The sequence below is a fragment of the Paramormyrops kingsleyae genome, chromosome 22, assembly GCF_048594095.1.
Source record: "Paramormyrops kingsleyae isolate MSU_618 chromosome 22, PKINGS_0.4, whole genome shotgun sequence".
In the NCBI taxonomy this organism is placed as follows: domain Eukaryota; kingdom Metazoa; phylum Chordata; class Actinopteri; order Osteoglossiformes; family Mormyridae; genus Paramormyrops; species Paramormyrops kingsleyae.
In genome coordinates, this window is record NC_132818.1 from 14,667,145 (window position 1) to 15,653,032 (window position 985,888).

The 985,888-nt window shown below is 46.3% G+C and overlaps 66 protein-coding genes, 4 long non-coding RNA genes and 1 other non-coding gene across 162 annotated transcripts in view; 30 read left to right on the forward strand and 41 right to left on the reverse strand.

Annotated features, from left to right (window-relative positions):
- The first annotated feature begins 15,629 nt into the window (after positions 1–15,629).
- Positions 15,630–18,747, forward strand: b9d1 (B9 protein domain 1). Of its 2 annotated transcripts, none has more exons than XM_023821852.2 (7): positions 15,630–15,839; positions 16,108–16,176; positions 16,570–16,700; positions 17,032–17,128; positions 17,283–17,345; positions 17,836–17,903; positions 18,495–18,747. In XM_023821852.2, the coding sequence occupies exons 2-7, from the start codon at positions 16,118–16,120 to the stop codon at positions 18,596–18,598; spliced, it is 522 nt and encodes a 173-aa protein (XP_023677620.1). In that variant the 5' UTR covers positions 15,630–15,839; positions 16,108–16,117; the 3' UTR covers positions 18,599–18,747. The 2 variants fall into 2 exon arrangements, with proteins under 2 accessions (XP_023677620.1, XP_023677619.1); XM_023821851.2 differs by having other exon boundaries at positions 15,631–15,839; positions 16,570–16,681.
- A 198-nt stretch (positions 18,748–18,945) lies between these two features.
- On the reverse strand, positions 18,946–39,670 carry epn2 (epsin 2). 2 transcript variants are annotated; one of them, XM_023821848.2, is made up of 9 exons: positions 38,969–39,670; positions 32,236–33,072; positions 27,383–27,495; positions 25,859–25,954; positions 25,188–25,311; positions 23,388–23,561; positions 22,996–23,085; positions 21,952–22,155; positions 18,946–21,848 (listed from the first exon to the last, which is right to left on the reverse strand). In XM_023821848.2, the coding sequence occupies exons 2-9, from the start codon at positions 32,825–32,827 to the stop codon at positions 21,517–21,519; spliced, it is 1,725 nt and encodes a 574-aa protein (XP_023677616.2). In that variant the 5' UTR covers positions 32,828–33,072; positions 38,969–39,670; the 3' UTR covers positions 18,946–21,516. The 2 variants fall into 2 exon arrangements, with proteins under 2 accessions (XP_023677616.2, XP_023677618.2); XM_023821850.2 differs by lacking the exons at positions 22,996–23,085; positions 23,388–23,561 and having other exon boundaries at positions 38,969–39,669.
- Positions 39,671–51,626: 11,956 nt separating this feature from the next.
- fam83ga (family with sequence similarity 83 member Ga) lies at positions 51,627–62,360 on the forward strand. Of its 2 annotated transcripts, XM_023821975.2 has the most exons (6): positions 51,627–52,832; positions 53,682–53,849; positions 56,343–56,467; positions 56,776–58,267; positions 59,108–59,418; positions 61,765–62,360. In XM_023821975.2, the coding sequence occupies exons 1-6, from the start codon at positions 52,374–52,376 to the stop codon at positions 61,925–61,927; spliced, it is 2,718 nt and encodes a 905-aa protein (XP_023677743.1). In that variant the 5' UTR covers positions 51,627–52,373; the 3' UTR covers positions 61,928–62,360. The 2 variants fall into 2 exon arrangements, with proteins under 2 accessions (XP_023677743.1, XP_072561277.1); XM_072705176.1 differs by lacking the exon at positions 61,765–62,360 and having other exon boundaries at positions 51,628–52,832; positions 59,108–60,433.
- Positions 62,361–65,319: 2,959 nt separating this feature from the next.
- On the reverse strand, positions 65,320–71,386 carry prpsap2 (phosphoribosyl pyrophosphate synthetase-associated protein 2). 8 transcript variants are annotated; one of them, XM_023822097.2, is made up of 11 exons: positions 71,217–71,386; positions 69,901–70,055; positions 68,155–68,207; positions 67,780–67,846; positions 67,364–67,536; positions 67,021–67,136; positions 66,772–66,827; positions 66,421–66,569; positions 66,204–66,274; positions 65,954–66,100; positions 65,320–65,655 (listed from the first exon to the last, which is right to left on the reverse strand). In XM_023822097.2, exons 1-11 carry the CDS (start codon positions 71,244–71,246, stop codon positions 65,497–65,499), a joined length of 1,176 nt encoding a protein of 391 aa, XP_023677865.1. In that variant the 5' UTR covers positions 71,247–71,386; the 3' UTR covers positions 65,320–65,496. The 8 variants fall into 8 exon arrangements, with proteins under 8 accessions (XP_023677865.1, XP_023677870.1, XP_023677868.1 ...); XM_023822102.2 differs by lacking the exon at positions 71,217–71,386 and adding an exon at positions 70,983–71,051; XM_023822100.2 differs by lacking the exon at positions 71,217–71,386 and adding an exon at positions 70,861–71,038.
- Positions 71,387–76,531: 5,145 nt separating this feature from the next.
- Positions 76,532–86,933, reverse strand: syngr3a (synaptogyrin 3a). Of its 2 annotated transcripts, none has more exons than XM_023821667.2 (4): positions 86,723–86,933; positions 82,229–82,463; positions 80,524–80,669; positions 76,532–78,980 (listed from the first exon to the last, which is right to left on the reverse strand). In XM_023821667.2, the coding sequence occupies exons 1-4, from the start codon at positions 86,879–86,881 to the stop codon at positions 78,774–78,776; spliced, it is 747 nt and encodes a 248-aa protein (XP_023677435.1). In that variant the 5' UTR covers positions 86,882–86,933; the 3' UTR covers positions 76,532–78,773. The 2 variants fall into 2 exon arrangements, with proteins under 2 accessions (XP_023677435.1, XP_023677436.1); XM_023821668.2 differs by lacking the exon at positions 76,532–78,980 and adding an exon at positions 79,463–79,775 and having other exon boundaries at positions 86,723–86,930.
- A 2,539-nt stretch (positions 86,934–89,472) lies between these two features.
- On the reverse strand, positions 89,473–91,614 carry gfer (growth factor, augmenter of liver regeneration (ERV1 homolog, S. cerevisiae)). Its single transcript, XM_072704720.1, has 3 exons — positions 91,198–91,614; positions 90,801–91,012; positions 89,473–89,866 (listed from the first exon to the last, which is right to left on the reverse strand). Exons 1-3 carry the CDS (start codon positions 91,408–91,410, stop codon positions 89,704–89,706), a joined length of 588 nt encoding a protein of 195 aa, XP_072560821.1. The 5' UTR covers positions 91,411–91,614; the 3' UTR covers positions 89,473–89,703.
- Positions 91,615–91,633: 19 nt separating this feature from the next.
- On the forward strand, positions 91,634–95,843 carry drg2 (developmentally regulated GTP binding protein 2). 2 transcript variants are annotated; one of them, XM_023822059.2, is made up of 14 exons: positions 91,634–91,723; positions 91,944–92,039; positions 92,240–92,400; positions 92,577–92,666; positions 93,242–93,302; positions 93,474–93,564; positions 93,955–94,027; positions 94,132–94,222; positions 94,358–94,455; positions 94,815–94,891; positions 94,985–95,073; positions 95,221–95,279; positions 95,388–95,441; positions 95,530–95,843. In XM_023822059.2, exons 2-14 carry the CDS (start codon positions 91,976–91,978, stop codon positions 95,614–95,616), a joined length of 1,095 nt encoding a protein of 364 aa, XP_023677827.1. In that variant the 5' UTR covers positions 91,634–91,723; positions 91,944–91,975; the 3' UTR covers positions 95,617–95,843. The 2 variants fall into 2 exon arrangements, with proteins under 2 accessions (XP_023677827.1, XP_023677828.1); XM_023822060.2 differs by having other exon boundaries at positions 91,645–91,723; positions 91,947–92,039.
- A 13,437-nt stretch (positions 95,844–109,280) lies between these two features.
- myo15aa (myosin XVAa) lies at positions 109,281–135,588 on the forward strand. 5 transcript variants are annotated; one of them, XM_072704718.1, is made up of 61 exons: positions 109,281–109,392; positions 109,919–110,009; positions 110,345–110,448; positions 111,207–111,270; positions 111,687–111,800; positions 112,125–112,286; positions 112,632–112,745; positions 114,792–114,850; positions 115,345–115,468; positions 115,599–115,694; positions 115,792–115,923; positions 116,076–116,201; positions 116,298–116,375; positions 116,460–116,611; positions 116,724–116,769; positions 116,848–116,972; positions 117,305–117,422; positions 117,493–117,668; positions 118,242–118,326; positions 118,443–118,496; positions 118,554–118,677; positions 118,836–118,966; positions 119,136–119,231; positions 119,315–119,550; positions 119,640–119,818; positions 119,999–120,071; positions 120,364–120,555; positions 121,306–121,406; positions 121,861–121,952; positions 122,872–122,995; positions 123,523–123,837; positions 124,091–124,155; positions 124,255–124,425; positions 124,519–124,573; positions 125,650–125,803; positions 125,889–125,979; positions 126,127–126,274; positions 126,629–126,744; positions 127,095–127,154; positions 127,260–127,335; positions 127,425–127,540; positions 127,705–127,823; positions 128,421–128,562; positions 128,653–128,764; positions 128,915–128,989; positions 129,794–129,999; positions 130,393–130,532; positions 130,742–130,814; positions 130,969–131,041; positions 131,730–131,803; positions 131,895–131,977; positions 132,076–132,206; positions 132,630–132,724; positions 132,845–132,922; positions 133,023–133,119; positions 133,222–133,382; positions 133,494–133,627; positions 134,317–134,450; positions 134,565–134,698; positions 134,787–134,927; positions 135,057–135,588. In XM_072704718.1, the coding sequence occupies exons 1-61, from the start codon at positions 109,355–109,357 to the stop codon at positions 135,156–135,158; spliced, it is 7,077 nt and encodes a 2,358-aa protein (XP_072560819.1). In that variant the 5' UTR covers positions 109,281–109,354; the 3' UTR covers positions 135,159–135,588. The 5 variants fall into 5 exon arrangements, with proteins under 5 accessions (XP_072560819.1, XP_023677819.2, XP_072560820.1 ...); XM_023822051.2 differs by having other exon boundaries at positions 125,677–125,803; XM_072704719.1 differs by having other exon boundaries at positions 118,596–118,677.
- A 679-nt stretch (positions 135,589–136,267) lies between these two features.
- Positions 136,268–140,107, forward strand: LOC111849304 (RNA demethylase ALKBH5-like). 2 transcript variants are annotated; one of them, XM_023822063.2, is made up of 5 exons: positions 136,268–136,382; positions 137,006–137,707; positions 137,945–138,025; positions 138,213–138,347; positions 138,650–140,107. In XM_023822063.2, exons 2-5 carry the CDS (start codon positions 137,016–137,018, stop codon positions 138,792–138,794), a joined length of 1,053 nt encoding a protein of 350 aa, XP_023677831.2. In that variant the 5' UTR covers positions 136,268–136,382; positions 137,006–137,015; the 3' UTR covers positions 138,795–140,107. The 2 variants fall into 2 exon arrangements, with proteins under 2 accessions (XP_023677831.2, XP_023677830.2); XM_023822062.2 differs by having other exon boundaries at positions 136,268–137,707.
- Positions 140,108–140,235: 128 nt separating this feature from the next.
- Positions 140,236–154,909, forward strand: LOC111849301 (LLGL scribble cell polarity complex component 1). Of its 3 annotated transcripts, none has more exons than XM_023822056.2 (23): positions 140,236–141,358; positions 142,584–142,684; positions 145,174–145,255; positions 145,511–145,641; positions 145,825–145,971; positions 146,887–147,049; positions 147,163–147,301; positions 147,794–147,848; positions 147,958–148,112; positions 148,308–148,525; positions 148,652–148,719; positions 148,839–148,986; positions 149,410–149,514; positions 150,682–150,974; positions 151,104–151,257; positions 151,433–151,580; positions 151,694–151,977; positions 152,490–152,733; positions 152,918–153,032; positions 153,758–153,831; positions 153,940–154,030; positions 154,111–154,241; positions 154,360–154,909. In XM_023822056.2, exons 1-22 carry the CDS (start codon positions 141,278–141,280, stop codon positions 154,208–154,210), a joined length of 3,096 nt encoding a protein of 1,031 aa, XP_023677824.2. In that variant the 5' UTR covers positions 140,236–141,277; the 3' UTR covers positions 154,211–154,241; positions 154,360–154,909. The 3 variants fall into 3 exon arrangements, with proteins under 3 accessions (XP_023677824.2, XP_023677825.2, XP_072561444.1); XM_023822057.2 differs by having other exon boundaries at positions 142,587–142,684; XM_072705343.1 differs by lacking the exons at positions 152,918–153,032; positions 153,758–153,831; positions 153,940–154,030; positions 154,111–154,241; positions 154,360–154,909 and having other exon boundaries at positions 152,314–152,515.
- A 1,154-nt stretch (positions 154,910–156,063) lies between these two features.
- On the reverse strand, positions 156,064–163,076 carry top3a (DNA topoisomerase III alpha). Its single transcript, XM_023822050.2, has 19 exons — positions 162,487–163,076; positions 162,234–162,293; positions 162,045–162,118; positions 161,867–161,942; positions 161,676–161,784; positions 161,394–161,537; positions 160,919–161,089; positions 160,688–160,791; positions 160,123–160,197; positions 159,951–160,033; positions 159,569–159,776; positions 159,294–159,479; positions 158,982–159,111; positions 158,768–158,881; positions 158,248–158,413; positions 157,813–157,959; positions 157,573–157,695; positions 156,795–157,459; positions 156,064–156,602 (listed from the first exon to the last, which is right to left on the reverse strand). The coding sequence occupies exons 1-19, from the start codon at positions 162,673–162,675 to the stop codon at positions 156,445–156,447; spliced, it is 2,982 nt and encodes a 993-aa protein (XP_023677818.2). The 5' UTR covers positions 162,676–163,076; the 3' UTR covers positions 156,064–156,444.
- An 86-nt stretch (positions 163,077–163,162) lies between these two features.
- smcr8a (Smith-Magenis syndrome chromosome region, candidate 8a) lies at positions 163,163–167,825 on the forward strand. Its single transcript, XM_023821714.2, has 2 exons — positions 163,163–166,028; positions 166,159–167,825. The coding sequence occupies exons 1-2, from the start codon at positions 163,756–163,758 to the stop codon at positions 166,613–166,615; spliced, it is 2,730 nt and encodes a 909-aa protein (XP_023677482.1). The 5' UTR covers positions 163,163–163,755; the 3' UTR covers positions 166,616–167,825.
- Positions 167,826–168,039: 214 nt separating this feature from the next.
- On the reverse strand, positions 168,040–179,663 carry LOC111849187 (uncharacterized). 3 transcript variants are annotated; one of them, XM_023821854.2, is made up of 19 exons: positions 179,146–179,662; positions 178,948–179,065; positions 178,646–178,739; positions 177,762–177,912; positions 174,669–174,846; positions 173,944–174,069; positions 173,643–173,705; positions 172,844–172,966; positions 172,598–172,753; positions 172,474–172,527; positions 172,152–172,369; positions 171,980–172,059; positions 171,784–171,891; positions 171,614–171,694; positions 169,619–169,723; positions 169,286–169,404; positions 168,915–169,040; positions 168,416–168,461; positions 168,040–168,342 (listed from the first exon to the last, which is right to left on the reverse strand). In XM_023821854.2, exons 1-19 carry the CDS (start codon positions 179,246–179,248, stop codon positions 168,283–168,285), a joined length of 2,109 nt encoding a protein of 702 aa, XP_023677622.2. In that variant the 5' UTR covers positions 179,249–179,662; the 3' UTR covers positions 168,040–168,282. The 3 variants fall into 3 exon arrangements, with proteins under 3 accessions (XP_023677622.2, XP_023677621.2, XP_023677623.2); XM_023821853.2 differs by having other exon boundaries at positions 168,040–168,461; positions 179,146–179,663; XM_023821855.2 differs by lacking the exon at positions 168,416–168,461.
- Positions 179,664–180,770: 1,107 nt separating this feature from the next.
- Positions 180,771–185,859, reverse strand: shmt1 (serine hydroxymethyltransferase 1 (soluble)). Its single transcript, XM_023821856.2, has 12 exons — positions 185,736–185,859; positions 184,868–184,995; positions 184,551–184,696; positions 183,469–183,584; positions 183,210–183,370; positions 182,921–183,002; positions 182,557–182,769; positions 182,343–182,459; positions 182,110–182,232; positions 181,680–181,796; positions 181,301–181,411; positions 180,771–181,175 (listed from the first exon to the last, which is right to left on the reverse strand). The coding sequence occupies exons 2-12, from the start codon at positions 184,958–184,960 to the stop codon at positions 181,003–181,005; spliced, it is 1,452 nt and encodes a 483-aa protein (XP_023677624.1). The 5' UTR covers positions 184,961–184,995; positions 185,736–185,859; the 3' UTR covers positions 180,771–181,002.
- Positions 185,860–186,421: 562 nt separating this feature from the next.
- Positions 186,422–189,237, reverse strand: pdap1b (pdgfa associated protein 1b). Its single transcript, XM_023821857.2, has 7 exons — positions 189,216–189,237; positions 188,941–189,031; positions 188,369–188,460; positions 188,135–188,227; positions 187,906–188,024; positions 187,596–187,747; positions 186,422–187,272 (listed from the first exon to the last, which is right to left on the reverse strand). The coding sequence occupies exons 2-7, from the start codon at positions 188,951–188,953 to the stop codon at positions 187,208–187,210; spliced, it is 534 nt and encodes a 177-aa protein (XP_023677625.1). The 5' UTR covers positions 188,954–189,031; positions 189,216–189,237; the 3' UTR covers positions 186,422–187,207.
- Positions 189,238–189,477: 240 nt separating this feature from the next.
- bud31 (BUD31 homolog) lies at positions 189,478–190,648 on the forward strand. The gene is made up of 4 exons (XM_023821859.2): positions 189,478–189,680; positions 189,791–189,913; positions 190,000–190,166; positions 190,373–190,648. Exons 1-4 carry the CDS (start codon positions 189,587–189,589, stop codon positions 190,421–190,423), a joined length of 435 nt encoding a protein of 144 aa, XP_023677627.1. The 5' UTR covers positions 189,478–189,586; the 3' UTR covers positions 190,424–190,648.
- A 2,521-nt stretch (positions 190,649–193,169) lies between these two features.
- Positions 193,170–195,764, reverse strand: atp5mf (ATP synthase membrane subunit f). 2 transcript variants are annotated; one of them, XM_023822136.1, is made up of 4 exons: positions 195,680–195,764; positions 194,422–194,529; positions 194,189–194,305; positions 193,170–193,326 (listed from the first exon to the last, which is right to left on the reverse strand). In XM_023822136.1, the coding sequence occupies exons 1-4, from the start codon at positions 195,693–195,695 to the stop codon at positions 193,298–193,300; spliced, it is 270 nt and encodes an 89-aa protein (XP_023677904.1). In that variant the 5' UTR covers positions 195,696–195,764; the 3' UTR covers positions 193,170–193,297. The 2 variants fall into 2 exon arrangements, with proteins under 2 accessions (XP_023677904.1, XP_023677905.1); XM_023822137.2 differs by lacking the exon at positions 195,680–195,764 and adding an exon at positions 195,612–195,634.
- Positions 195,765–196,373: 609 nt separating this feature from the next.
- elob (elongin B) lies at positions 196,374–199,765 on the forward strand. Its single transcript, XM_023822134.2, has 4 exons — positions 196,374–196,470; positions 197,926–198,060; positions 198,270–198,378; positions 198,527–199,765. Exons 1-4 carry the CDS (start codon positions 196,468–196,470, stop codon positions 198,637–198,639), a joined length of 360 nt encoding a protein of 119 aa, XP_023677902.1. The 5' UTR covers positions 196,374–196,467; the 3' UTR covers positions 198,640–199,765.
- A 198-nt stretch (positions 199,766–199,963) lies between these two features.
- LOC111849337 (uncharacterized) lies at positions 199,964–202,987 on the forward strand. Of its 4 annotated transcripts, none has more exons than XM_023822126.2 (4): positions 199,964–201,021; positions 201,339–201,645; positions 201,760–202,000; positions 202,125–202,987. In XM_023822126.2, exons 1-4 carry the CDS (start codon positions 200,936–200,938, stop codon positions 202,847–202,849), a joined length of 1,359 nt encoding a protein of 452 aa, XP_023677894.1. In that variant the 5' UTR covers positions 199,964–200,935; the 3' UTR covers positions 202,850–202,987. The 4 variants fall into 4 exon arrangements, with proteins under 4 accessions (XP_023677894.1, XP_023677896.1, XP_023677895.1 ...); XM_023822128.2 differs by having other exon boundaries at positions 201,403–201,645; XM_023822127.2 differs by having other exon boundaries at positions 199,964–200,926.
- LOC111849338 (uncharacterized) lies at positions 202,945–205,155 on the reverse strand. The gene is made up of 2 exons (XM_023822133.2): positions 204,828–205,155; positions 202,945–204,131 (listed from the first exon to the last, which is right to left on the reverse strand). Exons 1-2 carry the CDS (start codon positions 204,922–204,924, stop codon positions 203,527–203,529), a joined length of 702 nt encoding a protein of 233 aa, XP_023677901.2. The 5' UTR covers positions 204,925–205,155; the 3' UTR covers positions 202,945–203,526.
- Positions 205,156–205,279: 124 nt separating this feature from the next.
- armc5 (armadillo repeat containing 5) lies at positions 205,280–213,029 on the forward strand. Its single transcript, XM_023822124.2, has 8 exons — positions 205,280–205,422; positions 205,901–206,348; positions 206,704–206,734; positions 206,817–206,924; positions 207,057–207,942; positions 208,451–209,223; positions 210,304–210,436; positions 210,620–213,029. The coding sequence occupies exons 2-8, from the start codon at positions 205,974–205,976 to the stop codon at positions 212,586–212,588; spliced, it is 4,275 nt and encodes a 1,424-aa protein (XP_023677892.2). The 5' UTR covers positions 205,280–205,422; positions 205,901–205,973; the 3' UTR covers positions 212,589–213,029.
- A 235-nt stretch (positions 213,030–213,264) lies between these two features.
- cox6a2 (cytochrome c oxidase subunit 6A2) lies at positions 213,265–215,700 on the reverse strand. The gene is made up of 4 exons (XM_023822135.2): positions 215,587–215,700; positions 214,096–214,184; positions 213,686–213,828; positions 213,265–213,490 (listed from the first exon to the last, which is right to left on the reverse strand). Exons 2-4 carry the CDS (start codon positions 214,178–214,180, stop codon positions 213,401–213,403), a joined length of 318 nt encoding a protein of 105 aa, XP_023677903.2. The 5' UTR covers positions 214,181–214,184; positions 215,587–215,700; the 3' UTR covers positions 213,265–213,400.
- Positions 215,701–216,097: 397 nt separating this feature from the next.
- Positions 216,098–223,188, forward strand: patl2 (PAT1 homolog 2). Its single transcript, XM_023822125.2, has 19 exons — positions 216,098–216,248; positions 216,623–216,782; positions 216,971–217,203; positions 218,441–218,506; positions 218,675–218,728; positions 218,842–219,018; positions 219,116–219,193; positions 219,315–219,460; positions 219,832–219,906; positions 220,025–220,145; positions 220,295–220,415; positions 220,520–220,617; positions 220,697–220,768; positions 220,863–221,005; positions 221,153–221,309; positions 221,512–221,652; positions 221,985–222,082; positions 222,171–222,311; positions 222,413–223,188. Exons 1-19 carry the CDS (start codon positions 216,225–216,227, stop codon positions 222,447–222,449), a joined length of 2,142 nt encoding a protein of 713 aa, XP_023677893.1. The 5' UTR covers positions 216,098–216,224; the 3' UTR covers positions 222,450–223,188.
- A 6,406-nt stretch (positions 223,189–229,594) lies between these two features.
- LOC111849136 (uncharacterized) lies at positions 229,595–241,884 on the forward strand. Of its 4 annotated transcripts, XM_072705045.1 has the most exons (23): positions 229,595–229,711; positions 231,580–231,627; positions 231,814–231,861; positions 232,001–232,081; positions 232,401–232,430; positions 232,719–232,775; positions 233,030–233,086; positions 233,591–233,632; positions 233,916–233,969; positions 234,572–234,622; positions 236,233–236,280; positions 236,760–236,819; positions 237,036–237,083; positions 237,229–237,288; positions 238,582–238,644; positions 239,135–239,320; positions 239,452–239,508; positions 239,637–239,690; positions 239,786–239,851; positions 240,440–240,478; positions 240,824–240,859; positions 241,231–241,284; positions 241,698–241,884. In XM_072705045.1, exons 1-23 carry the CDS (start codon positions 229,645–229,647, stop codon positions 241,700–241,702), a joined length of 1,311 nt encoding a protein of 436 aa, XP_072561146.1. In that variant the 5' UTR covers positions 229,595–229,644; the 3' UTR covers positions 241,703–241,884. The 4 variants fall into 4 exon arrangements, with proteins under 4 accessions (XP_072561146.1, XP_072561147.1, XP_023677516.2 ...); XM_072705046.1 differs by lacking the exon at positions 236,233–236,280; XM_023821748.2 differs by lacking the exon at positions 234,572–234,622.
- A 1,379-nt stretch (positions 241,885–243,263) lies between these two features.
- On the reverse strand, positions 243,264–251,824 carry LOC111849344 (perforin-1-like). Of its 2 annotated transcripts, none has more exons than XM_023822144.2 (5): positions 251,738–251,824; positions 246,310–246,883; positions 245,579–245,717; positions 245,237–245,454; positions 243,264–245,018 (listed from the first exon to the last, which is right to left on the reverse strand). In XM_023822144.2, exons 2-5 carry the CDS (start codon positions 246,840–246,842, stop codon positions 244,142–244,144), a joined length of 1,767 nt encoding a protein of 588 aa, XP_023677912.2. In that variant the 5' UTR covers positions 246,843–246,883; positions 251,738–251,824; the 3' UTR covers positions 243,264–244,141. The 2 variants fall into 2 exon arrangements, with proteins under 2 accessions (XP_023677912.2, XP_023677911.2); XM_023822143.2 differs by lacking the exon at positions 251,738–251,824 and adding an exon at positions 248,073–248,125.
- A 9-nt stretch (positions 251,825–251,833) lies between these two features.
- On the forward strand, positions 251,834–255,745 carry paqr4a (progestin and adipoQ receptor family member IVa). Its single transcript, XM_023822145.2, has 3 exons — positions 251,834–253,756; positions 254,935–255,153; positions 255,263–255,745. The coding sequence occupies exons 1-3, from the start codon at positions 253,591–253,593 to the stop codon at positions 255,694–255,696; spliced, it is 819 nt and encodes a 272-aa protein (XP_023677913.1). The 5' UTR covers positions 251,834–253,590; the 3' UTR covers positions 255,697–255,745.
- Positions 255,746–260,627: 4,882 nt separating this feature from the next.
- On the forward strand, positions 260,628–268,614 carry coro1a (coronin, actin binding protein, 1A). Its single transcript, XM_023821822.2, has 11 exons — positions 260,628–260,750; positions 262,692–262,895; positions 265,606–265,728; positions 265,833–265,962; positions 266,086–266,267; positions 266,595–266,714; positions 266,812–266,916; positions 267,367–267,512; positions 267,611–267,668; positions 267,837–268,049; positions 268,189–268,614. Exons 2-11 carry the CDS (start codon positions 262,698–262,700, stop codon positions 268,276–268,278), a joined length of 1,365 nt encoding a protein of 454 aa, XP_023677590.2. The 5' UTR covers positions 260,628–260,750; positions 262,692–262,697; the 3' UTR covers positions 268,279–268,614.
- A 46-nt stretch (positions 268,615–268,660) lies between these two features.
- Positions 268,661–271,410, reverse strand: cldni (claudin i). Of its 2 annotated transcripts, none has more exons than XM_072705048.1 (3): positions 271,207–271,410; positions 269,968–270,129; positions 268,661–269,690 (listed from the first exon to the last, which is right to left on the reverse strand). In XM_072705048.1, exons 2-3 carry the CDS (start codon positions 270,097–270,099, stop codon positions 269,193–269,195), a joined length of 630 nt encoding a protein of 209 aa, XP_072561149.1. In that variant the 5' UTR covers positions 270,100–270,129; positions 271,207–271,410; the 3' UTR covers positions 268,661–269,192. The 2 variants fall into 2 exon arrangements, with proteins under 2 accessions (XP_072561149.1, XP_023677591.1); XM_023821823.2 differs by having other exon boundaries at positions 269,968–270,100; positions 271,207–271,364.
- A 1,722-nt stretch (positions 271,411–273,132) lies between these two features.
- ppp1caa (protein phosphatase 1, catalytic subunit, alpha isozyme a) lies at positions 273,133–284,236 on the forward strand. The gene is made up of 7 exons (XM_023821976.2): positions 273,133–273,632; positions 278,950–279,081; positions 279,534–279,764; positions 280,033–280,137; positions 280,976–281,199; positions 281,510–281,644; positions 281,738–284,236. The coding sequence occupies exons 1-7, from the start codon at positions 273,578–273,580 to the stop codon at positions 281,852–281,854; spliced, it is 999 nt and encodes a 332-aa protein (XP_023677744.1). The 5' UTR covers positions 273,133–273,577; the 3' UTR covers positions 281,855–284,236.
- A 3,001-nt stretch (positions 284,237–287,237) lies between these two features.
- LOC111849124 (elongation factor Tu, mitochondrial-like) lies at positions 287,238–291,919 on the forward strand. Of its 11 annotated transcripts, XM_072704878.1 has the most exons (6): positions 287,245–287,648; positions 288,175–288,282; positions 289,193–289,332; positions 290,209–290,424; positions 290,605–290,926; positions 291,065–291,919. In XM_072704878.1, the coding sequence occupies exons 4-6, from the start codon at positions 290,218–290,220 to the stop codon at positions 291,085–291,087; spliced, it is 552 nt and encodes a 183-aa protein (XP_072560979.1). In that variant the 5' UTR covers positions 287,245–287,648; positions 288,175–288,282; positions 289,193–289,332; positions 290,209–290,217; the 3' UTR covers positions 291,088–291,919. The 11 variants fall into 11 exon arrangements, with proteins under 11 accessions (XP_072560972.1, XP_072560982.1, XP_072560981.1 ...); XM_072704871.1 differs by lacking the exon at positions 289,193–289,332 and having other exon boundaries at positions 287,238–287,706; positions 288,175–288,271; XM_072704881.1 differs by lacking the exon at positions 289,193–289,332 and having other exon boundaries at positions 287,243–287,648; positions 288,175–288,271.
- Positions 291,920–292,448: 529 nt separating this feature from the next.
- On the reverse strand, positions 292,449–299,604 carry LOC111849126 (uncharacterized). Of its 3 annotated transcripts, none has more exons than XM_023821733.2 (11): positions 299,491–299,604; positions 297,330–297,425; positions 296,886–296,990; positions 296,603–296,648; positions 295,200–295,252; positions 294,929–295,024; positions 294,702–294,785; positions 294,315–294,395; positions 294,034–294,105; positions 293,831–293,938; positions 292,449–293,445 (listed from the first exon to the last, which is right to left on the reverse strand). In XM_023821733.2, exons 2-11 carry the CDS (start codon positions 297,412–297,414, stop codon positions 293,348–293,350), a joined length of 828 nt encoding a protein of 275 aa, XP_023677501.2. In that variant the 5' UTR covers positions 297,415–297,425; positions 299,491–299,604; the 3' UTR covers positions 292,449–293,347. The 3 variants fall into 3 exon arrangements, with proteins under 3 accessions (XP_023677501.2, XP_023677500.2, XP_023677502.2); XM_023821732.2 differs by having other exon boundaries at positions 299,391–299,599; XM_023821734.2 differs by having other exon boundaries at positions 293,870–293,938; positions 299,391–299,594.
- Positions 299,605–300,660: 1,056 nt separating this feature from the next.
- On the reverse strand, positions 300,661–306,772 carry LOC111849116 (glucose-induced degradation protein 4 homolog). The gene is made up of 6 exons (XM_023821713.2): positions 305,861–306,772; positions 305,202–305,261; positions 304,766–304,873; positions 304,558–304,659; positions 304,211–304,341; positions 300,661–303,876 (listed from the first exon to the last, which is right to left on the reverse strand). Exons 1-6 carry the CDS (start codon positions 306,047–306,049, stop codon positions 303,744–303,746), a joined length of 723 nt encoding a protein of 240 aa, XP_023677481.1. The 5' UTR covers positions 306,050–306,772; the 3' UTR covers positions 300,661–303,743.
- drc3 (dynein regulatory complex subunit 3) lies at positions 306,071–315,121 on the reverse strand. Its single transcript, XM_023821712.2, has 15 exons — positions 314,436–315,121; positions 314,030–314,125; positions 313,350–313,556; positions 311,496–311,612; positions 311,221–311,387; positions 310,889–311,035; positions 310,121–310,240; positions 309,690–309,802; positions 309,367–309,541; positions 308,842–308,973; positions 308,380–308,450; positions 308,152–308,275; positions 307,313–307,444; positions 307,126–307,232; positions 306,071–306,198 (listed from the first exon to the last, which is right to left on the reverse strand). The coding sequence occupies exons 3-15, from the start codon at positions 313,516–313,518 to the stop codon at positions 306,156–306,158; spliced, it is 1,617 nt and encodes a 538-aa protein (XP_023677480.1). The 5' UTR covers positions 313,519–313,556; positions 314,030–314,125; positions 314,436–315,121; the 3' UTR covers positions 306,071–306,155.
- Positions 315,122–315,236: 115 nt separating this feature from the next.
- tom1l2a (target of myb1 like 2 membrane trafficking protein a) lies at positions 315,237–333,912 on the forward strand. 5 transcript variants are annotated; one of them, XM_023821711.2, is made up of 16 exons: positions 315,237–315,387; positions 320,117–320,201; positions 321,090–321,168; positions 321,349–321,498; positions 322,011–322,145; positions 322,654–322,815; positions 323,300–323,416; positions 323,528–323,661; positions 323,848–323,896; positions 325,184–325,355; positions 325,852–325,969; positions 326,189–326,292; positions 327,563–327,615; positions 329,792–329,851; positions 330,767–330,803; positions 331,054–333,912. In XM_023821711.2, exons 1-16 carry the CDS (start codon positions 315,336–315,338, stop codon positions 331,212–331,214), a joined length of 1,668 nt encoding a protein of 555 aa, XP_023677479.1. In that variant the 5' UTR covers positions 315,237–315,335; the 3' UTR covers positions 331,215–333,912. The 5 variants fall into 5 exon arrangements, with proteins under 5 accessions (XP_023677479.1, XP_023677475.1, XP_023677476.1 ...); XM_023821707.2 differs by having other exon boundaries at positions 326,189–326,264; positions 327,550–327,615; XM_023821708.2 differs by lacking the exon at positions 327,563–327,615 and having other exon boundaries at positions 326,189–326,264.
- A 2,161-nt stretch (positions 333,913–336,073) lies between these two features.
- Positions 336,074–352,378, forward strand: srebf1 (sterol regulatory element binding transcription factor 1). Of its 2 annotated transcripts, none has more exons than XM_023821785.2 (19): positions 336,074–336,432; positions 338,411–338,932; positions 340,986–341,158; positions 341,423–341,572; positions 341,677–341,895; positions 342,127–342,241; positions 342,342–342,511; positions 343,536–343,737; positions 343,903–344,087; positions 344,731–344,992; positions 345,389–345,555; positions 345,772–345,940; positions 346,286–346,394; positions 346,495–346,604; positions 346,738–346,870; positions 347,099–347,264; positions 347,749–347,940; positions 348,945–349,056; positions 349,314–352,378. In XM_023821785.2, the coding sequence occupies exons 1-19, from the start codon at positions 336,327–336,329 to the stop codon at positions 349,532–349,534; spliced, it is 3,483 nt and encodes a 1,160-aa protein (XP_023677553.1). In that variant the 5' UTR covers positions 336,074–336,326; the 3' UTR covers positions 349,535–352,378. The 2 variants fall into 2 exon arrangements, with proteins under 2 accessions (XP_023677553.1, XP_023677551.1); XM_023821783.2 differs by having other exon boundaries at positions 336,075–336,432; positions 349,311–352,378.
- Positions 352,379–352,816: 438 nt separating this feature from the next.
- rai1 (retinoic acid induced 1) lies at positions 352,817–384,486 on the reverse strand. 5 transcript variants are annotated; one of them, XR_002839471.2, is made up of 5 exons: positions 384,327–384,486; positions 356,371–361,773; positions 355,803–355,896; positions 354,519–355,511; positions 352,817–354,054 (listed from the first exon to the last, which is right to left on the reverse strand). XR_002839471.2 is itself a non-coding variant. In XM_023821782.2 (5 exons), the coding sequence occupies exons 2-5, from the start codon at positions 361,756–361,758 to the stop codon at positions 354,046–354,048; spliced, it is 5,541 nt and encodes a 1,846-aa protein (XP_023677550.2). In that variant the 5' UTR covers positions 361,759–361,773; positions 384,327–384,486; the 3' UTR covers positions 352,817–354,045. The 5 variants fall into 5 exon arrangements, 2 of the variants coding, with proteins under 2 accessions (XP_023677550.2, XP_023677549.2); XR_002839469.2 differs by having other exon boundaries at positions 354,163–355,511; XR_002839470.2 differs by having other exon boundaries at positions 354,157–355,511.
- Positions 384,487–389,839: 5,353 nt separating this feature from the next.
- On the reverse strand, positions 389,840–411,704 carry kank2 (KN motif and ankyrin repeat domains 2). Of its 2 annotated transcripts, none has more exons than XM_072704712.1 (12): positions 411,505–411,704; positions 400,556–400,637; positions 398,992–400,422; positions 398,552–398,776; positions 397,412–397,517; positions 396,683–397,204; positions 396,413–396,500; positions 396,053–396,272; positions 395,056–395,198; positions 394,747–394,947; positions 394,564–394,662; positions 389,840–393,039 (listed from the first exon to the last, which is right to left on the reverse strand). In XM_072704712.1, the coding sequence occupies exons 2-12, from the start codon at positions 400,590–400,592 to the stop codon at positions 392,992–392,994; spliced, it is 3,120 nt and encodes a 1,039-aa protein (XP_072560813.1). In that variant the 5' UTR covers positions 400,593–400,637; positions 411,505–411,704; the 3' UTR covers positions 389,840–392,991. The 2 variants fall into 2 exon arrangements, with proteins under 2 accessions (XP_072560813.1, XP_072560814.1); XM_072704713.1 differs by lacking the exon at positions 411,505–411,704 and adding an exon at positions 403,243–403,410.
- A 3,166-nt stretch (positions 411,705–414,870) lies between these two features.
- On the reverse strand, positions 414,871–447,436 carry dock6 (dedicator of cytokinesis 6). 7 transcript variants are annotated; one of them, XM_072705223.1, is made up of 50 exons: positions 447,226–447,436; positions 445,300–445,387; positions 444,578–444,753; positions 444,287–444,355; positions 443,982–444,105; positions 441,806–442,018; positions 441,631–441,716; positions 441,102–441,168; positions 440,263–440,412; positions 440,077–440,157; positions 438,537–438,693; positions 437,966–438,090; positions 437,284–437,377; positions 437,017–437,179; positions 434,391–434,508; positions 433,893–433,963; positions 433,319–433,457; positions 432,852–432,953; positions 432,463–432,549; positions 432,048–432,279; positions 431,327–431,491; positions 430,878–431,047; positions 429,131–429,232; positions 428,277–428,363; positions 426,577–426,672; positions 426,350–426,490; positions 426,086–426,199; positions 425,835–426,005; positions 425,563–425,702; positions 424,643–424,812; positions 424,409–424,560; positions 423,643–423,825; positions 423,392–423,518; positions 423,156–423,240; positions 422,911–423,007; positions 422,481–422,615; positions 422,124–422,276; positions 421,874–422,032; positions 421,273–421,373; positions 420,954–421,146; positions 420,703–420,846; positions 420,252–420,383; positions 420,038–420,052; positions 419,431–419,556; positions 418,875–418,964; positions 418,508–418,744; positions 417,906–418,049; positions 417,490–417,596; positions 416,437–416,610; positions 414,871–415,908 (listed from the first exon to the last, which is right to left on the reverse strand). In XM_072705223.1, exons 1-50 carry the CDS (start codon positions 447,270–447,272, stop codon positions 415,866–415,868), a joined length of 6,342 nt encoding a protein of 2,113 aa, XP_072561324.1. In that variant the 5' UTR covers positions 447,273–447,436; the 3' UTR covers positions 414,871–415,865. The 7 variants fall into 7 exon arrangements, with proteins under 7 accessions (XP_072561324.1, XP_072561323.1, XP_072561327.1 ...); XM_072705222.1 differs by having other exon boundaries at positions 430,878–431,050; positions 447,226–447,435; XM_072705226.1 differs by lacking the exon at positions 429,131–429,232 and having other exon boundaries at positions 447,226–447,435.
- On the forward strand, positions 435,167–437,108 carry angptl8 (angiopoietin like 8). Its single transcript, XM_023821792.2, has 3 exons — positions 435,167–435,587; positions 435,990–436,139; positions 436,215–437,108. The coding sequence occupies exons 1-3, from the start codon at positions 435,285–435,287 to the stop codon at positions 436,365–436,367; spliced, it is 606 nt and encodes a 201-aa protein (XP_023677560.2). The 5' UTR covers positions 435,167–435,284; the 3' UTR covers positions 436,368–437,108.
- Positions 447,437–457,160: 9,724 nt separating the features above from the next.
- Positions 457,161–476,716, forward strand: elavl3 (ELAV like neuron-specific RNA binding protein 3). 10 transcript variants are annotated; one of them, XM_023821762.2, is made up of 7 exons: positions 457,162–457,686; positions 465,755–465,974; positions 466,297–466,400; positions 468,751–468,904; positions 469,313–469,541; positions 470,089–470,127; positions 471,373–476,716. In XM_023821762.2, exons 1-7 carry the CDS (start codon positions 457,678–457,680, stop codon positions 471,719–471,721), a joined length of 1,104 nt encoding a protein of 367 aa, XP_023677530.1. In that variant the 5' UTR covers positions 457,162–457,677; the 3' UTR covers positions 471,722–476,716. The 10 variants fall into 10 exon arrangements, with proteins under 10 accessions (XP_023677537.1, XP_023677530.1, XP_023677538.1 ...); XM_023821765.2 differs by having other exon boundaries at positions 457,164–457,686; positions 471,394–476,716; XM_023821764.2 differs by having other exon boundaries at positions 457,166–457,686; positions 469,316–469,541.
- Positions 476,717–477,326: 610 nt separating this feature from the next.
- Positions 477,327–533,852, reverse strand: LOC111849141 (PRKCSH beta subunit of glucosidase II). Its single transcript, XM_023821760.2, has 33 exons — positions 532,640–533,852; positions 507,104–507,289; positions 506,429–506,465; positions 506,239–506,312; positions 503,431–503,480; positions 501,669–501,781; positions 491,934–492,027; positions 491,307–491,470; positions 490,860–490,958; positions 490,175–490,339; positions 489,796–489,895; positions 489,025–489,179; positions 488,809–488,931; positions 488,276–488,458; positions 487,577–487,981; positions 483,048–483,068; positions 482,309–482,423; positions 481,774–481,890; positions 481,323–481,418; positions 481,174–481,231; positions 480,963–481,080; positions 480,446–480,575; positions 480,132–480,216; positions 479,968–480,046; positions 479,373–479,456; positions 479,103–479,285; positions 478,923–479,013; positions 478,759–478,828; positions 478,441–478,530; positions 478,274–478,348; positions 478,046–478,145; positions 477,627–477,795; positions 477,327–477,523 (listed from the first exon to the last, which is right to left on the reverse strand). The coding sequence occupies exons 1-32, from the start codon at positions 532,933–532,935 to the stop codon at positions 477,640–477,642; spliced, it is 3,912 nt and encodes a 1,303-aa protein (XP_023677528.2). The 5' UTR covers positions 532,936–533,852; the 3' UTR covers positions 477,327–477,523; positions 477,627–477,639.
- Positions 533,853–538,861: 5,009 nt separating this feature from the next.
- On the reverse strand, positions 538,862–549,258 carry raver1 (ribonucleoprotein, PTB-binding 1). Its single transcript, XM_072704663.1, has 14 exons — positions 548,734–549,258; positions 547,065–547,131; positions 546,351–546,820; positions 544,726–544,917; positions 544,530–544,638; positions 543,215–543,315; positions 542,068–542,149; positions 541,779–541,981; positions 541,576–541,657; positions 541,333–541,472; positions 541,193–541,258; positions 540,999–541,115; positions 540,857–540,919; positions 538,862–540,765 (listed from the first exon to the last, which is right to left on the reverse strand). Exons 1-14 carry the CDS (start codon positions 549,148–549,150, stop codon positions 540,619–540,621), a joined length of 2,256 nt encoding a protein of 751 aa, XP_072560764.1. The 5' UTR covers positions 549,151–549,258; the 3' UTR covers positions 538,862–540,618.
- Positions 549,259–549,325: 67 nt separating this feature from the next.
- Positions 549,326–562,665, reverse strand: tyk2 (tyrosine kinase 2). Of its 2 annotated transcripts, none has more exons than XM_023821978.2 (24): positions 562,292–562,665; positions 560,720–560,899; positions 559,698–559,821; positions 559,330–559,486; positions 557,829–557,992; positions 556,914–557,280; positions 556,551–556,724; positions 556,302–556,459; positions 555,712–555,829; positions 555,385–555,571; positions 555,146–555,258; positions 554,879–555,043; positions 554,716–554,803; positions 554,392–554,519; positions 553,946–554,081; positions 553,678–553,829; positions 553,442–553,592; positions 552,700–552,794; positions 552,397–552,589; positions 552,058–552,176; positions 551,777–551,949; positions 551,564–551,681; positions 550,820–550,930; positions 549,326–550,713 (listed from the first exon to the last, which is right to left on the reverse strand). In XM_023821978.2, exons 2-24 carry the CDS (start codon positions 560,892–560,894, stop codon positions 550,570–550,572), a joined length of 3,510 nt encoding a protein of 1,169 aa, XP_023677746.2. In that variant the 5' UTR covers positions 560,895–560,899; positions 562,292–562,665; the 3' UTR covers positions 549,326–550,569. The 2 variants fall into 2 exon arrangements, with proteins under 2 accessions (XP_023677746.2, XP_023677747.2); XM_023821979.2 differs by having other exon boundaries at positions 555,385–555,568; positions 562,292–562,664.
- A 417-nt stretch (positions 562,666–563,082) lies between these two features.
- cdc37 (cell division cycle 37 homolog (S. cerevisiae)) lies at positions 563,083–568,676 on the reverse strand. Its single transcript, XM_023821991.2, has 8 exons — positions 568,168–568,676; positions 566,957–567,238; positions 566,742–566,847; positions 566,551–566,666; positions 566,346–566,468; positions 565,565–565,747; positions 564,340–564,411; positions 563,083–564,245 (listed from the first exon to the last, which is right to left on the reverse strand). The coding sequence occupies exons 1-8, from the start codon at positions 568,273–568,275 to the stop codon at positions 564,111–564,113; spliced, it is 1,125 nt and encodes a 374-aa protein (XP_023677759.1). The 5' UTR covers positions 568,276–568,676; the 3' UTR covers positions 563,083–564,110.
- A 222-nt stretch (positions 568,677–568,898) lies between these two features.
- Positions 568,899–573,159, reverse strand: LOC111849268 (vascular cell adhesion protein 1-like). Its single transcript, XM_023821993.2, has 5 exons — positions 572,042–573,159; positions 571,004–571,270; positions 570,461–570,793; positions 569,757–570,007; positions 568,899–569,260 (listed from the first exon to the last, which is right to left on the reverse strand). The coding sequence occupies exons 1-4, from the start codon at positions 572,085–572,087 to the stop codon at positions 569,757–569,759; spliced, it is 897 nt and encodes a 298-aa protein (XP_023677761.1). The 5' UTR covers positions 572,088–573,159; the 3' UTR covers positions 568,899–569,260.
- Positions 573,160–573,309: 150 nt separating this feature from the next.
- On the reverse strand, positions 573,310–589,152 carry LOC111849260 (vascular cell adhesion protein 1-like). The gene is made up of 12 exons (XM_072704657.1): positions 588,800–589,152; positions 587,261–587,521; positions 586,694–587,044; positions 586,269–586,520; positions 585,244–585,504; positions 584,677–585,027; positions 584,252–584,503; positions 575,469–575,729; positions 574,923–575,255; positions 574,504–574,749; positions 574,184–574,296; positions 573,310–573,969 (listed from the first exon to the last, which is right to left on the reverse strand). Exons 1-11 carry the CDS (start codon positions 588,849–588,851, stop codon positions 574,196–574,198), a joined length of 2,721 nt encoding a protein of 906 aa, XP_072560758.1. The 5' UTR covers positions 588,852–589,152; the 3' UTR covers positions 573,310–573,969; positions 574,184–574,195.
- A 729-nt stretch (positions 589,153–589,881) lies between these two features.
- LOC111849264 (cell adhesion molecule 3-like) lies at positions 589,882–630,863 on the reverse strand. 9 transcript variants are annotated; one of them, XR_011984673.1, is made up of 9 exons: positions 622,640–622,775; positions 618,101–618,364; positions 617,534–617,884; positions 614,758–615,177; positions 613,865–614,008; positions 611,304–611,497; positions 610,902–611,035; positions 609,946–610,067; positions 609,176–609,187 (listed from the first exon to the last, which is right to left on the reverse strand). XR_011984673.1 is itself a non-coding variant. In XM_072704671.1 (6 exons), exons 1-6 carry the CDS (start codon positions 622,713–622,715, stop codon positions 590,663–590,665), a joined length of 1,077 nt encoding a protein of 358 aa, XP_072560772.1. In that variant the 5' UTR covers positions 622,716–622,761; the 3' UTR covers positions 589,882–590,662. The 9 variants fall into 9 exon arrangements, 7 of the variants coding, with proteins under 7 accessions (XP_072560772.1, XP_072560770.1, XP_072560769.1 ...); XR_011984674.1 differs by lacking the exon at positions 611,304–611,497; XM_072704671.1 differs by lacking the exons at positions 609,176–609,187; positions 609,946–610,067; positions 610,902–611,035; ... (3 more) ...; positions 617,534–617,884; positions 618,101–618,364 and adding exons at positions 589,882–590,686; positions 590,834–590,955; positions 591,121–591,363; positions 593,742–594,092; positions 594,309–594,569 and having other exon boundaries at positions 622,640–622,761.
- Positions 605,185–609,939, reverse strand: LOC140581593 (intercellular adhesion molecule 1-like). The gene is made up of 6 exons (XM_072704679.1): positions 609,068–609,939; positions 607,481–607,744; positions 606,914–607,264; positions 606,158–606,288; positions 605,873–605,931; positions 605,185–605,560 (listed from the first exon to the last, which is right to left on the reverse strand). The coding sequence occupies exons 1-6, from the start codon at positions 609,117–609,119 to the stop codon at positions 605,536–605,538; spliced, it is 882 nt and encodes a 293-aa protein (XP_072560780.1). The 5' UTR covers positions 609,120–609,939; the 3' UTR covers positions 605,185–605,535.
- LOC111849271 (uncharacterized) lies at positions 623,337–639,061 on the forward strand. Of its 2 annotated transcripts, none has more exons than XR_002839488.2 (3): positions 623,337–624,043; positions 638,092–638,189; positions 638,430–638,566. It is a non-coding gene; the product is annotated as an uncharacterized lncRNA (long non-coding RNA). The 2 variants fall into 2 exon arrangements; XR_011984676.1 differs by lacking the exon at positions 623,337–624,043 and adding an exon at positions 638,939–639,061 and having other exon boundaries at positions 638,430–638,790.
- Positions 636,438–641,529, reverse strand: LOC140581592 (intercellular adhesion molecule 2-like). The gene is made up of 4 exons (XM_072704678.1): positions 640,922–641,529; positions 639,775–640,113; positions 639,208–639,558; positions 636,438–638,164 (listed from the first exon to the last, which is right to left on the reverse strand). Exons 1-4 carry the CDS (start codon positions 640,971–640,973, stop codon positions 637,977–637,979), a joined length of 930 nt encoding a protein of 309 aa, XP_072560779.1. The 5' UTR covers positions 640,974–641,529; the 3' UTR covers positions 636,438–637,976.
- Positions 641,530–645,760: 4,231 nt separating this feature from the next.
- On the forward strand, positions 645,761–668,819 carry LOC111849272 (uncharacterized). The gene is made up of 5 exons (XR_011984675.1): positions 645,761–646,142; positions 646,383–646,935; positions 655,324–656,946; positions 657,816–657,889; positions 668,721–668,819. It is a non-coding gene; the product is annotated as an uncharacterized lncRNA (long non-coding RNA).
- LOC140581594 (intercellular adhesion molecule 1-like) lies at positions 647,139–649,758 on the reverse strand. The gene is made up of 4 exons (XM_072704680.1): positions 649,316–649,758; positions 648,885–649,055; positions 647,732–648,070; positions 647,139–647,515 (listed from the first exon to the last, which is right to left on the reverse strand). The coding sequence occupies exons 2-4, from the start codon at positions 648,934–648,936 to the stop codon at positions 647,139–647,141; spliced, it is 768 nt and encodes a 255-aa protein (XP_072560781.1). The 5' UTR covers positions 648,937–649,055; positions 649,316–649,758.
- LOC140581596 (uncharacterized) lies at positions 647,348–651,380 on the forward strand. Its single transcript, XR_011984677.1, has 3 exons — positions 647,348–647,471; positions 649,022–649,105; positions 649,972–651,380. It is a non-coding gene; the product is annotated as an uncharacterized lncRNA (long non-coding RNA).
- On the reverse strand, positions 659,229–669,039 carry LOC140581595 (intercellular adhesion molecule 1-like). Its single transcript, XM_072704681.1, has 7 exons — positions 669,032–669,039; positions 668,789–668,913; positions 668,449–668,679; positions 667,615–667,715; positions 666,690–667,025; positions 666,123–666,473; positions 659,229–661,853 (listed from the first exon to the last, which is right to left on the reverse strand). Exons 3-7 carry the CDS (start codon positions 668,625–668,627, stop codon positions 661,666–661,668), a joined length of 1,155 nt encoding a protein of 384 aa, XP_072560782.1. The 5' UTR covers positions 668,628–668,679; positions 668,789–668,913; positions 669,032–669,039; the 3' UTR covers positions 659,229–661,665.
- Positions 669,040–670,170: 1,131 nt separating this feature from the next.
- Positions 670,171–681,456, reverse strand: LOC140581590 (vascular cell adhesion protein 1-like). 4 transcript variants are annotated; one of them, XM_072704664.1, is made up of 10 exons: positions 681,265–681,453; positions 678,340–678,603; positions 677,776–678,123; positions 677,348–677,590; positions 676,627–676,890; positions 675,185–675,547; positions 674,202–674,444; positions 672,721–672,842; positions 672,422–672,491; positions 670,171–671,554 (listed from the first exon to the last, which is right to left on the reverse strand). In XM_072704664.1, exons 1-9 carry the CDS (start codon positions 681,374–681,376, stop codon positions 672,447–672,449), a joined length of 2,004 nt encoding a protein of 667 aa, XP_072560765.1. In that variant the 5' UTR covers positions 681,377–681,453; the 3' UTR covers positions 670,171–671,554; positions 672,422–672,446. The 4 variants fall into 4 exon arrangements, with proteins under 4 accessions (XP_072560765.1, XP_072560766.1, XP_072560767.1 ...); XM_072704665.1 differs by lacking the exon at positions 670,171–671,554 and having other exon boundaries at positions 671,564–672,510; positions 681,265–681,454; XM_072704666.1 differs by lacking the exons at positions 670,171–671,554; positions 672,422–672,491 and having other exon boundaries at positions 672,750–672,842; positions 674,189–674,444; positions 681,265–681,454.
- A 3,322-nt stretch (positions 681,457–684,778) lies between these two features.
- On the reverse strand, positions 684,779–686,950 carry LOC140581686 (intercellular adhesion molecule 1-like). The gene is given in 5 exon segments (XM_072705177.1): positions 684,779–684,979; positions 684,982–685,042; positions 685,044–685,158; positions 685,371–685,597; positions 686,925–686,950. Coding segments are annotated over 5 exon segments (630 nt in total).
- A 3,522-nt stretch (positions 686,951–690,472) lies between these two features.
- On the reverse strand, positions 690,473–696,899 carry LOC140581591 (cell adhesion molecule 2-like). 2 transcript variants are annotated; one of them, XM_072704674.1, is made up of 5 exons: positions 696,789–696,899; positions 693,633–693,893; positions 693,054–693,416; positions 692,422–692,664; positions 690,473–691,540 (listed from the first exon to the last, which is right to left on the reverse strand). In XM_072704674.1, exons 1-5 carry the CDS (start codon positions 696,862–696,864, stop codon positions 691,341–691,343), a joined length of 1,143 nt encoding a protein of 380 aa, XP_072560775.1. In that variant the 5' UTR covers positions 696,865–696,899; the 3' UTR covers positions 690,473–691,340. The 2 variants fall into 2 exon arrangements, with proteins under 2 accessions (XP_072560775.1, XP_072560776.1); XM_072704675.1 differs by lacking the exon at positions 696,789–696,899 and adding an exon at positions 696,102–696,265.
- Positions 696,900–705,158: 8,259 nt separating this feature from the next.
- On the reverse strand, positions 705,159–722,859 carry LOC111849267 (cell adhesion molecule 3-like). Of its 2 annotated transcripts, none has more exons than XM_072704677.1 (5): positions 721,530–722,859; positions 708,381–708,638; positions 707,802–708,164; positions 707,164–707,406; positions 705,159–706,210 (listed from the first exon to the last, which is right to left on the reverse strand). In XM_072704677.1, the coding sequence occupies exons 1-5, from the start codon at positions 721,600–721,602 to the stop codon at positions 706,095–706,097; spliced, it is 1,053 nt and encodes a 350-aa protein (XP_072560778.1). In that variant the 5' UTR covers positions 721,603–722,859; the 3' UTR covers positions 705,159–706,094. The 2 variants fall into 2 exon arrangements, with proteins under 2 accessions (XP_072560778.1, XP_072560777.1); XM_072704676.1 differs by lacking the exon at positions 721,530–722,859 and adding an exon at positions 712,495–712,792.
- Positions 716,628–780,877, reverse strand: LOC111849352 (vascular cell adhesion protein 1-like). 4 transcript variants are annotated; one of them, XM_072704662.1, is made up of 10 exons: positions 780,622–780,877; positions 780,344–780,477; positions 780,118–780,167; positions 724,561–724,821; positions 723,994–724,344; positions 722,868–723,275; positions 719,695–719,952; positions 719,149–719,481; positions 718,717–718,956; positions 716,628–717,856 (listed from the first exon to the last, which is right to left on the reverse strand). In XM_072704662.1, exons 4-10 carry the CDS (start codon positions 724,721–724,723, stop codon positions 717,636–717,638), a joined length of 1,974 nt encoding a protein of 657 aa, XP_072560763.1. In that variant the 5' UTR covers positions 724,724–724,821; positions 780,118–780,167; positions 780,344–780,477; positions 780,622–780,877; the 3' UTR covers positions 716,628–717,635. The 4 variants fall into 4 exon arrangements, with proteins under 4 accessions (XP_072560763.1, XP_072560762.1, XP_072560759.1 ...); XM_072704661.1 differs by having other exon boundaries at positions 780,713–780,876; XM_072704658.1 differs by lacking the exons at positions 780,118–780,167; positions 780,344–780,477; positions 780,622–780,877 and adding exons at positions 726,781–726,899; positions 727,314–727,641.
- s1pr2 (sphingosine-1-phosphate receptor 2) lies at positions 757,796–773,786 on the forward strand. The gene is made up of 2 exons (XM_023822161.2): positions 757,796–759,085; positions 770,471–773,786. The coding sequence occupies exon 2, from the start codon at positions 770,591–770,593 to the stop codon at positions 771,686–771,688; it is 1,098 nt and encodes a 365-aa protein (XP_023677929.1). The 5' UTR covers positions 757,796–759,085; positions 770,471–770,590; the 3' UTR covers positions 771,689–773,786.
- An 851-nt stretch (positions 780,878–781,728) lies between the features above and the next one.
- dnmt1 (DNA (cytosine-5-)-methyltransferase 1) lies at positions 781,729–794,299 on the forward strand. Of its 2 annotated transcripts, XM_072704655.1 has the most exons (35): positions 781,729–781,971; positions 782,906–782,948; positions 783,134–783,241; positions 783,510–783,753; positions 784,552–784,624; positions 784,702–784,792; positions 784,880–784,920; positions 785,002–785,056; positions 785,762–785,845; positions 785,929–786,038; positions 786,260–786,378; positions 786,596–786,688; positions 786,768–786,919; positions 787,002–787,189; positions 787,677–787,691; positions 788,065–788,245; positions 788,465–788,562; positions 788,811–788,964; positions 789,047–789,162; positions 789,263–789,464; positions 789,551–789,684; positions 789,760–789,936; positions 790,398–790,622; positions 790,791–790,983; positions 791,146–791,236; positions 791,317–791,448; positions 791,524–791,806; positions 791,939–792,080; positions 792,325–792,491; positions 792,679–792,856; positions 793,098–793,293; positions 793,385–793,548; positions 793,639–793,755; positions 793,842–793,941; positions 794,044–794,299. In XM_072704655.1, exons 1-35 carry the CDS (start codon positions 781,925–781,927, stop codon positions 794,079–794,081), a joined length of 4,551 nt encoding a protein of 1,516 aa, XP_072560756.1. In that variant the 5' UTR covers positions 781,729–781,924; the 3' UTR covers positions 794,082–794,299. The 2 variants fall into 2 exon arrangements, with proteins under 2 accessions (XP_072560756.1, XP_072560757.1); XM_072704656.1 differs by lacking the exon at positions 787,677–787,691.
- Positions 794,300–795,521: 1,222 nt separating this feature from the next.
- On the reverse strand, positions 795,522–798,579 carry eif3g (eukaryotic translation initiation factor 3, subunit G). Its single transcript, XM_023821742.2, has 10 exons — positions 798,463–798,579; positions 798,318–798,364; positions 797,386–797,474; positions 797,141–797,200; positions 796,939–797,043; positions 796,563–796,752; positions 796,294–796,401; positions 796,053–796,189; positions 795,826–795,932; positions 795,522–795,736 (listed from the first exon to the last, which is right to left on the reverse strand). Exons 1-10 carry the CDS (start codon positions 798,483–798,485, stop codon positions 795,721–795,723), a joined length of 882 nt encoding a protein of 293 aa, XP_023677510.1. The 5' UTR covers positions 798,486–798,579; the 3' UTR covers positions 795,522–795,720.
- A 3,143-nt stretch (positions 798,580–801,722) lies between these two features.
- ppan (peter pan homolog) lies at positions 801,723–806,406 on the reverse strand. Its single transcript, XM_023821719.2, has 12 exons — positions 806,206–806,406; positions 805,606–805,776; positions 805,401–805,502; positions 805,214–805,264; positions 804,932–805,102; positions 804,406–804,482; positions 804,061–804,168; positions 803,512–803,635; positions 802,982–803,060; positions 802,746–802,875; positions 802,473–802,633; positions 801,723–802,391 (listed from the first exon to the last, which is right to left on the reverse strand). The coding sequence occupies exons 1-12, from the start codon at positions 806,218–806,220 to the stop codon at positions 802,048–802,050; spliced, it is 1,533 nt and encodes a 510-aa protein (XP_023677487.1). The 5' UTR covers positions 806,221–806,406; the 3' UTR covers positions 801,723–802,047.
- Positions 804,248–804,324, reverse strand: LOC111849370 (small nucleolar RNA U105B). Its single transcript, XR_002839506.1, has one exon. It is a non-coding gene; the product is annotated as a small nucleolar RNA U105B (small nucleolar RNA).
- Positions 806,407–806,678: 272 nt separating the features above from the next.
- Positions 806,679–814,613, forward strand: angptl6 (angiopoietin-like 6). Its single transcript, XM_023821985.2, has 9 exons — positions 806,679–806,735; positions 807,809–808,057; positions 808,199–808,309; positions 808,691–809,256; positions 810,009–810,146; positions 810,360–810,507; positions 812,229–812,422; positions 813,383–813,653; positions 813,796–814,613. The coding sequence occupies exons 4-9, from the start codon at positions 808,771–808,773 to the stop codon at positions 813,978–813,980; spliced, it is 1,422 nt and encodes a 473-aa protein (XP_023677753.1). The 5' UTR covers positions 806,679–806,735; positions 807,809–808,057; positions 808,199–808,309; positions 808,691–808,770; the 3' UTR covers positions 813,981–814,613.
- Positions 814,614–814,739: 126 nt separating this feature from the next.
- On the forward strand, positions 814,740–824,438 carry LOC111849265 (vascular cell adhesion protein 1). Its single transcript, XM_072704930.1, has 8 exons — positions 814,740–814,868; positions 817,012–817,272; positions 817,489–817,839; positions 819,836–820,195; positions 821,559–821,819; positions 822,036–822,386; positions 823,124–823,405; positions 823,566–824,438. The coding sequence occupies exons 1-8, from the start codon at positions 814,826–814,828 to the stop codon at positions 823,730–823,732; spliced, it is 2,076 nt and encodes a 691-aa protein (XP_072561031.1). The 5' UTR covers positions 814,740–814,825; the 3' UTR covers positions 823,733–824,438.
- Positions 824,439–828,231: 3,793 nt separating this feature from the next.
- trip10a (thyroid hormone receptor interactor 10a) lies at positions 828,232–843,081 on the forward strand. Of its 3 annotated transcripts, none has more exons than XM_023822000.2 (15): positions 828,232–828,483; positions 834,317–834,432; positions 835,383–835,436; positions 836,105–836,252; positions 836,791–836,853; positions 836,967–837,071; positions 837,344–837,472; positions 837,712–837,858; positions 837,939–838,124; positions 839,483–839,641; positions 840,473–840,582; positions 840,674–840,806; positions 840,884–840,963; positions 841,202–841,329; positions 841,806–843,081. In XM_023822000.2, the coding sequence occupies exons 1-15, from the start codon at positions 828,460–828,462 to the stop codon at positions 841,955–841,957; spliced, it is 1,734 nt and encodes a 577-aa protein (XP_023677768.2). In that variant the 5' UTR covers positions 828,232–828,459; the 3' UTR covers positions 841,958–843,081. The 3 variants fall into 3 exon arrangements, with proteins under 3 accessions (XP_023677768.2, XP_023677769.2, XP_023677770.2); XM_023822001.2 differs by lacking the exon at positions 839,483–839,641 and adding an exon at positions 839,891–839,914 and having other exon boundaries at positions 828,233–828,483; XM_023822002.2 differs by lacking the exon at positions 839,483–839,641 and having other exon boundaries at positions 828,233–828,483.
- A 610-nt stretch (positions 843,082–843,691) lies between these two features.
- LOC111849363 (proto-oncogene vav-like) lies at positions 843,692–861,701 on the forward strand. 2 transcript variants are annotated; one of them, XM_023822175.2, is made up of 27 exons: positions 843,692–843,999; positions 845,412–845,528; positions 847,409–847,467; positions 849,601–849,666; positions 849,753–849,861; positions 850,161–850,259; positions 850,398–850,466; positions 851,627–851,730; positions 851,978–852,077; positions 852,219–852,314; positions 852,645–852,713; positions 852,818–852,904; positions 853,081–853,166; positions 854,269–854,398; positions 854,641–854,750; positions 855,016–855,117; positions 855,336–855,430; positions 855,628–855,650; positions 856,640–856,676; positions 857,954–858,090; positions 858,326–858,391; positions 858,789–858,820; positions 859,586–859,696; positions 859,935–860,022; positions 860,458–860,584; positions 860,862–861,022; positions 861,279–861,701. In XM_023822175.2, exons 1-27 carry the CDS (start codon positions 843,796–843,798, stop codon positions 861,330–861,332), a joined length of 2,538 nt encoding a protein of 845 aa, XP_023677943.1. In that variant the 5' UTR covers positions 843,692–843,795; the 3' UTR covers positions 861,333–861,701. The 2 variants fall into 2 exon arrangements, with proteins under 2 accessions (XP_023677943.1, XP_023677944.1); XM_023822176.2 differs by having other exon boundaries at positions 843,696–843,999; positions 860,458–860,578.
- LOC111849364 (uncharacterized) lies at positions 859,044–862,460 on the reverse strand. The gene is made up of 5 exons (XR_002839499.2): positions 862,425–862,460; positions 860,062–860,128; positions 859,876–859,983; positions 859,653–859,789; positions 859,044–859,258 (listed from the first exon to the last, which is right to left on the reverse strand). It is a non-coding gene; the product is annotated as an uncharacterized lncRNA (long non-coding RNA).
- Positions 862,461–906,170: 43,710 nt separating this feature from the next.
- Positions 906,171–947,845, reverse strand: olfm2a (olfactomedin 2a). Of its 2 annotated transcripts, none has more exons than XM_072704831.1 (6): positions 947,330–947,845; positions 915,985–916,134; positions 913,406–913,561; positions 910,825–911,044; positions 908,981–909,087; positions 906,171–907,101 (listed from the first exon to the last, which is right to left on the reverse strand). In XM_072704831.1, exons 1-6 carry the CDS (start codon positions 947,384–947,386, stop codon positions 906,427–906,429), a joined length of 1,365 nt encoding a protein of 454 aa, XP_072560932.1. In that variant the 5' UTR covers positions 947,387–947,845; the 3' UTR covers positions 906,171–906,426. The 2 variants fall into 2 exon arrangements, with proteins under 2 accessions (XP_072560932.1, XP_072560931.1); XM_072704830.1 differs by lacking the exon at positions 947,330–947,845 and adding an exon at positions 925,424–925,870.
- An 11,126-nt stretch (positions 947,846–958,971) lies between these two features.
- The window catches only part of col5a3a (collagen, type V, alpha 3a), a 51,092-nt gene continuing 24,175 nt past the window's right edge, over positions 958,972–985,888 (reverse strand). The window contains exons 23-67 of one of the 2 annotated variants that reach the window (XM_023821995.2): positions 985,654–985,707; positions 985,483–985,527; positions 985,060–985,113; positions 984,816–984,860; positions 984,551–984,604; positions 984,318–984,362; positions 983,901–983,954; positions 983,697–983,804; positions 983,491–983,544; positions 983,257–983,310; positions 982,924–982,968; positions 982,703–982,756; positions 982,264–982,308; positions 982,129–982,182; positions 981,987–982,040; positions 980,413–980,466; positions 978,734–978,841; positions 978,170–978,259; positions 977,102–977,155; positions 976,857–976,964; positions 976,373–976,480; positions 976,107–976,160; positions 975,750–975,803; positions 975,543–975,650; positions 975,368–975,421; positions 974,243–974,296; positions 973,994–974,047; positions 973,650–973,703; positions 973,459–973,566; positions 972,651–972,704; positions 969,938–969,991; positions 969,719–969,772; positions 968,552–968,605; positions 968,354–968,461; positions 967,780–967,833; positions 967,437–967,490; positions 967,246–967,353; positions 967,078–967,131; positions 964,667–964,702; positions 964,159–964,212; positions 963,806–964,064; positions 962,639–962,751; positions 962,465–962,533; positions 960,927–961,160; positions 958,972–960,804 (exon numbers count right to left, since the gene is read on the reverse strand). In XM_023821995.2, the coding sequence (XP_023677763.2) occupies positions 960,658–960,804; positions 960,927–961,160; positions 962,465–962,533; positions 962,639–962,751; positions 963,806–964,064; positions 964,159–964,212; positions 964,667–964,702; positions 967,078–967,131; positions 967,246–967,353; positions 967,437–967,490; positions 967,780–967,833; positions 968,354–968,461; positions 968,552–968,605; positions 969,719–969,772; positions 969,938–969,991; positions 972,651–972,704; positions 973,459–973,566; positions 973,650–973,703; positions 973,994–974,047; positions 974,243–974,296; positions 975,368–975,421; positions 975,543–975,650; positions 975,750–975,803; positions 976,107–976,160; positions 976,373–976,480; positions 976,857–976,964; positions 977,102–977,155; positions 978,170–978,259; positions 978,734–978,841; positions 980,413–980,466; positions 981,987–982,040; positions 982,129–982,182; positions 982,264–982,308; positions 982,703–982,756; positions 982,924–982,968; positions 983,257–983,310; positions 983,491–983,544; positions 983,697–983,804; positions 983,901–983,954; positions 984,318–984,362; positions 984,551–984,604; positions 984,816–984,860; positions 985,060–985,113; positions 985,483–985,527; positions 985,654–985,707 (3,387 nt within the window). In that variant the 3' untranslated portion in view covers positions 958,972–960,657. Of the gene's footprint in view, positions 960,805–960,926; positions 961,161–962,464; positions 962,534–962,638; positions 963,734–963,777; positions 964,065–964,158; positions 964,213–964,666; positions 964,703–967,077; positions 967,132–967,245; positions 967,354–967,436; positions 967,491–967,779; positions 967,834–968,353; positions 968,462–968,551; positions 968,606–969,718; positions 969,773–969,937; positions 969,992–972,650; positions 972,705–973,458; positions 973,567–973,649; positions 973,704–973,993; positions 974,048–974,242; positions 974,297–975,367; positions 975,422–975,542; positions 975,651–975,749; positions 975,804–976,106; positions 976,161–976,372; positions 976,481–976,856; positions 976,965–977,101; positions 977,156–978,169; positions 978,260–978,733; positions 978,842–980,412; positions 980,467–981,986; positions 982,041–982,128; positions 982,183–982,263; positions 982,309–982,702; positions 982,757–982,923; positions 982,969–983,256; positions 983,311–983,490; positions 983,545–983,696; positions 983,805–983,900; positions 983,955–984,317; positions 984,363–984,550; positions 984,605–984,815; positions 984,861–985,059; positions 985,114–985,482; positions 985,528–985,653; positions 985,708–985,888 lie in introns of those variants that run through there. The other variant, XR_002839490.2, reaches the window with a different exon arrangement.

Genomic DNA, 985,888 nt, shown 5'->3' on the forward strand with positions numbered 1-985,888 from the left:
TTTAAATCACGTTGTCATTTGAGGTATAAGTGATAGAGACGATCGCAGCTCGGGCGACAGAAACGTGACAAGGACGCTGAACTCCAAGATTTGGTGATTGTGGGCTTGGCATCTTATAGTAGGTCCTTAGCCTGACTACCCGGAATCTATACAGTATCTGCTGACCAGCCCCCCCACACGCTTCCTGTCAGGAAGTCTCCTCCAGCTATTCACCATGGCTGTAACAGGAGACGCCGGCATAGTAAACAGTTACTGTCTGTTTTGAAAGCACCACCATGCCTGTCTCTCCCCGCCTGGTCTCGAAGAAAATAAGGTGGTTTTGAACTTTGCCCTGTATACCTACTTCCCTGTCCGCTCCTCTGTGTATCTATACATCTGAAGGGGCACCAGCTAGGGAGTGTATGTGTGTGTGTGGGAGGGGGGTGATATCGTCTGCTTTGGACTAACATAGAACATAGAAAACATATCAGCGGACCTCGGAATTACGGAAAGACCACCTTACTGTACCCAGGCATTTCTTCAAATTATATAAAACTTGTTAAAATAAGCGGCTTTTAAAAAATATCAATTATCAATGGAGGATTCTGCCCAAATGTAATAACACATGTCCGTCATACATTCCTCCCCGTGTTTACCGCATTATGAACGTTCATCAAATAAGATTATAAATCAGTTTTATTTACCGACATGTGGCTCGCTGCCGGTATCTGGCCATTTTTTCATTAATACCTAGAGGAAATTTAAGCATAAATCACAACAATTTCTTTGTCGATAAAGATTTGCTTCTCCGTTCACGGTACAATGAATTTTACTTTGGATATGCCGCCTGGCTATTTAAAAAATGTACTTAATGTAATTTTTGGCCGTAAGCCACCTGAAATGGACCGGCGACCTGATCAGACAGTCCCCCCGTCTGCGCACCATTTGTCCGCCTTGGGAATCACGACCTCGCGATAATCTTCGCAAAAAGAAGGAAACCATCTCAGTTTTATACGACTTCACCACTCAGCAGGAAGACGGAGATGGCAACCGTGGGTTTAAAGAATCTGTTAAAAATGAGGTTTTCTAAGTGGATTCGCTTTCCGTCTCTCTCGCTCTTTATATATGATGCATAGAGCACATAAATGGAGATGGGGGCATTATCTGCAGTGCCGTTTAAGATGACATGACCGCCTAATGCGGTTTGATTGGGAAATTTATCCGGCATCATGAAATTCAAGAAATGATCAGGGTAAAGTAATTTCACCACCCTCACTTATTTTTCATCGTTATTATGAATTTCACCAGTAAGGAGTGAATAAGGGATTAGAGCAACACACACACACACACTGGGACTGTGTAACAGGTGTTAGTGCGTATGACAGCAGTGAAGCTGGGGGGGGGGGGGGGGTCTTCGCTTAGCTTCTCTGCTGACTTCCAGACACTGCTGCTCTCTTTGTAGATGATTTGGAGGCTCTGGTTTCACAAACAAGGGCAGTCTGAATTTCATCATGGTCCCTAACCTCACTGGCCCATTCTTCTCCTAAATGACCATCATCTGTTCCGAATCCCAGCTGTTCCGCTTGCTCTTCTCCTGCCTACAGCCTGGACTCGTCAGCATCTATAGATTTTCATTCCTTCTTCTCATTATTGTTACTTATTATTGTTGATTCTGCTGTTGTTTTTCTCAACAGCTAAAGGTCCGCTCGGTCTTACTTTCAGTTGGGTTCCAAACATCTAGAATCTTTCATGTCTAATATTCTTTGGCTCTTGAGTCTGTCTTTCCTCGCAGATGCTCCTAATCTGATGAATCATGCTTGTTCCTTGAGCTTCTCGTCCCTAATATGGCTTAATGTAAAATCCTTCAATTGATTTCCAAACTGCATACAGTTACCATTAAACATGATGTTATCCTTGGTGAAATATAATCCAGCAGAATCGTTTGGATACTGTTTGCTGTGATTTTAATAATGGGGTCATTTGTAATGTAATGGTTTGTTATTGTGTTTGGAAATGGCTGTGGAGCTTTTGGTAGAGTCAATCCAGAGCAGGACAGTGTACAAGGAACCTGGAGTGAGGCACCTGTCAGATGGATGCGTAACCTGAGCTGTCCCTGGTGTGGGGGGGTCGGGCCGATCTCCTAGACCGCGGAAGGGACAAACCCCTTACCAATCCGTCTGTCTCTGCTACGCTGGAATGCTCCATCTTTATGGACATGTAGTGGAGGAGGCGGAGATCTCCCCGGGGGGGGGGGGGGGGCTCACCATCACAGCTACAGTCCTGCACCATATTTGGATGAGCGTCCCGCTCTTGCCCCCCGCCCAGGCTGGCAGACTTGAGTCCACGGTTTGACCTTTTCCCTCCGTCCAGAACGGCACCGCGTAATCAAGCCGATTTCCGGGACATTGTTTTGTAAATCGCACTGGAGAGCTTTTTCCTCGTATTGCGGCTTTTTAAATTGACACGCCAGGTTTCCATTCCGTTTCGTCATCCGACTTCCAGTCAGAGGAGCGGCTATGGCCTGCAGGATTGCCGACGTTTCGGGTCTGTGGACCTTAAGAAACGTTTGCCGTTCCTCAGACGCTGTGATCTCCCTCACACAAGGCTGGAAAGGCCTGGACTGATGACCAATCGAAGGCCGGAGAGGAGCCTCCTGATAGCACACGGGCTGAGGCTCGGTCACCTGATCACATGGCTGTCCAGTGGGCGCAGGAAGGCAGAGAATCGCGGCATCCCAGAATGCAATGCTCATATTCTCTCCTTCTCAGGCACAAAGAACTAATTTTCTGATTCTGGGGCCCCCACTCAAAAAGTCACATCAGGGCCCCCTGTAGTGTCTGCTTGTGGTCAACAGGGCCCCCCCGGACCTAGGGGTGGAAAACACCGCCGCTGTCCATTGCTAACTGAGAGGCCCCGAATGGCCCTGGTATCTCCCAGGAGTCAGAATCTCCTGGCACACGAGTCCCTACGTACCAACCGAAGGGGCTCAGTCCTTTCTAAAAAAGCCACTTCTGTAAATAAAGCACACAGCCGAGCGTGTTGCCGTGACAGCCAGCACTGAGCAGCCCCCCCCCCCCCCAAAAAAAAAACAAGCATCAGAGTAACGGGTCATTTCTGCAGGAACCCAATGAGAAGATTCTATGGCTGATGCGATGCTGCCTTCCGACTGGAGTCTGGATGCAGAACTAACTCACTCCGCGGTTAATTGCTGGGGTGTGGGAGGATTTGTCCCTCTCAGCTGGGAGGAGGGGATTGATTATAACTCCATTACAGGACCAGCCCAGCAGCCTTGACGGTGGGGGGGTTTATGGTCCTCCTGGGTGCAGGGTTGATGAGGCGATGGGAGTCCGGTACCCTGCGGAATGGACAATGCAGACGAACCATCCCACTGGGAAGTTTGGAGGCAGGGAGGGATCGGTGTGATGGTTTACACATCCTGCTCGACTCTCCCACATCCAGCAGGGCATGTAATCAAATCCAGAATGGGATACATTCTAGTGATTTCTGGGAGTGGTAGTGGTGGGGTGGGGGGGCGCAAGGGGGGCTTCATATAGACGGTCTTACTGGAAAAACCCCATCTCCAGTGTCATCTCCACTCCCACAGCTTAGAGGCCAGCGGTGACCATACCTTCACGCCACCCCTCCATCAAAGATTATTCGTGATGGATGAATGAGGCAGAAAGGAAGCCCCCTCCCTCACAGACATGCAGACGGCGGTCACATGATCCCTGCCTATATCATGTGCTCGCATTTCAGAATCGGGCCACACGTACAGTACATCCATAAGTCCGTCGTCTCCTTACAGCACACGCAGCCTTCGGATCCTGTCCTCTGAGTCTTGAATAAATGATAAGCTGGAGAGCAGCCGGCATCCCTTTCTACGGCATCCTCACCGTGCGGCAGCCCCTGGAAAAGATCCTGTACTTCCACCAGGCAGCGACGTGCACAGAGTCGACATTCGGGAGGTCAATAGCAGTCAGAGTCCTATCAACCAGAAGGGGCGGGGCATGCAGACTCCACATGCTGAAGGTGTGGTTGTTCCGGGGGACGGGACGGGGGGACGAGCTCTTCTACACACTGGTAATCAATTAATTAATTGTCAATTGTTACCTAATTAATAATCGATAATTAATTAATTAATTCTGACTTGTTAAGGGTGCTAGAGATACAAGCAGCTCCTTTCGTCATTTTCCTGTGGCCTTTGACCTGCGTCTGCTCTGTTTGCTAACGAGCTCCCCGCTCCGTCCTCCGCTCCCCGCGTCACGTCGATCTGTTTGCCGTCCATGCGGGTGCAAATCTTACAGTAACGCAGAAACGCGCACTGCCGTCCCGTCTGGATTAATTAGGTAAATATGCTGTCAGAGGAACAAACGGGGATCGAGGGTTCGAAGCTGGAAGTGGCACAGGTCACACCCATGCGGCTGTTTAACGGAGGACCGGGCGGGACGCTTGCTTTGATATGAACACACCGCTGCCGCATGCCACTGCACGCCACCACCTCGGGCCTCTGTGGGACGAGTATTCTCACTGCGCACTGAATGCTTTTCACACCAAAGCCAGGAATCAAAGTCCTGAATGAGACAGACCCCCCACCCCTCAGTAACCCAGGAATGCAACATCTGAGTCTGGATGAGTCGCCGCTTTCCAGAGTTTGACCTCAAGTGTGTCTGCTCAGTACCGTCTCTCTAAGAGTACGCCGTTCATTGCTGGAGGCAATCGCGTCATAATTAAGTTAATTGGTTCAGGTCTGCCTGTAATATGTATATAATGACATATACTATATTTTAGCAGCAAAACAGCAAGAAAATAGTAAATAAATAAAAGTGCAATCAATAGTAGTGGCAAAAATGTGAAAATGTGCTTACGTTTTGTGTTTCGCCTGGTTCCAGCGCACAAAATTCTAGCCCATATATATAAATGTAAATAATAATAATACATTAATTTGAGACCCAAGTAGCATATGTATTTAGGGGGCATAAGGGGGGGCATGCCTGCTGTCATGGGGGCACTGCCCCCCCCCCCCCCCCATCTCTTAAAATGTGTTTTCTCAATTCTGTTAAATTTGTCGAATTTAAATCTTGATCGTGAAACAATGACGATGAAACGATAAAATTCCCTGCTGAGAGCTCGGCTGAGGAGGGCTGATCTCCGGGCCTCTGGGCCTCATTTTGGAAGCTTACTGACGGCAGCCGGCTGTCCAGCGACCGCCTGCCACTCTCACACAAACACGCCTTCGGTCAAACACAACACAGGCCCAACGCCACGCCAGCGCCTGCCTGATTGAGACGGAGATTGTGCCACCCGGCCAGCTACTGCGGCGGCAGAGAGAATGCTGTTTATCGGGTCCTGCTCTCCTGGATGGATGGACTCTCCCGTTTGCTAAACACTCTGCTGCGTACCTTCATGGCAGGACGTTCCCCTGAGTCGCTTCTGGTTGAGTTTAAAGATCCATGAATCCCTGGAGATCAGTAGAGCAGGTGGTCTGCAGAGATGTGTTGTAATAGGAGAAACGCCAATATTATCATCCACTTGACGCGATGCAAAAAATATTCAGTGTGGACCACCTGCCTGGCAGAAGAAATATTAAACCCCTGGGCCTTAGTTATTGGATGCTTATGTGATCACATGGTAGGGTCAGGGGTCATTTTTACTTTGGGAGTCACTGGTTTAAGCAAAGCGCCGGGGGGAGGGGGTGCTCTCCATTATTGCTGTGTCGTTGGTCCTATTGTCGTCCCCCCGCCCATGCACCTGTCCCTGCTGCAATAAAACTTGAAACTTGAACTTGAAAGTTGCCGTTCTGCTAAGACACCCCCCCCCCACCCCCAGAAGATGGCGCCGTAGGCGGCTGCCTGTCACCTAGTGGGTTGACCGGCACTGCTGACAATCTATAATGTCACACCGTCAGAGACCTGCTTCCAGAACAAAAGGCGTATGTGAAGAGGTTATGATCTTCATGCCAAGGGGCCGTCGATTGGCTGAACACAGATGGCAACAAATATGATTGGTCGACGTCACGGATGCTCAGCCAAACAGAATGCCACGTTTCCCTGTCGGGAGAGTGGTTCTGAAGGAGCTGTGGCCTCAGGGTATCCTCTCAGAAATGAGGACAGCCAGGCCACCGAATCCACCGCCCCTCTCGGCACAGACCGATCGACGAGCCCCCTTGTCTTGAAAGGGCGGGAGGGCGTCTTGCGCTGCGTCATCGCCACAATGCTGGAGACGCTCCGTTTCCTGCCGCTTCCTCCCCACGGCGACTTATCCCAGGCTCATGCTGGATTTGGCGTGAAGCCCTTGCTTGCTTGGGCAGGAAAAAGCATCGACCTTGGTGGGGGTAATCTTCCTCTCGCTAGTAATTCCTTCCCATCATGCATCAGCTTCGGTTGCTGAGCGCATGTGTGCATGCTGATACTTCAGAGGTAGGACACCCTACCCCCCACTCCCGCTAACCCCAACTCCAGGCCTTCAAATCCCATTGCCATTACCAGGGTTTCGGTAACAGGCAAAAAAATAACAAACCAGACTGACACATGAAAGGTTGAGGCTGGCCGCTGCTCGCGCTCGTAGCCAAGGGTACGAGGCATCTGAAGAAATCTTTTATTTAAGTACACCCAAACCTGAATGCATAAAGCCCCCCGCCCCTTTTGCAACTTCACCAGTTTGACTCAGAAACCAAAAAGCTTCTGAGCCCCCAGACCTGTGGATTTGGAATAGAAGGGGCACGTTTGCTCTTTCGAACAAACGTTTGTTTACATCTTTGTCTTTTTTCAAATAAATATAGGCTTTATATTTCATTGCTTGTCACCACAGACTTTTGGTGGGGGGGTTGATATCCGCGGGGGATTTTCACTATGGCCGCTGAAGCCACCTTGCGTCAGATGGGGGGGGGGGGGGGGGGCAGCATGGGGGAGACTTTCATCTCCCCCTGTCCTCCATGCGGCCCGGGAGTGTGCGATCTACTGAGCCAGCATGAAAGGAGATGCGGGAGGGGGGGGGGGACAACTGGGGGTGGGGCATCACAGGGGTGGGGTGGGCTGGGGGGCTTTGCCGCACTGGAGAACCAGAATGCTATTGCGGAAAATCAATTAGCAGCACATCTCCACAAGCTCCGCCCCGCCCCCCCCCAACCCCATAACCACGTCACGCTCTCCGAAACCTGATTTAAGAACGTGTGAAGCCGCCTCACGCTGTGACTTTATTTCCCCCTTTCCGTAAAAGCGCATCGCGGCCGGCTGCACCGCCGAGCCCCCGCTACTCTCCTCTGCGTGACAGCTTGGCCTCACTGCCGCCATCTGACCCTCTCATCCTCCGTCGACCACGCGGTGCCTGTCAGCGCGGCCGGGGGGGGGGGGGGGGGGGGGGGGTACGAGGGATGCAGCATGGCGCGCAGACAGAAGCCACCGCTCGAAGAGAAATGAAATTAACCAAGAACCCAATACGGAGATACACCTACTAAGCTTCCCGGATCGAGGCCTGACCCCCCTGCCCCCCATCCCCCCCCCGACAGTCACGCCCTACAGCTGATAATTAGCCCAGAAGGGCCAGCGTGTGTGTGGCTGATCTACTGCGGCTTACAGCAAAGGCAAATAAGCTCCGGGCTGCTCAGCCGGGCCCAGAAGATCTCAGGGCGACTTTCCAGTGTAGGATTCATCCAAAGTGACTGAAAATGTTACCATTCGAACAACTGAGCATTTAGCGCAGCAACACACACACACACACACACACACACACACACACACTCCTGTCAGCTCCTCTCCTTATACGTTTAATTATTTAAACTCCTCCATCCCTGTTTTTAACCGCAGTGTTGCCCCTGTTTGCAGTTTGGCAGCCAGACATCTGTTTCGTGCTCAGGGGCCCAGGCAATAATCACTCCCCCCCCCCCCCACACTCACACCTTCCCCAGGAGGCACAGCACCCCAAGGGACACCAGCATGTGTGTGGGATGGGGGAGGGTTAATCTCCCAGGCCCCCGGCTCTCACCAAAAAGGAAAAAAAGGAATGCAGAAAACTGAGGGTTGGGGGGGGGGCAAAGCAATCCCTAATCCCCCCCCCCCTCCGCCCCCGAGGGAGGATGGGCAAAGCAGGGTAAACAAATGGTGCCATGAGGACTTAGTAAGCACAGGGTTAGCGGTGAATAGAGCCGAATAGCAGCGAGTTTTACCGCTCAGACCCGGCATTTGGCGCCCGGGTGACATTCCGCGCGGACTGGCAGACATGTGTCACCGCCCGCCCCTAAGCGAGCGTCACTACATTCAAGGAGAGTAAAGCTAAAAAAAATATACAAAAACTGAGCCGTATGTCGGAATAATTTTTCGAAGAGGTAAGTACATGTAACGGCGTTGGGTGATTTGGGGTGTAACGGAGTAGCGGGAGCGAGAGGAAGCGGCGGCAGGTACCTTAGATAACTTAGTTGCTATGCAACCACGCCATTCTGTTTGAAACCCTGCACCGCTGCGCTGGGTTAAAAAGCCGCCGTGAAAACACAGCGAAAAGCGCTGCGATAATGCTCCTGCGACAGCCCCCGAACCAACCCCCCCCCCCAAACCCTGCACCCCTGCTCCGCAAACAGCACCGCATTTCAAACAAGCCCCCAGATACCCCATCACAAAGCCAGCGGATGGTGCCAAGGAACTTGCCTGTTTAATGCTGAATTATTACCCCCGTTTTTCAGTGTTGGGGTGGGGCAGGGATGGACTGGGGCAGGGCAGGATGGGGTGGGGTGGGGGTGAGGCGATGTCAGGTCTTTCATTCACTTCTCCCATACCTTATCGCCATCTATATTGTAACACAGGAGTGTGTTTTATCTTGGCCCCAGTAAACCCAGCAGACCCTGATGACTGAACCCACACCCAGCTGTACATCACTCCATCTTGACCCCTGTTCTCCTGATCCCGAAACAGCTGAATTGTGCTTTTTTCTCCTCTCCTCTATCCTCAAAAAAGAACCCTATCCCTCCATTCCTCTGTCAAGCGCTTCACTTCACCATCCCGTCAGGAGTGAGGTTCTTTTTCTCTCCATTTTCTCTGTTTCATGTTCGTCTGCCTCCCTGTCGCCTCTCATGTCACATCTCATACTGTGTTGTTTTTGTTGATAATTTTTTTTTTTTATAAAAAGGCCACTTCTTTCCTGCAAAATGACCAACCATTGGACCGACTTAACCAAAAGACGTGGTTGTGACACCCTGAAGTTAAACAAATTAGTCACCGCGAATCGTCATTTTACAACATGCAAGCTCACCGGATCATTGCGAGATGTGTTGCTTTTTTTAAACTGCCAATGGCTGACTGCAGTTCATTTCTGAAGTAACAGCTGACAATTTTGTCTGCATTACAACACGTGTACTGCACCACAGGAACACACAAACCCTTCCATATCTGCCAAGAACCATTGTTACAGAACTGACCTCCAACTATCGGCCCGCAATAAACATGTTATATAACTTCCCTACATTCTGTCTCTTTTTTCAAAAGGACTATTATTCACACCTTGACGACAGGTTTTTGATGCGCTGTGATTCTGGGGGCAGGACATCGATTCTTTAAAAGACGCCTCTTACTCAGAAATTGCAAGTAATTCAAAATGATTGCAACACAGACATTGTCACCCCCCCCCCCATATCTAAACCTTCAGGAAGTTTCTTTGGGGTTGTTTGTCTACATGTTGACATGGTTACTGGGAACCACATGTTAAACTACTCGTGCTAAAGCGTGAAGCACTTAAGATGTATGTAACGGATTCCGTAAGCGTTTCAATTCCTCCTCTGTCGATGCCTCTCTCCAGCACACATGCGGAAACTGGACGCCTCCAACGAAATAAAAAAAAAAAACTCACAGAAATACATCCTACGGAGATTTACGCAAGAGAACAACGTTCCGACTTTAGCACGGACGCAATCTGCAAGTGAGACCCTCAGACTATCTCAGGCTCACTGCAATATCTGGGGAAATTTCACTCTGACAACAAACAAATCACAAAGCTACCAGACATAGGTGCTGGTAGGCAGGGAGGAACTGCAGCCTTAAAATGCATAGATCTTGTGCGATTTTACCTAAATCTGGCTGGGGATTTAGGAGCTCTGAGCACACTGTGAAATCTTAGCCTTATGCTGACAGACATGAATAAATGGGACATTGTACAAAAATAAAAATAAAAAATAGCTGTGGAAGCTGCCGGTAGCAAATTGAACAAGATGCCAGTGGGTGTGCCACTGGTAGTTAAGGGTACACTTGTGAAAAGAGCAGAATGGGTCGTGGGTTCAAAGCACAGGAGGGTTACAATTCTGCAGTGGAATTTAAACAGTACAGTTAAAGTGCCAGCTTAACGAGATGTATAAATAAAGGGGGCCAAAAATAACCCCCCAACATTGAAAAATTGAGAAGAATCTGCGCCGTTCCCATAATCCCCTTGGGTAAAGGGAAAAACAAGACAGACCACCATGGGAAACAGAGCTAACGGGAATCAGCACTGTTCCTCTTCCCTGTGCCCAGGCCAGATTTGGTCCGAACGGCCAGCCGTCAGTACGGGGGTGCCTTTGGGACGACGCCATTGGCATTCGAAGTCACGTGACCCATAGCGGACGCAGTCTGTGCCTTTCTCCAGAGCTGCCGTGTGCATCCGGGGCTGACAAACGTCACCCCATGACTTGGCTCGAGTTTCCCATCGCGGCATGGGGCAGGCAGCTGATCTCGTGCTCCAGTGCCTGCGGCAGTGTAAAGATGTGTGTGCTTGAGACGAAAACACGCCGCTCTCATGTCGCCAAGGCAGTGAAAGCACCATGCAGTGAATCATCACAAAACAGAACAAATGAGGGCAGGAAGAGCGAGCGAAAGATGCAGCTCGACCTCTTGTGCTTGCGAATGCGTTTTATCAAGACCTCAAGCGTGGGGAAAACTAGACTCATCACCCATGATGTGGTTTGATCCAACATGTACACCCACCCCTTGTCAACATTTCCTGCCAAGGACGACGTCAGCATCCCCTATGTCCATCCTAAACTCAGGCTAGACCTGTCGCTAACGTGATACAGTTCTGCACCTGCCAACAGATTCGACTGACTTCATCATCCCAGTTGTGGGTACTCAAGATCATCCATGATAAAATCTCCAACACAGACATCACGACTTCCCTGGGCTCCACTTCAGATTTCTGAATATCCACCACCCTTTAGCGAGCACTGATTATATTAGACTGGTCACCAGATGCCTCGTCTCCATCCTGACCCATGCCAGCTTTCCTCCTGTGACCAATCTAATGAAGCCAATGACCGGTGGATGGCCAAGACTGGTCTGAGGGTGATCTCATTTGCCAGCTACTCATCAAACCGCTCACATCCCTCTGCACTCACAGATGGAGGCAACCGCAGTTTTGACTCACTTAGGGAAATCAGTAGCCCTATAAAGGGTTCAGTTGCTCCGGCATGTTAATCTACAACAGGGGTCTTCAACTCCAGTCCTGGAGAGCTACTACCCAGTAGGTTTTGTATTCTACCTGGCTTCTGCAGAGCCACACCTGTTCCTGGTATTTACCTGAGAACAGGTGTGGCTCATCAGAAGCCAAGTAGGATCGAAAGTCTACTGGACAGTAGCTCTCCTGAACCAAAGATGGAGACCCCTGATCTATAGGAACACTGGCTTATAATGGATCAATACATTTTCCCCAGATCGACGTGAAACATACGTTTAGACAGTACCGATGAGAAAACCCATGGGAGATCACCTTACATAAGAGGTCGATGTTGGGATCCCATCTCCGTCACTGCCCATGCTTGTGGTCTTCAAGCTAAGGTGTGAACGCTGCACAGAAGACAAAATATAAACTCTGGAGAGAGCTTCTGCTTGTTGTATAACCTGCTTACGTCTTCAGCGTGCTCTGCCTTACCTTTTGTTTATACCTTCAGGGTATCTGTGGCTTTTCGGCTCATGAAATTTGCCGGTGGAGTGCTGACATGCTGACACTCAACCAGCATAGAAAATCTTCACAGACGGAAGTCTATGGATGCTAAGCTAGCATCCTAACTAAGGTTTTTTTTCCCTCTCCTGATACATTTGACCTTGGAAATCCTTCTTTTTTTGATTACCTGGATGGAGGACTGTGAACAAATGACCATCCACCGATACAAAAAATGGATGAGAAGAACTTATCCACCTCCTCTGTCAGCCCTACAGCATGTTCAGGGATTTCATTTGATGACTCTTACAGTAATGCTTCTTTAGCACATGAATCCTCAGAAATCGGTTGGTTGGCTCAAATCAGACCCTTGATGGGACCCAGTGCCAGAGCCCCCTGACCCCACAAGGAGCATGAAAAGTGTCTAAGTCACTAAGTTGGCATCCCCTCAAAAGATGGATCCCAATCGGCACTGATGGGAACAGAAAAAACACATTTCCTGCATTATATCCAAAACTTAATCAAACTCAAATCAGGAGGACCTAGCAACCAAAGCTTGACTCAAGACACCCAAAGGACTGGGTTTCTTTCCTCAAATTCCACAACTCATTCATAGTCTCGACAGCCAGATCTCTTGATTACCTCACTTCCTCTGGGTTAACGGCCCCACTCTGGTCCAGTGCACTGGGATGTGCCTCGCATCGAGGGCATCACACTGGAGATGATGGACGAGCCCAGCAGCCTGCCCCATCCCTGGCTTTGCCAGAAGCCAAGCTCTTCTGTTCCAGTCATTCAAAGAGCTGGACACCCAGCGCCATCCCTCAGTAGTGGTGCCTTTTGGTTTCCACCATCGAAGGCTTTACAGTAACAGAAGCAGACAAACCTAATTGACTCCCTAGAGTCCCAGATGGAAACATTTATTCGCACAGAGCTTCCTGTGATAGCTGGCGCATAGAAAGCAGACCTTCCCATTTTCAGGGAAGGTGAAGTATCTGAAAGTACCACTGCAGCCTCATTTACCGTTTTCTTTATGCTCGTGCGTGACGGGGATGTAGCTTAATAGCACCGTGATGCGAGGCCGTCAAACAGCCAGGATCGTGTATCCTAATAAATTACTGCCCATTCAGCTAAGCAGAGGAAGCCGTCAGAACAGAGATTCATTTCCATGAGATCCCTCTGTTTTGCTCGCTGTGGTACTGTAATGGAATCGTGACCTGGCGTGACTGCAAAAGCACTTAATTGGGGTCCTGCTTCTCATTTGTAGACCCACCAAGAGCTGCCTTTCCAGACCAACCCAATCATATCTGCATGCTTATGACATTTGAGTTTCATTAATTCTGCCCAAATTCAATAAGGTTGGGTTCAGTTGTTTATTTGGATCAGCGAGGCATGAATCTTCACTGAATAAAGCTTCCTTTCCTGTGATTGGTTTTCATGTATGTCACAGTCAGTATGGTCATGACACTTTCATACTGGTTATTTTGTATCCTGTACCCTCATACAAGATGAATTCGTAAGCAGAGATATTGTATTGTATAATGTCAGACTTCTGTTTTAAGAGGGCAAATAGATCAGTGGAGGGCCGTCAGGAATAAGTTGAGGTCAACTATCAAGCAAAAGAAAAACAGACATCAATGGGCAAAAGTCGCTGGGAAAGTGAAAATGGTTTCTTTGTTGTCTTTTTAACAAAATTCCCTTTGGAGATGCAGATCATCACCCTGTGATGAAGAAAACTAAATTTAATGCTATTTTTGTATGGCTTAACCATTGGAACAGTTGTTTTCATGTTTATTGCGGTCTTTCGTTGTTGTCTTGACAATTTTCAGGTAAAACTAGCACCGGATAGTAGCTTTAAGATTAAGTCAGGCGGGCTGAGGGGTGATGTGTTGCTCAGCGGGTTCTGATGCCATCCCTGTGATCGGAAGGTCGCCAGTTCAAAGAGTCGGCAGAGTGATGTCACCACTGGACTCTTGAGCCAGGCTCTTAACTCCCAGTTGCTCCAGGGACTGGTCCTCTACGGACGCACCCTCCTTTAACAGCTAAATAAATAAACTGTAATTGCCATCTTCCCATAATTCTCGTAGCTTTTTTAGTTCAGCTGCCCAGTGATAAAGTGTAAGAATGCAGCTCTGTGTGGTCAGAGTTGGGCAGCCGGCGGCTGAGAAGATCCTGGACTCCAGTCATCCAGGCTGACTCACTTCGGGATGCAGGATCTAGGTGACACCTTGCACCAAAAAAGACAAACAGCCACAGGCACGGCCGCCACGCAGTACCACCTCACCACCATTTGTTGTGGTGTGAACAGCTGGTGGCCAACCAAGATGTTTCTGTGTGAAACGGCAGCACATGAGGAATGCGAAGGGGAAGGGAGAGGGCGTGGGTGCACGCCACAGCTGGTCACAAGAAAGGAAACCGCTTCTCCAGCTCCATGGTTTAGAAAACCCAGTAAATATTAAGCATCGGCCAGGCGAGTATTAGTTATGCAGAGCACTGTAATCATTGACACAGTAAACAGATGTTTAATCTTAGGAGGCAACAGATTTGGCTCATATTTAATATCACACCAGCTCATCGCTGGCAAAATCTACAATCATAAAAAAATAATAAAAGTAGCAGGATTAGTCCTAATGATTCTGTGCCTGTTTTTCTGGATTATATGTGTGTATCTTAGTTTATACTGATGTTTACCTTTATTTCTGCTTGTGTTTATCGATTTTGCTGGTTGTGCTACTCGGGAAGATAATATTTACATTCAACGACAAGTTTAATGCGACACAGAACTGGCACAAAGTCCAATAATAGTTTACCATGTGGGTCCACCTCTAGAGAAATCCAGCACTGAAAGATTTATGCATTCTAACCAGCGGAAGATTCCAGAAATTTCCATAAGAGTGAAAAAGGGGACATACAGCTGTTGGATTTCAGACTGGAGACCTTGCAGAAATTCAGACATGTGCGTAACCCAGAGAAACACCACTGAAATTGACAGAGGGGAGGGAGAAAGAGTGCTGATGTGATTCAGAGAGACGCGTGGATGAGAAACAAATAGGACTGACAGTCAGCTCTATGGTGGTGCATCTACTGTAGGCATGAATCAGGACGTCAGCTGAATGCTAAGACTAAGGATGCGCTGAGAGGAGGAGGCAGGGACTGACCAAGATGCATTTTGTAAACTTTCTGACAGCTTGGCTTTATTCTTACTGTTTCCACTTCAAAGCCACCTTCCTGGGGTGTCCTGGGTTAGGAAGAGAGTGTCTAACAGGTGGGGAGCAGTGAAGGGATTGAGAAAGGTCAGTGGAAGCCTGGGGGGGGGGGGCTTCATTCTGTCAAAGATATCCCCCTCCCCCCAGCAAACCAGTATATCATCTAATGTAGAAGAGTCTAAGAATGTACCTCTCTGACAGCACCATAGACGTCTTGCTGAGTACTGCATATAGTGAGAATAAAATAATTCAATACAATCTAATGGAATAAAAAACATAAGCAATGCCAATGCATGGATATTTGTGCTTTCATATACCTGGAGAAATGTTAGTTGACTAGCTAAGCACTTCCTTAAGTAGTACGTAGTTCAATAAAACTGTAAATCTCAGACCTTGCACAATATATGTAAGTGGTTCCCTGATGTAGTGTAGGAGAAGTCTATCGAGCGATAAAACAATTTATGCGCAATTGGTGATGCCTTTCATTCGCATTGTTGGTTGCTGCCATCTGGTGGAGTTGTAATTTCAAAACGCTTTTCGCACTGTACTTTTTGACCCGAATGGAGACCCATAAATTGTATCCGATAGTTGTTAGCAACGGTCTCGTTGCGTAGCTAACGTTATCGAGTACGAGCTCAGCATTTGTTTATATCGTATCCGTGGGATTATTATTGTAGCTGTAATACTTCTAAATGCTGCAACGCCAAAATGGCGACCAGTAACCCATCTGTGTTTCTTCTGATGATAAACGGGCAAATAGAAGGCGCAGATGTAAGTAGCCAACTCTACCTAGTTAACTATAAGATTTCCATCGACATTCGTATTATTGGTATTATTTCGACCCGTTGTGCAGATTAAAGTGCAGACCGACAAATGCGTTTCGCATCAGTCACGCCGTCTATTTATTGGAAGAAAAGAAGTTAACTAGTTTTGTTCGCTGAACTTCTGCGTAATCCAGGTCATTTTGCTTAGCAGATCAATCCTTGTGCAAACCATTTTAACTAGTAACTATCCTTTGTAAATGTTTTTCACATTTTAGTTTCCCGAATATGACGAGCTTTACTGCAAGTACTGTTTCGTGTACGGACACGATTGGGCACCCACGTCGGTGAGTGATTGACTGCAACGCCATACCGTCTTCTACTCTTGTCTTTTTTGTGCTTGCTGATGCCAGAAGCGCCTCTTCTCCGAAGCCTCCCTCCTGATTTTTTTTTTAAGTGCCATCGGAAATGGGAATTTCCGTGCCATGCACCATAAAGGGTCTTAACATGCCCTAACACCGTTCATTAGCATGACAACATTCCCGCTTTTCCGTTACTATTTACTTCAGCAATGTAATGCACAGTGCATGAAATGTGTTCCTGTTTGCACGTAAACCTTGTCGTCCTTATCACTCACCAGCCGTAGGTTTGTTGTTCATTGTATTTAACCCTATTTATGTCCGGTAGTGAATTTGGGTTTAGTTTGCCTGGTTAATATCCTACCTTTTTTTTACTGGAAGGGGTTGGAGGAAGGCATATCCCAGATCTCCTCCCGAGGCCGGGACACACGTCATGGTCTGGTGTGGAACTTCCCCGTGGAGATCACGTTCAAGAGCACCAACCCATTTGGCTGTGAGAGCTCCACTTTCCTGTATGCTGTTCACAAAACGTTTATGAAGAACTTGTTGACTGGAACTGGCACCACATCCGGACCCCACTTCGGGAGGGAAAACTACCAGATGATGGATAAATGCTGACAAGAAAAGTGTTCTTGAAACATCTATGAATTGCATATATTTCATATATTGTTACTGAAACATATCAACAAAAGTTTACTGTTCACCTGTGAACTTGAACCAGCAAGTATTGAATTAACCCTGCTCAAGTATCATATTAAGTATATTATAGTGCTTGTTATAAGGGTAGTGTTAAGCAGATGGTGCAGTTACATGATTGTGAGTGTTGTGATGCTGTTCCTGCAGGGCCCCAGATCGTGGTCAGCGTGTACGGCCCCGACACCTTTGGGAACGATGTGGTTCGAGGGTACGGGGCTGTTCACGTCCCTGTTACTCCTGGCAAGTAGGTACACCTCCTCAGACACTTGTAGCTCCCCTCAGACTACCCCGTAGACACTGCCCAGTAACAAGAAAAATCCCCAACGGCCGAAATGTTTGCTTCAGTAAATGCGATTCTGCCTGCAATTTGGTAATTTTGAAATCACTATTTTCATCAGACACGTGAAAACAATTCCCATGTTTGTTCCAGAATCTACTTCCAGGCTACAAAAATTCACAAGGTAACTAACCTGTATAAATCCTGTTTGAGCTGTGGTGTGAAAATGAACTTTGCTGTGTATGTGTATATATGCACCAGGGGTGGCGAAGCGTATCCCCAAAACGCCGGTGTGTATGCAGGATTTTTGGGATAACCTTTAGGGCAGCTGTTCAAACCCAGGTGTGAGGACTCTTCAGCCAATCAGTCCTCAAATTAGTAATCCAAGTAGGGAGTTTGCAGCGAAAACCCGCACGCACAGTGGCCCTTTCAGGATAAGATTGCCCACCCCTAATATACAGGTTTTTTTTTTTTTTTGAAATATTAAAAACTGCATGCTGATGAGTAGTTTTGCTTTAGTATGGAATTACTTTAGGACATCATTTAAGCCAAGGGCTACAGCCAGCTGAGCAAATGTAAATCTGTATTTTTGTTGACGGCATCAACATTCCAAGCCCTTTCCCACTCTAGTTTTAAGCTGCACATCACGAAACACTACTTTCCCCCTTCTTTAGCTGGCTAATGGGACGGCGTCCAGAGTTTACAGATCCCAAGGTTATAGCCCAGGGTGAAGGAAGAGAAGGTATGCATGCTCATCTCCTTATATACTGTTCACATACTCTGTTGATAGCCCATGTAGTTGGGCATGGGACAAAATTCAGTGTGCATAATTATATGCAGTCTAACCCACTTCTTATTGGTTTATTGACTTTCACTGGCCTGCCAATCAGGGGCTCTGAATCCACATTCCTCCCATCACCACCGGTGTTATAATTCATCAGCTCCACTCCAAAGGATCTACTCTCACAGCGTGTGATCACACTTTGCAATGAAAAGTTTAACAGGGACTGTTTCAGTGTGACGTGAATGAGGTCATTTACTGCGACAATCTGTTGAATAGAGATACTTGTCACTTATTCAATGTAGTGTGTGAATATATAGCTGTAACACTCATTTCATATGAATCATTTTATTCAAATCAACCTCTCTCAGGGGTTTGCTCGTTACCGTCTATAAAAATCACACCCTGCCAGCTCCCTGCACGATTGGCATTATAGTCTATCCTAACAGGCCACTGTATACAGGACACACCCACTGGTTTCTAGTTGGTTTTGAGGTTTCAGGTCAGCCCTGATTTGCTTTCACTTCAATTGGTTTTCCATCCCTGTACCAGTCACTAGGGTACACTCCCAGGGCTCCGTCAGCTTCTCCTTCAACATCGTCACCAAGGACATGAAGAAGCTAGGCTATGACGTCGGCCACCCAAGAGATGTATGATGCTGGCCCCCCACACCACCGTGCTACAGGACCAGCCTACCCATGATCCAGCTTGTGGGGGGGGCAGGGTTTGCTGTGGGAAGAGGATCAAGTTGTATAGTCATTTTTTCCATAACATTTGTATATTTATAATAAAGTACTGTAAGCTATTGGTCCCACATTTCCCTCATTACTGCCCAACAAATGTCAGTATTACAGCCAGAGGTCTCTCCGGCATTGACCTTAGATTCACACTACAGATTGATAATTTGAAAGCAAAGGGGGGGGCGGGGGGGGGGCTCTTCACTGGCACCAAATGCCAGTGGCTGTCAAACCGCTGACAGCATTCACAGAGACTCTAAGCAAAAGCCGGACTGATAGTTTATTTTTACCTTCGCAGCTAGAGGTATTTCAGCATGTCGCTGCTATTTAGGTGATGTTAAAACATCACATTACTCATGTGACTTCTCTACAGACACAAAAAAAAACATTAAGAAATAAGGTACAGAAAAATATGTTACAATAGTACAAATGATAAATTATACAGTTATAATGCCAAACAAGTTGAGCACATTTCCATAACAAGCAGCCTGCTCCCAGTAATATGAAACAGTTTGGTAAATATACAGACAATTACATGGAAAAATAGACTTGAATATGCTCACAATGTTAGTCCTGAACAATAAATGCATGAATACATAGTAACAGAAACCAATGGGAAAACACACTGAATGAGATGCAAACAAGAGTGACAAATTGACCTAGATATTGTATGTAGTTCATAGACATTGCAAAACATTTGCAACATGTGATAAATGTCATTAGCTTTTTTTTTTTTTTTTACTTCCAATTTTGCATATTCATATTATACTCATCTGCAGGGATAAGCATTTTTAATATAAAGTTAGAACCTGTTCAGTACGTCAACATCTATCGGATTAAAGTATATAAACATAGCTTAAAGCTGTCCCCCCCCCCTCCCTTACGCCTGAGTACGTGTCTTGATAGGTAAGCTAGCTAAGATCTGAACACACCCACCAATTTGCTACAGAGCTGTACAAAACTGCACTACTGTGACAGTTCCAGCAGAGGGTGCTAACGGCAAATTAAGTAGAAAAAGATAAAATCGGCAGTGATCAAGGAGAGAGAAAAATAAACCATAGGGCCTACAAGAAGTAAAGAAGTGTCTACATATCAGTAAGAAAAGTGAAACATTACATCCTGCTTTGGAATAAAATGCCAGAGATGTGACTTTGGTAAGTGTCTTTTCATAGTGATACGCTGCAGTTTTATTGTGCTTGTAAGTAGCTGTTTCTCATTACTTTATGTGAAGCATCACAGCAGGGAGAAACCGAGCAAATCTTCCACATGACCGAACGCTCCACAGTTCAATTTGCCAGGTCTGGTTTTTCCTGTTGATCATCACCACATTTAACTGCCTAACGAGTGAAAAGATAAAGCACAGTGTTTTTTTTTTTTTCCTTTTCTTTTAAACATTTGTTCTGTGGTTGGAGGAATCCCCCCCCCCCAATTTTCTTGCTAAAACGCCTTTATCGCAAACCTGCCAGACTAAAATTAAACGACCTGTAAAAACAAAACCGGTTGATCACATGTCAAACGGAGCCAACTGCTGTTGACTGGGCAAGTCCCTGTGTGGTTTGGGGGGAGGGGGGTATTACAAAAATACCCATATGCTTCAACAGTCAGCATGAATTAACGTCAAAACCACTTAACGGGGGGGGGGAGTTGACCCACCTCCTTCACATTTGATCAAGATAACCCCCCTCCCCCCACCCTCCCAGTTTCTGTACATAGTGACTGAATACTCATTTCTGTACTAATGTATATTTAAAATCTATGGAGTTAAAAACTTTTAAAAAGATAATGCATCTGTTTTCGGCAGGATTGATTTCTGGGGGGGGGGGGGGGGGGGGCTGATATGTGTACTAAAAATTACACGTGTGGCTGCGTGAAAAGAGAGAGGCCTAACTCTAAGCCCGAGGATCAGTCAGGTCTATGTTAAAACAGTCATTTGGAAAACCTTGCAGAGCGAGCTGGACAATCAATGAATTTAAACGACCATTAAACCCATTAACAAATGTCCAGATTGTATGGATGGAGGACATCCTACACATACACACTGTGGTTTTATTAAAAAAAGAGGGGGAAAAAAGAAAGGCAGGATCTGCATGATGCTTCCAGAAGGTTCAGTTACACGGTAAAAGTTCGCTATGCTGCATGTGAAGACCGCATGCAACGGCTCCAGACCTGGGTCCTAGGCAGGAAGGCGGACATGCGTCTCCTAGGTGACCACTATCGCCCCCTCCCCCGCCCCCGGCACTGGCTGGCTTCTTGAGCTAAGGACTAACGGTGAACCAACAGTCAGGGGGGGGGGAAAAAAAGAAACATTGCAAAAGTAACTATAGCATGTGCAAAACCCCTGGTCAGAGCATCCGAAGAATGACAAACTGATTGGGGTTCTCTAGCTTGTGTCTACCGATGCATACTGTGAATACACACACAGCATATGCACTGATGTAGAACATTTAAGTTACTTTGGGGGAGAAAAAAAAAAAAAGCATTAGTAAATACATTACTTTATTAGGCTAAAAATAAAAGTGAAGCAGAATTACTAAATTTTCAGGCTTTTTCATAAAAGTGATCGAAAGATTTTGCACGCTCAGTACCCCTTGTAAATACTATACAGTCTTGCCAAGGAGCTACGGCAGACTTTAAGGGTGACAGGGTATCACACTTAAGACGCACGGCAGAGGTGAAGCACGCCAATCTCAGCTGGGTACCTACCTCCGTGGGTCGCACTGCTAGGTAACCAGTGCGACTGCGAACTGCATTAAAACAGCACCTGCCTGAACACACGAAGGACTGTATCGTCTATGTCTCTGAGGCGGACAGGGGCAGGGGGCCGAGGGGGCGGCTCCTCACAACAGGAAGGGGTTGGTGGTCGTGCCGGCTTGGGCGCCCCCCGATGGCGGCAGCCCCGTGGTCAGCAGCGGCTGGGGCACGGCCATGGAGGGCTGGACGCTGCCCACGGGTGCAATCGCTGCCATGCCCGTCATGGGCACCATGGCCATAGGGCCCCCAGGAGGCATGGAGGACAGGGACAGTGGGTCGGAGGTCATCTGGGGCAGGCCACCAAAACCCTGGGCCCCGGGGCCCATCATGGGATTCACTCTCATCTGGTTGAGGGTGGGTGGCTGGGGTTGGTTCACCTGGAAGGGGTTGACTTGCACCGGAGGAGGAGGAGCCGACCCTGCAGGGAGGCGGGACAAATCCAAATCCATCCAGATCGATAGACTCGACAACACCACCTTGAAAAACCAGTTGTTGGACTCATCTGGGAGCATGGGACATACCAGCGGCGAGGAAGGGGTTGGAGACTGATGCAAGCTGTGGAGGCTTGCTGATCAGCGAGTCCAGGTTCACCAAGGCGGCGTTGGGGCCCAGGAAGGATTCGGGGGTCTTCCTAGAGGCAGCGGTGGTTGCCGGCAGCGGATCAAACAGATCGGGACTGACGGAAGCCATGGGCCGCGGTGCGTGGGTAGGGCTTCGGGATTCACCTGGAAGTGAGGAGCAAGCAGACAGGAAGTGAGGAGCAAGCAGACAGGAAGTGAGGAGCAAGCAGACAGGAAGCCAGGAGCAAGCAGACAGGAAGCGAGGAGCAGACAGACAGGAAGCGAGGAGCAAGCAGACAGGAAGCGAGGAGCAAGCAGACAGGAAGCGAGGAGCAAGCAGACAGGAAGCGAGGCGCAAGCAGACAGGAAGCGAGGAGCAAGCAGACAGGAAGCCAGGAGCAGACAGGAAGCCAGGAGCAGACAGACAGGAAGCCAGGAGCAGACAGACAGGAAGCCAGGAGCAGACAGACAGGAAGCCAGGAGCAAGCAGACAGGAAGCCAGGAGCAAGCAGACAGGAAGCGAGGAGCAGACAGGAAGCGAGGAGCAAGCAGACAGGAAGCGAGGAGCAAGCAGACAGGAAGCGAGGAGCAGACAGACAGGAAGCGGGGAGCAAGCAGACAGGAAGCCAGAAGCAGACAGACAGGAAGCGACAGCCACGGGGATTCACAACCATCTATAGACGTCTGAGGTCAGGCTGCACGTCAATAACAGCCAATCATTCATGTTATCAGGGAAAAGGCTTTGGGAACAGGACGACATTTTCAAATTCTAACTTCCCAAAGAGCTCCCTCGGCCATTAGAGTGTAAGAGCACCCAGGCGGAGGTTCCCATGGGTGACAAACGGCAGCACAGAGCCTGTTTTGACTCTCTCACGTGTTACGGATGTTGAAAGGAAGCGGGTGGCGATAATTCCACGAGTCCCAGACGGGGCTGCAGTTGTACCATCGAGTGAGGTACTGGACCCAAATCGCTTAGCTATGCTAGGAGAGATGCCCTTTGTGTACCTGTCATGGAGGAAGAGGAGCGCAAGCTGTCGAACTCGGAGAGGTCCTCCTTGGATGTACCATTCAGCGTGTGGAAGGGGTCAAAGGTACCTGCAGGGGGCGTCCGTATGAATAATGTCACAAGATGACCTACTGCAGCCGTCAATAAACCTCACCATAAACTGTCAGTATGTTGTCTGGTTGGTCATGTGACTGAGGTGAACCTCTCTGCAGGTAAAAAGCCCCGGGGCCCCACATTGCTGGGTCCTAACGTCCCCCAGGGTTAATACCAGCTCTTGTAATGCTGCACTACCTCAATAATATCTGTCCAATGGAAGGTTCCGATCTTCACTCTAAGTAACTGTTTGTAACTGACGATAAAATATAATTTTGTTTGCCTGCCCCCCCTTTACCTGAGGCGGGGGCCTTGGGTCGGCTGGCGGGCACAGGTGCCCAGGGATCCGAGGCTGTGGCAGCGGGGGCCACCGGCGCCACCCAGGGGTCGATGCTCCTAGGAGGAGTGGCGGGGGTGGGGGACGAGGACGAAACCCAGGGGTCCACGGGGATGGCTGGCTTGGAGGCAGTGGCTGGAAGCGGATGAGGGGGGAGAGCTGAGCGCGGGCGGGCTGGGGGGGGGGGGGGGGGGGCTCTCAGAATGAAAGTGCTCAAAGGAAACACGGTAAAGAACAAAGAAGCTCTGTGAGCAAGCGGAAGCCCATGCAACAGAGGCAGTTTGTACAGGGCGCTTGGGGTGGGGGGGGGCGGGGGAGTCAGACACCTCCCCTGGGAGGATGCGCTGCATCTCAGGCCCCAGGCCACAACCTTCCCACTGTGGGGACACACAGCGGCATTATGGGAAATGCGGCATACCGTGACGCATTTTAAGGAAGGGTTTGTTGTGCGTGTTGACGGAGGGGACAGGAATCCGCACGCATACAATGCATGGTCGCAGCTCGCCCACGAAACACCCAGCGGTGGAATTTTCCAGTCGTCCAGCCCATTACAGGACTGGTTCACCAGCATTTCTGGGAGCAGGGAAGACCAAGAGTTTATAGTCATCGCCAGGCAAACATCTCCTCGGGGCATCTTAGCTGACCACGCCCAATGAGCTCCTCCGATAGACCAGAAGCTGCGAGTGTACCGTTCAGAGACAAGCCAAAGGTGGGAGCAATTACAGGGGCTAGGGGGATTCCTTAAACCACCATTTACCCTGAAAACTAGGGATGTACCGATATCGATCCAGACATCGGGTATTGGGCTGATATTACAATCACTGTCCGATACAAACATCCGATACCTCTTAACTGCAACATTACATTAAAACTCAGTCACTGCATTTTTTTTGTGCTGCCCAATCAGATTTTGGGATCTAGCTACAGATTAGTCAACTGGAAACATTTGGGAAGGATAAATGCACAGAACACTGGCAATTTGGCAAGTATATGTGGAGGATGTCAGCAGTCTGTCATATTTTAAGATCAGGGACGACGGAAGTGAAGCAGACTGTAAGCTCTCTTCTGCTAGTGTCACGAGGAGGAAGAGGCAGGACGTCATTTAACACAAGCAATCTGATCAAACGTCTGAAGACGCACCACAGTGCAGAGTACACAGAGTTTGCTAATGTTGAATATGAACCTATACCACTCATCCTCATGGTAGACGAACACAAGGTACAAGCAGGGCTGTCGCTTTCATGCGTCACAATACGCATCTCAATCATATTTAAGGCACACTACTAAATTGCTTACCAAACTGTGACCGTAAGTAAATATCCATATAGTAGCAAAAAAACTGCATCTGGACAAATGTTTCGCCCATCATCTAAAGCCGATGATAACTCCTCATGCACCATATGATTATAATTACATTGTGAGATGATCGCGACAGCCCTAGGTGAAAGAAGTTCTACTTAAACACGATGGTGACGGACTGTGGGGGCCCCAACGTGAACACGTGTTGCCAGTATTATCACCGTCTGGGAATCTGGCTCCGCCCCATATAAAAACTGCCCAATCAGGAATGTGGAAATGCAGGCGCACACACCCTCGGCTGACGCACGGGTGCCATTCAGCGTTTGCTGGACATTCAGACAACGGAAAGACTGCAGTAAGTTGAAGGAGAGGCAAGTAGGTTATCACTGAGCAGCCAATGGCAGGCCTAAGCCAGCTGGGGGGGAGGAGCTATGGGGAGAGAGGGCGGGGCATCCAGTTTACCATAAGGCTGCCATGGGTCCACCGCGGCCTTTGCACTTGGGCCCGCCCAGGGATCTGACACGGGAGCTGGGGCGGAGGCTGCAGGCACGATGTCCATTAAATCCATCAGGGACGATTTGGGGGGCTGCAGTGTGGACAGGCAGGGCATCAATCACAGCACGACCACTTAGCGAGCCTCAACCACTAAGAAAACAGGAGAAGCCTGGAAATCTTTCTCTTTCGGAGCGAGAATTTAAATTAACCTACCAGTGAATATGAGGCGTTTCACTGAAGCTGCTTTTTACGTGATATAGAATTCCCAGCACAAATTCTCTACTTGAGGGGTTAGTAAGTGGGATTATGGGATGTCTGCCTATCACTCTTAATATGAGTTGATTCATGCCTGACCTAAACCCATTCTGACTTGAATGAAGTTCACATACCCGGAAAGTCGGCGGGGTGGGGGGGCAGGACCCCCCAGAGGTTTTTTACTCCCCGCCATTTCCTCATCCTGTTGTGTTCTGGCTTTTTCCAGCAACTTAAGTCTTTTTGAAAGTCTAACTTTTACTGCCTTTACTTCCATCTATGATCCTGGTCCTATCCTACTGGTAAAGCATTTTGGGGCCTAGACGATGCATTTGTAGTAACAGAATAAATTCCCACGGATCCACACAGCATTACTCTCAGCTCACCTCCTTCTTCACCACTTTAGTCGTGGTCGAGTCCTTGCGGCTCTCCTCTAGCGCCATCTGGAGCCGGAGGTCATCGCCGCGCCTCATCCTCTCCTCCTGTAACAAGGGCAGTGGGTGCCACAATAGTTAAGGATCTGGAGACGGGGGAGGGGGGGGCTGAAGGCCTCAAGAGAAGGTCCTGAAGTGTATCGGGGCACATAGAAGCCTCATCAGTCTCCGCCTCAGCAGGCACGGCAGGAATGCTGCAAGTCTGCTCTTTCCAGCCAATCAACTTTCAAGATACAATGATGGATTAGGCAGGAATGAAAGGGTGAACAGTCACCTTGGCACCTCTCATGGGGAGAAACCTTAGCTGGGGGTGCATCTAAAACCCCAAGGGTATCCGCCCCCCCCCCAAAACCCCGGAATGGGAGTTTTCCTGCTAGAGCGCTGGGATCTGCTTCTTATTACGATTAGGAAACTCGTCCCAGATGCCTCACTGCACTCGCAGCCGGAGGGAGCCCCCCCCTCTCTCTCTCCACCCTTCCTAAACCCCCACGACGGTAAAGTGCAACGTGTGCGCCGAGGCAGCGGAAAAATTCTTAAGTGCTTCCTCACCTGCCCGCCAGCCGGCTTTATCGTTAACACAACACTTCCTGTATATACATGGTCCTTGACTGCCATCCAGAACGTTAACCTCCGCTTACACCAGCCTGGCGTGTCCCATTCCAACCAGTGCCCACAGTGTTGTGCCACCTGCCCCAGGGCTGCGCGCCCCCCCTGGCACAGGGCACAACCTGCATCCATGGAGGAGATCTGCACAGAAGGGGCTGGGAAAAAAGCCCCATTGGGGCCGGCAATGCCTGAGAGTGGCGGGTTGGACCAGTTCGGCCCGATCTTGCAGTAAGAGGGGACCAGAGATTGGGCTCAGTGCCAGAAGCCTCTGCTCCCAACTTCCACTGGATCAGCTTTACTGCTGAGCAAAGCCCTTAACCTGAACGCTGTTATATATAGATTTTAAAATACAGTGCTATATATGTCTCAGCGGGTTAGGGCTCCGCGGCGGTGATCGGAAAGTCACCGGTTCGAATCCCAAGCTTGGCACAGTCAGGTCAGATTTCCGCTGGGCCCTTAACCCCTGAAACACTCTGAAGGCCACAGACACCTGGCTTGACCCTCCACTCAGACCCCAAGCATTGCTGTCACTATGTGTGTGCGGATGTCTGGGGGGGGGGGGGGGGGGGGGCATTCCAACTATCATATTCATACAAATAGCAAATAAGACTTAATTTTGTCTGAAATGCAGATGTCTGACTTTGATGCAGATGTTGATCTGTTAACAGTTCAGAAGAGTACAATACATATTGAGCCACTAGCAAAGCACATAAACCAGTTAATCTACAAAAAACAAACAACTGTTGAGTTTGCTTACGTACTAACAGGTGAATGGGGCGGAGGCGCTCAGACACGAACACACAAACGTACAGGTGCTGTAAGCGATGGCGGTACTGAGCAGGTACTGAGCAGGTGCAGGCGGGCGGGTACCTGCTCGGCCGCCTCGCGGCTCATGGCCAGCGCCAGCTGCAGCTGCAGCTCCTCCTCGCCGCTCGTCTGCGGCCGCGCCTGCTCCAGCTCCGAGGACGCGTTGGGGGACGTGGCTGGAGGGAGAGAGACAGGGTAGTCGGTCCGTGGACGGGCCAGCAGGTGACTGGAGCGGGCCCCGAACCCGAACCGGGGGGTCCCGGGAGGCAGCGGGCAGTTTATAACTAACACACGTGATGGTCCTGCCGTTGAGTCAGTCACGCGAAGAGCGGTGCGATTTCACAGGGGCCACTGGCCCGGAAACAGGCCCTTGGCGAGAGTCCAGCCCATTTCCCCCACCAGAGTCGACCAGGAGACCAGCACAGCCTGAAGCACAACTGTGGTTTATATTCCAGGATGACTACACCCAAGAATGCGGCCGTCTTAAGGCTATCAAAATACCAGTTCATTTACTGGCCGAGTGCATGCGACGGAGACGTCGACGGCAGACATCGAAGAAACTGAAGCGGTATTGAGCACGCAGACCTGAACACTGTCTGCAAGGGGCCAGGGATGCTGAACGCTGAAGGGCGAAGTAGCTATAGCAACAGAGTCCGCTTCCTAGGCGACCCAGGGAGGGACAGGGGCCTGACGTTGAGGCGGCGGCAGCGTTTATCGCCACCCAAACCGCAAATTAGCATCGGGCTGCCAAGGTTTCAGGCCACAGAGTCACTATACTGGGGGCGCGTAAAGTAGCCGTTTGAGTGGGACCCCAGAAACAAGAAACTCAGCCCTGCATGGAGGTGGGGGCAGGAAAGGACAGAGCCAACGAGCCGATGGGGTTTGTACGTCGTGTTTATACCCCCAACCAAGTGTAAAACTAACTGCAGGAGCGACACCCCACCCACTCCCACGGCCACAAAAAGCCAACATTCCTGGAAGGGTTCATTTTCATCGCATGCCCCCACCCCCCCCACTACCGCCCCACTTAAGTGTAAACAAACTTTAATGAGTGGCATTTACCAAAACTTTCCAATCTACGTGCGTATTTTCCATAATTAAGCCGCAGCGTCACTGAATGGCGCGATATGAGCCGCGTCAGACTTTCTGTCCCCGAGCGAGACACCATCTGTCTCTCCTGTGCCGACATGCAGGGGGGGGGGGGGTTCCACATGACGAGGACCGTTCACACTACGCACGAGGCCGTGTTCTACTTGGTTGAGACTGGCGGCAACAATTAAGAAAAATATATTACATGTTAGGCTGTTATGTCTCACTAACGAGAAGCTCATTTCCCTGCGAGGTCACAAACTCCCTTTGCCAGACTCATATGAAGACCATGAAGGTGTCCTACAAAGACCTGGAACTCAACCGTGGGTTCGCCCATCAGCCTAGACAATTTGCTGGACTCCAACTTCCTAATGATTTTTAAGTGGGGGGGGGGGGGCTTTGGTTATAAGAAAAGTAGCTGAAGGTGCTCGGTCCACCAATGCTGCACTGAGAGATGCACCCTGCTGGGATTCTGTTGAAAATCAAGATATCAGCATCAGTCCGACGTGTCGATCTTGACTGATATTGCCGGCTGTTAACCAACGACTAAAGGCAATATTTAGAGCAGCACCAGAGCTAAAAAACCACTAAAATAATGAAGATAATTGCATGGACACTCATCCATGTTCCATAGTGAAGGATGAGGGATTCCATCAGTTCAGTCCCCATTTAGAACCTCGTCACAGAACCCCAGCTAGCGCCAGTTCTCCGACATCTCAGTGCCTGCATTACATGATGTGGTCGGTACGTTACTTCGTAAGATCCCGTGAACACATCACCGACGTCAGTTTCACTACAGATTAGCCGAGTTCAGTGGTTCGCTGGTTATTATAAATTGTGCTAGATATTTCTAGTGTGAAATTACTAAGAATACAAAAACATAATTTTCCACTGCCAGAAGAGGTGCACCATAATAAGGATGAACCACCCCTCCCCAGCAAACATAAACTCAAGACGCCAGAGTGGCCCCCAGCTCAACACAGTCGGAAACGGCTGACATCACGGACAGGAAAATGCTGACAGGAGTCCCTGGGGCTTCAGCAAGAATGACAGTGACATTCTACTACCCAGTCATAACAGTTCCCCACCTACCCCCACGCAAATCAGCTGTACCTCCACCGTGGCGAGGAGCAGCGCAGACGCAGGTATGCACACACAGTGAGTCAGAGATGAGTGTCGAATACGGCATGCGAGCGCCGCCCCGAAGCGGCCAATGGCATCCTATAGCAGCACGCCTGTCCCTCAAATTAATTAACTCCACCAACTTTATAATTATAGAACAAAAGCTACAGCTGGCTGAGCTGTTGACCCTGCCTCGGGACCAAATCGGAATGAAAACACGGTTAAGGGAGGGGGAAAAAAAAAAAAAACTGCATTGTGCTTTCCTGAAAGAACAATAAGAGGAAACCTCCAGTGGAATGTGAAGAATTCCTACGTCGACACCCAAGTTCGGCCTGCGCCCCCCCCCTTCAGTTTGATAATGAATCATCCTTTTCTGGGGCAGTGCCTACATTTATGAGAAGAGACCACACACACACACACCCCCAACCAGGCTACACTGCCCCAGCCCCAAAATAAACAGCAGAGGGCGGGGGTGACTGCGAGACTGCGTGGGACAGGCGACAGGTCACACCACAGAGCTGCTTGACTCATGCCTCAGGCTTAATGGCTGCCAGATCGGATCCCTCTACAACAATCACCCATTTAATGACGCGACCTTAAGTCCCAGTTTAGCAACACTATAGTTGCTATTTCATAAGATTATTTGCACAGGCCCCAAAGCCGGCTGTTCTAGTACATGTATAGGTCTACATACTTATTTGCATATTTTCATATATCTGCATAAATTTTACTTTTATCATTTTGTTTTACGGTATCACGTTATAGTTGCCTTGATTGCAATTCCTTGTTTTGCAGCCCGAAGTAAATTATCATATGCAAAAGTATTTGGTGATGATCAAACGATTTTGATTCCACAGTCAATCAAACGATTTTGATTCCACAGTCAATCAAACGATTTTGATTCCACAGTCAGTTCTTGCTTTCCAAGCTCCTGATTTATGAGCTTAAATCTTTGAGAATTTTCTGCAGCAAAAACTTCGTTTCACAACTTTTGAAAAATTTGCACACTGCCCAAAAACGGCATCCATGGACTGACAGTTTTCAGATAACTTCTTAATGTGAAATATTAGTCATTTATTAATCATTTTTATGGGGAAAATAGATCACGCTTTACGAGTTCTTGATTAACGAGCGATAATTTGGAACGAATTATCGATAACCACCTGTATTTGTTACTCATACTTTTGTCTTGATTGTATATTTAACTGGGTGTCAGGGCATGACCTGCACCAAAACAAATTTGTACTCCACATTTGAAAATACCCTGATTTGTATTACATTTACCATAAGAATTCTGAAAAGCTAAGTTGACGGAAACTTTGAGAACCGGCACTAATCTTAAAATGCATCATCAATTTATAACAAATTCTTCGTGGCATGGAAACTAAGCTCATAAGACAGCGAGCTGGAAGGGAGTGTGGGCTTCTGGGGGAATCAGTCACCAGGCTGACAGAAAAAGCTACAGCGACAGCAAGACAATCATTCAGTGCTGGAAATTTGGAGCATACATGTGCTGTAAATCACCCAAATTCTGGCAAGGTTTGATGTTGAAACACACGAAAAGCAACCCGTGAAATGTCCGTCTTTGACTTTCACTTTCTGTATCGCTTGCTGGCCGTTCGAGTACCCCGTGCAGGAAGACCGGCATAAAAACTGACAACTGACATTTCACACATTTAGTGAGGCAAACGGCACACTGCAAAAAAATAAATCATGCTGTCAAGGCACGAAGTAGGAATAAGAATGGCTAGGCTGAGCTAAGGATGAATGCCCAGGTACGAGTAAATCTAAATGTATCATTGAATTTTAGGTTTCAGGCCAACAAAGCAGTAATAATAATTAATTATTACTACAGAAATACAAGACTTGCATTCTGTAAACCACAACATAACAGTAAAAGATATACAGAAACTTTACAGACACCCCCCCAGACACGGTTAGTGTCACTGTGACTTCACCCCGCCAGCCCAAGCTTGCCGGCACTCGCACGACAGTCACACACACTTTACATTTTCTACGCACTATGAAAATGGCCAAAGTCACTGAGTGAGACTGATTCGCTAATCTTTCAGCGGAGACTTTCAGGAAGTGCTCCCTCCCTCCGGACAGACTCTCTGCAGCCCCTCTTAGAGGCCGACACACGGGAAACAAGCCTGCTGGGTGTGTGTGGGGGGGGGGGACACGGGAGGTTAGGGGGAGCAGAGCATGTCCTCTCAAGAGGCATGTCAGCTGGGAAAAATCTGGAATGTTGCTGCATTCCTGCTGCTGGTGTGTGTGTGTGTGTGTGTGTGTGTGTGTGTGTGTGTGTGGGGGGGGATCAAAACTCTCAGCTTTCAGTGGGCAACCAATCAAATCCACCTAACGGCCCGGAGCTGTTCACGCAGGCCTGTGGGTGTAGCATACAGTACCTGTGTGTGTGTGTGTGTGTGTGTGGGCTCCGTTGCCATTTCAGCAAACAGGGCGACGCCCCCAGCGGAAGATGTGAATGCCGCCGTGCAGGAACCACGCTAACGAGGAAACGCTAATGGACTTCCAGCAAAGCAAGTCATGACAGCTCATATCCTGCCAAGCTTAGGGGTCACAGCCAAATGAAAGATTCGAAGGAGCAAAACACTGAACCGCAAATCTACATCTCTGAAAGATCCATGAATGTCGATGGGGGGGTGGGGGGGGGGGCCGACCGGCCGCCGGTACAAGGCACTCACAGCCATGGTAGGAGGCGGGCGAGCCTTCTGAGCGGCCGTATTCCTCCGAGTGACTGGTAGACAGGTTGGGCTGACTGGAGCCGCGGCCGAATCCGGATGGGCCGCTCCCTACGCTGGTGGCCACCTGCGCCATGCGCTCCTTGGTCTTCAGCGCCTGCGAACGCTCGCCCTTCAGCCGCTCGTCATCCTTGAGCAGCGTCACCAGCTGCTTGGACTTCTCGCGCACGTTGATGCCCTGGTCCTTGCCGTCCCGGTCCACGTACTGGAAGTCCTTCAGCGTCTGGATGGCGAAGATGTTCTCGCGGCACTGCAGGGCCACGCGCTCCGAGCCGGTCTTCACCAGGTAGTCCAGCAGCGTCAGCGCCTTGTAGACATGCCGCCAGTTCTTGCCGTGGTCATTGAGTCGCCTCCAGATCATGGTCATGATCTCGGAGAAGGCCACCACGTTGTAGGTGAGGTCGGCGATCTCTGACATCAGCGAGCTGGATGGGCCCCACGGGTCGTTGGAGGTGGCCTCACGCACCTTCTTCTCCGCGTCCGTGTAGTTGTTGACCACGTTCTTCATCTGCCTCCGGATGGTTGAGCTCGGCATGGTTGCACTTACCAGCAATGCTCTTAAGGTAGAAAGTCAGACGTCTCAAGGGTTTGTTTCGAGGAGGGGGGGGGGGGGGGGGGAGAGCGTTTATATTACAATGTTGTCGTCAGAAGAATCTTGTTTTAAATCCCCTTTGTTTTTCCAAATGCTTTATAGCTATATTCCGGGGTTGTCTTGGCTGGGGCTTGTCAAGAACATTTCCACACAGAAAAGTGCAGGGATATGGCAAATTCCTCCATTACCTGCAAGACAGCAGAACAAAATAGAACAGTACAGAACGTCAGAACAGATTAATATAACAGGAAGCTGAAAAAGCAAAGGGACCATGTCATTAAAAGGAAGCATCTCTTATGCTTTTACCCCCGAGACTATTAGGAGAAACTGCTCTGACCAGTGCTGCTGCCAGGCAACAAAGTCTCCTTTATGAAGGAAGGATGAAGTAATAATTCAACTGCCTGCCTTACCTGAAACCCAACGACTGGCAAAACACGCTACTGAAACCGTGAAGTTGAACAAAACGGACGAAGGAACAAGACAGCAAGACAGATCAGTACCGCGTCTCTTGATTTTTACCAAATTCTCTCTTCTCTTTTTTTTCCTTTTTATTATTATTCTTACTAAATTCTCGATCGTCAAAATGATCCCGGCAGCTAGATAGAAGAGGCGACGGGTCACAGCCTGCTTACCACCGGGAGCGCACGGCGTATTCCAGCTCTGACACCCAAAGCACTACATCGAGTAATCTCCAGAGTCTCCAGCTAGAATCTCAAACAAGAGGCTACGCTACCTCAGTCTTAGCAAGTCTACGGTGTGCGTGCATGACAAACATGCGACATGCCACCAAACCGTGGTGGAGACGGGCTGAACGAGGGGTACGACTGGAGTTAGCAGTAGCTGATACTCACAACGCCCACATACAGGGGCTTCCAACCAATAGATGACACTGCGTTGTACTTCAAGAGCTTGTGGACAAAGGCAGCCACGGTCCACTTCAGATAAGCGACGATTTAGACGCTAAAGGTGTTTAAAGCTTAATTACCAGCTGTTTCCATGAGTAAAAACTCAACACCTTTTATGCGGAGAGAAGGGAAAATAATATTCAGAGAACGACAGATACAAATAGCACCTTGCAGAATGTGAACACTAACGAAATACTTACAATTAAGTATACATTTAGTAATCGCCGCAAAAACATGCTGTAACTCACAGGTGATATTTAAGTAGTACTCTACATTACTGAAATGAAAAATGACCAACTTAGTCACATCCTAAATCAGAGCATGATTCCCGAGAACAACTATTTAAATGAAACAACTGCTCAAATCTGTCCTAAGCAAATTCCAATGCAAAGCAGATGTGATTTTACATACACGGCTTGGTGTCGATGGTGACGGTGGTGATTTTTTTGGTCATTAGCTGCACCACCTTTCACTCATCTAACACCACAATGCAATCAAAGCTGATAAACCAGCTGACAGCATGTGATGCTTTGGGGCTCATTCATTCTTAAAGTGACAAGAAGCTAAAAGCAACCCACGGTGACAGTTACTATAGTAACTGAATCCGCTCCAGTACACATGAAACCAACATCCGTCATCGTGTGACTGATCTATTCACTCAGCAGGCTGCTCTTGAACCTGCACACCGTCTACTCCGGCTGACCATTTCAGTCACCAGCTTGACAGAAAGCTCATAGGTGAAAGACTTAAGCAAAACACTCATTCGATTCTTACAGTTGTAGGCTTTTCATGCGACTGCAGCAGTTGCATTTACAAACTGCGCCATCACAGGTCTCCCATCTGGACCACCAACACGAACTCCGCCCGATTAGCAGAACCTGTGGCCTGTACTGCGAAGCAGGGTTACTGGCTTATCGGGGTAACTTGTTGGATTTAAGGTACCACAGTTTAAATGGACTTCATATTCCTTCACATTCGTTCATTTTGCCCAGACTACCTTAAATCCGACAAGTTACCCCGATAAGACAGTAATCTTGCTTCGTAGTACAGGCTGCCGAACACCTTCTAAACTCTTAGTAACTGTTCTCTGCTTTGGGGTTCAAACCACATCCCTAGTCTTATCACACGCCTACACCAGCTAGCTAATGATCTTTCCTTGCATTTACTAGAATTCGCTTTAAATTTACATTGACAGATACACATGCATTAGTATTCCATGTAATCCCTGACCACAAGCAGCGATCCTTAACCGCTATACCACCTGCTGTCTCTGTGCTGCCCCCCCACCCCCACCCCATGACACTCGGGGCCAGTCTTCCCAGGTCCAGCAGACCCTCTGAAGCTGTGTGGAGGCAGCACTTCCTGTTCTCCTGAACAGGGGCCAGAGGAAGGGGGGGGGCAGGAGTCCACAAAACAACTTGGCACAGACCGTAAATTCATTAAAAGGCCCTGAAATGTGACTCCTTGTGTCCTGCGGGGTGACCATAGTGCCCCCCCCCCCCTTCCAGACCAACCGCTGCCCCCACCCCACATCAGGAGCCAGCATACACATGAATACTGAGGGGCCTTAATGAAACATCTGCTGCTTTAATCACTCATTCAGGTCCCACCGTGCAAGAGGAAGACAGGGCCGACTCTCACAGGCCTGGCTCTCACCCCTGCCAGGCCAATAGGGAGTCAATGAAACCCAAACACCAACGTGCTATAATTCACAACCTGCGCATGGAGTCACATGGGTAGGACCCAAACACGGATTCAAACAGTGCCACCTGTCTCCAGAAAGTGGGCACTACACAGAGGTAGAGTCCCCAAGCCCTGATTGGAATATTCAGAAGCGGGTCTTCAGGAATAGGCCAGAAACTTCAGCCACGAGATCCGGCCTCCCCTTCTCCCAGCAACGTTCAGCATCCGTATGGCAAACGGGATTTCCGTCCGATCGGACTAGCTGCTTTAGGTTGCCGAGGATAAAATTTGAAGCCGCGTGCATGGAGGAAAGAGGAGGTGATAATCACAGAGAAGGACATAGTGAGCTCAGCGCTCAAAACCGCTGTGCAAGTCAAGTCTGACAGGAATGGCCCCAATGAGCATTTTAACAGCACTTCCTGAACAGCAGGTGACCGACGTGTTTAGTGCAGGAATGCCGCAAAGTTGCTGTAATCAAGATTCTAGTTAATCAAACAACTAACATCGACTGAGTATAACCATGATACTTGAAATGGTAACCATTAAGCAGAAGATAAAATGCAGCTTGGTGACTATGAAACCTAATAGTGATCCTGAGCAAAAAACATTTAAGGAATCTACAAAGATTTCTCCTGGAAAATGATTTGGGATATGAAGCTTGCCATTTACGCCTCCCCACCCCACCACAATAAACAGGTTGAGATTTTTCTTCTGCCAAAAGGACTTTTAAATAAGGATATCGGGAAACAGCAAAAAAAATCTCCCGGATTAAAACGACATCAAACCATGTCATACCTCTATGTGAAACAGCTGGAGGAATGATCCACTTCATCATGTTTACAGAAAACAAGGTCTAAGTGTGTTGGCATATTTAATAGATTTCACCGTTTGTAACAGTTACAAACCTGACTAAGTGCCAGGGGACTCAGAGCGAACATGCATATGCAGTAGGAAATATCTGAAAGGGTATCAGATGAAGTTACTGGATACGGCATCAGCCCACGATAGTATAGGCAAAGCTGACCAGGCGTGGGTCATAGCAGCTGCCTGCCCCCTAACACACACACCTAAAGGTTGTAGGAGGTGACCCTCCTTATCAAGGCTAAACATAGGACATCAAAGACACAAGAGATGTTTCAGAAACATCCGCGGCCCTTGTTCTTAACTCCATGTCACCGAGTTCATACGGGCAGAGAATTTCGGCACTAGGACGACAGAAAAATCTCTCCCACGGGTTTCAGACCACAAACAGCTAAGCATCTACATGAAAAACTGCTCCTGTGATGTAACCCATCATCTGCAAGAAGGGGGTGAACCTTCAAAGGGCTGAAGTAATTTCTCAACCGCAGGAACAGAAATTAGTGCATATAAACTAATTATAATTTTAAAAAGTCGTCGATCTTTTGATGGTGAGCCTGATCTCAGAAGATCAGCAGAAATGTATCCACTGCAAGCAGAGGTGAATATCGATAAACTACAAATGTGTTAACTAAAATACACCATGCAAGTTCCCATCCTAACCATCTTAACATCTACAACCCTAAACCACTAACCTGCTTCTTTACCAAAGTTAAAACTTATTTAATAGAATGTACATTTAAAAAAAAAAAAACACCCAGAACTCACAGCCTTTCACACTCTTGGTGAGAACGAGATGCAAACTATAACCACAAAGTCACTCTTCCTCATTTTTTACTACATCAGACTACATATTAAACACTGACTGCACTGATGCAGATGATGAATGAAAATATGGAAGACCATATGAACGCCAACAAAATCAGAGCTTGCCAATGTGCAGTTTACTGGCCAGGCCGGTAATACTACTGTATTCATAAAAAATAAAATAAATAAATAAAAACTGCACTGAAACACTAAAAGCAGAATTGCCAACAGACGACACCTCTCCAATGAGACACCAAAACCTGAACATGAGCATGTAACGTACAGCAAAACCATAAAAGGGTCATCTTTCTGACAGCCCAAGCATGGGAGCAAATGGACGAGATCAGCGAGGCAAACAGGACGCAATTCGGCTGCCACACCTCAGCTGGGAACCACCACCCACCCCACTGGGTAAGACAGGTGTCAGGTGTGTCCAACACCCATCTACCGGGGCCACCAGCCAGCGGACACTCTGACATTCAAAACGTCAAAGCACGGTCCGCAAACAAAACCACCCAGGAGCTGTGGGAACGACCTCAAGGGTACGGTTGACCCACATATAGATAAACCACAGCTTACATAACAAGAGCCACCTTGCTGGCACCACCAACTAGGGGCGACCCAGCCGGTTTTTTTCCCCCACAAAGGTCCGGCTCCCTCGAAATGTGGAGAAGAGGTAAATAAAAAAGATCTCCAGCCGGATTTTGCTTTCCAAGACCACGCCGAAGGAGCGGATGCACAGATCATGAAGTGTTAATGTGATTTCGTGTGCGGGGAGTAATCTCTCCAGCCCAAACCCAAACCCAACCCCCACCGGCCGGAAAGTGACAACAAAGAGCCTCACAGTAAATTCAATGAGTGCGGGGCGCATCCAGGAGCGCTGCCCGGCGTGCAGTGCAAAGGCACCGGGGCGCCCAGCTGGACCCCAAACCCGACAGCCGCCTTTTGCTTCATTGTCCTAAGTCCACAGAGGGTCTCCGTAGACAAAGCGCCAGGGCACTAGGGGGGGTCAAACACGGACGAGACAATGGATGCTGCTCCCCAACCCCACCCGGAACCAGAGAAAGACCGGGGTACGACACGGGGCGGCCAGGCGGAGACCCAGGCCGGGGCGGTGGTTGGTGCCGGAGGAGCAACCGGTTGACAAGGCTGAGCCCACGGTGCGGGTACCGGCACTAAAGTTACCCCGAGGTGTAACTTCACAAGAAGGGGTCACGGAGAGGTGACGGAACCCCGGAGTAAAAAGCAAGGGAAAAAAGTTACGGGCAGTTACTCAAACGTCGCTAATTCTCTACATGCAAGCATTTAAATCAAAAGTTAGAGATTCCAGCCGCTTAGCATAAAGCGCAGCGCCGGGCGTTAGCAGGGAAGCTAACGGGGAGCGAGGCGCCGGAGGCGCGGGGAGAGGCCGCGTCGGGGGGCGCGCAGCGCCGTTTGCAGCCTTCGGGGCTAAACCACCGACGTCGCCGGGGCTCCAAACGCTGCTCGTTGGCTAGGAGCAGCCTGCCGGGAGGGGGAAAAAGTTGGACAGTCGCACTTTTGCCGATAGTTCCGGCGGCCGAAGCGGGGGGGGTGAGGCGAGCAATCTGTTGAATACCGCTCCGTACCAACTTGCTAGGTCGCTAACTAATCCGGAGCGGCTTACCGCCGGCGCCCGGCTGGCTCTCCTCCCCGGGAAGCCGGAGTATCACCAGGCCGCTGGCGCTCTCCCCGTTCCCCGTAGAGGTGGCCGAAATAGCCAGTATTTCCCGGTAAGGAAACGCCAGTGCACCGGGGCGGACGAGTCCCCCCCCAAAAAAAAAAAACCCCCAGGAGGAAATGAATAACTTACCAGTGCGCTCCACTCGAGGCGGGGGCACTCCTCACTGCTGAAATACGAGCCATAACTTTTGGCTTTAGCTTGCAATGCAACTACAGAAAATAACGTGGGCGAACTTGAAGGCGTGGGTCTTGTTTTGGGGGCTTCAGATGTGAAAGTGAGAGCAGCGTGTCGCGGCCGGCCGAGCTTCCCCGCACGTCTCCCTGATCCTCCGCACACTCCTCGGTGTGACACCCACACAATCCAACATGGCGCACCGACGGACGCTCTTTCGGGGAGGGGCGGGCGGCCAAGGGTGTGATCAATCCACTGCCTTGCCGAGCGAATAACAACAGTGATAATAAATCTATGATCGTAATTATTTCACTGTATATCCCTTTAAAACGCTGCCGAACGAGCAGCCCAGCCTGCGACTTTGACCCTCTCTCCCTATGAGTTTGTAAAACGCACAGATATAGGAGAACGCCACGTTTTTCAGTGCCAGGCAAAAAAATCCCAAACGTACAGCTCCTCGAAGGATCTGGAGACTACAGGGATCTTTTCAAATTACAGAAAAAATACGTAATGTCTTTCTTACATGCGACAGAATACAGTGGCGCCCATACAAATGCAATACAAATGATTGAGTTGTCATATTATACCCATATTACATACAACTTCCATTCTTTGTGTGAAATGATCCAACACCAAGTTGCAGGAATATTACTTCTTCGCTCCGCCCCTAAGCTCTCTCACCTGTTATGCTCTAAGTTGACATAAAATTATTATATATTACATTTGCAACTGAAATAAACACTAACATGCTTATTCATGAACTTGATCTGGTGCCCGCTGTGAGCTAGCAATACTTATGGGAAATATTCATAAATTTCGCCAGATCAAAGGGTGTCAAGGGGGGTTGGGGTTACACAATATCCGTTGTGTCCCAATGCGAGCCACTGGATCGGAGTCCACTTATGCAGGCATTTCTATTTCCACGGTGCAAACACGCCCTTTGAAGACATACGCTATAGTCACTGTTACGTGAAACATTCTTTTGTACAATAGAACAAACAAAGCTTCTAACTGGGTCTGAACGAAGGTCCAAAAATAAGGTCCAAAACTTCCGGAGTGAAAAGTATTTGCAATATTGACAATTTAGTATTCAAGCTTAACCGTATTGAAATGGTTCTCATTAATTATTTGAATGTGCCATATTTTATTATAAAATGAATAAGATACAATTACGTAATGCGTCATAAATTAGATAAAAAAGGAATTTAAACATACGAAGGAGTGCTCAGGGAGTGTGTTAGCAAGCTATGGATTAGCTAAAAAAAGATTAATGCAAGCTGATTTACGCGTGTGTACTTACTACCCCCTAATGTTAATTTTGCACCATAATCATTAAATCGTAAAGTACGTCAGGTACTAAGATCTATCATTTACTGAAATGAGATTGCAATAATTTTGTTATAGTTTTCTTATCTGACGACGGTCAGTGTTTAATCCTATTCGGGTGGAGTCTCTCAATACAAGAGGCTATTTTTTCAAATATCTAAAAGACCTTTTAAATGCCTACCTTTAGGGGGCAGCCTTGTGTATAGTTTAGGTATTCATCTATCCATCGTCCAGCTGCTTCTTCCAGTCAGGGTTGTAATGGGTCCTGGAGCGGACCACAAACACTACAGGGCATAAGGCTGAGATACACCCTCGACGGGATGCCATCCGTCACAGGGCACATACATGCAAGCATACCTGAAGGACAAATGGTATAATAAAATTTATGATTTCAGCAAAACCGTATTTTCTAGTGTATCACGGGCACAAGAAGACACCCAAAATCCAACATATAAAAATGCAATACTGACATAGTCATGATAAACAAATACATTTATTTTGGATAATTATATTCGCAACAGGATTGCAAAAAATACTGCTAATATGTATTTCCTTTTCTATAATTGTTGGGAAGTTGACTGAGCTCTTTTGTAACATCATTTAAAGCAGTGATCATACATGCATTCATAATGCATCATAATGCATTCAGATGGGATTAAGTATTATAAATGTCTTATACAATATATTATATATGGCTTATACTGACCTTTATAATGCATTATCAAGGTATATATAGTGCATTATACATGAGAGCTTCATATAGCATTTATAATGCATCATAAACATGGCTATAATGTGTAACGCCTGTTCATAAATAGTTCATAAATAGTTATAGCTACAGTAAGAATTCAACAATTAACAATTAAGTTAAAATGTATTTGACTGTTCAGGGGCATTGCAGAGGGCAAATTCGGGCCCAGTAATGTTGTTATGGTACCCTCACAACAATAATTACACAATTTATTTATAAATTTAAATGTTTAGATTTACATGCTCTGGATATGAGATTCCGAAGGTGGAAATATGGGTAACTTGGCTATGGTTGCGATGTCAGCTGTGAAGGTTACCTAGCAAGACTTCCCTGGAGAAGAGATATACATTGAGCTGACAACAGTTCCTTAGACCCTTGAGACATTTCAAGGAATAGTCAGGTGGCTGCTTCTGATTGGCTGATGGGAGGGGGGGTCTGAGTGACATGTCACAATCCTCTATCCCTGAGGCACATGGGTAAACAATGGAGGACTTATTGTTCTGTCATGTTTCCTTCCAATTTACTACATAAATGGCAAAATGCAATTATTTACTTGCTAGCATTCATTGTATTGTAAGAATTTTGACTAGCTTCCAGCCTTTTTTTGTCATTGTTAAAGGAGGGGGGGTGGCCTCATGTCTAATAAATGCTAATAATTGTACAAAAAACATTGTAAATTGCAGAATAATCAAACACAGTTGCGGGAAAACACATGCGGAACCCGAGAAAAGCATCAGCCTAATCAAAGAACCATATCAAAAGAACCACAAAAAGACACCAATGGGAACCAAAACCTTAACCGGAAGACTCACAGTCCTGCCTGATTAATTTTCAAGAAAATTTCCTGATATTTCAAACACCCTGATAAGCAGAACAGCAGCTGTGCGATGTGAAATATGCTCATGAATTGTTTCCCTGGCAAAGACACTTCCTACTAACATGGCGCACTGTTCCATCTGAAATGAACTCAAATAGGCACGACCAACATGAGTCTGGATACGTTCGCAGTGTCCCAGGAAAGAGTCATGTGACCACACACCAGAGACTACTGATTGGCCCATTTTCCTGACATACAGGCAGCAGCACCAGCCCATCTCTTTGCAAACGTAGGGTTCGTGGGAAGAAACAGAAGTCCACAGTTATTCCTAGGATTTTGTAAAACAGTCAATATAAGTTACAGTTTGCGATGTAATTTCCTCTATCAGCATTCACCCTACCTGCCTAGGTCCATACCCAAGCTGAGAAGCACATATTTTACTTGGCCTGAGAATCTGACCAGCTACCAGGCCACTCGACATACCTTGGGATGTGGCTGCACATGAATTAATTTGCTCAGCCTGGCAGGAAGTCTTCAGGTGAATGTTTGACCCTATGTCCATTGCTTTGTATTGTCTGCCTATTCGCAGGGAGGTGCCCCAGAGTTGCAGGGGCTTTAGATCATTTGAAACATAATTTGATTGGCCTGGGTTGGGGGTCCAATATGGTACACTTTCATGAGCCCGAAATCCCAAGCTGTGTCCCAGCCTGGGCACCACAAATGTATGTTAGATGGAGAGACTATGGAAAACACTAGGATCAGACTCAGAGGACCTGTTTTTTTTTTTAAAAAACTACAGAATGTGCTGTAATTTCTTAAGCAGTAATACAGAAGCCTGTTTTGGTGCTATATAGATGAACGATTACGGTCTAGTTTCTATGACGTGAACGTTACAACAGCTGCGACAAAATGTAATACACACGTTGCCCAGCAGGTGGCAGCAAGACACATCGTTATCAAGGCGTGAGGTTACTGACAGACGTGACCTTGAAAACCTCAGCATGCAAGACCAAGTGAGTCATTAGCCGAATTAATGTATGTGAGAAAAGGCAGGCGCTTGGATTTATGGTATAATAACCTGGCTTTCCAGGTCTCATATCTGCTCTTAAAATTTATAAACATATATTATTTAACAATCTACTCATTCGATTGAGCAAATCTTTTAAATACATTTCAGCAAATTACAAGATATACCTCAAGAATATTAACTGCAAGATTTATTGGCGAAACAAAGCAAAATTAAAGAAACAAGGTTCAGGATGGTGCTTTTGGGAAGGTCCATACTATCCTGTCTTAATACTAATTAGTCAGGGAATCTAAGTCCTCCACCATCTAGATGCGATCCTGCCAGAAGGCAGTTTTTTTTATATATATATATATATATAAACAAACACACTTTAGTGTTTGGATTACTCAGGTTATGAAGGAGTGTACCCGCAATTTCCGCTATACCTTAATTATTTCCGAGGCAGTTATGGTCACCTTTTGGGGAAACTGAAGATCTCTCATCACTAATCAACAATTATCCTCACACTTGAAGAACTGCCCTGTTTTTCTTGCTGTAGATGACTGGTATACATTTCACATGAAAATAACAGTATATATAATACATGAGGTAAATTAACAGACTATGTAAATGATACTGAAATTTTAATGTGTATTAAGATATATTTAGCACGGCAATAAGTGTTATTTTGATATTTGATATATAAATCAAAAGCGTACGTCCTCTAATACGATTCACCGGAATATATACTGCAGTGTTTGTCTACTCAGTCTAAGAGGACCCTAAGATTTTTGCTCCCTCCCAGTCCAACACGACTGAGCTAAACTATCAAGCAATCAAGAAAACCGAAAACCTGATGCAGTTTTGTTGGGATTTGGGAGGCAACAAAAACGTGCACTGAACTGGGGGTCCTCGCGGCCGACAGGTTGAGAAACACCGTTATACTGGATAAGCGGTTACATTTTCACCAAAATTAGAGTTTTCTGCAGCTCAACGGATGGAGTTTATTAAGCAAGTTGTCTGCCTCGTCGTTTACTTCTCTTTGTTGAATGCTGCTGTATCTCAAGCACATATAAAAGAAATTAGATCAGCCAAACAGAGATCATTTTAAAACAGCATGTGATTAAACTCAACTATACGAGTTGAAAATTCTCGATCTGCTCTGTCGGTCATGTTACTGTACAAATTGTAATACACACATCACCCACCAGAGGGAAACAAAGCACACCATTACTGAAGCGATGAGTCACTGGTGCGTGAAAACCCTGGCAGAGTTAACGATCATTTTGTAGTGAGCCTTCGGGTCTCCAAGATCAAAATCAAAACGCGTTATGCATTGTGTCTGATCCCCTGCCACAGCAAGCCAGCCTTAGAATTACGCTTCAAATTGCTAATAATCCCCGGAGCGGTACATATTTAGTTCTCTCCTTGAATACTGATTTTTTTTCATACCTCATAATAATAGCTATGTAGTTTTTCTCTATTCATAATTCACAAGAACAGCCAAGCAGTCCAAGCAATTTCTCGTCTCAGCTTGCCTTTAAAAATAGCGAAAAGCCTGGTTAGTTTTCCAGCTTACTTGAAGAGCGCAGAACCCAACCAAATGGACCTCAGCCAAGCCTATCCCAACTGAACGTAGCTTTTCTACTACACCTACAGAGAATTTCTGCAGGGACCTTCTAATTCCCAGAATGCAGTTTCAAGAATCATGCATGTATGACTGATCAGCTGATACCAGCTTCATGAGAATCAATTCTCGCAGATAGTTTTTCCTGATGAGTTCCTCATTTTTATAAGCATAAAGAAAAGATATCATTTGTGTTTACATTTTTGTCCCATAATTTTTTTCTGCCCTTTACGTAAGCCTGCAGATCTCCCTGCAAAACAAATTATATTGTTTCTTAATCTCCCCACCTAATCTTCCAGTCCTCAAAAACCAGCCAAGCATGTCTACTGTCTGCACTTCACTGTCAACTGTTTTGACTCCCTTGACCCACGGAAATACCTGTCTTTAGTCTACAAAATTACATCAACTGAAAGCTTTGTGTGAAGCAGAGGGTGGCTTCTTGAGAGAAATCTCATAGATTAAGCAGTACTTTAATGCATGGGAAGATTCCAGAAGGAACTCCACATAGCTGAACCCACCACTTTAAGGTACATCAGTCTGGCTCACCACAAGGATCCAGATGGCAAACCCTCTGAAATGTTATATGGAAAACAGACAGGTAATTGTTTCACTGTTAGTGTTTCTAGGTGACAAATACCTTCAATGCCTGCAATGATAGACTTGCTAAATGCAGGTGTGTTGAAAACTTACAGCCCATGATTTTCTGAGAGGGGCTGGACCAGGCAGTAATTTATCTGGGAGGAACTCTTTGATACTCTACAAAACCAGCAGCATCACCAAAGACAATGCAGTTCTGTTGTGGCAAGAAACAGATTGGGGTGGGATTGGATTGATGCAGGAAAGATGGTTTCAGATGGCTGAGGTGGAACCGTGACATAGGAGACCGCAGATTCAGAGCTTACTGGGAGAAGATGTTGCGCTGCAGAATAGTAACCTTAATATGAAAAACTTTAGTAGATGTCTCTCAGTATAAATTGTGGAAAATGCTGTAAAATATTTGATTTCAAGCTGCCTGAACCTGCCTGATAATTTACAAGATCAGACTCTGCAGGTAGCGTTTCTGAAAATGACTAAGATGCAAATGCTAAGCGAAAGCCTATAATTAACTCATGATTAATGTCCAATACTACCACCACATTTTCTTGTTGTTCACCCATGTAAATCATCACAAAGCCAAATAACTATATATCTTCAGCTTTTATACACGCCAGCTTTCATGTCAGGATTGGTGCCAGTCGGTCCCTGTTCGATGCGTAATGTTGTCGTTTGGCCAGCAGGTGTTGCTGCCTGTCCTGTTCCCTCCTCTGTCCTCTAGCCCCTTAGCCCTAGTGCTTTGCTATGTTTTTCAGTTTTCAGTTTGTGCGATGTCTCCCAATTTCCATGTTCATTTACTGTTATTGATTTCACCGGTTGCTCGTGGTCCCTGTGCCTTCCTTGATTTGTTAGTTTGATTATGATTTACGGCAGTTCCTTGTTTGCCCCAGTGTTCTATGTGTATTTAAATACCTGCCCTCACTCTCTTCATTAGTCAGTCATTGTGTTAAGTTACTGCGTGTTTGTTGCTCTGTTTTATTGCTTACTTCTCTTCCCTGTGTTGCACTGTTCCCTTGTTATGTTACTTCATGTTAGTTTGTTCTTGTTTCCCTCATTGGTATTCTGACCCCTCGCTGCCCTTTATTTTTCGCCTTCCTCAGTGGTCTTAGTTTCCTTAATAAACCCCTTTTGTCTTGCAGCCGTCACATGACATGACTGTGAGCCTATAGGCCTTGCAACTGTTTTCTGAGTAGCTGATTAAAAAAGTAAAGAAGCTGGTCTCAAACAAATGTAGGTTTTCTTTCCTGCACTTAGAGGTATTAAGACCCTTTTGAAGTCTGAAGCGCTTAAGCTTTTGCTGTAGTTCTTATGTTTAATACTTTTCAGAGCTTGCTGTCCATTTTAGTGGGACCCTTTTGGGAAGAAGGGTAACAAATAGGTGATAACCCTGAATTTTATTACAAAATACTTGCAGAAATGTTCCATTTCGATGGCAGTAAAAACCCTTAATTTGCGTCTTTTAGTTATAATTATGTACCTAATTACTGAAGATGAGTGAACAGATAGGTTTTAAAGAGTTGTTGCAGACCATACTGCCTGCAGATATCTTGCCACCTTGGACTACACCCTATTATTATCACGCAATGGAATGAAGCCTCATTCACTCCAATAAATCGATCACATTTCCTTTGTTGCATGAGCTGCCGAAGTTGAAAACATTCCTCATGTTTACACCACACACCTATATCGATGGATCAGGTATTCCCGCCTTCAGCGGTATGAGGCGCAAACTGAGTGACTCAGCTGCAAAGTATGTCCACAAAACCAGATCGCGGGCAATAGGAATTCTGACTTCTTTTACATCCATTAATAAAGCAGCTTGTCTGGTTGTCTCGTTTTTCTGTTTACCCTTTAAAAACATTTAATTTCTGCAAGACAGGTTTGGTTTCCACATTTGGCCGTTTGTGCATATATAGCGTCATTGTCAAACAAGCAGTCGGCAGAGAGGAACACTTCCATTCTGGTTCTGGAATGTCTAAGGGCACTTCCCAGCATTCCATATAGCCCTGGTCAATATGGTCAATACGAATCAAAATATGAAAAAGTAACTAGTAAAACCACCATAAGATAAGAGTCATTACGGTCACTGCACAGGGCAGTGAAATGTCATTTAGCAGTAAAGCCAACTGGCAGTTCAGCATATATAACATGGACAGAAAAGGACAATATATATAGAAGCTCACATGTATAAACATAAAAACACACAATATACAAAGTACTAGACCAGAAATATATGTACAGTATTTGTGTAACAGTTTTAATTATGACAACTGTGATTAATAGTCATTTTAAGGAATCAGGTTACATTACCAAGGATGAAGTAGGATCACCAGCCGCCAGGTCAGTACTGAGACGATCAGCCACGCCTGGGGTTTGCTCAGTGGGCAGAGTCTCCCTCACGCCCTTTTCATTTCCCTGTGATTCCACCTCTGGCTGTGAAGATGATGCTCAGGGCAAGAACCAGCTGAGTGACCTTCCAGCACTGCGGTCAAAACCTTCAGGGTATCACGCACACTGTCAGAAAAAAAGCACCAGTTTGTACCTTTGCTTATCGCTTGAGCTATACACTCAATGGTCTGCCAATTGTACCCTAGTTGTAGGTAAATGTACCCTTTAGGGTAATTTAAGGCACTGAAATGGACTCTGAGCAACATTACCAAGGTACAAACAACATTAATGTACTCCCAATGATACAAAAATGTTCCTTATAATTCATCTTAAAAGGTACAATTACCTGCAGCTAAGGGTACAATTGGTAGACCCTTGAGGGTACAGCCCCAGTGACAAGTAATTGTACCCTCAAAGGTACAAAGTTTGCAGGAGCATTGCCAGTGATGTTTTAGGGGGGTTTAGCGCCAGATCAATACACATCTACGTTGTCTTTAATTTCACAGACACTTTAGCCCAAAGCAATGTACCAGCGAGGCGAATAGCAAATAGAAATATATGCCTGTTGAGGAGTTGACTAGGTGTAAGTGCAGCTAGGCTGAGCTTCCAATGAAGGCCCAGGTACGAGTGTAAGCAGCGCTGGAGCAAGAGCAAAAACAACATCTTGCAAACAAGGAAAGAATCTAATTATACTATATAATCAGTGATTGAAGTGGGTCGGTACTCACTGGTATGCAGTACCAGCGCCTCCTTGTTTTTCTCGTATTATCTGATTGTACTGAATAACAAGGCGAGTACTGACACCTGGTACTGAATAACAAGGCGAGTACTGACACCTGGTACTGAATAACAAGGCGAGTACTGACACCTGGTACTGAATAACAAGGCGAGTACTGACACCTGATACTGAATAACAAGGCGAGTACTGACACCTGGTACTGAATAACAAGGCGAGTACTGACACCTGATACTGAATAACAAGGCGAGTACTGACACCTGGTACTGAATAACAAGGCGAGTACTGACACCTGGTACTGAATAACAAGGCGAGTACTGACACCTGGTACTGAATAACAAGGCGAGTACTGACACCTGGTACTGAATAACAAGGCGAGTACTGACACCTGGTACTGAATAACAAGGCGAGTACTGACACCTGGTACTGAATAACAAGGCGAGTACTGACACCTGGTACTGAATAACAAGGCGAGTACTGACACCTGGTACTGAATAACAAGGCGAGTACTGACACCTGGTACTGAATAACAAGGCGAGTACTGACACCTGGTACTGAATAACAAGGCGAGTACTGACACCTGGTACTGAATAACAAGGCGAGTACTGACACCTGGTACAGAATAACAAGGCGAGTACTGACACCTGGTACTGAATAACAAGGCGAGTACTGACACCTGGTACTGAATAACAAGGCGAGTACTGACACCTGGTACTGAATAACAAGGCGAGTACTGACACCTGGTACTGAATAACAAGGCGAGTACTGACACCTGGTACTGAATAACAAGGCGAGTACTGACACCTGGTACTGAATAACAAGGCGAGTACTGACACCTGGTACTGAATAACAAGGCGAGTACTGACACCTGGTACTGAATAACAAGGCGAGTACTGACACCTGGTACTGAATAACAAGGCGAGTACTGACACCTGGTACTGAATAACAAGGCGAGTACTGACACCTGGTACTGAATAACAAGGCGAGTACTGACACCTGGTACTGAATAACAAGGCGAGTACTGACACCTGGTACTGAATAACAAGGCGAGTACTGACACCTGGTACTGAATAACAAGGCGAGTACTGACACCTGGTACTGAATAACAAGGCGAGTACTGACACCTGGTACTGAATAACAAGGCGAGTACTGACACCTGGTACTGAATAACAAGGTGAGTACCTGTTTTCCCCACTTTAAGCACTGTACAGTTATGTGTTATAAATAAATGTACATAAATAAATTTAAATGGTGTGTTCTCAGTTATTTTTTATTAAATCCCCCCCCCCTCACTAAAGAATTAGCCCCCCTTTTCATAAATCATTAGCAACGTTCCAAGTATCACCCAATTTTCACCTGGAAAATCATGGACTTTTTAACCCGGAAAAGGGTTAAAAAGTAGGGAAGAGGTGAGTCAGACGGGCCTGCAGGAATGCAGAGAAAACGACACACAAAACAGTGTGAGGAGACTCCATGTGTCACCATGTGTCACCCTGTGTCACCACATGTCCTACCCCTCAGCCGCTGGCCGTGTTGCAACGATGACAAATGTTCATGGGACAAATTGTCCGGTTTGCCTAATGACACCTAATGACTAGCATCAGAAACAAAAAGTTGCCCACTGATTTGAAAAAAAAAAAAAACACTCAAAGGAACCTGAAAAGTGCACAAACCATTAGAGAAAAAGAGGGAAGTGTCAGCTGCTCAGTGTCAGGCTGGAGATTCTGTAAAACAATAAAGATTCCCTTTCAGTCTGAGAGTTGGGGGGGAGGGGGCTGTGTTTATTGTATCATCTGCCTGACATATTCTTGAATTTTCAAAACTTGGGGAGGGGTTCTTAGGTTCTTAGAGCTGTATAAGGACAATAGCATTAAGACACTAGGTTCTTATATATTGATGCAAAAGTCAATTACCACCTGTGCATAGTAGCAGAGCCAATGAAGATTTAATTTTTTTTCTTTGTGCAAGTAATACCCTGCAGATTTCATACATAACAAGCCATCGTCATCATTTGCTAGGGTGCAATGCCCTTTGATGACCTGCATCATGAGAAATGTTAATACCAGTTAAATATTTAGCTTCTATTTCATTGCACGGCATTCTATTCCAGAAGCCCAGTTAGTAACAGCAGCGCATTTATCACGCAGCAGCTCCGGCCAAGTAGATGCAGAGTGTGCTGCTTACACAGAGACGCCCTGAAGCTCGAATCGCGGCCACTTGTGAAACCTTCCCTGTGCGTCAGGAGCCTCCTAAACGTCAAGGAGTCAACCGCCCTCGCCACGAACGATTTTTCATTTTGTCAAAATGATGAACACGTATGCGTATCATGTGTCACCTCTCATAAAGAACATGGTATTTAAAATGACAGCCATAAAAAGTGACAGTCAACCATGACCTACGAAGGAGTGTATGGATTTTTATTAGTTTGGTGACAGATTTGAAAGTGAGGTTTCTCTTCTTTCTAAAGAGCTTGATTCTTATAAAGATGATTTAGAAATCGTTAACAGGGATTCCCCTTCTGATGATCTTCTCCAACACTGAATGCTCCTCAGTTTCCTGGAGCAGCCAAAAAGAAAACTGTCTACTGTTGAACTTGGGGTTGGAAGGCTTGATAATGAGTTTTTATACATACAACATACACAAAACGGGTAAAACTATTTATCACATTTGCAAACAGGACCCACGTCTGAGTTTATTATTGTACATTGGAAAAACAGGCCTATATATTTCCACCTGCGGCATAAAAACAGGATATAGACCGTGCAGGGCAGAAAGGAAAACATGCATACAGGTTGGAAAAATTATTTAACTAGTTAAGCAGTTAAAAGCTAACTTTCAACCTTCACTATGAGAAATAAAATACATGGCCTAGTAGATAACACAGAAAAAGGCAATGTTATTGTAGGTAGAACAGAAGTAAATACATAAAAAATCTCTTTCTATTGTTGTTTGTATGAATATACATACAGTACACATCCACATTCTAAAGCTGGTAGCTTAGAAACAATTGCGGATGTCTACTTTTTATGAGAGGAAGCTGCTGCGTTAGTCATCCCCATTTCCACGAGGTTTTTGTCCTTTTATAGTGCAAAGCCTTGTGGTTTGGTGGTTTGCTGCATTCCAAACACATTTCCTAACACTGGGGACGATTGAAGGCAATACACTATTTATGAGTGAAACATACAGTGCGTCCGGGGTAACCATTTATAAAATTTGAACAAAAACGTGCTTTAGTTGCCCAGACTTTTTGTACCATTTAATGAGGTTCATCATTCGAGGAACCGGATTTAGACACCCGTTTCCGCCCACGTTTGCGCTTACTTCCACAGGCAAAGGGGGAAGTTCATGAACCGCCCCTTCCCCCGGCTCCTGGCGAGCTTAAGTTATTATTCAGCGCCCCGCCAGACAGTGACTCCATTCAAGAGCGGGGCTTCTTAGTTTTTACCGAGATCCTGCCTATGGATTTTCAAAAACTTGCAGAAGACTCAGAGGATAGTTTCTATTATTATTATAATAATCATTTTAAAGCTATGGTTTGTATCAATTAATGTTTGTACTTTGTCGAAATTTCAGTGTTTACCCGTTTTAGAGTTTAAGTGATCTTTATTTGCACTTTATCAATACTTGCGATTAGGCAACTGAAAACCACCGCGCATTTATTTTCCGTAAAGCTTCGCGACGGGTATTTTTCCGTCGGTAAAGGCGCACTCCGTACAGTCAAAAGTGAAAAAACGTTTTTAGCCGGTTACGGAATTGCGGGGAGTCCCAAGGAATGGAGGGGAACCGGGGAAGATTCCCATATGTCATGTGACTGAGGTGTGCCCTGTTACCTGGTCTGCATCATCGGCATCAGAAATGTGGAGCATGAGATACGAGTTAAGAAACTAAGACTGATGTGGTAAAGTGTGGTTCTTACAGTATGATATCGCAATATAAGACGTCCTGCTGGAGTTTCACTCACATTACTGGTACAAATAATCTATTTGGAGCCACATGTTGTTTAACGAGGGAACAAAGAAAGCGGATTTTCTTCTTTTCTCTGATCACTCATTACTTGATCTCAGGTGGGATATTTCATAAACTGTAAATTGCTTTAGGACAGCAAAGTTTCCGAAACCATGGCTTTGTCTCAGATCCAGTGTCTGGACGAACACAACGTTAACATGCGGACGAACGAGACCAAGCCGGAGTTCTTCTACAGCGAAGATCAGAGACTGGCGCTGGAATCGCTCCTCCGGGACGGACGCGACGCCTTCGACAAATACATCCATGCACACAACTTGCGAATGTTTCTGTCCGACCTCGAGTTGGAGCATCTGACAGGGACCGCGGAGGTTTACGACCCGGGATCTGATCATATGAAAGCAAAGGGAGAGGGTGGCAGCGACGATGTGGAGCCGTCACTCCAGTACTGGCCGGAGCGCTCCGATTGCTCGATACCAGACCTGGATATCGGGTGGCCGGACTTCGTCTCCTACCGAGGAGTGACCCGGGTCAATGTTTACACGCAGCCGCCGATGGAAGGACAAGCGCACATTAAAGAAATCGTTAGGAAAACCATAGTGCAGGCGCAGAAGGTATGAATATTGTGTTGTGTCAAATAATATGTCTGTTAATTGGATGCCCTCATCCGTGTGGTTGGATGATATAGGCTTCCGCGTGTTAGTAGTTGGTCATGATGAAATTGCGTTAAAGTTGCCTCTGATCTGTTTCAGCAATACTGTAAAAACTGCAGCCGTAAACAACACGGTCAACTTTGTATTGCTTTTCATTCCTGAAAGACAAAAACTGTATTTAGACTAAGATGCGTAGAATATTTTGTCGAGCCGTCGTTGTGTAAATGTTCTTGGAAACAATAAGAAATCGAAATATAGCAATTTAACATCTGGGCCCTTTACCCATCCTCCCCCCCCCCCCCCCAAAAAAAAAAAAAACACGAATTATCCCTATTAACTTAAAAAGGAAAAAAAAAAATAATGCAAAAATAATAAAACATTTAAATGGACTTTATTATGCAATTGCATTCATGTTCATAGTCATATGCTCCACATCGTTTTACGTTTTATGGGCCAGTTAACAAATGAAGCCCATTCTCCAGCGGACCGGCAGACTCGCCCCGTTATTTCCTGTTTTTTTCATTATATGCTTGACCGCGGCTGCAGACTTCCAGCTTAAAATGTGTGACCTACTTTTCACACGGACAACAATGTGAGAACAGTGATGACGCCGATATCAGCAGGCTAATTGTTGTTTTATATTTCGCTAAAGAAAACCGACACATGTGGTATTACATTTTTTTTTGCGGGTGCGTTTGCATTATGGAGAAAAAAATGTGTCTAACTTAAAGAAAAGAAATATGAGGTCAGGTGTCTGAATGTAACTCCATTTAGTTTGATCTGTAAAACGATTCATTTTTTTCTTCACAGGTCATTGCTGTTGTCATGGACCTGTTTACAGATGTGGACATATTCATTGACCTACTGGACGCCGCCTTCAAAAGGAAGGTGGCCGTTTACATTATCCTGGAATCCACCGGAGTGCCGCACTTTCTGAGCATGTGCAGACGGGCCCAAATGCACAAGGGACACCTCAAGGCATGTCGCTATCTTCCTCAGCCAAACAAAATGCTAGCTGGCCAATTCCACACATGGCTTTCATTATAAACAGATGGGAAAGTGCTTTCTAGACATTTTTGATTGTTACTGTTCCTACTTGAAAAAAGTAGTTTTTTCTAATCGGTAAGGAAATTTGGTAGCTAAGCCGCTCTGAGCCAGGCTTGATTGTTGGCCGTATAACTTGCTCCTGTGCTATTTGCTGTTACGCTAGCTGGTCTCGCGTTTACATCCTGTCTGGAGCTCCTGGCACTGCCTGGGACATTCCTAGTGATTGAGATCTTCTGCACATCTTGGACGTTCCTGTTCCACATAAAGAAAAACAGAAAGCGATGTGTCAGATTAAGCGACCACCACCCTTAGCTTTTGGTGCAGAAATCTTGATGAAAGACTTCTCTGGCGTAGAAATCCAGGGCGCAGCCAGCTCTCCCAGATGAGCTGGTCTGTTGCATAAATTGCTGGTCCTTAGGGTAAATGGGAGACCCTGGGTGTGGCACCTTGCATTCATAACTTGATTGAGTGATAACAGCCGCTACTGTTTGATAGCCACACAAAACCTTGTGATAATGAGGGATTTGCACATTATTAAAATTACTAACATGAATGCCTCTGCCTTTGTCCTAAGGATAAGTGCTTTACAATCAGTGACAGTAAAGATAAACATTCTTTAACTCATTATATGTTAGACAGTTTTCCTCCAGAAAATATAGTGCCTGTTTTTTTTTTGTTCTCGTTTTAAAATTATCGTAAAGAATCGTGTGTGACACCAAGAGTAGTTCGAGAACCAAATGGACAAGTTTTACGAGGGCGATTTTAATAAGAGCTTAGTTCTTGGATTCCGGGTTGCGCAAAACCTGAGATGTTCCAGCGGAAGGCTGGTAACAATAACAATGCAATGCAACTTGAAACAAAGAGCCCTGCTTAACTGCCATTGCATGTGACATAAGCCCTAACCTTTGTAGACTCGTTTTGACAGTGCACCATGCCCTTGGGCCATCCACAGCACAATTTACAAGAAGCCGGAGCTCATCAACAGACAGACGCCGACAATGAGTGCGACAGATGACTTATCAATCCTTTTTTCCCAGATAGCCAGCTGCTCATGGCCTATGTAGGGTAATTCATGGCCGTAGCCTATCCATATTTCCATGGCCGTAGCCTATCCATATTTCCATTATACCGCCTACATGCAGGGCAAACCGGAATTCTAGAATGTTCCTTCTTGCTGAGTCCCATCTATCGAAGTAGAATACACTTTCAATTTTCTAATCTTTTTAATGGACATATAGCTGCAGAATTTCTTCAGCTAGGCGACACACGTGACACTTCCTGAACAGTCTTCCCAAGCATAATTCCCCTCCGAGACTGCAGTTCACTGTGTTTCTCTTGACGACTTCGTGCTTAACAGACCCACAAAACACCTGTAGGCGTTCAGCGGATCTCTGTAATGTTCTTTATCCATGTAGTTTAGCCATCATTACGGCTTTGTTCATCTAATTTCCCCTCTCGGTATTTTGGCTCAGAGTAGGGCAACTCTATATGCTGAAACCCCACCCTATATGCTATCCCCTGTCAGAACCTGCTTTTTCTCCCTTTTATACAAGTTTTCTGCATGGACGAGTGACCCAGATTTGCCAGTATGAAAAACAATATCCCCCTAGGAAAAAAAAATGCCAGTGCTTTTAAGATTTTGAAGATTTTCCTGCCTTGATCCCTCTGGATGTAATTTAGAAAGCCACAGTGCAATTGCAATACCACTGTGGACCCGTCTGGCCTTTCAAAAGTCATGCATGTGACATGGGCTTTGGCTATGCAGGACATTATTCTATTGCTTTAGACTAACACAGCCTGCATTCAGGGGAGAATGTTGCATTGGATGGAAATGCATCTGACATTGTGAAATGCTGTTGGAAAATTTTGCAGAACTCTTCAGACTTTTTAAGCTGGGACTGGCCAGTCCTTGTTGTGGTGCGGTTCAGTTTTATTTAGGTTTTCCAGCTGCACTATAACCGCATCACTAAACCACACATCTAAAGAATATAAAAAGCAAAACTGTCTTCCGTTAAATAATTAATTGTCTCAGCCGAGCATTGATTTCAAGTTTTTATTGTCAGGTGTTCCGGGGAGACACAGTGAAATTCCTGTGCCGCATGTGGAGTGGAGAGTTGCATTGGGGGATTAATAGAATATATAGCCGTACAATACAAGACAAACAGCAGTGCAGTAAAGGACGAGACAGTGCAAAACAGAGAAAAACAGGTGAAAGGGGAGTGAACCAAAAACAGGTGGTGCATCGGGGAAGGATGTGCTCATCGGTAGACAGTGGTAATAATATGCTTAGCTGGGATTAAAGATGAAAACTGGAAAATATGCCGGTTTCTGAGGAACCCAGCTGGAAGGTCATGGTTTTAAAACTAACTGTCTGATATTTTTTAAATGAAACCTTTCCTTATGCCATATCAATTACTTTCCCAGAACCTGAGGGTCCGATGCACTAGAGGGGTGGAGTTTCATACCCGATCAGCCAGGAAAGTCTTTGGGTCCTTGGCACAGAAGTTCATGTTTGTGGATGGGGACAGAGCAGTATCTGGGTCGTACAGGTACGTGCCGAGGCAGATATGAAGTCTGTCTGTATTTTGAATGATTCATAAATGAAATCATTGTATTAAACTAGTGACACATTGTATAGAAGTGTTTCCCAATCTGCTTACAGACTGCCTACATATTTGCTCCCTCCCAGCTCCCAGTATGGAGCAAAAATGTGTACTGTCTGGGTGGGGGCTTGGAGGGAGCAAAATCATGGACCAGCTGTGGGTCCCTACGGACTGGATTAGGAAATGCTGCTTCATAGCATGAACAAGGATTCAGCCTTGCTTAACCTGACTTGCTTAACTCTGATATATTCCAGTTACACATGGACAGCTTCCAGACTGGACCGGAACCTCATCACAGTTCTTACAGGCCAGGCGGTTGAGACCTTCGATAAGCACTTTCAGGACTTGTATTCGGGGTCTCAGAGTGTGGACCTGAGTGAGGTGGACATGGGGGACGAGCCTGAGCCGGAGCCGATCACGCCACCTCTCCCGGCACCGATACCTGCTGCTGTAGCCCGCAAACGCATCAATCCCAAATACGCATTGGTTAGCAGTAATCTCCAAGAGTCTGAAAGTAAGAAGGACTCAGAAAAAAACAAAGGTAGCAAAGATCCTGTGCCAAAAGTGCTCCGACCTCCACGAGAGATACCAGAGCCGATCCCAATTCACCCTGGTCTTCTGCATCTCGAGCGAATCAACTTGATTCCATACCTGCCCACCTGGCCTGAGCCTGATCCTCCGAGTGATGTCATAGGGTTTATCAACGTCCGCGACTCCAGCAAGCCCATGCACGCCTACCTCATGCGCTCCGAGCTGTTCGAGACATCACAGGCCATCCGATTCAAAGATCCCTTCGTCGTTCCAGAAGAACAGCTTCCTGAGAAGGCCTGTCCCACACAGAAACATGGCCCTCAGTTAAGCCAGAACCAATCGTCCCAACACCAAGAAATCCACAAGGAACCCGGGAACAGAGCACAAAATCTGGATCAAACAGGTTCTCCAAGGACCCAGAACCCCAAACAAATACAGTCTCAATTCCAAGGAGCCCTAGATGACCCAGTTTCTGAGGACATAGAAGGCAAAGAACCCCAACACCATGGAAGTAACACTAAGAAAGGTCTAAAACGTCTGGACCAAACAGGTTCTATAGCTGCCTTGGAACCAGAACAAACAAACTTCCAACAAAGAGGATGCGTAAAAGACCCAGGGACAAAATCTGAGACGCTGAATAGCACACCCGTCCTGGCAAAAGAGGAGACTGCATCCCCACCAGTCCCCAAACCAAGAACTATTCACCTGGTAATTGATGCAGCTACTTGTAAAGAGGTCAGTGCATTGAAGCTGTCTGAAAACCATCCAGGTCCATTGGGTGTCACTTCTTATCAGGCACCTCACAGTACTACTAAACAGGACAGTGTGTTCTCCTCAGCTACACTATCAGATGGTAGTGAGACATGTCTGGACAGAGATGATCAGAAAGAAAAACATAGAAAAATGACATCAGATGAGCACAGAGTGAATGAGTCTCCCAGGAAGGGGTCTGCTGCCTCGACGACATCTGAGGAATTTTTTGAGTGTGTTGACAGTGCCGGGTCAGAGCTGAAGCCAGGGCATTTAGTCAACGGAGCACATGCCATGTCAATTCCTGCGGAGGATGACAAGAATCCTAATGGACTGCAAGCGGTTACCCAGTTTCTGAAAGATCCACCGCTGGAAAAAGATAAAAGGTTGAACAGAGAGCTGGTTAAAAAACAGCAAGTCCAAGAAAACTGCATCTCCATAGACTCTTATGGAGACAAAATGAAGGTATGGACCCTTTTGAAATATGCTAATACAGTAGCCCCCCCCCCCCCCGCCACCCCAAATCCACAGTTTTAGTAACTGCGGTTTCAGTTATCGGCAGTTCACCACGGTCCGAAAAAAAAAAGTGAAATCTGTAATGTGTTTTCATTGTTCCTTTGTCCTTAGAGTGGTATAAAAAGCATCATTTTTATTGGTCTGTCATCCTTTGATACATGATATTTTTTCATTGCTCTATTGTCTCTTGAGAATTAAGCTAAAATGTAAGAATCCTTTTCATTTGAGAGTACAGTACTGTATAATAACGTACAAATGTACTTTACTATTACTGTATTCAATTCTGGTAATGTCCGTCTTATTGTGTGTAATTTATCATTAATCATATGTAAGTACATGAAAATTACATACACTGGTGGTCAACATTGTGGAAACACCTATAGCATTTTTAGCATTAGCTTTAAAAATTACTACACGATAATGTGTATAAACAATCAAAGAATGTTTACAAATATACATTGGACGATCAAATTAGTAACTGAAGCGACGGTTGAATAAAGTTCTGTAATATCTAAAAATTGGAAGTGTTTCCACAATGTGTGCCACTAGTATATATGTGGGGTCCACGGATAGTTCACTATTATCCGTGGTTTCAGCAGTAGGTATTGAAATTTATCACCTGCGGATATAGGGGACTACTATACCGATAAATATTAAATATAAGGTGCTAGATACCTGTCTCTCAGGTGAGTCCAGCTCCTTGACATTCTGCTCCCTGTTTTGTGACATGCTACTTGTACGTACATATCAAACATTCCCTCGGACATTAACGAACGCTTCTGTTTACAGTTTAAACATGCTTCCCGCCATTCCACGGGTAGCACTATCCCGTCCGTCCAGCAAGACCTGGAACAAGGTCGCACCAAGTCAGTGGACGAGGGACTTAGAAGAAGCCGTCGTGCAGTCAAGACAAACCGTGGCAAGGCGGGACAGAGTGACCATCTGTCTCACAATAGAGTGCATTATGCTCACGGAACCCGTGCCGGAGACGTCTCAGCTCAGATGGGCAATTCTCAGAGCTTCCTTTATAGGCTGGCCCAAGAACAGCTGGTTAAACCCAAGACTGGTAGGCTGTCAAGCCAACGCAGACTATTCCGCAGGTACCCTATGGCTTGGGGTGACAGTCGGGCCTCGTTTGGAATCCCAGTAGCTAGCCTCTCTAATTTTAAACACTTGAAAAGGAAGATCTCAAGCATTCCCCTAGAAACCATGCAAAACTCTGAAACAGTCGCAAAGCCAGCCGTACAGGAGCGGTGCTAATTACACGACAGCGGTCAACCGATCAATCTAGTCAACACCTTCACTCCCCCACGGTCAGCAACATATATCAAGCGGAATCCTTCCCTGATCGACAATATATACCATCATGACTCTTGCTTGTTTAGGATTTTTATTTTTTGGTTTAATATGTTTCCCTTTTAGTAGATACTGTTTGAACCTTGACACATAACTCTCAATCATTATACCTTGATTGACCAGGGCAGACAGTTATGGTGGCCAGACGTGGTTTCTGCTAGCAGGGGTTCGGGTGATAATCAGAAGATTGGTGCTGGGTGGTTTTGACTTATGGTGGAGCTCATAATAATGAGGTCTCCTGAATGGCAAGAAAAACAAAATGTAAGATATAACCTCAGATGATGAGTATGATTATTACGCACAAGCAACTAACCTACAGTCAACTGACTGTCGATTTAGCTTTTTGGTTAAAGTTGGTACCAAAAGCGGTGCTCTTAGGCTGTGCATTCCTCCATTCCACGTGTAGGAAATATTTTTCGTAACTCTGTTATGAAAGTCCTGAAAAGCCTAAGTGTTGTGTGATTATCTAGTCCTTTGTGTATTCTGAAGGTGACATGGAGTTTAAAGATCGAAAGTCTTTATGATAGTGAGTGGCTTGTACTTTGCCAAACCAATAATCCCCATTGTCTTTATCTGTTTGGACAGACACGTACATTTTCTGCATGTAAGAGTGAAAACAATTGAGGAACATAACGTAGGAGACACGTGAAATTTTATAGGTCACAATGCCGTGAAAATTATTTGTACACAGTAATTTGTATTGGCGTTAGCACTGTTTTTCAATTTTATTGTTCAATAAAAATGATGGTAAGAAAACAAGACTTATGATTGTATTTACAATGTAATTAGGTTGTAAAATTTGCGATCCCGTATGAAAACTGTGAATCATGTGTGTTACGAAAAATCATGTATTGTTAACCACATAAATGAGTGTTACATGTATTGCCGGTGGGGAGAGATGAGGAATTTGTGTAATGAACACTTTTCATTTTGGGGTAAGATGGTTAGGGTTAGGGTTGGCTGTATGAGTAATGCACATATGTGATGAATGACAGGCCTTGAACAAAATGGTGGCTTTTATAGTGTGAGTTACAGCTGAATATAAAAATCATGATCTGGCTGTGGATCAGGGACTGTGTCCTCAGCACATTGGCTTGGTGTCTTTGGCTCTCATAATTTAGTTTTTCCATAAACTGCAGTTCTGTCCTGCCGTTCTAACGATATAAAGACCATGGGAGGTGGCTTGGTTAGGCTTGGGCTGGGACAGTGCCCCCCCTCCCCCACACTCACACACACACCCTCCGACTCCCTTAGGTAATCCTGTGGCCCACCCAACATTTCCAGGGCCGGACCGAGGCAAAACAGTTTAAGCAAAAATATATTCCTCAATCCGGCATCTAGCATAGTTTTGTGGATTTCAACAATCAAAAGACGTTCAAGGATGCCTTTATATCTGAAAATTTTATCTGTGGGAGTTAAACTGAAAAGTTTTCAATGGCTGTTGCGTAACATGTATGTTAGACGGGAATTGCTTGAAACAAGCAATCCGTACATCCATCCGCGCCGACGAGGAGAAGCAGTGGTGTCGCTCAGCTTGGGAGGAGGTGATTATCACCGATTCTGCATGCCTATTTAGTGAATGTGCCTGCATCTGTAAAGGTTCAAATTCCTCAACCCTCCTCACTGCTGAATCAGAGGCCACTGTCTCTACAAGTTACGTCGTTCTCCCGTTTCAGTTTTGTATGTTTCCCAGAATGAGATTACAAGGTTAGTAGGTACATAGTGCTTTAGGTGCCTTTTTTATGTAAATAAGACTCCAGAAAGATGATTTGGCTTTTCATGCACCCAATTATGTGTAATTAAAGTATTGTGCTAGGTGTAAAGATCAAATATTGCAGTATGGAGTTGAGACGTGAATTTGAAATGTCATGTGCTGGGTACAATTAGGGTCTTCGATCAGTAAGACCCACCCTACCCAGAATCCTCTTCTTTGTACGGTCTTTTGACCATAAAGTCTAAATTCTGTTTGCTTTACTGTCTGGTGCTTGCTGTATTGAGATGAGAAAAACCCTGCAAGTTTATTTAAAAATGGCGGGGTACGATTACTTTTTGGTCTAAGCATAGTTTTTTTTCTTCCCCCCCTCCCCCAGCACCCTGTACCAAAGAGTGTGGGTTGATGCATCTCCAGTGGGTTTCATAGCTACGCCCGCCTCACCTGCTCTGCATCCTGCAGCTCACCTGCTTGTCCTGACAGAATGGAAGCTGATGCCTGGCACAAGTCCGCCAAGAAGCACCTGCGCAGACAAGACTTAACACCTGACTCACCCCTGCTGCAGCCACACCTTTCCACAGAGAAAATCGTTAAGCTCACCATTGTCTGCTCCACCCTGTTTGCAAAAAAGAAAAAACTGGGGTAAAAAAAAAAAAAAACCTGGATGTGCTCCATAACCACCCAAACAGCTCATGTCTCGCTAAGAACGGAATTACAGCGAAACAAAAAGCAATTTCCTGTACTTTCACTCCGGTTTTTCAAATCTCAGCTCAGATATGACCTCTAGTTGTGAGCTTTACTCGTCTTATCATCTAGATTAGGGTCTGACAGCTCAGTTCAGCTTATCATGATACTGTTACCCTTCGCTGGTCTATCAGGTGCGTGAAGTTTGTCAGAAGTTTGTCAGAAGTAAACCATCCTTCACCTCATTTTTCGGCTGTTTTGTGATATATTCAATAAATACACTGTACACTGGTAACGTGTGAATGCGAGGTCCATCATATAGGTTCTTGGTTCCAGCTTTGACACGCATCTCTGTACTAATTAAGCTCTGGAAAAGCATGCTTTTGTTGTTGTTTTTTTTTTGTTTTTGTTTTTTTTAAGAGGACGATAATAGGTGGAGGATTGCACGGGATGCCAAGCGAGTCCGTTCCTTCACTCCGTCTCTGACCCATACGCCTTCATGGCCAGATAGCTGTGCAAAGTCCCCCGGCAGTGATCACGTGACACGCGAGTAGCCAGGATGTTACAATAACCGGCATCTGGGTCGACCCCGATCACACACACGCTGGGGAGTGGTTAACGCGATTATGTGTCTTGTTGATATCCCTTCATTTATAGGGCTTGTTGGTTTGAGTTTCAGGATAATTCTATAACACTGGTATTGAACCTGAATTACTCGAAAATTGTGGTAAACTCCCATGGTTCCGTAAACACCTGTAAACTGAGCAGAAAGAAGGCACAACGAGTACTGCTGAAAGGTAAAAGGCATGGTCGGGTGTTTACATTCCGTACGTGGAGCTGACTGACAGATTCGGTCATATGATCGACGCAACACATGAATAAAGTTATTCTTCTAAAAATGATCCATGATATTATTCCAGTCAGAACTTTGGGTTAAGGCTCCCACGGCTCTGTGACCACATAATAGCAGAGCTTTTTCATCATGAGATAATTCAGGAAATACAGTATTGTGCAAAAGTCTTAGGCAGTCAAAAGAAATGTTTAAAGCAATTTATCTGACTCGTACGTGCATTTTGCTCAGAACAAAAAAAAAAAACAATTTAGCATTAGACCATATGCAAATTAAGAGTAACATGATAAAAAATAAAACTCATAAGAATCTCTTCTCCAAAAAGTTACTGATATCTTCTTGGGTGGCTAGATGATCACCGCTTCAGTTCCCAAACCTCTCCTCAGGGGCACCTCAGCCATTCCATGTAATTATTAAATTTCACCACCAGCTCATGTAATTTAATTACTTAAAAAAGTTAATGAGATATTGATTAGCCATACGAGGCGTGCGAGCGGCTGACTCAAAAAAAAATACTGGGGTGTGTGGACAGTTGGCTGGAAATAATGGAGTGAGTTTAGCAGAGGTTGTGAAATGGAGAAGCTGACACTGACAGGCCGCATGAAGATTTTTTTGCTGCCTAAGACTTTTGCGCAGTACTGTATTTTCCCTCCCTTTTCTTCATATTTTGCAACCTCCAGTTATCGACGACCACGGCTCTCGGCCCAGGTGCCTGGGTCGCACTCCATCACTCATGAACTGCTAACAAATCATACACTCATTTCCTCTGCATATCCATATAAGTGCAAGGGAACCTGAAACAGAAACTTATCACCTGGGAGGGACTGCAAAAAAAAATTATCCTATGTCAACAACTGAATTATATTGCCATTGACTATTATCCCCACCCCGCCCCTTTTAAAAGTCCAAGATGCAGAAAAAGATAAGTTTTATTGCTCTGCCATCAAAAGGTTTGCAGTTAAATTTTACCCCAGAAATAAGTACCTTGCATATTTCAATTGTTTCAACCTAAGATACAAATCACTGGGTTCTCCACAATAGGCAGAGGACCTGAAAAGCCAGTATGACACACTGCAGTCTAAAGGCGTTTGTTGGTATTTTGCGGAGTACTTTCACACAGAACACTGGCTTTCATACCGTGGCTGAAAATGCTGGAGCGACAGACCGCAATTCACATGGGCATCTCAAGCATGACCAGGCTAGTCGGGGGGGGGGGGGGTGGGAGGTGTGGGTAACGTCAATAAGCCCTCTGCTGCAGGAGGTCGTCCTCTAGAACAGGCCGACAGAACAAAAGGAGCAAGGCGGACAAATATGGTAGACGGCGGCTCTCAGTTCTCCGTTTATTTGATCGAACTTGCCAAAAATAAATAAGCCGTTCCTTTCGGGTTAACACTCGAAGACAATCCGGAGGTCCCTTAAAACAGGCTCCTCAAATTCTTGGTTATACGACCCTTTTAAATGGTTCACCAGAGGTCATAGCGGCCTTGTCTCTGTGGAATGGCATCTACCAAATTTTAGTCGATGTACAACAATGTGTGTCATTGCAGGCTGCCGACAACGAAAGCAAAGCCTGTGAAGAGTGTTAGTTTTGTACAGAAAATGAAACTTCAAATACTAGGTTTATGCCCAGGAATATTTAGACTTACTATATATTGACCAGGTCTACCTGGTTTCTGGTCAGTGTTCTTCTAGCACAGTCTGAAGGTCTACACTCTTAGTGAAACGGTACCTTTTAATACACCCCATGACTAACTCCCAGGCTCCTGGAAAATGCCGGATTGCAATGCTGTAATAGTTTAAAGGACAGAGGGCAACAAAGTGCAACCGTTTATCAAAATTCCCACCACTTAGATTACTGCACCAAAAGGCAAAAAATGAAAAATCAGCACACTAATCATCTCATTTGGCATCTTAGAGCGTCTGTCTCCGCAACAAAGGAACCGACAGACCCACTGCTGTGAATTTCCCCACCAGCAACGTAGCAATCAGGGGCTGTTAATCTGCTCCGGGCTGCCTCAGAAAGAGCAGTGTCATTACCATGAGCGAAGGCGTACTTGTCAACATGTGACGCCGAGACACGTCTTGATCATCGGGGGCTGAGAATGCCATAAGTCCTGCCAGACGAGGGCTGTAAAGAGCGGGGAAGGAAATTTAAAGAATGAGGCTGCACATGACAGATGAAGAAACGACAGTCGCAGAAATGAGAGAAGATCACTAACCTATGCGGTTTGCACGGAGAGCCACAGATAGATATTGGGTTATGTAACGCCAGGCCTACATTTCTCGGCAAGATTTACCGGGATAACGTGACCACGATCTAGTTACGTCAGTCTTAATTACCATGATATGGTTACGCCAACTTGCCGTAAGGTTGCTTGTTAAAGGAAGGCCGATTAATAATAACATGAACAACAATAACAACTTTACTGGACTACAAGTTAAAGCATTTCAACATAACCAAGGGCAACCAACGGAAGAAAGACCAAAGCTGACTTTTTCACGTGAAAAGAACAAAAAAGACGTAGAATGGCGTCGGGGAAGATTGATTGTGTCAAAGTGCCCCCCCCTCTCCAAAACTCAGTCATCCAGTCCAATGTTGCGAAACAGATACGACATAGACTCCCCGTTGTGAATGCGGCGGATGGCTTCAGACAGAATCATGCTGATGTCCACGGTCTTGATCTTGGGGCAACGTAGCTTCTGGATCTCATGGGGGATGGTATTGGTCACTACCACCTGCCAAGGACGGGGGAGGACAGGGAATAGTAACTGTTACCTCCCACCCTCCCCAATATGTCCTGATCCAGCTGCTGAGATGAGCCCAAATCGCTGAGCTTGCAGAGTATCAGAGCCACATGTTTAAAAATAAAAACTCAAGTTAGAGCAAATTTTTAGATACTGAGTAACTTCATGTAGCTTCTGGAGTAAACCAAGTACCAGACAAATATGCACCCAGATTCTGGTAGCCCATTCTCACAGTATGGTGGCACAACCCAGAGACCCCACCCCCACCCACGTCAGGGACCCATCTCACCTCGTCGATGGCAGACTCCTCAATTAGGCGAGGGGCGTCCGAGGACAGGATGCCATGCGTTGCCATGATGAAGATCTTGTAGGCCCCCCTCTCTTTCAGAGTCTCTGCGGCGGCCACAAAGCTGTCCACGTCATCAATGATGTCATCCTGCAAGGCACAAAAGAGCCATGAAAAGCAGACGAAAGACCACGCCGCCCCCCCCAGCTGCAGTAATGTCACAAGTGTCACGAATTCTGGATTTACAGCTCACCACGATGATGGCGATCCGGCCACCCACATCTCCCACCACCGTGATCGGCGGCTTCTCCTTTGGGATCAGCACTGGATATCAGAACAGTAACCATAGCGCAATTAGCCCGCCTGTGCAGCAGGTGGCGCTCTAGCCGAGGAGTTAATGTATTGTATTGCAATGCTGTGCTCGCATAACACAAGGCAAACAGATGAGGATAGTAAGGTATATCTCTCACAGGGGATCTCCAGGCTGGGGTGAATGGCGGCCACGTTCTTCACCATGGGTGGGGAGTGGCGTCCATCCACCAGGTCCGATTCGGCATCCTGTGCCTCGCCATGGATCACCGCGATCCCGAGCCGCAGCCTCTCAGCAAAGGACTGCGCCCTGGTGGGGCCAGGGGGGGGGAGGGGGGGGGGTAGGTTTATAGTTGAAGGTCAGGTCAGGTAACTGCACACGGTAAACACTGACTTCGACAGCGCATTGTACGGATACGGACTGCCAGTACCAGACACACACACCTCAAGACAAAAAAAAAAAAGAAAAACACAAATTTATCGTTGGGCAGGGCTGCAAAGGAGAAGATTACCTTTTGGCAGAAGCTGGAGATTTGGCCACAATTACCGCGTTTCTATAGTCGGGGATCTGCGAGCGTCAAAACAACACAGGTCACGTCAGCAGAAGGCGCCACAAAGGCGAGAGCGAGGCCTCCCTACCCTGCAGAAAGCGCAGGGCCGCGGATGGAAGGCTCGTACGAGGGAGGGGACGGCGGGAAGGCTCAAAGGAAGGCGTTTATGAGCGGGCACGACGCCCACTCCACTGCCCGGGGGCACCGCACCTCCTCCTGGATGTACTGCAGGAGGAACGGAGAGGCACGCAAATTGTCCACGGGGATGTTGAAGAAGCCCTGTATCTCCTTCTGGTGCAGGTCCATGGTGATCAGATGGGTCAGGCCTTAGTACAAAACAAACATAGCAGCGGTCACCGATCGGCAGGGGGGGGTTGTCGGTGGCTATGGCTAGTGGCATACATAGTGGCATAGATTAGTAGCATACATATTCCAAAGCTGAGACTTGTAACCACTTGCAACCAGTGCAGCAACCAAAAGCCTTCTCTGCCATTTCTCATGGCACCATGATGTAACCCCCCCCCCCCCCTTCCAGGGCAGGAGGAGACCTAACCCGCTTTGCACATCATAGAGGCCAGCAGCTTGGTGACGATGGAGCCCCGCTTCCTCATCTTGCATTGCTTGCTGTACGGGAAGTAGGGCACTACGCCGGTGATGCTGTGGGCGCAGGAAGTGCGGCAGGCGTACACCATGATCAGCAGCTCCATGATGGTCGTGTTCACGTCCCTGGGGTAGCACCGACAAGCGCCTGGTGATATACACTACACATTCACCCCCTCCCCAAACCCCCATCTCTCTGCTGCATGGATGCATGCATAATAAAACGTGTCTCATACACAGCACAGCGTCTTACAATATAGTATTTCATTTGATTTCATAAGCTAAATGTGTGGGTTATGGCAGCGAGCAAGACTGAAGTGAAACACTGCCCTCTACAGGCCAGTGTGTGACGTAGCACCAGAGACCTACCTGGAAACGGTCTGGATAATGAAAACATCTTTGCCACGCACAGATTCCTGGATCTGCACACGAGTCTCTGGGGAAACAAGGAAGGGAAAAAGTGACACCCTCCCCACTCACTCCTCCGCCCAACAGGCATATCTATATGGGTGGGGACAGAGGGTGGTGGCAGCATGTGACAGAGAAAGTGTGCAATGCCAATTCCTCATTTTCGTGCACCACATGCAGAGAGTGATTACATTCACACCACACATCCTATGCTATTCATGTACACAAATTATAAACATACAGATACTGATTATGACAACTGAGGCCTTTACATGCTGAATGTCACACAGCAGCAACAACGCATTTCCAAGCCAAGCCAGGCTGAACAACACCCACCTCGGTTGGCCTCCTGATACACCTGCACCTTGCCCAGCTCGACCCCGAGACGCCTGCAGGACACGAATTGAACCACAAGCATGAGGCGAATACAAGAGTCCAACCAGAAGGAAAAAATACTAACAAGCTTTAATAAACAATGGGCCGGCAAGGTAAATACAGCAGACTCTCTTCCTCACCGTAACAAAGGCGTAACTACGCAACGTTTTATTTCTGACTTGTGCCACATCATTTTAACTATATTTAATCGAAGGCAATTTTTTTATACCACACATTTTAACCTCACGTAAGACAATAACCCACTGTAATATACTCTCACTGGCCACATTATTAGGTACACCTGTTCCACTGCTTGTTTAAGCAAATATCTAATATGCCAACCATAGGTCAGCAGCGTAATTTTTACAATGTAGATACAGGTCAGCAGCTTCAGTTAACGTTCACGTCACCAGAATGGGCAAGAGAGTGACTTTGGCATGGCTGTCGGTGCCGAAGGGGCTGGTACAAGAATGTCAAACTGATGACCTGCTGGGATTTTCACACACAACCATCTCGACGGTTCACAGAGAATGGGCTGAAAAAGAAAATATCCAGTGAGTGGTGGTAGTCTGGGTGAAAATGCCTTGATGATGACAGAGGCCAGAGAAGAATGGTCAGACTGGTCAAAGCTGATAGAAAAGCCACAGTAACTCCAGTAAGTCCACGCGTTACAACCAAGGTATGCAGAAGAGCTTCACTGAACGCACAACATGTCAAACCTTGAAGCAGTTGGGCTACAGCAGCAGAGGACCAACCTGGGTGTCCCTCCTGTCAGCTTAGAACAGGAAACAGGCTACAGTGGGCATAGGCTCACCAAAATTAGACAATGCAAAACTGGAAAAACTCAGATTAGTCTCGATTTCTGCTACGATATTGACATGGTCGGGTCAGAATTTGGCATAAACAACATGAAAGCATGTATCCACCCTACCTTGTGACAATAATTCAAGTTATTGCTGCTGCTGGTAGTGTAATGGTATGTGGGATATTTTCTTGGCATACTTTGAGCCCCTTAATACCAACTGAGCATTGTTCATATGCCACAGCCTACCTGAGTCTTGTTGCTGACCATGTCCATCCATTTATGGCCATTTATGATTTATGACCCAGCTTCTAATGGGTACTTCCAGCCGGAAAACACGCCATGTCACAAAGTTCATGTCATCTCAGACTGATTTCTTGAACATGTCAATGAATTCACTGCATTCAAAGGGCCTCCACAGTCACCACATCTCAATCCAAAAGAGCACCTATGGGACGTGGCAGAATGGGAGATTCGCATCATGAAGGTACAGCTGACAAATATGCAACTGTGTGATGCTATCAAGTCAACATGGACCAAAGTCTCTGAGGATTTTTTTCTTGCACTTTATTGAATTTATAGGTACCAGCAAGGTGTACCTAATAAAGTGGCCAGTGAGGGTACGTGTGTGTCTCTTTGCTAAGAGTTTGAATTGAATGATGCCACACAGTTGTACAGCTCCACCCTCAAAGTCTCCAAGTCCCAGGGTTGAGTAGTTCCACAGGGCTGGACTGGGATTAAAAACTGACCCTAATCCCCCACATTAAAACTTTGCTGAATTTGAGGGGGTGGGGGGCATGATAAATTGCCATCCCTGCAAAAGTCTCACTAAGTCAAAATACAAAAGCCCTGCTTTTCCTAAATACATGCTCAGAGACCATTCTCATCATGTGCACCATACGCACTCAGCAATCCTTTTTCCCAGCTCCCTGCCCGCAGGATTCGAGTTCGCTGTGAAGATGATCAGGCCCCCCTTGGTGACGTTCATGACTCCTTGGGTCTTGTTGTCAGCCTCTTGAGAAGGTGGCTCCCTGGGCTCCCACGCAAGGCTGAACCCTTCCTGCAGAAAAAAAAAATCGAACTATTACTCTGTCATAGAAACTAGGTTCTCATAATAAAGGCTGTTCAAACATCTACAATTCAAAGTAGATGTAACATGATACGCTGGGTTCAGTGCTCTACCAGAACAATTTCCTCTCAATTTAATAACATGAAATCTGGGCAGGGATATTTCTATAGTACTTCTCCTCCCTCAGTTTCTGTCATTCGCAGCCTTACGTGCTGTTTCGATCGTGATTAAAAAGGACTGGAATTTTCTGGTAGGGGAGCTACAGCAACAAGTTGCGCAGTTTTGCATTAACAGCAACACAGGAATGTATCTTTTATCATAAAAGTTCCTGAGACGCCGTGCTTCTATCTCCAGATTCTGGTCAGGCCTCTTTAGCAAATAACTAATAGACGCAGTGAAAAAACACTGGATTCAATCCACGTCAAGCTTATCAAATAGCATACTTGGGAAAATTGAGTTGTTAGATTCATTTCTTGGTTAAAAATGCCAAACAAACCAGCAAACTGGAACCCATTCTCCTTTAACACTAAAAATATTATGCTTGCACATCTAACAAACTCTCCAGGAAGATTTCTGCACTTTAAAAAAGAATCTCTACAAAACGACAAAATTGGTAAGCAATATAAATATTACTTACTTACTTAAAACACTGAAATTAATTCACCATCATAAAGTTATTCTGTGCGTGACACAAAAGCCTGCGGTGGCGTTGCTCCATGGACATGTGCGCATTTGTAATAAACACAAATCTGGTGACGCTTGTGATTTCCGGTTAATATCCACCAATAAACGTTACCTCTACCTTTACCTTTCTTCCCCTTCGTTATGAGCCGTCTTTGCGGTAAAAACTAAAATAATAATAAATCACATTTTAATCATTATCGCTATAAAGGACATTAAACCTCAGTCCATTTTTACCAGCTATTTCTTTCTGTCGCTCCCTGTCCCGTTCCAGCCCACCCTCCGCCTCCCGAACCTGCCGGGCCTATCATTTATGATTGGCGTCAGCTTTGACCAATCAGAGCATGGAGCTCTGATGACGCAATCGTCCAATTTCCAAAGAAAAATGGTTTCGGGGGGAGAAAGTGAAAGCGATTCAATCGAGCAATTACGCCAGCAACATGGATGGGGAAAAGATGGGAGAGCCCTCACCTCGTTTCCGTGTGCGCCTTCCACCGCCATGCAGAGTCCAGCAGGGAGATTGTTCAGTACTGTGTGCCCTGCCGCCAGGAGGTGGGCATATTCGCGCTGGGATAAATACGATCACGCCGTGTTTCAGCGCTGCTCCAGCAGGATGAGGGTGCTGTGCGCTCAGAGGCACTGCGCCGCCTGCTGGGAGCAGCTGGGCGAGGTGTTCAGCTCTTCATATAAAAAAAAATAAATCAAATAAAAAAAAAATTCTGCCATTGCTTTTCTTTTATTTTTAGACTATCCGTTATCTTTACATGGTAAAATGTTCACTGCTTATAAATGTATCCAGCAATTTAAGTTGTTGCACACTAGGTTGCCGTACATTCCTTGAGAAGTATTTAGAACTTATTTTTTATACCAATTACGAGTTATTAATTTTATGTCTAGCACTTGAAAATTCGGCTCAGAGGTGGCACGACAGTTTATCTGTCTCATGGGCGGCGCCGCCATTAAATCTGAGGCCATTTCATAATTATTCGTTTGGACCCCCCCCCCACATTTAACATAAAATATTAGTTTTATGCCAGTGTGCCCCCCCACCATTCAAAATGCTTCTGACGCCCCTGATCTGTCCGCTATAACTTATGTTCCGCTTCAGTCACTCCCTTTATCTGATCATCTGATCATATATCTGCTTTTTTACTGCTGCCGATCATTTCAATGATCCTTATCACATTAAACTCTCAGTGCTTGTCCTGACAATTAAGCACGCATTTGTTAGACCTGTTCTCTGGAGTTTCTCGTAACGTAGGTATGTATGTGTCTTGCCACACCTTTTCCTGTATTTCGTTGTACTTTTCCTTATGTTTTTCTTGTTAACATACTGTAAATTGTAGTCAGGCATCACCCAAATTACCGCGTCTCCTACTTATATATAAGTATATATATAAGACCCTATTCCATTTACCTGTTATTGTCCATCGGTTTAGCTTTGCATTTTATTTCATTTAATTTCATTTTGCCACCTCAATTCTCCTAAACGTTTGTATTTGTATGTATTTTAACACAATGTCTTTCAATGTGTTTACCTTGTCCACTGTATGCGATTTTTTTTGGGGGGGAGGGGGGGACTAAAGCCACCCTATTTTTGTCTCAGCTCGGCCTGAAATGTATTATTCTAAATCAATTTAGCCATGTTGTCCCGTATTTCTTCCTCAGCCCCCCTCCCTCCCCCTCAAAGGTCAAATGCTACAATCACCTCAGGCTTTTTGTGTTTACTGTTTCTGTGATTGTCATTAGCCTTCAGATCCTGCTTTTTTTGTCGCGTTCTTGTTTTTGCTTTGACTTTCAGACTGCATGACCAGTGCCGTTTGAGATGCATCTAGCTGTTTTGCTAATCATAGGCGCATGCGCACCGCATCCAACCGCTGTCCTTGTGACAGCAGTATTTTTGGTGCGGTTCTAATACGCTTGCAGAGTCAGCTTCCTCAGAGCCTACGTACTGGATGATACATCAGTGCTCTTATTAGTTTCCACGAACACATTGCGATGCATTTTTTTGTTATATTGTGTGCGTGCGTGTTTTTTCGCCGGAATAGCCACGTGGTTTGACCAGCTTGAGTGTAACCAGAAATACGTATTTATTTCAGGGACAGTATGATCCAAGCTGCGTTGAGGTGTTGTGCAAAAGCACTCAGTGTGGGTTGGCATTGTGCTGCCTGTATTGGGGTTAATAGCTAACCTGTCGCTTTATCCATCCATCCATCCATTATCTCCCTGTCGCTTTACACACTTTACATTCCTCACTTCTCATTTTACACCCTCCTGATCACTTCCTTATGTAAACACACTTGATGATCCTTTATTTGTCTTTTGCACAAGTATTAGTTCAGGTCCCATCTTGCTTTCCATGAAACTCACAGACACATATGAAGGTGAGAGCAAGTTTGGGGAGGGGGGGGGGGGGGCACAATGCCTAGGGGTTAAGGGCCTTGCTCAAGGGCTAACGGACATGTGAGTATTCTGCCAGAGCTGGGCCTCCGAACACAGAGGAGGACTGTCATGTTAGCAGGAGTCATTAAATTATTGCAGCAATGTGTTATGATGGTGGCTTTGGGCAATTTGTAGCACTTTAACATAAAGCAAAGGCAATCTCCTCTCACTAAAATGCCTATAACAAAGTGACACATAAAGTAATTATGTCATTTTTAAGTGGCCCCGCCTACCTGACCAGGGAGTTTATGTTTCAGTCTACAGTCTCCACTTTAAGGAGTAGTGGGAGATTATTCTGAAAATCTTGGCAGTTACAGGATTTGGGGCGTCGTTTTATTGTCACTCCCACATACCGATAAATATTGAAACATGATTTCATGTTGATTTATTATAATAGCTTGCTGTGTTCTGCTTTCAGACCTGAGCAGGAGTGGTACAGTCATAGGGACTTGGGTTGGCACGAAGCAGAGGGGAACCCAGATGAGAGCTCATAAAACAGACGCCACGCTGCCGGTTTTGTGATGTCCGTTACCCGGACAGTGACGAGCTGCTGAGGCACCTGCACACAGAACACTTTTTCTGTCACTTCTGAAATGCTGGTGGCATCCAGGACTACTATGGGTATATAGGCCAGCCCCCTCCCCAGCAGGCAGCAGTGAGGGGGCGGGGCTAGAACCGTCCAATGAAGCTGCAGAAGGGGACAGTCCCCAGGAATCAGCTGCTGCTGTATTTCTGTTCCGTGATTTAAAAGCAATAAGGATGACAATGTTCAGTTTGGCTGCCCGCAGTGATTACAAGTACCTGCGCGAGGACTTCCAGGAAAACCACTTTCTGTGTGAGGAGAATAAATACGCAGATGATTGATTACAGGGCCCACAGAGCAGTCTGTTAGCTGTACCCTTAGGTACCACATTGATATTTTTCGGGGAATGGATGCTCAATGGCTTTTCCTTATCCCAGTCAGGGAGGCATTGGGGCCTGGAGCCAGTCCCAGACAGCACAGGGCATGAAGCAGGGGTATACCAGTCTGTTTCAGGGCGCAGGTACTTAAACACATACAAGCACACTCTATAGATAGGTTCATAACTCTTAAACCCCCATTGCTGAAGGAGTCGGGCAACATTGCTAATCACTGAGCCACCATGCTGCCCATTTATTGTCAATATGTGTTGTTTTTGTGGAAGCGATTCTCCTGAAATGCATAGTCAAACACCGCAGATGGTGATAACTATGAAATATTTTGTTTGTCTGACATGTTAATGTGACTCTCCGTATTTAGCCATTTGGGTTTTGGGCCACAGTAGAAGTACTTTCTCAACAGTACAGCGACAGGCCCTGATCTGAGCACTGGTCATTTTCTCAGCTTGCTTGAGGTCCCGCCCCTTTTCTGCCTAGCCATTGGAAAACACCTCCTTCCAAGAGGGTGACTTTTCATCACTCATGTCCAGAATCCATCCCTGTTTTCCCCAAGGCAAGACTAGCTGTGCTTAGGGACATTGTGGCAATATGCTCCTCACAAGACAGCTACCACCTACCTCTGTCGCTGCTGCCCTCTGTTGGATGATCATCTCACTGCAGGAAGAATCCTACCACCAGGGTCCAAGTCACTTCCATAATGAAACCTAAGGAGTCGGTAATAATAGCCGACCAGGAATCCCCTATCATGGGCAAAAACTAACAGAGAAGATTCTGAAGAGGAGCCAGAAGAGGAATGACATCCTGGACACAGTGTCCTCTGCTAGTACAAAGACCCAGAGTGATAATATGAGTTGAATCTGGACAAACCAGCAGCTGGTGGTCAGAATTCCACACGTGCCCCATTTGCCGGCAGATGCTCACTACAGCTCGCACTTGGTCTGATTTGGACACGTGTGACTTCCCCAACAGCCTTATCACTGGCATGGTGACAGGTGCTCTTTGTTAACTGGTAGTAGCAGTGAAAGGCGGGATAAAACAAACATGGCGTTATTTATTCATGCATTTTTCTGTGGGTGGCTGTGTTTTCACGCTGTTTACAGATAAAGGGCATCTCTGAAGAGGTGCCAGGGAGCCCCGTGCACGTGTTTGTCAACGGTACAGTTTGGAAACTTGAGCAGAAATCTGTGCCGTTTTACCTCTAACAGATAAAGAGACTTATGCAGTCTGTCTTAGTCTTGTTGAAACTAATGGTGCGGTTTTGCAGCTTGTATTTCATTGGGGCACTTTAAATAGCACTTAAGGAACATGATTTGTGCTTTGTTACTGTATTCTCAATCAAATTTTATAAGCATATGCAGTTTAGAGAGAACCTCCAGCATTCAATGTGTATATTAGAATATTGATGTCAGTAATCCTGCATTATGAATATGGTGACATGGGGATTAAAGTCCCATGAAAAACATTTGGCCATATTTTGTCCAACTATAATGTGAAAATATAGCTATTTCCGAATTTATATCCGAGAAGGGAAATGTCCAAGTTCAGTGGAAGACGGGCTTATTTCTGCTGAATTAGGGAGCCATTTCCTGTTTGTGCAGCGGTGAGCAGCACCCTGGATGCCTGGTGCTTCTGTCCATCCACAAAGGAAGTCACTGCACAGCCACATGCTTCCACATGTTACACTGAAGTTCACAAATTCATCAATCCAATATCATTATTGCCTTTGCTATTTATTTTGTGGTGACAGAACAGATTTATTATTATTATTACTCTTAGTGGTAGTAGTACTAGTGGTATATTCATCAACCGGTATCTCAATTTTCAGATTTATTGAGGATTTCTTAGTAACATGTGCAGGGTATATAACTTGGCGGGGGGGGGGGGGGGGTTAAGCATTTTACACCTTTCAATTTGCTGATTGGTTATAAGGACTGTCTCTGCCATGATTTTGATTGGTGGTTTAATTTGGTTTAGTGATTTTATTGGTGATTTTATTCCTTTTTCCCTTGGGGACTTATTCATGCAGGCTCTTTCAAGCAAATTAATTGACCAGATTCTGTTCTGAAAATGCTAATTAAAACAGATATGATTGACCTCCATTCTTTTGTGTTGAGATCCGGAACTTCTAAGAATCTCTGAGGAAACTAGTCTGCAGCACAAAACATGTTAGACCCTGCCTGTGGGCCAGAGACCCTCAATTCTTCATCTAAAGGCCAAAAGTTTTCATCATAGCTGTATATTTCTGTCCTGCATGGCCATGAGACAGAAGGATGTGTGTCTGATTTTGAAAGCCAGGTTGACTCACTCTATAACTCTCATAAAAGTGTTCAGTTGGCCCTCAGGATGCTCAGTCAGCCGTTAGAGAGTCACCTTTGATTTTAACCCAATGCTACAGAGGAGGAATGATTTGACTGATAACATTACCAGAAGCATAAGGCAGTATTTTAATGGAGTACAAAATTTGCTACAATGGCTAATTCGAACATTTAACTATGACGTCAGGCTTCCTGCACCATCTCTCAGAAGAAAACGAAAATATTCCCTGCTGCCGCTGCCTTCTTCAGAACTGGGAGGGACTTCGCTTTCAAGCTGATGTTTTCCTGTAATTTCTGCTGCACTCCCTTCCTTAAACGAGGGGGTGGCGGGCAAATAAACAGAAAACCGAACCATTTGTCCTGATTTGCTGGGGTCAGTGGGTGTTCCGACGCCGCTCTGTGTATGACCGCCATCCACTTACACTGCAAGGCTAACGGCACCGACATCGTTTCACACTTTTTGGCATTTCTGAATTACAAATATGGTCAAGTAAATGAGTAAATTGATTTTTAAGTATCAGCAGCCTAGTGGGGGCTGTGATGGAGTGTATATGCTCTCCCTGTGTCGTCGTGGGGTTTCCCCTCGGTACTTAGCTTCCCCCCCCCCCCACAGGCACAAAACATCAATCTATTTTCTGTAACCGGTTGTACCATTCAGGGTTGCCGGGGGTCCGGATGGGCACAAGGCAGGGAACAACCCAGGATGGGGCACCAACCCACTGCAGGCCACACTCACACACGCCATTCACTCAAACACGCACACCTATGGACAATTTGAGGGGGGGGGGGGGAACCAGAGGAAATCCCACAATGACACAGAGAGAACATCCAAACTCCATACACATGGAACCAGCACAGGCACAGAGACTTGGGAGACAACAGGACTAACCAGTACACCACTGTGTTAGGTGAACTGGAGTTACCAATTTGTCTGTAGGTGTGAGCGCATGTGTGAATGGTGTGTGCCCTGAGACAGGCTGGCACCCTGTCCTGGGTTATTCCCTGCTTTGTGCCCATTATTTCCAGAATATAGGCTCCAGACCCCTGGGATTCCAAAGAAGACAAGCTGGTTGGACAGACAGCCGGGTAGCCAGTGTCCAGTGTGAGCTTATGTGTGGGATGACAGGAAGAGCAGTATCGTGAAAATCAGGCTCGTTTTCCCTCTTTTCTCTCCCGCTCGAGACCTGTCAGTGTCTCCATCCTGGACACCTGGATGGAATCCATCTTCTGGAACGCTGTGTACATAATAAACTTGCACTTCTACGACTCTGAAACATCACAGAGCTTGACAACTTTGCATAAATACATCTATATTTTTAGCTTTTTTTTTTGATAGAATGCATTACAGATCCTATAAATATTGCACTTAATCACAAATCATATGGATTGACACTTCCCAAGTATTTACCTTTAATGCACAAAACTGGTTTCATATCGTTCCAAAGATATATGTAGAATAACTGCTTTAATCGCTTGTCATTACATTATTGTGTTAAATTTATGAGATCTATTGAATATGACAGAAAACACCATACGCTAAACGTTTCCAGGACGCGATGACTGATGCTACCTTTCGTCTCTGGAGTCTCATTAAACAGTCTCCTGACGTAAACAGCTTCATGAACGCCTGAATGGTGGCTAAAAGAGGCAGTTTTTCTCTGGTAAAGGACCGGCAAATGGGGCATGTTGGAAGCCGTATGAATAAACGCCTGCTCTCTTTGTCATGTTGGCTGGTTATGGCAGGTGTTACGTGCATCTGCTTTAGTTGTACGGGCACAACCTTGCTTGTTTTTTACGTGGCTCTAGTTGTCACTTTAGGTTCACATGACTATCTGTGCGGACAAGACGGTCGTCATGCGGCCCCCTGAACATGTAGCAAAATGGACAGTTTTACCCATCTTGCATTCTATTGGTTTACCTCAGCCATGTGGGCGGTGCTTAGTGTTATATAAGGGGGGCATCCAGGTTGGAATGGTCTCTGAACTGTTTGTTGGTCTTCTGGGAGTCGGCTGTGTTTGCAGCACCGGTGCTACGGATGCACAGTATCGTAAATCTGCACACTTTCTATTGTCCCTAGTAAATCAGTAAATCAAAGGGTTGGGAGCTGAATGCATGCACATTAGGAGTAAAGGTACGCGCAGCAGCGGGGGATGCTGAGGGGCTTGGAGAACAAACAGATTTCATTGGATGGTTGCACTAAGGGATTGGCGGGGCTTCAAAAACAAAGACGACATATTCTAATGACCTTCATTGTGACTAAAATACAAAAAAAAATTGTGTACTTTAGCTCATCCTGACTGTAGATGTTTGCAGGTGAGAATGGCAGCCTCGGGGGGGGGGGGGGGGGTCACTCCTAGTAAGTGGGCACCTGGAAGTCCTTTGGGGCAGCGTCCGGGTTAGATGAGAACGGGGCAGTGTTGTAGATGTCTGTGGTTTCCACCGTGGCCTCGGGCGTCGGGTATGGCTGGCTGACGGGCTTCTCCTCCATGTGCTCCGTGGTGAAGAGGCTCATGTCTGTGCCCATCAGGTAGCGTTGCACCGCCCTGGCAGTCAGCCCGGCCTTAGACGGGATTAATGCTGTTAGTGAGGGGTTACGGGGGGGGGATGTGGGCGTGGCTTCCATGCAAATAGTCTAATAGTCCGTCTCCTTGACTTATAACCTGCTGAATGATCCCCCCAGGCCTCAACTGAACTAGAGACCCCTAGGGGTTAGTGTTAAAGCTCGCCCCCTATCAACCAACACACCTGCTTGCATGGAACCGCACACACCGGCCAGTGAGCTCCCAGTACGCCGAGGGACATCAAGAAGAAGTTAACCGGACCGTACAAGGACGTATGGGTGTTTGCTTTCAGAAGCAGGTTCTGTCATTAGGGGAGATGGCCTGAAAGCAATGATTGGCCATTTGAACAAGAGGCTACATTATGTAATGAGACGGCGATGTCTGTTCTTCTCCCTGACTAGATGGGTGTGGCTCTAATTGCCTGCCGGAAGGCTGTTTCATTATTTATCAGCTCCAGGCAGTGTTGGTGGGGGGGGGGGGGGGGGCTATGGGGTGGGGGGTGGAGACTCGTGACTCCGCATGAATCCAAAAGCAATGTCCATTTTATTACAGCATCCTATTTCTGGTTTTATGTGACGTCAGTGAGCATCTGCTCTCGCTGTAAGGACTAAGGAGACTGTTAGTTTGAGAGGGATTGTCAGACTCTGGTAGGTTAGCAAGCTGGAGATTGGTTAACGGCAGTGTTTAGCTGTCTGGTCAGGCGCCTACACCACAGTAGGGGTCAACAGCCTACGTGTGTCCTCTGTGGAGCACATGCCTCTAAATCTTTCCATGGTTAAGAGACAGAGGTGGCCCTGAAATAGAGAAAGGGCCATTATCGTCAACAAGGGGACGCATGGATACAAACGGCATGCGGGGGCCAGGGCGTAGGTTTGTTTGGGACCAGTAGGGACATCGGTAGGGACCAGTTCAGCCCCGAACCCCCCGCCCCCTAAACATACACGGTATTCCCACGATATTGGTAGAGACATGTGCCAAGCATCCCTACCCGAATGTATCCCCAAGTGCAGCGGTGGCTTTTACGTCTAGCAAGTCTAACTTTCCTACCACGTAGCTGGGTGAATCAGTATTCTCTACCAGACTCAGTAAAATCCCGTTGTTGCCCCGAGAGTTGATACTCTCCAAAGGAGGACCTAGGGGGCATCATGACTTGTTGTCTGTCCTATGCACCCTTGTGTATGGTCTCATTTTTATGAAGATTCTCATCATTCATCATACTGCCCTAAGCTGGAGTGTTTTGCCTGGAATTGGGACACACTCGGCACTGATCACTCATTAGGGGCTCAGCATAGCAGGACTTGTATCTAAGTTGACAGCTGTATGCTTGTAATGTATTACCTGCCTCACTTCTAGGTCACTTTGTAGAAACGTATCCGTCAGAAACTAAATGCAAATGCATTTCAGTGTCTAAGCACTGAGTGCACATCGTGTTTATTACCTTGTTTCCTATCTGTCATAGATTATTTCCCATTAGCGTCTGGGGCTGTGTTGTTGTGACTGTGGCTGTGGTGCATTTTAAGCTCCACCACCCATAAAACTCACCCAGGTGATGATGGAGAAGAAGGAGAAGGCCACTGCGGCCCGGGCAGCGACCTTGCCCTGGCCCAGCAGCAATTCTTTCTGCGAAGTCCGCTGCCACTGATTGGCCAGGAAGCAGAAGCCGACAAACCACAGGAACGTCCAGAGACCTGCAGCAGCGTTGAAGCCCACTTAGTCTCAACATGTGGAGTCCGTGCCAGCCCTGAGGAACAAGTGTCCCCTCTACGCCTGCCTCACTAAACTTTTACTCTAACACATCCTCCATACATCTATTCTCCACCGCTTATCTGGGTCTGGGTTGTGGTGGCAGCAGTCTAAGCAGGGATTCCCAGACCTCCATGTCACCAGCCACCTCCTCCAGCTCCTCCGGGGGAATCCCAAGGTGTTCCAAGACCAGCCGAGAGATTTAATCACTCCAGCGTGCCCTGGGTCTGCCCCAGGGCCTCCTCCCAGTTGGACATGCCCGATGGACATCCCCAGGGAGGGGTCCAGAAGGAATCCTAGATAAATGCCCAAATCATCTCAACCGGCTCCTTTCGATGCGGAGGAGCAGTGGCTGTAATTCGAGCTCCTCACCTCATCTCTAAGGCTGAGCTGAGACGCCCTACGGAGGAAACTCATTTTTGCGGCTTGTATCCGATATATCCATGATCTCATTCTAACGTATCCTCTTGATCCTTATTAACTAAGTTCTAATGATCCCTCTATCCATCTTTAAGGCCCTTCCCTTGTTGTGGGTAGCTTAAAAAAATCCTCAAATGTAGATGTTCCCAGTAGAAACAGCATAGACCACGATGGGCATTTAGGTTTGAAGCATAATAAACATGTCTGTCAAGACTGTGAGGAAAGATACATCACAGAGTTTTCTGGGAATTTGTATGAAGCTCCTCTACATAGGAAAGACCACATGTTCTTTTCGTTCATGGAAATGTATCTATTTCATCTGCTGTAGTGGAAAATTTTGGGGTGGAATGAAACTCATAAACTTCCAGTGTGTTTGGTGACAAAATACCACACAGACTCACCATGAGTTACGCTCGGAGCACCCATTACTTTCATAGAGTCAAAGGAAACTTTACCACAACTGTTAGCACAACCGCCAACATATACATAGAGAAAAGTCTGATCTAGATTTAAATTAGCCAACATACATTTTTGAGAAAGTAGGGTCAGACCATCCCTGGATCAACTGACGGTTAAGGGCCGTGCTCAAGAGCCCAACGGTAAAATCACTCTGCTGACCACAGGACTTGAACTGTTGACCTTCCAACCACAGGTGCAGCATCCTAACCAGAGGTGGAAAGTTCAGGTCCAGAAAGTACAAATCCAGACCAAGGTTTTGTTTCAACCAACCAGTAAACCTTGATCTGGTTCTGTACCCAGTCCTGGGGGACTGCCGACGATCCACATTTTTGCTCTCTCCAAGCTCCCTGCTAGACAGTCTGCATTTTTGCTCCCTACCAGGAGCTGGGAGGGAGTAAAAATGTGGACCGTCCGTGGGTCCCTGAGGACCCGGTTAGGAAACATTGTCATAGAGACTGAGGAGCCGGATTACTCAGCCTAAGAGGCAGGTTCATGAAGGGTCTTGTTTCAAAGAATCAACAAAGGAATATAAAGTTGATCTGAAAATACAGTGTTCAAACTCCGCGGCCTATACAAGCGGCTGGGACAGAAGCCTAGGCTTCAGCTCTTTAGACGGGGCACCGACCTGAGAAGGCAATGTCCAACAGCACCGCCTTCTTCCTGTCGCTCACGCTGCTGATCTGTGGGAAATAGATGTCCAGAGCAAAAAAGCCGATGCTGGCCAGGAAGGCGCCGACGCCGACCACGATGCCGTAGTTGCAGGCGTCGTTGTTCCTATTGAAGACGCACCGCAGCCGCTCGCTCCCATTGTTCACGTAGCCTTCGTTCACAATGGAGCAAAAGACCGCCATGGAGAAGATCTGTGTGGGCGGACACAGGAGAGTGGGATCACAAATCGACACATGACAGTTCTTCAAGCAACTCAACTCAATATAATTAGAATTTAGTGATCATTGTTGACACACCACAGTGCAGCACACAACCCATATGTGATGTGACATAGCAGGGGGCAGCCAATTCAGTGCCTGGGGAGCAGTACCTTGCTGGTTGGGGATTTGACGCTGCAATCTTTCAATTACAAGTGTGATTCCATAACCATGAAGCCACCACTGCCCACAATTAATTGTTATATTGTATTGGGAACCGGACTGCCTGAGATTTAAACCCAAGACCTCTTGTACCATAGCTGGGGGTCATACCTCTGCTCCAAGGAGTGGCTCATAAAATAATAAATAAATCCACTAAATAAATCCATTTAAACTGTTGATTAAATAAACGGTACCACCAAAATCACATTATATAAACTGCACATATAAGGAATTTATTTCCTGTTATAGTCCTGAGCAACACTAAATTAGACTAAATTTTAAACAAGACTAACTTTGTATTTGTTGAGGAAATCATCAAATCAAGCTCACGACGTTGCAATTTAATGAACTAATTGACTATTAATTGAACTAATTACCATTTCCCACTAATTTTAGCAGGCACATTTTTATGACCACATAAAACACACATCTGATTTTGAAACATGAGATTTAAGCGTGCCATTGGTTCAATCAACAAGACATGAATCCAAATTATCCCTAAAATCAGCATCACAAAGGCGCCGTCCATTCAAGTGACCATTTGCTAAAACTTAGTAAATAAATCCACTCAGGTCACTTGCTCCCAAGCAGGCAATTTGCGAGGGGGCAATTTAATTCACACCAGGGCGTGAACAATTTGCTACAGAGTCTAAAGCACATGGGCAATTCTCAGGGCAATTCTGCATTAGCGAAAGACCAAAGCTCCTCGAGCCGTAAAACGCGTCGTGTGAGGGTAGGGCTACTCCGAGCTGCTACACTCATTCAGTGGTTTTGCTGTTTGCTCTCAGAGAAAAAGCTACTCCTGCTTTCACATTCTTAGAGCGGAGCGTTTTGGATCACCATACGCATCATAAATATAGTTCCTTAATGTTATATGTCACAACCAAGTGCAACCTTGCCTCGGTAAAATCTTAGAAACAACTCAGTAAGCAATATAAGCTTTTCTAATCACATGGCTCGCCCTGCATGTAATTTCAAGGCAAAATATTGTTGTATACTTTACATAATGATTTTAAAAAGTACTGCAAAATTCCTTGTTAATATCAAATTTTAATGCAATGTTAATGTACTGTTAATATTTTATGCAGTGGGAGAATCCTACAGAAAGACATGTGTGAATCTTCCCATTGACGAGGGACTGGATTTCATAGAACAGCGTTTGTGTGGGACTTTTCCAGTGTTATTCAAAGAGTGGATCCTGGGTGTTCATCAAGGGAAAAGGCTGTTTGGATCACTGCCCCGAATGAAAGAGGTACAGAATGGAAATGTCCAAAGATCGCCACCTGTCACGTTATTGAAGGGGAACAATGTCTGTTAAGAATGAAAGCCCATCCACGGTCTAGAACCAGACATCTTAGACCAGGGGTGGGCAATCTTATCCGCAAAGGGCCAGTGTCTATGCAGGTTCTTGGGATAACCTTTAGGTCAGATGTTCAAACCCAGGTGTGAGGACTCTTCAGCCAATCAGTCCTCTAATTAGTGACCTAATTAGAGCAGCGAAAACCTGCGCACACACCCACCCTTTGCGGATAAGATTGCCCACCCATATCTTAGACCATAGGCTACATAACAGGCTTTTAGAAATTCTATGAGCTAGCTATGTGCAACCTGTGTAAAGGGTCTTGTCTGAGTGATTAAGGAATTCATCGAGTTTGGACATTGATAACCAAAGGTACCTCTTGCACCAATCAGAATTAATTACAAAACATTTTCCACCTCCCGAATCTCAGACCAGGGGTGGCGAACCTGATCCATGGAGGGCCGCTGTGGGTGTGGGTTTTTGGGATGACCTCACCATCAGCCAATAACAGTGGGTCCCCAGGACTGGAGTTGAAAATTACTGCTTTATTATTGGCTGATTGAGAGGTCATGCCAAAAACCCACACCCATGCCAGCTCTGCATGGATTAGGTTTGTCACCCCTGTTTTAGACATTCTATGGTTTAGCATTCTGGAGAAATGCATCTTGGGAAAACTGTGGATGATAATGACAGATCTCCATCAACCGGCTAAAGGTTTCACCATGCTTTTTTATGTGATAGGCCCCTTGCATTTTCTCCATCTTCTGGAGGTGGAGTCAGAGCTTATCACACTCATCCTATAGTAAGATTGGGAGGCTGGGTTACACAGTGACAAGTGATGACTGAATTAAAGAATGGGATGAGCACAGCTGTCTTAACAAGCCCCCAAGGTGAAGCTGCATTTTTGAATTATCACTACAGATCCCGTCCAATCAATCATCAATTTTAATCCATCAATCGCAGACTGTTTTAACATGCTTTCATAAATGGATGACGGTGTTTTGAAACTAGGTTTACACTCTAGCCCAAATGAGGAAAGGCTGTAAAACGACTCTTATGACAGAGATTAGTCAACAGGAGTACTTTAGAGGCTGAATTAAAGACACAAAACCTTTGCTGGCCTTGAAATTTAAAATGAATACTGAAATATGACGCAGGTTACAGATGATCTCAGTTCCACAAACAGGAACTAGAGGTAAGTAAATATTCATAGTGAGAATAGTGAGATAAACAAGCAGTATGAATCCATAATTACTCACAGACGGGCAAGACTGGAATACTTTTGGTTCGTCACTGTGTTTCTGACTGAAGGTGCCCAATTTTTTATGGTCAGGAAGTGGGCACATTCAAAGTCTGGCATCAAACTTCCATTCTCCCTAGTATCAGACAGATTCAGTGCAAGGCTATCTGCCTTATTCTGCAAACATTAAAGCAAAGATATTGCCTAAGTGCCCAGCAAATGAAAACGAAACTCAACCTCCACTAGCTAACACCATATAGTTCTGCCAGTTTTATTAAGCTACTGTTATCTAGGACTTGTTAGTAATGCCAAAAATAGCATACGTTTTTATTTAAATAAAAAATATTCCACTACATGTTCTGTTGGAGTTTTTTCCTGAGTGGTATAAGGTTTAATAGCCTATAGCCAAACTAGGGGCCACAGTAATCATGTGACGTGTGTAGCGACTGGTTTTTCGGGTTGAGTCCCACTGTCCGAATTTAACTTCATAAATCTAATTAATATATGGTATTATTTTATGCACCGGTCGAATATGTTAAAATAAACCATGTTAACATTTTTTGGATGCTTTGATCTGATAATAGTCGTATTATATCTATATACTGGCATATATTATTGGGGAAAATTATCTAATATAAAAATGTCATGGTTGCATATATATCGCGAATTAGATGCGACTGGCAATATCCTGAGCAGAGTATCATGCAGACAATTTCGCAGAAGCAGAAAATTAAATGAAGTGAGAATGCCACGGTACTTATATTTGGGCTGGAACATCTGTAGAACATTGTAGGCTATTTTGATCCTAACAGTACAAGTGGACCCATTCCGTAGGCGGCACAAAATGTAACGTGGATTGAAATTAGTCGCTATCTGCTCAAAAAAAGCAACCTAAAATTAATGAGAACAACAGATAAGATTCCCATCAAAACACAGCCATCGATTGCTGCGAAAATGACGCGCATTTGCGTGCGTCGCACCAAAAAACGTTGTTTTAAGCGTAATTTAAAGACACGGAGGCTTAAAAATTAACCAATGAAAAATGCGCGGAGTATAAATAGTAACCGCGTAGGGACCGTTCGTATTTGTTGAATTTCTGAAGCAGTCAACCTTACAGCTTGTTCAGATATTATTTTTTTCATTATTTTCTATTGGGAAAACGCCCTACTTGTAAATATTAACATCCTATCGACAATATTACATTTGATTATCAACAACGACTAATATTTCCAAACACCCCCTTAAACCAAACTGGTTTAACATACAGAAAGACCAATATTCAGCTTTAGTAAAATATTCGTAAAACACCAAATTACAATGGCAAGCGTCCATTTAAAAAGAATATCTAAAAAGAATGAGATAATTATTTAAAACAGCCCTGTCTGCGTACGGGAAATATATTTCCCGTGTAAGCTTAAAACTGCTGATTAACTCCAGATTATTATTTTTTAATCTTGAAAATACAGCAAAAGAGAAACAAATCCCTCTTACCCACGACAGTATTCTAAGGATAGTCTGAGGCTGTTTAATAAAGGCGATTTTGTTCAAAACACTAGCAGCCCTTCCAGCTCCGAAAGACCCTGCTGTTTCCATCTTTATCCTCCCGTCCATCCAGTTCGCTGTCACAGCGCTCGGCTTTTGCTTTTTCATAGATCATGTTAAAATGTGTCGTACGCGCACCCGCCGCATGGGAGCGGCGCGCGCGATCGGGAGCGGGGCGCCGTGTGAACACGGACCTTAGGCTGAATAATCATAATAATCATAATTTGAAAACAAGAAACGCCAATCGCGTTTGCAAAGTCAGAACATTACTCTTCTTTCATTTGATCAGTTCAATTACCAGAAACCCATAGTCGACCATTTAAACGCGTAACGTTAGAAAATGAGGTCAATGGTGCGACCGTAACCAACCAAGCCAATACAGAGCTTAACCGTTATTCGTTAGGAAGCGGTATAATGCTTATTCGATAAAGCGAGTGAGATAGAAGCCTTTTACAATTGTATTTTGCAGATATGAGTGTATGACTTAATACACTTATACACTGCTCAAAATAATTAAAGGAACACTTTGAAAACACATCAGATCTCAATGGGGAAAAAATCATGCTGGTTATCTATACTGATATGGACTAGGTAATGTGTTAGGAATGAAAGGATGCCACATTGTTTGATGGAAATGAAAATGATAAACCTATAAAGGGCTGAATTCAAAGAGACCGCGAAAATCAAAGCGAAAAAATTATGAGGCGGGCTAGTCCATTTTGCCGAAATTTCATTGCAGCAACTTAAAATCGTACTCAGTAGTTTGTATGGCCCCCACGTGCTTGTATGCATGCCTGACAATGTCGGGGCATCCTCCTAATGAGACGCCGGATGGTGTCCTGGGCAATCTACTCCCAGTTCTGGACCAGGGCATCACCGAGCTCCTGGACAGTCTAAGGTGCAAACTTGCGCCGTCGGATGGACTGAAACATAATGCCCCAGAGGTGTTCTGTTGGATTTAGGTCAGGCGAGCGTGGGGGCCAGTCAATGCTATTAGTTCCTTCATCCTCCAGGAACTGCCTGCATACTCTCGCCACATGAAGCCGGGCATCGTCAGGCACCAGGAGGAACCTAGGACCCACCGCACCAGTGTAGGGTCTGACAATGGGTCAATGGATTTCATCCCAATACCCAATGGCAGTCAAGGTGCTGCTGTCTAGCCTGTAGAGGTCTGTGTGTCCCTCCATGGATATGCCTCCCCAGACCATCACTGACCCACCACCAAACCAGTCATGCTGAACAATGTTACAGGCAGCATAACGTTCTCCACGACTTTTTCAGACCCTTTCACATCTGTCACATGTTCTCAGTGTGAACCTGCTCTCATCTGTGAAAAGCACAGGGTACCAGTGGCGGATCTGCCAATTCTAGTATTCTACGGCAAATGCCAATCGAGCTCCACAGTGCCAGGCAGTGAGTACAGGGTTCACTAGAGGACGTCGGGCCGTCAAGCCACCCTCATGAAGTCTGTTTCTGATTGTTTGGTCAGAGACATTTGCACCACTGGCCTGCTGGAGGTCATTTTGTAGGGCTCTGGCAGTGCTCATTCTGTTCCTTCTTGCACAAAGGAGCAGATACTGGTCCTGCTGATGGGTTAAGGACCTTCTATGGCCCTGTCCAGCTCTCCTAGAGTAACTGCCTGTATCCTGGAATCACCTCCATGCCCTTGAGACTGTGCTGGGAGACACAACAAACCTTCTGGCAATTGGCATGTATTGATGCGCCATCCTGGAGGAGTTGGACTGTGCTGTGCAACCTCTGTAGGGTGCAGGTATCACCTCATGCTACCAGTTGTGACACTGACTGTAGCCAAATGCAAAACTAGTGAAAAAACAGTCAGAAAAGATGAGAAGGGAAAAATGTCAGCGGCCTCCACCTGTTAAACCACTCCTGTTTTGGGGGTCGTCTCATTGTTGCCCCTCTAGTGCACCTGTTGTTAATTTCATTAACACCAAAGCAGCTGAAACTGATTAACAACCTCTGCTACTTAACTGACCACGTCCATATCCCAAAAGTTTAATTGACTTGATGCTATACTCTGATTAAAAAGTGTTCCTTTAATTACTATGTATATACAATTTGCTTCGGGGTACTTGTCCTATTTTTTTTGCTAAACGGGCACCTGTGGCCGAAGGTGAGATTATTTTTAAATGTCTTTAAAAATATTGAAAAATCCGAAAAACAATTAGGCCTACTTTCCGCAAACGAGGGTCCTTGTCAAAGCTTTTTAGGAATCTGGCTTAATTCCTATTTTTCAAATACAGTGTGCAATCGATGGCTGTGGTTTATTGGGTGATAAACCCGACTGGTTCACGCTATAGTCACTCTATGTTCACGCTACCCTCTACAAAAAGAAAGAAGAGAGAGACATTTCTAATTAAAAGCTGAAGTTCCACAGAAACATCAAATCACAGCACACGTGTATGCAGACAATATAATACCGAATAAATTTCTCCGACTTCCGAACAGCAGTGTATTTGTCATTCCAGTCTCGTGCAAATCCTGAGGTGTAACTCGAGGCGTGCAACAAACGATTTAAGTGTAATCAATTGTAGAGACCATGGAATTTCTTAATTTCTAAATTATAATAGATTAAAACACATACCATCTTATATGCTGGCGGTTTTCACAAAGGCACCCACGTGTTTCTTAAAAAACGGCAAATCGTTAAGATTAAAAAAGAAATTTCAATACGGAAATTGAAACTTGACGTTTATTTTTCTCCAACCAAAATATATTTCGTTGGTTTCATTGACACGCCAATACCATTTCATCACATACAATATACACACATATTTAACAATGTGATTTTCACATTGACAACACGATGATGTTTGTGCAAATTTGATACCGTACTTCCTCACTAACCGATCTTCAGATGGAAAACTGCATGGCCGTCGGCTGTTCAGCAGGACCGCTGTTTCGAGACATCAATCACACGAACCATCTTTCCAGCCGTCTCGCCATCGTTCATCAACTTTGGAACAGTCGAACTCCGGCTTGCCAAGTCGAAGATTGATGCCATTGTGGAGACGACACATCCACTGAGAAAAATCGTGCCGACTACTTACATCTGGTTCATTCGTTTGCAGTCTAAAGGAACAGGGGAAATAACTTCAGTCAGGAAAGTTTGAACTTCGTCGATAGTAAGAAAGGTCAGCGTAAGTATAGTAAACTGTAGGCTAAGCATCAGTTAAGGATTGCCACTGCAAGCAAGGGTCGTTTTGTGTATTCCGCATGAGTACATATTACATATTTGTATCATTACAGCAAGGTTCATCTTGGGGCTGGGTTTTGAGGTTTGAAGATTACAGCATCAGATTTTTTTCTGTAGCTCATAAGTCAAAGCATACAACTGCATAGAGTACTTGGTTTCAAATAACAGGGCTGCCAACTCATGCATCTGGCGTGACACTCACGCTTTCAGACGCTCACGCAAGAAATCTTACGGCAAATCTATATTATTCCATTATAAACCTAAAATTAGCTACATCAAAAGCGTCGGGGTAGTTTGCAGACCCTAAAGATTATTTACAAGGTAATAAAACTGTTACATACATATAAATGCGCCTGCTTGTGTGTGCAGACTTGTCTCGATTTGAAAATCTCGGTCCAGCCAGCTGACAAAAGCTGGCAGCCCTGAAATAAGCAACTGCGTGGATCAAATATTGTTATATAATAACACGATAAGCGCAGGCTGCAAGTTAACATTAACTGTGACCAACGACTGAAATATTTAGTTATATATGAATATTGCAACAGGAGTTGCTATTCCAGCCGGAAGCAGATTCCTTGTATGTGTCCATGGGTGTAAATTACGGGGGGGTTGTAGCCCCCCCCAATAAATCAAAACCAGCTAATACAACCCTCCAAATAACCATGTTTCCCTCGTAATGGCTGGAGACCTCAACCCCCCCAATGTTCCACCCAAAGTTACGCCCTTGTATGTGTCACATACTTGACCAATAAAGTTAGATTCTGATCATTTTCAATGTTTAAGGGATGCAGTCACAAAATTATTTTAAACCTCGATCTTAAGTCTTGTGCACACTCGTCGCAGGGAAAGAATTTGGAGAAAAGGTTGATGAATTGCTTCATATCTTGCTGCTGGCTGTCGCTGGGTTTGTCGGGGTAATAAGCGGCCGTAGTGTGAAGGAAAGACCACGTATTCCTGCCAAGCTCCTCTCTATCCAGCGGACACTCGGCTGTCCTTTCGCGATCTTCTACGTCACGGTCCCCCTTATCAAGGACAAAAATTAAAGAAGTTGTGATTATATACACAAGATATTTGTATTTATTAAGTTAACAGATTAAATGGGGAATGTATACGATTTTTTAATGAACGTAAGATAAATAACTAGAAAACATGAACACACTGTCAGTAAACTGACTATCCATGCAAACTCCACAGCTTATATAGTCACCTGCTGCATGGACGTTTGTTTCTTCTGCATTTTCATCCAAGATTTGAAATCCATACATGCCCTGCAAGGCTTCACTTTCTGATCGCCGGCATTTTCTTGTTTTTCGGACGCTTTGCCTGCCGGCGTGCTTCCAGAAATCCCGAAACGGAAACTTTCGGCTCCAGTAGCATCGGAATGAGGGACAGAATCACTGGTACTTCTGGCCGCAGCCATGTTTGTTTCGTGCTTTTGGGGTTGTTAAAGTGTGACACGCGGTTAAATTTTCCGATGCAAGTTAAGCAATCTAACACAACCCTTTATAACCGCAATTCATCATTCTCTAGAGTTAATCATGCGTTTAACTACACATTACTGTGATACATATTACTTGGCGATCATATTTTAATAACCTATATTGCCAAGACTGGTACCTTTCGGTAACTGTGTCTTGTTTCATCTCCGGGACTTTTAGGTCTCGCACCAAGGAGCTACTTCCTTTGGTGACGTCACCTTCTGCATGCTGTGGAGTTGGATCGCAAATTAAAGTGTAATTATTTCCTTTAACCCAAACTGCAGACGTTTTGGGCATACTTGACAGCGATATATTCGAATAGCCGCTTGTCTAAAAGGTTTATGTGCGTGACCATTTGACTAATAAAGCAAATAATCGACCTTTTTAGTTACTAATTGTCTGGCAGATGGTAGCTAAGTTGGAAGTGCGTTAGCTACTTTTCCTCTCTTTTTTATTTTTATGTTATTTCTCAAAGCAGGTAGATAAATAGGCCATTTTCTCGTGAAAATGGGGATTCTCGAGAAAATAGCAGAGATTGAAAAAGAAATCTCGCGCACCCAGAAAAACAAAGGTAAGTATAGTTTTTCTCCCCAGAATGGCACAACTTAGCTACTTGATTTTTGAGAGGTTGACATGTTGTTTCTTGTTTCTCACCTAGGAATTAAGTGGCACGGCTGCCAAATAGTTTTCAGTTACCCTGTGTCTTTGATGCCGTTTAAGACCGCACAAACTGGTGTCGAATCTTACTTTTTAATGCGTTTTTATTTTCAGCCACTGAATATCACCTGGGTTTGCTGAAAGCAAAGCTTGCAAAATATAGGGCCCAACTGCTGGAACCGTCGAAATCTGCTGGCGCCAAAGGGGAGGGCTTCGATGTGATGAAATCTGGTGATGCCAGGGTAGCCCTTATAGGATTTCCATCTGTGGGTAAGGTGAGTGTCGTTTTCTGGAATTATGTGTTTCATTATAGGTTTGTTCAATTCAATCTCTCATTTAATATAAAATGCATGTGTTTCCTGCTTTTAACATCTTGAAGTTTATATTTAGTGTTTTCTCATTGCTAATGTTGATTATGTACCACAGTGGTTCTTATACAAAATGTTTTCAGTCCACATTTCTCAGTCTGATGACTTCAACAGAGAGCGAGGCTGCCTCTTATGAATTCACAACGCTGACGTGTATCCCTGGAGTTATTCAGGTATCCAAAAAATAATGTTTGAAACACTTTTCCATTCCCACTTCAATTCTGCTTAGGGTTGCAGAATTCTGGGAATTTTCAGAGTTGGAAACTTTCCATAGGAATATATGGGAATTAATGGAAATAAACTGGAAATTAGCAAAATTGCAAGTTAGCCTATAACAGGGAACTTAAATGTAGTTGGAGGACAAAAAAAAATATCTTGACTATCATACTAAATGGAGCCACCATGGAATGTCTTTAACAAAGCTAAAGCTAGCACTAATAGTGATATCATTGTGTAACCAAGTACTTGTGAGTAATTATGTGTGCATAAACACCCCAAAATAAGCATCTGCCTCAAAGCTCACTGCTTATAAGTCATATTCTATGTTGTACTATTCATACAGCTAGCTGTCCTTGTGGTATCTGATAGCTCGCAGGAGTTCCATGGAGTTCAATATTTACCAAAATTCCTCAGCTTAACTTTCCATGGAAAGTTTCTGGAAATATACTGGAAATTTCCCACCCCTTTGCAACCACAATTCTGCTGCATATTAAATTAAGTCTAATTTAGTGTTTGTTCCCTTTTGTAGTATAAAGGAGCAAACATTCAGCTTCTAGATTTACCTGGTATCATTGAAGGTGCAGCCCAAGGTATGTGGATGACACCATGACATTCTGTGTGGTGTCAGTGGTTTGCTAATGATACCACAATTCATTTTCAAAAGTGATGCTGTTTTAAACTTGTGTGTGAGATTTTGTTTGATTGTATGACCTTTTTTTCCATATAATAATTAAATTGTACTAATCCCCCTCCCCCCACAGGAAAAGGCAGAGGAAGGCAGGTCATAGCTGTGGCCAGAACAGCAGATGTTGTCATTATGATGCTGGATGCAACAAAGGGGGACGTCCAGAGGTTGGACCTATTGTTTGCTTGCCTGCTTGTTTCTGTGTATTATTTTTCTAAACCTAAACATTCAAGTGTCAAAATATCTTTTATTGTCAATTTCAGATGTATGATTCATTGATGAAACATTGTTCTTATTGGTCAAAGTGGTTTTGAAAAGTATTTAATACAATAAAATATATTATTATGGCATACAAATACTATTATAAGACATGGACATTAAGACAAAAGAAATAGTTAACCATCTGATTGGTGGGGGAAAATTGTGCAGATTTTGCATGGGATTTGATGAGTGGTATGTACAATAAATATACTGGACAAGTATATTTGGTCAGTTGGATTGGCTTTTTAAATTGTTCTTAAGTTTGTATTGTGGACATTCAACATGTTTTTTTGAAGGGCACTTCTGGAGAAAGAACTGGAATCAGTAGGGATCAGGCTTAACCGATTGAAACCAAACATCTACTTTAAGGTGTGTGTTTATGAAATGTATCTAATGATGTTTATGTACTTATTTAGTTTTCTGCATTACATATTCACAGACTCTCATCTTTTCCTAAACCCTTTCCATTTCAGCAAAAGAAAGGTGGAGGACTGTCCTACAATTCAACTGTCCCTCTGACACACTGCTCTGAGAAATTGGTGCAGCTCATTCTGCATGAATATAGTATCCTTCATATGTTTGCCATACTGCTTTTAAAAATCTGTTAAACCTCCTGGGAATTTTTAATTTTTTTTTTATAATTTTGTGGCAAAGTGATATGTGCATAAACAGCCAAAAAGTTTCTTTAACCTCCCTAAGAAATCTTCAATGCCGAGGTTTTATTTAGGGAGGACAGCACACCAGACGAATTTATCGATGTCATTGTTGGAAACAGAGTCTACATGCCCTGTTTATATGTAAGTAAAGTAGGAATGTGTCTGACTGCAATGCTCTAAATGCTTATAATAATGTGTTTTTTTATTTTGAAATGGCTCTGACTGAAAATGATTTAAACCATGTTTAGAAAATTTTTATAAGGGCACTCCATAACCAATGAAGCTTCATGAACCATTTGCTGTGATTTCTGACACCACTAGATGGTGCTAGATTCAAAAAAAGGGTCCAGTGCATGCCCCAAAGCAAACCAATGGCATCTTGTGCGGTCAGAAAAATACAGAAAGTGGTTTGACACTTCATCTGCCCATCACTACTCCATACCTTCCTTTGAAGAAATTACAAATGGCAGTTTGTTCCAAAAGAAAAACCTGTTTCTTAGGTGTACAACAAAGTGGACCAGATCTCCATGGAGGAGGTTGACCGTTTAGCCCGAAGACCCCACAGCGTGGTCGTCAGGTAAGTGATTTTCCACCTGGATGAGAGGCAGGTGGGGCATAAACCCCGACTCTGTTTCTAATCACTGTTAACGGCGAGTGCGTTGTCTTCCAGCTGTGGCATGAAGCTGAACCTCGATTACCTTCTTGAGCAGCTGTGGGAGTACCTAGCCCTGATCTGCATATACACCAAGAAGAGAGGGGGTACCATTTGATCTTCATTTCACTTTCACGCTTAATGCTCAGTTTGAACACCTGTTGTTGGCCCATGTCTTGGCTCGGTGTCTATTTTGGAATCGTTTATGATGATTAGCCATTGTATTTTTTTTTTCTGCTAATATGAACCTATAGAGCGGCCAGATTTCACAGATGCAATTATCATGCGAAGGGGAGCCTCCGTGGAACATGTGGTACGTCTTTAACGAAGCTGAAGCTAGCAGGACAATGTGGCTGCTGTAGTGCTTATGCATGTTTGAAAAGCCAGAATTCAGTTGTTTTATCCATGTTTCCCCCACTAGTGTCACCGAATTCACAGAACATTAACGAGTCAATTCAAGTATGCCTTGGTGTGGGTAAGTGGACCTCAACTTAATGTAAACACTGAATTATTTCCCCAGGATATTTTAACAGTTCAGAATTTTACTGTCATTTTCTTTTAAGGGAACCAGCACAAAGTACAGCCCTCAGAGGGTGGGCGTGACCCATGTCATGGAGCACGAAGACGTCATCCAGGTCGTGAAGAAATAAAATGACTGTCGGCAGCTTGGCTGCCTCTGCTTGGGAGCAGAGAGCAATGGAGAATCCGAGTAAAGCAGATTTTGCCAAAAAAAATTTTTGGTTTTTATTTTGTGTACGACAGCACGAGCAGTTTGCAGGGGACGGAAAAACCTTGTCTAGCGCAAGTTAAAAGTGTTTTGGGTGGACGGATGAGATCCATTTTAAATGACAAATAAAAAAACAAAAGATATAATCCAGCACTGAAAGCTTATTCTCATGAATGATTTTTATTTTGTAACCATTACCTTCACAAAACTGATTATTTGTTGACTTGAAAACAAAAACCTAAAGAAATTATTGTTTTGACTCTGCAACTGCTGTTGTAGTGGAAGTAAATCTCAGAGGTACAGTTTTGATGTCATGGGATGTTATAAATTCAAAACGTGTGGCCTGTAAGCACATGGAATGCTGATTGGGCTTGTTTTTATTTAACGTTTTATGGGTGATGCTTTGCAGCCTGACTTGCTCTCTGGAGGAGGTAATGCCTTCAGCCTGGTGCAGAGTTCAGGTGTGATTTTATTGGTCTTGTTGTGGCTTAATGGTTTACTCCATTACCCGAGGATGTGGTACATAATTTCACAGCTCGTAGCCAAAAATGTTTGCCGTGCTGCATTGTCACTCGATGACGGCACCTTCCTGGTCTTAGTACCCCAAGAGGACGAGATATGCGGGTGAGTAAAGTCTGGGAGGTTCTCGGGCTCTTGTCCACCCCTCGTTGCTGCGGCCTGCGTTTCCCCAGGGGCCCCTGTGGCTGTCATATGCGGTTGGTCTCATTAGGTCTTCTGCCCGCCTGAAAACCTAGAGCTTCACATCCTATTCAAGATAAAGAACCAGGAGAATAGGCATCATTAAATATGCAGCGGGTGTGGGCGACGGAGGCTTCAGAGTGGAGCCTGCCATGTTTGTTTTGGAACGGTCTGGCTGGCCATGTCATCACCCGTGTGTTTTGGTTCTGGACTGGGGCTTTTAAGCTTTTTGCGGGAGGGCTGTGCCATGGGTCGTGGTGAGCGGGGGGAGGAAGGTGGGGGAGGGGCCTGGCTTGGACTAAACCGTCCCAAGATGGCCTTCAACTGACTGACTCGATTTAAGGTAATTGTGGCATGACCTGAGCACGTGTGTGTGTGCGTGATTGTGAGTAGGTGTCCACTCCAGTCACTGGTGATCAAGAATAGTGCATAAAAAGCACATGGTGCATCATATAAAATATTACCTGTTTACCACAACTTGTAACCCTGTATTGGATAAGTGGTTAGAATATGGATAGATTTTTTTTCTTCAGTATTCAGATGTGCAATGTGAAACAACCCAGAAGATGCATTCCATACCCATTTCATAACGTAAAATCATGATGGCCTTTTCTCTGAAAGGACGAAGGGTATCTGTGCTCTTTTAAGTTGAGAAGTATGTTTGTTTATAGTGTTGATGTCACTGTTGTATAAAACTAGGGTGTAGGCATAGGTCACGTCAGTGTAAGGTTCATGCTATGCATTTCTATCCATCCATCCAACCACTTAGCAGGACTGGGAGGCTTAGAGCTAATCACAAGAGGCAAAGGCCCTCAGGTTGTGGCAAACCCTAGGAAGTATGCCAGTTGTTATGCATTTAAAGTACTTTTTTTTTGGTAGTTATCGATTGGTTCGTAGCCGTTTTTATCTTCTCACATCCTATTTTCCGTTTGTTTTTAATAGACACATATTGCCCACCAGAGGGCAGTCCAATACCACAAAAGAAATTGGTATGCGATTCACTGGTCTTTAAATCATCAGCTCAAGTCATCAAGGGTAGACACGTGACTCGCTTTGGTCCTGTGGCTATAGAGATCATTTTGTTTCCTTTTCGTATAAGCAGTATGGGCTCTAATTTGTTATTGCACGACCTTAAATAAAGTCTTACGAGGGTGACAGCTCTTATTTTATATATCGTCCCAGACTTTTAGTTAATCATGGTTATGTTTTATCTTTATCACATTCATGAACACAGTTCACTTAAAGAAGGTGCATCGAACTGGTCTTACCGCTCCATCCTCCGCAAACTCATTACCGTCCAGCTGTATGAAAACGCTTACGGCTTAGCCAGCGAGTGGGCGCTTAATGGAGCGCCATCTGCTGGTGGGACCTCGGGAACCACAGCTCAGGAGGTGCGGTGAAAACGTGTAAAATGACTTTGGGGGTATCTTTTGTACAGTCCTGTAGTTACTCTAAATGCAACACACTTATAACCCATTGAATATTGGAATGCATCATCTGAGCATATGTTTTTTTTTCTCCTTAAAAATCGACGTTAAATCATATTTCTTTTAATTTATTTTCAAATGTACACTTGAAAACCATGCTCAGCAGAATAATCTTTACAAAGTAATATCTAATTGTTAAAAGTATGATGGTTGTTTACACATAACAAACGAATGCAAAATATATAGGCTTAGAGAGTGCTGGAATACCTTCGGATATTTTTAGAAGTTTTCGTATTAATGTTTAATTAGTTCTCATCGGATTGAGTACAGACAAGCTATTAAATATTAATATTCGGCTGTGTCGTAAACTTTTAGAATATTAATTAGCTATCGACGACTTAACATGATCCATTGAAATGGAACCTCAGTAAACATAGTGACTAACAACCATAAATCAGTGAAGACACAAAGCCCGCTTTAATGTAAAATCTATATGATCTGCTTTGTGTTTTAACTGTTTTCAATTCCATCCTATTTGACAGAATAGATGTAAAATAATAATAACAATAATAATTATTATTAATATAATTATTATTAATAATAAGTTCCCGGAAAACAGGTAACATTTCTTTTCTGGAGATTTATATCGCAACCATCCGTATCAAATAAACACTTCACCTTGAACTGCTTGGAACAGGAACTGTTATAATCGTCTGTGCAATAGACTCCCGTGTATATGCAGTAATATAGACCGTATATTAAAAAGACTGCTAGGGTTTTTCATTCATGATTTTCAATAATATGAAATGACTTACTGCAATATTGCATTGAAATAACGCCGAAAATCGCTGTAATGAATGAGAAAGAAAGCGAATTTAGAACATTTGTCCAGCAGTATAACGAACGTAGTCGTCTATTTCCGCGTCGCTTTACCACAGCATGTGCTTCAAACTGCAAGCTGCAAACTGTCACAAGAGCAATTAGAATATATGTAGTATTACAAACAAGTGCAAAAAACAATAACATTCATCTAAACATATCTGTTTTTTGGAATTCTCAGAAGTCACATATTTGACTTAAATGGTAAGCAACCAGTTATCACTGGTAGTTTTTAACTTTTGCTTAAGGTTTTTTTTATCATTCATTAAATTTCCAGTTAGTAAACATTCATATTTAGACAAGATATGATTAAATATACACACATCTATAGAAGTTGTGGCACCAGTTACAACAGTCATATAATTTACACTTAAACCAGTAGAAGAAATCAAACTCACCCACTATTTATGGAGAATGCTCTGTGCGGCTCCCTGTTCCCCGGGTATATTTTGGCTAACTATGGATTTGTTTCTCAGACACAGTTTAGTAACAGCTCAGCCGTCCTGCATTATTTATACAGGCTTGAACCAAAGAGATAGCATTACGCTAAGGCAGTATAGCTGATACATTAAGGTGCCTTCTGCAGTTATACTGGAAAACTCTCAGACACATGTTCCATTTGGGCTCAGATCATACCAAGCACCAACAGAGGGGCAATTATTTTTTTGCTGTGACTGATGGGAAGACATTTGAGTTTCCTCCTTACATGGTAAACTAGGGAATGCAGACGTTCATGGACACCTGTGACTTCAGTAACAAACGAGCACCCTGTTCACAAGTGGGACATCTGATGGGAGAATTCTACCTGACATTCGTGCTGCACTGTTCCAACAAAGCAAACCATTGCAATTTACCAGCTGGCAAAAAAACAGTAGACTTTTCTAAAACTGGGAGTACAATTCACTCCAAGATAATGGCAAAAAGAAGTGAGTGCGACACCCTTTTGGAATATCAGTGAAGAAGCGGCACGTCCATCAATCCCGTGAGGTTTGCTGAGTCGAATTGTGTTTCTATTTTAATTAATTGCTTGGACAGTTTCGGTTGCACTGTGTGTGTGTGTGATACCCAGTGCTTTTCGTTAAGCACTTCCCCCATGGAACATTCTACAGACAGGATGCTCTTGTATGATTTCGGTTTTTCTCTTGCTGACAGACAATTTGCAACGCAGTGAGCCAGTGTAGCATGGTCTTTGCGAGAGGCTAAAATGCCTGGCAAAAAAGCCGACCCCAAGGCAGCAGCCAAGAAAGACAAGGATGAGGGGAAAAAGGGCAAGGAGGACAAAAAGGCTGCAAAGGAGGACAAGAAAGATGCAAAGGAGGACAAGAAGGGCGGGAAGGATGACAAGAAAGGGGGAAAGAAGGAGAAAGATGCGCCTCAGAAAGGAAAAGGCAAGGATGACGGAAAGAAGGATCAGAAGAAAGGAAAGGCAGCAGCTAAGAGTGAGTCCGAGGAGGGGTCTGAGGCTGACGTTGTGAAGAGCGAAGCAGATGAAAGCGAGGCAGAGGATGAGGAGGAAGAGAGGGATGAAGAAAGCGAGATGGAGACTGAGGATGACAGGGGTAAAAAAGGCAAAGGGAAAGGCGCCTCTAAAGCCGCGGCGAAGAAGGGCAAGTCCAAGTCCAAACATGTTCAATCTGAGGAAGAAGATGAGGAAGAAAGGACTGAAGATGATGAGGATGAAGCGGAACAAGGGAACCGTAAGCGTGCCAACCTCAAGGGTACCTCCAAGCCTGAGGAGAAAAAAGGGAAACAGAAAGGAAAAGAGGTTCACCTAAAGGGGACTTCAAAAGCCATGATGGGGCTAGCAGCAGAAGGCAAGGGAAAGCCCCAGAAACCGGAGACTAGGGCACTCCCAGGCCTGTCAGGCCTTTCCACCTCAACAGCGTTACCTATGGAGGGGCTGAAGAACACCTCAAAGCTTTTCATGGGACTTTCAAATGACAAGAAGAAAAAAACCTCAAAGAAGAAACTGCAAAGTGCCACCAAGATGTTTGTGGGCTTCGGCAGATCCAAAAACCCTCTGGCAAATAAGAAAAAGGGCGTGCTCAAAAACACGTCCAAATTCATGATGCGTTTCCAGAGTAGCGAAAAGAAGAAAAATGAAAAAGAAAATGCAGCACCACAAAAGACACTCTTACTGTCAGGTCTGGGGGCCAAAGCTGGAAAAATAGGAGCTGATAAAACGTCCGGTTTAGGTGGGAAGTTTAAAGGCTTTTTTGGTGCAAAAAAGTCCATCCAGCCGGGCTTTAAGCACAAAGGGATTGTTTTGGGGAAAATTGCAGGTGCGACTAACTGGCTAACAAAGAGGTTTCTTTCAACAAAGGGAAAGCAAAGTTCTCTTGGTCGGCATGGGAATGCCCGGATGTCCCGAATGGGAGGGAAAAGGTTACCGGTGATGTCTCAAGATGAAGTTCGCCAACGCAGAGCAAATATGGGAAGATTTCGTGGTTTTCATCAAGACAGATATGAAGATGATGCTTATGTGGATGAGTATGAGGACGAGTATGACTATATGGAAAATGATTATGAAACGGACAGATATGAAAGGCGCACCTCTCAAAGGCGATTCATGCATGACGATTACGATGGTTATGAGGATGATTATGGCACAGGACCACCGGAACATTATTATGACTATGAGAATGATGCAGACTATTATGATTACCCTATACATGACCAGAATGGGTACTACATGGACGGAGGAGATTATTTTGAAAATACTGCAGGGTATGAAAATGGCTATGAATATTATGATGATGACATGGACTACTACGACCAATACCATACACAGAATCAATATGATTATTTTGAAAATGAAGGTGAATACTATGATTTTAGACAGCAGGGAATTGATGAGTATCAATATTATGCAAATGATACGTGCTATCATGATGGAATGCAATACCCATCTGTAGATGAATATGGATACTACGTAGGGGACGTAGGGGAAGGCTATGGGTATGGTTATGAGCAGAATGGTTATTATGAAGATTCTCAAAGTAATTTTGAGCAACCCTATGGAGAAGCTGTATTCTCAGATCCTTATATGGCTTATTCTGCTTATGAGGGCCAACAGAATCCAGAGTACCAATTCAATTACAGTGAGTATGGCGGAACACCATATGTTGAATCTGCATATAATGCTTACCAGCCATATCCTTTTATCATGGAGGACATCATGGAGCAAGTGGAGCCAGACATGTTTGGTGATGATCATGGGTACCTTAGCACAGAGGATGCTGGAGTCCCGAGTTCACTGCAGTTCAGACTTCCCAGACCTCAAGTAAAAATGTTTGGAGAAGAAAGACTAGATGTTCTGCCTCCACCTTCTCCCCAGATCGCTCTAAATGATTTTGGAGAAATTTATCAGGTGCCTTATGAAAACCCTCCATCCTTTCCCCCTTCACCAGCTGTATTTCCTCAAAATTTTCCTCAACAGCCTGAGATCTCCCAGAGACCACTTTCTCCTACACCAGCAGGTATGCCTTTCAATCAAACATTTTCTCCAGCACCAATGGCACAACAATTTGGAAGCCCTGTTCTCAGCAGGCATCAGATTCCATCATCTCCTTTACTCCAAATGAGACAGTTTCCTTCTGAAATCCCACCACCACCAGCAACATATCCTTTGGGTCCTGTAGGTCCAGCACAGCTTTCAAGGCCGCAATCTCCACTTGCTCCCATGAGACAGTTTGCAGATCCAAGTTTTGGTGGACCACTAGTTCATCATTCAGTACCTTCAGAACATATGTTGCCCATGGGTTTGGAGCAACCTCTTGAAAGAGTAAGTTCTCCATTACCTTTAAGAAGATTAAGTCCCCTGCCATCTCCACAGCTCACTATAAGGCAACAAAGCAGTATTCCTCCATTCAGAAGAGGACCTTCACCACAGCCTTCAGTAAGAAGATTTATTGTCCACCCTGAAGAAATAGAACCTCCACTTTCGCCAAGGCAACCAAGAAGGATGCTCAGTCAACCCTCTTCTCCATCAGCACAACTGCATCGACGATCATTTAGAAATAATTCTCAGAGACCTCCATCCGTACTATCCAGAAGAGAAGTCAGCCCTCCTCCCTCTCCACAGCCTTCAAGAAGGAGTCCATCTCCCCAGCCCTCAGTAAGACTAAGGTCTCCACCTCCTCAACCAAAAAAGACAGCCTTCGGTTTAAATAGACAACAAACTGGTCTCGTTGCTAGAGTGCCTTCCCACCAGCGCTCCATTCGGAGAAGTCCTCCACCTTCACCACGTGGCTCTATACGAAAAAGAAACCCACCATCCTCTCCACAACCACAACTGAGACAAGAGGCCCATCCACTCCCTGTTAAGCCAAAATCTCCATTTAGGCCATTTGGTGGAAAACAGTATGACAGATCAATACCATCAAGCCCTCTTACCAAAAAGCTGAGTCCTTTTGGCAAAAAACCTACATCTCCTCCAGGCTCATTTAGAAGACTGAGCCCTCCTCCATCTCCTCAGATGGGCATAAGGCGCACAAGCACTCGGCGGCAGAGAGAACCAGATAGACCCTCATCACCCCATGCTTTTCAAAGGCCACCATCTCCAAGTCCATCTCGAAGAAGTTTTGTAGATGGACCAGGACCTCAGCGGCCATTGTCACCTCCTTTACCAGGAGGTCGAAGACCTCCTTCCCCTTCACCATCCAGATTATCTAGCAGAGCCATTATTGAGGAGCAAGATTTTCCACATCGCCCTTTACCAACCAGGTTTAGAGGATTTGGACATAACAAAGTACCTATGGGAACTGTGAAACCTTCTACAGTGAACCCTTACATGCAGCGAATGGGACGTCCACGTGCACCTTTGACACAAAATGTTCGCCCATTTAGGCCATCTGTACATAGCACAACAGGGCCTGTAGGTGCTGGGGACCAACACATTACAGCTTCTCCTCAGCTGTCAATAAGAAGTGGCCCTCATCCTGCTGGAGTCCATGAGTCAAATATGGGATTGTCTCCTGTGAGCCCTAGATCAGTAAGCTTCCAGAGGCCTGTTGGTCGAGGTCACCCCCTTGTGGGAGTTCCTCAAGTTCCCCCATCTACTCGGCAGTCTATAAGAATGGCAGTTCACCCAGCAGTCTTCAATGATCAGCGTCCATTGTCCCCACAACCATCTTTGAAGCGGATGGGGCCACCATCACCCCAACTATCTGTAAGGCACTCACTAAGTAGACCATCCTCACCTCAGCCTTCAATAAAACATGGCTCACCCTTGCCCACAAGGTCCCCTTCCCCCAGGGAACTCTCCTCCCCACTTTTAAATGGTTCCTTGACTAATCAGTACCTTAACAGCACTTCTTATGCCTCACCATGTCCGCCTGTGGTAGCAGATTATAACCTGGCTAATAAACCAAGAAATTCTCCACTCCTGGCAAATGCCATGCACAACCCCAGTCTTCACAATGCATCCTTCAGATCACCCTTTCAGAGTGGCACACCTCTAAATTATCCAGTGAAGCAAAGTCAACCAATGATGCAAGCCAGTTCTCCAATGCTGTCAAATGCCCTGCAAAATCCTAATGTACGCAATGCGTCCTACAGCTCACCATTACAACGACATACTGCTCTTTCATCCCCTATGATGACTGAGCACAACCAGCAAATGATGCAGGCAAGTTCTCCAATGCTGTCAAGTGCTCTGCAGAATCCTAATCTTCGTAATGCATCCTATAGCTCGCCACTACAGAGAGTCACTTCCCCATATCCTATGGCAGAAATGGATCCTAACCAGTCAGTCATCCAAGCACATTCTCCAATGCTGTCAAATGCTTTACAGAATCCTAGTCTTCGTAATGCATCCTTTAGCTCACCATTACAGAGAGGCACTTCCCCCTATTCTATGGCGGGAATGGATCCCAACCAGCCAGTCATCCAAGCACATTCTCCAATGCTGTCAAATGCTTTACAGAATCCTAGTCTTCGTAATGCATCCTTTAGCTCACCATTGCAGAGAAGTACTTCCCCTTATTCTACAGCTGGAATGGATCCCAACCAGCCAGTCATCCAAGCACGTTCTCCAATGCTGTCAAATGCTTTACAGAATCCTAGTCTGCGCAATGCATCTTACTGCTCCCCATTGCAGCAAGGTGTCTTCCCTCATTCTTCAGCAATGACAGAGATTGAGCAACCAGTCAATCAAGGACGTTCCCCACTCCTATCAAGTGCATTGATGAACCCTCACCTCCAAAGAACTTCTTATAAATTGCCAGATGGGTCAATACTATCTAGACACCCTGGACAGAAGACGGAAGTTTCTTCCCCACTCATGTCTAGTGCTTTGCTGAACCAAAACCTTCGGAATGCTTCCTATCGGCTGCCCGATGGATCAATCTTTTCCAGGAACCAAGGAAGGCAACAACCCACCTCTCCACTTCTATCCAATGCGCTCCAAAATCCAAATCTTCTCCAGGCATCTTATAAGCTGCCTGATGGGTCAATACTTCTACGAAGCAATGCAGTAGTAGAGCAAAACACTTCACCTCTTTTGTCAAATGCTTTGATGAATCCAGGCCTTCGTATGGCTTCCTATAAGCTTCCAGATGGGACAATAATGTCCAAAAACCAGAAAGCACAAGCCTCTTCTCCTCTTTTGTCAAGTGCTTTGTTGAATCCAAACCTTCGCCAAGCTTCCTACAAGTTACCTGATGGGTCAATCTTATCCCGGAAGTCTGCAAATGAACAACCTTCTTCCCCACTTCTGTCAAGTGCTTTACTGAATCCTAGTCTTCGGCAAGCTTCATATAAGCTGCCCGATGGGTCTATAATGTCCAGAAAGCAAGGAAAACCACAAGAAACCTCACCCCTCCTGTCAAGTGCCCTCCTGAATCCAAATCTTCGAAATGCTGCTTACAAGTTGCCTGATGGGTCAATCATGAAGAGAAGTAAGAAAGGGAAGGAACCTTCTTCTCCATTCCTTGGTAATGCATTGCAAAAAGCAAACCTGCGCATGCCATCCCTCAAGCTCCCTATGCAGCTAGGAAGGCGGCAAGGACCTGGAGAGGACGAAGGTAACCCAGATGATCCAGGTGGACGCTATGCAGTGGTCATGCCTCAGATGCAAGGGCTGAGGTCATCCTCTCTGCATCAGCACTGGGCTCAGAGACACATTGTAGACCCTCAAGAAGCAGAGGATATGTGGGCTTCAGAGAGAGTTCTTCCTCACCAGACAGTCCAGAACCTCACAAAGTGGTCCATGTACAAAGATGAGGAACTAATGGAGAATCTCAATCCCCTCGATCCAGGTAGTGAGGCATATATCCCAGAACCTGAATGGTCACCAAACAGGGAAGGTGAACCAGAAGGACGATGGTATGATAAGGTAACAAAAACATCGCCCTGAAATATTTTCTAAAGCAGTGATTCTCAAAAGTTTTGGACCAAGTATCACTTCAGATTAACCCAAAACAGCCAAATACCCCATGGGTAAAAAAAAATCACAGTGACCTGAATCACAACGTCTTTTCGTGTAATACCTGGGGGCATTCTGAGTACCCCTAGTGGTCCATGTACCACGGTTTGAGAACCACTGCTCTTAGGTACAAGGTTCATTGTTTATTTCTTTGTTTAAATGTATTAAATGTATTTTTTACAATTAAAAAAAATAACATTTTAATGCATGTTAGTAGGTACAGATTTTTTTCAGATTTTGGTGGTATGAGAGAGTAAATTGCAGCTTTGCACTTGGCTCTCTGCTTCTTTTGCCTGCTCCCATGAAAATGACTGAAATGCTTACGGCATTAGCCACATTTGTAGGTTTCATGATGGGAAAAGTTAATTATTCAAACTCATGGCGGGAGAGATTAACAGATTTATCGTAGACGAAAGCCTAATTTCTCCCAACACTAGTCAAAGGTCCTTTACATTTTCAAATAAAAATGATAAATTCCTATTTAATAATGCTTGTTTAGTTATTCTCCTTGACATTTAGCCAACATGAATATTTTCACATTAATTAAACCCGCCATTCCACACAACAGTATGACAGGCTAACCGTATAATACAAAACAATACATTGCTTTTACTCAAAGTGTATCGATCACTGCACCGAGCAATTTTAAAATGCGTATTAATATCAGAGAATAGTAGTAAGAGTTTGGATGTTATGGCTATGTGTAAGTTTCCTGTTGCGGTGCAGCATGGCACAGACGGAGAAAACAGGTGACGATCCACTTATAGTTCCAGGACAAAGGGATTTATTGGGGAAACTGAACACACTGGGTGAAACTACAAAAAATACAATGAGGGGTCAGAAAAACAAGGCTATGCAGCAATCCAGGGAGTAAGGAAAACACAATGGTTGAAGGAAGTGACAGGGAGGAGGACAGGATGGCTAGCAACACCTGCTGGCCAAATGGGGAGGTGACAGGAAAGGCAGGGTTGGACAGGTGCTGGACCCTGACAGTTTCCTCTGGGTTTTCCATTTTTTTCCTGCAGTCCAGAACATACATTTAGATGAACTGGTGTCTCAGATTAGATTAATTGTTCATAGAGTGTGCGTGTCTGTGTGTGTGTGTACGTAGGTATGTGCTTTGCAAATTCCATTCAGGTTGGACCCCTGCCTCGTGCCTGCTTCCTGGGAAGGGCTCCAGACCCCAGTGTCACCTTCTACTGGAGAAGTGGTTATGGAAAGTGGATGAAATGTGTATATATATATATGTATATATATATATATATACACACACACACAAAGAAATACAAATACAAAGAAAAAATACAATTTCAACTTCGCTGTAGACTCAAATTGACCCACATGCGGTTACACATAGTATCATGATTGTTGGTTTACAATTTTCCGTTAAGCTAAATGTTGATATCAAAACAACGGAAGTCATGTCACATCACAGATTTTGGGATTCCCTTTCGTTCGATCTGTTCCGATACCAAGCATTTTCCATAAACACCAAAAGCTGAAAGCCTTGCTTTTTCATTCAGATGTACTCCATCCGAAGTTTGCCGACAATGCACTACAGGGACCGGCCAGAGGAAGATGGCGTTGAGGACATGACCCAGCTGGAGTGAGTCTGGATCTCCCAACATTGCAAACAGTTCTACAGTGGCTTCCCTCTCCCATGATACATACATGTTCTTCCTTTTGTCTTTTACAGAGAGCTTAATGAAGGCTCTGTCCTGGTAAATTTGAAGACAAGGTTTGACCGAGATCTGATTTATGTGAGTAGGACGAATATGCTAAATACCCACCAGACTTTACTCTTTTTCATGTTGGTTTACATGCTCACTTTTAAGTTAAAATACTCCTTTGTTGTTCTTGTAGCATTATGACATTTCCAATGCTGTCTCTATGTCTTCAGACGTATATTGGCAGCATTCTGGTGTCTGTGAACCCCTACAAGATGCTGAATATATACGGGACGGACATGGTGCTGCAGTACAATGGGCAAGCGATTGGAGAAAACCCCCCGTGAGTGTGGCCCCGCCCCCGGGGAGGCGGGGCTACCTGCTTCTGTTTACCCCAACACATGGAGTATTCCATTGATATGCTCTTGCAGTGATAATGCATTTTAGAGTTTTGTCGGTGTTGATTTTGCATAGTTAATCTGTTATTAATTACATCAATTAAATGTATTACATCATGAAAGGTTCGACAGCTTATACTGAACTGAAGGAAGCCCACACAACTATGAGTGTTAGAACAGAACAAAGTATAATGGATCTTCATCAAACCTTCTTCAAACCTTGTGTGAGCTAATGTACAGTTAACATGCCATTAACTTATTTCTGATCACCAGTGAAAGCTAATAAATGACCACCTTATACCATTTTGAAGCTCTGTATAGTATACAGCTTTGGAAAAAATTAAGAGACCACAACAAAATTTTTTGTTTCACTCATTTCTCAACTTATGAGTTATGTGTCTCTTCCGTGCTTCTCATTAATGAAGGGCGTCTTCCTTTACTTTATGGGTCTTCAGTCCTGCTTCTAGGAGCCTGATGCACACTGTCCTAGCAGTGCATCTCACACCTGCACTTAATGTTTCCCATTCTTTGTGAAGGTCACTTGAGGTCATCCTCTGATTCACGAGGCACTACCACAAAAGTTGACGCTCATCTCTGGCATTAGAAAGTTGCTTCTGCCCCATACCTAGATGGCCTTTGGTCATTGCCAGTGTCACCTTGCTCTTGTGTATTCCAATCGAAGAAACTTTGAGTCTGCAAGCAGCCTGCCTCGCAATGTGGCCCTTCTGTCAGCAGAGCCAGGATTAAACCAGTATTTTAAAATACAGATCTTTTAAAAATATAGAGTGGTCCCTTCATTTTTTTCAGAGATGTATATACTTCTGTTTAAAAGCTATCTAAATGTCTTTCGGATCATTATATGTCATTCTTTAACCACATATTGGTGACTGCTAATCTTACATGTCTGCTGTCATGCTGGAACATGGCTGTACAGCACCATGTTGTTTATTAACAGCAGGTTGAATTACGTGTAGATCTGTATTAAGTGACCATTACACCTAGAAGTGCAGATGAAAGATCAAATCCTCTTACCTGCTGGCTTTGCAACACTAGTTTTTGTATGTATTTCGTGATGCAGCACGCCACTTTAACACAGAGCTATTATCTTGCTGCTCCCTGTGTTTTCAGTCACCTCTTCGCTATTGCTAACTTCTCCTACACCAAAATGATGGATGCCAAACAGAACCAGTGCATAATTATCAAGTAAGTCGGGACTTCCTGTTGTTGCTTGCTTTTGTAAACTTTCAAGTGGCAAATTTAGGTGCACGTGGTGTAAGAGTTAATATTTTATTCCTGGGCTGTGATCAGAATATCCACCTAACTCAGTAGCATCTTAGGGCTATTTATAAACCTGACAGTTATGGACACACACCCGTAGCTTTGTGAAGTCCTTCTAGTCTTTGGAAGAAGAAGAAACCTGTAAGAGAAGCCTAGTGACGCCTGGGCAGATCGTGTCGCGCGGTGAAATGCATCTCAGGCCGTCTCAGGGCACCTGGCACGAAACCTGACTGAATTTCAACCTTGAATTTCACTTCTTCGTCTGATTATTATCAGACGCGATAAATGGGGGCTAATCTGGTTAGGCCTATTGGTACAGGCTAAAGGAACATAAATCGATTCTCCCCTTACTCTGCTAATTGGGGCGAAATTCTAACCTAGGGTGTATTGTCAGTTTGCTTCAATACTTATTTCGCACATTTCTAAAAGAATATGTTTGATTTCATCACAGTGGAGAAAGTGGGTCTGGGAAGACGGAAACTACGAAGCTCGTCCTGCGATACTTAGCGGCGATACACCATAAGCGCAACATCACGCAGCAGGTGATGTACATTCAGGGCTTCATAAAAGAGCAAGTTCTGTCATCTGTATTGTATTTATCCAGTAACACTTTTTCCTTGTCCCCTTTGCTTCAATGACACAGATTGAGGTACCGTAATTTTAACCTTACAATCGGCATGCAGTCGTGTGCATGTTGAATTCTTTTGTCTTCGTGAAAAAAGTGTCAGAAGTTCGCCTCAATGTAATTTCAAGCCACATCCCCCGAGTTTCTGATTTTGTGTAGTTTTAGTATTGTGTCGTATTCTTCATATATCCTTCACGGATGTAATAATGATAGTTCCAGCGTTTATAAACGTTTCACAAATCATTTCCTCAGATACTGGAAGCGGCACCGCTTTTAGAATCGTTCGGAAATGCCAAAACCGTGAGGAACGATAACTCAAGCCGCTTTGGGAAATACGTGGAGATTTTTATGGAGGAGTAAGTACCTTATTCTTTAAACTGTTAATTAATCTTAAGTGACGTCGGAAAATGATATGTCATTTGCGTACTGGTAAGGTGGTGTCGAGTAATCCGACGGTTAAAAATTAATCCATTTCACCGTGTCATTGTATTGTAACCGAACTGAAACAAGCGAAGTGCATAGGATTGCTATTTTTAAAACCCCATTGTTACCTTTGTAAGGGTGTTTTGAAGTTAAAGTTAAAGTTCAAGTACAAAGTTTTGAAGTTAAAGTTCAAGTATTTCTTTTTTTTCATACAAATTCTGATATTTGGCTGTAAAGTTATTTGCACGTTAACGAATAATTGACTAGCATATTTTATGATGACATGTTATTGACCTCTTCCTCTTGTATGTTTATTAACATATTTCATGTTTCTGTTTAATCTCGTTCATGCAAAGATGCATAGAAAGTTAAGGTCCTGAATGGTAGGCCTATATAGTTTTCGCATAAACACTATACTGTAAATACTGTGAATTCGTACCTGTCGACGTGCTGTTTCTCTGTTGTCACCAACTTTTGAGAATTAAGATACATCATTTCTGGACAAGTACACTACTGACTGCTATAGCTATGTCCAGTCTAAATAATTAAGAGCGGTAACAAACGCAGCAATCAGAGCCAGTGCCGTGAGCGAGGCTAATGCGAAGTCCTCTCACCCAGTGACAGATGGGCGATAACGCTGTTATTGCTACACGCTCATTGTAGGTACTTTTGTCTGCATTATTTAACACAGAGGTGTGATCAGTGGTGCCATAACCTCACAGTATCTACTTGAGAAGTCCCGGATTGTGTTTCAGGTAAGTAAGACTCCATCTATACCTTGTTCTTCAGAGTTCCCTCACAAACTGGCAGTATGGAGTGGTTCTGTGACTCAGGAAACCCTTCCGGAAACACATTTTGAATGGCAAATTAACTTACTTAAAGCCTTTTGCTGTTAATTGAGATTTCAAAGGATTATCTAGACCAGGGTTATTCAACTCACGGTCCTCGAGGTCCAAGCACTGCTGGTTTTCCAGCCTTCCTTTACCTGTCAGTCAGGTGTGAAGCCTCTGACCAATCAGAATCAGTCATTATTAAACAATTACCTGGGGGAACTGAAAACACGGCCTGGATTTGGAATCGAGGTCCAGAGTTGAAGAACCCTGATCTAGACTGTCACGTATGATAAATTAGCTTTGACATTGTTTAATGTTAACTTACTTTTATATTTCAGGCCAAAAATGAGAGGAACTATCATATTTTTTATGAAATGCTTGCCGGCCTTCCTGCACAACAGAAGCAGGCATTTTATCTTCAGGAGGCTGAAACATATTACTACCTCAACCAGGTGAAGTGCATGATGCATGAACCCAACCTTTAGGAACCAGAAACCAGGTGACACTTCAGCCAAGTTGAAGGCCCTTCAGCATATATCCTGGCACTGTTTCAAGAGAAAAATGATCAGAAATCTCAAAATCAGGGAAATGATAAAAAAAATATACAAGAAAATCAGGAAATTTTGGCCTCGGTGGGATGTTATGGTTTGCTGGTTGTCTTTAGTGACTCACACAGCAGCCCAAGAAGATGTGTTAGAGCAGGTCTCTGAAGTGTGGTGTGGCTCTATATGTTGGTAAAACCATAACACTCCCCCCCACCACCACCACCATTGTAGGGGGGCAACTGCGAGATCCCAGGAAAGAGGGACGGGGAAGACTTTCGCAGGATCCTCAGCGCCATGGAGATACTCAACTTCAGTGTCGAAGAACAGAACAGCATCTTCAGGGTTCTGTCTTCCGTTCTCCACCTTGGGAACGTGTTCTTTGAGAGATATGAGGTACCCTGACTCATCCGTGACTAGAATTTGGTGATAAATGGTCATTGTTGACACAACACAGCACACCGTGCACAACAACTAAATGTGTCCTCTGTATGTAACCCATATGTGACATCATGACATAGCAGTGGGCAGCTAATTCAGCGCCCGGCGAGCAGTGCTTGGGGGCGGTACCTTGCTCAGGGTACCTCAGTGGTGCCTTGCTACATTTCTCCCAGCACATCATTGATTTTGGAGACATAGATGTTTCTGGCCTCCTCTTTCTGTCATTGTTCATGGGCTCGATCTCCTGAGGAGGACCTAGGATTGGGGATGGAGATGTTTTTGGGCGTGTCTCCCCTGCAGGCTGATTCCCAAGAGGCGGCTACCGTTGTGAGTGCGCGGGAGATCCGTGTGGTGGCCGAGCTTCTCCAGATCTCCCCAGAGGGCCTGCAGAAGTCCATAACCTACAAGGTCATGGTATGGACCGGCATCATTGTCATGTTTTGCAGATGCTCGCAAACCTTTGGCTGGTGGTGGCTAAGCAGGTTGAGACACTGTGCCTGTGATCAGAGTGATTTCACCGTTGGGACCCTGAGCAAGATCCAAGATTATAATTGTTTTATTATTTTTATTAGAATAATTAGATGGCTTCTCGTTTGCCTACGTGAACTACACTAGTTTAAATGTATTCTGCCATTCGAAAAATGCAAAGGGTAAGAGCACATTCAACACTGTCCACATCCTTAGAAGGAGATAGTCTATTGTTGATTATCTCCATACTGCGTACTGTACTGTCATTCATGTTTGGGGCTGTGTGCCAAGACTCCCCACCATTGGCTGTGTTGTCCGTGTCACATCCTTTGCCAGCCCACTGAATGAGTCAACGGTCGATACACTTTGATAAGTCACCTGTAAAGCAGCGACAGCGAAAACAAAACCTCAAACCATGCATATAAGCTGTAATCCCCCCTGCCCCCAGGCTGAATGACAGCACAGGTAATAATACCCTGGGGGTAATTATAGCCAGAAGGTTGGGGTTAAAAAGAGAAAAGGCTGAAACTCAATCGGGGGTTACCTGGAATCTCCTTTACAGTACCATAGTTCTGAGACTTTGCCAGACCACATATACTTAACGACTTTCGTTAATCTCAATAATTGTGGTTGGAGCCTTTAGCTATTAACTATTGCACTTATAATAATTATTACTACCAGTTGCTTAGGAATTTGTTGTTTTTCAGTTTAACGTGTCTATGCTGAATCCCACATACTATCACACTATCAAGAGCGGTTCTCAAAACTCTTGTTGACTACCCCCAACCATTCCATATATTTGTCGCGTTCCATCACTGGACAGCAAATGTGGTAACACTTTAATTAAAGCTATTATAATGTATTATGAATGTATTTTGTACGGCATTATAGGTGGGAGCTTCATAGAGCATTCATGATGCATAATAAACATGGTTATAATGTGTTGTGCTTTTTAATAAATAGTTAAAACCATGTTTATAACACTTTATGAATGCATTATAATGCATTATGAAGTTATCTATAATGCATTACGATGACTGCTTTAAGTAAAGTGTTACCCAAGTGTCTTCATGTCAATGATACATGAAGTGTAAATCGGTCTATAATGAATTACAAAGGCTGAGAACGTGTACAGTTTCTTTTTCCAGCATCTTGGTCACCTGACCACCTACTGCATTGTGTGCACTCATCCCTTTCATCGGCAGTCAAGTTCACATTTCCTACTGCTTGGGCTCCAGCCACAACTCCAAGATCTGGCACATGGTTTTGCATTTGCTGTTTCTTTCATTCCCCATCTAACTGTCCTGAAGCCCCATTTGAGACTAACAACATTTTTCTTTGTTTGTATCAACATGATCTTGTGCTCTTTAAAGCTACTTAACTGAAGAGGTTTCAGTCTAGCATACATCGCTGTTCATTCCTTGAAATGCACAATGGAATTTTAATCACAAAGAAGTCTCTCGTCAAAGGGGCACTTGTGACATCACGCAGAGGGCCGTGGGTGTCATTGAGTTTACACTGGTCATTAGGGTAATAGACACTCCATGTGTAACTAGAGAGTGCCACAGTCAATGATAATTCATTTAAACCAGCTGGATTAGGTGAGTGCTTTGTGGTTGAAGGCACATTATACCCAATAAAATCTTAATGCTGATTGAAGTAAAGACACATTCAGATGAAATTAAATGAAGATATGAAAATTACTTGCTTACATGCAATATTTCATTTATTTTTCTATTGTGCTGCATAATTGAGAAATTCATGGAAGACAGTGGAGGGGAGGAAAAACATAAAATCTAATGTTCAGACCATGGGCATAAATTATGGGGGGGTGGGGGTGGAGGGGGTTGTAACCCCCCCAATAATCAAAATCACCTAATACAACCCCCTGGACTCCCTTAAATGGGTGGAGACTTCAACCCCCCCCCCCCCCCCCCACTGCTCAACCCAAAGCTATGCCCTTGGATCAGACTCATGTTCACTTTCCTGCAGGAAACGATGAGGGAGAAGATATTCACTCCTTTGACTGTTGAGAGTGCTGTTGATGCCAGGTGAGAGGATGGCCGATAATCTCAGACTGACCGGTGGGTGGTATCGTGGCTCAGTGGGCAGTGCTGTTACCCAGCACCTCTAGTGTTAGGGATTCCTACCGCCCGCCTTCTTGGTGTGTGGAGTTTGCATGTTCTCCCTGTGTCTTGCTGGCTTCCACCAGCTGCTCGAGTTCCTTCCCACAATAGAAACACACACAGTTTGGTGAATTGGCATATATTAATTACCCATAGAATGTGACTGGTATATTATCCAGGATGTACCCATTTCCGCCTGGGATAGCTTCCAGATTCCCCCCCCGATAAGTAGCTGAAGCGCAAATGTCAACTGAAGCTGTTAAGATGGAGTGCTTTATTTATAGGGACAGAGTAGGACCCCCCTAATGGAGACCTGCAACCTTAACCGCTCTGGCAGATGCTAGTTTTTATGAAATATAAGTGTCATTTGATGGTCGGGTAAATATGTGTCAAATGTTTTTCTTCTGTGGGACATACAGAGACGCCATTTCCAAGATCTTGTACGCCCTCCTGTTCAGCTGGCTCACAGACAGGATTAACACGCTGGTTTACCCAAAAAATGAAGCATTGTCCATCTCCATCCTAGATATCTATGGATTTGAGGTAATTCAGGAGCCAGGAGCAGGTTATACAAACAACTTGGTTTATTTGCATGTTTTTTTTCCCTCAATTGATCTTTTACTGCATGTAAAGAAGTGTGGGCAGAACAAAAATTTGCATTCCTATCTTTCAGGACCTAGCTTTCAACAGCTTTGAACAGCTTTGCATTAATTATGCAAATGAGTATCTGCAGTTTTTTTTCAACAGTGTAATATTTAAAGAAGAGCAGGTAAGCGTTCTGTGCTGTAAGTAAACCCTGTTGGCTTCCAGTGATGCTTTGTCACATTGATATTTTGGAAGCGTATAATCGCTCTTCTTGGTACAAGGATGAATACATCAGAGAACAGGTCAGCTGGCAGGAAGTGTCATTCACCGATAACCAGGAGTGCATTGACCTGATTGCCGCAAAGCCTCATGGGATACTCCGTATCCTTGACGACCAGAGTTGTTTTCCTCAGGTATGCTGGTTTTGTTGGAAAGGCCACTCAGTAAATCAGCCGTTAATATGAGACTATTTTTAACAAAAGTACAAGATGAGTGGTAAAAGAATGCAAATAATATGCAGCAAGGATAAAGCAATACTTTTCTAACACAGCTGTCCTGTTACTAGGCAACTGACCACACCTTCCTTCAAAAATGCCACTATCACCATGGCAACAACTCCCTGTACTCTAAGCCAAAGATGCCTTTGCCCGAATTCACTATAAAGCACTATGCTGGCAGAGTCACCTATCAGGTACTGTGTATAATGTGGTCCCAAACTTAGAGGGTTTTGTCTCACCTTTTCAGTTCCCACCAATCTTATGCATTTTTTGTCACAAATTCATTTCAGGTCCACAAGTTTCTGGATAAAAACTTTGACCAAGTCCGCCAGGAGGTCCTTGAACTCTTCGTTCAAAGCAAAAATAAGGTGAGTGGCAACGGTTCCCGTAGTGGCCGTGGGTGCAGACGCCATCCATGTGGCCACACGCGGGACACGCCTGTTGCTTTCCAGATGGTGGCCGGCCTCTTCTGCAATCATGCCCAGTTCCTCAGCCAGCAGTCCCACGTTAGGAAGACGAGTACCGTGACCCGGCGCTACCAGCCGCCCACCGTGGCTGCCAAGTTCCAGCAGTCCCTCCTGGAGCTGGTGGAGAGGATGGAGAGGTGGGGGGATTCTGGTGGGAGGGGTGCATAGGAGGCTCCTTAACGTCGTTACTACCTACCACCCTGATATCCTTCCCCCTCCCTAACACGATTTGTCTGCCTCCCTTAACAGGTGCAATCCCTTCTTTGTGCGCTGCATAAAACCGAACAGCAGAAAGGTATGAGAGCACCCAGCATGCACTGCGGCCCGTATCACGCCTCCCGTCTTCCAACTGCATGTCCGTGTGTCGAAACAGGAGCCGGGCATATTCGAGGTGGAGCTGGTCGCTACCCAGCTTCGCTATTCTGGGATCTTGGAGACGATCCGCATCCGTAAGGAAGGCTACCCCATCAGGCTGGCATTCCACACATTCCTCTGCAGGTGCTTCCCTTCACGGCTGACCATCTCCGTGATATAATCCGTGACTGGGAATAGTGATCCACTGTTGGTGTAGCTCTAGACCTTCATCAGTGTGCTTCCAACAGTTCGAACAGCTGTTTATTTACAACAACCCAATATAATGAATTAATAGGCAATTAAGGTAGCATTCAATCAGTGCCAGTGATAAAGTAACAGCTGTTACTATCTATATGAGGGCAATATTTGGAACACACCATCATGACTTGCACCTTTGAAGCAGTCATTTACATTGGTGTTCTTGGACTAAATTCTGATTGGCCCATGCCTCTTTCCCTGATTGGTTCTGCTATCAGGTACAAAGCCCTACTGGGAATACAGCAGCCACCTCCCCCGGAGGGTGAGAACTGTGTTCTCATGCTGAGGAAGCTGTGTCCCGTCAGGGCAGGCCAGTACCAAGTGGGGGTGACCAAGGTAGGTGTCCGCCTGCTATATGGACAAGCTTCTGCTGTAGCTTTGATGCTCAGATGGCGTGTGTCTGCAGCTGTTCTTGAAGGAGGAGGTCTACCAGCTGCTGGAGAGCAAGCGGGACCGAGTGCTGCATGTGGCCGCCCTCACGCTCCAGCGATACACACGGATGTTCTTTGTCCGGAGACGCTTTGTCGCCTTCCGCAAGAAGATCATGTGGCTGCAGGCCCACTGCCGAGGATACCTCACTCGGTAGAACCTTCAACACCGGTCTAAAAGTCTGTCAAAAGTCTGGACACGCCAAGCCACTTACAAAGGAGAGTGATAGAGTGTCGCATCACATGACCTGGTCACCTGACCTAAACATGGTAGAAATGATTTTTAAGGAGTTTAACCAGAGTGTGAAGGAAAAGTGGCCAATGAGTGCTCAGCATATGTGGGACCTTCTTCAGGATAGTTAGAAAACATCTTAGGAGGCCACCTCATGAAACTGACATTTAGGACACAGTAGGGTCCTATAGCAATTGGGGTTAAGGGCCTTGCTCAAGGGCCAAATGGTGAAATCACTCAGCCAACCACAGGATTTGAACCGGCAACCTTCTGAGTCGCAACCTACAGAGCTGCCCCCCTCCAAGAAATTATTTTTTTTGTTTAATATTATGTTGGACAGCACATAATTTCATATATGTTATTTTATAGTTTTGATGTCTTTATAATTATTCAAAAATGTAGAGAATAATACAAATAAACCTTTCTTTGGGTAGGTGTGTCCAAAACTTTTGACTGGCACTGTAGGCTTTTCCTAACTTGCTGTGTTTCCCGCAGGAGGGGTTACGAGAAGATGAGGGCGAGCCTGGTGAAGTTCCGCTCCCTGATTCTCATGTATATCAGCCGCAAGAGATACATCAAGGTACAGGCCCTGGGGCACCGATTCACTGAGTCATTCAATCCCCATTCGCTCTTCTATTAGCTGAAAACAAGTTCCCACAATGACGAGGATGATCTTTTTTATGGCTTTTGTTACAGATGAAATTTGAGGCCAAGAGATTAGCTGAGGAGGAAAGGCAGCAACGGGAAATGGTAGCCGTTTTGTTTTTTCTTGAGTTCTTAATGTTTTTTATTTAAAATTGGCAGTAGATGTCTATTTCAGCTGGTGGTGTCCCTGATGTTCACGTGCAGGAGCTGACGAGGCGGGAGGTGGTCAACGTTACTCACCTGGCCATTCCAGCTGAGCTGGCAGGACTCTTGCAGACTGTTGCAGGTAGATGGTATTACTTCATTGACGTTATTCTGAAACAGCACACCAACCCAGTTGTTTTTATTAAAACAATTTACCAAGGGCTGCTGTAGGACTTGAACCAACCTGGTGGTTATGAGACTTAGTCCATAAACATCGATGTTCCTATCTTCCTTTGTCAGTGGGTAGGGAGGTGCACTCGGATTGTATTGCCCTGGTTGAAGCCCCCAGGATTGAGGTAGACTCTCAGCTCACCCTACCACTCGACATCAACAACCACCCTATCTCCAGATATGTACAGATTCACTTTAGGGTAAGAAGTGACACCTCAGGCAGCAGCATGCATATACTTAATATTCGTGTGCAGCATTAAAACTGACTAGGAACTAATAAGTTTAATCTAGCTACCACCTTGAAGGTGGCTTAGAGACTTGGACCTGCATCTGATCTTTGTATGTAACAGTCTCACCTTTGATTTGTAGGAGCCCAAGTTTGGCATGTTGATGGCACCTCTTGAGACCCCATTGACCCACGTACAGGATGACTTACGGAGAGAGGTCCTCGGCGTCTTCATCATGGTGAGGTCTTCATCAGCTTGTCCCTGCTGCTTGACCTTTTCCATTGTACCTCCTGCTCAGTGACCCAGTTGTCTCCGTTGAAGGTTCTGAGGTTCATGGGGGACCCCAATCTCAATGGGGCCCAGGAGAATATGTTTGGGAATTACATCGTCCAGAAGGGTCTGGCTGCACCGGGCTTGAGAGATGAAATCCTGTGTCAGGTCACCAATCAGGTCTGCAGGAATCCCAACCCATCCAATGCGGAGAGGGGCTGGCTGCTTCTGCTGGCCTGCCTGAGTGCCTTTGCGCCGACACAGTCGCTGGAGAAGTATCTGCTCAAGTAAGGGGTGGAGTCAGATGGTAGTTCTTCGGACACCGGCTTGACGTGCTTGACTATGCTTGGATGTTTAATGCTTTTCTCTCCCTAAGGTTTGTCTCAGACTATGCCCAGTATGGTTATGAGGCACCCTGTCAGCACAGGCTCATACAAGCCATGCAGAAGTCCCGGCTTGGCCCAGAGGCTGCGAGGACCCATCCGTTGTCTTTGTTGGAGTGGACGGCCAACCGGAAGAAAGCAAGCATGGTGCTTCAGGTTCACTGCTTTGACGGTGAGCGTTGATGTCGCCAATGTGATTTTTAGAGTGTATCATAGGCCCAGTGCCTTTCCTTTAATTAAGGTTCAAAGCTTCCAGAGTCATTTCTTTGTTTCGTTTCAGCAAAGGGTTGATTTTCTCCTGCAGTGTCTGGATTGGGACATCTCTTTCACTTCTTGTTTTCCATGTCACCAGGGTCTTCTTTCCTGTGTCCCCTTCACTGCTGGACTAGTGGGGAAGATCTGGCAGGGACCATCCTACAGCACAGGTTAGTTATGCAATGTGTAGCTTAGCATGGTGTGCTTAGCCCATGTAGCCTAGCATAGCATGGATCACTCTGCTGTGTAGCATAGCATGGTGTGCTTAGCCAATGTAGCCTAGCATAGCATGGATTACTATGCTATGTAACATAGCATGATGTGCTTAGCCCATTTAGCTTAGCATAGCATGGATCACTGTGCCTGTGTATCCTAGCATAGCATGCTATACCTTGGTGAGCAGTGTGTGTCTTTTATGTGGATGCTTTGGATCAGCCTTTTCTCCACATATGCTCCCTGTAGAGGTGTGGAAGATAGCTGGAGGGGCTGCTCCATCCTCATGAAGGAGCACAGCCAGTGGGTGGAGCTGGCGGGCCACGACTACGTGCTGGACCTAGTGGCCGACCTGGAGCTGGTACCAGGGTTCCCTAGGCAGAAATCCCACTTCATTGTCTCGTCGGAGGGCCCGTCCCAGGGCCGACCCCGCACCAGCCTGTAAGTGATATCCTCCCTTAAGCACCCCCCCCACCAGTCTGGCCAGCCATGGTTCACGTTTTTGGCAAGACACAAGGCATGTTTAAGAATAAGGAAGACCCTGAATAGAAAGCCATTAAAATTTATGCCATTAGCAGCTAAGGTTAGCACCAAAACATTGTAGCTAACATCTTGGGCGCCAGAACATTTTATCAATATTTATTCTTTATTTATACTAAGTAGTATTTAAACCTGCATATTTAGATGAACACTAATACACATTTCACATTTTTGTAAATGCGAATTTACTTGCTGTAATCTGTACTGATTTGCTCTTTTACTGTATTTTAAATCCTGTTTTATTCAGATTATTTAATTTAAGTTCTGTTTTGTCTTTGACTGTATGCACCAATACTGCCAAGGCGAATAGTACATGCAGGTATCCCTGGCCGATAGTCCGAATGCTAATTCTGAATTCTGATATGGTTAAGACTGATTACCCACACACCAGGGTCCCTAAGTTAATCGTTACTGAACAACATTACCACCTTTAAGTAAGTGAGAATTACTAATAGTGAAGTGGTCTCACTGTTCCAGGAACGGAAGATGAAGTTTAGCTAACTCCTGTCGAATGTAGGGTGTTACTGAATGAGAATACAGCTGTCTGTGGTCCCATTGGGTGGTCATCTTTGCTCAAACAATGATTGTCATGTGATCATTATATTTCGATTCCTATCCTGGTTCACCAATCCCACACGTTGACCTTGGCAGCGCCCTGTTTGGAAGCGGCTTTGAGTCAGATGAGGACTCTCCTGTCCAGCAGGACACCCCTCTCACCAGTGGCTTGGACTCCAATGGATTCTATGGCCATGGTGAGGTGCTGGAATGGGGACATGGACATATTTGTGGTATACTGGCCTCTGGAAGATTCTGCAAAAATATGGGGTCACTGAAAAAAACTCTTTACTTGCATAACATGGCAATTCTCAGACACTTGCTAGTGGAAATTAGCACACAGGAAAAAAAAATTATAATTGTGCATTGTAAATCACGATGTACACTGTGGGAACAGTAAATAAGCATCTCTTTGGTTTTAAGTCACTGTCGCTCAAACCCAGCAATGGCTTTACCAAGACAAAACCGAAGCGAGCTGGAACCGCACTGTAAATAGTCTGTCTTTGCAGTTCAGCTCAGGTACAGCTTGGTACATACAGTTTTTGGTTACTGTACAAGATATAACTATTGATGCCTGGTGTATTCTTTACTGTATGGACTGCATTACCCATAAGGCCGTACTGTGGTCTTCTCTGTGGCCTCGCCATACAGAGTCTGACAGCTTCGCTGAGACTCCCAATCAGAAGGGCATGGACCGGTATCTCGACAGCCTCTTCGACCCCGTGTTCTCAGACAGCGGTGGGGTAAGAATGGCCGTCTTGTCACCTCCGCCTTTGGCTTTGGAAAGACCAGCCAGTTAATGTACATCTCTTAAATACAGAATCTGGCTACTCTGGGATAAACCCTCACCGATATGCTTGCAACTATTGTGTTTTAACTTGCATTAAATGAGTTTTACGTGGCCAAATGTAGAGGTGGATTGGTCAGGCCCAGAAAATAAAATTCCAAGATCATAAAGAGCAGTTGATTATAAAGAGTCACAGTTTGATTGAAACAAAATTATAGTCTGGATTTTTTCTTCCTGGACGTGAATTAAGGGCTAAATTCTCACTGGGAATGAAGTTTGGTTGAGGTATTTCAATGTACAGGTTGCTGGATTATGTGCTCCTGGCATATGGCAGTTTGCGCAGTTCAAGTCCTGTCATCAACTGAGGCCCAAAGGAGGGGAGGAGGGAGCGATTAAATTACCCCGTTACCATAATTCCCGTAGCACAGAGGGCCGTACATTCCTTCTGCTGAAGATTCATTTGCTACCTATTTTTTGTGGGTGACCTTCTGCTGACCGGGCACGAATTACAGAGGGAGCTTGTTTTTAAGCAGAAGCATGCATTACACACCATAATGTCCAGGACCGTGAGATTTAATGACAGTAAAGTATACAGTCACAGAGTGGATGGGCGCAGATAGTCCAGACAGTGTGGTAAGTGTGCACCTGAGTTTTGTTATGCTTGGGTCCTCACAGCCCGGAGAGCAGGGGGATAAACGCTAACTGGGGTCGCCCTCGCTTAAGGGTAGTACGGTAGTCCCTGGTGAGGGAGATTAATTTTCACCCAACCTCAGAGCCGTGGGGAGTCGCACAGGCTGACGGTTACTCTACGTAAGTTACTCTACACTCCATTCGCGACCTCCTTGCCTGTCTCTTCATCTCTCTCTCCTTTGCAGGACCCAGAGAAGTCCACCAGCATCTCCGGCAGGATGAAGGGGGGTGGGGGGGTCGGAGCGACGACAGGGGGGAGGACCCAGCCCGGCGGCCGCGGACACTACCCCCCAGGACTGCAGCCTGGAGGTGAGCCCGCCGCCCAGGAAGCTGGCCCGAGACCTTCCCACATTGAGCTCTCTGGCTCATGGACCAGGATGCTTGTGGTCAAACTGGACATGATTCCTGTCCTTAGGAACCCAGCTTTTGTGACGGACAGGCGGCTGTTAGGTCGCTGTGATTCAGGCAGCATGTTTTTCTCCTTTATCCTGTTGCTATAGCAGGCCGAGTGATAATATTGAGTGTAAAAAGGACAATGACCACCCCTCTCCTCATGGATAATTGAGTGACTATCCTATGCACCCCCATGCGAGGAGCGTTTGACGGACTGTGGGCCCCCTGCCGCTAATCTGAAACATGATCCGCATGCATTTCTGAGCTGAGGGGGAATTTATCATGCTGTGGGGCTGGTTTTTATTTGAGTGCTAATAATTACAATTACAATTATTAAAATCATGCAGTTTAAAATAAGATCATTCAGATCTGGGTGTTTTCTCCAGCCTTGTGGGCAGTTGGCGCTCTTGAGGGTCATGCTAACTTGCCTGACTGACCCACAGCTGTGCAGGTCCTACCTGTGAAGGGGACCATGGTACCAGGGGTCAACCCGGTGCCACCCATCTCCCGCACTGTGGAAGAGACATCGGCCACGCCCCCTACACCGGCCACGCCCCCCACATCAGTGCCACGCCCCAGGCCCAACCCCACACCGGCCACGCCCCCCACGTCCATGACACACCTCACGTCAGCTGAAGAAGGGATTCCGCCTGCCCCAGTGATGCCGCCCTCGCCAGCGATGTACGCTATGCCACCGATGGGCACTGTACCAGGAATGCCACCGATGCCAGGGATTCCTGTGATACCCAATGTGCCGGGTATGGAACACATACCATCTCTATGGCTGTGACCTTGTACTGCTGTGTGAAACACAGATGCATGGATGACTATCTTTATCTTATTATATTAAGTGGCGTTTTTTTCACTCTGACAGCAAAACAAGGATTAGACAATCGGTTTTAAGTACGACGACAGGAGAAGGTTACTTTTTTATTTCCTGTTCCTTCACAGACACAAAAGGATCTCATGTGTCAATGCATAGGTCTCGCTTTTATCCATCTCATCCCATAGGTGCAGAGCAAAGCGTTCTGGCCCAGCAGCAACAAGCCATCATCAACCAGCAGGCCATCATCTTGGTTGGTGTCTTTCCCACAATGCTCCCGGATGCTACTCTCCTTTAGCCTCTGTTAGCCTCTGTTGGCCTCTGCATGCCTGCTTCTCCATCTGTCCACCAGGCTCAGCAGATGACCATGCAAGCCATGGCCCTGCAGCATCAAATGTACAGCGACCACATGACCAGCCCCGTGAGCGGTCACGTGACCAACCCTTACGTCAATCCCTATGCGAGCCCTCAGCCCCATCACCCTCCGCTGACCCCTCTGCCTCGGGCCACCCTGCCGACTTCCGTAAGTCTCCACCTGCTTCTAGCCTCCCCCCCCCCCCCCTGCCATGCCCCCTTCCTTATAGCCATGACCTCTGACCGCCCATCACTATTTCAGAGCGCTCCCATGGCGGGAAGCCCACTTCGGAGCCAGGCGAGGCCCCCACACCATGGTGCGTCCATCACCTGACAGGAAGTGCCCGGGAACAACATGTGGGCAGAGTGTCATAAAGTGACCAACCTGTAATTTACCCACCCGAGCAGGCCTGCCAGTCTCTAGGCACAGTGCCTCCTCTGTCCATCCACCCAGCCCTAACCCCACCCGAGCAGGCCTGCCAGTCTCTAGGCACAGTCCCTCCTTTGTCTATCCACCCAACCCTAACCCCACCCGAGCAAGCCTGCAAGTCTCTGGGCACAGTGCCTCCTCTGTCCATCCACCCAACCCTAACCCCACCCGAGCAGGCCTGCCAGTCTCTGGGCACAGTGCCTCCTCTGTCCATCCACCCAACCCTAACCCCACCCGAGCAGGCCTGCCAGTCTCTGGGCACAGTGCCTCCTCTGTCCATCCACCCAACCCTAACCCCACCCGAGCAGGCCTGCCAGTCTCTGGGCACAGTGCCTCCTCTGTCCATCCACCCAGCCCTAACCCCACCCGAGCAGGCCTGCCAGTCTCTAGGCACAGTGCCTCCTCTGTCCATCCACCCAGCCCTAACCCCACCCGAGCAGGCCTGCCAGTCTCTGGGCACAGTGCCTCCTCTGTCCATCCACCCAGCCCTAACCCCACCTGAGCAGGCCTGCCAGTCTCTGGGCACAGTGCCTCCTCTGTCCATCCACCCAACCCTAACCCCACCTGAGCAGGCCTGCCAGTCTCTAGGCACAGTCCCTCCTTTGTCTATCCACCCAACCCTAACCCCACCCGAGCAGGCCTGCCAGTCTCTAGGCACAGTGCTTCCTCTGTCCATCCACTCAGCGTTCTCTCTGCCCAATTGCCTGTGCAAACCAGCAGGTCCCAGGCCACTGCATGCATGTCTGTGTGACAACTTGTTTCAATTAATGTACACAAGGGTGTAGTGATTCAGGGCTGTACTCTGATGCTCCAGATTTGAGTTTCATCACTGGGGCCTACAACAAATGACTCAGAAAATACTAAATAATTCTCTATGGTTACTCTTTGAGTTATTGTTACTATGTGGAAAGGTGTGGTCCGCTTGGATTATGTGCATGGATGAGCATTTCAGTGTGGTTGTAGGTCGCACACCCCTGCCTCCCTCCCCAGCCCTCCCCGACAACGTGGTGAGGTCCTCCGTCACCAACGCGGAGCACATCGAGCCCAGCCACAACATCAAGGACATCATCAAGCAGCACCAGCCTGGCCCGCCGCTCAGGCCCTCCGAGATCGCCAGGTCCCCGCCCGCGCCTCGCCGCTTAGCGCTAGATCCGCCCTCGAACCTCAGTCTTTAACATTTGCTGCCCCCACCCTGGGAACAGGAAGGAGGGGAAGGTGTTCGTGAAGAAGACGGACCCGCATGATGAAGCCATGAGCATCCTGAAGGGGCAGATAGACACTCAGCCCCCCCAGGCAAGTAAAACCTCGTGAAAACAAGTGAAACCTGACATTAACAACCACTTTTGGGCATCATCACAAAATCACCAATTGAGGTCAGCAACAGTCACTTGTCAGAGAGTGATGTCATTTTGATGGTTCCATCTGATCTTGCTGAGGCAGGCCCCCACTGCCCCAGCTCCTACCCTGTCCCCAGCAAAAGCCCCCAAGGACGGTGCCCCCACCCCCACTGCGGACAGGAGCGCCAAGGCGAGGCCCCCAAAAGCGCAGCTACCTGTGGAGTCTGACAGACCCCCAGCCCCACTGCCAGGTGAGCATGAGAAACTGCCCTCCTGGATGGATTCGAGCTTCCCAGTCTCACCTAATGCTCCATTAACACAACATGACACTGTATGACACTCTTAGTGTCCTGCTTAGGGAAAGAAATATTAAAAATCCACTTCTGTAATGACATTTTAGTCCTGTATTGATCTAGAATTGTGTTGCGCTAGTTTTTAGTCTAGTTTCTCAATGGATAGCTTGAATGGAGGAGATGTCTCATAAATTTTATTTACGATAAAAATACAGTGTTCATAAAATTGAGAAGGATAAATCCCGATGTATTTGGAGGGGTGCCACAGGTGCATTGTGGGTAGTGAGTGGTTGGCACGTGCTGCACATGCAGTGTCTAGGGAGCTGCCGGTGGAGGAGGAGAGCATACAGACGCAGCTGCACCGGTGGAGCAGTGAGGAGCATTACACTTACGTCAATGTGCCCTGGAAGCTCTATCTGCGGAAGGAGGTGAGAGGCTACAACCATTATAGGCCACACCCCCATAGGCCACACCTCTCATCATGCCACCAGGCCACACCCACATATGCCACACCCCTATAGGCCACACCTCTCATCATACCACCAGGCCACACCCACATATGTCACACCCCCATAGGCCACACCTCTCATCATGCCACCAGGCCACACCCACATATGTCACACCCCCATAGGCCACACCTCTCATCATACCACCATGCCACACCCACATATGCCACACCCCTATAGGTCATACCTCTCATCATACACATTCAGTTTCATAGCTGTTATGTAGAATGACAATGATATTAATTAATAATCTGTTTTATTTTCTTTCACAGGTTTTCTACCCTAAAGACAGTTTTAATAACCCTCTACTGCTGGACCTCACATTCAGACAGGTGTCTCTTACAATGCCAACATATTTGTCTATCTGATGAACAAGGTAACGACTTTTATATGTAAGCTTTTCCTTCTGGCCTCCCTTGTTTCTTCATGTCCCCCAGATAGTCCATGACACGTTCTCCGAGGCCTGCATCCGCATCACGGCAGAGGAACGCCAGAACATGAAGTCGCTGTTTGGTAAATGCTGCCCCACCCCAATCACGGCCCTGTACCCCATGGACATGTGGTCTGCGGCAGCTGAACAGAATCTCTCTGCTGCCTCCTAGTGGAGAACCGCATCGAGCTGAGCTCCGCGCCGCCAGACGAGGGCGTGAAGAAGAAGGTTGTCACTACAGCCAGAGACACCTGGGAGATTTACTTCTCCCGCCTCTTTCCTGCATCTGTGAGTCTCTTCCAGATTCTCCCTTTATGTCCCACACACACACACACACACACATATAAAACAATCAGGGAGACGCAGCAGCAGTTTCTCACAAAGAGTGGTGTGTGCACTGTGTGATTCTGCATGACCCCTCGTGACCCCTGTGACCCCATCGTGTCTTGCAGGGCAGCGTGGGAACTGGAGTCCAGGTGCTGGCCGTGTCCCATAGGGGGATCAAGCTGCTGAGGATGGTGAAGAGCAGTGCCTCAGCACAGGAGTTCTTCCGGGTTCTTCGGCCGTACAGGTTGGACGGGGGAGTACACCCGGAAAACTTTGGTTAAATACTATAAATCTGCTATAAATCTAATTTGGAGCAAACCTCATGAGCAATACAAAGCTGAGGTGATAAAGAATAAAAATAATATGGTTGTCTTGGAGATCGCATGCAGTGCTCATGCAAAAGCAGTGGCAGTAAACTTTGTATTGATTTATTTAAACCTATATTAGGTAATGGTGAAAAGGAACCATCATTAAAATTGCAAAGCTTCCCAAGTTTGCTTTCCTGTGACGAAGTACATGTTCTAGCACTATTTATTGATGGTTTGAACCCAGCAGACTGTGGCGGTCCTGGCAATATGACGACTGCATGTACATGAAAGGCCATGTGGGTAGTGTACTTGGCGCACCGTGCCAGCCTAGGGGTACAGTGTCACAGCGGGTAGCTGCAAAGTGCTGTTGGTTCCTGCCTTGTGCCAACTGCAATGTATCAGTTATATTATATTATATAATCGATTATTTGATGAATCATCAGATTAATCAGTACATTGTTTGATCATTAATATAATCAATAGTGAGAGTCCTACTTAAGGAGTCATTTTCATTTTACCTTCCCTCTTTCCAGCTACACGGACATCATGTTCGTCACCATTCCCTCCAAGAACATGCTGGAGTTCAACCTGACCAACGAGAAGCTGATCCTCTTCTCCGCGAAAGCGCCGCAGGTCAAAGCCATGATCGACTTCTTCATCACTGAGCTGAAGAAGGTGGGCCCAGGAACACACCCGCCCCCCTCCCACCCAGCCAGGAAGGCGTCATGCCCGCTCACGGCTCCTCACCTGTCTCTCCCGCCGTAGGACTCGGATTATGTAGTGGCGGTGCGTAATTACATCACCGATGACCGGTCACTGCTCAGCTTCCATAAGGGCGACATCATCCGGCTGCAGCCCATGGAGGGCCTGGAGGAGGGTGAGACACCTCAGTGAGCTTACACACAGCAGCCAGCAGGTGGCATGCCGGTTACAGTATGACGGCGCTTTGATAGAGCTCATCAGGTGTCTGATTGGGTTTGGGCACTAACCGCAGCTGTGAACCTCTGACCCGCTGGATGTTTCTCAGGCCACTACTACGGCTGCATTGTGAAGAAGAAGGTGATGTTCCTGGAGGAGATAAAGAGAGACACCCCTGACTTTGGTGGGTCTGTGTGCGGTGTAGGCCTCGCATGCGGACGCGGTGTAGGCCTCGCATGCGGACGCGGTGTAGACCTCGCATGCGGACGCGGTGTAGACCTCGCATGCGGACGCGGTGTAGGCCTCGCATGCGGACGCGGTGTAGGCCTCGCATGCGGACGCGGTGTAGGCCTCGCATGCGGACGCGGTGTAGGCCTCGCATGCGGACGCGGTGTAGGCCTCGCATGCGGACGCGGTGTAGGCCTCGCATGCGGACGCGGTGTAGGCCTCGCATGCGGACGCGGTGTAGGCCTCGCATGCGGACGCGGTGTAGGCCTCGCATGCGGACGCGGTGTAGGCCTCGCATGCGGACGCGGTGTAGGCCTCGCATGCGGACGCGGTGTAGGCCTCGCATGCGGACGCGGTGTAGGCCTCGCATGCGGACGCGGTGTAGGCCTCGCATGCGGACGCGGTGTAGGCCTCGCATGCGGACGCGGTGTAGGCCTCGCCGCTATCGTTTGCTGTGTCCTCAGGCCCGACTGAACATTATCCAGCAGGAAGTTCTGATTCCTGACGTCGTGCTTTACCGCTGGGCCCTCGTGACCCCGTTTTGTGTTTTGTGTCTGGTTTAGAACCTTCCCCTTCTGGATCTCCTCTCTGCATGTCGTGCTTCGGCTGCTGTGCGTTGCAATGGGTGTTACTGAGCCCAAGAGAGTGTTCAGCTCTACTGAACACCCTGCTAACACTAGGGTCTCCATTCTCATCAGCTGAGAAGCTAGGAATCTGTGTCTCTGTTTCATGCACGCATTTTTCCCCTTGACCCGCCAAGGCTGGAAGTTCGGGGCCGTCCACGGCCGCTCCGGCACGTTCCCCGCCGAGTTCGTCCAACCAGTGGCCGCCCCCGACTTCATCAGCCTACCCGTGGACAGGAAGGAGGAGCCCAAGAACAAGGAGGGGCGCGTGGCGGCATCAGCGGCGGTGGCAGTAGCCGTGGCATCCACTGCGGCAGCGCATGAGTTGGACCGAACCACTGAGGTGTGTAGGGGGGTTGGATGGCAGGAATTGCCTGCCGCTCTTAACCACTGACTGACAATGTCATGCTATGCATCAAATCTTCCACCACACATCAATCATTAGCAGGATTGTTGTATTCAAGCCCAAGACTCATGTGTCAAAGAAAAAATAGATAATGAACGGGAAATTGTTACTGGTTTACCTGTAGTGTACTTTTGAAAATAGCCCTGCCATTGGATTGCTCTGTCATCTGTTTTTGCATGTAACTAGACTTTTTTCAGTTATTCCTAATGACTTGGACTCACTCACTGGTCACTGGACTTGGACTTGAGTACCCATGATTCAGACTCAGCCACCTTTCACCACTGAAATGACAGTATTACTGATGATGTAGTACCAAGGTTTTTCCACTAGGTGGCTCCAGCTGTCAGTGAGTACACCGATGCTTATGAAGGCGGCACTGCAGAGGTGGATGAGAGGATGTTACAGGACAGCAGATACAGTATGGTGGAGTTTGCCAAGAAATACTTCAGGGAGGCCCAAGGCAAAGACAGGTCTGCTTTTAACCTTTTTTATTTTATATTTTGGTTTTTTGTGTCTCCCTTGTGATAACCTGGTGCTCTGTCCAGGATGTACCAGTGTCTTGAATGTAGTGCTGCCTGCGATAGGCTCCAGGTCACCACCAAGACCCTATATTGGATAAGTAATTGGATGGATGGATTTATTTCTGCTATAAATATTTCAATACTTCTGTGTCTTCCAGCAATTCATATAAACAGAGGTCTAAGAAAGGCAGAGACTCAAGGGAACCGTCCGATATGGTGAAATATTCCAAGGTAAGAGCTGTGGCTGACAGACACAGCTAGTGTGTTCTTGAGAAGTACAGCCTGCGTCAGTATGTCGGTTTGCCGTGCTGACGGCTCCGTTTGGGAGGGGGGGGGTTGGGGGGGTGGGCTGCTTGTGCTATATCATCTCTGTTTGTCCCAACAGTCCCCAGTTCCGGAATCTTTGATCGATTTCACTGATGAAAACATGAACAAGGTGGCAGCGGATATTTTCCTGGGTAGGTTATGGGTTCTGTACTGGTTCTTTTCCACTGCCACCAAGAACCGAACTGCACCTGAGCCAAACTGCAAAGAGATGCTTCTCCATTGTAAAGCATGAAGCCGGCCCTGCGCTGACACGGCCCTGCTTACTAGCCGGTCTGAAAGCATGACCAAATCCAGCTGGCTGTGTCACCACCACCTGATTGGCATGGAGACAAGAAAGAGCCGACCATCTGCGTCGATATGGACGGTTTAGTAGTATTGCGCATTGCGATGTATTCATTTTCAACATGAAACTTTCCAGCCTCCTACTTGTAAAAGAACAGCAGAGCAGAAAGGATTCCCAGTGCCAATTTATGCATGCTAATGCTACTTCCACTAGCGTTTGATGCTAACGTAACACGACGCTTGTCACAGATGTACTAAGAGAAGTGTAAACAGTAAACAAGCGTCTCTTTGGTTTTGCGTTGCTGTTGCTCTCCAAACCCAGTAACGCCTTTACTGAGCCAACCCTTCTGCAGTGGGAAATCAAAGTGAGCTGGAACCGCACTGTAACTAGTGTCACTGCATGGTGTGAGGCCTGTATAGCCAGTGGAAAAGCCCCATATTTTCCTCTCTTAGCTGTAATGGAACTTCTATTGGTGGAAGCGTTCATCTTAAGAGGCACTGTAAATCACTTATTGTTTCGTGTGTGTTTGTGTTCAGCTGTGATGAAGTTCATGGGAGACTACCCCCTCAAGGGCCAGACAGAGCAGGAGGTCGTCAACACCTTCCTAAGGGTACGGAAGGGGCCTTGTTTGCTTTGATGCGGCGCTGCTGTTAAGTGGATGATTTTCATTCTTGCCCCCCCCCCCCCCCACGACCCCACAGCTTAGCGGGGAATACGCACTAATGAAGGATGAAGCTTACTGCCAGGTCATCAAGCAGATAACTGCCAACACCAGCCCCAAAATGTACGCGACGCCGCCGTGCCCCGTGCCCCGTGCCCCGTGCCCACCCCCCTTCAGAAACGCCTGCTGACCCTCACTCCTCTCTCCCCTGCGGTCCGCAGGGACAGCTGCCAGAGGGGCTGGCGCCTGCTCTACATCCTCACGGCCTACTACCGCTGCTCCGAGGTGCTGAAACCGTTCCTGCTCAAGTTCCTGCAGGATGTGGGCCGGACCGCTGGCGTGCACTTCCAAGGTGCGCCCCCTGGTGGCCGACGTTACCATCCAAAGAAACCTGACTAATCACGACAGTCACTTCTCATAGCATCTCCTTGTCATTCTTCAACTGGAAATGGTAGGAGGAAAGTGATTAGTTGTCATTGTTGACACACCAGTGCAGAACAGCGAGATAGGTCCTCTACATTTAACCCATTTGTGACTATGTGACATAGCAGGGGGCAACTAATTCAGCACCCGGGGAGCAGTGCTTGGGGGCGGTACCTTACTCAGGGTACCTCAGTGCTACCTTGCTGGTCAGGGATTCAAACCAACAATCTTTCAGTTACAAGTGTGTGTCCCTAACCATTAGGCCCCCAGTGCCACCAGAAAACAAGGTGATATGTTAAAAAGTTTTATATGAAGCGGAAATGTGACATCAATCTGGTGCTGCTGTTGACAGGGATCGCAAAAGCCTGCGAGCAAAATCTGAGGAAGACTTTCCAGTATGGTGGGCGTACTCAGTTTCCAAGTAACATGGAACTCAAAGCCATGGTGGTAGGTCTACTCAGATGTTCTTCCAGCACCCAGCCATGACCTCAGAGCTGGCTCCAGACTTTATTTTCCTTCTCCGTGGAGCTCTGGAACATTAACTGCATGCTTTTGGGGTTTTTTTAGGCCGGCCGAAGCTCCAAGCGGCAGCTCTTTCTCCTGCCTGGAGGCATTGAGCGCCACCTCAAGGTCAAAACTTGCACGGTGAGTCTCCATGCTCTGGTGGGATCAATGGATGGATGAAGGTATAAGAACTCTTCAATTCGTGAAGGTAAAGATATGCTCTTCTGCTCCCTCTGCTCAGATTGCCCTAGATGTCATCGAAGAGCTCTGTTATGAGATGGACCTGCACAGGCTAGAAGCCATGGATGAATATGCTGTCTTTGTGGTCACTAACAGAGGTGAGAGAACCTGCAACCTCACATTGCCAACCTGCTACGGAAGCGGTCGGGTTAATCCTCCCACTATACAGCACGGTGTCCTGTGTCTGCATCCCTCTGCAGGTCAGAACGTTCGCCCCCTGACCAAGAAGGAGTACATTCTGGATGTGGCGACGGAAGCCGAGCCCATCGACAGCAGCTATAGCTTCTGGTTCCGAAGGGTAATCTGGTGCCACCCAATGAAGTTTGACAACGAGCTCTGCGTCACCATGCATTACAACCAGGTGCCGGTGACCGCTACCCACCCCGGTGTTGGGACCGAGATAGAAATCTACATCAATCGCTTACGCTCGAGCTAACACAAGCACTCTGCATTGTGCAACGCAAATGCCCAGGTTCTCCCAGACTACCTGAAGGCCCTGCTCAACACCATACCTCAGGGGAAGGTCAGCGAGCAGCAGCTCCAGCAGCTGTCCAAGCTGGCCGCTTTGCAGCACCGCGCTTCCGACAGTGTCTACTTGCCCACCATGTAGGTCCAAGAGGCTCCTCATCTTCCTGACCTGTAACTGGCATGTTTTGCATCACAAGAATTGGAGGATCTCTGATTTTCCAAGATCACCGAGTCTACAGGCAATCAGGTTGTTTATCAGTTGGTAAAAGTTTTGTTTCGGGAACTGGGATGAAGGTAACAACCTACCCTTAAAAAACGTTAGACTTATTAACACATTTGGTATCTCCAATGTTGCCAACTCTCACACATCTGGCGTGACACTCACGCTTTCAGACTCAGGCTTCACACAAGAAATATTATGGGAAATCTATATTATTCCATTATAAACCTAAAATTAGCTACATCAAATGCACTGGGGTAGTTTGCAAACCCTATTTACAAGGTAATTAAACTGTTACATACATGTATCTGCATGTGCATGTGTGTGCAGACTTGTCTCGAACTGAAAATCTCACGCCAGCCAGCTTACCAAAGAAGGCAACTCCATATCTCTGGGCTGCAGAAGTTAGCTTTCATCGCTATGTTAGACTTAACACATTTTCTATCTCTGAGCGGTCAAAGTTAGCTTTAATAGCTATGTTAGACTTACTAACAAATTACCTTTAATCACTACATGAATCTCATTAACACAAGCACCATAACAGCTCTGATGGTCATGTCTGATGATCCTGTGTTGACTCTGTGTTGACTGTGTTAATGGCCCCCAGCCGGGAGGTGCAGGACTGCATTCCCCCACAGCTCTACGGACCGCAGCGTCCTCAGCAGTGGTTAAACATGGTCACCCATCACATGCAGCAGGTCCAGGCCCTCAGCCCACACCAGGCCAGGGCCCAGTTCCTGGGTAAGGCATCGTTTTACCGAACTATAACCTTGAATTTTGTCTCTAGGGTCATTTAATCATTCAGCTTGCATGTGTAACATCTGCGTGCTCTGCTGTGCTGGTCCCCCCCCCCAGGGCTGATCAGCGCCTTCCCCACGTTCGGCTCGTCCTTCTTCTACATTCAGAGCAGCAGCAATGGCGCCATCATGGCTCCCTGCATTCTGGCTGTCAATCAGAACGGCCTCAACTTCCTCAACAAAGACACCCACGTAGGTCTTGCCCTGACCTTCTGGAGCAACCGGTTTAGGTTCAGCTTCATCTCTAACTACCAAACCTACTAATGCTGATCCTTCTCAGGAGGTGATGGTGAAGTTCCCCCTGAAGGAGGTACAGTCCACACGGACCCAGAGGCCAACAGCAGGTTCCAGTTTCCCATACGTGGAGATCATGCTGGGGAACCTAATGACTCAGCGTATATCCCAATTACAGCTGGAGCAGGTAGGACCCTGGGGGTGGCCTGTATATTGCCAGACTAAAACTCCATTGATTTCACACAGCTTATTCCTCAGTCCCCATGGATGGCCAAAGAGCAGCCTTCTCTTCCTTCACTTGTAACTCTGCCCATAGAGTCTGGAGCTCTGTCGTGTCATTGCCATGCACGTGGAGAACCTGCTGTCCATGCGGGAGAAGCGATTGACGCTGCCGCCCAGCGAGATCACCTTACTGTAAGGACAAAGGGGTCCATCTCCAAGTCAGCCATACAGACAACAACTCTTCATCCTGGTACATGCATTTATCCAGTGACTTATAAAGTTTACATATTTTTTCCAATGTTTTTTTTTTCCACAAAATAAAGATATTTAAAATAATCAAGTCAACAGTAATGTCTAATTCTTTAAGTGCGGCAACACAAGCTGGAAAAAAAGCGTCGGACGCCTGAAATGAGTTCATTGGAATATTCAGATGTACCAAACAGTCTCACAAATCCCATAGTTTAATGCTAACGGGTGAAAAGACATATGTGATCTGATGTTTAAAATGCAATGTGTTGTATTTATACACCCAACGTGTCTCTATGGATATTTTAAATGTATGTAAACGAAGACTGAAATCAATTAATAGCGCTATTTTTGTAAAACATTAAATATTTATATAGAAACTGGATGATCTCCTTTTTTATTCATGCGCGGAACAACCAACTCTTGATCGGAACTCCTGATGTCTCGAGGCACGTGTGTGGATGGCGATCCCCTCTCTAAAGCGTATCTCCTCACGAAAGGTTAATAGGTCGCTGCCTATTCGGATGGCCGGGAGTCGAGTATCTAAAGCGGCCGAGTGTTATAAATATAACAACAGCTGCGCAGTCAGTCACCCGGCCAGCGTTCAAATAGGATTTCTTTGCAATCTCGATGGTTCTCCCACGTTGATAGTGGATCACACACCTCTTCAGGTCTAACACCAGCAAGAAGCAATTCGGTTCATTAAGACTATGGCAACTACATTAATAAAAGAATAACACTGCAAAACCATATCGTTTATGTATGACACAATTACTGTGGATTTCAAAACTCAGTACATTCGAGCTGTCATGGCCTCGTTGCTTTATATCACCGGCTGTAAATAGCAAATACACATCATTGATAAGTTTTTAACAACGCACGCAGTACAGAATTCACCGAGAGTAAAACTCCGTAACTCTCCTCCTCTTCACAGCCTTTTCGTATTTACATATTATGACTGACGTTTATTCCAACCAATGGTTTTTAATAACGATCCATGGCACTCTGTAATAACCAATCAAAATATTCATAGGGCGTGACATAGGAAGTATTCGCGCGTCCTCTCAGTGACTGTTGCAATGCTTGACAACGGTAAACTATGCGAAACTAGGAGATACGCTGGGGTGTACGTATAAACAGTGACCAACAAGCTATTTTAATGAAGTGGAGAGAGGTGAGACGACATTGCCAGTGATCGACTTTGGGGGGTATTCAAAGATCTTTCTCGTATTTTTAATTAAACAAGCTGTTGCTATGGATAAGCAAAAGGCGTAAACTGGTTCGTCGGAGCAAGCGCGGTATGCGGCGCATGCGTGGACGTTGCAGTGGGTCACACGAGTTTATTTCTCGACTCTGCTTCTTTTTATGTAAGTGACTGAAACGCAGGACAGGGTTATAAAAGTACGGCGATACACGCTGTCCCAGGTTCGCCGTTTTCTCTAGTTTGCCGGGTAGGACGTTGCATGTACGTGGAATTTCAGAGATTTATGCGAATGTGTTATTTTAAAAGGATGCTACAGGCTAGCTGAAATACACGCAGAAATAGCGATTGCCTGAGAATAAGGACGCATATGTTTGCATATTCAGCTTATATGCATCGTTCAACAAATATAGTTTACAGAAGGATTGCTGGTGCGCTGTGTCACGTTTGCATTTTGGATGTCCAGGTAGAATAGTAGAATAAAATGAATTAGGTGCCTGATCAACCAGTTAATAATTCAGCCCTAAAGTCAAAAACATGTGAGTAGATTTCAGTTTTTGTGGGAGTGCTGCTTAAGGAACCGGTGACTCTTTTAGTGCGTGTAAGATGGCAGCAAGTGGCTTCACCGACTTAAGGGAGAAGTTGAAGTCGATGACACCGCACAGGGAGACCCCTCGGAGCGAAGTTTCGCAGCCGGGCTACGGACGCAAGCGGAGACGCCGGGATTCGGACGGCGAGCAGAGCGACCACGAAGAACAGCGGGAGCTGCAGGCGCACCGGGTGAAGAGCTGCGTCAAGCAGGACAGCATCTTCAGTGCCGATGAGTGCCTCCGCATCGAGTCCAAAATCGACGAGGTGGTCGCCAAAGCCGAGAAGGGTCTGTACCGGGAGCACACCGTGGACCGGGCGCCCCTCCGCAGCAAGTACTTCTTCGGGGAGGGCTACACGTACGGCGCCCAGCTGGAGAAAAGGGGGCCGGGTCAGGAGCGGCTCTATTCCAAAGGCGAGGTGGACGAAATCCCGGACTGGGTGTACGAGCTGGTCATCAAGAAGCTGGTCTCCAGCCGCGTCATACCCGAGAACTTCGTCAACAGTGCCGTCATCAACGACTATCAGCCGGGAGGCTGCATCGTGTCTCATGTGGACCCCATCCACATCTTCGAGAGGCCCATCGTCTCCGTGTCCTTTTTCAGTGACTCGGCTCTCAGCTTCGGCTGCAAGTTTCAGTTCAAGCCCATCCGTGTGTCGGAGCCCGTGCTGTCTCTCCCCGTCAAGCGGGGGAGCGTCACTGTTCTCAGGTACGTGTAGAAAAGATGAGGAATAAAAGGTTCAAAAACAATTTAGAGTGTATTTGTCTAAGGTACAAAAGCAAGTCGTCTTCTTGGATTGAAACTAGAACTTCTGCACCGTTTACCGCTGCCCAACTTGGTGTATCAGAAAGGGACTTTACCTAAAATGTATGTTATGGTTTAAGTAATAAATTCAAGGACATTTTCACAGCAGTGGTCCAAAGATGCTCCTCTTTCTAATTGCAGTGGATATGCAGCAGATGAGATAACCCACTGCATTCGGCCGCAGGATATCAAAGAGCGAAGAGCTGTCATCATACTGAGGAGGTGAGATGTCATTTCTCCCTCCACGGAAAAGCTTGTTGGCAAAACGTTTCCTCATCTCGAAACACAGTCGGCCAGTGTAACTTTGTGCATAATTTCTGTAATTTGCCTTTTTTTTTCCCCCCTCCAGCTTATTGGTGGCTCTTTAGAGACCCTCCTTGACTGTCAGCATTTCCACTGTATTTCGCAGAACCAAAGCGGACGCCCCGCGACTGGACCTAAATCTGGCCGGTGATGCGCTCTTCTCCAGCTTCACCCCCAGCAGACGGAAGATGCTAAGGGCTAAGCGGTCTCGCCAAAAGGCCGACCCAGATGCAGCACACAGGTAACCTTCCGGAAGTCCTTATCCCCCCCCCCCCCCCCGGCAGTCATAAGACTAACATTCACGTGAAAGGAAAAGTGACATGGGTAACATATGCATTTATTATAAGGCTGACCCTTAACAATATCCCTGTGTATCAAAGACCTGTTCCACCTTCACGGAGATCCTGAGATCCTTGCTTGATTGATCCAGTCCGTGCCGAAGGCTCCTTTCTTTGAAAGCAGTCGTTCCTGTTTCCGCGGCATCCCTCTAGGAGGCCTCGGTGTTGGACTCGCTTGGCGTGATGCCGCCTGTTTCTCTTGCAGGCCCCGGATCCTCGAGATGGACAAAGAGGAGAACCGGCACCCGTCGCTCATCTGCGGGCACAGGTGCCGGAGCGGTGTCTCCCTGGATGGTGCGCGCCGGAGGTTCCGTGATCCTGGCAGGATCGTGAAGAGGGAGAGACGCTGAGCAGGCGGGCACCTAGGCGACTCAGCTCTGTCCACAATTCCCGTTTTTATTTATCTTAGACATCAGGAACCTCAAATCTTGGACTCTGCTGTCCGTAATGAACGCTGCTCTGTGCCAGAGGTTTCCATCTCCTAGCAGATTCTCTGGAACAGTGTTTCCCAACCCAGTCCTCAGGGAACCCCAGACAGTCCACGTTTTTGCTTCCTCTCAGCTCACCTGTACCAGGTATTCGGTGTTCCTGATTGGCTGGGAGGGAGCAAAAACATGGACTGTCCAGGGTTCCCTGAGGACTGGGTTGGGAAACACTGCTCTAGAAGTCCTCGTCTCACAACTGTAGCTTGACTTTCTGCATGTTCGGCTTTTTTTTTGCCCCCGCCCTCACCCGTTATGGTGATGATGTTGCAGAACGTGATGTAGCACCTTAGAGTAACCATTCCGGTTCAATTTATGATTTATTTCAAATAGTTAAATCTTTGCACATTAGATATAACATGACTGAACATTTTCAGAGATTGGGGTCTTTTCAGTTACAGAAATTGCAATATAAACCATATGTGGTATTTCTCTTCCTCCCCAAATCCCATGCAGCACTTTTAATTATTATTATTACTACTACTGCTACAGAGACTACATAAGTTTGCTTATAGTATTGGGGCATATCTGTCTCTCTATATAAGATCTGAGCTATTAGGTATATATTTTCTGTAAGCCCTGTTTGTTTCAGTGACTCTCCCACTTCATAAATTACTTTTCTTGGAAGTGTATAGATTTTTTTAGTCTTATTCAGAAGTTGCCATAATAGGTCACTTGTGCAGATTTGCATCTCATTTCAGTGACTTCAGTGCTTTATGCTGTTGAATTACCATTAAGGGGTATGTATTTTGCATAACAAGTATTGCATTCAAGTCTATGCATTGCTTTTATTCAATTCTGCATGTAAGCGAGGGGTTTTCAGGATTCCTCTGAAAGGATTTGCTCGACTTGTTGTTTTAAGTGCTGGGGAACGTGGGAAGTGATTTTTCAAGGATTCCAAAGGAATTGCTTTTGGAGCATTTGTGTTTATTAATTGCCCGATGGTGTTCAGACTACCACCTACAAAAAAGTGTTAAGGATAGGCTATAATGCTGCTGCTTCAGCATTTTGGTGAGGAAATGATTTTGTATGAGTTCATGACGTACATCTGACGTTTTCATTTGTTTTGTTGAGGATGCCGTTTGCGAATGTGTGTGTATACGACTTGGACCGGTGAACAGATATAAATGGATAAATGAAGAATTGGTATGTAATAAGGGAAATGTATTTTTATGTACAAATGTCTCATTCTGTTTATTTCTTGTCCGTGTTTCTGTAGCCCTACCGACACTTGACACCAAACAAATCTTGCTATATATATTTATTACTTGTGGTGCCACTCGCTTTAAAAGTTGACAGTTGTGTAATAAGACTCAGTATGACTTTCATTAGTTAAATTAGTTACAGTAAAGCAAGTCAAAGGTGACTAGTACCCAATGGAAGTAGATGCCGCAAAATATATTTCTTCGGTGACTTACTCTACCCACAAGGGGGCAATGGAAGGTAAATGGCTAAGATTGCACAGGATAAATACATTTCCAGGGTAATGGAGTATGCATAGTTACATGATCTCGTAAACATGGTCTCTTAAAAGAAAGTAAAATTAAATTTAAATACTACAGAAAACGTAAGAATTTTATGTATTACGTAATGTAAACAGACGTCGAATGGTCAGTTTAAATGCCCGCCATTAAAACTACAGTATTTTTTTCTCTTTTTACATAAAAAAATAGTTGGATCCTGCTTTACAGTTCTGGCAGGCACCAGGAGGGGCTCGATAATCGGCTTAAAAAACGCATCGACGATACTCAGTTTATCATGTTTTAGCTCTCACAGCAGCCAAATCTTTCGGTGTTGAACGATCAACTACAAAAATATAATGCTATCCTGCGGTTCTGCTTTATTTTATTTTTTTTAAAAGTCTTTTTATGCTATCAGACCCGTAATCTATGCACGTTAAAGAGCAAGTCCGGGTCACTTAAAAAGCAGAACGTAAACCGCAGTTTCTGCAGGATTAAACCCAAAGTGGGTGCACCTATATCATGCAGTCCTCTGCACTGTTTGTTCTTGTCCTTTTTGCAGGAGATTATTTTCCCCCAAAATATATTTGATTCGGTCCAAGGATGTCGAAACTGTAAACGTGCCCAGGGATGTGATTCTTGCATTTAAGAACTCATCCTGACCGTAGGCGTGGTTAGGTCGCCGTGGTCGTGGTTCCCCGGCTTCTCATTGGCTGCCATTTGCGTGTCCTCCTGATTTCATTGGACAGCGGGGCGCAGCTTTGGGTGAATTCGGAAAAGCAAGGGGGTCCCATCTTGACGTTCTGTTTTGCGTTTAACCGGACCGAGAGTCTATCCCGTCTTGGTCTTTTTTCCTCCTTCCTTTATGCTGCGTTTTTGCAGGCTTTCAATATGATGAAGTTTAGGTTCAAACGGCAAGGGAACGATACCCAGAGAGAAAAAGCGAAACAAGATGTCTTTGCATTTAACAAGGTATGGTAACACACTGAGCGGAAACACCCGCTCGTAAAGCGCTTGCGTTCGTGATAATTAATTGATAATTACTGATTTTATTGTGATATGGATGTCATCGTCGTATGTGACATCCTTCACTGAAAAAAAAAACAAGTTATGAAATGTACAGCCATCAACTAGGATATCTAACCTTAAACGATTATTACTCAATTGTGCAAACGTACCGAAGTTAATTTGAGCTGGTTGTTAACATTTCTGCTGAAAGCTGGACGCTGAGATGTAGCAAAGACTCTGATATCAAGCATGCGGCAATGATGACGTTAGGGATTTCACCTTGAAAACATGAACGCACTGACAATTAAATCTGTTGTTACTGCTGACTGGCTTATATGCTGTTGAAACGTCTTTGTAAATGGTGATATTTAAGGAGATTAAAAGAAACTGAAATGCAGATTTTAGGCAAGAAAGCTACCTTTGGTTGTTGGGATGTATGCGGTTGTTTTCAGATTTAAGAAGCATCAATGTTTTGCGTTACCGTAATAGTTCAAATTAAGTTTTTTTTCAGCTTGCTCACGCTTCTAATTTGTAATAATTGCGATGTTTTCTCATAACTGCTGTAAAAATTAATATAATTGTGTATATGCAAGAAGAATGTTGTGTAGAATGTAATGTTTTTATCCGGAGGTTAAAAGTTGGATTCATTTACACCTCCAGTTGTTTATTTTACGCGGGTCGTTTATTTTTCAGCATGGTTCGGTTTAATTCTTACTTCTGAAGTATTTCCCGATGGAGCTGATATCCGGCTTCTCTCCTGGTTCAAAGCAAAATGGTCCCGTACAGAGACGCCGGGCCTAGTTGTTGTACAGCATATGTGGGTTTAGGAGGTCTGGTTGAAGCACTATTACGCCCCCCCAGTTGGTACGCTGTCCGTCAGAGGAAAGCAAGCTCTCATCTTTCATCTCTTCCTTTGTTTACTTGTTTTTTTTTGTTCTCTGGGTACCTCTTTCACTTGATGTAAGGTGGGGGACAGCATGACAGATATCTTTTTAGTCCATTTGGATGTTGTATTACCTGTATTATTCGCTCCTCTGCCATTTAAAGACCCCCTGCAGACTGAGCATGGTTAAATGTACAGCTTTAGATCCTCTCAAAATCCCTTTCCTGTCTCAGATGCTGCATTATTGCAATACAGAAAGTCTAACATGCTAAAATCTGTGATGTGCCCCCCCACCCCACCCTACAGCAGACAGTTGAGCATGGGTTTCCAAGTCAACCCAGTGCCCTGGCTTATGACCCCATCTTGCGACTCATGGCCATTGGTACAAAGTCCGGAGCAGTAAAAATGTATCCTTGTTTACTCATGGAATTAGCGTGGTGGTCCAGCTTCATATTGGTACTTTAAGCACCAGAATGTGCTGGAAATCCCCAGCCCTCAGCGAGAACATCCCATGATCAGGTGTGTTGGGAATCTCTATGAACATCTGCTGCACTGGAAAATGAAGTGATGCAATGCTTCAAAAATGTGTGTTTAGATGTAGGATAAAACACTCAGTTCGGTCCACTACATCAGTTTTAAAAATACTAGCTTGGTAATACTACACTCTGAATTTCAGGGCTTGGCCATATTGTTCCAGACACCCCCCCTCCCCACCCCTCTGCAATCAAGCGGCAATTTTTTTAGTCAGGCTTGGGTCGCAATAAATGCATCTTGCGTTGGTTTCCATGGCTACCGCAGTAATGGGCCAAGGCCGAGGCACATGGCTTGGAAAGTCATTCCGTGCCGCTGTGTAGCTTCCCAAGTCCGGGCTGCATCTGTAGCTTGCACTCGCGTTTGCGTATGTGATCCGAGCATGCGATCCGAGCATGCGATCCGAGCATGCGATCCGAGCATGCGATCCGAACATGCTTGAGAACGCCTTCATTGCGGCGGAGGTGTTTGTTCGACCTGCTGTTAACGTCTAGTCTGAGGGGTGGGTGGCAGGGTAGGAATAGCCTGCACAATTGTCTTCTAAGTGTTCACCTTTCTAGACTGTACTGTGTGTACCTATTGTCACGTGCTGATCCGAGTGAGGGGGGGGGGGAGTTTGGGTTGAACTGGGGGTTGAATTGGTCAATATTTAAAATTTTTCATTAGTTCATTTGGTTGGTCACCATCTACAATAGCTGTCTTGAGTTGAATGTTTCTGACTCATACTGGGGTGGGAAGGAGAGTGGTTGTAATCCCCCCCCCCCCAACTCCATCTGTATTTACATGACATTTTGTAAGGATATTTAACTCTGTTGCTTGTAATATCCAGTGGGAAATGGATTTGCATCAGTGCCTTTTGATTGCAGAAGTGTTTCTCTTGCCCAGTGCGAAGGACTCGAGCTGTTCCTCATGGAGTCTTCCTGCACGTCAGAGGGTTCCAGAGCCCTTGTGCTTTCTGCACAGCTATGTTTGTTTTTTTTTGTTCATTTCCTTAGTCTTTCAAAGGCTGCGATAAAAGTCACATTTGCATTTGTGAAAAATGAAACCCCTGGAGCAGGATCAGTGCTCTGCTGCACAATAAATCTATTCTGTAGAGGATGATCAGCACCCTGAAGAACAATCAGACGGGACGTGTAGCCTGAGAACATCGTCCTGCTGTCAGACTCCTCTGCTGCGCTCTCTCTCTCTCTCACACACACACACACACACACACACACACACACACACACACACACACACACACACCGCTGTTGCTGTGGAACCTCCCACACACCAGTACATTCCAAGAGGCCATACTTCAGGTGCCGAATCATTAAACATTGTAACTGCTCTTTTTAAAATTTTTCTTTTTCCAAATTTCCTCTTTTTTGGCCACTAGAAAGACATTTTATTAAGCAATAGATCTGGAAAGGGGAGCAGGATTTCATGCTCTGATAGTTTGCTGTTGAGGTATTGGCTTCGAAAAGAACAAATGTTTTGAGGGAAAATGTTCAGAATTGAGTGCCAGTTCTGTTTGTTTTGGACCTGTTTGCCCAAAACATTAATCTGTGTTCCTCTACTTGGGTTCTCTGCTTCTCCATCACCTTCCATGTTCTGACTGTAACCCCAGAACTATGCATGGTCTTAGTCTAATGGCTCAGGAAATGTAAGGCACAGCCGTGCTTTTTGAATCGTTCCTCTAAATCAGTGTTTCCCAACCCAGTCCTCGGGGCCCTGGGCAATCCATGTTTTGCTCCCTCCCAGAGCAAAAACCTGCACTGTCTGGGGCTCCCCGAGGACTGGGTTGGGAAACATTGCTTTCCACCCTCAACTTGTTCACTTGACGGAAAATAGTCACGCCAGTTTCGTGACCTGATTCTTATTAGTTTATTTTTTAATGTCTGTAATATGCAACAGCACTACGTTAGGTCACATGAGCTCTTGTTTTTGTCATGGTTCTGATTCAGCATAGCACTGCTCTCTGTCTAGAATCCAATAAAAGCTTGACATGCTTATCGCCCGCTCCTATTTTTTATTGATATGGAATACATGCTTGATTATATTCAAACGTAGCATCTGACAGGTGCTGGTGTGAGTTACAAGGGTGACCCCCCCCCCCCACAAATTGATTATTGTTCATTTGCCACTTTGTGGACCAACAGCTTTGTCATTTCAGTCTCAAAGACTTGATGTTGGAAAATCAGAACCAATTAATCCCTGTACTAAAAATATACGATAATACTGCTTGTAGTTGGATGGGTTCAGCTCAGCTAACTGTGTCTTTTGTGTGTGAATAAACGTCAATGTAATTGTGAGTAGAAGGCAGGGGAGTGCGGGGCAGTGTGACCTTGGTGTAGTTCCTTCTCCTTCACTACATCCATGCCAGATATGGTGCACCAGGGGTGGAGTTTGTGGGCCGCCATGTCCCGGGGGGCACAATTACACAGATGCATTTTCTCCTTGGCCAGGTAAGATTCATTTCACCTTCCACGGACCAGATGTAGAGTTAGTATCCAATAGAAAACTTGATTTGAAATTACTTTAAATCCAATAACTTTGATGTAAAATAAAAGCACCATTGGTTCTTGAATGAATGGGTACCTGGCTACAGTGGTAGACATCAAGAGGGTCCAGTTGTTGATTGACCAGGGTGGTGAATTTGGCAGTGTGGAAGAGCTGAGGGTAGGATGGAGATTGTTGACTGGAAGGTGTGGGTATTACAGGGGCGGCTCCTCTGCCTGCTGGACAAGAACACACTGCACCTTTGGGAGATTAGCCCGGGAGACAAGGGCTCATACCTGGATAAGATCCTCAGCATCACTCTTCCTGGGCGACCAGGTGTTGAGGGTGTCAGGTGAGTCTCCTTTTCCGTGTTATATTAGGTCAAGGACCATGCTTCTATGTTATGGCACTTGGGAATCTGGATTAAGTTTGTGTTTGTTACTAAGAGGTTGCAGGGTCAAGCTCTTGTTGTACATTTCAAGCACCTAGATTTGTGTTGGCCAATTCACTCTCTTGCTCCTGTTGTATCCCTTAGGGCCTCCCGTGTGACCGCGTTGCTGCCAACACGTCGCTGTGACCTCCTGTGCATGGGCACGGAAGGCGGGGCTGTCCGCACCCTGGCATTGCCCAGCCTGGCTGCACTGGAGGCCCGGATGCTGCTCCAGGACCAGGTCCTGCAGAGGTGAGTCTCTGGCTGGGCACCGTCGGCCTTCCATCTCAGCATCTCAGTCCTCCCGAGGATGTAGCTATATTTTGTGACTCTGTGCTGTTTCTGTGGAAGCCAGACCATGCTAATATAATGGAATTTATAAGTATCAGAATGTGTCCAGTTGGTGGCCTGGCGCAAGGGCAGGACCTCTGACTCGCTCATTAGTCTGACCTGCATGGGTGAGGGCTTCCGACTTAGATTGGAGTTAATGAGCGTCCGCTGGGGATCTGAGCAGTGCCACCGCAAAGCCAAAGTAGAGGGTTTATGGATATTAGCATGTATCTCAGCTTCCTGAGACTACCCACAAAGAAGAGAGAACTTGAAACAATAATATGCTTTGTGGCTGAGTGTGTTTGAGTTCGGGAGCAGTGGGACCTTAGCCATCGGTCATATATCATTTGCAGTGTTTTCGAGAAATTAACCAAAATATATATCTCGTTTCATGCTGATGTGAAATGTGAGTGTTACCCATTGTGTCCTCACAGCCTGTAATCATTCATCGTCAAATGGCCTAAGTCCAAATTCTGGTGCTCGCTCTGTTTTTTATTAAAATAAAACTCACAAGCCTCCTGCTGTCAGGACCAAGGCCAGAATCCAAGCTGCCTGAAGCCTCCCTTAACCACGTTCCCAAAGTGTTATGAGTGGGCGGACACAACAGAGCTGAAGTCACATGTTTGCCAGAATGAACACCAGCATGGATGTTTTCCCAGGGGACGCGAGCATGATGGCAACCTCTAGTCAGGGTCATGGAAGATCTCAGGAAGTTTATGGTCCTTAAGCCCTGGAATCTCCCATGTGCAGATGTTTGTAGCAGCTCTGCCCCCCATGGCCAAAGATATGAACCCAGTCAGTTTTCCCTGGTTTAAAGTCCCTCTTATTTACTCACAGTGTACCAGATGAGTACAAATGTGGCAGGTCCTTGGGGCCTGTGGAATCCCTTCAAGAGCACCCACGATATCCTGGGAAGATCCTCATTGGTTACAGCAGAGGTCTGGTGGTGCTGTGGGACCTGAACACATGGCAGATGGATGCTCTCTTTCTAGGGAACCAGGTAATCAACCCCCAAAAATATGACGACTCCATAGCAGTCACCGAAGTCACTTGATTTTGTCATTCGTTCAAATGGGTTTTCTGAGCAGCCGTCTGCTCCTGCACTCACCATAGTCGCTGGAGAGCCTGTCCTGGGAACGAAGTGGCAGGAACTTCGTCAGCTCGCACAGCAACGGCAGCTACGTACTGTGGGCCGTCGGTGGCAGCAGATGTCCTCCTGTGTGCCGGCCCATGTCCTGTACCAGGCCATACGGTAATGTCCAGCTGCAAGCTAGCTTTCTGGCCTTTACTAACCATTCTCAGCCTGTTGCTTTGTGGTTGGGTTAGGGTAGGAAATGCTGTTTCTTTGATTGTTTTGTAATGTATATAGTGGAACTTTTAAACGGGCTATTAAGTGTGGAGATCCTTGTTAAATGTAGCCAGTCGTGGTTGGTCATATGTTACATTTGTGTCACATCCATTGTTCGGCTCCAAACCCCGATTCGGGCCTTCAGAATATCTCGGTCCGAATCGTTCTGAAATATGTGGCTGCGTGAAATCGTTGTGGTGCGTTCAAAGCATCAGCCGAGCTTTTGGAAGGACGAGTGAAGGTTGAGCCCATCCCGTCCACCACTGGGCGTTCTGGCCACGGCGTGGGGCTGGAGCGGATCGCCGCCTTCGGCGTGTTTGCGGCATACGGAGGGTCACCGAGTAAAAAGCCACGTCCTCCTCTCACTTTCTTCTGCCCTTTTTTTTTTAATTCCAGGCCCCAGCCCGTGCAAAGCCATCAGCAAGATCCTCTGGAGGACGTCAGAGTCAGGGTTTGTAATAGCTTTGCGTAAAACCTCTATGTGACCTCAGACTTCAAAAGGTCTCATTTTTATGAGTGCATGTTGGGATAATGGCCTGTTCTGATGATGTCATCATCAGAATTCCCCTAGTTCTCTTCAGTGGTGGGATGTCCCGTGCCAGCTACGGAGACCGCCATTGTCTGACAGTCATGCAGGGGGACACCCAGGTTGCTCTAGACTTCACGTCCCGCATCATTGACTTCTTCACTGTTCACCACACAGAAGATGGAGACAGTGAGTTGGAGCATAGCTAAGGGTCTATTTATTTGAAATAAATTGTGGTGATTTTATGCCGAATCCATCTCATAGTTTGGTTGAGATTTATATACATGTACATTAGTTGTTATTTATCAGGTACTTTTGTCTAAAGTGACATACAAGTGAGGCAAATGGCACATTTATGTGTCTGAGATCTGGGTCTTGTTTCAGGGTTCGATGACCCGACTGCTTTGGTGGTCCTGCTAGAGGAAGAGTTGATTGCATTTGACCTCCAGACCACTGGGTGGCCCGTGATCCCGTCACCATACCTCGCCTCACTGCATTCTTCTGCCATCACCTGCTCTTACCACGTGTCTAACGTGCCGCATAAGCTGTGGCAGAGGGTGGCTGCCGCCGGCCGGCTCCAGTCTCCACCACAGACCGCCATGGTAAGAAAACAATAACAACAAACTGCTTGACTGACCCGTTAGGATGGAGAGGTGTAGCCTGAGAAGATGCACTTGTACAGTCGCGTTCTTGCACAGGTCCTTCACGAAACGCAACTCTGTGTTTAGAAATGGCCAATCAGCGGCGGGAACAGCTTCGCTTCCGAACCGAAGCAGAAGGACCTGCTGCTCACAGGGTTGGTATTTTTGCCACAAAAATTCAAATTATATAGAAGGTATTTTGCTGGCTTTTGCTGATTCGGAAACAAGACGCAAAGATTAGAGTTGGTCCTTTTTAATTTTTCCAAACTTTCAGCCATGAGGATGGCACTGTGCGTTTCTGGGATGCGTCAGGAACGTCTCTCACCCCCCTGTACAAACTGAGCACTGCCAGCATCTTCCAGACAGACGGTGACCATGGCGACAGCTCGGCTCAGGAGGAGGAGTGGCCCCCCTTCAGGAAGGCGAGTCCACGACCGTTTGGCAGCGGCACTAGTGTGGAGAAACTTGTTGTTGAAGGCTTACGTCTGAGGCTCTTAATAAACTCGTCTGTTTTTCCCCATGAATTGGAATGCACAGCTTAAATGTAACCGCGGCATGACTTAAGACAGATGTCGGCCTCGTTGTGGGTCATTAATTCTCATTCTTCTCTTCTGTGGCCTTGTAATATTGCTCATACTCGTCGTCGTAAATGGATGCATGGTGCAGCCTATGGTCCCAGTCCTTTGCACTGGGATTTGATTTCCTGCTCTGTAATTAATACCGTAATAGTGCAATGGATATTCTAAAAATTAATTATACCTATCCCAGCCTCAGTCTATTTAATTTCTGTGTTCAAAATGTGAGGTAATGCTTTGCCTAATGTTTTTGTTTTGCCACCTTTGAAGGTTGGGTTGTTTGATCCATACAGCGATGACCCCAGACTTGGTGTGCAGAAGATCTCTCTCTGTAAATATAGCGGCAGGCTTGTTCTGGCTGGTACAGCTGGGCAGGTAAAGTATGATTTGTGTGGCTACTATATTAGCTAAACTACTCCCCTTCTAATCTCTTACAGAGTTAAGTTTTTATTGTAAGTACGATACACACGGAGTTGATGACAAAAAAAATAACCTAGACCAGGAGTCGGCAACCTGCAGCTCGCAATCCACATGCGGCTCTTCTCAGAACGATAGCAGCATGCACATTTTCACATCTTAGCATAATTATGATAATACTTTCGTAAAGATTATTTATTTATGGGTTAATATTATTTTTCATTTAGATATTTCTTTAGCTATATGTGAATGAGGCGGTCGGTCGCGCGCTTCTATGATTACGAGAGTACGTCTCCGGTCAAATGGTGTATGTATGCTTTCCGGAGTTTTCTTTAGTACCTGAGATTGGATGTACACGTCAACATTTATTGGGATTCCTAATTCTTTCATATACTTTCCCGGGTCTTCGTAAAAATTATTATATTTCCTCCGATTTACATATTATAGCCAGCTGAGTTGTTACTACATTTGCGCTGCTCGTCAGCACAGCAGTAGTGAAGAGGAGAGTGAAGGGCAGACTACTGCAGAGCTGAACGAAAGAAGGGGTGACGACTATCGCTACAGAACTGAACAATGTTACGCGTCCGAGTGATTTAAAACTGAGATGCCCCCCGAAATTGGTTCTCTTTATTTTTAGTAAGTACTTGAACTTTTGTTTTTGTGTTAAATGCGTATATGCCCATATCACATTAAAAAATCACATCTCAAAGCCACTTCTCTACCCATTGCGGCTCATTGTAAATCTTGGTCCAGAAATTTAGGAAAAAATGGCTCTTTTATTTTAAAAGGTTGCCGACCCCTGACCTAGGCCAATGAATGATCAGCTCCCATTTTTGGAAAATTTGCGCTGGAATACAGCAGTACGACTGGAGGTGACTATTGACATACAGCCCAATCAGAGAGCTCAGTTTCACCAATGAGCTTTGACGGCGAATCAGTATGCTCGATTGGCCAAAGCTGTGCTGTACACACCGGCCGGTAAGGCAGTCATGACTCATCGAAAGACCAACAGTTTCTGACGGCCGGAAGCTAGCTCGGTGTGTTCCTGGCTTAAGACCATGACCATAGCAGGCAGTTTGTTTAGCTCCGTCTTCTGACCTGGTTGTGATTCACTCTGTCCTCAAGGTCCTGGTCATGTGCCTGAATGAGGAGTGGTCTGATCATGTGATCAGCAGTTCTGTCGTAGACCTGCTTCAAGACAGGAAGGGTTTTACCTGGAAGGGTCATGACCGGCTCGACCCGAAGGCTGGCCGAATCCGCTTCATGCCTGGCTTCCAGCCTGTGGTTCTGGTGCAGTGCATCCCGCCAGCATCCGTCACAGCGGTAGCCCTTCACGCCGAGTGGAACCTGATCGCCTTTGGCACAAGCCATGGCTTCGGCCTATTTGACTACCACTTTCGTTGCCCCGTTGTGGCGAGGTGAGCCTTCTGGTACCAATCCATGCCAACCCATCGATGTTCATTGCTAAAACATTGTTAGTAAGCCATTTGATGCACTTTGGGGTCTCCGCCTGAGCTGCCACGTCCCATCCTCACCGTGTCCTCCAGGTGCACCTTGCATCCCACGGACACCATGGCGATGGAGGGGCCACTGTCCCGCATCAAGTCCCTCAAGAAGTCCCTGCGTCAGTCTTTCCGGAGGATCCGTAAGAGCCGCCTCTGTGGGCAGAGTCGGCTGCTCGTCCAGGGTCTGGCTGGCAAGGTGAGTCTGTACTGGCCTTAGCAGTTAGACCGCCCCCCCCCCCCCCCCCAGGAGGTTTGTGAGAGGACCAGGTCATGCAGAACTGAACTGAAATAGCTAGGAGCAGGGTAAGGTTGTTTCTTTAGGGGCCTCGTCTGAGGACAGGTTAATTTGATTGAAGCATCTCTTGATGCAGGACTCCAGCAAACAGCTGGGAGAGCAAGGGGGCTCCCGTGATGCGGACATGGCCCCGGTACAGCGGCGGATCGAGGCCCGTTCCGCTGAGGACTCCCTCTCCGGTGTGGTGCGATGCCTGTGCTTCGCGGACACCTACCTGAGAGACGGTAAGCTATGGCCTGGACATTAGGTCAATTTTAATAGCGGTTGTCGTGGCACCAAGGCGGCCGTGTTGCCATACTTACCAAAAACAACAGACGCTGCCGTTGTATGTCACCAGCGGCTCAGCGCGGACCTACGCTGTGGGCAGGCACAAACGCGGGCTGCGTCTTCGCCTACGCATTGAAGGTACCCCTGAGGTCCGGCTCCTGGGGTGGGGCTGTGGAAGCCATCCTGAGCAAAGAGATCCAGCTGATGCACCGGGCCCCCGTGGTGGGCGTGGCGGTACTGGACGGGCAGGGCAACCCACTGTCAGAGCCCTACCAGGCTTCGCGGGATCCCGCCACATCCCTTGATGTGCAGGCCAGCCACTCTGTCCTCATTGCCTCTGAGGAACAGATAAAGGTACCCTCTCCTGTCCTTACATACCCCCGCTCTTGGCATGCCGGAGATAATATGGCAGAAATTTAGAGTCTTAAGGATCTAGAGCCAGTTGGCTTTTAGTAAACATCCAATAAATTGCACAAAATCATGTCCATCTGCATACAGACAATAATGCAATCCACTGTTACCAGCAGACTTTATCAGCGAATCTTGTAGACAGCTGAAACATATCATTGTTAAACCTACAATATAGTTACCATTTCAAACCCAAAGCAGTAGATCCAATGATGAACAACACATACCGGATTCAGCCGAACACTGAGTTTTTTGTTAATTTTGTGCTGTTTTGGTATACAGGGGCGGGGCTAAAGGGGCATTGGAAAGCTGATTGGCCACTGGAGTGCCTCCTCCCCTGTCATATATTGATTTAAAACGTCTCATTGGCTAATAAGGTTGGAGCCTCAGTATAAATTATGGCGCCCTCTTATGACCCTGGTCCTGCTACCTTCTGTGGTGCTTCCTCCCGCCCGTAGGTGTTCTCCCTCCCCAAGATAACGATGAAGGCCAAGCTGAAGCTGACGGCGACTGATGGCTGCCGCGTCCGCAAGGTGGCGCTAGCGAGTCTGGCCGCGGGCCATGCCCTGCTGTGCCTCACCAACCTGGGCGACGTGCAGGCGTTCAGCGTGCCCGGCCTGCGCCCCCAGGGCCGAGAGAGCTGCATCCACAGGGAGGACGTCAGCGGCATGGCCTCCTGCGTGTTCACCAAGACCGGCCAGGGTGAGCGCCCGCCCTGTTTCCACGGCAACAGATCATCTTAATGTTTATTCATCTCTTTAAATAGGCAAAATCTCCTAAAGGTGGGTATTTTATGTACTGAAGATGGGCTTTAATACTGGCAAAGCATTACTTACAGAAGTCTGTCTATTACCTTTATTTTATTTATTAATGTTCCCCATGACAGGTTTCTACCTAATTTCCCCCTCTGAGTTTGAGCGGTTCTCCCTATCGACGTGCCAGGTTTCCTCCCCGCTCTGCTCTGTGGAGGTGCAGCGGAACAGCCGAACCGCTGTGCCAAGGTTAGTCTGACCACTAGGGGGTGCCGTCGTGCCAAATTGAACTGGTAACAAACGCGTCTTGTAGTTTGCTCGGCTACATCGTCTGGGGATTCCAGCTTGAAACGCTGAACTAAAAACTCGAGTTTGCAGAAGAGGAAATGCCAGTATTCTTGCTCAAGAATCTCTTGTTTTTAAAGTGAGAGAGGATTTTGGGGACACAGCAAACTAGTTCAAAACAGAATGAGGCAATAGCGCACACGCAACTTTTTCTTGATTTATATCATGCGGAGGATTTCTGAGCTGTAGAGACCTGTGCCGGGAGCATTTTGGTACAAGTCTAAGTCATTCAAAATGCATCAGATAATTCAGCATTATCTAGATCTAACTGGACAATAGTTGCTATAGCTGTTGGACAATCTTTCCCTTTAAATGCCTCGGGTGTGGTTTTATTTCTCAGCTGTTAGCTGTGGCAATGCCTAGATCCTCGAAACGACCACGCAGTAAAAGCAGGTGAATTTAATCAGTTAATGTGCCGCAAGGAGCGAATGCTTTGCCAAGTCTCCTGAAGTGATGAATAGCCGTGTATGAGGGGACCTCGTGTGTATTTTGGACGTGTCAGTGGGTTTATATTTCCCCCCCTCCAGTGAAATTATCTCCCAAAGGCACCATTCAGCTATACTCTAGATTACTACTTTAGCTGGAATCAAATTTCTAAACAACCAGACCTTGCTCTTTGTATGAACCAGTACGCCACCTCGGCGCAGTGGGACACCCTCAGCCCAGTCTACCGGGGGCCCCCCTTCCTTGGGAGGACAGGATGGTAAGACCTCTCTTGCCTTCTCCTTCATTACAGATTCGCTTCACATGAAGGTGGTTATGGTAGATAGTAGATCCGCCCACAGCTTCTGTTGTTCCTGATCTCTCTTAGGGGTCCGAATCTCCCCTGGCTTCAGCTGTGGTGACACCACGATGGACACCACCGGGGACCTCACAATTGAGGACGTCAAAGACTTCCTGGCGTAAGCCTCATTAGCACATGTCTGGTCATGGATCATGTGTCATTTAGACCTGACTTCAAGATAGAAACAATCTTTTGAAGGTCGGTAGATGAAGTGGAGAACAACTTGAGGAACAGGTCTGCAGATGACTGGCATTCGGCTGGAATCCTCATCAACGGAACCGTGTGGAATGTCCTGTGAAGACATCTGCCTGACAGCACGTCATGCTGAGGTCAGAACTCCAGAACACCTGTCTTGTATTTCTTCCATTAGAATCCTATTCCTCGTGCACGTTCTTCCCAGGATGGAAAGCCACTTGGTACTCATACATTGCTTTGCTTTTTTTCTAGTGATGGAAGGAGCTCGTCACCCCCAAAAGCCTGAGGAAGATCAAGTCACAAACAGGCAGTATTTATTTCCATGCTTAGAGTTCATTTGGGTGAGTGGTCCAGTGGAAATGCCCTGCCTCTCTCAGCACCTCCATCCAATTATCTGGCTTCCAGGGCTCATTCATGAGCCAATCGGAATGGAGGACTCTCTCGAACCAAGGGAATATTATTGTACTGTGGCACTTAAACTGTATAGGTTCATCATGATGATATTATGATTTGCTTTTAAACATGTTTTTTTTTCTATGTTGTGATAACCAGCTAATAACCAGTTTTTAATAAATATTAATAGTATCCCACCTTGTCAAGTTTTTAAAAACTTAAGTGTGACATTTTTACTTGTATAAAATTACCACATTTTTGCTAATATAAAATGATTTTGCCCTTTGTAGTTTTCCATGCTCCTCCATGGTACAATGCAGAGGTCAAAGGTCACCTAAGGTTGCCAATTTGACCCTGCCAAAGACTCTCATATGGCAAAATGTGAAATAAACTTTCTGGTCAAACTGTATTCTCTGGTTGCTATATGTGAGAATTAACTATTAAATTCTCAGCGGCAACAAAACACTTTTCCCTATATCCCAACTCTATTACACTGTCTGCACACCATCTCTGAAGGTTTGGAAATACTCACGTGACCAGAAAAATATTTGGTTCAACTTTCTAACCCTTCCTTCCTATTGGGTGTTTTTATTTTGTGAATATCTGTATTCATGGTATGAGTGCTAAGTTTGGGAGAAGCTGGTTAAAAAAAAATGGAGAAAGGCTAATAACTTTACAAAGGCTGAGTCAGCGATTTGAAGAGCTAAGCTTTTAATCAACCTGAAAATGGTGCAGCGTTATAAATGGCAAGATCACTCCGAGTGAACTGCTGAATGCACTGCGGACGTCCTTGTTACGTCCTTACAGTACAGCAAAAGCTTTTTGCTGTCTCATTCTTGGCATCATAAATCAGACTGGCCTTGATTTTACATTATACTGCTTCCCATATGTGTCACCGTACCCAATATATATGACTGGCAACTGAGACATTTTCATCATAAATGCCTAACGGGGCTGGATGTTGTTGGGGGGCAACAGGTCTTACCAGGTTGTTCTCAGTCTCTTGTTCGACCTGCTGTTGGTCCTGTGACTCTGCAGGCCACGTGACTCACGGTCCAGGTTGGAGTGTGGTCTTCAAGATGATTACTGGTCATCACACCATTATCACCGACAGGTGACATGTGAGGCAAGAGGGGGGCTACAACATGTACACTCACATAGTATCGAATGATCATTTCTTTTACAAAATGCTAGCAAAAACCTTAAGGCCACTTTACAGTCCTGCTACAGCTGCAGGGGACTTAACGTGTTGAGCTTCTCCATCTACTGGTGAGGAAATGTTTTACAGGGCAGTCATGCTTCAGCCGTTTCTGTCATCCTGTAAACATTCACTGCATGTAGTCTTTGGGAAAAACAAGCCGTGTAGAAGCTCCAGCTTATTCAGTAAAATTCTCTGTATGTTGACAGTCTCGTCTCCATGTGTCGGTGGTCTCCTGGCCTATCAGAAGCACACACCACAGACTGGGGGGGGGGGGGGCTTTTCCTATTCCAGTGCATCAATCACTATTAAATCACCTTATTTTCAGATCAAGTTCAAAAGACGAAAACATTACAAAGCCTGAGTACTGATTAATAAATTTTAATATTTTTTATCTTTAAAATGTACAATATATATATACACAACTATAGTTACAGGTCTCTGCAGACCAGTTTTGAACAGTCAGACTTTCCTCACCCTTCAATGAGTCTGCTGGATGTTCCCTTGCAGCTTGGGGGACACAGAATAAAGATTTACTGCTGATCGGTTTCACTGCAAGCCCCCTTCTCCTGTTGGACAATGTGAGGCACTGCTCTCTGGTTCCACACTGCTTACACACTGCAAGCAGGATTTGTTACTGCACAGTCCACATCTTTGCTCCCTGCCAGCTCCCAGCACCCCTGAAGCAAACTATCAACTGATCAACAACTCTGAACCCACCCCTGTCTCGTGGGACTCCCACTGCTCTAGCGATTCTGCGGGCAGGTGGCTCTTGTGTGGCCGGGCTGATGACACACCCCGCAAGTCCTGGGCTTCTTCCCAGGGGGGCCCTTGGAGGGGGCAACCCCATTTGTCTTCCCTCTCTTTGCTACTGCTGCGCCTCTTCCCCCAAACGTGCCTGTTGCTGAAATATAACGAGACACACACAATAATGTAAATAAAGAGAATAATTCTCAGTCAGCCAGAGCCTCGAAGTGACATGATGGACGACTTCTTGGTTATTCTGCTTAAGCACCTTGAGGTATGAGTTTAAAGCCTATCCTGGGCCTCGAGCCAACAATCTTCACCACAAGCCTGGTGTAAGAGCAGAGTTTACCTGGAGCCTCGTCGGCCCATTGGAAGAAGCCGCACTGCCTATCGCGCGGTTTGCTGCAAGTGTGGAAAGCCCGGCCCTTGTTGGGCCCATCCTTGGCTACGGTCCGCATGGTCGCCGGCTCGTTGCAGTTGCACATGGTGGTGTCGCCGCCACCGCCCCTTCCGAAGCTCGTCGAAGCCCTCGGCGGCTGGGCTTTGGGCTGGGGGGGCCCTCCCCCTCCCCGGCCACGGCCCGTCGACCCACCCGCGTCCTCTGGCTGGTCCCCCCACAGGAAGAAGCCGCAGGCCCCTGCAGCGCACTTGTAGAAGGTCCGTCCCTGATTGGGGCCCTCCTTGCGCACTGTGAAGGGGATGGCCTCCTGGCCGCAGTTGCACGTTGGGCCCGAGTCAGTGCTGCCAGCGGTGGGGGGCGTGGTGGCAGGGAGGGGCTGGGGGCGGGCTCTTGGTGGATTGGGCTGCACTCGCGGTACTTGGCCGGTCGACTGCAGAGTCACATCTCCTCCTCCTCCTCCTCCTCCTCCTCCTCCTCCTCCTCCACTTCCACCTCCATGCAAGTACTTCAGGTTCAGGACCTCCCGGAGCACCTCGTCGCAACCGCCAACGCAGCCCACAAATTCTAGCGGCATCGCCGGGGGCAGGCTCCCCCTCTTGAACTTAAATTTCAGCCTGCATTCAGCAGAGAACAGACGACAAAATGTGACCACCCGAGCGCAACTACTGCAACCGATTTGTGCCCATTGACGTGGCGACGATGGTGCAGGCCCGGGGGGGTTGCTCACATGTGAACAGGATGCGGGCGGCAGGTGGGACAGACGCTGTCGTCTCGGCTGACCTCCAGCACTGTGTCGGGGAACCACACAGCCGACTTGCAGCTGGGGTAGCCCATGCAGCTCAGATACTTCCTGCGAAGGGTACGAACATGAGGACATAAGATCACAGGGATCTGAGATCAGGGCTCCTCTTAGGATTCTATCAAGTGACAAGCCTGGGGAGGGGGGGACGGTTTAAAGGAGCCGCACCCGATACCGTCTCTCCTCGTCTTGAGGACCATGTCACGGCTGCACTGGGGGCACTTTCGCACTGGCAGGGGCATCTCCATGTCCTGCCTCTCCTGCTCCGTGAACTCCTGCGCCTCCCCCAGGTAAGCAGACAAGGCTTCGTCCAGCCTGTGGGGAGACAGCAACATCATTCCTGGGCTCCACAGTCCTGCATTTAACAGCTATAGGTGTCTAAGCTATAACATATATATATATATAAACACCCACATAGCGCAGCTGATGCCCTTTCATTCTCTTTCTGAAAAGCACATGCACTGAACGGTCAGCAGGTGGCGCCATTAACCAAAGCCACTTCTGTAAGGTGCGCAGGACATGATGGTGATGAACAGTCGAATGGACGTCTGGACTGTGAGAGTCTGAGGGATCACAGTTCCAGTTCCCGTGTGGCTCACTCACTTCTTGGCCTTCCTCACAGACTCGACGAAGACGGCCTTGTACTTCTCCACGTGGTGCCGGAGCACCGCCACTTTGTCCTTGCGGCCCTCGGAGACCAGCTTCAGGTCGGCTTCCAGCTCGGCCCTCAAATCCGGCTTGGACAGCTCATAGCCCATGGAGTTGTACCCTGTCCATGGACGGTTGAGCGGGACCAGATTCAAGAAATACCCAAACCAGAATGCCACTGTAACAGCTGATAATCTGGAACCCATTGGCTGAATCGCAGATGGCCACTAACGACCACTAGGGGCCGCTAATTCACACTATATAATCATGGTCAAAAGTGGTTCTGGGGTCCCCCCAACCTAGCTGTCACTTGTCATCTTCCTTCCTATTCTGACAGGCTGATCAGATGGGGAGCCCGCTGTTGGCCGCTGGGCCCTAAAAAGCTTCTTAATTCGCTTATGTCCTGGTCCTCACTGTGATTCTTGGGAGGTACAGTAATGCACGTTTGACAGGATTTCACTGGAACGGTCCTCACCCTCCACGAGACCCATTCCAAGTTCCCCTGGCAGGAACCGTTGATCGGCTGTTAATCCCACATACAGGCGGCTCTTGATGGTCTCAATGTGCTCAGCATGGGTCGCATCAGTGCCTGGAAGACAGAGGTGGAAAAAAGTTGGGTTCGCATGTTGACTGGCGAAGAGACTGTGGCAAGATGCTGTGATGGATCAGTCGAGTGCCCATTGACCAACCGATGCCATGCTTCTCCATGAGGGCAATGAGGTCGGCTTCAGTAAGCAGCTGGGGGGGACTGGTCTGTCCATCCACCATCTCGATGGAAGTGGGCTGGAACTGAGATCCTTGCTCATACACCGGGATGACCTCAGGGGGAGACGACAAAACAGTGGGTTTGTGTTCAACGGTACGACAGCAGCACCCCTTGGATCACAGTATCTGAAACAGCTGGTCCCAACGAGCAGAGGAAAAGCTCACGTGGCCAGTGATGACATAAGACGCCGTCGACATGCAGCCCTAAATCTGCGAGAGTAAGCGCAGCGGATTACCTTGGCGTACCACTTCTCGTAGGGATAGACCTCCAAGTAGTTCCTGGCGATGATCATCAGCCCGTGGGCGGCGAACTTCTCCTGGGCGATTTCGATGTCAATGGTAGTTTCCTGCCCCTGTGCATCCTGAGAGCAGCAGGCCAGGAAGTGCCGCACGATAAACTCGTACAATCTCTGCTCGTTACCCTGTCCGCAGAAATCCGGTACAATAAAGGCACCATTTAGGAAATAAAGACCATGTTACGGAAAAAGTGAAATGAAAACGACGTGGTTACCTGCAGGCGATCCGTATACTTTGTGGGGTGAATGGGAGGGTGGGCTTGATCAGACTTATTTCCATTGCGGGGTGTGGGCCCACCCTGTTCCAGAATCCTCTGGGCAAATGGTCCCCAGTTACGGTCCTGGGTCTGCTGCTCAACCAACGGGGTCAAGTTCAAATTTCTGGGGAACATGTTGGTCTCTGTACGGGGGTAGCTGATGAACCTAAACAACCAGGATATATGACGCACATTTCACTGCAGAGGTCATGCACCGTTATTATAGATTTCACTGCTATTAGTGATGTCATGACAGAGTCAATTACAGTCATCATATCATGACAAAACCATTTAGAGAAACAGATCACAAACACCCACTCCCGCCAAGGCCACACCTTACCCTTGAGTGTACAGTTTCTCAGCTATCTTCATAGTCTCCTTGGCACTAATCTTCAGTTTACGCGACGCCAATTTCTCAAGTTCCTGCAAAAAAAGACACAAAAAAAAAACGCACTGCAGGTTTTGAATAAAACACAAAGCAAATACATTTCTGGCATTTATCCTGTACCCACCACAGTGTCAAGAGGCAAAGGTCGCCATTTCTTCTTCGGTTTACTTGTTATGCCAGTAACTGTAGCAGTGGGGTCCTGAAGACAGACACGAAAGAGATGTTCCTGTTACTGAATCAAAAATTCCTTGCACAGAGCTCCATCCATTCATGCATTTTCTGTAACTCCTTGTCCTATTCAGGATCAGAGGTGATCTGGACCCTACCCAAGAAGCTACGGGCACAAGGCAGGGAACAACCCACGATGGAGTGGCAACCGATCGCAGGGCAGTCACCCGCCACTCACTCAAACATGCACACCAACGGGCAATTTGTTAACTCCAATTAACCTCAGTATGTTTTAGGACTGTGGTGGCAAACCAGAGTAGCGGCGGAAACGTACAGACCACTGATTCTTAAAATGTATTAAATATTCTGCACAGTGCGCAGCAGACACGCAACGAAGTTTGTCATAAAAAGTTAACCTGCTAATCAAATGAGCATTACATCATGAAACTCTGGTAGGGAGCAGAAAGGTTGGTCCTGCTGAAAAGCAGTGGAACACAGAGGCATCAGAGGAACCAATGTACCTCCATGCAGATTTGATAGAGGACAAGGCAGGCTGTGTGGTTGAAGAGCCTATTCCGCTTCCAGCTGAATTCGACCTCCTCCTCTTCCTCCATCTTATGAGTCACTGCCAGAAATTAAGGACGAAAAAGCAGAGAGCTGTGACGTCAACATGTAAGTGTAACTCCAGGGGCAAAGCTTGTAGAGGAAACATGTTCTCTCAGTGCATCAGTCATAGGGAGCCAATCAACTACCTCTTATTTTGAAGAAATTCTCAGTAATGAAGGCCTGGATCGCTTTGAACCTCTCCACAACGAAACCCAGGGTAGGGAACTGGCAGCTCCCATAACTGATGAGCTGATTGGACAGAGCGGCTGGAAAGATCTTCTGCAGGCGGAGAGTCTGAAACCTGGTGAACGAGGCTCCTGGAACGGAACAGGACTAGATACATTCAGAACCGCAAGCATCTTCCAAGTGCTCGATTAGTTCTGCTCCTTTGTACAAATGTAAAAAATGGCCGCTGTATTATGTTAGTAGCTGTAGAAATCAACTGATCAATCTTCACATAGCTCTTTTCCTGTTCATTTTAGGAAACGAAAGAGTGCTAAAGGAAAAACAGTATACAGCAGGCATCCGTATGTACAGCCGCTGCCTCACTCCCAGAAATGCACTTAAAAGGGAGTCTTTTAGGAGCAGTTATTTCAGAAGCAACGGAAGGACTCGCCGTACCGATGCGCAGGTCGAGCTCCTGTCTGACATCCACTGCGTCGCTGATGTTGATATTGGGCTCGGTCAGAGTCTCGCAGGCCCTACTAATGGAGTTCGGGGTGATCTCAGAGAACCGAGCCCGCAACACCTGAACGTTCGGCTTGACTGGGAATGGAAACAAGACAAGTGTGAGGGGACGCGGCAGAAAGGTGGCAAGACTTTTCAGTCAGCAACTGGTGTGGCAGCAAAGAACATGGAGGTCAGTGTAATACCTTTCAGTAGGGAAGCTAACTGGACAGATACCTGCTTTACAGACATCGATGATCTCGAAGCCGATGTTTTCCCCTTCCCTATCGCAGTCTGTCCAGATGATAAGTGCTTGCACTTGACGAGCTTCTCTCTCCAATGTCCTCTAAGTTTAAAACAACAACAAAAAAGCTAGTCAAATATTCTCGACAGCTGCTATTCATTGAAAATGTGTTAAGTGCAGTCACCTTTACTCCAACAAAGTTCTCGGGGCAATACTTCTGCACCTCTGCATCAAACAGCAAAACTGGATTACAGCTGTGCCTATAACAGGGAAAAAAAAGTGACTAATGTAAGTATTTGGAGTCCGGTATGCTGACATGCAATAAAGAGTCTTCTGCTTGATTTTGTGGGGGATATGCTCACCAATTCTGGTAACATGCTTTGAACTCCAGTGCGAGCAGATGTCCCGAGACTGACGTCATTGAAACAGTCACATTCTAAGTTAATGGTGAAGAGAAAACAGTGACATGAGGAAATATGCAGAACCAAAAAATGAATGAAAAATTTCTAACCATATCAGCGTGATTTATATAATTGTGTGAAGGAGCTCACCTGTCCAAACAGATGATATTCATACTCATATATTTTGTTGTACACAGAATAACCTTCCCTCTGAGAAAAAAAAATAGCTGACGTCAGTGATTAATGACATCATCCATCCAATCATTCATTAATCCATCTTCCAACCACTTATCCAGTACAGAGTGGCTGTGAACCTGAAGCCTGTCCCAGGAACCATGGCATGGTACGCCTGGCACAAGACAGTCCATCGCAATACCAAAGCCAGAGCTATGGCAGCACTCACCCTCCTTGCTCTTCCGCCAGACATAATTTCTGCAATGCCTTTGGCTGCATCGTTCTTCTCCGCCACGCAAAGGACTTTTTTAATCTGTGCCCTGCGGATCATCTCGGTAGAGACAAATCTGACCAGCTTCACTTGAACCCGTAGTCTTTTTCCAAAGGGGAGCAACAACCTCGACACTTGGTAGATCATCCTATTTTTCCCGTGTCGTTAATTCAGACTGGGACGGAGACATGACCGCACTGAATGTCTCCTGCACCGGCATTACTGTGGACTAAAAACAGTTCTTAAATTTGGATTGAAGGACTAAATAGTAAGCCATGTCTGGTACCAGTCGTTGACAGCACAGCAGGACGCGAAATACCAGATAGATAACTATAGTAGAAAGTTCCGTACGGCTCTAAGATAACTAAATTATTGCACTGAATAAAAAACAGTAAGCTCTATGAACTAAAAACAACAATTGACTTTAGATACTACTGATAAGATTGTTCCAAATAATAAAAACTTCTCCAGCTAGCTAACTGATGACAAGTACATAAGGTATTACTATAGGCGACAGTTTACAAACTCGGCGCCATCGTCCGATTTCTGCCGTAAATCAGTGACAAACTACTGTCGTAAAAAAAATATGTCGTCCTGCATTTAAAAAAAAAAACTACAAGACCCAGCGGGCGGTTGTCGTTCGGCCACCGCTTCACAGAGATGCTGTCGGGTCTTTCATGCCGCATTTAATGTTTGTGTGGACGTGTGTTGGATATGCTTATGCTGCGAAACAAATCCAATTCATAACTTCCTTATCGAAAAGACAACAAAATCATCATATGGGCTGATTGGTGGGTTTATTTAATATGGCTGCGAAGTTACTGCTTGCTACGGTAGGAATACATTGGTACGGTATGTCATTTTTTATCCCTGTCAGCTAAGTTAGTTGTATCTGGACTGAAACAGGATTAGACATCTTAATCGAAGAGCCAACGATGACACTTTAACGTATTAGAGTAATTATTAGCTATTTTTCTGCTGGCTGTTTTCGCAGTATTTCATTTGCTAGAGAGCTAGCGCTGACTAATTAATAAATGTTACTGGATTCGTAGAAAAGCGGACGTCCCGTAAATCCTTTGAAATATGGACTACGTGTTATTCACTGATGTTGTATATTTTAGTATTTTTTCTATTATACGTATTAATTAAAAGAAATCACATAGCATGTACACATAAAATACAGAATACCGCATTTTTTCTACATGTCATTCCTAAAATATAGCGAATATGATTGGCTCACCTGACCTGGTGGCTTTTACTAAGGATGATGCTTTTGGCCAGACATACGTGGATCCGTGGTCAATTCCAGAGGAGTTCTCTGTGCCTCTGTATATGCACGATGGAAAAGCAAACCCGTGGTCAAAGGCAAATTGTGCAAAATTTTCAAAGGACTTCATTCTTATTTCAGAGTTTTCAGAACAGGTTGGTCCACAGCCACTGCTTACTATACCAGACGACCCCAAGGTTTTTGGCACATTTGACCTTAACTATTTTTCCCTGCGGATCATGTCAGTGGATTACCAAGCCTCTTTTGTGGGACATCTTCCAGGTTGTGGTTACCCAAAGATCAATTTTGTGGAGGATTCCAAAGTTGTCCTGGGGGATTCTAAAGAGGGTGCTTTTGCTTACGTCCATCATCTGACCCTGTATGACTTGGAGGCTCGTGGCTTTGTCAGGCCTTTCTGCATGGCTTATATTTCATCTGACGAGAGGAAGATCATGCAGCAGCTACAAGAATTGTCATCTGAGTTTTCCAAAGCCTCAGAGAGTCTGAAAGCAGGAAACCGTAAAGCTTTCGCTGACGAGTTGGAGAAGAAATTAAAGGACCTGGAATACACAAGAGCTGTGTTGCACAAGGAGGCAGAGAGACAGAAAATGAACGATGGCTGCTACTCCACTCAGGCGATCGAGAAAGCCAATGAGCTGGCCAACGTGGAGAAGTCTTTTTACGAACACAAGGACCTTTTGAAGCAGGTGACCTCATACCCAAACCGGAGAACGAGAAGCTTTGACTTCTTGCTTTCTGAATCAGACACCCCAGCTGACCTAACGGATGTAGACCACATGCTTGACGGGGTTAGTCCTGACCCTGGGGTGGAAAACAGAGGAGGTGAATGCAAACTCTCATACACCCCGCAGCTCATAAAGGCCAAACCCGCAAAGTGTTTCGATAAGCGATTAAAAACACTCGAAGAACTTTGCGATATGTACTTCTTCCATCAGACAATGGACCAGCTAAGACTTATTGAGGATACTTTCAGGGGAGACTTGTGCTATATATATAACAGACAAATCGACGAGTTCCTTCTGAAGAAACAGAAAACTTCGAACTTCCTCTTTGAGGAGAAAGATGACTGGCAGGAAGAGGAAGTGGCAAAGGAATTCTGTGGTGGGAATCGGATCTCTGACAACACACTACCTCCATCCATCTCTGATCTTTCATGCAAGCCACAGACCTTGGAAACATGTGTGTCCAGTGAAGAAAGTTTACTCATTAATAGGGAACCAGAGACTGGTGTGGAAGGACTTCTAGACACGGAGTCTAGCCTGTGTGACTTGACACAGGAGAACTCTGATGAGAGCACGTGTGCTGAAATAAAGGGGAGTTTAAGCAGTGCGGACAGTGGTGAAACAAACAAAGATCAGTTTGACGTTCAGACATGTGTAGTGGAATCCAAAAGCTTCACAAACCAGCAGCCGCCGTGTCTTGAAGTACAGAATTGCAGGACCAATGGTGAGAAACCTTTTGATGAGATTAGTCCAGTGGACTTTGTTGCTGCTCCAACCAGATCATCCCATCCTGGCAATGCCTCTCTAGAGGATGGCGTAGATGCAGTAAATAAAGCGATATTGTCTGCTCAGGATCCCGACCCAAATTATGGGAACATTCATGAAACTGAGCCCTTTGCTCATGAGGACGCATCCTGCTGCATGAGGCAGGAGGGTTTGCTGGATATCGATCCACTTCCCCACACAGCCTCAGAGAGCTGCGTGGAAGATGTTGTGAAGCAGGAGCCTCCATCATGCCTTCAGGGGGACCCTGGCAGGCCGATGAACTTCACCCCCAACGGGGGGACCCTCTTGGAAGGTCCCACCGCAGGCCTGTCGCTTGACCTGAATACGGACGAGGCGTCGAGGAGGAATGCGGACGATGCCTCGGACACCATTAGCTGCTTGAGCATCTCCACCAGTTCTGACAGAGCACCATCCCCGTTCCCGCACGGTGGCCCAGTCACCGTAAAGCAGAAACGGAAAGCTGGACTAGGTGCACTGAAGTTCATCAGGCAATACCCCTTTGCCCAGCAAGCCATATTCAGCCTTCTCAGTGGAAGGACACTGGTTGTCTTGGGCGTGGATGAAGCGACAGTGAGGAAGCTGGTGAATGCCTTAACTATTTTCGTGCCCAACCTTGGAAAATATGGTGAGCGGGTGCAACCCTGGCTAACTACTTCTTTCCAGCTTGCAGACCTACTCAACTGGAAGCTCATTGGCCTGCAAAGGTAAGATTATTATATTTGAATTATTCGCATATATACCCATGCACACTCTTTAGTGAGAGTTTGAAATCAGTAAGTAGTTGGTCATCCACATCTGGATCCCAGCATATGTCTCCTTGTCTGATCCTTGCAGGATATCATCGCCTACAGGTTCCAGCATGCTCCACTCTCTGAACCGCTACAGTCGCTACATCAGCGTCCTGGATGCAGACCACAAGACTCTGCGATGCCCACCGTACCGTGGGTCCTTGGTTGCCCGCCTGGCCGACCACCGGACTCAGATCAAGCGTGGGTGCACCTACTACACGCACGTGCAAAGCGTGCTCACAGAGCTGACATCCAAGGCGTTCCTCTACACCTTCTGCTATCACCTGCATCTGCCCATTAGTCCTGCCGAGGACCCAGACACTGTGGCGTTACGAAGAGCGGAATTCCTGCACCACCATTTTTGCTACAGCAAGGAGGACAGCAGGATAGTGCAGTTCCTGTCAGAGCTGATCAAAGACCGTTACCTTCACGGACCAGACAAGGAGGTCGGCCCACCTGTGTTTTGCTTTAACTATGTTTCCAGCCTGACATTCAGAATCTAAGTCCTCCATGTCAGGAAATAGGGTTGTAATCTCACTACCCTTGTGTGTCTAATTCCAAAGCAGGAGTCCAGTGAGCCAGTGAACAATAGCAATCTCTGTCTTACTTCCATGTTAACATATCTTTAGAAATGCTTGCAGTCTCACGGGATCTCACAGTCATGGATCGACTGGTCTTTGTCGCTTCTGCTGTTTTTGCAAGCAGTGTACCAAGAAGCTCCAATTCCAGAACAGAAGTCTGTTGGTTGAGAGGACCAGTTACTGTCTTGATGTCTTCAGCATGGTTTTAGTAGATTGTTATTGAGGGGCATTTAACTCAAAAACCCAGCACAAATACACTGTCCAACATACCTATACTTTCCTTGTCATGCACATGCTGTCTCAACAATGTTGAATGGGGAAAAAAAAAACATTGCAATACTTCATTGATTAAACATTTTTTGTGAGTTGAACTACATTCCATTGATCTTAGGTTGTAAATATCACCCTTATTAATTGTAAAATCCCAGCATTTCAGATGCAGTTTTAAACAATTTAATTTTGTTTTCAATGTTTAACAGTATATGTAGCTTGAGCTGGCAGTGAAGGATTGATGAGCATTTCCTTCACATTTGCCTGCAAAGCTTTCAGCTCCTTCACTTCCTTGTGAAAGCCACATGTTGACAGGAAATATGAAAGGCTTCTGAATGTGTTGTTTATTCTGAATGTCATTTTTAAATCGGCAACTACTCCGTCTGTCCACACCAAGTTATGTTTTTATCGGTCTGTTTTTGCAATAATCAGTCTAATAAAATGTGATTCATCTGAGCATACCTGGAACTTAAAGAGGATGAGCATCTTGCACTCTGCTCACTAAATATCTCTGTTGTCAAACTGTCTTGCTACCCAGGTAGGTTTTCCAGTGAAATATGTCTTGGCAATAAATTTCCAAGTATAATATGCTAGATGTTGCTAGGTTCTCTAAATTTACCACGTAAATGTATTATGTTCATTTTATGTGTCTGAATGACAGGCCTCCAAAAACCAGAAGGCCTCATTCAAAGGTCAGGCATCAAGCCTGTCTGTCACACTGGGAAATCTCTAAAACTTTTGATTTGACTGTGTTGAAAATCAGCATGTTAAAAACTGTGTGAAGAGATTTTTTTTATTGCTCTGCATGAGCTGTAAACCAAGGTTATCTCTGTAAATACTGCAATAAAATGATGAAAATCTACTTCAAAATTGACAGTAGTGACTTGAGTCCCCCCCTTGGACTCAAGAATTGATCCTTGATCAATGTACTCATGCATAAACTGATCTGTGAACTGAGCTGGGTGATTTGCACAGACCAGACCAGAGCATCTGCACAGGCAGCAGTCTCAATAACCTCTACAAGGGGCATCACGACCAAATCGTCCAAGACAATAAGCACACATCGAAAACATAACTTCCCCATGTTCCAAGTAGGAACAAAAATAACTTTATTCATCTTATATTTTAAACGTCACTGTACACTTTTACATTTGGAAAAATAGCATGTAAAAAAAAAAAAAAAAACCTTTCACATAAATCTTCAAGCAAACCAGCAGTCACATGACTGCATACAATTTTTAACTAAAGGAAACTGCTGCATTCGTCACATGACCAAAGTTACCCATTCACACTCACAGTCGTCTTCATCTCTGAGGTCTTCAGAAAATCTGCTGGGTCAGATTCAAGAACTGTTGAACTTCTGATGACAGCTCATGGACCTAAAAGGAAGGATGACATGAATGATTGGGACTGACGGTCTATGGAAATACCCCGGTAAACACTGCAACTTACACGCTGCAGAGAATTCCGCAGGTGGCACTGCCAAGGGAAATCATGCCTAGACGTTCAAAGAAAAATAACAGAACAATTATACAGCAAACATAAGACTCACGTATAAATGATCTTCCAGCTATATTTTTCAAAGGAGAACAGAAACAAGCTTGGGGGTCACCAGTCTGTCAGTGCCCTAGACCCCTGAGGCAACTGCGAATTAAGGGCCCAACTGTGGCATCAGGGCTGGAATTTGAACTAGTGACCATCTCCGCATGGGCACCGTAGCCACACACCCCCCCCCCAAAATACACCATTTAAAATTGTTATATAGACAATTTTATGTATTTTCAAACATCATTAATTAGGTAAAACATACAGGGAATTATCTTCTGCAAGACCACTGCCTTCAAAGATGTTTCCATCCTACACATCCTGATAGCTAGGTTATGATGTCAACACAGGCCCGATCAAATAACCAAGCGATGACAGCGGGCAGTGGATTTCCAAGGAGTCTCACCCGTTCCAGTGTTTCAGCAGGACGTCCTGAACATGCTGTGTTACGGGATAGAGTGCAGCACGCGGGTCCTGAACACAGTAAGCCAGGAAGTCTCCCATGAATCTGTGGTCTGACGACTCCAGTTTCCTACAGGAGGAACAAACTTCAGCTCCTAGAAAGTGGGGTTTGATGCTGAAAAGGAAACTCATAAAATGTATGGATCCATTGTCTCATGCATAAATGAGTAAACCTATCACCATGTGATGTTAATTTATCACTCTATTGCTTTGGATAACAAGAGCATTAACGTAAAAAGGATTTCTGTGGCTACTAATACATAAAACATTAAAAGTATCTTAGCAACGTTAGAATGTCAGTATAAGAGTGAGGACCTGGTGTGCATGTCCGTGTCCCTGTACAGATCATTGAGCAGCGTGTTCAGGAAAATCTGCAGGATCTCGGGTTTGTTGCCGAGTCCGTTATAGAACCACTGCAGCGCCCACAGGTTCTCCTGGGAAAAGCAGTAAGAGCAGAAACCAATTTGGGACTTTTACCAAAGGACGGGATCCACCTTTATTCACACAGACACGGCCTGCTAAATGTATCGTTATTTTTTGTCCAGGACCCAAGCTACATGACGGCTGGGCCTGCACTCTAGGGCACTCTAGCTCGCCCACAGTGGGTTAACGAAGTGAAGGAGAAACCGACTCCTTCATGGGACGTACTTTAAAGCTCAGGACGACATCCAGGACGGTCACCATGGGGCTGTGGAAGATTCTGTGGATGAGAGCTTGAGTGACCAGCGTCAGGAGAGCCTGGTCTGGGTACTGCTGTAGTGAGTAAAGTGCAAACACACCCACAGTGAGTACGGACTAATATGCCTAGACTACAGGTCTTACGAAAGGCTAATGGAGCGATTCAATGCAAACCCAACTGCACAAGTTCCTCATTTCAAAGATGAACACACTGTGCGAACAAACAGATGGAAACTGACAGCGGAACCTGAGAATCAGAATGAAAACCAGCTAGCCCACGGACAGTGAGAGTAATCACGGTTTCATGCCTAATTTAAAAGATATTACATAAAAGGACATTTCTACCAGCAAGGGCTCCAAAAGCACTATTCAGCGAGTTAATAGTCAGGCGCTGCATAACATTTCGGTCGACGACGGACCGCATATACAACGGTGGTCCCATAAGATTATAATGGAGCGGAAAAATTCCGCCTAGTGACGATGTAGCCGTGATAACGTCATAGTGAAACACATCCCTAATGCATTTGTAGCCATGCTGGTGTAAACAAACCTACTGCACTGGCGGTCGTATCGAATGTATAGCACGTACTATTATGTAAAATACATAATACCGATTGCCTACAATCGGCCCGCTGAAGCCCTTGCCTTTGACTGCCTTTGATCTACACAGGGGGGCGGACCCATGTTACCCCTTTGGGCAATGCCTGCCAAGCCCCATGGGGGGAGGCCCGGCCACCAGGCACTCGCCTTCGAGCCCCCGCCCCAGGCTGTCTCCATGGTGAGGGCCCAGTCTCCCCAACCTGGGCGAGGTAACATCCTCCTTGGTTTTTTTCTTCATGACGGTCAGTAAGAACTGAACTTTGGTCCTAGGTGAGCGGCCAGACTATGTACCTTGGGAGACCCTACCTGGGGCACCTGCCCCCGACAACGCAGCTCCTAGGATCACAGCGGCATCGCAAACCATGTTAAGGTAGAACCAATCAAAAACAGGTGATGCATTCATTTACAGTTTCCAGGACTGGGACAACTGACTGGGCCATGGGAAAATCAACAGGGACAAAGATCGCTTTGCCTGTTGCAACAAATTTAAAAACAAATGTAATGAAGGTCACTGACCTTGAAAACATGTTGTCAGAAGGGTGGCAAGTATGATATTTTAACTAACAACACAAACCACAAAATCATTTATGGCCGCATAATAATTTTGCAGTATAAGTATTTTTTTTTTTATCCGAATAAGTAACACTTATTAACTGATCTGTTAACATTTCGTGACTATTAAAACCAGAAAACGTTTTGTGAATTTATTACAAGTAGTTCAAGAGTAATAAGCATTTCATTTTCAGTATGTCCTATTTTTAAAAATATTTTTAAATGGGGGGGGGGCGCGTTTACAAGGGGGAGAAGAACACCAGTAGGCGTACATGCTGCTCTCATCAGGTCTGGAAGACCTGTGTCCTTGGTATCTACAGTACTAAATAAAATAACTACTATCATTTTTTCCTGAATTTTATCAACTTGGCACCAAAGTATCAGTTCTCATGACATCGCCAGTCTAAATATATATTGTACAGCACTTCTCTTGTTGTTTGGGCCATATTTTATATTTATATATACGCCCACAAACGCAGCGACTTCTGGAAGAACCAGTGGAGTAAAGTTGCCCTGGGCAACCCTGGGGTTTTTTATTTCCACGTGCTGGATGTGGATCTTGATCTGCTAATGAGCTTCAGTCATTTTCAGACAATTAAGTAGGTTCTAAAAGCACTTTTCTGGTGCCTAACGGAAGAGCTGCCCGTTAATCTGACCGCACCTCTTGGTAGCCCTTTGTTCTCACGCTTTATACCATATAGCTCAGTTGTGTAGTAGACTATACCATCTAGGTTTGTGAAAGTACCCTATGATGTCTGATTAAACCACACACACACACACACACACACACACACACACGTGAGCACAGCTTACATGGAGAAACATCTTTGGAATCTGAAGCTGATTGTCTGTTGAATTCTTCATGAGAATGGAAACCGTCGTAGCCCGAGCGATCTGGGTGTTGAAACACAGAACCGGACTTACTTTCAACGACCAACGGCAATATGGCACCACGGAGCAGAGATCGTGGACTGGATTCTCACCGTTAAAAACGTCATGTCTGGCATCATTAAGGAGGCGCACTTCAGAGAGCCGTTGGGCGCCATGGACTCCAGACCCGCCACCCGGATCAAATCCACCCAGCTGATGGGCTTAACACAGGATTTACACACTTATGAACATCCCCTCTTATCCAAAGGGACTGGAAGATGACGCTGGTCAGGCCCCCCGAATACTCACGTCCAAGAATACTATGGTGTTGCAGTTCAAAACTCGTAACGCCCACCGGATCACCTCAGACCTTTTTGGGAGCCTGGCATCTACAAATGAAGAGAGGAATAGCATGATATGAATAAGACAGGGCTGGTGGGGGAGGGGGGGGGGGGGGGGGGACTACCAGGCCGAGGCTGACCGGTGACAGACTCCCACTGCGCGGAAAGGAAGGGGTCGTTTCCCGCTGGCACTCTGCCCGTGGCCAGGATGCGCAGGTACACGACGAACTGGGCCGGCGTCAGACGGCAAGCACTGCAGCAGCCCTCCGCAAAGTTGCTGAAGAAGGCGGCGAGGGCGGGGCCCAGGTCCCCCACCTGGCTCATGTAAAGCGGGAGACGGTCCCTCAAAGTCAGCATCCTAGGGGGGGGGGGGCGGGGGGCAGTTATCACTCAGGAAACGAGGCACGGTCACATGACAAAAGCACCGGCAGCAAAAGCTGGGGGGGGGGGGGGGAGACTTACTGTGTCTTGTTAGCACTTCTCACGACCCGGAGGTAGCGCGTGAGCTCCCTGTACCTGCGGGAAGGAGCGCGTCTTAGCACAATCCTGCCACTAGGGGGAGCGAGACAAAGTATGTCCAGCTCACTTGCTCTGTTCCCTCAGCTTGTCCACCCGTGCTTGGATCACCGGCACGGTCTCCAGCAGAACCTCCCTCTTCCCTTTCAGGTGTCGCTCGCCCGTGATGTTCTGGCCTCTCAGGACCGCCACCAACAGAGGGTTATCCCATGGGAGCACATTGACGCTGCAGGAGAAGTGCAGGACATGCTGTGACATAACACCCGGGAAAAGGCCACTCCCCCTCCCCCTCCCCGACCCCACAATGGCGTCTCACCTGTTGACCAGCCATCGGCATTTCACAGGCACAGGGAGAGACAAGATGAAATCCTGCAGCTTCTTGGAGAAAGAGCTGTTGAAGTCGCCGGTAACCAGCAGGGTGCTCAGCATGTTGGTTATCCTGCGACGTTGGTTTTCACACACAAACGTCACTCGGCGATCCGCCCTTCCCACACAGTCAGCATGCATTTTTCGTAGCTTTCACTCGGCCGTTTACGTGCCCATTCATGTCACCCTAGCGTATTTAGCTTTAAGGCTGCAGAAAATTGATTTTACTAAAACCATGAACCGTGTGATCAATTGGCTGGATCAAAACAGCCTTTAAAAAGGAAGGTGCAAATGTGTTACTTAAAAAAAAAAAAACATTAAAAGGTGTTAAGCCAGTCAAAACAAAAACGCTAAAAACAATATGGAGAATCTCCATTTAAAGTGACGAAGTGGCGTAGAAACATCCACACACATAGTATGTACACATGAGTCTGCACACACAACCATGCATGGATAGCACATGGTAAGATGAGGTACAAAGTATGTTTGACACACAAACGTTAACATTGCTAGGTGGTGATGCTACAATATGCAATTTACCCAACAAACCAACGCTACTGACTAATCAATGACAAAAATAGTTGACAAGCTTTATTATCGATTATTGCTGATCGTTATATACTTGTTGCAGCCCTATTTAGTTTCACTGCAAACCTCAGAATTTCACACACAAACATAGATTTTCTCACGAAGAACACAGACACGACACAAACCTCAGGTAGAATATACCCGCCCAAAGAAATGCTCACCTTACTAACAACAATGGGGCAGCATCTGGGACAGAGCTTTTGGGGTCACCGAGAGTCATCACCCTGCAAGACGACACCCCCCCCCCCAGCTGATGAAACCTGACATCCTTCTAGGTCAAATCACACATTTTCACGATGACCTTAATAATATAATAGTAATAATAAACAAGCTGAAGTTCAAGTGACAAACGGCAGATGGATGAGCCAGAAAATCACAAGCAGAGCGACACGCCTCTAACGAGCAGAGATCTACACCCCCCCCCACCCCCCCACGCCAAGGAAAACAAGCGGGGGCAGCTACCCCGGCGGCTGGGCATGTCCGATGAAGAGTTTGGTGGCTCCCAGCAGCATGACAGCAGCCGTCCGCGGCCGCTCTCCCTCCGCTCTGCTCAGGAACTCAGAAATATGCTGGAACACTCCGGAATAACTGGGAGAGGAGAAGGAAATTTACAGAAATACAGAGTCATCGCAACAGTATTAAAGCGGCTTCATGTGTTCAACCTATAGATTTCCCTCCCATGACTCGTGGGTTGTTTTGCTTTTTTTTTTTAATTGCCAAATATAAAACAACATAAATCATTGCAATCTGTTTTGCAACAAACCAGCATACAGGAATACAGATCCTCCTTGCTTTATAATGGTTCGACTTATGATATTTCGACTGAATTTTAAAATTCCCTTCCCCAGGCTGGCGATATGCTGTACGAAACGTTCTACTGATGCTGGGCGATTGCAGCTTCCACGCTTCCCGCCTCTGTAGCAATCGCAAACATCTCGGAGTACAGTGTTCTTTTTCTGTGATTGAACAAACCTGTATTTACTTTTCAATTACTGATACTAAGTTACTTGCAGTCATTTTTACTTACTTATTCCGTGACAGTAGTTATTTATTTACAATAGCAGATCCATTTACGATGGGTTTCATTGGCATGTAACCCTATCGTACGTCGAGGAGCACCTGTGTACTATTCAACCGAATGAGTCTATTTTGACCCAAAACACCATTAAATGCCCCCTCCCACTTACTTGTAAACCACCTGTTCGGTGTGTGTCCATTTGCACTTCTTGCAGGCAGGGGTGTCTGAGCTGGCTGAGTGGCAATAGCAGTTGCAGGCAAGGTCGCTGGGGAACGGGGTGCGGACTCCCTTCAGGAAGGTGTAGTACTCAACCGCTAGGCTGCACTCAAATGCCAGCAGGTGGCGCTCTGTGCAACAGGGTAGGAACAACAACAACAACAACAACAAATTTATTTTTGTATAGCGCATTATCACAACATTACATTGTCCCAAAGCGCTTTACAGCATCCCCACCCAAAGCCCCCAGTGAGTAAGCCATAGGCGACAGTGGCAAGGAAAAACTCCCTTGAAGGAAGAAACCTTGGGAGGGACCAGACTCAAAGGGGGAGCCCATCCTCCAGGGGCCGGCAGGGAGAGTCAAATACAGTTAAATCTGAAACAGAAACGGGGAGCAGGGGGGAGATGACAAGCCGGTGCCACCACTCCCTCCAATCGCGAGGCAGCCAGAAGGCAGGGAGCGGGTCATACAAGGAAGATGACACAGGCAGAACGGCGAGCTGGATGCACGGACGTCATTGGTAGAGGCGACGTCACATGCAGCAGGGTGTGCTGGACATCTTGATAGATTGAGGGCTCCAGGCAGCACTCCCCCAAGCAATTGTGAAGCTAGAGTGACAGCACTGTCAATTCAGTTTATCCAAAGCCAATGGCACCGATCCCCACCCAGCTCTACACCTCACACTATAGGTTTAACTGGGAGTGAGAAGCTAGCTAGAGCTAGAACTAGTGTCCCTATAAGCTAAACTAAATAGGTGTGGTTTTAGTCTAGACTTGAATATTGAAAGTGAGCCTGAAACCCGCACATCCGGTGGAAGACCGTTCCACAGCTGAGGAGCTCTATAGGAGAAAGCTCTGCAGCCTGCCGTAGATCTTTCTACCCTAGGTACTAAGAGATATCCCGCACCTTGAGATCGAAGCAAGCGTGGGGGATTGTATGGGGTCAGCAGATTATTAAGGTAGTCTGGTGCAAGGCCATTCAGTGCTTTATAGGTTATAGGGTATTTTATAGTCAATCCGAGACTTAACTGGTAACCAATGAAGGGAGGATAAGACTAGTGTGATGTGATCAAATTTTTTAGTGTTTGTGAGAACTCTGGCTGCCGCATTTTGTACCAGCTGAAGTTTATTTAAGGAACCAGACAGGCAACCAGAAAGGAGGGCATTACAGTAGTCTAGTCTGGTAGTTACGAAGGCATATATTAATTTTTCTGCATCACGAAGTGAGAGCATCTTACGAAGCTTGGCTATGTTTCGTAGATGATAAAACGCAGTTCTAGTAATACTTCTTATGTGAGCATCAAAACATAGATCTGAATCTACTAGAAGACCAATATTTCTAACCACTGTGTTAGGTTGTGTAGGAAGGCCACTAATGCTGAGGTGGTGAAACTTATTTCTTGCAGCCTTGGGACCAATCACCAGTACTTCTGTTTTTTCTGTGTTTAACATTAGAAATTTTTTTGCCATCCAGCACCGAATATGTAACAGACAATCTTCTAACTGAGATAGGAGTGATGTATCATCAGGGTTAACAGATATATATAACTGTGTATCATCTGCATAACAATGAAACCCAACACCATGTTTTCTAATAATGTTACCAAGCGGTAGCATGTATAGGGTAAACAGTAGTGGGCCCAGTACTGATCCCTGTGGGACACCGTATGTGACTTTGGTGGCCTTGGATGATTCGTTGTTCACATGTGCATACTGATAGCGATCAGTTAAATATGAGCGAAACCAAGAGAGTGCTGTCCCTGTAATGCCAACTACACCTTCTAACCGGTCCAAGAGGATATTATGGTCCACAGTATCAAATGCTGCAGTTAAATCTAGTAATACCAACAGCGATATCAAGCCACGGTCAGAAGCCATAAGTAAATCATTCATTACTTTGACTAGAGCAGTTTCTGTGCTATGGTTTGGTCTAAAGCCAGACTGATATAAATCATTAGTATTTTTTTGTAGGAAAGAAGACAACTGACGAACTACAACCTTTTCCATGATCTTTGAAATGAAAGGAAGATTTGAGATAGGTCTATAGTTTCCTAAAACACTAGGTTCAAGATTTGGTTTCTTTAGAACGGGTCTAATAACAGCCAATTTAAAAGGTTTAGGAACATATCCAAGCTTAAGAGAAGAGTTTAACACATTTAACAGGGTATTGCTAATCTGTGGTGCGATTTCCTTGAAAAATTTTGTAGGAATTGGGTCTATGAGGCTTGTAGAGGATTTACAGGAGGAAATTAAGCTCAGGAGTTCTGGGTGTTTTATAGGAATGAAAGATTCAAAAGTCTCATTATTGATAGGCATAAGACTAGCAGGAGTCTGGCAGTCATAGGTAGCTAAGGACGTGCACTGGATGGTCTGTCTAATCTTAGTTATTTTACCATTAAAGAATGTAATAAAGTTATTACTCTTAAGAGATTGTGGGACTTGCGAGTTTAATGGAGAATTCTGTGTTAACCTAGCCACGGATTCAAATAGGAATTTTGGATTGTTTTTGTTCCCGTCTATTAATCTGGAGAGATACACAGACCTAGCAGTCACTAGTGCTTGTCTGTATTTAGACAGGCTCTCTTTCCATGCAGATTTGAAAACTTCTAGTTTAGTTGAGCGCCATTTGCGCTCTAGCTTGCGTGATGCCTGTTTGAGTTCACGTGTATGATCAGAGTACCAGGGGGCAGGTTTCTTATCTCTATGCTTTATTTTCTTAAGTGGAGCTACAAGATCTAGTGTGCTACAAAGGGATTTATCCATGTTTGCAGTCGCCTGTTCAAGTTCATTTATACACGATGCTTCAGATGTAAGGCTGAAGGACTGTGGAAGTTGTTTCATAAATGTTGTTGTAGTTAGTGAGGCAATGGAACGTCTGATTCTGTACTTTGGAGCTGCGGTCAACAGGAGGCTATACTGGATTTCAAACGTTAACAAGTAATGATAATACAAGGCCACTGAGAGGTGCGGCCAGACTAATGGGAAAATTAGACACTAGATACTAGATACTAAACTAATTAATTGTTTATAAATGACTGAAGCTCACCAGCAAGACGCAAATCAGCATCCACCTCCAGCAGGTCGAAATTAAAAACATGAAGGTAGCCCAAGACAACTTTATTCCGCTGGCTCTTCCAGAAGTCGCTCCGTTTGTGGGCGTTACAATGACAAACACCCGGTGACTTCCACACTTGACACTTACAGAGAAGAAAAAAAAACAACAAAATATTTTTTGCCATTAACAAGCAGTCATACCAATGTGAAGGCTAAAGCAGTGAAGGGCCACATTCATCAATGACACCATTAAGCAGTACTGAGCAGCGGAGTGGATCATGAGGAAGCTGGTCCAGTGTTTGTAGACAAGCATTGCAACCCTAATTTGTCCACAGTGTGCGAGTTAATTCAATTCAATTTATTTTTATATAGCGCCTTTGACAACAGATTCGTCACAAGGCGCTTCACATGGATGCGCGGTGATGCATTAATCATCAGAGAGAGTAATACAGAATGGGAAACGCAATGTAAGAAATGAAATAAATTTGGTTGTGATGTGTCTAAGCCCCAGAAGGGCTGGGACCTCAGTATTCATTTGTCTGGCTCCTGTACTGTACAGTTACGGAAGATGGATTGATGACCATTACAAAATCACTTCATGAAATTATTTTCAAAAGCTACACAGTATTATTAATTTATATATATATATTTAAAAAAAAACCCAAGGGGGATCCCTTCAGAAAATTCACTCTTTTTTTTTTTTAAACAAAACCTGAAGGACAAATGAAACCGAAGCAAAGGGAAAAAACAGTCAATTAAAAAAAATGGTAATTTAAAGTGTGGTTTATAACGTTTTTGTTAGGACATGCATATTTAGTCAAATGACTCTAAATATCATTCATCTTCTCGCTCAAGTTGACAGCCCAGGATACTTACCTCAGATGCCAACTTATCGCAGATGTAACAAAAACATTGTTCACAGAAAGCGACGTTGTTTTCTACAGGACTGCAGGTATCAAGTTCAGTGGGGCTGTGGAGGAAAGGCCACGGAGATCAGAAAACAGGTGGTAAACAAGACACAGAATTTAAGTCATTTTAAATGGACGGCAAAGGACGACCTGCTGAATGAGTCTATGACCATGACTTTAACCACTATGCAGTAACGGAAAGATGTCATTACATGACATATTAGACAGCTTATTTAGTTATAAGTTATCGGCCTCCGTAGGGGAAAGCACCTGAATGGGTTGGAGCTGCAGTCGTATCTCGCATGCGGCATCACCGTGGCCTTTCTGGAAAACGTTACCAGCAGATCGTCATCCACAACCTCGCTGGTCGCCGCTGTCGCTTCCTGACCTGGGCCGGGGAACACGGGACGCGGTTCATGCGAGTGTCATTCAGCCGCAGCCCTACTCGCGAGGGCGGCCTCTACACACCCTGTTCGTCGCTGGGCTCCACGATGAGCACCGAGTCGTTGGCGGAGCCCTGGCCGCCGTCGTCCTCCTCGTCGCTTATCAGGATGACACCCTGCGCTTCCATTTTTCAAGATGGAGGGACAGGGAGGCGAGAGCAACCAAAACGATACACCCCAGACTCCGACCAGTCAGATTATCGATTACGACATAAAGTGTACATCTATGTGTCTTCCCCAACCCAATTAGCCTCGGCTTCCTAACTGTGTTTGGTTATTTGGCTACATTTATTACCACGAAAAAACGTTTCGATAAGTCTAACATAACTTCCCCCTATGCTTTTCCTTTCTCGTTGACTAAATCAGTATCCGATATGCATGGCCGACCGTAGAGGGACAGAGACTTCAAAAGACGCTCCGTGCTTCCGCACTTTAAAAGAACTACTATTATTATCGACCGTATTTGCTCTAGTTAACCGCGCACGTTTTCTCTTCAAATTTACGCGCCAGTGGGAGGGGCCAGAAAGGGAAGCTTGTGGCGTATGTGGAAATGACGTAATAAGTATATGCTGTGACGGAAGCACAGGTTTATTATTATTGTTGTTGATATTATTATACAAATATTTATGTATCAGTCTTTTCATTTGAATATAATATAGTATAATATAATATATTATTGTTGTGAGCACAATGACATACAGGGAACAAGGGGGCGTTCCACGAAGCAGGATTTCTCATAGCAATCCTATTGGACAATCATGCCTTCCAGCTTAGCCCAACTGAGAAATCCTGCTTCGTGGCGCACTGCTGATTTCGACTTTTCCCAAAGAAAAAGTGCTCAAATAAAAGACATGGAAAGAACATAGTCACTACAGAAACCATATATATTTTTAAAAATCATATAAAAAGATTACAAGAAAAATTAGAATATGAAAGTAAATGAGATGTAAATGGGACATATAAGGAAAGTTAGTAAAGGTATAGTTTTGGATTTGCCTTTTAACATTATCTGAGGATTTCTGATGTCTATATGACCAAAATAAACTATTTTAGATATGAAGAGGTAGAATTGACTATAATGTACTAATTGTCCTATTTCCTCTCATAAAGGACGATTATACAGACATACACATACCTACATGTGAAAACTTTATAGCTGCAGCTGGTCGATGTTGCAAGGTCAGCCTACTGGTAAATTCACTGAACCATAGAACCTGTTCATGTTATTCATCTTTTCAAAGATTAAATATTATTTCAAGCGCTCCAAAATAGATAAAGTCCTTCACAATGTAGCATTAGTATACATTTTTTCGATTTAAGTTAATCATAACGTGTTCCTTTTTGTGGACATTAATAGACTCCCCCCCCCGACTCATGCAGTTAAACGGTGGTAATTTTCAGTTTCACTCTTACCAAAACAAGAAAGGCAGAAAGCAAGTTACAAGTACATATTATTTAAATTCATGAGCTTGAAGTAACTGTGCAATTCATTGGTGGCAAAGCTGCAACATGATTACGCAATTGTTATTCAAAACAAATTTTGGAGTTTAAAAAAATTATAATAAATCAGTAGCTTCTAAATAACAGGTCCCCCTCTAATCAGGACACACTTCGATCAAGATGGAATTTAAGACCCTCAGCAAGACAGTGTTCATATTTTAAGAGCATTTTATGCTTCCAGCAAAAATGCCATTTATTGTTATAATCATTTACAGGTAAGCAGGGCAGAAAAAAAATTGGTGTCTCGTGTAAAACGTTGCGGTACAGCTTTAAGACGGACGCTTTTGAAGGCTCAGTTATTACCAAATTGACAGACAAGGTGGATTTCTGTTACAGCACAAAAAAAAGGAAAAACAATCTGATTAATGTGCCATCTGTCAGTTTACAGCTCTGGCTGTCCTGGCATGGGGAATCTCCCAGCAAAGGCCTCTACTTCCTCTTGAATTTCTTTCATTTTCATCCGATATTTCTCGGTTTGAGCCAGCGCATCTTTGAACTCCTTCAGGGTTGCCTTGGGGTCCATTTCTTTCTGAATCTCGAGTGTCAACTCGATGCCTAGCAAAAAAAGAGCACACTGTCAGAACTCCTCTGGCAAAGTGCAGAGAAATTAAAATAAAAAATAAAATAAAAAAAAAAAAACATCCAAGGTATCAATCTTGGTGAAACCAAGCTTTCCTGACCTCTGTGGATGAACTCGGCCACTTTCCGGAAATCTTCTTCCAAGAGGCCCCTGGAGGTGAGTGCCGGGGACCCCAGCCTTAGGCCACTAGGTCGCAGTGCACTTTTATCACCTTGTGCGAGGGATAGGAGGCATCACACCATTAAGACAAACAGATCCACAAGCATGTTACAGCAGTAGCACTGAAGTGGCTCATATCAGCTATTAAGGGCCACAGCTTGGTACTACAGTTTAAAGCAGTGTTTACCAACCCGGTCCTCAGGGACCCACAGACGGTACATGTTTTTGCTCCCTCCCAGCTCCGGAAGCAGAAACGTAGACTGTGGGTCCTCGAGGGCTGGATTGGGAAACACTGATCTAAAGAGTTAGTATTTTGCTACCTGGGCAAGTGTTTTTGTTGCAGGCGAGGGCACAGGCTTCTAGAACCTTCTCTGCCCTGCCACCATCGGTGCCTTTGGGACGCAGGTCAAGCAAAATGAGGTGGGTGTCAGAGCCACCTGGACGAAGAAGAATATCAAGTCCTACAGTGAGACCCAGGTGTTCAAGCTGCTCCTCAAAATAACACTAATTCACAAAGTCACAGTAAAATATACTTGTGCAAAGCTCTCAGTAAGTATATAATTACAATCGTGTATAGAGTACTACCCATATCTATATTTTTCTGAAGAATTCAGCTGTCCGAGCATCTGAATCAGAACCCCGCTGACTGATGACCTAAACTTGAACTTGCAACATCCTGGCTAACATTTTTGCATATGGTGACATCATTGCTGGGGCTGCTGTCTTCACAGGACTATGCGTTTTGCTCACCTGTGACAATTTTATAGCCCTTCTCCATCAAGGCTTGCGCCATGGCCCTGCAGTTGGCAAGCACCTGCACCTGGTAGACCTTGAACTCGGGAGTCAGTGCCTGCTTTAAGGCAACAGCGACACCTAGTGTTCAAAAATAACAGTTGTCAATGAGCTCCATCCGCAGAGGGACCAACATGGCCACTGCCTTTAATAGCAAAGACAGCCAGTGGGGGTGGCGGGCAACCCCTGACCTGCAATGGCGTGGTTGTGTGGGCCTCCTTGAAGCCCAGGGAAGACAGCTTGGTTGATCAGGCTTTCGAGGTTATAGAGTGTCTCCTTACCGGTTTTTGGGTCAACACTGCGAACCCCTGAAAACCAGTTTGCGTAGATCAAAGCACAGAAGGATGCACCTTTGGTTCCACTCATGCTTAAGGCACTAAATGTACAGCTACAAGTTACACTAACCCTTCCGGTAGAAGATGATTCCGGCCCGGCATCCTCTCAGGGTCTTGTGGGTGGTGGTGGAGACGACGTCGCAGTGCTCGAATGGGGACGGCACCACCCCTGCCGCAACCAATCCACTGATGTGGGCCATGTCCGCCAGAAGGAAAGCTCCATTGTCATTGGCTATCTTCTTTAATCGGGCGTAGTCCAGATTGCGAGAATAGCAGCTTGTTCCTTGGAACGAGGCAGAGGATATGTAAAGTGACCCAAACACAGATGGCAACTTATCACAGAGGCAGCAAAAACACTGCTCATGTAAAGCAGGACACAGAGTATGACCGAGTATGACTATACCATGAATATGACATTGAGTGATTTTATGTACCAGCAATGATCAATTTAGGATGGAAGAGACGAGCATTCTCTTCAAGACGATCATAGTCTATGTAGCCTGTGTCTGGGTTTACCTAAAATAATAATAAAAAAAAAAGTCTGTTCTTTGTCTGTGTCACACATTTGTAAGTTCTCTTTCATTTACAATGAATGTTATTGCTAAAACAACACAAATTACCATAGCAAAAGTGTTGCTATTAAAGAACTGTGTATGGTTTTGTATATACATATTACACATATATTGACCTGTTACAATAATATAATGCGTCAGCTTTCCACACCTTGTAGGGCATTGATTCAAAGAAGATTGATGTTGCAGAGATTTTCTTCTTGTCGGTCATGAAGCCATGGGTCAGGTGACCTCCATCCGGCAGGTCGAGACCCATAATCCTACCATGGGGCTCCACTATGGCGGTGTAGATGGCAAAGTTGGCAGGAGACCCTGAAGAAGGAGGGCCAAAGAGTGGCATTGACATGCTGAGATCTGGCACGTGGTGAGGGAGTTCGATTTCCGATGGCTGGCTATTTGGAAAGCCATACCGGAATAGGGCTGCACGTTGACTCCCCATCTGTCTGGGTCAAGGCCGTACACGTCCAATGCCCGCTTCTGGCAAAGCCTCTCCAGCTCATCCACAAACTCTGTGCCGCCGTAGTACCTGAGGGTAGACAAATGCTGGTCCTGTCGTACATTATACACAAACGCTTCTAAATTCACGTTTACCCTTGCTATGTTAATCCTGAGTGAAGACGGTGATGGTGTGTGGTCAAGAGGGTTAGGACTCTGCGTCAGAGATCTGAAGGTTCAGATTCCATGCCGTGATGTCACCATCAGGCCCTTGGCAAAGCCCTTAATCCCAGCTGTGCCAGGGACCGTCTGACCTCGCTTTCCCAATCGCAAGTCACTTTGGGTAAAAGCGTCTGCTTAGTAATGTAAAAAATATGGTGCTATTTGATAATAAAGGCAAACATAATCATTACGCCTCCTATTAAACGTTAAACTCATTTACCTGACGTCTATCCAAAGCAACTTAAAGAAGCAAGGGTTGTAATTTTTTTTGTTTTGTTTTTGAAAATGTGCGCTCCCTAGTGCTGGGCAGGGCTTCGCTAGTCCACCAACCGATAATTAGCCAGGTTAACATTTTTGTTAGCAGATCAGCGTTTCAGCGTACCAAGCAGCTTCCACTAAATGTAGTTCCACTAATATTTTTTCACATGTAAATGAATAAAGTTTAATGGTCAAAAATGTTTGTAAAACATTTGTAAAATCATACATAATTGTTCCTGCAACAGTCTATCTGGCACAGATAGTTTACTACATGTAAACACAAGAAGTAATTGTTTGATTACTACCTTAAGTAGGGTTGCCAAGTTTAGCACTTTTCCCCAATGATGCTAGTCTAGGTGATCCCTGGTTACAAGTGAACATTCTTAACCACTAATCCACCCGCTGCCTGGAGCTAGTTAAAGAAGCCAATGTGTGGGGTCAAATTTATCCATTACATGGATTGCAGTGACCCCAAGGAACCACTGCAAAATATCACGTGGATAATCAGACTCTGTCTGCATGACTAATTGAATTATTAACTGAAAAAAGCCATTACTTCCCCAAAAGACAAACTCACCTCTGCCCTGGGTATCCTTCAGAGTACTTGTTATTCATGCAAGAACCCAGGGCCTCCAGGACGGCCCGGCTGGTGAAGTTCTCAGAAGCAATGAGTTCCAATCCATACGTCTGCCTCTTCTTCTCTTTTCGGATGATGCCAAACACCTGTGGAAGTCAAAGTCGTGTGCACCACAAGGAAGCTCTGTTAAGTTCCTAGACTAGGGAAAAGAATAATATCTTTGCATAAGATGCACAATTCCATGTATAACAGTTTATTACACACGTACAGGTTTTGGTTATCAACCACAGCACCCACGTATAGATTTCTTGCCTCACCTCGGGATCACAGGTAGACAGAGGGTCCAGCATCATCCGGTTATGCGATTCCCAGCTGTCGGCACTGGCTCGTGAACCGTTAATTAATGCCATATTTATTCTCTCCCCAGGTCAAAGACAGACGATGTCTACAAAAATAGTTACGACAAGCACACGTTTCGGCATTGGCAAAGGCATTACGGCTTTCGTTCTATAGGTGAGCATTAAACAGTTCGTAACGATCCAATTTCACAAGCATGCGGCATCAGGTGAGGGATAAAATGGATTAAAAACAACCAAAGGGCAAAAAGCTGGGCCAAATTGTGCAATCATGATAAACGTCCCGGTAAAATGGAAAACATTAACTTATTTACCCAGCCGTGTCAGCAATTTAACAGCCTAACAGCTGGCAAAAGTTAACTCGGTCAACACACACAAGATATGTCATGTGTAGCCACTCGCCACTCTGATGCAATAGTTAAATATAACAGACTGCATAGTCTCAAATCGCCCGTCGAAACACTCTAGAACGTCTCTCTTGCAGACAATGAGATTTTTGTGCCGCGGAAGCTTTTTTTTTTTTTTTAATACAGGATTAAGTAGGTACATGTGACACGAGGAGTGAGCATGGTGAATGACAGTATTCACTGTATTATTCACTATTCATTGAGCAGTATCAAACTGCTACAATTAGCATCTTACCAGCGGTCACAAAATAGTTTTCCAGCATTTAGATTTAGACCCGTATAAATGCAGCGCGACTTATTAAAGCTCAGTCCGCTCAAATACGGCACAAAACGAAATTCTCAATGGAAAATGGTGCAAAGAAGACGACCACCTAGATCGATGCAGATCAGTCTAATTATGACCCAAAAACAGACACACTTACTGCTCAGTTGACTGCAGGGACGGCCTGCACCCCACGTTTTTCTTTATATGTTGTTTGAGCGAACATCAAGTTCACGACTTCAGCTGAACTCCGCGAAAACTTACAGCCAATCACATCGGACGAGGTCGTGTGACGTAAACATTCGCGCGCCACTTCGCCCCACCCACAATTTTTTTGATCACGCCCGCATGTGGGAAACTCCGGTACGGACGGATCGTTCGGGACTCTCGTTCTGCTGTCCTTTACCGTGATGTTTGAATGCAGAAATACTCAGGAAAAAGTGCAACTGAACCGTGCAGATATATGTGCCATGTAAGCAATGAACTTTTGTCTGTGAGGGAGGGGTTTTCAAGTAAGAATTTCATTGTGCTCTGTACGCTGTACTTTGTACATATGACAATAAACTTCAAACAACAAATATTAAGACTAAGTACGGCACAATGTATAACTTCTTTACACATTACATTGAAACGTCTTTTTTTGTTTATATATCTGTAAGCCTAATTGTCCAATAATCCAATCTTGTTCATGTTGCGTATCCCACGAATAAATTAATTTGACATTATGGATTTGCAGTAAGCTGTGAGTTTAATGCTGTTGAAGCAACATATGAAGTGATCTAATGAGTAAAGATTCCATGTGTTACGGTGAAAAATACAAAAAAGTAAAAAAACTAAGAGCAGAAAAAATGTTCATGTTTTATTGTTATTTCAGGTTTTCGACTATGAGACTTTATTAGGTGAGTACATCTAGATCAACATATGCAAAAACACCTTTGTCTCCAGTTTGGTTTTGGCAAACTGCTCTGGTGTGACAGGAGTATAGCAATGTAGGGAGGGAAACAGCAGGCGAACACCTATATATACACTATTTCTTATTTCATTCAGCCGTCATCACTCATTTTCTCTTTTATTCATCATCAAATAACCATTTTTAAGTAGTGTTAGCCAGAGGGTTACAGGTTTGTGTGGCAAGTACAGGCTTCCCCCTAGAGGAAGGAAAATATACAGACGTATGGACAAGATATCATAAATTATTACATCATAAACTGGCTGTAATGGGTTTAAAATTATCCGATAATTTAGACTTTTGGAACAATAATTTTAATAGGAGGCATAGGGCATATAAAAATCCACTAAATACCCAACAGCAACATAGCAGGATGCATGTGTATCTTAAGGTTGACTGATGGGATGCTTTGGCAACAGTGACTAAGCATACTCCATAAAAACAGTCCAGCATAGACAATGACTCTTGTGGAACATTAAAAAAAAAAAAAATCAATGGCATCCACTCAACATTTCCCTCATACACAATGCTGAAATGGTCATAAAACGTAAGACACATCAAATCCTCCTCTTCATAGATGGGCATCTTTCAAAAAAATAAACAGATTTATATTCTGCCTCATTTCTTTTTTCCTCAGTCCACAATAGCAGCAGGTGTCCCTCAGTTGTAACTGTCCTCTGTAATCATTTCAAAGACATGGTGTGAAGTCCTTTTGCCGCCGCCGCCGCCGCCGCAACCGACTCCTTCGCTGAAGACAAATGGATGAGAAACAATTAGCATCAGGTCCAGCACCTGCACTGCATACAAACATACATTTTCCATCCGATGCTTCACAGTCTTGGCATCCTCACCCATCCATCTATCAGACTGTCAATCTTTTTTTTTTGGTTTATGAACCTGAAGTGTGTTCCGGCGTAACATTTCTTAGACACATTTTAAAACTGCACAGGAATTTCGACAAAGCGTTAATTTCACTGAAGTACTGAACACTGGAGTGTTTTCCCTCAATTTTCTTCTAATAAAGAATTTAAAGTCGCTCTGCTCCCGGAGCTGCCCACCCCCCACGATTACCTTTCCTCTCCTCCTCTTTCTTCCGGGCTGCTTCCTCCCGTTGTTTTCGTATGATGGCCAGACGTGCCAGGTCTGCTTTGGCCTGTTCCGTTTTGCCCGCTAAATGCATCTTCATATACCTCTCCTTAGCCTTCTGCTTTTCTATTTCTTCCCTGTCCGGAAAAACGGCGATAGTTAAAAGAGCACCTACTAGCAATACAGTGAAGAATGAGCCAGCTCTTGTCAGTTACATGTGAAATATGGCCTGTGCCGTACGATGCTGACTGAAGCTAAATCCTATGCAAAAGGAGCACATCTTGGCTGCCGTTACCTTTCTCTTCTGGAAAGCTCTTTGGGTCCTTCCAGCACAATATCTGCTACTTTCTTTGATTTCTGTACAACTCGATTTGGATTTTCAATGTCTATCAACCCTTCCACACCTTTCCTTTTCTACAGAATGCAAGAGAAACAACTGAAAGTATAATAAATCAGCCTTCATTTACAATGTACAAAAAAAAAAAGTATAATGCTATCAGGTTAGTAAATGCTGTCCAAATGACCTGTGTATCTTCATCGTCACTGTCATCAGAGGCAGACTCTGTTGGCTTCTCCTCCACTGGCTCATCATTTACTGCTGCTCCTTCCTCTTCATCCTGCCATACAACGTGTTATAGTCTGACCCATATTTGCTTTGTGTGATCAACCATAAATATGTGTAATCAAGAACAATGGTAAACTTAATGAATAGAGAAGAGAACAATGACATGTATCAATGCGAAAACACAAAGATTTACCTTCTTACGTTCTTTCTCTGCTTTCATTTGCGCATCAATCTCTTCGGGACTCGTGTATGTCCTCATTCGCCCTTTATGTCCCCCTTTTCTACCTAAAATTATGAGGAGAATTTCAGTAATAGGGAAAGCTACCATGCCTGTCAGTTACATTTCAGTTATGAGTAATCGACGGTTTTCGTCATCGATGTACCGCAATCTCTATCAAAAACTGAATTAAAAAATTGGTAAACAGACGTTAATATATAAAAACAAAAGTTTAGTGAAGTCAAAAAAAAACAAACAAACAAAAAATATATATAGCAATATATGTAACAACATGTCATGGAAGGTTGTCATATTTAAGGCCCCCAAAATGTTGTACAAATAAAACAGCCACATGACTGTTACTACTTACACATCTCATTCGCAAATAATCTACTGGATGGCTGTACAGTTTCTAAGTCACTTATCTTGGCATTTGACAGCTAGCTACAACTTAGCTAGCTAGCACATGAGGCGAAGCTTATAAAAGAAAATATAAGTTTGGATTGTTTTTTTGGTGACAGCAAATGCTATTATATACGGTGCCTTACCTCCTTTAGGCATTTTAATTGGTTTTACTATAACTACAGAATACAAAGTCGAAATACTCCTTCAGCACACCAGTGTTTCTTCGATGCTATACTACAATCGAAAGGGTAGAGAATTTACCATATGGCGTAGTTTGCTGGGTACCTACGTATTCTCCTTACAAATAAATGCAAAATAATTGGCAACACGAATAGATATAGCGATGAAGCTACGTAGTAATAAACATGCCATTTATTAAGCGTATATACATATATGAAATAAACGGTGACAGGCTTACATGTACAATGTTGACATCTAAAGTCTAATATTTATTTTTCAGGCGGTTTTTGGTTAGCTAACCTGATGCAATACGCCAAAACTAATGGTAACACTATAGTTTTCTTTAAGCATAAATCAACAACAATATATATTTTACATAACTAGATTAGTTGTTTGAAGCCGCGTATTGTTATTTGTTTCGTTTTTCCATACAATTTTAACCATATATGCCTTATGGAGAGTATCCGTATATTTCGTGAGACAAGAAACGTAGGACCCCGCCGCTCGCTGGGTGACGTCATTTATAGTTGACAAAAGTAAAGGCTAGCTAGCATTCAGACGTCTTCGCAGCCTTCTTTGTGTTTAACATTTTGACTTTTACTTAAATCAATGCCAAAGGTTAAAAGGAGCCGAAAACCCCCTCCAGATGGATGGGAACTAATTGAACCCACTTTGGATGAACTTGACCAGAAAATGAGAGAAGGTGAGGGTTTGAATCGCTTGTTTCATGTTAGCAACCTATCTTATTAGCCACTGAGCGTAATGTCAACCGGTCTATAAAATCTAATTTTTCTTTTCATTTTAATTTAACAGCGGAAACAGAGCCACATGAAGGCAAGCGAAAAGTTGAGTCACTCTGGCCAATATTCCGGCTTCATCACCAGCGAAGCCGTTATATTTTCGACTTGTTCTACAAACGAAAGGCCATAAGCAGAGGTTCGTCCAAACTATTACTTGAATGTTTCATGTATGTTAAGAGTTATATATTTAAACCTAATCCGTGTAAATATTTTATTCAACAGAGTTGTACGAATATTGCATTAAGGAAGGATATGCAGACAAGAACCTCATTGCGAAATGGAAGAAGCAGGGCTATGAGAATTTGTGTTGCCTGCGGTGCATTCAGACCCGAGACACGAACTTCGGAACAAATTGCATCTGCAGAGTTCCGAAAAGCAAGCTTGAAGTGGTGAGTATCACAGTGTGTTTACTTGTCTTTCATTTAAGAAAAACATCTATCTTTGCGAAAAACGTGTTCATTTGAGTGACTAGGTTACACGCCGTGCGCTTTGAATGTTCCTGCTATTATGATTGTACTTGACATAAGCTGATTGCATGAATATGATTTTGGAAAGCTGTCACTGAATGCAGAATCAACTGCTTTCTGTTCCACAGGGAAGGATTATCGAGTGCACCCACTGTGGATGCAGGGGATGTTCTGGTTGAATTTTGTACTTTTTGAAGAAGGAAAAAAAAAAAAGAAACGGAACTCATAATACACCTCCACGCTTTGGAGATGCCCTGACCGTACACTCTACCATTCCAAATCTCTAGCTTACGCTGAGATGGTCATATGGGCATTTTAATCTCCATTTGAGTGTGGATGCTGTTAAACTCATTGCTGTATACCTTGTGTGTGCTTTTTATTTTAAATAAAATGACTTCTATAAACATGCTTTTTGTTTAAAAGAAAATGGAAGGTTGATTCTGCATGAAATTGGAGCTAGGTATATAAGTACATAATGTTTAGAGTCTCAATACTGGTGACGTTGTGCATTCAGCCATGGAAAATTGATTTATTTGTTCAAATAGGAGGGTCATCATGACAACTGAGGAGCAACAGCTTCCAGTTTACAATTGTATTGATTTTCTTCATATGGCATCATGTACTGGACAAAAAAGCCTCAAAATATTAAATGATCCCCACGTGTCTAAATTATCTGCAAATGAAATGAGAAATGTGAAGTACCCTTGTTTTAGAGGAATGAACAAGGGCTCTTCATGAACTGTTACAGTAATGTTAATTCTCCTTGATTTGTTTTTGCAAATGACAAAATGCAGGATCATCAGCATGATGAGAATCAACACAATGGGCATTAGGAGGTTGTAGCGTTTTGAATTTTATATTAAATAAATGTGATTTGGGGATTTAAATGAATCAGTGACTTTGTGGTTGTTACAATTAGGCTATGAGTTATTCATTATAAATAGCTTAGAGTGCTTCCTCCTAGAAGTGTCTGTGTAAGTGGACATCAAAATCTTGTCAATCCCTCTGCCAGAAATGTTTTCATTTTAATCACACCATAATCAGGCTCAGTTGACCCTTAATAGCCTAGTAGTGAATGTGGTGGGTTGGAGTGAGAACATTCTGGCAGGGAGTCTTCCCGGAACGGGATTGAGAACTACTGCTTTAAACTATAAGGCTGTTTCAGTTATGAACTGAATAAAGTCTGAAAGTTCTGAGAATAACTGGTACAGCAGGAAGTGTTAGGTCACTTGCATCTGTGAACACTTAATATGTAATCAGGGGAACATGACATCCTTCCAAGCCCCAAAACATTAACATCTGGTATGACAGAGGAAAACTGCCAACTCTGCTGCTCCCAGAACCCAAGCCTGCAGCACATCCTCTCCGGTTGTAAGGCAGCGTTACCACAGGGCCGCTACTGGTGGCGTCACGACCGGGTCCTGGGTAAGCTGGCTGAAATTCTGGTGGCATGTAGGCTTGAAGCGAACAGGACCAGTCCAGTACCATCTCAGATATCGATTCACTTTGTTAGGCAAGGAGACCAGGGGCCTGTTTCACAAAGCAGGATTACTTGCTTAGCCAGATGACTTGCCAGATTTAAGGTAGTCTGGGCCAAATAGACCTTATTTTCATCAACTTACATTTAGCCCAGACTACCTTAAATCTGGCAAGTTATCTGGCTAAGCAAGTAATCCTGCTTTGTGAAACCGGCACCAGGACCTGTCCTACACTCGTAGGGTGTGGTCTCTCTCGACACCTTGAGCTGAGTAGAACTTAACGGCTGACCTTAACCAGCGGCTCAGGTTCCCTCAGGAGATCACCCCAACCTCTCTACAACCCGATATAGTGCTCTGGTCCTCCCTGACCAAGGCTGTCATCATGGTTGAGCTGACCATTCCGTGGGAGAAAGGAATGGAGGCTGCCTTCGAGAGGAAGGAGGACAAGTATGCAGAGCTGGCAGCTGCATGCTCACAGGCTGGGTGGAGGGCATTCACATTCCCACTGGAGGTTGGTTGCAGAGGCTATGCAGGAACATCAGCTCAGCGTCTCCTCAAGTCCCTGGGCATCAGAGGTACCAATCTGAAGAGCCATCAGAGGTACCAATCTGAAGAGCCATCAGAGGTACCAATCTGAAGAGCCATCAGAGGTACCAATCTGAAGAGCCATCAGAGGTACCAATCTGAAGAGAGCCATCAGAGGTATTGCTGAGGAGGCAGAGCAGGGGAGCTTCTGGCTCTGGCTCCACAGGAAGGACAAACAATGGGGGAAGGAGGGATCTTAGGGCCAGCTGCAGGGGGTGGTAGAGAGACGTCCCAATCGCTGCTCCACCACCCAGAGAAGTTCCGGGATTTAAGGAGCGAAACATCAGTGAAGGGTGGCTCTGTCGGAGGTGTGCCAGGCAGAGATGCCAGGCAGGTGGTTTCACCTACCTGTGTTGAATATTACAGTGGACACCTGCGGCCTGTTCAACAAAGCAGTATTTCTTGCTTTGCCAGATAACTTGTCAAATTTAAAGTAGTCTGGGCTAAGTGAAAGATTAAGAATGTCCATTTAAACTAGGGTACCTTAAATCCAACAAGTTATCTGGCTAAGCAAGGAATGCATCAGGCTCCTGGTGACCACACAGTCTCTCTTCTGGAAGGCTTTGGTCATAGCACCATGTGTATTAGCCTGATTGGTTAAGGTTATGCCATCATATGCTGTACATGAAGGTATACAGGAACAGAGTATACTGAGGTTTGGAGAAGACACTTGAGATTCCAGGTGAGCATTTTTCTTTGATACCTCGTCTTTTAATCATCTCAAACTCTCACCTACCCTGGGGGTCAAACTGACCTGAAAGGCACATGTACTTTTCTCATAGTAATTATTGTAGGAGCGTATTATAGTTAAATTGGCTATGGATGAATGAATTCTTCCACAAGAGAAAAGGGACTTCAGATGAACTGATTACAATATTTAAGTTTTATTGGTCATGAACATCACTTTGTACAGAACACTCATTTAACATGTGAATATATATGTTGACATGGGTCACTCACTACAAAGTGTGGCAGAAGAACCAGGGTCTTTCAGTGGTACTTCCTCCACCGGTCATGTTCTAAAAGATTAACAACAGGGGAAAATGCATGTGAAATGGCTCAAGTGAGTAACTTTAGGGGTGTATATATAAAGTCTAGGGCTGGACCATATGCCGTAAAAATAAAATTCAGAGATTTTCACAATATTGATATTTATCACAATATTCTAAACTTCACATGTTCAAGGAAAATATGACCGTTTGTTTCGAGTGTTTCTGATTATGATGACCAAATTGTTTTACTAATTGTTATAAGCTGAATGAGTTATAGAAAGGCATAATGACAAGTCACACCAATAACAGACTTGTACCTCGATGGGATTGTTTAATATTGTTATAACCAGGGATTGACATAACTGGTACGCATTCACCTTTAAAAGCGATACATGCGGCAGTCGATTAATGTAACTGCGCAAATATGTACGTATTTTATGTGCATTGCGCTGATATGACAAGAAATTACCATGCATTTTGATCTGTATACTGCAAATGAAGTATAAATTAATGTATAAAGGTTATAATGCACATAAAATAGGTACACATTCACGCTGTTACAACAATCAATTGCCGCACGTATCACTTTTAAAGGTGAATGCATACTTGCGTACCAGTTATGTCAATCCCTGGTTATAACTGTTAATAATGCAAGAAAAGTGTTTCAGCTATACCACAATACTCATGATATTCAAATTCATGACTATAATCATGATACAGTATTTTATCAATAAATCGCCCAGCCGTAATAAAGTCACTAATGTTTACATGAAGAGGAACAAAAAAAGAATCCTCAAAGAGGTTAATAGATATGATCTGCACAGCAAATATTTATACTTCAGATAGTGGTGAAGCAATGTTACTTCTAAGGAAGTTAAATTTTACTCACTGATGTGATCATATTCCCAGATATAACTCAGCACCACGTAACCGGTCAGCAGCATTGCAATGCCTCCAATACCACCCTTCTTGACGTTGATGTACTTGTTGAAATATCGGTCATGCCCTGAAAGTATAAATACTCCATTTAAAATACATTAATGTTAATCTAGTTAGTTATTTTAGTATATTAACATAAGTCGGTTTGCCAAGCAGTTATGATATCGGAAAAGGGAGACCGACCTCGGCGAATGGCGGAGAGAATGCCATTAGGGGTGAAGTCCCTCGTTCCGGCCCATGCCGGAAGCTGACTCAACTTCACATCCAACAGCTTCTTCTCGGACAAGGGCACTGAAATCATTCCAAAAATATTTAATTAACTGGCTGTCACAAAACACCAACGCAAAACCTTTCATAAAAGCACAATTTTGGGCAGCAATCAGTACACACTGCTCAAATGCACCAAGACCTACCAATTTTTTACCGCAATAAAGCTGTTATTACAAGGCAGTAGAAGAAGCCGGTGTTAAAACACTACAACTAACAAGCAACACAAATTCTGTTTTTTTAAGGAGGAGGAGGTAAGGAACATGCGCTGCACCTGCCACGACAAACCACTTGAGTGCAGCCGTGCAGTGGGTGATACCTCAGCACCACACTATTCCGAATTAGTATTTTCTGATGGCTGGAGTGCCAATCCTGCCACCAACCACCAAATTTCCCTGTATGTTGGAGGACTTCTTCACAGGGCTAGATGCAAATTAACGTCATAACCAGGATAAAGCAATTGCAGGTTAAGGGCCTTGCTCAAGGGCCCAATTGAGTAGTATACTCGTGGCATTAACAGGATTTGAACTAGCAAGTTTGTTTTTAAGAAACGTAGCTAAATTTAAGCATTAATCAAATAATGTAGCAGTTGATGCAGCTCAGACATACAACAGGCTACTGAAACTATAATTAGCAGGCTATTAAATGAGTTTCACTTATTTGTGTACGTTGTAATGTTTGTAATTGCCTCGCGTACCTTAAGTGATGCATAATTATTTTAATACCTGGTACTTCTTAGCTCACGCGTATACAACAGATTACTAATCTCAATGCAACACATAAAAGAAAGGGTTGCCATTTTTACAATGGGGATTGCCTAATTAGCATTCTAACTAGTTTCTTAAGTATACAGGTCCACTAATGCAAAAAACTTATGAAAGCGAATGAAAGGACAATGTAAATCCAAAGAAAAAGCCAGGCCTAAAACACTATGTACATTATTGCTTAGGATGTCAGGTAGCAAACGTCTGACAAGAAAGACCTTGACTTGACTCAGAAAGAAAATGGTCGCATTGGCCCCTCTATAGATAACGCTTAATACCACATTTGTTAAATCACTTTTAGACAAACTGTATACACACTTTAAGTAACATTATGTCACTGACCCATGTTATGTATTTCAAAACGACGCCTGTTAAAATATATTAACGTGAAGATTTAAAGTTTACCCTACCAGGTCTATCAGCCATCTTGCTCAGCGCTCATTCAGCTACGCCGCAGGGAATTCTGGGAACGGAATTGTACTTAAAGGATTATGGGAATAAGGTCAGATGGGTGTGGACAGAAAAATCTGCCATATTAGTAGGTATAAAGGAAGGCAAAATTTAGTTTTTGTGTCGGGTGAGTTAGACAAAATAAGGTATTTGTAAAACATAGAAGTCACAATACTTAGACGAAGGTGTCAAATTTGAATAGTAGGGGCTGAATGATATCATTTACATAAATAAAAATCAGACTAAAGACCCCAGTAATAAACACCAATTTGCGACACTGTTCACTATCAGCAGGGCCTTGCTGGTTCTAGTGCCCGAGGCGAGATTCTGTTGAATGGGGTACACTATAATTATAATAATAAGTATTATAAATTATTACATTCCTTACATTCGAACCAATACTGCTAAAATATATATTCACATTCATCATAACTTCAGTGCAGATACGATGGAGCAGAAAAGATAAAAAAGATAAAAATGAAAAAAAAACCAGCCCAAAATGAGTAAATATAAAAACAAAAAGTATAACAAAAACAGATTGTTTGCATGATTTTCGCTAATTGAAGATCTCATTATACGTGCTCATAAATTTTATTAATTTTGTAAAAATTAGTCAATGCGTCATATTAACATGTACGCATGTGTATTGATGAGGAGCGCGGGGGTTGCCGGGCTTGAGGAGGACCGGAGGCTTTGCGGTGCAGTGTGGGATAGCGGAAGATTAGTGGAGCGAACTCGACTGTAAGAAATGGTGAGTGAGGAAGAGAAACAATCTCCTTTTAAATTGAACTCATGCTCTGTAAATATAAGCAAGCAGGCGTAACGCTGACTACAGTATATGAGTTGTATTTGCGTTTTTAAGTCTTGTCGGAAAAACAGGAGGGAATTAATCTTATAAATGAACTTCTTTGTTTGGCAATATTATATATTTAGCCAACTGAACAGGAGGAAGCTGCTTGTTGTGATGTTGTCGTGCCGCAGACATGGAAAATGGAGGCAGCACTCTTAAACAAGGCCCCATTTTAAAATCTAAAGCTAGGAACACTACAATAAACCCAACTTGACATATAACCTGTCTGATAATTACACAAATTTGTATGTACGTACGCCGGGCATACGACCCATTTTCAGGAACCTAATGTCCGACATGCGCTCAATACAAATATAACCAAAAGCCGCATGAGCGGTACAGTCAAGTCTTAATAATAGTAACGTTGTAAATCAGTATGACAGTAAGGCTAGCCTATATAGTAAGGCATTCTTAGATTACCAAGTAAAAACGCGTGATTTAACGGATTAGTGGTTTACGTGCAATGTGGCGATAGAGGTCCGTGGTTTAAAGGAAGTGTACGAAAGCAAATCACATTAGTGAAGCGTTCACCTGTTTAATTAGACATAGCTTAATTTTGTTTGCCTTTATGAGTAAATGCTTCGCCAATTTATTTATTATTATCAACTGCTTTCGAAGGAATATCATCTGAAGAGGAACGTCTTAAAATGTGCCAGTTGTTTTGCTTAATGTGTACGCGTTGAAAATGTTAACTTAGGTCGAAAAATAATTTGATCATTTATTATGGGCTAATTAATGAAACCTGATATGATTGTAGATCGGTAAACAAAATAACCCGTTAAAGGAAATATTAACACTGAGTATTTTTATATTTGGGGAAAGTGAGTGGTCTACTTGTTATAAACACAAAGTAAAAAAAAATCCCAACACTCCAAACTTTTGTCAAGTGCCCCGTGTCGGTCTTGAGGGTTGCCAGATAAGGGACAGACACTGTGGAGCCGGTGGTTTAAAAATGAAAACTGATAATGAAGTGGACCGAATGTGCTAATTATCACTATTCATGAGAGGGGAAGAAAGCTTCCCTGCCACTCTGACCAGAATAGGTGTACAGAAGAAACACAGGACATCAAAAAGAGAAGACAAATCAGACAATCACAACTGTAGATAGAGGATTCATGTAGTTACATGCAGAGATGGTTTTAAAACAGGATAGCATGTTTGCTGCTACTAGTAGAGGACAGTAATACAAGGTGTCCCAGTCCAGCATTGTACATCAGATCAGTTTTATTTTTCAAATATTTTTACTAAGGTGAAGCAGCTTTGGGATCAAGCACAACCATCTGTACACTGACTGCTGTCTTTCAGTTGCATATGGGCAGAATGAACTTACCCTGTTTTCTGTTGTCTGTGTCATAGGATGTGTTCTTGATGATCCGGCGTCATAAGACGACCATTTTCACTGACGCCAAGGAGTCCACCACTGTATATGAGCTAAAACGTATCGTAGAGGGGATTCTCAAGAGGGCGCCTGAGGAGCAGAAACTCTTCAAGGTATGTGGGGAATTCAAGGCCTCTGTGCCTGTGATCAGAAGGTTGCCGGTTTGAGCCCCAGCCTCGCTACGTCTGCAGGTCCTTGAGCAAGGCCCTTAACCCCCAGCACCCTGGGAGCTGCTATGGGTGACCAGCTTCGGGGGAGGCGAAAAGAGAATTCCCCCACAGGGATCAATAAAGTATCAATTATTATTATCTTTCTAATTTAGGATGACCAGGTGCTAGATGACAACAAGACCCTGGGAGATTGCGGCTTCACCAACCAGACTGCTAGGCCCCAAGCCCCAGCCACTATTGGACTGGCTTTCCGTATCGGCGGTGAGTATGTCTGTCATTGTCATACATATGTGGTTCGTTCAGTGATGCATGTCTGTCGGGAAGAAGCAAGTCTGTTTTTCCCCCAGGCTTTCAAATACTGTTAAAACATACTGTGATCTGAAAAGGTTTGCTTCTTTTTTGTCCCCAGATGACATGTTCGAACAGCTTCGCGTGGACCCCTTCTCCAGCCCCCCCGAGCTGCCAGATGTGATGAAGCCACAAGACTCCAGCAGCGCTGCCAATGAGCAGGCCGTGCAGTGAGGGCTGGGGGGGGGGGGGTGTGGCCCGGTGGAGCGTGTGTCCGTGGGCAGTGCAAGAGGAGATTGTAGGGGAGCAAATAGATATGTGTATACCCCCCCCCCACACCCTCCCGCACGCAATAACATGCATATTACATGTTGTATTAACCATACACCCCCTGCCTCGCTCCAGTTCGTCCACCTCAGTACACACTAACATCCACACATGAATGGATTTAAAGGAGGTCCTATATCTGATTGATGTCAACTCAAACATGTCTGTCTGTGAGGTCATAATGGGAGCGAGTGACACAGTGCTCCCATAAATGCGCTCCTTGGTGCAGTTGAGTAGTATATGTTCAATCTTGGGAGGAACTTAACTGCAAAGAATGGAAACATTTCCCCCCCCCCCAATCATTTCAGATTGCTTTTGTGTTCTGTGTCACCCTAATTGTTAATATTGTTTAGGATTGTATTAACTTTATAGGGGGGGTATTAAGGGTCGGGGTGTGTGTTTTGTGGCGTCTGCTTTCCTAAAGAAACATGCATGAAAAAAAAAAATAAAATACAGAAAAACACTGGATGCTAGATAGATGCTCCATGTACAGTTGAGTAGGCTGTTGAAATGACCTTAGAGCAGAAAATGAGTTTTTCCTGTTGATCATCTTCCTCTTCTGAAATGCCTTTTCAGGTTGAGTTGTCCCTCTGCTTGCTGTACCCTCCCTTGCAGTTCCGTTTCAGCTTGTCTTCATTTAGCCAGTGACTTAAGTCTGTGTAACCTGAGCTTGTCTAGAAGTACCTTTTCTTCCCCCCCCCCCCACCCCGAGTACCAAGTATGGGTGGTGCCCCCCCAACATCTCTTTGCAGTCTCATTTGTGCTGATACCAAAGGTGCAGTTAACACCAGATCTGTTTAGTGTCTGACAGTTTGTTTGGGGTAAGGAGGGGGTGTCACAGGATTGTAATAACCCAAAGCACAGCTCGGTGTGCCGTAGGGACACAGTGTCTACTGAATTTCCTTTGTTGCACGTTTAATATTCAATGATATAATCGACGATATGACAGCCCTTTTGGGGGTCCTGCAGTTGACATCAAATTGTTTCAGAAGATGAACAATGACTAAGTTGAATAAAGACAAGTGCTTTTTCATTTTTTTTAATTAATGACAATATTCCATGCAGCTTGGAATAAAAAAAATATGTGGTATCATTTGTTATATGTGCACATGTCAAAAATCTCTTTTTCAGAGTATTTAGCAGTACGGTATCACAGCTGCATGCATGTCAGGATTTGCAAAAATTCAGTCGCTTTAGATGATTGTTGTTGGCATTTGTAAGTTAGTTATGACTCATACACAGTTTGATAACATATTTTATCAGAGTTAATGAATCTTAAAGGGCACTACATTCTCAGAAAACAAGGTACCAACTTGTTCCTTTGCTTGTCACTGGGGCTGTACCCTCTAGGGTCTGCCAGTTGTACCCTTAGCTGTAGGTAATTTTACCTTTTATGGTACAGAAATGGACCCTGAGGAACACTTTTGTCCCATTGGACGTATATTAATGTCGTTTGTAGTTTGGGGAGTCCATTTAAGGTACAGAAATGTAAGGTACAGCCCCATTGACAAGCAAAGATACAAACCTTGTATTCCTGGGAGTTTGTTTACAAGGGCACGTATATAATAAACATTTTAAAGTGTTCATATTCACCAGACCTAGATTTCCCTGCTAACCGGGTAGGCTTAAATAGGATATATAATCTCAACTTTATTTCAAGTCGTATTTCCAGATTCGGGAATTAGGTATTCACGGTTTTTGTCAACGGCAGGTTGGCCGTGAATATTTTTGGACGACGCATAAGCCAAAAATACGTAATACTGAAAATGATTTGGATCAAATAAAATCTTATATAAATATTGCTGTTATTTGACATTTGTTCGTGTAAGTACATAATATATATTTAATGTTCAAAATCTTTCGGCAACCAGCATCACTCATGTGTCTCTGACCGTGGAAAATTGACAGTGCCGTCAATTTTGCATTTTTGATGATTGACCCAAGTATTATTCGCGAATTTTCACATCCGCAAGGATCTACCGCCCCTAAATCGGGCGAATGTGAAAGGGTGGACTGTTCAGTTCCTACTCGATTTCGGGACTTGCCGCGGTGAAGTTCCATCTGCAGCCACGAGGTGGTGGTGGCCATTTAAGCGGCGTCATATCTCCAATGGAAGCCTGAATCAACGTGGGTCTATGGTACGAAAAAGTTAATCAAAAATACCAGCGCTTTTCGCTTACAAATGCCAGTTAAGGTAAGTTAAATGTTACGGCTCTTTACAAATACAGGGGATAAATATACTCTGTCTTTGGCTAATGATCTACAAACTGGAGGATGGCTGAAAACGAGGTAAAATGCAAAGCAGATCCATGCTGATGCGAGTTGTGTTGGTGCCTTTATACAGGTTGTGCGGAAGTTTAAATATTATTTGTTAAATAAATGGTAACGTGTGCATATTAAAGTCAGTGTAGTCAGTTTATGAAACTGACACGATGTGATATAAAGATTACAGGACTGTTGGTGGTAAATTTTTGTGAATCGACACATTTTGCATTGTTGATTTTGCATAATGATGATTTAAGTGATTTTTTTATTTTATTTTTTACAAGAACGATAAAGACCGCGGTGTGCATGTAAGACTGGGTTGATACCGTGTTTTTTTTAAGCACTATGACCTACAACATGGCCTGTGTGATCTCGGCCGGTCGGGCCGTCCTGGAATTGATGCAGTTCGACTGGGAGCCGCTATCGCACGGAGAGCTGGACCAGCGGCTGGACCAGGCTGTGGAGGAGATCCTGGAGGCCGATCTCATTGAGAGGGCGAAGACCCAGACTGCGCCGGTGTGTCTGCAGCAGATTCAGCTCCCAGAAGCGACGCCGCACCCCCTGCATTCGGAAGCGGCTGAGCCGTCCGAGGAGTCTGAGCAAACACTGCTGTCGAATCCAATAGAAGAGGATAACCACGCAGTACGGGTGTGTTTAACTCCCTTAACTATTTATTTTGTTAAAAGGAGGAACTATTGTGTAGGTTATATGCTCCATCTGTTTTGCATTGAGTGAGCTGGAATGATGGTAGGACTGCCTCAGTACATCACAGATCTTCTCCGGAACTCGGACTCCAGCTACAGTAAGAGCCGGCTGACGGGCCGGGCGCGCCTCTCGCTGCCGCACACCGTGCTGCTGTCACTCACCCTGCTGTCGCGGAGGCTCAGCTACCGCTCCGTGTCCGCGCGCTTCCGGCTCGAGAAGGGCAACATCCACCGCATCTTCTTCTCCTTCTGCGAGCGCGTGAACGCGCTCCGGGATCAGCAGATACGATGGCCGGCGGGTAAGCACCTGACCCAAGCAATCAGGAACTCTAAATACTTTATGGGTGTGCTGGGAACTGGGATAAAACTGGTTTGTGAAATATTGGATAAGTAAACTAATGTTCCTCGTGTCTCCTTGTCAAGGCCAAGAGGCAGAGAGGATTTTAGTGCCTTTGTCGGATGCCTTGGAGGATGTTGAGGGTGTGGAGACGACGGAGGTCCCCAAGGTGTTCGGCATCCTGGGACACACTCGTATCCCCATCCGGCTGCCGATCGGCAAGCAGGAGATTGGGGAAGGCCTGCTGGAGATGAAGAAGATGAAGAAGGAGGTGCACCCAGACTCGTGGCTTAACCTGGAACTGGTGTGTGATGGCCAGGGCCGATTCCTGCACTGCAGCATCAGCAGGGGCTCCGACGGGGCCCGGGGCCAGGCCCTGAGGGAGCGCCTTCGGTTGGACCCGCACGCTGTGCCCCACGGTGCCTTCCTGGTGGCTGGGCGGAGTTTCCCGCCGTTGGCCCGGATACTGACCCCGTACCCCGTAGTGGGCTGCGGCCCCCGGGAGGAGGCCTACAATCGGACCCTGGCGGCTCACCTTGACGTGCTGGACCGGGCCGTGGCCGAGCTCAAAGCTCGCTTCCACCGCCTGCGCTACCTGGACATGGGGAACTTTGAGAGGGCGCGGGCCGTGGTGCTGACAGCGTGCATCCTGCACAACGTGTTGCTGGAGATGGGAGAGCGTGTGACTCCTGCTCAGGTGGTGAGGGAGGAGGGGGATGAAGAGGAGGGACAGGGGGACGAGGATGGGCTGAGGACGAGGGAGGCCATGGCGGACCTGCTATCCAGAAGGACTCAAGTTGGGAGCAGCTGAAAAATTGTGAAGACCGGGTGCTGATCAATGTCAACACGCAGCAGCTACATGTGAAAGACGCTGCCCATTTCACACGACCCAGTCACAGAACAGACAAGACTGTAAAGTTTCTTTTTATTAAAAGCTCCACTGATAGCTTCTGCAGCCTGTTTTTAAACTGTGTGCAAGATCTATTTACAATGGCAGCCTTTTTTTTTCCCTTCCCAAAATGCTTTGACAGCACAGTCTTGAATCGCAGGTGCAAACTGACAGACTGATGTGCAAAATAGTACTTTGGGTTTTCACTCAGATCAACTGCAAATGTTTCTTCATCGCCCCAACCTCATTCTTTATTGCTTTTAAATTATTATTAATCCGATAAAGAGCCGCGTCCATATATGTACCCTCACAGTAGCAGGTGACAACTGGTTAAAAAAAAAAAAAAAAAAGTTACAGATTCTTCAAGAGTATATCCAAAGAAAATGTAAACACACCGTTTTTAATTTATAAATGTAACAAATATTGAATGTTTTTAAATTGTACAGTCTGGGTTTTAAACTGAAGTTTAGTACACAGGCCAAAAATAAATCTCTGGAAGTTGAAGCTCTGAGTCGAAAAATAAAATGCTCTTCTGAGTGGCAGGGTTTTGTCACTCAGCAACCGTTGCCCCGGACGCGGCCAGCGTTTGATGTGATTGGCTACCTGGCTTCCTTCGGCAACTGTAACCTGGCGTCCTCAGCCAAGCTCGATATTGCTCTGGCTAGATTATTAATGGCTTCGATCTTCCTCTCCTCTAGGGCCTTCTGTTGCATCCACAGGTTCATTTTCCTCTCCTGCAGTTCCAGATATAAGTGCAGCACATCCTGGGAGGGTCGAGAGGACTGAGGGGCCAGGGGCAGAGCAGGGGTGGGGAGGATGGGTGTGAAGTGCTTGCTGGCCAGAGGGGGGCCCAGTTTCTGCGTGTGCGGCTTCGACTTCCTCTGCACCTTGGCCTCGTCTCCGCTCCTGCCCAGGACGTCGTGCATGGCTGGGAAGAACTCCCAGTGCACGCTCTGAGCCCCCAGCCGCCTGGCGCGCTCTGCGTTCTTCCTGTAGGTGGCCAGCATGTTCCTCCACTTGAGGTCGCACTCGTAGGCCTTCACAGTGCCGCCGGGGTGACCCGCCTCCTGGAGACTGGCTGTCACTCTCTCGGCCACCGTCTCCCACAGCTTCTTCTTCTTACACACTGGCTGGTCGAACTCGGCATCCATGGAGAGTCGGGTGCGGACCAGCTGCCAGGTGACCTCAAGGGTCCACACAAACTCTGGAACGGGGTGCGAATTAAGGCGACAGGGTATAAAGCAGTGATCTAATGTCACAAAGTTAAACATAAACACAAAACATCCACAAAAAATGACTAATTCAGACTAATACACAGATAGTATGTTTACCTATTGGGATGCAATACTTTCCTTGTGGATAATGTAATTTGGATATGTATCCCATGGTTCAAAAGTTGTTCAAAATCCTAATAAAATACAGGAACCATTTATATATAACACAAAACCCAGAGGATGAAATTTAAATAACCCCCCTGGTGGAACAGCGTTGGAAAATCATTAACAGTTTTTCGTTTCGTTCAGTAGGAACGCATTATATTTACTGTTATTGTACATGTGCAACGAAACTATGTGTGGTTCGTTGTACATGTATTTGCGGAAGATATTAGTGCCACATGCATACCACACATTCACGGTGTCTACTTTAAACACATCTGATACGAAAGTTAGTTCAAAATAGCCGTAAACCATTTTTGCAAATAAACTACTTAATATTGCACATCGGTTTCATTAAGTGGCAATTATAATAATATTAATTATTAAAACTTGCTGGAAACGGTAATGTTTGTATTTGGGCACACATCTTTATACTTGTTAAATTATGAGTAACGATCCTCCATGTAAAACATACTCTTGCACAATCGCTGTTTAATGCCTTTCCTTTTGCGTGCACAACTTACCTCCTTTAGATTTATCATAATCCAAATTGGAAGCCACCTTTGGTTTGTCATTATTGTTTTCAGTACTTTCACTTATTATGGTTTCAACGCTTTCCATAGTGCGATGTAGCTGACAGGCAATAGCGCTGTGAGAGAGCGATTTGCAGTGGATTTAAACAACACTTTTGCGTTGCACCGCTGGTTTTTTTTCCTCGACATCAACTAAACCGATGATTATAACAACCTGCGTATTTTGAGCGGAAGTAAAGATGTGGCGCCTCGCGGCATATGGTAAATGTAGTTTTTTAAAGTCACGATTCTGCTAAACGGAGAGCAGCATTTACAAAACTGCAGTCGGACCACACTATGTGGAAAATCAGCACGGCTGTGAAAAAATTCACGCACATGTAGAGAAAATACTGTTTATTTTCGAGTGGCTTTTCGGCAGGCAACTTAGGGACGATCCGCCAGTGAGACCACGAGTCCCAGAGAGCAAATATAATACCCGCCTTTCCGTCCCTCCCTCTCCGGCCGCCGCCTTCCTGTTTGTTATTTTGCTGAAATGGCGTTAGCTGCTAGCTAAGAAGATTTCGTTTGGGTTGTTAAAATACAAGCGGTAGGTACAAGCACACTGCAGGGGCATAAAAATATAATGAATGGTTGGTTGAAGACTAAGCAGGTAAAAGAGGGGAACTGTTATCCGTGTCCGGTGTTGCGTTTTTTTCTTTCGGCCTATTCACTTGAACAGGCTTATTCCAGAGAGACGAAGTGGGGTTATTGAACTACAACTCCCTATGTCACCGCTAGTGGCACGTCAGACGTAAAGCGTTCTTTTAGGATATGCTGGGTAGCCTAGTTTTATGTCGGTATCACCGCCCCCCTTATTTGACTTATTTTGCTGGTTTTCATAAATCCCGTTTACACTGAGAGGTGTAAGAATCTACAATCGATTCATTTTGACCAGAGTAGTTGCGAGGTAATAGAAAGGGTGAAAAATATAGGTGACAAGCTTACAATATTCTTTATATTTTTGGGATGTTTAACAGACACAGTTTGTGCTACTTTTTTCTATCCCGACCTTCTCCTCCCCTTAGATATACTGTAGTTGAGGAGTACTCCAAAGAGTGCGAATTGGAAGCTTTATGGAAATGCTTCCATCGCATCAACATGGAAAACTCGAATGCAGCCGTTAGCAGTGGAGGGACGACGGCCGGTGTACCGGAGTCCTCGCTGTCCTGGTGCCTGTTGCAGCTGCAGAAAACGGAAAATCCCACCAAGGCAACGGCTGGGGGCGGACAAGGCAAAGAAGAGGAGCGGAAGGAGGATGCAAGGAAGGCCCGGGCAGGGCTGTGGCGGGCACTGGTCGCGATCCGGACCCAGCACATCAAAGGGGGCATTTCAAGCATCATTAGGTTCAGAGCTCGTAGTGGACTACCTCTTCTCCTGAAACTTCTCCAGCAGTCAGCATGTGACAGGAAGACCCTGGATCTGACGCTCAGCATCCTGGCCAACTGCTGCACAGAGATTGAGACGCGCGCAGAGGTGAGTTACCCCCTTCGCAAGAGAGAGTATATATTTGGGGACAATGGGTGGTTCTGTGGGTTAAGACACTGCTTTTGATCAAAAGGTTGCCGGTTCAAATTCCATGGTTGGCAGAGTGATTTTACCGTTGGGTGCTGGAGCAAGATTCTTAACCCCAATTGCTCCAGGGATTGTTCTGACCCTGTTTTTTCAATGCATGTTGCTTTGGATGAAGACTTCTGTTAAATGAATTGTTGAACCCTGGCTTGAATGTAACAACATAAACTGGGGTAAAAGGGAGGTTTTAAAAAGCTCCAGATGGAGGTGCTATATAAAAATGATAATCTTTGGCTTTCTTCTGGGTCTCATTCTGTAGGTGAGGAAATTGGGAGGGATACCACTGATTGGTGAGTAGAATGGTGCAGATCTGCCTGTAATCCATGTCTCCGTGAGCAGTTCCTCATGGTAAAGCTTGTTTTCTCTTCACAGTGGAGATCCTGAAGAACGTCTCCGTGGTAACGGTGCAGAACCGAGCCGCAAGGACCCTGGGAAACCTGGCCATTGACTCTGAGAACTCAGAGCTGATCCACTTTGCAGGTAAGTCCAAGGAATGCAGTACTGTGTGTGAGCAGAGCGCTCGGGCTTCGGGAACAGGTTGTGTTTTGTTGTTTCCAGTTGGGGTGTGCATGTGGGTTTTAAAACTGAATAAATGCCTCTTTTCTGTTTCAGGTGGTGTCCCACTCCTTATCCTTTGCCTCGCCATCTCCCCTCCTGCCTCAAGTTCCCCCACCCTCCCCTCGACACCTGCTGGCCCAGTGTTGGAGTGTGCCCAGTCTGCTGCCCGTGCTCTCCAGTATCTCTCCGACACCCCCTTGAACCGTCTGTCTTTGCTGTCCAAGGGTGCTCTTCCCGCTCTGGTCCTGCTGATTGCCCCTGAGTACCCTCCTGGTCTGAGGCGAGCCTCTCTGCGTGCTCTGAATGAGCTGACGAGGGGTTGCGGAGCAGAATGTGCCCGGGAAGTGGTTCGGTCGGGAGCGCTGGACCAGCTAGGGGCCCTGGTCATGGAAGAAGCTGATTGGCCCTCAGAAGAAGTTGGCCTGAAGATTTTGGCCAACCTGTGCTCCCAGGGCTGCCTCCGCCCACTCGTGGGGTCACTGGGGGTGATTCCGAAATTTGTCGAGGAGGCGAAAGGCAACACTCCGAAATCCGCCCTATTCTTTCGAGCCCTCTGCTTGTGCTGCAAGGAGGCTGTGAACAGGGTCAAGGTGAAGGAGAGTGGTGGATTGGAAGTTTTGATTGGCTCGCTCTCTGTCAGTCAGAGCCACCCGTTTTCCCGATTGGCTGTTTTGGCCTTTGTTGACTTTGTTTACGATGAGGCGGTGATGGAGCAGCTCCAGGGACTGGGGCTGGTTCCACTGCTGGTAGCCAGACTGGTTGCTGCAGCCAAAGGCGAAGGGCCAGCTTCCGGAGAGGCGGATACGTCCACTGCCTCTTCCTCTGAACTGATGTCTACTTCCTGCTTTGACTCCTTTGATTTCCCACCACCAGAGGCAAACCGGAAAGATGATGGAGGGAAGGAGCACGGACAGGAGTCCTCCAGCTTTCTCAGCCTGAGGTACGTTTGTGTGTTGTGGTACGGCTCGGAAAGTGTGTGTGTGTGTGTGTGCATGACACTACGAAGTAGATTCAACAGAGTGCTGTTAGATAAAGGAGAGGAAAGAATGATCAGATCCCTGACAAAGAATAGAAGCACCTAATGGGAGTATTTTTGGAATTTAAATAACTAAAGGTTTTAACAAACTAACGTAAACCACAATAGCATCTTAATTGTGCAGTGCGTCTAAAGCAGTGATGACACATTTAGCACGAAGCAAGATACTTGTCGCTTTTATTTGGGATCTTGGGGCCTGTACTACAAAGCGGGGTTACTGGCTTATCGAGGTCACTTGTCGGATTTAAGGTAGTCTGAGCAAAATGTAAGTGAACGAATATGAAGTCTATGAAGATGTTTATTGGGAGACCTTATCTGAGAAAGTGGCCATTTGGGGGATAAAGATCTGTTTAGCAGAGAAGCTCATTGAATAGAAGGAGTCTGAGTGCCTTTACTGCTCTTGTCCTTCTAGGTCTTGGTTGTTGTCTGAAGGGCTGATCTCCTGTGAGGGGGAGCTGCTATCTCCCACGGCGACTGGGGTTGCTGAGGGAGAGCTTGGCACTTGTCCTCCGACCTCTTTGTCTGATAGGCTCTCTCTTTTTTCTGGCCCCTCCTCTTCGACCACACCTACTCCCGCACCATTGACGGTTCCCTCGCCGCCAGCTGTCAAGAGCCCTTGTGGCTCTCGTAACCTGCCTCCTATGTCTACCTCTACCCCCAAACCAAACCACGTCACCTCTGCCACCTTTCACCCGCACCGACCCACACCTCTGTCTCCATCCAAACCTCCTTCACAGAAGGCCGCACCCCCATCTCCTTCTAAAGCTCGCTCACCCAATGGCAAACGATCCGGCCCACATCTCTTGGCTCCCGCCTGTACGCTTCCTCCGGAAACCCCTCCCTCGCTGGTGCAGGCCCCCACCTACCAGCACCCCTACCACCCCGAGCCCTGGACAGCCGAGTCGCCAGTCCTGCTCCTGCTGTCCCGCTTTTCCCAGTCTGTGGACCCCAGTTCGGCTCTGGGCAACGCGGCTGCCATCTCGGGCCTCCTGTACTACCTCACGCAGCACAGGGAGCCCAGCAGCCGCTGCTTCCGCGTCCTCTGCCGCCTGAGTTGTAACCCCAACTGCCTGGAGAGCCTGGTCAGGACTGGGGCTGTGGCCTTCATCTGGCTCCGCCTGTGCCTGGGACAGGGGGCCGGGGACAGGCAGACGGGGAGGGTGAAGACCAAGGTGCGGCAGCTGGGTGAGTCTGGATGGGAGCTGGGAAATGGAGGTTTTTTTCTGTTTTGTATAAATAGTTCTGTGTTAGAAATCATCCATTCATCTTATAATTGCTTATCCCCCAGAACGGGCACGAGGATGGGGTACACCCAGAATGGGATGCCAGTCCACGGCAGGGTACATACAGCTCTGGGAAAAATTGAGACCACAGCACAATTTTTAGTTTTAAAAATACATTTTTAGTTTATTTTTTTAGTTGTATATTTTACATAGACTAAAATATAATTTAAAAAAAAAAAAATTTAATTTTATTTTACAAACTCCTGCCTGGCTCTTCCCTGCTTCTCATTGATGAAGGGCTTCTTCCTTGCTTTATGGGTCTTCAGTTCTGCTTCTAGGAGCCTGATACGAACTGGCAGTACATTTCACACCACTTAATATTTCCCATGAAGGTCACTTGAGGTCATCCTCCGATTCATGGGGCACTGCCAGATAAGTTAACGGTCATCTCTGCCATTAGAAAGTCGCTTCCGCCCTTTTACCTGGCTGGCTTCTGGTCGTTCCCAGTGTCTCCTGCTTCACCTTGTTCTTGTGTCCTACTGTCTTAGAAACTTCGAGCCTGGAACCAATTTGCCACTCTGTAGCCTTCTGCCAGCAGAACCAGGATTAAACCAGGATTTAACAATGCAGATTCTTAAATATGCAGTAGTCTCTTAATTTTTTCCAGAGCTGTACATTCACAAGTGCACTGTCTTATACTATGGGCTGTAACGGCATGTCCCAAGTGACACAGAATATGTAAATTCCTCATGTTCCAACCCTTAACCCTTAAGGTATGAGGCAGTGATACCTAGTGAGCCAACTATACAAGAAATTCTGGTGGCAGTGTGATATTTAAGGGTGCAGACATGAGCTCACAAGGGCTAAGAATCTCTCCTGGTAGCTATGACATCACAAAGCAGTGCATGCTGGGCCTTTTGGAAAGGGAGCCAGCAGTTGGCTCTGAGACAGGACAATGTGTTCTGTGTGAGCAGCAGCCGCAAGGTACGGCGAGGATGTCCCGTGTAACACGCGTTCCCTTTTTTGGGCTGAATGGTTCCAGGCAAGATGGTGCTGAACAACCTGCGCATCCAGAGCGAGTCCAGCTTCGGCTCGGGAGTGCTGAGTCACATCATGCTGTCCGGTTCCGAAGTGGACCGTCTGCACTGCGCCCTGTCCCTACCGCTCATAAACAGGTCTGTTGGTCTAGAGCCCAGTCAGAAAGGTCGATAGATGCTAAATGCTGGAAAGCTTATAGTTCCTTTCTTGAAGCATCGTCTTCAGCTTCAAGGTCATTTTGTAATGTTGGTTCACCTGAAGTTTTTCTGCTGAAGTCTATTATTTGCCATGTTCAGCTTTGTCATTCTTCTTTCTTCCAGCAATAAAACATTTCTGAAGAAGCTGCTGTTGGATAACGGGGGTCTGCAGCTGGCGGTCGAAGCGCTTTGTTGCCAAGGCGACGCTGACGACTGTGTCCTCGGGAGGTGGGCATCCCTCTCCAGCTGGCTCCAGCCGCCCCACCCGGCGTCTCCCCCCAGTCTTCAGTTGCTCTACTTGTCCCTGCTCGTCGAATGCCTGTCAAACCTGCCCAGCCCCCCAGCTCTGGAGTTAAGGGTGGTGGTGGAGTCGGGGCCAGGAGGTGGGCAGGAGCTCGGAGGTGACATGCCCCCTCCCCTTAAAAAGCAGTGCTTCGCCCCCATGTGTCCCTACCTCGATTCCCGCTTCGATCTCGTCTTCGTGTTGGACGACAGCACCCGGGTGCCGGCCAACATGGAGGCGGTGTCGGGGGGCCGTGACGGAGAGGCAGGTTCGGAGTACTTCAGGGCACTGCTTAGGGGAGGATTCTGGGAAGGGGGGCGGAGTCCCGAGGAGGGCATCCCGATACGGGACGTCACACCTCAAATGCTTCTGCCTGTGTTGCACTATTTACATGGCTGTTCCGCCAGCAGCGGGAGGGAGGAGACGGAAGAGACGGGGAATAAGAGAATTGGGGGCCACTGTCGTGTTTTGGGGTCTCTGAACACAGAGGGGCTCGGGGAGGAGGAAATGGGGTCAAATGGGACCACCGCCCTCCAGAAAACCCCCTTAACAGAGGCCATGAGGGGAGCCAACATGTTTCTAGTGTCAGGGCTGCAGAGGGAGCTGGAAGACTTGGGCGTGTCCCTGATTCTGACCTCTGCTGCCTCTCAGCCGGGATCAGTGGCTCAGCTGAGAGCCCAGCCCCCAGACCACACTGAGCAAAAGCTGAATCCCAGAACTCAGGGCAGCCTGGAGTGGGAACCGGGGAAGGGGTCTGCAGAGGATGGCCGGGCAGGATTACCATCAAGCGAGAAACTGCCATGCTCGAAAGCAAGGCTCTTTAAAGTGCCAGTAGGACCCAGGGCCAAGTCGGAGGCAACGCAAGCCCGCGACGTCCAATCCAGTAGCCAGCGGCAGAGACGACCAGGCATGGTCACGAGAACTGGCTGCGAGAGAGGACCTGAGAGAGAACCAGACTTAAGGCGCCTCCTGAAACCCAACCAGGAGCTCAGGATGGAATGTGGGCCAGAAGCTCCTTGCATAACCAGTGACCTTTCCCAGCTCAGCTTCGCTCTAAGTTCTTGGTTGGATTCTGAGTTAATCTTAGAACCTGAACAGAAGATGGGGGACATTGTCAGCCGGGCGGTAGACGAAGACTCATCGAACCTCAAACTACGGTCGGCGTCTCTCTGGGCATTAGGAAGCAAGATGAGCACAAGATCTGACTACAGTCTGGAGAGTCTGGGTTCTGCGTTGCTTTGTACCAGGGACCAAAAGAAAAGCAGCCAATCAGAATCAACATCCCAGTTTCACTTCCTGTCGGACTGGAGCTTAGGCTCAGATCTAGAGGAAGCGTACGACGACAGGTACTGCTCCATCGTCAACCTCTCGACCCCTTGCTTTTGTGCCACGTCGGATGCAAAATTAGATGGGATGCGCAACGCTGTGTTAGGCCAGGACTGTCCAATCCATTCCACGGCGAAGCCCAAATTCCAAAAAGCAGGTTGCAGCGAGACGCGCGGGTCCAAGCCCGAGGATGTTCCGGCAGTGGGGACCCTGAGCCTGAAGGTCGACCCGGCGCCCGAATCCAAAAGAGAGAGCTGGCCCCTGGTGGCCCATCTTCCGTGGCTCTACTGCTTCTCCCAGCTTCACGGCTACACGCGGCTAGCCCGGGCATGCCTCTCGGTCCTGCTGTGGCCACGGGCCGCCGTGGCGCGCCCCCCCACCTCGCTTGTCGCCGACTGCCTGCGGCAGCTCGCCGAGCAGGAGCTCGGGGCCGAGGCGCTGACCCGGGACCTCATGCTGCTCGCTGCCCAGACACTGAGCTGAGAATCGCAGGGCTCCGCGCAACCATTAAGGGTGCCCAGCTTGCTCCACACCATAGTGATGCGTAACCTTGGTAACATGTAAATCCATAGTGGAGTCCCATCCGTGGACCAATCGCTAGCTGAGGTAGTGTGATATCGTAGTGTACAATCGGCATACTGTATACATTATTTTTTTGTATAACTTCTGGTAGTAAAAATAGTTCATGAAATGGTAATACAATGGGGATAAAATAATGCACACGTTTTTACTTTTTTGCCTTTTTTTTTATTTTGTGCAGTGTGTGTAAATTCCCTAAATGTAAATTAGACTGTTGGGAGCCACAGTGATGTTTATAATGGTTTGTAATATAAATACTGTACTGTTTACATGGAGAGAAGAAAGCGATGGGAAAGATCTCTGCCGTTGTCAAATTCAGATCTCAATAAAAGACCGCTAGCAATACGGCGCCTCCCAGATGCTGTGCAGACTTCGCGAAATCGCGTTAAACGCCTCAAGTTGCGTTTTAGGAAGGCCTAATGGCTTTGTTTTTCAGTTTTACAGGCCAGGTTTGAAAAGCAGAAACCACTTAAAACTGTTTTCACTATAATGTAAACACTTGTAATCATTGAATTTTAAATTTGTTTAAATTGAGAGTTTTTTAGCTGGGGAGGGGGGGAAAAAAGGAACAAAAACAGACTTTAGGTAATGGTATTTAATTTTAAAAGTGAAAGGTCACATCTGATATCTACATCGGTTGGCCCTGGGGAACCATGTATTGCTGGTGTATACTTGATGTGTGATGAACTTGTATCCACCTCTAGGTGGCGCTGCCCTCAGTGATGGGGTCCCTCGTAGCCAGTCGGGAGGGGGTTGGTGTGGGAGTTATGGAACAAGGTGTGGTTCCCATCTCCCCAGGGAAAAGGCTGTGTTAGGGAGAAAAAGGGTGTCAAAATTATACTCAGACTGGTTTTCACAAAAAAATGCTTGCAACATGCTAAAATTAGGCATAAGGCAATGTTAAAGGTGTTTTATAATGAAGAAAAAGATGCTGTCGATTTTATAGCGTGTGCTTTGGACAGCGTGTTGCGGGTGACTGCATTGTTGCCCTGCACCGTCACCTTGGTGCGGATGCGCAGGTGCTGGTATGGCTGGAACCCGGGCGGATCATGGGACTGGCGCTGCAGCTTTATCCAGGCGTTGGCCATGCACACCCCTACACCAGGCAGTGCCACCACGTAGCTCAGGATCTTCCATGTGCGAGCTGAGGGGCCAAATGAGATTCAGATCTGGGCGAGCGGCCCCAAACAGCACGAGGTAATGGACTGAGGGGGTGGTAAGGGGTTAATGCGGGCTGACAGAAAGAGGGCCGGCAGAGCGACAGGGGGGGTGCCAAGGGGCTGTGGACGGGGCGCCAAGTTTCCACATGCTCCGGTTTAATGATGCACCTGGACCTGCATCAACAGGATGAAGCAATGCAGTGGGTACATGGGGGTGGGGGGGCAGCAGAAGGCACGGGCGACAGAAATACCTCCACCCTCATGACCCCCGTGACCTCCGGCTGCCGTTGAGGCGAAAGCTCTCCGAAGCATGGTCGCAGTGGAGACCAGCGCCATTATCCTGTATCACGCACATGAGAACAGGAAAAGTCTGTCATCTCATTCCATCATGTTAAATTTTACAGCTCTGGAAAAAAAAATTAGACCACTTCATATTTAGAAAAAAAGTAAAATCTGCATTTAAAAATCCTGGTTTAATCCTGCTTCTGCTGGCAAAAGGCTACATGTCAGGTTGCTTCCAGGCTCAAAGCATCTAAGACAGCAGTACACAAGAACATGGTGAAGCAGGTGATACTGGTAATGGCCAAAAAAACCAGCCAGGTAGAGGGCAAAAGCAACTTTTTAATGGCAGAGATGGCCGTCAACTTATCCGGTAGTGCATCATGAATCGGAAGATGACCTCAAGTGACCTTTAAAAAGAATGGAAAACATTAAGTGCAGGTGTGAAGTGCACTGCTAGGACAGTGTGTATCAGGCTCCTAGAAGCAGGACTGAAGTCCCATAAAGCAAGGAAGAAGCCCTTCATTACTGAGAAGCAGGGAAGAGCCAGGCTGCAGTTTGCAAAACAATATGTGTTACTCACAGACGCACACAAATAAATCGAGAAATGAGTGAAACAAAAAAAATTGTGCTGTGGTCTCAACTTTTTCCAGGGCTGTATGTCCAGTATTACAGTTAGCCTATGTGTAATAATGCCCCAAATGCTGCAATCAGTCAGCTTGAAGCATTACAAACTACTCCATGATTGTATAAATTTATAATATATCAGATTACCTCTTAAAAACAGACTCCACAGCCATCTCTGCGTATTAGTGACAGTCACAATCCTGCCTGTGGTTTCACTGTAACTACCATGTTAACCATGTGTTTGCCACTGAAAACATAAAGCTCTGCATGCACCGCGTCTATGATGTACCTTCTGCACAACACTACGGAAGCTACAAAAAGAAGGCAGTCACCACCTGTTTCCTTACCTCTGATCTGTTGTTTCATCTATGATGCGGCCCTTTAACACATTTCTTATTGAAAAATATCTAGATTTGCAATCTGTTTTTAACACTCAGCTGAACAACTCTGAAGTACTCTAAGTGAACAGAGTGGAGGTCTAGTTTATTTGAGTCATGGCTGCAGAAATTATCTGCAGTCAGGTGACCAAGGACTTTTGCTGTTTTCAAGGGGAAGTGTACAAATAACCCCCCCAAAACAGCAATTAATTTCAGAGACGGGGTGATCAAGAACACTTTTATGAACTTTACGACCCTTTTGAATAACAGTTATATAAGTGCTTTTGTTAAATCGTGTCAGATTGGAGTATTTTGTAAATATATTGCTGCAGGGATAAAGTGTAAACGCGACCTGTTTTATAGCGACATTCAATCTGCAGATAAGTCAACAAAGGACACAGATCTTAGCCCAATTTTTGTTTTTACTCCCATGTAAAGCAAAAAAACGTTTGTTCATACCTCTCATTCGCGTTCCCTGTTTTATGTCTGCTTGTCCTTCAGTCCGTTTGTCCTTCTGACTGAACCCTGTTGCTCCACCCCAGCGCACTCTGTCCGTCTGCCAAGAATCTTCAAGTTTATATTTGGCAGAGTGCGAAGGCACTGCATTAAAGGCAGAGTAGGCAAACATGCACACGTTTGTGCCAGGCTTCGGTAAACTCTGTCATGGTGTCAATGCGTCTATACGCACCTGCGAAAGGCTGGCTTCATAATTCATATTCCATAGCATAAATGACACAAGTAAATGTTTCATAAGTAAACTTTTAATAATGCTAATTATTTTGTCAAACAACGTGGTGAAATCTGTTGGCTTTTGCAGTGAATTTAAAATAACAGGATTTCGTTGTTGATTCATAAAACGTAAAGCCACGCGCCTGTGCCCGTGCGCTCCGTCGACGACGTCGCTCCACCTGCACAGGTCCACGCGCCGGCCTGTATGTTTTGCCGTCACTTAATGCGCAGGCGCGGACCCATCTACCACGCCCCCTTTTCGCACGTGTAGCATAGTTAAATTGAGTTACGGAAAGCCGTGACTCTTGTCCGCGTAGAACCAGCTGGAGAGTTAACTGCGTTAGGGGACTTTCTGAATATTTTGCTAAATGAGTGACTCGGAGCAGCAACAGGTAAGCATTCCCTTGTTCTGGGATTAACTCCTTTAATATCGATTGTTTTACCAGAAAAATTAGGGATAGTGCTAGTGTTTGCTGATTGATTTGTCGTTTGTTTAATTTTCCGTACGTTTCCTTTTTACTGATCGTAATGATTCATGATTTAAATATGGATTGGTTAAAACTGAAGAAATGGAAGACTTCTGAATGACGATGGCCTTTCAGTTCGCGCCCAGACGCACTCTTAAGTGCCTAATCAAATGACAGCTGCGGGATTTGTATCGTATTAGGTCTGCCTAGCGGTGCGGCGTTTAGCATGACGCAGGTTTCATGGTGGCCGAGAGTAATTTTGAACTACTGGTTTTTTTTTTTTTGGTGTAATCCCACAGGAATCTGAGTCTTTTGCGCCAACTACCCACTGTCAAGGTGACAGAGAAAGTGGTAGCGAGGCAGAAGATGATGGAGAGATGGAGGAGTGCACTCTCCTGCAGGAGATGGGAGAGGAAGATGAAGACATAGATCTTTATAATGAGGAAACATTTGGCCTTGGTATGTGTTACATGAAATGATGGGACTCGAATGTTGTGGGTAAAATTTTGTGTTTAGTCATTGGCCTGAAGTGTGTTTAGCGGTGGAAGGTTCTGCTACTTGCTTCTTATACTCTGCTGTAGTGCTTGGTGCTGATTGCGGCTCTCTGGATATGCTGCTGTTTCCTGTATTGTTACCCTGCATCAAAGATCTTGAAGTGAGACCAGATGAAGGAGACCCCTCTGACATCCTGGTCTTCTGTGGAGATGAGTCTCCGGGACCTCCGTCGCCACCTCCGTGTACCCCCAACACCCTGGCCCCCCTGATCCAGGTCCAGCCAGCCCTGAACGGAAGGCCGAGGGAGAAACGGACGCTGAGGAGGGGGGATGTGTTTGAGGACCCAGCGATAATGAGGACCGTGAAGAGCAGGCCAAGCCTCAAGGTAAGGAAATGGACTAGGGCAGTGTTTCCAAATCTGGTCCTCAGGCACCCACAGCTGGTCCATGTTTTTGCTCCCTGCTAGGGGACTCAGGGAGCAAAAACATGGACTATCTGAGGGTCCCTGAGAACTAGCTTGGGAAACACTGGGCTAGAAGTTTCTGTAATGAAACTCTTAAGAATTAAGGATATGAAACCATACCCTGTGACGGTCCTAAAGACCAAATAACCTGTTTCTCAAAAAGGAAAAAAAGATGATTTTCTACTCCTGTCTGCTTTCATGGTGCTTGCAGTAGATCGATGGCTGTGATCTATATTACATTTAATAGTAACATGCTTCCATGGAATTGTTGAGGTTACATACTGAATATATTGCAGCCTGAAAATGTCGATTTGAGTATCTCGGCATCTGACGGCATGCAATGACTGTACGGACACTAAATCCCCTGACTTGTTGCACACTCCACTAAGGTGTCAGAGGAGGAAGGTAAGGAACATGCACTGATAATGTGTTGCCGCACTCATCACATGACAAACCACCTCAGGGATGAGAACCTGAGCGCAGCCATGTGACGGGCGATACCTCAGCACCACACCAGTCCGAATGGACCAGTGTGAGTTTTTTTCCAGTGGCTAGAGTGCCAATCCTGCCACCAGCCCCCAAGTTCTCCCTGTAAGTTGGATCTCCTTACAGAGCTGGACGTAGATTAACATCATACCCAGGACAAAGCAATTACAGGTTAAGGGCCCAATGGAGTAGAATCACTCTGGGTATTCACTGGATTTGAAATGGAAACCATCCAGTTGCTGGCACAGATCCCTAGTCTCAGAGCCACCACTCTGCCCACCAGGTGTGAGGGATGTTTATAAAATCAGAATTCTCTGGTTCTAGCCTTTAAAGCCTGTGGTGTGCAGACGTGAAGGTTCTCATTCTCGGTTAGAAGGTCGCAGGTCCTTTTTGTAAGGGACTTTTGTAAAGTCATTGGTGGGAAATCCTGGTTGGTGTAAAGCTTCAGAATGGCCCAAATCACAGGCTATTTTAATTTAATGGGAACCAGTTACAGGGGGGCTGTCTATCCATAACACTTCCTCTCACATTGGCTAGGAACCGCCTCTCCTCCCCATCAGTAAGAAGTACTGTAGTTATGTTAGCCCCACATCCAGGAGGAAGTTCACTCACCCTCCTCCTATTCCAAAAAAGGCTTCTTCTGATGCTTTTTAATCCCCCCCCCCCCCCCCAGAGCCTGGACAGTGCTATAGTGGACAGTGGCATTGGCTCCCCTTGTGACAGCCTGGATCTGGACACTGTGAGTCTCTGCTACAGCATTTATTTCCCTTTCCCAGCATCCTTTTCAGCTCGCTTGTTGTTCCATCGCCCTGCCCTACTCGTTCTTGCATCTGCTTGATGTCCCTCTTCTCGGTATGCCGCTCTCATTTGTTGCTGCTTCATGAATGTTGGCTTCTTCCACACACAGTGGATGCTGTCTCCATTTGGTCCCAGCCAAAAATCCGTCGGGCCCATGCTACAGGTCAGGTGGTAATTTTGTATCGTTTTGTTCTTTTCCTTCGCTGTGTCTAGGCACTTCTGCAAATGACTTGCTTGCGAATGGTGTTTGGTGTAGCATGGAATCTCTTCCCTCAGGACCAGGCTATAGTCACGGTCATCGGCAGCCAGGATCTGGCTCGGACTCCCCCAACCCCCCTGGACTTCCTGTCACCCCTTCGCCGCCCTTTTCCAGTGACTGGAGGTGGCAAGAGAGGGGGCCAGCGAGGTCATCAGCCCCTCATGAGACCCTTGGGGCAGAGGTACCTTTCTCAGGTGTGACTCTACAATGTGCTAATTGATTTCCCCCGTTTAGATGTTGCTAATGTTCTGGTGCAAACTGGTCACAATGCTGCCGCCCCTCTCCCCCCAGATGCCCATGAGTCCTCTGTTAACCGGATCTCCTGTATGTCCCCGTCCACCCTTTGGCTCTCCACAGCACTACATGCAGGTGGCTTGCCTAGTTATCGACTGTTCTGCTAGTCTAATTGGTTTTTGTTCCTTCTATAAACTGCTGTCGAAGACCTCATGAGTTTTATTTATGGTGTGTGTTCGCCCCCCCCCTCCCCCAGCGTGGTGGTTTTATGTCTCCTTCACGGCCCAGCATGACCGTTCCACAACCCTTTACCCCTAAAATGATGCAGTTGAGGTTTGGAGCTCGTTCTCCAAGCCCCTCCCCCGTCTACAGCCCTTCAGCCAATCCTATGCAACGATTCAGGTTTGAGATTTTTGATTCGGGTTGTTGGCAGCAATTTTGAGCACTGGGTGTTTCTGAATACAAAGAACGCAAAGATCATGCTTGTGGTTTTGGCAAGACCGATCTTGCTAACTTGTCTCCCAAGAACAAACTTGGGCGCAATGAATTGTGGGATTAGACTCGCCCGGCAAGAATGCAACCAGTGCACCCTTGGTGTTTGGAGTGGGGCATCTGGGGATTTGAACTGTCCTCTGTACTTCGGTTCTTGAGTATTGGAACTGGTCTTTGGCAATGGACGATGACATAAAACTGGCACACGAGAACACAAGTACGGTGAAGTACATTGAGAAATGCCTCCAGTTAGTAATGCATCGTGACCTTTGACCCCTTAGGTTCCCTGGTCATGTGACCCAGCTTCACCCCCAGCATCGCAGGCTGCTGAGCCACCGGCACCAGCGGTCGCACAGGTACCTGCTTGTCCTCCATCTGTACCCTGTGGTGCTCAAGTGCTGCATGGTAACTCTACCTAATGTGCTTTGAAACCTATCAAATGCATGGTGTAGTACTTCTCTGACCGTCTCGCAGGGGTGAGAACTTGGACCCTAATGGTCAGCTGATGTCAATGAAGGAGAAGGAGTGGATCATTAAATTGCAGATGATTCAGCTTCAGAGCGAGAACCCCCATTTGGATGACTACTACTACCAGGTCTCGTGGTTTTTGCCTCCGATTCATACACTGTTAAGGTTTTAAATGGCCGTTGTCCGAGATTGTAAAGATTGGGCAAATATCAGCTGTAAAATAACTGATGCAGTCTGAATATTTCGAGTTGCTGGGTAAACTGTGCCTCTCTGCAGGAGTATTACCGCCGTCTGGAGGCCAAGATGGCCGAGGAGGAAATGCTGGGTGAGAGGGGCAAGAGGGAACCCCCCAAACTCACAACTCCTTACGTCACCAAGACCGAGTCTTACACTCCTGGTTGGTTTCTCACACCCTGTCCTCACAATCTTCCACATTTTGGCTTGTGCCCTTTACGCTTCATGTAACTTTAAAATTTTTCATTTTTTTTTTTTTTAAATAAGTTGTCCACATTGAGGGTTCGCTGGGACAAGTTGCTGTGTCAACTTGCTTCTCCCCACGCCGTGCCATCGACGCCGTCCACGCGCACCTGCCGGAGGAGGTGACTGCTTGGACCTCGGCCTGGGTGTCTGATCTGAACGTGTCCGCTCACCTCGCCCTAAACCCTCCTCTCTGGTCAGTCTCACTTCTCTGAACAGGAGCAGAAAGATGCCAGACAGCAGAGGCTGACCGTGCTCCATAACATCGAGAAGGTATGTCCTTTAAGGAGCACCGAGCTCTATATGGGGAGGGGGCGGAGTTTAATTTATCCTGCCAGCCAATCCGTTTTGTCCGTTCGTTCTGCAGCTGTTTATGATCCTCTTGGAAGTGGAGGAAGGGGAGAAGATGAAGCGGTCCACGTTCAGCGAGGAAGAGCGGGTGAGACTGGATGAGAAGATCTCAAGACGAGTGAAACAGATCTACAGACAGCTGCAGCGCCCTCCTAACCTGTGAGTTAACTGGGAGTTACACGTAACATTTAGGCAGGTGGCCAGTCTTGCAGTATTAATTCTGTACACCAGCTGAGCACAGCTGCTTTAGTTGCATGCTCTTCTGAAAAGGTTCCCCTCCCCCCCCCCCCCCCCCCCCAAACCCAGGGAGGATAGTGAAGAGTTCCTTCCGTGCCTGCTGGTGTCGAAGGGTAAGCGATTGATGGCTCGGCTCCTCCCCTTCCTGTCGGAAAGCGACGCACAGCATGTTCTCAAGGTGGTGACTGTTCACCTGCCAGCTCTGATGAGCAGAGACACGGACGAGGTTGGGCTTCCCTCAGTTTATTTGACTAATTTGCCAGCCTTGCAGTTGAATGGTCTATTCATCTGGCATCTTACCTTGTAAAAAAAAGGTACAACCTGCACACTCCCCTGCTTGTTTCTTAGCAAGTGAAACGTGCCGAGAGGTTAACTGGAATTAATGTCCTTTTGGTCTGTGTACTACTGAAATGTGTCTGACTCCTCAGGCTCTGCCGGTTATATACCCATCTCTCTGTACTGTGATTGGGGAACTGTCCTTCAATCAGCTCATCGGGGTCCTCAAGGGGTTCACCTCAACACTGCCCGATTCCAAAGAGATGTGTCTCACCATAGCCTGCCAGAACAAGGTCTGTAGTTTCTACAAAATTGTGCCAACTTGTGTTCCTTGATGCTTTGGGAATTTTGGTGCTATGGAGGGGAGGGGAGGGGGGGGGAGGGGATTTGGGCTGTACAGTTGTTATGGAGAGTATATTACAAACAAAGCCAAGCTTGGTGCTTGTAGTACTTTTTAAATTGGTCTCTTAGCGTGTGCTTTGCCCAGTGTACCAGAGGCTTAAGGCCAGTATAACTAGTCTCCCATTTTCTGGGAGGGTATTGGACTCAGGCAGCACAGGGCACGAGACTGGGGGGCGCCGACTTGTGTCCTTTGCTTAATTCATGTGCATTGTTTTGCTCCCAGTTCGGCATTTCCCTCCTGTACGCGCTGCTCTCTCAGGGAGAGAGGCTGCTGTCATCAAACACCCCCATGGAAGCAGGAATCGGGGATTATGAAACTTGGTGAGGAGCTTGAGAAACTTCAGCCGCAGCAACGGCTGCAGTGGTTATGAATGTAATCTGGAATCCACCGCCCCCTCCGCTCTTCCAGGACGGAGACCGTCTTCCTGGTTGCCCGGCGGCTCTCCCGCGCCTCACTGGTGGAACCCCTCCTCCTCCCCTCGAACCTACTCTCCCTCTTCTGCCGGTACCTTGACAAGCACACGGTGCACCAGCTCGAGGACAGCATGGAGTGAGTCGGTGTCTAACTGGTGTTTCGTCTGAGGTCCTGTGTGTGCTCACCTTAGAATGTAGGGAGGGGAGGATATTAATCTCCCATTTTGTCATTGCCAGGAGGTCTACAGCTAGCTGCCCTGCAGTCCCCTCATAACCTTGCACACTCCTGGAGGATGGTGGCAGGCATGGGACGAGCTGCATTTGGCTGACTGAGCACTTGGTTTGCTGCTGCACCAGACAGGACTGCTATTTTTAACGCGGGAGGGTGTAACTATGCATATGCTGCCCCATGACCCAGCCTCCAGGCTTTACTTTGTACAGGTTTGAAATCGGTGAGAAGGTACCTGAAGTGTAATCCTGAAGTTCACCAGCAGAGGGTGCTAACAGCGCGTGTCGCGTGGCGCCCCCTTTCCACGTTCGAAGGGCCTGTCACGATTATCTTTTGATCAGCAAACTTGACGTGATTTAAATTGTCAGTCTGTAGACCTCATGTGGAGGGGGATTTAATCTTCAGCGCATGAGATCTTTTGGTATTTCGATGCTTGTCAGCCTCAGTGCGAGCAGGATGTAAGTTGCCCCATTCATACTTATTTTGGCCGGCATAATCCCACAATATTTATTGTGAAGTTTTCTCTAGCACATATCAGTTTTATAACTGCTATTTGTTTTTCTTGGATTATCTGTGCCTTTTTTCTCCTTTAGGTGGCTTTTGTTCTAACCCTTATTTTCAAGTGTCACTTCTAAAACCATAACTTATTCAACCTTTGTTTTGTATACGATTTTTTTTTTTGTTAACCAATTTTAATTTAAACTGACATGTACTTAAGCGATCAGATACTGTATCACAATTGTATAGCACTTGCAAATGTAAAATAAAATTCTAAAAGCTGTGAGCCTTTTGTCTTTACGTGGACTGTCCTGGACAAACCAGAACTTTAGTGTAAGGGCGATGGAAGCAAATACAGCTTTATTCCCTCGTTGAACCTTTTAGTTGGACTGTGCCATAAGTGAACGGTAATTTCTTGGATTGGGGAAATATTTAGTATTACGCGTTCCTTGAGTCGTTACGGGTTCTTTAGTCTGATCTATAGTAACGGGGGATGCGCACTCAAAAAGGGGTGAAATTTACACCCTTGCAGTTGTACCTTTTAAAGTACAGAAATGGATGGTCTCAATTTTTAAACTATAATTCGCTTCGAGTTCGCCCTGTAATCGGCGCACGTTGGTCTGTTCGCTCGTGTACAGGTTTGGTTTAAAAATCGGTAGACAAATAAGCACCGTAGCCGCCTAAACACATCTGCGCCCTTTGCTGTGTCGTCCTGATTCGGTTCGTTTGTGTCCTGACTTGCTCTGCCTGTTCCCCGAGATCAGTTTGGATTAAAACCTTTGTGGGGAGAAGATAAGCAGCTGTCTAAAACACCCGTTGATCTACAATGCTGCAATATATTGTTTCTCGTCGAAAATTTCTAATATCAAATGCAAAGCGAGCATTTAAGGTGAACATGTACTACTTGAACAATGCTATAAATTGTCTGTAGTCTCTCCACCCAAATGTATTCTTTGTGGTTAAAAGTATAACCTTTCATATATTTATGTTCAATATATGTATATTCAAAGGTAATGTTTTGCTTCTTGTGCGTTTCCAAGAAATAAAAATATTGTGTGGTTTTACTTGTCTTGCAATGTAATGGATCTGTGTATAGACCTACCTTATTAGTCATTTGTGTGTGTGATCCAAAAAAAACAAAATACATTATGCCACTGTTCCTTGTTTATCCTCAGGTGTGTATACTTTATATATAGACAGCATTAATCTTTTTTTTTGCCTTGTGTGTGAATACACTGCTGTTTTGCTACATCGTGCCCACATCTGTTCTCCCTACTTGTCTGCACAACCCAATTCTAACATATGTTCCCAAACATCTGGATGAGCATAGACACGCACCTGCTCGCTCCTGTCCCTGCTGCCGTGTGCCACCCCATTGTTTTAGCTTAAGTTCTTTATTTTTTCCCCACATTGGCACATCCCCATGTTTCTCTCTCCCCGATGCTCCAATGTAAACAGAGGCTGGGGCCAGCCGTTACTCAGCTGGTTAAATGGCCGGTAAGTCTGGATGTCTGATTCTCTGTTATTGTGGGCACTGGCAGCGGGTTACCGTAGGCACACATGCTATAACTAGCGGACAGACGAACGGTAAAAATGGTGGTTTGGGGATACGGATCGTGCTCCGCTGGTGCACTGCGCTGCATCTACAGATGCCTAGACATAACACAGCGAAGTGTGTTCTTCATGCCGATTCATTTTTTTTCCCTCTCGTTTTCAAAAGCCAGGATCGCGGCAGATGCTGACCGTCTGCCCAGTTCTTGCTTCAGAACGCCAAGGTGCAGACGTGCCCAAAGCTGACATAAATGTATCTCTCATCATCCCCTGTGCGAGCGTGACTGTCATAAGTCAAACACCTTTAACGTGCAAAATTTAGCCACCGCGTCTGGAGTTAAGATGGCTGACACTGTGGACTCGCAACTTAAAATTTGGCGGTTGTGCAAGAAACATGCTCAGGTAAATTGGTGTCTATAAATTGTATCTATCTGTGAAGCAGGTGAAGTACTGGCTTTCTGTAATGCATCCCCTGCCTTGTGCTCCCTACTTCCACTTCAGATAGTAACCTTGTAGTGTGTAAGCGGTGTAGTGGATACAAGGCCCGGTCTCTGGGGGTGGGCAAGCCTGGGGATGCAGGGGAGGCAGTGATCCTTTTGCAGGGGGCCCAGCTGAAATAATTTTGTCTCAGGCCCAGGAATTATCCACACCAACCCTGCTTATATCCAAAGGGGTTTCAAGTAGCAGTTCAAGGGGGAAACTCGTAAATTGTGTATTAGTCTGTAGGGCTATCTTTATGTGTAATATTTCAGTCATTTCATTGCATCTAAAGGTAATTAACTGATTTCTTTGTGAAAATAGAGGTTTTTACTACTTTGATGCACAGTTGTGCTCTCAGGCGTCTGTTTGGAAAGGGATCTCCAGGACTGCAGTGAGAGATGAGGACTGTTTGCTTTGCGTACATCTGTGCTTGTGCGCAAATCATCAGCCACCTATGCGTTTTTGGCACGGTGTCTCTGCAAGCCTGCAATGTAACTGTGCCCCGTCGGTGTTGACTCTGTCTGACTCTGTCGGTGGGAATTGGCGGGAAGGATGAGGTCTGGGGCCACTCTGGCTTAGGGGCGGCGCTATCTCAGACGGCAAAGGATATTTTTAGAATGATGAACCACCATGGTGTCGACGTTGCACTGGGGGCAGGAATAGTGGCGCACCGGCGTGTCAGTGATTTTGGTCCCCAGCTGAGCCCACTCGGTTCATCACTCGGCGTACTCTTAGCCTCCATATTTGCTTTGAGTCCATCTCTCCGGCCTGCTTTCGCAAACCGCATTCCTTGCGTCTTTTCAAACACCCCCTCTCCCCCCGCCTCATCTTTTCCCTGACCTTGCCGTTTCCTCACTCCAACTCTTTGTTTCTCCTTAGAGGCCGTCTTAGGTGAGGTTCCAGATGTCAGATGAGCGCTTACTTACCATTGATGAAGCAACATGTTTTACCACCTCGTTTAAAAGTTTCCGTTCAGGCTTGTGAAACTGCGGGATGCTTCTGGTCTATTGCAGAAGACCTGTGGTCACCTCCGAGAAACGTACACATTTAGAGGTGTCTTACTTCATTTCCCTTGTTTGTCCTGTGCTGAATTTTACTTTAATCTGCAAATCCTCTTCAGTTTTACTTCACACGAGTGTTTGACTGGTTTAGAATGAGTGGATGTGTTGGCCTGATGATCTGATTCCCTGGAAACCTGAAAACCAAGTGCAATAAAAGCCTGACATCCCCAGTTTGGTAGCTGCCCATGTCAGTATCTTGGGCAGGCCTGAGGACATGGAGATGTAGCAGATGTAGATAAATGAGGTGGAGATCAGGGTGTATTCATACCTTCATACCTGGGAATCCCTCACTGTAACCACCCCTCCCCTCCCCAGACACAGGGTTTGTTGTTTCTAAGGCCCCCAGATGTCTCCAAAACAAAATAAGTAGCTAGCTGGTAGCGTCACAAGGGCGTACTTACAGGGTCGCCGGCTCTCACGCATCTGGCGTGACACTCACGCTTTCAGACTCTCGCGCAAGAAATCTTACGACAAATCTGCATTATTCCATTATAAACATATATTTTTTTAACCTAAATAGTTTGCAAACCCCACAGACTATTTACAAGGTAAGAAAACGGTTGCATATATGTTAAATGAGTATACAGACTTGTCTTGAATTGAAAATCTCACACCGGCCAGCTGACCAAAGTTGACAACCCTGTACCTAGCTGGCTGGTTAACATGTTACTTTATCATCCTCTATTTAGGGAATGTTTGCCAAGAGGGGGCCCCACAAAAATGTCCAGCTCGAGTGGTGGGAAACATCTCCAGTGTCTCCATGGAGGCCTCAGCCATGACGGGCACATACTGCTCGGCTTGACCTCCATCTGCCTTTCCTGCTCCGCACGGCTCCTGGGCCGCCAGACCTGGGCAGACAGGCGGAGCCCGGACTCAGGAAGCAGTCAGAGAGAAGGAATGCGAATGCGCTTGTTTGCCTTTGGCTGAGCTCCTGGTCAAAGTACCACATTTTATGCTTTTTGATTGGGCATCTTTAGTCAACACACCCAGCCATACAGATTCATTCATGGGTAGGTAGCTTTTCATCTGCGTTTGTGCCTTAAATGTATGTGGCTCTTCAAACATCAACATCGTCATTGTAAACATTAAAAAAATTTTCCTTCTTAACTTTTTTCGCAGTCCTTTATACGATAAAAACCTATATTATAATGAAAAGTGATGCAAACAGTCTGTCTACCCACAATGCACCACTGTGGAGTGTTGCTCAAGGCAGTTTAGAAGGGGGGATCTCGTCTGGACAAACAGTGGCCCTTGACTGCAGTCTTTAGCACTGTTTGTTTTGTAGATAGCTGCTTATCACTAGTCAGTCATAGGGATTATCAGCCTATGGCACTGACATGCATGCGGTCGTCCTGTCTGAGGGGGGGTGGCTGCATGGACACAGCAGGTAACAAACGCTTTCCAGCGGGCATATTTAGCGGTGGCATTTGGGGCCGGCGTGCCGTCACAATGAAAACACGGAGCCCAAACCCACTGGTGAAGGCCCGTTTTGTGCGTGCTAAATGGGCATAACGTCAAGAGAGCCCTCCACCCAAAAATAAGGAGGGGAAAAATGACAGATGTGAAAAATGATCACCGATATTTTGGGGAGTGGGCAAATAAATTAGCTTCCTGAGTAAATATTTTGCGGGTTAGTGAAGTGTGCAGTTGGACGCTCTCTCTCACAAAGTCTTGATGGACATCTTCGTCTGCTATGAGGGCTCCAACTTGTCTGCTTGTGAGTGTGTGTGTGTGTGTAGGGTGGTTAGGCCTTACACATCTAATGTGGTACTGTTTGCTTTGTCCATAGAGGCCCATGCATAGGCGACATGTCATTCGCTTTACCTTTCAGTCAGGCAGGTCCAGCATAGTCCTGAGAGGGTCTCATCCTCTGGTTATAGGTTGCTGGATTGGTCCTAAGCACAGCTATTCTTTGACTCGCACGATTGGCTTGACCCATGTGTGGGGAATGTGGGGTCCGGCGCTCTCCAAGAAACACTCTGATATAAATCAAGCCTCGATCTCTGTCCAAAACCAATAGTTTACTTAGATTACAGGCCATTGACAACACAGGCCACTGAAGGCTTTATCGTGACCGCGCTTGAATGGATCTTAACTGGCGTATTAAATGCTTTATATGTGCTTTTTTTTTGATATGTCATCGTGAGTTAGAGACGTGTTCGTGGCATGTTTTTAGGTGTTTCTCTGTGTTCTCCATGTCAGTCTTCACATGGTGGGGGACCCTACCCCCCCTGGAAGCCAGAACCTTCATGGAATCTTCTGAAACCACTTATCCTGTTCAGGGTCATGGGGGGGGGTACAGAGTCTATGGGCACAAGGAAGGGAATAACCCAGGATGGGGCACCAGCCCATCACAAGGCACAGTGCATACCTATGGGAACTTTGGTAAGTCCAATTGGCCTCAGTGTGTTTTTGGACCCTGGGGGGGGGGAGGGGAACCCCACAATGACACAAGGAGAACATGCAAACTCCACACACATGGAACCCGGGTGGAGACTCAAACCCACATCCCAGAGGTGAGAGGTGAGAGTGCTAACCACCGTACCACCCCCAGCTCTGACCAGCTCCTTAATTTTCATTTCTCTTTTTTTCCCCCTGAAATGCAGCCATGATTCAGGTGCCCCGTTTGTGTGTTTAAGTCACCAGGGGAAAGAATCACGTAACCCTGTAAATTTCTTGGGATGTCAACGCTCTCGGCCAAAGCGTGATTCATTTCAGGTTCTCTATTTTAGTAACATAAATCCTCAGTTTAAGCTGCCGTCTGCATATGGTACCTTACAGGCCTGGGGCTTTGTCTCTGCACGTGTGAAATATCTAGGACTTTTTTTTAAAGCTTTTTTATGCATTATTATTTAATTTAGATTTTATTGAATGTAGTCAAAGCACAGAACTTAGGAGCATTTACATCTTTGTGTTGCTGCTGGTTTTTCATGGGTTGTTGAGTTGCGTCCCACGGCGAGCAGGATGTCTGTGGGTCAGATCGCGTGCATCTAAGGCTGCGTGTGGAATCCCCTGTATCCCATCTGTCAGGATCAATCTTATTCTGTTCTCGTTCCTAGTATTAACTCGTGAATACTGAGTGTCGGTCACCAGGGAGAAAGTGGATGCTGCCCGTTCCCCACTCTGCTGAAAAAGGTGTTTTTTTTGTTCATAGTCAGCGGTAACCGTGCTCATTATAGGATGCTTGTGTGGGATACGGGAGCCAGTTATAAACCAGAAAGTGCAGGCTTTTAAACTGCGGTCCGGTTTCCCCTTTTCCTGTTATTCCGCGCGCTCGTCATCTGCGTTGACGTTCAACGTTTTGCCTCTGCACGTACACACGCGGGCACCTGACTGGCACCCCAGAGCCAGACTCATCCGAATGTTAGGATGCTCCATTTGCAGCACAGAGGGGCGGGACTAATGAAAGGAGGCGGAGTCGTCAGATTGTTTGGCCAGTTGTGATGCGGGTGGGCCGGGGGGCTGGTGGACAGGAAACAGGGCGGGGTCAACGGAATGCCAGGGCGGTCCAATCAGAATGCAAGAGGGTGGGTCTAGGGAATAGGAGGCAGGGTGGCAAAATTGGTACATAAGACATGGGCTAGTGGGAGAGATGTCTAGTTGCGCTTCCATCTGTCCGTCTGTCTCCCTCTCAAGTCCATCCGTCTGTCATGCTGGGTTACAGCTTCCTCCTGGCGGCGCTGTTGCTCTGCCTGGCTGGACAGTCTCTACAAGGAGGTAAGAGAGGAGTATATGGGAGCAGAGAGAAAAGGGCGGGAAAGCCACTGACTCAAGGCTGCATGGTGGAAATTCACATAGGGGAGTTTTTTTTGGTGGTAAATGTTCAACTTTTCTCCTATTTATGTGCTATGCAATTTCAAAGCACTCATACAAGGACATTTAAAGGGGCTCTGTCAGCACCCCTTTAAACATTATCGGACACTATTATTCAGTATTTAATTTGTAAATGAGAAGGTTCCGGGACGTGCTAGGTATATGAGAGCGGAGGTTGTTATGACACTAATGAAGGACAGAAACTCGCGTGAACATTGGTCTGTAAAATAAAATACATACTTTTGTTTCCATGTTTTTTTGTTTTTCTTTTAACCATAGAGCTGCCAAATCCTGACAAATAGGTGCCAGAACGCAGACAGTCAAAAACAGAGGGGGCCCTTAAAGTGCTCCGGCACATACCGAGCACTTACAGTACAGGGTGGGGTTACGATTTTTGTGCGTTGCCTGGGTCTCGAACTTGTGAGTCAGCAGCTGGCTCACGATGATGTCACATTCTGAAGCAGCAGCCTGCACTTCTATCCCCAGTCTGAAGGGGGCGCTAGTAGTATGACTGTCTGTGACAGCGTGACTGTGATGCAATTATGCACCTGAGATCTGTGTGGAACAGCAGGGCTGTTCGTTACCTCGCTGCCTCTCCAGTAAATTAGTAATTTCTTTGTCTCTGGTGGCTGGACGCTGCTGCTAACGGCTACATCCGTCTTTCTAAAAAGATTACCAAGTCAATATTTGACTGCTGCTCTAATGCCATAAAATAAGCTAACTGTGTACAGGTATTACAATACTACAGGTCAGTGTATCCAGTGTGGGCTGATATAATGGCGGTAAGTTATGTTGATGAACTGATACACTGGCAGACGGGCTCTGATGCTCGTGGCGTGATGCTAGATTAGCACTTCAGTCTGATCATCAGTCAGTTAGTTGTGCTATCAGTCAGAAAGACATTGGATGAATCGGTCATCATTTGCGTGCGGAGCCTCGGACCAAAGGCATGTCTTGTGCACTTTGAGATCCAGGTTCGCTGGATCTCTCACCACCCCCCTCCAGCAACATCACCGACCCCCTCCAGCAAGATCTAGAAAGAGAGGCTCGAGTCACAGGGGGAGTCTGAATTTCACAGCCCACAGTGAGAAACGTCTTTCCAGCCAGTAGCGAGAAAGGCCCCTTTGAGGTACTAGATATACTCACAATGATATTTTGACGTTGTGGGGACCATATTTTCAGGTTAAGTTCAATTATATAAAAATCTGTGAATGCAATCAAAAAACTAAAAATGCCAGAAGGCCTGTATTTTGTTTGGTTACTTATGGTTAAGATTAGGGTTGGGTAGGGGTTAAGGCTTTTATTGTTGGGATTAGAGTTTTGGCATAGGAACGAATGGATGGTCCCCACAAAGATAAGTACAGGAGTGTTTGTGTGTGTGCGTGTGAATGTGAATGTGTGTGACAGTATTTCATTATCAGTGAGTCTCCCTCTTCCCCGTTAATCGACCAGGCAGTGGGAGAGTGACAAGACCGTCACACCATCGCATTTCTCCCCGAAGTACCGGCCGGACCCCCTAAGTTCAGGGAATTCGCCATTTTCTCATTGACAAAACGTTTTGCTTATTTTTATTTTCGATTGCGTGCGAAGCATTTACACCGCAAGCCCCCATCTCTGCAGCCACAGGCTTTTCAAGTCACACAGGCTTTCGTTGCGGTGTGTCGGCAGCCCGGGCGTGACGCTGAGTCTGCAGTATTTGGAAAGTGCGTAACATGGCTGCCTATGTGCCTGTTAAGCCCGGTGTCGTAATTCTCATGTGTCATGTATTGCAGGAGTCCAGCCACCAGGGGGCCCTCTAGGAAGAGCCGTGCCTAGCAGAGGTGATCAGCATTCCTTTTTCTTCCCCCCACTGTCCAAGCTGCATGTGTCAGCTACTCTGTGCAGTGCCACCTGCTTGAATGTCATTTGATATTTGCATGCCATCTGCCTGCGATGCCGTAGTAACGGCATGCGAGCACAGGGCTGGTTGCCGGTGGTGATGTTGAGCGTGGCCTCTTCTCTCCCAGGGCTCGGTATTGGTGCAGGACCCGGCGTGGGTGGAGCTAAAGCTGGAGGTGAGCTGCCATTCGCCGACGGCGTTACCTCAGAATAATAATATTCCATGAACTACTCACACACACACACACACACACACACACACACACACACAGGTGTGCTGGAAGTCTGACTGTGGTTTTTTTTTTGTGTTCCCAGGGACCAGACTTCCGTTTCCACAGCAGGGGGGGCTGGGGTTTGGGGGGGGCCCTTTTGGAGGGAGGTCTGTGAAAGCAGGTGGTGAGTTCAGACCCGGGTCGGCACAATGACAGCCTCGTCCCCGTCGACCCTTAAGAACAGGAGAGCAGAACCTTTTATTTATAACTTAAGTGAGCTGAAGTGAAGATGCTTTCTTAAAAGATGACTAACACTTCCCTAAATAAAGAATCTCATCAGATTCTGGAACCAGGAAACAAGAATCGCATAATTCAGTTAATGCAGTTTATATATTGGCCAAGAGACAACAGGAAATGACTTTTAAAAAAGTAATTTTTTGCCATAATCCCAAAAAATGTTGTGTTATGCTGTCTCTCGCTCATTTCTCTGTACATGCACACAGGTCCCTACCCTGGAGCTCAACTCGGGAGAGGTGAGCAATATTTACTGCTGTAAAAATCAAACGCGGTCCTGTAGCCAAACTCAGCGCGGAGCTGGCAGCCGGTGAGGGTTAACCATCCTGGCCTCGTTACAGCTCCCGATGTCGGTCCTCTCCCTTCATCTCCCATGAGAAAGTCTGTCGTTGCATTGTAGGTTTGAGTAGCCCTTTCCCTCTTCAGTCAGAGACGTGTTTACCGCGCGATCACTCGTCGTGGTGGCCAGACATCGGCTGGAATTCGGCAAGTGAACCCGGTTGGTCTGAGTGAATCTGTTTCCACAGGTGGAGCAGGAGCAGGGCCTTGGCAACCATTCGGCCCCCAGGGAGGCTTCGGTGCTGGTAAGGGCCCCCCAACCTCCTTATCAGCCTCCTACAATGTGTGTGGCATCTCTGAGCTGCTTAGTAATATCTTTCGTTTTGTCTTTTGTCAGTTTCTTTGAACTTTATCTCATATTTGGCTGAATTTTGAGCCAAAACTCTTCTAGTCTAAGTCCTTTCTAGTATAGTCCTTAGCAGCTGCGCCTCCATGTGGTTCATGCAGTTGCCCTCATCACATCTTCCCCGTAAAAATGCTCTGGCTACTCTGGTTTCAGGACCCAGCCTGGGGAACGGACTGGGCGTGGGGCCGCAACTGGGAAAGCCACGCAAAGGTCAGCTGGTGAAAGTCATCTTGGCAAGGGCATGACTTTGGGTTGAGCATTGGAGGGGTTGAGGTCTCTACCCATTTTGATTAACCCCCCCCTTCCCTCCATAATTTACCCCCATGCATCTCGGGGCCTTTTCTTGCTTGGCAGAGAAACTTCCTATCATGCGGTCTATGTTACACCTCAGTCCACCATCTGTCTGTGTCTGTGCTCTGTCCCGGTCTGTCCTGTCGTTGTCTGTGCCCCGGTCCCCGTTCTCTGTGTGTACATGCTCTCTGTGCTCATTGCTCTGGCCGTGTCATGTCGGCATTTTGTGCATGTTCTGGGTGAATGTTCCCCTCTGTCCTCCAGTCTATGTCGGGTGATGTTCTATTGTTGTCTGTCTTCTGTTCTGTTCCCTATGTATCCTGTCCCTGAATCTCTCTGTATCTGCACTCTTATCTCTTTCTCCGTGTGCCCACTTTGTCTGTCTGTACCCTGTACCTGTTCACACTCCGTCTATGTCCACAGGGTATGCAGCTAATGGCTTTGGCTACGGTGGAACTTTGGGAGGTTAGTGCTCATCCGTTCTCCTGGTCAGTTAATGATCGTCTAGCTCTCATCACACCTGGACACATAGTTTTATTAATAAGCAAGCCTCTGATAAAGTAGGACATCAGATTTCTTTTGTTATGTTTTGTTTACACATTTGGAGGGCAGGGTGAGTGGGAGGGGCTGCACTTTGTTTTTGATTCATGTTGAAGCCGGAGGAATCTCTGATCCTCCAAATGTCCCCCCCCCCCGGTGTCTGGGTTCACCTGGTACCTTTGATATTCTCTGCCCGTCCTGTTGCCAGGTTACGGTCCCGCAGCCGGCATCTTTCCCAGACCAGGACTGTCTCCGGGCACAGGTAAGCCATCCAATTGGAATTCACAGGAGCCCCGGCTCTGATCACACCCCCCCCACCCCCATCCATGTACACTGGGGGGTGACCGCGTGGCGAGTTGAATTTCCACATCAGACGGGATGCTGTTTGATGAGTCATCAGACGCCGTCCTGGAAGACGGGAACACGCCTGTCACTCTGGGCATTTTCGCAGGCCCCACTGTTTGTTTTTCTGTCTGCCTTAGAATGTTCTGGTTCCTGTACTCTGTTCTCCTGCCAAACTATATCGCGGTTTAAATCTGTATGTATGCCCCCCCCCCCCGCGCTTCTGTCACTAAAGGGCCCGTGTGCCGCTGTGAAAGGCAGGCTCTGTTAGCTCCTTCTCCCAGCATTTTTTATGTCTGCCCATCCCCCCCACCGCACCCAACCCCACCCTGACTTCACAGATGATGTCATTTTCGCCGGTCTTGACAGAGCTCGTTTGTTTAATGGCGTATCGCTAATTTGCTAAACAAAACGGAGGACAAACCAGTACCAGCTCTTGCAAAAACACAGGGCTGGATCTGTCCAGGTGTGGAAGGTGCCGTGTGACGTTTGTGTGACGGTGCCTTTGCTTATCACCGGTAGGTGCAGGAGTCCAATGTGCTGAAGGGCTGTCGGCCAAAGCAGCTAAAGCGGGTAATCCATCTCAGCCCTGAGTCTCAGCGCAGAGTCTCTGCTCCGAGCGTCAGCAGAGTCTCTGCTCTGAACCTCCGCAAAGAGTCTCTGCTCCGAGCCTCAGCACAGAGTCTCTGCTCCAAGCCTCAGCCTCGAGTTGCACTCGCAGTCTGGGTGCTGACTCTAGTGGTGCTTCCCTCTGTTGAGCCATGCTGATGGAGGTGCATAGACCTGCTTTCTGTCTGAGAGCTGCCTCAGTGTCCAACAGCGGTTCCTCTTTGGACCCCTATGAATTCATCCACATGTTACTTGACATGTCTGTCTGTCTCTGTTCTCTCTCTCTCATTTTATTATAATAATAATGCATGTGTACATAAATCAGGCTGTGAATTTCAAATCACGTTTCTAATCCTAGTTGTTTTTCAGTCAAATGAGCATCTTTGCATTAAGCTTAAGTTGGACATTTCCTAGGTACAAAAAGCTGTCTTTCATTCAGGATCATCCTGTGCGTGTTTCTAGATGTTTCTGTCCTGGTTCCCCTGAGATGCCCCTGGACTCAAGGAATATGTCTGGTTTCTAGTTTAATATCCAGAAGCTGGTGTGGCTGGTGGGAAGAGACAGGAAGTGAAACATTTGGGTAAACCTCACATCCCTGTGCGGCTTGCTGGTGCGTCACTGGCACAAGTCTTTGGTTTAACATCCGTGCGGATGTGGTCTGTCAATGGCATTCAGCTCTGCCTGTCCATCCTCAGTGATACTGACCAAGACGGATATCTAGTGTTCACCATAGAGACGGCAATGAAAAGACTTTAAATACATTAGCTGAATTTTTTTATGCTTAATATTCCCGTCATCTGCAGTGTGTCTGCTGCAGTGTGTCTGCTGCAGTGTGTCTGCTGCAGTGTGCCTGCTGCAGTGTGTCATTCGCTTCAGCAGTTTCTGCTGGTTTGCAATTTTCCGAGGAGCATCTGGCAGTGGCTCCTGCGCAGTCAAATTCCGCTTCCCTGCGATTTGAATGACCTTGTACCCTCAAAGGTCAAGTTGTCGTTTCGTTCCTTTGTTTGGCTACATCCACTACCCATGACCAACTATAATTTGCTGCTGTGACTAATATGGGCAAAGCCTGCCGTGTTTTATTTACACAGTACCATAGTCAAGCTGGCCTAAGGTCTCTTAAAATTTAAGTCTGATTTTACTCAGCCTGATCATTTTAGTGTCTGGTGACTTGGCTGTTTTGGTGGTCCAGCTAGAAGACGATTTGATCACGACTCATCTCCACGCCACTGGGTGGAGCGATATCCTTTGACCATCATAAGGCACAGAACTATCTCTCTGTTGCAGAGTATGCTGGTAATGTCTGACGCACGTCTAGCGTTCCTGGCTTTAAATCACGTTACAGCTGAATTCTGATTTATTCTGTGTCTCTAAAGCTCTAGGATGCCTCATCCGCATTTTAATGGCCTTGGGATCTTGGGTCAAGTGTGCCAGGTGGTTAGAGAATTAAAAATAAAATTCCCCCACCCCATGAAAATATTCTGTGACATAGCTAAGCTTCCTGGTGTGAACCCAGCTATGCCTGGGTGTGTCACATGCGGTTAAGTAACATGTGGTGATGATTCTGTGGTCCCCAGGACGTGCTGGGGTGCAAAACGGACAGGGGGCAAAAGCAGCTAAAGCAGGTAAACATCGGCATGCATCCAGTCTCCGTGGCGATGCTGTCGACTTCCGCCAGCTTACCTGCTCTTCCCCGGTTCTGCATGTTCTGTCCGCATTCGTCTGTTACGCTCCGACGGCGGATGTTGGAGATGCGCGGCCCACCCTGATTCTGCAGCTCAGTCCATGTTATGCCGCATATACTAACCCTTGGCCCCCCAAGCCTTTGGAACGCGCTGACTTCTGTGTGCTGATCTCATTGAATATGTGCAGCTACAAGTCATGATTTGTGCATTAATTGTCATTGTAAGTGCAATTATCCCATGACCCTGACTAGGATGAGCAGTGGGTGTAAGGTGGGTATAATTACATTTAACTATAATTGTAATTGTAATTGTAATTGAGGGCTTTGATTACCCCACTGAATGTATGTGAGTGTGACCCCTCACGTAGTCACTGAAAATCGTGAGGCCGCATCCTGTTGTGACATCATCATGTCTCCTAGGTTACGGTCCCCAGCCTGGAGGTTATACAGGAGTAGCACTTGGAAACGGCTTTGGTCCAGGTGATGGATCTTTTTTTTGCCTGTTCATTGATTTGGCTCCATAACTTGCAGGTCTGCATACATGAGTCACACGTGTGGTGGAATGTTATGTCAATGACCTTTGACCTTCCGCCTGAAAGGATGAGGTCAATGGATCGACCAATCGGGGAGGAATGTGGGAGAGGCATTGCTTGATTGACACCATCTTTCTTCTGTCTTATTGGTCACCCGGCTCAGGTGTGGGGGCTGCTGGATACCCTCAGGTTGGAAAAGCTAGACCAGCAGGTAAAATTCCTATGACTACTTGAATTAGGAAAGCATTCATTGTCAGTAAACATTATTTTATTGTTAATATTCTTCAGTACAAATTACACTCGCCCTTGAAATGCATATGCTAGTTGAAATACAGTTTTTTTTTGTGTGGCTGCAGATTTTGGTGCTGGCCGGGGTGTTTTTCCTGGGGCGGCGCTGGCCAATGGCTTTGCACCGGGTAAGCTGACACAGCGCCGTGAGAAAATGCTCTTAAAGTGACTAGGTTTGTCCGAAGACTGGGCGAAGTGTGCTAGGGCGTCAACACAGTAGCCGAACATGACCACAGAGCGTGTAGCGTGTGTTTGCAGGCCCGTGGGAACCTATGAGATGTCTGTCCTGTTGATTAACTGAGCTGAGGTTTAAGATAAGGGCAGATGAAGTTATCAAAAATCTACTGGGGACCATTTTCAGTGGTATGATTTTAAAAAAAAAGTGGTATGGTTCAAAATTTTTTGAATTTGCGTCATGATCTAGATGATCATTTGGTCAGTATTCTGTACACTGACTGCAGAGTCACTGATAGCCAGTAAAAAAAAAAACTCAGAAGGTAAGATCCATCTGGTTCCTTTGCCCCCCCTGACCCCCCCCCCGGGTGCCAGGTGGAGTCAGAGATGCAGGGAAAGCCCAACCTGCAGATATAACACTCTCTCTCTCTCTATCTTGCGTGCGCTCTTTGTCCATCCGTCTACCTGTCTGCTCGTCTGTTTCCTTCCTCTAACAGTGACTCTCTCTTCATCTGTTCATCCACCTGTCAATGTGTCCATGTCTGTCCCTCTGTCCTTCCTCACTCCCTTTGACGAGCTGAAAACACCGGTGCCTCTCCCTAAGCTAGGCTAACGGCTATGGAGCTGCTGGAAACAGCTACGGCAATGGTGTGGTGCTTTAACACAGACGGAACCTCGTTTTATTATTAAATATCCTTAAATGGGACTTTAGCTCCTCCGGGGTTAGGATGCCCTAGTGTTTTGCTGACAGTGCCTGACTGGGAGCCAAAGCTGGGAGGGCAGCAGGTAACCAGCCTAACTCAGCCTAACCCAGGTGAACCTAGGCTAACCCAGCCTAACCCAGGCTAACTTAGGCTAACCCAGGCTAATTTAGGCTAACCCAGCCTAACCCAGGCTAACTTAGGCTAAACCAGCCTAACCCAGGATAATTTAGGCTAACCCAGGCTAACTTAGGCTAACCCAGGCTAACCTAGGCTAACCAGCCTAACCCAGGCTAACCTAGGCTAACCCAGGCTAACACCACCTAGTCAGCAATGTAGTGACCCAGGACAGTTTCTTCTCCTCTTGCTCTGATTTTTGAGATTTCACTTAATGAGATTTTCATTAGCATATTGTCTAGTTTTTGCATGTTATTCTGTTTTGCCTTCACCCTCTTTGTACCCAAAGGCGGCTGACTGAGTGAATGTTCTAATGATTTGAATCTTGCATCTCAAGTGCTCAGGCCGCCACTGTCCTCTCTCACCCAGGGCTTGCCACCGACCCCTACGGAGGACAGGGCCTGGGACTGGGGGTCCAGCCTGGAAAATATGGTGGGTGTAGGAGGTAGACCTATGGGTAATTAAGGGTTGGGTAGCCAGACTTCCTTTTGAAACTAAAGTTACGGAAAAAGGATTAGAGTATAACACATGGGCGACTCTCTGGAGGTGTGATGCAACATGGTAATTTATAGATAACAGTGAGGTTTTCTAGTTCATACGTGTTAACCAGCAGCTCTGTGGACAGTCAGATTTTAGATTGCCAGTATTAGACCCCTCCCTCTTTGTGCTTTGACTAGAATGATTCTATGAGCATTTTGATGAAGATATTGATCTAAATATCTTTTAAGGTGATAAAGAAAAGGTTTTATAGGAAACAGAGCAATGTATGCAGATTAGTGATTCCGTGCCATCACGGTTCGTTGCTGAGCTTCTGGTCCGTGTTTGTTACATGTGTCATTCATACATTATCATGCACCGTGCATAAATTTGTCAGTCGGTTAAAATTCCCCCTTTGAATGCAGTACCTTTTCTGTGTCAATAGGGGGTGCTGGAGGTGGACCAGGTGTTGGAGTTGGTGGTCCCCAGGCTCACCTGCCTTATGGGGGCCAGGCAGTGGTCCCTGCTAGGCTGGGAGGCAATGGCAAGGCGGTCGGTTACAGTCAGGGACTGTCACCATATGGGGCTCATCCCGTCCAACCGGTGGGGCTGGCTGATGACAGGGACCTAGGTACACATATCTGCAGTTTGAGGTAGTACCGAGGGATTGGCTAGTTAAAGGGAGCCTGGGTGAGTGCAGCTGCAAACTAGGGCCGCTGTTTCTGTTAGCGTGGATGGACTATTCCGGCTTATGTTTTGCAGGTGGACTGGGCGGCGAGCCTGGCGGCGGACTGTTCGAGTCCACGGCAGGGAAACGCGGTAAGCTCTGGTGACATCACCGGATGCCTCAGGACAGTTTCTACAGGATTAGGGTTTTTTGGGACGCTTGTGAGATATTTCGGGGGAGGTACTGAGGCACATGTGAACTGACATCCCATTTGCTGCAGGTGGAATTGGGCAGCTTTATAATGGTGCCCCCGTTGTTCCTGTGGCACAGAACGGTAAGGACGGCGAGCAGTGTCGGGGGGGCTCCACCCTTGTGGGGCGGAGGTTTAGCAGCAGTCCGCAATATAAGGGACTTCCACCCCTCCCACAGGAAATGGGGGCTATCCATATGGTCCCCAAGCCTTGGCAGCCAATGGGAAACCGACAAGCAAACATGGTATGTTTCTCATAATGTGCATCTCCGCCAGGCACTTATTCTGCTTTAACTTAGTTAAGTGTGAGAACAGCCAGATTAAAGTGGGCAGTTTTCTCAAATGGATCTGTCACAGTGTACAAAGTGATGCATGTAAAAATGCGGGGGAGACACCTGGTGCTGGATGCATGTAAAAATGCGGGGGAGACACCTGGTGCTGGATGCATGTAAAAATGCGGGGGAGACACCTGGTGCTGGATGCATGTAAAAATGCGGGGGAGACACCTGGTGCTGGATGCATGTAAAAATGCGGGGGAGACACCTGGTGCTGGATGCATGTAAAAATGCGGGGGAGACACCTGGTGCTGGATGCATGTAAAAATGCGGGGGAGACACCTGGTGCTGGATGCATGTAAAAATGCGGGGGAGACACCTGGTGCTGGATGCATGTAAAAATGCGGGGGAGACACCTGGTGCTGGATGCATGTTGACTCCTACCGTCTACATAGCTGTTAAAACTTGGAGCCCAGTTTCATCTGGTGGTTTCTCACCTTGTTTAAACCACAGTACCTCCCTCTGCATCTGTCGTGCCTTTTGTCTATTTTTTTTTAGGAGATGGAGGGTACCAGAATGGTCCCGTGCAACCAGCAGGTAACCTTAATAAGAATTATTAAGCATTTAGCCTATTGCTAAGAAATTCTTTACTCATAACCACAAATGTGTCACATACTGTGATTAGTCAGAAGCTGTAAGCAGGGTGGACAACTGTCTCTGACAGCATTTCCAGCTACCGTTAGCCATGCACTTTCAGATAGACTTGAGTGGAGTGAGTCAGGCAGATATATACTAATGTTCATGCATAGAATCAATCACTGTCATCCTCATAAAGAGCTATTGTGAGATGCATGATCCCACGAAACCAGGAGAAAATAGAGCTTACCTCAGTCAAGCCCATTTTACACATTAAAGTCGTGTGTCTCCTTCGACTCTTCACAGGATATGTTGGACTCGGTGATGGTGCAGGCCCGTATGGTGAGAGTCTTCCAACCAATCCTATTATCTTGTACAATGCTCAGTAAACTAGGCCTGACTTTAAAGGGATCCCTTCCCGTCTTAAATGACCAACATCAAAGACCACACGCCTATTTTCCTTTCAATAATTCAGCTGGCGTTTTAGAAGGCGTGACTTTCCTATCCTTGATCCAGACGTCCTGAGTGGAGGGCGATTAGTCATCCAGCTCCTAATTAATTAGCCCTTACTGAGGTTCTCATTTGAAACGGAAATGATCAGGTTTGAGTTTGGAATAACCAGCCAATCAGTCTGTACTGTATTAAAAGGCATACGGCTATCTCTACCACTTAAATATAATTTATGGGGCTTTATTCTGTATTTCCGTCGATAGGTGGCAAGGAGAGCAAGTATGGACTGAATGGATTCTTTGGAAATGGATATCGAGGTGAGGATCAAGCAGTTAGATCCAGATCATCTAGCCTTTGTTGTTTCCTTGTAACAACGTGTTATGTAATAATGCCACATTATGTAATAACTTGACAGAATGTAACAAATTGAATGAGGATAATAATGATAATGATGATGATGATAATAGTAGGATAATGTTGCAATATAATATTATAATGTCTATACATTTGTAACATTTTGTCAAGTTATTACATAACATGCTGGAATAATGTGTGACACTATGTAATAACATCACCTTATGTCATGGAAATCTGTTATATTTTGTCAAGTTAATACACAATTTAGCATTAATACATAATGTGTTATAATATCCCAGCATCCTGTGCATGCTGTTGTTTTTAAGGGATAAATCCTCTTAACTCGAAATTTTATATATCTCTGTCCCTACAGGCTAATATCAGCGTTCTGTTTTTTCCTGTTATTTGTCCGTTTTGTTCTTTTGTATATTTTTGTATTCTTTTTTACCTTTAACGGCCATTGATATTTTTGTATGTTTTTTTTGTGAACCCCTGTACCAATTCACTTATTGTCAAGTTTTTTTGGTTCTCACTAAAGTTCAGGCACCAACCGCATCCAGTATCTGACTCCTGTTGTTTGTCCTTCGCGTGTGGCATCTGGAATTAATACAAAGCTGGTTAGTCCACACACTCACAGACACACGAACACAGGTTTGTAATCATGTCTTTGTGGGGACTCACCATTCATTTCTATGGGAAAAACTCTAATCGCAACATGACAACCTTAGCCGCTACCCAGCCCTAAACTTAAGCATAAGTAACCAAACAAAGTATGAGACTTTTGGTATGTTTTTTGTTTTTTGATTGCATTCACAGATCTTTGTGGGGACCTGAAAACGTCAAAATAACAGATTTTTATTACATTGTGGGGTATATTTGGTCCCCACAATGTAATATAAACCAACTCCACACTGGGGCAGCGTGTGGCTCAGTGGGCTAAGCCTGTGTGCCTGTAACCAGAAGGTTGCCGGTTCAGACTCAGCACGTCTATGGGTCCTTCAGCAAGGCCCTTAACCCCCAGCTCCCTGAGTGCTGCTATGGGTCTCTGCCCTTTGTGGACAACTTACTCTACAAAAAAAGTGCAAGTTAAGAGAGGCATAAAGACTCCACAGTGATCAATAAAGTATCAATTGTTATATACACTCACAGATCTTTAGTAATGTGCTTTTCTGATAGGTCAGCCTTGCCATTCATTATGAACCCTTAGTCGACTCAATTTCAGTTCATTTTATTTTTATATAGTGCACTCCCCTGCCTAACGTCCCCAGCATGCTTGACAAGGATTTAACAAGGACGACACAACCGGGGACGACCTGGTCTTATACAATGATAAGAAGATGAGTGGAAAGGAAGAGAGAAGACAAGAGAGGACTGATGGAAACGTTCTCGGTGTGACGGGCGGCCTGGACTACATGTTAGCACATGAAGAAAAGAGTTAGATACCTGAGTTAGTGTCTGAGCTCGCAGCGAGTGAGTGAAACTGAAACTCTACTCTGAGCTTGGTAATGCTAGAGTCCTTGTCATACCATAAGCTTTTTATTGTCATCTGTGATTATCTTACTATGACTAATGGATCTTTTAATTTGATCTCTGTTTTAAAGCTGCATCTCAAGATAAACACATTACCAACCTTCGCACATTTTTTTAAAAATCTTGATCAACAGACAGGAAACCGCATTATTTCCTTTTGCTCTGGAGGACTCTTTCTTTCTTTCTTGTCGTTTTTCTGACATGTTAAAACTATCCAGCTCATCAGGTGTCTGTTGTTTGCGAATGCCTTTTGGGATGTGCCCAGTCTCCAGATGCCTAATCCTGTCCAGAAATGGCTCTTCTAACACACAGCTAAGCTTAGATTAGAGAATCCAGTTCTGTTTAAGAGCAAAAATAAACCTCTTAGCGTCCAGAAGTTTCTCAAGTGGGTAAGTTAACCAACTCAACACACTTTACCTCAACGTTTATTTTGTGAAGAATAGCAAAATACATACAAAAATGCTAAAAAAACAAGTCACAATAAAGTGTATAAGAAATAATATGATGGTCTAATATACTTTTCTATTATGGTTACATTTCTAGAGCTTTAATACAGGGATTGTCATTGTATAAATTAAGCAAAAAGTCTGGAATCCATCCCAGGGCACTCGAGACAGGATGCCAATGCAGAAAATTATAATATTATATAATATTTTAGAAATTAGATAAATAGGTGAGACTGTAAAATTTCAATATACAACTGTACATTCAAAGATGCCACATGACAATTGAGAAGCTATGAGGCGTATTAGTCAGCACTGACTTGTATGAGGGCTTTACAAAACCACAGATCAGACAGATGGAATGCATTTTTCTAGGGTAGAGGACATGATTCAGTTTGAACTGGAAAAAAGGTTTTAGAACCCCCCCCCCCCATCACACACACACCAGCACGACCACCATTATTTTCCATTTAAGAGTGAGAAGGGAGAAACGATTCACAATTTACTGGAAATTTCTTTTAAATGTCCAGCCTGTATAGTCCCTTGGAAGCCATGGGCAGAAGGCAGGATGGAGCACCAAACCGTCGCAGGACGCACTCATGGGGATAACCTGGCAACTTCAATTTACCTTAGCATGTTTTTGGATTGTGGGAGAAAGCCCTACAACAACACAGGGAGAACATGCAAACTCCACACACACGAGTCCCAGAGGTGTAAGCTAACAGTGCTAGCCACTATATCGCTTCTGTTAAAGGTGATCAGATCAATTTACTTTGAGTTCTTTGGAGACTTAAGTCTTTCTGGAAAAATATCTTTTTACATTGTAGCAAATTTGTTGCTGTAATCATTTGTAACTACTGCCATAGAAGTCAGTCTGAGTAGCAAGGCTAGTATTGTAATGAGTGTCTAGCAGTACACCCATTTTTGTCAGTATTTCCTTTGGCACGGGCCGGGCGTTGCGGGAGACATAGCTCTTCTTCAGCTGTAAGTTCATCGGCGACTCCACATAATCGTGGCACGACTCGCCTCCCAAATTCGGCGCACATTCCACCTCCATTTTGTAGTAGAGCTGGCCGTGGTTCAGAGTGCACAGGTCCTCCTTCACTCCTGCCGTCAACTTGACGTCGCAGGCGCCCAGCTGGTCATCGTCCCACTTGTTGTCCTCGTCCCAGACCTCAAACCGAAGGTTATTTTCCATCGACAGCACCAGCGTGCCCATATCAAGCATGTAGTTCCAGGTGGGGTGGTTATTGTTATAGATCACCGGAGAGCGTCCCGCAGGGACACCAAGGCTAAACACTTTGACATACCCGTCAGTGCCTGTATCATAGTCCCCCCAAAGTCCCGAACCTCTCTGCACGGTGACCTTCACCCGAGCCAACCCCCTCTTGGAAGGGCAACAGCTTGGGGTCACCCCAGGGTTGTTATGACAAGCACAGATGCAAGAATCCTTGGGATGGGTCTTCACGCCCATGGGGCAGGGTTCAGAGCAGTTTTTCCACAGAGAGTGCTCCAAGATGTAATGGCTTATGGCGTTCTGTAGATGCTCGGCCTTTGGTTCAGAGTCGGGGAGCAACTCATGGAGTGAGTCCAGTGAGTAGGATACCAGGTCTGGAGTGGTAGCCAAGGAGGTCATCCACTCCTTGTACGCTGTCGGGTTTTTCTGGTCTGAAAAAAGCAGTTCGGGCTCTGTGGTGTGACCCCCTCGGATCTCTGTGAATCTGTTGGAGATATTTTGCTAAATTAGATTAACACCCCCCATGACAAAATGTCTTACGGTACCGAAGACATGGTTCAACAAATACCTATACTGCAAAGACCTTAAGAGTATCCTAATTAGTTCAATAAACAGAATTTAGCTATTGCTTTGTAAATATTACATTGCTACAATTTTCATTATATCAACGACGTGGATTTTATTGCCCAGAGCTTGGTATACCTGTCGTTAAACTTGCTGGAGAAGCTGGCCTTGTTCTCCATCTGTTTCTTGTCCTCCTCACAGTGCTTGTAGTTTGTGTTCACGTTGAGCCGCTGGCCCACGCTGGCTGCGGCCTCCACATCCAGGCAGGTCTTCACCTCCTCGACGCTGAGGCCTTGCAGTGCTGCCTCACACTGCCGGATGCTGGTCACCGAGCTCACACTGCCGCCCAGTCGCACCTGCAGAGGTCAACGGTCAAACGAGAGAGTTGATTGGGTAGTCAGCAGAGATCAAAATGAAAGGATGGGTTTGACTGGCTGATGATCCCTATAGGACTTCCCCCCCTTTTTACCCATCTGTTACCTTAGTAATGTAATGTGTGCCGAAAATATCAATGAATTTGTAGTAGCGGTGTTTGCTTTTGCGGTTGTATTTCTTCGGGAGTTTCTTCACCGCATGCTGGAACTCGCTGTGTAGACGAGGCTGGTTGGAAATTCTGTAGCTGCAGAACCATTGATGTATGGAGAGGTTAATGATAAGGGGAAGCACAGACTCTTCTTCTCATGACCAACATGTTAAAGGGACCATATTTTACTCATTTTCACTGTTCATAATTTTACTTTTGAGGTCTACTAGAATAGATTTACAGCCATCAAGGTCCCAAAACCACTTCATTTTCCCAATAATGTACATCTCTGTTCACTTTGTCTATAATTGTCTGAAACGCTCTGTTACAGCTTTAAGACCCACCCCTGAGGAACCCTGTGTGCTCTGATTGGTCAGCTTGCCCTACACATTCTGACCATCTTGCAGTCTGCAGACTGATCCCTGCAGGTACACAGCCAATAGGGATCATGTTATGAAGTGACCTCACCATGTCACGGAAGTAAGGGCTGGAATTTCAATGAGGCGTTTCAGGCAGATTAGAGGAGAGTGCTTTCTGTGGTAAGAGTTTCTCCCTTTGGCAGGTACTTTGGGCCGTAAGACTTTGCAGACCATTTAAATGCACATAACACACTAAAGGAAAGGGAAAAACCGGAAAAGCATAATAGGGCACCTTTAAATCCGGGGGTTTCCGACAAGTCCACACTCACCTGTAGTAGCTGCATGACACCTGGTGACTGGTGAAGCTGAATCTGTCCTTTTTGGTTTTCTCCATGGAGTACTGGGCCAGGTTGGACTGGGTCCCCGCCAACATAAGCTTCCCCTCTCCCCTTTTGTCTTGGACGTCCAGATTGACCTGCCAGTTGTTCTCCACATTATTTGAGGAGGAAGTAACCAGGGATTCACTGGACTCGTGGATGCTGCTGGAAACTTTCATGTTGCACTGATGGTTGGGTCTCCAGTCCACGACGGACACGGGAAGTTTCTCCTTTCTTCCCAAATACGGATTGTTGCATATCATGCATTTCTTGTCCTGGAGCATCCACGAGCTCACGTCGATGACGTAAGCACCTTTGCGCTGCATTTTGGTTATGTCGAAGCCTTCCCCCGCCAGATTGGACCCAGGCGCAAACTCCAAATCCTTGCACACGTCGGCTTTGCCAGTGATGCAGGACAGAATGATTGGAACAGGGAGGGACAACAGCATGAGCCCCACCCAGAGGGCGCCGACAGACACGGGCATTATCGGTTAATTTGCGCGAAATGCCCAAAAACCCTTCTCTCCTGTAACATAAATAAAAAGGATCAGTCAAAATACAGCAAACGGTAGTTTCCTTGCTGGTCTGCCAGTGTGACATCAGGGTGAGACTGGATTCCCAATATCTGTACCTACTGTATGTATGTGAGGACTTATAACCGGAGACTAATTTCCTGTATGTGTGAACATACAGTACTTGGCTAAATAAACCTGACTCTGCTATCTTAGCTAGCTGTCTGGCACAACAGAGGGCCATCACTAGGCTCAAAGAAGAACTAATTTTCGGCCAGGGAGTTTTATGCCAAGACCAGCCCATTTTGTTCTTGTTCCGGGGGAACTTTGATAAACGATGCCATGGTTCAAGTCTTAATATCCCGACAAATTTATTATTGACATTTCAAGAAGAAATGAAATACTAAATAGTCTATTGAACTGTTCGAGCAGTCTGACTTTTCCAGGCCCGCCTGGTCTCTTTCTAACAGCCATTGTTTGAGAAAATTCCAGTGATTGCCAATAGCAAGCTATTCCGAAGCATTGCTGTAAAATTTCAAACTTAAATTATTTTGTTTCTGACCGGCACAACAGCTAAAGCGGCTGGCGGTTACGGCGTTTTGTGTGAATCGCAGGAGAGATGAAATTTATCCGGTGCCCTCTTGGTTACTTTAATAAAAAGATCCCTTTTGTAATTTATTCTTAAGGTATTTATAGTTTATACTAAGGTATTAAAGTATTTATTTCAGTCAATGCCCAAGAAGTCTCCCCGTAAAATCCATCCATCTATCTTCCCACCCTGACGACATTGCGATTTCCTGGAAACTACACTTCTTGGAAATGGTGCCGTAACGCTTCCTCTGATTTATTTATTGTTGACCTTATGACAATTTTTCTCCAGTCAAACACAATAAAATTCGAATCAATTGCAGTCTTTTTCTAATCATTTGACCAATACAGTGAAACCAAAGAATTTTCCATAGGGTCACTTAACTATATTTGAATATAAGGTTGACAGTAGCCTACATAACTATGCAAGACAGGGGCAGTTACATGAGGTAAAATATTTACAACAGGATATAGCACAAGCTGTAATATTATAATGGTGTGACAGCATATTACACAGGACAATATTCCCTAATGTATCAATGACGTACAGACTTAGTTTTGCATGATAAACCCATGATATACAGAGCGAGTCTTAAGCAAATAACAATATCTTACCTCTACAGCTAACTCGCTGTCTGTGAAATGCGTGTTATGAGACTTGTTCACACTTTAATGTGGTGGAGGGGTTGGGGGTTGGGGGTTGGGGGATGGGGGGGGTGGGCAGTTTTAAAAATGAACACGAAACATATGTTGAGAGAGATGATTCGATGCTGGTCAACCAGAGCACAGTGGTTTCTACAGAGGACGTCACTTGAGATACTGCCGGGCGCTTGCGGAAATGGCAGGTTAGGTTGCGGTGTTCCTGTCAAACTGACTTCTCGTTAGCCCTGCTTCTCCCCTCTGCCGATGACTGAAACGTGGCACAGCTGTGCTTCATGGAGCCGCCGCTGAGACATCAGGTTGCAGAACAAGTGCGGATACATAAACGAACTCAAACTCAGACCACGACAGTGAAGCACGGAGGCAAAGATGAAACAAAATGTCACCTTCCCCCAGACCCCTCCCACCACAGTACATTTTTCCAAGGTGGGGGGGGGGGGGGGTCCCTCCAGAGCCCTGGGCCCCCTGAATCTCTGATGTTCCTGCCTCTATGTGATATTTTCCATTTTATTTTTAAGTCAGTTTATCTAATTGGATATTACCTAATTAAGAAGCCTCACTGAATATCCGACACAGCACTATCAAAAAACAATGAAAGATTACAGACAGGCAGACAGATTATAGACTGCGATAGTTGTCTTCTCTCATTCTACGCAGCTTACATCACATTCGTGTCCACCCTTGTTTGCCGTAAGCAGGATGGAAACTTTTGGTACAAAGGTGGCTGTGGTTAAACTGCAGAGAAAATAAGGCAGTTTTTCATGCCGAAACTTTCAGGTATATCCCACGCACACACATACTGCGCTATTCAGAATTCCACTTTACCGAGTCAGTAGCTTAAGTTGTCTGTCCGCGTTCTGTGGCCATAATGAGATATTGTTATATACATGAATGCAGGGAGTGATACGGAAGTAAGGGAAACGCCACATGAAAAAGGACTTTAACTTTCAAGTAACTAAACACGGCTACACGGGTGAGTCACGCTATGTTGAATTCCGTGTGGCGGTGTGTCTCAGCCACAAAGCAGGGCTGTCAATCAGGACCTTCAAAGCAGCATGAGACAAACAGTTATGGACCAATGGTCACAGAAACAGCTAAATTATTTACTGTATAGGGGGAATAGTTATACCATAAGCAAAACAAAGACACTGTGCCAAGGAATTAGCTGTAGACTGGCCGGGGTCCCCTTTGGTAAATTTCACCGATCATGTAATCCATTAATCATCTCCTGTGATCGACCTTTAAAAAATGTCGAGGTGATCAACTGACAGTTCGGGCACTCCCCGGAATATAGGCTATATAATGGCGGGGTTGGGGAAGAAAGAGCAAGTGCTCAGAAGACCAGCCCAACAGGAAAAATCCTGAACTTCCCGGTGGCCTGTCTGTGCCTGCACAAAGCTGGAATTTACGACAAGGCTGCCATTTGGAAACCACTCAAATGCAAGGACAACACACAAGGACACATAACCTTGTATGAGAGGGATGAAACCAGGGCCCTAAATGATGGAAAAAAGAAACATGATATGATGAGTCAACTTTTGCCCTATTTTCTACAGCCAGAAGGGTTTATTGTAGAAAATAGCTAAAAAGGTCGCTTTCAACACAGAAGGTGACAGATTGTTAATGTATGAGCAGTCATCTGCTGGGAGGTATTAATAAGTGAAGTGAAAGTGATTAATTGTCATTGTCGACGCACCGTAGCACACAACAATGAAATGTGTCCTCTGCATTTAACCCATATATGACATAGCAGTAGGCAGCTATAATGTAGCACCCAGGGAGGTGTGTGTGGAAGTGGTACTTTGCAGGTCGGGGATTCAAACCAACAACCTTTCAATCACAAGCACATTTCCCTAATTACTAGGCCACCATTTGTATTGGGTCCAGTGGTTGCTCTGCATGATCATACAATGGCCAAGGGATGTGAGATCAATTTGACAGGACCAGGTGCACCTACTCTGTTTTCCAAATAACGTTCCCACATTCCAAGGTGATAATACCGCCGTACAAACTGGTAACCAGTCAAAGAGTTCCATAACACCAGGGTATAATAAAACACCACCCATAGCCTTTCCAGTCACAAGTTCTAAGCATCACTGAAACTTCTACAGACATTTTGGAGCACGATAAACCATCTAAGTCATTTTAGAAAGCTACATAGATATTATGGCCTGGCAGGCAGTGTACAGGTGACTGTGATCATGCAGTGCTACTCCATCATACCCCAAGGAACCCACTCCTGCATGTGCATGACAGCAGTCCAAGAAGGCAGAGCCATGGCCACACTGCTTAATTGGGTCCTTGATATTAATATATTGTGACCCGTTTCCGTTATTTTACGTTACTCTAAATGACTCTGTGTATGTGAAGGGCTGGAATAGACTACAGGCCCTCGCAAGATACTGAACAGGATAAAGGGTTAAAAGATGAATATAAATACAGAGTATAATTTTTTGTTAGCAGACATCCTAAAAAAAATATATAATTAAAAACATGCTTACATCGATATTCATCTGCAATGCCGGAGTTAAATTGGCAGAGAAGTCATCTTAAAAAAACAATACAAAACATGCAGCCACATTGTGTATTACATTACCCTTGCTGATAAATATTATTGAGTGACATATAGATCGCAATACCACAATGTATCAGCCTGATAAACTCTTTCCCCAGTTACTTCGCAGTGAGAGTATTACAAACGATCTGTAATGTATTTTTCCTTGGATATTTTTCTTAGATTACGCGAAACTGCATCAAAAATCAGGGTGATGGAAAAAAAATTCATTTTTTACAGCAAGCGTGCCCTCCAGCGGTGGTAATTACCACATTCCAACGAGCACTGATTTTAATGCTTGACAGTCAAGTAGCGATGGTGATCTGAACGCCTCTTTTTGAGAACCAAAACTAGGGAAGCGTTATACATTGCTGCAAGATATTTCGGTATTCGAATGACAGAAGAGTTTTTTTGTTAATGGTCGTTTGTCATAACATTTATTATGAAAATCATTAAATCGGCTGAGAAATAAATTTACCGCAATAACAATGAGTCATAACACGTTTTTAAAAATTTACGTCCAACACATGTCGTAAAATTTATATGACAAAATGTGATCATGTAGATACTCTGAGAGGGGATCAGCTGGAGTCAGGAAGAGTCAGCACTCGCACACATCTGGATATGATGGCATTTGCTCTCGTGGAAGTGCACAACACACAAAAATAAGTTTAATATCCAGCTGTCAAGTCCTCTGCAATAAAGTCACAAGGTAAATTGAAACTTGGTTCGGATACACAATTAACTCCAAATGAAATGTGAGGAAGGCACAACACGTACCGCTACGTTTATCTACCATATATAGGCCTAAACAAATTATAAATTGTGCAACAACTAAGCAGAATAATTTTCGCACACACAATATTTAAAAATATGGCCACTGCAGTCTGCCATAATTAACTTCAGATAAATGCACCGCAAGTGTCACAGTACAGTAAGAGCATGGCAAAAACACAATGTTAATGCCACGCATGAACACTATCTTTAATACACCACCTGCCAACACATTTACACCTAAATAACTTTGCCTGGAACTTTTTAAAAATAGCATGCGCGGTTTATTTACAGTATTGGGATTTGAATTCCACGTCAGTGCTGGCGTCCTGGGAGGGTCCCATTCAGCGATCCCCACGCCCTGGCACCGACACACGCCTCTTCCCCATTCACACCCGGGATTAAAGCGCCGCGGCTCCATCCCGGACGTCACCTGAAGGTGCGGAGTCAAGGCCATCGACCGGGCGCTGCGTAACCGGCAGCGAGGGGAACCGGAGCCGGGGGGAGCGTGAACCCTCCACACCACCATCGATATATCTTCGTTTTTTATTTTCGTTTTTTGAAAACATCTTGTGTGATCAACGTGCACGGGTGCTCCGGTTTCTTCGTGCTGGAAGTCTGCGGATGCAATCACGGCTCCCCCACACTGGTTCCAGTCGACTCAGGCAACGCTGGTCACAGACCCACCGGATGGACCGGACCTGATTATTTTCGGGCTACCTCTGTGAAGCGTTTCGGAAGTCATTTTGACTTCCTTTTTTATTTGCATGTAGGCTGAATACAGAATACAGCAGGTGTAGCTCGGGTTGTGTCGGTCTGCTGGACACATTTCGGGAGTGGACATTTAGCTAGCCGTGTAGCTGGCCACCGGAGCGGCACGGACGGCGCCGACTGACTGACTGGCCGAGCGACCGTGCCGCATGCGGGCTGCTACTCGGGCCCGTGCCGGCGCATCGAAGCGGGCGCCTTCGAGTCGAGGGGGCCGTGGGACCTCGGGAGATGCGGCGAGACCTAGCCGGGACTAGCTAAATACCGCTGTGCGGTACCGCATTCCCGGAAACCCGGCTAGCCGTTCGGGCTAACAGGAGCGTCGTAGGGTTGGGGGGGCTCGCATCGTCACGCCGTGCGGTCGCCGTGCGGGCTTGAAGCCGCCTTCGCCGTCCCGGATCTCCGGTCGCCCCAGGCGACGGGATTCCGGGGAGCGTAACGCGGCCCCCTCCGGCCAAGACCGCGGTTAACTCGACCGCAGATAGCGGCACTTAGGCGAGCCGATGGACGGCCGTTAGCCGGGCAGGTTGGCCGCGGACCCCGTCCGGTCGCCACGGCGCTCCCCCATCACCGTCCCGATAACCGGGGCTGATCGGGACGCCTGCCAGGCGGCTTAGCCGCGTTAGTAATCCGGCTAGCATCAGCGGTACGACCGCTATCTTGTAATACCACCCCACATCTGAAACGCACAATATAATACATCTGGATAAACTTTTATTCCATTTTTAATATTTTAAAAAGTTGACGGGGTAGTCGGTAGCTGGGACATTTTAGTAAAGGTAGTTCAGATAGCTGGCTGCAAGCTTTGACAATTAAACAATGCAGAAATGTTTAAAATAACTACTTACTTTTTTTTTTTTAACAACCGCTGCTGGACAGAAACAGTGTAGACACGACTCGTTTAACTAGTTAAGAAGTAAGAAACCGGGTGCAGTGTCCGACTACTGATCATCTAAAATATTTAAAGTACTTTGTTTTTTTTGTTTAAATTCCGTGTGGTATTTTAGCTGATACTACAATGAGAATGACTGCTGTGGTTATATAGTGTTTAAAGTGCAGATAAAAAGTACACAATGTTTGCTTTGTTAGGCTGTCGGTCTATAAATCCCTGTGGATGACAGAGGTTGTGGGTCTTTAAAAAGATCAAGAGTCTTTGGCCCTGGTGTTTTTGTATTTTTGAATATTTGTCTAATTTTTTCACTATTTGGACTATGTAGTTGGCTGCCTTGCACCCAGGCACACTCTCAGAACTGGCCTTTTTTTTAAAGGTGACATTTTTGCTTTTAACGCCGCCACTGGACGTGTGTACATAGGCGTGAAAGTCCCCCCCCCCCCCCCCCCCCAACAGTGCTTTTTTTATAAACACTTTTGGTTGCTATGGCATTTTTAAATGGGCCCAGGCTGCTGGACTGGGCCAATTCACCTCCGCATCTCCAGTTCAACAAATACGTCCTGACCGGTTACAGGCCCATTTCCTCGGTGCAGGACTGTGTGCGAAGCCTATTCTACCTGCACAACGAGCTGGGCAACATATACACGCATGGTGAGCAGCCTTTTCACACTCATGGGAGCAATGAAAGACGGATCATGTTTCTACTACATGTCCACAGGTTTCGGATCACTGACAGTTCAGCCGCAAAGCGAACCGCCTTGTCTGATGTTTGTCCTGCGATGGCGCTTAAATTCGGCTAGAATTGCATCGGCTTTATACTTAGGGGTTGGTCATGTTGCATGTTAGTTTTGTATGGTTATTGTTTGTGTTTTTACCCCCTACCTTGAATAGCGTCCTAAATATAGCCTTCTCTTTAATGAGTAAAGGTGTTAACTGAGCGTTTTGGGACCTGTTTACAGTCATTAAAAGCAGTTATTCACGCTGGGAAAACCGCAGGAACAGAGCAGTGTAAGATGTCGACAGAAAGCCACAACACCCGAGAAATTCCTCAGTGTTTTGTTATTTTCAGATTATCCCTCCTGCATACCGACAGTGGATAAATCGTGTATGATTCAGCCTGTGTTATATGGCTGGTTTATTTTCTCGGCAGTGAAACAGGCCTATATCCCTACACTTTGTTGAAAGGGGTAAAGTTGTGAACTGAGCATCTTTGAAGCAGACAGCAATTCTGCTAAATGAATGATTCACGCTTGGACTGTCCCCGGGGTCTGGGCGCAGCTGTGAATGTTTTCAGGTGTGTTGGTTTAGAGGTTGTCGACGGCGTAGAGTCGTGCTACCCGGATTCGTCGGGCGTCGGCCAGTAAAATCAGCAGGGATTTATTTCAAGTCTGTGGTGTGTGTTCTGGCTTGTGGATGGACTTAATGCGGTTCTCTCAGAAACGATGGTGGAGGGTGGGGGGGGGGGGGGGGGGGATTGTTCAGCAGAGGTGTTAAATGCCCCGTGCTGTATCATCCGGTCAGCACAATATCTGACTTTGGAACCTGGGGAGGTGAGAGAGGAAGTGAGAGGGAGAAAGATGCGTGTCTCAGTAGATTAGATATCAGGATGGCTTTTATTTACCAAAATAAGCCGTATCTATATTCTACTACTGTCATATTTTTTATGTTTGGAGGAAAATGGTCAGAAAATGACAATCCCTCCCCCACCCCTTTCCCGCACCCAATCTCTTGCGTAAACGTGCATGTGCAGATTCAGGTCCGTGTGTGGGGGTCATTAACCTTTTTACCCCACCCACACTGCTCGATTTGACATTGTTCTGACCCCACAGGCATCCCGCTGTTGTGCTTCTTGGTGCTGCTCCCCCTCAACATCCCCTGGTCCCAGATCAGCGTCACCTGGCTGGGCGTGGTCCACTTCCTGGCCTGCCTGTCCCCGCAGCTGGGGTCCGTGGTCTACCACCTCTTCATGAACCACGAGGGCGGCGAGCCCGTCTACCACACGCTGCTCACCCTCGATATGTGCGGCATCTGCATGATCAACACTCTGGGTAAGCTCTTCAGTAGGCAATCCAATAATGGAATAATCGAACTGTTTCGTGTAGGGATAGCTGGCTGTGATTGGTCGGGGTTAAAGGCCTGTTCCCTGTTTGCATACAGGCGCCCTGCCCATCGTGTACAGCACCCTCCTCTGCTACCCCATCATCCGCAGCGCCGCCCTGCTGGCGTACATCATGCTCTCGAGCTACTCCATCTACTGCGCCATCACGGCGCGCAACCGCGTGCGGCGCCTGCGCTCCTTCGCCTGGCAGGCGCTCTTCCGCTTCTCGTTCTTCGTGCTGCGCTGGGTGGGCGTGGGCGGCGGCAGCCCCACGTCGCTGCGGCACTTCCTCACCATGGACACGCTGGCTGTGTTGGGCGGTGTCATCAACATCAGCCGCATCCCCGAGCGCTTCCGCCCGGGCCTCTTTGACTACTGGTGCAACAGCCACCAGATCATGCACGTGCTAGTGGTGGGATCCATCCTTTACCTGCACTGGGGTGTGCTGGACGACCTGCTGTGGATCAACAGCTACCACTGTCCCCCCGACTGACGACTGGGGCGTCAGGGTAATGGGGACTTCAGAACTTTCACTGGGGGTGGGTGGGGGACTCTTTGAATTAGAGCATGTTTTTTTTTTTCCCCCCTTCCCTCGTATGTGTCTGTTACTTTACTTTAAAATCGATGCAAGAGTCTTGAAGATTACGCATTATACATGCATTCAGGTTTAGGGGTAGATTCTCCTCTAAAGGCCTGTGGTAGTTTACAAGTTTACTAGCAGAAGTAGACTGTCCAATCTGCCCAGGGCTGCCTACACACACACACACACACAAACACCAGATAGAGGAGCCAATTCGTTAGCCTGTCCTCCGCGTAAAGTGACGTTTGTGGGAGTCAGTAGACCTACAAAAGAAAACAGGGAAGCCCAGAGTCTGAAATGGTCCTCGATCACAATTACACCAGCGCTCAACAGCCTCAGTTACACATAATTGCAACTACTCGCCATCATTAAGATATTAGGCACTTAAGCAATAGGAATATCCTCCAAAATAAGGAACAGAGTTTCCTACATGATAATCGTTTCACTCCTCTGATCTGTGATGAGTGACATCCAGTCAGATTTTTCGTTATTTAAATCACTGGAGAGCAGCTGTAGCAGGCCAGGTTTGAGCAGTCGTGCTCTCCCTGCAAGGGCGACCGTTCGCCGTGGCCTGTTCCGCTCTCGTGCAGATCCGCGACTGAAGACGTCACATTGCACTGACTCACGCGCGCGAGAACTCGAGAAGCCAGCAATCGCGCACAAGCTTCCGTCTGGCGTTCAAGAGACCGCTTCAGTGAACGGCTCCTTGAAAGCTGACTGAGGAAGAAATGCCCCCCCCCCCCCATGCCCTTCTGTGGTTAGATGCAAAGGAGGTCAGAAGTGGCACCCTAGCATGTCAGTTTACAGGCTTTAGATTCATTTGCATCACGTTTTTTTTTTTTTTTCCTTTTCCTCCTAGGTGTCATTCAGAGGGACCTGCATCATCTGTTGACGTTTCTGTTTATAATATATTTAATATTTATTTATTGATTTATTTTGGCTGCTTGCAGTGTGGCAGGGGCCCCGTGTTTACATTTCATCGTGCGAAGGAATGTTTCGATAAAAGTCCAGAATGCAGTTACAGCTTACACAGTAGGGGGTGCTGTTGAGTCGGAAATTCAGCCGTCGGCACTGCAGAAGTGTGCTGTACATTTTGACAGTATTACTGTGCTAGATATGTGGTTTTTCGCAAAGCTTTAGAGCTATTTCCACATTTGACACTATCTTAATACTTCTGCATCACCATGCATTCAGCTTCACTTGGCCTGGTTGTTCAAATGCTGATCTAAGATTCTTTTATTTGACTTTATTCCTTATTAAATCAGTTGCACCAACTGGCAGTATATTTTAGGAATGCCCCCCACCCCTTGATACCTTTGACGTTGGCTACCTCAACACAGACAAACCTTATTTTTCTAACAATTTCTGTAGCTTGTTATGTAGTGGGGGATGTTATGCCAATGTGGTCCGGCTTGAGCCCACTTCATGTATCATAGCAGAGCTCACCAGCTGGTTGAAAACACCACCTGATGCACAGATCTCGCCTAATAGGATTACCTTGGCTGTGTTTTCCTGTTACTAGGCCTGGACTGGATTCCTCCTCTGGATTATCATTATCGTCACTTAATACATGATTGGCATTCTTTGGTAGTTCCATATATGAGAAATCATTGCCTCAAGTGAAGATCAAGTTGCCAGCTGGTCTCTTGAATGAACCGTGTTGCATCTCCTGCACGGCTGGGCTGACCTGCATTCTGGACTGCGTAGTACTGTAGGGTGGAAAGCTTTCTGCTGATGTGCAGCAGACGGCTGTGTTATACTTGGGGTCCTTTGTGGAAAATTGCCAAACACTAAAACCTCCAACTCCTTCCTTTTTTCGATGTAATTCGCAGCATTTGAATCTAATCCAGTCGCTTTTGTAGACCAGCGACGTATTACTTTGAATGCGAAGTCAGAAAGTCTTTTAGCGAAAACCAGCTTGCTTACGGTTGATCTTATCAAAGTGAAACCCAGACATATCAGTTGAATCCTTTTTTTTTTATTTATTTGTAAAAAAGTAATGGCATTATGAGTTTTTGTGTTCTGCACTGAGATTTTTTTTTCTTTCAGAAATGCAGGCATTCTGGTTGCAGTACAATGCAAAAATTAAAAATGTAGGGTATGTAAGAGTTTTGTTTTATATTCCGCTTGAGGTGAATGTGCCTCGAGCAGTGAGGAGTGGGTTTCCCCCCGATCTATATGAAACTGTTGCACGTTTGTCACAAAGAACGTCTGCTCGATTGTCCTCTTTCATTTGCTGGTTACTCATGAGTGGAGGTTGAGGTCGCTGAATGCTCAGTAAACGTAACATGAGACCTTTCTCTGTGGCTTATTCCATGTTTCACAGCTACGTTCATGCACCCTGCAGGAAGTTGCATAACTCTAAGTATCTTGTCTCTTAGCGGGAAACGAATTGAAGTCCGCTAGGCTACAGAAAGGCATATCAGTACTACAAAGGTATATAATCGTCCCTCCGCAAACCTCACTCCATGATAGAAGGCCTGTTGTAGCTCCATACACAATAAACCATTACTCAGACTAAGTGTCACTGTAGGAGCAGAAGTGGACAGGTCAGGTTAACTACCACATAGTTCATCATGATCCTGCAGACGGTCGATTTTAAGGAGCGAGATCATGCACACATATCAAAAACCAGCATGCTAAATGGAAGGGTTTGAACCCACTTCAAATATAAGACAAACTTTGGACAATAGATGTATATCTTACAAACCATACTGTTTATTATTAAAGAAGGGCTTTGGGTCAAAGTAAATGACTATAAAATTATATTAAATGAATATAATTAATGTAAAGCCAACTGTTTATGCAAATATAAACATGTGAACTAAATTTAAGCAGGGATGGGAGAGATTAGCAGTCAGCGATATCCATCTCGAGATGGGATTTGGGAGATAAACTACCTTCATTGGGCATGTTAGACATGTAACCACAACATAGGAAGTGAAGTGTACAATTATTCTTTTTTTATTATCGGGAACATCTAGTCACCAGTTCCATCCCTATATGTGTGTTTACTCTTGACATAGTGAGACACATCCACAGACTTGAGCTAGAACAGAGGTCAGTTGGTATGGTTACTGGCCAGGCAGGTAGGCAAGGCTGCACTGAACTGAGGTGATGGATATGTGTCACATTGGTACTTGTTGTTAATTCCTGTCTGGGATGCTAAGGGTTTTAAATACCTCGGAATACTACTCAATATCTATGCATAATCTGATATACACTAAGGTGGATGTGTCTATTAAATACATTTAGAGTTTAAAATAAAAATAATAATCTCCATGGTTGAGCTGGTCACCAGGTTGTCTCAGGATGCTTTAACTGTAGTTTTTATTGTGAAGGCTTTGGTTCCCTTTTTGAAAACAGGTTTCTGTGAGGGGTGGTATACTCCCCGTCAACTCGCTATTTCTAGGATATGACTCTAGTAGTCAAAAACCTGTCTGCACAGGGTTTGTGAATGGAAGAAAGGGGAGAAATGGCCGGGGGAGGGCAAAATATTCACCCCTCTACTTTTTCGACAGATTTGTTTTTCAGAACTGGAACCCGGCCATCATCCTTCACTGTAAACTTTTATGTTGATAATAGCTGATATTATGTATAACTAATGTTTTTAGTATGCTGGTGCTGGATAGCCTGTTTGTTTAAAAATAAATAAAATTAACCATAACTACTCTGAGGGTGATTAGTACTTCTAATACTGTATAAGTCGCGTAAACCTAAAAGAAACTGTTCCGATTAAGCCTGAATGGGCGCCTCCGAGGGTCGGTCCGTCAATCCTTGATTTTCTTCTGTCTTTTCATCTGCCTCCGTCTCTTAATGAGAGCATCAGGCCAAGTCTCACATCCGCGTCTTACCGCCATCTGCTGGGCTGAGCGCGTAATGTCTTAATGACCGCAGAGCAGGTGCAGGCGCCCTGGAGGGGAAGGCGAAGTCGGCGTTTCTACCCAGCTGTACAATTTGTATGTGAAAAGGCTCCCGGGTGATTTATGGCGACTCTGGCTGCTTGAGTTTATTTGCAAAACGTTAGTATGTTATTGTCCCTTTATCATTGTAGGTTTCCTCCAACACGATATTAGTTTTATGTTTTGTTTATAATTTGCCTTTCCCCTCACAGGTAAATATTTAACTCTTGTCAGGAAAACAGGCCCTCGTTCTCTAAAAAGTTGTGCAATAAACTCTATATTTTCAAACCTGCAGTCTGTCTTACATTTCACTATTGTTTTTTGATTACACTGCGGAATACCAAGGTTTCTTTGAGACATCTTTATTTATTAAATATATTTAGTGGACGATGAATTGTAGTAAACTATCGCTCTGCCAAAACGCCCTCCATTGGCAGGACATTTATTTTTTAAATAACGGTTGTAAATGAATAAATACACTGCAGACTAACGGCATGTCGCAGATGATTCAAGAAAGGGTCTGTAGGCTACTTATCTGAAGAAATACCACGTTCTTGTTTTCTCTTTGCACCGTCTCAGCGTCTAATGCATTTCTAGCTCAGGTAGCGGTTCTGTTTGAGTCAGTGCTGAAATTATAGCCTGTATTGGCCGAGACCGGACATGATCGTGAATAATTGTCCAGACCAATGGAACACGGGCCTATGTATGGGACAAAGCACTGAAAAATATGCCTATATTAGCAATTATAATTATGCTAAGCCAATTCAACTCTTAAAATGAAGTTTTATTTTCATATGTAGATATGTTGAAATAGGTGGGAATTTAGTTCATGAATAAATTGTGGGTACTGTTCAGAAGTTTAGAAATTTTTGTTGCTCTACTTTCGAACTTAAAAAACGACAATATACAGACACCACCCCTTCCCATCTCTGCCTGTTTCACTTCCTCCATCACTTAAAAAGGTCTTATCGGGGCTACCGGCACACAATCTCTCCTTCTCGCAGTCTCCCTTTTGACGGATCCACGTCAGCCCGGACCGGTGCCTCTCCTCCCGTTTGACAGCAGGTCAGCCCGTCTCTTCTGCGACTCCTAACCGCGTGATTAAATGTCCACCCTCATGTCTTATTGCATCTTACAGCATCTGTTGTGAATTTAAGTGCATGTGCTCATTTTAATAACCTGTATATGTTTATAGCCTCAGCTCATGATTGAATTGGTGAGTTTTCTAATTAAAAGTAAATGTAAGACTGGATTTTGATAAGATGCACTTCTTGCTGGACCGAGCCGACTTACCGTTTCGGTGTTAACGGATTTGGACATTCAAAGTTAGGCGCGGCTGCAGATTAGAGGAAGTGTGCATATGCGAGTCTATTTCTTCAAAAACTTCAGTTCTTCATAGCAGCATAAATATTTTGTTCATAGTTTAATCTACTGCAATTTACTGTGATCGTCCAGTGTGAAACCTTCCGTTAATTTAAATGCGCGTTCCGGAGTCATAAATATTTTAGGATGTGCTCTGAAAATTCACGGTTATCCCCATGACTGCTGAAGTATGTTTAAGAATGAAGCAGATCGAGGGATGAGGTTACATGTCTTATTAAAATAATTATACCAGAAGTTTATTCCAGAATTCATGCTAGAATTTGAGCTCTTGATGGTTAATCAAAGTAGGATATGACTAACAACTACAATAATATTAATAATAATAATAAGATTGCTAACAATGCCCAATACCGAGTAATGTGACTGAAGTCTACATTTTAGCGAAAGTCAAACAACTTAAGCCGTCTTGATTATTTTGATCAAATTTGGCTGGACGTTGTAATTTTTATTCATGTAATCACTGCCGTCTGTGAGGAGTGAGTGGGTCAGAAAAACTGAACGTGGCAACGGAGGCATATTTGACCTGGTCATTTCCCCCCGCCTTTTGTGAAATGTCACTATTGCCATTTCGTTTCTGTTTAAAAAAAGAGCTTTTATTTTCATGAAAATCAATTGTCTTTTATGTTAAGTGGTATTTCCTGGTAATTTCTCAATTATAGTTATTTTAAATAAATAACCGTTTTACTGATGCACTTGCATTTAATATACATTTTTCAGTGACAATGTATATACAATAAAAAATATGACAAGTAGATGTATACATGTTTATGGTGAAAGACATGGACCCATATTTTCCAGTTGATCCTACTTCCCGGGACACCCTTATATGGCAAAAGAGGCGGAACCTGGCAAACGTTGCCCATAAAAGTCGAGGATGCGCGAGGCTGTGTCACTGTATGTATCGCAAGGGGGAGCGAAAATGTGTTTAGACAAGAGGAAGTTTCAAAACTCGACGCTTTTGCCAGTGGCTGCACGCGGCCGGCTTTGCGCTCCCTCCGCTCTCTTTACACTTGCTGCCGAATATTTGCACTGGATGTCAGTAGATCGCGGGGTTTCCTGTCCTGAGTAATGTCCGTGTACGTGCGCTCTCCACAGTCTTGTATGTCTTTATCCTTTCAGTCTGCATTTGTCTCTCATTCGGGGCATGGCGGTTTCATAAGCCTTGCCACTTCCTCTTCCTGCATGACAGTTCAGCGTGTTCTGGAGAAGCGCCGGCCTGAGACACAGCCGGCGCGGCGAATGCCGCCTCCATGTCCCCGTCTGACCCATGGCTCAGCCCGGGCTGTTGTGGACCGGGGTGTGAAGGCCGATTCCTTTACTTAATAAACTGCGAAGCTTTAAAAAAAAATGCTTCGCGAGTACGGTTGAGTAGTTAAACACTTGAAACCTGGATATTTCAGTGGTGAAAGGATGTAGCGTAGAGAGTATGGAGGAGGAAAAACGTGATGCTTAATGATAATGATGCAAGTTTTGGTGTTACAGTCACTCTTGTTTAACACTAGCTGTGTCTGGTATATATAATATAAACACAATTTTAGCTCACATTTGTTCAATTTCCCCTTGTCTAACCACCTGTCTCTCTTTGCCCCAATTAATCTCTATCCATGTCCTCTGTCACCACAGTCCATCATGTCCAGGAAAGTGGTCAGGAGCAGCAAGTTTCGCCACGTCTTCGGACAGGCGGTGAAGGCTGATCAGTGCTACGATGACATCCGCATCTCCCAGATGACCTGGGACAGCACCTTCTGCTCCGTCAACCCCAAGTTCGTGGCCATGATCGTGGAGGCCAGCGGTGGAGGGGCTTTCATGGTGCTACCCCTGAGTAAGGTAGGTGTAGAGGAGCCACCTGCAGCAAACAGAGCCGCATCAACTTGTGCATTCCAGGTTTTCATTGAAAATCCCTTGCAAAGAAACATGAGTGTCCATTTCAGGATTCCCGCCAATGCAATAAAGCTTGATTAAACACAAAACCTAAAAAATGCAATTCATCTAATATAAATAGATGCTTCTTCAACGCATGGTCAATGCAGACATTTTTGTAGCTCTTATAACACCTCCCACATGTGGATATGCCTCTTCATTTTGCACCAGTTTCTTGCCTTTCACACAATGGTCTGTCGATCGAGCTGCCTGTGAATAATTTGTGAAGAGTGCAACTGCTGCGTGCAGTCAACAGTGCAAGTGATTTGGGAAGCACACTGTCCGGCGTCACTGACAATAAGTGGATTTGAAGTGTCGAATAACTGTACAGTTTATTTTTTATGAGTAAAGCCAGGCAACTGACAATCGTATCACATGGATTAATGAGCTTCTTCAGCATAATGTTGGGTTGACCTGTTGGGTGCATTTTGATGGCTAATGGAATAGCACTTGATGGTTTGCTAGAAGGCATCCGGTAAGACTCAAGCAACAAGTAACACATTCATTCATTTTGAGCTGAATTTGATGCTAAGCCTGACTGCCGTAGCATCGACGCAGGATACAGCACAGAGTATCTGTACTGGAGTGATGATAGCAGGGAAACTTCAAAGAAGTTTATCAGGCACTAGTTTAAAAGTTGCTGGCTGTTCTGTGGAGGTTTTTTTCATTATATGACAAAGAAATTTCAAGCCACCAGTATCTCTGAAGTTTTGTAACATTCTCTAAAGCAGCATACAGAACAAACAAAATCATGAATGACACTTGCATTTAACATGCTACGTAGATCCACTATAGAAGGTAGACGCCTAGTGTTTAAGCAAGGCCATCCATCTGAATTATTTAAGTAAGCGCCTTTGCAATAGGTTAAAGGTTGGTGGTTGTGAAGAAAAAATACACTGTAAGTTAAGGACATTGATGATGTCATAATTAGGTCACACCGATGTGTCCTGCAAAATAATATGACTCTTAAGAAATGAACAAGGTAGACTGCGTTTGCTAATAGCTTCATGTTTCATTCCTGAAACTGTGCCGTTATTGCAACGGATTTGAGTGTGAGAGGGAACGTGAACTGTTCATTTGTCAGTTAGATTGCCCCAAGCCAAATGTGTAATCAACGTTTAGCTCTACCGGCTGAGGCGAGACATTCACCCAAGGTTTTGAAATATAGATTCTGAGTAAAAGAAAGCACACTTTCTTAAATAAGGAAGTCTGGGGCAGGCTTTTGTTTTGCATGTCGCTCGCTGGCCTGTTGCGTTTTTTTTTCCATATTTGGAAACCTTCTCTGTCACTGCGGTTGGACGCAGGAAGTGGGAGGCGGAGCTTCGAGCGGAAATAGGTGTAAACAAACACGTGTTTTATCTTCTCCTGTGTCGTATGCCGGTCCTTAACTATGGAGGTTTTTAGTCAAGTCGATGCAGTACGATGTTAAAAAGAACCCCCAGAACGCTTTGTGAACTAATAATCTGTTTGCATTCACCTGATCTCTCCATGCACAACCCCATCTTTTCTCACTATTAAAGAAATTTGTAGAGAGATTTCAGGTTCAAGACTTCAGAGCAGTGTTTATTAATCCGGTCCTCTGGGACGCACAGTCGGTTCGTGTTTTTGCTCCCTCCGTGCTCCCTACCAGACAGTTCACGTTTTTGCTCCCTCCCAGCTCCTACTGGTGTAGGAGAGAGACGCGGGTGCCAGTCACGCGTCCGTAACGCCATGATCGGAACAAAGTCAGCGCACATTTTAGCTGAACGCCAAGGGCGAAAGGACTAAGCGATCGCCAGGGATAAAATTAGAAAGAGCTGAGCGTTGAGCAAGAGGAGAAGCAGTAGGGACGGCCGCCTCTTAGAGGTCCCACGACATCTGGTGGCGAGAAGGCTCGAGTCACAGTTTTATTTTTGCAGATCAAGATTTACAAAGATGTGAAATGTGACAGAAATCCAGCTGCTGCTGCAAACCAAGGAAGAATTTCATGACAGAGACCTAATCACTGAGAATCCTCCAACTCCTCAGCAGAGCAGAAAGCAACTTTATTTATTTTCTAATGTGCGATTTAAATACGCCGACATTTTATTGCTGAGGAATATCTTCCCCTTCAGGAAGTATCTGTTTTGTACGGTTCCGTTTCTCGTTTATTGATGGGAGACACGAGACTCCAAAGCTCACTTCACTTCCAGTGAAATAATTTGTTGGCCAGTATGGGTATTTTATTGGTTGTCTGAATGACTGACACCAGCTGCTGCTGATGATTGAGCCCACAGTAGGATTTTTCCAATTGTTAACTGAGCTTGAGTCTGACGGAAGGTTGAGCTAGAAAAAACAGTAGCAGCAGAGAGAAGAATGATGTTATACCTAGAACCTTCAACCCTAGGCATCTCAAAAGCATTATGGGTAACTGGAGGCTTGACCTGGCTTGACCTAACTCTTGAATCAGTTTCCTGATACTATCTTTCTTCTCCAATTTTTATTTTTCCGTTTTTGTGTCCTTAGTCCTGTGTCTGACCAACCAATACATGCCCATTCTTAGGTTCCTTCTGGGCACCATGTACATAATTTGGTTTTCTATGTGTGTCTGTATTCATTTATTCGCGCATTCATATATGGATGCATGAATCTTCCCCAGACGGGCCGTATCGACATGTCCTACCCAACCGTGTGCGGTCACAAAGGCCCGGTCCTGGACATTGAGTGGTGCCCTCACAATGACAACATCATTGCCAGCGGCTCAGAGGATTGCACCGTCATGGTGAGGGTCGTGGGACGGAGGGACATGCTGGAGAGGGAATGGGCATACAGACTGTGGCTAGCATCATGCTAATGGCTAAACTTTTACCTGTGGCCCTTCAACAGATTTGGGAGATCCCAGACGGGGGCCTGACTACCCCACTGAGAGAGCCTGTGGTGAAGCTGGAGGGCCACTCTAAAAGAGTGGGTATCCTTAGCTGGCACCCCACGGCCCACAACGTGCTGTTGACTGCTGGTATGTCCCACGGTCCTCCTTGGACCCCTCAGGGCTGTCCTCTGTCACTGCCTGTACGGCGCCATCGGCTTACCAGCCCTTGATCGTAGCTCTGACACCCTGCCCCTCCCCCCCCCCCACCAGCCTGTGATAATGTGGTGATCCTGTGGAATGTGGCATGCGGTCAGGCCATGGTGCAGATCGACAGCGTGCACACTGACCTCATCTACAGCGCCTGCTGGAATTTGGATGGATCACGTATCCTGACGTCCTGCAAGGACAAGAAACTGCGCTTGCTGGACCCCCGCAAGGGCACTGTCATTGCGGTGAGTCCCCCCCAGGGTTGCAGGTTTACATCCACCCACCCCGGCTCCATGTTCTGTGTGCCTGGAGTTCAGGGTTGCCGTAAGTTCCCAGACAGTCCACATTTTTGCTCCCTCCCAGACAGTCCACATTTTTGCTCCCTCAAATCGGGACTGTCTGGGGGTCTGCAAGGACTGATTTGAGAAACCCTAAAATTGGACCATAAAAAAATAGTATCACATGAGCACAGGGTGTCGCATGATCATATTGTTTGATATCAGCCTGTTGAAATGTGAGGTTCTGCTCCCCCTTCATGTGTGTCACATGTTCCTCTGCTCGGCCTTTTTCAGGAGAAGGAGAAGCCCCATGAAGGCCACCGGCCCGTAAGGGCAGTGTTCGTGTCCGAGGGCAAGATCCTGACCACTGGGTTCAGTCGTATGAGTGAGAGACAGGTGGCACTGTGGGACCCAGTAAGTAACCTCCTTCTGTTTGTGGTTGTTGCCCCCTAGTGGCTTGGAGGTTTAGTGGATGGCCACGGCAGTACTAATTGCTGCCGTGTTTTGATAGGCTAGTTTCTCAGAGGCCCTCACCTTACAAGACCTGGACACGAGCAGCGGGGTCCTGCTGCCATTCTTTGACCCTGACACCGGAATCATCTACCTCTGTGGAAAGGTATGGATGAAACCAGTGGCACTTGTTCCTGTGTCCTCGTTTTATGCAAACGACTTGCACAAAAACCTACCAAAATGCACATTTAGGTTGACTTGTTATTTGTGTCATTGCTTGAAGCTGACCATGACCCGGAGATCACCAGTGTGCGCTAAACCCAACAACAGAACACATGTTAAAATTCACTTAAGGTCGCCATGACTGTCTCATTACATTTCAGTGCATTTAAGTGCAGAGTATATGAATGTGCGTGCAAACACTCCACGATCTACACGGAGGTGTAAGCATGTTTAGTATGAAAGACATCATGTCTGGACCTGCCTTCTGTGCTCAGTGCTTGAAAGCAGCTGTCTTGCAGCTTGTGGGGGGGCGGTGGTGTGTTTGTGTGTGTGTGGGGGGGGGGGCTATGGTGGTGGTTTTGCTGATCTGTAACTCTGCACCACCATTTCCCAGGGAGACAGCAGCATTCGGTACTATGAAGTGACGGACGAAGCACCCTACGTGCACTACCTGTCCATGTACAGCAGCAAGGAGAGCCAGAAGGGCATGGGCTACATGCCCAAGAGAGGTCTGGAGGTCAACAAGTGCGAGATCGCCAGGTGAGACCCAAGGACCTGCCCTGCGTCCCCTCATGAGCGGCAGCGACCGCCGGCAATGGAACGTTCTGACATTTGTGTTTGTGTTCCTCTCCCGTCAGGTTCTACAAGCTCCACGAGCGGAAGTGTGAACCCATCGTCATGACCGTACCTCGAAAGGTATGCGCACATTTTCCTCGACTGCCATTGGTTGTCCATATGTCACACGGACAGTTTAAAGATGTTGGTAATACCAAATGTGTCCACCAAACATCCTTCATTGTTCTGTGGAGTTCCCCTCTACATGCACTCTGAGCATTGATTTTTTTCCCCCATCTTTGTTCTCAGTCTGACCTATTCCAGGAAGACCTTTACCCAGATACGATTGGCCCTGAACCTTCAGTGGAGGCCTCTGATTGGTTTGCAGGCAAGGATGGCAAACCAATCCTCATCTCTTTGAAAGACGGCTTCGTGGCAACTAAAACCAAAGAGTTCAAAGTTCACAAGAGTCTTCTCAGCACCACAGCGTGCAGCAGTGGAAACAGGAACGGCGACAGTGCGGTAAGAGAATACTGTCAACACCTCACGTTCTGAGAGGAACCACGCCAGTGTTGTCTTGGCGATGCAGTGACCACATTCATTTATCACACTTCTGGGGACTATCACTCTTTAATGCTTGATACGTCTCATTCTTCTCCAGGATCTGCGCTCCATCCAGGAGGAACTGAAACAGCTGAAGGCGACAGTGGAGGACCTGACTCAGAGAGTCAGCGAGCTGGAGAGCAAGTAACGAGACAGAGAGGGAGCAAGGAAGGGATAGAAGGGACAACATAAGCTGTGTAAAAAATGTGTGGTGGAGCAGTAGGCGTGGTGATGTGGCAGGAACTTGTATAGCTTAGCTGAGAAAAGCATGACAGTATTTTACCGAGCGGTAACATTTATTTCACAGGCTGAAGTTGTCATCGTTTTTGACAGAGATTTGGTTCCAAGTATGTCATATGTTTCTTGTTCTGTAGTTTCATTCATTTATTGGTTTCAAGTCAATACAATTAGGTTTTAATATAATAGGATAATGCTGTTTTTTTTTGGAAAAATCAAAATAAAGTTTTCAGAACATTTTTCAACAGTTTTATAAGTTTTATTCGTTTTTTTTTGTGTGCTGGCAAATATCAGTGCTGGAAAACAATGAGAAACAAAGCTGGTGTTTTACTCCTGCTTAATCCTGACTAAGACGACATCAAATCCGTAAATCTGAATACTTCTTTACACACTTACAGGAATTAGACACTGTACTGTGCATCTGACAGTGACATTTCTCACAAAATTAGCTGATGGCAGGTTTTTACACCGAATTTGGTCCTCAAATTTAAAATGTTATAGAAAAGAATTCAAAAATCTTAAAAATATTTAGTAAACATATTATGAAAGGTTAACTAACATACTCTAGATATTTGTCTCCCCCTACTGGAGCCTTTGTGTATATACAGTGTGTCCCAGCAGCCTGAGCTTTTCGTCACCACAACTAATGAAACCTGCTAAATTAGTAGTATTTACATGTTAATCTTTACTTCTATAATGCACTTTGTCTGTGACCCTCACCCCCCCCCCTTCATTTCCTTTATTTTCTGACTTTCCTGTTGCCCTAGTCTCCCCTCAAGTGTCTTACATACCCCCTGAAGCTGTCTGCCCCTAACCCCCCCTGAATTAAACATAATTTTTGCTGGGTGCAGAGGCACTGTTGCTATAGTACTTAGCAGTGGCACCCGAGCCTCCAGAACGCACTTTGCTGAAGCAGCAGAGCAGTCCTCCGCCCAGTAGGAGGAGCACTCCGCCGGCCCAACCGATGAAGATGCAGGCACCCAGCTCCATCTTCTGCGGGTTCAGCGGGTTATTGAAGTCGCGGATGATGTTGTTGGCCGTCCAGCTGACGGGAATGATGAGCAGGAGGCCGGCGAGTATCAGGCCGATGCCGGCTGTCAGCGCGATACGCGGCTTGGCGTCCTCGTTCTGAACGCAGACGGTGAAGTCGGCACCAGCAAACAGGATGAGGACAGAGATCACGGTTAGCATGCAGCAGATGATTATCATGGCCCGGGCCGCCTGCAAGTCGGAGCCGAGGATGAGCAGCGAATCGTAGGCCTTGCACTGCTGCTGGCCCGTACTCTGCACCACACAGGACATCCAAAGCCCTTCTGTGGTTTCCTGCGTGGGGGGAAAGCAGAAAATTCATACTGGTGTTGACCCAAAGGGTTCTGCATCTGGTTTCTACACCTCTGTGTTCGCCACACTTTCACTGGGACACATGTTAACTTAACCAAGTGGCACATGTGTTAAGAAACAAGGGCAGAGGCAATAAACCATGACAGGTATCATTTTGGAGAATGAGGCTCATCACTGAACTGTTTCACAATATATGAACAAATAACTTGCTTTGCTTTTTTTATCAACTTGGAGAAAAAATTGGAGGGAATGGCAGTACCTGCGCAGTGACGATGTTTTGTCCCGTGAAGGAAGACTCTCGCCACTTGGGTATGGCGCAGCAGATGATGGCTGCAACTAGACCCAGAATCCCCAACGCCACACAGACGATGTGTATCCCTGCGTTTCCCATCCTGGCAGAAAATGGGTGGGGGGTCAAATCCTATTTGTTAAAAATGTCGACCGTCAGTGGCTGTGCAATGATGTTGTCTCGCATCGCCCTTCCGTTGCATGCTGATACTCTGGGCATATGCGTTGGGCAAGTCTGTGCAAGACATTGTAGCCAAAGGCTACATTTAAAAACAAAGCTATGACGAATGACACGCCCTAGGGCTCGAGGACCGGTCCTGACACGTCCATAAAATACTCTGCTGTTTTCTGGGAGATAGTCTCCACTTCCAAACCCATGTCTCAGCAACCCTAAGTGACAAACACCCCCCCCCCTTTGACCGCAGTCCATACCTCCTTGCTGAAGGCTTTGCTGCAGGTATTCACCATCCCCCCAGAATAGACGTGAATCATCACGACATAGTAAATATACACAACGGGGCTCTTAACACTGATGTGGACTGGGGAGGGGAGACATTCTATGAAAGTAGTCAATAGCTGCTCATTCTGTTTTTGGGTCCAAACAAGCAAGAACAAGGTTTCCCCTCAGGGATGTTGGTCTGTGTAGTAAAGGGGCGTCATTTTTCCCATGATACATTGACTCAAGATACTATAAGCCAAATGTGTTGGCTCCACAGGTATATGATACGTTTAGCAAACTAATTTTGATAAGACTCGATTGCGAATGTCCATTATTATAGTCGCCTGAATAAAAACTAAGTAGACTGCATATGATATTAAACATTCCCCAATAGGGAGGATATCCGCTTGCATTACACGTTATAATTTGATAATTTGAGCAAGAGTGATTGGCCTTATTTCAGCATAAGAAAAAAAAAAACAATGATGGGTATTTCATTTTGAAATGAAAAGGAACAGCAAAATCAGATAAAATGTGAAAACCCACCACCAAAAAACTGTATACAGCATGTCGGACTTTATCTTAACATAAATTAAACTATATTCTGATAATTAAACTACATTCTTATATGATAATAATTCTTATAAGTATCATATTGTGTCTCCAGGTATGCATGTTATGATGTTGTATATCTGGAAACAAGTTACACTTGATAAGAACTAACTAAATTAAATTAAATTCAGGTTGTAAAGTAATGAAATGTTTAAGTACCTTTAGTGTTGTTCCCTGGGTTCCCAACAACAGAGAAAAGTCTTCGATGTTTAATCCTTCGCTTCTTGCAGGCGCGGTGGTCTGTACAGGCTCGGTGTAGGATCCTCTGTGTTCAGGGAGCTCTTATGTTGGGGGCTTTTGTAGAGGAATGTGATGTGAAGGGTGGGGCACTAAAGGTGGTGTAGGGGTTTGGCAGTTTGGACCAGACTGAACTTGTCTGTCTGTCTTTCTTGACTCCTTTTGGTTTCTCGTCTGTAGTGACTACTCCAAACCAAGAGGAACTCTCCCATAAAAACTGGCAAAGTTTGCATTGAATGGCAAAACACTACAAAATAAACATTGATTTAGAGTCAGTGCCTAAGGAAAAAAATGCTCAATATGCAAGATCTGTAATAAGATGCTGTTTTATATATTTTTTAAAAATCAATTATCTGTGTATTTACATATATCGGTTTAAGTATGATTTTTTATTTGACCGGTGTTACATATAATATCTCCATTGTGAAACTGCTACGTGACTAGGAAAAATGAAGGAGAAATTATTTATTTTAATATGTTATTTTCGACCCCTTTTCCCCACCATACGCCCCGGCCTCATTTCTGCGCCATTGCTCATAACGATAATATCGTTTGATCCCTCCTCTACCCGAAACTCCGGATAGAAAAAGACGTGACGAAACAAAGACTGTAAGATGGAAGTTGCTGATAGTTACTGTAATTTCTAGGAAAGGATGAGTAATGATGTGAAACCCACGGGATAGATTGGGAAATTCATAGAGGTGTACAAACATTGGGAAAGAAGATGTCACACAGGTGGAGACCAAAACAAGTTTTGCACGCGCGCGCTCACACACACACACGCGCGCACCATCCATACTTTTCCCCATACAGTTTACCCAATTCAGGGTGGTGTACCTATTCCATAATTACTGACAATTTTTTTCCTGACTAGTTTATTTTGCACTGACAGAAGAAATTTATGCAGACACGGGAAGTCCATTATCACACATCGATTCAACAGCCCAGTAGGTGGAAAGCTTTTGCATTCAAACATGTTTAGCGTTCAAAGATTTTAAATTTGGCTTAAATCAGATTCCATGACAGCCATGAAACCATCCGATTTCAGAAGTAGTATTTGGTATAATGATTTGTATATCTCATTTCATTCTGTCATTCACTTCTATCACTTCCCGTAGCTCTGTGTGTTTCAATGATACGTTCGTTCAGTTGTAACGGAAAGACATTTTGTTCTGGGAAAGTTAGCTCTCTATAACGCTGAAAAAGCTTCTGCACTAGATGGCGCTCTTTCCCGTGCTACGTGAGATCCAGGCATGAAGAGGATTTGCGGGAATTGTAGTTTTCTCAAAACCTCATCTACCGAAGACATTAGTTATTGTCTCAAAGACGATTAAAAAAAATCTTCAATTGGATAAACTTCTTTCGGCTTTATATGCTTTAAACTTTTCTACAGTTACACCAACATGTCGACTGTTTTTTGTAATATGGAATTTAGCAGTTCCAAAATGGAAGATGGATGGACTGTTAGAAATGTAAAACATTTAATATTTCACGGGTCAGTTGAAATCGACCGGTCGATTGAAACGGTGGTTATTACACGCATTCTGTAGCATATATGTTATATATTTGCATTTTAGAATGGCATGTCTTTCAGCATGAAATCGTAAACCGGAGAAACATAAAGCAAATGAGCAAATCTACCGATTTTAGGACCACGAGCCGCTACTATTCGCAGACACCGGCTTGCTCCTTCGCCCTTTTTCAACTCTGCTGACGTCATCCTACAGAACCCTAAGGCGGATCCCGGGATGGCAGCAATACGCTTGCGGAGCGGACTTGCGACCAATTAAAATCGAGAAGATGGAGACGAAGGTGGTACTTTCTTGTGAGATTGACACCGCGTCTACCCAATCGGATGCATGTTCCTACCCCTCTTTTACTCTCCCTTTCGAACAACACGGCCCTTTTAATTTGAAAGTTGAGTGGAAGGAATAAGAAACAGAGGAATTTGGGTAAACGGGGTAGTGAAAAGGCGCCAGGGGTTATACTGAATATACATTCCTCGTTTCTCATTATTCACTTTATATATTAGCTAGCTATCGATAGTGCGGATAAGTTAGGGAGCAGGCTAACGTGAGCTATCGATAGCTAGCTAAAGATAAGACGGGGAACAGTCATTAGCAAGTTGGCTGGAATTGGCGGATCTGTTGTTCTCCGGTTATATAATAAAATTACAAAAAAAACAGCCGCTTTACCAATTTTGTTGAGAAAAAAATCGCATTGACGACGAATTAAGGGAGCAACGGGGGAGAAAGACTTGACTGCTTGAAAACGACCAAAAAAATTAAGTAAAATGGCGGAGCCGGACAAATTAAACATTGACTCTATAATACAGCGTCTTCTGGAAGGTGAGACGTTTTTATTTCCCCCCTGTCGTTTGTTTTTATCAATTTGCTATCCGTGCTGATGCGAACTGTCGTGGTCGGTGATAATTTTCCGAAAGGACGGAGCGAAGAGGGGCTCGAAGCCGGGGAAAGATGAAGAGCAGAGGGAGGAACATGGGCGGCTTAGGCGGTGAAGAACCGGGACGCGAGGCGGGCGAGCGCGCGGAGCCTGGAAAGCGCCACATATATGCCTTTTTAATTAGACTTCTTATCACCGGTGTACGTGTTTCGGTTGACGAACGTGGACACGCCGGACCGGGAGATTTGCATGCTGTTGAAACCGTCTTTTACCCCGGTAACCAGATGCTACCCTAGTGTAGGTAACACGTCTAGTTTGTTGCCTGGTCCCGGTTGCTAACGCATCCGCTGTTGAGCAACCACAGAAATGCAAGCCCAAGGCGATAACGTTTGTAGTTAGTTCTTTGGAATATATATATATATATATATATATATATATATATATATATATATATACGTGTGTATATATAGTAACAGATCGACCGATGCGCGCCTTTAGTACGTTTAGATGTACGTGCATGCATGTGAAACGGTGCCTTGGTTTAAAGAGCTAGACGATATCTCTTGATAGTGGATCAGAAAACGTTCAGGTGAGCAGTGATGTTTCTTTGGCCTTCATTGTCGTGCATTTTGGTGAATATTTGGTAATGTTGAGTGTGACATCGGTCCCGGGAGTGTGGCCGGATGGCTGGACGCGAGGGTTATGAATGAGGGGGTAAAATGGAGGGGGCTGAGAGTGAGGGGGCTGGGGGCGTCTGAATATCAGGGCTGGGAATGGACCTGATACTCCCCCATACTATAGTGCCGCTCACGTAACCTTGTCATTTGCGTTGTCATATCGCTGAATATAAACGTTCCGTATTTAATTTTTCAGCAGCCCTTAGGAAACCTTAAGATCTGCGGGTAGGTCGAGATGCAGGGTGTGGAAAAAACATGTTAAACGGTAATTTCGGAATAACGTCTTGCTCGTGTGTCATCCATAAGTCACGATGTCTAAATAATAATGAAAAACGGTTTCGCTCGACCGCTTAATGCCTTTTGAAATGCAAGCGGGAATCCGTGGGATATTTATTATATAATGTTTGTTTCAACCAGCTCTGGGTATAGTACGGAAACATCCATTTATCAGAGATATCAAGAAAAATGGAGTATTGCATGAGGCATCTGACGCGCTAGATTTTACAAAAATATACTTCTGCACGTTGTCCGGTAAATTACATCTAAGAGGTAAAAAGACTGGCAGATTAAGGCAAGTTTTTATAAATGGGCCAAAAATGGATAGGGAGGGTTAACAGTGAAAGCACGTGGTACAATGTTGCAAAATGAAATCATCATGGAATGATGCCAAGGGTAGTTGTACTTTTGATTTGAGCCTCATTTAAGTAATGCTGCTTGACCACAAAAATGAGCACATTTAAATTCCCATTTGCTAGCCACCATCTGTCAGGGATGTTTTTAATGGTTTTACAAATTCTACCGACCTGGTTGAATATCTACCTGTTGCGAACTGATGGATGTAACAGTATTCCCTTTGTTCGATGAAGGACCTTACTGAAAACAGTTATTGCAGGAATCAAATGTGAAATTGGTGATATAACCTTAGGCTGATTTGCCATGTCTTCAGCGTGGTAAACCGTATCAGAAGGAACTTTTTTAAATCGTTAACCCCTGCCAAGGGCTTGTATAACCAAAAAAGGCTATCTGTAATTCTGTTCTCAGCAGGATTTAAAAACAGGAAGCTGAAGCGTCTGCCTAGCTCTGAACTAATGATATTGTAGATGGTGCAGTTTGTAAAGGTTCAGATTTGTATCTTTGCTAGTTGTGCATTTTTTTATTTAATTTTTTTTAAAAACAAACCTTTTAAATTCTTATTTACTGCACTGCACTGTAATGGGAGGCTGTGGCCCTGCTTGTACGCCTACTACTGTGCTCAGGTTAATCGCAGAAGCTCACTGTGGCTTTGTGAATCTTACACCAGTGAGGTCATGGGTTCGCCACCGCCGGAGTGAGTGGATTAATCACAAGTCACTAAGGTGTGCTGGGGCCACGGGGCTGCTGTTGCACAGTCAGGATGAGAGCACAGTAGACATGTCAGATCCAGGGATTGGGGGGGGGGGGGGGGGGCGTTTCGACAGGAGACCAGCGTCTCACCTGCATGATTTATGGAGGCAAGGGTTTGCACTTGTACATGCAGTAAAGTATTCGTAAAGGTTTTGTATTTGTAAAGTTTTCAGCTAAAATTTGTCTACATCTGTAATTGTACATGCTTCTGGACTGGCCCTGCTTTGCCAAAATTTTTCTTAGGAGGCCCTTTAACAGCATTTCTGTTACCACTTTTATAGCAGAAGAACACTGCTGGGGAAGTGGTGGTGGTGGGGGGGGGGGGGGTGGAAAAAATGGGCCAGATGATCCAACCTCTGCTTCCATGGTTACTTTGTTGGTGTGACGAGAACCTGAGGGTGACTGGAAACCTGCTTGGCCCCTTGCAAAGGGGGGGGGGGGGGGGACAGGGGGTAATGGTACAAATACCAGAATAGTGGAGTTGTGGGTCAGGTCAAAGGTAATATTTTTTAATATATTTTTTTAATATAGTAACTAGGCTTTCAGTAAGAGTTGTTGCTGGTTTAAGTCCAGATTTCATGCCCTTAACCACTGTGTACCTGAAGGTTGTTGGCTTAAGTCTCAGCAGGGGCCTTGCTGATGTGCCTTTGAGCAAAGTATTTGAGCACATTGCTCCAGTAGAATCCGCAGCTGTAAAAATGGGAAACCCTGTGAAAGCTTGTTTGGTGAAAGCTCTGGTGAAAAAAACTTAATGTTCTTTTCAGCAAAGCCCTTAACCTGAGTTTTCCCAATAAAACATGCAGCTATTTGAGTGCGAGAGACTAGGAAGAGCTAAAGCATTAATGGTGCTTCCGAGCACCTTTTATAATGCAATTTTTATGGGCTAAATGAGAAGAGAAGCAGTGAAGTTGACCACACTGACATCTTTGTCAAGAAGGAGAAGCATTATGATGTTGCCCTAGTGACGGGGCTCTGTACTTTTCCTTAATTACTTGCTGGTTTTTATTTCTGGTTGGATTCTTTTCTGCAAATTGAATCACCTCTGTTCTGATGCCGAAGATCTAGCCTTTCGCTGTAGACGTTTGTCTGAAAGTTTACTGCTTTGGTTCACCTTCAGTCCAGACTGAAGTCATTTGCTGTTATGTAATATGATTTTGTTTATGTAATGTCTAATATTTTCTTGCAAGACTGTATTTTCTTAATTGCTTTACCTTACTCCTGGACGATGCCACCCTATGCCAACGGCCTTTAAAGCAAACCTTTTTTTTTTTTGCAATGATGCTTTTTTAAAATAAATAAATTGAATGTTAAGGGTTATTATAACTGATAATTTACAATGATATTCTGGAGTGTTTCAAGCTGACCTTTGTGTTTCGCCTTTTATGGAAACACGCAGAGCTATCAGCACTGCAGATTGTACACAAACGTAACAAGTCAGGTGTTGGTATTTAGAATGCTAGCGGATAGGGCTGATAGCCCTCACCTTTACATCATGTGTGTAACAAGGGCATGGGCAGCTCTTGTAATAGCCACGATACTTAGAAGGTTGTGGGCGGTTGCAGGTTTTAAATGCATTTGGGGGGGGGTGTATTTGGATTTATGTTACGCTTGCCGGACTCAGTGACTGGCCCCTTGGATAGACCCCCCCCAATCCATGTCAATAACATGTTGCCTATTTGTTCGATGGCTAACTTTGGCGAGAGCACTGCCGAGGCTTAGCATGCCTTAATCCAGGTTTAACGTGACAAGCTGCGACATCCTATTTATACTGCTGCATTTACGCAAGGTCCGAGACCCTGCGGATTCTTGGAGTCAAATCAGTCGATGCCGCTGTTGCCGTGCACCGTGCTTGTTTAAACAGAACTCACGGGGTGTTTGTTTTATGAGCACGTTTAAAGGCCGCCCTAGGCATCTTCATAGCTGCCCTGCTAACGGCGGGACTCGTCTGCATACCTGGTCGCCTTCCGTCCAGGAAGGTTCCTCCAAATGTAAACTGGCGCGGAAGGGAAACGTAAACCGGGCACCAGGTACCCTGCCAGTGGTGTCGGTCACACTGAGGCTGTCGTGCTGTTCTGTGGCGTTTTGCATGCAAAATGAAACATCCTGTGAAGCTTCGAGTCATACATGCTAACCCTGCAGACCTCCCCCAATCCGCCTCGCCCTCAAAGGTCTTTAATTCACCTGATGCAATATAAAAGATTTAACCCCTCCTAATTTAGAGTTTATTGAAGTGCCCTCTGGGCAGGGAATTTTAAAGCTGCCCGATGATCCTTACGAACCTGCGGTGGGTATTTTTGGCTGGGGTGAGTCAGGAGTGCTTTGATCTAACCGGCGCCCTGTGATCTGTCACATCAGTGACGGTGGCCCCTCGAGTCCCGTTCTGCTGGCTGGACATTGGCCCGCAGGGCTCCCCTCACTCGCCCTGAGATAGCCGCCGTCATGCATGTATGTTCTTACTGTTAATGCGGCCTGTGTGTCCATACGCTGCATTTCATCGTTACATAATGTATATTGGTGCTTATTTCATTTGAAAAGCTTTTTATATTTATATACTTTATATGCAGTAATTAAAGAGCAGGTTGTCTGAGTAATGTGCTTGATGTGTTTGTTTTCAATTACATCACATAACTTAGGCTATTTTATGGCTTTGGGGTTTAATGGTGAGCAGGTGTGTAGCTGTGTAATCCAGCATCCCTCAAAGCCCACAGAGTTGGCCCCTAGGGTTGGCCTTGGTTCTCTTTTTATTTTTTTTTCTCTCAGTGTAATTAACATTCACCTTCTTCCATTCGGACAGTGTCCCATGTCACTGGTAAGCCTAGAATTCAGTGGCAGCAGCTGTGCTGTTTAGCATTCATATAAGCCAGCAGAGTTGTGAGATTCTATTGGCTAATCGTCTCATTACAATTGAGCCTCTGCTATTTTTTTTTCTGCATTTCAGAAGCCACTCCCACCATTGTGAGGCCCCTCCCACTTGATATTTTATATTCTGGTTCCTACACTGTATTTTTACTGAAGCTTTCCACCCTCCAGGAAATGAGTGGCAGATTTATTTTTCCCCCCCATCTGCTTTTCTTCAATCTTGCCGTTGAGATTAAATAAAAAAAGATGTATTAGTTTCTTAATGGTCAGTGCAGCTTAGTGTTTAGGCTTTCTCCATGCTAGCGCTCACTGTTTACCTGCTGGCCTGTTCCTCCGTCTCCAGTGAAGGGCTCCCGGCCAGGCAAGAATGTGCAGCTGACAGAGAACGAGATCCGCGGCCTCTGCCTCAAGTCCAGGGAAATCTTCCTCAGCCAGCCAATCCTCCTTGAACTTGAGGCTCCGCTCAAGATCTGTGGTGAGTGCTGATTGGATGGCTACCTATGACCTACTTGTGATTGTTGGGTGAATTGTGACCCTGCATTTGCCTGCCTGGGTAATACAGCTCCTTAAATGACAAGCGTTATCTGACAAGTCAGGCTTCCGGCCCAGGGGGCTGATTTTTTTTCTCTTTCTTTCCCATTAGAGAGAGACAGTAGGTTGCAGCGTTTGCTGCTGGATTTGTCCCACTTATGCATGTGATAATTGGAGATTCTTGCTCCTTAAGCTCCGCCTTTAAATGGCAGCACAGAAATTCAGCCAAGCAGCTCAGTGAAGCTGTTTGTGGCTGGCTCTGATTTATTCTATTGTAGTTCGCTTGTGTCTTTCTGATTGAAAACAAAGCCGTGATGATAATTCAGTCATCGGCCAAGCTGCTTCCTGTTCAAAAATAGTCACTACCTGACGCACAGTTCTCCATCTTCCACACAGGTGACGTCCATGGGCAGTATTACGACCTCCTGCGACTGTTTGAGTACGGCGGCTTCCCCCCGGAGAGCAACTACCTGTTCCTGGGTGACTATGTGGACCGGGGCAAGCAGTCGCTGGAGACCATCTGCCTGCTGCTGGCCTACAAGGTCAAGTACCCCGAGAACTTCTTCCTGCTGCGGGGGAACCACGAGTGTGCCTCCATCAACCGCATCTACGGCTTCTACGACGAGTGTAAGCGAGGGGCGGGGACCCGGCGGGCCGTTAGTCACCGTGCTCTGGCGACGCGCCGTTACATAAGTTGCCCTGCTGCCGTTGTACAGTCACTGTGTGTTCGGCATCGGCGGACTGGGGGGGGGGGGGAGGTGCTTAGTCACCCACGAGCAGCTCTGCCGTGTGCCCAGCCGCGGCCGTCGACTGTCAAGCTCCGTCTCTCTACAGGAGCAAACCGGTTTTCTCTTCTGCATGTTTTATGCCTTGTGCTGGGTCCCTCCTTCCCCAGGTAAAAGGCGGTACAACATTAAGCTCTGGAAGACGTTCACAGACTGCTTCAACTGCCTGCCCGTGGCCGCCATCGTCGACGAGAAGATCTTCTGCTGCCATGGAGGTTTGTCGTTGCCGTTGTGTGTTTACGGTCCCCGTCTGCCTCCAGCCTCCCGTGTCCTCGCCGCGAGGATTCAAGGCAGTGGCTGTGACATCATGAGGCACACTTGTGGGGGAAAAAACCCCACTATTTTAAAAAAAAAAAAAAAAAAAAAAAAAGAAAACAAAATGTTGCAATCCCTTGCATTGAGTATAACAAGGTAGAAGTGTTATTTCCTGGGGGCTGGGTGTGTGCATTAACTGCTTTCAGTCCAGCAGTGATGAAATGCAACAAAGGCCCTGCATCTGTTCCAAAACACACAAACACTGTGTGTAGAAGGATGTTTACAGGAGTCTAGCTATAGGGCAGTGAGGCCCTGTGCGGGGGGGGTGGTGTCCTGTCACAGTCCCAGAATGCCGAGCACGTCACCTCCGGCTGCTGTCCCGGCTTTTCCTGTCACTCCGTCTTGTACCTAGTTCAGTCTGCGGTTTGGAGATCTGCTTTTCAGTCTCTTTGTCGTGACTGTTGTTGCTACACGCCTTTAACCTCCGCCCATGCAGTTTAAAGAGCCCAGAGGATACGTGTTAAAAGTTCCACCCCTCTGGGGAAACATGTAATCCTTTTGTTGCCCAGTCCTGGGTTGGGTTACATGTTTCTGGGAGGCGTCAGGGAGCTTCTGTATTCAGACTGCCGTTTTGAGGCCTCTTATCTGCGGCTGACTTGAAGGCGTCGCGGACAGATGTTTCGAAAACGGAGCCTCTTGAAGCTGATTAAGGATCCTCTCGCCACAATCGCCGCCGCAGCTGAGCGTGATGGATGACTGGCCGGTGCACTCAGTGTATCGCGTGTCCACCATCCACAGGCCTCTCCCCGGATTTGCAGTCCATGGAGCAAGTGCGGCGTGTGATGCGACCCACGGACGTGCCTGACCAGGGCCTGCTGTGCGACCTGCTGTGGGCCGACCCGGACAAAGATGTGCTGGGCTGGGGGGAGAATGACCGCGGGGTCTCCTTCACCTTCGGTGCTGACGTAGTGGCCAAGTTCCTGCACAAGCATGACATGGACCTCATCTGCAGGGCGCACCAGGTGGGCGGCCGTGTTGGTTACTGTACCCGCCTTTCCTCAGCTGGGATGTGTAATTGGCGAGGGTAGCTGTTGCCTGTTGTTAAATGTGCCTTTGATTTGAAAGAAACGTTGAAGTTTAGGCTTGATGTAGGAGCACTATAGCTGTCTAAGGCGGCTTGCCGGATTGTGCGTTGGGCTGAATTAATAGATCCAGCTGGGAGTCTGTTTACCAAAGCGCAGCACGGTCCTGCTTTTGGTAGCTGTCGCCGATGCTGTGTGTGTCCCATGGCACTGTGTCGGGGGCCTCGCCTGAGCCACTCTCCCTACGCAGGTAGTGGAAGACGGCTACGAATTCTTCGCCAAGCGGCAGCTGGTCACGCTGTTTTCGGCACCCAACTACTGCGGCGAGTTCGACAATGCGGGAGCCATGATGAGCGTGGACGAGACCCTCATGTGCTCCTTCCAGGTAGGTCGCGGGGGGGTCTCTGTCCGTCTGTCTGCCTCTGTCTGCACGCCTGTACTCCTGGCTAAAAACAGCACTGACTCTTCCCTTGTTCAGATCCTGAAACCTGCAGACAAGAAGCTCTACTCCTACGGGGGAGGTGGGGGCATGGGATCGGGACGTCCGGTCACCCCCCCTCGAAATTCAGCCAAAGGCGGAAAAGCCAAGAAATAGCACCTGCTGAACCCCCCCCCCCCAACTTTCACCTTCTCCTGCTTCTCTACCTCCCTCCCTCCTTCCCTCCATTCCCTTTCCATCACCAAACAGCGGCAAAGCAGTATCCAGGATTCTGTTTTTCCGGTCTCCTGATTCTTGGTACTGCGTAACTTTTAAGGTGTGCATGAACGTTTGAGAGGTTTGTGACGAGATGTCCTTCCTGTGCCCGGCCTTCCTCCATGCCCTTAAAACCCTCACCCTCACTCCTCTGGCACACTTGCTTTGAACGCACACAAGGTGGCAGCACCGAGGAGGCCCGCTGTGCATCACAGCCAGCGTGGGAGGGATTCTGCCATTGTTTATGTAAGACCCCCGCTCTCTCTTAACCTGTCAGAGATGCCAGTCACTTTAAAGGGAGGGTGGGGGGGGGGGTTGACAGGCAGCCTCGCACATACGTGACGATTCCGTGTCGCACGCCAGGGTTTCTGTTCAACGTGCAGAGGGATGGGTGTGCGTGCTTGCGTGTGTGCGGGCGGGGGAAGATGTGAAGAGGCTGGACAGACGCACTCACGGAGCAAAATCAGGTGTCATTGTTTTATAGGTGTCAGACTTTTTAAAGTTTTGTTTTTAAAGTCGTCAAAGATGGGTTAATAAAGAAACATTTAAAAATACAAAGAAAAAGAGCCAAGCTTGCTTTTCTCCATGCCGCGTCTCCATGCCGTCTGTAAGCTGTCTGCTTTATATCTGCACCTGCTGCACGTGTCCAGCGGCCTCATCTGCTCTGTACCCCTTGTGGGATCAAGCTCCTTGTCAGACTTAAATTGCTTTTAAATCGATTCCCTCTCTTTGCTCCCTGTTCTGTTTTTTGCTTTGCTCATTCATGTTACCTCACAGTCTGTCATTCTGCCCGGAGCCATTTGTAAATACAGCCCCCCCCCCCTTTTAATTTCCACGTACTGTAGTAGTTGCTTTCCATCACCTATGCTGTCTCTCGCTCCCACATCCGATCTGTAGTCAAATGTACCTTTCAGGTGCCCCACCATTAAATAGCACCTGCTTCTTAGTTTAAAAGGTACAGCTGCACTTGATCAGCTTTCCATAATCCCCCCCCCCCTTTGAAAGTTTGTGGTTCGCTGCGGTCCCATGATGCCACCATTGCTGGACTTCATTGTTCTCCTGCTCCAGGCTTATGTGCAGCTTTACGTATCCCCTTCCCTTCCTGTGATTGGCTGACTGCTTTCCATTGCGCATCTCGCATTTTCAAGACCATACCAAGCTGCCCGTCCTTATTTTCTCCATAAGCTGCCACGTCCTTATATCGTCTGACCAAAAGGTATCTTGGAGCGACAGCGCTGTGCTTCATGATGCCCATGCGATCTTTGCTGGTTAATAGGTGGGGTGACTTTTTGTTTCCATTATGTGAATTTTCAATTACATTTTTTTTTTTGCAGGGTGTGCATTTTTGAACTTAATTGGTACTGTATAATGAACCTTAAGTTTTACTGTTAAACAAACGGCGAAAAGCTTGCTGAGAGCGGACGGGTGAGAAATATGTCAAGAGCCCCACGGTCGGCAGCTAGCGAGGCTGTGTGAACTTCACGGGAGACGCGTTTCAGGGGCACATGTAAATGCGATGGCTGTTTCTCACAACTGGCAGATGGGGATGATTAATGCAAGAGGTAATGTGTCTTGAATATGTATTGGTCGCCTATAGGAGGCATTTACAATGCTGTATTTTTTTCACCCCTTGTCTCAGACAGTGGTTTGATATTCAATGTAATAGTGACTGACAGGGAGGATGTGTGGTTTTTTTTTTTTCGTTTCAAAGACAAGGCTTTAATTTGATAGAAACGCTTTTCTGTAATATAGACAATCTCTATAAAGCATACGGTTTAGAAGCAAGCCATCCGCAATACGAAATGTAACAGGACGTTATCGTCTTTTTAGCCTATTGGGTAAAAATGTCTTGGGGAGGAATCGCTGTCAAAACCTCAGTGCGTGTGCTTGGTGAATTTCCCCCCGACGGCTGGAGACTTAACTTCCAGCAAGCATTACTGAAGAAAAAAGAAAAGTCGACGGCGTTTCGTTAACGATCACGATTATTTTTGGTGCATACCTGCAGTAAAACGTACATCACGTATTTCTTTTTTTTCCCTCTTTTTACCTGACAGAAGTAGGTTAACTTAGGTAACGAGAGTTTGTAAATGTTTTTCTTTCAACCAATCAGGGACCTTTTCCCCCAAGCACTGACGCTGGGTAGGATACAGACGTTTAAATTGGATTAATCAGTTCATAGGTTTAATAAAAATGCTATTTTTTATTTTTTATGTAATTTGTTTTGCAACCAATCACAGATCTTGTCTCTCTGTTACCAGGTAGAAAATAAAAAGTGTATTTGTATCTTGTGCCTCGTCTTTATTCTCTCACTCCGCAAACAGCAGTAGCCTATTAAACCGTCATATTCCTAATTTTGTGCTTTCGGGTTGTCAGCACCTAACAGTACGCAAATTAGGGTCACCAGTGAGGTGGTCTGAAATCAACAATTTGCGTCAAACTGACTAACTATCTTGTACTAACACGTTATTCATCAAGTGTGATTTACACACGTGGGTCCAGTTAGTGTATGCGAAACGCCGTTTAATGTTTCCTGCTATATTAGATTCTGCTGAGATGGGCTAGGGCGGCAATAGGGAGCCTATTCTGCAACTACAGTTTTGCGTCCATGGTGTTTGCAATCGCAATCCTCGTATACAATAATTTGTACCAACCAGAGATCGTATTTATAGCTAATGCGTTTCTAAATTAAACTTAATTATGTTATCTGCATATATTCTGGAGTTTCAATAGAGTTGAGGGTATAGCAGACAACGTATGCTTTTAACTCCATGGACTCGATTTATAGGAGTGTTCGCGCTGAGGTGTGGGAGAGCTGTGCTGCTTGGTATTTGAATATGGTAATTGTGAAAATGAAAACTGGGCCATGACTGTCTGATTCCACCTCTGTGCCAATATAGCTCCGTCTATATATCTGCAGTGTGTTTAGCAAGATATGACTAAAAAAACACTCATTCAGAGAATTAATGCCTAATTAATTTTTCACAGTCAGTATGTTTATTGGACATATATATGTGTGAAATAAAATTGTGTGTGTACCATGATCAGAGGCCTACAGCAGAATATCATTGTGCGATGCTGCGTACACACAATTTCAGCGCTAATTGTACACCTATAGGTAAAATCGTCAGTTTAAATTTGCTCTTCAGCTACGACTGTACGGCATAATTTCATACATAGTTCAATGCGAGAAACTGCGGTTTAAGTCACATAGGCACTGAAAATGGTCAGGTGTGAGAGAATTTTCGCGACATGCTGCCGCCCCGTGGCTGAGAGTGAGTACTGCAACTGCTGAACTCGACCGGCGGAGTTGGTTGAGGTTTCCTTGTATGCGGCTATCGGGAACGAGCTCCCTGGTATGGAATGAGTGCAAGGATCAGGGTGTATTATGTCATACTCCCACCTGCCACATTAATATAAAAAACACACTTGAAGTACAAAAAAGTACGGCCTAGTGCCCTTTAGAGATCCATAGATACAGACAGCAATCAGGAAACGTGCGGATGTCTACAGAATGGTTACCTGCACGGAAGCAGTTATGTCCAGTGTGATGCTGCGCCTAATGACCTGGAGCAGGGAGTGTTGCTAGACAGTAGGTGAGAATGTTGCTACACCGTCCTGTATGGATGGCGGCTGATCTTGATCATTGAACTCCACTCCACGGTTTGACAGCAGTGAAGGGATTAATTTGTGATACTCAACTGGCAATTTAATGTCTGTGCATGAGTTTATCTGTTTGCATCTGCTGTCCTTTGGTATGCATGGTGGTCACTAGTATTTAATCACTGATGAATGGTACAGCTTTGCATTAAGCATAGATTTTATGGTGGAATGAAATACTTGCATTCAATGTCCTTTATGTTTTTAAAGAGGTTTTATGTCCTGTAGGAGGCAGAGTGGTGGCTCTGAGGCTAGGGATCAGTGCGAGCAATTTGAAGGTTGCTGGTTCAAATCCTGTGAATGCCTGGAGCGATCCTACTCCGTTGGGTCCTTAAGCAAAGCCATTAACCTGCAATTGCTTTGTCCTGGGTATGACATTAATCTATATCCAGCTCTGTAAGGAGATCCTCCAACTTGTAGGGAAATCTAGGGGTTGGTGGCAGGATTGGCACTCCAGCCACTGGAAAAAAACACACTGGTCCATTCGGACTAATGTGCTGCTGAGGTATCACCCACTGCACGGCTCTACTCAGGCTCTCATCCCTGAGGTGGTTCGTCTTGTGGTGGGTACAGCAATGTGTTGTAATCAGCGCGCGCCCCTTCATTCCTCTTATATCCTGCAGCGTATTTATTTGAAAATCCAAAACTTAAACTGAAAAGTTGATTAGATTTCTTTTTTTCCCCCGATTTTATCAGCCACCTATCGGTATCAGCTAATATAGCAACAATTGGCCATGGGCCCATGGTTAAAAATGAGCCGATATTTACTGCCGATAATTCCATTTAAAATGCTGACCCATATTACTTTGCACACCCGCATATTAAACAGTTACAAAAATGTATACTATGTGAAATTATTTTAACATTAGCGAAAACGACGTTATGAATGAATTTTGCAAATATTGCTCTGCTAAAATTTCAGGAAGAGGATCTACTAAACATTTCAACACAACAAATCTGAATACTCACCTTAAGGCGAGACAATGCATTATGCAGCGCATGAAAAGTTTCTGAAAAACAAATCCATTCCAATAGCGAAGGCTGCGGTACCGCCGAATAATGGTAGTCTGTCAGTAACGCAAGCTTTTGATATAAGAAAAAATCAGTGCAGACAGTGTGAAATCAAAAGATATTACTCGGAAAACTGTGTTTATCACACTTGATGATCAGCCCTTCTCTGTTATAAATGTCATAAATACACTACTGAAAAAATTAAAGGAACACTTATTAATCAGAGTATAGCATCAAGTGAATTAAACGTATGTGATATTGATCCGTGGCCTGTAGGGTACTGCGAAGCGGGCCGGTTACTGGCTTACCGGGGTAACTTGTCGGATTTAAGGTACCACAGTTTAAATTGACTTCATATTCCTTCACGTACATTGTGCCCAGACTACCTTAAATCCGACAAGTTACCCCAATAAGCCAGTAACCCCGCATCGCAGTACGGGCCACTGGTCAGTTAAGTAGCAGAGCGGGTTGTTACTCTGAGATTGTTGTTGTATGTCAGAGATGGTGTTTTCTTACCAAGAATAAATACTTTTTCATATTTTTGAAATATAATTTGTTTTCTTTTTATTAATTTGGGTCCCGTTAAACTGATTTAAATTTATGCAGAGCCTCCCAAACAATCGGTGTCAGTTTTCCAAATAATCGGCTATCGGTATCGGCCAGAAAATCCCTTATCGGTGCTTCACTACTTCAGGGTCATTTTCTACTATATTCATAGGCACTGGTTTGTCTTGACCAGTAGTGGGCTGTACTGTTAATTACATAATACAAATATTTTAAAAATGGTAAAACCGATAGCCTGTCACTTATGGGAGACAGCAATTAGACGCCCCTTTATATTCGCCTAAAGCAAATGTCAGCATTAAAGAATTATTAAGCCCCCAAAAAGGACTGTAATTCTAATTCTCCCATAGTGTGTTTGGTCGGTGCATTTTGGAACCTATGGCTTTCCGTACGCGTTCCCCGTTTGCCGTACAGGTTATTAAGATGGCTGCGTTGATACGACTCGGAATAATAGCCTTACCTGGTACCGTTTACAGATTGTATTTACAATATTGTGTTTTCATAGGCATGACGCCGGGAAGGTATAGTGCAATTACTATAAATAATTATGCTATGAATGTCATTAAAGGTGTTGTAATAAATTAGGAAAATATACTTAACTAGTTATTTGGGGTATGCTGTTATGAGGTTGTGTTAGGTGTCGTAGCAGAGCACAACGTCAGTATTTGCGGGCCATGAGTTAAAGGATTATAAACGTTTTCTGTTGAGTTTTTGCTTATTGGTTAGATACTTAGCTAGGTATATTAAAAGCAATAGTTAAAATATTTGTAGAACATTATAGACACATTATCAGTGCTGCTGAATCGCAGTCCAGCGGTACGTGTGGTTGTCATTGACAACCACACGTATCGCTGGACTGCGATTCAGTAGCACTGATAACGTGTCTATAATGTTCTACCAATATTTTAGCATTAAAGAATTATTAAGTTTTATTAAGTTCTTGCAGTTTGCTTTTACTGCCGTACGGTGGCGACATGTAATCCCTTCAGGCCTCTCCGCACGCGGACTGTGTTCACGCGTCCGCATGGAACATTTCGCACATGCGCAGAACGCGTGGGAGAAGGAAAGGGCAATATTGTTGTTGAGGTACCGAAACGGTTGGCTGTCACTTTACTGTTAACATTATTGTGTTTTCATTTTGAGTTTCTGGTGCTCACCTGAAGTGTGCATTACATGGACAAAAGTGTTTGGACTCACCTCTTAATCATTGAATTCAGGTGTTTCATTCAGACCCACTGCCACAGCCGTATACAGTCAAGCACCTAGCTATGCAGTCAGGTTTACAAACATTTGAGAAAGAATGGTCGCTCTAAAGATCTCAGTGAATTCAAGTGTGGTACTGTCATAGGATGCCACCTTTGCATGAAGTTTGTGATTTTTTTTTTCCCTGCTAGATATCACATGGTCTAATGTAAGTGGTATTATTGCAAAATGTAAGTGTTTAAGAACAATAGAAACTCAGCCACAAAGTGGCAGACAGAGCAGGGATGACAAGTGCTGAGCTGCATAGTGCGTAAAAGTCGCAAATGCTCTATTGACTAAATAACTGCAGAGTTCCAAATTTCCTCTGGCATTAACTCCAGCACAAAAACTGTGGGCCGGGAGCTTCATGGAATGGGCTTCCTTGGCTGAGCAGCTGCATGCAAGCCTCACATCACCAAGCGTGATGCCAAGCGTCAGATGGAGTGGCGTAATGCACTCTGCCACTGGACTCTGCAGCAGTGGAAATATTTTCTGTGGAGTGACGAATCACGCTTCTCTGTCTGGCAGTCTGAGGGATGAGTCTGGGTTTGGCGGATGCCAGGAGAACGTTACCTGCCTGACTGCATTGTGCCAACTGTAAAGTTTGGTGGATGAGAGATAATGGTATGGGGTTGCTTTTCAGGGGTTGGCCCCTTAGTTCCAGTGAAGGGAACTCTTAATGCGTCAGCATACTAAGACATTTTGGACAATTCTATGCTTCCAACTTTGTGGGAACAGTTTGAGGAAGGCCCTTTTCTGTTCCAGCATGACTGTGCACCAGTGCACAAAGCAAGGTCCATAAAGACATGGTTGGATGAGTTTGGTGTGGAAGAACTTCACTGGCCCACGCACAGCCCTGATCTCAACCCCATAAAACACCTTTGGGATGAACAAGAACAGAGATTGTAAGCCTGGCCTTCATGTCCAATATCAGTGCCTGACGTGACATGCTTTTCTGGGTGAATGAGCAAAAATTCCCACAGACACTCCAAAATCTTGCGGAAATCCTTCCCAGAACAGTGGCAGCTGTTATAGCTGCAAAGAGGGGGGACCAGCTCCATACTGATGCCTGTGGGTTTAGGGTAGGATGCCATAAAATTCCTCTAGGTGTAATGGCCAGGCGTCCCAATACTTTTCTCCATTTAGTGTATCAGGTGCACATATGAAACTATCTGGAAACAGACTACAGCAGGAACTTATAGATTAGGGAAACCTACCAGAGACATGAGTTTAGGGCTACAGCAATTGCAGGGAGCACAAGACAATTTGATGACAAGTCAAAGAGCAGGTGCCATGGCAAGAAATGCAAATACAAATAATGATTATATTTTTTGGCAAAACACTAGAATTTGTTTGAGGCAGTTATACGGTCTCTTAGTATACATCTATATATCTAGTATGTACATTTCATAAATTACTTGGCATATTTCAAATAGTTCTTTAAATCTCAGTTTTCAAGTCTTTATAATTTGAATATGCCATACAAATGTTTATAATGCCATATAGATGGCATACGTGTGCATGTTTGTGTTTTTGTGGGCGTATATATCAATCTGACTGGATTGAGAAACAATCCATATTCAGTTTTAATAGTTGTAGCGCTGTTGTTGCAGCAAATTTCTGCTGCAGCTTGGTCTTCTAATCGTACTTTATTCATATATTCTAACTCATAGCCTATAACTTATGTCTCTGCCTTCACCGGCAATCCTGAGTGGTGTGACCCGTTCAACCCTGAGGCCTTTCGGGTGCAGAATGAATCTCTCCCCCGGCTCCTCCCACAGAACGTGATCATGGGCGCGGCTCAGATGGACGCCTGTATCCTGGCGGTGGCTGCCACAGGCGGGCAGATGCACCAGATGCGAGAGCACCTAATGCTGGCGAGGCAGATCGACCTGCTGGACCTGGTGCGGCTGGAGGCGCGGGAGCTGCAGTCTGAGCTGGGCTATGACGGCGAGGCGGCCCCTGTCATCACTGGCTCCGCCCTCTGTGCCCTGGAGGTGATTGAGGGGCGGGGTCATGTTTTGCTGATTATGGCTCAATTCAAATGAGTTCAGTGATGTGATGTAATAATCAGAGGAATAAGTGGTTGGGTAGCTGAACTGTAAGGGGCGGGGCACTGGTGTAATTAGATGATGTAATGCCTCCCTCCTGTTGGGGTGTTACTCTCTCCCTCCCAGGGCAGGCAGCCCGAGCTGGCAGCTGAGGCGGTACTGAAACTCCTGGAGGCCCTAGACAGCTACGTGTCCCAGCTCCACAGGGAGCTGAACAAGCCGTTCCTGCTGCCTGTAGAGTCCATCCACTCCATCCTCGGTGTGGGACCCACGCCCAGCTGCTACACCGAGCTCCTGGCGTCTGCGAGTCCGAGGGCTTTACCCAGCACTGCCTTCTCCCCAGGACGGGGAACGGCGGTGACGGGAACACTGGAGCGAGGGGCCCTCAGCAGAGGAGACGCGTGTGAGTTTGTGGGACACGGCTGCTCCGCCAGATCTGTGGTGACAGGTCAGTAAGGTGCCCTCTGTTTGCACGAGTGTGCACGTTTGGATACCATGTTTACAACAAGCCGAGCTCGCACTAAAGTCTACAGCCTCATTTTGTTGTGCATGTGCGCAATAACAATAATGTTTTCTGGATTCAAAGATTTTTATTTCTCAGATGCATGAATGTAGCAGGGAAAGACATACTCCTGCACGTACAGTCATGCACTGCCCCGCCTCCTTGGCATCGAGGTGTTCCACAAGACCCTGGAGCAGGCTGAGGTGGGGGACCACCTGGGGGCGCTGGTGAGGGGGCTGAAGAGGGGTGACGTGAGGAAGGGGATGGTCATGTGCAAGCCGGGCTACATCAAGCCACACAGGACGGTACAGGCGCAGGTGTGTCTCCGCGGTGACGGCGGTGTTTGGCCGTGGAGTGACGGAGTCAGCGATGATGAGGCTAAGTATACTTAGCTCGGATGTGATGGAGATCGCCCTCGCCTGCTGTGTAAGTGACCAGAACAGGATGTACAGTGACTGAGCGGATGAGGATTAAATACATTTAAGGATTAATGACTGCTGGGCTGGGAAGTTTCCTTAAAGCTTATGGTAGCCCCCCCCCCCCCAAATCAAGCTGGAAAAGCTTGATTGAACTGCCTTATAAAGGCAAAACACATTAAACACATTAACTGCATATTTTATCAAAACTGACTTGTTACTGGCATAAGGTCACTTTGGGTTCTGTGTCACCTTGTGACAAAATATTGTAGTTCAGCTATGCTTGATGTTGAAGAAAATGCTGTCATTTACCCACCTACTACATGCCAAAAACAAATGGCCCTATTTCTCGTTCTCATTGTTAGCATGGTTACTGTGTTTTACCTCAGTGGGCCAGTATGGCAGAGTAATCCCTGTCGGTGTGTGTGTTGTTTGTGGGGACATATTTTGGATCCCCCACAATATAAACCTTAATTTTATAAAAAATCTGTAACTGTAATTAAAAAACTAAAATAACTAAAAAGTCTTGCATTTTATTTGGTTACTTATAGTTAAGGTTGTCACAGTCAGGGTTATGCCTATAGAAATGAATGGAGAATCCCCACAATCACTGGAATATATGAAGTGTGTCTGTGTGTCTGTATAGGATTTTCTGGGAAGATTAATTCAATTAAGCAGGATCATGTGGGAAGACCCCCCCCCAAACAGACCCCCTAAAAAGTAACTTATATGCTTCATTATTTTCCTGTTTTCATCAGTCTCTTACGGCACTAAAACGAGCATCGGTGGGAACAGAGTGGAGGGGGGGGGGGGGTGCTATTTGTCTGTATTTCTGTCACCCGACTTTTCTTTCCAGTTGTCATGCCAACCAAACAAGGACAAACGGACCCGTGTGTCCCATTGCAGTCAGAAACAATGGTGTGGAGCAGTAAAGCAGAAATGGAGACCTGGGCTAATTTCGGCGGATATTTGATGAAACGCACCATCCGGGCACCGGATCATCAAAGCAGCTTTGATGTTGATTGAGATATAAAAATAGAAGAAATCCCCGCTGGATTTACACATTTAAATTAGCTTGTCACTTAATTTAATAGATTTTTTTTTTTATTACAAATTACAATTACGTTCATTTAATTACAATTGGATTTTTACACACACGTGTGATATAACACAAGTGGCTATATAAGTGGGATATTTGGCACTTTGTACCTAACACGTCAGTAATAGAAATGTCGGCCCCCTTAGCATGGCCTGGTTTGGCCTGGCAAGGCTCCATAATGTGAGAAGGACACAACTATCTGTCGTGATCCTTCCTGTGATGAGCTGGTCTTGTTCATGTGAGTGTGGATCTCCCTGAGTTACCTGCATGCTGTGGGCAAGAGGAGCCAGCATGGGTTGGTGATTGTAAAGGTCTAGCCCCCTAGGACTGTCTGGGGATCCCTGTGGATCGGGTTAGGAATCACTAATCTTGGGAATACTGACCCCTTGTGGTCACAAGGACCAGCATTCTGCAACCTGAAACCAGATTTTTGCGCAGAACTTTGCGTAATACTGCATATCTAATAATGTACAGATTCAGGGAAATGTTTCCCTGTGACCGAGTGACAGGAACGTGACGAGGTTTGGCCATATTGCCCCTTCCAGCTGTTCACACAGCATCTGGGGAAATGGACGTTTCTATGAATGACATATAAATGGCAGCTGTATGACACCTGTAGATACACATATTTGGACATAGTATATTTTTTTCCTCATTCAGAAAATATTTACACCAAAAATCATGCCTAGACCTGGCTGAGCGCTTGACTCTGGGTTATGTTTTGGTAAAATTGTGCAAAACTACTCAACAGGAAAACATGTTGATTCATCATTGACCATCTCTCGCCCTCTTCTTCTCTGTCACTTTTGTGCAGTTTATTTTGCACGTCTTGCCGGGCACCGCGTCGCACGCTCACACGTATCCTCTGAAGTTGCCGCTTCCTTGGTCTTGGTGCCACACTCCCTCCTCCACATCTGGTATATCAACGCTCACCATTTTCTCGTAAGAATCTACCAGACCACAGGTTTTACATGGTTATTCCTTTGAAGTTGCATTTTACAACAGTGTCAAAAGTTGTCTTGCTTTAACTCTGGGGAAATATGTGTCAATCGACCAGCCCAAAATAATACCAAAGATATCTAAGCTGTAAAACCCATTTGGTGTGAGATGTAATCAGTCCTGGGGAAGTCACACCCAGAAATAATCCATTACAGACAGAGGTGGAAAGTGCAGGTTCAGAAAGTACAAATCCAGACCAAGGTTTTGTTTCAACCAACCAGTTGAGTACTCTGTGACTGTAACTCTTCATACTCAACTGCTTGGTCTGGATTTGTACTTTCTGGACCTGAACTTCTCACCTCTGTCTGCAATGGGTTACTTCTGTGAGTGACTTACTCAACACTGGATGTAATAGTCGATCGCCTTCTATTTTACCATCTTCCTCGGGGTAGAAGTCTGGGTGGATTTCATGTTGTGGGTCCATATCTACGTACGACTCCGCATCTGAGAAGGCAACAAGAGGTTGCTTTCTGGGTAGAGAGTAAGGCTGTGCTTTCTGGGACCCACATCTGGCCAGTCAGCATGCCCTTTGCACTTACCTATGTCATTTAGGCTCTCACTGTGCTGCATATAGTAGTCATCTGATACCATCTGACCAGGGTCAATATAATCTGGAAGCAAAGACGGACGGACCATGAGAGTGAAACCTCATAATTCTTTAGTGCTGAGATTTTCACTCCACCTGTGTTGTCATGTGACCTCTGCTCCATTGGGGTACGTGGTCATGTGACCTCTGCTCCATTGGGGTACGTGGTCATGTGACCTCTTTACACATACATGCACGTGTTGCTGGGATGGGGCCTGGCTGAGTCGTGCTCACCTTCGTTATCCCCCTCGAAAGGCTGCTCCTTCCTCTTGATAGTACTTGCGTACAACGGGCACACCATGTTTTCGTAGGACTCTAAGATCAGAATCAGGTTTATTGGTTGAGTTTGTTCTCTCACACATAGTGAATTTGTCTCTGGTTGTCAAGGGCCCTCATACATACAGCAGATACACAATTAGGATGGGACAGTCCAGTTAATATATACAACTTGGATGTGTGGTTATTAAATGTACAAAAAGTGCAAGAGTGCAGTACAAGGAATGTTAGAATAAATAACTATACAAAACATTAGGATGGAGTCAATTCGGAGTGAGTATGGTTGCGGGGCCTGGATGGAACTAATAGCCACAAGAGGGCGCCATACGACGGCCGAAGACGTACCGGATTCGGTTAGGGGCTGAGCTGCATAGTGGTTATCGAAGTTCCCTTGTGTTCCATCGTAGTCTTCATCTGGAAGCATGTAATCTAAAACGGGGAAGGGTTTACTTCATTGAAGGGATGCTGGAGACCCAGTGCTTTGGCTATGGATTTAAACACCGAAAGCTCCCCACCAAAGGGGGAGGCATAAACATCGGACATGTAGCGAAGCGTCGACACTCGATAATCACCTTTCTGGTCGTTCACACTGAACTGAGTAAGGGCATCCTGACTTTCGTAGATGCCCGTTTCTACGTTCTCGTAACTCAGCGTCTCTGCTGACTTCGCTGTGGAAATGATTAGACTCAGCTGATTTCCAAACAGGACACTAACACACCATCTAATAATTTGGGGACGGTAAGCACACAAACATTAAGCCTCCCACAGTATTTAGAATATGATTTCCGTATTTTCATATTGCATACATTTGCTAAACGTCATTTGTTAGCTTAACTACCCTACCTTTTTGGAGGGCCACCCCTGTGTCCAAGCTGTCGGAGATGATGCCATTCAAGCTGGAAGGACATGCAGATTTTAAGGTATGCCAGCCCCTCTGTGCATGAGACATCTGTAAATGATCTGACTCCTTTTGCCCAGGGCGACGGCACACATGACGTCACGTCAGAAAGAACCTGAGCTGATTGATGGCTCACGAAATTCAGAAATCCATCTAATACAGGGTAACGTTACTTGGGCATTTCAGCGAGTGCCTTGTTAAAAAAAAACAAGGAACGGGGGCTTGTTATTTTCCCTAAAAAATATATAGGCCATTTTAGATACCTATAGACAACTAAAAGATATGCTCTTTAAAACAATATACCCAGATACTCTGAAATGATCTGAACCTATTCAGTTCATTTTAACACATCCTTTGTTAACATACGTTAAAATGATTTCTCAAAAAGAGTATTTGCTTTGCCACATAAGACCCTGGTGATGACATCATTTGCCTTATTTTAGAGTTTTTCTCGATTGCTTTGGTACGTTTCATGAAACATACTTAACATTCTTACAACTACGAGAACATTTCTCAAAACAGTTCATGCATGTAGCATAACATTATAGTTTAGCTGCGAAACCCTGTAATTTACCCAAAGTCATATCTCAAAACCAAATAATTCCACCAATGAAGTAGCCATGCAGTGCCACCAAAATGAAAAGTACAATCAGCATCGTTTTAACCGTGAGAGTCAGAATGCTTAGATATATTGTCAGTATTTCAGTTCAAGTATGCATGCATGTAAGCATGTCCTGTGTGAACCAAAAACACAACAATGCCGCATCACTGCAGTTTATGCAGCATATTTTTAAATCATTTTGAAAGATGGGTTTACTGTTTTGCATGTGCCCATCAAACAAGGGACAGCCAGAGGACGTCCTCAGGACGACCCCGTGTTGTTATGAAAAATAAAGAAATCCTTCAAAAGCAAGTTATGACAACTTCCTGGAATAGAATTTTAAATATATAATTTTATCTTAAGTACTCCACATTATTAATGTTCCATCAGGATGTCCTTGAGTCGTCCTTTGAGGGCAACTCAAGGACAAAAAATGGCATCGTAAGGACGACCTAAGGACGTTTTGCTGTTTGGTGGCTGGTGGCTAACTGGATGATCTCTTACATATATGGTTTTGGGTGTACAGTTTTTACAATGGGAATCTACTTAATCTGTTTTGACCAACGAGACTAAAGCAACTGAAAATTGTGCCAAATTATGACAATTGTACAAAACCATTTCCATATATGTACTAAAATGGAGAAAACTGTAATGGCATTGTGAGGACTTGACGTTGTTAATAGGAAACCAGCTGCAAGTTGCTCTTGAAAGCAGTTGCCACTGTGTTGTTTTTGTTGTTGAGGATACCTCTGTTTTGCTTGCTTTGCTCTGTCACATCCGATCTCGTTTGCCTCTATTTAAAGACAAGGGGGGGGGGGGGTGTAATTTCATGTCAGACCATACATCTCTGTTCGCAACAGGTACTATTTTCTTAGTTTCAGAATAATAATTTGGAGAGAAACTGTTTTCACTAGAAAATATATTCAGTGTCAGCTCTGTTAGGTGCACCTGCTCATTAATGCAGACGGGCTGCTGCTATAAACAGTTACGTTGCTGCGATTGCAGTAGCAGTGGTACCGGGAGCACGCACCCGCTCTCCGCCGAGGCTGGGTCTTCAGAACCAGCAAGAAAAGACAGAGGCCCAGCAGGAAGGCCAAACCTGGTACCATGTACAGGATCCAGACACCCCCGTAACCTCGAAGAGGGAAAAGATGGTTAGAGAGCGTGCCGAGAGCTTTCATGCCGAGCCAACAAAATACTAAAACAGGGTTGCCAGTTTTGCTCAGCTGGCTGGCGTGATACTTTCAATTCTGCACACATATGCACACGCATTTGTATGTAGCAGTTTTATTACCTTTTAAATAGCCTGTAGGGTTTGCAAACTACACCAATGCTTTTGATGTAGCTAATTTTAGGTTTATAATGGAATCGTACAGATCTGCAGTAAGATTTCTTGCCTGATAGTGTGAAAGCGAGTGTCATGCCAGATGCGTGAGAGCTGGCAACCCTGCTAAAAGTTTATTATTATTATTACTGTGTTGTGGATGTTTGGAAGTTGGACTGATGGATGTAAAGTTGCATTGAATGGTGGTGCTTTGGGTAGTATTATTATGGCTCATAATCACCGGGCCTGAAAGAGATAAAGAGAGACGATGAAATGTACACAGGCTGTCGGACAGAGAAAGTCACTGTAAAAAAAGGAAGATAAATTTAGTTTGACAACGCATTCACAAAAATACTGAGGGATATTCAGCTTCCTGCTGGCATTGTAAATGATCGCATGTGATTCTGAGCAGCTCAAGTTGCGCCTGTCGCAACACGTGTCATCGGTCGGTTTCTGTTGACATGACAAAAATGGGCATCTGTGTCAAAATTTCCATTAGCTTCTGCATGATTATTTTGTGCATATTATTGTATTTTTGGTCAAATATGTATATCTTGTCCGTCTGGAATGTCCCCGATTATGAATCTGCATGCTATTGATACCTCGGATTTGCATTAAATCATACTATGGAATATTTATTTACACTGACCTTAACAGACTTTCTAAAAAGATTAAGAAAAGACGCACGGATTGGGAGACAAATAATTAATTTGACTTTCAGACCATGTCCCTATATGTGATACGGTGATACGGTTTCGTTAATCTCAGAATGATAATTTAGAAGGAAACTGCCTTTACTAGAAATGCATATACATACGTAGTACGGTGCAAATGTCAAAGAAAAATGTGTTTAAATGATCTTCATGTTGGTGCAAAACTGATGTCTGTTAAAATGTGTCAACTTTGCCATTTCAAAACCACTCATATAAAGTCACCCCAGTGTTTGCAACAACCATCCTGAACCCAATGGGCGTCGCCGCCATTAAATCACATTAAATTTACATTTCATAATTATTCATTTGGACCCCCCCACATTTAACTCTAAATATTAGTTTTATGCCAGTGCCCCCCCCTACATTCAAAATGCTTCTGATGCCCCTCCTACACCCACATGTATTTTTTGACCGGATCACTAGTACACCTTGTTTGGCTAATTAGTACCTCATTAAGTTACTTAACTGACTAATTGACTGATTAATTGGGCTGGTGGTGAAATGTAACAAATACATGGAACGGCTGAGGTTTGGGAACTGAAGCGGTGATCATCTAGCCATCCAACTAGATATCAGTAACGTTTCGGAGAACAGAAGGAATTCTTGTTTGTTTTTGTTGTGCACTTTCTCTCCTCTTGCTAAGTCTCAGTGCCTATGATCAGAAGGTCGCCGGTTCAAGCCCGGCTTCAGCACATTTGCGGGTCCTTGAGCAGGGCCCTTAACCCCCAGATCCCTGAGCACCGCTACGGGTGGCTGCCCTTCACCGCCAAGCTTTCTCTCACCTACGGAGAGTAAGATGGAGGAGGCGAAAAGAGTATTTTCCCACAGGGGATCAATAAAACTTTATCTTATATATTCAGCGTGTTCCTGAATTCGGCTACTGTTGGATTCACATCACATCATGCTATCGATGCTATAGTTGAATATCTTAGAATTAATTTATTAAATAACATCATGCAGATTAATATTTAATTACACCAATATTTAATTACACAAATTTTAAATTTAACCAATCTACAAGTGTATATGAGCTATTTTGTAACTTTGTTTTTTGCTTTTGTAGATCTACGCACTTGTATATGTACCATTTACTTTTATATGTCCTTGTACAAAACAAATCAGTTGTTTATGTTTGTTATGATCATTTTATTTCTCTGCAATTCAGGCTTTAAATTGATCACTTTGCTTCAAGTCTCCTCATCGTGCAGAGTATGGTCACTCTAATCTCAATTGTCATGTTATCGTAGTGCATTATAAATAGGGGATTAAAGATAAGACATTTTGTTGATTGCAGAGGGAAGGTCTTACGCATATGGCATCAAGATATAAAGAGAGCAGACGAACACATATACATCCAACTACAATATATATTTAATCACAGAAAGATTAAATATTACCAGTGTAACTTTGTTCATCACTTCTTCCTGTGTTAGAGCAAGTTCTACTCACCATGCAAAAAGCTGATTAATGGATGAAAAAACAAATGAGCCTCTCCTACCTTTAATCCCTGACTGTAAGTTTGAAATATAAGTTGAGTTCCCTTATGAGCATAAGCAGACGGTTGAGATGGGGCTCAGTGTGGGCCGGCGGAGACGTACGGTCGCGGAGAGGATTGTGCGGATACGGAGCTGGGGGGACCGATGAGGGGCGCAGATGTGAGAACAGCTCAACTCACTGGAGGTTAACAAACAAGAAATGGGGAAGTGAAAGGCAAGTGAACCAGAGAGGACGCGGAAACGCGCCGCTGTTTGCGTCCTGTCTGACACATGAAACGGTGTGTGTGTAGCGCCATGGATCGTAGACACATGCAAGAACTGGGAAGTGTGTTACTAATCACCAAGCCAAAGGTGAATATTTAACAACTAATGACCTTGGGGAGATGCTCTCAATAGTTTCAAAATTAACACCAGTTTTCATTGGTTGAAAATGTTCTCTGAATCATAGTTGCAACACTCGGTGCTTAACTTGAAGGTTCTTTTCTCTGCCCCCCCTCTCCGAGCCATATTTCACCCCCTTCCTGGATTTCTGGAGGTTGGGGTCGAGAGATGATGAAACATTTGGTGGTTTTTGTACTTATCGTGAATCAATCATGAGCTTCACTGATTACACATGGGACAATTAACGACTTTATTAGAATCATCAATTTATGAATTGACCTCAAACTATATTATTAATTATTAATTAAAATATCTGTAATGTGTGTTGCTGTGCTGGACTGGTATCCCCTCCTAGGGTAAGCTCATGACCTTGTTTGGGAAAATAGTTATGAAAAACTGGGTGGTGTGTGGCTGAATGGATTCGGATGCTGCACCCCTTATCAGAAAGTCACTGGTTCATATCCTAGAGTCCACAAACCAGTTTCACCATTGGGCCCCTGAGCAAGGCCTTTAACCCCCAGTTCTCTTAGCGATTGTCTGACCCTGCTTCCTCAATTGTGTCACTTTAGATAAAAGCATATGTAAATATATTTATAGATACTTCATTAATCCCAAAGGCTGCTGCAGGTTTATAGTAACTCAATAAAGCCGCTCCGTAGGTTAATTTTAAATGCAGCATTTCTGCAAGTACTGCTCTGAATGTCGTGGTGGCTCCTCTTATTGGAGCTCACTAGTGGTATTTTGGGAGACGGGCCCTGTCTTAGTTTCTATTTCAGGAGAAATCGTAGGCTTGCATTTTAAGTCACAGGCAGTGTCTGATTTTACGCATTGTTATTATGCCCAGATGAAATGCACTCTATGCAAAATTAGAGAAAAACATCACACAAGGCGTTTTGAAAAGGCGTTTTTTATTGCAACACCGCAGAAACCATATTGTAGTCGTTCTCAGCCAAAAGCTGACCAAGCTTCAGTACTGTCAGTAGAACGTTCTGCCTTCTGCCACAGTGATGTTCATCTGAAAACCCAATGATTCTGACTAATCACCTCATCATTCAGAAGAAAAACAGACTCAGCATATTTCCCAGAAGTCCATATTAATTAAAAATGACTTTGACCTATGTACAAAAGTATTAGCGCCTGTTTTTTCTATATTACATATTTATGCACCGCAGGTCCTCCTGTACACATTGTTCCCCCACTGATGGCAATATCATGTCATGGATAGGTAAACACTGAAGTAAGAATATATTCACACAGTCAATACAACTCCCCCATTCATGTAGTCTTCCGGCCAACAACCACAGTACAGGAGAATATACATACATACTGGTTTTTATTCCAGTAGAACTGGTTTATAATTGAATATGATTGAAACTCTGGAATGAATTTTGACAAGTCTTTGCATACTTGTTTCCTTTTTGGATATGTCTGTATTCCGAAAAAGATGTAACATATACTAGATGTTACTGAAATGACTTTGAATGATTGAATTAATTCAAATTTCAATACTAACTTGCTCTGCTGTGTAATGAATGGTTCATGAAAAGTAAATGTACTGTTATCCCTTGACCAGACACCATATGAACATCATTTTTTTAAGAACAGTATGGAACTGCACTGAGTGTGGCATACTCTCACCTACAGGACTGAGGAAACAGCAGCAAAACTGCATACTTTGATTAAAACAATTTCATATTGTCTGACTCATTCTGGAAAAAAGTGTAACGAAACCCATTCTCCCAGCTTAGTTTCCTTGACCTGAAAATATCTTCCACCCACGAGTCTGAGAACATCTTCAATCGTGCTGTTCCTCTTTGAGCTGGTTAAGTTCATAGGTTTTCATGAATTGACCCTTGAGGTAGGTTCATTTTACATTTATTATACATATTGTTGCTGTCACTATCTGTCACCTGAGCAAATCAATCTCTGAAAGAAATAAAAAAATAAAATAAAATAAGGCTGAACACTCTTATGCGACTCTAGAAGTATATATGACGAGAGACGGGGAAAGTTCTGGAGTACAGGCGAAAAATGTGTCACCAGGACATTAAAAATATTTTTGATGGCCCAGTATTCGTTTTGTCATCAGCAGGTGTACACTTTCACACGAAGACCCTAATGTTATTTTTACTTTAAGCTAACAGGCTCACTAAAGCTTTGTGGATAGTTCTGACTGGTTAATTTTATACCTGGTTTTAAAATACATAAATGGAAATAAATGCGGGCAGTGGTGGTTTAATGGTTAGGGAAGCGCACTTGTAATTGAAAGATATGCAGGTTTGAATCCACGACCAGCAAGGCACCACTGAGGTACCCTGAGCAAGGTACCGCCCCCAAGCATTGCTCCCTACTATGTCATGATGTCACATATGGGTTGAATGCAGAGGACACATTTCGTTGTTGTGTGCTGTGGTGTGTCAACAGTGATCACTAAAATTCAAATAAATTCCTGTGATGAAGAAAATGATTCCTTAGTATTAGTCAGCTTAAGCATGTCAGTTCCACCCCTCCTTCCTACGCACGATGATGCTGTAATGTTTCCAGTATGAATGTCCTGCAGCCACCCCACCTGAATGACCCCCCCCCCCGTCTCTACCTTTCAGTTTCACGGTGATCCCCGATATCTACGAACTGCCAGGAGAAAGAACCAACCAAGAATCAGTTGCTAGAAAAAACACCCCTTCTCCAAGCTAAATCATGGAAATCTTGTAAAGGAAATATTTGTTGTAAATTTACCTTAAAAGATTACTAATAAAATTTATGTTTTGGAAACCAACGTTTAATGTGTGTCACATGTCCCAATTTTCTTCTATGCGGGGAGAGTGGGCACCTGGCGTGAATCCGGAATGTCATGCTTTTTGATCCACAAAAGCCAGTGGCCATGTTGAGATCTCCTAATGCAGGGGTGGCCAATCTTATTCGCAAAAGGCCGCTGTATGTGTGGGTTTTCGCTGCAGCTCCCTAATTAGGTCACTAATTAGAGGACTGATTGGCTGAAGAGTCCTCACACCTGGGTTTGAACAGCTGCCCTAAAGGTTACCCCACAAACCTGCATACACACCAGCCCTTTGCGGAAAAGACTGGCCACCGCTGTCCTCATGGAACTGATAATGTAAGATTCCACCCGCATATCACTACCATTAATTCCTTTACCGTTCTCCTTCCCGCCAAAAATAAAACACCTCGGACACAGGAATGCGGCATCCTTTAACGGATTATTTACAGCCTCTCGCACCGTAGTACGATCGGCGTAGAGGAGAGTCTCACCACACAGCGAAGCTGCACCTCGCTCAAGAGATGCCGACTTACAATCATCATTCGTGTAAGCGTTTCTGCGAAACCAAACTCCAAATTATTGGTCGGCAAAAACATTAGAACAATAATAAATAAAACAAAATAAAAGCAACAGTCCTTGAGGCCTTTCCATCCTCCACTGAGAACACCTCCACGCGTCGACCCATCTCATCAGGCAGCACTGCGGCAGCAAGTCAAACAGGACAAAATAAAAATGTCGATTCGGACTCTTTACATGTGTAGTTCAATGTTACGAGTCTTTCTGGCAGAGAAAAAAATAAATCCACGAGGGAAGTGGCTGCCTCATCTCTGTCGTTTTGAGGAAAAAGAAACTGAAAAAAGTCTATAAAAATGATGGAAAGTAAAACAGCAGTAGATCACACTCGGTGTATGTTAACTAAATGACTTAAAAAGCAGATGCAGAAATTAGACGGAAAACCATAAAAGCTTCGTGGTTGAATCTCAGATGAGACACCTGCCAGTCTGTGGCCTGCAGAAGGTTCTCCTCGCAGCTTTGTCAGTCCGTTACTTGACTTGCTTTCTTTTGAACCAAGAGGACTGACAAATCCACCCCCCCCCCCCCCCCAATGGAGAGAGGGGGAGAAAAAGGAAAAAAAAAAAAAAAAAACAAGAAAAATCACCCTCTGGTAGCAGTCCTGTTTTTCCTTGGCAAGCCAGTGTCACCGGAACTCGTATATCGGAGCGCTGTGTTCGGGAACGTGAGTGAGGTTCAGTGACTGATACCTGGAAGCGAACAGGGAAAATGGCGGATGAGCGTTTGGGCTGATGGGTGGTGAAGGCACGCGGCCCGGCCTGTGGGAGGAAGACGGAACACGGCGCACGTGAGAGACCCTCCCTAAGGGCTGCCACTTCGCCTCCGGCCGAGCGAAACTGACATGGCGACGACATGAGCAGAGCCGATGACACCAAGTGACAGCTGGACGGCCTTGGGTCAGGGTTAATAAGCTAATTTGAAAGTGTGCATTAATTAAATGCCAACAACTTCTGCAAACATGAAATACTATAGTATTCTGCCTGTAATGTGACCCACCAAACTAGTCCATGTCTGCCTGATTATATAACAGGCCACATAAAAGCACAAAATGAAAGTACTGAAAAAATAAATGAAAGCACTTTTTTTTTTTACCATTCAGAACTTCTGTGGTAGTAATATCCCTCTATGGTTGCTGTTGACTTCTGGAAGCAGATGTAGTAGAAACCAGCAAAGGATGCCCCACTTATGTCCTTGATGGTGTGGTCCGGGACCAGAAACTGCTCCTAATAAGTAAAGGTCGTGGAGATGAGCATTAGCGCCCAAGCGGAAGGAGAAACACTCAGCAGGTCTGGACCATTAAGGTATTTTGGCAGAATGAAACCAAGCAAAGCGATACACTTCATCTAATGATTCCCCAAGGAAAGCTTGCTGACTTTGCCCTTGTCATTTGTGGTGTTTTTTCAGCATTATATTTAATAAGATATATTAAACTGGCTGACCTTCCACCTCATGAAGACATAGTCGCTGCTTTTCAGTTCTTCGTAATCGAAATCATCCGAGTTAAAGATTTTTGCATATTGATAAAAAGCCTGAAACTTTCCCTGAACAGAAGGAGAGACAGCAAGTTAACATTTCTGAAAGCAAAAAAAGATTACTGAAGGACATTTGGGAATCTATAGGCTTCCGATTTTGAGGGGCACCTCATACCCAGTGTTTGCGGTCGACATCTTCGTCGGCGTCCCATTTCCGTGTCAAGAATGGCCGCTTTTTACTGATTATCTCCCCTGCAAAGAATGTCGTAAGGCTTGGGTACTCCTACACAGATGAACGACACAAAAATGTTAGTTACGGCGAACAGTACACAGTACAGAGGTTTGAATTCCTTGTGACGCATTCAAACTAATTTATTCTGAAAGTAGAGGCTATAAAGCGCAATAATCACATTAAACATGTTTCAAAGCCACTTGCTCATTTGGTTTTTTTTGATACATTGTTAACATGACTGATGCTGCATCTGTATTTACTGAGCAGCACTTAAACCTGTGTTCACAGTAGTTGTCTGGAACCATGAAACAAGTATGACTGCCTTTGAAATTCCCTAAGCCAAAGTTAAAGGAGAAATTAATCTGGAAGCAGACCTCACCTCTGTCAGTCCTTTGATTTTTAGGTACCCGCATAGATAGGACTCTTCCATAGTCACATGCTGTAACGGGAAATCAAGGTAAGGTACGTATGATGTCTCTCCACATGTTCACCCTCATCTACACATGAATGGCTATATGTGCACACTGCAAGTCAAGTATACGTCAGGCAATTTACCGTGGTACTGGGATCTATCCTTGTCAGGAGGGGGTTCTCATAAATTTAAAGACTGGTTATTTTAATGAGGCGGATCAGAACTTTAATAGTGACTGCATCTACGGAGACAGAGAATTACCAGCAGAACTGCCAAAAATTCGGGGGTGTCGGTAAGGCTTTAGGACTGGCAGCCTGGTATCGGTTTACGAAATAAATCCTGCATTCCCATCTCATTATCTGTCCCACAGCAAGTATGCAAGTTTAAAAAATACTCAAGTATGCTCCTCATTCTCCAATATATCTGTTCAATTCTGAGACGTGGAATGGTGGTCTGGAAAAGTATTTTACAGCCATTTATGTGCTGTCATTAGCTGGGGGTGAGACAGCGATGTATAGTCAGCTAACTTCCCACATAGTGACACCGCTGTCAGTTCGCCACTTGTTCCGTGTTATATCTGTGAATGCTGCCGGTCGGACATTGAAATAACGCCGTTTAAAACTTACCTGCAGGACAACTTCCACGTCGTATGAGTTGCCTTTGCTCTTTTGGTGTCCTCGAAACTGTGAGCCGCTGTACAGGAGCGAAGTGGCTATGCCCGGCTGTTGAGTGTTAATCGGCGGAGGTGGAATAAGCGAAGCCGATGATGCGCAGGCCGTGGAGGAGTTATTGCAGCACTCGGTACGGACTGGCATGTCGATCACTTCGCGGCTGCGGCGCCGACGGCAGACGACAGGCGGCACAAAGTGAAGAGAAAGTCGGAGAAGGTAGCGGGGAGCGCTAGCAAGGCAGCTAGTCGGCTCACAAATGCTCCCCAGTACGCCAGTACTTGCGTGCAGAATCCCTGAAAAGTAAAACGACGCAACAAAGCAACATCACGTTTCGCAATAAGCTAGGCGAGAGTTGTAATACCAAACCGTTACCTCATTGGCCGATTGCCCGCAATGTGTGCTGGGATTTGTATTGTTTAGACGAATATGTAGTTTTTTTCCTTATGCCTGATGGACATCACTTCCCAGAATTCCATGTGAGTTTTCTTGTGACGCGTGTCTACAAATCAAACGAACGTTTTGGATGCTAGTATGCCAAAATAATACTTCCGGAAAGGTGGTATGTTCGACGGGACTGTGTAAAGAAAAAAGTGTACAAAATAGGCTGCTATGTTGCTGTTATTCACAAGTCATGAGATGTTAAGCATTCTTTTGGATATTAATCATTCTAGCAGTATTCCTCCCCTTTTAATAGTTGTTTTCTAGCTTATAATGTACTTATAGTTGCTAATGCCCCGTTCTACGTTGTTGCTGTATTTGACTATATATCTTGCCGTACACACGGGGATTTGGTATTTTAATAAACCAGGAACAAAAGTAAAATAAAGTTTAATTCAAGATGCTAATTAATAAAGAACTTACCAATTTCAAAGAAAGAAAGATACATACGCGTAATGTCATTTAGTAGCCTACGGATTTTTTTCGAAAACTCTTTTGTTTGTTTCATCTCAATTCCGTGCGTGGTTTCGTGGATATTTGGCTTACATTTTCACATCTGTAGTTATTATCGCTAAAATAAAAAAATTCGAAAGGCAACACAATTTATTTGGTACTAGTACAGAAACAGTCAAATGAAATTTCAAGTAAAAGCGACATTAAGGAAAACGAATAAATGTGAAAATTTGACCAATTTTTTATGACAGACAACTTTTTGTGTATATTTAAAAAAAATGTTTTGTTCTGTGACTTAATGTGTTATTTTCCTTGATTACTCCTTTTACCCGGTCTCCTGGTCTAAAGTTTCTCGCATCTGCTCCTTCATATAATCCGCGTAGTGGAAGATCTCTGCCATACGCTTCCGATTTCGCTTCACTTCATCATTTTGTATCTGCGGAAAAAGGACACATAGCAGCAGTGCAAAGAAGACCGGGTATATTTAGAGGGTCCCACTAGCTTTGTCCTCCTTACCGTCTTCATCAGCTCGGTCACCCATTTGTTGACGCGCGTCACCAGCTCGTCCTCCCGGTTGTCGATCCTCAGCAGGTGAATGTCGTGCGAGGCGCCGACGGCACTCTGTAGCGTGTCCTTGTCGACGAACAGCTGAAACGAGGACCAGAGGGAAATGGGCCTGACTGAGGATATTTTGTTGGCAGAGCTATGAGTGGAAATACTGAAGCTCGCTGGTAAGCGTGAAATTTGTAAGGGCTTGTATCTTTTCTGATGTTCAGCTTGTTGCTAAAGCACCATCCTCTTTCCATTTTGCTCATCTGTCATTCATCTGTGTTAAGTTAATGTTGGAGTACGCCGTCTCCACCGGGTGAAGAGATTCACAGCTGACACGTGGAGAGGTTGCAGGTCACCAGTTTATTCCTTACACAGATCGATCTGGGAGCCACGCTCTGACATACATTCAGCATGTACAAGAGGAAGCTCAACCATATGTATCAGCTGTATCCCTTTTAAAGCCCTTTGGGCATCCCCCCCCCCTCTCTCGGTACCTTCCGTCTACGTGACAACCACATGTTTTACATTTGCTCTAGTTAGTCGGTTAGTACTTGTCCTTGTGGAAGGCTACAGATACGTAAGGGCCGCTGACGTTTTTCTGTCTGTTCCTTCTATCGGTCCCGATTAGGTAACCTTGCCCTGCCAGCGCCAGTCAGTTCTCGTTTCAGTTAACTGCATTTTTTAGAATGAACCCCCCCCCCTTTTCATCATGCCCTGCTTTAAGCTATATTCTCCTTTTCCTCTATTCATTGTATGTTCTTTATAATTCTATTGAATCCCACAATAACCAGGTGGAAGCTGACCGCAAGCACATCATCCGGCATCTCCTGTTCCATTGTGCCCTTGGCCACTCTATCCAAGGTTGCCAAGGCGATCTCCTGGAGTTTCTCATGGTGCTGGTTCTCAAGGTCGCGGCACTGGGTGAAGGTGAATGCTTGTTAAGGAAGGACAGAGCTGAATCAGACGTAGCTACGCCTACAATGGTCCTGCCGGACATGCCATCCTTACAGGGCATGCCCACAAAAGGATATATTCCCTGCAAAGTTTCGAGGAAGCCACCAATCATCTCCGAGACGTTCCTCTCAAACTCCTTGATGATGTCCTGTAACACAAAGGAAAAAGTAACAGATTCCATGTTTAACCTAAGTAAAAGCTCATTCTCCTCACTGTTATAATATGTGAAATCATATGGAACTTGAAAGCCAACAATGCTCTGATTTAAATGCATGATACATTTAGTTCATTTTAATTGGTTCTTTATGAAGCTTTGAAGAACCTTAGGCTGCTTCTAATGATGTGTTCAACATTAGCAAATTGACGGACTGTCCACTACTTAGATTTGTATGAATTTACTGGGCTGTGTGCCTGTAAAGCTACCGTCCTGAGATGCTTTGAGGAATGTACACTTTTTTGCATAGTGAATGATTGATGGAGACGTTCATGAAGGTGTCTGGCCATGGTGCACCCAGACCCCCACCAGCCCCCCTCCTCACTTCCAGCTGGTTGACCAGTTGGAGCTCCACAGTCAGGAGTGTGTCGCAGAGTTGGCTGAGATCCTCCCTGAACTGGTTCCGCTGGGCCTCCAGTACCCTTGGCTCAGTGGAGTGCTGCATCTCTGCTAGGGTCTGCAAAACAGTTGTGGGCATTTTAGATTTTTTAACACTGTGTGGGACAGACTTCCAAATGATCACTGTGGGGTAGTGACTTGATGAATATAAGGCCAGTTGAATAGATGGATATACTTATTCTGGTAGAATGATGAACACCTCCTTCACTTGAGAAGTAGATGTGCTGGCGTTTGTCCTGCCCAAATTCTAAACTGCTTTGGATTTAAGATCTGGAATGTACTGGTAGGATATACTAAAACTTAAAAACAGTCTCTGGAGGACCAGTCTTGACAAGTTTTCGAAAGAATTATTAAACTAGTTTGTCTGCATCTTCTTCAAAGTCGCTGGCAAAATGGTTTAACACCTCAACATAACCAAAATCGAAAACCTCTCCATGTGAGTAGCGCCCACCTCCCTGATGGAGCCCTGGAAGTCGTTCACCAGCTGTGCCCCCCTCTTCCTGTTATCAGCCACAGCCTCCTGGTAGCACTCGAAGAAGCAGTCGACCTCCGCCTTCCTTCTCTCCCACTGCTGCAGACCCAACTCAAACATCTGCATGCACAGCACCACCTGCTGGCTCCGGTATGTCAAGCAGTCGAGTCAAGGGAAAACTTTTTTTTTCTATGATTTACATGGCATGCTCAAAAAGCAGAGCTCTTTTGGCTGCCGTTTAGCCTGCATCCAAATGACAACCACACAACAATGAGTGAGAGGTACTGAGAGAGAAAGGGTATGAATCCAGCAGTGTATTCAGCCCAGGCAGGCAGGCCAGCTTGGCAGCTTCTGGATCCCCTGCATACATGCTATCAAAGAGATAGGGTCCATTCAGGAACTCCACAAAAGCCTCCTGTTCAAATCCAAGAGACAGGCTTTTAGAACTATGTATTACCTATACCTGTGTGTATACTGTGTGTGTATCTCTATATATACATATATATACACACACACACACACAAGGCAGTTTGGAGGGTAATTTATTTATGATTTATAACGATGTGACAGATTTAATAACCAAACAGGGTTTCTGCAAAGGAACCCGCCACTGAGGTATGTTTTGATGGGACAGCGTGGAGCCCAGCGAGATACCGACCGCAGCCCATCACATGCAAATGCCTCCCCCCCCCCCCCCACGGCAGTGTGTGTGTGTGTGTGTGTGTGCGCTTACCCTGTGCATCTGCAGCTCCTCCTCAGCCCTGCGTTTGGCTTCCATGGCCCTCGTTGCCTCCTCCTCCTCGTGCCTCAGCTCCTCCAGGGCGTCCTGGTATCTCACCAGTCCCGTCTCGCGCTGCAAACACCGTCAGTCGCAGGGGATGCGTGAAAATTACACCTATTCGCACGCTCACATTGCATATCCATTTTAGTCTATAGATATAGCTTTATTGATTTCATAGATGCCTTACATCTACATATATTTTCAGAAAGCATGGTCAGGGAGTTCCTGGAGCGTTTGGAGGTCAAGGGCCCAGTGGAGAAATCACCCAGCAAACCATTAACACACACAGGCACATCTATGGACAATTTGGTAACTAACTAACTTCAGCAACTTTTCACTGTGGGAGGAAACCAGAGTACCTGGAGGAAACTCCACACACATGGAACTGTGGCGGAGACTCAAACCCAGCTCCCAGAGACAGGGGCGTTGCTAGAGATTTTGGGCCCCATGAAAGCATATCATATTAGGCCCCCCAGTCCAAACCAATCCAGTTATTTTCCTAATTTTTTAGGGCCCCTGTCACTCAGGGGCCCTTGGAATCGTCCTGGCTTTCCTCCCCCTTACGGCGCCCCTGCCCAGAGATAATGCAGCAATAGTGCTAACCACCGCACCACTATGCCTCTTCACAGTACACCATTATCCAAATTAATTATTCATTGTTGCATTTTATGCAGACCTCTGATAAATCTGACAGTATTAGAGACACAGCCAGACACTCACCGCCGCCTCATCTACCAGCCTGTAGTCCAGATAGACCAGGCCTTGGAGGTAGGCAGCGATTAAGGCCTTGTAGTTTTCATCTTTGCAAAAGGGATTTCCTGCTAAGTTTAGTGTGCGCAGATTCTCAAACTTCCGCAGATAAACAATCTAAAGGAAGGTGGAACAGGTTTGTTGCATGCAGACAGAAAACAGTGGTCACTTCGTAACAGCTAGGGATCAAATGTATGAAAAGGAATGTCTTTGAGTCTTTCTGTAAATGCTGCTTTCTGACATTATAACTCAGCATAATGATCAGGCATTATTAAAATGTCACCGCAGATGTGAATGCTCACATTGTCAAGCTGGGACAGAAGATTGTTTCCGAGGGAAACCACTTGCAGGTGTACAAGGGAATCCATGTTTTCGATGACAGAGATCCTGTTGTTGTACAAACTCAGGTTCTCCAGTTTCAACAAGGTATTCAGACCCTCTATCACCTCAATATGATTGAAGGAAAGATCTGTGGAAGAAGGAGATGTAACAGAGTGAATGAATAATGAGATTTAGGTGACACATTGTATCCAGGCTAGTGCCCCAAACTTGTAACATATATGACTTCTATACCTACCAAGCCATACTAAATTAGTCAAAGATTCTAGTCCTTGAATTTTGTTAATAACATTGTTGTCCAGTTGCAGTTTGGTCAGGCACGTAAACTCCCAGAGGTGATCGATCTTTAAAATTTCTGCAAACGAAACATTTTATTACATTCTATGTTATTTGTTTTACTTCATGTTTATAATAGGGGGTTGCCAATATCAAAACTGAATCGTTGCCATTACTTTTATCCATATTATCACGATATACTCACTTCTGCTATCTTTTCATACTGTTGACATCGTTATCTACACTCACCTAAAGGATTATTAGGAACACCTGTTCAATTTCTCATTAATGCAATTATCTAATCAACCAATCACATGGCAGTTGCTTCAATGCATTTAGGGGTGTGGTCCTGGTCAAGACAATCTCCTGAACTCCAAACTGAATGTCAGAATGGGAAAGAAAGGTGATTTAAGCAATTTTGAGCGTGGCATGGTTGTTGGTGCCAGACGGGCCGGTCTGAGTATTTCACAATCTGCTCAGTTACTGGGATTTTCATGCACAACCATTTCTAGGGTTTACAGAGAATGGTGTGCAAAGAGAAAAACATCCAGTATGCGGCAGTCCTGTGGGCGAAAATGCCTTGTTGATGCTAGAGGTCAGAGGAGAATGGGCCGACTGATTCAAGCTGATAGAAGAGCAACTTTGACTGAAATAACCACTCGTTACAACCAAGGTATGCAGCAAAGCATTGGTGAAGCCACAACACGCACAACCTTGAGGCGGATGGGCTACAACAGCAGAAGACCCCACCGGGTACCACTCATCTCCACTACAAATAGGAAAAGGAGGCTACAATTTGCACAAGCTCACCAAAATTGGACAGTTGAAGACTGGAAAAACGTTGCCTGGTCTGATGAGTCTCGATTTCTGTTGAGACATTCAAATGGTAGAGTCAGAATTTGGCGTAAACAGAATGAGAAGATGGATCCATCATGCCTTGTTACCACTGTGCAGGCTGGTGGTGGTGGTATAATGGTGTGGGGGATGTTTTCTTGGCACACTTTAGGCCCCTTAGTGCCAATTGGGCATCGTTTAAATGCCACGGCCTACCTGAGCATTGTTTCTGACCATGTCCATCCCTTTATGACCACCATGTACCCATCCTCTGATGGCTACTTCCAGCAGGATAATGCACCATGTCACAAAGCTCGAATCATTTCAAATTGGTTTCTTGAACATGACAATGAGTTCACTGTACTACAATGGCCCCCACAGTCACCAGATCTCAACCCAATAGAGCATCTTTGGGATGTGGTGGAACGGGAGCTTCGTGCCCTGGATGTGCATCCCACAAATCTCCATCAACTGCAAGATGCTATCCTATCAATATGGGCCAACATTTCTAAAGAATGCTTTCAGCACCTTGTTGAATCAATGCCACGTAGAATTAAGGCAGTTCTGAAGGCGAAAGGGGGTCAAACACCGTATTAGTATGGTGTTCCTAATAATCCTTTAGGTGAGTGTATATCGCCCTTTTATTATGCCCTATTGCTGCTACATGTCATAGAACAGCCATGTTTATTTATTGGTTTGTTTCTTTGTTCGCGTGTTCATTTGATTCTTTGGTTGGTTTATTTACGTCGTGTTCATTGCTGCTACTTGCTACTTGTACTTATCATTTAAGTGTCGAGGAAGCACGCAGGTAAGAATTTCATTATATTTTAGTAAATCCTGTACTTAAAGCGTATGACAGTAAATGATGAATCTTGAATACTGAAAGCAAAACCATATTTGCTAACATTTTTTTAATAACGGAAAACGATATTGATTTTTGTGAGATGCATATGAAAGCGGGATGGTGAAGTGAGGCTCTCACTCCTGAAATCCAAGCGCAGCCGGCGCACATGCTCCCGCTGGATACCCTCCGCCTTAGCGATGCTTGCGGCCGGGTTCTCCGGGTCCTGCGGCCCCTGCTCCTCCACGGCCCTCTGCAGCATCTCCTCATCAATCACGCTGGGCTCCAGCGTGTCGTTCGGCTCCCTCATCCTGCCTCTCGACGCGGTCAGCAAGGAAAGGGTTCAGACTAAAGAAAACGCGTAGGAACATTTTTTTTTTCTCATGTGAATACAGATATTGGACATTTTTATTGTAGAACATATTTTTTTTAGAACACTTGTATTTAGCCTGTAAAACATTAAAAAATATTTCTGGAATACAATAGTCATATAGAATGTATAAGCACGAAAACGTAAATAGAAAACTAATAGACATAAGAGAAATATTGCTATCAAAACGAACAGTTATGCTTATGGAAAACGATAGAGTTGGGCGATTTTCATATACAGTTTGTCTGAACATATAGTCTAGACATCCAAAAGACAGTTACAAGAACAGCTGTCTACAGTTTATAACTGTGCACAACAACGTTATTTTCTTAACATACTGGCTGAGTAGTTACCTTCCTACCATACAAGACTGTATTGGCGGGATTAGACGCTGCAAGCCGATTTACGTGCATATTTAATTTTTAGACGTAAATAAAAGTGTTAAACCCACCCGAAGTTTTGCTTCTGCTTCTCCGAGCTCTGCCGGCATTAGATGTTTTCGTGTTGCCTAGCAACCATATCTGGACCCGGTTCTCTACAGCGCAACCTGCGAGATTTAAGCCCGACTCCGCTGTAAGCATGCATTTCAACAATGAGCCATAATGACAGATATCTGAAAATGCATCAGAAACTTCGCCGTGGCTATGTGGCATTATAAAATGAGAAGTTTACAATGTATTTCAAGAACATTCAGAACTTTCAGATCTCTGGAGGAAATTACAAATGCATAAACATTAAATTAAATTGTAATTTCTTATTCAAATTGCTAAAACGATTATTTCAAGATAAGCTTCGTTTTGCTGACAATTACCAAAACGTAAGAGAGAATCTGAAACATTATATTCAAATAGGCCTACCTGAAATTAACTTTAGCAGTAAGTGAAGCTTGCAAAGCTTTTGCTAGTTTAAACAACACATCTCCACAGTGATACGTAGCCTAGATCAGGACTTCTGTACGTACTTTAACCACTTCCCCTGACTCACATACAGAATATGTAGGACAGTTTTCTGCTATAATTATACTTCATGGCAAACAAACTTGACAAATCAATTCTCGATATGAGTCCCTTCTCTTGCCTTAAACGATACATACTTAAAAAGCAGATGTCTATTCTTCTTTCGAAAATCTGCCACAACGTGGCCGAAAGTAGTATATTTTTAATAAATTAAATACCTAAATAAAAACAAGCGGCAGTATTCGTTTTTGCCACAAGGTGGAAGTATACAGGAAACTAAACCAGTTTCCCATGTCGAAATAAACGAACAAATAAGCGTAGTACTCCATTTTAGCCACGAGATGGCGGCGTTCCAAGAAAAAATATTTTCCCACGGTTATTTTTGCAGTTAGCAAACTTAAAAATCAAAATCAGCACATTTTCCATGGTCTCTTGTGCGTTAGTTTATGTACATATCGTGTACTCCATATAAACAAAATAACGTTACTTTTGTTTTTTTTATATATTTTTATTATACTTCCTTCGTTATTCCTACTATGCCTTCGTCATTCCGCGTTCTTTCTTACTGGACTTCACCTCCCGTGCAGCTTTTGTTAAGGGAATAAAGGCATTTCCGCTTTCACCGGGCCTTGTTTTGGGCGTTATCTTCGGGTTGCCTTCCCACTTGATTGACAAGAAGATTGTCAATTTGCGTGGACCGTTTGCTGACGTCGCCCAATCACACTGCTCCGTAGGAGGGACGTAAAATGTGCCTCCGTCCTTCTGACTGTCAGTCAGCTCAAATTATTTGTTGTCATCAAGATGGAGTTTTTATTGGGGAATCCATATAGCACTCCAGTGGGGCAATGCATAGGTAAGTAATTACCTGTACGGTTTATAATTTTGATCGTGCGCACGTTATCTTATTTGATAGCGGTCATATAACAGTATGCACTGATGGTGGCTTTTGAAGCCGCTTTTTCTGCAGCTGTCTGACGCAGCTAGCTAACGGAGCCACTTTAGCCAGAGAGAGGTCCGGCTGAAGTTAATTGATCGCCCACTTCATAAACCCTGAGATGGCTAACATATCGTACCCCTGACGATTAAGCAAGGGAAACCAATGGCAGTGAGCATAAGTAATATTTAATATTGTTTTCTGATTGCAGCAAATCAAACACAGTCTGGTGTCGCTCGCCCTGGTCTTACTAGCGGCAGACAACAGTACTGATCATTATGTTTTATTTCTGTTCAGCGGAGAAAATACTGACGGATTGTGATACCTGATATGTTACAAAGTCATAAAAGTAGTTAATGTAGTATTTAAAAAATCTGATGTCCTAAAAGCGCCATAAATAACATGGCTAAGTCTAATCAAGTAGGTCGTGTAGCACAATTCAACGGTCACTGTTTAAACAAGTAATTCATTGTCCGGCGTTTAAATTAATATTCATTTAAGGGAAATTTAAGCAACTCGACCGAGTCTGCACGTTTAATTGGGCATTGACTTGACTGCTGTCAGTTATTTTCCTTATCTTATAAAATCCCAGCTGTCCTTCATTGCCACCTTGGAGACAGAAAGACAGCTAAAATACATTTATGTGCACTGTAACGTTTCTTTAAAGTGGGACTTTTACATGGGCTTTATAGGACTGTATTACTTTCCAGTTTGTAGATAAAATTCAGGCCCTGTTTGTAGAAAGCATTTGTTGTACTTTTAACGAGATGCTGAGACAGTTTAGGCCAGCACATCTCATTGTGGCTTTTGATAGGTCATCTTTCCCTCAAGTACCACAGACACCGAGGATAGGTAGAGGATCACCCAGGTAGCCGATGATGGCTCTAATCAGTGACCTCTGTGCTCAGTGTTGAACACGTATCTTTGGTTTTGCAAGCACCAACAGGAATCCATTTCTCATCTGCTCCTGCCTTGTGAAATGGTGGTGATGCAACGGCATTCAGTGCACACTCCCCAGCACGTTTGCATCTGTCTGCCTCTCTATTCCCATAATTTCCAGGAGGTGATTTTCTCACTCACTCTGTCATCTTGTAGTTCCATCGATATCATTTTCGATACAAACCTGGATTTTCTTTTTTTTACCATGGGGAGGGAAGAATAGAGGAAGTATGGTTAAGTATTAAAGCCATGAATACCCAAATGCCATAGGTTAATCTGACTGCAATTTTAGTGTTCCAAAGGGGCTTAAAGTTTCTGGAAACTTTCCAGAAACTTTCCATTGCACGGAAAGTTAAGTTGGGGAATTATAAAAATATTCCAAGTTTGAAACTTTCCATAGGAATTAAGGGGGATATATGGCAATTAATGGGAAAATGCACAGAATTTTGCAACCCTAATCTGAACATGGTGTATGTGTGATGAGCTTGTGGTGCAGACCTACTGTCTGGTTTGTTGAGTGACTCCTCCCTTATCTTGAGTTGGTATCATTCTTTGGGTGTCGTAGGCTTGTAACCAAGTGGATTTTTTCAGTAGAGAGAAACAGAGAGATGGGAGGAGTGGCCTTGAGCTGTGATTAGCTGGAGTATGTTGATGCCTTGTAGCTTTGAAATGGACATACGTAACCTTGATGGTTTTTTATGCCTCGTTTGTAAAGAGCAAGAAGGTCTATGGAGGCTGTCACTTCTAGAAGGTTTTAAGTTATTGATTTGTAGTTCTGCTTGACACCTTAATGCTGATGGTGTTACTTTTGTATCTATTTACCATTAAGAATAAAATGTGGTCTTTCCTCAGTATCCCACGCAGAAACTCATGAACAGTGTTTTTTTTTAAATACTTATACAGCACCTCTATGCTCCTGTGGGTGGTTGACCTGGCTGCTATTTTAGATCTGGAGCTGCAGAGTGCAGTTCTTGTATCCACTCAGTGTCAATTTACCCCCAATAATGAGGGTAGATGTTCTCCACCCAGAGGGGATGGCGCCGGTCGATAACGTGCGCCCGTTCCTGTCATCCTGGCAGCTGTATGCAGGGGTCACCTGACAAGCCTCATGTGGCTGCACTTCTGTATCAGGAGTGGAGCCCAGCTGAGATTTGATCACCTCCTCTGGTCAATCTAGGCACTGGCCTACACTTGAAGAAGTGATGCAGAAAACCAGCCATGTGGCTGGCCAGGGGCAGCTGGAGCTTAACGCAAAGGCGGGCCACCTAACCGCAAAGGCGGGCCACCTAACCGCAAAGGCGGGCCACCTAACCGCAAAGACGGGCCACCTAAACGCAAAGACGGGCCACCTGTGTTCTTTTTGGGGTACAAGCTGTCAAGAACCACAGTAGTCAAATTAGCACCTACCTTCCTATACCTCTGGGACAGATGGTCCTTCTCTGTACGTAGTATCTCTAATGGCTGTATCATCCTCGTGAATATTAGTCACACTTACGATATACTCATGATGCCAAATGCTAGTTGGGCTTTGGCCAAGCCAATGATCTGTGTGCTGTGAAGTTTCGGCATTTTAGCTACTCCTGCGTCGGCCTTTCTGGGTTGGCCCTCGTTCATCTCGAGGTTTATTACAACGTATCGATTTCCTTGCTGTTGCTCCCTGTGCACCTCGTTAACCCGAGACTTCCTTGCTTGTTCCAGCTGGACCGCAAAAGCGCTCTTGGGACGTAGTGTTCGTTCGGGAGCTCGGTCAGGTGATCACTGTGGAATTGGATGGAGCCGTGAACTGGGGGATGTCCATTTCTTGTTGGGGGCAAGGATGTCAGTCAGGAAGTTTGCATGGGACATGGCTTGATGCTGAGAGCGACCTGGTGCCACAGCCCTTCCTGTGGAGAGAAGCATGGAGACCAAAATGAGTGATAAGACTGCTGTCGATTGTAACTGTAGAAAAAGGGCCAGCATGCCTGTAAACTCAAGAATTCACGGCGACTTAAGATCACCATCAAGAAGTGCTGCAGAAGCTGCAGAATCCCTCCTGAGAAGGCGACCTTTGAACTCTGGACTGTTCTGTGAATTACAGGCTGTGCCAAAGGCCAACTACAGTGGGCCCTGGCAGTCTGGGGGTACCTAAGGAGACATACAGATTTACGATGAGCTAGATTAGAAGTGACACCACCATTACCAGGTTTCTTTCATCAGACTTAAGGTATAGGGATTAAATGGTTATCTGAGTCTCCCAGACTGGGCGTTGCATGCGATCCGGCTTGATTAGGGCGTCTGAATTATGCTTATTATAATTTTTTTGCATGCTGCCTGTATCTATCAGCTGTGGCTGAGTGGATGCTATGGCGACATCCAAGGGTGGCAGAGCCTGGCGCTGGGGCTCACGTGACCCTGCAGGATGCCAGCCCCCTCCCCCGCACCTCCTGCACCCTCCCCCCCCCGCCTCCCACCACAAGCTTCCTGGATGGAGTGTGGCTTCCCACAGTGTATCTGAACGCGGGATTGATGAGGGAATCGCCGTGGATGCGGCTGCTCTGGACTCTGCGGTTCAGGGCGCTCTTTGTGTCCAGGGTCTTTTTTTCAAGAGTGATGTGGGTTTATTTGCTTGTTGGTTTGGTGGCCTCAGGCCCAGGATGCTCTGGCCATTCAGGGCCCCAGGTTGACAGGGTGACCTCATCTTTCTTTGGCTTCCTGGTCCGCAAGGACCTCTGTGGTGGACAACTGATGAGATCTTGCTGCCTTGATCTGCGGTGCAAGGATCGGAGTAGTTCTTGTTTCTTCTGTTACCTACATAAAGTGTAGTACTTGGAATAATTTTAGGAAACTTTTAAAACCTTCAGTCATCTACTTAGCAGTCTGCTACAGCACACACTAAAACTACGGGCTGTAGTCCAAGCATGGCGTCTGCTGACTGTGAGCCGGATCTCTGCAGCAGGAGAACATAATTGGCATCAATTAGACACAGACAGTGGGCAGAGGGGGGTGTTCCTGAGCTGGGTGCTGCTCTAGCGCCCCCTGCAGGGCCACATTAAGCCCACGGGTGACTGGCTAAACGCCTCAACGTCGCCGCTCCTGTGGGTCAACTGGGACTTGCAGCGTGGGGGATAGGGTCAGCCGGCGGGGGTGTGAAACGTATGGGTTCTCGGCAGCTTTCTCCCACTTCCTGTGGGGGGTGGGGGGGTGGGAGCCCGGTACTGATCCAGGGACGCTTAACCCAGGCCAGGGATCGCAGGGGAAAACAAGCTGTGATGCTAATAATAGCAGCGTAATAATAGCTAGTGCTGATGTATGGATGCTCTCCTGCAATGTGTTCTGAGGTGATCGTTCTTGCCTGTTGGACGTGGTCACAAGTGCCCTTTGGACCCACAATCTGCCGATATTTCTGCCCAAAACCCCTTCTGTTGCTTGGGTTGTTTGGCTCATGTGTGGCTTTAATTTGCTGTTTTTTTCTCCTCTCTCTCTCTCTCTCTCTCTCTCTCTCTCGCTGATGGAGGCTGTTATGATTGTGTGAAAGTCACTGTTGAGGGTGTGATTTATTCACGCTGCCGGCATTATGTTCCGGAGGAACGGCGGCTGTCAGCCTGACGGTCGGAGCTGCCGGAGGGGCTCCCACCTAAACGCCCGTCTTTGGAGGTTTCTGCTGTGGGCTGCTGGGTGTTAGATGAGTAATGAGCATCTTTCTTTTCTCTGTATATCTCATCTCTCCCAGAAAAGGCCACGGACGGCTCTCTACAGAGCGAAGACTGGACTCTGAATATGGAGATCTGTGACATCATCAATGAGACTGAGGAGGGGTGAGGAAGGGTGCTGGTGGGGTGGGGTGGGTTCCGGTGGGTTCCGGTGGGTTCCGGTGGGTTCCGGTGGCCCGTGGTGCTGACCTAGGCGGGTCCTACTCCCGCTCCTCTCCGAAGCCCTGCCACTGCTGACGTTTTCAGGCCTGTCCGTCGGCTTCTGTGTGGTCAGATTTCTTTCTGGTACTAGAAGCTTCTTCAGACTGCAGTCCGGATCCTCAGATTCCCGAGCATTACCCTAAACCCGACAGTGACGACCGCTACCCAGCCCTAACCTTAACCACAAGTAAACAAACAAAATACAAGACTTTTTAGTTTTTTGATTGCAGTTATAGATTTTTATTAAATTGAGTTAGCCCTTGTGGGAACTGACAAAATGGTCCCCACATCGTCAAAATAACAGATATTATCACATTGAGGGGGCATTTGGCCCCCACAATATAATATATAACCCACACATACGCACCCATGCTTCCACCCCGGCCCTGTATGTGGATGTGCAGGCTAACCTGTACCTTCAGCTTGCTGATAACGTTCCGCTGTGGACTTTTAAACCTGCAAACCCATGGTCTTGGTTGACGTCAAGGACCGGGCAGTCTCCCGATGGTCTCTGTCTCCCTGGCCTATCACTTCTGTATCGTCTTAAGAGCTGAGTTATGAAAATGGCACATGGGGCTGTAATAACACACTTCCAGGGTCAGTGGGTTATGGGTTTGAGGCCTCAGTTCCCCTGGCAGCGCTGACACCTGCTGTAAGTGTTAATTATTCACAGGCTTGGCGCTACGATCCCACCGCCATCACAATGAAGCTATCGAGATCAGCTCTCGTTTCACCATAGAAAAACCGCTCATGGAGACTCATGGCTACCCCCCCCCCCTCCATCTCTTGCAGCCCCAAGGATGCCATCAGGGCTGTGAAGAAACGACTAAACGGGAATAAAAACTACCGGGAAGTGATGCTGGCGCTGACGGTGAGATTAGAGAGAGTGTGATTAGCCTTGATGGTGTTTGAAAGACTGATAAGCTCATAAGTGCTTTGGTGTGTCTTCGCCCCGAGGACGTATGTCTAGTTGAAGGACGTGTAGGTCAACTTTACATATAAGCAAGCGATTAACCCACATCACAACGAGTGATACGCACCATCTCCTCAGGTCCTGGAGACCTGCGTGAAGAACTGTGGTCACCGCTTCCACGTCCTGGTCGCCACCCGCGACTTCATCGACGGTGTCCTCGTCAAGATAATCTCTCCCAAGAGCAACCCTCCCACCATCGTGCAGGACAAGGTGCTCGCTCTGATACAGGTGCGGTACTGGGTGGAATGGGGGGGGGGGGGGGGGGGTTTCACTACCTTCGAGATAAGGGGGCCAGCTCGCATGAGGGGACCTATAGCCCCAGCGGTAGAGTCCATCTCCAATTACCTGCCCCACAAGTATCCAGTTACTTGCAGCAGTTCAGCTGACTGGTATAAATTTCTCTCCCCTTTGTGGTGTTTGGTTCACCCTGTCCCTATTTGCTTTGACATAACTCAGTTTGAATGAACATTACCGCATTGCAGTCGTAAAGAAATGTCGGGCATTTACCCAAGTTCCCGGTGATATCTGCTTAAAACGATCCCTTTGTATAGTGTACAGGCTTGAGTAAATAAAGGAAATGTGTGCTCATATTAAAGCGATAATATTTATTGTGGTCAGCCCTTGCATCGCACCTCCCTCCGGCGTGTCGTTATCGTGATTTCTGTAGATTCATTATGGGGAAATGAGGGAGCAGGAGTTTTCAAGGTCTGCTGACGTTTAACCCAAACCTTGTGTCCCAGGCCTGGGCAGATGCCTTCCGGAGCAGCCCAGACCTGACCGGCGTGGTCCACATCTACGAAGAGCTGAAGAGGAAGGGCATCGAGTTCCCCATGGCCGACCTGGACGCACTGTCCCCTATTCACACTCCTCAGAGGGTGAGAATCCTGCCCCCAAATCCCTGCCCCGAGTTTTAAACCCCCCATCCGCTCCAAATACCTTTTCATTTTTTAAATCGTCATACGAGCGTTTTTCAGAAATGTGCTTGGCTCTTTCAAGGTTGACTACTTCAGTGATCTTTATTGACATTGAGAGCAGAAGCCGGTTTCAGAAAGCAGGCTTTCTTGCTTAGCTGGATATCTTTTCAAATTTAAGGTAGTCTGGGCTAAATGTAAGTAAATGACGATAAAGTGCATTTAAGTCTGACAAGTTATCCGACTAAGCAAGAAATCCTGCTTTCTAAAACAGGCCCCAAGTCTCCTTTCAATAGACCGCTGACACTATTATGGCCTGCCAATCAGGCCGGATTATATAAATCATTCATGCATAACTTTATGTTGCTGGTTGCTGGTCTTGAGTGTCCTGTCGAAATAAGGCATGCATTTGTCTTTTAAATAAATGGGCCAGTCTTGCTTTTGCCTTGGCAGACATAGTGTTTTTTCCCAGGGAGTGCCTGAAGTGGACCCCGCAACCCACAAGTACAAGGCCGGAACTGCTCAGCACACGGGCTCCGCCCCCCCTGCCTCCACTGTGGTGGCCCCTGCCTATAACACACCACAGGTCCCCAGCCTGCAAATGTCAGGCTCCATCAACGCCAACTCTGAACAGGTGGGTGCCCCTGTGGATCTCTGGGGTCGCAGGGGTCATTGGGTCAAGGGTCAAAGAGGTGTGGTCATAGCCTAGGTGTTTCTCAATACCAAGGATGTGAAGATCGTACTTGCCTCCCATTAATGAACTTGGAGCACAGTGAATCATGGGTTTGGTCTTGTTCAGCAATGATGCAACAGATGCATCCTCGATATTTGGGGCGGGGCAAGAACGACATCCAGGGATTTTTACCATCCCCTGTACTTCTGTTCTTGGGTATTGGAGCTGGTCTTTGACAATGGAAGATGACGTAAAACGGGTACACAAGAACAAAAGAATGGTCAAGTACGCATGTTGAGAAACACCCCCCTTTTTAATGTATTTACCATGTCTGTAACTTTGCCCTGCTGTATGTGAGGGCAGTGGTTTATCTGCAAGTTAGGAATGGGATGGACCTGTCTTGGGGTACCTTCTGTCCTACAGACTCGCCCTTGTTCCCTCTTAGATCGCCCGACTGCGGAGCGAACTAGACATTGTCCGTGGGAACGCCAAGGTGATGTCAGAGATGCTAACTGAGATGGTGCCGGGACAGGAGGACCCATCAGATCTCGAGCTTCTCCAGGTGTGCTTGTTTCTCATAAATCTTCCTGTTCTGGGATTCCTTCTCCATCCCCTGGATGGAACATGGTGTAGCACCTTCCTTAATAGCCACTATCTCCCGGTTCTGATGCAGGAGCTGAATCGGACCTGCCGGGCCATGCAGCAGAGGATAGTGGAGCTCATCTCACGCGTCTCCAATGAAGAGGTGACCGAGGAGCTCCTGCATGTCAACGACGACCTCAACAACATATTCCTGCGATATGAGAGGTACCCTCTACCTTGAAACTGCCAAACCATTCTGTGAAGGTCTCCGATGATTCTTAAGACTCGTTTGCGGTATGTTTACATCTCTTGCTGTTTCTATTTGACTGGAATGCTACCCCCCAACAAAAAAGTAGGCAGTGAATGATGTTAGGCAGGTCTTTGTATATTTATTGCTTTGTTTCTTGGCAGATATGAGCGATACAGGTCCGGCAGAACCGCACGGAGCTCCAACAATGGGGTAAGTTAAATGTCACCTTTCTGGATCGTCTGCTACGGATGTGACTTTGTTTGAACAAACATCAGCTGTGATTCTTTTTGTATATCGACCATGTGGCCAATCAACATCTTTTTTTAATCTGTACACGTTGCTTTTTTTTTGTTTTGCTAGCTGAGGCAGGCAAGTATAATCAAAGTAGATTTTAATTGATAATAGTGAGTTAAGTGAGTGTTGAACATGATGCGTGTGTATATGTGCTTGTTTAATCTCCCAAGAACTTGCTAACCAATGGTAGAAATAGAAACATCTGCCACCCCCACCTGTCCCTATCCCTGCCCTCCCCATTTCCACCTATGTGGCTGTTAGATACTCTTCAGATACCTTTCATAACTGATGGGCACATCATGGTTGTGGTTCCATTCGGGTTAAAGTGATTGGCTGCAGATAGTGACTCCACCCAATGAGGTGTCTTTTTGTGTACATCTGCTGTTATAATAACCTTGTGTCTTGCCTTGTATGTCCAAAACAATGATGCATTAGTGGAATAATGACCTTGCCTTAATGTCTTAACCAGGAGGACTCAATCCGGATTTCTAATGTGCAAGTGTTTTAGCTTAAGGCAGTGGTTCACTCCATAGGCACCCCCCAGCCATTCTACATACTTGGTATGGTCCACTCAGGCATAGCTGGTTGGAATTAACTGTCCCTGAGTCTCTTTGTTGGTTGACGCTGATGGATTATAAATGTGTGTAATGAACTGGTGTCACCTGGGGAGAGACTGGTCGAGTGCAAATGGACCTTCACTGTTTGTCTAAAGGTGGACGTTGTGTGGTGAGGATGATGGTGTCGCTTTCACTCGCTCATGCAAGCACCCTTCTAGAACATTCTCCTTCTCTAGGGCACAGTGTACCACTTAGCATTCTTCGTTTATCCATATTCCTCCCTTGTCCAACTTGTAGAAACACCCCCATCTGCACTTACCTTACTGTTATGCAGAGAACGCTCATCTTCCTCTACCAAATAGAATTGTTTTAGCCCATTTTTCCCTGTTGAGAATGAGAATGTCTCTGTTCTTTGAATGAGAATAAAATCTCATGCTTGAACGCCCCTAGGGAAGGTCTTTTGTCATCATGTGTGCATACTTCAGACATGTGTACTGTAATTGTAGATTGTTGTCCCCCCCCCCCCCCCCACATAATTTTAACTTTCATTAATCCCACTACATCATTACAGGTTGTTGAATAGTGGCAGTAAAGCCAGAGGACATGTGACGTTTTGGTCCCTTTGTGACCCTGTGCATACCCGCAGGTGCTCAGCGAGGCCACAGAAGATAACCTGATCGACTTGGGTCCTGGGTCCCCCGCGGTGGTGAGCCCCATGGTCAGTGTGGCCCCAACCCCTGGTCTGCCCTCCGCGGCCCCCGCCGCCGCTGCCACCACCGCCACGCCGGACACGCTGTCTACCCAGCTGGCCGGACTCGGTGAGGATGGAGTGAAACACACTGCATCATTACCACAGGCCTTTTGAGCAAATCACTGTACAGTGATCCCCTGCTATATCGCGGTTCAGCTATCGCGACCCCACTATATTGTGGATTTTTCCCCGGGGCATCACAGTTCTCTGCGCATCACATACCTCGCTTGTGGTCCAATTGTTGTGAGCAAACTTTTTGTGAACTTTTCGTTTTGTTTTAAGCCCCACGACTAAGCAAAAAATCTTGCTTTTTGATATGGGTCCATGGTATTGCATTTCTGTGGCAGATGGAATGCATCCGACTCATGTTCAAGATGTTCAATAAACATGTTAAGTGCACACATATTCCCTTTTTTCTTGAGTCTGTTTGCTCATGCAAAATTAAATGTCATTAATATAGATTAAAAATGAACAATATTTAATCGTGATTAATCTAAATTAATCCACAGTAACCCTGTGGTTAATGTGATTAAAAATCGTTAATCAAAACGTCGTTCCCACAGACGTCAGCAACAACAGCGTGAGCGGCACCCTGAGCTCGCTGCCCAGGTGCCACCCCAAGGACGACTTCGACATGTTTGCCCAGACAAGGGGCAGCTCTCTGGCAGACCAGCGCAAAAAGTGAGTGTGTGTTTGTGTTCCTCTTATCTCCAGGGATTTTTTTTTCTCATGTAACTTGTAAAGTAAAAGCACTTTTATTGATTCGTAATATTGTCAATTTTACCTGAGAATTCCAGGTGTGGGACTTGAACCAGCAACGTTCAGGTTCTAAGTCAGCTTCTCTTGCCACTACACCACAGAATGCCAGTGAGGCTGAATTCTTTCGTTCTTTATTGATAGCGTGAAGTATGAAGACCCACAGGCGCTGGGTGGCTTGGCCTCCGCCCTAGACGTTAGGCAACAGAATACTGGAGGGGTGAGTGTTGCTGAACCTGCTGGGAAATGTAGTTTTGTAACCCCCCCACCACATGCACACACCATCTGTGCTTTCTGCACAGATGTGCAGGTGCCTGGTTTTTAAAAGCACCACGTTGGTCCTGCATTCTTGGACACCTCCTCTTTGCATGTCTAAAACTTTTTCGCTCTCAATTCAAATCACTCTAGCATCATCTAACCCTAATGTCTATCTACATACGAAATGCACATGGGCGCCCAAACACAAACCAGTAGACCTTAAAAATCTCTAAATCAATGTAATTGTCCAGGTGACCACATGCCAAAAATAAGAAACACATGTTGTAATCAAACATAGGTTTTGTCCTGAATTTGACTTAAAGATATTTGTATTGAATCACTTTATGATTCTTAAAAATCAGAAGCCTGTAATCCAAGAACAGATTTGCATCTGACAATTGCGCATTTCTCAACATTTAAAAATGGCATCAGAAACAGCAGCCTTTAGCTTTGACAGTGAATAGCTCGTTTTAGAAGGTGTTTTAAAGGTCTTCTTGATAAGATGCTGTCTGTAATGGGTGGTGACCTCATACCTGCTGCATTTACACCTGTCGAGCACAAATCTACATAGTGATGTCATTCTTCAGGAACCCTGAGCATGCAAAAAAAGGTGCAGTAGTATGACCCAAGCTGTCCGTGTACAAATGATTTATTCTGGACTACATATGGGAAGGAGCAACAACAATGGAATCACTATGGAAGCTCTGTTTCCATGCATGCCTGCAACAATGCCTCATTTATCATCAGTATGGGGTCACTACGCAATGGAGAAATCGTATAGTGTAAGATGGTGGATTTGGAGGGATATTACACAACGTACTAAAGTGAACAGCAGGCAAAAGGGTGCAGCAAATGTAGCTAAAGTGATCTTAAGAGCATACTTGGTTATGCTCATTGTAGCAAAGCAATTTTATTTTCAATTAAAAGACGGTGCTTTTAAGCATTTGTATCCAGTTCAGGAGTGGATTGTGGTAGGACCGTCGGTTGGATATGAAATGTCAGCTTTCTCCGATAAGCTTTCAGACGCTGTAGTCTGTGGTCTGGCCTGTAAAATCAACTTGCCTGTCTTGCTGTATCTGACGACGGGATGTTTAGTTTTCGAAACCCTTCTCACGCCGCTCAGATTTTGCCGTATGAATTCCTGGTAGTTTTTTTTTTCTTTTTTTTGTGTCATAAGGGTGCCTGTACTCCCTGGTTCTGCCAATGTGTGTTTTTTACTCTTTACACACTGGTCTTTGTTGATTCAGCTGAGTGTAAAAGGTGATAACGCAGACATGGAGCCAATAGACGGCTGGCTTATCTCCCAAGGAATGGTGAGCACCTCACCAGCGTCTCTGACCTTCGCCCCCCACCCCCACTCCACCAAGCACTCACAAATACCCCCCCCCCTTCCCATTTGCCCTTTCCAGCTCAGTACCCCCAGTACCCCTGACTGTGGTCCCATATTGCTAAAACCACCCCACCATGACAGTAAAAGGGAAATCTTTCAGGCTCTAACTGAAATACGCGTGCCCTCCTACCTCAGGCTCCGTGGAGGCAGTCGTGTGGCTCGGTGTGTTAGGACGCCGAGCCTGTGATCAGATGGTCGTTGGCTCAAGTCCCAGAACCCAGCACTTTCACCGTTAGGCCCTTGAGCAATGCCTTTAACCCTCAGCTTCTCCAGGCCCTGGCTGACCTCACTTTCTGGGATGTACAAGCGCCTGCTATATAAATAAAATGTAATACATTTATGTATTCCAGTGGTTCTTTTGTATTCTTCCTCCCATTAGCAGGGGTTTAATAGTAAATCTGTAGTAAATCGTCTTTAGGACAGCAGGACTTCAAAGCGGTGACAATAGTAATTGCGTACACGAGCACACTATCTAGATGGTCAGCCCTTGCCTGTATATGAAGTGGTCCATTCTGCTTTCACCCCCGCCCCCCTGTGGTCGAGTCTTGTGGTCGGCGTGCTCTCCAGCTGCGGCCAAACATCCCCTCATCCTTCGCTCCCTTTTACTGTTGGTTTCCTCTTGCTTTTTCTCCCCCCCCCCCCCCCTCTTCACGTCGCCCGCCCTCCTTTGGCTCGGCCGCCGTCATGGTGATGGTGTTTCCATAACGGGGGAAAACGAGATCTGCCTAATGGTCTGACCCAGACGGTCGGGGACTCCTGTCACACAGCATCCGCTACCCGCGGGGTCTCGGATGTGAGAGTCGTGTTGCCAGGCAACTGCAGCCGCTCTCCCGCCTGCGGGATTATTTGTTTCCCCTCTGATGTGCCAAACTAGGATTAGCCTAAACGGCTGTGACACAGGAGCCTCGCTGTCACCCGCTCTTTGCACTGATCCCTCCTGCACGGCTAACAGGCTAACAGCGCGGGCGCGGAAAGGGGGGGGGGGGTCCAATCTGAATGTATAATGCTGCAAATATTACAGCCTTATTCTAACGTACTGATAAATCCCCTGTTTTAACACACTGACCGTTTATTTCACAAAGACTTGTTTTGTAAGTGTGATTTGCTGTCATGATTGAGTCACTAGTTTCCACAGTGTTTTTTTTTTTTTCAATTTTTTTTTAGTGAATAGAAAGATACAAAACATTATGATGAACTAAAAGATTTTTAAATTTTGAAATGCCAAACAGGGAGAAAAAAAAAAAAAAAAGGTCCAAAATCCCCTAGAATCATGAGGTTTGACACACCCTTAAATAAACAGCCTTTAGGTGGGACAAGACATGATTGGATGGTCCAGCCTGCCTGGAGTGGCATTCTGGGAGTTTGACTTGTCATAGCACACAGTTGATGTTAAGCTGTAACAACACTATGTGGTTATATGAGGTATTATGGAAGGAGACAGTAACTCTGCTCCTGGCTTCAGGGCCATACAACACAATTAGAATTTTATAACCTACCGTGATAAGGCCGTCTTATGTACCGACTGTTGATTTGCCCTGGCTGACCCCGATTTATGGTTTGTAACTTTTTATGGCGTTGGTTTATATTTGGCCTTTATATTTCTTTTCCTCCTTCCGTCTTTTATTATCTGCTCATGAATTTTTGTTTTCACTCTGGCTTCACATTGAGGGAAAAAATTAACCAGGCGGAGAGTTTGATAGTGTTTTTCTCAGGCTGGTCACGTGCACGTGCGTGTGTGTGTGTGTGTGCACCACGAGCAAGTAAGTATGTCCCCTGCACACCCGGGCAGGACCAAACCATGGAATTAACCCTTCTGACTCTTTGACGTCTCGTCACTTCCTCCTAAATGCGACGCTTCATTCACATCCTGACCCAAGGGCGTCCTGCGCCACCCGTGCATGCCGCACTGTGCGCCCCCTCCCTTTCCAAGCATGCATGTGCATGCGTGTGTGCTCATACTGTGTGGGTTTTATCACTTCATTTTGGATTTGTGATTTTGGTTCCCGTTTTTGCCTCCATTTAATGTGATTTTGCTTTTTGTTCTTGGATGTATTTTGGCCCTCCGGGGCCTCCGTTCCTCCCGGTCTCGGCCTCTCTAGATCCCCGTTGCACAGTCCTCTGTCATGGATGACATTGAGGAGTGGCTCTGTACAGACGTGGTGAGAATCCTTATACGTCCTTCCACTCTCATCCTCACAACCCCCCCCCCCCCCCATCCATGGTGTAACATTTCTCATTACTTTCATCTCATTTAAGTTTGGTTTTCTAATTTAACCTTCTAACAAGCTCCATGTCCCCAGTCCCTTATAGCCAATCAGAACTAAGATTCCTGGGAATGTTGCTACTAACATCCTGGAAACTCTGACATCTTACTGTGAAGTGTGGATGGATGCAGAATCCGTGCTCGCTTGGGGAGATATTACCGGCAGGGCATGCTGACGGGGATGGATTAGGGCTGCTTAATCACAGCGTGGTTAGTTTCACTTTAAAGCCTCCTTTGGGGGATTTTTTTTTGCGCGTGCGTTTCCTTCGCTCGTGGAGGATGGTGCCTAATCTGATCTTCATTCTAATGCACGTTTTTTGAAACGTTATTAAGAAAAACAGGAATGAGTTAAGGGCACAGATACATAAAGAAGTGCAAGGGAGTAAAAAATGACCCTGAGGTAGAGAAGGAGCTGCATTCTTTCACCCCTCTGTGGTTTTTCTGCAAGGCCCAGTTTTACCAAACGGGGACAAGGACACGGATAAAGAGGCCCAGCTGTAGCCTTGTTTAGCAGCTGATTAGCAGTAATTAAACCTTTTTGTTATGCATGCACATATTAAATAGTGTGGGGGAGGTATTATTAAAGACTTTCAGATTGGGGGTAGCATTTGCGGAGTAGCTGGTAGCTCGAGCACACACAAGTCCAGGCGTGTCGACATACATCGTCCTGCCGCGTGTCCGTGTGGGAGCGTGCCCGCGTCTGCGGGGTCGCTGGGTGGCGATTTGAGGGTGGTCATCTTGTCTTTATGGTGTGGAGGGCTTTTTTGTGAAACACTAACACTGATTTTATTTGTTTTTCCCTAATGAACAGAAGGGTGATGATGCTGAAGAAGGTGTGACAAGTGAAGGTATGATTTAATATTTACAGTTAAAATGCTTTATTAATTACGGAATTCGTGTGCTTCATATTTACAGTTTTTCAAACTCACATTATCTGTGTATTTGGAGTTATCAGTTATAATGTATTGCATTATAAAAGTGTTATCTAACTATTGTTTTACTTAGTATATTTTATTTATTGTACCCTGCAGTGGGTTGGCGCCTTGTCCTGGGTTAAATGGGTGGATAGATTTATTTATTTGTGTTTTCCTATCCTAGAGTTTGACAAGTTCTTAGAAGAGCGAGCCAAGGCTGCGGAAACAAGCTTACCGTCGCCACCTGGTGGTAATCCAGCCACAGCCACAGCCACCGCCGCGAGAGCCCCCAGCGGCAGCCGCAAGAAAGCGGAACGATCTGAGGATGCCCTCTTTGCCTTGTAGGATGCCCTGAGTCCCCCCCCCCCCCCGAGCCACCTGGCCACCTCTGCTTTGTCACACAGAACAACAGCCCCCCCTCCCCTCCCCCCAGCTAATTCCTGCCACCCTGCATAACTGCCACATTGGCCCAGCTTACTGGGGGTGGAGTACAGACGCCAGCTGCCTGTTCCATTCTGCAGTTCTGTGGGGGCCTGAAGAGATCACCTGGGACATATTCTTGGTGGTGCTTTGGTTGTGTGTGCGTATGTGTGTGTGTGTCTGGGTTTTTTTTTCAGAAGGGGGTATATCCGTGGCTACATTTAAGAGGGGGGGGTGCTATCTAGCACTGTGAGAAAGGGGGGGGACATTTTCTCCATTGTGCTGTCTCCCATTCTGGAAAAATCCCAGCAGGACTGTTTGCCGAACGCTACTTCTCTGTCGCCACCAGCACAGGAGTTGGAGTTCGCCGGGTCGCTTAGCGCCTCGACCTCGTTTAAGCGCTCGCTCGAGTCTTCCTAGGTCCTGCTGTGCCAGGATCGGACGTAACGGGGCAAAGTGAGCGCATGTGTGGCAGAGGGATGCAGATTTAGCGTGCGTCGGCAAGTAATGAGAGAAACAGGCGGTACAGGTCACAGGCAAGCATCACCAGTAGTGCCCCATGTGCGAGACAAAGTGAAATTGGCTTGCTGAGTCTGCTCCCTTCCAGAAGATGGCGTCCTAGGCGGCTGCCTACTTCACCAAATGGCTTTGCCCAGTATGTAGGTTTCAAAAGTGAAAAGCACATCCCTTTTCCTTTTGTTAGGGGGCGGGGGTTCCCCAACCCTGGGGTCTGCGACTGGCATCTGCTCTAGTGTTATCGTTAATACCAGTGCTCGTTAAAAACTTGCGCTTGCCTCACCCATCTGGTAGAGTCTGAAGTATTTTCACAAACCATACTGCCCCCCTTTGGAGTTTGGTGGCCGGTTTTTCGGACTGTGTACCAGATATGAGATGTTTAATCAACGTCCGATTACCTGCTTTTACAGCCAGTGTTTTTAATATTGATATATTGGTTTAAATCCCTTTAAAAAGTTTGTTCTAAAAGATTAGCAAGTATTACATTCATTTTATTGTTTTTTTTTTCTTCTGCCACCAATGCATTGTAGTATTCTGGACTTTTAAAAATAAGCACACATCTGGAATGTCACCGGGCCCCAGATAATGACATTAGGCAAAGAATGTAACAAGACTAAAAGCACTGAAATATAAGTCTGCTTGGTTGTATAGTGTACATCGAGACCTTCATTTTATTTTTGGATTTGGCTATATGTTTGTTGTAACATTTTCCTCTATACATAATTGTGTATCTATACAGTATGGGAAAAAGTAACTGAACACATGTACAATTGTAACATAATTGTGGTATTTATCATTGAAGAAAACCGCCATCACTTAACTACCCAGCATTCCCCCAGAAGCTTTCATTCTTTGGTGGTGGTTTTTCCACTGTAGTAGAGAAAACCCTCTTATTTTCCATCTTTATTTTTTTTTTATGAATTCTTTAGAATTAATGGAATGCAACAACTGCAGACGTTTATGCATGCAAGTTTCTCCCCTGTAAGTTTCTAGTCCTCTATTCCAAGCGTATCCCTGTGTGTGTTAATTTTTTTTCTTTTTTTTGAGGGGGGAGGGGGTGCCAGAATTCTCATTCATTTTAATTCTGGCAGCTTCTGGTTAGACGTGGAGGGCTGTAAACTGACATCCTTATTGCTGGGTTCGGGTGGGCTGAAAGTTACCGGTGGCTTGGAGCCTTAGGCCTCTGCTGCCCGCATGAGTCATTCCAGATTTTGTAAAAGTATTATTACCTTGCGTCAGCACTGAGCGGTAGCATTACCTTCCGGAACTCACCATTCAGTAAGAAGCTGATGGTCCTCCCCACTAACACAGCATTTAGACGTGTATAAAGATATTATCCTCTCGGTGTGAGGCTCATTAACAAATAATTTGTACAATGTACTGTAAATTTTATTTGCTGAAATTAAAAAAAAAAAATTGTAATATTGATCAATCAGTATCATTAAAGTTTAAAAATACTTTTCCTGCTTGAAGGTTCCTGTTTATCAGATTGCTTGTAAGTGCAAGAGCACATTTGGCATAAGAATCTATTTTCTAATACTCGTAAAGCTTTCTTTTAATATATTTTAGAATACTTAATTAGAAGTATTTCAGGAAAACCAAATATGATAGCCCCCCCCCCCCCCCCCCCCCCCCGCTGCCCAAAGTGAGGACACAGTAAGGAAACTGGATCATTTTGCACAATAATCGCTTTACAGTAATTTGTCTGCCTCCTGTTTTCATGGGTTAGCATAACAAACTGTACATAATCCATTAAAGTGCTCCATTCGGAATCACGCAAGAGGAGCAGGCCACGCTCACGTGCTGCTCATCTACATTTAAAGTCGGAGCTTGGACGTGTGTACATACCTAATTTCGCAAAAGCAGTGTCCCGTTAACCGCTTAAGTCAACCAACGTGTCTGAAGGTTCGACTGGGTGTTCCGGAGGCGTGTTCTGATACTGTAGGGAGGGTGTGACGGTTTTACCGCGGTACTGTTGCTGGCATGTGTTGGCCGAAGCATCCGTACGTGTTTGTGGGTGTGCAAGTCTATCGAAGTCGAGCTCAGTGCTGTTTAACCCTTGCATGTGTTGAACTCCAATAAAAACACTAGCATTGTGTGACCTGTACCTGATGGACTCTTTGGTCATTTTAATCCATTTGTTTCCACGGGCAACTGTTATATATGACATAGATCAGTGTGTCTCCTGCTTCTGTCTGCTGTGTAAACCAGGTTTTCTCAAACCAGTCCTTGCCACCACCCCCCCCCCCACTTCTTCACATTTCTGCTCCCTCCCAGCTGCCAGCACATTTGAGCCAAACAAACAAGGAATAAGACATGTGTAGAGATGTGGGAGGAAGCAAAAATGTGGACTGTGTGGTGATCCCTGGGTACTGGTTTGGGAGATACTGGTCTAGGATAAGCAGGATTCATTTACAATATTTTGCCTTTATTGTAGAAAATATGTCACTATAATAGATAGTTATATTTAATGCTTCTGATATTCATCCACTTTCAATAACTGCTTATTGAAGTAATGTGATCATGCATCTGCTGACCCAGCAGTGTGTAGGATGTGTAAGAGGTTATGGTCAGACACCAGGCTGTCTTAGGAGGTATGGACGTATGTGGGTGGGCCAGAAGGCCTGGGAAAAAGACGGAGCACGTGCATATCTGCACCAATCAGAATCCCTGACCCTGGAGCCATTGCAAGCTGAGCCTCCTTGTCATATTTATTCATATCTTGCACGTGAAATGCCGGAAACAGCGGAAATGTTTCCCGATTTGAAAACCAGCATATTCCTCTTTGCAGTTCCTGAAGGCTCCAAATATCATTATCCATCCATCCGTATTCTATACCTGTTTGTCTTATGCAGGAGCCTATCCTGGAAGCTACTGGTGCAGGACAGGGAATAACCCAGGACAGGGTGCCAACCCATCTCAGAATATCATAGAGATGTTAAGAATAGCAATCAAATCTACTGGGAAAAACATACAATAAACCAGTTCTACAGCAGTAATGTGTATAAATAAACACTTACTGGCATAGAGCTCATCATTTAATGCAAACAGCACGTTAATCAGGACAACCTCTGTTTAGCAACAGTGCAAACAGTCTCATGTCACGTCACTCAATGCCCTTCTCTCCACCCAGTCTCAGTTCCAGTGCTATCCCCGGTCATTAACCCACATTGTCCCAGCATTTTGTTTTGATTATTTGGAAGGCAGGAGTTTGTATAGAACGCTCCGCGTGTTTTGTCAGAAAAAACGTTCCTAGTCATTTAGTGCACGAGTTTTTTTTTACGTCATTATAATTTTCTGTATGCTACGTCGTACACTAAACTGTGCACCATCTGACATTTTGCTGAGCATAAAACGATAGTGTTTTCCCATGCTGAATTGTTTACCAACTGAGTTTTCACATAATTCCTCAAAATTGTTGCTCACTGACATGCAGGTCCGTTTTGTCTGTTAAACTGAAAACTCACCCCCCGGCATCAAGTAGGAATAAATGATGTAACCGCAGAGCCACCGCTGTGACGTCATATCACCCCACTGCTTTCCCAACGCAGCAATTGGTCGCTCGCTCTGGTTCTACAGGCGGAGTCTTTGGTGCGCGTCACACTAACTTGAGCATCCACTAAGTCCATCCCCGAGCCATGTGATTGGCTGCTCCCCCGGTGTGTCCGCGATGGGAACTGCCGGCTGTAGTTAGCCCAATACCGCCCGTTAAATGGCACTCTTCGAGAAGTGGCACCGGTATTGTGCAGCACTCTTACTCTGTCACTTTCGGCAATCTACCCACCATACAGAACCACTTGATACAGTCCGATAATGATGCTTAAAAAAAAGTGAAGCACTTTCAATGTACATCTAAAATCCAGCTAAACAGCAGCAGATTTCTGACCATAACATCGTCAAAGAAATTTTTATTCAAATTCCTGAAAAAATAGTCCTTGCACAGTTCCTTGCTGTCAATGAGTTATGGCTAAATTGTGTTTTTAAATAACAAATGCAACGAGTACTTTTAATGTGATTTTAGTGACTGCCTGAAATAGATTTAAAGGGAACATGATGATTGTCAACATATATAAACGGTTGAGAATAAACAAATAATATGCTGGATGTACCCCCATGGAAAAACGGACAAAAAATAGCGGTGTTAATATTATATCTGAAGAGTCTACTGGAGAGCTCGCAAATTACAGCGATTCGTGAGTCACCATAATGGCGTAGATGATTGGTTAATCTGTGTGCCAGTCATTTGGGACTTGGGGGGCTTGTCTGGATCCTCCTCAAGCATGTTAGTGCACACTCATTACTGAGTGTTTAGACAAGTTTGCTTTGAGTGTCAGTATGGAGGCGGAAGAGTCTTGCTTATAGGTAGACAAATCAGTACTAAGTTATGTACTTTGAGGTCTTCTAGTGTACTCGACTGCTTACTTTTACGTGTTGTAACGGCAAGAATTCTGTCATTTGAATGGCACATCGTAGACATTCGGAATCGATTGTGATTGGTATACATTTCTAAAACAAGTCAAGATGAACAACTTGTCGTTTGACGATCCGTCGCTGGAGAGCTTGGACCCAAGCATCTCACTCAGCGATCCCAGCGACATTGACACAGCGCTGCTGAGCGACATTGATGGTAAGACACCGATCGTGAGTGTCCCGTGACCCGGTGTAACTAAGCGGGGGCTACAGTTGCAGAATATTCTAGGATCGCCAACGAAATGTATAGGCTTTGTGGTCACCACAGTATAACTGTGGCTAATAGACCTCACGATTGTGCGTGCGGCTAGTATAGTAATGATACACCGGCATAATCGGCTAACAGCTGCATTGATATGTTTTGAGGAAAGCGAAATGCATCTAGCTGGCAAATCTAAAAGGCTCCATACCAGCCATCATCTTTAGTGAGTACGTATGTCATATTGCAGCTTAAAGGCGTGACATCCCATGTAGTAATGTGCATTATTCTGCGCAGATTTGCAGTTCGGTGTGGGGAGCATGAGGTAAAGTTGCTATGCGAGCTCCCCGCCCCCTTCAAACTTGTGTAAATGACGTCATGTAAGGTTACTATCGTGCGTTTCCTCGAGTTCACCCGAAAGATGTTGGCTTTAATTTACTAATACGCTGCTTTATCCTGTACTGTGTATTTTTAATGACAAGCAAACACATTTCAGTCATATTTTAATGTCTTTGTGTATAGGGATTATCCTACCAGGTTTCCTTTGACACAAAGCTAAGCTTTTAAATTTTAAAGCATAGTGTAGACAGCAAGTTATTTATAACTACGGCGCATACGTTCTATTCACGAATGCACGCATTGTTCATTTATAATAGTTTTGCTGCGAGATACAAATAAGGTGTGTGCTGAAAAGCACAATAGCAATGCTAAAAACGTTAGCATTGCCCGCTGGTAACCCCTCGCCGGAGTGGTTGGTGACAATGGCCGATAGTAACCCCGGGTCGCTGGTCTCGGGGAAGCGGCAGCTAACAGACGCGCTTTCTTCCAGTCTCGGGGGCGGGTCCTTCTGGCGAAGCGTCTAGGGCGCGTCCCATTGGCTGTCAGCGATCACCTCATACACAACATTGCCTGACCGATCCCGCTTATGTTTTTTTGATTATTTATTTATTTTCCCCCCTGCGGGTAGAGATCCCTGTCATTCGCACCCCGACATTTAGCCCCATGGTGCGTGATGAGTCATCGGTCTCTTTTATGGCCGATTTAATTGATCTCATAGATGCTCGTTTTTAAAATATGTACATTTGGGATTTATCTGTTCTAAAAATCCTATGATGCATAATATGCAGTACTTTTTAATTTTGTTTATGTATGTTCCAAAATTCCCAGTATGATTACTGTTACCAATATTATTTTAAAAGCTATTTTTATTAGTTTATATATAACTATTTTCTAATCATCTGTGTGGTGATAGCCTATTGCAAGGACCAGTCTCCTGAATGATTAATCTGCCTTGCGGTGTCAGAATACAGAGCGGGTGGGATGGTGCTTCTATGCTCCGTTTTCATGCCCACTGGGTGCAGCATTTACGTTCTCGGCAAACATCCAAGCATCGACTTCTATCCTTTTCTTGCCCGAACGCTTCTGAATTTTTCAGCCGGGTATTGATGACTTTTAGCGCCCCGTTAAGCTGGTAATAGATTTCCTCCCGCGGTTAATGGACTGTGGTTGCGGCGGCCTGCAGAGACTGAGGTGGGGGGGGGGCGGGGGCGGGGGCCTTGCCCCTCTGTTGCTGCAGGAAAACAAACCAGCCCCCCTCCCCCCCAGTAAAGTGACATTTCGCTGCTTTTCAGCACCCTGGCCGTGACTGACCATGTCAGAGGCATCATAAACAGGCAGTTATCAGCAACAACAGTGCAGTGTCAGTAGAGAGAAGCCAGTGCTTTTGCAGTGTCTGTTGACTAAAATATGTACATGTCTGGTAGTATGCTGCAGGGTGTTGGTTCTGCTTTAATACTAGTTGTGAAGCCTGATGGGTGCTTCCCGGAGTGGCTGTACCTGTCAATGAGCCAGAGTGTATTTTTGTGGTATAGGAAGTGAGAGTGTAATTGCACAAAATGCGGCTTTGTAACCGGATTGTTCGCCTTTGTTTTCACAGACATGCTGCAGTACCTGAACCATGATATGGAGTTTCCGGGACTATTTGAGCAACAGCAGTTTGGTGGCGTGCCTCTGCCCCCAGACCTTCCTCCCCCCTCCCATGCCACCTCCTCTCCCTCATCTCCATCTTCCTCTTCCACCTCCTCGTCTCCCCGAAAGCCTGGCAGTACCCCTCACCTGGATGCCCTGTTGGGCCCGCCCACTGTCCCCAGCTCCACTCCTCCTTCCAAGGCACTCCAGGCCCCTCCTGCCTTCCAGCAGCCGGCTCCCCTTCCCCCGGCCCTGTGTCCCCTGGCCCCGACTCCCCCAGCTAAGCCGGGCCCGGCGGTGCGTCCCGCCAAGACGCCGGCGAGCTCGGCAGCCCTGCATCCCGTGAGCCAGCCGTCTCTGATCCACCCTGCGGCGGGGATGGCCCAGGTGATCAGCACCAACACGCAGACGCTCTTCACCTCCGTCGCTCCGTCACTGCAGCAGCTGGCACCAGTGCAGACCGGCTACACCAATCAGAATACATTCACAGGTAAGCGGGCCCTGGATGCCCATGCAGTCAGCGGACGCTTACTCTGCTCCTGCCCGACCTTTGCTATGGTCTTTCCCCATCTGATTAGGTAACCCCCCCCCCCCCGGTCACGTTTATGCTGCAGGTTTTAGCTTTCATACTGGTCATTAAGCAGCTGTGGAGCTGCCCCCTGAAGACAGCCATGCATGCTCGTCATGTCACTGTTACTTTTCATTAATTAAGCTGCTGATTTGGATGATGTGTGTCTTAACGGCTTTTGTAGTTTCGACGTTTTATTTGTAAGGTACACAGTCATATGTTGTGAAATGCATTGTTGCCTGACTCCTTACTGAAACAGGGGACTTAAGTCTAAGAATAAGTATTTCTGTATGTAAGCTGTACATGTGTAAGCCGAGCAGCCTGGAACTGTGGCTTTGCAGGTTCTAAACACTCCACAACAGTATTGCCTACGGAAAGAAGAGTTTAGGATGTGTGTGCCCTTTTCCGGATGGTCGTGAGTTTGAATCCTGTGGCTGGCAAACTGGCTGATTCAGACCACTGACCCCTAAACTTCACTCACCTGTATATACGTGTGTCTGGTCTCTCATGGGGAGCAGGATGGCGCTTGCAAAAGCTACCCAGTTTCCTCACAGGAACAGTAAAGTAGGAGCAGTTTCTGTTCTATTCTGTTCTGTGAACTTGTGGTTTATTTTGGGCGTTTTCAGAGGTTACCGTCAGTCTACCGCCTTGTCCTTGAGCAGTTTTTACTCCCATGAAGCTCTGGGAGGAAATGAAAGGTAGGCTCATTTATGTCAAGGTGTAGATTTATGTAATACTCTTGCAAAACACCACCTGGGAAGATTAGACCGAACTGGAAAGAAAATCAAAACGGCAAAGCTGCGTTCCTCTTCGACTAGTCAGTGAACTTGTGAACCGTGGATGAGAAGATAGTTTTGATTGGTCTATATCATTTACCCTATGGAATATTATTGTCTGTAAAACTGTTAAATATATCATCAGCAGATGACTTTCAATCTTCTGTGCAGATTGAGTGGTTTCTGGTAGCGTTGTTCCTGTTTAGGTGTATTTGGAGCATTTTAATTGTTGATTATGATCCTACGTGTAGAATCTTCATTTAAATGGCTTGTATGTGGAGACCTCGCATGATTTTCTGTAGGAGAGGACGAGGCACGAGAATGACGAAGACGTGCCATCGTTAGTGATCAGGTGATGAAATTCCAAAGTGTGTTGCGGTGTCCCCGTTGAGTAATGGCATATGCTCAGGCCGTCGGCATGTTTGGCTCTGACTGCGACTTCAGAGGTCGCCTTGCTGACACGTGGGATCCTCCTACCTGACCATTGGAGGGTGGCAAAGGGACGCCTTCCGAAAATGTGTGCCAGACCGGCGCAACCCCCCCCCGGCCAGCCCCTGCTGAAGACGAATGCCGCGTTAGGTAACCGTGCAGTGCGGGACGTGGCCTGCGGGTTCAAAGAGCAGGTTGCTGTTGGCAGCTGCCGTGACCCCGACCCGCTGCTCCCAGCTCCGGGTGAACATCACTCTCCCTATTCCTTACGCCGTAATCAGATGATAATTGGGATAATCCTCACTATCACCAGCAGGTTACCTGGACTATTTACCAGGCAGCCTGTGTACTGTGGAAGCACCTGGTTTAATTGGTGAAATCTACGTTTTATTTATTTATCATATGCTTTTATTGACTTTTTTTTTTTGAGAAAGCTGGCTCAGTCAGTCCCTGGAGCAACTGGCGGTTAAGGGCCCTGCACAAGGACCCAGTGGTGACATCACTCTGCCAACCATGGGATTTTAGCCAATGACCTTCTGATCGCAGGGACAGCGTCCTAAGCTGTGCAGTTTGTTCAGCGGATTGTCAGGTTTTCTTTATGTGAGCGTTAAGGAAATTCATACGTGTACAGCCTTAGGCAAAAACGTTTGCCTGGCAGGACAGTTAGATGAATAATATTAATCATTTTTGCTCGCAAATTAGGGTGCTTAGAACCTGATGGGTGATACTATCCTGAATTCCCTGTCCCTGCTCCTCACACTGTCTCACAGCTGTCAGTCAAGGAAGCCCCGCCCAGCCCTCTCCCAGTTTGTCCACCTCACCTCAACACATCCAGCCAGTGACCATCCAGACTCAGGTGCAGGGAGTGCCGGCTCAGCCCCTCTTGGCCACTGCGTCGAGCCCCCCTACGCAGGCCATATCACCGCACGTCCAGCAGGTCCCTGTGAGTGTATCTCCTGATGCGTTGTGTCTCCTTTTGCTAGCAATCTGATTGGATTCTGGGCGAATCCCTCAAGACCAGTGACCCAGGATTACTACTGGCAGTTGTCAGTGGGCAATGCTAATTTTTTTTAGCATTGCTAATGTGCTTTTTTGACACTGAATTAAATGAACCGCGTTTGGCTGTTAGAGAGTCTGGAATTCGTGCCCGCTTCTTGGGGGAGTTCCCGCTGCCACACCTCACTCCAGGCCACCCCCCTCCCTTCAGGTGCTCCTCCAACCCCAGTTCTTCAAGGCTGATTCCCTTGTGCTGACTGCTCTGAAGCCAGAAGTGGGCAGTGTGGTGACGACTATGGCATCGCCCTGCATCACCACCCTGGCCACCTCCACGTCTTCTGTCCAGAGCACTTCGCTTCAGGTACGGCATGAGTAATGAGTCATGTGCAGGGGAGGCGTCTGTGGCCAGACCATTGCTGTCGCCATCTAGTGGTGCCTTCTCACACTTTGTCCCCGCCTCGACAGGCCCTGATGAACGGCGGCACCATCCTGACCACGGTGCCCGTCATGGTGGATGCTGAGAAGCTGCCAATCAACCGCCTCGCCGTGGGCTGCAAGGCCACGGGCCTGCCCCCCAAGGGCGAGAAGAGGACCGCCCATAATGCCATCGAGAAGCGCTACAGGTCCTCCATCAACGACAAGATCATCGAGCTCAAGGACCTGGTGGCTGGAACGGAAGCCAAAGTACGAACGATGGCAAAGGATAAAGATTCACGCAGTTTCTGACAATTTCCGGAAGTTTCTGAGAGCATTAAGCAGCTTCTGGCAGCTTCGGGTGGCTTCAGTATCTTCAGTATTGCTTTGAGTAGAGAATAAGATCCCCAGACAGTGGATTTTTGGGATTAAATGGTGTTATTTTTGCTTTAGCTGAGATTTATACTCGCCCCCTCCACCCCCCCCCCACCCCCCAAACAGCTGAACAAGTCAGCCGTGCTTAGGAAGGCCATCGACTACATCCGCTTCCTCCAGCAGTCCAACCAGAAGCTGAAGCAGGAGAACATGGCCCTGAAGATGGCCTCCCAGAAGAACAGTGAGTGCGGCCGTACGTCGCCCCCACCACCCCCGCCATCCATGCCCCGCGTCCGCCTGGGATTGTTGACCTCTCCTCTCACCCCCCTCCCCGTCTGCAGTGTCCCTCAAAGGCCTGGTGGCCATGGAGGTGGACGACCCGCCGTGCAGCGTGAAGAGCGAGATGCCCACACCCCCGCCCTCAGACGTGGGCTCGCCTAGGGACAGCAGCCCCTTCTCCCACTGCAGCAGTGACTCGGAGCCCGACAGCCCCATGGGGGATGAGACCAAGGTGCCCGCCCCCCCCCGAGAAAGCATCATGAAAAAAGCTGCTAGTTCAAATCCCAGAATTTGCCTTTGAACCTTTGCACCAGCAACCTGAACTGGTTCACTAAGGGTGCTTTTCCAACACACCAGGCACCGTACTTTTGGTACTTACCCTTTTCCACTGACTTCTGGACCAAAGGTTCCAGTACCTAAAGTGCCAAACCAGCTGGGGTACTTCTTTGGTACTTCGGTACTTTGTGGTGGGACTTGAAATACTGTCTTTGTTGATTGGTTAAGCAAATAGCATGCCTCTAAAACAATACAACCACCGTCTTGAAAAACGTCAGAGACCAAGTAAAAAGTAGTAAGTAAAAAAATCTAAATGTAATAACAATGGTTGCACGGACAAATGAAAGACCCAAGCTTAAACTGCGATCTGGTCGGGAAGAACAGATACAGCACGATCAGGCTGGCATGACAAGAAATAAAGTATTTTGTATGATATACAAGGACAATGATTATGATTCTCGGAGAACGCATGCAGCACTCATGCAAAAGCAGTGGAGGTGAACTTTAAACTGATTTTACATATACTAGATAGTGTTGAAAAGGAATAATCATTAAAATTGCAAAACTTGCCGTTTTTCCTATGAAAATGAGTGAAGCTTAAACTCCCTGCGCTGTAATGTCTGGGCAAAAAAAAAACAAAAAAACAAAAGCCTGATCTTAATAGAGCTGACTAGCAATGTAAGAATCGGATGTGCATAACATGTGATGTCAGTATTAATATCGTACATCATCCAGCCTTATAATATACTACAGCAATTTTTTTTATTTAGTACGGAATACCCCCATCTCATTTTGTGAAGTCATTTGGCGCCGGTACCAGTTTTTACACCAGTGGAAAACTGGTACTTCAGAACCTTGAAGTACCAAAAGGACGGTACCTGGTGTGGTGAGAGACTCAAATGAAGAACTGTTTGTACACTGGGAAATATCATGGTTCAATTAGTTGATGACCTTATATGCTCCGTTTCTGAACCCATCAGGTGCCGGTGAAGCCGGACGCCGCCCCCCCGGCCGGCGGAGGCATGCTTGACCGCTCTCGGATGGCCCTTTGCACCTTCACCTTCCTCTTCCTGTCCCTGAACCCGTTGGCTTCCCTGTTCTATGGGGGGGTGGCCACCAGGGGCACCCCAGGATCTGCTGAGCATGCTGGGAGCGGTCGGGTCATTCTGGGCCATCTCGAAGGTGTGGAGGACCCTGCTGTGATGGATGGATGGATGGATAGATTAAATAGATAGATGAATGGATGTGCAGCATGGCACATTTAGCTGCTGGGGCTTCATTTGAAGTGGAGATGGACCCTGCTCTCTACAAAATGCCCCCCCCCTCACTCTGTCCTGCGCCCCGCAGTGGAGACGGCCAGCTGGCTCGACTGGATGCTGCCCACCCTGTCCGTCTGGCTCCTGAACGTGGTTCTGCTGGCACTCGTCCTGATCCGACTGCTGGTGTATGGCGAACCAGTGACCAGGCCCCACTCAAGCTCTTCTGTGCTTTTCTGGAGGCACCGCAAGCAGGCCGACCTGGACCTGGCCCGGGTAAGGGGTGCTCAGGCCCGTGTAAGGGGTGCCCAGGCCCGGGTAAGGGGTGCTCAGGCCCGGTAGGGCGGGAGCCGCTTGTACGCCCCAGTCTGGTGCATCTTGGTACACGCAAGGCGCCTGTAATCGTACCACGAGGCCATGCTTCTGATGAGATTAGTGCTAATTAATCCTCCGAAATCCTAAATCCCGCACTCTCCCTTTCTGACTGGCTTCCTGGCCGCTGTCCCTCGTTCCTGTAGAATCAGGCCTAATATTGTAGCTGCTTCCTCCGCAGTTTTGCTGTCTTTCCTTTGCTCTTCCTCTCCCACCTCCTCCCACTCAGCCCCCCCATTCCTGTCCTCCTTCAGCCTGTCCTACGTCAGTCATCTATCCTGCTTGTTTCTTTTCCAGAAACCTTTGCAGTTGCTCACGCCTCCACTCTCTGATTCTGACTCCTCTCTGCCTCTCACTCTGTCTCTCTTTGCCTCTGGTTCCATCCTCTCTCTGCCTCTTTCCTCTCTGCCTGAGTCTGTGCTCTCTCTGCCTTCTCTCTGCCTCTGATTCTGCCCTCTCTCTGCCTCTGATTCTACCCTCTCTCTGCCTCTGATTCCGTCCTCTCTCTGCCTCTGACTCTGTTTTCTCTTCTCCTCCCTCTGCTCAGGGTGACTTTGCCCAGGCCTCCCAGAACCTGTGGACCTGCCTGAAGGCTCTGGGCCGGCCCCTACCCACCTCCCAGCTGGACCTGGCCTGTGCAGCCTTGTGGGCGGCACTGCGCCTCTTCTTGCAGCGCCTGTGGGTGGGCCGCTGGCTGGTGGGTAGGGCTGGTTGCCTGCGTTCGGATCGCCCCCTTCAGGAGGATGCCCGCAAGAGCAGCCGCGACGGCGCCCTGGTCTACCACCGGCTACATCAGCTGCACATGACTGGTGAGTCTGGTATTAATACACAGTGTGTGCGGTGACTGCATGCTGCCCCGGGGACTGGGGTCGGTTTTTCGATGACAGTAATGTCACATAAAGGAAGTTTGTGGCTGTGAATAGGCACAGAAATGCACTTTTTTTATTTAGATTGTGACTCATTGCACGTCCAGGATAGTTATTATATAAATGTGGTGCCCTGCTTGTGCACTAATGGGACACATTTTAGTGTCACCACTGGGGGGGCACCACGAGTCGACACTCTCGCGATGTGCTAGTGTGTTAGCAGTAACGCTAAATGCTAGGTTCTTCACGGATGGATGGTGAGCGGTTTTGACGGGAGGTGATGGAATCGGGTAAGATCTGAAGCCACGCCCTTCCCCCCTCCCCCCCCCCCCCACGTAGGCAAGCTGGGCGGCAGCCACCTGTCGGCGATCCACATGGCTCTGAGCGCGGTGAATCTGGCGGAGTGCGCTGGCGACTGCTTGCCCGTGGCCACGCTGGCCGAGGTGTATGTGTCGGCCGCACTGCGTATCAAGGCCGGCCTGCCGAGGGCACTGCACTTCACTGCGGTGAGTCACAGCTGGGCCTCACCCTGGATTATGTCCCCTCGTCATTTTTATCCCTAAAGGCATTACCGTGTTGTGCAGGTGTATGTTTTAATGTTCCTACCCAAGTAACCATGACCCTAGAGCAGTAGCATGCTGTCACACGTGGCGCCCCCTTCTGGCAGGGCTTAGCACTAGCGGCTAAATGCTAACAGTTGGTGGTGGCATGTCTCCCCGTAGAGGCTGTTCCTGAGCAGTGCCCGGCAGGCCTGCCTCTCCCCCAGTGGCAGCGTCCCCCCCGCCATGCAGTGGCTCTGCCACCCTCTGGGCCACCGTTTCTTCGTGGACGGCGATTGGACCGTGCGCAGCACCCCCAAGGAGAGCATCTACAGCCAGGCCGGCAACACGGGTCCGAACCTGTTATCTCATTCTCCATGGGCTTGGGTCAGGGGCGTTTTCTTGTTTCTAGGCCCCCTCTCCCGCTAGTGTAGTGACTGCCAGGGGCCAGGAGGGGGAGCCCAAACTTCGGGGGCCATACACAAATGCGTTATCTGGACACGGTAACGGAAGATCTCTGTCATCAGCGAGCATTGCCGGTTTGCAAGCAGAACCATCTCGCCCAGTCAGGGATTTACTGATTACATAACAGCCATGTGGGGGTGGTGTGGAGGCTCATTCCGAGCCGATGCATGGTGAGGCGGCCTCCCTGGGCCATGAGGAGCAGATGCTTATCTCTGTCGCTTCATTCCCGCAGTCGACCCGTTGGCCCAAGTGACCCAGGCATTCCGGGAGCACCTGCTGGAGAAGGCGCTGTACTGCGTGGCTCAGCCGCAGGGGGAGTCGACGGCCAGTAGCAGTGAGGGGTGAGGATTCCCCGTCATTTCCATGGCGAGCCCCGCCACCCCCCACCCCCCACCCCCTGCTATAATGACCACCCCCCCGCGCTCCTGCTGCCCCCGACAGAGACTATGCTGACGCCCTAGAGTACCTCCAGCTACTGACCAGCTCCTCAGACGCCGCCGGGGCCACGACGCAGTCCTTCGCTGTGGGGTCCAACATGGCCACCGTCACCGGTAAGGGCCGCTCTGAGGTCACAGAGAACATTCCAGAATGTTATCAGACCTTTTTTGTTATTTTAGTAGCGTGGTGATTCTAAATGATGGCAGGCTGACCGGATGATCTCTGACCCCTCTCCCCCTCCCCCAGGCTGTGACCCGCACTCCAAATGGTGGTCCCAAGTTGTGGTGGTCATGATAAACTGGCTGCAGGGTGACGACGGCGCCGCCGAGAGGCTGTACCCGGCGGTGGAGCACCTGCCCAAGAGTCTGCAGGCTGCGGAGTGAGTGAGCGGGCTGGGCTGCCGTGGCTGGGCTGCTGTGGCTGGGCTGCCGTGGCTGGGCTGCTGTGGCTGGGCTGCCGTGGCTGGGCTGCCGTGGCTGGGCTGTTGTGGCCGCTCTGGGTCGCCCAGCATGGGGTTCTACGACCCATTCATTTAATGACACTGTCCCCCGGTGTGTCCCGGCGTATCGTCTCGTCCCTGATGGCTTTTTCCGCTTCCCGTGTTCAGGAGCCCCTTGCCCAGAGCTGCTCTCAGTGTGTTCCGAGCAGTGCGCGCCCTGCTGGCCAAACCAGAGAACTATCAGCTGAGCCTCAGCCACGGTGAGAGGGCCAGTTGCCTGCTCAGGGACAGCCTGCACTTGGGCCCCCACTGTCACAGCAACAACATCGAGAAGGTAACCATGACAACCCCCCCCCTCCCCCCGCGGTTAATGTCAAAGCGGCAGCGTCGAAAATGACCCACGACGTCCCGCGTGCCAGCTGCGTGCTTTCCTGGCCAGTGCTGTGGTGCATTGTAGTTGCATTGCATGTGTCTGCCTTTGTGCAATGTCACTGCAGTGCAACACAGCACTGAGCCGCCCCGCCGTCCCAGGTACCCAACCCCCCCTCACCCTCACTGCGCTCTGCATCACGTAACCTTCCATCTGCCTGTCGGTGGGGGGGGAGACGGACTGTACAGCTCTTAATAGAATCACAGCAATTTATTCATTACTTTTTTGGGGGGAATAAGCTTGCACTATAAAATGCTTTATTCGCAGCCATTCCTTTTGTAGGAATCACCCTATTGCTTTATGTACAACTGCTGAGTGACACATATGGTAATAACTGCAAGGGATGAATTAAGAGGAGGGGTGTGTCCGTATGCCCCTCCCCTTGCAGGCTCTGCAGCTGCTCCTGTGTGACCTCCTCCTGGTGACCCGCACCAACGTGTGGCGCCAGCAGCAGTGTGCAGTGGCCAGTGCCCAGCAGCAGGGGGCGGTGCAGGCCTCGGCGTTGGAGCTGCACGGCTTCCAGCAGGACCTGAGCTCACTGAGGAAGCTGGCGCAGAGCTTCCGGCCGGCCATGCGCAGGGTGAGGTGTTGCGGGGGGGGGGGGGGGTTGTGGTTTGTGTCGAATTAAATGATGATATAAGTATGAAGGAACAGCTTAGTGGTCCCAAACTACATATTATATTACATTATTTTTGTGTAGCTGATCATAGTGACATACTTTTTTTTTGAGAAAGCAGGGTTGCGCAGTCCCTGTAGAAATTGGGGGTTAGGGGCCTTGCTCAAGGGCCCAACAGTGACATCACTCTGCTGACCACGGGTCATTTAATCCGGCAGCCTTCCTGTAATAGGGGCAGGGGTATTGGTGCGTTCGATTATTTCTCTCCAAGTCGGAACTCGGATGAAAACGTCACGAAACGTCACGAAAAACGTCACTTCCCGTCGGAAACACGCCCCTTTTATGACGTTGAAGTCGGACCAGATTTTGTTGCCCGAGTTGCCCCTGTGACGTAATTTCAACATGGCGACTTGGTTTGTTTGTAGTTTGTTTACCGATCGAAAAAAGAATATCGTTTGCATGTACTAAAATATTTTATAAAGCTTTTAATGTGGTTTGACTGGTTCGTGTTTCTTGTTTGTCTCTCGGAAAAATCTCCATTTCTCCATTTTCTCCATTTGGAAAACTCCAAATCTGCTAAAATATAAAGCAACAACACACAGCAACGTGTTCATGGAGGCAGCCATGTTTGTTCCGAGATGTGGGTAGCTCGAACGGGAGATTGTCGGACGTGATGTCACTCAACTCGGAATTTCCGAGTTCCGAGAGAAAAACGAATGCACCATTTATACAGTGGTGGGGCCCCAGCTGAAAGCTGATTGGCCCCCAGAGTGCCCCTCCCCCCCCAGCACTCACTGATTCAAAACACATCATTGGCTAATGATAAGGTTGGCCCCGTCATATGAATTATGGCCCCTTGAACGCTCCCCACCTTAAATGAAATCCTAGAGTCGCCCTAGGCAGATTCGAGTGGACTGCTGATGGTACGTAGCCTAGCTGACGGGCGACCCTGTTCTCCACACCCGCAGCTGTTCCTGCACGAGGCCACTGCGCGCCTGATGGCGGGGGCCAGCCCCACGCGCACCCACCAGCTCCTAGACCGCAGCCTGAGGAGACGGGTCACCCCGGGGGCCAGGACAGGTGAGGAGGGGCCTGCAGCTGGGAAGGGGGCATCTGCCACACGCATGCACAAAGTCGTTTGGAGGGAATGACCCCTACCGGGAGCAATTTCTGGAAAACAGACGTTGTGGGACCCCCCCATCACTAAAGCTGTATTTTGTGCCAAAAGCTTAAAAAAATTAAAGCTAAACCATTTGGTGTTGGAAATAGTGATGTCATGAGATCGGGGTGAGAGGGAGGATGCTAACATGTGTCTGTGTTTGTTCGCCTGTCAGCAGAGGAGAGTGAGACCCGCCCGGGGCGGCGGGAACAGGCGGAGGCGGTGATGCTGGCCTGCCGCTACCTGCCCCCGTCCTTCCTGTCGGCGCCGGGGCAGCGCGTGGGCATGCTGGCGGACGCCGCCCGCACCCTGGAGAAGCTGGGCGACAAGCGCACCCTCCACGACTGCCAGCAGATGATCATCAGGCTAGGCAGCGGCACCACTGTGACATCCACCTAGAACCTCGCATGGACGGACACACACACACACACACACACACACACACACCTGCGTTCCGATACGGTCTCTCCCTCGCACACCTTTCTTTCTATATGCAAATGAGCTTCAGGAACAAATCCCCCCTCACCCACACAACCCCACCCCCATCAAACTGGAGGAGTGATGCTTTGAAATTCCTTTGTCCATGACACGGATCACTTGATCCTATCAAGTGAGTCCAAACAAACAGTCCAGTGATCATTTGTCTATGTTGCAAGTCACCCTCCCCCCAAGTCGACGTGAAATGGAGCTTCCCGATCGCAGCGTGCCCGTCTTACCCGAGGCTCCTGGTTCCGTACAACAACAGCGGGTGCTCAGAGTGTTCTGGGCCGGCTGAGCGTCTCGGGGTCGCAGGTACCTTTGCAGATCACAACACGGCTTGAGTGCTGGGGGGGCGAGGGGCAGCGAGAACCGCCATGCCGCCGCTGTGGGTGGCTGCGGAAGAGGCCGTTTGACTAACTGAGCTGAATACTGATCACTTTCATTCCATGGCATTTCACTGTTTTTTTATTTTTATTTCTAGCAAGTTGCAGTAGAGTCGCGTTAAACTTTGTTCACTGATATATATCATACATGGATGTGGGCTTGCTGTTTTCTAGCCTTCCTTTAAACCATGTAGTTACATTTAGCTGGCTACAGCGTGATATAAATGCATCGTGTTTTCCTCCGTTCTGCAAATCTTCCGGAAAGCGCCAAACTGAAACCGCTGCCCTGAAGTTAGCGACCTGCGTTAATACAGTTGCTACGTGGAAACAATTCAGATTAAAACAATCAGCACATACACTCGCTCGCTAAAGCTCACACGTATTGGGGAGACGCAGGAGCTGTTTGAAATTTGTGCCATTTCGGTTTAATGCCTGCTATATCGGCTAGGGAGCTACTTCATAAAGTCGCGATTGGCTATAGCTTTGACTTGTCGACGTATTAGGCTCAGGCGACATGGTTTTCCATTAGCATAAAGTTTACAGATACAAACCTCTTGCTACCCTAGTGAACGATATTGCTGTCATCGTTAATACACAGTTTTGGTCTCTGTGTGGCATGATGGAATCACCAGCTGTGGATTTGCAGAAACAGTATTCCCAGCATGCAGTGGGGGTAACGTGGTCATCAGCCTTTTTTTCCTACGGGAAAGTATTGAGCTTTATTGCTGAATTAATCAGGTCACGTATGTTTTTCGTCTGTACGTGGAATAAACATACATATTACTGCATGTGTTGTGGGAAGCTTAGTGGGGTGTATTTGTCCCTCGCGCTACTTTTCAGATTCAAAATTGATTACAGGCGCAGGCCCCCCCAGACGGTCATTAGAATGCACTAACAGGGATGTCCTCAGCTCTGTCCTGTGACTGTCACACGTCATACATGGTAACCACCTCAGAGGTCAGAGGTCACGTTTTATGAATAGCTAAAAATAGCTAGAAATAATAACGTTATTAAAAATAATAATAATAACAAGCTTTTCTTAAGCTTGTTTTCTGCTGCAGGTGTGATAATTTATTTTTATTTATAGTCCCTCGAAATTAATTTATTTTTCTTTGAACGTGCACTGCAGTAACAAAGCCCACATTAAGTGTCTTACAGAGAATGGTGTTTAGACTGGCAGCATCCCTTTTTCCTAAATTCTAATAGCGTTCCATCGTCACTTTTACTTCAGGATTGTTGTCTTGCGCTCTGTCTGATTTGGTTGTGCTGCTGTTAACTGGGTGACAGTGTTCTATGTTGTTCTGTATAGATCTAACCTGCACTACTCAGACTGGGCTTAATATTTTCAAATGAGAAAGGCTTTATTACGGTATTTTTTTCTGACACTTTGATATGCTTTCATTGTAAATATTTAAATAGTATATTTATCGATTGTGTAAAGATTGCGTGATCAGCATTTTTCATTTATATTGATTTATACTGTTATTCCTCTCCCCCCCCAAACCCCCACTCCAGCCCCTTGCATTGGAGGGGTTTCCTCTTAAGAAGTGTGTGGTAGGTGAGACTGAGCATGTGCAGAGAGCTCCAGTCAGAAAGTGGCATCTGTCTAGAGAAGCAGAAAGCCCCCAACCTCAGCATATACGTGACAGTATTCCCATTGAACTCCCATTGTACAGTTTCCTGGTGCGGCACTCAGGTGATGCCAAAATTACCTTAAAACAGCATTTTTTCCAGCACTTAGTCGCACGCGGTGTCCTCGCATTGTTACGGTGATGACATCGGTAGTGCTTGGGGCTCAGCAGCGGCCTTACAAGAATGTTACACATGCATCATAGGCAAGAGGGCTGTGAGCTTTACCGTAAAGACATTCTGACACACTCGGAAAGAGAACGACCGTGTCGTCTTCAGAGTTTTCCATGCGTGAGGACTGTGTCGGAAATCAGGTGTTTAATCTGGAGCATATTGCCTGTGGATAGTTACGCAAATGATTGCCTAATTACATTGTAAAATTCTAAGCAAATAAAGCAATGAACTGGCATACGTTGAATGCTGGGAATGGGTGACTGATGAAGGGGTATTAACAGATGAGGTCGTCTTATGTCGATGCTCAACTTGTACTGCTGGCTGCAGGCGCAGTTTTTGCAGGGTCATTGAAATCCCTGATCTGCTCATAGCCTTTCTGCCTGTTAGGTATTTGATCTGATTTCAAGACAAAATTTTACGAACAGCTGTGCATTTGGCCCAGCTTGAAAAACCAGTCTGTAGTGAGTGTGAACATATCAAAGAGGTAGAATTCTTTTTTTTTTAACTAAGATGTTCTGTCAGACTGTATGCTCATTGATTTCACTTTAAGAATGTAAATAAAATTAAAATTTTGTAACCTGGTCTTTTTTGACGTGCTTTCTCATGACAGAGGATTTCAAGAAGGTGGGAGGTATATGCATCCATATGTAATAGAAATATACAATTATAACAATAGTTTTTATACTTAATTATCTTATTTATCAATAATACAGTATTAATGATAGTCATGTCCGTATAATTTCATACAACTTGAAATAATTGTGGTTATATTGCAGTACGATTAACTAGAATGTTAATTCTGTATTGATAAAGAATCAACTATAACAATAAATGGTTCAAGTGACAGTGTTGAGATTTACAAGAGATTCAAAAACAGGAACCTGTTCCCATTCAAATGGAATTTTGTATTGGTGCTGACAAGTGCTTACATTTTGTATTATTTACAGAATCGTTAAAAAAAACCGTCTACCTTTTAGATAGCATTCCCACCCTAGACAAGTAACATTCCAAAAAACACTTTAAGTCGTTCTTTTAATAACATTTTATAGGCAATTAACATATTTATTTATATAAAATAAACATCTCTAAGAAATACTATACACAATTATTTAAGTACATCACATTTAAACATTGTTCAATACTTATGTACACCATTAAGTAATAATTATATTAAAGAATCATTATAAGAATCGTTTGGTGCGATGTCCACGTTGCCTGTATGTTCTCTATATAATCTGTTACAAATTTAACCTAAATGAGATCATTGCAGTACATTGAACGGGCTACGTTGTATGTATTCGCCATTAATTATTTCGAGTTGCTTGAGCTGCGTCTCCATCCCGTTCTGTCACTGGGTCGCGACACGTGCACTCTCCACTGTCGGCTCGCGGTCGCTCTCAGGGTGAGCCCGCGGAATATGAGCGGTCTCGAGCTCCAGTTGAAAGGCGCACGCGGCGCAGCATGGAGGAGCCGCTCGCGAGCTCATTTGTGCAGCAAGCACGAGGTCCAGCGCCGTTCTCCCAGTGATGCGCTCGTTTCTCTCGTCGACTCCCACAGTTAAGATCACACATATTCGCGTTGCTGAACTCGGTGAAACTCAACAGCTTGAAATGATAAAGCTGAACAGATACCGATGATTCAAATGTGGCATATATTTAAAATGCACATCAAAATACATCATGGAAGAGCATTATATTAAAATACATTTTATGTCAGAATATTTACCCCCGGAAAGCACACCATATACATTGTTAAGACGTAAGCGTACATGTTGAATCCGAACGCATTTGAACACATTTCAATGTAACAGTTCTGACAACTGCAGAATTTGGTACCGAGTGTCTTGGTAGGCCTTCGTAGTCCGTAGATGAACCAATGGCCCCTCAATCAAAATGGCAGACAGTTTTTACTACAGCACATCCAACTGCCATTTGACATTTTACGGTAGATCAAATATACCGTGGTAACGATGTTTTCTTCAGCCTGCCTACTTCGTTAAAGGAATCTGCTTAAGTGCTGATTTCTAAGGGAAAAAAACCGTGAAAAACTGAAATACCCGGTATCATAAGGATGCTGTACAGTTCTGCCTTTTTGTCCAGCGTCAGTATTGCTGCAGTTTTGCTACACAACACCCTCCCCTTTTCAGTTTGTATGCGGCGCGCTCCGCTTTAATCCATTTTGACTTAACAGCACTGGGACACGTCTGTGCGCTGCATAGGAGGTCTTCAGAAGATGGGCTGGCTCTCAAGCGGACTGAAAAACAAAGCACAGGAACGATTCTCGAGCGTGTTAGGGAAGAACGTCTGCTCTAACAGTGGCATGCACAAAGACAGGAGCATCTGAGTGTAAACATACACATACACGCGGTCTAGTACATCTGCAGGGCAGGATTCGAGCTGCCAGGTCTTCAATGTGCAGTTCTGCTTCAGCGTCTGCTTTTAATTGGCTGCACTCTATGGTGGGTCTCCTTGCAGGGACGAGGGATGCACTGGGCAAAACATTGCAGCTGGCAAGACAGCTCCCCTTGCAGAGAGACACACCAGAAACGTCCTCCAGTAGCTTCGTTATTAAAATCATTTTCTGAGTATAAATATTTATGTTTTCTTTTTTCGTTGCTTTCACGACACGGCACATTTTTACTTCCATCCGAAACACGGTGGGATACAACAGCGCTCTTTTCAAGACACCTACGCGATTCCCAAAGCAGGGAAACGTACCTTAACGCCCTTGTGCTTTCGACTTATTATAAAGGACGCTCGGTAACGCCGCCGTTTGCGCGCCGTACCTCCCACTGTAACCTTGTTGGTGTCAAAGGGAAAGAAAAGAAAAAAGATGCAGCTTAAGAGCCCCAAATGGAGGCGGCATCCGTACTCCCTCCACCTTTTGATTAAGGCTGCAAATTGGCATCGCTGAGACCGAAGCCTTAGATCCTCGGGTCGGCGTGCACCCTGTCTGTTCTGGGTGCTCATTATTTGGGAAGCAAGGGTAGGGGGCTTTATTGATCAATGACAAGTTTTAGCGGATCTCTGTGTTAGGAAGGCTGTTGCTACTAGTGACGCGTAACCCACCCGCTTTTTAGGTTCTGCTTTTTCTCAATAAAGATTCCCCGAACAATCAGTAGATGGCGACCGAAGCAACCGTAAGAACCCAGCAGGACAGAGGAAATATGGATGCCAGCAATGATGCTTTCCGCGGCTAAGATATGTTTAGTAATACTTCGAACATTTACTATGGTAGTGAATAAGCTGGTAATGACAGTCATGTTTTGTATCATAGCCATTTTAAGGGCGAAAAACGAAATGCCATTATTTGAAGGGTTGTTTTGTTTTTTTTTTTGGGGGGGGGGTACCTTTAACAAGTATATAATCCCATTGGCTTTGGTGTGAGTTATTCAGTAAGGGTTTGTTTGCGATGCTTCCTTACGCTTATCGATATTGCGTTTTGCGTTGTTTGTATATGATTTTCCCGCAAGCCGCAACAGACAAGCGTCGCGGCGCACAGAAGACGCCCCTTTTCTATCGGAGCATGGCGTTAACACGAGTGCCAGCACAAGATACAGCAGTCAATAACTGCAATTGGCTGTTTTCCCGGAAGATCATATCAAAGCAACCTCATGTGTCGCTTGGTTTGGGTTTGGGGGACTTAAGGAAGAGTTTTTACCTTGTGTTTTGTACATTTCATCGAAAAGTTGTCTTCTTGCAACAAGCAACCTGAGATGACAAGAAGTAAAAGGTACGGTTTAAATAGAAATTAAACAAGGATGCAATAATCCTTGATTACATCATATTAATAATATAAGCCAGTCTTGAGTATCATTAATGTTACACTTTACTGTTATTCAGTAGTTAAAAGAGATGGTGATGAATTTAGAGGCACGTTTCAGCTTTGCGTGGGCACTGCGTAATTGGGGCAGGGGTTCCGCACAAACATGTGCACATAAATTCTCTCTCTCTCTCACACACACACACACACACACACACAGACCAAGCGAAGGGCCTCACCCGTCTCTTTGGCACAGACGAAGTGGAACTTCTGAGGACAGCCTTTCCGGCAGCAGCTGACGGACGCGCCCACGTTCTGGCAAAGCGAGCACGGCTGCGCGGTGAGAGAAGAGAGCGCAGCTGAGCGACACCCGTGAAGCCATTTCCACCCCCTAGCTTAAACGCGCTGGCCCGCTAGCGGGTCGAATCTCCCCGAAATACAGAAAATCCATCCGCATTAATGTGTGTTTTTCATATTGTAACATAAAGGGCCTGTTCGATATGGCATTCGAAACAATACTAACATGCTGTAAGTCTCTAACGAATGGCAACTTTTTTGTTAAAGTACGAATTTCATACACCTTAGGGAGTAGATTTTCATACAGTAACGATTATGCAAGATTTTAAATATTATGTGTAAACGAACAAGCTATTTATGCATATGTAATGTATTATTGTTCATAGCATTACTTGTACAATGTATATTGAAATGTATATGTAACACATGTTGGGGGTGGTTTATGCTTGCATCTCACGAAGCTAATCCTCAACAGTGCTGACAAGGGAGTTCACTGAGGGGGGCATTTACTGTTTGAGCTGCAGCTTGAGCAGCCTCCTTCAGGCCATACAACTTTCCCGCAACCAGAACCACGCCATTAGTCCAGACGATGCAAGCCTCGTGTGCCCAGTGCTCCTTTGCCTCTGCCTCCAGCTGTATCCTCCGTAGCAGGACGTTGTCGCCGTCCCCGGGTCTCCTTTCGTAGCTCTGGAGCCGCTGTAGCTTTCGGTACTGCTCCCGAAAGCTAGGCCGTGGCGTGCCACTCCCCCACGGAAGCCCCTCTGCCCTCCTGGTCAGCCCGGACTGGAGCCCGCGGCTGCCCCAGCAGCTAAAGCCACTCACAGCCTCTCTCATTGGAGGGCTTCTTGGCACAGCGCTGTAGCTCATTTTCTCTCTGTCATCCGTGGACTCCAATTTGTGTCTGAGAGACAGAGTCTTCCTTGGTATGCTGTCCTCAGGGTAATATGGCCCACAGAGGTCCCCGAGCTCTCTGTAATTTGCTGGCTTTCCACACAGGCAACAAGTTAGACACCTGTCAGTTAGGTTTTTATTGACTAAGGGCCCCTGCAGCATGACTGAGGAGTTCGGTATTGCCTTGGCAACAGTAACCGAGTTCTTTATTTTGGCAGAGTTCTTTTTCATGGTTTGAAGAAGAAGCAGTTCTTCCTCAGGCCTGTTGACAATGGTACAAAGGGAAGCAAAGTTTCTTGAGCTGTCAATGTGAACGTATGGGCTGAAAAAGGGCCTGCTTTCATTTTTCTGAGTCTTATACAAGATGTATTTTAAAGTCATCTCTGGCTGATTCTCCTGCACCACTGGAGAGTTTTGCTCCATCTGCCTTGCCTTAGTTCTTCGTCCCATTTCTGTTGGTTTCCCTGGTTTTGAAGTCTTTTTATTCCTCCTTTTGGGCCCTGATTTTTTGATAATGTTTTGCTTTTTGCTGTTGTCTTTGCCCAGCACTTTTGCCAGGTTCTTCCTTGCAGGGGGTATCTTGCGTTTTCCCCTTTTGCATGCGCCGACTGCTGTGATTGCCTGCGAGCTGCCTGTCAGGTCCCCCGTGTAGTCGGGCACTACAGAGGCAGGGTGCGGTCCATGCCGCTCTGTGCTGGTCACACTCTCAGGGAGAATGGGGCCTTTCCTCCTTTTCCTCCTCTGCTTCAGGTGCATCTCATAGTTGTTCTTAATTGCTCGCTGTTTTGCTAGCCTAGGTGTGTTGACAGTGGGGCTGTTGGCTTCTGCCACTACTCTGGTTTCCGCCACTACCCCAGCGTCTCTTGCCACCCTGACTTCCTCCTCATTCTCGGTGGATATCCCTTTCCTCCTCCTGATAGTGGCTTTGGCACAGTCGGTATCCGGCATTGGAACAATGCGCCACATGTTGCTGTCCTCTGGCATCACCTCTGGGGGCTTTTCCATCTCCTTTGGCACTAGATCTTGCTGTGTCATCTTTGAGGTCACTTCCATAGGAGTGTTCTCAGCTTGAGAAAACGGAACATGTTTTTTCGACCCCGGGGATGTGATTTTTTGTACCATTGCCTCATACTTTAGACCTCTGCCTTTCCTTGGTGGTAGATACTTTGTTTTTGTCAGACACTGAGGAGGAGTAGAGTGGATCTCACCTGTACTGCTAACAATAGGTATGTCTTTTGTAAGGCAGCTGCTCGGAGATGCTTGAAGGTGCTCCACCTGCTTAAGCTTCTTCTTAGGGCCTTTCATGGTCATCAGTGTAGCTGGCAGATGAAGCTCCTTTGACTCAGGTGTGCCTGGTTTCATCCCTTTGTGTTTTTTTAATGGGATGCTTGAATGGAAGCTTGATTTTCTTTTGTTGAGGGATACAGTCTTCTCATCAGGGTAGGTAGTCAAGGTTCTGTAAGATTTCGGTGCACTGGCTTGGTTTTGCTTTGGGCTTAGGCAACCATCATCATTCAGCAACGTGTCTTTTGGTCTCTTAGGTTCCTTCATCTTCTTGGGAAGGTGGCACAGTATCTTTTTCTCTTTTCTCTTTTCTTTAAGTGGGTTCTCCTGCGCGGATTTCCGGGACCTAAGTACCATTGGCTTCTGGTCTTTTGTCAGGGGGGGTAACTGTGAAGCAGTGTCCTGGTTGTCATCCTGTTGACTGCTCCCCGTTAAGCTTCCCATGTAGCTTGCTTCATCCGTAGTCGTGTGCTCTGGGCCTTTTTGCCTCATCCACTTGATCTTAGTGACTAAGTCCTTGGGGAGACCAGGGGATTCCGAAGCTGTTCTCTCTGGGATCTTTGGTCCCAGTTGCCTTTTTAAGTGGTGGCAGTCTTTGGGAGCAGCCAAAGCAGTAACAGAACGGGTACACATCCTGGATGGGAAGTTTTCTGCAAACCGCTTGGGTGTTTGGCTGGAATTTGGCTGATCTGGGAAAAGCCCACTTTCGGTACATGGCAGAGTGTTTGTCTGGGGAGAGGCTGTAACCCCTTCTGCCTCCATTCCGGGGTGCCTTCTTATTCGGCCTCCTGCTTCTATCCGTCTTGTTGCCTGGCTTCTCCTTCCCCGTCCAAGTTTTCTGTTGAGTACCCTGATGTTTGCCAGAGGGGCCACCGGCTCAGACTTCGTGGAGGGCGTCACTGCACTTGGACTGCTTATTCCTGGCTCTATGTCTTCATCGCCTTTTTTCGGGGAAGGTGGGGTGTCGGCCCAGGAAGGCGCTGAGTGCAGGATGGACTTGCCGGGCAACTGGGGGGAGTCGGGCTCTAGCACCTCTGCATCGCGACGGTCAATGTGCTCCCTGGCTTGACTTGGAGGCGTGGCCCTTTCCACAAGGGCAGAGAAAGCTGTTTTTACGGAGTGTGAGGGGGACACAGAATCACGAGCGACTGACCTCCTTTCAGCTCTGGTGAGCACTGCGTCTTGCGTCGCGTTCTCTGTGTTCACTGGAGGTTTGTCTCCATGTTCCTCAGCCAGATGGCAGAAGTCTCCAGACTCCCGTGACCATATTGTATTATTAATGACCTCCTCAGAGGGTAGAAGAGTCTCCTTCTCCTTTCTCACTTCAGCGGGCTGATGGGAGAGGACAGAGGGCTGCGCTTCAAGAGCCTCCCGTGTCTCCTTCTCGACAGTTAAAAGCCTCTCTTCTAAAAGCTCACTCCTGGTGGTAAATTGCGGGAGCTCTGAGTTGTCCTCTTTCACGGTGAAATATTGATCTTGTACAAGGTCATCTCTCCAGAAGAATGACATTGTTTTTTCTGGCATGTCAGAATCGGTGGGCATCTCTGACCTGTACATTTCCGACTTCATCAATATTTCGCCATCATCTGTGTCTCCTTTGTGGGTTAGGTGGGAAACGCCGTCTGACTTTTCAGCAGAATCCTCTCTGGCTAGATAGTACTGGTTTGATTTGTTCTCCATGTCGTTGTGATATTTTTTTTCAGCCAGAGCTTTGCTTACAGTATGAAACAAAGCCTGACATTTGTCCTCCTCAGGCCATTTTTGCTCAGTCTTCTGTGCCTCCTGCACACTTGCTTGAGAGACCCCAGTCTTGTTGTTGTAGTCGGTGATGGCAGTTTCCTTCATCGCCCTGTTTTCATCAGTTTGCTTCTCTGACCAAGCTAACTCCTCAAAGTTCTCCTTTAGCGGGTCCTCTTGACCCTGCCTATCTGGTGGGGAATTCTGCCCCGGTTCCTGTGGGCTGGGAGTGACAGTGCTTTGAGGTGACTTCTCCGCTGTGTTTGTCAGTGAGGCGTTGACACTTTCTTGGGCTGGTGTGCTTTGCAGCCACGGGAGAGCATTTAGATTATCTCCGGTCTGGGCACTCTGCAAGCTGGGAATGCAGTCCTCTGGCTTGGACATGTCATTAGGTGATGTTAGCGAGCAGGAGGACACCAGGTCCTGGCTGAGCTGTGGGTTGGCATTTGCTTGTGCTGGGCTCCTGTTTTGACCACAGCAGTAATAGTTCCTCTCCATCTGATCCTCCGAGCTGCTGGAGTATCCTCCTTCTTGCATCTCGGTGTGGATCGACTGTGGAGTACTGAAAGTCTCTGGTACAGGGGTGCCCTGCTGTACATCTGAGCATGAACCATCCTCAAGGGATCGAAGCTGGCCCTTAAATTCATCACCCTTTTTGGTACCATTGCGTTTGCTGCCCTTTTTGTTAGCTATTAGGGCCTCTGAGAGCAGCAGCTGCTGAACGTTGTTAGAGATGTTCTCCACTTGAGATGTCAAGGCGTTGAGGCTCCACAGGCTTGGGTTGGACAGCAGTTTCTCTGAGAATCTGTCCTTCATGGAACTGGTATAGCTTGCCGTAGGATGGTTGATGCTGGGGGATGTGTGGGAGTGCGGGGGCATCAGAAGGCCCTGTTCTGGGAGATTTGCCGAGGTTGGGTTCCCTGTGTGGATTGGCTGCTGGTTGTACTGGAATGTCTCGGAGTTGACCATCAGAGGGGAAGGGGTGGAGCTATAGGAAGGAGACCTTCCCACTGACCGGGCTGGTGAGTGGCTGGAGCTGGGGCTACAGTTCTGGTAGTAATGCTCTGGTGACCTCACTGCCATATCTGAAAGGCAGTAGTTTTGCTGTTGCTGACTGAAGTGTTGGTATTTTGAAAGGCCATCCTGGCTGCCGGAGATGCCCTGAAGGGAAGCCTGCTGGTCGTACCCAGCTCTGGAAGCAGGTTGCTGATACGTGTAGCTGTTCTGGGATATGTAGGTACTTTGCTTCAGGCTATTGTTGCTTCCTACTGGCCGGTTGAACTGGGAGTTGGGAGGCATGGCGTAGCCTTTGTAACAGTGGGGGATGGAGCTGCATTTCTCCATGTAGGAAGATGTGGAGGTCGACAGGGACTGAGAGTGCTGAGGGAAATGCAGGTGCCCTTGGCTGTAGGCTAGAGGGGAGGGGGAGGTGTTCTGGGGCAGGTTCTGCTGATGGTGGCTGGTATATATAGGAGCTGAAGGCTGGGCAGCATGGGAGCACTGACTCTGGGAAATGGGCTGCACGTTCTGCTCGAGATACTGGGGGGTGGTTCCCCCTGGGCCCGTGGCGGCCTCCAGCCTGCCCACCATGTCCTGCTTGTACTGGGGCAGGTGAGTAGGGTCCTCCCACTTCTGCTGCAGGTGGCCCTCACTCAAATATTGGGCCAAGTAGGCGGCACCCAGACGGTTGCCAAAACCGGCAGGCAGGGGCTGGCCCGAAATCTTGCCCCCTTTGTACTGTTTCTTAGCCTGTGCGGGACTGGCACCGTAACCCTGGTAAGCCGTCTGGCCGTAGCAGTCTTTAGATCCTGGTCCTGCGGCCGCCGCGGCCGCGGCGGCCGGTGCCGAGAGGGACTGCGTCTCGTAGCCCTGTCTGGCCTGGCCGTGATGATGTCTGTAATTCTCAAGGCGTGATAATTCATGTGGTTCCTGCTGGTAGCAGGGTTGGTTGCCGTGGAAACCGCTCCGCTCCCTGAAGGACTGCATGACTCCAACAAGGGGCTGTAGAGGGGAGAAAAAAAACAGAAACAAAACAGAGCATGTGCTTTAGTGCCCTGCTTGCATTTAGCTTTTCATCTCGACTTGCTTTATCTGGGTGCAGTTAAATCGATACGCTTTGCCCTTTTCCGTGGTTTCGGCCAAGCTGGCTCTCCGCAAACTGCCAGACGCGCCAGTGCTTTCCTGCTCCATCTCACCCATCATCCTGCTCATTTTAATGCATCGGCCCTCAATATTACTGTTGTTGTTTTGAATATATTAAAGCATTGTTCCATTTAATGTCTCTTAAATCCCTTTCGTTAAATTAGAAATAGACCCGCGACGCAGATATTTGTGATGTTTTTCTGTAGCTATGCGTCGCCATCGTTAGCGCCAGGTTTCCACGTTAACGACGCATCAAGGTTAAAATCTCGACGGTATGTTTTCTGTGCACGGTGAAATAATGAGATGTGTCACGGCGGGGCTGACGTTTAAAGGCCTAATCTCGCACTTGATAACTTCTAGGTTGTATCTCTCCGCTCTTTTTGGGGGTGTCGTTCCCCTAAAACACAGGAGCACAATGCAGGAAGAGCAGCATATCTTAAGAAGCTTTGTCTGTCTCGTGAAATCTCAGCCATGCTCTGTGTGGGTGCGAGTATCGGTGGACCTGAGGCAGTCGATCCTCATATTTTCATTGTCCACCAAATAGTTTCATATAATTTATATTAAGCGAGTCTTACAGGAATAATCCATCTACTGTTATTTTCGCTGTGCACATGCTTTGTGTTCCTTCTGTAACATTCTTATGTATGAATTCTATATGTAAATGCATCCTGGCTGAATGAAACCTTATCGAGCAGTGAAGCTCTTCCATCGGGCGGTACCGAACCGCCGGTAAGCCGAGCCTCTGGCTGAGGCCGGGGGGTTCTGCTTGTTGTGGAAACTCTGACCCGTCACTGGTTCTGCTCCTTCCCGACCACAGCGACTTCGGTGTCGGCAAAGCTCGCCTGTGCTTAAGGGCGCGGGAGTCCCTCACCAAACAGAGCGCATCCCCTGACTCACACGGCACTGTTCTGCGGCACAATTAAGAACCGGCGCCGGGCCACCTTCAGATTCCCATATAAATCCTCTTGTAACAGCCTTAACCAGGTCTTAATCCCATCCCCCCCCCCCCCCACCTGGTTTCAGCAGCGTATTGAAGCTGCTCCATTTTCGCAGTTTTAACTGTAAACACTGCTTATATCACACCATGTAGGTGTACACCAAACACAATCAGAACATTTCCTCTTAAAATTAGGCACGAAAAAAAGCCCTTCAAAATTTTGAAGTAGGTAATAGTAAGACTGCTGCTGGAAATGATTTATTTGTGTTCATTTAAAACAACTGTATATATGGGATGAGACCTGGGTTTGATATTTCATGATTAGCGGAAAGGGTGAAGGTCAGGACAGAGCCGGGTTTGGTTTGGCTTTCCTCTACAGATATGGTCCATAAAGCAGCCAGTGCACCACCGGGCACGTCAGGGTCAGAATCGGGAGGGGAGGACCGTTTGGCATGGGGGCTGTTACACATCTGGAAGCAGCAGTCAGACTTCATCTTTCCTTAGGTTAAATGTCTCTGCTTATAAGTTTTCGCGTTGTAGTATCCATCCCGTGCTGGGTGAGCTGTGGGGTGGGGAGGATTGGTGGGAAGATGTGGATGAGGTTCATTCTGAAGCACTGCAATGTCCTATTTGGCCTTTGCCAGCTGATGCTGCTGCACTGCTTTATGGGTTGGCACAAAGGATAGATCTCCAAACCGTCAAAGGAGCTGACAGTCAGAATGGTGGGGAATGGGAGCCGGTCGCAGAGAGGTAAGCGCATGCCAGGAGAAGGTAGACTCGCGGACAAATGGGTAGGTGCTTCAGCTTTGCATCTGCCTTGATCGAGATGCCAGCTCCAGCCTTTTGGCGACTAGTGCATGCAAAGCAATGACTGCGATGTAACGTAAACAGGCGCACACAAAGGGCTGCTGCTGATCCTCTGCAAAGGGTGTGCAGCTGAATAATAAGCTGCCTCCGTGTGTGTGTGTGGGGGGGGGGGGGGATTGTTCCACTGCACGGCGGCTAATCCCACACGCAGCGAACACCAGCCACCGTGTCCCCCGCCCCTCCCCCTCCATCTCATCATCGTCTTGCCAGCAGCTGAAGATGGGGCTTCTCTCCCCCCTCAATCATGGGTGGTGGTGGTGGGGGGGGGGGCGTCGGGGTCAGGGCGCACACGCCCCTCCCCGTGTTTGTGCCGCGCTCCTTCATTATGCATGCCGGAGCAGCTGGTCGGGGGTGCGAGGCGCTCCTGGAAGAGAGTCTGTGCCGTCCTACCGTGCGCCGGCCGCGCCGAGGACAGTGCGCTCCGCCATTGTTCTCCTCGCTAAAGACCTTGACATTTGATAATGCGGCTTTTGACGTTTTCTCCCTCAGACGGCTGGGCTCCTGACAGCACCCCCCCCCCCTCCTTTTTTCCTGTTCCGCTATACATAAAATGTCACATTATTAACCCCAGAATAAGTGCCTTCATATTTAATTCGCTCAACTCTGATTCCTCACCTATGTTATTACTATGGAATAATAAATAAAAAAAACACGACAGCATGAAATCCTAATTAGATTGCTTCAACCTTTCCTGTCCCTCTTTTGTGTCTGAGAAGGAGTGCACTATTACAGGTAAATAAGCAAACGTTACACATCGTTGTTCCCCTGATTGTTTGCGAGCCATAGAAAAGGAGAGCCGGTATCTTTCTGGAATCTTCCGCCGGTGAGTATCTGAGAACAGTGACATTGGGAGGTTGAAGGTCGGTTCACGGTAATTGCTTGCAGCGGAGAGGAGCCAGGCTGGAAATCTGCAACACAAGACGGCCCTGACTGCAAGTGCATTTGGCCACGTCCCGCGTTTCTGCTCGGTCGTGCGAGTTGGACACGGATACTGTCTCTCACAGGAGGACGGTTCGCTGTCGCTCCCAAGGGGGGATGCAGACATGGACTGACACACACCCGCCCCGAGCTCCCCTCCTCCTTTCAGAATGCCGCTCAATGGTGCCCCCAACAGGCTGACTCATGCATGCGCATGCAGCCTGCCCTGCCCCTCAGAGCAACAGCTCCTCCTTAAATCCATTTCCAAAGGACCAAATGATGCCACACTTTTTTGAAAATCCACTCCTATAAAGGTCAGTCGTGGCATGCATTAAGTCAGAGCTGAACCGCTCGTGCCTGCAGGAGAGAGATGTCATAGTCCCTGTTGACATGCCGACCGCATCCTTCAGAGATGCATGGCTGCCAGCACGTTGATGATTACACGTGCCTTTAATTAAACCAGCGAATCGGTTACATCACGTCTATCGCTTTGAACGTTGGGGGTGCGGTTCCTGCGCTTGCTTGCAGTCGCCTGACCATGTGTGAGTCGTGCAGTATCGGCTTCGCAGGCTTCTGCTTTGTGTCCCAGCTGCTCGAAGGTTTAGGTGTGAAAGTATCGGCCGACTTGTAGATCGAGCAGGAAGAAAAACAACATGAGGGTAACATGGCTTTTTCAAATCAACGTTTCTGCTTTTAACAGCAGGAATTCTTCCGTGACATACTGAAAGGTCTTGTTTTTTGGACTAAAGCATTGTTTGACGGGTACATCTTACCCATATTGCCGCAATGGTTAATCATACATAGTGAAAACATCTATTTGGCAAAGAGATTTCCCAAATAGCGAGTGCGGGGCTTTAAGGTCCCCCGCCCTTGCCCTTTACGGGCGTGTCAGATGTGCCTTTTGTCCCCTCAGCCGGTAAACAGAAGCGCAGAGCCCTTTAAACCATTATCGTTACAGCTGGCTCTGTTGACATGGCGATGACGGGCGGAGCAAGCAGACTGCCGGAGCAGCCCTCCCCGCAGCGCCCGCCATTCTCATCCACTGCGGGGGGAGTCTGCGCGCCTGCACGCTCCGCTGCCGAGCGGTTTGCTCCGGGGGGAGCCGGGCCGGCCTCCAAACCGTCCTCCCCTCCCTTGCGGGCCCGGGGAGGTGGGGGTGCGCGTGCCGGTGTGACAGGAGGCTGGGCCACCGTCCCGTGCTTCACTGGAGCCTTTGATCCGGGTATCTGTGCCATGGTGGCCCGGCCGAGTTTATCGTGTGCCGTGTTACTTCCCTGCTCTCTGCATTTTATCTGCCCCCACCCCCTCCCCTATTGATCTTCTAAACTGAGAAAGAAATCTCAAACGCTGGTAAACCGGGGGGATTATTTTCTTTGAAACAGACTTCATCAATAACGCTGGCACAAAGGCGCGGTGACATTAGTAGTCTGAAATACTATATGCCTTGCTGCGTTCAATAAGGGCACAGTCATTTATTTCTCCCCGTGAGCCGGACTGGTTTGCACTTGTTCCTGCTCTGTGCCACTTCAGCTCGCCTAATTGATGATGCAGAGTGGTCGCAATGTCACTCATGCTGTCTCTCTCTCTCTCTCTCTCCCCTCCTCCTCTCAGTTTTTGTCCGGTCTCTGTCAGCGATGCTCCCAATCTCCCATTTCTTTTGTCTGACCTTTCGCCCCTGACCTCCAGCCCTCCGGCATGGGGGTCGCATGTGTCCGGGCAGCGCGTGTGCGTGAAGGGCGCGTCCGGACGCGAAAGAGCGACCTCAGCAGAATCCTCCTCGCCGCATGCCGGCGACCTCGGCCAGCTGGCTCAAGGCGAGACTGATGATTGGTTACGTCTGATAGCAGTCTGCCGGGATCCAACCTCCTGTCGCCACTCCTGTCCTCCACGAAGCTGAGTATCTCTCGAACGTTTACGAATTTGCGCAAACTGAGGCTTAGTGACGAGGGCGCAAAGTGCTCCTCGGTGCTTCTGCTTTGCTTTGTTTCTTCTCCTCGGAACGCAGTAAAGGGTCAGGAGCTTTACGGATGGCCACGAGAATGAGGGGAAATTAGGGATAAATAAAGGCTTGCAGGGAAGAAAAAGGCAGACTTAATTTGAGGGACCGGGAGCAGACAGAAAGTTTAAATGCAGTTTGTGGCTGTGTGTCTCCGTACAGTGGGGCATCCAGCATACCGTGTGTAGCCCCCCCCCATTCCCAAGCGGCATTTCCCTCTGGGACTCTGCGGATAGTCATTAGGCCAGGTCACCGGCGCGGGCGAGGGGGTTCGTTCACAGAGGCTGCACCAGCCGCCCTGACGTGTTTTATTATTTATTTTTAGCTGGTCTACTTATGAAAATAATAACGGCTGTGGGGTTATGTGGCACTGCAAGTGCACCCCCACCCCCCCCCCACCCCGAACCCTGACAAATGCAGTCGGGCTTTCAGACAGCAGCTGGAACCACGGGCGTGACCCCGTTAGGGACAGCAGCAGGAAATGCTCGGAGACCCGCGCCGCTGTCATGGGGGGGGGGGTGTCAGGTGATGAGGCTGGCGGGGAGTAGGAGAGTGCTTTGCTAATGTCACCAGCTTTCAGGGGAAAGAGGGTCGATTAGAAACAAAGGATGTTGTGGAGCTGTCCCCCCCCCCCCCACCCCCCACACACACCAAACTCCTGCTGAACCAGCAGTGTGCCTTGATTAGGGGGGGGTGAGCATGTGGACAGGAATGGGCAAGTGTGAATGTGTTTATGGACGGCAGCCAGGCTGGCGGGGGGGAGTGGGAAGCTGGTTCTTTGTCGATGAAAAAAGGAATTGGATCCTTCTGCCACCCCCCCTTATGCCGGGCACATTATGGGGGACTCGGCACACCGTTATTATATTAAACGAAGGCCTTAATTACTCCAGTTTGTCTAATTAAACTTCAATCTCCACTACGTGCAAATTACCTGTAATGTAATTGACCGTAGCGCGGCTGTAGTAAAAAGCCATGGATGTAGGGCTAGGACAAGGAGGGGGACTGAAGGTCGTCTTCTGCTGCAAGGGGAAATGTCTCTCCTATTTTTTCGCAAAGGACTGGGAGCGAAGGGAACAGTCCCAGATACGGCGATGGCTAGAGCCTCTTTCTGTGCCGCCACATGACGTTAGCGCTGGCGAGTGAAGAGCCCCCCCCCCGTCCCCCCATAGCACTCCCGTGAGTCTGGACCAGCCCATGCATTTGAACCCTGCCTTTGTGTGTTGCTGTGTGTGCGGAGACTACTGGACTCGAGCTCCAGGGCACAGTGCCCTTCAGGCTCCTGTCTCACTGCCGCTTGTCTGCCTCCTCTAATCTCTGGTGGCAGCCTGTGACTCCTGCTAGCCGCACACTGCTAAAGGCACGCCCTAGCACTCGCTGGATGGTCAGTGACTCCTGCTAGCCGCGCACTGCTAAAGGCACGCCCTAGCGCTCGCTGGATGGTCAGTGACCCCTGCTAGCGGCGCACTGCTAAAGGCACGCCCTAGCGCTCGCTGGATGGTCAGTGACCCCTGCTAGCGGCGCACTGCTAAAGGCACGCCCTAGCGCTCGCTGGATGGTCAGTGACCCCTGCTAGCCGCGCACTGCTAAAGGCACGCCCTAGCGCTCGCTGGATGGTCAGTGACCCCTGCTAGCGGCGCACTGCTAAAGGCACGCCCTAGCGCTCGCTGGATGGTCAGTGACCCCTGCAAGCCGCGCACTGCTAAAGGCACGCCCTAGCGCTCGCTGGATGGTCAGTGACCCCTGCTAGCCGCGCACTGTTAAAGGCACGCCCTAGCGCTCGCAGGATGGTCAGTGACCCCTGCTAGCCGCGCACTGCTAAAGGCACGCCCTAGCGCTCGCTGGATGGTCTGTGAATCCTGCTAGCCTTGCTTCGCTAACATGTATGCTCCAGCGCTTGCTAGAAGGTTAGTGAATCGCTAACACATATTCTTTTGTGTTTTCTGGATGGTCAGTGAATCTTGATAGCTCTGCACCGCTAACACACACACACACACCCTAGTGCTTAACGGACAATCAGCAAATCCTGCTTGCCGAACACCGCTAACACACGCACCGTAATGCTTGCTAGCTGGTCAATGACTCCCGCAATCTGCTCACTGCTAATGCACGTCCCTCCTTTCCTTTTCTTTCTTGCTTCCGCCAAACCAGTTTAGTGCCCCATGCTGTAGACCTTGGTGGTCTGGCACCAAAACTCGTCTCCATCACAAAGTGTAACAGTTAGGGTGGGGGCACCACTTTAATCATTAGAGCTGCTCATTAGTAACCAAGGAGCGCGGCTGAAGATGCCGGCAGCCTCACGCGCGTCTGCGGCTCCTCACTAAAAAACCTGAACCACATCCAAGCCCTGAACACCAAAGGAAGACCGTCGCCAAGGCAGGACAACAAACGGCACCGCTGCAGCGCCAGGTCCCCGAGCAGACGGTGCAGGACGGCCGTGCGCAGAGTGCCGGCGGCTCCCCCCTCATTTATATATTTGTTTGTTTACGCCCCACCCCGTGCAGGACGTTTGGGGGGCTGTGGCTGCCACTCATTACCACTGGCGGATGGTGCGCACACTCTTGCTGGCGCGGATGGGCGACATTGTTCTCCGGGCGAAGTGCGCTCGAGCCGCTTATCGCCCGGGCCGCGGCAGGATCCCGGCGCGGCCGGCCAATCGGCTGCTGCGCCAGTGGCCTCGCGCGGATGACTAATTGCGACCTGAGAGGCTGCTGTGACTTCTCCTCCTTCGCTGCCTCATTTGCATAGGTGGCCTGATTTGCATATATATGAGCGAGGCGCCGGCTTGCTCCGCGCAGATATGAAGGTGTCTAATGACGCCGAGTCTCAGGCCTTTTCAGCTTCTGTCATTTTACCCAGCGGTCCCCCCCTCCCCCATGTCCTGCCTTCCTGTTTAAAGTCCCCCCCCCCCCGGCCTTGGGTCCACCCCCACCCCCACCGCATTTGGCACAGCTGGCCCCATTGCCACACTTCTCTGCAATCCCCCCTGGTTCAACTGCTCTGATTCGCTTTGAAGCCTCCCCCCCCCTCCCAAAACCGGACCATGCATAACACCACAAAGAAGGACAGTGCACCCCACACACCCTCCTCCCCTCCCTCACAGATGTGCTTCCCTGCATGGTGTGTAAGACCCAAATGGCATTTAGGAAAAAAAAGACCCCGTGTCTGCAGATCACTGGGGAGAGAGAACCCCCCCCCCCCCCCCCACAGACACATGCACTCGGCGCATCAGCGCCCAGCGTTTTATTTCTACCTGCACTGGGACAGCGAGTGTCTTTGTAGACGTTAATCCCCACCAGCCGCGTCCCCTTCCTGTCTTTTGATGTTATAGCGCAGTTGAGCGTCTGCGTCCGTGTCCCCCCCCCCCCCCCCCGGCACCAACAACCAACCAACCAGGCAGCGCTGCACCCTCTGGCAATGTGGAGTCAGGGCATGTGGAGAGAGACTTGTGGGGACAGCTTGAAGGGGGGGGGGGGGGTTTATCGCATCCACCCACCCACCCCCATCTCACCTTAAGCCAGCATTTATTAGCCATGACATCAGAGGCGGATCATTCCTCATCGACGCGGGCACAGCTTGCACAATTAGCTGCATGCCGTCTGCAGGGACTCAGTGGGGAGTGTGGAATACTGATGTGTGTCGGGGGGGTGGCGGGGGGGGGGGCGAGGCCTGGGCTGGTCTGATACAGCCTCTGCCAACGGGGAGGCATGCCCAGCCACTGGCCTTCCTGCGTGTTGCTCCAGCTGGTGTTGTGACAGTGGCCCTTCCATACCTGCCCCACCCTCCCTGCCCATTACCACTGCTTCATACTTGCCCCCCCCGTGCATTGCCGAGGAATGCTATTTTCGGAGCGATGACTGAAGTATATGGGGCTGGACCAGTGAACTCAGAAGCATGAAGTAAGCTTATTGGGTCCAGAATGACGGAAACTATACCTTTTATTATTATTATTATTATTATTATTGTTACTCTCTGTGTTTTATTGTTTTTTTTTCCTTCTTTAAGCACGTGCTAGAGCACCTGGGGCCATGATGCGAGGGTGAAGGGGGGACACACTGGGGGGGCTAAAATTGAGGGTCAGGCAGTCGAAGTGGAGCACCTGGAAGGCAAGCAGCACAGGATGAGCCTGCAGGCTCCTGGGGGAGCGCGGGGCAAGAGGCGCAGGGGTTATTTTTAGGAGGAGCTAACCTCTCTGGTATGTGTTGCCCCAGTAAAATGAGCCCCGCCTCCCGGTACCAGCGTTTTAAACCTTAAAGCCATAGCAGCGCCATAAGATTACAGTGAGGAAGATCTGGAGCCCAGTTGTGTGACTCCCCAGCTTCACGGAGCCTTAATCATCGAGACAGTTATGGCCTGGAAAAGGCCCCTTTGCCACATTCACACACACACTCCCCGCCCCCGGCCAGCTTTCAAAGGACTCTGGCAGAGCGCTGTGGAAGCTGGAGGTCTGTACCCGGTCAGGCGTCCGAAGGAGTCACAGACAGATGCACGCCGTTGCGTCGCCAGACCCCCATTTCGCTGTCTCTGCATCTGAGCGCCGCTTCGTTAGTTGCATAAATGATCAGGAGACATTTAGTGTGTTGGCGCGTCACTGTCCGCTGTCGCGCTCCTCGCTTCCGGGCCGCTGGTGCCGCCGGCTCCCACATCTGCTGCCCGGCGGGAAGGCTGCGCCGGCGCTCGCTGGCCGGAGATAAACAAGCAGGCTCGCGTCTCCGGGGAGGTTACCATGGCAACGGCCGGGCTCGTTCTGAGCTGCCCGTCCTACGGGAGGTACAATAACACGACGTTCGCTTTTTATTTTTTTTTTGATTTTCCTGAAAAGTGGAAAGGAATGTCGTCCCCCCCCCCCCAAAACAATAACCAAAATGCCCTTTATCAGTAGCGACGTGCCTTAATACATAGGCTTGGCAGGTGATCAGACGGACGCTTTTCATGCAGGCTGGAGTGAGAGCATTTTTGGCTCTTGACTGCCCGTAGTGGAATGATCTCAGAATCACCAGCAAAGACCCGGAAATTTCCACCAGCGAGGAGGCGCGGTTTCCGGTGTGGAGGTGGCCGCGGACCCGCCACGGGCTGGACAGTTGACTCGTCCCCGCGTGCTGGCCCTCCTCTGCAGAGTGACCGCTCCTCGAATGACCGACCCGCCCTACAACCGCGGAGAGCCAGCGCTCCACGCAGAAGCCGTGTGAAATCGGGGGGGGGGGAACGCTTGGAGGAATCAGGACAGATAGCTGAATACCTTGACATTGTGCGTCCTCTAAAAATAAAACATGGGGAGGGAGGGGAGGAGAAGTGAGAGGGAGGGAGGGAGAAAAGGAGGTGGGAGGAGGGATTGGGTTCAGAACCCCGTGGGGGCTGCAGCTTTCTCGTCAATGCATCTGTTTGGCCGAGTGCTACGGCCATAATGCCCCAGTGAGCTGGAGACCGGAGCCTCTAATTCACACGTCAGGACCAGCAGCCCGCAGGTAGCGGCTTAGCTGGGGAGGCACTAACCCACTTAAGGCCCTCCAGCACCCACTGCCCCCCCACTCCACAAAGATGCTGGAAAAAATGGGTGCTACTATAGCCCCGCCTCCACGACACAGTGGTCTGCCCTGGCGAAGCTGATGCTTAGTCCACAAATAGCCCCCCCCCCCCGTCACCTCCCCTGAGTTTTCAATCCTCACACCCACCCTGGTACAATGCTTCATGTGTGAAGAGTTCAGCTGACACTCAGGGCTAGTCAGGGTCGTGAACCCCTCCCCGTAATTAACTTTCACTTTAAGGAGTCGCCGAGACGGAAAGCTGCCGCGAGGCTAAATCGACCCCCCCCCCCCACCCCCCACCCCGTCCCCTTTGAAGGCAGAATTCGAACTCCCCGCTCACGTTTTCGGAAAACAAGCGAATTGCCGCACCATCGTTTCAAAAACGGGACCGAGTCGGAATGATAATGGCGCATCGTTCGCAGCCAGAATGAATAATCTGCATAATAGCAGTGACCCCCCCCCCCCACCATGCACCCCCCCCCCGCCACTTTAAAGAAAAAAAAACAGACTAAGAAGCAGCAGGATATTAATGGAAATGAATGAAGATGTGAATGTTAAGGTTGTGCTACTGAATTAGCTGTAAACCTTGTGGAACACAAAGGCGGGACTGGGAGGCATCGGGGCTCTTTAAGGGTGCAGATTCATTAGGCAGAGCTGCGAAAGCGTGTGAGGTAGCGCTTGTGCTGGAGGTGCCATCAAGAGCCTGCAGAGCAGAGTGTGTGTTGGGGGCGGGGAGGGCTGCTTCACTTCCCACAACACTGACAGTGACTGGGGGGCACTGGAGTGTGACATCTACGTGCGTCTCTGTCCACCTCCAACTCTCATATCCGAGTCCGGCCGCGTCTCCCTGGAATTACGGAAAAGGCATGTGGTCTAATCAAGTGAGAGTCAGGGACAGAACTTGAGATCGAGGGGGGGGGGGGTCCATTACATCATAGCATATAGAGTAGATGATGTAATGCGTGGCACAGTGACGGTCAGGAGAAACATCGCCTTACTGTACTCTGTCTTAATTAAATCGTTGCATTGTTCTTTTTTTTTTTTAATCTGTACGGTCATCTCGTTTTTTTTTTAGGGGGGGAGGGTGTTAATTAAGATCTCGTTAGAAGAGATATGAAGAAACGTTGGTGCTCCCTCTCTGCGTAGCGCTCGACATGGCGGGAGGCGGGACACAGGCACTGTGTTCACGCGCACGGCCTCAGAAAGCGAATCCCACAGCGAGACGGAATATATTGCAGCCTTGACACCTCAGATTATTTATTTTTTTATCTAGTGACGTTATAATGCGCGTCTCAACGCGCCGCCCTGCAATCTGACAGCGCTGCTTTCCCGTAATTACATCCTGTATCCGAATGTGTTTACAGATCCGTCTCCTTGTCCCCGTCGCCACCGAGCCGCTCGTGCTTCGGACCTCAGATCCACAGGAAAATGGTTCGCGCTGCGCTCGGATAATGAATAATACAGCTGCCGCATGGCCTGTGTCATTCAGGGGCTGACATCTGTCGCCCGTTTGTTGTGATAAACAGGCACCACAGCGGTGGAGTTCAGTTATGCCTTTGAAATAACTGCATTTTTTGTTTTGTGAATGTCGGTGATGTTCACAAAGCTAAATCTCGTATAATAACCACTGTCATATTCACGGAACCTTGCGTTGAACCTCATGTAACATTAGACCAGAAAATATATATATATATTTTTGTTCAGAATATAAACCTCACATATGAAATGTTATATGCCTGTGGCTGGTCACATCTGTGGCTCTTTGTTTATGTCTATACAAACCACATTTTTTGTTTACTATGCCTGTTGTTTTTCGTGCTTCTATGCCCGCCAAAAGAGGCACAGCGTCTCGGAGTGCCACGGCCATCGGGTTCACACACCTCCCCTTCATATAAATATTCAAGGGCGTCACCGTTAAACAAATAATTAAAACCGGTGAGAAACTTCAGCGTACGACCCGCTGTGGCGGCTCCGAAACCGAAATGTGACTAAAGAGGCAAGACGTCGCCGACACGTATTAATCTAACGTGACTTTGCAGAGGACGGGTGAGATCATGATGTGCCGAGACACTGCGAGGCGCCCAGTCCTGCGACAAGATGAGTCACAAGACATTAAAATGTAAATGTGTTGTCCTTTACTACAGGCCTCTGTTTGTTTAATGTTACTCACAACAATCTCGGTTAAACATGAATGTGTTTAATATAATGCTCAGCTGATGAGTTAAATTGTCTTTTTTTTCTACGTGGATCTTCAAGCACTCTCGCATTACTTTGGGTGGTTTTACATGATATATATCGTCTGTAAAACATACTGAATCCGTGGATAAAGGCAAGCGAAAAGCGATAGACGGTGGCTGGTCTTTAGACGGGTGAGCATAGGCCCTGTGCCTTCTTTGGCAGTTCGGCTCGCCGGCGAGGCAGGACTGCGTGAGGCGCTTTCTGGAGGAGCTTTAGGCGAGATGCTTACCGGGTGATTTGCTGAAAGGGCTTCAACCGGCCGCTCTTTGTACGCACACAGGAAGGGGGCGCCGGTGGTGCGAGATGTCTGTGCTCAGTTATATATGCCACGCTCCGTTTCGAGATCCTATTTGGTCTCGTGGTTGAGGCGCCGCGCTCGGGACCTGCCGCTGGGGGAGATGTAAAGCCCGTGTGACGGGATGCCGCCCCCCCCCCCCGCGTGGATAAATACGGCAGCATCTTCCCTGACTATACACACGGCGGATGCCGATACCCCAGCCGTGTGCAGCGTGCGGCTCGAACTGCGTTGAGGACACACACCTTGCATCATGGCACCTCCGAAACACGCCTGTGCACTGCACCCTGCGGTCTTTCACGCGGCAGACAGGACTTAAAAATACATAACAAGGTTAGTACTTCCTGCAAATACATCACTTCCTCTTTGATGACCAGCACCCTCCCCTACAAATGACAGCACCTTACAGACTTACAGGGAAGTGAGGAAAGGAATCTGCCTTTTGTGCAGAAGATGGACATAAATTCGGTATCTTTCAGAATTGTAAACGAACCAGGTACTTAGGGGGACCGAACGCACATATTTTTGGTTCTACTGCGTAAAACATCTATTAATGGCACCTCAGTGTCACTGAAGCCTAAATTTCAGGCCAATGGCTTGGCGATAAAATCTTGCACTTACCCCAAACATCTTGCTTATGATTGTCAATGAAACAGAAATTCAACAGTGTCCTGAATATTTAAAGAACAGCTGACCCTCCAAACTACTTTGACCACCATGAAACAGCAGTGCCAAAAATTAAGGCTGGGGCGGGGAGGTGAACACAAATTGACAGTAACTCTTCCCATTGTTGTCTGAGAATTTGAGGGGATGGAGCCTGTGCACTGCTTTAACCTCGTTTTAACCTCTGCTGAAGAACAGGGCCATGCAGCCTTCACAACAGGACAACAGACTACAACACAAAGCCAACACCGCAACAAGCACAGAAAACTCACTGCAAATGTGCGTTGGGGGTCATGCTAACTTAAAAAAAATTTAGGCTAGTACTACATTGAGAGAGAGAGAGTGTATGTGCGTGTATTATGTTTATAGTACATTGTAGGGACCAAATGGCCCCCACAATGTGATAAAAACCTGTTATTTTGATGTTATTTTTCAGGTCCCCACAAAGATCTGTGAATGCAATCAAAAGACTAAAAATGCCAAAAGTCTCATATTTTGTTTGGTTACTTATGGTTAAGGTTAGGGCTGGGTAGGGGTTAAGGTCGTCATGTTAGGATTAGAGTTCTCCTCATAGATGAATAGTCCTCACAAAGATATAATTACAAACCTGTGTGTGTGTGTCTGTGTCTATGCAAACTACATCACTGTAACTAATCCAACATGCAACTCTGAAGGAGTATTAAACATCTAGCTGTATTTATGGACAAAAGTGTTACTGCTCTAAATGTATCCATGATAGAAGTTTCAACCTGTAGCATTGTAATAACTTAAAAAAATCTAAGCATATTTCTTTATAACAAGCCCTCCAATGACATGCAATGCAACAATGTAATTACATATAAAGGATAAAATGTAAGAGTAAAACCACTTGTGTTCAGTGAGTTCAACTGCATCCCTAAAGGGACTGAACGTTTAAATATAAACCCATAAAAGCACTAGCCAAACCAGTAACACTGTAAGCTCTTTGTGATGAAAATGCAGTGAAGGTTCTGGAACACTGCAGCCATCCACACAGCACAGCACAGAGAACACACCGTCACCCATATGCGTAAATGGAATTACTGGAGATGCCCGAAAGGTTCTTCAAACATCATACCACGCGGAGGTGAACCTTAATGCTTACAATTACTGTATACAAATATGCATTATTCTACAGCTTTCACAGGGATAGTGCTCATGAACTTCAGGTCAACACGCCTCCACAACCAACACGGTCTATGTAGGTCAAACGTTCCACCGACTCCAGCCTCCAAACCACCAACATGGCTTATTAACTAGTAACTAATTTCTGTTTGGTTGCTAAACCAAGTTAACTTGCTCAAGAGTAACTCAAGTGGTGGTCCTTCCAGGATGTAGAGTCAGGAAACCTCTGGTTACAAGTGTGTCTCCTTAATTGCTATGTTGCTTGCGGAACCAAGGAATCAATAAAACTCATAGCTCATCAGCTTCCCCCTCAGAAGGGATTCATTCATGATGGAGAGGCCAGAGACGAAGGATGGAAGAGAAGACAATGGAAACTGTATGTAAGAGTACAGCTGTATGTAAGAGTAGAGTAGCAATGTAAGGCCTTAGAGCCCACTGTGGGTGGGATTATCATTTGCTGTCAATCATTGGCTGGTTTAAACTAATGGATGCCAGCTAAATAACCAATGGGAAGATTATACTCGCCTGTGATTGAAAGCACATGGTAATTCCTCCTACTCTGGGTCTCAAAGTCTCATTTCCATGACCTTTTATACGTGGAAAGAAAGAAAGATTTATTATTCTAAAATGTAACAGTGCTCCTTGTGAGGATCAATCCAGTAACCTTCACGCCTCCTGTAAAGGACCTCAGGCCTGTCTGATATGCGGCGGCACTAGCAGCAGTTATCCGAACCTTCCGGTTGTTCTTCTGGGGGGGGCGGGGGGGACATTTTAAGAGACCCTCTCAGAATGCTTGAGCACGGAATCCTCAAAGCTTCAGAGAAGATCATGTTACAGCGGTACACGGATGATAGAAAAGACAAAAACTGTATTTAAAGGAAGATTATAAGAGCAAGAATTTACCTGACGGTCTTCGGCTAACGTGCTAATCTCCTATCAGTGTTGACATTAGTAATATTAGCACAAAAAAATCGCTATGCTGCCACCAGTCAGCTAGAATTTAACCATGGGATGTCTCTGTTTAGTTCATAAACCTCTTTCCGCAGGAGCTGAAACAGGTGTTTAAGTATGGGCCTGTATATGTGCAGGACAAAATGTCTATCTGGCAACATGCTCACATCATATTTACAGTCTTTAATCTACAGGCGGACAATTTATCAGCTGCTCACTCTTATGAAATTCAGCCGCAAGAAACGCCGGCGGTATTCTCCTCTGCTGGCTGAGCGGACGACACGGGCTGACGTGCATGACGAGAGATTAAATGAGCCGTAATTGGATGCATAATTGCGGCCAGTCGGCCAATCAGGTGCAAGCCCCGGCGCCCTGTCTCTCGGCACGGCCGCGGTGCGGGAGCAGGGGGGCCCTGAGTGTCATTGGCCGGACCTCGGCACCGCAGTCCCGGCATGCTCAACAGCCGCGGTGTTCGCAGTGTGTGCGTCTCCGTGGGGGGGGGGGTGGCGGCTGTCAAGCCTGTGAGAATCAGTGATGGGGAAAATGGGGGGAGGACGGGGCAGTAATGGTCAGGAGTCACAGCTGGCTGCAGACAGTGAAGGACAGAGGAAGGGAGGGAGGGAGGACTCGGAGGAGGGAGAGAGAGAGAGGAAGAGAGGGAGGGAGAAAGTGGTAGAGGGTGGAAAACAACGCCAAGGCTCCCTTTCGCCTTAAAATCCCTCCATTTAAAAAAAAAAAAACACATATACACCCCCCAAATCTATCGATCCGCTTGGCCCGGACGTTTGTTGCCGGGGCGATCTGCTTGGCCCGGATTGGTGGGTGCTGTAATTACACTCGGCTAATAAAGCGTGAAACTCCATTTAGTTAATGAGAAGGCTCCGGATGATGAACGTCTCCGAAAAGGGTGGTATTTAACGGGCGCCCGCTTTTTCTGGGGGGCATCAATTATGCTCATCCGTCATCTGTATTTACCCGGCATCCTCATTATTTTATTACACGCCACCACCGCGGTAAACCAGGGTGCGAGTGCGGTACGGCCGCTTGGACTCGCCGGCGACCCTCGCTACGGGTGCGTGGGTTTGCGTGATGATCCGTGGTGAAGGTGAAGACGGGACAGATTATCTGGAAGGTACGAGAACATAACCAGACTCGCGGCTTGTCTCCGTGTTACGGGGTAAGGGAAGGTCGACCAGGAAGAGGCGCAACGTGGCTGTAGCTGTGGCCATTCACTTCAGACGCTGATGTCCGCATGCAGCATTCGTGTAAACGATGTAGACGAGGAAATCACAAGTCATGAAGTCGTGAGAGAAGAGGGTTCCAGGGGGAATATACTGGCAGGTGAGCCACGTGACCCCTGGGATGAACGGGAAGGCAGAACGCATGTCTGCCCAGCAGCTGAACCCCCCCCCACCCGCAGCACAGACTGATAACTCCTGCACTTCAGCTCCAAATTAGAGCGGGAGCTCAGATTCCCCCCCCCCCCCTCCCCGACCGGAGATGCACAGACCGCAGCACCTCCCGTGTGGTCACAAGACGCTGCGTGTGTGAATAATGGTCCACTAATGGATGGGGGGGGGGGGGGGAGTGCAGGGCTTGGGTCTTAAAGTAACACCGTCGCTCTCCGTGGTCCGGGACCTGGTCCTCACATCCGGGGTAAGGTCCGGCCCGGCGCTGCCCCGTATCTGGAAGGCCGATATTTACATCCCACGGGCTTTGCCCCAAGGGGGTGCCGGCGACCCCATTAACGGGCGGCGGACCGCACAGGACAAACGTGGCGCTCTCCTGATCCCGCCCAGGCTGCCCCGCCAACAGAAATTCATTTATCTGCGACCCCGGCTTGCTCATCAATCACGGCCGATGATGTCAGCGAAGTACCCCCCCCACCCCACCCCACCCCACCCCCCTGATCGGATGCTCTCATGCGAGATGTGCCAGTCCTGCCGCTCATGCCAGGGGATTCGAGCACGGCGCCGTCGGAGCGGGACGCGGGCGAGCGTGCTGGCGAGTGCAGGGACGGCAGCGCCGCGGACCGCAATTAATTATAATTTACGTTGTGTCAATGGGAACGTAATTAATCACAGGCTGACTGAGGCGCCCCCCCCCCCTTTCGCTCCCGCGTACAGAAACACACGTAATTACACAAAACCGAGGAAAAGTCACCGTTCTCTGATGGTGTGCTGCAAAGCAGTCATGTTAACCGCGGCGTAGCGATGCATCTCTACGATGGCGCAAAAACCCCACCGCTCTTATAAAGCCAAAGCAATATAATGCGAGATGTGATGTCTGTGCTCTGGGTGAATGGCTGCTGCAGTGATCACCTGTCCTTTTTTGCATGTTTTTTTTTTTAACTTTTTTTGATGCCTTTATCTAAAGCGTCGTTGAGAGAGCAGGGCCCCAGCCCGTCCCTGGAGTGACGGGGGGTTAATGGCCTCGCTCAAGGGCCCGAATGCTGTACTGGTACTGGTCAGACAGGAAGGTGCATCACTGGGCCTACGCTGAGGCCGCGGTGAGAACGACAAGGTCCATGCGGGAGGAAGGGGGGCGGAGCCCAAGATGGCGAATCCGGTGTCAGCTCTGGCACCTGGACCGCCTCAGCGGCAGCTGGGCCCGGCCCGCGGGGCGTTCTGTTTGTTGGACGCGGCAGAGCCCGCAGATGTCGTGGGGGGTGGGGGGGGGCTGATGGATTAGCCGCAGAGGCGTGCAGCCTGCTGCCCGGACCCCCAGAGGCCCTACCGCCTCCGGGTCCTCGCTGCCGCGGCTGAGCAGGGGCCCCTTCCTCCTCTCAACAGAGCGACAAACACCCCCCCCCCTCCGTTACCAACAGACTAACCTAAAAAACAATTCATCAGCGTTCGTGTTTCTGAGCCGTTTCTGCATCGCCGAAACACCGCGGTGCTGTCCGTTCCCAGCTCGTCGCCGTCCGTCTCCCTCCTCTCCCTTTAAGCGTGGGTTGCCATGGCAAGCGATTCGCTGCAGGACCTTTACCTCGGTGCTGGGGTCGCCCGGGTACACAGACCCATCTGTCAGGTGTGGATACTGCCATCGCTCCTGCCCCTCTGTGCCTCGGGCACCCTTCATCTGAATCAAAACACAGCCCACCCGACGCAAGCTCCTCGACAGCATCGTGCCCCCCCCTAAGCCAGGTACGGGGGGGGGGGGGGGGGCAGGGAGGAAGCGCGCCAGGCGCTACGGATCTCTCGGCACAGGAATCCGATTCGCTAACGCCTCCCTCTGAACCTGGGAACAGTGCCGACTTCGCCATTACCAGGACTGACAGCAGAGGCGTCAGATGATCCGGGATCGGCCCGCATTCAGACGACATCGCATGGCAACCCCATTAAGGGGTGAATCACGCCTCGCATGACATTCAGAGGCTGGACGGCTCCTCCGAGCTCCGGCACGGAGGAGGGACACTCCGTGTTCGACATCACATTGCATGCTTCTGGCCTGTAGGGGGCCCTCTTTCTGCTGAATCGTTGGACCTGTGCTGTCCTCCCCCCGCCTCGTATTTATCCCGCAACCCTGGAGCGGGGAGGAACTTGCGGTCGCGTGGTGACGTTGCGTGTTTGTGACAGGGGCCTGTCCCCCCCACTCCCGTGTGACACCCTTGATGTGATAGTGTGTCTGGCTGCGTGATACATGTGTCGGCCCAGAGGGGCAGACCGCCTCTTCGTTCACATTCCCTTTTACCTCCTTTACGGGTCGAGGAGACGCCGTCTCCAAGGCTGTCCTCCATTTTGATCCTTCACTTCACCCTTCAAGGTTTAAAAGTCATTAACGATAAAGGTTTGTTTGAAGTCGACATTCCTTTGCCAGAGGTGCCCTGGTTCAGCCTGCCGACATCAGGCGAGAGGGTGACGGTTTTATAGTGATAGCGTAGATGCCGCTCTGCCCGTCCCCGGAGTCGTGGGTATCACGGAGATTGCAGGCGAATTCGGGTGTACGGTTTGTTACGGAAACGTTCAGCGGCAGTGTTTGTTTACATGTGAGGCACTTTCAGAGACGGTGGGAAGTGACCATGTCCGACGTCCCGCAAAATGCATCCATCACAGGAACGATACGTGATGGGACGATAGCAGCCTCCTCTAAGAATCATCAAATAATAATAATAATAATGATGCTCATAATGAAAGGGAAACATTACGAGGGAATTTAAGAAATCATAGATCAGGATATTTCACATTATGTTGAGTAGGTCGCACGTCTCCCTGCACTTGTCTGACACACATATAAACTGTCAAATTTACCTTCCAAAATGGTTCTTTGTCCCCGAGAAGCATGAAACTCACAATGTGTTTCTGAACAGGCCATTTAGGTGTAAAGATACGGGCACAAACATTTACAGTCCACGTCACATCAAATCAAGCGACGTGATGTTCGCCGGTATTTACTTAGTGCCCCAGGAAAGTGCGTCTGGGTTCGACTCGGGGCGGGGCATCCCTCTACGCAGCGGCCAGGGTGGATGGGGGGACACATCGCGTTTCTCATAAGCCTCTCGCCACAGTTGTCATGACCTCCCCAGCATTCACATCTCAGGCCCCACAGTAAATAAACATTAAAGTAATACTTTTACCAATATTTGAGTATCTGAATGAATACTGAGTAGTCCTACTGAGTAATTTCCCTTTTTTGTTTTCCATTTGTTTTTCTTTTGGAAAAATCCAAGGCTCCTCATGCTTTTCATGGCTAAAATCCGGTTGTTAGTCGAATCTGCTCACACCGCACATGACTACCTGCCAGGACGCGAGCTTGTGTCACAAAAAAAAAGAAAAATGACGAGATGCAGCGAACCCAAAAAGGACAGGCGGAGAGCCTGCATGAAGCGACCCCCTCGGCGCTGGGACGTCAGTGTCACCCCCCGTCACAGCCCACCAGGCCGGCAAATACCACAAGACGACGATCAGAAATTAACGGCATTTAGAAGAAAGAGCCAGTATCCCTGCCTGGTTTGGCCACATGCCAGGGGAAACTGATGAAATTACCCAGAATGCAACGTTCCCCCAGGCCCACCCTGGAGTCCGTTCGCGTCGGCCGACTTCGCCACCGCGGTGACCTCGCCACAAATCATGCGGCGTTGCCCTTCCTGCCGTCCGCCCCGCGCACCTCCACGCTCGACGGTGCCAAACTCGCCGGGACGCCACGACCGAAACATGTCTGCGGCCTCAACGTTTTGCGCCGGTGCTCAGTGAGAGAATGCCAAAAACGAACGGAAAGTCAGACAAACGTTTATATTCGTAACTGCAAATATAATCGACACCTTTCGTAAGGTTTTATTTTGCGTTTTATTTCTGAAACGTAAAACGCTAATACCGTCCGTCTAAGATTCCCTAAATTGCCAGTAAAGTAGGGAGAGATTTAAAAATTGGGACTTTGCTATAGGTTTAATTCCGCGGTTTATCTGAATAGTGTCATATTGGGCGCAGAGGACTGCGTGTTTCCTGATCTTCATTCTGGCTCCGTCAGCGCCTGTGTGTGTGTGTGTGTGTGTGTGTGTGTGTGTGAGTTCAGCGGGGGTAGAATCTGATCCTCCTTGCTCGTTCCCCTCAGACAGCTTCTGCGGATGACCTTTAGCGAGCCTCCTGGCTGCCTGCCCCCAGCCCCGAGCGCAGCAGTGGCGGCAGGGTGGACGTGGAGGGCGCCGCGTGATTCATGGGCCCGCCCCGGCCCCCCCGAGGGTCCCAGCAGATCTGGCGTTGGGGGATTTACGCCATTCTGCTGACTTTGAGCTCGACTCTGGAGTGAGATTAACAGGTGAGTGGCGGCGCGAATGGCTGGGGGGCTGTAAGCATCCCCCCTCCGACCCTAGACCTCCCCCCCACCCCTCTCGGATCATTTCACGCACTGCCCCCTCTTTTTCCCCCCCTTTCATCTCTGGTGTTCTCAGTATATCACAATAACGCAAACCTGCCAAACTCTGACCACCCCCGACACATCCTTGCTCTCCAATCGACTGGTTAAACGCAGCGGCGTGGAGTATAATTCGCCCCCCCCCCAACATCCTTTAATTACGGACTGATTAAAAGGCCACCTTGGGACCCCGAGTCTCTGCTGTAAACAGCGAACCGCACCGCCACCCCCCAGCAGCAGAAAAGTAAAAAGCCTCCCTTTTCAAACCTCGACTTTCATATCCTGTCAACTCCGCCGTCCCCTCAGCACGTAAATTCGGATAAATCCCTTTAAGGGTGAGCGCTAATTGAGAACAGGGCGCCCGCTCGGGATGAGGGGAGTGCGACTGTTATTGTTCCCTCTGTGATGTCAGTGGGGATATACGACACCTCTCCCCCCGTCCCCCTGTTCTCCTCGGCATAAGGGAGGACATCCAAACGCCCCCAGAATTGGTCACCTACAGCATGACACTGCAGACTGGCCACAAAAACCCTGTGGACTTCCTCAGCCTGTCAAGGACCATAAACACATACGTCAGGGAACACTGCACCCATCCCACATCCCTGGCACTTCCCGGTGCTCCCTCGTCCCAGGATAGTGGGGACAGTCCTCCGAGCACCACATGCACCTTCCCTAAAAAGTTTGCTCCCTCTGCTCCACACGGTCGCCTTTGGGAACCGGGTCCTGCTCATCACAGGACATTCCGGCAAGGTGCCGCTGATACAGAGCGATCGCCCCGTTCATGCGAGGGTGACAGAGTTTGCCAGCATGCTGCGCGACTCACCCGGCAGCCTCGGATGCCGCCGGAAAGCACCGGCGCTGCCGGACGTACCCACGAGGCGTGCGGACTTGGCCGCTTCTCCCCCCTCACCAGCCGCCGCAGACATGCAAGAGCCCCCCATACCTCAGGAGCCCCAGAACCATCCACCCACTACTCTGACATGCGCTGCACCTTTCAGAAGAGCCAGCAGATGAAGACAGTAAAGAAAGTACCTGCAGTGGCGCCCGCCTCCGTCCTCGATGCGACCGGCGCAGTCAGGCAGGATGGCAGCGTCCCGGCGATGCGAAAATGGCACCAGTATTCCCAGACTGCAGCAGTCTGACTGCCTAGCTGGCCTTCCTCCTCGCCTTTGCTGCCATGTTCACCGAGGGAGGGAGGGACGGAGGGAGGGAGGAAGGGGGGGGCGGGAGCGAGGGGGGGGGCAGGCTCAGGGGGATAACAGAGCGATTAGAAGGCAGCGGTATTGCATCCAGACAGAATGTATAATGGAATTAGCTGAGAGGGACTTCGCTTCTGACGGGGAAGTCTAGCAGCTATCCTGAGCGCGGCTGTTTGCGCGTGTGTCAGAGAGAGACAGAGCGAGTGTGTGTGATCGCTGATGCTCAGGGGGGTGGAGGGTGGGTTTGTGGTGGGGGGGGGGCTGCTGGAAAAGGAGGGGTCGAGCCTAGGGGACCACCTGCTCCAGTACTTTCAAAGCGCAGCGCGCACCAAATAAAGAGGTGGATGCTGAGATTTTCCAGAAGGTTGGTTCCCTCGCCGCGAGCAGAGACGGCACGCTCGCACTCGCTCGCCTGTTCGTGTGTGTTTAGGCACATGTCGTTTGTGTGTGCGTGCATGCGTGTTACAGGTTACACACAGGGCTGCTCCTGTTTGTGTGCATGCGTCACACTTACGGGGACGAGTCTGAGCTGTCGGACGGCGTGCATTTGCGGCCGTACGCGCGACAGACAGGGCGACGCGTGTTTGCGTTCGCTTTACAGGAGGTGTGCTTTTGAGAGAAAGGGGGATGAAAACAGGCGAGAGACAGGTGCGTACGCAGGACAGAGGAACAGGCAGTGCGGGTAGTGGCGTGTCTGTGCCATGAATGAAAATAAAAAGGGGAGAGATTTGTTGGGAGGGGGGCAGCATCTTTCTTACTGACAGTTCCACCTTGCAAGCCCCCCCCCCCCATTTTCATTTTATAGCTTAGCCCTGATCACAGAGCAGCACAGCGTGATACGGGGGCTACCGACATGATGTCCACCAGCCCCAGATCACATCATACCGTCTATGGTCAACCTCGTTGCCCTCCCCCCCCCTCCTCAAGTGAAAAGTGCCGGGCTTACAGTCCTGTTTATCACCAACCCCTCCCCTCAAACCCCCAAGAGCCCTGGGGTTGAAAGCTTCATGGTGGATAGTCGCTCGTCTTGAATAACGACAAGCTTCCACCCACAGCAAATCCATACTGCCCCCGCCCCCCAAAAAAACACCGTTTAGGATAGCAATATCACCAGAGGAAATTTAAAAAGCTGAAGAAAAAAAACAGCCCGCAAAGATGTCACAGCGCATAACAGCCGGAGACACGAAGCCGGCCGACAGTTTGTAGCAACAAACAAGACACATATACATACACAGGTATATGGACGCAAAGATAATAGGCGTTAAGGTTATTCCTTTGAGAATAATATTACCAGGTAAACCCTAAAGCAAGGCTAACACTGCTAAGAGTTTGGTTGATGCAGACAGGAGCGTAGCGGCCGGAATATCTGCTTGCTGTCATCTCGGAAGGTGCGACAGGCAAGACGACGGCGCGCGCGGGGCGGACTATCTGATGTGCGCATGCGCGTAGTGGCCTTCCTGCGCACCTCATTAGGGCTCCGCAGCTCCCGGGATCGCGGCAATCGGCGCCTTTTATCGGGCTACGCGTGGTGTCGGTGCCAACTTTAATAGGATTTACCGGCGCTGGGAGAAAAGTAGTAAGCTCCGGATAACTGCGCACAACGGCAGCGGCTAATTAGTCTGGCTACGTGCTCGGCTTCAGTCGCCCCCCCATTACTTCGTATGCTTATTAAACTGCAGTCGCTCACCCAATTAGGCGAACTGTCTTGCATGTCGCAAATTTGGTTTCGGTGCGATTTTTTAGAAAGCGTATTAAATTTACAGCATCCTGTTTACGGTGACATAAAGAATTATATGCGGGGATTTCAGCACACTCCAAAGTCATATTCCGACATCAAAATGCATGTACCGCGCTGCCTTTTGAAACTGACCGGCCTTATTATTATCGTGAAGCTGCTCGTGTCGGCTGGTGGGACGTTTCAAGAAAACAATTAAGTTGCACTTCTATGCAAACGGTAGAAAACCGGTTTGGAATTCAATGTAAACCTGCCTTTTCATTTGCCAAAGAATAATAATAATCTTCTTCCTATACAACATAACTTTGTATCGTATTTTTCTTTAACCGGTGATACAGCATTGTATTATTTAGAACAGTACCCTAACTCATAAACCTACGCATCAGTTAGTCAAATGTAAAGTATCAGAATAAAGCATACGTCTATGCAGCCGTCATTCTGTTTACTGTTTTATCATGTCAAAGAGTCGTAGGAGTAGGTAGCTTGACAATATGGGGACCAAAGAAGCATATCTACTGAATCTTACATGTTAAATAGGACCCGAACAAGCGATGCACATACATGTGCAACTGAAGACATGGATCATGGAGCAGATCGCAGAGCGAACGGGTGGTGGGGGTGAGAGAGAGAGAGAACACCCGCTTAGTGATCCATGAAGAAGAAAAGGGTGTGTGTGCGGGGGGGGGGTCTGACTGTTACCATAGAGACAGGCGGACAGTGGTCTGATCTATGATTACCAGGCATGCTGGAGCTGACGTTAAACGCCATTGCACTGTAAATAGGAATCAGAGGCGCTGAATTTCATTGTGATATTACGGTGTCACGGAGTGTCGGGCGGGAACTTTGACCAGAAACACTAAACAGTAACAGCTCCGAGCGCCTGCGTACCGTTATTGCGCGTAAATGATGCCACAGATAAACCCCGCTGTTTACGCTGTTTACGCTGTTTATTATTTCGGGTGCGTATCAGGTAAATTAAACACGTGTTTGGTCACGTGGCCTTATACTGAACGCAAAACGGAACGTGGTATATTTCCCCATGGTCTTTCTGCGAGTGACCCAGACAATAAAATAATGCTTAATTTTAAGCTTGAAACAGTCACCACGATGTGATGAAATCCGGATGAATACTGTACTCTGAATCACCAGCTTTTAAAATATTGTACTCAAAAAATATAACTTAGAAAAATAATTTACAGACCATTTGTAAATAAGTTATCCACTGTCAGACAGTAAAAAGTAAACAAATTGCTTATCCATCAATTATTCCTTAATTTAACAATGTTTTAATTAAACAAATTGCTAGTCTTAATTTGATGGCTTGATGTATTTTGTAATAAATTTAATTCATGGTCATTTTGTATCACAGTGATGTAAAAGTGGCGGCAAGCAGGTTTATAGCATCGGTTCTTTGTTTTGGCAACATTTAGTGAAATTACGATTTGCAGAAATGTAAACACCTGAGATTAAATTAAAGTTTACACCTGTGCAGCTTTTCAGATAAGACGCAGTTAGAACGTGCTGTCAGTCGATTCCCCTAAGGACGCGAAATGTTTGGGCAATATTGCCTTTACATATTTAATTTGGTAAGTGGTCGCTCATTAAGTTGGTCCAGAAGAATATTTAATGGTGAACGACACATTATCCGCCGATACGAACCAGGCAGCTGGCATTCTAAAGCGCAGCTTGATTTGCCGGCCGGGTACCAGGCGCACAAATTCAACACCAGTGCCGTAAACATCCAACTTTCCAGAGCAAAATCGCTGTTTTTTGCCTCAGCGCACAAACCAGTAAGGCACAAGGGTGAAACTAGCAGCAATTATTTGGAAAAACAGCTGGGGAAAAGCTGGAAAGGTGACTGCAGATTTCACTGCGCACCTTTTCAGGGCACGGGAGATTTGGACGCCTTGTGGGTTTTTTTTACGGTTTTTAGCGATGGCCACGGGAAAGTGCCATGAATCACTGTAATGAGAAGGACGACCTTCCAGTGCTCCTTCTGGGGAGGTGCGCTCGGGGGGGGGGGGGGTAGGGCGAGTTCAAACTGACAAGTGCACACGCGTGGTGATCAATGAAATGAAGGGAGCGAGGAAGGGGATCTGACTGTTACCATGGAGATGAGGACAGTGGCTGACTTTATTGTTAGTTTGTTACCAGGTATGATGAAAATCCGCAGCTATGAGATCGAGCAGCTCCGAACAACTTCAACTCAGATCAACGGGGATCGCAAAGGAAGACGTGTGAAGAAAGCCTTGGTTTAAAATGAAGCAGAATGTGCTGTTAATTACGGAATTTTGTTTGAAACATAAACCTGGTACACATACAAATGGCAATAATACGAACGGCAAAAAATCAATCACGAGAGTGAGGCGTGGCGTATTTTTCTGACTTATAATACTGTCTAAATCTATTACAAGGACAATAGTCCTAATTTTGGGGTCTCCTTAATGTGTGCGTATTCCTCCTCTCTGATGGACTGGCGTCCCATCGAAGGTGTGTACGCTTCCCCCTTGCGCCCAAAGCTGCCTGGATGGACTTCACTGTGCAGGATACGCGGGTGGAAGATGGATTGAACCTGATCGAGGTTTATCGTAAGACGAGCATCACTTAGTACAGGTTCGCCATCTAGTGGTAACAGGGACCGTTAACCTAGTTACGTAGTTACTTTTATGTCAGCTGTATTCCCAGCCAATTTGTTGACGCACATAATTCGTGCTGTGGTTGCATTGTAAATAGTGCAACTCGTGTACATAGTCCATAAAATGCAGTAGTAATCGCGCTTCCCAAATTTCTATTACATTTCCAACCGCTATTACCAGTCTGGCTCGTGACGAGGGGGATGATGGGTTGGGCCTGGAGTCTAGGAAACAAGGCGGGGGTACAGCCCGGTTTGGGTGGCACTCTATTTCACCATATTTTTTTCAGAAATGATACAGTAGGTGGCAGTATGCGGCGGAAAACTGTTTCCCACGGTCAGTTGACGTTTTAATGCAATGTCATACGTATTACCTCGTTGTTTAGCCTACGTTTTATGTATAACAGTTTTCCACTAACGTACTGCATGGCACTGACTTGTTGTGGAGCGTTTTATATGAATTATTACGCGTTATTTTGACTAGCTTTTAATTGATCTGAAGACAGCAAATGTCCTAAGGTATTTTTAAGCCTGTCTGTAAACAAACCATTCCCAACAGACCTACATCTAGTCTAAATATTTATATTTGTGGCGAACGGTACAATTGCATAAATATATTTAATCTAAAATACCCAGGTGCTTCAAATTGACTTACTGTCATTAGAGACTGATGCAATATTTTAATCCAAATACAAACCACCAGTTTTCAAAATGGGGCAATGTTCCAAACGGCAGTTTCTTTTTTATTTATGAAACACTTAGTTCTAAAATACACGTGGGAAGTTTTTCAAACAAGCCTCCAACCCATATTTATATGGAAAGTGACGTCCACTCTTGGAGCACAAATCCGGTTCATTAATATTCAATTCACTTTAAAAGGATTTGGAGTACTTATATTTTGGACTCAGTGTGTCTCATGGCTAAGGGACAACATCCATTTTCTTTTTGAAACATTTCAGTTTCAGAAAAACATACACAATGAAATGAAGGGCAAAGTTTATTTCTTTTTAAAAGACACCAGTAAGCACAAATACAATTTATAAAATGAGCATCTTTACATAATGCTTGATATATGTGGTTGTGTACAGATGTTACAAATATAGATATATAAAGTTAAATAAAACAAATACAAAAGATTATAAAACGCAATTAATCTCTTAAGTTCATTGATAGGAAAGGCGTTTGGGAAACGTACAAGGCGGGATTTTTCACACTCATTATCCTTTTCTTTTTCAAAACAGGTAATATTCCGTATTGCTTTGTACGCTTCGCATGAACATTTAATATTGTTCATTTAAAAAATCATTAACTTGTAACTTCAGGAAAATTATGCTTAATATACTTCGGTAATAAGCTAATATAATACGCTTCTGGGGCAATGGCCCGATTTTTGCTTTAGTCTTGCTGGTAGTTGTACGGGACGCGTACGACTTTGATTCATTCAGGCAGAGAATAACGTAGATCATACAGGGGGAATGTCGACAGCCTCGAATTAATTAGCAGGAGTTTGTAAGTAATCACACACACACGGCGTGTGCGCCATAATTCTTGTTTTGGAGACGAGTGTGATACATCACATAAGCACCGTGTTTCATAAAATGCAAATGCTGCGATCAGTCTCTAAGACTCTGCGCTGTTGCTGATGTTCTGGTGATGTACTGGGATTGACTGGTGATGAATCTAAATTTGTACTTAATGCTGCGCGGCAGCAGTTTATGGTGAACGAGTGAATACAAGTTCTCACAACTACATTTAAAGTGCCCCCCCTTCCTCCCCATGAGAACAGATTTTTTTTTTAAGAAAGTTATATTATGTAGAAAAGCCACAACATTAACTAGTATCATTTCATTTAAAAAAATCTACCTGAATATCATGTATGCTATATGAACAAATGCAGAGTGTTATAAAAAAAGTTGTTAGTGGTTTGTTATGTTTCTTGCGTCCGTTTAAGAACACAGGCTAAGCAGCGGATCCCGTCATTGCTGAAGGCAGAGCCATGTGCAGTCACATGGCTCCAGAAACTTGAAAACATCCACTGCATTTTTCCCTGAAATACAGTGCGGAAGGGAAACCAGTAGATTTTAAAGGCGGCTAAATGGGTGTCACTTGAACACTTTTTTTGGGGGTGAAAAATTCTGGTCGCCAATGATTGCTGCTCTACTATTGGTTGCTGGCGAACACTGGCCACTATATGCTGCTGTGCTATTGGTTAATTTTGGCCACTATATACTAATGATGGCCAGAGGAAGCTTCATGAACCAGCTGCTGTATTTTCTAACACCACTAGATGGTGCTCTCTATTCAAAAAAAGAATCAATTCGTGCCTCATATCAAACCAAGTGCTCTATCTAGTGGGGTCAAAAATACAGAAAATGGTCCATGAAGCTTCATTTGGCCAATGCTACTATATTCTGCTACGTTATTGGTTGCTGGTGAACACTGGCCATCCCATGATGCCGGTTGCTGGTATGCTCTCATGTTATTGGTGGGCGGCCAAAATAAACACAAGCCACAGCAGCATATCAAGCGTGACCCCAGCTCCGCTACCCACATCATAAGCCACTCCAGATTTTACTCTGTCATCAGCTTCAGTTTGCCACATTCCACTAACAAACTGTAGCCCCACTCTGAAACCTTCCTTTATACCTAACACAGGCCAACCCAGCCTCTCAAATTATAGCCCTCCCCTGAATCATCCCACATCTCCGAGTTCTCCTTTTCCACCAGATGCTCCAGACAAAATTTAAGCAGATCATCAATATTCCCTCCACAGTTCCCACGATATATATCCAAAACAGTTACACAACAGTGCTTTAAAGAGTGTTAGGTCACGCCACATATTGTCATGCCTTTCAGCTTAATCACAACTTTGCGGCCTTCATCAGTCTCAGCAATTGCACGGGATCACAAAGATAGCCTGCTTCCTGAGATCACAGAGGGTGCCTGGGTGTGTTCGCGGTGTCAAGACGCGACAGGGGGAAGCCATGAGCATTACCCAGCATGCACTGGGCTGAATACTGTGACCTAATGCCATGTTCTTTAAGTCCAGTTCTCTATGGGAAAATGGGACAGTTACAATACAAAAAAGATGTTACATGTTTAGAAGATGCCCCAGGAACTTAAAAGATTAACCCGTTACAAAGTGCCCTGTCAGAGTGAGACACTATCTGTGTACAAGGCGACTTAGGTTAATTACAGTGCTAATTATGTTGGTAACAGTCCTCATCGTCTCAGAGTGATGCCTGGGACCTCTCTCAGAGAGACAGAGGTCCTCAGAAAGGCTGAGAGAGAGAAAGCGTTCTTGGTGCACCAGGATCAGTTCTGCAGGCAGCGCATATAAGAGGCACCTACTGGGGTTACCAAGGATCCTTTCTGTTTGGTGATTGGCAAGGCAACAGCCCCTATAAAGCAAGTGTGATGCTTTAAGAATCTCAGAAGCACGTGGATAGCTGGCCAGTCATGCTTTCAGACACTATTTAAGGAAGGGGACATGTATCGATGGTGAAAACTAAAACTATAATTCAGCTGGGGAAATGTGATCGGAATAAGACTTCCGAAGCATGGCCAGGAAACAATCAGGGCCTCACGGTTTGGCAAACAGCTCGCATCATTTCCTGCGGACACACAGAGGCCTGGTCCTCCGAAGACAAAGGCCCCGGGTGAACTTGGTTCTGCTGGAGAGGGCTGTGTGTGAGAGTGCCATCGCAGGCTGACAGATACTGCGAATCTGCGTTAACGTCATGTGATCACTCGTGCTGCATTACGGGTGACAGCGTTCTAATGTGGCTACATGAAACACGTCCTAATACCTAAGAAACTTTGGGGTTCATCAACACCTGTCGTACTGCCTCCCCGTGCAGTGTGCGTCATCCCACCTAACCGTGCTGTGACACTGTGTTGGGGTGCATACACACTCACAGACACATGCATACATCAGCACGCGTGCATAAAATCTCCATGTGCATGCACTTGTGCACGGATCAGTATGTGCGAGATACATGAGTACAGTATGCTTACATATGCACACTTACACACACAAGCCCACACGCACGCACACACACAGGTGGAAACTACAGTTGTGTGTTTATGGCTGAAGGCCTTCAGGAAGGCTGGCCGCTCTCTGCATTACAGTTACTTTGTTTCTGGAGAAGATCCAAAATGAGACGCCTTCGGTGAAACCTGGAACAAACACAAGATAGCAACACAAAGAAATTCTGCATTAGTTTCACTCACAGGAGGGAAGGAGCTATGGACAGTTACACTCACTTGGGAAGAACAATGGACATTTACACTCACAGGGGAGGCCAAACTATTGACAGTTGCACTCACAGTTGAGATAGAGCTATAGATAGTTACACTAACCGGAACAGCTATGGACAGTTACACTCACAGAAAGGGAGGAGCTATGGACAGTTACACTAATAGGGGAGGCGGAGCTATGGACAGTTACACTCACAGAGGAGACCGAGCTATGGACAGTTACACTAATAGGGGGGGCAGAGCTATGGACAGTTACACTCACAGAGGAGGCCGAGCTATGGACAGTTACACTAATGGGGAGGCGGAGCTATGGACAGTTACACTCAGGGGAGGCCGAGCTATGGACAGTTACACTAATAGGGGAGGCGGAGCTATGGACAGTTACACTCACAGAGGAGACCGAGCTATGGACAGTTACACTAATAGGGGGGGCGGAGCTATGGACAGTTACACTCAGGGGAGGCAGAGCTATGGACAGTTACACTAATAGGGGGGGCGGAGCTATGGACAGTTACACTCACAGAGGAGGCCAAGCTATGGACAGTTACACTAATAGGGGAGGCGGAGCTATGGACAGTTACACTCACAGAGGAGGCCAAGCTATGGACAGTTACACTAATAGGGGAGGCGGAGCTATGGACAGTTACACTCACAGAGGAGGCCAAGCTATGGACAGTTACACTAATAGGGGAGGCGGAGCTATGGACAGTTACACTCACAGAGGAGACCGAGCTATGGACAGTTACACTAATAGGGGAGGCGGAGCTATGGACAGTTACACTCACAGAGGAGACCGAGCTATGGACAGTTACACTAATAGGGGAGGCGGAGCTATGGACAGTTACACTCACAGAGGAGACCGAGCTATGGACAGTTACACTAATAGGGGGGGCAGAGCTATGGACAGTTACACTCACAGAGGAGGCCGAGCTATGGACAGTTACACTAATAGGGGGGGCAGAGCTATGGACAGTTACACTCACAGAGGAGGCCGAGCTATGGACAGTTACACTAATAGGGGAGGCGGAGCTATGGACAGTTACACTCACAGAGGAGGCCGAGCTATGGACAGTTACACTAATAGGGGAGGCGGAGCTATGGACAGTTACACTCACAGAGGAGGCCGAGCTATGGACAGTTACACTAATAGGGGAGGCGGAGCTATGGACAGTTACACTCACAGAGGAGACCGAGCTATGGACAGTTACACTAATAGGGGGGGCGGAGCTATGGACAGTTACACTCACAGAGGAGGCCGAGCTATGGACAGTTACACTAATGGGGGGGCGGAGCTATGGACAGTTACACTCACAGAGGAGGCCGAGCTATGGACAGTTACACTAATGGGGGGGCGGAGCTATGGACAGTTACACTCACAGAGGAGGCCGAGCTATGGACAGTTACACTAATAGGGGAGGCGGAGCTATGGACAGTTACACTCACAGGGGATGGTGGCTTGGCAAAGTTGAGATGAGCGTACAGCAGCACAGCAATGTCATTCTGACTGGCCTCCAGGGCGATGGATAGGGCAGTGCTGCCGTCCTATAAGAAAGTCAAAAGCAGTAAGACCCGACACGGGCTGAGGGGGGGGGGGGGGCAGTGGGGCCGGAGGGAGGCGGTGCTCACATTGTCGGCGATCGTGGCGTCACAGCCTGGCACAGCGAGCAGCTGGCGGACAATGTCGACGTGGCCGTGCTCACAGGCGCACATGAGCGCGGTAGAGCCGTCTTCGTCGCGGATGTTCACCTGCGCGCCACAGGACAGCAGTGCCCTCACCATGTCCCCGCGGCCATGACTGACGGCGAGCATCAGGGCCGTCTGCCCCGCCTATGGATAGAGCACAGCTCCAGCAACCAAGAACCACCGGGAGACACATCACAGCAACACTGCATGGGACATGGGCGCAGATCCGGCAGTGGACAGCAGGGGGCGCACCTGGCTGGCCTTGGCGTTGACGTCGCCAGTGCGCAGCAGCTGCAGGACGGTCTGAAGGTCGCTGTCAGAGTGGAATGCGGCCAGGGCAGTCAGCATGATGGCCGTGTAGCCAGCCTTGTTCTGCTTGTCGGCGTTACACAAACCTGTGTGGCCGGAACAGAGACAGACACAGATGTGGAGGCGGGAGGGTGGGAGCTACTGACCGTGGTCAGAACATGATGTAACACATGCACACAGCACAAGCTATAATACATATACAGCACAAACACAGCACATACACAGCACAAGCTATAATACATATACAGCACAAACACAGCACATACACAGCACAACCTATAATACATATACAGCACAAACACAGCACAAGCTATAATACATATACAGCACAAACACAGCAGATACACAGCACATGCTACAGTATAATACATATACAGCACAAACACAGCACAAGCTATAATACATATACAGCACAAACACAGCACATACACAGCACATGCTATAATACATATACAGCACAAACACAGCACAAGCTATAATACATATACAGCACAAACACAGCACATGCTATAATACATATACAGCACAAACACAGCACATACACAGCACATGCTATAATACATATACAGCACAAACACAGCACAAGCTATAATACATATACAGCACAAACACAGCACATACACAGCACATGCTATAATACATATACAGCACAAACACAGCACAAGCTATAATACATATACAGCACAAACACAGCACATACACAGCACATGCTATAATACATATACAGCACAAACACAGCACAAGCTATAATACATATACAGCACAAACACAGCACATACACAGCACATGCTATAATACACACAGAGCAAACACAGCACACGCTATAATACTCATACAGAACAAACACAGCACACGCAATAATACTCACACTCTCAGCACACACACAGCACACATGCAAACACACACGTACACGTCATAACACGCGGGTGTGAGCACACACCAGTGTCGAGCAGCAGTCTGACCACGGGGAAGTTGGAGTGCGACACGGTGTAGTGCAGGGCCGTGTTGCCGTTGCCGTCGGCCATGTTGATGACAAACTCCAGCAGCTGCGGCGAGATTGCAGTGAAGGCCTCCATGTGGGCCCTGACCATGGTGGCGCTGGCCGTCTTGTGGCAGGAGACGCGCAGCCACTCCTGCAGCACCGTGGTGTAGGCGGCTCTCTGCAGGGGGGGGGGGGGTGGGTGGGTAGAGCAGTGACGCATATTCTCACTAAGGTGTTTTTTTCCTTTAATAAACATCTAATATGTGTAAAAAAGGCTGCCTCTTTTTGCTCGCTGGCAGGACGCCGGGGGGAGCATACTGCCTCCTGCTGGCTGAAGCCGTTCGGTTCGCCCAGGGCTCTCTGCACGGTCAGGAGAGCTGTCATCAAACTGTCACTCAACTCCAGCCTGGAGGAGAGATACACAACAGGGAAGTGTCATTATTCCATTTTTCCTGCCTTTACTCTCTCTTTACTGTCTGAAAGTCTTACATCTGTGTTTTGACTGTGAATAGTTATAGAAAAGATTCAGATAAATCTGGACTAAAGATATTTTTAGCTGCATCAAAATCTGCCTGTACTTCGGAATACCTGGTTTCCTGTGTGACCGAGGGGTTTGTGTTGGTGTCATCCGCTGCCTGGCTGCTCTGCTGAGGGACGCACATCACCTGCATTTCTGATTGGCTTGTCGCCTGCTGAGGTCCATTGGCATTGCCTGGTGTTTGGCTACTGCTCTCCTGAGGGTCGGAAGCCACGGGCGGTGATTGGTTGGCACTCTGCTGGGGGGAGGGCTCTGTGACGTGCAAAGCAGTGGAGACTGTAGCTGGTGATTGGTCGGTACTGTCCACCTCTGTAGGTGTTAAGGCTGGTGAATGGGTGCTGCCGTGCGCCTCGGCGGCTCCGCAGGCTGGCGATTGGCTGGTCCCGTCCGCCTCAGCGGGCGTCTCCGTTTCAGGCACGTGGTCAGGAAGGTTCTCCTTCCCCGATACTCCTTCTTCTGAAGGTTCAGCTTTCGTTTCGGGGAGTCTCTCGATGGCTTCGTGATATTCACTGGCGTCGCTCTCGTCCTCCGAGCTTTCGCTGCTGCTCTCTTCTGAGGAGGTAGACTCATACCTGCCAGACAAAGATTGCGTAAATCTTCCCATCAGGCCACAGCAAGTGAGTTAGAACTGACTGAAACGATGCATCAGTCCACAACCAACAACTCTGAGCTATTAGTTAAGTTCTCCCCAAGCGAGCTCGATGGGCCGAATGGCCTCCTCTCCTTTGTATAGTTCTTATGTTCTTATGTTCTAACCCCCATGCCACTCCGCCACTCACCCTCCATTGACCCCGATAAACTGGAGGTTCTTCTTGGTGGATGGAGATCCGGGTTCCCCCTCTGCCTTACGCTTCATAATGGACCTCAGGCTGGACTGGGGCGAGGCTAAAAACAGAATGATCAGAAACAACAACCAACATATTATAAAAATCAGCGGTGCTTCTAGCTTGTATGGCGCCTCTGCAAGCCCTCCCTTCAGCTCCCTGACTGCCCCCCGGCAACAAAAATTGTATTTACACTCCCCCCCCCCCCGCCCCAGCAAGAAAGAAAAGCATTCCGCACTAACTCTCATTTTTATTAAGACATTTGGAACAATTTAATAAAATTAAAAACTGATTTAACCATTTAATACTGTATAAAGGTAGGGGGGGGGGCTATTTGACAGATTCCCCTGCCCCCCCTATCCTTTGCTTCCAGTGAGGCGACCTGCAGTCAGCCCAGCCCTAACCCCCCTCCCCATCTCGTAAATCTGGAGTGGTGGCCTGCCTAGCTCACAAACTAGAATCAGCGTGCAGACAGGGTGCACACGGTGGCATGATACTGATGTGATGTGCAAATGTGTGATAGAAAACTGCACAAATACCACCATTTTATTTGGTAACACTTTACATGAAGAGATACAATTAATGTACTATTATGCTATTACATGTCTATTAGTTCATAATAAATTATTAGTTACAGACTCATGTTTGTTCATCCTTAATGAATTATGACACATCTTTCATCTTAAGTAGCGACTATATTTGTTCATGATTTGTGGGCCTACTTCAGTAGCAACTGAGTTACTACTGAGTTACTAAGTATTTGTGTCCCCTCGAGTAAAGTGTCACCATTTTTTTTGTGCGGACGCTCTTGTGCTGCCCCCAAGAAGACGCGACCCTGGCCAGTTGCCCATGTCGCCCACACCTAAATTCCCCAGTGATTAGATTTACACGAACAGTGGACAATGCTGTTTTCTTGGTACGTCTAGTTGCTAATCAGTTAGCAGTTCTGTATGTCATTGATGCAAGTTATGCATTTAGGATTTTAAGTCATCTCACAATGTTAAACTGCAGTTAAAATTTGATGAGTTAGGGTCATTAGTCCTATGACATTTCCCCTCATTTCACTTTCACTTTCACGTTCACGTTCAAAGTCACCTGGTGTCAACGTGTCTTCCTGCGCCTGTGCTGCTCCTGCGCCCATCTGCTGGTGCTGTGATGTCCCCTCCCCTTCCCGCAACCTCTGAGATAGTGGCGGGTTGCAGGTGGTCTCCATGGCAACGGCAGGGCTGGGCACGGGCACGGAGCTGGACACCTCGCTCTTCTGAAGGACCTCTCGCACCTGCCTGGAGCTGACGGCTATAGGGAGCTCTGGGGAAGGTTCTAGAGAAAGAGAGAGAAGGGAAGTAAATTCAATTCGGGATGCTTTAAAGCAACAGAAACGAAAAGATTAAGATGTGAGGTTTATACCTACGAACCATTTTTTAACGGAAAATCACAGTCAGGTTTGTGATACAGACTCACACACTCAGTATGTGTCTTACAGTCTCCATTACTGACACAGTCCTGCTTTTAGACTATAAACGCAGCCCCAATACCTTCAATCTCTCCGTGTCTGTGCTGCCCCTCCAGTGCGGGGTTGGGTCGCACTGCGGAGGAGGTCTCTATTCTCCCAGCTGGAGAATGGGAGTCGCATCCCTGTGCCCGCAACAGTGTGCCCACTCCCACCACTGTGGGCTTCTCCAGGGTGTACACCTGGATTCCCACCGTCCTCTGCTCCCGCTGCAAGGGCTGCTGGGAGAAACTGACCACTGTCTGTAGGTCCTGGCCCGTGACGGCCATCACTGGCCCGCCACCCTGCCAGCCCAGGCTGGTGGCCCTGACAGGGTGCTCTGCACGGGGGGGATGTACCGGGCCCTCCGGCTGCCCCCGGGGAGCCTCTGCCTGCTGCTGTGCTGCCTGCAGCTCCAGCAGGGCCCTGCGAAGCTGCCCTTCCAGCTGCTCCACCTGCCCCTTCAGGGCCTCGGCTCCCAAAGGCAGCCCCAGGTCCTCCTCCCGGACCCCCACGCCCACGTGCCGGGCCCCCCGCTCACGCTCAGGGCCCACGCCCACGGAGCGCACCTCCCTGTGGCTCCCAGGCCGGCCGCCGCCCACTAGCACCGTGTCCTCGATCTCACAGCCGGAGTCCTGACGGGAGCCATCAGGTGTGGTGGGGGAGAGGGCGCCCGATGCCGCTGAGGTCACCGCCTCCTCCTCAGGGATGTCAATGTAGAGCTCGCCCCGTGGCCGGCCCTTGCTGAAGCCCAGGCTGTGACCCAGGAATTTGTGGCTTTTGAGCTGCACACTGAGTTGCCGCTTCTCCTCCTGCAGCACAGAGATCTTCACCTGCAGAACAGGGATGGTCTTCACCTGCTCCTCCAGCTCGCGGATCTTGCGCAGCGCTGCTGCCATCTGCTCGCGCACGTGCTGTAGGTGGGCGGGGCTCGGTGAGATGGGCGTGGACAGCCCCGAGCCCAGTGGGGTGTAGGTTCCGCTGGCAGTGCCGCGGCTGAAGCTGCGGGTGCTGGCCAGGGAGCTGGTGGAGCCCGCCACGCTGCCATGCATGCTTCCCAAGCCTGCCAGCCGCTGGCCCTCCCGCTCCTCCTCCAGGCGACGCCGAGCATCCAGCAGGGTCTTCTCCACGCGCGCCGCGCTGAAGTTGAATGCCGTGCCACCCGCCGACGTTCTGGGCGGAGCGTGGTAGCCGGGGGCACAGTAGGAGAAGGAGGAGTGGCGGCTGTCGGCGCTGGCGTTGGAGCAGAGCGACTCTGTGGAGGTCCACCAGGAGCCCGTGTAGCCATAGCCCCGCGGCAGTGAGCCGAAACGGGGCCGGCGCTGAACAGGCAGCCGCTTGAGGGTGTTGCCCTTCTCGATGTCGTTGACGTACTTGAGGAAATCCAGGTCTAGCCGGTAGCCGTAGGGCGTCTCCACCGAGTAGGGCTCCTGCTCCTTACCATGCAGGGTGGGGGGAGGCTGGGGGGGGGCCTTCCCTGAGTGGGGGGGGGAGGGGTGCATCAAGTTAAAACCAGGAGTTTGATGGAGTAACCATGTTAAAGTCTGTAGCTCGGATTCATGTAAATACACAAACAAAATACACAAAAGCAGCCTGGCCTGGCTGAGTACCTGGGAAGCTGGAGTCCATTTGGAGAACCTGGGTCATGTCTGATCTGGGGCCTCCAACACACCCTCACCTGTAGAATTGCACCTGTAGGGGGCGAGAGTGGATCGTCAGATGTAAACACCCTGCAGGAACACGGGCATCACACACACGTCTAAAACGTTACTCCCCTAAGGCAAGAAAACTGGTGCAGAGAGCCCTGGTGAGCATACAGGCAGTGACCTATAGGGGGCAGTATAACCCAAGGCAAATATACAAACATGGGATTCAGAGTGAGTACGGGGCGAAAGATGCTTCCTCCTCTTGGCCGGATTTGCATTGTGCGCCACCGCATGCTCGCCGCGTTCCTGTCTCTCGCCATTCCAGCATTCCTGTGCATTCTGGTGCTTTCCAAAGTCAAAGCAGGACTCGCACAGATTTTGCTGGATTAACCACAAACGAGGATACAGTGTAACCACTGGATTCATGAGCATATACTACTCCAGATCACCCCAATGTCATGCTACTGTCTTTAGGGCCGCTGTTGTACATGGCTGTGTTGGTGTTGCTTGGCTTGGAGGTCCAGTATCACATATCCTGGCAGGTCCCCCCCCCCCCCCCAGTAATGCTGCAGGTTGCTTCATGCCACTGGGTCTCTCTTCGTCATGGCGTGTGTTTCTGCCAGCAGATCCCAGAGATGTTGCTCAAGGCTGTAATTCACCACCTTATTTGGAATCATTTCTGAAGCCTCTGGAAGCTACTTCATGCAGAGCTACACACTTTAAAAAAAAATTCTCTCTCTCTCTCGCTCTCTCAATCGCTCTTCATCAGATGATGGTCAGGAGGTTTCATCTGACTAAAGCCTTGCACAAAGGCGCGCACACTCACACGCACAGATACATCCCAAAAACATCAGTCAGCCTTTGATTACAGGACATCTGCTTTCCAGGGTCAACACAGCACAAGCGAGTGTCCTAGGATACCAGCATCAACACTGTCCAGTGTAACAGTCTCCCAGGATACCAGCATCAACAAAATAATGTGTGACCTGCTCCCTGGATCAATTACACATATCATAACCATTCCCCCTCATCAACACTTAACAGAGTAACTATCTCCCCCAGGTCCACACCACACGATGTATCCATTTCCCAGGTTTAACGACACTCTGAATAGCAGACACCCACGTGTAAATCTCAGGACTGCAGAGCTAAAGGATACAAACATGTCATACATGGGCCATGAGCTGCATTTTATAATTCATTCATTTATTTATTTTTTTAAAAAGGATGGCTTCACTCCCATGGTAAACATAATCAAAAGAAGACACGTGTGTATATCCGCCATCAGGATGCAGGCTATTTTTAAAATTGCGTAAAGATCCCCGACAGACTCGGCTGATCGTTTGCTAAATTCCGGATGCGGTGGCCGATTATGGGTCATTATGGGGCTATTACGCTGCAAGGGAGGAGTCAGCTGACCACTGCAGCTGCTTGCATGTTGGCACACACAGACAGACACCCCCAGACACACACACAGACACATATACAGTACAAACACATTCGCAAACACACATGAACAGGCCAGATGCACGCACACACAAACATACGTTGTTTTTATATCTTTGTGGGGACTCTCCATTCATTTCTGTGGGAATGACCCTAATGCCAAACAAGGACAACCTTAACCCTTACCAGCACTTACACCAGCCACAAGTAGCCAAACAAAATACAAGGCTTTTGGCAGTTTTAGTTTTTTGATTCCATTCACTGATTTTTATTAACATGATTTTCCCCTTGTGGGGACTGAAAAAACGGTCCCCACAACATCAAAACAACAGGTGGGGACCGTTTGTGGGGACATTTGATCCTTGCAACGTAATATATGCATGATCACATGCATAGGCCACAAAAACGCACACACATTACAGACACACATAAACAGACCAGACTTTTCCAATGTGCTCCAAATTACTTTACTTCCACTCATGTAAATGACTCGGATGTTCTGTCATTACAGCACAAACTCCCCCCGGACGCCGAATTCAGAGCAAACCGCCCATCCGTTACGTTTCAAACTCTTCCTTAACTTTCATAAAAATCACTGTGAACCAGAGGAATGTCCGAAGCTCAGGGACACCGTAATCCCGTAACGTCCCGCCTGACACGCCCATCGCCAGCCAAACCAAATCGCCAGGCTAAATACACACACATACACAGACCTGGAATCATATCTTTGTGGGGATTGCTCATTCATTTCAATGGGAAAAATGCTAATGCTAACTGACAACCGTAACCCCCACCCAGTCCTAACCCTAACCCTAACCCTAACCCTAACCCTAACCATAAGCATAACCATGACCAAACAAGCAAAATACAAGAGTTTTTGTATTTTTAGTTTTTGATTTTTAGAAAACCACGTGTGTTAACCCGTGTCCCGCTTCCGGAATTTTCCATGAGACCCCAGTGTACCAGCCGCATGGGTCAGATCCCAAACACGTTGCTTGCTCTTTTTGGGTCGCTTGCTTTTGGAAAGTGAGGGAGGGACCCAATCAGACTCATGATTCCTGCTGAGATGTTATAATGGTGTGGCTGACCTCCTGTGAGCATCTGCTCCCTCCTGTGAGCATCTGCTCCCTCCTGTGAGCATCTGCTCCCTCCTGTGACCCCCAGCAGTGGTCAGACACGGCCAGGACAGCTCTGAGGTTCTCTACCGTGTGTCTTGTCCAGAATGCGCGGTGAAAGCTGAGAGTCTGCCTGCTGCTTCCCTCCATTTGTCTTCTCCTGCGCTGGCTGGTTCATGGCTGTTCTGTTCTTCATCTGTGCCCCCCTGCCTCTCGCCCCGTCGTGGGTTTGGAGCAGAGCCCCCCTGGTGTTTATGCCCCCTTCCTCTCCCGGCCCTCCCCCCTCCAATCTCATGACCCTAGTAAGACTGAGGTTTGCCTGTTCCAGCTCCTGCCTGTTTTGGGGGGGGGGGGGGGGGGGGCTCGGAAACACTGACTGAATTATCTCGGTATTTTATGAGCCCTTAGCAGCCAATCGGCTAAGCTGTATGAGGCTCGCTCTCTTCCTCTCTCTTTCACACAGAAGAGGGTCACTCTGCCCTGCATCCCTGCACGTACCCAAATACGTATGCGTTCCCATCCCAAATGCATGGTCCGCACAAATGTGGCTGGGGCACTTTTAGCCAGAAGCACATGCGTCTCTCAGGGCCGGGGGTGACGAGGACGACTTGGGACAGGCGATGGGATATAATTAGAGCCTGCATCACGCCCACAGAGTGTGACAAAGTCCCGGCCCTTTGTGGGGACGGGGGCTGCCCTCACCAGGGCCTGCACACTTTCTCCACACCACTCCACCTCTCTGCGTCATCTCTTTTGCTCTCTTCACATCCCTCCATCTCTCACTCCTTCCACATCACTCTATCTCTCGCACTATGTCTCCATCACTCCATCTCACTTCTCCGCTCTCCCTGGTGAACACACTCCCCTTTGTCCACGTCGGCTCTCCTGCCTGGCCTCCTCCTCCATCTCATCCTTTGTAAGCACTCCCTCGCTCCATCTCTCTGCTGCAGTGGGGCGGCATTGGGCTGACAGTGAACAGAGACCCCCAGTTTCATGAGACAGGCGTTGGTGGTGGTAGTGGGGGGGGGGGGTCACTGTGTGGGTGGCAGGGAGGGGGCTCTGTGGAGTCGCTCCCCTCTCCCCGGCCTGGCTAATCTCGGCTATCCGGCTGAAGGAATGCACTGACCCGGGTCTCGCCGGTGCTCCCCCAGCCCACCTCCTCTGCTTGCATTCCACGACGGCCAAAGGGAGCCAATTCCCAGCCTCCCCACCTCAGCAGAACAAACCCCTGACCTCCGGCCCATTAACATTAACACAGAATATGTGAAAAATGATTCTGAACTTGGGATCATCCCTGGGATAAATCCCCCCCCCACTCTACCCCACCCAGACATGCACTCTCCTGTTAAACTCAGAGGCACCATATCTCTCTGCTGGTTTACCATGGTACAACCAGACATTGTGTGTTTTGGTAAAAGCCAGAGGGGTGTGTGTGCATCAGGAACACCAGGGTATACGTGTTTCAAATATTTCCCATCACAAGTAGTTAAGCACCCTCCTTCATTCAAAAAACAAAAATGTTAATTATATTTAATACTAATTATATGAATGCTTTTGAGATAACATCAGTTTCCTGAAATATAGAGAACTTGTTTGCTTGGTGAACTCGTGTGAGTGTGCGTGTGTGTGTGTGCGTGTGCACTCACATGTCTGTGTCTGTCCGTGTGTGTTTGCACCTTCCCGTCTGTGTGGTTCCGCTCGTCAGGATCTCTCCCGATTGCATATTATGACAGCTGGACAGCACAGGTGGTACCGTCAGGTCCAGAAATGGACGCAGGGGCTTTTTTTAAGGGAACAATGGTTTGAGTAAAAAGCCACAGGAATCAGGGTGTTGACTGGAAAAGCAGGCCGGGTTATGAGGGGGGGTGGGCCGGAGTGCGCAGTGGAAGGATGTCGGCGCGTTACAAAATCTGCTGACCTATTCCGCTGCTCGGTATGTTAGTGCCGGCGAGTTTTTAACATGCTGATCGGCTCAGGTTAAGATTAAGAAATAAACAATATCCCTTGGGCTGGCTACAGGAAATGCTTTTACGAATCCACTGGTACAGGAAGTGGCTGTCGAGAGAACCTTCGCAACTGATAGCACTAGCAAATTTACATTTACTCATCTACATGACACTTTTATCCAAAACAACTTACAATAGAGGGAAGGATTACAGCAATCCTAGGATTTGAACCCACGACCTGGTTGTTGTTAACACAATGCACTACTTGTTAGCTACGGAAGCCAAAACGTACGCAGAATTTAGTACCACAGAGTGCTGAAGCATGTGGTACAAGCGAGAGCTATCACAGCCACCGAAAGGAAAGATCCAGAATGACTGAAGTGACTTGCATTAAGCAACACTGGCCATAGGTGCACCTTGAGATGTTCGCAGATGTTTCGGCGCCCAAGGCACAGAAGGCTGCATTTTCTTCCAGCTGAGCTCATGCTCTGACTCATGTAGTTCGCAGTTTTCGCCAGATATCTCTGAAAATGAATCAGTCCGGCTTGCTTTTCAGGGCTTACATTATTTCAAGGCCTTTAACACCACGCATCTAGGCACGGGTGAGAATGCTTGACACGCCGTGTCACTGATGCCGAGAAATGGCGTGAGAATGCATGTAAAGCTTCACCCAGGAAAGTCACAGTTCACAATAATCACTCCCTAACAGCACTGATATGTGCCAATGAAATGTGAAGGGGTGTGGCCATCTATTAGTGATATGTGCCAATGAAATGTGAAGGGGTGTGGCCATCTATTGTTCTATCTATTAGTCTATTTGTGATGTGGATATGAAATGAGGAGGGATGTGGTAATGTATTATTGATATCTGCCAAAGAAATGTGAAACGGTATGGACATCTATTAGTGATATTTGCCAAAGAAATGTGAATGGGTGTGGCCATCTATCCACTGCCAATATGAGCCGTGAATGTGGATGTAGATTATTTCCAATAGGATGAAATTGTAGTCTAATAAGAGGTCATGGCCATTTTGCAGTTTGTTGGCACATACTAGCACTATTCTCAAAACGCAACTACACCCAAACATCGCAGCCTTTCAATAGCTCACGCCTCATTGTGAAGCCGACTCCAGGCTGGGGGCGGGGGGGCGGTCACCGAGCCATGCGGCGGGCAGGGAGGGGTTACAGGAAAGGGAGCTCCGTCTCTGAGCTCCCAGTGGATCCAGAAACAACCCAGCCACTTCCTCCCTTAGAAGAAGGGGGGGGGGGGTGTGGAGAGAGTGGGATGGAGAAACAGTCCCAGAGAAAAATTGTTCCATGATGAAAGCATCAACCTGCACCCTTCAAACACATCGCTTTAGAGGGGACACTTCACCTCTACAAAAACAACACACACACACACAGGACTGTGCCGAATGGGGAATTTCTCTCACCAGAGACTCATTGAGAACTTGGCAGAGAACTTTCTAGCATCCCTTCGGCGCCAGAAAAATGTCCTAAGAGTTACACTCAGTCATAATTATAAAGTTCCAAAACTGGGGGGGGCTGGGGGTAGTAAGGTGTTCAGAGGAATGGCACTTAATGACATTAACAACCTCCTGCCCAACAGCGGAGCGCGTCTTCAAGAAATCGGAAAAGCGTGGGAATGTGGACGTCTAGATGAAAAGTTTTCCGAGACACTATTTATAATCGGGGATATAAACTGTGCTTGTGAGTCACAGGCGGGAGGCTCGCCCTGCTTCGTACTGAGCACCAGCACTCCCTGGCATTTTTAGCTTGCCATCGCCACGCCACCGTGGCTGAGACGACGGTGGAATACCAGGCCAGCGCTCACTGGGACGGGAAGCAGGCGGTGCATTACAAGCCGGGACGGTCCACGGCACTCGTGAGTTAGATGCGTTTGAGTATAGCGGTCAAATTATACGCAGCCAAGATAATCTGTCAACGAGCCAGACCACCGCTCTGGCATCCTCCTGCGAAGTGTTCAAATATTTAAGATGCTTTTTCTGAAGGCTGGACATGCAACAAAGTTTTTGAGGGGAGTGGAAAGTTACATTTAGTTGGTATGCTCTCCATGTTAGTGGCGTAGCCTGCCCTCCTCGAGGGTGGGACAAACTCAGACACCAATACAGGGACTGCTCCACCTGTCACCGTCCCCATAGTGCCACCGAGGTTTGCTCTGCACAGGACTACCTACCTAAATATTCTGCAGTCCGCCGGCACACATGACCTTACAGCAAACAGATTAGCCGTGACCCTAATTCCTAGCTGGGTTTTTAAATTTTTTTTTTTAAGTTTTTAGTCATTTAACAGATGCTTCATCCAAAGTAGCTTACATGTCACAACGGTGCCCATTTGCAAAGCTAAAGTAACTCACACATACATCACTCAATGGTACAAAAGCCAGACCTGTCCTCCATCCCCCCGCATGTAGACTTCCACACAAATTCTTAAACCACTTTTAAAAATGTCCATTATTTCTTTCGAGCTGGACTACTGTGAAATGCCAATGTCAGCTATGGACGGTCTGTCCGTAGCACTTGCCTGTAGGACCCCTATTTTAAGTGTTGAAGAAAGATTCTCTCGGGCAGACGACTGGAGCTGCATTTTACATTACGCAGCCTTGCCGGGAAGGACGAAAAAATGACAACTTTTGGCATCAACTTCCAACGCCGTGGACTCCCTGACTGTGCCTCCCTGACTGTGCCTCCCAGGGAGGCGCCGCCTGTCCCTCTCTACTCTTTAAGGAGGAGCAAAATAAACAAAGCCACGGGCTATGCTGGCCGAGCGGGCTGACACCACCCCCCTCTACCCCCACCCCAAACCTTCGAGAAAATGGGTTGAAGTTACGTGAATCACCATGAAAAGAAGAAAGTTTTAAAAGTTACAGTGCGTAACAGGAGGCGAAGGAGCTGAGCCTAAGGGGAGCAGAGTTAGTTTATGGGTGAAACTGGAGCAGAACTTTGAGAAGAAGCAGCAGGAGATCAGGCAGGGATAGATTCCAAGGAAAGACACAGAGCTAAAGTTAAACGAGAGCGGCATGTGACTTCAAAAACAAAAAGGGATTGAGTCAGGAAGATTCTGAGAGGTATAGGTGCTCCGTGACCGGGCAGGAACAAACAACCGCAGAGGGCAAGTGAACTCAGAGTCCGTCAGCAGCAGAGAACAGTCATCCGGCCCTCAACACTATGAGAAAGAACACATCGACCAGACAGTGCTGAAGTGAGACGGGGCTCAGTATGGGCGACGAGAAACAGTGATCGGAACTGAGAAATAGTTTATATGAGAATCGGTCAGTAGCGAGAAACAGTCAATATGAAACTGTGGTCAGTATGGGGAAACAGTTGTAGTAGCAGATCCTGCAGGCACATTTTCCCCTGAATGACTCCAGTGCATAACAGCTGGACAAATGTTTTGTATAACATGATATCATGCAGGGATTAGAGGTCCCATCCTGAGCAGGCCTCACATAGGCCATTCCCCCCCACACGAGGAGCCGAACACCAAAATTCACCTCGATTACTAAAAAAAATCATTTAGAAGCTTCAGCAGTCATTTTTTGAGAAGGTCGAATGAATGAAGCTAACTGAAAGTGTTGTTAGCAATTAAAACGGGGAAAAACTGGAGCCTCTCAAACAAGAGAGACAAAGCGGTTGGGTTCACATGCCTGCATGAACAGAGCACTTTCTGTGAACTGGCCACAGATTTGCATGTCCTCCTCTGCAGTGAGTGCTCAATGCCATCCAAACAAAAGACCCTTGACTGCCTTATCTGTACAGGCATGACACGGTATTAAGCATCACCGAAGTCCGCAACTTGCTTAAATATTTATATTATGCCATATCAGCGGTCCGAAGGCTAGATGAACACTACAGATGCTTAACCAACCCACGGTGTCTCATCTATACACAGGAAAGAAACACGGGCAAACACAGGAAGTTGTTGGAGACTTTGTAGTTAAGTGCTTCTTTAAAAAATAACTAATCCACGCCGTATCTACAGGCGCATACCACATGTACTCATAAACCGAAACAAATCAACAAGGGCTTCATTACTATGATAAACATATTAAATCAATCGATGGCGAGTGCAAATAAAGTCTTAAACATCATTAAAGTATTTATTAAAACCTATAAGTAAATGGTCTGGTTTCGGGGATTGTAAAAGGGCAATTTCTGTCACCGCAAAAACCACTAAGCCCTGAAGGGTGACCGTTAAACAAAACAAGGGAAGCGACACGATGTCGCATGTGATCGTTTAAATGTGGACAAATACAAGAATATTATACAGGGACTGTTTAATAAAAAATAATCAAAAATGAAGCGATGGGGAAGGCGAGGAGCGCGCGCTCAGTTTAATGCGCCGATAAGGGCTTCCCAAAAACGCCCCCATACCCCACTCCGATTTCCCTGGCGGGTTTGACGGCATGCCTAACTCTACCCAACCTCCACCGGTATTTTTGTGGCTCCGCCGCCCTTATTGGGGAGGGTCTCCATACCTCTCCGCGAGAACAAAGCAGAGGCTCACCTGCGCGGGGTACACGCGCGGCTTCAATGACATCACTCTGCTAAGTCTCGGGTGACGTCAGCCACACGCGCTAAGCCTCGCGGAGCCGCGGAGAAAAGCCTCCATGCGATAGTGCAAAAAAAAAAACCAAGAAAAACGCTGAACTCAGCACGGCAGATGACAGCATAAGCAAAGCGTGCCGTCCTGAAGGAGAATAAAAACGTTTCCAAATCCTAAGGATGCGCCTGCATACAGTTAGCATTTTAATCCAGTTACTCTTGCAGAGCAATTTCAATGCCCAGCGTGCAACTCGTTAGATAAATTGGGTTTATAGCTTCGGATTCCTCCAGGTTCCAAAGGTGCGACCCCCTCTTTCCAAACACATTAAACGGGAATGTGACTCTGTTAGAGACGCATCCCATCCCCCCCGCTGGGATGGTAATAAACAAAACTTCACAAGAGCGTCGACACTGGAAGCCAATCAATCATTCACTGCGTTTAATGTTAATCGCATGAGCTACTAAACTTCAAGATGCCATGTTTGAGTTATCACAATAAAAAACTTTTCTCAGGTATCATTATTAACATTTACATAAAGAACAATCTTCTGAGTAGGATGCTACAATCACGCTGGCTATTTAGTTAACTTCATAAAAAATATGTGTATGTGTGTATATATATGAATAAAAGTAGGCCTGTCTTACAAAACTAAGTATGAAAAAATAACGGAACAATGAAGTCATTTATGTGAGACTGCTCTCTCTCTCTCTTTCCCTCTCTCTAAAGAAGCGGTGTAACTTTCGTTAACTGTGTGAAACAGTGACCAGAATGGAACCAAATACTTTCCAAATACGACCGGTCTCGGACGCCAAACGGACAACGTCGGGCAGCAGCCATTAACTTCGTAGCTCCATTTCCCATATATGCCCAAAGTGGAAAAATCATTTCAGGAAAAAAGACCCACGGCCTTAGCCATTTATTTGCCTCTGGATCGTGTCCGAAAGGCGCATCTGTTAGTTTTCATCTAACCGGAACACGGGCATAAAGAAAAGGCGAACGCGCTTATCATTAGCCTAAATACTTCTCGTGCATTTTTTTTTGCATAGTTGAGAGAAGCAGCGGTGTTTTAATAGTGCACATCTGGAAGTCATGAAACTCGGAAAAAACGGACCCACCCTCTCCCTAGGCTCCCAGCAAGCACGTTATTTCTCAATAAGTAAATAAAGAAATTATCATTAATTCCAGAATGCCACTTTCAGCTGCCACACCTAGATTTTTTTTGTTATAAAACCATGATTTCGAAGCGCTTAAAAAAAGATCCCAGTACTACATACTTTCGTGGCTTCGGTAGCTACCCACATGGGTATATAAAGAGATCTGTCTCATTTCGCCTAAGTAACAATAACAATAAGTTGCTTGCTTGACAGCACGGGTTTAAACGCGTGTTACTTTGCAGGCAATGTAAACACGCAGCATCGTCGGTGGAAGCGCTCCCGTCCCGAAATGGCGAGGGCACGGAAAACGTCTGGACGGCTTCCTCGGCTTTTAAAAGCGACCCGATCCACCGGGCGTTATCGAGGGATGCTCTGCGCGCCTGGATCCTCACCGATGGGTTGCGTCCTTGAATCAGGGACGCCGAAGTTTCACGGACGACGAAAATCGCGCAAAAAAACATAAACACAGGCTTGAAATAAGTGTATGAGACGCACCGTTTCTATTAAGCCAGACAAAAATCAAACGAGGGGACCGCATCTCAAACCTAGAAGCCATTATCAAGGGGGGATTCAATAGGGGGTGGCTTCCATGGTTAAAATAAATTTCTATTCATAATTATTTTTCTTCTTGTTATAGTACCGACGTGAATGAAATAGGAAAACCGGGTAGCGGATTTTTTTCTTACCTCTCCCCTCGCAGTCCCGTCTAATGTCCGAAGCCCAGCTGCTAAACGCACTGACAGCGACACAAAAACACCGCAGCAGACCAATGCAAAAATCCACCCACCCCCACCCATAGCCGCTACACACACATACACACTCTCTCTCTTAAAGAGGCAACAGCCAAGCGCAGGACCGGGGCACCCTTTGCTCCACTCGCACTAATACAGCACGGATGACCAGGCGCCTCTCGGCCGGACGACGCCCGGCGTTACAAATACAAACTGAAAAACCGCACCGTTGCGGAAGGACTGTTAAAGCAAAAGCCGCACGTTGCAAATAATAAGCAGGAAACCAGATTTACAGAAATAACAACTTGCGGGCTGTACTATATTTATACAGTTCACTGATTCCCAGGTAGACAAAATGCTTTTAGTTTAGGGCACATTTATTTATAACATAATTTAAACCCAGGGCTGTGTGAATGCAACACCGAATTTATATAGATGTGAGAAATAAATGTGTTTTGTCATTTTAACTGCATGGAAAATATAAGATGAGTAACAATGGGGTTTGTTACTTTCATGGCTATAAAACGCAATGCATTCAGGCGTCGGTGAAGCATTGCTGGCAATTGAATAGCAAGCAACGCTTTGCGTTTTGTCTTTGCCATAGACACTTGACAAGGGTTTTGCTTCGCAGATCAACAATAAGCCGTTCACAGACCAGCAGATCATGGATGGCCGCGTACCTCACGGCGCGCTGTACAGGTTTTTCCCATCGAGACGCGGCCGCATATACGCGGTTTGCCGGCACTGGCCGGGCGCCATAACACCAGGCGACATCTGGAGCGAATAAAGCCGCTGGCGGCCACGATCAGTCCACTTCAAGCGGCCGTGCGGCGGTCCCTCCTACCAGCTGGACTTGCAGCGGGAAGCTTCCCATTTGGGCGCGCGTGGACGGCGCAGCTTCCCCCTCGGGGGGTCTCCAATTAAAGCAGATCCAGGCGCAGCGGACCTCTGTTTGGAGGCTCCCGAGGGGAGACTCAGCTCTCGGGTCCTCACATTCCCTACATTTAAGTGCACATGTCCTCACCTATGGGAAGCCAAATTGTCTTTTTTTAATATGTGTTACTCGCCAGAACTTAATTCTTACTAGTAAAATTCTATTTTACTAGTAAGAATGTGAATTCAAGATATCCACAATGTAATTCTTACTAGTAAGAATGATCATATTTACTAGTAAGAATTGCATTTCATGCATATATTTTGAATTCGTATTCTTACTAGCAAAAATTGCAGGAAATCACATATTCTTTCTAGTAAGAATTAATTTATGACACGTAAGCCTTATACGAATAAAATACAATCTGACTTACCATACTAACCAACACAGTTAGCCTATATGTATACCAGGAATGCGTTCAATTTAATATGCAGGCTAAATACTAAGTTTTTTTTTGTCCAAAACGTAAATGGGTTGTAAAATGATTTGGGCTGTATGAAACACTATATTGACATTATATATTAATGATATTTCAATCCATAAATATTCTACTATTATTTTCTAAAATTTCTGAGCATGCCGGTCCCACGAATTGGAGGCCATGTTGAATTTCTGTGTTCACTTCTTGAATTTTAAATATTCAAATCCGATTAGCAACTTTTTAAATTCAACACTGGACTTTAGCTCATCAGGCAGGACGGATTCCGCCCCAATGTAAAAGGCATTTTGTGTTTCTTTGACGATAAATCGTGGGCGTCGTAGTAATGAAGTCCGAAGTATCTGCAGCTAGTTAGTGCAGATTAAAACCAAAGTTCCCTCATTTCTCGTAAACGTTTGAACTTCTAACCCCGATAAAAAAGAAGTGGTCTGTGGACTAATCAGTGAGCTTTGCTTTCTTATAAAGCCTCCATGCAGTCTTTAGGGAAGGGAAAGTGGATTTTTCAAGTTTAGGTGGGGTCTGAGGGGATTACTGTACTTTCATATTTAAAAAAATGCTATTTGTTTATTTTAAACCCCGTTTTGGCGTCTGGCCCTATCTTTTGAGTTTTGGATTAAGCATTTGAATCACTGCTGTGGCCTTTTTGCTTCCTGCTGTTAAAGTTCTGTACGTTCCTTTGTTTGGCCTGGTGCTTGTTTTTAGGACCTGGCCTTACACCTTCCCCACACACACACACACACACACACGTTCACCCTCTCTCTCTCTCACACACACACACACACAAGTTCACCCTCTCTCTCTCTCTCACACACACACACACACACACACACACACAAGTTCACCCTCTCTCTCTCTCTCACACACACACACACACACACACACACAAGTTCACCCTCTCTCTCTCTCACACACACACACACACACACACACAAGTTCACCCTCTCTCTCACACACACACACACACACAAGTTCACCCTCTCTCTCTCTCACACACACACACACACAAGTTCACCCTCTCTCTCTCTCTCACACACACACACACACACACACACACACAAGTTCACCCTCTCTCTCACACACACACACACACACACACAAGTTCACCCTCTCTCTCTCTCACACACACACACACACACACACACAAGTTCACCCTCTCTCTCTCACACACACACACACACAAGTTCACCCTCTCTCTCTCTCTCACACACACACACACACAAGTTCACCCTCTCTCTCTCTCTCACACACACACACACACACACACACACAAGTTCACCCTCTCTCTCTCTCACACACACACACACACACACACACACAAGTTCACCCTCTCTCTCTCTCACACACACACACACACAAGTTCACCCTCTCTCTCTCTCACACACACACACACACACACACACAAGTTCACCCTCTCTCTCTCTCACACACACACACAAGTTCACCCTCTCTCTCTCTCTCTCTCTCTCACACACACACACACACACACACACACACACACACACACACATTCATATCTTTGTGGGGACCATCTATTAATTTCTATGGGCAAAAGGTTAATCCTAATGACAACCTTAACCCTTACCAAGGACATAACTCTGGGTTGAGCATTGGGGGTGGGTCTGAGGTCTCCACCCATTTAAGGAGGTCCAGGGGGTTGTACTGGCTGGTTTTGATTATTGGGGGGGGGGCACAACCCCCCCCCCCCCTCCACCCATAATTTACACCCATTGCCCATACTCAGCTCTAACCTTAAGTGACCAAGCAAAACACAAAACATTTAGTTTTCTGATTCTTATAAAATTGATGCTATCCAAATGGAGACCTAAAAAATGTTCCCAAAAGTAATGCTGTTTCAGGTTTTACCACACTATGGGGACATTTTGGTGCCCAAGTGTGATCAATGCACGCGCACGCAGACACACTCTCTCTCCTGGCCCATACACTCACACTGTGTATCCACCTTTATTGCCTTGTTTCTGATTTCAAGGAGCCCAGATCCCCAGGCTCCAACACAGGAGTATAAAAATAATAAAACAAGACTTACCCGAATAAGCTTTTACAGCACATGGTCACCCCCTCCAAGGCTCCTTTATAGAGACTAAGCTCAACACATTCTTCGGAAAAATGTGATTTTTACCACTACTGTGTTTAACGATTAATTTCGATCATTAGTATAAACGTCGGGTCTGCTCAGGTGGCAAAGGAGAGACGGTTTACGGGGGGACTTGCTTGGAGAAAGCAAATCTGATACGTTGTTACAGTGTAGCAGTACAAAATACAGCCCAACATTATTCCAAATAAGAACCAATTTGTAAAAGGAATAAGAAAAGATTTAATACAAAGCTATAAAAACCCACTATAACTTAAATTGTTTTGTTTTTAAAGAAATCTGTGAGAAATGCAGTAGTCAGACATTGTTACCCCAACATAGCAGTACAAAGTCAGCAGTCGAACAGCAAAGTGGTTACTCCCCTTGCCCCCCCACCCCTGGACCCAGCACAGTGGACCGAAAACACTGTGGGGAGTCACGAGAGCAGCTGAAGGTCCGAAACGACAAAAGGAAACAGTCCCGACACCAGGTGGAGGACGGCAGTCATTTTGGTCCACAGCAAAAACACTAGTTTACAGGTTTAAGTACAAAAATGGGTTCTGATTCATGTCCGTTTACATGTTCGTTCATCTTCCCGTTTATAGTGTTTATAATTACAAGATCTGGATTATCCATAAAAAAATGTTGAAATAACCATGGTTCCTGGAATGGAAACTAGCCGACTGCTGAAGAGGACGGCAACCAAAGCCATGGAGTCGGGTGGAGTGATATCGCCAGTGGGGGAGGTGGGGCTGTGACGCCCGGGGGGGCGGGAGGCATGGAGAGTGAAGCCAGGCCAGAGTGGGATAGACACCAAGAGGAGGTCTCTGACCAGCCGCTGTCCTTGCCGTAGTTCAACAGTCTGCTTTGCGAAGGCTGGAGCGACCCAGGGAATTTCTGTCGACAGTCACACAAAACGAGAAACCTTTGCCAAACTGAAACTGTAATGCTGACATCAAAATTCCACATCGTAACATTTTAACACGTTTGCCTGAGAGCTTGTGGTGCTGCACCCACAGGTTATACACAGCCAATCAGCATCCAGCATCGCGATGAGCTCATCACAGCTGCCATTGTGCGTGTGTGTGTGTGTGTGTGTGTGTGTGTATAAACGTTTATTTTATGTGTGTGTGTGCAAACATTTATTTTACAATGTAAATATCATGATTCAATAATGAACTGTGGTTTTCAAGGCAAATGTCTCTCTCTGCAAAACTTGCTTTTAAATAATCACATCTGGACTCATATTTCACTATTTGGACCGTGCTGCTGATAAACCAGTGTGGTAGCTACTGAACTTTGTTAAAGTCTAACCAATAACAGGTGGGCTGGTACTGAAAATCCCCATCAGGAGTCTTCCCTTCAAACTTCCAGGTTGAGCATCACTTAAATGTGATTGGCTGGGCAGGCGGTTGCCGTGGTTACCGCTGTGCATGTGTGGCGTTCGAAGCGTGGCTCCTGTACAGCTGGGGGATCTTCCGGTTGATCAGGGGGTACAGAGCCTCCCTCAGTTTGGCGTAGTTCCTCTCTAGCTCCCTCTGGTATTCCTTCTGGTCGGGACCAATCAAGGACTTGTTCTTCCGAAGGGCATCTTCACACCTGAGTGGAATCGAGGGTCGTAACGTGTGTCAGTGCGCGTGTGTGAGTCAGTGCCTGTGTGTCAGTGCGCATGTGTGTGTGTCAGTGCGCATGTGTGTGTGTCAGTGCGCATGTGTGTTAGTCAGTGCGCATGTGTGTGAGTCAGTGCCTGTGTGTGAGTCAGTGCGCGTGTGTGAGTCAGTGCGCGTGTGTGAGTCAGTGCGCGTGTGTGAGTCAGTGCGCGTGTGTGAGTCAGTGCGCGTGTGTGAGTCAGTGCGCGTGTGTGAGTCAGTGCGCGTGTGTGAGTCAGTGCGCGTGTGTGAGTCAGTGCGCGTGTGTGAGTTAGTGTGTGTGAGTCAGTGCGCGTGTGTGAGTTAGTGTGTGTGAGTCAGTGCGCGTGTGTGAGTTAGTGCCTGTGTGTCAGTGCGCATGTGTGTGAGTCAGTGCCTGTGTGTCGGTGCGCATGTGTGTGAGTCAGTGCCTGTGTGTCGGTGCGCATGTGTGTGAGTCAGTGCCTGTGTGTGAGTCAGTGCGCGTGTGTGAGTCAGTGCGCGTGTGTGAGTCAGTGCGCGTGTGTGAGTCAGTGCGCGTGTGTGAGTCAGTGCGCGTGTGTGAGTCAGTGTGTGTGAGTCAGTGTGTGTGAGTCAGTGTGTGTGAGTCAGTGCGCGTGTGTGAGTTAGTGCCTGTGTGTCAGTGCGCGTGTGTGAGTCAGTGCCTGTGTGTCAGTGCGCGTGTGTGAGTCAGTGCCTGTGTGTCAGTGTGCATGTGTGTGAGTCAGTGCCTGTGTGTCGGTGTGCAAGCGTGCGTCATCGGTGTGCAAGCGTGCGTCATCGGTGTGCAAGCGTGCGTCATCGGTGTGCAAGCGTGCGTCAGTGCTTATGTCAGCGCAGATGCACTCGCCTCTTGGTGAAGTCCTTGAAGCACAGGCGCAGTTTGTTGTGGTGACGGAAGAGCTTGGGGTCTTCAGGGATGTCAGACAGGAACACCTGAGCGACCTCTAGGGGGCCCTGGAGCAGCAAGACCAACCGTTACACACACACACACACACACACACAGAACAACAACAACCACAACATACACACACAGACCCAGAGCCACACACACATACCACCACCAACAATACACAGAGAAACACACACACGCACACACACACACACACACACACACAGAACAACAACAACCACAACATACACACACAGACCCAGAGCCACACACACATACCACCACCAACAATACACAGAGAAACACACACACGCACACACACGCACACACACACACACACACACACACACACACACACACACACACACACACACCTGGTTGACAGTGGTGCCCACGCAGCCCTGCAGCACCATCTGCAGCATCTTGGCATCGGCGGGGTCCTGGTGGGTGGCGAAGGCCAGCTCCTGTGTCTTCTTCTGCATGTCCTCAATGGCCACTTCTATGGGGACCAGGATGATCTGCGGGGGAGGCGTTGGGGTGAGAGGACCGAGCGGATGCTTGGGGAATGGCAGCCATGTTGGGGAACGTGCTGACCATGCTACAGTGACACACTCCCACAGCGCCACACGGGGGCAGCGCACCGGCTCAGCAGGCTAAGCCTCTGTGCCTGTGATCAGAAGGTCACCGGTTCGAACCCGGCTTCAGCAAATTAGTCAGATGTTCATGGGCCATTAACCACCTTGACTGCATGGGTGCCGCTGCAGGCAGCTGCCTTCACTGGCAAACCTGCTCTCACCTACATGTGTGACTGTGTGTCATGGAGCACAAGATGCAGTCATTTCCCCACGGGGATCAATAAAAGCGTCATTATTATCTCAGCCAAGTCCTGCCCATCACAGCCAAACCCCGCCCAAGTCATACAGGCCCCTCCCATTTCACCCAAGCCACACCCACTCCAGTCATCGCAGAGACCGACCTCCTCCTTGTGAGCCACGTTTATGCGGGTCTTGATGTAGGGGAAGGCGTGCGAGGTGGTGAGGATGGTCTTGCGCTTGTACTGCTCGTGCAGGTCGCCGTGCGCGCGGCCGTCCAGCGTGAAGGGCGTGCAGTACATGAACGTGCGCAGGTTGTAGTTTTTGTCGAAGAAGGTGATGCGCTCCTTCAGCTCGTAGGTGTCGAAGAACGGCTCCACGTAGGTGATCTGCAGGTACGCCTGGACGGGAGCAAGCGAGAGGAACATCAAGGCGGAGATACAGGAAGTTAGATGCAAACTGGATATTTCATGTTAGAAAGGCCCTGTGACCCAACCCCCATGCCAGGAAACTCCACAAGCCATTCCTGACCTTATTGGGGTCCAGTTTGCTCTTGTCCACGGGATTCGAGTCTTTGATGATGGCCACGATCTCATCCCCAAATTTCTCTGAGTAGAACTCCTGTGGAAGAAGGGAGGGGGGGGGGGTGCTGTTAAGGAGAGCTGTTCGTGGAAACAGTCCCGTCAGAACTGCAGGTGGAGAAGCCGGCGGGGACACGTCTGCATTCTCAAGTCACAAGCCTGTGCTACAGTCCCACACGGCTTTTGGAGGAAGTGGATTCTCCTGGTGGATTAATCTTAACGGCATGATTCTAAGACGAAACACAGAGGCAGACAGAGAGTCTGACACGTCGACGTTATCAAACGGACCCATTCACACATTCCCTCCCACTCGGAGGTGCTTTTGGGCCCACAGACGGCAGCATTGTGCAGAATCACGACTCAAACTGGCTGACCGCTAAAAATAAAAAAGGGGACATAAGCCCTTTAATGAAAGAAGGTGATGTTCCCCTTTGAAACAATGAAAATAAGGTAGCAGTGAGGCAGCGAGCTCATGACAGCTCGGAACCTTCTGGAAAGCGGCCTACCTCCAGCCGGTGGGAGATCTCGGCCAGCTTGGTGATGGACGGCTCCTTGTACACAAACTCCTGCTCGTCCAGGTCCCCGAAGCGGCAGCCATAGAAGCCCACGCGGAAATAGGTCCCAAACATCCTCTGTGGCCTGCAGGAAGGCATGAGGGCGGAAACAGGCGGACATTTTAAAGGGCAGATCAGAGGCCACCCCGCCGACATCTCAGCCAGCCTAAGCTCCTCCTCTCCCGCTGCTGCGGGGGGGGGGGGAGCGATGAGGTGAATGGGAATCGGGACTTCAAATAGGGAGACCGGTACCAGACAAGGGACAGCAGAGAAGAGCAGGGAGGAAAGTGTAGACAGACGGGGAGACAGATGGGGTGGAGATACAAACAGTGGGGGGGGGGGTCTCAGGGAGGGGTAGGGGGGAGGCCCACATTGGGGGGGCTGGATTCATGAGATTACTCACCAGTTCATTCCCACGACAAGGCAGATGAGGGACCAGACAGGACAGTCGGAGAAAGAATGAGGAAAAAAAAAAAGGGTTAGGGTTAGGGTTAGGAACATGCTAGAAAATTCATATATGGGAGGGGGGGGGGGGGGGGGGGGGGAGTTAGAGCCTTACCTCCCATCCGGAGCTCTTTAGGGGCCACATGCCCATCATAGCGTCATGGAGAAGGACAAAAGGGAAGAGAGAATTAGAGTAGGACTGCACACCTTTTACAGGCAGCAGATGACCGCTCCCCCCCCCAGAGACCCCCACCCGCATCTGCTAATTCATACCTGAAACAATAACATTTAAACACTGACATTTTGTCCCACCCAACATGCTTGCTCACCTGGTTGTACACCTTGTTGAAGGCATCCTGAAGCTTGCCGTGGATAACGGCCAGTTTCTTGAAGTCCCTGTTGGCCTCAAGGATGGGCAGCAGGATTTTATACACTTCATTTATGGCTTCGTACATGGCCGCCTGTCAGACGGAAGAAGTGGTGGTGTTCACCCCAGCTGCCATTGTTCGGAGAAAACCACACTGGACAGTGCATGCAACACGCCTTCACTGCACTGGTAACAGATAGCATGCTCCCATAGGCCACCAGCAGCAGAAGCCACGCCTCCAGACCATACCATCACAAAATGCCACGCCCCCATAGGCCACCAGCAGCAGAAGCCACGCCTCCAGACCATACAGACACAAAATGCCACGCCCCCATAGGCCACCAGCTGCAGAAGCCACGCCTCCAGACCATACAGACACAAAATGCCACGCCCCCATAGGCCACTCCTCTCACCATGTTAAAAGAGGCCGCTGATTGCTCCAGGAGTCCCACCAGGCCAGACTCAGTGAAGAATTTCCCCGCACAGATGCCCTCCTCTTCAGGAGAAAGGATGTCATCTGAGATGGCCGATTCCTCCAGAACGTTGGAAGAGATGCTCTATAATCAGAAACAAACGGGAGATGTAATCATTACCAACAGCCTCCCAGGAAACGCACGCTCTGCAAACCTTCCGGGCGTCAGCGCGTTGAACCTCAGCCGCTGACCTGGAAGGAGACGCAGCCGATGGGCAGGTAGCGGGTGTCCTCCAGCATGTTGAGGTACTCCGCCACCAGGGCGGCGCTGTGCACCAGGCAATGGGCCGCCTCCGCGTGGTTCCCCCGCTCCGAGTGCTTGGCCGCCATGTTCTGTAGCCAGGTGAGCCGCAGGTCGGGGGAGTTCTGATAGCCCTTAGCGATTCTGAGCGGGAAGGGAAGAAATGATGACGTATAGTGAGATAAAACTAAGCTTTGCATCGACTACAAAAAGTTTCTAAGATTCCCTCCAAAGTCTGACCCTACAGACCGGCGCGTTTGCCTGCCGTACCTGTACATGAGGTCAATGAGCATCTCCGGGTCCTGCTGGTGCTCCTTCATCTTCACAGTGTCGGTCAGTATCATGTGCAAATTGAAGACCAGGTCCTGCACCTGGGAGGGGAGACCAGTCAAAGGCCAGCGAAAACGGGCTCGTGGGATTTTTACTTTTACAAAAATGTTCTGAGGGTACAACAAAAAATGGTTCAGAGAGATGACAGACTGTAGAGAAGGTGGGTCTAAGCAACTAGAGGCGGCAGGACCAAGACATCTGATTGGTTGGTCCCGCCTCCTCCTATAATCTGATTGGTTATCTCTCTGAACCAATCATTTTTCATTCTGCCCTCGGAATATTTTTGTGCAAGTAAAACTCATTTGAGCCAAAAACCATGCCACATCTCAGAAAGACAGGGCAAGAAACAGCCTTTGTTAAGTTAGTCTTCTGGCTAAGATTGAGATCCATTAAGTGATCCCATCCCCCTCTGGTTAAAGGCTATTTGCAGGTGTCATCGCTCATTACAATGCATAACTATATCCACCTACTTCATTCTTAAGCCATACCCACTCTAATGATAATGACTACAGACCTCATGAATATTAACGAGGGGTGTTACCTGGTCAGGGAAGGGCGTTTCCCTCAGCTCCAGGTCCTCCTCCGCATATGTGAGGATGGTCTTCAGGGAACGCCGTAAGTGTTCTTCATTGAAGTTCTGGGATGTCCCGACCAGGGAGGACAGGGACATGGTGACTTGCATCTTCACCCGAGCAAAATTCTGCCCAAGAGAGAAGAGGCATGAGTCACAGATGCTCTTTAAGTGGTGCGTGGGTCTCACGCGCATGTCTGAGCAGGATGACTGCACTGACGTTGCCAATCTCGAAGTTCTGACGCATGAGCAGGTAGAGGGAGGCGCTGGCCTGGCTGCGGACGGAGCCCACGCTGCTGCTGCAGTGACGGAGGAGACGCAGGCAGAGGTCAGCGCACAGCTCTGTGTCGTCTTCAAAGAGCATCTCGGGAAACTGCGGAGCGGAGATGGCAAGGTTAACAATGGACAGGGCCAGGGATGGGGACAGGGACAGAATGAGATGGGGATGGGGACAATGACAGACAGACAGGCAGAGATGGGGACAGACACAGACAGACAGGCAGAGATGGGGACAGACACAGACAGACAGGCAGAGATGGGGACAGAGACAGGCAGAAACAGCTGCTCTGCGGCCTACCTTGAAGACCAGCGCTCTCTGTGTAGTGAAGCAGTGCTGCAGAAAGAGGGCACTCTGGTTGCCAGCCATGCTGTGCAGCAGCACCCTCAGTACCCCACCCAGCACGCTCTCCTTCAGCTCCGACATCATCACAGTCTGGCAGGAGCAGAGAAATGGGGCCGCAAAACCCTCTGAGCCACTTCAATGTGGTAACACCCTCAGACGCCATATGGGTCATAGCAGCACATTTGCAGGCTGTTATAAACACACACTGCCCCTTTTCCTTGGGATTTGACCAATCCCAAGCCTTCATCTGCCACCACGAAACATAACCACGCTCACTGTCACATTCATAAACACAGCCACACCCCATCCGGGCCACTTCCATTCTAACTGCACCCCATAACTGGGGTGTACGCAGTGCACAGAAGCCAGGCTCGTGTCCTGCTACCTTCACGATGATCTCCAGCGTGTCCAGCACTATCAGGGACGCCTCCGTTGACAGGTTTCCATCCACCACAGACTCCTGTTCCATCTCAGCCTTGGTCCTGCAGGGTTTGTCAGGCTAATTACAGAACTGGGCAACACTTAGAAAGATTAATGACATAGATGAACACCTTCCCATTTGTCAGGATGCTGGCCTTGATATCTGATCAAAGTCAGTGACAACAGCCTCTGGGGGACATTGGGACGTACTTGTCCACGCGGTCGGCAGGCTGTCTCCAGTGTGTGACGTTCTTCCTCCACCTGACGTTCTCCTGACTCCCAAAGGGACTCCTTTCTGCAGAGAGTTAGTCACAGTGTGAGGGACGTGTGCGCACACACACACACACACACACACACACACGTCATGTATACCTATCCTTATGGGGACCGCTCATTCACTTCTATAGGAAAAATGCTAACGCTAACTATGACAACACACACCGTACCTCGGCACCGCCGCACCATCTCCTGCCTCGCTCCGATCGTGCCCAGTATGGCCTCCTCCAGCCGAGCCTTCATGTCCTGGGACTTCTTAAACGTCAGGCTGTTAATCCTCTCTAGGGCCTTCTTCCCCTGAAGCGACATCGGAGTGACAGATGGCCCCACGAGCCAATCAGATGCACAGAAGCCAGCCCGCGAACCAATCACGCGTGCAGAACACCGGCCAATGGCCAGGTGGAGGGGGCGGGGCAGGTACCCTGTACTCGAAGCAGGCGACGCAGAGGTGCAGCAGGTCCAGCAGCCGGTTGGTCTGCAGCACGGACAGGTCGGAGAGCCAGTGCTCCAGCAGTGCTGTGTCGCCGTTCTTCAGCACCCAGAGGAGGCAGGCCAGCAGCGTGCGGCTGCACTCGGCTGAGAGGGACCCGCCGGGCCGCCCTGCCTGTGCCGATGACGTAGCCGCGCTGAGTCACTGCATCGCACTGCGTGCCCGGCCGCTCACTCTCCCACGCCAGACATTTACAGACATCGCATTCATACTAAGGGCTGTCCCCACAGAGAGGAACGTTGACAGAGTTTTGCACAAACGCACACAGATGTGAGCAGAACAAGTGCAAACACACACTCGCAGTGCGAGCGGATCATTTATGCGCCGTCTGGCGCACCGACACACATCCAGGAAACATTAACTACTGCAAATGTGCTTAAAGGCTGATTCCTGGACAAAAACGCGATATCAGATGCCAGCACTGGCAGGAAGGCATACTGTGTGACAGGCAGACACTGACACACACACAGAAATATGCATATAAAATACGAACAGAGATACTCATGTTCGCCTGAAAACTACCGACTAGCAGAATGCTGGTTTCAATAGCAGCACTCGACTTAAGCACGGAGAACACTGCCCTCTAGTGGCAGAGCATGGGAGTGCGGCAAAGTTCTTCAACTTCCCCACTTAGGCTAGGGCCGTACAGAGGGGGTTACTGGGTGGGGAGGCGGGGCGGCTCTTGGATGGCACTCACCACAGGGAGGGAGAAAGGGTTCGCTTTGGAGAACGGCAGGGGTGAGCCTGCGATCGCCATGGCGACAGACTGGCTGATGGTGCTGGTGCCGTCCATGTTGGAGTCGTCGGCGGGGAACGTGGAGGCGTGACGCGCGCGTGGGAGACATGTGTCTGCAGAGACACACACGCGTGGGATTACATCTCCGGCCGGTCGGCCTCGGGCCCCACCCAGGGCCCCCCCCCCCACACTCACCGGTGAAGTCGAAGAGCTGCGGCAGCGTCTCCATGACAACGGGCACCAGGGGCAGGTAGAGCTTGGCCACGTGGGAGCGCACCTGGGGGTCGGTGAAGCGGGGGTCGGCGTCGTGGCTGCAGAGCAGGGAGTGCAGGGCACTGATGGCCTTTTTGTGCAGGAAAAATGCCCTGGTTGGGGAGAGGAGAGAAACATCTGGAGCTGCCCCCCCAAAAAGGACACCACAGCAGCCCTGGTTTGGCCAATGGGAGCTTTCTGACTTTTAAAGGGAGGGGGGGCTCGTGTACACAGTCATAATATAACAGCCATTAATTAAAAACCACCTGTTTTTGACCACAGCTCCAAATATTAGGCCAAGAAAATTTATCTTTTTTTTTAACAATACAGGAACTGTATCATACAGCTCTGGAAAACATTAAGAGACCACTCTACATTTTTTAGAAATCTGCATTTGTAAATCCTGGGTTAATGCTGGTTCTACTGGCAGAGGCTACGCTGTGCGGCAGGCAGAATGCCTCTAAGACAGCAGTACGTAAGAATAAGGTGAAGCGAGAAACACTGGCAGAAGCGAGAGATGCCCATCAAATTATCCCGCAGTGCCTCATGAAGCAGAAGATGACCTTAATGGACTGTAAAAAAAAAAAGGGAAACATTAAGTGGTGTGAACTGCACTGCTAGGACAATCCATAACAGGCTTCTAGAAGCAGGACGGAAGAAGTCCTTCATTAGTGAGAAACAGAGAAGATAGATGCAGTTTTACATAGACATACCCATAAAATGAGATGAAATTGAGTGAAACTGAAAATTTTACTGTGGTCTTTAAATTTAATTATTCATGATTACATCCCATCTGCAGGCGAGTTTGTTTCAGACGGGCGATTTGAAGGGCAGCCTTGCTGTGTTTAGGCCCCGGGACTGACCCCTCTCCTTCCGGGTCCAGGATGAGCGACAGCTCGCTGAGCAGCAGGCCGGACAGGAAGTGCTGCTGGCGGAAGGGCACAGACAGCTCGAACATGCCGGCCACGCTCTGGTCCTGCACCTGGCAGGAGAAGGCCGAGCTCTGGGGAGAGAAGGGCAGAGGCAAGTGGGGGGGGGGGGGGGCGGGGGGTGTCATTACCTGCAGCACCACCCACCGCACAAAATGTGACCCTAGGAAAGTGCGTGACCCATACCCGCCCACGTGGAGACGCACCTGGGAGGTGGTGGAGGAGGTGGAGGGCGACGGGGAGGCGGGGGGGCTGAGCGAGGCGCAGGGCAGGTTGAGGGTGACGTAGTGCTCGTGGCTGCACACGATACGCATGAAGTCCAGGCGCAGCGCCATCAGGGAGCTCGGGTTCGAGGTGGTGGGCAGCTTGTTGGATATCTGTGAGGGAGAACATGCACAGTCGTGAGGCCACCTGAAGGGGGGCGGGCCGGCCCTCGAACCCGCGCCAGGGGGCCCACCTGCTTGTAGTAGGAGCGGATGAGGTTGAACACGAAGCCCCTGTCCATGAGCGACAGCAGGTCATTGAGGAAGAAGGCCAGGCTGCTGTTGAGCCTCTCCACCATCTCCACGTCCTGAGGGAAGCACGCACACCTTGGCCATTAGGGGGAGCCAGTGAGTATATGACGACAATAAACTTACACGGTGGCATGGGTGTTAACAGTTTCACCTTAACCCTCGATCTGCCGCTGCCATGGGTTTAGAGGGCATGGGGGGGGGGGTACCTTGTGATATCGACTGGCAATGTCAGCGCTGATGGCGCAAACCAGGGCGGCGATGTCGTCCACGAAGCGGTCTGGGAAGCGCTGCTTCCGGGGGACGTCGACGCGGGAGGTGAGAAAGAGGTGGTGGGACATGCTCTTCACCTGGGGGGGGGATGGGGGGGTCATGAGGGATGGGCACGGTCACAGCACAAGCCGCTCTGTCTGGATGTGTGTGGGTTTGTACTGACCATGAGCTGGAAGAAGCACCAGGCCTGCTGCAGGGCTGCCTCCCGCACTGTGCTGGTGCTGACCACCCACTGCAGGGCGAGCTCTTCATGGAGCAGCTGGGCACAGGGAAGCCGGTCAGCAGCTCAGACATGGGGGGGGGGTCAGCAGCTCAGACATGGGGGGGGGGGGGGACACAGACATGAGGGGGACTACAGACACGGGGGGGGAGGCAGTCGGCAGCTCAGACATGGGGGGGGGGACATAGACATGGGGGGGGACTACAGACACAGGGGGGGAAGCAGTCGGCAGCTCAGACATGGGGGGGGGGGACTACAGACACGGGGGGGCGGGGGGGGAGGCAGCTCAGATAAGGGGGGGGGGACACAGACATGAGGGGGACTACAGACACGGGGGGGGAGGCAGTCGGCAGCTCAGACATGGGGTGGGGGACTACAGACACGGGGGGGCGGGGGGGGAGGCAGCTCAGATAAGGGGGGGGGGACACAGACATGAGGGGGACTACAGACACGGGGGGGGAGGCAGTCGGCAGCTCAGACATGGGGGGGGGACTACAGACACGGGGGGGCGGGGGGGGAGGCAGCTCAGATAAGGGGGGGGGGGACAGACATGGGGGGGACTACAGACACGGGGGGGGAGGCAGTCGGCAGCTCAGACATGGGGGGGGGGGGACTACAGACACGGGGGGACGGGCAGCTCAGACATGGGGGGGGACGGGCAGCTCAGACATGGGGGGGGGACTACAGACACGGGGGGACGGGGAGGGAGGCAGCTCAGACATGGGGGGGGGACACAGACATGGGGGGAGGCAGTCGGCAGCTCAGACACGGGGGGGGGGGGGGACTACAGACACGGGGGGACGGGGGGGGAGGCAGCTCGGATAAAGGTGGGGGGGGCACAGTTAGGGAGGATGCCGGTCAGCAGTACAAGTGGGGGGGGGACATGGGAGGAACAAAGATGCAAGGGGGGAAGGTGCACAGACATGGTGGGGGGGCAGCCCCCACACACTCACAAATGGACACATGTCAAAGACAACAGACAATAAAAAGACATCAAATACACACCTTATTAACAACTGAACACACACACACACACACGCGCGCACACACGCGCGCACACACACACACACACACACACACACACACACACACACACACACACGCGCGCGCACACACACGCACGCACGCACACACACACTCACAGAACAGACAGACGTGTGTCAGTTGGTCTTGATGGACAGAGAGAGTAAATGAAAAGTTAGTAAAGCTGACTGTCATGTGACTAAAGTGAGGAGGGTTTTGTCAGAGTAACCTGGGGGATACACCACTTACTATTAACCAATTCTGTACATATTCAGAAGCATTAAAATCTAACCTCCCAGCCAGGTTACTGGAACAGAACCAGCTCCTGAAACCCACACCCAGAGTGTCAGTCACACCTTCCGCTGTGTTCCTCCGAAACAGAGGAGGCCCGTGAAGCCCTCCGTGTCGGTGCGATGGCACCTCGTGTGTGGCAGCCTGGAGCCCGTGAGCTCGGCCGTGTGGCCGTGGGGGGGGGGCTGTGCAGGCGTGAGATCAAATGGCAAAACAACAGAGCCCATGCTGGAACCCGACCCGAAGGCGTACTGGGCTGCCGTGCAAACACGCGAGTGTGCCTGTATGGTGTGCGTTTCTGGGTGTGTCTGCGCCGTCGCCCGTGTTACCTTCCTCGTGACCTGCCAGTAGGGGGCAGCACAATGGGAGGTGCTCTCGATGAGGGCCGACATGCGGTTGGAGCCACGATCGCAGGCCTGCCGGGGGCCGTGGGCGGGACAGAGATGGAGGCAGAGTGGAGAGAAAGGCATGGCACACAGACAGACACAGGGACTCTTAAACCCAGTCCTGGGCCCTGAGCCCGGACCGCAGGACGGCTACAGCCTGAAGCTAATGGGGTTTAGTGACATTCTGGGCTGGGGGGGGATGTATTTCATCATGAAACAGGAGGGTTGGACTGCGGGGCAGTTTTATCAGAACTGAGTTTAAGAGTCAAACATTCCTGGGTGGATGAGGCCTAGAAAGGAAGAGGAGGGGGAGAGCAGGAAAAGGTGACGAAGACACAAACAGGACCCCGAAACCCCAACCCACCCCCCGGGCCCTGCCCACCTGATCCACCCACAGCCCTGTTCCCCTACACTTCCAGTTGTAATTCTGTGAGTAACTCAATCTGTAGGCTTGGCTACCAGCAGCCAGAGGGCGGCATGTCCAAACCAAGATGCGACCTAAGCAAATTAAGCTGTTCCGAAGCAGGGAAAAAAAAAAAAATAGAAGTAGAAGAATGAGGTGATTGGTGGACTGCTGGGAGAGAAGCAGGGCGATTGGTGGAACTGGAGAAGAGGAGCGAGGTGATTGGTGGACCACAGGAGGAGGAGGAGCCGATGGCTGAAGCACAAGCACCCACCGAACTGAACAGCACACGCACAAAAAACATAACCTCATGGATGCCAGCGCACACGGGCACACGGATGCAAGCAGCCTCTCGGGGGGCATGCCTGGAGGGGGGGGGGGGGGGAGCGTGCACCTGCTTCAGCTCGCAGCTGGACGTGGCGTTCCTGCGCAGCACCGCCCTGGAGCCCCCGGGCGCGTAAGCAGAGTTCACCCAGGAGTGAGAGCGATCGATACCCTGATCCCAGAATCACAGGCCGCAGGCGGAGTGGGTCAGGGGGCACCAGGGGGGTGGGGGACAGTTAGAGATGGAGGGACGGGGGAGGGGCACAGCACAGGCTTGTGAAATCAGACACCGACAGATGGCCACAGACACAAAAAGCTCATAAACAAACAGGAAGCAGCGCCCCCTGTGTTTGTCTGTCTACAAGCGGGAGGTACCTTCTCTGGGAGCAGAGCCCCGCGCTGAAGACTGTTACCCAAACAAACACACAGACCGCAGGCTTCAAGGCAGAGCCGTCACGCTGCCATTCCCACAGGAACGGCAGTGCCCATCGCCGTGGCAACAGCCGGCGATACACTACCCATTTGCACACAGATACCAACTCTACTTAAGGAGCGGCTGTGCGTTCTGCGTCTCCATGTATAAACAGAGCAGCACTGCAAACAGGAAGTGCCGGGCAGGACAAGACTGGCTGCACAGGAAGTGCCTCGTGTGAATGTTTTAAGCACAAGGACTAGTCAGCAAAAAAATCAAGATTAAACTACAGGTCATTGCACTGAACTGGTCCAACGCTTCAGCAGACATCTGACAATTCAGGATATGCATTTATTAAAGAGGATATACAGTCCCTCCATATCAGCAGACCTACTGCGGATAGCTGAAAGCACAGTTAATGGCGAACCATCCGCAGGCCACATATATAACCTAACTTTCATGCATTTACATGTGATAGTTAAATTATGCACAGTAAGACACTGCCAACATTAAACACAGTAATAATGAAGCACATCGCACATTATATAGTACTGTGCTCTCAAATGAAAAGGATTCAGATGTTTTTGCCTAATTCTCGAGAGACAACAGACCAATGAAAAAATGTTATAAAATCAAGGGAAGACGGAGCAGTGAAAATCATGCTTTTCATACCCTTCGAAGGATGAAGGAACGACGACAAAACTCATCGCTACACAATTTACAAATTTTTTTTCAGATTGTGGTAAACTGCGGATACCTGAAACTGGATACAGAGGGACTACTCTATTCCTTTAACCAATGACACTGTAGTATTGCTTTAATGTCTTTAAGCACAGCGTAGGTAAGAGGTGCCAGGCATCAGGTATGCAAACAGGAAGTACACAAGAGTGGGGCCTTGAGGATGAGAATTCTGGGAGGACACAGGAAGAGGAGGTGCCTTGGGCATGCACAATCAGGAAGAACACAGGAAGAGGCGGTGCTTGGGCATGCACAATCAGGAAGAACACAGGAAGAGGAGGTGCCTTGGGCATGCACAATCAGGAAGAACACAGGAAGAGGCGGTGCCTTGGGCATGCACAATCAGGAAGAAAACAGGAAGAGGCGGTGCTTGGGCATGCACAATCAGGAAGAACACAGGAAGAGGCGGTGCTTGGGCATGCACAATCAGGAAGAACACAGGAAGAGGCGGTGCTATAGGCGTGTACATCCAGAGAGGGGACTCAGGTGCCGTGAGAATGTTAAACCAGGAAGGCCAAAGGAAGAGAATATTAAATCAAGAAGTACAGAGAAGAGGTGGTACTTGGAGCATGTAGAAGCAGCGGAAAAGGAGAAAAGGCGGTAGATTATAAGAAATTCAGGAGGTTAGAAACTCGTGCCAAGGTGGGAAGCTGCAAAGCGAGCTCACCTTGTTCCCAATGATCCTCTGCACCTCCTCATCGGGCGAGGCAGGCGTGGTGGCCAGGTCCGGGTTGGAGTTACTGATGCTTTTGGAGCGAGACAGCTGCAGACTGCTGGGCCGGCCCGTCGCCCGGGACAGCGTGGCGTACTGGATGGGCATTTCGTAGGTGGGTCCACCTACTGCAGCCATTTGCGCCATCAAAGGGACAGGAAATGTAGACACTTACATTTATATTTCTTTAGCAGATGCTTCTGAGGAGAATTTGGAGCCACAGAGCAGAATCAACTATCACCCTGCACCATCAAGGGCCTAGTGGTGATATGATACAGGATTCAAACCCATGACCTTCCGGATAAAGGAATGGATCTGTGACCTTGTCGACAAGCTTCTCTGCTGGACTCAGAGGGTGCCTGGGCTCAGGGTTGAGGTGTAATGGGTTTGGGGAGGGTGCTCACCGTTGGGGGGTGGGGCAGGATCACTGGTGGGCAGGTGGAAGCAGTAGTAGATGTAGGACGTCAGTAGGTTGTTGCGGCCGTGCTGGTCTTGGTTCCCCTCCAGGTTCTTGTGGATCTGATTCACCAGCAGGCCCATGGCCTCGAAAGCGGCACGGCCCAAGTTCACTGGGGGGGGGGGGGGGTGAGGGGCGAGAGAGGGATGGAGAGAGGGGAGGAGTGAGAGACAGAGAGATGGGAAGATGAGGAAGGTGGAGAGAAGAAAAACAAAGAAGTGAGATGGAGGGAAAAAGAAAAAGATGATGGCGAGAGAGTGAGAAAAAGAGAGGGAAGGAGTGCAAAAAGAGGGAGATAGAAAATGGAGCAAGGTAAGAGAGAGAGAGAGAGAGAGAAGGAGAGGGAGATCTCAAAAGTGTGGGAAAGCAGTCTCCTGCTCTCCGTGAGGCACTTTAATGAACCAGTGAAGGACGTCAGCAAAGACACAGCACCCCCTGCAGCTGTGGGGAGTCACTGCACTCAGACCTGTCAGAGAGGTACCGTGGGAACACCGTGAGAAGCCAGTCGTGCCAGTCACTGAGCCTCAATGACAGGAGAGGCGCCCAGCCGAGAGAAAAGGAAAATGCCCAAACACCCCCCAGCTCAGAACAGAGGACTAATTATAGTCTGGATTAAAGTCGCGGTGATGAAGGCTTGGTGGAGGGAGGGGGAGGGGGGGATGACTCACCGATCTGGCCGGCGATGATGGGCGGGTGCACAATCAGCAGGATGAGCTTGTTGAGCAGCTGGTGCAGGAAGCGGACGCAGGTGTCCAGCAGCGCCCCCCGCAGATGGGACATGCTGGCCTTCAGCTCCGCCTCCATGTTGGCCTCCGTGATGATGACGTCCTTCAGGCGGAAGGGGAACGAGTACTCCTCCAGCACGTAGACCAGCGTGAAGAACTTGTCGAGATATGGATCCTACAGGGGTCGCGGAGAGCGAGAGAGAGACACACACACACACGGTCACATTATTGCTATCAGTACTGACCCCTGGGGCTGTACCATCACCATAACCCACAGGGGTGTACCATCACCGCTACCTCCAAGGGACGTACCATCACCGCTACCCCCCTGGGTGTGTCCTTTTCTTGCCTTACATACCTGTGTGTGGATGGACGATGCTGCTGTGACCTCCACGTTGAACACCCCTTTGTGATTGTCAACCCACTTCATGCCTGGGAGCTGCACCTGCAGCACAGACGCAAAGGGGTACAGACCGAGCAGCACAGATGCAAAAGGGTACAGACCGAGCAGCACAGACGCAAAGGGGTACAGACCGAGCAGCACAGACGCAAAGGGGTGCAGACCGAGCAACACAGACACAAAGGGGTACAGACCGAGCAGCACAGACGCCCTTTAACCACCGACAAAATGACAGACGCTGATACCACAATAACCACAATCAATACTGACACGCATAAAAAAAATAGCCGGATGTCGAGGGAGGAGGGATAAGGGGATATGGAATGGAGCGGGGGTGCGGGGCTCACGTCGGGGGTGAGGACTGAGTAACTGGGTGGCGGCTTCTCCACGGAGACAGGGAGGCTGAAGGAGCCAGTGCGCAATCTGCCGTGCTGCATCAGGGGGATCCACTGCAGAGGAGGAGAGGGAGGTGCAGGGGGAGGTGCAGGGGGAGGTGCATCAAAAGTCAGCTGATCATCAGTAGGCACAATTAAAGTGGGGACGGGTTTACACAGAAATACACTCAAACTCTGCATGTCACTGTTATTAGGGGCTGAACAGCTGCAGTGTGACAGAGGGAGGACACAGAGTGACAAGGGCAGTGTGTGTGTGTGTGTGAGATGTGGCAGGGCCTGGGGGTGCCACCTCACAATATAGCCCCCCCACTTCATCATGAAGGTCAACCCCCTCACCATGTAGCCCCACCTCCTCACCGTGTAGCCCCACCCCCTCAGCGTGTAGCCCCACCCCCCAGCATGTAGCCCCACCCCCTCACCGTGTAGCCCACCGGCGTCTCCAGCGGCGTGTTCTGTTTGGCCTGACAACTGATGTGGTAGAATGTGAACAGCAGGTGGTGGTTGTCTGTCAGGTTGGCGGGAATCTTCATTTTGAACTCCTCATAAAACTCCGGTGACCTGGGGGGGGGGGGGGGGGGGGGATTGGAGTACAACGGAAAGCAGGGGAGGGGCTGAGATGGAGAGACACTACGCAGGAACATTAACGTCCAACAACCATTAACTTTCGGGCTTCAATCGCTTCATTGTTACTATAGGTCAAGATAATTAACGATGACATGAAACTGAAATGCGCGTGTGCAAGAACGCATTCGGCATGTAAAGCGATACACGCCGCAATTTCTTGTCTGTTATAAATATGCAGTCATGCACATCCCTGTCTATGTATTTCAGGTTTATTAATGTTATGCTTTATTCCTTTAACTGGCTGTTTTCCATGCGATGCATGAACACAAAACAGACGGACAGCAGGACGGCCGTGTGACGACAGGCTTGAATACTGGCCAGGGAGACGGGGGGGGGGGGGGAGGTTTGGAAGCAGATGGCCGCTCTCACTTGTTGTGGTAGATGACAGACGTGTAGGCCTCCTTGAAGAACTCGGCACAGCTGGACTTGCCAAAGATAACCTGGGATGGGGGTTAGGGCGGAAAGATCAGGGCCACTGCAGTCTCTGCCATAATCACATGAGCAGGAGGCCTCTGTGCTCATCTCTGCTGCAGCAAGAGACTCCCTGCCTGTCATCTCTACTGGAGACCACAGTCCAGCACTATATTACCAAACTTCTCAGAACAAAATCCTGGATATAGGCCTGAAGCTAAGAAACAAGAGTAAAATATAGTAAGACACAGAGCTAATGCGTTAATATTTTATCTGATTCACTTGTGTAAGTGGGTTCTATCCGAGGGTTCTAGCCAAGCATGTGATTGGTCACTCAGACAAGTACGGGGTTTAACCGAAGCATATGATTGGGCACTGAGACAAGTAGGGGATTTAACCGAAGCATATGATTGGGCATTCACACGAGTGGGGAGTTCTAGCAAACAATGCACTTACAGGCATGGCTTGGCTGGGATCCTCTCCTGCCATGAACTGCACCTTAACTGTAATGTTCCTCACCGAACCCTGGCGGCTGTTGAAGTTGAGGCTCTGCGGGTAAATATACAGGAGGTTCCTGACGGGGGGAGCAAAGGAGATGGAACAGTGTCAAACATTGAGGGCAACCCACGTATCAAACGTGCAATCCGGTAGCCCGAGAACGTGGTTCAACTAGGACCCCAATATCCGAACTGATGGCCCAAGACGATCCCAAACATTCTTGCCGTTTAACCCAGCAGGACCCGCTGAATTCCCTCTCGCTGTCCACGGAAAATCATTGCAACTCCTGCATGTTTGAGAGGATGTGCTCGAGTACGGCGCAAATTTGTCATGCGTGTCACCGTGTCCAAGGTTAAGCAAGAGGTCATCCTTAATTCAACAGAGCGGTCGACTGCAACAAACAACCGTCCCCCAAAGACACACAAGCTGACAAGTAGGAAGCAGGGAGAAGAACCCGGGGCGCGGTCATGGACGAGGTCGCCCTAATGGTCCCGATGCGGGCTAAAAATACACACCGCCATGCGCACGCCACTGGAGATCAAACATTGTTGAGCAACCCGTGCTGTCCAGACGTGTCCCGTTTGTTTGTGGGGCTGTGTACCGCGGGTCAGGGTGATAACGAGGGACGAGAAGCCTCCCGATTGGCTGGCTGCTTGGCAAGCTAGCGGACGGGTGTAAACACACAATATAAGAGTCGTGGATGCATTCGCTCCCACAAGGAGACGGTCCAGGATATAGAAGTAGGAGTTCCCAATTCAAGACTGGGACGAAATAAAATTAAGTCAAGAGAAAAGCAGTTTCTCTACTTTGAACTGAGACGAGGAGAAATCCTTGTGACCGTTCATCCCAGGCATGAAGGGATTGCTGCTTTTAGTGTCCGTGGCCTTATGGGTAAACGGGCCCTGGGCGACGCCCACCAATGAGACAGAGGAGAAGGCGGAGATGGCCTCCACGGACGACGTCAACGTGCTGATGTACGGGGTGCTGCAGTTCAGCGAAGTCCTCCACAGCACCTACTACAACACCGATAGCAAGCTCACCCGCATCGCCGACACCCTACAGCGGCAACAGGGGGCGCTGGAGCAACTGAAGGAGGTGGCGGAGGGAGCCGCACATACAGAAGAGCAGCTCAAACATGCCCTCGCCATGCTGCAGGTAGGGGGCGCTAAAGGGGGATAGGTCCCAGGTTCGGCCAGGTCTTGGTACATGCAAAATGTGGTGTTTGTGATTAGACAGCACAAGCGTGGCCAGATGCAACTAAACTGATGAGCAGATTACGGAATTGAAGTTCGTGCATTTGGGGGGGGGGGGGGGGGGCACATAATCATTATGAGATCAAAGAAAGTCTCTGTCTCATGGTGACAAAACGCCTTCCTAGCCTTTTTTTGGCAACCGAGCAAAAAAGTGTGGGAAAGTTCTCTGGTTAGTTGTTCATCTTTTGGTAGCTTCCGGCACCAGTAGGACGGGTGGGGGGGCTAAGAGAGCCATGATGGAAGGGGGGGGTGGGGGTCAGTGGGCACAGGACAGTGGATCTGCCATGCGGATTGTCCCGCCCAGACGCAGACGGCTGGACTGCAGCTACAGGCGACAGAGCTGGGGGGGACGGTTAGCAAGGTGGAGCAGGAGGAGGTGGAACTCAGGAACCAGGTGACCACCCTGGAGTCGGCCCTGAAGAACTCGGCCCCCGGCAAAATCAGCACGCTGAAGGTACTGCCCCCAGACAACAGACGTGCAAACACACGTAGGCGTCCTGCTCACGGCCACTAACGGGACTGTCCACAGGAGCTAACGGTTCAGAACGCCGGTGTTCTGAAGGCCTTGGTGAAATGGATCCAGGACCACAGGAAAAGTCTGGAGGACCAGAACCAGCAGCTGACCAGCCTGCAGAGGATGATGCATGAGCCGGGTACCCCCCCACTCACCCTCATCAGTTGAAGTTGAAAGCTCCACCCTACACTGTTAGTCACTGTGGCCAGACACGCAGACAGACACGCACAGACAGACACGCACACAGACAGACACGCACACAGACAGACACGCACACAGACAGACACGCACACAGACAGACACGCACACAGACAGACAGACAGAGACACACACACACACACGCAGACAGACACACTGTAACACTTTCCCAAGCCTCTTGATGAGAAACAGCAGGCGTTCCGTTCTGGAATCTTCAAACTTGAACTCTATTTGGGCTCAGTTTTAGAATAAATACGGAGCAAAAATGCATTTTTCATGTGTCTAAATATTTTGAAACAACAGTTAAGTACATTTTTTAAATTATGTATTTCAATACTAGACACTATCTCAAGTGTGATTTATGTTAGGCCTGTGTAATACCCAGACTAACCACCAGGTGGAATATATTATATGTATGCTGCAGTGGTTGGTGGGTGGCCCTGGGAAAATGAACGGAAATGGAATGTATACGTTTTATTTGTGATTTATGTGCATGTAATGCCAAATATCATTAGCCACACGTCATATTTTCTTGTTTATATAATACTTAAGATGACCTGTAGGTGGCTGTAAGGGTGGCATAAACATCACATGTACTGAGTGCAATACCCAGGTTCACCTGTAGGTGCTGTAGGGGGTGTAGACGTAGCGCGTGGGGAACTCCAGCACATCCTTGGTGGGCCGCACCCGCAGGTCTGGGTAAGGTTTGACGTGGAGCAGCTCTGGAGAGAGGCAGTAGTGAGGGACCTCTGGGGCTGGGGAGATGTCTATCTTCAGCTGGGCTGGAGGGGAGGAGGAGGAGGAGGAGGAGGAGGATGAGAAGACGGGCAGGTCCCGCCGGGGGCAGGCGGAGCACGCGTCTGTGTGCGTCTGGGCCCTTGGATACCTGTGACTGGCCTCAGCCTGCGTAGGACAGAAGACGGTCTGCGCATGTCAGTCAGGAACTTGTAGAGGTCTTCATCACTAAGCCGGTCCCCTTCCTGTAACACACACACACACACACACACACACACACACACACACACACACACACACACACACACACGCACACGCACACGCACACGCAAACACTTTAGGGACTTACCATAGGGTCCAAAAGCAAAAGCAATATGTTATAGACCGCATCAGATTTTCAGTTTCTGTTCTAGCTAATCTAGAACCATGAACTCACAGCATACAAGCACAAGGTACACAAATACTTTCACAGATATTTATAAATACTGGTGCTCCTGGACCAACAATGGGGTTAACATTCCAATAAACCCATCACAAGCACAAAAAAAATGCAAGTAAAATATGATCCCATAAATAAATAAGTAAACTACGGTCACTGAATGAGTAAACAAGTACTGTAACTGAATATGAGTAATTGAAAAGCAAAGTGATGTCATCACCCGGCATCAGTAGGAAGTGCCGTACAGCACATCACCAGCCAAAAAAACGCAGATTGAAATTCAAAGCCGACTGCTCCATGTGCATCGCTACGGCACCGTTGTGAAAGCTGAAATCGGGCCGTCTTAAAAGCAAGGAGCACCGGTGATATACACCCGGAATGAACACGAACAGACCTGCTTGAAGAAGTTGGTGACGGTGAGCGTCGCAGGACGGAAGGAGGTGAAGTTGCACATCTCCTCACCGACGCTCATGCGCTCCAAGCCCTTCTTCTTTCTCTCATTCCACGTGCCCTTCCTCTCTACCCCAGGACGGGAGGAGACGCCCTCATCGGTCAAGGCAAGCCACACACACACGCATTTGTGTTCATATCTTTGTGGGGACCTTCCGTTCATTTATACGGGCAAAACCCTGACCCCAACAATGACAACCCCTATCCAGCCCTAATCTTAACCATAAGTAACCAAACAAAATACAAGAACTTTATTTTTAGTGTTTTGGTTGCAGTCAACAAAAAAAATAAAAAATTAAGAATTTCCTCTTGTGGGGATACAAAAAAATGGTCCATACAACGTCAAAACAACAGGTTTTTATGACATTGTGGGGACATTTGGTCCCCACAATGTGATGTAGATCTGGAACACACACACACACACACACACACACACACACACACACACACACACACACACACACACACACACACACACACACACATCAGGGCCGACCCATGCCAGCATTACCTACCGGAGTCAGAGTCCGAGTCTGCTCGGTCCAGTCCGCCCACGCTGCTGACAATGTTGAGCAGGTGGATGGCGGTCCAGGCAAAGGGCATCCGGAACTTTCCGAGGCGAGAACACGACTGTTCGGCCTGCGCGCGCAGCTTCTCCAGCTTCTCCTTGTGCTGATGGTCATGCAGGCGGAGGGAGAAATAAGTGAAGAGAAAAAGGGATCTGAGAGTGAGAGAGGGGTTAGCAGGCCATTTGATGGTTTGAGATGCTGTAAGGAATGAGGCCTGGAACGTTAACTCAGGAGGAGCCCGGATACTACACTGTACTCTTAAATACTACACCGTACCCTTAAATACTAAACCGTAATCACTTCAGCTGCACAAGTGGATGTGAAAACCATTATAAATGCTTTTAGTATGTCAGCCAACTAACAGAATAAGAAAGATGAAGGAATTAATGTAATTAAGTAGCTCGTCACATCCCAGTCATTCAAAAAGTGCAGTAACGTCGACGGCTAGCTTGACAGAAAAGACTTGATTATAAATGTCCTGAGGTAACACGCTAATGACACGCTAATGACACGCTAATGACACGCTAATGACACGCTTTGGGGAATGGGGTTAAAGGCAGGGTCTCTGAAGCACAGCAGTCCGCAGTGCTGCCAGCTGTCTCATTATAACCCCAATCCGTCACTGATTATCCTTTGGCAACCACCCCCCCCCTTTCGAGTCCTGGGACATGGTTAATTTCTGGAGGGGGTGATTCAAGGGTACAAGAGAACAGGTCAACTGGCAGACGTCCCGCGCAAATGAGGCAAGCAGTGATTTTGTAACAGACACCAGGAACATGAGGCAATATCAGCTCCCCCCCCCCCCCCCGAAAGCCCTGCAGTCCACAGGAGCCAGACAACTGGACAGACTGGCTTCAGACTGGTTCCCAGTTCAGCCCGAAACCTACAAACTAGAAAACGAGGAGGGGCTAATGTGTCATATATAACCCCAGCAAAGTCAGCAAGCTTAATGAAATTAACTAATTTTGATTATCAGGCATAATTAAAAGTTGCCACGGCACTAAACACAGCTACAGACAGCGATCTTCTTCCGCTGGCTGGGGGGGGGTAAGACTAAAACTCTAAAAATATACTAAAAGTGTGACTTATAAATAGGAAAGCAAAAGAGTCGGGGGGGTAATTTAAACAGCATCCAGGCCAAATTCATTATTAAGCATAATAGGTAAAAAAAAAAATACATATTTAATGAATTGTCCAGCTTTGGAGGCTATAATGGGAGGTAGAAATTTCATCATCCATTAATGTGACCCCCCCCGGCTCCAAACCGGGTCATGCAGGGACAGGCCCCCGATCTGTGCAGCGGAACTTGACTCAGCGCCCAGAGAAAACAACACAACCTGAAACTCGAAAGGTCAGAATTGGGAAATTACTGATATCAGCTCTGGCAGCTTCTGCAAGATGTACTCACTCTCCTGCTCACACTCACACACGCACACGGAATAAGCACAGCTGCTGCAGTACCAGTTCCCACCAACAGAGGGCATACCTTGGAAGAGTCCGACTCCTTCATGACCATGTATGGCTCACAACACTCTCCGATGTCCCCTTGCTGTAGCACCTTTTCCAGCTGCAACACAACCGACCCCCCCAAGGACACACATTCAGCAAGGGCTAAACGCAACAGTGGCAATCCCTGTTCTTGGCTGGAGAGGACACCCCCTAGTGGCCGCACCTTGATGACCAAGAAGATGTCCGGAGATGGGAAGGTTATAGAGAAGATGGCGGACCGGGCCAGGGTGGAGATGGCCATGTGCGGGGTGTGTGAGCGGAGGAGGCCTTTCATCTGATCCGAGTTCAGATCAAAGTGGAAATTTTCTGAAATCTGGAGGGAGGAGAGAGAGGCTCATAAATACTTATCCATAAACTGTCCTCAGACCTTCAAATCACATATTATTTAAAAATTAACACTCTCTTTTGACCACTTGGTTCTGTGCTGGTTTTACAGGTAGTGCAACATTAAAAATGCATAGAGATCAAAGAGAAAAACTGGCAAGCAGGATAGTTGTCCAGGTGCAGCGCCGGCCTGCCGCCGCACACCCTCACTCATGCGGGCACTGAGCCTGCTGCAGCGCCGGCCTGCCGCCGCACACCCTCACTCATGCGGGCACTGAGCCTGCTGCAGCGCCGGCCTGCCGCCGCACACCCTCACTCATGCGGGCACTGAGCCTGCTGCAGCGCCGGCCTGCCGCCGCACACCCTCACTCATGCGGGCACTGAGCCTGCTGCAGCGCCGGCCTGCCGCCGCACACCCTCACTCATGCGGGCACTGAGCCTGCTGCAGCGCAGGCCTGCCGCCGCACACCCTCACTCATGCGGGGACTGAGCCTGCTGCAGCGCAGGCCTGCCGCCGCGCACCCTCACTCATGCGGGCACTGAGCCTGCTGCAGCGCAGGCCTGCCGCCGCGCACCCTCACTCATGCGGGCACTGAGCCTGCTGCAGCGCCGGCCTGCCGCCGCACACCCTCACTCATGCGGGCACAGAGCCTGCTCGTCCATGGCGACGAGTGACACCTTTTTCTTCTCTTTGGCGTCGTACAGAGCCAGGGTTCCGAAGATCGGCTCAATTTCGATTTCAAACCTGTGACGGCGAGACAGAAGGTATAGAACTGGTATAGAAATTAACGTATCACTAAGCCATTTTTTATGGGGGAGGACGTGTACAAGTCACATGGCAGTCATCCACACAGATCATGTGACCCCGTAGTTCCTCAGTTATCCTGAGACACACAAGGAACCCCCCCCGCCCCCCGCAGATACCTACAGCTCTGTTTCCCAAGGTAACCTCACTCCTGACCGCACACCTTCAGATGCAAACCGGTACCATGATTCTTTTTTTAAGTTTTATTTTACATCACTTAATGGCAGAGCACCTGGACTGTAGACACCTATCAACGCAAACCTTACAACCACCCCAGAAGGTGTAGACGTTCTGATGATATGTCTGAATCTTTCCAAAAGCTTTAATCAAACACTGGTTCAGAGCGCGGGGCCTTTTCCCCCGCTGTTACCATGGCGACCACATGACGGCATCACCACCTACTTCAGTGACAGGCACTTCACCAAGATCCTCTGGCCCGTTTGCTCCTTGGGAACCTCCGGGATCGAGTTCCGCTCCACGGCTTCGTCCTGGAAGGAGATCATAGCGGGGGTGTGAGCACGGCCGCCAGGCGGGGGGGCGGCAGTGTCGCCGTGCTGACTGACAGACAGACACGCACCTCGTCGGGCGCCGTGAAGAGCCCCATCAGGTCGGGGTGGCGCCCCTGCTGGCGGGCCTCCGTATTGCGCCGGTCCATGTCCTCAGCCGCAGTGCGCTCCAACACCGAGGGCAGCAGCGAATCCGGCGAGGAGTTCTTCAGGTCAAAGATGCTGGAGGCCCAGCTGCCACGGGGGGTGTCGTCCAGCGACACAGAGCGGCGCTTTATGTCATCCTGGGGGTTGGGGGGGCTTTGCATATTAAACATGTTTATTCATCGAGGCCCTATTAAGTTAATTTTCACTATTAATAACTTTAATATTGGGGTCTACTAGAACAGATTTATATGCTTCAATGTTCCAAAAACATTATTTTTTTAATACTGTAATCTCTATTCACAGTCTATAACGCTCTCTGAAATGCTCTGTTACCGCTTTAAGCCCCACCCCCAATGAGTCCAGTGTACTCTGACTGGTTAGCTTGCCCTATACATTCCACTGTGCAGTCTGCAGACAGATCTACGCAATCTACGCGGCCAATAAGGATCGTGTTATGAGGTGACCTCACCATGTCACGGAAGTAAGGGCTGGAATTTCAATGAGGCGTTTCAGGCAGATTAGAGGAGAGTGCTTTTGGTAAGAGTTACTCCTTTTGGCAGGTACTTTGGACCTTAAGACTTTGCAGAGCATTTAAATGCACATAAAGCTATATAACACACTGAAACAAAGGGGAAAACCAGAAAAGCATATTACGGCACCATTAAATTGACAAAGTGTTAACAAGAATTGGGGTCTTATCTTCTTGCCTAAACCACCCCCCCAGAAAATTCGTTATCACGTAGGTGTGTACATGCTGAGTGTACTGGAATGAGACAATATACACCCTTCTTCTGTAAGCTGAGAAGATACCTGTCTTAGCTTAAAGAATTGGCAGGTATCTACAAGACCGATAAGCTCCATTAAGGGGGCGTGGGGTCACCCCCAGAACACGTCACACACAGGCTGCCAATGAGGAACGCCGCACAAGAATAGGCACCAAAAGCGGCCAGCAGGGGGCGTCTGCCATAAGAGCCAGTGGCAGTGCGTCATTTTTCTGCATGACCTCTGACCCTTTCAGGCCATGGGCCTCTGAGCTGAGGCCTGTAGCTGTATTCTTTGTCGGGAGGTCCTTTAGGAAATGGTTGCGTGTAGAAAAAAAAACGATTCACCTAAAATCTCAACAGCGCGATATGCAAAGGTGTGTATTAAATCCGCCCCGCCGCTTCCAGCTACTGTGCAATAAAAACCGGACAGACAGGGATGTCGTCAGGGAAACAAAACACACGGTGTTTCCCCCGCCATTAAAAGTGATGCCTGAACTGGAACAATGAGTGCAGGGTGAAGCCGTGCATTTACGTGTGCGGGCAGAGTCCCGGAGGAATCCGGCACGCTCCATTCCCAGGCGGTACAGCCTCAAACCAGCTCCACTCATTCATATTTCAGTGCTGGTGTTCTGGTCCACTCAGAGCTCCCATGCATCCCTGAATTTATCTGTGCGTACACACCATGCATATGTGCTGGGGCGGCGTGCGGCCGAATGGGCTGGAAGACTGTGCCTCTGATCAGAAGGTCACCGGTTCAAATCCCTTGATCGGTGATGTTAGCGTTGGGTCCCCGAGCAAAACCATTAACCCCAATCGCTGTCACTGCTTTCTCAATTATACGTCACTTAGCATAAAAGCATCTGCTACACAAATTAATGTAAATACATTGATATTTATGTAGACATACATTTCTGTCTGCTCACACCTCAATGTTCACTTTTATTTATATCCAAATGTCTTCCATGTACTGCTCACTGACGGTCAGACACTGTCCCTGTCATCTTGTCCCCTTAATCTGACCTACACCAGTTCCGCATGTCATGACCCGATGTGCGAACATGCAGCGGATTTATATATAACATTTCCACTGGCTTGACCCCCCACCTGTTTTATTCTGCAGCTACGAAATAACTAAATTTTTTTCTTTATTCCACCTTTGTGCATTTTACATCAGAGGATGCAGGCAAATCTCTAAACAACTGCAATACTTCACCAGACCTGTAGGAGGTGCACTGGTGTCAATGAAAATGTTCAATCACCGCCAACAACTGGCAACTGCTGCAACACTTTTGCCAGAAGGCACAGTATCGTTGATGACAGGGGCGGCAAGTGATACCTGGTCGTCATGGCGATCAGCACTGGCCACATCCAGTTCAAAGGTCTGTTTGACAAGCCCCCGCTGCCTCTCCCTGAGCCGCTCGGGGGTTTGGGCCCAGTGGGCTGTGCTCAGGTGCTGGTACCTGCATCAAGCCATCACCACCATCACTACTATCATCATCATCACCACCGTCATCATCATCATCAAGTGATGAAGGAGAGATGGAGTGAAGGAAGATGAAAAATGGGAGGGGGGGGGGTGACAGAAAAACAGGGGGATGAAAGATGGATAAAGGAGAATGGGGGGGGTGGCACATAACTCACTTTCTCTGAATAATGAGCCAGTCGTCAGTGTAGACACCCAGGGCATCTCTGACGCGGGGGTCCAGGGTGCTGCAAGGGGAGATCAGCACAGCCTGAACCGGTGCGACAAACCAGACACCGGGGGGGGGGGCGGAGATTCACAGCCCCTCCCTCCACATGTTTTTTTTTTTTTTAAAACAGATGCAGAAATAATGGCACAAGATTAAGTCATTAAGCATATGTCTCACTGTACTGTTCCAGGTCAAGTCACTAGAGACCCCCCCCCCCCCCCCCCCCGCAGGGGACACTCACTCCTCCTCGGGCAGCGCCGGCTCCAGTGTCATGCACTCCCTCTCCTGCAGGCGGAGCTCCAGGTCATCGGGGGGAAACTCCATAAGCTGCCTAAGGGGGCCGGGCTCCGCCCCCAAGGCGTGGCTGCTGAGGAATTCCTCGAAGTCCACCGGCTCCACCACGTCCGACAGGGGCACCTGAGCAGCAGGCGGCCAGGTTCAGGGGCATGCGGGCAGGCGAAGATACACATGCACACAGATACAGACAGACACGCATGCAAACAAAGATGGACAGAGAAACACACACACAGATATGGACGGACGGACAGCCAGACAGAGACAGACAGACAGAGACAGACAGACATCTATGGCAAGGTTTCTCAACCCAGTCCTCGGGGACCACCAGACGGTCCACGTTTTTGCTCTCTCCCAATTGGCAGGGAATTGGGAGAGAGCAAAAACATGGACCGTCTGGTGGTCCCCGAGGACCGAGTTGAGAAACCCTGACCTATGGTATGTAATGAGGCACACAGTTACACTTTATTGATCCTATTCTGGGACACATGCTTGCTACACATTTTTTTGTATTCTGTCCCAAAGCTTTTTGGTTCCAAACACTGCCCCAGTGTTGTTGAGAGTTTGGTGGGGCGGGGGGCATAAAAACAGATGTACCCCTGGTACTAACGCCGGCTGACTGTCACGGACAGACCCTCAGCCCCTCCTCCAGCTCACACACACACTTACAGGTTGGTGCAGCCCCGGGCGTTTCTTGGAGAGCTGAGGGGAGCCGTACTCTCGGGTAACCTGCTTCCTCACTTCAGCAGCCACAGTCCTGGGGGGGGGAGTAGGGAGGTGGCACAAAAGCTCAGTGAAACCGACCCCATCATTTATGGGGCTGGGGATCAGCTTACATTAAATTCGGCCTCAGGAGGGACATGGACAGGGTCACGGCGGGGTGGATCAGGCATCGATTACGCATCGCCACAGGGACCGGAAGCAGGAAGAGTTTCGGCGCACGGGGAGCCCGGAACAGACATGGCACTACAGAGGAACCGTGACATGTCACGCCTGCGTGACAAGATCAGGGCTCGATACTGTCTTGGGTTACTTCAGGGTGGGTTCGCAAAAGGTCTGTGGGGAGGTGGGGCAGCCTTCACGTGTGAGGGCACCACAGTCACGATGTGATGCGGAACCAAGGCAGCGACAAAACTGCTCAGCGACGGCCTGATCGGCCACAGGTGGCGCTGTTCAGCGGCCACGAAAAGTTTTTGCGTGCTTTGTAACTGAGCAGAAAGAAACCGCATTACGAACACGAAGAGCAGACCAACTACATCGTGAGTACAAACCGTGGACGTAAAAAATGAATGTCTTATCACGTCGTGCAATTACGCTGCGCTGAAGACAAACGGAGGCTCAGTGCCTGACAGGATCAGACTGGAATGAGGCGCCACACACCCCCTCCTGTACAAACCCAGTGACACTGTCCAAATGGCTGCAGCTGCTGCCTCACACACACACGCACACAGCTGTCGTGGCTTTGGCCTCCAACATCGTCACACTGCCCTCATACAGGCAGACAGTCCAGCTCTCTGTCTGTTCGGCGGACGCATCCCCTGCAGTGCCCTCGTAACACTGGATATCTTTAGCCCCCCCCCCACCCCCATGCTTCAAGCCAAACAGGAAAATGGACAGCTACAAACAATTCCCAAAGCACACACCCCCCACCACCACCACCACCCTTTCCTGTATCCTGTACCCAGACAATGGACAAGCCTTGAACAACATCTGAGGATGGGTGCGTACATGTTTGTGTGTAGGCAGGCGTCCCTAACCTGTGAACGGTCTCTCACTTTGTTTGCCGCAACGTTTCATGATTTTCTTTGTGCATTTGACAGAAGTTGACAGAGAGCTGACTCGCAATGCAGTATGTCCTCTACCGGCTGACCTGACCTGACCATTACCGACACAAAAACACATTAACTAAATATACACACACATCTCCACTTAGCAAATCGGGCGATGCCTAACAGGCAGCTTCCCACCCTAAATAGAAACAATACAGGTACAACGTAAGCGTGAATATTTACAGTATGAGGGAAATAAATCGAGACGCCCGCTGACCGAAAACATTACTGAGACCGAAACAGAACAGCAGCCGCAGCGAAAACAGCACTTCCACTTTAAAGATGATTTATTTTTATTATAGGGGAAGCGGGGTGCAAGGTGAGCTCAGAGTTGCAGAGCTTAAGGCGGCTGTGCAAACTTTCAGCTCCCCCCCCCGGCCAATGTCGCAGCGCCCGCACGCATCCACGCACAGCCGGCGGGGGGAGGCGGCCCGATTCTCCCGGGAAGACCCCTGGCTTCTCGCTAACCAGCTGCCTTAACTCTAACCTACTAACCAGTATCGACTTAACGCGACAGAGACGAGTGTCAGCCGGGCTCACAGGGGGGACGTCGCACCGCAAAGCAATGCAGAGACGGCCGGTTAAAAGAAACGGGACTAAAGTACTTCCAGGCATCCGGTTACTGCAAGCGCAGCTGATCCGGGACGCCGAGCACCCGGGCGGAACAAAGCCGACTTTCCTGCGCTGTCATGCCGGTACATCGCGCAGGCGCCCGGGGCCATTCCCTCAGTTCACCTGCGCTGTGGCCAGGCGCGCCCAGTCCTACCTATTGATCTTGTGGGCAAAAGCCCTCCGTTCACTGGGAGCAGCCATCCCCACGCCGTCTTCGCTCCGACGCGCTCGTCCACACGATATCTCCCCCTCCGCTCCTTTCCCCCTTCTTTCTTTTTTTTTCCGCACTGTATTATTGTCCTGCGAGTCTCGCCAGTTTCCCGGTGCTGTGCGTCCGCCAGGCGCTGCCACCTAGTGTCGAGGAGCCGAATAGCAGCACGCCGGCGCGCGGCTCGAGCTCGCGCGCCCCGCGCTCGCTCCAAATTCCCCACTCAACCTGTTTCATTTGGGTAAAAGCAACTCTGACTCATATGACGATTTAATTACCGCAAAGTTATTTCACCATGAAATTCATTTACAATGGCGCACTATAATAATAATAATTAGAAAACAAAATCACAACAAATAATGTGAATGCATATACACAAATACTAAAAATAACTTATGAATGTATGAAGCATATGTATGTACAGCTCATATCCTTTGTTCTACACACTAACATAGTACCTAAAACATTGGCATTATATGTTTCAATACTATGTGTTATATACGTATAACACTTTGATGAACTTACGTGCTATTTCTACTCTTTATAACTGAAAATATCGAGAGTAAGTAACTTAGGAAACAAAAAGCGTTTGCTGAAAAATCAAACCTTCCCAAACAACAGTGTTACTTAAACGGGAATAGAAACGGCAGGTGGCACCTGGACTTCTCATTGTATGAGAATGGAAATGGGTCAACCAATCGCCTCACAGCAGATCGTAGCATCAGCCAATCGCTTCCTCCCAAGGTCGGCGGCCAAGGGCAGAATTTCCGCAAGGTGTACGCGTGGAATGTGAATTGAATACCTAAAATGTGGTAAAACGTCAGATCACGGCAAAAGCATTAACAATCTTCTAAATATGAACAAATTACAGCGTATATTTGCCAGGATATAATAATTTACACCGATTGCGGAGTTGCCATTGCTCTCTATAAAACAAAGATAAAAGGAATGCAACGGGGCGTTGTTCACATTGAGAAAAACGCGGTAGGAGCTGGGTTTGTCTTCGGAATTACACTTCAGACGCTTCGTATATGAACCACTTTGCATGATACATTAACAGTTTAACATTTATGAAATAACTTAAAAAAAGTTCAGGTGTAGACAACATGTACACATACATACATACATATGTAAGAATGTGAACACATAATTAATAATTCATGACTAATCCATGTCTGATACCTGACACTATTGAATTAGTTAGGCCTGATTTTCTTAAGGAGTGTCTGCGTTGTGAGCGCATTTACGACAGTTGTTTTATATTTATGTCTGACATATCACTTTGCAACTATGTCCAAATGGGGACCACTGGATTTTTGTTTTGCATGATCGAGACAAATGATGTATTTGATCTTAAATTCTCCCAAGATAAAGACGTTTTCGTACGTATGGCTCTATTTATTCAGATAAGAAAAATCTGATTAAAAGCCCCACAACCCTAACCAGGATAAGTGGTTCAGATGAAAGACGGATCCATCCGCTTAACATATGTATGGCTACAATATTTATACAAAAGATGATGCAGCTGACACGTACAGTAAAGATTACTTCGAAATATCTGTAATAAGCAGAATTAGAACTGAGTCTCATCCAATGTTTGAATTGCTGCTGTACCTGTTGCAGAATAGACACTGTTCAGTAAGGGGGAGCAGCGTGGCTCCATTTAGAGAATAGACGTTCCTCTTGTACTATAAAGCTCTTAATGCTTAGAGGTCCTTAACCCGCTTCGAAAATGGATGCCCAGGCTGAATGTAGTCTTGGACAAGGCCACTGCAGCCATACCATGATACGAATGAACGTAGTCTTTATTCTGCTGCGAATAAAACGGTGCCCATTGTTTTAAAACAAACTCAGACAGATAGTCCATTATATAAAACAGGTCAGTTTAGACAAGAAAATAATCATATGAAACCTGATATTGTCTACAGACGCAACCAACGCCAGCAAGCATTAAAATAGCTAACGCTGGACCAGTGCCCCACTCTCACAGACGATGTATGCGCATTCTGTTCATCTCGCTGTGCCAATTGGAAAACATTTGTTTTTATCCTCCAATTATGTTAGAATATGACTAAAACATCATCATGTTTACGTTAAATGAATAGTCAATCACTGCGTCTGTCGACATAATAAAGGCATTGGTTTACGGCATGATTTCCTAGGGGGCGCTAAAAGCGAACACACTGAATTCTGGGTGATTTTGAGGATTCGTCGAAGTGCTGAGTAAACGGTCTTTAAATGCGGTCGGTTCCGCTTTCCGGCCACCAGAGGGGGCTGTCCGCCATACGTGTTTGAAATAGAACCGCACCTTTTCAGATCAGCCTTTCCCTTTTCACGGCAAACGGTTATACTTTGCTTGAGCACATGCGTCCGGTTCCGCCCCCACCCGAGCGTGTGACCGAGCTAAAAGCACTTCGACCCTAAATAAAGACATGGAATCGAAAAGAAAATCAGCGATAGAAAATGGCTGCTTCGCTCTTAAGACACACCGACCTTGTTATAACAGATAAGTCTCTTCCCTGCCTCTTCTAAATTATTCAGAAAGGGCAAAGACAGAGGTAAGCGACTCGCTCCCCTCTGGGTCCTCTGAACCGCTGCTCAATCTCGCTCCCTCACTCGCTCTCCCTTTATCGACCCGAATGTCTGAGAGCCAGGAAGTGCTTGTCAATTTTACTGTAAAGACTGCGAATCCTGACCCCCCCCCGCAACCCCTCCCATCTGCCTCTCTCAGCGAAGTACTCGCATTACAGAGAGCAGCTGTAGACACATTTATTACCACAGAAAACTGCTGCAGGTAGTGCAACCACCCCCGCCCCCCTGCACCCCCGGTTCCACCCCAGCCCCTCTGTTCAGCACCATGGAGAGCTGACTGGGAGTAGCCTCACCCAGCCCCCCCCATCGCCCCACAACATCCATCCCCAGCACCTTTTCAGCACCACAGAGAGCTATTGGAGCCAGACTCCACTCAGACTCACATAAAAAGCACATTTCAGTTACTCTGCTCCTTATTTTGAATGAATTCAACAGCGGACTTGAAATCAATCCATTTAGGATGTCAATTAGGGTCAATGAAAAAAAAAACTAATTAAAGAATTAAGGGGGATTTCCTGGTTGGAGAGACTCTTGCTGTGGCCAAGTGCAGATAGAGGCTTTTAATGCATGTGGGTGAGTCCAACGTAGCCATCCATGCTAATGCTAACTGTGAACATCAGTCTGACCACTACATAATACATATTACTGGTAGACATAAACTTTCATTGTAAATTCTGATATACACTATTGTGCAATATATACCTACATTCTCTAAATGGCCTTAAAATGAATGATATATTGTGTGTTGTCAGATGCATTAAGACACACACACACACACACAAATATATATATATATATATCCAAGAGGTACAGGATGGCTTGATGTAGTGACTGTGTTACATTTTCGATCTCAGGATGTAAAAAGTTCTCCCTTACAGCAGCCTTTGAGGGTCAAATGTGCCATATTTTTGTGTAAAGGCGCAAGGAAGACATGTGTTAAGAGCCTTCAGTGGTTACTTCGAGATCCAGTGGAAGCCAAGAACAAAGAATAGTTTGCCCCCACTAAGTCTTGACAGGTGTCCGTCAGCAAGAAGGCGAAGAGTGTTGAGTCACTGGTCAGGATGTTTTGAGGATTTGGGTGGTGGTGGGAGAGCCAGTGTGTAGACCCACCAAATGCTCCACGTAACATCCGATAAATCTCAGACTGGAATGGCATGCTGACAGCACTTATAGTGAACTGGAAACTAGTGACTCTGAAAAAGGCCTTGCAGGAGAGTGAAATGATCTGTGATCACATCAGCTCTGGGGTTAACTTACATCTTCTCTTCCCGCTAGAGTGGAAGGAGACATGGACCCCAAGGTATACTGGTGCATTTCGGGCATAAACCTTCTGCTGTGGATGAAGGCTCTAGTGCCACAGAAAAGACATCCTGAAATGGGAACTTGGGGCAGAGATTCAGAATTTTGGGGAGGTGTGTCCAGACTCACGGGCTGATAATGAAGGTAACAGTCGTGATCGTGGTCTTGTTCTGAGAAGTGACATTCCATTTACACCACCGTACTTTTCATCTTTCGTCTCTTTCATCAAAATCCCTGCCCCCCCCCCCCCTCCATTATGAGGCAGGGAAGAAAAAAAGAGTTTGTGCACCCCCCCCCTCCGCCACCCCCTCAGATTACTGAAGAACAAACAAGGGGGTGTCTCTGTGGCTCTTTCTGCAGCCCCCCCCCCCCCTGTACTCCCAGATGGGAGTGTTTTATTTCTGGGTGTTGGGTCCTTTCCCCTGCCCCCACCCCCATTTAGAACATGGTTGAATGGGGAGGCCTCAACCCCCCCCCCCCCTTTTTCCTTTTACCCTACCCCCACCCCCCCGCCCGCCCCCCAAGCTGCTCAGCTGCCCGTCGCCCACCTGCTCTCCCGGCACGTGCCCCTGCCAAAAACACGCCCCCCCCCCCAGCCTCCCCCTCCCCACTCAATCAAGGAGTCCCATTAAACACATTACAGCCCCTCACAATGGGTACAGGCACAATGGGCTCCGTCCCACAAAGATTCTGTGCGGGACGGCCGAGCGTTTCCCCTTAGTGATGACGGAGGAGCGAAACTCTGATTTACAGCCACACACACACGGCACTAAAACTCCAGTGATTTGGCAAGACTGCAAATGAATGTAAATCAGTTTGTCAGGAGACATGGCCAGCGGTATGGTTACAGTATAGTGCTCTTAGATCAAATTTCAGATTAAAAACAGTGATTTTCAGTGAGCGGTGCTTCACAGCAGCTGCTGACTGCAGGTATTATAAGGGTCTTTTCAAAATGCAGTGCCATAAAGCCATAAAATGCACCACAAACACAGACATTTGTGGCCACAGCCAATCAGCTCTATGAACCTGGGGGGGTATTGACACACTGCTTCTTCAGGAAAACATATTTCTTGAGCTGTAACCCCCCCTCCAGGGAGGAGGTAGAGGATGATGAGATCCCTCAGAGGAAGAGCATTAGGCCTTTTTACAAGTCCCAGCTGCATCTGTCACCGACCAGCTGTGGGGCTGTGAATGGAGGTTATCTGCCCAGTGAGTTGTGGGTTTGTGGGCGGGGCTAATACCTGCTAAGCTGTAGCAGCCTCCCCCAGAATCCCTCTTTATGGCACCTTCCTTCATCCTGCCTTGAAATGGCAACTGCGGTGGGTGTACAGATAGGATTATCTTTTTGTGTTTGTAAGAGGGGTCAGGGGGCATGACTCTGTGTGTGTGTGTGTGTGTGTGTGTGTGTGGCATAGAGGGGGGTGGGAGAGAGAAACCACTCCAGTTTCCCTCTGAGATGCAGATAGCACTCTCCAGTGCCCCCACCCCCTCCAACTCCCCTCCTTCCGGTGGGGAATGCACTCTCCCTCAGACGTGAGGGTGCGGGAAGCCGGATCAATGGAGAAGAAAGAGGAGCTACTCCCTGGGATTGGGGGTGGAGGGGGGGTGACGGCCGCCCACATCTGTCGGCTAGGACAAGTCATCTGCTGGAAAAGAGCACTGCGCCGCACCATCTGTCACGCCGAAGCCGCCACTGCCGCCACTGCGCAGGGAAGCGCCAAGGCACGGCTCAGGAGGAGGCCGCTCCGGCACCGCTTTTCCCCAGCGGTGAGGCGTGGGCCTGGCGCTGGGAAACAAAAGCATCCCCGGGCAGGTCTGGGGGGCCCGTTTTGTCTGGCGAGGCAGCCAGACCTTCCAGGGGCGTCTCTCTCTCTCTCTCTCTCGCTCTCTGTTGCCTGGAAGCCCACTGGAGACTCCGCTGGCTTAGAGACAGCAGCACCACGCAAACATACACCCCCCCCCACGCTGCAGGCACCCCCCATCCCCCGCAACGCCGTGTCCCCCCACCCCCCCCACATCACTCCCAGTTTCGTCGCCGGCTGTGTCCCTGCACCTGCCTTCCCGCCTCCTCGCAGGTTAAGTGGTCCCAGCCATTAAACTTTAATTCTGGTCCAGCATTCAGACAGACTAATGCGATATTGATTTCCGTTCTATGATTATTGCGGGGAGATTTGGGTAGGGAGTGTGTGGATTCGGGCATGGGGGGTGGTGGAGGGATGGAGAATAGAAAGATGGTAAGAGAGATGGAGAGATAGGTGGGTGACAGAGTGGGGGGGGGGGGGGGAATGTAAACAGATGAGAGAAGGGAGATGCTAAATTTATATCAATAGCCTCTCTCTGTTTCTGGTGCTGCTCCTTAACCAAACACGCACATGCTTGTACATACATGACGAAAACACGCCCTGACACTTCAGAGGAAACGGCTGCCACCCCCGCCCCCCCACCACTGCTGCCACATGTCATTGAAGACACCCAACTTTTATGAGCTGTTCAGCAGGTTCTCCCGAAGAGACACGTGCTAAGCCTGGATTCAGGCTCATGGGCTCATGGCACCAGGCCGCCGGAGTCAGGAGATCTTCACTGGGCTACAAAGACCGGAGTCAGCAGCAAACGGCATTTTTTTATAAGAACCTGAGAACGTCAAGAATATCATCAATGAGGGGCCTGGATAGTCCATCCATGAATGGAAATAAATTTAATTTAGTGCTGACAGCGATGAAGATGAATGCCTCAACAACACAAGTATGAAATGTCCGCAAGTGCCCAATACCTTACCTAAATTGGTCCACAGCAAGTTTCCTTAAACTCTGAAATTTTTCATTCGCTTTTCTGTCTGAAATACTCGTATCCATCCAGAGTGTCCCCTTCCTCGTATTCCTTGTCTTGGAGAAGCAGAATGGAACATGGATAGTTGTACTGTTGACACTCTGGCCTTGCGTGAATCTCTAGGAAAAAAAAGATGCATCGGGAAAAAGCAAATAAAATGTAAACGGGAAAACTTAGTGTTTCCCTCACTTACCCACAATCCACCGGGGCTGTCTGCCCTGTACTTGTGCTCTTACAGATTTGGTCTCGACTATATATATTATAAGATACTGGTAGCGCTTCCTTACCATTGTCATGTGACCTGTTTTTTTTTTTACATTAGAAAAAAGGAGGAATTGTGTGAAAAGTAAGAGGGAACCTCATACCCGGGGAACATGGATTCCCCTGAGGACACCTGCCTGCAGGACGGCGCGGAGCAGCGCGGAGACCTGCTCGCGACGTTCTGCTCTATCTTGGGAAAATAGAACAGAACCTGCATAAATATCCATAGATCAGCTCCTCGGATCTGCTTTATGGTGTGAGCTCGCTCACGGGAATGATTGACAGGGGACTGTGTCCCAGTTTATACTCTCAGAACGCCGAGCCAGCATGAAAACATCTCCCTTTACATTAAATGCCCTTTGAATTTCCCTTAATAAATAAAAAAAAAACAAGCCACGCAGCTCCAGGATAATGGCCAGAAGCGATGCGGACGACCACCACGGTGACGAAGGCGATTAATATTCACCTCACGACCGGCACCAGCTGATCGAATCGCCCTCTTGTTACGGGGCTTGACAAGCCACCTTGTCGGCGATAAAAAGTGTCCATGGAGGGTGGCCTAAGGACGCCCTTAACGAGGCTCACCACAAAGCACCCTCGTTAAGGCCCTGGAGAGTGTCCCGGCCAGCGCTGTCTGACAGACCTACGCTCCCTTTGTGTCCACGAGAGCCATGTTTATTCACGAAACAAAGAGGACGTAGCAGCGGCGGCAACTAATGTCGCTATTAACGCAATTAGGCGGGTGCGTCGATGCCCCGGCGTGTCTGGGACACAGGCTCACACAGGTGGAGTCTGAAATTTGGCGGAGCTGGGTGGGGTCAGCATGCAGATGGAGAGACGGGTCAGAGGAGGTGTGTATCTCCAGGGGGGGTTCGTAAGTGTGCGCGGAGGGGTGGGAGGGATTCTCGAGAAAGAAGGCTTCCATCCCGCACACCAGAGTGCTGGTTCCATCGTCCATCCCCTTATTAGTGCCTAACAAGTGCTTCCCTCATGAAATATTCATCTTTAGCAGAGCCCAGTCGAGCACCACACTGAGCTGGGTACTTATGTAAGGCAATTATGTAAAGTATCAGACGAACAGAGGCTCCGGACGAGCCGCGAGCCTCCGACCAGGCGGCGCTGGGCGAGTATAAACAAACAAAAATGCGGGGCTGGTGGCAAAACGGGAAAAAGGAGAGATGAAACGGTAGGGTGTGGGAGCCTGGAGACAGAGCCTGGAGTCAGCGGCTTTGAGTCTCTCCTCTATGGGGTCTCCGTGAAGGATGGTCCCACGGCACAGGAAACCCAGGCCGGAAGCCGGAAGGGATTTCGTCGGCCGACCTTTCAGCCCCGCACCTGTCGCCCGACCCCACGTGAAGAGGCGCCTGCGGCATTGCTGGCTCTCAGTGGAGGTTAAACGTCCTGCGGTGCTTGACGAAAGAGCGGGAGATTCAACCTCAACGACCTGCCCTGTGTCCCAGCCAGGCCACGTATGAAAAATCAAGGCTATCCTATCACCTACCACGATATTAATTAGCCATATAGCAGATAAATTAGTGGTAGTTAACGTAGGCCTCTCCCATGAATAATATAAAGTGTTCTGAAGTTGATAAAAATTACTGTAATTAGTAATTGGTGACTTATAATTATAGTCCTGAATTACTCAAGAAGATTACCCAGCAGGACCTTGGTCAACGTTTCTACCGCCGATCTCCCCACTAGTTAAACGAGTCTGTTTGCTTAATCTTAACACTATCAGGTGGTGTATAATACTGACCTATTTTTAATGTTATTATTACGGTAGTACTGTGGCCACCGGAACATCGGTTGATGACGGATCTGCTTATGGAGGCAGAGACAGATACGTGCCATGACTTTCCGGCCATGACGTTCCTAGTAAATCCTCCACGATGAAGACGTGTAGACTTTCTCGGCGAAGACGGGCCGTCCTCTCCAGGGGCCTAGAGCGCGTTCCCTCGCTGCGGAGCCCGACTCTGAACGCTAACAGACTTTCTCGCAGCGGACACCTTTCCGCCGAAACCGCCACCTGTCTGTGAGCCCCTCCCACTCACAGAGGTCCTGTCAGGTGGTGGCCACGCCCCCGTGTGCTTCACTAGCTCCGCCCCCTTCCCTCAAGGTCAGCACCACTACCGGAGGGTCTCAGCAGAAATAGGTCATCTGTCACACGCCTTCCCTCGGGGTTTGGGGGGGGGACGGGGACGGGTGCATCTTACAGAACACAGAGGAATCACGGCAAGGATGAAGGAGCAATGACAGAATATCAGAAAAACACGTACCACCTTAAGAACGCCCAGCCAGCCCCAGCTGGTTCATCTTCTATTGATTTTGTCCATGACACGTCGGGGTCTTTTAGCGAGCGGAAAAAAGGCCTGTCTGGAAAAAAAAGGGAAACACCCGCCCAATGCAGTCGGACGTAAACATTTCAGCGGCGCTCTGAGCAGAAACGCTCACCTCATACCACGCCGAGACAGCCACCCACTCCAGAAAGAGAAAAGGATCGGAACAATGGCCCACCCACCCCCCTTTCCTCTGCTCTCCCTCCATTCCTCGCCCCCTTCCCAACTCATCGAGAGGATCCGTCACACGCTCCTCGGACCGGCGACTGGGCTGTCCGCCTCGATCGGATGGGCACGAAAAACTGTCTGAGAGTCTTGACACAGTCCTATGCATCCCTCCTTTTTTTGTTGTCGATATTTTATATATATGTTTTGTTTTTACGGTGACGAATAACCAAAGGGTACCCTTTGTGAGGCTGGGGGGGGGGGGGGGGGGTGGAGGTTGGGTGGGTGCTGGGGCAGCAGGGATGCAGAGAGAGGCTTGGGGCTCTGCACGTCCTGAAGGGGAGAGGACTACACCGCAAAGGCTGCCCCCACCGCTACTCCCCTCCCTGCACAAATTAGCCAATCAGCGCCACTCTCTGCCAGCCGGAGGAGCTCATAAAGGAAGAACATTGCATTGCAGGCACTGAGGAGAGTGCAAGAGAAGCTGGGAATTACACACTGAGCACAAGAACCTCCACACAAGGCTCTGGACACACCCTGCTGGGGGAACACGTCTTCTCTTTTTTTTTTCCTTTTTTTTTTTTTTTTTTTTTTAACGAAACATCGCCCACGCTGCTCCAAGAGAAATCTCTCCTTCATTATCATCTCCAAACCTCCTCTCCTCGCCTTCGCCCCGCTGAGGGCTGACACCCCTTGAGAGAGAATTTGTTTTTTTTTCTGTTTTAATTTGGAGATTCTGTCGTCATCCTCCTTTTTTTGCACCGTTCACCTTGTAAGTTGCAAAAAAAAAAAAAAATCAAATCAAAACAAACAAACAAACAAACAAACAAAAAGACTACATACACCGAAAAATCCAACACAAGGATTCAAGACCTACCAATTGAAGGACCTAGATCTCAACCATCTTTGTACATCAAGAATGGTCACTGTGCGTATATCTTTTTCCTTCTTTTTTCTATGTGGGATACGAAATGCCAGCAGATCTATATCCTATATATTTACAAGGCTGCAGTTAATACATACCTATGAACAACAGATAAGAGTGTTGGTTGGTTGTTTGATTTTTAACTGTTGATTTATTTCATTGATTGTGCATTTACATAGATAGTGTGTATATTCTGTGGTATGCATAGTCTATGTTGATACAATAAGCCTCAGCTTGCATGGATATCTGGCTAATCGACATTGTTGATCAGATTAGCGTGCAGTCTGGAGAATTAGTAATGTGATATGTGGCGATGCAGCTGCCGTCCTGCGCGCCGCATTCGTGTACGCCTTCGCCGCTTTCTGTGGAGGATTTAAACTCCTTCCCTCCCTCTTTCCGGACACTGTACACTGACCTAGAACTACGACGGATTTTTGATTCGCTTTGATTTTAGAAACTTTTTTCCTTAACCCCGAAAACGCACTGCGTTTACTGTCTGAACGCAGCTTACGGAAGGTTAAGCGGTGCGGGGAATAAAAGGTGTCAGTGTTGAAATGTGAAAAGGGAGAAAAAAGCGAGGAGGGGGGAGGGAGTGGAGGGAGGAGAGCAGGGGAGGGGTAACGGACCGAGGCCGCATGCTGTCGAGCAGCTATGGGGGAGGACTGGACTGCCTTTCACCGCGTCGTGGTTATGAAGGATGCTCTAGACGGATCTCGGAGACAAAACATGATGGCTCGGAGAAAAGCCCGTTGAGAGCAAGCCAGAGAAAAGGGTCGAGTCACTAGGAGGGAGGGAGGGAGGTGGGGGGAGGTAGAGAAAAAGAAAGCGAGAGTGCGTGAGTGTGACGGAGGGAGAGAGAGAGATGGGGAGGGAGTGAGGGAGAGAGATTACGCATCTATTGGTTTGGATTGAATCAGGCAAGTCAGAATTCCTGAGGGCTCTCGTTGCGACGCAACCAGGGAAATGGAGTGGAAATTTCAGGGATCGCCGTGTTTACGGCCGTGTCCTTCCCCGTGCGCACATGTACGAGCCCCGCAGAAAACGCGAGAGGCGGCCTCAAAGCGGGCGTCTCGGAGCCCCGTGTTACCGTCACCGTCAAAAGCGAAGGGGAGGGGGAGCATTGTGTGCTCCTTGAGTGGGTGTGTCCACGCAGAGCCCACCACCACCAACATTTTTCTCGAATATAACAATGCAGGGCGCGGTCCGCCGATGCCTCCCCTAATCATACATGCAAGGAAAGTAACGCAGGTTGATATACACCCTGCCGGAGAACCTATGGAGCGTTAGGATTCGTATAAGAGTCGTATAAACTCCCCGTTTTCTTATGGCAAAATATCCATCATCACGTGTACAATGCTACATAAAAGAGATAACCGAATAGATCCAATTTATTAATCATTTTTTCAGCACGCATCCGTATTATATTAAATATAACAATGAAACGCAGGTGCAAAACAGCTATTATTGTATACTGCATGAGTTCGAATGGCAAATAACCGGATATCTCTATATATTAATAGGATTTATTTCATTGACGTCCTTATTATGTAGCCTACCTGATGTTGTATTTAAACACGACTGGGTTTTCTGTTGAGTTGACCGACCTTCCTTCCAAAGTATGACTTAACACCATTTTCAAGGACATTGCTACTGTTTACAAAACCACTGCAGTTGCAGCTTTCGGCAAAAAAAAAAATCACAGTAATGACAAAATACGTATTAACACAGGGCAGGATTCGCGCGCGTACGAAGTGGATCGGCTAAATAAAAATAATTTTGAATATCCGCCGTAATTTTTGACAAAGGGGTTGTGGAGATTGAATCGGAACGTGTGTTTAAATGCACGTTAAGGACAGTGAAATATCCCAAATGAGGAAAAACGTGTAGACACAGAAAGGTACGGGAAATGCCGCTCGGCAGGCTGGGCAGTGGGCAGCAGGCCTCTCGGTTCCGCAATCCGCCGCAAGCACACCCTGCACCCTACAAAGCGTTGAGTCACATAACTGTCCCCTTGCGTAGCTTGCTTAATTTAAGGACAAGGACATCGAGAGCATTGCATATTGTACGGTATATTGCAAGCATGTTAACTTCCAATGCTATGCTACTGATAAACAATACAGGCCTAAATTTATTAACCGGATGGGGATTTGAGGGTGAATTATCTACTGATTATTTACTTATACTTTGAAAAACGTATCATAGAGAAAAAAGTAGACGATAGGATATCGCAAAAACTTGCACGATTACCTAGCTTTGAATATATTTATGACTGCATAGTGCTTGGGGGGAAATCGTAGCTGTACCCTATAATAAACAGAACAGAGTCGCTTATTTGAAATTGTTTCAATACGTTTGCGGAATAATAAGGTAAAACATATTTAATCAAGGTGTAGCGGGACAGAATTAGACCTCGTCTCCCCCAAGGCTACACTTTATCAGTTTTTTCTTTTCACTAAAGGACCACGTCGTGTGAATTACTACTGCTGTAATTACGACGGCGATGACGATGGTTACTATTGTGGCATAAGGGAGCGCTGGCGACTGTGATGCTCATTGTTCTCCGAAAGTCCCGTAGCCTCCTGCCTGGACACAAAGCGCTACTGTTGACATTAATATTCATAATGCAGGCATAGTCTCCGAGCGCCCGAAACAGAAGGAACGGGTGGCTCTTTTGTTTGCTTGTGTCAATCCCTTTATTCAGCAATAAAAAAAAACACGCCCGGCATTACAGACGCATATACTGCCGACATTTATTAAAAGTGTATGCTTACAAATACGTTTTAAAGAACAATCTAGCGTCGGCGGATAAGGAATTAACTTATCGTATGTCACAATTTGTTATAAAAACACTGATGCTAAATGGCTAACGCGCATGTTATATAATGGCCGAAGCCATGTCTGCATGCGGTGCCGCTGTTAACTTCAGCACTACGGATAGCACCCGGCCTTGCGCGTCCCTAACCTTACTTATTTTAGCCGCTTTCATCGTTTGGTTTTATTTTTCTGCAACTGTCAGTCACACGCTCAGCTGCCATACCAATAAAATTACACGTTATGCTTCAGATGTATAGGGCCTAGGCTATATTATTACGATTTGAAATATGCTGTATAAATACGATTATTATTATTATTTTTATTATTACTCATAACAATAGCCATATAATGTCATTACAAAGGCAGATTAGTATTGACTGGCCTGTTGTGTCTTTAACTGTGAAAAATGTTTGGTGTCGCGCTAATTCCCAGCGCTGGGGGTGCGATCAGCGACAGCTTTGGTTCCAGGCTGATCTCTCATATACAGGGGGAGCGGGGCTGAATCCTTCAACGGGGGGGGGGCTTATCCTGTAATCAGCGAGTTTTAGCAGCCACTTTGATCACATTTGTTTTAAGATAGCTGAAGGATCGCCTGGCGTTGCGCGTCACTGGAGGCAAAACAATGACGGGGAATCAGAGCCAGGAGCAGCTGCATAGCCGAGGTCTGCGCAGCGAGGGCGGGACCGCAGCCCGCTACCGACCAGTCGCTACATTTGGGGAAGCATTGTTCCACCTGGTGGCTGGTTAATATCTGGAAAATTGTGTAATTTAAAAACAACGGAGAAATGCTGAAAAATAAAGCTTCACATCGTAGAACTAATTAACTGCCCCCGTCACTAATATACATCGACAGTTTAAATTGATCGTCTTTATTAAGAACCGCCTTACGAGCACGCCACCTAGTGCCCACAGACTTAATCAGAAGCCAGAAACCAGCATCACAGTATCAATTAGCTGTAAACTGAATTTAAGATTTATTTATTTATTTTTACTTGAAATCTACATTCACTGGGCTGTTACCAGAAATTTCAGGTAATTACAAGCAGCTTAATGATGTTCACAGTGCTGAGAAGAGGAATCCGGCTATAAACAGCTACAAACAGCAGCCTTGAAACAGCAAAGTGATCCCAGAACAGTTTTGCTTTTTCGTCTGCCGAGCTGCCAAACATCATCTGTCCCCCGAACCCTTTTTGCATCGCCTTGCTGACATGGTGGAAACGCATAGGGGCAGGAGAACAGCATCCAAATTAAGAACAAGGACAGGAGCACGAGAAAGAAAAGGCAATATTACACAAGAAGATGTCAAAACAATTACACTACAAATTAATGTTTTTCATTTATTACTTAGCTGACCCCAAACCTCATCCAGAAACAGCCTGTAATTTTTGGCTATTCACATAGCTTAACATTATACTGGAAAAAATCATATTGTCCACTCTCTTACAGGGTATAAGCAAGACCCCTCTAGGGAACTTGAACCAACACCCTTCAGCATACACGGCCTTTGGTGACTCTGTTTTGCAGATAGCTTCTAAACCTGAGTGTTCCACCTCCCCTGTAACCCCACCCCCGGCAGAGATGGGCACCACGTTCTTCCAAATATTTATCCAAGAAGACAAACTGGAGGAGTGAAGCGTGCAAAGCATTCATGCTTTAAGGGGCGGGGGGCTGAATCGCCCTCTTGTAGATCTCAGTGTGACCACATCCCAGGCCGGGTCAGCTGTGATCTGTCAGGTGTCTCTGGTGTCACCCTGAGCTGGGGCCTCAATACACCATATATTTGAAGGCACCGGCAGTCAAGCTCCCCACAAGTTTTTGGATTATAGTACAGGCCCCAGCACCGGAAGGTCATGGGTTCAGTATTCCAACATCGATTTTGGGAGATTTATCGTCTGTGAAGTTTTGTAGTGTTAAAGTAGTGTAGAGTACGTTTCAGACAGGATTTACTCTGCTGTTCTCACATCCAGGATAATTTAATACAAAACATGAACCCAGCAGTTATATAGGGCAAAATAGTACTCTTTTCTTCTTGGCTGCTATTCTTATGTTTGGATGGGGTCACGTATCGGATTTCTATATTCGCCTCACTGTTTTCTAATTGCCAGGCTGATAACTTTTGTTGGTATTTTAATTAGGTGCTTAAGAAGGTGGGTGATGGAAAATATGCGGGGTTTAATTTAGGTTGCTATTCTGGTTTCTATATAAATGTTGACCGTAATTGGCGGCGAGGTGACCACAGTACATGGGGATATCCAGCTCTATGTGCATAAACACCCATCCAGCAAACGGCTTAGCATTTTAGTGTTGGAGAGATTGCAATTGCAGCTGGCCAGCCTCGATGGTCGTTTTGTACTTTTGGTTAAACTGGAAATATCTTGGCATTTGAGCCCATTCTCTCTAAACAAAATGGGAAATGGCAGAGCTGAAGACCCAGGCTTCTCTGCCAATAAACGATAGCATTTTTTTTTTTTGCCTGTCTGAAACCCCCCCGGGGATTGAAGATGTGTAAGAAAGCCCCCGTTACTCCGCTCCCCCCCCCCACCCCCCATGTTTGCGTGGCCCACTTGGATGGCACTTCACTTCAGCCGCGTTATAATTAGATTGACTGTAATCGACAGTGTTTGCACTAGGCAGTCCCCAGATTACCTGCAGCTCAAGGGGTGGCTGGGGGGGGGGGGGGGGGACAAGCATCAGGACAGTGTGAGTCACAGGACAGGGACAGGCAGTGGGACAGAGAGGGGACAGTGGCGGGGAGGGGTCTGTGGGTCAGAAGGCCCCCCCTGCTGGTTCTGATTGTGCTGTGTCCTTGCTGTAGGGTCCTTAAAAGCTCCCCCCCCCCCAAAGCTTTTAAGGGTACTACTTTTGTGCACATGCTTTTATATGATGTCCCTGAAAAATGTCATTCGGTATTTTGCTTCATAAATTTTAGTCGGACCCTAACCCTCACTTTACACCTGCTTATATCTCAAAGAGACTCAAAATAGTATTTTTTATTATGCTTGTTTCTTTGTGCTGCTCTGGACGCTTCGCCTTGCTTCATTATTTTGGAGCCTTGAAAAACAGCCGCTCTCATTTCCTCACATGTTGTTTTTAATGCTCCTTTGTCCACCCCCCTCCCATCCCTGTCCCTGTCGACCAATCCCCATTTAAAAGTGCCCAACAAAGCACCACATTGCCAGTGCAGGATCACATTTATCTTGCTCCCAACAACCTCTGCAGACAGCGAAAGCAAGCCGGCCCTATATCGCTCTTCCTTTGTCCACGAAGCTCCTTTTTGATTCACAATGCAACTGATAATCCTTTGTCTCACCCGGAGCCCGGATAGTTCTTCTCTTTCACAAACACGCACACATGCGCGCACACACACACACACACGCACACACACACACACACACACACACACACACACACACACATATATACCGTCAAACAGAAAGTCAGGAAGCCAGCCACTATGGCAACTGTTGTCAGGCCACTGTTACCTTGACAACCTGGCTAGAGGTAAAACTCGAGGGAAGAAAGGAGTTATGGAGAGAGAGAAAGGGAGAGAGAGAGACAAGGGAGGTAGATAGAGGACCAGACAAAACAGTGAGGAAGGAGACGGCAGAAGGAAGGAGCGAGATTTGAAAAACAGTAAGAAGCATCAGGTTTAAAGAAGGTAAAAATTTTAAGATGAAAGGAAAGCTTGCCACTCAAAGCTCTTTAATGACTGCTGTGTAACTTCCAGAAACATCTAAATGTAGAACGGCGGGGTTTTGTTTTTATTTCGGTTTATCAAGCTTGCCAGCGAACTGGGACTCTGGGCTCCCGGCTTTGTGCCGATTCGCACTGAGCTCGTCCGCATTTCCACATACCTCTGTCCCGGACAGCCTCTCACCGTCTAGCAGGACCAAAGCAACCAGGGAACTATCACGTGCCAAACGGGGAACACCTCCGTTCCTCACGTGACCTTGAGCGGGCGGGAGCTTGACTGTCAGGGAGTTAGAAGAAATAGAAGGTCTGACAGCAACCAATGTCATTCACCCCCCATCCCAGCACCCCCAGAGAGGATGTCGGCTAATCATGGAGAACCAAACAAACCTAAAAGAGGCTATTCAGACCCCCAGCCTGTGTAAGGGCCAAGATCGGGTCGCATGAGGCCCCTGTTGCAGCCGGTAGCATCGGTTCGCAGTCTTACCTCAGACTGAAGAATCCCCCACAATCCTCCAGGCTCAAATGCACATGAAGCCCGTGAGTTACCTGAAGCAACACAAATGAGAAGGCAGTCACTATATGTCACCTTTGCTCGACATATGTTGTCATTGGCAACACCTGTTTGGCAAACACTCACTCAGAGCAATGTGTACAGTCTTCGGTCACACTGCACTCAGTTATAAAGATAGATCCTTGTCGGAGCAATTCAGGTACATTTAAGTACTTCCCTCAAGGGTATAATTACTTGCCCTTCCTGAGGTTCAATGGCCGCCTCTGAATAGCCGGGTCCTTTAACTGCCTCAGCACCCAGCCCCTAATGGCCCCCTCCATTGTCCACGTTCTCCATTCTTTAGTAGGTTTTACGCCCGACGCTACGTAAGAAAGGGGCCTGAGAATTATTAAAATCCTGGGTAGGAAGCGGAGGGGCTCATGTGCAGTGATAAAGGCCCCCCCCCCCAGGTAGAGGAGGTGTGCCTGTTACACCACACAGGGAAGGCCTGGGGGGGGGCGGGGGGAGGAGGAGGGTTGTGTGTGGGGGGGAGCCGTCTTCCCCTGCTTGTCCTACTCTCCCCCGCAGCGTGGGTGATGGTGCAGTCCCCACAAATACGGAAAACAATGCAGTAGGAGGTGGCGGGATACTGGGAATGAACCAAAGTTTGGAAAGGGCGGGGAGTGGGGAGGGCATAATCTCCAATGCGTTTAAAAATAAAAGCAATATGGATCACCGCTACATTAACAAGGAGAATATTAAGGTCACAGCGTGATAGAGCAGCGTCAAGTTAAAGCTGTACCACAGTAACATGGTTGTAGGCAGGCCTGCGTTTCTTATCCCGGTCTGTTCTTGTCTGAAATAGATTAATGACTAAAGTGATGTAACTTAGACATTTTAAATGTCAGTAAATGTAAAACTTGAGTAAGTTCCGTTAACAGGCATGTCATTTGTGCAGAAGTAACTGACTGATCTCGTAGGCTGAGTACTTGCCATTTTCTGCTGGAGATGCCCCTCTCGCTGGCGTTTGTGCGCCGCGGACGTCGTGTCTGATTGTCCTCCTGCTCTCCTCAGCAGATAATCAGCACCATGGAAACTCAGGTGTCCAACGGTCCGACCGGAAACAGCCTCCCCAACGGCCCAGTGATCAGCACCAACGGCTCAACAGACGACAGCAAGACCAACCTGATAGTGAACTACCTGCCCCAGAACATGACCCAGGAGGAGTTTAAGAGCCTGTTCGGCAGCATCGGGGAGATCGAGTCCTGCAAGCTGGTCCGGGACAAGATCACGGGTACTGCTTCTGAAATGTGTCTAGGCTCACCAAGCATGCTTTTCAGTCACTGAAAGGGCTTCTCACTGGGTGTTATTCTGATGCAATTAATGATTCCTAACTCCTTAAAAGAAATAATTCCCACTGAAAGGTTCCTCTTCTAGAAAATCCGCTGTAAATGGATCAATGCATGCATTCCCAAATCATGTTCAAATGGATGTGCAACTGTAAATTATAGCCATTGCTGGCATTCTGCATAAAACATCCCCACAAAAGAACGGCTGAAATCCAGCATGACAGACACTATGAATTATGGACTGAACCAGAACTTCCGCCGTTGCAGGTCAGAGCTTAGGCTATGGATTTGTGAATTACGTCGACCCAAACGATGCCGACAAGGCCATCAACACCCTCAACGGACTCAAACTGCAAACGAAAACAATAAAGGTGAGGAGATCTCTGCCCCTATGCACCCCCCACACCCCAAGCCCCCCTGCTCTCGGGGGGGGGGGGTCGGCCGTGAACAATGGCATGTGCAGCAGGCTCATGTGAGGGAGAGAAAGGGATTGGGGGGCTGTGGGAGGAGGGACGGGGGGGCGGGGCAGAGTTGGGGGGGGGGGAGATGTGTGACTGCTGAATGAAAGGAAGTGTGAAGAACAGAGGGAGAGAGAAAGAGGAGTCAGAGGGCAGGAGGTTGGCGGCATAGAGGAGCGATTGTAATGGAAATGTAATTAAAGCAAGTCGCTGTGGGGCGGCAGAGTCATCGCTGCCTGAACCCCATCTGCCTCCGATGTGGGATAATTAGGGAACTCCTTTGTCCTGAACCGGGATCGGAGGTCGCCGCTCTCCCCCTGGGGTTCAAAGGGAAGACAGAAATCAGACAGGAAGATTAAACCATCCCGTTCAAAAGCCCCCACTCTCCTTCACCATAAAGGTGATCAAAGCAGATGAAAATGCTAGAAGAGGTAACGCCGGGCGGCACGTAGTGATTCGCCAATGTCTCCTGACCAGGAGTGACCAGCATGCTGTGATTGGCTAATGCAGCCTGACCATGAGTGACCAGCATGCTGTGATTGGCTGATGTGGCCTGACCATGAACGAACACTGCGTGACGATTGGCTGATACAGCCTGACCGCGAGTGGCCAGAACGTGGCGATCAGCTAATGTGTCCTGACCATGGGAGTCGTAAACGCAGCGCGTAGCTGCTGAGGACGGTTCCCTCAGTGACAAGCGTGGACCTGTGAGCTGGGGGGCGCTGTGTTCCACACAGCTGGGGTGAAGGGGAAGGAGCACGTCTTAATGACTGCTGGGCTGCTGGCGGGGGTGGCAGAGCTGGGGGGGGCTCTTTCACAGAGCAGAATGCCCATTACAGGATTAAAGACCATATGGGCCCCAAGCACCATCTGTACCATGGGGAGGGAGAGAGGGTTAATAACAGGGCATCATCCCCAAAGCGCTTGCCCCCACCCCCAGTGTCTTTCACCTCCCCACCCCCACCCCACCCCCTGCCAGCCCGTCCACATCATTTAAATCCACACCCCCTCTCACATAAGCCTGATCCTATGGGACTCTTTAGTCTGGTCACGTGACCTGTGTCAGCATCATATGCTAGTTACAGGCCTGAAGGAAGGCATGATTTGGGTGCATGTATGTGTGAATGTAGCGTGTGTGTGGGCATACCTGTATTTGTGAGTTAATGTTTCTGTGACTGCATGAATTTGTACGTGTGACTCTTTGTGTGCATTACTGAGAAGCCACTGCTTCGGGATCCCAGATAGATGTGGCTGTTTACACTCTGTGACGGTTGCTAAGAGCAGCTGAGATCCCAGGAGCCTACAAATCAAGGTGGAAAAACACAACCCCACACACAGACACACACACACACACACAACCCCACACACAGACACACAGACACAGACACAGGCACACAACCCCACACACAGACACACAACCCCACACACAGACACACAGACACACACAGGCACACAACCCCACACACAGACACACACAGACACACAACCCCACACACAGACACACACACACACACAGACACACAGACACACACAGGCACACAACCCCACACACAGACACACAGACACAGGCACAGGCACACACACACACACACACACACACACACACAGACACACAGACACACACACACACACAGACACACAGACACACACAGGCACACAACCCCACACACAGACACACACAGACACACAACCCCACACACAGACACACACACACACACAGACACACAGACACACAAAGGCACACAGACACACACAGGCACACAACCCCACACACAGACACACAGACACACAGACACAGGCACACACACACACACACACAGACACACACAAACACACAACCCCACACACAGACACAAACACACAGACACAGGCACACACACACACACTCACACACAGACAGACACAGACAGACACAAACACACACACACACACACACTCACACACACACACATAGACACACAGACACAGACACAGACACACACAGACACAGACAGACACAAACACACACTCACACACACACACAGAGACACACACATATTCCTGCTCTTCCTCTAAGGCTTATTTCACATAAAACACATAATTAGTAAAGCCAAATTTCGGCCAGTGTGACAGACAGCACGCAGCCCTTGTGCACACAGGCTGTCTTAGTGCGTAACCTCAGTGTGCAAACACGTGTGCATGTCCAGCGTGTAGCGCCAGGGGTAGGAGTGTGTAGCGGCACCTCGCCCCGCCCACACTGACACGCCGACACGCTGTCCTGCAGGTGTCCTACGCCCGGCCGAGCTCTGCCTCCATCCGAGACGCCAACCTATACGTCAGTGGTCTTCCGAAGACCATGAGTCAGAAAGACATGGAGCAGCTGTTTTCCCAGTACGGCCGCATCATCACCTCCCGCATCCTGGTGGACCAGGTCACAGGTACAGCCTTATCTCACTCCCTGACGACGGCTGTTCCGCCCCTCCCCCACGTCCACCCATAGCTGCCCCCCCCCCCCAACCGCACCCAGTCTCACCCTTCTTCGCCAATCAGCGATGACACTCCTGTTCCTCCAGGGACAATGACTGTGCCAGTTGACTGTATATTGGATGCTGGACACTCTAACCTTGACCCCTGACCTTTGACCCTGAGCACCGTGGAAGGGCAGTTCCATTGCTCAAAGCTGACAATCTGTGCTGGTCGATATGCTACGTCACCTCTTAGTCATGCTATTGACTCTGCCGGTCTTTAAAAGCCACAGTTCTCAAGGGCTTTCTGAGGAGCGGATCTGAAATCTGGTCTAACCCCTGGTCTTGGGTATTAACATGAGTCTGCTTTGTGTCCCGGAGCAGGTGTATCACGGGGAGTGGGTTTCATCCGGTTCGACAAGAGAAACGAGGCAGAAGAAGCCATCAAAGGCCTGAACGGGCAGAAGCCCCTGGGTGCAGCTGAGCCCATCACCGTGAAGTTCGCCAACAACCCCAGCCAGAAGACGGGACAGGCGCTGCTCACCCAGCTGTACCAGACGGCAGCCCGTCGCTACACTGGCCCGCTGCACCACCAGACCCAACGCTTCAGGTACTACTTCACCCGGACTCCCCACACCTTCATCAAGTCACCTGACAGCACCAATCTTCCGACACACCGCACCAGACTCCCAGAACTTCACCTAGCAGCACCTTAGTCTAGCTCTCTTCCACCTCTCCAAATCTCCCAACATCACTTTGATGTCCCAATGACCTCTTTTATCCTCCCCAGACCCCACCCCAAACCCCCACCTCCCTCTCCCTCACACCTTCTCTGCAGTTCTCTGGCTTTAATTATAGAAAAAAAGCCCAGTTTCACAGAATAAGAATCAAAAAGCTGGATAATAAGCTGATCACTCTGTACCGATAATTTGCACACACACGCACACACGCACAGTCACACTCGTGCTTCCACCCAGAGTCATGCCGTCTAACACCAGCCAACTCTTTGTACCCTCTTCCCTTTCTGCAATGAGTAGTGCCCCCTGGAGGCTGACAGACGGAAGAGCTGCATGCGAAACGAGAGCCCTGTTCTCCGACCTCTCGGGTCTCTTTACTAACGTGTCCACCCCCCTCAACTCTCCCCTCTTGCGTTGCAGACTCGACAATTTACTAAACGCCAGCTACGGAGTGAAGAGGTAAAGTCCAATAAACAAATAAACAAAAATAAAGGTTCACGTCCAAAACAAACAAAACAAAAGAACAAAAAAACAAAAGCATCCATGTCAAAGAGCAAACAAAGCGGCTGGAATTCCACCTGCTGGCGTAGGACTAAGTCGCTAAGTTGCTAAGCTCTCTGCCGAGCGTAGCCACCCGGCGCTGCGAGCTTCGCTAACCCTGACAGGCTGACGGCAGCCCGGTCGCCGGTACGACCCACGCAGGCAGAAGCTGGTCGCAGCAGGAAATTCTGGCCTGGCTTTGTTGGACCTTTCAATTCCTTTTAATTTCCTTACCTGCACTAACTTTTGTTTGGCACCGCGTTGGACTAACGTTTGTTTTCCGTTGTTTTGGTTTCCCCTTCCTTTTTTCCACCAGCATGGACATACCCAGATTCAGTTGTGCGTCTCTTTTCGATTGGCCACAGTTTTTTGCATTAATTTCTGTCTGGCTTTCCTTGGTTCCTCTTCTAGGGTTCTGTGTTTTGTTGGATAGATCGTGTTATCAGCAGACGCCTTTGGGACAGCAATGGAGTATTTTCTGTATTTCTCAGTGTCTGTCTTGTTCAGGGACTCCATTTCCCTCATTGTGTGTGAGTGGTCGGGATTCTGTGTTGTTGACACTCACATGTATGTCCACTGCCGATGGGCGACACACGGCCCCCCACACGGCCTTACGGCAAAACGAGGGATGAATAACGGACGCTAATTAATGCAGAGAACGATATAACACGTCTCAGACTCTCGCAAGCACATAGACGCACACGCACGCAAACGGCGCGTACACCCACATGGATCCACACCGACTGTCAAGCAAGCACACACAAACACAGATTCACACCGACTATTAATTGCGCACACACGCATACACCTGCAGAAAATGATGGTAACACACACACACAGCATTCACTCTAATCGTGCATTCATGAACAGTCTACCATCACACTTAACGTTTTTGCCAATCATGCTCACACACACACACACACAGACAGACCCTGACTTGGATAGAGAGCTGGCTGTCACAGACACTCACTTATTCACACTATATTCAGTCACATTTGCACAGACTACGTTGCGCGCACACACCCACTCACCCAATCACACGCGCGCGCACGCACACACACACACAAACACACACACACACACACACACACACGCTCCCTCCCACGCCGGGGGTGGCCACTGTGCTCCATGCTCTGTAGGACTTCAGAGTGACACCCATGGTAGCTCTCCTTCTCTCCTGCCCAGGTTCTCCCCCATCACCATCGACAGCATGACCAGCCTGGCTGGGGTCAATCTGACCGGGCCGACGGGGGCTGGCTGGTGCATCTTCGTCTATAACCTGTCACCCGAGGCCGACGAGAGTGTCCTGTGGCAGCTGTTCGGCCCATTCGGCGCTGTCACCAACGTTAAGGTCATCCGCGACTTCACCACCAACAAGTGCAAAGGCTTTGGGTTTGTCACCATGACCAACTACGATGAGGCGGCCATGGCCATCGCCAGCCTCAATGGCTACCGACTGGGCGACCGCGTCCTGCAAGTCTCCTTCAAGACCAGCAAGCAGCACAAGGCCTGAGGTGTGGGCAGGAGACGCCCTGTCGCATCGGCTGGTTCAGCCTGCAGGGGGAGCTCACGAGCTTCCCGAACACTCACGAAACCATGGACCGGGAGTGAGTCTCTCGCTCTCTCTCTCTTTCTCATACACGCTCACAAAACACAAACACACGCAGGACGTACACAAGTGTCCAACCCACACTCACGGATCAAAGGGGCACACTTTGACATGCGGACACACTCACACGGACTGATGACGTTTAGTGTTTTTCCTATCCACGCAATCACGACAGTTCTTCCCCTCGCTTGCCTGTGCTGAATTACCCAGAATGGTGGAGGTGGAGGGAGGGGGGGGGGAGGTGGAAGACCGGGCAAGCTGACACGGCGGGGGCGGAATGTACTGAGGCTTTAATTCAACACAGGCAAAGAGTAAGTACCACGAATGAAAAAAAAATCAGTCAAAAGTTAAGCATGAATTATAAATATGTGCGACTCACCCTAACCGGAACCAAGAAAATGGAACCACAGCCCTCCACCTTGTGTTCTGCTTGTGTCTAACAAAGACAGATAGAACAGCGAGAAATCACTTTTTTACGTGTGGGCATTTCAATCAAGGATTTTTTTAAATTAAAAAAAAGTAAAAAAAAAAAAAAAAAAACAGTGTTCGCTTATATATAATATAAATATATAAATATTTATTCAATATTTAAGGTCATTATAATAGCCAAGTATGTAAGCAGTTTTTTAGGGAGAACTTTGTCTACTATTCGTGAGCTCTTTCATCTAGGTGCAACCTGACTGTACTGCAGGCTGTCCCCAGGCCATTCAGTGTCTCACACACAAGCACACACGGACATACACACACGAGCAGGCACCCCCGCACACATGCATGCGTACGCACGCAGGCGCGCACTGCCTGACTGTACTCCTACCCACGGAAGAGGAATCACGCGACTCGCGCGCGCGTGCCGCGAGGATCGAAAGCCGCCGACAGAGGGAGCCTTTCGCTCACGCGAAAAGGCGAACGCACGTTTGCACGCGCACACTTGTAAACCCGCGCACCACGAGGAACGAACAACCAAAAGAGATGTCGCAAAGTAGGCCGAGTTCCGGTAAGCCCAATAAAACCCAGAGGACACACTAGTAAAGAGACTCACTGACGCGCACGCACTCAAATGTCCTCTATCGAGGATGCAAAAAGGAAATCATTGACTCACAGGAGAACCTCTCTGTATTTTTCAGCTTGATTTTTTCTACTTAGCGACTTAGATTAGGTTCTACCTAAAGTGGCTGTCTTCTGACTTTGGACATGGCGACAGTGTTTCCATGGTTACAGTGTTTGCATAGAAGCCTCTGGCAGGTCTGTGGCGAGTTTAACAAGAACATACAGCAGCCGTAGCAGAACAAACAAACGCTTTGGGCGAGGTTTCGTTATTTTTTCCTCTTACCGATTGTAACCCAGAAGAGCAATATGACGTGTTACCTGGAGTGCTTTATCCACGGCTCTCCTCTTCTGTTCCTCAAAGCCCCGCCCATTGTAGTAGCTCCTCCCATTCACACAATCCCCTCCCATTCCCCAGGTACCCCCCTGTTCTACTAAATGCCCCAGGACACCTGCCTAAGTACCCTCCATGAGATGCAGGTTTCTAGTGGGCACCTACTGGCACGCAGCATCGACTCAACCTTACTGTACTGTACAGATGCGCCTTTTATGGTACGACGGCGAAAAACAACTCACTTGACGGAAAAAGCCGCAGTGTTTACTTCGCACTGTGTCGGCTGGACGAGTAAATGTTTCCCGGAATAGAGTCAATGAACACAATCTTCACCGTATTTATATCCAAACCCTCTAGACCTAGTCTTAATCCCACTCCACCTTTACCCCCATTAAAATTATATCCCAGTATTTAAAAAAGACATTTGTCTCCTGAGCATTATAAACAAGACAAATGCTAAATTTGGATATCCTTAAAACATAAACAATAATTATAATAGATTTCATATGCCAGTGTGACCATCTGCCAAAATTCCGACTCATTCTGAAAAAAAAAATCTGAATTTCAACAGAAATATTATCTTCCATGTTTAGGGTGAGACGGACTTTGGCAGAGAATAACAAAAATAGATGAAACAATAAGACATCTTAAATATTGGCAAAAAAGACTTAAATAAAAGGTGAACTGTGTTAAAATTACTTTTCTAGATAATGCTTACTTAGCCAAAGAGGACAGTAGTCTCTTTGATGTGAGAGGATTCAGAAGGAAACAAATCTATTTTTATACTTAAAGGAAAAAAAAGACCTTGATCAGAATTTGTACTGATTCTTGAGCTTAAAATATTTTCACAGACATATATAGTTTAATTTTCATATTTTTCATTTAGGGAAGTCTGTGTGTGTTGGGGAGGGTGGGGGTAGGGATTCAATGGGGCGAGTTGATGTTGTGTCTTGCGCAAATTCTAGATTGTTCACCTCAAAATTTAGATGGCTGTGAAGATACATATCATGGTCAGTGTGCATAAAGACTCAGAATACTTCAGGAACCTATCTAAGGTGTCTTACCTTAAATTCTTGTTTTTTGAGTACAAGAAATTGGAAATCGATTTAATGGACTAATGAAAAAAATACAGCTACGGTTTTCCATATCCTAAATATGTTTTAAAGCATCCCGGAAATGATGCAAATACAATCAGCGTGACGTCAAAACCACAAAAAAAGCTTTGAGTGCTCCTGAAGCCTCGAAACATTTGGCTTTTAGAACGATAAACCTTGTGAATAGGGAAGGGTGGGCGATTTGATTTGGTGGGGGTTTTCAAAGTGATCTTCCCTCCCATTTCAATTGCTTCTAACTCTCGAAATCTTTATGCATACTGCTCTGTAGCTCTACGTATACTGAAGAATATAAATATCACTATTTCTGAACATTCGTCATTTAACTCACATTTACGTTAGTTTTATATTTCCAAGATGATTTCGCAGAGTGACAGCACGACTTCCATGCAAACAGGGCTCACGAGCAGGAATGCATATTATAAAGTAAGACAGCTGCTTGCATCTTCGCAGAGACTGATTTTGTTTTTTAAAACAGCGGCAATTACACAGCAAACACATGCACACACATATACACGCAGGCGTGCACATGCGCAGATCACCATTCAAACACTTGAAGGTTGTTTAAATTACACACCGGGCCAGGGCACGCCCACATGCAAAACACAGGACTGCACATACATGTAGACACAAAGGATGACACATAGCCTACTAAACGGTGCACACACAGCACCGAGGACAATGATATGAGACACAGGTACGCACCGCATGAGCTCGTTATAATCCATTTCAAAAGGAAAAAAAAACTTTCTTATGGAACAGCAAGTGCAATGTGCTTTGTTTTTATATTGACTGAGAACATAATATATATTTTTTAAAAAAGAAATTAAACGTCACACTGAAATCGTTTGCAAAAAAGTGAAAGGATCAAATGTAAAAAAACTAAAAAACAAATGTGTAAATGTCGACTCATTACAAAAAAAAAACACAAAAAAAAACCAAACAAGCACTCTAAACTCTGATCTCTGGAAATATACAACACTCCTTCCGTTGGCCCGTTGATTTTCGTTCTGACTGCGTTACTAACACAAATAGGCTAGTTGGCTTCAGAATCCAAATTTTTTGAAAGAGCAACAATGAAATTCTATGGAAAAAATCTGAGGTGATTAGGTTTCCACCAGTATCAATATTAGAATATAACTCCTTTTATTTAATTTATTGGTTTGTTTTACATATCAGATTCACGCGTTGATTAAGCGTTTTTGTGTCATTGAGATTAACATAGAAGACGCACGTGGGTTGAAGACTCAACTCAGTTGCTTTTTATTGGGCACAAATTTTCAATAATTTTTGTCTCTTTATTTAAAAATAATTAGTTGCAGTTCTTAGTGTTTGCAGATTTTAGAGTTAGACTTTTATTTCAATCAAAATGTGTTCGATTGTGTTTGTAAAAGTCTGTGGTAGTTTTTGTTGCAACAAAAAAATTAAACGTGAAAATATAAGATAGCGCCAACAAACTTGTACTATTTGGGCGACTTTAAACTTGTAGATTTAACTTATTGTTAACTTAAAACTATTTATTACTATTATTGCCTCGTATAAAAGTATGTTTTGTGTATATTTATGCTTTATTTCATTATATTTGCTAGTTTAAATGAGTTCTCAATTTTGCTGAAATGTGGCTATACCATATTTTTCTTTTATAAACGGGAATGAAAAAAAAACATTCAGAAATATAACTGCGAAAAGTTATCCGTAGGCAGAGTGCACTGGTAAGGAAAATAAATTGGTGTGTAGACAACAAAAATGGCTTGCTTGATGTTATGTTTACTGCTTGTGTTCTGTTTGTCTTGTTACAAAAAAAAAAGAAAAAAAAACCTTTGATTTTTCTCATCTTTCATGTTGTATGGAATATCGATTCTGTCCAATCTTGCAACCACTTTATGAACCCCAAAAGCGGTGGTTAAATTCTGGGTCGGGACCACCTGTCTGGACTTGTGTTTTCGGGAGTAGTGCTGCGCTCCTGCCGGAGAATTAAAGACCTCTGAGATAACGGAGAGGAGAGGAAGGAGAAGGATGGCTGTGGCCGGTAGGGGTCAGTGGTGTGTCTTTCTCACAACAATGCGCTTTCTATTTATTTGGGGAAAGAGCGAGTTTCTTTGCCATCTCTCTTATTTATTTATATATAGTTTTTCGGGGATAGTAACAAAACAAGGGAAAAACTACCAATCCAGATGGAATAAAATGTCAGAAGAACAAAGCTAAATTCAACAGAAAAATTTGAACAAGATAAAGAATGATTCAAATAAATGTGACACCGGGGTAAAATTAAAAAAAAAACACCTTTTGATTTAGCTTAGGTTATCTATTACTGGGTATCATCTGAAGACGCTTGAAAACTTTTCATGGAATTGTTTGATTATTTGTACTTTTCTTGCGAGAAAAAAAAAATAAAAGTTACAAATCTTACTGGTCCCACAGGCTTCTGTTTTGTGTACTGGACGGAATACACACCAGACCTAGATGATCGCAGACCACACAGCACAGCCTACATAAATCACTTCAGACAAGACACTGACTTCGACCAATCAAAATGCAACACTGCAGATTGGATGGAAGCAGAACTGCCCAACTCTTAAGACCACTGACAGTGACGGATGAACACAAAGCACACCGCTGACAGTAAAGGATCATCAGAGTGAATTACCGTTCACATGGTGCAGCAAACAGGCCCAGTAGTGACAGCAAACACTAATAACCTTATGCAGTTCATTGCCTTTTATTATATATTTCAACACAAAAGATGCATTTGTAAATTCACCTCACGTTTATACTCAGGAAGTCAGTTTAGTTGAACGGTATAAATTTACTGGAGCTCTTCAGAACAACTCCATGCAGGAGGTAAGCAGAGCAGGGCCCCTTTTAGGCTGTGAACAAGCAACCTTCAGGCTAACCTACCATGCTGTGGGCAAAGCAGGTGCAACACAGTGTCAGAAATAAGGAATCAAAAAGGGACACAATGTGACACAGGACACTTAGTTTATTAGCAAGACATCTGGTTGTCTATTTTTTTTTGGGGGGGGGGGGGGGGTATTTCACAGCAGTATCTTGATGGGCAAGGAAAGGACCCGTCAGCTCAAAACCAGTGAGAACAGTGCAGACCCAGCAGTGAGGATTTTCTTCTGAGGTCCAAATGAAATAAGTGCTAATCAAGAAGAGGGGTACCAGGAAGTCTTGGGAAAGGAGGGTAGTGATCTGGTCCCAGAGACCTGGGGGCTGACAAAAGACAGAGGCTTTTTTTTTTTTTTTGCACAGTATCAGCACACAGTTTGTGATGCTGGCGGTGAGTGTTTGTGCGTGTGCGCGCGCATGAGCTCACCTCAGGAGCAGTTCTAGAACTCGTCATGGGGATCGGTCTCCGGGGCGACCGTCTCCAGGCTGGGAGGCTCCTGGCAAATGGCTGGAGTGGAGAACTCCATCAGGTACTCACAGCGGCTGGGCTCTGAGGTGGACAGCACCGCCGTCTCCTTCCCGCACGTGAGCTTCACCTGAGACATGGATGCAAAAACTCATGGAGGAGCTCCCTATCCAATAATGCTTCCCGAATTTTACTAGAATTCTTCAAAAGCACTTGTCGAATGCATTATAAAATGTCCTTAGGAAGGACTCCCGCAGAGGCATGTGATCGCTTATATTCGTTCATCTGTGGAAATACTGGGTTCACTGCTTCCTTCCACTCCTTTCACCATAATGCCCATTGGGTCAGAGTCCATCCAAACTCATTGGTGTGAGACTAACCGTGGTGGACCTGTTCGGTCCCTGCCAGCAGCCCGTCCCATGGTCATACTTCATGATGGAGTATTTGCTGCCCTCTGGTCCGTTCCAGGAGCCCCACGACCTACAGAAGGCAAGAGATCCAAAGCCGTGAAATAAACCCAAAACGTACGATCGGCAACAACAAAACAAAAAACCCTGCAGCAAATCGGATCACAGCGCAGATGCTTGATCTGCTCCCCAGACCCTCACCCCAAGTTGGTTTCCGATCCACCATATTTAGGCTTCTGGGACACGCGGTTGAAGGGACACAACCTGTAAATGTATCTGAAGACCAGAAAACATGGAGTGAACTTGGGATCAATTGCACACACACACACACACACACACACACACACACACGGAGTATAGGGACGTACTCATTGGTGGTCAGCTCATAGCACTGGCTGTAGAGGTAGGCAAACTCTGCACTGGGGCCGAAGTCAAACGAGATCTCCTTCTCGAGGCTCCTGAAGCAGAAACACCAACAAGATGATGTCACGGAGCTGCACGGGCACCATCCAATGAGGCCCAGCTGTTGATCACCGAGCTTCCCCCACCACCCCTGCCCCAAGAGCCTCCACCCTGGGGCTGTCAAAGGTGTGAGAGAGGAGAAACCGAGGAGTTGGAGCTGGAGGGACGGTACAGTCGAGTTTGTCTTTCTGGGTGGGCGGGGGAGGGGAAGCCAGACGACTCACTTGATCTGATCGTCAACTTCACGGAGGGATTTCTCTGCTGAATCAAACTCATCCCGCGCTTTCTGAGCAGCTGTACGAAAAGAAAAAAAAACACACTTTGAACAACACGCATGCATACACATGCACCTGCAAACGCGCAGTAGAGCGCACCCGGGACCACCCACCATCGATCAGCGCCTGCGTTTCCTCGTCATACGACGGCATGGCCCCATCACTGTCATCGCTGTGTTCTGCTGGCGGACCAGCAGGGGGCGCCTGTCAGTAAAACGCCTCATTGTCAGAGACCAGAGCTCAGGCAAGGAAGAGCAGGTCGCACACATTGGCCTGCAGCGATGACACGTCACCTTGTCGTCGTACTCCTCAGGAACGTCGTCATCATCGTCCTCCTCCTCGTCATCCTCTTCATCCCCAGCGTCATCCTCGGGATAGGCTTGGTCCGCATCTTTGTCGGAATCCTTGCTGGAATCCTTGTCCTGGTCCACCTCGGAGTCCTGGGGCTCTTGTGGTGGAGGAGGGGCCGGCTGGGACTGAGGACACCACACACAGTGAACACTAACTTCTAGCCAGAAGTCGGTTTCACCACTTTTAAGTAAAAGGCAAGAAGGACCCCTGACCTCGGAAACATATTTGTCCTTGATGTTACTCCAGACGTTCTGGAATCCAGCAGAGTCCACCTTGTCAGCTCCACTCAGCAGCCCCTGTTTTTTTTTTTTTAAAAAAAAAACCTCCCAAATTCCATTTCCATGCTACTGGTCGTTCGCAGTAACAGCAGGCAGCAATCACAGAGGACTACAACTCCCAGAATCACCTACTTCAAAACACACCCGTGATTAATGCTGCGTTCCATTTACCTCAGATGTCGAAAGTCGGGGCTGGGAATGACGTACTGGAACATGGTCAACTTGCATGTGACAAGTCGGAAAGCCATTTAGCAATACCAGCTCATTGTTAGCAATACCAGTTGATAACAGCACATTACAGTGCATTTTGCACATACAAACACCACAGCAACATGTCCTCAGATAGCAGCTGGACAGTACTGTGTGCGACTGATTTAATGGAACACAAATAACACGGAATTGCTGATAAACAGTATATAAGTACAGCTTTCACTTCTGTGGATGCAGCCATCTTGAATTCCGACTTCGGAGTTCAAATGGAACGCAGCATAAATCAGTGCATGAACGGAGTGCAGGAATCGGGGGGCACCTGAGCTTCCGTGTCGGTCAAGGCGCCATCACCATCAGGGTCCAGCTCTTGGTGGGTCTGTAGCTCTGACACGGACACCCTGGGGGTCACAGGGCACCAGGTTACACACAGCGGGAGACCCAACACCAGCATTACACCCCCCCCATGGTAAACCCAAGACTCACAGGCCATCTGCATCACCATCCAGCTCCAGGAACACCTCAGCCATCTTGGCCTTCTCCTTCTCCAGCTGGAGAGCTGCCTTTTGCGCTAAAACATTGGCAGAAATAAATGCATGTACGTCGTTATAAGGACCATACGCGGCTTAAATCCTAGGGGAAAGGGGAGCCATAATTAAACGATTTTTTTGATAATTAAACTATTTTAGGTGTTACTAATTAAGTATTACATGAGTCTAGCACATTATTAATGAGCTGGTAGAATACCTTGGAGACCATGATTTTGATGCAGCCCCAGTCATTTTGCAGCCTGTGCTTACCCTCCCATGCCTTCAGGTGGCGCTCTTTCGCCTCTCTCTCCGGCTGCTCTGCGGTCTCCTTCACAGTCCGGAGTGCGTCCACCTTTTCCTCATGCTCCTTCCTGCTGGCCTGCAGCTCGGACAGCTTGCCCTGCGGGGAGCCCACCGCAGAGCCGTGAGGGCGGGGGGGTTTCATCCGTCTCATGTATTTTCAAGTGCATGAGAAAAGGTGTAGCTTTGTGGCAAAGGGTGGTTAACAGGGCGACTGTTAAGGAATCGGAATAATATAATTCAGAATAACTTTTTATTTAAAATAAATAAACAAACTATAAGCGTTGTAAATATATATCCAGCCTCTCACACAAGCCTTTGCGGGACTGACTCCAGGTCCCTGCACGACCCTGACCAGGATCAGTGGTTGTTAGATATATGGACAGAGAAACTACATTAATTGAGATTTACTATAATTTTAACTAATTTCCCAGCTAAATAATAATAATTGTTTTGGAGCTGAGGCAGCTCATGGCCTTGGCATCACCTGCTTCTCCTGCAGGCCCTGCTTTGCCTCCTCGATCAGCTGCCGCTTCAGCAGGAAGCCCTCCCTCGTGATCTCCGCCATCTTCTCCAGGGTCTCCCTCTCCTTTTGGCCCAGCTCCCTGTTCGGCAGACGTGCCCTTGTTAGGAATGTCCCCCCGGCCTACAACAGGAAGGCGGGGCGTGGTGGCCCGGTGGGGTAGGGCGGGACTCACCTGCAGGTGTTCTGACAGGAGACCCCGCTGTTGTACTCGTCGGTCGTGTCACAGCAGTCTGATGCATAAGGACATCAGAAGTAGACTTTACAAAAGCAGAGCTATTTGGGAGTCACTGGGCGGCCGGATCACAACGTGGCCTAGCTTACCGCAGACACCGTCGTTGATCCGCGACGAAGGGATGAAGGTGGCCCGGAAGCCGGCGTTGGTGCAGTGGAAGCTGCCGTTGGGGCAGGCTGCCGTGCCTGGTGGACAGAATCATTTTTTAAATCATTTGTTAAATTGTTATTCAACGCTCAGCGTGTCCCATTTTATAAACATACGAGCCGGTTCATTCGCCTCATATTGTATCACGCAGTCAATTTTACTTTTTATTTCAGGTTTCACAGCAAGTGCAATTCTATTACACAGACAGTAGGTGGCGCAGTAGTTGGAATTCAAATGTTTACATCTAAAAAAACAGCCACCCACAGAATGATACAGGATGCATGTACACTGATATCAGTCTGTTGCGGACTACATGACTGTTCTGGGTACAGATCACCATCTGGAGTGCTGCTGAGCCGACGCGAGTGTGGAGTTCCACGCTACACGAGGTACCTGGTTCATCGGAGCCGTCCTTGCAGTCGCAGTAGTCGTCGTTGACGCGGTCGAAGGGAATGGTACGGGACCCGTCCAGGCAAGTGAAGGGCCGGCTCTCATCATAAAAGTGTCGCTCTGTTCAAGGTCAGGGAGCAACTGACACAGTGAGTTATGGGGGGGCTGAGGGGGGTCATGTGGCTGATTTATAAGATTTAATAATGAGGTCAGCACCTAATGTTGGCCACCTGAGGACAAAAGCTCAAGCATCTGTGTCAGTAGCTGACATTCCACGTGAGAAATCTTACGGAAAATCTATATTATTCCATTATAAACCTAAAATTAGCTACACAAAAAGTACGTGTGTAGTTGGCAAACCCTACGGACTAAAAGGCAATAAACCTGTTACATACATGTAAAGGCGTGTGCATGTGTGTGCACACTTGTCTCGAATTGAAAATCTCAGTCCAGCTTGCTGACCAAAGCTGGCAACCCTGCAGCAGTAACGTTCATATAAAAATAAAATTAGGTTGTGCGTTAACTGGTAGCCACGTACTCTCCAGCGGGACTCCTCGAGGCCGCTGCACCTCCACCGCAGCCCCCAAGGCAGCGCCCAGGCTCACGATCAGAAACACTTGTAGCCGGAACATCATACGGTCCGTCTGCAAACCCTGTTAGCAGGAAGGATGCGGCAGAAGTCATTTTAACATGATATAACGGAAAGACCAAAAATAAATGTAGCTAAATGAAATTTCTATGAGATCATGCCTAAGCTGAATGTGGGTTTTCATACTGGAAAATGCACCTAAGCTAAAGATATATTACCCATTTAAACTGGAAACTGACCTCCCCGTGCTGTAGCTTCCCTAGGACCGGAAACACTTCACTCACCTGGGTTAACACCTACAGTGCCTGATTTTATTCGAACTGCATATATTTTGTATAAAATCGTGAGTATACACCGTATTTCTCTGTGATATACGGACAATTTCGCTAGTATTTTCAGATGGATGGTGCTGTAAGCAGCATTAAGATAACGCCACCGTTAGAAGACCATTATCTAAATGGAAATATACTGCACTGAGAAAAACTAAATTCAGCTTTGTTCGCGTGTTTTTTCACGTTTACATTTAGACGCATCTCTTCGGAACACAGGAAGAAAGCGCACTTTCCCAGACATCGGGCATTTTATCAAAGCGTGAAGCCAGATTCAGAGGATATGTGAGATATCAATTAAATATAATATAAACGCTAACGTCATGCAGTCTCGTAAACGTGCCGAAATATTTTATTACCTTATTCTTCGAGCCGTCAGATTAGAAAAACCCGTCCAACGTAGCGCATAAGTGTGTTCTCACCTGATTGGAGGAAAAAGGGAAACACGTGCGTCGCAAGCGGAAGTTCCTTGTGCATTATGGGATTTGTAATTTTTGTACTTTTGGGTTAGTGAGCGTGTACCGGGTTGTACAGTCCAAGGTCAAGGGTTTTTGTTACTTCTCGCCTTTAAGCCTCATTATAACTATGTTATCTATCTATCTATCTATCTATCTATCTATATATTCTGAAACATTGATTATGGAGAGAGTCGTTGGGAAGGGCCCAACCTGTTTTTGTTATGTATAGTTATAAAGTCATAAAATATAGCCTGTCGGTCAGCTGCGGCTCTCTTCATGTGAATGAAAGGAAAACGCATCGCCGCATCCCTGTTCGATTTTCGTCCTACATACGAAATCGGCATTCACCTATTCATATAGTTTATTTAACACTGATTCCTTTATAATGTAATTATTATCGGAAGCCAGAGCGACCGAAAAAAAATGCTGAACAGTTTTATTTCTACGTTTGATTAAAATTTTATTCCTAAAACCCTTTAGGCGCTTCTTCGACGGTTTTCCTGAGCGAGATGAAGACGAAATCCACTTTACCCGAACTCATTTTACCTAACACATCAAAATGCATATCAGTTGCCCTTGCCGTTAAATAAATTAAATAATGAATAAATACGAAAAATAACAGACTTGGCCGCATGGCGGGGTAGTTTGTGGGGATGGCTTTGTGCTCAGCGGACGCACAAGCGCTATCCTGTACATGCTGCAGATGAAAAAACACTGATGTTAAATTTAATCTTGAAAGGAAAATACAAAACCAGGAATCGTATGCACACACTGTGCGAACAGCAGCTGCTGCATAAATGTCTTCATGCCTTTTATTTTACCATTTTATTATAAAAATCATCCTTTATTTGTAGTTTTGACACACTTTACAGTACCGTACAGTGAAATCAAAGAAAAAATATACAGATATATCATTATTTCATATAGATATTAGCTTATTAGATGCATTTTATTCACAAAATGACACCTCAGTTCTCTCAAAAGAAAACCAAAATATTGTCATAAAAATAGAATAATAAAAAATAACAGGAACACATTTTACACATTAAAGCAGTATAATTTACAGATATTACAATCATCTTTAGGCTTTTTTGTATTTTTTTAAAGTCGTGAACAAGTAACACATGAGCAAAAGCTCAAATTCGACAAGTAGACCACAATTATGGAGGAACTCTGAAGTTAAGATCATGTGGGAACGCTAGAGTAAAACAATTATTTAAAAAAAGATGGCTAAGACGCGGTCCTCCGGGAGCACGGAGCTGGGGAGGCGTGTCACCGCGAGACACACGAGGGGTGTGTACTGCGCAGGACACGACGGACCTCCGCCCCCGACCACTCCCAAACCTACCTTTCCCGTCCTTCGTGGCCCCGCCCTTGCGCAAGCTCCACCCACGCACCTACCTTTTCCATCCTTCGCCCCACCCACTTACTGCCATCACTCCAAACTCCTCCCACCTTCCACCCCCGACCTGCAGAGGATAAAGTGCTGATACAGAGAAAGTGTTTTGTGACTCCATCATCTTTGTTTTTTAAGTTTTTTCTTCGTTTTTTTACAAATTAAAAATACTCTGTTAAAGATCAGGAAAGAGGGACAAGGACAGAGAGAATGAGGGTTCAGATGTCAATAATTAATCCCCATCTTATCACCAGACTGAAGAAAAAGACTGAATCTATAGTTATAGATGTTCACTGAAGTTATAGAGTTATTCATTTACAATCTATTACAATATATACAAACAAGCAGTAATAAGGATACTATTCATATCAACCATAATAATTGAATAACTTCCATACCATTAAACCAAATAATACAAAAATAAAAAAGTACACAAACTGTCCAAATAAAAGTATTGTGGCATTTAACATGTCTTCTTTTCATAATTTAAAAAGAACATCAATAACTAATTAATTAATCAATCAATTAATTAATTATCGATATGTAAGAAACAATTGCTACAGTATTGTGTTAAATGGCAATTTGTATATTCGTTTGTTTTTATAGCTCACAAGATAAACAGAAAAAGCCACAAAAGCACATAGCGACATTCCATAGAACGACAGGTGGGTACACATGGGATTGATCACCATTCTGCCAATCACAGGCCAGTGGTGACCTCGGGGTCCCGCCTCACCAATCACAGAGCCAGCGGTGACTCAGGCGTCCCATTCCACCAATCACAGACCTGCTCAGATAAGCTGAGCCACTGACCAGCTGAAAACAGATGGTCCATGATGTTATTTTCTCTACACACAGACGCGCGCACACACATGCACACCAAACACACACATCTACGAGATCGGCCTGACCTGCGATACACAGCCATGGAATCGAACTGATGGGAGTGAAACTACACATTCCAACAGGAAATTTAGTCTCTAATGATTTATATTAATAATCTAAGCATCATCTACGTGACAAGCCAGAGAGGCTAACTCGTGCGGCAGTGATAGACAGAACTACTGATATTTGACAGACTAACATTTGCCAGACATTTTCGCCATCCTTATTCATCAATAAATATAAGATCCCCCCCCTCCACCGCTGTACCTGGGGGGTCATTAGAATGCAACAGGCTAACAGTCTCATGACATCGCTGCAGCATCTTGGCACAGCATCCATGTCTTCACGTGGCTCGTGTCTGTCCTTCTTAAGCGGATATACACAACATGGCGTGTAAACAGACTTATGCGTACAAAATTGGTATATACACACTGTGACACTGGCCCAACACTCTCCGATTAATACAACACACGTCAATGACGAGAAAATCAAAAACAGTCTTTCCACTCAGGCATGCTAGCGCAACGTATCTTTCCAAGGTTCTCAAAACCTCTGTCTGCTTGGTGGTCAGTAGAGGTGTGTAGAAAGGGTGTGCGTGTGTACCTGTGCATGTACAGAGTCACTGTGCTGGAGGACAGGGGTGTGTGGATGTGTCTGAATCAATATTGCTTGCTAACTGCTTATCCTGTCCCAACTGGTAATAATACCATAGTGACAATCAATTGCGATGATCAAAACACTCTTATATGTCTATTTGTGAGTACAATCTGTGTACATTTTAAAGGTAACATATTCTAACAATGCTATTAAATTGTTTGTTTTTTTTCACAAGGTTCAAAGAAAGGTCTTAATTTCTCCCTTTTTGGTAGTCCATGTTTTTCCTTTCCATCTGGGAAAACGGCGTTCGTGACTACTTGCCCATCAAAGTCGACAATATTAAATAAAATGATTGATTGCTAAAAGACAACTGACACCACTCTTTATAATACAATTGTAACTGGACACTTAAATAGAGCTTCCATGGAAAAGACATTTTTCTCAAAGAGCATGGCCTGTAGGTGATAACGGACAGGTGAAAGGCGTCACCTGTGACGACATCGTCACGGAGACCAAGCATCACAATAGACACACAGACAATGAAGGAGGGTGTCTGGGGGTGCAATGGGGAATGCACGACTGGCGCCTCTGCCCCAACGAGCATCGCCTCGCAGGGGGTCGGAGGTCGAGCAGGCGTGGTCAGAAAGGCACATGGCCGTCCAATCGGGTGGCTCTCCAGGGGTAGGAAAGAGGCCCCTCCCTCTCTTAGTCTTCCTCAGTTCATTACTGCCTTAGTTGTTATTTCCTTTGTTTGGATACATAAAATGTGTCATTCAAAGTCGAACAATTGATTTGCTGCAGGGAACCAAGTTTAAGGGTAAGATATGGATGAATATTAGTTTATACCCAATAATACCCATTAATTAATACTAATTAATAGTCCCTATAGACATGGCTTTATCCAAATGAGTGGATCCGATTTCAACACCAATCTCAATAACTCACACACACACGTGCAAACTTTGTCTGCACACACACTACACACACACAGATACACATGCACACACATACATTGTATGCACACACAAACACACACGTGTCTAAAAGTGTGGGAATGCATGTATGTGCGTATGTGACCGGTATTGCCTGATTGTGTGTGTGCACTGTATGTATCAGTGTCGTGTTCATTGCACTAAAATGTCTTCAGTTTCCCCTTAAATTAGGGTCCTTCGGAAACCTCCTCTCTCGGCTGTCCCTCCTAATGCCTGCGAGAGGGGCTCCAAGTCCCTTCCAAGTCTACAGTTTCTGTGTAAAAAACATTTCTGTTATCAATATTATTTCTACAGTTTCTGTGTAAATAACATTTCTGTTATTAATATTATTTCTACAGTTTCTGTGTAAATAACATTTCTATCCTATTACATCATATTAACAATATTATTGTTGTTCCCTTTTCTGGAAAAAAAAAATAGCGTCTGTTATTAAGTTTTGTTCTTGTTATTGTTTTTTTCCCCTCCCTTAAGCATAGGGACGTGGATTAAATTGACGGAGTGAAGGCCCCCATCCCCCTCCCACCCTCAGAATCAGGGTCTGGGGGCCAGGGTGGTTCTCATGAGTCATCGAGCGGGGAGGAAGATACCTCCTCTTCCTCAGGGGTACCGTCGGAGTTTGTGTTTCCCACCTCGGCGCCCGTGGACTCTGCTGGTGGTGCAGGGCCCGCCTCATCCTCTGCCTCTTCCTCCATCACTTCTTCCTCTTCCTCCTCTTCAGCGCAGCAGTCCTCAGTCAGGTGGTTCTGGTCCGGTTCCTCTAGGGTGAGCTGGAACTGGAACTTGTCTAGGCAGCCCTCCAGCTGCGGGTCCCCCAGGTCTGGTGGGGGCGAGGGGCTCTGCGGGATGGTGCTCTGGTACCAGTCGCGGTTGTCCTCTAACGTGTCCAGGATGTCCTGTGCGTCGGGGTGCACCAAGTCCCCCCAGGTCTCCCACAAGGGGTGTACAATGTAGTCGATGAATCCCACCTGGACCATCAACAAGCGCACAGGTTAGCAGTGAGCACAGATTTCTTTGAGGGCTTCCGTGAACGTATGAGGGAGTGTGTGAGTGTGCAAGACCATCTCATCATCTGTCATTCATCTGATGATTTCGGCTTAATGATCAACAATGAAATAAAATTGTAGGAGAGTGCCCCCTAACGCAGCTACAGTTGTTTGTGAATATAGTGAGTATGTGTTGTGAATATAGTGAGTATGTGTTGTGAATATAGTGAGTATGTGTTGTGAATATAGTGAGTATGTGTGTGCATGTGTGAGTACCTGGCTCTTCTCCACGGAGGCCGTGTGCTTGTCACACATGGGGCTGATCTCCATGCCTCGCTCCCGCTCCTTGTCGCCCTGCCTAAAGAACTCCTCCATGATGCGCTCGGTCCACTGCCTGTAGACGTCTAGCGGCTTGGTGGGGTTGCTCAAGTCCGCACAGTGCACCATGTTCCTCAGCACCTGCGTGTCACACACGCGCTCAGTGGACAGATACACAAGGTCCTATGTGCGGTCTGTGTATGGAGCAGTCTCATCTACATATGGTCTGTACTGGACAGTCATACATTCTTTGTGATGGACAGTCTCACCTCTGTATGGTCTTTGTAATGGACAGTTTCACCTCCATATGGTCTTTGTAATTGACAGTCTCACCGATATACAGTCTATAATGGACAGTCTCACTTCCATACAGTCTTTCTAATGGACAGGCTCACCACCATACAATTATTGTAATGTACAGTCTGCCTTCTATATGGTCTTTGTAATGGACAGTCTCACCTCTATACAGTCTGTATGCCCAGTGGTCTCACCTGTATGCGGTCTGTATAATGGTCCAACAGCAGCACTCCTGAGCTCGTCACTTTCTTGGTCTCCACCATCGTCTTCAGATCAGCCAGTAGACTCATGTGCTTGGACATGTCTGTCGCCAGCACCTACAGAAGGAGCAGTCATGAAGGAAACAGTGGAGACGATGAGGAAGGACATTCTGACTTCCATTAGACAGTCTATGTGATGGACAGGCTCACCATGTCGATGACCATCTTGCGCAGGCTTTGCCGCTGCCTCTTGGTCAGGTTCTGGAAGATGTCACAGTTCTCCTCGTGCAGCAGTTTGAAGCCCACGGCAAGGTGGTGGTTCTCCAGGACCGACTCGTCGTTGTACATCAGTGCCAGCTCTGAGTCTGTGTTGGCAGATCAGGTGACTCAGTTTGGTGGTCTCCTCAGGGGCCGTGCGATCGGGAAACAACTTTTTGGAGTGTCATGGACAATCACAAGAAAACTACCTACAAATTTTCCTCTTTAAGCGTAGTGTGATATTGCTAGTTAAACCTAGTGTGGCATTGTTGCAGTATGTACACACTAGTTAAAAAATGGGTGTTACTGTTGTTCTGGCACCATGACCCAGTAGGTTAATTATAGACCAGGGGTGGGCAATCTTATCCGCAAAGGGCCGGCGTGTATGCAGGTTTTTGGGATAACCTGTAGGTCAGCTGTTCAAACCCAGGTGTGAGGACACTTCAGCCAATCAGACCTCTAATTAGTAATCTAATTAGGGAGTCGCAGTGAAAACCCGCAAACACGCCGGCCCTTTGCGGATAAGATTGCCCACCCCTATCATAGACCTTACACAGACCTACCGTTACCCTCGGTAACGCCAAGTTACCCCACGGCCACCCAGTTGTCCCTGTCAGTACCCCAGCCACCCCCACATGGCCTTCAGTGTTTCCCCAGCTTCATCCCTCTCCCCCTGTCACCCTGTCACAACTCCCCGCGGTCCTGCTCCCCCTCGAGACTCACTGGTGTTGATAAGAAACTGGTTTGAGACGCCAGGGTGGTCCACGTCGTGGATGGCGGCGGCGAACAGAGCAGCCAGGATCTCCAGATCAGTAAAGACCGCCTGGCAGGGAAGGAGGGAGAGAGAGAGAGAGAGAGAGAGAGAGAGGAGCCTTAGCACCCTTAGCAGTGTCCTCACACAGGACTGGGTCTGTCACTTACTACTGGACAAAAGATTATGATTGGCTGCCTGAAGAGGAGAGATTAGCTACTTCCTGTTAGTTCAGAAAGGGAGTGATGCTAGCAGGATATTAGCATTTGTCAGTATTGCTAACGGCTGAAGGTCAGCACCAGGTCGCGGTCTCAGGATGCCCATTACTGGAGGGAATGCTGGGTCACTCACGTTGAGGGCGGGCGAGGAGAGCAGCACGTGTGTAGATTGCATGACATCAGCGGCGTGCAAGCTGTTGTGATAGGCCACGTTGGCGTGGTAGTGGTCCTCCAGGGTCATGATGTAGTTGATGAATGTGTCCACCGGGATACGGAACGTCTTCAGCAGGTCTCTCTCCTGCACGCGAGCACACGCCCATACGTGTGAAAACACACGGAACACACATGCACACACATGCACACACGGCTTTGGGGTTCGTTCGTCAAGCTTTGGGTTTTGGCCAGATCTGACACTAAGACTCAGTAACTACAACTCCTTGACACTGCAATTGCAAATTGTATATCAATGGACATTTTACACAAGATTGTATTATTAAAATTAATATTAATAATATTAAGACAGAAATCTGCAGGTTAAGATTTAAACAAACCCTTTAATATATGTGCAGTGTACAGCCCTTACACACAAGGACAATATCATTCAAATAAGTGCACACACATTCAGAGCATTGTGCTAACAACACAAAGGTCACGGGTTCGAATCTGGGGGAACACACATAAATCGTAACCCTACCCTCTACTGTAAATTGTTTTGGAATAAAGCATCAGATAGATATAAAAATGAATAAATATCTATATGATTATAATGCAACACACTCTGTCTAGCATGTAAACGTACACCTACACTGACCCCCTACCTGGAAGATGGCGAACATGATGCAACTGAGAGGCCTGTTGCTAGAGAAATCAGCCACACGGAAGATGTTGAGGCCCCATTTATTCAAGTCGTTCAGCTCCTGTGGCAAAAAAGACGCATGGGGATCCAGAATGACTCCGCCCCCACCGCCATACAAGGATACAGAATGACTCCGCCCCCACCGCCATACAAGGATACAGAATGACTCCGCCCCCACCGCCACACAAGGATACAGAATGACTCCGCCCCCACCGCCACACAAGGATACAGAATGACTCCGCCCCCACCGCCACACAACGATACAGAATGACTCCGCCCCCACCGCCACACAAGGATGACTCCGCCCCCACCACCACTCAAGGATACAGAATGACTGTAGTCCGCGTGTGTATCTGATCATGGCGTTTGCGTCTGTCTGCAGAACCCCGTCCTGCATTTCCACACCTACCCTGGAGAGGGCATCCTCGTGCTCAGTCTTGACCCCGAAGCGGGGCACGATGGGGTTGGCCTGGCTGGAGCTGCGGGTGAGCTTCCTGACGCCGCTGATGTGGCACATGGGCTTGTCCTGCTGTTTCTGCGTGGGTGACGGGATCTCCACCTCATTCTGCTTATCTGGGGGGAGTGAGGGGACAGGGGAGGGGAAAGGTCACACCGGCACGTGCTGGGAGTATGGATGGATGGCTACAGGTAAATGTTTAGACAGGTATGTGCATTGCCCCCCCCCCCCCCCAAAATTGTTAGTTAGTAGAGTCAGAAGATGATAACTAGCTATTTATGTAATATTTTATGTAGTGACTATTTGTGGCCAACAGGGGGCTTTAAGCCACTGTGCAGCTTGACTGCTGGTACACACCAGTCCTGGGTATAGGTACATTATAGAGTAAGAAAGGACATACAGCTCAAAAGAAAAGCAGACAGATATGGGTCAATGAGTAATCATATACACCAGTATGTACAGGTACGGGTCCAACAGGTTATGGAGTGACTGAGTACAGGTGGGGTCATACACAGGTGCAGTGACACAGGTATAAATCCAGAGGCACTGACTGGTGGACGGAAAGATGGGAAAGCTCACCCAGGAACGTATTGGAGATGTACTCTGACACTTGGTTCCCAGAACGGCTCATCTCAGACAGGTGGGAGAGCTCCCGGTTCAGCATCCGCTTAAACTGGGGGAGACGGAGAAAAGAGGGGAAGGAATAAAACAAAGAGCATGTAAATGGGGTCCCTGCAACAAGGGGTCCATAGGGGTGTGTGTGTGTGTGTGATTTATTAGGGTGCATGTCTGTCAATCTCCTAAATGGTGTGTGTCAGTTTCAATTTCAATTTTACTTGTATAGCGCATTTTCACAACCTTACATTGTCTCAAAGCACTTTACAGCATCCCCGCCCAAAGCCCCCAGTGAGCGAGCCAGAGGCGACAGTGGCAAGGAAAACCTTGGGAGGGACCAGACTCAAAGGGGGAGCCCATCCTCCAGGGGCCGGCAGAGGAAGTCAAATGAGGAAGGTGGCAAAATCCTAATTTACATTGTCCGAATGTTAAGATTCGAGTCTCGGTGCAGATCGCACTGAGCTGCTGCTGCTTCTGATAGCGGGATGAACAGTGATATGGCAGCGGGGAAAAGTGTGTATCAGTGTGAGAGATTGCGCGTGTGTGTGTGTGTGTGTGTGTGCTATCACTGCATATACTGTGTTAATATATCGTATATAATTGGTAATGTCACATCACAATCTCCAGACTGTCAGGGTACAGGAAACAATCAGTGGCAGTGAGGATTCGGGTCACCCTGACCAGGCCTGGGCTGTTTTTGAATGGATCAAAATTGCCTGATCCAGATGTGAAGAGCAGGCAGTGGCTGACACGAGCACAGCTGTGAGTCACGTGTCAGAATAAAAGTCCAGACAACAGGGGGACAATCAGAGCCCTGCAGTAATGCGAGGACATTCTTATGCCATTGTGTGCTAAAAGTGCGCCATCTTAACCGTAATTTCATCACTTCTTTTTGGTTTATTGCAATAAACATCTCTTTCTTATTTAATAATAATAAGGCTTTGGTGTGCCAGCTGTTTTTTTGAAGGTTTTATTCTGAGATGTTGCTTTCAGTCATAACATACCCCAGCTGGTAGGTTAGGGTTAACAGTTTGGATGTGACCCTTTCCTGTCTGTGTCAGGTGTGTCCCCGATGTATCCTGCATGGTGATGCACCTTATATGGAGGACACTGTGTTTCTGCTGTCTTGTTCTGTGCCTGTAATATCTGTTCTCATTAAATTGTCTCTTTGCAGGAGCAGTCGTCCCTCCGTGTTCCTGTAATACATCTCATTAGTGACGTGTGTAAATTTGTTAATGCTTCCGGGAGGATATTAGGTCATACTCAAACAATGCACATACATGTACGTACACACACACACACACACACACACACACACACACCCACACACACACAATAGAATTTCGGCGAGACCCCTTGGACAAGTTCTCTGTTCTACTGACCGATCCATCTGCACGGAATAATCTCCATGGTAACAGACAGGTTTCCCTAGCAACCGAATCCTCAAAGTCAGTCTTGAGGCATGCTGGGAGAGGGGCTGGCTGGCTGGATGACAGTCTGAGAGCGGAACCAGCGCTAAGCTGGGTGTCTCTGACCTTTCTCAAGGTCGCGCCTCAACTGCACACCGGCTCTCGGAGCCCTGAGAGGGGCCAGCAGAGAAGGACAGCATCGAAACAGCACAGATAGTGGCGGATTATCATCATCACCAGTAAACGTATCAACGGGCTGCTTAGGTAAAAAAAACAGGTTGCTACATGGCTAATGCTAAATGCTAAAATGTGCCATTAAACTACATGATAAGGGTTAATGTCTTGATGGAATGGAAGTGAAGGAGGTGCATCCGGCTTGTGGTCCTTCTGAACGCCATCACAGCACCATGTCCTCTGGCTGTGATCGGGGTCAGCCTGCCGGCCGCCTACGCAAGACAGCAGGGGTGACCGCACATGTGCCCGAAGTCCCTGGGGATTGGTGGACGGGTCTCGATGTCGCTGCGCTCCCATTGGCCGATTTCATGAGGTGTTGGGTTTTACCCATGGGCCCCGGGCTCAGGATGGATACATCAGTAGCAATTAAAAGTCCCCAGTGTCCTGACTGCTAGTTCACGGACTGTCTCTGAGCACATTCACAAATTCATTTAATTATTTACAGCTATTAAAAGCATCAATCAGATATTCTCCGCTGTCTTTGCTAATTAAGTTCTCTTAAACATTATTCCTAATTGTGACCGGTCTTTAACCTTGACCACAGTGGTTAGTTCACATTCCTCCCTCGTAGCAGCTGAATAAAAGGAATTATTTCACGTTGCAAACTAGATCCTGGTTTATTTTTGTGTATTTTTCTGGGGAGGGGGGGGGGGAAGAACAATAGCAGGTAATGTCCTAATTCTGCCTGGATTCTGTTTTCTCAGCTCAAATTTTCTGTACACTGGTTTAAATAAGCACCTTCAGCTAAATATCCCATCCAGGGTGGTACCCCAGTCATGTGTCTCCCACGCAGCCTGGGACGGGTTCCATGCCCCCCGCATGACCCTGACCGAGAGATTAGAAGATGGATGGATGTTACACAAAAGTAATAATAAGAAAAGGCGATGCTGGAATACTAGAGGCGTCTAGCGAGCGCATGCACACAAGAGACGTGTGAAACATGCTAATTTTTTCACAACTGTCCTCTTGTCGAGTATGAGGAGTGCAGGCAGGCCAAACCATCCGTCCTGTGTGTGTGTGTGTGTGTGTGGGGGGGGGGGGGGGGACGGTAGCTGATGCAGGGAGGGACTTCAGAAGGCTGCGGACACTGGTAATATCTGATGGGCCAATGACATCATCATCTAAGCGGAGAAGAGAGGGCAAGTGGAAACAGCAGTGGACTCTGATAAGCTGAGCAGTCCTTCACAACAAACGGACAAGAGCAGGTACAGTGAAATACTTCCCGGGGCAACTGGTCCGCGTAGCGTGAGGCTGGTTACCCATAATCCCTTGCCCTTTCAGTTCCCACGACGCCATAACTTCCAAAAGCATCCACAGAATTTCGGCATTTTCCGTGGCCCACGGTGGCCCGGCCCAGCAGCCCAATTGGTGACCTTTCAGTGACCTTGACTTCCATTTTTTTGTCTTCTGCTTGTAGACCCCTGCAGACTTCCAAAACTTCTCCCAAGATAACCTTTCAGACTTTGGTTTTCATATTTTCCGATCGAGGATGATGCCGCTGCTGGTCACTATGAACACTGTTCTGAGACGGACTTTCCAGTCGATTAGCCAAATGTGAAACCAACACAGAGCTACTCTTAATGGGCCCTCTGCATCAAATAAACTGCGCTTCTCTGTAACCACGGTAACATACTTACGGTTCTTTCCATTCAATAAGTAATAAATGAGCCATTTTTTGTCTGTAAATTAAAAGAGGTTAACATTATACTGAGCCGCAAGCGAATCCCGCCGAGACAGGAGCTGTAGTTTAATCAATGTATCGTTTAACTGATCCCAAAGAAACATGAAGATCGTCTCCCTTACTAAACACAGAGTAAGAAACCAGGCCGTTTAGAGATCGGTGGAGCTGCTCTGACTTCCCTCAGGTTCCAGCTGAACGCGGATGACCTTTGCATCTCGGGGAATCTCAGAGTCCATTCAACCCAGAGCTGACCCACATTCCCAACACTGCCAGCCTTGTAGAACCTACCTGCCTTCACAGTTGACACAGTGATGCCATTTTGTTGACCACGGGGAGAAACTCGACGGAAACACACAGACCTGCGACAATGACGTGATGTCTCGAGACAAAAAGCATGACACGCTGGTCAACGAGGAGACACTCCAGGACAGAGGAGTGTATGCAGCTCTACACTGAGATCCAAAGTTGTAGCACTGAAACAAAAGCTGTTATGTAAGCAGAGAGCCCCCCTGGGTCAACCGTCTAGGGCAATCATGGGGAGAGGTATCAGTCTGAAGGTGTCTGGGAACATCTCATTTCCTGTCCTTTTGACTGGTGCTACCAGCAGAGACGGCCTGCTTGCTTATGGCAGAAGGTAACGTTTACCAAGCTTATGATGTAGCAGATCCAGGGCTCCTCAACCTGGCAGATACAGGCATAGCAGATGTTTTAAGTACGTATTACCCTGCCAGGCCCTTTGAACCTGGGGTCCGCACATCACTGCAAACCTCTCTGCCTCGCTCCGTTGACGTTTTAGTGGTGCTGATGTTGCTGTTATTGTATCGCCATGGTTACATAAGTCTGTGGCCTCGATGCAGGTGTGCTTTCGTGTCAAGGCACGCCGAGTCTGCACGTCAGCACGTATATGTGTTTTGGGGGGGGGGGGGGGCCTTAATTTACATGCGGCGGATGACAGCAGCTGTTTCCATAGCGACCGCAGGAGGTGTGAAGGTTGTGAGGGAATATTGCGAGGAAGTGGAGGGACAAGGAGATGCAGGTGGGCGTGAGTGCAGGGCGAAAGAATTCATTCTAGGGTGAAGTTCCTTGTGATGACTGAGCACAGCAATCAGGAATTTGTCAGAATCAGAGAAGTCAGGATAACTGTCATTCTAACACAAGCTGTGTAATACAGGCAGACTGTTGATTAACACAGGCTGTATGACACAGACAGACTGCCGATTACACAGGCTGTATGACATGGACAGACTGCTGATTAGCACAGGCTTTTATGACATGGACAGACTGCTGATTAACACAGGTTGCATGACATGGACAGACTTCTGATTAACACAGGCTGCATGACATGGACAGACTGCTGATTAACACAAGCTGTATGACACAGACAGACTGCCGATTACACAGGCTGTATGACATGGACAGACTGCTGATTAACACAGGCTGTATGACATAGACAGACTGCTGATTAGCACAGGCTTTTATGACATGGACAGACTGCTGATTAACACAAGCTGTATGACACAGGCATACTGATTATTAACATCGATTGCGTGTCCCAGGCAGACTGCTGATTAACACAGGCTGTACTACATAGGCAGACTGCTGATGACACAGGCTGCATGACACAGGCAGACTGCCATTTACACAGGCTGCATGCCTCAGATGGACTGCTGATTAACACAGGCTTTTATGACATGGGCGGACTGCTGATTAACACAGGCTGTATGACACAGACATACTGAGGATTAACACCGGTTGCATGTCCCAGGCAGACAATTGACTAACACAGCCTGTCCAATACAGACAAACCGTACATTAACATGTTGTACAACACAGACTAATAATTAACACAGGCTGAAGAGCACAGTCAGACCAATAATTAACCCAAGCTGTACAACACAGACAGACTGTTGATTAACTCCCTATGATACAGGTAGATCACTAATAACTCATGCAATGTAACTCAGTCAGACTACTGATTAACACAGGCTTCTATGACATGGGTAGACTACTGATTAACACAGGCTATTTTGCACAGGGAGGCTATACAAACACAGCAACAAAAGCAGTGTATTCAAACCCAATAACACAATAAAAACGCTTATTGACACAGTCAGCCTGTACAGACACATATTGGTTACGCAGCTCCAGTAGCACAGCCAACGAACGCATTGACACAGTGTAGTGATACAGGCGTCACACTAACGTGGGGACCGGACAGCATAGGGCACAGAACCTGACCGCTCAGGTCGGATGGCTCGAACACAAAGACGCGTTCTGGAAAATGCTGAGTCATGCTGCCAGGGGTTAGGACCACAAAACCCAAGCTGCCAATATCCGGTCCCAAAACAAGCCTGAGCACCAAAGCCAGGTCACGGACGGCACCAAGAGCCAGACCGGTGACGTCCATACGTTCAGGTTCCAAACATCTCATCAATAGACATCATGGGGTACTAGTTAAGTTAACTACACGATTCAGAGTAATCTGCAATCAATTACTTCCAAACACTGGTTTTATTTTGCATCCTTGTGCTGGAAAATCCTCATATTCACTTCCATCAAGGATTTACTGCAGTCTTACATAAAAAAAGACAAAGAGTGGAGGCATCTGCAGCACAGGGTGTCTCTTAGTGCACCAGAACTTTGAAGGACTATGAGAGTTCCGTCCCAGGAGGGACACAGAGTTCTGGGGTCACATCCTGGACGTCGGGGTTAGCAGGGTGTGGGGGTTCCTTGTGTTTTGATCGCGGGCTTTGTTAAAGACAGGTGTTCTGGGTGCTGGGTGGGGTCACACGACCCCACAGCCACAGCTAGCTGCAGAATTCTGAATGTCCAGAATGTTCTGGAGAGCCTGTTTGGGGACATGAGATGATGCGATGTGGTACCTAAAGACATACTGGGCGGATGGAGGGTGGTGTTTCTCCCTAGTAAGTTAAATCAAAGGAACAAACCTGACCAAATGTAAATAAAAGACTGTGACTCCTGCTAATAGGCAGGAGTCACAGCATGGGAGAAGAAGGAGAGTCAGTCGGCATGACTCAGTGACAACCTGAACCCCAGGTGCTCATGGGGTAGGGGAACATAGCTTGGAGGACCATGAAGGTCAGAAGGTCATAAAGCGTAAAGCGAGGCTCGGGACGGTGAAGGGAGATTGGGGACAATGACGTCTGCGTTGGGGACGACAGGAGGAGGCTGACTGGGGGAGCGGGGCAAGAACGCGGCAGACCTGCCAAGCATCCGAAAACAGGTGCAGCTCTGCCAGCAGGATCAGATCATCCTAAACGGAACTGGATCTGTGAGCGCGGCCGGGGTCCCTGCAAGGACAGCTTCAGGTACAGAGCGGCTGGGGGGAGGGGGAGGGGCAGATTCTCTGCAAACAAGTAGCCAATGAAAACAGGGGGGATGGAAAAAACCCAACAGAAGCACGAGCACGTCATGTGCTGCTTCTGTCAGCTGACAGACAGACTTAGAAATGACCTAACTGATGCTTTGGGTATGAGTTTAATCTCGGGAAAGTACAGCAGCACCAGACTCACACATGCACAACCTCGACCACACAGAGGCGTTTGGTCCTGCCCCCACAAACTAGCCCCACCCACTCCATCTTACTCCGCCCACTCCAGCAATTATCCACCCACATGCCCCGCCCTGCCCCGCCCTGCCCAGCCCTACCTGGTCCCACCAGCCAATGAGCCACGGTTTGGAGCAGGTCTCACAAAATAAGTCCACCAGGGGCATCCGGCGCACCTCGGAGGTCGGGCCCCTCCCGTCCAGGATGCGGTCCGGGGGTCCACCCACCCCTCCAGCCGCCGCACCCAGCTCCCGCTCGGGGCCACCCTTGGAGCGCAGGGGGCTGCAGCTGGATGAATACGCTTCCGGGATGGGGGAGGTGCGGGGCGAGCTGGCTGGGTCCTCCGCCACGCCCATGTTCTGGGGGCCCGGCGGGGCGGCGCACTGGCACAGGCAGGCAGAGCAGTAGTGCAGGGGCCGCGGGGCCGTCCTGGGGCCCCAGCCGCATGTGGGTGTGGTCCGGGTCCGTGGAAGGAGGCCGCAGCGGTCTGGGGTGGGGCACTCCAGAACGATGGCCTCCCCGGGGGGGTTTGGAGAGGCAGGAGAACCACGAGAGGAGTCGAAAAAATTGGCAGCAAAAAAACAACCTGACGGCGTTCAGAGTCGCCCCCTACAGACGCCGTCAGGGAACCTCACAGCCCCAAGCACCGGGTTCGGACCCCGATCCAGGAACGGGGCCCCCCGTCATAACCCGAAAGCCGGGCCCCCCGCCAGAGCCCGCTGGTGAAGACATCGCACGGCATCCCGACAGAAAAAAAGTCCAGCTGCCCCCTTCGACGGCGCCTCCCGGAGGCCTCGCCGGGTATAGCAGGTGTTGGGGGGGGGGGGGGGGTTATGGAGCGCAGCGGCAAGAGGGATGGAGCGTCTGAAGGGCACCGCAGAAGGAGAGAGGTGCGGGTTCGGGCCACGGAGCGATGGAGGCGGTGGTGCACCTACGGTCCGGAAAAACAGCCTCTGTGCGTCTCCCCCCCCCCCCCGCAGCACACCGCCGGGGGATGGGCCTTCACCTCCCCGCCATCCTCCCCTGGCTCCCCCCGCGCTCTTGCCGCAGTCTCCCTCTCGCTCTCCCAGTCGGGCTCCTGCTAGTCACCCTGCTTTCTCCCGGAGCCGCTACGGCGTCTTTCTCCCAATAGGGCCGATTCTCCTCTTCTGTTTTTATGTGTTTTTTTCCGTTCCCCTGGATTTGCTGCTGTAACGCTGGCTAATCAGCCAGCGCACTCGCGCACGCGTGTGTGTGTGTGTGCGCATGTGTGTGTGTGTATGTGTGTGTGCGTTTGGGTGCGCGCTCAGGGAGCGTGCCCGTGCATGCGTGCCGCTGTGTGTGCGTGTGCGTGCGTGTGTGCGTGCGTGGACCCGTAGCTGCGCGCTCCTGCTTAATCCATCTCGCAATGTGGCTCCACGAGGCTCTGATCGGCTGCCGGCGCAGAGTAATTGCTTGCCGTGCTATGCCTGCCCATGTCCTGAGGCAGACCCCCGCCAAACTGTGGCTCTGCCTACGCCCTGCCCCCTCCCGGAAAAACACAACTAAATTACACTCTGTCTCTTTAAGACTGCGAGCCGGTGAGGAGAGTAGCTCTGCTGTCATTGGTCAGAGTCCGGATCTCATGCCTGGTGGCCGTGGCGTCCAGCCAATGGCTCACAGGGAAGGGCAGAGCTTGCTACTGTTCCATAGCAACCAAGGTTATAGTCAGACATCAGCATCAGGACCCTCTCCCCCTCCCCCTGTCCTTTCCATCTCTCCCAGCTTTTTCCCTTCTCTCTCCGCTCCTTGCACTCTCCCCGTCTGTCTCTCCACCCCCAGCCCCCTATCCATCCTCCTCCGTATCTGGCTCCCACATCCATAAAGCCTGCTCTCACCTGCATCTCCTCCTGACACACACACACACACACACACGCACACACACACACACACACACTGGTTTGTAATTATATCTCCATTCATTTCTATGGGGAAAACTCTAATTGCAGCATGATGACCTTAACCCCCACTCAGCCCTAACCCTAACCATAAGTAACCAAACAAAATACGAGACTTTTAGCATTTTTACTTTTTTTGATTGCATTCAGAGATCTTTGAACCTGGAAAATGGTCCCCACAACGTCAAAATAACATGTTTTTATTACATTGTGGGGAACATTTGGTCCCCATAATGTAATGTAAACATTATCCACACACACACACACAGACACAGACATACACCAGCTTAGATATATTTTCAACCTCTCTGTCTCACAAGTATGGAGACATACATGCAGAAATACTATCACATCTCTCTTTATTACATAATAAAATCACACACATAGACACACTCTCTCTCTTGCTCTCTCGCACACACACACACACACTGCACACACAGATTACTGATGTGTGCACGCATGCACATTGTGAGTCAGACACGCACCCACACACACAGTCGCACACACATGTGACTAGAAAGCTTGATGTGTATATTGTTTATGTAGCGGGATTTTGGACTTACAGTTCGGGCACGATGCAGGATTTAAGGCTTATTAATTACTGTTAATGTTATATTCTGCTAAGCAAGAAGGTTTCGGGTGACAGGTTTTGTCCAGGATATGGTTCTGTTAGAGGGTGCAATAGAGGGTTCTAAACCTTATCCAGTATATGGTTCTGTATGTGGTTCGGTTATGGGGTACAATAGACGGTTCTAAACCTGATCCAGTATACGGTTCTGTATGTGGTTCCGGTATATGGTGCAATAGAGGGTTCTACACCTGATACAGTAAACGGTTCTGTATGTGGTTCTGGTAGAGGGTGTGGTCCAGCGCCATTATACTGATCAGTACCTTTGTGGAGGCCATGTCACTGACAGAGCGATGTGTCTGGATTGTCTCCAGCTGGTCCAGACACCAGTCGAGCTCCTCAAGTGTCTCACGTGCAAGTTGCTGGTACGTCTCCTCTGTGAGGGGGGAGGAGAAACAGCGAGAGGGGGGGGTCACTGATATGAGGATACACACAGGGACACTGACACACAGATGCACAGACTGACTCAAGCACAGACACACACAAGGATACACACACTGACACACGCGCAGACATACGCAGACGCAAGCAATGCCAGCTGCCGTTTCTCTATGGGGGAGAAAGGCATGATGGGATAGTACATACAGACACACACACATACAGACACACACACATACAGACACACACACACACATACAGACACACACACATACAGACACACACACACACATACAGACACACACACATACAGACACACAGACACACACACACACACACATACAGACACACACACACACATACAGACACACACACATACAGACACACACACATACAGACACACAGACACACACACACATACAGACACACACACACATAAAGACACACACACACACACATACAGACACACATACAGACACACACACATACAGACACACACACACACACACAGACACACACACACACACACACACATACAGACACACATACAGACACACACACACACATACAGACACACATACAGACACACACACATACAGACACACACACACACACACATACAGACACACATACAGACACACACACATACAGACACACAGACACACACACACACATACAGACACACACACACATAAAGACACACACACACACATACAGACACACACACATACAGACACACAGACACACACACACATACAGACACACACACACAGACACACACAGACACACACACACACACACATACAGACACACACACACATAAAGACACACACACACACATACAGACACACATACAGACACACACACATACAGACACACACACATACAGACACACACACACACACATACAGACACACACACACACATACAGACACACATACAGACACACACACATACAGACACACACACACACACACATACAGACACACACACATACAGACACACACACACACATACAGACACACATACAGACACACACACATACAGACACACACACATACAGACACACACACACACATACAGACACACACACATACAGACACACACACACACACATACAGACACACACACATACAGACACACACACATACATACAGACACACACACATACAGACACACATACATACAGACACACACACACACATACAGACACACACACATACAGACACACACACATACATACAGACACACACACATACAGACACACATACAGACACACACACATACAGACACACATACATACAGACACACACACACACATACAGACACACACACATACAGACACACACACATACAGACACACATACATACAGACACACACACATACATACAGACACACAGACACACATACAGACACACACACATACATACAGACACACACACACATACACACACACACACACACACACACACACATACAGACACTGTACTTCTCTACAGGGAGAATGGTCTGCTGGCTTTAGTGTGGATTATGTGTGCATGTGTGTGTCTGTATGTGTGTCTGTATATCAGACTGCACCTCCATACACAGGTGTGCGTGAGAGAGAGTGCTTCAGCTGAGTGTTTGATACGGAGGGTTAAACCTACCTGAAAGCGTTGCCTTGGGAACCGTAGGTGTGCTTCCCATGGGAGTCCTCCTGTGGACACAAGCAGCATTACACCCGAGGAGAAAAAAAAAATCAGAAAACATGCTGGAGACCAAAGCACAATTTATACTTCCAACAATTTTTATTTGCATTATAGGACTTGTGTGAGGGGGGAATCATTTAAACTGGTTTTAATGCTACACTCCTTCATATGAACAATACCAGCTTGAACTGATGTGCTGAATAGTTTCTGGTTCACCTTTGGCTTGTTTTGCATGCATGTTAGTACACCTTATGGATGAAAGGGGGGGGGGGCAGATTTATAGTCAGGTGTTCAGCTATGTACACCCCTAGGGGTTTATGGTGTGACTACTGTGTATGTGAGGGGGATGTAGGTGTGTTTGTCTCCCTCTGCTGGTGGAAAAGAGAAAATCATTCCTTCGTGTTTTGTCGGGGAATGCAGAGAGCCAGCAGCCTCTGAGACCTCTCATAGTTCACTTGCTCTTTCCTCTGCCTTGCTGCCTGACCTCCGGCTGTCTCTGCAGAGCTTCAGGTCTCCTGCACCTGCAGATGTTCCGCCTAAAGGCACAGTGACGGCAGTACTGTGTAACCATCTCGCTCATATCAAAAGCGGCGATGGACTCCCCATGTTTCACAGCTGGAATCCAGCTTCTTGTGCCTCAAGCTGCTTCTCCCCCCAGATGTGACCATCGGTGAAAAGTTTCATGTTCCACCCAGCTGCTTATTATGTCAGTGTTTATACGTAAAATGTTCAAGGGAAACCCAGTCTGGCTGGTTCTGTGCCACTCTGGCAGAGCCAGCTGAAGGCATAAGTGACATTAGTGGCTGCTTAGCACCCAGAGGCCACCAGAGGGCGCCCCCCCCATCTGATCACCCCTTGATAATGTGAAGGAAGGTGACAAATGACAACTAGGTTAATCAAATTTTGCTTTGGGCCCTGAAAAGGGTCAGGATAGCCCTGCATTCCAGTCCAGTGTTCAGATGTGTCCCGCCTGCGTCACCAGCTCCCAGTCCCTCCCACCCCCAGACCCCCTTCCCTCTCCCCCTGGGCCTCTCCGATACGCTGCTCCTGAGCCGCCTACCGCTAACAGATTTTGCGCGCTATCATTAAGCCTGATTAGACGCTAATTCGCCGTCGCGCTTGGCCCCTACACCTGATTCCCGCCCCTCCCCCCATCATTGTCGCAGGTCGCCACCCCGCTTCGGTGAATCAATGCTGTGGACACAGCCGCTGTGGGGAGGGCCGCCAGTCAAGGACGGAGGTGCTGCCTCAGTGGTTTGGCTGAGAGACAATTAAGGCTTTGAAGCTTTGAAATGTGGGTGTTTGATTATATGTCGGTCGGCCTTGCGCTGCTCAGTCAATTATTATTATTTTTTTTTACATTATATGCAGTGTGATAAGGGATCAGCACCAACAGGCACAGGAAGCCCCCCAGTGGACGGGGGGATTACCACCACAGGGCAGGGGGATCAGCACCATTGGGTGAAGGAATCCCCACAGAGGGCGGGGAATCCCCTCAGAGGGTGGGGAATCCCTCCCAGAGGGCGGGCTAACCCAGCCCAGCAGGGAGGGCGATCCCCCAGAGGATGGGGAATCCCTCCCAGAGGGTGGGGAATCCCTCCCAGAGGGCAGGCTAACCCATCCCAGCGGGAAGGGCGATCCCCCACAGGCTGATCAACACCTAAGTTTGGCATCATATTTCACCATTGGCTATTATTTACATTGCTGTTTAATTTTTTCCTCCTCTTTTTCTTTTCCTCCTTTCCCTCCTTTCCTCCTTCACCCTCTCATACTCTGTCCCACATAAAGGCCCCAGCAGCGACACGCTACGCATGTGGCGTGGACTGCTCCCCTGCCAACCCCCGCCCCCACTCCCCTAGCGGCACCCCGCAGGGTGTTTAATAATGCTGGTGCCCCGCTGGGATGTAGATGGCGAGAGCCCGGTTCTGCGATGCGAGGCTGGTTACGGGTCCGATCCTTATCCCCGGCCCTGGTCTTTCGCCGTTTCCCTCCTTCACAGCTCTGTCTTTATTTTGGTGTCTCATCTTTCGGTCTCTCCGAAGGTCACGTTAGTTTTCAGAATTTGATACCATTGTTGTGTTTATGAGTGCTTGTGTTGGCTGAAATTTGCGATTATCTGCTAGTCATGCTCCTTAATTTATGCAATAATAATAATAATAATAATAATAAGAAGAAGAAGAAGAAGAAGATGAAGAAGATGAAGAAGAATACCTGCACGGTATCTTTTTAAAATATGTTACAGATACAAATATAAATGAGGTTCTGGTCGGTCTTGGCAGTCAGCTCTTTCGGAGTCCCATCTGGGAAATCCCGCTGGTTCTGTGCAGTTCTGCTCCGTGTTCAGAGCACCGCAGCATTAATGTTCCCATCACGTCAAAAGCGGCACTCAGTGTCACGGCTGGGGAGCCACAGCAGGCCTTGTCCCGTACGAGCCGCCTGATTCAGGAGCGGCCTGAACGTCAGCCGTGTTGTCTTGCTGTCCCCTGGTGCATTTTTTGGTCTCTGCTTTCTGTGTGAGTCTGTTGTCCCTTCATAAATATCTACTCTACATAGAGGAATATTTGCCCCCCCCCCCCCTAAAAAAACATAACACTGTGTGTAAACAACTGGCCCATGGCATGAGCACATGTGGGGGAGCTACAGAGGAAAGGGGTGGGACAACGACAAACCAATGAGATTTAAGAGAGACATGGACAGCAAGGCTGATAGGATGGTGACAGGAGGGGGCGGGACTTCGGGTACCGTGATAGACAGGAAGGTACTGACTTGTTGGCGGTAGGTGTGGTGACATTGGCTAGGATGGTGAAGTTGCTTCTTACAGTTCGTAGACTGGCCAACACCTTTTAAGGGCAGAGGAGGGAGAGGGAGAGATAAGCAGCATTGAAATAACTCGCTTCGGGATTCAGCGCGTCTACCGAGGCCCCCCCCCCGAGAACCCGACACCACCAGGACTCACCTGAGCGAACGGGGTGACGATGAGATCCTCCGTGTGTCTGCAGAGGAGAGAGAGAACACAGCGGGGGGGGGGGGGGGGGGGGCAGGAGTGAGAGAGGGAAGTATGAAGTGGTAAAAAAGAAATGGAAGGAAAATGGAGAGAAAAAAACAGTTTGAAAGGGGGAGGAGGGTGGGGAGTAGGAGGAGCCTAGAGAAAGGCAGTCCATGTGAAAACGGGGGCATTTAGACCGTTTGGGGGCTTTTAGAGGAGCGATTAACACTGATCAGCAAGGTAAGGGGGCTGCGTTTCTGCCTCTGAGGTAGTATGAATGACATCATACTGTCAGGGAATGTTCTGGTGCTCCTCTAAGGTGGGGTCTCAGAATGTAGTGGCGTGGGCAATGTCTGGCTTTGTGGATTTGGAGTCAGAAGGTCATCAGTTCAAAGCCCTCTGGCCACTGAGCAAGGCCCTTAACCCCAATTGCTCCAGCGACTGGCTGACCTGCTCTTTCACATGTATGTCGCTTCGTATATAAGGTTGGGTTTTGTACAGGTGTAGGATGTGTGTAGGGTTATGGGTCTGCACAGTCTGTAGATGCCTAACCAGCTCTCTTCTAAGAGACAGTCAGTCAGAGGTCAAAGGTCAAAAGGGAGCTATGGTGGACAGCAAGCATCTGCGGCACCGTGGGTCACTCACCCCTCGCTGGTCACGGAGGAGTTTCGGGACATGCTCTTGGGGGATGTGTCGTAGTCAGAGTCAGAGCGGTACAGGAAGGACTCGCGGCGCTGACTCTGTGGGAAGGTGGGGTGCAGCACCAGCCCGGGACTTGCCTGCGAGTCCAGCGGACTGCGCACTGAGGACAGGCCATTCTCCACATCGAATCTGGGTGAGGGGGGGAAAAAGCGCTCGGGTAAACACACGGTCAGGGGGGACCACACCGCTGCCCCCGTCCTCGTCACCGCCCCCCATCCCCATCCCCGCCCCTGCCGCCTGGCCATTCTGACAGGGGAGGGCATCAGGGAGCAGCACGATCAGCCATCAGTCACGCTTTTAATTATTCCCCGGCCTCAACTGCACGATGGTGTTACTTATTATTTATTAGCTATCTCTAGGCGGAGGGCAAATTTTATCATATTTTATTATACCTGGAGGCAAAACGGGGGGTGAGTTTAAGGGGCGGGGCCTCCAGACCCAGAGCAGAATTGGGGGGGGGGGCTTTCTGTCCCTGTTATCATCAGCGACCTCATTACTATGCTTATCTACGCCATAATTATCACCGATGACAAGCTTTCCCATAATTCTGCATTAACTGTACATATTACCGGTGACTATTTTACCCGGAATACAGAGCGGCCTCGTCACAAGGGGAGATCTGCGTGTGGGGAGGGGGTTACAGGCATGTAGCTGCTGGGGGAGACGCGAACTTCCCCGTCACTTCAAAGCTCCTCATCTGGTTACTGGCAAGTTACTGGGTTTCCTAGGGAGTTTAAACCCAGACCAGCATCTCCCAGTGACCCCACGCAGCCCAGCCGGCCAACCAGCTACAGAAAAACTTAACTGCAGGGGAAACATCCCTCACACCGTAAAATAAAAAATGAAAAGTGAGTATAGAAGACATCTGTAACCGGCAGCACATAATGAAACCTTTGAAATAGTATTTTTATTTAATCTCCGTAAAAGGAAACACAGAGAATATGAAGGTCTTAATTCTACCAGTAAAAAAATGACTGCAATTCAAATTCTTTTGATATTAGTTCAGCAGTGATGAGCTTTTTTGGAGGGAAGCTGGGATCTCCCACGGAGCAGGGCCAGAATCCAGGGAACCCCAGAGGAGCCATGGGAACCAGACGAGAACCCAAACACGGAACGCCGTGCCATGGGGTAGCTTTGATCTCGCCAGTTCGCGTGTGGTGATCAGCCTCGGGCTCACGGTATTCTCGTACATGACATCAAACGTCACACCATCGTGGGAATCTGTGCCGACATCGGTGGAATTTTTATGGGGAAGGAACAGAGGCAAGAAAGCAGAAAATAAACTGGAATTTCTGCCCCGTAAAGAGCAATGGCATAAATTCCCAGAGAGGGACACTGGCGACAGCAGAAGATGCTGACAAATTAGGGCGGACTGCTTGAGAAGGGGCTGACGGCGGGCGTGGGAAATGTAGAGGACGGAGCCCGGAGCCCGGAGCCCGGAGCCCGGAGCGCCATCGGACCGTCCGATACGGCCACAGCACCGCCACCAGGCGAAGGAGGACGAGGTGACCGCTACCTGCTAAAGTCACCCTGTCACCTACTCAAGGCCTTTATGTCATATGAACCACTATTTAGTGCAAGGGGAACGCTACGTCTGAGTGGGGGGTGGCTTCAAGGGGGGCGAGGCAGATTTGGAAAAAAAAACCTACCCCTCCCTCAAAAAATAAATATCTTCCATGTGGACGGGCGCGTTCCAGAACCAGCCCGGGGTAGGTAAGGGAGATTCTGGGCGCCGGAGAGGACGGCGTGTCCAAACTCCTGTCACTCCCACACGCGTCACCCCTCACCATCGCGTGGTCCAGATGGCCATCCCAGTCCAGCTCAACACATAACCGTAAGAAATCTGGAGAAGGGTAGGGGGTAATTAACACCTTTATTTTCTCTCTGTCTCTCTCTTGCTCGAGAAATGCCAAGAAATCCGGGAGAGAAAATACTCCCGCCCGCTAAGTAAAAGAAGTAACAAAAAAGGCCAGGCGTTTTATTTTTTTGTGTCTGTGTGAGAAACTAACTCTGCTGGCAGAGGGCAAATAAGGGGCAGTCCTACGAGACCAGGTCACGCAGAGAGGCGGCAGCCCTGGCCAATAGAAAGGCAGGCTGTCTCTTCAACCTCTCTGATTGGCTCCTCTCTGAGGAGCCGGCAGGATAGAGGTAAACAAACATGAACTCGTATGGATTTAGCACATGAGATTCCCAACCGGGTTCCACGTGGCTGTAGCGATAACCACGGTGCAACCAGGGCCTGTGCAGGAGGCGCTAAGTGGCGGAGTCGGGGTTCTGGACGGCAGAAGCGGCGCTGTCTTCCAGGCCCGTCACGGACTGGGTGCAGCTGACAGGACACCGCGGGATGCGCTAATTAATTAGCATGTGTTCTTGGGAGGGCTCCGTTAGAACCCCCCGGTGGGGCCCCGCAGCACGCCGGGTGCGTAGCTAATGACCCATTAGCGCCGAACGTCACCCTGCCACCCCACAGGACGCCATCCAGCCCAGCGCCCCGACCACGGCTGGACCGTGACCTTCTGGGACCCTCGGAATGCTGTTGCTAGGGGCAACACTGGAGCAACAGATGCAGTGATTAGCAATGAAACTTTTGCACAAATGGCCTAGGCAAAAATCGTGTGTGTGTGTGTATGGTGGGGGGGGGGTCGGGGGGGGGACAGCAGACCTGATTGCCTTCTCATGTTCACTGACCCCCTGGGTGTCTCGCTAATGTGCACGCCGGCCACCCCTGACCCTAACCCTCTGATCCAAATACCCATAATTCCAGCGTGAGCCGATGTCCACGAACACTTGGGGCTTCCGGACATTTCCGTTCCGATTTCTGCGGCACAGCTTAATGGTTTATGCTAATGTGAATGGAGGGCCTTGGCGCTGGCCATTAAACTTGCCGCATCTCAGTTTCTCGTTTCGGCCGCAGTGAGAATGAAACGGGCCGGATTATTCATCATCAGGCACCGAGACGCCAGGTTCATCCACAGCAGAAACTAAAACAATTACAGCTTTCATCAGGCAAAGCTGGATATTTTGTCAGAGGAAATTAAATTAAAGCGAAATATGACTGTAAGTGACAGTGGTCCTGAAACCTTCCGGTACCTTCCCCGAAGCGAGCTCGATGGGCCGAATGGCCTCCTCTCGTTTGTATAGTTCTTATGTTCTTACAGATCAGAACACAAACACACTATCTGCATGTATGTTCACACTGTAAATAAGGACAGGTCAGCATACGAACATGCTCTCTGCATGTACGTTCACACTGTAAAAATAAACCGAATACAAAGAAAGTGTCTGTAGGAATGAATTCTGGAATATCTGAGGCTGTTCAGTAAAGACTATAAACAAAAGAGTCAATTGATTTTAGGCTCCATTTACATCAAAGGGACGCCAGCAAGTTGCTGGAACATGGTGACATTTACAGTAGATGCCCCGTGGTACGAGGTGTAACTCTGAAAGGTGACAGCAGAGCACAAGGAGAGTTTGGGGGGAGGGGGGGGGGAGATCAGGGCTAGGGGGAGATGAGTGTGGGTGGAGGGGATCTTCATCTGTATTAACCTGTGAGGCCCCGGCGTGGAGGGAGGCAGTGACTTCCGGGGTCTATCCAGAAAATCGTGGCGCTTCAACGGGAACCCAGAAGCCAGCTCTAGCATTGAGTGTGTCTGAGTGCGGCCCTGGGGAGGTCAGGGGCTGGCGGGGGTGTCTGAGTGCGGCCCTGGGGAGGTCAGGGGCTGGCGGGGGGCAGTTATTGTGGCTGCTGAACACCGTTCCGTTGGTGTGAGTGAGCAAGGCTGACTTTTGGGGGGCGTGATCAGGAACATGTGACCCCGGGTGGGTGTGGGTGACCTTGTGTGGGAGCTCATTCGATCACCTCCCCTTCACCGAACCCCCCCCCCCCTACGACAGAGCCGTCATCACCAGGAGAAAAAAGAAGGACCTTCACGCCCGAGCAATGGAACATAGGTGGTATTAGCTTTTCAAACAGCCCACCCCCACACCGTAGCTGATAGGACTTTGAATAGAGCAGTCTGAGGTGCCCGCTGGCATTCCAATGATGGCACTACACGGAGGTCAGGGGGCACACGTGCGAGTGTGAGTGTGAGTGTGCGCGTGGGGGGGTGGGAAGTCTGTCCCTTTCTCCTGCCTCATCTTGGTCATTCCCAATCTGTGTTCTCCTTCCCCCAGAGGAGGTGACACACGGCCAGGGTGCGGAAATCGAGACCGCTCGGTGCTGCAACCACACGGCCAGCGGGGCAGCCAATGAGAGCTCAGCACTGTAGCCGCACGGCTGGCGGGGAAGCCAATGAGAGCACGGCACTGTAACTGCATGGCCAACAGAGGAGCGAATGAGAGCACGGCGCCCCAACCTCAAGCACCGCCCCCCCCTCCCAAACACACGCGCGCGCACAGAGCTGCCCCCCTCGCCAGCTCCCTCTCTCTCCCTCTCCTCCCACTCTCTTCCTCTCTCCATCTCTCCCCACATCTTCTCTCTCCTTGCTGCTACTGTAATTTATTTCTCTCTCTGTGACTCACCGCAAACTGAAGAGTGGAGCCAGTGATGGAGAGACTGCAGGCTCTGGAGAGAGGAATGGCCGACTGGGGGGGGCCACACGGCCCATCGTGGCCCCCTCCTTCCCCATAGAGGAGGTGGCTGCCTACTGCCTGTCTATAATCCATTACCCAGCTCAAAACAATTTGGACCTTGAACCAGAGTATTTTCCTCTTCACACTTTATGTCTTCAAAAGCAAATATCTGCCATTATGCCTTTTTGCCCTTAGTTACACCTTGCACCTCCGCCTTATATGGCCGCCCCATAACTGCAACGGGAGCTTTTATAGTATGTGCTCTCACTGACAAGTCTAATTAACCAATCAGAGCACAGGGATGGCAATGAGTGGGTGGGGACTATGCTCAGCTGCACGTTTTCTGGCTTCACTTCTGCTCAGATGGCTGAAACCGGCGCTCACCACAAGAGCGGCGGCGGCCCGCAGCTGTCCGGGGGCCCGTGACAATCAGCAGATTTAGAAACAGACATCATCGGAACACGCCCACTTGCCCTCCCCCCCCCGTGACATCTGCTTCTTGCCAGAAGAGCGGCGCTGGAGCGGCGCTGGAGCGGAGAGAGCGGCGTCCCCGGTGGTTCTTGAGGTCGAGGAACTCTATGTTGCCCTTTGGGGGAGGGGGTGAGGAGGCCGTTTGCGGGCACATTGCTGCTGGATTTATAGTTTTCCATGTTACCCAATCCCCCCTGACTTATTACATTTTATAATATCTAATGGCGCGGTAATTAACGATTACAGCGAGGTGGCAGAGCAGCAGAATGGATTATTCTCCTCCGTGTTATTAAATGAAGTACTTTTGTGTGGAAAGACAGTGGGCACCGGCGATATGGCGTCATGGTAACTCACTAATGACATCACAAATATCAGATTACATCATCTCATCACTGACATCACATTCATGAAAATACACCCCCTCCAAACCACAACTACTGTTCCTTTGAAGGTTAAGCAATGAGACGGGGGGGGGGGGGGATTAGTGGAAGGGTTGTTCACGATTTTGGATGGCTTCGGGGTTAGGGCAGGCTGTAGATCACTGAAACACAAAAGCTTTAATTATGCGCCTTGAAATGAGAAGCAGAATTAAAAACATTAAAGGCAAGTTTTTACGCATACCAAAGGTTTAACAATATTCATTCATTCTTCCATCCATCCATCCAACCTTATATCCTGCCATCCATCCATCTTCCAGCCGTTTATCCTGGGTCATGACGGGGCCTAGAGCATAAACAATAACTAGAGCAACAATAACAATACACCATTATCTCTCTATTACTCTACAATTGTAGATATATCTTCTGTTGATAAATAGAGGCACTCTTCATAACAGCAGAGAATGATGACATCCCAGGTCCCATGTACCTCCAGCCCATTAGCACAGCAGATCGTCTGCTAGTGTGGATTTATCATCAGACGATGCTGCATCACTACGGTTGTCGTCCCGGTCTCTACCGCCTCCCCCCCCCCACCACTACCCCCCCAGTAGTCATACTTGTGAGAGTAGGAGCTGGGAGATTATCCCGCCTAATTCTTCCTCCTAATCACCTCCCTACCTTCCGCAAATCTTATTTATTCGTACGTTTATCAGATTTGCGCTAATATACAGCGATTAACATTTGTAAATAGCATTAGTGATGGTCTACGTGATGGTCTACGTGATGGTCTACGTGCGCGCTGCTTCAAGTCTTAGACGTCTTCCCCATTATAAATTACTGGCGGCCACGTTTTAGAGCAGAACAGGGACCGTGAAGAGATGCACGTGTGTTCCAGCAGGGGGAACTCTACAGTCTTCATCACTATACAGTCTTCATCACTCTACAGTCTTCATCACTATACAGTCTTCATCACTCTACAGTCTTCATCACTATACAGTCTTTACTTGGGTGTTTTTGTAATTTTGAAATTAAAAGGGAGGCTATGAGCACTACACACATGAACAAGCTTAATTATCATCAACCCGGCCCTGTGCAAAGGCCAGAACATGTTTTCCGACATTTATTAAATAGCTTTTGGCTCCAACAGTCACAGCCAAGATAAGCAGGCCCTGAAACACCGGTTAAAACCCTCCTCCAGTAAGACAGAGTGTTTTTAATATTAAATAATTCATATTAAACAGCAGTCCGTAAAAAGAAGCTCCTTGCAAAACCAGCAGGGTGAGCATTATTGATGAGCTCCATTCAGTGACAGATGCACACACACACACACACACATGTTGGTTATTATATCTTTGTGGGGACTCTCCATTCATTTCTATGAGGAAAACATGACGACCTTAACCCCTAACTAGCCCTAACCTTAACCATAAGTAATCAAACTAAACACGAGACTTTTGGCATTTTTAGTTTTTTGATTGCATTCACAAGCTGAAAAATTGTCCCCACAACATCAAAATAACAGGTTTTTATTACAATGTAATATAAACATAATCCCCACACACACACACACACACACACACACCAACTCCAGCCACATCACCATTAGTTCTTTGCGAGACTTAGATTAGTAAGAGCTGTTAAAATGCCAGCGTGGTCGTCCACAAACACAACGAGGGAAGTGGGGGGAGGGGGGCAGAGAGGGTGACAGGAGAAAATAATGCGCAAAGAGCTGCCTGGAAAGATAATATCCGTTAATAAAATGCTAATTAACATCTATACAAGATACACTGACCCCCCCCCACCCAGCGCCTGATGCAGGCCATGCCCAATTCACAGCAGCTGCCAGGCCCAGCACCCTCGCGGCCTTGGGAGGAGTCCATAAGACCCACAGAACCTAGAGGGTCAGCACGCAGCACTGGGCTTCGGCTCAAACGTAAACCTGCACTGTGGATGGTATGATCCGGAAACACAGACATATGGGTGCAGTGAGCACTACTCACAGACCAAGACCACTGGATACTGGTAAAACCAGTACCAGTTCATCCCATCTGGGACCCTGGCCCAATGAGATTGCTCAAATAAACTTGCCTCATATTCTATATTTGGGATTCAATTTCTAATGAATGGTAACAATGAAGTAACATCTCCAGGTGTTTAATAGTTGCATGCAGAGGTGGATTCTCTTCTCTGGGGGCCCTGGGCCGACATCAGCACGGACACTCCAGGGCTGCTGATTTAACAAACAGCTCCATTTCTCCCGAGGCGGCCAGGGCCTTGATGTTTGCTGGGGCCCTCAGCTACAGCCTATGCATTAATCCACCTCTGGGTGGATGACTGCTCCATCAGCAGGGCCATTTATACCGACCACCCCCCCCCCCCCGCCACCACCACCTGAGACTCGTACACTTCAGTCCCTTTCCTGGCCTGGCAGACCTGCCACATAGTATGGTCTTTAAGTACAGCCTGGTCGTCCAGCTAAAACATTCATGAGCCACGTCTACTGCCTGGGGGCACGGTAAAGCCGCTCGACAGGGGGCACGCTCGCGCATGGGCACAGGCTTGCACATAGCTGTCATTCTGCCACCGACTCACTTTGATGCATCATGATTCGTGAACTGCCACCCCCCCCCCCCCACAAAAAAGCATAAACATTGATAAAAAAAAAAAAAGTTTCGGCAGTTGTTTTTTTTTATATATGACTAACTCAAGGTTTCCTGGTCTTGTGGGGACACCCTCCCCAACAATGGCTCTACCAAGTAAGTACGCAAAACATTTACAGACACAAGCTCGCACACCACTCCGCCCCCTACTGCGGAATGAATAGAAATAACAGACAGCTGCAAGTCAACATCCACCAAGCTGCGCAGACGAAGAGCGAGGACAGTAAACCAGATGAGGCGATAGACCGGGCTGCGCAGACGGACAGCACATTTGTCGGCCTTATCTGCTTGCCCTTTCCAGAACATTCCTAGGAGCAGATGAGAGGTTTGGCCTTTAGTGCTCACCTTCTCTTTGGTCTACGATGTGTAAAATTGTGTGTAGCTGCTGGTGAAGGGGCACACAGAGCAGTTAATGGTGCCTCGCAGTGACCTGCTCATCATTGACTTGCTGAGCATAAACTCACTCTGGTAATTTTCAATGTATCTGGTGACTGTTTGGCTTTGTCGGTGCTCCATCTGTAATCTGATTGGCCTCTGAGCTCCTCTGGTCACACCTCCATTCCCTTCATCTGAATATTAATTTATTAATGTTTGATTTTACTTCACTCCTCTTTGCAATTATTATTAGTGGTACTCAGCCCCCCCCTTTCAACCCCTCCCACCCTGTCATCTGTGAAGGAAGCCATTTTCTTGCTCGGTTGCCAAGCGCAGATGCAAATCCCCCCTCCACACGCCCTCCACCCCCAACACCACTGGCTCATTCAGGCATTTAGCACCTGGCAGATTGTTGTTTTGACACCCCCACCACCACCACCTCCCCCCATTTTGATCCGAATGGAAATTTACCACTCTATTTACTGATGCCATAGGGTCTGTTAAATCTGTCGCTCCTAATGAGTTTTGTGACTCCAAGGGAAGGCAGCATGCCGTACGTCTGCGCATAGCCGCCGTTCGGGTGAGGGCGGAGTCCAGCGTCTGCGTGGGCGGGGACCCACCGGGGCCTCCATTCACAGGCTCTGCGCAGATGATGCCCGCGCAGACGGCTGCGTGTAGTGTGGCAGCCCCGAGATGCGTTGGCCAAGTCTCCTGTGGCAGCGGAAGCAAGCGATGGAGTGGGTTTCTCCCACGTTGGCAAGGGCAAGCGGGTGAATAGTTTTACCAGTAGCAGTAAGCGCGCGGGTGACCGGCTTCTCACTGTTAGAATAATCCATCGGCACTGACTTCAGGTCAGATAAGAGATCCAGATTATTATTATTACATCAGATAAGGAGGGTAATCCAGGGTAGAGGGATCCCAGGAAGTCATTGTTACTCCTTTACGCCAGACAGGACTAACTGGGGGGGGGGGGGGGGTGTAATTGGCGACACACTGGCCTGATTAAATATTTAAACTTCAATTTGAAGATAATGTGAATTATTTGAACTGAGATTACATATTTAAACGACCAGTGAAAAATAATTGTGCCCAAAGTGATGGATTTCTGAGTGAGTACAGATACATCTCAGAAGGCTTCAGCCACCACGTCCTCTGTCATACTGTTCTGATTGGACATTCACACTTTGATGTGAGCACAGTCTAACTGAGCCCTACACAGGTGCATGGTAACTGAATGCTGTACCCGTATCCTCTTCCCCATCACACTGTACCTGTATCCTGTTCCCCATCACATTGTATCTACATTATATCCCATTCCCTATGAAATTGTACCTGTATCCTCTTCACAATCACACTGTGCATGTATCCTGTTCCCCATCACAATGTACCTGTATCCTATTACCCAACACACTGTACCTGTATCCTGTTCCTCAACACATTGTATCTACATTATATCCTATATCCTATTCCCTATGAAATTGTACCTGTATCCTGTTGCCCATCACACTGTACCTCTATCCTAGTACATCTCACATACCATGGCACTCCACTGCCTAGCAACACTACCCAGTCCTGTGACATCAACATTCCCACTTACCCCGTCATACTGTAACTCTGCCCTACCCCAGTACCCTGTCACAGTGACTACCCTCGGGGGCTGGGGGGGGATTGTTACTCTCCCCTTCAGCCCACACAGGGAGGGTATTTTTAGCATATCAGCCTGTCTCTGAGTTAGAGAACCTGACTCCATCTCTACAGACTGGGTTGCTGGGGCTATGTTATTTTAATCCACACAGCTGAGCGCGAGTGAGTCATCAGGCGCTACCTTTGTGTCACTGTAGTCCTCTCTTTTTTCCCCTCAATTTCTTCCCATTGCTCCTCTTTCCCGTTTCCATCCCTTTCTTCCCTGCCTCCTGCCCATCCTTCAGTGTCTGTCTGCATGCACCCATATCTGTCATCCTCCCTAGTAGCGACCATCTCTCTCTCTCTCTCTCTCTCTCCTCGTATTTTTGCATGACATGCTTTGCTAAGCGGTTGCCATGATCCTGGGTGACTTACATAACTTACGGTCTCTACATTCCTCCTGTTTGCCGAGCGTGCTCCTCACTCCGAGGTGAAGCAGATGTTCTCCTCCTCCTGAACCTCGTCCCACATGGCCCTGCCTTCTCCTTTCACCCCCTCCTTACCGCTCTTCCTCACTCACCATGCCCTCCCACCCCAATCTCATTCTTTGTCTCTCAATCTCTCGATTTCTCTCGCTATTACTCAGCGCTCTCTGGCTCTCTCAAACAAATCACTTCATTGGCATGAATAAAGCCTCAGCGAATGAAGACAGAAATTATTCACTTCTCCGCATTCAAAATTGCTATATAAATAGCAATAACACCTGAATAAATGAAATTTTAATATTACAAGTAATAATTCTATTGTTAGAATGTTCCAGATCCACATAGGTATTTGGTAGCTTATCGCTATGCTTATAATACTATCCAACAATTCATGCATCCATTTTCAATAAACATTTATCCTGGGAAAATCAACATAACACAGGCGAGGAAATTGGCAGCCAATAAGCATTCAATCACAGCACAAAAATAAAAGCTATTTGCTTTTTTATATCAGGAATGGTTAGTCACTCTCACCCAGGCACTGACGGAGCATGATGGGTAAATGTTAGAAAATGAGCCGTGTCTCCTCCAATGGCAAGCTGCCATTAACAAATCCAGAGATGCGTGTGAAAAATGGAGGGGTGGGGGGGGTTCTAGACGGGCGTGGACCCCTGCGTCATTCAGCGTGAGGCACTTTGGGGCCACCCCGCTTTCCTTCCAGCTCCATCCGTCGCCACAGAACGAATGAAGTGACATTTTGCAGCGAGAAGGCGTCCTGGCCTCGCTCACATCGGCGGGCCGCAGTTAAATGTCACTTAACGAGGCAAACGGCCGTACTCGCTACCTCAGACATGCTGTGGCGTTATGGCGGCGAATTGCAACGTTTTGACGGTTTACTTGCTCCCCTGTGCCCCATTACATTGCCAATCCACGGTATGGAGGAATTTCAAAATCCCGCTTGACCCCCACTGTGCACATGTAGAGGGTTTTATTTACGTCCAGATGTGAAGAGCGGTGCTCTCCTCTTACAGTAGGTTATCAGCGCTGGTACCGCTTTCCCCTCATTTGGGCTGGAAGATTCTTCTTTTCCTTCCCCATTCTGATTGTGCTCGGGTTCTGTGATCTGTACGTTTGCTGCCGCCGTCTTCCTCGGAGAATTACTCCACCGACTTCAGTGAATCATCCGCCGTTTTCCTCTTGCCGGCAGATTTCCTCGTTCCCTGGATCCCTCTAGAGAATCTACCGCAAGGCCATTTTCTTGCGAAAGCGCGGCGTATTAAATTAAAGCTGGGTTCATTGATCAATTTATCGATCTTTCAGGGCTGCTGTGCATTATACAGAAGGCTTTTAATGGATTTTACTACAACTTGATCCATTCCGTAGAGTTAGACAGCCAGCAAATATGCACAGCAACAGCCAGGACACACAGAAGGCGAGGTCTTTGGTGTCAGGGGTTAAATTAGTTAACAAAAACCTAACAAAACAAAACTAGAACTCAATCAATCGTACCTGCCCTCTGAACTACAGGGATCTTCCCTCAAAATCTCTCTTTACATTCCAAGGTCATCTGTTAGTCATGGAAAAATTGACCATTCCTCACCTCTGTCCAGATTAATCGCCATTTACACCCATAGTGCCACTGATGTCTTCTGAAAATCATTCCGTTCCCTTTTTCCCCCCGACCCATGATTTCATCGCCCTACCCATCTCTTTTCCTCTCACAACAGGTGGAAGAACTTTACGGCGGTACACAGCCATCGGGCAAAACCATCTCTGCTGTAATCGAGATATCGATAAGAACACAGTCCAATTATCTCACTGCGTACGCAGTGATTAAAGCCAAACGACCGTCTCTTTCTTAGGTGAAGCTAAAGATTACTGATAGAGGTATTCATTACCTGCATTCGGGATTTGTAAGGGCTAATACAGGGAAAGATGATGAAGATGCAGAAAGCAGACCAGTCATTTGCTGGTGTCAGTTCAACAAGCAGCACGGGATTGGCTGCACAAAAGGCAACCTGTACAAAAACTACACCGACAGGCTGCCGTAACACCCGGGGCGCTGAGAGTGGCCTGTGACCGCGTAACGTGGATCTGAGGTTTACACCTGTCTGTCCCCAGCGATCTCACTCCAGCCGGTAAGTGATGTAATAATCTCACACACGGGCCATCCTAGGGACTGCAGCACTGCTGCTCCTGCAACCATAACCCAGGCCGTGGCACAGTGCAGGAGCAAAGTCGCGTTAAACACACACGAAAGGGCGCATTTGTATGGACTGAGAGACGAGACTTGTTTAATCGCATTTCGGTCTTCCCCTATACTTATTTTTAGCTGCCTAGAGCACAGAACACAGAGCACATTGGACGTACTGACTACCACCGGGGGACTGATTGGAAGCACGACAGTCCTCAGATTCGCCTTCCCATAAAATCCAGAGCCACTTCCCCCATAACATCACCTCTCTCTTTCTGCTCCTTGCCTTCTGTCTGCTTCCTCCCTCCCTTCCACTTCCCCTCTCTCTTCTTACGCCTCCTCTCTGGGATCTACTGCTTCACCTTCAGCCTCCTGTCTCTTGCTTTGCCTTTGCCACTCGCCCCCCCCCTGTCCCGCACAAGGCCAGGCTCCCTTGTCGCGTATGATTAGGGCACATGCACTCTCACCGCGGACCTTGGCGAGTGCCTTAACCTGTCGCCGAGCATCAGGATCCCGTGCTCGGACAGAAGGAGAGAGAGGGAGGCGGGGAACTGGGAGAGGAATCTGTCCGACATTAATATTGATGAATCAGCTGGTGTCTGAGCAATCAGCAGCTCCTAATACATCAATCAGGGCCGCAGCGAGCTGGCAGCCTGTAGCCTATTGCTGGAAGCACAGGGCATGAGGGCAGGATGCCAGTTTCATTGCAGGGCACACATGCACATACAATCAGCAATTCCCTTAGAAGGCGATGTCTGAATCAGCAGGTTAAGGTGCTGTGCAGAAGGTTGTCGGTTCAAATCCCATGGTCAGGAGAGTGATGTCACCATTGAGCTCTTGAGCAAGGCCCTTAACCCCCAACAGCTCCAGGGACTGGCTGGCCTGCCATTTCAAATGTACGTCGCTTTGGATAAAAGCATCTACTAAATAAATAAAATGAACAAAAAGTAAAAATATCACACAAATTTCCATAGAAACCCCAAGAATCACATATGGAACTGGGGGTGAGATTCAAACCTGCAACCCTGAAGGGGTGAGGTTGCTACCCCCCCCCCCCCCCCCCCCCCCCCATACATTCTGCATCCAATGAGCTGTTTTTGCTGACAAGTACAGAAGAGTTTGCTGGAGGACTGCTGTGAGACACGATTCCTGGGAGTCACCAACGGCTCATTTATCATCATGATCCGTACACTATACAAGACAAAAGAAAATGATTAACCGCGCTAAAATAAAAAAAAAAGCAGCAGAGAATACGAGGCAAATGCCAGCGAGCGTTACCCCCCCCCAACCACACCACTTCACTGATGAGCACTGACACACACTGGCCAGTTGAGACAGTCCCACAAAAACTGAAGCCACCAACAGGCCCATTTTCTGCCAACATACGTATCCCGGGCCTGTGGTTCTGTGTCTGACCCGGTCTGTCCCTCCACGGCCAGTGGGCTTCAGACACAAGGCTGGAGGAACCATGCCAGAGAGCATCTCAACAGGAGGGGCAATGCCCAGATATTGCTGCCCCACACGTAGACGTGACTCCTGCCCCGTTTCCCTCCATTTTCCTTTTCCCGAAATTCCCCTACTTGCCGAACCCTGAATTAAATGGCTTTGCCATCCTCCCATCCTGACATTGCATGGTTCTCTTACACTTTGCAGTGGGCTTTTAATGTACGTTATATTGGTCCATACGCTACACTTACATATGACTGCGTTCCATATATAGCAGAAAAACGAAACAGATGTTATTAAGCTTTTAACAAACTGGTACGATGTTTTAATGGCTTTGAACTCAACGACTGGGAAATGTCCGCTTGTGGGACAGCTTCCGGGACACAGGGCAAGAGATGGAAGTGGGAGAGTTACACAAACAGACCATCGTGATGCATCCGCTGCATTTGGCTTTAATCGCAGTTTTGTAATTAACTGTAATTGTAGGCCGGTAACCCATCGTACCTGTTTGTTTATTTTGGAATGGGAAATGGTATAATTAAAACTCAATTGTTTATTTTTTGTCCACTGAAAGATGAACACTCCACAGTAAGAGGAAAAAAACACATGCAACGTTTGGAGAGTTTGTGTGTCACACCACAGCAGCCATCTCTTTCTTACGTGAAGCTAAAGATTACTGATCACACAAGAAGCTTCCATTTACTTATGAAGCAGGCGCTTTTGTCCAAAGTGACGTACAAGTGAGGAAAGCTTGGGGTCTGGGAGCAGGGTCAAGGGGTTAAAGGTCAAGGGTCAAGTTGGAGTTAAGGGTCAAGAGACTGCTGTACAACCCCTAGAATGTGAAACTACAACCTTCCAGACATGGGAACTGTTTCCTAACCTAGCAAGGCCGGAACAATATGATCGCACGCTCATCACGCTTCCATGATGAGAGAAAGGCCAGGGTTTGGTCAGTGGGCAGAGATTGGGGCCGGCTGGCAGACAGACATGGTGCTGGGGCTGTGAATTCACCAGGTCACCCGGGAGTGCTGTCCCGTTGTCTGGGTTTACGGGGGTGAGGCTGGGACAGGATAAGCATGGCACAGATGGGAAGCATGAAATTTTTTTTTTTTTAGAGATTTGGCGAGCATTAGAAACAGAATTGACCAGGGGCGTGTGTGTGTCAGGGAAGTGAATTTGAGTCTGGATGGAAGTCAGAGTTTTTTTGTATGTGTATTAGAGTCAGAGTCTAGACGGCACTCTGGATGGGAGTCAGAGTCTTGACTGGGAGTCTGGATGAGAGTCAGAGTCTGAAGGGGGGTCTAGGTAGGAGTCAGAGTTTTTTGAGAGTCTGTATTGGAGTCTAGATGCCAGTCTGGATGGGAGTCAGAGTCTTGAAGTCACAATCTCAATGGAAGTCTGGATGGGAGTCAGAGTCTGGATGGAGTCTGGAAGGGAAACAGAGTCTCAATGGGGGTCTGGAGGGGAGTCAAGCATCTGGTGGGGGTCTGGATGGGACTTAGAGTCTTTTACTGGGGCCAGAAAGAAGAGAAAAGATTGTGAGTGTGGGGAGGATTTGAAGGACTGTCTGAGGATTCCCTGAGTGGCTGGATCCTGCAATTCTGGCTGAATCACAGCTGAACATCTTTGGGATCCACCTCGAACCCGCACAGATGGAAAGGAGGCATCCGGCAGCCTCCCATAAAACCGGACGGGCGAATGGAACGGAGGCACAGAACCGGGGCGGAACTGCATTCATACCAAGAAACAAGCATGAGATGAAAGCAGGAGAGATGATTATGCCGGTAATAAAGAAGCGTATTTGTGCCTGAATTAACAAGCCCCCTGGCGGAATAAAACGAGTGCTGTAATTGGTGCTTTTAGAACCAGCCAATCAGAGCTTCACTGTCACACAGGGGAGCACGAAGCAGGATAAATCGCAGCTAGGTCGGGGACCGCCCCTCTCTGAGCATCTCTGCCGGACACCGCCTCTGTCGCTCTCGCCGGCTCCTGCTAACATTTCTCTTTCTATATATTTTTTTTTCCTAAATAAATGCGATTCGTCTGCCGGTTACATAATTGTCGTGACTCAGAAGCTACAGTTTCCAGTCTAATTCACGCACATGCTCCGAACCAGGATTGCGACCGGGACTGAGGACGGCCCAGTCGTTAACGCATCCCGCAACCGAGCCCCTGTCAACCTGCCCCTGCCCCCCATAGCCCCCCACACCCCCGTCCAATCAGGATCGGCACAAGCCTGCAATTTTCCCGTCGGGAGGTTGCGGCAGGCTGCCATTGTCCAATCACAAAAACTGACAGTCTGTCACTGTCCCATCAGGTCTGGGTCTTCAGCGCGGCGTGATTCATTCAGTCCCCTCGACTGGGATCGGGGGCGGTTGTAAGAGAGGGGCGTGTGTGTGGGGGGGTAGGGATGGGGAGAGCAGACTGTCAAGCAGCAAGGGAGAGACGAACACGCTTAACGCTGGGCAGCAAATAAGTTTGGTGTAACTCCAACCTACAGACAGCGAGCTAAAAAAAAAAAGGGGGGGGGGGGATTTTTTCATTTGGCCGATTCTGTCACATTGTCGAGCTCCTCGCCGGCACGCAGTGGATGTGCTGACAGCCGACGTTTGCGCCGCTGCTTCCCATCGTGTCCGTGTGCGACTTCTCCAGCAGCCAGTCACCTGTGAGCAGAGACACCCCCGCGCCCCGGCCCCCACGCCGCTCCCGGTTGAATCCTGGCGCGCTTGCACACATGCAGCTATTCCGGGGGAGCCACCAACGTCCCCGGCTGCAATTTCCTGCAGACGGCGATACACCCACAACACGCTTCGTACACGCCTCACGCATACCTCGCATACGCTCCCTGGCACACGACCTGCTGCTCGCCGCATTTGGGTTCATGAACTTTGCAATTTCAACAACGGTACCCCCACAGGCTCACCCGGAGACGGGCCGCTTTCCGGACACTCCTACCCATCCCCAGCACAAGGAGTCCGTCTTTTGGACGCGGAGGCTCCCAGGTCCTTTGCCGAAAAGCGCCTGCGTGCACGACAGCGACACCTACAGGTCGGGGAAGGCGCGAAAAACGCCTTCCAGAAAAACGGAGACGACTGAAAGGTCCAGCTGGGTGAGAGAGCAACCAATGAATCTGATAATGCGTGTGGAACTCCTGGCTTTTTCGGGGTTCTTCATTAACGTGTTCATGTGGGGGTCACGAGGCAAGCCGCAAAAAGCCTGTTTTATTGGATAGGAGATTTGGATGGTGCTGAGGCAGAGGACGTCCCTGCCGGGCCCTGACAATGGCTCCTGAGTGTTAATCGATCCCTGTTCCGGGACGCCTGTCGCCTTGACAAACAGGGAGAGATAAGCCTACAGATACATGCTATGGGGTCAAAGTGTTCCGGCTCTCAGATCGATGCCACCAATGGGGTGAGACACGGACAGCGAAAGAAGAGAATGCGACCCCCCCCCCCCCTTCTTGAAGCGTGAAGCTGGGGAATCTGCCTCCTTTACTCCAGATAGCAGGGAAAAGCCACGTTTTGTCTGGCTAACATGAAGCAGCGCCTCGATTTCTTTGTTTTGTTTTTTTTTTTCATCCCCCCTGCTGCTAAGCCTCCCCTTCTGCCGGGAAGGAGCTGAGCCGAGGATGAAGGCGACCGCCGGGGGCTGATATCAGTGCCGATTCCCTCCCCCCACCCCCCCGCAACAGTCCAGTTGCTGGACTCCGACGCCACCGTCAAAGCGTGATTCAGAGAGTCTGACTCTGAAGGCCTGCTTTTGTTTAGCTCGTCAAGTCCAGTGACTGTCAGATATTTTCAACAGATTTGCTTGAATTCAAGCTTGGGGCCCGTCCAGCAGAGTACAATACTCAAGAGAAATGGACACAATGCCAGTACAGACCCACAGGTCAAATCTACCGCTGCGGGGCTGCAGTGACCAAAACACTGGGACCGTAAAACAAAAAGTAGGGGGGATGGAGCAGAGACCGAGACACAGACAGCCGACGGCAATTTTCCCAGAGCGTGCGAGACGGCTAACGTGCTAACGCGAGTCAGGGGAGGCTGCTGGGAAGGACCACACTGTGGGCTGAACACAAATGGAGAGGGGATTGGGTAGGTGGGGGCACCGGGGACGAGAACCGGGCCAAGAGTGAGAGGAACGCCGGAACTCCTGGTGTTAATTGATATCGTTGATATCAGCCCAATATTAGCAGGAGGGGAATACAGGCGTGTGTTTGTCTTTGTGTCTGTGTGTCTCTGGTGCTACGCAAGCCCTCTGCAGCATTCATCATCATAATCTATTATCTAGCTATTATTCAGCTGGCCGCAAGGTGTGTACATGACCTCGAAGCCCTCCCCCCCCCCCCCCAGCGTCACACGGACACGCAGAGCTTGTGTATGCCACCTAAGCTAATTACTCCCCCATGCATTTCATCAAGGCTTAACAAGTCCGCCAGGGATCCGCGAAGGATGGCGCAGCTGGTGACCGGACCCCCCCCCCTTTGGGCCGGGGGCAAGGGGGCGGAACGGGGGAGGTGGAGGGCCAGAGCACGGAGGAACAGGAATGCTCCTGTGGAAAAGCTTGCGCAGATCCGGGGAAGAAGTAAGATCAGGAAAGCACTGTCGGATAAAGGCAATTTCTGCCGAGAGAAGCCGAAGGCGATTTTAAGTCCCGGTTAAAACATGGATTAAAATTACAGAACGTTCCCAGGAATGATCCCGGCAGGAAACGGAGAAAGTAAAGAGAGAGGGGAGATAAAAGGGATACATCGCAGCTAGCCAGAGCCGTTTCTCAGTGTATCTGATAAACGGCGCACCTGTCCACATTGTCTCCATGTGCAGTCCTCTAATCCCGCCTGTCCTTGGGGTGGTGTCGTTTTAATTCAAAACTGAACCACACACCCAGCAAAGAGCGGTCAAAGCTCAAGGTCAAGGCCGAGAGCTCAATTCTTTGTGGGCTTGGCTGCAAAGGAAGAGGCGGACATTTCAGGTCTAGAAAGTAAAAATCCAAACCAGGATTTTGTTTAAACCAATCGGTTGAGTATATAGAGTCAAAGTCACAGAGTATTCAGCTGGTTGGTTGATACAAAATCTTGGTCAGGATTTTTAATTTCTGGACCTGAAATGTCCGCCTCTGCTCACCCCATCTCTGGAGGCATATAAGTTAGATGAAGGGTGAGTTGGGGTGCACTTCCCAGAAGCTTCTGTTAGTATCTTACATAGCTGGACCCATTCAGTCGTATGGTTCCCACTATGGAAACTGCTAAAACAGTTAGCGGCTTTGCTATTAGGTAAGATACATCTGGCTAGAACAAAAAATGGCTGTCGGAGCACGACAAAAAAACCTCAATATGTTGTAAATGCTCCTCTTGGCACAGATATGTGGACCCCTGGTTGTCTAAAAATTCTCTGAGATCATGATGTATGGAGAGCTGATCCCAGATTCAGACTGGATTCCAGTTAGACAATCATGTCCATGGGACTGATCGATTATTAGGCATTAGATTCTGTAGAATTTTTTTTCACGCTTGAAAATTACGTTTTACGTCAGGAAAAAAAGCACCAATTTGCACCTTTGTGGGTACAATTACTTGTCGCTGGGGCTGTACCCTCAAGGGTCTGCCAGTTGTACCCTAGCTGAAGTAAATATACCTTTTACGGTAGAGAGATGGACTCTGAGGGACATTGTTGTACCATTTGAGGTACATTAATGTTGTTTGTACCCTTTTTCCTGACAGTAGCCCAGTTGGCTTGTATCGAAAAAATTCAAAAGATTTACCTCCGGCTCCCAAGGGAAGCGTATGATTAAAAAAAATGAAAACATCAGCAACAAAGAGAGAATTGGTGGGAAAGATCAAACGAGCAAGTAAAACCCAAACCCGCCATGTGCGTGAGCTTCATGCTGACCTGCGTAAACAGCAACAGCGTGGAAAGAGGATGAGATTCAAACCAGGGGCCGGGTGTGCAGACCTGGAAAGACACGGGTTGGTTCCCCCTCAGCTAGGCTGTAACAGCTGGGGGGGGGGGGGATACAAAATTGCAGGGAGTATGAACTGAGGACGCTTGGCCACATTATCCCACCAAACCCAGTTAGCATATCATTTTCCTTTAGTGGAAAATATGTATTTATTTTACACGCCCACAAAACATGTAACCATAGCAACGAATAAGCCTCCAGCTGCCTGGTTCCGGAATGTTTTTCAGTTCTCAGTGGTGCAGGCTCAGGGTTCAGGGGGACGACAGCAGGCGGGTGCATGGACCGGGCGGCCGGGGAGGGCCAAGCTGGGGAGCCGCTTGGCCACCGGGCCGTGCCCACCCCCCTTCGGTGTCTGGGCGCTGCCACCAAACAGCACCTGTTGGGCGTCACGGCCGCACAGTGGCGTGGCGTTCAGAGAGATTATCGCCAATTAGGACGGGAGCCAAGCGCCCAGCGGGGGTGGGGCAGCAGGAGCAGGTGCTCTGGGAGCTGCCGTGTGGCAGGTGACTTCCGCATCATTGCTATTAATGAAGAGAGACAAGCCATTTTGGGGGGGGGGGGGGCGTGCTCACAGCCTACGGCTCTCATCATAGCAGTGTCACTGGGGACAGGGGCTGAACCTCGAAAATCAATGAAAACAGGGTAAATAAATACTTAGCACTGTAAAGGGGGACCCCCCCCCCCCTCACCAGTGTCAACAGGCTTCTATACACACCTCTGATCACACACACGCACGCACACACACACACACACAAACAGATCACACGTGGCTATTTAAACAAAGGCAAAAAAAGACAACAAATATGTGCATCAGAAAACAGACACACGAGCAGCTAATCAGACGTGGCTCACTATAGATGTGGCTGACAGTAAAGGAATATGGATATCATAGAAAATATACATACTTATAAAAAGTAGATATATCTACAAAGGTGCAGAAAGTCGCTGACTCAAAGCCAATCACAGAATCACTCAGCAAACAGAAGCCCGACCCCTCGACAGGCAGTGCTTAAGCCTTACAACCAGAGACCCTTAATCCCCCTAAACCACTGTGTCCGGGAGGCTGTCTTTCTCCTCTGGCCCCTAATTAATTAGCTGTGATTGAGCCATTGATTGAATGGAAGGAGCGAATCAAAGGGCATTAAAGCGAAAGTGTGTGTGATGTGTGATTTTCCAATCACATCCCGATCTCTCATGGGCCTAAAGCAATCAGGTAGCGGCTCGAGTCATTCCATTAAAATTCAGTGCTTCTCCAGTGTTTGTTTCACAAATAATCAAATAATGGAAACGCGACACACCCAAAACACTTTTCAATTAAGAGATTCTGTAAACGACTTCTAATTCAAATGATGAACACAGTGGGCAATTCATCACAATGGTGCAGTCATCCCTGCTTAACCCGCATTGTCTTCCGTAATTCCGGGCATCCCCGGCAGCCGGAGGCTCCCCCCAGCGGGATGGGTGCCTACCACAGGTCCTCGGCCAAGTATTGATTGCGGCGCGCCTTCAGTTATGCACTTCACGGTCCAAAGCATTGTAATTATCAGCTCAGCTGGCCCAGAGCAAAACTTCACACAGAGAAAGGTCACCAGGTCCAGGATCAGAAAAGCGTCCTTTAGGTGTGTCAGGTTGAAGTGACTGGTTGGGACTTTCTGTTGAACCCTTGAGTGGGGTACATTGAAAACCAAACAGTAACCTCACTGTGCATCACTAATCACACATTTGCTTTACATCCATGTATTGTGTGCTGAGTCGTGGTGAGTTTACAGCCTGTCCAAGGAAACACAGCACACAAGGCAGGGGATGTACTGGATGAGATATCAGTCCCTTGCAGGCCAGGCACACAATCACACACCCTGGGGCATTCAGAGAGATCAATTCATATAACTGCATTATATTGTAATTTTAGAAGCAGGAGTACATGAAGGAAACCAGCACAAGACAGGGACAAGATCCAAACACCACACACAAAAAACATGAGTGGGATTCGAACCAACAACCCAGGAGGTGTGCTAGAACACTACTACCCCCATGCTGCCTGCATCCACTAATCAATAAAACATCCATCCATCCATCTATCCATTTTCTGAAACCACTTGTCCTATTCAGGGTTCAAGTAATCAATGAAATATGATTTTTAAAAGATTAATCCATTTTTATTCATTATTATAAAGAATAACGATGATGAATGCAGCACAAAGCTGGATGTCAATGGATGATCGACTGGTTCAGAAGCCGGTCTCCACGGAGACCACCTCCCGCATCTTTTACAGCTGCGGTGATCCGGATTTATCCTCCATGACCCGCTGCGCGGAGGGTCTAGCCACATTGGGGTGTCCGTGCATGCGACACGGCGGGACACTGGCGCTGAGGTCTGGACTGGCTACAAGCATTTCCTGGGAGGCTAAGTCCCAGATTGGCTTGGTGCCTGGGGGCCGATTGAGTGGCCCTTCTGTGCAGCAGGCCTGAACTGAGGGGGGGGGGCAAGCGGCCGTGGGAAGATGTGCATGCTCCAGTGTAATGATTGCGTACATTATTACACACCTTTTACTGCATAGCTGTCCTTGCTGGCACTGTAATCATTACCCACTATACTGTGCAGTTGTCTTTGTTGTCATTGTGTCATTGTGAATCAGAGTAGCATAAACGGGGACCCCCAGACAGTTCACATTTTTGCTCTCTCCCAGCTCCCAGCCAATCAAGAACACCAAATACCTGGCACAGGTGATTAGATGGCATACAGCAAAAATCTGGGCTGTCTGTGTGTCCCCGAGGACTGGGTTGAGAAACGCTGGTCTGTGCAGCTTTACCAGGACCAAGAGAGGGGGAAAAACCCATAACAATGAACTTAATGAAACAGGAGAAGTGAATCAACACAACACTGGAAAACTACCAGCTACACACACGCTGAGGCAGGGCAGGGAGAGGAGGTGTAAATCACAGACCGGGATTATCCGTACGCCGCCCACCGCGAGGAAGACCCCAGTCCCCTGCAGGTGACTCACACGTACACTCACTCTCTCACTCGCTCACCCGGAGGGCTTGGCCTCACCCCTAATGCGCAGCTGTGCCAACCAACAAGCGTCGATCTGTGGCATCCGGGTCACACCACCGGAGATACCAGTCCAGAGCCAACGGAACCAGTCACGCTTCAACTCCAGGAGCTTACATCACCACCGTCAAGCTCCGCTGCACAGAGGCAAGAGGTGGGGTCGGCTTCGTCTGAAGGTGCATTTTAATCCACAGTGAGAGTCTCCTTCTCTCAGATTACTTCCTGCCTTGGAGCTGATCAATAAATTCTGCCCTCAAGCTCATACCGCAAAAGTTGCCTCACATTTACACCTCTTTGAAGAAAGACAACAACACAGTTCAACTTAAACCCAATAACCAATACTTAGATGTGGAACCACAACATGCAAATAAGGGTCATTCTATTGGCTGGTTCAATTCATCTCCTTAAACTCACATGACACATCCATGTCATAAAACAGGCAGTCGAAATCTGACCATACTGAAACACACCAGTCTCCTGGTCCATCACCACCAGCCGATATCAATATTACTGTGGTTTCTATGATCTTTCCCTCAAATGGCAGGTCATGTGCCAAGCGTGATCAAATGCTGCCATGACAGGGTATTCCTTGGCAACCCAGGAAAAACCGAACTAGGATGATGACCCCCAGGAAAATGAGGCGACAGCCATCACCCTCCTTCTAATCTGGCCACAACAAACGCTTGTCCCCTCTCCCCAGGACAGGACACTGCAGGGGGAGACCCACCAGTGGTAAATGGTGACATTACTGGTTGAAACTACCACAGCCCAGGACTTTTTATGTGCAGAGACCACGTCCACCCGAGCGGGTGATTCAAGCACGCTCGTGGCTAACAAACCCTCGCCTCGAGCTGCCCGCTCGATCACACGCGTAGGTCACACAATACCATGAAACAGTTTCAATTTACCCCACGTAAATAACATCGGACCGCTTCAGCACACAGACATTTCACACCTATAAAACTGTTGCGTTAATACACAAGAGCTTCCTACATGAGATTTGTTTTCTTTTTTCTTCTTTTTTTACCACTTCATTATTCAACTGAGTCACAAGTGGCCGAAACAAAATGCCAGGTGTGAGATTCGATTCAGTCGAGGGTACCGGCAGCCCAGCGCGTGGCCGGCGGATCGGCGCTGACGTATCACCAGTAACGGCCGCGTGCTCCGAGCCCCGACGGGGCCGCGGATGAGGGGGTCCAGCCTACGACATTGGGGAAAGGACACATCTAACCGTGGGGGACTCATGCTGTGGCGGCCTGGGGCGCTCGGCATAAGGCTTGTGATTAGGAGGTTTTCTTTCAGTGAGGGGTGCTGTTGTACTGGCCCTTAAGTGAAACACTCAACTTGAGGGGCGGGGGTTGCTTTGGTAAATAATTAGCTGTTTTCATAAGGAAAGCCTTAAGGTGTAACTTATGTAAATCGCCCTGAAAATGACATTTACTGGGAAAATGTTAATTTCACTTATCACACTCCAGTTATGTTTTTTTTTTCCATGATAAAATTAAGCTCCGTCTCAGTATTTTTGCCCTCCCCAAGTGTATTACTGTCTTCTCGAGAGCTTTATATGAGGGAAGCATTGTACAATTGCGAACGTTTAAATCTTTATAAAGCTGCTGTAATTTAGTGATTAAAGCTGAGGGTGGCAGGATTGTAGCTGTGTATTTAAGGCTTTTTCACGGGGAAATCCGGAGTTTGGTGGGAGGGGGGGTTGATGGGCCATCCCGCTGCGCACCGAAGGACCTCTTCTCCGCTCCAGGCATCCCCATGATAGCGCGCCCTCCCCCGGCGTGTGCGCACCTGTGCCGGCGCCTCGCGTCTTCGCTAAGCTGAACGCGCAGCCGCATCGGCACACACTGGGGACCTTTGATACCATTAAATGCACCCGAGCAACTTTATTTGCTATTACTTTTACCCAGGTCTTGTCACCGGCGATGCGAAAATACGGCTATTCACGATATGTCCTGCGCGTCCATATCTGTGTGTGTGGGCGAGCGCGCTGGTACAAAGTCAGCCCATTAGTGCTTGAGCGCACTTCCGGAAGACTGATGACATCCCAAACTTAGGCTTTTATAAATGTCCTACACAGCGAGCAATAACGAATCAAGCGGCTCCGTCGAGAACCCACGCCTCCCGTTTCCAAAAACAAAGCACTTCACATCTGTTAACTCTTCGCGCAGCCTCCAAACTGGGGATGGGGGAGATCTGTGTACCGAGTCCAGGTAAAAGGCTTCTTATTTAAAATTTCCCACGGTTGTTCGCTTACCTTTTATTTCCCACACAGTTAGCGATAGACGTGCTGGTCGTTCCGTGAAAAGAGGATGGCCACGACATCCGAGTCTTCTTAAGCCCGGGTCGGTCGCTCGTGTCCACCGCGTTGGAGCGCTCGATCTGTGGGTGGTGGTGCCGATCCGTGTCCGAGTATCCACGGTGCTTTATTTTGATTGGGGTCCGGGGCTGTCTCCAGAGGTGTTGCGGAGGCTTGAGGGTGGCCTGCCCCTCCCGGGGCACTGGCAAAGACAAAGACAAGCTCTTCTTCGAGCAAGGTGGCGTTTCCATCATAGTGCAAATATAACGATCCCTTAAAAGTAAAATACCTGACTCTATATACAATATTCAAAACTAACTAATTTGGCTATTAATTATTTTATAAATTCAAAAATAAATTTCTATTTCCATCATGAAAATAAAATCACAGTGCTGTCAGACGTAGTTGAGAGCTACTCTCGGTAGTGTAATATATTGCTATCCAGTCAAAATCCAATCAAAAGTTTTCTTTTTATATAAACCCAGAAAGATCAGTTGCTGTGTGCACATCCGATCATTTAAACCGTTAGAATATCCACGGGGCAGATGACTGGAGACAATAGCGAGCGTATCTTCTCCCGAAGTTAGTCGCCTCATCGCCCATGGCGCAATGGAACACTTATTTACAGCGCAATTTATTGCTTTTTATCAGTCGCTTATTGCAGAATCACAGACCACTGGCGCAGCGCTGCGAGGTATTATTGCCGCCCGCGGCTGCACCTGTCCATCAAAGCTCACCCGTAATCGCTCCTTTTTTAAACGGATCCATAAAAAAGTATCCAGAACGCGAGAATTTGGAGCTATAACGAACGAAGAAATAACACAATTTTTAATACGATTATCGCTCTTTCAAGTTAAAATATTCCGTAACACTGCTTTATATGATGACACTCCGGCTTTTAATTATGGCTATATCTAAACAACTGCGAAAAAAACCTTCTGTTGTTCCTTTTCTTTATTTTAACCCGTCAAGCATTGGAAGCAGCAACCGGTTCCAGTCGAAAAATGTTCAAGTCTCTCCTGCTATTTGTCTTGTCCGGTCGGCCTCTATTTTCCCCTTTTTCTAGGTTGTCGGCAGCAGTTTTATGGTATTTAGAATACACCATTGCGCCTCCCTCGTCATCTCTTGGTGCTCACGTCGTACTCCCTCTCGCTCCCTTTCTCTCTGCCTCTCAAACACATACACATATACACACACACACAGACACACGCGCGCACACACACCGACACACGCGCACACACACCGACACACGCGCGCACACACACAACGTTAGCGCGCCTCCTCTTCGCCTTCTCGTATATCTCCCATCTAGATGGAATACGATATGTGATTTTATACAATGTCTTCTGGTTTTATACTGCACTCTAATTCTAAGAGCACAGCACGTTTTTTTTATCATCTCAGGGTCTGGGGGCTTTTTAAACAAACGGCCGTTAAATTGTCAAATTTAATGAAGCGTGACCGCCCGTCAAATCTTCGTCGCCCGGTTTTCATGGGTGATAAGAGCGGTTAAAAGTAATACGGGAATCAGGCTACGAATTTCGCTTTTATATGAGTATCTCTTTCCAGTCTTTCCATTTGTTTCCAGCTTTTTTTGTCGCAATGTATCTCTACATATATTCCTCCCACTGCTGTGAGTTGTCATTTTGGCTTTCATACGTGGAAACGCGGTTTTCCCCCCTCCAAAGCCTGCTATTATAAGGGCGATTATTCGCAAAACATTTTCTCCGCTTAGGTTATAAGTACGTTCGTTACGCGTAAAGCATTAATTCGACGGCAATGTAGGGTACGTACGGTGCCCATCAATACATTTCGCCCACGCTTCTTTTTTTTCTTTTTCCTCCAGGACAGAAGCGTTTCTATTTCGATTGAGTGGACATTCATTTCTGCGCTGAAGACTGAGTCCTGCACCCCGCCATCCAGATAGCCGAGCTGACATGCTCTCCATGTGCGCGCATCAGTCCTTATTTATTTATTTATAATGTTTTTATTTTGTTTATATATATTTTTTACATAACATTAATTTATTGTGGTTTATTCTGAATTGTTCCCTAGGTGACGCGCACACGTATTACGGGCCTCTGAATATCATGCTCAACAAATCCGTAACTTAGCGCGGCTTCCTGCAAATTAAACTTCATTTGCTCGGCTGGCACGCTGGTGAAAGCGCGACGACTAGGGGAAAGTAACAAAGGGACTTAAAATACCCCCTTTCACCGCAATCGTCTATTTTCCGCGGCGGTAATGAGAGCACATAACATTATGTTTCTGCTGACGGAATGACTTGGTGCAGGACCTGCCTCGCCAGCTAGCCCCCAGCCTTGCTTGTTTGCACCTTTTGCAGACACTCGATCCAAGTTAATTGATTCAGTCAGGTCATCCGGCGCATTTACGGCTTAAGGACAGTGTCTGCCAGTAGTTTTATAGTCTCATTTTGCTTAATATACAGACAGGCATAGGGAATAATTGTAATAAACCCAAGTATCCCTTATTTAGTCATTCATTCTGAATGAAGGGACTGCAATTGTGCTCTGTAAGCCAGTAGGACATAAGGCATGTTCTGGGGCATCAGAAGGGCTCGGACACCCGGCACATTCATGGGGCCCAGGACTTCATAGGGGCCCCTGCTCACTCAGCAAATTCTATCCACTGGGACCCGTATTTCTTTAGATTGCAAACCCAAGTGGGGGGTCCCAAGATGACATTTTGTCAGGTGGCCTAGAAATTCTAGATATGGCCCTGTGCGTGTGAAAGAAGAGAGCATCATTGGAACATGGGGACAGGCAATAAAATACGAACAAAAAAAATCTGCCAGAGTATAATTTCATTGTTTGACGCCGGTAAATGCTTAAGTAGCCCGAAACTGATTAATCAGAGTAAAAGCATGTAACATGGATGGCAGCCAGCTCTTACTTTCTGTACTGACTTTAGGTGTATTTTCACCGTGGCTGGCTTTCGATATTTTATGCACCTCATATTCATTCCATAAATATATTTATTCCATAAATATGAGCCCATCCAAAACACTGCGATGAGCATGTGGATTGGCTCTCCGGCTGTGCTTTGGCACAAAGCCCCTCCCTTTAATTTGCATGACTGCGTCACCTCGGGTGTGTTCCTAGCAATGCCCCCTCCCTTGACTGAACCTCGTCAACTTTAGTTATCGCCGGTACTCCATGTTTGTAGATGTTCATCTTGATAGCCGTTTGATAAGACAGAGACAGCAAGGATGTGGAGCCGAAGACCAAGAACAGTTTATATATTTTACTAAAGTGAAAACACAACTCTGAGATGAGCACATGGAGATGTGGAAGGATCTGTACCTCCTACCAGCTGCGGGGCTTCACAGACACGCGTCTCCTTCACATTTACAAAACAAAACAAAAGCTGATTGGCTAATTGGCTTAATTTCACCAGAGCTTTTGTTTCCTTGTACCAGATGACTTGCCAGTATCAGAAGGAAGTTGTATCATCACTTTCTACATAGCCATGACTGAACTGTATATTATCTGTACGGCAGTATTTTTCTGACCTGTGTCAGTACTACGTGTTTGATTACCTCCAGGCGATTAACAGCATATAAAGACCGCGTTTCCATTAAATAGCAGCAACACAGAAGTTGGTAATTACCATGTGACCCACAAGCATGGAACCAAAAAAAAAACAAAAACATTTTAATATAGAACATCTCATGAAGGTTTGACAAAACGCACCTTTAAGTAGCAACTTAAAAAAAGAAAAACTTAGCAGCTTGTGTGTTGGACTGGAAGGTTATTGTTATGGAATGGACCGATCTTGCATTCAGAAGTACAGAGGAAGTTCAGTAGACTCATCCCAAATCTATCCTGCACTCATCCCTTCTGTTGCGGTAGAAGCAGGAAATATTACAGTAACCTCTACCAGCTGTACCAGATGTGCATTGACAGTAATTTTTGGTAAGAAAGCACATTCTGATTCTAACCCATCTCATTCAGCCCTCTGACAGCCCAGATTTACACTCAGCACCCAGGTGCACATGCCTTGTCTTTCAAATTTACAGCCCCACAGAAGAGATTTCCATATACAGTACACAAGTTTGACTGTGAGGTCATCTAGACGTGCTTTATCCGAGATGTGAGCGCTGATGTTCGGTCGTGCAGAGTCGGCTGAGAGCCACTGATGTAATGGAACAGTCTTGTTTATCCTCAGAAATATCTATAAACACTCTTAATGGATTCTTAACCAGCTCCGGAGGCTGCTTCTTATTCCCATTCCAACAGTAGAAAGGAATGGGATGATGCACTTGAAGACAGGATCACATTTCAGCCCATAACCTCCTACCAGGAAGTCCCCACTGGGCTGGGTACACTGGTGTTGAATATTATATGGATTCTACTTGCCCTTTATTTCCTGGATTTATACAACAGGCGATGACAATTACACAAGCGCTCTTTGAGAAAAGTGGATAATTTCACAACCCTTTCGGGCACTGGGGAGTTTCCCCTCACTTGTCAAGAGGAACCTTTAAAATACCTACCCCCCCCCCCCCCTTCTGCTTCCAGTGGGGGAGGGCTTTCAGTCCATTTCATAAGATAAGCATACATTCAAAGGCATTTAGGAATCATCCATTTGTGGTTCTGCGAGCTTGAGATAAAAGCCAGTGGTATCATTTTCCAAGAGCAATGCTGTGTATCAGGGGGCAGACGGCAGCCCAAACGTCTCAGATGTGGCGGCAACCCAGAGTAATAATACACAACGCGAGGGGCAGCAAAGTGTGGCTCTATCATAAAGGTGGCTGAGCGAGCTATTGATCAGAGGCAGCTGTATTACATCAAGCTAGCCCCTGCTCCCCTGCCCAGCCCATCGAATACCCAGAGACACGGAACACCTGCCGTTACCCCGGCTTTCCAGGCACGTCCAACACAAGCACTGCAGCGCTTTCCTTTGAGGAAAATTAGCCTAAGAAATACCTATGCACAAGCCATATGTATATATTATGCTTAGTGTCAAAATGATTGACTTGTAAATATTAAGTAGGACTTGCAACTCAAACCTTACATTGGTGACAGCTACGTTAACATCCTTAAGATACTGCAAGTAAATAGATTGAAGCAGGGAGCCAGACAGTCGGAGGCAGGAGGGTAATTCACTTTGGGGAACATCAGTCGGTGATTTCTCGCCATTCACTTAACGTCACAGGGCTTAATTGATTTAGATTCCAGTTGCTTACTGGCTGAGCTGGGGCCTCTGCTATTGCTATGGTGGAAAGCCACCTGCTAACCTAACCAAACCATACCCACTTTGGTACCAAGGGCATGAACAAGGCACAGTTAGGACTCTGCTAGAATAAAGCCCAATGGGGGGGGGGGGGGGGGGGGGGGGGGAGGAGGACAAGGAGCACAGAAAACCTCCCCGAAATCACATTTCTGCGTGGAGTGCAGGCAGCTATTGATCACGGCTAATCCACTCAATTACGCCTAAAGTGTCACCCAGCTGCCAGCCTATGTACGGCCTGAGCTCTTAGAATATATTTCATTGAACACCCACCATTACTTCTAGACATCCAAGTTCTAAATGAAATGACAGACCAGCAATTACTGGTTAACAGGCAATTACACTGCTCCAGGAGCAGGCGGGCCCAACTGGTAAGCACTCATCAGCTAGTACCTACCAGTGCCGCCGCCCCCCCCCCCCCCCCAAAATGTTTCTCTGCCGCTTGTCATAGCCCAAGAATTTCTCATCTTTTTTTTTTTTTTTTTTTTTTAAATTGGGCTGCCAAAAACCAAGGTACATCACCGCACCAGCAGTCAGCACCGTGACTTGGTTACAGCCACACGCACCAACTCCTGTATCGAGCGACAGCCACTCCAACCATAAATCAAGAGTGCTGAAGCCAAATCCCCCCCCCACCCCACCATCACACAATTTGACTGAAAAAGGAAATTGTATATCAGGGCTACACAGACATGCCATGCATTCAGACCATTCCAGACAGCTCAGCACTGGGGGGAATTTCGTGTGGCTCTGGAAGTAGAGATCTTCTACAAGGGCTACTCTTGGTATGAGGAACTGAGTGAAAACCTAACAATGGCCAGTTAGAAAGGCGAGAAGGACAAAGGAGGAGTGTACCACTACTGACTAGCGAATGGAACCAGTATGTCCTTTCTAGTGCTTTCCCAGGGACGAAGATGACTCAGTATGGAAGGTTAAATAACATTTACTTATTCAAAATCCCCACAAAAAAAACAGGCCAATTCAGCAGGCAGCTACAGGATTTAGAATGTTACAGACCGAAGAGGCTCTCAGTTGCTTTTACAGGACAAAACACACACAGACACACAGAGCAGATCCAGCATTAATTAGTGAAGGCTTCGACCCTGAAAAGGAGTACTGCAACTTATATACACAGCAAACAGTAAAATTAAAAAGGCAGCAAAGTCAATCATAATACATTATATGGGTCGGAAGTACTGCTACGGCAGGCGTGTTTAAAGCGGAGATCCTACACATATCACTACCAGGACACAGAGGTAAAGGTTCTACAAATCAAAATTACTACCCAATAGCAGAACAGCCATGACCAAACTTAGGCTCCGCCTTCCAACTTCCTGCTCCCCATTGGTTGCTTCTCTTAGCAGTGGCAGAAACAGGCCTATTATACAAATAGGTGGAGTAATTCCATTCCGAGGGACACATTAGTTGCTTGCCAATTAGCCATTGATTTACATGCTGGCAGGAGGGCCTTATCTAGATAACTTCCTTAAAGCAATTAGCCACTTAAACAAAATGCAGCACTCAGCCAGCCAACCCTGACACATAAAGTTGCAAATGGGCATAAACTGGAACTAGGCAAATCAGTACATTAAACAAGTAACTGATTGACTGCCTTTTTGTTCAGAAGAGCTCTGCTACTTTGACACCAAGACACAGGGTCAGCCTCACTGCCATTACGACTCAACCCATAGCTCAAAATTGAGAGAAACTGCTCCCTCTACTGGTAGGCAGGGGAGAAACAAGTCAGGCAGGAATGAGCAGTACAAGTTTGTCACCCCTATACTCCAGGGCCCAGCATATTCCTTCAGGACTATATTTAGGAGGAAAGGAGGCAAACAGGAACTGACCCTACCGTGAGTTTGTAGTCCTCTGCATTGGTGCATCAATGGGGGTGAAAATCATATATGCAACCCAGGATGAAGGAGTCCAGAAAAGAGAAATAAATAAAAAATTGAACTGAGCAACTGCAGATGAAGTGAGAACAAGAAACTTCATTAATTGTGATGTGATCTTTGCCCCTTAAGTGCAAAAAAAGTTTTAAAAAAATAAAATAAATTGTATATATATACCGGGGGGTTGTCACAGATTAAAAGGTACTGAAGTGAAGGGGAAGTAAAAGGCATGGAATATTATACACCAACAAGGAAACCGCGAATCATGTGAAATAGTGAGAGGGGAACAACGATGGCAACTGAAACCAGAGCTTGAATTTTGCCCTGACAGCAAAGACCAGGAACGGGGGGCCTGAACCCATCCAAGCAAAACCCTCAGTCATACACACAACACAGGAGGGCAAAAATTAAAAAGCAACCAACAGGCATACTAACCAAAAGAGAAAACGATAAAAGCACAGGGTTTGGCTAGTCATTAAAAAAAATTGGCAAAGAATAGCAGGAAAACAAATTCATTTCAGCACAAAAGAAAAACCCATGCTTTAAAGACAAAGTAAAATTAACTTAAAAACTTAATTAAAATAAAAAAATATATACATTCACAACAAAATAAAAAAAGATACATCCACAGTGAAATGAATCCCTTCCATTGGCTGGCACATGTCAGCTCAGGGCTACAAGAACAGCAGCAGCAGGTGGGAGGCCAAAGGGCTGAGGACTACAGCACCCCCTGGAGGTCACTGGTAGAATGCTGGCTACCGGTCAGCACAACTGGTAATGCCCAGGGCACCTTCAGAAGATGCGCTTGCGTTTCAGGTAGGAGTCGGCATAGTGACCCCCCAGGCCTTGTGAGTGCTGGCCAACATAGCCCCCCTCCGGGCTGGGCTCTGGCGACGGTATGAGGCGTGAGAACAAGCGTTTGTGGGCCCCGACCGGGGTCTGCGGGGAGAAGAAAGATGAACGCTGAGGCAGGCAAGCGGAGGATACACACCAGGCACACTACCCATAAAGGGACAGCAGGGGGCGCTACCTTCAGCACATTCTCTGATTGGTACAAACTGGTTGGCTGGGCCAAGGGGGGCATGCCCACAGCCTGAGGGAGAGAATGATGGCCATTAGCAACAGCTGGAAGTGTGAAGTATATACATAAACATTGATGGCTGGAGACCTACCTTGTTGAGCTGGGCAGTGGGAGGGGCTGGTGCAGATGAACTGAAATATGTGGAATAAGGGGGGCTGGGTGGGTAGCTGTACAGAGGGGGGTCACTGTGCCCAGGATGCTGCGGGAACTGCAGAGATGGACAGGGGTGACGGAAGGGCACGGCGCCAGCAGTGCCCGGCGGTAATGATGTGAAGACATGCCTACCTGTCTAAATCCAGGCAAGGCACTGGGGTCCATACTCACAGACTCATATGGGTACAGCAGGGGGTCCTGGGAAACACAGGGACTTAGTGACCCAGGCAGTTATTTGGGGAAGGGGGGGTTGGGGGGTATGGCTGACCTACCTGATGGACTGCTGTGTACTCAGAGTGCTGGGGATACAATTCCTGGTAGCGGGAACCAAAAGCTGAACTTGGGCCACCACGAGCCTGTGATGGGTTCCCCGCCTTCTTCTTGTAGGGGTGAGGTCTGCTACTTGCTCCTCCTATGATTTGGTGTGTGGGGGGGGGGGGGGGGTGACCATGTTACCAATCCGGGTTCCTGTGACAGACCGAACTAGGGAAGGTGAGAAGAGTGTGGGGACTCACCTGAAGGGAACAGGCTCTGCATGTTGAGGAAGGGGTTCTGGGTGAGGGGAACCTCTTTGGGCGGCTCACCCAGGAGAGACGCCTGGGGGGTGGGAGGCACAAAATGAGTGACAGCGGGCTTGAGGGAACCAGCCAATCAGGCATGCCCCTGGCTCTACATCGGCACTCAGGCCACCAGTTAGTGTCAACTCGCAGTCACTAACCCCGGATGCAGTCCCCTCTCCCCCCAGTAGGCTCCCCAGGAGAGGAGTGGTGAGGCCCTGCAGGGCAGGAGAAGGTGCCGGAGGGAGGCCGCAGGGCACGGCAGGAGACTCCAGATCCCTCAGGAGGGGTCGGCTAGGGGCTGGGGGCTTGATGGGCCCCGGCGGGTCAGAAGGAAGGCAGATAGGCGGCAGCATGGCACCCCCTGGTGGCAAGACAGCCACATGGCAATTTGCCCACAGCATTCAGGAAGAAGCATTCCACTGGGATGCAGTTACTCCCACCACTCACCTGCAGGCAGGTCACCCAGTAAGCTCATCGCGGGCTGAAGAGGCTGCACCCCAAGCAGAGGCCCGTCTGCCAGCATTCCCGTCTGCAGGGACACGGGACAAGAAATGTAGCTTGGATCAGAGATCAGAACCCATCAGCCAAGTTCAAGGATGTACTCGGCACAGTTCTCGCGCTCTCTCTCTGCTAAGAGAAGCAACACACACACACACACACACACACACACACACACACACACACACACTTCTGCATTCCCTTCCCCTAACAAGGGAGGCTTCGTGCTCCAGCCTGAAATGTTGCCTTGAGAAGCCTGTAGCCCACGAACCTTGAAGTTCTGGTCACCCTGCAGCATAAAGGCAAATGTAACAGCTTCAGGACCAGGGCTGTGTGGGTGTCACTCGGTCGGGGGGGGGGGGGGGGTTGGGGGGGGTGCTCAGAGCGTAAGGTTCTGTAAAGATGCGGCTCCGGCCGCCCACACAACCCCCTGACACATCACACACTGCGCCGTCTGATGTCACTCCAGCAGTCAAGGTCCAGGACTCAACTTCCAGCTAAAACCACACAGGAAGCTCCTTGTCCACGCAGACAGAGCTTCCTGTGGGCTGTCTTTCGGGGGAAACGGGCAACCACCAGCCAGCTTTACACAAAGAGCAAGGACTGACCGAATCGAGACAGTGAAACCAAGCCCATCCCTCTTACAGCATTTGATGAGCAGCTTTTAAGCACTTGCCCTGCACTGCATGATGGGATTGTTTCAACATGAAGGCCTGCCAGCTCTCCCTTATCAGCCAAATGCAAGAAAGTTTGGTGTAAACATTTCAGTACTGCATCACTTCAGGCAAAAACCCTCTTCTGCATAATGGCAGCGGTTTGAATCCCATTAACCTTTAATGAATGGCTGCTGGCAGGACAGGCTCCAGTGCCACCCCCGACATCACGCATCACGTGACTCGGCACTACAGACACACGGCGTTCACGCCAAAGCCACTCACGAGGGCCGGCACCTGCTTCTCACTACCGGGTAGGAGATGTGCCCACAGCAGCGGGTTCCCAAGCAGCTGGTGCTGATGGGAAGGGAGATAAAGGAGAGGAGGTGAGGATAGAGAGAGAAGCGACAGGGCGGAGGGAAGGTAGGGGGCTGCCGCCATACCTGCTGGAACTGGGCCTGGTTCTGCAGCAGCATTTGCAGCAAGGCTGCTGACAGGGCAGGATTGGCCAGCAGAGGCACAGCAGGGGCTGGGCCGAGGAGACCTGCAGGCATAAACCTTACATGATTCACTCCAGTTACCTCCCTGTAGCCCCACCCCTTTTCCAGCATACTCCAGACCAGGGTTATTCAAATCACGGTCCTCGAGGTCCGAGCCCTGCTGGTTTTCCAGCCTTCCTTTACCTGTCAGTCAGGTGTGAAGCCTCTGACCAACCAGAATCAGTCATTATTAAACTAACTACCTGGGAGAACTGAAAACAAGGCCTGGATTTGGAATCGAGGTCCAGATTTGAAGAACCCTGCTCTAGACACTTTCACACTGCCAGAACTTTCTGGAAACCAGAACCTTTTTCCTGGAACCAGAGACTTGTCATCTTCGCACAGCAGGAACCCAGCCCGATTGCAGTTCCTTGGTGGCGGTTCTGGAACCCGTTTTTAGTCCCTACTCCAGACTAGGTACTTCTCGTTCAAACATGACTTACTGGGGAGGTGCTTACAGTGACAACTTGCCGATTGGTCGACCACAAGCACCGGCGGCAACATGGAAGTTATGTGGAAGTGCAAACAGAAAAAAAAATGCAGCAGAGCAAAAACCGAGCAGATTTTTATACCCAAATTACATTTAGTGCATCAATTAATAGATTTTCTGCTTGCATATCCATAGTTCTGCATTGGATAATTCGATTACCAACCAATTTACTTTTGCCTAATATCGCAAGTGGTCGGCAGTGAAACTATCCTGCTACGTTACATCATTTTGTTATTCTGGAAAATGAAAGCTCCATCTGCTAGCCAGATTTAAAAATAATCATGAACACATCGCAGGTCATGCAAGTAAAATTGGGCCACGTCCCATTTTGATCGCGATCGATCGCTCCCCCCCAAATAACAAAACGACTTCTTCCATTCTTTTGGCATGGTAGTGTAGTTTCATATGAAATCATGTGTGAAGTTTAACCTATGAACGTTACGTCTCTCACATGCTTATTTAGCATAAAGGTCCCAGTTCCTCTTGTGTGGTATGAAAGTGACACATGAAACTGCCCAGGAACTACGAAAGTTCCAAGAGAACCCAGGCATTTGTAAAGTGGGACCAGGTTCTAGAACTTCAACGTGAAAGTGCCTACTGTGCCAATGTAAGCGTTGTGCCCGCGGTTCCAGGAGACAAAGCAAGTCACTCTTTCACACAGGATGTCAAGAGTTTGAGGCATCCGAGTTCAGGAGGAGGCCTGCTTGCGAGTTTCACTGCGGTTCCTACCCTGGGTAAGAGGTGACAGCAGCATCTTCAAGGCAGCAGGGTTGTTTAGGCCAGTCAGGATCTGCATGGCTGTGGGTTCTGGAAGGAGACCCTTCCCTCTGTTCAGAGCCTGACAAGAAGCAGATTGACCATCAGTGAAGCGAAAACGGTACGAATACTTGGGGAGCATTCAGGAAATACTCGGAGAATACTCAACCATTGTCTGGGCGGCAATGAGCGCAGCCAGCATGCTCCGGCCAGGTGGTCCCGGCGCACAGAAAGACACGCGGATGTGGGTCCCACCCAGAGCTCGGCCGTCTGCCACCCTCTGCACTTCCTCTGCCATCTCTGGGGTAGCGAACTCCAGCACCGCAAAGCGTCGGAAACTTCCATCCTGCCCCTGGGCAAGCTGGGAAGAAGCATGTCAGCAACTGATTAAACACCCTTATAAAAAAGGCATTTGCAAGCAAGTCCCCAGGACTTACTAATGTGCCACAAAAACAATCTTGAGGGAGGTGAAGGATCTTATCCAGTTCATAATCAGATGCATCCTTCCTGTTCATAAGATGTACTGAAAATGGCTAAGAAATAAAACCAGTGACATGCTGCCAAATTAATGTCCCAGAACATACAGCTGATCATCACTGACCCGAGCCAAGAATAATCCTTATTCAGGGCAAGAATAATCCTGACTACATTTCATCCTACTGAAACTAAAGCGCAATAATGTAAACAAAGGATGTTTCATAATATCTGGGACATACCCTCACATTTTGCGGCGGTTTCTGGTAAAAAGTTACAGGACAAGACCAAGAGTGTCGACAAAACACGAGCCTGAGCGGGAAGTCTTTCAGGAAAAGCACACGTGTGAGTGACTGTGCGGAAAAGCAGTGGCAGACAAAGGGGCTCCATTCTCCTGTTCCAGAAAGACCTGCAGGCAGCTGAACATCTCATTGCAATAGAATGCCAGAGACCAGCAAAAGGCAGAGCCTGTGACATCAGGACTTCCACCACCACAGCCCTGCAACTACCTCCCTGTATAACCCCAGTACAGCCTTGAGCCAAACTGACCGACGCAAAGCCTGCAAAAAGAAAAAGGCCTTTTTTTGACCATCCTCCACAAAGCCGAAATCTTGCTACACAGGACAGCAGGGCTGCAGTAACATAGTATGACACCTACAGCGAATGCGGTCATTCCAGCTCACACTCAACTCAAAGCCAGAGCAAAATGCCTGTTGACGTGTCAAAATGTAACCTTAACTGCTGCCATCTACTCAGCTATAACACCAGGGGACATCATCCATACATCTCGCTCTACGTTTGCAACATATGATACAGGATTTCCCATCCACTTTCTTAGAAAACTAACGGCAGGGTAACTGCCTGCATCCATCATTGTGGTCAAGGAAATACTGGTGAAAGACTACCATTGGCTTTGCCACGATAAATTAGCATCAAAAACTGCCCAACAGAAGGTAGCCATGCTATTCTCGCAGTTGTATCCTCATGCAGAAAAACTGCTGCAGCCAGATGACCAGGTTTAGGGCTGACAGATACAATTAGTGCAGCAAGAAGAGCAGAATATGGTAATTTGGCTCTTATGCAGCAGCTGCGCGCAAAATGAGGACAGATGCGCCAAAAAAAGTTCATTTCATGGAAAAGGCCATATGAATCCAAGAAAAACAGGGATCCTGAGCGTTTACTCCCAGCGGCAACAGAAATGTACAGCAGTAGCGTAGCCTAATTAAGTTCAATATGAATGAAAATCAAGAGCAAAGCAACACAATGAAAGAAGTGCCAACATAAGGTTGAGGTTTCATCCATATCATGAGGGTGGCCTACCTCGCAGAAGACGGGCATGTGCGTGTCGCACAGGGCCTGGCGGAGGTCCTGGGCGTGCAATAAGCTGTGGGGCAGTCGGTCCACGCAGAGGCAGCGCGAGTGCAACAGCGGGTAAGTGAGCGTGCCCGCCTCACTCCAGTGCACGTAGAGCGTACGCGAGCCCAGCTGCTTGCCCAGCAGCTCCGACTTGGCACGGGCTGCAGAGTCCTTCTTCATGTACTCCACAAAGCCATAGCCCTTGGAGTGGCCCGTGCGTGTGCCGTGTACCAGGAAACAGCGCTCCAGGTTGCCGAAAGGCCGCACTAGCTCCTCGAATTGCAGCAGGGAGAGCGAGCGTGGCAGGTTGGCCACGCACAACAAGGTGTCGGTGGGCTGCAGCTGCACAGAGATCTCCCGCTCACGTAGAGTCTGCTGGTGGAACTCCTTGATGGCCGACTGTGCCTGTTCACCATTCAGCAGCGTGACGAAGGCTTCGGAGAGAGGAGCCAGGGAAATGTGTCAGTCACACTACCAGCGAGGTGGCTGGCCGATCTACCTCGACCTCCAGTCTCACAGCTGGACATTACAGATGTTATCAGGCTCTGCATTCTAACTGCCATGATGGACATTACATTCAGTTGCATTTCCAACATAACTGGGAGGCAGTGGCTTGTTCACTGATCAGACACCATGGCTGGCCATTTAAACTAACAGCCAGCCCTTCCGAGCACTCACCTGTCCCCTTATACTTGTCCACAAAGCAGTACTTAAGGTCATAGCCACTCAAAAGCTCATGCACCTCCTGTGAACAAAAGAAAAATATGAATACAACACACATCGCCATTGTTTGCATGTCACGCGAGTTCAATCCTGCCTGTTCACCATTCAGTTACAGCCAGAAAAGCTTCACAGCTGACCACCTGTACAACTGCTGACTTTCCAGAACTCAGTTTTATGGTTACCAACACCTCCTGAAAAAGTTTAGGTAATAAAACAACACACTGTTCTTAGCATATCCCAAAACTAGGATTATGACCCAAAATGCCCCTTAGCCACTCAACTATTCATTAATATCAATTACCTAAAAGGAGTCCATTTACATATCACAAACGTTTAATGTTTGAAAATTGTACAGGCAATTTAACAGGAAAGGTGCCAAATCTTTGTGGTTAGGTACAAGGAGGTGGGGTCCATGTGTCATTGAGTGATGTGGGTTAAAAAAAAATATTGGAAAATAATCAGATCGGGAGTCCAAAATTTATTTAGGGCCCCTGCAACACGCTAGTGTTTTTTGCAGCAGAAGCAGTAGAATGACGTTTTTGCAACTCTTTCTTGCAACATGTGTTTGCAGCGCAGGGCAGAGGCCGCCGGACCTGGCCGGTCCGCCCCACACAGGACCACAATTTCTCCCGGGTCAGGCGCGATTCCGACGCGCGTCACTACCTCCCTCCAGCACAGCCGGCAAGCCAGGCCAAATGGACCCCCTCCCCCACCACAACTGTTACAGCGTATCACTGCATTTTTCACAGCGATACAGCCAACAGTAACCGAGTCAAATCAACAAAGTCAAATACTTATCAACACCAATCTAGTCATTAATAATCTCCCACACACTTTTCAACTTCATGGGGTGTCGTTTTACAGCTTGGTGCTAGATCCACATTATAGCATTGATCGTCTCCCTGAAAAGTTCACTCCTTTATGCCAACTCGATCAAGTCGTTCAGGGAGACAGCCCCCTACGAAGCACGACGTCAACAAGCTTTCATGGGCAATACAGGCAGTGAATTGAAAAGTTGCTCCAGCCCACTGCCTGTACTAGATATTAGACAGACCGTCCCATAATCAATTTCAAACGGCAATCCCACTTTTAAATGGCAAAAAATAGACCATGCAAACGATTAAACTGCACGGTAGAAGTCACTACTTAACACCCACCAGATCAGCAGTTTCTGGGCCCTTCCCAAATGACCAATATTTAGCCATGCGCTGCAGACACCCAACTCAAGATTCACCTAAATTCTTCATTACCTCCATTCCGGCGCTGTTTTACACGGAAGCAGGATTTCTCAGTTAGATGGGCTAACTTAAGCTACAAGTTATGGACTGTCCGGCAGACAAACTCTTTTGGGGCAACCATGACTTCTAGCTTAAGTTAACCCAGCTAACTGAGAAATATCCTGCGTCGAGGAACACCCCCTAGATCAGTGCCGGGAAAAAAACAGCAACACCACCTGTTACTCCAGCTTGTTACACCTTAACATGCACCGCCATCATTAGTTATATACAAGTTAAAACGCTGAAGCGTTAACAAAAAAAATATAAAACTTAAGACAGAGCACTGTGTGTAACCCTATGAAAAAGTTTGAGGACCAACACGAGCACATCTTAGTCTAAAAACTTGCCTGGTTGGTAATATCAGCAGGTAGGTTTTTAATTATGATTTTCCGCCGGTTATAAAACTCCCGGCGAGTCTTTTCCAAGCGGCTCTCAATCTCCTCCGGGCTCAACGCCGGCAGCTCCTCCTCGACCCTCCGGGGACACTCCCCGGCCAAGGACGCATCTTCGTGACCACACTTTCTTTCCGGCTCTCTAACTTCACCCGAAGTCCAGTCCTCTCGTCCAGCGCCAGCGTCATAACAACCATAAGGCGGACGGCTGCTGAAATTTGTCACGGCATTGGGGTTCTGTTCCCGAGCTGCCGCACCAACGGATACGGCGGCCGCCATCATCAAACTGAGGAAGGTTTCAATCGGAGAAAAAGGACTAACAGGCTTAAGCAGTTTAAACAATACGCACGTGGGAGAAACGCGGCCGCTCATTGGCTAGGAGAGAATGTGCCGTTTTTAAGCGCAAGGTGGATGGGGCGGAGCGATCGTACCACGTGTCGCATTTTAACTGAAACTGCTGTAAACAACCAGGGAGATTTCTCGCACGCGGTGGAGTGAACTAAGCAGGGCAACGATCAGTGGTAATGCTGGACTGAACGGACTCTGGTGGGGTTTTAGCTTTTTTTTATTGAATTGTTGCTGACATATTCACATGGTACCGGAATGAGGAACACTGAGCCGGATGATCTGAAAGCGTCCGGCGGAAGGGGGGGAGGGTTCACTAGCCATACTTCGCTCACGTGACCAAGATGCTTTAAGCACTTTCAAATCATGGCATGGGTAGAGTACGTTTACAGACAGTCGGTCCCCGTCCCACAAGACATCAGCATGCATGTCACTCGATGACCACTCATTAAAAGAAGCGCAAATAGCAAATCCAGGCTTCATGTCAACGTTCTAGTTGTCTCCCACAAATTATTCCATCATTTAGTACTCTGACAGGGTATTTGTCGCAATATTTTAACATTTAAAATTTCACACTTACAAAAATATATACAAGTAAAACACTTGTTTTCTCTGTAAACACAACTGAAACATGTTTTGAGCAAAGTATGTTGGTCTGATTTTAAATGAATTTCCATATAATGGGCAGTCGATACCGTAATTAGTGTAATATGCAACACGGGGTATATAAAATTGCATCTGCCGGAATCGCGTGCCCTACCTAAGACGAACATAACCAATAAGCCGTAAAAATATTTTAAAAACAAAGTATACACACATACCGTAATTATACGCATGAATGAAGATTTTGGCATAGAAATGTTAGAAGGAAAGCAGCAAACCGTCAAAAAACATACGCAACACTTCGGTGATAACAGTCGTAATGCTAACACAGAGGCACGCGAGAAGAAAAAAGTGATTAATATAATTCACTTTTAAACCTGACATCAGTAACACTTCCTGCTGGGGGCAGATCAATCTTTGGTTTCTATCCAGAGCTGCTTCCAAAGTTAAGTGTAATGTGCAAGTAATTATTAACATTTACATTAAAGATAGGAAGAAATATATAGCTTTAGCCTTTAATTGAACAGGAAAAGGAAAAACTAATTTTCCAGGTAAATAACTATTGACATAGTGCTTTGTGCCTTTGCAGAATCTTTTTATGTAGTTCAGCAGGGCAACTGTTTGACAGGCCGCAATGGTTTAGTCCAGTCAGTCCATGGTTTAGTTGATCAGAGGTGTGGTCACAGTTGAGTTTACATCAGTTCCTCATCAGCTAGCCGAGATCAGCCAAATGAATCTGGTCAACAGAGTTCCATGGAGGAGAAATGTATTCACAGTTGGGTTAAGTACTAGTTAAACAGGGTTGGGGCAGTAATCATGGTGGACGACACACTAGACACATGGTCAGCACTGGTTGATTTGGGTGAGGCTGATCATCGGCTGAAGTTGGTATGTCTTGCGGATGTCGCCCAGGGATGGGATGAGGGATTCAAAGGAAGGTCGCCGAGCGGGGTCCGCATCCCAGCACTGGCCCATCAGCCCGTACACCTGTGTGAGGGAATGGGAAAGTTATTCCGGGTGGTAGCGGGTGTGCCAGCTTCCATATAGGGGTGTACTGGGTCATGCCAGGCCACCCGCGCACCGCATGGGGTACCTCAGGGGGACAGTTCCGTGGGCAGGGCAGCCGCCGTCGTCTGTCCAGCAGCTCGATCAGCTTCATGACTGTCATCTGACCCTGGACCGCTCCCATCATCTCAAAGTATTTCTGCAAAAGACATATACACACCACCCAAATTGGATTATACTGGTCTCACTTAGGCTAAATACCTCCAACGAGCTGCCAGAGATCATCTACTCTTGGTTTCATACTACTGAAATTCTTGAGCACTTTGATGAAGCTTTTATTAGCACAAGATCTAATTTCAAGTGTAAATGAGGTGCTAACAGATACGTAACCCAAAAAACACAAACGCTCTGGGCCCCTGTGAAGAGTGTTCCCCATCATTTTTTAGAGTCAACTTCTCACTGAGCTACGTAGCTACCTGTAACATAATCTTGTCTATGACCTCAGTCTAGTGATGAATAATTTAGTCAGAATTAAAACTTGCAGACGTAAAATGCACATGTCCTACAACACGAATCCCATTCTAATGTCTGAAAGTAAATATGAGCAACTTGTAGAGAAGCTCTTCAGCAGTTGTGCAACTGAGCACAATGGACCTTTGAAAAAGCTTGACAGCATAAAGAACATGATAGAGGTCTTCAAGCTGCATACAGTAAGGGCTCCACATAACTCTGGGGCCAAAAAATGGCGACATTATGAACCCTGGAGAACAATTAACTTACTATTAAAGTTCCAGCATTGTCAAGGCAACCATTGGGGTGGATGGAGACATACCGTGGGAGGGCTTTGCCGGGATTCACAGTGGGTCAGCAGCTCATACAGTGTCACCCCGAAGGACCACATGTCCGAGGAGAAGGAGAACTTGCTCTCCTTCAGGCACTCGATGGCGTACCTGCGGAACAGGAAGCGCTCACATCCCATCCAGTTCTGTTGCCAAAGGTTTGCACAGATCTATCCTACCAATACTCTGTTGAGAGCATAACTCACCAGAACACCGGACTGTCCCCATCCTCTCGGACTCGGTAGTAGATCTCCCCCTCAGGGAGGTACTTGCTGAGCCCAAAGTCGCCGATCTTCACCACGTTCTCGTTCTCCACGAGGATGTTCCTCGCAGCCAGGTCCCTGTGAATGTACCGCTTCGAATGTAGGTAATCCATGCCCTGCAGGAGAGGATGACAATGTAGAATCAGGCAGGGATTAAAAGACCAGCCATAACGTAAGAACTTCCGGGGAACGATGTGCACATCCGGTGTCCCACCCCTCCTTACCTGGCAGATCTGCTTTGCAAAGAGCAGGCTCTGGGCTACACCCACTCTGTGTTTAGGCAGATAATCTCGCAAGCTGCCCAGAGGCAGGTACTCCATGATCAGCTGTAGCACTTGCCCACCTGTAAGGTGCGGAAGAAAATATGAGGGAAACACGAATGGACCAAACCATCTACACACTGGCATGATCCATCCACAGGTACATTCCTGCGATGGATTTAAGATATCGAAGGTTCCTTAGGAAGGGGGGGGGGTATACCTGGACCCAATCAACTTTCAACTGGGGCCAATGTTCCTGTGGCCCTACCCCTGTAGAAACCTCTAACAAGCTGGTCAACTCACCAAGCTCTGAGCAGCAGCCCTTATACTTGACAATGTTGACGTGGTACAGCGACTTCAAGATGTCGATCTCCTTCCTCCAGCCGTCATGTTTCTGTCCACCTCCCTCCTGCTTCAATGCTTTCACTGCCACATACTCGCCCGTTCCGTCATTGTCGGGGTCATACACATACAGCATCACCTTCCCGAAGTGGCCCTGAGGAGTGGAAGCAGAGGAGCGAGAATCAGACAAGGTAAGCCGAGCGCCGAGCCGGACAGTATGAGCAGAGCGCAGAGGGCATCAAGCGCATGTTCTTCTGGACCCACCTCGCCCAGGTCCCGGATCTTCTTCAGGTATCGTTTAAGGAAGACGCTTGCGTCAGCACCTGGATGGCTGTCACACTTGGAGGAGATGTCTGGGTCTGATTGGGCACAAGGAAACATAGAACGCAATCACACCTTGGAAGTAAAACTCAATCCGCACCCACTGAACTGCACGTTCAACATTACAGTCTACGCTTGTTCTTCAAGTAGCTTGTGCGAAAATGTTGAGGGAAAAAATAAGGAAAATATTTCAAACTCTGTTATCATAGCCTTACTCCTGAGAACTTCATTGTACTCAAATATTACAGTTAAGTGATAAACCTCAAACACATAAAAAATAAAACAAAAAACACACAGACTGTACCAGACTTTCAACCTATGCGACTTGATGACTTGCACATATATCTTGAGTTTTAAAAGAAAAACAATTAAGGAAATGTACCTAAAATAAATTTCGGGCTATGCTACGTAGCGCATGATGGTTGCCATGAGAAAACACAGTAAGGCATCGCAACCATCCCAGCCTCACATGCCTCTCCTAGTCTCATTCTTGCACCTAAAAGTCAGCATGATCCTAATCCAACATGTGGCCATTTACATGCATGACCTCTCTGTCGCAATGGAACCCAGTCGGATCTCGGGGATAGTCTGTATATAGGTTTCTGATTCAGGATCTGACCATAATAAAGCCTGACAATTTATGACTGGTCCGTTCCGGCAGCCCAGGTCATCATATGAGGCTCACTTTTAAGCTGCAGCTCCGTCAGCTCGCGCAGAATGGCCCGGAAGGACGGCCTCTCGGTGGGGTCGTAGGTCAGACACATCCTGATGAAGCTGGCCAGCTCCTGGGAGGAGGGTTCAGGGAGGTGGCTCTGCGTCTCGTAGAAGCGCTCTTTCTGTTTGGGGGGGAGGGGTGGGGGTTTCAGTCAGTGGCACACGGCGGGGGTGGGGTGGCGGCAGAGATGGCGGCATGGGGCGGACCTCGGCGAGGGTGTTCTCGCTCATGGGAAGGTCGCCGTCATTGCAGATCTCCAGCAGGGTGGCACCAAAGCTCCACTGGTCAGCCGTGCTGCCTGGCCTGGCGCCGCTGGGCACGCACTCGGGGGCAATCCAAGGGATACGCTCCACACGCTCTGGTGACGGGACAGAAGGCCTGTCGAACCACGCATTCCTCTAGGTTTCAAAGAACTCCAGGCTCTTTGCCAACACATCCATAAATCGGCCCCACGGCTTGTGTGGTAGACGCTACCTTCCCTGGAGAGTGTACTGAAAGAGATGCCGGGGTCGCTCAGCTTGATGAAGGGCGAAGTTCCCTCCTCGAGCCCCTTCCGCACTACCAGGATGTTCTTAGCGCACACGTTCCCATGCACCAGGCGCTTGCTTTCCTGCAGGAAACGCACGGGGAAGATTTTCAATGTGACACAAAGGGGAGGGATTGTAATGCGACACATTTTAGTGGCACTGAAGAGAAGACTGAAGACATCAGGCATCCTTAAATATCATATCTAGTGTTTAGTTGAAATACACCTTTGAAAAATTTCACGCTCATTTTTTAGGCTTTCCTTGAGCTTTTATCAAGCTATTGTTTTTCATAAATTACATTTCTACATAATTAATAATAATAATAATAATAATAATAATAATCTCATGTTGCTACCACCTTGTAAAATGGACCAGCACTTTTCTGAGACTCACCAGGTAACTCAGGGCACTGGCCAGCTGCTTAGCCACCGTAAACTTCCACTGCGGTGTGACCACACCCATCTCCCTCCGCAGGAAGACGTCCAGCGGCCCGAACTCCACAAACTCCTCCACCATGATGTCTGCCAACATGGGTCAAAGGTCATGGCACAACTATCTGGTTCTGTGGCACAGGAGCTACATCAGGCTGCCTGGCTGCCCTCTAGCCTCAGACATAGTTATGGTTCGGGGATGGCAGCCTGGCCCACACAAGCCAACCCCCTCCTGTGCACCAGTGAGCAATAAACCTTTAAGCAAAGAGGAGCCAAAGACACTCACTCTCAGATCCCTTCACTGAGACGCCGTGGACGAAGACCAGGTGACTGTGTGACACCTGACTCATGAGGCTGGCTGTCTCAAAGAACGCCTGCGAGAGAGAGAGAGAGTGTCAGGATGAACGAGGGAGTGAGGTGATTCTCCCTTTTCGAGGAGGGCCACACACCAGGGCGATGTCCCGGTGACTCTGGTCCAGCATTTTCAGCACCACGCGGATGCCCTTGCTGTCGGTGCGCGCATAGGAGTCGTCTTCGTCGTCCTCTAAGCCACCACGTGGGTATAACCACCCCGAGTAGATGTTGGTTCTGGTGCCGCGGCCCAGGTGTTGATCCTGGGGAGGGGGGGCAAATAGGGGAGGTCTCTCAAAAATTTTAAAAAAGATTTAGAAGTTTAGGTACCTAGGAATGGGTGTGGGGCGGGGGGGGGTTGTTACCTGCGTGAGTTCCCCGTCCCGAATCTGGTGGAAACGCAGCTGGCTGAGGTTCAAGGAGAAGTTTGAGGAGGTGGAGTTTGTGTGCTTCCTCATGACCAGAAGGTTTGAGAGTTCTGGGAACAAGCCACCGTTTCGGAAACATGGTCACACATGTGGAAGAGGAAGCGAGGCCACATCCCATAAAGCCCACAGGTGTGCGGGGGGCTGTGTCTCCATGGTTACTGTGATCGGTCGCTCACCTCCCGGCCGAGGCAGACAGCACCGCTTGATGGTGAAGTTGTGGCTGCCAGACCGGAGCGTGCAGCACTTCAGACTGTCCGTCAGATCCCGGACGGAGGCAAACTCCCGATCCCAGCCCTCCAGGGCGAAGACTGCCTCCTTCTGGTGGATCCGAAACTGCCTGTGGGTGGGACTCACCCCGTTCTGCTGGGGACAAAGGGCATCGTGAATGCCCACACACACACACACACACACACACACACACTTTTCAAAGCCATGCCAGTCTACAAGAATTTGGAACACAACAAATCCTAAAGCATGTCTCTCAGCCACCCCCCTCCCCCCACCTGGAGCTTGGTGAGCACAGTCAGGATAATGCGGTGATAGTCCAGGATGCTCCAGCGCACCAGGAACATGCCCTCCTCCAAGCCTTCCTTCCGCAGCTTCTGCAGTGCAAATTCCTCCCTGCAGGAAACACGGGCAGGTTTGACCAGTGTTCTTGTGTGTGTGTGTGTATGTATGTGTGTGTGTGTGTCAGCAGAAATACACTGCGATAAACCAGACCTCATAACATCCACAGTCACAATTAATTGCACTAATAAGAATAATTTGACTAATGCCACAGTACAGTCTGATGCATTTTCCCTCTATTCTTGAAAGAATTTGTTGGGTAAAGGGCCCAAAAATATACAATATCTCTGCCAGCTAAGGGATTTGAAGTGGCAACCTTCAGGATACAGGCTGATGCCAAACCCAGAGTCACGCACCATCCCACCAACTAAGCCCATCTTCCATAAAAGGCCAAAACCAGTTAAAGCTGGAATGAAAATGGAAGCTATGTTGCGTTTATGGTATGTGAGGCAAACACTGCAGTGAGTTAGTGAGAGGCAGGTCAGATGGTCGGTCTCCTTCGGCCGGCTGGGAATGGTGTACGCACTGCATGGGTCCGTGCAGCCCGTTGACTGTGCTCATGACCAGGCGCGGTGGAGCCACCTCATGGCACAGGTAATGATGGGCATCAGCTGTGAGGCGGAAGTATCCATCCAGCAGGGAGACAAAGGACTGGGCCTCCAGGCTGGACCTGAGGCACACCTCCTGGGGAGAGAGAGACAGACGGGACGCCCTTCACACGGAGCTCCAGCATCACGGCGGGAAGCAGGACAGGCAATCAGAAGCTGATCGTCACCATGGCGAAGTTGTCCTGACGGCTGATGCAGACGGAGTTGCCGGTGATGACGATGTGGGAGATTTCAGGGAAGTCGCAGAAGACGGTCCAGGTCTTGAGGGGGGCAGGGGGGAAGGATTTCCCCTTCTTTTTTCGACCACAGTAATCATTGCCATGGTAACTAGTCTCCTGGGTCTAAAACACACACATCAGAAATCAGTCCTCACTGCGGCAGTATTTGCCACCGTATATTTGAATGAGGCTCCTGAGGTATGGGGCCCCTTGTTATTACACTTTGGTGGGCAGGGGCCCCTTGTTGACTTTATGAGTGGGGCCCCAAAAACAACAAAACCTTCCACCCCCCACATACGTCATAACAGCTACCTGGTTTCCCTGGACTGTTCTCCACTGGATGCCCCCCATGCCAGACACCATGACCTCGTGGGTGATGGGGCTGTTCTTGCCGTCAGCCGATCCGGAGGAGGTGCTGACAGAGCTGCCGCTGCTGCCCTCAGACAGCACGAGGAGACGCGTGGCGGAGAAGGTCTCGATGCCGAAGCGTGGTGCCAGGTTCTCCAGCGTGGCCACATACTTGTACATGACGTCCTGTAGGCCAAGGCGGCCGGCACCCACCGTGTGCAGCTGGAAGCTCTGCACGAACTGGCTGAAGACGCGGCGGATCCGCACCTTGGTCAGGATGTTATCGCACTTGATCTGCCGGGCGAAGGACCGTGGAATGCAGTGCAGGTAGCTAAGGGGGGGGGGGGGGGGGATTAAAGATAATAATGAAATAACATAAAGCTTTCAAGTGTAGGTGACACACGAGAGAAAAAATAAAATAATGATCAAGAAATAAAATGACTGGGCAGATTTTTTTTTTGGTTCCGTTTCCGTGACAACGCGGGCAGCAAATTACATGTTTGTCACTGGAAAAAAGAAAACTATGCTGTTTCTCACCAGGGACCCGCAGACAGTCCACATTTTAGCTTCTTCCCAGCTCCCAGCACACCTGCGCCAGGTATACAGGGTCCCTGATTGGTTGATTGTTTGCTTCAGGCATGCTGGGAGCTGGGAAGAAGCTAAAATGTGGACTGTCTGGGGGTCCCCAAGGATTGGATTCGCCAGACATCTTTACAGTTGGCCACGCGCTGTTACATATCCGGTTTGAAATGAGACAGATTCAGGAAAGCTGCAGGGCCATTGAAACAACTGGCTGACCATCCATTCAGCCGGTATGAATGAGTTCCGGCTGTAGGGGCCGATCTGCAGGAGGCCTGCCAAGCAGCGGAGGCCCGGTACCTGGTCTTCTTAGCAGCCTCCTGCAGTGTGCAGTTCTGGTACAGGGCCTGATGGGATAGGTGCAGCACAGCCATTCCCAGGCTCTCGTTCTTGAAGCGGCCGAGCTCGATCTCCCCGCAGGTGTCATGCAGAGGCGCCACGTCGTTGACAAAGTCGAACTTGGCCTGGGGAGGGCACACGCACACACACACACACACACACACGTTAGGCGGGGGTAGTGTTGTAGTCAAGACCGCCTAAACCGAGACCAAGACATTGCCGAGACCGGAGGGTATCAAGACCAAGACCAAGTCCAAGACCAAGACCAAGACACACTAAGGCGAGACCAAGACCAAGACTGGTCGAGACCAAGACCAAGACCAAGACCGAAAACAGACTAGGGCTAGAATCTACATCACATTACCCAGATCAACTGTAGAGAAAAAAGGCATTGCTGTAAAGTGTCATTACTCGTTAAATCAAATTCATGTTATCTTTTCAATTATATTGTCCGTATGTCCATATGTCTCTCATTTAAAATCTCCCAGATTTGTCATAGTTACGAGACCTGATGGAAAATAATATTCTCAGCAATCCTCTCCTATAACCATTTTATCAGACCTCGTCAAGGGAAAGAGATGGGATGTACCAGAAAGATGTTCATATTAAGTCTCTTATACCAGGGACAGAGGCCTCGGGTAAGCTATGAATACAGCTATGTAATGATCCTTTGCTTTGAATTGAAGAGAATGAGCCTCCAGATTGACTTGCACCTCCAAGACCGTGCTTTCTAATCAATGTAAAATACTTAATTTATTTGAATTATAACTATGCTATAGACTTCGCGGACATTTTCTTGCCGATGTATGATACGATGTGTATGGTGTTTGTGGACTGTGAAGCACTGGCAGTGTCCGTGGAGAAAATGTATAAAATGTAACGTTTTTGAAATGGATGCATCTGACTGGTTGCATTTGAATTGAGGCGCGTAATAAATAATGATACTGTTCTGTGAGGATGTGCAGTTTTCTCTTTTTTTCCCCATCCCATCGAGACCGCTATGTCCGAGACCAAGACAAGACCGAGACCAAATAGAGTCGAGACCGAGTCGAGACCAAGACAAGACCGAGACCACAAAAAATTGGTCTCGAGACCGGTCTCGAGACCAAGACCGGTCTCGAGAACTACAACACTAGGCGGGGGTACGTGCGGTCGTGACATGCTGGACACCGGACCACACGACACAAATGCAGAAGTGAATTTCTGCCGCATTTTGATAAGGATATCGATTTCACAGGATTAAAGACAGGCAAGCAGACAGATTGAGAGATTCAGCACAGACACACACAAGCACACAGGAGAAACTCACATGGTTATATAACAGCGTGTTTGCACTCTCAAAGCCAAACCACAGACACACATACGGAACTCGACATGTACTTTTTTCTTTTTTTTTTTCTTTTTCAAGTTTATTACCACTTGGCACATGAGCGACTGAAATCCTTCACAGACAGTTACGCACCTGAGCGAACAGGTACTCGAGCGAGGGCTGCTCCAGCAGCGGAGTGCCCGGAATGTCGGGCCCGCGGTGGACTGAGCGGCCCTCCGTGGCGCGTGGAGAGTACCGGAACACTGGCTCATCCTTTTCACTCATGCCATGCCAGTTGCGGAAGTAGAACCTGCAGAGATGCTTGATTAACCCCACGGGCCCCACCTGCACATGTGCCCCCCCACCTTACTCCCACTCTCTGAACCTATATAGGCACCAGCTCTTCTTCAGACTTCATCTTCCGCACATGTATATATGCACTCTCTTTCTTTCTCCCTCTCTCTGTCACGCACACCTGCATGCACACACACACACACACACACACACACACACACACGTACCTCATGCGAAAATGAAGAACAAGGCCAGGTTGCTGATCTGTGGTGAAGGAGTGGTTTGGGCTGTACCAATAGCAGGAAGCGGGGTCGTACAGGGCAAACAAACTGTAGCACAAGGGTGTAATTCCTGGGTGGGGGGCGGGGAGGGGGAGAGAAATGCAGGTTACAGACAGACACAAGTCAGTTTTTATGTTTCTGATTTGGTGGCAGATGTCCAATGATCAGGGACAGATTACTGAACAGGCGTGCCAGGGGGCCCCTATTGGCCGTATAGTTTGTTCTTTTAGTTATTATTTTTTAGAAATGTTCCGTTATAGGTCCTTTGCTGGCGAGCTGGTGACTTGTTAAAACTGAATGGGGAGACCAATTCTAAATGTATCTCTTTTGGTGATCTTTTTATATTCTTTTGGAATTTGCCCCTCTGTGTACAGTTACCTATGGGGCTTGGGCATCATTGGCTTCAATTACTCGGGACTATAGGGCCAAGTACTTTCCCGCAGATGCCCATCTTCCTTTCTTCAAAAAGAAGTGAAGCCTCAGGTAAACTTGACTTGTTGGGACTTGTTGATCTTGATCAATAGCTAGAAATGCCCCTGATCTATGGTCAATGCTATCTATAGTACATGTATCTTGAGTGCAGATTGTGGATGCATTTGACATGCACTGGATCAAAGCGTAATGTTTTAAGGTCACCGCAGTTGAGATGCATTTATTCAGTGAGGTCTCTGTTGAGCTCGTTCTGGTTGCTGCATATGATCGACGTGAAAGTGTAAGTTTGCTGGGTTGTTGCTCTTGTTTGATACAGCGTCACACTCTCTTGGACTTTGTAGAAATTATTTAATTGTTAATAATATATAATAGTTTCACAGTTAATTGTTGTATCGTTTTGGGAACTGGGGGCAGAAGAGAGGCCTATGGAAAGTGTAGCCTAAGGAGCCTCATTAATCCACTGCTGCCAATGACTCTTAACGAGAACCTGTAGAAATTAAACCAACTTAAAATGCTGCATGCAAAGAGAGACTCACCGACGCTCTGTGCGGCCCAGATGGACAGCTCCTCCGCTGTCACCTCCCCATCCTTGTGAGAAAGGTAGCGCTCCCCCTCCTTGCTCCACAGCAGGAGGACGTGCACCCCCGGGCCTTGGGGCAGCTCGCACGGCGCCCCCTGGCCCGAGCCCTTGCGGGTCCTCCTGATGCTCATCGTCCCTGCGACCGAGTGACACGAACGAGCTTCAGATATGCTGCCTTCCCAAAGTAGGACGATTCCTTTTTTAACTGTGTCATTCATTATTTAAACACCGCATATGCTGTATACATTTCATCTCCGGTTTCCTAAATTTCCCCACTATTTTTTCCTTCCTTCTATATGTCACATAAGTACTTTATACGCATTAAAACTTTCCATTTGTACTACTTCTGTAATTTTTATGCAAGATATGACTATGTATTTTTTCCAGTTGTTGTTGCAGTTCTTAACAGCTACGCATTATATTAATTTGCTCATCCACATGAGAAATAATTTTAATTTTAGTATTTTTTACTAAAGATTATAAGCATCTACAAATAAAACAAACAGGCGCGCAAGATGTGTGGAATAAAAAAAAAATCAAGGTACGGCTTCTAAAGAGGAACTAGAGAGTGAGGAACAGTGAAACGGTGAGAATTGTAACTCGACACGTTTATATAAAAGTTCTGTTTTAAGACTTTACAGATTTGTTTTACATCGATCACACATTTGATTATATATAAGCACTAAATATACGTTCAAGAAAACACATCGGTATGCACTACTATTAAAATAAGATATCGTGCACATAAGCAATCTGATAAGAATTATTTCGACATAATGACGGAGGTGCATGTCTGGAAATGAGGAAACACACTCTTCATGGAACGATTATGCGAACGCAAGGCAGCAGCGCAAAGAAAACAAGACATTCCCGAAGGGCTCTCAAACTGCCCACTGGCACAAGATTGCCCTAATTTATATTTTTCTTCTTTAATCTAAGTTAAAGTCGGCACCAGGCACTGGCAGAAATAGGGCATCCGTGCGGGTCACATGACCCATTATTAATTTGTAAACACCGCGTCTTACTGATATTCTTCGCAAGATCGATCGCCAACATTTACTATTCTTATTATTATCACAGTGTAACAGTGCTGGATCGAATGTGGAGAGAAAACATCGCAGCGAAACTGTAACAGGATGTGTCACTCCTGACCCACTGAAATGCATACTTTTAGACCCCCCCCCCCCTCCCTCCCTTTTCTTTACCTCAAAAATATAACAACAGACAGCGATATCAAACAGTCCGCAGCGCAGCGGCACGGACACTGGGATCATTTGCGCTTAATGTCGCCAGGACGTCGGCGCCGAATGAAGCGACACTGAGATAAATAAAAAGACATTTAAAAAAATATCTGGATATCAGGCCTTCCGGGACAAACTACAGCAGCTTCAGCTTGGCCGCAGACTGGAAAATGTTTAGGAGGACGCTTTAACTTTGAATCGTGTCGTTCTAGTACGTATTAGGTCGTTATTATTGTTGTTGTTGACATCCTATAATTTTAACATTAATTATAATTATGAATACTTACCGATCCCGGGCGTCAGCCTTGCGTTGTCGCGGCTGGCTGCGATCTGACAGCTCCGTTCCGCGATGCCAGGTCTAGTTAGCGCAGTGCTGGGTAACTTTAAGCAGGCAGGTGGTAACAGGACTAAGAGATCCGAAGCGGTCTTTCGGCGTAGTTTTACGGCTACAGACCCTCACGCTGCCGTTTCATGGCCCAGGCGCTAGCACGTCCTGCGGGTGTCGGAGTATGACGGAGGGAGGGAAGCTGCGTGGCCGGAGAGACAGGAGCCACTCCCCCTAGTGCGGGTCGCGACGCACAGCCAGCCCCGCAGAAGGGCTACGCTCACGTCCGCCGCTCTTTCGCCGTCGAACGCCTGTAATGATATAACACCCACCCCCCATCCTTCACACGTTAACTTTTCAAAGGTCTGACAGTATTTCTGAGAAACGAGGACACAGTGTTCTTGTAAGTGGTATCTTTATTTAATTTTTAATTCGGCCTAGTGATTTTTTTTTTCTCTTGGGAACAGGGAAATGATCAAGTAACACTTCTGTCGTAACAGCACCTTAGATCAGATTCTAACAAGGTGTGAAGGCAGCCAGACACACGCACACGCGCGCGTGCACACACACGCAACCCTCGGGACTGGCAGCCAGCGTCAGTGAAGAGCAGGTTTTTCATGATGACTCAGTCCAGCTTCCCAACGTACCCTGCTCATTAAAAAAAAAAAAAAAATCCCAGCCTTGAGAGCTGTCTGACCAGACCCAGTCCCTGAAACCACAAATCATGAGTAGGAAGCAAACAAGAGACAAAAGCATTTTTCAAAATTGGTTCTTTATTCCCCCCCTTCCCCCTTCCTACAAGCACACATGAACAGCCCTGGTACCCTCTCTTTACCTCCTGCATGCCCATGGTAAAATGCACAAGTTTTCAGCAGAGAGCAGCATCTCCTGATTTCTATTGGTAACTCATCATCCTTATGCCCGGTTGGTTGTGGCTCCTTCTCCTCCTAATGTGAGACTCCCCATAAACACCACCCAGCTTCCACTTCATCCAAATATCCCTCCTCCATTTTGTCCTGGGAGCAATGACCATTGGAAGTGTACAAGCATTAAGGACTGAGATACTCTCCAGTCAAATAATCCAACAAGATTAATGTTTCCATTAACATAATGAGATTTCTATTACATTTATTGCACATTAAACAGTACATTTTCAAGCTGACCTCAACTTAAGTTGATATTTTAAGTTTAATTCTTAATGTCGATCTTTTACCCAATTTCCCCCCCGCCCGACTAATCAAAAGGTCATGTCTGGCTGTGAACGGAAATAAGGCAAACTAACAGCACTGGGGTATGACGTCTGCTGATGACAATGCTAACAGGGTAGGGGCCGGGGGGGGGGGGGGGGGGATGTGTCACACAAGAATGCACCAATCAGGGGAAACACTGCTTAGAACATTACAATTTTACCAAAGGGTACAATGACAGGACTGTATGGAGCATACACTTAAGTCTTTCGGTTTTAAGAATAAAAAAAAAAAAGATAAAAGAAAAAAAAACCTGGAACCAGACCATCGGAACCCTTTCAAGATGGCCACAATTGTTCCTAGTAACAAAATCGTGCACAAAAGACTAATTAGAACAAATGATAATTTTATTCTAAAGTCTAAAATAATGGTTTCAAAGAGTGTGGCATAAGCACTACAGTTTGAGTGTTTATTCCAGACATGAAACGGCAAGACCCCGTGCACTGTACAGCTCAGAGTAATAGTGCTACACTGTTAAAATACAAAAGAGCAACATGAGTGAAACTGCCGTATGAGTACAGGAGCAGAGGCGGCTCAGTCTTCCTTCCCGGCCTCTTTCTTGAGCTCCTCATACTCCGGCTCATCCCCCTTGTCCTCGCCTTCCTCTGTCCTCGAATTGGGGACCCAAAGCCCCGATTCAATGCACCTCTTCATGTGTCGTTTAGCCTCCTGTCAAAGACAAACAGCCGTGGATCTTTCACTTTCCGGTCACTCCCCAAGACAACAGAGCGGCGCAAAGCACTACAAGTAGCCGGTGACATACCACTGGGTCCATTTTGCTGATGGCATCCTGCAGCATCTGAATGTTCTTCTCGTCAAAGCACTTCTGCATCTCCTACCAAATGGAGGTAGCCATATTAGTAATAGCTAAGTATTGTATACTTATGAAACATTTGAGATCCTGTTTCTCCCTTGTTACCCCACCTAAAAGTACAGAGCACAGGCTGCCTGGGGTTGGGATGCCAGCCGGCATCCTCCTGGCAGTTCAGTGCTTGAGCAGAGTTGCAGTTAGTCATGTCCAGTGCCTTTTAACATGAATGTTCCCTGCAGTCAGGTTCACAGAGCATTTTCACACTGCACAATGCTGCCATTTACCCATAACATATGCAATAACCTTTTCAGTTTCTCTGTATGGCGTAAACCTTGACACTATGTGCAATGTTAATATTATCATGTAACACACAGATTCTATGACTGACTACTGTGAATAGAAAATGCACTTTATCAAACAATAATTCTCCTAAAGAGTTTACATTGTAGTTTGACATCTATTCCATCTTTAATTTTTGTTGGTGATATATTACTTTTTTCATCGTTATGCAATATCGATCGTACCTAATGGTGTTTCTGAACAAATTGTAGCCAAAGTAATTTCCCTCTGGGATCAGTAAAAGTTTTTTTCTGTTTCTCTAATACAGGAATGGAAAGAATGGTTTCGGGTTTGACTTGTTATTACCAAAGTAGTCAATACCACTCTGAAAAGGCTCCACCAAACAGTGAGAAGCACCTTCAGTTAGTTATGTTGCCTCTTAATGCCATGCTAGCAACTTGGGCTATTCATGGCAAGAGGATGCATATTAAAAGACTAAAAAACCAAAAAGGTCAAAACTTCATAAATAACCACAACACGTCACACTTCAAATGAATCTAAATAAGATTCTCAATACTTAGCTTTTGATTAAGAAAAACATCTAAAAAAAAAGTCCCTAGCTTGACTGCTAAACCCCTTTTAAAGAGTCACTAAAATGATAACTCTGCCCAAGGGAGTTAAAAGACAATTCAATAAAATGTGTTTAACAGTTACAAGTGTTTCTTGTAGGACACACAGGTAGAACTTTACCTGTAAGTAATGACACTGAGTCAAGCTGGTATGCCTCATGCAACATCTTGTAGAGATAATACCACAGCATTGTGGATGCTTATTTACACCTCACAAGAATCATGTTTCCCTACACAGACACACAGACAGACAGAGAGACCCCATTTACCTCAGGCAGGGACTCATACACCTCCACTGGGTCCAGCCCCCCCGGGCCCAGGCGCTTCTGCCGCTCCTCCTCCTCATACTCCTTCATCGCCTTCTCGATGCGGATCTTAGCCCGCCCACGCACGCGCTCCTTAAATGACTCTAGCTCGTCATTGAAGGCATCTTGGTACTGCTGGTCCGCTGTCTGACAGATAATATTTATTCCAATAAGCTGACGCAGAAGTTTAAAAACAGATTTCCACATTCCCAAAAAATAAAAAGCCATCTTATTTTTGGAAGCCAGCTGAATTACTGTAGGTAATCTAACCAACTGCGACAACCGTCTTCATTTTTCTGCCCCAATAGAACAGGGATCGTACTAGGAGAAGACACAGAACAGAAAGCAGAATGGGAAGAGGTGATCTGTTATAAACTTGAGTGAAGTTCAACCCTCTTCATGGAGCAGTGTGTGGCGCAGTGGGTTAGGACTGTCACCACATGATCGGAAGGGCACTGGTTCAGATCCTGTAATCTGAGGAGTGATTTCACCACTGGGCCACTGAGCAAAGCCCGTAACCTCAACTGCTCCAGGAACTGGCTCACCCTGCTTTCTCAAATTTTGAGGCTTTAGGTAAAACCAACTGCTAAATAAACGTAGCCACTAACTTCTGATTAAAAAAAAAAAAACAAAAAAAAAAAAAACAAAAAAAAAAAAAACAAAGAGAAAGGGCTATAGCTTGACACGCCACAGACAGAAATTCATGTGATAACCGCACAGCACACAACCAGTTCCTCATACCAACCTTGATCTTAGTGAAAAACTGGCGGAAGCAGCCGCGTGGGTCAACCTTCAGGCTCTTGGCCAGCTCCAGGATGAACTGCATGACGATTGTCTGGTGGGCCACTTGCTCCATCAGGGCGTGTTTCTGTGGGTACATGGTGGGGAGCACAGGATCAGGTGACAGTCCCAAGGTCCGCAAAGGGACAGGCCCAGAGGTCAGATCTCACCTCCTCCACCTCCAGATCAATGCACATGATGACCAGGTAGTTGGCTGTCTCCTCACACACCAACTGGGGGTTATCTGACAGGTACTTCTGACTGTCATCCCAGCGCCGCAACATCCCTGAAACAAACACCCGTTAGCATCTGCCACTGTGGCAGGTATTTTCCAACTAGATCTGGCAGAACAAATTCTTACCAAAGTGCTTGATCTGTTTCTCATATTTCTCCACAAAGGTCTTGTGCTTCTGCTCTTTCTCCTCCTCAGTCTCTTCCTTTATCTCAGGCTTAACGTTCATGATGCTCTGTTGAGGGAGGAACAGGAAATATTAAGAACTGACATTGCTCACATGGCACCATCATAAACGTATACAGAAGACCTCCCCCCCCCAAATAAGCAACAGGAAGTACAACCTTGCTGAAGCCTTCCTTGCTCAGGGTATCTACGTTCCAGGGCATCTTCTTCTCTTCACGCCGGTACTCCTCCATCTTCTTATCGCACTCCTTCTCTTCCTTCTTCAGCTGTTTCTCCTCCACCCGCACCTGGCTCAGCTCCGCCTTGGCCTCCTCCGTGGCCGAGAACTCCAGTTCCCGGAGCTTCTTCTGCACCTCTGCCAGTTTACGCTTGCACTCCACCTGCACCTTCTCCAGCTCACCCCCCTTCTTCTGGAACTGCTCCATACGCTCCACGCGAGCCTGAGTGGGCCGAAGGAACATATTAACTTGATATTTAGCACTTTTACTGGCCCAATCGCGCTGGGTCAATGCACACGTGGCTTAGCGACCCATCAATCCTTGCAAATTAGCCTGAGCTCCATCATTAGCGTTCTGGCATCCAGAATATTCTTCAGTGCTTATGCATCCATTTCTCCCGTCCTCCGAAGGATATTGAGGCCACGCGAATTTTAAAAGCATTCTTCTGTACTTATTATGTAGTTAAAATATGGAGCCGGACACCACCACTAGTCAGGGCCGCAAACAGTGGATCTGATTGATACCGAAAAAAACCTTTAAAAACAGCACAATACATTCACACTCCTAGGCCCAGACGACCAAGACAAAAAAGTAAAGGTGAACGATCATCTTCTACTTATACGAGGTTTTGTCAAACATTTAAGGCCTCGACGGGACAAGTTGAATGGCTTAGCTTGCCGTAATCGTGAGCTCACTGGCGCGATGTTACAATGTTAACATGTTACAACCTCTCACGACCAGAATTAACACACTGCCGTTACTTGTACTTGGATTATTTACGGCAATTCAAACAACTGTCACGACACAACCTCTTTATATGAATAAACCTGTATATCCTATTGGGCACTTCCCTAGTTAGCCACTTAACACGGCACTTTAGACGTCTCATAAACGCCCCAAACGTTAGTTTTGCAATACTATGATGCCCAAAACAAGTTTAGGCGGCTTAAAATGTGCCTGTGTTTTAAGATGGCACAAAATCAGTTTTACAAATACGTACTGCCCACCACAAAGCCCTGCTACAACAAGCACTCACGGCCGACAGCCCATAGGCTATGCGGCTAAGTAGCAGGCCAGCTAAATGCCTTGATCCGTACCCAAACCTGAACCGATTAACCGCTAAACCCAGATTTCACTTCGTTCCCAGGTACCTGATGTCGCCATCGGAAAAGACTGGGAGTATCGATGTTCGGATGCGTATCATCTTCGTCGTCTGAAACTTCAATGTGATCCCACACGCTGTAGTCGATGGTCGTCATTTTTATGTATTTCTTCTCTTGAAATCCCCCTTCCTTGTACTACCCCTGAGGAATAGATGACTAGATACACACCCGAAACGGCTAAAAGCCTACACTCCCGCTGATATATTCTGCCCGTCCGCTCGCGCGCATACAGCCGCAGCGCGTTCACAAAAGAACAGAAGCCTCGAGAACGTCTCGCGAAATCACAGAGCTGGCGGCGGTCACGTGACCCGCGCACCTTCCTCTACCGTTAGCCAAAACAAGAGCACAATTAAGAGACCAATGTAACTGTACATATAATCTAACCTTTAACTCGTTAATGAACCGGGCATGTGTATATGTCTGTTTGATGGTTTGTTACTACATTGATCACCCCAGGTCGCCCAGCGGAGCTACTGAGGGATCCCACTTTCTGCTAAAACTCCAGTCCTGCACGTCATCGTCACGCTCAAGATCTCGCGTAGCTGCTGCTGGCTGATGCATTGCAGGATGCTGCTGAAATCTGTTGCTACACTTACGTGTAGTTTTTAAATATGTCACATGTATTAAGTGCAACCCGAAGGTGATTTGTGTTGGATGTTGAGGTACATCGGCATTTCACGCAATATTATTATAATGAATGCAAGTTGGGAGACAAGACAACATGTTCAAAGACCATTCTTTTAATGACTGTAATGATCCGGAAAGAGAAATGCATTTGGTTTCCACAAAATGGAGGAAAAGTACAAACTTTATTCATATAGGTATTTGTGCATATAATATGTACTATAGATTGTTTAGTTAAAATTAGATAACGTACAACTAAATTTACATTTGTAGAGCTAATTACATGTTTACACAACGGTATTTCAGTTATGCTAAAAATATAAAACTAACACTAGACTATTGATTCCTGTATCACACCAGATACTTAATGGAAGGAGGCAAATGCGATGTATTTCACAGACTGGTGTGTCAAGGTTTCTCTGTGAGGTTCATCTGATGCAAATTTAAGGAGTTCAACCTGAAATACAGAAGAAGAGGTTATGGATGGAATGTGTATGGGTGTCAGGGCGAATAGCTGTGGGTGTATGTTATGAGGTTGGTGACGGTTGGCTTCCAGCATTCCCTGATCGAGGGGCATATCGCTGCACCTTGGGGCGGAATGTCGAGTAGGAGGAGTGATGTAGAAGTGATACCCTCGTTATAAACCCCTCCTACTCGACATTGTCCTTCCCACTCGGATTCCGGCTGCAACGATATATACACCCCCTATCAGCTACTTAGGTTCCTACTGTCCCTTTGCGCCAAATTTCATATATGCCTGCCCTGACGAGCTGAAATGTGAGTCTCTGGCCCTTTCTGAATCAGTGCACGGCTAATAAAAAATAACGTGCGTAATAAAAATGTCAGACACAAAAACGTTCTGTTGTACGTGCAGAATAAGAGGTGAGCCGAACTCAGCCATGGCTGCCAACTGCAGAATGAATCGTCACCACCAGAGGGCAGCTGTGCCTCACCTATGGCTTAAGCTTGATGGTGAACTGCTTGCTTTGCTCTCCCAGCTTATTGGAGGCTGTGCAGGTGTAGGTCCCAGCTGGCAGTGTGGTGGAGGTGAGCACTGGCTCGGCTGTGAGCTTTTCCTGGGAGTGGGGGGTGCTCCATGAGTAGACGGGAGGGGGGTTTCCCTCAGCTGTGCAGTTTAGCCTCACCTCCTCACCCTGCTTCACTTCCAGTGCCTCTACACTTGGGCCGGAGAATGAAGGGGCATCTAAAAAGAAGAATGTTTAGTTATCTGACACTAAAGTCAGGCCACTGAGATGTTTAGCTTTCACTGCATATCTTATATAGCCTCCTGAGATTCAACAATTCATTTTTGTCCTCTGTAGAGAAATCAAAACTTTAATCAGTATGAAAACGTACTCAGATATTCAAAAAAACTTTTTCTCCTGGATCTCAGGAGGATAGGACAATACTTGAGACATCATACTAAAAACTGACGGCATTTCATGCATGTGCATGAAAAGCATAGACAGTTACAAATCTCCCACAGCATCAGCACCGATCTACTACAACAGAAGCGCAGCTCCAAAAATTCATAATATTATGGTCTGTTTTTCTCATCAAAAGCTATTAGTGGCTGCTCATTTCACATGATACAGCTGGACAGTGTTTAAGCCTGAGCGTGATGCGGAAACTGTACAGAGAGAACCGATCAACTTACAATGCACAATAACACTGAGGGGCTGTGATGTCATATTCAAGGGAGGTTGAGGTCCTTCTGGTCCCAGGTCCAGCTCTGCCATACACCTGTATTGTGCTCCATCATCAGCTCTGCTGGGGGTGATCAGGAGGGTGGAGGACACTTGGACCGGTGACGGAGGTGTGAGCTCAGAGAAGGTGTGGTTATAAACTTCAATCTGCCCTCTGTACCACCTAAGATTGAGGTACTGAACTGGGGCGATGTTCTGAACTTCACACTGAAGTTCATATTGTCTCCCCTCCAGCATCGGACCACTCTGGTTCAGTGAACTGATGGAGATGCTGTCTGGGGTCTCTGCGGAGGAAACGTTCAATAGACTCATTTTCATGGAGCATAACTGGATTTAATTTAATACTGGGAATAAGTGTTCATCTGACTGTTGGCCATAGTTGTTTTGTTGTAGTAATGTTTACCATCTCTCATAATTCCAGATCAGCTTCAACAATAGTCAAGATACTCTGAGATTAGTAGGTAGGTGAAGCGCTTCAGGTCAGCTTTACTTACTGTAGAGGATAAGGTGGAGCTTCTCCTCGCACTGTCTGGGTGCAGTGAAGAACACTCCGTAGCATATGGGCTCCTCAATCCAGTCAGTCAGACTGTCCACTCCCCACTGGATGGTCTGGTCACGCTGCGTGTGGGCTGCGCCAACAGCGGCCTCCCAGCCCAGAACGCGGACGGGCCGTGAGGCTACGCAGCTCACGGTGATGGGGTCCCCGAACCTCACCACTGCGCGTGAGGGACGCAGCTCTAGAGAGCAGCTGTCGCCAGCCACTGTGTGGGGAAAATGACTCATCGATGTCACCGTGTGTCAATGGACTCGGCCTCCACATCCAGAAGATATTACATCATCGCTGAACTACTACTACAGCTACTGCGATGCAGCTACGTCAAGACTTGAACAACAATCTGTAGAGGCCTATAACCTATCATGGCCAACACATGGGATGCCATTCCATCACAGTGACACGTAAACATACACACAAAATGGTCACTTCTAGAGGTGCCAGTTGGCGTGATTTCATGCCCCTGGACTGCTGGAGGAATGCAGCATTGGCAAGGGGGCAAACATTCAAAAGCCACCCAGACAAAACAGAAGTGTGATTCAAACCCCCAGCCCTGGAAGTGTGAGGTAACAGTACCAACTACCACTGTGGCCATTTAAGTAAATGTCCTATAAAATTCATATTTGTCTTTCACCCTTAACTAATGTCACATAAATCACCCCCTCCCCCTCGCTATCCTCAATATACTGCTGTGTTGAGCTCCCCGATATAAAGCCTTTTTGTATATACCTTCTTGTCATATACATTATACATGTATACATATATATATATATAGTTTTAGGTGGTATGTAAATTGCTATGCAAGCAAACATTCCCAAAACAGACCCCAAAATATCATTTAAAATCTAGAACTGTGGGTATTATATAAGCATTAAAGCTCAGTGGACAGCAGCGATCCCGCACATCGCTTCAAAAGTCGCAAGGAGAAAGCAGTGCCCTCACCACACACATCGCCCGTAACAAAGAGCCGAATCCTTACCCACGCAGAGCAAGTTGAGAACCACAGATAATTTCGCAAACTCCATTTCTAGCTCGGCTGCGACTTTCCCCAAGTCCGCCCGGAGCGTGAGTGGAAAGCCGACCGGAAATTCCAGCGTTGTTCTGCTAGGCAACCTGAAAAGCAAAAAGGGGACCAGAGCACTGCCCCCCACACTTTCACAAAGAGCGGAACTTTATTTGAGCTGAGAAAGGCATGGTATGGTTAATTACACTTACATTTTTCATCCTTCAATTAAATAATCTCCAGAGTCTTTTTCCTCCTTCTTTCCAGTAATACTGCAGAATAATCTAGGCTCATGCATTTCATAATGTTATATTCGCATGCAAGGTGAATAATGAGATGTAGGCTGTATTCCCAGTGACACATTTAATTTACTTATGATGACAAAGTATTAATTTATCGAAATGTTGGCGTGTTGGGCCATGTTGCATGCCATATGGATTTCCTTATAAATTACAACATGCTGGGTTATTACTGAGGAATTTATACGTTTTTGACGTTATCTTGCGCACTTTTGTATGTAATAAAAATAAGAGCAACATCAACTAAACCTAAAGAAACGGCTTGAAATTATTTACCCTTATGTATTACCTTATGTATTACAGCATAGTAGCAAATGCAGGATTAGATACTTTCTAATCTAACTCTTGATGATAATTAACCATTTTAATGACATTTTGTTAGTTTGTCCATTAAATAACCGGCTGCCGACACTTGAATAGCTAATTAGCATCCCAGGGGGTTGAAGGTGAAGTGTCAAGGGCCACAATTTAACAGCTAGTCAAGCACTTAAGACTGGGGATGTGTTTCAAATAAATGCCTGATGGAAAGAGTGGATTTATCATTCCTAAGATGTACTGTGAATGTCTTAAATGCTTATTTTTCTGTAGGTGTAAATTGCGTGAATAGTTATAGCCCTTAGTGAAGACTCTCTGTATTTATTTTGGGTCCCCTTCTAAGCCGCCTGTCCTGGTCATTTGTAGGCTGTCCCCAACAGAGCGCGTTGCCATGGCAGCCACAGCTAGGTCGCATACACACGGGGCTCCCTGGCAAAGCCGCTTCCCACCAGCCCTTTCATTAGAGCTGGATAACAGGCAAACACAATGAAGTTCTGAGCGAACAGGTCTTTCACATGCCTGCCGAGCGAGAATATTGCATAAGTCCCTTACAATACCGTGGTAAAGCATTTCCAGTGTTATATCCCATTGCGAGCAGATGGATTTTTTGCAGAAATGAAGACAACTGGAAACTGGCAGGATTTTATTCCTATTTTTTTTTGTATTACCAGACAACAATCTGATACATTGGTGTCTGTCATGAAGGGACAGTGGGATGGAGTGGAGGTCCACAATACAGCTTACGAACACACTGGAACTCCGACATACAAGACAGTGCAGGGGAGGGGTGGGTGGTCTTATCCAGAAAGGGCCATTGTATATGTGCGATTTTGCTGTAACTCTCTAATTAGATTACTAATTAGAGGACTGCCAATTAAAACCTTCCATACGAGTGCCACATCCCACTTGATGGCGTATATAACATTGCAAACCATCATCCAAACGATGAAAAAATGTTGCCGTGAACGGTGTATTTCGCTACATAACGAAAGAAACGATAGAGCGTAATATGAAACAAAAGACATTTCTGTTTGGTCAATAAAAGTGAGGCAGAAAGTAAACCCCTCCTCCGCCATGCCCCCCCCAGCCTTTCTCTGGCGCGTTCCGCTGTCCATGCTCCTGAGTATATTTTCATGATAATAGTGTATAATTGTTGCAATATTGTATTCAGTCCATCATCCATGGCCTCTTATGCAGTACAGGGACACTGATGGGAGCCTGAAAATCACAAGGTGCCGGCCGTGTATCTTTATCTAATGAGTGTCCGTGGTCTGCCATCCATTTGAACACCTGAGAAAAGCATCATGGGAGAGAATGAATGAGAGAATGCAAACCCCCTCCCTACTGGCATCTCTAATAGAGCCCCCACCCATGGTGAAAGGGTATGTTAAACAAGACGAGGAAGTCTATGGGATAAAGAGCCACGCAATTCCTGTGAGTTTTATAAATATATAAAATCTGCCCCTATTTTCTCGCGACACAAAATGAAATCCACGAGACTGACCTGACAGGTTAGCTAATGTGTTTGTCGGGATTTCCACATCAGCACAGAACAGGTGATGATGAGCACCACAGGCACAAGGAGTCCCAGGGTAATTATTATATAGATGGTATTGTCTGAGGGGAAAAAAATAATGGCTTATTAGGTGTGTGTATTACTTTACAATGTTTCTGGGGCACCAATCTTGGAGGAATTTGAAAAAAAAAAAACACTTAAATATGTACAAAGGTTTAGTAAAAGTTGATAGCATAGCAAGCAACTGAGATGATCCTTTTTCTGCAACAGAGAGAAAAGCTCTAATCAGGGATGAAACTGCTTCTCACCTGAAGGTTTGTGCTCAATGATGAACTGCTTGCTGTCCTCTCCAAGTCGGTTACTGGCTGTGCAGGTGTAAGTTCCAGGCAGCAGCGTGGAGGAGATAAACACTGACCCATTATGGTGCTTTTCCAGGGAGCCTGGGGTGCTCCAGGCGTACACAGGTGGGGGGTTTCCCTCAGCTGTGCAGGTTAACCTCACCTCATCACCCTTGTAGACTGTTACAGTTTTGGCACCAAGGAAATATGGGGAATCTGGGAAGAGATGTTACAAACTCAGAAATGGCGCAGAGTTCCTGTACAGAAAACATGGCAGGAGTCTCAGCTGAACCAGGTGCATCAAATGCTGGTTGGAAAGGAGGTAAAAACACCTGGAAGAGCAACTTAATGTGAAATCAATCACAGTGAATAGTGTAAATAACACTCACAGTGCACAGTGATACTGAGGGGTGTTGATTTCACTGCAAGGGGGGGTTGTGGTCCTTCTGGTCCCAGGTCCAGTTCTGCCTCACAAGTGTACTGTACTTTATCATCAGTTCTGTTGGCAGTGATCAGGAGGGTGGAGGACACACTCACAGGTTTTTTGTCTTCTATGACATAGTCTCTGTCTTCATGTACTAATGTGTCCCCTTTGTACCACTTCACAGTGAGGTTCTGAACAGGAGCGATGTTCTGGATCTCACACTTCAGCTGGTACTGACTCCCCTCCACCATGGAGTCAGTAGAGTTCACAGAACTGACAGAAACACTGTCTGGGAGTTCTGTGAGGGAAAATGAGAAGCATTATTTCTCAAAAACTCACATATGAGACAGCTGTGCCTTATAGGAACAGAGACACATAGAGACATCCATGCCTTACAGTGAAATATTCTGCTGGGTTTTACTGATGTTTTAAGGTGATGCTCAGGTTGAATATTTCCCAGGTGTATGAGAGCTGACAGCTGCAGTAGCTCCATCAGAAGAGACACACTTACTGTACACAGTGACTGAGAGACGTTCTTTACATTGAGCTTTTCCTGGACGGTTTGCATAGCACAGAGGCTTTAAGTCCCAGATTGTCAGACTTTCCACCCTCCAAGTGAGAAACTGGACACCAGGTGTAATAGGTACTTCATCTACTGGAGCTGCCCAGCCCATCCCACTGTGATCTGTGGACACTGTGCAGTTCACTGATACTGGGTCTCCATGTCTCACCACCACTCTGGGAGGATGGAGCTCAAGACAGCCATCTGCAGCTGCCAAAATAAAAATTGAAAATAATTATTAAAAAACAAAAAAAATTTGGGCAATTTTGATAATAGTGGGTCTCCATATCTTTACAGCACTCTCCATCAGTACATGTCAGGGGTACATTCCTCATTGTATGTACAAAGCCAAAAATACAGGAGTCCAATACAAAAATCATCAGCAGCTACAAAAAAGAATGGCAGCAATAAGCGATACTGGGTTTGAGTCTCGCGAAATCACTTCAGCTGGGGACGGGAAAGCTGCAGTATTTACTATCCATGTAACTATAAGCTACTGGCAAAGACAAAAAATATCAGGAATAATATTATTACTGGAGACCGGATGGTACTTCGTGCTGCTGGGTTGAACCAGGCAGTGACTGACAGTGCATGATGGGATCTGGCCTCATTTCAGCTAAAACGCTGCTGAGCACAGGCCGGTCTCCCTCCCAGCTGCAAAAGCAAAGAATGAATGGCATTTTAAAAGTATCCCCAATGTTGCAATGTTATACGGGGCTGAAACCTGCTTTAGATCAGAGCTCATCTGCCGGTGGGGAACATCAGACCAAGACCTTCGTCTTGTATGCTGGGCGGAGGCCCCTGGGCAGACCCAGCACTTGCTGGAGGACTGTATCTCCCAGCTGGCTTGGAGCCTCAGTAAGGGAGGTTTGTTCTGATCCGGTTAGCATGCTGCCATTTTCATAAAATATATTACACTCAGTAGATTTTTCTGATAAGTGGATGAATAGCCATGCGGCTAACTGAGCCGTACAACGTTTGCATTGATACTCTTAAAGGAAGGACACACACTTCCAGATCACATGGTGCTCAGAATATGGAGACCTTGCCTTGCTTAGGCCTGGTCCACTCATTCCTTCGCCGAAATCCACAGCAACCAGAGACGTGCGATGCCAGCACCGACACTCTTACTCAGTAACACTTTTCAAGCAAAACAGGAAATATTTTGTCATATACATTTCCTGAGGCGTGTCGGCAACACAACGAATTATCTTGCTCAAAATGTGAAGTCTGCACTCGGTCAAACACTGGTCCACACATTCCATCACCAAAATCTATCTCTTTGCTCTTTATCTTATGAAATTTTGACTTGCATATGAATAAAAGATAGAAATTTTAGTATTTGACACGAAGGCATTCGGCACCTCAGCGCTAATGGCGGAAACTAAGAAGTCAGAAGCCAGGTTAGACGTGACTTTGTGGAAAATGAAAGATGTAACATTCAGAAAGGAAATAACTGGCAGATAATCTAACAACCTGGCATCTGTATGTGGGGGAACCGTACGAGAACAGAGCAGCAGGCTGGAATCTGCAAACTCACCGGCTCTGAGGGCCAGGATCAACCACAGGACCGACACCTGCGTGGATCTCATCTCGCGTCTCGGCACCAAGGATGGTGGCTGGCCGGCGGTTCAGTTCTGACCCAGTTTGGGCTGGTTTTCTAGATTTAGGAGCAGATAATCGAGACAGCAGAGGACGATGGAAATGGATGAACTGCTGCAGACACGTGAGAGTAAAACTACATTGACTAAGAGCAGGATGTGACTTAACACCACAATGCGGAAGGGTGACAGCAGGTCACAGTCACAAAGCAAGCAGGGAGGGACAGAGACCAGGCTGCTTTTTTCTGCAGACTTCTGTGTGGTTTGTGGCAAATCTGCATGTATGACTTTCAAATCAATATTAATGTAACACTTTATTTGACGGGGCACAAATATAGTGTCATACTTATTTATTAATGAACCATAAACTAAGTCTTTGTTACATACTGGTATCGTATGAATTAATCACTAATGAATATTTTATGTCAAGCAGTTACTATATTTGTTTCTATATTTGTTAATTCTGGAAACCTTTGTGAATTAGTGAAGGAACAAGTAATGAATAACACAAATTAAATATTTTTTTGTGGCCAATTTTTTCTTTTCACGTAGAACGGAACACTGAACCAAACAAAACGCAACAAACACCCCCCCCCCCCCAATGTACCCTGAGACAGCACCATAACAGACAAAAAAGTGAAAGCAAAACCCAGGAACCCTGGTTATAAAAATAAAGTCCATCCATTGTCCAACCGGCTTATCCTACTGGGTCGCGGGGGGTCCGGAGCCTATCCCGGAAGCAATGGGCACGAGGCAGGGAACAACCCAGGATGGGGGGCCAGCCCATCGCAGGGCACACTCACACACCATTCACTCACACATGCACACCTACGGGCAATTTAGCAACTCCAATTAGCCTCAGCATGTCTTTGGACTGTGGGGGGAAACCGGAGATTAATAAGTAAAGGAGAAAGAAGACAGCCCTGCCTGGCTCCTCCAAGGAGCCGAAAAAGAGGAGAAGTGTTGGCATTAGTCAGGAGGACAGAGGATGTCCAATTCATCCTATCAAAAGCCTTCTCCGCATCTGTAGAGGGAAGGGCAGCAGGGAAAGGAAAGGAAAGAGCAGCATGAAGTTCATGCAGCAGGCAGCCAGTTTGGTCTCGGTGGATCAATTTAGAAATCACCGTCTGCAGACGACGAGCAAGAACCTTTGTGATCAGTTTGACAACGGAGTTCATCAGGGACAATAGGCAGTAGCTGGAACAGTCTGTGGGGTCTTTGCGTTGATTGAGTAGTAAAGTCATCAGGGATGAATTAAGAGAAGGATGGAGATGAGAGGCAGAAATAGCATAATTCAGCATATGGAAGAGTGGAGTAGAAAGCTGTTTCCAGAAGGTAGGAAGGAGTTCAGGAGGGAGACCCTTGGGCCTTGAATATTTCCCAGGGCTCTTGGAGTCCAGAGCCTCTTTAAGTTCAGTGATTGAAAGAGGAACATCAAGCACTGGGGCTTCTGGAACCAAGAGCTGGGGGAGGGGTTAGGCATCAAGAAACAAATCAGGATCGAAGGGTGAGGAGGCAGAGGGTGGGGAGAATGAATCTGAGTAGAACTGAAAAAATCAGTTGCTAATTTCCTGGGGGTAATTGATGAGAACCCCATCCCTAGTTTTAATTGAGGAGATCATTAAAAATGAGTCAGATTGCCTAAGCCTGAGAGCCAATAATTTACTAGGCCTGGCAACAAATGAAATACTGATCTCATGTTTGTTCATCATTAATAAATCATGACGCATTTTTTATCTCAAGTAGCAAGTATATTTGTGTCAGGGTCGGTACCGTCCGACCCCGCCCTCTGTGACCCTTCCCCATTAGGCCAGCAGGTATTGCTGGCCATTTTGCCTTTCCCCCTCTTTGTCATTTATTTCATCCTTCTCCCATGTGTTCATTCCCCGTTCGGCCAGCAGGTGTCGCTGGCCAACCTGCTCCCTCTGTCTTAGTTCCTAATCTTCCCTAGTGTGTTATCCCTGTTCCCTGCACTGCTGTGTAGCTTAGTTGGTTGTGTGTGCAGCATGCAGTCTATTAACCCTCTAATCATGGGTTTGACGCTGGCCTCCTCTGTTATTTTGTATTCATTGGTTTTCTGTTTTTTTCCAAGTGTTTATTTTTGCTTCCCTGCTTCACTTTGTCCTGCTTGTGTCCTGTGTTTGATTTTGGTTTTTCTTGTACATGTTCCTAGTGCTGTTATCCCTGTTAGCGTTCCCTAGATCTATATTTAGTATCAGTTACCCTACCTGTCGCCTGTTTCTCTGTGCCAGTATTTCATTGTCCCACCTGCTGCTCGTTGTCCTGCGCCCTGCGTGATTGGTTGATCATTTTAATGAATCACACCTGCCCTTTGTCAGTCCTAGTTATCTGTGTATTTAAGTGCCTGCCTTTGTTCAGTCCCCCATTCAGTCATTGTGTATTCATGTTGCTGTGTGTTTCAGATGCTGCTTGCGTTATCATCCTGCTCCCAGTATCACCCTGTTTCTTAATCATGCTACTTTAGGAGTCTTATAGTTAGTTCTTGTTTCCCTGTTTGCTTTTTGACCCCTGCTAGTCCTTTCATTTTGAGCTTTCCCCAGTGTGTTCTGTTTTTAGTTAATAGACCCCTTTTGTCACCGAGCCGCCAGTGGATCGTCACTCTCCTTCCCGCCCACACTATGCCGCGCTGCAATTCGTCTTAAAATGAAACCAGGTGTAGATCTTCATCCGTATGAGGTTTCTGTGACATAGTAATAGGATCCATCAAATGCTTTTTTTGTCTTAAGACTTTTACAAGGTCAGATGTCATCTGCAGTCACCCCTTTGCTGCCACTAAATGGCATCGCTTCAGTTTTGGGGCAATTTGTCAAAAAATTTTACCATTTCCAGGTCTCCACCCATACAATGATTATAAAAAGTCTGAAAAAAATATGTCAAAGGCTATTGAGTTTTCGTCGTCACTAGGAAGTTTCTGCGGTAGAATGCAATGAATGCGGTCTCAGTGGGTTTTCTGTCTCCACACTAGAGGGCGCCAAATTCAAACTACAATAATTTACAATCCTGCAAAAGCAAAGCAAAAAAAATCTTCAGATCCTTCATAGCCCAATGGGACTTTACAGCAGTACTGGTACCAGCAGGGGCAGCTGTTGGTTTACTTCTATTCTGCATGTTTAGCAAAATGATCATGTTAGTATTAACCAAAACTATCTAGAACATAACTAGATTATAAATACAAATCTGCAGCACAATGGCCTCAAGCCTCTAGTGTTGGGGGCCTGAATCGGGCCCTTTGCTGGTGTGCAGGTTGCATGTTCTGTGTCTGTGTGGGATTCCACATGGTCTAAAGGTGAGTTTGGGTCACTAAACAGCCTTTATCGTGCCCCACGGGGTCAGACTGTCAGCTCACATGGGCCATGTACTTGGATAAGCTGTGATGACCACGTCTAGGGTCGGGCTGTTTCAAAATGCAGAGATGATGACATAATGTAAGAATCAGAAAACCAAGTGCAAAATGCAAAGAGTTTTATTAAGATGGTGACACATAACCATGATACACAAACAGTAATAAAGAACGCTGGAAGTGACCAGAACAACAGGCCAAACGCAGAGGAAGTGAAACACGCAACTAACTTTTCTTGCTCAAACAGAACACAGTAAAAAGAGAACAAACCCCCAGACCCCCCCAAAAAAAACCAAAGATAAACCCAAAGCTGAAAGGGCAGTTTATACTGACATTGCAATAATAAAGAAGCAAAAAGCACCTTCTTCCCAGAATCTTGATACTGGGTAACTTTGCTAATTCATTCTGATGCTTGTTCTATTACTTTTTGTGTAGAGCTCACACATAAATACGCACAAACTAATAGTGGGTTTATCTGGTAAAGAGAAGAGAACCCAGTATTACTGACAGTATAGCTACAAAATCTCAGGCAATGTAAATCCCCAGGAAGCATGTATGCGACAGTCAGCCAAGGAACCATGAGCAGAGTCTCCTTATGATGTAGCTGATGCCTCAGAAATCTCCATGTAAACAGCCACAGTATTAATCACAATGTTAACAATAAGTGGAAGATCAAGGAAGAACACAAGAATTATATTTAATATGAATTATATCAGTGAACTACATTTGCCTCACAATATTTTGCACAAAAGTGCCACCTAAATAATCCAAATGTAAATCAACTATCCACATCTATAGGCAGCAAAGATTATTGGCATCAAAATTTAAAATGTGTGCAAACAGTTTTATGCACAGGCAGTATCCATTCATTTCAAAGATCCTGGAAAAGGTTGTTGTTCATCAGTTGTCTTCCTTCCTACAGAAAAATAATGCCAATGAATTATATCAGTCTGGCTTTAGACCAAACCAGCACAGAAACAGCTTTAGTCAAAGTAGTGAGTGATTTGCTTATGGCTTCTGACTGTGGCTGTATATCTTTGTTGGTATTACTAGATTTAACTGCAGCATTCGATACTGTGGACCAGGGGCGTTGCTAGAGATTTTGGGCCCCATGAAAGCATATCATATTAGGCCCCCCAGTCCAAACCAATCCAGTTATTTTCCTAATTTTTTAGGGCCCCTGTCACTCAGGGGCCCTTGGAATCGTCCTAGCTTTCCTCCCCCTTACGGCGCCCCTGCTGTGGACCATAATATCCTCTTGGACTGGCTAGAATCTGTGGTTGGCATTATACTCAGATGAGATACCGTACTGCAAAGTGTCTTGTTGGCAGCTTAACCATGGAAACATAATTACATTAGATAATGAATAGATATTATACTGCAAGATTGTTGCTATTCATGAGTCAATATCAGTCACAAAAGTCAGTATTACTGTAAATAACAGTTATCCATATTTACCATGAATTATAAAATGTAAGATCTAACACTGAAAATACAGATTAAAAGTGAAATGGCAGAATGCAAAGAGACAAGTGGATTATGACCTCTCCTACTTACATAATAGTCAAGCCGTAATGTAATTAATGTATGGATGACCTTTTCCAAATCACAAGGTGAAAAAGATATGAATTTAGCATTAGTTCTTAGTTGATAGAAGCTATTTTTAACAACAGAAGAGATCTGCTTGATAAAACAAAGCTCAAAATCAAAAATAACACCCCATCTTTTTGCACTGGCCCTAGAATGGACCCCTGAGGGACTCCATAAGAGACGGGGCAGAGGCTGTGGGAAACTGACCTAAAGATACTGAAAAAGTCCTGTGTTTGAGGTATGAGCTAAACCACTGAAGAGCTCTGCCATTAGTGCCAACCCACTGATCAAGACGAGCTAAAAGAATATTATGATCCTCAGTGTCAAAGGCGGCACTAAGATCTAACAAAATTAAATCTGCGTTTTCCCTGAATCCAGCGTAAGATGTAAATCATTAGTCACCTTTAACAAAGCAATTTCAGTTCTGTGAGTAGCTTGTCAGGGTCGGCCTCCCGCTGTGGTCCTTCCGTGTCCCTTCCCCGTTTGACCAGCAGGTGGTGCTGGTCATCCCATCCATACGTCAGTCCTTGTTTCTCCCCTGTCTTTTGTCTGGTCTCGTGGCTCAATGTATTAAGCATGTGCTGTCTGTTTGCCCCTCGGTCCTGAGTTCCCTCTTGTTGTGAGTTCGAATCCCGCCTCCTCTGTTTTTGTATTTTGCTCCCTAGTGTTTCATTTGAGTTTCTTTAGTTCTTGTGTCTGATTTTGTAGTTGGTTTTGGTTTTGTCCCTTGTGCCCCTGCTTGTGTCTTTACCTGTTTAATTCCCTAGTGTTGGTTTCTGTTTCCTTGATTAATTCTTAGTTTCCCTGATTGTTAGTGTCTTTGAGTTAATTGGTTTCACCTGTGTCCTGTTTCCCTAGTCTTTGTTAATCAGTCTCACCTGCCCTGTGTTTGTCATTACCCCTGTAGTATATTAGTTCCTGCCTTTGTTCTGTTCCCCGCTGGTTCATCGCGTCGCGTCGTGTCTCATGTCTAAGTCATCGATGCCTTTGTCTAGCCTTGTCTCTGGTTTTCCCTTGATTGTAGTTTACCTTAGTGTCGTGCTAGTTAGTTTTCCTTGTGTGTTATTTAGTCTAGTTAAGTCCTCCCTGTTTAGTTTTGACCCCTCGTGGTCCTTTTGGTTTTGTGTTTGTAGTGTTTTCTGTTTTGATTAAAACCCTGTTTTTTGTTTGCTGGAGCCGCAAGTGGGTCGTCCGCCCTTTCTTTGTGCACCATGCCTCGTTCCCGTTCCCGTTCCCGTGCCGTCCAGAACCATGACATAGCTCTGAAACCTGACTGAACGGGTTCCTGTGTCTGAGCAGAGTTGAAGGGTAACAGTTGTGAAATAACTTTTTCCAGAACTTTCTAAATAAATTGCAGTTTAGAGATAGGCCGATAGTTTTGAACAATTTACGTCAAGGCTCTGTTTTTTGTGCAAGGGCTGAATTACAGCATGCTTAAAGCAGGAATAATACCAGAAGCAAGGGACGAGTTAATGATAGGCTGGAAACTAGGGCTGATTGTATCAAAAGTGGCTTTTATAATATGAGAGGGGACCACATCATGGGGTGAAACTGTCAGTTTCATGTGTCTTACTGTATGTCTTTGAGCAACAACAGAAATCTGACTGAATTGGACAAAGATAGCTGTGACCACTGGGCAGTTAGGTGACAAACACACTGTGTTTGAGTGTCCGTGGTCCGCTGTCCATCTGAACACCTGAGAAAAGCATCATGGGAGAGGATGAACCAGAGTACGTGAACCCCCTCCCCAATGGCATCTCTAATTGCGCTCCCACCCACGGCGAAAGAGTGTGTTAAACAGAATCTGGTAGTCTGTAGGTTAAAGAGCCATGCATTTCCTGTGGACTGTATAAATGTATAACATCTGTTCCTATTGTCTCGCAAAACACAATGCCACAATCTGAGACTGACCTGGCAGGTTAGCTAATGCGTTTGCCGGGTTTTCCATCGGCAGACAGCATTAATGATGATGAGAACCACAGCCTGAAGGACTCCCAAGAAAATTATATAGATCGTATTATCTGAGGGGAAAAAGTAATGGCTTATTAGGTGTTTGTATTACTTTACAACATTCCTGAAATGTCTATCCTGGAGGCATTGGAGAAAAACATTTAAATGTATACAAAGGGATAGGAAAAGTTAATACTGTAGCTCTAATCAGGGATGAAACTGCTTCTCACCTGAAGGTTTGTGCTGAATGACGAACTGCTTGCTGTCCTCTCCAAGTCGGTTACTGGCTGTGCAGGTGTAAGTTCCAGGCAGCAGCGTGGAGGAGATGAACACTGACCCATCATGGTGCTTTTCCAGGGAGCCTGGGGTGCTCCAGGCGTACACAGGTGGGGGGTTTCCCTCAGCTGTGCAGGGTAACCTCACCTCATCACCCTTGTAGACTGAATAAGTTACAGTTTTGGCACCAAGGAAATATGGGGAATCTGGGAAGAGATGTTACAAACTCAGAAATGGCGCAGAGTTCCTGTACAGAAAACATGGCAGGAGTCTCAGCTGAACCAGGTGCATCAAATGCTGGTTGGAAAGGAGGTAAAAACACCTGGAAGAGCAACTTAATGTGAAATCAATCACAGTGAATAGTGTAAATAACACTCACAGTGCACAGTGACCCTGAGGGGTGTTGATTTCACTGCAAGGGGGGGTTGTGGTCCTTCTGGTCCCAGGTCCAGTTCTGCCTCACAAGTGTACTGTACTTTATCATCAGCTCTGCTGGGGGTGATCAGGAGGGTGGAGGACACACTCACAGGTTCCTTTTCTCTGTCAGACTTTCTATCTTCTGTGACATAGTCTCTGTCTTCATGTACTAATGTGTCCCCTTTGTACCACTTCACAGTGAGGTTCTGAACAGGAGCGATGTTCTGGATCTCACACTTCAGCTGGTACTGACTCCCCTCCACCATGGAGTCAGTAGAGTCCATAGAACTGACAGAAACACTGTCTGGGGGTTCTGTGAGGGAAAATGAGAAGCATTATTTCTCAAAAATACCTCACACATGAGACAGCTGTGCCTTATAGGAACAGAGACACACAGAGACATCCATGCCTTACAGTGAAATATTCTGCTGGGTTTTACTGATGTTTTAAGGTGATGCTCAGGTTGAATATTTCCCAGGTGTATGAGAGCTGACAGCTGCAGTAGCTCCATCAGAAGAGACACACTTACTGTACACAGTGACTGAGAGACGTTCTTTACATTGAGGTTTTCCTGGACGGTTTGCAAAGCACAGAGGCCTTAAGTACCAGATTCTCAGACTTTCCACCCTCCAAGTGAGAAACTGGACACCAGGTGTAATAGGTACGTCATCTACTGGAGCTGCCCAGCCCATCCCACTGTGATCTGTGGACACTGTGCAGTTCACTGATACTGGGTCTCCATGTCTCACCACCACTCTGGGAGGATGGAGCTCAAGACAGCCATCAGCAGCTGTGAAAGCAAAAAGTGAAAATAATAATTTATCAATTTCAGCAATTTTGGCAATACTGCGTCTCTACAGCACTGTCCTACAATATACTGCAGTACATCCTCATTGATAGATTTAAAGCAAAAGATGGAAGGTATTTAAAATGAGTCAGAATAGAAAGGTAGTTTAAGAGTCTGCTCAGCATGTCAGGAGTTCGATACAAAAGTCATCATTAGCTACAATACAAAGAAATGTAAGTTGCGTGATTCTGGGTCACACAAAGTGCCACAGCTGGGGACAGGAAAGCTACAGTGTTTATTATCCATGTAACTATAAGCTACTGGCAAAGACAAAAAATATCAGGAATAACATTATTACTGGAGACCGGATGGTACTTCGTGCTGCTTGTCACACCCCGGTCGTGCCGATCCTCCTGTGCCACGCCCCCTCGTTAACCTCATGTGGATTCCCAGTGTTTAACAGCTGTTTTGAGTTGTCTTTAGTAGTTCGGTATATTTAAGCCCACGTCAGAGTTTGTTTCCCTAGTTCTGTCATTGGATTGTCAATGTAGTGTCGTGCAGTGTTTGGATGTTATGCCCCTTCGTTCTCCTATTAAACCCTTTTATTTCACCCCACTCCTCATCTCCTTCGCTTAGGTGTTTGTATCACTTTACAACGTTCCTGAAATGTCTATCCTGGAGGCATTGGAGAAAAACATTTAAATGTATACAAAGGGATAGGAAAAGTTAATACCGTAGCTCTAATCAGGGATGAAACTGCTTCTCACCTGAAGGTTTGTGCTGAATGACGAACTGCTTGCTGTCCTCTCCAAGTCGGTTACTGGCTGTGCAGGTGTAAGTTCCAGGCAGCAGCGTGGAGGAGATAAACACTGACCCATTATGGTGCTTTTCCAGGGAGCCTGGGGTGCTCCAGGCGTACACAGGTGGGGGGTTTCCCTCAGCTGTGCAGGGTAACCTCACCTCATCACCCTTGTAGACTGAATAAGTTTCAGTTTTGGCACCAAGGAAATATGGGGAATCTGGGAAGAGATGTTACAAACTCAGAAATGGCGCAGAGTTCCTGTACAGAAAACATGGCAGGAGTCTCAGCTGAACCAGGTGCATCAAATGCTGGTTGGAAAGGAGGTAAAAACACCTGGAAGAGCAACTTAATGTGAAATCAATCACAGTGAATAGTGTAAATAACACTCACAGTGCACAGTGACCCTGAGGGGTGTTGATTTCACTGCAAGGGGGGGTTGTGGTCCTTCTGGTCCCAGGTCCAGTTCTGCCTCACAAGTGTACTGTACTTTATCATCAGTTCTGTTGGCAGTGATCAGGAGGGTGGAGGACACACTCACAGGTTCCTTTTCTCTGTCAGACTTTCCATCTTCTGTGACATAGTCTCTGTCTTCATGTACTAATTTGTCCCCTTTGTACCACTTCACAGTGAGGCTCTGAACAGGAGCGATGTTCTGGATCTCACACTTCAGCTGGTACTGACTCCCCTCCACCATGGAGTCAGTAGAGTCCATAGAACTGACAGAAACACTGTCTGGTGGTTCTGTGAGGGAAAATGAGAAGCATTATTTCTCAAAAATAACTCACACATGAGACAGCTGTGCCTTATAGGAACAGAGACACATAGAGACATCCATGCCTTACAGTGAAATATTCTGCTGGGTTTTACTGATGTTTTAAGGTGATGCTCAGGTTGAATATTTCCCAGGTGTATGAGAGCTGACAGCTGCAGTAGCTCCATCAGAAGAGACACACTTACTGTACACAGTGACTGAGAGACGTTCTTTACATTGAGGTTTTCCTGGACGGTTTGCATAGCACAGAGGCATTAAGTCCCAGATTCTCAGACTTTCCACCCTCCAAGTGAGAAACTGGACACCAGGTGTAATAGGTACGTCATCTACTGGAGCTGTCCAGCCCATCGCACTGTGATCTGTGGACACTGTGCAGTTCACTGATACTAGGTCTCCATGTCTCACCACCACTCTGGGAGGATGGAGCTCAAGACAGCCATCAGCAGCTGTGAAAGCAAAAAGTGAAAATAATAATTTATCAATTTCAGCAAGTTTGGCAATACTGCGTCTCCACAGCACTGTCCTACAATATACTGCAGTACATCCTCATTGATAGATTTAAAGCAAAAGATGGAAGGTATTTAAAATGAGTCAGAATAGAAAGGTAGTTTAAGAGTAATGCTCATCATGTCAGGAGTTCGATACAAAAGTCATCATTAGCTACAATACAAAGAAATGCAAGTTGCGTGATTCTGGGTCACACAAAGTGCCACAGCTGGGGACGGGAAAGCTACAGTATTTATTATCCATGTAACTATAAGCTACTGGCAAAGACAAAAAATATCAGGAATAACATTATTACTGGAGATCTGATGGTACTTCCTGCTGCTTGTCACACCCCGGTCGTGCCGATCCTCCTGTGCCACGCCCCCTCGTTAACCTCATGTGGATTCCCAGTGTTTAACAGCTGTTTTGAGTTGTCTTTAGTAGTTCGGTGTATTTAAGCCCACGTCAGAGTTTGTTTCCCTAGTTCTGTCATTGGATTGTCAGTGCAGTGTCGTGCAGTGTTTGGATGTTATGTCCCTTCGTTCTCCTATTAAACCCTTTTATTTCACTCCACTCCTCGTCTCCTTCGCTTGTTTCCCTGGTCCCTGTGCCGCGACTGCTGACGCTGCTGGGCTGAACCAGGCAGTGACTGACAGTGCATGATACTCCCTCAGCAGCAAAAGCCGTGTGAGAAGATGTCAGAGTTAATCTGTCCTGTTCCTGTTTTTATTAATACATAGTTGTGTTTAGGCAGTTCTATTTTTATGCATTGGATAAGTAGCAGATTCAGAAGTTAAAAAGCAGGAACAATGAATCATAGACATTTTAAAACCCTGCAGAATAAACTAGACATTTCGATAAAGTATATTACTTTCATTAGATTTTTCTACAGCTAGCTGAGCAGTACAACGTTAGCACTGATACTCTTAACTACATGAAGGATGCACACTTCTTGATCAGATCTTGCTCAAAATGTGAAGTCTGCACTCCGGCAAGCACCCGTTCACATTCCTTCACCAAAATCCATCTCTTTGTTCTTTATCTTATGAAATTTTGATTTGCATATAAATAAAAGAAAAAAAAATGTGCATATGGCACCTCAGTGTTACTGGGTGACTTTGCGGAACATCAAAAGAAATTTCTTAGAAAGGAAACAAACTTACAGGAATCTTTAAACCCTGGCGTTTGTGTGAGAGCCAAACAAGAACAGAGCAGCAGGCTGGAATCTCCAAACTCACCGACTCCGATGGCCAGAATCAACCAGAGGACCGACCCCTGCGTGGATCTCATCTCGCGTCTCTGCACCCCGGATGGTGGCTGTCCAGCGGTTCAGTTCTGACCCAGTTTGGGGTGGTTTTCTAGATTGAGGAGCAAATTAGCAAAACAGCAAAGGACGATGGAAATGGATCAACTGCTGCAGGCGTATGAGAGAAATGCTATGTTGACTAAAAGCACAGGATTCTGATGTAATAAGTCAATGCGGAAGGGTGACAGCAGGTCACACTTACAAAGCAAGCAGGGAGGGACAGAGACCAGGCTGATTTTGTCTGCAGATCTTTGACGTGGCTTGTGGTGACTCTGGAGCCTCAAGGCCTGACTTTCGAAACAATATTTTTTATACTGTCCAATATTTTACCTTCTTTGCTGCTTGAACTTGCAAACCACCATTGAGCTATTACTTAAGGTAGTGGGATTGGCAGAAATTGCAGTCTGTCAGCAAGTGTTCATTGTGGATCGATCTGCTCTTATCACTTTCACAAGGTCAAACATCATCTGCAGTCACCCCTTTGCTGCGACTAAGCAGCGTTGCTTCAATTTTGGGTCAATTTGTCTAAAAATGTAATCAGTTTCCGGTCACCTCCCATACAATGATTATAAAAAGTCTGAAAAAGATCCATCAAAGGCTTTTGAGTTCTTGTCTTCACAAGAAAGTTTCTGCGATGGAACACAATGAGAGCAGTCTTTAACAAAATGATTATCATGTTAGAATTAACCAAAACTTCCCACTTTTCAGGATCTAGAACATCACTAGATTATAAATACAAATCTGCAGCACAATGGCCTCAAGCCTCTAGTGTTGGGGGCCTGAATCGGGCCCTTTGCTGGTGTGCAGGTTGCATGTTCTATGTCTGTGTGGGATTCCACATGGTCTAAAGGTGAATTTGGGTCACTAAACAGCCTTTATCGTGCCCCACGGGGTCAGACTGTCAGCTCACATGGGCCATGTACTTGGATAAGCTGTGATGACCACGTCTAGGGTCGGGCTGCAGAGATGCAGAATGCATAGATGGTGAAATTATGTGAAATAGAAAACCAAGTGCAAAATGCAAAGAGTTTTATTAAGATGGTGACACATAACCATGATACACAAACAGTAATAAAGAATGTTGGAAGTGACCAGAACAACAGGCCAAACGCAGAGGAAGTGAAACACGCAACTAGAACACAGTAAAAAGAGAACAAACCCCCAGACCCCCCCCCAAAATACAAAAAAACAAAGATAAACCCGAAGCTGAAAGGGCAGTTTATACTGACATTGCAATAATAAAAAAGCAAAAAGCGCCTCTTTCTGCAGTCTTACTGGGATACTGGGTAACTTTGCTAATTCATTCTGACGCTTGTTCTATTACTTTTTGTGCACAGCTCACACATAAATGCGCACAAACTAAGATAGTAAAGTTACATCTTGTGGGTTTAATTCTTAAAGCCACCACATCCAATTTTCTGTTCTTGCCCCATGAAAAAACTGTATTGTATCGCTTGCTATGAACACTGAATGTAGGTCTGATGGGCCCACAAATAGTACCAGCTGGTTCCAGCATGAATGCCGATGACATTGATGTAGAGATCATGAGAGCCATTTAGTGAAGGACATCTGACAGGAATCAGTGACGGCAGGTCAGGCTGTAAAACACTGGTGTGGGATTTTATGGGACACGTGAGGCTTTGGCTCCGGGTTTGAAACACAGGTTTGGTGCTGGGGGTGTAACATGGGTACGGAGGTACAGCTTTGGGAAGGAGACTCTGATGAAGGCAAGACAAATGCAGGATGTGGAACATGGGGATTGTGGTCACGCGTCTCTAAAATGGAGCCTCATTCTTCACACTGCAGCCAGATTGACCTCCTGAGAAGCAGAACAGGGTATATGAACTGATATGGATCACAAACTTTTGCAAACAAAAAAATCATGGATATTCTATGAAAGCAAAACTAAAAACATTTTCACTGATCAAAAATAGAAGTTTTAGAAAATCAGCATCAGGGTACGTACACTGCAGTTTATCCGAGATCTTTCATGCTGTTTCATGAGAAGAATAACAGCAACAGCCACAGCCCCAACAATCACGGCCCCAAGCACTATTCCAATAATCCTTGCTGATTTTGTTGGTGGATCTGTGGAAGGAGGTCAAGGTTAATTCTGTAATGTTGTTTAAATGAAAAATTTTATTCCTAATCTGAGTTATGCTGCAAAGGTAGGAAGAACACCAGCTGGATGAGGAAGAGGAAGAGGAGCAGAGAGAAAGGAAGTCATGACAGGTATTTATAGAAGCGTCATACCTGTAAAAATCACCCGCACTGTTTCCTCATGGATCCCTACAGAGTTATTTGCCCTGCAGGTATAATTTCCCTTATGATCTGTCTTGGTGATGGTGTAAATGCCGTCCTGTGTTGGTAATCGCTGGCCCTTTAACATCCAAACAATATCCGGGGGAGGATTCCCTTTAGCGCTGCAGTTTAACACAGCAGAAGAATCACGCAACACATGGAGCAGAGTTTCTATTGGGGTAATAGTGGGTTTATCTGTTAAAGAGAAGAGAACCCAGTATTACTGACAGTATAGCCACAAAATCTCAGGCAATGTAAATCCCCAGGAAGCATGTATGTGACAGTCAGCCAAGGAACCATGAGCAGAGTCTCCTTATGATGTAGCTGATGCCTTAGAAATCTCCATGTAAACAGCCACAGTATTAATCACAATGTTAACAATAAGTGGAAGATCATGGAAGAACACAAGAATTATATTTAATATGAATTATATCAGTGAACTACATTTGCCCATGCCACGGTGATGGGCATGACACCTAAACTTTGTCCAATATCTCTACGGGGAGCCCCGAGTTCTTTTATTTATATACAGTTATTTATGGTTTAAGGTTCGACATGTTAGCTCTCGCTGAATTGGCATGAGTTTCTGCTGTTCTTAACTACTAAGTGTCACGCCCAGCTCATCCGATCCTCGTGTGTGCCACGCCCCCTCATTACCCACATGTTCTACCCTGATTATTCCAAGCTGTTTGATGTTATTTCCGGCTTGTTCAGTGTATATCAGTCCACGTCTTCATCCGTTTACCAAATCCATCATTGATGTTGTGTGCCGTGTTGCTCGTTTCCCCTCAATAAACACCGTTTGCCCGTATTTCTGGCTCCACTCATCTGTCTGCCTACTCGTCTGCAACGTTACATGACACTAAAAATACTTCATTTACTTGTATGTTCCTGTTATCATGTAAATTACTAATTCTCATTGTTTGTTCTTTACGTTTCTTTATCCGTGTGATATATTGTATAAAACCAATAAAAATATTGTTGAAAAAAAAGAATACTTCTCATGAAATAATCAATGACTTCTGTAGTAAAATGAAAAGATTTCTGTACTTTCAAACCTTAATTTGTCTTACATGTAAATAAATAAATACTGTTACACCCTGTGGTTTGTCTTCCTGTTAATTACCAATTCAGTATCTTTAACAGGAAACAAAATCACCACACACACCTTAATAGTTCCTATGAAGTTTCCCTTAAATCAGATAATTTCCTATCTTAGAAACTGATCTTACCTTAGAGAAATGATTTCGGGTGTGCTAGTACTTTTAAACACAACCAAATTTCAAAGTCAATTCTAATAGCACCGTTAAATGCTTAGCACATTCATAGAATTAACATTACCATACATTGGCAACACACAATAAACCCAACACATTTACAAAGTCCAGTTGAATGGTCATTGAAAGCTCACAAAAGCTCCTATGCTGGCAGTATTGAAAACTAAAGTGTCCCCCTCAATGCAGGCCTGATAACGTCGCTTGGGAGTGGTGAGACCCAACATCAAAGCGGCCACTTCGCTCTATGAGCAAACGAAAAATATAGAAGCTGCCGTTTTAGAAGAGAAGCAAAGTGTCAACGTGGGGCAATGCATGGAACCCCATATCTCCTGCAGACCCATTTGTGCTGGTGTCGAGTTTCCCCTTGGTCCAGATGAACAGCGAACCTGTTCTCTGAAGTTGTAGCAAACTCAGTCCACCAAGTCCGTGTACCTTCAGGACAATGTTAACTGATACTGTGTCGGAGACCATGTTTAGCTTAAGATGGCGGCTAAACGTCATGACGCACTTACTTTTAATACTACTCACGCGGTATTAAACTTGAGAAATACTTTGCATACACAGTCGCTGATAAAGTAGTTATCAATCCGACAAATTTTATCATGCGTAATTCCACTTCTAGAGGTGGATATTAACTGTACAATTACAACTTTCCTCAACACAGCGTCAAACTAGCTGTCTGCGCTTAGCCATCCCCTCCCCCCGATACCTCCTCCAACAGGTTCAGGTTCAAAGGTCACTATCCATTTTCATCCAATAAACTCACAGAAATTAACAAAAAATATTTTAAAATACAGATTAAATTCAGGCTATGAGAAAATAAACACATTTTGGCACAGTACATTCAATTGGCTCGTGTCCAGTTCATATCCCCATTCTCACCATGAATGTGCCCAATAAATCTCCCCGTTTAATTTTAAAAAAAAATCGCTTATTGTCCCTTAATCAAAGTGACCAAAATAAATTTTAGCACAGTTGGGGGGGGGGGGGGGTTGTACTGGACTGTGACCAAACAAATAAACAGGCACACAGATCCCGGGACAAAAAGGACTGAAGGTGACTGGCCAGGAAGTCATATTCCTATAGGCACAGAGAGATGCTGCTGCTACAGACAGCCAGTGATAACAGATTAATACTGCAGGTATTTCAGGAAGAGACAGACAATTCTGACTCTCACTGTGATGTTACTGATATAGACTGTAATACTGTACTTAGATTCATACAGACAATGATAATTCACTCTGAATAAACTGTTCTAATGTTGGTGACACAGGCAGACTGAAGTTAAATACTCACAGTGCACAGTGATATTGAGGGGTGTTGATTTCATTGCTAGGGGGGGTTGTGGTCCTTCTGGTCCCAGGACCAGTTCTGCCTCACAGCTGTACTCTGCTCCATCATCAGCTCTGCTGGGGGTGATCAGGAGGATGGAGGACACACTCACAGGTGCCTTTTCTCTGTCAGACTTTCTATCTTCTGTGACATAGTCTCTGTCTTCATATACTAATGTGTCCCCTTTGTACCACTTCACAGTGAGGTTCTGAACAGGAGCGATGTTCTGGATCTCACACTTCAGCTGGTACTGACTCCCCTCCACCATGGAGTCAGTAGAGTCCATAGAACTGACAGAAACACTGTCTGGGGGTTCTGTGAGGGGAAATGAGAAGCATTATTTCTCAAAAATAACTCACACATGAGACAGCTGTGCCTTATAGGAACAGAGACACACAGAGACATCCATGCCTTACAGTGAAATATTCTGCTGGGTTTTACTGATGTTTTAAGGTGATGCTCAGGTTGAATATTTCCCAGGTGTATGAGAGCTGACAGCTGCAGTAGCTCCATCAGAAGAGACACACTTACTGTACACAGTGACTGAGAGACGTTCTTTACATTGAGCTTTTCCTGGACGGTTTGCATAGCACAGAGGCTTTAAGTCCCAGATTGTCAGACTTTCCACCCTCCAAGTGAGAAACTGGACACCACGTGTAATAGGTACATCATCTACTGGAGCTGCCCAGCCCATCCCACTGTGATCTGTGGACACTGTGCAGTTCACTGATACTGGGTCTCCATGTCTCACCACCACTCTGGGAGGATGGAGCTCAAGACAGCCATCAGCAGCTGCCAAAATAAAAATTGAAAATAATTATTAAAAAACAAAAAAAATTTGGGCAATTTTGATAATAGTGGGTCTCCATATCTTTACAGCACTCTCCATCAGTACATTTCAGGGGTACATTCCTCATTGTATGTACAAAGCCAAAAATAGGAAGGCATTTAAAATGACCACCATTATTTTAAAAAATGTGCTTTAATAGTCTTCCCATCATGACAGGAGTCCAATACAAAAATCATCAGCAGCTACAAAAAAGAATGGCAGCAATAAGCGATACTGGGTTTGAGTCTCGCGAAATCACTTCAGCTGGGGACGGGAAAGCTGCAGTATTTACAATCCATGTAACTATAAGCTACTTGCAAAGACAAAAAATATCAGGAATAATATTATTACTGGAGACCTGATGGTACTTCATGCTGCTGGGTTGAACCAGGCAGTGACTGACAGTGCATGATGGGATCTGGCCTCATTTCAGCTAAAACGCTACTGAGCACAGGCTGGTCTCCCTCCCAGCCGACCTTCACAGCTTACACAGGACTTACCACGGTCCTACTCTGACTGGGCAAATGCAAAGGGTACGAGAGCACAGGGCTGGTCTTTTTTTTTTTTTTTTTTAAAGCATCACTCCACTCACTCCTCAATCAAGTAAATAAATCAAGCAAATAAAATTGGGCTCAGCCTGAAAGTCTAATTTATTAACACCTGTGTCGTTACTTGCGAAGTGTAATACACTATATATTACTTGTTACTGGTATTCAAATGTAGTCCGCTACATTACTATCTCAGAATTGTAATTGTTACATGACTTCTGTAACTTTTCAGTTACTTTCACCAAAATAACTGTGAAGATATAACTTGACATCCTAATTAAAAAAAAAATATTGCAGATCATTACATGCTCAGTAGAAGGTCATGTTTGGTTACATAATGATTATGTGCTAACCAGGCTACAAATAATATGATTAATATAACTGGCAAAGTAAGGGCTTAAAAGACAATTCAAGAAACATTAACAGCCAAAATGAAAAATTACCAGAATTTGAATAACATCATAATAGAGGTGGAATAAATATTAAGTCTAGGCTTGTTCATCATTAAACAAAACAAAGCTATATCCCACATTAATGCTTACTATAATGACAAGAAAAGATGATTTTTTTCCCTTACGATTCTCATTCCTTTATTCTCTTTGAATTCAAGAGATTCACAACATAAGTCTTGCATAATGCACGATGGGTGTAGTTTATGATTTCTCATTGTACAGTACAATACAATACGGATGACTATTCCTCAATCTCAGTGATTTCAGTTTGAAAAAGAAGAATATAGGCTGAACATAGCCTGTAACAGCTAAGACAACACAGGCCAAATAAAGACCCATAAGCATATGCCTTCAAAAAAGACAACAAAACGGAATAAATTAGGATCCTTGATAAAGTCAGGTAAAAATGTTTTCAAGAATACAAAACTGAAATTGAAGTGCTGGGCCTATGAGGCCTTACACTTACAGAAACATGGCTTAGTCATTTCAAACTCAGTTAACTCAAAGTTCAGTCACAGAGGAAAAAAAACTGCCTATAAGATCTCACAGCAATGCTCAATAAGCCAAACTCAAAAAGTTTAATGAAAAAATGGAAATGAAAAAAGTTCTGTTCTCTGCCAAATGTAAAGTTGAGGAAGTATGCGGCTGAACACTGAGGTAACAAAAAATGAGGTTGGCTAATACGTATATGGAAGGTTGGGGCGACTCTATTCCATTACACCCACTTGACTGAAATATCTGTTGTAGCGCATCAGAAGAAGGTGCTGAAAACGCCCATCACTAAGCCGGTTGCGTTTTGGGGTGAGAACAAGGCTCCCAAGACTAAAGAGTCTTTCAACTGGTGCACTGGAAGGTGTAGGTGCGTTATAGCGTAGTGCAATTTTCGTAATTCTTGGAAACTGGTGCAGGCTTTCCATGACTGGACCAGCACTGAAATAAGATGCTATCTCTGTTTCCACCGATGCTGGTGCATCAGCTACGGCACTGGACTGTTCATCAAACGAAAACAAGTCATCCTCACGGGAGGTGACTGCAGTGGGTTGAGTGGCATCGTTCATCGGGGTCACAGAGTCTTCTAATGTAAGGGAGCGGCACTCTGTCATGAGGAGGTGCTTAATATGGTCCTTCCTTGACTCCTCTTTTACCCAGTGGAGCTTGAGTTTAGGCAGTGAAACAGAGGCCAGTAGGGTCAGCTAGGTCATATTTGCAAAATATGTAAATGCAAGTAGCAGCTTTAGACACTAAAAACACAGGAACAATAAGTAACACGGACGACAAAAAACACACACAGTTTTCAAAAAGATATTGTGTTCAATGCTTTTTTCTGATAAGTGGTTTAATACTCACACGGCTACCTAAGCAACAACACGTTAGTTAGTATTGATACTCTAAATTATTGAAATGACACACATTTCCTGATCAGACCATGCACTGCCTAGGACCGGCCCACACATTACTTCACCACAACCCATATCTTTATTTGGTAAGACTTTACCTGATGAGGCACAAATTCTTAGTAATAACTCAGTTACTACTGAAGTACAAATCATGAACAAATATAGTCGCTAATTGAGATAAGATGCGTCATGATTCATTAACATGAGATCAGTATTTCACGTGTTATTCATTGATTGTTCCTTCAGTAGTTCACAAAGATTTACAGAATTAACAGGTACAGTATGTAACTAAGACATACAGTAGTTTGTGGTTAATTAATACATAAGTAATAACGTAATTCTGTGTTACTTGCCCCGTCAAGTAAAGTGTTACTCTTTATCTTATTAAATTTTGATTTGTGTATGAATAAAACTTTGCGGAAAATGAAATATGTAATTTTTACAAAGGAAACTGACAGAAATCATAAAAACCCGGCATCTGTAAGTGTGGGAAGCGTACGAGAACAGAGTAGCAGGCTGGAATCTCCAAACTCACCGACTCCGATGGCCAGAATCAAGCAGAGGGCCGACACCTGCGTGGATCTCATCTCGCGTCTCTGCATCAAGGATGGAGTCTGGCTTGCAGTTCAGTTCTGACCCTGTTTGGGCTGGTTTTTCTAGATTTAGAAGCAAATTATCTGACTATTGAAAGGACGGTGGAAACAGATCGACTGCTGCAGGCGTGTGAGAGAAACTAACTAGGCAGCAAGGTGTGAAAAAAAGGTGACAGCAGGGTCGCGCGTAGAAAGCCAGCAGGGAGGTCGAGAGGCCAGGCTGCTTTTGTCTGCAGATATCTGCCGTGGCTCACAGCAAATCTATAGACTCAAGCCACTACATTCGAATCAACACTTGTTGTGCTCAGTAGTGGAAAACTCAGTTTTTACACTTAAATAAAAGTACAGATACCACACCAAAATGGTACTCAAGTAAAAGTAATCCACTAAAATACTACTCAAGTAAAAAAATACCTGGTTTTAAAAGTACTAAAGTAAAAAATACCATCAAACCTATTGATCTCACAAAGAGCAAAACATCCTTTGAATTCAAGACAGGTCTGAAGACAGCACTGTATTCATATTGTTCATCCCAAAAAGGAAAATAGTCACAAGTGATTTTTTTTTTATTAAGAACTTTTTTTTGTTTGTGGTTAATTTGGGCACAGTTGGAGGCTATTGTAAATGTGTGATTATCTGCCTGTTGTGTTTATCAGAAGATAGACACTGATAAACTTCGGGTTAAGGTAACCGGGGGGCAGAGCCGAAGACCGTGGTCGGTAATCCGGGTGAGGGTCGGGTCATCGGCGTCGGTACTGAGAGGGATGGGCGGAAACACGGAATCTAGGAGGCGAAGAAGGAGTCGATACACAGGGAACCGGACACGGGGAAAATTGCTTGAACCATGAAAATCTTGCGTAGATCAACAAACCGGGTCACCAGAAATAGAGAACTGATCAAGAGAGAACTTGAAACAGCTGGGATAGGTGTGTTTTAAACTGGAGCAACCGGCAAAACCAGAAAAATGGGGCGATAGGGCTCGTCACCTCAGGGAAGCCCTATTGGTCAGAATCCCAGGGGGGCGTGGCTGGGATGACAATAAGGATTCTACGAGGTGGTCCATGACACTGCCCCCGTCATGTTCCTGTTTGACCAACAGAGGTTGCTGACCATCCCAGAATCACCTAATTGTTTCCGGCCTAGTGTGATCATCCCCCGCACCTGCCTTTTATTACTCCCTCGTTATCTGTATATATATATGCGCCTGCCGTCACTGTGTTCCTCAGCTTGGTCACCATTGCTGTTACTGCTGTTTGTGTTCCAGGTTCCCAGTGTGTCCCTTCCCTGTCTCATTTCTCCTTCCTGCTCTCCACTTTATACCCATCGTGGTCCTTTTTGTGGTTGTTCATGTCCCCTTCAAATAAAACCCCCTTCTGTTCAGCCCAATGCTGCCTCTGGGTCATGCCTCCCCGTGTCAGACATGACAGAATGTCAAGTAAAACATGTAAAAAAAGCAACAGTGTACACAAAATAAATCACAACCACTGACTATAAAACTTAAAGAGCAGGAAGTGCTATAAAACATTTTTTTAAAGAGCTGAATGAAACAATGGGTATGATGTTAAATTACATCTGGCCCTGCAAGTGGTCCTGCAACTTGCAGGGAAACAATTTTTGGGGGTTGGCGGGGGGATTGATATTCCAGCCACTGTAAAACAACTCACAACAGCTCGGTATAAACAGGCACAATACCCTTCTGCTCTCCTGGGGAGGCACCATGAAGAGGATGGGGGAAAGTCCTCAGGAGCCCCATCCCAGAACGAGTTGAAACTGTCAGAGGTCTGATGGGCGCCATACTCAGGGAGTAGCTGTTGCTGTAGCGAATCGGCTTCTTCCGATGGTGTCTGATGTCGCTCCTTTCAACAAGCGTATTATGAGACTCAGGCTAAGGCTCTCCTTTGGTGTCTTGTCTGTTGTCTCAGTCTATGCTCCGACCGCGGTGAGCGATGAGGGAGACATTTCACTCACAGCTTCGCTCAGTGGTTGAAGGGTGCCCACGAGGTAATACTCTTCTGGTCATGGGTGACTTCAATGTGACCACTGGCACTGACAGGGCTGGCTATGAGGACTGTGTTGGTACCTATGGGTCTGGAGATCGGGGTGAGAGTGGCTCCATGATCCTTGACTTTGCGAAAGGTCACGGGCTGCGGGTCCCTAGATTCTGGTTTCAATGCCCTGAGCCGCATCATTGGACTTGGTACTCAAGTACTGGGGGTGCGGCGAAGGAGATCAATCACATCCTCGTGAGCAGACGCTGGAGGGTCCTGCAGAGCTACAGGGTCTACAGAAGTGCCCAGTTTGTGAATTATGACCACAGACTTGTTGCTACTCTGAAGATTCAGCTTAGATCCAGTATGCTACCTACTAGGAGAACGAGGCTCGACATGGCCAGACATGATGACAAGATCAAGCTGTTTCTGATCAGTTTGCATGAGGAACTTGCAGACTTGGGTGTGACTGCTGACTCTAAGGTGATGTGGGAGACCTTCCGTGATAAGACCCTGAAGGTTCAGAAGGTTGTGTCGGTGTTGCCAGTGGTCCCAGAAGGAGGTGTTTCATCTCGCAGGGCACCCTGGATATTATCGAGAGGAGTCACAGCACACGACTTGGTGGAAACTCCAGCCTGAACTGAGGAGGATGGCTGTGAGAGCAGATAAGGTGGTATTTGTTAGACAAATCTGTGAGCAGGTGACACACCATCTGTTGTCTAGTGACCCACGTCCTGCTTACAGAGGAATCAAAGCATTACGCACATCTGAATCTGTTCCTCGGAAACTTGCAGTCAGAGCTCCTCAGACAGCTCTCTCCTTTGCTTTCTCTGGTTCATGTTCAGTGTGGTGCACACAATGATACCAAACAACCCAGTAGCATGTTCTTTCCCTTTAAATATGCTGAATGGCTGATGAAAAGCTTGAAGGCACCTGTGATACTAATTAAGGTTAAACGCTTAGTATGAAACATGACTATAATGCAGGGATAAATAGTCCCTTTAGAGGCACCAACAAATCTGTCCATGCTATTTTAGTATATCTTTGTAAAATAAGCGAAACATTTTGCTTATTTTGCTCTGAGGCACGCTGCAATTTCTCAGCATCTCAGATGCTTTTGAAAAGTGTGCGTTTTAACAAAAAATAGAGTAATGACATAGTCTCAGATTATTGGTGCTGAATAAAAGCATTTGTAGCACTTTGGAGTAAATGTTTTTAGATAGGTGAAATGTTTTAAAATATCAAGGTAAATCAGACTACCTCAAAAGTGGCTGAGAGGGTTAAGCTGATAGTTTGCGGTTAGTGTGCTTCCGGCCAGCTGTCAGATCTGTGAGTGTTTGCTGGGGTTTGCTTTCGCCTAGTGGGAATTTTGGGTATTGCAGTTTGTTCAATTGCAGTTGCATCAGTCCGCGTCTTCTTTTCTATCCGAGCCTACCCAACCATCGTTTAATCGCTTCCATTAAACAAGTCTGCTCGATTGAGGGATGAGTTAGCTGCCTGACAATTATTGTGGACAATAAGTAGGACAGAACAATCAATATCGAAACAAAATAATTGGCATCTTGAAAACACTAATTTGTTATTGCTCTAACCTCATCACGTGTCAAAACTGCCCTTTTATTTGAAATCACTATGCAGCGCTGCATGAATTTTGGGGTGATCTAGCTCACAATTTTTAGACAGTTCCAGGTTGACAGCCATACAACATCTCTAGAAAGTTAGAAAAAGAACCATCAAAAACATTTTAACTTATTGTCTTAACGTGTCAGCAGCTGAATACGAGTGGAGTCTTAACGAGTCTTCTATCTGCACTAGAGGGCGCCAAATTCAAGCTAACAATAATTTGCAATCCTACAAAAGACTACTCTTGCCATTACTAAAATCTATTCATCTTCCAAAACAGTATGGAGAAAAACTGCAAAACAAAACAATTCGCCAAGTTTCCATGTGTGTGGAGTTTGCATGTTCTCCCTGTGCCGTCATGGGGTTTCCTCTGGGTCCTCCGGATTTCCCCCACAATCCAAAGACATGCTGCAGTTAAATGGAGTTACCAAATTACCCGTAGGTCTGCATGTGTGAGTGACTGGTGTGTGAGTGTGCGCTGTGATGGGTTGGCGCCCCATCCTGGGTTGTTCCCTGCCTTGTGCCCTGTGATGGGTTGGTGCCCCATCCTGGGTTGTTCCCTGCCTTGTGCCCTGTGATGGGTTGGTGCCCTATCCTGGGTTGTTCCCTGCATTGTGCCCTGTGATGGGTTGGTGCCCCATCCTGGGTTGTTCCCTGCATTGTGCCCTGTGATGGGTTGGCGCCCCATCCTGGGTTGTTCCCTGCCTTGTGCCCTGTGATGGGTTGGTGCCCCATCCTGGGTTGTTCCCTGCCTTGTGCCCTGTGATGGGTTGGTGCCCCATCCTGGGTTGTTCCCTGCATTGTGCCCTGTGATGGGTTGGCGCCCCATCCTGGGTTGTTCCCTGCCTTGTGCCCTGTGATGGGTTGGTGCCCCATCCTGGGTTGTTCCCTGCCTTGTGCCCTGTGATGGGTTGGTGCCTCATCCTGGGTTGTTCCCTGCCTTGTGCCCTGTGATGGGTTGGTGCCCCATCCTGGGTTGTTCCCTGCATTGTGCCCTGTGATGGGTTGGTGCCCCATCCTGGGTTGTTCCCTGCCTTGTGCCCTGTGATGGGTTGGTGCCCCATCCTGGGTTGTTCCCTGCCTTGTGCCCTGTGATGGGTTGGTGCCCCATCCTGGGTTGTTCCCTGCATTGTGCCCTGTGATGGGTTGGCGCCCCATCCTGGGTTGTTCCCTGCCTTGTGCCCTGTGATGGGTTGGTGCCCCATCCTGGGTTGTTCCCTGCCTTGCACCTGTAGCCTCCGGGATGGGCTCCGGACCCCCCGCAACCCTGAATAGGATAAGAGGTTTCAGAAAATGGATGGATGGTATTTGGCGCCATTTCAAATAAAATGCTACTGAGACCAGCCTGGACTCCATGACTGGCGATCCAGCACAGTGACCTCACACTTCCAGGGTTGTGGGCTTTAAAGTTTAAAGTTATGTGAAATGTAAATAAATAAATAATGACCTCACACCAGAGCCTGCCCCTCCCTTTGACTAGTCTCAGAATTAAACTGAAGTGAAAGTTATACATTGTCAGGACCGGTCCCCTTCTTGCCCCACTCAGACGCTCATCTCCCAGTTTGGCCAGCAGGTGTCACTGGTCATCCCGTCTCCCAATGTTTCTCAGGTCTATTCTTTTACTAGTATGTTTCCCTGCTTCCTGGGCCACCATCTCGATGAATGGGTAAAGGATGCAGCTATGAACTATGCATCTCTATTGTCGTGGGTTTGAGGCCACCCTCAATGTTTATCTCTTAGGGATCAAGTTTTGTTTTATCCCTTTCGTTAATTATTGTTCTTGTATTGTCCTTGGTTTTGTGCTTTGTTTCTGGTCATTCTTGCCCGTGTCTAGTTTTGTAGTTATGTTCTGTTTCACTCTTAGTGAAACCCTAACCAGTAATGTGTGTGTATGTGTGTGTATATATATATATATGTGTGTGTGTGTGTGTGTGTGTGTGTGTGCGTGTGTGTCACAAGGATCATCTTGGAGCGAAGTGCCTTCCTGAACTTAAACCAAGATTAATAAACTGTATCTATAATGAACAGAAGGTAGGACACAGATAAGCTTAATGCTCAGCCCTAAATGCCACACTAATGTCCCTTTTTATCATTTCAGCAATTCAGTTGTATTACATACTTGCTGTTTTTGAAGAAGGGTTATTGCAAATTGTGAAGACAGGTTTTGCATACAGTTAAATGGGTGTCTGATAGGTGTTTTGATGCCCCAATGACAAAAATTGTTATTACAGAATAAAATGGGCATATAGCTAAATTTTATGATTGTTTTTATGCCCTAATAACAAAAATGAAGCAGGGGGAAGTACAAGTATGTGTTACTGATGTATGCAGACAATAAACATGACTTGTGAAGGAAATATGATTGTATTGCACTTTTTTCCAACAAATTGTAGACATTCATTTTTATATTTGAAAGAAGTATGGTAAGTCAGTAACACATTCTTAGCCTAGATAACTAAGTCAAGAAGGTTTTTTAATTTTATCTTTTAATTTGTCACAAATGGCACATGCATGAATGGACAATTAAAATGCAAGCAGCGTTATTTCATTTTATTTTTCATTTCTGCAGGATCTGCATAGACTGTATTTTCATTTGATCATTAACATTTACTTTTTTGCAGGAAATACCTCACATGGTCCTGGTTCCTTTTGTTTCTTCTTATTCTTTTAGTTTTTCTCCAGCTTCAGTAATGTCCAATTTTTTGTAAGCCGCAACTTTAATTGTCCATCATTCCGCCACGCCTCAGTGTTACTTATTAATTAATATATATTGTGCAAAAGTCTTAGGCAGTCCAAAGAAATGTTTAAAGCTGATTATCTGGGTAGCAAGTGTACTTTGGCTTAGAACAAAAAACACAATTTACCATTTGAACATATGCAAATTAAGAGTAGCAATAAAAACTAGGAATAATTTCTTCTGTTTTCTAAAAGGTTACTGATATCTAGTTGGATGGCTAGATGAACACCGCTTCAGTTCCCAAACCTCTCCTCAGGGGCGCCTCAGCCGTTCCATGTGTTTGTTAAATTTCACCAACAGCTCAATTAAATAATTAAATAAATTGGTTTAAAAAGTCAGCGACAGATTGACTAGCTGTATGGGGTGTGCTAGTGGCCAAGTCAAAAAATACATGGCTGCACTGGACGGTCACTGGAAATACTGGGATGATCTTAGGTTCTGAAATGGCTAAGCTGACACACTTTGACAGGCATAATAATATATTTTTACACCAACATGAGGATAATTTAAACATAATTTTCTTTGCCTGTCTAAGACTTTTGTCTTTTGTATGTATATAATAGTAATAATAATTCTTTATTATTATTATTATTATTATTATTATTTTCCATTAAAACAAAAACTCTGAGTATTACTATGGGTACAAAAATCCTATTTACATGTGGATAAAGGGAATCTGAGCAGTTAAAAATTGCATCAATCATATCACACGCTATTCCACAATGTTACACATTTACGACCTTTGTGTTTTCAAGTTACTTCTGAATAGTGGATGCCTGTTAAGCTTAGTTTTATAATTTTATAAACATTTTATCACAGTTGCATGACATTTTTGTATCCGTGTTTTAAGTTACAGCTACGTAACAGTTGTATGCTTATGGAGACGGTCAGGAGAATTAAGTTTACAGCAGAAAATATATACATGGAGATATTAAGCAGTTAAGGCTACTGGTTAGCTATAAACCCCCAGGGGCCAACACAGACATCCTTACTGGATGCGGAATCACGCGGCTGCTGTCCCACAACAAGCAAAATCAGGAGAAAATCAGCTTAAAACTCCCATCTTTGGAAAACCGGGAATACTGCCTTTTACTTTACTTTCCAGAGTCACTTAGGATTCCTTACGCAGGAAAAGGTTATTAGATTAGGTCCAAAGCCCCCATCCTAGAGTCAGATAAAGGAGGAACGATTTTTATTAAATCAGTATGCTGTGAATAATGATGGTGAAAAAACACTATCGTTATATTTACGTTAATTTATTTAGCAGACGCTGTTATCAAAAGTAACATGCAAAGTGAAATAGATAGAACACGACAAGCATACAGCTGTCAAGGAGCCAAATGCACATGCCTTCTTCCAGTCTGAGCTTCCAATGACTGACCAGTAACAATTGCAAGGAGAACCATGACAGCAGCTATCCAGCGCATTGTAAACATAACAGGAACACATCAATAAGAAACCTATTCAAATCAAAAATGCAAATTGTAACATTAAGAGCATTCAATGGATAGAAGAGACCAGTGGAGCAGGACATGCACTGGTGTAGCCTGGGAGAAGGGTCACTGGAACAGATAGGTCTTAAGGCGTTTCTTCAGTGTTGAGAGGGAATCTGATTACTGGATGTAGTTTAGTAGCAAAAAAAGAAAGAAAAGAATAAAGAAAAACAATGGGGATCCAACACTACTGCTACTTTGTACAGACAACAGGAAATTAGCATGCTGAGCAGACAATTTCAAACCGAAACAGCTGATAAATACACACAAAGAAACATTTACAGATGTATATACTGGTGTGTGTGTCGATTTTGAGGGGGTTTAGGGAAGGTTAGTTTTGAATTATTACATGGTGGCTGTTGAGAGCTGCCATCGGATGAAAAAGTACATTTCAAAAACAGCAAAGAAACAACATGAACATTCACAGCAACTCACCTGCTTTTTGACAACACATTAAAAGACCTCTCGAAACTGCATCCAAAGTCTACCTGCGACTGAGAAACAGACCTGTGTGTGAGAATTAACTGATAGAGATCAGAAAGAGAACCTACAAACACCACACTGACTGATTACCCATCTAAAAGTTATGGATATTCTATCAAAAGAGAAATAAAAACCACTGTGATTCATCAAACAACAGAATATTCAAGAAAATCTGTTTATTTAAAATCTAAGCACCAGCAGTGTACTTATAATCCCATGGGAATTAAACACTCTTACCTCAGCAAGCATACGAGCTCTGGGCCTGTCGCGCTTCCAAACATAAAAGCAGCAGATGGAGGGAACTGCTACTGCTAGGATTACTACTGCTAGAGTTACTACTACTGTAAGAATCCATGTTTGTTTAGGATCTGAGGGAGGAGATCAGGGTTACAGGTAAGCAGGGCAGCAGCACATGCACATTCTCACAGCCTCTCTGCATGACTAAACAAGCAGGAAATAAATACAAAAAAAGAGATACAATAGTTTATAATAATTCCTTAGCACTGGAAAATTCCAGAGCTCACAGATCTCCCTGCGGACTTGTGCTATCCAGTGTGACTCAAGCCAGGGGTCAAAAGTTGGCATCGTAATGACTATCAAAGCCGTCTCCACCAAAATGTTTATTGGCATAATTCATCATTTCATTCTGCTTTAAAAGTTTTTGCACAATGGTGGTTAAAAACAGCACGTGCCAAGTCCACCAGCAAACCACAGTTTGAGTGTCAAGGGCTGATTGTGACCTGAGTCTGGGTCACAGTGAAGATTGTGAATAAAACACATATAATAGTGATCCGTCATCTACAGCGAGCAGCTGGGCCCCACACAGCAACACGATAGACGCATGTCTCTGGATTCAGGGAGGAAACTGGATTCACATGCGAACTTCAAAGATGTGGGGTTATTTTGGATCAATACCTTTGGATTATAAAATACAGGCTATAAACTAAAGCTGGTGGTAAAGCATGTGACACTGAGCAGACTGACAGTACTTACAGTGCACAGTGATCCTGATGGGCTTTGATTTCACTGCAAGGGGGGGTTGTGGTCCTTCTGGTCCCAGGTCCAGCTCTGCCCCACAACTGTACTGTACTTTATCATCAGCTCTGCTGGGGGTGATCAGGAGGGTGGAGGACACACTCACAGGTTCCTTTTCTCTGTTAGTTTTTCCATCTTCTATGACATAGTCTCTGTCTTCATGTACTAATGTGTCCCCTTTGTACCACTTCACAGTGAGGCTCTGAACAGGAGCGATGTTCTGGATCTCACACTTCAGCTGGTACTGACTCTCCTCCACCATGGAGTGAGCAGACTTCACAGAACTGACAGAAACACTGTCTGGGGGTTCTGTGAGGGGAAATGAGAAGCATTATTTCTCAAAAATAACTCACACATGAGACAGCTGTGCCTTATAGGAACAGAGACACACAGAGACATCCATGCCTTACAGTGAAATGTTCTGCTGGGTTTTACTGATGTTTTAAGGTGATGCTCAGGTTGAATATTTCCCAGGTGTATGAGAGCTCACAGCTGCAGTAGCTCCATCAGAAGAGACACACTTACTGTACACAGTGACTGAGAGACGTTCTTTACATTGAGGTTTTCCTGGACGGTTTGCATAGCACAGAGGCATTAAGTCCCAGATTCTCAGACTTTCCACCCTCCAAGTGAGAAACTGGACACCAGGTGTAATAGGTACGTCATCTACTGGAGCTTTCCAGCCCATCCCACTGTGATCTCTGGACACTGTGCAGTTCACTGATACTGGGTCTCCATGTCTCACCACCACTCTGGGAGGATGGAGCTCAAGACAGCCACCAGCAGCAGCTGCAAAGGCAAAGAAAGAATGGCATTCTAAAAGTATCCCCAAAGTTGCAATGTTATACGGGGCTGAATCCTGCTTTGGATCAGAGCTCATCTGCCGATGGGGAACATCAGACCAAGACCTTTATCTTATACGCTGGGCGGAGGCCCCTGGGCAGACCCAGCACTTGCTAGATGGACTGTATCTCCCAGATGGCTTGGGGCCTCAATAAGGGAGGTTTGTTCTGATCCGCTTAGCATGCTGCCACTGTGACCCAAACAGCAATTGTAGCAGCGGTGCAGGGCAGGGAGAAAGGCGCAGGAGTCCAGGAGTATAGGGTAAAACGCGGGATTTATTAGGGGCGACACAATTAGGAACACAGAAAGGCTCGCAACGTTAAGATGCTAATAACCAGACTGGGGAAAGACTCACAAGAAAGTACTTACAGTAAATACTCAGAATCAATTAGACAAGACTAGATACAGCTGGTAACCAGGAGGATTCCACATGAGGTAAATGAGGGGGCATGGCAAACAGGAGGAATGGCATGATCGGGACGTGACAGCAATAGCAGTGTGAGAAGATGTCAAAGTTAATATATCCTCTTCCTATTGTTATTTATAAATAGGTGTGGTCACACACTTCACTTTTATTGCATAGAATAAGTAGCAGATTCAGATACTAAAAAGCCAGAACAATATGTAATGGATATTTCAAAACACTGCAGAATAATTAAAATATATGGAAATGTATTACTTTCAGTAGATTTTTTTTTGATAGCTGGTTTAATAGCCATACGGCTACCTGAGCAGTACAACGTTAGCATTGATACTTTTAATTTCAGGAAGGATGCACTTCTTCTTCAGATCATGCTCAGAATATGAAGACCATGCTCTGCTTAGGTCTGGACCACACATTCCTTCACCAAAATCCAAAGCAATACTAGGACTGACACTCTTAGTCAGTAATGCTTTGCAAGCAAAACGGGAAAAATATTGTCATACACATTTCTTGAGGAATTTTGGCGGCACAACAAATTATCTTGCTCAAAATGTGAAGTCTGGACTCCGCCAAGCACTGGTCCACACATTCCATCACCAAAATCCATCTCTTTGTTCTTTATCTTATGAAATTTTGACTTGCATATGAGTATAAGATATAAATTATTATTTATATCTTATACTCATCTGCAAGTCAAAATTTAGAAGTGAGAAGCGGCAATTAAGAAGTGAGAAGCCAGGTGAGGCGTGACTTTGCGGAAAATGACAGATAATCTAAAAATCTGGAGTCTGTATGTGGGGGAGCCGTATGAGAACAGAGCAGCAGGCTGGAATCTCCAAACTCACCGGCTCTGAGGGACAAAATCAACCAGACGACCGACACCTGCGTGGATCTCATCTTCTGTCTCTGCACCAAGGATGGTGGCTGGTTGGCGGTTCAGTTCTGACCCAGTTCGGGTTGGTTTTCTAGATTTAGGAATAAATAATCAACACAGGATGATGGAATAGGATCAACTGTGGGTGTGTTTACATTTCAAGATCTGGAATACCTTGTTAATAGTGTAATAGATACTCTGTTGAGGGAAAATGCCTACCACCACCTTTGATAACCTGGTACGGTCCGGTCAGTATCAGTCAGAGTCTTAAAGCAACCACACACTTAAATACACAGAAAATGCACTTAATATGTTCAGATGTTAGATCCACCCGCCCCTGCAAAGTAATGGTACACCCCTACCAAGTTAACCCTTGTATGTTCACCACACACGACTCACTAAATATACTGCGTAATGTAGCACCACACAGCCTATATTGCAGACGTGCTCTTACAAGGGAAATGGGAAAATAACCCAGCGCCCTAGGCTCTATAGCGTAACCCCCTACACAATTTTAAATATTAGACATACAGCCGCAGTAAAAATTTAGAGACCATAGCACAATTTTTTGTTCCCAGCACATTTCTCAATTTATGGGTGTGCGTCTGTGAATAGGACATTTCATTTTTGCAAAATGTAGGCTAGTTCTTCCCTATTTCTCATTGATGAAGGGCTTCTTCCTTGCTTTATGGGACTTCAGTCCTGCTTCTAGGAGCCTGATATGATCTGTCCTAGCAGTGCACCTCACACCTGCACTTAATGTTTCCCATTCCTTTTGAAGGTCGCTTGATGTCATCCTCAGATTCATGAGAAATTCCCTGGCAACAGAAAGTCACTTCTGCCCTTTACCTGGCTGGTTTCTGGTCATTCCCAGTGTCTCCTGCTTCACCTTTGTCTTGTGTACTGCTGTCTTAGAAATTGTGAACCTGGAAGCATCCTGCTGCTCAGCGTATCCTTCTGCCAGCAGAATCCTGGTCCAACCGGGATTTAAAAATGTAGATTTGTTTTAAAATATAGAGTGGTCTCTTAATTTTTTCCGTGGCTGTACAAACAAGGAACAGAATGCATAGACACCAACACTAAACAATTTACTGGGCTCACATGCTGGTATGACAAGACCACGTTAATGGGGATCTAAGGTAACTGACAGTATAACACTCCCAGTCTATGTCTATACCACGTCTGCGCCTGTTCTTTCATGTACCACCACTGACCAGGACTGAGACCAAGTGACACAATTAAATCCCTCATGATAAATATCACCAAGTTCCTCAAGAAAAATTTTGCTGAATATTTAAGAATATTCCAGAAATCATCTCATGCCCCACAGATTGAACACATTTAGACTTACTGTGTAAATAATATTAATTGGTAGTATAGGTGGTTCTTAGCGGGTCATGATGTCATATAGGGCGGGGCTTACATGGCGTTCCTCCACTAGCACAGTAAGTAGGTCACCCATACCCCAACCCCCCCGCCCCCCCCGCCCCTTATCGCACATGCCAGGCACACATAGATGTATATGCTTTAAAGAAGTAAGAAAAACATTAGCGATTTTTGTTAATATGATATTGTAAATGAGTATGAAATGCTTATAAGAATTAGGGATGAATTTAAATACTTTATCTTTTTGTTAATGTGTTATTTTAAATAAGTATAAAATATTTAACCAATAAGTTTTAAGGAAGAAAGCACTTAAACGCTTTCTGTTAATGTGATGTTTTAAATTAGTATAAAAGCCATTATTTTAAATTAGAATAAAACATTTATCCAACAAGAATGAAGGATGAATTTAAACACCTTACCACAAAAATGCGTTGCAGTCACATGTAATGACTGTTAGAAATGACCAGTCAGAGACAGACGTGGGGGGGGGGGTCTTATCAGGCAGACCAGGAGGGGCGGCGCCATTATAACAGCAGTGGCAGCATGAAGTTTGCTGGAATGACAGGGGCGGAAAATAAAAATGGCACCTATTGCATGACGTTGTAATGATTCCGTTCTGAATGGCCAAGGGGGAGATTTACCGCCACACTCCCGAATCCCGGAGGCTTGCTGGGTTGATGACTGTTTTAATAGACTAAACGGCCCCGGGGTAACAGCTCTGCCATTCCCCACACCCTCCCTCCCTTCATGCACAGCTACAGCACCCATAAGGTGAGACCCCCAGTAGGAGAAAAGGGTTGTTCCCAGCCAAGAAAACACACCTATCATACAGCACCAGATATAAACAAGGCAGAAGCCCAAACAAACTGGACACCAGGTGTTTTAGGTACGTCATCTACTGGAGCTGCCCAGCCCATCCCACTGTGATCTGTGGACACTGTGCAGTTCACTGATACTGGGTCTCCATGTCTCACCACCACTCTGGGAGGATGGAGCTCAAGACAGCCATCTGCAGCTGCCAAAATAAAAATTGAAAATAATTATTAAAAAACAAAAAAAATTTGGGCAATTTTGATAATAGTGGGTCTCCATATCTTTACAGCACTCTCCATCAGTACATTTCAGGGGTACATGCCTCATTGTATGTACAAAGCCAAAAATAGGAAGGTATTTAAAATGACCACCATCATGACAGGAGTCCAATACAAAAATCATCAGCAGCTACAAAAAAGAATGGCAGCAATAAGCGATACTGGGTTTGAATCTCGCGAAATCACTTCAGCTGGGGACGGGAAAGCTGCAGTATTTACTATCCATGTAACTATAAGCTACTGGCAAAGACAAAAAATATCAGGAATAATATTATTACTGGAGACGTGATGGTACTTCGTGCTGCTGGGTTGAACCAGGCAGTGACTGACAGTGCATGATGGGATCTGGCCTCATTTCAGCTAAAACGCTACTGAGCACAGGCCGGTCTCCCTCCCAGCTGCAAAAGCAAAGAATGAATGGCATTTTAAAAGTATCCCCAATGTTGCAATGTTATACGGGGCTGAAACCTGCTTTAGATCAGAGCTCATCTGCCGGTGGGGAACATCAGACCAAGACCTTCGTCTTATACGCTGGGCAGAGGGCCCTGGGCAGCACTTGCTGGAGGGACTGTATCTCCCAGCTGGCTTGGGGCCACAGTATAGGTGAATTTTGGTCACTAAGCAACTTTTCCTTTCCTTTCTTTGATTTTATTACTGTCTAATTTAACAGTGGCCCTTTTATGTGTGCGTTAGCCTACAATGCATGTATTTTAATTTATATTTTATGATAGCTATTAATGTTAGTGTGTTGTATTTCACACACGTTATGATTGTACAGCACTTTAGTCAGTGTTGGCTGTTTTAAAATGAGTCTTATAAATAAATAAAATTGATTTGATCTGATTTATTTTGTCCCATGGGGTCAGGCTGCCAGCTCACATGACCAAGTGTAAGTCTGGGCTGTTTTAGAATGTAGAGACGGTGAAATAACATAAAACTGGAAAAACAAATGGGAATTGTAAAGAGTTTTATTAAGATGGTGACACTGTAACCGTGATACACAAAAAGAGTGTCAGGAGTAACCAAAACATAAAGCAGAATAAGTGAAACATGCAGCTAACTTCATTCATTCATTTTCTGTACCCGCTTGGCCTATGCAGGGTCACGGGGGTGCAGAGCCCAGCCTGGAAACAACAGGCGCAAGGCAGGGAATAACCCACGATGGGGCGCCAACCCAGTGCAGATGCAACTAACTTTTCTTGCCCAAACAGATCATAACAAAAAAGACAACAATACCCCCACCCACATAAACAGCGAAAAAAAGATAAACCCGAGGCCAAGACAACAGCATGCAATAAAAAGAATGCAAAAATTAAGGACAATGAGGGTCAGAGCAATATCCATAGTCATTTCAATCCGAAGCCAAAATTATTTTGTCCTAATCAGAACAAGACAAATGACATGAACTGAATCATGTATCCAGACTAGCCACGACCAAATGAAGCTTCATCATTTTCTATATTTTTTAACCCCCACTAGATGGCGATATTGGTTTACTTTGGGGGATGCATTGAGCCTGTTTTTTTTTTTTTAATAGAGAGCACCATCTAGTGGTGTCAGAAAACACAGCAAATGGTTCATGAAGCTTCAGTTGGACATCAGTAACCCAGACTAGGAGGCAGACCCGGAAGGGGGAGTGAATATATGGCAGCGCACATAACAAATACCAGAGGTATGTAACAAAGTGTTCACGGAAAGGTGTGGATGTAAAAATCAACGTTTGAATTTTAAAAATTCTCCATGCAGGGACTTTTCAATGGGCAGGCGGTCCTTGGCAGGGCTGGTCGAAGCTCATGTGACAAGCTTCATCATCGGCACCCCCTCCCTTCCAAATTCCACTTTCTCTCATACACATGTCAAGCTGAAGGGAGGTCGTTGGAATGGTAAAAGTTCTTAGATGATGCGGGAGGGGCTATGTTGGATCCCCCTTATAAGATGCCGCCCTGGGCAGTTGCCCATCTTGTCAGGATTGAGACCCCGATGAAAGTTATTTTTTTTTTTTTATAAAGGTAATCACTACCCTTAAGGGGAGGCATCTTAAATAGTTTGGGCAAAAGAGACAGGTGCCTGATAAGGGTACAAAGAACATTAAGTTGTATGTATTTGTCAAATGTATCAGATAGAAATCATGCGATTTTTATATAAAACTTATACAATTTGTAATATCCCACACAATACAATCTAAAGACATATGCTGTCTGAAGGAGAATCAACAGCAATCTGGGGGCAGCACATCAGCATTGATCAAACGACACAGAAATATTCAGGAAAAGCAGCATCAATGTACCTACCATGTTACAGCAACGTAATTCACACAGGCTGGGAACCCGATTTTTTGATGAACTTCCGATATATAAAACATATGCAGATGACAGCTACAGTCACAACCATAGCCACTAATACTGAAATAATCCAGGGTGCTGGTCCTGAAGGACCTGTGGAAGGAGGTCAGTGTTAAATCATGGATGCACAGGAGCGCCACAAGCACCACATCAAAAAAATGAACAAAAAATAGATGCAATAGTTTATAGAAATAATTCCTCAGCACTGGAAAATTCCGGAGCTCGCAGGTCTCCCTGCAGACTGTTTCCAGCAAAATGTTTGTCGGTGTGATTCTGTGTTTAGTTCTGTTTTAAAAGCTTTTGCTCAATGACAGTTAAAAACAGCACCTGCCAAGTCATCCAGCACAGACCATTGTTTAATTGTCAATGGCTGACTGAGGGGGCAGGAGGTGCTTTGAAAAGGGGCAAATGGTCAGTGTTTACGGGAAAGTATGAAACCTTTAGCTAAACGTGTCCACAGCAAACTGCTTTATACCTGATAGAGCTGGTTACAGGTACGTCGTGGGGCTCGTTTCCCAGCCCCCACCTCACCCCCCCACCCCAAAACATCCATTCCATCCCTGAGTTTCACAGCCTCTTATTTAAGTTTATTTATATCAGAAACACAAAGGACTGCAGATCTCAGATTACTGGAGGACTAACTGAACTATTTCTTGATTATTTAGTGCTTCAGTTCACTGGTCCTCGGATACAAATAAGCAAAGTGAATCACTAGAACATGAATGAAAATAGCAAATATGAATTTAATAGGCAAATGAAATTCTACATACCTGAAACTGACTTATTTTTGACATTCAATGGTTATTTGAATAATCAAATGTTGGAAGCAATGTACAATTTACCTGGAATTTTAGTTAATATTTGTGGTCCTGTTGTGTCCGGTAGTGGGCTGGTCCTGGTCACGGTGACAAACGCTGTTGTTGTGTCCGGTAGTGGGTTGGTACTGGTCACGGTGACAAACACTGTTGTTGTGTCCGGTGGTGGGCTGGTGCTGGTCCTGGTCACGGTGACAAACACTGTTGCAGTGTCACTCCCCAGCCTGTTGGTGGCAGTGCAGTTGTAAAACCCTTCATTGGCAGATGAAGCTTCTGCGATGACAGCAGTGCTGCTGCCCCCAGAGCTGGTGACCCTCACATTCCCAGCATCTATGTAGCTCCATCGGACCTGAGGAGGGGGTTTCCCCTCGGCGCTGCAGGACAGAGACACCGTCCCACCCTGGGATACAGTCACATTGTCCTGCCCTACTTTGATCTTTGGTGGGTCTGGGGGATAAACAAAAAACATTAATATCAATGTAAAGAGAAACAAATTTGTAACTGGAACAGCAACACACAATGGGGCACTCAAGGTTCACGGTTACTTTATCGTCATCGACAGCTGTGTACACGTACATAGTGAGATGAGACAACATTTTCCATGGACCTACATCAACATATAACAAGATACAATACAATGTGCACAAGGACGAAAACACTAAAGAGTGCAACAATATAACCATAAAGGGTCATGGGGCACTGAGGAATTTTCTAGACACATATTGAAATGTAACCAGCATCAGAGAACCACCAACCAGCTTGCTGGTTATCAGTTACGGCACACAAGGAACATAGAACAACAAGGGGGCGGAGTGTTATAGGCAAACTGCAAGTGCCATTGAGATTTTAATGGAATTGTTGTGAAGAATACAGTGAGGTGGTGAACTAGTATGGCATTTGGCTAGGAAGAGAGTTTAACATGGAAGAATTCTGATGGCTTGTGGTTTGAAGTTGTCACACAGCTTTGTTACCGTTTACCAGACGGCAAGAGAGAAAAGTCCATGTAGTGGGTGGAGTAGGTCTTCCACAGCGTTACTGGCGCTGTGAAAGCAGCGGTTGTGGTAGATGTCCCCAGGAGAGGTAGGGACACCCCAGTGACTTTCTCCGCTGCCCTCACTATCCACTGCAGTGTTGCAGTCTGAAAGCATGCAGTTCCCGTACCAGAGTGTCATGCAGCTGCAGAGCAGACTTTCAATGGTTCCCCTATAGAATGTGGTGAGGATTGGAGAGGAGAGTCTCTCTCTCTTTAGTCTCCGTAAGAAGTGCAGACGCCGTGGCTAATCTCTTGGCTAAGGGGGCTGTATTTCGGGACCAGGTAAGGTTCTCCGTGATGAGGACACCCAGGAACTTGGTGCTTTTGACCCTCTCTACGGCGGCACCATAAATGGTGGGAGGTGGGTGGACAGTGTTTGTTCTTCTGAAGTCTATTATCATCTCTTTTGTCTTTTCAACATTAAGAGGCAGATTACTGCACTTACACCAGGCTGCGAGTCTTGTCGCCTCTTCCATGTATGACGAAACGTCATTATTGTCAATGAGACCCACCACTGTCACGTCATCCGCATATTTGATGATAAGGCCGGAGCTGAGCTTCACTGAGCAATCATGGGTCAGTAGTGTAAACAGCAGATGGCCAAGAAGGCAGCCCTGCGGAGCTTCCAGGCTCAGTGTGATGGTGCCAAAGGTGTAGGTGCCTGACTGAGGCCTTTCTGTTAGAAAGTCAATTATCCAGAGTAACTAGGGGGGTGTTCAGGCACAACCCCCTCAATTATGTGTACAGTTTCGGAGGAATTCTGGTAGTAAATGCTGAGCTGAAGTCGATGAACAGAATCCTTACAGAAGAGCTTCTACTGTCCAGGTTGGTCAATGACAGGTGGAGTGCAGTGGATATGGCATCATCGATGAATCAGTTTGGGCGGTACGCAGACTGGAGAGGGTCTGAAGAGCTGTGAAGGGCAGCTTTGATGTGGCTCATGACTAGTTTCTCAAAGCACTTCATAATGGCTGAGGTCAGTGCCACAGGACGGTAGTCATTCAGATGGACACAGGTGACTTCTTGGGAACTGGAATGATCGTCGTGGTTTTCATGGATGAAGGTATAACTGCCTGGCTCTGGGAGATGTTAAACACATCAGTGAGGACATCAGCCAGCTGATCTGCACACACGTTAAGTAACCGGTCAAGTATGCGGTCAGGACCCGAAGCTTTGAGACGGTTGACTCTGGATAGTGTTCTCCTCACTGAAGCAATAGACAGAGAGATTACCTGCTCATCAGGGGGAGGGGCTGGACGTGCTCGCATCATGACCGTTGAGTACATCAAAACGCGCATAAAAGTTATACAGGACGTTATGGAGGAGAGAGTCATGTTGCTGGTTTGTATTCCGTGATGGTCTGAGTCTCCCTCCACATGCTATGTATCTGTTTAAATTGTTTATCAGACACTTTTACCCATAGTGACCAAAATTACACCTTTACAGTTTTAGCACAGTTGGAGGGGGTGCACTGGACTGTGACCAAACAAATATACAGGCACACAGATCCCGGCACAAAAAGGACTGAAAGTGACTGGCCAGGAAGCCATATTCCTATAGGCACAGAGAGATGCTGCTGCTACAGACAGCCAGTGATAACAGATTAATACTGCAGGTATTTCAGGAAGAGACAGACAATTCTGACTCTCACTGTGACGTTACTGATATAGACTGTAATACTGTACTTAGATTCATACAGACAATGATAATTCACTCTGAATAAACTGTTCTAATGTTGGTGACACAGGCAGACTGAAGTTAAATACTCACAGTGCACAGTGATATTGAGGGGTGTTGATTTCATTGCTAGGGGGGGTTGTGGTCCTTCTGGTCCCAGGTCCAGTTCTGCCTCACAGCTGTACTCTGCTCCATCATCAGCTCTGCTGGGGGTGATCAGGAGGGTGGAGGACACACTCACAGGTGCCTTTTCTCTGTCAGACTTTCCATCTTCTATGACATAGTCTCTGTCTTCATGTACTAATGTGTCCCCTTTGTACCACTTCACAGTGAGGTTCTGAACAGGAGCGATGTTCTGGATCTCACACTTCAGCTGGTACTGACTCCCCTCCACCATGGAGTCAGTAGAGTTCACAGAACTGACAGATACACTGTCTGGGGGTTCTGTGAGGGAAAATGAGAAGCATTATTTCTCAATAATAACTCACACATGAGACAGCTGTGCCTTATAGGAACAGAGACACATAGAGACATCCATGCCTTACAGTGAAATATTCTGCTGGGTGTTACTGATGTTTTAAGGTGATGCTCAGGTTGAATATTTCCCAGGTGTATGAGAGCTGACAGCTGCAGTAGCTCCATCAGAAGAGACACACTTACTGTACACAGTGACTGAGAGACGTTCTTTACATTGAGCTTTTCCTGGACGGTTTGCAAAGCACAGAGGCCCTAAGTCCCAGATTTTCAGACTTTCCACCCTCCAAGTGAGAAACTGGACACCAGGTGTATTAGGTACGTCATCTACTGGAGCTGTCCAGCCCATCCCACTGTGATTTGTGGACACTGTGCAGTTCACTGATACTGGGTCTCCATGTCTCACCACCACTCTGTTAGGATGGAGCTCAAGACAGCCATCAGCAGCAGCTGCAAATGCAAAAAGTGAAAGTAATATTTTATCAATTTCAGCAATACTGGGTCTCCACAGCACTGTCCTCCAATATAGTGTAGCACCGGCAGGGCATATGTCCCAGCATGCCCCGCGTGGAATTGTAAATAGCCCTTGTTGTATTGTTGTTGCTGTTGTTGTCAATGATAATGGTTGCATTTCCCTTTTGTCACTTGTGTGTCTGCCCGTGTCTTGTATGTATCCTGTCTGATCCTTGCATGTATTTATCTTGTGTATCTCCCACTACATGTGCACCTTATAGTTCGGCGTCTGACAACCTTGTGTTTCCGCTCTGAGTATTTGGTTCGGTCCTTGTTAGGTGCCCATTACAGTCCTGTAAAGGCTTGCTATAAAAGAGCGCGTTCTCTCCACCAAGCAAGTCTCCTTGTCTGTCTCTCGCGATGCCTCGGCCCGCCCAGCGCTACAATACTGCAGTACAGTCCTCATTGATAGGTTTAAAGCAAAAGATGGAAGGTATTTGAAATGACTACTGAACTGTAGGGTGCTTAACCTAAATGAAACTTGGTTCAGGTGAGGTAGAAACGCTGCGGGTAGTCGGTCAGGACTGTGAAGACATACTAGACTTAGGAAGAGTCAGGCACTATTGTCCAGTCCTTAGTTATTTACTTGCAGTGGGATTATACGTAGAACCCAGGAACAAAGGTACATATGCAGGAATATCCGTGTGGTTCTAAAATGGATACAAACTTAAATTAAACAGTAACATCAACATAATGAGGATTATATTCTCACCTAATGAACCCAATACAATACAAATCATTCTTACACACTATAACATACTCAATTAGCGGCTACACATCGCTATACTGGTAACACGAAGGGCAAATAATATATATCCGGTTAAACGCAACACACTCGCGAATTAAATGTACATGCCAATATAAACAGGAATAACTTAAACGATGTAGGATTACCGGAATCGGGGAATTACAATTAAATAATGCTTCCACAACTCAGGGAATTAAGTAGGCCTAATGCGCAGTTATCGGTAAATGCGCAAGTATCTACTATAAGTTTTCTGTAATGCAACATTTACTTGTATCTCCACGCACACTCTGAAATGTAACAAAAGGGGAGATTACGGCGGATAAGAAGTTAACGAACTGAATAAACTAAACTATACGCGCTGCATCCCTTGTGCCAGCTGCCCGCATCCTCACTTTGCCCTCTTCCGGGCATACGTCTTACGAACGCACGTTACCAGTCCTCGTACGTGTCAATGTAAGTAAAATATAATAATTATAATAGTTACCTGGATTTTTGTACAACTACTACCATCAAAAAGGTGTTTTAAAGGTGTCCTCCTCATGTCAGGGTTTCAATACAAAAGTCATTGTCATGACATGCTCGCCCGATCCTCCTGTGTGCCACGCCCCCCTCGTTACCTCGTGTTACTTCCTGATTGTGATCACCTGTTGCCTATTCTTTTCGGCTTGTCCTGTGTATTTAGTCCGCGTCTGAGTCCGTTTTCTGCAGGTCTGTCATTGAGGTGGTTTGCCGCGTGCTCCCCTGTTCGCTGTTCTGTCCGAAATAAACAGTGTTGATCGCACGTACGGCTCTCTCGCCTGCTTCCCCGCTCGCATTCATCATTAGGTACAATGCAAAGAACGTTTAATTAATTGGTTCTGGGTCTCTGTCTGGCAACAGCCTCCCAGCTGGTAATGGGAAAGCTGTGGTATTTACAAACAGCTGGCACAGTGACCTCACACCTCCTGGCTTTTGGGCTTCATTTCTACCCATATCTGTGACATTTCTCCCCGTGTTTGCGTGGGTATCCTCCCAACAATCCAAATTCTTCCCACAGTCTGAAAATACGAAGTGGTTTTGCTAAATTGCCCATAGTATATGAATGTGTCCTATAACGGACTGGCATCCCATTCACGGTACCTCTTGTCTTGTGTACTATGTCAGTGGTGGAAAGACCAGGTCCTGAAAGTAAGAATCCAGACCAATATTTTATTTCAACCAACCAGTTGAGTACTCTGTGACTGTGACTCCTTATGTTCAACTGGCTGGTTGAACCAAAATTCTGGTGTAAATCTGAACTTTCCACCGCTCTGCCCTGTACAGTCTGTCCCTATTAAGGTAATGGAAGATAGATGGATTATACAGTGTAACTGCATGGCTGAGTTGATGTCTGCACTGTGTTTCTGTCACTGCCACATTCCCGCCTGGGCCAAATGCCTCTAGTGACCAAGTACCATTCGTAAGCAGCCAGACTCTTCAGAGCACATCCTTGTATATTTGACAACATAGAAATGATATGTATGGGAAAATGACAGGATATCAATAGGCAAAAGAAGTGGAAGGATCGTTTCCGCAGAGAACAGCTACATGGTGGGGGCGCCGACTATATATATATATATATATATATATATATATATATATATATATATATATATATATACACTATCCCCAAGGGGGAAATTCGGATATCCAGTAGGTCCTTTAAAAAAAAAAATAAAAAAAGTACATACTAATACAGATAAATAAATAGCATACTAAAATACATCCATATTACACAGTCCCTTAGTTATAATACAGTTACAATAGATTGACGACAGAGGGTGGATGGGGAGGATGAGGTCAGAGAGCACTATTAAAAAGTCTAATTGCAGTGGGGCCAAAGGACCTTCTAAACCGCTCATGCAGTTCTGCAGCGCAGTGAGAGGAGCCGTCTACCACTGCTGCTCCTCTGCCCAACCATGAGGCTGTGAAGAGGGTGTAGACTGTTGTCCATTATTAGCCAGTCAATTTCACTTTGTCTTGGAGGGTGCTCTCCGTGTGCCAGTGAAAGCGGCTGGCTATGTCAGTGACCCGAGAGGTATTCGAGCCCTCTGTACTGCCAATGTAACAGGTTATGTTATTTATAAATTATGATTATATAATCACACAAAATTCTATCTTCTTTTGTTAACCTGATGGCAGGGCTAGCCCTTTAATTATTAATTATCCCACCATGCTGGGTTCTACGTCCCCCTCCCTCTGTCATTTCCCCATTATAAGGGTCCTGATCTGCGCACGTAGATGGGTGAGGATTGTGTATCAGGCTCCCTGAGTTCATAAAATGGTATAAGTTTTTAATATAAACTATTTTGATTTATTATATAAGTTGGGGATTAAATAAGGCCTGCACACTGTAGGTGTGTAAATTCTATATATATCGTGAACATATGTATAACTTTGCATTGTACAGAGAGCGAGAGGGTTCATAGGCACATGGGAGACTTACAGCATTTGAATTGTACCCCGTCACGTATGGATTGTTCAGTTTGGATTGTACTCCCTTTTCCCTCGCCAGTCACCCAATCTCACTTCCTCAGGCTGTTTCCTCAGGCGGTGCACATGGAGAGAATGTGAGTGGGCATTGGCATGTGGGGGAGTGTGTTCAATAAACAGCGGGAAATGACACCGGTGCCCTCTCCATCCCTTCCTCCTAACCGCCCCCCCCCGGCTCCGTTTATTACAATGCAAAATACAAGTAGAGGGAAGAGCTGGTTACACCGACACACCGTGGCAATTAATCGCAGACACAATCATGTTGCAATATCATCAAAACTTTACTGTCATATATAGACATTTTTGACTGTGATGTAGAATGTGCTTCAGGGTCAGTAGCCATCGTATGTTTTTGGACTTTGGAGGACCACAGTGCCACTATGCCGCCCAGTCTCTGTGTTCAGTATAGAAATTAAATTCTACTAGAAATCCTTGCTCATACTATTCTCTCATTGGGGTATTAACATTAATGGAATTATAGTCAATGCGGTCAAAAAAAGAAATGTTATGATTTTATGATTAGTGCTAATGCATTAATTTTGATACCACAAGTTCTTAAATTTATTCTTACATTACTACACATCGTTCAAAGAACCTGTTTTACAAAATTTCAGAGTCCAGAAGTCCTCTTCGTGGGAGGATAAAAGGAAATTCGGTGCAATTCTTGTGCCACAGTTGCAGAGGAGGGTATAGAGGTGCATGGGGGACTATAGGACAAGCAGCAGTGCAATAAAAGACAAAGCAGTGCAAGATAAAAGGCAATATAGGGCCTAGAAATTGAAATTGAGCAGGTACTGCATTTGTGCGCGTTTTTTGTACTTATCGGGGGTGTTGCATTAGAAATTCAACTGTAACTGCGTATTAATAAAGGAAAAACGGCATATTTCAGAGCACCCTCCCTTAAGTGTCAAAAAACGTCATATCACCAACAAAAGCTATTCAAACATACTTACTGGATCCGGATTCATACAGCTGGTGTCCCACAACGAACAAAATCAGGAGAAAACGGTCCGAATTTATAACTTCCATTTTCCGAAAACTGGGATTACTGCCCTTTACTTTACCGTCCAGAGCCAATTAGGATTTCTTACGCAGGAAAAGGTTTTCAGATAACGCCCAAACCCCAATTCAGAGGGCGGATGTAGAAGATATGATTTTGATCGTATCCGTGTGCTGTGAATAATGATGGCGAAAAAACACTATTGTTATATTTCCGATTATTTGCTTGACAGAAGTCTTTATCCAAAATTACATGCAAAGCGAGACAGATAAAACACGGCAAGCATACAGCTGTCAATTAATGAGTCAAATACGCAGAAGTTCTTCCAGTCTGAGCTTCCAACGACTGACCGGTAACAAGTGCGAGGAGAATCAGAGCAGAAGCTATACAGCGCATTTTAAACACAACAAAACAGATCACCCTGTCAGCACAGATTGTTGGCAATACGTCGCAAAAACAGCGAATGGTTGCAATCGGATCGCGTTCCATTACGAAACATAGCGTCGTATTTGCGAAAACGTCGGACCGTCGCGGTTAAAAAGCGTTGCTCGTCAAAACGTCTGATCATCGCATTTAAGTCAAAGGTGCATGGCTTGTTGGTAGGGAAAACCACGCATTACATCGGATGTTTAAAAAAGGGTTTGTTTGCCTCTGGAAGTAGTGATATTACTATAATATTATTTAATATAGTAATATTACTTATAATATTATAGGGTACGGTACGATTTACATAGCTATTTTATATACTGGACATTGTTAAATGTTTCTTGTTATCATCGATAATGTTTATTTGAGATCCTGTTTATATGAGAGTATTTTAAATATGAGTGCACCTGTGTGGGGATCTATTGAGAGATGTCCCACTGTGGGTGAACACTTGGCAATGTCAGATGGCTATACATGCAACTGTTCTTAAATAATTAAGTGTGTGTTGTTAGGGAGACAATTGTCTGCTTCTGCAGTTGTAGTCCATCATGTTTTCGCTGAAAGTACTCCAATGGTTTTCCGATAAGTTTTGGGTGCTTTGTTTCGATATGCAGCTTGAGTGTCGATGGTTTTATAGCCTCCTTTGAAAGTGTCGTTAATCCACAGTCCACAGGACTCCACACACGTTCTTTGGGCTTACAGCGCTGGCTTAAAGCAATGCATTCTGGTCATGACGCAATGCATCATGGTTAGATTTAAACGTGGTGCTGGCGGCCCTATACGGACCAATGGCCAGTCTCGATTTTAAATTCGCGGCCTATCAGTGGTTGAGAAACGTGGTTTTAAAAGATATTTTGTTCCCTGTTAAACCAGAATTAAAAGACAAGAAAAAAAGAAAAGTCTATTCCGTCGCATACGCTTGGTTGGAAAGGTAGGTTGAAAATAGTTTCTTTCTTAAATAGTTTTAGAATGATCTAAATGTTTTTATTTTTGATGATACAAATTAATATGTTAACAATCGTGTTTTGATTAATTATTGTTACGAACTTGTTATCGCACTTTAACATCTATGGCTATGCTAACATTAGCATGCTCGACCTTTTGTGTGATGTGTTGTATGTTACTATTAATTTGAGTTGTATTACTATGGCGTAAGATCACTCTCAAAATACATGTGCATATTGAAAATGATCACAATTGTGCTTTTCAATTTTCAATATAATACAAGATAGTAATTGTGATCACTTAAGGTTTTAGAGTATTTTTTTTACTGTCTTATTCTTAAAGATGTGCCTTCGAGAACTCGGTTACCCAAAGGGCAACTTATATCAAGTCAATGCACATGTAAGTTTAAAATAAATCTACATCTACATCTGCCTCGATGGATGGGGAGGGCATTGGATATGAATATCTTGATATGAATATACGCTGTACCAGTCCCTGTAGGGCACCTATTGGTGGAATGTTACATGGGAATGACATGTTAGAGATGTTAGTCCTGTGTTATACTGCTTGGTTTGATGGTCCGATAAATGGCATCAGCTGGCTCCAGCATGAATGCTGATGACATGGATGAAGAGATAATGAGAGCCGTTTAGTGAAGGACATCTGACATGAATCAGTGACGGCAGGTCAGGCTGTAAAACACTGGTGTGGGATTTTATGTGATACATGAGGCTTTGGCTCCGGGTTTGAAACACATGCAGGGTTTTGGGGAAGAAACACAGGTTTGGTGCTGGGGGTGTAACATGGGTACGGAGGTACAGCTTTGGGAAGGAGACTCTGATGAATGCAAGACAAATGCAGGTTGTAGAATAAGTCAACCCAAACCCTATTAGCAACCCTAACCCTACCTCTAACCCCAAAACCATCATCCTAACCATAACCCTAAGAGCAACTGCAACCCTGACTAGGGACTCTGGGAAATTTCAGAAGAGGAACATTTCCATGGGAATTATTGGGGAATTTCTATGTTCCTGTGCTTGTACGGCTGTGAAATATAAAAAAACCCAAATATGGCCATAAAAAAGAAATATATTGAGACGTTTAGATTTAACAACACTTTATTGAATGCAAATGCATTTCCCTGCTAATAATATAGACCACAAACACATGGCGTGAGGCATGAAGCAGCTTAATTTGGAGAATCTGAAGCGATGTGCTGGTCCAAGTAGCAAGTGTGCTGGACCGCCTGTTAGCGTATTGTCCCTGTAGTCGACTGCACCGCTGTAGTGTTGCCCGCGGACCTACATACAACGCAGACAGCCTGTGCACTTCCAGTTACTGGCTTTATGCTTTTATCATATCAAATTTGAGCAATACTGCTATCTATTGGTGAAACAGTGTTACTGCAGTTTGTGGAAAGATGTAAAAGCACCTGTCAAACCAGGAGGACTGAAAGCACATAAAATCCTATATTGGTTCATATTAGTGACAGGAAATGCAATGGAGGCTGCTGTTGAGTCTCATCATCATAATTAATAACAACAGAGGTTGGCACAGTGGCTCACACCTCACACCTACCTGTCACACACCTCTGGGATTTGGGTTCGAGTTTCCCCTAGGGTCCCGCGTGTGCAGTTTGCGTGTTCTCTGTGTGTTGTCTTGGGGTTTTGTCCAGCTACTCCGGTTTCCCTCCTCAGTCCAAAAACATGCTGAGGCTAATTGGAGTTACCAAATTGCCCATAGGTGTCCATGTGTGAGTGCCTGGTGTGTGACTGTGCCCTGCGATGGGTTGGTGCCCCATCCTGGGTTGTTCCCTGCCTTGTGCCCTGTGATGGGTTGGTGCCCCATCCTGGGTTGTTCCCTGCCTTGCACCCACAGCCTCTAGACTCCCCATAACCCTGAACAGGATCAGTGGTTATAGAAAATGGATGTATAATAGCAACCCTTCCATAGACGTGGTGGGAGATACACAAGATAATCAGGCCAATTTTCAGCATAAATATCCCTCTAACTTATTTTTTCTGAAAATATTCTAACATTATAGCCAGTAAGCTATATTTTGATATGACATATTATATTAGTATTAGATATTGGATAGATAGATGTTTTATTGACCCTGAAGCTAAGTGCATGTTTACACTAGCTGAATACATATATTTAGACGGTAAGAGTATGGTATTAATAAAATTAATTTAAAATTAAATAATTATTTCATAAGAAATGTCATCAATAATAAACATCAATAATACATGTGATTATTATACTAATATTTATTACATAAATGATAATCAACTAATTAAAAAGAATTCATTAATAATTTGTAAATATATATTATATAATTATTAATATAATTATATAATATAAGATTATATAATAGTCATATGCTTATATACTTATATATTAATTATTGTAATCATATAATCATAAATATTTATTAATCACTGATTTATAATTTTCATATAGTTGCGTATTATATATTAGTATTTATTTTATTATTTGATATTTAACCATTTTTTAATAACCACTGCGCCACCCCCATTAATAACATTATTATTATTATTATTATTATTATTGTGACTCAACAGCAGCCCCCATTGCGTTGTGTCACCGATATGAACCAATAAGTATCACTAACTCTAGATATCTCATAATGTAAATACTTAATACAGCATTTTACCCAACCCGATAGGCCACTTTATTTTATTGAAAATACCCAGTTTACTTATCTTGTTTACACGTATGTGTTGGGTAACATCGCTAAAAGAGAAATAACTAAAACCAACAAGAGTGAGATTTCAGTTTTTTGAGTGCATGACACGGTGATCCTGAGGGGCTTTGATTTCTCTTCAAGGGGGGGGTTGTGGTCCTTCTGGTCCCAGGTCCAGTTCTGCCTCACAGCTGTACTCTGCTCTATCATCAGCTCTGCTGGGGGTGATCAGGAGGGTGGAGGACACACTCACAGGTGCCTTTTCTCTGTCAGACTTTCCATCTTTTATGACATAGTCTCTGTCTTCATGTACTAATGTGTCCCCTTTGTACCACTTCACAGTGAGGTTCTGAACAGGAGCGATGTTCTGGATCTCACACTTCAGCTGGTACTGACTCCCCTCCACCATGGAGTCAGTGGAGTTCATAGAACTGACAGAAACATTGTCTGGGGGTTCTGTGAGGGAAAATGAGAAGCATTATTTCTCAAAAATAACTCACACATGAGACAGCTGTGCCTTATAGGAACAGAGACACACAGAGACATCCATGCCTTACAGTGAAATATTCTGCTGGGTTTTACTGATGTTTTAAGGTGATGCTCAGGTTGAATATTTCCCAGGTGTATGAGAGCTGACAGCTGCAGTAGCTCCATCAGAAGAGACATACTTACTGTACACAGTGACTGAGAGACGTTCTATACATTGAGCTTTTCCTGGACGGTTTGCATAGCACAGAGGCCCTAAGTCCCAGTTTCTCAGACTTTCCACCCTCCAAGTGAGAAACTGGACACCAGGTGTATTAGGTACGTCATCTACTGGAGCTGTCCAGCCCATCCCACCGTGATCTATGGACACTGTGCAGTTCACTGATACTGGGTCTCCATGTCTCACCACCACTCTGGGAGGATGGAGCTCAAGACAGCCATCAGCACCTGCGAACGAAAAGGGCAATAATAGCAAAACAGAAATTTCCGGAGTTAAAATGGTATATTCCTAAGCTCATGATCCAAACCCAGCTTCTGAGTCCAGCACTTCGGGGGCAGTGTATGGCTCTGCAGTGAGCCTGTGATCGGACAGCTGCCAGTTCAAATCACATCTTTAGATTAGTCCACTGGGCCCATGAGCAAAGCCTGTAACCTCCCAAAATGCTGCAGGGGCGCCTGACAAGCGGCTGAAGCACGGCCCTCTAATGTATATACACTAAATGGTCAATGCAAATGGAGAGGAAAGGCTGCCGCGCATATGCTAAGATAGCCGTAAAATAATAATACTCAGTTATACTTGTACACCCAAATAATGTATAATGTCCTAATATCCAGCAAAAGTATCGTAATATCTACTCTGAACAGGCTTGTATTGAAATATCCGGGTCTCCCTATCGGTACTAAGAGTCTTCTTCACAGAAGGAAAAAGGGAAACTAAACGGTAAAAAAATCATCAAACAAGCATTACTCTACAACGATAAATATGTAATAGGCTACCTTTGTTTTATGCACATGCTTTCCGTGTTCTCTAGTTAAATCTGATTAGTGAGCGCCAGTTTTATTGTTATTGTTTAGTCTGGGTCAAATGAAGCCAAATTAAATAGCCTATGGGGGTATTTGTCCCCAGTTCAGGAGTAGTTTTTGCATTTCTGTCCTGAGTTGTAAACACACAGTGAAAATGGCTGTCATGTGCTATGTGCATGTGTTAGATTCTAAAACTTTCTGCCCGGTAACCCTGCCCTGCAATACAGAAACTGACATTTTAAATGTATTTTTTAATCACCACACCCGTTATATTCAAGAGAAGACTGATATTTCTGGGAAACTCTCAGCCCAACAATCCTAGATGGATTAATAGCACTACAGTATATATGAACAAAATGTGTTTTGATTTTAAGGTGAACTGCCCCTTTAAGTTACAAGCGTTTAGAAATGAACAAGGCAGTTAAGTTTAAAACAGAATATATATATATTCGTGGAGATTAAGGCTACTGGTTAGCTATAAACCCCCAGGCCAACACAGACATACTTACTGGATCCAGAGTCACACAGCTGCTGCCCCACAATGAGCAAAATCAGGAGAAAACGGTCCCAGCTTAAAGCTTTCATCTTTGGAAAACTGGAAATACTGCCTTTTACTTTAATTTCCAGAGCCACTTAGGATTCCATACTCAGGAAAAGGTTATTAAGGAACGCCCAAACTCCCATCCTGGAGGCAGACATATGAGGAACAATTTTGATCGTATCACTGTGCTGTGAATAACGATGGTGAAAAAAAACTATTATATTTATGTTAATTTATTTAGCAGACACTTATCTAAAGCAACATGCAAAGTGAGACTGCTGTGTGTTCTGTCAAGGAGCCAAATGCGCATAAGTTCTTCCAGTCTGAGCTTCCGACGACTGCCATGTAACAAAAAACATAAAAACAAACAAATCAATAAGGAAACGATTCAAATCAAGACTAAGTGTAGCATTAACATTTTGTGGCCAGAGGAGACCAGCTGAGGCATCAATGAGCAGGACATTGGTGTAGGCTAGTATTGTTCCTGCAAAAGATGGGTTTTGACATATTTCTTCAATATTTAGAGGGAATCTGATGACTGGATGTAGTTTAGTAGCTCATTCTGACAGCAAGGAATTTATTTTAATTGGCAAATTGAAGTGACAGCGAGGTCACATTTCCTTTCTAGGAAGCCCAACTGTGAACAGCACTGGCTCTGAGGTACAGAAGACAAGTAGGTTGTGTCTGCAGGCGCCTCTCTTACTGCGTGGTGATTCAGTCAGATCCATGTGGTAAACTGACATGAATATAAGTCAATGTCATTCACATATTTGAAAGCGCGATGATTAAATGATAAAAACGGCGCCCACCTCCTTAAGAGTGCCTTTATGTTTATTTATAATAGAGAATAATACCCACAATAAATCTTTAAGGTGATATAGGTTCTTAAAACTTCCAAAAGAAAAAAGTTTCATAACGACAGCACATTACTGTCGTTGTGGTTACATAATATACATAAATCTCACAATCAAGCTGGCCAGCAAATACACATTAAGGTGTCAGGGGGAGCACACCAACCACACGACGGAACTCCTCAGGATCCCGGCTGGCAACCCCCCCCCCCCCCTCCCAGGCAGACTCACGGTTCAGTCCCACCCTCCGAAAGTGGCCATCCATCTGCCGCAGCCAAGTGTTACGTGGGCGTCCCCTCGGCCTAGTCCAGCTGCTTGGGTCCTCAGCAATGAGGATCCTGCGAGCCGGATCACCCTCAGGGAAACACGCCACATGGCCATAGTGCCGTAACTGACGCTCCCTCACAATGCAGGTAATGTGCCTCATTCAGGACTCCTCTAGCAACCGCTCATTTAACACAAAGTCAAACCAGCGGTAGCCAAGGATTCTCACCTGCAGTTGGATACTGGACTTTCTGTCAGGTCGCTCCCAGAGGGTCAGACTGCGTTCCCAGACCTCTACTGCTCTCAGTCTCAACAACAGCTTGCCACAGGGCTGTGTGCTCAGCCCACTCCTGTACACTCTCTACACACATGACTGTGTCCCCATTCGCCTCAACAACAAGATCATTAAGTTTGCAGACCATGCAACGGTGATCGGACTCATCTCAGGCAAGGAGAGTGAGTTGGCGTAGAGGGACGAGGTGGAGCAGCTGTCAGGGTGGTGCAGAGTCTACAACCTGCTCCTCAACACCACAAAAACAAAGGAGCTGGTGATTGATTTCAGGAAAAATAAAATGGACATCCAGCCACTCAACATCGCCGGGGCTTTGATGGAGAGGATCCCGGTGTTCAGGTTCCTGGATATTGAGTTGAAGGATGATCTGACCTGGAGTGTGAACACCAAGGAGCTGCTGAAGAAGGCGCAGCAGAGACTATTTTCTGAGAATCCTCAGAAAGGACAGTCTTCCCAAAAATCTGCCCCTTGCCTTTTACCACTGTTCCATCGAGAGCGTACGTACATACGGACTCTGCGTGTGGTACGGCAGCTGCACTTCCTCAGATATGAAAGCTCTCCACAGGGTCATCAGGGCAGCAGAGAAAACAATTGGCTGCCCTCTCCCCACCCTGGAACAGATCTACACCTCCTGATGCCAGAAAAAAAGCTATGGACATTTCACAGGATTCATCACATCCGGTCACTGTCTCTTTCAGCTTTTGCTATCAGGCAAGAGATACAGAGCCATGAAAACTAGGACAAATCGCCCGAATAACAGTTTTTATCCCAAAGCAATCATGGCTTTAAATGCAAAACATAACATTTAATTTCTTATTTTTCATCTGTGCAGTCTATATATTTAGTGCAATCTTTATAGACAATGCTGTATTCTGTGCATTTGGTAATTCAGTGCAATTTGTATATCTTTAATATTTATTACTATTTTTATGCCTCACATTGAGTCGAGTTGCATTTTCAATTTCGTTGTCCAAGTGACAATGACAATACATATTATCTTAATCTTTACCAAAGGAGTCCATTCTTCGTCTCATCTCACTGAGTAGCGTTCATGTCTCTCAGCCATACAGAAAGAAAGACTCTAAAGACTTGGACCTTCGTCCTCTTGCAAAGATATCGGGAGCGTCACACACCCCTTTCCAGCGATCTCATGACCCCCCCATGCTCTTCCAATCCGTCTGCTGACTTCACAGGAAGATTCACCCGACACATGAATGTCGACATTCTCCCCACAGACAGACACACTACTGATGGCTGTACCTAAGAGGTCATTACATGCCTGGATCTTGGTCTTTATCCAGGACACCCGCAATTCCAGACACTCAGACTCTTCGCTTAGTCTCTCGAGAGCCCTGATCAGAGCTTCCATTTTCCAGGAAAAAAACAGAGGAAATGCAACCCCAGGTTTATCAGAAGGACAGTGCAGATGGTAGACAAAGAGCCAAGGAAAACATCCAGTGCCATTCAAGATGAACTCCAAGGTCAAAGTACACCACTGTCTGATCGCACCATCCGCCACATTTTGAACAACAATGGGCTCCCTGGAAGAAGACCCAGGAGGGCTCCACTGTTGAAAGAAAAATATAAAAAAGCCAGAGTGGAATTCGCTAAAATGCATGTTGACAAGCTGCAAAGTTTCTGGGAGAATGTCCTTTGGACTGATGAGGCCAAACTAGAGCTTTTTGGCCAGACACATCAGGTCTATGTTTACAGAAGGAAAAATGAAGGTGTAAAAGAAAAGAAGACCATAACTAGTGTGAAACATGGAGGGGCTCGGTTTTTGTGGCTGCTTTGCTGCATCTGGCCCAGGGAGCCGTATCTGTGCAGGACACAATGAAGTCTCAAGACTACCAAGGCATCCTGGAGCGAAACATACTGCCCAGTGTCAGAAAGCTCCGCCTCAGTCACAGGTCATGATAATGACCCAAAACACACAGCTAAAAGCAGTCAAGAAAGGCTGGTAAAAAAACAATGGACTATTCTTAAATGGCCCTCTATGAGCCCTGATCTTAATCCTATTGGACATTTCTGGAAAGATCTGAAAACTGCAGTGTGTAGAAGGCACTTTGTCCAACAAGGGGACAAAGGAGAAAGTCTGGGAGATGCTAGAAGAGTGGGGACAATTTATACAGGAACAGTACAAGAACAGACTAAATTGGAAATAAGGAAAAGCATAATTGCTTGTTACCATTGAGAAATTTCAGTGATCCTCGATGTGGAGGAGGAGTGGGACCAGCAGATAGATGGCCTCCTGGGAGGGTAAAGGAAAGGATACACATGGTAGCGGATGGGATAATACTGGGTCCTGATGACATTCTTGGGAATGAATGGGTGGAGGACTGTGTGGTGAAGGTGGCTCCTCTGAGATCGCTGGTGAAGCAAGATCAACGGACAACATCAAGAAGGAACTGCAGAGAGCTCCTGCATCAGACCTTTCAAATTACACCAAGCCTTTCCACTCACATGTAGGAACTAGGAAGGACGGCTTTGGGAAGGCATCACTGATGCACGATTTGTGTCCTGGCAGGAAAGAACAGCCATTGTCGTGCTGCAGCATGAGGCTAGACAGCGTGGCCCAGAGGTACCTGATCTGTTCTCAGGGGGTGGTCGCTACGTATTTGGCCTTTGAGTAAGCTACTGCAATCAGAGTGAGGAACCCAGGAACACAAAGTGGCCGATCTCATTGAACGAGGCAGGTTTGTGTTGACACCAGTGAGACAGATGCCATACTTGAAATGCCTTGACACCCCCTGATGAGACTATTAAGCAATGCGCCACAGTGAACCCAGCAGAAAATATTCCTCTAGCAGATGAAGGGCAACCTCACAATTGCATGGCAGACTTGGTGGTGCACTAAGTTGCGACCTGATCTTGAATGGTCTCCCAGTGATATGGTCTTGTTTGTGGATGGCTCACGTTGGAGGGATGGAGATATGGCCTGATAGCAGGTCTTGCTGCTGTTCAGGCACAGGATGATACATTCCCCATTGTAGACAGCAGCACAAGCTTTGCTCAGATCCGCTGGGAGAACAGAAGGCCTGACGGCGGCGTGCCAGCAGGGAACGCACGAAACAGTCACAGTCTACACAGACTGCATACGCCCATGGGGTATGTCACGTATTTCGAACAGTCTATAGACAGAAAGGTTTCGCGGAAGTGATGGCTTGCTCATTCAACACCATGATCAGATTTTGCATATATATAATACCTAATTGTAACATTATTATTATTGTTGTTGTTATTTTTGTTGTTTGATGTCCTTGTAATGAGTGTTATGTGTGTAATTCTCTGCATTCCCCTACACTTTGTTTTCTCCATCCCACCTTTATTATTAATCTTATTATTATTTCTGTTCACCTTTTATTTGTTTCTGTCCCCCCCCCCCCCTTTTTTTTATAATCACGGTACTAGGACGGGTAAGTTCAGAGCGGCCACACTCTTAACTCTGTACCTTTAATTTTATGTAAAATAAAGTTGTCCTCCGAAGGGGGGGCAATGAAGGGATGAAGGGGGGGAAAAAAAAGATTTTGCATTTGCTGTATGCCGTGATGCTTTCTCAGAAGCTGGCTGTTGTTAAATGTCAAGGCCACCACAACGGAAATATCATTGTCTTAAAAGGAAATGCGACGGCTGGTGAGGTTGCCAAAAATAGCCACATAGCTCTCTCTCTCTCTCTCTCACTCACTCACTCTCTCACACACACACACACACACACACACACACACACACACACACACACACACACACACACACAGGGTGGGATGTATGTACCAGCAACATTCGCCGGGCATGGACACAATCGTAAAATGTGTGATGATTGTCAGAACGCAAAACGCAGAATATATTGCCTGGCAGAATGTTTAGCTTATTTGAAAAACCCCGAGCTCCACAAATATCGTCCAAACGGTTGGGGAGATGTCTGTCAACACATGTAGCTAAGGTTGGAATACCAGACAAGTACATAATAGATTTTTCATTGACTTATGAATGTTATAAAGGTGCTGTTTTAGACAATATGATGTGGGAAGCTTTCAAGTGATCTCTGAGGTCACCTGGCATTTGACTGCCGATGACAGGTGGATGCCGATACTGCCATACAAACGGCTGGCAGTGATGGCAGATACAGTGATGACGTTGGGAGAGAATTGTTCGTCTCATTAACGTTTCCTTTAAGAAAGCCATACGTGAAATCAGGATTTGAGTAGGCTAGAGCCAATCACAGCATCTTCGCGCGCGAGGCAGGGTCCACCCTGGGCAGGTCGTCAGTCCACCACAGAGCTGGATTTGAGTCTATCTCTCTTAGAATAACGCCTAACAATGATCTTGAATGGATTAATTACATTTATTATGATTAACAAAGGTTCATTAATTATACTGATGCTGCCTTGGTGGCTTTGGGAGAACAAGTAGGGTGTCGTGGCAAGACAGGCAGGCCTTGGATTGGATATTGGCGAAAGGTGGCATGTGAAAATGCAGAAAAGGCAAAAAAAATATATATAGGACTGTTGGCAAACCATGTTGGGAGATTGGCAGGAAATCCTTAATGAAAGTGCTTGTCATGATGGCAGTTGTGTTACTTGGAATGTTGATAACCTATTGCTGTATAGTTTCCGTGACGTGAGTGATTGTAAGCTGGACACTCACCCGTCATATTATGATGCCAGTGATTGGAGGACCATTCAGCACAAAGAGCACTGGTATGAGCCCCGATCTAGGCACCAGAGAGGATGACAGTGACAACAAAAGGCATGCTTTTGGAGACAAACCCCTACCCACCATGATTCTGAGATGGGGACACAAGGTTGTGGGGACATGAATAATGTAGTAATACATGCTTACTTAATGTTTGTTAAGTACTGATCCCATGTTCATTCATCATTAATCAATCATGACAGCTCATGTATTTCATGGGGAAACCTATATTAGTTCATGATTTGTTTTTGAGTAGTAAATGTGTTAAGTAATTTTGCCCCTGAAGTGGTCTTACCATTAACTAATTAGTTAACTGTTAACTAATATAGAGCCTGAATGGAATATGTGAACTGTCATGATTGATTAATGATGAACAAGCATGGGATAAGTATACAACATACTTAGTGTGGGAAAGAAGTTCATATTCATATTATGGCAGGTTTTGAAGATTGCCTCAACATGCTAGCCAGTGTATGGGAAAAGCATATGCTATTACAGTGGCAGTGTTTGTAGTTTGGGAATCCTCTCCATTATTTCATGGGAAACTGTGAATGGTGTCGTTTTCAGATATTGTTCTCCGTGTTGCTCAGGGATCACTGGTGGGTTGCGAGTGGAATTTCCCCAAGCATTGGCCAAGTCCAGGGTGTTCATCCTCCTTCCTCGACTGAATAGACGGATGTTGTTTTCCGGACTCTTCTGAGTCCCCAAGGGGAGAGCTATATGGTACTGTATATATCCTCATGTAACCTCATAACCTATGCAAACTTAAAGGATGTAGATGTAGAAAACAGGTACTCTCATGCAATCCATATAAACTTAGAGAATATAGCCGTAGAAAACATGTGACTAAATTTGTTTTGGTTTCAATTCCAAATTAAAAGCAGTCAAAGTTAAACTCGTCAATTTTGAGGGCCAAGGCCAGCCAGAAGCCCAACACCAGCCTGGATCTCATCTCAGGTGTCTGTGCCAAACATGATGATTGGCTGGCAGTTCTCATCTGACCTGGTTTGGTCTTGTTTTCAACATTCAGTCACAAGTCAGTAAAAATGTGAAATCTGCAGGAAGTGACTTGATGGGACCCTGACTTCGCATTCTCCTTCCAAGAAACCCAACTGTAAACAATGTTTGCAGTGAGCTACAGCAACCTTGCAGACCTTTGTTGTGGCTCAAGAAGAGAAATAGAGATGTGCGTGGTAACTGGAGGTCTTGGTGATGTCTATGTCTAACCCCCCCCCTCCCTTCTCGGATGGTTCACTCAGAACAATCCAGTAAATTGTGAAGCCCTTCAGCAGAATATAAGCCGGTATCGGGTATATTTCTGAAAGCACAATGATGGAATAACTACAAAACCAGTTCTAACCCTAAACCTTAAAAGTGCTTTTACTGTTATTCATAATATTTTATAATATGGTATAATAACCATAATACATGTCTGGTGATACAGGTTCTCAAAAACCTCCAAAAGATAAAAAAGCTTCATCACAACAGCACATTAATGTAGTCATGGTTTAATGATAGATGCCACAAACAAGCTGCCTGGTACATACACATAAAAAAGAAAAGAAAAACACAACAAAGTGAAAAAGTGCAAAGCAAAAAATATATATAATAAGTACGAGGCAGTCAGACACCAGACGCCATAGCAGAGCATTCAGCCGGGGAGTCTGTTTCCTCTGGTGAACAGCCACGGAAGCCAAACAACAGAAAACTAGCATTCTTTGTAAACAATACAAAATGGAACCAGCTTTTAGTTCAACCCAGCTACTGCAAAGCAGCAGTATGTTCTCCTATAATGCAGTAGCTGGGTATTTCAGTTGAGTGCGTTCCATGCATTTCAACACGGGTAGGTTCAGCTGGGTGGCATTTTCTACATTCACCTGGTGTTTCTCACAGACAAAATTGTGTTTAGACTTACATCTACTAACATCGCACTATACTGCAACAGTTCCCCAATATACCAATCACATTAGAGTAAATTCGCATTTTCCCAATGACCGTTATAGCAGAACACACTGTACAAATGTACTGTGTGTGCATTTTAAGGGGACTTAAAGCAGACTAAATTTTTAACTACAGAACGTCTGTTGAAAGATGCAAATTGATATAGAAGGTGATTAAAAACAAACAAACACAGAAACAAACATGAATCATCTCAGCAACTCACTTGTCTGTAATCAAAAGGCATAATGCTTCAATTATTACCCTGGCAAAAGTAATTTCTGACTGTGACCTGTACTTCTGTGCAAAACAGCTGGCAGGATAGGGAGGGCATTGGATATGGATATCTTATGAATATGATAAATAGCTTCTTTGAGGTAATGGCCTTTGCACTGTATCCATAGACGCACCCTCTACATCTGCAATCCTTGTGCTTTATTCTATTGTGTATTATTGTATCTATCATTGTGTTTTGGAGCTACTGGTGCCTCAGTTTCCTTAGGGATTAATGATCCATCCATCTATTTAATCATCTTGTCTGCATGTCAAAGGCACCTATTGGTCACGTGACCAATAGGTCACATGGGGATGACATGTGGGAGATGTTACTCCTGCGTGATACTGCATAGTTTGATGGACCCACAAACAGCATCAGCTGACTCCAGCATAAATGCCGATGACATGGATGAGGAGACCATGAGAGCCGTTTAGTGAAGGACATCTGACAGGAATCAGTGACGGCAGGTCAGGCTGTAAAACACTGGTGTGGGATTTTATGTGATACATGAGGCTTTGGCTCCGGGTTTGAAACACAGGTTTGGTGCTGGGGGTGTAACATGGGTACGGAGGTACAGCTTTGGGAAGGAGACTCTGATGAAGGCAAGACAAATGCAGGATGTGGAACATGGGGATTGTGGTCACGCGTCTCTAAAATGGAGCCTCATTCTTCAGGTTGACCAACCAAGAAGCAGAACAAGGTGTGAGTATGAACTGAGGTGGATCACAAACTTCATCAGAACCAGCAAACAAAATACTGATTGATTAATTAAAATCATAGATATTCTATTAAAACAGGAGTAAAATCCACTGCGATTCCTCAAACAACACAGAAATATTTAGGAAAACTTATTTTCTTAAAGCCTGAGTACCATTATTAGCCCGCTGGGCCATTGAAATGAGTGGATCACTGGAATTTGGAAGTCGGTCAGCTTCCTTCCTCTTCTGATTCCATTGTTTATAGACGCAGATTGAAACTAAAAGAAGGACTGCAATAACAACTCCAATAGAAGTCCAGAATGTTCTTCTTGGAGGAGCTGTGGAAGGAGATCAGGATTATAGGTATGTTCAGTAGCAGCACATTCTCACAGCCTCTTTGCATGACAAAACAAGCAGGAAGTAGATGTAATAATTCATAATAATCCTCAGCCATGAAAATTCCAGAGCTCACAGACCTCCCTGCAGACTGGTTCTGTATAAACTTACTAAAGCTAAGGGCATCATAATAACTATCAAAGCCAAAATGTTTGTTGGCGTGATTCTTAATTTATTTCCATTTTAAAAGCTTTTCTTCAATGGCAGGTGACAGCACATGCCAAGTCATCCAGCACAGACCATAGTTTAAATGTCAAGAGCTGATTGTGACCTGAGTCCCTGGTGCAGAAGGACAAAAGGGCTAGAGGTGAGTCTGAGAGGAGAAATATCATTTCATACCTCAGAATGAAAAGCTGAGAAATAAGAGCATAAGTGAGACTTAAAATATAAAAGATAAACATCCGGAAGAGAAAAACTGGGTCACAGTGAAGATATATAATATAACACATATAATATGTCATCTATAGCGAGCAGCTGGGCCCCACACAGCAACACGATAGACGCATGTCTCTGGATTCAGGGAGGAAACTGGATTCACATGCGAACTTCAAAGATGTGAAACCAAAAGGTGAAAAAACATCAACATGACATTAATGCAAACTACTGTCTGTAAAAAAATGAAAATAGAGAGAGTTCACAGGTGAAGATAGAAAAGTTATAACATTTGGATAAACATCTGGTTTTTCTCCTTATGAAAAACCTGGACGTCCTGTTAGGTGAGCAGACCCACAGGAGATGGGGACTGGGACGTGCACAGGGTTTGTTGTTTCACTTTCTAATGGTTACACATTATGGTGCTACTGATGTTTTTAACAGCAGAGTTTGCCCCTTAACACCAGTGTAATATTGAGCTATTGATACATTATTAATTACAAAGACCTATGATTTTGGATCAGTATCTTTGGATTTAAAAATACAGGTAATAAACTAAAGCTAATGGTAAGGCATGTAGTGATGTGCTACAGAGCAGACAGGCAGTACTCACAGTGCACAGTGATCCTGAGGGGCTCTGATTTCACTGCAAGGGGGGGTTGTGGTCCTTCTGGTCCCAGGTCCAGTTCTGCCCAACAGCTGTACTCTGCTCCATCATCAGCTCTGTTGGGGGTGATCAGGAGGATGGAGGACACACTCATAGGTGCCTTTTCTCTATCAGACTTTCCATCTTCTATGACATAGTCTCTGTCTTCATGTACTAATGTGTCCCCTTTGTACCACTTCACAGTGAGGTTCTGAACAGGAGCGATGTTCTGGATCTCACATTTCAGCTGGTACTGACTCCCCTCCACCATGGGGTCAGTAGAGTTCACAGAACTGACAGAAACATTGTCTGGGGGTTCTGTGAGGGAAAATGAGAAGCATTATTTCTCAATAATAACTCACACATGAGACAGCTGTGCCTTATAGGAACAGAGACACATAGAGACATCCATGCCTTACAGTGAAATATTCTGCTGGGTTTTACTGATGTTTTAAGGTGATGCTCAGGTTGAATATTTCCCAGGTGTATGAGAGCTGACAGCTGCAGTAGCTCCATCGGAAGAGACACACTTACTGTACACAGTGACTGAGAGATCTTTTTTACATTCTAGTTTTCCTTTAAGAATGACATGGCAGGAAAAGTTTGCATTGTAATCTGTTATCTTCACTTGCAAAGTGATACAATTGTTGCCATGTGTATCCTCCCTGCACCTCAATGTAATTATGGATATGGCGCAGTTCACTCCATGTGTCACTGCCTCTCTGGAAGCATGGAGCTTAGCAGCACAGTTGTTATATTCCCAGTACATCCAAATATGATCTATGGACGTGGTGCAGTTCACTGATACTGGGTCACCATCTTTCACCACCACTCTGGGAGGATGGAGCTTAATACAATGCTCATCATCAGCAACTGCAAAAGCAAACAGTGAAAGTAAAAAAACGAAATCAGCCACATCACTCTCCTTCAGTATTTTAGGGCACATTCCTCATGGTTATGGTTAAAGGCAGAAACGGAAGGTATTTAAAATTACTACCACTACCAAAAAAGAAATATCTTTTAAAAGTATCTTCACTATTTCAACATTATCTCCAGAGAGTTGAAAGCTGCTTTGGATGAGAGTTCATGTGCAGATGAGGAACAGCACACCAAGACCTACATACACAAAAACATATACATTCACGTGTAGAATTAAGAGATGAGTGGTCATTGTTGACACACCACAACAAAATGTGTCCTTTGCGTTTAACCCATATGTGACAGCTAATTCAGCACCCAGGGAACAGAACCTTGCTTAGGACACCTCTGTGGTGATTTGCTGGTCGGGGATTCAAACCAGCAATCTTTCAATTACAAGTGCCCTTCCCTACCCATTAAGCCAGCACTGCCCATATGCCTATACACATACACAAAAACATATACATACACATATACATACAAACATTGCATCATCGATAATGGTAACAATATGGTTTGTGTTATTGAGTTTATTTAGGCATACATTTGTTGTTTGCATACTTCTCTTGTTATGCAGTAAAAGTTTATTTCTTTTATATTCTTAGTAAAGGGAGACTGTTATGCAAATGCCTGCAGACTGTCAGTTAGCAGCACATAACAGCAACACTAAGAAGCAGCTGAGCAGTGCAATGTTTCTCATACTCATGCACTCCCTGGTCTTCCATGACGGTTCACCAACGGCATATTAAAAGTTGAAACTCACCGACTTGGAGGACCAAGACCAGCCAGGAGACCAGCACCAGGCTGGATGTCATCTCAGGATGGTGACTGGCTGGTGGTTCTGTTCTGACCCGGGTTGGGCTTGTTTTCTAGATCAAGTAAAAATGATCTTATTCTCAGCACAGCAGCAGATGTAAGAAACGGAAACGAACTTCCACAGGCATGAAGAAAACCACTGTGACCAAGACTGCAGGATGTGACGCAGTAAGTCAACCTTGAGCTAGGTGGCACATATCTGTTTTTTTCCTCTTTTTCTATTTTCTTTCTTTTATATCTTTTTTCAGTATAACTTTATAATCCTTATTTATTATATATTTATTATATTAATATCACTGCAAATTATTCTCTGACTGTATACCTTTTATGTGATAAATAAAAATCCTCCTTGTATCCTTGGAGAGTGATGGTAACATCTCACTTACCTTCCAGGAAAACCCAAATGTTATCAGTGAGGTACAGAAGTCATAAGGGTTTTGTCCGCAGGCCTTTGTTGTGGCTTATAGCACATGAGGGATTAATTTCAGTGTCGGGGGTGAATGGAGCCCTTCATGATGCTGGCTGCCTTTCTCAGGCAGCGTGTGGTGGTAATGTCCTGAAGTGAAGGCAGATGTGCCCCGGTGATGGCTTGGGTGGTCTTCACTGCCTTCTGCAGTGCTCTGAAGTGCCAAGCTGAGCAGTTCCTACACCGTGATACATTTTGCCAAGTAAAGATGGATTCTGTAATGCTTCTTTAGAAGAAGGTGGGGACTGCTGGCATCATCTGGACCTTGCCCATGAGTCTGAGGATATAAAGACTCCGGTGTGCCATGCCCTGCTCACTCTGTCCATCTCATCCTCCTGTCTTCCCATTCCCCTATTGGCTCGACAGAATGACCGGTCTCCTATTGGCTGTCTTCACATTCCTCCAGTGATCTATCTGTGGACGTTTTCTCTCACTCCTGCATCTAAATACCCTACTGCTCCAACCCAGAATATGTTGGCGTCAGTGCGCTTTGCCCTTCTTGATTTACTTCGGGACCTCTGAAGATCCCATCATACAGGCATTTCCTGAGGCTGTTGCCTTGCTTCTCTATGCAGGGCAGGAGTTGGTGACTGTCTCCCCGACTTCAGATCCCCAGGAGGTGGAAAGGATCCTGGAGAAACTGATACAGGTACAACACCTCCGGAGGGGAGCAGTTCAACCTTGCTGTCTTCATATGGGAAAATACGAAGCAGAGGAGGTGGGCTAAACCTTAAGGCAGGCCGAATTTTGGTATCCCGAAAATGGAGACACTGGCACACCATCTGTGGCAGTCGTTCCTGTCCTTGTCTCTGTTCCTCACTCTGTCAGTACTCTCACCCTGTATGGTCCTTGTTATCCTCTTGTTCCTGTCTAGAAATGTCTTCATTGCTGCCAGTTCCACAGTTGTTTTGTCTCTCTCCTGTTCTGCAATCCCCTCGGCCTCTTCAGTCCTCACCTGCCCTACTTGCACCTCGGCACCCTCCAACTCCGCCAGCCCTCTGAGGCCTTCATGTCCTGGGGAGATCCCTCCCCTCTAAAGGATGTTTTGTTTTCCTATTGGTCCCTTCCTCTGTTCCCTGTTTTGTCCTTGTGGTCCTTCTACCTTCTGCCCTGGTGTTGTCCCATTGTCTGTCCAGCCCGCTCTCCTTGCAATCCCTAATTTTGCCCCTGTTCACTTCCCAGTTCCAGTAGTATCCTGCCTATTCTGTCTTGTCCAGAGATTTGTCCTGCACCTGGTTCCCCTGCTATCCTTGGTCCTATTTTGGTCTGTTTGTGCCCTTGATGATGTCTGGTACCTGGTCCTGAGTCTCAGGTAGAACCCTGTTCTGACCTCAGTGTTGGTCTTTTGTTGGGTCCCTGGGTTCCGCCTTTGCGGTACTGTCATGCCCTGCTCAGTCCATCCCCCTGATACTCCTGTCTTACCCCTGGCATGGCTCTCAACAAGCCACGCCTGGTGCTCGTTTGTCTTACCTCCTGTTCCTGTCCTCATGTTAACCATTCACAGCTGCCTCTTGTTTGCCCCTTTGTTAGTTGGTATTTAAGTGCCTCCCAGTCTGGTAATTCTCAGTCCGGTCATTGTTGGTTGTTTGCAGCCCTGATCTTGTTCCTGTCCCTTTAATAAATTCCCCTGTGGGGGCTTCTCACAAGAAGCTGCATTTTGGATCATCCCTTCCCCTTTTAGCGTGAGACAGTGCACCTTCTTGACTGCTGTAGCTGAATGTTATATAAATGGAAAATTGTCTGGGGTGACTTCTGAAAAATTGACGACTAGTTCCTTGGTCTTGGTGAAGTTAAAAAGTGTGTTTTTATTCATTATTAACAAATCATTTACATTTGGTTTGATGGTAGAACCAACATGTTATATTAGGTTATTAATGTATCTTTAGCTTGATAGTGACGTGGTTTATTGATTGTTATATATACGAAATACATTCCCGAATGTTTTAAAAAGCTGTGTTTTTATTAATTATTGAAAAAATCATTTCATTTTATTTGATAGTACAACCAATATTTCATTATGGTTCAACCAACATGTTTTATTAACAAAAACAAGTGCACGTTCTATAGTTTTTCATGTAGTTTCAGAATATGGCCTCCAATTTGCCACCACACGTCTGGTTTTGTCACAATTTACAATTAAAGTTACATAACATAAATTACAGTACCCAACATCAAATTTGGTGAGTAATATCAAATGACATTTTTCAAACACCCTTAATAAACAAACATTTTTAGTATGTTTAGTTTTGCTCCAGCACGTCTGGTTTTTCTGTGATTTCGACTTTCTTTCATATTTCATATTTTTTTCCAACTTTTTTTCATATACAATGCATTGTATATCTAATAATGTCATTTTGATACCAGTCATATAAAATCACCAGTAACCTGTCATTGTACAAACTAGTCAGCAGGGTTTACAGGCAGCTTGCAGTTGTGTAAACTTACAGGTATGCTGCTGCAGGTCCACTGATGCCGACCTTCGTATGCAGAACCTTCCACCTTCTGGTACTGTCAGTCATATTATTAATATACATTAAAAATCTAAGAAAACATGTTGGTTGGACTACCAACAATGTAAACAATTTCTTAATAATTAATTAAAAACACTTTTTGAAAAACATTTTATTGATGTGAACTTGCGGGGTACCTTGAAACTGCACATGATCACGATTGTATCATCGGCCAAACAGTTGAGCGATACGTCACAGGCAGAAGGAATTCGGATGGCGGAAGACATTTGGCATGGCTGGTGTATCAGATGAAAAGCCATCTTTCACAACTGAGGCTCCACTTTGACTTAAACACCAGGTTCACCGCTTTCACTCTTTGCGGTAACAGACTTGCACTAACATGTAAATATACTGTGATGCTCAGTGAGAAAATGGCACTGACAACCTAGAATAGTATAACACAGTAAATTAAACTTTATTGATAATACACTCTCCCCTTGTCAGTTACACAATGGACACTCACTGCCTGCTGCCCAGCCGTCCCACCACCCAGTGCTGTGCACAAACCCCCTCGCCACAAATAACCATTCTCATGTGCCGCATTGCTACGAACAGCAGAAAACAAAACAAAAAACATACAACAGGGTAAGAAAATAAGTGTCAAACACAAGCAACTAACAACATCAATTGCTCACATCTGGAATACCTCTCAAGTCAGCGTGCTTTGCCAACAGTCAGGTTCACAGGTTGCACCCTGCATCATACTTGCACTTACATGTAAATATACCTTAAAATAAATGATTTGCACAATTTAATCTGGAGCTTATAAACATTTGTGTCATATGATACAATATTTGAAGTGGCTTGTTCCTCCAACACTGAAGCCCTGTATGTACAGTGTGGGAACAACATGTAAAACCAGCCCAGACCCCCAGTTCAGCCACACTGGTAAACAGGAAGTTCTGCTACTGCGACGAGAGAAAATCAGGGTGGTTTGCAAAAAATATGAAACCAAAGTAGATGATAAATTCTGTGCAAAACGGTTGGCAGGATGAGGAGGGCATTGGATATTAATATCTTTGCTGCTGCATGCCAGTCCCTCAGGGGCACCCATTGGTCACCTGACCTCAGGCTGAGTGTCACATGGCGATCACATGTGGGAGATGTTACTCTTGTGGTTTGTTCTTCCCGCCAAATCAGAAGTCAGACGCCAGTTGTGTAAATGTTCGGATTCAGTCATTATTGCAACAACAAGATTACAGCCAAGTTACGTTGCTTAGCTACAGGGTTGATGATATGTTTGATCTTCAACATAGTAATAAGCTGCAGAGCTAATTAAGGGCTTAAATAAAATAGCCAAGAGAAACTTTGAGGCTAACATTAGGTGCAGATATGTACTTCATTGATTACATTGTGATGATTACATTGTGATTATACAGTATACAGTTTTTTGGCATGCATTTTGATAATATACTAATAATTGCATTATGATTGCATGTTTTATGCAAAGCTAAATAATATCCCTTGTTACTCCAGTGTGATACTGCATGGTTTGATGGGCCCACAAACAGTATCAGCTGGTTCCAGCATAAATGCCGATGACATGGATGAGGAGACCATGAGAGCCGTTTAGTGAAGGACATCTGACAGGAATCAGTGATGGCAGGTCAGGCTGTAAAACACTGGTGTGGGATTTTATGTGATACATGAGGCTTTGGCTCCGGGTTTGAAACACAGGTTTGGTGCTGGGGGTGTAACATGGGTACGGAGGTACGGCTTTGGGAAGGAGACTCTGATGAAGGCAAGACAAATGCAAGATGTGGAACATGGGGATTGTGGTCTCAAAATGGAGCCTCATTCTTCAGGTTAACCAACCAAGAAGCAGAACAAGGTGTGAGTATGAACTGAGGTGGATCACAAACTTCATCAGAACCAGCAAACAAAATACTGATTGATTAATTAAAATCATAGATATTCTATTAAAACAGGAGTAAAAACCACTGTCATTCCTCAAACAACACAGAAATATTTAGGAAAACCTATTTTCTTAAAATCTGTGTACCATTATTAGCCCGCTGGTTCGCTGAAATGAGTGGATCACTGGAATTTGGAAGTCGGTCAGCTTCCTTCCTCTTCTGATTCCATTTTTTATAGACGCAGATTGAAACTAAAAGAAGGACTGCAATAACAACTCCAATAGAAGTCCAGAATGTTCTTCTTGGAGAAGCTGTGGAAGGAGATCAGGATTGTAGGTATGTTCAGTAGCAGCACATTCTCACAGCCTCTTCGCATGACAAAACAAGCAGGAAATAGATGTAACAATTCATAATAATCCTCAGCCATGAAAATTCCAGAGCTCACAGACCTCCCTGCAGACTGGTTCTGTATAAACTTACTAAAGCTAAGGGCATAATAATAACTATCAAAGCCAAAATGTTTGTTGGCGTGATTCTTAATTTATTTCCATTTTAAAAGCTTTTTTTCAATGGCAGGTGACAGCACATGCCAAGTCATCCAGCACAGACCATAGTTTAAATGTCAAGAGCTGATTGTGACCTGAGTCCCTGGTGCAGAAGGACAAAAGGGCTAGAGGTGAGTCTGAGAGGAGAAATATCATTTCATACCTCAGAATGAAAAGCTGAGAAATAAGAGCATAAGTGGGGCTTAAAATATAAAAGATAAACATCCGGAAGAGAAAAACTGGGTCACAGTGAAGATATATAATATAACACATATAATATAAGTCATCTACAGCGAGCAGCTGGGCCCCACACAGCAACACGATAGACGCATGTCTCTGGATTCAGGGAGGAAACTGGATTCAAATGCGAACTTCAAAGATGTGGAACCAAAAGGTGAAAAAACATCAACATGACATTAATGCAAACTACTGTCTGTAAAAAAGTGAAAATAGAGAGAGTTCACAGGTGAAGATAGAAAAGTTATAACATTTGGATAAACATCTGCTTTTTCTCCTTATGAAAAAGCTGGACGTCCTGTTAGGTGAGCAAACACACAGGAGATGGGGACTGGGACGTGCACAGGGTTTGTTGTTTCACTTTCTAATTGTTACACATTATGGTGCTACTGATGTTTTTAACAGCAGAGTTTGCCCCTTAACACCAGTGTAATATTGAGCTATTTTGATACATTATTAATTACAAAGACCTATGATTTTGGATCAGTATCTTTGGATTTAAAAATACAGGTAATAAACTAAAGCTAATGGTAAGGCATGTAGTGATGTGCTACAGAGCAGACAGGCAGTACTCACAGTGCACAGTGATCCTGAGGGGCTCTGATTTCACTGCAAGGAGGGGTTGTGGTCCTTTTGGTCCCAGGTCCAGTTCTGCCTCACAGCTGTACTCTGCTCCATCATCAGCTCTGCTGGGGGTGATCAGGAGGATGGAGGACACACTCACAGGTGCCTTTTCTCTGTCAGACTTTCCATCCTCTATGACATAGTCTCTGTCTTCATATACTAATGTGTCCCCTTTGTACCACTTCACAGTGAGGTTCTGAACAGGAGCGATGTTCTGGATCTCACACTTCAGCTGGTACTGACTCCCCTCCACCATGGGGTCAGTAGAGTTCACAGAACTGACAGAAACATTGTCTGGGGGTTCTGTGAGGGAAAATGAGAAGCATTATTTCTCAAAAACAACTCACAAATGAGACAGCTGTGCCTTATAGGAACAGAGACACACAGAGACATCCATGCCTTACAGTGAAATATTCTGCTGGGTTTTACTGATGTTTTAAGGTGATGCTCAGGTTGAATATTTCCCAGGTGTATGAGAGCTGACAGCTGCAGTAGCTCCATCAGAAGAGACACACTTACTGTACACAGTGACTGAGAGATCTTTTTTACATTCCGGTTTTCCTTTAGGAATGACATGACAGGAATAGTTTGCACAGTAATCTCTTATGTTCACTCGCAAAGTGATAAAATTGTTGCCATGTGTATCCTCCATGCACCTCAATGTAATTATGGATGTGGTGCAGTTCACTCCATGTGTCTCTGCCTCTCTGGAAGCATGGAGCTTAGCAGCACAGTTGTTATATTCCCAGTACATCCAAACACAATCTATGGACGTGGTGCAGTTCACTGATACTGGGTCCCCATGTTTCACCACCACTCTGGGAGGATGGAGCTTAATATCATGCTCATCATCAGCAACTGCAAAAGCAAACAGTGAAAGTAAAAAAACAAAATCAGCCACATCACTCTCCTTCAGTATTTCAGGGCACATTCCTCATGGTTATGGTTAAAGGCAGAAACGGAAGGTATTTAAAATTACTACCACTACCAAAAAAGAAATATCTTTTAAAAGTATCTTCACTATTTCAACATTATCTCCAGAGAGTTGAAAGCTGCTTTGGATGAGAGTTCATGTGCAGATGAGGAACAGCACACCAAGACCTACATACACAAAAACATATACATTCACGTGTAGAATTAAGAGATGAGTGGTCATTGTTGACACACCACAACAAAATGTGTCCTTTGCGTTTAACCCATATGTGACAGCTAATTCAGCACCCAGGGAACAGAACCTTGCTTAGGACACCTCTGTGGTGATTTGCTGGTCGGGGATTCAAACCAGCAATCTTTCAATTACAAGTGCCCTTCCCTACCCATTAAGCCACCACTGCCCATATACCTACACACATACACAAAAACATATACATACACATATACATATACATACAAACATTGCATCATCGATAATGTTAACAATATGGTTTGTGTTATTGAGTTTATTTAGGCATACATTTGTTGTTTGCATACTTCTCTTGTTATACAGTAAAAGTTTATATCTTTTATATTCTTAGTAAAGGGAGACTGTTATGCAAATGCCTGCAGACTGTCAGTTAGCAGCACATAACAGTAACACTAAGAAGCAGCTGAGCAGTGCAATGTTTCTCATACTCATGAACTCCCTGGTCTTCCATGACGGTTCACCAACGGCACATTAAAAGTTGAAACTCACCGACTTGGAGGACCAAGACCAGCCAGGAGACCAGCACCAGGCTGGATGTCATCTCAGGATGGTGACTGGCTGGTGGTTCTGTTCTGACCCGGGTTGGGCTTGTTTTCTAGGTCAAGTAAAAATGATCTTATTCTCAGCACAGCAGCAGATGTAAGAAATGGAAACCAACTTCTACAGGCATGAAGAAAACCACTGTGACCAAGACTGCAGGATGTGACGCAGTAAGTCAACCTTGAGCTAGGTGGCACATATCTGTTTTTTTTCTTCTTTTTCTGTTTTCTTTCTTTTATTTCTTTTTTCAGTATAACTTTATAATCCTTATTTATTATATATTTATTATATAAATTACACTGCAGGTTATGTATACCTTTTATGTGACAAATAAAAATCCTCCTTGTATCCTTGGAGAGTGATGGTAACATCTCAGTTACATTCCAGGAAAACCCAAATGTTATCAGTGAGGTACAGAAGTCATAAGGGTTTTGTCCGCAGGCCATTGTTGTGGCTTATAGCACATGAGGGATTAATTCAGTGTCGGGGGTGACTGGAGCCCTTCATGATGCTGGCTGCCTTTCTCAGGCAGCGTGTGGTGGTAATGTCCTGAAGTGAAGGCAGATGTGCCCCGGTGATGGCTTGGGTGGTCTTCACTGCCTTCTGCAGTGCTCTGAGGTGCCAAGCTGAGCAGTTCCTACACCGTGATACATTTTGCCAAGTAAAGATGGATTCTGTAATGCTTCTTTAGAAGAAGGTGGGGACTGCTGGCATCATCTGGACCTTGCCCATGAGTCTGAGGATATAGAGACTCCGGTGTGCCGTGCCCTGCTCACTCTGTCCATCTCATCCTCCTGTCTTCCCCTTCCCCTATTGGCTCGACAGAATGACCGGTCTCCTATTGGCTGTCTTCACATTCCTCCAAGGATCTATCTGTGGACGTTTTCTCTCACTGCTGCATCTGAATACCCTACTGCTCCAACCCAGAATATGTTGGCGTCAGTGCGCTTTGCCCTTCTTGATTTACTTCGGGACCTCTCTGAAGATCCCATCATACAGGCATTTCCTGAGGCTGTTGCCTTGCTTCTCCATGCAGGGCAGGAGTTGGTAACTGTCTCCCCGACTTCAGATCCCCAGGAGGTGGAAAGGATCCTGGAGAAACTGATATAGGTACAACACCTCCGGAGGGGAGCAGTTCAACCTTGCTGTCTTCATATGGGAAAATACAAAGCAGAGGAGGTGGGCTAAACCTTAAGGCAGGCCGAATTTTGGTCTCCCGAAACTAGAGACAAGGGCACACCATCTGTGGCAGTCGTTCCTGTCCTTGTCTCTGTTCCTCACTCTGTCAGTACTCTCACCCTGTATGGTCCTCGTTATCCTCTTGTTCCTGTCCAGAAATGTCTTCATTGCCGCCAGTTCCACAGTTGTTTTGTCTCTCTCCTGTTCTGCAATCCCCTCGGCCTCTTCAGTCCTCACCTGCCCTACTTGCACCTCGGTTCCTGCAAAGTCCTGCCAGCCCCTCGGCACCCTCCAACTCCGCCAGCCCTCTGAGGCCCTCATGTCCTGGGGAGATCCCTCCCCTCTAAAGGATGTTTTGTTTTCCTATTGGTCCCTTCCTCTGTTCCCTGTTTTGTCCTTGTGGTCCTTCTACCTTCTGCCCTGGTGTTGTCCCATTGTCTGTCCAGCCCGCACTCCTTGTAATCCCTAATTTTGCCCCTGTTCACTTCCCAGTTCCAGTAGTATCCTGCCTATTCTGTCTTGTCCAGAGATTTGTCCTGCACCTGGTTCCCCTGCTATCCTTGGTCCTATTTTGGTCTGTTTGTGCCCTTGATGATGTCTGGTACCTGGTCCTGAGTCTCAAGTAGAACCCTGTTCTGACCTCAGTGTTGGTCTTTTGTTGGGTCCCTGGGTTCCGCCTTTGAGGTACTGTCACGCCCTGCTCAGTCCATCCCCCTGATACTCCTGTCTTACCCGTGGTATGGCTCTCAACAAGCCACGCCTGGTGCTCGTTTGTCTTACCTCCTGTTCCTGTCCTCATGTTAACCATTCACAGCTGCCTCTTGTTTGCCCCTTTGTTAGTTGCTATTTAAGTGCCTCCCAGTCTGGTAATTCTCAGTCCGGTCATTGTTGGTTGTTTGCAGCCCTGATCTTGTTCCTGTCCTTTTAATTAATTCCCCTGCAGGGGTTTCTCACAAGAAGCTGCATTTTGGATCATCCCTTCCCCTTTTAGCGTGAGACAGTGCACCTTCTTGACTGCTGTAGCTGAATGTTATATAAATGGAAAATTGTCTGGGGTGACTTCTGAAAAATTGACGACTAGTTCCTTGGTCTTGGTGAAGTTAAAAAGTGTGTTTTTATTCATTATTAACAAATCATTTACATTTGGCTTGATGGTAGAACCAACATGTTTTATTAGGTTATTAATGTATCTTTAGCTTGATAGCGACGTGGTTTATTGATTGTAACCGTATATTTACCCCCATAGCGGCATGTTTTGTTGGTTGTTATACAGTATATACGAAATACGTTCCCAAATGTTTTAAAAAGCTGTGTTTTTATTAATTATTGAAAAAATCGTTTACATTTTATTTGATAGTACAACCAATATTTCATTATGGTTCAACCAACATGTTTTATTAACAAAAACAAGTGCACGTTCTATAGTTTTTCATGTAGTTTCAGAATATGGCCTCCAATTTGCCACCACACGTCTGGTTTTGTCACAATTTACAATTAAAGTTACATAACGTAAATTACACGTACCCAACATCAAATTTGGTGTCATATCAAATGACATTTTTCAAACACCCTTAATAAACAAACATTTTTAGTATGTTTAGTTTTGCTCCAGCACGTCTGGTTTTTCTGTGATTTCGACTTTCTTTCATATTTCATTTTTTTTTCAACTTTTTTTCATATACAATGCATTGTATATCTAATAATGTCATTTTGATACCAGTCATATAAAATCACCAGTAACCTGTCATTGTACAAACTAGTCAGCAGGGTTTACAGGCAGCTTGCAGTTGTGTAAACTTACAGATTTGCTGCTGCAGGTCCACTGATGCCGACCTTCGTATGCAGAACCTTCCACCTTCTGGTACTGTCACTCATATTATTAATATACATAAAAAATCTAAGAAAACATGTTGGTTGGACTACCAAGCTGAATGTAAACAATTTCTTAATAATTAATTAAAAACACTTTTTGAAAAACATTTTATTGATGTGAACTTGCGGGGTACCTTGAAACTGCACATGATCACGATTGTATCATCGGCCAAACAGTTGAGCGATACGTCACAGGCAGAAGGAATTCGGATGGCGGAAGACATTTGGCATGGCTGGTGTATCAGATGAAAAGCCATCTTTCACAACTGAGGCTCCACTTTGACTTAAACACCAGGTTCACCGCTTTCACTCTTTGCGGTAACAGACTTGCACTAACATGTAAATATACTGTGATGTTCAGTGAGAAAATGGCACTGACAACCGAGAATAGTATAACACAGTAAATTAAACTTTATTGATAATACACTCTCCCCTTTTCAGTTACACAATGGACACTCACTGCCTGCTGCCCAGCCGTCCCACCACCCAGTGCTGTGCACAAACCCCCTCGCCACAAATAACCATTCTCATGTGCCGCATTGCTACGAACAGCAGAAAACAAAAAAAAAACATACAACAGGGTAAGAAAATAAGTGTCAAACACAAGCAACTAACAACATCAACCGCTCACATCTGGAATACCTCTCAAGTCAGTGTGCTTTGCCAACAGTCAGGTTCACAGGTTGCACCCTGCATCATACTTGCACTTACATGTAAATATACCTTAAAATAAATGATTTGCACAATTTAATCTGGAGCTTATAAACATTTGTGTCATATGATACAATATTTGAAGTGGCTTGTTCCTCCAACACTGAAGCCCTGTATGTACAGCGTGGGAACAACATGTAAAACCAGCCCAGACCCTCAGTTCAGCCACACTGGTAAACAGGAAAGAGGTAAACAGGAAGTTCTGCTACTTTGTATAGACGAGAGAAAATCAGGGTGGTTTGCAAAAAATATGAAACCAAAGTAGATGATAAATTCTGTGCAAAACGGTTGGCAGGATAAGGAGGGCATTAGATATTAATATCTTTGCTGCTGCATGCCAGTCCCTCAGGGGCACCCATTGGTCACCTGACCTCAAGCTGAGTGTCACATGGCGATCACATGTGGGAGATGTTACTCTTGTGGTTTATTCTTCCCGCCAAATCAGAAGTCAGACGCCAGTTGTGTAAATCTTCGGATTCAGTCATTATTGCAACAGCAAGATTACAGCCAAGTTAAACATTGCTTAACTACAGTGTTGATGATATGTTTGATCTTCAACATAGTAATAAGCTGCAGAGCTAATTAAGGGCTAAAATAAAATAGCCAAGAGAAACTTTGAGGCTAACATTAGGTGCAGATATGTACAGGTACTTCATTGATTACATTGTGATGATTACATTGTGATTATACAGTTTTTTGGCATGCATTTTGATAATATATTAATAATTGCATTATGATTGCATCTGTTTTATGCAAAGCTAAATAATATCCCTTGTTATTCCAGTGTGATACTGCATGATTTGATGGGCCCACAAACAGTATCAGCTGGTTCCAGCATAAATGCCGATGACATGGATGAGGAGACCATGAGAGCCGTTTAGTGAAGGACATCTGACAGGAATCAGTGACGGCAGGTCAGGCTGTAAAACACTGGTGTGGGATTTTATGTGATACATGAGGCTTTGGCTCCGGGTTTGAAACACATGCAGGGTTTTGGGGAAGAAACAGAGGTTTGGTGCTGGGGGTGTAACATGGGTACGGAGGTACAGCTTTGGGAAGGAGACTCTGATGAAGGCAAGACAAATGCAGGATGTGGAACATGGGGATTGTGGTCACGCGTCTCTAAAATGGAGCCTCATTCTTCACACTGACCAACCGAGAAGCAGAACAAAGTGTGAGTAAGAACTGAGGTGGATAATAAACTTCATCAGAACCAGCAAACAAAATACTGATTGATTAAATAAAATCATAGATATTCTATTAAAACAGGGATAAAATCCACTGTGATTCCTCAAACAACATAGAAATATTAAGGAAAAACTATTTTCTTAAAATCTGAGTACCATTATTAGCCCGCTGGTTCACTGAAATGAGTGGATCACTGGAATTTGGAAGTCGGTCAGCTTCCTTCCTCTTCTGATTCCATTGTTTATAGACGCAGATTGAAAGTAAAAGAAGGACTGCAATAACAACTCCAATAGAAGTCCAGAATGTTCTTCTTGGAGGAGCTGTGGAAGGAGATCAGGATTATAGGTATGTACAGTAGCAGCACATTCTCACAGCCTCTTCGCATGACAAAACAAGCAGGAAATAGATGTAACAATTCATAATAATCCTCAGCCATGAAAATTGCAGAGCTCACAGACCTCCCTGCAGACTGGTTCTGTCTAAACTGACTGAAGCTAAGGTCATCATAAGTATCAAAGCCATAAATGTTTATTGGCGTGATTCTTAATTTATTTCCATTTTAAAAGCTTTTCTTCAATGGCAGGTGACAGCATATGCCAAGTCATCCAGCACAGACCATATTTTAAATGTCAAGAGCTGATTGTGACCTGAGTCCCTGGTGCAGAAGGACAAAAGGGCTAGAGGTGAGTCTGAGAGGAGAAATATCATTTCATACCTCAGAATGAAAAGCTGAGAAATAAGAGCATAAGTGGGACTTAAAATATAAAAGATAAACATCCGGAAGAGAAAAACTGGGTCACAGTGAAGATATATAATATAACACATATAATATAAGTCATCTACAGCGAGCAGCTGGACCCCACACAGCAACACGATAGACGCATGTCTCTGGATTCAGGGAGGAAACTGGATTAACATGCAAACTTCAAAGATGTGAAACCAAAAGGTGAAAAAACCTCAATTTGACATTAATGCAAACTACTGTCTGTAAAAAAGTGAAAATAGAGAGAGGTGAAGATAGAGAAGTTATAACATTTGGATTAACATCTGCTTTTTCTCCTGATGAAAAACCTGGACGTCCTGTTAGGTGAGCAGACCCACAGGAGATGGGGACTGGGACGTGCACAGGGTTTGTTGTTTCACTTTCTAATTGTTGCACATTATGGTGCTACTGATGTTTTTATTAATAGCTTCAGTGTAGCAGAGTTTGCCCCTTAACACCAGTGTAATATTGAGCTATTGATACATTTCTAATTACAAATAGCTATGATTTTGGATGAGTATCTTTAGATTAAAAAAATACAGGTAATAAACTATAGCTGATGGTAAAGCATGTAGTGATGTGCTACAGAGCAGACAGGAAGTACTCACAGTGCACAGTGATCCTGAGGGGCTTTGATTTCACTGCAAAGGGGGGTTGTGGTCCTTCTGGTCCCAGGTCCAGTTCTGCCCAACAGCTGTACTCTGCTCCATCATCGGCTCTGCTGGGGGTGATCAGGAGGGTGGAGGACACACCCACAGGTTTTTTTTCTTTTATGACATAGTCTCTGTCTTCATGTACTAATGTGTCCCCTTTGTACCACTTCACAGTGAGGTTCTGAACAGGAGCGATGTTCTGGATCTCACACTTCAGCTGGTACTGACTCCCCTCCACCATGGGGTCAGTAGAGTTCATAGAACTGACAGAAACATTGTCTGGGGGTTCTGTGAGGGAAAATGAGAAGCATTATTTCTCAAAAATAACTCACACATGAGACAGCTGTGCCTTATAGGAACAGAGACACACAGAGACATCCATGCCTTACAGTGAAATATTCTGCTGGGTTTTACTGATGTTTTAAGGTGATGCTCAGGTTGAATATTTCCCAGGTGTATGAGAGCTGACAGCTGCAGTAGCTCCATCAGAAGAGACATACTTACTGTACACAGTGACTGAGAGATCTTTTTTACATTCCGGTTTTCCTTTAGGAATGACATGACAGGAATAGTTTGCACAGTAATCTGTTATGTTCACTCGCAAAGTGATAAAATTGTTGACATGTGTATCCTCCCTGCACCTCAATGTAACTATGGATGTGGTGCAGTTCACTCCATGTGTCTCTGCCTCTCTGGAAGCATGGAGCTTAGCAGCACAGTTGTTATCAGCCCAGTACATCGAAATACAATCTATGGACGTGGTGCAGTTCACTGATACTGGGTCACCATCTTTCACCACCACTCTGGGAGGATGGAGCTTAATATCATGCTCATCATCAGCAACTGCAAAAGCAAACAGTGAAAGTAAAAAAACAAAATCAGCCACATCACTCTCCTTCAGTATTTCAGGGCACATTCCTCATGGTTATGGTTAAAGGCAGAAACGGAAGGTATTTAAAATTACTACCACTACCAAAAAAGAAATATCTTTTAAAAGTATCTTCACTATTTCAACATTATTTATCTCCAGAGAGTTGAAAGCTGCTTTGGATGAGAGTTCATGTGCAGATGAGGAACATCACACCAAGACCTACATACACACACATTCATATGTACATACACATATAATACATACACATATACATACAAACATTGCATCATCCATAATGATAACAATATGGTTTGTGTTATGTTGTGGTTTGTACTTTTGTTGTTTGCATACTTCTCTTGTTATACAGTAAAAGTTTATTTCTTTTATATTCTTAGTAAAGGGAGACTGTTATGCAAATGCCTGCAGACTGTCAGTTAGCAGCACATAACAGTAACACTAAGAAGCAGCTGAGCAGTGCAATGTTTCTCATACTCATGCACTTCCTGGTCTTCCTTGATGGTGCACCAACGGCATATTAAAAGTTGAAACTCACCGACTTGGAGGACCAAGACCAGCCAGGAGACCAACACCAGGCTGGATGTCATCTCTGGATGGCGATTGGCTGGTGGTTCTGTTCTGACCCGGGTTGGGCTTGTTTTTTAGATCAAGTAAAAATGATCTTATTCTCAGCACAGCAGCAGATGTAAGAAATGGAAACCAACTTCTACAGGCATGAAGAAAACCACTGTGACCAAGACTGCAGGATGTGACGCAGTAAGTCAACCTTGAGCTAGGTGGCACATATCTGTTGTTTTTCTTCTTCTTTTTCTATTTTCTTTCTTTTATTTCTTTTTTCAGTATAACTTTATAATCCTTATTTATTATATATTTATTATATAAATTACACTGCAGGTTATGTATACCTTTTATGTGACAAATAAAAATCCTCCTTGTATCCTTGGAGAGTGATGGTAACATCTCACTTACCTTCCAGGAAAACCCAAATGTTATCAGTGAGGTACAGAAGTCATAAGCGTTTTGTCCGCAGGCCTTTGTTGTGGCTTATAGCACATGAGGGATTAATTCAGTGTCGGGGGTGACTGGAGCCCTTCATGATGCTGGCTGCCTTTCTCAGGCAGCGTGTGATGGTAATGTCCTGAAGTGAAGGCAGATGTGCCCCGGTGATGGCTTGGGTGGTCTTCACTGCCTTCTGCAGTGCTCTGAGGTGCCAAGCCGAGCAGTTTCTACACCGTGAAACATTTTGCCAAGTAAAGATGGATTCTGTAATGCTTCTTTAGAAGAAGGTGGGGACTGCTGGCATCATCTGGACCTTGCCCATGAGTCTGAGGATATAAAGACTCCGGTGTGCCATGCCCTGCTCACTCTGTCCATCTCATCCTCCTGTCTTCCCATTCCCCTATTGGCTCGACAGAATGACCGGTCTCCTATTGGCTGTCTTCACATTCCTCCAAGGATCTATCTGTGGACGTTTTCTCTCACTGCTGCATCTGAATACCCTACTGCTCCAACCCAGAATATGTTGGCGTCAGTGCGCTTTGCCCTTCTTGATTTACTTCGGGACCTCTCTGAAGATCCCATCATACAGGCATTTCCTGAGGCTGTTGCCTTGCTCCTCCATGCAGGGCAGGAGTTGGTGACTGTCTCCCCGACTTCAGATCCCCAGGAGCTGGAAAGGATCCTGGAGAAACTGATACAGGTACAACACCTCCGGAGGGGAGCAGTTCAACCTTGCTGTCTTCATATGGGAAAATACGAGGCAGAGGAGGTGGGCTAAACCTTAAGGCTGGCCAAATTTTGGTCTCCCGAAACTGGAGACAAGGGCACACCATCTGTGGCAGTCATTCCTGTCCTTTTTTCTGTTTCTCACTCTGTCAGTACTCTCACCCTGTATGGTCCTCGTTATCCTCTTGTTCCTGTCCAGAAGTGATTTCATTGCCGCCAGTTCCACAGTTGTTTTGTCTCTCTCCTGTTCTGCAATCCCCTCGGCCTCTTCAGTCCTCACCTGCCCTACTTGCACCTCGGCACCCTCCAACTCCGCCAGCCCTCTGAGGCCTTCATGTCCTGGGGAGATCCCTCCCCTCTAAAGGATGTTTTGTTTTCCTATTGGTCCCTTCCTCTGTTCCCTGTTTTGTCCTTGTGGTCCTTCTACCTTCTGCCCTGGTGTTGTCCCATTGTCTGTCCAGCCCGCTCTCCTTGCAATCCCTAATTTTGCCCCTGTTCACTTCCCAGTTCCAGTAGTATCCTGCCTATTCTGTCTTGTCCAGAGATTTGTCCTGCACCTGGTTCCCCTGCTATCCTTGGTCCTATTTTGGTCTGTTTGTGCCCTTGATGATGTCTGGTACCTGGTCCTGAGTCTCAGGTAGAACCCTGTTCTGACCTCAGTGTTGGTCTTTTGTTGGGTCCCTGGGTTCCGCCTTTGCGGTACTGTCATGCCCTGCTCAGTCCATCCCCCTGATACTCCTGTCTTACCCCTGGCATGGCTCTCAACAAGCCACGCCTGGTGCTCGTTTGTCTTACCTCCTGTTCCTGTCCTCATGTTAACCATTCACAGCTGCCTCTTGTTTGCCCCTTTGTTAGTTGGTATTTAAGTGCCTCCCAGTCTGGTAATTCTCAGTCCGGTCATTGTTGGTTGTTTGCAGCCCTGATCTTGTTCCTGTCCCTTTAATAAATTCCCCTGTGGGGGCTTCTCACAAGAAGCTGCATTTTGGATCATCCCTTCCCCTTTTAGCGTGAGACAGTGCACCTTCTTGACTGCTGTAGCTGAATGTTATATAAATGGAAAATTGTCTGGGGTGACTTCTGAAAAATTGACGACTAGTTCCTTGGTCTTGGTGAAGTTAAAAAGTGTGTTTTTATTCATTATTAACAAATCATTTACATTTGGCTTGATGGTAGAACCAACATGTTTTATTAGGTTATTAATGTATCTTTAGCTTGATAGCGACGTGGTTTATTGATTGTAACCGTATATTTACCCCCATAGCGGCATGTTTTGTTGGTTGTTATACAGTATATACGAAATACGTTCCCAAATGTTTTAAAAAGCTGTGTTTTTATTAATTATTGAAAAAATCGTTTACATTTTATTTGATAGTACAACCAATATTTCATTATGGTTCAACCAACATGTTTTATTAACAAAAACAAGTGCACGTTCTATAGTTTTTCATGTAGTTTCAGAATATGGCCTCCAATTTGCCACCACACGTCTGGTTTTGTCACAATTTACAATTAAAGTTACATAACATAAATTACAGTACCCAACATCAAATTTGGTGAGTAATATCAAATGACATTTTTCAAACACCCTTAATAAACAAACATTTTTAGTATATTTAGTTTTGCTCCAGCACGTCTGGTTTTTCTGTGATTTCGACTTTCTTTCATATTTCATTTTTTTTTCAACTTTTTTTCATATACAATGCATTGTATATCTAATAATGTCATTTTGATACCAGTCATATAAAATCACCAGTAACCTGTCATTGTACAAACTAGTCAGCAGGGTTTACAGGCAGCTTGCAGTTGTGTAAACTTACAGGTATGCTGCTGCAGGTCCACTGATGCCGACCTTCGTATGCAGAACCGTCCACCGTCCACCTTCTGGTACTGTCAGTCATATTATTAATATACATTAAAAATCTAAGAAAACATGTTGGTTGGACTACCAACAATGTAAACAATTTCTTAATAATTAATTAAAAACACTTTTTGAAAAACATTTTATTGATGTGAACTTGCGGGGTACCTTGAAACTGCACATGATCACGATTGTATCATCGGCCAAACGGCTGAGCGATACGTCACAGGCAGAAGGAATTCGGATGGCGGAAGACATTTGGCATGGCTGGTGTATCAGATGAAAAGCCATCTTTCACAACTGAGGCTCCACTTTGACTTAAACACCAGGTTCACCGCTTTCACTCTTTGCGGTAACAGACTTGCACTAACATGTAAATATACTGTGATGTTCAGTGAGAAAATGGCACTGACAACCTAGAATAGTATAACACAGTAAATTAAACTTTATTGATAATACACTCTCCCCTTTTCAGTTACACAATGGACACTCACTGCCTGCTGCCCAGCCGTCCCACCACCCAGTGCTGTGCACAAACCCCCTCGCCACAAATAACCATTCTCATGTGCCGCATTGCTACGAACAGCAGAAAACAAAAAAAAAAAAACATACAACAGGGTAAGAAAATAAGTGTCAAACACAAGCAACTAACAACATCAACCGCTCACATCTGGAATACCTCTCAAGTCAGCGTGCTTTGCCAACAGTCAGGTTCACAGGTTGCACCCTGCATCATACTTGCACTTACATGTAAATATACCTTAAAATAAATGATTTGCACAATTTAATCTGGAGCTTATAAACATTTGTGTCATATGATACAATATTTGAAGTGGCTTGTTCCTCCAACACTGAAGCCCTGTATGTACAGCGTGGGAACAACATGTAAAACCAGCCCAGACCCCCAGTTCAGCCACACTGGTAAACAGGAAAGAGGTAAACCCATTGGTCACCTGCTGAGTGTCACATGGCGATCACATGTGGGAGATGTTACTCTTGTGGTTTGTTCTTCCCGCCAAATCAGAAGTCAGACGCCAGTTGTGTAAATCTTCGGATTCAGTCATTATTGCAACAACAAGATTACAGCCAAGTTACGTTGCTTAGCTACAGGGTTGATGATATGTTTGATCTTCAACATAGTAATAAGCTGCAGAGCTAATTAAGGTGGATGTTCATGCATCCAGGGCTAAAATAAAATCGCCAACAGAAACTTTGAGGCTAACATTAGGTGCAGATATGTACTTCATTGATTACATTGTGATGATTACATTATGATTATACAGTATACAGTTTTTTTGGCATGCATTTTGATAATATACTAATAATTGCATTATGATTGCATGTTTTATGCAAAGCTAAATAATATCCCTTGTTATTCCAGTGTGATACTGCATGGTTTGATGGGCCCACAAACAGTATCAGCTGGTTCCAGCATAAATGCCGATGACATGGATGAGGAGACCATGAGAGCCATTTAGTGAAGGACATCTGACAGGAATCAGTGACGGCAGGTCAGGCTGTAAAACACTGGTGTGGGATTTTATGTGATACATGAGGCTTTGGCTCCGGGTTTGAAACACAGGTTTGGTGCTGGGGGTGTAACATGGGTACGGAGGTACGGCTTTGGGAAGGAGACTCTGATGAAGGCAAGACAAATGCAGGATGTGGAACATGGGGATTGTGGTCACGCGTCTCTAAAATGGAGCCTCATTCTTCAGGTTGACCAACCAAGAAGCAGAACAAAGTGTGAGTATGAACTGAGGTGGATCACAAACTTCATCAGAACCAGCAAACAAAATACTGATTGATTAATTAAAATCATAGATATTCTATTAAAACAGGGATAAAATCCACTGTCATTCCTCAAACAACATAGAAATATTAAGGAAAACCTATTTTCTTAAAATCTGTGTACCATTATTAGCCCGCTGGTTCACTGAAATGAGTGGATCACTGGAATTTGGAAGTCGGTCAGCTTCCTTCCTCTTCTGATTCCATTGTTTATAGACGCAGATTGAAACTAAAAGAAGGACTGCAATAACAACTCCAATAGAAGTCCAGAATGTTCTTCTTGGAGGAGCTGTGGAATGAGATCAGGATTATAGGTATGTACAGTAGCAGCACATTCTCACAGCCTCTTTGCATGACAAAACAAGCAGGAAATAGATGTAACAATTCATAATAATCCTCAGTCATGAAAATTGCAGAGCTCACAGACCTCCCTGCAGACTGGTTCTGTCTAAACTGACTGAAGCTAAGGGCATCATAATAACTATCAAAGCCAAAATGTTTGTTGGCGTGATTCTTAATTTATTTCCATTTTAAAAGCTTTTCTTCAATGGCAGGTGACAGCACATGCCAAGTCATCCAGCACAGACCATAGTTTAAATGTCAAGAGCTGATTGTGACCTGAGTCCCTGGTGCAGAAGGACAAAAGGGCTAGAGGTGAGTCTGAGAGGAGAACATAAGAACTATACAAACGAGAGGAGGCCATTCGGCCCATCGAGCTCGCTTGGGGAGAACTTAACTAATAGCTCAGAGTTGTTAAAATCTTATCTAGCTCTGACTTAAAGGAACCCAAGGATTCAGCTTGCACTACATTATCAGGAAGACTATTCCATACTCTGACTACACGCTGTGTAAAGAAGTGCTTCCTTAAATCCAGTTTGAAATGTTCTCCCGCTAATTTCCACCTATGGCCACGAGTTCTTGTATTTGAACTAATGCTGAAGTAACTATTCGGTTGAACAGCATCCAAACCTGTTAGAATCTTATAGACCTGGATCATGTCCCCCCTCAGTCTCCTTTGCTTGAGGCTGAACAGATTTAGCTCAAATAACCTTTCCTCGTATGACATTCCTCTAAGACCAGGAATCATTCTTGTGGCCCTACGCTGCACCTTTTCTAAGGCCGCTATGTCCTTTTTAAGATATGGTGACCAAACCTGTGCACAATATTCTAGGTGAGGTCTCACCAAGGAATTGTATAATCTTAGCATTACCTCCCTTGACTTAAACTCCACACACCTGGAGATATACCCCAACATCCTATTGGCCTTTTTTATTGCTTCCCCGCACTGGCGAGAATGAGACATGGAAGCATCAACATACACACCAAGGTCTTTCTCATAGTCAGCTACCTTTATTTCAGTAGGTCCCATAAAATACCGGTACTTTATATTTCTGCTCCCTACATGGAGTACCTTACATTTGTCTATGTTAAATTTCATCTGCCAGGTGTCAGCCCAGTCACTAATTAAATTAAGATCCTGCTGTAGCTGCTGAGCCGCTAGTTCAGTATCTGCTACACCACCCACCTTGGTGTCATCTGCAAATTTCACCAGTTTACTGTATATATTGGTGTCTATATCATTTATGTAAATTAGGAACAAAAGTGGTCCTAAAATTGAACCCTGCGGTACCCCACAATGAACGCAGGCCCACTGTGACATTGAGCCTCTTATAACTACTCGCTGCTTCCTATCCGTTAACCAGTTATCAATCCAGGTCGCTACAGTTCCTAAAATACCTGTCGCTTTGAGTTTAAGTGAGAGCCTCTTGTGGGGAACAACATCAAAAGCCTTTTGGAAATCTAAGTAGATGACATCATAGGCCTTCTTATCATCAACTTCCTGAGTAGCTTCCTCAAAAAACTCCAACAGATTTGTTAAACAGGATCTACCTCTCCTAAATCCATGCTGGCTATCCCTCAAAATGTTATTTGAGTCCAGGTAATCTACCATTTTCTCTTTGATTATAGCCTCCATAACTTTACCAGTTATACAAGTTAGACTGATTGGCCTATAGTTTGACAAATTACTTCTATCCCCTTTTTTGAAAATGGGCGTTATGTTGGCATGCTTCCAATCAGAAGGTACCACACCTTCAGATAAGGATTTTTGAAACAGTAAATTTAAGGGTCGGCAAATAATATCCCTCATCTCTTTTTTTTTTTTTCAACTTTTTATTTATGAAGTGTCAACACAATACAATCTCTTTTAACACTATAGGTAAGATGCCATCAGGGCCCTGTGATTTATTTATTTTGAGCTTTGCTATGCTTTGCAAAACATCAGCTTCAGTTATATATATATTAGTTATAGACGATGTTTGATTAGTAATAAGAACTGGTAAGTTACTAGTGTCCTCAACCGAGAATACCCGTGCAAAACTATCATTGAACTCATTTACTATGTCAATGTCGTTTTCAATTATAAGACCCTTACTATCCTGCAGATTAGTAATTTCAGCTTTTAGAGCTCTTTTAGAGTTAAAATACTGGAAGAAACTTTTAACGTCATCCTTAGCTTCCAATGCGATCTTCCTTTCGACATTCCATTTAGCTCGTCTAATGTCATTTTTTAATTCAGCCTGTAGATTTAGATACTCTTGCTTTTATTATGTCATCATCAGTTATTTTCCATCTCTGGAACAAAGCCCTTTTCCTCCTTACTTTATACTTTATTTCCCTATTAAACCACCTAGGTTGCAATTTCCTAGATTTATTCTTGCTGGAAACAGGTATGAAGTCCTCTTGCACTTGCAATAATGTGCTTTTAAAAAATTCCCATGCCTCTTCAACAGTTTTGTTATTTAACTCCATCCAGTTCACAGTTTCTAGTTTTAATCTCATACAATTGAAGTTAGCCTTCCTAACATTACATATTTTTGATTTGGACTTTGCTCTTCGGGCACTAAACTTAACCTCAAATTTAACCATGTTATGATCGCTACTGTCAAGTGGTTCTAAAACGTCTAATTTACCAATCCTGTCCTGGTTATTAGACAAAACAAGATCAAGAATGGCATCTCCCCTGGTAGGGGTGTTAACAAACTGAGTAAAAAAACAATCCTGTACTAATTCCACCATCTCAAGTTCATTTTCAGAAGAGCCAGCAACAATGTCCCACTGCATCCCCGGTAGATTAAAATCACCCATAACTACCACATCATTTTTATTGCTCATAATCCTAATATCACTGTATAACAATCTGCTTTCCTCAGCAGCTACATTGGGTGCTCTGTAACAAACACCGACAATTAGGCTATTTGAGTTTGTAGCATCTAATTTTACCCATATAGCTTCCGTACTTTTACTTATATCAGTAAGCTCCCTTGCCTGCAAGTTTTCCTTTACATATACTGCAACACCACCTCCCTTCTTACCTATACGGTCTTTACGGAACAATGTGTAACCATCCATATTATATTCTTGTCCATCCTTATCACTCAACCACGTTTCAGTTATTGCTATAATATCATAAGAGTCTGATGAGATAAGAGCCTCTAAATCATGAATTTTATTCCTAATACTCCTGGCGTTTAAATACAGACAACAAAGGGTAGGTCTATTACAGTGCCTATTTATAATATGATTTTTTGGGGCTTTCCGTTTCCCCCCAGGTACATACTTAACTAACCTCCCTGCCCCCCCCAGTCCCTAGTTTAAACATTCCTCAACTACTCTACAAATACGCCTTCCCAGTACACTGGTTCCCCTCCGGTTCAGATGCAACCCATCCGGCTTGAACAGGTCCCACCTGTTCCAGAAGGTCCTCCAGTGCCCCATAAACCTAAACCCCTCTTTCCTACACCATCCTTTTAGCCACGCATTTAATCTCCTTATCTCAGCTAACTTAGCCTGACTTGCGCGTGGCACGGGGAGTATTTCAGAAAATAACTGAACTGTCAGAAAATGCCTTCATACCACAGAATGAAAAGCTGAGAAATAAGAGCATAAGTGAGACTTAAAATATAAAAGATAAACATCCGGAAGAGAAAAACTGGGTCACAGTTAAGATTGTGAATAAAACACACATAAGAGTGATCAGTCATCTACAGCGAGCAGCTGGGCCCCACACAGCAACACGATAGACGCATGTCTCTGGATTCAGGGAGGAAACTGGATTCACATGCGAACTTCAAAGATGTGAAACCAAAAGCATCAACATGACATTAATGCAAACTACTGTCTGTAAAAAAGTGAAAATAGAGAGAGTTCACAGGTGAAGATAGAGAAGTTATAACATTTGGATAAACATCTGCTTTTTCTCCTTATGAAAAACCTGGACGTCCTGTTAGGTGAGCAGACCCACAGGAGATGGGGACTGGGACGTGCACAGGGTTTGTTGTTTCACTTTCTAATTGTTACACATTATGGTGCTACTGATGTTTTTAACAGCAGAGTTTGCCCCTTAACACCAGTGTAATATTGAGCCATTGATACATTTCTAATTACAAAGACCAATGATTTTGGATCAGTATCTTTGGATTTAAAAATGCAGGTAATAAACTAAAGCTGATGGTAAAGCATGTAGTGATGTGCTACAGAGCAGACAGGCAGTACTCACAGTGCACAGTGATCCTGAGGGGCTCTGATTTCACTGCAAGGGGGGGTTGTGGTCCTTCAGGTCCCAGGTCCAGTTCTGCCTCACAGCTGTACTCTGCTCCATCATCAGCTCTGCTGGGGGTGATCAGGAGGGTGGAGGACACACTCACAGGTTCCTTTTCTCTGTCAGACTTTCCATCTTCTATGACATAGTCTCTGTCTCCATGTACTAATGTGTCCCCTTTGTACCACTTCACAGTGAGATTCTGAACAGGAGCGATGTTCTGGATCTCACACTTCAGCTGGTACTGACTCCCCTCCACCATGGGGTCAGTAGAGTCTATAGAACTGACAGAAACACTGTCTGGGGGTTCTGTGAGGGAAAACGAGAAGCATTATTTCTCAAAAATAACTCACACATGAGACAGCTGTGCCTTATAGGAACAGAGACACATAGAGACATCCATGCCTTACAGTGAAATATTCTGCTGGGTTTTACTGATGTTTTAAGGTGATGCTCAGGTTGAATATTTCCCAGGTGTATGAGAGCTGACAGCTGCAGTAGCTCCATCAGAAGAGACATACTTACTGTACACAGTGACTGAGAGATCTTTTTTACATTCCGGTTTTCTTTTAGGAATGACATGACAGGAATAGTTTGCACAGTAATCTCTTATGTTCACTCGCAAAGTGATAAAATTGTTGCCATGTGTATCCTCCCTGCACCTCAATGTAACTATGGATGTGGCGTAGTTCACTCCATGTGTCACTGCCTCTCTGGAAGCATGGAGCTTAGCAGCACAGTTATCAGCCCAGTACATCATAATACAATCTATGGACACTGTGCAGTTGACTGATACTGGGTCTCCATGTCTCACCACCACTCTGGGAGGATGGAGCTTAATACCATGCTCATCATCAGCAACTGCAAAAGCAAACAGTGAAAGTAAAAAAACAAAATCAGCCACATCACTCTCCTTCAGTATTTTAGGGCACATTCCTCATGGTTATGGTTAAAGGCAGAAACGGAAGGTATTTAAAATTACTACCACTACCAAAAAAGAAATATCTTTTAAAAGTATCTTCACTATTGCAACATTATTTATCTCCAGAGAGTTGAAAGCTGCTTTGGATGAGAGTTCATGTGCAGATGGGGAACATCACACCAAGACCTACATACACATATACACATATACCTTCACATGTACATACACATATAATACATATACATACAAACATTGAATCATCCATAATGATAACATTATGGTTTGTGTTATGATTTTATTTAGGCGTACATTTGTTGTTTGCATACTTCTCTTGTTATACAGTAAAAGTTTATTTCTTTTATATTCTTAGCAAAAGGAGACTGTTATGCAAATGCCTGCAGACTGTCAGTTAGCAGCACATAACAGTAACACTAAGAAGCAGCTGAGCAGTGCAATGTTTCTCATACTCATGCACTCCCTGGTCTTCCATGACGGTTCACCAACGGCACATTTAAAGTTGAAACTCACCAACTTGGAGGACCAAGACCAGCCAGGAGACCAACACCAGGCTGGATGTCATCTCTGGATGGCGACTGGCTGGTGGTTCTGTTCTGACCCGGGTTGGGCTTCTTTTTTAGATCAAGTAAAAATTATCTTATTCTCAGCACAGCAGCAGACGTAAGAAATGGAAACCAACTTCTACAGGCATGAAGAAAACCACTGTGACCAAGACTGCAGGATGTGACGCCGTAAGTCAACCTTCAGCTAGGTGGCACATATCTGTTTTTTTCCTCTTTTTCTATTTTCTTTCTTTTATATCTTTTTTCAGTATAACTTTATAATCCTTATTTATTATATATTATATAAATATCACTGCAGATTACACTCTGACTGTATACCTTTTATGTGATAAATAAAAATCCTCCTTGTATCCTTGGAGAGTGGACAAGTCTCTCAGCAATATCCTCCTGAGACCCCACCCATTCATTTATGTCCATTGTAGTGGACATTTTGTCTTTTCACTGATGTACAATTTAATCTAAATTGTAAGATGTGTTATTTCCCCCAAAAACAAATAACCTATAATTGAAGGACACTTTTTTCCTTGGGTCTCAGGAGGATATAATAGAAAGAAATAACAATATAAGTAAAAAATTGTAAAAAAAAAATTGAATGTAACCGCTGGCATGTACTGAGGTGGGGGGGGGGAGACAACGTTATTGCACATGAAATAAAGTGACAAGAGTGAGCAGCAGTACAATTGTCAGCGATTTAAGGTGGCACTCAAGTAACAGTATTGCAAAGAGTAAGAGTTTTTTACTTTTATTTTTTGTAATAATAAAAATAAAGTGCAAAGTGTACCTGAGTCTTTCAACCTTGACACCATTGATGTGGATGGGCTGGTGTTCCCCAACTGGTCGTTTCCGGTAGTCCACTATCATTTCTCTTGTTTTACTGACATTAAGAGAGAGGTTATTATCCAGACACCAGGTGTACAGTGCCATCACCTCCTCTCTATAGGCCATCTCGTCATCGTCCATAATGAGGCCTATGGTGGTTGTGTCATCCGCAAATTTGAGGATGCTATTGGACCTGTGTTTAGCGACACAGTCGTGAGTGAACTGGGAATACAGGAGGGGGCTAAGCACACATCCCAGCGGCGTTCCTGTGTTTAAGATGAGTGATGAGGAAGTGTGTTTACCTACTCTCACCACCTGGGGCCTGCTTGTGAGGAAATAGGGAATCCACCTGCACATGGATGGTCCCAGCCAAAGGTCGACGAGCTTCGAGGCAAGTTTTGAGGGGATGGTGGTGTTGAATGCCGAGCTGTAATCGATGAAGAACATTCTTGCATATGTATTCTTGCATTGCATATGAATGCATTATTATTAGTTATGAATATGTTTATAAATTACTAAAGACATGCCCTTAAGTAAAAGGTTACCGAAGTGTTTCAATAGTATTCCCAACATGGCAGGAGTCCAACATGAAAGTCATCATCACCTGCAAAAAAAAAAATGCCAGCAATAAGTGATACTGGGGCTCTGTGTTGCAGAATCACTATCTATAAATAAATCAGGAATAACATTCTTACTGGAGACCTGATGGTACTTTTTGCTACTGGGTTGAAACAGGCAGTGACTGACAGTGCATGATAAATCCACCCTTGATGATATTTGGCCCCATTTCAAATAATATGCCACTGAGACCAGCCTGGACTCCCTCACAGCCAATCTAGCACTGTGACCTCACACTCCCAGGGTTGGGGGGTTTATTTCTATTCAAGGTTAGATATGAAATCCGTAAAATCTCTTCCCATGTTTGCATGGTTATCCTCTCAGGAAATCCAGAATTTTTGCACAGTCTGAATACACGAAGTAATGTGGACTGTAATATAAATAATGATCTCACACCAGAGCCTGCCCCTCCCTTGGACTAGTTTCAGAGTTAATCTGAAGTAAAAGTGAATTATATTCAGGATTAGTCCCTGTCTTGGCCAGCAGGTGTCTCCCAATGTTTCCCAGGTCTGTTCCTCTGCTTCCCAGTCTACTGTCTGGCTGAATGGCTTAAGCATGTAGCAATTAACCATGCATCTATTGTCGTGGGTTCAAGGCTACCCCAAATGATGTTTAAGTGATCAAGTTTTGTATTTTTCCCCCATGTTAATTATTGTTCTTGTATTGATCCTTGCTTTTGTTCTTTGTTTCTGTGTCATCCCTGCCTGTGTAAAGTTATGTAATTGTGTTCTGTTTCACCCTGTTCTCAGTCTCTCCTAGTGTGTGAAGTTGTTTGTTAATTATCAACACGTGCTCCTCCTGGCCCCTAGGCCCCTGTGTTTGTGGTTGAGTTGTAGTAGCCCGCACCTGTCCCTTGGTAGCCCCCATTATCTGTGTATTCATGTGCCTGCCCTCCACTTGTGCTTCAGTCTGTCATTGTGCTTGTTCCTCTGCTGCTTCCTGCTTTACTTCTTTATTCCTACCTGCCTGTGTTTATACCTCTGCTGCTTCTTTTGTTTCTTGTTTTTTTTGTGACATCAGTACAGTCCATTGTTTCCCGTTAGCCACAACTTCCGTCACTCCTTGCTGGATTTATTAAATAATATTTTATTATACATTTTTTATTGTTTTACATTAAAACAAAACTCTATTTACAAGTGGAAAAAGGGAATCAGAGCAGTGAAAAATACCATCTATCGCATCATACGCTATTCCACAACATTACGCATTTGTCACCTTTGTGTTTTCAAGTTAATTCTGAACAGTGGATGCCTGTTAAGCTTATTTATATTATTTTATAAACATTTTATCACAGTTACAGAAATTTTTTGTTGGCGTGCTTTAAGTTCCAGCTACACAGCAGCCATATGCTTTTGGAGATGGACAAGACAGTCAAGTCTAAAACAGAATTTACACATCTGGAGATATTAAGCGATTAAGGCTACTGGTTAGCCATAAACCCCAGGCCAACACAAACATACCTACTGGATCTGGACTCATACAGCCACTATCCCACAATGAGCAAAATCAGGAGAAAACGGTCCCAGCTTATAACTTCCATTTTCCGAAAACAGGGAATACTGCATTTTACTTTCCTTTCCAGAGCCACTGGATTACGCCCAAACCCCCATTCTGAGGGCGGATGTAGAAGGAACCATTTCCATTGTCTTGGGCTGCTGTGAATAACGATATTGACAGTTCTTATTTATTTAGCAGATACTTTAACCCAAAGCAACATGCAAAGTGGGACAGATAGAACATAACAAGCATACAGCTGTCAAAAAGCCAAATAGGCATAAGATCTTCCAGTCTGAGCTCCCAGTGACTGCCCAGTAACAAAACACATAACAAAAAACAAATCAATAAGGAAACATTTCAAATTAAAAGACAAAGCGTAGTATTAAGAACATTCTGTGGACAGAGCAGACCAGCTGAGGCGTCATTGAGCAGGACACTGGTATAGGCGTATAAGTGGGAATCTGACGACTGGATGTAGTTTAGTAGCTCATTCCATTATCAAGGAATTTATTTTAATTGGCAAATTGGAGTCACAGCGAGGTCACATTTACCTTCCAGGAAACCCAACTGTGAACAGCACTGGCACTGAGGTACCAAAGCCATACAGGTTGTGTCTGCAGCCGTCTCTCACTGCATGGTGATTCAGTCAGATCCATGTGTGTAAACTGACAAAGACTGTAGCTGAATATTATTCAGTTCAATTCAATTTATTTTGCATAGCACATTCTCACGACATTACATTGTCTCAGTGCACTTTACATTGTCCCCGCCCAAAGCCCACAGTGAGCCAGCCAGACGACAGTGACGTGGAAAAACTCCCTAGAAGGAAGAAACCTTGGGAGGAAGCAAAGGGGGGCCCGTCCTGCAGGGGGCGGCAGAGGAAGTCCAGGGAAATGCCCACCATCCAGAGGTTTAAGTCACATACAGAATATGAACCAAGATCATTCGCATATCTGAAAGCACAATAATTAAACTATAAAAACCGGTGCCCTCTTCCTTAAGCGTGCTTTTATATTTATTAATATCAATATAATACGGAAACATATAATATGAAAGAATAACCATAATACATCTTTCACATCATACAGGTTCTCAGAAACCTCCAAAAGATAAAAGGTTTCATCACAGCAGCACATTAATGTAGTCGTGGTTTAACTGACACCTAAATCTCACAATCGAGCTGCCCAGCACATACTGTAAAGGTCAAAAACACACAAAAAAGCAAAAGAACAAAGAAAAAATGATCATACAAAAACAATAGGGATCCAACACTACTAGTGCTTGGACTAACAATATTATTATTATTATTATTATTAATAAGAAAATAATAATAATAAAAAAGCAAATATAACAAACGATTAGGGATCCAGCACCACTGCTACTTTGTACAGACAACAGGAAATTAGCATGCTGAGGAGAGGTTAGCTGAGCTGAGTCTGTTTAGCCTCGAGCAAAGGAGATTAAGGGGGGACATGATCCAGGTATATAAGATTCTAACAGGTCTGGATGCTGTTCAGCCAAATATTCAATATTAGTTTAAATACTAGAATTTGTGGCCATAAGTGAAAATTAGCGGGAGAACATTTTAAATTGGATTTGAGGAAGCACTTCTTTGCACAGCGTGTAGTCAGAGTATGGAATAGTCTTCCTGCTAGTGTAGCGCAAGCTAAAACCCTGGGTTCCTTTAAATAAGAGCTACATAAGATTTTAACAACTCTGAGCTATTAATTACGTTCTCCCCAAACGAACTTGATGGGCCGAATAGCCTCCTCTCATTTGTAAATTTCTAATGTTCTTATGTAACAATCACAGCAACTCACCTGCTTTTGATAAAAATAATCGTTGTCACAAATTATGAAAAGAGATCCCGGAATAGTCTTCAGTTTCTGCCTGCAATTGAGAAACAGACCTGTGTGTGAGAATTAACTGATAGAGATCAGAAAGAGAACCTACAAACACCACACTGACTGATTACCCATCTAAAAGTTATGGATATTCTATCAAAAGAGAAATAAAAACCACTGTGATTCATCAAACAGAATATTCAAGAAAATCTGTTTATTTAAAGTCTAAGCACCAGCAGTGTACTTATAATCCCATGGGAATTAAACACTCTTACCTCAGCAAGCAAACGAGCTCTGGGCCTGTTGCGCTTCCAAAAATAAATGCAGCAGATAAAAAGCAGAACTGCTACTACTGCTAGAGTTACTACTACTGGAAGAATCCATGTTTGTTTAGGATCTGAGGGAGGAGATCAGGGTCACAGGTAAGAAGGGCAGCAGCACATGCACATTCTCACAGCCTCTCTGCATGACTAAACAAGCAGGAAATAAATACAAAAACTTGTCATTTCTCAGCCCTGGAAAATCCCGGAGCTCACAGATCTCCCTGCAGGCTGGTTCTGTCGAGTGTGTCTCAAGCCAGGGGTCAAACTTGACGTCATAATAACTATCAAAGTTATCTCTAGCAAAATGTTTGTTGGCGTGATTCTTAATTTAATTCTGTTTTAAAAGCTTTTAATAATAGCACACACCAGGTCATCCAGCACAGACCATTGTTTAAATGTCAATGGCTGACTGAGGGGGCAGGAGGTGCTTTGAAAAGAAAAACATGGTCAGTGTTTACAGGAAAGTATGAAACCTTGGCCTGAATTTGTCCGGTCGTCTCTCTTTGCTCAAAGACACAAGAAGCTGGTTACAGATACATCGTGGGGCTCGTCTCCCAGCCCCCACCTCACCCCCCCAAAACAAAACATCCATTCCATCCCTGAGTTTCACAGCCTATGGAATCAGATTTGTGCCAATATTATCAAGCAAAACTTTTTTGACATCAAACAAAAACGAGGCTTCGAGAAGAAAAAACTGAAGCAAAGGAAATGTTACCTCAAAAGTAAAATTTATAACATGCAAACACATGATTGGTCTTTTGGTAATGTTTTCCTTTGTTTACACTGCCAGCTTCCTCGCTTGCGCTGCCTGACTTTTTGTTTACAATTCTGACTCAAACTACTCGCGTGGTCGGGTTTTTTCAGGGACGCATCCCCATCGGCTAATAAGTTTTTGACTGACAGGTCAGTGCGACAGACATTTTTAATTAACAGCGGGACTGTACATTCACTATCCACTAACTAATTTTTACTGGATCCGACAACAAGATTAACAAAGTGTAAGTGTTGATATTGTCTGTGCTACACTATACATTTTATTGTGCTAAATTAGAAGTGAAGTTAAGCTTTGCTATGTAATTTAGCCTTTACCTAATTAACGTTAGCTAACTTGCTAACTTTAATTAGGTATAAGAACTGCTAGTTAAGTAGACTTAGTTATACTGTGTGTGTGTGTGTGTGTGGGTGTGGGTGTGTGTGTGTGTGTGTGTGTGTGTGGGGCTGGGCAATATGGCAAAATGTTATATTATGTTAATTTTTCCATATCAAATTATCCCTATATAAATTCAACATTGGAGGACATACTGAAGAATTATGGTGACTATTCAGCTAACACATCTGTTAAATTCACCTGATAAACCTGATACTGTATATTGTAAAGTCAGACAGAGAAAGACGAAGTGGAGTCATGACAGGTACTTACACAAGTGTCATACCTGTAAAAATCACCCGCAGTGTTTTTTCATGGATCCCTACGTAGTTATTTGCCCTGCAGGTATATTTTCCCTCATCATCTGTCTCGGAGATGGTGTAAATGCCGTCCTGTGTTGGTAATCGCCGGCCATTGAAGATCCAAACAATATCCGGGGGGGGATTCCCTTTAGCACTGCAGTTTAACACATCAGACTTACCACGGATTACGTGAAGTTCTGTTACTATTGGGGTAATAGTGGGTTTATCTGGTGGAGAGAAGAGAACCCAGTATTACTGACAGTATAGCTACAAAATCTCAGGCAATGTAAATCCCCAGGAAGCATGTATGCGACAGTCAGCCAAGGAACCATGAGCAGAGTCTCCTTATGATGTAGCTGATGCCTCAGAAATCTCCATGCAAAAAGGCTTTAGGCCAGAAAATGTTGTTGTTCTGGTGGACTCATGAAAGGACGCGTGCTGAACGGAACACACTATGGGACATGCAGACCTGGCAGGACGGCAAACGAAACACTGACCAAATAACTAACAAACAATCTAACAATCATGTATATTCCACGTAAACATAATTAAAAACATTTTCACTGATCAAAAACAGAAGTTATAGTTACACAGGAAAGCCAGGGCTTGTGGGGGAAGGTTGTCATGGTAACAGTGAACAGCATGTGAGAAGCTGGGAGGGGAATATATTTTGCTAATAATACAAAGTATTCAATGCCATTACATGATATCACAGGTACACTTACATAATCACTGTCAGTACAAACAACATATAACAATAGTACAACAAGTAATCAGTTAATCAATTACGACCATAATACATGCACGCAATAAGCAAGCGAGGTCGTGAGAAGGGAGGAAATCCAATGTTGGATTCGTTATATCTTAACCAATCATGCTGAGGAAAGGGAGCAAAGATTATTGGACACAAAGTAACAACCTAAAGAATGTGCAGATCCAAAGAGTTTTGCGCATAGGCAGTACTCACAGTGCACAGCGACCCTGAGGGGTGTTGATTTCACTGCTAGGGGAGGTTGTGGTCCTTCTGGTCCCAGGTCCAGTTCTGCCTCACAAATGTACTGTATTTTATCATCAGTTCTGTTAGTAGTTCTGTTGGCGGTGATCAGAATGGTGGAGGCCACACTCACTGGTGCCTTTTCTCTGTCAGACTTTCTATCTTCTATGACATAGTCTCTGTCTTCATGTACTAATGTCTCCCCTTTGTACCACTTCACAGTGAGGCTATGAACAGGAGCGATGTTCTGGATCTCACACTTCAGATGGTACTGACTCCCCTCCACCATGGAGTCAGCAGAGTTCATAGAACTAAAAGAAACACTGTCTGGGGGTTCTGTGAGGGAAAATGAGAAGCATTGTTTCTCAAAAATAACTCACACATGAGACAGCAGCGCGTTATATTCAGGCCTGCCATGTGTCTTGCTCGTGTCCAGGGACAAGATGATCTTCAAGGCCCCACCCCGCTGTTTTGTCGGTCAAAATAAATGGCGAATTACAGTACACACCTGCAGTTGATGGTGATCTTCATTTACACAATCATTTAGATAACTTACAAATCTCAAGCAAAACCACATATCAACAGAAACTCCACAAGGCTGGTATACGCGATCCTTACTGAGTCATCTTTTCATACCTCTGCAGCCTTGCATCATAAGTGACTTCCCCGACGTATTATGACATCATCAACTATCTAGTTCACACCACGTCTCCATTCGCACCTGAGCAGGTTAAAGGTTGTAAAAATTTAGATGTGAGTATTTTCTGGCTGGTCATGTACTATGGACTGAGATGTGGGAAATTCTCGGAAAATATCGCTTTCTAATTCTACCCAAGGTGAGAGTTTCACCCTTATTTTATTAATACTGCAACATCTAATAAGACAGAAAAACAACTGTACGAAAAGCAATTTTGCTATCAGGCTAGAGCTGGGCGATATGGTAAAATATTTTATCAATTTTTTTCATGTCAAATGTTATTGATAATTATCAAAAAATAACAGAAGTCATTGTTTGTTTACTTCAAAGCTCCATTTTTACTTAAAAATCCCTTAAAAATTGCCCTTAACTGGTTCAGAACATGAAAAGGGTGGCAAATTGAATTGACTGCAAACTGAAATTATGTAATTCATAAATACTATATAAAGTTTTCATGAATGTGTATTTTTGACAAATTATTCCAGCAATTCTTTAAAAAGTTGATCCAGTGCCCGGGGACAACTGACCTGGTTCCCCCCCCCCCCCCCCCCTGCTGCCGACCCTGCTTACAGGAACAGACACACAGAGACATCCATGCCTTACAGTGAAATATTCTGCTGGGTTTTACTGATGTTTTAAGGTGATGCTCAGGTTGAATATTTCCCAGGTGTATGAGAGCTGACAGCTGCAGTAGCTCCATCAGAAGAGACACACTTACTGTACACAGTGACTGAGAGACGTTCTTTACATTGAGCTTTTCCTGGACGGTTTGCATAGCACAGAGGCCTTAAGTCCCAGATTCTCAGACTTTCCACCCTCCAAGTGAGAAACTGGACACCAGGTGTAATAGGTACGTCATCTACTGGAGCTGCCCAGCCCATCGCACTGTGATCTGTGGACACTGTGCAGTTCACTGATACTGGGTCTCCATGTCTCACCACCACTCTGGGAGGATGGAGCTCAAGACAGCCGTCTGCAGCAGCTACAAATGCAAAGAAAAAAATTTAAAAAGCTAGATTGGAACCAGGTCATTTTAATATTTAGATGAGGCTGACCAGTTGGATAACACAGCTAGAGAGAGTGGACAGTTCTGGAGGTGATCTCAGATTACTGGAGGACTAACAAAATTATTTCTTGATTAATTAGTTCACTGGTCCTCGGATACAAATAAGCAATGTGAATCACCTGAAAATGAACGAAAACAGTATTATTAATTTTAATGGGAAAACCAAAGTTACTTAGATATTAGTTTCTTCGCAATTTTATCATTATTACTCCTAACATCAATTAGATTTCAACATTGGAGGATATACTGAAGAATCATGGTGACGATTCAGCTAAAACATCTGTTAAATTCACCTGGTAAACCTGATATATTGTAAAGTCTGACAGAGAAAGACAAAGTGGAGTCATGACAGGTACTTATACTAGTGTCATACCTGTAAAAATCACCCGCACTCTCTTTTCATGGATCCCTACATAATTACTTGCACTGCAGGTATAATTTCCCTCATCATCTCTCTCGGAGATGGTGTAAATGCCGTCCTGTGTTGGTAATCGCTGGCCATTGAAGATCCAAACAATATCCGGGGGGGGATTCCCTTTAGCGCTGCAGTTTAACACAGCAGAATGGCCACGCCTCACATAGAGCAGGGTGTCTATTGGGTTGATAGTGGGTTTATCTGGTAAAGAGAAGAGAATCCAGTATTACTGACAGTATAGCTACAAAATCTCAGGCAATGTAAATTCCCAGGAGGTCTAAATAAACCATATGTAAAATGTAACTTAACTATCCACATCTACAGCAAAGATCGTTGGTGACACAACTTAAAAGATGTGCAAAGTTTTATGCATAGGCAGTACTCACAGTGCACAGTGACCCTGAGGGGTGTTGATTTCACTGCAAGGGGGGGTTGTGGTCCTTCTGGTCCCAGGTCCAGTTCTGCCCCACAGCTGTACTCTGCTCCATCATCAGCTCTGCTGGGGGTGATCAGGAGGGTGGAGGCCACACTCATAGGTTCTTTTTCACTGTCACACTTTCCATCTTCTGTGACACAGTCTCTGTCTTCATGTACTAATGTGTCCCCTTTGTACCACTTCGCAGTGAGGCTATGAACAGGAGCGATGTTCTGGATCTCACACTTCAGCTGGTACTGACTCCCCTCCACCATGGAGTCAGAGTTCACAGAACTGACAGAAACACTGTCTGGTGGTTCTGTGAGGGAAAATGAGAAGCATTATTTCTCAATAATAACTCACAAATGAGACAGCTGTGCCTTACAGGAACAGAGACACACAGAGACATCCATGCCTTACAGTGAAATATTCTGCTGGGTTTTACTGATGTTTTAAGGTGATGCTCAGGTTGAATATTTCCCAGGTGTATGAGAGCTGACAGCTGCAGTAGCTCCATCAGAAGAGACACACTTACTGTACACAGTGACTGAGAGACGTTCTATACATAGAGGTTTTCCTGGACGGTTTGCATAGCACAGAGGCCTTAATTCCCAGATTCTCAGACTTTCCACCCTCCAAGTGAGAAACTGGACACCACGTGTTTTAGGTACTTCATCTACTGGAGCATTCCAGCCCATCCCACTGTGATCTGTGGACACTGTGCAGTTCACTGATACTGGGTCTCCATGTCTCACCACCACTCTGGGAGGATGGAGCTCAAGACAGCCATCAGCAGCAGCTGCAAATGCAAAGAAAACATTTTTAAAAGCTAGATTGGAACCAGGTAATTTTAATATTCAGATGAGGCTGACCAGTTGGACAACACAGCTAGACAGAGTGGACAGTTATGGAGGTGATCAACCTGATACATAAGTCATGCAGTAGGTTAGTGTCTAACCCAGTGACTTGAGTGTGACCCACTGAACTCGTTTGTAGAAAAGACAGAAATTAACATGCAATATGACTCTGTGTTATTAGCATCCGCAATATAACAGGAGTCCAGTACAAAAGCCATAATCCGCTGCAAAGCAAAAAAATGTCAGCATTAAGTTATATGTTACTGGGCCTCTGTCTCACAGCTGGGACTGGGAATGCAGCAGTATTTTGTATCCATGTAAGTATAAGCTAATGACAAAAGGGATTTGTTTAGCTCTGATGTTTTAATAACAACCCTGCTTTCAGTGTGAGACCCTCCAGACAGAGTCAGTCCCTGGGCTAAACCGCCGGCGTCTTAAGATCCTAGCAATGCCCTTGGAGGCTGTATCACAAAGCAGGATTTCTAGCTCAGCCGGATAATTTGTGGGATTTAAGGTAGTCTGGGCTAAATGTAAGCAAACAAAGATACAGTCCATATCAACTGGGGTACCTTAAATCCGACAAGCTATCTGAGCAAGTGTCATGACAAACATGACATCATTCAGACGCTGTCATAACTAATATTTTGTACATAGCAAAAGCTATGGCCTGTATCTGTCATGGCCTAACTGGAATGGCCTAACAAAATATTGGTGTTTACTAGCCAAAATGAAGAATGCAAGTGGTTCTAATTCAGTTAGATAGATATTAAATCAAAGTTTTAGGTTACCTCACATCACTGGTACTCTGTGCCACTGTTCCACACAAATTTACTCCTTGCCCCACTTTTGGTCTGTTTGGAGCTGGTCACTCTGATGTCGTTTGAAGTATACAGCCACCAATCTTAATGCCCAAATGTTAAAATTAAGATTGAGATTAGGCATGCAGCCCTGCGCACCAGAATGTAATTTTAAACGTGTTAAAATTACTTTCTGGTGAGCAGGGCTGCATGCCTAATTCCTGCGCCAAGGGGGGGGGGGGGGGTTCCTTCATGATGTATTTTGCCAAGCGGTGGGGAAAGGGGGTCCCCACGATAAATTTGACCGGCCCACCGGCCAGATCGCCAGTGCAGGCCTGATGGAAAGTGAAAGAGGCACGGGACAGTGACAGGATATCGACATGCAAATGGAGAGGAAAGGCTGCTGTGGATATGCTAAGACAGCAGTATAATTATACTCACAGTTATACCTGTACACCCAAATAATGTATAATGTCCTAATATCCAGCAAAAGTATCGTAATATCTACTCTGAACAGGCTCGTATTAAAATATCTGCCTCTCCCTATCAGTACTAAAAGTCTTCTTCACAGAAGGAAAAAAGGAAACTAAACGGTAAGAAACCGTCAAACATACATTTCTCTACAACGATAAACACGTAATAGGCTACCTTTGTTTTACGCACATGCTCTCCATGTTCTCTAGTTAAATCTGTTGGGGTCTTACCAAGGAATTATATAATTGTAGCATCACCTCCCTTGGCTTAAACTCCACACACCTAGAGATGTAACCCAACATCCTGTTGCTATGCTGTACGGCATTGTTTAATGGTATTTTTAACAAACAACATTATGTATTTCTTGTAAACGGAAATGCAAAATTGGCTATATGAGCATATTCATACATTCATGATCACATGTTTACATATTATCGATAATCTAGATCAGGGGTAGATCGCTTATGGCATAAAAAATACAGGATGGATGACACGTTCAACCGCGCCAGCTGCCAAAAACCTACCACTTCCATACGGAATGGGAGGAGGACTTTTTTCACAGTGTCATATTTGAAGTGCGTTTGCCTCATCTGTCAGTCTGCCACTGCTATTCCGAAGAAGGGAAACGTGGAGCGACATTTTCCGACTGTTCATAAAAACTACGACATTAATTTCCCTCCGAAAAGCGAGCTGAGAAAGAGAAAAGTGAAGGAACTAAAATCCCAGTTCAGTTCAAAAGTTCTTTATTTATTCCAAAGGGAAATTAATAATCCATCCATCATCGTAACCGCCAAAACACATCTGGGGTCGCGGGGGCCCGGAGCCTATCGCGGGAACCAACACTGGAGGGGCAGCAACACACCCACAGGGCCGATTTTCGCCGCCAATCAGCCTAGCCTGCACGCTTTTGGACTGTGGGAGGAAACCAGAGGAGTCCGGGAGAAATAAAATAGTTCCCACACGAAACTGTTCACTACAAGGTCTGTGGATTATCTTGAGGAACCGGGTCATACTTTCTGGTAAGAGACATTGCTGTTGCATTTTCAAATATATAATTTAATCACCACACCACGCATTATATTCCATCACATTATATTTGAGAGAAGACTGATATTTCTGGGAAACTCTCAGCACAACAATCTAGATTGATAAATAACACTACAGTATATATGAAAAAATGTGTTTTGATTTTAAGGTGAACTGCCCCTTTAAGTTACAAGTGTTTAGAAATGAACAAGGCAGTTAAGTTTAAAACAGAATATATATATATATACGTGGAGATTAAGGCTACTGGTTAGCTATAAACCCCCAGGCCAACACAGACATACTTACTGCATCCAGAGTCACACAGCTGCTGTCCCCCAACAAACAAAATCAGGAGAAAATGGTCCCAGCTTAAAACTCCCATCTTTAGAAAACTGGAAATACTGCCTTTTACTTTCATTTCCAGAGCCACTTAGGATTCCTTATGCAGGAAAAGTTTTTCAGGTAACGCCCAAACCCCCATCCTGGAGGCGGGCATAGTGATCGTATCCATGTGCTGTGATGGTGAAAAAAACACTCTTCTGATATTTACGTTTATTTATTTAGCAGATGCTGTTATCAAAACATGGCAAGCATTCAGCTGTCAAGGAGCCAAATGCGCATAAGTTCTTCCGGTTTGAGCTTCCAACAACTGCCATGTAACTAAAAACATAAAAACAAATCAATAAGCAAACTATTAAAATCAACATATATAATAATATAAAATAACATTCTATGGACAGAGGAGACCAGGTGAGGCGTCACTGGGCAGGACACTGGTATAGGCTACAGTAGTATAAGCGTTCTTGCAAAAGATGGATTTTGATATTTCGTCAATGTTTAGAGGGAATCTGATGACCAGATATAGTTTAGTAGCTCATTCCGACATCAAGGAATTTATATTAATTGGCAAATTGGAGTCACAGCACATCCAGTGACAAATCAGTTCACACCTACACTTGCACACACAAGAATGGGCGCATACGAGGTTGAGCAATCAGTATCATTTTTATTATTTCTTTTGCAGACCCATTATCTTTTTTCCAGACCCATTAGAATCTTATATACCTGGATCATGACCCCCTTAGTCTCCTTTGCTCAAAACTAAACAGATTCAGCTCAGCTAACCTCTCCTCATAAGACATTCCTCTAAGACCAGGAATCATTCTTGTAGCCCTACATTGCACCTTTTCTAAGGCAGCAATGTCCTTCTTGAGGTATGGTGACCAAACCTGCACACAATATTCTAGGTGGGGTCTTACCAAGGAATTATATCATCATAGCAACACCTCCCTTGACTTAAACTCTACACACCTGGAGATGTAACCCAACATCCTATTGGCCTTTTCTATTGCTTCCCCACACTGGCGAGAGTGGGACATGGAAGCATCAACATACACACCGAGGTCATAATCAGCTTCCTTTATTTCAGTGAAACCCATAAAATATCTGTACTTTATATTTCTGCTCCCTGCATGGATTACCTTACATTTATCTGTGTTAAATTTCATCTGCCAGGTATCAGCCCAGTTGCTAATTAAATCAAGATCCCGCTGTAGCCTCTGTGCCGCTAGTTCATTGCCTGTTATACCACCCACCTTGGTGTTGGCTGCAAATGTAACCAGTTTACTATATATAATTGTGTTAATATGGTTTCCTCTGGCTTCTCTGGTGAACAGCCATCTTCCAAACTGAGGCTCCAATTCAACCTGAACCAGAATCAGTTTGCAGGTTCCACACTTTTGCAGCAGCACACTTGCACTTACATGTAAATATACTATAAAATAAATTAATTACACGATTTGATGCAGAATTTATAACCATTTGTATTATATGATACAATATTTGAAGTAGCTTGTGCCTCCGACCCTGAAGCACTTTTCCCTCCATAAACAGGAAGTTCTGCTACTTTGTACATCAAAGGATTTGATGTACAAGAAAGAAAACATCAAATCCTTTGATGTACAAAGTAGCAGAACTTCCTGTTGTAAAGAAAGTGAAACCGAAACAGCTGAAAACACCAGGAAATGTTCAAATATATTCTGTTTTTTGTTTGTGTGTTTTAAGGGGGATATGGAAGTTTAATTTGTAATTATTGCATGATAGCTGACATCAGGAAGAAAAGTAAATTTGAAAAACAACAAGCAAGCAAACAAACGACATCAACAATCACAGCAATTCACTTGCTATTGCCAAAAAGAAACATTGCTGTTGGCAGGAATGGGAGAAGCCACTGAATATGAGTATCTTGGCAGAGCAGCATGTAAAGGGCTGGCGTGGGATTTTATGTGATACATGAGGCTTTGGCTCCGGGTTTGAAACACATGCAGGGTTTTGGGGAAGAAACACGGGTTTGGTGCTGGGGGTGTAACATGGGTACGGAGGTACGGCTTTGGGAAGGAGACTCTGATGAAGGCAAGACAAATGCAGGATGTGGAACATGGGGATTGTGGTCACGCGTCTCTAAAATGGAGCCTCATTCTTCACACTGCAGTCATATTGACCTCCTGAGAAGTAGAAGAGGGTGTGAGTATGAACTGATGTGGATCACAAACTTTATCAGTGACCATAAATGATTTGCTGGCCAATAGGAATGGTTGATCTCTAGAACTGGTAGGCTGACCTGCTGCCTTCCTCTTCAGCCTCCGATATACATATAGATACCAGAATGAATGTGACAATTCCAAAATAAGTCTCCTACACAAATTCTGGAGGATCTGTGGAAGGTCAGCGTTAATTTATGAACGTACAGGGGCACCGCGTAGACAAGCAAGAGAGAGCTGCAATATTTTCCATGGGAATTATTGGGGAATTCACATGTTCCTGTATATGTACAGCTGACAAACACACACAAACTAAATATGGCACGAGGCTGCTTAACTTGGAGAATCCAAGCAGCAAATGTGCTGGAACGCCTGTTACCGTATTGCCCCTGAAGCTGACAGCACCGCTATCGCCCGCGGATCTACGTACAAAGCGGATAACCAGTGCGCTTCCAGGTCCTGGCTCTCCGTTGCGTTTATTATATCTAATTATACAATAGTGACATCTATTGGTGAAACAGCGCTACTGTAGCTTGAGGAAAGATGAAAAGACATTTGAGAACCAGGAAGAGGATTAAAATGTTTCTTACTGGTAATTTTGAGTAAGAGCATCTACTGCAAATAAAATAATCTGGATGGGGGTCTCAACCATTAATCTAAGTAACTTTCAGGAAGCCGTATATTATTAACCGATGAAATGCAAGATCATTGGTTTCACTGGTGTGTCACCAAGTCACAGTGATAATTAGGGTTTATTATATGTCTGCTAAACTTTATAACAGACTGTAATAGCAGCTGGATTGTATTTTTCAGACGAAGCTTTGCCATTAGTAATAAAATCATTGAAATTTCTTCTTAAATAACCAGAAAATAATGGTGCTCCCCCCCAAGAGCCTAGGTGTCATGACCTGCTCGTACGATCCTCGTGTGTGCCACGCCCCCTCGTTATCTCGTGTTAATTCCCGATTGTGATCACCTGTTGCCTGTTATTTTCGGTTTTTCTGGTGTATTTAAGTCCACGTTCAAGTCTGTTACCCTAGATCTATCAATGACGTTTTTACCGTGTGGTTAGTGTTGCTCCTGCTTTTCCCGATTAAAACCCAGTGTTTCTGAATCTCTGTTACGTTGGAGGGGGCGTGGCACAGACGAGGATCATACGAGCAGTTCATGACAGAACCCACCCCCCTCGCAAAGGCGCACACCTCAGGGGAGGCGACGGAGGAGACGAGACCTGAAAAACAAGAGCAAGAACATCGAGGGACTGCGAAAATAACAGGCAACTAAAAGCAATAGGAGTGATTTAATTTTTTTGAGTGCATGATATTGAGTGATGCTGAGGGGCTCTGATTTCTCTTCAAGGAGGGTTGTGGCCCTTCTGGTCCCAGGTCCAGTTTTTCCCCACAGCTGTACTCTGCTCCATCAGCTCTCCTGGGGGTGATCAGGAGGGTGGAGGCCACACTCACAGGTGCCTTTTCACTGTCATATTTTCCGTCTTGTATGACAGTCTGTCTTCATGTACTAATGTGTCTCCTTTGTACCACTTCAGTGAGGTTCTGAACAGGAGCGATGTTTTGGATCTCACACTTCAGCTGGTACTGACTCCCCTCCACCATGGGGTTAGCAGAGTTCACAGAACTGACAGAAACACTGTCTGGGGGTTCTGGAAGGAACAGGAGAAGCATTATTTCTCAATAACTCACACATGAGACAGCTGTGCCTTATAGGAACAGAGACACATAGAGACATCCATGCCTTACAGTGAAATATTCTGCTGGGTTTTACTGATGTTTTAAGGTGATGCTCAGGTTGAATATTTCCCAGGTGTATGAGAGCTGACAGCTGCAGTAGCTCCATCAGAAGAGACACACTTACTGTACACAGTGACTGAGAGACGTTCTTTACATTGAGCTTTTCCTGGACGGTTTGCATAGCACAGAGGCTTTAAGTCCCAGATTGTCAGACTTTCCACCCTCCAAGTGAGAAACTGGACACCAGGTGTAATAGGTACGTCATCTACTGAAGCTGTCCAGCCCATCCTACTGTGATCTGTGGACACTGTGCAGTTCACTGATACTGGGTCTCCATGTCTCGCCACCACTCTGGGAGGATGGAGCAGAGGACTGCATGACTGTGTGCTTACCTATAGGCCCGTGTCAGCAATGGCCCTGGCTTAATATGGCGCTTACCCTAATTAATAGGGGGCATCCACATACTTTCACCCTTACAGTGTATGTGTGTGTATGTCTCAAAGGAGTGAAGACAGGATATGCAAAAAGAAGCATTTCAATGTGCCTGAAATCATGCAAATGTCAAACAAAAGCATTTTAATGTACTTTTAACCCTATAAAGCCTGCATTATTAAATAATTGCCAGAAAATCCTAATTTTCAGAGACTGAACTGTTTTCTGGATGCTTTAAACAAAAAAAAAAAATTTGAAATATGACCTGGATAACCCATTTTTCTTTTTGCATCATATTTGATACAACAGGTATTTCTGGACACGTACAGATCATATTTTGTCAACCATAAAGATACATTTGTGTGCCTTTACAAAACACTTGGCATACTTAAACATGTTTTACAGCATTTGACAACTTTTATGAGTATTTTGCAACATTTTTGGGCTTTCTGTCTTCCTGGGCAGTGCTTGTATCTGTCTTGTTTCCTATGTTAGTAAATGGTCAGTGGCCATCTTTTCTCACATTGATCACATCTAGAGGCATGGCAGTGGTTCATCTTTTGTGTGGGGTGATTTCTCATGCTTACTTTTCATGGAAGGCCAAAAATTTCTGTTTTTGCTTAGACCAGGGGTGGCCAATCTTATCCGCAAAGGGCCGGTGTGTATGCAGGTTTTTGGGATAACCTGTAGGTCAGCTGTTCAAACCCAGGTGTGAGGACTCTTCAGCCAATTAGTAATCTAATTAGGGAGTTGCAGCGAAAACCCGCATACACACCGGCTCTTTGCGGATAAGATTGGGCACCCCTGGTTTAGACGAAGGTTGACTTTGGATCTTGCACAGTAGATATGTGAGAAGTGGCTTCCTGGGCATATCTGTCTTGTTTCACATGTTGGTAAATGGTCAACACAATCCTTTCTCATATCAAGAGGCACAGCAGAATTTCCTGAATCATTTAATCAGTAATAAACTGATTAAAATACATGCAAGGAGTCCATTCTGAGACATCAACATATCCATCAAACTCAATATTTGGAGGATCAAATGGCACTTTTCTCCACCTGTACTCTTTCTTTTTCACTTTGCCCTGCTGACTGCTCTGTTGTGCTTTGTTTTGACTGTACTGGTGTGTCTGATTCTTCTACACTTTCATCACTCATATCTTCATCACTACTATCTGATCCCTCTTTATTAGGCACTCCCTTAGGACTCCATTCTTCACTACTGTCATCATCTTTCTCCCCTAACTGCTCCAGGTTTCCATCAATTATCATATTCAAGATATCTTCTACACTGTACTTTTTTGCTGTCTAAATATACAAATCAGAATAATACAAAGAATACATCGTTACGTTTATAAGCTATATATTGACTATTTGCGATCAGCATAAATGTCAAATTCTTCTCAAAATGTGTACTAGAAGAAATACTCAAGCTTAAATTGAGTAATATATTAGTTGTTGTTTGTATTATGGTATAAATAATACAAATTTAATCACGAAATTGACTAAAACAACAATTGATGCACTGACAAATAAAATACATTTACATACCCATAGTATCATATTTGATACACAATTTTCACCAACGTTTTTCAATAAAATATTTAATGATATATTAAGTTATTATGAGTTGTTTCACACTAATAAAGGCTAATTTTGAAATATAATCAATTTTCGCTAAATTGCGCCTACGGTAACTGTTCCAAAAATAGGACTTCTTATCCCGTGAAAATCCTGCCGGCTACAACCTGCCTGCAGCCGTCTTTGATTCTTTAAAAAAAAAGAGACGTTTTCCACCTGCAGTACATAAGTCATCCACCAGGGGGTAAAAGACAGGTATAGGATTATATACAACGGGTTTTTGAGGAAAGGGGTAATCCTATTACTGACGTAGAGGTCTTAGAAATATTTGTATCAAATATGATACATTTGGCGTTATATGTCATTTTACCAGGTCACCTGTGAACTATAAACCTAGCACAATAATTAGATAAAGTAGTAGGCTACTTATATTCACCATATTTTTTTTGTATAAAAGGGACTTGTTATAAAGCTGTGAATGGGGTAGTGGGGTTTTGGAATATTGATATTAATGTGCAAGTATAATAAATGTCTTGTAGTTAAAGTGTGATGTGGCGCAGGCAGGAAAAAGATGATGATCCATTGCTGTGAGACAACAGGGAAACGACACCAAGGGGGTAAACCACAAAATAAAGGGACCATGTGGGTTCAAAAGCAGAAAAAAAAGAAAGTTCTTAATTTTTTTTTCTAACTTAAAAAAAAAACACAAGGTAACAACTAGGGAACTAAGCAAAGCAACCAGACACAGTAACATCTACACAATGACTGACTGACAAAGTGAGGGCAGACACTTAAACACACACACAGAGAATCAGGGCAAACAAGGGACAGGTGTGAATCATAAAATTAATCAATCGAAAGGACTCAGGTCATCAAGGGACAGGTGGGGTCGATTGCAATTAGCAAACACTGGAACTGGGAAACATTAACAAACACTGAAGGCTAAGAAGACCAGGGGCCTGTTTCACAAAGCAGGATTACTTGCTTAGCCAGATGACTTGCCAGATTTAAGGTAGCCTGGGCTAAATGTAAGTTGATGAAAATAAGGTCTATTTAGCCCAGACTACCTTAAATCTGGCATATCTGGCTAAGCAAGAAATCCTGCTTTGTGAAACAGGCCCCAGGAAGGTCTAGGAAGAGAAGTGCATGCAGGACATAAAACCGAGAACGAGCAGGATTAATCTTTGGGACACAAAGATAAATAATAACAGATACTACGAAACAGAAAACGTTAAATAACAGGTGAGGATGTTCCTTCGGCCAGCCTCAGAACCACCCGCTTAACCCATTGAGCTACACGGGAAACACACACTAGGGCTAAGGGATACAAAACAGAGGAAGGACTAGGGTGGCCAGCAACACCTGCTGACCAAACGAGGACAAAACACATAGTACAAGGATGGATGGGCACCAACCATGACACCTGTAAGCAGAAGAGGAGTAAGAACCAGCTTAAGAAACTGCAGATGTGGGGCAGGTAAGGAAGAGGAATGAGGGACATTTAGCTACCTGCTTGTTCCACCGCTGGGGATCTTTCCTGTTTGGTACAATCAGACGCCACGACATGTCAAGAAGTGACTCCATCTATTTTCTGTAACTGCTTATCCTACTGAGGGTCTCAGGGGTCCAGAGCCTATCCTGGGGGCTATAGGTGCAAGGTATGGAACAGCACAGGATGGGGCACCAACCCATCACAGGGCACACTCACACACCAGTCACTGACACCTGCACACCTATGGGCAATTTGGGAACTCCAATTAACCTCAACCTGTACAGAGGACGGTGACGACCTCTGACCTCTGACGGCCGGATGTGATGACTGGTGCCACCCCATTAGTTTCACATACTGTCTCTGGTGCCCTAAAATTGATCTTCCACCTGCCTTTAATGGTGATGGGACCAAACCTTCCAAAAGTTGATGTTGACGGTTTGAGGTGGCATTACAGGCTATGATTCCATCTGATGCTGATTTAAGTGCAGTAATGGCCTCTGCCCTCCCTACCCGCTTAGTGGATTCTGCCTTTCTGTACTGGGATAGCCTGCCTCCCTCCACCCAGAGCAACTATGATTCTGCAAAGGAGAAACCTGGGGGAGTTTTTTGGGCCAAAATACACTCTACCATTCTTCCAAACACTTGTTAACGCTCACCCCCATAAGCCGGATAAAAGTTAGGATGTGTTTAGTGCAGATATCACTCATCGTGTGCGCAAAGCTTTTCCCAATTACACCTGCGATGCAGTAGAAGGTGAAAAAATTCTGCCACTGTGGTTCCAGCCTCGGCGTTAAAAGTGCATGAGATGGGTGCAGTGCAGCAAGCCCTGCATATTGCAAGCCGCTGCGAGAGGGCCCACACAGCACTGCAAATGAGCACTGCGAATGAGCACTGCGAATGAGCACTGCAGCATCCCCGCACATTCAGCCTTCAGACCAGGTAGCTATGATCCGTCCTACATCTACTGATGGCAAACTCCTTCAGCCGTGGATCAGCTGACTCCTACTGTAACCAGTGTGAAATGCGAAGTACAACAGTTGCTAGATGACCAGTTACCTTACACAGCATTTAGACTCCAGGACTGAAAGATCTTTCTCCCCTGATGTTGAAAACGATGCATGTAGTTTCCGTTTGAAAAATGGTCTGTCAATTGTAGAACAGAAAAAAACACTGACCCTGCCTTAATTAGGACTGGACTGTGTGTGTGTGTGTGTGTGTGTGTGGTGGGGGGGGGGTACATGTTTACATATAGGCATGCAATTTTTAATAGGATAAAAGTACTATTTTATGTTCTTATGCATCGAGGAGGAAAAAATATTTTGTACACCTTTCAAGTATGATAAGTATGGTATATTCTCAGCAAATTGTTGTGATTCAAAGTTGTTTCTTCTTGTTGCTGTAAGAGCAGTAAAATGCAGTTTTGGGTAACTTTTGGTTCCTTGGGTACTGCACTGGAAAAAAAAAAAAAAAACTTTCACTTAATTCCCCTTTATCTCTATGGGATCTCATGTTTACAGTGGAAGAAAACGCCCCTACCAATGCACCTGTCCAAAACAACCGGACGCGCCTCAGAGAAATTCAGTATTATTCAGCTCTACAGAAATGCCCAGAACTTTAGTTTGGTTACTGTGGAGTACTACGGAGAAACACAATTCAAATGAAAATTCAATCAAATACCTGTCGAAGATCGACTTTGACGGAATGAAATATGGAAGACAGCAGAATTTTCTTCGTTTTATTTTTATTTGGCGGGATAAAGCAGGAGAGGACACTATTCACAGGTAATCACAGATATTCTCGAAAGATCGGGATCGTCCTTACCTTGTAGATTATTTCCAGATAGCTAACAATTTTAATAAATGGATGTTATACTGAAAGGGTTTACGTTAAGTAATTTTCTCTATAGGGTTCAAAAACAGAAGTTTACATAATTCTATTTATTTGAATACATAACTTTCGAAATTTAACAAAAGTTCTTTGATGAATAACATGAACACTGAACTGGTGTTGATTCCCTATAATGTAACATATAATGAGGAGGCCTGAGTTCAAATAACAGGCGGTTTCATCTCAAAAACAACAAAAAAGTGTTTAACAGTTTAAATACCCTCCCCACGTCCTTCCTTCTTTGGTCTTTCCTTTAATAGGATTTCCGTAAAGTTTAAAAAAAACTTTGTGTTACACACCGCTGCATCTTTAGCTCCGCCCACAGGCCTCATCAGCAGCAGCTCATCCGTCATTCAACCCTTGCTCCGCCTCCCCGTCCAGACCCCGCCCACAACTCGCCCGATGCACCGTTCGTCACTTCTGTCTTAAGAACCAATGTTTTCTCTTTTAAGTTGCTACATAAGAATCCCTAGGTTAGGGTGGGACAGGAAAGCGCTTTGCCAGTGGGACAATTAGCAAACAGGCTCAGAAGAAAGGAGGTCACAAAACAGAAGCAGGTCTCTCTCAGGAGGAACAGACCATAAGCTGCGGTCTCAGACCCAGTGCAGTGTATCAGTGAGGTCCTGTGCAGTCTGTCACAGATCCGTGGAGAACAATCCACCTGAAGTGAAACAGGCCTTGGAAGCTCTAAGCACAGAATTTCTATTCTGGCAGCCTGGTCATCGGTAAGCTGTTGCCATTCTGGGCCACGTTGCCATTTTGGGTGCAAAGCTTGACATTCTTCAGGCTGTAGTGGCCCATCTTTTTGTTCTTGTAGTAGATGGAGTAGATTACACAGAATGCCAAGGAGATGGCCAGCACCAACACAACCAAAATCCCAGCAATGAGCGGCATGTAGTTCTCTGTATTAGACAAAAAAAAAACAATAGAAACAACCATTATTAGGTCACGCACATCCAGAGCTCAACATTCCAGCGTTATTCTTAAGGAGAAAGACTTATTAATTTGTAGATTATTATTTAATAAATAGTCATTTGAAAACCAAATGTCAAAAATAGTTTAAGGCTATGTCTTTGCGTAGAAGGTTGCTCATAAAAACTGATATTAGAATATATACAAATGAAAAGCAACACAATAAAAAGTAACAATAGTTTAATCTGTTCTGCAAAAAGTGACAAATATTTTGTTGGAAGTCTAGAAGGGCACAGCTTAGGCTCTCAAACCATTTCACCACCAGCTCATGTAATTCATTGAATCAGTTAAATAATCTGATGAGGCATTTATTAGTCAAACACTATATGCTGGTGGTCAAGTTGACATATTTGTGGGTATATTGTATAGTTTGACATGTAATATCATAGTTTTACAACAAGAAGATCATGTAAAAATAATTTTCTTTAACTAAAGACTTTTGCACAGTACAGAATATACAGTGCAAAACAAAAACGTAAGAAGCAGACTACTCTCACTGTGTCTGAAATAACTTTGCTTTTAGAGATATATACCCGGCGAACTGCAGAAGTAATAATTTAATGTTGATTATATTGCTTACAAGCAAGTAATTTATTAGTGCATATTAACACAGAATTATTATTTTGAGAGGAAACCTAAAGTTAACTTCACTTTGGGTTTATACGCCAGAGAATATACTGGAGAATTATGGTGAATATTCAGCTAACAAATCCATAGTTATTTCAATGAAAGTAAGAGAGAGAAGCAGGTGATAGAGGAAGTGGAGCAGAGAGAAAGGAAGTCATGACAGGTGTTTATGCAAGTGTCATACCTGTAACAATCACCCGCACTGTTTCCTCATGGATCCCTACAGAGTTATTTGCCCTGCAGGTATATTTTCCCTCATCATCTCTCTCGGAGATGGTGTAAATGCCGTCCTGTGTTGGTAATTGCCGGCCATTGAAGATCCAAACAATATCCGGGGGAGGATTCCCTTTAGCACTGCAGTTTAACACAGCAGAATACCCATGGATTACATGAAGATCTGTAACTATTGGGTTGATAGTGGGTTTATCTGGTAAAGAGAAGAGAACCCAGTATTACTGACAGTACAAAATCTCAGGCAATGTAAATCCCCAGCAAGCATGCATGTGACAGTCAGCCAAGGAACCATGAGCAGAGTCTCCTTATGATGTAGCTGATGCCTCAGAAATCTCCATGTAAAAAGCCACAGTATTAATCACAATGTTAACAATAAGTGGAAGATCATGGAAGAACACAAGAATTATATTTAATATGAATTATATCAGTGAACTACATTTGCCTGATTTGCAGATTACTTTGCACAAAAGTGCCACCTAAATAATCCAAATGTAAATTAACTATCCACGTCCACAAGAAGCAAAGATCGTTGGTGACACAACTTAAAAGATGTGCAAAATTTTATGCATAGGCAGTACTCACAGTGCACAGTGACCCTGAGGGGTGTTGATTTCACTGCAAGTGGGGGTTGTGGTCCTTCTGGTCCCAGGTCCAGTTCTGCCCCACAACTGTACTGTACGTTATCATCGGTTCTGTTAGCAGTTCTGTTGGCAGTGATCAGGAGGGTGGAGGACACACTCACAGGTGCCTTTTCTCTTTCAGGCTTTTTGACTTTTATGACATAGTCTCTGTCTTCATGTACTAATGTGTCCCCTTTGTACCACTTCACAGTGAGGTTCTGAACAGGAGCGATGTTCTGGATCTCACACTTCAGCTGGTACTGACTCCCCTCCACCATGGGGTCAGTAGAGTTCATAGAACTGACAGAAACATTGTCTGGGGGTTCTGTGAGGGAAAACGAGAAGCATTATTTCTCAAAAATAACTCACACATGAGACAGCTGTGCCTTACAGGAACAGAGACACACAGAGACATCCATGCCTTACAGTGAAATATTCTGCTGGGTTTTACTGATGTTTTAAGGTGATGCTCAGGTTGAATATTTCCCAGGTGTATGAGAGCTGACAGCTGCAGTAGCTCCATCAGAAGAGACACACTTACTGTACACAGTGACTGAGAGACGTTCTATACATTGAGCTTTTCCTGGACGGTTTGCATAGCACAGAGGCTTTAAGTCCCAGATTCTCAGACTTTCCACCCTCCAAGTGAGAAACTGGACACCAGATGTAATAGGTACATCATCTACTGGAGCTGCCCAGCCCATCCCAATGTGATCTGTGGACACTGTGCAGTTCACTGATACTGAGTCTCCATGTCTCACCACCACTCTGGGAGGATGGAGCTGAAGACAGCCATCAGCAGCTGTGAAAGCAAAGAAAGAAAACATTTTTAAAAACTAAATTGGAATCTGGTCATTTTAATATTCAGATTAGGCTGACCAGTTAGATAACACAGCTAGACAGAGTGGACAGTTCTGGAGGTGATCAACCTGATACATAAGTCATGCAGTACGTCAGCCTCTAACCCAGTGATTTGTTTAACTCGTTTGTAGAAAAGACAGAAATCAACATGCAATATGACTAATTGGGTTATTAGCATCCCGAATATAACAGGCATTCAGTCAGCATCAGCTGCAAAACAAAAAATTGTCAGCATTAAGTTATATGTTACTGGGTCTCTGTCTCACAGCTGGAACTGGGAATGCAGCAGTATTTTGTATCCATGTAACTATACAAAAAGTTTAGCTCTGATGTTTTAATAATAACTATGCCCTCAGTTTGAGAACCACCTCTCTCTAGGCTCTGGGCTAATCCCCAAATGTCTTAAGATCCTTGCAATGCCCCTGGGCCCTGTATCACAAACCAGGATTTCTTGCTTAGTCGGATAAATTTGGGATTTCAGGTAGTCTGGGCTAAATGTAAGCAAACAAAAGATACAGTCCATTTAAAGTGGGGTACCTTAAATCCAACAGGCTATCTGTCTAAGCAGGAAATCCTGGCACTCCTTCAAATTAACATATAAAATACACAGTGACCTCTTTAAATTCACTTATACAGTGGTACCTTAGAACACAAATTTAATTCATTCCAGAAGGGTGGTTGAGATCCGATTTGTTTGAGGTCTAAATCGAAATAATGTAAATGAATTGAATCCATTCTAGACCCACAAATGATTGCCTATTTAAACCAATCTACCCAGCTAACTAATGATAAGAAGCATTAACAATCAATATAAAACTAGGGTTGGGTTTATAAATCATCAATAATCTAGATATTTATTTGCAGCAAAGTCAGAGATCGTCGCATCCCGGCCAGCGCTAACTTCTGCGCAATGATGCGGTTTATGTGTGGAGTTCGGTGGAAAGAAAATAGTTCCTACATGAAACAGCTTTTCATTGCTGTTGATTTTCTCAAATATGTATTTTTGGCGTTTTAATCGTGACACTCATTATATTCCAGAGAAGACTGATATTTCTGGGAAACCAAAACAATCTAGATCAGGGGTCACCAGCATGATGCCCGCGGGCACCAGGATGCCCAGAAGGACCACATGAGTCGCCCGCAGACCTGTTCTAAAAATCGCACAACTCACCAGTGAGCAGCGTCTAATATGTAATTGGTAACACTTTATAATAGTTCCGTAGTTAACAGGTAAATATGCAGGAACTAAGCAGCAACAAATGAGTAATGCTTCATTAATACCTAAATTACTAGGCTACTATTCACTACTAAGGAGTTATGCTTAATTACTCAATAGGTAATAGTGAACTAATTATTATAGTAGTTCGCTAGTACTTCATTAGGAACTATTGAGTATTGCAGGTCTTTGGGAATTATCTACTAACTATGGATTATTTCTAATAACTACTAGTTCATTACTCGTCAAATGAACAGTGCTTTTTTTGGACTAACTGGGATGTATAGGTTACTGTTTTCAATGGTTTTTGGCATTAATTTCCTTTTGGAAAAACAGGCTTGTTTCTTCCTACTTGTTTGTATGACATACAACTTATTCTACAAAAAGTTACTGCCTAAAATATGTATACAGTACCTACATTTTAATTGTTTACCTCACTTCAGTCTGTGTGCCAGTGTTCTTCAAACCGTGCTTTGAAGTCCAACTGAAGGGATGGTCAAACAGAGACTCGTGTTTTGCCACATGATGTGCTCTACCACATATTGTTGATCTTTTCTAAACATTAAGAAATTAATGTATGCATTTTAAATAAGGAATGAAGTCTTAATAATGACCCAAATAAAACTAATTGTAACTCATTAGTAATTAATGAATCTTGAATCTCGGCTCTCGGCATTTACATAAAGGCAACTAAGAAGTTTTTTATATTAATGAATATGCATTTTTTGTCTTCTAAAGTTGATATTTTCACGACAGTTAACCTACGCTAGCAAGCTAGCCTCACTACGTGGGGTAGCAGAAATGGGTTAATCTGTAAGTGTTGCCTTTATGAAAATGCCGAGAGCAAACACACAGTAAGGGAGATATCGTGTTGAAAGTGATCTCTTTCGATCTCCCCGATTCGACCCAGGCCACCCGACGCCTCTTCGTTACCTCCTCTACCTGCTGTCCATATCCTCTTTTCCAAGTGGGAAACCGAATAAATCTCATGCTGTGGTCCGCCTTTCTGCCATTTCTACCATGTCCCAGTTAGTCCAAAAAAAGCACTGTTCATTTGACGAGTAATGAACTAGTAGTTATTAGAAATAATCCATAGTTAGTAGATAATTCCCAATGAGACCTGCAATACTCAATAGTTCCTAATGAAGTACTAGCGAACTACTACAATAATTAGTTCACTATTACCTATTGAGTAATTAAGCATAACTCCTTAGTAGTGAATAGTACTAATTTAGGTATTAATGAAGCATTACTCATTTGTTGCTGCTTAGTTCCTGCATATTTACCTGTTAACTACGGAACTATTATAAAGTGTTACCATGTAATTTTATCCTGTTGCTATTCTCCTTTAATCACATTTGCATTTATATAGATTTGAAAATGACAATATCTTTTTTTAAAAAGCATTTAAAACATGTTTATCATACATTAAGTTTACATAGGTTTAGGAGGGCGTTTCAAACTGGTAGCCCTTCGTTGGTGACCCCTGATCTAGATCGATATATATATATATATATATATATATATATATATATATATATATACACACACACACACACACACACACACGAGAGGCTACTGGTTAGCTATAAACCCCCAGGCCAACACAGACATACTTACTGGATCCAGAGTCACACAGCTGCTGTCCCACAACAAGCAAAATCGGGAGAAAACAGTCCCAGCTTAAAACTCCCATCTTTGGACAACTGGGAATAATGCGTTTCACTTTACTTTCCAGAGTTCCTTGGAAACCTTACTCAGGAAAAGGTTTTCAGATAACGCCCAAACCCCCATCCTGCAGGCGGGCATAGGACCAACGATTTTTATCCTGCCAGTATGCTGTGGATAACGATGCTGAAAAAACACTATTGTTATATTTGCGTATATTTATTTAGCAGACCCTTTTATCCAAAGCAACATGCAAAGTGGAACAGATAGAACATAGCAAGCATACAGCTGTCAAGAAGTCAAATAGGCATAAGATCTTCCAATCTGATCTTTCATTGACTGACCGGTAACAAGTGCAATGACCAATTAATGTCTTTACGTCTTTGCTCGAGTTACAGTAGCGCTGTTTCACCAATAGATGGCACTATTGTATAATTAGATGTAAAAGCAGCGGAGAGCCAGGAACTGGAAGCGCACTGGTTGGTCCTCGGGCGGCACTACAGCGATGCAGTCAGCTACAGATACAATACGCTAACAGGCGTTCCAGCATATCGCTGCAGATTCTCCAAATTAAGCCGCTTCATGCCTCACGCCATGTGTTTATGGTCTATAATGTTAGGAGGGAAATGCATTCGTGTTCAATAAAATGTTAAGTGAAATCTAAATGTGTCAAAATCTCTTTAATCGGTGTATTTAGTTTCTGTGTGTTTGACAAGTGTACATGCATAGAAAATTTAAATTCCCATGTAATACATTGCAGGAGTCTCTTGCTTGTCTGCGCGGTGCTCCTCTGCATATCCACTGAGGCAGCTCACAGACTTTTTTAGTGCCATAAATGATCTGCTGGCCCACAGGAATGAGTTGATCTCTTGAACTGGTGGGCTGACCAGCTGTGTTTCATCATACAGGTTCTCAAAAACCTGAGAAAGACAAAAGGTTTCATCACGACAGCACATTAATGTAGTCATGGTTTAATTATATACAGCAAAATCTCACAATCAAGTTGCCCAGCACATAAAAATAAGCGAATCGTATTAAGAAAAAAAATCATACAAAACCAACAGGGATCCAACACCGCTAGTGCCTGGACCGCTAATAATAATAATAATAATAATAATAATAATAATAATAATAAAAATACAAGGCAGTCAGACACTGGACACCCTGGCAGAGGGCTCAGCCGGTGAGCTTGTTTCCTCTGGTTTCCTCTGGCATCTTCCACAACTGAGACTCCACTTCGACCAGAACCAGCATCAGTTCACCGGTTCCACACTTCTGCAGCAGCACACTTGCACTTACATGTAAATATACTATAAAATAAATGAACTATACAAGTTTCTAAACATTTCCATGATATGATACAATATATGTGTAATGACCGCGTGTCGGGTGAGCGAGCAGGGAGTCAGGGTCAGGCAGACGGAAATCCAGATCACAGGGTTTATTCGCAGGCGAGGCACAAAGACGCGGTGCAAACTTCAATGACAGGACTGGGGAAACGTACTCGAACGCAGACTGAAATACACAGGACTCAATGGGAATAACAAGAAACAGCTGATAACAATCCGGATTGCACGTAAGGTTAACGAGGGGACATGGCACACGGGAGGACCAGACGAGCAGGTCAAGACAATATGAAGTGGCTTGCTCCTCCAACCCTGAAGTACTCCCCCCCCCCCCTCCATAAATAGGAAGTTCTGCTACTTTGTACACCCAAGGGAAACAGACAACAGGAAATCAGGAAATGGGGTTCAGGTCAGGGGACTGAGATGACCATTGCAGAAGTTTGATTGTATAGTCAGTTTACTATTTTTGTGTTGATTTGGACATGTGCTTAGGATCATGGTCCTGCTGGAAGTTCCAGTGACGGCCCAGTTTCAGTTTCCTGGCAGAGGCAGCCAAATTTTGATTTAACATGTCCTGGTATTTCATGGAGTCCAAAATGCCATGTACCCTAACAAGGTTTTCAGAGCTGTTGGAGGAAAAACAGCCTCACAACATCACAGAACCTCCACCATATTTTACAGTTGGGATAAGGTTATTTTCATCATAGCCATCCTTCTTTTTACGCCAAACCCACCTTGAATGTTTATTGCCAAAAGGCTCCATTTTTGTTTCTTCAGACCATTGAATTTGGTTCCAGGTGTTTACATTTGTGGTTAACTGACAAAAAAAGTTTTTTTCTGGCATACCTTCCAAATAATCTGTTAGCATGAAGGTGGCATCTGATGTTTTTTTCGGAGATGTGGTAACCCCAAGATTTTACTTGGTCTAGTAATTCACCAACGGTCATCCTAGGGGATTTTTTGCCTCTTATGATCCTCCTCACTTTACGTGGGGGAAAAATAAACTTGTGTCCTCTTCCAGGCAGGTTTGTAACAGTTCTAGTTGTTGTCCACTTTTGTATTATTGCCCTAGTAGTAGAAATGGGCATTTTCTGGTGAGTAGCTATTTTTAATATCCATTCCCAGATTTATGAAGGTCAGATTTTTTTTCTTGGAATAAATTTATTTCAATGAAAGATTGGATTTTTCTCATTGTTTCAGTGTGAGATGAAGCTACTTCAGTAAAAGGTGCATTTTTATAACCCTTTTTAAAAATCTTCACAAGGGGTGCCAACAATTGTGGAGGGCGCTGTATATAATGGTTTGTGTTGCTGTGTTTTAAGGGGGGATATGGAAGGTTAATTTTGAATTATTGGATTACAGGATGGGGGAGGCCACTGAATATGAATATCTTGGCCTCACGCTGTGTCAGGCCCTGTAAGGCACCTATTGGTCACCTGACCTCAGGCTGAGTGTCACGTGGGGGTCAAATGTGGGAGATGTTACTCCTGCGTGATGCTGCATAGTTTGATGGGCCCACAAATGGCATCAGCTGGTTCCAGCATAAATGCCGATGACATGGATGAGGAGACCATGAGAGCCGTTTAGTGAAGGACACCTGACAGGAATCAGTGACGGCAGGTCAGGCTGTAAAACACTGGTGTGGGATTTTATGTGACACATGAGGCTTTGGCTCCGGGTTTGAAACACAGGTTTGGTGCTGGGGGTGTAACATGGGTACGGAGGTACGGCTTTGGGAAGGAGACTCTGATGAAGGCAAGACAAATGCAGGATGTGGAACATGGGGATTGTGGTCACGCGTCTCTAACATGGAGCCTCATTCTTCAGGTTGACCAACTGAGAAGCATAACAGGGTGTAAGTATGAACTGAGGTGGATCACAAACTGCATCAGAACCAGCAAATAAATACTAACAAGGTAAATTTCTGAAGATTCTTGCAATTTAAAATTGGAGCATCAGTGTACGTTCAGTCTCACTTGGACCAGCAGGTTGTTGAACTGTGTTCTTCTTGGACATCCAGTATTTAAAGATAACAACTATAGCCACAGATATTACTGCAATGGCAATCATCCAGAATACAGGTCCTTGAGGAGCTGTGGAAGGAGGTCAGGATTAATTCAGGTATGCACATTCGCCTTCATGGACAAGCGCAAGACAGCTGCAATAATTATAGTCTATATCATAATTTATAATAATCCTCACTGGAAAAATACCAACTCTCACAGCACTCTCTGCAGACTGATTGTCGTGTTAGTTTGCATCATAATGACTGAAATGTTTATTGGCAGAATTCATAATTTAATTCTGTTTTAAAGGTTTCGCACAATGGCGGTTAAAATCAGCACATGCCAAGATATTTAGGCCACACACCGCAGTTTGAGTGTCAAGGGCTGACACAAAGTGCAGGAGGTGCGTCTGGGAGCAGAAATGTCATTTCATACCACAGAATGAAAAGCTCAGAAATGGTCCGTCGCACATGTTCTGGTGGATTATACCTGGGGCTTAATGTGCTGTTGACAAAGGAGGCTATCAATATTAAATCAATCACAATGTCTAAACTAGAAAGTATTCTGTCAGAATGACAGCCTCATCACCTAGTCATGGCACGTAACTCTGAAACTACATATTGTTCTTTTTTTTTTTGGACATTAGACTTACATGAACGTTATGCACAATCATTCCCCACAAATCTGGTGTTTAACTGTATGCCTTTGTGCTTGTCTTAATATCTGTGTCTTAAAATGATATTTATAATGTTTATATTCTTTAAGTCTAAATACTTATTCCGTTTATTACTCTCATTAATCGTTTACACTGTGATTGACCTTCTCTGTGACATAACAGTAAGAACTGTAACAGACACAGTGATAGTATAACTATCTATCAAGTAATGTCAAACAGACATGCACTTATAGACACATACAGACCCACTGTAATTTTCTTTTGAGATCAAATGTTACTGGTACCTAGAATGTTTTGACTGTGCACACACAAGTGCTTGTTAGCTGGCAAAAAACTGTCCCACAGGCTCACTGGGGTTTACATAAAAGCTATATGTAATGTACTGTACCAGGGTGTATATAAAAGCTATATGTAATATGTACCAGGGTGTATATTAAAGCTATATGTAATGTACCAGGGTGTATATAAAAGCTATATGTAATATGTACCAGGGTGTATATTCAGGGGCGCTGCTAGAGATTTTGGGCCCCATGAAAGCATATCATATTAGGCCCCCCAGTCTAAACCAATCCAGTTATTTTCCTAATTTTTTAGGGCCCCTGTCGCTCAGGGGCCCTTGGAATCGTCCTAGCTTTCCTCCCCCTTACGGCGCCCCTGTGTATATTAAAGCTATATGTAATGTACCAGGGTGTATATAAAAGCTATATGTAATATGTACCAGGGTGTATATAAAAGCTACATGTAATGTACCAGGGTGTATATAAAAGCTATATGTAATATGTACCAGGGTGTATATAAAAGCTATATGTAATATGTACCAGGGTGTATATAAAAGCTATATGTAATATGTACCAGGGTGTATATAAAAGCTATATGTTTGAAATTTCAGTATCATGACAGCACTATGTGGCACTGCTTCCATTTTAGTTTAATCAGTCTCAGTTTAATCTGTTCCTGTTCATTACCCAGACAAGATGTCTGCAAAGTTTGAAAAAGATCCATTAAATAATTTTACCATATGTATTCCCTGTTGTGGAATACAATAACAGTCACAGGGCACACTGATCCTCAGATGCGTGGATTTCACTGCAAGGGGGAGTTGTGTACATACCGTGTACAGTAATTCGAATAATTTTGTTTGAAAGTTCATTCGTGATTCGAACATCACTATTCCCCTGAAAAATTTGTGAGTTTCTGAGTACAGCCGGGACAGCATATTTCGATAGCCAAATATGAGTTTCAATTACACTGTTTCTGACTCCATGTGCATTCTATGCGCGTGGAAAGCATATTTTGATTGTTTACTTTTTCATTACACCAGAGGTAGTATATTTCGATGGTCAAATATATTCCTTATGAAATCAGTAAGGGCTTCTTCCATGCAGCCCCCCACAAAGGTTCTTTTTGTACAAAGTCTTGAAGATTGTTGACTCACGTACATTTTCTTTTGTCGGAGCTACAGTATACTGACACATGACGCTCTTTCGGTTTGAATTGCAGTAGCTTCTCTGATACATGCCCCGATTGACTGCTAAATGAGTTTAAAAGGACCGCCTGATCCAGGTTGTGTGGCTGTATCTTCATAGTTCTAAAGATTAATCCTTGTTTTACCTGTCTGTTCAATGTCTGTACACCGTAAGCCGGTCCACGGACATCAAATAGCTGGGAACCTTCATGTTAAGGTGTAACGGTGGCTCCAGTGAGTACACTGTCTGAGTTTTTTGCATACAGTAGATGGCGCCAAAATCAAACTAAAAATCATTTACAATCCGTACCGAAGAATGAATGAATGTCTTTTATTGTCACTATACACATGTATAATGAAATTAAGAGCAGCACCTTCAGTGCAAACATGTACACATGACAAACAAACAAACAAACAGTGCAAAAGTTCTGTAGCGCTATATACATTTGGAATAAATAACTGAATTGGGTTTTAAATATATGAATATCCAATGTGATATGCAGTGTAATAATGATCATGTGATATTGCACAGTATACGGTATTGCACAGTTATCAATACCATCTAGGTCATGGATATTGCACAGCTGATAGAAGGAAGTCCAGGGGTTGGGGGGTTAGACTGTGTAGTCTACTGTCCAGTCAGTGCATGTGTACGTTTAGGGTGGTTCTTGAGTCTGTTTGTCCTAGCTGTGATGCACCTGTAGCGCCTCCCTGAGGGCAGCAGGTCAAACAGATCAGAGCCAGGGTGGGAGCTGTACTTGACGATGCTTTTTGCTCTGCTGAGGCAGCGGGAGGTGTAAATATCCATCAGGGAGGGGAGAGGGCAGCTGATGATCTTCTGTGCTGCCTTTACTACTCTCTGAAGCCTCTCCCTGTCTGCCATGGTGCAGCTGCCGTATCATACTGTGATACCATACTGTGATACCATACTGTGATACCATACTGTGATACAGTACGTCAGCAGGCTCTCGATGGACCAGCGGTAGAAGGTCAGTAGCAGGTTGGAGTCCAGGTTGTGCTTCCTGAGGACCCTCAGGAAGTGTAACCGCTGCTGTGCCTTCTTGGTAACTGCTGTGATGTTGTCTGTCCAGGAGATGTCAGCGGCGATAAGGATGCCGAGAAACCGGAAGGTGTGGACCCTCTCCACACACTCGCCATAGATGTAGAGGGGGGCTACGTCGGTGCTGTGCCTCCTGAAGTCGACTATGATCTCCTTGGTTTTCCTGGTGTTCAGAGCCAGATTGTTCTTTGAGCACCAGGCAGCCAACTTCAGGACCTCCTCTCTGTAAGCTGCCTCGTCTCCCTTTGAGATGAGTCCGACCACTGTGGTGTCGTCAGCAAACTTGACTATGAGGTTGTTGCTGTGGGCCGGACTACAGTTGTGGGTATAGAGACAGTATAGGAGGGGGTTCAGCACTCAGCCTTGTGGGGATCCGGTGTTCAGTGTGCGAATGGAGGAGGGGGGCGAGTCTCACAGTCTGGAGCCGGTTGGTAAGAAAGTCCTTTATCCAGACACATGTGAGAGAGGGGAGGCCTAGAGTGACCAGTTTGGTGATGAGAATGTCAGGAATGATTGTGTTAAAAGCCGAGCTGTAATCCACAAAGAGCATCCAGACGTAGCTCTGCTGCCGCTCCAGATGGCTGAGCGCAGAGTGGAGAGCTACGGCGATGGCATCTTCTGTGGATCTGTTAGCACGATATGCGAACTGGCAGGGATCGTAGTCTTGGGGGAGATAGTCCTTGATGTGCTGGAGGACCAGTCTCTCGAAGCACTTCATGATTACCGGAGTGAGGGCCACAGGGCGATAGTCGTTTAGGCTGGTGATGGGAGTCTTCTTCGGCACTGGTATGATAGTGGCTGATTTTAGGCAGGACGGAATGACTGCCTGGGCTAGGGAGAGGTTGAAGATTTTGGTGAAGATGAGGGTGAGCATTGGTGAATGTCAGGTCATGGTGAGTCTGGAGCCTATTCGTGCAATCATGGGGCACGTGAGAGGGGACACCTTGGTCAGGATGTCGGTCCATGACATGGTAGACACCATGGGCATTTCAGAGTCACCATTTCACCTATCCACATGTTTTTGGAGAATCCAGGGGAAATCTAATTAAACTCCATATAGGGAGGGGTATCAAATCTACCACCCTAGAGGTGTGTGGCTACAATTGTATCCTCCACACAATTGCATTGCCCTTTGTTACTATGAACTGTCATTTTATTTAAAAACAGTTTTTATATTCCATTATCAAATGCTCTATACCGGAGGTCCTCCCAGTTTCTCTTATTCTGTAATGCAGTCAACCTATAACTCTAGCAGAAACTTTCTTGCACATAGACTCTTCCATCTTCATGACGCTAACTCCATAGACTTAAGTGAACTGTGAAATGAGGTGGCAACAGAAATTAGTTTTAAAAAAACAAAAAAAAACTACAAATCCTCCATATACGATTTCCATTTTGGAACAGGCCGGAGAGGCAAAAGGTGTGCTCACTCTTCAAGGGATCAGGGGTTCATACACCACCCATGTTCTGTACAGCTGTCTGTGTGTCTCTGAATGTTCTGCCTGGGTTTGAGTGGGTTTCTGCCGGGTACAAAGACATGTGGGAACGTGAATACAGCCCTTCCATAGAGAGGCGCGTTCGCTCCGAAAGGCTGCTTGCTCACCGAGGCTCATGTAAGAGACATTGATGTATTTTTTTTTTAAATCTGTGATAAAAGAAGGGGATCTGAAGACGTTCAACATACATGTATGTGTGTGGCTATTTTTGGGGGAGGAAAAAACCAAGGCAGGAACATACTTCTCAAATGCATCAACAAATTAAATGTACAGTTTTATGCAAATTAGTTTTATTTTTAATGCACACACATTTTCACAAAGTTTGTTACCCTGTTAATCTCACACTGTAATATATGGTTAGTCAGGCAGGAGAATCAGCACAGTGTGGAATGGGGGGGGGGGGGCACAACCACAGAGATCATCATTACATCGTGTTATATAATTATGAAATTAACCACAAACACCACAATCTAGTTTGCATATTTGAAAGCACAAAAATTCCACAATTACAAAAATAGCCCTCTTCCTCAGAACTGCCTTTACTGTTTTATTACAATATAATATAACAAGAATGCACTCAACTCTCCATTTTCCAACCGCTTATCCAGCTAGATTCTGCACCAGTACACTAGATTCTAAACATCAGTATACTTTTCACTGGGTTAGTGCAAAATCACCTGTGGAGATCTTACTCTTAAGTGCAGTATCACATGGGGATGACTTGTGGATATGTGTCACTCCTGTAGGATCCAGCATACTTTGTCGACTGCTTCAGCTGACTTTAGTGAAGGACATTTGACATAAATCGGTGACGGCTGGTCAGGCTGTAAAACATTAGCATGGGATTCTATGTGACGCATGAGGCTTCAGCTACACATGCAGGGTTTTGGGGAAGAAACACAGGTTTGGTGCTGGGGGTGTAACATGGGTACGGGAAGGAGACTCTGATGAAGGCAAGACAAATGCAGGATGTGGAACATGGAGTCTCGTTTTCAGACTGAAGTCAGAACCTGGTGTATGAACTTAAATGGATCACGAAGTTCAGAAGAACATATAAACAAAATCCTGAGCAACTAAAAATCCTTGATATTCTGTGAAAATAGCATTAAAACACAGAGATATTTGGGAAACGCTGTTTATTTTTAATCTGAGTACCATCAGTGTACCTACAGTCTCACGAAAAATGAGGTCTTTCCTTGACTCGGCGTGTCAGATGACTCCTTCCCTCCTAGATCTCCAGTATTTTAAAAAGCAAAAAAGGATGAGAACTACAGCCAAAAGTGCTCCTATTCCAATAATAATCCAGAATATATATCTTGTAGAATCTGTGGAAGGAGGTCAGTGTTAAATCATGTATGCACAGTAGCATCACAAGTACCGCATCAAAAGATAAGCAGGAAAGAGATGCAATAGTTTATAATAACTCCTCATTCCTGGAAAATCCCAGAGCTTACAGATCTCCCTGCAGACTGGTTCTATTGAGTGTGACTCAAGCCAGCGGTTAAACTTAGCGTCATAATAACTATCAAAGCTGTTTCCAGCAAAATGTTTGTCGGTGTGATTCTGTGTTTAGTTCTGTTTTAAAAGCTTTTGCTCAATGGCAGTTAAAAACAGCACGCGCCAAGTCATGCAGCACAGACCATTGTTTAATTGTCAATGGCTGACTGAGGGGGCAGGAGGTGCTTTGAAAAGGGGGAAATGATCAGTGTTTACGGGAAAGTATGAAACCTTTAGCTGAACTTGTCCAGTCGTTCCTCTTTGCTCAAACACACAGCAAACTGCTTTATACCTGATAGAGCTGGTTACAGGTACGTCGTGGGGCTCGTTTCCCAGCCCCCACCTCACCCCCCCACCCCAAAACATCCATTCCATCCCTGAGTTTCACAACCTCTTATTTAAGTTTATTTATATCAGAAACACAAAGGACTGCAGATCTCAGATTACTGGAGGACTAACACATTGATTAATTAGTCCTCGAGTTCACTGTTCATCAATTACAGACTAGTAATTTATCACATGAAAATGAATTTAAACTGTATTATTAATTTAAATGGGAAAACCAGAGTTACTTATTTTTTCCACTATTTTAACATGATTACTCCTAACAGTTTGGTCAAACCCCAGAGAATATACTGGAGAATTATAGTGAATATTCAGATAACAAATTTGCAGTTATTTTAATGAAAACTGTAATTCCTGATATGTGTTGCAAAGGCAGCAAAGGAAGAGGAAGCAGAGAGAAAGGAAGTTATGACAGGTATTTATAGAAGCGTCATACCTGTAACAATCACCCGCATTGTTTCCTCATGGATCCCTAAATTGTTACTTGCCCTGCAGGTATAATTTCCCTCATGATCTATCTCGGAGATGGTGTAAATGCCGTCCTGTGTTGGTAATCGCTGGCCCTTTAACATCCAAACAATATTCGGGGGAGGATTCCCTTTAGCGCTGCAGTTTAACACAGCAGAATGGCCACGCCTCACATAGAGCAGGGTGTCTATTGGGTTGATAGTGGGTTTATCTGGTAAAGAGAAGAGAACCCAGTATTACTGACAGTATAGCTACAAAATCTCAGGCAATGTAAATCCCCAACAAGCCTGTATGTGACAGTCAGCCAAGGAACCATGAGCAGAATCTCCTTATGATGTAGCTGATGCCTCAGAAATCTCCATGTAAACAGCCACAGTATTAATCACAATGTTAACAATAAGTGGAAGATCAAGGAAGAACACAAGAATTATATTTAATATGAATTATATCAGTGAACTACATTTGCCTGATTTGCACATTACTTTGCACAAAAGTGCCACCTAAATAATCCAAATGTAAATTAATTATCCACGTCTACAGGCAGCAAAGATCGTTGGTGACACAACTTAAAAGATGTGCAAAGTTTTATGCATAGGCAGTACTCACAGTGCACAGTGATATTGAGGGGTGTTGATTTCACTGCAAGTGGGGGTTGTGGTGCTTCTGGTCCCAGGTCCAGTTCTGCCCCACAACTGTACTGTACGTTATCATCGGTTCTGTTAGTAGTTCTGTTGGCGGTGATCAGAACGATGGAAGCCACACTCACAGGTGCCTTTTCTCTGTCAGACTTTCCATCTTTTATGACATAGTCTCTGTCTTCATGTACTAATGTGTCCCCTTTGTACCACTTCACAGTGAGGTTCTGAACAGGAGCGATGTTCTGGATCTCACACTTCAGCTGGTACTGACTCCCCTCCACCATGGGGTCAGTAGAGTTCACAGAACTGACAGAAACACTGTCTGGGAGTTCTGTGAGGGAAAATGAGAAGCATTATTTCTCAAAAACAACTCACACATGAGACAGCTGTGCCTTATAGGAACAGAGACACATAGAGACATCCATGCCTTACAGTGAAATATTCTGCTGGGTTTTACTGATGTTTTAAGGTGATGCTCAGGTTGAATATTTCCCAGGTGTATGAGAGCTGACAGCTGCAGTAGCTCCATCAGAAGAGACACACTTACTGTACACAGTGACTGAGAGACGTTCTTTACATTGTTTTCCTGGACGGTTTGCATAGCATAGAGGCCCTAAGTCCCAGATTCTCAGACTTTCCACCCTCCAAGTGAGAAACTGGACACCAGTTGTAATAGGTACTTCATCTACTGGAGCTGCCCAGCCCATGCTACTGTGATCTGTGGACACTGTGCAGTTCACTGATACTGGGTCTCCATGTCTCACCACCACTCTGGGAGGATGGAGCTCAAGACAGCCATCAGCAGCTGTGAAAGAAAATGGCATTAAAAGCAAAGAAGTTATTTAAACAAGTACATCGAATTGCAAAAGTATTACAGTATCTGGGAAAAAAAAAAAAAAAAAAGCAAATTCTGTAAAAACATCTGGATTTTTTTATTTTTTAACAGAAATTTCCGGAGTTAAAATGGTATATTCCTAAGCTCATGATCCAAACCCAGCTTCTGAGTCCAGCACTTCAGGGGCAGTGTATGGCTCTGCAGTGAGCCTGTGATCGGACATCTGCCAGTTCAAATCACATCTTTAGATTAGTCCACTGGGCCCATGAGCAAAGCCTGTAACCTCCCAAAATGCTGCAGGGGCGCCTGACAAGCGGCTGAAGCACGGCCCTCTAATGTATATACACTAAATGGTCAAAAGTATGTGGGCACCAGTATCTCCAACATCTGATTGCAAACCCAAGGGTATCACTGTGAAGTTGGTCGGCCCGGTGCTGCTGCTATAGCCTCTGATGTTCTGGGAAGCCTTTCCATTAGATGTTGGAACATTGATGCTGGTATTTGCCGCCATTCAGGTTAGGGATTAATGCTCGGTGATCAGGTCCCTTTCTGTGAGCTTGTGTGACCGACCACTTTGTGGGTGAACTTGCTTCCAGACCTTTCAACCTTCACAATCACCTCATTCACTGCTGACCAGGACAACACTAGCAGGCAAGATGGTACCTTATTGAGGTGTCAAGCGGAAAGTTACTAATCTCTTCTGTACAACCACCCATTCTGCTTCCAAGGTTTATAGCAGAAGACTGCATGACTGTGTGCTTAACTATAGGCCCGTGTCAGCAATGGCCCTGGCTTAATATGGCGCTTACCCTAATTAATAGGGGGCATCCACATACTTTCACCCTTACAGTGTATGTGTGTGTATGTCTCAAAGGAGCATTTCAATGTGCCTGAAATCATGCAAATGGCAAACAAAAGCATTTTAATTTACCTTTAATCTATTTCCATAATATTATGTCATTTTATCAGGCCACCTGTGAACTGGAAACTTAGCACAGTAATCAGATCAAGTGGAACTTATAAGTCTTTATATTGTTTTGTATAAACAGGACTAACTGGGGACTATTGCTCCACCAGAGTTCCATGTGTGTGGCGTTTGCATGTTCTGCCCGTGTCGTTGTGGGGTCTCCTCCGGGTACTCTGGTTTCCCCCCCACAGTCCACAAACATGCTGAGGCTAATTGGAGTTACCAAATTGCCCATAGGTGTGTGTGAGTGCCTGGTGTGTGACTGTGCCCTGCGACGGGTTGGAGCCCCATCCTGGGTTGTTCCTTGCCTTGCACCCATAGCCTCTGGGATAGGCTCTGGACCCCCGCAACCAAGAATAGGACCAGCAGTTTCAGATAATGGATGGATGGACTAACTGGGGACTATTGTTGTAAATCTGTGATTGGGGTAGTTGGGTTAGGGTTAGTAATATTAATAGGGGGGGGGGGCAGTGGTCACCTGTGGGGCCAGGGTTTGAGTCTTTGCCATGGCTCCATATGTGTGGAGCTTGTATATCCCCCCCCCCCCCATGTCTTCATGGGGTTCAGTGCTCCAGGGGGGTGCATGAGTGAGTGGTGTGTGAGTGTCTGGTGTGTGACTGAGCCCTGCCCTGGGTTTGCACCCCATCCTGGGTTATTCCCTGCCTTGCACCCATAGATTCCAGGATAGGCCCCAGACTCCTTGCAGTCCTGAACAGGACAAGCAGGTCCAGAAGACGGATAGATATTAACGGGGAAGTACCCGCTCATTCCACCATGGTGCTTAAAAGCACAGCTGGGGATCTTCCCTGTCTGCTGCCGTCAGACACAACACCAGCCATAACATGTCAGGAAGTGACTCATCGTTATAACAAAGAAAATCCGATGCTATCCACTCTATCTATTTTACCATCACTAATTTATTATTACTCTTATCTGTGAATATTTATTTTGGTAATATTACAATATTGATTTTTCAGAATAAGTTTTGAGTTTTAAAGTTCACCAGTCAGGTATTAATGAGTTTTCTCTATCCACCATGTAAAATTAAAATTTGCATCCGGGGAAACCTGGACGTATGGTAAGCTTAGAGTTAACTCTCATTTTACAATTTACACACAATCTACAAATAGCTTCACTGTTCACACAAAAACAAAAATAAAGTGTCGAACAGCCAATGTTTTCCGGAGGTCGACATCACTCGTGACACAGCGATGTGCATATCATCTCATTTTTAATGCAAAAGCATGCACAAGCCTTGCACACACTGTGTGATGATACTGAGTGGTTGCTGTATATTGAAAACTGGTGCCTTGTCCTTCTCTTGGTTCTCCACTGTAACTTGCAACACTGGGTCATACGGGTTGCAGTAAAAACAGCTTATTTTTGAAAAACTGCCCGGACGCATGAACAGAGGCTCAAAAAGAAGACATGTCCGGGTATGGTAACCCCACAATAAAGTCCATCTTAATCTTACAGGAGAAGTAACAAGTAGGCGAGAGGTAGGAGATGGTGACCATAGAGTAAACAGACAAAGTAGAGGAAGCCTGATGAGAAGTAATAGAGGACACTCAAACAACTCGCAGTTGAGCAAGGAGCAACTTTCAATGATTATATGATCAAACAGACACGATCTGTCCCCGAGAAAAGCTGAGCAAACACTTCAGCCTCATGTGTGTGGATCACCATCGTTCATACCAGGAAGACGGAAAACCAGGGCTGGACTGGGATTAAAAATCTGCCTGGACTTTTGGTTCTCCAATGATGAATTCTGCCACCGGTAAAATGGCAGGCAGGCAGCCAGCCAGTCCAGGTACTGTGAATGGTGATTGAAGTGTTAACGTTCATAACATAGTGAAATAAGCAGAATATACTGTGGCGTCGGGCGGACCGAGGCATGGCGGGAGCAGACAGAGACACTGAGGCTCGCTTGCCGGGGAGAGCACGCTCTTTGAGGGTACACATAAGACACTGGCGACAATAAGGGAGTGCAAACATTAACATTGACAAGAACAACAATATAACAAGGGCTATTTACAACCGCACGCGGGGCATGCTATAGAACATGCGTCCCGCAGATGCTACAATACTATTACTGTACTTCACTGTAAAAAAATCTTTAGGCTACCGTACATTGAATCCCCTTCATCTCTCCGGGATCTTGTGTTTACAGAGGAAGAAGACGCCCCTACCAATGCGCCTGTCCAAAACAACCAGACGCGGTATTTATACAGTATTCAGCTCTACAGAAATGTCCAGAGCTTTAGTTTAGTTACTGTAGAGTACAACGGAGAAACACAATTCAAATGTAAGTTGAAATGAAATACCTTTCGAAAGAGATTTTGATGGAATGAAAAAACAATTTTGTTCCTTTCCTAGATAACAGTGTAAAATCTGATTGTTCTTCACACGTTTCCAGAACATCTGTCATACCATTTAGGAACTTATAATGGAGAAAGAAATGCCCTTATTCACTAATTTAACTCATGAATTTATCACAGGAATTTGCATATAAAATAGCGTAATAAAATGGGGGAGATCGAGGTCATCGTAGAAAGCAGGAGGACACTAGAAATCAGAGAGATCCCTCGAAAGATCGGGATCCACATTTCCGCTAACAAATAAAATCAGTTTCCTTGTCGTTTCAGAAGTTTCAATAGAAATATTATCAGAACTATTCTTTTTATTTAATCGAACACGCAATTTAGACAAACATTTGACATGTGCTGCATTTAATGTAAGACTTTCACTTTCTGAGCGCTCCTCCAATAAATAAAATGAATTAGTTACTTACTATAAAGAACATAAACGATTTGCAATGGCTGATCCCCGGACCCACCGAAGCCCCGACCAAAGTCCTACCTGTGAAGGCGCAGAAGGCGGCGACAAGGACGAGTCTGCGAGCGGCGAGTGCGGGCCATCTTCCCCACTCCATCGCCATTAAAGCATTGCTCCCTCTCAGCGATAGCGAACCCTCTTGCGCTGACGAAGGGATCTATAGGGAGTGGCGTGACATGGCGTGCACTCATTGTAATTCTTTTCGTGGCTTATGCGGTGTGAAAGCGCGCATGAACAACTTCCTTCCACAAAAACCGCTCATATTTGAATTGAAACGGTCACAAGGGTGTCGATTTCGTATGAACTGTAGGGACTAATATATTGTAGGAATTATAGGAGTGTTTAGGGGGGCGGGGTTTTCACGGCTGATTTGATCCCCACCAGTGTTAAAACCAAACTTATACGATCTTCAGTGGTTGTAGTTTGTTTGTTTTTTTCCTCATATGCATACATTTGCATATCTTGTCCATGCAGGGAAGCAGGACATAAAGCTTGATGGTATGTCCTTCTGAAATAATTTGCTGATCAAATGGACTCAAAGGCTCACCTTTCACATTGACTCACTGGCAGTCAAGAATAACTGCAGATGTGAACTGCAGATTTACTGGATGTGTACTAAAAATGTTAACCTGTAAAATGTAACACTGCTGGAGTCCTTATATAGGAAATGGTTAAAGATGGTTATGTTTCACTTCTTGAATATGGTTTGTTCCAGGTCATAAAACTCTCTGACTCTTTTGTGAGAACAGTTGCACTGTTTTGGAAAAAGTTCCTGCATGTTATTACCAGTAGATGTCAATGTTGCCTGCTAGTGACCATTTTGATGAAATTTTTCATAAACTTTCTGTCTTCTGTCCTTAATTTTAAGGCTGTCTGTGAGTGTCAGTCATTGTGATGGTTGAAACTGTCCACCTTGCTGCTGGCTGTCCTCTTCCTCATTCACCTTGAGTCTTTCAAAAGCACTTGGTTCTTTCATGACTCAAAATGAGATCATCCGTGTAGTCAGTGGTGCTTCAAGTGAAGTTGCAGGTTTGATTTGATAAGGAGAAAACTGCTCCAAAGAGAGGTGTTCCTTCCCGCAAGCAGGAGGGTAATGAAAGCCCTACCTGGAAAAAAGCACCAAGAATGATGATAACTGGAAACGTCACCGTCCACAGCGTCCATTGCTTGAGGAGGCTATAGAGCTTGTCATCTATCACTTTCCAGTTTAATTTATTCTCTACAAAATTCCAAATAATAACATTACATTTTAGGACAAAGCCAGGGATTGTAATCACAGATAAAACAAGTTGGTCCAAGCATAGACCTTGTGATATCAACCATGCAACACAAAACATACAACATAGACTATCCAACATAGACTGTCTAACATGGACTGTGGAAATTTGTGATGTACTCCTTTACATCCAGGATGCCTGTCAAGTGGTATGGAGTCATATAGATTAACATGCTTCTATGAACTTTAATCCCCCAGAAAGCAGATTTACCTACATCCTCTAACTGTCAGGATTAGTCCCTGTCCTACCCCTTTTATTATGTTAGTTCCCCTAGTGGCGAGCAGATGTTTCTGGTTATCCCAGTGTCTTTAGCTCCTAGTGTGTTCTCCTGGCTGCTGAGGGGCTTAATGGGCTGAGTGGGTGGCTGCAGTTCATATTTCCCATTAAATACCGTGGGTTCAAGTCTGGCCAGAGTTCAGCATTGCCTGAGGCCAATTCCACAGCAACTATGCCAACTGTTGATAGGAACTCACAAAATGAGAAGAAATAGCAACACACCCTGAAGTACCAAAAAATTACTCCTATCGATTTGGCACTTATGTACTGGTACTCAAATGGAAATCAATGGAAAAAGGAAAGTACAGAAAGTACCAAAAGTATGGTATCTGGTGCGATGGAAAAGAGCCCTGATTATGTTAGCCTAGATATCAAGATCACAGCCCACTGAGCAAACCCCTACCATTCTGTTAATATTAATGCCATCATCCTGTTTTTACTGCACCATCACTATTGCTATGAGTGTCAGTAACACACTATAGTTTCTAGTGTTATACTGTTACTATTGTGTACTATTAATATAGATTACCATATGCAAAAAGGCAATCTGTCACTGTATACCTTTACATTTCTATACTGTATATATAAAGAATCAATGCACATTATGTATTTTTTAAATTTAATATTAAATATCACTCAGGGAATTGCAGATTAGACATTTTGCTGTACTTGGTAACTGTAACATGGTGACAAATGCATTCTGCTCTGTTCCACAGTGTCTCCCTATCTGTTCACCGGAGTATGTGGCATGTGTGTACATGCCTGAGGTGACATCATGAGCTACATGACTCCTTGGTTCTCCATCCCAAACAGCCTCACCCCTGTTTTACACTGGATGTGTAAATGGCTGTCTTTGGGACTGGTTTCGCTCTCCCCACCTAATGAATCCAGTGCTCTCATAAGCTCCCCTACACCTCCTCTGATCCCTGTGTTTGGACAGGTTTCCTCCTGCTGTGTGTTACTGTATAAGTAACCTGCAATGGACTGACATGCCACCTATGGCTTCCCCTGCATCGTCCCCAACCTGGGGTCTGCTGCCCTCTGGTGGCCTGTAGAGCAGTTGCCGGTAGGTCCACAAAAACATTGTACATGTACAGTGTTGGTATGAGCATCTGGTTTATGTCACCACCCGCCCCCCCAAGCAAGTAACGGTCTGATGCCCCAGGTCAATTTTCATTTGGGGGTACCGTCTTCAAGTTACACTGCTAACTAAACAATACTGGGGTCACAGATTACTGAGCACTGCTGTGAGATCTTTCTAGACATGAGAAAAGTTCAAAGATAAGATGTGTGGGATTCTTTCAAGAAGTAAACCCAGAAAATGTTTCTTGTGCTTTCCTGGATGATCTGTTGAGTCCCTAAGTCATGGGAAATCAATACAGAAAATTCTCCCACTCACATTTGAAATAGAGTACGATGCATTAGTAGCAGTGGGGCAGGCAGCCAGAAAGGCCCCACCCTCCCAGAGATGAAATCAGAGCATAGGTCTGTTAGTATTACAACACCAACGCACTGGATCAGGCAGCCCAAGGAATTTGCGTCATGCTTTCTGTGTTTCGCTTTCTCATTACACTGAACTTTTGTTAATAAAAGCCATAAAATCATAGCTCCAGTAATGGTGTTAGCGAGGACTGCAGAGGCGAAGTCCAAAGGTCAGTCATCCAAGTGTCATGTTGCCCGTGAGATTCACATGTTTTAGCCCATGTTGTCATTTCATGGCCATGAGATGCAAATGTCACACGCTAAGGCAAAATGCCCCCCACCCCCTGGTGGTCTGCAAGTTTGTATAAAGGAAGCATATTTCAAAATATGCCAGTTATCCGTACCACAAAGGAGACTCCGCCTTTTTTTGATAGTCGACTGCTTTCTTCAAATTATACTGATTTTTCTCCCATCACCCACCTCACCTGCGTTTTCACTGCAGTTAGGATGATATGTCTGTTACTCCGTAAATCCCAATGCCACACGGGCACGACGCAAATCAAGTGACAAAGAAAGCCTGGAGCAAAACAAGTGAACAACCACGCCCCAGTCGGCAACTTTAGAATTTCAAAATTCTAAGAAAAGTTTATAAGAAAATTACAGTGGAGTTAGTGAGTTTTGGAAATGTTCTTTGAGGAATTACATGAACACTGAGGTAGTGTCGATTGCCTATACTGCAACATATGAGGAAGCCTGACTTTAGATAACTGGTGGTCTCATCACAAAAACAAAAAAATGGAATAGAGTTTAAATCTAAAGGGTGTCACCAGGAAGAAACTGATAAAGACAGCTTAAATACCCTCCCCAACTCCTTCCTTCCTAGGTCATTTCCTTAATAGAATTTCCATGAAGCCCTTAAAAACTTTTTTTCTAGCAAATGTGTGTCAAAAGTATCATTAGATGGGAGGTTGTGTTTTTCCTTGACTTGGTACATACTCATGCCATTGTTAAACTGAAAGCTTCATTCACTTACTGTCACACAAACAATTCAAGCTGTTAGTATCCAATCTGGATGACAGGCTGACGTGCGGCCCCTGCAGGAATGTCGTTTGACTCTTACTAAAATAAAGAACATTAACGCGCTATAAAGGGAACATCAGGGGAACCAAACGAATCGAAGGATTTATGAAAAACATTTGTATTTATTTTTACAAAAATAGCACACATTCTTTTAGATTGTTACAAATCCAATTTTACAAATTCTGACTAAAAAGTATGAAAGAGCACATGTTTTGCAAACTTTAATACTTTTTGGTTCTGGTCTATGCAACACCTGTCTGCATGTCTTTGCTAGAAAATATACAGGTAGAAGACAGTAGCTTATTTGAATCTACGGTGATAATACAGCTGGATAGGTTAACGGTTCACACCCGGAAGGTGAGCTGGAACTGACGGTGACCTGATTCAGTGGAAGATCATCATTTATGCTGGATGGGCTGGGAGCGGGACCCTGACCGGAAAGGGACACCGATTATAGATGTGCAACCCTATGCAGTGTAAATATAATGAAAGGCGCTATATCTAGCGGACACATACATCTCCTGGGATTTTTCAAGTATGACTGGAACAGTTAGTGCATAACATTACTGTATAGGCAGATTACCTCCAAGTCTTAGCAAGCTTCCTGAAATGTAGGCTGTAGACTGGACCATATGAGAAGGACAGGTTTAAAAAGAAGCATCAGGGGGAAAAAAATGACACTTTATACAATCCTTCATAAAATTCGGCAGTTTTTAAAATAAAATATACTCTCCAAGCTGTGGAATTTGCAAACTTGGTGGGTAAGTGTACCATCTCCTGGCTTGGCACTTTTTACTTCACTACTGTTTGCTCTCCCTTGTATTTTTAAGTTGTTACTCAGCTATTAAAAAATACGGCGATGTGAACAGGCCCCGGCTCCAAAGTGACATCCCTGGGTTATTGTGGGACAGGAAAGCGCTTTGCCAGTGGGACAATTATCAAACAGGCTCCGGAGAAAGGAGGTCACAAAACAGGAGCAGGTCTCTCTCAGGAGGAACAGACCATAAGCTGCGGTCTCAGACCCAGTGCAGTGTATCAGTGAGGTCCTGTGCAGTCTGTCACAGATCCGTGGAGAACAATCCGCCTGAAGTGAAACAGGCCTTGGAAGCTCTAAGCACAGAATTTCTCCTCTGGCAGCCTGGTCATTGGTAAGCTGTTGTCTTTGCCATTCTGGGCCACGTTGCCATTTTGGGTGCAAAGCTTGACATTCTTCAGGCTGTAGTGGCCCATCTTTTTGTTCTTGTAGTAGATGGAGTAGATTACACAGAATGCCAAGGAGATGGCCAGCACCAACACAACCAAAATCCCAGCAATGAGCGGCATGTAGTTCTCTGCATTAGACAAAAAAAAAAACAACTTTTTATTTTATATATATACACATATATACATATACACACACACACACACATATATATATATTTGAAAACCAAATGTCAAAATAATTATAAGGCTATTTCTTTGCGTAGAAGATTGTATATATTCTAATATCAATTTTTATGACCAAACGAAAAGCAACACAATAAAAAGTAACAATAGTTTCATTTGTTCTGCAAAAAGTTACAAGTATTTTGTTGGAAGTCTAGAAGGACACAGCTTAGGCTCTCAAACCATTTCACCACCAGCTCATGTAATTCATTAAATTAGTTAAATAATCTGATGAGACAGTTATTAGCCAAACACTATATGCTGGTGGTCAAGTCAACAAATATGTGGGTATATTGTATGGTTTGACAGACATAATATCATAGTTTTACAACATGTACATAATTTAAAAATAATTTTCTAACTGAAGACTTTTGCACAGTACCATATATATAGCGCAAAACAAAAATGGAACTTAGTAAAGACTACTCTTACTGTGTCTGAAATTACCTCTAAAAGCAAAGTTCATACCCAAAGAACTGCAGCCCATCAATTTAATGTTCATCAGTTACAAACAAGTACTTATATTAGTGCAAATTAACAATTATTGATTTTGAGAGGAAAACCAAAAGTTAACGCCACTTTGGATTATACACTACAGAATACACTGGAGAATTATGGTGAATATTTAGCAAACATCTAGTTATTTTAATGAAAATCATAATTCATAACCGGAGAGACACTGCAAAGACAGCAAGAGAAGCAGGTGATAGAGGAAGTGGAGCAGAGAGAAAGGAAGTCATGACAGGTATTTATGCAAGTGTCATACCTGTAACAATCACCCGCACTGTTTCCTCATGGATTCCTACAGAGTTACTTGCCCTGCAGGTATAATTTCCCCCATCATCTGTCTCGGAGATGGTGTAAATGCCGTTCTGCATTATTGACTCGTTATTGAAGATCCAAACAATATCTGGGGGGGGATTCCCTTTAGCGCTGCAGTTTAACACAGCAGAATTACCGCGCAACACAAGGAGCAGGGTGTCTATTTGGTTGATAGTGGGTTTATCTGGTAAACACAAGAACACAAGAAATACATTTAATATGAATTATATCATGACATACTGTACTTTGTACAAATGTGCTGCCAAAATAAACCAAATGTAAAATGTGAATGAACTATCCACATCTACAGGCAGCAAAGATTATTGGTGACAAAACTTTAAATATGCTCAAAGTTTTATGCATAGTCAGTACTCACAGTGCACAGTGACCCTGAGGGGCTTTGATTTCACTGCAAGGGGGGGTTGTGGTCCTTCTGGTCCCAGGTCCAGTTCTGCCTCACAGCTGTACTCTGCTCCATCATCAGTTCTGTTGGCAGTGATCAGGAGGGTGGAGGACACGCTCACAGGTTTTTTGTCTTTTATGACATAGTCTCTGTCTTCATGTACTAATGTGTCCCCTTTGTACCACTTCACAGTGAGGTTCTGAACAGGAGCGATGTTCTGGATCTCACACGTCAGCTGGTACAGACTCCCCTCCACCATGGGGTCAGTAGAGTTCACAGAACTGACAGAAACACTGTCTGGGGGTTCTGTGAGGGAAAATGAGAAGCATTATTTCTCAATAACTCACACATGAGACAGCTGTGCCTTATAGGAACAGAGACACACAGAGACATCCATGCCTTACAGTGAAATATTCTGCTGGGTTTTACTGATGTTTTAAGGTGATGCTCAGGTTGAATATTTCCCAGGTGTATGAGAGCTGACAGCTGCAGTAGCTCCATCAGAAGAGACACACTTACTGTACACAGTGACTGAGAGACGTTCTTTACATTGTTTTCCTGGAAGGTTTGCATAGCACAGAGGCCTTAAGTCCCAGATTCTCAGACTTTCCACCCTCCAAGTGAGAAACTGGACACCAGTTGTAATAGGTACGTCATCTACTGAAGCTGCCCAGCCCATCCCACTGTGATTTGTGGACACTGTGCAGTTCACTGATACTGGGTCTCCATGTCTCACCACCACTCTGGGAGGATGGAGCTGAAGACAGCCATCAGCAGCTGTGAAAGCAAAGGGCATTAAAAGCAAAGAAGTTATTTAAACAAGTACATCGATTTGTAAAAGTATTACAGTATTTGTTAAAAAAAAAAGAAGTTTTTTTTCTGGATTTTTTTTAACAGAAATTTCCGGAGTTAAAATAGTATATTCCTAAGCTCATGATCAAAACCCAGCTTCTGAGTCCAGCACTTCAGGGGCAGTGTATGGCTCTGCAGTGAGCCTGTGATCGGACAGCTGCCAGTTCAAATCATCTTTAGATTAGTCCACTGGGCCCATGACTGGATATGTATTGCAAATATCCACAATATAATTCTTCCTAGTCAAAAAGAGCAGTTCAGATATCCACATCATCACTCTTCCTAGGAGAAATTATGTCACTTTTGCCATTCATGTCTATTGGGCTTTTAAATTTCAGATATCCAGAATGTTCATCTGCAATTGAATTCTTACTACTTGCATTGTTCCTAGGCACAACTCATTGCAGATGTATGCAATTGCATTTTTACTAGTCATAATATGAATTGTGGATATCTGCAATGTCATGTTTCCTATTCACAATGTATTTTTGGATATTCAAAATTACATTATATATATATCTGCAATGTGTTTTTCCCCTTTTGTATATCAAATTAAAATTATGACTAGTAACAAATGGATTGTAGATATCTGAAATGGGGGGTTTTCCGAGTAAGAATTCAATTGCAGATATCCAGAATGAACATTCTAGATATCTGAAATATAACTGTGAATATCTAAATTTAAAAGGCCAATAGACATGAATGGCAAAAGCGATGATATTTCTCCTAGGAAGAGTGACGATGTGGATATCTGAAATGCTCTTTTTGACTAGGAAGAATTAAGTTACAGATATATTTGCAATACATATCCAGTCTAGCGATTAAATGTTAAAACCGCCACTTCTACTTTGTAAAGATTTAAAGATATCTTAAATGGAATTGTGACTAGGAGAAATAAAGTTTTAGATATCTTGAAATACATGTTCTACTAGGAAGAATGTGATAGTGGACATCTATGACTAGTAAGAATACAATTTTGACTAGGAGACTTGATTAAATATTAAAACGGCTTACCATACACACCCACATGATGATATAACATCCTAATATTCGGAACGCTACGAAATCTCTGTGATGGTGGATCGTAATTTAAGGTCAAACTGTACAGAGTAAAAAAAAAAAAAAAAATCCGGGTCTCCCTATCGGTAGTAAAACTACTCTTCACGGGAGGAAAGGAGAAACGGGAAACTACGTGGTAAAAAAATCCATCACATGATAACCTTACATATTAAGTAATTGTTTTACGCATATACACTTAGAGTTTTTGAGCTAAATCACATCTGAATAGAAGACGCCTCTCAAGCTTATTTTCATTAAGCTATTGTTATTTCATAAACATTTTTACCACGGTTGCATTTAAAGTTGTAACCGGGCAAGACCGCGATCTTGGGGTTCGACGAGAAATAATATTAAGTTTAAAACAGAAAATACATAAACTAGAAATATTAAGCGAAAAAGACTGCTGGTTAGCTACAAAAATAGGTCACCGCAGACATACTTACTGGATCTAGACTCAGAGAAAAACAGCTGTGCCACAGCGAGCAAGACCGGGAGATAGCGGCTTATAACTTCCATCCTGGGAAAACTGGGAATGCAGCGCGTCGCTTCACTTTCCAAACAGGCTTAAGGACTCCCGTGGCCGGATCGCAGATATCGGAGAGGGCCTCCTTAGCACGACCCCAAAGGCAGCCTCGTAGCACGAAGACCCGGCGATTATGAGGCAGAAACGAAGCGACCCTCGTTTTTCATTCTCCCCCTTCTCAGCTGCGGGAAATCACCTTCCTTCCTCGCGTGCTTATACTAAAATACTGTTTCACAAACCCGCCCCCTCTGTGGGAAGTAACTTACTCCCTTAAAGCTTTCAACTGCAAACCCCACACGCAGCTCGCTCATTATATAAAAAAGAAACAAACAAAAACTACTAAACGATCAAGCACGACTCATCCTGGGGAAGGTTCTTAAACAATTGTCAGATTAAATTACGAGGTACGGCTATAGTTCAACCCATACATTCTGGTTATTTCATTCGCTATTATTATCTGTTTTTCTTACTCAGGAACATGACTTCAGCTCGCCTCCCCCCCCCCCCCCCCCAAGGCGTGCATAGGAGGACATATTTTGATTGTATTCTTTCACTCCTCACTATCTGACAGAGTTCCAGTGTGATATTCATACTCATGGTGAGAAGTCACCATACAGAGAAACTGTACAGTGACGCAGTTCTTGTAACTGACCAAGAACACTGTAAATAAAGGAACTATTGGTTACTACAATGGGCTGGTTATGTGACCCGCACAGATGGCCAACGATTGACCATTTTCATTAAACACCCGCTTTCGCAGTCAAGCTGCTTGTTTTTCATGTAATATTCCTTGAATGTGTCTAATATCCTTTTACATTTTCCTTAATTTGATGTGTTTATTACAGAGGTGCAGGTCTGAGGAACTGCATGTGTACGTCAGGTTTTATGGCATGCCTTCATGAGCTGACCACCTGACATTTCACTGCAGGTTGTGGCCTGACTGTGTACCTTGCACATGACAAATAAAACTGTCATTTCACAGTAATATTTCACAGTATCCTTCCTTCCATCCATCCATCCATCTTCTGGAACTGCTTGTGCTATTCAACAGACCTATGGGCAATTTGGTAACTCCAATTAGCCTCAGCTCTGGGGGGAAACCAGAGTACCTGGAGGAAACCCCACAACAACATAAGGAACACATGCAAACTCCATACACATGGAACCATGGCAGATACTTGAGTCCTGGACCCAAAAGTAAGAGGTAACCATGGTAACCACTGCATCACCCTATGCTGTAGTATGATATCCAATTTACCTGATTTTTTACGCTGTGTTGGAAGTACAGATGGGATGGGTGTGGCACTGGTGACAAACGCTGTTGTTGTGTCCGGTAGGGGGCTGGTCTTGGTCATGGTGACAAACGCTGTTGTTGTGTCCAGTGGTGGGCTGGTGCTGGTCCTGGTCACGGTGACAAACACTGCTGCAGTGTCACTCCCCAGCCAGTTGGTGGCAGTGCAGTTGTAAACCCCTTCATTGGCAGATGAAGCTTCTGTGATGACAGCAGTGCTGTTGCCCCCAGAGCTGGTGACCCTCACATTCCCAGCATCTCTATAGCTCCATTGGACCTGAGGAGGGGGTTTCCCCTCGGCGCTGCAGGACAGAGACACCGTCCCACCCTGGGGTATAGTCACACTGACGTTCCCTTCTTTGATTACTGGTGGGTCTGGGGGATAAAAAACATTAATATAAATATAAATAGAAACAAATCTGTAACTGGAATAGTAAGACAGTGAGGTCGCTTCTTCATTCATTTAAAACATTGAGCAGATTGTGAAACACAGGAGTGTTTCGGAGTGTTTTGGATGGACAGCGTGGTCTGGGGACAAGCCCTGCTACCCAATCGTAACCAAACAGAAGCTCAATCTGTATGTGTGTGAGGGAGAGAGCTGGGGAAACAGCAGACTGACTCCCTGCTGTCATGGGTACATGTTCAGGGTGGGGAGCAAACTGTGTTTGGATCGTGTCCAGTTCATACCCCCCTTCTCATCATGAAGGTGCCCAATAAATCCTCGGAAATTTCTTATTGTCCCTTAATCAAAGTGGACAAAATAAATTTTAGCACAGTTGGCGGGGGGGGGTTCTTTGGATTATGATCAAACAATTATACAGGCACACAGATCCCGGGACAAAAAGGACTGAAGGTGACTGGCCAGGAAGCCATATTCCTATAGGCACAGAGAGATGCTGCTGCTACAGACAGCCAGTGATAACATATTAATACTGCAGGTATTTCAGGAAGAGACAGACAATTCTGACTCTCACTGTGATGTTACTGATATAGACTGTAATACTGTACTTAGATTCATACAGACAATGATAATTCACTCTGAATAAACTGTTCTAATGTTGGCGACACAGGCAGACTGAAGTTAAATACTCACAGTGCACAGTGATATTGAGGGATGTTGATTTCACTGCAAGGGGGGGTTGTGGTCCTTCTGGTCCCAGGTGCAGTTCTGCCCCACAGCTGTACTCTGCTCCATCATCAGCTCTGCTGGGGGTGATCAGGAGGGTGGAGGACACACTCACAGGTTCCTTTTCTCTGTCAGACTTTCTATCTTCTATGACATAGTCTCTGTCTTCATGTACTAATGTGTCCCCTTTGTACCACTTCACAGTGAGGTTCTGAACAGGAGCGATGTTCTGGATCTCACACTTCAGCTGGTACTGACTCCCCTCCACCATGGAGTCAGCAGAGTTCATAGAACTGACAGAAACACTGTCTGGGGGTTCTGTGAGGGAAAATGAGAAGCATTATTTCTGAAAAATAAATCACACATGAGACAGCTGTGCCTTGTAGGAACAGAGACACATAGAGACATCCATGCCTTACAGTGAAATATTCTGCTGGGTTTTACTGATGTTTTAAGGTGATGCTCAGGTTGAATATTTCCCAGGTGTATGAGAGCTGACAGCTGCAGTAGCTCCATCAGAAGAGACACACTTACTGTACACAGTGACTGAGAGACGTTCCATACATTGAGGTTTTCCTGGACGGTTTGCATAGCACAGAGGCCTTAAGTCCCAGATTCTCAGACTTTCCACCCTCCAAGTGAGAAACTGGACACCAGGTGTAATAGGTACGTCATCTACTGGAGCTGCCCAGCCCATCCCACTGTGATCTGTGGACACTGTGCAGTTCACTGATACTGGGTCTCCATGTCTCACCACCACTCTGGGAGGATGGAGCTCAAGACAGCCATCAGCAGCTGTGAAAGCAAAAAAATATATAAAAAATGCATAAAATGTAATTTTAATGATCTTTTTATTGTTCTACACCTATTTTAGCTATGAATTTGCTAAACCGATAAACACACTAATAAATAATAATAATAATAATAATAATAATAATAATCACTTCAAAGGCAGCTGCAAAAACAAAAAAGCCATAATGAGCTGCAGGCAAAAGGTGCTCTATCATTGTGCCCCTACAATAAATGGGCAGAATTGTTCATAACGTCCAATTTTGCCAACATCCTTTCTGCTTGCCTCCTGTGGATCCTGTGATGGAGCTGGACTTCCTGTGCAACACTCTCAGAAAAACACATAAAAATTCATACCTTTATTTGACACTGGGGCTGCACCCTTGTAATTGTACCTTGTAAGGTACAGAAATGGACTCTGAGGAACGTCCCAAAGGTACAAACAGCATTAATGTAGTCCATTTCTGTACCTTAAAAAGTACGAATACCTACAGCTAAGGGTAAAATTGGCAGACCCTTGAGGGTACAGCCTCAGTGACAAGCAAAGGTACAAATTTTTACCCTTTTTTCTGAGATTCCTACCTGTTGCCATCAAGCACTACAATGCCTCCTCCAACATGCCTCCCCCCACCCCCAGCCACAATACATCAAGAAGCAACTCTGCAACAGTAGAAGTCCAGTGCTGTCTGTTTTTTAATTGCATATATATCATACACAAATTTATTATTGTTATTGTTATTATTATTATTATTGAATATATTATTCTGTTTTTCAGGACTGTCTATTAAACATACAATGACCCTGCTGTGGTAATACGTCATACAGTCTTTAATCGATATTTTTTACTTCTATTAAGGATTTCTGTCATGCCCTACACCAGGGGTGGTTTATCCCCAAAACGCCAGTATGTAGGCATATTTACAGTCAGCTGTTCAAGCCCAGGTGTGGGGGACCCTTCAGCCAATCAGTCCTCTAATTAGTAATCTAATTAGGGAGTTGCAGCAAAAACGCTCATAAGATTGGCCACCCCTGCCCTCATAAAATGTCTCATAAGGTGGGAGATTATTGGCTACATAATAATTATTATAATGTGTAATTTCCACTATCAAGGTTATTCGTTTGTTTGCTTTTTTATTTATTAATTAGTTATCCCAACCACCTACCCCCTTTCTGGAGGACAGCTTTATTATAATTTACAGAATTCAATACAATTCAAGCCAATGTAATTTAAACGTCCGTTGTGCGACTTGACAGTGGGGGAATAGGGAATGTGGTCAAATAAGTTCTCTGTCCTCAATTTTAGAAAAATGGACAGAAATTACTTATTGATAAGACTCATTTTAAAGAGTTTCAGCCTGCATACGTCATCACATTTCAATGTGTGCAACAGGGGCGTTGCTAGAGATTTTGGGCCCCATGAAAGCATATCATATTAGGCCCCCCAGTCCAAACCAATCCAGTTATTTTCCTAATTTTTTAGGGCCCCTGTCAATCGTCCTAGCTTTCCTCCCCCTTACGGCGCCCCTGGTGTGCAAGTTTGTCGTTATTTATTCACGTAAAACAATGAGGCGTATTTTTCAGACCTAATTAAGGAAATCTGATAGTCGGATTCCACTGCACGTCTGCGCGGGGACACAATGGGAGTCATTCAGACCCCGCTGACCTTTTAGTTCAGTGGTAGGAGCGTTTTAAATATACCTGCCTGAAAATATGCACACTATGTATTATCACACCAGTTAAGAAATCTCGTGTGTATATAATGTAGCTCCAAGTCACTGAAATCTTACTCTTTCTAATTACCTGTTTGAAACTTGACTAGCGGTTTAATAAAATGGAGAATGCACTTAAGAAAAACTTCTTCACAGCAACATAAGCTTAAATCTTACAGCCGCCGAAAGACAGATATTCTCAGTCAGAGTGGCAAGAGGCAAGATTTCAGGAGAAGAAAAAACACATAAAACTTACCAGCCAGGAAAATGATAAGAGTGATAAGTAACAGCCAATTTGGTATCGTTTCAAACATCACGTAAATTATATTCCGCAAGGTTGTGCTTAAGTGTAGCGGTCTGCCTGGGCTCTCGCCTCTGCTGAAATGTAGGGGTTTCTTATCGTTAATAGCATGGAGTGGGAGGTAAGGACTAGAGTGACAGCTCTCTAAACATATCCCTCAGCCCCCTTCCTATTAATAAGAGTGGGAGTTCTAAGATGTGTATTCCAGCAAATTCGCGGGCATTCTTAATATTCCAGTTACAAATTTTACACTACCCCGAAGTGCTCTATTGAATAATGCAAAAAAATAAAGTTTACGACTTATCGGGGTCCGGCATTTAAATGCAGGGAACTGTATAAGTGCATCGGCTCGTGCCAGCACGTGGGTCCGGTCTTTAGGCTCCGTCGCAGGGCTACATGTCCGCTGACCTAATCCGGTGCAGGTCCCCGAGCGGAAAGCAGTAAGATGACAAGAACAATAGATCAGTTATCGTGCTGAAAAAATGGACCTCATAAAATTAGAAGTAGAGCCAATCTGGTGGCGTGCTGGGGCAGTCCTGGTTATCCGGCGGGGTAATGGAAGATCATAACCTTCAGTAAAGCCGAGACGTCGATGCAAAGCACAGGGTGAACGCCAGTGACCACAGCGGACAGCGGAGGAGCTAATACGCAATTCCACATGCGACATCTGGGTGACAGTGCTTCATAAACAGCTCATTGTGCGTTCTCCACCCCGATGATGGAGTTTCAACCGAAAAAAACACACGGGTGTGTCAGTCAACCGCAGGGTGAGCCTAATTTATTAAAAGGTTTGTCAGAACCAGCCCTGGAACCAGTCAGTTTTCTTCGAATAGTGTTTTTTAAATACCGTGTCAGTTACACAATAATGCTGTATAAGTTCAGTGGATAACACTGCAGGCTGTCGCTGTGTCGCTTGTGGATTTAAGTGGCACGCCTGCTCTTTGGGTGTCAGGCTTGTATGTTCTACCCATGGCGCATTTCTGTTAAGTAAAAAAAAAAAAAAAAAAAACATAGCAAGTGGTGTGTGTAATTCACCCATTGTGTGGGCAGGCTGTGATCAGCTAGCATCCTGTACAGATACAGGCTGGTCTCCTGCTGAGCAGGGTGCCGCCCACATCCTGAAATGGTTCCATGTTACTCCACTGAACATCCTCCCTGCTTCTGTCAGGAAATGACTCCGTAAATGTATTCCCAGTGAATTCCTCTGGTTTCCACTTGTGAAAGCCGTAGCATTGTGGAAACCACCTGACATTATCATAAAGGAGATGGGGTACCTGGCGCAGAAGAGGAGAGTTGAGCAGCTATAGGCGGTGTGCTGAATCTTGGTTTTATGATTTTTAGCCATTAAGCAAAAACCTTGTTACGTGCTCTGTAATAAGGTGGGCCATCATTAGACCACGATTTAGCCTAACTAGTAGTACACAAAAGTTGAGGTGAGCTAGGAAAACGTTAAGTTTGAAGGTTTTTTGAGGTTTCATTGTCGCATAACACCATACTTTGAATTCTTATTTCCCTGCATGCAGTAGACAAAGCCAAAAAACACAAACAATAAATAACAAATAACAGAAAATAACACCAACAAACACTAAGCATGTATACATGCGGGAGGTGACAAAGTCTCTATAGGATAATGTTAATGGCATTTGATATGTGCTTGCTTTGAGAAGAAATAGAGAGGGAAGGAGAAAGATTTTAAGGGAGAGATAAGAGAAACAGAGGTCTGAGGATGAAAACAATGAGGACTGGTAAGGAAAAGCTAACAGTTACATTCCAATCACATTAGCAATTTGGTTGGTCTTGTTTTCTCATGGACCAAAACATTGTTTTCAGTAACAGACACCCAGAAAAGTGCAAAATCAGTTGAAATCTCATTATAAGCTGATATGCACTGTCTGATGCAAGGCATGGCATTAAAATGCATATGCACAAAAACTTACACACAGGCTCTCTCTCTCTCTTTCTCTCACTCTCCCTCTTTCTCATGTACTTGCGTAATTCAAGAGAGAATGTTTTTCTCTGTGGGGGAGACCACATCCCATAGAAAGAAACATTCTTTTCCTATCTAGTCAAAGCTTTATCTCAACTAGGTCCTCATATCCTAGCAACAGTGTATCTTAGCAACAAGGTCAAGGTCAATGAATGACCTGACTAACATATTTTGGATATTCACCCCCCACTACTACCACCACCCACCAACCCTGTGTTCTGCCTGACCCGATTTAAGGAAAAACGACCCAGCTGTGTGTGTGTGTGTGTGTGTGTAGGCTGTGTCAAGCTGTGCTTTGCTTGGAATACTGAGTGCATTAAGTAGGTAGAAAAGTAAGACAATATGCACGCTGGATACAAGCAACAGAGCAGCAGGGCAAACCAGCTGTGAGCTGGAACTAAATTCAGTATGAAACAGAAAACAAAATTGCGAATTGACTTATCTGGTGTTGAGCAAGAGACCACATGCTGGACCCTGAACCATAACAGCCCGAAAGCAGGCAACCGCAGCCAAGTACGGCCCCAGAAGTTCAGCTGCTCACGGAGGGAAGCGGATTTAGGAAACCATGGCAATGCAGATCAGTTCTGGGGTCACTGTAAGACAGGGGGCAGTAATACCCCTCACATCTTTACATGTCATCTCAGCATGAATCATTCACGAGGATTAAAATAGTTCCTCCTTCACTTGCCAAAAGCGAAAGACCCAAAAAAGCTGTCAGGCTAGCTTGGAAAGTGACACAAAGTCAACCTAATTTTCCATCCAACCAGTTACTTGATGTGAGGTCAAAGGAAGCCTGAAGCCCATTTGAGGAAGCAGAGAGCACATTGCATCCTGGAGAGGACACCAGCTATCCCTCAGCTGAAAATGGAACGCTGCAGAAAATGCAGAGACAACAATTCAAGTAAACCAGAATAAGTCACTCAAACATGTTGATTATACAACGGACGGAGAAGGTGCAGGAATGTAGCCCCAGCAATGTAGCATCAGGTGTGATCTCACCATTCCACCAGAATGCACATTGTGTTCTATAGAAAAAAGGCAATAAGGGTCTTTAAGATGACACTGTAAAATCTGTTGAACTTGGTTTTTGCAGTCAAATCATTAACATCAATAAATCACTACATCTGAGATATTACATTGGGATGTATCCACTCAGACCTATAAGCGTTAGATATAACAGTATTCTATATTATTGCTAAAGTTTGGTGAAACAATTAAATGTTCATGAACATAATGTACATTTTTAAGTGGATTTACCTTCAGTTTCACAAACAAATATGGCAATAAATAAATACTAGAAATTCACCCTAAGGAGAAAATGGTTAAGACTAAAGCTAAAGACTAATGTGAAATCTGGCTATATTATACAGGATAAGTATTTATCATGTCCCCTGGCAAGAGCACGCTTGAATTGCATGAGTCTTGCAGCATGTACAGTGTAAATATTCCGCTAACAGTGTAGATTACTTTCAGTGTTAGGAATGTTTAGCTATCACACAGTTGGAGGACAGAATTGGTGTACTAGAGGCATACATTGACATTCCTCTTAGGTATCAGGCTAAGGACTGGATCAGTTCCTCCTCTGATTATACAGACTCCACTGTGAGCCCACCTGGCCCCATGGGGGGGTTGGTAGTGACAGAATAGACCTCCCACGCACCAATCACCAATAATATACCACCTATCACCACAAACAGCTTTTCACTGTTAACCTTCTTAATTATACCTCTTAATTTAGATAAGGTGCTTGCCTGGTTTTTATTAGATGGCTGGTCCCCATCCAAACTGGAGGGGCTCTTTAGTATTGTCAGCAAACGTGGCAACAAACCACCTACCCTGACTATTCAGACCAGCACCCAGGCTGTTCTTCAACTGCTGATCTCTTTATAATGCAGAAAGCCAACATGTTTGCCCTCCTTCTTAAGTCACTAAACACAATAATCCATATAATTACTCTAACTTTTTATTTGCTTATTTCTTTTTTTATCAACAAGCACCATCACCATTACTTTTTACCATAACTTGCAACAAATTTGCTGTCGATGTATGGATGAATGAAAGTTTGATAGAACAAAAAGCATATTAATTATCACTGTATGGTTTTTTCCTGCCAGGATGATGTGGAGAAATTCAAGGGCACAAGAGTTTATGTCCATCCCTCTTTCTTCCAACAATGAACAAATTATTCGGAGCTTTTTCTCATGATGGTTGCGAAATTTGTAAGTTTTACGTTAAGCAAGATGGAATACATCTGTTTAGTCAACTGGTGAGTTCCGGTTAGACCTGCCTGGATCGAGGGCTTGCAGGTCGGCCTGTGGCTGCAGAAGAGTCATTGGTGCCAAAAATTGCAAGCAGGAAGGAATATTTCTCACAAACAGAAAGAATCAGCCAAGTCTTCCTAGGTGGTCATCTGTAAACTAGAAAATCAGTCCTTTGAAACCAGTGTGTATAGCCCATATCCAGTGATAATATTCACTCCAATCCTGTCTAAAGTTTCAGGTCCCTTTAGGTTCTAAGTCTAGATAAGGAGCAATGATGGCTAAAACAGCCTGCAATCTGAATCACTTGCTCAAAGAGATAGGTAGACCCCCCCCCCCCACACACACACACACACATGAATTAACAGGTTGGAATTTCCTGATTTCCTTCCTGTTTTTTTTTCTTTCTTTTTTTTTTTTTTTAACATTTCTTAAGCATAGACTTGTCCAACAAAACAACATATAGGTGAGAAAAGTCAGACAGCAGGCCTGGCCAGCATCCAGCACCCCTGGGACAGCTTTGCCCAAGGGCCCAGTGCTATAGGATGAGAGCACACAACCTACCAAGTGGAACCATGGACCCATATAACCCACAGAGCTGCATGCCGCCCCATTCCTCATTAAGGAAGAAAACATACACACACTTGGTTTTATGATCAACACTTTGTCAATTAGCAAACCTTGGCTCATCTTATTTATTGCAACCTTTAAATATTTCCTTATTTTTTTTTAAACTTTTTTTGAACGCAGAGATAAAAAGTCAAAAGATTAGGGAACTGTGTCTATTTCAGCTGAACTGCAGCTTTAACCCTGCATATTCCAGGAGTATCTTCACACCAAAATCTAAGACTGGTGTTATGCAAAACCTTGACAGTGAGGTACCGGAAGAACTTTTCAGGTGTCAAGAAGGTTGACAAAGAAGCACCAAGAGAGCCCTTTTGTGTGGGAGAACAATGGAGTGGATCGGGAGGAGGGAGAAGATGCTATTAAATGTGAATGATTTCAATGTGGCCTTCAGTCTGTGGTGATTCCATTCTTTTCTAATGCCACTTGTGCTGAATTCCTTGTTCTTTGTGCCACAGCTGTACATAACTTTACAGATATGAACCCCAGCTTCCAGGACATAAAGAGATCACAACATACATTATGACTTTGGTGTGGGTTTTGTGGTTCTCTATTTGCCCAAGATGGTCTAACACCCTCTGAAATCCTTGATGTCTGTAACAAAAAAACCCAAGAACCAGGAATTACACCACCCAGTGATATACATTTGCTTTTTTGTTGTTGCCATTAAAAATGCTCTTGAACAATTTGACATCAACTTGTGGCATATCTTTGGCAACCGAAATGAACCAAGATCGCAAAAGTTCTGTTTTGAGAATTAACTCCATCTTTCACCACCTAATAAAAGAAAAAGATAAGTATTCTCTTTTCCTCACTAGATCATCTCTTCAAGGAAACATTTTTGTTGCTTGTAACCTTGTTTTGAAATATTATTTGTCACCCAACCAAGGACAATAGGTGTCTCTCCCACACACACACACAGAAAAATGCCCCCAGGCAATTATGTCCCTCCCAGATAAAACCCCCCCAGAACAATTTCATTAAAACTAAAAATAGATTTCTAAGAAATAAATTTTCTTTTGGATGACAGAAAGTATTATCACAAAGAACCACAAAGTCCTCTGGCATGTTGGTATAATGGAGTCAGTATAGTTTAGACACCGCCTGTTATCTACATTAGAGCCCTTAGCAACAATTTTCGGGTACCATTTGTGACAAGGACTTAGGGACTTCACAAACTATGATCTTGAGGAAGAGCGCACAATGGGGTCACATACATGTGTCTCACTCAGAGCAACCAAATCCTGGCCAGGCTTATCATGGAAGACATCAGAAACGATGGCAACACAAACCTGTACTGTGACTGTGAAACAAGTGCTTCGCCCCAAAACCATTACATCATCTGAGTGTGAATCACTCTGATGGATTACTATTGTCCTTCCTCCATCACCCAATCCCCTAAACCCAGAAGAAGAAAGTGATCTGGCCATGTACCTGACACTCAGTGGAGGCCAGCTGGCAGAGACCAGGCCCATCCAGACAGAGAAGCTTTGTACACAGTGTTAGTGTCTCAAAAGCACATGGCAGATTTTAATAGGTCAATACAATGCAATTAAACAACAACAAAATCAGACAAACCAAAATGTTCTATTTTATGACATATGTCCTATCAACCTCTCCCCAACTTTCCTCCAAAGGAAATTAAAGTAATGGAAAATAAATTACCTTTATTGTGAGGTTACATCCTGCTCTTTGCCCTATTTTTTTATTAACCAGGATGTGAGACTGGAACCACAATAACATGCAATAAATCACATCATTGCTTCTGAAGTGCCAGATAAATGGCCTAAATCTGGAGTCAGACCCCAAGCTTCACTCTCAGTTGTATGTATATGTGTTTGTGTCTCAAAGGAGAGCATGATGGGATATGTGAAAAGAAGCATTCCAATGTACCTGTACAAAGGTACATAAAGTATCATTTCATTTCCGAAACTTCTAAAATGTGACTCTAAATATACTAACCTTGTGCGGTCATTTGTGCATGCGTATATACATTGTGAAGTTGAGTTATTACATGGTGGGTACTGGTTTTAAGAAGCCGATTTGAATGAGGAGGTCTTTGCTTGCTCTTAACTATATGAGCACTAAGCTCCTCTAGGCTCAAATTAAGTCTCCTTCTCCTTTGTTTTACTCAAGGCTGCTCTAGAGACACACAGAGAAACGTAATATCTGGTTTCATTGAAGCAAATATTTGGTCTTCATCCAATGACCACCTCACAGCTCAAGCAGACCTCCTAAGGTCCACACTGAAGCAGCAGCATTGGATTCGACTGACCTTGGCAGCAGGCGGTAATTCCTAGTGTCCATAGTATCACTGCACAGCAATGGTTATGCATGACTAATGGAATACTTTTGTCCCCCCCAAAACAAAAGAATGCATGCATTACTCAATAGCTGAGGATGTAAGTCACCCCTTCCTCTTCCTTACTGTGCCACACTTGAAAACATATTTTCTGCCTGGAAAATCCAAATGTAGGAAATCCCCCCTCCCCCCTCTCTGAAACTTCACTCTCCAAGCTTATCTCTAAGTGGTTCCTGTCCTTGGAAGATAATGCTGACTGTAGAATTTTTGAAAATGACGGAAGCCAGGAGGAAGCGTAGCCATATATTAAAAATAAATTCATAAGAATGTGATTGATGCTATTAAATGAATATCAGAGAAAGACCTGTTTGTCTGGCAGTAAACCCCTGCATAATCATTTTTATGGATTGCAGAAGGCTGGGGTGTTTGCCTAGAAGAGACAATAGTGAAGCTAGTAGCAGGTACACTGTGATGTCCAACTGACGAATAAAGAGAGTAAATGTAATGTAATTAAATGCAAATGCAAAGCATTGCCCATTTGTGAATAATGTCGAGTTATGGGTCTTCCTTCCCTTAGTTAATATGTTGTAGGACCTCCAGTTTATAGAATCATTGATTTCTAACCACAAGGCCCAGCTGTTGATCATTACAAAGTGAAGGAGGTCCCACTTAGTCTTTTTTTGTGATCAGGTCCCTGCAGCAGCCTGAACCATGGTTTCATAATATACAGATCCAGGGCCCAGACCAGGCCGCCCACAGGCGGGCTGCGGACCAGTGCTTCAGAAACCCTGGTGTAGATGTCCTCTCTGTGGTCCTTAATCCACAGTACAGAAGCCTTTTTGGGACAAAAATATGAATCGCCGTTTCCCCTCTGAGTCTGCTCCTCTGGCCTTGTGCGCTTCCCTTATATAGGCCCAGAGCAGGTGTTTAGCAGTGTGCCTGAGCTGGGCGTTACGATCATGGCAGCTGGGATCCTACAGCTTTAAATGGGCTCAGTGCCAGGGTCACTGATCTAAATCAGGCAACAAGGGTCATACCAAGCTGGCTAAGCAAAGATAAGGCCACGGAAATTACCCGAGTAACAATGTTGTGGGCTGGATTCTGGACTTAATTTATAGGACACAAAGAGTAAAGCTAAATAGAAGTCTATCTGAACAAATTCGCTCCTCAACTGGCTCCACACAAGCATGCGTGCTTTTGCCTTTTTTATTTAACCTCTACACAAACATTTGTCAGAGTGGGTGTGAAAATAGGACCATCCAAAAGAATGCAGTTGACTGTTATAGTCAGTCGGTTCCAGGACAACGAGACTAGTCACGGCACGATCGTTGATGACTTTGTCAAGTGGCGTGAGGAGTCCTACATTCCCGGTAAATATATCTAAGAGTAATGACATGATAATTGATTTCAGAAGAAATGCCCACAATCATGAAGTCACATCTATTAACAGTGGAATGTGTGCAGTTTTGCCAGCTTTAAAACAAAGTGTGTAGCCATGTGCAGAAAAGGGCACCAGAGTTTGAGAAAACTGTCTTATTTACATATTGACAAAACCACGATTCCCTTATTCTACCGTGATTTTATTGAATCGATACTATCATTTTCTTTGGTATTATATTTTGGAAACCTAACTTTAAAAACCAGAAATACTTTTGAACCAAGTGGTCAAATGGTCTAGTAAACTGATTGGCGAATCACAACTCAACCTAGAATCCCTGTACACAAGTAAAAAGTAAAAGTGGATAACTGCAGTTACCACACACCCTTCACAATTGGAATTCCAGCTTCTTCCTACTTGAAGAACATTAGCGGTCCCCAAGGTGCAGAACAAAGCACTTTAAAAACAGCTTTGTCCCAGCAGTCATATCTCAGATGAACAAGTTGATAAAATGAGAGAATGTTTATTTACTGAATTAAAAAAAATGGTTTAGAGAGGCCTGGAGCCTTCAGCTCTTATGTGTGTCAGTTGCCTGTGCAGTTTGTTAAATGAGTGTCAAGATGGATGATGGCTCATCTACTTCAAACCAAATTTATCTACAGGTACTAATAAAGTAACCTGAACCTGAGGATACCACATAAAGTAGCATGCTATGGAATGGAAAAGGAATTCATTCACCCATTTGGAATTTTAGAGAGGATTACAATTGGAGAGAACACACAACACACCGAGAGCACACACACACACACACACACTCACACACACACACACACACACCGAGAGCACACACACACACACACACACACACACCGAGAGCACACACACACACACACACACACCGAGAGCACACACACACACAAACACACACACACACCGAGAGCACACACACACCGAGAGCACACACACACAAACACAAACACAACACACCGAGAGCACACACACACAAACACAAACACAACACACCGAGAGCACACACACACAAACACAAACACAACACACCGAGAGCACACACACACAAACACAAACACAACACACCGAGAGCACACACACACAAACACAAACACAACACACCGAGAGCACACACACACAAACACAAACACAACACACCGAGAGCACACACACAAACACAACACACCGAGAGCACACACACAAACACAACACACCGAGAGCACACACACAAACACAACACACCGAGAGCACACACACACACACACACACACACAAACACAACACACCGAGAGCACACACACACACACACACAAACACAACACACCGAGAGCACACACACACACACACACACAAACACAACACACCGAGAGCACACACACACACACACACACAAACACAACACACCGAGAGCACACACACACACACACACACACACAACACACCGAGAGCACACACACACACACACACACACACACACACAACACACCGAGAGCACACACACACACACACACACACACACAACACACCGAGAGCACACACACACACACACACAAACACAACACACCGAGAGCACACACACACACACACACACAAACACAACACACCGAGAGCACACACACACACACACACACAAACACAACACACCGAGAGCACACACACACACACACACACAAACACAACACACCGAGAGCACACACACACACACACAAACACAACACACCGAGAGCACACACACACACACAAACACAACACACCGAGAGCACACACACACACACAAACAACACACCGAGAGCACACACACACACACAAACAACACACCGAGAGCACACACACACACAACACACCGAGAGCACACACACACACAACACACCGAGAGCACACACACACACAACACACCGAGAGCACACACACACACACACAAACAACACACCGAGAGCACACACACACACACACAACACACCGAGAGCACACACACACACACACAACACACCGAGAGCACACACACACACAAACAACACACCGAGAGCACACACACACACACAAACAACACACCGAGAGCACACACACACACAACACACCGAGAGCACACACACACACAACACACCGAGAGCACACACACAAACAACACACCGAGAGCACACACACACACACACAAACAACACACCGAGAGCACACACACACACACAAACAACACACCGAGAGCACACACACACACACAAACAACACACCGAGAGCACACACACACACACAAACAACACACCGAGAGCACACACACACACACAAACAACACACCGAGAGCACACACACACACACAAACAACACACCGAGAGCACACACACACACACAAACAACACACCGAGAGCACACACACACACAAACAACACACCGAGAGCACACACACACACACACAAACAACACACCGAGAGCACACACACACACAACACACCGAGAGCACACACACACACACACAAACAACACACCGAGAGCACACACACACACACAAACAACACACCGAGAGCACACACACACACACACAAACAACACACCGAGAGCACACACACACACACAAACAACACACCGAGAGCACACACACACACACAAACAACACACCGAGAGCACACACACACACAAACAACACACCGAGAGCACACACACACACAAACAACACACCGAGAGCACACACACACACACAAACAACACACCGAGAGCACACACACACACACAAACAACACACCGAGAGCACACACACACACAAACACAACACACCGAGAGCACACACACACACACAAACAACACACCGAGAGCACACACACACACAAACACAACACACCGAGAGCACACACACACACACACACAGACATACACAACACACCGAGAGAACAACCAACATACCGAGAGCACACACAACACACCGAGAGCACAACCAACACACCAGGAGCACACACAACACACCGGGAGCACACACAACACACCGGGAGCACACACAACACACCGGGAGCACACACAACACACCGGGAGCACACACAACACACCGGAAGCACAACCAACACACCGGGAGCACACACAGTGCAGGGAGTTGTGACGAATTTCAACTGGTGAGTTAACTATTACTCAAGAACTCTAGATTCTTGCTGTTTTTCACTTGGAAGGATCTAGTCCAGGGTGTTCTACTTTGTGCCCTATGCTTTGTGTGACAGCTCACCATGACCCTATCACGGTAATGGAATCTGGTTATGGGAAAAAAAAACGGCACTCTCTGATCTGCTCTCCACTTTTCCTGGCAACAACATAACAAAGCAAAACAAAGTAATTTGGCCCCCGGCTGCAGTACTGTAGGGAAACACACAAGATCTCCTGTGATGAAGGGGTCCATCAGCTCCATGTGCAGAATGGATCATTTCAATCAATGTCAGCGCAGTTATCAGCTATACTCCATTTATGCTTATTCTTGATCTCATAGTAGTTTGTGCACCAATCCTGTCCAGGGTGAAATGAAATGGTCCTTTATTTGTGTTTTGCATACATGTACATTAGAAGGCTTCTCTTTGCGTATCCCATCATCCTCTCCTTTGAGACCTAATTACACAAACACATATATATAGTTGATAATGAAGCTTGGAGTTCAAGCACAGGCCATTTATTTGGCACCCCCAGACAGGGCCAGACGTACCTTTTCTGGTGATCGGGCCCTAGGCAACTGCCTAGTTTGCCTATGCCTATATCCAGCTCTGAATATTGGGGAGGGGGGCATTCGCACAAGGGTCCAGTTAAATGTGACTATTCAGTCGATGCTTGAAACAGCAACCTACCGATCACAGTCACAGAGGCTAAACCTGCTGGATCACACATTGGCCCACTGAAATTTCCTAACTGCCAATGATAACTAACCTCCATCCTGCCTAATACAGATCAACGGTAAATTTTTTAAAATGGTTTATATTAAACATATTATGTATGCAGGGAAAAGATTACTTCCCCACCAGGCAGTACACAGGTCAAATTTCTGAAATACGAATTAGCTGTGATTCTTCCCGTTCCCTAGCCCCCCCGCAACATTCCTTCCTGGAAATCATTCAGTTCCCGTACCAGACACAAGGTCCCGGCTAGCTCTTAGTCCTCGGACTTATGTGTTCGCCGTTTCCGTTAAACTGACCAAAATCACCAGGGATGGCAAGTAACATTTATCTTAGCTTAGTCTTAAATGCATTTTGTTGTTGTCTCATCCGCTAATTGTCCATGCTGCCAAAGGTGGCTGTAACACCCAGATCTGGACAATTAAATAAAATGGCAGCTTCCTTTCTTAAGAAGCAGAAAGGGGAAATCACTTTAAGCTGTAAATGTTGTCTGACTCCCTCCCACCCATATATATCTATCTATTACAGGATTTCGGAAAGTCCAAGTTTTTTTTGCTCGTAAGTTTAATCATGTTTGCATCTCTGTGTTTGTGAATGACGTTTTGGTGAGTCATATAGTACTAATTTTAAGCAGAAGTCATATGACTTATAAGCCCCCATTCTTACCGAATCCAAACGAAAATAAAACCAAGCAAAGGCTTGGATCATAGTGCAAAGGACGTAACCAAGGCTACAGTTTTCCATGCAAGGAACTCTCTGGAAGGAGGGCGTGATAATGGAAAAACTGTTTAAAGTTTAAAACTGTGAATAAAGCTTTTGAACTGATTCCAACAGTCGAGTCATATAACATCGAAGCCCCCGCTCTTACCTTCCTTATTCAATGAATCATTCGCAACAATGTTACTACCTTTTTGAGGCAGCCGATGACCAAGTGTCTGATAGCGGCGTGCAAGTTGCAAAAAGTGATCAAATACTCCCTTCACTGCCAAAATATTTAAATGGATAGAAATATCAAGACCCTACAGCATAAACCACAAAATTTCCAGGGATTTTCCCACACCTGTGTCTACGTTACACGTGTGAAGACCCTCGTGGCAATGACAATTACATAAGAAACAGGCAGTGTAGCCTACTAATATAACTGTAATTACATGGTCCTCGTCCGCTATAAAGACGTTTCTGTACCAAACTCGCAGTCACTCGCAATTATGTCATTTGGGGAAAGTCCCCAATCTTTCTGGTCGGTTGTAACTCCGGTGTTAAATATACTTACATTGCAAGGACAAGCGTGCCGCTAATCAGAAGTCACGTGACTTCTTGTTACGCGTGGTTCCCCCTCCCACCCGGTGCTGTCCGGGAACACCTCAATATTCCCTCACGCTAAACCGGGCATGTTTTTCAGTCGCGGTGGAAAGGGGGCTCATAGGCTGATTGAGGCACGATTAGATGGAATTCTACTACAGTAGCGCCCATTTTCAAATAATGACATACTGGCGTATTTGTGTGTGAACTTCCTGTGTGCATAAAGTAATCTAAAAACATACTGACATACATTATAAACATACATCACTAACCCTGTTAAAACTGAGGATTTTTAGACACTAGAATAACAGATACCATGATGTCAGCGTTCATCCATCTTCTAATCGCGATTCCTGGTCAGGGCAGAGGGGGGTCTCGAGGTATAATCAGGGCAGCATAGTGAAAAAGCAAGGGTACGCCACGAACGGGATGCCAGTTCGCCACAAGGCACCTACATACACGCGCTGCGACCTGGGAGAATGTGCAAAGGGGGTGGGATTTGAGGCAACAAAGGCAACCACTTATAAGTTACCAATACTCATTGTTTATCTCTGATATTTGTTTATAATGTCCTGCTACATACCACGTATGTGCACTCTAAACATTCCGTCATCGATTACGTTTACATTTTCAATTACTTTTTCTTCTGCTGCACTTGTTCGGTCTGCCTGCAAATAATTTCACCAAACTATAACACCAATGGTAAAAGTGAAGTACAATCAGGATCGTTTTAACCATGAGTCAAAATGCTTAGATGTATTGCCAAAATGTCAGCACTATTATGCTCCTGAGTTCCACCGTGCCGCCAGAGGCTGGCACCAAGAGGGAGAAAATAAGCAGAGATGCTCGTAACTAGTACAAAACTATGTACGCATTCTCCGTAGAATGCTATACTTGCGGCAATTTCTTGTCGTAACAGCACAGATGCGTAGGCTACTTATGTGCATTACGTTGTCAACTATGCGAAGAAATTACGGTGTATTTTAACTTCTATACACTTCATTCGCGGTTTAAAGGTTAAAATGCACGGTAATAAAAATAAGTACATATTTGCGCTGTCACGACACGAAATTGCCGTGCGTATTTGCCCTGCAAATAAATGATTAAAAGCAAGCGAATCATTCATCTGAATGTGTGAGGAAGCAGTGCCATCTAGTGTCAACTATTTTGGATGACAAGAATCCTCCATTCACCGATGTTCCGACTGCTTATCCTGAGCAATGTCGTTGGATAATGTGTCAAAATGAAAATCGGTCTTTAGTCTACGTTAAAAGTAGAGGTAACACTTCACCTGACGGGGCACAAAAAATACAGTGTTATGTTATTATCTCAAGCAGTTACTATATTTGTTACTATTTCAGGTAATTCTGTGAACCTTTGTGAACTACTTAGGGACTACTGAAGGAGTAAGTGATGAATAACGTAACACGAAGCGGAAGTTGGGCTACTCTCAGCTCCTAATTCTGATTTTCCGGTCCACCTTAAATGCTTCGCAGCCCAATGCAATGACGCTATTGTGCCTGTAGAGGGACCATTATAATACCATAAACCTCTATGTGCCTGGCAAATATCTACTTCTCTGTACAGATCAGGTACCCAACTATATAGAAAAAGTGACCTTGTCCTGGCCCAGACTGATTTACTGCTTTAAAAATCAGATAGAAACAAGGCATGTCATACTATAGCGCACAAAGGTGTGAATGAGAGGCCAGGTTTCCAGATTTTATTTGAGTATTCAATCGTACCATATCTATATTTTTTATTACATTACTATTTAAGACAGTGAAGTTAACTAAACATTGAAGCAGATTACTTACATTACTCAAACAGGTTAAATTACAACTTAAAAATATACTTAAAATGCAAGTATCTGAGATATTTGCCTGGGACAGAGAGGTTTATGGTATTAAAATGGGCACGGAAACCTGGCCTCTCATTCACACCTTTGTGCACTATAGTATGACATGCCTTGTTTCCATCTGATATTTAAAGCATTAAATCAGTCTGGGCCAGGACAATGTCACTTTATTTATATAGTGGGGTACCTGCCGTGTACTGAGAAGTTGATATTTGCCTGGCACAGAGAGATTTATGGTATTAAAATGGTCCCCCTACAGGCACAATCGCGTCATTGCATTGGGCTGCAAAGCATTTAAGGTGGACCGGAAAATCCATAGCTTAACTGAAATACTGATCTCATATTTGTTCATCATTCATGAATCATGACACATTTTTATTTCAAGAAGCGACTATGTTTGTTCATGATTTGTACTTTAGCAGTTACTGAGTTATTACTAAGTATTTGTCAAGTAAAGTGATAGCCAAGTAGGAATACATCTAGATTTGCAAGCATAGTAAAATTCTGACAATGCGAGATACTCTAAATCTGTTCTGTTGTATTGTATTCTGTTGCTGCCAGTTGTAATGCTGGAAAAATATGATGGTGAATATTCATATAAAGTTTGTTTAATGTCACATTGACCCAATGGGACCTCGATGGGACACCAGTCCATCACAGGACGTCACACACGACCTCTTTGTGTTCATGCTGGTGTTCTGGCTACTCCTGTTCCTACTCACAATTTAAAAACATACAGTGAATTGAATTTTTGCCCCTAAATTGCCCAAAGCATGTGATTGTGTGCATGGAGATAATTTTGGATTGAGTATTGGGGGGGGGGGGGGGGTGCTTGAGGTCTCTGCCTATTTAAGGGGCTCCAGGGGGTTGTACTGCCTGGTTTTGATTACTGGGGGGTTTACAACCCCACCATTCTCCCGGCCATGATTGTATATTTGAGTGTGTGCCCTACAACGGACTGTCATCCTGTCCGGGGTCTGCTTCCTGAGACAGGCTCCAACCTCACTGCAAGCCGTTAAATAGTTAAGGAAAACTGATAGATAGTTTTATTTTCTCTATCGGTGTGAAGTGAAAACAGCTACAGAAAATATAGGCTTTCTGACGTAATGTCATGTTGCAGGTATTCCAATTCACCACCAGGCGGCAATCTGTATGTTACCCTATGAAAACGTGCCTGCAGACAGGGCTGAATTTGTTAAATTGGCTGCATGTCAACGTTTAACAAGGTTGTAAACAACATAGAGTTAACATGAAATTGGCAACTTGCCCAGGGCTCACAATCCTTTCTCCTCACCTTGACCCTGGTAAAACTAACATAGTCTGTGATAAAATGCAGGAAATACCACTAATTAAAAGGAAATATTAATGTAAACTGTTTTGCTTAAATAATTACATTTTTAAAGGAATACACCATAAACATATCATGGAGTTACTGTAAAAAGACTTCAGCTTTAAGGCTTTAGTCACAGAGCAAGCTTGCAGTATGTTTTTTTTAAGTTACAAGTAAGAAGAAAGGCTTATGAGATACTAATGACAATGAGAAATGGGCATTTTCCCAGTAGTTTAATTTTAGTGTGTTTGTATTGGTTGGGATCCAGACATCAGTCCAGTTAGACAATACACTTCCAGCTAGCTCCAGCTTCAGCTGCTGGACACATTTCTCTGCTATTCCCAGACCTGGCGCTGTACTCCCATTCGAAAAGCTACATGCTACCCACTAGTCACCCCTTACCAGTACATTCTCCTTTCTAATTTCATCGGGTTCCTGCTTGAATGCTGACCTTTTACAGCCCTTGAGCTCCCCATTAGTCCTGCAGGGCCACACGAAGCAACAGAAATAAACCAGCAGTCCTTCGTCACGTCACTGAATTTCAAAAGATTAACCGTCCGATCAACCATTAACACGTCCCCTAGCTGCAGCCTGCGCTATGCCAAGAGTAGGTCAGCTGACCTCATGTGTGTGTGTTTTTTTTTTTAACTCTCTGCAATGATACGCTGTTCTGTCCGGCAGCAATGTGACCCCCCTTCACCGCAGCTTCAGCAAGACTTCCGCTGCTATTGCCACACATGTGGCCCATGACAAAGAGAAATTGCTGAAATGAGTTCGCCCCGATAGAGCATGAGGCACTGCACGGGGGATGACACACACTAAATTCTCAGCACCCATTGCCTCATCTGCATGTGCAAAAGGGGTTTAATGGAAAGCATCGTAAAGCTCTACCAGGTCTCCCCAATAAATGTGTTCACATGTTGCAGCAGCCCAGTGGCTGATGCAAAATGAGACCCAGTGAACGTCAGAGGCACAATGATAAGTCTGCAAAGGCGACACACACACATACCTACAGACACAGACACAGACACACACACACACAGACGACCAGCTACACAGCATTATTCATGTTTGCTGCCTTCTCAAGAAACGTTGAACATGTTCTGGCAAGTGTGAACCAATTGCCTGTACTCTCCAATGGTAATCGGAACCAAGCACCCCCCATATAGTTATGGTCTATGTCTCAATGTATAAAAAGATTGTTTTGGATGGTGAACAGATGTGCAGGATAAGGGGATTTGTAGGACAGGATGGAGTTACTCTATCACAACTATAACGTAAACAGACTGTGAGGCAAAATATTGTAAACTGCCATACCATCTTCAAAGGACCAATGGACAGAGATAAAACACAGGTAGTGAACGCAGTTACTCTCACTAGCTTTTTCTCACTCTCATGACCCTTCATGGTGTCTCCTGCGAGCCATAGAAAACTCTGAATAATTAATAACCAAATGTAAGGAGTGAAGCACCCTAATTTTATATAAAAACATATGCTTTCTGAGAAAGCAGGGCCAGACAGTCACTGGAACAACTGTGGGTTAATGGCCTTCTACAAAGGCCCAACACTGAAATCACTCTGCTGACCATGGGATTTGATCCAGCAACCCTCCAATCACATGTACAGCATTCCAACCCACTGAGCCACACACCACCTGGCATCCCACTAAAACCCATTCCTCTGAATCTCATGAGGCTCTGCTTCTTAACCCCCGTGGGCCTTCAACCCATCTCAATCAGCTTGATATTGTTCCCCACTGGTTGTTTTGAGGAGCAGAGGGACGTCAGCAGACTCCCCAGTGCTCTCCCTGTTGACGGACCTCGTCGGGGGGTGTCGTGCCCTCTGGACCAGCTCAGCCAGGATGGGCTTCACCACTATCGACTTGGTATCCATGGGCTGAGATCCAGCTGCAAAGTCGTGTGGACTTCCAGCAGTTTTTTTTTTTTGTTGTGTTCCACAAATTTATGTCTGTGTACGGAGACCCAAACCCCCAGGAGAAACACGTGGTTTTCATTCTTTTTAATGTGCAGGGGGAGCGTGGAAACATGGCTTCAATTTCCTTCAGTGTCAGGGGCTCGCCTAGGGCTGTCACGCTGCAACTTACAAAGAAAGCAGAATTTAGTCTCTTCCCTTGACAAAAGCAGGGGTGTGATCGCGTCTGTTTATAGAGGTCCTGTCTAGCAACAGCTTGACCATCCAGCGCCAACATAACCTGCAGGGTTAGCGTGAAACGCTTTGTGTATCTGCCACAGCAACTGGCAGGCGAATCGTTATTGCACCACCGGCCTCTGCCGTGTCCGTTTGCAGATTCCCACACTTTCTGCGTACAAGAGGACACGTCTGCATGCCTCCCCAAAATGAACGAGTCTGTTCCTTCCCCTTTTCTGATAAGACAAGAGGAACCCTGACTTCCAGAGACACCCCTCCCCCGTGCAGTAGTGAATCCGTGACAGATAACAGGCAAACTTGAAGGTGTACGTGATTCGCGGCCCCTTCCTCACGTTGCCTGGATGATCTGAAGACACAGGACGGATTTCCTTTCTCCGATAATATTTTTTAAATAAACTATGCTCCCGTATAAGAGATAACAGTTGCATTAATGTATGTCGGCAATTTAACAGTATGAAAGAACCTGACCGTAGCAGAAAATTCTGAATCTAATTTCTGGTTAAGGTCACTAGATCCTTGGGAAGTACCAATTTTTTTTCTTTGAAGAAAATCCTTACCTGTGTCTATATGGACTTTCCTCAAGCTTGGCCCTCCCAAGCCCTCTTCAGCCCCACCCAACCTATTCCCTCCAACCACCTCCCCCAACCACACACTTGTCTCATACCCCCAAAGAATTCTGGGAGATTCCTAAAATCCATCTAGAAGGGCCAGGTAATTTCTGCACCCTCACTGATCTCACTAAATCCCACTGTTATTTGGGGGAATTCCACTGCCACCCTCAGAAAACATCAGCTCTCCCCACGATGCAGAAGACAGGAAGTGGAACCGCATCTGCTACTACAAACGAGCAGCAGGCAACGACTAGCAAAACATTAGCACGGACAGCCAGTAAAATGACTCACTTGATTCACGATTCAGATAACGATGGGAACAGTTACAAGAAGAATTAAAGAAATAATTCTAATAATGAAAGAACTGGTGAAAAACGGCTAAATAAAATGACACATGCCACTGAGTGTTAGGTGGTTTCTGTTACCAAACCGTTTTCTCGCACCAAGTGTTGCTTCAGATTAGTCACGCAAATTTGGTATCTGCCACAGATTTAGACCTTATTGCCACCATCTAACCGTTCTCACACCACCAAGTGGGGAAAACATTGTACTGAGTGTCTTTAAAGTTCCAGTGACGTTAAGCTACCTATCTGCCATCTCTCAAATGTCAGCCACCCACCATACACAACACTCAGCTTCTGGAAGAGCATTTTACAGACGCTCCCTTGGAAAAGGGGTGACATCATTCTTAGGCAGGAAGTGAGAGGGGGGTTCAAGTTCTTGTGAAATTATACCTATTAGGACATGCTCATTACTCATTCCTCTCTCACGGATTGTGGGGCGTCTCCTCCTTTAATTTAATTCAATGGCTACTATTTCTTATGGCGTTGGAAGGTTAGGGATTGTGTAACAACTGTTTCTTGTTCCAGAGCATCTCCTGCTCTCCTTTGGACTAACTGGATCAAGTGTGAGATGTGCGAACCCTTCTTCTTGTCAGGATTCCCAAGCTAGAGCTCAAGCGGGATTTAACATGCTGATGGGGGATGTTTTTAGAAACATGGCCGAACCAGCCTCAAGGAGTCAGGGAAACAGGAGCGGTCGCAGCCTGGACTTCAGCACTCATACGCCCCTCACCATTTCATGCTGGGACGTTAAACCCCCTCAGCCCACCCCCATGGCCCTCCAGGCCATGGAAATCTGGAACGAATAAACAGTGAGGGAGCGATAGAGAAGAAAGGCGGGGTCTGAATTTCTCAATTTTTTTAAAGATGTCCAGGAAACTTCGATCCCTTGTCCTGCCAAGTTTTCGCAGCCTGTAAAAAAGTGACGTCAGTGTGACAACGATCCAAAGCGAGTTCAGGCCTGGTCCACCCCCCCCCCCCTCCAGCGCAGCAACACCACACCCAACGGGACCGGAGCTTGGCAGGGGTAGTTCTCACGGTTAGTGGGGGTGGGGGGTCAGCCACGTGGCTCAGAGGGTCCTGCGTGGGTTGGGTCCAGGGCTTTACCATTACAGTGGGAAAGGACATTTTTGCTGGTGGAGGGACAGAAAGAGTTTTAGGCCTAAAACCAGGAACTAAGATAATTGGAATGTCTGCTGTGTGGGGTGGGGGGGCTCTCCTTGGGGGGCTAATTGAAAGCAGCTTAGGTCCATACAAGCAGCTGAAGGCCTCACACACCTTCAGGTGGGGACATGAAGTTGGGGGCCTGGCGTGAGTGCAGCCACACGCTCCAGATTAATATGTGTAGAAAGCAACGAAAGTCATTTCATTTGATGTTTCTCTCTGCCAGAAACCCAAATGTGGTTTGTGTCTGTTTTCTATAACCACCTTGTTCCTGAAGCACAGTCACACACCTCTCTGATTGTCTCTGGCTCTCTCACACGCACACACATCTATATTTAATATAAACATCTCTCACTCACAAACCTCCATTTTATATAAACACTTCTCTTTCTCACGCACACACAAACTCATACAGTATATTTTAAACACATGCATCTCACACATTCTCTGCCGCACAAACTTTTCCCTTCACAAACAGCTCTCACATGTACGTGCATATCCCCATACACACACCTCACACGAACACACAAGTCCGTCGCTGTCCCGCTCACACTTTCGCACGCCTCCTCTACGAATCTGGTGCATGCTCTTTTCCAGCAGTGGCTTGGGGGGGGGAGTCCCGCCACACCCGCTCAGCGGCCATTTTTATGCGCTGAGGCAGCATGAACCCCGCCTCCGGTGGGCAAGGCCCATTGAGGAAAGAAGACAGCTGGGGTAGGTGAGGCTGGGGGGGGGGGGCTAGCTAATTGTGATTGTTGGGAACAAGGGGTGGATGGAAGAGGGAGAGAACGCAACACAGGTTTGGGGTTCCCCCTTCACAAATGGTGCTCTTTTCATTTCCAATATTTTGGAGCAATAATGATGGCTAAGGGACGATCTGTTACATCTCCCCCCCCCCACACCATGACCTGCAAAAGGCAGGGGGTCTCTCAGGTCAGCTGATCAGGTCATTGCCTCTCTGGCGTGCCGCCAGCCCGTTCACACGCACACACATGGGACAAGCACACGGGAACAAAGAAGGCCATTTGCTTTCTGTCTGAGAAACACGATGGCAGCAGCCAAGGAACGCAGACCGAGCAACAGCCAATGGGCTTTAAATATGCTAATGAGGCCAGCGACGTGACCCAATGAATCAGGGAGCTTGTGACAGTGCACCAAAAGGGCCCGTGTTGGGGCAAGGGGCCAGCAGAGCCTCAATGCCCCCTTGTTGGGCCACTATCGCTATCTGTCATCTGCAGATGATTCATCAAGCACAGCTCTGCTTTATTAATGAATTAGCGCAGAGAGAAGAGAAAGCAGCTCCATTAAAAGCAGTCAGGCCCCACGCAGGTCACTGCCTCAATGGGGGGGGCCTGCAGCTGGTGGGCCAGTGGATACAGCACATATATGTCCTATTGTGTGAGGAGCCGCCCATGCGGGACTGTATGGGTAGTTGTCTTTGTGTTTCTCCTTGAATCTGTGCCTTGTTGGGTACATCATTAAGTGTATGTCGCCTGTCCAGCTGCACGTCTGCGTGAATATGTTGGGGCACGTGTGTGTGCGTGTGTATGTGGGTGCCCTGAGGTGGGGCTCTGTGGGAACACAGGCCACGGGAATTCTTTAAGGTCTGTTTGGGGTAAGTGGACTGAGTCCACGCACCGGGGTGTTGGGCCTGAGTCTGGTTCCCATTAGCTGGTAGGGGGGGGGAGCAGGGGCACCTCCCGTTTCGTTGTACAGGCAAAGACTCCCATGGGAAGTGGGGGTGTTTCAGGCCAGGCTGTTGAAACATCAGCCAGCGAGCAAGAGAAACTACTGGAGCTCATCTGTTTACTGTCACTGCCCCCCCCCCCATAACTCTACTCCTGCATCCTGGGATCTCACCACCACTACTACATCTACTGCAACCTAAATCTCCATTTACTGCACGTGTGAGAGTGCTTGTGCATGTGTGATTGCATGAGTTTTTGTGTGTGTGTGTGTGTGTGTGTGTGTGTGTGTGTGCGTGTGTGTGTACCCCTTAATGACTGCAGACAACCCCCAGTTTCCGATTTTTGAGATCCAAGTGCTACGAGCAAGTGCCCACAAAACAGATGTCTTTCTGTTACAATTTTGAGGAAATAAACCCTGGGAATTTTTTTTTCGTTTTATTCCATGCTTTCTGAAGCCTTGCGGGAGGGCAGTTAGGTATTGATAACTTCGTTAAAGAGAGGGCTGATGGAAAGCCCCAATGAAATGTGTGTGTGTGTGGGTTTTACATTACATTGTGGGGACCATTTTTTCAGGACCCCACAAAAATCTGTGAAAGCAACCAAAAGAAGTAAAGATGCCACAAGTCTGGGTAGGAGTTAAGGTCGTCATGTTGAGATTAGAGTTTTCCCCATATAAATGGAGAGTCCCCACAAAGACATAATTACAATCCTGTGTGTATGTGCGTGGGTGAAATAGCCAGATGATTGATAATACGATTCCATCACGACTGCAGAAACGCTTCTGAACGGCTTCTTGGCAGAGAGCTTTTTGGTTCAAGCAGAGGTCGCTTACTCCGCCGGGGACCAGCGTAACCAGGCCAGTCCAAACCGGTTGGAGGAAGGCTGGGTTCTGCCCGTGGCTGATTTACGGAGACCCAGTCTACATATCCCCCCGCACATCCACATCCGTCCACCCCCACTGCATAACGTGCCCCATCCCTATGCTTGGACTCTTCCTGGAATCTGCAATCCGGGAGGAGGTGAGGGAGATCTGGGGTTTCCCAAAAGGCAGCGGGGGGGCTATATTTCAGCCTCGCCGTTAAACCAGCTCTGGAGTAAGTGGAACAACGGCCTCCACTGTCGCCCCAAAAGACTCTCCCTTCCTGGTCCTGCACGCCAAACGCTCCACGTCATTAGAGCCTCGGCATTAAGCACACAATCTGCATCATGCTCATATAACAGAGCTTTCCACCTGGGCCTGTGCTGGGCCATCAGAAGCCTGAGCCAGAGGCCTCTTTAACAGCTGGCAGATGCTTCTCTCCAAGGCAAACATGAACTTTCATCACGTATTAAGCTGAACATCCAAGCAGAGCAGTTCGGCTTCACCGGCATTACGTTACATTTACTTATTTAGCAGATGCTTTTGTCCAACTGGAACAAAAAAAAAAAAGGAACTGGGGTGAAGAACCCAACAGTGATACGATTACTCTGCTGGCCATGGGATTAGATCCACAGCCTCCTGGATATGGACACAGATCTCTCACTTTCTCAGCTTTGTGCCACTCTGGCCTTTTTCTTGATAAATACTGAAAGAGCAAACTTGCTGTGACTCAGGGCCCCGACAGTAAGTCCATGAGTCATTCTGTGTCAGTGTCCCACTGCTGCCACGTCAGCTGCAAGGTGTTTATGTCTGAGTGTTGAGATCAGAGGCGCATGTATGCTTTAACGGGTGAATAGGTCATGGTCACATGTTTCGAGATAGATACATAAACACGGAGGGGGCTGCTCAAGCAGGAGATATGGAGGGAGGGCAGCCAGCATCACACATAGCTGCGCGAGATGTCGCCGTTTACTGCTACAAGTGCTGAGTGCAGCCTTCGGTGTCCCCTCCGTTTGCCACTAAACCCGGGCTGATGAGCGTGGCTCGGTGCTGTGCCGCCTGTCGTGGAGGTGAAATTCCCAAGGAAGTGATGACGGGCCACCCACACGGCATAGAGACGTGGAGGAGGCACGAGGCCAGCAGGGAAGTGACAAGGGGGAACTGTCACTTTCATACATAGCAGGGAGAGACAGTTTTGATGTGTGGGCTTGAACGCGCGTATGTCGTCACGATTCACTCATTCTGCCATTACAGTGGTTCAGTACCTATTCAGAGAAATGAGACACAAAATACGGGTCTGGACATGATGGTGGGGGGGTATTTGACTATATGAGGCCATACTGATGGGGAATTTTCAAGTTCTCTAGGTGATGTACACATAACGAAAAACGGACTGATCCCCCCCCCGCGGGGGGTGGATGTGGTAATGCTGCACCTGCCAGCGAATCATGTGGTGTGTTTTCGATTCAAGCCTGCAGGGGTTAGTTGGGGGGAGCACACAGTTCGCTTGAAAGGCACTCCGAAGTCTGTTATTAAATTCACGCTAAACATGAGTCCATCCCCTCTCCGTGAAAATTAATCAGCTTTACGCGGGAAAACCTGCCACAACAGCTGAGGGAGATTCTGCACCACGTAGTCTCACCCATGGAAATTTTACAGGTAGTCTGATACAAGAAAACCCAGCTCACCCAGGATTCCTTCAGTGCCTGATCACGGTCTGACTGCTCACTGATCTCCCAGCACCTCGGAGCTGCCGACCATAAATTGGGCCAGGCCGAATTGGGGGGTAAGTGGGGGCGCAGCAGGAAGGGGGACAGGGAGAGGAGATCAAAGCATGCTGACAAGCAGGGGACAGGAGATGAAGCGGAGCAGCAGCCAAGCTGCAGCAGGCCTGCCTCCGGGGTTAGTGTACGGTATCACCACCGGCCATGGATTCTGAATATGCATGAAAACCAGCGCTGATGTATCACAGCATGATCTTCGCTTAAGCCTGGCTGTACAAATTGAACCATCTGAGGCTCATCCCTAGATTAATCTCAGGTGTGTCCTCACAGGGACGTGTGACTTTTAGACCCTCACTGTCTGCCTGGAACATCCCCCGTGATGGACCCTGTACAATAGCTTTTTACGGCCCTTTCAACCCAGTAGAGTTCAAAGCATCTCGCCTCTTGTACGGTCTGCCAGCTCAGTACTACAGCTGGACATCAAAAAGACGTTATTTAGATTAAGGGGCAAATGTAGCAGAGTGTTCCTCTTCCTCTTTTGATTCCAGCCCTTCAAGACAGAATATATATAAGGTGCTTCAGAAACCTAGTTCCTGATTCCTAGTTCTTGGTTCATGGGCTGTCTTGATCATGAACTTTTAATGTACACTTTATTAATCCCCGTGGGGAAATTCTTTTTACGCCTCCCTCAACTTGCTCTTTGTGGATCCCGGCCACTTTTGTGTTGCTTTCAAGCCACACAACAGGTACTGTGACCTTTAAGCTAAATAAGCACGGGAGATGCAAAAAGCTTTTAGGTCAAACTTCACACATAATTTCATACAAAACTACACCAACACCCTGAAATAATGGAGGACAAACAAGTGATTTTTTTCATTTATTTCTTAGTTATGGGAAAATGGGATAATGTTAATAAGTCATTAGCAAATCTGGCCAGCAGATCGACAGAATAAAAAATTATATAACGCTATTCTGCTAATAAGCACTAGCAAGTTTCACCACCGGCACTGGCAATATTAGACAAAAATATATTGGTTATCGATCAAATATGCAGATACATGGAGATGAAACCAAAAAAGTATTCATTGATGTATTTAATATAATTACGATACAAAAATAATTCCATCTGCCCAATCTTTGTTCCACTACTACTCTCTTTTCCCTCCGCTTCCACGTAACTGTTACGTCCTGTCCCTGATGTTCAGTTACGTCCCTGATATTCCCACTGTCCCTATACACGTTTCCTCCCACAGTCCAAAGCCATACATGTTGAGTGTCTCTGAATGTCTGTAGGGTCTGCAGGGTGTGATTTTGTGTTTGTTTGTGGCTCCTCGTCCCAGCTGTCCCCTGAATTGGGCCCTTTGCTGCCTGAGCTCCAAGCTCATCATGACCCGTATTCATGACCTTTGCCTGCCCCGGTGTTGTTTCCATTGCCACACTAACATGGTGTCCTGACTGGCCCTGGGCTGAGAATTGACAACAGCAGTAGACCAGCATCATCAAAAAACTGCGACTGTCTTCTGCACTTCCGTTCCATCTCAGAAATGCGTACGAAGCCAGCGTTGTTCTTTGAAGAGAGTTAATACCATATCTCTACATTGTCTCCTCCCACAATCAAAATATCAGCTTACGACATGCAAAATCTATCAAAGACTCAAATAAATGCAAGTGAATAAGGATCAAGGGCTTAATTCAGGTCCAGACTGAAGGCTCCCTCACGCTGATGAACGGTGCAAAAAAGATTCAAGTCATGGTATCTGTTTTCCCCATGATGTTTATCCCACAGGAGGCCTACTTTTGAAGACAACCCAATCTGTGAGCCTGAGCCACTGGCTGAAGAACCACGTTGGGCTGGACAAGGAGGTTCTGCCACCAGGTGTCAGAGGAGAGGTTGAATTTCAAAGGTCTCCCTGGTGGCCTACTGAGGAAGTACATCCTGTTTGGGCCCCCTATTGCTCTCTGTCTCCCCCCCCCCTACATAAAAAGTAATGGAATACAATAAGTTACATTATTTTGATGAAGTAAGGGTAACCAGTAATCTGTAACCTATTATCTTTCAAAAATAACCTTCCCAACAACAAATGCCTATGCTATATATACTTCGTAATACTTTCAGAAGTTTTCCAACTCAATGCACAAAGTCCATTAAGCAAAGGCACCTCACACTTTGATAGTTCTATGTCCTTAGTTTGCCTTTTGTTTAAGACAAACATCTTATTGCATTCTTCTCTATTGTTATTGTCTTACAGGAGTAGAATGCGGGGGGTAGGGGGGTGGTGGCACAATTACAGCCTATTGGGGGACATTATCCTACATGTGGAAATCTAACCCGCGTGTTGCAATACTCTTGGCATGCGCAATGATACGGTTGGCATGTGGGCTGTACCTGTGCAAGGCCACAGGAAATGTGACTGAGTAGATTAATGCTGTCCATAACCATAGTCACCCTCCCACCACCCACTGGCCATTTTGGGGGGGGGGGGGGGAGGTAAACAGACCCACCCTGAGCTCATTGTGTCTTTTGTATTTGTTATATCCTGCAAAATCTTCAGTCCACAAACACACACACACACACACACACCACCTTCCCCCCAGCCCCGGCATACACACTAAAACCATCCTTCTCGCACGGACCCCTAAGCACACAATATCCAGGAAGACACAACTCCTTCTCCACTCCAAATAAGAGGCCGAGTGGAGGGGAGTGGGGGTCGGTGGTGGTCCAGTGGCCGGTGCACATGCCGTCGTTACCGCCGCCAGAAAAGCGGGACACCTGAAAAGTAACGGAGGATCGGCAACCTGTACATGCCCTTTCCCTCTTCCGCTTCCCACACACACAGACAAGCATAAATTAATACTGAAACAAACAATCTGGAACACTCACCCACATGCGAAAACAAGCACATGCACGCATACACACACACACACACACCCGCGCACACCGGACCATGGGAATGGCCCGCTCAGCCCTGACTACAACAATAAGGTAACTTCATACCCCTGTGATAAACTCCTGGGGGAGGAGCCGTAATACTGGGCATGGGCAGGGCCCTGCATCGCCATGGAAATATTCACATATGTGCATGTTTAGACAAATACACACAAACGAATTAACACGTGCATTTGCAGGAATGGACACAAAGAAAATGGATACAGCTGCATGCGTGCATGCATGCACATACACACACACACACTGATACACAGACACACCGCAAAGGTTTTTCCTAAATACCACAGACAAATGCTATTTGTGCAAGATCAAAAATTATTGGCTGCAGGGTCTGGGACGTAAGCATTAACATACAATAAAAATGAACAGCTGAACAGCAAAGCAGTTTGAGACCTTCCCTGTTCATGCATATAATTAGATGCGGTGAAAAATGAGACAAATAAGCATGCCATAGTGCAAATGTGAGCAAACACACACACACACATACACGCTTTCGGAGTGTGCATCAAATTTCTTCTTCAGGTAAAACTGCCGTGACGTCTCATATATACACATCCTGTCTATCTATGTGAGAAAATGTGAACAACTCAGCTCAAGGAAGCTGGGGGGGGGAGGGCGGTGAGTACATAAACAGACCAAAGGTCAAATAAAACAAACAGACCAAAAGTTATAAGAGCTCCGTTGCCTAGGTGCAAGGCAAGAAAACCAGCAAAAGTTGAGAATTCGTAGTGAAGGGCTGGTTTGACCACACCCTTAAGAAGAGGTGGGAACAGGTGACTGGGGTAGTCGCCAAGGCCTGGGCTGGCTGTCCAGATGGGAGCTGCTACCTGGGGCTCAGTGTTCTGGAGCTCAGCTTCCCCCCACCCTGCACAGCAGATGGAGCAGAAGCAGGACGTGCTGCTTCTCATTTCAGGAGCGCTTTTAATCCCAGAGCTCGACACATTTCAGTTGGATCATTTGTGCCGTTTCACTGCTTCGCAGGGCCGGTTTCAACCTCTGCGCCTCCTAGGGTGGAATCAGCTTAATTATTAACACATCCTCACAGAGCACAAGATATCTGGTGGTGCTCCCTCTGACCTGTATGTGAATGGAAGGAGGAGGGGGGGTATCACATGAGCAGGAGCTGGTCAGCGAACTTTGAGTCATAAACTTGCACTGAATGTGACCCAGAAGGGCGCCACCAAGGGGTGGCCACACCATGAAAAGCTCAGGACAACCCTTTGGCCACCCCTCTAGCCACCTCCAGATGTGGCTATAGAGATCTTATTTCAAAAGCGGAACCATCGAAAGCTACGGGGCCCTGCCGGACCAGTAGCTGCGTTGCAGCTGTTCTCAGTTTGTGTGGTTAATCCATTTGCACTGCAGTGCTCCTGAATGAACAGGTTTGTAAAACCTGATAACCAATTGTAAAAGAGTTTAAAAGTGGTTTATCCTAATTTTTATTGTTGCATTTTGAAATTCCTATAGTTTTAATTAATTAGCAAAGTTCCACTTCAAACACATTGGAATTAATTATTATAATTATTATTATTATTATTATGTCTTGGTGTTTGTGTCACTCCATGAAAATGATTGTCCACCCCATTAAAATTTTTCTGCTGACGGCCCTGGGAGGTGTGGTCGTGGGTCTTGCGGGTGTGTGAAATGTGTGCCTGTATAATATTTACTTCGTGGCCGCATGGGGGGGGGGAGCAAAGTGCATCACTTTCCTTCATGCATGGCATTATGGACAATTGTGGTTTGACTAGGGGCCGTCATCCGGGGGCCTTAATAGGACAGGGCTTCCACACACATAAATACACACACACACACACCACAGAAGGCCCCATTCCAGCTGCCAGATGTGAGGGCACATTCTCACAGACAGTGGAATGTTAGTCAGTGACCCCCACAGGAAGTAAGGTCAAGGCACTTGCCCCCCCCCCCCCCCCAGCTGCGATAAAAACGCAAGCTAGAAAATCCCCCTCCCCCATACCTCAGAGCCTGCACTTTAGCCTGAGGGCTTTTACTGAGACAATCAGGCTCTCCATTGTCCCATGTAGTCAGCCATCACCAGCTGTACTTTCAAGCTGCCTATCACCCATTCTGACTCCCCCTTGCTCAAATGGACAAAATGGATGAGACCCCACCGCCCCCCTCCACTACCCAGCACTGTTTCCAGATCGGCACCTATAAATATTTCTACTTCAGCCCTACATAAAATGGCATTGATCTGGCAGTGAGTGAACTGGTAGCGTGACTATCACAACCCACAACCATGTCTATGACATGGTGCTCAGATCACACGTGGTGGGGAACTTATCTAACAGAGCCGTGGGGGGTGTTCACTGACATCTGTTATGGTGCCTGTCTTTCCAGAAGTGCACAAAGGATTTAGAAAAAGGAAGCTACCAATTTCCTTGTAGCGGGTGCTTTTGTGGGAGCAAGGGGCCTCTTCGTTAAAATTAAGTTGCTCGTTCAAAGCGATTGGTTATGCAAAGTCCGCCCGCGTTAGCTAGGCGATTAGCTTCTGAACCAATTATGATCGATAAGGCGTGTAATTTACTAGGCGGGAACAAACGGGGGAGGAGGCGATTATATGGAAAACTGTTAAAAATAAATAATACGTGCTGATAATTATAACAATATAATTGTTTTGTCCTTGAATTGTGCACGTACAATTCGAAGTGCACTGCAAATGCATTAATGATACTTAAGATTGGGATATTATAAGACAGTAGCACACTACCCGGAATCGATAAATAGCTTAAGCAGGATTCAGAGTAATTACGAGCTTGCTTTAGTTTTATACCAAATTGTGGAAACCTATCATGAATAACTCAACCTCTCTGGAGCGGCAACTCATCGCGATCAAGCTTTAGGGATTTAGCCCGGCAAACTTACTTTTGAGGTGGTGCTTGGAAAATACAACGTGGTGCGGTCGCAACACGAGGCAATTTACAAACCGAGCTCCTTCATAAAGGCCAGATTGGCCGTACATCTCCCCAGATGCAAATATATCGATATGCCGGTGCGCCTGACACAATGGCTACTTTCTCTGTAAGAATGCCTTCGGCTGGTTGAAGGAAAGTCGGCAGCGGAAAGAAAAGCGAGCAGCTGTTTTCTCCTCTAGTAGAAGGGAAGATAGAGAGAGAGAGAGAGAGAGAGAGTGCACCCTAGACAACAGAGCCGATAGTCTCCGGGGAATTGGGGAAGTTTCATTAGGGAACGAATAGAGGGAGGAAGTGAGGAGGTGGAAGAAAAAAAAGGGACAAAAAACATCTGGACCTAATTTGTACCCGGTGGAGTGAAATAAATAAAAAATACTTCAATAAAATTGCATTTTTAGTTCAAGGCGTTTTCATTGGCTTGCAGGGACAAAAGAAAGGGGGCGCCTTTTCCACTTTCTTTCTTTTCTTTGCTGGCGATCAAACTGTCATGCAATCCGATGGAAAGCGCATTCTTCATCCTTCGTAGCAGGGCATTTTGCCTCGGTCTGGTGCTGCGGTGCTCAGTTGGACAAGCTGTCCCGTAGAGAGAAGACCGTCTTCGGACACCATGCCCCAGGAAAGTGGGACTCACTCAAAAAGTCCTGCGCTTTGCCTTTGCTGACGGTCGTAACTCGGAAATATTAATCCCTTGCTTTCGGATCTGAAGCCATCAAGTGTGTGGATGACAAATACGATTTACACCCGCCCGAAAGAAATACATTTCATTAATGAAAAGTATTGTCATTGCCGCTGTCTATTCACTGGGGACCTGAACGGCAACTAGCAAAAAAAAGCAATCTTAAAAAACGAACTGGAATTAAGGCCGCTTTTGTTTTCTCGTACAATGGTCCTTTTTTGTTTTTTTGGGGACATCGCATGTGCGGTAAGTGAGTGCACGTTGATATCAGTCTAATAAACATCCATTGTCTTATCGTGATTAGTTATCAATTTTGTCATTTACAACTAGTACTTTTAAAAGGTTTTAGCGACTGCGCCGTATTCATGCCGGAGCTCTTAGTTTATCGCAAAAGTCAAGAATAGATTGTGAGCTTTAGGTATTCGGGCAAGGACCGATTGCTTTTTTTGTCTAGCAAAAATGTTAACGCGGTGGGTTGGGTTAGAGCCTCATATCAGCAATTGTTTGAATTGGGATAAAGAGGGACATCATTTCATTATTGCTTATCAGCTTCTAATGAAGTGTGGGGAGTTGGTGCCGTAATCGGTAGTAGGGAAAGAAACTCAAGTTTTCGGGGACTGGGGGGAAATGTACCTTTTGATTCTGACAGCTTTGTCACAATGTGATGTCCACTATGGACGCCCTGTAAGAAAATCGGATTTCGGGGTAATGGTACTTGAATTTGCACAGATTTAGGATGGGGGCGGGGCGTCTATCATAGCAGTGCTTTTGTTATCAACGTTGCTCCAAGTTAACCTTGCGTGAGATGTCCCACGGCGTGGTCCACCAGCGCCCCCCCCCCGCGCTTATGCTCACGTCGCTTTGTGTTGTAAATATGCAGATATGTAAAAAGACAAAAGCTCCCATTAAATCGTCACACGGCGGCGTTTCTTTCTGGTAGGGCGCCCCGGCGATCCAGCGGCCGCGGAGGACAAAGCAGGGGCACCCCGCAGATGCGGCTGCCCCCATTGCACCCGGTTATTAGGATTAGGACTCGCAGTAATACGACGGGGATATTAAGTGTGTACACAAAGGAAGCCATTGTGCATTAACTAAAATAAAATCGTGGAATCCCCCTTCACTGTCGACCCAAATTGTAATTAATAATTTTCTTATTCCATGCCCACATTTAGGACAGGGGCAGTCTTGTCCCTGGCTTAGGGTGGGTGTAGGACAGTAGGTCAGCTATGTCCCAGGCTTTTCCTCAAGGTCTGGGGCAGTGCCAGGCGGTTGCAACTTCCTGTCCTGTCATCATAGCCAAGAGGCTGAGGTAACCATCCCTTTTGGTGGCAGGATTCCCTTGTGTACTCTTTATGCTCAACACGTTAGTAAACTCACAAAGTGTGAACGCTGAATGCTTAGGAGGCGATGGCTCTAATTTGCCATTAATGACTCTGAGTGCACAAGCTCCAGGATCAAATAACATCAAGTGAGGAAGGGGTGGGGGTGGTTTGTGTTTTATCACAACATGTATTGATGTCTTTGAGCTGTGATTATGAATATGCACGCACACATATACACACACACTGGTTTCACATGTGTGGTTTCACATGCTTTACGCAGTCACATACGACTCAGCCATGCACACCCACATCCATTTGCCATCATGAACAGCAAAGTCAAATATCACAGGAACCAGGCCAGGACGTGGTCCTGGGCTCGCCAGCTAGGGTCCTGAATCAGCACACGCCTCTACAAACTTTGTCCCTGATAAGAACATTATTCACAGCTTCTATCTTCTGTGACACTGTCTTGAGTCAGAGAGAAAAGGCAAATTGCAATGAAAAGTCAGTTTAGACAACAAACCGTAGTACGAAGTGCTGTATTTTTTTCTATCCTGTTGTATAGATTTAAGGTGCACTGTGATTCTGTAATTCTGTAATGCCTTATACACAAACCTGAGTCAAATTACACCCTTTCTCCTGGAAAACACTTTCCTTGGGTGTGTCATTTGGAGCAGAATAAATTGCGCTCTGTGCAAGTCACAACATAGCTTGAAGTGAGACAGTCACGGCTGGAGAGGGCTCTTGCACTGAACTAAGACTCACTCCCATTTTTCACGCGCACACACACTGCTCCAACTTTTTAGGTTCACACACTTCTCCTTTTCCTGCATGAATAAATGCACACTCTCACCACACACACACACACACACACACGCACCATTGCCATCCCCCTCCTTACAGCATTCCCAAAAAGGTTATAAATATTTAGTCGAATGCACTGGTGTACCAGAGAGACAGCGGCCATTTTAGGCACAACAATGACCATTTCCAAACGGTCAAACCCAGGAGGGCGGCGTGCGCAGACGTCTGTGACGACTCCTTGACGCCCCGACTGTAGAACAGGTATACACGCCCTGCTGCGTCCAGGCCCCTGTCGCCGGCCTGCTTAGCAGCTATTAATTGAGCAGAGCGAGAAAGACCTGTCAGCCAGCTGCTTCCTGCGATTGAGCAGCCCTGCTATATCGCTGTGCCCCGAAGCGAAGAAAGCGGTCCTATTTTAATGACCTGCCTTTTTTTTTCAATAAACATGGCCCCATCCGCCCAGCTTGTTTTCAGCTCGGCAGAGTGGTTCTGGTTTCTGGTCCTGCTGCTTGTGGGGCAAAAGCGTTGAATGATTCAGAAGCCCCAGACCCCTGGCCTCCCCAGGCCCTAAGTCCAGCATTGTTCTTCAGTCTTCAGCTTTGTTTGTGCAGCTGTAGGTGTCAAACGCCCCGGCTGTAAACATCTCTCCACAGCGAACATGCACACACACACACACACACACATACACTGACGCTGCTGCACTTCTTACCCACACAGAAACAGCTTGGATGCTTCCTTCCCAAATCACACTTAGGCCTACATGCACGTGCATGTGCACATACACACACACAGCCCCCATGCTGTCCGTTGTACAGAATGAGTTTGACTGGAGGGCTTTATCAAACAAGTCCTGTAAGGCAACTAGGGAAATGCAGGCTGGTGCATATTGTATATAAATGCCCTCTGGTTCATTTTTAATCACGTCTCAGTCAGTATGTTTACGTGAACACTAAGAAAATCAAACTATTGTCTTTGTCTGACAAAAACCAAACTTTTAACATCACAGTCTGACTGAAATCAAAATTGAATTTCTCGAAATCGGGCTAAGACACCCAGATAATGCGATTGGGAATCAATGTACTCCTGCATCTATACGCTCAATCAGACGCATACTGGACTAGGCGTTCGGTGCATGCTCCAGAGTCCCCCACTGGGCTTTGACCTGGAAGTAACAGAAGACTGGTATATAGAAGAAGCTTGAAGCATAGCAGAGGACATACAGCACATAAGAAATGTACAGCGCTGTAAACCTGTCCAATACACCAATAAATTAAAGGGAGCTTTCCACCGCGCCAGGTACCATAGTTTTGGTACTTCAAGAAGGTACCAAAAGTACAGTACTTAAAGATGTGGGTTTTCCACTGGTGTAAAAACTGGCACCGGCGCCAAATGACATTACAATGCGAGGTGGGATTTTTTTGTACTGAATTCGAAAAATGGCTGAAGTATGACTGGAAAATGTGCAATATTAATACCAACATCACATGTTATGCACATGCAATTCTTACATCGCTAGTCAGGCTTTTTTTTTACCTTCAATTTGGTACGAATATTATAGCGCAGGCAGTTTAAGTCTCGCTAAAACATTTGTCAATTTTCAAGATTATCTAGTATATGTTTAAAAATCAGCTTAAAGTTGACCTGTTTTTGCATTAGTGCTGCATGCGTTCTCCGAGAGTCATAATCATTTTCATCCTTGCTGTTTAAAACACTCCTAGACAGGTTTGTGAGAAATTTATGATGAACTCCTTTTTTGTTTCATAAATACCCCAATATTTTTTACAACAATTATACATCTATTGTAGCGGAGTCAGGTATACTTCAGTGAATAATTGGATTCTCGCCCATGCATACTGGGACAAGAGCAGTAATCCAATTAAATGGCATAGTCGAGGTATAACCTTAGCTCAGCTAAGCTGTGCATGTAAATGTAGTTAGTGTCAGACTACTTTGATGCTAATACAGGGAGGGGTATCCATCATACCGCCCAGCACAGAACAGCACAGCACAGACTTCCGGGCCCATGCATAATTAGCATGGAGAGCTTCCAGAGGGAGGGGATGGCTGTAGGCTCAGTGTATTTCCATTATATCTTCAGAAGTGCTTGTTGTGTACCCCCCCCCCAGTCCTCCCCCCACCCAGCCCCACCTTTAGGTACTGTGGGCAGCTTGTCTTTGTTCGGCAGCACTTCTTTGTTTTCATTCAAGGTGCCAGGAAAAAAAATATTCTCCTTACCAATGTCCTTATACCCGCAACATCTAAGTAGTCCAGTCAGCTTTTGTCATGCACTTCATACGGCACAATCTTATGCTTTTTGCACTTCTTGATAATCACCTCCCTTTGTCTCTTGCTGCTTATATGGTGCCCACATGCCACCGTACATTTGTATGTGAATTGTATGGCCATAAAGAGCTCAGCTATGATAGATAACATTATCCATTGGGGTTCAACATGGGGAGCCTAGGAACTCATATGACACATCAGCTGCTGCCAGAGAGCTGAAAGTGTGCTATGAGCAAAGGGCATCATCCAGTCTCCACTTCCTCGTGAATGTGCAAGACATTTATGTATGTATATATATTACAAGGAAGTAAGAGATGTGGCCCTTTCAAAACGATATATCTGTTCTCCTCTTGGGCCACGTGACTTCTGTATTGGGAAGAGATACAGTATCTGACTGTTGCTGCTGAGTCAAGCTGCTGTTAACCCTAACGTAAAGCAACTAATCAGCGCACCTTCATCTTATGTTCTGGTATTTTAAGTTTATTCTGTAGTCCTCTCATCCATAGATAGATATTCATAGTTCAGAACCTGATTCTGGTCTAATAAGCACCTTTAACAATGTGATGCATCTGCCCAGGCCATGTAACAACCTTGGTAGATATCACTATCATTATTGTGAGGGTTCAGGCTGGGTGCCAACAGTTTGGGTTTAGAAAGCTTCTGTTCAAATACAGCATAGGTGTTCTGTGTACTTTTGTGTTTTTGTGTTTTTCATAAAGATGTGGCTTCATAATTTTAGCATGCTAGAAATGATCTTTTTCCTCCTCAAAATTTTGTCTTAGGGGACTTTTCCTGTGCTGGAGATATCACAGGCTTCCATCTCTTATCTGCCTTGAAACGCTGCTGTTCTCGAAAGTTGATATCGTCGAGGCATGTAAATACTTTCTTTTCATCTTTCAGATCTCTCATGCTTCTTTCCTCTCTATTCTCCCATTTCTCTACTATCTTCACTTGTTTCAGGGGACACTTCAGTGAGTTACCCAGGACTGTGTGTAGTAAAAAAAATGCAGTTGCAGTATTATTAGGATTCACATAACTAAGAACAACAGCAAGTTCCTGGAAATTTTAAAATACCCTCTTGGCTACATGACTATAACAACAAAATACAAGGACAAAATTTGAAACCACAGATTAGAAATTTGTCTCTTAACGGTCAAGCCACAAAAAATGGGGTCAATTCTAGCACTTAAAGACAAGTTCCTTTCACTGGTTAAGATATGTGAGTTATATTTAAGCTTCAGTTCAGCAACTGTAAATTAGTCATTTTAATTATTGTATGTTAAAAAAAAACAAAGAATATGCAGGAACTGGATGTGACTCAGTTAAAAGGAAGTCTCTGAAAACGGGGGTCATGTTATTTTAAAATGTGAAGCTAGGCCACGTCTAAACTTAGGGGTGCCCCTCGACTCTTTGGCAAATGCACCCGCCAGTTATTAATTGACCTGCTTTAAGATATCACAAACCATGAGGCTTTTAGTAGAAACTCCTGAAGAATAAACTGATAATAAATGTGGTTTGAAAGTGTAGATGTACGAATTGTGAAATGTCTGCAGCATCACTTAGCCAGCCAAATTTCCAGCAGTTCAACACAGCAGAATACTCCTCAAAGCATCGAGAAGGCTGAATTAGTTAATGAATAGAACTGAGACACTACCGGAAGAGCACCAGACATGTTTTGTGCATGAGGAAAGAGGCAAAGGTAAGAAGAAAGAGAGGGGAGGTATGTGCCTGCAGCATTATTATGGTCTTATCAGTCTGTATCAGTAAGACAGCTCCCTATCACATGGTATTGCTGAAGGAATGGTCTGAAGAAAATGTAGAACTACTCTGAGACGCCTTTTCTCAGCCTCCATCTAAACATCAAATGATGCAGACGAGTCTGACGGTATGCTGCTCGTAATGTAAGACAGTGTAGACGCAACCTGTTTTCTAACCAATGCCCAACACTTTTTGACCCGTGAGGTCATAATTAGCCAATGGCTACATCTTTGTTTGCCACAGTGGGGAGGATTGAAAAGTTGTTTCTGGTATTTCCCTGCCGACACCAACAAGGAGAGGAAGCCAATGTCAAGTCTATATAGAACTTCAAAGTTCATGTCCTCCATCCCAGCTGGAAATGAGACAAACTTCCCCCTAGCAGTGGGAACTTTGGGTTTTTGCAATATGGTATCGATGCTTAGATATGAGGGTTGCCTGCCGTAGGCATCATGTTTCTGGAACTGTGATAGAAAATAATGGGGAAATATTGATGCTGGGTTCACTGGGGATCAGGCGTGGCTGGGGCAACGCAGAGCTATGGTTCTCATAGGGGGTCATGTGAAGCTGCACGTCTGGGAATGAGCTTTTGTGTCAGATGGAGTTTTTTTCCCCTCCTCGGGCAAACATAACTTCTAAGAAGCTTTATGCTACACTCCAGTACTTTTGCGTAAAGTTCTGCAGCACTGATAAGAACTGAGCTCTACTGGGCGAGTCCTGGAATTTACCCAGAACCCTCCCCTTGCCAGACCCACTACAGAAAGCCATTGCATACTGGGCATTGCTTTATTACTCCCACCTGCATGATGGAAGGGGCCCATGCAGTCCAGTTGTTTCGGCCTTCCGAATGCTGGACCTCCCTGTGACGTGGGAGCGGTGAGTGGTGCGGCAGGCTGGGACATCACTCGACAGGTATTAAGAAAAAAACAAAATGCTGAGTGTGCTATAGCTACCGTTAGCCTTGTCAGACACTGGGTGCAATTTCTGATACCTTGCTCCAGCCCTTTTGTAGCCAGACAGCAAGGCAGACATTGGGGGGTGGACCCGGTGAGCATGACTGAAAAAAGGGGGAGAAAAATCACGAGTTGTCTTGAAGATGTGACAGATAATGATATGGAGGCAACGAGATAAAAATCTTATCCTTTGTTGTCAATTTCTGGTCTTTCGTTGTCTGGCGTCTGGGTCTGTGGTATTGGGACTGTTCCGGAAGGCTTTTGAAGCAGTGGCTGGTGCGCAGGTGGCACACAGACGGAGGCAGGCAGGTGTGAAAGGGAAAGCAAAAGAGAAAAATGGAGTAAAGTAGCAAGCTGAGGTGGGGGGAGGGGTCTGGGGGATGCATGCGCCTGAGCATGCAGAGGCCCACCTAACCGTGTGGGCATGCTGTGCATGCATATGAAGTGGTCTGTGTCATGAGGTTTCAGCAGCCACAGTGGTTTTCTCTTTTACCCCATTTCAAAATCAGTGATAAATCAAACCTGAAAGGGGTACACCAGGGCAAAGACTTGTGAGGTTTGACTCTTTTCATCACTGTGATGGATCTGCTGGTGACATGCCAAAGGTCATAAGCACGTTTAAATGTGGGTGTCTGTACACGTGAGAGTCTGTGTCGGCTTTTGTCCTGCATTTCTGTCAGTTACAGGCCACAGGACTGATCTCATTGTGATTCCTGGGTCAGATTTAGTTTCAGAAGCATTTTCTTAAGTCCAAATAAAGGCTAGGAATCGGGCAAAATGTCACGTTAAAGTGAGATGAGATACAGCAGCACTTTGCTCACCTACCGATAGGAAGCTGATCACGATGCAGTCAATTGCAACACCCTCCGTTTGTTAGGCCAAAGGACATGCTCTTGGTATTTGATGCTGTATGCTTTGATATTGAGTAAACCAAGGTGCAAATTCAAACAGTGAAACAACCAAAGACCTCCACAGGCCGTGATCACACCTTTGGCAAGTCACACTCAGCCAGATGAAATGTATATGTTTGTCTGTTGGTTGCTAATACATAACTAAAGCACATCAAGGTGCCCGTCTGGGGTGAACTGGCAATACTCATTTGAGTAATGGCCCTGACGCAACATGGGTCTGAGGCACCTTTGCTTATTAGTGATACGGCAAGTGGATTTCAGCATATGTGTTTTTGCAAATTATCGGGATAAGAGCTGGCTCTCTGGTCTCATCGGGAGATGGTCTCTGGGGCCACTGAAACAGGAAATGAGCTCACTTGGTTTCAGCAGAGGTGGAACGCGGCCGGACAGGTGGGGTTGGGGTAGCATTGTAGGTAAACCAGACCGCCAGGTTTGGCATGGCATAGAGTTCTTTGATGGCATGCAACAATGTTTCCAAGGAGACCAGCAGCAAGCTCCTGCATGGTGTTTAGAAGGCAAGCCCCCAACCTCTGAGGTTGTAGCTTCGCAGTCCTTGGGGCAGTCTAAGTCTCATGGCTGGTGGTGAATAGGGCTATAGATGGGAGCAGATGATGTTAATGTTATACAGCTGGAATAGCAAAAAAAAAAAAAAACAACACAAAGTTGTGAAGTCTTGCCCTGCTTTGGTTTAATATGATCCAGATGTCTTTCCACTGTGTCCAATCTGGGCTGTGCTAGAGTGAGCAGTTATGAGTTTCCCTCCTTGGGCGGATCCATTGCCTGGTGAACATGCACAGAGATAAGGGATCAGGGTTAGGGTTCAGTTGAGTTTGACCTCAAGTTGTAATGGTGAAATCAGTTGTTATCGCTGACATTTTTTGCTTCCGATCTGGCACTGTACACATTATTCTGGTGGTTTTGTCATGGACCAGTATGCTGTTTGACCCCCCCCCCCCTCCAAGACCTTGGTCATCAGTGTAAAGGTCATTAGAAGGTCAAGGACAATAATTCAGGTGATGGTTATTAACCAGTGCAGTACAAGCCAGTACATAACCAAGACAGCGATGATTACAGTGAAAGGCAGAGGTTGGGGGTAGTGCTTAGAGGTGAATGGGGGGTCTAACCTGACGGATTGAGGATGATAAAGGCAGTTCTGTCTGTAGAGGGTGACTCCCACATGGCTGGGTTGAGGGTAAAGAGCAGAAAGGGACTATTGTTCTCCCGATTCCGGCAGCAGGAAGTAGCTTAATACTTGCTACTGCCCCTCTCAAACAGCTGGACTACTACGCTGGTCAGTCTGTCTGTCTGGAAGTGTGTGTGTGTGAATGTGTGCGCGCGTGTGCCTACGTTCCGGCCATTATCTCCAGATGACATTCCACATGGCTGGGTATTCCAACACGGGCTCCCGAGCATGGAGTCCGGTATTTTTTTTCGCCGTCGGTCTGCTTGTTGAGAGCAGTAGTCCAGAACGGTGATATGTATCGGGCTCCACTTGCCGTGAACAGACATCCGGGGTGGCCCAGTCAAGCAAAGTTTGTCATCAACTCCCCGTGTGCTCTGTTTGTTCATCCCGTCACACAGTACGTGAATTGTAACAGCTGGTCTGTTCTGAGTAATAATTAATTCCCTCACATGCAGCTTAACACAAGCCCATAACAGAACCATGGCTTCACAGAGCCTTTTCTGACCAAGATCTCGACGCGATCTACGCTTTTGAATCAAGGTCAACGGTCTCTTCTGTTTCTGCATGAATTATTTAATATGAGTAATTTACAGTCATTAAATGAAATGAGACTCAGTCTTCTTACAGAAAACTATACACAAAAATTTTATTTGAGTAGCAGGTTTGAGATTTACTCAGTTTTGGCAGTGTCATCATCCTGTTGGTTACACCCAGACAAAGACAACTGCTGGGCTTTTAGAACCACAGTCAATGGTTTCAGGGCATGTTTCACTCAGCAATGCTGTGATGTCTAGCACAGCAGAACCTCCAGGGGAACCGCCGTGGAAGCTGTCTGATCCCACGCAGGCCAGAATGCCCCTCTGACCAAAACTGGGCCAGCTGCTGTCTGGCTCATACGTATATGGGAATTGAAAGTTCCCTCAAAGACTCCAGAGATTGGTGGCAGGTCGGGCTGTCTACTGCCCCGCTGCATAAACATTTGCATGCTCACGTCTGCTGGGGCGCTCACTCAGCATGTCTCAGATGATCAGAAAAAAAAATTCCCACGGCTTCACAGCCTCCTTGCACTGTGCTGTACGAAGCCGAGACCTCTGATACTCCATAAATGCGTAATCATTTTCATTTTATTCCAGATCAAAGTACATAAATCTAATGGAGACACTTCATAGTATACCTGGGCTGGGAAAGAGTATGAAAGTCCTTAAAGACAATTAACATGCAAGAAACTGCGAGAAATTAAAAGCCAGTCTAGTATGATACAGTTCCTTGGTGAAAGGAGGTGACTGTAGTGGGGTAACATTTGGATCGGAGCACCGTAGAGGTCCACATTTACTTGGAGACCCGTAGCAGCCAGGCCGTGAGAGTATACGGATGACAAACTTTCTGTGAGAATCACAGGACCCATGTTCTGCGAAAGCCCTGCATGCAAGAAATTTTGGTTGGTTGTAACCTCAAAGGAGGTTAAAGAAAATATCAGTCAGGATGCTGACAAACCCAAACACGCTGGCTGGGCAGAGTGAGATCTTTTTAGTGATTGGTGGGAATTCACACTTGGTGACTGTCAAGAGGAATGATGATTCTGTGGTGTTCAGCAGTGAAAACTAGCCATGCTATTTGCAAGACTGGAATATCAGTCATCACCAGATGCATCAGATTTGGGCTCGTAGGTACAAGGGTTGTGCAACATGCAACCTCTGGGAACGTGAACCAGCTGATTAAAATCTGCCTTCAAGCTGCAGAGTTGCACTGCTGTAGGAGATGAACACTGCACTACAGCACGAGACCACAAAATGCAGCTGAGAGCCGGTGCTTCACACCTTGAGAGAGTGTTTCGGGTTTCAGTCTAAACTTGTCTATATGTATGAAGCGTGCATGCTCTCTGTGTACTTGCTTCTGTTCAGAAGTCGATCAGCTACAGAGAATTTCCGGTGAAGTGGTGTTAAACACAGGTTGTCGGTCTATGCGGTATTGCTGGCCGTCATTTCACGGAATCAATCACGTTTTGATTAAAGGATTCACGTATGCAATTATTAGATTGCAGTAGGTGGTGTAGCTCTCTTAATATTTAGCTATTTGATCCATTGGGTGCAGAATAAATTGGTACTTGTTTAGACTACTCAATTACACAAGGAGTATGGAAAATTTTATTAGTCAAGTAAAATAAACACTGAATGATCCATGGAAGGGATGTTTTTTGAAGGTTTTGTAAAGAGAAGCATCTCAAACTCACCCCACTTTTCCTACAGAGGGTTGTATTCAAAATGAAGTATAGCACAGAAGCAGATTTTTGGCAAATATAACTATGGTACAAGTTCCCAGTTTTAACCAGACAACATTAAGTAAGCTGTTGAGCTTTTGATTGCTCTGCATCCTTTAAATGTGGCCCTGCCCTTGACCACACACCTTTTCTCTCTCCTTAGGTGGTCTTCTGGGCTGCTGAGGCATATGTCAGCTCCGACCCACTCCATAACTGATACTCCATGGGAGAATGAGCTTTTCCAGTCATGCTGTTTGACCACCTCCCTTATACTCCTGCCTAAATGACTATTTGCCAGAACACCGTCACCATGAAGAGCAAGTACCAGCAGTACTACAACAATACCATCATCCAGGTCCATTACACTAGCGCCAAGAACCTCTCACCTGAGAATCTGAGGGAACGCATGCAGCAGGTGCCAGGGTTAGACATTCAGAATACCCTATTTGTGATCATCTGCAGCATCATCATCCTAGAGAACTTGCTGGTGCTCATTGCAGTCTTCCGCAACAAAAAATTTCACTCAGCCATGTTTTTCTTCATCGGGAACCTGGCCTTCTCTGACTTGCTAGCCGGTGCGGCCTACATCGCCAACATCTTCCTGTCTGGATCTCAAACCTTTCGACTGCTCCCAGTCCAGTGGTTTATTCGCGAGGGCACGGCCTTCATTGCCCTAGCAGCCTCAGTCTTCAGCCTGCTAGCCATTGCCATTGAACGATACATCGCCATCACAAAGGTCAAGGTATATGGCTCCAACAAGACCTGCCGCATGTTCCTCCTGATCGGGACGTGTTGGGTCACTTCCATTCTGCTGGGCGGCATGCCCATTCTGGGCTGGAACTGCATCGGCGACCTGTCCCAGTGCTCTGCAGTGCTGCCACTCTACTCTAAGCACTATACATGCTTCGTGGTTGTAATCTTCAGCGTCATCCTCCTCTCCATTGTGATCCTGTATGTACGAATCTACCAGATAGTACGATCCAGCCACCAGGAAGCCACCAACTCACCTGCCTATGCCTTACTGAAGACCGTCACCATCGTACTGGGGGTCTTCATCATGTGCTGGCTGCCGGCGTTCTCAATTCTGCTCCTCGACACATCCTGCAGCATGGCCTCGTGCCCCGTACTCTCGGAGGCCACCATCTTCTTCGGCGTGGCCACGCTCAACTCAGCACTGAACCCACTGATCTATACACTGCGCAGCAAGGACATGCGACGGGAATTCCTGCGAGTGCTTTGCTGCTGGGGGGTGCTGCAGAGTGGCCGTCCCTCTGAGCGCTGCATGGTTCCGCTCAAGAGCTCCAGCTCCATGGAGCACTGCACCAACAAGCATGAAAATCAGACCACACCCATCATGCAGGAATGTACCACCTGTGTCTAACAGAAAGGGGGTTAGGTTATTGAAAGACATGCATAGCTCAAGGGAGGTACAAAAACTACACCCCAAGAAGCTCTCAAACTGTCTCCCGCACCCTAGTAGGCATTGTATTTGTTTGGGAGAAGGGAGAGTGTATCTTTCTGTATAGTAATCACCCGAACTGAACTCAGAGTGATCCCTCACGTCAGCACACATTAGTCACAAATATCGCCATGCATGATCACAATCAAATTCACGAGGAATATCGTGAACTATGAGACATTCAACTGTGACAAGGGACCAATGTATTTTGAAATATATTTGGCTTTTGTTATAAATGCTGATATTTCGACCAGGTTTTTGTAAATCTAAACCTTTTTTTAAAATCAAGTTGAAAGCTCAGCTTGGAGTACCAGAGGTACATGACAGGCCAAGTGCAGGTGCTTCTCATCCACAGTAACTCTGGACTCCATCGCGCCGCACAAGCGGACAGCAGGAGACAAGGTGATAAGAGATGCCACCACCGGGGTGGAATGACTTAAGAACCCAAAGATGGAGATGCCCAAGTGCCATCTTGACAGAAAATGAACGTCTTTGCCTAGAATGCTGGTTAGCAGGCGCTCTTGTGTACCTGCTTCCTGTGAGACTAGCATAATCCATGGCCAGGAAACAACCAACTTGTGACACCAAGGCCGATAGGCTTCATGTCAATACAAAGCCGAATGTAACAATGAAGTAATGGGGGGGGTGTTAGGCGGGGTGGGGTATGGCTCCACCCTCTGGCAGTATTAGAGTAATTGAGGATCCTTATTGATTACTTAGTATTGATCTGTCATTGAGACTGCAGCGAGTTAACTCTTTCCTCACCAGAGCCTCGCACATCTTGGTCAAGCACAGGCACACATTCGTGTCAAAAGAAATACAAAAATAATAAATAAAAAGATCTCTATGCACATGACAGTATTTAACAACCGTAAGAGTCAGAAGAAAAGAAAAGTCAGCCTATAAAACAAAAAAAAGATCTGGAAAGAGCCAAAAATGTTTAAGAAGGGAAAGGAGGGGATGGTAAAGTGGCGTACAGTTTGCAATGTAATTCGATTGATTACATCAATCAAAAAAAAACAATGTGTAAGAATAAAAAATACACGGATAATGTTTCGCACAATCAATGAAGCCACGGAAAAGCCATGAAACGGGACTCCTTCCCGATACCACTACTACCCAGCTTTCCCGTAAGATGTGTGTGTATGTGTGTGTGCTTTTTTCTTCCACAAGTCGTACCAAATTGATTTAGTGAAGGTCATCAAGACACATTGACCATAGTCCCACCAAGTCTGAGCAGACTTGTCGGCACCACTGCTGTCCACACGTGTGTGTGTGTGTGTGTGGGGGGGGGGGTTTAGAAAAACGACAACTTTTGGCTTTCTGCCTTTCCGCACTCCCCCAACCCCCCATGCAGAACTGGCTCCTGAGAGGCGAGGTGGAACTCATCTATTCTTGTCTTATAGGGAACTAGGGCTGCAGGAAGTCCTGTGTTTTTCTTCCTGCGTTTCTTTTTTTTTGTACGTAGGACAGGCCGAGCTCCTCTCCCAACACATACTGACTCCACGCAGAACTTGCTCCTGCAACAGCCGGTGGCGGAATCACTTAATGACTTTCGTCACTATTTTTCCATCAGGGCCCTGCTATTGTCCCTGGTGGAAGTTTGGGGGAGGGAGGAGGAGGGCAAGGTGATAGTGTTACTTAGCAACATCTGTCAATCAAAGAGGCAGCCAATACAGAACAAAGAAAAGCACTTTGCCGGTAATCGTAAGACCCACCCCTTCTTGCTGAGTTTTCAGCAAAGGAACTTGTCCTTGTATAAACTTACATTTTATTCTTTGTCACGGCAGAGCTTCAAGGTATCTACTCTAATCCTGTGGAGCAATGTATGATTTTATGTTAAATATTCAAATAATAACTTGTATCTATGTATGTATGTATGTATACGTTCATGTATGTACTGTATATATGTTATGATTGTTTTTGTGTGCAATAGCATTTTTTCAAGTAGCACGCTGCCTGTGTCCATTCGGTACAAACCAAACACTAACATGGTACAAATAAAGTTTTGTGAAATGCATTCCTTTTTTTATTAAATAAAAAATTTCATCAGATATACCAACGATAGTGAGTGGTGAGTCTCCCCCCAGGCTCGCTCTCCCCCTTTGCCTCCAGTTGCCCTTTTTCTCACCGTCACACACCCTGGCCCCGCTGTTATGACACACTCACTGTTTGCCAGTCGGGTCCCTTTCCCTCTATCCCAGCTGGGCGAGGTAGGAGGGACAATTTGGGAGGAACAACATGCAGCAACACATGCCTCAGAGAACTGGCTGTGACACGAAAGGCGGCATGCAAATTATAGCGGGTCCGTGGAGAACAGCCTTGACTCCAGGCGCTGGGCTCAGCTGCTGCAAAAGACTCCTGTGTGTGTGGGAGTGTGATGGCGGGGGGGGGGCACGAGGGCAAGCAGGGTGTGGACATCAGTGTGGGACATGCGTGAGCGTATGTGTGAGGGAGTGCGGCTTCTGGCAGCCCACAGAGAGGCCTGCTTAAGGAATTGGGGGGTCTGGCTGCCGTCATGCGCCCAGGAATCTGGGGTGGGAACGCTGGCTGGATCAACCCTGTGAGGCAGCACCACCAGGAGCTTTGCCAGAACCTTCCCCCTGCAGCTTTCCAGCAGCCGGGAGGAAGTGACATCACACTATGGCAACCTGAGGATGGGTGTGCTGCGCCTTCTCCCAGGCTTCGGCCATGGAAGGCCACGGAAGAAATCCTGCAGCGCCATCCTGTGGTTACAGGAGTTCATCTAATCGCTGGCAAAGGGCTAGACATGATGAAGCAATCCCCAGCAATCTTAAACAGGGGTGTGCTCAAGGGCTGACATGAGCTCACTTATTTGAATCCTATGTCAATCCAGTTAAGTCAGTCAATTTCACCACAGTTGTAAATATTTTAGGAAAGTATAACTGGATTAAGCACGGTGGCTCAGAACAGCATTTTGGCCTCACACATCTAGTGTTGTGTGTCTAGTTTTTGTATCTAGCTATGTGTGTCTAGTCCTGTGGGACTCCTCTGGATACTCCAGTTTCTAGATCTTGTGCAGATAAATGTTAATGAAAAATGGATTCATTGTATCAGTTACATTACATTGTAACAAATTAAAAAGCATAGCCAGAGTCAAAGACTGAAACTGTTTTCATCTGACCAGCCAACTCAGAACAGCATATTGTAGCCTGTTACAGCATATCCACCACACACTGGTTATGGTGATCAGCTGGGCCTTGTCCAGGATGGAGGGGTAAAATAAAAGCCTGGGATCGTCACCAGGGGCTGGAATCTTGGAAAGCTCTAAGAAGAATGCTGGGCAGTCCATGTACACACAACTGTACTGAGGTTGTGGGGTTCAGTTACAGCAGAGTTGCAACATCCTTTCAGCATCCGACACAAGGCAAACAGAATCTGTAGCCTGAGATGGTGGAGATGTTGGTGGTGTGCTTGAGTACATTATTATTTTTTTAATTTAGTGATTAATTGTCATTGTTGACACACCACGGCACACAAATGTGTTCTCTGCATTTAACTCATATGTGACGTCGTGACATAGCAGGGGGCAGCTAATTCAGCACCTGGGGAGCAGTGCTTGGGAGTGGTTCCTTGCTCAGGATACCTCAGTGGTGCCTTGAGGGTCAGGGATTCGAACCTGCAATCTTTCAATTATAAGTGTGCTTCCCTAACCATTAAGCCACCACTGCCCACATCTGTCATTTGCTAAGAGATCTACCTTCTTTCTCCAATCAGGGTGAATGATCTGTTAGCCACTCAACTAATAATACAAGGCAAGCAGCTCGTTCTTTGTTACAGTGAACCCAATAAGGTCTTCACATGAAAAAAATCCAATACCATCAAGATGAATGATGCACAGAATGTTTTTCTGTGTGGTTTATTAATTAGCTGGTTTTTCTGCTGGTTTCATTCACTGAAACCTCTGCTTTCCAAATGCCATGTTTTATGGCTGATTTGTAATTAATTCCACGTCCTGTGCACCCTACCTGTTGAGTCAGATTCAGAGAAATGTGACACACAGAAACACACAGTGGGCAAGACTACCATGTTTTGTAAATGTTTCCACTTCCCATTGGTCACTTTTTTGCTTCTCATTGGGTTAAACCATATGGTTGACAGTACCTGGTGGTTACTGTTAGTTATTTTTTGGATGATTCCAAATTATTTATTTGTGCTGGACCTTTGTTGCATGTGTACATGTGTTCCACTTTATACAGGTCTAACACTGCTTGTACAAAACATCAACAGGACTTTCATGGAAGAATGCTACAGGCTGACCATCACTGACTGTCCTGGCTGAATAGATGATAGCCATGCTGTTCTGAAATTTAGTTTTAATATCGAACATCCAGTCACCTTTCATCACCAGAACAGGATAAGGTGGAACCTATCCCCAGAAGCACTGGGCACAAGGCAAGAGAATACTCTGGACGAGATGGCAGTCCATCATAGAACACACAATCACTCACAAATTCACCTAAACCTCATGTTTTTGAACTTGCAGCCGAAAAGCAGAGCACCCAAAGGAAACTGACGCAAGCATATGCAAAGTCCACACGCACCAACCTGGGTGCAGGAATCGAACCCCCAGCCATGAAGCTGTAAGGATCCACTGCTATCCTTGGTTAAACACCAGCTTAACACAATATAAAACTGAATAAGATAAGCATTCTGGGAGGAGGCATTTTCAGTCAAATATTTACTAAGATACAACACTGACTCATTATGGGAAGGCCCGCACACAGCACGGGAATTCTGGGAAATGAACAGCCCCTGGCATGAATGGGCCCACGTCCAAAATTAATGGGAAAAACACTACGCACCCAAATAAGGAGCAGGTGAGACAAATCAAGGTGAACAACCGTCAAGAAACATGCAGCATGTTGTTAGCCCCGGTGGTATAGACCCTACATAAAAATAAACTGGACTGAATTAAAATACTTGCTTTTTCAGTTTTTTAATCATTCTGGAGAAAATCTACCCAAAACAGAAGTGAGTGCTAGGAGTCTGGTTAGAAGCAGAGGGTTTGCTGGTGAAACAGAATGTGAAGAGGTGCTGGACAATCACAGAGAAAAACAGATGAAGTTGCTTATAATCTTTGAATTATGTAATATTAAATATGCAAAGTTTAAGTGGCAGAAAAACATCTGTAGTTGTTGGAAGAAAAGGCTGTGACAAAAAGCAGTAAGGCTGAGAATGCAGAGTTTTCTCCCCCAGTGCATAACAGGCAAATTCATTTCCACCCACGTAGAAGGATATCAAGTTAAGACATAGACAAGCTGAAAAGGTCAACTGCTAACATAAGCAATTGCTATCATTTTCCCTAAGTCATCTCCCACCTCCTCCCCCCATGTCGGCAAGATAAAGAGGGTGATACCTGTGAGATAAAGAAAGTGAAGAGAAATAAGGTGGGATGGTGGTCTCTCAGTGGCAGACACAAACCTTCCTGCCAGAGCGGTACCTGGCAACAGACTGTTTACTGAAGGCCAAAAAAACCATCTGCATCCCTACGAAAGATCAGTACTTTCAAAAGAAACGCTGTTCGTGTCTTTTTTCAGCTAGCATCCAATGGTTTTTAGAAAGATCTGCATATAATAAATATGCAAAAAGAAATTGAAACTCCTTAAAATCATGCATCTTTAAATTACTAAGATGTATGAGTGAGGCTTCTACCAAGAGCTCCTTACATTTTACCTACTTATACCATACCATTTCAGAAGATACACCCATCGGGGTACAATACAATGTCACTTGTTGGAACCTGAATAAGCAACCTCCCAGTCACCATCCCTGTCCTTCACCACAATGCTATGATGTATTCCAGAACCCAACAAGGCGAACAAAAGAGGCATATAACCCAAAATAAGGCTGGTCTTAACGTGTGACCTAAAAACAGGTGTATAGACCTGCTGATAAAGGTTTTCCAAATGTAATGTAGTTAACAACAGTGGAGGCTCCACCTTCTCTGGTTCACACCCTCATCAATTCACTTTATCGTCCACACCTTGTCATGAGGCGCTTGAAGGTAAAATGCTGCCACCTACAGATCAACCAATGAACTTCAGATGCCTCAAAAGGCCTGTAGGAGTCACGAAGTCGATTACTATGCTAAATTTATTCAAGGATTCATACAGCGGGTCCCTATTACAAAAAGTTCCTTGGTAAGCTCAAGTCTTCTCTTGGACCAAATTTTTGAAAAACGCCATCTTTGCTAACACACAAATCCATTTCATACTAATAAAGGCATTTGCTTTTGGTAAGACCCAACAACTATTTTGTGTTTACCAAGTCAGCTAGATTGAATGGATTTCTGAACAAGCAACTTCATAAAAATGCATTTCAGATGAGTTGTTAAGAAGACACAGAAAACTGTCAAACACAGTCATTGACTGAGATGTGAGTGTTTTTGAACCAATACAGAAGCTGAGCAGTAAGCTTCTGTGTCCCCACTGTATTGTCATCCTACTCCTTTTTTTGCAGGTCAGCTCTCCTCTGGAGATGTCACACACTCCATTGTCTTTGAACATTGAGTAAATGTAATAAATACATTCTGCAGACGCCAGAGTGAGTCTGCATAAAACGTGCAGCCTACAAATCTGCTCTACACACACACCAATTGAGTCTCTTTTTGACATTAGCTCATAGGATGCGCATGCAAGACCCAATGTTAGTTTGCAAATAAACTGCACTAACAAACAGAGAGGGAAGAAACCAGGCAAGAAACAGCACTTTATGTCTGATGATATAACAGGAAGAATGGCCAAGAGGAAACTATTAAAGTCACTAGATGTATTACCTGCACTTTGGTTTCACATTAGTTGAAGGGGTACAAATAATATAGTATTATATTATTGCTTATGTATTAATTAACTATAAACTAAGTCTAAGTTATATACTGATCTCATGTTAATTCATCATCAATCAATCAGGACACGTTTTATCTCTAGCAGTTACCATATTTGTAACTATATCTGTTAATTCTGTAAACCTTTGTGAACTACTGAAGGAGCAAGTAATGAATAACACAAGTGAAATACTGATCTCATGTTTGTTCATCATTAATGATTCGTGACGCATCATGAATTCTTGGTTTATACATCTATCTTCAATAGCCAAAACACTGGGTCATACCCCAAAAGTACAAGGCACAAGGTGGGGAAAATGAACAGGGACTGGCTTCACTGATGAGGCACGCTTACATGCAGGGGTTGGACAATAAAACTGAAACACTGGCCAATACAGGATTTGAGGTTTCACTGTGATATAGCCACAGCCTGGTGGCCAATCTTCACTGACTGCACATTCCATCAGTAAAAGCAGAGTGTGAAGGTTGAATTAGCAGAGCAATAGCACAGCTGTTCATAAAATATTGCAATCCAAATGACATAATGGGAGACTTATGTTCATTGGATCATTGGTGTTGGTGTGCGTCTTGTTGGCGTGTCTGTGACCAAGACAGCAAGTCTTCGGGGAGTATCAAAAGCCACAGAATCCGGGGTAATGTCGCCATACTACCATGAAGGATGGACCACACTCAAGAGGAGTAACTGTGGATGAAAGAGGAAGCTGTCTGAAAGGGATGTCCAGGCACTAACCTGGATTGTATCCAAAAAACATAAAACCACAGCTGCCCAACCTACTGCAGAATTAAATGCACACCTCAGCTCTCCTGTTTCCACCAAAACTGTTCGTCACAAGCTCCACACGATCAATATTCATGGTCCAGTTGCTATAGCCAAACCTTTGGTCATTCATGCATGCATTCATGCCAAACGTCAGTGTCAATGGTGCCAGCCACACAAATCTTGGGCTGTGGACATTGTGAAACGTGGATTTTACTATTATGAGTCTACCTTACCCACATCTGGGAGACTGTGGAGTGTGGAAAAGCCCCAAAGAGGCTTACAATCCAGACTGCGCATACCCAGAGTGCAACACAGGGGTGAATCAGTGATGGTTTGGGCTGCAATATCATGGCATTACGTAGGCCCACTACTTGTTGTAGATGGGCACGTCACTGCACAGTCACCAGATCTGGATATTACTGAGCCACTTTGGGGCGTTTTGGAGGAATAAGTCAGGAAATGTTCCTCCACCAACGTCAAAGTGACCTGGCCACTTTTCTGCAAGATGAATGCCTCAGAATCCCTCTGGCCACAGAGCAGATCTTCTTTCTGTCATTCCCAAGACAAATTGATGATGTGAGTCCCTACACCATACTAACAAATTATTGTGACCTAAAACCATGGAGGTGTTTCAGTTTCATTGTCCAACCCCTCTATGTCCTGTTAGGAAAATAACAACATTTTAAAACACGGCTCGAAACCCAGATCACACATATCACCTACCTGCTGGTGACCCTTATTGGACTTTTCATATCTGCCTGATTCCATATAACCTGGGAAAAGTGCAGAACCAAACCACAGGTGAGTTGTCTGGCGCATTGGAAAATTATGTTCACCTCCAACCTCCAAAAAAGCGTTTCATCTTAAGCAATATCGAAACACATGAAGCTTCTAAACTCTCCCAAATGACACAGAGAACCATGTAAAGCCAGCATATTTACGAACTTACTTTCGCACCCGAGATCGACGTTCTGCCGAGGGTGTAGTGTTATCTTTTGGCTTGCTCTCCTTATCTGTGCAGTGTGCTGGACCGAATTCATATACTGTACCACCAACCCATTTGTGTAGGAATCATCTTGAATCCTGAATTAAGAATGGCGACAAATATTTTATTAAGACATTCTTATACATACATTATTTCGTTGCTCTCGTGCCAAAGACATGAATTTTAAAATCTATTTTATTTTTTTGTTGTGAAACAAACACATTCAATATGATATTACTTACTCATATAATTCACAGACACATTCTCTCAAAGGTACAACTGTGTAATCTTTTTTCAAAAGAAGTGTAATTTTTTTGCGTTACATTCCAGTACCTTTGCCATTGTACTGGATCTTTTCGTCTATTTAGTAGATATTGGATATTAAATATGATGGGTTCTAACTTCATGAATACTCCAGATGGCCAATAAACAGATATGGTATAATTAAAATAGAAAGCACAACGCGACAAAGACTTGAACACAACGGTCGTTGGAGGGCTCGAGCCACTGTACTTCGAGTTCAACTTTCGCGCCACATTCTGCACGAGCGCAGTGTAGGGATAACCGCCTAAACCCGGAAAGATACATTCTCAAAGACAGAGGTAGGATCTAAAATAACATGACAGTATCGTTTTTAAAGATATGCTTTCACGACACCTCAATCTGCGTCACGTGTCGATACCTTGTAGTGTTCTTCTGCAGTTTTAATTATAAGATGTAGTGAGGACAAAAGACGTTGTGACAAAAAGATAAACAAACCACGACCCCCACATGATGCATATTTCCAGGACCACAATCGGGTTAGGGTTTTATAAAAATGGGTTCAGGTTATATCGAAAAGTGAAAGGATTTTAGGTCACAAATGTAAAAACATTTTGTTCATTTTGTCCTTAGAATTTTTACCTTATATGTCCTGAATTTATGCCCATTTACGAGCCTATTATTGTGATATTTTATCAAGCAATATGGACACATATGTTGAGTAAGCTGCAATATAAAATAAACTTAATTTCATATGTTTGTCCGCAGTGTTTGGTATAATACAACGGTAGTATTTAATAAATCAGTACTCCCCCATTAAGTTTCAACTTGGTAAAGCCCAACATAGGTTGCCTCGGTGAATCCATATTAACATGAAAGGGGTGATCATGTAAAAGTATCCATTCGGGAAACAAAATAAGAAAATCCTCTGTGATTGTACAATACGGTTTACAAAATAAAAGGTAGATTTCACATGGGCTCGGTGTAATTTTTTTTAATAAAAATAGTAGGGAAGGTGGGACAATCTAATGTTTTTGACACTGGGTTTACCTTTATGTTAGGTCGGTGGTAAAGTCCGATGTACCCGGGTTTCCGCGCGAAAACACGGCCCGCGCGCTGTAGCAGCATATAGAATCCATAAGAAGCCGCAGCCTTTATCCCACTGAGCTCCTTCCTGGAGTGATCTTTTATAGACTAACGCATAGTTTTAACTGTTATTTTTTCTTTTCCTGTTTTAGTCTGCACAGACACTTGTCATTTTTCTCAGTCAAATTTAAACTTGAAATGCCAACCAAGACCTCCTTGTCTCTGCCAGAGGACGTCAGGAAGCGGTACGTTCCCGTGGTCGCGATTAGCTTCGGTTCAGCGCTAGCTAGCAGTATTCATACCCATTCACAGTTACACGCTGCGAACGTCACCTCCACGCACCACTGTCGAGATCGTTAAAGTAAATGTGTGAGGGACTTTTTATGGCTTGACGCGTACTGACCAACACTAGTTTGGAAACGACATGGGGATTTCTTTGTATTTGGCTGGTCGCGCTGCGCTCCGGTATCTAGCCGACTAGCTAGCTAGATGGATTTGGCGCCAAACGGCGTGTTTTTGTCGTGTGACTAACGTGAAAATTAAAGGTACAACCGGGCTTGGTGCGCGGAACGGCCGACGGTTTTGTCGACCGACTGGCTAGCTAGCGGCCGTTTACCGCTGTTTACGGTCGGCCAGTTGTCATGATGGCGCGGCTTAATCAAATTTTGTTCCGACTGTGTTACCCTGTTAGACACACACATGCATGCACGGACGCTATTCAATAGTGACTGATGTGTAATTTTAACCCTTTGCTTTCACACTGTCCGTTAAATGTGGTTGTGATGCCTGATTCTTGCATTCTACATAGTATAGGTTTGTAGTACATGCATTGCGACTTCGTTAGCATCCAGTATTCGCTAGTATGATGATTGTTACAGTGCACCGAAAGTGTTTGTCGTTTAGTAGTAAACCCGCCACTTAAAACATCAGCTTGCTGTGTGCATTATCGTTTGTTTAGGGTCTTCTGCCGCCTTTTTTTTTTTTTTTTTTTTTTTTTTTACAAAAAAAAAAAAAATCTCCTCTCCAAAACTTAACGTCCCAATTTTCCGGATTGTCTCGAATTTCTCCGAATACCTTCCTCGTAGTCGTAAGTCAGTCAAATGACCATTGTCCTGTTAGTATGATTAAGTTGACCCTGGAGGGTTGCAGTGTTCGGCTAATTGTCTGATTTGTTCGCAGGCTTCAGGTACTGGATAAGGATGACGATTCGCTCTCTGATGAAGTAAGCGCTTTACACAATGTTACAATGTATTTCTAAAGTGTGGAGAACCTGGTTTGGTTATACCCTCCCTTCTCTGCTCACTTATCCTTGATCTGCAGGAGTATTTTGAATAGTAATGGTAGGGAGAGTATTGCTTTATTTGTTTTTTTTTTTACCAGCGGTTATTTGTCCTGTCTGTTCCACAGCAAAAACTGAGGGAGAAGCTTAGTCTGGTCCAGGACTTCCTCTGTGCTGAAACCCAGGATCAGCTCAGGAGCCTGGAAGCAAAGATGAAGAACGAGGAATTGTCATTGGTGAGATAGTGGTTGGAGATGATCTGGCTGCGAATATGTACAATCTATTCAGCAGTGGCCTAGTTTGCATTATTGTGAAACCCCTTGGCATAAGTTTATATTGTTATTGATTGATTGGTTGGTTCATATGTTACCTTGGTGTTTTTGCTGTTTTTTATTGGTGTCTTGCTAGTGGGTGTGTCCTGCTTTCATAGGCAGTTGGGTTTCTAATGCACCCCAGAAATGTTTGCTATTAATTTTCCTGTTGATACCTGAAATGTGCATGCAGGATGGTTATCTGTCCAAAGTGAAGTTACTACTGGGTCAGGAGCTTAGCTTGGAGAATGGATCCCACAGCGACAAGGATAAGGCAAATGGTCGTGCCAACGGCTTTGTGGAGAACGGTTCGCATGTGGATGACAACGCGGAGGAGACTCCTATGGATGCAGAGGAGGGGGGCGTGTCTCTTAAATCCCCCAGTGCCACGAAAGCCCGTGGCGGTCGCCGGAGCAAGGCTGACGGGGAGCCCAAGAGTAAGTCTGGCGCAGCTTGGTGCATTGTAATGTCCTGCTGTCTCTAGTCAGGCACCAGAATGGTATGATTTCCAGTTGGGTTATTGAAGAGACATTGTGAAGACCAGTCAGAGGGACTATGGCTGATCTTTGTAACCTGCTATATTTGTTGTGCGTACTGTCCTTCGGTGGCTCCATTCTGCCATGGAATGTACACAGGGTCTGTATGGATGCTTAAATAATAAAATATCCGAATGTTAATTTGCCACAATCTCCCCCACTTTTCTGTGTTTCCAGACAGACTGGGGGGGGGGGGGGGGGGGGGAACAAAATCTCTGCCCACCACTTAAAAAAAAAAAGTTACTAGAAAGGTGTGTGTGTTCACATTAGTTGCTCCTTGCAGAAGTCTGGTGGCTGCTATTTGGAAGATTTTTCCTTATTTGAAATTGGTAATTCTGTGAGTGAATGAGATTTGGGCTTTCATGAGAGAAATGGCATTGCAGGGTAGCCACACATGGCCAGATATGCAGCCTGATGTATGTGCTCTCATCCACAGTGGACTTATTGTAATTTAATAACTAAAAAAAAAAAAACAATTCTTTGGATAGGTCTTAAGGTGTTTAGTTAAATTTGACTTAAATCCTATAGAAGCCCTGTTCCTAGGTGTCTCACTAGCACACGTTCTTTACTTCAGCTTGTAGCCTGGTTCAATGTAATTTTTTTGGAAATATTAGCATTATGCTTTTGTATTGCCTTTGACGTTTGTATGTGCTTATTGGGACTGTTAATTTGGATTTTCTTACCTTACCTCTCTTGCAGAATCTCCTGTCAGTTCCAGAGTGACAAGAAATTCCAGCAAACAATGCACCATTATATCCATGTTTTCAAAAGTGTAAGTATTTACTTGTATCATGCCAGCGCTTGTACTTTGTGCGTTGTACACATTTGAAGCAGCTCTTTCCCCAACAGCTCCAACAAGAGGAAGTCTGAAGAAGTAAATGGAGACGGAGCTAATGGAGAAGTATCTGAGAAGAGCGAAGAGGCGGACATAGAGGAGGAGGTGAGGGTCGGTTTTTGTGAACAAGATGTGCTTTCATTTTTTTAATGTATATAGGTCTTACATTTTTTTTCCCCCCCCCGACAAAAGGCACAGGATGAGAAGAGGCCAAAGGTTGGATCAGATGGAAAGTAAGGAATCGTGCCTTTTATGTTTAGATGGATAGATATGTGGAAGTGAATTATGCTGACCTCTACCATCTATTTCCCCAGCATGACTGCAGATGATGCCCCAGCTGTGAAGGCAAAGCCTGTAGCTGCAATGAAGGTAAGGTCCTTCCTCCTTCGCCACGTCCATTAATTACTGAAGACGGTGGCTTCTGGCTTATTTCAGCTAAGTGGATGGTTTGGGACTGGTCTTAGAGTTGTGATTATATGGCTGTCACTAATGCTGCGTTTCATTTACCTCGGAGGCTGAACTCAAAACTGGGAATGACATCACACAAGTTAACAGCGTTTCAGTGCAGCAAGTGGGATGACCATTTAGCAATACCAGGGACGCAATTCAAAAAGCAAGATTTCTTGCTTACCAGGATAACTTGTCGGATTTCATTTACCACAGTTGAAATGGCCTTTATCTTTGTTCACTTTCATTTAGCTCAGACTACCTTAAGTCCGAAAAGCTGTCCAGTTAAGCAAGAAATACTGCTTAACAAAATGAACCCCAGTTCTAGCCTGCTTTATTGTTAGTGCTGCTATTATGCTGTATTTTGAACATAACACCGTAACAACACGTCAACAGATAGCAGTTGGATGGTACCGTGTGTATGACCGCTTTTTTTTTTTATGGGCCACAAATAAGACGTAAGTGAAAGTACATAGTGTAAAACTATATTTTTACCTTCTGTTGGTAAAGGGCACAGCCATCTTGAATTCTAGGGAGTTCGTGAGTCGGAATTCCGACTTGAGAGGGTGTTCCAGTTGAAATTTCCGAGTTCAAATGGAATGCAGCATAACTCTATTTCTGTTTCAGACTCCACCCCCTAAATGTCCTGACTGCAGGCAATACCTGGATGACTCCGACCTGAAGTTTTTTCAAGGCGACCCTGATGATGCGGTGAGGCGATGTTTCTGTTCTCTTGTGACATTGCTGCTCTGTGAATGTTTTCTATTTTTAAAATCTTGCTGGCTTTCTCACAGCTGGATGAGCCAGAGATGCTGACAGATGAACGGTTGTCGCTATTTGATTCCAACGAAGACGGCTTTGAGAGTTACGAAGATCTACCCCAGCACAAGATCACCAATTTCAGGTGGGGTGCAATTTATTTAGCACAAAATGGAGATCAGTACAGTAACTCAAGCTGTCCGGCCTTGGAATTCTCTTCTGGTGTCTAAAAGCTTTGTAGATGTCAATATTGAGTGGAAATTTGAGTAGCTTTCGGAGTTTTTTTTAATTATTATTTTTAAAGGACTTCAGCTTATGCAACCATGGTTTTAAGCAGCACAATGACACAGGCTTCCTCCTCCCCAGTGTTTATGACAAGCGTGGGCACCTGTGTCCTTTTGACTCCGGACTGATCGAGAAAAATGTGGAGCTGTACTTCAGCTGTGCTGTGAAGCCCATCTATGATGACAATCCGTGCATGGATGGTACGGTCAAATTCCATTGTGCTTAGTTATGGTGCATTTCTTTGCATCCTCGCCACTATAATGTTCACGTCTGCAGTCCGTAAATGAACAGAAGCTTCTTATTTCTTTGGTTTATGTATATTATTATTCTAATGAATGCTAATACTGCAACTGAGTGCTTTTGTGTTGCCATCAGACCGGGCGAGTATAAAGGATTCTGAAGTGTTTGTCTTGTCAGGTGGGGTTCCTGCCAAGAAGCTGGGCCCTATCAATGCCTGGTGGATCACAGGCTTTGATGGAGGCGAGAGAGCGCTCATTGGCTTCACTACAGGTAGCCATTTTTTGCCACTTTCTGAAACTTTTCAATTTATACCTTCAGTTCAGAGTCATTCTCCAACTTTGATTTTCAGCTTTTGCGGACTATATTCTAATGGAGCCCAGCGAGGAGTACGGGCCCATCTTTGCCCTCATGCAGGAGAAGATCTACATGAGCAAGATTGTGGTGGAATTCCTGCAGAAGAACCCAGAAGTCACCTATGAGGATCTGCTCAACAAGATTGAGGTAAAATCAGCCAAAGATGTGAGGCCCCTGCTGCTTTAAACGCACAAGTCATCTGACCACCCATGTCCACTTTCTGCTGCAGACCACAGTGCCCCCTGCAGGGCTGAACTTCAACCGCTTCACAGAGGACACACTCCTGCGGCACGCCCAGTTTGTTGTGGAGCAGGTGGAGAGCTATGATGAAGCTGGGGACTCTGATGAGCAGCCCATCATCGTCACCCCTTGCATGAGGGACCTGATCAAGCTGGCTGGTGTCACACTGGGCAAGAGGTACATTTAAGGGCTCTGTAGCTAAAATGGGAGGGTAGCTACTTGCCCTGATGAGCTCAGAGGGCAGTAGCTGAAGGCCTGAGACATTCGAGCAGAGCTGCTGAATGTCAGTTTTGTCCCTTGAGACTGTTTAATGGAGCCTGCATTGATGTCCTTTTTGTTGCTACCTAACCCTCTCACATTTTGCTTTCACAACCAGTTTTTGGTTGCCCTATTTTTTTTTTAACTTGCCCCGGGCAATCAGCGCTCACACTGCCACAGTGTGCTGCCTCCCATTCCCCTTGGTCCCTTCAGATGATGGCTTGATGCCCCTTTTGGTCATACCTGAGGTGTGAGCCTCACTCGTCCCTGAGTGGGTGCAGGCATCAGGGGCAGTGCCTAGATCTGGTTTTGTTTTTGCTGTGGAAATCAGGAAGGGATTGTTCCTGTGGCTTGCACCCTGTTATCCTTATGTCTCTAACGCTCCTCTAACGTTCCCCTAACGCAGCATGCTGTTGTACTGGTAGGTATAATCTGGTTGGAATGCTTCCCTTCCCGCCTGCTTGTTGTGAGGTTTTTTTTTTTTTTTTTGGTCTGGGTCCCGCCACTATGACCATGACCCTTTTTGTGTAATTTCAGGTCACATAAGCTACACTTGGATTTTCCTGCCTTGTTTTTGTTTTGCATCTTTTTGTTTTGTACCCCCCCCCCCCCCCCGCATACATGCTGCAGTTTATGGGCTTCATTCTGCATGCTTTCAGTCGCTGTCTGGTTCTAATATTCAGGATAAGTATGAGCTGCGTATGGGTCACGTCAAAAAAAGGGTCCCTAGGGTTGCTTTGTGCATCAGTTGAATACCTGGCTTCCAACACCTCTTGTTGGATCGCCCCCTACAGGAGGGCAGCCAGAAGGCAAGCAATCCGTCATCCCACCAAGATTGAGAAGGACAACAAGGGTCCCACAAAGGCCACCACCACCAAGCTGGTCTACCAGATCTTTGACACATTCTTCTCCGACCAGATTGATCAGAATGACAAGGAGGGTGGCGTCAAGAGGCAGCGCTGTGGGGTTTGTGAGGTGAGTCCTGGTGGTCTTATTGTGCCTTGATGGTTTATTAAAGGGTGGCTCCTTATTTCACTAGGCAAAAAGAATGAACTTGGGGAAATAAATTCTTCTGTAATTGCAACCAGAAGTGGAGCTCTGACAGTTTCTAAGCCAAATTGCTTTAAGTGTCTCCACTTAGTGTAAATGAGCATGTGTTCCTGAGGTGTTTCTGTATTCCACTCCACCTCCCAGGTGTGCCAGGCCCCTGACTGTGGGAAGTGCACAGCCTGTAAGGACATGGTCAAGTTTGGTGGGAGTGGTCGTAGTAAACAAGCCTGCCAGAAGAGGAGGTGAGGTTCTTGAACGCTGGTCTTCTCGCAGAAGAGATTTAGCTTGTAATGCTTGTCCCAGAACATTGTGTACTTGTCTAATGGCTTTCTGCTTAATGAGAAGCATGTTTTCTGAGTGAGTAATGTGGAAGTGACTAAGCATGCACAATATGCTGTAGTCTGGCTTCTCGTCTGCTTGGGGAGCTCGAGGGCGGGGAGGACTGAATCTTTGGCCTCGGCGCGTAATGCTCATCTGTGTTTATGTCCAGGTGTCCCAACTTGGCTGTGAAGGAAGCTGAGGATGACGAGAACATGGAGGAGGAGGATGTACTCCCCCCATTGAAGGCCACAGCCAAGATGTCCCAGTACAAGAAGAAGAAGCAGAGTCAGAGCAAGCTGTCTTGGGTGGATGAGCCCATTTGGGTAAATGTTCTGGAACAGTCGCCTCCCAGTACAGGTAGGCTGCTCTGAGTGGAGTTATCAGCTTTTCTTTCTGTGACTACAGAAGGAGGGCAAGAAGGAGTACTACATGAAAGTGTGTGTGGATAATGAGGTTCTAGAAGTGGGCGACTATGTGTCCGTCAGTCCAGATGACCCGTCCAAACCTCTGTACCTGGCCAGGTAAGCCATTGAATTTAAATTTGACTTCCCAAGAGTTTATAATTCTTGCCAATACCTCATTTTGCTGAATTTAAGAAACTTGTGAACATATTTCTTCCAGGATCACAGCACTGTGGGAGGACAACAACGGCAAGATGTTCCACGCTCACTGGTTCTACCGTGGCACAGAGACCGTCCTGGGGGAGTCATCTGATCCACTGGAGCTCTTCCTGGTGGATGAGTGTGAGGACATGCAGCTCAACTACGTTAAAGAGAAAGTCAACGTCTTCTATAAGGCCCCTTCCAACAACTGGTTCATGGAGGTACCTGTGCGCGCATATTCATCCTAGTCCTTTAATTGGGATTGTAGTGCAAAATGGAAGCCTTGCATGAAAGCTGCTTTTTTCAGGGTGGAATGGATGATGATATGAAAGTCATTGAGGATGACGGGAAGAGCTTCTTCTACCAGTTGTGGTATGACGGCGAGTTTGCCCGTTTTGAGACTCCGCCCAAGGTCACATCTTCTGAAGACTGCAAGTTCCGGTGAGTCTTTCTGCCTAGTATGTTGTATCTTGGGTTGATGGATGTCTTCACATCTTGCTGCACTGGGTTCTGCAGGTTCTGTGCCAGCTGCGTTCGGAACAAGGAGCGCGAGGAGCAGGAGACTCCTTGCGCACTGGAACCCCTGCATGAGGAACATGAGTCCAAAGTGCTGCATGGGCTGGCCTGCCTGAAGGGGGTGCAGTACCGTGTGGGAGACAGCGTATACATGCTGCCTGAGGCATTCTCCTTTGGGTGAGTAGTGGCCTGCTAGCTGTGTCAAAATAGTGCTGAACACTGATCTGCATGTATGCATGAGATTTTATTAGAAGCCTGTCAGGTCCATTACTGTACATTAAAAGACTGTGAAATGGAAGTTTCAATAAAAATAAATAATAAAAGCACATCCTGTAACTGGTAAGAACTGGAACTTGATCTAGGATCCCCTTTCTGCAAGCTAGGTAATGTAGGATAGAAGGCTGGGTGATGGAACAGCTGACAGTTAGCATTGTGGGTTTTTCATGGGATAAGTAGAAATTCATAGCAGTAGTTTACTGGTTTGTTAGCTTGCACTTTTAAATGGTCATTTTTAAATGTGTCAAATAGACCTGCTCGTTCAGTGTTATGCTACAATACTAGTTGGCAAATTTGTCGTTTTTGCCAGTGTCAGATTTATAGGTCATGTGACCGGTTTGTCGTGTCTTCCTCAACCCCAGGGTGAAGGCCGCCAGCCCAGTGAAGCGCTCGCATAGGAAGGATGATGTGGATGAGGAGCTGTACCCGGAGTATTACAGGAAGTCTTCAGACTACATCAAGGGCTCCAACCTGGATGCCCCCGAGCCATTCCGCATTGGCCGCATCAAGGAGATCTTCTGCCTTAAACGCAGCAATGGCAAGGCCAACCAGGCTGAGGTCAAGCTGCGGCTGTACAAGCTCTACAGGTCCATTGCCTTTCCAATCAGTCGATTTGTCGGAGGCTCGTAAACCATTGGAAATGCTGGCAGTTGCTGAAGTGTTTGACAATGAGTAATATTCACCAGGATGTTGTCTGCATCTAGTGACCTTAATTGCGTGTGCGTGTGTTTTTTGACCCCTATGTTCTCTTACAGGGCAGAGAACACACACAAGGGGGTTAAGGCAGGTTACCACGCAGACATCAACCAGTTGTACTGGAGCGATGATGAGGTCACTGTGGACCTGGCGGAGGTCCAGGGTCGCTGTCGGGTTGAGTATGGAGAAGATCTCATTGAGACCGTGCAGGAGTATTCAAACGGTGGCCCTGACCGTTTCTACTTCTTGGAGGTAAGAAAAATTTGAGTAGATGTGCTTGGGGGGGTGGGGGGGCTGTAGTAAGTAATTGGACCTGAATTGCCATCCATCTTGTAGTCATACAGTAGAGGGAAGCTGTAAACCATGTGTTAGGATGTCAAGTCTTGACTCCTATCTTACTGACTTCCGCTTTAGGCTTATAATGCCAAGACTAAGAGCTTCGAGGACCCACCAAACCATGCACGTTCTGCTACCCACAAAGGGAAGGGAAAAGGCAAGGGCAAAGGTACAGAAATCATCACAGCCTTACTCACTCGTACGTGTGCATGCACACAAAAACAAACCTGACTTAATACCCCTCCCTAGGAAAGGGTAAGGGCAAGTCCTCCCCCCAGGAGCAGCAGGAGCAAGAACTACAAGAGCCTAAGGTTCCCAAGCTTCGTACCCTGGATGTGTTCTCTGGATGTGGCGGTCTGTCTGAGGGCTTCCACCAGGCTGGTAAGAGAATGGGATGACATTTCTCGCTTGAAGTATGTCTATGTTTAGGTGCCTAAATGTTCCGCCCTCTGTCAGGCATCTGTGAGACCCTGTGGGCCATCGAAATGTGGGAACCAGCTGCCCAGGCCTTCAGGCTGAACAACCCCGGCTCCACGGTCTTCACGGAGGACTGCAACGTACTGCTGAAGTTGGTCATGTCGGGCGAGAAGACCAACTCGCTGGGCCAGAAGCTGCCGCAGAAAGGTGACGTGGAGATGCTGTGTGGAGGCCCACCATGCCAAGGCTTCAGTGGGATGAACCGCTTCAACTCACGCACCTACTCAAAGTTCAAGAACTCTTTGGTGGTCTCCTATCTCAGGTGAGCAAGCATGCAGACAAGACCAACCCACATTGTCTTCTGGTGTCCAAGAAACATTCCAGCGTTTTGATTTAAAATCATACGAGATCAAAGGCTTTATTGTGATGTTTTGCGTATCCATTTGTCCCTCAGTTACTGTGACTACTACAGACCCAAGTTCTTCCTGCTGGAGAACGTGAGGAACTTTGTCTCTTTCAAGCGTTCCATGGTGCTGAAGCTGACATTGCGCTGCTTGGTACGCATGGGCTACCAGTGCACCTTCGGGGTGCTGCAGGTAAGGATTGAGTGGAGTGATTTATTGGGGGGCTCATGATTAGGCTGGGGGGGGAGGGGGGGGGGGTATAACATGGCTCTCTGAAAACCAGAGATGACATTTTGTCAAGTTTTTGAATAATCCAGATATGGTGATCTGTTTCAGACCTACATGCAGAAAATCTTTCCCACTTTTCAAAAGACTGAATCTCGGTAATGCCATAATCTATCCAATTCACGGGTCCTTTTTTGGTTCTCCCTTCCAGGCTGGGCAGTACGGTGTCGCTCAGACTAGGCGCCGAGCCATCATCCTGGCAGCCGCCCCGGGCGAGAAACTGCCACGTTACCCTGAGCCACTGCATGTGTTCGCCCCCCGAGCCTGCTCCCTGAATGTGGTGGTGGACGAGAAGAGATATGTGACCAACGTCACACGGTAAGAATCCTGTCTGTGGGAGCCTTGTAACTCCTAATTAAGGTGGGGTGCAGTTACCAGAATTTGCTAGCTGTGTCTTAGTCACATGGTAAATTAGGTTTTAATGTGTACTTAATGTGCAATTCAGATGCACATTTGGCATACAGGCAGGCTTCATTAAGGCTCTTACCCTGCCTGGTCTTTTTAGGGGTAATGGAGGGGTGTACCGAACCATCACAGTGCGGGACACAATGTCCGACTTGCCTGAGATTCGGAATGGGGCATCCGCCCTGGAGATTTCCTACAATGGGGAGCCCCAATCCTGGTTCCAGAGGCAGATCCGTGGCTCTCAGTACCAACCCATCCTGCGGGACCACATCTGCAAGGTGGGGTGAAGAGGGGAGTCTGGGGGATCATGTTTTTGGGGGGGGGGGGGGGTCTTCTGATTTGCTGTCAGATGTGCTTAGTAGCTAGATGCTACTGACTGCCTGTATGACTGAACAATTTCGTTGCCTTGCACTTGGGTCCCACTGTAGAACTGGTCAACATTGCCCCAAATAGTCATTGGAGCGTAGAGCGATAAACCCACCCAGTTGTCCTCATGACACCTCCCCTTCCAACCCCCAGGACATGAGTGCACTGGTGGCAGCCCGCATGCGCCACGTGCCCCTAGCGCCAGGCTCCGACTGGCGAGATCTGCCCAACATCGAGGTGCGCCTGCCGGATGGCACTACCACCAAGAAGCTGCGGTACACGCACTTGGACAAGAAGAACGGGCGCAGTAGCACGGGGTCACTGAGGGGCGTGTGCACGTGCGCTGAAGGTCAGTGGTGCACAGTTTTCCCTGCACCAGGCAAAGGTGGATTACGAGAAGCCCTGCAACACTAACACCGTTCCGGCCAACTTTCCCGCAGGAAAACCATGCGATCCAGCAGACCGACAGTTCAACACGCTGATCCCCTGGTGCTTGCCGCACACGGGCAACCGACATAACCACTGGGCTGGGCTCTATGGGCGTCTGGAGTGGGACGGCTTCTTCAGCACCACCGTCACCAACCCAGAGCCCATGGGCAAGCAGGTAATGGTTCATAGCCCTGCGTATGGGGCGGACTGGGGTGGCGTCTGCTGAAGGCTCCTGGTTTAACAGCCGTCAATGGGTGTTTTTCAGGGCCGTGTGCTGCACCCGGAGCAGCACCGTGTGGTGAGCGTGAGGGAATGTTCTCGCTCTCAGGGTTTCCCTGACACCTACAGGTTCTTTGGCAACGTCCTGGACAAACACAGACAGGTCAGACTTTTATCTCCCAGCTCCGTTCACCCTTTTATTTAAGCCTTTGCTGGCTCAGATGTTGATCCAGCTCCTCGCTTCTGCAGGTGGGCAATGCTGTGCCCCCCCCTCTCTCCAAAGCCATCGGGCTGGAGTTAAAGAAATGCGTCCTGGAGAAGATGAAGGAGAATCCTGTGGGCCTTACGGGTAACTTGCTGTTCTCTTCCTGTTCTTCCTGTGGCTTTTACCCATAGTTACACAGGTGCAAAATAACCTAATCTCTCCCCCACTCTCTGTCTCAAATCGCAGACCCTGTGAAGCAGGAGAAGCTGGAATTGTCTGACTAGAGTGGCCACTGGCCCAAGGCTTTCAAGATGCTCACCCCATCTCATTCTGTTTACTTGCTGGGAAAAGGATGCTTGACTCATTTTTATGGACAGTCTGTGCAGTGCCATTTTTTATGTGATTTTAACCATGTATTTTCAGATTCACTTGATTCAAGTGGAATAAATTGTATGGTAGTTTTTATATGTTGTAATATTAAATAAAGCTCTTATCAGATGTTTCTGGTCATACTTTGCCTCGTGCCTCTTCATACCTACACGGCAGATCCTCTCAGTAACTGCTGATTTTAATTTTGCTTTTTAAGCTTTAAATACTCCATGCTAGTGTGATGTTAAGGTCTTAAACATTTAATGACTTAAGTACTAGTGAGTCTCAAATGTTACCTTTTCACTTGATTCCAGCTCTTAACTCAAAAGTAATCCTTCATAGAAGCACTGAAGTGACATAGAGGGTGTGTGCAATCCACAGTCAGGGCGAAGATCCTTCCCCTTGAGCACCGATTCTGGTGTACCACTCGTGTAGCAAATTCTCTCCAAATGTGGCACTACATGACTTCCTTGGTGCATTTTGTACTATTGCATTTTAACAATTGTTATAGTGATCTATAAAAAGCAAACTGGTTATCTAATATGGTAAAATGACCTGTAATATGTGGATTCGAGGATAAGTGATTTACTGATGGGTAGACAAAATAGACTCCATAAAATTAGTGATAAAATTCCATTCATATCCCTAAAACAATTCAACTTCCAGTATTTTATGAATATAATGAAATCTCAAGGTTTGGGGTATTCATTTACAACATCTAAATTAAGCAGGAATCTTAGATGTGGGCAGTGGTGGCTTAATGGGAAGCACAGTTGTAATTGAAAGATCCCTGACCATCAAGGCACCACTGAGGTATCCTGAGCAAGGAACCACCCCCAAGCACTGCTCCCCGGGCGCTGAATTAGCTGCCCCCTGCTATGTCACATATGGGTTAAATGCAGAGGACACATTTTGTTGTGGTGTGTCAAATTTTACTGACCGGCCCCTGGAGGATGGGCTCCCCCTTTGAGTCTGGTCCCTCCCAAGGTTTCTTCCTTCTGGGGAGTTTTTCCTTGCCACTGTTGCCTATGGCTTACTCACTGGGGGCTTTGGGTGGAGATGCTGTAAAGCGCTTTGAGACGATATGTTGTGATAATGCGCTATACAAAAATTTGTTTGTGTGTCAACAACAACCACTGATCACTAAATTCTAAGATGGTTTAAAAAAACTTAATTCTACATTTTAAAATGTTAACTGGGCAGGTTTTCCTTTACAATAAGAATTATGGCAAGCAGCTTCCATAAACATGATTGCAGAAAGTTTAAACTGCTATTCAGCATCTTCATCAAGGCTAATGTCAATTAGTAAGCAGTTAGTCAATTCCCCGAAAATGAGGCATAAAATCAAAAGACACTTTTCTTTATTGATAGATTTATTTCACAAAGTGAGTTTTATGCTTGTTACAAGATACAAATATTCTTTCCATGGCTGTTATTCTTCAGACACCAAAACAGTTTGCTGCCCGCATTCAAAAGCAAAAACCAGATATTGAAAAAACCTTTGAAAACAGGCTTCATGAACCTTAGTGGTGATGTCTCATCCGTCTGGGGTTCTCAGTTGTTTGATGGCCTTAAAAAAAAGAGGGAAAAATACAAGTGATTACAGGACTTCAAAGGGTCATAATCCAAGCACATGTGACAGACAGGAACACGGCTTACTTGGCCCATTCCACGTTGAGGATCAGGTGATCATAGCCGAAACCAGACACACCAGCGATAGCTCTGGCCGCATCCTCGCGTCGATGGAAACTGATGAATGCAAAACCCTGAAGAAACACGGGAGAGACGATAAGGCGTCGACGAAGAAAACACAGCGCAGTCGGGAGACCCACAGTCTCCAAGGCAATGGCTCGCAGCCAACGCTGTAAAGCTCTTCTGAACAGCACCTTGGATTGCCCAGTGTTCTTGTCCTTGGCCAAATAGATCCTAGAGATGGAGCCGAAGGGCCGGAAGAGCTCCTGCAGGTCCGTCTCCCTCGTGTCCTCCGACAGGTTGGTCACACGGATCGTGGCGTTGTCATCAGCTGAAGGGGGGAGGGACGGTCAGAAATTAGCAGGCTACCCTGGTTACTGGTATTAACTACTACACTCAGATTTCAGAAGGGACGAGGACAGCTGACAGACGCACCTCTGCGGTTAGGCTGCATGGACTCCCCTCTACGAGTTCCTCCGTCACGCAGGCTGGGGGGGACGTACTTCCCCGTCTTGCTCTGCACTGGTTGCGCGGGCTCTGGTTCTGGATACCAACAACAGTCAATCATCCATCAGCGGGAAGCCATTAGTATGTCCTTGCTCTTGTTAACCTTGTTAACTTCCTCTCTTGGAAGGTTCCTCATTTCAGAGAGATGTACGTCTATGCCAGAGGAGACAGATGAGGAGGACAAAGGGGAAGCCTACCGGATGTCTTCTCCTTGTCGCCAGTGGACAGACCCAGCTGCTCTGCAAGCTCCTTCTGCATGGGTCCCAGTGTGTCCTTATAGGGACACCGCGTGGTCCAATGGTCCCCTTTGCAGATACGGCAAGACACGATTTTCTGCCCCTTTAGCTTGTTCATGGGGTCCTCATCTTGGTCTTGGGTATTAAGGTCCTGAATGAAAGGGGCCACATCAGTTAAACAATACACAGACAGACCACATTCATACATGAAAAGATTCAAAGGGAGAAAAATACAATTATACAATGATATGAATTTCACTCTATAAACAGCTGAATGGTTCACAGAATACAGTATTGTTGTTTCATATGTACCAGTGTCAAATCAACAGGACCTCACCTCCTTGCTGGAGATGAAGGTCATGAAAACATCATCGCTGACTGTGGTAGTGGCCACGTTGGGGCCCGGTGGATCAAACTCCGAGTTGCCAAACTTCTTCCAGTTCTGGAAATCACAGTGGGATAAACCAACCACACAGAGAATGTAAGACTGCAGTGTTTCAAGATTTACAGAGTGGCCTCAAACTGAAAGAATGACAAACCTTTCGCCGGGCCACAGCCTTTGAAGCCTTTATCTTCTCGATTTTAAAGGTCCGGACAATCTATGGGAAAGACAGTGGCAGGACAAAGTTTTACTGATACGCTTAATTATAATTAAGCCCCATGTTTTTGGTAAATATTAAGAATAACTAGAAATAAGTATCTATCTTAAATTGTGTGAGTTCTGCCATAGATCAAGGACATTTCATCTACACATCTACATTAAAAAAACCATCAAAATACTTACTTTAAACTTCTTCCCATCTTCATCAATCTTATATTCTGTGACGGTTTTGATATTTCCCTTAATCGTTTCTTTCGGTGAGGGAAGGGTGCCTATGACATGCAACAAAAATGATATACCGTTGTAAAGAAAGAAATTGTATAGTATATATTATGTATTGAACTATACATATAATATATGTGTGTGTTTTATATATCCTCCTGAGACCCAAGGGAAAAAGTGTCCTTCAGTTTTAGGATAATTGTGATTTTCTATGTCTTTGGAGGAAATAGGACATCTTTTTTCAAATTTATTTTTATTTTTAATTTCACAGCATGTCCTCTTTAGTGTACAACAGTTCAATTTTCAATTCAATTTACAACAGGAATTAATATGTTTCCTTACATCAGTGAAAAGATATATGCAAAAACAAAATGTCCACTACAATGCACATAAATAAATGGGTGGGGTCTCAGCAGGATATATTTATATAAAGAAGCTTCTCGTGGTGTCGGTATTCACACGGCGTTTTGATTAACCACTGCTTATCGGTAAGCAAATATTTCAATTGAAATATGACCTTTAACTAGCCAACTTTAAAGCTTGACATCAATTATCAAATATCAATTGACAGCGTAACAACTCAAATGAAGATCTTAATCAGTTAATGAACTTATACAGGATATTAGGCTCTTATTTTAGTGAAAATAAGCGACTGTTAGAGCAGAAATGTACAATCTTTTGTAACCATCTGCATATGCGACTATATTTTCGGCGATGTCGCGCATTTTCAAACCGAGTACAAAGTAAAATAGACGTCACATGAATGCTGAATTATTAGTTACAGCATTATTATAATTTCCGTCGATAGCCCTTTTGCACAAAAAAACACGTGGAAACTGCTATTTAGGCCTAGATCGGAACGTTCATTTTAGTCCAGAAAGCAACGTAGTTACCTTCATCGCCCTCCTCCTCAACCTGGTCGGCCCAGCTAGGCTTGGAACTGTAAAGAAATAAAAAGTTGGCATAAGAGATTTTTGATTGTATTTTTTAAAACCTTATATAACAAATTACGTTAAATGCATCCATAAATTATCTTACTCGTCGTATTCCACAGACGGCATCCTCCCGGTTCCTCAGCGCGCAGAAAGACCTGATGAGGGAAACACCACCGAACTTCAGACAGAAGAAGGTGCTCAAGCGTACATTACAGCGCCCCCTTCTGCACGGGCGGTCCAACCAATTGAGTTCTCAACTGGTCGGTTAAAACAAAACCTTGGTCTGGATTTGTACTTTCTGGATCTGAATATGTCTGTAATGGATTACTTTCGCGAGTAACTTCCCCAACACTATGGATTTTATTAGCAACTAGCAACATAGTGTAAAAAAAACTTGCTTGGAGATTTCAGTTGTGTTAATGACACATTTATATTTACAAAGCTTGTAAAAGTAAACAAGTAGAAGCAAGCATGTGGCAGAACTCTATAACCATATGCGGTGAGTGGCTCAGCAAGCTGCAGTCTCTGGGCCTTGTTTGGAAGGTTGTTAGTCCACGCCCCAGCTTCAGCAGAGCAGTCACATCACTCTGGGCCCTTGAGCAAGGCCTTTAATCCACCACATCTCCAGGGATGCTGCACATTGGCTCCCTGTGCTGTAACCACAAAGCTATGAAGAAGAACATGATTTGTTTTTATATTCACGTCCTCAGCACAAACACTTAAATGTCAGTAGTTTATGTTGTTGTTTTTTTATTTCACTTTATGGGGTAAGATGGATTCTACCCCTGGGGTTAATTCTGTCCCCTAGCCTGTTTTCTACAAATTCTAAAAATATAACATGAAGAAACAATGGAAGTGGATCAATAAAGCCATTTAAGTATCTGAACTGGACAAGAGAAAGTGTGCAGATGAAGACAAAGTGAAGAAAAGATGAAGAGAAAGGGAAGACATCTGGAAAAATCTACCAGTAGACCTTTTTCAAAGTATGTATTTCTGGTCAATTATCTTTCATACTCCAAAAGTATAAGCACAGTCTCATGACGTAATTTTAGCGCTTTCAAAGTCAGTGCTGTGGTATTGGAACCTTTTAATTAGTTGCAGATAACATTTGGACTGCAGAATAAATATTCAACGAACGTTGCTGTATGAATTTTTCAGGTTCAAGATGCCCAGAAAGTATGAGAAATAAAGACGTAAGGTGTTATTCCCAAAAAGACATAGAGAAAGCTGTACATGCAGAGCAAAACAAGGGAGCCGGGACAAAAAAATAGCAGTTTTTGGAGTTGACCGTTCTACTCGCCAAGAGAAACTGCAAGGGGTATCCTCCATACAGTCCTTAGGTTTGGGGCCCCCACAGCCTTATCCTTAAAGTGGGGCTTTGGGATGAGGAGAGATGAACTTTGTATGACCATTGGAAACTACACTGGAAATCAAAACTGAAACTCCCATCAAAGATGACATCCATGTGTGGACTGGTTTCTTGTATTTAAGCAGCATCACCTCATCCTGTCCGAGGGAACCCCTGAACAACATCCAGGAAACTGAGCAACAGTGGTGACAAGGAAACTGGCAGACTACTGGTTTGATTTGTATGAAAAACAATCAACACCCTGAAACTGCAAAACAGCCCTCACAAAATTTGTTGATTAGACCAGTATGCCTCTAGATCCTTCAGAAATGTAGGTGATCTATGCAAGCTTCTGGGATCTGGGTTACAGTCTCTGCCAGGGTTCCATATGTTTGGAGTTTGCATGTTCTCCCTGGGCTGTAATGGGCTCCATCTGCTCTGATCTCCTCATACAGTCCAAAAACATGCTGAAGCTAATTGGAGTTACCAAAGGTTACCTAGGTGTGCATCTGTGAGTGAATGGTGTGTGACTGTGCCCTGCAATGGGTTGGCGCCCCATCCTGGGTTGTTCCCTGCTTTGCATCTGTAGCCCCTGGGATAGGCTACAGACCCCCCCTGACCCTGAATAGGACAAGTACTTTCAGTAAATGGATGGATTCAAAAGAGCATGGGTGATATCCCGATGTTAAAATTGCCGGCTGTGACCTTGTCAAACCTGGCCTCCTAATCACCCCCTAATTAGCTACTATGTGGTGAGCACTGGCGCAGAATGGCTGCCGTCGCATGATCCAGGTGGGTGATACACAGTGGTGGTGGTTGAAGTGGCTCCCCATTGGTTCTGTAAAGCGCTGCATAAATGTAACACTCCTCCATTCAGAATGAGAAAAGGAAAACAAAACAAGAAGCAAAAAAAAAAGGGCTGAAAAGAAACAAAGGGAGGTTCCCTAAAGAAGAAATCAAAGAAACAGCAGGGGGGCAGTAGAACCAGCAACCCGTACAGCAAAGCAGTGTCAGCATGATGAAGCTGAACTACATGATCAAAGAGATCTATGTAAAAGAAGCTGGAAGAAACCCTGATACATTTATGGGATGTAACATACGCCCAAGACTCTACTTCCCCTTGTTCTTAGGCTGAAATTCCTACAGATGTGTTTAAATGCAGAAGTATTCATCTGCAATGTCTTGAATGGGTTCTAACCTTGAAGACGTGGTATTTGTCCTACTGAAGAGCATCAAATATTGCATTACGAGATAATTGCTATCTTGTCCTCCAGAGATATTTATCCAAGTGGCATATAAATAAAACTTTAAGTCCAATTTATTTCTGCATTAATGGATTATCTCATAGGATAGTTTATTTATGTGTAAGCCATGCAGTTTGGCAGTATTAATGAAATCTGTATTCATGGTTTTATTTGGAGGCCAGTTCTTGGGCCACGGCCTATGGATTAACTCATTGTGTCTAATGAATTAATGAAAATATTAAATTTGATTATTTCAGGTTAGATGGCTTAAATACTCTGAGAAGAACTTAACCAAATGTCATAAGATAATCTAAAATATTGGGCTAGAATGACCCCATATGAATTACACCATTTTACTCCAGCTCTAGTTCATAAGCCATATCTCATCATTTAAAAACTGGATCCCAAGGATAAACCAGTTGTACACCACTGGACTAGACAATGCCAGTTACGACAAACACCCCCTCCACTGGTGTACTGATGTACACACACCGTAATAGGGTCAGTAGAGCTAATACCAACTCCAGTAATTTCTAAATATATATATTGTAGATATGCATATTATATACATTTTTTATGTTCTATACATTAGAATATTAAATTTAGCCAATTCATATAGTTACATACAATGCTTATTTGTACATGATCATAAAATAGTAATACATCAAAAGCATTTAAACATATGCAAAATAATCCTTTATGCAGTTCATATGCTATCAGGAGCAGACCTTTAAGTTTTATTAAAGCCACAACAATAATAAAAATCAGGTGTCAAACAATTTAAATACATTTATTAAATTTGAATGTAGAAACAGATTTTTATGGTACAAAAGTATTTTTAGTCGATGGGCATCCAAATTCAAGACCATCACTAAGGTAGCCATTAAACTCAAGAACGGGGCACCATTGAGCTTCTCCACCCCACTAACAGGCCGTGTGGGCGGGGACAGAGGCCATGTGGGCGGGGACAGAGGCCATGTGGGCGGGGACAGAGGCCATGTGGGCGGGGACAGAGGGCAAGCCCCATCTTTGCTGGGCCCAAGACCTGAGAGACAGTCCCTCTGTACAGCACTCAGCAGTCAGGTCTAATACAGGCTCACGGTCTTCCTTTCCCTTTCTTCTGTCTAAACCCCTGTTTTCCCCCTTTCTTAAACCCAGGCCTAGGATTGCCGTTCTGTCTTTTCAGCTTCAGGCCCCTTTCTCCCTTTTTCACGCCAAAGTTCTTAACACCTTTTTTGCTCTGTTTTCTGTCTTGGTTCTGTGGGCGGGCCTTAGTACCAGGCCTACTAGAGCGTTTGGGGCTGGGGCCTCCCCCAGCTCTCCTTCCCCGTTTGGGCGCCCCCCCTTGGCCAGAGTCTTTGCCCACTGACATCTTCCTCTTCTTAAAAGGCCTCAAAGACTTGTCCGCATTCTGCTTCTTTTTGGCCATGGGGAACATACCTGCGGAAACAAAAGGTCTTACGCTTTAGAACGCAGCAGCGAGCGCAGTAAGAGACCAGGAATGCGGGTAACCCTACTTACCTTCATCTGGCTCCTCCCCTACAGCCTGTCTGTAGTACTCTGCCTCATCCTCCGACTCAGCCGCAGCCTGGTCATCCTGCTGCCCAGGATCTTCCACTTCACTGTCTGTAGCTCCCTCCTGATCCTGGTGCTTCCTTTTAATACCTGCCAGGCTCTTCTTCCTGTTGGGAAAACACAAAACCACTCCAGGTCGTGGAAAAACAACGACAATATTCACTCACTCACTCACACACGATGCCTCTTCTACTGCGGTGTCACAGGCCACATACGTACTTGTTCTCCTCCCGTTTCTCCTTCTTATGAAGAATGTTCTGCTCCTGCTTTTTCTTGCGCTCCTGCTTCAGCTTCAACTGTGCCTCCTTCCTCTTCAATATCTCTCGAATGTCCTCCTCACTCTTTTGGACTGTAGAAAGGACAGAAAGAGAGACTCACTCACCACAGAATCGCTACACCCTTCACCAGTCAGCGCTCGCTCTGCTAGCATGACAAGAGAGTCAGATTTTACTTACTGAAAGAGTGATAAAGAACATTCCCTGCCCCCATGCCCTCCTCAATCTTCACTAGCTTCATTGTCATCCTGGGGCCAATCTGCAACAATAAAAGCTACGTGAACTTCCCATCTCACTACTATGGTTGCAAAGGGGTGGAAATTTTCTGGAAACTTTCCATAGGATATAAAACTGGGCAATTTTGGAAATATTGAACTCTGTGCGAGTTGTCAGATACAGCAATAAAGCAAACTGTATGAATCATGCAACACTGAATACAGTAAGCAGGATAAGCAGTGCATTTATTCCCCCGTTATAAGCTAACATGCAAATTTAGCAACTTTCCAGTTAATTCCCATGGAAAGTTTCCAACTTTGAAAATTCCCAGAATTTTGCAACCCTATTCACTACAGGCAAACACATTTAGGCACAAGAATACTTGACTGGGCACATCAGAAAGCGTTTACTTTATGAACTGCATCATGGCATTCAGTAAGCATTGCTTCATCACTTGGGTCCCAGCCTGTTCCCGTACGAGACGAGACATTTACCTCCGTCAGCCGCACTGCACTCTGCTGCGAGCACATGTTGCCCCGGCCAGAGTACGCCTGGGGCAGCTCGGTGATATTGTGATCCCCGTCCTGCTCCGCTTCACTCTCAGACAGGTTGGCTCCCCTACGGCAAAAGCGAAGCATCGGAACAGCATGAGAGCTCGTGCGGAGCCACGACGCACGCCAAGTGTCGGCGCGCCACTGGATGCATCAGAGCGTTTACTTTGAAACATCACTGGAAAAAAATCAAGGTAATGAACTGGCATCATCTGCATCCTGAAAGTAGTCAGATTTAGTCTAACAACTGGGGGGGGAAGAAAGGGTTTGGTGCCACACATCCTTGCTTGCACGCATTCATTCATACTTAAATTACTCCCTTTAACTGCTAAGTCTGCACTGCTCACTGGCTATGTTCCTAAAGAGGAATAGAGCTCCAAAAAGAACTGCGTGTAAAGTTTAGTGTTATAGTTGTTAAGGACCCCGCCCCAGATGGCATTTTCATTGTTAGCTGTGGTTTCCCTTTAACCAAAGTACACTGCGGCCTCTCACTTCATGAGCAGCTCGCTGATGTCATCGAAGCGGCTCATGTTGGGGAAGCGTTCCTGCATCAGCTTCTTCACCCCGCGACTCATTCCCACGGGCACCACCTTCAGGCTACTGTGGGCAGAGAACGTGCAGAGTGAGCCTGCGTTTCCCCAAGGGCCACCTACCGGCAAACACAGCCTGCACTCTGGAGTCTGGGTGCATCAGGGCGTTTACTTTGATAATGAATCACCGTCAGTCATCGATCACATTGTCATCACCTGCACCTCGATTAGCTACCGCTTAAGCTATTATTATTATTTTTTTAAAGTATCTAGGTTAAGCAAACTCCAGAAAAGGAATCTTACTTACTAATGACGGAATTCTATCTCTTCTGACAGCGGGTCATAATTCAGCAACACGCATCTCTTTATGGAGTTGAGGTTCACCTGGAATCAGAAACAAGACGCAACGAAAGTTACTGGTCACCGGCTGTTGGGTGGAGCGAATGTCAATTTGCAGACGCGGATGTGAATGTGGGTTTAAATGGCTGTCATGCAGTTCGACCAAGGAAGGCGCTTTGCTTGCAGCAAATACGACAGCAACTATCAAAGTTAAGTTGCTGTCAGTCACAAAAATCACCCCCCTAAAAGTTTGCCCAAAAAAAAAATAAAATAAAAATATATAGGGCCACAAATGTCCAGTTTCAGGGATTCACTAGTACCAGACTGCATGACAATTCATGTGTATCTTACATAGGAGCCGGAAGAGAATTCAAGATCAGATTATTTCCCATCAATAAGATCACAGATAATCTCAGCAGACTATACAATCATCATGGTTGAACTCTCTTCCAGAAGCTTCCAAACATTCCACTGCCAGCTCACTCCCAACTCACTTTGTGCACACTGATGGAAGGGAACATGTTCTGGAACATGGTGGCCATCAGCTTGACTTGCATGCCCGTCGAGCCGAAGTTGTTCAGCACCAGCAGCGGGTGATGAGTGAACTGCTGTTGGTGCATTCTGTGTCTCTTCAGCGATGAGACGATGTCTTTGACAAGGGTGTACTGAGAGACACAAAGCGAAATCAAGACATGAGACGTGTGGAAGAAATCAGACTATACCTACATGGTTAAACTTCAGTGTAATTTCCCAGCGAGTCCTCCACAGATACACACCTTCAGTAGTTTAAAGTACATCGTGGGTCCTTTGGGGAGCCGGGCCAACCGCTGGAGAGGGCAAGAGATTTCTGTTACTATTCTGTCACTAGAAGAGGTTCTTAGGTTGGGATGACAGGTAATTACTGTCAGAAAACATGTGTCAGAGCTAGCGATCATGCTGTCCTGGAAGGATATACCAACTTACCATATTGATGCTACTGGGAGTTTTGGTGAAGATCATGAAATGGGTCACTCCCAGTGGTCCCGCAACCGCTGCAAAATCTTTCAGGACATTCTTCTTCCGCACCTACAAAGCAACACGTGCGTGCCATTAATACACCGAGACCGGAGCGCTAAGATAGCGAATTATGCGTCGTTTTTTCCCCAATGGATCAACGAGCGGAGCCGACCTTCAGATTCTCGGCGGTGAAAGGCTCCATCACATGCCGCATGTCCGTGACTAGCTGGCCTGCATTCTTGCCGATCTGTCCGCGGTGGAACACGAAGGAGTGCGGTACCTTGCCGAAGTCCTCCTCCCCTTGGCGGATCGCGTTTAGACGCGACTTCTTCTGGTTTTTCGTCTAGTGATAAGGCGAATAAGACGGATATATTTCTCTCATTTTAAACTATACTTGGACTGTTTGCCTTAAAGTGGTGAAATTTATAGTCTATCCACAGTAATCTGCATGCGTTCATGAGGATCCGGAAAGTGGTTCAAAGCAGTTCAAAGCTCTGTAGATTTTTTTCCCCCCCATTCCCGAATCCCCAAATAGGGTTAATTCGCTATCACGTCCACCGATCACGCCGTTCGCCAGTTGGCTAATGTAACACGCCGACTGCGGCTAGGCCACAATTAAAACATACTTAACATTAATTGCAATAGCACGAACATCGGTTAACATAGAAACATATTCACAACTTTTTACGTTTGTTCTAGTCTAAACGCCATAAAGAGTTTGACGCCAACCTACGTGACTGGCAAGCTGAAAGCTAATACAAAAAGATCTTACCTTTGTTTTCCCCATAGCATCGATTTATTACAAATCTTAAAAGAAAAAATAATTATAATTTACTTTCCGCATATTAATGCACCTAAAACACTTGATAGCGTAACAGTCACATCTTGCTGCTATACCGGCCAAGAATCACCACGTGTAAGACCATGGCTTACGGGTTACACTGAACTTGCTTCACTCTCCCTCGTTGGTGAATATGTAGGTAAAAAAAAAGCAACTATAGTTGTGCATACTGCCACCTAGTGTCGTGGCGCTCACTAGAAGAGAGCATCGATACAGTACTTTTTATGATTCGTTGTATGTTCAACTATTTATAACACAGAACAATTGTCTTAAAAACACCATTTTTTAACAGCCAACGCCTTAGTTGATTGCATCCAGACTGTTTTAATAAACAGCATGTTGCCAAACTGAAGAATCTTTAGCGATGGTCTCTCCCAGTTAAGGAGGTTCTCTAACAGTGATGCTGTCCAGAATCTCTAGAGATGGATGAAGAGGTCAACATACCAACCCACGGAGAACAGGTCAGAGGTCAGGCTGTTGCAATGTAAACAGATCCCCTGCTTTCATTCTGCATTGCTGGTGCTCTCAAGACTGGCCTCAAACACCAGAATATCAACACACACACACACACACACACACACACACACACACACACACACACACACACGCACGCACAAGAAATACACCATTATCTGTCGCTCAGCCCAACTTGGATGCAGCATCCATTCTTTGTCTTCTTAGTTATTTTATTTTGTTTTATGTATTTTTTAATTCTCATTTACAGTAAACATCTTTTCCAATTGTTCAAACACTTTATATCTTTAAAGTTGTATAGTCATGCAGAATCTTGACTGGGAGCTGTTCAGTCTGACTGATGTAGATGAGCAGCTGTATTTTGCTTTCAAACTTACCTAATCTAGTCAACTGAAGTTAAGTAAAGCTTTAGTGTCATTTCAGCCACGTACAGCACACAGTGAAGCGAAATAATGTTCCTCCGAGACCCATGGTGCAACATTCATGACGGGACAGACATTACATTGCTAAAGACAGCATCATGTAATTAATTGCATAGTGCAAAACATTCTTGTACAATTATCAGTAATTGATGGGGAGGAGAGACAGAGGGACGAGAACTACAAGTATTTTCTATGTAATATCATATAACATAATAATTATTTCATATTAAACAAACAATGAACACAAACAGCACTACACAAACACTACACAGCACTGGGTAAATAGTGCAGGAAGTGCTGGCTATACTTAAAGTGACAGCGCAAACTACACTAAAATGTATTGTGTCTGACAATTTACAACTTGGCTTCTAAATCGTCTATCAAGCAGTTTAGAGACTGTAACTGTAATTCATAGATTGGGGTCACAATGAAGGGGCCAGTTAAAAGGGGCAAGAACCAGGTCAGCTTGAAGCATCTAAGCAGGGAGTATGGGACCACTAAGGGAGGCTTGTAATTATGCTTCTCTTTGTTTACATGTCCTTTAACTGGGAGGGATGGAGGGGGGGGGCTACGGAGGGAGGTCTCGCTGCTTTAAAACCTGTGAATCACAGGACCCCTGTCTCTCTTTCTCCTTCCAGTTCGAGTCACGGGCCGCAGCTCCGGAACGTGGACCAGGCTGAGCAGAAGATCTGGTCGAGTCACAATTCCAAGAGGACACAGCCGAGTTTAACAGCCGCAGTCACTAGAAAGAGGAGCTGGTAGACCACAAGCTACTAGACCACAAGCTACTGTGCAGCGTGCTGTTAGCTGTATGGGCAAAGCGTGGGGCTGTGTGGCTCCTTCTCAGGGTGTCTGATTGAGTGCCAGAAGCAGGGTGCCTGTCGAAGGTGAGTTATATGCGGCGGTAGTGAGCATCACCATAAGAGTAGGAGAGAGGTGTGACATTTCTTTGCCGTTTCGGTTGTGGAAGTGAAAGAGGAAACATCCAAATACGCTGCTTTATCACAGCTTTTTCTCTTGACCCGCAGCAATGTGGGTTCGTCATTAAGGTTGTCGCTTCAAGTTTCAGGCACAGCCTTGGGCAGTGTACCTTGGAATAAATTGCTTAATCTCAACTGGTCCTGCAAAATGTCTAAAATGTAAGTTGCTTTGGATAAAGGCATCCACCGTTATCTAAAAACATAAATTCAATCCATTTAGTTCCCGCCTGCATTTGTGTGAGTGTACGTGAATATTTGTGTAGAAATAGTGGTGGATGCCAGTTAGACGCTTATCTTATGGTGTTGACAGTGCTTTGACTGTGTGGTTTGCAGCTGGATTGACTTTTGTTGACTGAAGACACCTGCTAATTAACTCACTCACCAGAGTATTTTTGGGGTTTACCTCACAGAATAAACATCAGCAAACATCTACAGCTCAGAATTAGACCAGTGGTATATACGTACTGGTTCTTTGCATTATGTATGTATCTAAATACTCATTTATGTTCTGCATGATTGTAAATTTACCTCTGTTGTCAGATATTGTTTAGGATTACTTCCTCTTTCCAACAAAGGCTGATGCATGCTGGGAAGAATATCGGACGCCAGCTGGGAAGTCAATGGAAACTTGGACTTTGTCCCTCTTGTTCCTGACTGTGCTCCTGGTCCAGAGAGGAACATGTGGGCAGAAGAGTATTGATCCCACAGTGCCCGGGGAGGAAGGTACGCAGAGTCGGCAGCCTGGGCCGGCAGGGCCGAAGGCGGGCCGCTGCGCCTACACTGTCGTCGTGCCGCAGCAGCGGCTGACGGGCTCGTTGTGCATCACCTCACGGGGGGGCGAGTCTGGTGTGGCCAACAGCTCGGATGTGGCGGCGCTGCGCGGGGAGCTCTCCTACCAGCAGCGGCAGCTGGAGGAAGTGCGGGCGCTGGTGGGGCGCGAGAGCGGCCTGGCTCAGGAGGTGCGGGGCTGGCGGGGTGAGAACGCCGGACTGAATGCGCGCATCGCCCAGCTGAATGCAGAGCTGCTGCAGCAGGTTCTCCACAGTGGGGAACAGGCCCTGGCACAGCAGCGGCTGCAGGAGCTGCTGCTCAATGCCACCACTCAGGTCAGATGCAGACCCAGCTCCCGTCCCTCTTGGCATTTCCACTTTCACTTCTTTTATATTTGTTTCCCTTCATCTTTTGTCTTGTATCCTCTATCCCTCATGCGCTTTAATGCACAGGCTTACCCAGGCTGAAGCCCAGGGGACACCGGCAAGAAAGGGGTTTCAACAAACCTTAATAAAATGCAGCCTCTCCCCAGGTTATAATGGGGTTACGTTCCAATAAACCATTTGTAAGGCGGAAATACCACAAGGCGAAAATGCATTTTAATACAGTACACCTAACCTAACAAACATCATAGCCTAGCCTACCTTAAACATGCTTAGGTCACTTACATTGGCCTAAAGTCATTAACCCAAAGCCTATTTCTAGTGTTGAACATCTCATGTAATTTACCATATAATGTACTAAAAGTGAAAAACATTTACGCATCGTAAAGTCAAAATATCGTAACACGGACCATCAGAACTTGAGGAGCGCCTATATATTTTCAACCCCTCAGCAACTTTTACTGTCACCTCCCCCCCATCACCAACTACACGATCATAGAAAATGACAACTCAAATAGCCCAGGGACCTCTTCTCATAAACCTGCACCCCCACCCTGATCCACAGAGACCCACAGTGCCCCCCCCCTCTTTCATAGCCTTTACCTATGTGCTCTTTCTCCATTACCCGTATCCCCTAACCAGCATCTTTCACCCCATCTTCTGTCCAAAGCCACCAGCTCCTGCCTCCCTTTAACTGTCCGCAGGTGCAGCAGTTGACAGTCAGCTACAGAGAGCTGGAAAACAATTACAAGACTCTCACCTCAGCGATGAGCAGCCAAAATGCACTGATCAATCGCCTGGAGAAGCAATGCCAGAGGGACAGCACTGACCTGCCCCAGCAGGTAGGGGGCAGCGATCTAACCACGCCTGCTTTGGGATGATTGTTTATTCCTCCTTTTATTTATCCATCCATTTCTTGTCTTCCCAGGACAAACCTTTCTCGCAGCTTCATCAATTCTTTTTTTCTAAGGGAAATGCTGAACCCCTGTTTTTCTTCAGATTTTGGTGGCTTTGTGCTGTAGATCTGCATTTGTTTTTGTGATTGATCTGGACAGGGGCCCCGGAATGAGAGCCCAGAGACAAAGAAGGTGGACAGTGACATCCAGAAGGACCAGAGTGTCTCCAGGGACGACCCAGCTGCCATCACACCCAGTCCTGCCCTAAAAGCCTCCCTCGCCAGCTTCCCCGTCACTAAGAGTCCAGGTGAAAGCCAGTCTGCCACTATAGCTCTGTAATGTTACAGCGAATGTCCCCAAAAAGGTAATGAAAATTAGTTATTTTTACTTAGCAAGGACTCGTTTATAAAAATCTGTGAGTGCAATAAAAGCACTAAAAATGGTTAGGGCTGGGTTAGGGTTAGGGTTAGGTTTAGGGATAGGGGTTAAGGTCGCCTTGTAGGGATTTTGGTTTTTCCCATAGAAATGAATGGAGAGTCCCCACAAATATATAATTACAAACGTGTGTGTGTGTGTGCGCGTGCACGTGTGAAGGTTTTTCAATCACCGTGAAGACAAATTTAAAGAAAAGCTGCTCACAGATATCTGCAATATGAGCATTGTTAGGTCCGATCACTCTGAGCTATTTTCACCAAAATATCATTTGTGTTTAAAAATCTTTTTTTTTTTTTTTTGATACCATTGTGAGTTTTTCCACGTTAAAGCGGAAAGTGGTGGGAAGATCCCCAAAAAAAAACACTGAAATCCAAACATCGGCATGTGTGTGAGGGAGGGACAAAGCAAGGAAAGATAAGCGGTCTCACACGAAAGAGCAAAACCAGACGCAGAGTGTCAGTGACCTGCCACTGGAAGCCCTCCTTAGGAAATGCCTAAACAGTGAGTGAAGATCGCCAGCAGCTTAGAGGAGACAGGAGGAGCCCCAGAGCACCCAGCCAGCACACACACTGATGCGTGCAGAGCTACAAAAGAGAGTGATGTGTAAATCTCTGCTAAATGACAGTGCGGATTGTCCTTCATGCAGATTGTCCTTCATGACTGAATGTAGATAAACTGTACTAAACACTGTGCTATTCAAAAACAGTGCAATAACTTCTGGAATTCAGATTTTTTAAATAATGGTAATGTTTGTAAATACAATAGAATAGAATAGAACAGAACAGAATGGAATAAAATAGAATAGAAAAGAATATGATGCTTTTAGTGTCATTTTGCACAGCAGGTACAATGGAATTCGGTGTGTGTGCATGTTTGTTGGATTACATTTCTGTTACATTTTTCTTAAGCTGTGGCTGAGCTTTAATTGGTAAACAATCCAATAGGTAGGAGTCACAAGGAGGCTGTCACCTGCCAGACTCCCCAGGGTCCCAAAACCCATCCTATTCAGCTTCAGTTTTCCATCATAGCAATATAACCAGAACTAGGAATTAGTTACAGTCACACAAAAATCTGTAACCCAGAATTCTACGATCTATGACTACTATGAAGTGACTAACTGCTTATGAGTAAGATTACTGTAATTCTAAAGAAGAGTTTCTCATATATGGTTCAGAAATGGTGAAATAAATTACCTCCAGTCAGCAGAATCTCTCAACATTCAAGAAACACTGGAAGACTCGTCTTTTCCGTAACACCTCAGCTAACTCATCCAACCTCTGGCCTGCTCTCTCTTCATTGACTAGTCTCTTGGCAACACTGGATGCTTTTATTTGGAAGTTGTTTAGTTGGAGTTTAGTCCTCAGGGTCTTCTGATTTGAGTAGCTTTTCTGATGTTGGGTCCTAACGATGGTTTGTTGTCTTGCTCCACAAATAACTTGTATTTGTTACCAGTGGTTCTTAGGAAGTTAAATACCCATATTTGCTGCTTGACAGCAGTTTTCTTGGAGTGTAAAAGCTGCCTTACCTTTCAGGCTATATAATTAAATCTAATGTGAATTTGATAATGAGCGGAAATGATATGCCTCGCTGCAGGTCCGTGGCGGGACTGTCAGCACGCTCTCGATTCGGGGCAGCTCACCAGTGCCATCTACCTGCTTCAGCCACTCCGCACCAACCGGCTGCTGCAAGCCTGGTGTGAACAGAACCAAGCCCATGGTGGCTGGACCGTCATCCAGAGGAGGCAGGATGGATCGGTCAACTTCTTCAGAACCTGGGAGCAGTACAAAGTATGTTCCGGAACCTCAGTGAAACCCAGCGTTGTAACTCCCTATAAAACAAGCAGGGTTATCTCAGGGTTATGTGTATGATAATTGCTATGAACTGTTAGCTCAGTATCTGCTGTTCAGAGTGCTGGTGTTTTCCCCTAGTCTGATATTCAGCTGCAGCAATGTGGCGGCAAGTGCATTTAGGTAAGAGTTAAACCCAAAGGACTGATCCTTCAGATGGCCTTTTATTATATAGCTGGGGGGTGGGGTGGGGGGGGGGTTGATCTTGGACCACCAGCATTTTTTTCCCACCATACTTGGGAGTTTTTCAGTCTCCTGACATCTGCCTGTCTTTCTTTCTTTCTTGCTTCCCTTTTTCATACTGCATGTGCCATCCTATATAAATGGGGTAGAAATGGATTGCCATTATTGCCCTATTTATATAGAAAAGGGAAGCAAGAAAGAAAGAAAAAGAAAGAGAAAGAAAGAAAGAAAAAAAGAAAAAGAAAGAAAAGAAAGAAAGAAAGAAAAAGAAAGAAAGACATACTCTTGTCATGTGTCTTAGGGTGACTCTGTTATGAAAGGTGCTATATGAATTGAATTGAATTGAGCTTAAAAAGGGGCCCTAGGCTGACATCATCATGGAAACTCATTTGCTCATTTAACTAACCGGTCCATTTTCCCCAAGGGGGTGCGGGGCTCTGATGTTTGCCAGAGCCCTCAGCTATAGCCTAGGACGGCCTAAGCGTTAATCCAGCCCTGGACAGAGAAGTAAAGCACAGTCCCTCTTCCTGCCCACAACTGGGACATTCTCTCAGAACACAGGCAGGGGATGTTTCACTGGATAGGGCAGTCGGCCTTCCCTTAAGCGCCGACAGAGCTGGAGCAGTAGGGAAGCACCAGCCTCCTACATGTCGCACAGGAAGTAGCTCAGAAAGTAAGATGTGTCAGATCAGGCTCTGTGGTCATGTGACATTTCAGCAAGGCTTTGGCAATTTGGACGGCGAGTACTGGCTGGGTCTGGAGCACCTCTACTGGCTGAGCGCACAGGCAGTCTACCGCCTGCGGGTGGTGCTGGAGGACTGGCAGGGACGGCAGGTGTTTGCCGAGTACGACAGCTTCCGCCTGGAGCCCGAGAGCGACTCGTACCGCTTGCGGATCGGCGAGTACCGTGGCACCGCCGGCGACTCTCTCTCCTGGCACAACAACAAAGCCTTCACCACCCTGGACCGTGACAGAGACGGCTATTCAGGTGGGGACTCACAGGCTCACGTATCCGTCTCTGAGCCGTCCTGAGGGGGCTGTGCTCTCGCGCTCCCATGTATGCAGACAGCTTTCACTTACCGTCTCTGCTGCTTGGGAAAATGGGGCCCATCTTATTCTGTCTCGTGCAGGTAACTGTGCTCATTACCAAAAGGGTGGCTGGTGGTACCACATGTGTGCCCACTCCAACCTCAATGGGGTGTGGTACCGGGGGGGCCACTATCGTAGCCGCTACCAGGACGGGGTCTACTGGGCCGAGTTCCACGGAGGCTCCTACTCCCTGAAGAAAGTCGCCATGATGATCAAGCCCACCTGATCGGCCCAATCCGATTGAAGCGTGGCTGTTTGTTGCCATGGAGATGATTGGAGCATCGCCATGGAGATGACACAGCTCAGCCAAGGAGGAGGCTATTTAGCCAGGAAATTCGATACAAGTGTATTACACCATGGAGCTGGTCATAGCTGGGTTTGGGAGGCTAGTGACAATCTCTCACCAAGCAATGTGACCTCATCATAGGGCAGATCTCTAAAATGCCCTATTGCAATTTGGTTTGGTTTGGTTGCCAAAGAATATACTTTATAGCCTATATATAATTAGACAGCTAGTCAAGTAGTAGTAATGATTGCAGTTAATCATTCATCACAATTAGACCTGTATTCTGTAGAATGTGGATTATTTAAAAAATATATGTATTGTACTAATAAAACATGTCCTCCTTCACAGTGTGGGGGGCTCATAAAGGTTGAAATAATTGAAATCAGTGTTGGGTCACGGAGGTGAAGATCTGCAGGATCCAAGCAAAAAGCTAAGCAAGGACATGGATACATGAACCCAGGATGAATGATTTTTCAGTATTTTTATTTCTTTATATTGTAATAAATAAATGGTCAAAAAAAATCTAAGACTTAGGTCTTTGTTTTGGTTTTCTATAGCAATGCTGTTCATCTAGTTTCTATAACCCAATGGCACCCGTTGAACTGTCAATGTTTTCCACAAATGTTTTCTGTGTAGCACATTGTGTACAGTTTTGCCTTCTGCATGCTGCTCAACTAGAATTTCTTATCCTTCCTTCTTGTGGTTTCCTTCGGACGTCACACACATCCTGAAACGCATTTTTCAAACCGTTGGCCGGCCCGAGTTCTCATTTCAGCTGGTTCAAGATGAAGATGCTGTTGCTTCTCATAACCTTTGTGCTCTGCAGCGGTGAGTCTGGAGATCCATGTGTTTGAGTCTTTGTGCTTCCTGCAGCGATGAAACACGTTTTCTTGAAAGGTTCATGTCTTCGTTGAGTGTTTCCTCTTCAGCTTCATCCGGCTGTAAGCGATTACTTTCTGTTTCCCATCCACGTTTACCTTGTCTGATATAAGGCTTGCTTGTGCATTAGTCTGGATTATATGACCAAAAAGGTCAAAAAATGGAACCTGGACTTGATGTATTAATGACAGCACAGGATGGGGCAGTTTTTTTGTTGATTGATGCAGGGAGCTCGTCCTAAAATCCTTCAAATTGTATTGCAGATACTGCAATTTTAAACCAAAGATACTTCCATAGTAAATCCGGATCTATGACCTGTAATGTTATACCAAAAGTGCTGAATTCCAAGCAAGTGCGGGATGTGAGTACCTTTGAGCTCATTCCAGAGGTAGATCAGCCCCAGCGGGCTAAACTGAATGATGGGAGAGCCGCGTGGCTATCGAGTGGCTATCAAGTGCCACGAGTAGGAACCACCAGCAGAATCTGGGGACTGAGCAGCGTCCACGATATGATCAGCCTTACAGATTCATGGTGATCCATGGGTGGTGGCTCCTCGGTGAAATGCTAGCAGGCGAAACCCTTGGCCTTCAAATATGAACTTTGGGTGGGGTGAGTGTGAGCACAGTAGTAACACACTTTTCTGCTGTACAGTGTGAACCGATAACCTCCGTATCTGCCCCGAAATAAGAAGACTTACGAGTATTACCCAAGTATGTTAGGGTCTGGAGATAATAAAAAATAAAAAATCCGCCCTCCAGTCGGCGGCAGTCATGGCGAGACTCTTTAACGCCAATAGGGAGGTTACAAGTGAAACAAGAACCACTCAGCATAACAGTGGTGTGCAGGAAGGCGTCTCCACAAGCAAAAGCGGTCTGGGCTAAAAGGACGTCCTACCTAGTAGTAGAGAGAGGTACCTACTAAAGTGGCTGAATGTACATCTATCTACCCATCTGTCTGGGGGCAGCGCAGTGGTGCAGTGATTAGCACTGTTGCCTCACACTTCTGGAATGTGTGAATCTGTGAATGGTGTGTGAGGTTGATTCCTGTCTTGCACCCATAGCCTCTTGACCCCCCCATAACCATGAATAGGGCAAGTGGTTACAGAAAATGGATGGAAGGATCATCCAACCAATAATTCTCAGCAGGGTGGTTTGGGGGTGGGGGGCACTGGAGCCCTTTCCAGGCTGGGGTATATTCTCTGGGACAGAAATCCATTACAGAGGAGGTGGATAGATGTAGCGACAGTGGGGTACAGTGCAGCAGCTCAAGGTTGCTATTTCACTATAAAAGAGGGCTGATGTTGTACCCTTGGTATCTAATCCGAGTTGATCCGGCAAAATATCATGATGTATAAAAGTGTTAATATGAATATATTACTATAAATAAATACTCTGACCTTTTGTACAGTACACTCCACAGCCTTTTCACTCCCACAGAGGGAACTCATCGCAAACCCAGCAGTGCCCTCTGGTGGCAAAGTATGGTCACCAGTTTCTAGCCAGTTCAGCTTTATAACCAGAAGCACAAATTTAAATTTCCATTTCTTCTTGTAGGAAGTTCTGTTTACACTCTCCCTACAGTTAAAATTTATGCTAGCTGTTACTCTGTGTTTTAAATGTGATCACCTTAATTCAATAACCAACACACTTAGGATGCTATAAATCCACTGTATAAAGGATATAGATGCACAAATCTGTCTCATTCTCATTCTGTCTCCACTTGTGGGGCTCCTGAGAATGATGTGTCCCCAATATGGCTGATAGTCGGTCACTATGGAAACTGTAACCATTGTCAACAAACAAGCATGTCTCCTCTCTGCTGCATAGTAATGAAGTTGTAGTAATTACTGTAGTAAATACCTAGATTGAGTTTGACCTGAGGACTGAACTGTCACCATCTTCCACTTGCTGCTAAAAAGCATCATGCATCAGTGCAGCCTGATAACATAGTTGATGATGACAGTTGTACCCAAGATAATGATGGCAGTATTATTGCCACCACACAGTGATGAGGACAGATGTGAAAAAGAAGATTGCTATTGAGATATAGCAACCTAATGTCTTTTTTATAATGTTCATTTTCTGGTTTTCAGCTGCTGATGGCTGTCTTGAGCTCCATCCTCCCACAGTGGTGGTGAGACATGGAGACCCAGTATCAGTGAACTGCACAGTGTCCGCAGATCACGGTGGGATGGGCTGGGCAGCTCCAGTAGATGACGTACCTAATACACCTGGTGTCCAGTTTCTCACTTGGAGGGTGGAAAGTCTGAGAATCTGGGACATAAAGCCTCTGTGTTTTGCAAACCGTCCAGGAGAAGCTCAATGTATGGAACGTCTCTCAGTCACTGTGTACAGTAAGTATGTCTCTTCTGATGGAGCTACTGCAGCTGTCAGCTCTCATACACCTGGGAAATATTCAACCTGAGCATCACCTTAAAACATCAGTAAAACCCAGCAGAATATTTCACTGTAAGGCATGGATGTCTCTATGTGTCTCTGTTCCTATAAGGCACAGCTGTCTCATGTGTGAGTTATTTTTGAGAAATAATGCTTCTCGTTTTCCCTCACAGAACCCCCAGACAGTGTTTCTGTCAGTTCTGTGAACTCTGCTGACTTCATGGTGGAGGGGAGTCAGTACCAGCTGAAGTGTGAGATCCAGAACATCGCTCCTGTTCAGAACCTCACTGTGAAGTGGTACAAAGGGGACACATTAGTACATGGAGACAGAGACTATGTCACAGAAGATGGAAACATTGACAGAGAAAAGGAACCTGTGAGTGTGTCCTCCACCCTCCTGATCACCCCCAGCAGAGCTGATGATGGAGCAGAGTACAGCTGTGGGGCAGAACTGGACCTGGGACCTGAAGGACCACAACCCCCCCTTGAAGAGAAATCAACACCCCTCAATATCACTGTGCACTGTGAGTATTTAACTTCAGTCTGCCTGTGTCACCAACATTAGAACAGTTTATTCAGAGTGAATTATCATTGTCTGTATGAATCTAAGTACAGTATTACAGTCTATATCAGTAACATCACAGTGAGAGTCAGAATTGTCTGTCTCTTCCTGAAATACCTGCAGTATTAATCTGTTATCACTGGCTGTCTGTAGCAGCAGCATCTCTCTGTGCCTATAGGAATATGGCTTCCTGGCCAGTCACTTTCAGTCCTTTTTGTCCCGGGATCTGTGTGCCTGTATAATTGTTTGGTCACAGTCCAGTGCACCCCCCCCAACTGTGCTAAAACTGTCAAACTGTAATTTTGGTCTCTTTGCTTAAAAGTATCTGATGAACAATTATTAAACAGTAGAGGAATGTCCCCATTATGTGTTAACATTCCAGTAGCAGATTTGTTTCTCTTTCACCGAATCTTCAAAACTAAACGTACTTTTTTCATATTTTTCAACACTGAATCTAATAACAAATATATTTAACTATTTAAAAACTTCACCAAAAAGTGTCAGTCTCAGGTAACTTTATTTCATGTTTTCAAGGTTTTTAAATGGATGATTGTTGCATTTTCGTCAGTCACGTTACCAAAACCTCAAGCAACTGTTTAAATGTTATTTAAAAATAATTTAATCTACTGTAGTTCTTCTGTGTTCCTCTCAATATAGCGTGTATTTTAAAGAAATTATTGGTTACATGTTCTAAAAATATATATTTGTGGTTAAAAAAACAATTACTACACAGGGGTGTGAAAAAAACACGTTTCAGATCATCAAACAAATTTTAATATCAGATAAAGATAACTAGAGTAAATACAAAATGCAGTTTTTAAATGATGATTTCATTTATTGAGGTAAAAAAGTTATCCAAATCTACCTGGCCCTATGTGAAAAAGTAATTGCCCCCTAAATGTAATAACCAGCAATGACTCTGTCACATCACTGTATAAGAATCTTGGCACACTCTTCTTTACAGAATTGTTTTAATTCGGCCACATTGGAGGGTTTTCGAGGATGAACATGCATCTCAATTGGATTTCAGGCCGGACTTTATCTAGGCCAGTCCAAAACCTTATTTTTGTTTTTTGAGCCATTCAGAGTCTGGCAAATATGCATAAAAATAAGTAAATACTTTTTCACAGCACTGTATATGTGTGCAAGTTGTACCTTTCTCTTTATTTGAGCAACAGGACAGAATAACAGGACTGAGTTTCAGCATAAAATCGGCAAATTCGTGAATCATAGCCACATGTCATCAAAGCTAATAGCATGATAACTCTACATTCAAGTAACTTACCAAAAAGGTTTTTTTCAAATAAATAAGTAAATAAATAAATTCTAAGAAATAATTTGGTAAACAGGACTGAACGGTGAGTTCAACTGCCTCAGACATGCTTACAATATCATCAAAAATACAGGAAATAAAGTCAGAGAAGTTAATTTTGGGTTTATTTGTGGTCTTCAGGCGACTGAGATGATGCAAGTTCCAGGCCAACATGTCATTTGGGGAAAGTGCCAAACGTTTTTAGGGGCAGAAATGTATCAGGATAACAGGACTGAGTGAAAACCTGGGGGCATCACTAAAATGTGTATTTTAACTAGCATATTATTGATTTTCAGTAAGGAAATTTTATTTAAGGGATAACCAGAAAATACTGTCACACAACAATACAAAATAAGTAGGGAAAAAGATTTTTGAAGGTTTTTAATCATATTTTATGGCGAAGTGTTGCATTAGTGAGCAGGGACAGGTGACATATTTTTTTCAGCGTTCTAGGTAGTTCTCATTAATGTTTTATGGTATGTATGTTAAATTTGCAATGAGGACATTGTGGAGGACACTTTGCTTGATAATATCCTGTATTATAAAGATACTTTTCATGCATATTTATACCTATAATGTCATGGGGACAGCAATGGTACAGATTCAGTGGTAGGGCCCTTATATTAGATTATTTTTCTGTCCTTAGACCCACCAGTAATCAAAGAAGGGACCGTCAGTGTGACTGTACCCCAGGGTGGGACGGTGTCTCTGTCCTGCAGCGCAGAGGGGAAACCCCCTCCTCAGGTCCAATGGAGCTACAGAGATGCTGGGAATGTGAGGGTCACCAGCTCTGGGGGCAACAGCACTGCTGTCATCACAGAAGCCTCATCTGCCAATGAAGGGGTTTACAACTGCACTGCCACCAACTGGCTGGGGAGTGACACTGCAACAGTGTTTGTCACCGTGACCAGGACCAGCACCAGACCACCACCAGACACAACAACAGCGTTTGTCACCGTAAGCAGCACCAGAACCCCACCCATCACAACAAGATCACAAATGGCAGGTAAACTGTACATTACTTCCCACATTCGATTTTTCAGCTTTTAAACAGCCATTGAGGGTCAAAAGCAAAAGTCAGTTTTGGATATTAAAACTGTTATCCACTTATTAATCTCAGTACAGTGCATGTCTTCTGCCTGACAGTGACGTCTGTCAGAGGAAGCGGTCTGATCTGTCCTGGGGCTGCAGACACTCAGGGTCCGAAACAGCTTCTGCTGTCAGGCAGTGATGCTGCTCAACTGCTGATCAGACTGTTAGGACAGCGAGTGTGAACAATTTCCACATTTTTACACACTTCTACTTTTATCTTTTACTATTTACTTATTTAATTCTGTTCACTTATTACTTAATACTTTAATATAACAAGCTCTCAGGAAAGCTCATTTCATTATTTGCATCCACTGCTGTATGATATAAAGTTATTTGATGAGTAAACTTTGATCGATTGAATATAAAGGCAGATTTAGGATGTTACGGTCAGAGCACAGCCTGGTATAGAGAGCAATGAGCACATGTGTCAACGGTGTGAAGAATAGACCACAAAATGATCCAAACGGCTCTTAAAGGAAATAAATAAAGAAACATGGTGATGGCCGGGTGGTATGTATGTCGTCGGTTCACCGAACAGGCGGCTGGAGTATCTTCCGAATAATCGGCCCGGGATAGAAGCAGATTAAACGTCGAATGGGTTTTCAAAAAAAATGCCAATCTACCTAAAACTTTCTACTTCCTGCATCCCGTCTTACTCCTCTTGTCCAATCATATTCCTCCAATTTCAAATAGGTAAACTTACACACAAATGGCAGATTCTAAACAATATTAGAATTGCAAATAAATAGATAAGTCAATAAACGTAACACGTTCTACTACAATAATCTTACAGTACTATCGGCATCGTGTTGCTAGGATACCAATACATATCTTCTCCTTAATCCGTGGCCTTGGAGTTACACCAGATGGAAGCATTTATTGATTTCAGAATTTAACAGTCTCACTGGACGTGCTTCTGTTTTTCTGTTTGGGAAGTTGCTTCTTGAAGGATTTCTATGCACCTTCGGCAGTGCAGGTCTCTCTTAACTTCTTCCCAGCCTTGACTGCGCTTCCCTCAGCATATTCCATATGTGCAGGATTTACCCCAGCTAGCTAATCTCTTCCACAACAGTAGTGATATATGAAGACACCAAATCAGGGAACTTGCAGTAATTAAAAAATCTTACATTTTTTGGCTTTATACCAAACAATGAGGTGGTGCCCTGCAATACAGAGAAGAAAAATACTTTTGAGATATGGAGAAACAATATCACCAAACATGCTGAAATAACTTTTTAAAAATAGTTTAATTAAATCTCCATGTTTTGCTTTTGCAGCTGCTGCTGATGGCTGTCTTGAGCTCCATCCTCCCAGAGTGGTGGTGAGACATGGAGACCCAGTATCAGTGAACTGCACAGTGTCCACAAATCACAGTGGGATGGGCTGGGCAGCTCCAGTAGATGACGTACCTATTACACCTGGTGTCCAGTTTCTCACTTGGAGGGTGGAAAGTCTTAGAATCTGGGACTTAAAGCCTCTGTGCTATGCAAACCGTCCAGGAAAACAATGTAAAGAACGTCTCTCAGTCACTGTGTACAGTAAGTGTGTCTCTTCTGATGGAGCTACTGCAGCTGTCAGCTCTCATACACCTGGGAAATATTCAACCTGAGCATCACCTTAAAACATCAGTAAAACCCAGCAGAATATTTCACTGTAAGGCATGGATGTCTCTGTGTGTCTCTGTTCCTATAAGGCACAGCTGTCTCATGTGTGAGTTATTTTTGAGAAATAATGCTTCTCGTTTTCCCTCACAGAACCCCCAGACAATGTTTCTGTCAGTTCTATGAACTCTACTGACCCCATGGTGGAGGGGAGTCAGTACCAGCTGAAGTGTGAGATCCAGAACATCGCTCCTGTTCAGAACCTCACTGTGAAGTGGTACAAAGGGGACATATTAGTACATGAAGACAGAGACTATGTCACAGAAGATGGAAAGTCTGACAGTGAAAAGGCACCTGTGAATGTGTCCTCCACCCTCCTGATCACCCCCAGCAGAGCTGATGATGGAGCAGAGTACAGCTGTTGGGCAGAACTGCACCTGGGTCCAGAAGGACCACAACCCCCCCTTGCAGTGAAATCAATACCCCTCAATATCACTGTGCACTGTGAGTATTTAACTTCAGTCTGCCTGTGTCACCAACATTAGAACAGTTTATTCAGAGTGAATTATCATTGTCTGTATGAATCTAAGTACAGTATTACAGTCTATATCAGTAACGTCACCGTGAGAGTCAGAATTGTCTGTCTCTTCCTGAAATACCTGCAGTATTAATCTGTTGTCACTGGCTGTCTGTAGCAGCAGCATCTCTCTGTGCCTATAGGAATATGGCTTCCTGGCCAGTCACCTTCAGTCCTTTTTGTCCCGGGATCTGTGTGCCTGTATAATTGTTTGGTTACAGTCCAGTGCACCCCCCCCCCCCACAACTGTGCTAAGATTTATTTTGGCCACTTTGATTAAGGGACAATAAGAAATTTTCGAGGATTAAATGGGGAGATTTATTGGGCACCTTCATGGTGAGAAGGGGGGTATGAACTGGACACAATCCAAACACAGTTTGCTCCCCACCCTGAACATGTACCCATGACAGCAGGGAGTCAGTCTGCTGTTTCCCCAGCTCTCTCCCTCACACACATACAGATTGAGTTTCTGTTTGGTTACGGTTGGGTAGCAGGGCTTGTCCCCAGACCACGCTGTCCATCCAAAACACTCCGAAACACTCCTGTGTTTCACAATCTGCTCAATGTTTTAAATGAATGAAGAAGCGACCTCACTGTCTTACTATTCCAGTTACAGATTTGTTTCTCTTCATATTTATATTAGTTTATGTTTTTTATGCCCCAGACCCACCAAAGATCAAAGTAGGGCACAAAAATGTCACTGTACCCCAGGGTGGGACGGTGTCTCTGTCCTGCAGCGCAGAGGGGAGCCCCCCTCCTCAGGTCCGATGGAACTACAGAGATGCTGGGAATGTGAGGGTCACCAGCTCTGGGGGCAACAGAACTACTGTCATCACAGAAGCCTCATCTGCCAATGAAGGGTTTTACAACTGCACTGCCACCAACTGGCTGGGGAGTGACACTGCAGCAGTGTTTGTCACCGTGACCAGTACCAACATGATAGTCGGTACATACATTCTGTTATATTAATTTTTCAAAGTACATCGAACTTGTTCTTTGTACCTTGGTCCCCAAAACACTTGGTTTTTGCTGCTTTTTAATACTAATTTAATATGACAAGACACAACTCTTTCTAATGTCTGAATTTCTCATTACGTCTCTCCCAGGTTTCATCATCTTCGTCGTCGTCATCATCATCATCATCATCGTCATCGTCATTTTTTGCAAAATGAAAAACCAGAGAGGATCATACTCCTTCATGATAATGCGGCCGATTATCACAGAAACAAATGGAGCAGCAAGGAGTCTGTCTGCTAACGGGACACAGAACTAAGTTCTTCAGAGATCTCACCTGGGAGACAGTCCGAAGTCGGAAGAAGCAGGGTTGCCAAGTTTGATCAGCTGGCCGCCGTGAGATTTTCAATTCGAGACAAGCCCACACACCTATTTAAATCAATGTTATAGTTTTATTACATTGTAAATAGTCTGTAGAGTTTGCAAACTAGCTAATTTTAGGCCTACAATGGAATAATACAGATTTTCCGTAAGATTTCTTGAGTGAGCGTGAGAGTCTGAAAGCATGAGTGTCACGCCAAATGTGTCAGAGCTGGCAACCCAGAGGAAGTGATACCGGGGGAAGATGAAGGGAATGGTATTTTTATGTGCAAAAAAACAGAATAACAGAGCATTTTTAAGTAGTGTTGAACTGACTGTGCATATCCATTAGGGCTGTCACTTTTTAATCGATATTCGAACATTCATTCAAATATGATGAAAAAAAATATTATTCGAACTATAATTAACCCATTTGAATTATAAAGTGTCATTGTAAGATAATTTTGTTGATTGCTGTCAAATGTGACATTGTACAGGCTGGAAATTGCTATTTCTTGTTATTGTCTGCTAGGGTTGTAAGCAGACGAGCATTTACACCAGAAAGCACTGTTGTACACAGAGCAGTACCAGATTAGTTAGGTAAGGCTGTGAGCTTATGAATCTGTACTCTATGTAATATACAATGAAGCAAATGCAAAACAAAATTATATTTTTTAGCTGTTGTTTATTACACAAAACAACAAAGTAATATTTATAACAAATTACACCAATTTCTAATCTACTGCTTGCTTACCAGTTTAGTATCAAAAGGTGTTTTATTTCTCATTGATGGTGTCTCAGATGTTTCACCAGATCTCTGCTGTGTCCAAGCTCTGGGTCATGATCCTCTACAGTCAGCCCTGTCCCAACACCTTCCTACATGGATACACAGGAAGAGACAACATGGTGTAATGATTACTAAGGGCACAGTGTTGTAGAACACCAATACTGGTCCGGATCCGCTTCCTGGATTTGAAACAGATAAGGGCCACATATGGACCAGATTTACATTGAATGTTACCAAATTTGGCCTGTATGAGCACCAGAGTCAAAGTAAAATTCAGAGCAGTTTCCAGTGGGAGCAGTGAGTGGCTCTCTGGGCTGCTTCAAGCCCTGGCCTCAGTAGAGAATGTTGCAGGTTAGGTGGCCCTGCACTGTGATCTCCAAGCTATGAAGGGTGAGATGATGGTGGTGAAGAGAAGCATTCCAATGTACATGTACTTGTGTAAATGAAGCATGTTTCTTTGTTAAATGTGGTTGAGACTCATTTTTTCTAGACTGCCCACCAACCAATTCTGCTCCTGAATCTTCTCTTCTCTTATGTGGCTGGTGTCTGGCTCTGTGGGTTAAGTCTCTGTGCTCGTGAGCAGGAGGTCCCTGGTTCAAGTCCCGCCCCTGGTGGAATGTCTGCATATCTGTGGGCCCTTGGAGATCACAGTGCAGGACCACCTAATGTGCAGTGTTCTCTGCTGAGGCTTGAACCAGCAACTTTTGGATCTCAGGCACAGAGGCTTAGCTCACAGAGCCACTCACTGCTGCCACTGGAAGCTGCTCTGGATTTAACTTTGACTCTGGTGCTCATACAGGCCAGATTTGGTAACATTCAATGCCACTCTGGTCCATATGTGGCCTTTATCTGTTTCAAATCCAGAAAGCGGATTCAGACCAGTATTGGTCCGTTGTGCAAAAAGACACTGGGCCAGATCTGGTTTACGGATCTGCAGCAATTTCTGAACAACATTTGGCCCAGATCCGGTTCAGACTACTCTTGCTATGTGGGAAATGTAGTCTAGTCTGTACGAAGTGTGAAAATACCTCACTTGTTTTACTTAAGGTATTATAACGGTTCAGACTCCCAATTGCTGTTATGGAGAACAAAACTTCATAGGATTGATATTGTTAGGTTATGTCATTGACGGCTGCTGTTGACTGCGTCATGCGCGCTTCATTTTTATTGGCTGACAGGCCCATCGTTCAAAAAGGGGCGTGATCAAACAGATAACGTCATAACCCCGTGGAGCTGTATGGATGACGTTTTTAATTTATAATATGAGTATTATTTGTTAGTAAAATTCTTATTTATAAGTGCAGGCAAAATTAAATGCTTTGACAAAAAGGGAACTATGGCTATCAAGGAGAAAAGGGGCAGATCCTTGAATACTGTACCTAAGCCCCCGCTTTGCGCGTGCATGGTTTGTTCTCCAGCAAACTTATAACTGGTAGCTGCTGGGATACAACAAACGGGAGAACTGGCCACTGTCAAAATCCACATCTACAATTAGCCTGGAAACCAAATTACTTATTACGTGGCTTTGGACTTTCAATTTTTTGGTACTGTGTGATTTAACATAAAGCCCTGTGCAAAATAATGGGCAACTGTGGATATTAGTCGGTAAGGGTTAAAGTCGATCTGAAATGTATATAAATCTTATACCTATATTGTCCTGTGGAAGATTTTGACATATAGCTCAGTTATGATGGATAATAGTAGGTCTACATTTTAATCATTTTTATTAAATGTTAAAATTATTTATGATTTGATTTACATTTTTAGTAAGACAAAAAAAAGACTGTATTAAAGAAAAGACTTGTCTGATTTTGTAACATAAGAGGGCTGAAATGTAAATGAAGAAACGAATGAAAAATCGTGTACCTACAAAGGAAATTTAAAAAGTTTAACTTGCAAGTGTAACGCTATACAATGGGCGAAGTTACATTGAAGCTTGAGGTGTTCTTAACCCCCACCACCACGACATCCCCCCACGCACATTTACTGGTAAATACTTAATGTAGTGTTAAGTTTGTAATAGCTTTTGGGGTGCAGTCCTGCAGTGTCACCACCAGAGGGGGCAGTGAGTTCCAGTCTAACTTTCGTGAGATATAAAAAGTCACAAAGACCATTATTATTTCACATTTGATATTCTTATATATTATTAGAACTGCGTTTTAATAAACAACCATGAAAACCAACATTCAAACTAAAAAACAGACTTCATTTTTTTGAGCGTAAGGGGATATCATGCCGTCCTGGGAATCCCCTGCTTTACATCATGTACTTACTAGGATATGTTCCAGGTCCATCAAAGCCCCGTGTGAAAATGTTTGATTATGGAGGATGGGGAAGTATCTGATTCTGTAGTAGGAACCTAAGAATAGCAAAACCATACTTTAAGCTAAAACAATCTACAGAGTATCATCAAAACGACTACAGATTCCCTTGGACTTTACATTTTAACGTGATAACAATCTGTGAACTGCAAGCACTTGTCATGGCCAATGATCAGTGTATTTCAATAACGAATTGTCTTATCTAGCTGAAGTCTGGCATCAGATGACACAGCTGTGGTATGGAAGGGTAACCAATCCTATATCCAGTTTTCTTCTGTGTTTCATTCTTTCTTCTGTTAATGAAATAGTTATCAAAACGATGAGTTGGCAAGCTAATCCAGCAAAATGTCCAGGAAGGCATATCAAAATCATATCATATCAAAATCGCAATAGCAACGAGACACCAAAAGACAAATGAGAAAATAAATGAAAGGGACAGCATTGTTTGCATTATAGATTATAATACACTTTATGTAGGCCTATACCCTAAACACTATATTTAAACTTTCTTTTCTTCCATTGTGGTTTAGGATGTAGGCAATACATTAACCAGCTGACGTTCTTTACTTTAGCCTCGTTTTCTTTTGACCTGAACTAAAAATTTCAGAAATATGCCACATAAATGACTAATTTTACATCACTGCCCCACCTACACCCGGTGTGTGGAATTTGCATGTTCTCTCTCTCTCTCTCTACGTCAGGGGTGTCAAACTCCAGTCGTGGGGGGCGTGAGCCCTGTGTAGCTTAGTTCTTTCCCTGCTCCCACACAAATGATTCGGCTCAAGAGCTGTGTGGTAATTAGCACAAGGACGTGCAAATGTGTTACATGAGGGGAAACCCAAAAATGTGCAGCGCTCTGGCCTCCCACGACTGGAGTTTGACACCCCTGCTGGACGTGATCCGGTTTCCTCCAGCAGTCTGGAGACGTGCATCGTCTATAAAAAATTGCCTGGGGCATCCTGTCCAAAATGTACCCCTGCCTTGTGCCCTTTCTTGTCTGAGGTAGGCTCCATGACTCCACCGAGGTGGATAGCTGAGACATCTAATTGGGTTTCGCTGTACGCCGCTTACATTAAACGACTCATTAGTTCATAGCGAATAAAATCAGCGATTTCACCAGACTTTATAGCGCCACCGTGAGGCAATAGTCATCATATTCCTTCGGAATACTTTATGAAACTGCCGTGCAGAAATTGCATTCGAGGGACGCGTAAGGCTAAGATAAAACAGTGGAAGGCGTCAGCATTTGACCTTAACGTTACAATCACTGCAAAGTTAAGTAAATGAGGCTCGGCTCCTTTAAGAATTAGGATTTGGGAGTGACGCGGTTATGAAAGCCAGTTTATCCTTCTTTGCCTTGCAAAGAAAACCTAGTAGGCTGGATAGACTGCTTGCTAGACGGGGGCGGGGGGCACGAAACATTTGCCATCACACGAAAAAGGACACTTATGGGAGGAGCCTGAGCGTCGACTGCATATCATCGTTTGAGAACAACACGTCCGCAGGATTTGGGGATAAGTTTGCGCGGAGTTTCTTTGTGTTGGGGGATATTGCTGGTAACGAGGCGGGGACTTCAGCATGGATTGGGGCACAGAGCTGTGGGTAAGTTCAGGATTAAAATAAAAGAAACTAAAATAGTCTTAGGCAAAAATGCAGGTCAGAATCTCTTATCTGCGTCTGTGGCCAATTGCTTTAAGCGGGCTGCCACTTAGTAGTAGCTATAATAGTAATACATTGTAACTACTCATGCCTGGTGAAACATGTAACTGTTTAGTAAGTTTTAAAAAGTTTTTCCCTACCCTTCTTCCCCCCCGTGAGCCCCGATCACTCCTTTTTCCCCGTGTTGTTTGTGCGGTTCTCCTCCCTTTCCGCAGTTTATAAGTGACACATCTACGGCTGAAGTATGGCCTTCGCCCACCAAGTTACCGAGTCAGGCTGCCGGTTAAGTTAATAACTTATCCGGTCCATCCTTTTCCGTTCATGCGGTCAAACCCAATGTCGGGGGTGGGGGGTGTCCATGAAAAAGAGAAGCGTACTTTGTAATACCCCCTTAAAAACTATGATTTTACAAGTGACCGATTTGTGTGATTTATTTGTGCAGTAGTTATTTGTTTATTAGAGCACGATCATTTCTGGCACGCTGAAGTGGGTTAAAGGCGGCCGCAGTGCTTAACTAGTACAATAAGGATTTCTCAATCGGCAATGCTTGAAAACATTTTTAAATGAGCACAGAACAGAATTCCTTTGTCATTTACGGTACAAGGAAATTTCTCATGAGTTATAGTATGTTATAATCATTAGGATGAGTTGTAGTAATGGGACAGACATGCAGTAAGTGTTTCAAAATAAAGGTGTAAATCGACGTCCGCGGATAACCGTGGGTGTGTGTGGATGCGTCCTTCTGTTGCTTGGTAATAGTGTTTTCGTTTTACCTTAATTGAATGCCCTGCAGCTTCTTTATGAGATTGAAAAAAACAATTGCCCGTTGGAACTTTTCATTTAGTTGAGTGAGCAATGAGTTACTGGTTGAAGCGTTTCTCGAGTCTCATATAGGATACACAACTAGTAAATGTTTAATCGGGGAGAAAAAATGTTGCTCTTAGGCTATAGCTGAGTCGTACGTGTTTAGATATGTGGATGAAGGGGAGAAAGTCGGTGCTTTAATAATTTGGCATTAGGGGAAGGTTCACGGTGAGGATCGGGATTTGCGGTGGTGACTGAGACAGACGTTTGTGCGCCGACTTTCTGGATGATTCTTGATTTGGGACTAGTTGACGATCGGACCCTTTGTTCGGCTTCTCATGAGTCACGGCGTTTGAGGCGACGCGTGTGACTCATGAGAACCTTAATGAAACAGTCAGTCGGATGTTACTTAGTGAGTTTCACCCTGACGGGGTGTTCAGATCTGCCTTAAGGAGCCGTGATTTGCCTATTCCGCCATGCAGGAACCCGGGAGTGGTGATGTACCAGCAATCGGATGGGCGAACGCCGGCATATGTAAAGGTGTTTATCTCTGATGGTTTTTCGGGCGGGTGGGGTCACACTTAGGTAGCATAACAAACACGAACAGTATCGGTATTTCTTCGTTCTCGTTGTGAATAAAGACTCGACCATCCCACCCGCAGCCGCCATGGGGATGCCAGTGATCCGCTATCCAAACCTCGTCTTTACTTGCATCTTCTGCGTCCACGCTCACCCGTCCGTCGGTGATGCTCTAGTTTAGACGAGGGGGGGATTAGAAGAGAGTTTCTGACCTCATTAATATGCCCCCGCCCATCCCACCCCAGCGCTTCCTTGTACAGGAACGCCAGCCTAATTAGTACTGCCCTAATTTCCTGCAGTCAGGACGTTCAGTGTTGTTCATGAATTTTATGATCACTTTTGTCTTGCTGTTAACCCCACACACCCCCAATTGGTGTGAAGACAGGCTGTTTAGTGACGCTGATGGTGTTTATGATCAGGATTTGCTGTTCAGTGTGTTTGGTGCCTGTGACATGGTGGGACAGGTTGATGAGGAAGAAGATGTGCGGTCTTGGAGGTGCAGAGGCGATATTTACATAGATTTAATGACAGTTTCCGCCAGAACCTGTTTCTGGGATAGTGCTTGCTTCGTACTTCCTCATGAGAGGCTTCTCCAAAGCTTTTTGCCCATGAAATTTGCTGCTCATCTTATCGTTTTCTTCCAAAGTGACCTGTAGATTTTCTACATTTTACGGGCAATTGTCGTTTAAGTTTACTGGAGCTGAGAGCTTTGGGATTTGGACCAGCAAACTTTGTGTGTGTTTGTGTGTTGCCCCTTACCTCGCAATGCGTTCCCCGGCACTGGAGTCCAGACTGGCCTGGATTCTCATGCTCTCATCACACGCAGCCTGTTTCCTGCATCGCTGACTGGTGGGATTGGAGCTGTTTTGGGCTGTTGCTTACTGGGAGGCCCGTCCCCAGTTCGTGACCTCAGCGAAGCAGCATGGCAGGCCAAGGATAAACGGTTTCGTGTGACGACGGCTAAGGACATCAACTTCCTGCAAATAGTTTTGGGCTGAATCTTTGCCTGGCCCAGTGTGACACTGCGGCCTTTATTTTCATTTAGTCATTCTTACGCGTATTCAACTGGCAGCAATCTGCAGGTTTGTCACTTGCCGGATTGATTTCTTGTCCTCCTTGAAGGCAGGGTGAGTGTTCATGAAATTTAAGTCCTGCCGGCTGTCTTCCTTGCAGACGACGGCAGTGAAAGTAGTGTTGGTTGATGGAGCCGCAGCACCCTCAATGCTGGGCACTGGCCAGTGGATCCATCCGCCACTGCCACTGCCTCACACCAATCCAGTGGCTGATCAAACAAAGTGACAGTCTTAGGGCTGAAGATATTCCAGAGAGTTTGTCTTGTGCACAGTAAACAATCAGTGACACCATGCAACCCTGCTGGGGTTCTTGTTTATCGTTGTAAAAGTGGTTTATGCAAGTAAACGTGTCCTTTCAGTTCTCAGTAAACATAAATTAAACGAAAAGCACATCACAAGAACAAATTAAGATGCTTACAGTAAAATGAGGAATACGAGTAAAGTTATGTGTCTAAACACAATGCGATGTAAACAATATACAAACAATGTAAAATATAAACAAAGTAAAAGTATAAACATCTAGTTCAATGAGAGGTGGATAACTGGACAGTCCTATGGGTGGGGTTGTTAATGCAGCAGACGGACGTGACGTGACCTCTGTGCTACATACCCTGGCTAATATCAGATACCTTTTCCTTATGTAATAGGTTATGATATGGGTGCTTGTACGTGGGAGTCAGACTTTGTTTAAAAACGTGATGCCAAGTCAGTTTCTTTTAAGTCTTAGATGTGATTTTTAGGTGCCTCTTTGGGAAATGATGTCCAGAAATAGGGGATTTAAATGGGTCTGACCCACATTGACCGTTCAGCATGTGCTGTAGGGGTTCCTGTTGCTGTGTGAGATCTGTGGTCCCTAGCGAGTCTTGGCCAAGGTGCTATTTAGAACACAGCAATACCACAGTCCCGCTGGGTGCTCTGTGCTGGAACGGGGAATCTGATTTGAGAAGCTGTCTCAGGTAGTTAGAAATTATTTGACTATAATCTGAAATCAGGATTAGTGCAGGGAGTCACGTGGGCGGCTCGGTGGGTAGTGCCGTCGCCTCAGTCATGTAGTGGCAGGGGTTCGAATCCCACTTCTGCTGTTTCTGGGCAGGTTGCATGCTCTCTGCCAAGTCAGGTGGATTTCTCCCTCTGTCCAAAGATGCACTTTGGACAACTGATCCTATCCAACCTCGTGATCTGTGTTGAATCGGACAGGTGCTCTAACAAGGATAAACAGATGCATGGGAGTTAAACTTTTAGGTAGATTTATTTTTGTTTTACTTCTTAAACTGGTTTGCGTTGCAAAACTGTCTCCTCTTCGTCATTGAGTCCTGAAGCCGTTGTTTCTTCAGGTGGATTTAAGCGAGGAAATGCAGGCAGACTGGTTTGGGTTTGGTCTCGTGCAGCCAGTTGAGTTTCTGACAGCCCCATTATTGTTCTGCTTATAGGGAAAAGTGCCTTTATTACCAAAAAGGGAACTTTTTAGGAGGTTCCGTTCACGTCATCGACGGGCACGGAGATGCATGTGCTCCGGGCGGCATAAACGTGTGCCAGCTCTCGCTTCTTGATTCTTGTTACGAATCGGCCTCTTGTTGTTTTGAAACTGCAAGGTTTGTGTGTCTTTAGTGTCAACTGAGTAACCCAGCCTATCATCACCCGGTGGAGTGTTGGGGATCGACATGGCCGAACACGTCCAGGGAGGGATTCCTGACACCCCTCCCTTGGTCTGTATGCCAGGTAGTTACTGTAAAGTTAAGTGTTGGGGGGGAGGGGGGTGCAGCATGTCCACACATGAGGAATCTGAACCCAATGTGATGAGACGAGGTTAGCATTTTCACCCTGTGGTTGAGGGTGGGGGCGGGGGCGGGGGGGATTGTGATCTATTTGTATCCACCATTTCCTTTAGGTAGACTTGATCTTCATTGATCTGTAGGGAGAGAATGTTCTTTCCTTGTATAAACCATCAGGGCGGTGGGTGAGACACATTGTAGTTCAGTTTAGGGTCAGGGATTGTCTGTGCAAGAGTAACAATGTTTTTTTTTTTTTTTTCTTTTCTCTCATCTATTTGCAAACCAAAAATGTACCCTAGCTGCTTTGCCCCACCCCCCTTTCCTCATTGGTGGAGAATCTGAGGGTGGAGGTGTGGTGACAGTCGCATGGTCTGTGTTGCGTGAGCGAATCTGACGCGCTGCATGCATGGGAGGCTCAGCGTGGGCAGATGTTGCTGGAGCCGGGTTCAGATCTGGCAGGAGTTCTGTTTTGTCAAGTTAACGTTTTCTGGGGTGCCCCCCCCCCCCCCCCGTCCACTGTTGTTTCTTACTTTGTGCCCATAGCGTCTGGGAGAGGCTCCAGACCTTAGCGACCCTGCATAAGACAAGCAGGTACAGAAGATGGATGGATGGATGAAGCTTATATTTCCCTTCCGTTTTTTTGTCAGTTTACTCTGGTTGCTTATGGTGATATTCAGATTACTTCATGAGATCTATCCGTCCGTCCGTCCTCTGCAATGGGCTGCCGTGTCCTCCAGAGCGGTGTGTACCCTGCTCTATGTCCTCTGCTTTTCTGTGTCTGCTCCAGATTGATGACACCTATAATTACCAGCTCCCTGAGTAATGAGGGTGAATACGCATGCTCTGCGTTCTGTCAGTATCAGTGCGTTCCTCCGGGGATTTCGGTCCTGGCCTTAAGGCAGCGATGCCGACGAGTCACTGCCACAAGCAGTGAGACTCCTAAACCACAGCACATAACTGGACAACATGATGGACAACGACACACAATCTACTTACTTAATTTCTTCCATCTGGAAATTATAAAAACATCTGTACCTCATGGCACATCTGCACCTTACCTTGTCTGCACCTTATGGCACATTATTTATTGCATGGTAAATGCATCTGTACTTCTGTATAAATATGTATATAAATTAGTTTTTTCCTCTTATTTTATACTTATCCTCTGTTGAGTACTTATTTCTTACCTGTCATTTTTTTGGTATGTCTAACACAGTCGGAGAGTACTTTTTCAGCCAGGGAAACACATTTCACTGTATGTTGTACCAGCTATAACTATATGTGACAAATAAAGAATCTTGAATCTTGAATCTTGAGTCTGTCATGTGGAAAGCTCATTTGGTCGCCTGGTATATGTAGTTCTGTGGTGCAGATTTGTAGTTTTTTTTTTTTTCCCTTTTCCTTCCCAGACCAGTGGATATAACTGTGTTTACCTACTAGTAAGGCTGCAGATTGGTTCTTGGGGTTGACTGTGGCTGCCAGGGTGGGCTCTCATTTGCTGTGGTGGGTAATAAGCCCCACCCATCTTAATGCCATTTCTCCCCACAGGACCAGTGCGACACAATTGATAAGCACACGCAGTCCGGCCTGGAGCTGGTGGAGAAGTACGTGAAGTTTGTGAAGGAGCGGACGGAGATCGAGCAGCAGTACGCCAAGCAGCTGAGGTGAGGCTCCCAGCCCTGGGGCCGCCATGCCGGACCTCGACCGGGATCTCTGGCCAGCTTGAACTTCCCTTTCATTCTTTCGCACTCTCACCCTCTTCCTGTTGTTTCCCCCGAATGCCACTATCTTCTGCTCCTTCCTTTGGAGGAAGTGGGAGTGGGTAAGCGTCTGACAAAGAGGATGTAGTGAGAGAAAAATGACAAACACTGCAGTTGTGGTTTGGAGAAGGTAGCAGCGGTGCCCTTGTACCCCCGGGGCACGTGATCACCCTCTGGAAGGCTTTCAAAGTCGTGCCCAAGTGGATGATGAACAGCTTTGGCAGAGTTGGATACATGCAGAACCCATTGATTAAAGTTTTTTTTTTTCCTTTCCTTTGTGTGACGGGTTTTTGAGACTGTGCTCCTTTTGTTTGTCAGCGTTGGCTGTGCAGGGGCTCATGTCGGCTGTGTAAGCAGCAGCGGCATCGCAGATTGAGGGCAGGGGGTGGCGTTAAGATTTCTGGCTTTTTTTTTTAAATTAATCACTACCTTTTCATAATCCTCTCGGTATTCAAAGGAAAGTCATGCATTTGCTATATCCTTCTTGTTGTTAACTGATTACTGATGGCTAATTAGTTACTAATTGCTTTTGGATGCTGTGGATATGAATTGTGATTTTAATTTTTTTTTCTTCCCCTGCTTTGCATGGGTTGTCTGTCTGAATCTTGATCTCGCTATGCGACAGTGAGCTGGATGTTGGCCCCAGCTGTGCAGAAGTGTGATTTTACTTTTAATTTCACTACAACTTGCCACCCCCCCCCCCAAACTCGCGTCTGTCGCATCCCAACCCTTAATCTCGGTTAGTGGTTGGCGTGAGGGAGCAGTTTGCTGGTTTTCTCAGGAGGGGACGTGGACACTGTGTCCATAGTGTTGATTCCCGCTGACCTGTTCTGACTGCATTGTCCCTCTTGCAGGAACTTGGTTAAGAAGTACGCGTCAAAGCGAGGCAAAGACGACCAGGAAAACAGGTGAGAGGAGCTGGTGCTTCAGGCCCAAAGGCCGGGAATAAGCGTCTGGGAATCCGTCCGTCCGTCTCCTGGCTGCTTGTCCTGCTGAGGGTTGCCTGGGTCCCTGGAGCCTGTCACTGGCAGCACTGGGCACAGGGCTGAGGCACCGCCCTGGATGACGTCACACATACAGTCATACTCTGGATAATTTAGGGATACCAGTCAGCCGAATGCATAGTAAAATTTCCTGGTGGCACATGCAATTTCTTTTTTTGTTTTTTGGCATTTTCACCACTTCTACTCCAAGCATTGGACTTTGATTTGGTTTTATGGCAGCTTTGTGGGCTAAAGAATCTTCTGGAAGGACTCTGGGCTGCTCCAAAGGCCTGGAACTGACAGTTCTTGTGGTAGTTCTCGCCCAGATTAGAAGCAGGACAGCTGCAATGTAGGTTTTTTTTTTTTTTTGTCATCCCAGAGTTGATTCAGCGCTAGGTGGGTTGCGTACTCCTCGTGTATCGTGGGGGTGCCATTGGCCTGCTTCTGGCTGGAGCTTGGTGCCATGTTATTGACGGTCATCGGTTTGGGTGAAAAATGGGCCACAGCTTATATCAGATGCTAATGTGACGCGATCGAGATTCTCTTTACGCCAATCCTTCTCTCATTTCGTTCACCCAACGCCTCACTTCCAGGTTCACCAACCACCAGTCCTTCCAGGACATCCTGAACGAGATGAACGACTACGCCGGGCAGCGGGAGGTCATCGCCGAGAACATGATGATCAGGATCTGCTGCGAGCTCACAAAGTATCTACAGGAGCTGAAGCAGGAGCGCAAGTCGGTGAGGGAGTGCGAGATCTTAGCAGGAGATGGGGCGGGGAAAGATGCGAGTGCAGACGAGGTTGGGGGGGGGGATTATTTATGTATGTGCCTCCTTGTAAAGGTCACATGACTGTGTTACAGTGCATCATGGGGATTTCCAGCCAACATGGACACCATGTCTGAAATTCTGCCTGAGACTAACATTGGGTGAATCTCAATGTGCTTGACCGTACTTGTGTTCTCATGTACCCGTTTTATGTTATCCTCCATTGTCGAAGACCAGTTCAAATTTTAAGAATAAAAATACAGAGGATGGTAAAAATCGCTGGATCTTGGCCCCAAATATCAAGGATACATCAGTCGCATCCTTGCCGAACGAGACCAATCCCATGATTCATTGCACCCCATGTTTGTTCTTGGAAGGCAAATTAACAAGGTATTGCCAAGACTGCAGGTACGATCTTCGCATTCTTGGTATTGAGATTCACCCACTGTCATTGTTTGTCTGGCTCCTTTCACCTCTGACCATGTACACCCATGACCTTTGACCTCTGCAGTATCTACTGGAGGCAAAAAGAGCCCAGCAAAGCCTGGAAAACGGCTACAAGCAGCTGGAGAGCGTGAGTGACAATTCAACCGTCTGTCTGTCTCATCTGCTGCTTCATAGTCACATGGCGTAGGAGGCGCGTGATTGGCTGCTGGTAGATGAATGTTGGCGCCCCCTTTTGTGCAGAGTAAGAAGCGCTTTGAGCGGGAGTGGCGGGAGGCGGAAAGGGCAGCCCAGTATGCAGAGAAGACGGACCAGGACCTGAACGCCACCAAAGCCGACGTGGAGAAGGTACCGTGCCGGAACTGAGATGATGTGTGCTGGTCCCTTTAATTACCACCTGATAGGAGGTGAATATCCAGCAATATGATGGATAAAGTCTCCCTGTCATGTTTTAAGTCTATTGTTCATTTAGTTGATTGATCGAATACAATAAAAACTGCTTTTCAAACATGAGATTTTGAAGCATAATTAGCTGCTAAGCATAATTAGCAGGGCTGTCTGTTGGTTCCCCCTCCCCTGCCCTGTGATGCCCCCCCCCCCCCCCCCCCCTGCACATGCAGGCCAAGCAACAGGCGCACCTGCGGACGCACATAGCGGAGGAGTGCAAGAACGAGTACGCCTCCCAGCTGCAGAAGTTTAACAAGGAGCAGAACCAGTTCTACTACAGCAGCATCCCTCAGGTCTTCAACGTGAGTAGCCCCGCCCTCCTACGTGTCAGGACACGCCCCCGCGCTGGAGACGCGGCGTTTCATTGGTGCCTGAGGGGCCCTGAACGCGGCTGTCTGGAGCTGGGAAGCTGGTTCTCCTCCTGGGGGGGTTGAAAGGAGGCTAGGATGGGACAGCTTGAACTGGGGCAGCGGGTGGAGGGGTGGTTTGAAGGCTTATGTGAAGTGTCCGTCTGCGGGGCACTAACTTCGCTGCCCTGCAGAAGCTGCAGGATATGGATGAGAGGCGTGTCCAGCGGCTCGCGGAGGGATACGCGCTGTTCGCCGACACTGAGAAACGGGTGCTGCCCATCATCGGCAAATGCCTGGAGGGCATCACCAAGGCGGGCGCCAATACTGACAGCAAGCAGGTAGTACGCCCCCGCCTTTCGCTTCCCGCTCGCGGCACTGCCACGTCACTGCGCTCAGCGGGCGTCTGTGTGGCCCCCAGGACTCGTTGACGCTCATCGAGCAGCACAAGTCCGGCTTTGACCGCCCGGGAGACCTGGAGTTCGAGGACTACAGCCAGGGCATCAACCGCACGTCGTCGGAGAGCAGCCTGGGCACCCCCAAGGGCCCGCTGGAACTGCTGGGCAAGAACAGGAACAAGCTGTGGCCGTTCAGTAAGAAGAGCAAGGTAGGCCTGCCTGTGCCGCAGCTCCCCGAGAAAAGCACACAGTCACTCTCAGGGCTGCACTCGCACCAGGGACATACCCCCTCCAGCAGGTCCGTAAATACCCATGTGGTCTGTTTATAGCATTTTCCCTGGGGAAGGGGCAGCGCACGGACCATCTCCCCCACCGGCTACCTGTACGCCTGTCCGTGGATGACCTTCATTGTGCCGCATGATCTGTTTTAGCCGGGTTTTCCTAACTGGAAGTCCGGCATCTGGCTGATTGCTAACATCAGCCTTAGGACAGAACACCTGCCAAAGACCTCCCCCACCCCTCCCCCGACTCGTACCCAGACATCTCGGCTAACCTGCCCCCAGCGCATCCTGGCTAATCCTACCTGTGTCCCCTGTCTTGTGATTGGCTCCATGTCCTATCTGTCTGCTCTTTAACACCCTCCCTTTCCTCTGTCCCCTGTCTTGTGATTGGCTCCATGTCCTATCTGTCTGCTCTTTAACACCCTCCCCTTCCTCTGTCCCCTGTCTTGTGATTGGCTCCATGTCTGTCTGCTCTTTAACACCCTCCCCTTCCTCTGTCCCCTGTCTTGTGATTGGCTCCATGTCTGTCTGCTCTTTAACACTACCCCCAAGTGACGGCTAGTTGAGCGTTACATTTTTTTAATCTTCTCTTCCCTCACTCTACTACCTTGTGGTGATGGATATACCTCCAAGCCCAGGGCAAACACTGATCTGAGATCAGAGTTGGTGTGGGAAGGAGGAGCGGCCATTTGCTGGTTCATTCAGTTCTTCTATTCAGAATAAAAACCTGAAGGCACTTCTTCAGTAACCTTTGTCTCCACCATCTCGCAAAGCACGTGCCCTCCTTAATGCTTCTAAAGAATATTAACGTGCTACCTCTTCATGTCTCACCCCTCTCCAAAGTAATGTCTGTTTCGTTACTCTTACCTAAACCATCTTCTGTTTTCTAAGACTCCTCAAAGGACTAAATGTTTTGTATTAACTGGGCGAAAGGTCTTTGAGCTCTGTCCCCAGCGGGACACATACCAGTGTCTCTGGGAGGTGTGGATTCTCGTCAGGGGCGTGGCCTGTTGCCATGGCGATGGCTGAGACGCAGTGAGCTGTTTCCTCATTGTCTCGGCTGTGTTCTCAGTGTTGGGGTCTCGTCTGTGCTGTGGTGGAGTTTTTCTAGTGCTGCATTGTTTCTGTTTTTTTCTGTTCTCCTCCCTCTTGGTGACGTTGATGGTGTCTCTTTTGTTGTCATTGTTTGTGTGTGTGTTTGTTTGTTCGTCTTGTCCCTCGTCCCTTCCTGTGCTTTTTTCGCTTGGACCCCTACCCCTGTCCACCCCCACCCCCGAAACCCTCAGTTACCCTCCCCCCCGCTCACGCCCGTCTCCTCGCCCTACGTCCCCGCGAATGGACCCCCCTCCCCCAAGTTCGCCCGGGACCCCCTGTCCTACTGTCTGAAGGAGATCAATAAGACAGTCAAACCCAGAATGGCCTCCTTCCGCAGTCTCAAGCGAGCGGTGAGTCCCAGAGGTCATGTGACAGAGGTCATGTGACCACGCTCACACCGCACTGGGAGCCAGCCCACCCTGTTCTAATTTTATTACGTTTTTTTGTCCTTTAAAGCAAATGTGTTGTCCAGGGAGAGCAGACAATTTGGGAACACTTTCATCTCCCCAAAATGAATTCTTCTACAAATTACGAATGTGTATATTAAATGCGAGCTCGCCGGAGGGGTTATAAAGCCAGATCTTTGTTTTGACCCGTAGGTGTTTGTTCCGGAGAAGTCCGTGGTAATGGATGCTTCCGGCACATTGTGTGGGATATCAAAGGGTTGTGGGTAGATCTTGCTGTCACTTTGTCTTCTCCTGTCTGGGAACCTTTCTTACGGCAGCAGAGGGCCATGAATTAAGTGGCTTCTAATTACAGATTGAGCCCAAACCAATGTTTACTCCTAAGCGGTGCCGGGCCAGAGTCTCGTGCTGGCACGACCTTGAGAATGAGCTCACACTGCATTGTCGTGAAATGGAGAGAACGGCTGAAAAGTTTTGGGAGTAAAGATTGGGGGCCATCTGGTGGAGGTTTATGTAATTACAGCTAATGGTGATCTTGAATCCTTATTAACATTCTGTGGCTCTCCATGTGCCTCCCCCACCACCCCCTCAAGGTTTTAAGATAAGGACCTTAAAAATGGAAGGCCCCATCTTTGGGGGGGGGGGGGGTCACTGGATTTGTGCAGTGTGGAATGGGGTTCTTTTGGGGTTCTTTATGGGACATGCTGGTGGTATGGGTGTGAGGTTCTGCAGGGATGTCAGGGTATGACTGCCATCCCCCCCCCATCCCGCCCCCAGCCGACAGCCACCGAGGATTTCGCCCACCTGCCCCCAGAACAGCGTAGGAAGAAGCTCCAGCGGAAGATGGACGACATCAGGAAGGAGCTGCAGAAGGAACAGGACCAGAGGTAGGTGCCATCAGCATCCCATAACCCACATGCACCTGCAGGGGGCGTCTGCGGGGCCTCTCACTGTCTCCACACCCCCCCCCCCCCCCAGCGAGGCCCTGCTGAAGATGAAGGACGTGTATGAGAAGAATTCTCAGATGGGAAACCCAGACAGCCTGTCCCCCCAAATAACACAGACTGCCCAGAACGTGGAGAGACTGCGGGGGGAGCTGGCCAAGTATGAGGTGAGCTCTTAGCCCCCACCCCTCTGCGTCCCACCCCCGAGTTGGTGGCTGTCCTCACTATCTGCTTGGCGTTTCAGTCGTGGCTGATGGAGGCGGGGGGTCGTGGAGAGAGCGTGCGCTATTCCAGCCATCTGAACAACAACGGTGCCATCAACAGGTGAGCCCCCCCCCCGTTACACCCAAAAAACGACTCTTCCATCACAGGGGGCTGTGTGTGGCTCAGTGGGTTAGGGCTACAGCTCCAGTTCATTCACAGTGGTTTCATGCTTGGGACCATGAGCGTTGGGTCTTTTAAAATGTCCAATTTCTCCAGTTCACTGACTGTCTGCTAAGAATGTAAATGTGATGCGGTCTCCATGGTAATTAACTCTCCACGTGTGTTTTGGTTGTCACAGGCCCAACAACGCTAACTCTGGGGAGGGCGACCTCTCCCAGCCCATCTACACCGAGTTCGAGGACGACTTTGACGACGAGGAGGTGGACGCGCCCATCGGCCAGTGTATGGCACTCTACAGCTTCCCAGGTAACTCGCTAACTGCCCTGTGGGTGCTTTCAAACGGAACACCCCCTCGTGCTGCTGACACATACCGATTAAAGCTACTTAACTAATCAAACTAACTTGATTAACAGCTGAACATTTGCAGAACAAGTGGAAAGCATTCCGTGTCTGTGTAGGGATGAAAATTAACCTAACAATATTGAGATTAAGGCGGTGTAGGATTTGTGGATTTGTTATGGGAGTTTCTCAGAAGTAAGAGTGGGTTCTGGGTGATGTGTTGGTGTCCGTTATCTCTGGGAAAAGTTCAGGTTTCTTAAATGTTTTTTTTTTTTCCCCCCTCCAGAAAGCCTATGTGTCTGTGTCTGTGTCTGCGTCTGCGTCTGCGTCTGCGTCTGCCCCGAGTTTTACCATAGCAGACTTGTTCCCAGTCTCCTTCGATCTGCTGTGTTTCGGATGCTGCTATAATGGAATTTTGCCTATCCACCCCCCCACCCCCACAGGATCCAGCGAGGGGACCCTATCCATGCAGGAAGGAGACATGCTGAGCGTCGTGGAGGAAGACAAGGGTGATGGCTGGACCCGGGTACGAAGCACCAATGGCGATGAAGGCTACATCCCCACCTCCTACGTGAAGATCACCATCCCTCAGTGATGCCCCCCCCCCCCCCAAAAACACGAAGCAGTCTGTGATGAATCCAGGAGAGGCTTTGGCAAGGATTTTTTTTTTATTGGGTCTCTGGCACAGCTTGGAGATGCAGGTTTGGCACTATGGACTAATGAAAGTGCCCCGACCGTTCCTTGGATGTGTACTTTTTTACTTTGGCCACAAGGGGGCGAGAGCCTCATGTGTATGTTGTATGCTTTTTTTTTTTTTTTTCTTTTCTTTCCCAAACCAACACTAATTCCAGCTGGATCCATTCTTCTTTTTCCGATTGCCATTGTCCCTTCTTTCTGCACATTCCCTGTGCTTGATTTTTATCAACATTTCTGCCTTGCGGACGGAATGCAGTCTTGCGTACAGCGTGAGCCCGGCCACTATCCCCCCCCCCCCCCCCACCCCCCAACAAGTCAGTGGTGAGGTGGGAGGGGTTTGTAATCGGCACCCGTGGAGTGTATATGTGTGTCTGATACAAATTGATACAAATCTTGCCCCCTTTTCAACTCAATGTTGAGCCAATGTACAGTATGGACTGAATGTGCCAATGCTGGAGGGAGGGGCCTGGTGGGGGGTTGGGGGGAGGACCCTGACTGACGCTTCAAGAGCCACATTCCTTAAAGCGACAGTCAAGCTGGCTGTTTATTTTTTTTAATTTTTTGTTTTTAAGTAAATATCAGATGCAAATGTATGCTATACATATTTCAATATTGTACACTTCACTTAGGACTAACACAAAGGATAACATTATATATCTCTGCACACGCGCCCTCCTACAGAACAGGCCACAGAGGAAGTGTTTTAACAGAAAATCAGACTGCTGATATAGGATTTCTGTATTTATATAAAATAATATATTTTAGCACAAAAGCCACTATTGTACTAGCTTTTTCCTATATAAAGTGAAGTTTTATGAGTGAGATGTCTGTCTGTATGGAGGTGGGACTGGTTACGTCTGGTTTACAGCTCTGGTGGTTTCGGAGCCACGTGGGAGAGGTGGGGGTCACGCTATGCCCCCTCCCCTGCCAACTTTATTTTATATTACCTGTATATGCAAATGGCCACTGTTTCCATGGTTTTAATGGAATATATAAATAAACAGTAGGATTGGAAGGAGAAAATGTTCTGTTTTTTTTGTTTTTTTTTAACCTTACCTGGGCTGCGGGGGGGTTGATCAGCTGTCTTATGAGTGGATGAACTGTATCCTGTCATGTTTGCTGTGCAGTCTTTGCTAAAGACCCCAGTGCTGAGGGGGGAAAAAATTAAACGGTCCTTGTCTAAGATACTTCGGCCTGCAGCAGTACCAGTTTCGCACAACAGAGGGCGCTCCACTTTGAAACATGAAAACTGAATATTTAAGTTAATGTTCGAGTAGAAGCAGATGGGGGAGACAGAGGCGTGCTGGGGAACGTAGCTGCGTTGTTGACTGCAGCACGGTCTGTCTGCAGCTGAACTTCCTCGTGAGCCACAAAATCTGACGGGTGAGAGGCCTCCTTCCTCCTGCAGATGAGAGCCCTCCCAGTGAGTGACTTACGGGCATAAAGGGGGTGGGGGGGGGGGCAGTCGCTAACGCTGCACATGTTCATCTTTACTCTCGGTTTCACTGCGGTGCCTCGCCACTCGTGGGCGGCCCCGAGTCTCAGCGCCGCACAGTGCTGGTAACAGGAAGCGGGGGCTGATTAGTACTGAGAAGGCTTTCCCTGGGCCCCCCCCCCCCACCCAGCCGCAGGCGCCTCCCCGCTCGGAGAGCGAGCGAGTGCGTCTTCTGCAGTCAGGGTCCGGCCGGCCTGCACGCGCTTGGGTGCCGGCGATCTGCTCGCCGGGGTCGAGGCGCCATGGATCTCTGGAGGCAGTGTGCCTCCTGGCTGGTGCGCTGCCAGGTGCTGCCCTCCGCCCACCGGCTGGTGTGGGACAGCGCGCAGGTGTGCGAGTTGGCGTACGCGCTGCGCGACGGCGTCCTGCTCTGCCAGCTGCTCAACAACCTGAAGCCCCAATGCATCAGCCAGCGCGAGATCGTCTTGCGGCCGCAGATGTCGCAGGTGAGCCCGCTCTCCCCTCCCCCCCCCCCACTTAATTCCAGAGCTGCCGTCACCGCCGTCTACGATGTCGTGACTCAGTGAAGCAGCGGCGTCGTTACCCGCCCCGGGGTCAGGATGCGTGCCCCATTTTTCGGAGACCACTAGCTCTGATTAATTATCGACCCCCCAGGTCCTGCTTTGCATGCAGCCAGTAAAGCAGCACAGTTGCGGCGCTGCTTAGCGTGCAGCTTCGTATCGGTTTTGGGTCAAAGGTTTGCTCTTTTCCCCTTTTTGCAATGTTGTTTTATTTTCTCTTTTGTGTTTTGTAACGAGTGTATAACCAGGGCTGCTGGAAGCCAATGTAGAACCGATAAATGTATCACTTGATACAGTTAATCACTGCTGCCAATTTTCTCACCTTTATGAATTAGATTTAATTAATTTTATTTTATTATTAGATTAGCTTAAGTGGCTACTGAAGGAAAGTCTCTTTCTTTTTTTTTTTCCTCTTCTCTCAATAAATAGGGCAACATGCCAGTTTTGGTTCTGCTGGGTTGGTTTCACTGGAATAACATGTGACAGGAACCTCATTCAAGAGTGCAACTGGAAGACCTGTCCCAGTTTCTTCTCCCAGCCTCTGACCCCCCCCCCCCCCCCCCCCCGGGCATACCCTCCCACCTGACTCCAGATCTCACTCTAGCCCAGGGGTGTCAAACTCCAGTCCTGGGGGGCCGCAGCCCTGTGTAGCTTAGTTCTTTCCCTGTTCCATCACAAATGATTCAGCTCAACTGCTATGTGGTAGTTAGCACAAGAAGTTGAATCAGGTGTGTTAAACGAGGGGAAACCCAAAAATGTGCAGGGCTCCGGCCCCCCAGGACTGGAGTCTGACACCTGTGCTCTAACCCATGTCCCCACTAAAATATCGGCAGTGGGAAACAGTATAGATGGGAGACGATCCGGAATGACAGATTTTATTAGGGGTACAGAGGAAATGAGTCTTTGATGCGTGTTTTTTCTCATTCACCGCCTGTCGTCTGTAGAGTCTGAGGGCCTGCTCGAGCCTGGGCTTGTGTTGGGGTTGCATGAGTGAAAATAGCATCTTTGCGCTACTGAAGTTTGCTCCTTTTCGCACTGGTAGGCTCAGGCCTCTTGCCACCCCCCTACCCTGCCATCTGGTTAGCTGGTAGAGTTGGTGTTTGTCTGGAGAGTGCTACTCCTCCCCATGTGACCGACGGAGCTGGACTGCTCTGCTGCTGTCTGTCTATTTTTTGTCAAAAAAGTCACACACTTTCACAGACGCTTGTCTCACCATGTCAAATGCATCTGAGTGTGACTTCCTGCTTGCTGGCTTCACTGCCATCCAAATTTGCACGGCAAAGTCCTCCTTGCCACCGCTCGGCCCTCTCAAACCGACTGGCATGTCTGTCCCACAGTTCTTCTGCCTGAAGAACATCAGGACCTTCCTCGGTGCCTGCGAGGTCCACTTCGGGATGAGGACGAGTGAGCTCTTTGAGGCGTTTGACCTCTTTGACCTCCGCAACTTTGAGAAGGTGAGAGGCCCTTTGGATCCCCTGTCCTGGGGCTGTCGAGGCTCACAAATGTATGTCACATTTACTCCTCCCCCTCAAAACTCACTGTGCCTGGACGTGAAAGCAGAAGATCTGACCGTCTGTTCCCTTATGAGCTGTCACCCCTGTCCTTCGAAACCTTATGTGTGTGTGTGTCTGTGTGAGTGTCTGTGTGTTTGCACACGCTCGCCCATGTGAAATGTGAGCTTTCTCATATTTTATAGTGTTAAATGTCTGTGGGCTCTCACTGTTGCGTGTGTGTGTGTGTGTGTGTGTGTGTGTGTGCGCGTGTGCGAGCGTGTGTGTGTGTGTGCGTGTGCGTGTACATGTGTGTGACCGCTTTTGGCTATTCACCCTGGACATTATGTTCGGTGAAATTAGATGTAGATATGTGTCACTTCCTCTTTACAAAATTGACAGACCGGGTAATGAACTTTAACCATGTTATGGGGTTAACTAGTTATTTGGAGGGGGTGGGTGCAGAAAAGTTTGTGTGGCATGGTGGTGCATTAGGGGGGCAGCGTGTGGCTCAGTGGGCTAAGTCTGTGTGCCTGTAATCACAAGGTCACCGGTTTAAACCCAGCCTCAACACGTCTGCGGGTCCTTGAGCAAGACCCTTAACCCCCAGCTCCCTGGGGGCCCCTACAGGTGGCTGCCCTTCGCGGGCAGCTTACTCTACAAAGAGCAAGTTGAGGGAGGCATAAAGACAATTTCCCCACGAGTATCAATTATTATTATTATTATTATTATTATTATTATTATTATTATTAGTTAGTGCTGTCGCCTCACGTCTCTGGGATCAAATGTCTTCCATGGCTCTGTGTGTGTATGGAGTTCGTATGTTCTCCCCGTGTTCTCCCCGTGTTCTCCCCGTGTTTTTGTGGGGTTTCCTCCAGGTACTCCCCCTGCAGTCCAAAAACATGCTGAGGATAATTGGAGACGCCAAATTGTGATGGCTTGGTGCCCCATCCTGGGTTGTTCCCTGCACTGTGCCCTGTGATGGCTTGGTGCCCTATCCTGGGTTGTTCTCTGCATTGTGCCCTGCGATGGCTTGGTGCCCCATCCTGGGTTGTTCCCTGCATTGTGCCCTGCGATGGCTTGGTGCCCCATCCTGGGTTGTTCTCTGCCTTGTGCCCTGTGATGGCTTGGTGCCCCATCCTGGGTTGTTCTTCCTTGTGCCCTGTGATGGGTTGGCGCCCCATCCTGGGTTGTTCCCTGCATTGTGCCCTGTGATGGGTTGGCGCCCCATCCTGGGTTGTTCCCTGCATTGTGCCCTGCGATGGCTTGGTGCCCCATCCTGGGTTGTTCCCTGCATTGTGTCTGTAGGCCCTGGACCCCCTGCGACGCTGCATAGGACAAGCAGTTGCAGAAAACGGGAAGTATACCTATATAGACAATTATGCACGCATGCATTATTGAATCTGTAATTGAGTGCATTTAGGATCTCTGGTCAGGGCTTTTTCAAACCAAACTGCCAGAGGTAATGTGTCTCAGTTCTTGCTGTAATTAAAAACCCAAACCTAAGTGATGTGTTACCTCTCACGCAGTTTCTCTTTGCGCCTGCATGCGAATTCCCAGCCCGAGTCGCCTCCTTCCCTTAAAATTCCCATAACGGAAGATACCGTTGGTACTAACCAGTTGATAGTCTGCAAGCGTACTAGCAGCTGGTTAACGAGTCTGGGTTTCAGTGGAGAGACTAGCCAGAGGACCAACTGAGATATAACAGGCACACGGCAAGGTCTGAAGTGCTGTCGATGTCATCGAGGGCAGGGTAGCTATCTGATTTCAGCAGGAGCTTAGATGTCCTTTTGCTCACTTAAAATGTACTTTTATGTGTGTGTGTGTGTGTGTCCCAATCCCAGGTCATCGACTCCTTGTCCAGCTTGTCACACACCACCATGGCAAGGCACAGAGGGATAGAGTAAGCATGTGACCACGCCACCGCCCAACCAAACACCACCTTACATGTAACGTTGGAGAGACCACAACCAGAGCGACACACTGACTGTGTATTATTCTAGACCAGTGTTTACCTGGAGGAAACCCCACAAAAACACGGGGAGAACACGGGGAGAACACGGGGAGAACATACAAACTCCATACACACACAGAGCCATGGAAGAGATTTGATCCCAGCTTGTGTCGGAACTATTTCTGCTGTATCACTTAGCTGATTTAAAACCTCATACTTTACTGATAGGATTACAACTATTTATATTTAAATATGAATATAAAAAAATTAAGATTAAGCTTTTTAGCTACTATTTGTCATGAGATTAAGTTGTATACTGCTCGTTTCCCAGAATGCATTGCTTACCTCTGCGGCTCTTTACGCACATACTGTTGTTGTAGGTGGTGCATGCCAGTTCAGTAACACCTGGCCGTATCACGCGATGCAGTTTTAACATTAAATGTTATCCTGTTATTTAGCACCAGTGTTGCTAGTAATGCGTTATAAACGTATTACTGTAATTTCACTGCTTTTGGCAGTGATGAGTAATGTAGCTAAATACCTTTCCAAATGAAATAAGGCGAGTACAAGTACTGCAGTTTAAATGGACTAATGCAGCCCTAATATTTTGTTTATGATCTAACGCCATCTGACCTTAGTACCCAATGAATGGGTGATATTAGGTACAGTGATAGATCAATCTAAATAAAAAATAAAAATGGGCAGTGGTGGCTTAATGGTTAGGGAAGCACTCGTAATTGAAAGCTTGCAGGTTCGAATCCCCCACCAGCAAGGCACCACTGAGGTACCCTGAGCAAGGTACCGCCCCCAAGCACTGCCAAGCACATATGGGTTAAATGCAGAGGATGCATTTCCTTGTTGTGTGCTGTGGTGTGTCAACAATGACCGCCGATCGCTTAATTCTAATAAAATGTAACAGTTGCATTGTCTCGCACGGTCACAGCCACAACACTAAAATACCATAAATACCCAGACAGCGCACAAGCTTTGGCACGATTTCTCCGTCATGTTTGAAAATCCATCACCAATGCATCTCTGTCAGGTCCTTTGCTCACTAGCACAACGTTGCAGAGACGTCGCTACTGAATATTGGTCCGACATTCCCCCCATGTCTGCACCGTGTATTTCAACAGCAACACAATCGAGATCACTATGCCACATTTAGCCTACTGTTATTTTTCCTAATTAGGCTATATAACCCACAACAGGATTATACTTTATAAATTTATATACTATAGGATAGATTTGTCCTGTTGACCCCGCATGCAAGCAAGCTGTTTAAAACCGTATACCAAACAAACAATTTAACTGATTAAAAGTTATATGTTTGTTATTATAAATATTAACAATGTAACAGAACCAGAAACAAAAGGCCTAACCATTGCGCTGAACTGATTAAAGCAAAACTATTGACAGCAATACGCTTGGTGAAACACACATTAGCTTATGTAATAATTTAAATATTGTTAACAGTCCTAAATGAAACGTGATCATATAAAGTCATTCTAATCTTAAACCAACATTCCGGCAACGTATGTATGCATTAATAAGAGAATTGAAGTAACACAAAACTTAGTAAGTGAAGCACTGCTTTTCCTTAGTAAAAAATCATTTTTTCATGCAGTAATTGCTAAAGTGATTGAATTACTTTTGAATGAAGTAACTTTCTAATTGCTAATTATCAGTTATTTGCGCAACACTGTTTAACACTGGGTACCCTGGGGTAATGTATGACAATTCTAGACGAGAATAATCTTCTGAACGACTTGGGTGTTAATGTGTCAAAGGCAAGATGTGGCGAAATAGAGGTGCTTTGTCATGTGACTTATCTGAAGATGATGGAGAAAAAAAATTGTGCCCAACTGCAATATCAAGACCAGTTATCTAGCAAAAGACATCTATCAGTTATCTAGCAGATATCTAGTAACAAAAACTCATGTGAGAAATGTCTAATTCCTCGTGTGTGTTTACAAAGAATACAGTAACTTCCATGGTTCCTTGTTCATATACATGCTTTGATTCTCCTGGGATGTGTTTTTGTACTGAGCCTGCCTTTGTTCCTGCCTTTGTTCTTGCCTTTAGGCCGTTCCCGGTGGAACCCTGTCTCCCTGATGAGGACATCTACAGCGGCCTGTCTGAGGAAATAGAGTGGGTTCTCTGAGCATGCCCGTGCACGCGCGTACACGGTGTGCGTCTGCTTGCTTTCGGCTTTCAGTAGCCCCGCTTCTTTGCAGCTGCATGGAGGATGGCGGCGACGACCTGTACGACTGCGTGGAGGACGAGAGCGACGAGGGCGGAGACATTTACGAGGACCTGATGAGGTCGGAAGAACCTCCAGAGTGGGTAAGGGTTCCAACCCAGACTGAGGAACAGGAAGGGAAAAATTACACCTGGCCCCAAGCAAAAGATGGGAAAGACGTGTCCTTGGATTTCGAGCCGTATAGTGTGGCCATGTAGAACTCAGGCCGTCATAGCCAGAATTAGGGACACAGCCTTTTGTGATGGAAAGAGCACTCGTGGGTCTTTGAGGCAGATTGGTCTTGATAAGAACACCTGGAGCAGAACGATGAACCAGGTTCACAGAACTGAGGTAGGTCTGGTACCTGCTGTCATTTTGAGGGGGTCTTCAACTCTTGTCGTAGGAGCAGCCGGCCAAAGAGGTGGACAAGAGAAGCTGTTGCCTTCAGGAGATAGCACAGACAGAGGAGAAGTACAGCAGCACACTGGAGTCCATCATACAGGTATCACACAGATGCTGGGTGATGTAGCGTCTGTCTTTAGACCTGCTGTGTACGTTCTGTCTGGGGTCTGCTGAACATGTTGGGGGCCCATTGGGTTGGGTAGCATGTTAAATTCTTGCGTTTTCTCGCCACCTGCAGCATTTCATGAGGCCCCTGCAGCGACTTCTGCAGCCGCAGGACATCGAGACTATCTTCATCAACGTAGAGGTCGGCCTCCCTGTTTCTCGACCTTCTCATGGTCTGGCTGACATCTCCTGGATCTAAATGTCGCGTAGCTATCGGACAGGTTTCGGTATCCGGCGCGCCGTTAGCCGACGCCGCTCGAGCAGATGCGTGAGAAACGCCTGACTAAGAAATATAGGCAATTATTTGGATTCGCTTGGAATAACATTGTGTGAATGGCGACGACAAATCAGCCACCTCCTCCATGGAGTCACCAGCAGGACTTTGATGTTTGGCTCCCAATTCAGGCCCAAAGTGTTATTGTTGTATTATTCTTTCCCTTGATTTTTATACGTCGTTAACGCTGGTCCCTGCTGCAAGGGTCCCTGTTAGAGGTGCTCAGCTTGGCCGAGTTCCTCATGTAGTTCCGTTTGTGGTCCTGCGCTGAGATGCCTTCACACACACAGATGCACATTTGAAACCGGGAAGGTGCCATAACAAAACCAGATCCAGTCCAAACCTGAGCCTGACTGGCCTGGTCACATGTTCCACTTCATCTGCCGTCTTGTCCTGAGTTCAGTGCAGCTGGCCCTTTTAATCGGAGTGGGCAAGACGAACACAGACCAGTGCCACACAAGCCATGAAAACCACTATAGCCTCTCCTAACATTCTTGAAACGTGTACTCTGTTTCTGAATGTTACTTAATATCTTATTCTGTGTGTGTGTGTGGATTAGGTTCATATTACATTGTGGGGACTGAATGTCGCCCATGAATAAAAGGATCTTTTTTTGATGTTGTGGGGACCATTTTTCAGGTCCCCACAGAGACCTACGAATGCAACCAAAAAACTAAAAATGCCAAGTCTCCTCATATTTTGTTTGGTTACTTATGATTAAAGTTAGGGCTGGGTAGCGGTTAAGGTCATCATGTTGGGATTAGAGTTTTCCCCATAGAAGAGGAGTCCCCACAAATATATAATTACAAACCTGTGTGTGTGTGTGTGTGTGTGTGTGTGTGTATGTATGTGTGTTGACTTGATCAGGGGTGCCACTGGAGATTTTGGAACGCATGAAAGTATATCGTATTAGGCCCTCAATCTAGACCAGTCCAGTTCTGTTTCAAATTTGTTAGGTTCCTTATCTCTCAGGGGCCCTTGGAATCCTTCTAACTTCCCTCCCTTTATGGCCCTGCTGGATTTCATAGGACTTGGCGGAGACTCATCGTGGGCTGCTTGAAGAGACCCATCACTCCATCTTCATGTGCGGAGCCTCGAATCTCCACCAGGTGTTTATCAGCTACAAAAACAGGTACATCAGCTCAAGAGGTTGCTGAGACTGCTTCTTCTGTCCACCTGGCAGTGAAGCACCGCTTCTCAGAGATCTGATGCTTCACCTGGCAGTGAAGCACCGCTTCTCAGAGATCTGATGCTTCACCTGGCAGTGAAGCACTGCTTCTCAGAGATCTGATGCTTCGCCTGGCAGTGAAGCACTGCTTCTCAGAGATCTAATGCTTCACCTGGCACCACCTCAGCTCTTTCCCCAAATATCTCTGCAGACTGCTCCTCTATGGACGCTACTGCAGCCAGGTGGAAGAAGCCACCAAGCACTTGGACCAACTGTCTAACACTTACACGAACGTGCAGACAGCGCTGAAGGTCAGCCGTGGCCAGGGTTTGGAAGTGGGGTTTCTTCCTCTTGGTAGAAGGGAGCCATGCTCTAGCTGCCTTGCTAATATCTCCGCCCTGTTGGCTTCCTCTTGACTTTCTCTGTGCTGATTTCCATCGCTCCCCATTCAGGATTGTTCCCAGCATGCCAACAACGGGAGATTTACCCTTCGAGACCTACTGATGGTTCCCATGCAGAGAGTGCTCAAATATCACCTACTTCTCCAGGTAAACAGAACCACACTTAGGTACCTAAAGCCTGTCAACACGCCTACTTCTGCATTTGGTCAGCGTTGAGTCCCAGCAGGCTGTGTGTGTGAGTTAATCTCTAATCTACCAGCTGACTGTTTAAATGGGTGCAGTAGAGTATATTTGATATCAAAATTTTGGGTGCCTCTGCTCTACTGTCAGGTCTAAGCAGCTATTTTTTCGAAGCATAGTGCCTCATCTTCTCCTGGCACAAAGCCAGATTGCCCTTCCTATCTGGGTGTTTCTGTATGAGTGAACATTCTCAGCTGCCTGATCATGTCGCTGGTCCCTGCTTTCCTGTGCTGTCAGGAACTGCTGAAACACACCGTCACTCAAGCGGAGAAGGAGAACCTGCGCTCAGCCCTGGATGCCATGCGGGTGATTGTCCCCACCCCCTGCTGTGTGTGTGTTTCTCTGTGTTTTATTTATACCTTTTCTCACTCTTCCCCTGCTCTCCCTCCCCTCCCGGGTTCTCCGCGCAGGACCTGGCGCAGTGTGTCAACGAGGTCAAACGGGACAATGAGATAATTCGGCAAATCACCTCCTTCCAACTGTCCATCGAGAACATGGTGAGACTGGTGCCCGACACGGTCAGGATCGACTGTAAATCTGTGCTCTGGGCACCTGAAATCTCTCAAGGTTTCAAGGGTTTGACGTCCCCAGGCCAGCCGTCGGTCTCCCGCTTCTGGGTCGAGTTTCTCTGCATCACAACCTCAGAATCTACTGACTTCCTCTTTCTTCTCAGAGACAATCACTTGCGCGTTATGGCCGCCCCAGGATTGATGGGGAACTGAAGATATGCACCCCGGAGAAAAAATCTAAACAGGACAGGTGGGGAATTACTTCCTATACAGCTGTCTGATAATGATCCATGGTGAATGTGTGGGTGTGGTTATGTAAATGACTATCAAAATGGGTATAGCTATGTGAACTATTGGGTGCGTTCGACTTCTGCAGCTGCTTACAGCGCTGGCTTAAAGCAATGCATTCTGGTCCTGACGCAATGCATCATGGTTAGATTTTTTTGGTCTGACTTGAACCGCCGTTGCAAAACCACGCGTCACCATGTCACATGGTACGAAAACCTCGCGAGAGCAAGACGACTTAAGACAGATCGTGCAGCACAAACTGGAACCGCCTCCGTGACGACACAACTTTGCCCTTATTGGCTGAAGATTTTAGTCACACGTATGACGTTTGTATCCTAGGAAGTTCCGATGCGTTGTCTGCTATTTCTCCCGAATATCACGTAAAGCAGTGAGAACTGGTTTTCAGTTAATTTACCTGGCAAAATAAAGTTTAAATAAATGACATAAATGCTCTAATAGTACATGTAAGTTAGTGGTTTATTTATTGTTAGTTACTGTAAAGTTGCGCTGCTTTATTTGTTTAATTGTCCAGTCTCTGAAGAAGGCATTCAAGTAAGAATTGCATTGTACTCTGTACATGACAATAAAAACTTTGAATCCTTGAAATACATGTATTTGATCTTTTTCCTGGCAGCTATCTTTTTACACAGGGCCAATATACACAATAGTTTATTTTTTTTCCACTGCTAACAGTTTGGATCAGGAGTTGGTTATTGTAAAAGAAGTAATGTGCATGCAGGTGATATTTGTATAGATTTATCTACACCCTTCTGGCAGTGCGACCATTGCAGTCAGGTCTCGCAGACTATGAGCGGTATTTGTCCAGCTTGGCTGCAGTCAGTTTATACTCCACCCCTGCAGCTGCTGGCAGATCGCGCTCCACGTCACGTCAGCTGCAGACAGACCTAAGCCCAAGTCGAACGCGCCCATTATTCCGATGTTTGCTTGTGTGGGTGTGGCCATACAAATAGCGGCACAAACAGGATCGAATCTATAATATGGGTATTACGTGCCTTTGAGTACTTCCTGCCCCAACCGACTGTGCACTTCCCCCTTCCCCTCAGGTACATCTTCCTCTTCGACATGGCCATGGTGGTGTGTAAGAGGAAGAGCGGGGACGTCATGGGCCTGAAGGAGATCGTGGAGCTGGAACACTACCGGCTCTCGGATGACATCGAGGAGAAGGACAAGAAGGTCCAGTGTGTTCCTCAAGCTCTCCTGAAGCACTTCATCTTCCCTCCATTTCCCTCCATTTCTTTGTTAGAGAATTTAAGAAGTTAATGACTTTATTTGTCTAACAGTTTTGAAGAAGTCAGTCTAGGTCGCTGTGTTGCATGCGCTGTGTTGCATACACAGGGCAAGGGTTATGCTGCTTTGTCATGCTTTACTCATCGATGGCCTGGTGGTCTCTGATGCTGAGCCCTTCTGTGTTTCAGTGGTCGCACTTGTTCGTTCTGGCGGATTCCTACGGACATCGCAATTTCGAACTGTACTGCAAAACCAAGGAGCTGAAGAGGAAATGGGTTGAACAGTTCACCATCGCCTTGTAAGCATTGCACGTGACAGTATGAGGTCATCGTTAACTGCTGCTGTGCACTTTTTTAGTATACTGTACTGAATGTGCAGTAATGGCTCCCAGATTGTCTGAGTGTCCGTGTGTCAGCTGAAGGCTCCTCCCACAGGAAATGACAAGCTAAATTTATGCTGCCGGTTTTTTCATTATTCTGTGTCAGTGTTCTGGTAATGACTGACCTGTAGCTAAATTGGCAACACGTCTCTGGCTCTGTCCAATGATTTTCCTTCGTTGCCAGTTCCAATGTGTTTCCCGAGGGCAAGAGGGCCAACAACCATGATTTTGAGATGCACAGCTTTGGGGAGACCGTATCCTGTGTGGCCTGTCATATGCTCCTCAGGTGAGGCTCATTTGGAGGCAAAATCAGTGCAAAAATGGGGATGCTAATAATGCTAACAACCGGGTCTTACATGGCGGCCATTTTGGTTAGCTGTGTGACCAAAAGTTGGCTCGACCCTGAGAGAAGGGTACTGCCAGGTCAAAGCATGTTTGTCATCTGTGGTGACAAGTTGGGTCACCTTCCAGCCTGTTCCAACAGCCTCCCTCCTGTTCCCTCAGAGGTATCTTCTACCAGGGCTACCGCTGTACTGTCTGCTCAACCTCTGCTCACAAGGAGTGCCTGGATCGTGTTTCTGTCTGCAAGAAAAAGTCAGGTGACCCCCCCCTCACCTCACCTTCATATTGGCTGTGTGCTTCATGTGGCCTCGTGTGATAGTTTTACACAAAACCATCACCTTCTATCAAGAGGGCTTGTGACATTCTGCTAGAAAAACTGCAAACGTTTCATTTATTAATGATTCTGCTCTTTTTATTCAGTTCATATAATCTCCTGTATTTTTTGGTTCTCTAGAGCATTCAGGCACCATGAGAAGGGTAAGTTTTTCTAGATTGTTATTTTTTTTTGAGCATTAATGGACATTATTAATGGCAAATGGCAAACTTTTGTGAGCTTGATGATCTGTGGGAGACACAGTCTCTGAAGGCGGCTGTATACTTCAAACGAAAACGAAAACGAGAGATGAAATTGAACACGTTGGCAGGACAATCGCCTGCGTTCTTTAAACAGAACACACTAGACCATGGGGCCATGTCATGCCACAAGCCCCATAGGACTCAAAATGTTTTTGATGAAGCAGACCCACACAGACAGTGCAAAAAAAACATATTGTGTGGAGTGTGTGAGTCATTTCAAGAAAGCAGGTGACAATTCTTTTGAAAAGGAAGTTACTATCTTTATTGAGAGCCACTGTTGGTTTAATACTAGAGGCAGCGCAGAAAGGGAAGCCAACGATTTAAACGACACTCGCGGTCATGAATGGACCAGTTGGTGGAATCAGAACAAGGGATAAAGTTTGCCTTCTGGATCCTACACAGGCAGTGCGGATCGCGGCTCATATGACATCATATTGCTAAAATGACGTCAATCTTATCTGAAGGGTACAGCCACCTTAAATCTGCAAACAGTGCAGAGGGCCTGCTTGTTAATTCCGCCATAAGAACACAGGGCGCCCTCTGCTGGCAGCACCACAGATGCAGCTCTGTGCTCCATATTTACTCGCGACAGCTCTGTGCTCCATATTTACTCGCGACCTGATATTTGCAGATACGTTGCCTGAAACAGAAACAACTTGAGAAAATGAGTCCGATGTTTTCGGTGCTTTTTTTAACATGTGCTTGTGTGCCACCTAAATAACAGATGTTTATGGGTTCAAATCCCATGGCCAGCAGAGTAACCCAATCACTGTTGGGACCTTCATCAAGGCCTTCAAGTCCTGAGCCAGTTTTAACTTTCTTGCTTATTTAGTCCTTATTGGGCAGAGACCAGCTATTTTTGGCGTGTTTGACTCTAGTTTCTTCCGCAGCGAGAACCCAAACGACCAGCACTGGAAGCAGATAAAGGTGAGGGCTTTGAGTATCTTATAAGATGCTGGTGATACTCATTTCTTGCCACTGCACTTCCAGATGGTGCTCTGAACACACAGAGTGAATGAATCATGCAGGGTGAGGGTCAAAGGCTACGTCCGCACTGCTACGTTTTTGAGTTTTCAGGAAAAAACAATCTCCGTCCCCACAGGCATTTTCACGTTTATGAAAATATTTTCATCCACACTGGACTTAGTCTGTTTTATCCATTAGCCTTCATTGAGCATGCATGCATCGACACATTACGGTAACTTAGTTTCTTTTTGCGAAAATATGCAGCAGTCACAATGTTTAACATGCTATTTAGTTGGTAGTGACAGTGTTATTGAAAGCAACTCTTCCATATCCACCATGCTGTTTACTTTGTGTAGGGTGACCAGGTGACCAATCAGGCAATGAGAGGGTGTAACTGCCGGGATCAAATCAGGGATGGGCCACATGATGAGTAGGGACCAATTAGGATGCTTTTAGGGTTTGTGTTTTTTACATCCCAATCAACTCTACAGGTTCTCAGTAGTATACGGCTGTGGTATGGTTCAGGTTCAGCTTGGTTCTTGGTGGCAGTGGAAAAGCACCATTGGTCTCAGGCTTATCAGAGAAGCCCCACCCTTACCGATTATAAGTTTGTCGCCACTCTGTGATGTTGAGGGGGGGGGGCACTCATTCTAGTGCCTGAATACAGTGCTGCTGTTTCATTGGGGGGGGGGGGGGGTTACAGTGCTGCTTTCTGTGACTGGCTTAAGCTTCATCAGGAACCAGCACGTCCTCCTCATGCTTTGAGGCTCCATTTCCGGGGTTCCTGCGTCCCCCCTGCCGCTGAATATGAAGGTGCTCACAGACTAGGCGGCTCCTGTCCCAGTTACAGCCAGACGCCTCCGTTTACCTCAAATGGCCGCCAGTATAAGGCAGTATGAAGTGTGCTGGCTTCTGCTGGTGCTGAGCCACCCATCTGGGTATGGAAGTGCCCAAGTCTTTTGCATTTTTAAAGTGACCTACGCGAGCGTGACCCCAGAGATGAGAGAACCTGACTGTGCACCTGAGAGATGCACCTGCCCTGCTTACAGAGTGTCCATTGGCACCCCAAACGGGTGTAGAGCTGGCACCAGCCCCAGCTGAAAGCTGATTGGCCCCCTGGGGCGCCGCCTCCCCTGTCACTCACTAATTCAGAACATGTCATTGGCTAATAAGATTTGCTCCTTTTTGAATCATGGCCCCACCATAACCAAATTCTAAAAGTACTGTCTCTTCTCCAGAAATGCCAAGGATGGAGGTGCTTCAGGAGTACTGCGGGAGACCTCCACCTCCCGGGGGGGGCTGCCTGGCACTCCGTCTGTCCGTGGGTGACATCATCGAGCTGTTGACAGCCAATAGGACGCAGCAGTGGTGGGAGGTGAGTAGGTTGGTGGCAGACTCGCACGCTAACTGGTCAGTAAACTGGGGCCCTGACCCCGAGACAAAGTGAAACTGGCTTGGTAAGTTGGCAGCCCCACCAGAAGGTGGCGCCCTTGGCGACTGCCTGTGTCCAGTCATGTTGATCCAAGGCTCTTCCATGTTGCCAAGCAACACAAAAATGAAATAAAAATCCTCTTTATATGTTTGCCAACTGAGAGTTTCTTCTGTCCTAGGGCCGGAACTTGGGAACCGGTGAATCAGGATGGTTCCCGGGCAGCAACGTCGGACCGTTTACCCCTGTGAGTCACTGTCGATGGACTGAGGTCGCTGGATCCGATGGTCAATGCAGATCCATTACTGAGGGAATAGTTACAGCCGTTTAATGCCCGAGCAGAACATATTCGTTCGTGCCTGGAGATCAAGGAAAAGCTCAATTAACTCCAACATCTAGATATATCTGGTTTTGTTCCCTAAGGTTCATATCGATTTAGCAGCTTGTTTTGAGCATGCAGGGAGTGTGGTCCCTCCACAGCCTTGACCTGTACACCCATGTGCGACTTCAGCAGCCCCCAGTGAGAGAGACCATTCTTTTGGCTGCGCTGAAAAGTTCCCTGATGCCTGTTCTGGCTGTTCGATGTGCTTAAAGATAATAACGTCTGCCTCCATCCAATATTCTTAATTCCTCTCTCCACACAGAAACCGCAGACAGACCTGGAGGCGTTCCCATGGTGAGTAGAGGGAGGCCTGGGCTTTCATTTTTATCTTTTTATTGCATTTTTAACCTCCTTCTGCACACAGCGTCAAACAACACAAGTTCCTGCAGAAGGCTCTTCTCCCATACCTGATTATATGAGATGGTGAAAGCTTTGGTCCAGTCTATTATACACATAACACCGTATGTTGTATTGGTCTGCTTGGAGAACGGACTCATTGATGGACTTTAACCATAAACACAGTTTACTCCCTCGTTTTATTACAGCTGGCCCATTCTCTCTGTTTTCTGTGATGTCACTGTGCCTGGGGGCATCCAGCCATCCTTGCCTCCCCAGAGTTTGCCCAGAGTCACTTGTCTTCTCCTTGCTCATGAGTTTTTGGTTCCTCTCCTCCGTCCCCTTCTGGCTTTCTTTCTTCCCCTCTTCCCGTTTTTCATTGTTCCTTGCAGCATTCTGTATGCATGACGAGAAACACAGATTGCTACTCGTACCCGTGTTACACCCCCCCCCCCCGCCATATACATGACCTCATGTGGGACGTCCCACTCTACGCACACCACCCTACTATAACATAAGATATCAATACAGCATCTATAGTAACTAGGACTTAGAGGTTGCAAAATCCCAGTCTGTGGGCTTGAGGATTAACTCACTTCCTGTTGTCTGCTTCGTTAGTTGCCATTGGCTTAGACCAGGCAGTGATTTACAGGCCTTGTCAGTCACACCATTGGTTGAATATTCGGCGGTCCCTTCCCTACTCCCATCTGTGGCCTTCTGCAGGTTTGCAGGAAACATCGACAGGCACGTAGCGAAGAGCCTGCTAATGTCTCGGCCAGAGGGGACCTACCTCGTCCGGCAGAAGGAGTATGACGACTTCGCCATCAGCATCAAGTGAGAACCTCAGACTGCTGCGCCAGAAGGTTGCTGGCTCAAATCCTAGGACGTGCTTCGCTGTTTTGCCCTCAAGCGGAACTTTCCCTTGAGCTGTTCCATTAGAAGATGCAGCCGGTTTAAAAAGAGGCTGGAAGTGTATCTCACCTCGGCAGAGGATCAATGATTAAAAGCCGCACCTTCGTATTGCTAGTCGACTCCCCCCACTTAAGCCGCCCTGCTTCTGGCTCTGTCGCAGGATCAAGACGGACGTCAAGCACATCAAGATCACTTGTATCAACGGGATGCTGCACATAAACGAGAAGAAAGCCTTCAAAGGCTTAATCGTATGTGTCGCCGTTTGCCTGTCACTCCCTGAAACGCACCTACACAGGGCCGGGCAGCTGCTTAGGGTCCAGCAACCACCAGGGGGCGCCCCTCAATCTGTCCAGCCTGTTAGAACAAGAAGGCAGGTGACAAATGACAACTAGGTTAATGAAATTTTGTGCTGGGCCCTGAAATGGGTTGCGCCAGCCTGCTCCTACAGTAGGATACACCAGGAGGCCAATAGCTGACACAGAAAGGTGGTTTAGCCCTTGGGCTGAATAATTAAATTATATTAGCTCTGATAATTAACTAATACATCAAACAAGCTAGCTGAACAGGTAAACACAGAAACAAGGACACTTGATGAATTAATTGCATGCTCTGTGTAAAGTGCTGTTTATCCGTCTCCGACCCGCATTCGTGATGCAAGATTCCATTGCTGTTCATCCTTGTAGGAGCTGGTGGAGTACTATCAGCAGAATACTCTGAAGGAGTGCTTTAAGGAACTGGACACAACCCTGCACATCTCCTACAAAGAGCCTGAACAGAGCACGACCCAGTTTCAGTTCGCACAGAGTGAGTGTAGGTCCCTCCCTCTCAGTTCACACTGGGCCAGTGTAGATCTAACACTGGGCCAGTGTAGAGTCCCCTACCGATCCCCACTCTTCTGGTCCCTAAATAACCAGCCCAAACCTAAATGCAACATTAATACTCAACCTCAGCTGTGTGATATCAGCACAGCACAGCAGTTATATTAGATAATACTGTTTCTTTGCTGTGGGCTGGTTACTGCGTGCAAGATAGTACCCTTGATAGGCAGAGAATGGCACAAGTATACTGAAGCACACTCCCCCTGCAGCAGGCGACATGTCTGTCTCCTCAACGCTGAGCTGGGCCCGGGTGCTGTATGACTTCTCAGCACGTGACTCATCAGAGCTGTCACTGCGCATGGGAGATGATGTGAAAATCACCTCCAAGGACACTCCTGAAGGATGGTGGATGGGCGAGTCTTACGGCCAGGTAATCTCAAATTTGAAAAAGGTCGACTCCTCTCTACAATAGCTTGGGTGGCTGTGATAACCGGTTTGATGGATGTGTCTTATTTCACCTTATATTCAGTTTTAATACGTTTGCTGGAGTGCAGTGCTGGCCACTTGTGGTTGTAGAGGGTACAACATGCCTGCCTGATATTTTCCATGTTCTGAAAATCCTTGTTATTACAACCTTTCTCTCCTCTCTGTCTCGTCTGTCTCTTCTGTTCATTCCGCATAACAAGATTGGGCTCTTCCCAGCCAATTACGTGCAAGAGAACTACTCTGAATACTGTTGACAGAGTTACTGGGATGCAGGGTCACGAGGTCGCAAATGAAAGATGGAACCAGGGGGAAAATGGCTAACCGCTGGGCAAAGGATGTTCTGCACTGTTACTATCACTGCCGTGATTACCTTGCGTAATTGTCGTAATCTAAAAATCATACTTGAGTTGTTTTTTCTAACCTTAATAAAAATGTACCAGCTGAATATAGGCTATCTATGCAGTTTCCCCGAATTATTAAAAATTAACCCAATATCACGTTTACACCAATGTAATTCTGAGAAATTGTATATTTTGAGATTCTTTATCAAATACTTTTATGTATAATAAACTGTTACAGTGACTGGTAATTGAAGTAAACGTTTTCCATGTTGAGTCTGGAAATGTTTTATCGCCATATTTAATCTGGAATTACTCATTTAATCACCTAGCCTATACTCATGAGTTTCCAATCACACAGTTAGACAAATTAACTGAAGACAATATAACCAATTAAAGAATCATTATTAATTACCTGCTTGCAATTAAATGAAGCCCCCTTTCAACCAGATACAAAAATAACCCTTAAAATCAATTAATACCAGTCTTGTTCGATATGATTATGCTCGTCGTTAATAGAGTAGCCTAATTCTTCTCGGTTACCATTCAGCAATATCAACACCTGAAAGATACTGGAACTGTTCTCGTTCCTTCTTGCTCAGGTAGCTGTAAACATTTTCGATTATTCCATTTCCGGATAAAAATAAGCAGACAAACGAGAGAGAACTGTCATCTCGCAGATCCTGTGTCAAATGCGGTTCATACATATTTATTATGAATAATAGGACTACCTGTTCGGGATAAATGTAAAGCCCAATTAGTGAGACAGACCGGCAATACTGGGATTTTAAGCGAAATCGCTTTAAGCATACTGAAGGTCTGAGAGCAATGCATCCTTGTATATGATATCGTCCGATTCTATCGGTGTATATTTGCAAAGTGCTGGCACAGAAAATTTCTGAGCAGCCAATAAGTCATCTAACATCAGCTTTTCTTCCTTTAAGTCGCACAAATTACAGCAGGTTAGTTTATAACGTTAATACCGTTTCCGATTCCCGCAGTACTCACCTTCACCACGAAGTGGCGTCGCGTTCGAAGAAAAACTTTTCTGCGTTTAGCGATTATTTTTGAATTTCGAAATTAATCAATCGCTCCGTAGTTACATTCATTACTATCTAGAGTCATACTAATTATTATTCCATACACCATATGAGCAATAGGGTAACGTCCAAGAGAAGCCTCCAATTATGGTTTAGGTAAAATGGACCCTACGACTACACTATCTTAAGCTTAAATTTTCAAATATATCCCAATGCAAGTACAGCTTTGCATTGTAAATCTAGGCAAATACACTATATTCTGACATTGACACAGTTCCGAAAGAATGCTCTCACAAGCTTTAACCAGCAACTTAAATCATGTTGTTGTTTTTTTTTTTAAACTAGTCATGCAGCTCTATTAGCATAATATTATCCTGACTCATACATTTTCCAGCCACGTATCGAGTTAACCTCGAACGACCTTACACATCCATTTCAAAACAAGGGAAGGTAAATGTAGCACGCTTTAATGGGTGAAATATTCTCGACTTCATTTCCAATCGAGGTGTCAATTCTCTGTTTTAAGAGTTGAATTCTGCACTGTCGTTAGCAATTTGTTTCTAACTATCGTGCCCCTCGTACCGAGGTGGAGAAAACATTTGTGTAATTTCACTGAAGTCAGCAGCTCGTCCTCCCAGCTGTCTCTGAACATTGTATAATCAGATGCAGTTCGGGCTTTGCAGCGCTGTCGTGGAGCAGTGGCTGTTCAATCACCCAGCATGCTTAATGGGAGTCATGTCGTCATACATTCTGCTACATAACCACGTCAACATAATTCTGCATGAACAATTTAATACGTACGTAATTAGTAAAAATCGAAAGTATATAAATCTTTATTTAGACCCAGTAAAACGGATATATGACATAGGAAACCGAAGCATGCTTGATCTCAATCTTAGTCTGCGATGCGGTAAATATACCAGTCAGTTAGTCGTGCGGTTAGTATTGTTGGTTCTCTACGACTTGTGAATAAAAGCATGACATCCTGTTGTGCTGTGCTCTGTTAATATAATGTTTTGAAGCTTTTGTTTTGTTTAGATTCGCCAAAATTCGCACATCCTCTGCGCATTTGACGTGGCTGAATTTTACTCATATTCTCCCACTACTGGCTAAATTTCTCTGATGAATGTGCTCTAACGACGGCCACAGAACTGCAGGCACACGCTGCGCGTCCCCTTTTAATCGTGCGCGGCGCCGCGGGAGCGCGGAGATTTCAGGTGTACCAGCAGCGTTTATAAGAGCACCGTGCCATCTGGCACCTCCAGAGGCCCTCCTGGCAGCTCGTGCGGAGGAATTAATAACTTATATTATTTCTGACATACCCGTGACACGTATATATCGCAATAATTTTTTCCCCCGTAATTACATGATCCGTTGATCTCAGACCAATTTAAAACCAGATTTTAATTGATTCAGCTCCTGCATCCCGTCGATGCAGTATTTTAATCGGTCCCTTGGTCGAACACGAGTGTGCGGTAGAGGACGCTGTTGGCTCATCGGCCGAATTACTTGCTTTGCCTTGGGGTTATTTACCCAATATCAGCAATCGTTGTACAAACACAATGCAAGACCTTAAATGTTTTATTAAAACACGACAGTAGAGAAATAAATCAGGTCTAATTGGATGTTCTAAAAGGATCTTATAATCTGTCATACGCAGAGCTGTAGTCCTAATATCCGCAACGTATGGCTACAATGAAGGAAAATGTCGAAGCAAGCAGCTAAACGTGGAGACTTATATATGTGTGTTCACAGTGTACTTTGGATCTTCCTTTCCGGGCAATTTATATAAAAGCTCAAATATCGTGTCCTACAATTTCCCATAATTTTAAAGAAACCTGGGAACGGTCATTCGAGATCGTCTTTTCTAAAATGTCAGATTAAATTAATGTCTTGCAATTGAGTTAGACCTCTATTACCCTTATTTTTGTCCTTCTTTGCCTATGCGTGCTCAAGTGTTGGTCCATTTTGATGCGCTGATGAAAAAAAAACACGTAGCCTGTTATTTGACATCACAACACTGCTGAGCTTTGAACTCACTCAGTTTTTTTTTTATTTGCCCTGTAATGGGATTTCATCAGAACCAGTCGATAGCATGTTCCCCTTAAACCAAAGTTAACTTCGTCCGATAAATATGCACGAACACTGTATAGATTTATTTACTTTCACTGCTTGCTTCAGATCTAACCACAGTGTCGGTATTTTCGAAATGAAATCTTTTCCCCCTTTGGACGCAAAACGCTGGGTAATCGTGAAAATGAGCTCAAAAATAACTCCATTTCTCAGTGGTTTTAGCCTAAGGAGGCGGTGTTGTGTAGCGAAGCACAGGCGACGGAGCGTGAGGGAGCGGAGGCAGTGGCTACGGGCACAGGTCCACGTGGGGGAAGACTGTGCTCCTCCTCCTTCTGGACAGCTTGGCCGTGGTGACAATATTCCAGGGGGACTTTTTTTAAAAAAAAAGGTGAACAGTTTCTTTCTTCAGTTATTACTTTGATCGTAACGCCACTTTTGCGAACATGTCAGCCTGACTCCTTACCAGCAGATTTCCCAGCATGCCGTGCTGCTCCGCTGCCGATCACCCGCCCTTCACTAGGACGTGCGGGCAGGTGGTCTTTCTGTGAGAATGAGGCATTTCTGCACGCAGGTGGCCATGCAGAGCAGGGTTGGAAGAGCTGCCCCATGTCTTGCCCCCTCCCACCCCCGAGGCAATGTGCTGGATTTTGCTCCTTTTCCCCTGTTTTCACTCTCACACTGTAGTCTTAGGAGCTGACCTGCACCTGGGGTGAATCTCAATACCAAGAACACAAAGACCGTACTTGTGGTCTTGGCAAGACCAGGTTTGCTAACTTGCCTTCCTAGAACTTGGGGTGCAATGAATTATGGGACTGGTCTCGTTCCGCGAGAATGGAACCAAAGTGTCCTTGATATTTGGAACAGGGCGAGACCGACATCCGGGGATTTTTACTGTCCTCTGTACTTGTGTTCTTAATATTGGAACTGGTCTTCAGCAATGGAGGATAACATAAAACGGGTACACGAGAACAAAAGTACGGCCAAGTTTGCATATTAAGATTCACCACCAGAGTTTTGGGGTGTGAGTCTGATGGATCTGTAAAGAAATGTGCAGGTCGCTGTACTTTTATACTTTGATATTGCATACATACTATCTCATACTACACCATACTACACCATACTACACCATACTGTCTCAGTCTGTCCAGTCAACCGCTTAGGAGAGAGTTTGATATGGGGGACGCAATTTAATCATCTTCATTCAAAGGTCTATTTATTGGGGTGGATGAACATTTTAAAGATGAAATATTTGGGGGTACTCTCCCACAGTTCCACACCCTCTGTGTCCAACAACCTAAAAATTAACTTCTGTCATTGGCTGACTCTTAAAACCCATCACCAATGAATAAATCCCAAAAGGACACCCCCACCCCCCCCTTCTGATTATCTCTAGCTGCACTTTAGTAGTTAAACCCAATCGATGACGCTAACAGCCTCTAACTGCTGTGTTCAACAGCTGTATGCAAGACCTCTGCCGTCACCATGGAGACACCTGTTCACTCCCTGCCCTGTCGCCATGGAGACAACCGCCTTCAACTCCTGGTCGCTCTACTTCATACCAGGCCTCGCACGGTCCCATAGCGCCCTACCCCGCCGCTCTTCCGGGACCGTGATATCGTCACCTTCCTTCTTCCTCCTCATGTCTATTTGTTCCTTACAGCTGTTTGCATCACTGCGGCGTATACATAGTTTGGTTGTGCTGTCGGTTTGCGGGTCAATGCGCCGTCATCCCCGCATGCGGCATATGTTGGCAGCGATGAGTCACCGAATCCGCATCACAGGGGCACCGGAATGTTGACAGGTATCGGGTGGCTTTGTGTGACAACATGCGACGTCCGTGCGAGGGAAGCATGCCGAGATTCACAGGGAGTGAGTCATTGTTTTAGCTCTCCGGTTATTTATTTATATTCTCTGAAGATATTAATTTGAAGCAGGGGAGTCCTGCGGGGTTTCCCTGTCCCCACCCCCTTCCCCAGGTGCCTCAGGACACCCTTTAGGGAGGGTACCCCCCCCCCCACAAGTGCACTCTGGCCTGCCTGACATTGTCTGATCCTGCCCAGACTCCCTGACCTGCTTGGTTATGCAGAAGAGCTCCTAATGATTGATTGAGGTTGGTGGGGGAGGGGGGTGCAGCAGTGGGCAGGCATAAATCTATTTCTAGGCTGTGCTCCAGGGCATGGAGACGGATAGCCCCCCCGGGGGTCCGGGCCGGAGGACGAGGTGGCAGGTGTCGACGGGGGCAGGGACACAGTAGACACTTTTGACCAGTTAGACCGGTGCTTCACCCAGTAAAGGGGAATCCTGCCAGTCTGCATATGTGTGCTTGTATCATCATCACTAAAACCACAACATCCGACATGCGCTCTCTGGGTTTAAGTGTCTGTTTTTATTTTGTCATAGAGAAAACCCATCTTCCTTCTTTTCTCAGGGATGACTTTGGTGAGAACAAAACCTCGAAGAGCCTTTTGAAGACAGGGCAGCTTGCCTGTCCACTCTGGCTTCATCCCTGTGTTTTTGTGTGTGTGTGTCTCTGTTTTTAATCATGTGTGAAGATGAGATAGTGCTTCAAGGCAGTGATATGTACTGTCACTCACCCACCGGTTTAAGCCAGCTCCCATTGGTTGCTCGGTCAACTCTCATTGGCTTAAAGCTGGTATTGATTGACAGTGTAGCCCCGCCCACGTTGGGCTCCGGTGCCTCGTCTCTGTTACCACATCTACGAAGCCTTTGCAGCCCACCCTCTGGGGACATGGCACAAACCGCGTCAGAAGAGAACAGTAACGGTGCTGCACCCAGGGTTTGTGAGGAGGCACGCAGTTTCCAGCCCCCTCCCAGTAAAACAAAAACTCTCGTCTGCCCTCTGGAAGTCAAATGCGGGGGTTAAACTCCCCCCACGTGGTGATCAGGTAGCGATGGCATGCTGATGAGCTCACCGTCCCTTTATTGGTGAACGCACTGCCTATATATTTACTCGCACACACCTTCCTGATCTCCTTTCCACCTCCTTCCCCGGTGTGCCTCCCCACCCACCACCGACCCCTCCCTGTCGGCTTTGCTAAAGAAATTGGCCACAAATGAAATTTATGAGCATGGATTAAATGTCAGCACTAGGAAGGGAGGTGGTCTTTTCCATCTGCAGGCTGATCCGTGCACTAAACACCCCCCCCCCCCCCAGTTACCCCTCCCTCCCCCCTACAGTCAATGGGTGGAGAGATGGAGTAATGAGCTCTCCGCATTGTCCGTACCTGCCGATACGCTCCCCTATCGCCTCTGCATGCTGAACAGGGAGGCCCACGTCCTGTTCTCACCTTATCTCCTCCCTGTCTCCTCTCCGCGCCGAACAGACAGAGTTGTGGCCCCAGCGGACGTCACCGAAAGCCACTCGCCGTGCCCACCGTCTGCCCTCTCCCTCCCCTGCTCTCCGAAAAGCACGAAAGGGGGCGGTGGGATTGAGGTCACAGAGTCGGCATCTTGGGTGCTCCTGTGTGTGTGTTTTTTTTTCGGGGGGTTGTTTACAAATGGGGGTGATTCAGCATTCAGTGCCTGTGAGTTCTTCAGGCCTTTGGGGCTGAGTCACAGATAACCGGTGTTTTTTTTTTGGGGGGGGGGGGAGACAGCGGTTAAGTGCGCCACCCACATGCCACTACTCCTGGCTCTCGGATGAGTCAGGCTGACGGGGAGGACGCGGGCACATGAGAGCCCTGTTTACTGTAGCGGGTCATGGAGGGTGAGACTCACTCCGTGCTCTCGGTCACGGCTGGATTTATCTACTTCCTGTTACTCCAGGGTCGGTGTCATGGAGGGGGTGCATTCCCGGGGTATGCCCCTAAAATTAGACATTTTGCCCTCCCCCCAAACCCCACCACCCACTAAAGAATTTAATTAAATTTTATTTTTATTCTATTTTTATTAAGGCATTCATTCTAAAACAAATAAATAAAAATATATTGAAAATTAAAGTTACTTCCCCCTCAGTCAGCAACTTTTAATGACACTGCCTGGAATTTACCCTGTATGATATGGGATTGTGCATGATTGTACCTCCCCCCCACCCCCCACCCTCCCCTGGCCCCATGACCTCCTGTGAAAATCTTGAGGTCGGCCCTCAGATCTGTGCTGAAGCTGACTGGTTACCCCCTTTACTGGTTCCCCTTCAGTTAAATCATGCTGTGATTCGTGGCACATGGTAAAATCCCACCCATGTTGAAACGACGTCACAGGGGAAACTCAGACAGCAAAATCCTGTCCGAAATCGACGTCAGATAGGAGGCGCGTTTCCGCTGGGAAGTGACGTTTTTTGTGACGTCTTTATCCGACTCGGAGAGTCATGGTTTTGCTGTCATGGCTGTGGGTGGTCTCTAGATCACCCAAGGATGTCGATTCCCCTAAGGCCTGACTGTTCAGGACAGGATGTTCCGCGTCTTGTCTCTGGGATCCCTGCCGCTCCGGTGATCTTGTCTGCTTTGTTCCTTCACTACATCTCATGGGGGTAGTCGAGGTAAAGGCCTAGCTCGCAGCTGCTGCAAGGACAAACCTGATGGGACTCTCTCCGCGCCGGAGGTGCCTGTGTATTCATGCGTGTGTCCAGGATGTAGAGACGTATGTGTCCAAAGGAAATCCCACCATTCTGCAATCAAGCCAAACTTTCTGAGCAGATATACTTCAGACGTGCAGCGGTCCGGTTCATAGACTGAGCCCCCTTGAGAAATATGATGTTTTGCACATGATCACACTTCTGGATCACATGGTCTCGCCCCGAAATGTCACTCGGGTCTGGACTGGGATTAAAAATCAGCCCCCATAGTAAATTTAGTGGGACCAGCAAGAAAATCCTCGGTTAGCCAGATGGCCATTCCTATCCTGCGCCTCTATCCCTGCCTGGCAGCCAGATGTGTGAAATCTTCCTGGATAAATAAACCATGGAAAACCGGAAGATTCCTGCAAGTCCCTGACAAAGATTTTGGCGGGGTGGGGGGTGGGATTGAGTGAGGGGAGGTAGGATATTTTAAAAAAGAAATAATAATAACATTACAGAAGTCCAGAGTGAAAATTAGGGACACCACTTTTTTTTTTCACTGAGCTCACAGATCTGTGAGAAAGTCATTTCACGGCCCCTAGATTCTCTGAGACCCAGGAAAATGTGAGCCTCGCAGGAAGAAAGGTATGACCAGGCAGGGTCGCCCTCACCCCCAGACCCCCACCCACAATGCTCGGTGCCACAAGAACCTACCATTATCTTTCCCTCACACGCTTCTCTCCTATTACCCTTTCTCAGGCTTTGATTAACCCAATTAAATATGTAACTAATTATAGGGAAGCCGTAATTCTTGGTGATCGAGTGGTTCCAGAACCTCAGGAGTTAGATTCCATTTTGAATGTCTTGGTTTTTGTTCCAATCAATTGAAATGCAGGTGGTCCGGAGATCTCTGAGACTGTAGTCTCCAGCTGTCGTGCTTTCGGACAGGAGATCTTGGGTCATATCCTTAAGCGTTGCGTCGACGTGATATTTTATCATGGAGGGTCGGGATGTAAAACTTTATTTTGGATCAAAGTAGTTAGATAACATCATTTATTGTAACACCACATCAAGATGTCTCATCCCTGCTTCAGTGGTCTGAATGATGCATCTTTTCTGCCCCGTTCATGACATTAATAGAAAATCCTTCTTTCTTTAGGCTTTGCTGAGCAGCTGAGCGCCTTTGGATGAGATTGGCACCGTAATTCAATCTTTTAGGCCAGTTCTGGCTGCCGGTGGGGGGGGGAGGGGGGGGGAATGCATCAGTGAGGTGTGCCCACACCTTGGCCTGAGCTCATTAAAACAGTAGCTCTGAGGTGAGAGCAATTAAACACAATCGGCAACATGAAAGGTGTCGGGAGGCTGTGTAGCAGTAGTATGTGGGCACCGGGCCGCGGCCCATCTACGCACTCAAAGTCGTTGATGAAAAGGTCCTTGAATGTCTGCAAATTAATTAGGGTGTTTGTTTGTCAGAGTAAAAGTCGTTAGCACTGAAAGTCCCATCGGTGAGGTTCAATGTTTGTTACCGTAGCATTACTGTGTGAGTCACAGGATCAGGGGCATGTTTGTTATGTCTGGGCCCCCACTCAAAAAGTCACTTCAAACCACATATTTGCATGAGCCCCCCCCCCCCCCCCCGAGGTATGGCCCCTGTTGGCCACAAACACTCGCTAAACTAAATATTAAATAAATGCCTCCCTAATTTTGGAGATGCTGAAGCAGCATGTTCTGCCGTCTTCTGACTCTGCCCACTGTCTTTTTGTTTCGTTTTTGAAAGATTTATTGGGAGGCTGGGTGGGGTGTGGTGGTGGGGGGTCTGAAGGGACAGAAATGACAATCCCACCGCTGTATGTGGGACATGTTTTCATATATATGAAACTGGATTTTTTTCAGTGTAAGTTGGATGATGACATACGGAGAGCAAAGGCTTGACGTCAGCCTCTGGTTGGGGGGGGGGCGGGCGGGGTGGAGCAGGCGGGAATGGCGATCAAAAGCGTCTGCAGCGATCAGATCCGCATCCTAATCAGCCATAATCAGCCCCACATGCGGAGGTGGGGGGGGGAGAGAGCCTGCCAGGCCTGGCTGCATCAGACTAAGGAGTTCAGGCTTCAGCCGGCCAGTCTGTGCCAATCTGCCAAGAATCAGATACACACAGGGAGAGGATACCAAAATCAAGCAGGTACCAACAGTGAAGGTACTAACAGAGAAGGTACCAGAATTAGACAGGTACAAACAGAGAAGGTACAAGAATCAAGAAGATACCAATGGTTGTTTCTATATGGTGCCATAATCATGCTGCTACCATCCTCAAAATAGCATGACCTAAAGAAACTACAAACAAGACTGGTTAAAGGTTAAAGTCAGTGGCAGAACTGTCATTCAAACAGCCATATATAAGTACACACCTGGACCAGTTCTGAATAAGGCCAGGGGTTTGGGATCTGGTTGGGGTCAGAGTTATGAATAGGCCTATGCTCTTTAGCCCAGTGTTTCTCAACCCAGTCCTCAGGTACCCCCTGGTGCTCCACATTTTTGCTCCCTCCCTGCTCACTGCCAGACAGTCCACATTTTTGCTCCCTCCCTGCTCACTGCCAGACAGTCCACATTTTTGCTCCCTCTCAGCTCCCTCCCACATGGTCCACATTTTTGCTCCCTCCCTGCTCACTGCCAGACAGTCCACATTTTTGCTCCCTCCCAGCTCCCTGCCAGACAGTCCACATTTTTGCTCCCTCCCAGCTCCCTGCCAGACAGTCCACATTTTTGCTCCCTCCCAGCTCCCTGCCAGACAGTCCACATTTTTGCTCCCTCCCAGCTCCCTGCCAGACAGTCCACATTTTTGCTCCCTCCCAGCTCCCTGCCAGACAGTCCACATTTTTGCTCCCTCCCAGCTCCCTGCCAGATAGTCCACACAGCCACAATTTCTCATGAAAACTGTGAAACGCCCATGCTAATTTCTGAGGGCTCCCTGCTCCTTGTATTTGTCACATGTCTGACCGCTGACCTGTTTGCATTGTGTCTGCTTCTCCTGGCTGTCGGCTGGGGGCGGCGGCCAGGGTGAGCTAAAGAAAAACTACTTTTTTGCTTGTGAAGGCACAAAGGGGGGAAAAAAAACAAGAAATTATGTAATGCATAACTAAAATTACCAGAGCATGGCAACTACTCATGTTATTAATTGCTGCTCATGTAAGTCCAAACAGGCAGGTGTAATATCTGTTAGAGCAAATAATCGCTTAAGCCAAAGGGAAGCATTTAAAGACATAATATTGCACTTAGGAGGATTATGGTCGTACTGATTAAATGTCAGGATAATGAATGAAGGTTATACAGTAGTATTGTCAATTATAATACATTAATAAAGTTTATACCGGGAGAAATGATGACGTTAGTGCTGAAAGTGGCATATTAAGCACACAGACACCCACACGGTCTGGTTTCATCATCCCCAGTTCAGCCATGGAAGAAATAAGCAGCTTATGTGGAGAAAAAAGCTTACATATATCCCTCTCCCGGCACGTGGCGCAAGAAGCGGGAGGCTGAGGTGGCAGCTGATTGGTCAAGAGGCCTCACAGAGTCATCGCCGAAACCTGGACGGCATGCACGTGGCGCAAGAAGCGGGAGGCTGAGGTGGCAGCTGATTGGTCAAGAGGCCTCACAGAATCATCGCCGAAACCTGGACGGCATGCACGTGGGCTGATGTTCTTCAGCAGGTCATCAGAGGTGTCCCTCATCCTTGCTGCGGTGACAGGGATCCGGGGCGTGCGTGTGTGTCACTATGCCAACCCCGCAGTCTTCTGTGCTTCTGGGTTTGGGAAATCAAACCCCCCCCCCCCCCCGTTTGCTCACCCCCACCAAACCGGTACTGTCTGAGAGACGAGGGGCAGGTACCGCTCTGGTCCCGGGGAGTGATGGCTTTGCCTGGAGCCCCAAGTCCTCCCCACTTCTTAATAGTTCAATAAAAGTAAATCAACCCCCCCCCCCCCCCCCAAAAAAAATAACCCACCTGCAAAACAACACTTTGGGTTTGATGATTAAGGCTAAACCAGCAGCCTGTTTACCCACGGAGAGTTGCACAGCGAATATTGAGCCTAATTTGTTCCTTATATATTTATTTTCGTCTTTCCCCGTGCATATTAATTCCTCCCCCAGTTCCCGCACGTCTCCTTCGCTTAGCTCTCCTGTTGCTGTTGCCATGACAGTGTCTACAGCGACGTGGCAGATTTATTTATTTATTTAATCTCTGTTCCCATTCGGGATCTGTGATTGGACGGAAGCCCCCTTTCTCCTGTGTGCTGTGCCGGCGCAGCAGCTGTTGGCATCTGGTTCTGCGAACATTCTCATAGCGTGGGGAGGAAGTCGTGTTCCCCGCGAGTTAGTGAGCTGTTCGGTCCGCCAGCACCTTTCAAACCTCAGATGATCATGCGGAACTCAGGCCACAGGTGTGAAATTTTAATCCTCCGTTCATTATTTACGTACACGGTAACAACACTCTGTGGTATGTGTCCCCAGCATGTGATATTTGGCCTTCACCGGCCACTTGACAGTGAATCTGTATCCAGATCTGCTTCAGTTGTCTGTTCCATGTGTGGAATTCCGTTCCTTTCTGAATCCCATGATGCATTGCTGTTCCTACACGTCTCTCCTCTGTGGTGAAACTCCCCCAAACCTCAGGTGCTACTCATGCCTTTCTCACACGATGAACTGCTGTGAACAATATCATGTAATAAGGGAGCTCAGCATGGAATAAATAAAATTAAAGCTGTATATATATACAATGAACCTGTAACAGGAAAATTGTCAGGTTTGTGGGAGAGAAGAAAAGTACAGTAATTTTTATATATGATGAAGAATAAGGGATTGGATAGAACAGCTCAACACAAATTGTCCAATCACCAGCTCCTCTGCTGTACATGGCCACGCCCCCTTTTCTAACCATCGCAGCTCTGACATGGTCAGTCTGTCCTTCTCGCTCTTTCTCTCTGTTTCTCTCCCAGAATCAAAACAAATACTGAATATTTAATGTGATCAGTGCCGCTAATCACTTCTTCTCGTTACCCTTAATTCATAATTAGAACCTCTTCGATTTTAACAATGCCCCCCCCACCCTAATCCAATCCATAATTAGAATCTCTGGCATCACCTGCCCCTGTGATAATTACAGATTATTTTCCACCTCACCCTGCTGCCCTGAGTTGGTGGGGAAAGTTTTTAACAAGCTGCAGTCCTGCAGGGGGGGAGCTCTGTATCATTATCCGAGTGATTAAATCTGAATGCTGTCTTACAATCTTTCGTGATTTTTAAAAGGACAATGGGCTGTTCTGAGGGCGAGCGGTGGATCTGTGTTTTGTGTGTGTGTGTGTGTGCAAACGTTCATGTCCATGCCCTCAGCGATCATGCGGTTGACCAAGTCACATGACCAAATCTGAGGTCACAATCGAGACTATTAATGATGTATTTTCTTCCAGAGAGAAGCCGTAGGATGCGATCGGGGGTGGGGGTGTGGCGTAAGGAGCAGAGGGGTTATGAGAGGGCAGTCAGAGGCAGAGGCTGCTGAGGCAAACCCCCCCCCCCCACCAATCACCAGCAGCAGCAGCACCAGCACCTCTGAAGGTTGTGGATTCTGATCCTCACAATCCCATTATGCAGAAGATGCTAATTTATACTGCAAAACAAACAGGCAACATCAAAGCCGCGAAGCCCCCCCCCACAGAGCCTCGGGGAAACAGGGCTTAAATATTTCTCATAGTGCCCCGGCCCCCCCCTTCCCCCGCCGCCCCCACGTGAGCTGCTACAGCTAGGTCCTGGGCAGCGCGTGTGTTTCTGTGTGTGTGTGGGTGTGCAGGTGGGCGGACTTGTATGCCGAGCCTCCACACAGTCTGTCATGGGCTGCTGACGGTAATACCCCCCCCCCACCCCGTGTGCAACCTGTCCCTACACCTCCTTGTCGTGCCTCCTCTTCTCATTCTGCAGCAGTGACCTTTACTGCAGCCCACAGGAGAAGCCCGGCTGCCGGCTGGTGGGGATGAGGGATACCTCGCTGTTTGCCGCTGTGTTCCGCTATGCTGACGTTCGGATAAAGGGGTAACACTACAGGCATCCACTGCGTGCATCTGTACTGCTGTCACTGGGCCGGTAACTTCACCCCTCCAAGCACCTCGGAGCGGTACCTACCCCCCTCCCCCCTCCCCCCTCGCCTCCCCTTCTCGCCTCTGCCCCCATCCACTGTTTGATGGAATGTGTGGATTTATTTAGCCTTTCAGTAACAGATGTTTTTAACTGCAGGGACATTTGAGTTCACATTTACACTCCCAGAAAGTTTCTCAAAGTTATTCTATGGTTTCGGTGGACAGTTTTCTGGATTCAGGACTCAGTGATGCTGCGTGTTCAGTGTGAGGATGGAGCTCAGTGACGCAGTGTGTTCAGTGTGAGCATGTAGCTCAGTGATGCTGTGTGTTCAGTGTGAGGATGGAGCTCAGTGACGCAGTGTGTTCAGTGTGAGCATGTAGCTCAGTGATGCTGTGTGTTCAGTGTGAGGATGGTGCTCAGTGACGCTGCGTGTTCAGTGTGAGGATGGTGCTCAGCGACGCTGTGTGTTCAGTGTGAGGATGGAGCTCAGTGATGCTGCGTGTTCAGTGTGAGGATGGTGCTCAGTGATGCTGCGTGTTCAGTGTGAGGATGGTGCTCAGTGATGCTGCGTGTTCAATGTGAGGATGGAGCTCAGCGATGCTGTGTGTTCAGTGTGAGGATGGAGCTAAGCGATGCTCTGTGTTCAGTGCAAGCATGTAGCTCAGTGACGCCGTGTGTTTAGTGTGAAGATGGCACTCAGCGACGCTGTGTGTTCAGTGTGAGGATGGTGCTCAGTGATGCTGCGTGTTCAGTGTGAGGATGGAGCTCAGCGATGCTGTGTGTTCAGTGTGAGGATGGAGCTCAGCGATGCTGTGTGTTCAGTGTGAGGATGGAGCTCAGCAGTGCTGTGTGTTCAGTGTGAGGATGGCGCTCAGCGATGCTGTGTGTTCAGTGTGAGGATGGAGCTCAGCAATGCTGTGTGTTCAGTGTGAGGATGGCGCTCAGCGACGCTGTAGTCCTCACTCCCCAGCAAACATCCCCCTGTCACTCCCGATGACACCAGGGAGTTCGCCGGTCCGTGTAGTCGACAGCTATGGTGGCACTAAACACCCGACACACAAGACTGGCTGCATTTCCTCTCTCTGTGAGTTATAGTCCCTCTCTGTGGGCCTGGAAATCACAGACCCCATTTCCAAACCAGGGTCTCGTTTGTCGTTCCGGCTGTGGATTCCCATCCCACGGTATATTTATGTCGCATATAATGCGCGCAGAGACGCCTCTCCCTGGCCGCCGTGTCGGCGTACTCGTAAAGATGACACCGGCTTTACTGCGGCTTTGAATAAGGACACGCGGGACTTGTCCTGCATCGGATTTTAATGGATGTTCCCCTCTGTTCCTTTCTTTATTCTTCCAATCACAGCAGTTCTACTTTTCTCTGCAAGAGGTGTTTTTATTGGGGGGGGGGGGTGGGATAACGGTGCATCTCTTGCAACGGGTCGCTTTCAGCAGCGACCAGACTCACTTTAGTAGATCTTGCCCTCCACATGCTGTGCATTTGGCTGTCTTGCTGAGTTCTTAGTCATTTTGTTTGTTTGTTTGTTTTCGTTTGGTTGGTGTTAGTGCTAATATCCGAAACAGGTTATCGCTAACTAATAATGTTCATAAGTTTTGTTTGGACTGATATATTTGCTAGAGTGATTTAAATTCTTCACATTAGGTGGAGAAACCGGGACCTTGAGCCATCCTCCGTCCAGAAACACCTCCTAAGCCTGGCCCACCTCCCTCCCCGTGCCGCCTGCCCGCTGCCCGCCCACCAGCCGCATTTTGTCATCGATGCAACGCTTCGCCTGGGCTTCTTGGGGCACAGATGGTCGCCGTGAATGCCCCAGCAGCGCCGGGGTCCCGGCCAGGTACCACTCCCACCATGAATGTGCACGCGTCATTAGCCGCTTGCCTAATTTAGCCCCACCCCCCCCGCCTCCCAGATGGTGGTAAAAGAGAAGCGGGAACGGAAAGAGCCGGAATCGGAAGGCGGATGGAGCTCCCCCGCGGGCGCGGCCTGGAATCGCCTGAGTGTGACAGGATTAAGCCGCTTTTAGCCGCTCGATTCGTCGAGCTGAAAATCTCCAGTTTACAGACAAGGCAAGTTCCCCTAGCAAAGGATCACCCTATACCTATTCAGATTCCCCTATACCTATTCAGATCACCCTATACCTATTCAGATCCCCCTATACCTATTCAGGTCGCCCTATACCTATTCAGATCGCCCTATAGCTATTCAGATCGCCCTATACCTATTCAGATCGCCCTATACCTATTCAGATCCCCCTATACCTATTCAGGTCGCCCTATACCTATTCAGATTGCCCTATAGCTATTCAGATCACCCTATACCTATTCAGATCGCCCTATACCTATTCAGATCGCCCTATACCTATTCAGATCCCCCTATACCTATTCAGGTCGCCCTATACCTATTCAGATTGCCCTATAGCTATTCAGATCACCCTATACCTATTCAGATCCCCCTATACCTATTCAGATCACCCTATACCTTAGACTCCTTCCAGCACGCTGCCATGTAGATGCCGTCACGTCCTTTTACAAGGTTTGCTGGCGCTGCGTAAGTACTTCAGTCGTTTTTATGGGGGGATTTATAACACAGCAAAAGAATATTAGATACTTACGGGAGTCCCATAAATCCCATCCCCAGTCCTTTGCGTATGCGTGTGCGTATATACGTCCAGTGGCTGATGCCACTGCTCTAAATCACACCTTCGGCTCGTTCTGTCCATCACGGCGCGTCAGCATTTCTCAATTTAACTGGCCGTCCCACTTAGAAGGGGCTCTTCAGCTGCCGCCGCCCCCCTCCCTGGAGGTTTTCCGCTGACGTCATGCGGCAGGAAGCTGAAGGCCCGGTGGGGAGGAAGTGCCCAGGGAAGACTGAAAGGACGGTCACGTGGGAGACGAAACTGTTTTAGGGTTTTCCTGTTGAATGCTACAATGCAGCAGCCAGCTCCAGACATTAAGCTCACAGCTGCCTCCCGTCATAACAGGCTGGCTGCAGGTCGTCTATAATCCCGACGCACAAACAGCATCTGCCGGCAGATTAGCGAGGAGGAGCCCCAATCGATCACAGGACCCGTGACCTGGGCCGAATCAGAAATACAAACAATACCTTTCGCCCCAAGCGCTTTCCAAGTCCCTGGCCCTGACAAACGGGTACATTTCCCCCGTGACTGTACCAATTTTTAAAATCTTTGAAATAAATGGCTTCCAAATGGCTGCTCAATCAGCAGAGGCCTGCCAGTGTTTCCTGCTGGATAATTGGCCCTTGTACACAACACGAGTCAGCACTTTATTACTTCATCTTTCACACACTCATTCTCATCTGGTCAGCCAGCCAGTCACACACACGTGTGCATGCGAGCGCACACGTGTGCACACTCACCCCCCTGAAACGTACACATGCACATTAGCTGCTACACCGTGACACAATCTCCACTCCTTTATTTATAGATTTATTCTATTTTTCTCACTTCATTTTGCCTCTGAGGCCAGATTATTCTCCTGCATTCAGGTCACTAGGTGGAGGAGAGGTGGTAGCGCCTGAAACGGGGGCTTGTGATTGGTGGAGGGCTGAATGAGATGCATGGGGATTGGCTGCCCGTTCACTGTAAAAAGTCCATCACCTTGATGGCTGCTTTTCTCCCGCCAGGCTGTGACAAAGCCGTCACCGAACATGATTGTTTTTTTTTTTTTTACCGGGAGTTATTTTCTCACCAGAATGACACATACAGTGGATGACTAAAATATTCCCCAGTGTGGAAAATGATGAAAAGCATAATAAGCCTGACTAAACCTGTGTGGGACCCACAGGCTATCCTTACAGCACGTAGCCTAAGCCCACCAACTCTCTCACTCTCACACACACACTCTCTCACTCTCACACACACACTCTCCCTCACCACCTCTCTCTCACACACACACTTTCTCTCTCTCACACTCTCTCTCTTTCTCTCTCTCTCTGTCTCCTTCCCTATTCATCTCTTTTCCATTCTGTGCTGCAGCGGGTAATGTGGTAATTATGTACACAGACTTAAAAATTGCCCCCAAAAAAATTGCCCATTCAAGTCCCAGGATGTTGATTCCTTGGATAATGTAATTAACCTGAACTGCAACAACGAAATATCTGGTTGTATAAATAAATATATATTTTTAAATTTAAGTGGCTTTGGATAAGGGATGTAGAAGAATTACCAACTGAGAACAAACAGGGAGTCACAATTGCCAAGGCTAGATAAACAATTTTGCATGAACAATTTAAAACAATGCTTAACATGGTACAAAAGAACACGATATACGGAGCAGAAAAATATACACAAGTATTAATTTTGCACATGATATTAACGTGCGCATGCGTTTTCTGGTGCTGACCTCTGTCCATGTCATAAGTTGGGAAATGTTTATATGTAATGGTCTGTCAATTTAGCAGAATACACTTGTTTAAAACCGGTTGCCAGTTTTTCATTTTCTAGGAAAGGGGTTTACGGTTTTTATGTATGGAGGTTATAATTTTATGAAACGAATTTCCCCTCATTTCTCAATATTTATTACAAGTGGACGCGAAATGCTTTCTCTCACTCTCACTGACACACACACACACAATCACACAAAGGCAGCCACGGACACGTACATTTTTTGTTTTCCCAAGATGTTAGCCGTGGGGAAAGCTTCAGATTTTAGTTATTTTTTTATTTTCGAGCAGCAAAGCCGTTTTATGCCGCAAAAAAAATAAATGAATCGATACCGATGCCAGCACGTCTCCGTTTCCACCAAAGTAAACAGTTAGGGAATAATTGAATAAGCGCCGGCAAAGACTGTGACAAATGGCTCTTTTAGTGACTGATCACAAACGAGGGGGCTGGGCCCGCGTATGTGTGCGTGTGTTATTGCATCTCCGTTTGCGGGACCTGAAGTCCCGGCGACATAAAGAGGTTGAAAACCGGAGCAGCGGTCTCCAGGTCCACGTGACATACAGATGCAATTTTCTGCGGCAGGATGGACTGTTCTCCGTCACTCAAAACATTTAATTCGCAGCCTTCTCTGAAACATCTTACAGCATTCTTTCGGGGAATTGCCTATTAACTCTTAATCGATTGGAAGAACCCTTGACTGATTTTTATTATATTTTAAGCGTGTTTTTAAAATTCATCGGTAAATCTAGTAGGCAGCCACAAGCTTGGCATTGCATTTGGGTTGCAGACTCCATAGAGCTTAGTGTCACAAACCTGAGAGCGTGCTTTGCTGATGCTATAATTATGCACGCAAGTTAATAATTGGGTGTTTTCACAGTTTCTTTGACCGATTTCTTTATCCTGAACAATTTGCTTGGGTAGTAAGTCGACGTTTTAAAATTGAATCATATGTTGCCCATGCTGAGAATTAATGGCCTTAACCAGGCTACGCTGCCTAGGAGACGCTATTTTCCTTGGATCTGCGCTCCAGTCGTTAATAAACCAGAGGTTGTTTACGCGGACCTCGTTGGCAGCTCCTGACGGGAGACCCAGATAAAATGTCTCTTTCGCTGCCAATGAGTGACACTAGGCCCTTTTATTTGAGAGATCTAGGCCTAAATGTTTCTTAAGAAAACGTCTCCTTTTGGGGACAATGCGGAGTTTAAGGTATCTGAGTCTGCAACTCAGAATGGGCCAAAGACAATGTTAGCTTTCGGTTCCTTGTGGCAGAGGTGAACCCACAGTCTTTTCCTGGCTTATCGTGCCGAAACCCGGTCAATTGTCGCACAACAGCCCGACAGACTGCTGCGGTAGCCGCCGAGCAGCAGACAGCCCCGCTCCCCTTCGTCTCTCGGCAGTCGTCAATAATTCAAGGAGATCCTAGCCATAGCAGCAGCCTCGTCTCTCAGCAGCCCCTTGTACCCGCGAGCAGAACTGCGCCGTTTTTAATCTTGGCTGCGGGAACGATCGATGCCGCCGTATTGTGCAAGATCGCCGGAGACGCGGGTATAAAACCCGGCGCCTGTCTCTGAGCCTTTGTATTTGAGCTCTGCGTGGTGCTGTTCTCCCCCCCCCCCTCCCTCATTGTGGTCGTTTTAATAATGGAATGTATCAAAGCCCACTTTGGTGGAGTTCAGTTTGGTTCTCCAGAATCCTGATCATGCATTCTTATGACCAGCAGTTTCCTGCAGTCTAGCGTTTCCTGCTGTAACCTACTATTTGGAGCTTGCAGAGGGGAACCACAGTCCCGCAGCTGAGCACAGGTGCGGACTGTCTCACTCTGTCAGGTGTGGGGAATGGGGTTCCTCGAGCTGTGGGGGTTTACGCCTTTCTAGCAAAGCAGGTGGTGGATTCCTGGGTGATTTAACAGAAATATAAACAGAACATGTTAAAAAAAAAACTGAACCAACGGAGTGGCCCAGCACTTCAGAAAGAAAGATGATTTGCCCAGTGTAAACAGCCTCACGTCTGAGACATCTAACGCACTCCTGAAATTTCAATGGTGAATCAGGCCCTTCTAAAACTCTTCCAACCTTCAAAACTGTTGACCATGACCCCCAGAAGTTTTTCTCTTCTCATTACTTAGGAGTTTTTGGTTCCTCTTCTCTGTTGTCGTTTGGCTTTCTTTCATTCTTCCCTTCATTTTTGTCCTCCCTTTCCCCTATTTATGTATTATTCTGTGTTAATGGTGTTGTAATATACCACAGCACACCCATGTAAAACGCATCGGAGCAACTCGGTTGTGAAAGGCGCTATATAAAACTATTTCAATTGAATTTAAGACTCAAAGCCGAACTCCTCCGACTCATTCATCCACTCACTCTGCCTCCCTCTCTGCCGATTGACCTAGCATGACTGATTAAACGCTTGTATATTCGTTAAGCACCGGAATGCAGTCTTACTCTTTTGTCAAATTGTATTACTGCATCTGTTTTCTTGTTAGGGCGTTTAGACGTGATGTTTTTAATGCACTGCCTTTTAATGCCGAGCTGTACTTAATTCGCAGCGCTTACACTGTGCGCTTGTGACTTTGACCCCTGCAATTTCATTCTGCGCCACTGTTAACCTGTACGTGGGTAGGGGTGGCAGCATCTGCTACACTAATGTAAATGTAGCAGTGAAAGTTCTGTAGTATGAATTAGCTATGCTCAAGCTATACACTTTTTTGCCCCAGACCTGTCTAAGCGATCGGGTTCAGTGCTGCCAGCTCTCACGCATCTGGCGTGACACTCACCCTTTCGGAGTCTCACGCAAGAAAAGTTAGCTACATCAAACGGACTGGGGTAGTCTGCAAACCCTATAGACCATTTACAAGGTAATAAACTGTTACATACATGTAAATGCGTGTGCAGACTTTTGTGCGGGCTGCGGGCTTCGACCTGCCGTGAGGCGCCGCTCACAGCGCGTAATGCGATCGTGCTGCAGTGCCGCCGTAGCCGCTTGCTTTAAGCTTAAGTAACGCGCTGCTTCCTGTCCGGTGCGCTCCCGAGGGAAATCCGTTCACCGCTTCAGGCCGTGAATGTTTCATTCCCCTTAATGTGCCGAGAGAGGTGTGCGGCTTCCGCAATGTAATATTTAAGCCCAGCTCCTGTCACGCGGGCACGCCGAGTCTCTTTGCATCGGCGCATCGTTTAAATGAATAAAATGTTAAACAGCAGAGCTGCATTTTTAATTGTTTGGTTTTCAGCCAGTTTTTTTTTTTTAGCCCGTGCACGTTTTCAAAGACCATTACTAATTTGCCAATTTACTAATTAATTTATTTTCATTTTAATGGATTTACAGGTTTTTATGCCATTCGATTCTTTTATCCTTTTAAATTTCATTACCATTAAAAAAATGTTTTAAAAAATTAAATGACGTTCCCTCCTCGGCTGTTTCTGGCTGAAGCTTGTTTAAATCCTATGGGGCAGAAGAGCAAGACCGCCTGCTGTGCTACGGCTAAATGTCAGCCTGAAGTAACAGTTACTCAAGTGGATATAGAGTGCTATTACATTTAAGAGCCCAGGGTGTGTTCTCCAGCCTAGCTTGTCAATACACCCCCAGGTTACTCTCCTACATCAATCTCTGCCGGCCCCCGATAATGGGTTATCGTCCATCCAAGGGAGAGATTCACGTCCCCCCAACTGTCCCTTTGGTAACAGATTCTTCACACGACGTTTGAGGACGGATTGCCCTGTATCAGCCCCCTTGTGGCGATGGGTGTAATTATTCACCATCTTTACGTGAGCCTTGCACGGTTAGCCTTTTGTATTCACAAACATTTTCTTTCCGCTTGTCCATTTCAGTCCGAGAGCAATTAAAACAATAATGGGACGGCCATTATTTTAGCGTAAACGGGGAGGTTGACAAGCTAATAGTGGTAAATAATGAAAAATACAACACTGCTAATGTACTATAATACTGGCTTTGAGTGTTAGCAGAATGTTACTGGTGTTTTGGTTTGAGTTAGATTAAAACAGCTAATGAGCTGAAGAAGGATTAGCTGGTAAATCCTTGGATTTCCAACTGTAATTTTGCTGGCCTGTGCTTGAAAAGAGGTACTCGTGTTATTTTTATTTTCCCGAAATTTATACATTTATTCATTTACACAAGGGGACTTTCTACCAAGAGGTGGGCGTGATGGTTCAGTGGTTGGCACCATAGCCTCACACATCCAGGGTCACGGGTTCGACTGCCGCCCCTGGCTGTGTGTCTGAGTTTACATATCCTTTTTGTGTTTACACTGGCCTCCTCTGGGTACTTCTGCTTCCTCCTGCACTCCAAAAATAAGCAGTCAGGTGAGAAGGGAGTCTCTAGATTGCCCATCGGGTGTGAGTATGTGTCCTGTGATGGACTAACATCCCTTCCAGGGTGTTCCCAGGCTTGCACTTTCTGGGATAGACTCCAGAACCATCATGATCCAATGTCAGATAAAGTGCTTACGGAAGTTGGAACACACACCCTCCTCGACAGTTCTCCTACCTGAACGCTTTTTGTTGCATTGATATTACTGGACATTTTTCCTTAAGTGCTTCCATTGTTCTAGTTTGCTGCAGAAAAGTCCCTCTTTGGACCGCATTGCCCTGTGTGATTTAGTGCCATTCATTATATGACAAATAAACTATGGGGAGTATCGTCCTGAATTTACCATAGTAAATATGAAAACGCTGAACTTAAAACTTAACCTGGATGTTATATCCCAAGCCAATTTTCACAATGCAGTCGGTAAGTTGCGAATGGTGAAATGCTCCCCCCCCGCCCCGACTCTGCGAATGCCACCCAAGTGGTTTACAGATAGAAATAAGGACAAACTGTTTTAAACATGTTTTATTTATAACCTGCCATGTCAAGCAGGTTCGGCCACCTGGGATGCTGTTATGTCAGGAGAAATATGTGTGTGTGTGTGTGTGTGTGTCTCGCTGACAGCTGATGGACAGGGGCACAGTATCCAACTGGAATTGACAATGAGGGCGGGAAATGATGGAAGAAAGGGGGATGAATGGCTGGGTGTTGTGTGGAGAGGGGGCAGTTTCGCTGTGCGTATATTAACATTTCAGGTTATTTCATTTCCGTGGACTAGAATTATTTGCTGTGTATCACCTGCATTGCTGGTAAAGCCATGCATTTGGCTGGCTGAGACTGACAGGGATAAGGAGAGAGAGAAAGAAAGGAAGGAGACCATTGGGGGGAATTCGGCTCAGCTATCTCAGGAATTCATTCACGGAGCTTCTCGGCGCAGAATGTTCTCAATGCAGATCCGACATGCGCTGAAGATCTGGTTAATCTCTGGCTAATAAGCTCCAAACAATCCTCCTTTGAGTCCCAGCATCACGGACGGCGCAGTTTCATTCGGAGCTTAATTACGAAATATTGGACGGCCATCAGTCTGAAGGTTTCCATTCACAGATGCACATTTGCATAGAGAATCTTCCGCCAATGAAAATAAGTTAATGTGGGTTGGGGAACACTGGATGATTTCAGTCATGCTAATAGTAATTTCAAATATGAATTTGACAGTGACTTGCAAGGAGAGATTACGAGAAATGGGGAGTGACAGTACGGAAAGACACTTGCTGCTTCTGAAAAGGAAATGGGTTTTTTTTTTTTTTTGTTGAGACTTTTTTTTGAGTCTATTCAGCAAGGGGATATTTCCAGACTGTTCCGTGAATAATGAACGTTCATTTCCACAAAAGAAAAATAAAATTGTGCTTCATTCCAATCGCTTTCATTAGCGAGCGGGGACCACAGGCGTTCTGCGTGCTGAGAGTTCCTGCCCGTGGTGCGTGTCGGATGCTACAGGCTACAACGACAACGGCGAATTAAAAAAGCCGTCGCGAAATTGTTTAATTGAGTCATGCTCGATTCCAGTGTTTTGAGTAATGGTCAGATTGGCTTTCTATCAAGCTGAAGCTCCACTTGTATTATTTACTCTCTCAGCGGTAGATAGGAGCCCAAAGTAAGATAAAAGATACGCTTGATTTATGGCATTTATTGCGATTCTGCTGAACGGCCTGTTCCACAAATGAACCGTTTTATTTGTTTGCCGTAAGCAGGCTTTCTTCCCCGGGGGCCTTTGAAGGCCTGGTTGGTTGGGAAATCTGTTCGTTCATTTGGCCCAAATTCCCATGGCGGTCAAATGTCCAGATGGGATGTGCTGTCGATTGTCACCTCTGTGTGACGACGCTAAACGAGGATCTCAGTGGGTTGTTATTGTCCTTCCAGATTGGCTATTTTTTTTTTTCTTGGCCAGGCTTGAAGTCCTGAGCTTCAGAAGGTTTCCAGAGGTCATGGGTTTCCTCAACTCGTCTCCTCACCATCAGCTTGTCTCTATATCTGTATATATGTGACTCCAAGGAGCATTCTGAGAAGCAGAAACTGTTCTACATTGCAGGGACTTGAGCCAGATTATGCAATGAGCATTCTAGACACGGGCCCCGGGGCCCACACCATATGGGGGCCACCAAAGCAGCAAAAAAAATTAAATAAATTATGTCAAACAAAATCATGACTGGTTGAATACAGTAGCAGTCAATGTTACACCTGCCTTCCGTTATTATCACTGCCGGTTTATTGTCAAAAAATCGAAACCACTGAAGTAAATTAACTACAGGGGCTCATCAAACATTTGTGCCCAGGGATCTCCAACTTGATCATCCGTGCCTCGTTGTAGAGGCAGACCATGTTTCTGCGAGACAGGAGTTTTAATGTCCGCAGTGAACTTTATGACCCCTTTACACCTGCCCTTCCAGACACAACAAGGTTTCCAGAGGGTAACAGCACAGTAAGAGTGTGGAAGTGGGGCTCAGGGGAACAGCCACAGCCGGGAAAGAGTCCAGACTGGCTGGAGCTCTGACGCCGGCCTGCTCTGGCACCGGTAACGTTTCAGGAAATGCAGGGCGCAGCCCAGCCTGACACGGACGTGAGAGTCCGAGAGAAATCCTTCATTAGCCCCCACGCCCCCCCCGTCCCCTGCGAGCTGTTCCGCTTCGCTCCTATAACACCGACGAACAGATGAGAATCGAATCAAATCAACACAACATTTTAATTAAAGCTCCTGGGAAATCAGTAAAATAATAAAGCAAGCAAATAAAAAGCAGACAATAGGAAACAGGAGCATAAGAAAATCAATTTAATTCCTTTAGCTTTTTTAATATAAAGTAAACTGATTATTTTGCTTGAAGAATGACAACGAGGCTCTCTGGTTAAAAGGTTTCGTTTTGTGCATCCCCAGTATTACATTTCATTTGTGATGATCTTTGAACGCTACACGCACGCCGTCCTCGTTCCACGCGACGCACGGCAGGCAGCGTCGCTCCCGGAAAACATTTGCAGACTGAGGAACAAACACAGGCAGGGCGGCGGCGTGGATGGCTGATGGGAAATAATAAGAGACGACCCTTGACCCTCTTCTCTGTTTCACCCTGTCATCTTGTCAGGACCGTCAGGGATATCGCCATAGAAACAGCGAATCCCCAGCGTGTTCAGGCTCCCGGTGCCGTGTTCAGCGAGTTTGGAGTGTGTTGTGGGTGCATTAGCATTCATGATGGGATATGTTTATGCTACTGAGGTGTAGCTTGATGGAGGTCTAGAGGCGAAGGTACAGTGATGGGAAAACAGCATCTGCTTGATAATTATGAGTGAGTTTATGCTGATGGTGCTATAAGCGCCGTGTGTGTGTGTGTCTGCGTGTACGTACGTTCGCAGAGAGACCTCACCTCGGCCTGTGCCAGGATGCAGACCGCCGCAATCATCTCATCAGCTTCCCTTCTCCCCTCCATCATACTTCATCACGGCACCTTCATTCGAAGCCCTCCCCCACCTCCTCCCCCCCACCTACCGCCCCCGCTAACCACGGATCAGCAGCTCAGCGTCTGCTCTCCTCTGCCGCCTCTGGGTACCCCAGTCCCTCATTCCAAGCCTCCAACTCTGCATTTAAAGGTTGTGGTGCTGTGAATTGTGGGAGCTCCGCCTTCCGTCCAGGCTTACATAATAACAGTAAAGCAGAGAACAGCCCCTCCCTTCTGAGACGAGCGATGGGGGTAGGGGCAGAATTTATTTGCGTGTGAGAGCCAACTTTCTTAATTGACTGGGATTAGAAGCACACACTGATCCAATCCCTACATTACATCTCTGTCAATATATATTACAGTTTTCATTTTTTGGATGAGTGCTGTTTTAAGGTAGATATGCCTGTGTTTACTTGGCACAGAGCCCTAGCCTGTGCAAATTGGCCCCTTGCGTGTCGGGAATCCTTTGCAGTTTTACGAAGTTATACACCGTGTTGCGAGAGCCCCTGGATAAACTCAAACCTCTGCTGCTTCTGTGCACTTGCCAGAGTGATTTCAGTGTTGGGCCCCTGAGTAGGGCCCTTAACCCCCCCCCCCCCGCCCCCCGAATTGCTCTAGAGACTGGCTGACCCCACATTCTCAATGGTGCATCATTTTGGATAAAAGTGCTTGTCAAATAAATGAAGCGCAATGTGCTGTTTACCGGGTCAGGCTGACGAAAGCTCCGGCCATCCATGATGCCCTCATGCTCACTGAGATTCTTAACCGGTCAACCGCTTTCCTTTTCTCCCTGGTGCATAACCCAAATTAGGAGACGGCCGGACAGCAGGGACTTTAGTTTGGCCATATGTTACCATTAAAATTTCAACCCGGGGGTGGTGGCACCGCCATAAAAAGGCTCGTGCGTGAGAGGAACCGTGCCTTATGTAGGTCAGCCCTTCAGTCCTGCTTGTCCTCCTTAGTTCATGTATCAGCCCACTAACCCTGACTTGTTGCGACCCCCCAATCCCTCAATTCCAAAACTGAGGGACAGTTTCAACCCCCAAAGTTGGACCTCTGTGACCCGTGGCACAGCCATGTTTGCCCCGAGGGCGGGTCACAACGTGCAGAATCATCCAGTTACAAAAAGGGGATTGAATCCCCCGACCTACTCAACTCAAAAAGCTGCCTCTGTTACCCCGATCTCTTCCCCTCTCTTCATTTTGAACATGAAATCTTTAACACGATGGCGCTCATTTTGCAGCACAGCTGGAGAGCAGTGAGTTAAATCTGTCACTCCTTTAATCAGTAGGAGCCCCTGCTCCCCTTCCCATGCCAGACCTGTTCCTCATTGGCCTGAGGATGGAAAGACAAAATTGAACTGGGTTTTGAAGCTTTGAAGGAAATTGAAGTGACCGACAATAAATCTGAATGCAGTGAAATGGCTGAATCCTTAAATCCCCCCCACCCACCATCCCACCCCAACTTCATATTCAAAGGAGACGCGGCAAACAGCAGGTAGGCTGCGGGCGACTCTCTGGCAGGGCGGGCGCCTTAGCGAGTGGCCGGGGGGGGGGGGGGGGAGCTGTGGGGGACTGGCGGGACAGGAGACGGAGGAAGCGGCAGAATGGTAAGTGAGTGTGATGCTGGCTGACTGCGGCCGTGAGCGGGCATGCGGATCGCCAGATGAGGGGGGTGCGCGGGGTGTGGGGGGGGACGCAGCATGGTGCTGCCATGGTCCCGGCCTCCCCTCTGAACCGGACATGTAATTTCGAGGTGGGGGAGGCGTGAAAAATTCGCTCACCTGACTGGAAAATGAATGCGGTTAAATGTCTCTAATATTGGGAGCGGGACCTGCCCACCAGCGGCGTTTATGTGGAAATGCTTGGTCCCAATAAGCAAATGGGACAGCCTGGAAGCCGTGTGGTGGGTGATACCTCAGCACGACACCAGTCTGAATGGACCAGTGTGAGTTAAAGCTCCAAGGTAAAAATAGCAGGAAAGATGAATATTCACAGTGGTCGACTCACGATTTTTCAACATTAACACTTTAACAACAGATAACTGCTTTGCTGCTGCCTTGAATGCCAGATTTTTTCCAAGGTCAACTTTAGACAAAAAACAAAGACATGACCGAATATAAATAAACGAAACCAGTTCCTGTTTCAGAAAACCCTTAAACTAGTGGTTTACCTTCACTGTACAGTAGCTGTGTTCTTATGCCTGAGGCCTGGTTTTGCTGGCTGGCCTAAATCTGAGCCTTCCTCCAAGTCTTTCCCCTAAATGCTTCATTAAGATTACTATTGATTTCTTGAACTGGTTTTCCACAATCTCTGAGAGGGCGAGAATGAAGCACCTTTTATTTTATTCATCAGTCTTTTCTAACTGCTCATCTTTGAAAGTTTGGGCTGTTTTCTTTTTTAATGCAAGGGTTTATTTCAGCAGGAATACTGCTGTGGTTAATGGCTTAGGGTTGATGTAGCGTTCGGTCGATTGTCCACGTGCATCATATTCATGTGTCTATCGATGGAGTGGGCCTTGCTTCTATCTCCACTTTCACTCCCTGAACATGGGGCTGCAGTTTGACTCTCAAAGCGTTCACCCATGCAACAGACAACGTATTTTCCACATCCACCACTTACCAATTAAAGAAGTTAGGCAAGATTTAATAAAATTTCATATCCATACAGTGAACAGTTAATGTAATACTGCCCCTAAACAGATTAGATTTCAAGAAGAAAAAAAACGCTATCAAGTAAATAACAGTAGGATAAAGTCACCAGTCATCCGCGAGAGCAAGTTAAATTAGAATAAAAAGGATACGGAGAATTAAATAACGGTTCATGTACAGGCGTCGTTTCCTGCCCACTACTTTCAATACTAAATTCAAGAAGTGTGTAGGACTTTTGCAGGGGTAGAGATATTTTAACGGTAGGTTAAATCTCGTTAGACGTGAATACAGCTATCCGCCGTGCGCTGCTTTTGTTACTCGTGGCGCGGTTCAAAGTAATATCTCATGACAGAAGTACCGAAAAGTAAAAAAGGTTCGTGTTACGAGTTAACAGTAATGAAATACTAAAACCTGACGCGTGGAAAAAAATATAAATGATCGTAACGAGCTCATTCATCATTTTAAAGTATATTAACTGATGTGTCAGTGAAGAGAGCTTAACTGCGATTGCAGTGAGGATGTTTGGCTATCAGATGCTGGTATGCAGATGTATAAGCCCCCCCCCCCAAATGGTATTGGGATGGTATACAGGCACCATTTAGGCTAACTGCATGTTTTTGGACTGTGGGAGGGGTACCCAGAACATGCGAACCGCACGCGATGCACGCGCGCAACCCGCTGAGCCTCCATACTGCACTCACCACTTTACTCATTAAAGTTCATTTGTTCTGTTGTGTGAATCCGCCCCAACGCTGTGACTCAGTGTAGGTGTTGACATGTACCAGGGCTGGGCAGCGCCACCAAGGTCTGTAAGGTCAGTTGTTTTCCGTGTCTTGGCACTCATTGGGTTAAATAAATGTAGCCTGCAGTAAGGAACAGACTTATCAATTATGAGCAGGCTAACTGACCGCTGTCCCTTATGCAAAATGATTCATTACTTTCGAATGTAATGTTGTGTCAAATTCAGTACCTCAAGCACGATGTGAATGTTTCTTTGTGCACCAGCCATTATAATTGACTCCTTTTTATACTGCTAACATGATTTTCAGCAATAGACATCATATTCAGAGTGCTGCATGTGTTGCCTGCATGTGCTGCATTTCTGAAAGAAGTAGCTGAATATCAAGAGTACAAATAATTCAGTCAGATCAGAGCAAATGAATTAATCGTGAATGTGTTGGGATTTTTTAAGCTTGATGAATCGGAGCTGAGTATTTTTAGTCATGTTAATTGCCATTGTGTGAGTTGGGATTGTGGAGATGTTCCAAAATGTTATGGGGAAATTTTGCAATGGTATTTGGTCTCATTGAGTCTGTGGCTATCCCAAAGCCATACAAATGTAGCCATTGTAAACATTGTAACATTAATTATTGGTCCTTAATATTTACTGTTATAAGCCATGTGAAAATCTATGATTTGAAATTTGTATTGGCTGAGATGTGTCAGATTGTTCATGATAGCTATTTTAGACTGATTTATGCATCAAATGGTAAGTCAGTGGGGGTTTGCAGATTGACTTGGAAAGTTATTTTTGTTTTTCTCTGTATTCCCTGACATGTTACAGCATTTCATACAGCATTCCCTTGTAAGTGTCAATGTTTAAGTCTTTGGTTGTGCTGATTCATTTGATCCCGACACAACACTGGTAAAATGACCACAAACTAAGGTGGGTGGTAGACAAAGGATAACAAGTCGGGGAAATACTGATCCTAGGTGTTTATCTGGCCTATTCAGAGGCAGCCGATGTTTTTATTAATAAAAAAACACCAGGTTAGCTGTGGTAACACGGCTGACGTAATTTTTTGAAAATATTTGAGTACGTTTTTTTTTTTTGCTTAAACAGCCACGGGTATGATGATGGATGCTGAGGTCGTACATTTTCAGCTTGTGTCGAGACCTGCAACTCCCAACTTCCCTATCTGCTGTACCACATCACCAACCGTGCTGGGGAGACTGAAGCGCCTCTGATGTGCAGCAAGGCCATGGAAGCAGCTTGCACAGTTCCTGCATTTGATTTATCTTTCATTCTCAGAAGCAGGCCAGAACTTTGAGTAAAATCTTATCTCCAGACTCTTTCTAGTTAACTAAGAACTGCTGCAACCTGGAACCTTGGATATATCAACAGTGCCACACTGTCCTACAGAGGAACAGACGTGTTACGTTGTAGCTGTATATATAACAGAGGGAGCTTAATTACTTCAAATGTGAAAGCCTTTCTTCCATGGGAACTGAACCCAGAACCTTTTAATTATCAGTGTGGTGGTTTAACCGGTGAGCCACACAGATATAAGGGTGTCTAATATTCCAGCTGTATTTATGGGCTGGGGGGCTTAATTATTATAAATTTGTCAGCTTTTGTTCATAGGAGTTAAACCCATAAACCGTCTAATTACCAACCCAGCCCTTTTATCAATAGGCTCTAACCGGAAAAAAAGCTTTATTCTAAAATCAATTCTTTCTTTGTGGAGATTGGATCTGGACAACATCCCTTCCAACATCCCTTCCAACATCCGTAATGCTGGTAAACCAGCATGGCACACAATTATGTGACTTAAACGGTGCCCCGTGCTCCTGTGGTCATTACGAGGTGGAAAAAAAGACTTTCAGCTGAACCTCAGACATTCAAGCTGTCGCATCCATCAGGGAAAAAGGATCAGATGTTCCAGTTGCGCTAAGGGTGTGGGGGGGGGGGTGTGGGGGGGGGGAGTGCTTAATTATTCTAATTAATCTTCCGTACATATCTGTCTTTGCAGTGCCACAGTCAGTATGCCATGCATGCATAACAAAGATCTGAAAAGGCCACAGAGACATAAAAAAAGACCCCAGTGTTTTCGCAGGGAAAAGGGCATTTATTCTTCTAAACGCTGTGGGAGTCCCAAAGAATTCGGTGCCGCCCTTTTGACTGTAGAGCTCTTTCTTTGACCACTATGCCACCTGCTGTCCTCAAGTGTGACAGGATAATGAAATATACAGAATAGTTAGCTGAGAAGTGTTTTTTAAAATCATTAATCTTCATACATGTGTACACTGTGTGGAGGGCACACACTCTGAACAATTTAGGGATGCCATTTCCACATGTTTTTGGACTGCCGTATCAAGGATACTTTTATGTTACAGATAGAAAGCATTCCAAACTCATCGGCTCACAAAGACAATAGTGTTACCCAATGAGGCACTATGACACCCCATTGTTAGTATTTATTTCATATGATTTTTAGCTGCGAGTCATTAGACACACATTAAAAGCTTAGCGTTAATATATATTAATATAGCTAAGTAGGCCTTTTGCGGCACGGAACAGAAATCACTGATAAAAGTTATCGATTGTGGAGGTAAACATAGATGGACTTTGATTTTCCGTCAGGGATTTGAAGGATACGATCAGCGTGAGCTTTTGATGTTGCTGTCCTGGATGTGGGTGTTCAGCGCGTCCTTGCCTTTATCATCCAGTCTGGCTGTTGTGATATCGAGCACTCCCCACCAGCGCACTAGGTGCACGGTTTGAGCAGGACGAAACACGCCAAAGTGTTTGAAAACACTTTTCAGCAGAAAAGGGCTCGTATTCCCCTAACCGGAGGCAGCACACAATCTCTGAAATGGGGGAAGGTTATCAGACTTTACAATGAAGTCCATCTTATTGGAAATCTAAAGCTGTTAGGCTTGGTACAGTCATGGTATCTTGGTCATAGATTATGCCTGTTTCCCAGTGTTCACACTCATGCCTAAACGAGCCCTATATATTAATACCCTTATTGGGTATACGAGTGGTGGTGTCCTGACACGATGGGTGCCATCCAAGCCTAGCCAAAGCAGGAAGATTAAAGGTACAAATTCCCAGTAACTAGCCATTAGAGTAACAGCCCATTACTGTACGGTAATTTTTTTTTCTTTTGTTTTTGGTTTCATTTCTTATCTTTTTTATAAATGCAACAACTACTGCAGTTGCTGCAGAATGTAATGCATGGTACTGCAAATACTGTAAATAACTGCATATAAACACAAATCTGTAATAATTCTGTCATCAATGGTTTGGTAATAATGTAGCTGCATTTAAAGTTTTTTTTTTATATATCATGCTGGAATAGGTTTGTTTGAGGTTTACAGGTATTTTGGGGAGATTAGTTAGGAAGCCTTGGACCTCATTTTCAGTGATCATAATTTTATTTTTGGGGTTTACTACAATAGATTTACATGATTCAATGTTTCAAAAGCATCTAATTTTTCTTATACTGTTGTTTGCTTTGTCTGCAACTCTGTTTGAAATGCTCTGAGTTTTAACCCTCACCCCCGATTAGCCCAGTCTGCTCTGATTGGTCAGCTTTCCCTATTCATTCCACTCCTGTCTTAAAGCCTGCCGACAGAACCTTGCAGGTAGGCGGCCAATAAGGATTGTGTTAAGAGGTGACCTCACCATGTCACGGAAATAAGAGCTGGAATTCCATTAAGTCGTTTCAGGCAGTGGTTTCTGTGGTGAGAGCATAATTGGGCTCATTTAAGAAATAATGGAATTAGCTTCCTAATATTTGGGCTCACTAATTACAGAACAAATTGCTGTTCCCAATATAGCATATAATTGTATTCACCCAGTACAACTTAGATCTGATGCTGGTCACCCTAGTACAGCAGCAGTACTGCTCATGGTTGCAATCCTCTCGCAGAACCACAGTTTTCCAATCGATGCTGATCATCTTCTTCCAGTAGGAGTCGATGCTGCTTATCTTCTTGCAGTACCACTCCGTGAGAATCAATGCCAGTTAGACTGTGCTCTTAATGACAGAGGGAAGTGAGGAAAGCCGCCACTAGCAGAGTCATAGTTAGGATGCAACCATGGACACCTGAGCTGAGAGAGGAGTAGAGGGAGTATAGCGGACACAGAAGGAACTCAGGATTCATTCAGTAGTTAGTTACTTTATAGAGCCCTTAATCAGTATGTTTACAGGTGTAACACTTTTTACACCACTAGATATTTCTTTGTTGTCGTTTTAAGTTAAAGTCCTTCCTTGTATGATCACTCACGTCAGGACCACTCCTGGGACCTGAAACTGTAACAGTGCCGGCACCGCTTATTAGAGGATTAACGTTACATCGTTTCTTATTTTATGGAAAAAGAAAGATCAGGCTGCTGCCCAGATTTAGTAAGAATTGTAAACATGTCACGGAACGTATAAGATTTGTAAACATGTCACGGAACGTATGAGATTTGTAAACATGTCACGGAACGTATAAGGTTTGTAAATAAAAGGCTGCATTCTGTTTTGATCACAAATACTAGCAAAACTACCTGTTCATCCGTCATTGTTTTGGAGTGTTGGTGTAGTTTTTTATGAAATTACGTGTGAAGTTGAATCTACCAGCTTTTCGCCCCTCCCATGCTTCTGTAGCATAAGAGTCCCAGTTCGTGTTGTGTTGTGTGAAAGCCGCACAGAAAGTGGCCACGAGCTACGAAAGTCCCAGGTCGAGACACCCAGGAATCTGTAAAGAGGGACCATGTTACAGAGCAGAGTCTGAAAGCGTCTGTCGCGATGCTTTTCTGAGGAAGGGTTTAGATTTGGCTAAGAAACACAGGATGCTGGTCCATTACGAGGAGCTAAGCTGGGCTATAGCTTCACAATTGGGAGAGGCCGACGACACCCGTGTGGATATGAGTGTAACTGCCATTGTGTAACTTGTATAGGTATAATTGCCCCTGTGTGACTTTAGTGTCGGTCTAACCTTCTCTGCGGGGCTATAGTTAGGGTGTAATTGCCCCTCTCTGACTCAGGTGCAGGTTTGAATCTATGTTTGACTGTAGTGATTTTTGAATCGGTCTCTGTATGGCTTTAGTTTCGGACCAGTTGCCCCGGTGAGACTACAGTTTCAGTCTGCCTGTGTTATAGTACTGTATAGTACTGTATAGTACTGTATAGTATAGTTCTGATAGTACTGCTAAGTGTCCCTTTCTATCCCACATTGCCTATGCTGTCTTTCCATTTTTACTGTACTGCAGAGTCTAACTTGCAACATTCTTCTCTGATGAATGCAGAATTGATAAGTGCTCATTAATGCGCACTCGCAGGAAAGTCCCGTCGACATCCGTGGCTGCAAACTGCAGCTTGTTTCGTGCTAATTAATTTAATAACAGCATCGGTAAAGCACCCTGATGGAGGCCTAACCCCACTTCACATGCTAATGAAGCACTACAGATCCTGTGGAAGGTGGATACTGGGAGAGGTGCATCTAATTACCTTTCTCTGTGTCTGTGGGTCTGTGGTTCAGTATATTTTTGTTGCGGACACTGCTTTTGTGTGGCATGTGCTTTAGGTTTTCTCTGCCAGTGATCTGTTATCTTGCATAAATCCTCACGTACATCTTGGTCGCACACATGCCACATTATATTTGATATCGGTGGACAGAATCGAAATGACATCCACAGAGGCCCTGAGAGACTGGATGCTTGCCGATGCATGCGCCGAGAGGCCTGCGCCGAGAGGCCTGCGCCGAGAGGCCTGCGTTTGGTCCCCTCAACCAGCTTCCTCAGGCCTGGTGAAGATCTGCCCGGCTGCTTAATTCTGGCCCTCTTACTTAGCTCCACTCGCCATTAAGCCACAAGAGCCGAGACTCAGAGGAAATAATGATTCTTGTCTAGCTTAAGTGGCCCCTGCTCTTTCACGTCCGTCAAAGAACAAACAGCTCCTCACCAGCCATTCATCTCCTTCCAGTCTGACAGGGCTGGCAGCTGCCCTCCAGTCAAAATGAATATCTGCTGCTCATCACCAGCTGGTCACTCACAGGTCACATGGTACAATGGTACTTTAAAATCAGCCAATTGCCCGACATCAACCTGTAGCCTGAGCCTGCTGGGTAGAGCAGGTGAGGATGGAGAGGAAAGTGGGGTAAGGATGTTGTGGTGCTCTTTGGAATATTATTTAGCACTATATAGCGTAGAATATAATCATTATGATATTATTAAAAAGCATGCCAAATACCCATGATGTAATCATTACAATGCAATCATTATAATGTAATCAACACAATGTAATCAGTTTAGTATGTATTTGCACTTCATGTTAGCTTAACAGTTTCTGTTAACTACTTTATGTTAGTCCTGAATCTATGAATATCCACTTTTATTAGTGTTATACCTTATCACTATGTTGAAGGACAAATATATTATCAACCCGTCTAGTTGATGTGGAACAGGTTGAAGCTGCCAATGTTTACTACTGAAGGAAGGGATTCGCTGAATATGGATCTACACCGGCGGCTTCTGACTTCTGCTTTGGTGGGGAAGGAAAAACCACAACAATAGCAGGGCACCGTGATCTCCTCCCCAGCTGTTCCCACAAACACTGGCTGAAGGACCGCGCTCTCAGAGCACCCAGGCGAACACAAGAGTGAGGAGCACGTTAGCATCATGCACGTTAGCATCATGCACGCATAGCATGAAACCTGGCACGTAGGCCCACGTGCTTGTGCGAGCTCGAGTGGGAAGCGCCGTTCTACCTGGGATCCGCTAATGGCGCGAACAATGGCGCTGATGAGCGGGGAAAACGGTAAATGGGACTGAACTCTGTCGCCGGGGTTAATGGCAGCTTCTCTCTGAAGTCGCCAGGGCTGATGGCGCCACTTTGATCATGGTAATTGAACAGATTCCACGAAGAATGGGATGGGAGTATAACAGATGCTTTCAATCAAGTCCCCTTGATGTAGTCTCCTCCTTCACTCGAGGAAAAGGCCACATCTGTGTGGAGTCCGGCCGGGGGAGGGTGCTTTAGCATCTTGTCGCTAAATTTGTCAGTCCGACTGCACGCCCTGCTGTCCTCGCTCACTCCCGTCACACGCCCCAACTGCTGACTCAGAGGCTGCCTTCACTCCATCTTACTGCTGACTCAGAGGCTGCCTTCACTCCATCTTACTGCTGACTCAGAGGCTGCCTTCACTCCATCTTACTGCTGACTCAGAGGCTGCCTTCACTCCATCTTACTGCTGACTCAGAGGCTGCCTTCACTCCATCTTACTGCTGACTCAGAGGCTGCCTTCACTCCATCTTACTGCTGACTCAGAGGCTGCCTTCACTCCATCTTACTGCTGACTCAGCATCTTACTGCTGACTCAGAGGCTGCCTTCACTCCATCTTACTGCTGACTCAGAGGCTGCCTTCACTCCATCTTACTGCTGACTCAGAGGCTGCCTTCACTCCATCTTACTGCTGACTCAGCATCTTACTGCTGACTCAGAGGCTGCCTTCACTCCATCTTACTGCTGACTCAGAGGCTGCCTTCACTCCATCTTACTGCTGACTCAGAGGCTGCCTTCACTCCATCTTACTGCTGACTCAGAGGCTGCCTTCACTCCATCTTACTGCTGACTCAGAGGCTGCCTTCACTCCATCTTACTGCTGACTCAGAGGCTGCCTTCACTCCATCTTACTGCTGACTCAGAGGCTGCCTTCACTCCATCTTACTGCTGACTCAGAGGCTGCCTTCACTCCATCTTACTGCTGACTCAGAGGCTGCCTTCACTCCATCTTACTGCTGACTCAGAGGCTGCCTTCACTCCATCTTACTGCTGACTCAGAGGCTGCCTTCACTCCATCTTACTGCTGACTCAGAGGCTGCCTTCACTCCATCTTACTGCTGACTCAGAGGCTGCCTTCACTCCATCTTACTGCTGACTCAGCATCTTACTGCTGACTCAGAGGCTGCCTTCACTCCATCTTACTGCTGACTCAGAGGCTGCCTTCACTCCATCTTACTGCTGACTCAGAGGCTGCCTTCACTCCATCTTACTGCTGACTCAGAGGCTGCCTTCACTCCATCTTACTGCTGACTCAGAGGCTGCCTTCACTCCATCTTCCTGCTGACTCAGAGGCTGCCTTCACTCCATCTTCCTGCTGACTCCAGGTCTTTCTTATTCGCCCTTTAAGCGCTGAGTCAAGTGACCAGCGTTTGTTGTTACGCGCGCCGGCCTCCGTTCCTGTTAGACGCTGCCGCTAATTGCAGTCACTCTCATCACAGCCTCCCGTAACAAACTCACGGTGTTGATTTGAATTACATCCTCTGCTGTCGTTATCCTTTCTATGCGTTAGTTACAGTTAGGGCTGCGACACGCTTCCTGATAAGTACAGTGCCTACTGTTACAGACTACCTGGTTACAGACCACCTGATTACAGCCATCAGTGCTGATACAGACTCTACTGGCTAATTTCAGCCACTTGTGTTAGATGCTCTATATCCTAACTACTGTTACTGCCGTTGCTGATCCTACCTGCCCGCTACACTCACTCTCATGAGCCCTGTGATGAATTCCTGCTGTTTATCCTAATCGTCCCTCTCTTGTATGCGACCTGCTGACTCAAGTGCTCTCCGTTTTGAACACTGGCTGCTGCCCCCGCTGCCAGAAATGCTGATGGATATGTTTATTAAAGCCAGGAAATGTTTATGAAGACGGGAGCCCAAAGGCTGTCAGCCGCTCGGCATCCATATACATGGAGCCAGTGAATCGCGTTATTGCTGCTCCCCGACACCCACCTCCCCGACACCCAGACCGCTTTATGGAAGACGCTTTGCAGCTGGATAAAGCTCTTTCTCTTCCAATTCAGGCTCTCATTTCGTGTTTTTACTGCCAGGGAATCTGAGGCTCTTTTCATTGCTCCCTGGCGCCTCTGTCAACTTCCAGCTGTTTAAAGGGGCGTAGTGCATGATCTCTGCTGGGGTATCGGTGTGAACAAACAGCAACCTACAGGCCGAATCGACAGTTGGGGGGGGGGGGGCGGGGCAAAGTTAAGTGACAAATCTGTTCACTCCATCTCTGCCTTACAAACCCGTTCCCAAAAAACATTGGGATGCTGTGTAAATATAAACAGAATGCAACGATTTACAAATCATATAAACCCATATTTAATTGAAAATAGACCAAAGACAAAATATCAAATTTTATTGTTTTATGGCAAATACATGCTCAATTTGAATTTGATGCCAGCAACACATTTCAAAAACGTTGCGGTGGCATATGTTTACCATTGTGTTGCATCACCTCTTCTTTTAACAACACTCTGTAAATGTCTGAGAACTTAGAAGACCAGTGAAATGTTGTTCTTGCCTGATATAGGATTTCAGTTGCTCAACAGTTCAGGGTCCCCTTTGTAGTATTTTTCTTTTCATAATGAAACAAACACAAATTCTCAGTTTCAACATTTGATATGTTGTCTTTGTTCTACTTTCAGTTAAATATGGGTTTGTGTAATTTGTACGGTGGCACGGTGGTGAGCACTGTCACTTTACACCTCTGGGACCCGGGTTCGAGTGTCCACCAGGGTGCCCCATCCTGGGTTGTTCCCTGCCTTGCACCCATAGCCGCCGAATAGAAGCTTTGTTATCATTGTATACTAAACGCGCAACGAAATTTGGACTCCTTCTCCTGTTCAGTGCAATAAGAGAAAAGAAAAAAAAAATGACAGACCTCCTATGATCCTGAGTAGGACAGGCAGTTTCAGAAAAGGGATGGATGGTTGGTCTGTAAATCATTGCGTTCTGTTTTTATTACGGATCCACCTTTTTTCAGTTCCAGTGCGATTCCGATACACAACTGCCGATACCGATACAGATTCCGATACAAGAGCTCACTGTAATGTTATCATTAGAGTTACACCGATCACACTTTTTTTTCAGTACCGATGCGATTCCAACACCTGAACACAGGGTATCAGCTGATATGAGTACCAATCTGATGAGTACTGAGCTTTTTAAAAAAACTACTAAATACAAATGAAAAAAAATGTATGCCAAAATGCTTTGTTAATTAGTCCACTAAAAACATACATAATGTACTGTTACTCATCTCAAATCATCTATTACTTTTTTCATATTATTAGCACTGTCTTGCACAATTGCGTGCTCTATGTTTAGATGGATTTTCCATTAAACACTACTTCCACCTCTCAAAACTTTGTTTTTACAGTGATTGCAAACTACTGTGCTACTAGACATTGGTAAAATGCTTCCAGATTGTCACCTTCGTATCTGATGTTCTTACGCTCTTCCTACTTCAAAGGGTATGCACATGACATCACAGCAGGCGGAAGTCACTGCGCTCACACCCACTGAGTGGCAAAAAAACTGAGTGGTAGGGTTAGCGTTTAGCTAGAATGCTGCAAAGCACACATCTAAAATGGGAAAGTCATGCGGTTGATTGTACAAATCGATTTAACAAGAAGTAGGAGCTATCTTTTTACAGACTGCGGAAAAGTAAACAAGTATCAGACATGTACGGCCGATACCCGATCCGTCTGACAGGTATGGATTGGTGCCAATCCTGAATATTGGAACGGTGCACCTCCAGTTTTTATTTACATTTTACACAGCATCCCAACATTTTTGCAAACGGGGTTGGATTATGGATGATTTAAGGGAATTGGTCCCTTGTGCTGAGACTGAATCAGATTCATGTCCTCCTCCTTCCTCCTTCCTTGGTTATCTTCATTCCTGCACCCAAATGAAGACCCTCTTCCCTCCCTTCCCGTGTCACCATGTTCTGTTCCTCCATCCATGGAGCAGGTCTTACACTAACACACCAGACTATCGCAAACAGCATCTGATCGACAGTATATATGCTTGACGTGAAATCAGTGAACAGTTTAAACAAGGTGTTGTTGGCCCCCCACTGGGACTTTTTCAGGTGTGAAATCCACTCACTTTCTGCATTTGTCCAAAGAACCGATTAGCTGGTTCCCTCTCACACAGTTGTGCCTGTTTAGGTATGGCGGGAAAACATAACCCAGGACCCGAACCATGTAACCCAGTAATCTGTAGCAGAACTACTCTGCCGGAGGAAATGTACAATGTGAGAATTCCCAGTGTATAAAGAAGCTGCCCATGGCTTTTACTTAAGAAATTCAACTTCACTTGTGCCCCACAAATCAGAGTAATGAGTTTTGGTCTAGGAGGCTTATGGGGTTGTATTCAGAAACATAATCAAAAGCCCAAACAGAATCTGGAGGATTCAGCTGGGAGATGTTGTGAAGAGTCTCGCCTTCACCTCCTGCCATTCTCATTTCCAACCATCTCATCTACGTGCCCTCCTAATGCCCCCCTCCATGATCCCGCTCTCCTGCCCTCCTTCTCTCTCCCCGCTCCTCACCCCGCGCGCAACATTTCCTAGTTTAAAGAGGCTGAATTAAGGCAGGCCCCCTTTTAACAAGTGCAGGGCTGTAATTTGGGGTGGTAGATTGCTGAGGTATAAAGCAGCTGTCAGCACTTGCGTTCACGTTGGAGTCCTAATTAACGAGTGCCGCACCGTGGACCTGCAGTGGGCAGGTGCTACAGCCTGTTTTTATTTAGTTACAGTCATCCTTCATGTCTCCCTGACAGGCTAATGATTAATCTCTCTGATACAAGGCACATCCTGACACAAGCCGATGGGCTGGTTCTGCACTGTTCCTCAGTCACTTCTAGTCGTATTCCTTCATCATCGGTGTGCCCTCTGTTTCAGTGCTTCTTTAATGTGCCTTATCCTGCTCTTCTTCATCGCTGCTTCATCAATGTTTGTCCCCCCACCCTCCTCGCTCCTTCCTCGCCCCTCTCATTTTGAGGAACACCTGCTATTTTTGCAGTTTCTTTCCACTCCCTCAGCCTCATCCATTATTCATTCGAAGGCTATTCCGCTTTCTGTGAAGATCAGCTTAAGGACAATCCCAGGCCCCAGGTCCTTGTATTACAGAGAGATGCTAATACTCCCCACACATGGGAGTGAGGGGCCTAGGAATCGTCCACCCCAAGCCGTTTGACCAGGTAGGGGTTCAGAAGACAGGAAGACAATTGCAAAATAAATATTTCTCTTTGATTAATGTATAATGTCAGTACTGAATGCAGTGCAATGAACTGTGTTTAAAAGTTAGAGAATCTTGAAGTGAATGGAACAACAACAACCATACAGTGGCCATTTCATATAATAATAAATATTATATATCCATTCTAACCTCTTGTCCTGGTCAGGGTTATATTATATATATAATATAATTTTTATACATGGATAGCGGGATCTCTTTATAAATCTTACATGAATTGTTTACTGAAATCTTTAAATCAATGTTTAATCAAGCTGAGCACCAGATCTGCAGAATGGCTGGCTGACAACGTGAAGGCAAAAATGCACCATTTTAACTGCCTGATAATTTTTATGATACTTTCCATTATGTGACTTGTTCTGAATCATATATCATGGTGAAGAGCAGCTACCTTCGAGACTAAATGATTAGTGATCAAGGGGTTATGTCATGTGATCACTTTCCCGAATCCTTTTTATCTTTATTCCATCTTCCAGCTAAATCTGCCACTTTCCTCCAGTTCCCTGACCACAGGGGAAGCTGTCTTAGTCACAGACCTGGGGAAGAAGAACCTGTTGGGTTACATGCGCAGCAGAATCGGTATTTTTTATTTTTTGATAACATCTTATAATTCGTCAAGCTCTGTTAAATGGATAAATGAATGAATAATGTATAAACCCTCATATTTGAAATGGGTCGTGCATGGGGTGCTCCGGAAACATCTCTGCAGGATCTCCATCCTCATTTGATTGGGGTAACCCACCACAGCATCTGTGCCCGTGTGTGCATGTGTGTGTGTGTGTGTGTGTACAGTCTCATCAAGAGTTGTGCCCATGTCTAATTAAACCCCTTTAATTAAAGCTCATTTTCAATTCAGTGCAAATGTAGAACTGGTAATTACCTTGCTGCGAGTGTTGCTTCTCCTTTTCCAGTCTTGCCACATTGTTTATTTATTCAGGGGCCGGATCCGGAGCCGACGGAATCTGGCATTAAGCTGGAGGATTCGCACGCGAGAGGCCAACAGCACTGACACCAGATGTCTTCACATGGGGGGTGATACTGAAGGTGAGAAGATTCAGGCTAAAGCGAAGGGGTGTGACACACGCGGGGAGGACTTGCGTCACCGATACGGGGTGACGGACATATGGGACGCGGGGGCAGGTAGACGTGAATCGAACCCGACCGGGGGCTTGCGGAGGTGGGCCTCTGACAGACATCGCAGCTTTAATCGCGGTCTTCATCTGCGTGTCTCAAAGACACAAGGTCATGGCATTTATGAGGTCTGACGTGTATAAATCCTGTTCTCCCCTGTGTTCCTTGATAGGTGTGTTTGCCAGAATTATCCTCTCTGCAGAGACTTTAATGGGCTCATGTTCCTTCCCAAGGTTAGCTTCACATTGTCACCAGTATTAACCACCCCTCCTGAAGCTTCTTCTACCTGGATTACTGCCGCTGTGAGCTCTGATGCCACCTGGATTTCCTTCAGACCTCTCTCCCACCGTCAGACACGAGGATTGTTTGGAATAAGACATCCAAAGCATCGCGTTCGTCTTAAGACAAGGCGTTTATTCTTATCTTTTCCATCTACATTAAAATCGGCCACTTGATTTGGGAAATAACAAAAGAACACCAGCTGTTATAAGTAACAGTTTATTTTAATAAGCCATCTGATCTGAATCTTTTGCACAGAAGGCAGGTTGAGATTTAAAACTTGAATGTAATGATTAGTTTTCAAGGTGAATGATGATGATGGTATTTTTGGAATAATTTGTAATACAGAATACAACATATTTGGTAAAAAGGGACTTTTTATGATGTCAGCTTCACATTTTTGCTACGGTTTGTTCCGTTTGTTCCGTTGGTTGCTTTTAAGGGTACATAAAATATAAAATAATGTAATAACTGCAAAGGATCAGATTTGAAGACTAAAATCAATACTCTTCAGTCCGCTGATCAATACTAAATAATTAGCAGTAAATCTATTGGCCTGGTTCTGAACAAACGTGGTTCTTCTCTGCTGTAGTCAGATGGTTCTCAAGGGCTTTAGGGCGACAGCACAGGATGTGTCTGGGGTATGGGGGCGGGGGGGGGGGCAGATTTTTCTCTCCGGGAACTGATAGGAAGTTGGAGGGTAGGAAGAGATGGTCTCATGCCTCCCCAGGTGGCATCAACGGCGGGCTCTTCAGAGCAGTCAGAGGTGTCGCTTAGTGACAGCCTCTTAACTACATTTATTTGGTTCTACACTGTCTGCTGTAGGTCACCCTAAAAGCGCCGCAACAAGTGTGAGCCAAAGTGGAAGTTGTGCATGACCCACTCCTGGTCGGGATTGATCTGTGGAACGGGCCTGTGGGGGGTGTTGGAGGGGGAAACCTCAGGGGATCAGGGAATCGAAGTTTGGCCTCCTCCCTGCCTTTGGCTGCCCTTCTCCTCACCCTCTTATCCTCACCTTCCACCCCTCCCCCTCTGCCCCGCTGCATCCTCCTTATCATCATTGCGCTTTAGTGACTCTCCTCTAAAGTAAATTAACATTTTTACCACCTAGCAGGTCTTTCATTCCTCTCATTCACAGGTGCAGGAGGGGCAAGCTAGAATCCACACCCCCCCTTCTTTCCCAACACGTTTCTCTCTCTCTTCCATCTACCAACACCCTTCTCCATGTCTCCCCCAATCCTTAGGGCGCTACATTTGCTTGCATTTTCCCCCAGTTTTTGGTAAATTGCAGAACTGGAACTGGATTTACAGTATGAAATTAAATAAAAGTCTTAAAAAATCAATAAAAATATTTTGAAATTCAGTAGAAGGATGATAATATTTGTCTTTATGCAGTTAATATTTCATTTACTGAGATCACACCAAAGATCGATCAGATGCAAAGTGATCTATGAAACCCCCGCCCCCACGCGCACACACACATACACACATCTACCCCTCGACCCCTCAGGTTCCTCTGTGTCCCCACGAGGATGCACTAGACTGTATCAGTAAACACCCTTGGGACTTTAATACCAGGCTCTGGCATTTGAGCCGCTCCTGTTTACAAAAGCTTGAGGTGTTCAGACCACTGGAACATGGTCAGGCATTTCACATTTAAAAAAAAAAGACTGCAATTCGCGCCAGCGATGATGGGCAGCTGCCACAGAGCCAGCACAGTGTTTGTGCATGACCCGTGCAGCGGATGGGGCGAATTATGCGGCTTTTAAGCAGAGGGGGAGAAATCAATTTGCAAAACAGATGTTATTGTCTGCAGCCTCCTGGACAAATTCGATGTCATTTATTCAGGCGAGCGTCCTCTGTCAGACGCGAAAGCAGAAACTGGAGAACAAGCTCTAAAATGGCAAAGGCTGATATTTATTTCCGTTCACAAAGAAAATTACCATGCGTATCGTCACACAGAGAAAACGAAAAGAACAGTATCTCTTTATTGGCCTTGCTGTTGATGCTTTTTGTTTCTGTCTGTATATAATAGCACTCTATGAAGACTTTAAATGTTAGAAAAAGTCTTTTGTAGACGTCTGGAGTTCCCTACACGTTTATGATTCGTTTCTCGTTTGTGTTTCATTCCTGCTGCCCCTGGCAGCCAGCGCTAGTCCCCTGAGGTGTTGATGACGTGGAACAGCGTGATGTTGTACAGAACCTGGTGCCCGTTGTTCCAGGTGTAGAGAACCCGCTCACGCGGGTTGTAGTCCAGCATGGAGATGTGGGAGTACTGGTTGTGGAAGGGGATGTCTGTGTACTCGTAGGTGGAGGAGTTGGTGTAGTAGGCGAAGTAGATCTTGGCACCGGCCAGGTGGGAGTTGGTGACGTAAAGGGTGCCGCAAATCATGAAGGCCTCGCCGGCGCTGCGCTTGGGGAACCCTGTGTCCCAGCTCCGGAGAACCTCCAAGCTCTGGGGCTCTAGGCGGCTGATGACGATGTTGCCCGCGTTGGGGATGGTCGTGTAGACGGCCCACAATCCACTCTCGTCGGCCATCAGGTCGATGTCCGAGGAGCCGCCCCAGGAGTACGGGAAGGTGTTGTTGTACCCGGCGCCACCCAAGCTCCGCTGGACCAGCACACTGCGTGAGCGGAAGTGGTACTTGATGATGATGTTGCTCTGGTACTTGTTGTAGTACAGTGAGCCGTTGTAGACCACGTGGCCTGTGCCCGCCCAGGGGTGTGGCAGGAGGTGCTGGACGAAGTTCTGGCCCTTGATGAAGTCGCTGAGTGAGCGGTATTCCAGTACACGACGACCCTTGTAGTAGCCATCCATAGACCATACCTGGGAGACAGAAGGAATGTCTGATAGTGCCTCATATAAAAGAGCTATAATGGGCATTGGTTGGGGCAAATGTGTCGACTCGAACCTCACAATGGTGAGGTTTGAATGTGAATCCAGTGTGTGTAGAATTCATGTCACTTCTCCCTGTATTTGTGCAGTTTCCGTCTAAGTACTGAGATTTTCTCTCACGGTTCAAGGACACGTGGTTGAGGTGAATCCATTCCATTTTTAGCTTGTCCCAGGACGCACAAAGTGCAGGGTAACAGTAGGCTCTAGATGGGACATTAGTGCATTCGAAAACAAACACAATCATTCATTGTGTCACTTACCCAAGAGCAACACATTTGCTAGCTTATATGAGCTGAAAATCTGTGGATTGTGAGTGGAAGCCAAATAAAAAAAAAAGGTCTGAGAGCCCATTCAAGATTTCGCAGCAAGTGCCTAGAGGAAAAAAACCCACGTGACAGATAACCTGCTGGGCCTCTATACCGCCCCCTTTACGGATAATGTTCCTATTAAATAAAGTTTGGACTCACAACATAAGCCAGATGAATAAAGGTGAGGTGCAGGTCACAAATTGCCTGAATGGAAATGCAAATTGCACACCCCGCAGTCTCGGGAACTGTGAAAAGTAAGCAATTACTGACAAAAAATGGCCAGTATTTGGTAGTGGTCACATGATTTAAAAAAAAAAAAAAAACTATTTTAGTAACTCTTGGGGGCTGTACAACAGGATACAACCCAAGGTGGTCCTGTACTGACTGATGAGAGGCTTCCTGTAGCTCATTAACCTGCATGGCTAATTTCTCTTTGGGATAGTAACTGGTAATGATAGCATCTTTAAAGATGCGTCCGTGTTGTCCATCATGTGTGGTTCAGGCATGTAGCTGTACTCTTTCTTAGAAAAAGTCCCAAGTTAAGCCACATTGCAGCCATCTTGCTGCCCCTTCCCTCCCATTAATGTAATCCTTGCCACCCCTCATTATTATTCCTTCCTACTCCCGCACTCCAGGCTCATAGATGCAGGGGATCCTGGGAAATGGCGCTCTAATGGGAAGACATGGAGTGGCAGACAGGCCATTACTGTGCCCGTCTCCTGGCACCTTTCCCCCTTAGGTACACCACCCAGTAATTACCAAGATGATTGGGGGAAACTTTTGTCACAACAAGCTGTTAATTTCCGGGCTTACGAGGGGGTAATTAATCACTGTGGCCTCCTCTGACAGGACTGTTGTATGCCTCTAATGAAGGGGGGGATAAAGAGATGTTGGTTAAGGGAGGGGGCTGTTCACGATGTGAAGAGGGAGATATACACATCCCCGACAAAACCTTCTATACGATATTTATATCAGTCTTGTTTCTTTGAACAGAGACTTGGATATATATTCTTCGGTCACCGGTTGAGGGGACAAATAATGAAGTAGTACAGGCTTACTTAATACATTAATTAACCAGTAACTCAGTGTTAGTTATGTATTGATCCCATGTTCATTCATCATTAATCAATCATGATGTTTCATATATTCTATTTAGGGTTATATTAATTAACAGTTAATTAATTAGTTAATAATTAACTAATATAGTTCCTGCATTTTTATTTTGCATATTACAATAAACAAACTTTGAATCCTTTGATTAATGGTGAACTAACACTTAATTAATGGTTAATTAATGCCTTAAGTAAGTGTGTGCTACTACGTTATGTGTCCGCTCGAGTAAAGTGTTACCTATTTTTTTCCATAAAATAACATTAATGATTTTTTCATTAGTTAGAGTTACAGTGCTAATACACAAAAAGCAGGCATGGGTTGGGGCAAAATGATGGACAAACACCCTAGCAGGTGAAACGCTGTTGATTAAATGGGGCTCAGGTGCTTACCCTGCTGTCCGAGCTGGGGATCATTGTGTCAGTCATCCAGGAGCCAAACCGGGACCCCGAGGCACGGATGGTAATTGGGTTACTCACGCCCGTCAGTTTTCCACAGCCTGTGGAATGGGTAGTCAGAGAGTTGGACATACAGCTAATTCCACAAAGCCACCGGGTTCAGACTCAGCTTTTATAATGATAAATGAGCATTGAGTGGTTTCATATTGGTAAATAAGCAGTTTTGAGTTCTTTGTCTTGTAGAAACGAGCCTCAAGCTCATTACACGAGTCACGTTTCAAGATATGAGGGAGAGTGAGCTACTGTAGGTGTTGGTTTGCTGACCATAGGAGAGCACAAAGCATGCTTCTGACCTAAATGATTACAACACAGTAATTAGTGCAAAAGTTCCTGCAATGACACTTAAGGAGAGATGTTCCCAGAAAGACCCACGGGTATCCTGAATGTAAAGCTTTTGTTGGAATAGAACAGAACTCTGTTTTCGCTGATCCCAAAAGGCAGCCTTCTGTAGACTCCAAAGGCGCATTTGAAAGGTTTATTAATTAAGAGTGAAATCGCAGCCACATCAGAGGTTACTGATGCTGTTTTATCTCCCTCAGACGCCCGAATCAACAAACTAAACCAAGTAGCAGGCATACAGGCTATGTTAATGGTACATTCAGCTATGTAAATTATAAGTAAATGAAGAATCTCTTTGGACCCAAGCAGGATGTTAACCCAGGTTATATAAAAATATCTGTAGAATGGACTATTCAGACTTAGATTATTCTGAACTGCAGACATTATAGGACCAGAGAAAAACATTTACAGTGCCTATCGACCTTAAAAGCTCTTTCCCCTGAGTCATTCTCCTTGTTCTGTTGCTCTTGACATTGTTAAAAATGAAATATCTAGGAGGGACGGTTCTTTTCACAAGAGCTCCAAAAAGCCTCCACCTTCCATTGATCCTTCATAATTTTTTAATGGTTTATCGACTCCTGTCATTTACATAACACAGGGGTCTTATGAAAGCCTCGTGGGCCACATGTTGTCCCCTTACTTCCATAGCCATGTAACATCTACATCCATCTGCCCCCGTCAAGGGCCAGATTAATCTCATTTCCACGTTATGAGTCCAACAATACATAGATGCGGCAGCCACTTTTTAAAGCACCCCCCCCCCCCCCCAGACTAACAGCCTCAACAATCAATTTTAACAATCAGTAATAATAGTGAGACAGCAGTATGTGTGCCAGCACAGCACGCCGGTCTGATCCTGCTGTATTTGGGCTATAGCATCGAGGGCTGCATGCACCAGCACCGCGAAGGCAGTTTACGCCTTAGCCCTTAAGCTGCCCGTGGACCGGAACTCCACCCCCTAGCCAGCGACCTGGGGTTCGTGGAGAGTCCTCCAGAAATGAGTGGAAGTTAGCACAAAAGATACCGGGGGGATGACTTTGCGTGTATCTTATTTATTGGGACCTTCCGTGATGATTTTTAGACTGTTCTTTTGCACGGAGAATGAGTAATTCTCCTCACTTTAATGTGTTCGGGGTGCGTAATTTCATTATCCGCTAAGTGAAAAGTAGTCGCAATAGTCATTACCGAGTTGCTCAGATGTGCAAGTAACTGCCTCTTCGCAAACAAATTCCTACATTCGCACAGGCGCGGTTCACGGATCGAGTGTGTTATTCATGGCGATTAGAGAGATGAGGCTTCTGAAGTCATGGCCGGTCATCCTTGCTTGGCTTAACTACCTTAATTTATGGCTCCCCACTGGGGACCCTGCATGATAATCCACGGCTATCAAAGACTCATTCTCATCACCCCACATTAGTTATTTGTATTCCCTATCGTACCCAGTTTCTGCATGCAGGACTGCAGCCTGCCCTCCAGCAGCAGCACCCGTTGCCGCAGCTCCTCGTAGTCGTAGGCCCCCATCTCCTCCTGAATGGCCATCAGCACCAGCGTCAAGTTCCGCACCTCCTCTTTCAACTGGACGATCATGCGTGCGTCCGCCTTGTACTGCTCCAGCACAGGCAGCAGGGGGAGCAGCTGAGTCACCTTGTCCTTTAGTTCCTGGAGCAGAGATACCAGAGCAGAAATAAGCATGAAACAGAACAATACTGTTCCCTGAGATCCCATACCATATGTCTCCACTGCTAACACTGCCCCCTACAGGACGGGAGGTAAATTGTTCTCTCCTTATTTCCAGACTGTGGAGACAAAACTGTGGAGTAATGCATCAGTCATGTAATTAATAGCTTATTCTGGGTAACAGACGGTAACAACATGTTTCCTGATGAGTGAGTCACCGCTGTTCCTTCCCAAGTCTTAGTCACTATGTTCCAGTCATTTGGCTCAGCAACGTCTGTGTCATGATGCAGGTCTAGCTAGCATGTGCACGCAAATGAAGAGTACCAGTAAAGAACGCAAACGGGGAAAGATGGATTCCACCTCCGGCAGCGTTATCGTAAATCTTCTGATGTAGCCACACTCGGCCCGACAGCAGGGGCCATAAATCTCATTTTCCTGTTTCGCAGAGCAGAAATCTCGACTCGTCAATCTCCCACCCGGCCGTCGCCGAGTTTGGGCGACCCACATTCATCAGTCATGCAGGGGTTGGTGAGATACAACTCTTTCTACATTTTTCTTTTTTTTTTTGCCGGTGGTGGCAGGGAGGGGTTGGGTGCAACATTCCCACTCCCTAATTGAAAAGAATTTCGGTGTAGAATGTGGGGAAACCAGGATGGGCTTTGCAGACACCTGAATGTTTACTGCTGCAGTGTGTCATGTGATTGGTCCGTCTATTCTAGCAGTGTATCATGTGATTGGTCCGTCTATTCTGGCCCGTTTTCTGGCCCCCGACCAATAACTGGAAAGACTACAATTCATCACTGCAGACACTTCTCTCCTGTGTCATATTTCTTTTACAAACATAAGAGATACGTTTATATTTATTTTTTATAGTACTACTATGATAAAATGGAAAATATTACAATAAATTCCAGTGTAATTCTTCTCGTTCATTCATATGAACCTTAGTTTGCACAGTGGATTCTTGCAGACAAACAAACACATACACATGCAGGGCCACACGCGGACAGACACAGCTCTCTCTCTTTCACACACACACACACACACACACACACACACACACAGATGTAGCCCCATGTACACCAACACAGATGTGTTAAAGGCAAGGCGGAACCAATGCGCCTAAATTATTAAACGTGTTTATGTGTGTCTGGTCATATATATATATATATTACATAGTGGGTCCCAAGAATTTATGAATGCAATAAACAAAGCTAAAATAGCCAGAATTCCTGTATTTTGTTTGGTTTTGTTATGGTTAAGGTTAGGTAGAGGTTAATGTTGTCATTGTTGGGATTAGGGTTTTTCCCCTAGAAATGAATGGACGGTCCCCACAAAGATATGAATACAAGCAGCTTAAATTACTTGGATGTTTCTCATCTAAATTTCAAATACGTCATGTGATACATCCTGTGCGAAAGCCCTAGCAGAATATTGAATCCTGAAGTTTAACTGTCATTTAGAGTGTGAATAACCCCCCCTCCCGCCCCCATTGTCCCTGTCCTCACTGTCCTTCCCTTCCACCGCGGTGGTGACCTGCTCCTTCCGGGGTTTCCCGGGCTGAGCGGGAGGGCGCAGCAGTGAGTTCTACAGGGCCGAGTGCCAGAGGGAGCCCAGCATTGATGAAGTGCCGATAGGGGACCAGGGCACTGAGACGGAGCCGTCGGACCGCCCTCATTCGTCTCCCGGCTCAGTACCACCGCATCTCATTAGCAAGATGTAGGGCTGGCCAAAGGCCCCCAGGGGCAAACTTGGGCCGGCGGCACGGCAAGCGCATGGAAGAGAGCGCGAAAAGGATTCCGAGAGCCCCCTGCCTGCCAACGGCACTTCAGGACATACAGGCCGAGGAAAACCAGACGTTTACCCTGTACAGCCTGGGGGGAGGTCAAACCAGCGTCTCTGTGCTCCGATACACTCAGATCTGACCGTGAAAACCGCACTGAATGCATGCCAGCCACAGCAGTCGGATGCAGACCAAACTGTCCATTATGTGTATATTTTTTTAAGTATGCATTGAATCATCTTCATCAATGGCAGTACAATCAGTACAGAAAGGACAAGTTGAGACAGTGCGGTAACCCTAAGACACATCCTTGACGTACACGATTGCATACACAGTAAAGATGCCATAAACATATAAACGAAAAGCTATGTCTGGCGCCGCTGTGAGCGTTGATGAAATATGCTACCTTGATATTCACCCGCTCAGCATTGTGTGTGCAGGTACATTATTTGTTACAGCGTTACCAGCTGTTTGTTGACATGAGGCTAGAATATGGCTGAAATGGTTTGAGAGGGAAAATCATGGACACGGAACGTATTAGGTATGGACAGCGGAAGTACCTGAAAATTCTTGGGGTTGAGAGATCGAGGATTTTCTGAGGCCGTCTTCAGCTTGCCGTCTACCACCTTCATGAGTGACTCCATGTTCCTAACGTACTGCAGGTCCCTGTATGTTCTCAAATCCAGGACCTCCATCGACTGCGTGATGTTCTGGACCTGCCAATCAAGGCAGAATTATTTTTTTTTAAATTAAGTGCCTAATGGCCAGCAAGCTTACACAGGTAGGTGCAGGAAACAGTCACATACATGCTGCCTGCAGGTTCTTGAGTTTATCTGCATTATCAGGAAACTGTCGGGAGAAAGAATGGAGGACAATGCAGACACAAGGTTACGCTTGTCTTTTGTGGCGCTCTGTAGCTGCTGAAGCTGTACGATCAGGTATTGTCAGAGGGAATAAGGAATGGGGGGAAAACCACACTGGAGTGAATGGCTTCAGCTAACAGTCAGCATTTTCTTGGGACTTGTAATTACAACTCATTAGCAGGGTGAATTGTGGGGAAACTGCAGAATTGCATGTCACTTTGCCCCGATGATATCAGCTCTCTGTCTGTACGTATAAACAAATCTTCTTGAAGATGACCGGCGGGATCTGAGCCTCTCAGAATGTGAAGCTGTGGGACTCATGTGGGTGGCCTATCTTGGTAGATTAAAGCCCCCACCTTCCCAGACCTGCCTCCAGGTATAGCTGCTTGTTTATAGGAGAACAGTAAAGCAGTGGAGAGCAAACAGGTGACCAGGAAAAGACAGAATCCTAGTCTTCTGTGACACAGAGCCTCCATCACGTCCCTGTTACACCAACCATCCATCTCCTCCCCGTCACACCAACCATCTGTCTCATCCATGTTACATCGACCCTCCGTCTCCTCCGTTACACTGACCCTACGTCTCCTTCCTGTTACTCCAACCCTCTGCCTCCTCCCTGTTACACTGACTCTAAATCTCCCCTCTGTGCCACTGTCTCCTCTCTCCTCACACTCTGTCTCCCCTCTTTCACACTCCCTCCGACTCCTCTCTGTCATACTGACCCTCTGTTTCCTCCCTGTCACACTGCCTGTCTCTGTGGACTGCTCCAGATCTATTGCCAACTTTTAATAAAGCCCTTAAATAATGTTTGAGTCAGACTGGAGCTGTCTCAGTCCACGCCCCAGGGGGACCTCTTTGTTCTTTTGTCTCTACTTTTAATGGTGCACTAATTTTCTCAGCTCCTCAGTTTAGACCTTGGCCCGGAAACCATTTTGAGGAGGTTGAAGAATAGCTCTTTGTGACAGATCAAACTAGGTGTCATCTCCGAATCAATGCACACTGCTCACATCCCCTCTGATCGGTCGGTGAATGCATGCACACATGTGCTGGCTGACCGACAACAGCTCGAGCGTGTGTGCTAGAGGAAGAGACGTGTGTGGTGCGCATCAGGTAGTGGCAAGGCGATGACAGCTTGTGTGTGTGTGTGTGTGTGAGAGAGAGAGAGAAGCATGTGTTGTTCTGCAGGTAGTGGCAGAGTGGTGGCAGCTTGTGTGTGTGTGTGTGTGTGTTGGAGAAGGAGAAGCTTAGCAGGTCAGTTTCCTCATTAGGGTGTTTTATTTTCGGAAGCACAATTATTCCCTTCACCGCACCACACCGGGGGGGCGCACACAAGCAAACAAATGACAAGGTCTTCCCTCATATCGTACAGAGTGTGATGAAAGCAACTTCACACGCATGAAGTTCATGTGCCAGTGGTCCGTTGCAGCCATAATGCAAAGGACCGTGGCGTGAGAGAGCAGCTGATTATCTGGATCTGTGTCAATCTGTTCAAGGTTCATGATTTATTTAAAAATATTCCTGGGAAACACGTTTTGACATTAATGTGTTTGTGAGGACCCATTTCGGATATTCATATACGTGCTCATTTAAGTGGCTTTGAAATTTGCTGGTTAGCAAGGATGTCTCCCGCAGTTCTCTGAGGCTTGGCCGCCTCTACGAGATCTGACCTTTCCCCCAGTCTTCGGACCTCCGAGGCCGGCTGCAGCGTGCCGTGATCTCAAGGTGATCTTAAATGGATTTTCGCCATAAGGTTTATTTTTTTTCCACAGGTTTGTACCAAAGAATGCAGAGGCCTAAAAAAATGAATAACACTCCCCCTCCCAGGTCCACCTCCCATCGCTGCGCGATAGAAAGCATCTTATCTGATTACATTTGCATATCATATCCCCCTCCCAAGGCTCTCTGTGTCAGATTTCTCATCGTGGGCCCTGAAACGTCTTGGTGTGTTTACCTGTACCTGTGTGTGTGTGTGTGTGTGTGTGTGTGTGTGTGTGTGTGAGAGAGAGAGAGCTGGTACCCGGAAAGTGGTGTCTGCTCTTGTTATTGATTTGTAATTATTTTTAACTTGTACCATTTATTTTATTCATTCTCCGTCATTTTGTTATTTTATTATTTGCCTTTTAATGGCTGCATCTGAGAGGCTGCCATGCAGACCACATGAGCCCATTTTTCTCTCTATTTTTAGGACGTGGCCTCCTTTCCAAGTGCCGGCAGCTTCCTCCAGATCTGTAACCCCTCTGTCGCTGCGGCCCGGCGCCGACCCGGCTCCCGCTCACCTTCTCCATCAGCTGCCGCAGCTGCTTGCTCCGCGGGTCTCGGTTGCACATGTTCTGGGCTGGCGCCACCACGGTGCAGATGCACTTCCCATCGGCGTCCTGGGCTGAGCTGTGGATCTGCCAGCCCTCCTCCGGGCTCGGGAACAGGGCCTGCGGGGGGAAGCGACGCCCGGGCCAGTGAGAACCCACAGGGGAGGGGGCATAAAATCAAAGAAAAAGGTTCCTCGTCAGCCTGATTTGATGTAGCTCCAGGGCACAACAGCAGAACATACGCAGGTATAGATCCGGGCCCTGCCTATGCTGACCTGGCACAGTGCAGCGCAGCCTGGCAAAGGAGAGCCCGACACGACAAAAAGCGTGGCCACGACCTGCCACTGCCACGTGCCACCGGCCACACGCCCGACACCTGGGTCTTTGCTATCGGCGCGTCGGCTCAAGCTAAACGCAGAGGCAGTGCCAGGATCCCGGCGGCATGGAAACGGCCGGCATCCAGAGCCCAGTGAGCAAAGCAGCACCAAGCAGCTCCACTAGAGGATGACGGGGGCCGCGGGCACTGGGAGCCCAGGAGGCGGCATGAACGGCACCAACGGAGAGCGAGACGCTAATTATTTTAAAATTCATAACTATCACTGCAGAGGCATCCATGCGCTCAGGGATTAATGAAAAGGTCTTCGGAGGGGTTTGCGAGGGTATGGTGGGGGGGGGGGGGTTGGTGTGCAGGGCAGGTCCCTGCAGGGCATAAGAACATAAGGGGGGGGGGGGGGTACTCATGGGGTTCCCTTGGCAGTAGACCCTGCAGAGTCACTTGAGCTGCCCCCCCACCCCCCCCCCATGTGACTTTGGGAAACACCGCAAACAGTTTCGGCTGGGGGTGTCACATTCGATTTCCCCCAGGCCTGGGGCCTGACGGCTTCCCTTCCAATCCGCTTCCCCGAGCTCAGTCGGCCCAATTAGCAGTCAATCATCCATGCTATTTATACCGACGCGATTATCCCAGAATGCAGCAGCAAGGCGAGCGTTTCCTGAGTACGCAGCAGAATCTCTAAACTCTTTATTAATTAAAAAATGGTCTAAGATACCAAAATGGAACCGATTAAGTAGTGAGGGCAGGATTCTGGAGCAAAGTACAGAAGCTTCAAGGGAGAGACGTCGTCACCCCATGTTTAGCTGTTATTTCTGCTTTTCTCCAATTCCGGTTATGATATTTTTGGTTCTTTATCCGGTGGAGAGGCGGTTATTAGCCACGACGATAGATCTTCTGTTTCTTCTGGCTCGGTGAAGGGGGGGTGGTTTGAGGTGGCGGGTTCGAGTGCCAGGGCTGGAGGTAGCTGTCCAAGGCTCTCTTCCTGTCCCGGCCGGCCATGCCGGTGAACCTCCCCGCCACAGAGATGACCGAAGCAGGACCATCTGCCAGCTCATTCCCCCCGTCATGCCTGCGGATCGCAAGCTGCCCCTCCCCTCAGGCCTCCGCCCCTCCCCGCGGCAGTGCAATCTCAGTCCTATCTCCCCATCTCAAACAGATAGCTGGTCGCCATGACGTTTCTACGTAGGACAGAGATGCCAGTCTAGTTGCCCGGCAGGACCGAAGGATCTCGGAGGAACAGCCTTAAGATGTTATTACCAGATAACACATCATCAAAGCAGAAAATGCAGGCATATGGCTGAAAATGATAACAAGCACTCATATTATACAATCATTCAAGCGATGATCTGGAAAGACAACACATCCTATACAAGTATATACATCACTGTGCAGGCTGAGATTCCAACACGGTTACACCACAGTCACCTAACTGTTTGCCACACCAACCATCTCCAAGGGTGTGCACTAGGGATGAAACGGTTTTCCAGTTTCATGGTAAACTACAGTCAGTATTACCTTTCCAAATCTGAACTACAATTAAAACAGTGGTTGATTGGAAAACTCACATTAAATACGGTCCAGCATCAAAGTTAGCAATAGTCTCCCAGACGTAGGTGCACGGGGGGGGCAGCGTGCAACAGGAACTCGATTAGTGTCAGTGAAAACACGGCGGAAAGCGGCGACGGCACTCTGCAGATTTTCAATATTAATGCACGTTTGATATGGTTTTTATATGTTTTAATATGCTTACATTGTCTATGGTTATTGGCTATGTTATTATTGTTAATGATCATACAAACAAAAGGTACATAGTGCTGTTAATTTTATTTGTACTTCTCAATATAAAATGTGGTGAATTGATTTTGGTTTGTGTATCAGTAGCTTTTGAACTTTCTCAGCGCATTTTAACAAAACCGCGATAATACTGACCATTTTGGTCACTATAATTGTGATATAAAATTCACACCATTTAATCATTGGCATGCACTTACAACTCCTGCAGCAAAGACCTTGAGTCAGAGGCCAATAGTGCCTCTGACTGCCTTCAATCTGTCTATTCAGATTCAAGTTTTTTTGTCTCCCTGAGTGGTATGTTATCCTGATGGATTTTCATCATTTCTAAGCCAGTGACCTCGGATCTGCACATTAATAAACCCCGCAAACCGCTGACGGGTGACAGTGGTCGCTGTTACGGGCACGACAAACAAACAGCCGTGACACGGCACTCCGTCAGCCAGGGTAGCGTGCCGCTCGCCTCACGCTGCCCAGGCTTCAGCTCGGGGCCCGTGAGCCCATTCATGAATTTTTCATAGACACTCAAACTGTGGCATCCGGCGCCGTCGCGAGCCTTTGTACAGGCGCTAATGAAATTCATCTCATTTCATTCGGCTGTAATTTCCACAGCAGCTCCCCGTAATGACCCACACAAGCAGCGCGAGGCAGGGACCCACAAGAGGCATAAGGGATGGGAGAATCACACCTGTTGGGCCCTTGTGGGAGGGAGCGGATCTCTGAGGGGAACAGAGGTGGGGGTGCGAGGAGAGACGAGCATCCCGCTGTCACTGCTGAAGATGTTCCAGAAAGGAGGAACTTTGGCGATGTAGAACAAACTCAAAGACTTAATGAAGCATTTACCTGAATCTTTATGGCCTCCATCGATAACATAGTAGAGTGTTACCAGCAAGGGTGTGTCCGGACAGAGCTGTGAGCTCATATCCCAGGTCAGGTAACAGGACTAGCCTGCGGGCATTAAATATCAACAGAGTGTCACTAAAACACTCTTCCTGCTGACCTTTTAGAAAAGCAGCTGAAGCAGCCACTCTCTCTCTCTCTCTCTCTCTCTCGCTCACTCACTCTCTTTCTCTCTCTGTCTGCACTCCATCCCTCCATCCTCCACCTGTCAAGCTCAACCAAAGATGCAGAGAGGAAGCTATATAAAGTCAGAGAGACAGAGAGGAACCGGGTATGGACAGGGAGAGAGAGGAGGCCAGAACAAGTGGGGGAGAGAGGAAGAGAGGAGGCTATATCAGGTGAGGGAGGGGGAGGAAACTGGGAAAGGACAGGGAGAGAGAGGAGGCCAGAACGAGAGGGGGGGGAGGAGGAGAGGAGGCTATATCAGGTGAGGGAGGGGGAGGAAACTGGGAAAGGACAGGGAGAGAGAGGAGGCCAGAACGAGAGGGGGGGGAGGAGGAGAGGAGGCTATATCAGGTGAGGGAGGGGGAGGAAACTGGGAAAGGACAGGGAGAGAGAGGAGGCCAGAACGAGAGGGGGGGGAGGAGGAGAGGAGGCTATATCAGGTGAGGGAGGGGGAGGAAACTGGGAAAGGACAGGGAGAGAGAGGAGGCCAGAACGAGAGGGGGGGGGAGGAGGAGAGGAGGCTATATCAGGTGAGGGAGGGGGAGGAAACTGGGAAAGGACAGGGAGAGAGAGGAGCCCAGAGCAAGTGGGGGACAGTGGAGGCTACATCAGTTTAGGGAGAGAGGAGGCCAGAATGAGAGGGGGAGAGAGAAGGCTGTATCGGGTGATGGAGGGGGGGAGAGGAGGCCAGAAAAGAAGGAGAGAGGGGGTAGAATTGTTAGGGGAAAGGAAGAAAGGAGGCCAGCAGAGTGGGCGAAAGAAAGAGAGGAGGTTGTATCAGGAGAGAGAGAAGACCAGAACAAGCAGGTGAAATAGGAGGCTAGAATGCGTGAGAAAAACTGATGGAGACAGAATGAGCGTGAGAGAGACAGAGGCAGCGAGAGGGATACAGCATGAGGGAGAGCAAGATGGTTTAAGCCAAAGATCAGGGACAAAGCGTAATGGCCGTGAGACACAAAGGGCTTCTGTCTCGATTGCGGGAATGGAAGCTAGCCTGCAGCGTGTGATGTCTTATTCCACAGTTTACATCTGTGCTCATCCACACATGCAATCCTCCGCTCCCTGCTGCTAAAGCCACTCTGTTTGCAAACCAAACCCCCCTCTGACTCTTACTTACAGTTTATTCTTAGTAGTACTTGTAGCTCCGCTTTAGCTGCAGCAGATGCTCTTAATCAGAGCAGCATGTTCACGGATTAAATTAGATTCTTGTTGCGGGCGGTGAACATGGAAACATACAGGTGTGGCTATCAGTCGGTGGAGGAACAGATGTCAGAAGCCACAGGTGACCAACAGCCAAGGACACCAAACATAAACATCCCTGGGGGAGACCGTCTATCCTATCATGGACGCCCCAGCTTTAGCAATGGGGTGGGGCATCAAGGACAGATGACGCTTCGAGGCAACGCGCTGTAGGGTTCGCCTGCACCAGCTGGCAAGAGGCCCCGCCCACGTTGCATGATGTCATCACTGCCCGTCTTCCCGCCCCTCTGAGAGTGAATGGCTTGGTGCCCTGTAACACCTCGACGTAGCCAATGGGAGCTGGTTTTCACGCCAGCCCCTCCCTCCACGCTGCAGTGCCTACATCAGCATCATCTGCAAGCTTTAAGTCATCCTCCCCCCCCCCCATCCTGTGGGCATCATGGCTCCCGTCCTGTGCGGCGCTTAATGAAGCTTTTACCTGAACCCTTTCCAATCACTTAACAGCTGCAAGCCATTATAATGCTCAAATTAACCAATTTAAGTTTGATTAACTAATTACATGTAGATAAGGTTTGTTCTTAGGTAACCCGGAGCTCTAGGCTGCCACCAAGAGCTAAGGTGCCGGCCTGTATTTATCCCCTCAGGCCCCTGTCATGTGACCCGTAGCCTCCACCTCATTGGTGCAGCAGGCTGCAGCTCTCTCATAATTGGAGAGTCCGACAGGCCTGACAGAAACTACTGCCGTTTGTCTCCGGGAAATGGGCTTTTCAACGTATTTCATTACCTCCAAACCGAAGGTAGGGGCTATAAAGTGTGAATAAATCTCCAAACCTTCGCTCACAGGACGGATGTGGGGGACAGAAAGTTCATTACTATTTTGCAGCAGCAAAATACCAGTCATTTGTCTCTGCCCGGATTTGGCCGCTCGGTGAGAGTCACGAGTCACAGTCACAGACTTCCGCAGCCTCGCCGGCATGCCGCTCTATGCGCCTATATTTCAGCATGACTCACACGGATCCCAGAGCCAGTGAGTCCCTGGCGAGTCATGCGCTTGTTGGGGGGGGGTTGACTCACGCTGAACGCTCCCCACATCCCAACCCCATCTGCATCTCTTCCCCGGTCCAATATCTCCCGATGTAAATATTTTAGCAGACAAAAGGCGATTCCTGGGGACGAGCTGAATAATAAATGAGGTCGGCCTCTGTGGTAGCTGAGTTTAGAGGAACTTAGACAAATATCACATTGCTCAAACACACTGGCTACGCGCCACAATAGACAGTGTGTTTCTACCTCACAAGATACACACTTCAGCCTTAATGTGTCACCCAGAGTGTGTCTGATGCTACACATACTGACATTACCCATAATATGCTGCTCGTTGTCAGACAAGGGGCATGTCACGCAGTGCCGTTGCTATGATGAACCCTATCTGGTTGGGTTCTGTGAAGAGACCGTGATTGGTTCGTTTGATCAGTATGTGGTTAAATTTTGTCACCTACAGACAAGTGAAAATATTTGTGTAACATCAGAGGAGTTCTTTCATAAATATTGGCTTAAAGAAAGAGTTTAAGCCCATATGGTGTTTCTGAGCCTTTCCTGTTCTGTGTGTTTGTAGATTGCATCTAAGTCTATATATTATAAATTGAGCCTGTACTGTATTTCAGTCTGATTCATTCTGTACTGTAGACTGTGTCTGACTGCTTGATAGATGTTGGACCATGTTGGATGGAAGTCATCTTCCTTTGGGTTCAGTGATTCCTGATGGAATTTAGAGGACTGTGTTGCCCGGGGGAGTTTGCTGGCTGACAACTACAGTGATCACCAGACATTCCCAAAATACACAGTAACACAAACAGCCCTGTCACACACCTCATTTACAGAATCCTTATATGGAAACTGTATCCTTAAATGGAAAGTCAAAATTGTCGCCAGAACCCAAAGCACCCTGATTCCGTAGAAGTTGCACTTTCCTTGGTGTGTGTGTGTGTGTGTGTGTTTGTTTGTGGGCATTATTCTTCTTGGGGAAATTTATGGGCAAGTTCGGCAAGAGAAGGCACTGCAAAGCTTCTGAATGAGCCTGCTGTCTGCTGTCCGTGCGTGTGTGTGTGTGTGTGTGTGTGTGTGTGTGTGCGCATGTGTGTCTCTGTTTGGGCGGGGCGATTGGACGGCAAGCGGAAGCCCAGCAGGGCTGAGTGCTTCTGGGATACAATTTCCCCTCAGTGAATTTGCGGCTCGGACTTCCTGAGCAGCTGTGGTGAGCGGCAGCATCTCCAGCAGGCTCGAGTGTCAGGGGTCCGTCACGCGTGGGTCAGGGGTCCGTCACGCATGGGTCAGGGCGGGACAGAGCGGCCACGTCGCTGGCAAACAGGCTTCCCCGGTCGGTCTGGTCGACTCGGGGACGGGCGTACGTAATCGCGCTTAAACCTAACCGTCACCTTTGGAACGTGTGGTGTAGAGGCATGGGGGGAGGGCAAAGCCAGAGCAGATGTAAAATCATGTCAGAGAGGAGCACTGTGGTGGAGATGGCAGCCTCTTTGGGACTGCACCAGAGTAGGGCTGGGGAGGGAGGGCTGGGGGGGGGGGGGGGTGCAGCTGGCGAGCATCTCTGGGGAAGAAGGTGCTTGCTTATAGTGAGTCCGTGTCGAAGCATTTGCACACGTGACTGAAGATGCTGCACAAGAACATTTCTCTATCAGCGTGATCATGTGACGGTGGGAGTAGTATGACCCCCCCGCCCCCCTCCCCGCTTACATCTCACTTCACGCAAAACGACTCTGCCTCCTCTCACTTGTTCACTGCACTGTCAGTACAGATTAAGCCTTTCAGAAAGCCAAGATGGACTTTGAGGGTATCTCAACCCAGCCAGCAAAATGATGTTCTTGCCCATCCGGTGTCCTTCATCATACCAGACGGCCGGCGCTCGCCCCGTCCTCAGGCACCGGGACCGTGAGCTGATCAGAGGCGGCATCACGCACACGGTGTGCTGCAGTGAGGCCACGCCCGCCGCAGACGGCAGACCCTGACGCCTTCTGACATGGCGTCGAACCGCGCAGAGCCGCCGGAGCCTGTTCAATCAGGGTGATGCTTTCTGCTGTCATTCACCACGCAAAGATCTCGGATACATGCAGACTGACACAGACATCAGAGCAGTGCTGAGGAGCCTGTCAGTATGGAGAGACCAGGCTCACCCTATAGATAGATGGGGGTTTAATAGCTTCTGATCCCCAAATGGAGCTAAAATGTTTGAAACTGACCTTACATCATAAATACACTGAGCTTTCCATAGTATCACACACTTAGATGTGTAAAAAAAGTTACATTCATCAGTTTAGAACTTGTAGACAAAGATACGATCCACACCACCCAGGACTAATTAAAGCAACAGACATATATTTAAGTGGAATTGACCTTGCTGTCCCTCTAAGAATTATTTAACATCTCCCTGTAACTGTGATGATTCTGTTAGTCTCTGCCATGACTCTGAGACTATGATTCCGATTTTAGCACAGTGACTATGTGTTTACGGTAATTCTGTTTGTTACTGCAGTGATTCTATGATGTTTCTGTTTGTTATGACAGTGACTCTGTGTTTGTGATGATTGTTTGTTGCTGCAGTGACTCTGGGACTATGACTCAGTTTGTTAGTACAATGACTGTTTGTGATCATTTGTTGTCATGAGCTGTGATTTTTCTGTTTTCACTGTCACGGAAATAATTCTTACTAATTAACAATTACTAAATGTGACTGATGGTTCTATTTGTTGCTGCAATGACTCTATGACTGTGAGTCAGTCTGTTAGTACAGTAACTGTGATAATAATAATTATTTAATAATTACTCTGATGATTCTGTATGCTACTGCAATGATTCTGGGACTAAGATTAAGTTTCTTTGTACAGTGACTATATGTTTACGATGAGTCTACCTGTTACCACGGTGACTGTGTCATGACTCTGTTACCGCTGTGATTCTGTGATGTTTGTTACCAGCCTGACTCTGATGATTTTGCTTGATGCTGCAGTAACTATCTTTGATTTTTTTTTTCCTGCTTGTTACCGTAGTGACTCTGTGACTATGATCAATCAGACTGTTAACACAGTGACTCTGTCTGCAATGGGTCTCAGGCATTAACCTGTTTCATCAGCTGCTCCAAATCATGAACAGGGACAAATGCTAAAAAAATATGCACAGATAAAAACAAATAAATGCATAACCTGTTATGGCAGCTTTCAGTCTCATATTGGATCTGCCAGCACCTCTTAACATTGCAGTATAACAACAAATGCAGTTTCACTTTGCTTTCTCTGCCTAAACCACACACACACACACACACACACGCACACACTCCAGCATCACTTTCAACAGTGCACCTTCCTGTGAGAATTCTGCTGGGTAAATACAGCTCTGGGTCTTCCGTTATTAAGCCCAAAGGCGCCTAACTCACCGCCAGCGTCACGTGGCTCCGTGCACAGATATTCCAGCCATATAAAAAAAAAAAAACTTTATACTGCTATACAGGAGAATATCTGTATTCTGTGCCATTATCCAGCTGAGTGCCACAGCCGAGCGAAACATATTATTGCTGAAGACCACAGAGACATAATTGTCAACGTGGTGTCGTACATCACAGTGTGCCACCAGCGCCGGCCCGTTGGGTCCCATTCGCCGCTATTCTTCACAGAATATGACTTGAATGAGTCCTGCCCTGTCAAGTGCTGTCATACCTTCTCCGGGTAGAATGAAATATGTCATTCTCAAAGCGGCTCCCAGCTCTGACTCCCTTTCTGAAAGCACAGCCGTAGGGGGGGGGGGTTGAAAGAGTCATCCTCTGGCTGGGATGGGGGGGGGGCAGGATCTGAGGTTAGGACCCCCCTTAGACTCGGCATGCCACTTCCCTGCACTCCCACACCCGGGTCTGACCCGGCAGATCCGCTCGCTCATCCTTGTCACACACGCGCACACACTCGCTCGCCTGCTCACACACACCCATGTAAGGCGGGGAGGAGGAGGGATACGCACGCTCACGATCTTCTCCGAGGTGCCCCCCCGGGAGACGACGGTGCCGTTGAGGCCCACCAGGGACGGCAGCGTCTGGGACATCCAGTTGGTGACCATGGCCATGGTGCTGAGCACCGCCCCGATCTTCAGCAGAGGCACGCTCATGTCGCCCTCCTGCCCAGCGCCTCTCAGGCGGCCGGGAGGGTCGTCCCCTCGCCCCCCCCTGCGCTAACAGTCCGGGAAGAGACCGCGACACAGACCACTCCACTGGGAAGACCCCTGATAGAAGCTGCCTTGATTGTAGTTCGGAGCGAGTGAGCAAAACAGAGAAGAAGGGACGAGAAGGAGCTGTCAAATCCAGCAGTGTCGGACGGCACCGCTCTCTCTGCGAGACTGCAAGCACCTCGCCCCCTCTCTCTCCCCCCAGCTCTCTCTCTCTCTCCCTCCTTCCGATACACCAAGCTGTACATTGGCTCCCTCCTTCTGTCACTGCCGTCCTAGCTCCCGATAAGTCCCACCTCCTTTTTTCCTCCTCCTCTCTCCCTCCCTCCCTGCTCTCTCACGCACTCTGCCTGTTGAGCAGAGCAGTCAGGTGGGTCCCGGCCTTTTCAGCTGGCCCCCCCAGTGAGCTGAAATGTACACAGACGTGCACAGAGGACAACACGAGGAAGCACCGAAAGACACATATACACACACAAACACAAACTGCATAGAATCGAGTCCAGACACCCCCCAAGAAAGCAGCAATACACACCATCAGACAAAGCTACACAAACCTAAAAAAAAGCACACAAACTGTATGGATACACATGCAGACACATGAAAACACCCAATAGCACCCAAAAATGCACAGAATTAGGCATTAACCATACAGACATTCACAGTCACACAACCACAACAGAATTACACAAACATTCAGCCTCAAAGACAAACAGATGCACAGCCAGACTCACAAACAGAGATCTGTTACTACACAGAGAGACACGTTTTTCCGGCCAAAAACACCTCGCTACAGTATACACCTCTCTCAGCAGCCGCGTCTCCCAAAGGAGCAGCACCAAAGCCAGCGCCTGACACCCGCTTGATTATGCACTAAAATCCCGTTTAGACCATCGGCGCATTTCCTATCCTGCGGGGTTCCGCGGCGTCCAACGACTGCCGGTTAATACATTTGTCTGAGATCATCACAAGAAAAACCCGTGAAAAGACTCTCAGTAATAAAATATGAACGGAAAACGGCCGTCTGATCTGAGAAAGTCTGCACCCCGCGTACAGGTTTTCATTTTAGCTGTCAGGAGTGCACGCGCAGGATTTAAAAGCAATACGATACAGTATCTGAATTCAATTGAATTATTGGATGGTTCGTGTATATAACCCAATATCCACGTCGTTTCTGAACGTGCGGATAAGGAACTACACTTGTGACCTCGGTACATATCGATAGCATCAATCTACACGTTTAATTGTTTTATTGTGTTGGCGACTTAATACAAATAAATAGACCTACCCTGCGTTATAGATTAAACTATTCATACTTATTAGTGATAATTTATTTTCTGCTCTAGTAGGTGGTAAATAATGTGAGCAGAACCATTGAAATAGGCAGCAGTGCTAACAGTTAGTCATTCAATGTCAAGCTGTTAATTAGTTTGTTTGTATAGGCTGTCAAATGTACGGTATTAATTACAACAAATTATGTCTCGTACTTGAAAAGTTTCCACTTGTGATTGAAGACTCGGTATCTTAATTCTAACTGCTTATGGTGGTAGCGGGCGGCTTGGAGCCCATCCAGGCAACACAGGGCTGGGGCATACCCTGGTCAGGATGCCAGGGCGATACAGAGCACAACCAGGCGCACAGTCATACACGACGGGCAATTTAGAGACATCAATTAGTGTAACTGCGTGTCTGTGGATTGCTGGAGCAAAGCGGAGTACCCAGAGGAGTAATCTGTGTGTGTGCAGAGCGGGGGCGGGATTTAACCCCACAACCACATGGGGTAAGGCCACCGTGCCACCCCAATAAAAAATCTGTGCAATAATAAAACCCAAAGAGCGTTAAACGGTAGCCTAGATGTTTTATGTACATTCATTTCGTTCCAATGTTTTCATCTGTCTTAGCTGCAGCGTTTCCCTTTTATGTCAAAGATTATAATTCCCTTTCAAATGATTTTGAAAAACGACGCCCTCTAAATCTTTACAGATCTTACGCTGCACTTGGGGGTCGGTGTTTTTCCACGTTAAATATCAGACTCTTAAATTCTTACATTTCTTATTAATAATCCATCAGGTTTTCGGTGCTTTTCAGATTAACTGAGCATATCTTCAGTGGATAATTTAATGGCGTAACCCTATCAGAAACGACACCCTCCTGAAATATTACGTTCATCATGATGTTTCTTGGTTGGCAGATATGACTGAATTTCAGCCTTGTGTATTATTACATAGTCAAATAGGTTCACATATTATGTATAGGGCCTACTTTTTCCTAATCAACAGTACACCAGGAACCTAGATTATGACTATTTCATAAACTTAATTATATTTTACTAGTATCTTACTGGGTGGAGTTTATTAAAATATATTTCACTTCTGACAGCAAAAAAATAAACATTTGATATGATCATACGGGTTCGACACATAACATATAGCTTGGAGATTTTCCATAAGAAAATATGAATACCCTATATAATATCAAAAGATAATTCATTTTAATAACTCATAGCTCTAAGAAATCTTAATTACACTCTCACGTTCACGAGTTAACGGAGTACAAGTTTCAAGCGTGAGCATTTTAGCTTTAATTCCGTTTAGAGCTATTTCAGCCCGCGTTACGGTGACGTAAAGTCATATGCTCCATTGACAGTTTGATTCTACAGCTGCGGCAAGAGGGCTGGTCCACAAATAAGTACAAGGGTGCCCCCGTGTGGACAAATAGCTACACTGCACCAAGTAGCTTATACTTATGTGATTGGTTGGCTGATAGGGACATGTGTCATTCCGCCTTACGCCTAGCAAGTCACTGCGGCGGGTTATGCACTGGCCTCGGTGTTTAGACTGAAAAAACAAAACAGTCAAGGCAGATTTCGAACAAGTGATCTTTGTCGGCACCGTCCATTCATTTCTATAGGATAAACCCAGCAATAACAACCTTACCTACCCAGCCCTGACGTGAACAATAAATAACCAAACAAAATACGAGACTTGGCATTTTTCGTTTTTTTGATTGCATTCACAGATTTTTATGAAATTTTTGCATGCTACCAAGTGAATGAATTAAAATCATTTTAGCTGCAGATACCTTAAGCAAATGTTCCTTTCTGTTGTTTTTGCAGCTGTATGGTAGTCCCCACAATGTCAAAATAAAAGGCTATTATCACATTGTGGACACATACTCACACTATGTACACTCAGCAGTTTTCCCACAAACCCACGGGCCCACAATGTCATCTGGATCATAAAAAATGGCAGCGACAGAATACCCACAATTCCCAGATCTACAGTAAATTGGCCACTATATCAAACCATCAATATTACACTAGATTCCCACACACCAGTGTACATGTAAATGGCTGCTTGCCATTGAACTGCCTCACAGCAGTATTTACACTCATCATTTTATAGTTGTAACACTCCACATATTTCGATACACCAGTCATTATAGTTTTAAGTCGTTCCCAGTTCAATTTCATACAAATTTTTGATTCTTGTACTCGTCCAGTAAACCCAGTTAACCAGCATGTTAAAAGGTCCACTACCGCAAGAATATCTACAAGAGCGGTCTGCAAGAACCCACAGTCGGTCCACATTTTTGCTCCTTCTCAGTTCACAACACACTTGTACCAGGTATATTACTGATTGCTTCTTTGTTTGGTTCAGGTGTGCTGGGGGCTGGGGAGGGGAAAAAGGGGGGGGGGGGGGTGGTCCCCAAGGACCAGACTAAGAATCACTGATCTATGTCATAACAGTTTAATTACCTTCTTACAACAGCATCTGCAGTATAAATGGCTTCTTAAAGGACTACTTACAGTATAAATGGACTGACGGCCATAATTACTGCAGTGTAAATTCTTCCTCGATAGTGTATTTGTGGCACGTATCAGTTCCTGTCAGCTGTGACCGGCTTCAGCTGCTCTTCCCTACAGAACACTGCCCTGTCTTACTAATCTATGAATATTCTGCAGTGCTGGTTGTCCTCCTGGGCACGTTCAGAGCTAATGACCCTGACATCTCCCCATGCCACGCGTTAATCAATTACAGAGGTTGTAGGTTAAATATAGGCTGTATGGTATTCATCTCATTTGGCAGTATGTATATGAGGCTGTGGGGTGTGGTACCCCTCCCCACCGGCACCGCTTAACTCAGCGCCTGTGGGCTCATCGCCGTCTCTTCAATCACCTCCCTGCCCTGTTGTGGGCGCTAGTGTTAGTCTGTGCCCTATTCACTGTACCCATCAACCATGACAGGTTCCCATCATGTAGCACTGGGTCAAACGTTTATGTCATAGATATAGTCAGGTGTCATACGGGCCACATGACCTAGAGCAGGGTTCTTCAAATCTGGACCTCGATTCCAAATCCAGGCCTTGTTTTCAGTTCTCCCAGGTAGTTAGTTTAATAATGACTGATTCTGATTGGTCAGAGGCTTCACACCTGACTAACAGGTAAAGGAAGGCTGGAAAACCAGCAGTGCTCGGACCTCGAGGACCGTGATTTGAATAACCCTGACCTAGAGTCTGTCCAGAAGAAATGTCTCAGTTTTCTGAGGTTCTAAATAGGTAGATATATAGATAGCCAGACAGACAGACATATATATAGATAGATAGATGGATAGACAGACAGACAGATAGATATATAGATAGATGGATAGACAGACAGACAGATAGATAGATAGATAGATAGATAGATAGATAGATAGATAGATAGATATATAGATAGATGGATAGACAGACAGATAGACATATAGATAGATGGATAGACAGACAGACAGATAGACATATAGATAGATGGATAAACAGACAGACAGATCGATATATAGATAGATGGATAGACAGACAGACAGATAGATATATAGATAGATGGATAGACAGACAGACAGACAGATACAGTAGATATATAGATAGATGGATAGACAGACAGACAGATAGATATATAGATAGATGGATAGACAGACAGACCGACAGATAGATATATAGATAGATGGATAGACAGACAGACAGATTGATATATAGATAGATGGATAGACAGACAGACAGACAGACAGACAGATAGACAGACAGACAGACAGATAGATATATAGATAGATGGATAGATGTGGTCCCTCTAGGCTGGTGACAGTTAACCACCAAGCCATGCTTGCAAATGGAAAGGAGGCTTGTAAATGGATTCTGTCTTTCAGGGGCGTAAGCTGCAGGGATCCCCAGCGGTCTGGACGTTTAAGGAATCATCGCTGTCTGCAGGCTCATTGGGCCAGACCGCGGACTGTGTCATTCACCTCGGAGACAGCAGATGGCGACGTGTCTTAAGCAGGAGAGTCAGGAGAACGTGGAGGCAGGATGAACGAGCTTCAGTCTGACAAAGAAGCAGTGTCAGCGGGGATTTATCTGCTGTTTGCAAAACTGGGCTTCATCTGGTTTTCAGGCATGGGTGTATATAGGGGGTGGGGCCAAAGAGTCACTGGTCCTGGCTAAAAGCTGATAGGCCCTCAGATTGTCTCCTCCCCTGTCATTCACTGATTCAAAACATACCATTGGCCATTTTGTATGAATTATGTCCTATTTAATGCCCCAAACCATTAAAAAAAATCCTAGAATTGCCCAAATCTTTGGTGCACCTATGGGTGCTTAACCTTCATGAGCAGAGTGCTGGAACATTCTCTGAGCAAAAAGAGAGTAGGAGGGATAAACAGGGCCATGAAGCAGACAAAAAAAAGAAACCGCGAGAATCCTATTGTCACATTCAATCGATCTCTCAAAATGTATAAATGCAAATGTACGAAATACGATCAGAAGTAGGACGATGCATTTTTATTATACACAAAAACTTTTTTTGTCACCCAAAGCAAAAACACTGACCTCCAGCAATTGACAGTAAGCCGAAAATAAAAATATGTCTGCTGGAATTTCAACTGGAAAATGAACACCTATTTTAAGTGCTGTCGTCCGGACACTTCTGGTCCTGAGTAGAATACGGAGGTTGACATTTGTCGCAGAATAGATATATTTAGCCGAATCTTCTCCGGCACATTGAGGACTAAAACGCTGCTGTGTTCAGCGCTGTCACTTCTGGAACAAACCACCTCCTTCACGACCTCTGCTGTGAGACAGGGATGCTCTATTACTGACGTCGCTTGGCTAATGTACCCACGGGCGTCACCGCCATTAAATCTCAGGGGGACGTGTCCCCCTTACATTCCATAATTATTCGTTTGCACATTAAATATAAAATATTCGTTCACCCAGCGCTGTTTCTATTGCTTCGCGAAAGAATCGATTCTGCTTGATTGATATTAGAATACACACACGGCATTTAATTCATTAAAAAATTTCTGGGGGAGGGTCCCCAAACCCCCTGCCAGTGTGTCCCCCCCCACATTCAAAATGCTTCTGACGCCCCAGAATGTACCGATATGTGATTCGATTTTTGTTGTGCATCATACAATCGTATCAGGTTTTAAATCATTGGCATTTATAGCCAAACATGTTCGGTAATACAAAACAGATTTATCAGTACCTGGATGACTTGTGGATTCATCAATCCAAACCAGCATCTGTGAAAACCAACCAATGACAGGAGTCTACAGCTCCTGCATCTCATTGAGTACTTTTTCTTTTTGCCTATTCCACCTATTGTTGAGTTTCTTTTCCCAGGGGGTATCAGCTGAGTATTGATGCAGGAACATCAGCTGAGTATTGATTTATAAATATTAACTCAGTGCTAATGTTGGACAGTTGACTGGGTTTCAATCTATCAACACCAGCTCAGTGTCGATGCAGGGAAATCAGCTGAGTGTTGATCTAGCAACATCAGCTCAGTGTTAATACAGTCAGATCGGTTGAATGTTGATTTAGAAACATCAGCTCAGAGTGGATGTAGGCCAGTTGGCCGGGTGTTGATCTAGGAACACCAGCTCAGTGTTGATGTAGGTAGATCGGCTCATTGTTGATGTAGGAACTCCAACTCAGTGTTCATCCAGGATGATCAGCTTCATGTCAACCTTGGTATTGATAAAGGGGAAAAGCCCCAGTTTCACTTTTACAGACTAAAAGTGACAGAAAGCAGAGTATAGTCTCCTCAGTGCAGAGTATAGTCTCCTCAGTGCAGAGTATAGTCTCCTCAGTGCAGAGTATAGTCTCCTCAGTGCAGAGTATATCACTGAGCCATTTACCCTTTGCTTCATATATCCAAGTACATTTTATCCTGCACAAAGAATACTAAAGAATTGGAGATATGTTATTCTGAGTATTACAGAATATATAGTCTGCTCATTCCTTGCTGCGACCACATCTCTCTCTCTCTCAGAGATAACTGCTTTCTCCTGCGAAATACTAGAACATAATGTAGAATCAGATCCGGATTCGAACTGTCTCTGCACACACAATAGCCTCAATATTAAAATGTTGCTCATGATCTCCACTGGAGGGATCTGCTTCTCAACGTGAGAATATTCTCCGCTTCGTATAAATCTGGAACAGAACGCAAGCTTTTACAGGAAAGTGGCTATCTGGGAAACATTCAGCTGCAAAAACAACAGAAAGGAACATTTGCTTAAGGTATCTGCAGCTAAAATGATTTTAATTCATTCACTCAGTAGCATGCAAATTCAGATTAACTACCATCTACATGAACCATTTGTTATCCTCACTGCGGAACAGGCTGCAATTCCTCCATTGGTAGACAGGTGGCACTAAAGCTCTTCAGAACAGGAATGCAGTCTGGGCCTTAGGATGCTGTCGGGAGTCTATGGTTTGGAGTCAAAGAAAGATGTCAAGAACCTTGTTGTCAGACGGGCGGAACAACAGCTGTCTATCAAGACCCACCCCAGGGGCGGTCCATTCTGTTCTTCCAAGAGGGGTGGCTAGCAGGTAAAAGATCCGCAGGGAGCAGGATCTACTGCTGCGTTCCTCCTGTCATCATGCTTCCACCCCTCATTTCTGCCGAGTTAGTTTGCCCACCTCCGCCAGGCCCACCCAAATGGCCAGCCCCAAATCCATGTTCCTGCATCGAAGTAACATTTCATTACTTTGCAAACATTTGCATTCAACTGCAGTAACTGCAGGAAATATGACAGCTACTCAATAGCATAAGCACTGTTGCTTCCAGGTAATACAGAAATAATACATCAAATAATGGCGATTTTCTTTCATCTATAAATCCATCACTGATAATTGCTCAGTTAAGTTAGAGTCGTGGTGATTTGGCACCACACCAGGGACAGCAGACCACTGTAAATAATAAATTAATACACTGTATAATAAAAGTTCTGGACAAGCAACTGCATGACAGCAGCACATGTCATATTTCTGCCCTGAAGCGAGGTTTGGCAATACTGTGTGTTCTCAGAAACTGAGGGGAGGGGGGCTTGTAGCCCTGGGGCACCCCCCCCCCCCACCCCAACACAGACAGCTAAGTGACAAGATGATGAGATGTCCAGGTCCATTAGATGGGGGACAGTCACGTATGGGACCTGTCCCCCAACCACCGGATCTCTCTGCCCTGTGTGTGTGTGTGTGTGTGTGTGTGTGCGTGTGGGGGGGGGAGGGGGGGTGGCAGTCCTCAGTCCAATTCACCCAAATCTCCTTCCACCTCTGACCTGGACCCCTCACTGTCTTGCATTCATGAGTAGTTCACCTGAGCAGCATCTAGGTTTTAAATACTGACACAAATTGCAATTATCAGTAGCTGATGGCACTGTAATTATTCTATGAATTAATTTGCCTTGTTATTTTTATTTTGTGAGGCACTCGGGGCAGACGGGCGGCAGCGTTCCCGTTGCCTGCGTGTGAGTGTGGGTGTCGCCCCAGGCCCCCCAACTCTGATCCTCTTTCTTATTTTAAGAATGCCGCGTATTCCTGTCAGAAGTCATTAACCGGACGGATGGTCACGGAGGTCCCCCCCCACCCCTCTGCGAAAATCAAGATCAAATCCCTGGCACTGCTTAGTCGGACACTGTTTCCATAGCAGCCATCTTAGCGGTTACAGTAACCAACAGTTTGCGGGGGGGGGGGTAAGAGGTTTGTCCATGGAGGCTTACATATATTCTGTGTGTGTGTGTGTGTGTGCGTGTGTATGTGTGTGGATCATGTTTATATTACATTGTGGGCACCAGATATTCTCCACAAAGATCTGTGAATGCAATCAAAAAACTAAAAATGCCAAAAGTCTTGTATTTTGTTTGGTTACTTGTGGTTAAGGTTAGGGCTGGGTAGGGGTTAAGGTTGTCATGTTGGGATTAGAGTTTTCCCCATATAAATGAATGGATGGCCCCCACAAAAATACAAGCACAGGTCTGCGTGTGTGTGTGTGTGTGTGTGAGAGAGAGAGAGAGAGAGAGAGAGAGGGAGAGAGAGAGAAACAGATGGTGAAAAAGAGACAGAGAATTACAGACATAGAGAGAAAGAAAGAAACAGAGAGACTGTCAAAAGGAAAGACAGAGCGACAGACGCAGGAAAAGACAGACAGAAACAGAAAGAGGGAAAGGGAAACAGAGAGAGACAGACAAAAGAAGAAAGAGAGGAGCTAAAAGAGACAGAGAGGGAAACAGAACCAGAGAGAGGGAGCACCAAAAACAATGAGACTGAGAGAGAGAGACAGAAAGGAAAAGAGACAAAGAAGAAAAAGAAAGGGAGTAGAGGAAACAGACCAAAAGACACGGGAAGAGAGAACAAAAGAGAGAGACAGGAAAAGATGAAAAAGAGAGACTCACAGACAGGAAGAGACAGAGTCACAGAGGGAGACTGAGAAAGAGTAAAGCAGAAACAGAGACACTGACAGAAGGACAGCGACAGGCACAGAGACAGAGACAGAAGGACAGCGACAGACACAGAGACAGACAGGAGGACAGCGACAGACATAGAGACAGACACAGAGACAGAAGGACAGCGACAGACATAGAGACAGACATAGAGACAGAGACAGAAGGACAGCAACAGACATAGAGACAGAGACAGAAGGACAGCGACACACAGAGACAGAAGGACAGCGACACACAGAGACAGAAGGACAGCGACAGACACAGAGACAGAAGGACAGCGACAGACATAGAGACAGAAGGACAGCGACAGACATAGAGACAGACACAGAGACAGAGACAGAAGGACAGCGACAGACATAGAGACAGAGACAGAAGGACAGCGACCCACAGAGACAGAAGGACAGCGACAGACACAGAGACAGAGACAGAAGGACAGCGACAGACATAGAGACAGAGACAGAAAGACAGCGACAGACATAGAGACAGAGACAGAAGGACAGCGACAGACATAGAGACAGAGACAGAAAGACAGAGACACACAGAGACAGAAGGACAGCGACAGACACAGAGACAGACACAGAGACAGAGACAGAAGGACAGCGACAGACATAGAGACAGAGACAGAAAGACAGAGACACACAGAGACAGAAGGACAGCGACAGACACAGAGACAGACACAGAGACAGAAGGACAGCGACAGACATAGAGAGAGACACACAGAAAAACAGATCCCTCAATAGCTCGCTCATGTCTCATCTCCCTTCATTTCATTCCATATTTATTCTTTTGTCCATCCTGCGGTTTGTGCTCCTTGTTGTTCTCTTTCATTTATTATGTTCCACAGAACAGCCGAGAGTTTGGAGGTTTTACATTTTCGCTTTGAAATTTCCCCGCTAAACGAGGGCCCTTTCCATCCCGTCCATCAGGAGCCGCGCTCATCGTCCTATTCAGGGCCTTCAATTAGGCGGTTTTTTTATTCCCCGCTGACACTGCCGGCACCAACGACATCTCCCGTTAACAAACTGCCGTCCGTCACCGGGCGCCGTGACAACCCCCCCCCCACTCCATCTGAGAAGGCCTCGCCTTTTCCTGACAGTCACATTAGGAAACTGCCAGAACCTGCTTTGCTCTGGATCAGAACACCTTCACTTGCCCCACGTTCACTGCCTTCTATTGGATAAAAGATGTAACCAAAACCCTAAAGTGATTTTATTAATGATTTTGGTTATTTGGCTGATGGTTTTACCCAGGGCTCAATGGCACAACAGCAGGACTCCTGGCACAATGTGGAGGGGGTTTGGTTTCATGTCTAGCGCCACCTGCTGCCCATCACACCACAGATTCATTAACTTTATGTGAATTTGTAATTCTTTTATCTGTCACTGAGAGACACCAGGGTGTCAGCTTAATGAACTCAGGTGTGGGTGTGGTTTAACAGTGATTGGCTGAGGGTATGGTCTGGCATGGCGGTGATCATGTGTGGTGGTGTATTAACATGGAAATGATTGGCTATAGGAGTGGTTCAGCATGACAGTGATTGTGTGTGGGAGTGGTTTACCATGACATTGATTGGTTGTAGATGTGGCATTACAAAACAACCAATGTGGGCGTGGCTTATCAATCCTCTGTCATGTGATGCCCATGTGGGTGTGGCTTATCAAGGCTCTTTGACGTGTGATGCCCATGTGGGTGTGGCTTATCGAGGCTCTTTGACATGTGATGCCCGTGTGGGCGTGGCTTATCGAGGCTCTGTCTGTCTGCAGGCCATCCCAGTTCAATCTTACAGCTTCCGATGGCCTTAGCAGCAGTGCTCTCTCAAAGCAGCACGAGCGCCATCTCAAAGCCCTTTCTGAAGATCAGCCCTCCATGTTTCACCTCACTAGAGATGCTTGTAGATGACATGAAATCTAATGAGGGAGTAATTTAATCACATTATGGTGTTTGGAATGTAATTCACATAAAGTCCTTTTCCGATTCATTATTAAACTGAGGCTGTCGTACGTAAATGGCTGGGGTGGCGTTACGTCTCCCCAGTTCCACGCTCCTCTCCATTTTAGCAAAAACATGACAGCGACACGATGTTTATGGGGTTGAACAAGTGGGACAACAAGAGCTGGGTGATGAGAGAGGGGGATAACCGTCGGTGAGAGGCTGTGCGAGGGAGCTGGCGGTCAGTGAGCCACAGGCTGCCGTCTTGATTATTTTAAAACAAAAGTTAGGGTTGCTAGGCACCAGCTGGGAGGGTGTACCAGGGACCCTATCATTCGCTGTGCAAAGAAGCAAACTAGTCACGGGGGCAAGGATTCTCTCCGCCACATTACCCGCGAATAATCCACAGGGAAAAGACGCCTCTCGGTAAAACAATGTAGGGCCAGGCCCTCTGATTGGTTGATATGGCCACAGTCCACCGCCCTGGGCCAAAATGGCGTGAAACAGCCACATATGCATCCTGCAATACGCCTGCAGGGGAAGGTGAGTGTGGACAGTTAGTGGCGCGATTAGCGCGATGCTAGGCGCCATCTTGTGGCCACCCCGCATACTGGCGTACCGGTCACGCCGTCTCGTTCCCGAGGCCAGGTTCTTGCCGGCGCTGATGAAACGGACAGGATGCTTTTCGAACTAAAGGGGGAACATGGCTGCGCTCCCATCTCCAGGGAGGGGGGGCGACGCCGCACACCTCTGTAACACATGAATATTTTATGGCCGTATGTAGGAGGCAGGAGAGCCGGCCTTCCAAGATGGACGTGCTTCCATTATTAACCGTCAGCATAAATATTCAGCCCGGCTACCGCCGTCAAGATGGCCCCCGCTTAGCTCCCACTGCATTCCGAGCCAGAGGGCGGCCTCACCAGGGGACTGCAGGAGAGGCTCCGACCCCTGGTGGTCATGGGCGGAAATGCACACCAGCCTGGGTGAGGTTCTGAGGATCAAACATATAACAGGGGCCATAATTCATAAAGAGGGGCAGAGCTTATCATTAGACACTGATATCTTGAAGCAGTGAGTGACAGGGGACGGGCACAGCTGGGGCCAGCCCTGATATAAGCCCCTGGAAAGTCTCCCAGCCAATCAGTCGCAGCCCCGGTAGTTTGCCCAATTACCTCTTTCCCCCTCCCTCACTGCCCTTCTACCGGGTGAAAGACGTTGACCCTTTGGGGGGGGCGGGGTATGGATACCGGGTGAAAGCGGCGCCCGCAGATTCCCAGCTAGGTTGCCCCTGGAGTTATGGTGGTGTCACACGACCCAGAGACAAAATAGACTAGAAAAGGGTAGGAGAAGGTAGCAGAGAGAAGGAGACAGAAAGAATGAGACGGAGAGAGAAGAAAGACAGGAGAGGGAGCTGAAGAGAGAAAAGGAACTATAGAAAGAACAAGGCAAAAGGAATCAAACCAGCCGTAACACTAAGCGGTTCTATCCCACTTTGTCCAGGAAAATAACTACCTCTGAGAAGAAAACCATGCCCCCCAGGGAAAGGGGGGGGGGTCACAGAAACGCAGGTCATCTCAGTCCCAAATGGGCTGGAGATTGTGGTGGATCCACGTGTGCGCGGCAGACGGAACCGCAGCACGTAAATGTCAGTGCAGAAGCAGATGTGCAGTATGCAGCCCGGTGAGATGTGCTGACGAGGACGAAGCTGGCAGCCGGCAGCCGGCGCCGGACGGGACGAGCTGCACCGTAAATACAGCGCGCGCATTTATTACACCCGCACTCACATAAAACAGAGCGTCACCTAAACACGTATCGATTATCATCGCTGCCTGGTTTTAATTCCCACTGCTATTTCCAGTGCTACTGCGTCTGGCGCTGATCGCAGTTGGCAGGTGGCTTCGTCGACACGCCGCGAATACGATATTCCGTCCTCCGGTACTGGCGAAAGCGCCACGCCGAAGCAGACGTGCTCGATACCGGGCTGAAAGGTGAGGCCCAATCAAGCTTTCACCTGGGGCCAGCCCCTATATAAGCCACTGGAAAGTGCGCTCATCTCCCAGCCAATCGATCACAGCTTTTCCAAGCTGGCGTGGCCTTACCAAGACACACACAAAGACCACTGAATGCTCACAAAAGGACGCGGAGGAGCGCGGCTCTCTTAAAACCGCAGGTGGATAAATAAACAAATTATACAGAAGCCCCCCACCACACACACACACACACACACACACACACCCCTTCCGCTTTCAGCAGGTAGGCTGGCTTGTACCACTTCAGCAGGCTGGAGAGAAAAGCAAACATGAAGACAGAGATGGAGGGGGGAAAAAAAACAAAAAACATCAGGAAATCCCACCACCACCAAGACCAGCACACACATTTCACTCTGTGCAGTAATATTGTCATTGAGTTTGTTTAATTATTTATTTTCCTCTAATCAGTGCACTTGCTACAAACATCTGCGCAGTATTCTCATTATTGTTGTTTCGGTTTATTGCGGTTTTCTATCAGGGGTACATCAGTGTGTTTTCACTGCAGTTTGTGTAATTCTCTACCATGATACACTAGTATGGTTTTGGGTACGGTTCTCTTCCATGGTACCATGGTACATCAGTGTGGTTCTACCACAGTATCTGAGGTTCTCTTCCATGCTACACCAGTGTGGTGTTTTCCAACAAGTGAGGTTCTAGTTTCTCAGTGCGGGACCCTACATAGAACATTTCCTGCTTCCTTCTTGCCAGATACTTGCCCGGCTATCCGCTTGGCCCCCAGGTGGCGAGTATTATATTCCAGGGTAGGGCTTTGGGCACCCCTGCCATATTTATATTCCAATCTTCTGCGAAGAAATCCACATCGCTGAGCTCATAAAAGATTCATGGAGCGGGGAAAGGCAAGGTCGTAGAGAAAACTGCTCACAAGGTAGACGCTGCGAGGAAATGGAAGTCGGAGTGAAACCCGCGACATGCCATCTGGTCTCAGTCCAATCTGGGCCCCCGGAGTGCCTCTTATGTGTCGGAGTGTGTATGCGCATGTGTGTGAGTGTGAGTGAGTGAGAGAGAGGCGCAGCTGGTCTTAGTGTCGGACACGGTGGTGTAGGCGTTGCTGATGGTGCAGCAGAGGGCAGCCTGGTCGCTGATGCAGTGCGGATGGTGCTTCCGAAGCCTCCGGGGGAGACATCCAGACATCCCAAAAAAGATCAGCCGCCGACAACGCAGCCCGCGACGGGCCCTAGTGCGGCGACACCCTCCCAAAGCAGAGGCCCGGGGAGGTGCGTCACATCCAGGAAACCTCCCGGAGATGTTCTCCAACACCTTCCACATCGTCCAGCCTCGGCCTCGGTCAAACAAGCCCCGAAATTGCACACAACTTCCTGCTTATGCTCGTTCCTCCTTGCTAACTGCCTGCAAAGCATCCATGTCATGGAGAGGGCCTGCGCCAGTGTCTCACATCTTCAGAAGGGACTGAGCATAAATAAAGGAGTAAAATGCACTCGCATCTGGTTAAAATAACAGGTTGGACGTGGAACCCGACCGCGCCGCATGCGAGATGGTTGCGGCATGGGGTCCATTTAGGCTTTCGGATGAGACAGATCATCTATTCAGTGCCGTTTTCCCGAGCCAACTAACATATTACAGGAGAATAACAAGCACAGAAAGACGTGGAGCAGAATTAAGCCATTTCTCCTCATTGTTATCCTGCAATTTCACTATATCTATGCTGGAACACGACTATTTTCCACTATGAGTCCCTCTTATGCGTGATATGTGCACTTATTTCCTAGCAATAGTACTATGATTAGTATTATAACAATAATTGCTTAAAATACGTGATAAAAACAATATTTTTTTATTATGGCATATGGTCAACGACTCACAGTTTTATACTTGCAGCCGGCAGTATATTTTGACAGAGTAAGTTCCTTGCTCAACGTTACAACTGCAGGAAATCACTCCAAAGCTTTTGAACCAAGAACTGACATCTTTAGCTCCACCAATCCCTGCGGTCCGCTAGCTAGTTCACTCAATTTATTCAAAAATTCATTACCTTTGTAACCGTTAATAATATGTGACCTCACTTGGCCCCCGCACTGCTCAGATGGTCCCCCGTACTAAAGTTGTGACATTTCAAGAACAGGAAATGTGAGGACACGCGTGAACTCAGTCCTGGGATTGTCGTACGCATTGTCGTAACTAGTTGCATAAATAGGCAACTGTGAGTTGCTTTAGGTACATGTATCATGCGGACGAATAAAAGTGGGATGCAGATATGAAGGAAAAACGAAAATCAAACTTAAATTGCGACCAAATATCACTGGAGAATAGTTCCTCACCCCCGATGGCACAGAGAGCAGCTACTTAACAAAGTGCACATTACGGACCTTCAGTTGTTTCATTTAAAAAAAGCCAAATTACTTGGAAGTCCCAAAAAAAACCAAGTGAGAGAGCGGCTGGCCCTTGTGTGTGGTAAGAGCACTTGAGACGAACACACTGTCTTTGGGAAAAAGACTTCGCTCACAACTCATGGAGCCTTGCAGCGAAGACCAGACACTTTTAGCCAAAGGAGATACAGTGCTCTATTTGCAGCTGGCCGCCATGGTCTAAGTGACTCACACACTCAGCCGCAGCAGTCAGAACAAAGAGGGCAAAAGGTGGAACATGGCGGACTGTAGTTCAGAGCTGCATCTGTCTTTCGAGTCGGAAGTCTTAGTCTAAAGTCTAAGTATGTTATTAGCGGTGCCATTACAGTGATATTTCTGAAAGGAACAAGTCATTTTGAACTTCTCTTGAATGTCTTGACATGGAAGCGTGTGTACGTGTATGTAACTTACAGCCATCCATCAACCCATCCATCTACCTGTCCATGCACTTATCCAATATAAGGTTGAGAAGAACCTACAGCAATCACAGGAAGAACACTCGGGATTGTACAGACTTTATCATTATATGTTTGCCGATCCTCTAAAAGGTAAAAGGTGTACAAGATTGGGGGTGTGGCCAACCAGGGAGAGTGAGTCATGTGACCCAGCATGCTCTGTTGATTCAAGTCACCAATTCCTTGCTCCGAGAATCACTATAGATGTTTGCCTTTCTTCCCTTTGTCCCCGGTGAGCTGATCCTGAAGGCTGCACCCACGTCACGAAACAGCGTTTGTTTTTCCTGCCCTCGTCTTCAATCTGCCATGCCCGGGATAACATGATTCCCTTGGTCCATCCTTTTGTCAAGTGCTTCTGCTTCTGCATGAATCTTACAGGCATATTTCCAGTAACCGGTTGGAGCCCCTTCCCAGATTACCAAATCAGGCTGGACACGGATGTCCTCAACAACGAGTGACGGAGATCTTCTGCAAATCTTCTGACTGGAATTTATTGCAGTCAAGCGACCAAGGAGACCAGCCAGGAGAGTCACTAATCCTCCTTCATTTAGCATCCAGCCCCCACACAGTGTTGCCTCCCACAGTTGCCCGCTAATGTTCAGCTCTCATCAGTTCAGCAGTAAGATCTTCTCAGACTGATTCGAGGTTGAGATATGTGGAGTGACAGTGTTTCTGTTGAGCGCTGTTTGGTCTTTCTCAGCAGACCAGCATAACTTTCCTCCCTTCCCACCAACCACTGCTGTCAATGTTTCCTCACAAATAATCACCGGTCTTTCCACCCATAAGCCATCACTGTCAAACTGTCCCCTCTCTCTACGGCTCTCCTCCTCCATAAACAACTCTTCAATTTCCCCCCCAAACAGCCATCTTCTTTCTCTACAAACCCCCACTAAGTCAAAGGTATTAGAAAGGAAACAAGTCTAATGGTAGAGAGACACATCAATAAAACCATCACACACCCAGACGCGGTGAGCGACCTTCCCTGTGGTAGACTGCCTCCAGGAAGTTCTCCCTGCGGAGGAAAGGCCAGTGGGACATCCCTCTCCGTGCCTGTGTGAGATATGAACTAACCAATCAGCAGCAGTCATTCTAACCATCCATAAACTTTCCATCTGTCAGTCTTCCACCCATCAAGCAAGGTCATGACGTCTTACAATCGAGCACACCAAACCACGATTCGGTTCAATCCGAAAACAGAGTACTGGCTAAAGTCTCATTACCCAGGACTCAATACAAGCTTAATAAGTACTGAGCACAGACTTAATACCCAGTACTCAGTATTCAATAACCTCACCCAGCAGAGTGTGGAAAGTGGCTCTCAGCATTGCAAGAACGTGATGAGGTTCTCACGGGCCGCATCCAATTTTCTCTAACAGAGCTTAATTCCCCCAGCCAGGTAAAGATTAAAAAAAAAATGAAATCACAAATAGGTCTTATTCTCACTCACACTTGGGCAGATTAAACTTCCTGTTTCTAAGCACTTGATCCGCTGTTCCTACGCTCCGCTCCATGGCGTTCATTAAATAATTATATCTCAATCAATACTGACGACCATGTCTCAACAGTGGCTGATTATGGCTCGGAGACAATTTGGAAGACTCAATTAGCCACCTCCCATGTCTCTGTCATGCTGAAGACGCGGGTGGGGGGAAATGGCAGGTTGCGGGGGGTTTTGTTGACGTTAAGTAAGAGCAGCGCTAACATGATTCCAAATTGGAGAGCTTCCATCATATTCTGAGCAAGATTTATACCCAATTCCCTGCATCCTTTCATTTACTTAATTCTCAGATGGGATGAACGTCGGATGGTGCGTGTCCTTGCAGCAGAATGGTGTGGGGGCCAGATGGGGGGGGGGGGCTTTATGTCTACCGTCACTGGTTGGCTTTTCATTTTCACTCTGGCCCAGTAACAATTTCTTGTCCTGCTTCTCAAGGTGTAAGATACTCAAAGCACGGAAAGCAGGTGGGCAGGTCCTGGTGGGGGAGCGAGGAGGACATATTCCACTGTGGGAAGACCCATCATACCAGTGGGGAAAAAAAAAGCAAATATCCAAATGAATTATGGGTAACGCTGGATGGATGGTGTCAAAGCATCTACAGGTAGGTTTTATGTGCATTTCCAAGCCACACTGGCAGAGCAGGGTCTTAACACCGATAGCAGCTCTGCCGGGGAACAATAGCGAATAAGTCTGAAATCTGATTGTCCAGCTCTGTCCTGATTGCACAAGCCCCAAGTCAGCTGATTGTGCTGCCCTGCACTGATTGGCTGCTCTCATAATAATCAGTACATATTGCCTAAGTCTGATGCTGGCCATTGAGCTTGACCTTTATTGTTGTGATTCAACACTTGTCAGGGCAGCTCAATCAGGGCTACAGATCTGAAGATTCAGAGTTTTGTACAGAGGGGCAGTTTAATATGTGAATATCTAACTCCTTCTTGATTGGACTGTGAAAAAGCTCAGTTCTGTGAACTCTACCATTACCCCCCCCCCATTCGCCCAGACCTCCGTCTATTTTTCTGACTATCACTATACCAGTTGTGCCCCCCCACGCAGACACATTTATGGGCTTTTCTGACGCTTAGGCTACCTCTGGCTCCGTTCTAAACATCTTTCCAGGAAATCTCATTTTTACTATTAAATATAGGGAATAAGCATTTAGAGACTGTGATCCTTAGAAAACAGGTGACTAATTATGCAGAAGAGAGGAATCGTTGGAAAATGGAAACTTTGAGACGTGGAAGATGATGTTTGTTTGTTTTTTTTCTTAATCACGCAAATAAATACGTTTGAGCAAATCTGCTGAGGAAGGTGGTGCTGTGTGAGACTGCAGTGGTCGTACAGAGATATTCACATTTCAGGTCACCCCCTAACAGCCACAGTGCAGCTTCACGCCAGCCCTTACAGGGAATGAAAGCAATGTTCAGGTTACCTCTGAACAGATCTGTGCCCATTCATAATTTTAGTTAATAATTCAATTAGGATTTGGACAGGAACAATTCGGTTTTTTACTCTTTCGGGCCGGTTGCTGAACTTGGATGGGACCCGTGTTGAGGCAATAATGCAAATTTTGAAAGATAACCCGAGTTCGATGCAGGGATGGCTAGTCTGCCCTGATTCCAAACACATCATTTTCTAATGATGAGGTTGGCCACTATACATGAATTATGCCATTTCTTATGTCCCACACCTTAAATATTCCTAGAATTGCCTCTGGTTATCCCAAAAGTCAGGATCTGAGGTAAGCTCACAGCAGACATCGGTATGTGAAACACTGATCTGCCGTACAGGGCTGTTGCTGTTTATCTGACTTTGATACTTCAGAAGCTCGCATTCTGGTATTGCATCTCTTCATCAGAATATAATACATTTCTTCCACAATTCTCCGTAACTTTGTATCCAAAACCTGTGGTCAACTACATCCAACCCAACACCTGCAAACCTCCCAAATCTCCAACTCTCCATGACCTCGGAGCAACTTCATTTCCCTCTACGCCTCTGTGCGGGACACCTCTATATCCCTGGGTGCCAAGGGTCACTCCCCCCCCCCCTTCAACCTCATTACACTGCATGTTCCTCTCCTAGACTTGTACTGATAAAATCCAGACCTCTCTGCCCAGGACACACCAGCTGAAGATACTACTCACAGTGTCTGAACGGCGTCAATATTCTGAATCTTCTTCTGTGAGGAATTAGAATTTCTGGTTGATCATGAAATGTTACGGGCAAAAATCTAATAGCTCCCCCGAGGACAATCATGAGATATTTGCGGGGGCAGCGAGAGTTACTCTACAGCCGATCTTTATATCTCCTTACACACACAGATCGATGCAACTTTCATACATCTGGTATTTATCAAGGTCACTTGTGAAGTCTTGCAGAGGGTCTTGATTGGACACACCAAGTAATGCTGCCTCCTGTCTTTACAACAAACAAAAATAAATCCAGATATTTCACTTATGGCTTTAGGATGCATTTGCAAAAAACTACCCGGGGTTGTGCAGCACCTGTGTTTCCCAGTACAGCCACAGACGTTGACAGTTACTTGGGGCGAGGGAGAATTAAATTTTGAGTAACCTTGCCAAAGTCTAGAGGCTGGCCTTTAACTCAACCTTGCCTGGAAGAAAGACATTTCTGGCTCTGAATCTAATACCAAAGGAAAAAAAAACACACGACAACTTCCTCTGGCAGAGTGTCCATAATTCAAAGAAAAAAAAAAATCAATGGTAAATATAAACCATCCATTCTTTCACACATCATTTCCGGACCCTTGAACTTGCAGGAATTGGCTGGTCAAACTGCCATAATATATGACCTGGAGATAGTGTGAAAGAGTTTGGCGATGCTACAGGATATTTCACTTAATATTTCAAATAAATATTGCTTGAGAGATTGCTCGGTCAATCGGGAAGCTTTACATGTAACCTATACACCTTTGCCTGATATTAATCACTCTGTGGGACAACGCGGTACGGCACACAACAGCCTGGCGTGCAGCGTCTCAGGACGGCTCCCCTTCGCCTCGCCATGTATCTCTCACCTTTTTTTATTGCTGCACAATAAAAAGAAAACCCGTATTTACGCTAAACGGATCAAACGCGTCGTGAATAAGGTGACAACGGACAGGCCCGTTCACAGCTGCGAGTAGGGAGCGGAACATGGGGATGCATCATCTGTTCGGAGCATAAGCTGCTGGACAAAGGCGCCGTGGTCTTATAAAGCACCTCCACCGTGCATGCATATTACTGTCCTAAAAATCTGTCAGTTCCCAGAAACGATCTGGTCGCCTCCTTCATAACTCTGCTGTTCCTCCAGGCTTGCTGAACACGGCTGCTGTATTTCTCGAAGTCGGCAAGCGTACTCTGCTAGGTCACTAGTTAATGGCACTGGGCATCTACTTTTTTAACTAGGGATAAATACCGCATATAAAAACAAAAACACTCCGACGTCTCATTCAAGCAACTTCGGCGGCATATATCACAGTCCAGTTATATTGCAGAAATGTTTGCGTTTTACGTGCATTTCTCTTTTTTAATCTACCTTGTTTTCCCAAACAAACACATCCAATATAAAAACGCATTTTTTTTTTGCGAATGCATCAGTAAGTAAAAAACGCGGCCGCGCAGGTGTCATTCAACAAATTGCACGTAAATGTCTTACCTCGCAGGGCAGCAGCGCTAACATCAGTAGCAGAAAGATGTCACTAAAAAGATGCATCCTCGCCGAAATGACAGCGTCGCTGCGTCCGGCTCTGCGCTCGATGTTTCCCACCCTTATAATAATATTTTGTTGCGGGGCCGGTCCGCTCACAGCCGCTTCTCCGGTCCCGCAGATCCGCTAGTGGTTCCGTGGATTCGGTGCCGATTGCGCACGGCACACCACATACCCAGCCGGTCCGCTGGATCTCCGCACAAACGCCGATTATGCTCACTGTCCCCCTCGGCACAGTTCACCCTCAGCGCTTATGCAGACGGGAGCGGGTCCGATCTGTAGTCTCCCCGTGTCACTGACAGTTACTTTTATCGGGGGTGGGGGGGACTAAAAAAACTCAATTCCCGCAAAGAGTGGAGCGGCAATAAAGCATGCGATCCACGATACTGGAAAATCGGAGGTGGGATTCAGCGGGAGACAGAGACTGTGTGTGTATGTGAGTGTGTGAGAGAGAGAGGGAGTGACAGAATCGCAGAGGTTGGAAGGTGATAAGAGACAAGCTGCCCTTGCAGGGTTCCGACGCTGGGGGCAGCACATGGACGCATCATGATCGGGATTGGGCTCCACGCCGAGGTCCAGAGCGCTCCACCCCGCGGCCCACGCCGAGCACCAACCCGGGCACCGCACCGCGCTCACCCTGACTGACTGGCAGCTTCCCGTAACCGCGACATTTTCGGCTGCGATCGCCGGTTAACTGCACTCCGCTGTGATTAAAGCTAATTACATCTAAAAGCGAAATTCGGGATCGGCGATTATCACCCCGGGTTATGTCAGACGTTTAGCTCCAGTGCTTAATTTCCAACTCGGTGTCACTTCGACTGTCAACCTGCGCAATGGCTGTTCCTGACTTTTGCTGTGATTAAAATGTGTCAGGTTGTGCAGTTTGTCTACGGAAGAGGGGAGAGGGGCTGGGGCTGGGGAATTAGCGTCTCATTGAAAAAATCTGTCAGTGGTTATCATTTTAAACCAACCTCAGAGATCTTTACTCAGATAACTGCTGTGGTAACTATAAGTGATGGTGCTCTCTCCTCTGCCGGTGACTCCACTGGGACTGAAACAGGGTCAGCCACAGACTGAAGCTGACAGTGTGGCCCAGAGCTCCATGCATTGGGGAGAGGGGGGGGGGGGTGTCACAGGTCTTCCAGTAGCAGATAGTGAGTCAACTGGATATGACCCAGTTGCTCTGTCTTATCGTTCATCCTGGCATTTCAAAGCCAGTGAAGAGAGTAAAGGTCTTTCAGAGGTCCTTGTTGTAGGTATCTCCACATGTCCATGTTTCAATGCACTTGGTTGCACTCAGTGACAGTTTTGCTGGACCAACATACATCTTTCAGGTTATTCAGTGCATGTCTGCAAAACAGCTCCTGAGACAAAACTACACACCCCTGCTATCGAGATACAGGCAACGTGCAACACTGCAGCAAAGCTACTACAAGAGCAATGACCTTATCTGAGGCAAGGACGGAGTGTGTGTGTGTGTGTGTGTGTGTGTGTGGTCCACACAAGAAAGCAAAAAGCAGAGCTATGTGTGTGTCTCTCTTTCCGGGGGGTGAGTAGATGCGTGTGTGTTTGAGTATGTGTGTGTATTAAGCACCAGAACTCAGTGGCCCATATGGGAGTACTATTATTGACCGAATGTTGCCAACCCCATCATTGTATCGATTTTCAGTTTTCAGGAGCTCATTGTCTTTAAAGGAATTGGAAGGAGGGGAAAATGTAGAGACATCCAAAGCAGCTCGACTCTACTGCTACTAATGGCCCAGACCAGAGAAGCTCTCTGATGGGCTGCAGTTCCAGATTTCTCTTGAAATGGCGGGATGTCCGCAGACGTCACAGCTAGTATAGCGACTACTGTCAGGCACTATGTGGAATCACTTGGCTTAATTATGTCATTATAATAATATTTACTGCCATTATTCACAGATCTTATAAGATATTAAAGCAGCACAGCTGTGCGATTTTTGTCAGCCTGTTTTTTTGTCGCATTATTATTCGTGGCGTGTTCCGAATTATACGTTTCTCAAACTTCAATATGATGTTAATTCCACCAAAAATACCCCTGTTGTTATTAAATAAAGGATATGAATTTCAAACATGACATGGGAAAGGGGGAGAGCACATTTAAATGCAAAGTGTTACCCAGAATGCACCCGGAGTAGTGTTTGGGGTTGGGGGGGGATGGGGGTTGGTGGCCATTGACCCCTCAGTAAAGTACTCATCATGACAGGGCTGTGTTTTTTCCCAGTGTCCAACAGTATCTGACACACACATATACATGCACTCATGATTCTCTAACAAAATGAACTACTCAGGAAGTTGGGTTCTGACCGGTTCTTGGAGCTCACTTGTCTGGCTTTGGTGTTTGTTTAATTGGACGAGGAGAAGCTGCCCTGTACCGGACAGCCAGGAAGATGCAGAGACCACGCAGGCTTCTGCCAAGAAGCCACCAGCATCCGGCGTCTCTTCAGCCTCCAGAAAACACGGGCCACGCCACAGCCCACGGACGGCGGATCGGGTGAAATTGGGTGAGGGGGGCATCTGAGGATGAGAGAGGGAAATCGTGCGAACGCACACACACACACAAACCTGAGCAGGACCTGCCGAACCAGCAAACTCAACATGGGCTTTGTGGGTTGCTGTGGCAACAGAATGCTTGGAATGAGTAGAATCAATGGCGATAGGTGTTTTTCAGTGTTCAAGTTACACCTTGTCCACGCTCTCGAGTCAGAGAGGTCATGTGAAGGTCGGGTGGGGGGGGGGGGGGGATTCGCATAATCCACAACCACACAGCTGGGGGATCCAGATAATACCCGTGCAGAGTGGAGGATATCCAGGGGTTTTACGGTGAACGAGCAAGTTTCCCACTGCGGCTTGGGGGAGGGGGGGGGGGCGGTTGAGGACACAACAGCTTCTCTCCTCACCCCAGAGCGGCGAGAGGAGGTGCTGGCTCCAGCAAGCCACCCACTGTGGGGGATAAATTGGAAACGGGTTGGGGGGGGGGGGGGGGGGGGCGGATGCTATCTCTGGGACTCTTCCCCCCCCCCCCCGCATGATGGCTTAATTAGGGCACTGTGATGCAAACAATAGCTGTAAATGCGTCCATGTGTCTGATTCCAAACACTAATTATCTGCTGGGGTGGGGGGGCTGGTGGGGGTAACGGTTGGATTGTCAGAGTTCACCAGGAGTGGAGGAGTGCAGTGTCCTCCCCCCAACCAAAGAAGGAAGCGTTTCTGCCAAAGAATGGAGCGGAAGGCTGAAGCCTATGTGGTACGCTCCCGGGCAAGCGGGACGGGGGGGGGGGGAGCAGGAGTGTGGATTCAGCACTTCTGAGGGAAAGCTGGGGAGGGGGCTGGGGGAGCGGTAGGGATCGGTCATGGGGGGGGGGGCGCCTTGTGTTCGTTGAAATGCATCCCATCCTGAACGTGTGGCTGGATGCAGCCCAAACTCCAAACACAGATTTAATAAATCAGCAGTTAGTGGCAGAGCGGGGGGAAGGTGGGTGGGGGGTGGGGGGGGGGAAGCACAACAGCGGGCCTGTGCCCCCCCACCCCCCCCAACCCCCATCACCAGGTCCTGCCTTTGCTGGCTCATTCAGATTGATCCTGGAAAGAGGCTGGAGAAGGTGAACTAGACAGTCACTCCAAGCGCCAGCGACAGAAAGAGCAGTAATGAAGAAATGAGCGTCAAGAAAATAATTTGAGCAAGTGTTTTATATGTAAAAGATGAGGATGGATCAGCGCGGAGCGAAGCCAGGGCTGCCGGCTCGCAGGGATCCCTGACAAGGGCCGCTCTGTGTGTGAGCGAAATGAGGAGCAACTGCAGCGATCAGAAACCACACACATGCAAACACACACAAATATTCGCGCAGATGGGCGGGCCTTAAACACCCCACGCGCCGACCAATCGCACCGATGGAGCCATCGCTTACTCTCATGTTCACACTTCAATCCTGCCTTTTTTTTCGTTTCTAAAAGCACTGATTCTCACATCCATATGTATACAGCTGGCCTACATGCACGTGTTAAATATTTCAACATTTTAGTCCAATTAAAACTCCCCTGGACAGCACGTTTGCACACCGAATACCTCTTCTGGAGGTTTTACAGACTCTGTTTTGAAGAGGCGGAGACACACTGACAGCTCCTTACCGGAGGGCCGGGCGGGACCCTCGACCTCGCTCCAGCCTCCTTTCCCCATCCCCGTCTCCCATTCCCGCCCCCCCACCCCCCCCAAGCACGTGACGCCAGGGCACATCCAGCCGGACAGCCACCCCTAACTCCTGCATGTTTTTATTATGAGCCCGAAAAGCAATTTGCTCTGCTGCACAAATACATGCTTGGCTACACTGAATAATTGCATCGCAACTCGTGAAAGAGAAGCATTCGCTTTTACTAATGAAAGCTCAGGGGGACTGAGTGTGTGTGTGTGTGTGTGTGGGGGGGGGGGGGGGGGTTTGAGTGCCTGAGCGTATGAGACAGGCTATTCCTTATTATTGATTCACAACAATGAAGGTTCTCCGTCAGAGGCCAACCAGCCCAGCCGCAGCCTCCATGCAAAGTGGCCACAAAGCTGTCACTGTGTGCTGGAAGATCCCACCGTTTAATGCGTGAGCTGGTGGCTGACTGGTGGCCGTAGCTCCTGAAAATCAGGTACCATGTGACTGTCTAGTTCATTTTACATGTCATGTGACTGTCCTCCGTCTCTCTCATAGACCATGTGACTGTCCCAGTCTATTTCACACGTCATGTGACTGTCCCCCGTCTCTCTCATACACCATGTGACAGTCCCAGTCTATTTCACACATCATGTGACTGTCCCAGTCTATTTCACACCTCATGTGACTGTCCCCTGTCTCTGTCATACACCATGTGACTGTCCCAGTCTACTTCACACGTCATGTCACTGTCCCCTGTCTCTGTCATACACCATGCGACTGTCCCAGTCTATTTCAAATGTCATGTGGCTGTTCCCTCTTCCATGCACAATGTGACTGTCCATGTCATGCATCACATGACTGTCCCTCCCAAATGACCCTTGATCATCTGAGCAGAGGCTAGGCAGCTGGTTGCCCTGGTGACGGGCAGCAGGTGTGGGGGCGTGGTGCCTCAGCCCCCAGCCGGATCAGCTGTCCCAGGCTACGTTAATGAGCAGCTGTCTGTCATCAGTATTCATGAGCTGCCCCCCCCCCCCCATCTCTACCCCGCCGCTTGCGAGTCGACAGCACTTTGAACAACAACCAACATGAAATATGCCTCAATCACACTGCTCAAAAAGAACAAACAGACACTCAATTTGGCAGCCGGCTGATCTGGGATCTGTAGTCCAGCACACAGAAACACACAAATGCACAAACCCCCACAAATTTACGGATTACACCCTACCCCACTCCACCAAAAACCCTTGGCTTTTTATCCTTCCAGTGGAAACATGTATTTTGGAATGTTCCAGAAAAGGCCTTTTGATCTTTGGGAGCAATAAAACCAAATTAGTGCATATCAGCTCCGAGATGCGTGTGTGCATTTTGTTTAGGAGCAAAAAGTGAGGCAGTTTATCCTATATCATGATAAATTCTTAAGTATTAGAAATAAGGAGATTGAAAAGATGAAATCATGACTTCACTTACCTCAGGGAACTTGAGAAAGGGAGGAGATATGCAGGATTGTCTGGGGAATTTCCTAAAATATCTCTGTCAACAGGTAAGAGCCACAACTTACTGAAATCACATAAATAATAATAATAAACACTAAGGGTGTGCTGCTTTTTCCTTCTATCTATCCATTGTCATATATAGGTAATACATTTTTCAATTTTCCGTAAGTTCTTCTGGGACAGGGGTACTGAAGGCTTGGACCCTATCCCAGCAGGTACAGAGCACAAGCCAGAGGCACACTGTGTGTGAGATGCACCTCCGTCACAAGACATACACACTCCAAGGGCGGTTTAGAGCGGCGTTTCTCAGTCCGGTCCTCAGGAACTACCAGACAGACCACATTTTTGCTCCCTCCCACCTCCCTACCAGACAAAAACATGGATGGTCTGAGGCTCCCCAAGTGCCGATTTGAGAAACACTGGTTTAGAGACACTGATGCACCTAATGTTTTAGACAGGGGTCTCAGGTACTATTATCCATCTCATTTAACACATTTTTTAATGTTTAAAATGGCTTTGACAATGCCAGACAAATATAGTTCAATATTTATGAGCAAATCAAGGCGAAATGGGTATCAGAATTTCTAATTAGTTCTCATGTGTGTCTTTGTGATTCATGAAGAAAAGTAGGTGGCAGATCTCCTTCTTCCCCATCTCTCTCTCCCTCTCTTTCTCTCTCTCTTCTCTGCACCACTCAATGAATTGTTCACTGCCCCTTTGATCGTTCCTAGAAAACTCTTCAGGGACGGCAATGAAAAGAGCTGCCATTTTTGTATTTGTTTTAACCTGAATCATAGATGAATTAAAACGGGCTTAGCATGCGAGTGACCGGCTCAACTCTGGCTTGATTGTTTTCCAGGGTGTGGGATCTGGGAGGGGGGCTCCCTCCGTGCCCCCGAGGCCGTGTCCCTCACGTGCCCCGTACACGCCTGTCCCCAGACTCGAGTTCCCACCGTTTCCGCTTTAGTTTGAACTCTGTCGATTTCAGTCGATTCTCATTAAACTTTTAAATGGCACTTAATTGTGAGTCCCTCTCACGCACGATACACCCCCTTTTGATGGTGGTTAGTGCATAGGAGGGGGTGGTGCTCGCTATGAAATATAATCTGCCCAGCTTTAACTCCTTTAGGCAAAACACTCCATTCTCTGGAGGACTGAGGAGTTGGGAGAGGACTGTTTATAAATTCATTAAGGGGACTAGGAAGGTAGTGGGTACTCAGACTGCATACCAGGGAAGATAATTAATGTGGGGGGGGGGGGCGGTGGGGGTTAGGGAGAGAATGAGTAAGAGAGAACACAAAATCAGGAGAGAGAGAGAGAGACAGGCAGACAGACAGATGGAGAGAGAGAGAGGGAGAGACAGAAAGAGTGAGTGAGAGAGAGAGACAGACAGAGAGAGAGTGAGATGGAGAGAGAGCGAGACAGAGGGAGAAAGAGACTGCTAGAGACAGAGTGAGATAGGCAGACAGACAGATACAGGCAGATGGAGAGAGAGACAGAAGGATAGACAGAGTGAGTGAGAGAGAGAGGCAGACAGACTGACAGAGACAGAGTAAGAGAGAGGCAGACAGTGAGTGAGAGAGAAAGACAGACAGGCAGACAGAGAGAGAGAGAGAGAGAGAGATTAATTAAAATGGTATAAAAGCTGCAAAATAAGTATAGGTGTCATACAGCACAAAAAAAGTGACCCACTGAGCAAACAGTGGGAAGCCCAGGGTTTAAACACACACCATTCCGGATCATTCTCCCAGCGAGGAACCTGGAGCTGGGAAACAAATCATTCAACCAGCACTGGCTGCAGGAAAACAGAGCCTTGATCTCCCTAAACTAAAATAAACACAAACACCTCCTTTTTTACTCAGCTTTAATGGTATTAGAAGGTGGATTTTTATTTCAAGCTATTTCCCCTGCCTTGATTGCCGCATTAATATTTCATTTATTTAAAAAGTATTACCAGAGCAGAGGAAGCCATTTATTTCATGCTGTTTGTTTAGATACTTAGTTATTTAGGGAGTGAGGATTCAGTTTTATCTGGTGCATTCTGGAATGAATCCAGGGCCTGGATCTGATCTCTGCGCAGAAGCAGGCTTATTCAGAATCCCAGTTCTGTCTCTGTGTGATACAGACCAGTCCTCAATTAGCTCCTCTCTGCAGCTTTGCATTCACAGACCAGTGTTAACAGGGGGGGGGGCATCCTCAGTGCTGACCCTGTCTGCTCTCAAAGGGATTAAATCCCGACTTTAGTCACTGTTGCCCAAACCCAAAGTGACGTGACATTACCAGCCTGCTCTCTTTTTTTTTTAAAAAAAGAAAGCCAGGTCAGATAGTCTCTGGAACACTGTGGAGTTAAGGGCTTTGCTCAAGGGCCGGACTCTACAGAAATCCAACCCTGGAATTTGAACCAACAACCTTCTGATCACAGGCGCAGTGTCCCAAATTACTGAGCCACACACTACCCCCCATCTGATACCCCAAAACGTGACGCCACCAAGATGGACGGCATAAACTCTTGACAATGACCGGACCTGGACTGGATCTACAGTGGTCTGGGTCACACAGCCTGACAGGCACTTAGCCGCGGCAGTTCTGTGCCGTCGACAACGCCGTGGGGGGGGCGCCTAGCGGGGCAGGGGTCGCATTTGTACTCGGCGACGTGAAAGACAACCGCACAAATCACATTCACCTCTGATCCTGGTAGGCGAGCGTAGCCAAGCCACACGCGCTAAATGCAGTCACCCCTCCGTCGGGCTAGCAGGTCCTTTAGCGCCGTGATGGTCACCGCGTGAGGGGGGAAGAGGACGGGGTTATGCGCGCGTGAGCGAGTAACAGTCACAGTGATGCGGGGAGCGGGCAGGTGGAGAGTGCGCCCCCTTCAGACGACAACTGGTACTTATAGTACCGTAATCTTTATTAACCTAAATCACCCCTCTGAGGCGCCCACCAAGAGATGGAACTGCAACGTGTCCCGCGACAGGTCTGTTTGCGTCAGTTTGTTCCGGCATGTTCTTTACTGTGATTCCTCTGTCAGTTTCTCTTCCTGCCCTGAGTGATCTGTTTGTTATATATCTGCTGCCCGTGAGCACAGCAGATGCTGTATGGCACACAGATACACACAAACGCATAGACACATCTGTCACTGTGACCCTCTCACAAACACACACACACATTTGTATCCATATCTTTGTGGGGACCGTCCATTCATTTCTATGGGCAAAAACCTAACAATGACGACCTTAACCCCTACCCAGCCCTAACCTTAACTATCAGTGACGAAACAAAATAAAAGACTTTTGGCATTTTTAGTTTTTTGATTGCAGTCACTGATTTTTATAAAATTGAGTTTCCCCTTTTGGGGACTGAGAAAATGGTCCCCCCCAGTGTCAAAAAAATTCAGTCCCCACATGTAAGTATATACATAACCCACATCCACACACACCCACACAGCCCCCTTCCCTTGGTCTCTCACACGCCCCGTGGAGCTCTGACCACAGACGGCTGCTACGACGTTAGCATCCCTGATCATTAGGTTTCCATATTTTAATTAGGCATAGCTATTCAAGCGACATCTCTCCCCCCCCCCTCCCCGCCGGCCCCCTGTGGAGGAGGGAGTGCTAAGGTATGATCAGCCTCCCCGTCTTTTCTCCAAAACAGCCACGGCGGCATCCCCCCCCCCCCCCCCCCGCAGCTCCTGCCTAAATACACCTGCTGCTCGCTCTGCTTGGCCACGTGCCTCCCGGGGGGGGGGGCCCACATCTTCACATAGGCTGGCGGTGGAGTTCAAGGTCACATTTTGACAGGGGGCCAAGAATTTCTGGCTACTCCCCCACCCCACCCCTCCCCGTGTGCCTAATATTGGTTTTGTTAAAGGGGATCCTTTTATAACACAGATTAACACTGAAATTTCACTGAAAAATCTGCATAAATTCGTAGTCCCCCCCCCCCCCCCATGGAGGATGACCCATCTCCCATTGCTTTGCAACAGGCTACGTTGTCACACATTGCCGGGAAACGTGACCACTTTCTGTTCACGGCCTCCCCGTCCCCTTACAGTTCACACAGGGCCCCCCCCCTGCAGCTTCACGGTCCTTCGAGGGTGAAATCGGCTTCCCTTCTCCCTGCAGTTTTTCAATCTGCGACGCTTTATCTCGCGCCTTTCCCCCATCGCCCACAGCCCCCCCCCCAGCCGACAGGGCACTCCTGAAACAGTCAGGTTAATTACTGCTTTTCAATTAAGAGGCTCCCTAATGAGCTGGGGGGAGGAAACGCTATCGGGGCGGGTCTCCGTTAGGGGACAGTGACCCGGAAAGCTCAGCTACGCGGCGAGCGATAAGGCAGCGATCGTACAGCAGGGAAATTCCAGTCTGGGACGAGCTTTGGGGTTAGGATTTGGGCTCAGAACTTCCACAAGCATCCAGTAGGAAGATTTCAGAGTTTCGGCACACTGGTCGTCCAGAGAGCCACCCCCCCACAACCCTGCTGTCTCACATCACTGAATCCAGACAGAGACTGAAAAAGAGGAATGTGTATTACAACACAGAAGCTAAATATTTCCACAGAAGTGGCATTTATTACCTTCTATTAAAAAAAAACCACACCATTCATTTTGGGGAAACGGAAGGCACTTTAATTTAGACTGCTGGCCCAACAACCAGCGTTGGGTTAAATTACCTGCAAATCATCGGCGAGCCGCGGTTTGGCATCCGCCGTATGAAAAGAAAGGGGAGAGAAAGAACTCCCCAGGGCCATAAAAGGGGGATTGTGGGAAATAAATATTCCATCAGCATTTTGATAGCATTGGCCAGCTGACTGCACTACACTGTGGCTAAACAGGATGTCTTCTCCACGGACAGAATGGCGAGGAGGTGAGCGTCCGTCTGGAATCTTCCGGCATTAAGGTGCACATAGAGATAATTAACGGTAATTACGGGGCTTAATTATGAAGATTGATCTCTACTCGGAATTCACAACCAAAGGCACCTGCTTGGGAGAAATTCTCCCAGTCCAGCAGAATCTCGATCCACCCGTGATTCTCAGGTGGGTTAACGGTAAACTGAAGTGAGAAGAGCGCCCCCTTTTGGACAACTGGAAATGTAATGTCGGGTAAACGAAGACGATGGCCAAGGTGAGTGTTTATGTGATCATGGAATGAAGGAAGAGGAAAAATCAGTGACTCAAACTGGGATATTACAACATCAAACGGCAAAATCTGAACCAGGCTGGTACAGATAAACTGTCCCTCCCGTGGACCGATACTCAGCCACATCGGGACAGAAAGCCTGCAGCGGATTCAGCCAGATCTGGGCCTTTTGTGATATTTTATCTCCCGGTTTCAGAACAAACAGTAAAAGGAAAAAGTGAACAGGTCACATCTTCCCAGAGAGCGGGCAGAAAAGCGCACAGCAAGAGCTTCACTGTGCCTGAGAAGAGGGACTGGAACTTAAGCAATGTTACGTTTGGCCGACAGTCATTTTTATTCCCTTTTAAAATGTCATTATTAGAGCTTAACTATTGCTAGTTACTGGTCTTGTCTTATAAGTTTTAGGTCATTTTGTATATTTTATATGTGCAGAAAAAATATTACCTTGAGACCCTGACCAGGATAAGCAGTTAAAAGAGTTAGTTGGATGGATGGATGGATGGATGGATGAATGCCTTTAGTAAAACCTGACCATAATTTTCATACCAATGAAATAGTTTCAAACCTGAATCTCCATTTGATATGTTACTGTGAGATTGTATCTCCCTCCATTCTGCTCAGACAGAGAAAAACTTCAGGCTGAGCCAAAGGTGTAGATTTGGATTCGACATTTTAGGTACCAAATCAGCCCAGAACCTCCACCTCCCTAAACACACTAGGTACTCCCACAGTCTTGGTCTCCATACCCAAATCTACACCCAACGGCTCAGACAAATCCCTCGCACAGAGAACACACAAGGCTGATTCATTAAATTACATTTTATTTGTCATTCTTCACAAATACAAAACTTTAACAGGCATTTTAACGGGTTTCTTAAACAATAACTGTAGAGAATATGAGAGTGGTAGCAGTGTATGCCCAAATGGGGTCTCCCACAAGAACACCAGCACCCAGGCGTGGACCACAGAACAAGCCCCACACCCATACCGCTCACCCAGGCAGCCTGCCGGCCTAGTGGTCAGCAAGGAACCACCGAAGCGTTGTGGGTTCAAATTCCCCAAACGGATAACTGCCGGTATATAACCCTGAACAGGTACTCAACCTGAATGGCTCCAGTAAAAATTCACGTACGAAAAACTGTAGAAGATGTAATATGTAGCGATGAAAATCCTTTTAGTTAACACTAAGGCCCAGATCACTGATTTCATAAAGCATATCGGCGATATGGGATAAGCCTCCATTGCATACAGGTCTGAACAGGCATCAGCTCCCATTGTGACCATTACAGGTGTGTCACTGGGACCACCGAGGGCAGCAGAGGACAGATGGGCCACTTACACAGGACAACCCCAGCCGCTGAGCAGCCCATCGTATGTCACGCGTAGTTAACGGCCAGTGTTTCAGTTGCATTCTGGGATTGATGCAGAATTACATGCCTGGCGGCAAACCCGACGCCTTTTGTTTTGGGGGGGGGGGGGGGGTTCTCAGAGGAATTGTCTATTTCTCTGTGTTGCCTTGGAGATTAATTTTAGCGCAGTGCTGGAGACAATGAGGCTCTTGGTTATGGTACCACAGGCTGAACTGCATTTTAAATCAGCCCAGCAGCACCTCCCCCCACTCCCCCCTCCCCAGCTACCTCCTAATCCACACCCATCAACATCAAAACAATGAAATAAAATAGCACTAATTAAAAATTGACGTTTTATAGCACCTTCAGTTAGTGGGACGCACGCACACATACAAAATAAAACATATAAACATATCAAAAAACAGACGTGTACAGTACACGTACAGAACCTGACAGAGCGTGTTTTTGATGTTCTATCGATGACATCGACATGTCCTTATATGGGGAGACAAAGCTGCCCCAGGGGGAGCAAAATTAATTTTGACACCAGTCACCTGACCGGACAGACAAACCTGACAAACACCTGAGTTAGATACTTCTGGAATCAGAACCCAAGGCGTACCGTAGTATGTCGGCAGTTTCTCTCACCAGCGTTCAGGGTCCAATCCACTGTGTGAAAAACGCATTTAGTGCTCATTGATTCTCCTGGACCCTCTGGACCAATTGCTCTAGAGGTCAGGTCGAGGTCAAGTCCCTCCCAGAAGTGACGCTTCTTAAATCTGATTGGCTGGCATCTGTGAGACCAGCCCGCCAATCTGTCCTGGGAGGTTTTTAGATGGTTCACCTTGAAGCATCCAAACCATGAACCACGTAGGGAGGGGAAAGCAGTTTAAAGATTCCATTAACATTATCGTGAAGTAAGAACAAGAATACGTCTGAGAAGACTTCCCTTTATAAAAAGTCGGCGTTATCCGTTAGCCACTTTGCTAAGGGACCTCCCATCCCTTTCATTGTCAAATGTCAATATAAGAGCACGTATCCTCCACGATGAAAATGCATATAGGTGTTTCGTGGGGGGGCGGGGGGGGGGTGCGTAGGCTATCCAGCTGAGAATGTCCTTGTGTACCTCGCGAGGTGGATTTTACCCGTTGAAACAGACGGGCCCGACCTGGAAGCCGAACTTCTGCTTGCTGTTTCCGAAGTCGGAGACGGACACGTCCAGGATGGGGAGCAACTCCGATCTCGGGGAGTCGATCTCCAGGATCGTCTGCTCCTGTCCTTCACGGGACTGATAAATAACGAGCGCCATTACAGCAGCACCCCCACACCAATGCGTAATTTCTCTTATATGACTTTAAACGCCACGCCAACATTCGTCTTCACGTGATACTGCATGGTCTCCATTCTCACCTGGCAGCCGTCATGGAGGGCCTTGATGAAGGGCGTCTTCTCTTGCGCCAGCTCCTCCTCGTTCGTTCCTCTGAAGCGCAGTGCCTGCCGGTGGCTGCTGGTGGCGCTGTCCAACCATCCCACGGAGTTCTGGCAGAGGTAGGTAAAGTTCTGCCGCGCGGTGGCACTGAAGAGCTTCAGGAAGGTCAGCTGCACCACGTGGATGGGGTTTCCGTCCAAGTCAATGTAGGAGAACTAGGTGCAGGAGAGATCAGAACAGATCGCTTCTTTATGATCCACTGTGAGAAGCATAATCTGTCCTTCAGAAACATCCAGAAACTCCTCACAACAAGGTCCAGATATCCAGAACCGCTGTGAAGCTCAATTTAACCTTCAGAAACCCATAACCATTCCTCATGTTAGCGCCTGAATCGCAACGGCCTACCCTGTACATCCCTGTACCCATCCATGCTAACTGTAGGATCACTCGTCAGAACACAACAAATCTCCATCTTCCCCATATCGAACCAAACCATCAGGTTCTGAAGATACTTTATCCAAACCCTCTGGTCACGGTACTCCCCTATTAAGTGCAAAATCATGGTTGTTAAAAAAAATAAATGAAATTGTGTTTCGGTGCATGTATTTTGTGCTGGGGTTAGAGCTCCGTTACAGCGAGTTTTATTACATGAAAAGACGAGGCGATATTTGATATGTAAATAGGCATGCAGATTTACCCAGAGGCACATTTCACTGAGAAACGGAGCTTTATCCTGCTGGTCAACTAGAGCAATCATATCAGGCATGGGGGGGGGGGCTGGGGGAGGGTGGTTCCCAACTGAAGACACCACCTGCGCCATCGTTCCGCGTGGCTCTGCTGTGTAAAAGGCCGCTTCTCCTGCCGTGAATTATTTACCCGTTTTGTTTTCAGGAGGGGAAACTGCACGTTGACACATTATCTCCTGGATCGCCCAGCAGGCCACTCACCTCTCCCGTCGGCAAGGGCGATTAAAAGCCAGTGTGGAAGAGGGACACAATGGCCGGCGGGGGGGGGGGGGGGGACACAACGGCCGGTGGGGGAAGGGGTGTGGAGCGAGTATAATAGGTGAGAGATTGTTGTGTTCTCCGATTAGATGATGTGTGACCGTGTGGACGTGAAAGGTTCATGTGCAAAGGAACTCGTGCGCGCGCGCGCACACACACACACACACACACACACACACACACACAAAAGCAACCTGAAAAAGACTGAAGCGGAATATGTGATTTGTGAGGTTTTATAGAGGCTAACAAATAATGACATGAGATCACAAGATGAGAGACGGCTGTCCAGAGCATTGTACTCCTTTGGCTGTTTTATGCCACGAGCAGGAAGATACACTGTCGTTACTCTCAATCTCCTCGCACCGCAGTGGCGACACTCTCTGCGCACTCTTAGCGACACGCTTCTCTGCCGCCCACGCGTATGGGCACGGCTCCACAACGAGCGCCGGACAGAAGGACGGGAAGCGGGTGAAAAGACGGTGTAGCCGGCGGCCACGGCCCCCCCCCCCCCCCACCTGTTTGCCTTTCCGGAATTCGCTGAACCAGCCTCCCGGTGTCTCCTTGCTCCAGGCTGCCAGCTTCACCTGTTCAGCAGCAGGGGGGACGGGGAGAGAAGGCTGAAGTCGAGGGGGGGGGTCCGGAGCCGGCGGAACGTTACGGGTTATTTGTGAGGAACGCTCGGCGCTCACCGACTCAAACTTCTTGTCGGGGTTCAGGCAGGTTTCTCCGTTGGCGGTGAAGTTGCAGAAGACCTTAAAAGAGTCTTTGTGACAGCCTTGATTTGGATCAATCCAGTACTCTCCTGCACCGAGCCAGATGGGGGAGGGGGGCACAAAGAAATACTAAACTGCCTCATCACGCCACAGCAGAACCCCACGGCCGACGGGACCATTAGCCACGGCAATCACAGTCACCCCACTCCCCCCACGGAACCCAGCTCCCCCCATTCCCGCCATTTCCATCACATAACATTTGCGCCATGCAAAAATGAAATTACTAGGGGGACAGATAAAATCTTCATTAACACCCCCCTGATATTGTCAAATGGCTGTCTGCCTGAATTGATAATGGCTATCCAGATGGGGTCATATTTATGGTAATATAATAAAATATACAATTAAAACCGCATGGATCTCCATGGTAATGTCCGTGCGCATATCAGTAATTATATGGTCATATATAAGGCACTATTTATAGGAGATGATGACATCAGTTTCAGCCAAAACAAAGTAACGGTCGATTGAATGGAGCTCGGAGTTTGGAGTGCAAGATGCAGACAGTAGTGTGAAAACAAAATAATCCCTATCAGGAGATCAGCATTATGTGTATCTGCATCTTTATTAGTAAGAACAGAAGATATCTATAGACACAGTGACTTCAGTTGATATCTAGGGCGACTGCAGATTTCTACGGTGACTTTTCATACTTGTGGTAAGGCTTATATTGATATCAGTGGCAATCTATGTTGTTATCTATGGTAACTGCTGTTGATATCTATGGTGATCCATGTTGATACATATAATAACTGCTGTTGATATCTATGGTAAATGCATTTGATACCTATGGTGATTGCTGATATCTATGGTGATATATGTTAATATCTATGGTGACTTCTGCTGATGTCTATGGTAACCTATGTTGATATCTATGGTGATCCATGTTGATACCTATAATAACTGCTGTTGATATCTATGGTAAATGCATTTGATACCTGTGGTGATTACTGATATCTATGGTGATATATGTTAATATCTATGGTGACTTCTGCTGATGTCTATGGTAACCTATGTTGATATCTATAGTGATCTATGTTGATATCTATGGTAACAGTGTTATCGACAGGCGGATCTCCAGACCGTCTTTGTAGTCCGAGCGGCACAGCATCAGCTCCTTGCAGGTACGGGCAGGACTTTCAAACGTGCCCAAAGGTTTCCTCATGATCTCCACTTCCGCCTTCATGGAGTTCAGAGTGGCGTAGACCTCCTCCATGCCATGCCCCTCAACTGAAGCCTGGTCTCCCTGGTAGTCTTGCACCTCCTCGCTCTGCGAGTCTCTCCTCCGGGTCTTCTGGCTACCTCGCACTGGGAGCGGTTCGATTATCGTGGCTGGGGGCCCCTGGGAGGGACGGAGGGAGAAGGAAGTGGTAGTTGGAACCGGAGGAAGTAGAAGGAGTAAGAGAAGAGAGAGAAGGAGGAGAGAAGATACTTACGGGAGCTCCAGAGGGACCAGCAGGTCCTGTATCTCCTTTTGGACCAACAGAACCCTAAGATTATAGAAAAAAAGATCATTCAGTCATGTCGTCATCTAAGATCCTCCTTCCCAGCCTTGTTGTATCTCAAAGCTCACAATTTAGGCACCGTCTTCGTGCTGGAATTCCTCTAGAGATCTAATTCCAGAATCTTCTCTTACTGTTTCTACAACCATGAATAACTATCACTCTATCAGAAGTTTACCTGTAGAACACCCCCAGCTTTGGTGTTGAACCAGTCATGTGTTGGTCTTCAACAGGCACTGGCTAATTTAGCACAGTCCTCTGAGTAACACGGTTGGCCCCGGTTCAGGCTCAACTCAGGGCTGCAACTGACCCCCGAAGGAGCTGCCATTGTCCCCGACAATCACAATCCAGACACACGTGGACCAGAGGCACTCAAATGCTTCCCTGGGATTTCACGAGGGCGGGGATGGGGGGGGGGGGGAGTAGAGTCGACCAAACCCACCTGGTTTCCCTTAGATCCCTTCTCACCGGCGGAGCCCTGGACGAGGGAGTCAAGCAGAGAGAGAGAGAGGATGCGAAAACGGTTACACTTTTTCGAAAAAGAGCCTGCGGACATTCCATCATAAATAATGCACTGACATGACAGACAGCGTGAAACAGAGAGAGGCAGCGGCAAACGAGTACAAAGTAGCACAAAGATTCTGAGCTAGACAATAATTCACCGCGCCGTATAAAATTCATTTTAAATTACCTCCAGGTTACAACGAATCTGCTGCGTGTGGGGATTTTGTTTTTAACGAAGGTCATCAATAAATATCAAAACCGGCGGTATGTTTTGAGGCCAAAATTTGTCTGCGATGGCACCAGGCAAAAGGCTTGCTACAGCATGGAAAAATGATCCGGAAATGTTCAATGGCTCGGGTTCGACTGGCATGTACAACCACTGAAACAGAAAGCCAGAACCCTGAGCCAAAGTCGTTCAGAAAGACCTTCTGCCTAGATCCCCTGGACAGCAAAGGCATGGGGGGCGGATGGTGACTCAGCAGGTTAAAATGCTGCAGAAGGTCATTGGTTCAAATCCCAGGGTTGGCAGTGTCATTTCACCATAAGGCCCTTGAGCAAGGCTCCCAACCCCCAAATACTCCAGGGGCTCTCTGACCCTGCTTTCAGAAAAAAATATGAAGATGAAAGCAACTGCAAAAGTCACAAAAAAAAAAAAATCAAGCGTGTCAGCTATACAAATATAACATAAGCCGGGTTTTTAGGGAACGTATTAAAAGTGCCACAGCGTTAGAAAAAGGAATGTAATATAATTTACACAATGCACCTGAGGAATAAATAAAAAACATCAAAACAAGGACGGATTTCATCAGCGGGGGGCAACAGAGTGAGACGGCCGAGCGCCGGAGCTCAGTACCCGCGGTTCCGGAAAAATCCGTGAACCACAGCTTCATCCCTGGTGACGTGACAAAGACATTAAGTTCCTCCGGCCTGTGGAACGGCCGGGCTGGGCTGAGGCACTCAGACTTGGGGGAAGGGGGGAGGACCAGGCATCGCAGGACAGAAATATGAAATAATAACGGCAGAAAATGGTCAGAAAGTTAGAGCCCAGTATAAAGACCCAGCATCTGAAAGCACCGCATTGTGCTTCCATTATCTATAGCAACACAGCATTTAAAGCCAGTTCACATCGAGACGATATGTGGGAGTCGAGATCTCGTTCAACAGATGAACAGATCAAACCGATATTGTAAAACGAGTTATTTCCACGGTGCCTGGCGGCTCGCTGGGCAGCGCCGCGCGTTCACACCTCTCCGGCTAGGGGTTTCAATGCCACCCCCGCTCAGTGTGTCCACACACGGAAGTCACATGTTCACCGTGTCCGCGTGGGCTTCCTCCTGGTACGCCAATATCCACCCACAGCCCAGAAACATTTCAAACTGCCCAGGGTGTGATGAACTACTTATAATTGTATGTTAAAATCATTGCAGATAGAATGCAAGAGATTAGACCAGTGTTTGCCAATCTGGCCCTCGGGGACCCACAGGCAGTTCACATTTTTATTCCTGGTAGGGTAGGGAGCAAGGTGGAAGCAAAAATGGACTGTCTGACAGGGAGCAAAAACATGGACCGACTCTAGGTCCTTGAGGACCGGACTGGAAAACATTGGATTAGACAGACAGATAGGGTAACATTTTACTTGAAGCTGCCTTTTATAATGAATTATTGATACCTTCATAATGCATTATAATGGTTAGTATAAGTATTAATAAAATATTATAGCATCTTCTATTGACAGTCATAAGGCATTATAGTGTTGATTATAATACTTCATAAACTCCAATGAAGCTCTCATTTACAATGCATTATAAATAACTTCACAATGCATTATAATGGTCGGTATTAGAATTAAGGATGGTTTGCCCTGCATTATGAAGGTATCTATAGTGCATTATAGATGTGAGCTTCATGATGCACAATACACAAGGCTATAATATGTTGTGCCTTGTTATAAATATTTATAAACATGCTTATAATGCTTTATGAATGCATTATAACAAGGCATTCATATAAAGTATCACCATAGATACTTCAGTAATCCCATAATAAATTGCAGAAAAATCTTTACCCTAGTGTGAAAATCCCTACAAGCATGACAAACTAAAAACACGACAAAAAACACTGAAATATCAAAAAAAAAAACAATACAGAACTGCTGTAATGGTGGCCACTCCCCATGGCATTGAAGGATAATGTAATATAATGTCATGTAAGGAAATGCATTATTATTGCATCTAAATGCTCTAAAACATTTACTGGTACTTGATATTCTTGACATTTTCTTCTAGTTTTGATAGTTTGGGTGGATTTGGGCATGGTTTGAGTTTGAGGACATGGCGACGGGATACTCACAGACAGGCCAGGGGGTCCGGGGGGGCCGTTTGGGCCGGAGGGCCCCGCTACACCCTGAGGAAATAACAAGAGTAAGGACATCCTGCCCCCCAGTTTGTGTATATCTGTGTGTGTGGGTAATCCAGTGATTTGTGTTAGTCCTCTGTGAATGCGTGTCGTGGTACTTACCCCGTCTCCTTTCGGCCCCTGGGGCCCCTGGAGTCCCGGCAGTCCCCGGTCACCCTTCTCTCCCATCTCCCCTGGGGGCCCGACGAGGCCCAAGAGGCCGGAGTGACCCTAAAGGGACAGAGATGTGGGTCAGCGCAAGAACATACCACAGACCAAACAGCTAGGGGGCGCCAGACAATTGGGCATCTCACCTTGTCTCCTTTAGCTCCAGGGTCTCCCCTCAGACCTGGGAGCCCGGGAGGACCCTTTGGGAAACAAGCGGGAGACACAGATCAGAACCAGGTCGATGGAAGGGTCACATGCCGGTGAGACAGGGACCAGGCAGAGGGGGTCCGATTTGGCTTGATATTAACATTTTTGAAACGCTGCCTTTCTCTGCCTGGCCAAGACTCCATCTGTCCCCTATCCTCCCTTCCCTCCTCCCTTATTAACATGTCCGCCTGCTACTTCCTGTGCGTTCCTAAGCCCCTCCCATCTCTGTGACCATCCGACGCCGACGGCGCTCGGTCCCAGGATGAGTGGTTGGAATCGTACCATTGGTCCCGAAGGTCCGGTCTGTCCCGGGGGTCCGTTCAGGCCTTGTTCCCCCTGAGGAAAATACGAGAAAAAAAATAAAAAGTGTTCAGGTCTGGAGAGCAGAAGCCGGACTCACACGCACAGGCCCGGCTCAGGGTGCAGATAAAGACGCCATTTCTCTCCAAGTCTGGCAGCATCAATCATGCCATCGATCGGCCCGTCGGCCGTAATCAGGGTAGTTGGGGGGAGGGAGTTTCGGGCGCAGCCTGACTGACAGGCGAGGGCGGCCTGGACAGCCGAGGGCCAGGAAAAGGCCGCGGGACACAAGCTGAGCGTGGAGCAGCCAGATAGGGACATCAGAGTGTCCTTGTCACGGGTCCAAGGGCTGACACGAAGGAGCAGGCTTTCGGAAAGGGGGGGGGAAGAGATAACTGAGAAGGACATGGAAATGGAGGAGTGGAAGAGGTACAGAGAGAGACAGAAAGGGTCAGCGGAAAGTGTCAGGCAGAATGCAAATACGGTTTCCCAGTGTGAGTGTTTGTGTGTGTATGTGCGCCCACTTTCCCTGGGCTGTGGGGGCTTTCAGACTCACAGAAGGTCCTGGAATTCCACGTAGGCCCTCCGGCCCCGGATTGCCGGGGTGACCCTGGGGTCCCGTCGGTCCCATCTTCCCCACTGGCCCCTCGGAACCTGGCGCCCCCTGTTGGGGGCAATGGGGACTTCGACTCAGAACTTGGGAGGAACCCAGAGAGAGAATATCAAAGCCTGGTCTCAGATCTCCAGCTCTCACCTTCTCCCCCTTCATCCCCTCCTTGCCTTCGTGTCCTGGGGTTCCCACATGACCCTGGAGAAAGACAGATGGAGGGGAGGGGGACGTTTCATTCCTAAAAATCACGGATGAGGCCCCCGAACGAAACGCTCAAACAGTTCCTTATTTCACGGAGCTGCACATAGCTCAGCAGGTTTGGGATCTGTGCCTGTAGCCAAGAGGTCATAGGATCAAATCCCAGGCTCGACAGAGTACTCATATCACCACTGCACCCCTGAGTGAGGCCTTTAACCCCAACTGCCCCAATGCCGGCTGAGCCAGGTCTGTGTCTCACTGTGTTTCATGGAGAACAAGATGGGATTTGTGAAAAATACCCAATGAATAAAATACCACACTAACTAAATGGCAGCAGCTTTTAGAGATGAGTCCTGGGTGAGGAGTATATAATCCAAGTGCACCTTTCTGGTAAAGCGAGGCCCAGTGACCCCATGTGACAGGCAGGACCAATGCAGAGGGAGCAGTGACCCCATGTGACAGGCAGGACCAATGCAGAGGGAGCCGTGCAGCTGCATTGCACCAGCTAGTTCCCCCTCACCGTGTGGATGGATGGGGGCGATTTAACAGCAAACGGCCAGCAGTTTATTGAAAATAAAAAAAAAAAAACAATGCTTTCAGCACTCTGGGCTTCATCTTGACAGGGCACCGCGCGGACGCACGCAGGCACCTGCGGGGGGTGCTGTTCCGTTACTCTGCAGACGGCTGGCGGCGACTGTGTGAAATCTGGCCGAAAAACAGCACGAGGAAATAAAATCGCTGTGTCTATTTTAATAAAGGGACCCAATGAAAACAGCACAGATAGAGACGCTGGCACAGGGTCTGTACAGATCCCATATTTAGCTAATGATTACTGGGGGGGGGGGGGAGTCAAAACTGCCACCATCAAGTTAAGCAATCAGCAGGCAAAGTACATGACTCTGATTATGCTGTAGAGTTACTTATATTAACCGTGATTATATTTGTGAGGATGCTTATATAACACATACCATGGCAACATTTGGAGAACCGATCATTAAAACTGCATCTAATTTTAAAACGAGGGTCAGACGTCACAAAGACTCCTGTACGAGCTGCGAACCAAAGACAACCCAAAATCCAAAATCCCCCCCCCCCCCCAGGCTCTAAACTTACCCTCCGCCCAGGGGGACCTGAAGGCCCCGGTTCCCCTGAAGCCCCCGGGGGACCCTGCGGGGAGAAAATGTATTTTTAGCGACAAGTGAGCATGAAAACACAGACCGGTTAGCACAGAAGTGGACCGCCACGCAATAAAATCAAGTCGAAATCCGGTGCGGGTCATCAAGAACCGCAAGAAGAGGTCCTGGTTTCCATGGGAACGCAAACCCAACTTACCGCCCTGCCAGGTTCCCCAGCATCGCCCTTCTCTCCGGTTCCGCCGTCATGCCCCTGTGAGGAGGGAGAACAGCAGAGTTGACACGACACAATCGTAAGATCTCGACTTTTAGTCGCGAGCTGTGATGTCTTATAAGACCGGTACCGGAGCGAAAATTAGATTATTATTATTTTTTTTTTAAAAAGGGTTAATTGAATCACGCAAGAAATAACTGAGATTTCAGACAGTGATATAGTATGACGTAATCCATGCAGGTGAGGAAAAGAACAGTGATCTCACTCGGTATCAGGAAAACGCCCAGCACCTGCCTTTTAATATATGTGGGATTTTCAAAGATTATTCCCCCCAAAGAAAAAGCAGGTTTTCTCTGCGTATGTCTCTGTGCTGCGTGAAAAGCGGCGAAAGCGGACCTTCACCAGCACGTTCTCCCTCCCTCTAGGTATCATCCACTTACTGAACGCTTGCATTTTCCACCAGTCTCAGCAAAGAAAAGATGAGATAAAACTCTGATCGACCTGGGGGGAAATTTTTGTTGTCCTGAAATAACTCCCAGCATAATGCCCCCCCCCCCCTAAAAACAAATAAAAAGATGATAAATTAATAAATAAGAGAGTGAAGTTATTCTCCAGTCTGTGTTCAGTCCTCTCTCTGTTCTCTCTCATTTCCACCTCCTGATCGTCCTCTTCTGATCCTTCTGTATGAACCTGACCCCCCAACCCCATCCTGAATTTATGTGTATGTATATATGTACAGATGTATGTATAAATGTTTGTATATATGCATGTGCATGTATGTATGTATAAATGCATGTATGTATGTATGTATGTATAAATGCATGTATGTATGTATGTATGTATAAATGCATGTATGTATGTATGTATGTATGTATGTATGTATGTATGCATGTATGTATATATTTATCCCCCACATGTCTGAATATGTCTCAATATTCATCCATCCATCCATCTTCTATACCCACTTGTCCTATGGAGGGTTGCTCCCAGAAGCTACGGGTGCAAGGCAGGAAATATCCCAGGACGGGGCACCAACCCATCGCAGGGTATGTCTCAAGAAGTCATGTTTAAATATCTTTCATGTTTATATTCTAATTATTGCTGTTTACTGCACTAAGCATATGCCCCGTCCATCAAATAGTTGAATATGACTACAAAGACACTTAGAAGAAGAAGGCTTTGCTAATTTCAATCAGAGGTGTCTCCAGACAGCCTTTGTGATCCACGGCTTGTCGTCTGGGGGATCATCAAACCATTTCTCAAGGAATGATTATTCTCCCATAACGTGTCAATGTAGAGACGAAGTGAGAGAGGCTGATGATGTCATCACCATCCAACCCATAAAATGGGGGCAGTGTGTGGCTCAGTGGGTTAGGACACTGTGTCTGTGAACAGACAGTTGTTGGTTCAAACCCCAGGGTCAGCAGAGTGATTTCACAGTTGGACTCTTAAGAAAGTCCCCTAACCCTCATTGCTAAATGGAACAGGTCCCAAGCTGATCTGCAGAGCCAAAGCTGGGGGTTTCCACTGGAGTAAGGGGCTCATACTTGGTGATTAGATGTATGAGCTTGAGGTTGCACTGGTTAAGAGAACCAAATCACACCATTCATGCTTGCAAACCACATGCCAGGTGGTCCTGTCTCTCTTTATCCTGCACATCCTGTGTAAATTTTGCTCAGGGAATTGCAGAGAGAAACATAACTGAAGCCACAAGAGATCCCAACGAGCGCACCAGGGCGCTGCTCTTGAAAGCAAACGACAAGCCTCACACGCAGAGCCATTGGTGGAATGTAAACAACGGCAACCGCATGTGCGGACTCAACGCGAGCACTGCAGCCCTGGGGCCAGAGCCAGCAAGTCGATATCTGAGAAGCAGATTGGTGCTCTCACAGTCACATGCCCTGGATTACACCACTCGATAAGGGCGGCTATCCCTCCACCTTTCTCCTTTGCTTTTTGAAATCTCCTGAGGGCGGTGAGATGGCAAAGCCCCCGATTCAGCTGACCATCTATTTCTCATTTTGGCTCCCCACCAAGAAGTAGGGCTTGTACATCTTGCTTGGAAACAATCTCACGTTCCCTATAGGCAGGTGGGGCTTGTAGTTTCTCCACTCCCTTTTTCTCTTCTCATTCTCTCAACTCACCACCCCCCCCCCCCTTTTTTTTGCTACAGTGATTAACCACCAGTTCCAAAGAGAAACTGCTTAGTTTGGGACCTGAGTCCAATCTCAGCCTGAGGAGTTCTTCCCATTTGCAAAACACATTGTCGAAAACGGAAAATTCGAATGAAACCATAAATAAATAAAACATAATCAAACATGGGAAAATTAACCAAACAAACATCCAGAACAAGCAAAACACAAATCAAGAAATTGCGAGTTAAGCAGAGGTGCTGGATAAGTCTGCCAATGATGGCTCCATCTCAGGTACAGCTCTCCCTGTTTGCTGTGTGTTACATCAGCGGCTTATCTCTCTGGGTTCTTAGGGCCTTACACCAGTAGCCTTAGAGGCACTGAAGCTTCTTTAGAAAAGAGTTATTAGCAGTATATGCCACCTAAAGTTAGCACCACTAGCAAAGCAGTGGTAATGAGAAACTAGTAGCGCACTGCTAACTGGTCACAGAAGAACTACAGGTACAAACCTACTCCAGACACACAGACAAATGCATGCACACACACTGGTCCACACCATAACTCACATTGACACCTGGCTCTCCAGGGGGTCCTGGGTCTCCTGGGAATCCAATGGGGCCCTGCAGAGAAACAGCCATTTAAAAGACAAAGTCTCTAACCATTTACTGTAGCATCAACCATTTACTGTAGGTAGAAAAAACAAAGCATAGCTAGACACAGATCTATCACCAGAATCTCCTCGTGTACTTTGTGTGGCTTTCAGAGCACAGCGAAGGCTGATGGGGATGAGCTGAATAGTGGCAAAATCAGTCCCAAAAACCTTCTTCATTTTGACTGGCAATTTTTCCCTTCCACTTAACACAGATGCCTACCAACGGTGATTAAACAACACCAGACACAGGTGGTTGACTGACAGACGAGTCCGATAAGTGACTGGTTCCCACTACGTCGCATGTACCAGTGCTGACAGTAGTAACAGAGGCACAATCGATCAGCTAACAGACTGAGCGACTCAATCAATACTCGGCACCCCCCAGGCACGTGCAGGCCAAGAGCGGACGCAGGGGGTACCTGACAAGGAATTGCACTCTCGGGTAATGGCCGAAGGGGACGGTCAAATCCACTTACTGGGCTACAAGAGCAAAGTCAGCCAAAATCGAACACAGTGTACCGAATCCTCAGGAAAGGAACAGGGGAAAAGGAAGAACATGAGGCAAAAAAGGCAGGGTAATAAGAGGAGGAAGAAGGGAGATGGTTAAGGGGGTGGATACACAATGGGAGAGGGGATTAAAAAACTGAGCGATAGAGGGGCCATAGCTGGAAGCGACAGTCAAGGAAAGAGGCATCATAGTCGTTGACATTGACTCATCTTACCGGATTCCCTTTGGGACCATCCTCCCCGGGAGGGCCTTTCACGCCAGAGGGTCCTGCAGCTCCGGGGGGACCCGTGTCACCTTTCTCGCCAAGCTCCCCTTTCTCACCCTGATAAATGCAGGCATCACCAGGTCAGCATGGGCAGAAGCAGAAGGATTCAGAGACAAAGAAGGTAAAGGAGCCCAACTTGCCGGAAGACCAGGTTCTCCGCCTCGTCCTGGGTTCCCTGCTTCTCCATCCTCACCCTGAGATGTGGGAACCAGATATATGTTACAGGCTCATCTTTTACATCTTCTCGTGAATGGTGAACTAAATCATCATCATCATCATCTGCACAGTCTATGAATAATGACCCTCAAGACATGGGAGCTTTACCTAAGGTAGGTCTTCCCTGTAGCCCACCATATCCATTGCCAGACCATTAGCTATGCAGATGTGGGCACAACTGAGAACAAATCCCATGGCATGATAGATGATAGAAGTCAAATTCTAGGAATCTCTAGGTAGCTGGGTTTCCTCAAGATAGTAGACGTACCTTCTCGCCAACAGCACCGGGCAGGCCCACCCCACCTGGCATTCCTTGGACACCCTGGAAAAGCCACAGGAAAGTAGGTGGGACTGGACACAAACATATCAGTAGGAAAAATGCATCCATGTACGCAAGTCGTGTCCACCCGTGTTCATGAATAACTAGGTGTTTCGTTGTGCCTATATGTTTCTGTATCCATCTTCTGTTTCCCCCAGAGACTGTTAGACACCCCAATGACGAAACAGATTTACGTACCACTCCTCCAATGGGCCCCCGGGAGCCCATTGGTCCTGGCAGATCTGAGGGGCCCTGAAAAGAGACATACTAATTAGCTAGTGACTGCAGAGATTCCACCCAGCCAGTACCAAATGAAGAATTCTGAAGAACCAAAGCTGCTCTACTCCCAGCCACACATTTAGACTAGATCATATGACCAGCTACTTCGTCATTCAAAGACAGTCACATAAACATCAGCATCTGCACAAACACATGCTGAATCTGCATAAAGTACCAGTCAATGAGATCCTGGCACCAGCTAATTGCTCACACATTCCTACACATTCTCTGGTGTTTTCGTTTACTCCCGCTATCTTCTTTCACGCTTACAGACGAGCAAAACTGTCAGTCATTCCGCACTTGGCTACCGCTATGGCTAGTTAGCACCGGAAGAGCTCTAGAGGCAAAAAAAAAAAGAGAGATTCCCAGACATTCCCGAGTGTGGGAAAGAGGATGGCGGACAACGCAGACCAATAAAAATCTGAGTACATTCCTTCATACTTGGCAAATCTTTGAAATCACTGTCAGATAGGGGGAAGCTCATTAGAAAGCAGGAACTGACAGTAATCTGGACACACTCTGATTAACAAGGTTGGACCCCTGCCTCCTATCAAGGCTGCAATCTCAATCGGGCAGCCCCAGTTGTTTCCTTTAATTGGCTCGTCATTCACTGGGATCCTCCCCACAGTAAGGGAGCCAGTATTTACAGTAACAGCAGGCACATATATAGGGGTGGGGCCAAAGGGACATTGGCCCCAGATGATTGGCCCTTGGAGTGTTCCCTCCCCTGTCACTCTCAGATTCAAAATATACCATTGGCCAATAATAAGGTTGGGCCCATTGTATGAATTATGCTACTGTTGTGCTAGCCTAGAAAGTCCCCTGAGTAACAGAGGCCTTCGCTCTCAGTAAGGGGGCCCACATTTGCATATTTGCAGCTATGGGGCCCACACTCACTTTATATTACAATAATGGGACCCTGCTCAGAGTAAGGGGGCCCATATTCACAGTAACAGGGCCCTCACAGAATATCATGGGCATCAGTCTGTCATGGGCTGGAGGATAAAAAGTTGCCTTCATTACAGTAAAGCGGCACACACTCACCATGGGTCCCACGTCACCAGTCTCTCCCTTCTCTCCCGGGGTGCCTGGCATCCCCTGAAGAGGTAAATACACAGGCAGTCACAGCCATGTGCAGGTGCACAGGATCGCCATAGTGACGAGTATGTATACATAACCGGTATGTCAAACAGCCACAAAGTAAGGCGTCTTCTCTCACCTGTGGCCCAATGGGGCCCGTGCCACCTTTAAATCCCTGGAGCCCCTCGTCCCCTTTCTGACCGTACAGACCCAGCTGACCACGCAGACCTGGCTCTCCATCCAGACCCTGACATCCAGACAGGAAATAGTTTTACGCACACACACAAACACAAACACACATACGCAAGAACCAATGCAGGTTCCATTGTTATCTAGACAGACGTACCGGTGGTCCCGGCTGACCGATGGGTCCTTGAATCCCTATAGGTCCTGGGGGTCCCTGGCAACGATATGGATTGTGGAAATTTGGCGGAGAGAAAAAGAGAGCATAGGAACAATAAAAAATACTGAGAGTCACAGATTCGGCCCCCAAGAGCATGATTGCCATTTGCGTTCCATTTAAATTTGCATCAGAGCCATTCAGTGGCACCAGCGGAAAAAAACGCCGCACTGGAGAGGCATTGAGGAAGAGCGAAATGCAGTGCTGCACTCCAGAATAAAGAGTGATGGCGGCTGCATTGTCATTTATGGTGATAGCGGAAAATAGCATTTAAAAAATGGCGTCAATGGGTTAAGAACTCACCGGTTCACCTTTATCCCCTTTACTGCCCTTCTGTCCTGGATCTCCGGGCTCTCCCTGCCCAGCACACAGCAACACACACACACACACACACACACACACACACACACAAAGACAACCTCAATGACACTAACCATTTGCATACAGCATTATATGTTATACTAGGTAACAGTGAGATATCCACAAAAACACAGGCAAAAAAAACAGGATAAAGCAATAATTGCACTGCCCCCACCCCCGAGAGAGGCCAGCCCTATTCTCAGACGCACCTTATCCCCATCCTCTCCTGGGGGCCCGAGCGAGCCAGCTGGCCCCGGCAATCCCAACGGGCCCTCGCTCCCATCGCGTCCAGCTGGCCCAACTGGACCCTTCTCTCCCTGTGCGACAGACAGGGGGCGACACGCATGAGTAAACACTAATGGTGTCATAGCTTAGTCAAGGCAAGTCATCGCGTAGGAAGCGAGCCAGCCAGGTGAAGAGAGACAGAGACACCGCCAGAAAGCTGAGAGTGATCTGTGCTGCACAGCAAGGGAGTTCGCTGTCCTCCATTCACAGTCCGGGAGACGAGACGCATGAATCCTGCCTAATGAATGCAGCCGCGAGTATTCCTGCAAGCTCGATGACTAATAGCCACAAAGGGTGACAAACAAATCAGTCACCGCGGGGATTTAGCCACGAGCGGTAATGTTCCCGTGACAGGCGCTTTCAGACAATTCCCGCTGACACAGTGACTGACGGCTCCCCAAAACCTACCGGCTCCCCCTTCTCTCCCATTGGCCCAGGGGGGCCCACGCTGCCCGGCCGACCGGGATGACCAATCGCCCCTGCTGCTCCCGCAGGTCCCCTCTCTCCAGGTGATCCCTACGTATTATAAAAATTATATGTGACCATGTGCGCAGAATGTAGCTGTTTTTCTTAAAGCCACTTTGACAATAAGTGGAGAACTATCATAGCACGGTACTGAGCGTGTGGTGGGATGGCAAGTCAGAGACACTTACAATGACTCCTGCGAGTCCAAAAGGACCTTCACCTCCTTTCAGCCCAGACGACCCCTGTAGAGACAGAAGGGATAATCAGGGAACATCTCTTACACTGGCCCACCCTGAAGTTCAGGTCAGAGGCAGAAAAATGTAAGGCAACATTTATTTTTCTCAGTCCCCCTCCCCCCCCATATATAAAAATGAGATTGCTTCATCATGAAGACGAGAATCACTGCTTCAATTCTTTGATTTCCCAGGAATCTCTGGTGAGCAATCTTGCATAAAGCTCCGCGGCGTCTAAGGCATGGATCTCAGTGGTCCTTGGAAAAGTTTCACTTTATTAGCTATCCAATTATATCAGGACATCTTGAAATGGAATTACCATAAGATCTTCACTGCTTCTTCTCCTGAAACCCCATTAATCGTATATTTCGGGCTAAGTATCTATGATTTCTCATGCGATTCACTGATCATTCTTTTTTAAATCTCTCTTAACCCTGTATATTTCACCGACAGCGATTCAGACAGAAATACTTTGAGTTTAAATATTGATGGCTTATATATTTATTTTTTATTTCTCAGGAGATACACAGGGCTATTAGCAGTAAAAATTTTCCCCCGAGAAGCTTTCTAGTTTTCACAGGTTAATAAGCAGAATCCCCTTCACAGCTCGTCACATCAGTTAATAAAAAGCTGAGCCCGAATGCAAAGTGCTCCGTCACCGCGACTGCGAGCGGAGCCTCGAGTGCAGGAACGCCGAGGAACTCCAAACATCAGAGGAGGTTGCTAAGCTTCAGCTTCGGGAGGGTATTCCGAACACTGCGGCGCGACCGTAAACTTCAGTGTGGGATACGGAGCATCAGAGAGGAGCCCTGAATATCTCAGTGTCAGTTTCCACATGAAACACCGAGCTTCAGAGCAGAAATGTGAATGTCACAGTAGAATCCCATATCAGTCAGAAGCACCCGAGTAAAGAGGAGAGGCAGAAGCTACATACAGATATAAAACTAGCCGCTCGTCAACTTATCAAAAACTGACAGCGAGAAAAAAAAATAAAAAAATTTAAATAATGGAAAACCATGTCACCGTAGCACCAGGCGCGCCTCTGGCTCCCCTAAATCCCCACAATCCTGGGGGGCCACTCTTGCCAGGAATCCCAAGGGGGCCCGGATCACCCTGGAAACCAGACAGACAGAGAGCGGAACGCTGAAGAAAGACACATCACCGTGTTTATTACCGACATGTCACCCATTAGCTTACCGCAAACCACTGACATATGGAAGGCAATCTGTTGCCTTTAAGATATGCGGCACGGGATAGACGGGTGGAGGGATTGCAGCGTGCGTTATTAGTACCTGTTATCAGATAAGGATGGGACCCCTAAGTGTGCACTGGGGTGGGGTTTCCTTAAAGGGGCCTCACACAATAAGGCATATGTATCAATACCCAGGGCTTCAACTTATTATTATTTTTAATGGGCTACAAGCCCAGATCTATAAACACTCATCACAAAGTGACCTCCACAGATGACTGGTCGCCGCTGCGACTGTTTCAGGTGACTCATTGTGACAATTCAGCCAGCTCAGGTATGCGGCCTATAGCGGATTCGAACCCGGCACCATCGCCTTCCATTCGGCAGCTTCGGCCCACCTTCGCTCCTTCCTTGCCAGTAGCTCCAGACAAGCCATGTTCTCCGGGGGGTCCAGGTGCACCTGGATGGCCTCTTTCACCAGTCAGTCCAGTATCTCCTAATTTACCCTAGAACACACAAAAAATACCATTCAACACTGATGTAACTAGGGATGAGCCGATCCACATATTTTCAGTTCCGATTCGATTCTGATACACAGCTGCCGATACGATATGTATTCCGATACGATATGTATTCCGATACGATATGTATTCCGATACGATATGTATTCCGATACAACGTAAAGGGTGCATGCTTATTACAACACATTGCTGCACCCACCACATGACGGACCACCTCAGCGATGACAGCCTGAGTGCAGTCGTGCAGTGGGTGATACCTCAGCACCACACCAGTCCGAATGGACCAGTGTGAGTATTTTCCCAGTGGCTGTAGTGCCAATCCTGCCACCAACCCCCAGATTTCCCAGTAAGTTGAAGTACCTTCCAACTTTCCAATACAAGAGCTGTGTTTACTTTAATATTTTAATATAATAAATATATTATATATATTTATACTTTACAAAATTATTAATATTTTTCAACTAGTACATACAGATAAAAAAAATCTTTAATTAGGATAAGAGAAACTTACATAACATACTGTTCCACATTGTTTGTACATCTTGTTTTAAGCATTTTTGAGGCATTTGCAGTTCAGTTTGAATACCTTCCAAGCGCGGATACGCGAGCGCCGAATGCTTAACATGCCTCACGATTCTTCTCCCCCTTGGCAGCAGCATCACTTTCACTTTGTTGCGATAGCAGCCCCTCGTGTATCACAAGCTGTAGCGAGTGTGCGAAACAGCTCCCAAATCATCCATTGCTTTTTTCAGATCACTCTCGTTGTCTCGCACAAACGCGTGCACTTCGTTTAGTGGGATTTTCCACTAAACGCCGCTCCCACCCAACTCTCAAAACTTTGTTTTTACAAAGCTTGCAAATCACTGTGCTACTAGTTACTGTTAAAAGAGAGCGTAAAATACACCCCCCCCCCCAGACAGTTACCCTCTTATCTGATTTTCTTACGCTCCTGGTACTGCAAAGGATATGCACATGACATCACAGCAGGTTGAAGTCAGTGTGCTCACACCCACTGAGTACTCAGCGTTATGGCTCAGCTTGAATGCCGCAAAAACACATCTAAAATGGGACAGAGCTGTCGTGCGATTGATTGTACAAATCGGAGTGATCTCCTTAGAGGCTGGCAAAACCTGAATAAGTAAGTATCAGATGTGGATGGGTCACATATGGCCGTTATCCGATCCGTCATATAGGTCTGGATCGGCGCCGATACCGATCAAAATATCAGATTGTGCATCTAGATATAACAAAATAGCCAACCGTCTCTCTGACAGGAAGTGGGCTACAGACACAGGAAGTACCTGAGGTACCACCCATTCGGCACTGATATAACACAACAGCTCACCGTCTCTCTGACAGGAAGTGGGCTACAGACACAGGAAGTACCTGAGGTACCACCCATTCGGCACTGATATAACACAACAGCCAACCGTCTCTCTGACAGGAAGTGGGCTACAGACACAGGAAGTACCTGAGGTACCACCCATTCGGCACTGATATAACACAACAGCTCACCGTCTCTCTGACAGGAAGTGGGTAACAGACACAGGAAGTACCTGAGGTCCTATGACACCTGGGGGCCCGGGTGGGCCCGTCTTCCCTGGGAAGCCCTAAAAGATGAAAAAAGGGCCGTTAGGATGCAATTGTCGGTCAAATAGCTCACCTGGGCCAAGGACAACTGCATCAAAGCCTATTGGTTCTGACAAGTAATTTTACTAATGTTACTGCATCTGTTGAAAATTTGTGTTTTAAGTTTATATTAGGCTCAGAAAAGGCACAAAAAAAAAGTATATAAATGTTATATATTAAATATGCCAGCTTGTTAGAGCAAATGGGAAAAGACCGTATGAACATTTGACTAAAATGAAAAATGCATTCAACATACTGTAGACAAGCTTTTCCCAACCCGGTCCACAAGGACCCACAGACAGTCCAAGTTTTTGCTCCCTTTCAGCTCCCAGAAGGAGCAAAAATGTGACGTGTTTGCGGGACCCTGTTAACCAGGTTGGTAAACACTGCTGTACACAATTCATGCAGGGGGTATACAGAATAACAGAACCAGCACATAAAACAGTATTGAAATTACAAATAACCATCGGGGCCATAAAGGTGAGTCATTGGGTGGAAAGCCAGTGTGCAGTGTGGGTGACATCATCAGAGGGTACGACAGCAGCCCGGCCATTTGTGAGATTTCAAGGCAACATATGGCAACTAACAGAGCTCCAAAGAGACCAAAGATCTGGTGCCCAAATTGCCAGTCCGACAGTCACAAAAACTAAAATTATTCAGTGTGTCAAGGGGAACAATTAAGACAGAAAAACCAAACACACACAAGCCGCACTGGAACGGAGGAGCAGCGGCCCAAAGTCGAGGCTCACCGGCAGGGATAGAGTGACACACAACAACAACACAAATGTACGACCTCGGAAATAACCACAGAACTGAACCAGCACCTCTGCGACCCAGAGTCTCGACAAAAACTATATGCTTCATGAAGCCAGAAGCGACAGAGGTGCAGCCACCTGGAAACCGCTGCTATTCCAGGCCGAAACCCTCACCGCTTAGCAATGGAAGCTAGAGCGGTTTACATCATGCGGAAGCTAATGGACACCTTGATCCCGCAATGAGGGGAACCGCAATAATATGGGCAACCATCGCAAGGCAGTGATTGGGTCTTATAGCTCTGATGGTCATAAAACAAGCTAGGAATGCAGGGTCATTTTAGAGAAGCAGGTATACAGTAGCCTATACTGTGACCCTGACCAGGATAAATGGTTAGAAGATGTATGGATGGATGGATGGGTGTATTACCCTAAGGCAAACGTTTCCCAATCCAGTCCTCCAGGGACCCACAGATGGTCCATGTTTTTTGCTCCCTCTGAGCTCCCTGTCAGACAGTCCATGTTTTTGCTCCCGAACAGGGAGGGAGCAAAAACATGGACCGTCTTGTGGGTCCCTGGAGGACTGGATTGGGAGACACTGCTCTAAGGTCCAAAGAGAATCATATTCTGCTTATAATTAAGATCACACTATGTTCCCGCATTCCATCATGTGCACCATTCTATCGTGATCATCACAAACCCCTTGTATATGGGAAACATGAATCATGTCACTTGTCTGTCAGACTTACCGGCTCCCCCCGCTGTCCTGGATGACCCGGCAGCCCGTCCTTCCCTACAGGCCCCTGCAACAAACCCAATTATCCAATTAACCTACAACACTGACTACAAATACAGGCACAGGAAATGAGGCAGGGGTTTGATGTGACTCACAGGAGGTCCTCGAGGCCCCGCCTCCCCGTTTCTGCCCTGTGGCCCTGGGGGTCCCTGTGAGGGGCAAAAATACTGCTAACGAACACACAGCCAGCAAGCGCTCTGTTATGAATATGACGCATGCGTGACACATACATGCTCTCCGGAAGGTCCGGGCGGCCCGTCCAGTCCAGCAGAACCCTGCGAACATTTCAACACGGTTTCTTTCCTTCCATCTTTCTTACGGATTTATCCTCGTTCGAACCCAGGGCAGCCTACAAAATGCCCGAATGAGCTATTTGAAGCGTAACATCACGTTAAGTATCTTGCGTGTGAACGATTCCTGGTAAGATGATGTAAGGTAACACATGATCTTCCTATTGAGGGCAAAATAAGATTATTCTGACTTCCAGGAATGCTACATTTGGGCTATAGTAGCCTTGTGGATAAAAGGGTTAGACTTGGACCCTGAAGGTTGTGGGTTCAAGGCCCACGAGCAGGGTATGCTTTAAATCACATTAGACTAAAGTACTAGGTGAGCAAACCTAGTGCCCATGTAAACTTTGGGTGAACTTTAGGGGGGTTTAACACGTACCTTTGTACCCGGCTTCCCCTGGGGGCCTGCTGCACCTCTCTCGCCTTGCAAGCCCTATAAACCAAAGACAAACCATTAGGCCTTCATGCTTTAGTACAGTGGAGACGAGGATGAAATGTTGATTTGCGGACAGCGCCCTCTATAGGCCCGGCTGTCACATGACACAAGTCAGCCATCGGCTTTACCAAAGGGAGGCGAAAAGGACTGAAGCGTGTACTCACAGGGGGGGCCCGCTCGCCCTCACTTCCTGCCTGACCGGCTCGGCCCTGGGGCAGAAAGACACGAACGCACATATCAGTTGCCATAGTTACTGCACAATTACAGCATGATGAGCCCAAACCAAATATACTTGTACTACTGTCATGTTAGGGGTAGTTTTTCTCGTCCCGGTCCTACGGGTCTCATTCTCTCTGCCTGACACCTGCATTCCTCTTACCCGTCTATCACTCTCTCCCAACTGGCTGTCGGCCGTGTTTACTGAGGGCACAGAACGATCGTTCCAAGCGGGCCGGAGACGACAGATGGGCGTCCTGAGCCGCCCCGTTGTTACTCACCCTTTTCCCCTTCTCTCCTGGCGTTCCTCCAGGTCCTGGAAAACCCATCGATCCCTGCAGAGCAGGCAAGGAGAGCATTAGAGAAACATTTCAAAGGCTTCGTTAACCAATAAAGACGCACGTAGACGTAAGGCCTGTCCTGTCCTGCAGCGATAAAGTCACGTGGGTTAGCAGGGACAGGCTAACGCTAACCAGTCATTTTTATTTATCATCATCATTATTATTATTTTTTACCTTAGGTCCCTGTCGTCCTGGATACCCCGGCAAGCCTGGAACTCCAAGGTTACCCTTGAGAGCAATGAAAAGGGACAGAGAGAGAGGGAGAGAGAATACATTAAGATCATTACACGTATTAGCTTAGGAGAAGCTTTAATTGATCACCATGCTGTGCAGTCACAGCCCAACACACACAGATAAACAAACAGGGCGGCGCTGGATACCTTCTCCCCTGCGAGGCCCAGGGGCCCAGACTCCCCAGAAGACCCAGACTGGCCCTTCAGCCCCTCTGGTCCATCCTCGCCCCTGGGCCCTGCCAGCCCAGTGTCACCCTATAGAGTCACAGATTCGGGGTTAATTCGGCTCAAACTCCCAGTGCGCGGTAACAGCTTGGCGCATTATCCTCACTGACAGGAAGAGCTTCTTACTCGGTCTCCCTCGAGTCCCATGTCGCCTTTGAAACCCGGGAAGCCGTCCTCGCCCTGCAGATGAAGACCAGAGTCACACGGGACCTCTACGCCACCTTGGCGTGCGCGTGGCCGAAAAACCGCTCCTCCCCCATCAGAAGCAGGCTTTGATTTACAATGCGATTAATTGGATACAACGTGCGCTAGCCAGGCAATACATCATGCCATATAATTCCCCGACAGTCCTGCCATTTTTGCAGGTCGACAACGGTAAATAACAGGGGTGCCTCCTGGACCATCAGAAATCTCAATGGTTGGGTTCTGCAGTGGCTAGTGACTGATTATCCAATGGGATTCCTGAAAATCGTTATGTCCGCAACTTGATTGGTCGATGCCAAAGTAGTACTTGTGATCGGTCGGTAGTTTTCTTCCTCTCACCTTTTCTCCTTTGTCACCCATCAGACCCCTCAGACCATCAGCTCCCTGCAGTAGAGAGAAGGTCAGCCCAGAAGGCACGTCCGACGCCAAACGCCCCACAAGCTTCAGCAGAGACCGACAGCCATCTCTCAGGGCCCCAATTAGGCACCCAGGCTCAAGGACAAACTCTTTTCTTGTATAGAGGAAGCAGAAAAGAGGAATGCAAACTACTCATCATCTCAGAATCCTCTTACCTTCATGCCTCGGGGTCCAGGATAACCAATGGGGCCTTGGCTTCCGGGCAAACCCTGGGCAAAATGAAGGAAAAAAAAATTTTAATCCAACAAAAACATCAAAAACAGCAGGGGCCGCGAGCACAGGTGCCAGTAGAAGTTCTGCTAACAGCCTGAGTCAGATCATTAGCGCACAGCGAGACATGAAGGTGCTGAAGAGCCCAGATGTTTGGCCTAGAAAAACACAGACGGGCCACATCTGCATTGAGGGTCTGCCGACACACACCTGCTGCCCCTTCTCCCCCGATGGGCCCTCTCTTCCGGGGTGACCCTGAGGAGAGACAGCAGAACAACACAAAGCGCTATCACACCGTGAGTGACAGCTAGAGGGAGGGGAGGCCGTGCTGTGTCATTGCACCAAGCACGTTTCAAATACCATTTGTATAATCTCATCATTATCTATTATTATGCAGTGGAACTGCCGCCTCGCTCAACATCGCCCCCTGCAGGCCATGAACAGAACTGCTTACCATAGGGCCATCAATGCCTGGATGTCCCTGGATGCCTGGTTTCCCCGGGGGGCCCTGTGAGTAACAACCACACACAGAGATGACCGGGGGTCGCCCGCACACTGACACACGGCATGACACGCTGGCTCCCCAGGAGAATCTGCCACCGTGCGTTTTCTTTTCAGATCCTCCTCTAAAGCTATGACTTCCTGCCACGGGAACACGATGTCCTCGCTAACCCCCCCCCCCCCATCTCGCTGACTGGCAGCGCACACCGTTTACTCTGGCATATGTTATTGATCTGTTGTCAGGCAGCTCTGTCAGTGCACTGTGCTCGAGCCAATAGTATCGCAGGTAGGCGTCACATGACTCCTTCCACTGACCACCTCGGAGGTGGCGAGGACAGGGGTCAAAGGTGGGAAGGCTTGGGGGGGCATGTGGTACCTTTTCACCAGGCATTCCGATGGATCCCTGGGGCCCAGGTAGACCCTAAATGGGAGAAACAAATATAATATAAACAAAAATAATAATTTACATGACCACGTTGTGTATGTGTGTCTGAATCGAACAAATGTGAACCTGTAGGTTTGGGATCTTTACTCAAACATGGATTACCTGGTAACCGGGCTTTCCCTGCTGACCGGGGGGGCCCGGCTCTCCTGAGGGGCCCTGAGAGCAAAAACAACACGTGCCAGTTTATCATTTGTACAATATCACCCCCGATTACTCCATTCCATGTCGTTCTGAATTGCTATATTCAGTCATTTTTTCCCCACTCAAACACATATATCCCTCCAGCTCTGCCCCAGTATCGGCTAAAGAATAACACAAGTGTCCATCATCTGCATCA

What these genes read in the sequence shown, in the direction of transcription:
- drg2 (XM_023822059.2), top strand. Translation starts at nt 91,976, where the DNA reads ATGGGGATTCTCGAGAAAATAGCAGAGATTGAAAAAGAAATCTCGCGC. An exon ending in GTATCCCTGGAGTTATTCAG is followed by an intron (nt 92,667 to 93,241) that starts GTATCCAAAAAA and finishes TCCCTTTTGTAG; the next exon opens with TATAAAGGAGCAAACATTCA. An exon ending in CCCCACAGCGTGGTCGTCAG is followed by an intron (nt 94,892 to 94,984) that starts GTAAGTGATTTT and finishes GTTGTCTTCCAG; the next exon opens with CTGTGGCATGAAGCTGAACC.
- trip10a (XM_023822000.2), top strand. Translation starts at nt 828,460, where the DNA reads ATGGATTGGGGCACAGAGCTGTGG. An exon ending in CAGTACGCCAAGCAGCTGAG is followed by an intron (nt 834,433 to 835,382) that starts GTGAGGCTCCCA and finishes TCCCTCTTGCAG; the next exon opens with GAACTTGGTTAAGAAGTACG. An exon ending in AAAGACGACCAGGAAAACAG is followed by an intron (nt 835,437 to 836,104) that starts GTGAGAGGAGCT and finishes CCTCACTTCCAG; the next exon opens with GTTCACCAACCACCAGTCCT.
- LOC111849264 (XM_072704668.1), bottom strand. Translation starts at nt 622,715, where the DNA reads ATGGAAGTTATAAATTCGGACCGTTTTCTCCTGATTTTGTTCGTTGTG. An exon ending in GCTGTATGAATCCGGATCCA is followed by an intron (nt 618,365 to 622,639) that starts GTAAGTATGTTT and finishes TTGCATTTGCAG; the next exon opens with CTGCTGCTGATGGCTGTCTT. An exon ending in TCTCTCAGTCACTGTGTACA is followed by an intron (nt 617,885 to 618,100) that starts GTAAGTGTGTCT and finishes TTTCCCTCACAG; the next exon opens with AACCCCCAGACAGTGTATCT.
- LOC111849124 (XM_072704871.1), top strand. Translation starts at nt 287,564, where the DNA reads ATGGCTTTCCGTACGCGTTCCCCGTTTGCCGTACAGGTTATTAAGATG. An exon ending in CCGCCCTCTGTGCCCTGGAG is followed by an intron (nt 290,425 to 290,604) that starts GTGATTGAGGGG and finishes TCTCCCTCCCAG; the next exon opens with GGCAGGCAGCCCGAGCTGGC. An exon ending in CGCCAGATCTGTGGTGACAG is followed by an intron (nt 290,927 to 291,064) that starts GTCAGTAAGGTG and finishes CTGGATTCAAAG; the next exon opens with ATTTTTATTTCTCAGATGCA.
- LOC140581591 (XM_072704674.1), bottom strand. Translation starts at nt 696,864, where the DNA reads ATGGGAGTTTTAAGCTGGGACTGTTTTCTCCCGATTTTGCTTGTTGTG. An exon ending in CCTCAGGGTCACTGTGCACT is followed by an intron (nt 692,665 to 693,053) that starts GTGAGTACTGCC and finishes TCTCTTTACCAG; the next exon opens with ATAAACCCACTATCAACCCA. An exon ending in AGTGCGGGTGATTGTTACAG is followed by an intron (nt 691,541 to 692,421) that starts GTATGACACTTG and finishes TGTCTAATACAG; the next exon opens with AGAACTACATGCCGCTCATT.
- LOC111849344 (XM_023822144.2), bottom strand. Translation starts at nt 246,842, where the DNA reads ATGCCCGTGTCTGTCGGCGCCCTCTGGGTGGGGCTCATGCTGTTGTCC. An exon ending in GTGTCATGCAGCTACTACAG is followed by an intron (nt 245,718 to 246,309) that starts GTGAGTGTGGAC and finishes ATGGTTCTGCAG; the next exon opens with CTACAGAATTTCCAACCAGC. An exon ending in GCACACATTACATTACTAAG is followed by an intron (nt 245,455 to 245,578) that starts GTAACAGATGGG and finishes TGACCTCTGCAG; the next exon opens with GTGCGACTGGGCGGCAGTGT.
- patl2 (XM_023822125.2), top strand. Translation starts at nt 216,225, where the DNA reads ATGAGTGACTCGGAGCAGCAACAG. An exon ending in ACGCGCACCTGCCGGAGGAG is followed by an intron (nt 220,618 to 220,696) that starts GTGACTGCTTGG and finishes CTCTCTGGTCAG; the next exon opens with TCTCACTTCTCTGAACAGGA. An exon ending in CAGCTCGAGGACAGCATGGA is followed by an intron (nt 222,312 to 222,412) that starts GTGAGTCGGTGT and finishes TGTCATTGCCAG; the next exon opens with GAGGTCTACAGCTAGCTGCC.
- cox6a2 (XM_023822135.2), bottom strand. Translation starts at nt 214,180, where the DNA reads ATGGCGCTGGTCTCCACTGCGACCATGCTTCGGAGAGCTTTCGCCTCA. An exon ending in CGGGGGTCATGAGGGTGGAG is followed by an intron (nt 213,829 to 214,095) that starts GTATTTCTGTCG and finishes TTGGCCCCTCAG; the next exon opens with CTCGCACATGGAAGATCCTG. An exon ending in ACCTGCGCATCCGCACCAAG is followed by an intron (nt 213,491 to 213,685) that starts GTGACGGTGCAG and finishes TCCCTAACACAG; the next exon opens with CCTTTTCCCTGGGGAGATGG.
- paqr4a (XM_023822145.2), top strand. Translation starts at nt 253,591, where the DNA reads ATGGCATTTTTAAATGGGCCCAGGCTGCTGGACTGGGCCAATTCACCT. An exon ending in GGGCAACATATACACGCATG is followed by an intron (nt 253,757 to 254,934) that starts GTGAGCAGCCTT and finishes CTGACCCCACAG; the next exon opens with GCATCCCGCTGTTGTGCTTC. An exon ending in CTGCATGATCAACACTCTGG is followed by an intron (nt 255,154 to 255,262) that starts GTAAGCTCTTCA and finishes GTTTGCATACAG; the next exon opens with GCGCCCTGCCCATCGTGTAC.
- LOC111849363 (XM_023822175.2), top strand. Translation starts at nt 843,796, where the DNA reads ATGGATCTCTGGAGGCAGTGTGCCTCCTGGCTGGTGCGCTGCCAGGTG. An exon ending in CTATCTTCATCAACGTAGAG is followed by an intron (nt 850,467 to 851,626) that starts GTCGGCCTCCCT and finishes TGGATTTCATAG; the next exon opens with GACTTGGCGGAGACTCATCG. An exon ending in TCGAGGAGAAGGACAAGAAG is followed by an intron (nt 854,399 to 854,640) that starts GTCCAGTGTGTT and finishes TCTGTGTTTCAG; the next exon opens with TGGTCGCACTTGTTCGTTCT.
- LOC140581590 (XM_072704664.1), bottom strand. Translation starts at nt 681,376, where the DNA reads ATGAAAGTAAAAGGCAGTATTTCCAGTTTTCTAAAGATGGGAGTTTTA. An exon ending in TCTCTCAGTCACTGTGTACA is followed by an intron (nt 678,124 to 678,339) that starts GTAAGTGTGTCT and finishes TTTCCCTCACAG; the next exon opens with AACCACCAGACAGTGTTTCT. An exon ending in CCTCAGGGTCGCTGTGCACT is followed by an intron (nt 674,445 to 675,184) that starts GTGAGTACTGCC and finishes TCTCTCCACCAG; the next exon opens with ATAAACCCACTATTACCCCA.
- LOC140581593 (XM_072704679.1), bottom strand. Translation starts at nt 609,119, where the DNA reads ATGAGATCCACGCAGGTGTCGGTCGTCTGGTTGATTTTGTCCCTCAGA. An exon ending in GATTTTGTCCCTCAGAGCCG is followed by an intron (nt 607,745 to 609,067) that starts GTGAGTTTGGAG and finishes TTGCCTTTGCAG; the next exon opens with CTGCTGCTGGTGGCTGTCTT. An exon ending in TCTCTCAGTCACTGTGTACA is followed by an intron (nt 607,265 to 607,480) that starts GTAAGTGTGTCT and finishes TTCCCCTCACAG; the next exon opens with AACCCCCAGACAGTGTTTCT.
- fam83ga (XM_023821975.2), top strand. Translation starts at nt 52,374, where the DNA reads ATGGCTTTGTCTCAGATCCAGTGTCTGGACGAACACAACGTTAACATG. An exon ending in CCATAGTGCAGGCGCAGAAG is followed by an intron (nt 52,833 to 53,681) that starts GTATGAATATTG and finishes TTTTCTTCACAG; the next exon opens with GTCATTGCTGTTGTCATGGA. An exon ending in GCAGTATCTGGGTCGTACAG is followed by an intron (nt 56,468 to 56,775) that starts GTACGTGCCGAG and finishes GATATATTCCAG; the next exon opens with TTACACATGGACAGCTTCCA.
- elavl3 (XM_023821762.2), top strand. An exon ending in GGTCCGGGACAAGATCACGG is followed by an intron (nt 465,975 to 466,296) that starts GTACTGCTTCTG and finishes CCGCCGTTGCAG; the next exon opens with GTCAGAGCTTAGGCTATGGA. An exon ending in TGCAAACGAAAACAATAAAG is followed by an intron (nt 466,401 to 468,750) that starts GTGAGGAGATCT and finishes GCTGTCCTGCAG; the next exon opens with GTGTCCTACGCCCGGCCGAG.
- LOC111849301 (XM_023822056.2), top strand. Translation starts at nt 141,278, where the DNA reads ATGATGAAGTTTAGGTTCAAACGGCAAGGGAACGATACCCAGAGAGAA. An exon ending in CTCCACCACAGACCGCCATG is followed by an intron (nt 148,526 to 148,651) that starts GTAAGAAAACAA and finishes CTCTGTGTTTAG; the next exon opens with AAATGGCCAATCAGCGGCGG. An exon ending in CGTTGCCCCGTTGTGGCGAG is followed by an intron (nt 150,975 to 151,103) that starts GTGAGCCTTCTG and finishes CGTGTCCTCCAG; the next exon opens with GTGCACCTTGCATCCCACGG.
- LOC111849260 (XM_072704657.1), bottom strand. Translation starts at nt 588,851, where the DNA reads ATGAGATCCACGCAGGGGTCGGTCCTCTGGTTGATTCTGGCCATCGGA. An exon ending in CATTCAGCACAAACCTTCAG is followed by an intron (nt 575,730 to 584,251) that starts GTGAGAAGCAGT and finishes TTATTTTGGCAG; the next exon opens with CTGCAGATGGCTGTCTTGAG. An exon ending in CATTGAGCACAAACCTTCAG is followed by an intron (nt 574,297 to 574,503) that starts GTGAGAAGCAGT and finishes TTTTCCCCTCAG; the next exon opens with ACAATACCATCTATATAATA.
- kank2 (XM_072704712.1), bottom strand. Translation starts at nt 400,592, where the DNA reads ATGACCCAGGTTCTCCAAATGGACTCCAGCTTCCCAG. An exon ending in AATGGACTCCAGCTTCCCAG is followed by an intron (nt 400,423 to 400,555) that starts GTACTCAGCCAG and finishes CCCCCCACTCAG; the next exon opens with GGAAGGCCCCCCCCCAGCCT. An exon ending in TTGCCAAGCCACCATCCCCT is followed by an intron (nt 393,040 to 394,563) that starts GTGAGTGTAACT and finishes TGTTTGTTCCAG; the next exon opens with GTTTCACCGAAGGCGTCTCA.
- olfm2a (XM_072704830.1), bottom strand. Translation starts at nt 925,567, where the DNA reads ATGAGCGTGCCTCTGCTGAAGATCGGGGCGGTGCTCAGCACCATGGCC. An exon ending in TGCGGCAGCTGATGGAGAAG is followed by an intron (nt 913,562 to 915,984) that starts GTGAGCGGGAGC and finishes CTTGATTGGCAG; the next exon opens with GTCCAGAACATCACGCAGTC. An exon ending in TCCCCAGCTCGGACAGCAGG is followed by an intron (nt 907,102 to 908,980) that starts GTAAGCACCTGA and finishes TCTGTCTCCCAG; the next exon opens with GTATGGTCTATGGATGGCTA.
- armc5 (XM_023822124.2), top strand. Translation starts at nt 205,974, where the DNA reads ATGGAAAACTCGAATGCAGCCGTTAGCAGTGGAGGGACGACGGCCGGT. An exon ending in GGGAGGGATACCACTGATTG is followed by an intron (nt 206,735 to 206,816) that starts GTGAGTAGAATG and finishes TTCTCTTCACAG; the next exon opens with TGGAGATCCTGAAGAACGTC. An exon ending in AGAGCTGATCCACTTTGCAG is followed by an intron (nt 206,925 to 207,056) that starts GTAAGTCCAAGG and finishes TTTCTGTTTCAG; the next exon opens with GTGGTGTCCCACTCCTTATC.
- drc3 (XM_023821712.2), bottom strand. Translation starts at nt 313,518, where the DNA reads ATGAGGGAGCCGAACGACACGCTGGAGCCCAGCGTGATTGATGAGGAG. An exon ending in CTGAATACACTGCTGGATTC is followed by an intron (nt 309,542 to 309,689) that starts ATACCCTTTCTC and finishes CGACTGCTTGAC; the next exon opens with ATACCGGAGCCAGCAGGTGG. An exon ending in TGCCGGATGATGTGCTTGCG is followed by an intron (nt 307,445 to 308,151) that starts GTCAGCTTCCAC and finishes TCCTCGTTTCAG; the next exon opens with CTGTTCGTCGACAAGGACAC.
- eif3g (XM_023821742.2), bottom strand. Translation starts at nt 798,485, where the DNA reads ATGCCGTCTGTGGAATACGACGA. An exon ending in TGAGGAGGAGGGCGATGAAG is followed by an intron (nt 797,475 to 798,317) that starts GTAACTACGTTG and finishes TGCATGTCATAG; the next exon opens with GCACCCTTCCCTCACCGAAA. An exon ending in AGAACACTGGGCAATCCAAG is followed by an intron (nt 795,933 to 796,052) that starts GTGCTGTTCAGA and finishes GTGTTTCTTCAG; the next exon opens with GGTTTTGCATTCATCAGTTT.
- b9d1 (XM_023821851.2), top strand. Translation starts at nt 15,777, where the DNA reads ATGGCGACCAGTAACCCATCTGTGTTTCTTCTGATGATAAACGGGCAA. An exon ending in GGCAAATAGAAGGCGCAGAT is followed by an intron (nt 15,840 to 16,107) that starts GTAAGTAGCCAA and finishes TTCACATTTTAG; the next exon opens with TTTCCCGAATATGACGAGCT. An exon ending in GAGCACCAACCCATTTGGCT is followed by an intron (nt 16,682 to 17,031) that starts GTGAGAGCTCCA and finishes CTGTTCCTGCAG; the next exon opens with GGCCCCAGATCGTGGTCAGC.
- LOC111849116 (XM_023821713.2), bottom strand. Translation starts at nt 306,049, where the DNA reads ATGCCAGTCCGTACCGAGTGCTGCAATAACTCCTCCACGGCCTGCGCA. An exon ending in ATGTCGACCGCAAACACTGG is followed by an intron (nt 304,660 to 304,765) that starts GTATGAGGTGCC and finishes CCTTCTGTTCAG; the next exon opens with GGAAAGTTTCAGGCTTTTTA. An exon ending in TACCACAGAAGTTCTGAATG is followed by an intron (nt 303,877 to 304,210) that starts GTAAAAAAAAAA and finishes TTCCTCCCACAG; the next exon opens with GCCGGGCCGCGTGCCTTCAC.
- bud31 (XM_023821859.2), top strand. Translation starts at nt 189,587, where the DNA reads ATGCCAAAGGTTAAAAGGAGCCGAAAACCCCCTCCAGATGGATGGGAA. An exon ending in TGACCAGAAAATGAGAGAAG is followed by an intron (nt 189,681 to 189,790) that starts GTGAGGGTTTGA and finishes TTAATTTAACAG; the next exon opens with CGGAAACAGAGCCACATGAA. An exon ending in ACGAAAGGCCATAAGCAGAG is followed by an intron (nt 189,914 to 189,999) that starts GTTCGTCCAAAC and finishes TTTATTCAACAG; the next exon opens with AGTTGTACGAATATTGCATT.
- srebf1 (XM_023821783.2), top strand. Translation starts at nt 336,327, where the DNA reads ATGAACAACTTGTCGTTTGACGATCCGTCGCTGGAGAGCTTGGACCCA. An exon ending in CAATCAGAATACATTCACAG is followed by an intron (nt 338,933 to 340,985) that starts GTAAGCGGGCCC and finishes ACTGTCTCACAG; the next exon opens with CTGTCAGTCAAGGAAGCCCC. An exon ending in TGGCTGGAACGGAAGCCAAA is followed by an intron (nt 341,896 to 342,126) that starts GTACGAACGATG and finishes CCCCCCAAACAG; the next exon opens with CTGAACAAGTCAGCCGTGCT.
- LOC111849268 (XM_023821993.2), bottom strand. Translation starts at nt 572,087, where the DNA reads ATGGAGTTTGCGAAATTATCTGTGGTTCTCAACTTGCTCTGCGTGG. An exon ending in GCTCCACCTTATCCTCTACA is followed by an intron (nt 570,794 to 571,003) that starts GTAAGTAAAGCT and finishes TTTCCTCCGCAG; the next exon opens with AGACCCCAGACAGCATCTCC. An exon ending in CCTCAGTGTTATTGTGCATT is followed by an intron (nt 570,008 to 570,460) that starts GTAAGTTGATCG and finishes TCTTCTTTTTAG; the next exon opens with ATGCCCCTTCATTCTCCGGC.
- tom1l2a (XM_023821711.2), top strand. Translation starts at nt 315,336, where the DNA reads ATGGAGTTTTTATTGGGGAATCCATATAGCACTCCAGTGGGGCAATGC. An exon ending in CAGATCTCGAGCTTCTCCAG is followed by an intron (nt 323,417 to 323,527) that starts GTGTGCTTGTTT and finishes GTTCTGATGCAG; the next exon opens with GAGCTGAATCGGACCTGCCG. An exon ending in CACGGAGCTCCAACAATGGG is followed by an intron (nt 323,897 to 325,183) that starts GTAAGTTAAATG and finishes GCATACCCGCAG; the next exon opens with GTGCTCAGCGAGGCCACAGA.
- coro1a (XM_023821822.2), top strand. Translation starts at nt 262,698, where the DNA reads ATGTCCAGGAAAGTGGTCAGGAGCAGCAAGTTTCGCCACGTCTTCGGA. An exon ending in AACAAGTGCGAGATCGCCAG is followed by an intron (nt 267,513 to 267,610) that starts GTGAGACCCAAG and finishes CTCTCCCGTCAG; the next exon opens with GTTCTACAAGCTCCACGAGC. An exon ending in ACAGGAACGGCGACAGTGCG is followed by an intron (nt 268,050 to 268,188) that starts GTAAGAGAATAC and finishes ATTCTTCTCCAG; the next exon opens with GATCTGCGCTCCATCCAGGA.
- LOC111849337 (XM_023822126.2), top strand. Translation starts at nt 200,936, where the DNA reads ATGTTACGGCTCTTTACAAATACAGGGGATAAATATACTCTGTCTTTG. An exon ending in AGGATAACCACGCAGTACGG is followed by an intron (nt 201,646 to 201,759) that starts GTGTGTTTAACT and finishes GGACTGCCTCAG; the next exon opens with TACATCACAGATCTTCTCCG. An exon ending in GCAGATACGATGGCCGGCGG is followed by an intron (nt 202,001 to 202,124) that starts GTAAGCACCTGA and finishes CTCCTTGTCAAG; the next exon opens with GCCAAGAGGCAGAGAGGATT.
- LOC111849126 (XM_023821733.2), bottom strand. Translation starts at nt 297,414, where the DNA reads ATGAGCCATAATAATACTACCCAAAGCACCACCATTCAATGCAACTTT. An exon ending in GCAAAGCAAGCAAAACAGAG is followed by an intron (nt 295,253 to 296,602) that starts GTATCCTCAACA and finishes ATGTCCTTCCAG; the next exon opens with CTTGAATGGCATCATCTCCG. An exon ending in CAGTGTGAACGACCAGAAAG is followed by an intron (nt 294,786 to 294,928) that starts GTGATTATCGAG and finishes TCCCCGTTTTAG; the next exon opens with ATTACATGCTTCCAGATGAA.
- pdap1b (XM_023821857.2), bottom strand. An exon ending in GAGCTTTCCAGAAGAGAAAG is followed by an intron (nt 187,748 to 187,905) that starts GTAACGGCAGCC and finishes TTTTCCGGACAG; the next exon opens with GGAAGAAATAGAAAAGCAGA. An exon ending in GAAAGAGGAGGAGAGGAAAG is followed by an intron (nt 187,273 to 187,595) that starts GTAATCGTGGGG and finishes ATTTGTCTTCAG; the next exon opens with CGAAGGAGTCGGTTGCGGCG.
- myo15aa (XM_072704718.1), top strand. Translation starts at nt 109,355, where the DNA reads ATGATGGATGCCAAACAGAACCAGTGCATAATTATCAA. An exon ending in GAGAGTGCTGTTGATGCCAG is followed by an intron (nt 114,851 to 115,344) that starts GTGAGAGGATGG and finishes TGGGACATACAG; the next exon opens with AGACGCCATTTCCAAGATCT. An exon ending in TCCTCGGCGTCTTCATCATG is followed by an intron (nt 119,232 to 119,314) that starts GTGAGGTCTTCA and finishes TCTCCGTTGAAG; the next exon opens with GTTCTGAGGTTCATGGGGGA.
- gfer (XM_072704720.1), bottom strand. Translation starts at nt 91,410, where the DNA reads ATGGCTGCGGCCAGAAGTACCAGTGATTCTGTCCCTCATTCCGATGCT. An exon ending in AACAAACGTCCATGCAGCAG is followed by an intron (nt 91,013 to 91,197) that starts GTGACTATATAA and finishes GTCCTTGATAAG; the next exon opens with GGGGACCGTGACGTAGAAGA. An exon ending in GCACAAGACTTAAGATCGAG is followed by an intron (nt 89,867 to 90,800) that starts GTTTAAAATAAT and finishes CTGTTCCTTTAG; the next exon opens with ACTGCAAACGAATGAACCAG.
- LOC111849141 (XM_023821760.2), bottom strand. Translation starts at nt 532,935, where the DNA reads ATGATGGAAACGCCACCTTGCTCGAAGAAGAGCTTGTCTTTGTCTTTG. An exon ending in TCTCCTCGCCCGCCCTCAAC is followed by an intron (nt 489,896 to 490,174) that starts GTGAGTGACCCA and finishes CTTCCCTGCCAG; the next exon opens with GCGGTCTTTACTGATCTGGA. An exon ending in CCTCCGTGGAGAAGAGCCAG is followed by an intron (nt 487,982 to 488,275) that starts GTACTCACACAT and finishes TTGATGGTCCAG; the next exon opens with GTGGGATTCATCGACTACAT.
- shmt1 (XM_023821856.2), bottom strand. Translation starts at nt 184,960, where the DNA reads ATGGCATTAATTAACGGTTCACGAGCCAGTGCCGACAGCTGGGAATCG. An exon ending in TTGAATCAATGCCCTACAAG is followed by an intron (nt 183,003 to 183,209) that starts GTGTGGAAAGCT and finishes TTATTATTTTAG; the next exon opens with GTAAACCCAGACACAGGCTA. An exon ending in ACACAACCACGCCATTGCAG is followed by an intron (nt 182,233 to 182,342) that starts GTCAGGGGTTGC and finishes TTTGAACACTAG; the next exon opens with GTGTCGCTGTTGCCTTAAAG.
- LOC111849267 (XM_072704676.1), bottom strand. Translation starts at nt 712,573, where the DNA reads ATGGCGATGGAGTGGGGAAGATGGCCCGCACTCGCCGCTCGCAGACTC. An exon ending in CGCCTTCTGCGCCTTCACAG is followed by an intron (nt 708,639 to 712,494) that starts GTAGGACTTTGG and finishes TTTCTTTCACAG; the next exon opens with CTGCTGATGGCTGTCTTGAG. An exon ending in CCTCAATATCACTGTGCACT is followed by an intron (nt 707,407 to 707,801) that starts GTGAGTACTGCC and finishes TCTCTTTACCAG; the next exon opens with ATAAACCCACTATCAACCCA.
- rai1 (XM_023821781.2), bottom strand. Translation starts at nt 361,758, where the DNA reads ATGCAGTCCTTCAGGGAGCGGAGCGGTTTCCACGGCAACCAACCCTGC. An exon ending in CTCAAGCTGCAGCTCAAACA is followed by an intron (nt 355,897 to 356,370) that starts GTAAATGCCCCC and finishes CTCACCGCGCAG; the next exon opens with CCGTGCTCGCTTTGCCAGAA. An exon ending in CGTCTGTGCCAAAGAGACGG is followed by an intron (nt 355,512 to 355,802) that starts GTGAGGCCCTTC and finishes TTGTCATCTCAG; the next exon opens with GTTGCTTGTTGCAAGAAGAC.
- LOC111849136 (XM_072705045.1), top strand. Translation starts at nt 229,645, where the DNA reads ATGCTGGGTTACAGCTTCCTCCTGGCGGCGCTGTTGCTCTGCCTGGCT. An exon ending in ACTGGGAAAGCCACGCAAAG is followed by an intron (nt 233,087 to 233,590) that starts GTCAGCTGGTGA and finishes CTATGTCCACAG; the next exon opens with GGTATGCAGCTAATGGCTTT. An exon ending in TGTTCCTGTGGCACAGAACG is followed by an intron (nt 239,691 to 239,785) that starts GTAAGGACGGCG and finishes CCCCTCCCACAG; the next exon opens with GAAATGGGGGCTATCCATAT.
- LOC111849265 (XM_072704930.1), top strand. Translation starts at nt 814,826, where the DNA reads ATGAAGATGCTGTTGCTTCTCATAACCTTTGTGCTCTGCAGCG. An exon ending in TCTCTCAGTCACTGTGTACA is followed by an intron (nt 821,820 to 822,035) that starts GTAAGTGTGTCT and finishes TTTCCCTCACAG; the next exon opens with AACCCCCAGACAATGTTTCT. An exon ending in CAGTACCAACATGATAGTCG is followed by an intron (nt 823,406 to 823,565) that starts GTACATACATTC and finishes CGTCTCTCCCAG; the next exon opens with GTTTCATCATCTTCGTCGTC.
- LOC140581595 (XM_072704681.1), bottom strand. Translation starts at nt 668,627, where the DNA reads ATGGACGATGACGAGATGGCCTATAGAGAGGAGGTGATGGCACTGTAC. An exon ending in GGTCTTGGTCCTCCAAGTTG is followed by an intron (nt 667,026 to 667,614) that starts GTGAGTTTCAAC and finishes TTGCTTTTGCAG; the next exon opens with TTGCTGATGATGAGCATGGT. An exon ending in CCTCAGGATCACTGTGCACT is followed by an intron (nt 661,854 to 666,122) that starts GTGAGTACTGCC and finishes CTCATTCCACAG; the next exon opens with CTCCTCCAAGAAGAACATTC.
- ppp1caa (XM_023821976.2), top strand. Translation starts at nt 273,578, where the DNA reads ATGGCGGAGCCGGACAAATTAAACATTGACTCTATAATACAGCGTCTT. An exon ending in GATCTTCTGCTGCCATGGAG is followed by an intron (nt 280,138 to 280,975) that starts GTTTGTCGTTGC and finishes CACCATCCACAG; the next exon opens with GCCTCTCCCCGGATTTGCAG. An exon ending in TCATCTGCAGGGCGCACCAG is followed by an intron (nt 281,200 to 281,509) that starts GTGGGCGGCCGT and finishes CTCCCTACGCAG; the next exon opens with GTAGTGGAAGACGGCTACGA.
- dnmt1 (XM_072704655.1), top strand. Translation starts at nt 781,925, where the DNA reads ATGCCAACCAAGACCTCCTTGTCTCTGCCAGAGGACGTCAGGAAGCG. An exon ending in TTGGTGGTCTCCTATCTCAG is followed by an intron (nt 791,807 to 791,938) that starts GTGAGCAAGCAT and finishes TTTGTCCCTCAG; the next exon opens with TTACTGTGACTACTACAGAC. An exon ending in TCCTGGACAAACACAGACAG is followed by an intron (nt 793,756 to 793,841) that starts GTCAGACTTTTA and finishes TCGCTTCTGCAG; the next exon opens with GTGGGCAATGCTGTGCCCCC.
- top3a (XM_023822050.2), bottom strand. Translation starts at nt 162,675, where the DNA reads ATGATCTACCAAGTGTCGAGGTTGTTGCTCCCCTTTGGAAAAAGACTA. An exon ending in AGTATACGGATCGCCTGCAG is followed by an intron (nt 159,480 to 159,568) that starts GTAACCACGTCG and finishes TTCTGCGGACAG; the next exon opens with GGTAACGAGCAGAGATTGTA. An exon ending in ATGGGCCGACGAGGCTCCAG is followed by an intron (nt 156,603 to 156,794) that starts GTAAACTCTGCT and finishes GTTATATTTCAG; the next exon opens with CAACAGGCACGTTTGGGGGA.
- LOC140581592 (XM_072704678.1), bottom strand. Translation starts at nt 640,973, where the DNA reads ATGACATCCAGCCTGGTGCTGGTCTCCTGGCTGGTCTTGGTCCTCCAA. An exon ending in TCTCTCAGTCACTGTGTACA is followed by an intron (nt 639,559 to 639,774) that starts GTAAGTGTGTCT and finishes TTTCCCTCACAG; the next exon opens with AACCCCCAGACAATGTTTCT. An exon ending in CCTCAGGATCACTGTGCACT is followed by an intron (nt 638,165 to 639,207) that starts GTGAGTACTGCC and finishes CTCCTTCCACAG; the next exon opens with CTCCTCCAAGAAGAACATTC.
- LOC111849352 (XM_072704658.1), bottom strand. Translation starts at nt 727,492, where the DNA reads ATGTCGCATGTGGAATTGCGTATTAGCTCCTCCGCTGTCCGCTGTGGT. An exon ending in TCTCTCAGTCACTGTGTACA is followed by an intron (nt 724,345 to 724,560) that starts GTAAGTGTGTCT and finishes TTTCCCTCACAG; the next exon opens with AACCCCCAGACAGTGTTTCT. An exon ending in CCTCAATATCACTGTGCACT is followed by an intron (nt 723,276 to 723,993) that starts GTGAGTATTTAA and finishes TTTATCCCCCAG; the next exon opens with ACCCACCAGTAATCAAAGAA.
- LOC111849304 (XM_023822062.2), top strand. Translation starts at nt 137,016, where the DNA reads ATGGCAGCAAGTGGCTTCACCGACTTAAGGGAGAAGTTGAAGTCGATG. An exon ending in GGGAGCGTCACTGTTCTCAG is followed by an intron (nt 137,708 to 137,944) that starts GTACGTGTAGAA and finishes TTCTAATTGCAG; the next exon opens with TGGATATGCAGCAGATGAGA. An exon ending in GCTGTCATCATACTGAGGAG is followed by an intron (nt 138,026 to 138,212) that starts GTGAGATGTCAT and finishes TGTATTTCGCAG; the next exon opens with AACCAAAGCGGACGCCCCGC.
- smcr8a (XM_023821714.2), top strand. Translation starts at nt 163,756, where the DNA reads ATGATTGGCTCACCTGACCTGGTGGCTTTTACTAAGGATGATGCTTTT. An exon ending in AAGCTCATTGGCCTGCAAAG is followed by an intron (nt 166,029 to 166,158) that starts GTAAGATTATTA and finishes TGATCCTTGCAG; the next exon opens with GATATCATCGCCTACAGGTT.
- raver1 (XM_072704663.1), bottom strand. Translation starts at nt 549,150, where the DNA reads ATGAGCGGCCGCGTTTCTCCCACGTGCGTATTGTTTAAACTGCTTAAG. An exon ending in AGTACACAGCAGTCCATCAG is followed by an intron (nt 541,259 to 541,332) that starts GTAGGTCAGCCA and finishes TGTGTTTCCCAG; the next exon opens with GACCCCCTGCTGTACCCATA. An exon ending in CCACTGCCCAGCTCAACAAG is followed by an intron (nt 540,920 to 540,998) that starts GTAGGTCTCCAG and finishes TCTCTCCCTCAG; the next exon opens with GCTGTGGGCATGCCCCCCTT.
- dock6 (XM_072705222.1), bottom strand. Translation starts at nt 447,272, where the DNA reads ATGGCTGCTCCCAGTGAACGGAGGGCTTTTGCCCACAAGATCAATAG. An exon ending in CAGGCTGAGGCCAGTCACAG is followed by an intron (nt 437,180 to 437,283) that starts GTATCCAAGGGC and finishes CCTCCCCTCCAG; the next exon opens with CCCAGCTGAAGATAGACATC. An exon ending in CCTGCCGACCGCGTGGACAA is followed by an intron (nt 423,008 to 423,155) that starts GTACGTCCCAAT and finishes CAAACCCTGCAG; the next exon opens with GACCAAGGCTGAGATGGAAC.
- ppan (XM_023821719.2), bottom strand. An exon ending in CTCCCAGTAGCATCAATATG is followed by an intron (nt 805,265 to 805,400) that starts GTAAGTTGGTAT and finishes TGCCCTCTCCAG; the next exon opens with CGGTTGGCCCGGCTCCCCAA. An exon ending in GAGAAACGGGAGGAGAACAA is followed by an intron (nt 802,634 to 802,745) that starts GTACGTATGTGG and finishes TTTTCCCAACAG; the next exon opens with GAAGAAGAGCCTGGCAGGTA.
- epn2 (XM_023821848.2), bottom strand. Translation starts at nt 32,827, where the DNA reads ATGCCGAGCTCAACCATCCGGAGGCAGATGAAGAACGTGGTCAACAAC. An exon ending in GCCGCGAGGCGGCCGAGCAG is followed by an intron (nt 25,955 to 27,382) that starts GTACCCGCCCGC and finishes CCCTTGTTACAG; the next exon opens with GAGGAGAGGATGAGGCGCGG. An exon ending in ACCCAAGGCCCCCGCCTCAG is followed by an intron (nt 23,086 to 23,387) that starts GTAAAGGGGGGG and finishes CGCCCCCTGCAG; the next exon opens with GTACCTTTGACCCCTTCCAC.
- elob (XM_023822134.2), top strand. An exon ending in AGGAGCAGAAACTCTTCAAG is followed by an intron (nt 198,061 to 198,269) that starts GTATGTGGGGAA and finishes TTTCTAATTTAG; the next exon opens with GATGACCAGGTGCTAGATGA. An exon ending in ACTGGCTTTCCGTATCGGCG is followed by an intron (nt 198,379 to 198,526) that starts GTGAGTATGTCT and finishes TTTTGTCCCCAG; the next exon opens with ATGACATGTTCGAACAGCTT.
- tyk2 (XM_023821978.2), bottom strand. Translation starts at nt 560,894, where the DNA reads ATGAGCATCAGGAGGACCCGCAAGGGCTCGGGCCAGGGGGCGCCGTGC. An exon ending in CTCAGTGAAGGGATCTGAGA is followed by an intron (nt 554,520 to 554,715) that starts GTGAGTGTCTTT and finishes CCATGTTGGCAG; the next exon opens with ACATCATGGTGGAGGAGTTT. An exon ending in CCCGGCAAAGCCCTCCCACG is followed by an intron (nt 550,931 to 551,563) that starts GTATGTCTCCAT and finishes TGTCTTTTGCAG; the next exon opens with AAATACTTTGAGATGATGGG.
- cdc37 (XM_023821991.2), bottom strand. Translation starts at nt 568,275, where the DNA reads ATGACGACCATCGACTACAGCGTGTGGGATCACATTGAAGTTTCAGAC. An exon ending in TTTTCCGATGGCGACATCAG is followed by an intron (nt 567,239 to 568,167) that starts GTACCTGGGAAC and finishes CGGCCCACTCAG; the next exon opens with GCTCGCGTGGAGCGTATGGA. An exon ending in AGTTTTTCACTAAGATCAAG is followed by an intron (nt 565,748 to 566,345) that starts GTTGGTATGAGG and finishes ATTATCTGTCAG; the next exon opens with ACAGCGGACCAGCAGTACCA.
- atp5mf (XM_023822136.1), bottom strand. An exon ending in TCTCTCCGCCATTCGCCGAG is followed by an intron (nt 194,306 to 194,421) that starts GTCGGTCTCCCT and finishes TTATACTTTCAG; the next exon opens with GGCATGACCGATATTTCAAC. An exon ending in CTGGGAATATGATCACATCA is followed by an intron (nt 193,327 to 194,188) that starts GTGAGTAAAATT and finishes TTAATCTTTTAG; the next exon opens with AACATGACCGGTGGAGGAAG.
- LOC111849338 (XM_023822133.2), bottom strand. Translation starts at nt 204,924, where the DNA reads ATGGAAAGCGTTGAAACCATAATAAGTGAAAGTACTGAAAACAATAAT. An exon ending in TTATGATAAATCTAAAGGAG is followed by an intron (nt 204,132 to 204,827) that starts GTAAGTTGTGCA and finishes ACCCCGTTCCAG; the next exon opens with AGTTTGTGTGGACCCTTGAG.
- cldni (XM_072705048.1), bottom strand. Translation starts at nt 270,099, where the DNA reads ATGGGAAACGCAGGGATACACATCGTCTGTGTGGCGTTGGGGATTCTG. An exon ending in AAAACATCGTCACTGCGCAG is followed by an intron (nt 269,691 to 269,967) that starts GTACTGCCATTC and finishes CCCCCCACGCAG; the next exon opens with GAAACCACAGAAGGGCTTTG.
- prpsap2 (XM_023822097.2), bottom strand. Translation starts at nt 71,246, where the DNA reads ATGGCGGTGGAAGGCGCACACGGAAACGAG. An exon ending in GTATCAGGAGGCCAACCGAG is followed by an intron (nt 67,847 to 68,154) that starts GTGGGTGTTGTT and finishes TTGTTTCCCCAG; the next exon opens with AGACTCGTGTGCAGATCCAG. An exon ending in ATTATCCAGACCGTTTCCAG is followed by an intron (nt 67,537 to 67,779) that starts GTAGGTCTCTGG and finishes GTGCTACCCCAG; the next exon opens with GGACGTGAACACGACCATCA.
- LOC140581594 (XM_072704680.1), bottom strand. Translation starts at nt 648,936, where the DNA reads ATGACATCCAGCCTGGTGCTGGTCTCCTGGCTGGTCTTGGTCCTCCAA. An exon ending in GGTCTTGGTCCTCCAAGTCG is followed by an intron (nt 648,071 to 648,884) that starts GTGAGTTTCAAC and finishes TTGCTTTTGCAG; the next exon opens with TTGCTGATGATGAGCATGAT. An exon ending in TCTCTCAGTCACTGTGTACA is followed by an intron (nt 647,516 to 647,731) that starts GTAAGTGTGTCT and finishes TTTCCCTCACAG; the next exon opens with AACCCCCAGACAATGTTTCT.
- angptl6 (XM_023821985.2), top strand. Translation starts at nt 808,771, where the DNA reads ATGGAAACTTGGACTTTGTCCCTCTTGTTCCTGACTGTGCTCCTGGTC. An exon ending in TGCTCAATGCCACCACTCAG is followed by an intron (nt 809,257 to 810,008) that starts GTCAGATGCAGA and finishes AACTGTCCGCAG; the next exon opens with GTGCAGCAGTTGACAGTCAG. An exon ending in GCACTGACCTGCCCCAGCAG is followed by an intron (nt 810,147 to 810,359) that starts GTAGGGGGCAGC and finishes TGATCTGGACAG; the next exon opens with GGGCCCCGGAATGAGAGCCC.
- s1pr2 (XM_023822161.2), top strand. Translation starts at nt 770,591, where the DNA reads ATGACTATTTGCCAGAACACCGTCACCATGAAGAGCAAGTACCAGCAG.
- angptl8 (XM_023821792.2), top strand. Translation starts at nt 435,285, where the DNA reads ATGAAGGGATTGCTGCTTTTAGTGTCCGTGGCCTTATGGGTAAACGGG. An exon ending in ATGCCCTCGCCATGCTGCAG is followed by an intron (nt 435,588 to 435,989) that starts GTAGGGGGCGCT and finishes TGTCCCGCCCAG; the next exon opens with ACGCAGACGGCTGGACTGCA. An exon ending in GCAAAATCAGCACGCTGAAG is followed by an intron (nt 436,140 to 436,214) that starts GTACTGCCCCCA and finishes GACTGTCCACAG; the next exon opens with GAGCTAACGGTTCAGAACGC.
- LOC111849187 (XM_023821853.2), bottom strand. Translation starts at nt 179,248, where the DNA reads ATGGAAGCGCAGGGTGTCATCCTGATAAGCGACGAGGAGGACGACGGC. An exon ending in ACACCATAGTATTCTTGGAC is followed by an intron (nt 171,892 to 171,979) that starts GTGAGTATTCGG and finishes TCCTGTGTTAAG; the next exon opens with CCCATCAGCTGGGTGGATTT. An exon ending in CAGACATGACGTTTTTAACG is followed by an intron (nt 171,695 to 171,783) that starts GTGAGAATCCAG and finishes TTCAACACCCAG; the next exon opens with ATCGCTCGGGCTACGACGGT.
- syngr3a (XM_023821667.2), bottom strand. Translation starts at nt 86,881, where the DNA reads ATGAAAAAGCAAAAGCCGAGCGCTGTGACAGCGAACTGGATGGACGGG. An exon ending in TCCTTAGAATACTGTCGTGG is followed by an intron (nt 82,464 to 86,722) that starts GTAAGAGGGATT and finishes CCGCCCACACAG; the next exon opens with ATCTTCTCCATGGCGGTCTT. An exon ending in GTTGGACATTGCCTTCTCAG is followed by an intron (nt 80,670 to 82,228) that starts GTCGGTGCCCCG and finishes ACGCTGCTGCAG; the next exon opens with GTCTCTGGACGTTCCTGTGG.